General features: G+C 36.6%; 1 protein-coding gene and 3 pseudogenes across 11 annotated transcripts; 3 read left to right on the forward strand and 1 right to left on the reverse strand.

The window, feature by feature from the left end:
• Window positions 1-63621: 63621 nt before the first annotated feature.
• NLGN1 (neuroligin 1) lies at window positions 63622-972613 on the reverse strand. 11 transcript variants are annotated; one of them, XM_070466392.1, is made up of 9 exons: window positions 972276-972613; window positions 971806-971916; window positions 787565-788366; window positions 787073-787132; window positions 578786-578845; window positions 572753-572905; window positions 83971-84183; window positions 79775-80564; window positions 63622-78827 (listed from the first exon to the last, which is right to left on the reverse strand). In XM_070466392.1, exons 3-9 carry the CDS (start codon window positions 788055-788057, stop codon window positions 78005-78007), a joined length of 2592 nt encoding a protein of 863 aa, XP_070322493.1. In that variant the 5' UTR covers window positions 788058-788366; window positions 971806-971916; window positions 972276-972613; the 3' UTR covers window positions 63622-78004. The 11 variants fall into 11 exon arrangements, with proteins under 11 accessions (XP_070322493.1, XP_070322492.1, XP_070322494.1 ...); XM_070466391.1 differs by having other exon boundaries at window positions 972263-972613; XM_070466393.1 differs by lacking the exon at window positions 971806-971916.
• LOC139029655 (ras and Rab interactor 2 pseudogene) lies at window positions 235994-241122 on the forward strand (annotated as a pseudogene).
• Window positions 301301-313532, forward strand: LOC110130929 (zinc finger protein with KRAB and SCAN domains 2 pseudogene; annotated as a pseudogene).
• On the forward strand, window positions 590716-591172 carry LOC110130930 (peptidyl-prolyl cis-trans isomerase A pseudogene; annotated as a pseudogene).
• Window positions 972614-1153433: the final 180820 nt, after the last annotated feature.

A 1153433-nucleotide genomic window follows, 5' to 3' on the forward strand; every position in this document is an offset into this window, starting at 1 on the left:
GTATACAAATCAGTGGTATTTGGTACATTCAAATGTTGTGGAACTATGACTTCTGTCCATAACTTTCCCTGGTTGTTCAGTGGTTAAGAATCTGCCTGCCAATACAGGGGACATGGGTTCAATCCCTGATCCAGGAAGATCCCACATGCCACAGGGCAACTAAACCTATGCACCACAACTACTGAAACCTGAGCACCCTAGAGCCCATATTCTGCAACGAGAGAAGCCACTGCACATCACAACTAGAGGAAACCCATGCAGCGGCGAAGACCCAGCACAGCCAAAAATAAAAAATCAGTTTAAAAAACCGATATATTCTCTATGATATATAAGTAATACTTAAAAATAAATAAATGAATAAGTAAAAACTTCTATATTGAGGTATACCTTGCAAGTTATAAAATTCCTCCCTCTGAAATGCACAATTCAACAAGTTTTCTAAGTGTAGAATTGTACAGACAAAACCGTAATCCAGTTTTAGAACATTTATATCACCTAGTAAGATCGTGTGTCTATTTAGATTTTACTCCCATTCTCACTTCTAGCTCTAGGCAAATACTAATCAACTGTCTGTCTTCTTGGATTTGCCTTTTCTGGACATTTCACCTGTATGGAATCATGCAATAAGTAATCTTTTATTTTGGCCTCTTTCAATTTTATAATATTTTTGAGGTTTATCCCTGTTGTACCAGGTATCAGTGTTTCATTCCTTTTTATTTTTTTTTCAAATGGCATTTAATTATATGGATAAACCACATTTCATTTATCCATTTACGCATGAACACTTGAATTATTTCTACATTTTGTCTATTATGAATAATTCTGCTATAAACATTCACATGTTAAGTATTTGTGTAAACAAATAATTTCATTTTCCTTGGGTAGGATCTTAAAAGTGGAATTATCAGTCTATATGGTAAACTTGTGTTTAACTTATTATGAAACTTCCACACTGTTTACTTTCAGTTCAGTTCAGTTCAGTCGCTCAGTTGTGTCTGACTCTTGTGACCCCATGAATCGCAGCATGCCAGGCCTCCCTGTCCATCACCAACTCCCGGAGTTTACCCAAACTCATGCCCATTGAGTCGGTGAAGCCATCCAGCCATCTCATCCTCTGTCATCCCCTTCTCCTCCTGCCCCCAATCCCTCCCAGCATCAGGGTCTCTTTGGCTCTATCCCTTCATTCTTTCTGGGGTTATTTCTCCACTGATCTCCTGTAGCATACTGGGCACCTACCAACCTGGGGAGTTCCACTTTCAGTATCCTATCATTTTGTCTTTTCATAACTGTTCATGGGGTTCTCAAGGCAAGAATACTGAAGTGGTTTGCCATTCCCTTTATAACTTGGTTTTTAATTTATACAAACATAGAACAAAAACAACTACATTTTTTACTTTCATAAGTTGTGTAGCCTAGGATAATTTTCTTATGGCCTCTACATCTGTTTCCTCATTTATAAAATTGGGATAGAAATGGAACTTATATCATGGAGTCACTGTAAGAGTTAAAGGTGTAATATGCCAAACACTTAGTAATTTATATGGCTACACGTAGAAATATTTATAGCTATGTGTTCATATATGTGCTAATGTACACACATCATTTCCTTGTTCTGTCAGGTAAGCAGAACTAGAAACAATGGAACATTTAGGGCTCAGATCTTGGTTTCTAATACCATTCTCCCATAAAAGTATCCAAGGCTGCTTGGAGAAATGGCTGATTCTAGAACTAGAGAGGAAACACACAGGATGATCCTTGAGAATCTAAAAGTGCCAGAAAGTAAGGAAGTGTTTAAAAACAACACTAAAATCTACAGTAATAGGGTATGTCCATGGGAGCAAAGAACCAACTGAAATAGCTCTCAATGGCCAAAACTGCAAAAAATAGAACACCAAAATACACAAAGTAATGCTGAACTATAACCCAAACTATAAAATAAATATCTATAAGATCACATTGATATAAGGTTTCAAAAAGTAAGTAGATGAAGAATTTGAGGTGGAGGAATAAATAAGATTAAGTCCAGGGTAAGGTTAGTATAAAAAATTCCATCCTATGCTCTAATCCTCCCATAGATGATCTGCATATTTCTTCTGGGTTTCTAAGCAGTCAAAGCAGAGAATAAACTAAGTTACAAGACTCCTAGAAAATACAAGCATATGTAAAATAGCAAATTACTTGTTCAGGAGAAGGCCTGGTTCTCTTGAAAGTGAGATTCAAGAGACATTTCTTTCTTGGGTTCTCACAACATCCTTGCAATAAATATAAGGAGATTAATAAGCTCTTTTACCATAAACTAATTGATAATAAATGTGTTTAATTCCTTATGGCATATGCGCAAGATAATGTTTATAGGCTCTATATAATCCATACTTACCTAAAATCTAAAATCATTACATTCCGAAAGAGGTTTTGATTTAGTTGAATTCTTGAAATCATGGATAGCAGAAACTTGCAAATATTGAACTATTTAAACATTACTTGAAATTTCAGTTAATAATCTGACTTTTTACATATTTCCAACTCAATACATATTTCCAATTCAATCCTGAGTTTCATATATGTGCATTCAAGGAATGGTTAACACTCAGCTACTGACATAATCCCTTCTTTTAGTACTGTTGCATCCAATTCTGGATATAAACATCTGCCTATCTTCATTTGCTTGCACAGCTTTATCTACAAGCCAAAGTGTTTCCAGCATTATTTAAAATAGGTTGTTTACATATTGAAAGCAGGTGTTTTCATCAACTGGCAGCATTATTCTGAACTTTCTAAGTAAGATGGTACTGACTTTCTAATCTACCGGAGTTGTAAAGTAAGGCCGTGAAACCTCACTGGAAACGGTCAATTGGTGTCCCACAGGGCTCACTTTCAGAGGAAGAGCTAGGCAATCTAGTGGGGTGGCTCACACAACATTAGGTCCAAGTAGAAAACCAATCTATGTTCACCCCCACTGAGGGCTGAAACTGGGAGGGCTCATTTGTTCCAAGCGGGGAAGAAGCACTACAGACGCCCTGCTCTAGCCTGTGTGGGTTCTTATCATTTACCTCATCATGGGGTGTCCCGCAGACCCTGACCTGGAATTGTTTGGGAATGAGACTACACAAACAAATGCTGGTGATGGTACTCTGTGTAACTGTTTCCATCAGATATCACATTTAAGTTACATTATGGCTTAGTCTTTCAAATACTGTTTCTCTAAGCAGAGCTGCTCCTTAACTTGTGACACTTCCATTACTTGTAACATGTTATCCAAAATGGGAGGCTCTATCTAAGGAAGTGATTGGCAAATTGACTGAAACTCTCTTTCCTTGTGTTAAAAGACCAAGACCTATATACTCTTCACTGGGTAATTTAGTAGTCTGTGATTGTCTTAGATCCAATCAATTTGTCAGGTATCAAATAAACTCCAGTTGAACTGAATATTACCCTTTTGGAGTTTGTCAGTAGGGTATTGTTTAACTTAAGATGGATTTAGCGATTCCTCTTTCGAAGCTTGAGCAGATATTTTAACTGAGAAATGAATTTGTCAAAGTATGTCCTTCCCTACATCAAACCTCTATTATGGTGCATTTTATTTCCATGGGAATACAAGTCTTCTAACATAATTGTGCTTTTTAAAGTGCATTAACACTTGGGGATATCTTTTCTAATTTTTTACCTAGGAAACCCAAAAGAACAAGATAAAAATACCAACTTAATTAGCAGAGTGCTTTTGTAAAACCTAAATATTTGCATTTAAAGCGGGCTCTTTTAAAGTCTTTGTTGATGGTTAATAGTAAACATTATGAGACATTAGAATGGTAAAGAGTTAGCACTTGGGTACAGATTAGGTAGAAAAGAACTTCAAACAAAAAAGGAGTCGATGAACTCCTGGAATGGAAAGAAAACAATTGTTGCATAACTTTTTGAAAAGTTAATTAGGAAAAGTAAATAACTTTTAAAAATAATTAAAAAATAATTAGGGAAAAAACAGTCTTCTCTACTGAGGACACTCACCTTTGCTTATATTGTTATCAGATTCCAGATTTCATTTTCTCTTGCCACTTTTAGCCAGTTTGCCTGCCTCATCTTCTTTCTCTTACTTTTTACTAGCTTCTTTTATAAACATTCTAAAATAATTGTAGGTCAGAAAACAACTTCCTTTGATCCTGTTCCCTTCTGTCTATGGCATTATAACTCTTTAATTCACTTGTAAACATGGTGAAACTTATCTGTTGCATACTGTCATTTTCAACTGTATTTGATTCGTTATTATTATCATCATATTGTCAGATCTCTTTGTTATTGTTTGACATGAACTCTGTTGTCTGGATGCACCCAACCCATACTTTGCACATGAAATGTCTTCTCTCTCTTGGCTTCCTGGATTGACACTATATTTTTTCATGGCTTTTTTTTTTTTAACTGTTATGTTTTTAAATCTCTCTCTCTCTCTCTCTCTCTCTCTCTCTCTCTCTCTCTCTCTCTCTCACTCTCTAATGTCCCTTACTGTCTGGTCCTAAAGTATTGGTTTGCTCTCCCCAACCTTCTTCTCAATCTGTGCTGATGCTGAGTGGTCTCATCCGTTACCTGGGCTGCAGCTCTCATTATGGTGAATTCAAAATCTAAACAGATCAGACAAAAGACAGTTGGCAAAACTGACAAAAGATCAGACAAAAGACTTGTGGACTCTGGGAGAAGGCGAGGGTGGGATGTTTCAAGAGAACAGCATTGAAACATGTATATTATCTAGGGTGAAACAGATCACCAGCCCAGGTTGGGTGCATGAGACAAGTGCTCTGGCCTGGTGCCCTGGGAAGACCCAGAGGGATCGGGTGGAGAGGGAGGTGGGAGGAGGGACCGGGATGGGGAATACATGTAAATCCATGGCTAATTCATTTCAATGTATGACAAAAACTACTGTAATGATGTAAATTAATTAGCCTCCAACTAATAAAAATAAATGGAAAAAAAAAAAGACAGTTGGCCCACTTTAAGAAGGAAAAGCGGATAATCTAGGTAACAAAGGTGGAAGGATAATTTTAGACAAACTATGAAAGAACACTCAATACATTTGATTACAAAGTAGATTTATAGGCTCTAGTTATTAAAAAAGAAAGAAAGAAAATTGGCCCAAGTCACTGAATTCAGAAGATAGAGAAGATAATGGAATTGCTGCCTTCAGAGACAGTCAGGCTTAAGTGATGGGGGCAATACAGAGTACAGTGTAACTCTTCATGTTTAGAAAATAAAGAGACTAAAGAACTTCACTGATCAAATAAAGTCTTAGCAAGGGTTTACTGGGCTTCCCCGGTGGCTCGGTGGTAAAGAATCCACATTCCAATGCAGGAGACACAGGTGACAAAGTTTCAATCCCTAAGTCAGGAAGATTCCCTGAAGGAGGAAGTGGGAACCCACTCCAGTATTCTTGCCTGGAGAATCCCATGGACAGAGCAGCCTGGAGAGCTATGGTCCATAGAGTCACAAAGAGTACGACAGGACTGAGGTGGCTGACATGCACGCACACACCAAGGTTTACTAACAGACAGAATTAGAATCCAAACTTCCATCTTCTGGGGCCATCAAACCAGGCAGCCTCTAAAAAATGAGGAGGAATTAGAGTAATTTTAGGAAGTTCTTTCTGCTTCAAAACCACTTCAACAATGGTTTGCTCCAACCAAGTAAACATCAACTTTTATTAAATAAAATGCCTTAATTCACAGGGGAAATGCTAAGTTATCAAGGGTAGCTGACAAATATCTCATTGCTCCTTCTATTGTTCAAACTCCCTGGAGTCTGTCAGCATTGCTGGCTGCAGGAACAATTCACTCCTTTTAAAATTCTCTAAATTTAGAGCTTAGATGCTCAGAAAATCATCAATTACACACAAATAAACAGACTGATTGTCTGTTCCAAAACACTGAAAATTTTGGGAAAAACAGGAATATAAATCTTCCTTGAAGAATGTATTACCTTTGTTTTGTGAGCCTCTCCATTTTTAAGATGATACTTGGTCCTAGATAATTCATAGCATATTCTCATTTGACAAATTAAGTAGTTTTTTTCAGTGAGATTATTGTTTTGCAGACTTCCCTTCCTCATATAGCTTAATTATTAGTAATTTAGGTATATGTAAATGATCCAACTTAATTAAAAATACAATATAGATGAGAGGTATATATTGGATGAGATTTTGTTATAAAAGAAGTCAATCTTCAAAGGAGAAAGGCTCACTTCATACCCTGCCCTCATATAAATGGACTGTTCTTGGGAATCCGCTGGTGTTTTGGTGGTTAGGACTCTACACTTTCACTGCTGAGGGTCGCTGGTCTAGGAACCAAGATCCCACAAGCCACACTACATGGAAAATAAATGACTGCTCTCCCTGACTCTCCATCCTTTCAGCTTAGGAAATCACTGCATGGGTGCTATACAAAGACTTAGAGCTTTAATGGATAGGCCATGCTGATTGAGCTTAGGTATTGTTTTTCATTTCATTTTTGTGAAATTCTTACAATTAGAATATTTGTGCTCAAAAATGAACACTCTGATAAGATCACAAACATTTACGGGAATGGTAAATGGATTTTAGCTATTTGCATGTTAGTATGAATTCATTGGGGCTTCCATGGTGGCACAGATGGTAAAGAATCTGCCTGCAATGTGGCAGACCGGGGCTTGATCCCTGGGTTAGGAAAATCCCCTGGAGGAAGAAATGGCTACCCAGTCCAGTATTCTTGCCTGGAAAATTCCATGGACGGAGAAGCCTGGTGGGCTACAGGTCCATGGGGTCAAAGAGTTTGACACGACTGAGTGACTAACACTTTCATTTCATAAATTCATCTAGTAAGATTGCTTTCCTCCTAAACTCAGCTGGGTCTTGGCAACATGAATTTTTGTTTGGAGAAAAGAAAGCAAATAATTTGAAAACATGGAACACTTTGTGTGGGCTAAGCCTGGGTGGGCAACACTGTGGGACAGGAAGAGAACTGAAGATAGATTTAATCAGTCACAAGAAAAAGAGATTTTTTTAAAAAATCCTGTTCCTATGCAGGAGTTTTCAGGGGTGCTTCCGCCACTCCCGCCCCCCAAACACAGAGGGTATATTCAAGATCCCTGCTCTACCAGGAAATAGAACTCAGAGAATAAAAATAGCACCATAAAAAGCCATATTGTACTTAAACAGTTTTTATGGACTGATCTTTAACATCTTTCTGAATTTCAAATATAGACCTCCCCCCACCCCCCAAAAAAGAACTTTTGCAATATAATTGGATTATACAGTTTAGGAATTTCTAGCCAGCATAAATTAAAGGGAAGTCTCTTGGATATTTTATATAAGAAAATTATTTTTAAGGTTTAGCACCCCAAAAGAGTGTCTCCCTCTTGAAGAATGGGAAAATTTGCTTTAAGCAGATAATAAGAAATTTGTAACTATTTTGTTCTGCTACTGCTGTTTATTCTAGTCTTTAATAAATTCAAGTTTGAGGCTTAATCATGTTAATAAATCTGGCTCTTAATATGTTGTTGGTTTGTATGCCACTCATTCCTTTTTATTATTTTCATTTTCAGCTTCTAAGTAAGCAACCTAAGTATAAGCTGCCTTAACTCTTTTTTTTTTTTTAAGTATGGCAACTAAGAGAAGAAGTTAGAAGAAACAATATTATTGCAAATTATGTGCTATGTGTTATAGATGATTTACCTAGTTATTTCTCAGCCTATGGTATAGATCTCATTGCCCCATTTTTATAAATGAAGATTGCCGCTGTTGTTCAGTCATCTCATCATGTCCGAGTCTTTGTGACCCCATGGACTGCAGCATGGCAGGCCTCCCTGTCCCTTACCATCTCCTGGAGTTTGCCCAAGTTCATGTCCATTGCACTAGTGATGCCATCCAGCCATCTAATCGTCTCTTGCCCTCTTCTTCTGCGTTCAATCTTTACCATAAATGAAGATGGGTTCAAATAAATCTGAAGTGGAGATATTGGTATTCAGACTTCTCTGTATGTAACCACTTTATTGTATGAGTGATATTCTGATAGGTTATAATCAGAACACAACATTTTTCTTCTAGGTTTGCATTCTAGAAAGGTCCTTTGCCTGTCCCCATCACTTGACCAGGAGATTGTACAACTTTTGAGTCACTTGCAACTCAAGACTACTTTTGATTTCCAGGTATTACCAAGTCAGATCCTTCTTAAAACAAACCTTCAAACATTCATCTTATTCAAAGTGCTTCCCCTGCCACAGCTGAGGTAGGAGCTGGGCATCAGAGATTGGAATGAGCTGCTGATTGGAGGCTTTGAACTCTTCTCCACTTCCTCAGCATTTAGTTGCTCCAATGTATCTGTGTGTGTGTCTATTGACCGGGGTAGGGGTGGATCGGCTTAGTTGGGGCTGGAGGGAGATGGGGTAGGAGGAAAAGGCCATGTCTTACAGTAGGCTCTGTAGTTCATCTCTTGATATCCTCTTTGATGGCAAATTTCTAACTGCTATCTGACACAGGAGATTCATGTTCTGGCTGACTTCTTGAAACTTCAATTCTCCTACAGCAAGGTACTTATCAGCTTCTTCCTGTGGGATGCCCACCATCCCACAGGAAGTATGTTTTGAACCCTACCTGCAAAGGAATCCATTTGTCATGAAGGAACTCAAATCTTCTTGCTTCACAAAACCATCCAAGTGTAGTTTGCTTCCCGCATCCTCCCATTCTCCCAGTTCCCCCATCCTCCCACTTTTTGTACTCCTCATGTGAGAGGCAGTGACCAGTTTCAATGTTTGTATAGGCCCTGGGAATATATGTCAGGTTGCCTACATAGCCAGCTGGGGGGTGAGATCCCCAGTGTGCCCCTTTAAGGCACTGTTAATATTTACGTCGATTCTCATATTTCTTCTACTTATCATGATGTGGAAGGGGGCATACTTCGTTCGACAAGGTTGATGACTACCTTCGTTATCCTCTCTGATGTACTAGTGCTCTCTTATATAGCTAGGAAGTAAGGGTCCATTGCTGCACTAATTTTGCTGTCTTTTAAGTTAGTACCACATGGATATGTCTGACCCCTTTCTTTAGAATGTAGGAAGTACCTATTATCCATTTTTCTCAGCCTTGGGGCTTCAGCTGAAATTTAGAGGCAATAGGACAAGCCCCATTTAACACCCTGTGATAGTGTTTTTAGAGTTAATAGTCTTTTCACTATAATACACTGTTTCCCAAAATTTGAGAGGCACTGAACATGTCTGAGTCCAGGAAAGCTGGGGGGGCAGGTAGAGTTTCTTTCTTTCTGCACTGTTTCCACCTGCCCCTAACCCTTCTATGCCTCACCTTACTCCTAACAGAAAGTTAAAAAGAAGGATGTTTTCACTGTCCATTGCTTTGGGTGTCTTTTAAAATTTATTTATTTATTTTTGGCTGTTCTGTGCTGGATCTTCACTGCCTTGCACAGGCTTTCTCTAGTTATGGCGGGTAGGGGCTACTCTTCGTTGTGGTGTGCGGGCTTCTCATTGCAGTAGCTTCTCTTTTTCAGAGCACTGGCTCTAGGTACAGGGGCTCAGTAATTGTGCACAGGCTTAGCTGCTCTGTGGCATGTGGAATTTTCCTGGACCAGGAATTGAGCCCATGTCCCCTGCATTGGCTGGTGGATTCTTATCCATTGCGCCACCAGGGAAGTCTGGTTTGTGTTTTAATAAACAATTTTCAGAGACAAAAAAGAAAAAGTCAAATCTAATCCCATTCTACTCTCATTTTTCAAATGCCCTTTAATGTAGGAGTTCAATATGAAAATAAGTGTGTGTGTGTAGGCAGGAGGAGAAGGGGACGACAGAGGATGAGATGGCTGGATGGCATCACCGACTCCATGGGCATGAGTTTGAGTAAACTCCGGGAGCTGGTGATGGACAGGGAGGCCTGGCGTGCTGCGATTCTTGGGGTCGCCAAGAGTCGGACACAACTGAGCTACTGAACTGAACTGAACTGAATATATAAAGCGAGTAAACCTTACATTGTGAAGCTCTTTTCTACCTCTGTTGTGTTTTATGAACATGAGATACATATTTTCTGTAACAAATATAATATTGAATTACAACTGCTCCTGCTGCAAAGTCGCATCAGTCGTGTCTGACTCTGTGCGACCCCACAGACAGCAGCCCACCAGGCTCCTCTGTTCCTGGGATTCTCCAGGCAAGAATACTGGAGTGGGTTGCCATTTCCTTCTCCAATTACAACTATAGATCATCAAAATGTCAGGATTTGCCAAATCTAGCAGTATTCCTATGGAAATAGTTGTGATCAAGCAGTAAGCACTATACCACCTTATTCTAGTTTCTTTCCAACATGGCCAGTAGTTGGCCTATCAAAAGTGTTCTGAAAAGAATCACTAATAAAAAAAAGTGTAGATCTTTTTTTTTTTTTTTGGTCTTAGTACTACATAGCTGTGTGAGCTTGGCAAATGTGTTAACTTATCTTCCACTCAGGGTTCTTATAATTAAAGACTCTAAGTAATCTTTATAAGCACAAAAGGTTAACCGTGCACAGAATGCTCAGAGGAAACATTTCAGGGAAACACTGAAATCTTTCTAAATAAAGCCAGAACCATTGAAGCTGCTGACTAGAAAGTAACCCCTGACTGATAATATGTCGAGACAAGCCATTATCCAGGATGGGTTGCTTTGATTTCAGTAAAGAGAAGTGCTAATCTAAGCAGTTAGTTCTTCACACTTTCCAGAGACTAAAGAGGATGCATACCAGCAAAACAAACACACTTACAGAGCGTGTAATTTCTTAAACTGACAATCTAGTCTGTGTTTGCTAGTATTCTTATTCACAGAATATTAATAATATTTCTGAAACATTTTCACAAGTAATAGATTAATCTTTATAAATAGATGTGTTTAAAATATGGGTGAATATCCACTGGTTCCAAAATAAAACTCCATGGCATAAATTACAAGGACCTCCATGATTTGGCTTCTGCTAATCTCTTCAATCTTGTGTTTCAACTTGCCCTGACTCATACTCTGCCTTTGGCCATACTCAGTTACTTGTTTCTGCTTGGAAAAACCCAGATGATTTAAGCCTCCATAGTTTTTCAGAGGTTGTTCCCATTGTCTACCATTCTAGCTATCTACTGCTGGGTAATTCATCATGCCAACACTTGTAGGTCCTGAGAGGTGGTGGTGCTTAGCTAGGTGGCTCTTTCTCAGTGAGGTCTGTCCTGCGGATGCAACCAGGATGGAATGAGAAATGTCTGAGACTTGTTAATTCACAAGTCTGGTTCCTGGGCTCAAAGGAGTCAAGCGGCAGGGGTCTGGAACAGTTGGCTTCTTGGGCATTTCTCCATGTGGCCTTTTGAATTGAACTCTCCAGAATGGTAGCTTCAGGAGAGTCAGACTTCTTACATGGTGTCTTGGGCCTTCAACTATACATGTTTCAAATGAACAAGAGCGTCAGGTAGAAGCTACACATCTTTTAGGACCAGCCTTACAGTAGTTGCACAGTATAATTTCTATTGCATTCTGTTTATTAGATGCGAGTCACTAAGGACAAACCATGCTCATAAGAGAGATATGAGGCGTGTCAGAGAATGTGGGCACATACTTTCAGACCATCATACACACACACAGCAAACAGCTGTTACTTTTCAAGACAATCTTCTCCACTATGATGCCTTTGGCATGTTCACATCCTACTTTATTCCTTTCCCTTTTTCAAGTTAATCATTTGCTCCATTGTACCTCTACTCCTTATATGTGATGCTATCACTACCTGTATGATTATATGTATTGAATAAGACATATGAGAGTATATGTGAAGATTATGAATACCAGAAAATTCATTTACTACAAATCAAATTTGTTTTCCAAAGTGATATTAAAATATTTTTCCAAAGTTAAGAACATTAGGCTTTGGGCATCATGAAAAATTACAAGTTGCTTACTACTTTGTCTATATCAAGGAACAGGTGACTAGAAACCCTAAACATTTTTTTCTTTGCTAGAATTATGGTCGTTGTAAGTACAGTGTCTTACCTTACATTAATAAAAGCCCATACTCAGTTTTGAGGCACTGAAAAAAACTAGAGAATAATGCAGAATACATTCATCTTCTTTCTCTCAGTAGATCTTCCAGCACTGATTACCATGAGAGACATCAAAGGTCCATAAAAGTCCAATACAGTAATGGAAGAAGGAACTTTTCCAAGTTGAATTTAAGATGTGATGGATTTGCAAAATGTAACAGCTAACTTCCTGGCAATTGTATAATGAATGATAAGCAGAAATTAAGCAATGCATTTCTATTTGCTTTAGATTTATATATTTGTCTTTTGGATACATGCTGGCCATTGAAATGGACAGCATTAATCTTTGGCATCTTCATTTCATGCCACATATAAAAGCTAGTTATAAAGGGTGTTGCAACCCTCATCCAAATTAGTGGAAGCAAAGTTATTTATATTTAATTTTCCCAAGAGTCAGACCTCTTACTTTCCTATGCGTTTCTATATCAATATTAGCACTTTATATGTTGAGAAATTTTTAAAATTTGAATAGTTTACTGGCATATTCTGGCAACTTGAGGTCTCTGGCACCCGCAATGCATGGGGAGTGGGTAATCATTCCTTAATAGTAGAAGACTAGTAGGGGTCACATTTGGCTCAGAATCATGGGTAGAGCTTTCATTACATATCACCCTGTAATCATTACTCACTGCACACTTTAGCAGGACAGCTGATGAGGAAGGATGACAGAACAGGGACATTGCCATCAACAGGCAGAGCACGCACAGTCTCAAGAGTGTAATTTGGTTCCACTAGTACTTGGAGACACTTACTGTCACATTATGCTACCCTCCAACTAAAAAGAGTTTAGGCAATAAAAATTATTGTTTAGGGAAAATGTGTGGTTTTCTGATGGCACACATGTCAAATTCTCTTCAAATAAAAGTCAACACAAGTGAGAAATCCTATCCATTCTCTTGTGCCTCCAGTGGACTTTAGGACATTGTATCCCATAATTTCAAAATGTTTCCTCAGGCAATGCATCCTTCAATCAAATCAAGAGATATGGAATGAGAGACACTGCTCAATCATCAAACAGAGAGGGAGGTAGAAGCAGACTCTCAGGCTCTTTTACTAATTTTTCTATGCCTTTAAATATAGCATGAAAAAAATTTACACTAATTTCTAGCATGGTTGTTTTATAAGTTTTTAATTTTTTCAGTTCAGAAATTGTGAAAATGATGATCACTCATTTATTTTTAGATATTTTAATCCTATATCTCTTGCTTTGTGATTTTGGGTATGTTCATAACGTGAAAAACAAAACCAAAATCTCAACAACCCATGTACACATGGTGTTTAGTGTTGGCACACATGGATGGCTTGAGAAGATTTATCCCATTCACAGTTTTTATCAGCCACACTCCTCTCCTTAAGCTTTCCCCAAAACAAACAGACGTGCCAATAAAACAGAGAGCATGTGTGGCCAACAAATCTCTTTGATGAGTCTCTGAGTCTCTGATTCCAGCCAAATTACTGCTCACAAGCCCTTTCTGTAGAGAAAATTTCAAGTTACCACCATTTACCTAATTTTCATAAGTACACTTAGCTCTCATAAAAATTTCCCACTTCTTCAAATAGATATTTGCAAAGTATGAAAAAAATAATTTCTGAATATTTATTACCTATGCTAATCTATGATTTAAATTATAATAGAAGGGTAAAGTCAGAATTCTATTTCCTAACAGGTCTGGGAAAAAAACTATTGAAAGAATAAAAGTATGAGTAAGGTTGTTAATATATAATAATCACTTGAAATAATTTTGGAGGGTTTTATAAATTTGAGGGGAAATTCTCTCTTTTACTTAATGCTTCATGTGTTTACTAGTTTCTTTTCTGTATACTGACTTAGAATGATCAGTGTTTGTGTATGATTTCAGCCAATGGTAGCTTCCTCTTGCTTGTTAGATGGGAAAAAATAGAAAATATGCAAAATATTCTCTTTAAAAGAGGGGGTCACAATTTGGACAGTGATATCAAACACAGATTTCTTTCCTTATTGATGACTATTCATCATATTTCCCTTTTCCTATTGATTGTTTTTTTTTATTTGACTTCTGCCTTTCAGATGATCTTAGTAATCTTTTTTATTTTTCCTTTTTTTAAAATTTGAGGTATATTATACAATGCATAAAAAAATAATTTAGTCTAAAAAGTAATTATAACCTATATCCACCAACTATACCCAGTGCTGAACCATATCTAACCCCATTCCTCAATAAATTTGCAATTTTAGTGAGTAAAAGAAAAAAATAAGTGATTGAGTATAATGAAATGTTATAAATATTTTAATAGATGCCTGCATATAAAAAGTGGTGCCCCAGATAGGGTGTGATCAGTTGTATTCCTTGGAAACATGAAGGAGAGGGATGACTTCATAGATTAAATTAGAGGTGAGTCTTAGTAGAACAATGAGGTGGTACAGGATTCTAGGCAGAGAAGTTATAAACTCCTGAAAAAATCTGGATATGTTTTGTTTTGAAATCCTAAATGGGATTGTGAGATGTATATCAGGGAGAGGGCCTTAGTACTTCAAATTTTCTCTAGAATTTCAGTTCTGAGGTTTGAGAGGGACAAACCTGGAGGCAGAGTGACCTGATAGAAGGCTGTTTGGGTAACCCAGAAAAGGATTATGTTATGGATTAGTGAAGACAGAAACAGTATGCAAATTCAAGGACTTCTAAAGTACAGGTTTCAAGAATTGTTAATTAATTGGATGCAGAGAGTAATAAAAAGAGGGTACAAGAATCAGCCCCAAGTTTTTATTCTAAGTGAACCACTTAAGTTGATGGTGATGCTACCAGGTAAGATAGAAAATTCAGCATTGCTCCATAATGTGAATTTTGATATAATGGGATTTATGATTGGTTCCAATCCTCCTGAGGAAACAAAACAGGAAGGAGGATTATGAAGCAAGAAGTGTTGGGAAATGAGCTCTTTTTAATTATTTGAGCCTTTTCCCAGTCAGTGTATGGCTATCTGTATTCAATATATGTTTCACCATCTTTACCTTTGTGCCTATTACAATTTTGTAACATTACTTTAAAATTAATCTTACAATAATGTGACCTTGAATTTTAGCCAACATGATGTCTGGACCCCACATATAACATTTTGGTGGGGTTCTACACTACGTATAAGCACAGGATAGCATCAAACATGAACTGAGTTTTCATGGTGCTTATCATGCATGAACATGAAACCCATTAAATAGGTATATGAACCTATATTTGACTATCAAAACGGTTTGAGATGGAAATAGACTTGGTGGCCATCAGTATATATTTGTAGTTGAAATCATGGTTATATTTGTTGTGGAAAAGTGACATTTTAAGAGTTGGGGGATAAAGTAATCACGATCAAAAACAGTTCAGGGGATCAAATGAATGCAGGGTCATGGGAACTGAAAGAATAGGGAGATGTTTCGAGAAGAAGAAAATGAGGCAGTAACCTAAGACTGGAAATTTCCCCTGTGTTTGATTATTAGAAAGCAGATTATTAGGTCTTGGACACAACCATTTTAGTGGTATTCTGGGGTGAGGGAGGTGGAGGACAGATTGTAGTGAGATGAAAATTGAATGAAGTTAACAAAGTGAGATTGAGAGCATCCTTTCAAAATATTTGAATGAGAAGGTGAGAGTAGGATTTACAATAGTTATTCAAGTAGGAGGGATCAGGAAGCTTTAACATGGACAAAACTTCAGCCTTTCTGTGGTGTCAGGAGCCAGAGAGAGAGGTCTAGGTTTCAGGAGAGAGTGTGGCTAGACTATAGAACAAATATCCTGGATATTGACAAGAATTTGATCAAATGTTAGGATGGTAAGTTTAGCCTTGAGAAAGAGAAGGAACACTTCTTTCTCTAAGGTTAACTGAGAGGAAATAAATTTGTAGATCTGAAGTAATCAGAAATAGATCAGGAGGAATCAGAAGGAAAAAGTGACCTTGGCTGCTGTTCTCTATTCTTTCAGAGAAATGGGGGGAGGCCTGATGATAAACCATTAAAAGAGGATCTTGAGTGCAAACTAACAAAGATTCAAAGTGAGTCGATGTATGTTAGTGAGAAAATTGCTAAAGTGGACCCAAGTGATTTCTGTTTTCTTAAGCATTGTTATAAAAAGACCCTGTTATCTTGATTACTAAAAAGAAGTAATGAGAAAAAAATTGCTGTTAAAAAAAAAAAAGGAACACTAGACTGAGGGTGTGGAGATGGGCTTCTGATTATAGTCTGGCCATAGTTTAGCTCCATTATGTTAGAGGAGACAATATAAGAGGTTTCTCATCTGAAAGGAGAGATTTGAACTAAATAACCTCTAAATTTCCTTCCTCATAGATACCTAACTTTATTTGTTTTGATCTTGATTAGGGCAACTAAAAAGTATGGAGAAATGTTTAAGCCACACTAATTTATATAACCATGCTGTGCTGTGGACACCTTGTAGCAAGAGACAAACCATAGCTTCAAGTATGGGGTAGAATTTTTTGTTTATTTCAAAAATATTTATGGCAGCCTACTTTGAGTCAAACACTGTGCTAGGTGTTGTGTGAATAAAAAGATGTATTCGATGGGTTTAGGTCCTCGAGGGAGCTTACAAACTAGTGAAGGAGTGGAATATCCATCTTTCAAATGTTGAAACTATAAAACCAAAGACAAGAAGAGACAATAAACATTCCAGGACTGACTATAACAATGTAGATAGTCTTTGTTCCCAGGCTGTTTGTTAATTGCCACAGACATTTGCTGTTAATTGGCCAGGACATTTTCCAGTTCAGTTCATGTGATGTGCTGCTAGTTCCCTCATGTCTCCTAAATCTGTTGCCACTGTAGCCTGCAGAGATTCTCAAAGTACCATCGAAGACTACAGAAATGTTACCTCCCTGCAGAGGGAATTGGTTTGGGCATGAACCCATGAGCAGTTTAATGTCATTCAGCTTATGCCTTGTGTTATCCTTGAGCTAACTAAACTCTGCCATCAGAAGCAGTGTTGCTGCTAGGGGGCTGAGGATTGGGGGTTTCAAGGGATAGTATTCTATTAAACTTGGCATTAACTCCTCCTCTGCTTGTCTGCAAACCAAATGATTTCTCAGTATGCCCTCCATTCCTCTTTTCTTCCCTCTCTTCTTTGCTGCCATTCTCTCTCTCTTCCTTCTTTATTTGCTCATGTAGTCTGTAAATTTTTATCCCACTGCTACTGGGCCCTGTGCTAGATGATAAAGGTGTAGGAATAAAAAGTATGGTCTTTTTTCTTGTAAAGCTCATACAGGAAGGACATACAAACAAACAGTCATAATTGAGCTTGATAACTGTTCAGATAGTATTGTGCAATAAAGAGAAAGAGGAGTGATACATCTAAAGAGGAAAGAAGACATGGATGTTGGTGAGGGAAGATATTTTGAGTGGAGTCTTGAAGCATAGCTGTGTGTGCATTTGTGCATATGTTTTGAGGGGAGATGCTATTGCATCTTCAGAAGTTCTGAGGCAAGAGAACTCAGTAGGAGAGTTTGATCGAAGTCTGAACATTTTGTTTCTGCTCCAAATGGTGGAAGTGAAGTGGAACCTTAACCCTACTTCTGCCACTTACCTGCTAAACTAGAGTATATCCATCCTTCTCTCCTATTCTCTCACATCTTCTCTCCTCTTCAATTGAAATTTCATCAAGGAACACCTCCTACACACACACACACATAGGTCACAGGACCTTGTCTTAATCTATTTGCACTACTCAGAAAAAAAAAGTAACTTTCTTGTTGTTGTAGAGTGTCTATGTGCTATTACCCATTTTTACCAGTCAGGCTGCTGCTACGAACAGGACAGAGTCATTCGGGTAAGTTCCAGTGGTTTGGAAGGGCTGTAGGGTACAGAGAAAAGAGTGCATAGTATGAGGTTGCAAAGGTGGACAGAGGTCATATCTCCATGTACCTAATGCCATTCTGAAGAGAATGAATCTTACTCAGAAGGTAATGAGAGTCACTGAAGCTATTCAAGGAAGGAAAGACAAAACCAGACCTATATTTTGTTGGCCATAATTTCTTCTGAATCATGAATCATATTTCATAGTATATAGTCAAGAATTTGGCATGGCCATAAGAGGTCTGGTTTTTGCCCTGAGCTTCTTGGTGGTGAAGTGAAGTGAAGTCACTCAGTTGTGTCCGACTCTTTGTGACCCCATGAACTAGAGCCTACCAGGCTTCTTGGTCCATGGGATTTTCCAGGCAAGAATACTGCAGGGGGTTGCCATTTCCTTCTCCAGGGGATCTTCCCAACCCAGGGATTGAACCTGGGTCTCCTGCATTGTAGGCAGATGCTTTTACATTCTGAGACACCAATCCACATCAAAACTGATAGGAGTATCTTTGTTCAGAGTGGGGGATGGCCACACCAGATTTTAGGATAAGGCCAGTAATATTTTATAATCTTAAGGTCAAGATTAGTTATGACAGGGAGACCAATCATGTGATTTAGTCACATTGTATCAAACTGGAGGCTGAGATCAATGACATGGGGAATAAATCAATATTATAAAGGGAATTCTGACAGTCCAGTGTGTACTTCCACTGCAGGCTGCAAGGGTTCAACTCCTGTTTGGGGAACTAAGATCCCACATGCAGCAAGGCATGGCCAAAAAAAAAAAGTCAATCTTTTATGTAATGGAACACCAATAAAAATGATGAATTCTGATGCTTAGGTAAGCCTTCTTGGTGGCAATGCTCCATGAGTACTGCCACAAGTTGATGCTGGGAAAGTAATGCATCCTGACTCCACGGGGAGCAGACTAAGGAAGTTTACATTTAGAACCCACCTAATCAGTAAGCTTTATGAGTCGTTTCAGTGAATTATTGAAACTGATGATGACTTTGGGACACCGCTCTCCCCACCGGACCCCACACTGCCAAACTTGCAGTTGGTATAAAAATTGAGGCCAGTTTTGGGGAATGTGCCTTCTAATTTTAAGGTTGCCTGAACCTTCTTACATTAGTTAGTGTTAGTCACTTAGTTGTATCCAACCCTTTATGACCCCATGGACTGCAGCCCTCCAGGCTCCACTGCCCATGGAGTTCTCCAAGGAAGAACACTGGCATGGGTAGTCATTCCCTTCTCCAGGGGATCTTCCCGACCCAGGGATTGAACCTGGGTCTCCTACGTTGTTGGCAGATTCTTTACCATCTGAACCACCAGGGAAGCCCCACTTCTTACACATAAGAGTTAAAGTAGAGGCTTTGGAGTCAGACTTGAATATAAATCCTAGTTTGGTTGTTTTTCAATCTGTGTTACCACTCAAAGTTTTACTTTCTTCATCAGAAGCAGATGCTTTGGTGCTCTGTATCACCTCCCTTGGCTTACCTTGGGTTTAGCTGAAGCTGTGCTTAATAGCTCCATGTGAACTCAGACTCACTTTGCCCTGGTAGTAGGTCAACTCTGGTGTAGACTGTGTATCTCCCTGGGCTGTAGGAAGCACTCAATCAACACAAACATGGCCCAGGGCCGATCCTCTTACAAAGGGGGACAGCAGCTGTAGTAAATGCCTCAAACTCTCACCATTTGGATGGCCTTTTCTTGGGGGCCTCCTGTCCATTTCTCAGATATTCCTGCTCCTGTTGCAATAGCGGCGATCATAGCAATTCATCTTATATTGACTTTTCCTCCCTACCTTACTTCTGCTTTTCTTACCTAAGACCTTTCTCATGCTCTAGTTTAGAACCTAAACTAGGGCACTATCACACTTTTACTCTGAAGATTAAATGAGATAACATATTTGTTTAAAAGAGAATTAGTGCTTTGTATATAAAGGCTGCTATTAGAACAGGACATAAAACAAGCAGTATTTAAATGGCTGGAGAGAAGGGGATTCATTTGAGAGATTTGGGGAATTCATCTGAGAGACTTAAAAGATATTGGATGGGTATAATATATGCTAAAATATGCTAAGAGATAATGTGAAATCTGAGATGACTTTGACATTCATCAAGGAAGAGACTGTGAGAGAGAGGCAGGTTTAGTGGTGGAAAACATTGAATTTAATATTTGACATATGAAGTTTGATATTCTTGTGAATAGACAAGTATGACTGTTCATTATGATGTTCTTTCTACATCTCCACAACTAGAAAGACAGGCAGTCTAAAAACCAAATTACCACTGATCCTAAGTAACTCTCAACATCATCAGAGAGATGTGTATAGGACAGATTACAGACCGGATCTGTGGCCATTCACATAAATGACTTTTGTTTGATCTGCATAGTGCTTCCCCATGTATTGGCACATTTTGTTGTTTGTATTTATTTTTGAATCATTTTCTAAGTGATTTTATATGAAAATGAAGATTTTTATTTTTTCTTAAAAGCAAAATCAACTTAACAACACTAACCCTGCATTTTCGAATGGTAACATTCAGGTAGGCCTGAACAGCCTGTCACTTGTAGAATAGGACATGCTTTCTTCAGCTGACCACACACCAAACCACCTGCCTTTTAGATCAAGGGTGAATTGCTATTCACAACGCAGGCGATTTTTAGTTGTTCTTATAACAGAAGCACATCACTCATTTTTGTTATGTGTTTGCTTCCTTATAGGTATTTGTGATCAAAACCTGTGCAGAATAGGACAGTAGGGGATTTTAAAGGGCAGGTGCTTTGAAAAGAGGTGAAAGAGAGGATCTTGTGCTGAGTTGAATAGTTTTCCATCAAAATTCATGTTCACTGGGAACCCAGGAATGTGACCATGTTTGGAAATAGGTTGTTTGTAGATGTAATCAAGTTAAGATGAGGTAATTCTGAGTTAGAGTGGACACTAGATTCAATATAACTCAAATCCATGTAAGAGGGCACACACACAGAACGCTATGTGACAATGGAGGCAGAAACTGGAATAACGCAACTACAAGCCAAGGAGCGTCAAGGATTGCCAGCAGTGACTAGAAGTTAGGTAGAGGCAAGGAAGAATCATGGCCCTCCCATCCTTAATTTTGGAACTCTAGCCTCCAGAACTTTGAAAGAAAATTTTCTTTTTGTTTAAGCCACATATTTTGTGGTACTTTGTTATAGCAGCCCTGTTATATAGCAGCAGGTTTTATAGAAACCTAATAAGGATAAGATGAAGAAAAGAGGAAAATGATAGAAAAGCTGGTTCAAGGAAAAGAGCATCATTATTATGATCAAATGCTGAAAATTGGTCAAATAAAATAAGGACTGAGATGGTGCAAATGACAAGTAAGAGTTTAGTGATGATCCTGGGAGGAGCCCTTTCAAGTGAGTGGAAACCAGAGGGAAGCGGGCAAAGGAATGAAGGTGAATTCAAAAGACAATGCCAGTGTGTAGATTCAAAAAGCCTCTCTTGGAAGGAGATGAGAGCAACAGGATAATAGAGGCACATTGCACTTATGGAGCAAAGATAATTTTTTTTTAAAAATTGATAGATACTGTGCATATCCATAGTGATCGATTGCTGAATGTGCCTACTGATCCACTCAGCACCCTGCTCCAGTTGTTCTATTAGGAAATCGACATGGATGAATCGCACTGATGGGCTCTGGGGCACTCTGACTGCTGGGTAGTTTGTTCAGTGGGAGACACCAGCAAAAATGGAAGCAGTGTCCAAAAGTGAGATCAAGGTATTTACTGCCCTGCCTTCATCCCTTCTGGGGTCATGGGTCAGCACGGCTAAACTCTCCACAGTTTCTGTCTGGTGGTACTCTCCCATAGCAGTGGTTCTCTCCCAGCCTCTGATAAATGCTCCCTCCTCTTGCCCCTTGCAAATGATTCTTCCCCAGATTCCTCCTCACCTTCCCTCATAGGCACTCCTTGTCAATCTTCTCAAACAATTAAATCCATCTCCCTGTCTGCTGTTCGCTGGACATGGATTAACACATAAAGGAGCCCTCTCCCTGGGGCCCAAGGCACACAGCTTAGCCTCTTGCACAAGTCCTTTTCTTTCCTAGAAAGCATTTTGATGACAAATCCGAAGATATTTAGAAAATCACTCTTCAATTAATGGCTTACAAGGAGGAATTTCCTCCCTATTTTCTGTTATTATCATTATTCTATTTTCTGACCGTCTCATGTCTCCCTCTCTTCCATTCTGGTTCTCTTCACTGTCAGAGAAAGTAAAGACCTCCACCGGTTTTAAGGCATGACAGTTACCTGCAGGCCTCCTTATTTGAGAGGAATACAACACATCACCAGCAGATAATGGTGAACTACATGCACAGAAATGAGGCTTATTATTTAGAGTGTGTGTGTGTATGTGCATGCATGCAAGCACATGTATATAAAACAGTATTTGTTGTCATCCTAGAAGTGGCCAGGAGGAAGAGAAATTTGATTTGATGTAGTCGAGATGTCAGGTTTTTGGACTCTAGTCCGTGCTCTGCTAATGAACCGCACATGACCAGTGATTATTTCCAGTTTGGAGTTTTCTTCCCTGTCTCTTGCTTCTGAGTTCTTTTCTCACATCCTCCTCAAGGGACTTAAAATTTTTCCTTCCTTCTCACATTCTGCATCTGCTTCCCCTCAAACGGGGTCTTCTCTAAAGCATGTAAGAATGCTTAACTGTCTCTCATTTAAACAAACACATAAACAAACAAACTCAAAAGATCATAACTTCTGTACCTGCTTTACAGGAATGTTATGGGGAGCATAAAACCGACTTGAGTGTAAACCCCATGCAAGCAGCGATTACGTCTACCTTAATCTGTGCTGCATCTCCAATGCCTCGCCTGTTACCTGGATAAGGACAGAAAATAAACTGACCAGTGAACAATTATGAAATGGATAAATAAAACGAAATAATACATGTGCTTTGAAAGTGGTGTAAGATATAAACACAAGGGCATATATCCTAACTCATTTTTGAGTAAACTCTGATGAACTATAAGCACAGGCAGAAATATGCACATACCATAGCCCAACTCAATGACCTTTTACAAAGTCCTCACACTGCAGAGCCAGGACCAAGGTCAAGGACCAGAATATCAGTGACACCAGGCAGCCCAGCATTTCCCACCTTGTTCCCTTCCAGTCCCTACAAACTTCCTCACAGGAGGCTCTCTTGTATCCAGCTTCCCCGACGCGACATTTTGCTTGGCAATTTTTACCTGTATTGTTCTGTGACATTAATCCATTCTTATGGATATCCAATATTCCATTGTATGAAATGTGGCAGGAGGGGAAAGGGATAGGGCACAACCCTTAAAGAATGACACAGCCAGTTGAGAAAAGCTTAGGACAGAAACTGGTTAGAACTGACTAGATCCAAGATGGTGGAAAGCTCAACTCCCTGTAGACCTTGGGCCTCGTTATGCACTCATTGTAATATATTACCATATGCTAAGAGGCACGCCCACAGGCGCCATGACAGTTCAGCGGCAGAGCATAAAGACCAAAGAGTGGGCAGAGGCCCTGTTCCTGGAGATCCCTACCCCTTCCTCAAAATAGTTGGAATAATCTAGTTAGCATATGAAATTACCCAGCCAGTAAAAGCGAACCACCTCCACAACCTCGATTGCTCTCACCTGAGGCAGCAGATTGCATTCTGCCTATAGATGCATCTCTCTCAATAAACCTGTTTTCACTTCACCACTGCTGGCTCTTGAATTCTTTCCTACATGAAGCCAACAAATCTTACCTGGTGGGTCATTCCAGGAGCTTGCTAAGATGTGGGACATGACCATCCTCTCGCACCGGGTTTTCCTGCAACAAATATACTAAAATTTAGGAATCAGTTCTACTTTCAACAGACAGCTTTATTGCCAGGTTTCGGCTGCTTGAATAGTGCTTCTCTGAACATTGTCCTATGTCTTATGTTGGATCATATCCAGTAGTAGAATTGCTGGGTTATATAGTTTTTTTTTAGGCTGTGTATTTAAATGTCTCCTGTAAACACTCCTAAAATAACTAATAAGTAATAGAAACTCAAATTTACTTAAGTAAAAAGGATTTTATTGCAAGCTACACAAATTCCGCCAAATTTTTAAAAAATGGAAAATTACCAAAAGCAGACATATGAATTCATAAAGCACAGCATTTGTGTTTAAACCACTCTACATATTTTAATAGATCCAGAAGCACTTAAAATTTTATAACCCAGAAGGATGCTCATGAGGAGGCCACTCAGTCATCAAGAGCAAATTAAATTGTCAGGATAACATACTATATTTCAGGAAAATTTTTATTAAAAAATTAAAATATAATTTGAATCTTAATAAGAAAAATATTTAGCAATGTGGGAATATCTTCTACCCCAAACTTGCTTTACTTAGGAGTCTAAATAGCTGCTATTTATTGAGAGGGGGAAAAAAAGCACACTTTTTGTATGGTGAGGAAAAATATAATGGGGAAAACTTAAATTTACTTTCAGCATATTTTAAATAAGGTATATTTTCTATATTTTAAAAACGCATTTACAAGAACATATGCACAGTAACCGTTTAATAAATATATTAGTTATTTATAAATTATTTGCTTTTCTTACATATAACATACATGTAATGAAGTAAAAATAGGATTTTCATTAAAATTTGTTGATTAAATATCTATATAGTGCATATAATATGCATCATGTAAATTTTATATTCATCTACCCACATTTTTAAAAGTTCTATTGGTCACACAGTTCCTCACAGGTGATGAATTTGTGCTTGAATCTTTATTCTGATTTCCACAGTGATATCCTACCTACATCATTAGGAAGGTAATTACTGTTTTCTCTAGGTTCTTATAAAGATGACCTCGTGCTTTGTTATTCAACCTTCACTGAAATGTGTCATGAAGTGCAAGAGAGAACAGGACTATTATATTATTAGATAAGCATACCTGTCCCTTGGCTAGTTCAAAAGGACATTGTAAGAATTAATGAGATTATATCACTGAAGTACTTTTAAATACTGGAAAAATTCAAACGATGTAATAGTTATGACTTAAAATAATCACCAAAGGTATATATCGGGAATCTGATTGTATTTCATTCAAAAATTATTAAGTCAATAAATTAGCTTTATAATGTCATTTTTTACTAAATTCAAAGGGTAGAGTCTGGGATTAATTTAACTTTTGTGAGAGAGACCTTTTCTGTAAAGCAAGATTTTGCCAGTAGCAAGTGTGAAAATGCAGCCCAAAGGGGCTTAACCATTATAGGGAATTGATTAACTCAAGTAATTGAAAAGGCCGGGGGTGCTGGGGGTGGTAGACCTTCAAGCTTGGCTGGGTGCCAGAGGATGGAGCAATGAAATGGTTACACTCTCAGTCTCTTCTCAGACCTGCTTTCTCCTCAGGTGATTGCTATTGTCAGGCAAAGCTGTGCTACATAAGAGCGAATTGGGTCAACAGCAGTTTCACAGGTTTTTCCTCCCAAGTAGAAACCCCAGAGAAAACAGCAGCTTATCTTTCCCAACAGTTTTATGCAAGTCCCCAGAATATTGTTGGTCCACAGTGCTGAGGCAGTCCCCACTGTGGTCAGTATGATGTGACCTCTGTTAGCCTGGACCGGGCCACCAGTGGATCCAGGATTGGTAGTTTCAGCCTTGTCTGATCCCTAGTCTGAATGGGAGAGTGGTCTCTGCCCAAAGGAAATGTAGGTGCTGCTACCAGTGGATGAGACTAAAGGCAAAATCAGCAAAGGACCAACTTTTCTTTTCGTTTTAAAAAATTTTAGTCATTTATTTTTGGTTGTTCTGGGTCTTTGTTGCTGCAGAAAGTGGAGCTGCTCTTCGATGAGGTGCAGAGGCTTCACTGAACTGGCCTCTCTTATCGGGGAGCACTGACTCAGTAACTGCGGCACATAGGCTGTGCCCCAGGCATGTGGAACGTGGAGTCTTCCGTGACTAGGGATCAAACCTGTGTACCCGAAGTGGCAGGCAGATACTTAACCACTGGACCACCAGGGAAGTCCCAGGTTTTCTTTTTCATCAGTGTGAAACATATGAATTAGAAAACTGAAAACAAAACAAGACAAAAAAAACTTCCACCAAACACAGTTTTGTTTTTAACATTTCTTGAAGATTGATGAAACATTTAACAGTTAGTGCCTAAATGTTCTGGCACTCTAAATTGCCTTCTCTGTTTAGTGAAACTACTTGTCAAAATCTTATTGACTGTTTTTCAGACTCATTGCCATGTTTTTCCCCATCAAGATCACAACTGAACACATGTTAATCAGGATATTTGGGACTCATGATCAAATACAGTGAATATGTAGGTCAAATCTGATGACCCTGTTATGTTCGAACACCTACTAATTAGGAAGCTGTGAGGTTTCCGAGAGTGAGTGACACATCAAAACTCCAAAAGTTAGAGGAAAACCAGAAGACCAATCAACCCGATTTTTATCTGTAGAAGATATTCTCCACAAATAAATAATTAAAAAGGAATTTAGCGCCTCAGGGGAAAATTAAAGATCTCATAGAATAGTGGGGAAAAGTAACAAGGGCAAGGAAAGTCGAATAGCAGCAGATGCACTTGTTGGTGGGCCATTTGAATTTTGCTGGCGGGATAACCCCAGCAGGAGGGGCATTTTCACATCATTTAGCAGAGGCCACAGCAAGGATAAGGAGTTCTAATCACTTTACTGGAATTGCAAAGTCATCATAGGAAGTATGGCATGTGGGAAATATTTATAGAAATAGTCAATGAAATGCTTGTATGACCACAAGAAATAACGGAAAGTAGATGTTGTTCATTTACGCATTAAGAGAAAAAATTGATTTATCTTGGCTAAATAGATGGATTCATGAGATTCTCTTTGGTGAAGAAAAATAATTGTTCTGAGAATGAGGTCTTAAGCTGGCAGCTTTAGTGCACAATCTTGGACCATCAACTCCAATTAAGCTCTTATGCCCCTTTGGTAATGGTGATTAAAATATTAATCTACCTTATAATGTTGATTGTAACATATAAACTTGAACAGAGGTTTTAAAAATCACTTCTGATAGGGGAGTTTTGAACTACTGTATGTGGGATTCTGTTCTTCCTATCAAAAATTTCTTAATGAATTTTTTTTAACTTAAACACAGCAGATCTTAGTGATTTTATAAACCTAATTTGATATGTAAAATCTACTGGTTCATTACACCAATCTCTTTTTATGGACAAGGTTCAAAGAAACCAATGTGGGCACAGCAGTGGCTGGGTTCAGATAGACACCTGTCGCCACAGGTCAGGTCACCTTGGTGCAATTGCATATCGATTAGTTTTCTATTGCTGTGAAACAAAACACCAGACATGTAACAGCTTAAAATAACATCCATTTGTTACCCCACAGTTTATTTTAGGTTAGAGGTTCAGAGGTGGAATGATTGAATTATCTGTTCTGGGTCTTATAGAACTGAAACTGATGGCCAGCTCTATTTTCATTTGGAGACTGGGAGAAAATTTGTTTCCATGTTCACTAAGCTTGTTGGCTAAATTCCACTCCTTGTGGTTATAAGACCACAGTCCCTGTTTCCTTGCTGGCTATCCTGTGCAGGCTTCTCTTTGTTCCTAGAGACTGCCACATGTCTCTGTTAATCTGCAAACTAGCAATTGGGACTCTTACATATTGAACCACAAACTTCAAGAAGAGCTCATTCTCTTTCAAAGGCTCACCTGATTAGGTCAGGCTAACCCAGGGTAATTTCTTTTTCTCAAAATCAACTGTCCCATCTAATGTAACCTAATAATGAGAGTAAAATCCATCATATTCACATTATCAGGGATTACACAGGCTATGTACCCCAGGGAGGGGGCATCTTGGAAGTCATCTCAGAATTCTGTCTACCAGAATATATTTTTTTGACCCAAATGTGGGTGGCTACCCCTATAATGGTCTATGTTTCAGGTCAAGTATTTTCACTTCAGTTTTCAACATGTTTTTTCTTATCACTGTCCTATCTCCCAACAGAGTGTGAAGCCAAGTGGGCCTTAAGAAGCATCACTACAAACAGAGTTAGTGGAGGTGATGGAATTCCAGTTAAACTATTTCAAATCCTAAAATATGATGCTGTTAAAGTGCTGCACTCAATATGCCAGGAAAGTTGGAAAACTCAGCAGTGGTCACATGCTGGAAAAGGTCACTTTTCCTTCCAGTACCAAAGAAAGGCAATGCCAGAGAATGTTCAAACTACCACACAATTGCACTCATCTCACACACTAGCAAAGTAATGCTCAAAATTCTCCAAGTCAGGCTTCAATGCAACATGAACCAAGAACTTCCAGATGTACAAGCTGGATTTAGAAAAGACAGAGGAACCAGAGATCAAAGTGCTAACATCCATTGGATCATAGAAAAGGCAAGAGAGTTTCAGAAAAAACATCTATTTCTGCTTTATTGACTATGCCAAAGCCTTTGACTGTGTGGATCACAACAAACTATGAAAAATTATTAAAGAGATTGGAATACCAGACCACCTTACCTGACTCCTGAGAAATCTGCATGCAGGTCAAGAAGCAACAGTTAGAACTGGACATAGAACCACAGACTGGTTCCAAATTGGGAAAGGAGTATGTCAAGGATGTATATGTCACCCTACTTATTTAACTTATATGCAGAGTACATCAAGGAAAATGCCAGGCTGGATGAAGCACAAACTGGAATAAAGATTGCTGGGAGAAATATCAATAACCTCAGATATGCAGATGACACCAACTTTATGGCAGAAAACAAAGAGGAACTGAAGAGCCTCTGAATGAAAGTGAAAGAGGAGAGTGAAAAAGCTGGCTTAAAACTCAGCATTCAGAAAACTAAGATCATAGTATCTGGTCCCATCACTTCATGGCAAATAGATGGGGAAACAATGGAAACAGTGACAGACTTTATTTTGGGGGGCTCCAAAATCACTGCAGATGGTGACTGCAGCCATGAAATTAAAAGACGTTTGCTCCCTGGAAGAAGAGCTATGACCAACCTAGATAGCATATTAAAAAGCAGAGACATTACTTTGCCAACAAAGTAGGTCTGTCTAGTCAAAGCTATGGTTTTTCCAGTAGTCATGTATGGATGTGGGAGTTGGACTGTAAAGAAAGCCGAGTGCCAAATAATTGATGCTTTTGAACTGTGGTTGAAGAAGACTCTTGAGAATCCCTTGGACTTCAAGGAGATCCAACCAGTCCATCCTAAAGGAAATCAGTTCTGAATATTCATTGGAAGGACTGATGCTGAAACTTCAATACTTTGGCCACCTGATGCAAAAAAAACTGATTCATTGGAAAAGACCCTGGTTTAGGAAAGATTGAAGGTGGGAGGAGAAGGAGATGACTGAGGATGAGATGGTTGGATGGCATCACCGATTTGATGGACATGAGTTTGAGCAAGTTCTGTGAGTTGGTGATGGACAGGGAAGTCTGGGGTGCTGCAGTCCATGGGGTCACAAAGAGTCGGACATGACTGAGCAACTGAACTGAACTGATCTGATCTCCCCAGGATTGTGAAAATTGACAAACTATGACACAACATTAGGTGGTGGTTTCCAAATTTAAGTATGTATGAATCTCCTGGGGAAAATATTAAATTTTCTGATTGCTGTCTGCCAATCCTAAGAAATTCTGGCACAATAGGTCTCAGAGAGAGCCCAAGAATACACATTTTAATAGTGTTTCTGATATATCCAATCAGTAGAAAAAAGTTCAAGAAATACTATGACTTCAGCATCTGTATAGTGATCCTGCTAGTTTGGCCACACGTACTCCTCATAGCCTGGCATATCTAGCATTGTTCAGACTTAAAAACTGGTATTTCTGAAAATATTTGAGGACTAAATTTGAGAAAATGACAAATTAATGTAAAGCTACTTCAGATGAGAAACACAAAATGAAATCTACATATATATATGTGTGTATATATATATGTGATAGAGAAATCACTTTTCTTAAAGAATTTTAAAGACTTCCTGTGTCATTATTAAAAACTTTATCCAAAAAAAAAAAACAAAACAAAAACATGTTATCTTTTATCTGTGCTATAGTTCGTTAGGTTTGCACTAGGAAATTTAAGGCATTCTTTATTGAGATTAAGTATGAATATTTAGCTTCCCAGGTGGCGCTAATGGTAAAGAACCTGCCTGCCGATGTAGGAACCCTAGAAGACATGGGTTCAATCTCTGGGTTGAGTTTGAGCAAACTCCGGGAGATAGTGAAGGACAGGGAAGCCTGGTGTGCTGCAGTCCATGGGTCATAGTCAGACATGAGCTACTGAACAACAAAATCAAGAATATTGACTGCATTTTCCTTTTATTCACACATACTAATGATCATGGAACAAAGCATGAAAAAGTGTTGCAGACTCCATGTGTGTGTGTTAATTGCTCAGTAATGTAACTAACAACTCTGTGACTCCATTGACTCAAGCCCACTAGTCTCCTCTGTCCATGCAATTCTCCAGGCAAGAATACTGGAGTGGGTTGCCATTCCCTTCTGCAAGGGATCTTCCCAACATAAGAACTGAAGCCAGGTCTCCTGATAGTAGATGGATTCTTTACCATCTGAGACACCAGGGAAGCCTGCAGACTCCACACTCATGCTGAAATAGACTTTGTATTTTGGATCATCAGTTAAAGCCTGAATACAGAGCCAAAATCTTGATTTATGAATAGAAATGAGAAATTAAATGTAAAAAATAGCATCATAATGAGAGACACATTAAAAAAAGGATGCTGTCTTTTAGGACAATTTTTTAGAGTTACTCTGAATATAGGATTGTTTTGTCTTTTAAAATTTAACTCTAGTGATTTAAATTTTATTCATATTTTATTTTCAAAGGGTTCTCACTCCATAATTAAATTAAACCCTGTTTGTTCTGCAAAGTATTAAACATTTTAAACAAGAAATTTGTACATTGCAACTAAGACATTTGCAATCAGGAATGAAGTAAATTTGCCATGATTATGCCACTTTTTTGAAAGTGAGAGTGTTAGTTGCTCAGTTGATCCCAACTCTTTGGACCCCATTGACTATAGCCTTCCAGGTTCCTCTGTCCATGGAATTCTCCAGGCAAGAATGCTGAAGTGGGTTGCCATTTCCTTTAAAATAATTTTATTTATTTAGGCTGTCCTGGGTGTTGGTTGCTGCTCCTGGGCTTGCTTCTGGTGCAGTGAGCCAGGGCTACTCTCTAGTTGTGGTGTGCAGGCTTCTCATTGCAGTGGCTTCTCTGGTTTCAGAACATGGGCTCTCGGGCACTCAGGTTTTAGTAGTTTTGGCATGTGGGCTCAGTAGTTGCAATTCCTGGGCTCTAGAGCATAGGCTCAACTGTTGTGGCACTGGGCTTCGTTGCTCTGCGGCAAGTGGGATCTTCCCAGATCGAAGATTAACCCATGTCTCCTGTGTTGGCAGGCAGATTCTTTACCACTGCCACCAGGGATGGCCTTATGCCACTTTTTAATAAAACAAGGAGTAGATAAAACTTCAGATACTCTTTTTAGGACCTGGTAAAATGCAAATAAATCTTTTTAATTGCCATTAGTAGCAATAATTGTGGTAATAAATGAATATGAATATCCAACTTCACTTTTACTTACCCATTCACAGAAACCAATATAAGATTAATTTATCAAATTTGCATGCCTGCTAATTCTACTATTTGATAAAAACCTTGCCTTTTTAATAGCAGAGTTCCATTTGATATCTAAACCATGTGTAGCTACTGAAATCGATTAATTTCAAAATATATGTGATGATAATACATGATGATTATTGAAGTGAATTCTAGAGCATGATTTGGCTAGTATGGTTATAGATAGAAAACATATATAGACAGAAACCATACATAGATATGGTTATACATAGAAAATGAAGCATAAATCAGGGTGTTTTTTTTAACCATTGCATTTCCATATGATTTTTTCCCAGGAAATAATTTTCTTTTTCTTTCTTTCTTTCTTTTCTAATTCACATTTTTTCCAAGTCTCAATGAATTGAAAGGCAGATTTTTTTCATCAAGTTCCAATCTTTCTTCACTATCTCCTTAGGCACATGTCCTTTCTTTTCTATACAGTTTCTTCTTTTCCTTCTTGGTTTAAATTCTAGGGTCTTGAATTTTGCTAAATTGTTGGAAGGTAAAGGTGGTAATCTAAAAAATTTCCATAACCTTCATCACCTTTCTTATTACCTGTAGAAATGGCATGTGACCTTCCTCCTCCTTTATGGAGTAAAACCTAAGTTCTCATACATAAACTCCCTCTGCTTTTTTCTCTGCAACTCAAAGTATTAATATATTCATACAGCGTCCCCTGCTTGCTTGACAGGAGAAATGCCTTGACCAACCTAGACAACATATTAAAAATAGAGACATTACTTTGCTAACAAAAATCTATCTAGTGAAAGCTATGGTTTTTCCATGTATGGTCATGTATGGATGTGAGAGTTGGACTGTAAAGAAAGCTGAGCACCAAAGAGTTGATGCTTTTGAACTGTGGTGTTGGAGAAGACTCTTGAGAGTCCCTTGGACAGCAAGGAGATCAAGCCAGTCAATCCTAAAGGAAATCAGTCTTGAATATTCATTGGAAGGACTGATGCTAAGCTGAAACGCCAATATTTTGGCCACCTGATGCGAAGAACTGATTCATTGCAAAAGACCCTGATGCTGGGACATATTGTAGGCTGGAGGAGAAGGGGGTGACAGAAGATGAGGTGGTTGGATGGCATCACCGACTCAATAGACATGAGTTTGAGCAAGCTCCGGGAATTGGTGATGGACAGGGAAGCCTGGCCTGCTGCAGTCCATAGGGTCACAAAGAGTTGGACATGACTGAGTAACTGAATGGAACTGAACTGACATGACTTTTACATCAAATATAATTTCTACTTTACTGTGTCAACCTTCCAGTAACTCTTGAATATATTTTAACTTGCAAGTCTACAGTCTAGGCCTTTACTGAGATAATTCTGTATCTTAGTTTATCCAGTGTATTCTTAGAAGTTGTTACCTAATATTAAAAAATAGCTTTCATAGTCTATTTGAGTTTTCATAATCCTTTGGTTCCATGAAAACAAATTGGATACCCACAGGTCTCTCTCTCTGTTTCTGATACTGAAAAGAATGGAATGAGATCAAGAAGATCATTTTTAATCAAGTTACAAATTATTAATTTAATATATTCCAAGGATAATATTCCATAAATGATACTGCCAGACATTTTAGAGGACTGATGTCTTATGAATATCTGTCCTGAGAAAAATAGATTATTTATTTTCTGCATCTGAATTGCCAGTCCATTTACGTTAAACTTTAATTATAATAGCAAGACTTTATTTCTCATTTTATTCTTTGCATTGTATTACTATAATGCATTGTATTTTGATTGGCTTTATAACTATGTGGTGCATGTTGATCTTGCTTTATGCTCTAGATGTATTTTGAAAAAAAGTTATAAAATGAACACTGTGACGTAGAGCCATGTTTCTTTTTAACCTCTTGTCAGATCAGCAGTGGCATTAGATTAAAAATAAAGTGCACAATAAATGTAATGCACTTGAATCATACCCAAAGCATTCCCCCACCACTCTTCTGGGGAAAAATTGTCTTCCAAGAAATCAGTCCCTGGTGCCAAAAAGGTTGGGGACCACTATTGTACATCTGTTCCATTTCATTCTCAGGATAATATTCTTTTGGCAATAAGCAGAATATGTTCCTTGAACTCTCCTCCACATTTTGATTATAACTTGCATGATTTTTGGTGTCCCACTCGTTAGGAAATAATCCAGAGATAATTTCCCTTTAAAATTATGTGAACTTATAATGTTATTATCATTTAATAGTATTTAATAATTTAAGTATCATCTTGCCATTACCAGGAGTCTTGGGCAGAAAGTTTGGAAATGTTATCAACACATACTATTGCAGATCAACCTCATACAATATGAGACCTTTCCCATATCACCACGGATGCAATAGTTTTTATGTTTTAAATTTGACTTGATAGATTTAATTACTAAGGTGAGTTAACAATTCAAGTTAAGAAAAAAATCAATGAAATTAAAATTAAGAAGGACAGTAAAAGAATAAAAGTTTTAATACATTTGAAAATCATAATGAAAAGGATAATTTTCTGGAAAAATATATATTGCCAATTTGAATCAGGAGTATTATAAAAATGTAATTAGAAAAATAGAGGGAAATTTATAATATAAAATAATTATTTTAGCATAGATATGGAGTAAAATGGCTTATTGGTCAGTTATTCAAAACTTCAAAAGACATACAACACTTATACCATATAATATGTTACAGATGTTTTAAAAAAGGAGAAAACTATTCAAATTTATTTTTGAAATTGTAAAACCTTGATGCCAAAACTTGACAAATAGTAAAACAAGCTCTAGGTCAATATCGGTGAGAAATATATATGTATAAATTATAAACAAAATATTAGCATATAAAATTCAACCCTACCTTAAAAAGTATCATCTATCATGACCTAGTAGAATTTATTTTAGGAAATATGGATTATTTAAACTTAGAAAATCTGCTAATATAATTTATCACTTCAAACTGTCAAGTGAGAAAAGTCTTATGGTCATCTATGTCAAATCCAAAAAAGTTATTTCCTGAGAATATTTCTAAGGAAACTCAGAGAGAAAAATGCTTACTTAAAATCATAAACAATATCTACTTTGACCAATAGCTCATGTTGTACTTAATGGTGAAACATTTAGAAAACTGCCTTTAAAAATCATGAACAAGATAAGGATAGCTTCTGGTCGTCATTTCTAAAGGAAATACAGCCAGGATCCCTAAATCTTCTAATCTTTTCCAGTCATCAGTTGCTAATATAGTTGCTGCTGCCAAACCTTAGTATTTACACATGAAATGTGATAGTCAAACTGATACTTTTTTTATGTTATGGCTTTAACCATGCTATCATGGGAGATGCATGATTCTGAAGGATCAGACTTAGCCTGTTATTTACATACTAGTGTGAAAAGAGTCAGTCAAACAGGAAGTCCTATGTGTCTCAATAAACCATCCCATTAGATAAAGAAGAGAAGAGAGATACACAGGGCAGAGAAAGAAAGAAAACTTGAAATGAGTGACCCTCCTTAATTAATTTCTTCTCATTTAGTCTGTTAATATAGTCTAGGTTTTGCTATTGTGACAAAGTAACTATGAGAATTTAGATATTGAAGTAACAAAAATTTGTTTCTCTTTCATGCTGCCTGTTCAGTGAGGACTGATAGGGAGCTTTGTTCCACTTAGTTATCAGGGACCTAAGCTGACAGTGGCTTCACCATCTTGTACATCTGGCACACGTGGTCTCCTCCTATGGCTTAGCCAGAGAAGATAAAGAATGGAGGTTGCTCATGGGGTTTTCATTGTGTGCATGCTAAGTCACTTCAATTATGTCCAACTCTTAGCAACACTATGGACTGTAGCCCAGCAGGCTCCTCTCTCCATGGGATCCTCCTGGCAAGAATACTGGAGTAGGTTGCCATGCCCTCCTCCAGCTCATCTTCCCAACCCAGAGATCAAACCTGTGTTTCTTATGTCTCCTGCATTGGCAGGTGGGTTCTTTACCATGAGCACCACTTGGGAAGCCTAGGCTTTTTACTGCCTCAGTCAGAAAGTGATTAGTGTCATTTCAATCACACTTCATTGAATAGAAAATATGATCCTTTAGAGTAACCCTTTAAAATAACAAGTGGGATATTTATTGAGCATCTACCACAAAGATTAAAACTAGTCCTCCTTGGTGGCCCTGAGACTTTAACCAGTATATGAATGGGATTACACTCACTGGATGTAAAAAAGTTTAAAAAGTGGAGCGATTATCAGCTCAATTATTCCTTACTACAAGTGTGACATCCCAGGTGTTACTAATAAATTGACTTGAAATGTAAATACCAAATATATTCTGTAGTTGTTAGCTTGATCAGCACTCTCTGCTCATAAATAAGCCATAGCAGATGCCAGCATTATCAGAATGTTGCTAGATTCAGAAACAGGAATATAGTTATGTGATTTTAACTATATTAATAGTAATGATATCACAACAACAAAAGGTCTACTAGCTGTATCATTCTTCTATAGTGGCATAACAAATCAACATAAACTTATGGCTCAAAACCACACAGATCTATTATCTTACTATTTCCATGAGTCAGGAATCTGATTATGGTTTAACTGGGTCATCTGGTCAAGATCTCATCATGAAGAAATCAAGATAACAGCCAGGGCTATAGTCTCACCTGAGGTTTGAGGTCCTCGTTTAGTCTCACTGATTCTTGGTAGAATTTATTCCCCCGCAGTTCTGAGAGGTCCCGATTTTCTGGCTGGTTTTCAGCTGGGGACCAACCCCAGACTAGATCTTGCCCTCAGCTTCTTGCGCATGGCCACCTCCCCTTGTAAAATGGCAGTTCACTTAGTCTTGGAAGCCAGCAGGAGAATCCTCCTAATTTGAAAGGATTCACCTGATTGTGGCTGGCCTGCTGAGGATGGTCTCTCCTTGGTTAACTTACAGTGGACTGGATTGGGACCTGGTTTCTTGGGCTGTGCTGGGTCATCATTGCTGCGTGTACGCTCTCTCTAGTTGCAGTGAGCAGGGCGACTCTTCAGTTGCTGTGCACAGGCTTCTTGCTGCAGTGGTTTTCTTTTTGTTACTCACAGGCTCTAGACCCTGCAGCTTTCACTAGTTGTGGTGCAGGGGCTTAGTTGCCCACAGCTGATAGAACCTTCTGAGACCAGGATTCAAACCTGTGTCCCCTGCGTTGGCAGCCACATTCTTTACCAAGAGACTACTATGGAAGTCCATGATTAGGAACCTTACAATACAAGTGATGACTCCATCATATTCAGTGTTTTTTGGCACATTCAAGGGGAGGTGGTTACCCAAGAGGTGGGAATCTTTGAGGCCAACTTTTAAGTCAGTCTACTGCGCTCATATTATTTGAGTGTATACTTTGAGTCAGGCATTACGATAGGCATTTTATGTGCCTTATTTCATGATTTCCTTTCACAAAACCCTGTGAAGTAGGTATCAATTGTTTTGTTTTAAAGATAAGAAAATGGAATGTCCCAGAATAACCTGCTCTAAATATCACAAGCAGCAATTACTGAGACAGACTTTGAACCTAGGTTTGATAGATGAAAAGCCAGTCAGCTTCCCCTCTATCCTACATTGTGTTTCCTTTTATTGCCACCTACTTAATAGAACAACTCTGGACATCATTTATGTTGATGTTGTATATTTTGTCTTTTCACTATGCATGATCATATCCTCTTCTGATGGATTAAATCTTTAAGGTTTTAGACTCAAGTGCTGCTGACCCTAGAGCTGTTCTGTTTTCTTGGGAAGACTTTGGCTATCTCTGACTTCATCCACCCATTTTTTTAAATATTAAAAAAAAAATTCCTCTCTATTTAAAAATTGAGGTATATTTGATGTACAATAGTACATAAATTTAAGGTGCACAGCATGCATTCATATGTGCTCAATCGTGTCCGACTGTTTGCAACACCATGGACTGTAACCTACCAGGCTCCTCTGTCCATTTCCTTAGCAAGAATACTGGAGTGGGTTGCCATTTCTTTCTTCAGGGGAGCTTCCCAACCCAGGAATCAAACCCCTGTCTCCTGTGTCTCCATGTTGACAGACGGATTTCTTACCCCTGAGCCACCAGGGAAAGTTGTAGCATAGTGATTCACAATTTTTAAAGATTATACTCTGCTTATAGTTATTATAAGGTGCTGGCTGTGTTTCCTGTGGTGTACAATATATGCTCATTTATGGCATATGGTAGAATAGGCCTGGGAGAACACGAGATGGCATGCAAGAGTGTGGGTGTGTTCAGAAAAGGGAGTAGTAAGGGTCACACTTGTGCATAAGACATGGATGCTCACACCTGGTTCAGATCTCTTGGTCAGAGGAAACCTGATGGAGATACCAAAGAACTGGTTGGAAGTAACAAGAATGAAGTAGCTTGGGGTATAACACATGCACCACAAATGTGGGGTTAGTTAATGATGAGTGGTTCAAAGTATTTTGGGTTCTGGTATCTTCCTTTTACATTACAAATACTCACTATTAATAACATTGTTCTCAAATTTCTTTTCCTTGTGTAGAGGAAAGTGGAATCCTCAACAATGCACTTCTAGTATCTCTATTATAGGGGCTTCAAAGCTAAATGCTTATCACAGGAGTAATCATGTAACCCAGTGACAGTTCCCAGGGCAGGAGCTTTCTTTCATAATGAAAAGCAAAATCTCACTACGAGAAAGCCCTTCACCCCTTCACTTTTCAGTCCGTTCCCTGCTGGGAATGCAGGAGGAATGCCCCAAGGGGGAGCAGCCATCTAGAAACGGTGATGCAAAAAAGACAATAAACCAAGCAGAAAGGAAAGCAGCTGCTAGGCAGACTTGTCTTTTTCCCAACTTCTTTAGGTAAATGTAGTTGACATCTAACAGATACAGAAAAGTATAGAAGTCATAAGAATACAGCACATATCTTTGTAACCACTACCTGAACCAAGATATGATTAGCACCAGAGAAAACCCTCTCATGCCCTCTACCTGTTATTATCCTCTTCTTCAAAGGTTATTGCTGTTCTGATATGTATCATCAGTAAACATTTTCTCCTGTCTTGAAACATCATATCAATGGAATCACATGATATATATATATGTATATATGTTCACTCATTCCAGCGGGGGCTGCTCTCTAGTTGCGGTGCACGGGCTCTTCATTGCAATGTCTTTTCTTGTTGCAGAGTACAGGCTCTAGATGCTCGGGTTCAGTAGCTGTGGCACATGGGGAGTTTTAGTTGCCCTGCAGACACAACTTAGGGACTAAACAAGAACAACAATGTGAGATCCTAGTTCCCAGACCAGAGATTGAACCCATTGTCCCCTACATTAGCGGGCAGATTCTTAACCACTGGGCCACCATGAAGTCCCCCATATATATTCTTTTTTAAATTTTTTTAAGTTTGTTACAATGTGGTTGGTACTTTTCTAAACACACTGGGAATACAGCACTCAGGAACTCATGGTACTTGTACTTTAATGGAAATAAACACAAAATAAAATAGGTAAAATATATGTTAGATGATGCTAATTGCCGTGGAAAAGAATTGCAGGAGGATAGAGTATTTTGCAGGGGGCCCAGGCAGATCACAATTTTAAATCAAGTAGTCAAAAAATGCAATGATAGGAAAACATTTCAGCAAAGGCCTGTGTGGGGAAGGGCAGGCAGACCAAGATTTGGAGTCTGAATATTTGCCAAACTACTCTTAGAAAAAACATTTTCATGACACATAATAGTACCAGCTTTTCTGTACTTTTAATGGCACATGCAACAATGCTTCCTCCTTGTCTTCCTGAGAGCTTTTCCACTAGTCTGTTCAGACTTTCATTTTGCAAGATCAAGTGATGGAATTCCATTAATTAGCACAAAGTAAGGAGGAAGCAATCCTGAAAAGGTCAAAATCTACAACGTGAAAAGGAAGACAGCAGAATTGGATTATTGACAAATGGAACGTGGTACATGTGACATTGAGCCCTTTGCCTTCCCTCGCTGCTTACAGGGGCCACATTCTATGGATTGGTGAGTGTTTCTTTCCAACCATAAGAGGAGACTGTACATACTGATGATGCTTTGCTTTCACTGGTCCCCAAGATGTCTACTCCAGCAGCCCCTGGTTCATCTCCAGTCCATTTCAGTTCTTATGTTACACTGATGTCAGAGGGTCCTTCTTTTATTTTATTTTAAATTTTAGTTAATTAATTTTTGACTGCACTGGATCTTCATATCTGCACACTGGATTTCTCTAGTTGTGGCGAGCCGGGGCTACTTTTCATCGTGGTGTGTGGGCTTCTCATTGTGGTAGCCTCTCTTGTTGTGGAGTACAGTCTTTAGGTGTGCAGACTTGAGTAATTGCATCACGTGGGCTCATCAGTTGCAGTTTGAGGGCCCTAAAGCACATGGGCTTCAGTAGTTGTACATGGCTTAATCGCCTTGCAGCATGTGGTATCTTCCCAGACCAGTATAGAACCCATGTCTCCTTCATTGGCAGGCAGACTCCCATCCACTGTGCCACCAGGGAAGTCCCAGAGGGTCCTTTCTAGTATCTAAAAGTGATCCAATCCTTCTTTCTTAAAACTCCTTTGGGTAGAAAACTCTCATTCAGATTTACAAGATCCATCAATGCTAGTCTGTGCCTAAGTTTCAGGGTTCCTTTGTCACACTTCTGACACCCCGCACACTTTTGCCTTTCTGGATGCTAGTTTATTTTCTTAGGGGTCCTCTCTTCTTTCTCTTTCTCAGTAATGTAATTCTGCCATGGCACCCTGGCAACCTTGCACACATCCACATAGATCAGGCAGGCAAAATTTTCAGCCACAGCTAATCTGAGTCTTGGCAGAATGCCTTTTGCTCTTTCCAGGACTTGAAAGGATGAGGAGCTGTGATGAGGTCATCTCTCACTTGCCTCTCTATTTCCCTGAGAGGCTGTTGGGAGATAGTTTTTCATCACCCCGATGAAGTATGAGGCTTTCTGTCCTATCTCCTTCAGACTACAGCCGCATAAAACCACTTAGCAGTCTAGAATTGAGTCTTAGGCAATGGGGTATCCCACAGCTCACATAGCGGTCAACAGCACCTTTTTGTTTTCCTATCACTCTTTTTGATATGTAGGACAAAAAGGGAATTGGCATTTTTAGCTATTCTTTCTTTCACTGTCGATATAAGTATAAATTTCCTGTATCTAAGTGTAGCTCATTATATGTTTACTGAGTCAGTCAGAACTTAGCCTTGAACCTTGCCTTGGTTCTTCCTGGTGGTTTGTGCTTGACAAATAACTCCCAATTCCTTCCACTCCCAACTCAGCCCTCTCCTCAGTCTGAAGCCTTTCTCGTCTCACGTGTCTTGCTCAGTCATTCAGTGGTGTCTGACTCTTTGCCACCCTATAGACTGTAGCCCACCAGGCTCCTCTGTCCATGGGATTTCCCAGGAAGAATATTGGAGAGTGTTACTATTTTCTTCTCCAGGGAAATCTTCCTGACCCATGCATCAAACCCACGTCTCCTCCATTGACTGTCAGGTTTTTTTTTACCACTGAGCCACCCGGAAAGCCCGCAGGCTGCCTTAAATACCCTTTTCCCTGCTATTTTTTTAAATATCTATAAATATCTCTATTCTAGCAATTAATATTAATCTATCTACACCTGCACTGTAAATATGGTAGATATTAGTCAGATGTGGCTATTAAGGACTTGAAATGTAGCTAATGAATTACAAATATGTAGTATGAACAAAAGTATACTTTTTTCTTAATTCTTCAAAAATATTGATTTACCATTGAAATAATACTTTGGAACTATAAAATTGAGTATATAATTAAAATTAACTTTACTTATTTTTTTTTTAAATAGACATTACTGTATAGTAGTTTTAAGTTTACAAAAAAATTCCCCAGAAATTACAGTTCCTCATGACTCCTGGTCTCCCAGTTTCCCCTATTACCAATACCTTGCATTAATGTGGTACAGCTGTCACTCTGATGAACAAATATTGATGTATTGTTATTAATAACTAAAGTCTATGGTTTACATTAGGGTGTCCTCTTCCCTGGTGACTTAGATGGTAAAGAATTTGCCTGCAATATGGGAGACCCAGGATTGACCCCTGGGTCAGGAAGATATCCTGGAGAAGGGAATGGCAACCACTCTAGTGTTCTTGCCTGGGGGATTCCATGGACAGAGGAACATGGCAGGCTATAGCATGGAATTGCAAAAGAGTAGGTCACAACTTAGCGACTGAACAACAACAAATCTTCAGTTCTAGGCTTCGTTGTTTTGGGGTTTTTTTATTCCATTTCTTGAGGCCAATTCTTGGAATCATAGCAGCTTATGTCATGGCTTCAGCCTGGTCATCATGTAATTAACTTCGCATGGTGGGGGTTTCGGTACCTATAAGATAGCTCACAGGATATAGCTCAGAATATTATTTATAGCCTTTGAGAAGGAACTAAAGGTCCTTGACTATGCTTAGTGACTAAACTACTGTTACTTGGTCTCCTTTGCTTCTGCCTGTTATCATTTCTCTGATTAAACTTATTTTTTGGCTAAAGTTTTTCCACAGACAAAGGCTGGCTGAGGTCATGGATGGGGAGCAAGGACCATAGGGTTCATAGGGTCCCTCTCCATTTCAGTAGTTGTTTATCCAATTGCACACAGCACCCTGGTTTGGGAGTATATTGAAGGTACATTCTTATCTAGTCTTCGCAGTGCCTAGTTCAGTTTCTTGGTGGCTTATGGGTGCAAATAAATGTTTTCCAAATCAGTAAATAAATTGATGGATTGAAATATTAGTGTTGTCAGGTGTGTTCTAACATCACCAGCCAGTAAGGATATACACCAGGAATAACTGCATGCTTAAGTGTTGAGTTCAGAAAGCCAGCACAAAGCGCGGGGTTTTGAAAGGAGAGTGACATCCGTGTCTTAACCCCAGGAGGCACAACAAGTAATTCGTGTTTGAAGGCATGAATAACACTTCATTACAAAAGTCAATTTCCTACCATATCCCTGGAGCGGCTAACACAGGAATTGTCGGTTTTCAACCTATTTGCAACTGTTTTATTTTATTTTCCTCTTTGAGGGCAATATGGATTTTGGTAATTTTAGTGCTCTAGAGAAGCAACACATTTGTGCATAATCCTCTGTTCAAATAAAGCAGATAGCTGACCTTTTAATTTTCTGAATGTTATATTGTTATTTTGTTGTTTCTCTCAGTGAGATAAAAGACTGAGAAATTTTTAGAAAAAGTTTGGGAGCAGATAGTGAGCCAGAGGAAAAGATAAAAGGAAGAAATCTGTAAAATTCATACATATATTCATCATTCACTGTATATCACTTAGCCTACAGCAATCAAAGCAGGTGTAAACTTGTAAAACCAATATGTGAAATTGTTTTTCAATTTGCTTCAGATTTCAAAGATAATTTGCTTTATTGTTAATTTCCATTTTTGCATTTATCATCTAATATTTTTATACTAATACAATAATTTATATGAAAGGGTTTATCTGTTATCAGAAAAGGCTTTTGTCTATACTTACATATTCTTTGCCTTTTTAATTTTTACATGTCTAGATTTGGCAAGCCTTTATGCCTACTAATCACAAATAGACATTCCCAGCTATATTTAAATTTGTTTAAATTTGGAATTTATATTTGTTTGAAAGTGAAATGAAATTATTAGTCAGTCGTGTCTGACTCCTTGCAACCCCGTTAACTGTAGCCTGCCAGGCTCTTTTTGTCCATGGAATTCTCTAGGCACGCATACTGCAGTGGGTTGCCATTCCCATCTCCAGGGGATTTTCCTAACCCAGGGATTGAACCTGCGTCTCCTGCATTGCAGGCAGATTCTTTACTATCAGCCACCAGTCTTTTACATCAAATTTGTTTGACTCTGATGTAATTGATACATGCTATTTTGGTGACAAATCATGTTGATAATATTCTCTTGATCCTGATCAGAATAAGAGCATACCTAATAATGTAACAGAAGTTCATGAGGAAGAACAATGGTTTCATAGTGTACTAAAACAAGAGCACCAGCGTCCTTGGTAACTTGGTTGGGAAAGCTTGCGAAAGGAAATGTGAGGTCATACTATGAAAGAATACAGTTTTTTCACATGTATTGTGATGTTCAACTCCTTATTATTATCCTCATGGATCAGAGGGCCAGACAAGTTAAACAATGACCCTAACATTTCTCATTTCAAGGAGGTGGCAGAGATACCATTTGAACTCATGCCATCCAAGGGTATATTTAACAGACAACTGTTAGGATCATACCTGTTCAGAGTATGTTTTATGAAACATCTGTTTCAACCTTAAGAAGAAAAGCAAATGTAGCTTATTTCCTAAAGCAAACCAAACAATCCCTAACAACAATAAACAGGTACATCCATGCATAAACAAATTTCATTGCCAGCACTAAAGTAATTGATACATCAGTTTCCTCCAAATCTTGTAGGGCTTGTAAATGTAATATTATAATGCTTCAATTGATGCTGTATGGAGTCTACTTGCAGTAGCATTCTGTAATGGAAGATCAACAATTTCTTTTCGAAATCCTTGTTAATCGCTTTCAAAGTACCAGCTACTCACCACAATGTCACTTCTGAAAGGTAGTTGTTTAATATTTATAGCATTCTCGTGTATGTTAGCCTCTGTGCAGAATACAAACAGCCTAAATCTTTGTTCCCTGGAGTAATAGTTACCAGCCTTACACCACCAAGAGCTCTTTTTGTAATTCGTCTTTCCACTGATGGTTCAGACAAATATTTTGTCTTCCAAGTAAATTGTCTATAATAATTTACCATGGTCATACATTGGGAAAATACAATTTTTATCTCAGGACTTTTCAAATATTTAATTTAGGGTTCCTGTGGTTATTTCATGGATGTCTGGGTTCCAAGAATTCTAGACTCTCTTGTGCCAAAGTTTGGTTCCTTGACAGCCCACATAGTCATGGGCATGGAGCAGGCAGCACCTCCATAAAGTAACTGAAATGGTAACAATTTACTCTGTCTGGACACACTCCATACCCTAAAATTCCTGCATTTTCACTGTTTCCTTGGGTACACTGATTCTAGGCTCCAGAAGGGTCTTCTTTTTTATTTTAGAAGTAGCTCTGAATGAAAGAACACTGTACAGCATTGGGAGCTGGAGAATAAAAAAAGTCCTGGGCATAGAATTGGGAAAAATTGAGAAAAGTTGATTAAATGAGAGCGGGCAGGATAAAAGGAGGTTAAACTCAGGAGTTGTGGGATACTTGGAAAGGAGTTGAGAATGGTGACTGAGTTTGATGCTTGGGAGATGGTAAGGTGGTAAATTAATAACTAAGTGATTATTTAGATCACTGAGTTTAATCCATCTCTGTGCTAAAGAAGTATATCTTCTGTTTCATTTTAGCAACCTCCCACTACAACTGAAAATGAAGCATTCTTTAGAAAACATTGATTTTTTTTCTCTTCTGCTTTCATCTTTCTGTATTTGGTGTGATATTGGTGGGTTAAGACTTCCTTGGGTCTGTCTGTGCTCAAGTTTGAGTTCTTATAAATTATATTGAACTGAATTTATGGATAGTGATTAGAAAATTTTAAAACTTAGAATTAAATGCATTATGTGCATAGTCAAATAGGATTTATTTTAGATTGGGATATGATAAGACTCAAACAATCTGTCTCCAGCTTTGTAGTCATGGATAAGTCACTCATAATACCTGAACTTTAGTTTAAGCTTTGTAGCCTGGGCTGGGGAGCACCTGAGGAGACTTCTAGAAATAGTATCACCTCATCTTTGGGAGTGAGTACCCAGTGTCCTTGGGTACTTAGCTGGGAGAACTTATTGAAGACAGTCTAGGTCTAGAAGAGCAGATTAATATAAAGAGATTCCAAGGCGCTCTCTCTCTCTCTCTCTCTCAAAGTCACTCAGTCCTGTCCGACTTTTGGCAACTTCATGGATTTAGTCCACCTGGCTCCTCTGTCCATGGAGTTCTTCTGGCAAGACTACTGGAGTGGCTAGCTATTCCCTTCTCCAGAGGATCTTCCTGACCCAGAGATCGAAGCTGAGTCTCCTGCATTGCAGGCAGATTCTTTACTGTCTGTGCCACCAAGGAAGCCCAATTCTAAGACTATTGGTACTCAAATCAAGAAAAGTTCAATTGGAAATATTAAACAAAAGTGGGCTCCTATAGGTTTAACTAGATGCCAGAAATGTTGCTGTAGATACATCTTTACTGAAGAAAGAAAACCATGTACATGAATGTGCATGCTTACATACATACATACATACACACATAATCTTTCTCTATAAATAATATTCTTTTTTTCTTTTGGCTTCATCTTACAGCTTGCACGGTCTCAGTTCTCTGACTAGGGATGGAGCCTGGGTCATGCATAGCAGTGAAAGCCTGGAATCCTCACCACTAAGCAACCAGGGAACTCTTTGTATATAGTATTCTTAAACAGTGGAAATTGCTCTTGAAAATTCTGGTTTGGTTCCTGTTCCAGATCAGTAAGAACCATGGTGAACAAACCAGATGCATAAATCACATCCTCTTGGGTAGTTGTTTTATTGGAACATTTAATAAAAATTATATAATACAATATACATTTAAAAAGGTATAAAACATAAATATATAGATTGATGAATTTTGTATACACCAATACCTGTGTGGTGATCTCTCAGTTAAAGTAAGAGAATGTTGTCAGCACCCCGAAGCCCTCAACACCCTTCCCAAAGACAGCTCTTTGTCTCCCCTTAGAAGCACCCACTGATCCAGCTTCTAGGGCAATATCTTCTTTGCTTTGTTTGATAAGTGTCACACCAAAGATTACACTCCTAAACAATAGAATTTAGTTTAGCTTGTTTATGAAGACAATATATTTTTGGCTAGAAATGATTTAGCATTTGCCGAAGCCCAGGTCATCACCATTCAGTACTGATTGAGCACAGCCAACATGCTCCACTGATGACATGAGAGGCAAAGTGTGTTCCCCCAAGCAACTTAGCTTTGTCTTTGTTAACAAGAAGTTAGCTGATTTTCAAACAATGTTTTCTATTACTTAAACTCCTTTCCTCTTGGTTCCTTCTTTTTAATTTCCCTGCTCCTTTAAAAATGTCCCTGGTCCAACTAATAAAAATAAATGGAAAAAAAATAAATAAAAAATAAAATAAATAAATAAAAATAAAAAATGAAAATGTCCCTGGATGTAAAGTTTGAACATAGTTTCATAATAATGCTTTTTTTAAAAAAAAAAATCATGAATTATTTCTATATTCATTGCTGTAGACTGTTCCAACCTTGACTTTGATTAAGCTGATCAATTTCATTTCTTTACACAGCAGTGTGATTTGCAGAAGCTGGGAGGTATCGATCAGTTCATACTTGCTGATATCTATGAAGACTGTTGAGCTGTTTGAAAGAAAATTGTGGCTTGATTGAAACATGTATATTATCTATAGTGAAACAGATCACCAGCCCAGGCTGGATGCATGAGACAAGTGCTCGGGCCTGGTGCACTGGGAAGACCCAGAGGGATCGGGTGGAGAGGGAGGTGGGAGGGGGGATCGGGATGGGGAATACATGTAACTCCATGGCTGATTCATGTCAATGTATGACAAAACCCACTACAATATTGTAAAGTAATTAGCCTCCAACTAATAAAAATAAATGAAAAAAAAAAAAAAAAGAAAGTTGTGGCTTGGACAACTCTCAGTACCATTCTGCCATCTCCTGTGTAGACTAGTCTATTGATCTCATAAAACTTATAGATGTACTTCAAATTGTTTTACTTGTACAAACCAATCTAAGAAGAGTTTAGCCCTTTAAAAAGCAGCTGCTGGGCATAGAGAGGCTAAGAGTTCAATGCCTCAGAGTATTTGGGGCTAGTAGAAAAAAAATGAAGTTATTTTTCTTCAGATCAAAAAAGACTAAAGGGACAAAGACTCCAACACATTAATAAATGAGACATGACCTTTTCCATTGATCCCAGATATTAAAGTTGCTTTTCCAAAGTAAGAGTTTTATTTTTCAAGAGAGACAGGGTCATGTGGGAGAGGAAAAGATCAGAAAATAAAAGGTGATGTCACATCAGAGTAGTTATAATTAATAAGTGCTGCTGGAAACAAGATGAGAAATGTCAAGAAACTAAAAAACATAATTTTAAATGACTACTGTAATCTAGAATATTGTTTTCAAAAGAAAAAGATTCTTTCAAATACAAATCTGTGTGTTTAATCAGATATAGCTCAGTTGAAACTAAACAACCAGAGGTACACTAAGTGATTTCAGGGCATATGGGATTAATCTTTTTTAGTTCACCATATGAAAAGAAAGATAAGTCACCCTATAGCCAATGTCTCTTTCTTATTTTGGGAGCAATATGTAGCAACATGTTAAAAGACTTTGTAGTATGGGAAATTTAAAACATATACAGAAGTAAAACAATAATGATGCTATCTTTCCATCACCCAGCTTCAATAATGATCAATCAGGATTAATGATTCTCAACCTGGACACTGCATCATTTCATTAGTAAATATAATTTTAGCACTCATCTCCAAACACATGGATATGTATTGTCATTTTCATAGTTATAATCAATGTTTTTTGTCTGTGAAATCCTTTCTGTCAAATGATTACTATTTCTTCTCTCACATATTAGTTCTCCAACATTAATGTGGGTGAGAATCACCAGGAAAGCATATGGGATGGAGATCGAGAGTGTGCATTCTAAACACACGTACTGGAAATTTTGATACTGTTGATCTGTGGAGGGACTTCCCTGGTGGCTCAGAGGTTAAAGTGAACACTTTGAAAAACAGGACTATGGATATTCATATTAGAGTTTCCAGGTAATCCTGTGAGTTTAAAACTAAAGTGTTTCATGTGAAGTCTAATTTTAAAGTTTTTTCTCTATGTCCATCGTTAAGTATTTAGAACTCATCAATGTACCACTATTTGCCACTTCCTCTTATGATAATTTTACATTTGTTCTCTGTTCAAGTGATTTTCAGGTTTCATGTAAGTGAGGTCTGTGCGTTATATTCTTAAATAAATTGAAGTTTTATCACTTCTTTTATGAAGTGTTTGGTTTTAATTATTATTATTGCCACTCTGCTCAGCATGTTGGACCATAGCTCTCTCGACCAGGAATCTAACCTGTGCCCCTGCTGTGGAAGCACGAGGTTTAACACTGGATCACCAGGGAAGTCCCATGGAGGTGTATGTTTTAGAAGGCAGTTGTTTCTGATCCTGTCTACAATATTTGCTATGGGAATTATTAAATATTTACTTTATAAATTAGATAGCTGAAGTTCTCATCAGGAAGGAAGAGATAGATTCGGTTTTCTCTTAGAGAAAATAAACTGTATAGTCCATGGGGTCACAAAGAGTTGACACGACTGAGTGACTTTCACTTTCACTTTCAATGTAAAAAGGCATTTTCCTATCACTTAAAGTAAAATTAGAAAACCATTCCTCTGGTAGAGAAATGCTTGGAATGATCTTTGTCTTTCTGACTCTGCCCATAAAGAGAGAGGTGGAGAAATAAAAGATGAGTGGGCAGACTTAAAAGCCAAGCTAAAAAACTTGGGCCAAAATTCTCAGAGTAGAAGGATTATTGTGAGGAAAAGCTAATGATACTCTAAGTTGTAAGAAAGCAGGCATTCTTACTAGAGAGACAAACAAATGCTTTCCCTGATCAAGAAAGGCAGATAGACATTAACAAACACTCTCAGCAGGGCATTATTATAAAGAATTTGGATCTCTACTGGCCCCAAGGGAAAGTCTGACCAAAAGAGATGTGGTCACCAAAAATTACAGAAGGGAAATGAAAATTATCCTGCTTTTAGGATGAAGGTAAGTCTGGAATTTGCAAGAAAGCCTAAAGAACATCTCATATCAGGGCCTGGGACTGCTTAATGTCATTCTTGTACAGTTACAAGTATGCTTGAGGTCCTTGGTCCCCAGTTGTACAAATCAGCTGGACATTATTAGTAGATGAAAAAAGCAGAAGTGGCACTTAAGGTTGAAGTGAAGCAATGGAAATAGAACTCATAATTTCTCTGGAAAAGAGTATTATAGGTAGAAGAATGGAGGGAATTATATTCAAATTCTGTGGTGTCAAGTAGATGTACCAGGTAGGTGCTAATACGCAGTATAGGAATAAAATTTCTCTAATGATTAATGGATATGCTCCACTAGGCCACCTTTTATTTCTGAATTGGGGATTTGTTAATGTAGCTTGTGAGTTCCTTAAACAGTATCATCAAAAGCCAGAGGAGGACTTCTCTGGTGACCCAGTGGTTAATAACTAGAGAAAACCCACACACGGCAACGAAGATCCTGCACAGCCAAAAAATTTAAAAAGCCAGAAGACATTTGGCATAAAAATACCCTTATTTTAGAATACATGTGCTTAAGTATTTAGTTGTAAAGTGTCATAATATGTGTGATGTACAGTCAAATATTTCAGTCAAAAGAGATTAGGAGCTTTAATAAAGCAGATATGGCAAGATGTTATCAACTGGTAGATCTCAGTGAAAACTGTCATTTGTTCAGTGTTTCTGTGGCTTTGAAAATTTTGAAAATAAAAGTTGGAGAGTAAAAGAAATAGTACAAGTATGTTTATAAACATAAAGGAAAATACCATATAAAATAGTCAAAAGACTTGAAATTTATTTTATCTGGAGAGAAAAATTGGGTAATATTGACTGCTGTTTTTCATTATATGATTTTTGGTACTGTTTGTGTCTTTACAACCTATGAAGGCGATTCTTCCACAAAAACTCAACACTGGCTTAAAAGAAAAATCCAAATAGGCAAACTGGGAGATCAGATTGCCAGGTGCTTCACAGAATCAGAAAACTGATTGACAAATACGCTAGAACAGTTTTATCTATGTGCATGAGGACAAATGTGTATCATCTAAATGAACAGAATCACTCAAGAAAAGAGAATGATAGCCATATCAGGGAGCAAGTCAAAGGTGAAATACAGGGAGTCCAAGTGTCAGGAGAGGGGACAAGCATCCCATGGTCAATCAATTCAGTTTTTCTTCTTTCTTTAATTTAAAAAATATTTATTTTTGGCTGTGCTGGTCTTTATTGCTGTGAGTGGGCTTTCTCTAGTTTTGGTGAGTAGGGGCTACTCCTTTGTTGTGGAGCATGGGCTCTAGTCATGCAGACTCAGTATTTGTGGCCCTTGGGCTAATCCCACAGCATCTAGGATCTTCCAGGTCAGGGATCAGACCGTGTTCCATGTATTGGCAGGTGGATTCTTAACCGGTGGACCACCAGGGAAGTCCCAATATATCTCCAAAGATAATACAGGATTATTTATTCATGAAGGATTACCTGAGCAAGGACATTTCCTAAAACAATGAAATCATTATATGCATTTACTGACACCTTAAAGGTCATCCTCTATAACTTGGCTTCATGGACAGGTCATAGGTACCCTAGAAAACTAACTTACTAACTACTAGCTCTTGTTTGAGAGGTCAGAGATTGTTTGTGGGTGAACAAATGTAAGGAGACACTTCACATTTTGTGACTGTGACAGGGAAACTATATGTCAGGGTCTCTGTCTTGCTGATTGAACCTGGATGACTTGGACTTCAGACCTTGCTGAGGTTCTAGGAACCTGGTTTGGATAGTCATGGAAATGGACCTCTCAATGTAGGGAGAAAGACAGAGGGTGATGCCATTGGATGTATAGAGGATTTGGAAAAGATTCTTGGAAGAAAGGGACACTAAGGGAGGAGAATGTCTTCAATAGGATACCCACCTTTGAGTGGTTATGTAAGGAGAGTGCATTTGCTGCATCCCGTTAACCAGGTTTTGGTCTCAATTTCAAGTAGGTATACTTGGGAAATCCTCAGAGTACTTACTTTACAAACAGTTTGCTAGCTCAATGAGTGAGACCTGAATCTGAGTTTCCCTCCGAATGAACAAGAAGACTCCCTGTTGTTCCTGGTATCCAACGCAAGATGTAGACCTTGGTGAAACAAAGTTCTCTTTGGAATATCTAATCTGGTTTTCTCAGGTCACTTTTCTCTTGCATCTAGTTGGTTTGCCTTTGTCAGGTTATAAGGCCTATATGCAGACTCTGATCCACTTCTTATCATGCCGATGCTCAAAGAACTTGGATTCAGGTTCACAAAGGTAATTATTGAAGTGAAAAATAGGGACAAAAATAATTAAACTAATACATTTCTCACTTTTTTTTTCCAGAACATTGTTTTAAATGTTAAAAGGAATTAACACTGCCTATGAATACAATGACTTTCCAGGTGGCGCCAGAGGTAAAGGATCCACCTGCCAATACAGGAGACACAGAGCCACGGGTTTGATCCCTGTGTTGGGAAGATCCGCTGGAGAAGGAGATGGCAACCCACTCCAGTATTCTTGCCTGGAAAATTCCATGGACAGAGGAGCGTGGTGGGCTACATATAGTCCATGAGGTTGCAAAGAGTTGGACACGAGTGAGCATGCACACATGAATACAAGAAAAGTTTATTTATCAACTTAATTAGTGATTGAACATGAAAGTGCACTAGGTTCTATCACGAGTAATTAATATAGACTTAACTAATGTCTATTTATTTTGGGGATCATTCAGATAGCGTTCCAGTACACTCTTTTAGCAGTCACTTATGAACTACTTTAATTGGGCTCATTATATTTCCATTCAACTCTTCTAATATAATTTTCTATTATTTTTCTTTAATTGTGTATATGCATTGGTAAAGAACCAAATGCCCCCATAATATTATTAAAAATCTCAAATACAGGTTTCCTGATTTTCTACTTATATGTTCACCATTCACACTGAAATGTGAGAGCAAAAGAAAAGAAAAAAATGAACTTAAATGCCATGAACTTAAATTTGTTCTAAGCTTTTGGAGAGAAGACATAAATTGCTAAGGAGGAACTTTAAAGACAGACTGAAAAACACTCTATTTCATTGTAGCATGCTTCATTTCATGGGTTTTTAAACTTAACCACTGCGATATGTACTCACGGTGGCAGAGATGTTCCACAATTGTTTGCGCAATTCCACTCAGGCAAACTGGGTCAGGCAAGGAGGCATGATTGAAATGACAAGTCATCTGTGTTCTCTTTCAATTCTTCCTCCTCTCTAGCTAGTCATCCCTAAGCTATTATTTAAGGCCACCGCAAACCCTGCTTCTTTTGTACAAATTTTCTTCTTTGGGAACCCCCTACTTTTTCCTAACCTGTTTGTTTTTACTGTTGGTACCTGTAGTTAGCACATTACGTGGTAGAAAATTTTATTCCGTAGCTTTTTCCCATTGTACCATGTAACAGATTATTTTCTTTCAGATATGACATCACTTAAATTGAAAAGAAAAACAAGGGGAGCAGGCATGTTGTTAAGAACTCAAATAATACTAAATAGTTATAGGTTAAGGTGGTTAAGTCTTTCTATTTTTTCCTCTCTAGGACCATTTCTTTCTCAGATGTAACTACCTCAACTCAACTTTTTCACATGTATGCCTTCAAGCTTCTGTGTCTTTTCAGTTGTTTTTTTCTCAGCCTGGAATGTGTTCTCACATTACTTGCCCATCTTTCAAGACTCTTGAAAGCGGCACACTCTAGAGTCTTCCTTGGTGTGCTTGGTCAGTGCTTCCTTCTCTGTACTCCCTGGATATGCTTCTTAGACAACTGTTTAATGCTCATTTCTTTCTATCCTGTTTTGCAACAAACTCTTTTGCTCTTATGAACTTCACTATAGTATGATAATCCTTCCTTGAGGGAAGGTGCCTATTTTATTCATCTTTGTACTGCTTGCAAAATCAAAACTCCACTCTCACTATATACTGAAGTCAATGAACTGAATATTTAAGACAGAGTACATCCATTATCTGTTTTATGAGTTTTTTTCAAAGCCAGACTATCAGCATCTTTGGGGCAGAGGCTGAGACTTTTTGCTTTTGTAACACAATAAAAATGAAGTTAGTTAAAATATTACAATCTCATCTTCCTGTATGTTTCACTTTTAAAAAACTCTTTAATTTACAAAAACTCGTTTGGATATCACAACATCCTATATCAGTAGGCTGTAATGGTCTAAAGAAAAAAAAAAGTGCATGGTTTTTTCGTTGGTTTTTCCCATGGTCTTAGAGTTAGCCGGACCTGAGTTTGAATTCCTTCTCCGCTATCTACAGGTTATGAGATCTTGGAAAAATTCTTTAACTTCTCAAAAAGCTGCATTTTTCTCATATTAAGGCTAACAACTAATTTTACAGAAATGCTGGGAGGAAAGTGTGATATATGGATGTAAAGACATATGATACATATTTGACACTGAATTTCCCTAGGAAATAGAGCCTTAGAGGGACTAAAGGATTGTCCAAAACCATGCAGCTGGCAAAGGATTAAAAATAGTAACAAAACTAAGAGTGGAATCAAGGCCTCCAGAATCTAGGTGTATGCACATACCTGTTCCTTGGTGCTTAAAATCTGGGCTGAGACTGCACATTCCTGTAGGAAGCTGGAAACTACTCACTTGCTATCATCCTGCTACCAAGCAAACTCCGTAACCTAAGTTACCACTGCAGAACTTCTGCTTCCTGGTATAATGAGGAAACTGAGGTTCACAGAGGTTAAGTGCCTTGACCAAGGCCATATGGCTCTTTGGGGACCATGTCCACCTTGCTGTCCTCACTCGTCTCATGTGACTGAGACATTGTGGTTGAGTCTGGATGCACCTTGGATGGAGGAGACAGGCATGGCTGCAGGACAGCAGCATGAATCCTGGCTCCAGGGCATCACAGAGAAAAAAAGAAACTTGGCATCTCTTTGGCAAGCTAGACTCAGACCACTCTGATAAGAAGGAGAAGGAGGGTTAAGATGGCCAGGAGAGAGGAGACTCAGAGGACAGTGAGGACATGGATGAGATGAATGATTATAGTGAGTAGCCTGATGATGGAGAATCATTGAGATGGACACGGAAAGCAACAGAAAGAATTAGGACCAGTGGATGACCATGGTAAGCAGAGAAGGGTAGCCCCAAGAAGGTTCTACACCAGCCAATCTGCTCTATACCTGCTGCAGAACCAGCTGATGGTTGTATGGGAAAAACAAGAACAAAACACAGGGTACTTCTCTGGAAGTCCACTGGTTAAGGCTCTGGGCTTTCAACACAGGAAGCATGGGTTCAATCCCTGACTGGGGAACTAACATCCCGCATGTTGTGCAGCTTGATCAAAACAAACAAAAACAATATCCAAATAAAAGTTTAAAAAATATACAATTAAAAAAAACCCCAAAACACAGCAAGAAAGACTTCTGCTCACCTGGTCTGTAAGTGAGGAAATGTCACACTCAAGCCATCTCCAGTAAGGAAATACAAATAATAAAATTGTGAGTATTAAATTTCAGAGATGTATCTGTTGCTGATGAGTGAGTATCTAGCTAACATAAATTGGTTAAAATCATACATTCAGTAATTGAAATTATTACCCATGAAGTGGAACCAGGGAGAAAAAGATACTGACCTGTAATGCATTCCACTTCATCCCAACACGTTCTTTCTGCCAACTGCATTACCTCTTCCTCCCTTGCCAAGATTTGTACAATTAAGTTGGAAAAAAAGAAACGTAGCATGTGTATAGTTAAGCAAGAAGTGTGTTTAGTTTAAAAAAATTAGCCCTCATATGCATTCAACAGCTATCCTCTAGTACAAGGAGCCTGGAAACCATTTGGATGATTTGACTACTTATGATTTCATGGAAACTGTCAGAAGAAGTCAAGAAATAGGAAACTTAAGGGCTTGGAACTCCTGTGATGTCACAGAAATGTTTGCTGAAAGGATTTCAGGAGATAAAACTCAAAGCAATTTCTGAAATTTCTGTGCTTTAGATCAGAGCTTCTCAAATGTCTAAGATGGATATGAATTGCCTGGGGATCTTGTGCAAAATGAAGATCCTGATTCTGTAGATTCCCAGGAAGTCACTAGTTTTCCCTTCTCTAACAAGTTCCCATGTGTGCTGATGTTGCTGGCCCTCAGACCTCACTTTGAGCGACAGGGATTTAGACCATGTTGACCATTTATAGGTTACTGAAACACTGAGATCCTCTAAATAGTTGCTAATATTTGCATTTTGAAAATAGTGGTTTATCTGGATTAATGATGATATAAAACCAAGCCATGAGTCAAAACTGAACTCCAGGTTGAGCTTGAGTCATAGTGACATTAGCTTTAGAATTTGTTTTAATCCATATGAAGATAAGCTTACATTGTTTCTTGTGTCTGTGAGAGCTGAATTATTCATGTGAATGCTTCAGAGCAGCCTTCCATAAATCAAACGGTGAGAACTGAACTGGGAATTGTAATGGTGAGAAATTTTGAGCTCCTAACCTGATTTACCTGGGCACTTTCCCAGTTATCTTTCTCCTGTTCTGACCCAATCATTCCTGGTGATTTAGCAGCACCTAAGTATAGCCCCAGAGACCCTTTCATTGCAGTGTGTGATCTTTAAGCTCTGTGATTCTAAAGACTTGTTAGAGTTAAAGTTGAAATCTTGAAGAGCCGTATCAGAGATCTTCTAGAAAAGGTTTGCAGTTGGTTCATCCAAATGCTTTTACTTGGTTAATAAAGTTGGCCTAATATGACTCTTCTGGCAACAGTTATTTGTGATAAAAGCATTTGATTTGACTTATTTTACAGCAATATTTTGTTATACCCTTTAATGATAATACAATGTTCTCCCCATACCTTCTCAGGATAATTTGGTTTGTGTAAGGATTAAAATATTTTATATGGATGATAATCATTTATTTATGCTGATTTTCTATTGGTTAATGGATCCTGAATGTTAGAGACTAGGAATATGACCAAGAACCCTAATACATTGATTAGAGGAGTAAGAAGTTGAGCACATTGCAAGTTAGATATAAAGCTCTAAAAGTAAGTTGAAATAATCATCAGTATGATGCAAGTGGTATTATGATGATAAAACAAAATGTTGGCCTTTGGTTATGCTTTGTCTTATCTGCCTCACAAGGCTGCTGTGAGGAAAAATAGGAAAGTGTCTTTGAAAGTGATCTGTATCAGGAGAACAGCACTGAAACATGTATATTATCTAGGGTGAAACAGATCACCAGCCTAGGTTGGGTGCATGAGACAAGTGCTCGGGCCTGGTGCACTGGGAAGACCCAGAGGGATCGGGTGGAGAGGGAGGTGGGAGGGGGGACTGGGATGGGGAGTACATGTAAATCCATGGCTAATTCATATCAATGTATAACAAAAACTACTGTAATGATGTAAAGTAATTAGCCTCCAACTAATAAAAATTTTAAAAAAAATTAAAAAAAAAAAAAAAAGAAAGTGATCTGTAAAGTCTAAATGGCATCTCTGCCTTTTCTACCAATCTGTTTTACATAAGATCACCACATGAATCTTCTTAAACCATCAGTTTGATGACTTAATTTCCCAGTCCAAGTGCCTTCAACCCATTCTAGTGTCCTCCTGATGAATTGGTTTGGCTTCCCTTGGCATTTAAGCAGCATCATGCTGCCTTTCTAGTCTTCCAGTTATTTTGCTATTCTAACCTTATATTCCATGATCCCGTAGGATCATGTCAGATATCCTCTGAGTTCCTGGACCAAATTTTCCATTGTCTCCTGGACATCTCCATCTGGTTGTCCTATAGTGACCCTAATTCCAAATGTGTCCCAAACTAAGATCATAACCCTTCCTTATATATTTTCCATTATCCATTTAGTTGCCTAAACCATAAAATGGGGGCGTTTGGGTTTTTGTTTTTACCTGCACCTATCTCACAAGCCCACTGTCAATGAGTAATGGAAAATTTTGCTTTACCTGCCCTTCTCTCACAGGCAAACCCTCTTAGTTGCCCACATCCACTAACTCTACCAGACCTTTTTTCAGAGATAATATCCTATAGTTCTTTTAGTTAATATTGATGAATATCCTGCCATGTGTTTATTGTTGCATAAGTTTTACATTGTTGCTATAATATATTTCTGCAAATTTGGTGTATTGAAACATTATTTTACTTTTGGAAGTTAGAAGTCCAATATGGATCTCACTGGGCTAAAATCAAGATGTGGGCAGAACTATGTTTCTCCTGAAGTCTCTCCATTTCAAAATTCATAACATAGTAACATCTACAAAGTAACTTTTGCCATATTAGGTAACATATGAACAGGATGTGGAGGTCTTTGGTGGAGACAGAGGTGGTTCCGTGAACATTATTCTGCCCATCCTAAGCAGTGTGAACACAAAAGAGTCGATATGATGATATAATCTCTGTCCTCAAGGAGTCAAAGCAGTGAAATGAGTGGGCAGCTATTTTATACAAATATATATTCTGTAATTATTGCTGTGTAATTATAATAAAAAATGCTAGTATTTCTTTGGGAATCAGGGAAGGCTTTGGAACAAAGTGATATCTAAGACATATGATTAAAACTCTCTTTGAGGTTTTTGTTACATTTTAGGAGGGAGAATAATGGCACCAAAATAAGTTTGGTACAGCAATTAAGGTATTAATGATATCAATATGATTCTCTCACTTTTACAGTGGTCACCAGACTGGCTTAATATAGACATTAATTCTACTGCAAAGATACAAATATGGGTACTGTATGTATATACTATATTTATACACATAATATTTATGTATATACAATATACCATTTAACAGATGATATCAGCTATAGAACCAACACATAAGTGCAAGGCACTTTTCTACGGGCAAAGTGGAATAGCAAATCAGGCAAAATTCTTCTGTCTGGGAACTCACACTTCAGAAGGGATATAGGACATGGGCATACATATTTACAAAAATATGAGGCAGAAAGAGCTGACTGTCATAAGAAAGACACAGATACAGCATTGTATATATAAGGCTGGAAGGTGAATACTTCCAACTTAAAGAAACCAGGGAAGCGACTTGCCTGGTGATCCAGTGATTAAGAATCTGCCTTGCAATGCAGGGGCCCTGGGTTCAATCCCTGGTCAGGGAACTAGATCCCACACACTGCAACCAAGGATCTTGTGTGCTGCAACTAAGACACGACATAGCCAAATAGATAGAATAAAATAAATGATGAAAAGGAGAAACCAGGGAAGACTTTACAAATCATGCCTGATTTGAGTCGGAGTGTTGAGACATGGGCGGTTGAACTTTTTCACTTTGGTAATGAGAAAAAAACACTTAAAAGGCCTTGTGTGGTACTTCCCTGGTGCTCCAGTGGTTAAGAATCCACCTTGTAATGCAGGGGAGGCAAGTTTGACCCCTGGGGTGGGGGGAAACTAAGATCCCACATGCTGGGGAGCAGCTAAGCCCTTGCACTGAAGAGTTTAATTAATTAACTTAAAATAAATTAATTTCTAAAAGTTACTTTATAAAAAGGCCATGTGCTCCACATTGCTCTTAGACAGAAGAGGGCAAAGTGCCTGTGGGGATCTTTGGGTCTTTGAAATATTGGTTAAAAAGATGAGAATTCTAATTACAATTTCACCTGCACTGAACAAAATTATTTACACACTTCTATTGCTCCCACCAAATTTTCAGAAGGATCTTTCCGCTGCAGTTTGGTAAGGGAAATACAGAGAAATAAATCACATACTTTGTTAGAAAGGGACAGATTAAGAAATTTACAAGGGGGAAAAGTACAATTAATGAACATTTTCTAGGGGGAAAAAAGAAATATTTATAGCTTTGGGAAATTATTTTACAATAATTCATTTGGTGTATATTAAGCACTGATGGCAAAACACTGTAAGAGATGATTTGGGGAATACAAATATTTTAAGATATAGTCCTTATTTTTAATTCATCTATTTGGGGAGGAAAAAACAGAGATTGAGTACATGATAAAACTGTATATTTCATGTTACATGGCTAGGATATAAATTGGATCAATTCTAGTGGGTCTGATTTGGGAATGCTCATGAGAGAGAGAACAACCAAGTCTGACCTAGAAGAATAAGCAGGATTACAATAGACTAAGGCATGGTCGCTGGACAAAGGCTAAACTTGTAGGGATAAAATTTAGGTGAAAAGAATCACAGGTGAAAAATCATGGAAGTAGAGTAGTCAAGACATTTTCAGGGACTTACATGTCATTTTCTTTTACCAAATCTGAACTGAGCAGTAATTTCAGGGAGTAAACTGCAAAGAAGATAGTCCCTGACTTCAATGAGTTTAAAGCCTTGAGGAGCGTACAGAGAAAGACAATTAAGTAAAGTGTGATTTATGTAGTGGCAGAGATAAAGCAGAAAGCCCAGTTTTTGCCTAGTTAGAAGTCACCAAGAGCAAAGGGCGGTGCCCAGGGCCATTGGGGCTGAGTCCTAAGGGATGACCTTGAGCTGGCCAACCACCGAGCAGGGAGATGGAGTTGTCTGCTTGAAGACCCAGAGCACAAACAGCGCAATGCATCTGAATGCATCTGTGATTGACGTCCAGGCCTTTGGGAGAAGAAGATGAAGAAACTTATTGATATAAGCAGCAGTTGGATCATATGGGATTTTGGAGACTATGGACAAGGTTGTTTTAGCATCCAGATTAGAGTGACTGAGAGTGAAAACTATAGAATGGTATTGGGAGGCTGCCCTGGTGGCTCAGTGGTTAAGAATTCACCTGCCAATGCAGGAGAGATGGGTTCAATCCCTGATCTGGGAAGATCCCACATGTCGCAGAGCAACTAAGCCCATGAGCCACAACTATTGAGCCTGTGCTCTAGAGCATGGGAACCACAACAACTGAGCCCACACACCTCATCTACTGAAGCCTGCATGACCTAGAGCCTGTGTTCAGCAGCAAGAGAAGCCACCGCAATGCGAAGCAACTAGGGAGAAGCCCCCACTTGCTGCCAACTTAAGAAAAGCCTGCAAAGCAATGAAGACTCAGCACAGTCTAGTTTTGTGTAGACAAAACTAGTTTGAAGACAGTCTTGGCAATGGAGTGACCTTAGCTAGGTAAATGCAACTGATGGGTCTTTTTGTCTAACATACAGAAGAGTAGTTTAATGATTGACCAAGATATTCAAGGCTGAGTCCTCCCAAGAGAAAACTAATCTCCAGTCTTAATTCACTTCTCCATTTTACTGTTTTTGCTGGTCTACATAGCCAAGAAAGCCTTCCCTGGTGGCTTAGTGGTAAAGAATCTACCTGCCAATGCAGGAGACTGAGGTTCTATCCCTAGGTCAAGAAGATCCCTGGAAAAGGAAATGGCAACCCATTTGAGTATTCTTACCTGGGAAATCCTATAGACAGAGGAGCCTGGTGGGCTGCAGTCCATGGGGTCATAAACGGTCAGACAAGACAGTGACTTAACAAGAACAATAACATAGCAAAGAAAGGATAAATTATTTTCTGATACATGAGAATAATTATCTCCATGTCAAATGTATATAAAGCTATAGTTTTATATTTCTTAGTTTTTGGTACAAAGAACTTTCTGATTTAGGACTTGGAAAGAAAGTGTAGTTTAACATAGAATTTGAACTGTGGGGAATTCAAGGAGGAAATAGAGGAGCTTGAATCCTTATTGATGAATATCATCTTGATGACTCTATCCTTCCTCTTTAGATTTTTCTTTTTTTCTGCAGATGATGATTCATCAGCTTCAGCTCTAATTATTCAGGACTTCAATCTTTCCCCAGGGTTTACAGCCCTTGAAATAGATATGTGTTCTCATGTTCAAAGAAACTGTTGGTTGCCAGAGGAAAAAATTACTTAAACTTCTCTCTCCCTCCTTAACACATCTTTTCATATCTGCTGGGCATTCCAGGTTTTTTTTCTCTTTCTCTTCCTCACCTAACTCTCTAAAATGTTTTATTCTAAACTGTGCATATATCCCTAAGCTCTTTCATTTTGTCTCCCAGAACAGGGTGTAGGCTCAGTGTAGAATCACAACCTGATGTAGACATAAGATATACGAATGTTAAGTGTACTTAGATAATCAACTAGAGTTCCTTCTAATCACACGGTACCCAATTATTCTTTCACCACTTTTAAAACATGCACAGCTCCACTGCATGAACTCACTCATGTTGCTAAAAGCCTCGTGAAAATCTGAACAAAAGTAGTTTCCATTAGATATTCTCCAACTCTAATGTGGAACCTTTCTTTTATCACTTCCTTTTAGTTTTTTCTTCCTTTCTGTAAAATAACTAATTGCTGTTCTTAGGCTGTTTAGGACTTAGGGGAAAAAAACATACTAATAAATCATACAGCATTATTGTGGGTTCCAAGAATCAACCTCAAATAAAGACGGCCAGAGAATTAGAGATGACATAGACATCTTGGGTAATGGACAAAGAAATAAAGCAAACAATTAAATAAGATCTTTATCAGCAGCAGGGGAAAAAGTGATCAGAGAACTGTCTATTGCTGTATAATGTGGGAAGAAACAAGATCATCACTGAGAGTATTTTTTTATTGGAGTATATTTGCTATACAATGTTGTGTTAGTTCCTGCTATACAATGAAGAGAATCAGTTATCTGTATGTGTTTGTGTATATATATATATGTATGCATGCATATATCCCCTTCCTATTGCACCTTCCTCCCACCCGTATCCAGCCAACCCCCCTGGATCACCACAGAGCACCAAGCTCAACTCCCTGAACTATACAGCCGGTTCCCACTAGCTAGCTATTTTACACATGACAGTATATTAGAGTATCTTAAAGGTGTCAAGACAAACACCTTTGTCTTTAAGATACCCTACTTGGTAGAAATTCCTTGCAATTCTGTGGTAGCATCTATCAGGCACTGGTTTAGGTTTGTAAATCCAGGAGCAGGTGAAGGTGTACTTTTGTTGTTGGTGTTTTCTGACTCCAATCTAGATCAAACTACTTACCCATCACAGATTTTTTTCGCACTATTGATTTTCTTCTGATTATAGGACTCTGCAAACTTGTTGTTTTTAAGCTAGTTTAATCATAAGTGGTAGTTAAAAAATATGGCCTGTAGTTGTGAAGTATATATAAAATATATATACTTAATAACACAAAGCCCCATGATGCCTTTGTGTGGACTGGGATCATAAGCCAGAGGCCCTCCCTTTCACTGACTAGATGGTTTTAAACTCCTTGGGAATTTCCCATCTGGATGTAAGATGTCACATACTAAGGCAACAAGCAGGTTTTAGTCATAAGCACACAAAATGGAGAGAGGTAGTAACAATCTCCATGAGGTTTAGCTAGCATCATGCTCTTCTACAGTCTTGTAGATTTCAGAAACTAAAACTAAAAAGCTCTCAGTTTTATAACACCATCCATTTTACTCAGACCTGAAATCTTGACTTAGCTGGGAAAAAAAATAAAGTTAAATTCCTCCTTACCTGTTATGTCAATATAACTTTTAGATGGATCAAAAAAATTGAACTTTAAATAACCAGGCTGTAAATACAGAAGAAAATATGAGCAAATTAACAAAAAATCTTGGAATGGGAAATGTTTTTCTTTAAGCAAGACACAAAATCCAGAAAACAGAAAGGAAACACTAATACACTTAAATAATAAAACACAATCATTTCTTCCCAGCACAAAACAACATAAAATTCAAAGGAAAATTGAGCAAAATTATTTACAACACACATGACAAAAAGTACTGATTTTATTTATCTCTAGAGAGCTCTTATAATTCCACAAGAAGAGATTAATAAATAGAAAAATATACAAAGTAAAGGAAGACATTTAATATAAAAAGAAATACAATGGTTTATATGCGTAATAAAGGATGTTTTACCTCAATTAAAAAAGACCAAATTAATACAATAATGACTTTTCACTCATATTAAAATGGAAAAGATAAAAAAGTAATAATTGCATCTTTGGCCATAGTGGAGGGAGATGGGTATTCTAATACACTGTTGGTGGGAGTGTATGTTTGTATAACATTTTAGAAATTCAATCAGGAAATAGTCAAATAAGAAAAAATATCTTTTGATACAACCTTATTCTTACAACCTACTTGTAAGAATTATCCCTTAAGTATGTATTTCCATTCATGTGAAAAAATAAATGTTCAAAGATTACATTTTGTATAATACTTTTTGCTTTTTTCTGTAATAACAATGATCATTCTGTTTGTTGCTTAGTTTTCTGTGTCCTTCACAAATTCAGAAAAAAAATTTAAATCCATACAAATGACGTTTTTTTTTTTTTTTCAAATGCTGAAACATATCAAATACTCCATTTTACATTCAAGACCTCTTTATCATGGTCCTCAGTGACACATCTGAACTGAACTGGTTGTTCTTCGGTCTTCTGAGCAGTTGTTCTGTCTGTTCTCTCCTTCTGTCTCCTGGACCCATGACTTCTTGAACTGATACACCTGGATCAATATTTTGTTTATATATAAAATTCTAGGTAGATCATTAATTTGTTCAGTTTCTTCCACTTTCCAGAGCTGATGTTGAGATCCCCTTTTCTTTGTCTCTAGAAGCTTTAGAAACTTTTCTTCTGATGCCCTGACATTTCATGACTATATCCCTTGATGGAGTGCCCTGTCAATCCATTACACTAGACAATGGTAGGCTCTTTCATTTAATAAAGTCATATCCTTTAAGGTTGAGACATTTTCATGTATTACCTTTTTTATTGCAATTCTTTTTACTTCATTGTAAATTATGATACAGGTGCAGAAAAACCTCACGAAATAAGTGTTTGCTAATAATACGTCACTATAAGAAAAATACTCTGGAAAAAACCACCCAGATTGAGAAAGAGAACTTTGCAGACCTCCTCAAAAGTCCTTCACATGCCCCATCCCAATCACAACTTCTTTCCTCTCCTTTAAATTAACACCATCTTGGGTGTTTGTGATCCATCTTGCTTTTCTTGATAATTTTTTCACCCAAAGGTACTTTCTTAAACATTTTTTTAGTTTTTGTAAGTTTTCTTTTAACCTACATATTATCTCACTATAATTTTTCCTGAAATTTTTCGGTGAAGAAGGCAGAAATTTTAATTGACAAAATTTCCTATAGTACAAATTTTGTTGCTTTTATTCTTACCGTTTAACTGCTCTTTTGACTTTTATACTTCTCAGTTGTTGGACCTAGAGATCTAATTAGATCCAGGTTCACTTCTGGGTGCAAAACTTCTTCAGAGTTGGTAGATTTCCATCCAGAGGCACATCATGACTGGTGGTTTCTATTTTTATAATGATGCTAATGCACAATAGTTAGATCTATTAATTTGTCAGATGTGAGAAAATGTGAAATTCTAATACAATCATCCTTCTTTTTGAAATAATTCTACAAAGAATAAATTCTTTGCATCTACAATTTGGCTACCTAGTTATATAATTCATAGAGGAGTGATAGGACAAATTCTTTAATGCTTCTTTTTATTTATCAGTTTTCAAAACAATGAACTGAACTCCACTTATCATCCATAAGGACAGAAGAGCTTTTATTTTAAATCTATTATTGATTTATGAATTTTGATCAACTGAAATTATCCTTATCAATATTCACATTGTCCCATCTTTAGATAGTGAGATCTTCAAGTTGACTCCTGAGTCCTTCAGATACATTTATAGAAGCCTTTGGCAAGATGTTCCAGATTCATCTCATACGTTTGTTCCCCAGGTCTCTCTTTCTCCTTTCTCTCTCTGCTTTTAAAGTAATGAACATTATTTGAAGACCACAATTCAAATTCTGGAGCTGCTCATTGCTACTGACTTGGTCATTTCTTGCATAACTTTTTTTTTTTTAATGTTTATTCTGACACTTCCATTTTAAAATCCAAACTATAACACTTTTACTTAACCTATTCTATCCTGCATCAGAATATCCTTCCTTCCATATTGCTGGTTCTCAAAACAGTGGAGATGATTGAATTATCATATCACAATATTGTTTGTCTGTTGTAACCCTTACCACACAGGTAAAAATTTGTGTAGCAATAGCATTATTACCAAACCCAATATGATTTCTGAAAGTGATGAAAATTTTGCATATGATTTTCCTTTCTCCTCACATTTTTTATAGTTGTATTATGTCTACATTGTCAAAGCATGTAGCTACTGTCTAATGTACTCTCTACTTTAGAATCCTCATTTAGACATAATTATATGAGTGAATATACATTTAGTGTTCAACATCAGTCCTTACATCAGTGTCTTCTTTCTGTTTGTCTGGGATCATTTTCTGGTAAATTTCTCAGGAAATGTTCATGGAAACAATATTCTGAGTTCTGGAATGTTGTTAATATTTTATCTATGGCCTTCATAGCTGTATCTTAAGTAAAGTTAGTTTATTACTGAATATAAAAATCACTGGCTCACATTCTGTTTCCTTGAGCATCTTACATATGATAATTTTCTTCCGGCACAAAACATTGCTTTGGAAAAGTCTGATGATAACCTCATTATGAGAGTCTCCATCATAAAAAATTTGACCTTATTACATGGATATAAATACCCAAAGAATTGTTTCTTTTATTTCCAATAATCTCACTAGAATAGAATATGTCTTAATATAATTTTTATCAGTTTTCTCCAGTATTCTGTGCATTCTTTCAAAATGTAATTTCAAATCTTTTTCTACTACATAGAGAGCATTTTCTGAAGTTACACTTTTATTGTATTAATTTTGTTCTCTATTTTGGTTTCCTTTTATGAAGATCCATATACACATATGTTGAGTCTTGTTTTTCTACCTCCTTATTTGTCATTTCTACTTGAATCCTTTTCCTTTTTCCTTCTTTTCATCTTTATTTATGGACTTTTTTCTCCTTTTAAACCCTCTATTTCCCTTTAAGAATTTTTCAAAGTTTCTTAAAGCAGTCTTTGCTCTTGTGTTTAATTTAAACTTCATTGTTTCTTTTATTTATAATTATTTCTTGAGTTCTATTAAAGCACTTTTTAACTTTTCTCATGCTGATTTATGTTATTTTCATAGGTTTTATTATTTCCTTAATATCATTTATCTAATTTTTATCTTCCAAAAGCTTTATGGAAATCCTAATCTCTTCTATTCCTATTCTGATAGATTTATGTATTTTTCATCTCTTCTATTTTTGTGAAGATTAGGGAGAGGGAAGAAATAGACACATTTTCAACCCACCATATTTCATCAGCCCCTTTTTTCTTGTGAGTTGTTATTTTCCTATTAATTTACAGGAGCTTTATATTCAATGCATTAATTAATCTTTCATTGCTTATATGTGCTCTAAATATTTACTTTCAGTATGTGCTCTAAATTGTTAAAAAAAATCTTATTTGATGTATTGAGATTTTAATCCCAATTTCTTATCCTTTCCTTTATGATTTATACTATTTTTATTTCTTAATAAATTCTTCCCTATTTCAAAGCATGATAATATTTTCTTATATGTTCTTCTGAAACATTTGAAGTTTGCTTTTCATTTATATCCTTAATTTATGTGGGATTACTTTTTGAGTGTAGTGTGACATAGAGATAATTTTCTGTCATGCAGATAACCATTTTTAGCTGAAGAGTTTTCCTTTCCTCTTGATTTGTAATGTTGCTCTGGCATACAGCAAATTCCTTCTTTTTCATTGATCTGTCTATGAGTTCACTATTATTCTCCATTTGTACCTCTGAATCGATACTACACTATTTTAATTAAAATAGCTTAATAGTAACTCTTGAATTACGGTGGGTGAGTTTGTTGCTCCTTATTCTTTTGCTTCAAAATGATCTTGGTCATTTTTGATCTTTACCATCTAAGGTCTGGAAACAAACAAACTCTGATGCAATTTTGATTAGTTTGGATTCATGGATAAATTTGAAACAGTTTTACTTAATTTATCTCATAAAGCAGACATATTACATGCTTCTGTGGAGCATTTCTAGGTAACTTAAAAAATAATATATACATGTTTTCCTCCACATCCACACATAAGCAATACACATTTGCACATTATTCATATATGAATGTAATATTTGTAGAAATATATATATATGAATTAGTAACTGTCAATGTTTCTGAGGAAGGAATTGGGACTTGAAGTGAGAGAGATGATTACTTTTCACTATAAAATATATTATGCTATTTGGATTGTTTTACCTTGCTCATGAGTCATTTTTTCCTATTAAACAATCCCGTTTGAGGACTACAGTTGCCTGGCCTACAACAGCATCTAAACTATGACAGATTATTAGTGTAAGAATTGGGCAAAGTATTAAAGTGGCAGAACCACATTCTTTTTCTATGAAACCATTTACATAAAAGTGCTAACCGCTCAGAAATCTTTAAGAGAAGTTCTAGAGTAATTACCCTAATTTTCCTAAGGATGACTATGATGTCATTCAAATATTTTAAATGAAAGAAAATCAGTCCTTCAAATTTACCTGATAATGTCTCTGGCTATATGTGTAGACAAAATGAAGAATTAAATCCTTTGGTTGCTGTTAATGGTGTACACCTGCTATATTTTATTCACTTTTCTATCACAAATAGCTCAATGACAAACATGTAATAGATCTTTAATATTTTTAAAGAATTAATTAATGAGTAAGTGCATGGAAAACAACTGATAAGTGCTTTGAGGGTGGTGCGTGGCAGTTTGCTGTGGGGTATAAACACAAACCTAGAATATAATAGGTGTTCAGCAAATGTGGCTACTGCTGTTCTCAGTACTATACATACTACTTCTATACTTATTACTCCAGGGCTTTGTTCTCACCCTGAGTCTGAACAGAACATTTGTTAATGGTCTGGGTCAAGAAAGAAGGATGTTTACCATTTTGATGGATTTCATTCCTCTTGGATGGAAAGATTTTCAGGTGGCATTCAATAGTGTTCAATATCTTAAAGATGAGGTAAAACAAATTATCAAGGACAAGATAAAGGTAGAATTTTCTTAATGGCTGTATGTGTGTAAGTTTTTAAAGAGTCTTAATAGGGAGAATGTCTCAGTCTGAATTGGTAGTGTGCTATGATCACTAAAGAAGGTAATACCATCATAAATTATATTTAAAAATCGTTTCTGCAGTGAGGATATTTATAGTGGTGTTCTATGAAGTAGAGATCAACTTGTACCTGAAGGGTTTGCTATGTTCAACTCTTGACATCAAACTTTCTGAGAAGTTTGGTAGTATATTCAAAATAGTGTTCAGAATGATGTATTCAAAATAGAAATTTTTCCTTGGAGAAGAAAATGATTCATGGAAGATATAATAACTGACTTAAAATATTTAAAAGAAAGTGAGATGTTGGAGAGTTTATGACTCAGGCCAAAAAAAAAGAGCAGTAGATCATAAAAAGGAAGAAATTCCAAACAGGCCCATATGTAGTAGGCTGCTTTAGTAGTAAAATAATACTACTATCTTAGTATTAGATAGGGTTCACAACAACATGTTAGGACTGTAGAAGAGGAATAAGAAGTCAGTTTAGTGGTTGGATCAGATGAGTTTTAGTTGAATCTTTTGTATTCCATGATCTATTTTGGCCTAATAAAGGGTGACTTTAAATATGGCCATATTTATTATTAGGAATAATTGTTATACATTTGCCTCTGTTGATGGATTTGCTCAACAGAATTCATATAATATTTCTGGGAACTCAACAAATATTTTATGTTTACTATTCTGAGACCTATCAGATAGATAAAACAAGATGTTGCATAATAATGTGGTATAGTTGGTAGCACAGAAGGTAATCTGAGTAGTTTAAGGGTTTAAACCTATTCCTGGTGTGGCAGTTATTATTTGTTATTGGGTAAATCACAGAGTTGGCTCATGTGTTTAACACTCAGCACATTGTCTGTCACACCTTGTGTACCATTTGGTGAGTGAATAGATGGCTAATTTCTTTCATTGCTTGATTGGTGATCACTAGCTTCCAATCTGCCTGAAGCATTGCTTATTTAGCTCACCTTAAGACTTTCCCCACAAATTCCACATCCTTGAAGAAGAAACCATAAATAAAAATGGGAGAAGGCATGGGAAAGGAAACTGCAGGAACTGGTGGGGAGATTTCCTGTAGTAAAGAGGAACTCCATTCTGAGAGAGAGGCTGAGTGTTTTCAGGAGAGAAATAGAAATGTCTAAAGGGAGATACAAAGCAACTTTCCAGGATGGGAGCAGTACAAAAGTCTTCAAGTTATGATACTCCATTAGAAAATACTGTTTTCATATGAACATTTACAGAATATATTTTGGACTTTTTTTTTTGAACTTAAAAATAACATTCTGTCACCTGTAAGGAAATGTAGAAATATAGTGAGAAAATGAAATTGCACCAACATGAAGTCCTACTAAACATCAAAATCCTTTTGTGGAAAGTAAAACTCTTAAAATGTGTTTCTGAACTGTTTATTTGGTATAAACAGTTATATATATATATATATATATGTGATATATATATATGTGGCCACAGAGGTCAGCAAAGAAAGCAATGACAACCATTTTTAGCAGTCTGAAAATAATGGTCTTTAGACCATGCATAGGAAATTCTACGACGTCCTATTTGTTCACTGTACTTCCATCTTGGGCAACATTCAGATGAGAGATACCACACTTCACTTAGTCTTCCCTACAAAGATCATTACTGATTAGATTGTACAGGCTAGAAATATCTCTCTCTAGATTTTGTTTTTGTGACACAAAATAAAATTTTGTGATTTTTATCTAGTGACACAATTTGACCAAGGCTTGAATCAAGGATTAAACTTGGTGCCTCTTTCTAATTATGATTAATCTTGTTCTCTACGGAAAATAGATTATGGTTTGATGGGTTTTGTTTAAATCCCTGTGTGCTCTTTTAAAGTAACTTCCATACAACTCTGCTTTTAAAAGCAACTATTTGGAGGCAGGAAGTCATTAATTAAAAATTGAGAAGCTTTTCTTCCTTTCTTTCGCCTTCAGTTCCTTACTCTTTTTTTTTTTTCTCATCTCTCTCTCTTTTGACAAGCTGTGTAACAACTGTATCCAAGTTCCCAAACTTTACTCTCCAAATTCTTTCCCTGCCTTCACCAAGAGGTGAACAGATCATAAAATATCATGGTTTCCATCAAATCAGAACTGTCAGCATATGTGTGGGCAATAGAAAGAAGTTGCAAGGGAACATTTATCTTGGAAATGTTTTTGTGTGTGTCAAGCAAAGAAAAAATTATTTCTGAGTTTAAAAATGGTCAACACAACTTGGAAAACATGGTAATATTTATTTGTGATGATGAATTTGTTTTAATGAAAGCCATGGATGTCAAAACACAAGCTGAAACATGACAACCCAATGGCCTTTTATTACAAAAAAACATGACATTTGTCCCATTAATATGCTAAATGATAAGCGCAGAGAGGGATGAATCAAAAACACTAAAATCCTTCTAAACACACCATCTAATACAGATATCAATTCTGGATATGGCATTCAAAAATAGTTTCTCTGCTTTAATTTCATCTGCTGAGTTTTTGTTACTGTATTTGTACAAGTTTCTTTAAAGCTCTAATTATTATCATTCATTTCAACACAAAACTGCTAGCACTTTGGCTTGACTTTTCATAGAGAACTAAATTCTGTCATATCAATACATACATAGAGAGATATATTAATACAATGTCATTTGTAAATATATGAGTCTGAAAGGGCCATCATAAATATTGTATAAACCATATAGTTCCTAAGCTATATATACCATATGGTATATATAATGCTTGACTAGAAAAGATTACATAACTGTTTGATTTATAATTGTCCCTGACAACTCAGACTTCTTCTACATTAAAATTACTTATTTGGAAAAAAAATTTGCTATAGATTTAAATTTCTACATGTACCATTAAATAAAATGCTAAATAACTGTTGCTATCCAAAAATTCACCTTGTTCTGTCCAGAAGTCATTTGGACCCATTTGGTATCATACAAAAATCAAACTAAATGCAAGAAAATACTTTTCTAAATAAAATGTTCTTATTGGAAACTTATAACATGGTCATCCAATTATACCTTTTAAGTTGAATTATTAGGAGTTGCAAAGTAAAAATAGACAGTAATGTTCATAAATAAAATCCTAGGAAGTAAGGCACTTGTGCCCTGCACATGGTTATTCCAGTTTGTAGATGCGACAACCTTTTTCAAATTGAGCTGGTTTCTGGCTTGCATACAAATACAGCAAAGTCTCAGAATAAAACCAAATCAGAATGCTTATGAAAAATAATCAAGCTGGTTACTAAATACTTCACCTCAGTAGGAAATTTCTTTAGCGACTTCTGACAGAAATTTGAAGTGCATGCTACTATATCAAGTGCAGGAGAGGTATAAGGCTGTTGGAGAAATTCCCTTAGTTTATTGACTAAAAAGCCAAAACAACTGTGGTAACAATAAAGCTTGACAGGATAATTAAATGAATGATAACAAAATCTCAGCAGGGGAGTGCCCATTAATTGAATTTATTTGGGAGCATGTTTTCACAAGTATAACCAAATTATCTAATTTTCACTCACATTAAAAAGTGATAGTCTATAACAACTAATTACTAGAAATGAAGGGGAACACCAGTACTTTGAACCAATAACACAGAAGAAAACAAACTTCAAAGGATTGCCATGATATTTGACAGCTTCCTAAGAACTCCCTTCATCATTTTACCCCAGGAAAGTATTTCTGTGAAACTCACCAAAGAAAAGAATCCCCAAAAGTTCTACGTAGCAGTGTCTTTAAAACTGGAACACAAAACCACATTCTTTGAATCTTTTCATTACATTAACATGTGTCAGTATAAATATGTCAACAGGTGAAATAACTGAGAAGAATGTGTTATAGATAAAACAATTGAGTTTTGGCATTTCTTTTCTGTAAGAAGATTAATGGCATCCTTGCTATATTCTTTAGTAGTATGTATGGTTGATTTTAAAAATTTTGCTGCTGCTTTCATGTGGTACAGATAAAAAAATTAGAATTAAAGCATTATTTGGTCAACTTTCAAATTTGGAATGAAGAATAAAATAATCTATGCATTACTCAAATTTTCTGCTTTGAGCTATTAGCATCTCTCCAGATTCAAGCTGGATGTTTTTCATGCTATAGCAAGTGATTTTCCAATTTCCTACAGTTAATAACAGAACTCATGAGTAATCTGTAGTAGTCAAGTAGATTTTGTTCACAGTCAACATATTCGACCAAAATTTAAAACTATGAGAACTGCCACTTTTATATTGCTAATCCCATTCTCTAAAACAACATTAAACTGTTGATAAACATTTGACAATAATTTGTGTAAACAGCAAGACAATGAAATCAGATCATGAACTTTTTATTGCCAAATTCAGAAGTAAATTGAAGAAAGTTGGGGAAACCACTAGACCATTCAGGTATGACCTAAATCATATCCTTTATGATTATACAGTGGAAGAGACAAATGAATTCAAGGGATTAGATCTGATAGACAGAGTACCTGAAGACTATGGATGGAGGTTCATGACACTGTACAAGAGGCAGTGATCAAGACCATCCCCAAGAAAAAGAATGCAAAAAGGCAAAATGGTTGTCTGAGGAGGCATTAAAAATAGCTATGAAAGGAGTAAAAGGAAAAGGAGAAGAGGAAAGATATTTCCATTTGAATGCAGAGTTCCAAAGAATAGCGAGGAGAGAAAATAAAGCCTTCCTCAGTGATCAATGCAAAGAAATAGAGGAAAAGAACAGAATGGGAAAGACTAGAGATCTCTTCAATAGATTAAAAATTAGAGATACCAAGGGAAACATTTCATGCAAAGATGGGCTTGATAAAGGACAGAAATGGTATGGACCTAACAGAAGTAGAAGATATTAAGAAGAGGTGGCAAGAATACACAGAAGAACTATACAAAAGAGATCTTCATGACCCAGATAACCACAATGGTGTGATCACTCACTGAGAGCCAGACATCTTAGAATACAAAGTCAAGACTATGAGCAAAGCTAGTGGAGGTGATGGAATTCCAGTTGAGCTATTTCAAATCCTATAAGATGATGCTATGAAAGTGCTGCACTCAACAGGCCAGCAAATTTGGAAAACTCAGCAGTGGCCACAGGACTGGAAAAGGTCAGTTTTCATTCCAATCCAAAAGAAGGACAGTGACAAAGACTGTTCAAACTACTGCACAATTGCACTCATCTCACACACTAGCAAAGTAATGCTCAAAATTCTCCAAGCCAGGCTTCAGCAGTACGTGAACCATGAACTTACAGATGTTCAAACTGGATTTAGAAAAGGCAGAGAAACCAGAGATCAAATTGCCAACATCAGCTGGATTACCAAAAAAGCAAAAGAGTTCCAGAAAAACATATGCTTCTGCTTTATTGACTATGCCAAAGCCTTTGTGTGGATCGCAACAAACTGGAAAATTCTTAAAGAGATGGGAATGCCAGACCACCTTACCTGCCTCCTGAGAAATCTGTATGCAGGTTAAGAAACAACAGTAGACTGGTTCCAAATAGGGAAAGGAGTACATCAAGACTGTATACTGTCACCTTGTTATTTAACCTATATGCAGAGTACATCATGTGATATGCCAGGCTGGATAAAGCACAAGCTGGAATCAAGATTGCTGGGAGAAATATTCATAAACTCAGATATGCAGATGACACCACCATTATGGCAGAAACCAAAGAACTAAAGAGCCTCTTGATGAAAGTGAAAGAGGAGAGGGAAAAAGTTGGCTTTAAACTCAACATTCAGAAAACTAAGATCATGGCATCCAGTCCCATCACTTCATGGCAAATAGATGGGGAAACAATGGAAACAGTGACAGACTTTATTATTTGGGCTCCAAAATCACTGCAGATGGTGACTGCAGCCATGAAATTAAAAGACACTTGCTCCTTGGAAGAAAAGCTATGACCAACTTAGTAGCATATTCAAAAGCTAAGCCATCACTTTGCTAACAAAGGTCCATATAGTCAAAGCTATGGTTTTTCCAGCAGTCATGTATGGATGTGAGAGTTGGACTATAAAGAATACTGAGCACCAAAGAACTGATGTTTTTGAACTGTGTTGTTGGAGAAGACTCGAGAGTCCCTTGGATGCAAGGAGATCCAACGAGTCCATCCTAAAGGAAATCAGTCCTGAATGTTCATTGGAAGGACTGATGCTGAAGCTGAAACTCCAATACTTTGGCTATCTGATGCGAAGAACTGACTCACTGATGCTGGGAAAGATTGAAAGTGGGAGGAGAAGGGGACAACAGAGGATTAGATGGTTGGATGGCATCACCCACTTGATGGACATGAGTTTGAGCAAGCTCCGGGTGCTGGTGATGGACAGGGAAGCCTGGAGTGCTGTAGTCCATGGGGTCGCAAGGAGTTAGACATGATTGAGTGACTGAACTGAACTGAACTGAAGACAATGAAATAAAATTAATTTTGGCTTAATGTTTGTATAAATTGTAAGCAGCCTTGGCTATTTTCAGTATCAGCAGAGGCAGGGAAATCTGAATTAATATGTGATGACAAAAATACTATTTTAATTTTGTGACTTGTTTTCTAAAGAAAACCATCATCTAAATAAATATATTTAAAACATTTGGGTAAAATCTAATAACATTATTCAAAATCTTATTGCATAAAATTCATTTCAGCTTTAAAAACAGCTCTTAATGTTCTATTTATTGTGGTACATCATTTTACATTCAGAAAACTAGCTGCTGTTTTATATAAAACTAGCAACTAATGCTCACAATGACATCATCATGACCTCAAACAGTAATAAAACTTAGAGCTGCTTTATCCTCCACAAAGTTTTTGCTACATTAATAAAAACAAAATAGGGCTATGCTTTGTTTTCCTAGGTCATTTTCCTAAATTAGTATAAAATAAATGTCTGTTATGATAGCTAGGTAGATCAAGTAACAGATAAGTTCAGAGCAATAGATAAGTAGATAGATATAAATAAGGCCATCATTAAAATAGAATGGTTTTGCTAAGTGAAGTAATGCATATGAAAGATTTCATTTATATCTTATTTTGCTGTCATTTCTATTTTTGTCTTTATCTTTTGTTTAATCAATATAGTAAAAGAGAGTTTTCTGATTAAACAATATTTAAGATGCAAAACAATTCTTTATGTTTATGTTGGCAGTTCACAGCCTAAAAGCATAATCACATCAGGCAAAAACTGAACATAGACCGCTCTGGATTTTGAAGACTTTTTCTGCTTCCAACAGATTTTTATTTGAAGTTATGGAGCAACATCTACATTTTACTGATAGTTAATAATTGGGAGGGGGAATTATAAGTAAATAAATTCCTCAAAATAGAAGATTTTTATCTTTATTGTTAGCTTAAAGTCTTGCTCAACACTTTAAAATTTTCTGAGAAGGGTAATTTTCTATCCACTACTTTATGTGAAATTAATCACCCTGATATTGGGAACCTAGATATTGTATTTCATAAATGTTGCACATTTATTTCCAATAGACCTGTTTCTTGATGATCAGAATTGGAACGTGTGTTTCTAACTGAAAACGATTGGCACATTTTATTTCCACGCCATTTTCACAAGACAAAGTATTAAAAAATACAATGCTAATACTTTTCATGAGTTCCTGGGCTTATAAATTCATAATAAAATTAATGTTTCATCAGCTTCATTTTAGATGAGACTTGACTTTAAATACACAGTGTGTCTTCTGTAGAAGTTACCTACATGTCTTCAAAAACCCGACTGGTCTAGAGAAATGACTCTCTGAGACAGTCATGTTTCATATTTTTTCTTCTTTTTTGTTTTTTAAAAAAAGACAAAACAGCAATAAACATTTTAGCTCTTTAATGAGCAAAGATCATGTCTCTTAGCATTGGACTAATAGTCATTATTATCTTTATTTCACGCAATGACCAGTGACATGGCCAAGATGTACAAAGTTGTTTCCATCAAGTAGTATACAATTTTTTTTGTATAATAAGCTTTCATTCTTGAAAAAGAGTAACTGAAAAGAAAGGTTTCTGTTACTGCAGTTAGTTTGTCAGAGAAAGTTCTTTGCATTATCTTACAAACTATCAAAATTGCTAGTCATCTGAAAAAATGTAAAAAAAAATCACATAACTTTAGTCTAATAGAAATATAGTACAGGTAAGAGAGAAAGTATTTATCAGGATGTGCTCTTTAAGTCCATCTCAATTTTTTTAATATAAATGTACATCTGATTACATATACAAACATTTGGAAAGGTCTGTGATATACTGTTACTGGTAAACAACAAGGGGATGAAGAGTTTTCTGTGGTCTTAGAATATTCATTTAAAAATCACACATACGTGTAAGACTACAATCCTCCAGGTGTTGACGCTCTTTCTAGGTTCTTTATCTACGTTGCAATCTATTGAGACTGTGTGAGTAAATTCCAGTGAATGAACCTCAGTGAGAAAGATAAGTGACGTGAGGAGGGACATAACTTTATATTGAATTATTATTAGTAAACATTTTGTCATGCAACATGAGTAAATCAATGAACTGAGAACTGTAATCAGACTGGTAATTTGGGGCATCCTCAGATCATAAAGACTTGCAAGTTACTCTTTGGACACACTTCACCTTACCCAAAGGAACAAAATACAGAATAACAAAAACCACAGCAAATTATAGATCCTATAACACATGTCCAATTAGGGTTATATTTCTAGAAAATATTTAGATGGGAATGAAAAGAACATTAAAAACACAGGAAATTTTTTTTTCTGGGATTCATATCAGCAAGTATTCACCACTATACCTATAGTTTCTTCAGATACATTTAGTAACTAATTCCTTCTATTAGCAGAACTACTGTGAATTATTTTATTGTAATTACTTTTGCCCCCTAAATTCTTCTTTAGGTTCTGCCAATTGATGGAGGAAGCTTCTATTAAAAACTTCAATGGGATGAGAAGAATTTTAATTACGGCTTAATCAGCAGCACAGCCACCAAGCATATAAATGATCATGCACATCGTGCTAAAAATATCCAGTTTCCTTTATCCCCACAACTTTATACTGACAGCACTTATGTGATAATGTTGTACCTGCCAGTCTTTAAACTTCTTTGTTTTACTGGCAAATTTCAGCATGAGCCTCCGCTAAGGCCATTAACAGCATTGGTGCTTTGTATACTTATCCAAATATGTAAATATGGTCTACACAATAAAACAGCTCCAAATAAAAACTGGTGAAAATTATCTGACATTCCATTGGTGTGTCCCTTGTGCATATTCATGGTTATTTTTAAAATTTTTATATTTATATTTCAGACACAGTTCTTTCCTGTTTGGTGTTCCACATGCCTAATTCCATTATGTAACATAAATCTTCAAAAAATTAATTCTTGAATGTGAATGAAAAAGTATCATTCAGAACAATTGCTTCAAGCAATTGAAATTCGCTTTTAAAGTTGATTTGTGTATATATGTACAATTCTTTTTTTTTTTCCAAAACCCCCAAAGTTCTTGATATGTATATTCACATAATATTCCTCCTTATTTAAATAGTAAGAGTCTTGTAGGTTGAAAGCCAAGGAATCTTCAGTAATCTTTTACTGCAATCCATCAAAAAAATAGTTTGTTTCTCTTATCTGGCTATACCCTGGTTGTTGAATGTGAATGGGGGTGGGGGTGGGGATGGGGCAGTGTATTGTTCTGTCCTCCAGTAAAAGTATTGAATGTGTGTAAGGGCTGAATCCCTGGTATAGTGTTGGGAATCATTGTAATGGTGTTGGGTGTCATTAAAGGAACATCATCAGGTGACCTCCTCATAGCTAATGTGTAATCTGGGGGGCAGGCGGTCCGAAGAACCACCTCATGTGGATGGATGGACTCACATTCATGATCCAAATCAGTGTGCTTCATTTGGAGGGACATGATCTCCTCTTCTTGTGCGTGGGTCAGATCATTGGTAGTGGTGCGCTGAGGGCTGCATCTCCTGTGAACATCATGTCTCCTCTTATCCTTTTTGTAGTACAGGGCTGCAAAGGCCAAGATGTTCAGAAAGAGCAGTGATGCTCCAACGGCAATAGTAACGCTCAGCTCTGTTGAGTAGTCCCTTTGATCCACTGAAAATGGACTTGGCTGTTGTTTGGGATCATCCTGCTTGGCAGTGGGAAAGGCTGATGTGACCGGTATGGAATTTTTTCTCGTAGGTCTGAAAGTGATGTCAGTTGATGGCACTTTAGTTGTTGTCGAGGTATACTGAGAAATGTCATTGAGATTATGCAGATGAGGTACCAGCTCCAACCAGAGGTTTACTTTATTGGCTCTGTAATGTTCTTTAACTCTTGGTTTTAATCCAATATGGAGATAAAGTTGGTCTTTCTGGGAATATCTGGTCCATGCTACTTCTTCAAAGCGGTTGGGTTTGGTATGTATGAATTTTGTGTCTTGAGGGACTGGTTGATTTGGGTCACTAGAAAAGAGAAATTATGAGAAAGAAATTTGCTTTATTCTTTCAAAAATCACAATAGCACTAATTTAACATTTAATTGAAGAGGTAACTCAGCAAGGCTTTAGACTGTTTTAATATAAGGGGTTAATTTAGAAATAGCAATTCTATCTCAGGCAGGTTGTTAAATGGTTGATAACATAATTTGAGTAAATCTCACTTTCTTGTTATCTCTACCCATGGACTGCTACACATCCAAAGATTAAAAAATTCTTTCTCAAGATGGTGGGAGGGGGGAACGGGATGGGGAATACATGTAAATCCATGCTGATTCATGTCAATGTATGACAAGAACCACTACAATATTATAAAGTAATTAGCCTCCAACTAATAAAAATAAATGAAAAAAAAATTCAAGTACAAGTGAGTTTTCTCATAGGCAAGCTAGTAGAGACAGCAGTGGGGAAAAAGTTGGGATTTGGAATTGGCAGGTGAGGATTGGAGTCCTAATGCTGCTATATACTAGACATTTGAATATATCTATGTAAAGCTTTCACAGCCTGAGGCCCTTTTTCTGTAAAATGGGATTATGGTATTTGACCTGCTCTCCTCACAAAGTACTTGGGAAGATCAAAGGCATACAGTACTGTAAACTGAAAATCTCTATAAAATGAAACTTGTCATTATTGAATAATAATAATAAATCCTGTGTAATTAAAAAAAGAAACAAAATAAATTTAATCATTGAGTAATACAATAAAGATTAAAGACTTTCTTAATAAGCTTTACAAAATAAGAATAAAGCAGTGATTTCTGAAACACCACAAATATAAATTTTGAATAAAGGAACTTAAATATTGTTGGCATTAACCTATTAAATTAAATCATTTGGACACAAAACATGTATATTTTAAGTGCTTAAGAGGATATTTTTACTAAAGTATAGCAAACTTCATTCCTTAGGTACCTACCCAGTTTTAGCAAAATTTGTCCAGTATGTCATTACGACTGCACTCAGCATCACATCATTTTTGGAGAAATTGCAAGGAAATAACTCTGTAGGTCCAATCATGGGTATTCCTAGTACATAGGGAACCTCATCTCCATGAGCTGCATCAGCCCAAGCTGGAACCTGATCTGTTTGGCAATGATGGTAAAAGGCATAGAAATATGTGGGTGAACCAAAATTTGAGTGAAGATCTGCTGTAGCTACAGCTGGTGCCACCCACTGATGGTCCGTAAACAAAGCTAATAATGTCTTCCTTCTGGTTTCAGGGTTATGACGGTCAGCCCAGTCAGTATACATGAATTTAATGGTTTCTCTCAAAACATCTTTGCCTTCAGGATATCCATATAAGTTATCAACAAAATTGGAAACAGCAAAGTCAAAATCACTAGCAGATATACCATCATCACTATCTACTATATTTTCAACAAATTTTAATCCTTCCCCTTGGTTAACTCCTAACATTATATCATAGTTGAGAAACTCTCCTTGCTCCATCAGTATCTGAGGGTCATCCGGTATCACATCACCATCAATCACAGGTCCAAAGGCTATGTGGTATCGTGCTGGTTGAATATCTTGGTCAACAAGTTCTTTGTAAGGCTTCTTCTGCAGGCATTCCACTAACTCTACTGTATCTGAAACATTGCAACCAACTTTTGTGGCCAACATTCTAGCATATTTTGCAGGTTGGAAACTAACAGCCCAGCTGGAAAGGGCTGTTCCACTTTGAGCGATTGCTCGTTGAAAGAGTCCTATGGGAAAAAACAAAACAAAACAAAACATTTCAGATGACCTTTGAATAATGTTGTGGTAAAACAATCAAATCTGATATTTGAGATGTGTATATAAAAACCCAGATATGACTCAAGAAACAGGGAGATAGAGACATTTTTGCTTAAGAGAAGGTACACAAAGTCATCCCCAGGGTACAATGAATTGGAAAGATGGATTTGAGTCTTCTGCTTTCAGTAGCAACTACTTTGAGAAGAAAGAGATCTAGATTGTGCCCTGTCTCAAAAAGGCAGTAAGCAAGGAGAAATGGAAAATGTGTAAATAGTAGTGGTAAAAGAAGTCTCAATTATTTATTTGCTCAGCATGTACACACCTATGTTACTGTCACAGCCAGCCAGATGGGGCTTTCTCCCCTTTAGCTCTACATCAGACTTTGTATTGTCTTTTGAGGATATTTCCTCCAATTTGGCTGCATGTATCTTTCTTCAAAATGGCTCTGTGTGTTTGTTTTAATCAGAATTTATTTGAAAACAATTGTTGATATGTTTACATAACTACTGGGGCTCGGAATTTGCTGATACCCTGGGGATGGCCCTAAAGGCACACAAAACAGAATATCATTTTAGACATACTCTTTCCAGCTCTTTGTATCAGACACAGTATGTTGAATACTCATCTTTCTGAGGATGGTATAACATTTGCAGTGTATTCGCTAGGTTAAAGAGAAAACCATCAGCAGAAGGGTTTAGTGGGGGCAGAGAGTGATTTAACTTTTCCCACTGTTGAATGTACACTGCTATATTTTATCATAAAAGATGAAAAGTACATGGTCCATTGCTTTTCACTTAATTACATTTAACATTATAAATCATGGTTCCATATGCAGCTTGATAAGAACTGCATACCATTCAAATTTATAAATGAACTTTACTTATTAGGGAATTTTCTAATAAAATTCTCATTTTAAAAATATAATTTCTCTATTCTATTTTAAAAATTACCTTTATTAGCAATTTCCAAATACAGCTTTGTAGTTCAGTTATTCAAACACATGCTCAATCATTCATATGTGTTAATGTATAAGAACTCTTTTTCACAAAGGTGCTAAAGTAATGACTAAATTAGAAGCAAAGCTTTCATTTTTTTATCCAAACACATATATATGTATTCAAAATACCTGTAATAATGTTTCCAGATAATTCTAAAATATTCAAAAAGTCAAACAATACTAATAAATATTTGTTCTGATTTCTGACATCTTTATGAAAATATTTTCAGTTTGCTACAGCAAAGAGAATACCTATAGTATGAATAACTTTTTAAACTTGTGTTTGTCAATATTGGCTCAGAGAAATATTTCACTGCTTAAAAACTTTAGAGCTAAAATAAGACTTCTATAAGATTCTTTCCCATTTTAGGGACTTAATGACATTAACTAAATATGTCAGAAAAAATACATATCACATTTAACATAGTCTGAAATATGCCATCTAGATGGCACTGGGAAAATCCATATATTTTATTATTAGTGAAAGTGCTTGTACACATGATTGTTATAGGCCTGAGAATTGTTGCAGCTCTGGGAAGTTCCCAAACTTTAAAGTCTATGTCTGCAATGAAGATAAAATTAGCCTGATGATTCCAAGACCCCTTCTGAGCATCTCGTGGTCAATTTAGGCAGCTTTGTTACTAGAAATAAGCTTAGAACTAGATCACACATAAGTACATTTATCTAGCCAGGCATGGATAGATTTCCTTGAAGACTGTGTGTGATGGAATGCTACGTTTTCACCTGTTTGCACAGCCATTTGCCACTGTTTATCACATTGATTGATTGATGAATAGCAACATTAGCTGATGAACTAATTGATTCATCTCTTTATAAAATGCTAGTTTTATACTGGCTGAAAATGGCTTTGATACCCATGTTCACTTTACATTTAGAAAAAAATTTTAGAAAAAAATCAGTGCAAATAGCCTTTGAGACCAAATGACCCTAAGAAGTCTGAAGAGATTGGCTAATAATATCCTAGATAAGTACTGGCATTAGTGTAGACTTCAAGCTAGAACATTTTAATCTGCTCAGTTAAAGAAAAAAACAACTAACTTTACTATTTCAAAATAAGTCATTTCACTGAAGACCAAAATCTCTATACTTTGGAAGAGTTCTCAAACATGTGTCATTTTGCTATCCCGAATCAGAACTCTACTAATACAACTGAGAAGTTACATAAACTATGTCTACAAATTAAGTCAATAATAATATGTGATCCTTCAAATATATAAACTCATTTAATGACTGTTATTCTGAAATTTGACATTAATGTGTCTTTGATGCCAAAAACAAATATTCTGTGTCTGGTGCTCATATAATACCATTTAGTCTTATAAGCTGACAAGCTTCATGATTTAAAACCGACAGTGTATACTTTCTTAATATCTATAAACTGACAATGGAAAAGCAGAAAACATAAGATGGTCTATGTTGATATGTATTCTCTCTTTTCCTCTCTATTCCTATCTATTTCCTATCTATGTATAATGGAGAGAAAGTATTTACTTTACAGACTTCTCCAACAAAACACTTCTGTTCCTGTGGACATTTCAAGTTAATAATGCTATAAGAATGGGTGACTAAACTCATGGTAAAATGGGAGTTCGTAAAGACCAGCATGATAAGCCTTGCACAGGCATCTTGGAAAAAAGATGTCAAGGCCAGAAAATGGAGACAAAAACAATATCTCATGGATTTAACCAGCCTTAGTGCTCCAGGCTGCTTTGCCAGGCGTCAGAGAGAAAAAATAACATTTTTGGAGTTGAAAATAGAAAAAACACAAAATCAAACATATTTTTCTTTTTAGTCAAAAGCTCTACTAGTGACCTTAATGCTTTGACAATTTTGGATCATGCATGCAAAATAATCAAACGTCTGTCCTCTACTCAGGCAAGTGAAAATGACGTTTCCAGACGAACTAGCTAACAACCGCTTCCTTATTATCTTCATACTAGTAAAGGGTTTAAAACGTTTACCATCTAGAAAATGGATTATATACAAGCCTTGCGTTAAATGATAATTTTTTTAAAAAAACCAGATCTTTGATTTTTGATTACTGAATCAACATAACAGAACTGTGAACATCTTTGATTTTCCCCAAAATCACCCTTTGGAGGAGAGAAAAGTTACTGTAATGTTAATTATTCTGAAGTGTGCTTGTAAGGGCATCCATACCAAGCTCCACAGGAAACAAAGAGTTTGACAAAAATTTAAACATGCATAGAGAAGCTGAAGAAACAAAGTTTTAAACAGTTATTGAGTTCATTCTAACATTTAGTTTAAACAGAGAAATATATACAGAGCATCACATACTACTGATGGTGGTGGCATGCAGACACCAAAATTGTCAAAATTTGCAACCTGCATAATACCTTTGGTTGAATTGCTCCAACGGTTACCTTCAGAATAATGGGATAAAGTCAGCAGATTGACACATGAACCCCCAGCACCAGATCCAAAAACAGTGATTCTTAAGGGGTCACCACCAAAGAATCCAATATTCTCACTAGTCCATCTTAAAGCCTGTATGAGATCAAGGAGTCCATAGTTTCCTTTTGCAGCCTGATCCCCTGTGCTCAAGAAACCTGGAAAATAGAAATCAAAAGACATCAAAGAACACCCTTTTGAGTTGACATGAGTCAAACTGATATAAAATTTAAATAAAATTGAAACCTGTTTTCATCAAGATGAGTAAAACCCAAGTTCTTTAGAGAAAAATTATTTTCCACCAGAATAAACGAATTTACTTTAGGAAGAATATCAGAGACTAAAATCTGGAAAATGATATTTATCTTTCCCAAATGTTTCCCAAGCTATCCAGGTAACAGGTAAAGAGAGAATGAAAACATTGTGAAAGACCTCAAGAGAGACATTCTAGGGGCTGACTTACTTGGTGGAGATATTTGAGATAGTATCATGGGGTGTATGAGGGTGTGTTTTTGCATAAAAACTGTCAGTCCTCAAGTTGCTCATGGTCTAATATGGTTGGAATTTAAGGTATGTGTAGCAGAGTGGCAGGATATGAGGACACAGAACAGGTGTATTTTTCTAAGACTTGTGCATAAAATCATATGCAACTCTTTGTATGTATAGGTATATGAACATATTTATTGATGATGCACCATGGTTAAGAATCACTGTAGTTAGCTAGCTGGAACAGCTCAGTTAGGAGAACATTAGGCTGAAGAATCACTGTAGCTGATATAATTTGAGATTACATTTTAGAATGCCCAAGATGCTAAACTGAGATAATATAAGAAGTTAGAAAACAATATAGAACATTTGAAGATTCTTGAAAAGTTGAGATTCATATTTCTCCAATGTTCAAAGCTCCATTTCATAGTGAATTTAATAATGAAGAGGAATATATGTTGATTAATAGAAAGAATGAAAGTGGGGAGAGGTTACAAAGATCTAAACAGAGTAAAAAAAGCAATTTTAAAAAAGGAGATGGATAGTGCAAAACTGATAAACAGAAACCTCAATTAAAATAGAGTTGGGAAGTCAGAAAGAGGAGCTCTCACGCACTATGACAATAGCAGAGCCCAACAGGAAGAAAAGCTTTCCTTGCCTGGCAAGAGCTCAGCCAATGAGAGACTCACAACTCAGTCCCTGAAAAGCTACTCTACTTCAAGCTCTCCAAAGTCCTCCAACAGACTCTGTTTACTATATGCTCCCACCTTCCTTTTCCCTTTTAAAAAAAAGTCCTTCTCTCCTTGCTGTGGGGAGACTGGCATGTGGCTCGCCACAGTTGTAGACCCCAAACTGCAATTCTTTGTTGATCCCAAGCAAACTCATTTCTACTGGAGAAATTGCTGGCAGTCGATTTAAGTCAACATTTTGGTGGCCTGCATGGAGATCCAAAGACCCTGATGATTTCCAGGCTAGTGGTGGTAGACAAGTGTGATGCTCACATTGAACCCATTGCTGCTCACTGCTTTTCTTGTCAGCCCTGGGATCTAAGAGTTAGTCTTTCTTCTAGATGTAAGCTACTGCCCTATTTGCATTTTGAAGCCCTCCAGGTTTTACTGGGGATCTGTTTTAAGGCTATGTATTTTCTGGCTAAGACTTTGTTCTGTATGTGTGTGAGTTATTTGGCATATGCCTGATTTTTGAATTTGCCTGCTTACTTATATGTAGAGTACATCATGAGAAATGCTGGGCTGGAAGAAGCACAAGCTGGAATCAAGATTGCCGGGAGAAATATCAATTACTTCAGATATGCAGATGACACCACCCTTATGCAGAAAGTGAAGAGGAACTAAGAAGCCTCTTGATGAAAGTGAAAGGGGAGAGTGGAAAAGTTGGCTTAAAGGCTTAACATTCAGAAAACACTAAGATCATGGCATCTGGTCCCATAACTTCATGGAAAATAGATGGGGAAACAGTGGAAACAGTGTCAGACTTTATTTTTTGGGGATCCAAAATCACTGCAGATGGTGATTGCAGCCATGAAATTAAAAGATGCTTACTCCTTGGAAGCAGTTATGACCAACCTAGGAAGCATATTAAAAAGCAGAGATGTTACTTTGCCAACAAAGATCCGTCTGGTCAAGGCTATGGTTTTTCCAGTGGTCATGTATGGATGTGAGAGTTGGACAGTGAAGAAAGCTGAGTGCCAAAAAATTGATGTTTTTGAACTGTGGTGTTGGAGAAGACTCTCGAGAGTCCCTTGGACTGCAAGGAGATCCAACCAGTCCATCCTAAAGGAGATCAGTCCTGGGTGTTCATTGGAAGGACTGATGCTGAAGCTGAAACTCCAATACTTTGGCCACCTGATGGGAAGAGCTGATTCATCGGAAAAGACCCTGATGCTGGGAGGGATTGGGGGCAGGAGGAGAAGGGGATGACAGAGGATGAGATGGCTGGATGGCATCACCGACTCGATGGGCATGAGTTTGAGTAAGCCCCAGGAGTTGGTGATGGACAGGGAGGCCTGGCGTGCTGTGATTCATGGGGTCGCAGAGTCGGACACGACTGAGCAACTGAACTGAACTGAACTGATTTTTGAAATCGGCCTTTTAAAATTGGAACTGTGCTCATCTTCGGCAGGATTACTTCTGGAACGGGGGTTGGGGGCTGTTCCTCCTGGAATTGGCTAGCCTTTGGTTCATTCCACTGGGATCAGGGGCTGTTACATTATAACTGTGTCAGTTCAGTCTTTGACTCAATTCCTTTTGGAAGAGGGGCTATTTTATTGGCACTGTGGTATTAAGCCTTTGGCCTGACTCCCTTTGAATTGGGCTGTTATATTAGAGCTGTACAGAGCAGACTTTGACTTGGGGTCTTCAGAACTAGAGTGTTCCTTCTGAACTGGCTGGTATTAGACCTGAAGGCTGTTTGAGTTGCTTGAGATGTTTATGCTATTTGAAAATTATCTTTTTACTCTAGGTAGAAACCTTTGAGAAATGGGATCCCTACTATCTAAATTTTTGAGCATGCCCATTTACAGAGACTCTGGCCACTTTTATGTTTAAAAACTATAGTCCTTCCTCAGGCATATTTCTAACCAAATGGACCAACCTAACTAAAGGTGATTTAGAATATCAGTGGCCATTATAGGGAATTTTTAAAATCCCCAAACTCATTTTTCTAAAAACCTAATTGAACAATGTTCCAACATTTCCAGAAACTTAATACAATACTTATTTTAATTGGTATTCTGAGCTTTCCAAATGTTATCAGGAGCCTAAAATTGCTTCTCTGCAAAATAAGATGTTTAAGATGAATTGAGGGAAAAAAAAAAGAAAGAGAAAATGCTTCTAAAACCTCCTGCTCCTTCCCTGGCTTCTTTGTCTCAGGACCTACCTCTGGTGCCATCTTCCTCCTTCCCTCTAACCTGGTGGTGGTGGTTTAGTTGCACTAAGTTGTGTCCAACTCTTGCAATCCCATGGACTGTAGCCTGATAGGATCCTCTGTCCGTGGGATTTACCAGGCAAGAATACTAGAGGGGGTTGCCATTTCCTCCTCAAGGGTATCTTCCTGACCCAGAGATTGAACCTGGATCTCCTGCATTGCAGCCAAATTCTTTACCACTGAAACTCCAGGGAAGATCTTATATCACCTACCCCTTCTCTATATGCTAAATTCCTCACACTAAGTCTCTTGCCAAACTTCCCTTTTCCTTGAAACCATAGTCAAAGATTTTCCCAAAGTAATAAAAGATCCTCACAGAATTACTAAGGAATTTAATATAGTCATTCAGACTTATCTACCTGGTTTGTCTGACCTATCTCAGCTAGTTCATAAGTTTGTTGGTGAAGGCCAGACCCAGCACTGGATGAAAACTGCTAATTGAGAATATCCTGAAAGGTCTCTAGAGTTACAACTGAAAGAGCAGCCTGCTACTTTACTATCTGATCAGGCTCAAGCAATCACCGGTGACTTATCAGGCAATTCCTAGGGATTTACCTAAGCCTGTTGATTGTACAAAATTCAGGCTTGCACACAAAAATCTGATGAAACTGGTCATAACTATTACAATCAACTTCAGATTAGTTTTAGAGAAAATTCTTTTCTTCTTTCAGATGTTGATTCTATCCTGGTAACTTTAAACTCTATATTTATGAATGGGCTAAACTGAGACCTTTTCTTCTAGTAAAAAGAATCAGGATGGAATGGGAAACCACATCCACTCCTGATTTAGTTAATCTGACAAGTCAGCTTGCTCTCACTCTGAATGAGTCACCTAAAAGGAAAAACATCAACATTCTTCATCTTCAGCTCCAGCAAATGAAGATCCCTAAACAAAACATAAGTCTTTCCTGGTGGCTCAGAGTAAAGAATCAGCCTGCAATGCAGGAGACATGGATTTGATCCCTGCATCAGGAAGATCCTCTGGAGAAGGAAATGACAAACCACTCCAGTATTCTTGCCTGGGAAGGCCCACGGACAGTGGAGCCTGGAGGGCTACAGTCCATGGGGTTGCAAAAGGGTTGGATGTGACTTACAACAACAAACAAAACCCAAACTACCCTGGTTTCTTCTATTATTGAAAAGAGCCATGAAATTGAAAAAGAGATTGTTACAAATTTAAGTGCTGTAGGCACCTTCAGTTTTCCAACCTGCCTTTCTATGTTCCTTCCACTTCTCAATGACGGGGCTCCAAAGGACCACAGGGGCTCTTCCCAACCATCCCTCTTGATCAGCTTGTAGAAAAATTACTCCAGATTGGGGATGAATCTCTTCCAGTCCTAAATAACACTAAAGTCACACTCTCCATGTTCAAACACATTCCTATAAAGCAGCTCTGCTTTGTAATACTAAAAAGTTCAACTAGTGGGGTTGAACTTCAAGAGGTTCCTGTCTCTGAATCTATTGCCTTTCTTTAGACCCTTTGAAAGATACACATCAGATGAGGCCAAGACTTCTTAGAGAAGTATCATGCCAGAATTGCTCTCTCCCAAAAGGGGAAGACAATTCTAGAACTTTACAGCAATCATCAAAGTTAACTACCAGTGGAATTAAATTACTCTTTGACATATTTTATTCATTCTGTCTCTGATGTTACTAGGGCTGATTCTGGAAACACTGATCTTTGGCCCTATTACATCAGTTACCACCTTCCTTATGGGTGAATCATCAACTGATGTTGGTAATTCCACATCACATCTCTTATCAAGATTCAGATGGGAACTTCCCTGCTGGTCCAGTGGTTAAGAATCTGCCTACCAATGCAGGGGATATGGGTTGGATCCCTTCCTCGACCAGAAAGATCCAAATTCCATGGAGCAGCTAAGCACATGTGCCATAACTACTGAGCCAGGTGTTCTAAATAAAGCCCAGGCTCCGCAGCAAGAGAAGCTCCAGCGATCCACAACTAGAGAAAGCCAGCATGCAGCAACTAAGACCCAGTACAGCCAAAAATACATTAAAAAAAAAAAAGTTCAAATAGATCCCTCAAAATCTATTCCCAGAATTAATCAATACCCTACAGTAAAGAAGGCATGAAGCCCATAATAGAAGATTACAATACTCAAGGCCTCATTTTCCCTTGTACTAGTCTCTGTAACTACCATTTTACTGATGAGAAAACCTAAAAGCCAAAGGTGAAAGTCTGTCCTGGACCTCTGAGCAATAAACAAATTGTTATCACTTGACACCGTGTTATTCTTAACCTTTATGCTCTGCTGATATCCATTCCTGCTGGAAGGGAATCCTTTACAATAATTGATTATGTGGCACATTCTTTAGTATTCCAGTTGTTGAAGATAGTAATAACATTTTGTTTTCACTTAGGAAGAAAAACAATTCACCTAGCCAGTAAAACAATGTCTGATGGTTTTGCTGAGAGTTTTTATTATTTGCAATCCTGAAGGATGACCTGGATGACACAAAGTTCCTCAGAGGTTCTACTTTGGTGCAATATGTAGAGATTTGCTTCCTTGCTGTCTTCAAGCCTTTTTACAAGAAGGCAACAACCACTTGCTAAGACTTTCAGCCTTAAAGGGACATGAGGTTTCCAAGGAAAAATTGCAGTTTGTTCAAACCTGGGCTCGATATTAAGGGCATCTGACATTATTAATAGAACAGGGGCTTTACCTAGATCCAGATAGATTTCACGGTGTCTTCAGTTCAGCTCAGTTCAGTCACTCAGTCATGTCCCATTCTTTGCAACCCCATGGACTGTAGTATGCCAGGCCTCCCTGTCCATCACCAACTCCTGGAGTTAAGCTAGTCAGCTACTGCCAAAACAGGATTCCAAAATTTCTCTCTTATGGCCAAATTTCTATATGTTTTACTCAACAGTAACAACCTTGACCCAATTTTATGGGAAGAGCTGGATGATGACATAGCCTTTGAGGCCTTAAAGGAGAGTTTGATGAACTTACCTGACCCTTGGGTATCCTAATAATGAGATTCTTTTTCTTTTTTTTAATATATAAAAAGGAAATGAATGACTTGGATGTACTCGCCCATAAACATAGGGACCACCACTGACCCATGCATGCAATAGCCAGCAAATGGACCCCCTGGCACAGGGATATTCCCCTTGGCTTACAGCCATTATGACCACTGCCCATAAGGCACTAAGGCCACTGAGAAGATTGCTATCCCCTTTAACTATTTTTGTATACCACAGAGTAGAAGCCCTCCTAGACTCTCATCACACTCAGCATTTCTTTGTCAGCCACCTTATGTCTTATGAAGTTCTTTTGTTAACCGCTCCTCACATAACTCTTCTATGTTGTAACAACCTTAACCCTGCTACGCTTCTCCCCTCTGTCTCTGATGGGGTCCCTCACGACTGCTTAATGCTGACGTACCACCTCCTGACTCCTCCTGACGACCTACAGAAAATTCTTTTGGGTAACATGTACTTCTCAGGCTTCACTGATGGTTCTTATCTAAAAGGCAACGATGGGAAATACTGTGCTGGGTTTGCTACTTCAACTTCTTTTGGTAGTTTTGAGACAGAACTTTTACTTATGGTACTTCAGCCTAACATCTGAATTATACTCTCTTAGAGTGGACTGTACTTTTGCCGAGGGCAAACTGCTAATATTTATACTAACAGGAGAGACAGGGTTTCAGAGTACCTCACGATTTTGGAATGTTGTGAAAGCAGAGTGGCTTCCTTACTTTCAGCATAAATAAAAGTGAACCCTATGTTCAGGAACTACTGAATACAATATTTTTATCTGCTGTTTTAGTATTAAGATCCTGGGGCATTATACATTTGACTCTCTTGAAACTAAGGAAAATCACCTTGCTGACCTTTCCACAAAGAAATGCTACCTCTGAAGGAACCAATGAACAAACTTTCATAACATGTATACATAAGAAAGACTCAGGAAAACTTTGCCAAAATGGTTGAAGCCTTCACCTTAAATGCCATTTCAGCTAAAGACAAAAGAGGATGCTGGTTTGGGACTTTAACGGGAATGAAGGAGATTCACATGAAGATGGGCCAGGCAAAATGGAGATGCAGATGTAGAAAATGGACTTGTGGACACAGTGGGGGAGGGAGAGAGTGGGCTGAAGGGAGAAAGTAGCATCAGCATATCTACACTGTCAGGCATAAGATGCAGAGCCGGTGAGAAGTTCCTGTAGCGCACACGGAGCCCAGTGTGATGCTCTGTGATGACCCAGAGTGATGGGATGGGGGTGGCTTCAAAGGCTTGGGAGGGAGGAAAGCAGGAAGGGGATGTATGTCAAATTCTGGCTGATTGTATTGTTGTGTGGCAGAAAAGAGTACAACAATGTAAAAACCAAAAACAAAAAATTAAAAAATTAAATTAAATGTTAAAAAGATGGACCAGGCAGAGGCATGGGACACAGAGCTGACTTTAATTTACATGAACTGCTAAACTCTCCCACCACATTGAGCCCTTATTCTTCATAGTTATCCCTGGGGACAGTTCCTGTTATGGGCCCTTTTATCTAATTCTTTAGGCAGCTCAAGGGGAAGGTAAAATAAAGACTTATTGAATCTTCTGTTCTTAAAAATAAACAGCCTAAAATAATCCTCATTCCAAAGTCACATTTGGGGTGGCAAATTTAACTTCCCTGAAATATAAATGAAAAAGTATATTTTATGCAATATTCTATCTTATAGATTATTAATTTATTACATAGAAAATATTTAAAGATATATTATATATAAATTGATTAAGTATATTAAGGATGTATTTTCCAATCTCTGCAAGTTTATGGAACTAATTAATTTTAAAAAGTAGATTTACTCTCTTACTGAAGACCCATTATAGAAACTTAACATATCACAATGCTTGTGACAAAAATTATTTTATTCAATTTAAAATATACTTCTAATTTACTTTTTTAAAAAACAGGAAGTCAATTACATTTGTGGAAAACAGACTGTGACAATAATCTCTATCAACTGCATAACTCAATACATTCTCAAAATGGTTATATGAACCAGAAATTCTTTAGGGTCATTGTGGGAAACAATAGATGAAGTCACATCTTCCTGGATAATTTTGAAAAACACTAAGAAATACATATGATTAGTCTTTCTTTTCCTACAAGACCCAAAATGCTAAGAAACAAAAGGCCAATCGCTAGTCTATCAGGTGAGTGAGTGTGTGTGTGTATAATCCTGGAAATATTAAATCATTATTGAGATGGAAGTTTTTAAAAATAGGTTCCAAAGACACATATCTTTCTGGTTAACTCATCTTTTACTGAATCTACATAACAATTTAAGGAAAATTTCATGATATCTTCTTACATAAAAGAATATTGCAAATATGTAATATTCATATATATGAGAACATATTAAAACATAAAACAACATGACAAGGAACTCTTCTACTTTATTTGCTATTAAGTGAATTTTGGTATAATACAGAACCATTAGTTTAAATTCCTGAAGGAATTTGTTACAAATGTTTTGATCTATAAAAATAGGCTGATGGCATGAACCCTGAAAACAACATTATGGAAGGATTACTGTGCGTTAGATAGAAAGGATTCTTGAAGGATAAAGGAGATATGAGTGTGTCTGTGTTTGTGTGCGTGTGAGACAGAGAGGTGAATTGAGAGAATAAGAATACATTCTAGGTGGTTTATTGCTTATAATTCTATATCAAAATATAGATATAGATCAAATATATTCAGATCAAAATTTGATATCTAAATATAACTTATGACACTTGGTGCAAAACCCAGGGTTTGTATTTAATTCCTCTTGAAATAATATTGAATGAGTCCAGTTACAGTCAAATAAATCTCTACATTCACACAAAAACTAACTTACTGATAATGATTATTCAGTACATAACATGTAAAATAAAAAAAATGTAGTAATAAATTATCTCTACAATAACTAAATGTAGTATCTCCTCTATAATTCCAGTTTTAATTGCATCATTTAAATCACTCTGGAAAATTAGTCAAATAGTTTTGTGTTTGTATAATACTGTAAAGCTTGTCAATTATCTCCTTATAAACAGAACCACCTCTATATACAGTTAAAAGAAATCTTATAGCATCTTAAAAAAAACTTAAAATCAAGTATCCAAAATTGCACTAAGTCATAGCATAAAAAATGGAACAAATCACTGGGTAAAAGACTGTGTCCTAGGCACCTTAAACATAAAGATATTTAAAACTATGTGACTAATACCTCAAATTCTCTGGCTAAAAATCCAATCAGAAATCCGAGATGCTAACTCTCCTGATCTTCTTAGTTGCCAAGTCCAGCCAATTCTTCCCTTACACTATGTCTCTCTCTTCTACTCAGGCCACTGACTTACTCTAGATACGGTTTTCTTTTTAGATTCAAACAATCTTTCTGACTAGTTGCTCAGCCTTGGAGCAAACAAGTTTTCCTTATATTCTGTCACCAAACTCACTTTTGAAAAATACTCTGTTTTGATGGGGGACTGTAATATCAAAATAAAACCCTCATGTTAAGAAATAATTGGTTAGTTTCTCTTTGTTTTTTGAGTCAAGATTGTTTAAAATATGATGACTAAAAAATTCCTCAAATTGGATAATTTGGGGTCTGAGTAGGGAAAAGAACACACATAGTGTATTTAATTATACATCATCTTTAGCTAGCTTCCTTCTTTTTGTGTTCTCTTGAGAGCTACTGTCCCAATTCTTGGAAAATAACAAAGGATAAAGTCAAAATAATTTCTTTTGTGTATATATCCTCCAGGAAAAAAGTGCTCTGAAACGACGCTGATATCTTAATATCATATTACTCAGTGGTATTTCTAAACTTCTATATTTCGGTACATTGGCTTATTTGTTTCTTGTGAGATAATTTGCTTTTTAATGTCCCATGTTTGGGAAAAGGAAACTGTATTACTGACCAAGGCTCTTGTTCCTGGTAGCTGAATATGAAGGAATACAATGGGAAAGCAGGTGAATGCTAAAAGATGTATGGAAAGAAAACACCTGTAGATATTTTATTTTTTGCCCCCAAATTCCCAATATTTTCAACCTGCCCAAGGTCAACAGATGAGACTGATCCTTCTATATTATAATGTAATTTTAACATTCTATGATTCCTTCAGCCAAACAGGACTAAAATATTTATTTTAATAAATGCTTTCTGAATATAGATAGTAATGGAGAGGAAAAGACCATGATTTGCTTAGCCCTGAATTATGTATATTATTCCCATTATAAGAATGGCTCAAAGGACTTCCCTGGAGGTTGAGTGGCTAAGACTCTCTGCTCCCAATGCAAGAGGTCCAGGTTCAATCCCTCATCAGGGAACTAGATTCCACATGCCACAACTTAAAGATCTTATGTGCCACAACAAAAGATCTTGCATGCCTCAACTAAGACCTGGTGCAGCCAAATAAACAAATATATATATATATATATATACTTTTTTTTTTAAAGAGGGGTTCAAGATGCTGAGGAAAACATCATCCTCAACCCCAGATCCAGTGCCATGGCCTCCATTCTCCACCCCAACCTAAGACTGTTAATATTCATACTTATTGGTCTTTGTGTCAAGAAAAGCTTATCCAACATTCCCTGAATTAGGCTATTGTGTGCTTATCTACTTCAATCTGGAAAAGAAACCTGCTACCAAAACTGACAAAATTTCTGTTTTCTGGATAATCTTTCTCACAAAGAAGTGAAAAAAGAGAAATCTCCTTTCTAAAAGGCCCATAGACAAGAAATCACATTGTTCATTTCTAACTGTCTTGATTATGCAGGAATGTGGCTAGTGATTTAAATGTATAGTTTACAATGAGGGACCCACAGTGGTTGCCATATAAAGAAAAGTTTTCAGGAATTACTACACAGTTTAAAACTATACTATGTTGCTTCAGGAACAGTAAGGGCTATACAAATTTTTATAAATATCTAACTGTCTAACATATTTTGGTTTCTCTTATGTAATATGTGTGTGTGTGTGTGTGTATGTACTTCATAATTATAATTCATGTTTGTAATTTGCTCATCTTAATTTTTTTCTGAACTGAATGTTTCACTACATCCACCCCCAATGGCCACAGTATACCTGTTTGCTGAACAGGAATTAATATGTTACAATTCTGTTACCACATGGAGACCAACAACTAAACTTTCCAAATGAAACTGTTTGTCTTTCTTTGATGACAACAGAAGAGTGAAAATTTAGGAGCAAACCCTCACAGCAGACATCCTCTGGGGAAAATGCTTTTAGATGTAAAGTGGGTGGCAGTAATTTTAAAGGAATTAAAATAGGACCATCCTGGGCAAAGCCTATGTGGAAAAAGAAAAATACTATTTTAGAATAGTTACCAAAATTGCTAACACATATTAGTTGCGCATATTTACTTTGGACTCTGGGATGAAATAGCAAAAAACAAAACAAAACAAAACCCAATTTAAAAAAGTGATATTTGAGTCACTTTGACCATTATAAAACAAGCAGCAGTAGTCAACTGCCCAGAGCTACGATCTGAGGAGGAAGGAGGCAGGCTGTGTTCCTCAATCCCACACTAGCTGATCCCTGAGGACACAAATAATAAGAGGAGAAGGATAGGAAATAAAGTCTGGGCAGTGAAGAAAACTGATGATACAACATAATTTCATATGAATACTGTCAGATTGTTGGGTTTTTTTTTTATTTCTATCATCATAGAATATTTGAGAAGATACACATCGTTCAAAGGTATGACTAGCAAAATCTGGTCTTTACTAGGTGCTGCTTTTACTATATTGCTCCCTATTAAAAGGTAATTGACTGATTTAATGATTTATATTTTTTTATTTTTGAATACTTTCAGTATTACAAAAACTTTTCAAAAACCAGAATTAAAAATTACCATGTATTTCTTCACCCAAATTTCCTACAACCCAATGCCTTCCTGCTTCCCTCTTTTCTCTCCTCCTCCTTCCTTCCTTCTCTTCTTCCATCTTTCCTTCCCTCCCTCTCAATCTCTTTCCCATCAAATCTGGAATCACAAATGGAATTTAGTTTTCCACTTAATCTCCTCAATTTCAAACAGTTTGTCGGTCTGTCTTTGCTTTTCTTATTTTTGCTTATTTAACTTATATGCAGAGTACATCATGAGAAACACTGGTCTGGATGAAGCACATGCTGGAATCAAGATTGCTGGGAGAAATATCAATAACCTCAGATATGGAGATGACACTACCCTTATGCCAGAAAGTGAAGAAGAACTAAATAGCCTCTTGATGAAACTGAAAGAGGAGAGTGAAAAAGTTGGCTTAAAGCTCAACATTCAGAAAACTAAGATCATGGTATCCTGTCCCATCATTTTATGGCAAATAGATGGGAAGACAATGGAAACAGAGACAGACTTTATTTTGGGGGGCTCCAAAATCACTGCACATGGTGACTGCAGCCATGAAATTAAAAGACGCTTATTCCTTGGAAGGAAAGTTATGACCAACCTAGACAGCATATTAAAAAGCAGAGACATTACTTTGTCAACAAAGGTCCATCTGGTCAAGGCTATGGTTTTTCCAGTGGTCATGTGTGTGAGAGTTGGACTATGAAGAAAGTTGAGTGCTGAAGAATTGATGCTTTTGAACTGTGGTGTTGGAGAAGACTCTTGGGAGTCCCTTGGACTGCAAGGAGATCCAACCAGTCCATCCTAAAGGAGATCAGTCCTGGGTGTTCATTGGAAGGACTGATGTTGAAAATGAAACTCCAATACTTTGGCCACCTGATGGGAAGAGCTGACTCATTGGAAAAGACCCTGATGCTGGGAAAGATTGGGGGCAGGAGGAGAAGGGGATGACAGAGGATGAGATGGTTGGATAGCATCACCAACTCCATGAAGATGAGTTTGAGTAGACTCCGGGAGTTGGTAATGGACAGGGAGGCCTGGCGTGCTGTGTCCATGGGATCACGAAGAGTCTGACACGACTGAGTGACTGAACTGAACTGAACTGAACTTGCTTTTCTTGACTTCGTTATTTTTTGAGAAATGTAGGTCAGTTATGGTGTAAAATGTCCCTCAACTAAGGTTCTTCATTATATTCCCATTTGCCATGAAGTGATGGGACAGGATACCATGATCTTAGTTTTTTGAATGTTGAGCTTTAAGCCAACTTTTTCACCCTCCTCTTTCAGTTTCATCAAGAAGCTGTTTAGTTCTTCCTCACTTTCTGGCATAAGGGTAGTGTCATCTGCATATCTGAGGTTATTGATATTTCTCCCAGCAATCTTGATTCCAGCTTGTGCTTCATCCATCAATTCTTCAACAATATGCTGTGTTTCCTCATGATTATACTTCCTCAGGTTATGAATTTTGGGCAGAAAAGTCATAGATATAATGTTTTTTTTTTATCTCAATGTATCATAATGGGGACACTGGTTGATTTGAAACAAATATTAAATTCATCACATTTTATTATTAGATGGAACTGGCTGCTGTAAGAAAAAGCTTTTCTTTCTCCCCAATTTGGATTCATTCATTCCTTCATTCTTAGCAGTATAGTCTCATGGCTTCTTATTATATCCTGGGGATTATAATCTTTTACTACTATTATTTATTTTGATGCTTAGATGGTCCCACATTTGGCCAATGGAAGCCTCTCTATATTGCTTCCAATGTCATTTTGACCTGTTCCCATAATCTTTGAGCACAGTCTTATTTTTCTTTGGTGCACTAAATTTTCATTTTTTTGCAAGAAATCTCTTGAGTTCTTTGACTTCCCTTTAGTTAAAATTTTTGAATAGTCTTTTCATATATAAAGCAATGAAAAATTTTTAGTAATTACAAAACTAAGTAAATTGACAAAGAAATTTGGTAAAGTATGTTAATTAAGTACATAAAGTACACAAGTAAGTTAATTAAGTACATAAAATAATTACAGAGATTACAAAAAGCTTTAGCACTTTCAAAAGATAAAAACTGAAGCATCCTGAATTTTGGAATATAGGAATATCTCACTGTGTAAAAAAAGTGGAATACAATAAGGTAAAACTGCTAACCTGGAACAACATTAAATAATCTCACTAATATCACATATAGAAGTACCAACATCCCATTATACACACACACACAAACACACATGCACACATCAAACAAAACAGGTAGCAAAAATCAATCTATAACTCTTTGTGTGTGCTCAGTTGCTCAGTTGTGTCCGATTCTTTGTGACTCCATGGACTGTAGCCCACCAGGCACCCCTGTCCATGGGGATTCTCCAGGCAAGAATACTGGAGTGGGTTGCCATGCCCTCCTCCATGGGATCTTCCCAACCCAGGGATCAAACCCAGGTCTCCCACATTGCAGGGAGATTCTTAACATCTGAGCCATCAGGGAAACCCAAGAATACTGGAGTGGGTAGCCTATCCCTTCATTGGGGAACTTCCAGAGCCAGTAATGGAAGAGGGGTCTCCTGCACTGCAGGGAGATTCTTTCCCAGTTGAGTCACCAGGGAAGACCATAATTCTCCTTAGCTAAAAATAATTTTAATGACAAAGTTTGAGGATTATGGAAATCACATGGTAGTTTGGAGAAGGGAAAGGCTACCCACTCCAGTATTCTGGCCTAGAGAATTCCCTGGACTGTATAGTCCACGGGGTCACAAAGGGTCAGACATGACTGAGCGACTTTCACTTTCACCAAATTTTTACTTTCAACTTTGAATTACCTAGATGATGCCAACAGAACAAAATAAAGGCAATGAGCAGGGCAGAGAAACAACTCCTTCTTTGAACACTTCAAATGCACTTTGAAAACTGTAAAAGATAGGAAACATGTAGACAAGATGGTTTAGCAACCAATCTCTGTGTTACCTCTATCCGAGCTCTTGCCAAAGTATATTATCACTGGTGTATCGGCCTATCGCCCTGATTAAACAGAGGCCATCTTTGTGTTCCTAACACTTAATTACCATTGAATAAACATTCCTTGAAATAATTAATCCATAAATAATGAATGAACTTTGTAGTAGAACTTTTACCACTCTGCTCTCTTGCCTGATGGAGTATGTAGCTAATGTGTATAGTGCCTCTCAGTTGACTGTCAAAATATCCCAGGAATCAGATGATATTAATATTGCTGCTGTTCAGTCACTAAGTTATGTTCAAGTCTTTTGTGACACCCCCCAGGACTACAGTCCGCCATGCTCCTCTGTCCATGGGATTTTCTAGGCAAGAACATTGGAGTGGGTTGCCATTTCCTTCTCCAGGGCATCTTCCCACCCCAGTGAACAAACCTGCATCTCTACACTATGTTTAATACATTTAGAACTGCCTTTGGCATTTTTTAATAAAAGTTTTCTTTTAAGGAAAAGCCTATAGGGTGAGAGTAATTGGGAGAGCAGCACTGAATCATATACACCACTATGTGTAAAACATGTAGCTAGTGGGAAGCTGATGTATAGAATTGGGAGCTCAGCTTGGTGCTCTGTGATGACCTACAGAGGTGGGATAGGAGTAGGAGGGTGAGAGGGAGGCCCAAGAGGGAGAAGATACATGTACACCTGCAGTTGATTCATGTTGTACAGTAGAAACCAATACAGCATTGTAAGGTAATTATCTTCTAATTAAAAACAATTTTTTTTAAAAAAGAAAAATCCTAAGAACTATAATAATCTTGAATATTCCCTTTAAATCTCCAAAGGCACCAAAACATTACAGTCATTGCAGTTAGTCGGATCCTGGCTCTGATTCTATCACTCTCATCCATTGATTCTTCTCTGCAGAGGACCACTGTTTTTTGGCTTGTTTAAATGGTCAGCTTCTACTCAATCTCCAAGCCTCAGCTCAAATATTGTTGTTGGGGGAACTTCAAACACAGTTAGCCCATCTTCCTTTAAATGCCCAGTTTACTCTGAACTTTCCTTTGTAGGTACGTCTCAACACTGGACTGTAATCATTTGTTTGATCCTATCCCCTGATGGGTCACAGTGCCATACATACAGCAGATATGCAAGAAATGTTTGTGAAGTTAAAGATGCCTATTTCTAAGTACTTTTAATTCCAGAAAAAAGCAGTTAAAAATATATATGACAAGAGAGAATTAATGATTTTTTTTAATGCAAGTCTAAATAGGTATGTAGTTGGAGTATCCTGGTTTACAAATACCAGAAAAATCTAGCACCATTCTTGATGCTATGTAAACACAGTCACTGAGGAAAACCTAAACCTCCATGAGATAAATCTTGTGAAGGTAATATGTTAACTATCCTCTAACACGATTAGCCATGATTATAGACATTGTAGTTAGATTCAAAGGCAGAAACCAAACATAGGTAACTATTCTACAGCAAATGGTCTAGATACATGTTGAAAGAGAAAAGTCTCAGGTTAAAAGTAGTGAAAGCTACAATACCAAGAAAATCACACTAAATTACTTCCCAATAATCAAACCTCTGATTAAGCTTGAGTGATAATCCAAATTTCCCACTCTTCCAAATTTTAAATGATAAAATTTTTTAAAAACTTTTCTTAGTTTCAATTAGTGGTTCTTAAAAGAAGCTTGTGAACTCTAGATTAGGGTCACATGGCATGCTTTTTAGAGCAGCTGTTAAGTGTACATAAAGGCCCTAGAACAGGGACCCAGAATATCCTGAGGCAAATCACTAATTCCAGAGTCCAAAGTAGCACCACCAGCAACTAGCCTCAGGCGATCTTATTTATTGATGCCAAAAGGACATATGATAGGTCTTGATTAGATATTAACAATAAATCCACCTAATACTGAAAACTGGAATAATTCTTTGCTTTTGGATTCTACTGAAGCCTAAGTGACATGGTGATATTGGTTCTTGCAATCCATCAGAAATATTGCCTGAAGCCTCAAATCTATTGCTGTGTTAACCAGTGAAGGCTCATCGTGGAGGAAATTCTATATGTAACTTGGCCTTCAGTTAAAGAAATTCTTCAAAAGTTTTCCTAGCCCAGCAATTCCTATAGTTGCTAATATGGATCTTCAGCTCAGAGGGTCATGGGATGCTGTTCAATAGCGAAGGAAATATTGAAACAAGTAGAAGGTCAATTTAGAAGAAGCAGTGATCTGAATCTCCCCCAGGGTGCCCTCACATTAAGCTCGGATTTGTAATTGAAAATAAATCTTTCATGTCTGGGTGACAAGTCTGAGGTCCTGTCCTGGGTGCAGTTTTCACGAAGCATTATATTTTCCAACTTGAAGTCACTGTCCTTTCCAGCTGATTTTGACCTGCCATGCCACAGTAGGCTGTAGGCTGCCAAGTGATTAGTTATTCAGGGAAAAAGTGAAACTAATCTCTGTATTAATATACATGAGGTAAAATGAGAAAGGATCAGAGACTTGGAGGCACAGAGACTGATGTTACAAGCTGTGCAGAGAGGCAGACTCCCCAAGACCTGGTAGGAGAACCAAACCTCAGAGAGGAAGGGTGACATTTGGCAGAGGTGCTGGAAGAGATAGTTGCTGTGGGTTGAAGTGACAACTTGATTTTCTTGCACTTTAATGTAAAGAGTTAGTCCTTTTTCAGAATAAAAAGAGCACTCTGTTATTATGCCACTTAGCGAAAGGCATGCAAGTGGAGAACTCAATTTTTTTTTTCTTTTACTTTGAGGATGGGAAGGAAGTTATATTGAAGAGATGTATGACTTAAAAAAACATTGCTAACTTACAAAGCATTTCTGTATCAATTTGGAGTTTTCTGAGGAACATATATATATATCGTCTATCTTCCAGTAGAAATACCTTCTTTCTCTCAGAGAATCAGATAATTGTGGAGATGAATTAATATCACAAATATGAATCTTTTCATGAAAATTAGTTCATTAAATCAGCATTCACTGGGCACCTACTTTTTGCCAGGTACTCTGCAAGATCCCCTGGAGAAGGAAATGGAAACCCACTCCAGTATTCTTGCCTGGAGGATCCCATGGATGAGGATCCCACGGACAGAGGGGCCTGGTGGGCTATAGTCCGTAGTGTCACAAAGAATTGGACACAACTGAAGCAACTTAGCAGGTATGCACTGCTAGTTATGCAATGTACAGTCTAGTCAGACATATCTCCTATTATTCAGAAAGTTAATTTTATCCAAATGTTTCCTGAACGTATTTCTTGGTCTTCCTGCAGTCTCACCACGGAGAGAGTATATGAAAAAGATTCTTAGGAACTACTTACTGAATCAGAATGTCTGGGCAAGGGGTCCAGAATGCCTGGGGGTGGAATATGCACTTCAGCAAGATCCCAGATGAGTTCCATGTGCACTAAAACGTGAGAATTCTGGTGTCTTAAGGTAAAGAGTACAAGAATTTCCTACCTAAAACATTAGGGCTGGAAGTAACGTTAGTAACTAATGTCATCACTTAATTGTATGTATGAGAAACTAGTATCAGAGACTGAACATAAATTGCCTGATGTTACACAGCTGTTTAGGAGTCCAGTTTTCCTATCTTCTAAGCCCTGTGCTTGCAAAAGGTAGCTACATTGTCCATGTTCACACTTCTATTTGCTCTACTAACCAACTATTCCCATGTAATAGTGTTTTGGGTTATAGGATTATGATGGCAAAAATTTGCTATATGAAATTATTTACCCTGTTGACCTCTTTTCTAGACTACCTTCCATTTGCCCTTAACTATCCTAGAAAAACAGGGGTATTTACTCATGTAAAAATCAATTCTCCCACAACAAAAAATGAATATATGAAGTCTATTTTATGTACTTTTATTAACTTTTCTTGCAGTAAAAAATGTTGATTATTATCTATAAATTATCCTTATATTTCCAAAGGAAAGGGAAAACTGAATTTCAAATGCAGGGAAATAAAGTCTTTAATTTTACTTTTAAAGTTCTAGCTACCTTGGGAAGAAAATTCTCTTGTCAATTGATTTTTTATTATTCTTTTTGGTAGGAAATTCTTTTCAGAGTCAAAATACCTATATAGTGCAAGCTAGTTTCCCTTTGTTCTGTACTCAGAGAAGATAGAAAACATCTGGTAGCTTCTTCTGGCAGGATATTCAAGAAAAATCTTTATACTCTTCAGGCGAAATAATCCAGCTTCCCCACCCCCTCCATTGTATGAATCTAATTTCCATCTCTTATATAAATGGATAAATACATAATATAGATGAATATTTGTTGGTCAGAGCCAAGTTATAGTAGTTCAATTTGCAATTTATTTGAATAAAGTTAATTATAACAAAAGTAATGTTAGTCTATGTGCTCTTTAGGCTTATTATCCATGCCAAGAGAAAAATCATTATGCAGCATGCTAAGAATTTTTTTGATCTTCTCTAAGAGGAAAGGCTGCTTGCATATTGCATTTGACCAGCTCTACCTCCGTGTGGTAAAGTTACTCATTAATAGAGCCACCTGAGTGAGGAAATTGTTGAGGCACAAAGGAGTTGGCCTTTTTCTAATTTACACAGAGGTGCATTCTGTGTTTCCCAGAATTCAGGGTGGCTGGCCCAAGAGGTACCCAACACGCTTCCTCCAACCGTTTAGGATTATATTTGTGTGTCAACAGGCTTAGACTGTTTCCCCATCTCACCATGCTTACAAACAAAAAATAATAATAAATTACATGCTGCAAATTGTTCCAATATTAAATGCCATTATTTGTAAAGTTTTCATTAGTTCTTAATCATTTCTGTAAATATCTTAGAATTATAAAAATAGCAGTTTTGTATTTTATACTTAGTTGCCTTTTGTTTCTTAACATTGAAATTGGCTAAGATTGCTAGCACCGAAGAGGAAAAATTCCACCAAAGCGCACATTAGGGGCTGCCTCAACAAAAGCAGTCAGCCCCAGTTATAGGTACAAGTTTGGCGATGGAGCAAACCTTTATTTCCTACTAAGCTGAGCTGGTATGGTCATACTGTACTCAGTGGTAAAACAAAAAAAGCTCTTTCCTTATTAAAAACAGCATGTCAGATTCTGCCCAGAGAAACTTCACTCAGAGGAACAAGTAGGGCTCGGAGGGTAAGAAGCGGTGATCAATATTTGATTATATAGATCCTAGGTCACAGCTGCTCCTTTCCTGAGCTGGGCCACAGCTCCTCTTAAATTATTTGCGATCGGAAGTAAAGAATGTTAATTTTTCAAACTCAGCTTTCAGACCCAGCACCTCGTCTGCTCCACTAGTATGACCTCCTTCTCCTCTTTTTTTTCAGCCTCTGTTTCAGCCAGGTAAGGCTTCTATTCTTTTCCTTTCCCAGACTCTTCCTCCAGGCTTTCACTTATGTCAGTGTCCTTCTACTTGCGTTTTCTTTACCACCTGAAATTTTCTCTGCATTAGATTCTCACTCCTCAAGTTGCCATTTTTTCTTTTACAACTCTTTACCCTGCACACGAATAAACACCTTAATTTACACCAAATAAAATTAAAATATTTTAATATATATTATAATAAATTACATACATATGATCTTTCCAGAATATGGACTAATTACATGGATTTTAGTAATACCTATTCTATATGCTTCCCAGGTAGTTCAGTGGTTAAGGATCCACCTGCAATGCAGGAGACACTGGTTCAATCCCTGGGTCAGGAATATCTCCTGGAGAAGGAACTGGCAACTCACTCCAGTATTCTTGCCTGGAAAATCCCATGGACAGAGGAGACTTAATGGGCTACAGTCCATGGGGTGGCAAGAGAGTCAGACACGACTGAGCAAATAAAACAATGAAACCATTCTATTATATGAGACTAGTCGCTCAGGCATATCTGAATCTTTGTGACCCTATGGACTGTAGCCTGCCAGGCTTCTCTGCCCATGGCGGAATTCTCCAGGCAAGAATGCTGGAATGGGTTGCCATGCCCTCCTTCAGGAGATCTTCCCAACTCAAGAATCGAACCCAAGTTTCCCTCATTGCAGGCAGATTCTTCACCATCTGAGCCACCAGGGAAGCCCATTCTATTATAAAGCAATCAATAATAATTCTTGTCTTATGTACCACAACTAGAATTTAGTGAGAACATTATACTACACTAGGTTCTTGGTTAGGTACTTTACATATCACATTCCATTTAACTAGATAATGACCCTGAATAGTAGATAAGAGTGTGAGGTCACCTAGTGAGTTAATGAAAAAGTAAGACTTAAAGTCTTTGTCTTGAAAAAAATTCACTTAATATTTTGATAAAGAAGTTTGCCTTTATGTATGATCTTTCTTTAAACCAAATATTCATCTTCTGTAGCAACCTAAAGGGTGACTTTTTAAGCATTCCCATTTTCAACACTTTTTTCTCCTTAACAAATCATCCAACCGACTTAACCCTCATTTCTTCCTTGATAATATAATCTTCTCCTTTCTACAGGTCACACATTGGAGCCGATGCATGATCCGTTTGTGACAATGAAACACAGCAGTCTCCTTCTTATAATACAAAGGCACAATCAGAGAAGAGAAAAATAACTAAGCAAAAAAGGAAAATGAGGGAAACTCCTCTGGTTTTAAACATGACTCAATAGACAATTTGTCTTTCATCAAAAGTATTTCCAGGATAATGACTTGTGGTTTCTTCAGATTTCATATAAGTAGAACAGGACTCCTTTTTCATAAAGTAGGTAAGTGGATACTCATTCATTACTACATTAATTTTAAAGGGAATGTGAACTAGCTTGACTTGATATCAGCACTCATCTCAAAGAAAACAGCTGTCAGTCAGAGCTCCGGGGTCAGAACTGTCTAGTCCTATTTCAAGGAAGGGCTATGTTCCCTTGTCAGGAGCAACTTAAATAGACTGGCATTGGATCTTTGTCCTGAGTGCATCATTCTTCATATCTTCTATGCAGGACCATATGGTTCTGATGGGAGGGGGCTCCCTTAATTATATTCAGAACATATAGTTCAGCTCAAGGGAAAATGTATTAGAGCAAGTGACAGGCACAGAGTCAGGCACTGAGTGCAGAGAAGCATGGAAATTAAGGAACACACACATTAGAACAAACTACAATAAAAATGAAGGAAGAAGTGCTCGTCTCAACTTACTGCTGTTCTTAAATGAAGTAGTACATGATATTAAACGTAAGAGTAGAGTAGGGTATTACCTACAACAGGTATATTTATAATGCTTAGAAAACAGGACTTTAGATGTGCAACATCTTATTCAGAGTCTAAGGCTGTACCATTGAGAGACAAATGTACAGGCACTAATACAATTGTTATATTCCCTCGAGGGTCCCTTACGACTTTCATCTGAAACTTTCCATTGTATGGAGGGCATCACAAATCTTCTGGGCATGGAAAAGTCACAGAGTAAAGGGCAGAGAAACAAGGGTGGGGAATTTGATAGTACTAAAGTAATATAAAGAGCTCTAATATCGAGGCTGTATATGGGATTATAGTGCCCATTCTTGGCTTTAACTTCCCATACTCTATACTGAGATATAAACTTTATATTAGAATTCTTTATTTTGCAGTATTTATTTCCCAGTACACTTCCTAACAAACCATTAGTACCCAATAAGTGTTTGCTAAATTGGTGACTATACATATTTATTGTGGATAATCTTTTTTTAAAGTTTCATTTATTTTTTATTGTGTTAGGTCTTCACTACTGTGTGCAGGCTTTCTCTAGTCGTGAGTGGGGGCTGCTTTCTAGTTGCTGGGCACAGGCTTCTCATTGCATTGGCTTCTCTTGTTGCAGAACACAGGTTCTTGGGTGCGCAGGCTTCAGTAGTTAAGGCATGTGGGCTCAGTTGTTGCAGCTCCCAGGCACAGACTCAATAGTTGTGGCACACGGGCTTAGCTGCTCCAAGGCATGCAGGATCTTCCTGGATCAGGGATCGAACCTGTGTCTTCTGCATTGGCAAGTGGATTGTTTACCATGGAACCAGCAGGGAAGCCCCTTATTGTGGATAATATTTATAAAAAATTATGTGCAAGACTCTTTTTCACATTAGACTATAAATATTTGAATGAGATGGAGGGGAGTGAAAAAAGTTCATCTTTGTATCCTCTGCCAGCTTCTAGCACACAATAGGTCATAAGTTTATAGGATGACACAATGAATAAATGAAGTTGGGGTCTTGGCTCTGCCATTCTCTCTGCGCATCCCCTCACTCGCTAATGACCTGGCTAAGTCCCACTTGCAAATCTGAAGATAGAGCTGGAAGCCTGGCCCCTACCAGATCCGAAGCAGAACTGACTGTGTGGTGAGCCACCTCACTCACTAACGCAGCCAGTGTGAATGACTGAGGCACTCCTGGTCTGCTAATTTCTTCTGTACAGACACTGGTTAAAAACAGGTCCTGTGGATGATTATTTTTCAAGAATATGTAAATGGACGTACACCACACATCTGTAAGTTTTCAGGCACATTTACAGACACTCTCAGGACTCATTCAGAGGAGGTCAATATGAACAAAGCAGAGCAGAAGCCACGGCTGTGGAGCCTGAAATTCGAGCCTTTAACCGCTGGGAGGTTCCTGGCTGAGATGGCTGTTTGTGACTTCCTGCCATAGCTGTGATGGATTCTTGGCATTAGCTCGCTATCTCGTTTCCTAGCCGGGCCGCTTGATTGGTGAATGATGAATGCAAGTTGGTCTGGCTGACAGCTGTCTATTGCCCAGGAACTATGGAAAACTGTGAGTAAAGTTAAAAGATTGGAGCGACTTCTCAGCTGCACTGATAAAATCATTTAGATGAGAAGTCTGAATAAGAGGTAAAGTTGTGAGAGAGACCTGTCACAAGGTCCTTTGTATAAGTTTTGAGAAACAGACTTTTAAGAGAGAAATGGAGGGGGGATTTTCTCTCAAAGACATTGAACATACCAGATAAAATTGAAGAACTCATGTCAAAAAAGAAACTCAGTGAGCAGTGAGTCTGTTGAGGTCAAGGCTATTTTTACAATTTCTAAGAATTGTGTATTCATAGGGCTTACTGTATAATAGCCTCTTAATAAATGTCCATGGACTTGAACTGAAAATGGAGACAGTACTGTCCAGACTAGGGAATCACCTGTAATGCTGGTCTCCAAACTGGCCTAAATACATGGACGACTCATAAATTTTAGTGGCATTATGAAGAAGCATATACAATCTTCCTTAGTCCATGACTCATTCCCAGCAATGTAGAGAATACTTAAGATGTATCAATTTTCAGACTTGGAAATGCTCCAATTAAATAGGCTCTTGAGCTACTGGTTCTTGAGGATTATTCTATTCTGAATGCTTACCTGGCCCATGACATAACACCATTAAGGATCAATGGGCATTTAAGTTGAATTAGTTCAAATTACTCATCACCTTCTTAAGGTAGACTAACCATGCTCTCTCTGGTTCCCACTGATCCATTCATCACTGTCGCCATCTGCTGATTATCAAGAACCATTTTTCTCCATTGCAAGGAACTTGTCCACCCATTCATTCATGAGTGTAGTTCCTCTAGAATCAAGGAAAGTATTTTATTAAAAATGAAACTAAGGTCCTCCAGGGAGATTTTTACTGAAGCATAGCCTCACCAATTCCCACAAAATTTTATCTGTATGTGGAAAGCTGGTTTTACAGTTATAACTAGTCGGATTTAGAGATAAAATCACATATAGAGCAACCAATATGATTGAAAGGGCAATGATTTTATTTTCATTAAATTTGACTTGGGCCAAATAGATAAGTGAGTGGTGGGAATCTTGCTATTTTCTCATTTCTTTTAGATTTTTTAGATGTCTTCTAATCTCAGCAAGCCCGACCCAGGGTTAGCACTATTCTCATTCTAAAATACTTGTTTTGGGACTAGCTAATTAATCTCATGAATGTCACCTGATGTGTATTCCTAGAGCTTTGTCACATAATAGGTATTTGATAAATATATATATTGAATTGAATTAAGAATGGGCACAATTTTTTTAAGGTGAGAACCACCTTTGATATTAATCTCCAAGTAAGGCCAGTTAGGTTCCATTACCATATTAGGTAACATTTTCATGTAATAGGAGACTTTTGGAGACAACATTCAGAGTTGGTTATGTCTTAAAAATGTAAAAAGAAATTGAGCAGATTATTTGAATCAAAACATAAACTGATCACTTTTTTCATATAGAGAGCTTTTGAAACTTACTTTTAGAAAACACCTAGAGGTATAATACTTGATGTCAATAATATTTACTAGTAATATCAAGAATTGGGAAACAATGTCATCATTATTTATAGCCTTTGCAGGGTTAATTGTATCTCTTATCTATTCAGTTATCTGTGTTTAGAGATCAGATTTATTTTCCTCATGTTTTTTAATTCCAAGGAAAAGCTATTCAACCAAAAATATTTTCCTAAATAATACTGGCTAGGGAAAACAGAGAAGAGTATAGTTTTAAATAAGTTGCCTATTGTTATTTGTCAGTTATTGGCAATATGTTCTTCCAACAGTTTTCAGAATTGATAGAATGGGATGCCTAATATTGAGTTAACTCTTGTGGCCCTTCCCCACAATCTCAACAGAAAACTTGTCATATTTCATATATTAAACAAAAGCAGCTATGTAGGAAAATTAGTTAAAAATAAGGGTGGTTGTCTTTTGAATTAAAAATCACAGAGACTCTAAATGCCACTTAAAAAAAATAAAAGAGTGCTATGAATCTACACTTCCCAAATGGAATCTGCGAAGATGAAGCTACTGCTGGCTGTACACCTGTCACACAAAACAGCCGCGTCAGAGGGTATGGATTAAAATAGAAATGAAGGGTGTAGATGCTCTTTTGGCTCCAGAACATCCTTATAAAACACCTAGTCACACACATCCTCCATCTAATTTTCTAGCAACAATTTAAATAAATACAAGATGTCAGACAATAGTCCCAGTTCAGGGAAAAAAGGGCTTCAATTCCACCCAAGTTAATTGAGGCTAGAATCATTCCTGCGACATCTATGGCAATTTCACATTGGTGCACTTCAATTAAGGAATAATAAGAGTGCAAAGTAATTTATACTCATAGATTAGATGTCGCCTGTGAAAAATTACCGATTAACTCAAAGGCGGCCTCTGGAGTGCTCACCAAGCATTTTAATGGGGGTCTCTTTGTCACCTCTTGTCCTAGTATCTGGTCAGAAACTAGCAACACTCTAAATCTGCCTTTTAGAAGATTCAATATACCTGTTTTGCACATCTATGACTTCCCCTCTTAAAAATTCTCTAAACCATAACTGTTTTGCAGTAAATCAATTTTAATCACCTCTTATTGTTTTATTTTCTTCACACTTTTTTTTTCTTTTATTTCAACTCTTCCAGTATTACTCAGCATTAAAAGGCATTTCCTTCAATAAGGTAACAATAAAAAGACATTTTGAGGGGGATAATATCACTATTCAAATATTCTGTATTGTTTTTTTCATCTAAATGAGTATACATAGCTAACTTTCAACAATGAGAAAATGTGATGTTTCTTTAAAGAGGGACTCAATTCTTAATTATTGTTTTCTCTAAACTAAAATTTTATGTCTTAGTCAATAATGATTATCATGTAGAAAATTTTGTGCATAATATTTGACCTTTTTAAACTCTCCACAAATTAAGCAGGAGGATTATCACTTGATTATTTGTTCTCAAATCAGTACTATCTTCTTGAAGTGTCTAAAGACACAGTTAAAAAACATTAAATGAAGACAAAAAACTAAGAATAGCTTAACTGAAACCATTACTCTCTTTCCCTTCTTCAGTTATTATCTGATAAAAAAATAAAGAAAATCTGCACTTATTTTATTAAGAAAGAAAACCATCTACTTTCAGTTGTTAGTAATTTATTCTAAAAGATGAAAAACCATAATTAAACACAAGTGAAGCAAGTTGACTTCCCCCTTTCTCTGTGATGATGGAAGTGTCAGAGAGCTAGGACCTAACATGAAAGACAATCTGGGTACTAAGGTGAGTTCTCCCACTTATTAGGGGTGTGAATTTCAATGAACTGAACATATTAACTTTCGTGCAACATTGTTTTCTGAAGGCCAAACATGGGAATAATGAAACTACCTTGCCAGGCTGACTAATTGCATTAGCAAAGGTTGACCCTGTGAGCTAAGGGCAGTTGTCATTTTTATAGGTCACTTTTCATATAGGATCCCAGAAGAATTTTTAAATGTTTATTTCTATCTGCAACAAGTATTTCGTGGTTCTCTTTCTAAGAATAAGGGATTGGCCACACTGTAATTAATGAGAGCCTGCAACACCACCAACCTCACGCTACTTTCAGAGAACATAGTGTGTGTGTGCATGTGTGTGGGACTCTGTTGTGTCCAACTCTTTGGACTGTAGCCTGCCAAGTTTCTCTGTCCCTTGGATTTTCCAGGCAAAAATACTGGAGTGGGTTGCTATTTCCTCTTCCAGGGGATCTTCCTGACCTGGGGATCAAACCTGGGTCTCCTGAGTCTCCTGCATTTGGCAGATGGGTTCTTTACTACTAGCGTCAGCCACCTGGGCAGTCAGAGGACATATTTGTTGTTGTTCACTTGCTAAGTCATGTATGACTCTCTGTGACCCTATGCACTGCAGCACCAGGCTTCCCTGTCCTTCCCTATTTTCCCAGAGTTTGCTCAAATTCATGTCCATTCAGTCGGTGATGCTATCTAACCATCTGATCACCACCCCCTTCTCCTTTTGCCTTCAGTTTTTCCCAGCATCAGGATCCTTTCCAGTGAGTTGGCTTTTCACATCAGGTGGCCACAGTACTGGACCTTCAGCTTCATCAACAGTTCTTCCAATGAATATTCAGGGTTGATTTCCTTTAGGATTGACTGGTTTGATCTCCTTGCTGTCCAAGGGACTCTCAAGAGTCTTCTCTAGCACCACAGTTCAAAGGCATCAATTCTTTGGTGCTCAGCCATCTTTATGGTCCAACTCTTACATCCATACATGACTCCTGAAAAAACTATGGCTTTGACAAGATGGACCTTTATCAGCAAAGTGATGTCTTTGCTTTTTAATATGCTATCTAGTTTTGTCATAGCTTTCTTTCCAAGGAGCAAGTATCTTTTAATTTCATGGCTATAGTCAACATCTGTAGTGATTTTGGAACCCAAGAAAATAAAATCTGTCACCACTTTTTTTTCCCTGTCTATTTGCCATGAAGTGATGGCACTAAATGCCATGATCTTTGTTTTTTGAATGTTGAGTTTTTCGTCAGCTTTTTCACTCTCCTCTTTCATCTTCATTAAGAGGTGCTTTGGTTTCTCTTCCATACCTTAGAATGGCATCATCTGCATATCTGAACTTGTTGATATTTCTTCTGGCAATCTTGATTCCACCTTGTGATTCATCCAATCCAGCATTTTGTATGATGTACTCTGCATAGAAATTAAATAAGCTAAGTGACAATAAACAGCCTTGACTTTCCTTTCCTGATTTTGAACTAGTCCATTGTTCCATGTCCGTTTTTAATTGTTGCTTCTTGACCTGCACACAGACTTCTCAGGAGATAGGTAAGGTGGTCTGATATTCCCATCTCTTTAGGAATTTTCCACAGTTTGTTGTGATCCACTGTCAGAGGCTTTCATGTAGTCAATGAAGCAGGAGTAGATGTTTTTCTGAAATTCCCTTTCTTTCTCTATGATCCAACGAATGTTGGCAATTTGATCTCTAGTTCCTCTGCCAGAGATCCTTTTCTAAATCCAGCTTGTACATCTGGAAGTTCCCCTTCATGAATCACAGCCTTGTCATGGCAAGTGAAGTGAGTGAATTCGCTCAGTCGTGTCCGACTCTTTGTGACCCCGTGGACTGTAGTCCACCAGGCTCCTCCTTCCATGGGATTCTCCAGGCAAGAATACTGGAGTGGGTTGACATTTCAAAGGGGCTTGCATAACTCAATGAAGCTATAAGCCATGTTGGGCAGGGCCAGCAAAGACAGGTCATAGTGGAGAGTTCTGACAAAATGTGGTACACTGGAGGCAAGAATGGCAAAAAACTCAAGTATTCTTGCCACAAGAACCCCACAAAGAGTATGAAAAGAGAACATATTAGAAAAGTTTAAAAAGTGGTTGGGACATAGAAAGTGATACAGAGCGGGATTTGAAGATTTCATGAAAGAAAAGGCCCAGGGGAAGTGTGTGTGTGCTGAGGTGCATTAGTCAGGTCTGACTCTTTGCAACTCTATGGACTGCAGCCCACCAGGCTCCTCTGACCATGGGGTTCTCCAGGCAAGAATACTGGAGTGGGATGCCATGCCCTCCTCCAGGGGATCGTCCCAACCCAGGGATCACACCTGTGTTTCTTATGTCTTCTGCTTTGGCAGGTGGGCTCTTTACCACAAGTGCCACCTGGGAAGGCCAAGGGGTGGGACCTGGCTAATCTAATGTTGGGTAAAAATTTCTGAACTTAAGTCATAAAAATGTGATTCTTCTTTGGTTTGGAAATCTTGCTTTGTGGCAGCAGCTTATTTATATTGCTGACTCTGTTCATGTAAACCTGTCATTGCAAAAGTAACTATATCTCCAGCCTGCCCACCCAAAAGTCTAAAAAGCCAGTAAAGTCATGAGATCCAAGAAGATAGACATGTTTAAAAGGAGGAATTTAAGTATAATCTTCCTCTTCCTTGAAGCAAAGGGTTATTGAAGCAGTACGCAAAGGATATACTTGTTTTAGAAATTAGGAATGTCAGTAAGTGAATATTTAAATACTTCCATGGCTTGGGCCTGTTTAAACATTCTATTCAGCTTTGCAAGATATGTGATTAAAACTGGTAGGTGATTAAACAAACCCAATGTACCCTCTCTCAGCTTTCCTTCAAATAATGAAAAAGATGTGGAGATACAAAATGCTTTAATGTTTTAATGACAATAAAAATCAAGTCTGGAAGTTAGACTATGAAAAACCTCTTGAAGAATTTGGAACTGATCATAAAATTGATCAAACTGGATTTTATTCATTTCATACTTACAGATCATTTACAATATGCTAAGCAGTGTAAGCAACTTACAAATGCTGATTCATTGAATCTTGATTAATCTTATTACTAACCTCAGCTCAAAAATCACACAGTTGATAAGTAGTAGAGTATGGATATGAACTTAGATGCTCTGACTCCAAAGTCCATGTTCAATCCCAACATACTCTGCTGTGAAAACTAGACTAAAGATGACTTCTATGGAGCTGAGCTCTTGTGCTGGGCACACAAATTGGCAAGGATGTGTGTGTAGGTGGGCTTACTGATTTAGAACCTATTTCCCCAAAGACTACAAAATCCTTCAGGACAAGAGCCATGCTGTGTTTGTTCTCTTATGAACATTAAATACCAGGAAGATGTTCTTTTTTTTTATATTGACAGATAAATGTATCCCTGAATGTTGGTTAGAAAACTGTTTCCTAGGTCTCCTGCCTGAGAAGTCCAAGGTCAACACCTGGTTAGGCATTCATCTCTCTATTGCATGAGAGTCTAGGGCCATACCATCCTGAACACTCCCGATCTCATCTGTACTGCATGAGAACTACATTTAAAATTTGTCTTTTTTTTTTTAATGAAAAAAAGCAGTACACTAAAGAAAACTCGAACCTGAAGAAGAAGAAAATAAAAACATAAAATGGAAAAAAAATTCTTACTAAAAAGACAGAAAAACTATGACTTACATTATAAAATGAGAAGTTTCCAAAGAAAAGGAGGGTTACGATTACATTTTCTAGTAATTAAAATGATTATAATAGGATGTTATTCACCTTGCTTTTTTAGGAGAAAAGTAAAGGAGAAAAAAAGATGCAGTGTTCAAAGCATTGTGTGAATCTCAAGACTAGGTTTTGTCATTTTTAGCAACTGTTGGTCCAGGATAGCACCTGTTATTTTAAGTAGATACCAGATAAGTCATGCAAGGCCATCTCAGTTGTAAAGTAGAAGATTTCGCACAAAGAACACATTTTGGAAATTGGTGTAGTGTGGAAAGAGAAGAGAAACAGCCGAGGAAAAAGGAAGAACCTAGAGTCTCCCCAAGTTTGCAGAATTGCCCTGAGAAGATATTTTCTACCTGGATTCCTGAGTTGGGACCAAACAAAGTAGGGGAGGAACCATAAACCCTCTTGAATTCTTACTTTGTTTCCAGATGATGCAGGTGTGGTATTAATTCTGAGTCCCTGAGTGTCTGAGAATAAGAATTTTGTTGCATATATTATTCTTGTGCCATGATGTTTTTGCCTAAAACTTGTGTTGTCTTCTGGAAAGAAGTTGGATATAGGGCTAGGGCTAGTATTCCATTTTGTGTTGGTTTTATTGTTTGCTTTATATACTTTGTTTGGGGGAGACACAAGATGAGAGTATGAATTTTTCAGCCTTTGTAATTAAAAAAGTTTTAGGACTTGTCTGAATGTGGGTATCTATTTTTAGTCTTTGCTTATAATAAGGGAAAGCTCTTTTATTTTGGATATTCCTTTTTTCAGCTCAAGAAAACTGTTCCATAATACATTTCATTATGCTTCTGTTCCAATTTTTATATCTGTCTTAGAAAACTCTACTATTCTAAAGTTAGCGTTCTACATTTTTAATATCATACCTGTTATTTTCTCTGTCCTCACTGCAACTCTAGTCTCCTTTTCCCCTATATTACAAGTGGGCTTTTAAAGTGTAACCTCTGTATCAGTGGGGCTTACCAGGTTGTTCAGTGGTAAAGAAACCACAGGTCAATGCAAGAAGTGCAAGAGACATGGGTTCAGTCCCTGGATCGGGAAGATCCCCTGGAGGAGGGCATGGCAACCCACTCCAGCACTCTTGCCTGGAGAATCTCATGGACAGAGGAGCCTGGAGGGCTATAGTACAGTTTCACAAAGAATCAGACATGACTGAGCACCCAAGCATGGCATGGCTGTGTCTGCACCAATGAATCAGCTTTCTACTGTATTGATTCTACTCTGTGCTAACATCAATCATTGTGGCTTTAAAATCTGTCACTATTATTTAATTCTCTTGATATCCTCCCTTATCTCACCATCCATTTTTAAATATCAGCCCGATGTTTTCTATTTCAATCTATTTTCTCCAAGTTGATTTATACCTCTGTTTCAGAGGTAATACATTATACATTCTAGGAAGTATGTCAAATTTCTATAATTATATTCTGGTTTCTATATCATTTTCAGAGGTCTGCTTTTTTATTTTCATCACGGTGATAACTTTCTTTTGGTTGGTAGTATTTTTAAATGGGAAAATATTTTTAGTTTTGATGTTTCCTCCTTTTTTTTCTGTTGAGCATGATATCCAGACCCAGAATTTGTCAAATTACAAGTTATGACTTGTTCTTAGTCCTACTCAGTTAATTTTTCAACTGGCAAAATTCCCTTCTTAGATCTAAGACTGAATTAGCTGTTTGATGGACACTGTCCTTGACATAGTTTTCAGCAGTTAATAATTTTAGGGACTGCCTCTGTCTCCAACATGCTAAAACACATAAAGATATAATAACTACCATATTAGCTAGGATTCTTTTAATTTATAAAAGGAAAAGTGTTTAAAGGAATCAAGCAAAAAAAAGCAACAATAAAGGGAATTTATTGGGTCATATAATAAAATAGTAATAGCTAAAAAGTAATTGACATCATGCATGGGTGCATCCAAAGATTTAACCTCTACTGTCATGACCCTCTCTTGCAAAAGTTCTAGATACAAGGGGCCAAGAGAAGATTAGCACAGTACACACATACCAGATGCAAAGATGTAAGTTCTCAGATTTGGGCAGCACTTCACTCTGCTTTTTAGCCATAAATATGGAATGGGAATGTAATCAGTTCCCAGGTAGGTTATCAGTGATCAGAGCCAAAGCATTTCATTCACCCTAGTGAGTAGTAAGCATACAGTCAGTGTAGATGACATCCCATTTGAAAATAAAATAAAAAATTAAAGAGACATTGAGAAAAGAGAATAATATCAGCAAGGCTGAGAAAAAGTGCTTATCTCCATAAATTACTTACTAAGGGGATTGGAAAACAAATATGGACAATATTATTTTACACTCTCTGCAGGGTACAAAAATGTATAGTATGTGAAGCTGGATTAGACAGTTATAAAGATAAAATAAGTCTGTACTGAAAATGCAATCTTGAAGGAGGAAGAAAAACTTAAACTCCCCTATAATAGAGAATAAAGGACAAAGATGGAAAAAGGAAGAAAAGAAATTAGAGTTTGAGACAATGGCTATGTAACCTTAGTGTTGTAGATACACATTTTAGAGGAAAACATCATCAAGGTAACTGCAAAGAAAGCAATTATAAAGCACAAATTAACAAGGCAAAATTTCAAGTACAAGGATGCTATTTCTCTGAGTTTAAAAATGAATATTATAATGGCCTAGAATAAAAAGATACAAATAAATAAACACCTACTAGAACAAAATGTTTGGAGAAGGAAATGGCAGCCCACTCCATTATTCTTGCCTGGAGAATCCCAGGGACGGGAGCCTGTTGGGCTGCCGTCTATGGGGTCACACAGAGTTGGACACGACTGATGTGACTTAGCAGCAGCAGCAGCAGAACAAAATGTTTGAATCACAAGGATTATTAACACATCCTTTCATCAACTGTATAGACAAAAAAGTTGCCCACAAAGGAATAAAAGCCTGACAAGCAACTGACTACTTTGAGACATGAACTAGAAAACAGAAAAGGTGCTACCGAGTTTTCAGGGCAGTATATCGACCTATGACTTAATTTTTTTTTTGCTAAATAAATATTTACTCACACATGAAAGCAACAGAATGATAATCTCAGATATGCTTGGCTCAGAAATTATGTCTATTCCACAGATATTTAAAGATGCCCCAACTGACTGAATGACAAATAAAACTCAGAATTTAAAAACTGGAAAAATGTATCACTAAAGGACATCAGTCATGTCCAGCTCTTTATGACCACATGGACTTAGCCCACCAGACTCCTCTGTCCATGGGATTCTCCAGGCAAGAATACTGGAGTGGGTTGCCATGCCCTCTTCCAGGGGATCTTCCCGACCCAGGGATCAAACCCAGGTCTCTTGTATTGCAGGCAAATTCTTAACCATTTGAACCACTAGGGAAGCCCAGTTAAATGACTGCACTGTAAAATTGTTAAACACAGTTAATACTCTTAGAACTGTCGTTTTGGATAGACGAACAAAGCATAAAAGATTTCTGGAATAGAAGCTGTTTAAGCTATAAATAAAAATAATGTAAATTTTTAGATTTAAAGAAGTAGATTACATTAAAAAGTCCTTTAAATTGTGTGTGTGCTCAGTTGCTCAGTCAGGTTTGACTCTTTTGCGACCCTATGGAGTGTAGTTCGCTGGGTTCCTCCATCCATGGGATTTTCCAGGCAAGAATACTGGAGTGGGTTTCCATTTCCTCCTTCAGAGCTTTAAATTAGGAGGAAAGCAAATAAAAGTGAAGATACAGTATTTAAAATTATTCACATTAAATTAGGAAAGCAAAAAAAAAAAAGACTTTAATTTTGGAGTTTACCCATGAATTAACTATAATGTAACTAACTCCTTGAAAGCAACTCACTAGGATTCAAGTTCCATGTTTTCTTGACTTTTAATTATTGATATACCTCAGCTGCCTAGAACATTTCCTAGCATACAGTAAGTGTACAATAAATATTAGTTGAATGAATTAATTAATGAACTCACTCTTTAAAGCACAGTGTGTATGTGCATTTACTTCTATAGATTTAGAAATAATTGTCTTCACTGGAAAATTAAAAATAAACCCAGAGAACCCATATAACAAAAACTAAGAACATAAAGATAACTGTTTAGGAATTTTAACCAAGATAAAGAATAATAAAAAAAAAAACAAACCCTAAAACTAAGCTACATAAGGCCAAACAGAGTGGCAGTGATAATACATCTAAGAGGATGAATTCTACTTTTAAAAAATGAATTTCTGTTTGATTAAGAAACAAAATCCAAATACATGCTGATTACAAGCAACATGTAAAAAATGTAAAAGTCATTGGATATAAAAGCATTACAAGGTAAAGAAGCTAAAAGCAAGCAGTGAGGGCAGTAGTAAATTTAGATTAAGGAAAAGTAAAAAAAATATTAAATAACATACATTTACATTTTTTCCTAAAGAAAAAAATCCACAGTTGGACCAGAATTATAGCTTACAATGAAAATTGTTGTCATGAATATTTACATGACAAAGAGAATAACATTAAAACAAATAAAAGTAAGCCTCCTAGAAAAATAACAATTTTAAAAATTAATGAGGGAAGCACTGGTAAAAGAACAATTATTTAAAAGACGTTTATGTAACTGGGTATTTGAGAGACTAAGCAGGAAATATATATGGACACAGAATTTGAATTATATGATTTGAATTATGGATTACAGGTTAAATTAATTTGCTTGTAGTGAACCATAAGCACCTTGCAGAGAACACAAGTGCTTTTCACCCACCTATATCATAGTTGGGTTTCCCAGATGATGCTAATGGTAAAGAATCCCCCTGCCAATGCAGGAGATGCAAGAGACAAAGATTCTATCTCTGGGTTGGGAGGATCCCCTGATTTAGGAAATGGCAACCCTCTCTAGTATTCTTGCCTGGAGTCTGGAAAATTCCATGCACAGAGGAGCCTGGCGGGCTATGGTCCATGGGTCCACAAAGCATTGACCTTGACTAAGCATGAGCATGATACTGTGGTTACCAAAACTGATTATACGCTGGGCCCTAAATCTTTGTAGATTTCAAAAAGCATATCAGTAATATTCATTCTATCATTTATTTATTATTATTTATTGAGGGTCCAATATGTACCAATGATCTTCTAAACATTGGAGATACAGCCATGAACAACAGGACCAACTTTTTCCCTCCTGCATTTTAATTTTAGGTGAGGGAGAGAGGAATAAACTAGTAAGTCAGTAAGCACATTGAATATCATCAGATGGTGAAAAGTTCTATACAGACAAATAAGAGGAGGGTAAAGGGGAACAAGGGTGATGATTTTAGAAGAGTTCAATTTATTTCTGTTTGGGATCATTTTTCTCAAACCTACTGGGAATTTGGGCTACTCTTAGTTCTACCCTGTAAGAAAACACTATTCCATTTGGAATAAAGCCTTTTATAATTTTACATATTCTATCTTACTATCATTCAAAGGATAAGTTAACAAATTGAAACTTTCAATATTCAAGTAGCAATCATAAATCTCATTTTTAATCACAAAGGACATACATCAATAAAATATCATGTCTATTAAGGAGGACTTCCCAATTTAATGAAAACAGATTCCTTATTTTTTAATTAATTAATTAATTTTAATTGGAGGCTAATTACTTTACATTATTGTGGTGGTTTCTGCCATACGTTGACATAAATCAGCCATGGGTGTACATGTGTCCCCATCCTGAATCCCCTCCCACCTCCCTCCCCATCCCATCCCTCTGGGTTGTCCCAGTGCACTGGCTTTGAGCGCCCTGCTTCATACATTGAACTTGGACTGGTGATCTACTTCACATATGGTAATATACATGTTTCAATGCTATTCTCTAAAATCATCCCACCCTCGCCTTCTCCCACAGAGTCCAAAAGTCTGTCCTTTATATCTGTGTCTCTTTTGCTGTCTTGTATATAGGGTCATCATTACCATCTTTTAAAACTCCATATATATGCGTTAATACACTGTATTGGTGTTTTTCTTTTGGACTTGCTTCACTCTGTATAATAGACTCCAGTTTTAACCACCTCATTAGAACTGATTCAAACATATTCTTTTCAATGATTGAGTAATATTCCATTGTGTATATGTACCACAGCTTTCTTATCCATTCGTCGGCTGATGGACATCTAGGTTGTTTCCATGTCCTGGCTATTATAAACAGTACTGTGATGAACACTGGGGTACGCGTGTCTCTTTCAATTCTGGTTTCCTCGGTGTGTATGCCCAGCAGTGGGATTGCTGGGTCATATGGCAGTCCCTAGAACTGAAGTCTCAGCCAAGAAGAAATGTTCAGGGGATGGGGATGGAAAGAGTTGGAGTTTGCATATAACTTTGCATATAACAAGGAGGGTTAAAGAGGTGGATAACCCTTGTTTAGGGGCTTCCTAGGTGACTCAGTGGTCAAGAATCTGCCTGTCAACGCAGGAGACATAGGAGACTCGGATTCAATTCCTGGGTAGGGAAGATCTCCTAGAGGAGGAAGTGGCAACCCACTCCAGTATTCTTGCCTGGGAAATCCCATAGACTGAGAATTCTGGTTGGCTACAGTCCATAGGTGACAAAGAGTTGGACACAACTGAGCGTGAACATGGACACATCCATGCAATCCTTGTTTAGTTCCCAGTTTCATTGGGTTAAATGTTCTCAAGAGTAGATTTCTAAATGAATTTAGGGGATATACCAAACTTCAGGGCATATGAAATCTGAGTTCTCAGCCCAAGTCAGTGACAAGGTTGAGAAAATTCAGATCAAATATTCTACATGTTGGTTTGTTGATGTGTTAACTGAAAACAAACTAGTCATCACTAGAATGATAAGAACAATTGCCTATTTTTTTTACCAAAGTTAAGAAGGATGGGATCTAAAACATTTATCAAAGGAAGAAATGTGAAGGGAAATTATTTAAAAATTCAAAATATAAGATAATTTTAGGGAAGAGATTATCTTACATATTTAAAACTTGCAGTTATAAACTGCACAATTTTATTTTACATTAATTTGGTGCTAAAAACATAACTGAGTGATTTAGTGGGGCACAACTAACTTTCATATTCTTTTATTCACATTAAATTGAAAGTAAGTTACTGAAAAGAAATATATATAGAATTAAAGTTTAAATGCCCAAATAAAGAATAAAAGGAAAGAGAAACTATATGTCAATATGTCATAGGCAAAATGAAAAATAAATTAGAAATCAGTATATAATACAGATATAATAAATACTGAAACTGCATTACCGCTAAAGAAGTACATGGCTGGGGTGGTACAGGTGGCCATTTTTCAGAGATTTGTATTCACTAGATGTCACCTTCAGTGCAGGACTCCTCTTGGCTGAAATTCCCATACTTGCAAATCGTTTCTTTGGCTCAAGAGGATATGCATCTAAATATTCACTATTACTATGCTATAAACCTAAGGAATGTACAACTCCATAGTTTAAAGAAGATTAAGCCAGTCTTAGAACAGTTGACTCTTTTCTGTATATAAGCACCAGGAAAAAGAACCTTAGGGGTGGAGCCAGGATAAGAAAGAGGCAAATGTGGAAGCAAGCCCAGACTGGCAGGGCCAGCTTCAGTTAGCAGCAGCATCCCAGTTTGGGGTTCTGGAATGACAGAAAGGCATGAGAGCCCTGGAGACCAGGAATCATGAGTCTAAGAACACTTTATTTAGGGACAAGTGATACTGTGCAGAGGAGATGGGAGCCACCAGAATTCTCCTACAATGCCATGCCTCTATGCTGTCTTGCTGGCAGCCTGCAATCTTGAACACTGAAGGTACATTTCTTTGGGAGATTGTGGAAGAGTCTATTGTCCAGACTACTTATCTCTCATCACTTCTACCATCAGTATTTCTTTTTTTTTTTCTTTTTAATTAATTTATTTTTTTTTTACCGTAGGATAATTGGTTTACAGAATTTTGTTGTTTTCTGTCAAACCTCAACATGAATCAGCCATAGGTATACATATATCCCCTCCATTTTGAACCTCCTTCCCAGCTCCCTCCCCATCCCACCCCTCTAGGTTGATACAAATACCCCTGTTTGAGTTTCCTGAGCCATACAGCAAATTCCCATTGGCTATCTATTTTATATATGGTAATGTTAAGTTTCCATGTTACTCTTTCCATACATCTCCTCCCTTCTCCCCAGTTCTACCATCAGTATATCTTTTTTTGTCACGAGTTAGCCATCCACATTTAGACTTCTAAAGCCCTAACTTTCTCCATTCCTTTTTGTAAATCTACCCTTAGCAAGCTGACTCACTGGAAAGACTGATGAACATCAATCAAAAATTAAATTTCGTTTGACTCAAAATTCACTCTTACGTACCTATTCCTAGGTACTTTGAGAATACTTGGGCTTCCCTGGTGGCTCACTTGGTAAAGAATCTGCCTGCAATTCAGGAGACCCGGGTTCAAGCCCTGGATTGGGAAGATTCCCCGGAGAAGCAAATGGCAATCCACTCCAATATTCTTGCCTGGGAAATCCCATGGACAGAGGAGTGTGGTGTGATACAGTCCATGGGGTCACAAAGAGGCAGACATGACTTAGCAACTAAACCACCACCACCACTGGCAATACAGAGTCAAATAAGATCCAGCCTTTGCCAGTCAATGAGGAACCCAAACATGTAGTGAAATATAGTGTGAAAAGTATAACAATACAAGGTGTAGAAAACAGTGAGGTTGGGAAGGCTTCCTGGAGAAAATGATAAAGCTGGATTGTGCAGGATAATAAAAACAAAAGCCAATATTCATTGAGTATTTTCTATGTTGTTGGTTGAAACTGTATTATGAAGGATCATATGTATGTTCTTCTTATCTTTTAGCCTTACACCATGAGGATTTGAGGCAAGGTTTTAACAAGCAGGGGGAAAAGGAGATTACATGAATCTTCTATCAATTTGGCATCAACATGTAAAGTATATTGGAGAAATGTAAGGCCAGAGAGAGAGCATTTATTTAGAAGCCTATTCGATTACTCTCAACGTGGAATGATGTCACCTAAAACAAAAATCATAATAATGAGAAGGGAAAATAGTAGATGGTTTGTTGCAAGTAAACATTTAATCTGCTACTCTTCGAGCTGTGTTTGCCTAGTTTCAGGGGTTACACCTTCACTAAACTAGGACATTTTCCAGAGTGAAATGGGACACTAATAACAATTATACCTAGAGAGGAGGTATAAACAAAAAGACTATTCCAGGTAACCTGTTAAAATTAGATTTAAGTAAATGAGTGGTAAACTGGCAAAGAGATCACTTAGGGGTGGAAAGGAAAGAGACGTCTCAGAATGCCCGAGATACAAGTGGTCAGCTCTGAAGGGCTGCCCTGCTGACACCTAATTCAATGTGTGTTTTTGGAAAGCAGAAGGCAGATTTGCATACTTTTTCACCTATCAGTTCAGTTCAGTTCAGTCGCTCAGTCATGCCCGACTCTTTGCGACCCCATGAATCACAGCACACCAGGCCTCCCTGTCCATCACCAACTCCCAGAGTTTACTCAAACTCATGCCCATCGAGTTGGTGATGCCATCCAGCCATCTCATCCTCTGTCGTCCCCTTCTCCTCCTGCCCCCAATCCCTCCCGGAATCAGGGTCTTTTCCAATGAGTCAACTCTTTGCATGAGGTGGCCAAAGTATTGGAGTTTCAGCTTCAGCATCAGTCCTTCCAATGAACACCCAGGACTAATCTCCTTTAGGATGGACTGGTTGGATCTCCTTACAGTCCAAGGGACTTTCAAGAGTCTTCTCCAACATCATAGTTCAAAAGCATCAAGTTTTCGGCACTCAGTCTTCCTCACAGTCCAACTCTCACATCCATACATGACCACTGCTATAACTGTCACATATAAAGCTACTCAACATTTAGAAGCTTTCAGATATTGTAACGAGTAACTTCTCACTGGGGTGATTTCTCAATACCATGCACTACACTGTGGCTCTAGTTGGCTCTTCCTTGGAGTAATCCCCAATTCTCTCTGAGCTCCTAAGAAGTACGGAGCTAAAGGGAAGGATATTCCATTAACCTAGCTGTTCTGTGCCTGATACAGCAGAAGCTTTCACAAAGCTCTCCTTAGAGCTGGAGCAGCATAAACTTTAGCAACAGGTCAGATGTTCTTTTGAGCTGCTGCTGGACAGCAAGTTGACACTGTTATAATTATTCAGTTACTCCATGGTGTCTGACTCTTTGCATCCCCATGGATTGCAGTGCACCAGGCTTCCCTGTCCTTCACCATCTTGCGGAGCTTGTTCAAACTCATGTCCATTGAGTCAGTGATGGCATCCAACCATCTCTTCCTCTGTTGCGCTCTTCTCCTCCTGCCCTCAATCTTTCCTAGAATCAGAGTATTTTTCAATAAGTCAGCTCTTGGCATCAGGTGGCCAAAGTATTGAAGCTTTACTGATATGACACTGATATGAAAAGGGAAAGTATCAGAAAACATCATGCACCAATGGATAGAATTTTTTTTTTCTGCTTCCTGTCATGTGGAATAGGGATTAAAATAATTCCCATAAGTCAATCACATGCTAATATTTTAAAATACTTTGCTGTGCTTCATAATGTCATTTGTAATCATATTTCCATAGTTTTAAAAGGCATTTAAGTGACAGTATTAGCAGTACATGCCATTGTTGGAGAATGGAAAGAAAAAGAAAACTATGATTGTGAAAATAATTATTCAATATTTCTTCACTTGTGTACCAACTGTTAAATAAGAGAATTTCTTACATCTATATACATAACATGTACAACTTTCATTTGGCTTTTTCATTTAAAATTGTATCAAAAACAATTCCCTACACTATTAAAGTCATTTCAAAGTATAATATGTAAACAGGGTAATATTTTGTCTTATAAGTATACTATAATCTCATAGTTATATCCCTATTCTTAAATGTTCAGATTGGTGCCAATATTTCACCAAAACAAATAATGCTGCTTTGCACAAGAATCATTTTTTCTGTATTCTGATCACCTTTAGATTTTTAATAGCAAAAATGCTGGGAAGATCTCTATTCATATTTTAAGGTAGATATATGCGTGCTACAGTTCATGAGGTCACAGAGAGTTGGACACGATTTGGCGACTGAACAGCAACAACAACAATATATTATGAAATTTCTTTCAAAAAAGTTCATATCACTTTACACACTGGTAATTGTGAATGTTAGATCCATATCACTCCCCTACTCTTAGCACCAGGTATTATAATTTTTGTAATCATCTTTGAGAACTTCATGAGGTGAAATGGCATCTCATTTTCTTTTAATTTGTATCTCTTTGATTTTTTCAGTGAGAATGCAAATTTTCTCATTCTGTTCACAAATACACTTAAGCTTTCTTGATTGAAATTTTCCAGGAAAATAGTCATTTCAATTCTCAGGCAGCTTTTGAGGTTGACTGCAGTTTTTTCTGTTTTACACTTTTCCAATGGCTAAAAGCTCAAAACGTGCAGAGGAAGGTGTTGTGCACATGGTCGGTGTTCAAGACACATCAGGGTGTCTCATTTGTACCTGGCTACATTGCCACCTCTGAACATGGGAGGCCTTCAAGTGTAGGAAAAACTTCTGGAAAAATGTATCTGAAGACTGCAGTGAAATGGGAGGAAATGTTAATGAGAAGTAATTTAAGGACTTAACTGAACTTCTTTTAATTCATCCATTTAGGAAGAGGGTGCTTCCTGTCAAATCAATATCACACAAGAACTGCAGGCTCAAGGATATTCTGCTCAGACAAGAGTGGAGAGATAGGTTCCCATATGCAGGCAACAGAAATAACACTAACAGTCTTAGGGAAACCAGGCCTAGGAATCAGTAGTCACCTTCTTACCAAAAGAAATCCTTCTAAAAGTCATTATCACATAATCACAATTATAATAAAATGAAAATTTACTGTAACCTTTTGCTTCATTCTTATTGATAACTTCTTTGAATGAATCAGCAAATCATACAAATATGTATATCTGCTTGTTGTTGTTTGTTTTTTTTTTTCAGTATTCAATGGCAGGAGATCTTTGCCTAAGACAAAGATATGAAGGAAAGTTTATTATGCCTCAAATCAAGCTACTGAAACAAATCTCATTTCAATTTTATTAGTATGGGAATTATATAATTTGATATTGTTGCAAATTTGTACACTGAGAGTTTTGAGAAGAAGGGGCAAGGGATTAGGTGGGTATATATCATGAGCAGGTATATATCATGGGTTCAATCCCTGGGTTGGGAAGATCCCCTAAAATAGGACATGGCAACCCACTCCATTATTCTTGCCTGGGAAATCCCATGGACAGAGGTGCCTGGTGGATTACAGTCCATGGGGTCACAAATAATTGGACATGACTGAACAGCTGAACACAGAGATACATACATGATGAGCTGGGCTTGATGGAGATCTCAGTCCCATTTTGGTTCCATTTGAAACATAACTTTTAGGAAACTTGCCTAAGGTCATAGAGTTAATGCACGGAAGATTCATAATTAAAACCTACTTCTGTCTGGCACCAAAGCACACTTTCTTTCTGCTTCAGTTTCTGTCTCCAAAGTCTGCTATGAGTCCTTTAGAAATAGTAGCTCATTTAATTTTCTTAGTAATTCTATATTATGGGAACTATAATTAATCCTATTTTACCGTGGTGAAGCTAAATGAAGAGAGGTAAAGAATTTACCCTAGGTCACATAGCTGGTAAGTAGTAGAGCTAGGAATCAAAATCCAGTTTGAGGTTGGCACCTGTACCCTGAACCACATCACTGCATTACTTCTTGTGCTATGGAAACAGATGGAATTGCTGATCTTCAGTGGGAGCAGAACCTACAGCTTAATTTCTACACAGTAACACCCTCCAGGAAATTGTCAGCATCTGCTTTACAATCTAAGTCTACTTATATAATGAATATTTGTGCTATTTCTTGGTTCCCACAGAAATCTGACAGATGAGGAAAATCATACTATTATCTCATCAACAGGTTTGTATAAAAACGCTTACTGGGGGCAGGGCATACTCTGAAGAAGAGCTGTGGAAAGGAAGGGCACATTTCATGCTGTAGTTTGAAATGAATTTTTTTCACCTGATGTAGATAAAGGGCAAATGGAATTTTATCTGCAGAAGCATATCACGGAGGAATTAAAAATGGCAACCATGTAGTTACCCCATGCTGAATAGCACCTATGTCACACTTATTTTCTAAAAGATATATCCCCTTACATATACATGGTAAAGAAAATTTTAGTTTTGTTTCCTTAGCCCCTACCACATAGTAAGTATCCTGCAAATATGTGCCTCTGGATATAAAAGCACAAGCTGGAACCAAAATTTCCAGGAGAAATATCAATAACCTCAGCTATTCAGATGACACCATCCTTATGACAGAAAACAAAGAGGAACTAAGGAGCCTCTGGATGAAAGTGAAAGAGAAGAGTGAAAAAGCTGGCTTAAAACTCAACATTCAAAAAACGAAGATCAAGGCATCTAGCCCCATCACTTCATGGCAAATAGATGGGGAAATAATGGAAACAGTGAGACTTTATTATTTGGGCTCCAAAATCACTGCAGATGGTGACTGCAGCCATGAAATTAAAAGATGCTTGCTCTTTAGAAGAAAAGCTATGACAAACCAAGACAGCATATTAAAAAGCAGAGACATTACTTTGCCTACAAAGGTCCATATAGTCAAAGCTATGGTTTTTCCAGTAATCATGTATGGATGTGAGAGTTGGACCATAAAGAAAGCTGAGGGCCGAAGAATTGATGCTTTTGAGCTGTGGTGTTGAAGAAACCTCTTGAGTCCCTTGGACTGGAAGGAGAACAAACTAGTCAATCCTAAAGCAAGTCAGTCCTAAATATTCATTGGAAGGACTGATGCTGAAGCTGAAGCTCCAGTACTTTGACCACCTGATGTGAAGAAATGACTCATTAGAAAAGACCTTGATGCTGGGAAAGATTGAAGGCAGGAAGAGAAGCACATGATAGAAGATGAGATGGGTGGATAGTATCACTTACTTGATGGACAAGAGAAAGCTCTGGGAGTTGGTGATGGACAGGGAAGCCTGGAATGCTGCAGTCCATGGGGTTGCAAAGAGTCGGACACGACTGAGCGACCCACTCTGGGGATAAAAGTAAAGGATCTGTCCTAATAGAACCATGATTAAACTCATAATTGAGCCAAATATCTGTTATGTGGAACTTCATGACATTTGATTTGCAACAGTTGTTCCATTTGACTTTGCAGGAAGGCACACTGATGATGTATCATTTTAATTTCTTTCCTGAGCATTGACTGGAAAAATGTAGTAAATGACAGGTTGTTTATTTGTTACACTAGTGCTCCTCCAAAATCAAATGAACAAAGGTAATCTTAATTTCATGAATCAATTATCTTAATAAATACCTACATAATTAACTGAAGAAGTCCCTTTGAAAAGCCAGTTGAGTAATGATTTCAATATAAGGAAATGGAAAAAACAACAATTCTGAGGTAATATAAAACTTTCTTATCACTATCAAATGTGATGTAGGAACTTTAATAAATATATATACAAATATATATTACAAATCACTTAAGTATATATAATGCACAAATAATGTCAGATATGATTGTTATTTGTGCTCAATGACCAAATTTAATGGCAACCAGGAGAATTATATTTTTAATACACCAGGGATGTTTTTATAACAAATAAATATTAGATTATGATAACATTAATTTCTTTCTCCATCTCTGTACTTTGAAGATAATTCCACTTGCATTAATTCAATAACACTATTTAATAAATATTTTTGAAAGATGGTTGGAAATCCAGGTCCCAGCATTTGACATATTTACCACCAGACATCTGTTAGTCTTTAAGAAATTTTCTTTGCCTTTTTTGGTCACAGTTTTCTCATCTATAAAATAAACAGATTGAGCTAGATGAATTGTGAAGCTCTTTTCCTGTTATAAAAATTACACTCTCTTAAAAAACAAAGTCAACACAATATTGTGAAGCAATTATCCTCCAATTAAAAATAAATAAATTATAATTTAAAATATTTTAAAAAATCTTCCAAAACAAAATAGGACTGATATCAATTAGCTAATTGGTAAATTATAAAATAATTGGCAGTAAAAATAAAATAATTATTGGGTTGGCCAAAAAGTTCATTTGGACTTTGGGTAACATTTTACAGAAAACTTGAACGATCTTTTTGGCCAATCCAATGTATTAAGTGGTATGACTACTATGTACTGTAGATAAATCAAGAGAATATTACAGATTATGTAGTTGTCCTACATGCCATTGAGTTTTATAATATCTCTACAGATGGAAATCAGTATCTGCTCTCCTGAACTGCTGAAAATCATTAAAAAATAAAAAGCTTGTAAAAAAAAATAGAGATTATAGAATTGAAAACAATTGTGTTTGCATCTCTGCCATCAATCAAATGAGTTTTGTGAACTTCTGTTTATTTTCCTAATCTTTATATTCTTTAAAATGGAACTGATAGTAGAAATATTATTATTATTTTTTCCCCAGTAAGTAGGAAGAATGAGTATTCTCTTGGGGGGCCATGCTTTAGCTTCACAATTGCACAGGAATTTGGTTGATGTAATGAATCCATTTTGTTTAAAATTACCATTGTGTTCAATTAGTTAACTGTACTGGTAATAAACATTGTTTTATGTTTTTCACAGAACATCTATGTGAACCTGGCAAGTGAATGTAACAATTGCTTGTTTCCAATTATAAATTTAAATAAAGCCTATGCAAGTACTCCTTATTATGCTTAACTTGCCTATTATTACTAGACCTAGTCTAGAATTATTTTCAATATTTGAATCACTTAAAGTCAAGGATAGCTCTACTTGCTTTCATTTCTTGTATACCAGTAATAAATGACCAGATCTTTAAGATGTAACTTCATTAAAACACACGTGCTCCTTTGCATCAGGGACAAATGGAAAAAGATATTACCCCAGAAGTGAATAACTCCCTGAACTGCCAATTTGGATAGAATGGCCACAATCAGGCAGCCCAAGATATGGGGGAATATTCACAAAGGAATATTTCAGCAAGTCACTTCTTCATTTTAGTGTTGTTTTAAATTTTAGTGGATGCTATATAGCCCTTTTTAATTGAGAAACAGACATATAGCACCTGGTTCTTATGTTGTAGATACTTAAAAAAGTAGAGGAAGTAACAATAAAATTCAATGCATCGTGTTTTTAGTAAAAGCTGAGCTCAACAAAAACTAGCCTAAAAGCATCTTGTATATTCTTTAATAGTATCCCAGTGTTACAGCAATTGCAAAGTCACATACAGACTAGAATTTAAAATTACCACTTCTCTGTCATGCTAATTGAACCTGGAAAAAAACAAAACAAAACAAAACACAACTCTGGAGAGAATCCCTCTCACAATATGACCTGCTTAACCCTTCCTACTCAGCTAGGCCAGGCTCCTGCATTGTATGAGAAATGGATGGTCACATATGCACCTAGATAACCAGGGAGGAATAACTAATAGTCCACCCCTTCCCTTAAGATACAGTATATACCTTTAATTAGAAACCATATACTTTCTTGGCATCCATGATCATTTCCTAGCTGTGCTCATAAAAAACTTCCATGCTTTCCTCATAACAGACACAATTCCAGCCATCTGTCTCTTAGTCACCTCTTTGAACAGATTTTGATGATCCAGGAGATAATTAAGTCTTGGCTATTGCTAGTGAATTTCAATTTTATTTCATATAGGAAACATGACATTCAGCATAAAAGAGAAAATTATATGGAATTTTGTGATCATGTCTATACAACTTCTAATAAAATAAGATCGTTATGCTCTTTTGCTGTATTTCATATTGGTATTTCTGCTCCAGAAATCTCTTCTTTGATATGTGTAATATATCTTGTTACTCTAAGTTTAATTATAGTGATACCAAAAAAACCTCCCAAAACATAAAAAAAAAAACTTCCCAAAATGAAGATAATTCATGGTCCAAATTATAAAACTTGTTTTTCTACGTGCTTATATTTCTGACTTGCAAGAATAATCTAATAATACATGGATAGACCAATGGTCTTCCTCGGTAGCTCAGTGGTAAAAAATCTGCCGTAATGCAGGAGACACAGGAGACATGGGTTGGATCCCTGGGTCAGGAGGATTCCCTGGAGGAGGGCATGGCAACCCACTCCAGTATTCTTGCTTGAAGAATTGCATGGATAGAGGAGTCTGGCAGGCTACAGTCCAGTGGATTAAGAGTCAGACACGACTAAAGTGACTAAGCACATACACACAGACTAACAGTACAAGGCATGATGCATCACTTTGGTTATTTTTGTTGCAAATTGGTTGGACCAGATGTTGGTTGTTGAATTTCTTCTCCACTTTTCCATTACACAAACTGAATATCTGTGGGATCCCTGGAAGGGTTTAGTGGCATCTGAAACACACTTAAAGTCCCAGGCATACTTTTGTTTGTCTGCAGAAAAACTATATTTTCCATTAATATTTCAAGCAAGACCCAAAACTTCTGTATTAGGATGTTTTTTGAGACTATTGTATGGTAACTAACATCTCACGACTGCATAGACAGCCCTTCCCAAGTCAGGTATAGTATTAGGGAGATACTTAATACAGTTGTCATTTTCTGTTCTGGGAGAGGGGAAAAGGGCAACAGAGACAAGTGAAGAACCTGCTCCAAACCTAAAATAAAACCATGGGCTATTACTTGGAAGGTTTGGGTTTTCCTTTTGATTCAACCTCTGAGCTCTCTGAATTTAGACACATTAATTGTTGGCTCTTGGCCTCAGATTCTCTCTCTTTAAACAGAGGTACAACAGTGACGTTCAAAGCCTGTTCTGTGAAAAATCCTGGGGATTTTGGAAAAACAATTGAGTGACTTTCCAAAGATGAAAGACTAGTGCAAAAAAGTTGTTAGCTTCACACACCTCCTAAAGGGAAAGTGGTAGATGCCAAGTGAGTGTATGTGTCTACATTTACTTCCTCAAGACAATGATTTAAAGTTGTGTGAGATGGTTCCTTAGGATTTACATGTCATTCCTTTTTTGAGATGTTGAAACTTCTAGAATGGTTTATATCTAGTATGGTAATTATTGGGTTTCTCAGGTGGAACTAGTGGAAAAAAACCTACCTGCCAATGCAGGAGACATAATAGATTTGGGTTCAATCCCTGGATTGGGACGATTCCCTGGAGGAGGTCATGAAACCCACTCCAGTATTCTTGCCTAAAGAATCCCATGGACAGAGGAGCCTGGTGGGCTATAGTCCATAGGGTCGCAAAGAGTCGGCCACGACTGAGGTGACTTAGCACACATGCATGTGTGGGAATTATTAGGCTTCCCAGGTGGCCCAGTGGTAAAGGATTCACCTGCCAATGCAGGAGACACAGGACATAAAGTCTTGATTCCTGAGTCAGGTAGAACCCTAGGAAAAAGGAATGGCAACCCATTCCAGTACTCTTGCCTGGAAAATTGCATGGACAGAGAAGTCAGGAGGGCTACAGTTCCTGGGTTCTCAAAGAGTCAGACATGACTGAGCACAGAAGCATGGTAACTGTTAGTTTACAATTCTGTTTCCTCCTCTGGGTTGTTAAGTAACTCAGAAGAGGTGTTATTTCTTGATTATCTATAGAACCTAGAAAGTGATTGAAACATGGAAGGAGAAAGATAAGCAAACAAAGGTGAAGAAAAATAATGTAGGCAGCAATATGAAAGGTGGGTTAAAATTTCATGAGACAGATAAAAGACAGGCGGAAATTTTGGGATTATCATGCAATAATAGTCTATGTGGTGGGATAGTCAGTCAGTTCAGTCACTCAGCCGTGTCCGACTCTTCGTGATCCCATGGACTGCAGCACGCCAGGTTTCCCTGTCCAACACCAACTCCTGGAGCTTGCTCAAACTCATATCCATCAAGTTGGTGATGCCATTCAACCATCTCATCCTCTATCATCCCCTTCTCCTCCTGCCTTCAATCTTTCCCAGTCTTTTCCAATGAGTCAGTTCTTTGCATCAGGTGGCCAAAGTATTGGACTGGGATAGAGTGGGGGTTAAACTCGAGAGATATTTAAGATTTTTATGCTAATGACTTTGTGGCCAATTTGGTAAGAAATATAGAAGAGAAAAGCCCAAAATAACTTTCGCATTTCTATATTAGGTTCCCCCAAACCAAGAGAAAATAGAAGTAAGACAATTTGGAAAGTGGTAATGATCTGTTTAATTATGGTCATGTGAATGGGAGCACCAACTCATGCAGTCCTTTTGTGTCTCTGGGTATACTTTTGTGATTTGAGATGCAAAATGCATTTATTTCTGTGGAAAGAAGTCAACAAAGTTTGAAAAGCATCTTGGAAAGGTATTCCTGAGCTATTCAGTTGTCAACCAAACACTTGTTTTGGATCTAGGATACATATTTAGAAGTTGGCCAAAGACATCTAACTGCACACACTGACTTGAGAGTTGCCAGTGGACAGGTTGGTTGGAGGCAGGTGAGTGGGTGAGATTAGGAAAAGGCAAAGTGAGAAGGAGGTATTAACAGACTGACAGAAGAAAAGAAGCTAGGAAAAGAAACTGAAAGTGAAGGGACTTGTTAGGAACTTTACTGTGATACTTTTTTAGGTTTATTGCCAAAAAACTACACAGATTTGAACTTTCCCCATAGGAACTTATCATCAAGGACCAAAAAAGGCATTGATCAGATTAATGATAAATATGAAAAGCAGAAGCGGCACACCGATTTGGCACAAAGGGAGCGTAAAGTACACATTTAGTTAGGAAGGAAGGGAAGGAGATGTGAGAGATTCTGTCCGTGGGAACAAGGGGAAGTTGTCAACTCTCTTTGATCCATGTGAGAACCCTGTTAGGAGAAGGTAAAATAGTCTCAGTAATTTATGGAAAAGATACAAAACCCCTGAAGGGTTCAAGACTGGCTACTCTTCTCTCTGGTGGCACAAGTCAGGTAAGAATCTCAGCAAATAAGTTCCATGAAATGTGAGAATTGATTTTGGAAAGGTGAAAAAAATATTAGTGGTATACTTTAAAAAGTACGACCTTAGAATCGAAAAAGGATAAGGGAGAAAAAGTGATATTTTCAAATAAACACTTCCATTTATATCAATTCAACAACTCCGTACAGTAAAATAGATACAAACAGCAACTGGGATGGCCTAATCAACACCTGGGAAGAAATGGAAGAAAGAAATGAATCAGTGGTGTGCAGAAAGGAGATTACATTTACATGTGTCTTGTGAACCTGAAAAATGGAAGAGAACTGCAAACTCAGAGAAAAGAAAACTTCGCTTGCCCAAACAGGAATCTTATTTGGCCAGCTATACTGACTGAGCTGAATCTAATGAGTTTTTGTTCCAGTGCAAAATGGACCCCAACTATAACCTAGGAACCTTTTATTCAAAAAAAAGTGATCAAGTGAGACAGAACCATGCTGATTGTGAAATAAATTATTTACTTTGCAAGCCACATACTACATCTGTTTACTGTGTGAAATAATGCGTGCATTGGTTTGAGGCAGAGAGAAGGCTTTAATTTATCAGTTTTTTTAAACTTTGAATCAGATTGATGTTTGCTACCAAGTTTCTATATAGAGCAGAAGAATGTACTCTTAAGTCTGGAAGTCATTTGTTAGTTGAAGTACTTGCAAAATAAAGCACAAGAAGGAATTACACAATCTTCTTGTTATAGCTAACTAAGAGGTTTCAAACAAAATAAACATTAGCTGCATGAGTTAACATACCATAAAGTCAAGCAGACTGCATCTGTATTTAACAGGCATATGGAGTAATCCATTAATGAAAAAAACTTATGATTTAAATTATTTGAATATTTATGTCTACTTACATCAAAATATTAAAAAGGTTTAGGGCTATATATTTAATTCTACTGAAGAGGGTCGAACAGTGTTTTCCCAAAACTGATGTCCACCAGGAAACTCAGAATGTGATTTTATTTATAAATGCTATCTTTACAGGTATAGTAAGATAAAGTCATACTGGATTAAGGTAGGCCCTAAATCCAATGACTAGTGTCTTTATAAAAGATAAGAGAGGATGATGAAACTCAGACAGACAGCTTGACATTTTCAGAAAAGAAAATGTTTATGTATGGTTTTGTGCGTGCATGCTCAGTGATGTCTTTGCAACACCGTGGACTATAGCCCGCCAGTCTCCTCTGTCCATGGGATTTCCCAGGCAAGAATTCCTCCTCCAGGGGATCTTCTCAACCCAGGGATCGAACCCACATCTCCTGCACCTCCTGCATCTAGGCAGACTCTTTACCACTGAGCCACCTGGGAAGCCCGTATGTTTATGTAAGTACTTCTTATCCAGGAAACTGGTTCGGAATAAACTTCAAGGATTGTTCAGGACACCAAAAAGTTGAATGACTTGCCCAAGGTCATTTGGCAAATCTGTGTCACTGTTAAAATTGGAACCCAGGAGCCTCACACATTCGGAGGCTTTGCTCTAGATACTGTCTCTTGCTGCCTCTGACTTTATGAGGATAATGCTCTAGAAAAATGACTCCTATAAGCTCTACCGTAAGAGCTGGAAAAGTGCTCCTGTTGATGGCTTTCATGATTAGAATGCAGTGCAAACAGCCCCACACTCTGGCTTATAAAACAAGCTAAAGTGTCCCCTGCTTCCTCACCTCATCATTTCTGGAATGGTACTTATCTTTCAAGCCACAAAACAGTGCTGATGCCAAGGCCATAAAAAGTATTATATGGCTCTGCCTGCCATCTTTTCAAGGTGGGCTGGCAAAGCAGAGGACCACAGACAGAAAAATGGAGTAATAAAGTTTAAATAGTAGGCAATAATATTAATCTGCTGTGCTGCAGTGCCGATTAAGAGATTGAACCAACTCCCTGCAGTTCTAATTGGATTTTCCTGTGTTTTCTACAACCCTAAGGGCTTTGCCCTGGTAAATCCTATTTTTGCTTGCCGTTTATTCCCCATGAATGACTCCCTGTAATGGATTTATCTGTAAAAACACACAAGTGCTTATATTGACATAGAATTATTTTGTAGTTTTCTTTGTAGATTGCTGGCATGTTACTTCCTTAAAATCAAGGAAGTAATACACTGAATCATTGGGCTAATTGCTGTCTAAATATTTCATATGCATAATAAGATATACGACTGTAACTCAAGTACTGGGAAAGTACAATCGTGTGTAAAGTGATGCCCTGGAAAACTGTATTATGATAAGACTAGGAAAATAGATCCATACATCATTATGGATAATGTCTAATGTAATCAAATGTAAAATGAAAGAGGAATAAAGCTTTATGTACACATATGTCAGGTATATTTCTCAAATCTGTAAGATCATTTTCACATGGTCAATTCACTATTATTTTTGAAATAATGCTATATTCCTCTAAATTTGTCCTCAAGTGTATGAGGGTAGGAAAAGAATACCTTTGTGAGGATATTCTGCTCTTAACGATCGAATCACTGCTTGGTTATGATTCCAATAACAACCATGATAGCTCCAGCTATAAAACATTAATCATATATATTCCTAGGTCTAGATCAGAGATGGAGAGTGTGTGAAATAGGGTCCCAATAGGTGCATCTGTTCAGGGGATCACCATACAAATTTATGACTAAATTTTTGATTGAGTTAAATAGGGCTCTTCAATTTGTCTTTCATCATACATCTAGAAATTCTTCTATTTTCCTTCCGTGTGTTTTAAATTTTGATTTAGGCTAGTACCATCCATGAAACCACCTACCTCTGGTGATTTGCTTACCAGAATCTCCCCTCAAATTCCCACTCTCTGCTAGGTGACCACATTTTCTGCTTCAAACTCTCAGAGGACACTCTCTGCTCTCCAGCTTAGGGTGTCTTGCCCTTCAGATTTTGCAGACATCTTAATCCTGGTTGCTAGTGAGTTTTTCATCCTATCTCTGCCTGGTTCCTTCCTGCTACAGTATCCACTAGATTTCTAACTTCTTTCCACTGTCTTCCTAATGCCTTCTACCTGATACCAGATGGCTGTTCTTTCCCGCTAGTGTTGACATCTGGAAAACTGAACTGTACTCAGCCATCCTGCTTATTTTCTGATGGGATGTTTTGTTTTTATGCTGTTTCACTTGCATCAAACATTCTCTGGCTCTCCCAGTCTCTGCCTCCACCTCTGACTAGTGATGTCTAACCAACCATATTAACAAACATTTACTGAGCATCTCTCATGTGACAGGGCATTGGACTAATGGGAATACAAGAGTAAATAGACATCATTCCTGTTTTCAAGGAGCTAACGGTTTGTCCAGGATCTGTTTTGTAATACTCCTTCCATGTACCAGGTGGTTTACCCTTAAATCTCACAGCTGTGGTTTTCTAGGCTTGGCAGGCTTGGTTGGATCTGAGATGTTCACTAAAATGTCAGATATCTGGGGTTTTCCATGGTGCTCTAATTAATGGTTAAGAATCCACCTTCCAATGCAGGAGATGTGGGTTTGATCTCTGGTTGGGAAATTAAGATCCCATACGCTGCAGTGCAACTGAGCACATATTTCAGGAAAAAAGACCCAGTGCAGCCAAAAAAAGAATAAAAAGTTGGCCATAAGGGCTGCATTCCAGATTTATTCAATCAGAATCTTCAGGGACGGGATCTAGGAATCTGCCTAAGCAAGTAACTCCTATAATTATGTGATTGTGTAAGAGATGACCTAAGAACCCTATCTTGCGAACTACTCTAGTGCAAGTCTACGGAACAGCTTTAATAATCCCCGGTTTGCAGATAGAGACACAGAGGAGTACAGAGTTGCATAACATTCCCAACTGAAGCGTAGAAGAGGCAGGGTCCAAACCCAATCTATATGGTTTTAAAACCCTTGGCATTTTCACTCTGCTTCTTCATAAGTCTCTTATCTGGGTCTTTCATGGGTCCTGGTTCCTATTCCAGAGTGGTCTACCAAACAAACTATTTGGGGAACACATGTAAATCCATGGCTGATTCATGTCAATGTATGGCAAAAACCACTACAATATTGTAAAGTAATTAGCCACCAACAAATAAAAATAAATGAAACAAAACAAAACAAATTATGGCACTAGCTGACCCTAGTAACAGCAGTGATGGTTATTTTTATGTATCAATTTGACTGGGCCATGGTGTGCCCAGACATTTGGCCAAATATTATTCTGGATGTTTTGTTTAAATTAATACTTTCTAGATGAGATTAACGTTTGAATCAGTACACTGAGTAAAGCATATTACCTTCCATAAAATGCCTGTGCCTCTGCATAGTTAGTCATATCTGACTCTTTGCAACCCCATGGACTGTAGCCCACCAGGCCCCTCTCGCCATGGGACTCTCCAGGCAAGAATACTGGAGTGGACTGCCACTTCCTTCTCCAGGGATCAAACCCTCGTCTCCTGTATTGGCAGGCAGATTCTTTACCACTGAGCCACCTAGGAAACTCCCTTCCTAATGTGGGTGGGCCTCATCTAATCAACTGAGGATCTGAGTAGAACAAAAGTGCTGAGTAAGAGGACTTGACTGTTGAGCTGGGCAGGTGGTATTTTCTGGTCTTTGGACTCAGACTGAAACACTGGTTCTTCTTGGGTCTTGTGCCTCCTGGCTTTTGGACTAGAACTTTGTCACTTTCCTGGGTCTCCAGCAGATAGATTGCAGATCTTGGGATTTCTCAGACTCCATAATTGCATGAACCAATTGTGTGTGTGCGTGTGTATATATATATATATATATATATATATATATAAATCAATTTGTGTATATATAAATTCTTTTATAGGTTCTGTTCCTCTGTGGAACTCTGACTAATACAAAAGTATTTGCCAGCATTTTAGAAAATAGGGAATCATCTTTTGGTATCATGACAAGTTAACTGAAATAAAGTTGGGTATTTCATACTTACTTGAAAGAGGGAAGACTGAGTATGAACAAATATGGCAGAAAATGATCTAGGTCAGAATGAGTCACCACCTGAACATAAACCAAAATTATTTTGTCAGGACTCAAGCATCATCCCAATCTCAATAAATGGCAATTACAGCCAGAGGCAAGCCTCCCACTTTAGGGAACTGATGAAATGCTTCCAAACAATAGAAAAAGGGTTACTGTCAGCTGGATCCCTGCACAGAGTGGAAAACTTAGAGAATATCAAGAACCAAGAAACTACAGTTACAATGAATTCTATGGGGGGAAATAAAACTTGGGAGATGTTGGCAACTTATCTAGTACAAGGCTTAATGAGCAATGTCTTAATTACACTGTTCTGACCCACTTCTCTTCACAGTGGTCTCAATTTTGAAGTGACACATTAGCTCCCATCTAAGAGTTTTCCAAAGACAAGGATGTCTTTTTTTTTTTTTTTAAGGTGTTTACTGAATTTGTTAACAATATTGCTTCTGTTTTATATTTTTGGCCATGAGGCATGTGGGATCGCAGATCCCCAACTAGGGACTGAATTTGCATCTTCTTCATTGGAAGGCAAAGTCGTAACCAGTGGACCATCAAGGAAGTCCCAAAGTTGACTTTTTTGAAGAAGGTCCACAACATGAGAGTGGGGGACTTCCTAGGTGGTGCTAGTGGTAAAGAACCCGCCTGTTAATGCAGGAGACATGGGTTGGATCCCTGGATCAGGAAGACCCCCTGGAGGAGGAAATGGAAACTCATTCTAGTATTCTTGCCTGGGAAATCCCATGGACAGAGGAACCTGGAGGGTTACCGTCCATTGGGTCAAAGAGTTGGACATGACTGAAGTGACCTAGTATGCACGCACGCAACACAACACGGACCTTGCCTGCAAGACTACATGAGGTGAGATTCTTAAGGACATAAGTGCTGTTTACTGAAAAAGCAACTCTCTGTGCTGAGGGGCAAAGAAAAAGAGTATTTGTGCCAGGAAATATTTTGGCTATACTAAAAAAAATTTATAAGAGTGAGTGAAGTAAAGCAGCATCGCACTTAAACCACCTCTGATAATCTCCTTCCTATTCCTTAATCTCCCTCAAGGAAAAATGATGCAGCAATGCTGAAAAAAAAAAAAAAAAACTGTACTGGAAGCATTTTTATTATCTGTCTTAAATCCTCCCTACTGCAATTTTACCTTATTACTTTCAGGAAGGTAAGGAGTGGTCAAAGAATGATATTAGTCATAGTTTTCGTGGTAAGCGATATTCCCCTGGTGGCAGATTCTATTACCATGAATATTCTCATTTTAACCTTGCTTGATTATTTAAAGGGAACTTAAGTGGTATGGATTCAGCTTGTCTAAAGCTTTAATTTTTCCCATGAAAAAAATAGAGTAAGTCATAAAAGAACCGTGAGAGGGCCAAAGACAATTTTCTGAGGAAATTATTCATCGACTTAATTTACTTTAAATTGCAAAACTCTGCATCTGAAGTTCATTTATTTTCTGGTGCAGGCGAACTTATGAAGTAGGTGAGGCTTGTCTTCCTCAGCCCCCTCACCCCTTTTTCTGGCAAATCTTGTTGCGCCCCTTCCCCCTTTGATGCCTGCTATGGTTCTGGGGTCTTCTGGTTGACCAAGGATTTTCTGTCATTGCACCTCACTTGGGGCTGCCTTAATGGCTTCATTCCATTCTTCACATATCCTTCCTGTCCTCTCACCCTCCCCTTCACTTCAGAAAAACTTACTGGCTTTCTTTATCATTCTTCCAGAGTTCTTGCTTCTTGTTGGATAAAGTCCACTAACCTGATAAACAACTTTATGTGTTAATGGAAAACTGTTACAGTTTGAACTGTGTCTCCTCCACAAAAGATATGTTGAAGTCCTAACCCTTATTACCTCAGAATACAGAAATAGGGTTATAACAAGTGTACTTAGTTAACATGAGGTCTTTGCTTGCCTTTTCCAATTTCTGGTGGCCTTAGGTATTCCTCAGCTGTGGCAGCATAATTCCAGTCTCTATCAGTGATGTCTCATGAAGTTTTCTTTTCCTGTGTCTGCTTCTTATAGGACTCCAGTCATACTGAATTCATAGGCCATCCTAATAGAATATGACCTCATATTAACTAATTACACCTTGTCAAACATGATTTCAGAGTTCTAACCTCCATAACTGTGAGAGAATGAATTTCTGTTATTTTTTAAAAAAAAAAAAAAAAAAAAAACAACAGTGGAATACTACTATGTCATGAAAAAGAATGAATTTTGCCATCTATAGCAACATGGATGGACTTGGAAGGCATTATGCTAAGTGAAATAAGTCAGATAGAATAAAGATGAATACTGTATGATATCACTTATATATGGGATCTAAAACATACAACAAACTAGTGAATAAAACAGAAAAAGGAAGACTCATAGGTATAGGGAACAAACTAGTGGTTACCAGTGTTGGGGAGGCACAAATTACAGGGTATAGGATTGGCTTAGGATTGTATGGTTCAACACAACGAATACAGTCAGTAATTTATAATAACTGTAAATGAAAAGTAAAGTAACCTTTAAAAATAGTATAAAAATTAAAGAATAAAGTACTTAAAAACAGTAACAAAAAACCACCACTAAGTTTATGATGCTTCGCTGTGGCAGCCCTAGGACAGCAATGCAGAGCCTAATTTGTTAAAATGTTATATCTGAATAACTTCCATATGTCTATTACAGTAAGAGCTTCAGTAGAAAATGATATAGCAGAAGCAATACTACTAACGATGTGACTCAGGTACTTGACAGGTCTATGGGAAAGGTATTTTGAGATGGAAAGGGATGTGTGATATCCATCAACTCTACCTAATCCTGTATCAGGGTTTTTTGAGCTGACTCAGTCCACAATCTGATATCTAAACTATCCTAAATGTTGCATATACAGACGAGTACATGGCATGGAGGTAGTTATCCCTGGCTGAGAGCCTAAAGTATTAGGTGCTTTTGTAGATCTTTGCTCTGCTCCTACAGTTTTGCTCCTTATCATTTCATTCCTTATCTTCTTCATTTCCATCTACCCATTTGTTCAAGGCCAACATGACTGGCATATGGAAAAAGAGATATTTTACCCCCCTTAAATTCTCAGCACCTTGCATAGTGCATGGTAGAGAGCATGAGTTCAAAACTTGTTTGGAAGACCTGAGCTGACTTATCCCCTGTCATAGCGGGGAGCCCTATGTCCTTCAGTTGGTCTATCTCTCTCACTGGTTCCACGGAGCCTTTTTAAACTCTTGGAATGCAAATCCATTTGCTGATGACAGGATGTAGAGGGGAAGGTATAGGGAATCGATGGGAGTAGTCTAGAGACTGCCCTCAGCTCAGCAACTAACTAGATCCCCAAACCCAGACAAGGCACAATTTAACAGGAATTACTAAAGAACACTGCAATGCAATTGAAAGTGAATTGAAAATCCAGTAAAATTGGATTTCTAATCTCTGTACTGCCAAAACTTCACCCGTGGGATTTTCATGAACTTCCTCTGTGTCACAGTTTTCTCCTCTGAACATTAAGGAGATTTGAATATTTAAGAGGAAGGCATAAAACCACTAGGTTCTGTGGGGGTAAAGGTCTGCAAGAGCCAAAGGAATGGAAGGAGAAAGGTTGTCACACTGGGAAGCTGGAGTAGGAAAGATAAAAGCCCCATTTTATTTGGAGCCAGTGATGAGCGTAGAAATAGTTTTCTTTTACTGTCCTCGAGTATATTCATTGGCAACACACTGCCCTTCTGTTAGATTTCCATGGTTTTCTGCGACCTACATTTGCTGTGATGTTTTACTGACACCTTCATTTGAATTAGCTGCTTTTTTACAGGCCTCCAAATGCCATTATGAATCACCGAAGCTCACGCCATCTATCACAGTTATAAGGCATATAAAAGATGACAATCTTCAGTCAAATAGCTTCACTCCTCCTGAAACAAAATTTTCTCAGTGCAAAATAAATACTTTCCCTCCTGCTAGGTTAGCTAAAATTTATACTCCTGATATGCAAATAGTCCTCAAAGTTTCAGAGTAAAGAAAAAATTCAGTATGTTGGTTCAGTCATAGGCAGGAGATATCATTTTAAATAGGAGTTCTTGCTTTGAGACTTATGCACAGGCTTCTGAAAGTATCACACTTTTATTAGTGGGACAACAAGGGGTGCTCCTATGCTTAAATATATCTCAAAAAAAAACCTTTTAGTTTATGTCTTGAGCATTCCAGAACCTTACATGATAATAGTTAAATCCAACCATAATTTGTTTCTTAGGCCAAGAAAGAAACATTATAAGAATTCTCTAGTTGCTCAGTTGTGTCTGACTCTTTGTGACCCCATGGACGGTAGCCTGCCAGGCTCTTCTTTTCATGGGATTCTCCAGGCAAGAATAGTGGAGTGTGTTGGTATTCCCTTCTCCAGGAAATCTTCCCAACCCAAGGATCAAACCCCAGTCTCCTGCATTGCAGGCAGATTCTTTAAATAGGAAAATATAAATTCTATGTTTTATTATAAATAAATACATGATAGTATAAAATCAGTGAATTTTTACCTAGAAGAAATCCAAGGTATGTTCACTGTTAAGTCAAATAATGATTTGAGATTCAAGGTTCAGGTCATTTAACCAGGGAAAACTCCTAATTAATAATAGCTGGACCTGAAATTCAGAAACCATGTGATTTGAGCTCCCTGTCAATTCCATCAGATTCTAACAGCTTAAACAATTAATCAAACATGGCAGAAACTCCTCATTGCCACTGAATATTAATTTTTCCCTTGTTCTGATTTGATTTTGGGCATCCATGCATCTAATCAAAACAATATATTTCCCAGTAAATTCTAGACAATGACATTTAAGTGTAAGGATTTGGTGTAATTTCTAAGAAGCTGGCATTTTGGATTGTAAAATGACCTTCTAGAAGGAACTGAGGCTAAGATTATAGAATCCTGGGTTACTGATAACCATAGATCTACCCTACAGATTATCTCTGAATTTCTTTTACTTGAGAAATGGATAATCACCTTTTTAATGAGCCACTATATTTTATGTTTTCTATACTATATATACAGTCAAGACCATTTTAAATGTTCACTAGGTTATTCTACAATTTAAAAAAAAATCTGAAAGCTTTCTCAGTAACTGAATGTTTTGGAATCTGCCATCTCAGATAACCAAAAGGGCACCAAAGGGACTTGAGTATGGGTCCATTCTTAAAGAAGTAAGCCTTATTTCAAGAGATAACACTACAATATGTCCCATAAATGTGTTATATACTTACTAATGCTTTTAATAGGGACCACTATTGTCACATAGCAAGGGAGATTAAGAATTCACTAATAATTATCTGTTTCTATAAGCTAGTTTCACAACAATTTACTAAACATTTCAGAATAGCTAATGTAAATCCAAGTAAGTCAGAAAGAGAAACACAAACACTGTATATTAATGCATATATATATTGAATCAAGGAAGATGGTAATGGTGATCCTATATGCAAGGCAGCAAAAGCTGCAAAAGAGACAAAGATGTAAAGAACAGACTTTTGGACTCTGTGGGAGAAGGTGATGGTGGGATGATTTGAGAGAATAGCATTGAAACAGGTATGTTACCATATATAAAACAGATGACCAGTCCAAGTTCAATGCATGAAGCAAGGCACTCAAGCTGGTGCTCTGGGACGACCCAGAGGGACGCAGTGGGGAGAGAGACGGGGGTAGGGGACACATGTCCACCTGTGACTGATTCACAATGTATGGCAAACACCATCACAATTTTGTAAAGTACCCTCCAATATTATACCCTCTAATCAAAAATAAATTAATTTTAAAATAGAGACAGACTAACATATATTTACCGTAAACTTATATGAGACTCCTATTTTTACATTTTGAAAAATTATACTTTAATAGAAAAATTAACTATGTATGTAGGCAACTATTTCAGCAGAATTTTATTAATCTCAAAAATTGCCTACAATCCAAATGGTGTCACATACTCCAAAAGGTAAACCATAGTGATTTTGAAAAAGTGGGACATCAAAATTTTTTTTCATATTGATTCTTGTAGGATGAATGATGCACATAATGTGCCCTCCCCCCAAATTTTCAGTCTCTTCCCCAGAATGTATGAATATGTTACACAGGAGAACGTTGCAGATGTAATTAAGATGAATAATTTGCAGGTCTTAAAATTAGGACATTATCTTAGATTATGCAGGGTGGTCCAGGGTAATCACAAGGGTCCTTAAATGTAGAAGAGGGAGGCAGAAAGAAAAGGTCAAAATGATTTGATGTGAGAAGGACTTGACCAGTTGTTGCTGCCTTGAAGTTAGAATAAGGGATGAGGGTTGGCTTCTAGAAGCTGAAAAAGTCAAAGAAATGGATTCCTCACAAGAGCCTTGAGAAGAGAACGTTGTCCTGCCAACACTACTTTTAGCCCAGGAAGGCCTGTGTCAGACTTCTGACATATATAGCTATAAGTTAATAACTTTGTTTTATTTTAATCCACTACATTTGAGGTAATCTGTTATAGCAGGCATGGAAAACAATCTTCTCTATAATTAAAAATGTCGTTTGTAATAAAGCTAGCTTGAGAATTCAGTTCTTAAGGTAGGGACTGGTAGGGAGAGGAAAACAGTACAAAGACTTTGAACTTAGTCTCAGCTTTGCCAATTATTAGTCAAGAGACTATGAATCTCATTTTCTTTGCACCTTAAGCTCTTTCCAGCTTCTCAATTCTATGACATTTCAGAAAACAGAAAACTTAGTCATCAGGGGAAAATAAGCAAAGCCCCTCACACCTTTGCTAACATCAGTCACCTTGCTAAACCTGTCTATAGTACTCTTTGAAGGGCACATTAATTTATTCCAGAAATATTTGTTTTGTACCTGTTTTGTACCGACAGAGGATGAGATGGTTGGATGGCATCACTGACTCAGTGGACAAGAGTTTGAACAATCTCTGGGAGATGGTGAAGGACAGGGAAGACTGGTGTGCTGCAGTCGGCTGATGGGCTTGCAAACAGTCAGACATGACTGAGTGATTACAATGGGGAAGAGAGAAATACACAGGGAACACATAAGAGCATAAATGTAAGTTAAGATAGTGATAAGTAAGATGAAGCATATCAAAGAAGGGGATGTGACAGATAAAAATTGGTCTTAGCTTATAAGAAAGGGGTTGGGGACTATTAGGCAATATAATTTATGGAAATGATATGTAAGTTCAGGTGGAAATGTTAAGGAGGAGCCTGCCATGTGATGATCTGTGGGAAGAACATTTCAGGAAGAGGGAAGAAAGTCCCTAAAGGTGGGAATGATCTTGGTGGGTCTAGAAAAAGATATAATGCCAGGGTTCCCAGTTCAACGATAGCAGTCTGGGTGAGCAGAGGGGGAGATGAAGGGTAGAAAGGTGGACAGGCACCAGAGTAGCTAGTGGGGATGTACTAGTGTCATGAACATCATCCTTCTCCAGAGTGACAAGATGCGTCCTTAAATCAACACGTATCTCATCTGATCTAACCCCTTCTTTAAGCATTTACCTGTAGGAATATGTCTACCCCTGTGTGATGCAGAGATCTACTGGGAAATGCAGTGGATACTATTTTAATGTCGGCAAGAATTTAGTAACAACAAACTTCGTGATGTTCTTCCATACCATGGTTTGAAGTATGTGCTATAATGCACAAGGTTAAACATTGGAATACAGGAGAAGCAGAGTAATGGTGCTGTCAAAGGGAGGGATGGAGGAAGACTTTAACAAAATACCAAAACAAAAGTAGCAGCACCTCAGTTAAAAACATAGAATTACTACCTGCCTATATCACTAAATGATATAGGGCTCCCCAGGTGGTGCAGTGGTAAAGAATCTGCCTGCCAAAGCAGGAGATTTGGGTCTGATCCTTGGGTCGGGAAGATGCTCCGGAGAAGGAAATGGCAACCCACTCCAGTATTCTTGCCTGGAAAATTCCATAGGAATTCCATAGGAATTCCATAGGATTCTGAGGGGCTACAGCCCAGGGGTCGCAAAGAGTCAGACACGACTGAGTGATGACTAACACTTCCATCACTTTTCACACTTGCTATATCACTAGGCTAAGGCACACATTCACATTGCTCCCTGCTGCAAATGTACTAAAGACCTTCACAAACACAGACAAGAAAAAAGAGTATTAAGTTCTTTTAGGGCAGTTATGATTTCCTTTGGGATTTTGGAGATTGAATTGAGGTTTTAGGCACTGTGCTTATTTTCTTGACTCTCGAGATTGATAAATTTTCATTCCCTTTTTACCCTGTAATGGTATTATCTTGTAACAATAGTACACATTAGATGACAACATATGGAGAGGCCATCAGATTTATAAATGCAAGCTCCCTAAGGCAAGCTCTGTGTCAGCAATATTACAGAAGACTGGTAAAATTTCCATGAGAGCTTAGACTATATCTGATCCCAGACTTAGTTCTGAAGTCCTTGTGATCAGATTTAAATTAGGTGTTTGGAGTGGAAGTCATGTCAGCTACAGTAATGGGGAATCACCTGCCTTGACTTACCATTTATTTCCTCTTCTTGTCTGAATACACTCACTGTTATGCTGTGGGAGCAAACTGGATCACCCTCACCCTGCTCTTTGCTTCGTAGATTTACTGCAAATTTAGTAAAGAGAAATAAAGTTTGACTTGATAAAATTCAACCGTGTCTTCCACTTCCCACAGACTTACCCTCAATTTGAAATGAGAATACAAATACATCACACTGCTGCTCTCCTTTGGGTGGTCAGGCCGGAAGCACAGAATTGGAAAATGTACAATATTTTCATGATCTGGAAATAATGGTGAGTGGATGCCCTTTTTATCTCATCCATTCATGTCCCCAAAAGCCATTCTTAAGAAGTCTCTTTAAAATAAATTGATTTGCCTTTTGCTAAAGCTTTGTTTTATAATGTGTCAAGGGGTTTGAAAAATATAGGCAGTATTCAAAGAAAGCAAAGCAAACACAAGCAGTGCTTACATTATTTACCAATTAGGAACTAGCAAGCACTTCTAGTTTGCATATATTTGAATTAAGAGAAATTCATTTATACATCTCTAACAAGAATATTAATTCAACTTTTTCTGAAGGCATAGAATGTGTAAATTTTTATGCCTGGCACCATGAGGGGTTCAAAGAGGAAAAAGAGATTATAGTTTGGTCAGGCAGCAAGACACAGAAAGAATGAATAGTTTTGAAAAGGTATAAGCAAATGTCTTTGAGGATAGTTCTTTGACTGTCTTACTTGGAAAATAGGATAAGAAAATTATCCTGGTGTGCAAAATATCTCTCTAGTAGTAATTTCTCATAGCTTGTGGTACCCATGTATAGGAGCCATATGCATGTGGATTTTAATAGCCATTCAGTTCACACACTAAGCTTGGCAAGATAATATGAATCAATTTCTTTGTAATAAAAATGCTCATTTTATTTCTCATTGAGTTGAAAACACAATTGTTGTATTCTGTCTGTATCCTTGTACTGGATCATTTGTCCAGTAGTTGTTGGCTGAGATGGTAAAGAATCTGCCTGTAATGCGGGAGACCCAGGTTTGATCCCTGGGTTGAGAAGACGCCCTGGAGAAGGGAATGGCAGCCCACTCCAGTATTCTTGCTTGGGAAATTCCATGGACAGAGGAGCTTGGTGGGCTATAGTCCATGGGATCACAGAGAATCAGACACAACTGAGCAACTAACACAAATACAAACACACACACACAGGCGCTACACTACACTACTGCATGCCTACTACATGCCAGGCCCAGTGCCTGAGACTAAGAATCCTTTGGGGTCTCATTCTATGTAGGATTTGGGCACGACCTTTATGCTGGGAGATAGAATTAAAGGTTACACTGACCAAGTATGTTGTCTTTGTTAATTAAGAGCATGCTTTGTTTCCCAGTCTTGCCCTCTTCATCATGGATGAGCTCCACAAAATAATGCAGAGTCCTCATGCATCCCTACAAGTCTAAATGCCGACCCACTAGGCCCGAGCACCCAGGTAGTTTTTATTCACTGTTCTGTTCACTTCTTTCAGACCCACTTAGTTCTGCAGATGTATAAACACTCAAACCAAGCACCATTCATTTTTCAAATATCATCAGGCTGGAAGAAAAGGAAAGAGAAAAAAGAATTTTTAATATCCTTTCACTTTTCCCACGAAAGCCTAAATCTGGAGTCCATTGTAAGTCTTGGATGTGTGTTTCCACTGTAATTTGGAAAGCAGTCCAGGGTCTAGGAAAAGAGTGTGTGCATGCTAAGTCGCTCAGTCATGTTCAACTTTCTGCAACCCCATTGACTGTAGCCTGCCAGGCTCCTCTGTCCATGTGATTCTCCAGGCAAGAATACTGGAATGGGCTGCCATGCCCTCCTCCAGGGGATCCTCCTGACCCAGGAATTGAACCCGCATCTCCGATGTCTCTTGCATTGGCAGGTGGGTTCTTTACCACTCGCAGCACTTGGGAAACCCCTAGGGAAAGGGAGGATAAGGCAAATACACACAAATCATGTCTCACACTCCCAACCGAAAATAGGTTCTCTGGAATAATCTAAGAGGCTCAGGCCAATTGAGCATCATATTGTTTCCAGCCCTGTACTAGGTCTTGCTGGGTAAATAAAGGCTTACCTCTTCCCTCTGAAGCCTATCGTTTCACAAGAATAGGGACATTTGGTGCTGCCTGGGTTCCAACGCTCTTTCTCCCTTTCTACACAGGACTTCAGAATGCCAGTTAAGATGAAAAGTCCAGAAAGCAGTTCTCAGCAGAGATCTTAGCCTGCATTTATCTCACCAGGAGCTGAAAAGAAGGCCTGGGAAACTGCAGGAGGCAAGTTCTCTAGAAGATTGACAGGTGTCCACAGCAGTTCAGAATGAACAGCAGTGAGGGGATGAGGCTAGAACACAAGTCCCTCCCTTCCTATCTTCCTTGTGGAGTGTGTGACCTCAGTGGAAAGCAGTGATGAGAAATTTGAGGAAATAAAGGATATGACAGGAAGTCTGTGAGTCAAGGGAAGTGGTGTGAGGTAAAAGAAGGGTTCTCTCTGGAAAGATGGAAGAGTGTTCTAACTAGAACACAATTCATTCTTTTGCCAATTATTGGCCCTGCTTCCATGATGCCTGATAGCGCCTCCTTGATCTGAATCTGCCTCCTTGACCTTGGTGGCTGAAAGCTGATGTGAGCCTGGAGCATCACAGACAAACAGGAGACCAATGAGAAAAGAATCACGATGCCTCCTCAAGGCCTTTGGAAGTATCTGCTCAGGAGATGACCTGTGATTATTTGTAGAATGCATGGTGCGTTTTCCTTAACATTTTTTTTTTTCCCAATTGTTATGTTTTTATTTTTGGCTGCTTACAGGATCTTAGTTCCCTGACCAAGGATTGAACCTGTGCCCTTGTCAGTGAATATGCAGAGTCCTGAACACTGGGCTGCAGGGAATTCTCTGCATTTCTTGATCTGAAATCAAATTTGTGGCTCAGATGGTAAAGAGTCTGCCTGCAGTGCAGGAGACCTGGGTTTCATCCCTGGGCCAGGAAGACCCCCTGGAGGTGGGATCCCCAGTATTCTTGCCTGGAGAATTTCATGGACAGAGGAGCCCAGAGGGCTATATCCATAGATTGCAAAGAGTCAGACACAACTGAGCAACTAACACTTTTACTTTCTTATTTTTGACCTGAAACAAATATGATCATCTGAGCTAGAGAGTTCTGGTAGATCCACTTGGACTTTAACAACAGACGTGTTTGCTGGGTTGCTGCATTTGTTTTCCTGTGTTCTAGATTCACTGAATTAATCACATGATTTCTATATTTACTTCATCTATGTTGATTAAAATAGTTAATAAAAATAATCATGGCCACTGCCTATTGAGCACTGGATCCCAGGCACTATATTGAAGTATGTTACATGTAGTCACCTCTGTTACCTTCACATGAATCTTCTAAGGTTGGACTTAAGTTTAAGAAGGCTTTTAAAGACACACAGTTTTTCAAACAGATTTCTTCTCTACAATATATTGTGGAAGCATATTAAAATTAAAAGAGTATGTTTTTACAACCAGAATTTAAATGCTACTAAATGTATTATTTAAAAATATATACAATATATAGTCATCTGTCTCAGTATTTTCTTTTTAAATGCAAAATCATAGAAATTAGAAAGAGGGATATACCTTCAGGTGGTTTAATTCATTATTTAACTCTTATAAAATTTAACTTCCAAATGCCTATGGTAATATAACTTTGAAAAAGGCAAGAGATCTGCACATATATAGATACTATGACTGAAATAATATATAAAACTCTTGAAGAGTTGAAAACTTTTAAAATGGCTGCTATAACAAAGAAAAGAATGAAATAATTCCATTTGAGGCTCCATGGATGGACCTAGAGATTACTATACTAAGTGAAGTAAGTCAGAAAGAAAGACAAATATCATATGATATCACTTATATGTGGACTCTAAAACGTGACATAAATGAATTTATCTATGAAACAGAAACAGACTCACAGACATAGAGAACAGACCTGTAGTTGCCAAGGATTGGGGAGGGGGGATGGAGTGGGAGTTCAGGATTAGCAGATGAAACTATTATATATATAGGATGAATAGACAACAAGGTCCTACTGTATAGCACAGGGAACTATATTCAATATCCTATAAATAAACCATAATGGAAGAGTAAAAAATGGCAACTGTAATATAAGCATTAAAATATTATTTTCAGTAAGAAAAATACAGTTATTTTGCTTTTTTAATGTTAACTAAAGCTAAAATTTTAATTTATTATTACATTTGGAGACTCATACAGACTAATTGTACATGGTGTACATGTACAATAAAGAACATGAACTTGGGCAAACTCCAGGGGATGGTTAGGGACAGGGAGTCCTGGCATGCTGCAGTCCATGGGGTCACAGAGTCGGACACCACTGGTTGACTGGACAACAACTGACTAATTATAAATAGTCGGCAATAGAATTCTAAGCACCTCCATTTTCTTTTTGAAAATTGTAATGATATAATATTTAGCTTTAACCTCAGGCTAATTGTATTCTGAAAGGAGAATATGACAAAATCAGTGTTAAATCTTCAAGGGCTTTATTTTCAATAATAGTTTTCTTAAGAGAGGAATTCAGTGGATTCCTAAGGGTAAAATTACCACAATTATACTTTCATGTCACTTGAAATGTTTATTGAACATATAAAAATGGTTTCTTATTTTGAATCATATTGAAATTAATAAAAGTGCCACAACAATTTGTTAACTATTTGTGTTAAGCACAATTACAAAATTTCTGGATCAAGAGATTTTGTGGCCATATGATCATGTGACTAGTTTCTAAGTTCCATTTCTGCCAACTCATTGCCAGTAATCACATTTAAATCCTTCTTTAATAAACTTCTTCAGACTTTAAGATATGCTATCTGGAGGTAGATAATCCAGAAGGATTTACAGGTGGCATCTAAAAAAAACCTGTTTAAAGTTTAGTTAACATGCATTCTAATGTTTTGCCTGCCTAGAAATTCAAAAGTTGGAAAATTGTGGTCAGATGATATCCTAAACTGTTGTAGACATGAAAGAGTATCCACATGAAAAACCAAAGTCTTCATCTGTGAAGTTTTTCTTAGGTGTTAGTCATAGAAATGCCATAATCTTCTGTAATTTACCATGCATAGATACAAATCCGGTGAATCAGATTACATGTTTTTGCTTCCTCATGAACTTTTACTACCTCAGAACTTTCACTTCAAATTTTGTTATTTAGGAAAAAATATTTATATATTTAGTGGAGAAAATAGCAACAGAATCTGACACACTCCATTGAAACCACAAGGACTTGTTACCATTCATGAATGAGTTTATCTTATGAACTAATCCAGTGACTGATCAGCTGAAAAGTTCAATAAAGATTTCTCTGTATCAGTGAAAACACAATTAATCCATGCTTTTGCTTCATTATATTTTAAGTTAAAATTTTTTTGACATGTCGATACTATTTTTCTCTCTGGGAACAAGTCTGGAGTGCTGCAAAATCCTAAAATATACTCTGATTCATTGTGCTTAAAGAACAACAACAGCCACAAAACTGCTCTGGCATTAGAAGTCATTAAAGACTTGAGCTAATAATATGCTAATTTTATAAAAGTTAAAAAAAAACCCTCCCACTGCTATGAAAAATTAGAGATTTTAAGAAATAAACAATATTCAATAAATGATTAGTATCTGATTTAATTTAACTTATGTAGCTATAAGTCTGTTGTCTCTTAAGTTTAATAGAAAAATATAAAAGTATATTTTGGGCAAGATATACTTTACTTCCTTTCCCTAAAAATCTTAATATTATTGCTTTAAGGAAAATACCTGTACAATCATTATAATTTTAAAATAATGACTCCAAAAGAAGTTCTGTATTATCTGAATTAAATTATAATATCTACCCATAAAATCTGTTTTGTGTCTGTGTTGCTATGGAAGTTTTTTTCAAATAAAGAATTATTGGATTGTCTCTAATAATAACAGAATAGCCACACAGTTTTATCATTTAGTTCTAGAAATTCTGTAGAGAAAGACTTAATAAAAAAAAAATTCTGCCTCTTTCAAGGCCTTGCTTCATGAGCATTCTGCAACTCTTAGTCTGTATTCATGTAACCTGGCTTCCTATGTTGGTAATGCTGGAGGAGAGGGGGAAGGACGGGTGTTCTGTGGTCTTTCATCCATTTTCTTCATATATCTGGCTACTCTGGATGAATCAGATCTGTATCTGCCTTCTGCAGCTGAGACAGCACGTCTGTTGATAGAATAACAGTGCCCTGGGCAAGAGAAGAAAGTCCTGAGACAAAGCACCACAGGAAACATCCGCCTGAGCTGTCCAAAAACAAATATCAACCAACTAACCTGCAGGGGTGAATGCCTGCATCCTCCAGTCACTCTCTGCCTGCTTCAGGACCCTCCAACAAGAATCCTAGACATCCTTCAGTGAAAGAAATCCTCAGTAGCAATTGGAATAATAACCTTTGCCAGACTGCACAGGGCCAGAAAATTACTTCTCTTGTCTAGGTCACTGTAGCATCAGGCAATTTCTGCTAGTGGGGATGTGAAAAGGTGGTCCCCATGCCAAGAACTAATAAACATAGGGGAGATCTTAAGCATGTGCTTCAGTAAGTGAGCCCTTCATACACATATCTGTTCAGTGACACGTTCAAATCTGTCTGCAAAAAAATTGTTAAGGAACTGTTCCCTCTCTTAAAAACACATCCAGGAGTTCTAACAGGAAAATAAGGGCAATTTACTTGACTGGCGTGTATCACCACTCACTGAGGGTTAGAATCCTGTCCTCCACCACCTCTGTGCAACTCACTGACTTCCATGAGGGCCGGCTTCTATTATTACTGCTGCAGATATTTAGTCTCAAATAACAGATTTTTAAAATGAGTCATATCCAGGTTTTATTCTACTTCTTTCCTGCAGTAACACCAGAATATTTCATCTGCATCTCTGTTGCCATGGAAAAATGAACATTCTGAAAAGCAGGCAGGATTATGAGTTGAAGGCAAAGTCTAATAGTAAGGAACAGAAAGAACTCAGGTTGAAAACATATACACACTACAGTTAATATTACAGGAAAATGGCAGCTTGAATAACAAGGAAAAAAGAATAGAATTTCATTGAATCTCTGACCTTTTAGATAAAGTACTTTGAGTTTCAAAACTATTTTTTCAGGTTTTATGGGGTTTTTTTCAATTTTTTTTAAAGTGGAAAAACATTCCTATGCTTACGAATAAAGTAGGCACACTATTTTCACCACCTGTGCATGGTTGGCAGACACAAGACCATTGTGCAGCAAACAGCAGATAATTGGATTCCGTCTACACAGTGAACCTGCTAGATCATTAGCAGCCTTTTATGTTGAGAATAGACATGATTAACAGGAGCTGGGAACCAGCCTCTGTATTTAGCTTAATGGAGCAAGAAGATTTGTGTTGGACCCAGGTCATTTGATCCCAAATTTTTCAGGTACCATAGGTATTGTGTGCACAAGACATGTGTCAAGAGAGAGAGATAAGAAAAAAGGTAAAGAGACAGCAAGAGATAGGACATGTCAAGATGGTAAAATGAGAAAAAAAGAAGTGAATTGAGAGCATAAGAAGTGAAATGAAGAAATAGAAATGGGAAAAGAAAGAAGCATAAAAGAGAAAGAAGGGATGATCAAAGAATAATATGCAGAGAGAAAATGAGTAGGGAGAAATATGAAAGAAAAAGAGAACACAAAGGGGAAAAAAATCTGCCTTCAACAAAAAACTTCACTTAACAGGTCTTGGAAAATTAGGTAAAGGAGAACCACGGAAAGTGCAGTGGCATGTTACCGTCATATTAGTCTCATGATCTTGCCCATCTAATGAGGTTTCTGTCCCTCACATCCTAGACATGTAAGCTAGCAGGACACTATGGGGTCTTCCTGGGACAGCCCCCTCCCCCCATGTCCTCTGCCTACCTCTTGTTTGTAGAAAAACTATGATCTCCTAGGCCTCGCCTGAGTCACAAAAGCCTGAGTCAAGAATGAATGATTGAAAGTATGTGAACATGTAGTGACACAATTAGTAGTTGGGCCATGAGGACTGGAAACAATATCTGATGCACATTTCTTGTATTATATTATAGATGTTAAGACCTCTACCATTAACTATGTGATGATCATGAGCTCATAGCCCCCAGACCAGTTACTAAAGCCAGAGTATTGATGTTAACCCCTCTGACACTGCCCTGTTGCCTTGCCATCAACCAATCAGAATATTGTGCAGGAGCTAATCACAAATTCTATGACTAGCCTCTCTACTTGGCCTTTAAAAGTGCTTTCCTGAAACCCATTGAGGAATTTGGGTTTTTTGAGCACTAGCTGCCCTGGACTCCTTTTCCAGTACCTTACAGGAATGGTGTTCTTTCCTTCACAGTCTGGTGTCAGCAGATTGGCCTTAGTATGAGTAGGCAAGCAGACCCTGTTTGGTTCAGTCATAAGCACAAACTGTAGTTGAGAGTGGATGGAAAACCCAGTGGGAGATATCTATGTGTGAGAAATCTCTTTCAAGGTTGTCCTCTCCTTTTGCATTTAAACTCTGAGAAGAACTTGAGGATTTTCTGACATCTTGATCCCTACTCGTTAGACCTCATCCATCTAAATGATCATTCCCTGAATCTTCAGGCTGCAATTTTAACCTGACTGTCCGGGATGAGAAAGCTGTCAGTGGCCCTCCATTGCTGAGGAGAGATGAAGCTGTGAAGTAAGAACAGTGAAGATGCAAGAGACCTGGACTCAATTTCAGCAAGGCCATTAAGGAAAAGAGACCTTAGCAAATGCAAGAACAAATGAAGCAATTTCTACCCTGGGGACCTAAACACTTACAGATTCTGAGGATACTCCTTCTCTAGATAAGATAAAAAAGGTTATCAGTACTTTGGACCCCATGCAATTGGAATATTTCTCCTGATGGCTGAGAAGAATAGCTAGAGAGAGGAGGGCTAACTGGTTTTTTTAAGGTCGAGTAAGACAAAGTTGCCCAATTTAATGGCTGAGAGGAAGGCTGGAGTGAGATTTTAGTCCCAGATAAAAGGCCATATAAAAGGAAAGGGTTATTAATATTGTTATCTTGTGACCTTTATAGTTGAAATTAATCTTTCCTCAACGTTTATAGCACTTGCTCTAAAATCTTATTCTACTGAAGCATCAATCACTTTCTGCTATGTGTACCAATTCATACCTCATTGCAACCGATAGACTGTGAGGACATTCAAGGCTGAATCTGTGTTGGATTAATCTTAATACCTTCCACGGCACATAAGTCAAGTCTGTGCACAGTAAGCACTTGCCTTACAGTTGATGTACAAATGACAGAAGCAGTGGAGGAAGTCTGATATGAAGACTTAAGTTCTGTACTTATTTTGAGCCAGGTGAGTTGGAAGCATAGGATTCAAGCCTTAGAAGCTGAGTGGCCAGTGTCTTGAGTATAACTATAAATTACTATTATGTGCTAGGAGCTTGAAAAGTTACCTTTCCTCTCAGCATTGACACTACAAGGTAAATGTTATTATCTCCATTTTACAGATGAGGAAACAGGTAATTAGGTAATTCGTCCAAGGGGACTTAATGAGTCATGGGCAGAGGCAGGAAGGCTCAAACTCAGAGCTGCTGGTGCATTAGTATTGGAACCCAAGCCAGATTAAGAACTATAAGACTTCCCTTGTTAAATTTGGTCTCCAGAGAGAGGTCTCAATGCCTAAAAGTCCTGAAATAGGTCACTGGCAGGGAAAAAAATGCCAGACTAACTTGACTCTATGGTGGGCTTTGGGCAGATATTAAACTTCTATGTCATTTGCTTACTCCTCTGTCAATAATACTATTCTGTAAATAACAGGACCTCCCTTACAGTTAGGTATATTTTTGTTAAGTTGAACTGAGATGCTTGGAAAACTCCTAGAACAATGTCACCTCAGTGAATGCCAATTGAATCTGAATTTCTGAAGAAGTGAAATGGTAGAATTTGAAAAATTAATGTGGACACTTCCTTTCCATGAGCCATTCAGGGCATATATTTGACAGCCGCTCTATCTCTGGCCCTAAGTTCATGGCAAATCACAATTATTGTATTCATTCACTGACACAGTTGTCTGCCCACCACTCTGAGAGGGACTCTCCTAGACTCTGAACTCTAGGACAACTGTTCCACACTGTGGACTTGCTTCCCTCTGCTAGTTAGTTCAGATCTCCCAGAATTAGAAAATAGTGCCCTGACCATACATCCACACTCATTCTTGGTACTACTACTACTGGTAGTAGCTAACATTTATAAACATTTAGCTCCAATACTTTGGTCACCTGATGCAAACAGCCAACTCATTGGAAAAGACCCTGATGCTTGGAAAGATTGAAGGGCAGGAGGTGCAAGGTGTGAGAGAAGATGAGATGGTTGGATTGCATCATTGACAAAATGGACATGAATTTGAGTAAATTCCAGAAATAATGAGGGACAGGGAAGCGTGGTGTTCTGCAGTCCATGGGGTCACAAAGAGTCAGACATGACTGATTGGCTGAACAACAACAAACACTTAGAATGAGTCACATATTATCCTAAGTCCTTTATGTCTTACTTAATCCTCACAACAAACCTATGACATATGTACTATTCTTGTTGTCATTTTACAGATGAAGAACACGTAGTGTACATCCACGGTCATGGCATTATATACTCTTGGTATAGCAAGAGTAAATGGACTCCCACAAAGCTGCTCCATGTGTTGAGGGGGTACAACTCATCTTAAGGCCAAATCAGAAAAAAAATCCAAGCATATTAGCTTTGTCATTAAATAATACCTCAGAGGAGGGAAGTGTGGGCATTAGATAAATATGGTGCAGTGAATATCACTTAATCACAATAAAAATAAAAATAATTAATGGAAATATAGTCAATATTGTTATCATTTAAAAATGCAAATATAAATAAGATCCCATGTTTTTAAATTATCAAACTTGGAAAGTTAAGCAATAATGTCCAGTTTTGGGAATAGTGTTATGAAATGAACATTTTCATATTCTGCCAGGAAGAGTGATAATTAGTCTATTTGTGGAGGCAAAATATATCAAGGGCTTTGCAAATTTTCATAATCTTTGATTCAGTGATTTCCCCATCTAGGAATTTATCTCAAGTAAATAAGCTGTACAAAATATTTATATGTGAGGATTTTATCATATTCTATTTAATAAAGCACAAGTAGAAACCCAAGACCCAGGCTCAAAAAAGCATCTGGGTTCAAATCTTAAGCCTATAGTCACTAGCTCTTTAAGCTTTAGGAATTTTATCTCGCTAAGTCTAAGTTTCTGCAACTGTAAATGGAGTTTGGTATAGAGCACCCTGCAGAATGCCTGACACACAGTATGTGCTCAACAAATATTGTCTCCTTTTCATTATTCTATTATCATTATTACTTGTTAACCTAAATGGACAGCAGTGTAGAATGGTTGTATTACTTATAATCATCTATTTAATGGAATCATGTTTTTGAAGATAAATGATGTATACAAATGATAATTAAGCAAGTGACAAATACACAGTGCAAAATTACAGAACTCATCACAATTTCTTATTATATAGTGCATAAATATATGTGTGCATGCATAACTGGTTGTAGGAAGGAAAAAAAGAAAACACTAGCGTGTTAATACTAGGTAATTCTTGAGATTACAGGTAACTGTATTTTCCAAGTTTTCTATAGAGAATATGTGTTATTGTTATAGCTAGAAAAATATTTTAACAAAATATGATTATAAAGCAGTTTTCACAAAAGATTAACACACACACACAGTATGATGGTAATCATTTTCAAAACTGCAACCATGAATTTTTGTGGGATTTTGACTGCCCATATCCATTTCCATTGTCTAATAGCAAGCTCACTGGTCATTAGGAAAGGTATGTTGTCCTCATTAAACAGTCTAGCAGGATTGTATTCTAGTCCCTTCCCTCTCCTAGCCAAGGAAGAGTCATGTTTTTGAAGTGAAACTAATTTGGTCCTCCTTTATAATTTGAATCTAGAATCTGAGTAGAGTGGCACACAGATTGAAAATATTTGGAATTCATTCATCGTGGTATGGCTCTCCTGAACACTCTATACCTGATATAAACTGGACCTATAGTTCTGCCTTATTTCTCCACCAATATGACTTGGTTCTTGCATTTCCAAGGTTGGTTTTTCAGCCTTCCTGTCATTCTGTGTCCTTTCACTATTGTTTCAGTACATTTCCTTTTGCTTCGGGTAGTCAGAGTTGTCTTCTGTTACTTGCAACCAGAGATCACTTCTCTTGTATTTAATCTATAGTCTTGAAGAAATGGCTAAAGAAAAATTCATTAGCTTATTAGTGTTGGCCTCAAGACAGACAAGAATTTTGGCTCATCATCAAAACACAACACATGCACTGCATTTTTGAAAAGTATCCTTTTTTCAGTCCTATGCTCTATTTGTCAAAACTGTTTACATAAAATTTTCTCACTTTCTGTGGTTACGGACTGCCCAACATATCAGGAAAATTGATGGCAGAAAAGGATAATGATTTTTTGCAATTCATGCATTCCCAGTAACAAGAATATGTCATAAAAGATTTTGCTCCGGAGAGACCAAATAAAACATTCATTAAGAGCATGAACTCAGGGACTTGACCACCTAAGTGGTATAATTAATTCCTTCTTTTCCACTTGCAAGTTAAAAGACCTCAGGAAAAGCTACTTAACCTTCAGTTTTCTTCATCTGTAAAATTGAGATAACAACAGTTCCTATTCATATAGTTGATATAAAGATTAATAAAGTCAACATACTTAAATCATTAGGATAGAACTTGGCATATATGATGTTCTACACGTGTTCACAATTTTTATACACTGTAGATCTTGACAATATTGATTATTTGCCACCATTTAAAATCTAGCTGATTTATTCTTCAAATTATAACTCAAGTGTCAAATGAGTATTTTTTATAGAAAATAAACCCCAAAAGATGTCTGGGTACATTTTGACCTATGATAAGTGAAAATGCTGTAGAAAAGAGTCAATTCTATAAGAATACACCAAAACTTTAATGAAATGGCAACTTTTGTGCATGAAAAGTTAAGATCATTAGTTACAGTAGATGGTTATAATAATTTTTTAAACATATATACATTTTAACTGATAATATTGCATATGAGGTATATCCAAAATGATAAATTCAAATTGAGGACTTTGAAAAATGAATTTCAACTTTAATTTACAAATGAATATTCATGAAAACCAAAGTAAGTATAATTGTGGATAACTACTGAAAGAGCTTCAGATTACCCATAAAGTGAATAAAACAAGAGAAAATTTGATACATAGTATCATCCTCTGATTTATCAATAGCGAATGAAGATTGCCGGGAGAAATATCAATAACCTCAGACATGCAAATGACACCCTTATGGCAGAAAGTGAAGAAGAACTAAAGAGCTTCTTTGTGAAAGTGAAAGAGGAGAGTGAAAAAGTTGGCTTAAAGCTCAACATTCAGAAAACTAAGATCATGGCATCTGGTCCCATCACTTCATGGCAGATAGATGGGGAAACAGTAGCTGACTTTATTTCTCTAGGCTCCAAAATCAATGCAGATGGTGAATGCAGCCATGAAATTAAAAGACGCTTACTCCTTGAAAGGGAAGTTATGACCAACCTAGATAGCATATTAAAAAGCAGAGACATTACTTTGTCCACAAAGGTCCATCTAGTCAAGGCTATGGTTTATCCAGTGGTCATGTATGGATGTGAGAGTTGGACTATAAGGAAAGCTGAATGCCAAAGAATTGATGCTTTTGAACTGTGGTATTGGAGAAGACTCTTGAGAGTCCCTTGGACTGCAAGGAGATCCAACCAGTCCATCCTGAAGGAGATCAGTCCCGGGTGTTCATTGGAATGACTGATGTTGAAACTGAAACTCCAATACTTTGGCAACCTGATGGGAAGAGCTGACTCATTGGAAAAGACCCTGATGCTGGGAAAGATTGAAGGCAGGAGGAGAAGGGAATGACAGAGGATGAGATGGTTGGATGGCATCATCGACTGGATGGACATGGGTTTGGGTGGACTCTGGGGGTTGATGATGGACAGGGAGGCTCGGCCTGTTGCAGTTCATGGGGTCGCAAAGAGTCGGACACGACTGAGTGACTGAACTGAACTGAACTGATAAACTTATGCTAGGTTCTGGAGATAAAAACTGAGTATGACAAAATTCTAGGTTATAAAAAGTTTATAGACTACTGCCAGGTACACAATAGGCATTTGTGAAGGAAATGATACTACTTAAATGAATGCATTATATTAATGAAAATCATATTAAGAACTGGTTTTTAAGTTTATTATTGTCAACCTATGCCTTCTAGAATAGTCTATCTATATACTGCTGAAGATTCAGTTTACACAGGTTTCGAGATCCTTTTCTAGTGAATCTTCATCCATCTTGGCAGAGGATTAGAAGCCCAGTGAACTTCAATATTTGGGGCCTAGGATTTAGGTTTACTCTCCAGGTTTGGCTCTTGGTAAACTTGAAATGAGCTCACTGAACAGCAGCTGATCCCCAAACCATGTGAATGTTTGGCCATTCTACATTAGTAGATTTCCATTTTGACCTCTGATTATACTTCATCTCCCCTGATACAAGGAATTATTTTGTAAACTGTAGCCTGCTTCACTGATGGTTTCCAAGAGTTGGGTCATGTTTTCTGTACTCACTATTCTTTAGTGACATCTGTTCTAACTTAGATGAATCATGTGGAATCAAAAGGATGTGGTCCATTGGAGAGGGATACTGCTTGTACACAGATGCTTAACCTGTCTTGTATAATCAACAAACCTGACTCCTGGAGATTTCAAGGCCCCACTAAGTTCAAGTCTAAATTCAAACGCTGTATTGGCTGGATGTACAAGCTCATAGATTAATTGGCCCCCAAATGTCTTTCCCTGGTTTATTAGTTATTTCTTTGAGTGTTCATATAATAAACTCTCAATTATTCATATGTATACTTACTGCAGCTTTTTAACTTGTGTTTAATGCTAAAATAATAATTGATGTTAAGAAGGATGTCCCTGAAATGCCATCAATATCTTTTAAAGCTCCATTTTCCATACAAGCAGGATTGTAAACTTGCTTGTTTACTCTGTTTTGAACATAAAATTTCAAGAGTTATCATATATGATGAAAAGTAAGTAGTCTAAATGTCAGTACTTCTGTGTTTGCATCCAGCTCTGACTGGAATTAAAAAAAAGACCTTGAGTAGGTCACTGAAAACTGTCTGGGCCTTTTTTCCTGTATTTTTTGAGTGAAGAGATTATACTTCATTACCTACAAGATTCTTTTCAGTTTTAAAAGGTAGTGGTAAATCTATTGATGGTTATGTCAATGTTTATGTCATCTGTTTATACCTATTGATCTAGTTTCTTTTAAAAAATCTAGTTTTTTTTCTCTACAAATAGCTTTTTTACATTCCAGTTTGCTTTAGTTCTGGATATAATCTAAATAAACTGATTTAGTTGAAAACACTGAAAATGAATAGGTAGAATATGTATGAAAGAGAACAACAGATACTGTTTCTCAAAATAAGGATTTACATGTTTGGTACTGGGGGAACTTTTAGAAAGTGATCTGACATTAGATTAAGAAATATCATGTTCCTTTACTATAAGTAAATAAAATAATAGAAGTAGAGGAGAATCATGAGCCAGGGAAGAGAAGCACCATTTCAGCAACTAGTTGAAAAGGTAATGTTCCCCAAAGAAATGACTAGTCATCAAGCAGGCAAAAAACTCTGGTAATTCAAAATTCAACATCCATTTATGATTAAAAACTTCCAGAAAGCAGGCATAGAAGGAACATACCTCAACATAATAAAAGCCATATATGATAAACCCACAGCAAACATTATCCTCAATGGTGAAAAATTGAAAGCCTTTCCCCCCAAATCAGGAACAAGACAAGGGTGCCCACTCTCACCACTATTATTCAACATGGTTTTGGAAGTTTTAGCCACAGCAATCAGAGAAGAAAAAGAAATAAAAGGAATTTAGGTTGGGAAAGAAGAAGTAAAATTCTCTCTGTTTGCAGATGACATGATCCTCTACATAGAAAACCCTAAAGACACCAGAAAATTACTAGAGCTAACCAATGAATATAGTAAAGTTGCAGGATATAAAATTAATACACAGAAATCCCTTGCATTCCTATACACTAACAATGAAAACAGAAAGAGAAATTAAGGAAATTTCCATTCACCATTGTGATGAAAAGAATAAAATACTTAGGAATAAGTCTACCTAAAGAAACAAAAGATCTATATATATAAAACTATAAAACACTGATGAAAGAAATCAAAGATGACACAAATAGATGGAGAAATATACCATGTTCATGGATTGGAAGAATCAATATGATGAAAATGAGTATACTATCCAAAGCAATCTATAGATTTAATGCAATGCCTATCAAGCTACCAACGGTATTTTTCACATAACTAGAACAAATAATTTCAAAATTTGTATGGAAATACAAAAAACCTCAAATAGCCAAAGCAACCTTGAGAAAGAAGAATGGAACTGGAGGAATCAACCTGCCTGACTTCAGACTACACTACAAAGCTACAGTCATCAAGAGAGTATGGTACTGGTACAAAGACAGAAATATAGATCAGTGGAACAAAATAGAAAGCCTAGAGATAAATCCATGCCCCTATGGACAGCTTATCTTTGACAAAGGAGGCAAGAATATACAATAGAGAAAAGACAATCTCTTTAACAAATGATGCTGGGAAAACTGGTCAACCACTGTAAAAGAATGAAACTAAAGGAGATCAGTCCTGGTTGTTCATTGGAAGGACTGATGCTGAAGTTGAAACTCCAATACTTTGACCACCTCATCTGAAGACTTGACTCATTGGAAAAGACCCTGATGCTGGGAGGGATTGGGGGCAGGAGGAGAAGGGGACGACAGAGGATGAGATGGCTGGATGGCATCACAGACTCCATGGTCATGAGTTTGAGTAAACTCCGGGAGTTAGTGATAGACAGGGAGGCTTAGCATGCTGTGATTCATGGGGTCACAAAGAGTCAGACACGACTGAGCGACTGAACTGAACTGAACTGAGAACACGTTGTAACACCATACACAAAAATAAACTCAATGGACTAAAGAACTAAACGTAAGACCAGAAACTATAAAACTACTAGAGGAAAACATAGGCAAAACCCTCTCCGACATAAATCACAGCAGGATCCTCCATGACCCACCTCCCAGAGTAGTGGAAATAGAAGCAAAAATAAAGAAATAGGACCTAATTAAACTTAAAAGTTTTTGCACAACAAAGAAAACGATATGCAAGGTGAAAAGACAGCCTTTAGAATTGGAGAAAATAATAGCAAACGAAGCAACTGACAAAGAATTAATCTCAAAAATATACAAATAGCTCATGCAGCTCATAACCAGAAAAATAGACAACCCAATCAAAAAATGGGTCAAAGAACTAAACAGATATTTCTCCAAAGAAGACATACAGATGGCTAATAAACACATGTAAAGATGCTCAACATCATTCATTATCAGAGAAATGCAAATCAAAACCACAATGAGGTATCATCTCATGCTGGTCAGAATGGCTGCTATCAAAAAGTCTACAAAATAAATGCTGGAGAGGGTGTGGAGGAAAGGGAATCCTCTTACATTGTTGGTGGGAATGCAAACTAGTACTGTCACTATGGAGAGCAATGTGGAGATTCCTTAAAAAACTGGAAATAGAACTGCATAAGACCCAGCAATCCCACTGCTGGGCATAAACACTGAGGAAACCAGAATTGAAAGAGACATGTGTACCCCAGTGTTCATTGCAGCACTGTTTATAATAGCCAGGGAATGGAAGTAACCTGGATGTCTATTGGCAGACGAATGGATAAGAAAGCAGTGGTACATATACAATACTCAGCTATTAAAAAGAACACATTTGAATCAGTTCTAATGAGGTGGATGAAACTGGAGCCTATTATGCAGAATGAAGTAAGTCAGAAAGAAAAATACCAATACAATCTATTAACATACACACACATATATATATATAGAATTTAGAAAGATGGTAATGATGACCCTTTATGCAGGACAGCAAAAGAGACACAGATATAAAGAACAGATCTTTGGACTCTGTGGGAGAAGGCAAGGGTGGGATGATTTGAGAGAATAGCATTGAAACATGTATATTACCATATGTGAAACAGATGATCAGTCCAAGTTTGATGCATGAAACAGGGCACTCAAAGCTGGTGCACTGGGACAACCCTGAGGGATGGGATGGGGAGGGGAGGGGTGATCAGGATGGGGGACACATGACATAGCTGATTCATGTCAACGTATGGCAAAAACCACTACAATATTGTAAAGTAATTAGCCTCCAATTAAAATAAATAAATTAATTAAAAAAAACCCCTGGTCATTTGATTGAACTCAATTATTTTTCAAAAATTAAAGAGAGTAAACAATGGTTCTGTTCAAGACTTTGAATTTTTCAAGATAAAATTTCTCTAATGTCTTTCAAAAATCCTATTACAGCATACCTTTTATGATCTCTTCAAATAAAACAATGTGTCTATTTTTTTTTTTCATCATCTGACATTGTCAAAAGTAAAACATATATCTTCTCTGGATATCCTGTTATATGGTCAACACAAAGTGAAATTTCAGAGGTTTAGACACAACAGAAAAATTAAAGTATAAATATAATAAGTATAAAAGTATAAGTATAATAAGCCCCAATCACATTTGTTTGTTTTAATAAACCTCTTTATACTGTATAAACAAATAGTTCTAGTAGACCTTATTTACAGGATTAATTAAGGAACCCACTTGAAGGAAATTTTATAGATGCTCAAATACTCAGGTTGTTTTGTTGGAAGATATACCTTTGAGATTGATTTTAAAAATACTCCAAAACCCCAAAATCTGAAGGTGTAGGTTTGAGATCCAAAGCCTGGGATATGCCATTTCAGTATTCCTAATGATTCTACTTCTTGATATGGTATTACAATTGTATTTTTGCTAAGCAGGCAATGCCTGTCAGCACTTTATTCATAGTTTCAGGGAGGTGTCATTCAAACAAATACATGAACACTATCAAACAACATGTGATTTGTAGCTTCATTTTTGTCTGGGGACACACTTTCACATAATGACATATCATAGAGTTGCAAGTCAGCCTCCCTTTTTTATCTCTGTCAAGAACAAAACTGGGAAGCAAAAATGGCTTTGCTCATTTGTCTTTTGTTTACTAGTTGCATAATTTGATTAACAGCCTAAAAGGAAGCATAGCTGTACAACTCACTATGTATAATATTAATAAACAACTATACTCTGTACTTTGATTAGTTCTTCTCACATGCATAATAGAGCAGTCTCCTAACAGCAGGTGGAACTCTGACAGGGCAAAAATATGTTAGTGAGATCACTGTATAGATCTGCTTGTTTGTATAAGAAAAGCTCCTTACAATTAACATATAGAGAACAAAAAGCAGATTTCTAAGAAAGACTTGATCCATGAAGGACCAAACAAGTCTGATTACTTAGGCTTCCTTTCGCAATGCATGCCATTTTTACCCAGGAAAAGGCTTCTATTAACTGAAAAAACAAGAGTAATGCATTGGGTATAAATAAAAGTTTTATGAATATACATAAATATTTACATAACTTTATCTGATGTTTAATATAAGTATAGATTTATATAAGATAAATATAAAATATGCAAATGAATTTATATAAAATAATATATGAATTTTATATATAAATATGCATTATTTACTATTCCTAGGTGGCTCAGTGGTAAAGAATCCAAATGCTAATGCAGGTGATGCAAAAGACCTAGGTTCTGTTCTTGGGTTGAAAAGATACACTGGAGTAGGAAATGGCAACCCATTGTAACATTCTTGCCTGAAAAGTCTCATGGACAGAGGAGCCTTGTGCACTAAAGTCCATGGGGTTGCAGAGAGTCAGACACGACTAAGAACACACTATATATATAATACATGATATACATAAATAACATATAAGTATATACAGTTATATAAATATAAAGTTTTATAATATGATTTATTAGTTGGCTGTATATAACTATTATCTAAATAAGTTATTATACATTACTATTAGATATATTATTGTCAACAGAAAGAGAACAGAATAAAATCATCTCAAGTATCAGATTATCTCTCATCCAGTGAAACCCTTAATATTTGTCTCTGGAAAGAGATTTCTGGAAAATCAATTGCTTTGTCTATGTGAAGAGTCAAAAGTGACATTCCTTGATGACTGTATGTAGATCAGAGCCTGTTTGGGCACAAGGGAAAGGATTTTGGAAATGTACAGACACCATTAAAGTGATGAGAACTTAAGGTATTTAGGTATCAATAACATACAGTCAACTAATAAATCATAGACCAGTACCTGTACATAAACATAAAATTTCTTCTTAAATGTGTACACATGCACAAATGAACATACTAATGATGAGAAAAATATAATCTTGGTAAACATGTGCTGTGCTGCACTTAGTCAACTACTCAGTCAGTCGTGTCCGACTCTTTGTAGCTGGCCAGGCTCCTCTGTCCATGGGGCTTTTCCAGGCAAGATTACTGGAGTGGGTCCATGCCCTCCTCCAGGGGATCTTCCCAACCCAAGGATCAAACCCAGGTCTTTCGCATTGCAGGCAGATTCTTTACTGTCTGAGCCACCAGGAAAGCCCAAGAATACTGGAGTGGGTAGTCTATCCTGTCTCCAGGGGAACTTCTCAACACAGGAATCAAACTGGAGTCTCCTGCATTGTAGGTGGATTCTTTGCCAGGTGAACTACCAGTGAAGCCCCTTGGTAAACATAGCCTATGTTTAAAATGTCTGATGTTTTTATAATCTTTTATAGTTTTTATTAACTTTCATAGTTTATATATAATTACATAATTATCATTATGTATATACTATATATAATTAAGAACTTTTATTGTTAATTAAAACTGTACTTCTCTGACTGCCTTAAAAAGTTTCATGCTTCCATTTTTCTTTTTCTAAAATTGGCCACCTTTTATGATACTGTAAGTTTCACAATAGGAGGAGGGTTTTTCTTTTTTTCGCTTTTTAAACAGTCCAAAATTCTAGTAGATGCTATTTTTTCACTTGATACTTTCTTTCTTTTTAAAAATATGGAGCAAAAATTGCATTTGAAATCATAAAAAGTCTAGAACTCTTATTCACCATGCTACTTAAATATGACTCAACAAAGTAGAAAACATGCTTTCTAAGTCACATGATAATTCACTTTTTAAAATCGAATTGTAACACAGTGCTAAAGTGTTGTACCTTTTCTACTCTTAAGTCCCAAGTGGCATCATGTTCTCATTTATTGAATGCCCCTGATAGTCAAGTCACCTAGCTGTAAATTGGCTTCGCTCCTAGCCTAATAACTTAGACACTTTTTGTAAAACAATTGTAATATTAAAATTCAGACAAGTGACCCAAAAATGGTCCTAGAGGGCAGGCCTGCAATTTCCTAATTTGCACTTTCCTTATTCCCATTTGTTAAGTTTCACAACATCAATTTTTATACTATTGCTGTTTTATCCTGGCCAAATGGTTGTTGAATTTTAATGAACTGTCTCCCTTTGACAAATGAGTTATTATTTGATATATTACATTAGGGATATAGAGAATAAACAACTTATGGATACTAGATATTTGGATAAAACACATTTACATAAACTAGACTATTAGTGCATTGAGTTTTATTAGTTGTAAAAAAAAAAATACACAGCGGATTTTGAAACCTGCTGAAGAATGATGGATAAATACATACTTTAAATCCCAGTACCTTAAAGGAAATGGCAAGCACTTTCACATAACTTGAATCTCTTTCCTTTGATATGGTGCTAGAAAAATTTTATTTTTGTGAAACAGATCTGAAGGATGGAGAAGCTTTTTCTGGTCTTCTTAGAGGAGGTCGCCATTAACCCCATTAGAGAGCTGCTAGAACTTACACAGGACTGGGGAAATAGACTCTTGGAACTTACACAGGACTGGGGAAAGAGACCCTTGGAGGGCACAAACAGAACCTGTGTGCACCAGGATGCAAGAGGAAGGAACAGTGACCCTGCAAGAGACTGATCCAGACTTGCCCGTGAGTGTCCAGGAGTCTCTAGCAGAGGCATGGGTCGGTGGTGGCCTACTGCAGGGTTGGGGGCACTGAGTGTAGCATTGCCTGCATGGGACCTTTCTAAGGAGGTCACCACTATCTTCATTACCTCCACCATAATTTGGCCTCAAGTCAAATAACAGGGAGGGAATACAACCCCACCCATCAAGAGAAAATTGGATTAAAGATTTACTGAGTATGGCCCCACCCATCAGACCCAGTTTCCCCCTCACTCAGTTTCTCCCATCAGGAAGCTTCCATAAGCCTCTTATCCTTCTCTAGCAGAGGGCAGACAGACTGAAAACAACAATTACAGAAAACTAATCAATCAATCACATGGACCACAGCCTTGTCTAACTCAATGAAACCATGAGCCATGCCCTGTAGGGCCACCCAAGATGGGTGATTCATGGTTAAGAGTTCTGACAAAATGTGGTCCACTGGAGAAGGGAATGGCAAACCACCTCAGTGTTCTTGCCTGAGAACCCCATGAACAGTATGAAAAGGCAAAAAGTTAGGACACTGAAAGATGAACTCCCCAGGTCCATAGGTACCCAATATGCTACTGGAAACCAGTGGAAAAATAACTTCAGAAAGAATGAAGAGACAGAGTCAAAGGAAAAACAACACCCAGCTGTGGGTGTGACTGGCGATGGAACTAAAGTCCAATGCTGTAAAGAGCAATATTGCATAGGAACCTGGAATGTTAGGTCCATGAATCAAGGCAAATTGGAAGTCAAACAGGAGATGGCAAGAGTGAATGTCGACATTTTAGGAATCAGTGAACTAAAATGGACTGGAATGGGTGAATTTAACTCAGATGACCATTATATCTACTACTGTGGGCAAGAATCCCTTAGAAGAAATGGAGTAGCCATCATAGTCAACAAAAGAGTCTAAAATGCAGGACTTGGATGCTAACTCAAAAATGACAGAATGATCTCTGTTCATTTCCAAGGCAAACCACCAATATCATGGTAATCCAAGCCTATGTCCCAATCAGTCATGCTGAAGAAGCTGAAGTTGAACAGTTCTATAAAGGCCTACAAGATCTTCTAGAACTAACAACCAAAAAAGATGTCCCTTCCATTATAGGGGACTGGAATGTAAAAGTAGGAAGTCAAGAAATACCTGGAGTAACAGGCAAATTTGGCCTTGGACTACAGAATGAAGCAGGGCAAAGGCTAATAGAGTTTTGCCAAGAGAATGCACTGGTCATAGGAAATACCCTCTTCCAACAGCACAAGAGAAGACTCTACACATGGACATCACCAGATCAGATGGTGATTTTGGACAACACCAAAATCAGATTGATTATGTTTTGCAGCCAAAGATAAAGATGGAGAAGCTCTATACAGTCAGAAAAACAAGACTGGAAGCTGATGGTAGCTCAGATCATGAACTCCTTATTGTCAAATTGAGACTTGAAGAAAGTAGGGAAAACCACTAGACCATTCAGGTATGACCTAAATCAAATCCCTTAGGATAATACAGTGGAAGTGAGAAACAGATTCAAGGGACTAGATCTGATAGACAGGGTGCCGGAAGAACTATGGATAGAGGTTCATGATATTGTACAGGAGACAAGGATCAAGATCATCCCCAAGAAAAAGAAATGCAAAAGGCAAAATGGCTGTCTGAGGAGCCCTTACAAATGGCTGCGAAAAGAAGAGAAGAGAAAGGCAAAGGAGAAAAGGAAAGAAATACCCATTTGAATGCACAGTTCCAAAGAATAGCAAGAAGAGATAAGAAATCCTTCCTCAGTGATCAGTGCAAAGAAATAGAGGAAAACAATAGAATGGGAAAGACTAGAGATCTCTCCAGGAAAAGTAGAGATACCAAGAGAACATTTCATTCAAAGATGGGCACAATAAAGGAAAGAAATGGTATGGACCTAAAAGAAGCAGAAGATATTAAGAAGAGGTGGCAAGAATACACAGAAGAACTATACAGAAAGAAATCTTCATGACCCAGATAATCACGATGGTGTGATCACTCACCTAGAGCCAGACATCCTGGAATGTGAAGTCAAGTGGGCCTTAGGAAGCATCACTATGAACAAAGCTAGTGGAGGTGAGTCCAGTTGAGCTATTTCCAAATATTAAGCTATTTCCAAGTCCAGTTGAGCTAGGGAAGTCCAGTTGAGCTATTTCCAATCCTAAAAGATGATGTTGTGACAGTGCTGCACTCAATATGTCAGCAAATTGGGAAAACTCAGCAGTGGCCACAGGCCTGGAAAAGGTCAGTTTTAATTACAATCCCAGAGAAAGGAAATGCCAAACAATGCTCAAACTACCACACAGTTGCACTCATCTCACATGCTAGTAAAGTAATGCTCAAAATTCTCCAAGCCAGGCTTCAACAATACATGAACCGTAAACTTCCAGGTGTTCAAGCTGGATTTAGTAAAGGCAGAGGAACCAGAGATCAAAATGCCAACATCCGTTGGGTCATTAAAAAACGAGAGAGTTCCAGAAAAACATCTAGTTCTGTTTATTGACTATGCCAAAGCCTTTGAGTGTGTGGATCACAACAAACTGGAATATTCTTCAAGAGATGGGAATACCAGACCACCTGACCTGCCTCCTGAGAAATCTGTATGCAGGTCAGGAAGCAACAGTTAGAACTGGACATGGAACCATAGACCCATTCCGAATTGGGAAAGGAATACGTCAAAGTTGTATATAGTCACCCTGCTTATTTAACTTATATGCAGAGTACATCATGAGAAGTGCTGGGCTGGATGAAGCACAAGCTGGAATCAAGATTGCTGGGAGAAATATCAATAACCTCAGATATGCAGATAACACCACCATCATGGCACAAAGTGAAGAACTAAAGAGCCTCTTGATGAAAGTGAAAGAGGAGAGTGAAAAAGTTGGCTTAAAACTCAACATTCAGAAAACGAAGATCATTGCAACAGTCCCATCAGTTGATGGCAAATAATTGGGTAAACAATGGAAATAGTGAGAAACTTTATTTTTGGAGGCTCCAAAATCACTGCAATGGTGACTGCAACCATGAAAATAAAAGACGCTTGCTCCTTGGAAGAAAAGTTATGACCAACCTAGACAGACTATTACAAAGCAGAGACGTTACCTTGCCAACAAAGGTCTGTCTAGTGAAAACTATGGTTTTTCCAGTAGTCATGTATGGATGTGAGAGTTGGACTATAAAGAAAGCTGAGCACCAAAGAACTGATGCTTTTGAACTGTCATGTTGGAGAAGACTTGAGAGTCCCTTGGACTGCAAGGAGATGCAACCAGTCCATCCTAAAGGAAATCAGTCCTGAATATTCATTGGAAGGACTGATGCAAGCTGAAACTCCAATACTTTGGCCATCTGACGTGAAGAACTGACTCACTGGGAAAGACCCTGATGCTAGGAAAGATTGAAGGCGGGAGGAGAAGGGGGATGACCAAAGATGAGATGGTTGGATGGCATCACTGACTCGATGGACATGACTTTGAGTAAGCTCTGGGAGTTAGTGATGGACAGGGAAGCCTGGTGTACTGCAGTCCATGGGGTCGCAAAGAGTCAGACACGAGTGAGCAACTGAACTGAACTGAACTGGACAGCTACTTAAATAAGGTGGTAGTTGAATGCACTATTAATGAAATGAACAGGTGTTGAAGAGTAATTTAGAAAATTGAGAATGCTGGAGCTATGTTTCCCTTGTCCCATACTGCTTCCATTCCACTAAGGAAGGGTGATATTTTTTCTCTCATGTGAGGGTGTAGGGCTTGGATTACAAGTACTCTTTGCTCTGTGTCTTCCATTAGTACTTGATTTCAAAACTATTTTTCAGGCACTATTTCAGTAAAGGAAAATATTTCAAGCAAACTCCCACATACTCAGAGGCTGAATGGCCCAAAGGTTCAAACACCAGCACTTTAAAAATATTATTATATGCTAATTATGGGCATGATGATGAGGCACTTCAAGATTCTGAAGTGCCTTTCTAATCATTGTAGAAAGAGCAAATTGTATTTGATCTGAATTTAATGTCAAGAGTATGTATGTTATTCTAGCTATAGTAAAAATTCACATAGTCTAAATATAATAATTTCCTGCTTACCAGGATACTTAAATTCCATTAACATCAATTGGTGAATAAGAACCCTGCTGACTCTCTGAAGTGAACTTGAGTCCATTCTCTACCACTGACTAGGTTTGTAAACACAGGCAAGGAGCCAAGATTCCTTAAGACTTTGTTCTCTCACCTGGAATATAGGATAATCAAACCCACAGCTGCCTATTGTTTTGAGGATAAATAATACAATGAAGATCCAATACATAGAACATATGATGGATGGGTTCATAAATAATATTTGTTGTTGTTCTTATTGCTATTTAGGATGGGAAGGCGGCACTAGTGGTAAAGAACGTCTGCCAATGCAGGAGACATGAGATGTGGGTTTGATCCCTTGGTGGGGAAGATCCCCTGGAGAAGGAAATAGCAGCCCATTCCAGTATTCTTGCCTGGTGAATCCCATGGACAGAGGAGCCTTGCGGGCTACAGTCCAAAGGCTCACAAAGAGTCAGACACGACTGAAGCAACTTAGCACACATGCAGGTAGTTTAGTGGACTGGTTAACAGCAAGGACTTTGGGATAGACACACTTGGATTCCAATCCTGGTCTTACTAACTTCCTGCTGTATGATCTTTGACATTCTTTCTGATTTCTAACTCTGAGTTCCCTCCATGGTAGCAGGGAGCTGGCAACAGTTCCTATGTCATAGGACTGTTGTGAGGATTAACTAAGGTGGCCCATGAAAGTTATTTGTTATACTAGCTGGAACATATCAACTACTCAGTGAAAGACAGCTCGTGTTTTTGACATTATTGCTGTTTTTATGTTTACTATTATTGGCTATTATTTTGTGCCTTTTCCTTTTCTTGAAACATTTCTTGGTGAAAGATATTTATATAAATTCAAATTACCATATTTCATAAAAATGAAAAGCTGTAAACCAAAAGAACTTTGGAAAAGCATGAAGCACATTACAAATATGCTATGATGTTATCACAAATGCCATTTTTGTTATTAAAATCATTCGGCAGCTGTTAGTTCTACCTTCAAAACCTTTGGTAAATATCATTTAAGTATTTATATCCTGAAACTCAGATAGTTATTTTTAAAATTATTTTACAAGTCTTTTAATTTTATTATGGAGTAAACACTAGAATACATTCATTCAATAATATGTGTGTTGATTCACTCATTCTGTACATATGTAATGAGCACCTACTATGCTCTAAGAGCTGAGCTTAGTGTGGAGGATACAGAGGCATTTGAAGCACTATCCTTGGCAACAAGGAGCCTACTGCCCTGGTAAACCCGCAATAATAACTTTACCAATGAGAGAACCATGAGTTAAGGGTTAGGGAAAATTTCTTCCAGGAGTCCATCAAGCCAAGGTGGAGCTGCTGCTGCTGCTAAGTCACTTCAGTCATGTCCGACTCTGTGCGACCCCATAGACGGCAGCCTACCAGGCTTCTCCGTCCTGGGATTCTCCAGGCAAGAACACTGGAGTGGGTTGCCATTTCCTTCTCCAATGCATGAAAGTGAAAAGTGAAAGTGAAGTCGCTCAGTCGTGCCCGACTCTTAGCGACCCCATGGACTGCAGCCCAGCAGGCTCCTCCATGCATGGGATTTTCCCGGCAAGAGTACTGGAGTGGGTCACCAGTGCCTTCTCCTAGAAATAGTTAATGCCATCATTTCATGACTTTTAACAAGCTCTTCAGATAGAGGTCCAACCTCCTAAAGTATGCAGGTGTTTTTGGAACTTTGTTGGATTTGCTTGACTCCCTGTCATGGTTGCCGAATTTCCACTAAGTTGCTCTGTGTTTACAAATCCCCAGCCTTTGGATATGAGCTATTAAGCATGTCACTAGGATGGGGTTTGAATCTGTCCTTCTCTCTGGCCCCTGATCTACCTACCAGATGAGGATAAAATAATCAACCATTATCTCCACAGGACTGGATCTGGGTTTAAGACTGTGCTGATTTGAGATATAAAGAACATGAAATCTAGAAAAATGCTGCAAATGAATTTATTTGCAAAGCAGAGGTACAGGCACAGATGCAGAGAACAAACATATGGATGCCAGAGGGGGAAAGAGGGAGTTGGATGAATTGGGAAGTTGGGATTGACATATATACACTGTTATGTATAAAATAGACAACTAATGAGAACCTACTGTATAGCAAAGGGAACGCCACTCAATGTTCGGTGTGACTTAAATGGGAAGGCATCTGAAAAAGAGTGGATACAGGTATACATATAGCTGATTCACTTTGCTATACAGCATAAATTAATCCACTGTAAAGCAACCATACACAAAACTTATTAAAAAACTGGCTACTTTCACACTTAGCCCTCTCTGTGTCCTTGTCCCGAGGCCCCTTTCTTTTCTATACCCCACCATTACGTTTGTACACATTTTCCTCTGCTGGTTAACTACCCTTGTAAGAGTAGAGATCATTTAAATTTATGCCATCCCTCCCCCAGGCACCTAGCATGGTGCTTCATACTGGGAAGGCATTAATACTTAGATGAATATAATTATTAAGAAAATTAATAATATGCCAATCTCCTGGCCTTTGGAATGAATATGTACACAGTCAACGTCCTTCTCCTTACACCTCGCCTTTGCATTTTCTACATTCCAGTCCTATCTGTATTCTGTCTCAGATAAAATTCAGGTAACCCATACTGTAAACACATCTCTCTAAACTTGGAAAGCACTTGGCTTTGGGCCAGATACTGGCTAAGTGTTTCATCCACGTGCCAGGGTCAGAACCACGTTAAGGTATGCACATGGTTGGCCTTGATCATCCTCCACCAGAGGGTTTGGTTTTATTCAGATTACAGCTCAAGAACCCAGAGACAAAAATCTGTCTTTTTCATTTCACAGATGAGGAAAATAAAACTCAAAGAAGTTAATGCATCTTGTCTGATGTCACACATCCTCTAATATGGGAGATAAGATACAAACCCAAGGCTCTGCTCTAAACAACTGTACTAAATTTATTCATTTCTGCTTTGTAACTAATATATATATTATATAAAGTATATAGATAGATATCTTAAGTTCCAGAAGAGACCATATATTCTTTGAGTGCAGATTCATGCACTATTTGCCTCTATATCCCTCAAAGCACTTAGAACATGGTCTTGGATAGTAAGTGTTCAGTAAATATCCTTGGAATAACTATGTCTTATTTAAGCAATGACAATTAAAGACTTGCTTTCATATTGATTTTTGAGCTTCTTAGATGATAGAAAAAAGGTAATGATGGCACTTCTTGAGAGAGAAGTGAAAACAATACCTTCTGACATGATAGGGTAAAAATTTATGCTCTGAGAAGCTGCATTGGCTGGCAAATATAAAGTAGACTCTCATCTATCAGAAATGATAAATTGGATAAGCTAGTCAACACGTCAGGCTTGACGCACAAGCATTAGGCAAAATTCCTGCAATTTGTTCTGATTAGTCTATGGTGACATTTTTCTCCTTGCATAGGTTAACCACCCACCACGAGAAAGTAAAAGAAACTCCACTTTATTCTCTTAAGATCACAAAAATACTAAAATAGTGCAAGAACCTAAGAGGCTAACACCAAATGTAAAACTATGTCAATGGGACTGTATAGAACAATGGATGGGGGGCAGGGAGAAAAAGATAATTGTGATTTTGTTTCAGGAAAAGTTACATGAAATAGCTTACAAGGTTTCTCAAGCACAAGGTGTAAATGCTCACATACAATAGCTACCACAGGATGATTTATTGATGAGAGTCACTTAGGAGATTTGCAATAGCTCTCTTACCTTACTGAGCATCAGCTCTGCTAGTTTTATTAATTCCTGTTTTATCATTCATTTCATTTATCCAATAAACATTTGTTGAACGCCTACTATGTTCTAGACTTTATGTTAGGATTTGAAGATACAGTGAGATTAAAAGGCCCTGTTCTCAAGGAGGTCAAGCTTAGTATATGAAGACTTAGATATAATGAAGAAAGTACGAAATAAGAGGATGTGTGTGTGTTAGTTGCTCAGTCATGTCTGACTCTTTGCGACCCCATGGACTGTAGCCCACCAGGTTCTTCTGTCCATGGAATTCTCCAGGCAAGAATACTGGAGTGGGTTGCCACTCCCTTCTCTGAGGGATCATCCCAACCCAGGAATGGAACCTGGGTCTCTTGCATTGGAGGCAGAGTCTTTACTGTCCTAAACATATAAATTACACGGAGTACCAATATTTCAGCTGATTTTTTTTTTGTTAATTTTTATTCTAGGCTACTACTGCCAATAATTATTTAAAAATATACCTCCATGCCTCATTACTTTCCATTCTCATCTTTCAATGTTTATTATAAGTGTCATTAAGATTTGTAAAGTTTTCATGTATCTAATATTTATGTTCATTACTTTGTCAAAAACATACTGAGATCCTCTCAGATTTGAGCATTCATTCAGCAAAACTTTCTTGAATAAATACCACAATTGAGCATGCTGAGATATAGGGATGATAATATACAATTCTTTCACACAAGAAGCACATAACTTAGAACTTCACTGTGTGATACAATAGCCACTAGCCACATGTGGCTGGTTAAATTTTTATTTTAATCTATTAAAATAAAATGAAATAAAAAGTTCATGCTCTCTGTAACAGCCACCTTTCAAGTGCTCCATAGCCAATGTGGCCAGAGGCTCTTGCATCGGAAAGTACAGAAATATTCTCATCATCACAGAAAGTTGTACTAAGCAGTGCTGTTTTAGATTATGTGGAGAAGGGAGTGGAGAAGTTGGTGGGCTTGAATATATACAATCATGGCCTATGGAGAGAATTGTTAATAGATGTGCAGAGTGTGATAGAAGGTTGAGGATCTGGAAAGGCGTCACAGAGGCAGAGACATTTAGGTCTCAAAGGACAGAACCAAGTGAGTTCAGGGAGGCTTAAAACAGCACGATATATTCAAGGAGCTTTACAGCAGGATCCCTGAATACAGTTGGGCAGGTTGTACCTGTCATGATTCAAAAGGGCCCCCCTTAAATCTTAGCTGTGCTACAGGCACCTTACTCCTACAGGCCTCCTTACATTTCTTCACTCTGGGCTTCACTTTATATCTAGGTCCTCTTAAAGTCTTTTTCATCTTTCTATCCCCATCCCATAAAACCAAGCCTGAATTGTAGAACTTCTGAACATTGAATCCCAGTGGCACTTGTCTTCTGAGCTACACGATAGAATGTATTTACTAGCTTCCACAGTTCCTCTCTATTTCAACTGTTAGTACTGTCTTTTGTCTACATTTTAATGCCCAGGAGGGAAGGCAGTGTCCAAATTCCCTATTTCTTCTATGTCCTTCACTGCAGCACTTGGAATACAGGTAGATGCTCTGATTGACTGACACGGTAACTTATTACAAATCATTTTTGTTCAACTTCAACTTCAATCCATATTGAACTTACAACCTGGTATGCACTCTAAAGTACTGGGGATAAAAATGATTAAAATGAAGAATGACGTAGAAAAGTAATGCTATAATTTTGGGGATGGGGGAAAATTACATATATTTAATTGCTATAGAAGAATAATATGAAGTAACCTTGAGGTTAATCCTTATGTAATGTGACAATACTCTACAATATAACTTCCCATTGATGCTTCTGGGGGTGCCGTTTTAGTGCTAAGTCATATATGACCCTTGTGACTCCCTGAACTGTAGCTCATCAGGTTCTTCTGTGGGTAGAATTTCCCAGGCAAGAATACTGGAGTTGCCATTTCCTCCTCCAGAGGGCCTTCCTGACCCAGGGACTGAACCCATGTTTCCTTTATTGCAGGTGGATTATTTACTGCTGAGCCATGAGGGAAAGGTCTATTGATTTTGCTACTTTAATTTTTGGCTTAGTGCTTTTTGTTTGGGGTGAGATAGACTGAATACTTTTAAGTCATTTTACTCATTGTCAAGTTCCTATTAATGCTCATTGTCAAGTTCCTATTAATGATGTAAGAGTTCTGAGTAAGAATAATTTTGATAATATAATTTTTTGACTGTAAATGGCAAGTAATCTTTTCATCAGTCTGATTGCTTATCATTATGTCTAATATTTTTGAATTCTGTATTTTTCTATTTAGTGGTGGTCCAGAAAAGATGCTAAATATATTTTCTTTCTTACCAATGTGATCATTTATGTGGCTTTTCTCAGGACTTGGACTTGGTATGAGGTATGTTTATTTTTATTTGAAACCATCTTTGAATTGTTCCCTGACATTCAAGGTTGAGTTTCACTTTCAACTGAAAAATAATAATTCACATATGTTGTCCAGAAGCCCAGCCATGCCTTCTGTAAATAAGAGGAACATTGATTGTTGTCACCACGAGACCTTTCGGTTCAGTTCAATCCAATATCAGAGACATAACTTTCAGGACTTAGGCAAATATTAAGTGACCTGGAAAAGAAGGAGTAATCATACACTTTCCTGCCTTTTCTACTGATTTCTGGAGGCTTAAATTTGGTAGCGTTTTTTAGGGCAGCTTAAGTTATGAATGGCAAGTGCCTATGTGGGCATGTGTATGGAACAGAGACAATGCAGAAGTGTTAAATATTTGTCTTCCTGCTCCTGTTGCAGTGTTTCCTAGCACTTCCCTCCTTTACCTTCTCTTTCTCCTCCCTATCCACCCCAACATTTACATCTTCAGTATACTGAAATCTCATCACAATAGGCAATGATTTTGTTTATTAGAGCTGCTATAAATGATCTTTTAGTAAATAGAGATATTTAAGTAACTAAATAGTTGGAATTCATTCATTCATTCATTCTCTTAGCCAATAGTTACTGAAGCACCGTCTATATTTTGAACAAAGTTTTCTAGGTAGGAAATGCAAAGAAAGATGAATTTCATATCGTTCCAAATAAAGGCTCACATGGGGGTGATGGCATCAGTGGAAATAAACAGATGAATGTGATATTGTGTTATGTACTATGGAACTAAAAGAGGCATTGAGATACCTAACTCTGCCTGGCAAGACAAGACAAACGGGACAAACAATGGGAACAGGGCTTTCCAACAAAGGGTGTAGCCTGTGAAAAGCAAGGATAAAACAGCTCAAAGTAAAGTCTGGCGACATAGTTTCCATGCGGTGGGAGTGGTGGAAAGTGTGGCTGGAGAGTTGGGCATGGTTGTGGGATGGATTTTCAAATATGAAATTTATATAGCAGGTGACGGAAAGATAATACAAGTGGCAAAGTCAGATTTGTATTTTAGAAAGATCTTTCTCAGTGCAGTTCAGAGGACAGATTAAGGAATTGGGAAAAAGAACAGCAGTGTGATTATCCTGGGGAGATTCACGAAGGTTTTAGAAAGGATAGGAGAAATGAGCCAAGTCTTAACAACTGACTTAGAATAGGGCATGAACTTCCCTCTTCTTAGCTTATATTCTTGCTTCAACTTGGAGACTTTATCATTTTATCTCTACTGACTCTGAACTCTACCTGCCCTTAGAGTCTTCATATAAGGCCACTCTAAGTCTCTTAATGGGTTTTAATGTTTTCCTACTGAAAGAATGGTGCATAGGCCAGTGACATCAGCATCACCCAGGAACTTATCAGAAATGCAAAATCTCAGGTGTCAACCAAGCCCTACTGAATCCATATTTCAGTAGGATCCCCAGGTGATTTGTATGCATGGTGCACTTTAAGAAGCACTTTCTCATGGTTCTCCATGCCCACATTATAGTGGTTTGGGAGTAGAATGGTAGTTTATATGCTCTGTTTCTTCTGACTCCCCCAAAGCACATAATAGCGCTTATTGTTGGTGGGTAGCAGGTACTTGCTAGCTGATTTATTTTCAAAATAAGAGTGTGACTTTAAGCAATTCAACCATTTCAATTTAGTAGACATTTATTGCAACTGGGAGACCAGTTAAGAGTTTAATGCAATATTGTCCAGGTGAAAAATGATGTACTGCATTAAGGCAATGCTAGTAGAGACTAAAAAAAAAGAAGAAGAAGAAGAGGCAGGGAAAAGAAATATCGAGAAGGAAAGATTGGTATGTTATGCTCATTACAGATATGACAAGTGAAGGTGAGAGAGACATGACCTATGGGTGAGGTGAATGTAATCACCTATGATTTTACTGGCCAAATAAAAATCAGATGAGATCCCAAGTTTATTCAGAGTCATTCTTTCTACATTTTTCTACTTTTCTTTTTCCCAGCCAACAGATATTTATTGAGTTGGTACCTTCCAGAGGGTAGGCTCTTTTCCAGATGCTGTAGATAAAAAGGCTTATCTGATATTATTTGGTCTTCGCCCTCAAGGAATTTACAGCCTAACAGAGGACACAGAAAAACAAACCGACAACTGAAATGGAATGAAGTAAGTGATATGATAAAGGTAAAAACCATGGGCTGGTGGCGCTAAGGAGAAATATTGAATCTAGATTTGGAATGGATGATTTCAGAAAATGCTTCTCAGAAGAGGGAACTCCCGCAAAGAGCTCTCAAGACCTAATAAATAGCCAGGTATATGTGCATACGTGCAGTGGATAAGATCGGAGGCCAGGAGTGGAATTCCAGAATACAAAGGAAATCTTACAGAGAATGCCTTGCAGAGTGAGCACAGAGGGTTTATTCAGTAAATTTATGTTGTTCCTGAGGCAGCAGAATGCTGTGTCAGGAGGAGGTTTGCTATACTGAAAAATACAGGTAAATAACATTATGAAGTGTCACTCATCTAGTTATTGCAGATCAAGGTACACAGTAATTTCTTATAAACCATGTCTCTCACATGGAAAACACGAAAACTTTGTTAAATCTTTGCTCCTTGTCTGCAAAGAAATAAATCAAATGTAAATCTGTTTTCTCTGCACTCCAATCGCTTGTTAGACTCTTGCTGATCTTTCAAAACCCACTTAATATCTCCGTCTCTTTTTTTTAAAAGTAGCAAACACATATTCTTTTTCCACAGTTCCCAAGGTTTTGTACCTCATAATTCATGGGCTGCCCTTTTTCTTTCTTATACTCTGAGTTTTCTACTTGCTTATGATCTCTAAGCAGTAAGGAATACTACCTATTTTTATAAACATCTTGGTCATTGACATCATGCTAGGTACAGAGTAGGCACTCAGAGAATAGATGTACTATCTTAAATCAGCTGGATTCTTAATTATGGGGCAAGGCATATAAATGATGATGAAGGTGAGATTTACCATTTTCATAGGAATAAAATTATAAGTGAGGCCTTTCCCACATTTGCTTTATATGTATAAATCATTAGTAGATTAATACTAGGCTTTAAGAGGGTAAAGATGAGCACCTTTGCCCCTTCATTAAAGCTATTTGTACCCTGTAAAATATTTCTGAATGCCACATCTGTTTTTGCTATAATTGCATGACATTTCTCTACAAACCGCTCAAAAATAAATTTGCACTTGTTAATTTTCTTTGTTGGCTAAATGCAACCATTCAGCTAGGTCAGATTCGCACAAAAATTGGACAACACATTGTAGTCTACAAAAAAGAGAAAGAAAAGGTGATAAAGCTGCAAACCTTCCTGCAGTCACTGGTGGGTTCTTTTTGGAGGGAACGATTCCCGTGATACCAGTGTCCTTGACATTTTACTCTCATCTCCCTAATGTATGCTAAAAGGCTCTCTCACTTCTGCACTGAGTTTAATTTTTCTTTCATCTCTAACTCTTCTGTGACTTTTTGCCTTCTTACTAAATTGAAAGAAGGGGCTGCATTCTTTTCATACAGAAACGGCAGCGGAGGATATAAATAGTGCTTGACAGCTCTTTTATTTTATTTTATTAAAGAAAAATAGATGGTCTCACTGAATCAGCTTGGGATTATATTGCTGTAATTCTATCACTGTTTTGGCAAAAATGTCCCTTCCCATCCAGGACATCATAAATGATTCACTGTGAGCGCAGATCAAAAGCTTTCCTATGTAGGTTTCTATTGGAGGGAGGAGGTCATATGTTAAAAGAAGGTGTCAGAGGGTGGCTTTGTAAATGTTGCCCCTTAGAAATGGATTTCAAATTAAAATTCTATTCTTAAACCAGTAAGGATCTTGTGGGAAAGCTGAGATCACATTTGGGTAGCATTCATAGGGTGATAACTCCCAGACATGTTCCATTTCTCTAGAGTTGAAACACACCCATTTGCCTAAAGCAGTGTAACCACTCTGGCTTTGCCATGAACTCTGCATTGTCCTCCTTCCTCTCAAGAGTTGACAAGGCAGGATTTAAAAATCAACAAAATAAGTGTTTTAAGTTTAAAATACAATTGTATCACACTAACCTTTCTTCTTGCCAACGTCTAGCAAATAGTATTAAGATGGTGTGATCACAGTCGGGGAGACTAAAAAATTCCACTTGACATTTGACCCTGACTATGTGTATACCAGAAACTGTCTGAATACTGATGTTTTCCATTACTCACTTGCAACACTACAATATATTTTCTCTCCCACTGTACTCATTACTTTCTTAAATACACACATTCAGTTTTATCTACTCAAGTCTTTTCTGCAACTTCTTTGTTTCTAAATAATCTTGTAGGTACACATGGACCTTGGAATCTCATTTGTTCTTCATAACCTATTATGTAGCCAAGAACTCAATTTAATCCTATCTAAGCTTTAATTGAATAGTTTAAAATACTATTCTCCTATGAGGCAAGCAATTCATTTAAAAAAAAATACAGCCTTTCTTATATCACAATCCTGGCTCCTCAATTGCTGAATATTTGAGGACTCTAATGACAACCTTTAGTTTATCACTATGATTATCATAATTTCACTACTAATAATTACCTACTGACTTTAAAAAATGATCTGAAAAACAATGATATGGTAGATGAAATGAGTTTGAAGTACATATACTTCATACTTTTTCCCAGATTTATCAGAATGATTTTATAACCTTGGGAAAGTCACTGAACCTCTCAATACTTCTATTCTGATCTCTTTAAAATAAAGATAATAACTTCACCTTATCATCTACTTCAGTGATGAAGGTGTGAAGACTCATAATCATAAAAAGCACATCAGACTTTATGAAAGACAGACTCAGTGTAAGTATAAAGTATTTCTGAGAAAGAGCACATGAAGAGTTTGCAAACACAAAGTTTTTATAACATATTTCGGAGAAAAAAATACATAAAGGGAATAAATCATACCACGACACTCATTTTCTGAGATAAATTCCTGTGTCCACTGTATCCCCTGCATTATTAGTTCAAGTGAAGGACCTGAGGAAATTTTCATGTCACTGTATTTAGCATTCATCTATGGTTTCCCATTGGTAGGCAGTGAAATACTCATCTTCTACTTTAAGCACCGGATTTACTGCTCCTAATAGGAGATTTGCATTTGTTCTAAGATTACAAATAACAATTATGCCAAAGCAATTACTCTTAACCTCAATTTGTAGCTCTTGCTTGCAGCAGGGCACTTTCATCTGTTCCATTTATTTTCATTCTCATTTTGGCCTGGAGGTATTTCTAAATAAATCAATCACAGTAGATGTTGGAACAGGTCTATTGAATAACACCTAGACTGACTACACACGCTGTGTGGAGAATGGAGGAAATTATAACTATAAATCAAGTAAAAAAAGAAGGCATACTTTGTGGGTCAGTTATCTGAATAAATTAAGGGAAAAAACCTTTGCCCTAGATTAGCTTGATAGTTTACTCTTCTTCCTGCTTATTCTTGGGAATACATAGACAGCATTTTAAGTGGCAAATATACAATAAATAATACTCTGCCTACTTTATAAATAATTTGCAAAAACTTTTCATAGTATACATGAGCTTCCTTTATCAACAACCATAATTTGTAGAAATCACTAGTGATTACAAAAATTGTTAGTTTTCATCATAAATTTCCTACTGTGTCAGGAAATATCAAGCCCTTTATCTTTTTTTGTACCTATTGTACAGATGGGAAAATTGAAGCAAAGGGAGATTAAAGAACTTGCCCCAATTCATGAAACTAGTGAGTGGCAGAGTTGAGAATCCATCTCAGGCGTGATTCTGGAGCCTCTGTTCTAACTTCACTCTTCTACTTTCCCAGGATGTGTCAAATGCATGACCAAGCAGTACTTTTATCTGAAATGTCACTACATCATGGTTAAACACTGATTCCAACATAAAGAATAAAGCAAAAGTTTATTAATTGTGACTATGCTTTTATTTCTATTGCCAATACTACTCGTAGTTCTTAAGAATATAGCACAATGAAATTTCATAAGTAAATGATATTTTGACTGTATGGAAGTATATTGAATCAAAAATCTCACATTTAAAAAAAATATTTAGACTTCTTAATATATGAACCACTTCTTGGTATCCAAATAATTATTTCTTATCTATAGAACTGAAAAGAATTGTGTCCCATAAATTTCAGTAGTGTTCTCCCTTGCTGAAGACAGTGTCTTGTACTTAGTTATTTTTTCATAGTTATCACATATGATATATGGGTAAAACCATTAATGGAGCTTATGAACAAAGGAATCAAACAGAATTTATCACCAGTCAGTATGGCCACTCCTTCTAATCATAATACAGATGAATGTTTCTCAGTAGATATTAAAATTTAGTACTCTACTTGTTTAGTACTCTACTTAGCTATTTTTAAAGTAGTTTAAAATAAAAAACTATAAAGTATGTAACTGGGAAGAAATGAAACGCAAAAAGTAGCAGAAAAATCACTCCAAATACCCTCTGTCAGAGAAAAATAATGACTTGATATAGTTCCTTCCAAATATTTTCCATAAATATTTTTGTGGTTGAAGTAGAGTGTCTATATAGCCCCAAATTCTGAAATACTATCCAAATGTTCAGTATAGTGCACAGTTAAATGAGTCTATTTTTCTAAATTATTTCTATGTTGTACAATAGCATCATTTCAAATTAAATATTTATAGCTTGTCAGATTATAAAAATCTCCTATTCAGGCCTGACTAGGTAACTCTTTATTTGATGTGTTCCATAAAATTAAGCACTGAACAGTTAAAAGCATGCATGGATTAGTTCTGAGTCATCAAACCTGAGTAATCTTTGAGTTGAGGCAAGTCATACACATCACTAGGAACTCTTTCCTGTTCCTATGTTATGCGTATAAATTATGGCTAAATGATATCAATATTAACTGTGAGTGTGCCTGAGTGTCTGTATGATTGTATGTCAACTTGCATTTTAAGTGTATGCTTTTGATTTTTAGGTCCAGTTAAAATGATGTACCTGTCCTCTGTTCTGTTCCCTTTGGACAGTAATCTATATCACAAAGTCATCATTCACCATTCTTTCACTATTCTGCACTTGAGCAGACAAAACAATTTACAACATTTCTTACAAAAAAAAAAAAATTCAGAGTACTAAGCTGTAATGGCTTTCTCCTTCCAAAGGAGGCAGTCTGCTCATTAGAGAAAGGGATCCAACAGCTGATGGCCTGCAGAAAAACTTCTCACTATAAATGCAGAATTCTGTTTTTCCATACATCACGACTGGAATTTTTATTTTTATTTTGGCCATGCTGTATGGCATGTGGGACCATGCCAGTCCCTGGATGGCCAGAACTTTTAAAATGCTATTTGTGATTTATCTTATTTATATCTGTGTACAACTAGAGTTAACTTAAGACAGTTTTAAATATTTTATGAAGAATTTTATTCTAAAAATTCTGAATGTTTCTGTAGGAAACAGATTCAAGGAAATTCTTACTTGATTCCTTCCTATATTTAATTGATATAACTATATTTAATAAAGCTTTACTTGGGTACTGTAAGGTAAAAGGTGAAGGGTATTTTCCACTTAAAAATATTCAGTTACATTTTCCTATTTCCCCACATGACTTCTAAATTACACAGTAAAATACAATATTCAACAAAACTGATTTCGGAGCCAGAAATCTGATCCCAAAACAGAACTAATGGATGTGTGTTAAGTACAAACCTTCATAATAATGTAGTCCTTGACTTGTTTGTGGCTGTGGATGTGGATTTAGTACAGGGAACATATACTGAGTGCAGAAAAAGGGAAAGACAAATCTAATATTTTCACCACAGGTGGGAGAAGAGAAATATTTCAAAGTTTTTCTTATTGGCAATTTTGCCAATGGCAAGCATGGCAGAGGTGTTAAGAAGGCATTATAAATATTTCTAGCATAGCATGGACTATACTAGGATTATATTACTTTGGGCAAGTCTTTTAACCTCCTCTGAGTCTCATTTTCCTCACTCTGAAAATGGTGAAAAAGATTTGTGATACCTCACAAATAATTAAAAATAATTAAATATTGAGGCACTTTATAAATACTAATGCCTTCTGCACATGAGAGGTGAAGGGGTTAATAGATGGCACGGGATTCTGGGAGTGGAATTTTAATGACAATCTTCTGTGCAATATCCATTCCACTTAAGTAGTGAGTGGATATTTTAAAGATTAGAAGAGATTCCAAAGAGATAGAAAGCCTTGGGAAAACTCTTGGCATGGAAAGATCCAAATATCTGAACATAAATCCATATAAGGATGGCATTAATATGTGGGGTCCAGCAAGTAAATTAGGAAGACATTATTCTATTGACCAGAATGATTCATAGGGCATAGAAATAAACATTTGGGAGAAGAATCACAGAACTGAAACCCTGTCACCCAAGCTGACCACATGACCCTGACATGTGGAATGTGAGCTTCTCAAGGCCACAAAGCTTGGAGTGAAAGGTGAGAAAACTAGAGGCAAGGAGAGTCCTGGGACTATGAAAGAAGTCTATTGATGTAACTAAATGTTTCAAATTTGGGAATAATGTAGTACCTGAAAATTCAAAATTGCTAAGTAAAATATGATTTGAGGTGCTGACATTATAAGAGTTCTGAAAAATGCTTATGAATTCATTTCAGCCTATTTTATTAGTGGCCTTACAAGGAAATTAAATACTTTAATATTCAATTTTTCAGCATAAAAGATCTCTTAAAAAATACTAAATGAGTTATTAAATAGAAAAGCATAGAAACTAGTTTACAAGCACATATTATGACAACAAGAATACTCCGGTATTCTTGCATGTAACTTTCCATGGACAGAGGAGACTGGAGGGCTATAGTCCACGGGGCTGCAAAGAGTCAGACATGAATGAGCACACACAGCACATTCTAGATCAGAGTTCTCTTTGACCATAGCATAATGTGCAGCTATTTATTTTCAATGAGCAAATTCTACAATTGAAAAATGATGCTGAGGGAGCATATTCAGGATAATAGATATAACAAACTTTGCCCTAAGACTCATTTTGTTCATGATACTATTTAATTTGGGGCAAAAAACAACAGAGTAGGCAAATTAAAATACACATGAATTTTTGCAAAATTCATGTTTTTCATACAACTCTCTGATGATAAGACACCTGATTTTAAATTATTTTTCATAAAGTTTCATATTTTTTGACTTGTTTGCAAAATCATTTGACTTACTATTCTAAAATATGTGATGATACTGTATATTTCAAACTAATTTATTTGGAAAAAGAAAGAAATGAGAGATTTAATCATATAGCTGTCTACCAATTCTTTCAATAAACTTATGAAAACCCTACCAAATATCAAGTACACAGATAACATGGCTCATGATATCTTTTCCTTAATAGGAATGCAAATTTTTGTTTCACATTTTTCATGTATAAATATATAAACAGGTACATTTAAGCTCAGTGATAAATCTGTTACCTGGTAAGGATGCAGAATGCAGAAAGTTGTTAGTTAAACATTTGGGTTAATAGATCAACAGCATGCATGCCTGTCTTCCCTCGTGGCTTTCCTGGTGGGAAGAAGGGCTTCTCTGGTGGTTCAGACAGTAAGGAATTCTCCTGCAATGCAGGAGCCCTGGGTTCCATCCCTTCTTTGGGAAGATCCCCTGCAGAAGGGAACAGCAACCCGTCCCAGTATTCTCACCTGGAGAATTCCATGAACAGAGGAGCCTGGTTGGCTACAGTCTGTGGGTTGCAAAGAGTCAGACACGACTGAGCAACTAACTTACAGGTATAAAATGTTACTGAAAAACCAAAGTTCTTTAATTAAGATGATCAAAGTTTCTTTGAGATTCTTCCAAATACGGTGGTCACTTACGCACATTAGCTGGTCTCACAGTTTTAAAACAAAAACAAAATTTTGTCTTGGGAGCTGAAAATAATTGGTGAGCTGCTCTCACGTGCATATAATTCAACACAGAGCTGAAGGTATAGTAAGTTTTCCTACTCATCTATACCCTTTCAAATCATTTTTTCTTTCATCAGAACTAAAACAATTTACGAAAGAAGTCTGTTTGAAGCACTTTCTTTCCTGTCAGCCTCTGGGCCGATGATGTAATACATTAACCCATCATGGAGCCAGGGAGCCCTGCTGATAGATTACAGCCGTGGATCATCCATGTGCCACTCTGCATGTAGCACACCTTTACTAGAGCACAAAAGCAAAGTAGCTTTGAAAGAAGTGAAAATTCCAGGGAAAGCACTGTTTGGATTTTATTTTTCAGTCTCAAAAGATCTTATTAAAGGTTGTAGGAGGTGAGAAATGTTGATGGAAAAGTGAATAAAAGCTTAAAAGATACACACACACAAAAACAAAGCTTTCTAGGTTCTGATTCATATGGAGATTTACTTTATATACTAGAGTGGGTAGCCATTTCATTCCCTTCTATAGGGGATCTTCCCCACCCAGGGATTGAACCCTGGTCTCCTGCATAGCAGGCAGATTCTTTACCAACTGAACCACCAGGGAAACTCCTTATATATTAGAGAAAAAACATTCATTTGATTAGAGAGATTAGAAATAACCTTGGGTAATGAATGATGATCTCATGAAAGGAGAAAAAAAGAAAATAATTAACAAGTTTCAGAAGGTTGGTGTTTTCCCCATTCCTACCCATTAATAGAAAATATTCTAGTGCAGTAGATAGTGGTGTCCTGTAGTTAATAGTAATCTTAATACAAATAGCACTTAATGAGACTTCTCTTTGTAAGGTCTAGTCTCATTTATTCTCCACTTTAAAATGAAGATTCAAGGAACTTGCTTAATAACAAATGGTCAGCAAATGCAGGGGAAAAGATATAAGCCTCAGCCCCCAGATTTTAAATCCATTATGGTAGAGTACAAAGAGAACAGATTTGTATATATCTTCCTCTTAGGATTGGGTGTCAATAAAAAGTGATAAATCATATGCCTAACTCTATGCTTGACAAGAGAACAGTTGAAGAATTAAAGTGATTTTTTTTTCTTTGCTTTTCTTCATCCTTATTGAATCAGATGTCTCTGCCCTGAATTACAGGCTATCATAACATCCTAGACGTTAAGCCATGGAGAGTTTGCATATTCACAAGATGGCAGAAGAGCCCTAAGAATGCTTTAAACTTGCCACATTTCTTACTGCAAATCCTTAATCAGGTTCCATAGGCGTTTTATCATTGAGGACAATCTGATATTTCTTTGGAAAATAATGAAGCAAAATTTAGAAGAGTGAATACAAAATCCTGAATAAATTCAATAAACCAATTTCATGATACAGAATTGGATATCATTCAGTTGTTAGCAGTTGATCTTATAAAGCAGAACAAAAATATGGTTTTATAGATCACTTTCTTAGTGAATAAAGCAACCGCTCTGGAAGTTAAGGAAATGAGAATGATTTGTGATTAGAGTTTATAGTCCCATCAAACCCAGTCCATACTGGATTACTTGATGTGGATCTAGATGTTTCATTTTTACAAACTAAAGAATGAGGTCAGAATCTGGAAGCCACCTCATGTTAGTAAGGCACAGAAAAATGGAATAAATAGACACAGGGGGAGGGAAAAGTCCTAAAAAGAATACGAGAGTTGCTTCTATTTGTGGGTGAGGGGGTACAAGGTAATCATGTTTATATTTCTCAAAGAGTCATAGCTGGGACATATAGGACAAGATGCTGGTGGGCCAGATTATTCCTCAGTTTAGGTACTGTATTGTTCTGAAATAGGTTTAACTGCTTTTTTATATGACTGCTGAGGTTACTGTGGAGCTATATGCCAGAAGATTCCTGGATTGATGCAGATTTGAATCAGTCCTCTAAGGCCTTCTATCCCTAGAATTCTTGATTTTTTGGAAGCAGATGGAAGCTGAAGCTCACAATGATGAAAATCTTGGATCACATTGAAACAGCCTTTTTTAACACAATAGTTTTGGTGTTTGCCAAAGTCTGAGAGATTTATGGGAATGTTTACCATGGTTTATGTTGTGGCAGAAAAAAATTGAGAATTTCTGATCTAATCTGTACACCTTGTTTATTAGGCTTAAGGAAAATTAAAGATGACAAATAGAACTCCAGTGCTTTTAAAAATTGATGTACTATCGTGTTGCTTTCTTTTAGTTGAAACAATAACACAAAAGAGACAGCTCATAGAAGTGAAAATGTCTCAGGCTAGTATTTGTGCAAATATTCATCAACAGGCTCGAGAGATTTTTACAGAGAAAAGAAATGAAGAAAATTAGAAACATTTAGCGCTTAAAGTCCTCCTTAACACATAATGAATCTTGGTCAGTGGCTATTAACATCCTGAACTTCTCAACAGTAGGGGGAATACCTGACATCCTGTGGATATACTCAGACGGGAAGCAATAAATCAGTCATTCCTTAATTTCCCTTAAGAGTACATTTGGCTATTGTAGGCTATCACTGTTTTTCATTATAGTTTAATAAGAATTCACCATTTTTAATGCCTCTGGTGTTTCTTCATTTATTTTTAAATACAGAATGATTTTTATTGTGGAAGACTAAATAATAATGAAAGTCCATTTGTGTATCTCCTATAACACACATAACTCAACCAAAATGAAACAGACTAAACAGTTATGGCCAAGTCACATCAGAGTCAGTGATAATCACATCAAAACTGCTGTCTAGCTCATAGTGATTGTAAGATGCCATCAATCGTAAGGTATCTCAGTCAAAATATAGGGGAAAAAGTGTCTTTGAATTGACGAAATATGACATATGGAGAGAAATTGAGCCTGGCATAGCGTATTTCTCATGTGTCTCAAAACTATTTTATGTAAAGGTGCAAACATTTGATGTTAATCAGCTTTTCTTAATAGATTGTTATTTTAAAGCCATGTACTTAATCAATGTAAAGAAAAATATACTATAGTAAAAATAAAAACACAATTAAACTTTAAAAGCGTACTTTTAAAAAATTCAAAATGGTTATCTCTTCCTCGTGCATGCTAAGTCTCTTCAGTCATGTCTGACTCTGTGTGACCCTATGGACTGTAGCCCACCAGGTTTCTTTGTCCATGAGGTTCTACAGGCAAGAATACCAGAATAGATTGCCATGCCCTCCTCCAGGGGATCTTCCCAACCCAGGCATCAAACCCATGTCTCTTACATCTCCTGCATTGGCAGGCAGGTTCTTGACTATTAGAACCACCTGGGAAGCACAATATCTTCTTCAGTTTATAAATTTATTCATCAGGAAACTAGGCCTACTTACTTAAGCTCTTACTACCATCAAGATAGCCGAAATTTCTAAGCAGCATGCACAGTGCTGAAATTAGTATTCTATTATTATTTAGCTCTATAGCTTTTTTTCACAAAATTTCCTAGGTAGAAAAAAACTGACTTCATAATATTTTGTGCATGCTGATCTGCTTCAGTGGTGTCTGACTCTGTGACTATTTGGGTATCTGATATTGCATATATTGTGTAAATATATCTCCCATTCAGTAGGTTGTTTGTTCTCTCTGTTAATGGTTTCCCTTGTTTTGCAGAAGTTTTTTAGTTTGCTTTAGTCCCACTTGGCTGGAGAAGGCAATGGCACCCCACTCCAGTATTCTTGCATAGAAAATCCCATGGATGGGAGCCTGGTAGGCTACAGTCCATGGGGTTGTGAAGAGTTGGACATGACTGAGCGACTTCACTTTCACTTTTCACTTGTATGCATTGGAGAAGGAAATGGCAACCCACTCCAGTGTTCTTGCCTGGAGAATCCCAGGGATGGGGTCACACAGAGTCGGACATGACTGAAGTGACTTAGCAGTAGCAGTCCCACTTAGCTAACAGCTTTACTTTTGTGGCTTCTGTTTTTTATGTCCTAGTTAAAAAATAGTCACCAAGACCTATGTCAAGGAGATTATTACTTATATTTTATTCTCGGAGTTTCAAGATTTTGGATCTCTGTCAGCTCAGTTCAGTCATTCAGTCGTGTCCAACTCTTTGCAACCCCATGAACCGCAGCACGCCAGGCCTCCCTGTCCATCACCAACTCCCCGAGTTTACTCAAACTCATGCCCATCAAGTCGGTGATGCCATCCAGCCACCTCATCCTCTGTCATCCCTTTCTCCTCCTGCCCCCAATCCCTCCCAGGATCAGGGTCTTTTCCAATGAGTCAACTCTATGCATGAGGTGGCCAAAGTACTGGAGCTTCAGCTTCAGCATCAGTCCTTCCAATGAACACCCAGGGCTGATCTCCTTTAGGATGGACTGGTTGGATCTCCTTGCAGTCCAAGGGACTCTCAAGAGTCTTCTCCAACACCACAGTTCAAAAGCATCAATTTTTCGGTGCTCAGCTTTCTTCACAGTCCAACTCTCACATCCACACATGACCACTGGAAAAACCGTAGCCTTGACTAGACAGACCTTTGTTGGCAAAGTAACATCTCTGTTTTTAAATATGCTGTCTAGGTTGGTCATAACTTTGCTTCCAAGGAGTAAGCATCTTTTAATTTCATGGCTGCAATCACCATCTGCAGTGATTTTGGAGTCCAGAAAAAAAAGTCAGCCACTGTGTCCATTGTTTTCCCATCTATCTGCCAAGAAGTGATGGGACCGGATGCCATGATCTTAGTTTTCTGAATGTTGAGCTTTAAGCCAACTTTTTCACTCTCCTCTTTCACTTTCATCAAGAGGCTCTTTAGTTCTTCTTCACTTTCTGCCATAAAGGTGGTGTCATTTGCATATCTGAGGTTATTGGTATTTTTCCCAACAGTCTTGATTCCAGCTTGTGCTTCTCCAGCCCAGCGTTTCTCATGATGTACTCTGCATATAAATTAAATAAGCAGGGTGATAATATACAGCCCTGATGTATTCCTTTTCCTATTTGGAACGAGTCTGTTGTCCCATGTCCAGTTGTAACTGTTGCTTCCTGACCTGCATACAGGTTTCTCAAGAGGCAGGTCAGGTGGTCTGGTATTTCCATCTCTTTCAAAATTTTCCACAGTTTATTGTGATCCACACAGTCAAAGGCTTTGGCATAGTCAATAAAGCAGAAATAGATGTTCTCTGGAACTCTCTTGCTTTTTTGATGATTGTTTACTTTCCAATTTGGATGATCTTTTTTTTTCCTTGCCTAATTTCTCTGGCTAGGATTTCCAATACTATGTTGAATAAAAGTGGTGACAGTGAGCATTCTTGTCTTGTTCTTGATCCTAGAGGAAAAATATTTAGTTTTGCACTGTAGAACATGCTGTCATGTGGTAGGTTTGTCATAAATGGCTTGTATTATGTTGAGGCATGTTCCCTCTATACCTGTTTTATTGAGAATTTTTTGTCATAAATAGATGTTAAATTTTGTCAAATTTATTTCTGCATCTATTGAGAAAATCATATGCTTTTTGTCCTTCATTTTGTTAATATGGCATATCATATAGACTTATTTGTGGATCTTGAAACATTCTTGCATCCCTGAAATAAATCTTAGTTGGTTATGATGTATGATCCTTTTAACTATTGTTGAATTCCATTTGTTAATCTTTTGTTAAGGATTTTTGCCTCTATGCTCATCAGGTACAGTGGCCTATAATTTCCTTTTCCTGTGGTATCCTTGTCTGGTTTTGGTATTAGGGTAATGCTTGTCTCGTAAAATAAACTTGGAAGAGTTCTCTTCTTATTGGAAGAGCTTGAGAAGGATTTGTATTAATTCTTCTTTGAATGTCTAGTTGGAAATTACCAGTGAAGCCATATGTTCCTGGACTTCTGTTTGTTGGGAGGTTTTTGATTACTGATTCAATCTCCTTACTAGTAATTGATCTGTTCAGAGTTTCTGTTTCATCATTAATTAATCTGGTAGGTTGTATGTTTCTAGGAATTTATACACTTCTTCTAAGTTGTCCAATTTTTTGGCATATAATTGTCCATAGTAGTCTCTTATGAGCTTTTATATTTCTGTGGTATCAGTTGTAACATCTCTTTTCTGAAATGACTTTTATACAAGCACATATAAGCACACATTTATTGAGCACATAGTAGATACTCAATAAATACTTCCTTTTCTTGATTTCCTCCAGAAGCTTCATGTAGATACTCCTTAAAACTATGTGGAAGTCAAAAATAATATTTTCTTTGCTAAGTAAATATTTTACTTCTATGTATGAAAATTTGACAGTGAGTAACAGTTTTCAGGTGAATTGTTTTAGTTGTTATTGCATTTCTAAGCTATGATCCATGAGCCTGACTATCATTCATACAATTTTCCATCACAGATTTGGAAGTGCTTTCACAATGCTTTACTGAACTGAGTAGAAAAAGGGAGAGATAAAGAAAACACAAATCTACAGTATCAAGTTTTCTTAAAATTGGTCACTATTTTCTGCATAAAAATGAAAATGAAAAAATATATATTTAAAGGAAGTAATAAAACTGACATTTAGTTAACTCTTTAAAGACACACTAATCTTCAGGGGTTTTTATGCTTTTTTTTTTCCCTGGTGTTGTCACATTTATGCAAGAATCAGACTATAGATAACACTAACAGAATTTTCTCCAAACAACTGATTAAAACCCACAGCTTAAGTTACAATGTAGCATAGAAATAAAATCTCACAGAGGACTTTATACTCCACAAAGTGTATTCACAAATACTCTCATTCAATGGACAGATAAAAAAAGAAATATGTTCCAGTGAGCAGGAATATTTGGTGTGAAGAGACTGAGACAGGATGCTGTGTTTCCAATACCTTGGAAGAAAATCACCTGGGGAAGGGAGTCTGGTAATGCTGTACAGAAAAACTGGATGGGAAGAGCTGAAATTGTGTAACTAGTGTTACCAGACACATGATGTGGTGAGGTCTGGCCCAGACTGATGGCAATAACATCGGGAACAAATGCAATTACAAAAATAGAAATAATCAGATGAGTTTGCCTAGAGGTAGAAGTAGGAATAAAGTGGCAGGGAAACAAGAGAGAAAGTTGATGATCCCTCTAAGACATTGAACCTATGTGGCTAAGAATATGACATAACCACAGAGAGTAGTAGGAAAATAATGGGAAGGAAAGATGGCTTTGAAGAATTATCTTACATTAAAAGATAATAATAGCAGCTCTCATATAAGACTTAAACCTGCCAAATATTTTTCTTAAGTGCTTTACATTTATTAACAAATTTAATATTCAACAACTTTATGTATAGACAGTTAAGCTGACATGATTTGAATGATGGTAGAAGCACAAAAATTGTTGCTCTGGAATTTGACACTGACTGACCGAAATAAATCATTTTCAGTTCTTCAGATGCCATTGTTAAAAGTGTATTTTGTATTGATCTGTTTGGAAGTGAGATAGCATCACACTATTTTCAGGGTCAAGCATGAAGTTTAGGAAAAAGATGGGAATAAATATTTAGAGATTAAAAACAAAAATGTTCAGTTATGGTATTATGCTTTGCAGTCATCTCCTCCAAAATACTTCACAAAAGTATAAGAATGAATATGAAAAAATGAGATGTCAGCAACTCAAGTAAATGTCTTGTGAAAAAAAAATGCTAAATTAAAAAAAAAAGATGTTTAATCTCGATTCTATTGTAAATAAAGTATTTTGGTGGTGAAGGATGCCAAACAATTTTACTAGTAGAAACAGTATTTAAATAACTGATTACTATACTTAAGTATAAAAAAAATTCTTTTTCTTTCTTTCTTCTTTAGTTTCTTGGATGGGTGGAAATACTGAAGCATTTGGAGAAAGAGACCATTAGGATCTCCAGGTCTACAATGTTCTCACAAATGACTGAGATAAAAAATAATGAGCGAGAATGCCAATGTGATAAAATATTAATATTTGAAAAATCTTGAAGTTTTTCATATAATTTTCATAAATCTTCTGTAAGTTTGAAGTTATTTACAAATAGAAGCTGAAAAATAAAAAACAAGTATTGGATTCTGTTTGTAAAGCCTGTGCTCATGTGCGTGTGTGCCTATCTGAGGGCTCTGGAGTTGGGTAAAAGGAAAAGAATCCATGCTAAAATCAGGGAACAAAGTGAATACTTTCCTTTGCATGATAAAGAAGAGTCCATGAGAAATTGATTTCATCTGGTCCGTCCCAAGTATCTATGAAATGATATTGCTATGGATGTTAATAATGCATCTAAGAGAATGAAATCAATCCCCTATGGAGGTTGTCATGGCACCTTGTTAAATGCCTACCCAAGGTTAAACTAAGTGTAATAGGAATAGCTGAAGAGCAGTGGCTAGTGTATAATTGCTGAGAAGCTCATTGCAATTTCAAAGGAGAAGGATAATAGGTGATCACTTCCTTTGATGGTTATAGTACAAATGAACTGGAGTCAGACCAGCAGCCTAACTCAATTAACACATCAGCCTCATAGCTTAGAGAACTTGTCTCTTTTGTCTGCCTCTCTAAATTTTTTCTCTTCCGTGTGATCTTCTCTTTATGAATATTTCTTTCTCTCCACCAAAATCATTTTCCCTATTGAGCTTTCTTTCTCTTTTCCACTCCAAATTTCACTAGATCCTGTTTCTCTTTTTTCTTTCCTGTCTGCATAATCAGAATAAATTGGGCTTTATAAAATTGAGTTGTGTATTTAGTGAATAGCATGTGAGTCTTATCAGATTTAGAGCTTAATTAAAAAAAAAATGTTTCTCTCAATTAAAAACTGCCCTTAAAATTACTATTTCCTTGGATTTGGCCCTTTATTGGTTTGTTTGTTGGTTGGCTGGTAGTTGAGTGACTCTTATCAGTTCTAAAAATGGATCAAAACTTAACTGTAGTTGGGCAGGTACAGAGAGCAAGGTTGAAAATCTCTCAAGTATCTTACTTCACACTTGGTTTTCAGAGTGCCATAAATCCAGAGAACTGTGGATGAAGAATAGGAAGTCTTACTTCTGCAGTAGCAGCCATTCCCTAGGGAGCTAGTCAAGCTATTTTTACAACCAATACAATGATGTCCACTGCATACTGGATGAGTATCAGCCTGGTTGTTCCCGAGTTGACTCAGTGGTTACTCAGGAGGGAATTCTTCTCTACCCTGCAGAAAGGAAATTTTTATGTCTTTCATGTACATTGTGGAGATTTCAGAAGCAAGATTTTAGAAAAGGGAGACTAAAAAAGGTGAAGGCATTGTAAGCACCTGTTCCCACAGTCTAAATTAACACAGAAGGTTAGCAGAAAGGTCTGAAGAATGAAGGAGGTTGGTTTTTAATGTGGGTTAAGAAGCTGCAAGGAGATCCAGCCAGTCCATCCTAAAGGAGATCAGTCCCGGGTGATCATTGGAAGGACTGATGCTGAAGGTGAAACTCCAATACTTTGGCCACCTCATGCAAAGAGCTGACTCATTGGAAAAGACCCTGATGCCGGGAGGGATTGGGGGCAGGAGGAGAAGGGGATGACAGAGGATGAGATGGCTGGATGCCATTACTGACTTGATGGGCATGAGTTTGAGTAAACTCTGGGAGTTGGTGATGGACAGGGAGGCCTGGCATGCTGCAGTTCCTGGGGTCACAAAGAGTCAGACACAACTGAGCGACTGAACTGAACTGAACTGAAGAAGCTCAGACATAGTGAGCCTGATGTCTCTACCAAGTAAGTCTTGATAGTTTGATTAATGGCCTTTTCAAACTATAGGACATATACCCTTTCCTAGCTCCCCTTACCCCCTCCCACCTCCCCAGCCTTTCACCTTAAGAGATACATATACACCCATATAAAAAATACTGCTCTCCATAAGTGTTTCTCAAACATTAACTTGCTTTAAATTTTGGCATTAATTGTAAATTTTGTGCAAAAATCAGACTTGGTTAAAATGATAAATTTCATACTTTTTCAAACTTGCACATTACAGATTAAATTTCCCTCTGAAGTACAAGAACTTCCTTAAGTGAGATGCCCCCCTTATGTTTTATGTGAGACTATGTCTTAACATCATTCTCAAAACTATTGCCTTTAATGTATACAATCAGGTTCTGTAAATTGAACCTTATTCTCTAGCCTATAACATAATTTTATAAGAAAATCTAACTTTTCTCATTGACAGATGACTAATTATATAAAGTCACTGAATGAAAAGGATTTCTAAATATTCCATTCAAATTTGATCATATTATTTTTATTCAGAAAACTAAGACCCTTAAAAGAACAAAGCTAGGGGGCTTCCCTGGTGGCTCAGTGGTAAAGAGTCTGCCTGCCAATGCAGGAGACATGGGTTCGATCCTAATCTGGGAAGATCCCACATGCCATTGAGCAACTAAGCCCATGGGCCACAACTACTCAGCCTATGCTCTAGAGCCTGGAATCGAAACTACTGAAGCTCTCATACCTAGAACCCTTGCTCCACAGCAAGAGATGCCACCGCAGGGAGAAGCCCACACATCACAACAAGAGAGTAGCCCCCACTTGCCGCAACTAGAGAAAAGCCTGTGCAGCAATGAAGACCCAGTGCAGCAAAAATAAACACATAAAGAAAAATTTTAAAAAGAGAACAAAATAGGTCAAAAAGAAAACCAGGTGCTATGGATTAAATTGTGCAGCTCCCCCAAATCACGTGTTGAAGGCATAACCACCTGCAATGAGATGATATGTGGATGTGGAAGCCTTTGGGAGATAATTATGTTAGAGGTCCTGAAGATGGGACACTCATACTGGAAGTAGTATCTTTTAAGGAAGAGGTAACAAGAGAGCTCCTCTCTCTCTCTCTCTCTCTCTCAGTCTTTCTCTCTGCCTTCTGCCTCTTCTTTCTCTCTTTTGTCTCTATCTCCCTTCCCCTTTGCCCCAGCCCTATCCCCACAATGACACAGTGAGGAGCCTGGGCTGCTAGCCAGCAAGAGCACCCTCATCAGGGAACCAAAGCTGGCAACTTGAACTCCCCAACCTCCAGAGCTATGAGGAATAAATGTCCTCTGTTTAACCCACCCAGTCCGTGGTATTTGCTTATGGAAATCTGAGCTAAGACACCATGCAACAGGGTGAATACATTCTGGGAGCCCAGCAGACCCTAATTGTGATATCTCCTGAATATATTTCCCAGAGAAATGAACTATTTGGGGAACAGCTGTTAGTTTAAAAGGCTTACTATAGTATTATAGCAGTTGACTGCCTTAAATAGTATACCTAAAGCCACTATCCAGCATACAGCATGTTTTAGCTGCTTTTACCCCATACAGGCTTTCGAGCAGAAGAGAAGCAGAGCATGATGATATTTTTTTAAAGGAAAAACAACCTTTTTTCATCTAATTCTTTTTTTTTTTCCATCTAATTCTTTACCATTGCGCTTTATGCCTTGCCTGGTTAAAGCTGGTGAATTTTCCTCTCATAGCCTATGTACCCTGCTATTTGAAATACTCAACATGTGCCTTGAATTTGGCCTCCTGCCAGTTTATGTTATCATGGAAATACTAGGTTACAAATGAAGACAGAAACATTGTAAATAAAAAAAATTAAAGGAATAACATTCATCTCTGTATGTGCATAAAGTGGATTTCACTAAGGTCTATTTTGCTCTCTGGAAATCACACAGGCTTCTTTTGTATTACACACACACACAAATATGAACACACACACACACTCTAACTCTTGCCACCCTTAATTTTTTATTCATTTTGATACACCATTATTCACTTTGCATGTTCTGCTTATTTTCATTAAAATTTGTGCTATATTCTACTTCTGTAATACAAAACAACTCTAGCCAAAGAGTCTTGTGTGAAAATGAGAACTAAATGGCAAAAAAACAAAAAACAAAACAAAAACCCATTACATCCTCAGTAGCTATGTTTTTTGACATATCATTGAAACCTGAAAAATATACCAGTAAGATTTTCCTATATTGTCTAATGAAAAGTTTGCAAGCATATTTTCACTGTATACTGCACAAATGCCTCATTGTCCCCTGACAAATGGTCTGCAGCAAATCTCTAAAATTTTCTCTCACAGTACTACAGCTTAAAAGATTCATACCATCAGACACTGCACCTCAAAGGCTAATGTCTACTCTCCAAATTTCAAATACCGAAGCCTAATAAAAATTTAAAGAGTCTGAGCTCCTCTCCAGGGAGAAGCTGTCGAGCATCTCTTGAAAGAAAGAAACATAAACAGCCTCCACCTAGAGTACCAAAGTCTTGTCTTTGAAAAAAGACATGGTAAGGGCAAGTTTTTTAATAAAAAAAGAAATTCAAGTTATGCCAGTTGATGTTAAAATGATGGGCTTTTGATCTCTCAATAACTGAGGAACAAAAATGTTTCAAATATAGCAGATGTATTTAGGAAGGAAAATGAGTATCTTTTATATACACACACAAACACATATACACAAACATATACACACACAGATTCTATCTTGGGGATATTGTGGTTTCTTTTTAAGTGCTTTCACTGTCAACTTTCTATGCAAAGGCTGATTTATTCTACTCATAGCTGCATTTCATTAAGTCAGGACTGCCCTGGAGACAAAACAAAGTTCATTTTAGTTCGGCAGCATTTCACATTTTGCCCTCCTCGCAACACATTTCATCAATGATCCTTCATTTACACTCTCTGGTTCAGTAAAATTCCTTGTAGTAATATTCTTTCACAAAAGCTTGATCTGAAAAACTGTGTGTAGAAAGGCCCAAACGACTTACTTTATGTCATCCATGGAGCAATTTATTTGAGGACAGAGAGCCCTAGATTAAGTTGGAAAAATCACCACTTATTCCACAGAAATGCAATCTCATTTTCCCATTGTAGAATCCTAAAGTATATTATACTACCACTCTTTAAAGAAATTTATTTAAAATCAGTTTAATATTGACATTCTTAGAAGCATAAACTCTCTCTTTTATGAACCATGTTCTGCCTGGGATCTTTCTGCTAATTTCTGCTTTAAGAAGAAAAATATGCCACCTTAAAGAATAATGATAGTTTTAGATTCTTCTTAATTTTCTAATAACTTAATATAATTCATTGAAGATGAGTTACCTTCAAAATTTTGCCATTAGTCACTAACCACATATGGAAATGAATCACAGTTATATTTTATTTTAGCTAGTTGTAGTTCACTTTTCTGTAAATGACAAAGATAACCATGTTGAATTAGATAGCATTTGGAAAAATACTGATGCTTTTATGGTAATAAATTTAGATGAATTCACTCATGTTATCTGCATTTTTAAATGAAGTGATTAAATTTATGTTCATCCATTATTTCTTATCCAAATTATACTGATAATTTGACAGTATCCAAATACTTTAAACTACTATAATCTAGTACTGCTAAAGGAACAAAAAACTTAAAAATAACCTTTTGGCAACTGAAATTTGGTAATTGAAAATGCTACTCCACAAAAAACATATAAACAGAAAAATATAAATAGCACTTAAAAATTTTAGATCCTTTAGTTTCAAAGTTCAGTTTATTTTTTAAAAAACATATTCTACAACATATTGTAGTTTTATTTTGTAAATGTGATATACCATCTTCAACTCAATTTATATTTAATAAAATCATAAGCATTTCAAGATGTTCACTATTGTTGAATCATGAGAAATTAAGCATAAATATGAATGTAATTAGGCTTCCCTGATGGGTCAGGGGGCACAGAATTCACCTGCAATGCAGGACCATGGGTTCGATCCCTGGGTGGGGAAGATCCCCTGGAAGAGGAAATGGCAACCCACTCAAGTATTCTTGCCTAGAAAATCCCAAGGACAGAGGAGCCTGGCAGGCTATAGTCCAAAGGGTCAGAAAGAGTTTACCATGACTGAGCATAAGCATGGATGGATGGATGAATGTAATTATTAAGTTGTAGAACTGACATTAGAAATTAAAAAAAAAAAAAAAGATAAGCTCTCCAGCCAGACTATGTGTTGTCTTCAGTGTAATTTTCTCTGTAAGCAAAGCATGACATATATCTATACCTATGGGTATTTTAAATATGTGTGGGAGAATGAATATCACCATGTCTTCCTACGCATTTTTTTTTAAATCTGAGGGAAACTGAGTTTAAAATTGTCCTTGAAATGTTATCTTGCTTATACTAAGTACATGACCATTGTCCATAAAATGCAGCCTTCATAATTTGTCAAAATTACAAATTGTGGTAAGTCCTATGACATGTTGGGGAACACATAAGAGTCATGCATCAGAAATAAACCTCTTCAAAAAGGAACCACTTAAACTAAGACTTGAAGATAGATAGAGAAGTCACCAACTAGAAAAACCTAGTTGCCCATGTGGAAGAGAAAGACATGAGCAGGTGTTTTAAGGCTGGCTGGACTGTAGTCAGACAGGGAGATGAAAGGAATGAGGTAGAGTTGGAAAGGTAAGCTAAGGCTAGATGATACAGAATCTAGTAGAGGCTGCCAAAGAATTCACATTTTATTCTATATGCATGAAAATATATTGCAGACTTATAAGCATATAAGTAAAATGATTTGATAAACTTTTAAAAATGGCCATACTGGCTTTTGCATGTTTAACAGACAGTAGTCATAGCAGGTGGTACACAGAAGTAGATGGTTTAGATCATCAGTTCTCAGTTCAGTTCAGTCACTCAGTCGTATCCAACTCTTTGCGACCCCAGGAATCACAGCACGCCAGGCCTCCCTGTCCACCATCACCAACTCCCGGAGTTTACACAAACTCATGTTCATCGAGTTGGTGATGCCATCCAACCATCTCATCCTCTGTCGTCCCCTTCTCCTCCTGCCCCCTATCCCTCCCAGGATCAGGGTCTTTTCCAATGAGTCAACTTGTCGCATGAGTTGGCCAAAGTACTGGAGTTTCACCTTCAGCATCAGTCCTTCCAATGAACACCCAGGACTTATCTCCTTTAGGACAGACTGGTTGGATCTCCTTGCTGTCCAAGGGACTCTAAAGAGTCTTCTCCAACACCACAGTTCAAAAGCATCAATTCTTTGGCACTCAGCTTTCTTCACAGTCCAACTCTCACATCCACAAATGACCACTGGAAAACCCATAGCCTTGACTACATGGACCTTTGTTGGCAAAGTAATGTTTCTGCTTTTTAATATGCTATCTAGTTTGGTCATAACTTTCCCTCCAAGGAGTAAGCGTCTTTTAATTTCATGGCTGCATTCACCATCTGCAGTGATTTTGGAGCCCCCCAAAATAAATTCTGACCCTGTTTCCACTGTTTTCCCATCTATTTCCCATGAAGTAATGGGACCAGATGCCAAGATCTTAGTTTTCTGAATGTTGAGCTTTAAGCCAACTTTTTCACTCTCCTCTTTTATTTTCATCAAGAGACGTTTTGGTTCCTCTTCACTTTCTGCCATAAGGGTGGTGTCATCTGCATATCTGAGGTTATTGATATTTTCCCCAGCAATCTTGATTCCAGCTTGTGCTTCTTCCAGCCCAGCGTTTCTCATGATGTACTCTGCATAGAAGTTAGATAAGCAGGGTGACTATATACAGCCTTGATGTACTCCTTTTCCTACTTGGAACCAGTCTGTTGTTCCATGTCCAGTTCTAACTTGTTTCCTGACCTGCATACAGGTTTCTCAAGAGCCAGGTCAGGTGGTCTGGTATTCCCATCTCTTTCAGAATTTACCACAGTTTATTCTGATCCACACAGTCAAAGGCTTTGGCATAGTCAATAAAGCAGAAAAAGATGTTTTTCTGAAACTCTCTTGCTTTTTTGATGATCCAGCAGATGTTAGCAATTTGGTCTCTGGTTTCTCTGACTTTTCTAAATCCAGCTTGAACATCTGGAAGTTCATGGTTCACGTATTGTTAAAGCCTGGCTTGGAGAATTTTAAACGTTACTTTACTAGTGTGTGAGATGAGTACAATTGTGTGGTAGTTTGAGCATTCTTTGGCATTGCCTTTCTTTGGGATTGGAATGAAAACTGATCTTTTCCAGTCCTGTGGCCACTGCTGAGTTTTCTATTTTTGCTGGCATATTGAGTGCAGCACTTTCACAGTGTTATCTTTCAGGATTTGAAATAGCTCAACTGGAATTCCATCACCTCCACTAGCTTTGTTTGTAGTGATGCTTCCTAAGGCCCACCTGACTTCAAATTCCAGGATGTCTAGCTCTAGGTGAGTGATTATCTGGGTCGTGAATATCTTTTTTGTATAGTTCTTCTGTGTATTCTTGCCACCTCTTGTTAATATCTTCTGCTTCTGTTAGGTCCCTACCGTTTCTGTCCCTTATTTGAGCCCATCTTTGCATGAAATTTTCCCTTGGTATCTCTAATTTTCTTGAAGAGATCTCTAGTCTTTCCCACTGTATTGTTTTCCTCTATATTTGCATTGATTGCTGAGGAAGGCTTTCTTATCTCTTCTTGCTATTCTTTGGAACTCTGCTTTCAAATGTGTATATCTTTCCTTTTCTCCTTTGCTTTTCTCTTCCCGTCTTTTCACAGCTATTTGTAAGGCCTCCTCAGACAGCCATTTTGCTTTTTTGCATTTCTTTTTCTTGGGGATGGTCTTGATTCTTGTCTCCTGTACACTGTCATGAACCTCCGTCCATAGTTCATCAGGCACTCTGTCTATCAGATCTCATCCCTTAAATCTATTTCTCACTTCTACTGTATAGTCATAAGGGATTTGATTTAGGTCATACCTAAATGGTTTCGTGGTTTTCTCCACTTTCTTCAATTTCAGTCTGAATTTGGCAATAAGGAGTTCATGATCCAAGCCACAGTCAGCTCCCAGTGTTGTTTTTGCTGACTGTATAGACCTTCTCCATCTTTGGCTGGAAAGAATATAATCAATCTGATTTCAGTATTGACCATATGGTGATGTCCATGTGTAGAGTTTTCTCTTGTGTTGTTGGAAGAGGGTGTTTGCTATGACCAGTGTGTTCTCTTGGCAGAACTCTATTAGCCTTTGACCTGCTTCATTCTGTACTCCAAGGCCAAATTTGTCTGTTACTCCAGGTGTTTCTTGACTTCCTAATTTTGCATTCCAGTCTCCTATAATGAAAAGGACATCTTTTTTGGGTGTTCTAGAAGGTCTTATAGGTCTTCATAGAACTGTTCAACTTCAGCTTCTTCTGCGTTACTGGTGGGGGCATAGACTTTGATTACCGTGATGTTGAATGGTTTGCCTTGGAAATGAACAGAGATCATTCTGTCATTTTTGAGATTGGATCCAAGTACTGCATTTCAGACTCTTTTGTTGACTATGATGGCTACTCCATTTCTTCTAAGGGATTCCTGCCCACAGTAGTAGATATAATGGTCATCTGAGTTAAATTCATCCATTCCAGTCCATCTATATAAAAGAAGTTGCAAGTGAAAGTGAGGAATGAACTTCTTTTATATAACTCATTATTTCAATACGAAGATTACTTTTGTTGATTTCTATGTGTAAATGCTTCTGAAAGTGAAAGTAAAAGTCGCTCAGTTGTCTGACTCTTCCTGACCCCATGTAATAGTCCATGGAATTCTCTGGGCCAGAATATCGGAGTGGGTAACCGTTCTTTCTCCAGGGGATCTTCCCAACCCAGGAATTGAACTGGGGTCTCCTGCATTGCAGGCAGATTCTTTACTAGCTGAGCTACCAGGGAAGTGTAAAGGCTGCTATTGTCAATACATGATATTACAATCTTGCTGTGTTAGACATACACTTAGAAAAGAAAGAGGGAATTACATGAGCAGTAGAGATCTTCCCAGACCTGGGGAAAACATGTCTATGGCCCAGGGAATTTAAAGGCAGAGGAGAGCTCCTGCAATGTGGAAAATGTCATTAAAAACAAATGGCCTTTTATCTATCATGTGTTGTTTGGGTTTTGACTGGTAACTCACTTCAAATATTTTTAGAATTCTCCGGGTTAAATTTTTAACTTTATTCACAAAAATATTTGTTCAGTGTCTATATCATTTAGGAAGGTGATAAAAGGTTTTAAAGCCATAAAAAAACCGCCACAGCAACACAACTCTCCTTGCATTCAAAGATGTCTATAATTTGATACCAAAAGAAGAGATGCATGCTAATAACTATTAAACAAAGCCTAAAAATTAGAAAAGAAGGTAGTGACAGACTGAATGATTAAAATACAGAAGTTCTCCTCTTTGGAAAGGAGAGGCATATGCAGATGTCAAGATAAGTTTCAGTTCGCTACTGAAATGTAGGATTTTAATAGGTGGAGATGTCAGAAGATATTTCAAAGGAGTAGTATGAGGGAAGATGAACATTTAAGAGAGGATGTTAAATTGGGGTGTTAAAGGATGTTAAGGGTGGCAGACGCTAATGATGCTTGCTCAATAGTTCTGGCCAGGGCATATCTGTGATCCAATCCTGGCCAACAGAACCCTGGTAGAAATCAGGGATGGGTTTACTGTTACTCTGAAAGATTTTACTCTTTATTAAATATAAAATGTATGAAAGCTAGATGAGGTCATGACTCCTGGATGAAGTCAAACCTTAAGAACTTCCTTACTCACTGGGTCCTTGCAAATGTAAATATTCTATTCATACACATAGAAGAAGATGGGGGAAATGTCAGAATGGGCTTATGTACTGTTGCACCAGGTTTCAAATGGTATAATACAGCAACTTGTACTTCATTTGGTAGGTATATAATAGCAGATTAATATAATTGTGGAAAAGTGTAGTATAAGTAATAAAAGGCTTACTGTTTGCATTGTACACACCTGTACTTCAGTCAGGCACATAGCAGGTGCTAAGTAAATATTTGATGAATAAATGAAGGGTTGAAACCACACAAAGAGTCATTATAGAGTCTTCAACAATTCTTAATATCTTTGACCCGTTTTTAATAATCCTACTTGGATTTATAACATAAAACTTCTCACAATACATGTATATGTGTAGATGGTGTCTGCATCACCAAGATCTATGTATTTAAGTGGGAGGACACAATTAACTGCTAGTAAATTCAGTTATGCTGCGGAGTATTAATTATATGTTACTGAAAATAAATTTAAAGGAATATAGGCAAAAGAGTAGGACGTAGGAAAGAATGTAAATGTAGCTATTGGATCATGGCAATTTGTTATATATTTCCAAATTAGCTGGGGACAGTGTTGTAAGAGTGTATTTATTTATTTATGCATCTGTAAGTAATGGGGAAGTACCTACCATTTAGGAATAATTACTCTCACCCTGCAACTTCTATAAGCAATGCATGGCTTCTGTAAGATTGTCCAGGATATATTATGTCACTTTTGACTGTAATCTATATTACTGAAACTGAATAGAACAACAGTGCATTCATAAATGATGCAATTTCCCAAGGTCTTTTTTTAAAAAAATTAGAAAAACAGTGCAAATGTGGGAAGACACCCATACTCCTTAAACAAACTGGAAAATAGCTGATGTTTGTCACTGACAAAATTAAAAATTCATTGTTCAGTTTAGTAGCTTGCAAGCCTATTATGTCACGTTCCTCACTGAATGACACCCAGTCTTCTGTAGAAGTGTTCTTCTGCTAAATGCACACCAGAATGTTGGTAATTGGGGCATGCAAATTTGTTCTGCAACTAAGAACAAGAGGAGGATTTAGAAGCTATTTTAATGTGGTAGTACATTTATGTTTAAAGTACAATAATATTCATCTCATTATCATGCATTATTCATATGCAGTGTTTGAAGTGGAGGTCTTTCCAAATATATTAAGAAACTCTTATTCACAATAATCTAATTAATTCCCACATACTCCCTTTCTCTGATTTCAGCAGGTGTAAATCTTCAGGTTGAATTATATCACAGCCTCTAAACTGGCACTTAATGGGCCAGATCCAGCTAGTGATGTCTTTTGCCCAAATGTCTTAAAGATCATTTGCAAGAATCTAGAAAAGGAAGATATTACACAAAAATCCAGATTTTCAGTCCCTCTTGTTAAAATCAGAAAAGCTGGGAAAAGGGAGCCTACACTTCGTGGCAGCAATTTTCTGTTCCTCAGTAGGCCTGTAGGGGACACCCTTGTGCTCTGATTTCATGCAGGCCCTATCATGCAAGACTTCTCTTCCCTGTCTAAAGAAGGCTTCTTCGGGTACTGGGAATATGTAGTTGCTACTCATCACATCCTTACACACAGCCTGGTTCAATTTAATAGTCTATGGCATTAGCTGTAGTTTGGCATGAAGGAAAAATACTGGCTACTTCTGGAATGCTATTTCTGTAACTGGGGATGAATGGTAAAGCCAATTTCAATTATCAGGGGTTCACTGGGAAGCTACATCTATAAAACATCTTGAAGAATTGTGTCTGCTTCTTCAAGAATCAAGTTTTCAAGTCTCTTAAAAAGGTGTTTTTCATCATTAAAGCTCACTTTCCATGAACTGAATTTTCTTTCTCTCTTAAACTTGTTTGATGTAAACCCTATTAAAGAAAAGAGTACTCTGTAGATTATAGAGCCATGAAATTAAAAGATACATCCTCCTTGGAAGAAAAGCTATGACAAGCCTAGATAGCATACTATTAAAAATCAGAGACATCACTTTGCCAACAAAGGTCCGTATGGTCAAACCTATGGTCTTTTCCAGTAGTCACGTTTGGGTGTGAGAGTTGGACCATAAAGAAGGCTGAGCACTTAAGAATTGATGCTTTTGAACTGCTGTGTTGGAGAAGACTCTTAAGGGCCCCTTGGACTGCAAGGAGATCAAATCAGCCAATCCTAATGGAAATCAGCCCTGAATATTCATTGGAAGGACCGAGGCTGAAGCTAAAGCTCCTATGTTTTGGCCACCATACGTGAAGAGCTGACTCATTGGAAAAGACCCTGATGTTGGGAAATATTGAAGGCTGGAGGTGAAGCGGGTGATAGAGGATGAGATGGCTGGATGGAATCACTGATTCAATGGACATGAGTTTGAGCACACTCCAGGAAATGGTGAAAGACAGGGAAGCCTGGCATGCTGCAGTCCATGGGGTCACAGAGTCCTACGCAACTCAGTGACTGAACTGTACTGAATGACATAGTGTTAATATTTTAGGTAGATATGGAGTTTAGATTTTAATATCTTTTTAAATATTACAACTATGTAGTTTAGCATTATGGTGCAAAAAAGTACTAAAATGTAGTGTAATTTTATAAACTAAGAATAATGCTAGTATCTTAAATTTCAGAGTATTTTCCAGTCCTTCAAAACAGAGAATGTTATTATTCAGGTTTTTCCATAAGATGTTATGGTGCAATCAATATGCTGCAAAATGCAAGCAGCAATGTCAGAGATTTAAGATTGATGATTAATTTTTTCTTTAAAGTGCAATATATTTCTTTGACACCTTTTTGTTTACCTATTTTTTTTCTATTTTATCTTAAATGCCTTCTTTGTTCTATGAATACAAGGTAGACACATTAATTAACCAAAGCAATATTGCTGTATTCAGTATGTAGATGTTTAATCAGTAATTAATTTTTGCTATGAAGAGTTTGTTAAAACATCCGAAACTCATATCTGATGGAGAAAATAAACACACTGGAGGTTTAAATAACTGTTGGAAGAGGTAACTGAGAGGACATGACCGCCTTGTTCTGAGAACTGGACCTGAGCTATCAGAGGCTCCTCACCCTCTTACTGTCCTTGGAATATACATCCTGCCCACTGTGCCCACAGTGGGAGCCATTTTCAAGGATGCAGACTTGAGAGCAACATGCTGTTGAGACCATCTGGATGGTATTTCTGACCAAACCCAGGTAAGGTCTCTATGTACCCTTTCAAGATTCTAGTAGGCAGGTGCAACAATCTACTCCTCTGGCCGCCCATGACCAGCCTCCTGAGGAGGTTTTCTTGCTAATTAAATCTGCCACCTACCAATCTGAAGTGGTCTGCCTTTTTCCTCAGTTTTCTCCCCACCCTCTGTGTAAGGGAGTCAAATTGGGAACCAATAACTGACCGTAAATTCAAACTATTTCTCTAGGGATGTGTCAACGGCTGTGTTGTGGGGAGAGGCTTTCAACCCCAGTCATCTCCATCAGCATCTCGTCTGAATAAAGAAAGCAAAATTCTATTCTGAAACAAATCTCTGCTTGCTAATTCTTAACCAGGGTACACAACCACCATGACATTTAGAACAGAGAGATGATTAGAGGTGACATCTTGGGAGAGAGCAATTGCATCTTATGTTGCAGGAATAATAATTGTAAAGTTATGGCCAAACATCAATCATAGCACTCTTGCTTCTGTAGCTCTCTGTACTCTGGTGTCATAACTTGGATTTTTCAGAAAATACAAATTTCCCAGTGGCTAACTGTGCTTTCAACTGTCTCCTTGTTCCATGTAGTCTGTGGCAGTGCAAAACGTATACAATTTTACATATATAATTATTTTATAAATTATGAATTATTTTATATCTTTGTACTATATAGTGACATATATTATACATTATATAGTACACAAGTATATATTATAATGCATTAATATTTATTACCAACACATATTATTGATATAAATTAATGTATATATATTTGAAGTGAAGTGAAGTGAAGTCGCTCAGTCGTGTCCAACTCTTTGCGACCACATGGACTGCAGACTACCAGGCTCCTCAATCCGTGGGATTTTCCAGGCAAGAGTACTGGAGTGGGTTGCCATTTCCTTCTCCAGGGGATCTTCCCGACCCAGGGATCGAACCTGGGTCTCCCGCATTGCAGGCAGACGCTTTAACCTCTGAGCCACCAGGGAAGTCAAGAGAGAGCAGGATGTCAATAGAGAGCAGGATGGATAAATACACTGCGATGAATTCACACACAGGAATATTATACATTGCATTGAAAATGCATGAATATGCATCAGCATGGATGAATATCAGAAACAAAATGTAGACCTAAAAAATCTAGTTGCAAACAAATGGAAAAAGCTATGATTTCATTTTTGTAACATTGTAAGTATGTACAACTAGACAATCTGTTTTTAGGTATATATGTGTGTGGTAAAATCACCAGGAAAACCAAGCAAATGATAAACACAAACTTAAAAAATGGTGGAAAATTCTGTGGTGGTAAGGGAGAAGCTGAGATCAGTAGGGTACATAGAGGATTCAATGTTTTATTTCTAAAGCTAGATTTTAAGCATTTGTGCATTTTAGGTCTATATATGTGATATACACATGGAATAAATAATATAAATAATGACATTTTATGTATTAAATTGGCCATCAGTCACTATGTATTCATGTTTTTTTTTAATACTTATCACCATCTGAAATCACCTTATTCATTTATTGATGATCTGTTTATTATTTGTCTCTCTCCCTTTCCCCACCAGACTGCAGGCTTCATTAAACTGGTACATGGTCTATATAGTTCAGTGCTAAAAATAAGATAATATCTCACACTTGCTAGGTGCTAAACATAGTAATCTGTTCATTTAATTATCACTAGCTGATATGTATCACAGATATACTAACTACAGAATATTGTGAGGGAGACATTTTTAGGTATCTATGTTTCATTCCCATAAGGGCCTTAGATTGTACTTGGATTTATTTATATCTTCAGTGGTTCAAACCATTTTCTCACCAAACTGAGTTTCCTGTTCCTGAACCCATTGCTCTTTCTTGAATAGCTGACCATCCACACACGTGATTGTATATTCTTCATGGGAGGCATTTTGAATTTCGGCATCTAATGAATCCTAATGTGACAAGATGAAAGATTAGGAGACACTTGAGCAATCCTCCGCTCATCTATTCTATCATTGGATAGGAAAATTACTCGTAAATTTCCTGAAGGATGTAATCCTATTCCTGTTAACTTCATGAAAAATAATTTGCTTGATTAAGGAAAGCAAATTTTTCTTGTTAATTTAATGAAAAACAGTATAAAAACTATTACTTAAATGGTATGGAAAAGCCAGAAGAACTTAATTACCAAAGAAAGACCAGAAAAATGTTAAGTGAAGTGTAACAACAATTATAAAATGAGCTAAGAAGCCATTAAGAAACATTTACCATATGTATTTTAAGATTTTGCTTTTACTCAAATTGCACTCTTTGGCTATTTAATTATTTCAGAAATAATAAATGATAATTCTTTAATGTAGAGATTAAAAATAAATTCTTAACGTCATCCCCAAGAATTGAGTCATTAACCTATATATATAGTTTTTCTAAATGAGTTAATAAAAAAAAAACTTTCAACTTTTGCCTGTACAATTTATGAAGTAACCTGTTCTTCCTTCTCAGACTTTCCTTAAAATTTAACCTCTGTAAAAAAAATTTACTGATTAAAAACCGATCATCACCTACCAGATAGAAAACCGAAGGTGATACTACCAACCAAGAACAATCACAAATTTTAATGTTGCAGAGAGGAGAAACATGACCCACTGTTAATGTGATGGAATAGTTCAGCCCCAAGTTTCTGGACTATACTGCTGGAGTGTGAACAATACTTTTGCCGCCCAGGAACTGTCATATGACCTTCAGAAAGTTACTTTCTTTCTGTCTTATATCCTCATCCATAAAATGTGGATAATAATAACAGTCCTTGTCTCATAGAGTTTTGAAGGCTGAAATGAAATAGTACATATAAAATACTTGGAATACCTCCAGCATACAGTATATATTTTACCACTGGTTATCTGAAATATAAAACTTTAAACATAAAGATTTATTTATTTTACTCAAGTTCTGTGTGAAAGAAATTATGGATATCTTACAAAATATCTCTTAAAACCTAACTTGTGACAATGAACATGTCTAACATAAACTAAGAAAATAGATTAGAAATAGTCAAGTTAGCGTATAAAGTTATGTGGTAAGAAACCATGGATCAATTTTATGTTTAAAATCTTATAAATACTTTTTGCTTGTCTAAAGCAAAATACTGGATGTCTTTAAATTGGATGAAATAATATATCACAAATCATATGAAAAATATAGCTAATATTTCTACAGAAGAAAAGTATCTGGTCAATAGAAGGAGAAGACAAGCCTTGAACAAAGAGAAATTATTTGCAAAGGACACAACAGATAAAGATTGTTATCCAAAACATTAAAAAGAATGTTAAAATATTCTTAAAACATTAAATGAGGAAATAACACTATTAAAAATAGGCAAAAGTCTTTTCACAGTCACTTCACTAAGAAAGATGTATAGATGACAAGAAAGCTTATGAAAAGATTATGAAAGTTAATGAAAAAATTAGGGAATGGCATATTAAAACAATGAGATATGCATTTCTCTGATAATGAGTGATGTTGAGCATCTTTTCATGTGTTTGTTAGCCATCTGTATGTCTTCCTTGGATAAATGTCTGTTGAGTTCTTTGGCCCATTATACGCCAGTCAGGATGGCTGCTATCCAAAAGTCTACAAGCAATAAATGCTGGAGAGGGTGTGGAGAAAAGGGAACCCTCTTACACTGTTGGTGGGAATGCAAATTAGTACAGCCACTATGGAAAACAGTGTGGAGATTTCTTAAAAAACTGGAAATAGAACTGCCATATGACCCAGCAATCCCACTTCTGGGCATACACACCAAGGAAACCAGATCTGAAAGAGACACGTGCACCCCAATGTTCATCGCAGCACTGTTTATAATAGCCAGGACATGGAAGCAACCCAGATGCCCATCAGCAGACGAATGGATGAGGAAGCTGTGGTACATATACATCATGGAATATTACTCAGCCATTAAAAAGAATTCATTTGAATCAGTTCTAATGAGATGGATGAAACTGGAGCCCATTATACAGAGCAAAGTAAGCCAGAAAGATAAAGACCATTACAGTATACTAACACATATATATGGACTTTAGAAAGATAGTAACGATAACCCTATATGCAAAACAGAAAAAGAGACTCAGATGTATAGAACAGACTTGTGGACTCTGGGAGAAGGCGAGGGTGGGATGTTTCAAGAGAACAGCATTGAAACATGTATATTATCTAGGGTGAAACAGATCACCAGCCCAGGTTGGGTACATGAGACAAGTGCTCGGGCCTGGTGCACTGGGAAGACCCAGAGGGATCGGGTGGAGAGGGAGGTGGGAGGGGGGACTGGGATGGGGAATACATGTAAATCCATGGCTAATTCATTTCAATGTATGACAAAAACCACTGTAATGATGTAAAGTAATTAGCCTCCAACTAATAAAAATAAATGAAAAAAAAATAAAGATCAAAAAAAGAAAAAGAAAAAAAAAAAAAAAAAACAATGAGATAGCATTACATGCCTATTAGGATGGCCAAAGCCTAAAGTGCTAACAGTGACTTACAGCAAAAGAAACTTTTGGTCACTGCTGATGACAAATGATACCCACTTTGGAACATAATTTGGCTGTTTCTTATGAAACTAAAACATTCATATCATACAACTGAATAATTATGCTTCTTGATAATTACCAAAATAAGCTGAAAACTTAACATCCACACAAAAATTTCCACACAAAGGTTTATAGCAGCTTTATTCTTAATTGCCAAAACTTGGCGGCAACCACAATGTCCTTCTGGAGGAAATGGATAAACTCTGGTACATCCAGACAAAGAAATATTATTCAGTGTTAAAAATAAATGAACTAGCAAAGTCACGAAAAGACATGGAAGCAACTTTAATGCATATTACTAAGTGAAAGAATCCAATCTGGAAAAGCTACATACTGGATGATTCCAACTATGTGACAGTCTGGAAAAGAAAATTATGGTCACAACAAAAAGTTTAGTGGTTGCCAGGGATTAGGGGGGTCAGTGAGCCTATTCTGTGTAATACTACAATGGGAGATACATGCCATATGTTTGTCCAAGCTCATGGGATGGATAGCACCAAGAGTGAAACCTAATGTAAACTACGGACTCTGGGAGGTGAGGATGTGTCAGTGTAAGTTCATCAGTTGTAACAAGTCAGTTGTACCCCTCTGGTGGGGGATGGCCATAGTGGAGGAGGCAGTATATGTCTGTTAACAGGAGTCCATGGGAAGTCTGTACTTTCCTTTAAGTTTTATTGTGAACCTAAAGCTGTTCTGAAAAAAATAAAGTCAATTCATTAAAAAAATGTATCTGGCTTGTAGATATTGACTAAGCAATAATATAATAATGTTCATAGAATATAGAATCTAATTTTTCAGCACAAGAATTTGAGACTGGGTATTGAAAATATGTTTGGCTTATACATGCTTTAGCCATGATTTTAAAACAACTAGAAAATTAAGTTCAAATAAACAAAAATGTTTCAAGTTTACTGTCTGAAATTAATCAGCTAGGTGATTTAATTTTTTTTACCTCGCACTTGGCCTTCCATTTTTATATTTTTGTGAACACCGAAAGTTGAGGAAATAAAGATTGAAAATTGAATTGATAAACTCATGAAAACATTTAGATTTATACCATTATGCAGAATAAACTAAATAATTAAGCCAAGAGTTCCGTAAGTTAGTAATAAGAGTGAATGTAAGGGGGAAAGGGGAGAAAAAATAGACTATAGGAAAAAAAAAAGTGACTACAGAACAATTTTGTAACTTAATAATGATACCAACAACCTATAATGGAATATAGTCTGAACAAAATGAATCACTATGCTGTATATCTGGAACTAACAGAATTTGTAAACCAACTATACTTTTATTAAAATAATAATGATATCATTCTGAATTGCAACTTAGAGTTAAGCCTTGAGGAAGTAAAAATTAACCTTATTAAAAATAATTTGCATAAGTTTGGTAACAAAAATTTCAAGTAACTTGAATTAACAGGAGATCATATTCATTGGTGACTAAATTTTTATACCAAATTTCAAGCACTTTCCCTATATATATATTTTAAAACTGTATACATGTATATATAAATATATATTTACTATCTTTATCTGTATATATATAGGTAAAATACATATATTTACACACACACACACACACACACACACACACACACACACAGGCATGGGCTACCTCTGTGGCTCAGTGGTAAAGGATCCACCTGCAATACAGAAGTCACAGGAGACTCAGGTTGGATCCCTGCATCAGGAAGATCTCCTGGAGGAGGGCATGGCAACCCACTCCAATATTCTTGCCTGGAGAATCCCATGGACAGAGGAGCCTGGTGGGCTATAGTCCACAGGATAACAAAGAGTTGGACACGAGGGAAGCCACTTAGCATGCACACATGCAAACAGGCATATTCTACTGAGACCAAACTTGCTATCTGTTACACTATTTTATTTACCCCAATGTCAAGTTATTTGTGTTTTATATTAAGCATTATGTGAAATTTTAGGGGAGTTGAGATTTCCTAGTGTTGGGAATGATGCCTATAGATTAACAGATAGAATGGCTGGAAAACAATGTCAATTCTAACTTTGAGTGAAATGGATTAACAGTCCAACTGGAGTAATCAATTTCTTCTGTGCTAATGGTGCTAACAAGCAGAATGACACTTGACCAAATACTACCAGATGAATCATTTCCAGAACAGTTTGGGCACCATATGTGCAAGTAAACCTGTTTTTGTTTCTTTCTTGAAATCAGGAGCTGAAATATGTGTTATTGCCCCATTCTGCCCAATAAAATCAGAGAAAATAACTTTACTTTTCAGTATTTAACTTTCCCTATATGTAAAATAGCTGAAATAGTACAGACTATTCTCTTGTTTTACCCAAAGCAATGTCAAAATTAATGTCTGTACTGATTCATTATGCACATTTATAGTTTTTTGTCATCCCAGGACATTCAATGACACATAGTATTTTTGGTGCACAAGCTGGAATCAAGATTGCTGGGAGAAATATCAATAACCTCAGACATGCAGACGACACCACCCTTATGGCAGAAAGTGAAGAGGAATTAAAAAGCCTTTTGATGAAAGTGAAGGAGGAGAGTGAAAAAGTTGGCTTAAACCTCAACATTCAGAAAACTAAGATCTTGGCATCTGGTCCCATCACTTCATGGGAAATAGATGGGGAAACAGTGGAAACAGCGTCAGACTTTATTTTTGGGGGCTCCAAAATCACTGAAGATGGTGATTTCAGCCATGAAATTAAAATACGCTTACTCCTTGGAAGAAAAGTAATGACCAACCTAGATAACATATTAAAAAGCAGAGACATTACTTTGCCAACAAAGGTCCGTCTTGTCAAGGCTATGGTTTTTCCAGTGGTCATGTATGGATGTGAGAGTTGAACTGTGAAGAAAGCTGAGCGCCGAAGAATTGATGCTTTTGAACTGTGGTGTTGGAGAAGAGTCTTTAGAGTCCCTTGGACTGCAAGGAGATCCAACCAGTCCATCCTAAAGGAGATCAGACCTGGGTGTTCATTGGAAGGACTGATGCTGAAGCTGAAACTCCAATACCACCTCATGCGAAGAGTTGACTCATTGGAAAAGACCCTGATGCTGGGAAGGATTGGGGGCAGGAGGAGAAGGGGACAACAGAGGATGAGATGGCTGGATGGCATCACCGATTCAATGGACATGGGTTTGGGTGGACTCCAGGAGTTGGTGATGAACAGGGAGGCCTGGCGTGCTGCGATTCATGGGGTTTCAGAGTCGGACACGACTGAGCGACTGAAATGAACTGAATAGTCCTTTTGTGTGAGAATTCTGAAAGTTATTTCACACCCATGAACTTGTTTGAGATTTTCAATCATCAGCAAGGTTGTCAAAATAGATATTAATATCCCCATAGAACAGATGAAAAAGCTAAGGTTTAGAGAACTGACACGCTTTCCCACAGTCATTTGGTCTATATCAAAGCCTAGGCAAGTGACTCCTAAAGTAAATTAGGTAGAGTCCAGATCAAAACCTAGGTTAATGACTCCTAAAGAATTCCTCTTTGCTACAAAATGATGTTTTTTATATTCTTAGTATAATATTTAAACAGCCTTAAGAAACTGTGCAATTCATAGTTGTTTGTGATTTTTGTGGTATGCTTGCTGATCTATTTCATTTTCTTTTAGATCGTGTAGAATAATACTCTAGGAGATACTATTCAAAGAAATAAAATTTTTAGCAGCATTTCTCAAACTATTCAGTGGAACATGTGTTCTGTGAGGCTGAAGTTAATAAGTATTCCAGAAAAAACAGATCCTACAGTCAAATTAGTTTGGGAGATCTAGCATATTAGTATCCTTTTAACAATTAACATACTGAATCCTGCAGTAAAGCTACCTGTTTAACTTTGTTACATATCCTTGTATACCAATGATATAACTTAAATTGATTTTCTGATGCATCGAATTAGAGTATAATTGACTTTAGAACAGTTTGTGAAATAATTCTTTACAGAAAATATCTTGAATAATAGGTATTTGTACTTTTTCCTCATTTTTTTTTTTTTTCTAGTAAAAAGGCCTTGACTCTTCTCTGGCATTAATGATTAAATTCTCATCATTTTAAGCACTTAGAGGGCAAGCACTAGATGTGGCTCAGCCTCTTCTTTCCTACTAAGAATTGCTGCCCACACAATGGTAAGTTTTATATGAATATAACGATCAGGCATTTATAGAGTTACTATGAGTACATTACTGCATTAAAAGTAAAAACAAATTTAACCAATTTGTAACAATTTTCCTTGAATTGAGTCAATAAGTGACCAGAAAAAAAAAGATGAGAGCTCTAACCTTGAGATCTTTCTCCTCTTTTCTGATGAGGAATGAGAATGCATTTCTGATGAGAAAATGCATCCTGCTCTGCTAGAGACCAAAGGAAAAGGCAGAAATCACACTTCTCCTGCAAAATCTTCACTTGAACAGGGGAAAATTGGTTCCACTATTGACAAGATAAACTATAATTATACACACTCATACACATTTTTTAAAGATAAAGTAATACAGCATGGCATTTGTGATGGGTGAGCAGTGGGGGAGACAATGCATTGACCTAACACTTTCAAGATAGTGTATGCATCTTCAAACATTGAGTGTAACACTTTAACATCTTTATTTACTTATTTATTTTTCACTTTAACATCTTTAGCAGAATGTTAGTACTAAACCTGAACTCTCATAAAGGCAGTGACTGTATTTCCTTCATCACACAGCACCTGAAACTTGGCTGAGAGCTGACACAAGGGTAATTTGTTGAATGAATGGCTGTATGAACGAGCATATCATCAATCCTGCTCTTTTCAGTATCTTTTGAGAAGTTTTCTCACTGAGCTAACAGTATCTTCAGTTGAAAACTCCTACTATTTTCTTTTCAAAGTTTTTTTTTTTTACCAAATAATTTTTCATTAAAATTCTAACCAAGAGATGAAAAACAGTGCCTTATTATATAGTAAAATGTATCTGGTTAAATCCTCAGGCATAGAGCTGCCTAGCAGGTTAGATCAGGGTTAAATCATTGCAGGTTCTGCTAGTGGTCAGTCTGGGCTGGGGCCAAAATGGCCTTGAGGTCCTATTACACTTCTGAGTGATGGCCCCTTTATCATACTACCTGACCCTAGAGATATTTAAGAAGCCCAGAGTGTTCTGCCTAACACAGGAATCCAATTTCTTGTCCTAAAGTCTTATGAAAAGGTGACCTGCCTAGAGAAGACATATTTTCAAATAGAAGAGAGCTAGTTTATTCATGGTAAACTGAGTTGTTTCTCATGAACCTAGTGAAAAATGTCAAGAAAATAGTACTTTTCCCTTTCTTCTAGTAGAATCCCATCCCCAACTTCCTCTTAATAATTAGGCAGTCTATACCAGGTATGCTTTTCCTAAAAAAAATTGTAACTGAATAATTTCCACTGTTCAGAACAATGTTGCTCTGTCTACCCTGTAGGTATAAAGTTTTCCCTATATTTTACCTGTCTCTGTAGCCTCAGAATTCAATGACCTAACTCAAAATTTGATACTACTGAGACACATAAGTTTAGCATTATGGTTCATGAAAACAGTCTTGCATATTCACTGGACTTGGTTCCTTTTGCTAGCATCTGAAAAGTGGAGGTAACAAACACCAATAATATGGTAGATATTGCAATGTGGATCTATTTTCCTGTTATGAATATTAGTGTAAACACTCCATCGATAACATCAGACACATATTTTCGCATTTACAGATATATGCCATATCCTGTGAGTTGCAAAATAATCAGTAATTGAGGACTGTTTCAATCTTGCAATTTTGGATTATTTCAATCTTGCGATTTTGAAGTTATTTTCAGATTGAGCAAAGATCAAAGCACCCTACATATGTGCATAGCTTTAAACATATTAGACTAGAAATAAGCCATGTTTGTTGAGACAACAAAAGGAAGGTAGAATTATAAAATGCAAAAGTAGTCTACAAATAATAGTCACTTTTCACTTTATTGAATTTTTATATCTAATGAAACACTAATAGTAAGTTCTATTTATTTCACCATATTTGATCTAGGTCTGAATCTTAAAACTGGGTTTTCCAGAAGTTACGAGTTTAAAATAAGGATTACTCAGTCGAGATACTTGTTAATCTGTAAATTTTATGCTATATACTTAGCAACAGATAAACTTCAATTTTAATTTTAAGTTAGCTAAAGCATCAATGATCTCAGTGATTGTTTCAGCACTGGACCCTGCATCCCCTTGCATCTAACAGGCTATATTTTGAACCCCATAAGTGTGTATATTTTTTTCTATGAAAGATCTGGAGATGATAGACTATACTTTTAAAAGTCAAAACTGTTAAAACTTTAAGCCCATTTACCTAGAACGAGAGTAAACAATAATAGAGCTTGCTATTTCAAAAATATATTTGGATTATTAATAGGAATCACTGAAACCTTCAGAAGGTTAGAAAAATATTTGCTTTCAACTATGTACTCTCTAGGCAACTAACCCCCTCTCCAAGCATAGTCAATGCTATTTACCTTGAAAAAATGTTACACCTTCCTGTAATCTGCTTGCCATTAGGATATAACAGAAAACAAGCCTACTGCATGTTCTAGCTGCTGCTGCTGCTGCTAAGTCACTTCAGTTGTGTCCGACTCTGTGTGACCCCATAGACGGCATCCCACCAGGCTGCCCCGTCCCTGGGATTCTCCAGGCAAGAACACTGGAGTGGGTTGCCATTTCCTTCTCCAATGCATGAAAGTGAAAAGTGAAAGTGAAGTCGCTCAGTCGTGTCTGACTCTTCGCGACTCCATGGACCGCAGCCGACCAGGCTCCTCCATCCATGAGATTTTCCAGGCAAAAGGACTAGAGTGGGTGCCACTGCCTTCTCCGGCAAGTTCTAGCTAACTACTCACAATTTTATTTGTAAAAGAAAATACAAATAAAAGTTGTAACCCTGTTCACTTACTCAGTATTTTCAGACATTTACCTAATATATGGTTTAAAATAAGGGTTCTGAGTAATATAATCGTCATGAAATTGCCTCAAAAGTGGTTAACTTAGGAAACCATATGTCTGATTAAGATGCATTAGAAATCTTAAGAAACAATAATGTTACAAGTGGGATGATCAGAATGATAGCTATTATAATAAAGACATTAGGAAAATGGTTTTAATAATCTCAGAACTTTAGCAGAACATTAAATTGCCTTTATATCAGAAGTAGCTATGATTATTTCTGAAAAGAAAGTATAAATAGCAAGCTTTTGTGGGGAGAGCACCAACCCTTCCAGGCAGACAAGAAGGTATAGCCCTGAATCTCCCTTACACCCTTTGGAGAATTTGCTTGATATCTAGGAAGGCAGGATCAGACCCCGGCCTCTGCTTGTGCCTGCGCACCCAGCGCCTCCTCCACTGGTCAGGTAGCATTTCACTGTGTATGATAAATTGATCCAATCTTCACTTCCTGGACTGCTTAAGAGTTTCTTCAGAATTGCCAGGGCCTACACTATCTAGCTTCAAGTCATTTACTCAGAAGCTACAGGCTCCTTTGGGGCTGCCTGGAGAAATGAGGATAAATCAGTTTTCTCTTACTACTTCACACACCTCAGTCTCTTTATGTAGTGTCATACTGGGCGCCCACCATGGGGTCGGTTTCTTAGCCTCTCAGTACCAAGTCAGGAAGGGGGCAGGACATCTCATTCAGGTTCAAAAAGGAATATAGCTTTTCTATGCTCAAGGTCTGGTTTGTAATTTAAATTATAAAGATGCCCCCAAATTATTTATTTAATTATTTTTGGCTAAGTATAAGGCTTCATGTACATGGAAGTATTGAGGTGATAACCAAACAAGATGGGCCATGTTGCTTTCCTATTTCTCCCTGTTTCTCTCATAGACTGTGCAAAAACTGTTCATTTTTACTTCACCAGTCCCTCATAATCAATTCATTCTATAGGGTTCTGCAAACTGACCTTCTCATTCACCACTTTCTAATGTCTTTTTGATTCTCAGTCTGTTGACCACTTTTCAGGTTATTCTATTTCTGTTCTTGAATCACAGCCATGCCTTCTTACAGCTTCAATAAAATAATTTGTCCTCTTCCTTCACCTTCAAGATTGAAACTGAGGAAAGCCTTGTCTAAGAAATTATTAACAGTTTAAGTTCTTACTGGTCATGGCTGCAAAGTTTTGTCTGGGTATTGGAATAACAAAAAGAGCTACTCAGGTCTATTTCCAATTCTTAAAAAGGCTCAAATAAAAACAGTGTGTGGTGGGTGGGTGGGGTGGAAAGTAGGGGTGTGTATGTGTTTGTGGTGTGAGGTTGTGTATGCTCATGGTATTGGGGGGGCATGTATTGTTTGGGGCAGTTGTTAGGGGAAGGATTTTAAAAATCACTATTTTTGTAATAAGAAATATTCATTCCATTGTGAGAAAGATGGCCTTGATAATTAAAAAGGCAGGTAAAAAAAAGTTTTATCTCATGGGATTGACAACTTGCTTCCAGAAAGTTATTGTTCATCTTTGAGAAGTGTGTGAATTTGTTTGTACAGCTGGAGGAGTAATTTGGAAGGTCTCCACTGGAGATAAGACTATGATGGAGGTCTTGTCCATCAAAAACTATTTCACCTGGCTGGGAGTGCCAAAGCCTCTCCCCACATCCTCCATCTCCTCAGCACTGAACCTTCCACCCACCCCCCAACAAAAGTCAAAATTATGCTTGATTTGAAAGGCAAAATTCTCTAAGAACTAACTGGCGGGTGATCCATGGACTAATTCACCCTGAATTTCTTAGATGTGGGACTTGTACTGTTGGAAAAGCAGAGATGGCTCCTGAAAGAAAAATTAAAATGATGGAGTTTCCTAAAAAGCAGTTGGAATCTAGATGTCAAAGGATAGAAAGACATTTTTCCAGAAAGGCTCAACCTAAAGATAAGGAAGCAGGATAAGATCTGGACTCTTTAATGATCTATGAAGGTTTTAATTCCTTGGCTGCTTTTCCTCCAGCTTTACATTTCTCCCCTTCCAACGTACAATTAATGCTATGGACCACATGACATCTCAGAAAATTTCCAAAAATCATCAAATCCTTGTTTTCATATTAAAAAATCAAGGAGTGGGTCTGAGTTGACATGGATGGAACAAGAACTGAATGAATTCACTGGCAGAAGGTGAGCAGAGTCTGAGGAGACCATGAGAATCTATGGTACCCAGGAATTCACAGCAAACTTGGTGAGGGTGCTGGACTTTCCACAAATCATGGACTAGAGCTTGAACCTAACTTATCTCTGGCCAAAGGACAGAGTGACCCTAACAGATTCTTGGATTCTGTGCTGGGTAAACGTTCCCTACAGTTCTCTCAGTCTTGGCAAGGAGTACTGAGTATTATACCTCTAACATATCAATCATTTATGAGATTGAATTTCCCTGTTGAGATCACTTAAAAGAATCTCATTACTGGATAAAGAACAGAATCTTTTTCCTGACACCTGAGGTTGTGACAGAATCTACTCTGAACGCTGTGAAGCCTATGATGACTAGTAGAGTGCTTGAACTCTGGGAAGTGCTTAGTAAATGTTTACTGATGATTAATCCAAAATGTTCCAGAAGCTTCATAGGAGGTTACAAACAGACTGGGAAAATAAAAATCCATGAATCTCTCAAGAGAGAGACAATCTTATAAGAATATTCAAACTATTTTCTCTGAAGCAGTTTTAAAAGAACCATGAAAGAAAAATTCTAAATATCCTATCTTTATGATACAGGCTTACAAATACAATCAGAATGCCAAGCATTGTTATAAAAGGCTTGATTTTTTTGGTTTAACCTTCCCTTTTGCCCCTCTTTGTTATGAAAAATTTCAAACAACAGAAAGTTGAGAGAATAATAAAATGAGTGTTCATATGCCCATCATCTAAAGTCAACAGTTATTAATATTTTGCCATATTTTTTTGTCCTCTCTCTTACTTTCTCTTTCATTCTGGGAGGGATTATCTGAAAGTAAATTTCATACATAAGTCTTTCCCTCAAATAATTCAGTTTTCACCTTCTAAGAATAAGCATATTTTCTTATGTAGCTATAATTTCACTATCACACTTAAAATACACTTAAAAATACAATTCTGTAATATCACTCAATATCCAATTCAAATTCAAATTTTCCCAATTGTCATTTAAGTGTCTGTTATAACTCTTTTTAAAAAACCAATATCCAATAAAGGGTCCCACATTGCCTTTGTTTGTTATGTCTAGAGCAGTAGCCCACGATTTTTTTCTTCCATTATACTGACTTTTAGAAAAGACCAGGCCAATTGCTTTGTAGAATGGCTTACAGTCAGGATTTCTCTGATTGTTTCCTCCAGGTTTGAGTTAACCTATGCTTTTGTCCTCTGCAATTCCTGTGAACTAGAAGTTAGATCTAAAGGTTTGGTTATTTGTAAGTTGAAGAATCTTAAGCAAGAATACTCTGTAAGCAATATACTGTTACTTCTTATTACTTCAAACCAGAAGGCATATAATGTTAGCTAATCCCACTAGTAATAAAGTTAAATTTGATCTCTTGGTTAAGGTGATTCCCACAGGATTTCGCCATAGTAAGTTTTCCCATTTGCAACTAACAAGCAGTCTGTAGAATAATACCTTGAAACCTTACAGTTATTCTGTTAGCACTTCCCTACCCTCAACTTTCACATAAGGGCTTAGCATTCACTAATGATCTATCTTTGAATCACTTGTTTCACTAGGGATTACTCAGCACTTTTTACTGCAACTAGAGATAAAGTGGTATCCTAGAGGAAGTGTAAAGAGGAAGCCAGACCATTAATAAAAAAGGTTTTTGTCTTGAATTCATTTGAGAGTTGTTCCTCCAGAACAGCATAAAATGGATAAACAATATGATCCTATTCTATATCTATATCACAGGGAACTATATCCAATCTCCTGGATAAACCATATGGAAAAGAATATTAAACAAAGAATGTATGTGTGTGTAAAACTGAGTCACTCTGCTATACACCAGGGTTTGGCACAGTGTTGTAAATCAGCTATAATTCAATTTTAAAAACACCAAAAAAACAAAACAACACACACACACAAACAGAAAGCTGATAGAGGAACCACACAGAGGACCACATAAAGGAACATATTTGCTTCTGTGGGACAGACATTTGAAAAACTGTTCAAAGATTTAGGGAAGTTTGAAGAGGATAACTTTACAGTTCGTCATTATGATCACTCTGGTGGTCTTCATCAATTGTTGGTTACTTACTCTATGGGAACCTGGAATAACTAGATAGCAAGCATATTAGAATTGCTTGCCAGAAACAAGAAATATAGGAGGGGAGAGTAAACACAGCAAATATCTTTGAAGTCTGAAATAATAAGATCTTAAATGTAACTTAGTAAGTTAGGAAGACAAAGAACATCTTCTAGAATGGAAAGAATTCCTTAATTTCCTCTAGTTCAGACCATTTTAACACTACCAAAATCAAGGACTGAATGAATTCAGAGGGATGGGAGTCTTTGAGATGTGAAGCACAGCTTATCTGAACACCTGAGTTTGTGAATTTGAGAGTTACCAACTGGATTATACTCAGTCTGTGAGTTTTTGCGAGCTTGTTTTCTAGTTTTATGATTTAAGATAGAAATATGATGCTTTGTTTTATTTTCCTTTCCTTTGTCTGAATATAAAAATTGGGTATGCCATTAGCAGAAATTATACAAAGAAAAACAAGGATAACTCCTAATTACACCCTCCAGACATAATCTTTTCTAATACTTTGGTGTTTATCATTCAAGATATTTTTTTTACATATATAGTTTAAGAAAAAATGCAATAGATTATTATACTGTTTTTGCAATCTGCTTTTTCAGTTAATGTGTATGATGGACAACGTTCTGTGTCCCCTTTTGTGTTATGTTATCATTAAGGATGGAAATATTACATTATATAGATGTACAATAATTTATTAAATGAAAATCTTTTGAAAGGCACAGGGCACTACCAGTTTTCACTGTTGTGAACTGTATAGAAGTGATTTTTCTTATATTTTAGTTTTTGTGCACTGTCCTGTAATTTCTTCACACAAAATTCCAAGATGTAGAATTGCTAAGTGAAAAGACATACATTTAAAATAACTACTTGAAATACATGTTTATTCTACTTATTGCTACATGTTTAGCTATCTAATTCTGTTTTGTCTAAATCTATTTAATTTTATTTTGCCTAAGTTTAGATTTTAGAACACTTTACATATACAAACTTACCAGAAAGCTAGCTATGACATCACCTTCAATGGCCTGTTTGTTTAGTAAATATCTCTTCTAGTAATCAGAGGCACAGGATTTTTCTATAGACCTCAGGCTACCAGATGCTATATTATAACAAAAGCAAGTCTTATACCAAATTCTTTTACAAAGGTTGATTGGAAAGTAGACATAAATGTTATTATACATCATTTTATTGTAAATTCAAGGAAGCTTATACTCTCTGTCCTGAGAAACTCTGGAAAAGACTATAAATGGAAATTATTATTATTTTTTTTACATCATAGGCAGAATGAAGCAAAGGCAAAGAGTTAATTTTTGTGATGGTCGGGCAACAAGGTACTTCAGAAATGGGTACAAATGGGTGTCCAGATATGGAACACATTTCAGTAGGTTTTGACCTGTTGAGTTCTTTATATCCTAATGGCTTGTTTAGGAAAGAACAGTGAAGCCCTTACTACCTTTCTAGGCAACACATTTTATACATCTGTCATTTGTGGTGACCTCAATGGGAAGGAAATCAGAAAAAGATATATATATATATATATATATATATATATGTACATATATGAACAGCATATATGTACAGCAGAAAGTAACACAGCATTGTAAAGCAACTACTCTCCAAAAAAAAAATTAATGACAAAATGCTGAAGTTCTCAAGGAGCCTAACATGTCTATTTTAACTCAAGTGTTATATGCACTTTGACTGCTAAATTCACCTTTGTGAACTTAAGAAAATTCTTAGCTTTTCCTAAGAATTTATGTAGGTTGTGGCCTATGGGTATTTTTACCTCCGCATTACAATGGAATGAATGTGTGTATGTTTTATGTACCTGGTTGGGGAACAGGAGGAACAGGTGGTATGTTAAAACACATTGATTCATCCATCCCACACCAGCTGTCTGGGATACCTTACCTTTTTCAGTTCTGAAAGAAAACATTGACTGTTTGGGCCTAACCATTTCTAAGTCATGAAGGTACAGAATAGAAAATTTCCTGGGCAGACCAAGACTTCTGAAACCAAATGAAGGTGTAATCAGAGTGGAAAGTCATCTACTTTTAAATGATACTCATCTGCTTATATTAAGTCTCTCATTTCCAGATCTGAAAATAGGCTAACCACACGTGTTTGAACTTGTCTGCACTGAGGATTGTTTCCTATAATGTCTAGGTAATAGACTCAAACAGATACAGTTGTTCTTTTGCTCTCCATGTATCCCGACAAAGACACACTCTGCAAATAAATTTGTCTCTAATTTCCTTTGTTTCCTGTTTCTATTTTGATTTTCTGACCCCGCTGTATTTGGCAGGTAGACACATTTTCTAGATGAGGCAGTGAAGAAGGCAGGAATCAGGGCATGCTTTATGATGTTCTTTTCAGGTTGCTTTATGCAGCACCATATCTAAAGAACCCAGCGTTCCTGAATGTCCAGGCAGGTGGCTCCTTTATGGAGCCACTGAAATAGCTCGTCCCAAAATGGACAAGTGACAAGCTACCAACTGGGCAGGTAAAAGCACTGTGCTTGGGGTTCCCTTAGGTCAGTCAGTTTGACTAAATGAACAAAGACAAGAACTACGCTGACTTTGGGGCTGCTTTTAAAATGGGTCAATAAATAATCACCATTCAATCCGAACAGCAGTGAAGAGACTGGATGTATTCGAAGGCAGTTAAATGGAGGTGAAAGTAACTTTCTTTCCATTTAACTGAGCTGTTCTAAAGATCAAGCGAGAATCCAGATGAAAATGTTTCAGAAAATGTTAAGTGTCATTCCCATCTATTCTACCCATTCTTTTTCTATTATTATTTAACTACTTTTGATGATTCCAGCCAGAGAGAAGCTATACATATTACCTGAATTATTACCCTTTACAAAATTATTAAAAAAGAATTCCCCCTTTAGAAACAAATATAGGATGGGTAGTAAACTGCTGACCAACTGTGGTCTGTAGATGGATTTGGTCAGAGCAGAATTTTCATTTTAATGGACTTGTCATCAAAATTAAAATGTTAATGTTCCAGTACAAATTTTGGATTTCTCTTCTTTATTGAGAAAGTGGGAGATTTGGAAGCAATGGTTTCTCATTCATGCATTCATTCAACAAATATGTATAGAGGTTCTAGTGCATGTCAGGCACATTTCTAGGCATTAAGTAAATGATAGAACAAAGTATGGCAAAAATCAGCTAAAAATAGCAGGTGCTGCTACTTCATACAAGCATATGCTGTTTAGTTTTATCACAGCCTCTACCTCCCCCACTTTACATTCTGACCATCAGGCACACCATATTCATTTCTTGTAACTGCCTGATCCCTGTAAACATTTAATGTGTTTGAGATGCCTGCAATACACCTGCAGTTTGCATATCTTCATTCAAGTTCTAGAAAGAGATACTAATGAACCCAATTTATTCATTCTTAATAGTACATGAGGAATTAAGTTAGGAAGAAAATTGCTGTCTGATATTAAATTCAACTCAAGACTCTATTGAGTCTCTGATACATGTACATTCTTAGAGAGGGCAGTCTGGGAATTGAGCTTTGAAAGGAGGGGTATTTCCACAGTAGGATGCAAAGGAGGCATGTGTCATTTCAGGGTAAGATAGCAGAACTGGCAGGTTTGAGAATGTTGAAGAGACCAGTTTGGCAGGAGCATGGGATAAGGGGGGGAACAGCACAGTTTCACAGCTCTTCACATGATCCAAAACATATTATTGTCACTCTGCCCAGAAAGTTAGCAATCACAGGTAAACAAATCCTCCAGAAAATACTGAAGGATAACAAAGAATCAAGTGGTTTTAAAATATTATGTTCTTATGATACCTAAATAAAAGAAAATGAGCACAGACTTGGATCATGCATTTATTACTGTATTTGTAAAGCTATGAAAGGGTGGAAAACAGGCAATTGAGAAGTTTTTAAGCATCTACATTTGGTCCCACCTAAGTTTCCACATACTTGGGCATGATTGAACCATTCAGATAACTATTCAGATAATACTCACAGAGTATTCTAATATATTGTTTGATGAGTCATGATGATAAAAGTACTTATTAAGCCTTGGCTCCAGTCTAAGAAATATTTTTAACTTGTTCGTGTCAAAAATAACTTTTGAAATCGTATTATTTTCATGACATTTTTGGAAAGGATGATAAGATGCCCAATTGTACATGCATATAAACTATATATAAATGCATTACAAAGAGAAGTGAGGATAGTAGTTAGAAAGTTAGAATGCCATTCTAGCACCTGACATTTTGTACTTTAGAAAAGAAAACTTCTGATGTCTTTAGGGGCCAAGAAATCTCCTCTTCATCAACATGCAATTTGTTTATTTTATTTCAGTAAGTACTGTGTAAATACCATGTGCCTAGTGCTACATTAGGTACAGTGGAAATGGCATCTTAGAGAAATCACAGAACTTGTTATCAAGGAGTTCATGATTTTCAGGGGTCTAGTTTTCCAATGTGGCATTTGCACAGGTTTAAGGAAAGGCTGAGAATCTCATTTTCTATTCTCTTCTCAGTCCCATGGTAAGGCAAGTTTTCATTATTGGGAATGGATTGACTGCTAAACTAAATTAGCAATTATGATGGGTACAATTAACAGATAAAGAATTTATTATCATTTAAAATACCTTAAGAATTAAATCTGATATTTATTTAACCTCACTCTGTACAGCACATTGGGCTGAAAGGGATACAAAGAAATAATGAAAGCCGCATTCAACACTTGGCTCATCTGTACCTGTCACTCCACAAGACACTTCATGGACATTATAATTTTTAAACTGTGACCCAGGTCTGTCAGGTTACAAAGTCTATTTTCTTTCCTCCACACTACGCTCTAGTGCTTGCCCTTAGCAAAGTTATAAATCCAGTGGGAGAGACAAGGCTACTACATATACACATAAAGCAGTAAGAGAATAAATAGAATTTAGTTCTGTGGCCTTGATTTTAATACCAAAACAAACAAACATGCATCAACAACAAAAATAACACAACTGGTTTGGGCTAAGTGGCAGAACAGAAGTATAGGTCTCCATGTCTTTAGCATCATGAAGGCCAGATTTGCCTTCACCCTTTCTTACTGTGTGACCTTGAACTCTGATGCTCAGTTCCATCTGCCTCATGACAATAATATCTACTGCACTTGAGAATTAAAGCTACATGTAAAACACCTTGCATAATGTTTGCCCCAAAGTAGAACCCCTGTGTTTATTCAATTCAATGGGCATTTTCTGCCTCCTGGTAAACAACCCTCACAATTTTTGACAGTAAAGCTGGTGCCAGCTCTCTTGAAACATCCTCATTCCTTGTGACCTGAGATTTCAGTCTTACACTTTTACTCCTATCTCTTTGGATACTTCTTGATTTTTTTTCAGGACCCAGTGCTGGATCTTAGCCTGCTTCTTTGATCACTGTACCTTCTTCCTATAGACTCTCATGGACATACACAAGTATATTCTGACAACTTCAAAGGTATTTCAGACTTCAAACTATCTTTTGAGTCCCAAACTGGATTATATAATTCCCTATTCCAATCCTCCACTGACTATCTACTTGACCAGTTCCCAAAGGGACTATGTCCACACCCAAACGTTCTATATCATACCAACGTCCCCAAGCAACTGATAAACCTACTCACATCATACTTCTAAATACTTCAGTGATTTTTCCATTGCTCTTAGAATAAAAATCTTGCCTTTTCCTGCATAGCCACATTGTAATTTGCCCTGGATTTCTCCAGCTTCATTTCATGCCATTCTCCATCACATTCAATAATCTTCACATAGACTATCCTTTGTTAAGATCTTCAAATACCCAAGCTCCTTCCTGAGTCAGATGTTTTGCACCTACTGTCTACCTCTTTGCCTGGTAAATTCTTCATGAAATTTCAAGTTACAGCTTAAACTCTTCAGAGAAACCTCCAGAACTCCAGGCTGTGAAGATTAAACTTGGTTCTTTTGCTACATGCTTTTATAGAATAATGTTTTTCTCCTTTCTAGAACTTAGAGCATATATATATATATATATATATATATACACACACATATATGAGAGATCTCTTCCTCTTCTTACAAAGTCCCAATCCTATTGGATTAGGGCCCACTCTTATGTCCTGATTTAATCTTGATTACTTAATCTTGACTTCCTTGGTGGCTCAGACAGTAAAAGCATCTGCCTACAGTGTGGGAGACCTGGGTTGATCCCTGGGTCGGGAAGATCCCCTGGAGAGGGAAATGGCAACCCACTCCAGTACTCTTGCCTGGAAAATCCCATGGGTGGAGGAACCTGGCAGGCTACAGTTCATGGGGTCACAAAGAGTTCAACACAACCCAGCGACTTCACTTTCACTTTCTTTTTTTCACCCTGCAAAGACTTTATCTCCAGATACAATCAAACTGAGGGTTAGAACTTCAACATACTAATTTTAGGTGAAAATAGCTCAGTTCATAACACAATGTTTCATAAATGAGATAAGACTTGAGATGGGCCGAATTATGTATGTGGAGTGGGTTGCCATTTTCTTTTCCAGAGGATCTTTCCTACCCAGGGATTGAACCCACATCTCCAACATTGGCAGGCAGATTCTTTACCACTGAGCAACCAGGGAAGCCCCTAAAGTATGTGGGAGGAGAAGGCCATCAAAGTATATAGACTATATTCACAGATTTTAAAAGTCAAGGGGAAGTGCTGATTAGTGCAGGAGCCACTAGGAAGTTACTGCAGATTCTTGAGACATCAGCTATAGGTAGAATGGGTCATGTGGGTTCCAGCTATGATATTCACCCATACATGAGGCCTGGAAGCAAGAGCTTTGCTAATGACAATGGAAATGGAAATTTTCAGAGAAAATTTTCCAGAAAAAGAAAACAAACTTACAATAGCTTGGAGGGAAAAAATGCATATATTTATGACTATGAGCCAGAAGCTTTAAAAAAAAAAGCACTATAAGAATGAGGAGATGGTGAAGGAAAAAATTTAAAAATATGGTAGTGATCTCAAGGTAGAACAGCAAACAAAACAGTCATTTGACAACAAATTCAGCACTGCTTGCCCAGGGGCAGAAATCTTTGACCACCGCAACTGAAGGAGCTCTCTAATCTCTGGTAACTCGCCATCAACGAGCTCCAGTGTTCAGATGGCCATCATTTTTTCTGCCTTTGCCACTGGTTTTCATCTTCAAAACCTATGTACAAATGGCTCTCTCTTTGCCTTGGAAGCCCAAATTATGAATCCTGGTGAGCTGGTATGGTATATTAAGAAATATATTTGGTCTTTGTTTCTGATTCCTAGGACAGAGCATCTGAAACCTTCGAAACTTCCTTAGTGATAAGAGTGTCTCCTGTAATTCTTAAGAGCTTTGGAGCGCATGCTAATGAGGTGACTGGTTGGGGTCCCTGGATAGCCCCAGGATGGGGCTGGTCACTGGAAAGACCAAGTGACTGGGGGCGGTTCTCAGTCCCACCCACTGTCTCAAGGAAAATAGGAGGGCAGAGAAGGCTGAAGATTGAGCTCTAGAAAAACTCTAAAGCAAGTAGATTTGATGAGTTTCTGGCTTAGGGAATATATGGAGGTTTTGGACGGATGTACTTGCAGGCATCCTGGGTGGTCCAGACAGTAAAGAACCTGCCTGCAATGCAGGAGACCTGGGCTTGACCCCTGGGTCGGGAAGATCCCCTAGAGCAGGGAATGGCTACCCACTCCAGTATCTTTGCTTGTAGAATTCTATGGACAGAGGAGCCTGGAAGGCTACAGTCTGGACAGGACTGAGTGATTACCATTTTCCACTTCATACCCAGACACAGCAAGGAAACTTCACACCTACCACCCCTGCATGCTTTGCCCTATGCACATCTTCCATCTGACTGCTTCCAGGTAGTTCACTTTTATAATAAATCAGGTCATGTAAGTAAACGTTTCCCTGAGTTCTGTGAGCCATTCTAGTACATTATTAAACCTGAGGAGGGGATTGTGCAAACTTGAATTTATAGCTGTTTGGTCTGCAGTATCCATGACAACCTGAATTTGAAATTGACATCTGCAGTGGGGGCACTCTTGCAGGACTGAGCCCTTAATCTGAGGGATTTGATGCTATCTGCAGGTAGACAGTATCAGAATTAACTTTGTAGGACACCCAGTTGTTGTCTGCTGAGAACTAAAGAATTGCTTGATATAGGAAAATCCCCACTCATCTGGTCTCAGAAGTCTTGAGAAAAGGGAAGAAAGATATAGTTTTCCCTTACAGGTGGAGTCAACACCAGAGAGCCTCATGTTCAGAGAATTTATCTCAGATTAAACATCCACGGTTACACTTCTCAACTATGTAAATAAATGTATAGCTGGTAGCATTTGGCATCCCCTTCCTTGAGCTCCAAATTATGCTCAAATACTAGTGGATATTTGAATGTATCCTTATCCATCTTAAAAAACTTTCTCCTTATACATTTGAAAGTTAGGATATGTATTTATTTGTTTATCATTTTTATTTTTAAATAACTTGATGCTGAAACAAAGAAGTTTGGTACATATGTGAATACAGAATCTATCAGCATTTTGTAAGTATGGCAGATCCAGCTATAAAGGAAAAAGAAGAGAAATCTCTCTTCATTCTGTTATTTAGAAACCATCAACTAAGCAAAGCTAGGCATGATTTTCCATGTGAGGGAGAAACCAGGGCAAGCAATCCTTGCTTTAAAAGATCTAGCTCTAGGTTTTGGCTTAAAAACAATGTCACTGTTGAATCTGAAGGGCAAATTTGCCACATGATAATCAGGGGGATGTCATAAATTGCATTCTTTCCTTCTCCCCAAAGAGGTTATTATAGAACAAGGATTATTTTGAAAATGTCATCAGAGATGTGGAAAAAAATAATCTCCCCCTCTAGGTAGAAGATAATAAAAGACTAAGGGATCCTGGTGGATTTTCAGCTAACAGAGGGCACAACCTTGCTTTCAGTTAAAGCAAGAAAAAATGCGGCAAGGTTACACTTCTTTTGTAGGAACCTGCTATTTTTATTTTATGGTTATTAAGCCTTTCCTTCATGCTCAAGCTCTTACAGAACATGCAAAAAAACAAGTTTTCAAAATGGGCTAAAATCTTAGGAGAAAAAATTTTGCTCTCAATAAGGTTACCTCTGGAAAGAGAAAAAAACAATTAGACAGAGACAGCATTACACATTTTGCAATGCTTTTATGGAGACTGAGGGCTTCCCTGGTGGTTCAGCTGGTAAAGAATCTGCCTGCAACGTGGGAGATCCCTGTTCGACTCCTGGGTCAGGAAGGTCCCCTGGAGAAGGGAATGGCTACTCACTCCAGTATTCTGGCCTGGAGAATTCCATGGACTATAGAGTCCATGGGGTCACAAAGAGTCGGACACGACAGTGACTTTCACTATGGAGACTGCAAATGGGCAGTATGACTGGGCTTGGGAAAAATGTTTACTCATTTTTCTTTTTACCTATTCCCTTTATTCCACAGGAGATTTCAAGGCATCATGATCAGGAGCCAGTCTAGAGGTAAAGGGATTTCCAAGAGAGGAAGGAGTAGTCTTTAGTTGTGAAAGATGGGAATGCTATCCACATATACGAAATAGGGTAAAAGAATAGGCGCGGCGGGCCCGGCGAGCGGCGCGGGGGGGGGCGCCTGCCCCGGCGGAGACGGAGGCGGAGGCGGTCCTGGCCTCGGGGGATTGCGCAAGGGCCCGGCGCGCCGCCGCCTCGGCCTCGGCATCCCGGCCCCCGTGGCGCGCGGGCCGCCAGCGGCTGAGTGACATGAGCCTTTCCACTTCCTCCTCCGACTCGCTGGACCTGGACCGCAGCATGCCCCTCTTTGGCTACGAGGCGGACACCAACAGCAGCCTGGAGGACTACGACGGCGAGAGCGATCAGGAGACCATGGCCCCCCCCATCAAGTCCAAGAAGAAGCGGAACAGCTCCTTCGTGCTGCCCAAGCTCGTCAAGTCCCAGCTCCGCAAGATGAGCGGCGTCTTCAGCTCGTTCCTGACCCCGGAGAAGCGCATGGTGCGCCGGATCGCCGAGCTGGCCCGCGACAAGCGCACCTACTTCGGCTGCCTGGTGCAGGACTACGTGAGCTTCCTGCAGGAGAACAAGGAGTGCCACGTGTCCAGCACCGACCTCCTGCAGACCATCCGGCAGTTCATGACCCAGGTGAAGAACTACCTGTCCCAGAGCTCCGAGCTGGACCCCCCCATCGAATCGCTGATCCCCGAAGACCAGATAGATGTGGTGCTGGAGAAAGCCATGCACAAGTGCATCCTGAAGCCCCTGAAAGGCCACGTCGAGGCCATGCTGAAGCACTTCCACGTGGCCGATGGCTCATGGAAACAACTCAAGGAGAACCTGCAGCTTGTGCGGCAGAGGAATCCACAGGAGCTGGGCGTCTTCGCCCCCACCCCTGACTTTGTAGACGTGGAGAAAATCAAGGTCAAGTTCATGACCATGCAGAAGATGTATTCGCCAGAAAAGAAGGTCATGCTGCTGCTGAGAGTCTGCAAGCTCATCTATACCGTCATGGAGAACAACTCAGGGAGGATGTACGGAGCAGATGACTTTTTGCCGGTCCTGACCTATGTCATAGCGCAGTGTGACATGCTGGAGCTAGACACGGAGGTCGAGTACATGATGGAGCTTCTGGATCCATCCCTGCTACATGGAGAAGGAGGCTATTACCTGACGAGCGCCTACGGGGCCCTCTCCCTGATAAAGAACTTCCAGGAAGAGCAGGCGGCGCGGCTGCTCAGCTCCGAGGCCAGGGACACCCTGAGGCAGTGGCACAAGCGCAGGACCACCAACCGGACCGTCCCCTCGGTGGACGACTTTCAGAATTACCTCCGGGTTGCATTCCAGGAGGTCAACAGTGGCTGCACGGGAAAGACCCTCCTCGTGAGGCCGTACGTCACCACTGAAGACGTGTGTCAGCTTTGCGCCGAGAAGTTCAAGGTGGCCGACCCCCAGGAGTACAGCCTCTTCCTCTTTGTGGATGAAACGTGGCAGCAGCTCGCAGAGGACACGTACCCGCAGAAGATCAAGGCCGAGCTGCACAGCCGGCCACAGCCCCACGTCTTCCACTTCGTCTACAAGCGCATCAAGAAGGATCCTTATGGCATCATCTTCCAGAACGGGGAGGAAGACCTCAGCGCCTCCTAGGGGACTCGCAGAGGCTTCCCAGTGGTGCATCCAAAGGGGGAGACTTAGCAACCCGGCCTCTGGCGTCCACGGTCTTGTGCAGTCATCTCCTTGAGGACCCGTGACCGAGCCATCCACAGGCCCGCTTGGCCAAGGGCATCTTTAACCACGACTCCCCAGCGAGCTCGCTGAGGTTCGGCAAAGAGGAGGACCTGTCCTTCAGAGGTGGAAAGTTGCATCCAGTGGTTCAAGTGTCCCCACATGGCTTGCTGCCTACCCCTCAGCCAGGTATTGGGTTGGCTCACGTGTGTGCATATGTACTGAATAAACATTTAAGTACCAGCTCTTCTCTCGAGTTCAACAGCAGGCGTTTGACAAGACTGTCCGATGCAGTGCATCAAGGACCTCTCAGTTCTGTGGATGCCTTCATCCACCCTTCCTTCCTTCCCCCTTTTTTTTTTTTTACAAAGAGCCTTTGTGTTTTTATATATTTCATAGAAGATTTTATAGCAGTTGCAGGTAAACTGTCAGGATTGGTTTTTAAAATATTTTTGTAACTTTTAAGATATTCTATAATTATGCATGTGATTTTAACATTGAATGATGCAAAAAAGAAATCTCTTGCTGGATTTGAGAGTATTGCATTTTAAAGGTCTCTCTTCCGTAACTGGATGTTTCGGCCACTTTGTGGGGAGAGACTACTGGGTTTCTTACAGCGATGTATTTCTGACACTGGCCACAGAATGCCTTTGGGAATCCGATGTACTGTCGTTACCTTGTTCACGCTCAGAGCTATCATGTTGTTTTGTGTTTTCACCAAGTGATGCTGAGAATCAGGAGAGAAATGAATGTAGAGAGAGACTGAGAGGGAAATACAGACTCTTCATAGGAGACTAAAGAGTGGAGCCTGCTGGTTCAGGCTCCTTAAAGGAAGTGGGAAAAGGAGATAGAAGGAACCACCTATGCTGAAAATACTGTAAATATGCAGTGAGGTTTGCAAAATCTGTCCCATGTTATTTGCTTTTGGAAGCAATTTTGAAAACCCCACGAGGAAAAAAAAATTAGAGCAACAGGTTTTTTTTCCCCCTTTTCCACATAAATCAAAACTAACAGCATCAAATTCTTTGGGGCAGAAACCACATAATGTGAGTTTCATCGAGTTAAATAAATACTGTTTGGAAAGGAGTTTGCCGATGCACCAAAAAAGCCTGTCTGTGTTGTAGGAATGTGTGGTGAAGTTCAATTTCTGTTTTATGAAACCTGTTTGGGTGGGGGTCGGGGGGTTGCACAGAGAATGAATTCTTGTATCCGTGTCACACAGGTAGTTACAGAAGTATGTTATTGTACTGTGTAAAGATGCCCAGTCATCTGATTTGTTTGGCTTTCTACTTTGTACCTTTTCAAGCTTTTGCTATACATCTGGAACCCTCAACACATACTGTGTTGTATTTCCTTTTGTAAATGATTTTTAATGGAGTTTTGCACATAACTCTTTGTAATACTGTACGATAATTCATGTGTGAAAATAATTCTTGCAATATCCTCAAAAAAAAAAAAAAAAAAAAAAGAATAGATGGGGTAGAATGTGGGTGTAAACTAGAAGCAGAAAAGTCTGTTTAATTTAAAAAAGAAAATGACAAGTGCAAGAATAGTGAGTTCAGTTTCTCATTTTTTATGTGCATGTAGGTTTAGTTCTGCAAAGTAAAGAAATTAGAAACATCTGTTCTAGTACTACCTCCTAAGCTATGATTTTTGTCCCCATAAAATTCCATGTACCTTAAATGATGAGTGCTTAATAGCTGGGCATATAGTTCTCATTGTGTAAGATCCTAGAGATGTTGAAGTTTGAAAGTGAAAACTAGTTGTTTATATTTGATGAAAATATTCAATGGTGAAGACTGAGGAGATTTGAAGATCCAGAAATGAATCTATTCAAGATCTGTTCAAGACTAAATTGTATTCCCATAGCTATGAAGCAAAAGCTTTAATTTTTTTCCCCCAGTGCTGAAAGCCTACTTTAGAACTAGTTTCTAGGGCTATTTGAAACTCAAGCCCCAATCGCTGATTGCATTAGCTAATTTCATACACTTGCCAACTTGTCTAGAATACAGATGGGAACCGATGTGGCAATGTTGCCCTGTGCCCTACTGACAGTCTTCTCACATAAAGCAGAGGTCACCCTTTTGGGTGGAAATGTGACTGGTCAGTGATCTCCAAATAAAATGCTGCTGTAGACAATAGCACTTTCAGGCACACTTTTCCCACTTAGGACTGTGAACAGAGTGGAGGTCAAGTAGAGTTGAAAAGGTCAAGTAGCTCTCAGACAGAACTCACTGCTTTTGTTCTTTCAAAGGGCGTCACAGTCACTGCTCCACAACAGCAGAAATAATGAGCATATGTACTTGGCCTGAACCCTCCATGTTTTACTAACTATAGATCACATGCAAGGCTACCCAGCTGACGCTAAAAGTATCATTCAAGTTGAACGTGAATTTCCCTGGCTCTATGGCACTTCCCAGTGTATAAGTTACAGGGCCTTGAAAGCTGCAGGCTATTAAGTCACTGAAGTGAATGGCTAACAACAAGGCCTATTGCCCTGCAGATTCAGATATACTGCAGGTCAAATAATGACTGGCAATTTGATCTCTGGTTCCTCTGCCTTTTCTAGGACCAGGTTGAACATCTGAAGTAACAGTTCATGTATTGTTGAAGCCTGGCTTGGAGGATTTTGAGCATTACTTTACTAGTGTGTGAGATGAGTGCCATTGTCATTACCTAAGAATATTTGAATTCTACGCTTGAACCAAGTGAATATTGAAGTCCAAAATCAACATTCAGCTTTCTGGGATGTAAGGGACATATTTTCCAAATGCTATTTTAGCCTGTGAGTGCCCAAAAGTTTACATGTCACAATCCATTTTGAGGGCTTCCCTTGTGGCTCAATAGTAAAGAATCTGCCTGCCAATGTAGGAGACATGAGTTCAATCCCTGGGTTGGGAAGAGTTCCTGGAGAAGGAAAATGGTAACCTTCTCCAATATTCTTGCTTGGGAAGTCCCATGGGACAGGGGAGCCTGGCAGGCTACAGTCCACGGAATCACAAAATAATCGGACATGACTTAGCCACTAAACAACAAGAACAGCAATACATTTTGCAGTATATAGATAGAAGTGGTGTTCACAAATGCAGGACAGTATGAATGTTGATATTGTTGACAATGATGGTTGTGGTGGTGGGAGTGATGTTGGTAACAAAGATGATAATGATAAAAATCTCTTACATTTGACTATTTTCCAAAGCTCTTATATTGTCCAGTGCAACACTTATAAAAGTGATTATACACGTTCCATGGAGGCTACTAAATTTGGGGATTGAGGGGTTAGTAGCTTTTCTTCTGTGCTGTATTTTCTAGATGTTTAATATTCCAAGAAATTCTTCTTTTGTAAACTTTTAGGAGGTAGATGACATATACAGAATTCCATATGAGAATATTTCATTCCCTTACCCTAAAACATCCCTTACCCTAAAACCCTAAAAGTAGAATATTAAAAACATTGAGTATCTAGGGGAATATATTTTATGACGCAGTCAACTGATGTATGGACACATAGAACCAGAGTGCTGGAGGTGACCACAGTTCCACGCCATCCAGCTCAACGTCTTCATTAAGTGGATAGGGCTTTGAAGATTAGAGAAGTTACATGACAATTTTAGGGCTCCATACGAATTAGTGGTAGAGGAGAAATTATGGCCCAAGCTTTCAAACCCTAGGGTCTTTCTTTTCATTACATCTTCTAAGATGGAAGACTAGCCCTAGGCTTCCTTTATCTTTGCCCAGTCTCTAGGCCTTGCTACACTTTCACTTATCACCTACTCTTAGACTTTTTTATACCTTTAATTTCTTGGTTCAGGAATTCAAAAGTTATCTCCATGACCTCCAGGCTTTCTGCTGAAAGGACCTTTCCATGAATCATTTATCTTTATATGGATTCTGTAATATGGTTTTATATCTGTTTAACCAATGAGGAAAACAATATCCAGACAGTAAGATTTGTTCAAGGTCACACAGCAGTTAGTGACATGAAGAACCAGGCCAGGATACTGTCTGATAGCTAATCCCCTTTCCCCATATTTTTATTTATTATTTTACAGAATAAGGGCTATTACTTTGGGGTCCAGTGCCAATAATTGTCTTATCTAAGTCCTTTAGTTATGTCATTTAATCTTCTCATTGGCAAATAAGTAAATTCAGGATAATTATATCATTTGCAAGGTCACAGTGTTGGCAAGCAGCTATCCAGGATTTGAACCCAAATCTAACTTCAGTGTACTGCTCCATCGACCATACTCTGCTACTTTGATTTTTATTTTACAAATAGAAAAAAACAAAAATCATAATAAAATTTGACAGAGACAGTCTACAGTCACAGAACCACTTTTAATATCAATGAAATCAACAGTCTTTTGTAGCTAGGCAGCATAGATGTCTCTATCAAGGTCTGGAAAACCTAGGTTCCTCTCCAACTTTTATTCTTTATTGGCTTCAAAATCTTAAGCAAATCACTCTGCATTGCAGTTTCCTGGCCTTTAACAGATGAAAACTGATGCATACTAATTTGTAGTACAGTTCTGAGATTAAGATCTGGAGAGTCAGAGATGATTGTAAATTGGAAGACCCTATTCACTGAGAGAGGAGGCCTACAAGCATTATTAGAACCTTCCAGCCAAGGTAAAAATGAGTATTAGACAGAAAGATTTGCTTGCTGGGTACATCTCTGAGGTAGACAATGATAACAGCACTTTATGGATAATTTAGAAATGCCTATAAACCATGAAACACAATATAAATGTGACAAACATAACCAGAAAGTGAGTAAAATCATGTTTACCAAGTTTGTAATTTAAGAGAAAACAGATTTTGAAGGAAAGAAAACTTATTTATATTTTGTAGCTTGTTTTTGACACAGTAATTATTTTTGTGACTTGATGGAGTTGAAACTGAAAGCCTCATTGAGTGAGGCATCAGATAAACTGGTATAAAGCAACCACTTTACAATATTTAGAGCACTCCTGGGAGTTTTGAAATTGTTTATAGGCCATTTTAAAACAGAGGATTATGCAAAATGAGAGAAGAGATCACTTTTACAACTTCACTTATATTATGGGGGGCTTTAACTTGATATTGATAGATTGGTATTTTAATGAGTTACCTAAAGTCTCCCCCTTAATGTTTAGGTTTGTTCCTGTAAGCTGTATTTCTAGGAACTTAAATGCCTAAACACTTCTAAAAGCCACAAAGGTAAAAAACAAAAGAAATGCAAGCAGGTTGGATCAGCTGGCATAAAAAACAAAGCTTGTGCATGTCCAACACTGAAGAATTAAAACTGGTACCTCAGTCTAAATAAATATGATGTAGAAATAAATTTCTGTTGCACAAGAGTAGTTCCTTTAAACAACTGGAAGATTTCTAGCTAGTCTTTGCACCATTCAACCTAAAAATAGAGGAGAGGAAGATAAACTTAGAGAAGAGAGCTTCTGGCAAAATGAAAAATTACCTTTATTAGAGTGGCACCTACTTCAGCTGTATTGTAGCTAAGTTTTGTCTGAACTGGTCTTGTAAACCCTGATTTCCAAAGATTTATACTGTGATTTAAAAGGGCTGATATAGACCCTTCAAATGTCCAGCCCTTAAGATTTAAGTTGATTCATCGATATACAGTGACTGATATATAAAAATTTAACAGTGAGCTTATCAAATAACAGAAGTATTTTAAAAGTATCAATATATTTCTAAATATTAGGTACCTAAAGACCTATACAAGAATTATTTTACTAAATCTATATGACAGCTCTATGACATAATTTCTATTTCCATCCAAATCCATATCCAATACTTAAATGGAGTCTCAGAGTAGTTCAGGGATTATTCCAAGGTCACACAACTAATAAATGGCAAAGTCAGGATGCAAACCTAGAGAGGTTAATTCTGAGCTTTAATTGTTTAATTGTGTAGAAGTTATGCTCATTGGTTCCTATCACCATATCTAAAACAACACAGAGCATCTTCAGTTGTTTTTATGGAAATAATTATTGCAAAGTTCTCAGGACAAAAAAAGAAAGATTTAAATTCATTTATCTAGGGGATAGGGACAGCATGTTTAAAAGCAGAGATATTATTTGCTGACAAAGGTCCATCTAGTCAAAGCTATGGGGTTTCCAGTAGTCATGTATGGATGTGAGAGTTGGACTATAAGGAAAGCTGAGCGCTGAAGAAATGATGATTTTGAACTGTGGTGTTGGAGAAGACTTTTGAGAGTCCCTTGGACACCATGGAGATCCAACTAGTCCATACTAAAGGAAATCAGTCCTGAATATTCACTGATGCTGAAGCTAAAGCTCCAATACTTTGGCCACCTGATGCGAAGAACTGACTCATTTGAAAAGACCCTGATGCTGGGAAAGATTGAAGGTGGGAAGAGAAGGGGACAACAGAGTATGAGATGGTTGGATGGCATCACTGACTTAATGGACATGAGTTTGAGTAGGCTCCAGGAGTTGGTGATGGACAGGGAGGTCTGGTGTGTTGCAGTCATGGGGTCTCAAAGAGTCGGACATGGCTGAGCGACTGAACTGAACTGAGGGCTTCCCTGGTAGCTCAGCTGGTAAAGAATCTGCCTGCCATGTGGCAGACCTGGGTTCGAGTTGGAAAGATATCCTGGAGAAGGGAACAGCCACCCACTCCAGTATTCTGGCCTGGTCGGACTCAACTGAGCAACTATCACTTTCAACTTTTCAAACTAGGGGATGTGCAAATTATAAGAAAGTAATAGTACCACAAAGTTTTAAATAACTTTTTACTGACACTTTACTCTAATAAATACTAGACAAGAATATATCTGAATTAAATAATAAAGAACATGTCTCATAAAACTTTGTTATTCTGGAAATAAAGCATTATCTTTTGTGCACTGCTTTCACTTTACCATTTTTCTTCAGAAACCTTAGAAGTCAAAATCTCTGTACATTATCATTTGATTTTTTTGAAGATCAAGTTTTTGAAAGTGTATGAAATTAATACTGTAATTTACTTGCATGTGAAAATGTGTCTTTTGGAGCTTTATAGAATGGTGATAAGCAGATGCTCTTAAGATTACTGCCTTCAAATGAAAAAGATTTCAAAGCATCTGCACATGGTATAGAATATAAAAAAGCAAATATTATCTGTTATGAGGGGTAGAATTATTTCTATTTTGATTTTTCTCATCTTTCTTTCCTTACTAATGTATCTGTTCTATCATAATGTTAATATTCATTGAAAGTGAAAAATCAAAAGCTATAGAGAATACTCTATATAAACATATAGGTTTATATATACATATTCTATAAGAATAGCATATGTGCTTATATTTATCCATAAAGATTGTAGTTTGTATCAAGTTGTTTAGAGGATCAACTGAAAAAGAAAAAAGCCAAGCCATTAATTTATTTGGTTACTGTCTATTGAGTACCTTATATTATCCTAATCAATGTGTCAGATTCAAGATTAATCAATAACAGACCCCAAATAAAGAATAAATTATATTTTAATTTTAGTCTAACATATTTTTAAAATGTGATATTATTGGCTTATAAAGACTTTTTAATAAATTTACTTTGGCCTCCTACTGTTCAAATTCATCATTTTAATAGAGAAGCAGGAGTAATAAGTGACATTTTAGAATGAGTTTTCAATATAACTAGAGATATACTGTACATTCTGTATCCAACCTGGAACAGTTAATCTGTATCCTGAATCTGTCGAACAGTGAGCAGAACAGAGTGATATTAGCAAATATTGAAACCTGTGCCTAGTCAGTCGTGTCTGACTCCTCATGGCCCCATGGACTGGCTCCTCTGTCCAGGCAAGAATACTGGAGAGGGTTGTCATGCCCTCCTCCAGGAAATCTTCCCAACCCAGGGATCGAACCCAGGTCTCCTGTGTTGCAGGTAGATTCTTTACCACCTGAGCCACCAATGGCACTGAGTTAAAAAAAAAAAAGAAAGAGACGAATAAGAATTTCACTGATCACTTTAATATAATAATATTGACAGTGACTTTTCCTATATTTACTTTAATGACTGTATCCATGAAGTTAAAACTCTTATTTTGGGAATTAGTTCTTATATTCATGACAGCTTTCTGAAGTATAGGGAGTTTTTTTAGAAAAAAATTATACATATGGCAATGGAGTAAGAGAAAGTTTAAATTAATAGCTATCTATATACCTATTTCAATATCCAGGTGGCTTTATTTTTCAACTGGATAGTTTGATCTTGTCAAGTTCCTACATATAAACCACCTACCTATACATTAAACTCAGTTCTTATACCTCATACATACATCTTTCCAAATAGCTAACGATTATTCTAATTCATTATCTAGAGCCGACTGCCTATATGTTAATTTGGCAAATATTCAGATATTACTTTGTGACCTGTCTTTAGTCATTCTATTAAATCACTGTTGATCTTACATATTAACTTCTCACCTACATAATAATCATCTTGATAGCTTGGTTTTTCTTTTAGGTTGAAAATTGGTAGTTCTAGGACTAGGTTCACTGGTATATCCAACAATACATGTACTTAGTGTGGTCTAATACATTTTTTAATTAGATTAAATATGAAAATAATTTGACCTTTGTCTTATGATATATTTTCCTTATAAGTTTATGAGTAAGTTCACGTGTTCATTTATTCATATTTTACTTTTAATAATGTAATAGCACTCAGGAACCCTCCATTCAATCCATAAGACAGGATTTTAATTACATGTATCTAATAATGTATTCCTTTCCTTTCTCCAGCAAATATAATTGCCATACTGTATCACTTGTGTTCATCATTCTCTTTTTTCTAGAGTTTTATTGCACATGTATATATCCATTAAAAGTATATTTTTATAACTTTAACTCTACAAAAAGTTAAAAAGGCAATATAAAATATTTTGGAATTGTATTTGATATTTAATATAGTGCTAAGCTTCATTTATATTATGTATCTTCCTGTAGTTCATTTGCTTTGATCATAGTGGGTTTAAAAACACATGAAATGGTTTTCCATGTTTAAGGATTGGTAGATGAGAGTTTCCATACAAACTCAAAGCTTCAGCTTCTCTGAAGCAATTGTATGAGCTGGAGACACTTGTTCTGCATTTTTACATGTGACCTATTAGAGCTTAGAGGCAGCTACTGCTTTCCCTGGGGCCTGACATACCCCTGCCCACTTCACTACCTTACCTGGCCATATTGTGGAATATGAGTTTGTACCTCCCCTCTTAGACTGGCCAATTAGTAATTAACAGAAGTAATAGTTGATAGTTAAGAAAATCACAAAATCTTAGATTTTTTAAATGTCTTTTTAAAAAAAGATGATAAGTTAAAAAATGATCTACTCCAGCTGATTCATGAGGACAGTTATTGCTGCTCAGTGCCGGGCGGTACCCAAGCATGTATAAGATGGGCTGACAATAAATATTTCTCAGCACTTGCCTTGGGTCTTTCTGAATGTGACCTTTAAGAAGCAGCAGTAAATATTTACCAAAAGTCAGAAAAGGATTATTCTCTGGAATAATACATTTCTTTGATTAGTGCTTTAAGTTTGTTTACCCCATCAACATTTTGCCCTAGATCCCCCAAGATTAAAAGAAAATGTTCTAAGGTTCTATGTCTATATAGTCAAGATACATTGACAAATTGAGGCATTCATCCAGATGATTTAAGCAGGGAGCCATGATATTAGGAAAATAATATCATTGACTAGGATCCTTGGTCAAAATGACATGTTCTGGCAGTCTATATCAAGCAAACATTCTCTCTCTTATTCATTTGTTCATACATTGGACTATTCTTTGAGAACTTAATATGTGCTAGTCATTGTCCTTGAAACTAATGTCATAATAGCTCTCTTTTGATAATATTCATTCATTGCTACAAGGTATTTAAACTCAAAGAAAAAAATACTTGAAAAAGCAATTAGTAAAAAATTAAAAACATTCGTTTTCCATTGATTTCAGGTTTTTTTTTTTCCATTTATTTTTATTAGTTGGAGGCTAATTACTTTACATCATTGCAGTGGTTTTTGTCATACATTGAAATGAATTAGCCATGGATTTACATGTATCCCCCATCCCAGTCCCCCCTCCCACCTCCCTCTCCACCCGATCCCTCTGGGTCTTCCCAGTGCACCAGGCCCGAGCACTTGTCTCATGCACCCAACCTGGGCTGGTGATCTGTTTCACCCTAGATAATGATTTCAGGTTTTTATGCTTTTCTTATGGATGTTAGATCCAAACAAGAAGAATTATATCTAACCTTACCCGGAAAAAAAAATTACAAGGAAATAAATATCTCTTTAAAATATCTAGATAGAAATAAAACTCATCTATAGTAATAATGCAAACAGCCAAACTGAATGCTATGATTAGTTCATTAGGAAGGTAGAGATATGGAAAAGAATGTACGAATCTACAGGGAAATGTACCCGATGGAATAGAGAATTAAATAACTACCAATCAGGGAAATGTTCGCTGAGAAGGAGCCATCTAAGTGAACATTGGTAGTTTCAGGCTTTAGCAAGTCTGGGGAAGCATGCACGGGTGGAATGCGCGCTTCTAAAAATGACAAATTAAGTGTATACCACTCTGAAAACTGAAAAATGTGGAACACTTCACATAATTCTGTGAAGGCAATGTATTAGTTGTTTTTGCAGTTGTTTAGCATGTCTTTAATTCACAAAAAGGCCTTTGCCTTTTCAGTCGGCCAAGGGAGAAATGGTTCAGGAACTTATGGCCAGCTTAATGATTTTACTTCAGACACGAATGCTACAGCATCAGCAGACAGGACTCCACATTTAAATTTCAAAGAATTTGTTCCTAGAGAGTAACATCAAATGTAACCCTGAAAGGAATCTTTAGATGCTTAAAATCTCTTCACATCTTTGCTTATTATAAATATTCCAATAAGGTACAACACGTTAATGGCCAATAGTCTTTTCCACACTGGATAAAAATTCAACTGAGCCCAAATAAAGAGGGATAAAGAAACATTTTTAATATGTTAGTTTCTTTCAAAAGTCATGTCAGCAATAAAGAAAAATACTCTCAAAGGAAAAGAAAGAGAACTTTTGATAGTATGGGTCAAATAGAATGTTTAGGAAAATTAAGTGGCTTATGAAAACATGCATGGTCAAATAAGAGTCCTTGTAAGTTAGGCATAAGAAGAAAAATTGAGGAGCAACTCAAAAAAAGCCATATGTCTATTCAACAGAACATAACAATGACTTCAAAGCTAGTTAAATCCAAATTAGAAAGTGATGAACAAGATATAGTGCCAACTCAAAAGGGGACTGCAAATAGACATAGGGGAAAAACACTTTTAAAACTTTAGATAAAGAAACTTATCATTTACAATTTTCCCCAGAAGGACAAATCACCCCCAAAGTACAATAATGTTAGCTTAAATTATTAAAAGACACCTGTTTTGTGTTACATTTTAATTGTTTTTCATTTCTTTTTCCAAATAAGTCAATTAATTCTAAATGCTTAGGAAGAATAAGACAATTCAGTGTAAAGGTCACAAAATACTCAGTATGCAACTGTACACACATGTCTATTAAAAATTTAGAGAGAATTTTTTGCTATAAACATATCATCACATTTATGAAATCCATAGATTCACTCAATATTAAAGACATGGCATACATTTTAGTATGCAGAAATATAAATATATATGATATCACTTGTATGAATCTCCAGAGATTTAGACTTGAGTGAAAATGCCAATCCCCAGTCTTACTTACATAATTAATTTATTCAATGTTCTGGAGATGACAGAATTATAGAAATGAAAAACAGATTAGTGGTTGTCAAGGATTAAAGATGGGGTGAAACTGGAGGAAAGCAGGTGTGGCTCTAGAAAGAAACAGGAGACGTCCTGGTTGGTGATGTAGTTATTCTTTATCTTGCCTGTATCAGTATCAATATCCTGCTTGAAATACTCTACTATAGTTTTGTAGAATATTATCATTGTGGGAAACTGGGTAAAGGTAACATGGGGCCTCTGTATTATTTCTTACAACTGTATCTACAATTATCTCAAATAAAACATTCTGTGAAAAAGTATGGTGTTATCATGGCTATTAGTTGCTTTGAATAAGTGAAATGAAGTAAAATAATTCCAAAAAACATGATAAAAGACAGGAAGAGAATATTTTTTGAGGAATCCTGAGTATGGATGTATGATAAATTTTATAATTTGCTTCTAGACCCAGGAATATTGAGGGAAGAAATCAGATAGAAAAACTTTAGCTTCAGTGTATAACAGAAAAATGTAACCCCTTGAATTTTTGAGAAAATATTATATACATAGTATAATGCTAAGTTCTCGAAGAAGTAGGCATATATCAAAGAACTCCTTAAGTTCAAAAAGTAAATAATGTCTTAAAAACTTTAAATTAGGACTAGATTCTAAAATCAGTTAAAATCCTTTCTCTGTGACTCTGGTAGTGAGACTTTGGTTACATGATTTAATCTTTTGAACTTCATTTTATTCATCTGTGAAAGAGGACTAATGATTCCTTCCAAGGATTGAGTAAGATATCTTTTGTAAAGATCTTATCAGTCGGTCAGGTAGGTGCAGTATAGATATACAATCAACGGTAGTTATTGCACTGTTTTCAGGGGTTCAAGCATCTGAGGCGAAGACTGAGCCTCCACTTTCTTGAGCAGTTTACCCATGTGACCCAGTACATACTTTATGGCTGTGGAGTATTGTAACCATTCATACAATAGCTCCAAAACCAATGTCACTGATGACATACATTTCCAAATGTCCCTAAGTGTCCTCTGTACTACTATCTTCTAATGGAGAAATGGCAGGAATTCACTAGCTAAAATTTTAAATGTGGAAATATATTTTTAAGAATTGTACATATCCAATAAAGAAAATAATTCTCTCAATATGAAGACAGAATGAAAACATATTGCCCAGAATGAAAACAATCTGGCAACAGTTAAGTTGACAATAAAACCCTTTGATCTAGTCAGTCTGGAAACTCAGTCAGTTTCAATTCCTTTCCCTCTAGCATCTTCCACATCCAGTGACACGTTAACTCCCATGAATTGAACTTTCCAATCTCCCTCTTAGTGATTCTTCTTCTTTTACTCCACCTTACTTGCCAAGACACAGTATATATTATTTTTCAACTATATCTATAAGGGATCAAATCAGTCAATCTTAAAGGAAATCAACACTGAATATTCATTGGAAGGACTGATGCTGAAGCTGAAGCTCCAATATTTGGACACTTGATGTGAAGCGTCGCCTCATTGGAAAAGACCCAGATCCTGGGAAAGATTGAGGACAGGAGGAGAAGGGAGTGGCAGAGGATGAGATGGTTGGATGGCATAACTGACTCAATGGACATGGGTTTGAGCAAACTCCAGGAAATGGTGAAGGACAGGGAAGCCTGGCATGCTGCAATCCATGGGGTCACAGAGTTGGACACGACTGAGCAATTGAACAACAAATATCTATGCAGTAGCCTCCTCAATGAACTCTGTGAATCCTGACTTTTTGGCTGCTAGGTATAATCTGAGAACACAATTATGCTGCATATTCTTACCAACTGTCTTCTCAGGTGGCTCATTGATAAAGAACCCACCTGCCAGTTCAGGAGAGGAGGGTTCAATCCCTGAGTCAGGAAGATCCCCTGGAGGAAGAAATGGCAACCCATTCCAGTATTCCTGCCTGGAAAATGCTATGGACAGAGGAGACTGGCCAGCTACAGTCCATGGGGTTGCAGAGTCGGACACGACTGAGTGACTGAACACACATACACATTCTTCCCAACAATTACCACTAGCCATATCCTGAAAACTCACAATGTCATATAATTTCCTGATCAGAAGACAGCTTTGGCTGCAGCATAATGTTTGAACTCCTCAGTCATGGTACTTTATATCCTCTGTCATCTGACCCCAATTTCAGGCCAACCATCTCAACAAAATCTATGATCCTGCCAAAAGAAGCCAACACTAACCCTGCTGACTTGCAGGACTTCATGACTATGGGCGTCTCTCCACTTCTCCATCCCTTACAAAACGCCTACTTATCTGAAGCCTGGCGTGCTGCAGTCCCTGGGATCGCAAAGAGTTGGACACAACTGAGGGGCTGGACAACAACAACCTCTGCAAGTGTGTGTGTGCTCACTTCATTCAGCTCTTTGTGACCCCATAGACTACAGCCCTTCAGGCTAGCAAGAATTCTGGAGTGAGTTGCCATTTTCCACTCCAGGGACTCTTTCTGACCCAGGGATCAAACCCAGGTTTCTTGCATCTTCTGCTTTGACAGGCGGATTCTTTACCCCACTCATCTGCAAGACTGAACTTAAATTCCCTGAAACTTTAAATTCCTGAGCAAGAACAAAGTAAACAAACAAACAAACAAACAAAAAAACCTCAACTTTTTCTGTACCACTATATCTCATCAAATAAATGTTTACTATATTATTTCTTTCATTTTTATTTAAACTATATTTAATTTTAATATATCTAACTTTGATTATGTTACATTGTATTTTGAATTTTTAAAATAAATTTTTTGTTGTTGCGCAGTTGCTCAGTCATGTCTGACTCCTTGCAACCCCATGGACTGCAGCATGCCAGGCATCCCTGTCCTTCACCGTCTCCTGGAGACTGCTCAAACTCATGTCCATTGAGTCGATGATGCCATGCAACCATCCATGTATTTTACAGCAAAAATAAATGCTATATATATGCAAAGGCTGAAGCTATGCCTATTAAGACTATCTTTGAATACCCAGTGTGCTATGCTCCTTGGTGTTCACCACATGTAAAACACTGAGTCCTGCAGATGTTTTTTGAGTAAAGGAAGGAACAAATGACTGCACATATCTGTATCCCTGGATGAATATACCCCAGCACAATATATCCTACAAGTACTCAGTAAAAGCTTTTGAGTAAAATAGTTCTGGTGAAATATTATTATAATATTTCTAAAGCTCACATGTTCAATTGAAGTGAAGCATTACTATAATATTTTTGAAGTTCAAACAGCCAAGCCATACAACATGGATAGAAGGACAAATAAACAATCAATTGCAGAAGAAATAAGGAAATAACAAAAGCTTAAGGAAGGATGGTTCTTAAAGCTGCTAGATGAAATAAGAAGCCATTGTGAAAGGCTAAGAAATGGGAAATTGTATTAAATATATACATTAAAAAAGTATCATAATTTATGAAATTAAACAGCCAGTGTTTTTATTTTTCTGCCTTTACACAAAACCTAAGCTAGGAAATATTACCAATAACCAATATATAGAAAAAGGAAATGATAAATGTGTTTTGTGAAGTTCATAATGTTACATATTGTGGAGAAATAAAAGAAAAAAAAGGAAAGATGTTGTTATGCTCTAGCTATTTCCCCTCAAATAATAAAACATACGTCTAGAAGCTTCATAGGTAAATACACAGCTATGCTACATAGTACGAAATACACTAAGAATATCACTGCTGAGGGATTTCAGTGTGATTCTCATAGGTGATAATATTTTTATGTTATATACAGCAGTTCAACACAACACTAACACACCAGAACATAACAAAAGACCTCGGATTAAAAGGCATATCTTTTTTTGCAAAATGCTGATGGGTTGATATTATTTGATTTTTATAATATTAAATAGTATATTTGATATGTGCCCATTCTCCAGAACACTTATCAGCCAATGAAAACCCATTCTCCCCTCATTGTGTTTCAAATAAAATCTACTCCAGTTCCAGATATTTAGATGAGAAGATTCTCTGACTATTTGAGATGGTCTTTCCCAACAGAGAATTTTTAACTGGAGGAAAAGGTGATATTTGGATAAGCAAAAATGAGCCTTTACCTATAAAATTAACTACTTTGAAATATTTTTTAAAGGATTTTTGAAATGCTTAAACGATTATTGGTACTGTTTAGAGTATTTCCTTTCCAGTCCAAAATTTTTGGAGGAAATTGCTTTTTATCTCTAATCAGTTTCATACTTAATCAAAACCTTCCTTGAAATGTTTCAACAAATGGGACACACCAGGAACCTCCAAGTAACAAAATGAAATGTTACTAACTATGACTAACTTCTAATGCAAAGAAACCCAAATGTCAAAACAATGTGGAAGTTGTAAGCACAACTGCAAGCTGAGAAAAAGATTTACAGTTCCTCCCAGTCCCCCACTTATTTTATAACTGCCATATGAGATTTTCTTTCTGGATGAAAGCTGCATTGATAAAGAGGTTTAATTGTCTGTCAGTGCGCCTTATGGTGAAGTTGCTTCATTTACTTCAAGCCTGAATCTTATTACCAGTTCAATTCTCCAGGCTCCTTTCCATCTAAAGGCGGTGCTTAATTAGTGTAGCCGTGGTGATGAAGGCAAATACAGCTTGCTTTCCCTTCCCCATCTTCTCCTGACGAATCTAATAGACTATCGATTTTCCATCCTCAAATAGATCAGGCACCATTCAATCATGTTATTAGCTGTCGTTAACTTGAATTCCCCACTTTGATGAGCTATCAACACCATCAAGGCTATCCGATGAACCAATCATCGGATGCAGGCAGCATCCTGCAGTTGGAAATCTCTGAAAATCATGCTTAAAATACTGTTCTTTGTTATTTTTTTTTTCCAGAGGAGTTTATATTCCCATCCTCATTTTTCTTATTTAGCATTTGAATAAGGCTTTCATTTCCTAACAACTATACTTGGAAAGAGGTGTTTGCTTTTGAAAGGTTGATTGTGTTATCTGCCGACAAGCCATAATTTTACTCAAAACTAATTCTACCCCTTTTCCACATCTGTAATATTTTGAAAATAATCTGACACTATAAACAGTTAGAACTTGTCAAAGCAAATAGATCCTTCTAATTTTAGAAAAAAGATCTTTATTAATTTTAACTGTAGTTTTACGAGATGATTATATTAAGAAGCAAAGGGGAAAAAATGAACATCTCACTCCCCCACTGCACACACATATGAATGTTCAACAGCTAAACCAAAAGGGAAAAGAGAGCCTGACTGTGATTTTGTTTAAGTGTGGATCAACATAGGAGAAATCACAGTCAGCAATATCTGTGTCATTGAAAAAATGGCAACCACAAAGGCCTCTTCAGAGAGTAATAAGCCTGAATGTCTGCTTTCAATTTTAGAAATATTCTTTATTTTTTAAAATTACAGAACACATTATTTACTAAGATATTCATTCTACAATGAAAATATAGTGATCATGCCTTTTGTCTGAAATGCCATCTCTTCTCACAACTTTCTACATGTTGAAACGCTATTCAAGTACACTTTTCTCTGTGAGTATTTCCTGATCTCCCCATAAAAGCAACTGCAATTTCTTCACTGCTCCTATTGTCTTTTATTTATTAGGGCACTTCTGACATACAGCATGGCTTATAATAAAAGCACTTTTCTTCCCTTGAGGACAGGGAATAATACGTCTTTATTCATTCATTCATTCACTCAGTCAGTTGGTCAGTCATTCTTCTAGTCATTTATCCATTTGGTAAACATTTATTACAAATCTATAATGTGGTACATACAACTGAACACTTTTAACATAGGGATTTGTTGATTTATGCAAAATTTAGCCCATGTTGAAAGATTCTGAGTTGTCTAGAGTCTGGCACAGCAAAATGGAAGCAGCAGGAAGAGCACAAGATTACACTGCGAGTTTTCATTTTAAGTGAAATCCTGGAAAACTCAAGGAAGATTTGTCTTACAATTTTTTTTTTTTTGCTCAACAAGAAACACAAACTCCATACTCAATTAATGCAAAACCTGAATAAACTAAAGTATGCCTTCCGTGATCCACAGAAAGGTCTAAGAGTAGCCAGGGGTCAGAGCAAAGTTTTAAGGAACATCTTTAAAGATGATACATCAACCTTGGCAGCTGCCATGAGAAATCCCCAACTCAGCAAAACACATCGGCATGACATCGCATCCAGAAGTGAACACTGAGAGACACTGCAACTTTTGGAACATAAGTTCATTGCCTGAGAGAATTAATTTCACAGATTCTTTTTTTTTCACATTTTAGCTCTCTTTGAGTCTTTGCATTGACTAAACAGTAAGTTTTCTTTTCACAAGGGTGCCTATTTCATGCTAGCAAATTCTTTTGAACTTTTTACTTCTGAGATTAATTAAAGCTTCCTTCTCAATTTCCTTACCATGTTTAACTAAATGGTTAAAATGATGGCACATATATTGCAAGTCAACATAATTACTGATACCACTAATAAGTTTTAATCACTTTCTGTAGCTGTTTACCCAGATATGGAACTACATTCTCTCCTTTAATCCCAGAACCCTAGGGACAGACTTCAATGAGAATGAATAACATTAACACCATTTAAATGGAATCTGTGCCAAGAGAATCTCTAAGCACATTTTCAGATGAAACCAGGGCATTTTTGAAACTGTAATACCAAATAAAATTGACCAGTTTCTCCCTCATGTGTGTTAAAATCTGGAGATCATAAATAAAATTAAACACTGCAAATTAGCACATATACCACAAGGCATATATCATGGCCTGGTATCTACAGCAGCAAATAACATTTGCAATTCTAAAAATGTTTTACTTATATGTTATAAATGATTTCAAAATGCATACATGTGGATTATCATATTCAGATTTCATCACACATTTATGAGATTTGGATCAGATAATTATCATTTTCAATTTATAGATAATGAAAGCTGGCTCCATGGCAGAACTGTGACTAAAATGTCTGTTTCATAACTCCCACTGTTTTCCCCTGATTTTCCTTTTTGATTTATACAGTTGTTTTTAAGGACTGCTTTTGGTTTTAATAGAAATGTCCAGTTTTAATAAAGCAGTTTATCTTTAATATGAGTATCAGAATTTCCCAGCAGGGAGCCCAACTTAGTTGATATCTTCATTTTGTGGGATTTTCATTTATTTACTGAGATCTTATTCAAGTTATCAAAGCTAAGATTCCTGATAAATGCATAGCCAGGCTTCTATGTAATACATTTTCGAATGGCGTATGTATTTTAAGACATTATTCACTTTTTGGATTTTGGTTATACCACTCATTTGCCTTATGTTCTGTTTTTTAAACTGGAAGTGATTTTACCTAATAGTAGTTTAACAGACAATCCTTTTGCTACTCAAAATGCTATCGATGTATGGAGCAGAAGCCTTTGTGAGATTTGGTTAGAAATGCAGAGGCTCAGGCCTCACAGTGAACTGATTTATCAAAAATCTGAATTTTACAAGATGCCTAAGTGACTCAGACGCACATGGAAGTCTGAGAAGTACTACAGTACTCTATATTTAGTGTATCTCCTCTGAACAGGACTGCAGAAAACTGAGACTACCAGACAGCCAACTTTTTATATATTTTCTTATTGTCCTCCCCACTTGAAACAGCATTTGAAGCACCAAATTCCCTGAATTTGATAAAAATATCCTCCACCTTTTACCTTCACTGAATAATTTTTTAAGTGCATATATCGGCAAATAGACATAGACATGTATATATATTTTATACAAAGAACAATTATATCATGCACATCTGAATTTTCTTCTTTTATAATGAACAGAAATTTTACAAATTTGCAAAGACCGAATTACAAGATGTGAAATATGGATAATCAAATATATTCAGTACATTGCATAAACAAAGGAAAAATATTCAGGGGGGTTAATGAAACTCTCAGTAGAAACAGACCCAATCCTGGATAATCTCATTAAGAGCTTTACTGCAAGTAGTAACAAATTAGCAGCATTATGCATGCGATTTGTATTTAAATTTCCTTTTTATATTTCCTGTGAATGCGTTTGCTTTGGTCCAACATTTATCTGGAAATGCTTTGATTTTAATCAGATGAATGTTAATACCACTTCAGTGATATGCTGCAGAGAAAATACTTGGAGGAAACACAGATAAAACAGCTAATCCAGACATAAGCTTAGAGCTACACTAACTGAACTGTGGGCAGTTATGCTTGTATGTATGTACCATTCATCTAGTGACAATGAGTCACTGCCTTGTTAGGGGGAGCTGCTGTGGAGTGATAATGAGTGGGTATCCTTGTTCCTAATTAGAGGCTGTGCCACACCTCTGACCACTTCCATCAGGACTTGATCTCTCTATGAAACTCCAGGAGCTATTTCAGTTACCCTTTGTAACTGCTTTCTTTGTAAACCTAGAGCAGAGATTTTCCATTATACACTGTGTTTTTATTCACAGCTGGATACACTGACTCCAAAACACTACATAATTGTACCCTATACTCATATCCATTGAAATCATTTTGGATTTAACGATTGACTATTCAAAAGGTTGAGTGAGTGACTAGAGGAATTATCTGTTTTTAACAGAAGCTTGCTAGAAAGGACTCATGTACATTATGTTAATACATAAAAACAATTCCTTGCAGATCTCAATCCAAATAATTTTAAAGGCTTCCTTTTGGCTATTAATATTCCATTTGACAATCTACACTGATCAAATAAACTGCCAAGATTTTACTTTTCTGTTTGATGTGTAGACCATCCAAACTTATTCACATTCATTCATTAATTTTTGCCCTGAAGAATAAATATGAATGATTTCTAAAAGTGATTTGAGTTCTAAGCAGAGCTATACTTGAAATTTTGAATAGTTACAAAAATGAAATGATTAAGCCTTTGAAATTCCTTGCCATGGACAGAAATTTCCCATCTGCTTATTAAGAAAACATTTAGAAAATTGGATAATTATAATCATTTATATGTAGCTAGCATCTTTCTGCAGTGGTACTCATGGACCGGTTATCTCATTAACCAGCAAATCATTCTCAGGGTGGAAAAATTGAAGCCCTTCGAATATTTGGTGGTGGTAAAAGCTACAAGTTATCAGTTAAAAAATTACATATACATACAAACACACAACACTTGTCTGCCTGTATGTTTACTTAATTACTCAATTCACTCCAGGATATTCTCAGAAAGATGTTACCTGGTCTTTTAAGGTCACCTATGAAAGTCTCAGAGAGTTTCTAAATGCCACTAGCATGGGTTCTACAGATTCAATTATATTTAAAAATATTCTAACAAATATTCTTAATTAAGATGAAGAACATTGAGAATTTCCACTAAAATAACATAATTCAATATGTTTTCTCAAAAATTATCACCCCTAAAAAAACCTAAAATCATACTAATAAAACAGACTAGTGGTTTCCATTGTTATCAGTTATATTATTCAAAAAAATCACAAAATATTTACTAGAAATCTCATCTCGGTCAAACATAATGATTTTCATATTTATTTGGGGGTTTTCACATTTAAATTTTATCCATTTTCAAATTTAACTCCTATCTACTTTTGTAATGGAGCAGTAGACATATAGTCATAACCTCTTGCCATTGCATCCCTAACACTCCAGTCAGGATTATTCCCTCTAATTAAACCTTACAGGTCATTTTAAATGCATGTATTCTCTGCAAGAGTAAAGAAGTCCAAGCTATTCGGTTGACATTAATCATAAATTATTATTTATTAATCATACTTATTAATCATACTTATTATTAATAATTTATTAATACTAATCAGAAATTAACTGTGAATTAATTTACTAGATAAGCCGATTCTCATATGGAAATCTGGATTGTAAAAGAAAAAATGAATATGTATAATTAAGTGTGATGATAGGAAGTATCGATAGGAGAACTGGATTTCTTAAGAGTGGTTTTCAGGGACAGAGTAGGGGAACTATGCCATCTGTTCCTAATTTCCTATTAATATTTGATGGTGTTATTTAATTGAAAGCAGAAGCATGAAGAAGTGGAGCTACCTTCTACCTCTTTCCAAAAACAATTTATTTACATTCTTACTTATCAAGAGTGCTATCTGTTGGCATGGTTTGAGTTTATCACTCATAAAATTAATGTTGCTATATTAATATAAAATCCAAAGCCTCCAATGGACCAGAGGCTAGGATAGATTCTGAGGTTATAATGACAAAGTTACATGATCTCTGTTTTCACTCACATAGCTCCTGGACCATGTGAAAAGCATTATGGTGAAGTATTAGGGGATAAATAAATAGAAAAGACAGGTAGCCTGCCCAGCCTGGGTGAATTAGAGAGTTAAACTCAGTTGAAAGAGGGAGACCGTGGGAAGGGCACCTTGTAATAGTGTGTTCAGATAAGATTTCAACTTCTTTGTCATTTCTCAGCAGAGCAGGAGAAAGGATATGGAACCAAGAGTTCTTAAATTTCAGATGATCCTTTAATGTTCTATGTCAGATGTCCTAATTTTACTTAATTCTCATCCACACAGAAAAAGGAAGAAGGCGACACTGATACTAACTGATGGGTGACAAGCTTCTGTGAACAGGTTACAAGAATTTCAGTCAACCTAATGAAGCTGAAACCAGCACCCACTGGAACCATGCCAGAAGGTTATTAATATGTCAAGAGAAAATAGAGCAAATGCTTATCAATTTGAGAAGAGGCTTATTTTCACTATTAAAAAAAATTACTTCAACTGTATTTCCCAAAATGAATAGTTTCCACATAATACAAACTCAAGTACAAACTTGATACATAATACAAAGTCAAATACAATGCAGCAAGCGCTATGAAGCAAAAAGAATCATCAGTGTCTCGCTTCTGAACTTATTTTATGAGGCTAGCATTATCCTGGTAACAAAACAAGATAAAAATACCACAGAAAGAAAGAAAATGCCAGGCCAGTATCACTGATGAACACAGGTGCAAAAAAAATCTTCAACAAAATATTAGCAAACAGGATTCAACAACACAGTAAAAGGATCATATACCATGATCAAGTGAGATTTATCCTAAGGAAGCAAAGATGGTTTAATATACACAAACAATCAATGTGATACACCACATTAACAAACTGAGGAATAAAAACCATGTTATCAACTCAATAAATGAAGAAAAACCTTTTGACAAAATTCAACATCCATTTATGATTAAAAACTCTCCACAGAGTGGTTATACATATCTCAGTATTAAAAAGGCCATATATAATAAGCCCATAGCTAACATCATACTCAACAGTGAAAGCCTAAAAACATTTCCTCTAAGATCAGGAACAAGAGAAATTAAGGAAACAATCCCATTTACTTTCACATCAAAAGAAATAAAATACCTAAAAATAACTCTCAAAAAGGAGGTAAATGGCTCAGTACTTGGAAAAGGACAGAGGCAATATATAAGGCACTGATAAAAGAAACTGAAGATAACACAAACAAATGAAAAGGTATACTGTGTTTGTGGACTGGAAGAATTAATACTGTAAAATGACTATATTACACAAAGCAATCTAGAAATTCAATGCAATCCTTATCAAAATAACCATGACACTTCACAGAATTAGAAAAAATAGAAAAAATGTATATAGAACCACAAAAATCCAAGAATTTTCAAAGTAATCTTGAAAAAAATGAAGTTGAAGGTATCACACTTTCAGAGAAGAACATAGGTAGAACATAGGCAGAACATTTATATGACATAAATCATAGCAATATATTTTTTTCATCTGCTCAAAGCAAAGAAAGCAAAAGCAAAAATAAACAAATGGGACCTAATTAAACTTAAAGACTTTTGCACAGCAAAGGAAACTATCCATGAAACAAAAAATACAATCTACTGAATGGGAGAAAATATTTTCAAATGATGTTACTGATACGGCATTAATATCCATAATATATAAACAGCTCATAGAACTCAATATCAGAAAAACAAACAACCCACTTAAAAAATGGACAGAAGGAATGAATAGAAATTTTTCCAAAGAAGACATACAGATGGCTAACAGGTACATGGAAAGATGCTCAGCATCATTAGTCATCAGAGAAATGCAAATCAAAATTACAGGGAGATGTCACATCATGCCTATCAAAGTAGCTATCATCAAAAAGACCAGAAGCAGCAAATGTTGGTGAGAATGTGGAGAAAACGGAACCCTCATAATCTGTTGGTAGGGATGTAAATTGGTGCAGCCACTGTGGAAAACAGTATTGAGGTTCCTCAAAAAATCAAAAATAGGACTACTATATGATCTAAGAATTTGACTCCTGAGTATAAAGCCAAAGCGGGGGAGGAAACTAACTTGAAAACATACATGCATCTCAGTGTTCATAGTGGAATTATTTACAATAGCCAGATAGGGAAGCCATCTAAGTGCTCATCAGCAGATAAAGAGATAAAGAAAAAGTGCAGTGGAATGTTATTCACCCTTCAAAAGAATGAGAATTTGCCATTTGCAACAATGTGGATGAACCTAGAGAGTTTTATGCTTAGTGAAATAAATCAAAGACAGCTATTCTATGTCATCACTTATACATGGAATTTAAAAGATAAAACAAACAAATATATATAATAAAACAGAAACAGGCTCACAGATAAAGAAAATAAGCTAGTGTTTACCAGTGAAGAAAGGAAAGGGAATGGGGTGAGATAGGTGTTTGGGACTAAGAGACATAAACTACTATTTATAAAATAAATCAGTCACTAGGATACACTGTACAGCACAGGGAAATATAACCATTATATTGCAATAACTTTAAATGGAGTACAATTTATAAAAATATTATATCATTATGTTGTATACCTGAAACTAATATTATAAATCAACTCTACTTCAACAGAAAATAATCATCAATGTTCATGTCCTCTTTGATACTGATTTTGAAAACTCACACATTATTTTTATTAAGGATTATGATAATACTAATAATTACTCTGTCACAGCCTTATTTTAGGATTTACTTAATTTCATGAGGCCTACAAAATGTATATGGATTTCATATAGCAGTTGTGTTATTGGGAACCTGAAAGAGTATACTGATAGTAGTGACTGAGAAAAGAAATGAGGCTAAAACCTTAAACAATCCACCTACTTCTCCCAGGTTTCTGGGGCCATACTCTAGGCACTTATACCCTGAATGCCTCTCTCATAGATTAGTAATAAATCAATGCTTGAAAATCTCTATTTGTTTTCTACTTCCTTTCTAAATATAAAAATAATCTATCCTGACTCTGTACCAAAATCAAGTAAGCATGATTCCTGGAAATCTTTAAGTAGAAAACTAGTCTGGACTGGACATTGACTTGAGTAACCACTGTGTGACTTCTCTTCCCTCCTACCATGTTGATTTCTGAGGCCAAGAATTCCTTCTATGCCTGAGGCATGGAGAAAAGGAATCTATTTCACTCTTTCTCTTTGGGAGTGGAAATGATGAGGACAATTTCTGACCTTCCTCTAAAGTCCAAAGTGTATGATCAGCTTTGCCATTCAGGCAATTAAATGTTAACAGAAGTTTACTTTGTTAAGATTTTTTCAAATAACTGTACACTTGGTATTTGCAAATTGCTTTAACAGTTAAATATACAAGCAGCTTGAGAAAAAGAGCATTGTCTAGGTGTATGATTTGGTCTTTGATCTTTTAATTTCAGATTACTTTGATCTGAGGTCATTGTGAGTGTACTGATCTGTTATCACATCTGATATTCTTCACGACCCTTATGATGATTAACACATGGAAGAATATGTTTGCTATGCATTTCCTGGAAATGAAATTATAATGACAAATGCAGAGAAACCATTTGTTCTTTAACTGCCCATATGCCCTCCTTGGAAAATTTATGAGAAGAAAGCCACTATGAGCCTCGTTTTCTTCAAAATCATTTGTCAAATTTCTCTCAACATCTTTCTACATTCAGTAACATTTGTGGAATATTTATTGACTTTCTGATTTATTGCTATAAAAATAATATAAGACATATAACTTACACAGGTAATTGGTGCTCTAGTAAATAACACTCCCATGATTATATTGTTTAGTAGACTTTAGAAAGTTTTACAGTATTAAGTATTAATATATAGATTTTATTGGTACTTGATTAAATAAACCCATGTTGTGTACAGGACTTTGCAGGGGTTACCATGGGAGACAGGTGTGAAGGCTAAGGGTATAGGGTTTCTAATTCTTTCCCATAATTGTTTTAATCTCAGTGGTTCCATTTTAATTTACGTCATACATTCAATGACCATTAAAAATGTCATATAAAAATATTCTACTGCCAAAATTGTTTGAAAATTTACTCCCTGAATGTGGTGCTTATAAGTAGTGTCTGTAAAATGTGGCACATATAATATGTTTGTATACAGGGGCTCTTACACAAGACAGTGACTCCCCTGTTTGTTTTTGCAATCTAATTTAGCATATATCTCTGCAACTGTTAGTGACTTTTCAGGTAATCTACAAGATGCATGCAACAACTACCCTTAACTTAATTTTCATTGGCTACCTGTTTGCTACTAAAACTTGATTTTTCTTCTTGAACTAAATCCAGCTCCATACCAGTGTTCCTTTTTTTTTCCCCTGCAAAGCACCTTTATAACTAACTTTTGAAGATTCTTCAGCAGGTTCAAGGTCTATTTGTCTATTTTTCAGATCCTGTCAAGTTACCCTCACACATTATCTTATCTCAGTCATGTTGACCATGAAGAAACAACGCAACAAGAGTGCTGAGGCAGAAAAAGGCTTGTCTAGTCAAACATCCAAAAATGCCCCAATGAAAGTGTCCAGAACATTTGATATGAGGCTGCATGCCTGATGAACTCTCTTTGCTCCTTGCTGGGGCAAGAGAGAAACGGTTAGATGCTACAGACAAGTCTCCTCTGATCAGCCTGAACCCTTTGCCTCTTTTCACTCTGATTAGGCTATTACTTTGCAAAAGGAAGGACCACTGCTGACCAAGTCACAAAGCTGCTGAGATGAAAAATGTTACACTTTGTGAATGGCTTGCTGTTTCCTTTTTCTACTTGAAAACACATACTCTACTCTTTGTGTGGGTGTAGGGCCAAGGAATGCTGAGCAGAAACACAATTTATTTTCCTTGGAAACACACAGGGAGGATATTTATCAAGGTTTAATAGGGTATAACAAGGAATCTTAAAAAATAACTAATAGATACAATTGCTTATATCCTCAGGGCAGACTGCCTGAAAGAGATAGAAGAATCAGCACTGTAGGTTTTAAATGATGTTTGAATGGTTACCAACCAGAGCTAAGTTATGAGACAAAGGATTTGAAGACATGTTGAAAACAACTCTACAAATATAATTCATCATTATTACACATTATAGTTTGACTCTATAAAGGAGTATAAAAACTACAGGATCTTAGGGTTAAGTGTGTGTGTGTGCTTAAACTCTCAGTTGTGTCTGACTCTTTGTGACCCCATGGATTGTAGCCTGCTAGGCTCCTCTGTCCATGGGGATTCTCCAAGCAATACTACTAGAGTGGGTTGCCATGCCATCCTCCAGGGGATCTCCCCAGCTCAGGAGGTGAACCCAGGTCTCCTGCATTGCAGATGGATTCTTTACCATCTGAGCCACCAGGGGATCCCAAGAATACTGGAGTGGGTAGCCTATCCCTTCTCCAGGGCATCTTCCCGACCCGGGAATCCAACCAAGGTCTTCTGCATTGCAGGCTGATTCTTTAACAGCTGAGCCACAGGGAAGTCCCTTAGAGTAAGCAAATAAGCACTAAGCAGGAACTGATTATGAATATGTCACTATGTTAGGAACTGTGATAATGAAGAGAATCTCTGCCCTAAAGGCTTTAATAATTAAATGGGAGATATAAACATATAAGGGCTTCCTGGGTGGCTCAGTGGTAAAGAATCTGCCTGCCAATTCAGGAGACACAGTTTCCATTCTTGTGATGGCGAGATTTCCTGGAGAAGAAAATGGAAACCCACTCCAGGATTCTTGCCTGGGAAATACCATGGAAAGAGGGGGTGGGCAGGCTATAGCCCATGGGGTTGTAAAAGAGTCAGACACAGCTTAGTGTTGCAAATTTTTGTTGCCATTGTTTTCAGTCGCTAAGTCATGTCTGACTCTGTGTGACCCCATGGACTGCAGCATACAAGGCTTCCATGTCCTTCACTATCTCCTGGAGTTTGCTCAAACTCATGTCCATTGAGTCGGTAATGCCATCCAACCATCTCATCCTCTGTCACCCCTTTCTCCTCCTGCCCTCAATCTTTCCTAGGATCAGGGTCTTTTCCAATGAGTTGGCTCTTCACATCCGGTGGCCAAAGTACCAGAGCTTCAGCTTCAGCATCAGTCCTTCCAATGAATATTCAGGGTTGATTTCCTTTAGGATTGACTGGTTTGATCTCCTTGTTGTCCATGTATATAAAAATGGAGAAACTGTAGTCATGGAATCTAGTCAGTAGTTAATGCCAATTTTCAGATGAGACAAATATACATAAGAATGAAGAAGGGACTTTCAGAGAAGGAAATCTATTTGGGTATATAGGATGAAGAAGATAAAGCACTTAAATAGGATTCCCAAATTTACTTTAAAGGTAGATGGAACCATCACAAGAGTCAGTAAGTGCATGTAAGTAAGTATGAGCACCCGTGACGGAGGGTACAGGCAGAAGAGAAACAATAACGATTTAAGCTTAAGTTATATTGAGTTATATTGAGCTGAAATGTTAGCAAAAGATTCACAAGGAAATGTTCACCCAACAATTGCAACTACCCAATTGCCACCATCTGTTGGATCACTGAAAAAGCAAGAGAATTTCAGAAAAATACCTACTTCTGCTTCATTGACTACGCTAGTTTTTGACTGTGTAGATCACAAAAACGGTGGAAAATTCTTAAAAAGATGGGAATACCAGACGACCTTACTGCCTCCTGAGAAATCTGTATGCAGATCAAGAAGCAACAGTTAGAACTGGACATGGAACAATGGACTGGTTCCATATTGGGAAAGGAGTATGGTCAAGGCTGTATATTGTCATCTTGCTTATTTAACTTATATGCAGAATACATCATGTGAAATGCCAGACTGGACGAAGTACAAGCTGGAATCAAGACTGCAGGGTGAAATATCAATAATCTCAGATATGCAGATGACACAAACCTTATGGAAGAAAGCAAATGGGAATTAAAGAGCCTATTGATGGAAGTGAAAAAGTTGGCTTAAAACTCAACATTCAAAAAACTAAGATCATGGCATCCGTCTCATCACTTCATGGCAAATAGATGGGGAAACAATGGAAACAGTGAGAGACTATTTTCTTGGAATACAAAATCACTGCAGATGATGACTGCAGCCATGAAATTAAAAGATGCTTGCTCCCTGGAAGAAAATCTATGACCAACCTAGAAAGCATATTAAAAAGCAGAGACATTATTTGCCGACAAAGGTTCACTTAGTCAAAGCTATGGGGTTCCCAGTAGTCATGTATGGATATGAGAGATGGACTATAAAGAAAGCTGAGCACTGAAGAATTGATGCTTTTGAACTGTGGTGTTGGAGAAGACTCTTGAGAGTCCCTTGGACTGCAAGGAGATCCAAGCAGTCCATCCTAACGAAAATCAGTCCTGAATATTCATTGGAAGGACTGATGCCAAAGCTGAAACTCCAAAACTTTGGCCACCTGATGCGAAGAACTGACTCATTTGAAAAGACCCTGATGCTGGGAAAAATTGAAGGTGAGAGGAGAAGGGGACAACAGAGGATGAGATGGTTGGATGGCATCACTGACTCAATGGGCATGAGTTTGAGTAAGCTCTGGGAGTTGGTGATGGACAGGGAAGCCTGGCATGCTGTAGCCCATGGGGTTGCAAAGAGTCAGACACGACTGTGCAACTGAAGTGAACTGAATCCAGTCTTCTGAGACAGTTTTTCTGGACTAATTCTAATTTCACAAAGCACTAAAAATTATATTTTCTCCATTCCTTTTATTCATTTAGCCAACAAGCATTTGCTGAATGCCTTCTATGTACTACATTAGATATATGTAGCAGAACAAAACAGACATGGTAAGCCTTTGTTACAGAGTTCACAGTAAACTGGAGCAGGCAAATGACAAGTAAGTAAATAAACAGGTACATAACTACACAGTGAGATCAGTGCTACAAGGGAAAGGAAAAGGGTGCTATAGGTGGGATGTGTTTTGAATTTGGTAGTCAAGGACATTCTCTTGAATGAGATGACATATAACCCGAGACTCAAAAAATAAGAAGCTGGGCATTCGAAGATTATTTTAGGCAAAAAGAACAACATGTATATTCATCCTGAGGCCCTTAAGAGCTTGTCAATTTTAGGAAAATTGCAATTACAGAGACTTCTAAATGGAGATGTAAAGTATGTGTCAGATATAAAGCCAGTTTTGCCAGTGACCAGAGAGAAGGGGATTTACTGAGAACAAAGGACTCTTTTGAATAGATAAACATTTTCCTGATTTCCATTTAATTGACATCACACCTTCCCCCATTTTGAAGTATCTCATTAAGTAGACCAGGAGTTCAATGAAGAAAATGCAGCAGTGACCACTCATTAGTGTGGGCCTCTGCTATAAGACAGGGAAGGTGAAGTCCTTGTGAATTTTGTGTGGTTAAGAAGAAGAAAGCCATATGTTTAGAAATATTATTTAACACACCGCGTATTTTTAAATCCTGCTATTTCAAATGTAAATGTGAAATTTTGTTTGCTTTTTGGTGGTTTAGTCGCTAAGTCGTGTCTGCCTCTTGCAATCCCATGGACTACCCCTTCAGGCTCCTCTCTCCATGGGATTCTCCAGGCAAGAAGACTGGAGTGAGTTGCCTTTCTCCAGGGGATCTTCCGGACCCAGGAATCGAACTCCAGCTCTCCTGCACTGCAGGCGGATTCCTGCATTGCAGGTGGATCCTTTACCGACTGAGCCACGAACAAAATTAACCTGGCAATGGCAGCTTTCAGAGTGATATTACTAATTGGCATTAATATCAATACATAGTGCAACTTCAAAATTTACTACAGTTTTTTCTATATACATTTATTTCTTAGAATTATCTAGTGAGATAGATATTATTATTATTTTAATTTTATTAAAGAAGAATCTGAAGCTCAGTGAGAAGAAAATTGCCTAGAGCATTACACTAGCAGATAGGTAAAGCCTAGACCTTCCTAAAATCCCACATTTACTCCATGAGATAATTATGTTCACAATGAAAGTTTCAAGTAAAAGTTTTCAGAGGATTTAGTATAGACTAATAGAAACTGTAACCTTCAAATATGAGTCCAACCAAAATAAAACCCAATGGATCCCTATTAAATCTTAATAGCATATGGTGTAATAATCAGTCTCATTTTGCATATGGGGACACTAAGGCAAAGTGACATGGAAGGACTTGAGCTACAAGTCACACAAGCTTTGATCAAACTGCAAGATAAATGACTTTATCCTGTAGCTACCAGTTCCTGTAAAAGGTATTGAGTCCATAAAATACAACTGTTTAAACATATTAGATGGAAAACAAAAGGTAGTAACCATCTTTCCATTTACGTTTCCAACTAAATTGCTTTCTAGACTATTAATTAAATATAAAGTTATTAAAAAGTTTAAGAAAAAAATGTAAGTATTCTGTAATAACCTAAATGAGAAATCTGAAAAAGAACAGATGTATATAAATATATATGTGTAACTGAATCAGTCTGCTGTACACTTGAAACTGACACTACATTTTAAATCAACTATACTCCAATATAAAATAAAAATTTTAAAAATTAAATAAAAAAATGTGCAAAATCATCTTGTTACCCCTAGGTTTGTATGAGAGTTACTATACTACATGGAGGAGGGCACGGCGACCCGCTCCAGTATTCTTGCCTGGGAAATCTCCATGGCAGGTTACAGTCCCTGGGGTCACGAAAGCTCTGGACAAGACTTAGCCACTAAACAACAAAAACAACAACATATAGAACACAAGGACGTAGTGTTCATACTACTTTCTTGGATAATGTTCAGATTTGTACATCCATGTGATAAACACAAACTTCCTTAACTCAATTTCCATGGAAAACAGAATTTCCTTACTTATATTCCAAAACCATAATACTAAATTTTATTATATTTTCTTCTTTAGATATATGAGAACACAGAGAAGGCCATCTGAGAGAAAAAAAGGAGACTTATGAAACACATTAGAATGGGTATTTGTTGGGGATGAGAGGAAGCAGGCAGGAGGTTCAATCTTTATATTTTAATATATATGTATAGTAATAAATATGTATTAACTAAATTATTCTGACATTGACTAAAAGGATTTTCTAAATATTAAAGTTACATCACAAAAAAATAAAGTTACATCAGCTGACAGAAAAAATTATATTTGAGGTCTGAACAATTTTTTATAAGGTCAAACTTATGGACTAACTTTATATCTTTATGAAATGACCAGAACTGTCATGTACCAACATGTGCCAAAATGCTCCAGAGACCCGTTTCCTCCTGAAGTGAAAAAGAGAGATGAAAATTTTATGAATAATATAACTTTTGGCTTGTCCAAAAAATGCAAAACACAGGATCCTGAAATTATCATTTCCATTTAATTTTCCTAAATTACCAAATGGCAACTTATTTTGATAACAGTTTTTAATTAGAAGTACAGCTCAGAGTACCTATGGATAAGTTACACCTTCTGATAACCAAAATTCTCAAGTTCCCATCTGCAAAATTTTGTCTTATAATCACTAAAAATACAACAAACCTTATCTGTCATAGCAATGGCAATTGCCCTCCATTTAAAAAATGAGATTATTCTCTCTTTTTCCTATTACACTCATACATAATCCTTCACATACACCCTTCTCTCTGGTTTTTCTTATGTGTCTTTCCCATTTCATAGCTGCCTCCTTGCATTTGCCCATTGACTACTGTCTCAAAAGCTCTAAAGAGTCACTTGTTTTTGGTCTTTTCTCCGAATAATTCCACTTTTTATAGCTATAGTCAAGGGGCTATTAGGTACTTGAGGACTGCTTTGTACACAACATATCCATTTTATTTTTGTCTCTTCATGCTTTTTAAAATTCATTGTATTTTTATTTATAATTATAATTTAAATATATTTGTCTGCTCTTTCATAAATCGAGATATCCAAAAGCTCAGATAGTCAAAGATTTATTTTCAACTCACTAATTTCAGGATTTCTTTGACACAGTATTTGCGGAGTAGATGTTTGCTCTTTACTTTGGGACTTGGCCATATTTGAGGAGCCTTATAATAGTAGTGATAATATTAGAGTTTAGATAATTTGTAGAGAAAGGGGAACCATTGGTTAGTAATTAATGAATTATAAACTACCTTTTAAACATATTCATAAATTTAACTGACATTAGAAATTAGGTGGACTTTATAAGGTTTCATAATATATCTAAAAAATTCAAAATGGATTAAAGATCTAAATGTAAGACCAGAAACTATAAAACTCCTAGAGGAGAACATAGGCAAAACACTCTCCGACATAAATCACAGCAGGATCCTCTATGACCCACATCCCAGAATTTTAGAAACAAAAGCAAAAATAAACAAATGGGACCTAATGAAACTTAAAAGCTTTTGCACAACAAAGGAAACTATAAGCAAGGTGAAAAGACAGCCTTCAGATTGGGAGAAAATAATAGCAAATGAAGCAACAGACAAAGGATTAATCTCAAAAATATACAAGCAACTCCTCCAGCTCAACTCCAGAAAAATAAATGACCCAATCCAAAAATGGGCCAAAGAACTCAACAGACATTTCTCCAAGGAAGACATACAGATGGCTAACAAACACATGAAAAGATGCTCAACATCACTCATTATCAGAGAAATGCAAATCAAAACCACAATGAGGTACCATTATACGCCAGTCAGGATGGCTGCTATCCAAAAGTCTACAAGCAATAAATGCTGGAGAGGGTGTGGAGAAAAGGGAACCCTCTTACACTGTTGGTGGGAATGCAAATTAGTACAGCCACTATGGAAAACAGTGTGGAGATTTCTTAAAAAGATGGAGATAGAACTGCCATATGACCCAGCAATCCCACTTCTGGGCATACACACCAAGGAAACCAAATCTGAAAGAGACACGTGCACCCCAATGTTCATCGCAGCACTGTTTATAATAGCCAGGACATGGAAGCAACCCAGATGCCCATCAGCAGACGAATGGATGAGGAAGCTGTGGTACATATACACCATGGAATATTACTCAGCCATTAAAAAGAATTCATTTGAATCAGTTCTAATGAGATGGATGAAACTGGAGCCCATTATACAGAGCAAAGTAAGCCAGAAAGATAAAGACCATTACAGTATACTAACACATATATACGGACTTTAGAAAGATGGTAACGAGAACCCTATATGCAAAACAGAAAAAGACTCAGATGTATAGAACAGACTTGTGGACTCTGGGAGAAGGCGAGGGTGGGATGTTTCAAGAGAACAGCATTGAAACATGTATATTATCTAGGGTGAAACAGATCACCAGCCCAGGTTGGGTGCATGAGACAAGTGCTCGGGCCTGGTGGACTGGGAAGACCCAGAGGGATCGGGTGGAGAGGGAGGTGGGAGGGGGGACTGGGATGGGGAATACATGTAAATCCATGGCTAATTCATTTCAATGTATAACAAAAACTACTGTAATGATGTAAAGTAATTAGCCTCCAACTAATAAAAATAAATGGAAAAAAAAAAAATTCAAGGAAAATCCCTCCAAACAAATTTTACTACTTTTCAAAAACCAAAGTTTAACACTGTCACAAATATGTTTTCCAGTATCTAAGGAAAGGAAAAATAAATAATTTATCAAAGTATGTTAAAGAATAACATTTTTAGAGACTTCCCTGTCAGTCCAGTAGTTAAGATTCTGCGTTTCACTTCAGGGGGCACAGGTTCAATCACTGACTAGGAAATTAAGATTCTGCAGGCCATGCACACAGACAAAAATAAAAATAATAAAAAAGAATTATATTTCTGGATTAAAAATGATAGTGACCACAGCATGAGGAGCCTTATAATAGTAGTGATAATATCAACAGTAGTGATAATACAATAGTAGTGATAATGTTCATCTCTTTGTTAGTTTTAAAGAAGAAAACACTGTGAAAGATTAACTGTGAAAGATTAGTTTTGGATCTAATATGGTTACTGGCTAGATACTGTACTAGCTAAAGCAAATATTTCTGCAACAGGCCAAGGTTAAAGGTGAACTTATTATTGATTTGGGTTTTCCTTTTAAGTAAGTGGAAAGTATTTCCTATCACTGGGTCCAATTTACAAATCAACTTAAGAAATTTTAAAAAATTCAGAGTGGAAATACATTCTCTAATAGCTGAATAAATGCACAACTCACACGAAGCATTGCTAATAAAAATAGATTCCTATGAAAATAAATAGCTGTTTTAAAAAGTTTAACTAGAGAAGACCAGCGCTGAAGCCCTTAAATAATCCATTTGCCAGATTGATTAGAGACCACCGCAAATTTTATCTTGGTTTCATAGCTCCAGGTTAATTTCTTTCAGTTACCAGTTCATCTCAGATCAATCATTGCTCTGGGTAGGTCAGAGCTGTCTGGAAAAGAGAAATTCTGCCTCACAGTTTCAGCACTATGCTTCCTCAGGCTACACAGATTATGGCCTAGCAATGCATCAAGGTTGTAACATTATTTACAATTGTGAAAATCTGGAGGAGGCGGCAAATAACTTGGAAGGTGAGACATTATTACTTTAAAGTGAGTAAAAATCACCTGAATGGGTCAGACAAAGGCCAGGGATTGACATTTCTACCAAATTCCCAATGATGTCTACACTGCTGTTCTGAGGACCACATTTTAAATGGAAAGTGGCTAGAAATCCCTGGGCTTTCTGGAAAATTGCTATGATTTCCTGCAAGAAATTTCTATTTTCTTAAATTTTGCTGTGGATCATGTACAAATATTTCCAGTCCTCTCAGGTTTTTAATCCTTATGAGCCCTTATATGCAACTTGATTTCTATTGGTTTGGTTACAAAAAGTTGCTTTTAGTTGTTTCTCAAATAGCCAAGTCACCTTGAATTGAATTGATCCAAATGTCCTTTCCCCTTGAAATATCTCTGTGAAGTTTTCTAGAGCAAAAAAAAAAAAAAAAAAAAAATCTTTTCTTAAGGCACTCTCTATTTTATTTTTTTTTCTATTTAAAATTCTAATTCGAAATAATTTGCATTATATAAATAGAACATTTTGTTGATTCTTACACAGAGACGAAATGATTACACATAGAGATGCATGTTCTTTACAACAGGCAGGCTGATTTCTCTCTACTTGTACGGCTCTTGTCTGTCTTATATGCATGGAAAGTTTTTACTTTATTCCTCATTTTAAAAGTTAATGATTGAGTGGATGCCTATGCTATGAGACAAATGGTAGATCCTTAATGAAAAGCAAGTCTTTGTCTATTGGACTGCTTTTTGGCTGATAAAGAGTTAACGAGTTAAAGCAAAATGATTAGATATAGTAAGAACCATTACAAGAAACGGGGTCTACTATATGTTATCTTGAAAGAAGAAATGGTCTGTTCATATAGTCTCTAAGGTAAATATAGTGCAGTATATTCAGCTTTCTGGATGTCTTTGTGAATTTGTCATAGAAATCCTGGATGTCTATCAGTAAGAGAATTACATCTTGAACGTAACTGGATTAAATGGATCTGTGATACACTCCACATGAATAATGCAGAGCTCTCTTGAATGATTTATTGGTACCCTCGCCCTTTACAATAAGAATAAAAATGCTGCTTAAAGATCTGTTAGATTAGTACTTATTAACTACTTTTTGATTTTTTACGTATAGGTTCCTTTTACCCCCAGGGCTTACAGACACAAAGAGTAAGAAATATTTTCAGATCCCTGGGAAAGACTATGTGCTTATATTGTGCATTTCTTTAAGCTTATGAAACTCTGAATGTAAATATTTTAATATATTCTCTTATTTTTTTTTTTAACAAAGTTGCTGTTTTTGTGGACTCTGGACTATACATTCACGAGTCTGAGGTAGAAGGCACAATTTTGTGATATTCTGCTCAAGTTCTAGTTGAAAGAAGGAAAGCAGTAATAAAGAGCAGGTTAGAGGAAGAACCACATGCTGAGAATGGCTAGATAAGGTTCCAGGGGAAATATTTTAAGCAAATGGTACCCAAGACAGGTTATATGTTTATTTATGGGACAAACTTCTACATCTTCCATTATGCTCTGAAGTGAAAGAATGCTGATCATGCTTCAGTCCCTGGAACTATATGCATTTAAATTAAAAATATAGAAAAGTACAGTATACACTGAGGTGGGATCTATTGACTGTGTCAGTAATAGCAGCGTTTTCATTTTTCCTTTTGTAATAGAAGTCATTGTGTGTGTTCGGGATGGATTCTTGGTCTTTATTAATCTCAGCCATGAAAGTGTCTGAGATTTTAAAAGCTATTGATTTTTTAAAAAGAGACTGTAGTTCTGTTCTCAGAACAGAACCCTCAACTTCTATTTCAAATCTGTCATAAAACGGGTCTTCACTGCAGATGGTCCAGCACTTGGTGATGCATTTTAGGTATCTTCTTTACTCTGTTTTGAAAAATTTGGATACTTGTTTAACTTTAAACAATAAAAAATCTTTTTGCTTTGATTGATGATCTTTCTTTCCCCATTCTCTTTCTCTGGACAGTTTGATAAGCAAGGCCTTAAACTGTGACAATTAAGGTTGCAAAATGGATACTTTTCAGGAGGTTTTTATTTTTTATTCTCTGAAGGCCTCCTAAGTAGTCTATTTTCCAGTCTAGTCATTTAAATTTTCACTTGTCTCTGAATCTTACTGCTTTCTCTCCTGGAGGAAGGCATCTGAACCTCTGTTGGCCCCTAGATTGAATTGTTTAAGCTTCTTCAAGTTAACTATTAAGTTTAGGGTATTAAGGTCAATACAAAGTAAGTCTTGAAACAAAATGGATTTTTTCCCCATAACTCTATGATATTACTTTATTTTACATCATGGCATTATAGGGAAAAACACAAAATGTAATGAATGCTAAATATATATCATTTAGTAAAACCTATTAAAACTTTGTTTGCATTCATAATGGTTTATAAGTCTCTGCCTTGAGTAGCAAATGGTACCACACTAAAGGAATACAAAGCAAAAGATGACAATAAACAATCCTTCCTGAGATGGAGAACTCATTTGTTTTCTTTTTCCGTTATGTAGCTTGGGATTAAGAGAATTCCATACATCACTATAATTTTCTCGCATAAATATTCAAATGAGAAAAGCATGGGGCAATGGATCCTTACAATCAATTAGGGAGAGTATTACAGGAACATGGGCAAACATAAACATGCTAAAATTAATTTTATAGTGTCCACAGGTCTAATTGTGGCACAGAACTTTATACTACATTTAAAGGCCAGGATACAGAGTCACAAAAAATCCCATAGAATGAGTCTATGCAAAGATCTAAACTTCATACTTGGACTTGGAGTGAGAGTGAAAGAGCGGGGTATACTTGTTAGTTAAATCACTTAAAACTTGGCATGAGTACACGTTTTCTTTTTTCTTTCACACTATCTTTATGTAGCTTAAGATAATAAAGGCATTTTATACCTTTTGCAATTTATGTATGCACTGGCAAGCTTTGTAATTCTACACTTAACTGTTAGAGAAAGGTTGATCAGCTTGTTCTTACTGTGCTAAATATAAAACAAAATGGCTCTAAGAGGATGAGTGCTTCACACAAACTCCTACCTTATTGTTTGAAAAAAAAGTAATAGTTTGTCTATGAAAAAAAATGATATTATACTTCAGAAAAGATTTTATATCACATCACCAGGTTAATTGCATTTTGGATGCTAAGAGAGATTCAGAATTTTATCTTTGCAAATTTATAACTAGAAAAAATTAGAGACTACAATACAAAATATACTTTACAGAGATTCTGCTATAAGCTTTTGATTTATAAAAAAAAGGATCCATATATTATATATTATTTAAGGCTATTTTTCAAATATTTATTTCAAATAAAGTAATACTTTGAATATTTTGAAAAGTTTGAGATTGTTTCAGGAAATAGGAGGAAAAACTTTCATGAATTTTACCACAAAGATACAAAGGCTATTAAAATTTTTGAGTTTTCCATTCCAATAATTTTAAGCAAGTATATGATATATGTAGTTGCCTATATTAAGTCATAAAATTTGTACTGTTTTGTAAACTTAACATTATGATATATTCACTTCTCTAAATTGCTACTGGAGCTTTTTATCCTATCATTTCAAAGGTCATAATGAATATTTTATTATATGACTATTTTCCTTAAGGGTACATATTAAAGTTATTCAGCTCCCCCGGGGCTCAGACAGTAAAGAATCCTCCTGCAATGCTGGAGACTTGGGTTTGATCCCTGGGTTGGGAAGATCCTCTGGAGAAAGAAATGGCAATCCACTGCAGTATTCTTGCTTAGAGAATCCCTATGGACAGAAGAGCCTGGTGGGATACAGTCCATTGGATCACAGGGTTCAACTCAGCGAGTAAGCACAGCACATTAAAGCTATTAATAACTGAAGCAATGTCTCATAATCAGAAAAAATGTTTAAGATCACTTGTTTAACAGTCACTAGAATCCAAAATTGTATATATATTCATTACACACACACACACACACACACACACACACACACACACATGCTTCATTAAATATTTATGAAAGAACCAAGTGATTGTGGTTGAGGTAAGAAGTTGGTGAGATATTTGGTACATTTGGTCAGAGAAATACCTTATACTATATATATATATATATATATAGATAGATAGATAGATAGATAGATATGCATATATATACATATATACTATTTGACTTTTAAAAATTCACACACAGATGGATATTAATGATTTAATCCAAAAATGCATTCATATGCTTGAAAATCAGCTGACAGTATTTTCTGTAATGGTAATTAGGAGACTTTTATTCAAACACTTGACTATGGTAGGAGCTCAAATACTGTTTGTTAAAAACTATAGGGTAAATAAATTCATTTTTAAAAGTTGAACTTAGATTCCAATATCTTAAAATCTGTTTGCTGCCAATAAACTGAGTATCCTAGCTATTTTACTTTCAATAAGCTATGTAATGATAGATAAAAATATAGAAAAAATAGATAAAAATTGAATTTTTAATTTGAAGATTAAAAAATGTCTTCTTCCCTCTCTTTCTTGAGCTCACCTTCCCCACTCCGTAATCCTCTGCTTTGAAGGACACAATACAAAGGATCTTTGCTCAAAATGTTAAGAATCAGACACAGTGACTACAACACAACTAGAAGGTGGGAGGTAGCTTAAGAGGAAGAGCTATGTGTTATGAAAATTCCTCAGCATGAAGTTTTAAATAACAAGGAAGAAGAAAATTTGAACAAGACCCAATGGATAAGAGTGAAATTACCGACAGGACATATACTGCCAAAGACATTATTTGATTCACACTTGATTTATGAGAATACAGCTTCATGAAGACATATTCATGAGTGAGTGACTTGTTGCTGTGTGCTCAGTCGTGTCCGACTCTGCAACCCCACAGACTGTAGCCCGCCGTGCCCTCCAGTCCATGGAATTCTGCAGACAAGAATACTGGAGTGGGTTGCCGTTTCCTTTCCATGGGATTTTTCCAAAACTAGAGATGGAAACTGAGTTTCCCACATGCCACCAGGGAAGCCGAGTGATAATAGAAAGATAATTCAGCGAACTAATTGAAGGCCTAATAGATGCTATTTTTCTTAATTTGAATTAGGAGGTTGAGGTTTTAATTATACCATCCTAAGAAGCATAATTTCCCTAACATTTCATTTGGAAGAATTTTGATATACAGCAAAGTAAAAAGAATACAGTAAGCATTCATATGACAACTATACCCAACCTATTATTACATTTGCTTGATCTCATTATGTGCCATCTATCCATTTCTAAGGTGCAAATTTTAAAAAATAATTTTTGTTTTTTTATAATTTCAGTTTTTATGAAATTGGATCACATTTCATAACCAACTACCAACATATATCTTAAATATGATAGCGCTGTTTTTCTTTCAAGGATTGTTTCTAACTTGGTGATAATTCCTAAAATCAAAGATATTTTATAGTTGAGAAAATATAGTCATAGTTTTGACAAAAAGATGAATTACAATTCAGTCTTCCTATTAAGTTTTTTAAAAAGAGATAGTTCACATTATTTAAATATTTGAAGTTGACTTTAAGTAAGATATCAAGACTGAAGCTCATCATTCTAGTATAAAAACATGAATCATGATCGAATTATAGAAGATAGACTTTTATGGCATATCATGAGTGGAACAAAGATTATAGGAAAAATTTGAAGCATTAAATGTCAGGAACAGTATTTTCTGAGAAGTTATTAAGAGGCTGACATCACTGTCTCTTAATTTAGATCAGATAATCCTTTCCAATGACTTTTTCCTTTGAATATTGATGAACCCAACCATCATCTAATCCTTACTTCAGTTATCTGTGTTCATCTGTATTCCGAATTCTTACAGAACAAAGAATATAAGAATATAATTTATGTGCTCAGTCTCTTTGAGTCTTCCTTCCTTCATCCTTTGTTGTTTTACTCCCTACCATCTTCAAGAATAGAAAGAGTATGTTGGGTTTTTTTTTGTTGTTGTTGTTGTTGTTTTTGTTTTAAGTAAAACCTAGAGAGAATGAACAATGAAAAGATAGGTGGAATTTTCTTGTAACCTATTTATTAACAACTCTTCTTTAGGAATGACTATAGATAATTAAATCGACTATAACTGTAAAGTAAGTGCCTGTACAATCTTAGAAAAATATATGAAAAATGCAAAAGGAGAGAACTTTAAAAAAACTGTGATTTGGAATTTCTGTTTTAGTACTCAATTGTTTGAAATTGAGTAATCAGCCTTTTCATGTAATTATTTCTTCCCATATCCCTTCCCACACAAAAGTACTAAATTAAAAAAAAAATCTTCTAAATTGTGTGAAAAATGTTTCTCCTTTGTGTATAGTGAATTGAATGGTAACTTACTAAAAATTTAACAGAAGTATCATCATTTTGTATTCACTGTGCTGCAAAATAAAAAATAGTATTTTTTTTTTCTCCCAGAAACTGTTTGTTCCTCTGCAGAATGAATGTTTCTTGAGCTTTTTATTGTTGTTTTTCACAATACATAGTTGTTGTTATGTCCCTGTCCTAAGAATCTGTCTACCAACTCTCTTTCTTTCTTCTTGTCAGAAACCCTATTTCCAGTATCTTTTCATCTTATTTGCTCTGGTTATAAAGGAAAAAAATTGAGACCAGGGTATGAGCTGGTTGCAAAATAAGAAAAAGTACTCCAAGGGTTTGAGAGTTTTAAAAAGAATGAATTACACAGGCACTAGCACTAGTACATGAACTTTCCGAATCTATTTTTTAAATATTCAGACTTAAAAAATCCATATTTTAACTATGTTCCAAATAGCTAATATGTTCCAAATTTTAAGTAAGCTACCTCAAAATCCGGATGTTACTGAATATTATAAATACAATTATAAATTTTAAATATGTGTTTTCAAAGTACACTGAATGTCAGATTGTCCTCAATTTGTAATGTGCTTTAAATTATAAATTTAACCATCATACTTAATACATATTGATTACCTCCAATGTGCCAGGCACTATTTTAATTGCCTTATATACATTAACATGGTTTTTCACAACATACCAGAGTGTGCACATTTCATAGATGAAGAAATGAAGAGATGAGAGAGATGAGACAACTTGCTGAAGAAGAATCTCCACTTAAGCTCTGTCAGTCTGGATCCAGAATCTACATGCTTAACCACTATATCATGCATATGTATGTTCATCCAATATATGTTCCCTTAAGAAAAAAATCTATGTTCAGTGAAATAAATAAATAGAAGAAAGCATAAAATATGATCAGAATTCTACTACACACAGGAAAATAATCTACTTTTGGTATATTTTCCTACTTTAAAAAGTTTTATAAACAAAGCTCTAACCATGTTTGAAATTTATTATATATCCTTTATTCAATTTACTATTACATCTTAAAATAATTTCCAATCTATTATGCAGTTTTTCTGATTAATATTTTTCAATGACTGAATAACATGCCATCAACTGCTTATATATTGGTCTTATTTTCAACCAAAAAGTAATAAAGAATGATAGCTAGAGCTAGTATGAATAAGTGTGATAGAATATCTACAATCTACCTCCTTTAATTGCTACTTTGTTTTTTTTGAATGAACTTTCTCTCGGCCCAATGATCTAAATAAAGTCTTAGTAAAAGAACATTAGGATGTGTATAAAAAAGGAAGAATGGGCAGTCATATCAAGAAAGTATTGAGAATACATGTATACATCTTATATCAATGTGTATTTTGCCTCATTGGGAAACCTCCTAAATGAATAGTCTTTTAAACTGTTTGATGTTTTCACTTTATATAGAGAGGCAAGTACAAAAGTATAACTTGAATAATGAAATCGATTTCTTAGGCCCTCATTTTAACACCCATAACCAAATAATAATAATACTGTAGCTATTGTACATTTACAATGTACATTAAGTATCAGTCTTATAACCTAAATACCTCATATTAGGACCCTCTATTGTTCTCTGATATGAACAAATTGGGTGGCAGAAATGTCCTTAAATTTGATTAAATAATTCAAGGTAGGCTTCTATAATTTAAGTATCTCTCTTTTCCCCAGTTATAAATAAATATACAATACATGCCTTTTTCTGATGCCAACAATGTGGAGAAATGTAGACTTTTTCTTGTCCAATTGAGAACTCACGGTTCTCAAAACAGCAGAGAAGTGCAGCCCACCCCATTGATGAAAGAATCTTCAAATTCAACCAACCGCCCAAGACAGCAACCAGATTTCTGACATTTATTCTCTACCAGAATGATAGAAAAGGGCTAATTCATGCTGTCTCTCATGACTGAGCATCTCCATCCCATCGGCTATATGTTTTGAAAGTAGGCATTGGTGCAATAGTTGTTTGGACAGAAATTATGATAGCAGAGTGGAAAGAATCAGATGTAATATACAGAGATCATGCACAGTCTTTAGCCAAGTGCATTAATATTGCAATCTGACAGATAAGGAGGAGAAAAAACATTCACAATTACACTGTTACACATGCACACACATAATTATATCATGGGTTTTGCTTCACTAAAATAATAAAGAAAAGTAATCTGCATTTACAGAAATACAATTAATATTAAAGCAAGTGTTCTTTAGATTTGGAGGTGGGTAAGGATTATGCAAGATACTCTCAGAATAGGAAGTTGCAAAGCATGACTGAAATAAAATTTCTTTTAAAATAACATATCCAGTGTTGCTTCTAATGTAAGACAGCAGTAAATAAATTGTCAGTCCATTTCTTTTTCAGTTGGTGCTCAGTCACTCAGTCGTGTCTGACTCTTTGCAACCCCATGGATTGTAGTCTGCCAGGCTCCTCTGTCCGTGGAATTTCCCAGGCAAGAAGACTGGAGTGGGTTGCCATTTCTTTCTCCAGGGGATCTTCCTGACCTAAGGGTCGAACCTGCTTCTCATGTGTCTCCTGAATTGGCAGGTAGACTCTTTACCACTGTGCTATCTGGGAAGCCCCCTTTTCAGTGACTATAAAGCAAAATAGGGAAAGTAATTTCTATCCTTAATATTAAATTATGAAAAAAGAACCAGGATCTCAAAGATTGGATAATAACTTTAATGTTACATAGGTAGGAAGTGGCAGGCAGGATTTAAGTTTTGATCTTTCTTTTGACTTTAAAGAGTAAGCTCTTTCCATTAGGTGATTACCATTTTTTTGTTTGTTTCTGAAATGTCTATACGCTTTTTGTGAGGAAGAATCCTATATATGTTAATACATGATTACGATAACAAAATTGAAACCACATAGAATTTTAGTGTTGTAAGAGCCTTCGGAAATGATATTAGACTAATTTCTGCCCAGAACCCTTCAGATGGACATCAATTTACTATTAATACTTGTAAACATATGCTATTGGACACCTCTGTTTTCCTCAATGAGTAGACTGTGTTGACTCCAGAACATAACACAACAGGGTGTTTGAAAACTTTTCTCCAAAAAGGAGACTCTAACATGTATGCCTGTCACCCTCTTGCAAAATTACATGTTATAAATAAATTAGCAAAATGAACAGTCTTCCATTTGTTGCTCTCCTTAGAAAGCTTACTAAGTACTAACTTTCTTCTAGCAATACAATGAATTCATCATATACATTAGATTTTTAATACATTCTACTTAAGGTTTTAGCAGTACTGAGTATTTTTCATCTGTAAGCAAAAGGTTATACAACATATGTAGATGTTTGTTTGACTTTGTTCCTCCATTGCTGGCTCTTTATGGATCCACTTTAGAATTAACTTTGTAATTCAGTGGAGAGTAACTGCACATCTGTGAGATGGTTTTGCCTTTTGTTCCCACTAGAGACCAAATTTTTGATATTTTGAGCTACATTAAAATGTGCCTTCCTTGCCTGATTATTGTGAACCAAAAATTTGAGCAATGAAGCTGAAGATCTAAATATGCCAACTTTGTTCATGTTATTCGACTATTTTCTGAGCATTTGCTACTATCTATAAAGTTATTTTATATTACTTACTCTAGCATCACAACTTTAGAAAGTAAACTGCTTCCCTGAAATAAGACAAGTTTCACTTAAAAATCAAGTTAGTGAAGCTATTTCACAGATTTCAATGATGTAGTAATGCATTAAACTCCTGTAAAATTAGGGTATCTAAGTTGATGCATTTCGATCTTAATGGAGCAACACTTTCAAAGTAGAGCAATGCTCCATTTCCTCCCACAATATATTCTCCATATCTCATTTTTAAAATGGGAATTTTTCTTAGAAATTTTTCACTGTAATTTGTCACTTAATGTGTCCATCAGAGAGCTGGTTTAACAGCCAAATATACATACAAGATACATAAAAAAATACACTTTTGGGGAATCTGTTTAAAATATACAGTTGTTTGAACAAATTAGCAGCTATTAACAGCTGCAGAGAATTCTGTAGGTTAATTATTCACAAGATGGACTGCCCAGAGTTGCTTTGGACAGGAGAAATTTGAATTCTCTAGTTTCCATTGTCAGTGATTTCCAAGAGCTCCAAATCATCTAAGCCTCCTGGACCAAGTGATGGTATGCTCTTGAAGGAGCTGTAGAACAAAGGGAAATCAGCTTGGTGCTCTGTGATGAACTAGAGGGGTGGGAAGGGGGTGTGCGGAATAGGGGATCAGTGGGAGGGGGCTCAAGAAGGAGGGTATATATGTATACTTTTGGCTGATTCACATTGTTCTACAGCAGAAACCAACACAACATTGTAAAGCGATGATCCTCCAATTAAAAAGAAAAAAAAAAAGAAAAGGAATGGAGGGTATACAGATAGAATACATTAGCCTTCTGCTGTATCCAAAATGTACAGTCATCCAGAGAGAGGAAATGTTATTGAGGAAGAAATCTTCTAGTCTTACATGTTTGATTGATTTGATTTAAAATATTCTGTGCCCTCTGTCAGCCTTCTCCCTGGTATTTTTTTTTAGTGGGTAAGGTAAATAACCTGAGCTAAGAAATGCCATGTCTCTCTCATAAAAATGGCACTCAGAGGTCTTTCCTCCTTGGGTAAGATCAGAACTACCCGCTACAAAAGAGGGATGTTAAAGGTACATTAGTACCAAACTGAGACTCTTTCATGGATACCCTTAGAATTATGAAAGAGAAATGGGCAGAAACCATTTCCCCAAACATTTTTTTACTCAGAGGAAAGTAATTCTAATGGCAGTTACATCAGTTTTTGATTAGCTGTGATCTATGAAAAATTTTAAATAGGTCATCTCTAATTATAGATGGGAAACAGTGGAAACAGTGTCAGACTTTATTTTTTGGGGCTCCAAAATCACTGCAGATGGTGATTGCAGCCATGAAATTAAAAGACGCTTACTCCTTGGAAGGAAAGTTATGACCAATCTGGATAGCATATTTCAAAGCAGAGACCTTACTTTGCCAACAAAGGTTCGTCTAGTCAAGGCTATGGTTTTTCCAGTGGTCATGCATGGATGTGAAAGTTGGACGGTGAAGAAAGCTGAGCGCCGAAGAATTGATGCTTTTGAACTGTGGTGTTGGAGAAGACTCTTGAGTGTCCCTTGGACTGCAAGAAGATCCAACCAGTCCATCCTAAAGGAGATCAGTCCTGGGTGTTCATTGGAAGGACTGATGTTGAACCTGAAACTCTGATACTTTGACCATCTCATGGGAGTGAGAGTTGACTCATTGGAAAAGGCCCTAATGCTGGGAGGGATTGGGGGCCGGAGGAGAAGGGGATGACAGAGGATGAGATGGCTGAATGGTATGGCTGGATGAGATGGCTTGATGGACATGGGTTTGGGTAGACTCCGGGAGTTGGTGATGGACAGGGAGGCCTGGCGTGCTGTGATTCATGGGGTCGCAAAAAGTCGGACGCGACTGAGCGACTGAGCTGAACTGAACTGAATCATCCCAAACCCTGCCAGGAAGTGATTACTGTTTGCATTACATATATGTAGAATTAAGGAATCAGAAACTTTAAATTGATTAGTTATGATTAAAGGCCAGGTGAAGGGTAGGTGTGGGACTTGAACCTTGAATTTTGATTTCTTTGATTTCACTGTTTCTTTCTTTTTTCTCTACTACAGCGTCTTTATTTTTGAGTCTCCAGAAACTTGCCTTGCAAAAATTACATATTAACAGGAAACAAGGGCAGATAAAGCTAAGAATTTTAGAGCTCTAATATGGAACTTTGGCAAGACCCTACTGAATGCAGTGATGAGTGCAGAACAAATGTTAAGCTTACTCACGAGTTCAGTGACTAGTTCTCCTGCATCTACTTTGCTGTTTCCAAAGAGGATGATTTAGATTTTGTGGTGCCTGAGGATTATACAATCTGGGTAATTTCTTTAAGAAAAAGAAAAGAAAAATCCAAACACTAATTCAGGCACAAAGTAAATATTTATTTAGAACTAGAAAGTAAAACATACCGAATATTGAAACATTAGGGATTCACATGCCTTCTTTTGCAATCTCTTTACCAGAAATACAAGCAAATGTTTCATGATATGTGACATTATATACCTTCCAGTAACTATCAGTATTTACACTGTGTGTCTGCTCAGCTGCATCTGACTATGCAATCCCATGGACTGTAGTCCCCCTCAGGCTCCTCTGTCCATGGAATTTACAGGCAAGAATAATGGAATGGGTTGCTATATCCTACTCTAGGGAGTGCTCACAGGGCCTATGCAAGTAAGAGGTCCTGAATACTAACTTTCATTAGCATCATGTAAATTGCAGTGAGTATGGATGATTCAAATGTATTTCAGTAATATTACAAGTTAATCCTGGTAATGAAACTTTAGGCTATCCACATTAAATCCACAGTACTTTTAGAAACATGCACACACACACGCACATGAACATAGACACATGGGCACACACACATGTACATACACAAGCACTCACATTATGGTCCCAGAGAAGGGAAGAACTAATCTTTAACTCAACCTGGCAGCTTCAAGAAAGGTTTCATAGGAGATAAGACAATTTAATTGTATTGAGAAAAATGTATAATAGTTTGCTAGGCAAAGAGAACATAGAGAAGCATTTCTAATCGAGATAAAAGCTTTAGTTGAACACAGTGGAACACTGTCTGGGTCTTCTCTGACCCATCCTGAATCCCTGGAATCAGATGGAATCCAGACCCACTGTGAGTGTTCAGGAAACCTCATTGAAGTTCAAATAGAGTGACGGGAAGAAAGTGAAGTTCTCTCTCTGTATGCCTACAAAGCAGCTAACCAATAAAGGAAAATTGGGTTTAACGGTTAAAGAACTGATCTTAAAATATTCTAAAACCTAGAATTATGATATGCCTGTATCACTTCTAAGAAGAACAAACTTTATTTGGAAAAAATTTGTTTACAAAATTTTAAAACATTTTGGTTATGTTTCACTGATTCAGTTTTGGAGACAAGGGATGATATATACTGGACAAATAACATAATATGTTATATAATATAGATAATATAATATAAATTATAATTTAATTGGGTTAGTAATTACAAGCTAATTGAATGATGGAGTGTGGGCAGAGATATGTAAAATAAAGTGCCGTTGCTTAGTTTAATTACTATCTCAGATGTTATTACACCCACAGTGATTCTTCATAGAACAGTGTAAAGTGTATATACTTAGTATTAAATTAGCTATTTCCATGCATGATTTGATACTGATAAAGTTAATTAAAGCAATGAAATTAAGATATTATTGGCTTATTTTCAGTTGCATGGAGACATATCTAAATACTGATACACACAAGAATCAATAATCTACATATGGATTACTTCTGTGTCCTTTTTCTTTTTAGTTTTAACTGCAAAATATAAATATCTTAAATTTTATTTTTCCTCTAAGATACTTTAACACACAAATGCTTATGAGGTTTACTGGTATAAACTGAAGGAAGAGTCATATTAATTTGCAGAAATGTCTACTCTTATGTGGCTCCATTCTGTCTTTAATTAGAATGTATAATTCCTGGGCAGGTTACACTGCCAAAATGAATATCAGAAAAGAATTTTGATTCATTTTGTGACATTTTCAATCATGTCTGGCATTTATTTTAAAGGAGCACTTAATCAAAATTGTTTCTAATCTAGGGACTCTGATTATCATTTTAATTGATTTGCTATTTATTGATTGATTAAGGAACACAATCAACCAATTTTATGTTGTTTAAAATCATTATCTTCATATAATAACTTAAGAGTATGCTTCCTTAAAATAAATTATTATTTCCTAAATTTCTCCAGATCTCAGGACATGAAAATACACATTTTTAATTAATTTTTATTGGACTATAGTTGTTTTGCAATGTTGTGTTAGTTTCTGCTATACAGAGAAATGAATCAGCTATATTTATACATAAATCCCTTCCTTTTGGATTTAACTACAGTGAGGTATCATCTCACACTGATCAGAATGGCCATCATCAAAAAATCTATAAACAATAAGTGCTGGAGAGGATGTAAAGAAAAGGGAATCCTCCAGCACTGATGCTGGGAATGTAAATTTGTATGGCCACTGTGGAGAACATTATGGAGGTTCCCTAAACAACTAAAAAATGGAAATAGGCATTTTTCAAATATTGATGGAATTGCTTTTTTTCTCAGAAACATTAAAAATTAAGCTAAACTATTATAAAAACACTCTTTGAATATCACTCATATTTGGGATGAAATTTTATGACAGATCCTATACTCTTCTGTCAAATAGCTCCTACAGCTCATCTATGGGTCATTAGCATCACTCCGAGAGACACTGAGGTAAATAAATTTCACTCTGGTTCCATAGCATTAAATTCAGGAATGTACTTTGTTCAAGTGGGGGTAATTGTAGAAAGGGCAAGAATGATGGATGAGGAGTTTGTTCAGAATTGAACAAGGTTCCTAGTATACACTAGCTTTTGAATTGTGTATTGTATAACCCTAAGATTGATCAGAAGCTCCGGGCTCACGTATGGGGAGCATCAGCATATTTCTGGACAAGGCTGTGTCTCAGCCTGCTTAACCCTTGTTTTTAAGGCTGAGTTGAAGGGAGAAGTTGTACGTTCAGAAGATCCACTGTGGTCCTTACTCACTAAGATCATCCATGACTATATCCACTAGTGAGGCCTCAATGAGGAAGCCCAGCAGCTTACACCTCATTTGTTATGGATAATGTGGCTGATTTCTTTGCTGTCATCTTGGACTGCAATGACTGAGCTTTCTACTCTTTAGAAAAGTAAATTCGGTGTAATTTTCTAAAGTTACATTCATGTCTGATCCCGAATACTATGACTAGAGTTTTGTTCGAGATTTTCAATATGTTTTCAGCAAGAAAATAAGTAATACCTCTGAAAGTAAGTTCACTCATTTCACATTTTAATTGGTTATAACTATGAAAAATAGCTTTGAATTAAATATTTTCTTTTTCATGTCTATGTTTCTACTAAAATAAACATAATTAAATTAGTGTGAAATCATAATCATAAGCAATACCTAAATCACAGAAGCTTAACAAATAAGTACTAGCACGTCATCATCTTTGCCAATAGAAAGTGGGTAATAATTGTGATTTAGAAAGTCTGTTTGATTCTCTGTTTATATCCCCCCTAGGATTTAAACAGAGCTTGTTTGAGGCAGTTATCGCTTACCTCAATCCTCCTTTTGGAATCAAGTCTTTTATTTCAAGACACTCTTTCTACACTAAAGTCCAAATAACCTTATGTTACAAACATTCCCAGAAGAGTCTTGTTCCTGACCTTTTCACTGCCTTCAATTTGACTGACATTCTTTCTGTATATTGTATTTCTCTCTGCTTTTTGCTCTGTTGTTTGTGTATGTGTTGAGCTGCTCAGTCGTGTCCAACTCAGTAATGCCATGGACTGGAACCCGCCAGGCTCCTGTATCCATGGAATTTTCCAGGCAAGTATACTGGAGTGGGTTGCAACTTCCTACTCCAGGGGATCTTCCCAACCTAGGGATTGAAGCCATGTCTCTTATATTTCCTGCATTGATATGTAGATTCTTCACCACTGTGCCACCTGGGAAGCCCCAAACTGATAATTGGGCTTTGCTTTTGTATTAGATGGGAGCCAATAGATTACTGTGTCATTCCTGGCAATATTTACATTTTAAATCGGGATATTATGAGTACTTTAAAATAGTGGCTCTCATTTTTTTGCTTTTTTTTTTAAACCATAAAGGACCATTTTATTGTTTTCCCTGTAGATCTTCTGTTTTTGCAGACTTTGACTCTCATTTTGCATTTTTTTTGTGGTACTAAGTGATTGAAACGGGCACTGTGATGACCAGACATGTTATTTAGTAAGTGAGTCTGCTCCACCCATCACATCTCAAAAGTTTCCGTGATGCCACTAACAACTAATCTGAGCTTCTGATTAGCATGAAATTAGGATTGCTATATGTTCAGCCAAATGTGAAGAAGCAAATTAAGGTTTCATGAGGATTTCCAAAATGTTGGAAGAAAATCTTTCAGGCTCTACTGCTATCCATGTGGACTTCTAGAAGGAAGAGAACTGAAACACAGAATCAGTGTCTTAGTCCAAAGCAGTGATTTCAAGGTTTAGGATTTTCTACTGGTGAAGGAAATTATTTTAGGTAAATCTTGTCAGCTCTGGGCTCAAATAGATATCCTCTTATTAAACACTCATCCCGACACTATTCAGATATTCTAAAGTGACCACCCTCCAAGAACTCTGAACTCTACCTCTTAAGATTTACTGAAATACATGCAGCATAAACTCCTAATCTTAATGAAATAAAATACTAAAATATGTAAACTTTGCATATAAACTTCATGATTGATTACACTGTTATTCAAATGGTATTAAAGGAATGCCCTCCTGTATCCCTAATATAATTTTATCTGGTTTTTCATTCAGGAAAAGAAAAAACACAAAGCATGAATTAAATATTTTCTAGTTCCATCTCTGACAATCTATGTTTCTTGAACACATTAAATCTAAAATATTATTTTTTATTGATTTGTTTTCTCTTGAGACTGATTAAATAGTTGAGCTACATGTTGTGCATAGTAATACCATACAAAAGAACTTAAGGAATTATTTAGGTAATAGAACCCTTTGATACAGATGAAATTCCACATAAGAAGGTATGTTTTATTGAGAGTCACTCACTTTATTAAGAAGGGAATATTACACTTTTTAGATGGGGAGAAGCAGTATATCTTAATGTCTTCAATCTGAGTCATTTATGACAAACACCCTGCACAGGTAGGAACACTTAAAAGTGGTAATGATTCACTCATCTATTCCCCAGTCACTCATAAACCATTAGCTTCTTCATAGTGCTCTGGCCATGAACTTGTTTTGGACTCTTATCGTCAATTCCTTCAGTGGGTCTCCCCACACAATTGTTAGTAACCTATTACCTTATGCTACGGCAGCCACACCAATAGTTGCCTCTGTTATCCACAGTGTTTGTTCTGTCTATTTCTGCCGTGGACTGAAAACACTGTGGGAAGCAATTAAATAGCTTTACCAATCTATCAGGTCTCAAATTTTGTATTGCCTAGTTATAACTTAGACCTCATCACTGAACCACATCCTTTTGTTTTATCATCAGTACCCTTAATATGTCCATCACTTTCATAGTTTTATTATTATAACTTGTCAACCTTTAACTCCTGAGCCTGCATTTTCCAATCTTGATTTGGATGACCTATCAGAACAAACTCTTCATCATCATGCCAAAGTTAGTTTTCTGCTGTCTTGCTCTAGTTCCTATATAACAACACCATCTTTCAGCTCATGGAAGATCAAAACCTCCTTCTGTCCCTTTCCCCAAGGACATAAAATCTCTCCTTGGGAATCAGAGTCCTCATATCATACTTTCTGGTTAAACATGTTAGATAAGCCAATGAAATCTCTGACTCTCAAATTTCTCATTTGTGGAATAAAAAAGCAAGCAACTACCACTCAGTGCAACTGTGAGTATTAGATACAATATATACAAAAGTTTTTTTCCTACATCAGACTTACTTTCCAAAGATTCTCAGCTATATTTGTCCTTTTCTGTAGCCAAGAAACACAACTGTATTCATTTCTTAGCAACCATGCACCTCTTCCACTCATTTATTCATTCGGATATCTTCCATATGGAATGCCTTCTAATCTCTGCTTGTCTAAATTTTTCTAAAAGGCATTGGCTTTTTTGATCCTACAACCAGATCTAACTGGTATGTAAATGGCTTAAAAGAAATTCTTAGTATGGATTCTCACAGAAAGCATGTACTTAATAAAGAACAGAATGACCTGAGACTATTTCTTAACCTTCTCACCAGCTTCATATTTTCAGTTGCCCACCTGACATCATCTAAGTGGGATAGGCAACTTTGCCTCAAATTCCACACAACATAACTAAGCATTCAACACCTACGTTTAAATTAACACTATTTCCCTACAAGCCTATGTCCTTCAATATTCTGCCAACACTTCTCTTTCAGGATCAAATCATCAGTCATCTTTTAGAAAATTCATATCAAATGATACAGTAACAGAAAACTGGAAGCCGCCTAAAATTCCTGTTATTCTTTCATGTAATCACCAAAAATTTCAAAAGTTTTTCTACTTAGACTTTCACTTTTTAAAAATAATATCTTAGCCATGTCCCTTACTTATTCTTAATGAGTACACCAAATTCATAGCTATTTATCAGTTTATATATTTATCTATTCCAGACATTTTAATATAATAAGCTTTTTGTTATTTAATATACAGACTTTTATATTAAAATGTCAGGGATTATGAAGTGCCTGTGATAAATTATTTGGCAAATAATAACCAACTATAATGCATAGCAATAAGGCTTTTGATTTAATTAAAAAAATAGAAATTTAATAGAATTTCAATTTAATAGAAAAATCTTAGGCAGAGATCTTCTAGTTAAGTTCTTTTTAATTCCACCTTTCATAATCTTAGTTTCCCCTTTAGAGTTGCAGAAAGGATCAGCTTTCCATATTGCCTCTAACCATGTCCCCAAACATCATTTCATGTTCATTTGTCCATATTATAACAACATGGTAATAACAACAGCAACTATTATTTATGTACTGATCAATTACTGAATGCCACATTTAGTATGCCAAGCTAGACAGCATATTAATGCCACTCTAGACAGCATATTAAAAAGCAGAGACATTACTTTGCCAATAAAGGTCCATCTAGTCAAAGCTATGGCTTTTCCAGTACTCATGTATGGATGTGAGAGTTGGAATAGAAAGCTGCTGCTGTTGCTGCTAAGTTGCTTCAGTCGTGTCCAACTCTGTGTGATCCCATAGATGGCAGCCCACCAGGCTCCCCCGTCCCTGGGATTCTCCAGGCAAGAACACTGGAGTGGGTTGCCATTTCCTTCTCCAATGTGTGATAGTGAAAAGTGAAAGTGAAGTCGCTCAGTCGTGTCTGACTCTTAGCGACCCCATGAACCGCAGCCTACCAGGCTCCTCCATCCATGGGATTTTCCAGGCAAGAGTACTGGAGTGGGATGCCATTGCCTTCTCCGAAAAAGAAAGCTAAGTGCTGACAAATTGATGCTTTTGAATTGTGGTGTTGGAGAAGACTCTTGAGAGTCCACTGGACTGCAAGAAGATCCAACCAGTCAATCCCAAAGGAAATCAGTCCTGAATATTCATTGGAAGGACTGATGCTGAAGCTGAAACTCCAATACTTTGGCCATGTGATGCAAAGAACCATCTCACTGAAAAGATCCTGATGTTGGGTAAGATTGAAGGAGGGAGGAGAAGGAGATTCAGAAGATGAGATGGTTGGATGGCATCACCCACTCGATGGACATGAGTTTGAGTAAACTCTGGGAGTTGGTGATGGACAGGGAAGCCTGATGTGTTGCAGTCCATGGGGTCGCAAAGAGTCGGACACGACTGAGCAACTGAACTGAACTGAACACTTAGTATTGCGTATTAGCTGTCTTATTTAATCCTCACAATCACCCTATAGTGAACCTCTGTTGTTTCCATTTTACAAATGAGGATACTGAGATTTAGTGATATTAGGTCACATAAGAAGTTAAGTTTAAGAGTTGGAACTCAAAACCTGTTCTTTTTGTCTCCAGATCCTGTGGGAAAAGGAGTAAAATATGCCGTCCAAAATATGCCACTTTGGCATATTGATTATATTGAATTAAAGTTACTTAAGGAACAGCAGGTACCAAAAGCACACTCTGATCCTCTTTTGTTTTCCTAAAAACAGGAAATTAATCTCCCATGGTTAGGGGAGACCCTCCCTGTACCAGGAAGTAAAAAGACCTTCTATCACCAGAGACAGAGAATTCAGGGGCAAAAAGCCTATATAAATTAACCTTGTTACTTCTTCACTAATTAGCTACCCTAAGCTTAAAATCCTTTGTCAATCCAACACTAATTTATTGCTTCTTTGCCTAAAAGATATAAAAGCTACCTGCTTTGATTCCTTCTTTGAATCTCATATTTTGGGGGACACTGTACATAAAAAATTAAATTTGTTTTTCTCTGGTTAATATGTCTTATATCAATTTAATTATGGTCTTAGTTTCCCCTTTAGAGTTGCAGAAAAGATCAACCTTCCACATTGCCTCTAACTCTCTCCCAAAAGAAAGGTTTTCCTTTGCTACATGTGTTAATAACCAACCACACTAGTATACAGTTTTTTCAGGAATAACAAAAATGAGGTTCAAACTACTTTCTTGTCACTCTTCTGACACACCCAAGGTGGTTTCTTTAGCATCTCTTGCCTTCTAGGCCAAAAGCTATGTAGACAGTTGTATAAGCAATGAGCTGGCCACACTGTCCCCCCGGGCAGTTCAGTTTCACACGGTCACGAGCTCTATCAACTCCCTCATGTGTGCTGAGTTCCTCCATCATGTCCAACTCTTTGCGACCCCGTGAACCGTAGCCTGCCAGGCTCCTCTGCCCATCTAATTTCCCAGGTAGGAATACTGGGATGGGTTGCCACTTCCTACTCCAGGGGATCTTCCTGACCCAGGGATCAAACCCACGTCTCTTTTGCACTCCCGCATTGGCAGGCACGTTCTTTAGCACTGCACCACTTGGGAAGTCCATTATCAACTCACTCGGTTATATTCCTCCTTCATCTAACCTTAAAATAGTCATTTGCTCCAGAAAATATATGTTTAGATAGTATGAATTTTATTTTTATTTTATACAGAAAAAAATGTATGAAACACAAGCAGTTGAGCATCTTAGGGGCCTCATAGCCTCCTTCATGTACTGTATTTATATAAACAGAAAGTCTCATTAGTTACATCTTCAAAATATCTCCTAGGGTATTCCCTTCCTCTTCATTCCCACTATCATCAGTTATTGGTCACTGCAATAATTTTTTAACTTGTTTCCCTAATTCTGTCTCTTCCTCTCTAATCTAACCTGTGCCCAGTTATCAGTTACATTACCAAAGGCCATTTTGATCACATTATACTCTGATTAAAAACTGCAGGACACACCTATATCCAAGGTAATCAAGTTATTCCTAAGTATTTAACCTCACTGCCCTGTGAGGTTCTGCTACAGGTAACATATGACTTATTCTATGCCTTATGCCAAATTACACTTGTTCTGACTTCAATATCATACAGTCTCTTCTGGATTTACAGAAAGATTAAGCCCAATTTTTTATCCATTTCCAAAGCCTGTGCACATCCATTGTCTGCTAATGAGGATTCCCTTCTGTGAAACTAAGTTATCTTCTTCGAGTCTACCCCACAGTTCAGCACAGAATCACATACGTATATATACACACATATGTACAGTGGGAACTCTTTTCATCTCACCAACTCTTTTCTCTCAGTACCTGGCATATTACAGGTATCACTCCATCTCCACACACCTTAATGTGATGTATGATGTGTATCTGTTGTTCAACAAAATGCTTTGATTTTTTTACATTAAAAATAAAAATTGCATTTCTACCCCATCTATTATTTTAGATAAACATCATGTTAAGAGTTGAAAATGAAGCAGAAATAAGGTTGTTTAAAGGTACTTCTACTGAATGCCCTGTAGTGATCCAAATTGGAAGGAAGTCCAGAAGGGAGGTGATATATGCATATGTGTGGCTGACTCATTTTGCTGTACAGTGGAAACTAACACAATATTGTAAAGCACCTACGTGTGCAAATATGCTAAGTTGTTTCAGTCCTGTCGACTCTTTGTGACCCTATGGACCGGATCCCACCAGGCTCCTCTGTGCATGGGATACTCCAGGCAAGAATACTGGAGTGGGTTGCAACGCCCTCCGCCAGAGGATCTTCCCCACTCAGGGATCGGACTTGCATCTCTTATGTCTCCTGCATTGGCAGGCGGGTTCTTTACTACTCACGTCACCTGGCAAGCAACTATATTCCAGCAAAAGCAATTAAAAAAAGAGAAAATACTAAAAAAAAAAAAAAAAAGGGAACTTGTGGCTAAGATCATTTCTTTATCAAACATAACTTCAGGTTCACCATTTCCTAAATTAATATTTTAAAACAAACTTTAAAAGCCTGCAAATAAAAGTCAGTCCAAGGTGAACATCTCTGATAAGCAAATAATGTTTTGCTAATTCTAAGGACAAAAGAGACCTATCAGGTTCAAATCAAGAACATACACAGTTTAGCAAGGGGGTTCCATAGAGGTTAGGATATCTAGCAGACTGGGCTCATGTCAGTGGGCTGGGACAGACTTGAAGCTTTCCAATAGATGTTTATGAGTTTCATATGTTTTCATTTTCACTGTACTCACTAGCTTATCCTCAAAAGAGGGCCCTAGGTGCTTAGGCAGAGCAGGCAGCTGCTATCTAGCAAATCTGGAGAAGAGCTGAATGGTCATCATACTCAGAAACTCTTTTCCCTCTCAGCTATTTTCACAGCACCTAAAATGTCAATTTCCAGTAGGGAAAGCAAGGAAGCCCAGTTAAGATGCAAATTCACATGTAGCGCTAGAAGAAAAGACTCAAGGGGGGAAAAATGTACTCCAACTTCACCTACTTCCCAGTTCTGCCTCAGGCCAGCCTGCTGAGAGGAAATCCTGTAGAGCTTCAAAGTAAAGAACTAGGGTGAGCTTTTCCGGGGCTTTGTGTTCTGATTCTCAAGACAATTCTCTGTACTTGAACAGTCTACATTTACTTTCTTTAATATTTATGTCCTTTTGAGCTTCTCCTCAAATGCCCCAAAGTATTTTCTTCAAATAGATGAATTTGATTATCCCATTTCTTAAAGGGTGTCTAAGTTTAGATATTTGGAGACCCTGGCACAGAGTGTAACAGATGACTTAAATTAGGCAACAGAGCCGGTCTGCACAGATACATCACAAATTTGCCAAATGAAATTCCTCTGGTAGGACAGTACACGCCCATCAGAGCACGAGAGATCTGAGAATAATTATTTTCATAGAACTCTACTCAGATCTGTCTACTTTAACCCAACGAAGACTTCATCTAAATCTGTAATGTCACTGAGAAGAAAAGTGACACTAACTTTCCATGTGGACTTGTAAACCTCATTTTCTTTTCTTTTTTTTTTTTTTTGTAAACCGCATTTTCTACACAAACATTGTTAAAAATCTCTTCCCTGATTTAAAACAGAAGAAAATCAATTCTGGACATTGAATTTGTAATTATTGATCTACTGTTTCTGAATACTCAGAAGTAAAAGTACAGTTCAGACTGCCTCTATAGTCAGTAAAAATATGCCCCCCTAGATATATTCTAGTTTTACTAAATTCCCACTTGTAATAAGATTAATTTAATGGGACTTGTAAAGTAGAAAGGTAAACTTATCAAATTCATTTCTCTCAGCAACAGAAGAAAAAAGGTCAAGATTTGCCAACTCTGATGACTTTAAACATAGTATCATTATTTGCCTATTTTCCTTTGAGATTATGGTTTTGAATTTTTTTCCTTATCTGAAGGAGTTATGTTTGGCAACTACCCATACTTTCAGGGCAACTGCGAAATATTTATAATGTTTATTAAGCAGACAACTCAGGAATATAGGGAAGGAAAAAGATTTTAGATTGTGTCAAATATTCTTTATGTTATTATTTTTATCACCAAGAGCATCACAACCTGAGAAAAACACATTAGCTTCAGTGAGTATATTTGAAGAACTCACTTGCTATCAACTTTTTCTTCTATCAAATACCAGACTGATCATTTGAAAGATTGTTGGTTCTGATTTTTTGAATATAGATCATAATTTTTAATACAAACAAGTTATTCACATATGAAGTCCTGCCAAAACACACTTTGCCCACAGCAAGAACCAACTTAAGGTTAGCACTTAAAGAAAGAAGGTGTCATAGAGACATGATTTTACGTCCAAATCATGTCAGACATCCTTGGTGACAAGATGCCAGTTACTACACAGGAGAAAACCTAAAGACAACTAAAATTAAGAGATACACTTGCAGATACACAAAGATTTGCTCCATAATCCATCTAAAAACTATATTTAGATAGAATTGATATCATGGTCCACAGTGAAAAAAACTAAGTAAGAAAACAAACTTTTTAACAGCCTTGCAATAAGTTGACAGGTTACTTACATAGATTTGAAGTATCAAATATCCTGTCAAATACACTGTCTTAACATAACTTCCTTTTATTCTTTGTGTCAGATTCTTCTAGAATATTTTGATTTTTAAAAGCCCATCATTTTCAAGTTACTTTAGTTACTAGATCATCTGTTATAAATGAAGGGAACAGAAGGAAAGAAAGATAAAAAATAAACTGCCCCTGCAAATTTACATTAGTGAGACCATGAATAATTAGACTAACAATCATTTGTATAGCGGTGAAGCTGGCATTAAGGTCTATTGTAATAACCCTTTTAAGATCTTGAAAATATCATTAAACTTTCCAGCTACTCAAATTTGTTGTAAAAATACACATTTACAAAGCCAAGTTTATTAGTTATTTTATGATATGCAACAAATTAATCCCAAACTTCATGGCTTCAAACAATGATATTTATTAACTCTTTGGCATTGCTTAGCTGGATCTTTTGACTCAGAGTCTCATCAGGACTGCCTTCAAGGTATGGAGTAGGGCTGCAGTCATCTTAACGCTCAACTAGGGGGTGGACCTGCTTCCAAGCTCATTTATGTAGTTGTTGGTAGGATTCAGTTCCTCAAGGGGCTTGATCAAAGGTTACCCTAGTTCCTCATCTCATGAACCTCTCCAAAGAGAAGATCACAACATGGCCACTGACTTCCTCAGACCAAGTAAATTAGCAGAGCTGGTCGGGGTGGAGAGGGGAATAAGGATAAGACAAAAGTCACTTTCTTTTATAACCTCATCACATTAGCCATATTCTCTTCTATTCTATTCTATTCACTAGGGACTGTGCTCACACACAGGGTCAGGCTGTGTTTGCTGAGTCACTCAGTTGTGTCCAACTCTTTGAGACCCTATGGACTATAGCCCACCAGGCTCCCCTGACCATGGGGATTTTCCAGGCAAGAACGCTGGAGTGGGTTGCCCTCACCCAGGGCATCTTCCCAAGCCAGGGATCAAACCCCAGTCTCCGACATTGCAGGCAGACTCTTCATTGTCTGAGCCATCAGGAAATCCAGGGAGAGGACATTATAAAAAAGCATGATTATGAGGACACGGGATCACTGCCTGTCATTGTGGAAGAAGTATACCACATTACCCAGATGGAGTTAAAATAATGTCTTAAAGTGTTTCTGCTTTATGCTTGGTTTTTCCAGTAGTCATGTGTGGATCTAAGAGTTGGACCATAAAAAAGGCTGAGGGCCAAAGAACTGGTGCCTTCAAATTTTGGTGTTGGAGAAGACTTGAGAGTCCCTTTGACTATAAGGAGATCAAACCAGTGAATCCTGAAGGAAACCATCCCTGAATATTCATTGGAAGGACTGATGCTAAAGCTGAAGCTCCAGTACTTTGGCCACCTGATGTGAGGAGCTGACTCATTGGAAACTATTTTGATGCCGGGAGAGATTGAAGGCAAAAGGAGAAGGGGGGCAGCAGAGGATGAGATGGTTAGATAGCATCACTGGACTCAAGGGACATGAATTTGAGTAAACTCCAGGAGACAGTGAGTGAAGGGAAGACCTGGAGTGCTGCAGTCCATGGGGTCCCAAAGAGTTGGACACAACTTAGTGACCAAACCACGACAACATGGCTAGTAAGTAAGTGCATCGAGATTCAGACTCAAACTATGAATCTGGCACCACAGTTCATGTTATTAATTACATACACTGTATGTGAAGGGTTTCCCAGGTGGTGCTAGTGGTAAAACCCGCCTGCCAATGCAAGGCATGGGCATGTAAGAGATGGGGGTTTGATCCCTGGGTGAGGAAAATCCTCTGGAGGAGGGCATGGCAACCCACTCCAATATTCTTGCCTAGAGAATCCTATGAACAGAGGAGCCTGGCAGGCTACAGTCCATAGGGTCTCAAAGAGTCAGACACAACTGAAGCGACCTAGTACGCACAGTATGCACACACGTTTGTTAAATTAGGATGGTGGATTAATACTCAGAATTACTTTCCTTTTCTTCTTTCTAATCTCCGATGTCTCAAGTTCCTGTTCATCAATTAATTTATCCAAAATATTTTACACCTACTAAATTCCAGCACTATATTAAGAATAAAGTATTGTCTTAATGCAGCTTCCAATATCTTTTTCTTAGACTCTTTGTTTCTTCTTTATCCCTAAAATATCCAGTTATTGGTACTTTATATTTGCTATTCCCTTTCCTCCCTTTTTATTATTAAAGATTTCAAACTATAAAAAAGTTGAAAGACTAATAAGTATAAGCCCTTTTTATTATAAGGCTTATAATAAGTCCTTTTATTAAGTTATCTATTCATATTTTTGCCACAACCTCTGTCTTCATCTCTTTCTTCCTCTCTGTCTCCTTTCTCTCCCTGTCTCTTTCTCACATACACACACATATGTGCTTCTGCATCCACAAATCATCAATTTTATATGCTATTTGATAATAAATTTTAGTACTTTTAAAATGTGAAAACCTCACAAGAACTTAATTTTATTTATTTTCCCATTCCCATAATTGTTGTTATATATTTTACACTTACATATGGAAGACCCAGAGGGATAGGATGGGGAGGGAGGCGGGAGGAGGGATTGGGATGGGGAACATATGTAAATCCATGGCTGATTCATGTCAATGTATGGGAAAAAACACTACAATATTGTAATTAGCCTCCAACTAAGAAAAATAAATGAAAAAAAAAGCAAATAAAAAAACACAAAAAACCACATACCACATTATTTTAAACAGACAGATATTTTAAAAAGAAATTTTTAAAAAGTTGATTGTCTCTTCTATTCTCCCTTCCACCAATGTATCATTTCCCAGAGACCTCGTAGTTTCCATTGGTGTCATTTCCTTTAGCACCAAAACTTTTTTTTTTCTTTTAGCATTTCTTGTAGTACAACTCTGCCAATGAGGAATTCTATCAGTTGTCATTCATCAAAAAATACATTTATTTAATCCTTTATTTCATGTTTTCATTGGATATAAAATCCAGGGTTCAATTTTTCCTTCCTTTCAACATGTCTGAGATGCCATTCCAACCTCATTTATACCTGGCTATGGCTCATTATCATTTTTCCAATGTATGTAATGATATCTTATCTCCTTTGGCTGGTCTCAGGGTTTTCTCTTTAGCATTGAATTTTCAGTTTGACTAGGATCTATCTGAATGAGGTTCTCTTTCTATTTACTCTAATATTGACTGAAATTCTTTAATCCATAACTTGATATTTTAAAACAAATTTGGTAAGCATTCAACTATTATTTCTTCAAAAATTTTCTGCTCCATTTTTTCTCTTTACTCTTTCTGGGACTCATATCACATGTAACATAGATTACTTGACATTGTCTCTCAAAATATTGAGATTCTTCACTTTTACTTCAAGTTTTTCCTGTTTTCTTTGGATCAAGTACTTTCTATTGGTCCATTCTCAAGTTCAGTAATCTTTTCTTTTGCATTCTACAATTTCATTTTAAGCCCATACTTGATTTTTAAAATTTAAGATATTCTTTTTTTTCCATTTATTTTTATTAGTTGGAGGCTAATTACTTTACATCATTACAGTAGTTTTTGTCATACATTGAAATGAATTAGCCATGGATTTATATTCTAATTGTTAGCTCCAAAATTTTCATTTGGTGCACTTTTATAGTTTCTGCTTTTCTGCTGATATTTCTCCACATATTTATTTATTGTGAATACCCTTTCTTTTAAATCACTGAATATATTTATAATAACGGCCTTAAAGTCCTTTTCTACTAGTTCCAAAAAATGAATCACTCAAGGTCTGTTTCTGTTAACTGTCATTTTGTTAATTATGAGTCATACTTTTCTGATTCCTCACATATCTAACATATTTTAAATATTTTCTATTAAACATTAGAGATGATGTTGCTGGGAGTTTAAATTATATTTGTCAACATAAAAATTTTTGAACTTTGTTTTCTTTGACTCACAGCATTTATGTTTATGTATATAAATACATATATATAGTAATATATATATATTTTTTATTTTTTATTTCCCTCTTTTTTTTCTTGATCTGGAGAGACAGTGGGTTTTTTAGTTTATTAATGTATCAAAATGTCAACATGGGATGTGTCTACCATCTCTTTCTTTTTTCTGGTTTATACTTAATTAACTTCAGTTTCTTTCTTCATTATTTACTTCTTTGTAGTGGTTTTATTTTTATTTTTATTTTCTGTGTTTCTGGGTTGAGAAATTAACTCATTTATATTATTCTCTCATATTTATTGATACAAATATTTACAATTATGACATTTTCTGTTATCATTGCTTTATTTGTATCACACAGATTTGAATATATGGAGTTTTATATAAATTTTTGTAAATTCTGAAATTAGGAATTATATGTTCCTTTTTCCTCAGGATTTGTTTAATATATAATTCTGATATTTCCAGGTTGAAAGTCTTTTTAAATTAATATTTAGTTTTGTTATGTATTGATACAAAAACATTAGTATTATTAAAACTTTATAACATACTAAGATCTTCTTTATAACTTAGTATAATGGTCAACTTTTATGAATGTTCCAAGAGTACCTGAGAAAAATGTATATTCTCTATTTTCATGATGTACATTTCATTATACATTTATAATATCTACCTTACTAATTATGTTATTTAGTTCTTCTGTATCTACAGTAAATCCCCTACATACAAATCTTGAAGTTGCAAACTTTCAAAGATGCAAACGTGTAGTCCATCAATGTTAGGCATGAGTGAAATTGCAGCTTGCCCTCTGTCTTCTATTGCTGATGATCCTGCAACTCTACCATCTCCTATCTCCTCTCCCTCCTCCAGTCAATAACTCTTCTTGCCTGCTCACTTAATGCCCGTACCTCTATGCCAGATGTTGTACTGTACTACTGTATCTTTCATGATACTATACCATAAGATTAAAGATATTTTTTGTGTGTGTGCTTGTTTTTTAATGTATTATTTGTGTGAAAACAATTATAAACCTATTACAGTACAGTAATTATAAACTTATTATACAGTTGATTGTGTTAATTGGGTACCAGGCTAACTTTGTTGGACTTAACGAACAAATTGGACTACGAACATGCTCTCAGAATGGAACTCTTTCATATGTAGGGGACTTAACTGTATTTAATTTTGTCATATCTTAGAGTGAAATTGATATACAGTTCAACTTTGAACAGGAGGGTTAGGGGTGCCAATCGTTTGCACAGTTGAAAATCTACTCTCTGTAGCCCTGGTTCCAGGGTACCTGAGTTTCTTCCATACTCGTGGTTCCTCTGCATTTACAGAGTTGACCAAGCATGGATTGTGTAGTACTCTAGTGTTTACTATTGAAGAAAATCTAGCATACAAGTAGACTCATGCATTTCAAAACCATGCTGTTCAAGGGACAACTGTATTGAAATTTTATTTTGTTATGCCATTTTAAAACTATGACGTTATAAATCAAAAAGAAAGATCTATGCCTTTCAGAAGAATTTGCATGCTCATATGTTGAGAAAGTTCATGGTGTGATCAACCTTATCTATCTCTTTCACCCACAGTGGGACATTTCCCTGAAATTCATACTTTAATATTAGACTCCCTTGCCATACCTTTTCAGACCATCTTATTGGTATATTTTTTTTATTCTTGCCCCTTGGATCAACTTTATTTGTCCAGCAAACTCCCATTCATCTATCTAAGTTGTTTCTTATTCCTCCATTTTCTCTTTTCAGTAAAGTCTTCCCAATCCACTTAGGAAGATAATCAGTCTCTCCCCTGCAGATTGCTAAAAGCATGATGCATAGTTTTATTTAAGTATTTATTATTATGGAATGATGTAATGATTTTATTTCCTCAATCCTTCTATTGTCTCCTTTACCTGGCAGTAAGCACTTTGAGTGCAAGTAACATGCCGTTTTTATTTTTATACCTAAAGAGTCTCATAGAATGTGTGGCACATAGTAGATCCTCAATAAATACTTGATGCATAGTAATCAAATTAACTCCCATAGCCATAAATGCCTTCTGAATGCCATACCTTATCTTATTTATTTCTCACAATCACCTTGATTTTTTAGATATAGCAAGATACCCTTTTGACAATGATTCTACTTGGTATATGTATACTTGTACTTTCCACTATATACATTACCATGTTTGCTTGCAATTATTTTCCTATATATCTAATTCTCTACTAGATTATAGGCTCTTTTCTGAGGGGAAACTTACTACAGCTTGATAGAGAGAAATTACTAAGAAACTGTTTGTTGGATGAGAGAATAAATGGATAAACAGATGGCATAGGTACCACTGCCAAAAAAAGACTCTGGATGCTATTATTAGTATTTAATATAATGTAATACTTAGATGCAAACATAATAAGTGCAATATTTATTATACATAATTATAATACTAAATCAGTGTTAAATTAGTAACCAAAGTATTTTGCATACTCAAATTTTAATAGAAAAAGCAGTTCTAAAGTAATAAATAACATATCAATAAATGACTATGTTTCTTTATCACAAAGAAAATGACTTCAATAGTATTTATATTTTGGAGAAAAAAATCTAGATAGAAAAATATCTATCTCCTCTGAACAATGAGACTATATTAATGAATGAACCATAGAAGTTCTAGTTCTAAAGGACTGTGATATAACATTCCCATTCATCCAATTATTGCTTTCCTCCTAAGGAATACTTTCAAATCATTGAATTATGCTGTCTTCTTAGTTGATATTTAATAAGTTATAATTTTTGGACTAAAATTTTTTAAAATATTGGGATTACTATATTTGAATGATAGCAAGAGACACTCAAACTCCACCTGGCCCAAGGAAGCCATTTATAAAGTTTTGATAAAGAATATAAATCAATTTTTATAAAATTAGAATGCCACCTATTGCAAATCAAACTATAGGTAGCTTTTCTACCTTAAATTTTTGTCTAATACTTTATCCCTTGATAATTACAAAACAAGTTTTTGAAAAAAATTATCTGTAATTTCCCATTGTCCTTCATTCCTGAATTTCAGAGCTTTCTGAAAAGTCATTTTTATTTTTCTAAAACTTTAAAATCATTCAACTTAAATCAATGGACTTGAGACAGGTTGAAATGCCTAATAGTAGTCTTAATGTTATGACATATCTTACCGACTCTTTATCCTTCTGAAGAAAAAGGTTTCTTATTCCTCCTCCCTCATATACACATACATAAAACCTCATGAATAAATTAAATAAACACATTGAGCCAGTCTTATGGAATATCTAGACTTCCAATTATATCCAAGTAAAATTCAGAGAATTGACTTAAGTCAACAGATGGCTTGGGGCTTGTTTAAAGAAGAAATTATTTCACTCCATATGTAAGCTTGTGAGACATGCAATCAACTGCTGCACTTTTGCACATAATTTCTAGAATTTCATTTTAAGAAAATGCATCCAGAGAATATTCAGTAGAGAACCAGTAACTTTAGAGTTTCTTTTCCTCTTACAGTAGTCAGGACCTCATTAGCTTGTATCACTGGTCCTTAATAAATTGGATTGAAGCTGCTGTTATTTTGATATTTTTTTATCTCAAATCCATTTAATTAATTCTGTTGATTATTTTAAACACTTTAATTAGCTATATTTGTACTTCTGGACTACTGAAGCTAAAAACAACAATGTATATCCTTTAAGAATAAAAGTAATCACTTATGCAAAATTCTTCTGAGACAATTAGTTCATAGGGGTTGACAATAATTCTTTGAGGGGCAACTCGGAAGGCTGATATGGCTTATTCCTCCGGTTCTACTCTCCTTTATGGCTGAACCATCTATAGTGCATTTACCAATTCTACTGGCTTTCCTCTGAGTGTAATGACTTTCCTTGTACTCTGTTAAAAATATATCCCCACAAATCAAGAAGAAGCAGATTCAGACTAAGTGGCTGAGAAGATTTACATTCTATTGCTAACCCAGTTATTACTCTGCTGAAAACCCCATAGCATCAATATAATGAATCCCTCAACTTCTGCAGCAAGCACAATTTTTCTTCCCAACCTCATTGGCTCCTAACTTTCTGCTTGACCTTTTACAATCTGTGTGCGGCAGAACTTCATTACAACCTTTTAATGATGCACAAATGGCACACAACACCAAGGTCACAGAAGATCCCAAGCGAAAACTTTTCAAACAGCACTAGAATAGATATGGAGACCTCATTTAAGAGGCAGAATAACCTTATGGAGAAATCATACATTAGGATTTAGTGTGTTCCCCAAGGGCTGGTAATGCAAAATATTGACAATGTGGTAAGCTGAATAACTAACTCTCAACAAACCTTTTTTTAAGAGGAAAAGAAACTGACTTATCAAGCTATAAATGGCTAAGAGATCCTAAACAGTTCTTTTTGTGTCCTATCTCAGTGCTAGGAGGATAATAGCTTTAGAATTCCAACCAGACAGGTTTCATTATATAATTCACAACATTGATGTAAGCTCAAGAAGCCAACACTCTTATATATGTATTTTTTCTTATCAGCTAGAGCCAGCAAAAAGCACCTCAAAATCCCATTGTAAAGTAAGTTAAGAATGTGAAAAGCACAAAATTACAGCATGGCTCTTCTCATGATTGATTGACTGAAAGTAGAGGAATCTTGAAGGTGTAGGAGTAAGCAAGTTGAATTGTAGGGCAGGATGGGATGTGGCAAGAAAGAGGAAGGGAGAATTTGATTCTGATCAGCAATCTCCTTCAAGAAAAATGAACATTTGCTTGGGGAGCGAGAGTAAAGGGAAAGAGCCTCAAGGAAATGTTTATTTCTACTTGCTTTAAATCTCACTGCTCAAGGAGAGTAGAGGAGAATACATGTTCTGATTCTTCTTTTTGTACTTTTGAATCAGTTCCAGGGTTTGTTTCCCATTTTCTCTTTTCCTGCACTTTCTATTTTTTCCTCTTTATCTATTTTCACATCAGCTCAAAAAGTCCAAGTTGCACATGGTCGAAGTTATGTGATCTGCTAACATATGAGATGGAATGTCTTGTTCAGGCTAAGCTGGAAAAGGGAAAACATTCCAATTCACTGCTCCCCATACCATAGACACCCAACTCAAATTTTTATTATAGAGTATATACTGAGTACCATGTGGAAAAATAAATGAAAAATATAAATGACTGAATTGAAGGCCTCTAGTCCAACATTCGGAGAAGGCAATGGCACCCCACTCCAGTACTCTTGCCTGGAAAATCCCATGGATGGAGGAGCCTGGTGGGTTGCAGTCCATGGGGTTGCAAAGAATCGGACACGACTGAGCAACTTCACTTTCACTTTTCACTGCATGCATTGGAGAAGGAAACGGCAACTCACTCCAGTGTTCCTGCCTGGAGAATCCCAGGGATGGGGGAGCCTGGCGGGCTGCCGTCTATGGGGTCGCACAGGGTCGGACACGACGGAAGTGACTTAGCAGCAGCAGCAGCCGGAGTCCAACATTAGGCTTCACTGGTGGTTCAGAGGGTGAAGCGTCTGCCCACAGTGCAGACATTGGTGGTACCAGGATGACTACTCTCTATGTCCTTAGGAAAGCTAATTTCTCTTCCAACTCACACACTCACCAGCAGTTTTAAAGAGGACAAAGTTGAGAATTAAGAAGTCACAGAAATCAGTTCTAAATCCATGAGGGCTTTGAGCCCTTAGATGCAGTGTGTACAAGAATGCGAGTTATACTGTCATACATAGCCAGGTTCAAATCTCCAGCTTAGACGCTTTATAGCCATGCAAACACAGCACAATTACTTAACTCCTCTGTGCCTCAGTTTCTTCCTGTCAGTTAGGAATAACAACTAACTTGGGTAGTTATTGAAAGAATTAGAAATAACAATCCATGTAGAGCTTACTGCACAGAGCTTGCCACTTTACGGATTCTCATCAAACAACTTGGGGTCATCATAAGTCACAAGGCATATGACTTGATTCAAGTATTGCCAGAAGTCATAGGTTTTCATTTTCACCAACTGTAGTCTCAAGATTGCAGCATGGCTATTAGCTTAAAGAAAAAATATGGTTTTCCCAAGGTTTTTGCAGAAAAGTCTATCTGATTTGATATAGCACACAACTTAATAGGAGGTAACATAAAGAAATGGCAACCCACTCCAGTGTTCTTGCCTGGAGAATCCCAGGGACGGGGGAGCCTGGTGGGCTGCCGTCTATGGGGTCGCACAGAGTCGGACACGACTGAAGCGACTTGGCAGCAGCAGCAGCAGCAACATTGGGAATGGCTTCCCAGGAACTTCAGTGGTAAGGAATCTACCTTCCAAGCAGGAGATGCAGATTTGATCCCTAGTAGGAACGATCTCCTAGAGAAGGAAATGGCAACCTACTCCAGTACGCTTGTCTGGTAAATCCCATGGACAGAGGAGCCTGGCAGGCTACAGTCCATGGGGTCACAGAGTCCGACATGACATAGTGACTAAACAATAACAACAAAACTGGGAGTAGAGGCTGATGCATTTTATAATCTATTCACAAGTTTGATTACTACACTTCCCCCACACTCCTCTAGAACACCTTCATTTACAGCAGTTTTGCTCTTAAGCCATCCTGTCACATTGCCAGTGAAAATACTCTTATGTGGAAATCCAACATAGTATCTCTTCTATGCAAAGTTGCCTCTGAGGCCATGATAACCCATGGCTTTATTTCATGGTCTAAGTCAATCCTGGGCACAAAGAGATCCCTTTACTAGATTAACTAGCAAGGCTACCCAGGAAGAAATACTAGATTGCACCATTTACCCTGTCAGGCTCTCTGCCATAGGCTTCAGGGCCCAAGCAGTGTGATGGCTGGCAGCTTTGGTAGTGAGCACAGATGGAGAATAATTGAGGTGCCCCAGTTAGCACCAGGCACATTGTGGAAGCTCAGAAAAGTATTAAACAGCAACGGGAAACTGCTCATATTCTCTCTACATACAGCTGTTATACACATTTGTGAATATATTTGTAGATCAGATTACTCACATTTCATCCTCAAGCCTGCAGGGTTGAATGTGAAAGACCTGGCATTCGCTTTAAGAATTCTCAATATCTTGCCCAAGGATATGCTGAACCTTTGGTACCAGAAATTATCTATAGACAAGGAAGTATCGACAAATTCAGTGCTTTAGATATTCCTGCATAGAAACTTGCTGCTTAAAATTCTTCAAAAAATGGCATAGATTAATGTAAGGAATAAATTTTTTCCCACAAGAATCATGCAATACACATATGTATTTCCAAACTATCCTCACACCTTCTGGCAGAAGTAGGTCAGTTAAACTTAGTGATGGGAGAATAATATTTTATTAATGTTTAAAATACATATGTGCAAGTTGACTTGCCATATAGTCAAGTAGTTTTTGATTAGTATTCATCTACTTACTTAGGAATTCTTCAACAAATATTTATGAGTATTTACCTATTGTGTTTCAGGCAATTTCATGGGCTCTGGGAAATGGCATGAAAGAAGCAAGGTGAAATCCATAAATCTCTTTATTAGTGCCATAATATAGCACTCCTAATGCTCTTTTCCAGCTTCTGTAAAAGTGAGATTCATTTGCAGTGGAATGGGAATGATGTCCAATTCATGTACTTTTATCTTATTTAACTGAAACAGATACTTTCCAGTATAAATGCTTTACCTTGCCATAAAATTTCAATACAGAATGTGTCAAAACAATGTACAAGCAAATAGAGTTAAAGAAGTGAAGTTTTCATAATTCTAAAAAGTCAACTGTGAAAATAAAAACTGCCTCTCTGCCTAATTTCCCATGTACATCCTGCTTTTGCATGAATAATGATATAAAAGATTCTGAGCTCATTCAACTGACAAAGGAGGCATAAAAAATACTGGTAAACATATTCTTACCTGCCTTGTTACCATTTGCCATCTGTATTGTTACTGCATTCTACAGTCACTTCATTATAGGTGAAAAGAAATCTTAGCTACAACTGTCTTCCCTCAAAATCACAGTCAGTGTCACGGTATTGGATTAGTAACGGCTGTGAGAATGTGGCTTCCTCCGAACACCAGAAGAGCGTCAGACCAAGTTCAAAAGTCTGCAGAAGTTACCGAAAAGTGAGAAATGGCCGCCTGCTAGAACCCTGTGCCTTCTTTGAGGACATGGGTGCTTTGTTGAATCCTGCAGCTCATGTTTCATCCACAGATAAGCCAAGGGAGATTCTGTCTCTCCCCAGACTGAAGAGAACTGGCATCAGTGCTAAAGAACAGATCAAGTTGGTGGAGGAGGAAGACACTGCAAAGGAGTCTGATGGTGATGAAATGGGCGTTGGGTTTATTCGGAAGCCTGAACTTCATGGTGGTCCTGTCATATTTCAAAACCTGAGTGGTGTGCACTGGGGCTACGAGGAAACCAAGACTTTCCTTGACATCCTCCATGAGACTCGGTTTTATGAAGCGCCCCAAGCCTGTCATCTGGTGAGCAAGCTGTATGGGGCCGTGACTGAGCAGCTGCGAGAGTGTGGCTTCCTCCGAACTCCGAAACAGTGCTGGATCAAATTCAAAAGCCTTTATAAGAGTTACCGCAAAGTGAAAAATGGTCAAGTGCTAGAGTCCTGCGGATTCTACAAGGAGATGGGTGCCCTGATTAACTCTCGGGCATCTGCTGCTCCCAGCAGCTCCCCAGAAGAAGCCCTATCACCCTCAGTTCAAGAAAGAGACGACATGGAAATTGAACCTCAGGAATCTACGGGCTGGGAACCTGAGGAGGACTCCCAGGAGGCGCTTGTTGAAGACTCTGGCAGCGAGAGAATGAATGAGGAGGAAATCATGCAGGAACCAGAATTCCAGGGACCTCCAGGTTTACTGCAAAACCCAAGTGATTTTGAAATTGAAAGTAGTATCAAGGAGGATGCAACACAGGTGATCTGTAAGGACATGGAGCAGCATAGGGCATTCATAGAAAAGTCTAAAAGGATCGTTTCTCAGAATGTTGATCCAGGTAAATATCATAAAAGGGATTGCATCTCAGGAAGACAGTGGGAAAACCTTCATGGAATTGGACATGGAAAACTGATGCCCCAGCTTCAAGATTTGGGGAAAGCCATAGTGCATCAGAGGCCTCTTGTGGGGAAGAGGCCCTTCTGGCTCCTTAGGATGGAAGAAAGCTTTGGAAGGAGTACGCGTCTCATGTGCTGCATGACCCACCAGAAGGAAAACCCTTCTAAGTGTAGTGTCTGTGGGAAGTGCTTTGGCAGAAGCAGGAGTCTCGTCTGACACCAAAGAAGCCACATGGGAGAAAAACCTTTTAAAGGGCTCAACTGCGGGAAAAGCTTTAAGGACTCCTCCAACTTTGATGCCCACCAGAGAATTCACACAGGAGAGAAGCCCTACAGAGTGGAGAGTGTGGGAAATGCTTCAGCCAGAGCTCGAGTCTCATTATACACCAGAGAACCCACACTGGAGAGAAGCCCTACAGAGTGGAGAGTGTGGGAAATGCTTCAGCCAGAGCTCGAGTCTCATTATACACCAGAGAACCCACACTGGAGAGAAGCCCTACCAGTGCGGAGAGTGAAGGAAGAGCTTCACCAGCAGTTCGGAATTCAGCACCCACCGGAGAGTCCACACTGGCAAGAATCCCTACAAGTGTGTGGACTGTGAGAAACGTTTCAATAACTGTACAAGATTTCACGAGCACCAGCGAGTACACACCAGGGGGAAGCCCTACGGGTGCATGCAGTGTGACAGACATTTCAGCAAGAGTTCTGTGCTCATCAGATATCGGGAGGGTCACGTGAGAGAAAAGCTGCTGCCACCCCTGCCCACATTCTGCTCCCCGGAGAACCCCCTGAAGGGGAAGACTGATGACTTCAGGCAGACTTTATGATGATGTGCTCTTCTCTTCCTAACTGTCCACTTAGCCATTTTATTCTGATCTCACTCTGGGAAGCAATCTTTTCTGAGCTATAAAGTGTCATTTCCAAGATAAGCTTGAGAAATTCCTCTTCTTCTAATACTAATCCAATACTCACAATCAATACTAATCCAAATATTTTACTCTTTCTTCTATTTTTGACTTCACAAGGACTTCTTTTCATCAAGGCTATCTCCTTTCTACTGTAAAAGAGGTAAGAGGTTTTAGCAAATTAAAGGAAATAATTTACCACCCTCCCAAAGATATAATTTTATAATTACATCCAGGGAATTTAATAACAATAATTCCTTGACTGAAGATGCTTCTTCTTTATATTAAAAGGTCTTTTTTTTTTTTTTTGATTGAGGCTTGCAACAGATTAAGATGGACAGTTGAAGGGAACAAAAAACGGACCCCCACTTAGCAAGTTAGATGACCAGAAACAACTCTGGAGAATCAACAGATGACAGATATGGCAATCGGATTGACCTCCCATGGACATCCAAACCAAGACCACTGCAGGATCAAGGTTACTTTGAGCCAGAGCTGGCTATCGGTAATAATAATATATAAGGTATATTATTACCAATATATTGGTAATAATAATATATACAGAAGTATATATATATATTTTATTATATAACAAAAGTACATAACAAAAATATTTAAGGATTAAAAAACTACATGGAGGGGCATTCCTCAAATCCAGTTGCCAAGCAACTCAATTTTATGTCCTGTGTCTTGGTGAAAGGTTTTGCATGTGTGTGTGTGTATATATATATATATATATATATATATAATTATATGTTCACCTTTCTTCCTGGCCATCACCAGACCTAGAGCTGGACTCTTAGTATGAGATGTTCAGAGTCCCTGTAAATTAAGGTTCATCAGCATCTCACAGGTGCTGGCTTCTTTTTCTGCTAAGCAATGCAGCATTAACACATGTCTAATTACTAGGAAGTTCCCCTTCCCCCTACAAAAACAGTGCCCTGACACATCAATGCCTCTAAATTTTGTTGTGATAGAAAACACCTAAGTTATGACTTACTTCTCTTCTCCTCTAATTACAATTTAAGGCCAATTTAAAACCAATTAAGTTCTTGTTATTTTTTCCCCAGTCTGCCATTAATAGGCCCTAAATCACAAGAATATAAGAAGCTGTGTAACATCAATCTACAGTCACAATACTTTCAGTAGAGTTGTCATGAAATTACAGAAGGATAACAAAACGATTAGATGTAATTAGGCAGGAGGAAAATAGGACTCAACTCAAACTGTCAATCAGCAAATAATTAATCTTAATGTAGAAAAATTAAAAAATATATATATATACATGGCTTAAAAGTCAGATTATAAAAACTGCATACCCAAAAAAATGAAAGCAACCAAAGATGAATTAGAAGTCCTTTATTGTTAATTTGATGAAGTTCATGTTTACCATAATAAATGACAAGGTTTCTCAATTTATTAAAGTGCCTGAAAGGAGAATGGTTTTCTTAAGTCTAAAATATAGCACTTGAGCTTAATAGCAAATGACATAGAGAAATTTAATGTTTTATTAAATGGTTCATTACAGAAAAATAGAAACAGAAATGGCCATTTATCTTCGAAGAGTAACCATAAAAATCCCATTATATATACTAGCCTTAGAGAACTTCTATGGTGAGAACTTTCAATTCCCCTTTGTATTGAAAGTAAAACCTGCTCCAATGAAAGATTTATGGTTTACTCATCTTTAAATTTTTAAAAAAATTATAACCCTGAATTAGTAGGAAGAAGCCCAAGTAGACTGTTTAAATGACATATGAATGATAATTCTGTATTACATATAATTCAATAAAAGGAAAAAAAATATTCTCAGACGGGAAAGATTAAAAAAGATCTTCCAGTCTATCTTTGTTCCCATCCATATGACTTGCTTTCAGAACCGCCAAAACCTGAATCTATAAAAGAGAGCAAGAAAAACTATTCTGCTCTTAGTAAGAAAATACATTTGAAAGAGAATGTAGCTTGAAGAGGGGAAAGAGCAGACATAAGGAACCATGCAATACACTTATTACATCAGAGTAAATTATCTAAATGTATTTCTGGAAAAATAAGCTGTAAGTTATCATGGTTAAGAGCCTGATTTCTAGGGATAGGTCTTTGCTCAGATTTCCTTGGACAAATTATCTAACCTCAATAAGCTTTAAATTCTGCATCTTTAAAGAAGGGATAATCTTAGAGTCTTTCTCATAGAGTGTGAGGGTGTACAGTTTAAGCATCTGCATCACTGGTTTACTTAGAATGATTTCAAACTAATAAAAGTCGGGCAAAAACAACTGAAAAAAGTACTATAAATATGATGTCAAAACTATATAATCAGTGTCAAAAGGTGCACTTATAATTAGTATGGTAATTAGTGAAACTGTGTCTGTAAACCCACTAGAGGCGTAGATTTTTAAAATTAATGATTTTGCTTCACAGTTTGCAAAATTCTTTCAACTTCATCACCATATTTAATCATCATAATGACACTGAAACCTGAATGGAACAAGGAACTCCAATCTGGTTTCTGATGAGCAGACTGAGATTCAGAAATAGTGAGAAATTCACCCCTCACGGCATGCTATTAAGTCTTGAAGGCAGGAGACACACCCAAGCTGTTTTTTTTTTCTTTTTGGCTTTTAATGTTGATTTCAAGGTACTTTCTTTGACATTCCACTATCCCCCTAAAAATAATATTGCTCTGACACAATGCAATAACTCTAAAAATTCTTACACGTGTGCTTTGGGAATAGTAAAGAGTAGGCATGGAGTACAAATAACCTCATTCTGTAATGTTTCTCCCTGGATAAGATAGGGATTAGCTAGCTATAAAACATTATTGCAACATCTATTTTGTTAGAAGCATTTTTGATAGAGTATTGCTGCTACTTTCACAAAGCAGTTGGTACTGTAATGTAATAATCTCTGGTGATTAAGCCAAACTGGGAATCCTCTAGAAGTCTGTTGGTTGTGAATTTTGTTGTCAGATTTGCAGTACTGAAAATCTCACAGGTATCAGTCATTAGTGTCAGTGACACAAATGCTTAAACTGTACACTCTCTGCTGCTGCTGCTGAGTCACTCCAGTCGTGTCCAACTCTGTGCGACCCCTTAGACGGCAGCCCACCAGGCTCCGCTGTCCCCGGGATTTTCCAGGCAAGAACACTGGAGTGGGTTGCCATTGCCTTCTCCGACAGCCTCTACTAGAAGCACCTAATTATCTCACCATTCTCTTATTAATGACTAGTAACATGAGAGTTAAATAAATGATATAGTCAAATATTAGCCTCAAGGTTCACCATCATATAAATTTGGTTGGTTCCATTTGATTTTTATTACATATTAAAAAATATCTGTATAACACCCTATTTAATGCATTAAATTATATGCTATAATAAGAAATATGGCTATTTACTTCAAGTTAAAAAATGAACAGGTTCCAGTGAACTTTGCATCACGGGTTTTTTAGTATTGATATTTATTACAAAGTATGTATTCTCAAGCATGAAAAGTGGAAGTTAGTCACTCAGTTATGTTTGACTCTTTTGCAACCCCATGGACCTTAGCCTGCCAGGCTCCTCTGTCCATGGGATTTCCCAAGCAGGAACACTGAAGTGGGAAGGAATACCATTCCCTCTCCAAGGGATCTTCCCAACCCAGGATCGAATCCAGGTCTCCTGCATTGCAGGCACATTTTTTACCATCTGAACCACCAAGGAAGTCCATTCTCAAGTATGAACCTGCTAAGTTGCTTAGCCGTGTCTGACTCTTTGCAACCCCACAGGCTGTAGCCTGCCTGTAACTCTGTCCATGGGATTTTCCAGTCAAAGATACTGGAGTGGGTGGCCATTTCCTTCTACAGAGGATCTTCCCAACCCAGGGACTGAACCCGCATCTCTTACATCTCCTGCATTGCAGGCAGGTTCTTTATTACTAGTGCCATCTGGGAAGTCCTGTTCTCAAGTATATTCCTTGCTTAATTAAAAAACAAAACAAAACAAAAACATCTATTTTCTTGTTAACTCTGAGGTCTCCAGAGAGAATAATTTATATACTTGTGAAAGAAAAGGAAAAATAGAACATGCTATCAAAAGAGGCCAGAATTGTGTCAGAGTCTCTCTTACACATCGATTACAGCCTCATGCACTGAGTAATTTCCTCCTATACATGTGTCCTCTTTGCCCCAGATTGTAATGACACTTCATTTTACATTTCCAACCCAGCACAATCGTAAAGTGGTTCATAGGGAAAAGAGTCCAGTGACATCTTATTATGAGTGTGAGGCTGCAAGTAAAAAAAGAAATTAACATCTTGCTGAAGATTTGCTTGGAGTTTGTGAGCCTTGAGTTAAGTGTTAAAACAGTTTATGCTATATGAATAACTAAATTTCTTCACGGAGAAGAGGGTCTTTATTGGCACTGGAAAGGCAGAGAATCCATGTCTAGAGCTATCACTGTCAAGCACATAAATCTACATCTCTTGTATTGCCCTGCATCTTTATCCAGACAAACAGAAAGTTAGATAGAGTAAAAGCATATGAGGGAAGCTGCTTTATAGCACAGGGACCTCAACCCGGTGCTCTGTGATGACCTGAAGGGGTAGCATGGAGGTGGGGTGGGTGGGATATCCAGCAGGGAGGGTAATGTATGTATACATATAGCTGATTCACTTCATTGTAAAACAAAACCTAACACAATAATGTAAAGCAATTACGCCTCAATGAAAGAAAAAAAAAAACTTACAAAGTTCATCTGTCTGCCAGGGATACACTTTTGACTTCTGAGTAGGTGGGATCAATATTTTAATGACACAAAAAGCATAATTCCACATTATTTTTGAGTTTCTCACACAGACTAATACCACTTACTCTCGAGCAACATCTCCTTCTATTAGTCTGATCCCATTAGTTCTCCCCATAGCCCTGGGTACTATAATTACCTTCTTCTTTTAGATTTTGTGACATGCCCTGGTTTATAAGCTATTCTGTTCCATTCACATCCTCCAATCCCTGAAGCATCTTCCAGGCATCCATGTAGAGTTGATTGCCACATATAAGGGTAAGAGAAAGTCAGAGCCATTCCAAATTGATTGTAAGAAATCTGCCTTGCAGCCAGTTAGTTCTACTACAGCAAAAGTCAATTCACACAAAGCAAAAGGGAGCTCTCCTTGGTCTACATGGCGGCTGACCTGCTAGCAAAGGTGAAATGGGACGGTCTCATCAGTAAAACCCCAGGCTTGGCAACTCTTCGGAGGGACATAGCAAATCTTCATTTATTCTGTCTCTTAGACCGGGGCTATGAAATTCAGTCCACATGGGTCCCTTTACAAATCAGTCTAATACTGCAGGTGGCGCTCAGAAATGGGAAACCAGTGGGAACTTGGGTGAGTCACTTTATTTCTCGGCTCCTAGTTACTTCATCTTAAGAATAGAATCTTATTTCCTAGTGTAATAATACCTGGAACTACATCAAGTAAAACATGTAAAGCAAAGTTGGTGCAGCAGAACCAGAAGAAGGGAATCACAGGCCTCCCTGGGGGTTCCTTACCTCCTGCATTTGGCCATGAGGGAAATACAAGGAACATTAGCATCTCATAGGACTCTTTTGGAAACTGTGGGATCAGTGTGTGATGTCACACACACACTTAAACCCCTGTGAAAAACCTGCAGTTTCTGATAATTATACTAACAATATCCGTAGAAGTACTGGGAAGGGTGTATCCTCACAATGCTTCTGACTGTCATATCCCAGAGTTGGCCAAGCCTTTTCCCAATATCTAACCTGTCAGCCTAGCTTACTTTCTTCTTTCTCTGATGAGACTTATCATGCTCAACTGGTCAGACAAACAGACAGAAGTGATACTTCTCACCCTCAGAGCAATAACTCTAGTCTCCATTTCACCATTATAGCTTCCCTCTTGTGATTCTAGAATGTTCTTCAACATTCATGAGTACACTTTTAAAGGAAAAAAGGGTATATAAATGAACCTACCTATGAAACAGCAATAGTGTTACAGATGTAGAAAACTATCTTATGGTTATCAGGGAGTAAGAAGGGAGAGGAATAAATTGGAAAATTGGGATTTACATATACAAACTACTATGTATAAAATAGATAACTGATAAGAAAAGTGGCTATATGTATATGCATAACTGATTAATTTTGCAGAAACTAACATTCCATTGTAAAACAACTATACTCTAATTGAAATTAACTTTAAAAAAAACCTTCAGCTGAGAGAAGGAAAACTTTAAAGAAACTCTTGCTGAAAAAAAGGCCAAGAGGCTGCGGTTGTCACATTTAGAGAGAGGGAAGTCCCGAAAGACCGACATAATTAACTTCACCTTTTAAATCCAAAGCAGAGCCTCTTCTCTGCAAGCAGTCACAACATTAGTTGTCTAATAATGACTTCACTTGACGCTAAATGATGCATTATTGCCTGACAGATGATTGTGTGTGTGTACTAAGTCTCTTTTGCCGTGTCTGACTCTTTGTGACCCTATCAGCTGTAGCCTGGCCAGGGGATTCTCCAGGCATGAATATTGCAGTGATTTGCCATGCCTTCGTTAGGGGATCTTCCTGACCCCAAGCATCAGACCTGTGTCTCTGATGTGCCCTGCATTGGCAGACAGGTTCTTTACCACTAGTGTCACGTGAGAAGTTCCGACAGTTGATTGCAGACTTTTAATCTGTGAAAAATACTAGGTCAATGTGATGCACAATCATGCTAGGAAAATTTGAAAAAATAGACATTTCACAGTTCCAGTTTCGTGGAATTGAATTCCTTTCTTTTCATGGTTATTGACACAAGTATCAGCTAAAAACCTGATCCTAAAGTGATTTTTCTGAGCACTTTACATTTGCCTCCTTAATATCAATGCCAGTAGTCTATATCAGTGCCCATTCTTTTGAACTCTAGTGGTTGGTTTTTAATCACTAGAGTTATTCTCTAATGTGACTGTACATAGAAGGGCTGATTACCTTTGGTATAAAATTTAGAATGTACACCTATATGTAAAATGGTTCTAATTTCTTTTCATCTCTTTTCATAAACCATACCAATGATCCAAATGAAGTGACTTTTAAACTTTTTCCTTATTGCTTAATATTTAGCAGAGAATGCATAAAACTGACATTTTCTCTTCGTTATTTAACATAACATAACCGTCTTTCATGTCTTAACTCCCCAATACATTACCCTCTTTTATTTCCCTTTCACTCAGTATCCTTCTATCAATGTCTTTAGCCTTCCACATTAAGCAGCATATTGATTATCCAGCTTCTTTCCCTCTCAATATTCCTAAACAGTCTTCTTGTATAGGCTTGGCACATCCATCATCCTGTATTCCTCTTTTACACATAATGAATAATCCTATTTACATAGTGTCCAGTTCCAAGGAATTAAAGCACTTTAGATTACTTTGGGGAAATACGTGTAATCAGTTCTGACAGCATTTCTGAGACAGGTAGAAGCAAAACACTGTAATCCATTTTTACTAAGTAAGAAAGATGGCAGTGGAGATAGGGAATTAGCCTTCGTTCACACGGTCATTTTCTAGTAGCTACCAACTGACATTCAACCCCTGGCCAAGTGTGCTAGCTAGCCCTCTCAATCCCCTTCTTTCGATTCCTGCTGTGACTCCCCCTAATCCAGGCCATCTACACACGCTATTGCCACAACTGGACTTCCTCTGAGACCCCCCATTCTTTTGACTCTAATCTGCTCTGTTTTATTCTATTATGGCCAGGATGTGTCTTCCTGAAAAACTTCTCTGATCATGTCATTTACTGGCTCAAAAACTTCAATAGCTTCCTATCATCCAATGAATTGACTTTTTTCACACCAGCATTTGAGTGTCAGTCTAACTTTTCAAATATTATCAACAACTGCTGCCTTATATCAATATATGAATATTCCAAGTGACCAATATAGTTACTAGCTGTTTCCTGAAAGTCTCAAGCTTTTCCACTTCCAAGTCTTTGTCCACACTGTTTCTGATGCTCAAAATCAGGTTTTTACCTCCATGCACTAGTCCTGTCACTTTTGCTCTTTGGGGATCATTTCCAATGCTTCTACTTATATGAAGTTCATTCTGATTGTGAGTCAGCTGAAATCTATCTTTTTCAAAGGTGCAGAAATTTTTGCTTATCTTTTGATGTTTATGATAGTCTAATGTATTCTTTCTCTTTTTCACTTACCAGATTCATACAACATGAAATATCTTTGTAGCAATAACTCTTTCCCTAGTACTTTTAAAAGCTTTTTCTAATAACTAGCATCTATAAGTATTTATCTAACAAAGTTCTTTATGTATTTAATTTGATTTCATTAATGATATTGCATCATACTTATTAATGTATCTTATCCTCAAGTGTTATTTTTCATTATCATTCACAAGATCATCATTTAACATTCTTTTAAAATTCTTGAACTCTGCTTTTCTCTATTACCTTTGTTGGTTCCTCTTTCATCTCTTAATCCTGGCATTCCATATGGACTCTCAGGTACTCCTTTATAGGTTGGTTCTTGTCTCTTAACCTATATACTGCCTCCAGGAGGAGTTCTTTTACTCACAGCTCTAATGTGTGACATACTATACTACCTACAAGTTTTTCTCCAGCCCTGATCATTCTCTGTTACCCCACTTCCAATAGTCTCCTTAATGTTTCTGGGAGGATAGCAACTTATATGTGACCAAATTCACACCTCTTCCCCAGAGACTCTTTGACCATCATTGACACCAATGACTTTACCTCTCTTTGGCACATTAAGCTGAAATTTATCCTCTAAATCAATCTAATTCTCTCACTGTGCACCTAAGGAAACAAAAGCTTGGAAACGGTAAGGGGCCAGCCCAAAACTACATAACTGATTTTTAGATCAATTAATATTAAACCAGCAGCCCATCTAGAGGAGTGTCATAGAAGTAATCCCAGGAAGTCTGCTGTATTGTAGCAATGATGAGTTGAGGATGCCGACTCTGTCCTACGATGTCTCTTCCTGAGGGTAGGTTTAACACATCTCCTCTTGCCAAGTTCTGAGAATAGATGAGTTTCTTCTTGTGCAACTGTTTTATTTAGACCTTTCAAATGGTAAACTTGATCAAATCTTTTTATTGCCTTCTAGAAAGCTCATACTCCAATTTTTGCCTACACATAGCAAACATTTCAGACTTCAGAGTGCCCATTTAGAACCCTAGGATGCTGCGTGGTTTCAAATTACTTTTCCTTCCAAAATTTTTCCTTCACCTAAATTTCATCAACTACCTTTGTCTGAAGGAAATAACTTGTAAATTATACCTATTTTGACTATCTTGAATATTTTGGAAGAATAAAACTGAAAAAATTAACATTTTTCAATAAAAATATTTAGCTGTACAAAGAACACAGTGATAGGGATAGAACTTGGTACAAGGTCTCCAGACTCAGTGGCAAATTCTGTCTTATCTGGCTGTTCTTTATATTTACTTGATACACACTGCTATGTGTACTTGTGTGTGTAGGTATATGTGTATGCTTAAGATTTATTTATTTCCTATCCCTCCTATCAGATTGTAAAATCCCAAAGGATGGGGATTGTCTATAAATTTTTTTGACAGTCTTTTCAAGCAAATATAATAGTACGTGCATATGGTATCAACACAAATAACTGAATTTGGACAATTCTCTATCGCTAAATCCTAACTCATATCTCAATTCTCAGTTACCATCTCACTTATATATAGAACTGTCTATCTGACCTCGGCTAAAACTGTAATCCTTTACTTGATAGAATAGATATGTAATCTTGGGGTTTACTGTAAAATGAATTTCTGTTAATGGAATCTTGACTTCTCACTAACTTGAGGGAGATGAAAAAACTTTGCACTTCATAAAAATATACAAGTGTACCTCATAGATATGGTGGGTTCAGTTCCAGACCACTGTAATAAAGTCAATATCAAAATAAGTAAGCTACATGAATTTTTTTGTTTTTCACTGCATATAAAAATTATGTTTATACTTCACTGTAGTCTATTAAGAATGCAATAGCATTATGTCTAAAAATATATATGCTTTAATTAATACATATTTTATTGCTAAAATATCTAACCATCATCTGAACCTTCAACAAGCTATAATCTTTTTGCTCATGGAAGGTCTTGCATGGATGTTTATGACTGCTGACTGATCAAGTGGTGATTGCTGAAGGTTGGGGTGGCTATGGCAATTTCTTAAAATAAGACAACAATGAACTTTGCTGTGTTGATTGACTTTTCCTTTCACAATGTCTCTGTATGATGCAATGCTGTTTGATAGCATTTTACCCACAGTAAAACTTCTTCCAAAATTGGAGTCAATCCTTTTAAACTCTGCCACTGCTTTATCAATTAAGTTTATGTAGTAATATTCTAAAACCTTTGTTGTCATTTCAACAATCTTCACAACATCTTCATTAGAAGTAGATTCCATCTCAAGAAACCACTTTTCTTTGCTCATCCATAAGAAGCAACTCCTTATCCATTCAAGTTTTATCATGAGATTGGAACAACTCAGTCACACCTTCAGGCTCCACTTCTGATTTTAGTTTTCTTTCTGTTTCCACCACATTTACAGGTACTTCCTCCATTAAAGACTTGAACCCTTCAAAGTCATTAGTGAAAGTTGGAAACTTTCAAACTCCTTCCAAACTCCTATTAATGTTATTTTTGACCTTTTGCCATGAATTGTGAACGTTCTTAAAGGCTTCTATAATGTTGAATACTTTCTGAAAGGTTTTCAACTTCCTTTGTCTAGACCCATCAGCAGAATCACTATCTATGGCAGCAGTAGTCTTAGGAAATTTATTTCTTAAGTAATAAGACTTGAAAGTTGAAAGTACTCCTTGATCCATGGGCTGCAGGATGGATGTAGTGCTAGCAGGCATGAAAGCAACACTAATCTCACTGCACATCACCATCAGAGCTCATGAGTGACTAAGTACATTGTCAATGAGCAGTGATATTTTGAAAGAAATCTTTTTTTTTTTTTTTTTTTGAGCAGTAAGTCTCAACAGATGTACTGTCATCCAGACTCTGTTCCATTTATAGAGCACAGACAGAATCCATTTAGCATAATTCTTAATGGCCCTAGGAGTAGCCAATGATAAGTGAGCATTGGCTTCAACTTAAAGTCACCAGCTATATTAGCCCCTAACTAGAGAGTCAGCCTGCCCTTTGAAGCTTTGAAGCCGGGCATTGACATTTCCTCTCTAGTTATGGAAATCTACATAGCATCTTCTTTTAATATAAGTCTGTTTTATCTACGCTGAAACTCTTCATTAAATATCTTAGCTAGATTTTCTGGATACCTTCCCATAGCTTCTATAATAACACTTGTTTCACCTGCACTTTCATGTTATGGAGATGGCTTCTTTCCTTAAACCTCATGAATCAACGTTCTGATGGCTTCAAACTTTTCTTCTGCAGCTTCCTCACCTCTCAGCCTTCACAGCACTGAAGGGAGTTGGGGCCCTGTTTAGGATTAGGCTTTGGCTTAAGGGAGTGCTGTGGCTGCTTTGATCTTCTATCCAGACCCTTAAATCTTTCTCTACATGAGCAATAAGGCTATCTCTCTTCCTTACTGTTTTTGTGCTCATTGGAGTAGCACTTTTAATTTTCTTCAAGAGCTTTTCCTTAGAATTCACAACTTAACTAACTCTGGTTCCAGAGGGCTCAGGTTTCTTCCCACCTCAGTTTTTGAACAAGCCTTCCTCACTAAGCTTGATTATTTCTAGCTTTTGATTTAAAGTGAGAGATGTGTGACTCTTCCTTTCACTTGAACATTAAAGGCCATTTTAGAGTTATGAATTGGCCTAATTTCAGGACTGTTGTGTCTCAGGGATTAGGGAGGCCAAAGGTGAGGGAGAGAGATTGAGGGGATGGCAGGTTGGTGGAGCAGTCAGATCAGACAGCAATATCTATCACTTGCCATCTTATTGGTTTGGCCATCTAGATTTTTGGTCAATTGTATATATAGGCATGGTTTGCAACACCCCCAAAATAATTACAGAAGTAATGTCAAATAGAGATTTGGTGATCACATATCACCATATCCAATATAATATTTAAAAAAGTCTGAAATATTAAAAAGTATTACTAAATTACCAACATATGAAACAGGATACAAGCAAATGCTATTGGAAAAATGGTGCCAATAGACCTGCTCAACACAGGGTTGCACAAAACTTCACTTTGTAAAAAATGCAGTATCTGTTAAGTGCAATTAAATGAAGTATACTTGCATTTATAATGCAGCCAGTATTTAAAATCAGGGCAACTTGATTACATTCTAATGCACTTAGAATATATATATTCTATGCACTGAATATATATTCAGAATATAGCAATTTTATTTTGTGCTTATAAGTTAAATATAAGAAATGTAGTAAATAAAGGCAGAGAAAAATACAAGAATTTTTCAAAGAGTGGCATTTATTTTATAGCTTTTTAACATTTCTATTTTATCTAATAATTTTTTCAGCATCAAGATAGAAATATTTAAAACTCTATAAATTTCACCTATTTATCAGTAATAACTTCTCTTAACAATTTTTGTTTACACTCAAAGTGGATTGTTGTTTGTTTTTTTGGCCACGTGGCTCATAATGTGGGATCTTAGTTTCCTGACCAGGGATCAAACCTGCAACCCCTGCATTGGAAGCATGGAATTTTAACCACTGGATTGCCAGGGAAGTCCCCCAAATCTTTCAAAAACTATTTTAAGTATACTATACAATTTTCGTAGATATTCACTATTAGCTCTTGTAAACTTTGTTGGATAGGTGATACAACACTAAATAAAACTAAGGAAAAAGAAAGCAATTTTTTTGCTTAGCCTCTGATACTTCATAAATATGCAATTATTTAGCAATTTTTTAAAGTTCTCACCTTGATTTTAATATGTAGGCAGCATGGGAGCTATGAGAGATATAAATGTGTATTTTCTAAGATACAGTCTTAAAGAAAGAGACACTTAGAAGTTTGCACTGAGATTGTTTTCTTTTTTCCATGTAAACATAGAAAAGCATGAGCCTGTTGAACCCAAATTATGGGCTCAAACACAGAAACAGGAGGTAGCTAGAGTCTAACAAGTGTTACACTGGGGAGATTTCAGCTAGATCATTAGCTGAGCCCAGAAATTCTGCACAGCCCCATTTCCTATGCACTAAAGTAGAGCTCCAGGATACATAAACATTCACACAAACAAAGGAAAAGAGTTTTGTTTTTTTTTAATCTATTTGCTTCTGTTAGAGGCATTGGTGCCTGCTCTTAATGAAACAGGGGTAAATATGTTATTCTGCCAATGTTCAATTTTCCATTATTATTTAAAGAACAAAACTGTTGTATTCGAGTCCATTTGAGGAAATACTATTGTCATCTGTATATGTATAAAAGCAATTTCAAGTCACTGCTGAATTATATTTAAGAAAATATTGTGTGGAGCCTCAATTTTTCATGTTTTTGCAAAATAGTAGGCACAGTTCTTAGGAATATGCTTGCAATAAATCTCACACATATTGAGATAATACCTTTTTCTTTAGGTCATTGTTGAAACACTAAGACTATAATCACCAAATAGTCTCCAAACAAATAGTCTTTACCCTAGCAGTACTCTAAATCATAGTGTCTTTCTTCAGAGTTCCTGAAACTAAGGAAGTCTGATTTGAGATCAGAACTCTTGTTACAGAAATTATTTCAGAGCACTGAATGGCTTACTTTGTTTCAACAAAGGAAAAAAAAAAAAAACTCAACATTCCATTTTTACCCTCTGTTACACTATTTTAAAATCATATTTGCAAGTAGATTTATTTAAACACTATAAGTAAAATATAAAGGATGAAAATCCTTTATATTTTAAGTCACTAAAGCGATCATGATACTATTTTTTAAAATGCTGGTTTGAAATTCCAGCATTTTTCCAGCTATTGTGCAGGTTCACAGATGACTTTTTGCTAGGTAGCAGAAGCAGTCCTAAAATGTTAAGTCATTTCTCACATATGAAATGTATGATTAGAAATATTGATCTTCATTTCAGGATGATACAGCACATTGCTTAAGAATGCAGTTTAGAGATTCAACAAGACCTGGATTAAGCTTTGGTTTTGTTGCTTAGGAGTTGTGTGACTTTAACAAATTATTCCACCACTATAAGTTTGCTTCCTTACTTCTAAGCAAGCATCATAAAAAATGTTTATTTAATAGTGTGTGTGTTAGTTGCTTAGTCGCATTCGACTCTTTGCAACCCCATAGGCTGCAGCCCACCAGGCCCCTCTTTCCATGGGATTCTCCAGGCAAGAGCACTGGAGTGGGTTGCCATTTCCTTCTCCAAAAGGAACTATAGAAAGAAAGAAAGTGAAGTCGCTCAGTCGTGTCCAACTCTTTGCAACCCCATGGACTATAGCCTACCAGGCTCCCACATCCATGGAATTTTCTAGGCAAGAGTACTGGAGTGGGTTGCCATTTCCTTCTCCTTATTTAATAGAGTGGATTTGAAAATTAAGTGGAACAATCTATGCTAAGAAACAGCACAGTGACTATTAACTTTTGATTATTTTTATTAGCAGTATTTTTCATTAGGCATATATGTTTTGGGAAAGAACATATATCGATTTATTCAGTCAAATGTGATTTTTGGGTTTTGTTCCTTGGCCTGAGAAATCTTGAGTAATTTTTGTAAAAGTCTTTGAGAAGAACCAAAGTGATACAGTAGAGAAAGAAAAGTCTTTTTAGCAAAGCTTACTAGAAAGTTAGATACCTACATGAAAAAAAATAAAATTCAAAACTACCTCATATCATATACAAAAATTAATTTGAACATTCACCCAATTGTGGCTTCCAAGCATTAATGCTTTTAAAGAAAAATAGAAAATATCTGTAGGACTTGGAGCTAAACAAAAGTTTCTTAGAAGATAGAAATTAGTAAGTAGTTAAAAACTGATAAATTGAAATACATCAAAATTTTAAATTTCTGCTCATCAATAGATACCATTAAGAAAATGAATAGGCAAAGTGGGAGAAAATAACTGTGAAATGTATACCTGATAAAGAAAAACTATGCAAAACATACATAATTCTACATTCTAATGATAAAAAGTCCAACAACCCAATTTATAAGTGGGAAAAATATTTTAACAGACTTCTCATTAAAAAAGATAAAAAGTCAATAAGCACATACAAAGTTAAAAAAGAAAAAATACACAAAAAGCAGTCAAGATCATTATTATCCAGGAAATGATAATTAAAATTACTACAAACACTACAAAAATGAATAATATTAAAGTCCGAGCACAGCAGTATTGGTGAGATCGTGGAATAGTTGTAATTGACATATACTGTTTTTATAGAAAATGGTAGTCACTTGGAGAAATAACTCACAGAAATTCTATTTCTCAGTATTTATACAAAAAAGATGAGAATTTATATTCATAAAAGGATTTGTACAACAATATTCATGGAAACTTTTTGATAATGACCTCAAACTGCAAGCCGCCTAAGTGTCGATTAATAGAAGAATAAGTAAACAGAATACAGTATAATAATAATAGAATGAAATACTATTCAACACAAGAAAGACACTAATACGCCAACAACATGGACAGTTCTCAATATAATTATGCTGAATAAAAGAAGCCTTACAGGCAAAATGCATATTCTTTGACTCCATCTACAAGAATTTCTAAACAAGCAAAATTATTCTGAAAAAAAAAAAAAAAAAAAACAACACACAGTGATTGTACTTTGGATTGTGCAATGACTGTGATGAAGCATGCTGTCAGTGTTACACAAGTCTGTTTCTATTTGTCAAAACTTTGTTTAAAAAAACATTTAAGATTTGTGCATCTGTGTCTGTGTTTTGTATCAACAGGAAAAAAAAAGCTATGAGGAATATATTGAATTCTGGTTATATATGCATGTTAAAGTATCAGAAATGTACTGATAACCTGAAATTTACTTTGAATTACATCAAAAATTAAGATAGATTTATGGATAGAGGGATAAATAGATGGATAAATATAGAGTAAAGTAAGTATGCAAATGTTAATGACTGAATTTAATGGTAGATTTAGGAGTGCTTGCTGTAAAGTTCTTTCAACTTTATTGATGTTTGAAAATTTTCATAAAATTTATCAAAAAAGTTGAAATTTTCTGATGTTTTTCATCTTCTGGTAAAGGGGAAATCATAATTTCTTCCTAAAGAATTTTTCTGGGGTAAAAGGAGACATTGACATCTCAAGTATATATTTTGCAAATATGTTTTCCCACAATGTCGATTCTCTGTTTTTGTTTAATCACTAAGTCGCGTCTGACTCTTTGGGACCCCATGGACTATACAGCCTACCAGGTTCCTCTGTTTATGGGATTTCCCAGGTGAGAATACTGGAGTGGGTTCCCATTTCCTTCCCCAGGGGATCATCCAGACTCATGGATCAAACCCATTTCTCTTACATTTGCAGGCAGAGAATTCCCACCAAGTCACTAGGGAAGGCTGCACTGTGGATGACCTATTCATTTTCCTCAGAGCTGTCCTTCAATGAGCAGAAGTTTTCAGTTTTAATGGAGCTGATCAATTATTCTTTTTATAATGCATGAATATGTTGCCCAGCACAAAGGTGACCTACTGTTTGTGTTGTGTGTGTTGGGTCTCCTATCCTTTACTTCACCAACATCCACTTTCAGGGTCACAGGATGCCCCTTTGAGAAGAGGCTGGAATCTGCCCATATTTTCCCATCTAACTTCCATTCCTCACTCCTCCTGTACGGAGTTGGCTGTCACTTGCTCAGAGTTTCTTTTGAAGGGTGTCCTTGACCTACCCAAGGAATAATAGACCTCCCTCCCCATCTTTCCCCTCATCATACACAGACCTAATCAGAAGTAGATCCACAGTGGATATTCAGCCTTTTTTAGCCTCCTGTATCTTTTCTCGGAAAAGAAGAGTAGGCAGAAAAGAAAGAGGACAGAAGAATGTAGCAGGCTGGATGTCAAATTAGAGCCTATCACGAATAGTGGGGAGCCGGAGTCAACTGCTATGGAAAGTCAAGGAGAATTAGGACAGAGAAAAATGCCTTTGACTTGTGAGAACTGTGAATACTGACCTCAGAAAGATCATTTTCAGGAAAGTGGTTGGAACATCCGAGGATTGGCCTTATTTCTATTCTCGGCTTATCAGCAGCTCAACTTCAACAAACTTTTCGGCTACCGTTGTGGCGACATGAAGGTTCTGCCTATTTTAGTGGAGTTTCTCACATTCTTAAGCAGAAAATGGTTACCTCTTAATGTTCCTTATCTTCCTAAGCACAGGCAGTCACAGGCCTGTTACAAAGGCATTGTGAACACAAATGATTCCAAACACACTGCACCCTCATGGCCAGAAACCCTGACTGCTTGTCGGTCCTGCAACTCACCCCATTGCGTTTCTCATTTTTTCAGGTATGCATATTTTGTCCTTTGCAAGGAGTGAGCTCCAATAGTTGCACTAACCTACTGAGTGTTATCTTTCTTACCCGATGTCTTTGAATGCTTCATTCTCAAGGGGGAAAAATCACTCAGAGCCAATGAAAAGGCTTTTGGAATTACAGAAAGTAACTGAGGAATCTTGGACAGTCCTTTCCATAAGATAACCCTTTTTGAGGTTAAAAAAAAATTATATCCTGGAACTGAAGGTAAAATTATGAGGTGACTGCACTGGAGACTGGGTACCTACTTCCCAAATGACTGGCTTTGCAGGGAGTCTACTTGTTTTCTCATGCCCTAGGAGTCTTGTACTATGTGAAACAACTTCAAAGGAAACTAGAGCTCGCTAAGTGAATTATGTTTACATCCAATGAACAACTTTCAATGTTCAAGACTATGATAGGTTGTGTACAGCACATACAAGGAAAATACCACATGTTCTTTGCCTCGAGGGTTACACACAACAAATAACTAAAGAGTCATTTAAAACACAAAATAATTAAGCATCATTGGCTACTGCGGGTACAGAAGGAAAGGGATGAAGAGAGCTGGAGTATGTTTCAATTCTTCAAGATTTCTAAACAACGAGAAAGAAGACCACTTTAAGAATATGTGGTTATTCTTAAGAATAAGGGGTTATGAAAGGTCACCTGAACACTCAGGAAACAAAAGAAATTTAGGACAGCTCTAGACTCGGAACAGTAAATTTTTTTTTCCAAAGCAAAAGAATTTAATTCTTTGTAGTAGCTGTTTTGGGAAGAAATGGGTTTTTTTGTTTGTTTGTTTTTAAATAAACCAGTGGGCAAACTTAGAATATTCCCTAAATTATGTAGCACATTCAGGAGCTTTCTGAATAGAACTTCTATAAGAAAGATGGTAGATGTTGGCATTAAACTTTACTTTTAACATGTGCTTACATGATTAGAAGACTACTCCTATAATAAGTTGTAGAAGTGGCTTACTGCTGGGAATCTTCTAATGGGAATATATTTGAGGTAAAGCACATGTCACACATCACAAGAAGGGCAAAGGATATAGGCAAATTCCTTCTCAATATGGTGAACGAGTTGAGAACCAAGTGAGGTTATAATGGCCGGCTTTCAATGAATCAGCTTGGTACAATGAGTAGACTGTACCCAACTAGCCAAAAGACAACTAGAAAATAGGTTTTTTAAAAATCAGTTTTGACCAAAACCTGACAATTCAGTGGGGCAGTAAACCTCCAAGACTTGCTCACAGAAATTAAATAAGAGTTAAAACCCAGTGAGGATTATATTCTTCAGATTCACACTGACTGCCACACTCTCTCTTTATTACCTTATTTTAGTTATTATTCTTTAGGAGGTTCATGCCTCATAACATTCTTTGAAAAAGAAACATAATTTTCCATATTTGCAAATGTATTTGTGTCATAAAATTCATTCAATATATTTTTATTACTACCGGAGGCATTAACATCAGGTATCATCTCTGCCCTGACATTTTTGCACTAATACTTTCTCTTTCAGCCTATTTCAATCCCAGTCCTCATAGCACCATTCTTCAGTAATATTTCATCACACTGTCAAGGGTACTTGTTTATTGTTGAAATTACCACCCGATTAATATGCCCAAAACCACTGCTTTAGACTTCCTCTATGGCTATTTAAATAATCTTTTCACATGTTTACTTCAGAGGAAGCAAAAGGTGCTAAAACATGCAAAATAGCATTAGTGACATATTGGCCTTGAAAAACTTAATTATTCTAAGTAAACGCAATACAAAATGAAGTTCACCCTTTACTATCAACCTTAGCTAATATCTAAGTAGTTCTGTTTCCTATTTCTTCATCTGTGCTTGTTTATAAATAGGATTTTGTGCCATGGCACTGTCTAGATGCATGGTTGACCCTTGAACAATGCCGATGGTCAAAAAAATCACACAAAGTCACAAGCTATGTGCCTATTTCTCAAAGGGGAGGAATGGGGGAGGCTGGTCTGGTGACTGCCTTGACTCCAGAAACTACACGGTTATATTCTAACACCTTTTTGTTGTTGTTGCTGAGTCTTTCAGTCATGTCTGACTCTTTGCAACCCTGTGGACTGCAGCACGCCACATCTTCCGGTCCTTCACTGTCTCCCGGAGTTTGCTCAAACTCATGTCCATTAGTGATGCCATGCAACCATCTCATCCTCTGTCACCCCCTTCTCCTCCTCCCTTCAATCCTTCCCAGGATCAGGGTCTTTTCCAGTGAGTCGGCTCTTATCAGGTGACCGAAGTATTGGAGATTCAGTTTCAGCATCAGTCTTTTCAATGAATATTCAGGGTTGATTTCCTTTGGGATTGACTAACTTGATCTCTTTTCTGTTGAAGGGACTCTGAGGACTCTTATTCTTCTAACACTTAAAATAACTCAATTATTCCAGGACATCAGAGAGACTAGAACTTCCACGTGGGGTCTCCAGTCTGTCATCTTCTGCCCATACTAGGCTGCCTTGCTCATTTGACACTGTTGCTATTGTTTTCCATTTATCCGAGGGGTCCAAGTGTGCAGGTAGAAAACATAATTCTCATCATATTGTTCCTTTTAATGCTGTAAATCACATTTAGTTTTTGCGAACAATGCACTAAACTTCACCACCCCACTTACTTGTTAGTTTGAAGCCAAAACTGAACTGTTTGTATCACGTCAAGTTTCTCTGCAATCATTAAATATCCACAGTGTCTTTCCATGTTTTGTTAGAGAAAATAAAATACATTTCCAGAGAATGAGGAGTTTGGCTAGAAGTAATACTGAAATTTAGCACTGGGGATATACTTTTGTGGGTGAGATGATAAAACACAGGCAAGGTTATCATCTGAGATAATGCAGTAGCTCTGCGTCAGTGGATTCTCAGTCCTTCCACTTTCTGCAACTTAAGCTTCTTGTGTCTCTGTTTCTTAATCAATAAAAAGAGGGTAATAATAGTATCTAATTCATACAGATGCTATGAGCATTAAATCTTGTCATATTTGTAAAGTGCTTAAAAGACTATCTGACATACAAAAATCACTACCTAAGAGTGTGTTAAGTACAACTAATATGCATAAAATAAATCTGCAAAGCCAGAAAGTGTAGAGGAGGCCTGTGGCATGAATATCTCGGCTAAATTATCTGCATGCTTCTTTTATTTTGCTTTTAAGTACAATCTGGGCTTTAAGTTTCTTTAGTTGATTTGACAATTTGTTAAAGAATAATATTTATACTATAAAAGTAATATTTTAATTTCTTGCTTAAGTTAATGAATTGACACTTAACACTTAAAAATGAATGACACTATCTTTACTGTAATGATATTTAAAAAAAAAATCATGCCATTTCTCACATCAGACCAAATAACACATTGTCTACTTTTTAAATGGAAAATGTATACAGTTGGCTCTCCAAAGGACCATACAACCATGAATGAAGACAGTGGCCTGAAACACTGAAGTTCAGAGCAGTGATAATGGGATGTAGATTTGCTAGCATGTAGATTTCTCAGGCAGTCTCACCAGCTACACCATCAGCCCTTTCTATTATTAAATGGAATCACATAACACTGGCAACAAGACCCTGGATTCCAGCCAGCCCAGCAACACGGAAGCCACGCTCGCTCCAGCTCTGCTCCGCAGGGTGAGGTGTTTGTGAATGATAAATGGTAGCAGGATACCGAGGCAGGAGCTGCATTAAGTGGAGCAAATGCAAACTTGGCAGGCAGATGAAATGTGCTAAGCACATACCAAACACAACTTCAAGCCATGCGGCAGAGCTGTGAGACGCTGGGAAGCAGTCAAAATTGCTACCAAGATTACACGTGACATGGACACGAGGGCATCAGGCACATATGAGACAAGATAACCGCAGACCACACAAGCCAACAGGCTGACCTGAAAGGTTCTGCCGACCACACGTCTTCCTTGGTGTCTTGCCTAACTGGGAGCAGCAGTTTTAAATAGGCTTATATGACAATATCTGTATGATACAAGATGAGCAAAGTCCATAATGATGCATTGAGTTCCTGTTTACAGTTTTCAAGTGATAGTTTTTTGTTACCTGTTCAGTGAAATTAATTTATTAAAATGAAGCCAATGCAATGCCATTTTTGCCTTTATTAATTTCCTTATATTCAAAGAGTAAATGCTTCCCAATCATCGTATTTTTGTGAGGAATAAATGGGATACTGTGAGTGAAAAAACTGTCATGATGTTAGGCACACAGCAGGTGCTTCCACTGTAATACCCTTAATTCTTGATAATCTCTATTGTTCTGAAATCGTCTACTTCAGAGAAGTTAACATTGCTACTCCAGCATTCTTTTTGTCCTCCATTGTCATGTTGATAACCACAAGTTTGTTGTCTATGTCTGTGAGTCTCTTCATGTTTTGTAAATACGTTTATTTGTATCACATTTTAGTGTTCACATATAAGTGATATCATATGGTATTTGTCTTTCTTTTTCTGGTTTACTTTACTTAGCATGACAATCTCTAGATCCATCCATGTTATTGCAAATGACACTATTTGGTTCTTTACTATAGATGAGTAATATTCCATTGTACACATGCATCACACCTTCTTCATCCATTCCTCTGTCAATAGATATCATGTCTTAACTATTGCAAATAGTGCTGCTGTAAACACTGGGGTGCATGCATTTTTTATGAATTTTTTTCGAGTTTTCTTTGGATATATGTGCAGAAGTGAGATTTGCTTGATCATATGGCAACACTGTTTTTAGCTTTTTAGGGAACCTTCATATTTTTTTCCATTGTGCTGCATAAATTTACATTCCCACCAACAGTGTAGGAGGAAAACAACAGAATAGGAAAAACTAGAGGTCTCTTCAAGAAAATGAGAGATACCAAGGGAACATTTCATGAAAAGATGGGTTCAATAAAGGATAGAAGTGGTATGGAAATAACAGAAGTAGATGATATTAAGAGAGGTGGCAGGAATATACAGAAGAATTGTACAAAAAAGATCTTCATGATCCAGATAATCACATTGTGTGATCACTCACTTAGAGCCAGACATCCTGGAATAGGAAGTCAAGCCAGCCTTAGGAAGCATCACTACGAACAAAACTAGTGGAGGTGATGGAATTCCAGTTGAGCTATTTCAAATCCTAAAAGATGATACTGTGAAAGTGCTGCACTCAATATGCCAGCAAATTGGGAAAACTCAGCAGTGGCTTCAAGACTGGAAAGAGTCAGTTTTCATTCCAGCCCCAAAGAAAGGCAATGCCAAAGAATGCTCAAACTATTGAACAATTGCACTCATCTCACATGCTAATAAAGTAATGCCCCAAATTCTCCAAGCCAGGCTTCAACAATACATGAACTGTGAACTTCCAGATGTTCAAGCTGGATTTAGAAAAGGCAGAGGAACCCGAGTTCAAATTGCCAACATCTGCTGGATCATTGAAAAAGCAAGTAGTTCCAGGAAAACATCTATTTCTGCTTTATTACCTTTGCCCAAGCCTTTGACTATGTGGATCACCACAAACTGTGGAAAATTCTGAAGGAGACTGAATACCAGATCACCTGACCTGTATCATGAGAAATCTGTATGCAGGTCAGGAAGCAACAGATAGAACTGGACATGGAAAAACAGATTAGTTACAAATAGGAAAAGGAGTATGTCAAGGCTGTATATTGTCACCCTGCTTATTTAACTTATATGCAGAGTATATCACGAGAAATGCTGGGCTGGAGGAAGCACAAGCTGGAATCAAGACTGCCGGGAGAAATATCAATAACCTCAGATATTGACGTCTTCAGTTAATGACACAGATTGGAGAGCAGCAACAGTGTCAAATGAGTAAGGCAGCCTAGTGTGGGCAAAGGATGACAGACTGCAGACCTCAGTCTGGAGAGTCAGACTGGAGAGCAAATGACACCACCCTTATGGCAGAAAGTGAAGACGAACTAAAGAGCCTCTTGAGGAAAGTGAAAGAGGAGAGTGAAAAAGTTGGTTTAAAGCTCAATATGCAGAAAACTAAGGTCATGGCATCCGGTCCCATCACTTCATGGAAAATAGATGGGGAAACCGTGGAAACAATGGGAGACTTTATTTTCGGGGGCTCCAAAATCACTACAGATGGTGATTACAGCCATGAAATTAAAAGACACTTACTCCTTGGAAGGAAAGTTGTGACCAACCTAGACAGCATATTAAAAAGCAGAGACATTACTGTGCCAACAAAGATCCATCTAGTCAAGGTTATGGTTTTTCCTGTAGTCATCTATGGATGTGAGAGTTGGACTATAAAGAAAGCTGAGTGCCGAAGAATTGATGCTTTTGAACTGTGGTGTTGGAGAAGACTCTTGAGAGTCCCTTGGACTGCAAGGAGATCCAACCAGTCCGTCCTAAAGGAGATCAGTCCTGGGTGTTCATTGGAAGGACTGATGTTGAAGGTGAATTTCCAATACTTTGGCCACCTGATGCGAAGAGCTGACTCATTTGAAAAAACCCTGATGCTGGGAGGGATTGAAGGTGGGAGGAGAAGGGGACAACAGAGGATGAGATGGTTGGATGACATTACCGACTCAATGGACATGAGTTTGATTAAGCTCCGGGAGTTGGTAATGGACAGGGAGGCCTGGTGTGTTGCAGTCCATGCAAAGAGTCAGACATGACTGAGTGACTGAACTGAACTGAACTGAAGAATTAGCAATGTGGAGAATCTTTCCATGTGCCTCTTGGTCATCTGTATGTCTTCTTGGAGAAATATCTATGCAGGTCTTCTGCTCATTCTTATGATTAGGGTTAGTGTATCACGTCTTTCTCTATGCCTTAACTTATGACCTGTCTTTATATTCAAAGTAGGTTTCTTATAGATACATATATTAGAGGCTTGTTTTACCCACTCTCACAATCTGTTGTTTAATTGGTTTGTATAGACTATTCATAACTGAAGTAATATTATTAGTTTTGGATTAATATCTAGTTTGTAACTCTTTTCTATATGTTACACTGTCTTCGTATATCTATCTGCCCACTCTCCCTTTTTATGCCTTCTCTGGTTCCATACAGCATTTTATGATTTATTTTATTTCCTCTTTCAGTATATCAATTTTACTTCTTTTTCAAAAATAATTTATTGGCTGCATTAGAGTTTACAATACATATTTTAAACTAAATCAACCTTCAAATATTATGATGCCATTTCTCATGTAGTACAAGTGATTTATAACAGAGTATCCTCCATTCCTCTTTATTTTTTGTGATACTGTTATCAGGCAGTTTACTTATCTATATACTATAATCATCTAATATATTGTAACTATTATTGCTTTAAACAGTTGTCTTTTATTTCAATCAATAATAGGAAAAATAAAAAAATTTACCTGTCTTCATTTATTTCTTCTCTTGGTACTTTTTTTTCTTCATGTAGATCCAAATACCTGGTATACAGTATTTTCCTTCCACCCAAAGAACTTGTTCTATCATTTCTTATAATTAAAGTCTATTGAAAACGAATTCCTGAACTCAAGTTTTGTTTGCCTACAAAAGTCTCTAGTTCTCTTTCACTTAAAAAAATTTTTTTTTTTGATGTGGACATTTTTAAAGTCCTTATTGAATCTGTTACAATATTGCTGCTGCTTTATGTTTTGTTTTTTTGGCAATGAGGTGTGTGGAATTTTAGTTCCCTGACCTGGGATCAAATCTGCACTCCCTGCACTGGAAGAAGTCTTAATCACTGGACCACCTGGGAAGTCCCCTGTTTCCCTTTTGAAAAACAATTCTGCTGAATATATCATTCTAGATTGATAGGGTTTGTTTTTCCAGTATTTTAAATATTTCATTCCATCCTCTTCCTGCTTGCATGGTTTCTGATGACAAGACCTATGTCATTTTTGTTCTTATTCCTCTATTCAGTTCAGTTCAGTTGCTCAGTCATGTCCAACTCTTTGTGACCCCACGAACTGAAGCACGCCAGGCCTCCCTGTCCATCACCAACCCCCGGAGTTTACTCAAACTCATGTCCATTGAGACAGTGATGCCACCCAACCATCTTATCCTCTGTCATCCCCTTCTCCTCCCGCCTTCAATCTTTCCCAGCATCAGGGTCTTTTCAATTGAGTCAGTTCTTCATATCAGGTGGCCAGAGTATTGGAGTTTCAGCTTCAGCATCAGTCCTTCCAATGAATATTCAGGACCGATTTCTTTTAGGATGGACTGGTTAGATCTCCTTGTAGTCCAACGGACTCTCAAGAGTCTTCTCTAATACCACAGTTCTTCTATAGGTAAGTTGTTTTTCTCTGACTTCTTTTAAGATTTTTCTCTTTGTCTTTGATTTTCTGCAGTTTGAATATGACATGCCTAAATGTAGGGTTTTGTTTTGGTTTGGCTTGTTTTTGTTCATTCTTTATTTTTATTTTTTGGTATTTATCCTACACAATGTTCTCTGAGTTTCTAGGATACATAGTTTGGTGTCTGCCACTATTTTCATAATGTTCCTGAACATTATTACTTCTTATGTTCTATTTTCTCTTTCTTTCCCTTCTGGTATTCCAATTACATATGTTACGCCTTTAGAAACTTCCTGTCCTTGGAAATTCCAGTCTACTTTTTTATTCAAAAGAATTTACATTTCAGTTTGGGAAGTTTCTGTTCACCTATCTTCAAGTTCATTGATAGTTTACTCAGTCGTGTCAAGTCTAGTAAGGAGTCCATCAAAGGCAGTCTTTGCTTCTTTTACAATGTCCGATTTCCAGCATTTCCTTTTTTTTCCCCCTTAGAAGTTCTATTTCTCTGCTTCCAAAGAATTTTAACTAATATGACCCTTTTACAATCCCAATTTTACGCAACATTCTAAAGATACCTAATTTGGCAATTTCCTGAGCATTTGTGGATTCTGTAATTTAAATTTAGTTGCTTTTTGGTTTAGGATTTAGCTTCCTTGGTAGTATTTAATCATTTATAATTTGTCCATCTGCTTTCCAGATTCCAATTTTTAAAAAATTTTCCCTCTGTCACCCTTCCTCTCCTCTACATTCCTACCCCACCATGAATACAGCATTTAAAAATATACTTTACTGTTATTTTAGTAAGGTTTCAGAGGGAATAATTGGGAAATGTATGTTTATTCTGTTACCTTTGACCAGAGGTCAATTCCTCTTGAGATCAGCAGCCACAGCATAGTGTGTTTAAAAGCACATGCCTTAAAGTGAGACACAACTTACATGGAAATTCAGCTTGGCCACAAACTACCCAGATGCTTCTGGGTACAGTATTGATTTCTCAATATAATGAGGGAAATGAGAATATCTAATGTAAAGAGTGGTTATAAGGATTAAACAAACCAATGCATTTGTTATCCAGTGCCATAAAAGTATGAACTATTATTAATTATAGACAACTCCCATTATATATTTATCATGACCTAGACAATGAGCTATGAGTTTTATGTAACTTAACTCAAGGTTCTTATTTTTGAAATTGATGTATAGGTACACATTCTCTTATCCTTAATTTCATGATTCAGAAACAATAAAAATCAAGCTTTTAAAGACTCATTTGACAGAAAAACTTGACCTGATCTCAATTTATGTGAGGGTAAAACTTGACCTGAACTGATGTTAATTTTCAATTCTATATAGTGTAAATATTCATGTTTTATTGCAAAAAAATGATGTACTGTGATAACATTAGCGCAGCACAGCATGCTTAATTTTTCTTATGCATCATATTACTTCCAAAAACCTGAAAAATTTGGAATTCTGAAATACACTTGGCTTCAAAAAGACTGTCACCCTGTGTAAGTGTTTATAATCTTTTCCCCTGAACCTTACCTGTTAGTCTTTTGTTCTTATTAGGAATTAGAGCTGCAGATATGCAGATGATATTACCCTTATGGCAGAAAGTGAAGAACTAAAGAGCCTCTTGAGGAAAGTGAAAGAGGAGAGTGAAAAAGTTGACTTAAAGCTCAGCATTCAGAAAACTAAGATCATGTCATCTGATCCCATCACTTCATGGCAAATAGATGGGGAAACAGTGGAAACAGTGGCTGACTTTATTTTTCTGGGCTCCAAAATCACTGGAGATGGTGACTGCAGCCATGAAATTAAAAGACGCTTACTCCTTGGAAGGAAAGTTATAACCAACCTAGAAAGCCTATTAAAAAGCAGAGACATTACTTTGCCAACAAAGGTCCATCTAGTCAAGGCTATGGTTTTTCCAGTAGTCATGTATGGATGTGAGAGTTGGACTATAAAGAAAGCTGAGTGCAGAAGAATTGATGCTTTTGAACTGTGGTGTTGGAGAAGACCCTTGAGAGTCCCTTGGACTGCAAGGAGACCCAACCAGTCCATCCTAAAGGAGATCAGTCCTGGGTGTTCATTGGAAGAACTGATGCTGAAGCTGAAACTCCAGTATTTTGGCCACCTGATGCGAAGAGCTGACTCATTTGAAAAGACCCTGATGCTGGGAAAGATTGAGCGCAGGAGGAGAAGGACGACAGAGGATGAGATGGTTGGATGACATCACCGACTCAATGGACATGGGTTTGGGTAGACTCTGGGAGTTGGTAACAGACAGGGAGGCTGGGCTGCTGTGGTCCATGGGTTGCAAAGAGTCAGACATGACTGAGCAACTGAAATGAACTGAACTGAGAGCTGGAAAGATCAAAATGAGAATGGAAGTGACCATATTATGAAGAAGAAAACAAAACAAACACAAAGGTAAAGCAGCCGGTATGAGAGAAAAGGGTTGGAGTGTTTAGAGAGTCCTAGAAGATACATTTTGGAGGGAGTAGTTGCCAGGACTTTGAATAGACAGCTAGGTAAATGATATTTTTTCAGAAATTCTGCCGAGTGCTATACTAGTCAACAATATTAGTATAAGTTTATATTGCATCAAAAACTTAGTGAAGTTTCATTATTGTTTTAGCATTTGTTTTTTCATACCTAATTTAACCAAGTTTTATTTGGCTTATCCTTCTAGCTATATTCTTCTTAAAAACCTAGGACAATCCATTTTTCCCACACAATTGCTATTTACTAAACATCTTCAAATTGAGTTATAATGATCCTTATAGCATGAATGAATTGTGGAAATATTTAGTATGCAAATACACAATATAGAAAGAGGGTAAGATTAGGAACAGAAAGTCTTGCAACTTAGCTCCAAGTTCTGCCTTTGTTATTAATAGGCTATATAATAGAGGGGGTTTTATTTGCTTATTGGATCTCAAGTGCAAAGAATTGGGTTAATCATTCTTAACATTTTGTGGCACATGATCAGGACAAGTATTCTAAAGCTATTTATTTTCCCTTTTGTTGTTGTAGTTGTTCAGTCATTCAGTTGTGTCCGATTCATTGTGACCCCATAAATGGCAGCACAACAGTCTTCCCTGTCCTTCACTCTCTCCCGGAGTTTGCGCAAACTCATGTCCCCTTGAGTCAGTGATGCCATCCAAACATCTCATCCTCCATCACCTCTTTCTCCTACTGCCTTCAGTCTTTCCCAGCATCAGGGTCTTCTTCCAATGAGTCTGCTCTTCACATCAGGTGGCCAAATTATTGGAGCTTCAGCTTCAGCATCAGTCCTTCCAGTAAATATTCAGGTTGATTTCCTTTAGGATGGACAGGTTTGATCTCCTTGTTGTCCAGGGGACTCTCAAGAGTCTTCTCCAGAATCACAGTTCAAAATCATCATTTCTTCAGCACTGAACCTTTCTTATGGTCCAACTCTCACATCTGTACTTGACTACTGAAAAAATCATAGCTTTGACTAGACAGACTCTTTTGTTACTAATTCCTTTACTCACACTCCTCCTGCCTCAGACTCTATTATGCTTGATAGTTTACGTGAGTTATTCTTGTAAAATATGTAGTAGGGTTTTAGGTTTATCTGTTCTTTATATGAGTAAGGTTTGTGATATTGTCTACATTTTATTTGTGTTTTTTCTTTTCACTTATGATTTTTAAAATTAGCCATATAGCTATACGAACACTTTGAGTAATTAGGACTTTATAAAAAACATTTTTTCTTCATTTTTCTATTCATCCAAAACTGTTAGTATCAAATACACTCAAGGCACAATAGGGGACATCAGTGTTTGGCTTCTGGGAATAGAAGACTGAATAAGTGAGGATATCTGAAACTTTTTTTCAGTTTTTTTACTAACTTAAATTTCTAGCAAAAGGTTTAAAGCTACTGATAAAATGGCCTCATTTCCCTCTTGTAAGAAAATATTTCCAACAAAATACAAATAGCTGTCTCTCTGTGACTTTTTGAATAAAGGAGTTTCACATAGTTAAGTTCTGCTGTGTAACCAAAGTCACAGAGCAGTCTTATAACTGCTTCTTTGCAGCAATAACTTTTTCAGAGAAACTAACCCAGTTTACACTCCTATCAACAGGGCACAAGTGTTCCCACATCCTCAGCAACCCTGATAGTTAGTCCTTTCAAGTTTTTGCCAATCAGATTGATACAAAATGGCATCTCACTGTTTTAATTTGTGTGTCCCTCCTTACTAATATGTTTAAACATCATTTTATATGTTTATTATCCATTGGGCTTCCCTTTCCGCATCTTTCCTTTCCTAAATACTTGGCCAACTAAGTCATACTTCTATGACTGCTCTTGGAATCTGCGGCATTGTCATTGATTTAAAGGAGTTTCTAGTATATTCTAGATAACAATCCCTGTTATCAATTTTAAATGCTGAATATATCTCCTTTTAAGCTGTGACCTTCCTTTCAGTTTTGTGTATAACATTGTCCAAAGAACAGACTATCTTAATTTTCTTCTTTATGCTTTGCATTTCTTGTCTGTGCTTTTTGAATCATGTTTAAGTCATACTTTGTAACTTTAAGTCAGAAAGATTACAGGCTAGTTTACTCAATGATTCTCAGTAACTGATACCCTCATTTGGAAATCTAAGTTTGGCCTATGTGTTCATTAACCATTTTTTCAAAACAGTTATCTATAAAAATCCACAGAAATCCACCGAAAATGGATTTCTAGAAAAATCTTCATAATACTATGATTAATAGGAACTGAGAATTTAGTTAAATAATGTGTAATAAAGTATCTCTAATTCTTGGCCCACAGGAAGCATATACTAAATAGTAGTTATTATTATTACTATAAGAGGAGATTATTAGCCAGAAAAAACTAAAGAAAGAACCATGTGGGTTCATGAAAAATGACAGGTGTGATTTAGAGGTAGGCATTTAATTTTTATTTGTTTATCTTGTGCAATTAAATGCTAATAAAATGGAATGTTCTTATTTTCTCTTCTAAAGAGTTTTATATGAAAGATGCCACAAACTCCAAATGGCATTCCTACAGAGCGAAGTGTTTAACTACAGCTAGATTGACAGTATGGTGATGATTTCACATTGCAAATCAACAGACAAAATGATTCAAGGAGTCATTGGTGTTTATGAAAGATTTGATTCATAGTGCCCTTTCATGCGAAATATGACTTTTATCAGCCTGTCCTGTGCTTCTGATAGAGGACATCAGAATCTTTCATGGCTCTGAATGATGACTTAAAAAAACAAAAATTCATTCTATTTTTGCCAGAATGCCCTGGGGAGATCTACAGAGGACCACCTACAAATGACTGTCTTGTGTACAAGGAGAAAATTTTTCTCAGTGGGATACAGAAAGTATAACTCTGAGAAGTTATATAAGGGTCATAAAACTGAAGTATTCCCAATCCTAGCCTCTTTCACATTCTTGAGAATATAGTTGATCCTACCCAGAAGATGAACTGTTTTCCAGAAGAGAGACCACGCACTCCTGTGGTCCTCACTGCATGTAGGACTCATGTACTGGCACCAGTCATAGGACCTCTTTCTATTCCCCTAAATATCTAACACTCCAAGCTTTATGCCCAACAGATACTCAACTATTTTCTGACTTAACGGATGATTTATGTTTTACTATGGGGGCTTCCCAGGTGACTCAGTGGTAAAGAATCCACCTGCCAAGAGGAGACATGGGTTCGATCCCTAGGTTGGGAAGATTCCCCAGGGAAGGAACTGACAACGCACTTCACTAGTCTTGCCTGGGAAATCTCATAGTGAGAGGAGCTTGGCAGGCTCCAGTTCACGGGGGCACAAAAGAGTCACACATGACTTAGCAACTAAACAACAACTACATGTTCTACTACGGACGTCTAACTGTGGTCAAGTCCATGTTATTCTTAAAGGACTACTAGGAACCCACGGCTTCCCTGGAGGCTCAGAGGGTAAAGCATCTGCCTGCAATGTGGGAGACCTGGGTTTGATTTCTGGGTCGGGAAGATTCCCTAGAGAAGGAAATGGCAACTCACTCCAGTACCCTTGCCTGGAAAATCCCATGGATGGAGAAGCCTGGTAGGCTACAGTACATGGGGTCGCAAAGAATCGGACACGACTGAGCGACTTCACTACTAGGAACAGCAGGGAGTGATGATCTTCTGGATGTAGTAGACAAAGCCCTGTTTAGATTTTTGCAACGCACACTAGTTCTACCTTCTATCTTCTCTCAACACTAGTATCTACATATGCTCATCTGCAACTTGTGATATGGTAAGTATGTTTTATTTCCTAAGTGTCTACATATGATGAGTGGTATAAAAGGAGGGAAGGGGTGTACAGAACAAAACCCCCCAAACTGTTGTTGGCAGTCAACCCTTCCCATTTTCCAGATCAGTCTGCCCTTCACATAAAATCTGCAGCTGCTGACTGCAGGGCCTGTCACTGTTACCAACTCTGCCTCTTCATCACACAGTCAGCATGACTTTTTTTGCTCAATCAAACTTATCCCAATTTGAATTGTTCCATTGGCGTGGTCTGGCTGCTGCTGCTCTTTCCCAGAGATTAACATAGACATTACAGCGCTCCAACCACTCAAAGACCGCAGCAACACAGTCGTCCTGGATGGCAGCCACTCCAGGGAGATCTCAGACAGATGGCTGTTTGCAGAGAATTTAACAGCAGTGCCTCTCCACACTGCGATGATGGATTTCCACCTCAAAGGAAGTAATGGGCATTAATCCCCTTGAGATTTCATGATATTCATTCTATGCCTTTCTACCCATACCTCATTCCTCACCCTTGCAAACGGCAGGCAAATGCCAGCATTTCTGATGCCTGAGAAGAGGGACCTCCTATGATTACCAAAAAGCCTTCTATGTAACCTGGGAGAAGGAGCCTGTCTCCAAACAGAATCCCAGCTCCTGCAGTGACCAGGTTTGGGACCCTAGAATCATATATCTTTGTTGAACTTTACATTTTTTTCATCAGTAAGACAGAGATGATAATGCTTAACTCATCAAGTTTTGGAGAGAGCTAAATGAGGTGTTATATGCAGAGCACAGAGCATCTTCCTGGCATACCACAGGTGTTGGAAAAATGTGAACTGTTGCAGGTAGTCATATGCCATGTGGTAATTTGGCATAGTGCCTCTCTTACTTCCTGGTTTTTATTTTTGCCTTTTCCTTTTTATCTCTCAATTACTCCCCCTTCCAGTAATTAATGGGAGTAAATTTAATATATCCTTTTCAATTTTTTTTCATTTTTAAGTAAAAGTGTATTTAAATATATAGTATGCAGAGAGTGCCTGTGTGCTCCATCGTGTCCACCTCTTTGCAACCTCATGGACGGATGGAAGCCCACCAGGCTCCTCTGTTCATGGAATTTTTCCAGGCAAGAATATTAGAATGGGCTGTCATTTCCTTTTCCAGGGGATCTTCCTGACCCAGGGATCAAATCCATGTCTCTTGTGTCCCCTGCACTGGCATGCAGACTCTTTACTACTGGGCCAGCCCACTGTATGCAGAGATAAGCATCCCAATCCTAAGTTTATAGCCTAATGAAGTTTTGCAAAGTGAACAATCCTGTAACCAACACCTTGATCTATTATAAAAGAGATCATTACCAGCACTTCCCATAGTCCCTGTTTGTCTCCTTCAGGGTCCTCTAAAGTTGTGAAAGATAATAGTAAGCTGGAATGTACCCAGAAGATTCAAAGAATCTCGAGAAACACTGCATCAGGGACAAACACTATATTGTATATCAAATGAATGTTCTTCTAGAAGAGGAAGCTAGAACTATGATTTCCCCAACTTGCGTCTAGTTCTGCCTCAGTATTCAGGGACAGTGGTATTTCAGCAGTTCATTCCAGGACTTTCACTCGAAAGATTTCTTTCCTGACTTTTCAGAGCTAATATTTTTGGCTGTGCTTAAAGATTACATTCTCTGTTGCATCTTCCTACAAGCTAGTCCAAAATGGTGTCTTGGCAATGGAGAATTCACCTTTCCAAAGACAAGATAACTCACCACTAGCCATAACTGTTGGCTTGATGGTACTCATTGGGCATGGATTCTGTTGTGACATTGTTAAATAATTCAGAAAAAAATTAAATATCTCTAATAATTAGGATTTATTTGTGAAGAAAACCCTAAGATTTTTATGTTGTGTAAACTCAAATTGGTACAGACCTAATTATTCAACTTGAGGTATAGTCAATGAGAGTAACTGAAAATTTTAAATTTTGACTATTACTACAGTGCATGCATACTTAATTACCAGTTTGTTGTCAAGTGACTACTTCAGAAGATAAGTGTGAATTGTTCTAAAATTAGCATATCAATTATCTGTATGTACATACAGATTTAAAGTGCTTCAAAAACTAGTTACTAAACTATGGATAATAACCATACTAATATTATTAATTTTCTCTGCAAAAAAAAATTGTTCTCTTTATGAAGATAAAGGTACATAAATTTACAATAAATTTCCTAATCTGACTTAAGGAAGATTTATTATTTAATTGCCCTTAAAACAATAGAAATGTGAAAACTATCAGTAGAAGAGAAAGGCAAGGCCAAAAATGGAAATAAATACTATGCATATTTTAATAAAGAGTTCCCAATATATGAAGCATATGAAAATAATGTGTTGAAAATACAGTTATACAAGCCCTCAACCACTTGTTTTTGTACCTACAGCTTTTGAAAATTAAATACTCATACACTCCTTTTCACTTTGCAATTCTAGGATTTCCTAGATTGTTTTATATCACAGTAACAAGTATATGTTAAATTTTAACTCAGCCCCACAGCAGAAGGCTGTGTAAAGCAAACAGAATAAACAGAGGAAGCTGCTTCATTGGGGCTGAGGAGAGACCCCAGTGCTGCCCATCCGACTGAGGGAGTGCTAGACTTTAAAGGTTTAGCCTAACAAGAAACATGCACCAAGAAACCAAGAGAACCAGAGATTTGACAAAGGAGGTCGAGAACTCTGCCACCTACTGGCCTTCTGTAGAACAGCAAGCAACAGGGCCCAGTGCTGGAGAGGCAGCACCGTGGAAGCCTCCTCTGAGACTCGCACCACCACAACCAAGTCAAGCTCTTGGGCATCGCTCTTGAAAGAAAATGTTCAAGGGCCCTTTCAAAGAAACTGGAGATTGCCCTTTCCAGAAACTCCTTTACCTGGAAACACTCTTTCTTGCAAGTGACTGAAGCCAACACGAACTGTCTCATTGGGAAAAAAAAAAGGAATGCATTATTTCATGTAAGGAAAATCAAGAGATGAGCTAGTCTTAGAGACAACAAATCAGAAGTGTGATGACCTCTGGATTTCTTTCTTTTCCTCCCCATGTCTCTTTCTCACCTTTTTCAGGCTTTCTGCATAAATATTTATAGTCTTAAATCTGTTTTCTCTACACACTTAGAACCACGGTGTCTGGCAGTTCCCAGGTGTGCACCTTAACTTGAATGTTGAGAGAAACTGCCTTACTTTCTATTTCTTTTAGTTTCTATTAGCTGGCTTCCGATATGGTTGTGTTTCATAAAATAGTTACATTAGAATAAAAAATGTATCTGGGAAACCAAAACAGAATTTCCATCTAATTGCTTTCCCCAAAGGAGATATAAAAAAACAAAACAAACAACCTTTCTTCTACAAATACTAGCATTTTATTAAACAAAGGGATAGTTGTAACTTGAGAGAGTTTTTTATAATCTCAAAATAAAGGGCAGTTCTTTAAATTGAATATATTTAGCTTTAGGAAATGTTACTACTTTCTTTTTTCCATTTCACCCATGAATGCATCATAACTGACCAGCAACAGTCTTCATAAATCATCATTCAATGATACCAAGAGATATGAGAAAAGTACTGTGGGGACCTGCAAGCAGTATGAACATATTTCTCTCTCCAAACAATCTTGTTTTAAGTTTGTCTTCATCACTGCCTACCCTTCTCCATTCACTCATTTACTAGAAACCAGAGTCAGGACAGGATTATTAAAAGGAGAAACCAAGGAGAAAAAGCCAGCAAGAGAAAAAAAAAAAAAGGGTAAAGAGATATACTCAGTGGTTAAATCATTCATGGGAAAGACGTGAAGCTTGAAGGGAATTAGTATATGACACTCGGAAATAAGCCACTTTGACATCAGATTTATTTTGAGCTAAAGGTGTTTGAGTTCCTGAAATCATCAACTGCCTAAAAGCAGAGCCTCCCCAAAGAACTCAGTTGTCATAAATCCCCTCCCTTGAAGCAGGTCACAGAAACAGCAGGGGCTGGAAAGACTCTCTGACCTCCCTCATCTCCCCTGGGGCGGGTCAGAAGACCCTCACGGGACAGATGCTCTTCCTGTGTGGGTCAGAAAGGAGCATCGTATTTGCGAAGATTGAGGGGCATCCAGAGGACTCCAAAGAGTCAGGCCTCGCTATTCCCACCAGTCTACCTCCCTTCGTGCATACCCTTGTCTTATCATGGGTTTCCATGATTCTCCACTCTTCATCAAACCTAGAGTAAAAATGCTCAGGCTTAACCATTTCTTTGGGTTATCGTTTCCTTCTGAGTGCTCTCATGTCTCATAACACTTACGTTAAATGAATGTGCATACTTTTCTCCTCTTAATTTTCCTTCCTCAGTCTGATTTTCAGACCCAGTCAGAGACTTTAAGAGTAAAAGGGTTTCCTCCTCTTAAACACATCTCATCACTTTCTGGACTATGTACTTTTAAATCCTTTCTTCTCTTTGAATCTGCTACACAATATAAAAACACAGACCACAACCCCACATCTTTCATTTAGCACCAACTAAAGGACACAAGATTACTTCCAAATTCCAAATATTCATGTAAGAATATGCAGCCTAATTTGTTGGTATTGTTTTCTAATTGCATTTTATGTGTCCCTCCCATACCTTCATAACCATAATGAGGTGTTTAAATGGAAAAATTTTCTTCAGTGTTAAAGAGCAAAACTCAAACTGCTACACTGGAATATATTCAGTCATTCAACAAAAAGCCAAGCTTTCAAATTAGCATTTGCATTAGTGAATGACTCAGATATAATATAAAATTAATCCTTTACAAATTTATACAGGCTTCCTCAAACTGTTAGTGAAATAGATTTCCTTATGAAAGCACATTTAGTCACACCTTTTAGGGAGAGTATTACATCAAGACCTAGACATCAATGTTTAAAAAATTAAGTAAAATTGCATTTCTAATGAGAAAAAAATTAAAAATTAAAACATACCAAAGTTACCAACATAATTTTCAATTTTCAAAAAGAGCTGATAGAAATCCCATCAATCTTGTGGTGTCAATTTTGGCAAGAAAAAAAAATTTGTCCTTCCAAGGCGATGCAGCTTTTGCACAAATCTCAAGTTAAAATTTTTCTCTTCAACAAAAAAATCACATCATATTCATTTCACTTCCTCAAGCATTTATTGCAGAGAGAATCAATTAACAGTAAAGTTAATTACTAACTATAAAATTGCTAATTGAGACAAATTACACATGATGGCTTTGCAGTTTGGGTAAATGACAGGTTCAGATGGATGTGTGACCTACAAATTTATGTTACATAAGATATTTGTCTTTTTAACAAAAATTTCAAAACGACCCATGCGTTAAAATGTAAGAGCAACCAAAGCTACCATAACATGATGTATTAGAGCACAGAATTCAGTAACAGGACATCTCCAACCTAGAAACTATTAATTCAAGTTTTACAAGCAGGTCATTGAACATTGTTAAACTCATCATACAGTCTTGTGACTCGAGACCTGGAGGGCTGAGTTACAATATGAGTCAAGGTATATTGCTAGAATGGTTTCTATCATGCTTGCTATTCAATAGTCTGGTAAAGTCAATCATTCATTCTAGTCTATAGCTATGCAAACATTTTAAAGTGTTTAAACCAAATGCTAAATGTTTGGAGTTAAACGCTTAAAACTTTGGAGTAATATTTCCTTTGTGAAAACTAACTTCTCCCTTTCTCCTAGTATGAAATGATTCATACTCAGAGCAGAAAACCTGAATGAGTAAGAAGAAAAACCAAAATCACCAATAAGTCTATCATCCAGAGATAGTCACTATGAAGATATTGGTGCCTTTCTATGTACCTATCTCTAGCTCTATCTGCATTCTTAAAAGTGTTTACTTGCACCAAAATCGCATCATACTGTACATATAATTTTATAATCTACTTGCATAATATATAGATATATTTGGGAACACATGCCTCGCTTAAATTCAACTCTCTCTCTCTATATATATATATTATTACTGCTAGTATTTGGTGTTATTAAATAAGTGATTTAAATATTATCCCATTTTTGTGACATTGGGAAGTTTCAATTTTTGATACAAAAACATTGCTCTGCTGATGTCCTCTTAACTAATATTTTTTTACATTTAAAGTTATTTGTCTTTCTTATATTTTAAAGTAAATACATATGTATTGTTATAGGTTTGGTCCTATTTTTTTAAAATAAGATATTAAAGTTATACACACTTTATATACATAATCCACATTAAAGTTATACAACACAATCCACTTTGTATGGGATCTGATTTATACACAGGCTTGTTTGGCTACTTTAATCAAAGGCAATACTCACTCCTATACTTTCTAACCTACAAATGAGTCTGCAGAGGTAAAGGAAAAGTAGGGAAACCAATTAACATACTTGAATGTTTCATAGTCTTGAAAGGAGAACCTTGTGTATAATGTCCTCTAAAAGCAATTTAAATTTTGTCTTAAGGGTGTTTCCAAATGAATCTGTGGAATCTCACTGCTTGAGAAATCAGGTAGTTCAGTTCAGTTCAGTTCAGTCGCTCAGTCGTGTCTGACTCTTTGCGACCCCATAGACTGTAGGCCAGCAGGCTTACCTGCCCATCACCAACTCCCGGAGCTTACTCAAACTCATGTCCATGAGTCAGTGATGTCATCCAACCATCTCATTCTTTGTCATCCCCTTCTCCTCCCACCTTCAATCTTTCCCACCTGAGAAATCAGGTAGGGCCTTCTCAGTAAATCCATTATAAAATGGCCACAGACTACCAATCTCTAATTCCTCTAAAGAGACAATCATGTGAATTGAATTCAGCTAAATAGGGTATTTGCCAAGTTGCCAAAGAAATGATTTTTTTATATCTATACAACCCAGAGATTAACGTCCACAGGTATGCATCAAAGACCCAAAGATTAAGGTATATAGGTATGTATCAAAGACCTGGATCTGATTAAAATGTTTGTGAAGCAACCATAGACTTCTGCATAATGAGGGATTTGGATAAATAAAAACTAAGTCTCTTTAAAAATCTAGAGTTGTATTGAGTCTATGGTTAAATATTCAAGTATTTTTATAAATAGCATAAAATTTGAAATCAGGTTCTGTAAGAATATAATGAGCTATTTCTTGACTGATGGCCATAAAAATTAAAATAATTTGACATAGTTTTATCTTTAAAACTACAGGCAGGGCAAACTTTAAACTATAAATAAATAGAGCAAAAGTATGGTGTATAAAGTGAGAAAGACTTGTTTCTGTCGATGTGAAAATCACTCAAATATGTGAGTCGCTGGAAATTTTCTCCGGCTACTCAGTGTTTGCTGGCCCTTCTTCCAATGACCGTTTCCACTTTCACTGCTACTCAGACTCCGAAATACTCTCCTTTCTATTACTCCTCCCTCAAGAGTAGTAATCAACATTTATTAAGTCTCTACTCAGGGTCAGGTACTGAGCTAGGTGCTGTATATGGTAACTCACTTGATTCCCATAACAAGTTTGAGAGGTAGGTTATTACCCTGATTTTATAGATGAGCAAACACAGGGTTAGAGAGATTGAATGATTTTCTCTGAGACATAATAGTTGTGATCTAAGATTCAAAATCCTACCTTGTTTACCTGGCTCTAAAGCCTCTATCTTTTATGACATGCTATTAGAGACTAAAGCGACAGATAAAGTGTGATCTCTTTCCTCTGGATACAAGTTAATGGTGAAATACAAGTAAAGAATGAAATGCAATTGTATGGGGAGACAGTAATAACCTTTAATAGAAGTTTGCACCAAGTGTAACAGGTGAGGGGGAGGTGACTATTTCTTCCAAAAGTGATAATATTTAAATAAGGCCTTGAAGCACAAGTAGAATGTCCACAGATGGCAAAAAGAAAGAGAACAATATAGACGGGGGAAGGAATTGAGTGGTTTAAACTTCAGCGAAATATGGGTGAATCTGAAAAGTTTGTGATGATATAGCAAAGTGTTTAAGATGATATGTTAATAAGTTTGCTCTTTATTATTCAGGACAAATAAAAAGATAAATGTAGCACTCATTTATATAGAAAAATGTGGTTTACATATCCTGAGATATTTAGAAGATACTTGCTGATTTTTAATTTTTTATAGTTTCCATGGGTCTTGGTTTGTTTTCAATTTTGAGATCCTCTGTTAACTATCTTGTTAACTTTTTAACACTCGCAAAGTCTTTGACAAAGTTCCAATTTATTCAAAACACATAGCAGTATTAAACATAACCTTTAGAAAATACCACTTTTAAATGAGAATAGCAAAATGGAGATTTATCTGATGTTTTCGCTGGCTTAAAAAATGTATTTGAAGCATCACATATGCTTAGGTTCTGTCTTTGAGTCTGAAATTTTAAGGTCTATTCAATTGCTAATAATTTTAAATAACTGCTAGATGACCTTGTAGCTAATTAGAAGTTGACACCTCTGTATTGGATTTGATCTTCCTGAAGATAAACTCACTGACTGACATAATTGCCTCTGAGTTAGTAAGATACTATTATTTCAGCATTCTAAAAAATTATTTCATCCAACTGTGAGCATATTGGTCTTAAACTCAATTATATTGTTATTTGGAAGGCAAAAACAGTTATTTGCAAATCATGACAGCATTAAAGCCTTTCAAATTCTTTATAATAAAGTGTTAGCAGTGTGAAGACTGTTAGAAATAAAGCATTCATTGAAGAACACTAAAAATCCCAAGTGTCTGTTATCATTCCAAGAAAATACCCTTTAACCAAGAAATGGACTAATCAAGAGGCACTACTTGGTGCAAAATCTTATTTTAGAGACTTTATCTGTCATGTGCATCACAATTTAAAGTTATTCTCATTTCTGAATTGACTATCCCCTCACATTTTTGCAGAAACTGCTCTTTATATTTAGAGATGACAATTTTAATTCATTTATTGCCATGTATAAATATCAATAAAGCACCTGACCTGTCTCCTGAGAAACCTATATGCAGGTCAGGAAGCAACAGTTAGAACTGGACATGGAACAACAGACTGGTTCCAAATAGGAAAAGGAGTACGTCAAGGCTGTATATTGTCACCCTGCTTATATAACTTATATGCAGAGTACATCATGAGAAACGCTGGGCTGGAGGAAGCACAAGCTGGAATCAAGATTGCCAGGAGAAATATAAATAACCTCAGATATGCAGATGACACCACCCTTATGGCAGAAAGTGAAGAGGAACTAAAGAGCCTCTTGATGAAAGTGAAAGAAGAGAGTGAAAAAGTTGGCTTAAAGCTCAACATTCAGAGAACTAAGATTGTGGCATCTGGTCCCATCACTTCATGGGAAATAGATGGGGAAACAGTGGAAACAGTGGCTGACTTTATTTTTTTGGGCTCCAAAATCACTGCAGATGGTGACTGCAGCCATGAAATTAAAAGATGCTTACTCCTTGGAAGGAAAGTTATGACCAACCTAGACAGCATATTAAAAAGCAGAGACATTACTTTGCCAACAAAGGCTTGTCTAGTCAAGGCTATGGTTTTTCCAGTAGTCATGTATGGATGTGAGAGTTGGACTGTGAAGAAATCTGAATGCCAAAGAATTGATGCTTTTGAACTGTGGTGTTGGATAAGACTCTTGAGAGTCCCTTGGAGTGCAAGGAGATCCAACCAGTCCATCCTAAAGGAGATCAGTCCTGGGTGTTCATTGGAAGCACTGATGCTGAAGCTGAAACTCCAATACTTTGGCTACCTCATGCAAAGAGTTGACTCATTGGAAAAGACCCTGATGCTGGGAGGGATTGGGGGCAGGAGGAGAAGGGGATGACAGAGGATGAGATGGCTGGATGGCGTCACCGACTCAATGGACATGAATTTGGATAAACTCCTGGAGTTGGTGATGGAGAGGGAGGCCTGGCCTACTGTGATTTATGGGGTTGCAAAGAGTTGGACATGGCTCAGCGACTGAACTGAACTGAGCTGAAAGCACCTGCGTTTCCTCCTTACTATCTGATTCACTTTTATTGCTCTAAACTTTGTGCCCTGCTTTAGTGACTTCATGTCGAAGTACAGCAGATTGTGCTAGCCCCAAACATGGCACTCTGGCATACTGATCATTTTGAGTTGAAAGCAGGAGAGAAGAACTAGATAAAAAGAAAGTTCTCTGCCCCCCTCCATTTACCTAAAAGGAGGACACAAATTTACGAAGATGTTTCTCGTCTTTGCTCTACCAGAAAGGACAAAGTTTAATTCCCAGAGGCAATTTTAGATCTTAACAGTCTGGAGAAGGCACCAAAGGAATCTATACAACATATTCGACTTACTAGCCCTTCAGTTCAGTTCAGTTCAGTTCAGTTCAGTTCAGTTCAGTCGCTCAGTCATGTTTTTAGCCCTTAGAAGCCTAAAACTGCTTTTCTTTGTCATTTCTTCAAAAATTTATCATTACTTGCTGATGATACTATATAAACTAAAATTCTCAGCCACCTTAGGAAGTCACTCACTTTTCCCTGGGCTCTCCCAGGTAACATATATACTTGTTAATCAACTTTCTTGTTTTTCTCTTGTTAATGTCTCTTACTATAGCAGCCTCAGCTAAGAATTCGGAAGGATCAAGGGGGCAATTATTTTTTTCTCTTACAATATCATATCAAAAATCCTCAGAGGAAAGAAGAGGAACTCTTGATTAATTGTTATATTCAAGTCTAGCATCTCTACTATTAATATATCCCTTGAAAGTGGTACCCACAACCTCAACCATACTGCACACGACATGACAAACAGAATGTAGTCTTAATTCCAGAAGTTAGATGAGTAAAAGGGAACAGACTATCCCCTACTCTCACCTTAGGGCTGAGTAATCACCAAAATTTGACCCTGGTTTCTCTGAAATAATGACAGTGAGAACCGAACTGCAAATTTTCAAGTTGCTGACTTAAAAACTATGAAACTTGTTCAAGGACTATAGAAGGAACACTAGAACTCCTCCAATCGAAGGCGAAACGATAAAGAGGACATGAACCAGACAATAGGTACCCACAGTGTTAGTCAAGACTGATCTGTTCTGTTCATTGTTCTGTGGGAAGCTGAGTGTCAGGACATGTGCCCTTTGAGTGGGAAATGGTATTTTCTTTGAAACCAGTGAGATTTCCTAGTCATTCATACTTAAAAAAAAAGATCAGATTAAGGGGCTTCCCTGGTGGCTCAGCGGTAAAGAATTCTGCACTGCAGGAGACACAGGTTCGATCCCTGGTCAGGAAGATCCCCTGGAGGAGGGCATGGCAGCCCCATGGGGTATTCTTGCCTGGAGAATCCCAAGGACAGGGGAGCCTGGTGAACCAAGTCCACAGGGTCACAAAGAGTCAGACACGACTGAAGCAACTTAGCATGCAAGGGATAGAAAAATAGCTAGAAAAATAGACTTCATCAAGAAAGAAGTTGCTAAACTCTTATTTTGTCCATCAGGCAGTAGGGTAAAGTGAACATGGAATTCCCTGAGGCTGGCATGTAGGTACTAAGGGAGGTGGACAGGGCCACCATGGGGGCACTGGGCTATGTCAGCTACAAGGTCAGACGCACAGACTTGCGAGTGCACAGACGCATAGAACTTTAGCAAGTTCTCTGAGCTACAGAGAGGGTTCCTTGGGGGCTCTGAGAAGCACTGAAGGGTGTTTTCAGGAGAAGCTCTGGCCCTACATCTATCAATTTGGCATTAAAAAAAATTGAAAAAAAAAATACCATCTCATTTTATAGCTATAGGCTATAGAAAGTTCTAGAAATATTGATATCAATTTGGCATTTTTTAAAATGCCATCTCATTTTATAGTTACAGGCTATAGACAGTTCTGGAAATATTAAGCACTTACTCTATACCATAGGGCTTCCCTCATAGTTCAGTTGGTAAAGAATTCACCTGCAATGCAGGAGGCCGCAGTTCGATTCCTGGATCTGGAAGATCCACTGGAGGAGGGCATGGCAACCCACTCCAGTATTCTTGGGCTTCCTTTATGGCTCAGCTGGTAAAGAATCTGCCTGTAATACAGGAGATCTGGGTTTGATCCCTGGGTTGGGAAGATCCCCCGGAGAAGGGAAAGGCTACCTACTCCAGTATTCTGACCTGGAGAATTCCATGGACTGTACAGTCCCTTGGGGTCGCAAAGAGTCAGACAGGACTGAGCGACTTTCACTTTCACTCTATACCATAGAATTGCCATTTGTTTTCTCGTATGACAAAAGAAAAGTTCCAAGGGAGAAGAGATTTTTCCAGGTTTTGTTTGCTCATGTAAACTTTCTTAGCTCAGTGTTTCAGTACAATGTGAGCTTCAAGGAGTAATGTTGAATACCTGTTATTTAAATGCATCTTTACAATAATTCTGAAAGGAGCTATTAGTATCCCCAGTTTACAGATGAGAAAATAAAACTCGAATTAACAGAACTACCAGGGCCCCAGAGTTACAGAGAGAGAAGCATAGCCTAGACTTGAACCTGGATCTCTTCTTTTACCATTACATAGCTACAACCACTGTGGTACAGAGTTATGGATCCAAGAAACATAAACTAAAACTTTGACAATAAATAGAATCTTTAAACCCCCAAGCTAGTTCGCATTTTGTGTTTATAGCTACTGTTCTGAATAGAAACTCTGATTATACTTTTTTTTTTCCTCTTAGGGGTACCAAGGAAATTAAAATAAATGGGCCACATTCACTAATGTGAAATTGGAACCATTTTCCCTCCAGTCAGTTAAAAAAATGAAGGCACATTACACAATACAGCAAAGCAGGATGGCCAAAAGGAAGGGAAAAGCCAACAAACACTAAAGCCAATTTATTACTCCAATAAATGTCAGGGCAGTAATTGTGTGTGACGCAGATTAATACTGAAAAGAATGGATTTGTGTCATTCTTAAAATATAAATATGAATGCTTTTGACCACAGAGTTAATAAAAGTATGTTGTCCGCAGTGACTGGTAATTGATGTGAAACGGTCACCGTTACTTTATCCTGTAAATGGCAGAAGCAAGGCTTCTACGGAGGGTGCTATTCACACGTAAATTGTGTTTAATGGTTTCCTGTTAATGTGTTGTATTTTGATAATGAAAGTCTAGCCAAATTATAAGAGAGATGCTCTTAACTCCTTTAGTGCTATCAAATTGAATAGTAATTGAATCAGGCAAGAAATCCCTTTTTGACCTTGAAGACTGAGATTTAGATTTTACCTTCTCATCCCATCATCAGATTTAAGAGAGACATGGAATCAATTTTTCTAGCCTTTTACATTTTATATGGTACCCTAATGGCACTAAATAAAATGCTTCCAAATGGAAAAGACAATAAACTATCAACAAACTCATCAATTTTCATACGGAAACAAGAAATTTTGATGAAGCCCAACTTTAATTAACTAATTCAGGTTTCTCATTCAATATTTTACCTGCTATAAGATATTAACTAATAAGCAACTTGGCCATTATGCAAAATCTGTCAAAAGAATCGTGACTATCTGTAGAAAAGAACAATCAAATCAGAAGAAACACAGTGTATAGAATAGATGATACTATTATACATACAGATGCGTTAACAGAATTATTCCTGAAGTATTTAAATAATATTTAGTTCAATTGAAAAGAGTTTTATACCTTTGTATTATTATGTTGTAAATGGTAAAAATCAAATAATAAATGAAAAGTGTCAGTATTTTGGCTTAATATTGTTAAAAGGACTGTTCCTTTATATAACTTCAGTGATTTTTCAGGAGAACATGATTTACATGCAATTGGCAAATTACAAGCTACATTAGATAGATCTATCCTCATTTTTAGGGAGCAAATGGCTAATTACATTCATGCTCATTTGAACTTCAGAGACTAAATTGTCCTTAAACATCACAGAGTTTATCTTCAGAGGCATTATGTTTGAATTAAAAAATTTTTCGAAGTCCTGTTTGCAAGCCATCTTTAAAGTTGCCATTCCACATTCCCTAAAATACTTATAAAAAGTTGATACTGATTTAGAGGGAAAGCACCTTTCTATTGACGTCCATAAGAGTTTCCAAATTCCACTGCTATAGTCACTGAGGTCCTTTGGGGTCCTCACCTTCTCTAACCTCACTAAGTGTCCTATTCATGGAGCATCACCCACTTCTGTGCCTTGTCCTCTCCACATGACCACACCTCTCTGATCTTGCTCAAGCTATACATGCCCTCTGCCTATGGAATTCTTAACTATCCTTTATGCTCAGACAAGTCATTGCCCTTATGATAAAGGATTCCCATGACCCTCTCTGTTGCCTGTTAGAAATTAATCACTCCTACTTTTCTCTATTCTCCCATGAAACACACCTGACAAATTCTTTATTGTATTTTCTACTTTTAATTTAACCTAGATATTTAGAAATCACTACTTTCCCCCCTCACCAACTAGATAATAAGGTTCCTGAAGAATCAAACTACTGTACACTTATAAGAGTGTTGACTCAGAAGTCAAAGAAACTTTGGTTGATTCATGCTCTAACTCCACCAATTTCTAGGGGGCAAATGTAGCAATGTTATGTAACCTTTCTAAGTCTTGTTTCTTCTACTATAGCATTATAGTATCTATCTCTTAGAGTTAGAGATTTTGAAAAAATTTCAAGAAATAATGCATTTTTTAACACACTTATCATGGTATGTGACATATACTAAACACTTTGTAGCTGTTAGATATTTTAATTAATAGTTACTCAGTATCTTTCACAGTGGAACACAGAATGTAACGCAGAATAGACATTCAATACCATTAGATGAGGGACTGAATAAATGAATGAAATTAAATCAATAAAAAAAAGAAGAAAAGGCTCTAATTTGAAAGGGGGTTTTCAATTCTTCCCAAGAATCGCTGTCTATATATCCAAGAACATGAAAAGACCCTGAGTTTCATGAAGAAATTTGCTTCTTTATTGGATAGGTGTTTATACAGGGAAGATATGGCCCTAGTCCTGATGTCTTACATTAATCTGTGTTTCTCCCTAACTGTACAGAGCCCGATCTGTATAGTAGAGTGAGGATCAGTATTTTGAACACACTCAGAATATGTTCTCCCCCTCTAGGGATGGGTCTACCTGTATAAGCAAACCTGAATGTCTGCCTGAAGAGCCAAGACTGATTCTGTGGAGTTAGGGCAAGGGTAACGGTGAGGAGGAAACAGAAAAGAACATGGGGAGAAAAATGCTGGGGTGAGAAGCAAGGGGAATTCAGGATTTTTATGTATCTGCCTTTACTTTCACATATTTTCTTCAAAATCAAACAATGATATAGTCCTGTTCATAAAGGGTCCTTCTCTGTCGAGGGAAGGCGTATAATTCCCTTCCCACTGACATCAAGCTTTAACACGTGACATGCTTTGGCCAATGAAGTGTGAGCAGTAGAGACATATGCCACATCTGAGCAGCACTAGGGAATATTCTGTGGTCCTTTCATTAAACTTTTCCCCTCCAGTGACATGTGCCTGGCAGAAATGAAGAGGGGATGGAATGGGGACACAACTAAACCAAAGTCTTTATTGCTGCAAGAATGGAGATGGGCAAACTTCGGGAGATGGTGAAGGAGAGGGAAGCCTGGTGTGCTGCTGTCCATGGGGTTCAAAGAGTTGCAGCCAATTGAGAGACTAAACAACAAAAATCACAATGTAACTCAGCAAAAACCACATTAATACAGAACCCTTTTGGGGTTCATTCATCAAGTAAAATCCTCTTACAAAACCCTGCAGTGGCATCCCCCATATTCTTACTACACACACAAACGCACAAAGACACACACCCCAAAATCAGTCAAGACTAATTTGGACCAGCAAAACCACTAAACTCACTCTGATCATTCTGGAGAACTCAGTTCTAAAAACTGCACACCTAACCAGCATCATTTTGTTCATGCATGTTCATGTTAACAAGTATATGTGCATGTACATACAGAGACTTATCTATCTTTGAATGTACCTACATCTCCAGGTATATGTACAATAAGAAGACCTGACTCCTTTCTACAGTTTATGATATTTATGAGATTCCACATATGAAATCCTCCGAACGTGAAAAACTAGTTCTCGTTTCATGACATTCAGCACTGCTTTGTCCCATGTAGCGTGCTGATAACAGAGGATGATGCAAACATCTTAGGAGACACAGTTTCTCTTATCAAGAAAATGACTGTTGTTAGAGACTTAAACATGCACATGATAAGCTATAATGTACCCTAAGATATAAAGTAATATGTGTCATAAGGGAAGGTGAAACAAAGTGCTCCGGGAGGTCACAGTCAGGAAAGATTCAGGGGATGTTTCACAAAACAGTTTTTGAGAAGATTGTTGATTGATGGGAAGAGAATAGAAACATTTGAAAATCAAAGAATGGCATCATCTAAAGCACAGAACTTGAAATAACAACTCATTTGATTAAAGCATGAAGCTGTGAAGGACGTAAGAGGTGTGTATTAGTTTGCTACAGCTGCCAAAACAAAATACAACAGACAGGGTGGCTTAAACCACAGAAATGTATTTTCTCACAGTCTAGGGGCTGCAAGTTCAAGATCAAGGTTGGGTTTCTCCTGATGCCTTTCCCCTGGACTCACCATGGCCACCTTCTCACTGTGTCCTCAGTGGTCTTTTTTCTGTGCAAAGGCACCCATGGTATCTCTGTGTCTTAATCTCCTTTTCTTATAGAGCATCTGGTTCTATCAGATATAGGCCCAGCCCAATGGCCTCATTTTAACTTAATTACCTCTTCTAAACCCCTATATCCAAATACAGTCACATTCTGAGATACTGAGAGTGACCGTCTCAACATATGAATTTAGAGGAGACACAATTCAGTCCACAACCAGGCAAACAGACAAAATAAGGTATGGTCAGGTTGGAAACTAGAAAGAATGGAAAATGTGTGTCAAGAGAGGGACACACAATTAGATTTGTGATTTACATAGATCATGTTTGTGCACAAGGTAAATAAGACAAGGAGAGAGACTGGACAGATCTTTTCAAGCACAGGCAACTAAGGATCTGATTCAAGAAAGCCAACATAACATTGTAAAGCAATTATGATCCAATTAAAAATAATTAAAAAGAGAGTGTCAGTGAGGATGGAGCAGAGGAGATACTCGTGAGAGAAAATGAGAGACAGAATGAATAATGAAAATGAAAATGAAAATATAACTGAATTTAATTTTGTGACTGGATGGCTGTATGCTGATGGTTACAAAGGTAAAACTCTTGATTAGAATAGAAATAGAAGTCCTGAAACTAGAAATATAATCTAGAGGTAGAAAAAGATCCTAAAAAGAGTTGTGAAGTTAGAGGAGGAAGCATTTACAAAGTCATTGGGGTGTTTAAAACTGTTTATGGGGGAAAAGAAGAACCAATTCTGAGAACGGTCATTAGATTTGGCAACCAGAGCAGTAGTGATAATCTTATCAAAGGGTAGGTTATGGAGGGGATGAAAGTGGAAGTTGGAGAAGGTAGCTTGATTATATGGCACAGGGGAGTATAAGGTCACACAGCTGAAAGTATGATGAAGTCAACCTTGCTAGCTATTTGATGATTTGAGTTTTATAACAGCCTAGGAGCTAGAAATTACCGTCATCCTTGTTATACGATGGGGAAAATGAGACACAGGTGAAGTATAGTATTTAATGTTACATAGCTGGTTAATCAAAGAGCTAGATATTTGACCTTGGGCATCTCACTCCAGTACACATACATTTAATTGTCACTCTTTCTTCTCTCTACATAAATTTAGTTTGATGGTAAAAAAAAAATCACTGAAGGTGGCAAGAAAAGCATGAACAATTTCATATGGGCAAGAATGAACAAGCATGTGTTTGTGTGGGTGGGGGATGGGGGATTGTGAGATAAGGCAAATGCAGCAATGAGCTTATGCTGTGTACTCATAAGGGATAAAACAGGAGCAAGTTGAGAAGATAAATAAAGTTTATTTATTTGCTCTTTGCAATTGGAATCATTTTCTAAATGAAAGAGTCACATATATTATAGTTTGTTAGTATATTTAATATTATTGAATATTTATATTCAAAATATATTCAATATTTACTGAACATCTACTACATTTCTGACACACTAGAATCTAAAGACAGGATGAAGAAAAATCCAGAACTTATGAATTGTCCAAATAGTGATACTTAAAGGGATCACTAGCAATTTGATGAAGAATGGAGGTACTATTTTATATCAGAGGTCATAGATTATAATAAAGCTGCCTTTATCCTTAATGGGACATACAACTCAAGGAAAGTCATTACACCTCTGATATACCAGTTTGTCCATCAATGAAATAGAGATGAAATTACAACATATGATTATATCCTTGAATAAACGGCACATTGGAGAGGTGAAGTAATTTTAATAAATGAAAATAGCATATAACACTATCTAATAAGAAGAAATCTTCATTTTATTTTCATTAGGGAAATATTAATTATTGGATTTGACCCAGGTAGACTTGTTATTTTAAATACACTGAATAATCTTTAGAGGCTTTTATCATTTTCTCCAGAAGTAATAAAGACATAATTTGTAAAATCTGAAGTTAATTAAATAAAAAAAGTCTTACAGTAAAATGATGCTATGATTGAGATTTAACACAGACATAATTTGAGACAAAGTTATGACTCCCATGGTAACCATATCTGGCCATATTACATCCTCTCTCGATATGGTCGTTTACTGTGTTTAAACAACAGATGCTAATATTTGGACTGAGTTGTTCTTTGATGACATACATGAAAGTATTTCTGCACTTTGAAATCTTGACGACTATCATTCCATTTTAAAGATAAAGTAGAAATATTTTTTATTGCTTAAAAATTAGCATCTTTGCATTCAGAAAGTTAACAAACAGAAAAAGCCAATATAAATTCACATAGGACCTTTTTCCGAACTAATTTAATTTTTAATAAAGAATATCTTGACTTTAGCAGTATACTCCCTTAGGTTTGAACATTTTTGTCTATTATTTAAAGAATGATATAAAATGTATTAAAATTTGCAGATGGCAAAAAACATAGAGGCATAGCTGATATGAGAAGTGAGAATCACGATTCAGATTTATCTTGACAAATACTAACAAGTCAGTCCTATGCCCAAACACATGATAATGCAGCAGCTATATTTTATGTTCAAAAATTCAACTGCACAAGCCTAGCCTGGTAGAGAACACTGGCAAGAAGTCATGGGAGGGTCCTTATAATTTTGGTTAAACATGGTGGGCTGGAGGAAGCACAAGCTGGAATCAAGATTGCTGGGAGAAATATCAATAACCTCAGATACGCAGATGACACCACCCTTATGGCAGAAAGTGAAGAGGAACTAAAGAGCCTCTTGATGAAAGTGAAAGAGGAGAGTGAAAAAGTTGGCTTAAAGCTCAACATTCAGAAAACTAAGATCATGGCATCTGGTCCCATCACTTCATGGCAAATAGATGGGGAAACAGTGGCTGACTTTATTTTTTGGGGGGCTCCAAAATCACTGCAGATGGTGACTGCAGCCATGAAATTAAAAGACACTTACTCCTTGGAAAGAAAGTTATGACCAACCTAGACAGCATATTAAAAAGCAGAGACATTACTTTGCCAACAAAGATCCGTCTAGTCAAGGCTGTGGTTTTTTCCAGTGGTCATGTATGGATGTGAAGCTGGACTATAAAGAAAGCTGAGCGCCAAAGAATTGATGCTTTTGAACTGTGGTGTTGGAGAAGACTCTTGAGAGTCCCTTGGACTGCAAGGAGACCCAACCAGTCCATTCTAAAGGAGATCAGTCCTGGGTGTTCATTGTAAGGACTGATGTTGAAGCTGAAACTCTGGTACTTTGGCCACCTGACGCGAAGAACTGACTCATTGGAAAAGACCCTGAATGGGAAAGATTGGGGCAGGAGGAGAAGGGAACGACAGAGGATGAGATGGCTGGATGGCATCACCAACTCGATGGACATGGGTTTGGGTGGACTCTGGGAGCTGGTGATGGACAGGGAGGCCTGGCGTGCTGCGGTTCAGGGGGTCGCGAAGAGTCAGACACGCTGAGCGACTGGACTGAACTGAATTTTAACCATTACAATGGTCTTTGTGATAACAAAGCTAACAGGAAGCTTCAAGCTACACAAATTGAATTACAAGTTTCAGTTCATCAAAAGTGATCATTGCTGTGGATCTGGTGCTTGCTTAAATTCTGAGAAACATATTTTCAGTGATACAGATACTCAAAACTTCATACATGGACACTGAGGAAGGGATTGCAGAACTGAATGTGAATTATTTTAGGTCACTTACAAGGTCCATTCAAACATAAAAATTCTTTGAATCTATGGAAAGTATAAACTAATAGAGAGCATGCTAATAACAAATAAATCCCGATAAATACTGTACATAAAATCTTTGATTATATACTACAAATACCTATATATATGAGTTTGCATCAAAATTATTATCTTGATAAGTTCAATTGTGAAACAATACCAGTTCATATCCTATTAACTCAAGGAAAAGCATCTAATTGTGTAGGCTTTACAGGTAAGATAGACAAATATGTTTTTTCTTTGAAAATCTTATTCCCCATCCATCTTTTTACAAACCATATTTTTTACACTGAAATTTACATAAAGAGATATGCTAGAATTTTAAAATATCCTTTTTTTGTATTCCTGCAGGTAAAATATCTATTAGATAAAAAAATCTTTTAAATTTGTTTTTAGGCTAAGCATGATTTAGAACATGAGATGAAGGGTTTCTTAAAGTCATTTTATTTTAATATACATCTACTCACCAAAAGCTTGACTTCTTAATTTAGAGTAGTGCTTTTCAAATTTTAATGTGCATATAATACACCTGCAGATCTGAAGAGGAACCTCAATTATGCATTTCTAGCAAGCTCCCTGGTGATATCAATGCTGCTGGCCCATATGGACCACTCACTGACTAGCAAAGATTTAATGAACTCTACTTCACTTGTGCTATCAATCATTCTAAAATAATTCTCACTTAATATATAACATAAAATAAATTATTTTCAAAAGAGGAAAAGAACCTTTGCAATTTTCTCCTCCCTATAAGTCCTTAACATTTATGATGCTGTTCATCTGACTAATGTCCCTATTACTCTTTTAAAACACTAAATCCTTCTTCCCATCTTCCTCACCTCAAAAGGGCTCACAAAATTGTCTCTTGCCACCCTAGCCTCACCATTCCTCAGTTCCCTATTACTTCCTTTTGGTTTTATGCTGTACCCCTTTTCACAGGCTTTTCAGGTTGTGATGGACTGAATGTTGGTGTCCTCTCCAGATTCATATGCTGAAACCGTATCCCTCAATATGAAATTAAGGAAACAATCCCATTTATCATTGTAATATAAAATATCTAGGAATAAATCCACCTAAGGAGACAAAAGACCTGTATGCATAAAACTATAAGACATTGATTAAAGAAATAAAACATACACACACACACAAACAGATGGAGAGATATACCATGTTCTTGGATTGGAAGAATCAATAATGTGAAAATGACTATATGGCCCAAAGCAGTCTACAGATTCTATGCAATCCCTATCAAATTACATTTTTCATAGAACTAGAACAAAAGAATTTACAATTTGTATGGAAACAGAAAAGACTCTGAATAGCCAAAGAAATATTGAGAAAGAAAAACAGCTGGAGAAATTAGGCTTCCTGACTCAGAGTATACTACAAAGCTACCAATAATAAATAACTTTTTCAAAGTATTTTCTGATTCCTATATTTTTCTTTTTAAACATACCCTCTATTTTGAGTAAAGATAAAGTTTTTGCAAATAGTAACAAAATCAAAATTTTAAAGTGGGACTACAACAAACTAAAAAGCTTCTACACAACAAAGGAAAACATCAACAGAAAGAATAAGCAGCCTATGGAATGGGAGAAAATAATTGCAAATCATGTATGTGATAAGTGGTTAAAAACAAAATATATAAAGAGCTCATACACATCAATTGCAAAAAGAATCCAATTAAAAATGAGCAGAAGATATGAATAGGCATTTTTTCAAAGAAGACATACAGAAAGCCAACAGGTACATAAAAAGATGCTTTGCATCATTAATTATACATTCAACTCTTTGCGACCTCATGGAGTGCAGCATGCCAGGCTTCCCTGTCCATCCCAAATCCCGGAGCTTGCTCAAACTCATGTCCATTTAGTTATGATGCCATCCAACCATCTTATATTCTGTTGTCCCCTTGTCCTCCTGCCTTCAATCTTTTCTAGCAGCAGGCTCCTTATCAATGATCAGTTCTTTGCATCAGGTGGCCAAAGTACTGGGGCTTCAGCTTCAGCATCAGTCCTTCCAATGAATATTCAGGACTGATTTCCTTTAGGATTGACTGGTTGGATCTCCTTGTAGTCCAAGGGACTCTCAAGAGTCTTCTCCAACACCACAGTTCAAAAGCATCAATTCTTTGGTGCTCAGCTTTCTTTATGGTCCAACTCTCACATCCATACATGACTACTGGAAAGACCATAGCTTTGACTAGACAGAACTTTATTGGCAAAATAATGTCTCTGCTTTTTAATATGCTGTCTAGGTTTGCCATAGCTTTTCTTCCAAGAAGCAAGTGTCTTAATTTCATTAAACTAATGAAATTAACTATTTCATTAATAACAGCTGCAGTCACCATCTGTAGTGATTTTGGATCCCAAGAAAATAAAGTCTGTCACTGTTTCCACTGTTTCCCCATCTATTTGCCATGAAGTGACGAGACCGGATGCCATGATCTTCTTTTTTTGAAATGTTGAGTTTTAAGTCAGCTTTTTCACTCTACTCTTTCACTTTCATCAAGAGGCTCTTTAGTTCCTCTTTGCTTCCTGTTACAAGGGTGGTGTCATCTGCCTATCTGAGGTTATTGATATTTCTCCCGGCAATCTTGATTCCAGCTTGTGCTTTATCCAGCCCAGCATTTCTCATGATGTACTCTGCATGTAAGTTAAATAAGCAGGGTGACAATATATAGCCTTGATGTACTCCTTTCCCAGTTTGGAACCAGTCCATTGTTCCATGTTCAGATGCAAATAAAAACCACAATTATGGTCTTCTCTGAGTATATGCCCAGTAGTGGAATTAGGTCATATGGTAGTCCCACTTTTGGTTTTTTAAGGAATCACCATACTGTTCTCCATAGCGGCTAGGTCAACTTACATTATCACCTACAGTGTAGGATGGTTCCCTTTTCTCTCCAGCATTTATTATTTGTAGATTTTTGATGATGGTCATTTTGACTGATGTGAGGTGACATCTCATTATAGTTTTGATTTGTATTTCTCTAAAAATTAGTGGGATGGAGATGGTTGGAATGAGGCCCAAATAGGAGGGGATATGTGTGTGTGTGTGTGTGTGTGTGTGTGTGTGTGTGTGTATAGAGAGAGACAGAAAGAAAGATGATTAACTTTGTTGTACAGCAGAAGCTAACAAAATACTGTAAAGCAACTGTACCCCAATTTTAAAAAAACAATTAGATATCATCTCACAACTGTTATAATAATCATTATCACAAAGACTAGAAATGACAGGTGTTAGCAAGGCTATGGAGAAATGGAACATTTGTGCACTGTCAGAGGGAGAGTAATTTGGTGCAGTCAGTATGAAAAATAGTATGGGAGTTCCTAAAAAAATTAATATAGGACTACCATATGATCCAGCAATTCTACTGCTAGTCATTTGGCTAAAGAAAATAAAAGGACTAATTTGAAAAGATACTGGATCACCATAAGCTATCACACTTGAGATAACATAGATGGACTTAAAGGGCATTATGCTAGGTGAAATAAGTCAGTGAAGACTGATACTGTATCATCTCTCTTACATATGGAATCTTACACGTGTACACACACACACACACACACACACTCCTAATAAACCAAGCTAACAGATACAAAGAAGAGATTGGTGCTTTCCCAGGGGCAAGGGTTTAGGGGTGGGAGAAAGAGATGAATTATTCTTTTATGGTTTTTTGTTTAAATAAATGGAATTTTTAAAAAAACTAAAATAATGTAAAAAGTAGAAGTGTTCCAAAATCAGGTACAGCATTTGCCCTTGTTAATGGTGCCAGTATAAACTGGTACAACTTAAAAAAAAATAAGCCTTTTTAAACCTGGGTTTTTAAATTCATTAAATAGCCAGTTCAAATCATTCTCATAATCTTGAAGGATAAAACGAAAACTTTTAGGGCAGTTGGAAAGCCCATTTTAATTTTGTCCTTATCTGTTTTTTCTACTTTATCTTCCATGGAAACTTAGATTAGCATGCTTTTCAAAGGTCTTTTGCTGATGAATTCTTGGTATAATTAAATCTTGCATTTAAGCCTGATGAAGCAGGACTGAACTATGAAGGGGTTGGATGGGCTGGTCTGGAGTTGGGGATTAGAGTGCCTTAGGCTGAAATATTACATAACAAACACTACAGAGGCAGTCCCTGACTGGGCTCCTTAGATCTTCTGGGATTTGGAAGAGCCCAAAGGAAGACCATGTACCATCCCATCCCCCCAACTCAAGTATTAATAATTTAACTCTGGCTACCACTGAACACATCTGACAGATGCTGTACTTGCACACTTTACCACCCTGCCCCTTTCAGGTCAATTTTATCCTTCCCTCCTTCATCTTAAGTATTTAAATTTACTTATCATTTAAGTTTCACTGAAATCATGGTTTATTCTCTATTCATCTCTACCCAATGGGTTCTTTGCATTCTTGCCCTCATTATGTGAGTCTCACACTATATGTTTAACATATTTTACTATAATACACACAGATAATTTCTCAATCAGTGTACTAGAATTTTCTTATACAAGCTTGACTTAATACTGCGGATTCATCCATCTCTCTGAACTCTGTAAAACCTATTGACAGCTTTCCAAAACCTACAGAATCTGGGAGGTGGTAGGATTTTCTCTGATTCATCCACTCACTTTTGCTTCTGCAAGTGGAACTGTCTGCTTGGCAAAGATATTCCAACATTGTTTATGCTGGAAAAACATTTATTTTGACAATGAAGATGAATGTGAATAGAGTAACTGTTATGAAAACTAATGGTGATTTAGTCGCTAAATCGTGTCCGACTCTTGCGACCCCATGGACTGTAGTCTGCCAGGCTCCTCTGTCCATGGGATTTTCCAGGCAAGAATACTGGAATGGATTGCCATTTCCTTCTCCAGGGGATCTTCCTGACCCAGGAATCGAACCCGGGTCTCCTGCATTGCAGGCAGATTCTTTACCAACTGAGCTACGAAAACTAATATGTTGCTGTAAATTAGGTATTATTGTTTAGTTATCAAGCCATGTCTGATTCTTCGGTGACCCCATGGACTGCAGCCTTACAGGCTCCTGTGCCCATGGAATTTTCCAGGTAAGAATCCTGGAGTGGGTTGCCATTTCCTTCTGCAGGGGATCTTCCTGACCCAGGGAGCAAACTGGTGTCTCCTACTTGGCAGGCAGATTCTTTACTACTGAGCCACGTGGGAAGCCCACATTAGCGTACATATGTATAATAATTAAAGATAGAAAACACATAGAATATCTTTTTCTCATATTTGTGAGCAATTTTCTTTAGACTTTTACTCCAAATAAACAGAAACTGGACGTCTGTAGTCAGGGTATTATAGATAAGAAAGAATGTGAAGGATTCCCATTAACAGACTAGGATGCAAAGTAAAGTTGTTTGTCTTACATCAAAAGACTGGCACAGTAATGTGGGTAATGTGTATTTATATGTTTAGGGGTGACAAATGTTTAAGATATTCATGCAACTCTTTATAAGTCCTTGCTTTAATGGACTTTTAAAAATCTAGTTATATTAGAGAAGAAAACTTCTGTTATTTTTTTAAATTGATAACTTTAGAAAGACATGCAATTACCACATTGTTTAAAATAAGTTTTCACTCTTCTTTTGAAGATGCCACTCCACTTTGAAATGCTTTACCCTTTGTACTTACTAGTAATGTGCTTTCATTATTCAAGAGTGGATTCAGTTCTTTGGAATTAGTTAAATGTCAATTGAAGCTCCATTTGTGAATAAAATAGTGATCATGCTGGTTAATACCAGCTTTGGGCAAAAATGAAGTGTAACTAGAAAGAAAATTAATCTCTTTGTCTTATAAATTGGCTCTGAAGGAAAATTAAGAGGTAAGTTCCCAAAACGTTATTAGGATTTTAAAATACAAAGTGGCAGCAGGAGAATAAAGGTACCCTTTTAGCTATAAATCTTGAAAAAATTATACTAATTCTTTCAATCAGTGATTTTTACCAATTTTTCATACATACATTCTTGAAATGTTCATTATTTGCATCATCTTTTTCTTAGTAATTTTTCTCCATTATTATAAGATATGCAGCTGAAATTATATTTCTGGTTATTTATGACATAGATTCAGAGATATCAAAGTTAAAATAATCTCCTAGAACTTCTCGAATGTCATCTATGACAAAGTACTACAAATAAAATCCACTCAGAATTTTTAAAACTTTGCTGGGTAGAATATGGGAAAAAATTTCATCTAAAAGCTTTCTTTAAAACTCCTTGAAATCCCCTTTTGGGGTAAATTGTTCTTGTGTTCTGGGAAAAATACTAACCAGAGTTCTATTATGAGAATATCAAGGAGTCAGACTCTTCTGCAATGGATATGACTAATCAACTGTGTCTCTAAGGAGTTCAACCGTTCTATCAAGTAACCAAGCTTATTTTATGGAACATTCAGAGTTGCACAACATGTCTGGAGATACTGGCTCCTAGAGAGACTATCTCCATAGAAGAAACCATGGTCTACGTCTGAAGACTATTACTTGCCATCATAGAAGTAAGCATGCTTCCTCTGTTGGTGTGTAAAACTTCTGATAGGAGTTAGGAGCTGAAGACCAGCAGCAGAAAAAATTGTTTGTAAGGAACCTTTCATAGACTGTGTTATGGGTAATAATGCTTTCAGATCCAGGTGATAATGTCTGGTATGGCATCGGAGGGTGCAAAAGGTAAAAGATTTTCCCTTCATCTCTGTCTAGAGTCTAGAATATACCAGTATTTCGGGGGTTGGCAGCTTTGAGAGAACTGAAATCAGCACGACCATTGGGTTTCTCTGTGGGAGCAGCAGTGGGATAGGCAGTGACTCCTGATGAGAATAAAAGTGTAAACAGATTTAATCCTGAACATATGTCCATGTTCTGAGGACTCTGAGATAAATGGACTGTAGGTGGTGAGTACCTACTTGGGAATAGAAGGGATGAAATTGCCATAATTGGGTTTTAATAGAAATGATATTTTTTGATACACATAATCAAGTGAAGTTTAACTTTGAGATTATACTTTACCATTTCTTCTTAATATATCAATATTTTAACCACCTGCTGAAAACATCAAAACATTATTAATTGCCTCCTCTACTGAGACATGCAAGGCACATGGACGTTTTCTTCTAAAGATGTAACAGTGTGCCTTAAGCTTGGATAAATTATACATGAGTTCGAAAGCTGACTCTGAAGTAAGCATATTCTAAACTCAAAAGTAATTTGACAGCGGAGGACCTGGCAAGTGAAATATCAGTGAATGAGGTGAAAGCAAAGAATGCTTAGAGGCTGGCAGTCCAAAGTGTATGCTCCTTATTAAAATATAACACAGGAAAAGCTATGTCTCTGTGTTGGGCTTCACTTTCCTCCTCTGTAAAATGAATATAATTGTCAGGAGGTTCTGCAGATCATGAAAGCTAGCCATAGCCATCCCTTCAGCAAATCTCAAGTGTGGCTCAATCCATAGAGACATTTGCACTGATGGTATTATGTTGCCCACGGGACATTAGTAGTCAAAGTTTATTGACAATGGGCAAGATCTTGGATGACTCTTGGTTTAATGGGACCAGCACTAAACCAACTGTGAACCTCAATTGTAGCCCTGGGTCTTCTGCTACTATGAAGCTTGCTTCCAGTATTTTACTTCATTTACTTCTTACATTATGTGGTTAGATAAGGACCTTTAAAAAATAGATTTATTTGTTTTGTGCTTGGGTATAGTCATTCTATGAGATGTAGCTATAGCATAGTAGTTAAGGACACAATCTGAAAACTTGGGCAAGTTACTTAAACGCACCATGCCTCAGTTTCCCTAATTGAAAATGGAGATGATGATAATAATACAATCCTCACAGGATAATTATGAAGAAACACATTTGTTTAGAATAGTGCTATGAACATAGTAAGAATGCAAGAACCACTATTAACCTTAGAATCCATTTGATAAAGGGCTTTAATTAAAGTAGAATTATGAATGAAAAGCCCTACTCACATAGCCCTCAATTTTGCAATTCTTAGCAAACTTAATACACTCTTAGGATTCCAAAATACAGTTTAAAATTCACATTTAATGGGTGATTTTGGGTATTTCATCCAGATCAGAAGTGCATGAATTTGGAAACATTGATAGGGGCAGAGTTCTAATAAATTAATATAAGCCTCTCATGCCATCTTTGAGGGATAACTGATCTCTATAGAACATAATACTGAATAGGAATATTCCTATTCCCATTCCCATCATCATCATTTTGTACAAAAGTACTCTGTAGTCCAATTCCAAGATTTTATCATTTATATATCTCATCCACTTCTAAAAATGATTTGATGCAGTTTACTGTAAATTTTTATGACCATGACCTATTTTGTGAAACTATATTATGCTATTATTCATAGTGTAATAATTATCTTAAGTATAACATGCCTTCATATAAGGCATTCTGTTTCATCTGGAAAAAAAGAACCCACTAATTTTATTTAATCACACACTAACATGTCACAACCCACTATTTGAAAAATTTTATATGTATTCTTTCCTGGAGAATTTCATGGGCAGAGAAGCCTGGTGGGCTACAGTCCATGGGTTGCAAACAGTTGGACATGAATAAGCGACTCTTACACACACACGCGCGCGCGCGCGGATTTGGAGCTTATGTTTTACATGTTTAGGGTAGCTTTGCTGAGGAAATTCCTGAAGGAAGTTCTTGGGATTCACTAAAGACTTACTGAATCAGAAACTCTGGCTGTGAAGCTAAGTAACCTGTGTTTTAATAAACCCTCCAGGTGATTCTGATGCACTTTAAAGTTTGAGAAGAGCCTAGTCAAAAAACCCAGCATTTCTTTGTTGTTATATCTACAATAAGTATCTTAAAAAGGAGACAGAGATAATTTTATATATGTGGAATGGCAACAAAGTACCACATAAATTGTAGATGCTGAACCACAACCATTGAACAGAAGTAAAAATTATTTTTCTATTTGACACCATTTGTTACTCCAAACTTTACTTTCAATTAAAAAAATGACAACATAGATACACCGATGCTTAGACTGATATATTCCCCTTGAGAATTTGATATATATTTGTTGATATTTTGAAACTAATTGAAGTCATTCCTACAATTTAAAACAAAACACAAAATAGTCTACCATTAAACAGGGGCATTTTGGAGTGTCAGACCAACTAATGATAATTTTCCCTTATTTCTCACTTCATTCATGGCAGAAAGCCACCTGTAGCATTTTGTACAATAGGATGCCATGCAGACACAGATGATTGGTCCAGGATAAGCACATGACCAATTCTAGCTCAGGGTCTCCCTTCAAGGAATTTAGGACTGATATTCATAGAGATTCATTCATTCCTTTTCCCTTCTGCAGCTGGATTTGAAACACACAAATTCAAGGAGGTAAGGGGTGAGGGGTGGCATGTTTTCTTGCATAAGCCTTTGAAAGAGAGAATGCTGGTCTCCAGAAAGAATGGGGTGGGCACACAGAGAGAAGCAGAAAGTTCTATCAGACTCCAAGTCCTTGGCTGCAGTACCTTCCTTGGGAGCAGTGGCATTCTGGCCTTTGGGTTTCATGACATCCAAATAATCTTCAAACAATATCTCCTTTTAGCTTAAGCAAGTCGTAGTTAGCTTCTCTCACAAGCAACCAAATGTTGCAAATCATAGGCTGGTAGGCTATATAATCTTTAAGAAACTAAGAGTAGAAAAAGTGAATTCTTTGGTCCAAGAAAATCCACAGAAATGAGCATGTTGAAAAAATGAAAGATAAACAAAAAAACATTAGACATTTTCACGTCAACATTTTTTATAGCTAATGGTTTTTGAAGGTTTGTTGCCCAACTCTATCAGCTTCCATCCTTCTCCTTCTGTTTCCTCTTTGTAGGGTTAAAGCTTCAGACATTTTCTCTGTAAAGCTGTTGATGTTGGTCTAGCCTTCTGCTATTTTTATAATTATTTGACATTGGTAAAGTGCTCATGGAATTCCAAAAATTGTTAAGAATTTTAAAAACAAAAAAATATCCACCTTCTTCAGGGAAAGCACATATCCTTAATTCTAACTTAAAGTAAAGGAATTAGATGCTGGTAGAGAGAAAGAAAGGATTAATACTGTCACCTGATTTTGCCTGGATCCTTTGCCACACAAAATGTTTCAGTGTAAAAGAAGAATGAATCACACATGAGCTTTAAATTTTGCCATCAGATGTAAGATAGAAAGCTAAATTCTAATGGGTTTTAAAACAGAGTTAATGCATTACTAATTAAGGCTTTTTTGCTTTTTATCAAGATTAAATATGGAAATGTTCACACAAAAGAAAAATCTTACAAAGCTAGTATCTACCAATATATTGTCTATATGTTTCACAATTTTAAAGTAAAATATGAAATACATATATATTTTTTCTAATTTATTTTAGTTTTTCCATAAGAGTTAAACATGTAAAATCCTTTATGTAATCCACTTCTATTGACTTATGTGTAATATTTAGATATAATAGCATGAAACAAAAAATGTATTTACTTTAAATTGATTTGTGTGTGTATATATATGTGTTTGTGTATATACACTTGATCTACTCTGCAACAAGGAGAGTGAATCTTATGTCCAAATTCCATCTGATGTGATGTTACAAATACAGTTAGCACAGAATGGACCATTTAGTGCACATGTGGTGTATCTTTTACAAACCACAAGTAGCAGCATGAATAACTAAATGGGTGAATTTTCTTGGCCACATACAAGTGAACTCATGAGGAATTGATCTGTAAGATGGTTTAATGTTCCCACAGCATATTCAAGTCATCTCGATGAAAATGTTATATCACTGAATATGGGATCCAACTGTGCGGAGACCACTCATTATGAGAGTATTAAACTCTGTCCCAGTGACATCAAAATAATGAAAATGCCTATAAGGTGTCCCTCTTCTATTTATTTACATATTGTAACAAGAAACAGGAGGAATAATAAATGATAATGAAGAACTATCTATCCCTCCAGGGATTGAATAGCCTCTTGTCCTATTTTACCAGACAATCATTAATTTTAATTGCTTCAGATTTGTAACCTACATGGATAAAATTAAAAAGCATTCTGACATGGGAAAAACAGACTAAGATTGCTGTAAACAGAAATCTCTTCCAAGATTTCTTTTTTAACAAAAAAGCACAAACATTGCTGCATTATTTGGACTAAGCTTCTATGATAAATATTTGAATTTTTACAATGAACAGAACTTTAGACTATGTTTGTGCTATTCACAAATTCTTGCCTTTTCTGGGTTTATATAAAATGAAAAATAGATTATAAACTAACATAACGTACCTGAGAGTGTGTTAAAACTACTCATTTAACATTCAGCATAAAAAGTTACTATTATACCTATTTTCATCATCATATTTTAAGATAAGTCTATTTTACTTACAAAAATAATTCTTACATGAGACATTTATGTTTGATTTTTATGGCAGTCAGATCATAACTATGTGGTTTATTCCTGATTCACTTAAAAAAGACAAAGAGCCACTGGTTCATTTGTTGAATCAGATTTCTTAGCCATGCGGGGGTGCCCGTGACTTAATGCAGAGTGGAAAAAAAAATCTTTCTCCATTTGCTGTCTCTCTGTCTCTGCTCTGAGGTCCTTTGTAAAACCTTCAGGACCTGAATCACGATTATCCAGATAATGATTTATTTCAAACTTGAGTCCTAACACACTGTTGAATCGTAAATCATTTTAATGGGTCACCACTAGATTCATAAAACCTGAAAACAGCAGAATGTAATTTAAAAGGTCAAAGTTCATTTTACTAATAAAGGTAAATATCAGTTCACTTCAGATGCTCAGTAGTGTCTGACTCTCTGTGAGCCCATGGACTGCACTCCTGGAGTTTACTCAAACTCATGTCCATTGAGTTGGTGATGCCATCCAACCATCTCATCCTCTGTTGTCCCCTTCTCCTCCCACCTTCAATCTTTCCCAATATCAGAGTCTTCTGAAATGAGCCAGTTCTTCACATCAGGTGGCCAAAGTATTGGAGTTTCAGCTTCAGCATCCAATGAATATTCAAAACTGATTTCCTTTAGGATAGACCGGTTGGGTCTCCTTGCAGTCCAAGGGACTCTCAAGAGTCTTCTCCAACACCACAGTTCAAAAGAATCAATCCTTCGGTGCTCAGCTTTCTTTATAGTCCAACACTCACATCCATACATGACTACTGGAAAAACTATAGCCTGGACTAGACAGACCTTTGTTGGCAAGTAATGTCTCTGTTTTATAATATGCTGTCTAGGTTGGTCATAACTTTTCTTCGAAGGAGCAGTCTTCTAATTTCATAGCTGCAGTCACCATCTGCAGTGATTTTGGAGCCCCCAAAAATAAAGTCTCCCACTGTTTTCCATTGTTTCCCCATCTATTTGCCATGAAGTGATGGGACCAAATGCCATGATCTTAGATTTCTGAATGTTTAGTTTTAAGCCAACTTTTTCACTCTTCTCTTTCACTTTCATCAAGAGGTTCTTTAGTTCTTCTTCACTTTCTGTTATAAGGATGGTATCATCTGCATATCTGAGGTTATTGACATTTCTCCTGGCAATCTTGATTCTAGCTTGTGCTTCCTCCAGCCCAGCATTTCTCATGATGTACTCTTCAAATAAGTTAAAAAAGCATGGTAACACCATACAGCCTTGACATACTCCTTTTCCTATTTGGAACCAGTCTGTTGTTCCATGTCCAGTTCTAACTGTTGCTTCCTGACCTGCATACAGATTTCTCAGGAGGTCAGGTCAGGTGCTCTGGTATTCCCACTTAAATATTTGGTATCCAAATTTTCCACAGTTTATTGTGATCCACACAGTCAAAGGGTTTGTTATAGTCAATAAAGCAGAAATAGTTTTTCTGGAACTCTTGCTTTTTTGATGATCTAGCAGATGTTGGCAATTTGTTCTCTGGTTCCACTGACTTTTCTAAATCCAGAAGGAACATCTGGAAGTTCATGATTCATGTATTGTTGAAGCCTGGCTTGGAGAATTTTAAGCATTACTTTACTAGTGTGTGAGATGAGTGCAATTGTGCGGCAGTTTGAGTATTCTTTGGCATTGCCTTTCATTGGGATTGGGATGAAAAATGACCTTTTCCAGTCCTGTGGCCACTGCTGAGTTTTCCAAATTTGCTGGCATATTGAGTGCAGCACTTTCACAGCATCATCTTTTAGGATGTGAAATAGCTTAACTGGAATTTCATCACCTCCACTAGCTTTGTTCGTAGTGATGCTTCCTAAGGCCCACTTGACTTCACATTCCAGATGTCTGGCTCTAGGTGAGTGATCACACCATTGTGATTATCTCTCTGGGTCGTGAAGGTCTTTTTTGTACAGTTTGTCTGTGTATTCTTGCCACCTCTTCTTAATATCTTCTGCTTCTGTTAGGTCCATACCATTTCTGTCCTTTATTGAGCCCATCTTTGCATGAAATGTTCCCTTGGTATCTCTCATTTTTTGAAGAGATCTCTAGTCTTTCCTATTTTATTATTTTTCTCTCTTTCTTTGCACTGATCACCGAGGAAGACTTTCTTATCTCCCCTTGTTATTCTTTGGAACTCTGCATTCAAATGGGTATATCTTTCCTTTTCTCCTTTGCCTTTCACTTCTCTTCTTTCCACAGCAATTTGTAAGCCCTCCCCAGACAACCATTTTGCCTTTTTGCATTTCTTTTTCTTGGGGATGGTCTTGATCCCTGTCTTCTGTAGAATGCCACAAACTTCTGTTCATAGTTCTTCAGGTACACTGCCTATCAGATCTAATTCCTTGAATCTATTTGTCACTTCCACTGTATAATTGTAATGATTTGCTTTAGGTCATACCTGAATGGTCTAGTGGTTTTCCTTACTTTCTTCAATTTAAGTCTGAATTTGGCAATAAAGAGTTCATGATCTGAGCCACAGTCAGCTCTGGGTCTTATTTTTGCTGACTGTATAGAGCTTCTCCAACTTTTGCTGCAAAGAATATAATTAATCTGATTTCGGTATTGACCATCTGGTGACGTCCACATAGAGTCTTCTCTTGTGTTGTTGGAAGAGGGTGCTTGCTATGACCAGTGCGTTCTTTTGGCAGAACTCTATTAGCCTTCGCCCTGCTTCATTCTGTACTCCAAGGCCGAATTTTCTGGTTACTCCAGATGTTTCTTGACTTCTTACTTTTGAATTCCAGTCCCCTATAATGAAAAGGACATCTTTTTGGGGTGTTAGCTCTAGAAGGTCTTCTAAGTCTTCAGAGAACCATTCAACTTCAGCTTCTTCAGCATTACTGGTCAGGACATAGACTTGGATTACTGTGATATTGAATGGTTTGCCTTGGAAACGAACAGAGATCATTCTGTCATTTTTGAGATTGTATCCAAGTACTGCATTTCAGACTCTTTTGTTGACTATGATGGCTACTCCATTTCTTCTAAGGGATCTTGCCCCACAGTAGTATATATACGGTCATCTGAGTTAAATTCACCCATTCTAGTCCAGTTTAGTTTGCTGATTCCTAAAACACCAGTGTTCACTCTTGCCATCACCTGTTTGATCACTTCCAATTTGCTTTGATTCATGGACTTAACATTGCAGGTTCCTATGCAATATTGCTCTTTACAACATTGGACTTTACGTTCATCATCAGTCGTATCCACAAATGGGTGTTGTTTTTGCTTTGGCTCCGTCCCTTCATTCTTTCTGGAGCTATTTCTCACTGATCTCCAGTAGCATATTGGGCACCTACTGACCTGGGGAGTTCATCTTTCAGTGTCCAATTTTTTTTTGCCTTTTCATACTGTTTATGGGGTTCTCAAGGCAATAATACTGAAGTGGTTTGCCATTCCCTTCTCCAGTGGACCACATTTTGTCAGAACTCTCCACCATGATCCATCTGTCTTGGGTAGCCCTACAAGGTATGACTCATAGTTTCATTGAGTTAGACAAGGCTGTGGTTCATGTGATCAGATTGGTTAGTTTTCTGTGATTGTGATTTTCAGTCTGTCTGCCCTCTGATGGAGAAGGATAAGAGGCTTATGGAAGCTTCCTGATGGGAGAGACAGACTGAGGCGGAAACTGGGTCTTGTTCTGATGGGTGAGGCCATGGTCAGTAAATCTCTAATCCAAATCTGTTGATGGGTGGGGTTGTGTTCCCTTCCTGTTATTTACCTGGGGCCAAACTATGGTGGAGGTAACGAAGATAATGGTGCCCTCCTTCAAAAGGTCTCATGCAGGTCCTGCTACACTCAGTGACCCCAACCCTGCAGCAGGCCACCACCAACTCACGCCTCCGCCAGAGACTCCTGGACACTCACAGGCAAGTCTGAGTCAGTCTCTTGTGGGATTACTGTTCCTTTCTCCTGGCTCCTGATGAGCACAAAGTTCTGTTTGTGCCCTCCAAGAGTCTGTTTCCCCAGTCCTGTGTAAGTTCTGGCGGCTCTATGGTGGGGTTAATGGTGACCTCTTCCAAAGGAGCTTATGCCATGCCCCAGTCTGTTGCACCCAGAGCCCCTGACCCTGTGGCAGCCCACTGCTGACCCGTACCTCCACAGAAGACACTCAAACACAGCTCTGTCTCAATCTCTGTGGGGCCTCTGGGTCCTTGTGCATACAAAGTTTGTTCAAGCCCTCTGAGCGTCTCAGGTGGGTATGGGGTTTGATTCTAAATGTGATTTTGCCCCTCCTACCATCTTGCTGGGGCTTCTCCTTTGCCCTTGGATGTGGGATATCTCCTCAAAGTTGTCCAGCACTGCACAGCCACCACTCCAGTTCCTACCATCTTGCTGGGGCTTCTCTGCCCCTGGACGTGGGGTATGTAAATATGATTTTGTGCAATTTATGTTTTTTGATGTCTATGAATGCATGCTAAATCACTTTGCTCATGTCCAACTCTTTGTGACCCTATGGACTGTAGCCCACCAGGCTCCTCTGTCCATGGGATTCTTTAGGCAAGAATACTGGAGTGGGTTGCCATGCCCTCCTCCAGGGGATCTTCCTGACCCAGGGATTGAACCTGCATCTCCTGTGGCTCCTGAATTCCAACTGGATTCTCTACTGCTGAGCCACCAGGGAAGCCCTTTGGTGTGTACACATACATATTTAATATACATATATATTATACAAGCATACATTCATAAATATATATGGGTGTGTATGTGTTAGGGGAAGCACACTGATTGAAACTACCCACCCTGGCCAGGCACCATAGTAACCATTTGCATGAGTTGTTTTATGACAGGAGATCCTGATAAGGAATGCGGAACTAATAAGCCACCACCTACTGGAAGAGTTCGGGAAAGGTCAAAAGGAGACCTGCGTGTCTGTCCACTTCCCAGAATCCCTTTCGCTAGCATCCATCTTGGCTGAGCGATGCGTACACCACCAGGAAAGGCTCTGAATTAGAATGATTGGCCAAAGACCACCCGGAAACTAATCATCACTATAAAACCCAAGACTGAGCCATGTGGCAGAGCAGTTCTCCTGGCTTCCCTTACCCTTCTGCTCTCCACCTGGGTGCCCTTTCCCAATAAAATCTCTTGTTTTGTCAGCACATGTGTCTCCTTGGACAATTCATTTCTGAGTGTTAGACAAGAGCCCAGTTTCGGGCCCTGGAAGGGGTCCCCCTTCCTGAAAAATATGTGTGCTGTGGAGAATGATAATCTATTGCTTACTATGAGTTGTGGGAAAAAGACAGAAATATTTGAAAGGCACTTTGCAATGGAGAACAGCTTCTGGTTCTGGCTCCTATGGACAGGCAGGGGAAAAAATATTGGTATGTTTCAAATCTGGTTCTCAAAACAATTGCATCAGAATGACCTGAACCTAGACCCCACTCAAAACATACTGAATCAGGTATCTATGATGTTGATGAGCTTACATAAAACTGGTTCTCCAGGTAATTCTTGTGTGTTCTGATATGTGGGGGGTCCATTGCACTAGAGAACATTTCCACACTCTGAGAAGGGGTGTCAATAAAATATGACAGAAATATTCTCCCTTGTACCTGACATTTTCTTCTACCTATGATATCCAACACAGTGACCACTAGCCACAGGTGGCTATTTAAATTTAATTAAAATTTAATAAAATTAAGAAGTCAATTTCCCAGTAACATTAACTACATATCAAGTGTTCAAGAGACATGTAAGCTAGTAACTATTGTGTTTGATAGTGCAGATACAGAGCATTTCGGTCATCTCAGAAGTTCATTTGGACAGCCCTGCTCTAGAGGTTTTTAATGAATTATGAATTTGGCACAGTGTTTTCAGATTGAATACAGTCATAGATTTACGATATTGAATCACAAACAACTTACCAAATGCACACAAACCGTACAGACAATATTTTTGGGGGGGGGGCGGATTTTAAAAGTATTTTTTATCTCCGATGGCTCAGCTGGTAAAGAATCTGCCTGCAATGCAGGAAACCCTGGCTTGACTCCTGGGTTGGGAAGTTCCCCTGGAGAAGGGACAGGCTACCCGCTTCAGTATTCTTGGGCTTCCCTGTTAGCTCAGATGGTAAAGAATCCACCTACATTGTAGAAGACTTCGGTTTGGTCCCTGGGTTGGGAAGATCCCCTGGAGAAGGGCATGGCAACCCACTGCAGTATTCTTGCCTGGAGAATCCCCATGGATAAAGGAGCCTGGTGCATGCACACATGCTAAGTTGCTTCAGTCGTGCTCAACTCTTTGAGACTCTGTGGACTGTAGCCCACCAGGCTTCTCTGTCCATGTGATTCTCCAGGCAAGAATACTGGGGTAAGTTGCCATTCCCTCCTCCAGAGGATCTTCCTGACCCAGGGGTGGAACCCACATCTCTTAAGTCCTCTGCATTACCAGGCAGGTGTTTACCACTAGTGCCACCTGGTAAGCCCTACTAAAAGGTAGTTACATGCCATTATATATTTGTTCAAGCCCATAGAACATACAACCCAAGAATGAACCATAATGTAAACTCTGGACTTGAGTGATAATGATGTGTCAATATAGGTTCATCAATTGTCATAAATGTACCACTCTGGTAGAGCATGTAAATAATAGGGGAGGCTAATATACGTGTGGGTTCTGGGAGTTGGTGGAAAATCTTTGTACTTTCTCCTCAGTTTTGCTGTAAATTTAAAATTTCTCTAAAAAATAAAGTTTGTTAAAAATGAATACATACTTACAAAAAATTTTTCAGTAAGAAAACACAGACTCAAAAAACACATTTTATATTCTAATATCCTTTGCTATTTTTCTTAAGAAAAAATAAAACTAATATATTTTATTAGGATAAAATATTTATGAATATTTATAACTATACACACACATTTCATACCAAACAGCTGTGAGTTGTTTACTAATTTTCCCTTTAAATTATAATGACATTATCTCAAGAAGACACATACTGCTTGAACTACCATTATCATCAAGTTGCCAATAGAGAAAACAATTTTCATGATACTAGCTGCATCAAATAATATTCAAAATAGATTAAGACCCTCTGAAAAATAAATCTTTAAGGAAATGGAACATTGTTAACTGGAATTGTTATACAGGTCACATAAAAATTTGCATGCTTATTTGCAAAAATTTTCAAACAAGTTGCAATCTTAAGTGTGTTTGTAAAAAAATAAAGTGTATTTTTATAAAGGGACTATTGACTCTCTTTATAAAGTGTCTTCACCCAAGATAGGGAGAGTGAAAAACAGCTAACAGGCACAGTCTGGATGAGAAAGGACAGGTAAGCCGTACATGGGGAAAATTGTGAGGTTGCCTATCACCCAAAGATTTAAAAATAAATGAAGTCATTTTTTCCTAAGAGAATAACTATATAATCACCCAGTGGGGTGTGGTGTGGCAGTCATTCATTTTAGCTTATTTAACAGCCATTTCTACTTCTTGCTAGTTAAGAGAAGCCATCCCTCACTCATCCTGGGCGATATGCCCAGCTGCTGAGCATGGTTCATGATTATTCTAAACCAGTTATGCCAATTCTGTTCTTCTCTGCCAGTAATTTGTCTAGAACTGAGTTGGTGATCTAGGTCTGCCCAAAGAAAAGTAAGAGGGAGGGGGAGCTTAGATGAGGTGGGGTGAAGGTCCTACAAGAGAGAGCAGAGAGCCTTTTCCCCTTGTCCCTCCCTTCTTGATCTGTTGGTTGTTTTATGATAACTTGAAGCTGTGAGGCTCATGAGATGCAAAACCAAAATCCTGAGGATGGGAGAAAGGATGGGTGGGAGAAGAAAGTCTTCCATGACATAATTGAGCTGCTTTCTATACTTGTCTTGAGACTACAAACTCACAGACATCTTTTTAAATGTCTTTATAGTTTTAGCCACTGTGAATGGGATGTTTGGTTACTTTGGCTGGACACATTCTAACATTTATAGTGGGAAAGGTTGAAGCAACACAAAGTCTTCTTTAAGTTAAAGGGGAAGACTACTAGGTTGGACTCTGACTCAACTCATCTGTCATCATAATTTAAAAAGTTTCAGTCCAAAAGAGGTAGATATGGAGGTGAGGAGAAAACAAAACATCAGAGGAAAAAAAATTATCCCTGAATGTCCATTCAGGCCTGTCCATGGGAGAGGGGGTTTTGGCAACAGACTTGAAACATGATGACACTGCTCTCAAAGTTATCTGTACAGTGGAAAAGAGCTCTTCAAGCTCTCCTAGGTAAGGATCATTTCTTAAGAAAAACTGACTCAGATTGTTTTGAGCACAGCATATGATTTCATGTGCATACTTGCCTAAAGGTAAGGAATGTGTAAGTCATGCTGGTGCTGTTGTAGCAGTTGATTTGAGTGTTGGGTTTTCTCATTCTGTGATAACAGCTGCCTTAGACCTTGGGCTTTGTAGGCTTACTTAATGAGTGACAACCTGTGAGAGATGTGACAGAAGGCAGTTAGCTGAGCCAAAGCCTGATGCATTCACCAAATTAGGTGCCACCTCGTGAAGATTCTTGCCAATCAGCTGACTGGTCTTTCCTGACTTATCTTTCCTTCCACATTCTAAGTGGGAAAAACAAAAGTGGATTGCACAAGAGAGATGGACAGAGAGAGAGAGAGAGAGAGAGAGAGAGAGAGAGAGCAAAGCTGAGAGGTGATTGAATGAGATGACAGTGATGGTAGGTAGAAATGGCAGGGAAGGTATGAAGATGCTGAGGAGAGAGAAGTGGTACTGAAGGAAAAGAAAAAAAGTGATGTGCATCTAACAGGAAAATTAAAGTAGAATCAATCAGTTCAGTTGAAGAAAGCAGTACATAAAACATATTTGGCAATAAGTACATTTTAAAAACAGAATTATTGGTATGTGGAGTTCAGGAAAGTTGTACAGGGAACAAAGAAAATACAGGAGAAAATGTTAATTTCTGTGTGCACAACTCTGTTTCCAGGAAGCATTATTAATAATTATTGGAAGAAATATTTGTGCCCTTTGGAAGTCATGATAGGTAAGCTTATGTGAAGAAGGTAAAGCCCTCTCACCCTGGTTCTTCCAGTTAAAGTCAGAGCAACTTTTTCTTTTTCTTCATTCATCCTAGAATTGGCTAAGGGAAGCCCTAAGAAAACAGCAGGTTATTTCTTTTTAAGAATGAGTTTGTCCCTTACTCACACAGAAACTTTATTCCCCACAATGAAAGAACATTTCAAATAAGATCTGCATTAGTTGTAACTCTCCCCCAGAGAGAAGCAAACTGTCATGACTTCCAGTACCCAGCCTCCTGATAGGAGTTATCAGACTAGACAGATCGTATTTTATAGACTTGTTCCTGTTTACTCCAATGTTTGTGCCCCCAGATCTCTCATATGTTTGGAAACAAAATAAGAAATGAACACATGAAACTACATTTCAAAAGTGAGCATATTCAGTAATCAGGTATCTAATTTTTCTTCAGGTGATAGAAAAATGGTGAGTTTTCCCAGAATGTATCAGAGCATCTTTCCTATTGCTCTAGGCACATTATCCAAGTAAGGACTACCAGCTTTAGTAAAAGTGAAAATATACTTTAAAATATCAGTATTGATAAAGAAAGGCATTTGGAACATTTGACAGTAAAGCCACGACTAATAGACAAACTCATTAATTCTCAAAGCAAGTGAGAATTTGACAGTAAGAGCTCCTTTCCTGATAAAAGTGAAAAGAATTATTAAGTCATTTGCTAAGCCCAACTGAATCACAGTATGGCATATACTCAATACAACGATACAATTATAAATAACCACAGGGCAGAGCTGGGTCTGCACATTACTCTTTGCACAGGTTCAGAGGATGAGGCCTTGAATGACTCTTTTATTGGTGAAAATGAAGTTAATGGTGACAATTATGGTGTTGCAGATGATATTACTCCACTAAGGCAAACTAGGTAACAGATATAGAAAGGAACTGCAAACAGAGAAACAAAATATAGAAAGTGTCATGGAAATGTTTATAAGCTTTTGGATTCAAGCCTTGATATAATATTTTTCATATTATAATTATTTCCATATTTTGTCAACCCTCTTATATCAATATTAGTGCTAAACTGAATTTAAATATGGGCACTTACTCCTTTTCTAACTGCAAAAAAATGAAGCTCAAATTTTCTGAGCTGGTAGCATTCCCACAGTTGATTCCCTCAGATTTGAATTTCTTGATCCAATAATAGGACCAAAGTCAATTTGAAGTAACATCTGAACTAATTAATGACAAGAGCAATTTGACTCTTCCCTTTGTTACAAGTACCATTTAAAGCTCTGACCTCTCTGCCTTAGGCTGAGAGGTAGGAACTACATTATGCCAGTCAGCAAAGAACACTAGAAATGGTAGTGGTAATTTCAGGGAAGATTTGTTTCAATTTTCTATATTACCCACTTCTAACATCCACTTCAAAAATCTAGGCAGTTTTGCCCAAAATGTTGTATGGTCAACATTATGAGGCTGGATAAAGTGTGTTTCAAAGTAATGTCATTGCCTTTTATCTTTCCAAATATTTGTAATTTCTTCCAATCTTTACTTCAACTGAAGCAAAATTCTCTAGAAGAGGAAAGGAAAGTTCATTGCAATGTCGTTAAGGGCTCTACTCTAAGGCTTGAGCTAAACCAGCTGTTCTAGGGGTACAAGAAGAGAAGAAAGTGGTCTGGGGAGGACCACTCACTGACTTGCTCTGAAACACCTTAGGCCCACTCATGCATTTGATATTACGAAGGGAGGAATTCATCTGAGAATTAGACAAATGTACCTACAGGACTAAGAGACTTGATCCCAACATTTAGATCCTGTGTATCGGTGTGTTAGGTCTGCTGAAACAAGAATCGGATGGCTTACAGAACAGAAATTTACTGTCCCACGTTTGTGGAGGCCAGAAATCTGAAATCAAAATGTTGGCAAGGTAAGTTACTTCCAAGGCCTGTGAGAGAAGGATCTATACCAGGATTCTCTCCCTAGAGTGTAAATGGCATCTTATTCCTGTATCTCTTTACATCACATTCCCTCTGTACACGTTTGTCTTGCTGTCCAAATATCTCCTTTATATAAGGACACCACTCATGCTGGATTAGAAACCCTCTCTATTCCATGTATGACCTCATCCTAATGTTATTAATTCAAACTAATTATACCTGTGATGACTTCGTTTCTGAACAATATCACCTTTTAAGGTACCAGGTGTTAGGAATTCAACATATGAATTTTGGGGGACTCAATTCAATCCATAATGTAATAGTTTCTTTTTCTTTTTTATTGGGATATAGCTGCTTTAGAGTGATGTGTTAGTTTCTACCACACAATGAAGTGAATCAGCTGTACATACATGTATATCTCCTTCCCTCTTGAAACCTCGTTCCCACCCTCTTTCCCTATCCCATTCCTCTAGTTCATCACAGAGCACCAAGATGAGCTCCCTGTGCTATGAAGCTGGTTCCTACTAGCTGTCTATTTTACTCATGGTAGTGCATATACATCAATTCCAATATCCCAACTGATCCCACCCCATTGTTTCTACACATCAGTTCCCTATGTTTGTGTCTCTATTCCTGCCCTGCAAATATGTTCATCTGAAACATTTTTTCTAGATTCCACATACATGGGGTAATATATGGTATTTGTTTTAAAAAATCACCTTATTACCAAATGCATGACTTCAGGCATATGTATGCATTCTCTTGAGCAAATTCATTTGAGGCATCTGAAGTATGGAAACATTGTTTGTGACAGTTAAAGGGAAACTTTTAAAACTCCTTGTTTTAATTTTTCAGTGCATATTTTCTATAAAAATAGACAAAAGTCTCTCTCTTAACTTGTCAACTGGCACAAGAATGCATTTCTGCTACCTGGATAAAGGTTTCCTTGGCCTGAACTCTTAATTTTACACAGCTTTCTGAGATTTGGAATTTATTGGGATGGAGTGGGAAGGTTGCTTGAACATGCTCTCATAGAAGGGGGCTGATTTTATCTGGTGCTCCACCAAACCTGTGGATATTAATGAGTGATTTCAGCAAATAAAGCAGGAAGTTTCAAATCACCATAGCTTATTCTTACTGCAGATGTGTAGCCATTCCCAGGGGGATTACAGAATTTCTAGAGTGGATGGCAAGCATGCTTATAACATGGTGCCAGACAATTCTGGACCACATGTATCAGAAGATAGCTTTAAGATAATCTAGTCCAGCATTTTTCAAACTGAATTTTGTGGAATATTAGTTCAGAGTTGTTGCAGGATAAGAAAAGGTGCTATGATCAGATAAGTTTGAATGAATGCTCAGTTAAGTAATATAAAGAGATTTATTTCCAAAGGATTTTTATTATTTTAAAATTACAAATGTGTATTTTGAATCTCCAAGAGAGAGAGCTGTAGTAGTCAGAATTTCCTACATTTTTGTACCATACAAGCTTTTGAAATTTCTTGCATTATTTTGAGTAAGCCAATATTCAGGTTTTAATGAATTGGCATTTTGTAGAAGCTAGTGTGGATTACTAATCTGGTCTCATTCTCTCATTTGATATATGCAGAAATTTTGACTATGAGAGATAAGGCATCATGATGAGGTCCCTAAAGTCTACAGTCTTTGGTTATTTGGCTTTAATGAAGGTATATAATAAACCAGAGAGCCAGAACCCAAAGCCAGGATCTTCAGTCACAGCCAGTAAACTTTTTCACAGCCACTGGGCTCCTGGATGTACTAAGTACTCCTAGGGGGTTCAGTTAGATTTGATTTGCCTCTGAGAAGATCTGCTTATGCCAAAGAATTGGAAATCACCTCAGCCATCACGTTGCTTGATTTTAATTGAGAAATATATGCTAGTCCTGAGACATCCTCTAGCCCCAAAGTGTCAATTTTGAGGATATGTGACAGTAACCTAAAGAGCTTATTAAAAAGATTCAGTCATTTATTCTACCTGTTCTTGTTGGAGCACCTCCTACAAATACATCTGTGAACAAAGTATAGAAAAGTTCCTGTGCTAGTAGAGTTTCAACTTTAGCAAAAAGAGACAGATATTAAACGTCAAAATAAAGAAATAAATAAAATCTGGCATTGCTAACTACTTTGATACAAATAAAACATGCTAATGAGACAGGAACTCCTGGGCTACAGTAGGGGTTACTGTGGGGAATCAGAGAACTCTGTTGTCTAGAGGTAACAGTTGAACTGAGACTTGAATGGGGAGAAGGAATCCTTTATGGGAAAGTTGGGAAATGAGAGATCCAGGCAGAGGAAGAGTTTGTGTGGACTCTGAAAGTGAAAGTGTTAGTCACTTAGTCATGTCCGACTCTTTGCAACCCTATAGACCGTAGCCTGCCAGGTTCCTCTGTCCATTGGATTTCCCAGGCAAGAATACTGGGGTGGATTATCATTTCCTCCTCCAGAGGATCTTCCCAACCCAGGGATTGAACTCGGGTCTCCTGCACTGCAGGCAGATTCTCTACTGTCTGAGCTATCAAGATCTAGTGGAGACAGATTTGGCATGAGTCAGAGACCAAAAGAGGTCGAAGCATAGGAGCCGAGAGGTAGGTAGACAGATGGACATTGAGGTCAAATTCCTGGAATTCGGTGCCAAGGATTCTGATCTGGGATAGACCTGCCTTTCAAACAAAGATACAGGTGTTTCTGATTCAGGAAGTTCATGAAAAACGTGTAAGGAATTTATGCACTAATCCTTTGGGCACACACTGAACTCAAAACTGAAATCCATAGCATTTCCTGAGCAGAATGGGACCAGTTCCCTCCACTCACAGTTCATACATCCAGGGCAAATTGGGAACAGCTCAGCAACTGATCTGGGGAAATTTAAGGCCAAGGGTGCCCCGTAGCATGGTCTAACTAAAATAAGTTACTGTTTTTTATTATATGCCAATTGATATACATTTTGACAAGTACATGTAAAACAAAGTAATGCATTCCTCTTCAAATATGAAGGTAAAATAAAAGAAAATTGACAATGTCTATGAGAAATATGCTAAGGAGCTTATCCAAAATAACAAAGGAAAAAAGACAAAAGAAATCAATAACTTGTAGCTTTAAATTTATTTCATACTTTGTTCCTTTTTTGTTCCCTTCAGAGAGAAAAATAAAAGCAATAGGTAAAATAAAAAAATTATTTTTTTATGAGGAAACAAGTAGAATTTCAGTAGTGTCTCTATTATTCTAACTCTATTCACTATCTTTAGACAACTATCCACACACTACTCACTAGTGACCAATACCTCTTCAAGATCCATTCCAGGTATGGAGTTGCATCATATTGCCAGGCAACAGAGAAGTGTCTCGTGGTGACAAAAGAATGTAATGTGTGAGCCAGAATTTGGAACATATTTTTCAAAGTAAACTGCAATCAAAACTTAACTTAAAAAAGAGAAAATAATACTTACAAGTTATTTATATGTTCCAGGTACCTATCAGCACTACCCTCACTGAAACTCACAGTAGCGACAGAGATGAAATCAATCTCTTACCAATAGGGCTCACCCTCACCAATATGACAGAAAGCATTTTGACTCAAAACTGATACAAGGCATGTCTGACTATGACCATTAATTAATCATTTACTACTTTTCATTCCTATTTTTTTTTATTCTCTAGAATGATCGTTCTTCACCTTATAGAGTTAACTGCCCTTACTCTAAATTTACAGTCCATGACATCCTCTAGCTCCTTATATGCGGGTTCTTAAATTCTATGAACCAAGCATTCAAAGATAAGTGGTGGAGTTAGAATAATAGGCTATTGGAATTCTACTTTTTCTCTCCTAAAAGCATTTTCTTTTTACTCCCATTAGTCCTATTCTTTCTCAAGAAAAAAAATGCATAGAATAATTAAATATTAAAATTAATTAAATTGTGTAGTTTCTATTTTTTTTATTGCGTTAGATAAACCTTCTTAGTATATTTCTCAGCAAAATTGTCTGTTTTCTTTTAATCCTTAGAAACTAGAGTGCCTCATTCTTGGCATTTACATTTATACCAAACTAAAGAATGGCACACATGAATAGTTAGAATAGACCTAATGGTCAGATACCTGGATTCTAGACCTATTTATTTCACTTTTTATACACACGACCATGCAATATGCTACTTAATGTCTTGGAATCTTAACTTTCTCATGTGTAAATTGACACTAATATATATTCTCTGTTCCTGACATGTTTGAGGTGAATATCAAAAGTGATTTAAAAAATTTTAGAGTGAGAGTGTTTTGAAAGTCATAAATGTGGTACAAAAGTGTCATTAAAATCATTTTACTTGAAATAAAAAGAAAACATCATGGCAGGTGATTTATGTATTTATGATATTCATATGTGCATGACTTGTCAACATTTATTGTATCAAAGAGAAAATGAATGCTTGCAAAATGATTCAAAATTTATAAAGTGCTATATAAATATGTGCATTATTGCTAGAATATGATTATATGTAAGAAAATATGCCTGGTACCACGGTACTCAATGCAAAGAGCAGACACTATAACACAGATATAAGTTAACTATCTTAAAAAAGGACATATGTAACAACATTAAAATAAATAGCATATCAAAACATGCCCCTACCTAGCAATATAAAAAATAGAAGACATATCTGGCCAATGTCATTGAACAACAGATATAATACATCAATAGAAATAAGATCCCAGCTTTAATATAACATAGAAATAGAAATAAAACATAGAAATAGCTGGAATTATACAGTGCATCAGGGATGCCTGTAAGCAATGACCAAAATTCTCTAGCACTTTGAACTAAAACAACTTTATATGGAAATGTGTTTGGTCAATATTCCCACTAAAAAGATTCAACATTCTATACTTTTATTCCTGGTGTGTGTGTGTGTGTGTGTGTGTGTGTGTGTGTGTTAGTCGTTCAGTTGTATCTGACTCTACACGACCCTATGGACTATAGCCCGCCAGGCTCCACTGTCCATGGAATTCACCAGGCAAGAATACTGGAGTGGGTTGTCATTCCCTTCTCCAGGGGATCAACTGGATCCAGGAACTGAACCCGGGTCTTCTGCACTGCAGGTGGACTCTTTACTGTTTGAGCCACGAGGCAATCTCAATTCATGGTATGAAACCATTTAAATACTATCAATTCAAATGCTTGGTGAATCTATCAGAGGGTGATAAAAAACAAATGATCCAAAATAAAGTCAATTATCCTAACTTGCTCGGCTGATAATCTAAATCAGTGAATAGCTAAACTTTGTTAAACACAATACTTCAGTATTTTATATTTAATCCTCCCCAAACTGTTATACTGTAGTTATTATTATTCCCAGATGAGAAAACTGGACATTTAAGTCATCAGCAAGACAACTAGAGATTCATATCTAGGCTGCAAATCAAGTTTCATGTGACTATGAGATCCAGAGTCAGACACTAATATAGCCTCAAATACAGGCTGCAAGTAAAGATTTGATATAATTTAATAAAAAACTTTATGCAAAATTATGTATAATAGACATAACTGAAATTAATAGTTGTGGAAGTCTAGACTGAAAAGAATGTATGGATTAAATGATAAAAAATTCATTTCTCCTTAAATAAAATTGATGATAATTTATATTCTACAAAATATAAATAGACCAATTATAGTACTCAAATATTAGAGGAATATTTACACTAACTTGAAATAATGTCCACTGTCATCCAACCAAATTAAGCAGAGAAGCTATTTTATATATATTAAAGCAAGAACTTTTATACCTGATGAGTCTGGAAGAGTGTGTCATTATACAATCTTTTTTAGAAAGCATATCAACAATCATATGAATGTCTTTATGTTTTGATATAGCAATCTATACTCATAGGTATATATCCAAGGGAAACAATCCAACAAGAAAGAAGAACTATATTTCCAAGGATGTTCCTTAAAGTATTATAATAAGAAAAAAATAGAAATAATCAAATGTCAAACAAAATAGGATATCTTAGTAAATTATAATGCATCAACCCAGTGGCATTTTTTGCAATCATTAAAAATGATAAACATAAACTAAATAATATAAATAAAAATGAAAGTTGAAAATAACATGAAGGAAACTTAAAAGAATATATATTTTAGGATAATATGGATTTTTAATCAATGTAGTTTTGTATACATTATTTCTTACCTAATAGTTAATGTTTTAAATGAGGTTTTTATATGTTAATTCTATAAAGTAACTTTTCATTTTTCCAATTCATCTTCCAGTGATTTAAATTTGGCCAAGAGACACGACTGGCTGGTATAATCCACTGTATTTTTACTGAGTAGGTGGCTTTGGATTGGGAGCAATAACACATGACTTCTAGACATTTTTACCTTTAAGACACCATGCTTCAATACAGAAGATGAGATGAAAGTAAATTTATGCCATTGCTACTACCTGGGAACTTAGCATTAATCTCAAAAGTATAATACAGTCATGATTAAGATGGTAAATGAGAAATCTCAGCTCAATACATTGAACACATTTATATTCTTTTATGAAAAAAGAAAGCAAGAAAACTTTGGTATCCTTAAGAAGAGGAAAGAAAGAATTTTAGGAGTTCATAATCTAGACTTATCTGGAAAGATATATAAGCAATCAATAAAAGGATATGATGAAAAGACTAGAAGAGGAATGCAAATATAGTCCCATGGTTAGATAGGAAGATAATGTCCCTATAGTAACCCTGGTAAGACTTCCAGTCTCATGGTTATCTTGAAAAATTTTGCACTGTGTATCAGGATTAGCCCAAACTTTGTTACAACAGAATATTATTTAATATTGGTGCTTAATTACACTAAACAGAGCCTTTGTCTCACTGGAGTTTTTATATAAGACCTTTCTTACCTATTAACTCTTTCTTATCTTCACATCTTTCTCATTCAACCTAGATTCTTTGAGTCATTTTAAAAATAAACTTTCATGTTAAGTAATCCTGTGACCTTGTACCTGCCTTATAAAATCTTTATTTCATACTCTATATCTCATCCCTTCCTATCTGTTGATTTCCCTCTTATGTATTTCTGATTTCTTCCTTTCTCTTAGATTATTCCATTCTATATTTGACATTCCCAAGTGTCTCTCGTCAAATAAATAAAATCACCTCTCTGATCCCACTTTCCCCTTTAGTTACTGCTTTACCTCTTCCTCTTTAGAATTCATTCTTCGGGAAGGGTTATACATATATTTAGGCTACCATCCCTTCTTCATCCTTTATTTTCCCATTCACTCTTTATGACTTAATTCTCACCTGCCTTTGCTATTAGTTTATTAGTAAAACAACTCCTAATGTCACCAGTTAATTAAAATGAATGTTTTTGGTCCTTATTTTAGTCATTTTTACTAGATTGTTAGGATAATTTGACAAAGCTGGTCACTGTTTTCCTTTGGCTTCAGTGATATCACATACTTTTGATTTTCTTTCTTCCTGACTACTTCTTTTTGTTCTTATTCATTGGTTGTTTCATTTGCACCTAATCCTTAAATGCTGGGGTCTCTCAATACTAGGTGCTAGGCCTTCTTCAGTTTCTAGATGTCTTTATAAATAATTCCAGGCACTATCATAACTTTACTTACCACTTATTTTTACTTTTAACTGCCTATTGGATGGCTCACATAGCTCTTAAACTTAACTAAATTAAAAATTTCCCTCCAAAACTGTTTTATTAATCTTAATGAAAAATGCCAATATGTCATCACATACACAAGCTAGAACTTGGGATCCATCTTTATAAGTATTGCATGCTAACCAAAAGCTCAGCCGAGGTTCGTGGAATCCATCTTTAATATTCCCTTATCAATCATTCTTCCATCCAGTCAATCATGGATGAAGACAGAGTCAATGTCACAGAACACAGGAGGAGGTATATGATTCTTGGTGACATTGTGTCTGACTGAACAAAGCAAGGTGAGGTGATGGAATTCCAGTTGAGCTATTTCAAATCCTGAAAGATGATGCTGTGAAAGTGCTGCACTCAATATGCCAGCAAGTAAGGAAAACTCAGCAGTGGCTACAGAACTGGAAAAGGTCAGCTTTCATTTCAATCCCAAAGAAAGGAAATGCCAAAGAATGCTCAAACTACTGCACAATTGCACTCATCTCACATGCTAGTAAAGTAATGCTTAAAATTCTCCAAGCCAGGTTCAGCAATATGTGAACCGTGAACTTCCAGATGTTCAAGCTGGATTAGAAAAGGCAGAGGAACCAGAGATCAAATTGCCAACATCCAATGGATCATCGAAAAAGCAAGAGAGTTCCAGAGAATCATCTGTTTCTACTTTATTGACTTCGCCAAAGCCTTTGACTGTGTGGATCCCAACTGTGGAAAATTCTTCAAGAGATGGGCATGCCAGACCACCTGACCTGCCTCCTGAGAAACCTGTATGCAGGTCAGGAAGAAACAGCTAGAACTGGACATGGAACAACAGACTGGTTCCAAATAGGAAACGGAATACGTCAAGGCTGTATATTGTCACCCTGCTTATTTAACTTATATGCAGAGTACATCATGAGAAACTCTGGGCTGGAGGAAACACAAGCTGGAATCAATTGCCAGAAGAAATATCAATAACCTCAGATATGCAGAAGACACCACCTTTATGACAGAAAGTGAAGAAGAACTAAAGAGCCCCTTGATGAAAGACAAAGAGGAGAGTGAAAAAGTTGGCTTAAAGCTCAACATTCAGAAAACTAAGATCATGGCATCCAGTCCCATCACTCCATGGGAAATAGATGGGGAAACAGTGGAAACAGTGGCAGACTTTATTTTGGGTAGCTCCAAAATCACTGCAGATGGTGATTGCAGCAATGAAATTAAAAGATTCTTACTCCTTGGAAGGCAAGTTATGACCAACCTAGACAGCATATTAAAAAGCAGAGATGTTACTTTGCCAACAAAGGTCTGTCTAGTCAAGGCTATGGTTTTTCCAGTGGTCATGTATGGATGTGAGAGTTGGACTATAAAGAAAGCTGAGCATCAAAGAATTGATGCTTTTGAACTGTGGTGTTGGAGAAGACTCTTGAGAGTCCCTTGGACTGCAAGGAGATACAAACAGTCCATCCTAAAAAAAATCAACCCTGAATGTTCATTGGAAGGACTGATGTTGAAGCTGAAACTCCAATACTTTGGCCACCTGATGCGAAGAGACGACTCATTGGAAAAGACCCTGATGCTGGGAAAGATTGAGGGCAAGAGGAGAAGGGGATGACAGAGGATGAGATGGTTGGATGGCATCACCGACTCTATGGGCATGGGTTTGGGTGGACTGATGGACAGAGAGGCCTGGAGTGCTGCAGTTCATGGGGTCGCAAAGAGTTGAACACGACTGAGCGACTGAACTGAACTGAGGCTTATAGGAAGCCAGATAAATGCTGGGCATGATCATTATGGGTCAATAAATACCATTTATTTGTTACTTGTAAACACAAGAGTCATGACCTTTTATCCCCTGACATTGACATTGTTGGTACTTTCTCTTCCCTTGACTTCAAGACAGTTGTCTCCTGTTCTTCCTATTTCTTTCCTTCTTTCTAACTTTGTTGGCATGTTCATCTTCCTTCAAGCCACAAGATGTTGACAATCTTCTAAAATTGCCCCTTAATTCTCTTTCCTTTTCTAACTTGATATTTTCTCCCTATGTGATCTCATCCATGCTCACAGATTCAATTATCATCTAGTCAAAATCAATTCATACAATTATATCTCTAGGCCATAACACTCTTCTGAGTTCCAAATCTGTATAACCAACTGCCTACTTTACATCTACTCCTGGGTATTTCAAAAACATTTCAAACTCAACATGGCCAAAATTGAATGCATGAATTTCCTTCCCTCATGCTCCTAGAATCTGGACTCTGTCCATTGTTCTCAATCTCAGTAAAACCTGATCACTAAAAATCAACTTTGAAACCTTTAACTTCTCATATGAAAAGTTTAAATTCCTGCTTAAAAAAACTTTAGTTGTATCCCAGTTCTTTTAGGGTTAAGAAACTCCTTAATATGCTGTTGATGATCTTACATGCTTTAATCTTTACCAACCTTATGAAATTTAGATAAAGTTCCCCTTTATCCTTTGAACTTTGGTTACACTATTAATTGCTATTTTGCCTATCCTTTACCATAGACACTGTCATCACTGAATCAAGGCAATTCCCCCCACCTGCATCCCCATTTGAATTATGCCTTCTTCCCCTGTTTGCCTAATTACCAACTGGTCATGGTCCAAATTTCAGTTTGTGTTGTTTTCTCTGCAAAGCCTTCTCTTATCTACTTGGTGATGGCCAATAGCCCTATTATAGGTTCACATAGCATGGATATCTATCTATTGGAGCATTTGTCTTCCCTGGAGGCTCAGCTGGTAAAGAATCCACCTGCAATGCAGAAGACCTGGGTTCAATCACTGGGTTGGGAAGATCCCCTGGAGAAGGGTGTTGCTACCCACTCCAGTATTCTGACCTGGCGCATTACAGGGAATGTATAGTCCATGAGGTCGCAAAGAGTTGGACACAACTGAGTGATTTTCAGTTTTCACTTTCTTAGCATTTGTCACAGTTGTAGTCATAGACATATCCATGTGAGTGTGTGTGTGTGTGTGTGTGTTTGGAAACTCGAGGAAGAAAGGACCTTGACTTTATTTGATCACATTATATCTATAGTACCCAGCACACGGTAAATACTCAATGCATACTTGTTAAATGAAAGAATACATGAAGGAATGAATGTGTGAGTGAATTTCTCTGCTCAGATATTGAGTATAGAACCTGAATACAAATCAGTAAAGTGACAACATATAAACTTAACAAATTGGCAAGTGGTCAAGATTCAAATTATTAAAAAGTTAAACAGTATTTAAGGGGACGATGAAAAGAAATGTCAATGTTTACTTGAGAAAATGATAGTGAAACATGAAAGGTCATAGATTCCTTAAGGATACATGTCATGGAAAGAATCAATGGATTGCAGAATTGTGCTCTTCAGTGTAGCTTAGAAAAATTAACTGAAAATAAGAAAATTAGAAAGACTAGCTTGGGCTGCCGTCTATGGGGTCGCACAGAGTCGGACACGACTGAAGTGACTTAGAAGCAGCAGCTTGTAGCAAGGCACGTTCATCCATGATAGAGAATCAGTAAAAGAATAACTTGTCAAACCCATGTCTCCTGCTTGGCAGGTGGATTCTTTACCACTGAGCCACCTGGGCAGCCCTGAAATAAGAGAAAAAAAAACCCAAATGTGGGAATTTGGTGATATTTATGTTAGTTCCATAACTCTTGTTGCACTCAATGTATCAATATATCACTCAGCTGTGATTACCCTGATTTGTCAAAACTTAATCCCATGGACAGAGGAGACTGGCAGGTCCGTGGAGTTGCAAAGAGTCAGGCATGACTGAGTGACTAAGCAAGCATGCAACCACTTTGTTATAGTAAATAGTCAGTTGATAAATATTTCTTGTGGATTTACCAATAGCGTATCAGGTGCTTGGGATACAGTAGTGATAACTAGATGTGGAAACAGTGATGAACAGGATATATTATTGTTCTCAGGAGACTTAGTCTATAGTGGAATAAACATAAACACAAGAAAATCAATCAAAATGACATGAATAGAAAAATCCCACAAAAAAGAAGATGAAGGGTAATATGATAGATAATGACTAGAGTGGGAAAGAGTTGACAAGATGGTTAGAGAAACCCTGGGCATTCAGGTTACATGAGAAAAGGGCACTGGAAGAGGAATCAGAAGACACTGTCCCCAAGAAAAGCTCATACTAGCCTGTGCAACCTTGGTTAAGTCAAACACTCTGTCTGAATCTCCATTTTCTCATATTTTCAAAGATATCCTGCACATATTTGTCATGCTTAGAAGAACTATTACACTTCTAAGTATTAGTATTAGGACATTTTCCCTCCTTGAAAATCAATGACATTTTCACTCTGGAACCAATATTATTCCATGGTTTACATAACACCAGACTGTTACCTTCTTATCATATAATAATTTTTGTCTTGTCATTCTGTCTGTCCCATAGCCTCTTTTCCAGTCAAGTATTCCTCACTGATTGGAAAGGACGGTGGTGGATAGTAGTGGAGGGGACCGAAGGGAGAGATTTGGAGGAGATCCCCTTGTTGATCCTCCTCCATTAAATCTCCATGTGAACTCATTCTCTACTTTCCCTAAATCCCCAAATTGGTGAGATAAAAACTAGATAATTTTCAGACCGAGATTTCTAGCAAAAAAAAACAATGATGTATCTGAAGACAGTTGAAGGTGTAAATAGACTCATTTTCAGAAGTATGTACAATCCATTTCTATGATGCTGATACCATTTCAGATCCCAGGCTTGGAAATATATAAATCCCATTAGCAAGTGTTCTGTTTCTAGAAAGATATGATCATAGGTCACCTTCATGTTTGAGCTCATTGAACCTAATAATAAATATTCAGGGTGGCATGAGTTTCCTGTATCTAGGAAATGACAATGAGATTACAAAATCAAATATATAATTTCAATTATTATGGCAGGATAAAACATATAGGGCCATCTTAGACAGTAGTGTAAAATAAGACATTTCTCTTTTTATCAATATGTGTCACAGATTGTTCAAACTTTTAAGAATTGGGACACAATCCTAAAGCTTTCTCTGGAGTCCGCACAAAAGTAATCACTTCTTTTTATCTTTGCTAGTATTTTATCTATACCTTTCCCTAAGGATTTTCTATTTTTCCTAACCTTGAACTTTATTGTTGTTCAGTCACTCAGTCGTGTCCAATTCTTTGGAAGCGCACGGACTGAAGCACACCAGGCTTCCCATCACCATCTCCTGGAGCTTGCTCAACCTCATGTCCATTGAGTTGGTGATGCCATCCAACCATTTCATCCTCTGTCATCCCCTTCTCATCCTGCCTTCAATCTTTCCCAACATCAGGGTCTTTTCTAATGAGTCGGCTCTCTGCATCAGGTGGCAGCGTATTGGAATTTCAGAACAGTCCTTCCAGCAAATATTCAGGATTGATTTTCTTTAGAATTGACTGGTTTGATCTCCTTGTAGTCCAAGGGACTCTCAAGAATCTTCTCCAACACCACAGTTCAAAAGCATTAATTCTTCGATGCTCAGCCTTCTTTATGGTCCAACTGTCATATCCACATGAATATTGGAAAAAGCATAGCTTTGACTATATGGACCTTTGTTAGCAAAGTAATGTCTCTGCTTTTTAATAAGCTGCCTAGGTTTGTCATAGCTTTTCTTCCAAGGAGCAAGCATCTTTTAATTTCATGGCTGCAGTCACCATCTGCAGTGATTTTGGAGACCAAGAAAATAAAGTCTCTTACTGTTTCCAGTGTTCCCCCGTCTATTTGCCATAAAGTGATGGGACAGGATGCCATGATTTTCATTTTTTGAATGTTGAGTTTTAAGCCAACTTTTTCACTCACCTCTTTCACTTTCATCAAGAGGCTCTTTAGTTCTTCTTCACTTTCTGCCATAAGGGTGGGGTCATCTACATTTCTGAGGTTATTGATATTTCTCCCTGAAACCTTTCTTCCAGCTTGTGCTTCATCCAGCCTGGCATTTTGCAAGATGTACTCCACATATAAGTTTTTTAATTTTTTTTATTTATTTTTATTAGTTGGAGGCTAATTACTTTACAATATTGTAGTGGTTTTTGTCATACATTGACATGAATCAGCCATGGATTCACATGTATTCCCCATCCTGATCCCCCCTCCCACCTCCCTCTTTAATAAGCAGGATGAGAATATACAGCCTTGATGTACTCCTTTCCCAATTTGGAACCTGTCCATTGCTCCATGTCCAGTTCTAGCTGCTGCTTTGTGACACGCATATGGGTTTCTCAGGGGGCAGGTCAGGTGGTCTGGTATTCCCATCTCTTGAAGAAATTTTCCACAGCTTGTAGTGATCCACATAGTCAAAGGCTTTGGCTTAGTCAATGAAGCAGAAGTAGATCTTTTTCTAGAACTTTCTTGCTTTATCTATGATCCAACAGATGTTGGCAATTTGGTCTCTGTTTCCTCTGCCTTTTCTGAATCCAGCTTGAACAGCTGGAAATTTTTGGTTCACATACTGTTGAAGCCTAGCTTGAAGAATTTTGAGCATTACTTTGCTAGCATGTGAAATGAGTACAATTGTGTGGTAGTTTGAACATTCTTTGGCATTTCCTTTCTTTGGGATTGGAATGAAAACTGACCTTTTCCAGTCCTGTGGCCACTGCTGAGTTTTCCAAATTTGCTGGCATATTGAGTGAAGCACTTTAAGAGCATCATCTTTTAGGCTTTGAATAGCTCACCTGGAATTATAAAAATTCTAATTCTCCACCAAAATCTAATTTCAAAGGTCAGGATTTGTGGCTTGTTTTACCTCTTCTCAACAGTGTTTATTTAGAGCCTTGTATATAGTAAGTGCTTAAGAATTATTTGTTAGGTGAATGAATGAGTCAAAGTCTGAGGACTCAAAAGTACATCTATTTATAAAAAGCACAAAGCACTACAAAAAGTCTTAAGGTTCATAGTAAAGTTATAAAAACATACATGATAATCCCATCTCTAAAAATTCAATGATTACTCTAAATACTAAAACTGTTTTCTTAAGAATGAAGTAAATCTTTCATCAAATACCCTCCTAAAACTTTACAATTTTATCTTTCAGCCTCTCTTAATCCTAATCGCATAATAAGACTTATTAAGTCAAATTGCTCTTTGAGCACACTTTTGATTATTTACCCTGAGGCTACATTGCAGATTCCAAGTTGTTCTGCACAGTTGTAATTACCATATGTTTTCATTAATCTAATTCTGTTAGCTGGCTGTTTACTGAGTGGTCTTAGTGTCAATCAATTATCCTGCTAGCCCATGCATCAAAACAATTAGAAAGGGATTCAGTTCTCAAGGTGTAGTCATTAGGGTATTTTATTACACATTTCCAAACTATTAGAGTATAACCAGCAAAAGACAAATAGGAGATTGTAAATGTAGTTTTACCACTGATAATAAATACGAAACTACTGGGGAATCATCTATGTGGCTAACATTATGATCAAAGGATAAGGGTCTTGGAAAACATTATTAAAGACTTTAAGAATGAAGCTCTGCAGATTTAAGTAAATGGAAAAATAATCAACACAAATTAATATTTTCTTTCAAATACACTGGAAACTAGGCTTCTCTAGTTAACACAGAAATTGTCCTTCACCAGGTCACTACATTTGATATGGTCTCCTAGCAATATTTCTTCAAAGAAATACTTAAAGTGTTTTTTAAAAAATTCAAAACATAATCTTATCCTCAAAAATTAGTTATCAGGTTTTTGTTCAAAACTCTTGCAGAATTTGACTAATTCTATATGCATTGCTCTACACATTTTATTTCACTCTTCCTCCATTTCCTGAGTCATTGCCTCATGCTGCTAAAGACATCACACAAAAAAGGCAAAGATGACACAGCTCCTGGGCTCACAGTCTTGTGGCAGAGGATTAAAACAATGAATCCATGCCCTAAGGGGGCAAATATCTCAAAGCACAGCACATTAGATTAATCAGAACTACCAGGTGTTTCAAGAATACTGAGCATTTTATTTTCCACAATAATAAGAATTTGTTTTCAATATACCGGAAACTGTTTTAAAGACTTAAGATGCATTGAGTCATATAGATCTTATAAGAATACTATGAGTTGGCTGCTATTAGATATCTTAATTTTACGGATGAAGAACCTAAGGCACAGAGAGGCTGAATAATTTGCAAAAGGGACTGAATTAACAAATGATTTTGCTCTACTGCAAACACAGAACCTTGCTTTTATTTATTTATTTATTTATTTATTTTTCTGCCAGAACCTTGCTTTTAAAGCACTCTATTTCACCAGGGTCGTTCTTAAACTCTACAGCCTGTGTGAGAATCCCCAGCTGGGTTTGTTAGAACACAGATTGTTGGGTCCTGTGCCGCGAGTTTCAGACTGAGTAGGTGTCACTGGGGCCTGATAATTTGCATTTTTTAAGTTACCAGGAGACACTATGCTCCAAGTCTAGAGACTACAATTTGAGAACCACTGTGTACTGTATTATACTCCAAACCTCTATCATTTGCCTCAGTCTTTTTTAATCTACCCACCACTTTCCCACTATCTTACCTCTCAGCAGGAAGGCTCATCAATTCCCAAAGAAAATAGGACATTTCTTCCAACTTATTTCTGATCTCTTATCTCCTCCTGAAACTACATCTAACCATTACTGTTCCTCATTATATCCTGTTCCACATATGTGAAAGCTTGCTGCTCAAGCTCAGTTTTCCCAAATGTGGACTTCATTACTCTCACCCCCTTGGGATCTTATTTAACAACATGCACCAGTAAGCTGAATAAACATGAGTTGTGTGTCCAGTTACGACACAACTTATTTTTGTCTCCCATCTCTACAATTATTGAATGGAAAAGTCCCTCTCCTCCACCACTACTGTGATAAAAATCCAAGCGATCCATAACTTTTCCAGTTATTTGTAGAAAACTAATCACTTTAAATCACAAATCCTGTCTACTAAATACTAGTCCAGTCCTAAATAACAGTCAAAACTCTGAACTCTTATCTAAGCTGAAGCTACTTCTATTGCAGGCAGGCAAGCCACCAAGGAAAGGAATGTGGCAGACTGTGTTTCTTTCTTTCTTTTAAATATGGACCATGTCTTAAGTCTTTATTGAATTTGTTACAATATTGACTCATTTATGTTTTCGTTTTTTGGCTGCGAGGCATGTGGGATCTCAGCTCCCTGACCAAGGATTGAAGATGTACCCACTGCATTGGAAGGCGAAGTCTTAACCACTGGACTGCCAGGGAACTACCTAGACTGTGTTTCTTAACTCTCCCCTCTCCCACTAGGAGAGGGAAAGTGGAATACTCTTACTTGGTGGATTTTTTTTTTTTTTAACCAACTGAGCTATCAGGGAAGCCCCTGTGACTAAAAGGAACCCATGTCATGGCCTCAGAGAAGCCTAGGAAATCTAAGCTGACATCTTTACGAGGGACGTGGTACCTCACTTTAGGATTTCACATCTACTGTTTCTCTGTGATCCAGGAGAAATTTCCAAATAAAATTTCTATTACCAAATGATTCACCACTTTGTATACTTATCCTCAAACAGCTCTTTCTTTCCATGGGGTGTGATAATATGCTCAAATTAGAAAAACTTATCCTTAACCTCTTCTCCCTCTCTCTATTTTCAGCCAAGTCTCTATATTCTTTCTCCATTTCTTCAAGTTTCAATTACTTCCCATCACATGGAAATTTGATTTTAGCCCTTTTCACTCTCTGAAAGTTGCCAGTGATTTCCTAGTTGCTCTTTTGTGTGGATATTTTTCAGCTCTTATCGTAGTTGACTTCTCATTGGCAATTCTTAGTATGAACAGTTCCCTTCCTGGAGTCTGTCTTTATTGACACTGCTTTCCCTTTCTTTCTTTATGGTCCCCTCTATCATTCAGAGTCTTCATTGTTTTTATTTCTTCCCACACTACCCCTTAAACAGTAGAGAGTTCACCAGTAACATCTTGCTATCTACATCCTATCTATAATCCTTTCTAGGCAATAGAATGAGTGGTGAACCACCATTCACACAGCTTTACTATTTAACACACCACTGCCAATAACTCACAAACTGATTTTCACTAGATTTGCACTCTCTGTCTCAAATTTAACATCTGAATCACCAAACTCCAAATCCACTCTTCTACCTTTATTTCCAGTCAGCTCTCCAATAGCACTTGATCCTTCCATTACCTCTAGAATTTGGTCTTCAATTCTACTTTTTAAGAAGTAGCAGCTAGCATCACCAGTAACAACTACCACCAAATTAACTACACACTACACAAGTATTCTATAGATAAGGACACATGTTTGGAAGTTAAATAACTTGCCCCATCATTTAATTCTTAGCTGACAAGGCCAGGATTTAAATCCAGATCTAGGCAGGTCTTCCATGCTGTGTTCTTCTAGTAGCTCCGGAGTCTGAAAATGAAAAGTGCAAGTGAAGTCGCTCAGTTGTGTCCGACTCATAGCAACCCCAAGGACTGCAGCCTACAAGGCTCCTCCATCCATGGGATTTTCCAGGCAAGAGTACTAGAGTGGGTTGCCATCGCCTTCTCCAAAATAACTGTATATACTTCATTTAAAAATATTATAGTGATATAATAAAAATAGGCCATAAAAAGGTTCTATTTTATGGTGAACTTTATTAAGCACAAATATCTTTTCATGCTTCATGAAGCAGAACTCCGAGATTTGAAATAAATTATTGTGCAATTACTTGGGATGAGTCAAAACTCTTTTTTGGTAACAATTTACATTCCACTTGAGGCACCCCTCTGTGCAAAAGTAGTGAGAAGACAAATTGAGTTCCCAGATTTTCATAACAAATGTTAGCTGTAACATAGACTTACATCATGTTTAAACAATATGCATTACTATTGTATCAACAGCATAGAACACTGGCACTTCAGACTCATCACAGAATCAAGTCCTGTACTGACTATAGTTTAAGTCTAAAACAAACTCATGTTAATCTATAGTATCTGGGACAAACTGTTCAAGGAACTGGCTAACTCTTGCTTTAGTTTTTTATATTCTGTCCATGGGCTAATTTAGAGTATAAATTATCGAAATTTTAGATAATCTCTAAAATATTTACTTATTTGCTTGCTATGTTACTCCAGTCATGTTTGACTCTTTGTGACCCCATGGACTATAGCCCTCCAGGCTCCTCTGACCATGGAATTCTCCAGGCAAGAATATTGGAGTGGGTTGCCATTCCCTTCTCCAAGGGATCTTCTTAACCCAGGGATCAAACCTGGGTCACATGCATTGCCGGCAGATTCTTTACTGTCTGAGCTACCAGGGAAGTCCTAAAATATTTACTAATGGTATTTAGTTCTTGGCTTTTATAAATGGGTGACATAAAAATATTGAAGAAATTTTCCTGTTATTCTTCAAAATTACATTGCAATTATGTTACTTTAAAACTCTCTGTAATGATTCATTTAATGAAGTACATATAAAATTCAATACTAGGAAATAATTTGTTTTTCCAGATGAACTGGTCTGCATTCCTTTATCAAATAATTAAAATCACAGCACATGGCATATTGTCCCTGTGATTTTGATTACAGAAAAATAAAATTGCTTATAATTTAATTTTCATTCCCTATGTTTGGTCACATTTTGATGCTAAAATCATCCTCAAGTCATTTTCATTTACACAATAAGTAGGAAATAAAAATAAATAAAGTGAAAAATACATATAAACCTATATACACATTGACAGTAAGAAGCTAATTTTGTTTTTTAAGTCTCCTTATATATTCTTTTCTTATTCAATTTCGTCTAGTTAAAGATGATTTCTCAATAATTGTAGAGTGTTAGAGAAAGTGAACACATCAAAGTTCACTCTGTGACAACTTTCTAGAAAGTCTAGGATTCAGTAAAAGCATTTATTGAATATCTTTTGACTATAAAGTATTTATTTTCTGATTAACACACTTTATTAAAATCTTCCAAGCAGTTTTATGTCAAAAAAGTAAAAACTTAACCAGAGGCTATAGGGGAAGTTTAGGGTGACTTAAAAGTGAAAAAAAAAGGCCCTTATGAAAATGCCAAAGGATAGATTTTGACAAGAACTCCTTTTTAGTAGAAATATCAGTTGTGTTAAAATTAGTACAATAAAGCATTTAAAGTATTTTTTAAGAGAAAACGTACTATTAAACATCTCATCAGAGTCACCTTATTCCAGTTCGGGCAGGAGTCCTAGAGTGTGCCCGGCAGGGTTACAGGAAGTGAGGCTCTGAGGTTCGGCCTGCTGCAGGCCAGTATGGTCTGTCTGCTGCGATCACTGTCTGGCAGTCAGGAGTTCTGCCACATTGCTTGAAGGCCTTAGAGTACTTCTTTTGCCTACTGTGCTTACAATCACTTCATTTAAGCTAGTCTATCAGCTGCTTCACCACCCTGCTGTTATCCATCTTCTACACATGTCCAGTCCAGTAAATCTGAATCTCAGTGAGCTTCCCTTCCACGCTGATGTCCCAGGATCCTGCTGTTGTTGACCTTGTCTTGCTATTAGATGTTAAGTATGACTTGCAGGCAAAGTTTATAAAACTGTTCCAGAAACTGTATGGTTTTTTTTCTTCAGATATTCATTTCCAATTCATCTACTGAAGAAGTTTTAGCATTGGCATTATTTAGTCCTAGACTTTTCTCTTTGGATAAACGTAAATCTTGGTTCTGGCTTCCCAGGTGGCAGGAGTGGTAAAGAACCCACCTGCCAATGCGGGAGTCACAAGAGATGTGGGTTCGATCCCTGCGTCAGGAAGATGCCCTGAAGGAGGGCATGGCAACCCACTCCAGTATTCTTGCCTGGAGAATCCCATGGACAGAGGAGCCTGGTGGGTTACGGTCCATAGCGTTGCAGTCAGACACACCTGAAGCGACTTAGCATGCATGCACACAACGGCTTGGTTCATGTCATATTTCTGTATAGTAGTCGTGTTAGTCACTCAGTTGTCCCAACTCTTTGCGACTACATGGACTGTGGAGTGCCAGGCTCCTCTGTTCATGGGATTCTTCAGGCAAGAATACTGGAGTGGATTGCCATTCCCTTCTCCAGAGGATCTTCCCGACCCAGGGATCGAACCTGGGTTTCCTGCATTGCAGGCAGATTCTTTACCATCTGAGCTACAGGGAAGATCAATTCTGTATACTTACCTTGCAAAATATATCCTAGTTAATGAAACCACTCTCAATCTGGGGGTTTAGCAAGGTCTATGCATGACATTGACACTATTTTAAGGGAATATTTCATCTATTTCTATAGTATTCTGTTCAATTTTTGTCTTTTAAAATCTACCAGATTGTCATTGTTGATTCTGCTGAACAAGCAAATAACAATTCATAAAGTCTGCTTATCACTGAGCATGGTAATACAGGCAGCTAGAGTTAGTGTATAGAATGTATATATACATTCAGCAGCCAGCTGGGTCATCTGAACATTCTTAAATGATATCTATAAGTTTCCATATTTTTTATGTAATGTAAAAAATGGGTGGTACAAATAATTTACATACTTTCTCAGTTTATTATTTAACTATATTTATATTATTTGTTTGGTAACACAATAATATTTGCTTCTGATGACAGTTCCTTCAAGACTGACTTTTTACTTCATACTAGTATTTCAAACCAAAGCAAACAAAAAATATATATCTCTTGGCATCTTCAGATTAGCTCATGCCATACACTTTGAGATTTAGGAAAACAAGCTATCGCCTATAAGGGGAATGCATGGAAGTGTGCTTTGAAAGTCAGAGTTGTAGACTTTTGACTGGAATCGAAGAGTCTCTTGATGAAGGTTAAAGAGAAGAGTGAAAAAGCTGGCTTAAAATTCAATATTCAAAAAACTAAGATCATGGCATCTGGTCCCATCACTTCATGGCAAATAGATGGGGAAACAATGGAAACAGTGGCAGACTTTATTTTCTTGGGATCCAAAATCAGTATAGATGGTGACTGCAGCCATAAATTAAAAGTCACTTGCTCCTTGGAAGAAAAGTTATGACTAACCTAGACAGCATATTACAAAGCAGAGACATTACTTTGCCAACAAAGGTCCGTCTAGTTAGAGCTATGGTTTTTCCAGTAGTCATGTATGAATGTGAGAGTTGGACCATAAAGAAGACTGAGTGCCAAAGAATTAATGATTTCGAACTATGGTGTTGGAGAAGACTCTTGAGGGTCCCTGGGACTGCAAGGAGATAAAACCAGTCAATCCTAAAGGAAATCAGTATTTCCTGAATATTCATTGGAAGGACTGATGCTGAAGATGAAGCTCAATACTTTGGCCACCTGATGTGAAGAGCTGACTCATTAGAAAATACCCTGCTGCTGGGAAAGATTGAAGGCAGGAAGAGAAGGGGACGACAGAGGATGAGATGGTTGGATGGCATCATCGATTCAATGGACATGAGTTTGAGCAAGTTCCAGGAGATAGTGAAGGACAGGGAAGCCTGGCGTGCTACAGTCCATGGGATCTCAAAGATTCTGACATGGCTGAGTGACTGACAACGGAAAGATATTGAGCACAGGAATGAGGGATTTTAAATCACTGGCTCTATTGTTACAGAGAGAGACAAGAAAACAAATTGTGATGAAAATAATATGTATCTCAAGTATTAGTTTACACTACTGAAAGTTAAAAATCTTTAATTGTCAAAAAGAGTACAAGCTAAATACTACTGAATTGTATAAAATTGCAGTATGCTTAAGACATGAATAAGCTTGGCTCAAAACAGATAGTTGTATTGATAGCCCCTTTCCCCAAACCTAACGCACAACATACACATGCATACTATAAAAATATGTATACTTATATATGTATATTTTAAGTTTTTTAACAGTATTATCAGTAATATTTCCATTTACTGTAACAACATGTGTTATGTTTTCTTTCAGCTAGTTAAGCAATTTCTTTAGGGCTGCAAGAGAACTTTTACTTCAGGTAAAGATATCATTTGTGTCCAAAGATGTCTTAAAACTTGGCTACTTAATGAAAGATCCTGAAGGAAAAGGAAAAAAACCCTAAGAAAAATATTTCCCACCTGTGGAATATTTCTATATACATTTTTACATAAGGGTAGCAAGAGGTTATAATAAAGTGTAGCATCATTTATAGACCACAGACTTCTTAATTCAAATAATACCTGTAAATAATTCAAGAAACACAATTTGGAAAACAATGACCAAAAATATAAACCAAGATACACTGCTCTTCATAACTGTTCAACAGAGCTCTTATGACTGTGTGTGTTCTTATTCACATATGATATCTAGACAGCCACTACAAAATCCAAGGTCTTCTTTAAATTTGATCTATGTGATTGCTGATCCCATCCTCATGCACTATTTCAAAATGTTAAATATAACTCAAAAAATATTCTTACTTAAAAAAAAATTTGGCATAATATTTCAAAAAATGTTATTTGAGTTCAAGGACATAAATGTATAAGACTATCATGAACTATCTAACTGCTACATTTAACCATGCCCCTTTCTATCCATTTAGGAAGAACCATTATTAAAAATTTAAAGAAAAAAGTCAGAATTACAGCGGATTCCTCCAACTTTTACAAGCAGGGCTAGTTTAGAAAGCAAGAGGACTGTATTTCAAGCTTCTACCTCATACAAGGTGAATATGATATGCATGATGCTCTGTGAAGAAGTTCTTTAATGTTCTGCCACAAAAAGTATAAGTTTAAGTCTTTGTTTCCTGAGCTAGCGGTAAGAACACTTAATGGGGAATCAGAAGTCATATGGCTCTGCTACTGGCCAGCTATGTGACCACAGGCAAGTCCCACACCCTCTGAATGTGGCCAAATGTAACATGTCCAAGGTTGCTGTAGAAAACTTTGAGGTATTTTCCAATGCTGACATTCTGTCCTTTCAGTTTGGTAACAGGATGAGCTACAGCAGCAGTCCCCAAACTTTTTGTCACTTGGGACTGATTTCATGGAAGACAGATTTTTTCATGGACCAGGTGGGTGGTGGGAGGAGATGGTTTCAGGATGATACAAGTGAACTACACTTATTTTGCTGCTGATGATCTGACAGGAGGCAGAGCTCAGGTGGCAATGCCAGTGATGGGGAGCAGCTGTAAATACAGATGAAGCTTTGCTTGCTCATTCACTCACCACTCACTTCCTGATGTGCAGCCTGGTTCCAAACAGGCTTCAGGCCAGTACTGGTCCATGGCCTGGGAGTTGGGGATCCCTAAACTATAAGACTCTATGTTGTCCCTCACTAATCATAAGTACATGAAAGAAGTATATCTGCATATGTATAACTAAATCTCTTAACTGTACAACTGAAATTAACACATTGTAAAGCAATTATACTCCAAATAAAATTTTTAAAAAGCAAGAAAACAAAAAAAGAAAATAAAATTTTGTGTATAAGATATATGAAAACACACAGATTTACTAATTCTTCGCAAGGGGCAAGGAACCCCAATCAAATGTTATAATCATGACAAGTAGATTCTGCTTTGCTATTGTGCTTTTAAAAAAAGCAAATACACTTCATCTAGATACAAAAGTATATGGCGGTGGTGGTGGTTTAGTCACTAAGTTGTGTCCGACTCTTGCAACCCCGTGGACTATAGCCTGCCAGGCTCCTCTGACCATGGGATTCTCCAGGCAAGAACACTGGAATGGGTTGCCATTTCCTTCTCAGGAGTTCTTCCCGAACCAGGAATCGAATCCATGTCTCCTGCATTGCAGGCAGATTCTTTACCGACTGAACTACAAGGGAAGACCTATACGATAGGTCTATATGGTGTTGCTAATCATTTGTTTCTTTATATAGTTGTTCAAAGATGTTCAAAATATGTGCTAAATTCTTGCCTTGATAAGATATTTGACAGTAGTAACTGTTAAAATTGTGTTTGAATCTTGAAAGATTTTTTATAGCATGACATGGAGAATTGAAACTACCAGCTTCATGCTAAATTTTGGGCTGCTACTAGCAAATACTTGTGCAAATTAGAAGTCAAATTAGAAGTCAAAAAAAGAAGTCATCATTTCTGGGAGGGTAAATTATACAAGGTGTCCTTTCTGAGAAGACTAAATAGAAAAAGCAGCCCCATTTGGACTATTAACAAAAAAGCTGGAACCCTCTGTTCCAGCTGACATGGCTGGGCAAGCAGGGATAGGCTGGGTTTCAGCATCTAGTCTCCCTTTCACTCAGGGCCCTCTGTCAGTATCTGAAGCAGGCCTCTTGGGACATCCTGTTGAGAGGTATGGATCTTCCTTCAAGATCACCTTTGGTATCTTCTCTCTCTCTTATGTCTCCATATTTTCTCTCTCCATAAATACACGTGTTTAAGTCCCTCTAATAAAACTCTTTTGTGAATTTCTAGTTACTGACCTTGTCATCGACTTCTCTGCACACTCTGGCTTCTATAAAGTTTCCACTAATTTCCCCACTAGTCACCTACCACATGCCCCTGAATAGAGCACAGAGCTCTCGTCTGTCCACATCCTCTTGCTCACTTGCTAACCAACTGGCAAACCCACTAGACACCTTCAAGTTTTATCTTACTTGATTCCAGAATTCAACATTTTCACTATTTCTATATCATAAAATCTCTCTTCTGTTAGCTTTGGTGTTAACTCCCTGTTTGAATGCTTGATTCTCCTAATATCTCTAATTTTATTGCTTTCTGAACACCAATGTTTCCCATGCTTTATCCTTTGTCCTCTTTTTTTTTTCTCAGTCTACACAGTTATTTTAAATTAGCTTCTCCAGGACTTCCCTGGTGGTCCAGTGGTTAAGAATCAGCCTGCCAATGCAGGGGACATGGGTTCAATCCCTGGTCTGAGAAGATTTCTCATGACGTGGGGCCACAAACCCTGTGGGCCACAACTACGCAGCCCATGCTCCACAACCAGAGAGGCTACAAGAGACGCCACCGCAATGAGAGGCCCACTCACTGCAGTGAAGACTAGCTCCTGCCAACTTGAGAAAGCCCTTGCCCAGCAACAAAGGCCCAATACAGCACATCCCCCCCCAAAATCTTCTCCATACCTGAAGCTTCAACTTCTGTTAACACTGATGACTTTCAAAACTGTAACTCAGACTCTTTCCCCGAACTGCAGATGCCATCTAATCCACAGTCTCTCCTGAAATCTGCTAAGCATGTGGAGTGCGACACATGTGAGACAGACTTGGCCATTTTTATTCTCTTCTGTGTTTTCCTTTATCTTTCCACATTATCTAAGGTACACAGACATTAGAAAAGCAATTTATAAAACTACAAAAATGTTACTTACAAGATTTTAAAGTTCTTTAATGAACCTCTTTTCTAACTGTCCCTTCACCCCCTCTCCCTCCACTTAACTTCATGGCTTCCATCTCTGTCTTAATTAAAACCATCCTCTTTTCTCACCTCAGCTGTTTTAACCATAGAATTGGAATAACTCACATAGTTGTGGCATGAGTCAGATGATATGATATATTTAAAAGGCCTGGAACACAGCAGGGGTGAAATAAATGAGAGAATATTATTATTGTCGGAATTATTATTTTTATTACTAGTAGGATTATGAGGTTCCATAAACTGCAACTCGATCATAACTATCACAAACTTTATTTGCTATAGCAACAATAGTTCAGGGTTGAACTTAATCTGATTTACTAAATTAGCATTTTTTTCAACTGTTACACAGCAGTGAAAGATTATAGACTAATACAACATAAGAGATCCCAACTTAATTTAGAATTGCAGACAGATACGGTATACTGAGCATCAGCTTTCAATATTTTAATTAGAAAGTACCCTTAGGCTATTCTGTACCAGAAGGATAACTTCGTAGTTACTGAGACACATCCAAGAATGTATTTGTTAGTTAATGGAACTAACACATGCTTTTTCATTAATAGAGAATTTCCTAGTTTACTGCATAGTAAATTCTTTATCCTTTCAGAACTTTAAACTTTGGGACTAAATTTCCCACTTGAAAAAAGAAATGATTATTTAGGATTATTTACTTGAGACTTTCTAGCATCTGTTTTAGAATTGAAAGCTAGTTTCAAGAATGTTCAAATAAAGGGAGAAATAAAACATCCATGTTGAAAGTTTTAACTAAATTCTGACAGTTCATGGTAGAACTTTTACCAAGAATAGACATGGTTTAGTAAGCTCAGCCTGAAAAGGATGTTTGACTTAACACATTGTATTATAAAGAGAGGATGAAATACTTTCTTCACCAGGCCTTCAATTTAAGATAGCACTTGAATGAGAAGCTTCTTATTTGACTCCTTATAGTGACCTCTGAAATGCCTTCAAAGACACAGAAAATAAAACTATATATATATATACAAAACTATATATATATATGTAACTATAGCTATATGTATACTCTGAACTATATATAGTTCAGAATTCTGTATTCTGAACTTCATTTTGTTGCAAACTCACTGTCTTGTGCTTGATTTTCAAAGTCCAACTTCATTTCTAAAAATCATCTTCTCGGTAGAAACTGTTCATGAACTGAGTACAAAGACTCGAGACTTTTAAAAACAGCTTACTACTTTTCTGTCTCCCTGTCACATTTTACTCAGACCAGCAGATAGTTAAGGAGCTGAAGACAGAAGGATGGCTTCAGGATGAAGACTTTCATGAATGACAGATCAACTGTAAGTCACTTTGGGGCTCAAGATAGCTAAGTAGACAGTAAGGACTGCCAATATTAAGGTTTAAGGTCAATACTAATGAAACTTCTCTAATGAAATTCTTCTAATTTTCAGAAGGCTGAAACTAGATCCTCCATTCAGCATGGAGTCTACTCTTCCTCATCTGCAGAGGAGGGACCATCATTATCTCCATGGTACTGAGTCCTCTGTCTTGCCATATGGTTTTTCTTTAGGTTTACAAAAACCTACATCCACCTCTATTTAACATCTGTATTTAATGCCAGTCTGTCTTCAACTTAAGCAGTATATGCAAGGGAACTAGATAGGCATATAAATCAACTACTACAAATGACTTGTCTACTTTATAACATTTTTTAAATAGTCCATATGTATAGACACTATTTTATAGAACTCCTAAATTGGCCCTGCAATGGAAGAGAAATCAAATTATAATCAGCTTTTGTTAGTAAAGTTGGGAATAGATAAAGACATCCCAAACCTAAGAACTGCTACAAGTCTGTGGTATACATTCAAGGTAATACTTTTTTGAGCTTCCTTTCAATTATTTCCACAGTAGTATATTTCTGTTTTCACACAGAGCCAAGAGTACTCAGAAGAAAAGAAAGAAAGGAAGGAAGGGAAATGAAAGAAATAAAAAGACAGGAGATGAGCAGAAAAAAAGTATAGAGATAAGTACATGCTATTTATATTCGAGTTCATATAGTTAAGGGATGTAAAGTATACAGAGTAAACAGCAAAGAATTACAAAAACAGAAAATAGATTATTAAATTGCTTTACAATATCAAGTTCAAATGATACCCATGATAACACACACCTAAAGAATGTGCTACAGGACAATTAAAAATAAATGGACAGATTAGGAAATGACATCTAAATTTGATGCGAAAACAGGAATCACAACAGTATAAACCTAAGTGATATTTTGGACAATGATGGTGTAACATTGATAATCTATACAACATACAGATCAGGCATAAGCCTTCACAAAATGAGTGATATTGTATTTAAACCAGAAAGAAAAAAAAATGTTTACAGTGGGCAGAAACTTTAGACACAGGAAAAAAAATAACTTGCCTCTATTTTTACTTAAATGTATAACTGATAAGTATATGCAAAGATCTTAAAAATAAAATTAATACAATAGAAGTAATGTAATTCTCTTTATATATTTATAATTAAAGTCCTTGGGTCAGGAATTTTCCTTGGAGGAGGAAATCACAACCCAGTCCTGTATTCTTGCCTGGGAAATTCCATGGACAGAGGAGACTGGTTGGCTGCAAGGGTCGCAAAGAGTCAGACACAACTGAGCATGCATATGTACAATATCCTATATCTTTGCTTTAAAACTCCACGAAAGTATTTTAAAATTATCATATATAAATATCAAAAAACCTGAATAAATTCCAAGAGTAGATAGCTCTTATGCCATCTGATCCAAATAAAATCAGCCCTCTATGTTCTCAGGTTTTGCAGACATGAATTCAACCAACCATGAATTTAACCAATAGCAGATAGAAAATATTTGGAAAAAACATTTCAGAAAGTTCCAGCAAGCAAAAGTTAAATTTGTTGAGCATCAGAAACTACTTACGTAGTATTTTACACTGTATTTATAACTATTTTCCCTGGTGGCTCAGCTGGTAAAGAATCCACCTGCAGTGTGGGAGACCTGGGTTTGATCCCAGGTTGGGAAGATCCCCTGGAGAAGGGAATGGCTACCCACTCCAGTATTCTGGCCTGGAGAATTTTATGGACTGTATAGTCCATGGGGTCGCAAAGAGTTGATTGAGTGACTTTCACTTTCACTTTTTTGCATTGTATTAGGCATTATAATTACTCTAGAGAAAATGTAAGTATGTGGGGGATGTGCATAGGTTATGTGCAAATACCACACCATTTTATATAAAGAACTTGAACATCTGCAGATTTTGGCATCTGCAGAGGAGAGAAGAGGGTCCTGGAATCATCACCCATGGATGACTACACTATAAAAAAATTAAGTTAGAAATAAAATTGCAAACATTCCAAAATTTCCTGAAATTTAAATGAAAATGACTATACATAACAACTGTTGGGGCCAAACAGAGGGAAAAATTCCACTCAGGTATTAGTTATAAAAATGACAGTAAGAATACTACATATCAAAATTTTGAAGGCATAGTCAAAGGTTTAATCAGAAATTAAAATATTATCTACAAATGCTTTTAATATTAAGAAATGAAAACTAAAAGTAAATTGACAAATCAGTTTATTCAGTTTTGCAGTGAAAAATTTAATGAGTTATAAAGCAGAAAAAAAGTGAAAGCTCTTTGGCAAAGGCAATCAAATAGATAAATTTCTGCCTTATGTAATACTGAGAAAAAGAAGGGGAAAAAACCAAGAAATATCACTGAAGAATAAAAGAAAATCCAATTTTAGAATATCTGCCTAAAATAAAATTGAGCAAAAAACAATATTTCAGAAGTTCCCCATAGGTTATAACTATCTAAAATATAATAAGCTTTGATGTTTATATATGCATTACGATCTGTAGGATTTGAGCATCTGTTTGTAGGCAAAAATTTTTCTGCTATTGCCCTTTTTGACTTAATGCAGGCAGTGATTAATTAGGGTTGGTTTAACCCAAACAACTTATCCATACAGATAAATACCATATTTTTCTCAGAAAGACATACACGTTTAATGCTAAGATATTTAAAATGTGTCTTATGCAGTACTCTTCAAATTTGTTATTTTTTCTGTAATTTTATAGCATGAATCATAGTCCGGCAGCTGTATCACTAATATTTTTTTGTATTGATAGCCTTTCACATGGATGCCTGAAATCACCGTTTCATCATGCTCAGCATATTATTAACTCATTAAAAAGTATCCAGCTTGGTAGGAATCAGTGAGTTCTCTTATGAAAGTCCTCCATATGCTTAAATTAGTGGAGAAAATAAATTTTCTAATGCCCATAGAAATCTGTGGGCTATTTACTTGGACTTTCCTCCCTGGAAAGGCAAAGGACTCCTGATAAATAGGACCGAGAAGATGCTCATTTGAAGCTTCAGTCTTTGGAGGACATAAAAGACTTCAGGGAAAGTCAAATCAGACAATAATGAGATCTATTGTTTAAAAAGAAATTAACAAGAGGGAAAACTGTTATTTGTATCTCCCTCATCCCCAATTAAAATAGTCTGAAATTGCAACTAAAAAAAAAAAAAAAAAAAGAAATCTGTGGGCTATTTAATATGCAGGGCTTTGCAAACCTTCTTTAGAATTCATGGATGAGAAGATTATATTTAATGTTATTTATCAATAAGTTTCAATCATGAAGAGTATCATCATGCTTTATTTTGAATAGAACAAATAAAATTGAATATGACTCTTTAAGTGTATTTCGTGTGTGTGTGTTAGTCATGTTCATTTGTGTCTGACTCTTTGCAACCCCATAGATTATAGCCCACCAGGCTCCTCTGTCCATGGAATTCTCCCTGCAAGAATACCGGAGTATGTGGCCATTTCTTTCTCCAGGGGATCTTCCCACCCAGGGTTCAAACCCAGGTCTCCCACATTCCAGGCAGATTCTTTACCATCTGAACCACCAAGGAAGTATATTTAGTATGTTATAGGAAGTGTATTTAGTATGTTGGAAATATTAAAAAACATTCCTTAATATTAAATACATTAAGTGAAAACATTAAGTGTTATCACATAACAATGTTAAATACATCAAGTGTATTTAGTATGTTGGAAATGTTGAGAAACATTCAAATACACAATCAGGATCACCATGGATGAATTAATGTTTCATAAAATACATTTTAATTGAGAATACATAAAATACATTTTTAGGATAGCAATACCTACAAATAAAATTAAATTATATTTAAATTAAATTAAATTTCTTTTAAAATCACAACATTAAGCTTACCACTAGCTTTTAAGGAATGAGGAGGAGAATGGGGGAAGTGGATGGGAGAGGAGAAGATGATGATGACAATGAAAGACCTTGTGGCCAATTTAAAATGCTGTCATTTTCTTTTCTCAGTTCACAAGCTTGCTTTTGCTTGTTTCCTTTGATTGCAAAATATTGTAAGAGGAAAAAATAAAACAAAACAAAACTGGGTTCTTATCTTAATTTACCACTAATATGCTGTATAACCTCAGGTGAGTCTCTTTATATTTCTCCACTTAATATCCTTGTTTCTATAATGAAGGACTTGGCCAGACCATGTGACTCAAATATTTAATCTCTGCCTCACCAAGTGACTGTGTTCTGATAAATTCTCACTCACTGAAACAGAGCAGCAGGCTGGATTTTGCCTACTATATAAATATAGCACATAGTTTATGGACCCTGTTCTAGATCTTCAGCTGAGTGACTGGTTGACAGATGATTATTTTATTATCATGCTTCATAATTTTCAAGCATGCTTAAATATGAAACATTAGATAATAAATTTTAAAAATAAAATTTAAATAGATATCTTGATACAATTGATGAAATCTGTAGATTAACTAACAATATTAGAAAAATTTTGGGAAAAAAGCTTGTCTTATCATATATAGATGTTTTTATTCTAATGTCATTTAAGATCTCTATACAGAGAAGGCAATGGCAACCCACTCCATTACTCTTGCCTGGAAAATTCCATGGATGGAGGAGCCTGGTAGGCTGTGGTCCATGGGGTCACTAAGAGTCGGACATGACTGAGCAACTTCACTTTCACTTTTCACTTTCAAGCATTGGAGAAGGAAATGGCAATCCACTCCAGTGTTCTTGCCTGGAGAATCCCAGGGACAGGGGAGCCTGGTGGGCTGCCGTCTATGAGGTTGCACAAAGTCGGACACGACTGAAGTGACTTAGCAGCAGCAGCAGCAGCAAGATCTCTATAACACCCAGAAAAGTTTCTTCTATGTAGCTTCATGTTAAAAAAGAATTTACGTCACTAGTAAAAATATAACATTAATTACATATTTTGCTAATAATTAGCACTAAACTATACTTTCTTATGATAAGCTATATTTATTCTTGAGTATTTAGAATGGTCTATAATTATATTAATACTGATCTATATAATAGAAATGTATTCAAAATGAGTGATTTCATTAACCAATAAATTAAATGATATCAACAACTTTCAAGGTTCTTCATCATTAGATTATATCTTGACAGTTATAGAAGCAACAATTTTAGGATATTCCTAATACATTCACATGTTAATAATGTTGTCCTTCTTCAATTATTTTTTACTAAAGTTTGTCAAGCAATTATTTTCTAGTTTCCTGTTTATATTCTATATTCCAACCTATCAATCAAACTGTGATTATGCCTAGACATGATGTCACACCTATCTATAGCATTATATGATTGGCAAGGAAGCTGGTTATACATGAAACTGACATCATATCTCCACATAATAAAGCATTCTTTTGACAGGGTATTTGTCATGAACTCTTTATGTAAAAACCAATTAGAAGCTGTTGTGATAGAATTTTTCCACTGCTATAACATTCTGTATTTTCTAAGAAGAGAAAAAAATTCAACTCCTGTTTTTCAAGGCATTATATGTATTTTAAAGCACACTTGAGAAGTTTGTTGTATGTCACACACGATTCTTTATTATTTTTTCCTTCTGATGGGGCGCAGTGTTAATACTCTCTGACAGGGCTCAGCAAACTATGACTCACAGGCTAAATGTAGCCTCTTGACTGTTTTTCTATGGCCTATGAGTTAAAATGGCTTTTATATTTTAAATGGTTGGAAAAATTCAGAAGAATTTTATTTCCTGACTTGTGACATTTACATGAAAATTAAATTCCAGTGTCCATAAGTTTTATTGGAACACAGTCACATTTATTTTTAACATATTATCTGTGGCTATCTGGTTGCTACAATGGCAGAGTGAAACAGGTGCAGCCAAGATCATATATATGGTTCATGAAACCTAAAACCTTTAATATCTGCCCCTTTACTAACAAAGTTTGTCAATCTTTTCCTGTGGTCTGTTGATACCTTAAAGAGGTTTTCATAGATCCTGCAAATACACAGTATTATATCCAGATTCAATGGATAATTGTCATATTTGTGAGACAGCCCACCATTCCTATATTTATGTGCATATGTATAGTATGTGGCTGAATAATGGAAGTGTATTTAAAAAGAAAGTCCAGGAAAAGCTGCTTTGGTTTTAGTTTGCCCACTGTGTCTGAATCTAGTTTATTGTGGTTTAATAAGGTTAATAATAAATTATAAATAATTCTAGTCAATTAATTATTAATTTCTTTTATTCCTTCAGAAGTATTTCTACTGAAAGAATATACACGAAGAAAGTAGGACACAAGTGACATTTGGAATAGGTGGCAGATTTAGTAAAATGCTGAGTCCACTTTAACATAACAGTTTATCCAGGAAGTTATAAATGAAATTCATCTCGCAAAACAAATTTTCTATAAATTTTAAATGCAAGGTTCTGAATGAAAATGGTTATACTGCTATGCACTTTAACGATAATGCTTATAACAATGATAATGTTTTACATTTATCTCAAGATTTGGTTTAGAATGACCTTCTTGGTGTGACTACTGATGTAGATGATTAGTAAATAATGCTTCTTTTAGCACCGAGTTTTCCTATAGAATGCACTGATGTAGACAAAACAAATATCTGGGGGTGACATTCAATTCCTGTTTTTCAGGAATAGTTTATTGAAAGTTAGTGAGTATAGCAGAATTCATTAATAAGCATCTACATTTCTTTCATTCTTTTTTCCACAAATTGCAGAATATAATGATGATAGTATTTTAGATGTTATATATTATTTCCATATATACCATTTGCAGTTATGTCCCCTCATACCACGTTTATCAGCCTTTTCTTTTACCATTTGGCTATAAAGTATCTCTGATGGCTGTATCTGGGGTGACTATATAATTTTTCTCCAAACTGGGATATGTACAATATTAAAATGAGACCCCACTAACAACTACAACAGGAAAACAGATGCCAACTGAAACATATCAAGGCAATCCAGGACTGTCCACCAGTAACCAGGATCTAACATTGATATCTGTACTCATTTGGATAACAATCAATTTTAAGAGTTAACATAACTTTATTCAAAAAGTGACAGTGCCTTTTTTTTTAAAATGAAACTTCTTCTGCAAGACAATTAATAATGTTTTAAGGGAATTTAAACAAAGTGTGTATTGTGGTAAATCACTTTAGGTACAGATAATATGATTTGGGTATTAGTTAAAGAATCCAGTCAATAACCTGATTGATTTGTGAATTTTTTTCTTTCACTGTCATTTATGTGGTTAAATACAATTAATTGCTTTTATTAATATTTTTAAAAATTAGTAACTTAAAACTACTATGAATTTTATAAATAGCAGAACAGATATTTAATCATTAAAAGATATAAAGGTTAAGAAGAAACTAAGCACAATAAAAAAATTAACTTATGTATTTTAATTGGAGGCTAATTACTTTACAATATTGTACTGTTTTTGCCATATATTGATGTGAATCAGCCATGGGTGTACATGTGTTCCCCATCCTGAACCCCCTCCCACCTCCCTCCCCATCCCATCCCCCAGGGTCATCCCAGTGCACCAGCCCTGAGCGCCCTGTCTCATGCATCCAACCTGGACTGGCGATCTGTTTCACATATGATAATATACATGCTTCAATGCTATTCTCTCAAATCACCCCACCCTTGCCTTCTCCCAACGAGTCCAAAAGTCTGTTCTTTACATCTGTGTCTCTTTTGCTGTCTTGCATATAGGGTCAACATTACCATTTTTCTAATTTCCATATATATGCGTTAGTATACTCTACTGGTTTTCTTCCTGACTTACTTCACTCTGTATAAAAGGCTCCAGTTTCACCCACCTCGTTAGAACTGATTCAAATGCATTCTTTTTAATGGCTGAGTAATATTCCATCACTCAATGGGATGCCAAAGAATGCACTGCCAAAGAATGCTCAAACTACCACACAATTGCACTCATCTCACATGCTAGTAAAGTAATGCTTAAAATTCTCCAAGCCAGGTTCAGCAATACGTGAACCGAGAACTTCCAGATGTTCATGCTGGTTTGAGAGAAGGCAAAGGAACCAGAAATCAAATTGCCAACATCTGCTGGATCATCAAAAAAGCAAAGGAGTTCCAGAAAAACATCTAGTTCTACTTTATTGACTATGCCAAAGCCTTTGACTGTGTGGATCACAATAAACTGTGGAAAATTCTGAGAGAGATGGCGATACTAGACCACCTGACCTGCCTCTTGAGAAACCTGTATGCAGGTCAGGAAGCAACAGTTAGAACTGGACATGGAACAATAGACTGGTTCCAAATAGGAAAAGGAGTACGTCAAGGCTGTATATTGTCACCCTGCTTATTTAACTTCTATGCAGAGTTCATCATGAGAAATGCTGGGCTGGAGGAAGCACAAGCTGGAATCAAGATTGCCAGGAGAAGTATAAATAACCTCAGATATGCAGATGACACCACACTTAAGACAGAAAGTGAAGAAGAACTGAAGAGCCTCTTGAGGAAAGTGAAACAGGAGAGTGAAAAAGTTGGCTTAAACCTCAACATTCAGAAGACTAAATCATGGCATCCAGTCCCATCACTCCATGGGAAATAGATGGGGAAACAGTGGAAACAGTGACTGACTTTATTTTTTTGGGCTCCAAAATCACTGCAGATGGTGATTGCAGCCATGAAATTAAAAGATACTTACTCCTTGGAAAGAAAGCTATGACCAACCTAGACAGCATATTAAAAAGCAGAGACATTACTTTGCCAACAAAGCTTGGTCTAGTCAAGGCTATAGTTTTTCTTGTGGTCATGTAAGGATGTTAGAGTTGGACTACAAAGAAAGCTGAGTACCAAAGAATTCATGCTTTTGGACTGTGGTGTTGAGGAAGGCTCTTGATAGTCCCTGGGACTGCAAGGAGATCCAACCAGTCCATCCTCAAGTAGATCAGTCCTGGGTGTTCATTGGAAGGACTGATGCTGAAGCTGAAACTCCAATATTTTGGACACCTGATGCACAGAGCTGACTCACTGGAAAAGACCCTGATATTGGGAAAGATTGAGGGCAGGAGGAGAAGGGAATGGCAGAGGATGAGATGGTTGAATAGCATCCCCGACTCAATGGACTTGAGTTTGGGTAAACTCCGGGAGTTAGTGATGGACACAGAGGCCTGGTGTGATGCAGTTCATGGGGTCACAAAGTGTCAGATACGACTGAGGGACTGAACTGAACTGAAGGGTCTTAGTATGCACATACTATGGTTATTTTGTCTATAAAACAAAGGACTGGATTAGATATTCCAAGATGTTCCTTTCTTAAATCAAAATTTATTTTAAGACTACATATACTTGGTAACAGAGAGCACATATATATTTTGTATCAGAATAAACCATAGCTATTTAGAGTTTTCCTTCCTTTTATGTTTATCCTTAACAATAATTTTTAAAAGTGCTTCGTTTCTGACAAGAAGTAATCTCAAAAATATACAAGCAGCTCCTGCAGCTCAATTCCAGAAAGATAAATGACCCAATCAAAATATAGGCTAAAGAACTAAACAGACATTTCTCCAAAGAAGACTTACAGATCGCTAACAAGGACATGAAAAGATGCTCAACATCACTCATTATCAGAGAAATGCAAATCAAAACCACAATGAGGTACCATTTCATGCCAGTTAGGTTGCTGCTATCAAAAAGTCTACAAACAATAAATGCTGGAGAGGGTGAGGAGGAAAGGGAAACCTCTTACACTGTTGGTGAGAATGCAAAGTAGTACAGCCACTATGGAGAACAGTGTGGAGATTCCTTAAAAAACTGGAAATAGAACTGCCATATGACCCAGCAATTCTGCTGCTGGGCATACTCACTGAGGAAACCAGAATTGAAAGAGACATGTGCACCCCAATGTTCATCGCAGCACTGTTTACAACAGCCAGGACACGGATACAACCTAGATGTCCATTGGCAGACGAATGGATAAGAGATCCATGGTACATATATACACAATGGAATATTTCAGTAGAGTTCAGTTCAGCCACTCAGTCGTGTCTGACTCTTTGCTCCCCATGAACTGCATCACACCAGGCCTCTGTGTCCATCACCAACTCCCGGAGTTTACCCAAACACACATCCATCGAGTCGGTGATGCCATCCAACCATCTCATCCTCTGTCATCCCCTTCTCCTCCTGCCCTCAATCTTTCCCAATATCAGGGTCTTTTCCAGTGAGTCAGCTCTGTGCATCAGGTATCCAAAATATTGGAGTTTCAGCTTCAGCATCAGTCCTTCCAATGAACACTCAGGACTGATCTACTTGAGGATGGACTGGTTGGATCTCCTTGCAGTCCCAGGGACTATCAAGAGCCTTCCTCAACACCACAGTCCAAAAGCATGAATTCTTTGGTACTCAGCTTTCTTTGTAGTCCAACTCTAACATCCTTACATGACCACAAGAAAAACTATAGCCTTGACTAGACCAAGCTTAGTTGGCAAAGTAATGTCTCTGCTTTTTAATATGCTGTCTAGGTTGGTCATAGCTTTCTTTCCAAGGAGTAAGTATCTTTTAATTTCATGGCTGCAATCACCATCTGCAGTGATTTTGGAGCCCAAAAAAATAAAGTCAGTCACTGTTTCCACTGTTTCCCCATCTATTTCCCATGGAGTGATGGGACTGGATGCCATGATTTAGTCTTCTGAATGTTGAGGTTTAAGCCAACTTTTTCACTCTCCTGTTTCACTTTCCTCAAGAGGCTCTTCAGTTCTTCTTCACTTTCTGTCATAAGTGTGGTGTCATCTGCATATCTGAGGTTATTTATACTTCTCCTGGCAATCTTGATTCCAGCTTGTGCTTCCTCCAGCCCAGCATTTCTCATGATGTACTCTGCATAGAAGTTAAATAAGCATGGTAACACCATATAGCCTTGACATACTCCTTTTCCTATTTGGAACCAGTCTGTTGTTCCATGTCCAGTTCTAACTGTTGCTTCCTGACCTGCATACAGGTTTCTCAAGAGGCAGGTCAGGTGGTCTAGTATCGCCATCTCTCTCAGAATTTTCCACAGTTTATTGTGATCCACCCAATCAAGGCTTTGGCATAGTCAATAAAGTAGAACTAGATGTTTTTCTGGAACTCCTTTGCTTTTTTGATGATCCAGCAGATGTTGGCAATTTGATTTCTGGTTCCTTTGCCTTTTCTAAAACCAGCTTGAATATCTGGAAGTTCACGGTTCATGTATTGTTGAAGCCTGGCTTGGAGAATTTTGAGCATTACTTTACTAGCGTGTGAGATGAGTGCAATTGTGCAGCAGTTTGAGTATTCTTTGGCATTGCCTTTCTTTGGGATTGGAATGAAAACTGATCTTTTCCAGTCCTGTGGCCACTGCTGAGTTTTCCAAATTTTCTAACATATTGAGTGCAGCACTTTCACAGCATCATCTTTTAGGATTTGAAATAGCTCAACTGGAAATCCATCACCTCCACTAGCTTTGTTCATAGTGATGCTTCCTAAGGCCCACTTGACTTCACATTCCAGGATGTCTGGCTCCAGGTGAGTGATCACACCATCGTGATGATCTGGGTCATGAAGATGTTTTTTTGTACAGTTTGTCTGTGTATTCTTGCCACCTCTTCTTAATATCTTCTGCTTCTGTTAGGTCCCTACCATTTCTGTCCTTTATTGAGCCCATCTTTGCATGAAATGTTCCCTTAGTATCTCTAATTCTTGAAGAGATCGCTTGTCTTTCCCATTCTATTGTTTTCCTCTATTTCTTTGCATTGTTTTCTGAGGAAGGCTTTCTTATCTCTCCTTGATATTCTTTGGAACTCTGCATTCAAATGGGTATATCTTTCCTTTTCTCCTTTGCTTTGCACTTCTCTTCTTTCACAGGTATTTGTAAGCCCCCTCAGACAGCCATTTTGCTTTTTTACATTGCTTTTTTTGGGAATGGTCTTGATCCCTGTCTACTGTACAATGTCATGAACCTCCGTTCATAATTCATCAGGCACTCTGTCTATCAGATCTAGTCCGTTAAATCTATTTCTCACCTCCTCTGTATAATCATAAGAGATTTTATTTAGGTCATACCTAAATGGTTTCGTGGTTTTCCTCACTTTCTTCAATTTAAATCTGAATTTGGCAATAAGGAGTTCATGATCTGAGGCACAGTCAGTGCCCAGTCTTGTTTTTGCTGACTGTATAGAGCTTCTCCATCTTTGGCTGCAAAGAATATAATCAGTCTGATTTTGGTGTTGACCATCTGGTGATGTCCATGTGTAGAGTCTTCTTTTGTGTTCTTGGAAGAGGGTATTTGCTGTGACCAGTGCGTTCTCTTGGCAAAACTCTATTAACCTTTGCCCTGCTTCATTCTGCACTCCAAATTTGCCAAATTTGCCTGTTACTCCAGGTGTTTCTTGACTTCCTACTTTTGCATTCCAGTCACCTATAATGAAAAGGACATCTTTTTGGGGTGTTAGTTCTAAAAGGTCTTGTATATCTTCATAAGGCCATTCAACTTCAGCTTCTTTAGCATTACTGGTTGGGGCATAGACTTGGACTACTGTGATATTGAATGGTTTGCCTTGGAAACAGAGATCATTCTGTTGTTTTTGAAATTGCATCCAAGTACTGCATTTCAGACTCTTCTGTTGACTATGATGGCTACTCCATTTCTTCTAAGGGATTCCTGCCCACAGTAGTAGATATAATGGTCATCTGAGTTAAATTCATCCATTCCAGTCCATTTTAGTTCACTGATTCCTAGAATCAGTCACTTCAGTCATATCCAACTCTGTGATGCAATGGACTGTAGCCTGTAAGACTCCTCTGTCCATAGGATTCTCCAGGCAAGAATACTGGAGTGGGTCGCTTCCTCTCCTCCAGGGGATCTTCCTCAACCAGGGATCAAACCCAAGTCTCCTGCATCTCCTGCACTTCAGGAGGGTTCTTTACCTGCTGAGCCACCAGAGAAGCCCCGATCATAACACAGATTACTGTATCAAACATATTTCAGTTGCAAGTAATATAAGTCCAACTTAAAAAGGCTTAAACAAAAATAAGGGTGTGCGTATGTGTTCAATTGCATCTGACTTTTTGCGACCCTATGGACTGTGACCCACCAGGTTCCTCTGTCCATGGGATTCACCAGGCAAGAATACTGGAATGGCTTGCCATGCCCTCCTCCAGGGGATCTTCCTGAGCCAGGCATGAAACCCATGGCTCTTCAGCCTCCTGCATTGGCAAGCAGATCCTTTACCACTGAGCCACGTTTATTAGTTAAAAAATCCAGGGTAGTATTAGGTTAAAACTGGACAGGATCCTGGAATCAAAGGATGTCACAGCACTCTTTGTAGGATATCTCCTTTTGTGGACAATATGGCTGCCAGAAGCTTCAAGCTTATATTTTCCATCTCTGTGACTCAGCGTAGAGTTGAAGCAAAGTGTGGGACTTGCGACTAGTGATCTCATTGGGGCAGGAGCTCCCTAAAACTATGTCTTGAAGGTGGAATAGATTGATTGGCGTGTACACAAGTCAAGAAGAAACAGAACCAGATATGGAACAACAGTCTGCTTCAAAATTTGAAAAGGAGTATGTCAAAGCTGTATATTGTCACCCTGCTTATTTAACTTATATGAAGAGTACATCATGCAACATGCTGGGCTGAATGAAGCACAAGCTGGAATCAAGATTGCCGGGAGAAATATCAATAACCTCAGATGTGCAGATGACACCACCGTTACGGCAGAAAGTGAACAGGAACTAAAGAGCCTGTTCGTGAAGATGAAAGAGTAAAAAGCTTGCTTAAAAAATCAACATTCAGAAAACTAAAATCATGGCATCCTGTCCCATCACTTCGTGGCAAATATGTGGGGAAAAAATGGAAACAGTGATAGGCTTTATTTTTCTGGGCTTCAAAATCACTGTGGACAGTGATTGCAGCCATGAAATTAAAAGATACTTGTTCCTTGGAAGAAAAACTATGACAAACCCAGACAGTGTATTAAAAAGCAGAGACATTACTTTGCCTACAAAGGTTAAAATGTCAAGCAAAAGTCTTAGCCATTGTTTGATTTTATCAGATTACGTGAATTTATCAGACTAATTTTAATAAATTGAAAAGCTACCACAAAATTTCCAAGGAAAATTTTTTTAATATTTATTTTCTCTAGTTAGATGAAGAAATAGCTCTTTCTAAAATCTAGTTATATAAATATCTTTTGTTCTTACTTTTTAAGACTTCTTAAGAAAAAGTTGGAATATGAATATATATTTAAACCCTCCTTTTCATATAAACTTATTTAATATGATTAAATTTATAACACAATATTAAACATTCCAATCCCAAATGCTTTTGTAAGTATGAAAAATATTTTATATTTTTCAGTAATTACATTTTTATGTCATCAAATACTTAACTAATACTTATTACAAATGAGGCTAAACAGACTTGGCTGAATGAAAATCTTAATATTTACAGAGACAAATTTTCAAAGTATTTACCATTTTTTTTCCTTTGAGTTAATGCAGTTTAAAAGTTTAACATAAATTACTGCATGAAATATTCTTTGGAACATTTTAACAAATGAAGAAAAACAATAATTCATTAAATTCCCTTCATTTTCTTAGTTATAAAATGTGGTCCTGGCATTTGTTTAAGCCACAGTAACCACACAAAACCTATTTGTATCTTTCAATTGCTAATACTTAATAAGCACTCTGTTGAAGCATTTTCCAGGTCTATAAACGGAAATCTTTTCAGAAGCAGATGGTTAAACATCCATCAAAATCAGAAGGCAAAATTTATTAGATTCTGCAAAGGTAATTGATCTAGCAATGCAAGACATAACGATTTCCTTCTGACATCTTAAAGTCTAGCAACACTTTGGTAAATCTATGGTAATAAATTTGTATAAATTCTAGTTTTATTTAATTTTTTAGGCTTATTGCAATGTCATACTTCACTTTGTGACACAATATTATACAGATATTCTTAGTATTTTTTAAGCTGAACATTTATGGATGACTTCAGTTTTAGGACTTGGTTTTACCAATGGAAGATTATTCAACAATTCATCATATTTGGTTTCAAAGTAGCAAAGATAGGATTTCAAAAGCACAATTCAGATGCTTCTTTTACCTCAGAGTTTATAAATTGACATTTATAGCACTGGCTATTAAAGGAGTTTTTCTGAAAATAAAATAAGGAGAAGTAGAACTTGTAAAATGCCCCAAGTCATATAGGAAAATAAATCTTTCTAATTATGTTTTATTTACAGTTTTGCTCTTTTCCACCCTGCAGATTAAGAAGTCTTATATTTCTTAAATGTATCATTTCTGCTAGGAAAGAAAAATTACTAAAGGCTGGATCATATATAAAGCTCTCCTTTTGGCAGTCAATTATTGAAATAATTAAGAATATATTCAGAAAGTATATTTATACCTTGAGAATTTGCAACTATAATAAACAGCACCTGAAAACATGCTATCTTTACATAAAGGGAACTGTAAGTCTAGAGAGAATGTATGAGGAGTTGTTTTTCAAATACTCATTTATATTGATTATCTAATTTTTAGGTGTTTCTCTCTATATGTAACTGCCATTTTTAACATGGGTTGACTATAGTTAAAAAACAGAGTGAAGAAAGATGTCTTCCCATTGGGTAAAACTTTTCCAGGGTATAAAATTATGATTCCTAAAAATTTAACAAACTGTCTTATAGTTTCTTAAAAAAAAAAAAAAAAAACTTTAAAAATGCATCATTTATCAATTTCCCCAAACTCCGTTATTCTGGCTAGGGTTTTTCTGGATAGCTAGTAAATTTGAGTTTTTTGTAATCAACTAAAGCTTCCAGACACATAATCACTTTAAAATAAAATTTTAGTAAGAATCAAGACAAAACACATTACCTTTTAAGATTCATAAGCACAAGTAGTAGACTGACAAATAGATAAATATTCATGGATTCACCCACACTCAACTTTCACCTTCCCTCCTGTTGCCATTGCTATAGACTTCCCTCTTCCTCTCTATATAAAATATTCTCTTCCTATGTCCTGGGGCCTACTTACACCCAGTTTTTCAGGTATCATCTTTCTCCTGAAACTGTTTATCTCCTCTATATATTCACTAATGACAAACAAATGCATTTCTCATTGAGTTTAAGGCAACTATACCTACTTGTCTTCTGATCATCTTCACATGTATGTTCTGCAGATAACTCAAAATCAAATCTTGACACATCAACAGAACACATGTTGGATAATTCAGCATTGTCCACATAGTAATAATTATAAAATCAACAACTAACATTTACTTTAGTAATGTGCTTCATGTTCCAGGCCCTGTGCTATACATTTAACATTCCTTATCTCATTTAACTCTCACATCAACTTCTGAGGTAAATATCTTCATTTTATAAATAAAGAAATTAGAACCTGGAGAATTTAAGTAACATTTCTAGTGCCAGCCAGCTTGAAGTGGCAGACTTGAGGTTCGTAGACAGGTTTTCCATCACCAAAATGTGTGCTCATAGCCATATCTCTATGCTTCCTCCTGCATTGCCTCATAGAGCTTTAAAAGTTGATACTAATTTTAAAACACACAGTCATGGAAGCAATCTAAATGTATATTGACAGAGGAATGGATAAAGAAGATACGCTACATACCTTCAATGAAACACTACTCAGCAGTTACAAAGAAGAATGAAATAACACCGCTGCAGAGGTTGTCATACCAAGTTAAGTTAGAGTAAAAACAAATATCATATAATATCACATGTGTGTTATATGTGGAATTTTAAAAAATGGTACAAATGAACTTAGTTACAAAGCAGAAATAGAGTCATAGATGTAAGAAATAAACCTATGGTTACCAAAGGGGAAGGGGAGGGAGGGATAAGCTGGGAGATTGGATTTGACATATACACACCCCTACACACATAATAGAGAACTAATAAAGATCTACTGTATAGCACAGGGAGCTCTCCTCAATACTCTGTAACGGTCTATATGGGAAAACAATCTAAAGAAAGAGTGGATATACGTATACATAGAATTTATTCACTTTGCTGTAGACCTGAAACTCACACAACACTGTAAATCAACTCTACTATAACATAAAAAAATAAATTTAAAATAAAAAGAATATCAGCAAAGAACTAACCAATGATTTTAAAGGTTATGTGTTTTTCAAATGAAAGTGAAGGCAAGTAGTGTTGATTGCTTCTTCAGAAGAAGATGACATTGAACAAATTATATTTTTACATTAAAAAAAAAAACTATATCAGAGTCCAGCATGATGTTTTGCATTGGATATTTGTTAAATAAATATTATCCTAAAAACAAATGTAATAAATAATAAAACACACTCATATCCACCAGAAGTCAAATATCAGGATTTTGAAGAATAAATGTACGAGTAGTTAACTGTTTTATCTTTCAGTTTTTGAACTCTGATAGCAGCAGATACTACAATTCAGTAAACTGGAGAAATCATTTGGCTTTTTTTTTGACTATCCAAATAAATTGCCTCCACTGTTCTAATTCACTAAATGCCTATTTGATTCTACTCCATGTAATCTGTATATTACAACCTAACAATGAGTAAGAACACTGAATACTGGCACTTGATATCTCAATAACAGTGATATTACTTACTAACCTACTTTTTCAAACATCCATCCTTCTCATAATCTTGTCATACATTAAACAAAAAATGAATTTTAAATTATTGCTCACAATAAACTTCTGCATTCGATATCTTAAAGCAATTTTATGTGGGCAATTTGAAAATGTTTCAGTAAAATCATTTTTCATCCCTAAGAGTCCATGTGTAGCGCATGTTGTAAGAAAAGTATAATATTTACCAAAAACAACAGTTAATGTTTATTGAGGGTACCAAGCATGTGCTAAATGCCTTATATATAATTTCATAATATAGTAAAAGAGTTAGCATATGTAAAGCACTAAAGACAGTGCCTATCATGCAGAAAGTACCATAGAGATGTATATGATATTATTTTTTTCCTTATTATTATTATATGTAGGAATATATTAATCCTAACAGCTAATTAGTATTTACCACTGCTGCGTTATAAAGATAAGCTAATTTCACCCAGGCCACATGACATGGGTGAAACATTGTGGAGAACCAAGCAATGTGATTCAAGAAACTCCTCTTTCAAAAATGACAATAAGCTACTACTTAAGTTGGTTTTTCCTTCTAAATGAAATGAGTATTAAACATATGAGAACCGTTTAAACTCACCAATATGAATATTTTTAAAAAGATTCTATATTTTAGTTGGCATATTAGCAATGATTAATGATAATGAATGTCCCACTGAGTAAAGGTCAGTTCAGAGAAAGTCTCATATTTAACATTCTTAACACGGAAATATGAAAAGAACTCATCTTTCTGTAGGGTAATTTGCAATAGATATAAAAAGATCCAACATGGACCTAGCCTTTGATTTGGTTGTTACTGTTAAGTCAATAAGTCATGTCCAACTCTTTGCGACCCCATGCACTGTAGACCACCAGGCTCCTCTGTCCATGGGATTTCCAGACAAGAATACTGGAGTTGGTAGCCATTTCCTTCTCCAGGGGAACTTCCCAATCCAGGGATCAAACCTGGGTCTCCTGCACTGCAGGCAGATTTTTTTTTTTTTTTTTTTTTTTTTACCACTGAATCACCAGGGTAGCCTTTGATTTGGTAGTTCTATGTCTAGAAATCTGTCCCAAAGATATGATCCAGGAAATGCAGAGAGAGAATTTATGCATAGCAAAAACTTAAAAATGAGTTAAATATCTATTCCTGGGGCAGTAGGTTAAGTAAATTACTATATTGCCACATGACCGTATATTAAAAATCATACTGTAACAGTTACTGACCTGAGAAATGTTCATAAACTATTGCTAAAAACAGTATGTTACAAAATAATATAAAATGTCACCTTTTCTGTGAATAACAAAAAATTAAACACCTGTTTATAGATACAAACACACAAATCCTACAGAAACTTTTACATGAACCCCAGAAGAAATGCATCAAAATATTAAATTAATTATCAGTGTGGTGGAATAACAGGCTATTATTAAATTAATTATCAGTGTGGTGGAATAACAGGCTATTCTGGTTTATTCAATGTAAGCTGTGAGTTGTGTGCTTTTCTTCAGACTGAATGCACATTACTTCTGCTATTAAAACAATAGGGCTTCCCTGGTGGCTCAGATGGGAAAGAATCTGCCAGGAGTGCAATAGACCTGGGTTCAAACCTTGCGCTGGGACTATCCCCTAGAGAATGAAATGGCAACACACTCCAGTATTCTTGCCTGAGAAATCCCATGGACAGAGGAGCCTGGTGGGCTACATTCCATGGAGTCACCAAGAAGCAGACAAGACTGAGCAACTAACCTTTCTACTACTAACACAGTAGATGTTATTTTAAATAATTTAATGAAAGAAATAAAACAGTGAGTGAGATTCTTCCTGTTATATGAAAGTGGGTCTGTGCAGAAGAAGCCGATGCCATCTCTTAGGAAGGAGACAGATGACACAGACATAAATATAAGCGCTCAGCATTGGTTTATGGCACCAGGAAAAGTCAGACTGTATTTGACTCAAAGTTGTGGCGCTAAGGCCCACCCTGACAGCCTGGAGCTGCCTCCCTTAAATAATACAGTCTACTTTCACGGGAGCTTGCAACACATCCCTGTCCTTTCCCTACAAATGCAACATATAGAGTGGAAGATTGACAGCTTGTTAAAAGCTAATTAGGAAGGGGAGAAAAGAAGCAAGTTAGTACATTTTCCTCCCTCAATTATGCTGAAGACCAAACCTCTTTTAAATGCAAGTGGGAAACAGTACATTTTTACATACTGAATGTATCATGTTAATACATTTCAAGAGTCAAAATCCTGGATGCAGAAAAATAATATATGTGTAAAATAAACAACTTTTCATTGGCATTGAAAATATGTGCATATTTCTTCCAGGGGAAAATGGCATTCTAGCTCATTAAATTATGTCAAGAATCATAGCTAAAAGTCAACACAGACTGTCACCAAGCATCACACAAATAATGTGGCATGGGTTGGCAGCTGAATACTACAGACTGTGCAAATAATGACAAGGAAAGCCTGATTCCCAAACCACTTAGTACAGATTCCAGCCAGCTCTGCACTCTCAGAAGCACTAACATTATGCACAGGGAAATTAGGTTTACACCCACATCAAAAACTGTATTTGTTAGGATAGAGGTGTAGGAGGAAATGCTGATAGCTGCACAGATGCAACCAACGTCACCAGGGAGAGATTTCTGGTTCCTGGTCCCACCACCCTCTCTGAAGGAAGCCAAGATGTGATGAAAAATACCATCTATTTCAGAATTTCTTTAAAAACTCCTGAAATCAAGCAGATGAGGCATATATTAGAATCCTGCTATCAGATCACATTATTGACTTTCAAATCAGGTCAAATGAAGCCCAGATTGGATGAAATCAATCCAATCAAATTTCCATCTAAGGCCAGGTAAAGGGGGCTTAAGGATCTAAATTATTCACAAGTGACCTCTGTCTCATTTTATATTCACATCAAAGTTTGTCAAATATAAAGTCATCCATAGAATTCTTAGACAGAACAAATATAAAGGTTTGCTTGAAATTCTTTTCTTTATTATATATTTATTTATATAGTAAATCAATGTGAATCTGGCTTGGTCATTTCCTTCAAGGAGCTATCTGCTAATAATCTAGGAGGGGAAGCAAAAATACAAAACAGATCATTAAAATACAGTGCATCACATCATCAGACTAGAAAACACAGGGAAGGAGCAAAGGAGTAGTCAAATATTCTGGGGATGACAGAGAAGGTGAAGGATGGCCTTACAAGTGAGTTAAAATTTTCCAGCTTTATCAAAACAGGTAATAGGAGAGATCAATGAGGTCACATCTCTCTTTCCTCCTAGCTAGACTTGCTAGTTAAACTCCACCCTTGGCAACGAATAGCCTTGGTTTCTGAGAGGGATCTAATAACATTCCATCCCAAGCACTTTCTCTAGGACCAGAAGCTGCTCCTCGCAGTGTCTCCCTACAGACTGGCAGAGTGTCACAGAATGCTGGGGAACATTGCCACTGACTAGCATCTAAACAAAGCTTTAGACAGAAATTCTATTTTTGTCTTTTTTTAATACAGTATTTTTCCTCTATGATCATTCATGATTCATTTTAATTGAGCTCAATTTGGAAATTAACATAAAATAGAATACAAAAATACATTTTCTTGCAAGAAATGATTGTTCTTCAAGAAGGTAGTACAATGCTTTCTTCCTGCCGTGTTTATAATTCTCCTTCCATAGGGACCTAAATTTTTGGTAATATTAACTGGACATTTAAAATGAGGTTTTATTATAAGAAATGATAAAATGTTTCAGTTTTTTATTTTACATTTTGCTTTGTCTAATATTGGCTGGCACATTTATTTGTCTGTCAAATAGTTGCTCATTATATGTGTTTCTTGTCACTTCTCTTGGAAAATATAAGCAAACATATTTATTACTAATAATGTTAGGAAGAGATTGATTTTCCTCTGTTTTACTACTCAGTGAATAATTCTTTAGCAGCTGCAAAACATTAAATGTTAAGTAGAAATACAACGTTGCTTCCTGAAGTGGTTCTGGAATAACAAAATGTCACAGCTTCACACTTGGGAAGCTTTGTTGGGCTCCCTAAATGCTGTTCTTACTTTTATAGGCAATAATAGTAGGAGATGTGAAAATCAGATGGCAGGGAAGGAAATTTGCCTGTAAAGTACAACAAAATCACAAGCCCTTCAAATTTAAGAAGTTTAATTCCTCCAAAAACTTCAATCAGTGGTTCATTTTCAATTCTTAGAGTTCTCTGACAAAGCAGATAACACAAAATATTACTCGACTCAAGGACTAGAGACTCCAAGTACCTAAGGAAGGAAAAAGCTGAAATGTAATTGATTGTGAATGACCTTTCACTGAAGTTAACTTCAAGCCTTCCATGCTTTCCTGATCTGGCTTGTATCCTGGTAGGAGTGATGGGTGCCCCACTGAAACATGAATAGATTCTGAAATGCAAAGGATGGATGGCTCAGCAAGGATCTTGCTGGGGTTACAGTGAGTAAAGAGAGTAAAGAGATACATAAGGTCTCTTTAAAAAAGTAATTAATGTGGGAGCACTTACAAAGAAAAAAATGTTTTAGAAAATGTTATGTCCTTTTTTACTTTCAGGGCTATTGATATGCTACACCGTCAGTCCACAAAGAGAATTAAGAGTAAATAAGCTGTACTTTTAATTAAATCAATATATGAAAATTTAGTTCTAACATTAATTCCCAGATCTGTAATTTTCATCCTTATCATGACTACCACTATTTTAATAGAAAAGTATCAGTCATGCAAGGAAATACTTGAAGCTGTAATAAACCATGAAAAAAAGGGAAGCAAATACAAGTCTATTCCCATGGGCACAAAAGTTTCACACCTCTTTTGACTGCATTTTGCTCTTAATAGATGGAAACTTTTTTCCCCTCCAAATTGAAAAAAAATATTCCTGGAACTATAAAGCAGAACTGAACATATGACATGTTCAATAATTGCTGGTGCTATTCTGAGACTGAGATAGGCTGGAAATAAAGTAAAATCTGAACCACATAATAATCATCTGAACCTGAGATGTCTTACCTTCATCCTATAACGGCTATTAGGCTTCAGTGAATGATAGAGGACAGTTTTACATTTTTTACTGTGTTTCAAACCAATACCACCAACTCTTTCCAGGGTTACTTTTGAGTTAATTAAACAGATGCAAACTTGGCTGACCATGTAGTTCTTAGCCCTAAAACAGTATACAATCATTATAGGCTGGCAAAAACACAGACAGTGCTTCATATATATATGTCTATGTATAATATATGTTTTATATATATACATATGTATATATAATGTGTATTTATATAAATATAAATGTAAATGTAAATATAAATATATATTTTCCTCAATATTCTTGACCATGGTATTTTCCTAGGAAAAAATACTCCAAACCTAAGAACACACTTATTAGTGGGTAAAGAAGGATCATCAAAGTTCTACAAATGTGGAGGACTGGGCAACTTTTTCTATCAGTTTTGGCATCTGATTAACAACAAAGAGCCAGTGTCCCACAGCATCAGTGGATATTTTTCATAAGTAGAATACTTTCATGGTGAAAAATGATAATGTGTGTGTATTCATGGTATAGTGTCAAGTGGAAACTGATCATTGTGTCTAATGGATGCCAAAATGGCTAAGATGGGAGAGGAAAAATCTAAATAATTAATCAAATGCATAGTTAATTTCTGAATAATCCAAAGACGATGGCATAAGGACAGTTAATTCCAATGTCTTCTTGTTTTCCCTTGAAAGAAACTGACGAAAAACTGTTGAAGAGTCAACAACACATAAGCCAATATAATTTTTTTTTTAATCTGTCTTTCTCTCTATCCTTTCATCTGTCTAAACAAGCCCTCAAAAGCCTTTGGCTTTTGTTGATTGGAACATCCAGCATAATAATACATTCTGATGTGTTTAATGTAGTGCATGAAGTGAAAAGGCATCTCTAGTCAACCTTTTAAGTCAGCTGTTTTGTTTTAAGCTTCAAACCATGGGGGGCAGGGAGTCCAATAGGATGATCCAAACTGTCACTCTGAAACATTTAGTGATGTCTGATTCTAATTAAGCATATCAACTGATGCCTGACTGCAGTGAGACAAAGGGTACCATCAATTTGATAAGACTTGACTAAGCAGGGTTTAAAATTAATTCATAATTTCTTTTATGTTTGTCATGTGTTGTGAAAATGAACTGCCATTCAATTTTTCATAAGCCATGCACAAGCAGAAGATTTAATTCCAGGCAATGTTCTGGAAGGCCTGGGTAGTTTGGGGAGCAAATTATGATTCCATACTGTGATCTTCATATAATTGAAGCAGCAAGCAAAACTATCTGGCATGTGGATATTGACATTCACTATTAAAGTCTATACACATTTATATGCTAGACAACTTCCACTATTTTCTCCCTGTAATTAACCCCTGAAAGCGCCTCAGAAGCCCTTTTATTAAGCTGTACCAAATGTAATATTTAAAACCTTTAAATAAAATATTCTATAATTATGGAAAATGGGGTAGGAATTGTGAAGTTTCAGAAGCAGTGAAAATAAATGGTGGTAAACGATGATCATTAAAGCCATCTATACTCAGTATTCATATAATATAGTATAAGTCAATATTTATTACTATAAATGTATAATAATAAGCAGCTGGCTGGTGTCAAGAGCACCTGGTTGACAATGCACACAGAAATTCAATAATCTTAACCTGTTTATGAGAATTATGTCACTATCAAATACATCTGGGGAGAAATTATAAGGATACTTTATAAAATCAGGAGGGATATGTTATGGGAAGATCTCAAAGAATTTTAAATGATATATTGTCTCCCTATGCACAAGTGTTCTCAGAAGGGTCAGTCTCCTTCATTCATACTATTGGGAGCTGGAGTAAAAGATTCATCTTGAAATTTAATTTGTTCATATTGGCTTTTCAGAATGGAGCATATTAAATCTGTAGTTTCGTATAGATGTTTCAGGACAAAGCTCAGGAAAGAAACTCAGACTGATTAAGTTAATAGGTTCTATTATTTCCTCCAATGGGAATGAGGTATAATCTATACTGTAGACCAGAATCTACAGATAGAAGAAATTTTTAAAGGTGAGTTTCAATTTAACTATGACTTTATTTACTGTTCACAGACTAGTGCTTGAAGCATAAATTGCAATATATTTTAGTTGATTATACACAACGTGCTTTTTGTTTAAGACCAAATAATCATTTTTTACTTGAAGAGGCACTGAACCATTTTCTAAGAACACTGAGATAAATATCATCCAGCTTCTCAAAAGATAAAAGCAGACTTGAGTGGATGCTTCAGCAATAGCCAAAACCAAAACCAAAACTAACCCAGTAATACTCTAAAGGTGACAAGTGGCATGTTTCATAATTATTTGGGCAAAAATGTAAAGCAAGAATTTAATTGTCTATTAAGATAAATTTTAAATGATGTTTTTTCATTTGTAATATCATTACAGTGAGACAAGAAAAGTGGATATGATAGCCAAATGTTTAAAAAAAAAAAACATGTTTCTGTCAGCTGGAAACCCTTATGTCTGTTTTGACAATCCCATCACACATATACAGACTGTCACAAAGGGAAAATCTTTCAGTTTCCTCTCAGCAAGATCATTATGAGCCTTTTTTATTGATTGCTTCCTGCAGTATGTATAATCCTCTTTGTGGCTCTGTGCTATCCAGGGAAACTGTTGTGTGTAAACAACCACAGGTGATTAGCGATCAATGAGTGATTTTAACCTACAAGATAAATGCAATAGGACAAGGACCTTCATGTTAAGAGCTGTTTAGTTTTCATTCCCTACAGATTTAACTTGATTCTTTTCAGCAGAAGGGAGAAAAACATGGAAAATCAATGTTGCTGGTTGAGTTCAACACAGTTGAGCTCTTCTGCCCATGAGAACAGTTAGATGAACATTTCCAGTTGAAATTTTAAGCTACATCACGAACTGTAATTTTTCTAGTATTTGTATATTTGGCATTTTGTGGTATGCTTTGACAAAACATTCTGCTAATGACTCATTTCAATAAGCCCATTTTGCATAACCCACACAATGCTTCTCTACAGAAATGTGAAGTAAGGTACACAGCAGATCTAAGTTTAAAGTTATTTAATTGTCAAGACTAAACAGATTGTGGTTATATGAAGAACCAATGAAACTATCACAGTTTTATCATTTATGTGGACATATCATGGAATTTAAAACTCTTGGAGATAAAAGGAACCTTATCAATTACTTATTACAAAAGTTTTAAATATGACTGACCATTAGAATTACCTGATCAGCTTTTTAAATATAAACATTCCTGAGTCTTTTTGTCCAAGTACACTCAAGCAGAACCTATGGAGGCCTGGATATTTGAATTTTTAAAAGGTCCTCAGATGGGCTTCCCTGGTGGCTCAAAGGTTAAAGTGTCTGCCTGCAATGTGGGACACCTGGGTTCAATCCCTGGGTTGGGAAGATCCCCTGGAGAAGGAAATGGCAACCCACTCCAGTATTTTTGCCTGGAGAATCCCACGGATGGAGGAGCCTGGTGGGCTACAGTCCACGGGGTTACAAAGAGTCGGACATGACTGAGCGACTTAACTTTCACAGATGGGAATATATTAAGAAGAAAAAGATGTGTATAAATGGTCTTATAAATAAAACTATTTTAGCAAAAAGATTAAAAGCGTTTACTGTATACATATTTTTCCATATGCTACATAAATATATACATACACTGCAAATTTCTGGAGGCATACAAAACTAATTACACTAATATCTTCTTGAAATAAGATATACAGTCTAGATAAGGGAAGAGATTTAGGTTCATTGTCTTATAATCTTCTGGTTTTGTTTTGTTTTGTGTTCAACTTTCATTGCTTAAAAAAAAAATTCAACTTTTAAAATAGGTTCATTAGGCCTTTGTGTTGATCAGCTAAACTCAGTAAATGCTGATTTACTCATTACACTCCCAAACATCATCCCTGAATCAGCTGAGAGATAGAAAGTTGTGTGGGGTACAGATCACCATCCCTAAACTCTGCTTTTACTATCAAGGATATGTGTATGCTAAATTGTTCCAGTTGTGTCCAGCTCTTTGCAACCCTAAGGACCGTAGCCCACCAGCCTCCTCTGTCCATGGGAGGACAGCATGGCAAGCCTCCATCAAGGATATCTGTCATCAATTACTGATGCTGACAGCTCCTGAGGTGACGTCTTTTCTCAGTACCTCTCTCTGTAGGATTTGATTGAATGGGATGCAGAGTACAGAAAAAGGGGTAAGGGCTACCCTCAATCTGGAAAGTGTTCTGGCCCTCCTATCAAGCTAATGATTGCAGAAGCCAAGCTAATGATTAAATACTCATTTGTTCTTAACTGTCATAGCCTAGAACAATACACAGTTTCTAATTTGTGCCTTCTTGATATTTTATATACACTAGCAGTATCAGTCAAGACAGATGAAGATGGACAGTCAAGATGGACCACAGTCTCAAAGAATGCCAAAGTTCCAGTGGTTTAACAGGACAAACAAGTTTCATTTGTAAATACCCAAATGCCTCTCAGTGATAGGTGAATTATTTCATAAACTTATGAGACTGAGTTTATCATTAAGAAAGAAACAAAAAGGCACCTGAGCAGCTAATATAGTCACAAAAGGCATTAGTTGAACTAACATAATCTGTTAGTTATATACTCATAATTAACAACTCATGCCCTTACTTTGAACCAATGTATCTTAAATCTGGCCATTTTTCTAACAGTCTTGATGGTCTTCTTGCCCATTAAATGATCTGAGAGCTGCAGCATGGAAATAGAGAAGATGGTAAAGGAATAAAATTATTAATTGCATAATTTGAAAGTTTGTGGTAGAAGTGAATTCAGAATACTTGCCTTATATTGCTATGTATGTCTCTGTGTTCACCTGAGTTTTATTTTATGTGATTTTACATACTAATCTAGGGGGAGAAAATCTTATTTCTGTAACATTTCTAAACAATGAAAAGAAATGTACTAATTCAAGAAAGATAGAGTACAATTAGACTTGCTTCAAAGTCCTTCAATTTGTTAATATACAAACTGCCTAACATATGACAGTGAATGCTGAAGCAAAAACATCAATGTTAGGGTAAAAATTAAGGCAATAAAGTCTCCCTTTCCATGTTATAATGCTAAAACAATGGTGGTACAGCAAAACAAGACATATACCTTGTAAACCTCAAAGAATGATATAGTCTATATGCCGATTCATGAAAGATTACACAAGTTGCTTCATTTTAAAGGTAGTTTCTTCAATCTTATGGCACCTTTCAACTGAGAATTTTAATTTAACATCTGTGAAAATGCAACAGTAAAACTTCAATAATAATATCCACAGGTTGCCATCTGCCATTGTAATTCCAGTCATCCAAACAGATTCACCATGGTGTCACACTGCTTAGATGTCATTACCCTTATAATGCTAGAATAAATGAGAGAAGTACTTTTATAGTGCTTATTAACCTAAAATGTATAAACCCATAGTGTAGGAACCTGAAATAATGCAAATTAAACACACTGTAATAAACATGAAATGCACGGTACTTATGAGGAAGTGTAGGAGGTAGACACCTATATGGCCATGCTTAGGATGAAACATGGTACCCTTAAGGAGAAAGCAGATGCAGAAACTGGATTTATAAACTACAAAACCAGAATAAGTATTTGAAAGATTAAAAAATGCAACATTCTTAGGCTATTTTGTTAGAGCTGTTACATAGAATTCTAGATCTGATTTTTGCCTTCAGACAACAGACAGCCCAGCTCGCATTTGAGTAGACACAGAAAAAGATTAAAATACACTGACAATCTATTACAAATCAGAATAAAAAGTACCCTCAAAACTTTGTTTATAAAACTTACTACATTTACACTTCACAACAAACTTACGAGGTTGATATAATGACCCCCATTCACTGTATTAAGACTGATTGAATGCCCTACCCAGGAATTTGGGCCAATTCAAACTCTTTCAGTTATAACATAGTCTGAAGAAGAACAACTTTTTTCTTTAAAAAATGAGATATCCAGGACCATCCTTTCAACACAGGCCTCTGTTCATAAAATATTCTCTCAAGAAAATATTTCTTGTAATTAAGCCTTTAATCATCTTGATGGTTGACATTACTAATTTTACTGATACAATGAATATGCTAGGCCTTGAGAGAGACCTGATAAAAATAAATTAAAGGAGGCTCACATTTTGGGGAAAAAAGGAAACAGATGTCTCCCACATTAAAAATAATTTTGGAAGACTTAAAAATTATTGCTTTAGATCAGGATTTGGCACATTTTTTAACTGCAGTGGTCCAGATATTAAATGCTTCAGTTTTGAGGGCCATAGGTCTCTATTTCCACTAATCAATACTGTCACTGCAGCATGATAACAGTCATAAGCAGTAATTAGATGAATCAACAGGTCTGTGTTCCAATAGAAGTTTATTTATGGACACTGAAATTTGAATTTCATAGTTTTTACATGTCTTAAAGGATCTTTCATTTGATTCTGTTCAACCACATAAAAATGTAAAAAACATTCTTAGCTCGAGGGTTGTACAAAAATAAGCAGCATGCTGGATTTGACCTCTGGGCTGCAGTTTGCTGACACTTACTTACATGACCCTGCTTGTAGAAATTCTTGTGCCAGTTGCAAGTGAAAATAATAAATGCTTGGAAAAAAATAAAAATAACATAAAAGAGGAAACTACTCCCTTTGAAGGATTAATATTAATGTAGTGATCCAATAATCTTCAGGAAGTGACTGATAATTTTGAACAACATAATCTATGTCTATGACAAGTTTTGGCAACTAGTTCAATATTTTCCATGAGGTGTTACCCGTGAAAATATGTTTAAGAATTTTTAACAAGCTCAGAATAGCATTGCTGAAGTCTTTACACTATCCACAGGGATTGATACATGTCTTTGGAGACTAAAAATCATATTAGTTACCACCTTCCCTCATGGTATAATTCAATTTCATTAGAGTTTATAAATTCTAATAATTTTTTCACCCTAGTTACTAAAAGAATGCTTTTAACACTAACAATTGGTTAAAAACATTCAAAAATACACATACAAAAATTAAATAAAATCTCAGACAAACCAGTTAGAGTATTCAAATTCTAGTTTCTGGTTTTACCGGATTTTTTTCCTGAATCACTTTTATAGAAAGTTTGTGTGTATGTATGTGTACACTCATGCCGCATATAGATTTATATTCTCATAACAGATGGAACCAGCCACTTAGAACTTTAAGAAGCTGGAAATTGGCTGACTTTGTGGAGGAGTGGTTTTACTGGGTTTTTCATTTATCCTGGGCTCCAGTGAAACTAGCAGCTATTGACCTCAGGGCAGATAGGAAATTCCTTATTTTCAAGTTGCATAAAAAAAGTTTTAGGTTAGATTTTTGTTATTGATTTTTGTCCCAAGACTTTAACTAAGAATTGTATCTCTCATTCACTAAGTTGCAGCTAAACTTCATCTCTGATATTTTTTTTAGCTGTATGACGTTACGCAAGTCTCTTAACTTCTTACAAGCCTCAGATGGTTTAACTATAAATGAGCTGACATGAGCAAGATCAAGAAAGGCTTCAGAATCTACATAACTAGTTTGGATTTCAGCAAAATGATGATGGCTTGAACTAAGGCAGTCAAATTAAAAAGGAAAAGATTCCAAATTTCTCAGAAAGAGGGAACTTAGCATAGCATTTAAGTGCAATGGCTAGTCTGAAAATCTAGCTTTACTTGTGAATAATGTTGAGGTCTAGGAGAGAACACATAACTACTAAACTTCACTTTCTTCATTTATATAATGGAGATGTTAGGGAAAGCACACTGACTGAAACCACCCACCCTGGCCAGGCACCATAATAACCATTTGCATAAGTTGTTTTATGACAGGAGGTCCTGCTAAGGAACATAGAACTAATAAGCCTCCACCAACTGGAAGAGTTTGGGAAAGGTCAAAAGGAGACAACACATGTCCAACCACCTCCCAGAATCCTTTTCTCTCGCATCCATCATGGCTAAACAAGGCGTGCACCACCAGGAAGGACTCTGAATCAGAATGATTGGCCAAAGACAACCCAGAAACTAATTCTAACATCATAAAACCCGAGACCACAAGCCATATGACAGAGCTATTCTCCTGGGTTCCCTGACCCTACTGCTCTCCATCTGGGTGCCCTTTCCCAATAAAATCTCTTGCTTTGTCAGGACATGTGTCTCCTTGGACAATTCACTTCCGAGTGTTAGACAAGAACCCAGTTTTGGGCCCTGGGAGGGGGTCTCCCTTCCTGCAACAGAGATAACAATGCTTACCTCACAAAGTTGCTGTGAGCATGTAATGAACTGAAAAGTAAATACCTACAAGGACTGGCTCTTTTATTGGAGAATATGCCACAGGTATGCATAACCTCTTATGTCTCCGAAGAAAAACATCTGAGATTTTAAAAATCAACCTCATCTGGCATTTAAATAAGGACATGTTGGTGGCAAAACATTGGACTCAACCTGCTCTGTGATTTGATCATTACCTAAATAAAGGTTCATTTTCTGATTGAGACTGAATCATCAAGAGATTTTCTGAGAAAACAATTTGAGAATGCAAACCTTATTTTTAATCAAAAACAAGGAAATTGTAATTTATTTACAGAATGTGCTTTTTCAGGGTATATAAGATAAGGGGAAAATCTTATTTGCTAGGAATAAAGATAAGGTGTACAACGTGATCTCCATTGCAGAAAAGGACCAGAAAGCTAAGTAGCCCCATGAGAAGTGGATAGTTACTCACAATAATTCTTACCCTTCATTTAAAACCTATCTCTATTTGAGTTCCACCACAATATCTGCTTGTAATTCAAATGCAAATCTTTACTATTCACTTTTTCTTGCAACCTCTTCATAAAACAACAAAGTAGAATGAATAGCTCTGATAATTTTTTATCTGCACAGAACACAAACTATCCCCCAATTTTTTTGTGATCCTGGTAAACTGTTAGATGCACTTAAAACCGTTCCATCATAGCTGTTTTACTTGTGCACATGTTTTTTATCTAATGATATTTTAGTCTTAGAAAACAACCCAAAGTCTTTTGCACCTTCCTCCTCAACACTGGGGGCTTCTCTGGTGCTCAGATGGTAAAGAATCTGCCTGCCATGCGGGAGACCTGGGTCAGGAAGATCCTGTGGAGGAGGGCAAGGCAACCCACTCTAATATTCTTGCCTGGAGAATTTCACAGACAGGGCAATCTGGCTGACTTACAGTCCATGGGGTCACAAAAAATCAGACACGGCTGAGCAACTAACACATTCACTTTCCTCAATGCTGATATAACATTGTGTATCTTCAGGTGTTAACATTTCTCCTTCAGTGAGGGGAGTATTTGCTTATCATATTGTTATTTGGTAAATCATCCTTATTCAATTATACTACACATTTAAGGAAAGAACTATGATCTGAAAAATATCTTAAGAAAAAGAAATCTATCAAGGAATTCTCTGGAGATCCAGTGGATAGGACTCCGTGCTTGCACTGTGGGGATCTGGTTCAATTTCTGTTCAGGGAACTAAGATCACATGAGCTGCATAATGCTTCCAAAAAAAGAAAAAGAATCTATGAAAACCATCTGAGATTTTGAGATTAGGCGATATAGTTGAGGTTAGCATTTCTGGAATGCACAAAGAGTCTGTGTGACATTCTTCAGAATACAGAAACAATCCAGTCATAGCCTAATGGGATTTGCATCTACATTAAGGGAAAGTAAATAAAATATCACAAGAAAGCTCCACTGATTTATCTGATGGTCATTATCATCTCATCACACATTTCTGAAAGAGGAAATGGAAAAGGCCAGAAGGAAGAATAACTAATTACATCAGATCTGACCCCTCCTGAAGTGCTTGGGGTCTTCCCAAGCATCAGTGGGTCTGAGTTACCTGTAATTTTGTGGCAAACTAAATAAACTGTCTCCAACACCTGCTGTCTTTCTGAACCCCCAAGAGAGCCACTTTTCCACCACTAACACACGGCCTTAACTGAAAGATGGCTTTTGTGAAGTATTCTTAATGGAGGCTCATTTTTACCTACTTGCAAGTCAGGTGATGGGAAGCATGTCCTTTCTCTTCACCATAAGGCTTTCAAACCACTATCTTTCCATGTTCTTTTCTCCTGCCATTCACTGAACTTCTAGTTTCTCCCTTGTGGTACCATCAGTCACTACAGACTTTGGCATCTGATTCATGGGTCTCTCTAATCCAATTCTAAAACTGCACTGGATGACTCCAGTGTTTCTCTGAATATTTAACTTGTTTGCCATCTCATCTCTTTGATGATTGATTCCTTCTTTCCTCATCTAATTGTTCCATAACTCCCAAGATACCCATTTTTGCTCATCACCAGTATCTCTCCTACTTGCTTCTAAGATTCCCAAGATTCCTGAGGCTTCCTGTTGTCTGTCCTTCTCAAGATATGGTTGTTTAGGACATCTGTGATTCTTTGAGCATCCTTCTAATAACTGGCACCATCACCCATCATACCAGCACCTTTATCCTGCTGTTAATCTCTCTTGATTTCAGGTGGCTTATACCAAAAGAACATTAGCAGATACTCCCACATTTACACATGAGCTGAGCTGTAACACAGTAGCTGCCTGAGGCGATCAGTGTCTGGGATGAGTCACAGCTACCTGACTCGTCCTGCATGCACAGGAGTTATTCCCCGATCTTCAGTCAGTCATCTCCCAGCTGGTCTTCAAAAGTGCTAACTCATTCATTCTCTTTAGCCCATAAGATATGTGAGGAAACCATCACTCTAATCAAGATTAACAAATAAAAACTAGTTTAGTAATTCCAACCATTAGTCCTCTCCACTCCCTGCTACCACAAACCTAAAGAATTTGTTCACACACACAAACTTCAGTAACCGTGGGTGATGTCCCTATCTTAACAATTCCCCTGAACAATAACATCGGAGTCAATTTCTTTCTGTCTATTTTTCTCCCAGATTTAACTTTAGAAATAGCCTATCAATATATATTTTTTTAATTATATGAATCTTTCTCTTTTTCTCACAGATTTCCTACCTGAGGATGGATTCATTTTCTGACTGAACACAGTTCATTGCTCCTTAGCACACTGGAATTAATCATAACACATCAGCATATTTTTTTCTATAATTCTATAGCTTAGTAATAAATAACAACATAAATGACACAGAAAAAGGAGTTATAGCCTAATTTGTTCCTTACGAATCAACCTTTAAAAAAACAAAACTAAGAACTAACCTATTGCCACAATAACATAAATCAACTTGAAGCAGTACCATTTTTTGTTTAATGACCTGTAGGAACAGGAAAACTCATACTGGTTACTGGTTGAAAAATAGGCAAGTAACCTACCTTATACTGACCTTAAGTACTCATGTGCTCACTCAGACACAAACACACTAAAAACAAACAAAACAAAACAAAAGCTGCCCTCAGTTAACAGAAACCTAATTCTTCCATTTGCTCAGGTGTAAACCTTTGCATTTGCTCAGGTAATCCTGCCTCTGTTTTTCCTCTCACACCTCTCATCCAAACTATGAACAGATTGTGTTGGCAGCAACTTCAGACACACTGAGCGACTTCACTTTTCACTTCACTTTCAGACACCTAGAATCTTAACACTTCTCACCCCATGAGTGCTACTATTCTTCCCTAATCTACCATCTTGTTTCACTTGGATTATTACAATGTTCTCTTGAGTGGCCACCTAACTCATCCATGCAAAAGTCAGAATAATCCAGTTAACACATAGGTCAAATCTTGTCATAAGTCCTGTCAAAACTTTCCTTTTTTTCTATTTATACACAAATAAAAGGTCAAATCTTCAATGACCTTAAAGTCCCTATGATATCTGGCCTCCTAACTCTGACACTATTTCTACCCATTTTTTCTCACAGTCACTTTTTTCTAGTCCCTCAAGAGTTATTGATATTCCTTGAATACCAGGGACATACTTCTGCCTCAGGATCTCTACACTTTCTGCTTCCTTTCCCTGAAATGCTCTTTCTTCGATATCCACAGAACTTGCTTCCTCATGCACTTCAAAGTCTGGCTTTAAATATTTGCATATTGAAGGCTTCCATGACCAGTCTCTTTTGAAATTATGGTACCCAACTCTTCTACACCCGCTACCCTCCATACTTCTTATTCCACTTTCATTATTTATTTTCCTCCAAAGTGCTTCTCATTTGTAACAAACTTAATTGGTTATGTAGTTATGTTAGATTTTTGTTGACATTCCCTAAACAAAAATAGGCTCCACGCAGGTGGGATATTTTGTTTGTTTTGTTTATTGATTTACCCTGAGCCCCTAGAATGATGCTTGCATTTTAACAGGGTCTCACTTAATATTTATCAATTGAGTATCTGAATTCAGTTATTAATTCATCTATTGCAAGTACAGAGAATACAGGCAATGAACATAAAAAGTCAATAAAACTAAGTCATCACTGAGGTTGGAACTAGGCTCCACAAGTATACTGAAATAAATGCCAGGAAACTATAACAATAAATAGTTTCATGCTGCTTCATCATTTGGAAAACACTTTCACATACAGACGTACTCTCTCCTTAACAAAACCATGTGAGTGAGGAAGTAGTGCTATGCATTTTACAGGTAGCAAACAGCTAAGACTTCCCTGGGGGTCAGACGGTAAAGCGTATACCTACAACACGGGAGACCCGGGTTCAATTCCTGGGTCTGGAAGATCTCCTGGAGAAGGAAATGGCAACCCACTCCAGTATTCTTGCCTGGAAAATCCCATGGACAGTGGAACCTGGTAGGCTACAGTCCATGGGATCGCAAAGAGTTAGAGATGACTGAGCGACTTCACTTTCACTTATCTTTCTTTCAAACAGCTGCGGAGATCTTAGTGACATACTAGAGGCCACGGAGATTTTAAGAAGCATGCCATGAATCAGCCATGGAATGTACGGCAAAAACCACTACAATATAAAGTAATTAGCCTCCAACGAATAAAAATAAATGGAAAAAAAAAAAAAAAGAAGCAGGCCACCTTGAGTGCTTGAACAATGTTTTATCCATCCAGGAGACTATGCTTCATTACCTCTTCCAAGAGAATTCCCTAGACTTTCAAACCACCTACCTAATTCAGGTTATATTGGATAGGATGTTTAAAAACCTTGCTCCCTTTTATTATGAAAACTGGTCATCAGAAGCACCAAGATAAATATGACAATTAGATTAACTCTCCATCTTCTTGGTTCATAGTTTGAAGTACAAAACGCATGTTCTAAACTCTATCCTAAAAAACAAAACAAAACAAAAAAACCCCTCCATCCTCTTTTCTTAGATTATCTCATTCTATCCAGATTCCTTCACTGAGGTGGAATAGCCTTTTACCTACTTGTGTTGCATTTCCTTCAGTACTTACATTTCATTTTCAATGAAACCCTATTTAATGAATATTTATGAGTATGTCCCTGCAGTGTTCATTCAATGTGTAGACTTCCCTTCACAGCAGGCTGCAGTTTTACATTTTGCTTTTTATTGCTAAAATGTTAGCCATACAAATTGATGTTGCTTAGGAAATATGAAAATAACAGTTCCTCTTCTAACTGTAACATTTCTACCAGAGTCACTAGGTGCAACATTGATGGTGATAAAAAAATAATAAACAACAATAATTAGAATAATTGGCCCCAACCCTGGGGTAATATGAAATTTACATTTTTGATAGATGACATTAAAGAGTACATCTCCCAGTAGGTGTAAAGTTTCCTAGCTAAAACATTCATCATTTCTAAAGGCATCAAGTGCAGATGCTGGCATAGATATTCTCTTCTTACCTGAAAGAGCGTCAACTAGTTCATTCGCTATCAGGTGTCATCAGGAGGAATTATAGGGAGGAATTAATTTGAAAGAGCTTATTGGATAGACATATACTTTAATAAGGAATTCCCAGGAGGTTCAGTGGTAAAGAATCCGCCTGCCAGTACAGGAGATGCAGATGTAGGTCTGATTCCTGGGTCAGGAAGATCCTCTGGAGGAGGGCATGGCAATTCACTCCAGTATTCTTGCCTGGGAGATTACATGGACAGAGGAGCCTGGTGGGCTACAGTCCATGGGGTCACAAAGAGTTGGACATGACTGAGTGACAGCACACACGCACACACACTTTAATAAAGACATTTGATCCTCTCAGAAAAGATTTGGGAAATTAAGTTGCTCTGTTTTTCTTCTCTTTTTGTAAGTGACAGTGATTATCTATAAAATATTCCATTATAACTACAGAACCAAAAATCACATAATTCCCATCCACTCAGAGAAAAGGTAACTTCAATTAAAACTCTCAGTGGGTGGTCTGACATCTGATACTGTGTGGGAAAATCTGACAACCTGCCATATACTTCAAATTCCTTTAAGGTGAATGTACAATTTAGTTGGTAATTTACAAGAAAGAGAGAATATGCAGGAATGCAAAATAAGTGACAACAACCATATGGTGCTCAGATTGTAAACCCCTGATGACAAGAAGATAGCTGATCATCTTGCAACTATTACAAGTTTTTCCTCCATCTGAAGCCATTGTGAAGCACTGAATTATGCAAAGAGCACTTTGCTCTTCTTGTTTCAGGGAAAAGTAAGAACTGCATTAACTTTTGTCCATGAAACATGGATTAAAGGATTGTATCTCATATGCCAAGTTGATATAAAACCTCTGGATTGGGTATGTTTATAGAAACTGACCTTCACAAGAAAATTCAGATATTCTATAATAGAGAATTCTGTTAAGAATGGTATCTATAATAGTAACTGACCTTTCTTTTAAAACTTTATTCCTTTCAGAAGTTAACTATACATTATCTATTGTGAGAGTACTTCTAATTGTTACTCCATTGATGACAGAAGAAGAGAAAAACAGATCTCAAGTTGAAAGTTAAGACAAAAGCCATCTTATTATCTGTGAAACTTCGTTCAATTCAAACACTGTAAAGTGCCTTATACGTGTCACAAACTATTTTAATTATTCCAATAAGTGTCTGAGATAGGAATAATTAATATCACTTTATTTTAACAGATAAAATCACTGAGGTTCAATAGTTTGTCTATGATCACAGAAGGCAATGTATCACATAGTTGGGATACATAGCACCCTTCACAAGGCAAACTGGGATGTCATCAGCTTAACTGGCTCCCTGAAGGAGGTTATATGGTGACCCTGAAGAACAGAGGATCAAAAGGCTCTGTCACAAGTGTGTGACCCCAGGCAAAAAATTAAATTCCTGAGTCTCAGTTTCCACATATAAAAGAATACAAACACTAACTACTCCCTAAGATTAAAAATAGGTAACTCAAAACTCCACGTGTAAAATATGAAGTTTACATTAAAAGTTGTTTAGAACAACTCCTTGGTCATGGCAATAAAAACAAATAACAGAAATCGATCTACAGGTGTATTCCAGGAAATTTGTGTGTGACTCTGATTGTTGGGGAATTTCAGTGACTTAGAAGAAGGCTGTACAGTTCCTACATACAAGGCCCGGGGCTGGGCATGACCAGGTCTTCAGAGAAGTATGAGACTCTCAGAGTCCCTCTTCCTATCAGTGCAAAGGCAGCCTACAGGGACACAGGGGTAGGATCCATTAGTAGCTGCTCCCTTGCTCAGGATGAAGAAACCTTTAATATTCTCTGTGGCACACAGAATGACTAGATGAGAATGGAAGGCCAGTTCCCGTCAGTGGTCCTCACTTACTCTTGGAAAATATACACATTCTCACAGTTCCAAGAATGGTCTTTCTAACTTCATGCCCTCTCCTATTCATCCTCTCTTTCTTCAGCCTGGGAAGAGTCAGTGGCAGTACTGTGAAGGGAGAGAGAGGTGAAGTAGGTGAAAGAGTTGTAGAAAAGACTGGTCATGTCTCTACCTCTTCCCATAAGTTTCTGAGCCTCGGCTAGGCCTGAGATGGGAGAGGGGAGAATTCAAATCTGATGAAATTTTCAGCTTTGCCAGCATACTAGACTTTAAATATTCAAAATTTAAAAATTAAATAATTCACAAAGTGTCCAGAAAAGCTATAAAGAAATTTTTAATTATCAGGAGAAAAAAATGATTTGTAAGAGCTTATTAAAAGGGGAAGTGGTAAGAAAAGACTCAATTGGCTTTTTGCATATAGGCTACCAAAATCAACAGACAGTAAAGCTGCAATACAATTATGATGTAGGCACTGTATTACTGGATTGTCCTAAGGTTTGGAATCACCTGGTTAAGGTTTATTCTAAAGTCAGAACTAATAATGCATTCAGTTCAGTTCAGTCACTCAGTTGTGTCCGACTCTTTGTGACTCCATGAACCGCAGCACGCCAGACCTCCCTGCCTATCACCAACACTCGGAGTCCACCCAAACCCATGTCCATTGAGTCAGTGATGCCATTCAACCATCTCACCCTCTGTCGTCCCCTTCTCCTTCTGCCCTCAATCTTTCCCAGCATCAGGGTCCTTTCAAATGAGTCAGTTCTCTCCATCAAGAGGCCAAAGTATTGGAGTTTCAGCTTCAACATCAGTCCTTCCAATGAACACCCAGGACTTATCACCTTCAGGATGGACTGGTTGGATCTCCTTGCAGTCCAAGGGACTCTCAAGAGTCTTCTCCAACACCACAGTTCAAAAGCATCAATTCTTCTGTGCTCAGCTTTCTTTATAGTCCAACTCTCACATCCATACATGACCACTGTAAAAACCATAGCCTTGACTAGACGGACCTTTGTTGATAATGCATTGGGTCCTGCCTTCATCCATGCTCCCCAAAACTCGGTTTTATAAAATTTATAATATGAGTGTGGTTCCCTGCCTTCATGCAGCATCTAATCACATATACATATGGAATGTAAAAGAACATTACAAAATTCAAATATGATGGGCAGTAAAGATGGAACCAGTAACAAAACCTCCTATGAACAATGAAAATCTCTGGGTTCTACTCTAGAGAAGGAATTGCTTTAACATGGATAGATTTCGGATGGGTGGTACAGGATGATGGATGATGGTGAACACACAAAACAAGTGAATTTGTTTGAAGTGGATTATTCAGAGAATTTAGTGAGAAACAAGGTTGGGATCAGACAACAGGAATCCTTACAAAGCAGACTCATGTGTGCATGCTCATAGCTAAGTCATGTCCGGCAGCCCCCTAAACTGTAGCCAACCAGGCTCCTCTGTCCATGGGACTTCCTAGGTAAGTACAGGACTGGGTTGCCATTTCCTCCTCCAGGGGATCTTTCTGATCCAGGATCAAACTCACATCTCCTGCACTGTAGGCGGATACTTTATCACTCGCCACCTGGGAAGCTCAAAAGCAGGCTCAGGTGAATTTTAATCTCTGTGGCAAGCTAGAAATTGATTTTTGAGTTTCATGATTAGAAAGGGAAAATAACAGAAGACAACAGTGTTATCTAGGGAAACTAGAGTTGGGGACCTAGACCTATATGAGGTTTCATGGTATAATTCAGTTACAATTAGGGAAACTAAATTATCTTTCCCAGAATATAAGAGATAACTCTTGTAGTTAGAAAGGTAGTCTTTTTTGATCTAATTATTCATTGATAAGGTGAAAATAGAAAAAACAAAAACACACCATTTAAAGAATGAAATTATACTTAAAAAAATTTATCTTTAGGCCTGGATTTTTAGAAGTATTTCATTGCATGATCACTTTAAAAATATTTTAAAATAGAACTAGATTATAGTAAGATCTTAGAGTTTCTAACACGCCATGATTCTAATGAAAATGACAGTACTAAAATAGGAATGAATGACAGTTAGAGAAGTTTTGAATGACACATAATTTTTGAAGATCTCTGCATCCTAATTGGAGTGGGAGAAATCATAGGAATGACATAGATGTTACTTTAAAAAATAAACTTTTTTAATGGTAACATTCTATTTCTCACTCTGGGTGCTGATTTATTATTATGTAAACTATCAATATATATTTTTCAAACTTTAAATCTATGGTACATTTAAAAATTTAACATAATTTAAAAATTATGTTAGAAATATTTCAAGTTGGTCTTTATAGAAAATATTTACCAATATATATCTGTCAAGGATTTGTTCTTTATGGGGAAAGTCATCATTATCTTCCTTGTTCTATAGATAGGCTATACTTTGGCAGCAGGCTCTCCCTGAATCTAGAAATGGGACTGCAATTTGCCAGCGCCCAGGTTAGCACAGTGGTCCTGTGAGGTGGGCAGCTGAAGAAAACATCTGGGCAACAACAACTGTTACAGTTCTACATTTTATCCAGGTTGATGTTTTTTAATTGTTCTGAATTGGTAACAAGCATCTGCCTCAGAAGTTTCTCTTCTCATTACTGAAGGCATTGGGCTGGTTTATCAGTCAGAGAGTTACTACTCTTTGAATTTTTTAAATGCACCATTTTTTCTTCAAAATGTTGTTAGTCCAAAACCCCTGTCAAAATACCAACATCCCCAAAAGAACCTCAATGGTTTACTTTCATTTTTAACATACAGCTCTCTAAAATGCCATTTTTTAAAATAAGTACTTAAAATGGATTATATTGTTTACATCCAAATAGGGCTTTTTCTGTCACAATAAACAGTGCTTTAGTGAATACTCCTGGCTTCCCCTTCCCTCCTACTCTTCTCCCCAAACTAGCCCCAAAGGCCTGGCCCATGGTGTGTTTCTACATGTGTGGTCTTAATCCTTTTTTAATTTTTAGGGAGACAATCAAGTTGCCAAAGAATTTCCACATGAAAATAAACATTAAAAATGGAAAATAGGTTTTAAAATATCGTAACATTAAATATTCTAAACAACTCTGGATAAGATTTCAATTAAAATTTTATTAAATGTACATAAATATTATTTTATATTCAAAGTAATCATATAATCTTAGAACCAGATGATCCCTTAAAAGGAATCACCAGTTTGTAGTTTTTAGGTATATCTGCTCATTTGCCTTTTAAAGAAATATTTTTAAAACTATGTACTTTCATATATTTCACTTCTAAAATGTTTTTTCATAAATTTAACACTTAAAAATATGTAATTCCCAATACACCATAAGTATTGGCAGGTTAAAATAATGTTTGTAACTTTTATTTGTATCTGATTGATTCTAAGTGTCACATCAGTTTAATAAGCACCATGGTGTATTACAAAATATACTAAATCAAAAATCTTTGCTGAAATAGTTAAAATATTTTACATAGTTTCTTTTTATCCTTGAATTTTTATTTGATTTCACATATCCCTCAAAAATGCATTTTAATAGAATAAATGTTTTACATATGAAAGACCTCTGTTGAGCATCCTTTTAAAATTTTCTGCCATAAAAATATGTATATAGAAAGAAAAAAGCAAAAATTCCTGTGATCAGGAGAATCTAGGTGTTAACATTTTCTTTTCAGCTTTAACTTTTAGTGTAATTATTTTTAGTATCTACTTGATTAAGACAAATAATCATCAGTTTTGATAATTACTAAACAAAATCAAAATAAAGTGGAAATTCATTTCTTAATGAGATGGATGGTTCTTGATTCTATTAATACAACCAGTTCTTGTACTCAAGGCTGAATATTTTTATTGTTTTTATTGCTCTAATAAGATGGTATTCGAGATACTTTTTATTGTTAGTTTTTATTTTTATATGTCAGTCCTGAGAAAATTAATATCCATAAATAAGAAAATGAGAATAAAACGAGTTTTGTTACAGAAGTGTCATTCAATTCTTTGAACTCCTTCCAAATTATGTGCCAGAAATCACATAGTAATCTGTAATAAAAAATTACTGTTAATGATCTCAGCTGACAACTCAATTAACATCACCTTCAATTTTATTGAAAAGGAAGAATTGGAAATTAACTGACTTGTAAAAGAATTTTTTTACTCAGCCATTCTCTTTCTCAATAGAATCACCACTTTTCTAAATTTTCTTTGTTTAAGGCTCTGAAGATGTTTAAATTCATTTATCAGATATATACTGAAGATTCCACGAGCCAGAAGAGGGAGATCATACCATAATCATAGATCAATCAGAAATTTTAAAAATATTTCCTCAAGATTGCTTCATCTTGGAAGATGTTTAACCCATCTCTGAGACTTTTAAACCACAGATAAAGTGTACTTATAAAAGGAGAAGAAACAGAACACATGTGATATCTCCAAAGCAGTCACATTTTCAGAACGATCTATCTTAGAGTGAAGTGTGTATCCTCGTTCAGGATGGACAATGATTCCTTTAGAAGTACTGATTCTGAAACCTTTGGAAAATATTAAAAGTTCCAGGATGTGTTACTTTAGCTTGAAGATCTTCCCTTGTGGCTCAGCTGGTAAAGAATCTACGTGCAGTGTGGGAGACCTGGGTTTGGTCCCTGGGTTGGGAAGATCTCCATGGAATGTATGGTATTTTCAGTCACTGTAACAAAAGATTTTCATACATGAACTTATTTAAATCTCAGAACAGCATAGGAGATGGGCACTATTGGTCTTCCCATTTTACAGATGAGGAAACTGAAGAACAAAGAGGTAAAGTGACTTGCTCATGATCTTTAAACCCCAAGCAGCCTGACTGCTGTGACCGCACACCTACTGCTATCCCAGAAAGGGGTCACACTCTTAGTCAATAAAATTACTTTCCAGGGAAGATATATAGCATTAGAAAAAAAGGGAAAAGTGACTAGTTATTTTCTAAAAATAACTTCCAGCTTCTTTTTTTCAATTCCCTTTACCCCTAATCTGCCATTTCCCCTATTCTGAGAAGGAACTCTGCAGTTCTTGAAGAAGGCTGCACAATTAATTAAAAAAAAAAAAATTATCTTGGAAAAATTCAGCCAACGCCCACTGGGATAAATTTAGTAATTCTATGAAAGCATAATAGCTTTTATAAAACATAATATTAAAGCATTTACCTATTTCCTAGAAATAACTTCTCAGTTTCAGAATGTGTACAAATGTGTTTGGATTTATGGATAGAAGTGGCTTTTTTAAAATTTGAGCTATATTTCTTAATAAAGTTAATATAAGAAAATTTGTTGAAAAATAATTAGCCACTAAATTGACTTGATTGGTTTTAAAGTGAATGATGTGGTATTCGTAAGACATTCAAGTATTAAATGTGAAAATATAGTACAATTAAAATTAAAAAAACAATTTTCTTATTAATTTTAGTTGTACTATATTTTCACATTTAATATTCATGTGGGAATTATAATCAGGTGAAAGTTACAAAAGGAAAGCATTGTGATTTCATAGTTTCCTAATGGTCAAAAAATGTAGCTCCTTAGCATTTAACTAGAATTTTTATTTCAAAAGTACTATTAAGTATATAAAAACATGAAGTAATTACAATTGCTTATGTAATTATGATATGGAATCTTTTAAAATCACTTTAGTACTAATAAAGATGATTTAACATAGTAACATTTATTTTCATATATCCAAATCCTGGTTTCTATATCAATAGGTTTGAAAATCTGTGGGAGATGGTAAGGTTTATAAAATATCTATTGGTTAGAATTTTTTTCTCACTCATCTGTTCCTTTTACTAAATTGTTATATTTTATATCTATGAAAAGAATCAGTCCTGATTAAAATAACTAGATAAAAATCTATGACACCATAATAAAACATATTATGTGAAATTAAGTATGAAGGGGACCTTGCTAGAAAATGCAAAGCTTTATTTTTTATTCACGTTTTGTCATAATAAAGAATTCTGTTTTTTGTTAAATTAAATCCATAGTTTATCTTAAAAGGAAGACAATGAGAAAACAGAGGGAGATAAGAAATACATAAAATCAAATTTGAAAATATATAAAACTTTAGAATAGTACACATAATTTCATACAATAGTTATAAAACAGTTATATCACTAAAAAAAAAAACAGAACTTTATGCTAATAGCACAAAAAATTCTCAAATGCAAATTGCCTGCAGTGGACAAGAAGGTAATGTAAATACACAGTAGGCTAAGTAAAAAGTGTGTGAAACGGAAGTTCCATGTTCTGTCTAAAAGAGGAAGCCATTAGTCAGCTATGGAAAATGGTTGCCAGTGCTCAGTGCAAGACAGAAATTTTTTTTTGGCTACATGGTGTGGCATATGGGATCTTAGTTCCCCAAATAGGGACTGAATCCACTCCCCCTGCATTGGAAGCTTGGAGTCAACAACTGGACTTACAGGGAAGTCTCATGGATTTTTTTTTTTTAATATAAAATCTTCCAGTTATTCAAAGTCAGCCATTGACTCCATTTCTTTTTAAACTACTACAGTTAGCTTACTTCCAAGATGGCCATTATCAGTTCTTTAAGCCCTGTATGCACATGACATTCCTCCACAGGGAGCGGCTCAAGTGACACTGTGTCAGCAGCAGACATACCTTTAAAGAGAGCCAAGGCCAGCCTCAGACAAGGCCCCGTGCTTCATATGGGAGCCTGAATTTCTACCTGACTCTGGGCTTCACAAATTTTATGTAATCTCTGAAGCCCTGAACGGGACTTGTCATCTCTGCTCCCTGGACCTTGTTAGGAAGCCCATGCTATTCTGCTACAAAGAGTGGTCCTCACAGAGGGACACAGAGGCATCTGATGCGTGAGTGAAGAAACCGTTTTGGATGTTCAGCCCATTCAAATCTTCAAATGACTAAAACCAAAGAAACTGTCTGACTGAAAACCCATAAGACCGAAATGAGAAACACCCAGCTGAGCTCAGTGAACAACAATATCACGAAACAACTCTAAAATAAATTGCTAAGTCACTACATTTTGGGTTGGTTTATATGACAGAGGATAATCAGAACAGGCACTACGTTGGCTAGACAAACACGTGCCTGTGGGCCTCTACCATCTTTGACCCACTAGCCTGTGGCGTGCATTATCCACCAGGGTTGAAAGCTATCTAGAAATATTCATCAGCATATTATTTCATCTTGGTATTCTAAATGACTTTATAATCTTGTAACATTGTTTGAAGAGTTCAGACAATAGATTTTCCCTTTTTCTCTTATTGAGCTGTTTTATCATTTAATCCAATATTCAGATCAGATCAGTTCAGTCGCTCAGCTGTGTCTGACTCTTTGCGACCCCATGAACTGGAACACGCCAGGCCTCCCTGTCCATCACCAACTCCTGGAGTCTACACAAATCCATGTCCATCGAGTCGGTGATGGCATCCAACCATCTCATCCTCTGTCATCCCCTTCTTCTGCCCTCAATCTTTCCCAGAATCAGGGTCTTTTTAAATGAGTCAGCTTTTTGCATCAGGTGGCCAAAGAATTGGAGTTTCAGCTTCAACATCAGTCCTTCCAATGAACACCCAGGACTTATCACCTTCAGGATGGACTGGTTGGATCTCCTTGTAGTCCAAGGGACTCTCAAGAGTCTTCTCCAACACCACAGTTCAAAAGAATCAATTCTTCTGTGCTCAGCTTTCTTTATAGTCTAACTCTCACATCCATACATGACCACTGGAAAAACCATAGCCTTGATTAGATGGACCTTTGTTGGCAAAGTAATGTCTCTGCTTTTTAATATGCTGTCCAGGTTGGTCATAACTTTCCTTCCAAGGAGTAAGAGTCTTTTAATTTCATGGCTGCAGTCACCATCTGCAATGATTTTGGAGCCCAGAAAAACAAAGTCAGTCACTGTTTACACTGTTTCCCCTTCTATTTGCATGAAGTGATGGGACAAGATGCCATGATCTTAGTTTTCTGAATGTTGAGCTTTAAGCCAAATTTTTCACTCTCCTCCTTCACTTTCCTCAAGAGGCTCTTCAGTTCTTCTTCACTTTCTGCCATAAGGGTGGTGTTATCTACATAAACTGAGGTTATTGATATTTCTCCCAGCAATCTTGATTCCAGCTTGTGCTTCCTCCAGCCCAGCATTTCTCATGATGTACTCTGCAAATAAGTTAAATAAGCAGGGTGACAATATACAGCCTTGACGTACTCCTTTTCCTATTTGGAACCAGTCTGTTGTTCCATGTCCAGTTCTAACTGTTGCTTCCTGACCTGCATATAGGCTTCTCAAGAGGCAGGTCAGGTGGTCTGGTATTCCCATCTCTTTCAGAATTTTCCACAGTTTATTGTGATCCACACAGTCAAAGGCTTTGGCATAGTCAATAAAGCAGAAATAGATGTTTTTCTGGAACTCTCTTGCTTTTTCGATGATCCAGCAGATGTTCGCAATTTGAACTCGGGTTCCTCTGCCTTTTCTAAAACCAGCTTGAACATCTGGAAGTTAACGGTTCACGTATTATTGAAGCCTGGCTTGGAGGATTTTAAGCATTACTTTACTAGCGTGTGAGATGAGTGCAATTGTGTGGTAGTTTGAGCATTCTTTGGCATTGCCTTTCTTAGGGATTGGAATGAAAACTGACCTTTTTCAGCCCTGTGGCCACTGCTGAGTTTTCCAAATTTGCTGGCATATTGAGTGCAGCACTTTCACAGCATCATCTTTCAGGATTTGAAATAGCTCAACTGGAATTCCATCACCTCCACTAGCTTTGTTCATAGTGATGCTTCCTAAGGCCCACTTGACTTCACATTCCAGGATGTCTGGCTGTAGGTATGATCACACCATCGTGATGATCTGGGTTGTGAAGATCTTTTTCTGTACAGTTCTTCTGTGTATTCTTGCCACCTCTTCTTAATATCCTCTGCTTCTGTTAGGTCCCTACCATTTCTGTCCTTTATTGAGCCCATCTTTGCATGAAGTATTCCTTTGGTATCTCTAATTTTCTTGACGAGATCTCTAGTCTTTCCCATTCTATTGTTCTCATCTATGTTGATAGCTGAGGAAGGCTTTTTTTTTTCTTCTTCTAAGGAAGGCTTTCTTATCTCTCCTTACTATTTGGAACTCTGCATTCAAATGGTCATATCTTTTCTTTTCTCCTTTGCTATCTAATCCAATATTAGACAAAACAAATATTTAAATTATTTGAAAAGGTTGCTGTAATTTGCTGGTCAGTTTATGTATACTTTATCATTTTATTCAATACTAGACAAAACAAATATTTAAATTTTTTGAAAAGGTTGCTGTAATTTGTTGGTCAGTTTATGTACATTTGATTAGCACATACTGTCAATGCAATGTTTTTGATATGGTTCCCATCTGAAGACAACAACTTGAATTGAAATGATTGCCTTCTTATTGAGTCATTCTAGACACCTTTCACAAACACAAGTCAAATTCTCTCCCAAGTATCCAAATCCCCCCCTAAAATTTAAAACTATTGCATTCTTCCAGGAGACAATTCCTCCTAAACTTTAAGCCATGTACCTTAAATCATTAATTTGAAAGTGAAAGTCGCTCAGTAGTGTTCAACTCTTTGTGACCCCTATGGATTATACAGTCCATGCAATTAGCCAGGCCAGAATACTGGAGTGGGTAGCCGTCCCCTTCTCTAGGGGATCTTCCCAACCCAGAGATCGAACCCAGGTCTCCCAAATTGCAGGTGGATTCTTAACCAGCTGAGCCAAAAGGAAAGCCCAAGAATACTGGAGTGGGTAGTCTATCCCTTCTCCAGCAGATCTTTCCAACCCAGGAATTGAACCAGGGTTTCCTACATTGCAGGTGGATTCTTTACCAATTGAGCTATCAGGGAAGCCCTTCATGTGAGGTGTTATGCAAACAAATGATTAAATAATTCTCTTTGAATTTACCTTAGTAAACATGAAGATTGCCTGAATTATATTTATATTTTCTTTTTTCTATCATGATTGATAAAGAACTTATGTTTGCCTGATCCTACCCATTTGAAGTTCAAGGAAGTTTTATTAATAAAAATTGATCCAAAATATTAAACATAAATATTAAGGTTTTGTTGGGGTCAGGAAGATTCCCTGGAGAAGGGAATGGTTACACACTCCAGTATTCTTGCCTGGAGGATTCCATGGACAGAGGAGCCTAATGAGCTACAGTCTATAAGGTCACACTCTATACAGTCTAAAGGCTATAGTCACAAGAGTCAGACATGACTGAGTGACTAAATAACAACAACAACATTTAGTTTTTTATACAAATTGTTTTTTATTCCAAGTCAGGAAGAAAATCTGTTTCTATAGTTATCCTTAAACAGTTCTAGTTGCATTCACCTGGATCAATGAGGCTGTTTCCTTAAGACCTTATTTTTAATTGATATATTTAGCACATCATTAAGGAGCATCACTACCACCAAAATATCACATGAGACCTAGGAAGTGTCTAGTAGCACCCTGGTTGCTAAGGCCTTGCTATAGCTTTCGGTATAACATGTTAGGAATGGCAGAGAGGAAAATATTCTGCTTAGGACAGAAAATGAGTGACAAGAACAATCACGTCCTAGGGGTCTGTTTCAGTCAATCAAACAATTCAAATAATCCCAACTACTACAATTAACAAAAATCAACAGCACTAAATTCTTCATAATGTCAATTTCTAATTATTTGTATTGTCAAAGTTTTTATATATAAAAGATGAAAGATCATGGTGAGAACAAATACTAGTTGGTAAGTCTTTAGTTTATTTTCTCATTTTGATAATCACTTACTGTATAATTGGGACAAGTCATAGAATTCATATAAACTTTAATTGCTTCCTTCAATGAGGACAGTACAATCCTGTTGGGAAAATGCCTTGATAATCTCTTAAGTGAAGTGAAAATTCATCTTCATAAGTTCAATTAAATTTGAGTTGCTGAGAAATGATTATTTTCTTAGGGTAAAATAGATGACATTTAATCACAATCAACACAAAATAAATCAAACCTTCAGATGGATGAAAGCAAGTCAATTTAAATATCTAGATGCATTTCTAGTATCAATTGAACACAGAAAAAAAAAAAAATCACTGCAACCAAAACCATAGATTACTGAAGTCAGCTGCAATGTTTCTACTATGTATCTATTAAATAACAAGTGTAGTGAAATCAGTTCCTGTGAACTCCATGTAAGTTCCAAGCTTGCAGGATGTTTTTCAGTTTAATTCATTTTGAGTCTCAAACTTGAAGTTAAATATGTTAGTTGAAAAATAAGTCAAGAGATCCAGAAATTGAAATACATATGCTAAAGTCTAGTTCACTTTTATATTACGGTCCTTGAATTTATAATTCAAAGTTTGAAACTACAAACTGTTACTTTTAAACTTGTGAATGTATTTGTTAACCAGGTATGAGGTGCTAGAACAGTTATTTTCAAACACTTCACCCTCGATCCATTTCTCTCTTTCAGTCAAAACAAATAACTGAAAAGCTCTGAGTGGCATAGGTTGAGAGGTCTGGAGCACCTAGGTCTTCCTTTTCTCAGCAATCCTTTCATCTTCATTTAGGTGGCTTCTAAATGAATCTGTGAAACAGTTTAAAACCTATAGGTTGGGCTAGGGATTGGCAAATTTTTTATGAAAAATGAGATGAGCTAATGGTTCCTATTTTGAATTTGGTAAAGAATTATAATAAAAATGGCTGACGATGAAAACAGCTAAATAAATGGGTTGGCAGGTATAATGGTAACACAGCTCCTTCAACCAGGAACAATTTTGCATTGTTACACTGGCTAACCATTTTGCTAGACTGTACATTTTATTATGATAAAATATAATGTTTAGGCAAAATCTGAAGGAAACAGGTTAGTCTTCAACTCAAATTTGGAGTCTCTTTATTATGTGTGTACTCTCAATGTGGAAATAACATTTATATTTCTACTAGCTTTCTAACACACTTGCTTTAGTAATTAAAGAATCATTAAATCCAAAAGGTCATTCATTTGGTATTAACTTGGGGGGAAATATCAGTAGACTAGATGATTACAGAAGTAGAATAGAACACATGATAACTGTAAGTGATTATTTTATTTTCATTTCACTTTAGTGCATTAAAGTAGTTATGTTTAGTCTTTCTTATAAGACTGGAAGATTGATATTTGAACTGCTGAATTCATACAATATAAGATTTGCTCTGTTTTCCTCAATGTCTCACTGAGTAATATCTTAACCACTCAGGGCAGTTTGCAATAAAGGGCCCCTCCACTAAAACTTAAAAGATAAATAGCATCCCAGTACACTAATTTGATTAAAGTACAAAACTCTTCAGCATTCATAATAACTTTTTTGATACTGTTTCTTCTAAAATTCATGTGAATCTTTAAAAAAAATAATTATCCATTATGAAAGAAAAAATATTTTTAGCAAAACCATTCATATTTAATAACTACATATGTAATAGAAAGATACTTTCTATTTGAATATTTTCCATTTTTAGTTCAATAAAATGTAAAAGCACTAGTAAATATATAAGCAAATAGCCATATAAAGTAACATACAAATCGTAAAAAAATTTGTTTATACTATAGGAATACGTTTAATCTCTTTTAGTTAAACTACAATGATTTATAGACAGAGCATAACCCAGTGAAGAGTGTGAACTTTGGAAGTGGTCAGTTCAGTACAGTTCAGTCATTCAGTCGTGTCTGATTCTTTGCGACGTCATGGACTGCAGCCTGACAGGCCTCTCTGTCCATCACCAACTCCTGGAGTTTACTAAAAAGCATGTCCATTGAGTCAGTGATGCCATCCAACCATCTGATGCTCTGTCATCCCCTTTTCCTCCAGCCTTCAATCTTTCCAAGCATCAGGGTCTTTTCCAATGAGTCAGCTCTTCACATCAGGTGGCCAAAGTATTGGAGTTTCAGCTTCAACATCAGTCCTTTCAATGAATATTCAGGACTGATCTCCTTTAGGATGGACTGGTTGGATCTCCTTGCAGTCCAAGGGACTCTCAAGAGCCTTCTCCAACACCACAGTTCAAAAGCATCAGTTCTTCGGTGCTCAGCTTTCTTTATACCCCAACTCTCATATCCATACATGACCACTGGAAAAACCATAGCTTTGACTAGATGGACCTTTGTTGGCAAAATAATATCTCTGCTTTTTAATATGCCGTCTAGTTTGGCCATAACTTTTCTTCCAAGGAGCAAGCGTCTTTTAATTTATGGCTGCAGTCACCATCTGCAGTGATTTTGCAGCCCAAGAAAATAAAGTCCGTCACTGTTTCCATTGTTTCCCCATCTATTTGCCATGAAGTGATGGTACAAGATGCCATGACCTTACTTTTTGAATGCTGAGTTTTAGGCCAGCTTTTTCACTCTTCTCCTTCACTTTCATCAAGAGGCTCTTTAGTTCTTCTTCACTTTCTGCCATAAAGGTGGTGTCATCTGCATCTCTGAGGTTATTGATATTTCTCCTAGCAATCTTGATTCCAGCTTGTGCTTCATCCAGTCCAGCATTTCTCATGATGTACTCTGCATATAGATTAAATAAGCAGGTGACAATATACAGCCTTGATGTATTCCTTTTCCTATTTGGCTCCAGTCTGTTGTTCCATGTCCACTTCTAACTGTTGCTTCCTGACCTGCATACAGATTTCTCAGGAGGCTAGTCAGGTGATCCGGTATTCCCATCTCTTTAATAATTTTCCAGAGTTTGTTGTGGTCCACATAATCAAAGGCTTTGGCATAGTCAATAAAGCAGAAGCAGATGCTTCTCTGGAACTCTCTTGCTTTTTCAATGATCCAGCAGATGTTCGCAATTTGATCTCTGGTTCCTCTGCCTTTTCTAAATCCAGTTTGAACATCTGGAAGTTCACGGTTCATGAACTGTTCAAGCCTGGCCTGGAGAATTTTGAGCATTACTTTACTAGCATGTGAGATAAGTGCAGTTGTGTGGTAGTTTGAGCATTCTTTGGCATTGCCTTTCTTTGGAACTGGAATGAAAACTGACTTTTTCCAGTCCTGTGACCACTGCTTACTTTTCCAAATTTGCTGGCATGTTGAGTGTAGCACTTTCACAGCATCATCTTTTAGGATTTGAAATAGCTCAACTGGAATTCCATCACTGCCACTAGCTTTGTTCATAGTGATGCTTCCTAAGACCCACCTAACTTCTCATTCCAGAATGTCTGGCTCTAGGTTGGTAATCACACCATCATTATTATCTAGGTCAAGAAGATCTTTTTTGCATAGTTCTTCTGTGTATTCTTCCCACCTCTTCTTAATATCTTCTGCTTCTGTTAGGGCTTGTTTCAATTTTTTATTCTACCACTGGCTGGGCTATTTTGGATAAATTGCCCTAAAAGTCCTGTTTTCTCTTCTGTGAAATAGGGTAAAGCAACCTACTTAATAAAATGGATATGGCTTAGATAATTTAATGAAATTATGTAACTTAACAGGCACAGATTCTGTTACATGGCAAAAACCCAATAATAGCTTCCTCTGTTATATCCTCTTGGATATATACTTATAAATTTAAATATGAACACCATTAAACTTGAACATTTCTCTTAACATCCCTTGTATGATCCCAAAGTAGCTTTTCTACTTCCCAAAAACATCCATGCCCTAATATCCATAATATTAAATATAAAGAATTTATATTAATATAAGAAAGGGGATCTTGCAGATGTGGTTAAATTTAGGAAACTTAAATGAGATCATCCTGAATTATTAGGGTGGATACAGAAAATCATAGAAGTCTTTGCAGTGGAAAGAAGGAGGCGGGAGACTGAGAATCACAGAAGATGTGATGACGGAAGCAAAGATCAGAGAGAGAAAATGAAATTAGAAGATACTGGGTCACTGGTTTTGACAATGGAAGAAGGCGCTAAAAACCAAGGAATGAAGGCAAGCTCTAGAAGATGGAAAAGGCAAGTAAATATATTCTTCACTAGAGCTTCCAAAAGAAATGCAATCCTGCCAACACCTTGATTTTGAGACTTCTGATGTCTAGAACTATAACTAGGTAAGATAATAAAATCGGGGCTTCCCTGCTGGTTCAGATGGTAAAGCATCTGCCTGCAATGTGGGAACCCGGGTTTGATCCCTGAGTTGGGAAGACCCCCTGGAGGTGGGCATGGCAATATTTCAGGGTCTTGCCTGAAGAATTCCATGGACAGAGGAGCCTGGCGTGCTACAGTCCGTGGGGTAGCAAACAGTCAGACATGATCCAGCTATTAACACCTTCACTTTTTGAAGATAATAAACTTAGGTTGTTTTAAGCCTCCAAATTGGTGGTAGTTATAGCAGCAATGGAAAACTTAAACAATTAGTGAAGACAAGAAATGACTTAGAAGAGGCTGCCATTCTATACATTTTAATATTCTGCTTTCTAATACCCTCTAGAGATGTGTAGCAAGCTACAGAGACCTATGATGATATCTGGTAACCAGGTTATTTGATGTTGTAACACATGATGAAGCATAAGTAAGTACAGTGAAGATCCCATAAAAATACAACAAAAAGATTACAGGTAACACATTTTGAAGATATTAATGAGTAATAGCTGATATATTATTTATCTTAATAATAATACTAAACATATTACACTTGAGTGAATATTTACTGTCAATGAGATAAGCATTTTACAAACACTATTAATAAGTAATAATTAAAATATTATTTATCTTAATAAATAATACTAAAAGTTACTACACTCAAGTGACTATTTACTATGTGTCAACGAGATAAGCATTTTACAAACACTATCTCATGTAAATCTGAAAACATCCTTAGAGAGGGGTGTTCATATATCAGTTTTATAGATGAGAAACTATATAAATCTATTGATATGCTTAACTTGCAAAAGGACAAACAAAAAGAAAGTGAATGAATCTAAACTACAGTCTGTTGATTTAAAATTCCATGTCATTCACCAAAAATAAATTGAGATAAGGGGCCAAAAATGAAAGGCTGAAGAATGTGAGGTTGCTTTGTGAGAAACATTTGTGAGTAGCTTCTTCCTGACTTCAGACGATAATATTTCAGCTTGTTATATATGTGAAGCCTCCCAAACAAGGTGGGAGTAATCAGGGAGACCAGTGTTTCTGCCTTACGTTTAGTCTTCCCTAACAGGGAGTAATGGTCTGTCCATCCCTAGAGAACTGAGGACTGACCATTTTAGGTCATGACTTAAATCTAAAGGGCAAAAAAAGAAAGGCACGTTTACATACTTTGTTTCATAGAAAATCTGCTTTTGTATTCAAAAGCCATTGCCGTTGTCTTAAGATGTAAAGCATCAATATCTATATAAGAAATCAAAGCAAAATTAATATTGAATTAATACTGATTCTGTACCTGGTCTTATACTAGTCACCGTAATATATTATACTTTATATATATATATATATTTGGTGTGTGTGTGTGTATATATATATACATATATACATATGTATATATATGTATTCTGTGGTGCTAGTGGTAAAAAACTCTCCTGCCAATGCAGGGAGATGCCGGAGACAAGGCATCAATCCCTGGGTCAGGAAGGTACCCTAGAGAAGGGCATGGCAACCCACTTCAGGATTCTTGCCTGGACAATCTCATTGACAGAGGAACCTGACCAGCTACAGTCATAGGGTCCCAAAGAGTTGGACACGACTGAAGTGACTTCTCACGCATGCATTTCTATAAAAGAGGTACCTAATCCTCACAAAGTTTGTCTAAAATCACACAGTCAACTCAATTCCAGGCATGACTGATTCCAGTAGTCATGATAAAATATTAACACAGAGAAATACAAAATAATCCAAAGGATTATTATCTCCTTTAATTTTTCTTTATAGTAAAATCCAAGAACTTCTTCCTCATCCAGTAAAGTAAAGCAATATCAGGTTGTGCAGATCAGATCCTTCATCTCTAAATTTATTCCTAGTTTCTGTTATGTAAATTTTTCAAATCCCTTTGGAGTGCACTTATTCAGATTTTCTTGCTAGAACTAGTTTTAAAGCACTGTGTACCTCCTTCCAAGTCATTCTCACTCAATTAAGTAGTTGCTGGAAGTTAGCTTATTCTGCAACTGTGGAGAAAAGAAAAAAACAACACCCAAACTGACACAAAACAAGGTCTGTTTTTTTTTGTTTGTTTTTTGTTTTTTGGTCTTTGCTTCCTTTGACAGTTTGGACTAATCACCAGAAACCATTCAAAACATTCATTTGCTCTTATCTTCAAACATTACTCTAATCAAAGCATTTAGATCTGATTTTAGTATTCTCAAGGAGCCAGTGAATTCTCAGCTTCATAATACTAGGATATTCTTTAGGGATAAACTAGAACATTGATTCTATATTACAGTCAGGTAAAATTTATGCACTTTTACTCATTGGAAGGACTGATGCTGAAGCCGAAACTCCAATACTTTGGCCACCTCATGCGAAGAGCTGACTCATTGGAAAAGACCCTGATGCTGGGAGGGATTGGGGGCAGGAGGAGAAGGGGAAAACAGAGGATGAGATGACTGGATGGCATCACCAACCCGATGGACAAGAGTTCGAGTAAACTTCGGGAGTTAGTGATGGATAGGGAGGCCTGGCGTGCTGCGATTCATGGGGTCTCAAAGAGTTGGACACAACTGAGCGACTGAACTGAACTGAACTGATGAAAATGTAGCCTCGTCTCTGTTATCCATACATTTTATGTAATCTTACTTGTGCTCGCTTTGGCAGCTAAACTATGTATCTAAATGTGCTTTCAGTTCAGTTCAGTCACTCAGCTGTGTCCAACTCTTTGAGACCCCATGGACTGCAGCATGCCAGGCTTCCCTGTCCATCAGCAACTCCCAGAGCTTGCTTAAACTCATGTCCATTGAGTCGATGATGCCATCCAATCACCTCATCCTCTGTCGTCCCCTTCTCCTCCTGCCTCACTCTTTCCCAGCATCAAGGTATTTTTCAATGAGTCACTTCTTCACATCAGGTGGCCAAAGTATTGGAGTTTCAGCTTCAGCGTCAGTCTTTCCAATGAATATTCAGGACTGATTTCCTTTAGGATGGACTGATTTTTTCTCTTTGCAGTCCAAGGGACTCTCAAGAGTCTTCTCCGACACCACAGTTCAAAATCAATTGTTCAGTGCTCAGCTTTCTTTATAGTCCAACTCTCACATCCATACATGACTACTGGAAACCCCATAGCTTTGACTAGATGGACCTTTGTTGGCAAAGTAATGTCTCTGCTTTGTAATATGCTGTCTAGGTTGGTCATAGCTTTTCTTCCAAGGAGCAAGCATCTTTTAATTTCATGGCTGCAGTCACCATCTGCAGTGATTTTGGAGCCCAAGAAAATAAAAGTCTCACAGTTTCCATTGTTTCTCCATCTATTTGCCATGAATTGATGGGACTGGATGCCATGATCTTAGTTTTCTGAATGTTAGGCTTTACAAAATTGGGCTTTAAAATAGTTAAAAATTACATATAAAGAGATGTTCCATTAAAATTTCTACCTTGAAGGTCATCAGTGATCAAGGAGATAAATACTTTATTGTCACTATTATGACAACATTTAAAAAGAACTCTTACTTGTGTCCAATGATTTGATGCTAAATATTATAATTACATTGTACTATAATTATGTGCCTCCCTTATATATTTCCTTAATCTGGAGTTTATTATTTCTTTGTTTCTAATATCACTCTACTTATAGTGATCAATATATCAATGAGTCAGTGGATGAACATAATATTTCGAGCATGCTACAGGTGTATTTGACCAATTGTGTTTGGAGCTTTGTAATATAATAGATATTATTACCTTCAGTACAATATTAATATCTTCCAAAGTGTAGAGTTTTCAACTTTTAAAATATATCTTATATAAGATCTTAACTTTAGTTACTGAGTGTTTCATGATGTGTTACAAAGGATTAAGTTATTAGATATCTTCAAAATTCTTCACAGCTCACTCATTAACCTCAGCAATAGTGAGGTAGCTAAAAGGCAATTGGACTCAAAATCCCTAGTGTCTGATGATCATCAAATTAACTTTTACTGTGTACTATATGCTGGGACTGTACCAGTTTTAATAATGTGCCTATCTGATGCTGAAGCTGAAGGTCCAATATTTTTGCCACTTTAGGCAAAGAGTCAAGTAATTGGAAAAGACCCTGATACTGGGAAAGATTGATGGCAAAAGGAGAAGGGAGTGACAGAGGATGAGATGGCTGGATGCATCACTGAATCAGTGGACATGAGTTTGAGCAAACTCCGGGAGATAGTGAAGGACAGGGAAGCCTGGCATGTTGCTGCCCATGGGATCACAAAGAGTAGGACATGACTTAGCAACTGAACAACAACAGTAACAATGATCTTGTTCTCCCAAGAATCCTAAGATAGAGTGAATCAGTACTTAAACTCCATAGATGTGAAAACAGATTCAGAGAAGTTAAAATCATGCTCACGACATTCAGGTTTTATGTTGCCACACAATCTAGATTCAGCCTAAAATGATACTTTAGTTCAAAAAATTAAAAAAAGGAATGGGAAAGGAATAAGAAAAATTAGGATAGGCATTAAATATGAGCATTAAAGAAAGGGTAAAAAAGCTGCATGGACATTGGTAATAAAAGGAGACACATAAGCATTATGGTTCTTTAAAACAATTTAAAAGGCTAGTCAAGGCTTGAATAGGGGAGCAGCAAATGACACATTACATGACTTGAGCTTATAAAACTGCAGTTCGCCATAACTATTTCTGACACATTTACTATGTATCTGCATGGTTTAACAGATGAAATAGGTATTTATTAATTTAAGATGACTGTATTACCTATGGTGAAAATAATTCTAGAAGTTACTGATTAGTTGTAAGATAAAGAATCATTAGCAGCAGAGTGTATACATATATATATATTATTTTTTCTTCCCTTTTTGCATGCTCCTCACAAAATGTTGAAAAGCTTAAATGGATATTATTCAAGAGCAACAAATTCCATGCCTGCAGACACAGACTTCAGTCTACTGATCTGTCAAGAGTAAACAATGTTTTCAATGCAAATTTGTTTTATCTTGACATATATGTAGACATTTGAAAATAAATGAATTAATTATGTCTTCCATATGCTAAGATACTGGTTACTCATAAGATGTAGGTCATAAAACTTGAGTCTTTCTCCAATCGGAGATCAATTTCCACTGATTTGTTCACATGCTCTTACAAAACACCCTTGAGACCAGAAGAATGCATTTAAAACTGACAGGCTGAGGTCAGAGGTCTAATCTATAACCATGGAATGGAGTCAGGTTAGCCAGGCCCCAAGACATTCATGCCTGAAATCTCAACCCTGTTAATATGCTGCCCAAACAAGTTAATCTAAAAGACCAAAGCCACACTTCAGGTGCAAATGATTAAAAAAAAAAAGTCACAATTAATGCTATAAGTAACTTTACTGATTATTAAAAAAACTCAAAATAAAAGATTATATGTCATTCAAGATAAAATCTCATGCCACATTCAAATACCAGCTCAAATACAAGCACATCATCTAATGAACAACCACCCACACAAAGTATGGCACACTTTTGACTTTAAACAAATACACTTCAAAGAGTGATACTGATTTCTGAAACAGTGATCTCTGGAGCTGACCTCACATTAGTATGAAGGGCCTATGTCAGAGAACTCAAATAATTTCCCGACTCAGCCTGGGGATCTTACCATTACTGATTCATGTTTGTTCCCTGTCTCCATGCCTCTATGCTTTCACTTTCATATAGCAATAAAACCACACACACACGACTTTATGCTTTGTCCTAGACTATGAAGGTATGCATTTTAGTGGAGAATACTGTTTTTCCTCTCTCTGTGTGTTCTCCTTTACCTTTTTTTTTTCTCGGTAGACTGTATGTGTTGCGGCCTCTGGGGATGCATGAGGCCAACCACAAATTAGGCAGAGCCTGTAAAAGCCTTGCTGGCTTTTGCTTTCCAAAAACCTAAAACTTTTGAAGAGGCAAAGGGAAGGTACAGGCTGAAGTGGCGCAGAGGTGCCTCTGGTTCAAAAGTGATCTTTCCAGGGATTTGAGTGAGGGGAGAAATCTGCGGCTAACAGAGCAATGGGAACTCGGCCATATCCAAGAGAGAGATGAGATCACAAAGAGAGACGGATGAATGAGGGAGAGACAGATGAACGAGGGAGAGACGGGTGAACCAGGGAGGGAGAATCACAGCCTATAACTATGACCCTTGCATCCTAAGGAAGCACAGGGCCACCAAATTTCAAAAGTCCACTTGGGCTTGTCAGTGACAATGACAGAGACACCGTACTTGACAAGAGTGTAGCTTCCTTGTTTTGAGTCTACTATATACGCTCACTGGAGTGTGGTGTGATTCTGGCCTTCAGAGGAGACCCTAACAATCAATGAGACAAAAGTTACCAACACCAGCAGGACAGAATTTCAGTCTACATTTTTACATTTTTTTCAATACATATCCTGTTTTAAAGCAGCAACAGAAAATTCAACAGAGACTCTTCAGGAATCACCTCATGGGTTAGAATCAGAGCGGTCTTGATAAGAATACTGTTAAAAGGCATCAAGCACCTTTCTTTGGCTATTCCTGGGTTCTTCTGCTTGACATACTTTTTGCATGAGGTGAAATGTGGCATGTCCTTGCCAGAGTAAATAATAGTACCTGGATATTCGCCAGTTTAGCCAGGATGTTGAGAGAGGAAAGGATGTCGGCATTCACTGAGAGACTCACGCAGCTGCCTCTTTCAAAGCCTTCTTACCTGTATTCCTCACTCCTGCCCAGGCTGTGAGCACTGAACCTGGCTCTCTATGACCTGTTCAACTGCTACTTTAAAACTCAACTAGAAAATCATGTCTTTCGGTTCCTGTGGTCATTAGTGTGAGGTTATAATGAACTTTTAGTTCTATGGAAAACACCAGAACATGACTTATAGCTGTTCCTTCGAAATGCTAGGATATCTAAGGTCAAAGTCCTAAATTCGAAAGAAAATGCATTCATTCCCAACGCGAACCACACCTTTTAATCAATCTTGCAGATTGCTTTCACTTCCACTGACTATCTCCGTGGTGCAAACACTGCAATTCTTTCACACATGAATTCTTTCTTGTGACGTCTTTTCTATTTCTCACTTGAAGCAGCGCTGCTCTGGGGACATAAAGGTAATGTTCAGAAGTGTTGGCAGAATCACATCTCAGTGCCTATACTGGAGTTAGGGTGAACGAATCTTAAGTGAAAGAGGGATATATAGGGGGCTCCCCGGTTTCTTTCGTCATTGAGGGTGCTAACTCTACTACTCCAACCTCTACATTTTTTCTTTCATTATGCAATTTTATTTGAAAAGAAATTATAATACCTTAAAGGAGATGTTCTACATTAATACAGTAATCACTTATAGTCATAAGACCTATATACTATTTTCATTTGGCAAACTACCTTCTTCATAAACGTCTGTTTCATATGACAGTGTATTATAAGGCCCATAATTTTACTTCTGCTATTTGTAATGTAGTTGTTTTTATATTAAGTCATAAATATTCCACCATAAGTCCTATTTTTTAGGATGAAAATGTTTAATGATCACATCATATTTAACTCTGTTGATACACGTATAGAATTTACTGACTCATATTTCTAATTCAGGGCATATGGATTGTTGCCGTGTTTTTTGCTTCACAGATGCTGATGCACTGAGGACTGCATTGCATCCTGAGAGGTCAGATAGATACATGAGGCATAGACCAGACACTTAACACATATGATTTATAAGGCTCCCAATCACTGTTCAGGATGGATACTCTCTAGCCTATTTTACAAATGAGGAAACCTGAGGCTCACAGAGGTAAAATACTTCCCTAAGGGCACTCAGTGAGCAAGTGGCAGAACCAGGATTTGAAATTCATATCTATCTGACTCCAAACTTCATTCTTTCTCCCCTATGTCACAGAACTCTTTCTTTAGTGGAATTTCCTCAAGATAAAATCCCAAGAGTGGAATTGTGGAATCAAAGAGTGTGACTAATCTCTACGGCCCTTGTTACTTACACATCAATGAAAATTCACAGTAAAAAGGAGACAAGAAAAATAATGTGCAAACCTATTGTCTACCTTCCCTAAAGATCTCATGCTCTTTCTGGTCAGAGAGGAACACTGTCACGCTCCATTTTTTATATTTGAGAAAATGATATGCAGGGAAATTTAATTATTAGCTCATTTTCCATTGAACCAGATTTATTTTGATTTTATAGAAAATATTAGAAAATGATGCTCAAAATTTAGCACACTGTAAGTAAAATATCATTAATATCATAAACAATTTAAATATTTGTTTGCAACTCTATTGGCATAGACAGAATTCTTCATAAACAGAGGTACGCATATTTAATCTGTGAATAACTAAGGGACCTTTGTAGAGCAAAAATTAGAGGGGTCCCTTTAGCCAGAATAAAAATAAACGTCAAGGAGACAAAGGGATGCTTTCATGGTTTGAGATACACTATTATTATTATGTCTTTTCAACAAGTATCAATGCTCTCTCTTCCCTTTCACTGGAAACAGTGGAACCTTTGCTGAACTGACAGTCAATTAGAGCCAGTCAACAGAAACTGCTTTGGGTCACATGGCACCAAGAACTGTTGTTGCCATCGCAACTGCACTATGATAAATTAGCCTGTCTCCACTAAGTATCTGGTTTGCCTACATGCCCTAGAAGGTGCCGTTTTGATATTCTCCTTGACAGTTTTGAGCTAATCTCTGATTCAACCTTTTCAGCAGGTGTGCTAACATTTACATATGTTGGGGTAGAGCAAAAGGAAATTAATATTTTTGACTCATTAGATACATGTGTCAGTGTTTCTAAATGATTATCATATTTAAGGAGTATTTTCACATTTTCATGAAGTTTGATCATTGTTTTAGAAGCCATTCTACACAAGGCTAATATGAATTTATTTCACCCCTTGAATACTTACATAATTAGCGTCACTTAGTAATTGAGATAAACTACTAGATTTAGCAAAGCTAGAGGAAAAAACGTTAGCCATAAAAGCACTGGAGCTTGTAATAGTTTAAATAATTATTTCTCAAAAATTAGCACATTTTTATTGTTTAGAGGATTACTCTCAATAAATTCTGTGTGTATATTATAACAATTTGCTTCTTTCTAGAGGTAAGTTAGGGTGAGTTTAAAGAGCTTGTTTTTTTAATTACTATCTATCTTATAGTTAAATTTAATAAGGTTCATTGATATTGGCATGTGAAATGCAATAAAACATATTGTGATCTCAGACAAGGTATATGAAAACAATGAATCATCAATATTTAGCAACAATGTAAAATGTTTCATTTGCAAGGTGTTTCATGTAAATTTTCTCTTTTAATTTTCAATACTCCCTGATAATGTAATGATACCCATTCTACAGATGATGAAGAACAATTTAAGAAGGTAAGAAAACTGCCAGTTTCAATGAAATGAATACAGCCCAAATTTATAATCAAGTATCTGAATCAGTTATAGATCCTTTAAGCTGCATCACTATCAAAATGATTGTTTTTCCCCCTAAGTATTTACATAACATACATATTAGTTGAGATCTTTATAAATTATTTGTAAAAATTTATCAACTTTAAAACCTTAAATATAGTAATACATACATGCTGAAATTGAATGAAAATCTGCATTCTATGCTTGTGATCAGTCACTTCAGTTGTGTCCAACTCGTTGGGATCTATGGACTATAGCCTGCTAGGCTCTTCTGTCCATTGGGTTCTGCAGGCAAGATACTGGAGGGCGCTGCCAGGCCCTCCTCCAGGGTATGTTTCCAACCCAGGAATCGAACCCATCTATCCTGTATCTCCTAATTGCAGGCAGGTTCTTTACCCACTAAGCCACCTGGGAAGCCCCCTGCATACCATACACAGAACTTAAATAAAAGGATACCCAAGAAACATGACCTATATTAAGGAATTGTCTACATTATCTTTTTTCCCATTTTTTTCCTGTGTTGGGGAAAAAAAAGAAAGAAAAAGGAAAATCACGATAAAGCACAATAAAATATTAGCAAATTTCAAATTTTAGACTTAGAATGATCACATGGATTACTGGAAGGGAGAATGAAGGCTAACACTCAGCTTGCTGTAGGGAGACTGCATTCTCTCCTCCTCTGTCTGTCTTCAGGGTTTGGCTCATTTGCGAGCCCACGCTTCTCCAACGGTAACCCATGGATAACCAACCCAACAGGCGCTACCTGAGGGAGTTGGAACTGCAGAATCTAAGGCACCACCTCAGTTCCACTCAACCAAAATCTGTGTTTCAGTAAAGTCCTGAGTGAACTATGTGGTGATCTATGTGGCCTTTATGTGGTGATCTATGTGGTGATCAGTGGACATGGGTTTGGATGGAGTTGGTGATGGACAGGGAGGCCTGGTGTGCTGCGGTTCATGGGGTCGCAAAGAGTCGGACACGACTGAGCAACTGAACTGAACTGATGTGACCTTTAATATTCACTGGAACTATAACCAACAATCAGGGAAAAGAAGAAAGAAACTGAGGATCAACCCCAGTGATTTCAAGGGCCTAGATTAGTACTCCAGGGACTTAAGGGTTTAAAACTAGGAGGCCTCTGGGTTAATAAACTGCTCACCCATTGACCTGACATGAAAAACGATACAATCCATGAGTAATAATCTGCATCTTCAGGTGAACGGATTCTCATTAGTGAAGCCGGAACACGGTGAGTCTTAAAATGAGATTGTAAGGTCTAGGATGCCAGGGACTATACCTGGCACAGAACACACACACACAGAATCTCTTTTGTTTGGGGAAGTCCTTTTGTATGATAAAGTTTGATCCCCTGGGGACAAGTTATCCACAGAAGAATCCAGAAGGAAACACAAGATCAACAGCTTCCTAGCCTTGATAATGAGTCAAGCCCAGGGTTAAAATGAAGTTTGCATTACTTTTTGAGATACCAAATGCCAGTGTCTGGACCTTTCCTGTATCTTAACTGAGCCTTTCTGACTCCCTTCAAACTCCATTCAATCAAATATTTCTTGCTTTGAATCATTCCGTAAGGACTTCCTGACTTAGTAACTAGCTAATATAATAAGATGCATATGCTAGTCATTTCCTAAAAATGACTAACATTCATTTTGAGAGAAAATGTCCTAATCCAAATGTGTGCCAGTAATGGAAGAATGGTCCGTTTTCCTGTTCCACTGTTAGGAAGAGGCACTTTGTGATACTTAAGACAAATCGTGACTTTTAAGACACTGGGTTTAAGTTGCTTGAGTCTGGCCGGTTGATGTTTTTACATTGTAATCTTTAGACAAATTAATAAAGTTAAAATATATCTTCAGCCTGCCAATAGTTTCCATTAAAAAGGTTTGTACAGGCATTGAAATAATGTTGACAGAATTCAAATGAAAGACAAATAATTATTGTAGAGTTCCACTATTTCAACAAGCCAAATCATTTTCCTTTTTCTCTATTTCCTTCTGGTCTTTTACAAGCAGTTTCTTTTTTAAAAAATATATTTTCAGTAATGACATCAATACTAATTGCCCCGGCTTTGCCAACCCCACTAGAATCAGATATCTGCCACCAGTAGGCTGCATTCTGCCTGGTTTCAGAACCAACTCTGCACTAGACAGGCTTTAAACTCGACATAGGCAGGTGGTATTATACTGGTGGGTGTGGGGTGTTGGGGACAGAACTTATTATTGTTCATTAAATATTCAAGTCTTTATAAATTTTTATGTATAATACATAATTCCAAATTCCTCTCATGTAGTTCTTCCCTTATATTGAATTATTTCTTTAGAATAATTTACCATAAATGAGATTGAGGTTTAGAAAAGCAAACATTTTTGTTGCTCTTTAAATATAATGAAAATCACTTTCACAAAGCTTTTTTTTTTTTTTTTTTGCTCCATCCCTAAAGGTTTGGGGTGGGGATGATGAAGGCTGGCACTGGAAAGTTCCAAGAACTCCCCAGGATGCTCAGATGAACAGCCCTGAGCTGAAATGACCAGGTAAGTGTAATGTTTTCACTGCATTCAAACTAGCCATAGTATTAACATTTAAATATTTTTTTAAAAAAGTTAGTAGCTATAAATAGTCCCTTAATCCCTTATTGTTATAGCTTTAACTGACATATATTTAAATATATAGAGTGTGCTGTTTGCTTCTTTTAGCTCTATAGTGTGTTGAAAGATAGTTGAAGAAATTGCAAGTTACATCGTCTTTAGGATACTTATTTCAACTTAGTAGTCTCAACTCTTCATACAGGATAATGAAAGAAAATGACTTCGCTGGAGGACAGAAATGTAGGGACATGGGGAAGGAGAGAGTTTGTCGTTGACTCCAAAGAAATCCTGTGGAATATTGGACTTTGTAAATACTAAGAATGCATTGCTCTACACCAATGAAAGGGGCAACACACATTATTTTTTTTTTTTGATAGTAAATGAATATTCATTGAATTAATAATTAGAAAGGCAACACACACCTCAAATTGTGCCTCAGAGTCAGAGGGTATCATCTGACTAACATTTCAATCTGAATAACAAGGGCTTGCTGGGGAAAAACTCTTGCACTTAAATATCCTTTCAAAAAGTGAAGTGAGAAATGCTGGTGGTGGCATTTCTTTATAATGAAGCAGAGCTATAGGCTTGCTGGGTTTTGAATCTTTCCTGCCTGCTGAGCCTGGCCAGGGGCAATAATAAGTAGATATTTCATGCCACCATTTCTTCTTCTTTAGGTTTTAACGATGACTAGGCCCAGATGATGGGAAAGACCTTCAACTGTTTCTAGAGAGGAAAAAATGCCAAAAGCTATAGGAGAAAATAGTTTACAATTTGTTTCATATCTGAGGTTTTCAAAGACCTTTCCAAGCAGTTATTAATTAATCAAAGAGAACTAAGCCTTAGTAAAGTAGACATTTTTAATATTTCATGAAAATAAGGGGAAAAACGGAAAGAAATCTAGTGTTACAGAAGTAGATTTAAAATAGTCCAAAGCAGCATTCTCATTCATGGATCACAGGCCTGTCATGGCAAAGGGTCTTGCATAAGTCAATGAAGCTATGAGCCATGCCATGAAGGGCTACCAAAGAGATAGTGAAGGACAGAGGAACCTGGGGTGAGCAGTCCATGGCATCGCAGAGTCAGACATGACTTAGCCACTGAACAACAACAACAACAAAGAAACATCCACTGCTTTAGCTCTGTGTTAGGAATGATGGAAAATGTAGTTACATCAATAACTTAACCACAAATTTGTTTACAAAAAGCAATAGGTTGTTTAGATAGATGTGTGCATGCATGCATGCTCAGTCACTCAGATGTGTCCAATTCGTTGCAACCTTAAGAACTGTAACACTCCAGACTCCTCTGTCCTTGGGATTTTTCCAGGCAAGAATACTGGAGTGGGTTGCTGTCTCCTCCTCTAGGGGACCTTCCCAAGTCAGGGATTGCACCTGCATCTCCTGAGTCTCCTGCATTGGCAGGCAGAATCTTCACCATTGAACCACCTGGGAAGCCCCAGATAGATGGCAGTGCAGTAATGTTCTGGGATTTTTCAGAGCAGGGGGGATTCTCTATTCCTAGAGACTACCATAAAATAGGTATACAATAAGTGTCATAAGACATTGAGTCTTCTCAACACAAGTCACAAATTAGTTTATCAGGTGTTTACTAAGTCAAATGTATCAGAGATCAGATTTCAGTAGAATTAGGTAATAGAATGAGTAAATTGGATAAGGACAAGAATAGATGGGAAGAATAATAAGATAGAAAGCAAAGTGATCTCATGCAAAGAGCCTACAGGCTTATGGGCCAGAAAAAGTTAGATTCGAATTCTAATTGTGCTACTAACCTAGTTGCATAATCTTAAAAATATTACATAAACTTTCTGCTTTCAAGTCTTCTGATCCATAAGACAGTTGGTAGGAGCTAGTGAATAAATACCAGGTTTCTTTCCCCTTGAAATGAAGAACCAGTTGGTTAGGTTGTTTCAGTTCCCTCAATGAGAAAACAATAGAACCAGAATCAATGAACAAGTGTTCCTTCCTACTCCAAGAGTTCTTTAATCCTATTACAATTTAGGATTTATTTATTACAATTCATTCACAAAGTATATCATAGGGATTTGTTCTCTATGGTTAAATTTCAAGAAGTACCCACAAACTGATGGAATAGATTTTTATTTCTGTTAGGGCAAGAGTTCTCAGAACCTCACAAGCCCTACCGGGTCAGTGACATCCATTTTGCTTCAAGAAAAGACTATGTAGTAAGACTTCCTTGCAATTATAGAGGTAAATGTGCTAGAGAAAGTGCTTTTGGATCCATACCTTCTGTTATTTTTACCAAACATTTCTGTGTTTGCTTGAAATACACAAATGATCTATTTCTTATCACATCCATCATCACTAGAAGATCTGGTAATATAATTCACAGACAGAATCCAACAGGCCAGTGTGTGCCCCAGGGCGGGCCACTCGAGAGGTCTGTCTTCCTTTCTCTTAAAGATTTAGGATAGTGCTAGGCCAGGAATGGGAAATGTCAGAAACACATGCCATTATTGCCCTGCCTTGCTGATGGAATACACCCCTTGTAGACCAGCGCTTTCTCTCACTGAACCAGCACGAAACCTTGGCGTGTTCCTAAACATGGTGCTCCAAGCAGGCAGAACAAATTGGGGTTGGAAGTTAACATGAAATTTTTGGCTCAACCTGCTCTAGAATCATTTTACAATTGGGCTGAAGTTCCAGATTCAAACTGTGCAAAATAAGAATAAAGAAATAACCAAGGCATTTGCAGTGCCATTCATCTGTAGAAAATGAATAGAATCTGGAAACTGTAGGAATAGACCTCAGCAGGCCTGAGGCCTCATTCTGCTATGGAGATGGTCCAGTTGGGAAAGACAGCTCAAGCAAGCATGTAGAGAGACCCTGGAATTGTTACCAGTTACTTGCATCAGGCAGGTAACTGGAACTTGCCTTTATCATCAGGAGGTGCCAGGGGGGTGCAAAACCCCATTTCCAAAGTTCTTATAGGATCCTCACCACAAGAATATGGCAGAAGCATCAGTATTAGGGTCTTTCTGGGGCCAGGAAAGACAGGGCACCTTGTCCTCACTGGAAACACTTGAAGGGTCTTCAGCTTTGTGCAGGCTGTATTGGTAAGATTACCCTTCATCTAACTGAGCGGAGCTCATTCTAGTCTACAACTGCTGGCATTTTTCTGTCAAATCTTATTGCCATCACTTTGCTGCCTACCAAGCCAGGCCACAAACACAAATAGATTTTTGTACTGTCAGATCGGGTCCCAAGCATTCCCTCCTAGAAGGATAAGTAATCCAGAAGAAGAAATGAAAAGATGTACCATTCATGTCCTTTTCCAGCTGCCATGCTGAGGATGGAAACATTCCATGAACAAATAAATACATGCCATGTATTTGTGCTTGCCCACTTGAAAACTGGGCTTCCCTGCTGGCTCAGTGGTAAAGAATCTGCCTGCCAATGCAGGAGACTCAGGTTCAATCCCTGGATCGGGAAGAGCCCGTGGAGAAGGAAATGGCAACACACTGCAGTATTCTGGCCTGGAGAATCCCATGGACAGAGGATCCTGGCAGGCTACAGTCCATGGTGTCCCAAAACAATCAGACATATCTTAGTGACTAAAAAACTTGAAAACTGAATGGGGCAAAAATGCTATCTACTCACATACATACAAAAGTGTAGTCCATTTAGAAAAACAGGGCAGGAAAACATAGACAAGATGTATTTGGGGGGAAAAGGGAGTGATAGTTAAAAAGAGAAAAGCAAGAAAAACAGGGATTATAACCATGTGACAGTAGAAATAATTTCTTTTTGTGTTTCCAGGGCTCCCACAAAGTTTCAAAAGTATTAGTCTAAGAATAAATATTTGTTGGAACAAAACTGAATAGAGGAAAGGGAGAGATAGGGAGACAGAAAAAAAAAAAGAATGAAAATTGAAGATTTTTACATCAATACCTGTTTTATTTTAAAAAGTCCACACATTAATGAAATAACATGTAGTAAAGAATTTGCATGTGGACTAAAAACCTCAGAAAGTTTGATTTTTCAAAAAACAAAATAAAATTGGCAACCTAAAGTCATATAAGATGGATATATTATGAAGTTCTTAAAGTTCAAATTGTACTGTCATATTGAAGATCTTCAAAATTTCTTGAAAAAGTAAATCTCTACTTCAAAAGTAAACTTTGTAGCTACTTGAAAATGGAAAAAGAAGAGAGAGAGAGCCCTCTGCATCTGTGCTGGGGAGAAAAAAAGACTACAGGTATTTTAAAGCCAACTTCTAGAGGGCACATCAGGATTTGAAAGGATGTAATAAAAGATCTCCTTACAGCTGCCTGAAATATATGACAGTATTTCAAGGAATTTGGCTAAGACAGACACTGACTCTCATTTGAGACTTTAAAATAGAAGACAAACTGTCTCAGCTTTCAGCAAATGCTTCATTGTTTCAGAAGGTATATACCTGCAGGTATAGTTTCCTACCTTCTCTCCAATATCCGGTACCTCAAAGGCAACTGCCTTGAGGTAATCCTGGCTTCACCAATTGGTAATTTCCACTTTTTAGTCACCTCTTCCCAGTCTGCGGCTGCCATCTGTCCCTTCTAGTAGGGAAATATGAAGCTGCAGTGGTAGAGACCTTTGTTAAAGAGTTTAAAGAAATAATTTTATGTTTTATATATTTTTTTTTCATATTTTTAAATAGTCAAAAAACAAAATTAAATCATCATTATCATACAAGAGTTTTTTACCATTAGCACATGGTAGCACAGTGGCAAAGAGTCTGGCTGCCAAAACAGGAGACACAAGAGATGCGGGTTCAATCCCTGGGCCAGGAAAATGCCCTGAAGTAGGAAACAGCAACCTGTTCCAATATTCTTACCTGGAAAATTCCATGGACAGGGGAGCCTGTGGAGCTACAGTTCATGGGGTCATGATGAGTCAGACATGACTGAGCGACCGAGCACACACATATACATCTAAGGTAAAAGCTTCATCATCTGTCCAGGCCATGATTAATCCTGGCTACTCCATTTCCTTCCCTCATTCAATTGGTAGCCAAGTCAACCTGGTCTATTCTTTCTCCAAATTACCCTTTTCATAGAAATCCCTTTTCCTGAGATCTAATCATCACTCTCCTGGATGGCTAGATTCGATCTGATAAGGCCATAGTCTTCCTAAAAGCCCATCAGTGTGGTGTCCTTTTGTCCCAGGGTGAACTTAGTAGAAGAGGCAATGCCCTTCCTGACCTGGCCATTGTGTACTTCAGAAGTCTCTTCTCCACACTAAACTTTTCTAGATATTTACATGTGTTGTTCACCTTGGGTAGACTGTCCTGATCCACTAAAGTTAAGTTAGGTGGAAAACCCAAGAGTTCTTACAGTATTTTCATCATGGTATTAATAGCACTTGATTTGTGTTTATTTGTATTACCCTATGGAAGCTCTTTAATAAGGTAATGAGTCTCACCATTGGTTTGGTTCCAACACCAGAAAACTCTCTGGCACACAATAGTTAGGAGATTAATCTTTGTAAATAGATGCTCCTGATATCATCTTTAGACTAGATACTGTGAGTTCACAGAATAGTTATAGTCTAATACAATTATAATTATGTTCTCAGCTGGCCCAGAAATAAGCCAAAATTCACGATTCCATGTCTATCCCAAGCTTCCTCAATGACCACCCCCCTCCACCAAAAAAAAAAAAAGAGAAAGGCTATGTAGCCTGTTGAAAGAACCAAAAATCAAGTAGTAGAATATAGTTGCTAGAGGCTGGCCAGTTTAAAAACGGTTTGTGTAGCCTTGGTTACTTAAAAGTCATGTACAAGAATAAACGCAATCTTAAATTATTCCATTTTGTAAAAAGCAAGTTTATGTTACCATTAGAAAACATAGCTATATGAATCAAGTTGACCTGTAAATCTGAGATATCACATTTCTCTTTATCCTTACACAAACTCTTAAAATCACATCTTTAGTGTCAAGAATTAGCTTTCTTTTTTTTTGGCCACACCATGATGCATGTGGGAACTTAGTTACCTGACCAGGGATGGAACCCATACCCCTGCCGGGGAAGCACAGCATTTTAGCCACTGAAGAAGTGGAAGTCCCAAGAATCAGCTACTTCTAATCCTGAATGTTCTAATGAGGAAAGTGAAGACATAGGGCAGTCATGTGTCCATTCCCTAAAGGGACTGTTTCATGGGTCCTGTCTAAGAAGAACAGGAAAATTGTGGGATTTGGAATAAGTTAAAGAAAAATTATACAAGCTAAAAGAAGTTGGGATATGGGTAAATGATAGAAGGGAGGAAACTGGAGGGTTTCTTGAAAAAGTCTGAGCATTGATTAGTATAATTATTAACATTCAAAGCCTATCTGTATAAGCAGCCAGATTTTGGATGCCAAGACAAGTGCAAACCTATCAGAAAAATAAAACCTGCACCAGAAGATCTGATCATTAGTTTTTATACTAGCTTGTCATTAAAATGACTTAAATATAAAAGTTGTATTTTAGACAAGCAAAATGTATCTGAAGTTTCAATATATACTGTGTAATGTTGTGAGACAAATGGCTCCATCTCTGATACAGCAACTGCAATATGTCCTTTCAATTCAGTTCAGAGTTCTTGAAGGGCAGTGCAGTGCTTTTCAAAGTAAATCAATAAAATTCCACACCATTTTAGGGCCTATTCTTGAAAAAGAAGTTAAACCCCCTGTGTAAATTCAGATCATTTCCCAACATAGTTTCCAAAATGAAATGATCAAATCAAAATGTCTTGAGTACCATGAAGAAGGATACCACCATTTTATACTTGAGTTTTGAAAAATAGAATATTTTATTACTTTGCAGGGAATCTATGAAATAAGAATCTCATTTACCTAAGTTTTATACACAAAATATGCAAATATTGAATAAGCAAAATAAGAAATATTCTTTAGGGGGCAGCTAACAAATGGAATAAACTCCAAAATGATATTGCAAACAGATTTAACTGTAATTTTACATTATTCAACTCTAACATGCAATAGAGAAAAATGCCAAGCTACTGAAAGAAAACACATTCTTTAAAAAAAAATCACAAAAACAACAAGAAAAAATCATGCCAGCTTTCAAATATTCTGTTTTATTTCTATTTTTTAGTTATTGGTTTCAGAAGCAAGTCTATGTAATTAATCCTGCTTCTTTCTTCTCCCCTCCCCACATCATGGTGGGCCATACATTATACACTATACATATACATATATATATATACATGTATATACATATATATATGTGTGTATATATATATACACACACACACACTATACACTATATATATCTTACAGAGAGCATACACATGTGAATTCCTAATGCATTTCATGATGCCATGTTAAAAACTGGAAAAGGGTTTTTCTGGAAGGTGAGGGAAAAAATATATTTTAGATTTTGCTAGGCTAAACAATATCATTGGAATATTTTTTAATTAGATGGTCAAAATGTCCTAAGAGAGCATTCCTATGTGCTTTTCTTAAGCTCTATGCTGTTTTCCTTGAAGAGCAGTTGCAAAAGAGAAGATGCTAGAGTCAGAAGTCTTGGCCCTAAAACATGGCTATGTTAATTATTGTGTTTGTGACTTTAAAGCAATAACTTCATAATTAGCTAGTTTCCTGTGATGCAGTATAGACAAAATATCACACCTCTCCTATCAGGATAAAATGCTGAGCAGAAAATAATTAAGCTTGAATTGTTTTACTGATTTACAAAACAAATGTTACTCTGTCTCAGGGCCAATTCTTTCTCTGAATCTTTGTACTTTGCATATCTGCCTTTCTCTGAAACTCAGAAGACCTCAAGATGGTTTGGGATTGGGACAGTAATCCTAAGAAAGCCCTGCCTCTTAACAACGAGAAGTTAGATTCCCTCTTCTGCTTGCTGCAACCCCTACATAGTTATGAAAACCTGCACAGCAAAGAGATAAAGATAGGGTTATTCAAAACCATATTTAGCTATAAGGAAAGTAATAAAAAGGGCTTCATGGGGAGAAATCCACGAGTTTTTAAAATCCATTTTTGTCTTCATTTGGCCAGCCTTGATCCAGAGATAACGACTTCTTTTCCTGGTTGGTTACCTGTATTTGCATATAAGCAGGACAATGACATTAAGGTATACACACATCTACAATGCAACAGATGCACCCAGAACTATGGTCTGAGAAGGACCATTCCCATCATTTGGGGGCTCTTCATTATTAAATAAATGAAGTAAAGCCAAAATAGAGTTAACAAAGCTTGGGAACATTTTAAAGTACATGTTTGAGAAATCAATGTTTTTAGCATTTAGTAAAAAAGAATACAATATAATTATGAGGTATTTTTCTATTTTCTCTGTCTTGACCATTACCTTTATTGACCTCTTTTTAATATTTCCAAAAAGCTTTGCCCTTTTATCTTATGTGTTTTGGTGAGGTGAGGACATGAGGAGCAAAAGATCTGCCAGCTGCTCAAGAGTCATTGGCTGGAGACAACTTGGGGGAAGAGAAAAATCTGAACACATAATCTGCTATGAACTCAGCTGATTGCATATGCATCATTTTATTTCCATGCTTAGACATTCCTTAATTAACTTATATAGGTCTTTGAAATCCTTAAGAAAATTGTTGATTTTGTTAAGTTAATTCAAGTAAAGGAATGGAAATAAAACATCAAATAAAAATAAGTATAATTTAGTCTCAGCTGAAGCAAATGTCTTCAGTTAATTTCTTCTGCTGATTTCTATAGGTAAAGGGTCATATAGTAAATATATTAGCTTTATAGGCCATATAATCTCTGTCACAATCACTCAACTCTGCCACTATGGCCTGAAAGTGACCATAAGAATATATAATAAAAGAATGGGCATGGTATGTTCCAATAAAACTTTACTTATGGAAATTTAAGTTTCATATAAATTTTACATCATGAAGTTATACTTGCTTTGATTTTCCTCAATTGTTTAAAAATGGAGAAATCATACTGAGCTTACCGGCTATGTAAATCAGGTGATAGGCCACATTTGGCCTAGCAGCCAGAGTTTGTCAAGCCTGGTTTAATCTCACTGGTCTAGTTCAACTAAGAGATGTACAGCAGTGACCTAGGGTCACTCATGTTCCCAAATGAAGAGTTTCATAGAGGCAACATCTTTCAGCCTTGTTCAAAATGTTCTTGGAAAAATTTAAACAAATGTAGTCTACTAGTACAAGTCACGATTATTTTTTTTACCAATTAGCTTGAAAAATTTCAAAGTGTTAATTTTAATCACAAAAATCATTAATGCATACTCTATATTCTGTATCAAGTTTGGTAAAATTTCGTTTTCTAAGATTATCCTTTAAGTTTTGAAGCTTATGTACCCCAGTACCTCAAAGCTTTTTGCTTCTACTAAAGTAAACAAAGCCCACAGTTTCATGGAGATTGAAATGGGAGTGATGGAGGGAAAGTAGAAGGAATGTAATTGGCTTCTTGTTTATAATATTTTGCTAAAAGAATCAGAGAAGTATATGTTTATTGTTCTTTCTCTAAACTGAATTAACACATAATATTTTCAAATAATTCTATTATCTTTAGAAACAACTAATTTTTTACTCCACTGATCAAACTTGAGTTTTTAATTGCTATTATCATTCTCTATGTTCTCTTTAAGCTCTATCTGAATCATCCACAGAACAATTTCATTTTTTCCTTTAAACTTCAGCTTGCTCAACGTCTTTCGATCTCTTTGAAAATGTATTGATGCTGTGGCTGATAGTCTGTTTATTACAGTAACTATTTGTGGTTGGTGCCTTGTCAAGGAATGCACATCCCTACTACTAAAAAATGACTCACAGTTCATACTGACAGCTTTACTGCATTATTGGATGAGTCCCTAGTTAACTGTTAAAAAACAAAAAGGAAACTAAAAAACAAACCACAACCACCAATGACAACAAAAACAAAAAAAACCAATTAACCACATTATTTGGCTCCTCAGATCTACCAGCTAAGCATACAAGGGAGGATATCCTAGGGAGGGATGGAGGGCAAGAGGAGAAGAAAGCAACAGAGGATGAGATGGTTAGATAGCATCACCAGCTCAATGGACACGAATCTAAGCAAACTCTGGGAGAGTGAAGGACAGGGAAGCCTGACGTGCTTCAGTCCATGGAGTTGCAAAGAGTCAGACACGCCTGAGTGACTCAACAACAACAACAATATACCCTAACACCAGTGGTATGTTGGTTAATACTGAAGAACCAGTTGTCTGAAAGAAGAGGCCTGATTTGTAGCTTTTGATGATTTCTATGATGTGAATATTCCCACCATCGTTCATTTTAAGTTCCCAGTGTAACCTATTTGAGTACAGATTTGGGGAGAGATGGATGTAATTGGCTTTTATAAACCAGTAAGAGCTAGCTTCAGTACAAGACTGCCTGCTACTGTATTAAGAAACTATAGTAATTTTCTCCCCATATCTAAAAGGGAAATTGTAAAACACAACTCCTTCCTATATTTGCTTAGGCAAAATGTAAAGTAAAAATGCCCAATGAAATACAACTGCATAAATGTACAGCTGTAAAAATAAAATCCTCTAAATGATTAAAATATGGAAAAATATTGGACTTAAAAAACACAGGATAACTTACAAATAAAGATCTTGATGCTTTACATCTTTTAGTGAAATTTAAAATTGTTACATATAATAAAGGGGCATTTAGCAGAAAAATGATCATTTATGTCAGTAGAGGATTTCCCTACTCAGGCTCAGCAGTAAAGAATTTGCCTGCAATGCAGGAGATGCAGGTTCAGTCCCTGGATTAGGAAGATCCTTTGGAGAAGGAAGTATCAACCCACTCCAGTATTCTTGCATGGGAAATCTCATGGACCGAGGAACTTGATGGCTGCAGTCCATAGGGCTGCAAAGAGTTGGACATGACTTAATGACTAACCAATAACGACGGAATATCAGTAGAAGCTAATTTTTAAGGCAAAACCTTTCATTAGATATATTTTCTCTTTCAAATTATGGCAATTCAAGTATAATCTCAAAATGCATTTCTGTTATGTGTGACTTTTAACTTCTTTTTTTCCCAAATATTAACGTTTTACAGTACACCATGGCATTTACAAACGCAAATATGATTGACTGAAATGACTCAAGTAGCCTAAAAGGAGTGAGAACATCCTGCTATTTTACTGATATTGATTTGTAACATCAGTGATAGATGTTCATGGTACGGAGAGAAGAAATCTATGGCTTCTTCGTAGAACTGAGTCCCTAAAATTTATCCAGTTCAGTGAACAAGACTCTTGTTAAGATATTTATTGTTCATCTTGCCTTTCACTAGTTAGAACAAAAACACTTTACTGGTTTTACATTCAATAAGGCTATCAGTATGACAGTATATATAACCTAGACATAATGAGATAAAAATGTTAAGTTCTCACTGGATTTAAGGGGCACACTCTAAAAGTAAAATCTCTTTATAAGGATTAACCAGGCCTGTTGGCAACTGAGACTATATTTAGACAATACTTAGTAGCTTAACAATTTATCCAATCTTAGATATTCATATTTCTACCCTAATTTCTATGTTCTACAGAGACATAGTGGGCCTCAGCTAGTGTGCTTATTCAATGATTATATTGGTAGGGATTGAAAAGAGTAGCAATGATATGAAAAAGTACTCTTTGAGGGAAAATACTAAATTTCACACTCTGAATTTAACACAGTAATTATTTAGGGAAATAGTAGGTTCTTAAAGATTTTATTACAAGGCATCAAGGTGCTACATGGGTGACAATCTCTATTAGGATCACCAGAAGGGGAAAGAGTGGGGCTGAATCTTGGGGAATCTTATTATGAGGCAAAACAAAAAAGTCCAGAAAGATGGTAAGAGTTTAAAATATGTAAGAAACAGAAAAGTATAAAATCATAGGTTCAACAGAATAGAGATTTTCAAAAAGTAGCTAGATGGAAAAGGGAAGTAAGGTACTTGCTTGTGAGTAACAGAACATTATTTCTAACAAATAAGATCTTCGGGGACTCTGGAAACACCATTTGGTAAGACATAGGAATAGTTTATGGCAAAAATTTGACAGGACAGTCCAGTTCAAGGAAAGGTAAAAAGAAGTGTGACAATGAATGTAGTATTTATTTGAGTGAAATGAGAATTGAAGTCAAGTTCTCTAGCTACGGAAGATCATGATTAAGTGAGGAAAAGGTGGGAGTGATGCTAGATAAGAAGGCTACATTGACAAAATTGGAGATTTCAGGGCTGAGAAGCACATTATAATGACATATGCCAATGTCCATTAGGTGAATGTGAACTACGTCCTGAGGTTGGAATGGAAATGAGAATGGAAAGCAGAGGTAATGTCAGAGAATTACCAATAGAGCATATTCCAGCTTTGATCCACATGCCTATATTTTACAAATCAAACTAACACATGTGGTCTTGGAGAAGACTCTTGAAAGTCCCTTGGACTGTAAGGAGATCCAACCAGTCCATCCTAAAGGAAATCAGTCCTGGGTGTTCATTGGAAGGACTGATGTTGAAGCTGAAACTCCAATACTTTGACCACCTCATGTGAAGAGTTGACTCATTGGAAAAGACCCTAATGCTGGGAAGGATTGGGGGCAGGAGGAGAAGGGGACGACAGAGGATGAGATGGCTGGATGTAATCACCGACTCGATGGACATGGGTTTGGATAGACTCCGGGAGTTGGTGATGGACACGGAGTCCTGGCATGCTGTGATTCATGGAGTCGCAAAGAGTCAGACACGACTGAGCAACTGAACTGAACTAAACAGAACCAACTGAACACATGCCAACTAAGGTCCTAAATACTAGTGAAATAAAATGCCTTCCAAGGGCATGGGGAGTTCACATAAGCCACCTCCAAAATTTGTTACACTGGAGATGCAAACCTATCTAGTCCTTTCAGATACTTTACAACAGGGAGACTTGACTTAAAGGAGATATCTTGTTTCCCAGAACCAAAGATACTTTAAGGCTACAAACCATAAATTTTTCTAGTTCTCAGACAGACCAGCCTGACAGTAATTATTGGGTTCTGCTCTGTGTATGTGGGCAGAATAATGCGCCCCAAAGATGACTATGCCCTAATCCTAAGAACATGTGAATACATTGCCTTCCATGGCAAAAGGAACTTTGCAGCTGTGATATGCAGACAGACCTAATCTAAAATCAGTAGTTCATAATGAACCCAGCCCCACCACTGCAAGAAACTGAAATCTGCCAACCTGAGAAAACAAGGAATTAGATCTTACCATAGAGCCTGCAATTACAAACACAGTCCTGCTGACACCTGATTTTAGCCCAGGGAGACTTGTGTCTGACTTTTTAATTTCTTGATTATAAGATAAAAAAAAAAAATGCTGTCTTAAGCTACTAAGTCTGTGGCAATTTGTATGGCAGCAATGAAAAGCTAATACATTGTGTACTCTGAAATTTCTGTTAGAGTGTATCTTTAATGAACATCAAAGAAGAATGAGGTCAATTTAAAGAACTTTTCAGGACAGTGAATGGCTTGGAGATTCCCTCCCTCACCCCAGGTAGTTGGAAAAGTTCCCAGCTACCAAGACCTATTCCATTCCTATAAACTTGAGCCTCTGAGATGAATTGTGTCTAGCGACGAACTTGCATGCCTTCCTTTTACTTCTTGGTAAGCAACCATGCTCCACAAGTTCCCCAGGCTTCTGCCCATTCCTGTAAAATGGTGGGCTGGATGTAGGCATCCACGGGGACCAGACTAACTATAGAATGATAATCATCTTACTGTTGCATTATTATTATGGCAAACCCTGTGATAATGTTATAATGGAACTCTATACCAAATCCATTGTGTCATAAGAGAGAAAACAACCAGTTTGGGAATGGTAGGAAAGAGGACATGGAGATGCTTCATGGGATTTTAAACAGTGAATAGGAATTTGAAAGTTGGATACACTGACAGGATGTTTCATGCAGGAGTAAGGGTACAAGTAAGGGCATGAGAAGGGGAAATGAATTTGGGTCCTTCTCATTCAAACCCCTGCGTGAACAAGGATAAAGTGTGTAAGCGGCAGGAGGCCAAGGATGTTGTTGGATAAATATTCAGAGCTCATATCATGAAAGACCTTCTATGACATGAAAAGGAGTTTGGGATTTATAAACAATAGGCAAGCTACTACAGAATTTTAAGCAGAGGAAAACAAACTCATATTTATGCTTCTGGGGCAACATGAAGGACAAGCAGAGCTGGTTTAATCAAGAGTAAAGAAACAGGTTAGGAGCCCATACAATAATGCTTATACCAAAAAAGATCAAGGACTAAGGCAAAGTGATAAACATAAGGTGAAGATCTGAAAATACTTAGAATTTGCAGGATTTGGTAACCTTCATGAGGATGACTGAGGAAAGAGTCAAAGATCATCATTAATCATCATGGTCACCATCAAAATTAATTTCTGCTGGGGCTTATATAGGTCTGCCGCTATGTTAAGCACTCAGCACTAAATTATGTCATGTGACTAGCACAATAAAACGCAGTATGGTATGACGGTTACATCCATTTTGGAGATGGAAAAACTGAGATTTAAAGAGTTACACTGTTAGTCTGAGAGCCAAATTCCAAATCACGACAACTGACCTCAGAACCCACATGCTTTACAGCTCTTAACCACCATGTCATTGCCCACAAGGCTTATGCCCAAGTTAATGCTTGGATGATTGGATGGATGGGGGTATCTCTAATGAGAAAAGTCAGAAGAGAGAGATAATAGCTTGAGTTGGAAATACATTCCATTTAGGACATGTGACTTTGAGGTGCTAGGAGACATCTAGGTTAAAAGCCAAAGGACTCTTGGATTTTGGGGTCTGATTTCTCAGAAAGTTGTGGATGGGAGATAACTGTTTTTGCTCTGAATCTCAGTTTAGGTCAAGCATTAATGTAACTAGCAAGTATACAAGAGGCAGGGGACCAGGAATTACATAGCTGTAATACAGATTCACTTCAGATTATTTAAAAAAAAAAAAAAGGAGGCTTCCCCAAACTTGCAAGGCAGTACAATATCGCCATCTACTGCAAAGGCTGTCAAGAACAATATTTCTTCTGAGGCAGCTTAAGACCTCCCTGCCAGTTACAGCAGTAACCCTTTTGGCACTCTTCACTGCCCTCCCCTTCTACCTGCTGCAGTCACCAACTCAGTCACCTCACATTTTCCTGCGCAGGGGGTCCTGAGCCATAACTGGGATACAGGCCTGGGCAGGAACCCCACAGTAGTATAGCAATATGGAAATCACAGTAAGTGTTCCAATCAATAGATGCTATTTCTTATTTCTCATTTCTTAGCTGTCGTTTTCTTTTTTTGCTTTGTCTTTTCCAAGTTCTGAATACTGTGCTGGCAATGGGAAGTTATACACCTTTTGAAACTCAGTTTTCTCATCTGTAAACTGGGGCTACTATTAGTTACTTAACAGAGCTCTTCTGAACGTAGAAAGAAAATGATGCCTACCAAACATGTACAGGAAAATTCGAATACTGTTTTGTTCCTCTCAACCTTCATCTGATCAACCCACATTTAGAAAGAATGCATCATATCTGAAAACAGAAGCTGCATAAAATGAAAACAGACATGGCAGGAACTATTGGAGACCATGATATAGAAACTTATAAAGTGGCCTGTATTCACAGGTCCAAGCAGTAAAACAATGGTAACTAAAAATGAAAATACATAAAAACAAGGCAATTGCAAAGAAATACATTTAAATATGTATATAAAACTCTGTTGTAAAATATATTTAAAGTCAGTCATGTCCAACTCTTTGTGAACCCCTGGACTGTAGCTCGCTAGGCTCCTCTGTCCATGGGATTTTTCCAGTCAGGAACACTGGAGTGGGTTGCCATTTCCTCCTCTAGGGGATCTTCCTAACCCAGGGATCATACCCGAGTCTTCTGCATTGCAGGCAGATTCTTCACCATCTGAGCCACCAGGGAAATCCCTATTTAAAATAAGTAAATACTGATAAAGTGAAAATAAAAGGTATCTCTCATGTATCATGCTTCCATGATAAACAAAACCATTTCATCTATGTGATTCAGTAGAACACTGATGCAGGTGACTTACTTCCCCATGAAGCCTACTTCCAAAACGTAATTGCTATGACCTTGGCTGTAGAATATTCTGCTCTTTAATGCACTTTCCTGCATATTCATTCATCAAGTATTTATTACTCACTGCAAGGTGTGAGGCAGTGTGTTAGAAGCAATTAGGTCTTTTCTGCATGATGGGCATTATTGTGACTTGATTAGGACAGAGCTGGAGGGTTTATTTAGGGATAGTATAATTAGATTTCAGTGGGGCCCTGGTATTGGAAAGGACCAACCTTTCTAAATTTGAATATGTTGGATTTCAGAAGAGTCCCCAGGATCCCTCAGCGGGGGCCACTCACAGTCACTGTCCTGGTAAATTTGGGGATTGTGCTGAGGAGGTTGGAAAATGGCCCTGAACGCTGGCCAGGAGTAAATCATTCCTGCTGTTAAACATTTGTGGATTTTTCAGCTAGAAAAAATTGGATTTGGGAACTTTGTTGGAAAAGGTAAATGTCAAACTAGGCATTAGCGGAACAGGGATATACTGGGCAAAGATATCATGTACAGAAAACAGAGAAATTATTTTAGGGCTGTGCTTTGACCAAATGTACTACTCTGCAGGGATTTGAAAGACTTTCTCTCTATAGATATTTTAAATGATTTTCAGATTATTCAGATAACTTGAACATCCAACAAAATACCACATCAGGTTAAAGAGAATCTTGGAAGATATTATTAGCTTACAATGCTCTCAGCTGGGAAATGAGAGATCAACAAATGTATTTGCTACTTTTGGTTATCTAGGCCATTGAATCTGATCAACAGCTCAAAGAACAAAGAGTGTACAATATTACCTCTGTGTCCATAAAGTTTACAGTGCTTCACTGACATCACCTATCGACTTTTCGAACATCCACGTGTTATGTGGAACAAGTGGTCTTGTATCACCCTGTTTTTTCCCAGAACTAGACATGGAGGTGAGGCTCTGGTAGGAGAATAGGTCCTGAGCAGGAGAAAATAAACAGAAAAGAGGCCATGCCTGCCTATTTCTGCTCTTCTCTTCTCCAGTCTATACATTATCCACTTCAAAATACTCACTGATGAAGGATTCAATATTTAATTTCCTTATAATTTTTTCCCAAGGTTATTTAACTCTCATTACAGGTGCAGCCAGTTCCTTTCCTATCTGTAGCTGAGAATTGCTGTAATTTTAGCACACAGATCGGACCGTATTTTAATGAAGTCTTCTATCTGTGCGGGGGTCCCTACTGCCATGTGCGAAGGAGCTCTCAGATTTTCCATAAGAGGCAACACTCCAGATGGGTTTATAACTTGAAAGTAAACCTCTTTGTCAGGTTGAAATAGGGCAAAAAAGGTTTTAGCCTTAAGAGTACTTTGTTATTTCATAATAATAAATCAATTTTCTTTCAAGATCAGAGTGCAATAACAATTTTCCTCCAATGCTATCTCTGTGTATTTCTTCAGGTTTATATAGATGACCACCTTTCACACATTTATATCTCCAGAAAGCATTTGTCTGGGGTCAGGGAAAAGGGTTGAAGAGAAAGAGAGTTGAACATTTTGTGTGCGATGCTAACGCAATATCCATAAACGCCAGTGAGATTTTGCACTGAGGAGCATCTCGCATCTCTGTATCCAGGCACAGGCTCCATTTCTGATCCAGGCAGCCTTTTCACAAATGCATTCTGTTGATCATTCAAGAAATAGACAAGCATGTGTGGGTGGTTCTGAACAAACCTCTCACCATTCTCTGAAAATCTAAGGGGGTAGGTTCCAGGAATGAGGGTCAGTTTTGGGGTCTGAACACATGAAAGGCAGTTTCCTGTGTGAATGATAATGCTATCACTTTTAAAAGGGAATTTCCTCTCACAGTCCAGGTTAACACAGAATACTAAAGGGGACAGCCTGGTTGCAGATTTCTACTCTATAGACCTTATAGCTAAGTGGAATAACTGAAAATGATTACTTGTCACCAGAAAATGATCCTGAGCCCAAATAAACTCGTACAATTTTACTTAAACACATACAGACACATGCTCATGCACACATACACAAAAACAATGAACATTTTATTTTTGGCAAAATCTCTCCTGATTTCTGCAATTCGACACGCTCTTTCTTATGTCTATGAGATTGAAGAATTCAAATGTGGCTTTTTTTTTTTTTTGAATCATTCAGAATTGGAGTTAGTGATGGTGCTTTTCAAAGTGTAAATTTATACACCATCTCTCTTTCAAAGGGTGTGTATTTTGTTGGATGCATCTGAATTAAACAGCTTTCTCAACCAGTACAACTAGTCCTTATTACTGCTACTGCCAGCCAAGCAGCTATCATGGTTGTTGCCAGACCTTATGTTTGCTGGGTTCTTTTATTCCTTTGGATGTTTCACTGTCTTTCAGTCTCAACCATCTTAACTACCTTTTTTAACATAAAATTGGCAGGATTTAAAACATCATTTCACAACAACAAAAAAAATCTTTTTACTTCTTGACAATCCAGAGAAATGGATCCTTCTAAACAGAAACAGATTGCTTAAAAAATTGGCATGTCACAGCTAAATGGTCATGCCACCAAGCTTTATAATAAAAGGTATTAAATTAACCCTTTGGGATTCCTACTCTGGCTCTGTTTTGGTTTCTTTGTCACAGTCTCCAGTGAAGCAGCAGCAGGTAGCTGGCTAGAGGCTGCAGTTATATAGAAAAAGAACAGAGAAGCAAAATGGCCTCAAAGATGGGTAACTCACCTGTCAGCAATTCACAAACCTCCTCCCCTCAATAACCATCTTGTCATGCTGCCTATAGTCAAAGCTCCTTTTGCTTATATGCAGCTCTGAAAATTATGCTTATTATCATCATGATCTCAGAAAGGCAAATTATTATTATTATTCATCCCCATGTCCTACTTTCACACGGAACAATTATGACTTCAGATGAGAAATAATAGTTTCATATCAAAATGCTCAGACATTTATGGAAACACATAGCTGTCATTCTGCACAAAATTAGAAGCCTTCAATTTTAGTTTCAAAATGATTCTACATGCAAATAGTGAATACAAACAAAATATTTCTATAGCTGAAGTGAAATGTAGTATTCTGCCCTAATAAGAGGAAGTTTCCAGCCAGAGCAGTTGATTAACAACTAATTCATGACAACCCTGCCTTTGTGCATGTCTTGTAAATGATCTGCTGTCAATAATCCATGCACAAATGACAAATGAGGTAATGAAAGGAGGACTGACTTCTGAGTCTTGGTTTTAACTGGGGCATTGCAGAGTTGAACTACTCCCCAAAATCACAATGCCCTCTTCAATATCTGAAAAAAAATAATCATGTAGAAATATAATGTAGAGAAAAACACACTTCATAAAAACTTTCTGCTATCTAGTATTTTAGACAGAAGTTTGAGGAATCATATTCATAAAATTTCATAGCATAATATACATTCACTATATATTGAAAAGATTAGCCTATATTGAAATGAGCATAACACAAAAATATGTTCAACACTATTTAGTTTATCTGTGATATTAAGAAGCACTTCAGTATCTTATTTTGCTTTAGGATAGCTATTATTAAATCAATTATTATTGGACTGGGAGGTTCAGATATGCTGATAATTAAGAGTCCTGGGAATTAAATAAAGAGAGTATTGTGAATCACAAAGATTTTATTCCTTGTCTCGTGTATGCAGATCACATACACCAACATGTTCCACTGTCACTGGCAATAAATATTTCCTACTGATGCTAAATATCTGCATTACCTTAAGGAATGAGATTTACTTAGAATATCAGTTAAAAAATCACTTAGAAAGTTCTAACTAAAGTTTATAAGCTACTTCATTAAAAAGAATGCATATTTTGGTGATGACAGTAGCGGTCAAAGTGTTTTTGTAATGTTATTTTTGTTGTTTTGAATTTCGAGAGTGACATTTTTATAAAAGCAGATTGATAATTTAAAAATAGTCAAGATAAAAGGGGAAAATCTATGTTAGAGCTGGTTACTTTTAGAAATCAAAAAAATATGTTTCCCTAGTATATTTTGAAAATGATTGTGCTTTAAATCTAACCATGGAAAATTAGAATTAAAATTGTCCTCAGTAGCAACATAAAGTATTGGATAGAACACTGAACAGGAGTTGAGAAATTTGGGTTTTCTGTCAGAACATTGCCTCTAATTAGCTACTGTCTTTCAGTAAGTCACTTAAAGCTTTCAAAAATTTTAGTGAGGTGGAGAATGGGAACTAGGTGACAATTTTCATGATTTGTTTCAGCTCTAAATATAAAATATTTGATATTTTAGACAAAATTTACCAACTAATTTTATCATGATTACTAGACATGTTAAGTCCACATTTTGACTGGATTTTGACCTTACAGTCAGCATTTAGCTCCAGTGGTAAAAGAAGATAAAGAAACAAAATTGAGAAAATATGTATGAGATGTGAATTTTGAACTCTTTAGGCTTCCAAAGCTACTGTGATCTAAGAAACAAAACTAGAGTCCCCCCAATTAAAGTTTCTTAAATATGATCAAGTTCTGAGAATCAGAAATGTATGTATTCCCACTCTTGGATGGTGTCTTCAATCTTTCCAAAACAATATTGTTTAAAGATTATGAAGAAATGCATTTTGCCCGAAATGAGATGAAGAATCTATGCCTTAAAAAATAAATGGTAATGATAGATTTTGACTATTCAACTTTTGATATACACACTGGATGGCTAATATCCCAAGACTTACTCTGGTGACAAAGAAGTGTAAAGACATTTTGTCTCTGAAAAATTATGAAATCTAATCAGATAAGAGAGCCATATTTTTAAAAATTCATTTTTCCTTGAACTCTTCTATGTTTAGTCTATTTTACAGTATGACGAGAATCATAAACATAGCACGACTGCAAAAGCATGCAGGGGGTTGACGGGTATTTTTATTAGTTTGAATTGTTTCTGGTCATACACATATTACCTCACTTACTGTGAAGTCAGAAGGTTACTTTTTTTCCAGGAATTTCCTGAGTTGAGACACCAAGTTGATATTTATATAGCTGAAGAATTTTGTCTGTTATTTTGATCTTTAGACTCATCCCTATTTTAGATTTTACTGGCAAAATGAATTATTAAAATTATTTTTGCTTCTAAAATATTTTTGCTCTATGTACAGTTTAAGGGGGCTTCCCTGGTGGCTAAGATGGTAAAGACTCTGCCTTTAGCAGGAGACTCAGGTTTGATCCCTGGGTTGGGAAAATTCCCTGGAGAAAGGAATGGCTGTTTATAATTTATGTGCTATGGAAATCATGAGAACCAGAGGGTTGCCTGCACTTGCCTCCTGTTGAATACTCTTTGTCCTCATGAAAGTGAAAGTAAACATGAAAGTGAAATTTTCTCAGTATGTCCGACTCTTTGCGACCCCATGGACTATACAGTCCATGGAATTTCCCAAGCCAGGATACTGGAGTGGGTAGCCTTGCCCTTCTCCAGGGGATCTTCCCAACCCAGTGATCAAACCCAGGTCTCACAAACTGCAGACAGATTCTTTACCAACTGAGCTATCAGTGAAGCCCCTTTGTCCTCATAAGAAAAGACAAATAATAATTGGTAAAATTGATGAAACTATTAAAAATGTAGAATACACATTAGGGTATATCTGGTACTCAAGATGCAAATTTTTAAAATTGTATACTTAGCAGTTGTTTTCGTAAAGAGTAATATTCAAATAAGAGTAAATTTGAGCAGTAGAAGAAGGAAGTAAAAAATTACTCATGGTGTCTCCATAATGTACATAATTTTACAATTTGGAAGTATTTACTTTCATTTTATTTTTAAGTGTCCTTCTTTTACATAGATATAATAATTCTGTTTTTATCATTTTATATGCTGATATTTCATTTTGCATTATGTAATAAACAAGACGCCATGACCTTACAGGGTCTAGTGACCATTATTTGTAATGGCTGTATAGGAGCCTATATGGATGTACCATAACTTACCTGCATAATTCACTATTGATGGCTTCTAGTGAAAGTGAAAGCATTAGTCACTCAGTCATGTCCAACTCTTTAGGACTAGGACCTCATGGACGGTACCCTGCCAGGCTCCTCTGTCCATGGAATTCTCTAGGCAAGAATATTGGAGTGGGCTGCCATTCCCTTCTCCAGAGGATCTTCCCGACCCAGGGATCCAACCTGGGTCTCCTACATTGCAGGCAGATTATTTACCGTCTGAGCTATGGCCTCTAGGTGATATGAAATACTTCTGTCTTAAATAATATTGAAAAAAAATCCCTACAATATATATTTTTTCATATTTTGGATTCTTCCTATTAATGCATTCTTTTAAAGGAAATATTAATAAGTAAGGTTATTATGTATATGATTACTGGTACATATTTCCAGTTACTCTCTAAAAATTTTTTTATCAATCATAATATACCAGATACTATATGATATTATTATTACTTAACAGTTATTGATTTGGGGACTGGAAATAGATCTTTAATGTTATTTCAATGTACAGGTCTTTAAATATAGAAGGGTTTAGTTTTTCTTATAGATTAATTAACTACATTTTTGGTAGTGATTATATAATGTCTTTGTCCATTTATCTTCTGAGATTTAGTATATTTCAGTATCTGAATGCTTTGGTAATCAAGATTTGTATTCTTTTAACATTTGCTAAAAGTTATACCTCAAAAAATTAAATTTTTCTCTGCAGTTTATTTCTTCCCTGGGTTTTCTCTGTTTTCTGAGTTTTGATTTTCAAAATTTTAAAAATATTCAAGTGTTTAACTGAATATTTAGTGAATTGACAATGGTGACATACATTTTATTTCCTTCAGATAATTATCCCTTAATCAATTATTGAATGACCTTCTTTTTATTAATGATTTAAAATTCCTATTTATCATGTATTTAATATGATACATATATTAGATTCAAACATGTAACAAGATCTATTTCTAGGCTAACCCATATAGCATTTATCATGTTAAGAATTTTAGCTTTGCAATATACCTTAAAATATTTCCTTTACTTTCAAACAATATAGCAGTGAAAATAAATGCATTCTTTCACTTCTCAATCACATACTGTACCTAGTACAAATACTTTGACTTTCCATTAAATAAAGTGCTTCAAATGAGCTGGATAGATATATTTATGAAAAAATAACAGAATACAGGATATGAATATTGTTCTACATTGTGTGGGGAGTTGATTTTAAAAATCACTTTTAAGAATAAAATTGAGGTCAGGGGAAAAGGCATAACATAATTTTACAGTAAAACATCATATTTGCTAGATTCCATAGGGCTGATCTTCAGATTCCATGAACACTGTGACAGTTCAGCTGACTTTTATTGCATAGTAGATTATATATGTGCTGATCTGATTTTAATTTATATGAGATAAAAATAAGTATACAGAGAGAATTAGGGTCTTATGCATATATATATAGACATAAATATAGATATAGATATATATGTGGGGAACTTCCTTTCAGTTTCCTCTGAGTGTTATGGGTATAAAAATTTCAGCTCATTGCAAAGTTTGTCATTCCTTATTAAGTAACCTAAATCAGAACTTCCCATCGTTCACTGTTAACAATATGTTGTAGACAGTACAGAAAGTGCTATATTTCTATTTATTATCTGAAGATCACTATGAACAGATGTAGGGAAGGCCATAAATCTGAAACAATCTATATTCTAATATGCTGCATTACAAATAGCACATAAGGGTAAAACTTTCAGATTAATTAGGACAGGTGGTTTTAGTATGCCCAGAAATAGAAATTGGGTTCAAGGAAAAAAAGTCATAAATTGAAGTTGATTTCTTCTGTCTGATTTTTCTGCCTTATTTTTAATTTTTTAAAAAATCAATTTATAATTCTATCTCCCCTAGAGAATTCTTGTCAATTACAGAGTAGGAATTTTTTGTAAAGGCAAAGCAACTTTATCATTTTTTAATGTTGATCTAATTTCATGAGAAAGAAAACCTCTTTGGATTATCAAACACGTTAATAGGGTTAAAAATTAGAAAGAAAAAAGCATATTTACTTATACATTATGGGTACAAAGTAATTAAAATAAACAAAGTCTAGAGAATTTATCTATCCAGTGATGATCTGTCTGCAAAATACTATTCTAAAGTTCAAAGCATTTTAAAATACATCTGAAAAATGCTTTCAAGAATCAGTTTACATGGAAATTATGCTTCTGGCCATAGCCAAGTGGCTCTTATTGGAATAACTATCCCAAATGTGACAACTATAAATTCTGGCAATTATAAACCACACAAAACTATCTGAAGACACTGGACAACATCTGCAAAGGTATGCATATATTTGGAAGAACATAATAGAATCAGGAGTCTCTACAATATATCATTCATGATATTCATTGATATAATCGAAATTATATTAAAAGAATAGGAAAATGTGATCTATACTCAATAAAGAGGCAACTAATGAAGACTGATTCTGAAATACTGCAGGGTAGAAATGAATAGACGAGGATTTTAAACTGCTATTATAACTCTGCTCAAGGACTTAAAGACACTATACTCAGCATTAATGGAATAATAAGGTACATCAGCTGGGAAATAGACACTGTCCAAAACATGAATTTTTTGAACTGAAAAATATAATATCTAAGATAAAATTTCTATGTTATTATATGATGAAAATTCAGTGAATTTTAAAATTGATCAACAGAAATCATTCAATCCAAAAAACAGAGAAGAAAATATTGGACAATCAATTTGGCAGGACTGTTTAAAATATTCCTGATTGTAAGTTGCCACAACTTCTTTAGACAATAATGTGGCAAATCAGTCAAAATATGTTAATATCCATATAACTGTTGACCCAAAATTTTACTTCCAGGCATTTATCCTAAAGAACATGAGATCCTTAAAGGTAGAGGATAGGCTTCCTGGATGAGTCAGCTGTAAAGACCTACCTGCAACACAAGAGCTGAGGGAGATAGATGAGGGCTTGACCTCTGGGTCAGGAAGATGTCCTGGAAGAGGGCATGGCAACCGACTCCAGTGTTCTTGCCTGGAGATTCCCATGGACAGAGGAGCCTGGTGGGCTATAGGCCATAGTGTTGCAGAGTCAGGCATGACTGAAGCGACTTAGCACACATGCTAGGGTATAGAGGATAACTTCTTTTTTGTCTGCTATACTTCTAGCACCTAGAATAGTGTCTGACACTAATGTTATCGTTCAGTCATTCAGTTGTGTCTGACTCTGTGTGACCCCATGGACTGCAGCACACCAGGCCGCCCTGTCCCTCACCATATCCTGGAGTTTGCTGAAGTTCATGTTCATTGCATCGGTGATGCTGTCCAGCCATCTCATCCCCTGACACACTCTTCTCCTTCTGCCCTCTATCTGTCCCAGCATCAGGGATTTTTCCAATGAGTCGTCTGTTTGCATCAGATGATCAAAATACTGGAGCTTCAGCTTCAGCCTTAGTCCTTCCAGTGAATATTTAGGGTTGATATTTACATATTTATAATATTTACATTGACTGGTTTGATCTCCTTGCCATCCAAGGGACTTTCAGGAGTCTTCTCCAGCAACACCATTCAAAGGCATCAATTCCTTGGGGTTCTGCCTTCTTCACAGTCCAGCTATCACAACTGTACATGACCACTGGGAAGACCATAGCTTTGACTATATGGACCTTTGTCCACAGAGTAATGTCTCCACTTTTCAACACACTGTCTAGGTTTGTCATTGCTTTCCTGCCAAGAAGCAATTGTCTTCTGATTTCATGGCTGCAGTCCCCGTCCACAGTGATTTTGGAGCCCAAGAAGAGGAAATCTGTCACTACTTCCACCTTTCCCCTTCTATTCGCCATGCAGTAATGGGGCCTGATGTCATTATCTTAGTTTTGTTTTGTGTTTCTTTTTAATATTTAGCCTTAACCCTAGCTCTTTCACCCTCCTCCTTCACCCTCATCAAGAGACTCTTTAGTTCCTCTTCACTTTCTGCCATTAGAGTGGTATCATCCACAAATCTAAGGTTGTTGATGTCTCACCTGCCTTTCTTGATTCAGATTTGTAACTCATCCAGCCTGGCTTTTCTCACAATGTGCTCAGCATATAGGTTAAACAAACAGGGTGAGAGCAGACAGCCCTGTCATACTCCTTTCTCGATCTTGAACCAATCAGTTGGTCCACAAAGGGTTCTAACTGTTGCTTCTTGACCCTGCATACAGGTTTCTCAGGAGACAGGTTAGATGGTCTGGTATTCCCATCTCTCCAAGAGTTTTACACAGTTTGTCATGATCTACACAGTCAAAGACTTTAGTGTAGTGGTAAAAATAAATATATTTGAAAGGATGAATGAGAAAAAAGATGGAATGAATAAGTGTATAGATGGAAAATGATACAAGAAAATACAGTTGATCCTTGAGTAACACAAATTTGTAATGGTCCATATATAAACATATTTGTTTCCATTTCTACCATGTAAGGTTGGTTGAATCCACAGGTTTGGAACCTTGAATCCAGAGAAACTGCATATACAGAGGGCTAACTATATATTATACTTGATTTTTGACTGTATGGGGTGTCAGTAGCCCTAACCTCATTGTTCAAGGGTCAACTGCATGTACAACAGGGTCTTCATAGCAGTATTGTTTCTTAAAAAAATACCAAATATCCAAACCCACATGCTTGATTATATGAAGTCCAAAACATTCATATATTTAAATGCTTCTCTTATTACAAGTGATGCCGATGAGTATTTATTGCTATTATATTTATGCTATAAGTTTAGTCAAAAATCAGGTTACAAAACAGTATCCATGTCATGCATTTTCTTAGAGAAAGGTGATCAAAATATTCTCTTTTAAAATTTAAAAATAAAACCCATAATAAGACAAAAGATGGCCGGGATCATTACTAAAAAACCACACCTTACTTTTTATTTAAAACTACCTAGCTTAGTGATGCTAAATAACTTTTAAATACCAAAGACATTCTCAAAGTACAAACATTAGCTAGCATACACAGGTTAACTTTTTTAAGTGGTATAAACTCTAACATAAATTCCCAAGGCGCTTAAAACAAAAGTGACACCAATGAAGCAGCTTATAGGTAAGTCACTTATCTTGGAGACCATTAGACAGTGGTTTAAGAGTACAGATTCTAGAGTTACAATCCTGAGTTGAAGATCTAAGTCCACCATTATCAAAAAGGATAACTGGGAAGAATTGTATCCCCTCTTTGCCTCAGTTTTTCCATCTTTAAAATGGTTATGTTAATAGCAATTAAAATATGTTAAACATTATCTAGCTAGTAAAGGTAAAGCATTTAAAATAGTGTCTGACATATATTGCTACAGAAGTGTTAGTCATTACCTTACACTTGTATATGCCGGTTTTATTATAACAGCTTTTAAAAAAAAATTATATTGAGATAATTTGAGACTTAATAGAAGAGTTTCAAAAGGAGCAGTTCCCATATATCCTACACTCAAGTTCTCTTTATGTTGACATCTTATATAACCATAGACCATTTGTCAAAAGTAAAAAATTAATCTGGATGAGTACTTTCACCTTCAGGACAGAATTTATCCAAGTTTTCCTGTTTGTTTCACTAACATAATTTTTCTTTTCCATGATCCTGTCCAAAACCCTGCATTGCATTTAATTGTCATGTCTCTTTAGCCTCCTCCCTTCTCTGATAGTTTCTCAGTCTTTCCTTATCTTTTATGGTCTTGACACCTTTGAAGAGTAATGGTCAGTTATGACGGGAACCACTACAATATTGTGAAGTAGTTAGCCTCCAACTAATAAAAATGGATAAAAAAATTAAAAAAATAAAATAAAAGCAACTGAATCCAGCCTTAAAAAAAAAAAAAAAAAAGAAAGAAAAAAAGAAAGAAAAAAAAAAAGAAGAGTAATGGTTAGTTATTTCATAAAACTGACTCATGAGCTGGTCTGTCTAATGTTGTCTCATGATTAGTTTCAGTTTCTGCATTATTAGCAAAGATACCAGACAGGTGATGCGCCATTCTCAGTGAGTGGAGTAGAGGTATGTCATATGATTATGTACTGCTGATGCTGTTAATCTTGATCACTTGGTTAAGGTAGTGCCATATCTAGCAGGATTCTCTATCATAATGCTATTATTTTTTGCTTTGCAATTTCACATTTGGGGAGGGGATACTTTGAGACTACACAAATATCCAGTTTCTGTTTAAACTTTTACTCACCAATTTTAGCATTCTTTGGGGGATCTTGACTAAAGCAATTATTACTTTGGGGTTTAATGGTGATTTTCTTATTCATTCTTTCTACCCTTATTCACTGAAATTCTTCTCTAGAAAAAGGTGTCACTTCAACCCCACTCACGCATTTATTTACTTACGTATTTTTGTCAGTATGGATTTATAGATATTTATTTAAGGTTTTGGGTATAATCTAAAAATTATTCATTTATTTTATATATTTATTTGTGCTATTCATTTTGTTGGTTAAGTTGTTCTACCTTCAGCCACTGGGAGCTATTTCAGGTTAGCTTCTATGTCTTTTGGATAAACCCTATTTTTTTAGAACTTTTTATTTTCTGGCAACACAAGATGCCTAAGGCTTATCTTATGTTTTCTTGACCTAGCTCTGGAATCATATAATTCCTTTTAAAATCACACTATTTTTAGCAATGCTCTATATTTCTTTCATGGCAATGTAAATCAACACTATCTCTCTAAAATTTTTCAATTATTGTCTAGTTTTAGTCCTTTCATTAATTGTTCTAAAGTTAAAAGTTCTATTTCAATTTTATACATGCAAACACCTGAACATTATTTTAATTAATCAGAATTAATTCTTGCTAAATTTTTAAATAAAATGAAGCTCCCCAAATGATTTCAACCGTGAGATGTAAATATTCAATGATTAAATTACAAAGAGGAAAGGTATTTTGTAAAAGTGATTTAACCTGCTCTGACGCAGAACCAACAGAAATGTGCTGTCAAAATTACCCATTCCTACAAGCGTCATAACCTACTGTTCAAAAATTACATATCTTGTTTCCCCTAAGAACCCCTACCTACTTGACATTTCTTAATATGTTCCTGCCTTCCAGGGGAATCAATTTGATTTTTCAGCTCCTCAGTACTGTGACTATACTTAGAATATTATCACATTTATCAATCAATCTTCAGTTTTAAATTTTTTCTCAGGAATTTTTTAAGATGCTTTTAGGCACATGTTAAGCTTTAAAACCTCTTATCTATCCCAGACGGACTTGCACTAAATTCTTTGTAAGTGTCTTCTAATTTCATGCTGGGTAGTTAGATTTCATTTCCAAAGTCATGTCTGAGTTTTTGCTTGCTAATCATATGAAAATAAGTCTGTCATTCCATTAGATAAAACATTCAATTAAAATATTGGACCCCTGTCAGAATTTTAGAAAGAAGTTTCCTAACATCTAGGATTTCTAGCCTGTTTAATATCTTAAAACCAATTGAAAATACAGTGCTGTAAAATGTAGGACATTATCAGGAATATTTTTGGATTACAAAGGGTTAAAACCAAAGTGCTTCCTCATTAAAAAATAGTGATGCCATATTTTTTGCTTAAAATTATTTTGAATAAATAAAAAGTCTTGCTACATTAGTTTTCATTTGCAAATACAATGTTCAGTGTGTTTATGTTTATTATCATCTTATTACCCATATTTTCATTGTCTTTCACAAGTTACAATAAACGGCTTTTGTGTGCATTATTACATCTGATGCTTTAAACAAATCTTTTTAGAAGGCAGACCAGATTTTTATAAATGAATAGTCTAAAGGTGAAGGAAATTCAGCACATAGTGCAGAGTCAGGACTTAAATATAGATGTTATGAATGAAGGTTCCAGACAGATTTTGCCTAGAAAGTCAAGTTTGAGTGGAAGTGAGAGGGAGCTGAAAGTCAGTGCCACATGTGCAACAAATAATTGTGGATTGGTGAATTTCTGTTGGTGTGTCTCAGCTTGTTAGGGCTGCTTTAACTAATTGCCACAGGTTGTGTATCATAAAAAAATGACAGAAATTTAATTCTCACAGTTCTTGAGGCCAGGAGTCAGACCCAACAGGGCTGGTGAGGGCCTTCTCCCAGGTCACAGACTTCTTGCATCCTTATATGGTAGAAGCAGCTGGGAAGCTCTGTGGAGTTTCTTTTCTAACGGCACTTATCCCACTCATGAAGGCTCCAGCTCACCTAATCACTTCCCAAAGGACCCACCTACTAACACCGCCACCTTTAGGAGTTAAGATTCCAACACATGAATTTTGGGGGGACACAAACATTCAGCCTAGAACCCAGCTCAACCAAAGCACACATTCCTCCAGTAGCCAAACATCTTTTGCACTTTGCTCGTGGAGCTCGTGTCCTAGCTTGCAAAGTCTGGCAGGGACTGCGGAAGCTTGGGAAAGCTCTTTGCTCTGCTACAGGAATACCTGAGAAGACATGGTTTATTCCCCAATACTCCTTAGTCTTTGAAAACCAAAACCCAATGATCTGCTAAAATTACTAACCATGACTGCGGAGCGTTGCCTGTAGACCATGTATGCCTTAAACGCTTCAAAATCCACTAGTTAAAAAGGGCAGTGTCTCAGGGCTTGGGAAAGGCTTTCTTTATTTATAATCAGATTGCTCCCTCCTTTCATTATCTTTCAAAAACACTCTACTAGTCACAAAAGGGGATAATCAAGAGATGGTTATAGATTTGTGCAAATTTATTACCCAAAATGTATATCCTATTAGAAACATTTGAGTAATAAAACTTTACCTTTTTACACAGTGGAGATCATGCTGTTATTACTGCTCTATGACAGTAACTTAAGTCTGTGAACTTGGATAAGGAAAAGGATTATATGTCTATCATCACTATCCTCTAATTGCAATTTTGCGTTGTGTTTCATTTTTAATGTAGGCAATAAACCATGGCAGTATTAGAAGTACTGTAATTCTGTTATCAATAGAAAGCATCAGTAATGTCATATCACACGATAATTGTTACAGATATGCCAAAATATTACTAATATTTATGCTCATCACAACTCTGAAATGATGATTGCCATTAGACCACTTGTAGATGTTGTTATTCGGTGTGTTAATAAGAATGCCCACATAATCTTAAGCTTTACATTTTAAAATATTTTGATATTTTGTATTTCCATATAATTGGTTTTCCTTGTAATTTTACATATTTTATTTTATGCATTAAAGACATTATAGGCTTTCCTGGTGACTCTGTGGTAAAGAATCCGCCTGCCAATACAGGAGATGTGGGTTGAATCCCTGGGTCAGAAAGTTTCACTGGAGGAGGAAATGGCAACCCACGCTAGAATTCTTGCCTGGAAAATCCCATGAACACAGGATACTTGCAGGCTACAGTCCATGGGGTGGCAAAAGAGTCAGACACGGCTTAGTGACTGAATAAGAACAAAAGGCATTGTTCTGAGAAGAGAGCCATCAGATTGTCAAAGGAGTCTCAGACCAAAAAGTGTAAAGATCTCCTTTTAAAAGTGAATAAGCTTATAGGGTTATCGTTACCATCTTTCTAAATTCCATATATATGCATTAGTATACTGTATTGGTCTTTATCTTTCTGGCTTACTTCACTCTGTATAATGGGCTCCAGTTTCATCCATCTCATTAGAACTGATTCAAATGTACAGAACAGACTTTTGGACTCTGTGGGAGAAGGTGAGGGTGGGATGTTTCAAGAGAACAGCATCGAAACATGTATATTATCTATGGTGAAACAGATCACCAGCCCAGGCTGGATGCATGAGACAAGTGCTCAGGCCCGGTGCACTGGGAAGACCCAGAGGGATTGAGTGGAGAGGGACGGGGGAGGGGGGATCGAGATGGGGAATACATGTAAATCCATGGCTGATTCATGTCAATGTATGACAAAAACCACTACAATATTGTAAAGTAATTAGCCTCCAACTAATAAAAATAAATGAATAAAAAAAGTGAATAAGCTGACAGTCTACACACACTGGAGAGGTGAGGATAGGAAGTCTCTTGATTGTCCAATAGCGTGAGTTAGTCACTGTCCAAAGTCCGCAATCCAAGAAACAGGATATGTGGCTGAAGTAAGAAAATATTATATCTGAAACCAGGTCATGACTGTTTAAGAAAACCAGGCTTTCACAGATGACCAGGACATTCTAATATGCATAAAAGACTACTTTAAAAACATTTACAATATTTTTATCTTTTACTAAGAGCAAAAACTCCACAATAAAACAAAACAAGGATGTTAAATAATGTCTTGTTCTATATAAACATAGAACACAAACATCTAGAATTACACATGACTCCATCATTTAAATGATTTATAATAAAATCTTTGAATAGTTATTTTCATATTATGTTGATAACAATTTTTAAAGCATCTCCTTAGCTTACAATATTTTAAGATCCATAATATATGCATTTTTGCAGTTAGCAAGTTGAGTTCCTTTGTGTGCCAGGCTCTGTTGATATCAGGGTTTGGGTTATTTCATGGTAATATGATGTAACTGACATCATGTCATCAAACTCTAAGATCCGGTTCACTTCCTCTTTCACCTACTTTCCTATATCCTCTCTGTCTCCCTGTGTGATAAAGAACCAAAGACAAAGCTTCTAAAGGATAAAGGAAATTTCCAGACATTATTCAGGCGAAAGCCCTTTGTGCAAAGAAATAAACTAGATACTTAGTGAGATTATAAGCTTTAAAACCCACTTCAAAACTTTACTTTTAGAGAAGCCAAATAAAAACCAAACACTAAAATCCTTAAAGCAAGCTGCAGGGCCTCAGTGGGGGAATAAAAGAGCAGTCATTCTGCTACCCCTGAAGCCGTATGGGCTCACTCCAAACACTGAAGAATCCTATGCAGTGGACCTTCTGGTAGGCCTCAGGGAACTAAGAAGCTGCAGAATGCTAACACACACACACACAAACACACACACACACAAATCTCCAAATGAAAACATTTTTTCTATAGCAAAAGTAGCAGAAAAACAAATTCCCCTTAAAAAAGAAACAAAATTTTGTTTAGTCAAGACATCATTGGACAAATCCAGTAATCACTTAGGCATTTTCCCAGAAATCCTGCCTGCCTACAGAGATAAAGAGAACATAGCCAAGATAGTACAGAAGTCATGTATAATTCTGGAAATTATTGCTTCATTTTAGTTCAGACTATAGTACAGTGGGTCTGTGGTAAAGAATCTATCTGTCAATGTATCAATGCAGAACTTGCAGGTTGGATCCCTGAGTCAGGAGGATCACCTGGAGGAGGACATGGCAACCCACTCCAGTATTCTTGCCTGGAGAATTTCATGGACAGATGAGCCTGGAAGGCTACAGTCCATGGGGTCTCAAAGAGTCGGACACGACTGAGCGACTGAGTGCTCACGCACACTGCATTCTAAATCACATTTGCTCAATCGTTGGCACAGACCCACCCTGAAGACACAGTCAAGACCCTTCTATTGCCCACGTGTTCAATTCAGACCAAAGAGCTAGCCAGTCAGTCTGCCAAATCAAAGTGTCATCCTGACTGCTGAATGCAGACCAGGGGACTTTCTTGGGGTCTGCCTTCCATGAGAGGGAGGCAACTTCCCATGCCCTGGCTCACAGGATCGCAGTCCCCTGTTTCCTTATCCAGCTCCACTGGCTGCAGCTGGATTGCCTCCCCTGGTGGATCTTCCAAACAGTCTTCATTTGTTTAAAATATAAGCCAAAGGTGCTATCCAGCACCTTTATTTCTCATGGATTTCAGTTAACTGCCATGACTGTTTGAAAATAAAAAGTTCTATGGATAATAAATATTTCTATTTTATTTTAATGTCACTCAAGTTTCAAATTTTCATTTTCTAAGTAATGTTCCCCAAATTTCCAGCCAAAGCAAGACAATGATTAGGTATTTCACACCTCACCTGAAGCAGCAGGACATGTATGCTCTTGTGGTCTCTATAAAGACCACTCTTGTACCAGATGAGAAGTATTAGCAACAGCAACATGCAGGTCTGACACAATGGAGAGCTTGTATCAATCTAGTATCAAGATGGTAGTCCAGACATGACTCTACCATACCATGTTGTCTGGGATTCAGGTATCTAGTAGAGCTACTAGTAGGGCTTTGAAGAACAAGTCAGTGAACTATCTCCAGGTTGCTTTTTAATTGAGATTGAGATATTTCAACTCGAGCAGCATTTATTGAGATGTTCTTATACGCCAGGCATTTTGTTAAATCCTAGGGAAACAATAGTCAATATCTTTCTAGCTCTGGTGGCTCCTCAGTGTAATATCCTCAGTGCGTAAACATCTAATTTCACACTATCCATTTTCACTAAGGGCTAATAGATGAAAGGGCAAACATAAAAATTGTTTCTGTTCCTTTCAAAATACTATATAGTTTCAACTATCTTCCAGCTTGACGCAGTCTTACATTCAGAGCCAGATAAATCTCTCATTGAGTACTTGTTTCATTGGATTGTTAGAGCAAAATTAAACAGTTCCCCTTTTCGCTGGAATTCTCAGAAAACTCTGAGCTAAAACAAAGGAAGCCAAAAGCCAATGACCTCACTTATATGTGGAGTCTAAAAACAAATAAGCTAACAAAAACTCCAAGCTTGGAAGGAGAGGATCAGAGGAATTGAGAGAATAGCACTGAAACATATACATTACCATGTGTAAAAGAGATAGCTAGTGAGAAGCTGCTGTGTAAACTCTGAAGGCATGGGATGAGGAGGGTAGAAGAGAGGGAGGGGCCATATGTAGTATACTTACGGCTGATTTATGTTGATGGCAGAAACCAACACAACATTGTAAATCAATTATATTTCAATTTAAAAAAAAAGCTCATGGTGGGGAAAGTGGTTGAGGAGGTAAGGCAAATGGGTGGAAAAAGTTAAAAGGCACAAACTTCCAGTTAAAAAATAAGTCTTGGGGATGTAAGATACAATATATTGACTCTAGTTAATAATACTGTATTGATATCTGAAAGTTGCTAAGAGAATACATCTTCCAAGCCTCCATCACAATAAAAAAAAAAGAAGCATAACTCTATGGTGAGGGGTGTTAACTAGACTTATTGTCATATACACTTTGCAATATATACAGATATTGAATCCTTCATGATGTACTTGTTGTTCAGTCACTAGGTTGTGTCCAACTTTTTTGCAATGCCATGGACTGTAGCCCACCAGGCTCCTCTGTGCATGGGATTTCCCAGGCAAGGACACTGGAGTGGGCTGCCATTTCCTTCTCCATTAACAATGTATACCTGAGACTAATAAAATGTTGTATATCAATTATACTTCAATAAATATATATAAAAGTCTTAAAAAGAAAACACTGAGCTAAATGAGGCACTAAAGTGAAAGTGTTAGTCGCTCAGTCATTTCTGACTCAGAGGAGCCAGGCTCCTCTGTTCATGGAATTCTCCAGGCAAGAACACTGGAGTGGGCTGCCATTCCCTTCTCCAAGGGATCTTCCTGACCCAGGGATCAAACCCAGGTCTCCCACATCGCAGGCAGATTCTTTGCCATCTGTGCCATCAGGGAATTTTATCTAAAACCAACCTCTAGGCCTATATGTTTTTCTAGTTCTTTTTAACTTCCCAAGCTGTCTCAAGCTAATTAAGTATTCATTATTGTCAACAGGCAACAACTAGGTGAGATGTACTTTATTAGGTTTTTTTCAAAGATGTGGTCCCTAACTTCATGGAATTTATAGTTTGGGGTTTTGATACGCAGAAATAAATTTATTTAAAAGTTTGAATTTCAAATGAGATAAAAATAATGGCAAAAATATATTTAGATAACTTAATAACAGGCCTTAAGAGACATATGGTAACGTGTATAGTAAATACTAGATATTTTTTATGGAAAAGTAAGGATATCTGCTAAAACCTAGGAAATGCATTCTGAACAGACTTTCCGATAATCCAACATGCTTCACAAACTGAAATGTATTTGTACTGGTCAGCATTTCCTCTCTCTCAGCCTCTGAATCTATTGCTGAACATCACAGCTAGCAATGAAGTCAGCCATGTCTAGAATAAAAGACTTTCTTTCAAATGTGTGCTTAATTTATCTGAATCAGATGCCTCTGTCTGCTGGAATTCTTGATACAGAATGAAATTGTAATTTGTCCTCTGTCAGGCATCTGACGCAAACAGCAACAAAAACACTAGTCGAAGAGACAATTGATTAGAGCTTTCTTGCAATATACATATATGTTATATATGTACATATATTATATAATGCATAATGTTATATAAGTGTATAATTCCACTGAGGCCAGTGCAAAAATGGAAAGCAGGAGATGGAAAAATGCATCTTCTTTCATGCTGGTTTGAGGGTCTCTTCCCACATGAAGGAGCCTGTGTTTCCACTAATGTGGTCAGGTTAGGTTATTGACCACCCATAAATGCAGCTTCCTACAGACAGATATTTTCATCCATTTCCTATTCAAAAACAGAAAGTGTCTTCTTAAGGTAGGCTCTGGGAAGGGATTTAAAGAGAACCTTCATTTTTCCTTACAATAAAAGATTATATGTTTCTGGTATCCAGGGAATAAAACCAAACATTTTCCTTAAGCAATTAATTAGCATACCTCTGCAATCTTAGACACCATCATCTGGCAATATTCAAGATTACTTACCATTTTCATTAAATTTATGGACACTCTAGTAGCATTTTGATACGTGGAACTGGTTTTAAAGGCATATATTCATCTCAGTGTTGAGGAAATCACTCATTTTTATCAAATATGAGGAATTACTAATTGAAGGGAATTGCTTTTATTTCATCCTAAATCTGAGAGCAATTTCAATAGCAGTACATGATTCTGTCATTTAAGCTACAAAGTTCAGATTTAATGCTACTCATCATTTATCTGCACTTAAAAAAATAACGGTGTAGCCAAATGATATCCTCTGCAGTTGGAATTAACTTTTTCTGATCTATTGCTATGTTCCTTAAAAGTCTGAAATACCACTCAGTAAATATATACTTAAAAATATGAAAAATGACATTTTAAGTCGAGAAGAGACAATATCTTATGCTCTTTCAGATTCTACTGATAACCTTTGCCTTTTAGTCCAACTGAAGGTATTTCCAAGGATTTTGTTTTCTTTCTGTTTTCTTAATTCTCTGTCCTTTCTTGCCTCCCTCCCTCCTTCTTTTCCTCTTTCCACTTTTCAAATGCCTCATGAAACACTACGGCTTTAGGTCCAACTAGTGACTGAAAGTGAAAAGTGAATTTGAAGTCGCTCAGTCATGTCCGACTCTTTGCGACCCAATGGACTGTATAGCCTACGACGCTACTCCACCCATGGAATTTTCTAGGCAATAGTACTGGAGTGGGTTGCCATTTCCTTCTCCAGAGGATCTTCCCGACCCAGGGATCAAACCTGGATCAAACCTGGATCGACTGTAGGCAGACAGTTTACTGTCTGAGCCGCCAGGGAAGTCAGGTTACCTCAAAATATGGAATATGGTCAATGGGAACCTGCCTTAGACCACCTGAGGTGTTTGTAAACGCAAGGGTCTTTTCCCACCAGAACTAAGGAACCAGTTTTCGTGGCCATAGGACCTGGGGAAGTTCACATTTTTACCAAAGTTTGATATGCCTGGTGAAGCTTGACAGTCACTGTTCTAGACGTTTTTGTGTGTAAATCTTTAAACAGTCAGATTCTGCCTGATTTCTGGTTGAATCCTTCTTTTTGCCTTAACCAAAACCATATTACTCTCACTCAAAGATGTGTAAACCACACTCTACAGGGACACAGATGTACAAGTGCTGTTTTATTCACTAATCAGTGAATAGTGATCAATATAACTTTATAAATAACTTTGTAATTTACAGTATCCTAATTATTTTAAAACAACAACCCAAGTAGACTTTATGTGATGCCATACATACCAGAATCTCTGGGCAGCAAAAACATGATACTTTTCAGCTTCTGAATGATATCAATATAGACATAGGTATTAATTGAACTTAGATAAAACATTTAAAGTATTACTGTCTTTGATATCTTCCCTGAACTTCTTGGGTATCCAATCCCTGTAGATTCTCACATTCACCTTCTCCATACTCACCCACATCAACTATTTCTCCCTCCTCTCACTAATCTGACCCATAGGATTCTGTAACTTCTAATAAAAAGGCCAGGACTCTTCAATTGTTGCAGTTTTACTAACCATTTCTCAATCACTGATGTGAAGAGAAAGACACAGATATGAATTGCATGGCATTTATGAACATAACTGGGAAATATTAGAAAGATACAGTCTTAAAATTACATTAAAGTTCTAAAATATGTAGAAAATTTGGACTTTTATCCATGCAGGATTAAGGTTTTGGACAGTGAGTTACTTTTTTAAAAAATGGCAGTAAGTCACATAAGAACCTTCTCTAGGGCCATAGTTGGAATAGCTAAAGCAAGTGTAACTCTTAGTTCAAACAGATGAATCACTGTTCCCTCACTTTGAAAACATGTATGTACCTCTAAATATTCTTAGTAACTAAATTTGAAACTTCTCAGCCTACCCCATTATCTTGCTTCTTCAGGCGACTATTTTCTAGGAATCAAATGTGTGTACATTATCACAATTCAAAGACTAATTGAAGTATCCTCCCAACCACCATCACCTAATAAACCACCTTTGGTCACAATGTCCATTATCAGCAGTTACCTGATAATTCAGCCTGATAATTAATATGAACTAATAGTTTACTAACAAGCCATGAGGCAAGAGAATATGTGTAGATTGTATGTTCCCTTGAAAACTAGTATACTTGGTTTAACATCTGAAAGATACATTTGCAACTTATACTGGACAAAGAATTATGGTAAAAAATTACCATAAAAATTAGTTTACCTATCAAAGATAGATAAAGCCAAAACCGCAGTATAAATGACACAAATTGGTAGTTTCAGTAACCTTGTGCAAAAACATAAATTAGCAAATATTAGAAAGTATATATTTCTTTTCATCTAAGGCAGCCTGTTTACTAGATGTATGAACTCAAGTTTCTGGCCAAAATTGCTTCTACTTTCTGGATCAATAGAGTGAATACATTTTTCCTAGGTTGAAACTAAATTCAGGAGGCACAACTGACTGATTGTTATCCTGGTATCTGATATCATTTCTGCAGACTCTGATAAGGAGAGTGTTGCATTTTAAATATTATTTGACAGCTTGTGTATAAATCAGTTTTAAGAGTTTTAATTGATCACCAAGTGATCTTTCATGTGCTACTCAGATCTTCCTAGCAGTATAGACAGGCTGTATTGTTGGAAGATAGTACTGCACATATACCATAAACATTCCATATTTATAGTTGGAAACTTACAGTTCTGAATGATAGAATTTTCCAAGTTTTAACTCTTGTCCATTTTTACTCCTCTCCCCATAAAGACATTATAAATGTTGCATACCTTTCTGAAGTAATTTAAACCCTATTATATCCAAATACAGGAGAAAGACTGGCCCCAAATGGATGCTAGATAATTAACATCTCTACTATATAAATCTCCACTGCCAATCTAATACATATTATTAAAGAAATGTGGCTTTATTGAAAAAGTGATCCTTTCAGCGACCATGAGTTAACAAAGCCACAACATCTTCCATGAGATTCTTTTTTGTCTAAACCCAGCAAATCAATTGAATGCTGCTGAGGTTTCATATTTGATATTGACTAAAACTTAGTTGAGAATATAAAATCAACTCTATGTAAGTCAATTTTCAAAAATTCGATTTCTAAAATAGTTTTACTCATAATAGATGATACGAAACACGACTGCTTTTTCAAAAAACCATCATCATTCTCCCATTCTCTTTCATTATCTATTCATTCATTTATTTATCCACTCATTCATATACAGAGAACTAGACCTTAGCTCCTATTAGTTACATGCTATAGAAAAATAATGACTCTCCATTTAATTCCTGTCATTACTGTTTTCAAATACCTGCCCCCCACTATTAGAAATTTTCGAAGTAACAAGCTGCCTTATTATTTACTTGCAGAGTTTTTCACAAAGTTATTCTTGCAACCAGATCTTTCCAAACTACAAAATTACCTTCATGAAAGAACAGATGTCAGGCTTAAAGAAAAGAAGCATATGTATTCATAGGTATCTGGGTTTTTTGGGGGGTGGTTCTCTCAACTGTGTAGGCCTAGTGCTATTTAACTAGTCACCTGAAGATGGAGTCTACTACCCCTTACTTCTCAGACAAAGAGCGTACGATAATTCTCAAACATTTTTCTAATCAAATTGTCAACTAAGGGTATTACGTTTCCCAGATTCTAGCATCTCAGTTCTTTGTCATATTTCATTCCCAAGAACCATCTCTCTTCCAATGTCAAATTTATATTCATCAAAGTTTTCTTTCATTCATTCATTCTAAAGCATAAATAATGTCTAGAAGCCACATTAAAGGTCATACTTGCAAGAGGCATCTGTATTTCAAAATATCAAAACTCTATGTTTAAGATTCAGGATAAAGTCTGGAATCAGACTTTAAACTTCAAATTTAACTTGAATTTAAACTTCAAAATTTCCAGTTCCCAGCAAAGTTACGTTCATCAAGTTTCTTCATTTCTCTGTGTCTCAAGCTTTCATCTGTAAGTTGGCAAATACAACAGGATTCTCTCTTAAGGATGAAGTCAGGAATAAACTTAGTGTATGTCAAAGCACTTAGAAAGGTTGTTGGCACAATATATGTCCAATAAATTTTGCCTATAATCATGTATTCATGAAAACAGCACAGTCATTGAGGGTGGAGCATTTTGGAGGTAAGGCAGTATCTTTCCTAAAGACATTGAAACAATGGTATATAGTGCTCATATAATATACCATGATGATAAAACTTTAGGAGATGAAAGAAATGACAGTGAGTTTTAGAACTGAGATCTTTTTTTTTTTTTAAGTGTGGATGAACTGAAATAAATACAAAGAATAAACGTTAAGCATCAACACAGTTGGAATTATAGTTACTTCATACCAAAATAAAGCTAAAGATGTCTCTTAATATGGAGTAGCATTTCCTTTTCACAAATATCATACTGAACTCACAATCTTACTCTGGAGTTGGTACTAGCTAATTATACCATGTAATGGAGAGCCTACTCTGAAATAATTTAAACAGTGTTATTAGTTAAACATCATCTATATACACTTACTGTTATACTCCCAATAGAAGCTGAAGGATCGTCACCACATATCCAGTCAAAACTGTGATTTTTTTTCCCCTCAAAAGGCAATTCAGACTTTTTTACTCTATTTTTTCCCATCTCCCTCCTCCATAACCCATTTAATCAGAGTTCCTCTAAAAATAACTCCTTTACACCAGTAGAACTCTTTAACAGCCTCTTTATAGGTGCAAAAGAGATGCATGTGCAGAGTTAAAACCATACAGAAGACTCCTGCCATCAGAGCTGCCTGGAAGTGTTTAATTATACTTGCACTTGAAGTTTCACTTGTATATATGTCAGCAACGCCTCAGTCTACTCAAATTTTCCATGGCATACTTACAAAATTAATGGCAAAATAATTACATATTTAAGATAAAAATATGAGTTTTTTTGAGAAGGTAAATATCACATTTTTACTAAAAGTAAAATATTTTTCATTAGTTTTTTCAAGATGCCAAGTAGTCTGAAAATTCAAAAACTAATTGATTCCTATTATGGTTTCCTCCTTTATGTAACAGTTTTGGTAAAATTGCCTTATGATAAATAAAGATTTTGCTTAAGGGAAAGAAATTTGTCATCATGATGCAAATAGATTAAAGACAAGGGAAGATCACACTGTAATTAAAAAAGTGACAGTAAATGATAATCTACTAAGCAAATTCCCAATATGTGCATCTATTAGCTGTCACATCGATGAACTAGGACAAATTTATAATATGTTACTTATACCTCATTTCTAAAATGGAGACAAGAGGCTATTTTTCCTATCATATTATGCTTGTTAAATAAAGAGTATATAATATCATAATTCTTGATACTATACTAACTTCTTGCATTTAAACAAGCAATTCAACAGTCTATTACTGGATCGACAACTTTATTTATACCAAAGCAAAATGGTTACATTTCTTCTTTCTGATCATAATTTTACCATTTGAGACATTTCCAATTTTCCTCTCACCAACATCATCATAATATCAGAAACAGCTATGTCAGGTTGTACTTTGAGTTTGAAGAGAAACATAACTTCGCCTGTTTAGAGAGATTGATCAGTTTCCCTTTATTAATATAAGAGGAAGACACCATGACAAGTGACCAAGTTCTCATCTGCCTGAAGACTTCCAGACCTCATCTTCTAGGTTACTGTGTTATGGTTACTATCATACTGTGGAGTGCCAGTCCTGTCAGTAACTGATTTAATTGAAGCTAAATCAGAGCAGCAAAGTACCTCTGGCATCTCGCATTTTACTTTTGCTTTCAGCTTTAGTCCAAAGCCTGAGGGAAATGGAAACTCATCGGAAGCCATAACCATCAAATTAGCACATGTGCAATTCTCCCTTTTCCTCACTCTGATCATGACTGAGGCTTCTTGTCTATTAAACACATTCAGAATGACTTTATTGACAAGTTCTAGCACAGTCACAATGAAATTAATTGAGGAAGTAAATGCCATTATATACTCTTGTACTCAATGGGATTTTATTGTAGATAGAACTTACAAGAAAGAAGCACCGAGCTGCTTATCAGAATTCTAAAACCTAAAAGTAAGCAAAGATTTCTGCTGCTGGTTGCTGATATGAAGAATGATAATAAAGAAGCTTCAGGCAATGTATTATCCATTTTGGAGAAATCTGGATTAAACATAATCTGCAAAGAAAGGTAGGTATATGCCATTCACAAAAATATAAAGGTACATATGAGAATGCTCTGTTTTAATCTTGAGTGAAAAGACTCAGGAGTTAACTTATTAATTGGAGAAGGAAATGGCAACCCACTCCAGTACTCTTTTTTTTTTTTCATTTATTTTTATTAGTTGGAGGCTAATTACTTTACAACATTGCAGTGGTTTTTGTCATACATTGACATGAATCAGCCATGGATTTACATGTATTCCCCATCCCGATCCCCCCCTCCCACCTCCCTCTCTACCCGATCCCTCTGGGTCTTCCCAGTGCACCAGGCCCGAGCACTTGTCTCATGCATCCAACATGGGCTGGTGATCTGTTTCACCCTAGATAATATACATGTTTCGATGCTGTTCTCTTGAAACATCCCACCCTCTCCTTCTCCCACAGAGTCCAAAAGTCTGTTCTCTTGCCTGGAAAATCTCATGGACAGAAGAACCCGGTAGGCTACAATTCATGGGGTCACAAAGAGTCAGACACGACTAAGTGACTTCACTTCACTTCTAACTTTTTAATAGCTCTATTATTTTAAAAGTGAAATATGTGTACAAGTAGATCATTTTAAAACTACACATAGGAAAATAATAGAAAAAAAGAAAGTTTTCTATCAGCCATCACTCACATTGCTATCTGAATGATTTTTAATTCCTGAAAACTAATTATTTTTATTATTTAATTATTTTATTGGCTCATATAGGCTATTTAACAAAACTAGAGGTTTCATCTATTGCACACATATTATATGCCACAGATTAAGCAATCTGCATTTATAAATTCATTCCAGACTGTATGCCTACTATATATCACACATTATATTAAGCAATCTACTTAAATTTATGAATTCATTCCAGAAATATTTAAAGAGTTTCTATTATTTGTAACTGACTTGGTCTGGCTCCTGAGCAGTGAGCAAGGCGCAGATAATTCCTGTATCTATAGAGTTGAAAATCTAAACATTGGAAGCACAGAGTAAACTTAAGGTAGATATCCTGTTAACTAAATTTTCTAGAATCTTCTTTACTCTTAAAATCTCACCGCATAATCACTGAATTGTTTCAGTGAAAATAATTTATTTATTTAAATAATAAATATGATGGAATACAAAAATAAGCACTGCCCAAATAGTCTTTGTTGTTAGTTTGGTGTGTTTCTTTCTGAGTATTTCCCATGCATTGATTAATAGAAACATACATGTATCTTCATCATTCTTAAACAATTAGAATACGTAATATTCACAACCAGGCTTCCCTGGTGACTCAGATGGTAAAGAATTCACCTGCAGGGCAGGAGCCCTGGGTTCGATCCCTGGGTTGGGAAGACCCCTGGAACAGGGCATGGCAACCCACTCTAGTATTCTTGCCTGGAGAAACCCCATGGACAGAGGAGCCTGGTGGGCTACAGTCCATGGGGTCGCAAAGAGTCAGTCACAACTGAGAGACTAAGCACAATGTACACAATTATATGTAGTGTGTTTTTATTTTACTTATAAAGATATGGTAGTCCTTTTCCCACATCAGTATATACAGATATCAGTATATACAGATGGAGCAAATTAATTATCTGAATAGTGTTTCTTTGCCTATATATAGGATGGTCTCTTTGCCTGTATACAGGATGGTAAATAAATTATTAAGTCATGCCCGTAATTAAATATTTTCAACCATATAGAAGGCTATAAAATTAAAAGTTCAGAAGCACACACACATACACACATAATCTGCACTATCCAAAGTTTTATTTTTAACACTTCTGTTGGCAGTAACTTTAACTTTTATTGTTATTTTTAAACATTACAAATATTACAGCTGTATATGAACCATTATATAAACACATGCATGCCAAACACTGGAACTGCCAATTCAACAATATCTATTAACTTACCATTATGAAAAATAAGAAATTTAGGAGACAAAAATGCTATCCCTCTCTTCTCTCCACCTCCCAATTCTGGATTCTGCTATTTCTTTTATCATTATTTTAAGAAAATTTCTAGTGGTTACCACGATTTATAGACTTTAAGATTTATAGACTTTTACTTCTTTCTTTTGATTTGCCAAAATTACACATCATCCATATAGTCCATCATATAAAAAAGTAGTCACTGTTCTTTCAAAATCATACCTTTTCCACCATCCAGTGTTTGCTATTTTATAATTATTATTTGTATTTTTTCAAGGATTAAAACACATACTTCAAATCTTGAGATATAATAAAGTCTTTCCTGATGCTACAATATGTTAATTAAGAAAACCTTAAAACAGATAATAGCATTAAGATTATAAATTGTGTACTGTAACTGAACTATAGAGAATTATATACAAACCTACATTGTAACTCAAAGTTGTCAAATACCCTTTGGCTGCCCATTTATGTTTATGGTGACTAGCATAGGCACCTGGCAGTCATTTCTTTGACAGCCTTGGTCTCTGTCCCACAGGCCGGTCACTGAATGGGCCCTTTTACTGAAGCAGGCAAGCAACAAGCACTGTGGAAGAGTCTCCTTTAAGAACACTTTTATGAAGAATTGAACTTATATACATCTCAACTCTTTAGAGAGCATTTCTTTTTATAAAAGAATAGATGTTCAGATGCAAATGTCCTTGCCTAATTTTAGAATCTTTTAATGAATCAACCTGGCCACATTGTCATAAGGGCAGTTTATTCAATCTATTGATGGCACTCATTTTCCCTCCAAGGAATCTAGTAATTGATTTACTAATTTGAGAAAAATTTTTGAATCTCTAGAATGAAATAGATAATCTTCTTATAATAACAATGGGTCACAAAGGAAAATTTGGAAAATACAAAATAATCGATAAGCTAAAAACCACACTCAGAAAAATCAGCATAAATAGAAATCAAAAAGTAGGCAATGATTCTCAGAAATTTAGAAACAAAAAAACATGTATATAAATAATGCATGGGTCAAAGAAGATATCATAATGGAAATTTCTAAATATGTAGAACAGAAATTAAATATTACTTGCAAAAATATTTCAGATACATCTAAGTGTTAATGTTAAATATTAATAAAATATTTACTAATGTAAAAGAAAAAGCAAACTAAAATTAATAAATTTAAAGGTTCTAATAAAATTATTAAATATAACAAAATAAACTTCAAAAAAAATAAAGCAGAAAACTAATCAACTAATAACAAGAAAAATAACCAAAATAATGAAGGTTAATAATACCCAAAAGTTGACCCTTTGAAAGATGTATAAAATAAATAAAACTCTGGAAGGACTGATTGAGAAAATAAGAAAGAAGCACAAATTTTTTAAAATTAAGACTGAAAGCCAGTAGGAGTGATATAACTGCTGATACTCTTGAGATTTAGGAATATCAGGAAAACAGTATAAAAATTTTATGCCAAATTTTCTAAAATTTGGACGAAATGGACAATTTTAGTATATATGCTCTATACATCTTAAACAGAATTTCAAATATGTAAAATGAGACCCCACTTATACATTATCCAGTGCAAGTCTCTAAATAAACAGATAAGAAACTGAGGCCTAGAGAAAAAAATTTACTTTTTCAATGGGGGAAGGGGAAGAGCTATTTTAACTACCTAAGTTTATTTACTGTATCGACAGATTCGAAGAATATTATCAAATGTCTCTGTTACTGTTATCTTGCTCATTCACATCACACGGCAGAACTGTTTCCTAAGGACTAAAATAACAGCCCTTACAAATATTTTCTGAGACACCTACGTGCATAGAGATCTCTCTGAATATATTGAGTGTGGTGGCCTGCCACTGGTACAAAGCAATAGCATAACACACAAACCAAAATAATTTTGCTAGGTTACAGTTACCTATGTCTCAGAGGTGGAGAAAATAAAAAGAGGCTCAAATGCATATTTTTTGACAAAGCAAACAAGAAGAGTGTTTTTTTTTTTTAAATACAATTTTATTGTAAGCTCTTTGAGAGCATAATACCATTTTCATGGTGTTAATTATTAGGAAGATGCTCAAAATACTTTATCATTTTACTGTCAAACTAGATAAAATACCAGAGCCCTTAAATTAGAAAGATTTCACTTTTTTTCTTTCTCTTTCTTTTTTATTTTTTTCTTCTCATGAAGTATTTCAGGCTTCATTGCTGTGCAAAGTGAGACAATAGCAACAAAGTAAAATTAAGCCATACTGAAACACTATATTAAATATATTTTTATTAAGGAGAGAAACACTTTTAATTTATATTATGATTTTCTCCAATCCAAAATCTTAGTCGGTTTTATTATAGACAAAAGCTGTAGAGACATTTTCAAACTAAGACATGATCCATGATTTCAATTAACCACTGACATTACTAGTGTGGCTTCTATAGTTGTGAAGACATGAATAAATGATCTGAAAATCACTTTCAGAGCTAGAATGAGTACTTCACAGAAATGTTGTAGTAATGAAAAATCCAGAGCTACCTAGTCCTAATGATGAACAAGGAGTCTCATATAAAAATTTCATTTGTGCTCAGTGCTTAAAACTGACATTCCAAATGAAATTAAATCAAATAATGTATGAGTTAGGAATTATCATGGGAGCCATCTATACCGACTCCTTTCAATATTAAAGTTGTATGTTTACAATGGGATAACCAATGATAGACATCATGACCCATTTTAATCAACAACTGGGATAAACAAGACAGTTCAGAAATTGGAAACCTATCCAAATGGCAGTGCTCCTTTAGATATATCAGATTTTACCATTTTACCCAGGCCCTACATAGGCTTGATTACTAGATTATAACTTTAAAACAGAAGGTAACCATTTTTTTCAGACATTGAAAAAGGTATCTGAAATCAAACATCCCAGAACAGAAAAGGACAAATCATTCTATCCTTCTATTTTGTCTGGTGTATGGATATAGGGAAAATATATGACTCAGTCCAAAGCAGAGCAATCTGACAGAGCTCATTTTTCTTCACTCATGCATGTTTTAAATCCAGCTCAATGTTGTCCTCTGAGATTTCAAAATGGAAAAGAAAAGGTTGGAAATCTCTTTTCAGGCTCATTGTGTAAGTGAAGAGTATAACAAAGAGGTAACTGCAAAATGAGGTCATTGAAACAGTTTTTTACACACACACACACACACACACACACACACACAATTTACAAAGAGAAATGTTTGTGTACCTAGGGTAATACTGAGACTTAAACAGTTTTTTAAAAATATTCTTTCTATTATTAGCACTTGGTTGTTATTGATTTAATTTTTTAAAAATATGCTTGAGATAGGAAGCAAGGGGATCCTGGAGTTCTTGGGCAGAAAAGTAAGAAAAAAGTAATGTCCTAAAGATACCCAATATAGCCCAATAAATGAAATAAATTTCCAAGGCTGCAGTTTTTAAGATTTTGATCCCATTTTTCTCCTTCCAAGGTGGTAATATGATTGTTTGCTTTTTTTTTTTTTTTTGTACTTTTAGGGCAATTTTCAAAGCTTGTTCAATACTGCCAATTCCAACAATATTCATTCTGTGTCCACTTTGTAGGACTGGGAGGTGAGAGAGGAAGAAAATAAGTCAAGTTAGTTAAGAAAGTTGGAAGTTAACTTGGGTTTGGAAAACAAATAAGATCTGCAAGACTGCCGTGGGAGGGAGTCCTAGGTTGAGAAGAGGGTGTGTTTCAAATCTTGGTACTGGGGATATTTAGAACACAGAGGAAATACTGAGTAATGTTTTAGGATTCTGATCACGAATGTGCCAGGCATCAAGCAGTCAGTGGGCTCAAGCTAGACCCACAGTAAAATTTGGATCAACTCTAATTACTATGGCTCTCTGCTTCCATCTGCTTGACTTAAGGCAATACCACTCAAGGCCACCCACTTCAAAGCCTTAAGCTGTTATTCTTACATGTTTCTAGAATGTTAGTCAGGAAGGATCTTCAACTTCTTAGTTTTAACACAGCTTGTTTTGGATCTAATTTAGACGGAACTGTCACACCTATAGACAATAGCTCCTGGTTACAAGTTACATTTTCTGTGACAGGAGTTACACATGCTACTTTCTCTTTTTCAACCTCTAGCAAATACAACTGGTAAATGTCGAGTTTTGAAAAAATGTGTATTCAGATAGTTTTCTTGAGAGAGATCTGCCTCGTATTTCCATTTCAACTATGTTACTTAGACAAAGACAGCACTCTTTAAAATTCAGTCAGGTTCAACTGGAAAACATGATTAACACCTCCAAGACACAGGTGGTTTAAGGATTAAATGAGATAGGCTAGCAAGTAGATAATGTGTAGCGAAAGAGCTAAACAATGCTACCCATATGTGGTAATGTTACTATCACCTCTATGGCAGCAACATAAACATGTTGCAACCACATTACATATAAGCGAAGAAGTCTCTGAAACATGAGGAAAGCAGGGTTTTTTTTTTTTTTCCTATTCACATTAAAATAAGAGGTTGTACACTTGACAAAATACCCAAGAGGAATGCCTCAAGACCCCGATATTGAACACAGTTGAGTAACAGAAGAGAAATAGCATCTTTCCTTCTTTTTGCTGTTTGTGGGAAAAATAAGATCTGGTAATGAAAATTCAGGGAGAGAGAAGATTCTGGACAGCACCACCACTTCATCAAAAGTAACAAACATGATTTAGGAAACATAAAACTAACTTTTTTTAAGGATCATAGTGCTGTGCCAGTGCACGCTCCCCATCCTTCAGTCTGGGACCATAATAATATTAATTGTAAGAGATTTGACAGATTTATTTATAGAGTTGAATTGGGATGTTGCCTTGCCAATATTGAGGATGACTGGCAATACTCAGAATTATCTAGAATTTCATGTTAAATGTGGTTACAGTATTTCTTGACATGAAAGCCATGTATGTTGATTAACAGAAATTTGGTAACTGTTAGTATTGGCAACTCTCTTTGAACAGTCATGGTCATTCTTTACTTTATATACAGCTGGTCTCTTGATTTGTGACTCTTAGGAAAGATTACAAAATTTGACACATCTTGGAAGACTACAAGAATGCATTATGCTGCCATAGACATATCTAAAATTAATGTTTCAAAAATGTAGGGCTTAGCATAAAAAACTCCTTTGCCAGGCACATACACATCTCAATTTTAAAAAATCAAGATTATTTTGTCATTAGTATCTTGTTAACTTACCAAAATAGTCATTTAACAGAGCATTTAGAGTACAGTTACTCCTAAAAATTATAAATATTTTCATGAGAATTTTAAATGATAAGTTTATTTTATTTAGATATACACACTTGAATGACAACAAGCAAAAGAAACAACCTGAGCAAAGAAAATGTTTTCAAATTAATTGTACTATAATTATTCTTCCTTGGATATGAATTTGAGCAAACTCTAGGTAGTGAAGGACAGGGAGCCAGATGTGCTGCAGTATATGGGGTCGCAGAGTCAGACATGACTTAGCAACTGAACAATTATTCTTCCAGAGTCAACTTTAGTCAGTTACTTGGTACACAAATAGAACTAATTTTAAAATACAAATTTCTTATATTACCTCTCTTATGAACATGGTCATCACTTGTTAATTATAATGATTCTAAAAGAATTCATCCACATACTGTTTATTGAAGCACGTAAAGTGATAGCCTATGTTGTATTTCCTTTTTATTCCTTCTTTCTAATAGTAAAAAAATGTGATAGTGTGCATTAATATACAAAATACCAGGATTGGCACACTTTGCTCTATGAAGAATAATTCTTCATGACTTTGAACAAAATATTTAATCTCTTTTGTTCTGATTTTTCAGTTTTATAGTATTGTTAAAGAAATGAACAAACTAGCCTGGCAAAGACCTGAGCCACGAGGTATAAGTAAAGTGAAAGTGAAAGTTGCTCAGTTGTGTTCAACATTTTGCAACCCCATGGACTGTAGCCCACCAGGCTCCTCTGTCCACCGAATTCTCCAGCCAAGAATACTAGAGTGGGTAGCTGTTCCCTTCTCCATGGGATCTTCCCAACCCAGGGATAAAACCCAGGTCTCCAGCATTGCAGTCAGATTCTTTAGCATCTGAGCCACCAGGAAAGCCCAGGAATAAACAGGGAGGTAACAGTCTTGCAAAACCTCATCTTGAAAAATCAGCAGTGACATCGTTCTCCATGTCTCCCTCTATTTCAGGCCTATATGCCCTTTGAGCTCCAGGTGGGTTTCAAACTCTACAATATTTTCCCTAATGAATATAAATTTTAATGGCATTTCATTCCTATACTTCCATATTTTTTATCACTCAATATAATTTTGAATTTCCCATACAGCTTTCTTCTTTGGCTGTCATTATTATAATAAAAGAATGAATGTACATATTGATTTAAAAAGAGTTAAAGCTATTCATTATCTTGTAGATAAGAAGTGAATTCTAGTTATGATATGAGTAAATATTATATATACACAGAGAGTTAGCACAAATCCATACTCACACAACCTATTCTTCTTTTTTTCTTTCTTTTTTTTTTTTTTTTTAACAATTTTTACTATTTTCATACATGCTTCAAAGGCAAGGGTCTTCCCGGGCAAAGCTAAAATGAAGTAGAACTTTCATTTGGCCTTCTTGCACTGTTTCCCTTTTTGTATATTCAAATTGAAGAGTGTTTATAGGGTATTTAAACTAGGTAGCAAATGTAATTTGATTATTTTAATTAAAATGAGTTCCCAAGTCACTATTGTTTTTTTAAAAGCTATACTAGTGTACTTATAAAGGAAAATGAATATTTGAATTATGAACAGAGTTTTTCCCCTATATTAAAGGTGTATTTTGCTTTTAAAAGATATCTAACATAAAAATCTATAGCATAAAAATGGTAAAATGAAAATAAATATAATTTTTTTAAAAAGAAAAGAAGTAAAGAATAGGATAAGAAACACTAAAAAAAGTGAATGGTGGATCAATACACTAATTTTCAGGGAGATTTAAAAAAAAGGAAAAATGTGATCTTAGGTATCTGAGTGGTAAAAAGTTACCTACTTTGTTTTCTACATTTCTAAAGTGTTTGATCAGTTTTTACAAGTAATCTTTATAAATACATTAAAGATGTTACATATAATCAGTAAAAATGTTTGAGGTGTAACCTATCAATTGTATAAAACAAGGTACATCACCATCAAAAGTATATACATTTTGGTAACGAATTTATAAAATGACTATCACAGTAATTTTACTTAAAACTCAAAAAAAGGCACTGTCACTGTTACTGCTGACCATGAGTTCCTAACATACTATTGGGTTGATTTATTTTGATGTTTAAAATCATAACATTTGGCACAGAAAAAAATCTTAAGAAAATATGAAGCTGAAATACAGTCTGTTAAATAATGCAAGTTTCTAAGATTGTATCAGTTTATAAAAAGACATGTATTCAGTACAAAGTCAAAGACTCTTAGACAAAATGCACTCAGTAGACACATACAAGAAACAGTTGATATATCAGTTTATAATTCAATTCATTTGTGAAATTCAGCCATTCAGTACACTACAGTATAAATATGAAGTTTTCCCTGTGTCAGATTTTGGGGACACTCTATATTTAAAACTATTTTAAAAACTATATTTAAAATACATTAAAAATATATTTATATTTATTTTTAGATGGGATCTAATGTCAGATGTATTGCACTTTATACAAAAGTACTTATTCTGCAAAAGGGACTGGGTTGGTAAGAAAAAGTTATTAAGGATATTATTTTTTAAAAGTAACCAACATTGTTCAAGATTCAGTTCAAACTGTTTCCTGGCTTTTTAGATGTGCTGAAACTGTAAGTTCATACTTGAACTCAATTCTTTAAGCCCAAAATGCATCGGCAGTGGGAGCGTCGAGAGAAATCTCTCTCCATCTCACAAATAACTTACTACCTGACCAGCTTATGAGGGAAAGGTGTCATTTGTGGCTGTCCTTTCTGTGGGGTCCCTGGTGGCTCAGAGAGGGAAGAATCTGACTACAATTTGGGAGACCCAGTTTCAATGCCTGGCTCAGCAAGATCCCCTGGAGAAGGAAATGGCAACCCACTCCAGTATTTTTGCCTGGAGAATCCCACAGAGAAGCCTGGTGGGCTACAGCCCACGGGATTGCAAAGAGTTAGATAAGCTGAGCGACTAACACACTATGAAAACACCAATGTGTTCACAGCCTACAGTTAAATCTGGGAAGATGTCTAAGGAGGTACTAGTGAAGCAGGTTACATGTGATTATGGCTGTGTCTTAAGAGCAGAACAGTATACAAAGTGAAGAAGATATGGGTATAATGGCGTGGAAGACTTGCTGCATTTTTGTTAAACAATTACATTAAAACAGCAATAATAAAGGCAGATTGGATCACAAATAAACTTACTTGAGACTATCTGTTAATATCTTTGCCTTTTTGCTCTCTCCACATCAGTTTGATGGGATAAAAACATGATTTTTTTTTAAACCAAAATGATATTGTTCCTATTATAAATGTTTCTTCATAGACCTCGTCAAGTTGTTATTGATAATTTCAACACAAAGACTTACAAGTTTAAGCAACAACATCAAGCTCCACTGGAATATAAAAACTACAGAGAAAGAAAAGGACGCTTTTCATTTGTTTTCACAAAACAAACATATCACTGATTTAAAACTTTATAAATAAATCCTGAAAAAATGCTATGATAACTTCATATGAATCTTAATAATTTTAACTAATACCAAATAGAATTAAACAAGATATTTAATGAATTATGCCATGATCAATGAGCGTTCACCTCAGAAACAAAAGGTTATTAAACATTAGAAATTCACTGTAATTCACAGCAACATGAATTTGATGACGCTTTTACTCCTAGAGAACTCTTCTATGGAAGCTTTTCCTTTTTCATTCTAAATAAATATTCACTTTCACAGTCAACTAGGCATTGACAATTTTGTACCCTTTCTTGAAGAGAGTCCTTTAAACTGTGTAAGTTTTAGCCTCCATATCAACTAGAAACACTCTAATTTACCACATTAATATGTGAAAAGAAAAAAAATGCCAACAGATATCAAACTGCATTTGGTACAATTTAGGTTCTATTTTAATAATACTATTAGCATGTAAGAAATGAATGAGTAGTTAACATTTTAACATGAGTATCTTGTGACTCTGACCAAAAGACCAAGTCTGGTTTAATGGTAGAATTTTTGAAGTATTCCAGAAATTAAGCAAAGTGACGGCTACTTCTTCTCATTTAAATCCTAAGCTAGAACCATGGAATCAAAATCTTTTAACACACTCAGAGTTGTTTATTGAGCATCTTCCAGGTTCCTAGCACTGTTAATGAAAGGACAGTATTGTTAGTAAACAACCTGGATCTAGTCCTCATCCAGTTAACCTAAATATGAAAAGACATGGATAACATTATTAATATTTTCAAACACATAATTGTTCACTTGGAAAATTTAAGTTATATGAAAAGTTATAAAGTATAAAATCACTTTTAGGGTGACTGTTTAAGAATCATTTCAGAAAAGTAAAATTTATAGAATATAATTTTTTAAAAATCTCAAATGTACCTTCACAAAACCCTAAAATATCAAGTTATATTTATAATTACAAACGTACACAACCTAGACATAAGTATGATTGAAATAAACATCAAAGATCTGAAAATAGAAGAGGTCTTATTTGTGGGAAAAAATGACATTGTAAAAATTATTTATCTTTTTTAAAATTAATTTATATATTCACTACAGAATTAACTACAATTCTATAATGTGTTTCAGGAGGTTAGATCTGATGAAATGTTCTAAAATTTGTCAGAAGCAAATAAACTTGTGAACATACTTAGGAAAGTAAATGAACAATAAGTAGTGAATGTGTGTGAAGTGGTCTTGACCTATCAGATATTAAATCATAGTATAAAGCTAAGATCCCAGGGAGAAGAATATGGCAGTTCACTCCAGTAATCTTGCCTGGGAAATCCCATGGACAAAGGAGCCTGGGGGGGGTAACAGTCCATGGGGTCACAAAGAGTCATACACAATTTAGTGACTAAACAACAGTATACACATACATATGGAGATATATGTGTAAAGACTGCAGTTTATATAAAATTGTATATTACCTTAATGTGCAAGGATGAATGCCTTAAAATAAGGATTGATGTTTGGAAAGATGATTATCAAACTATTTTTACTGACTGCTCGTGAGCAGTAAAACTTTAGGGCTTTTTACACCCTTTATATTTTTTGTGAGTTTTCCACAGTAAGCCGTACACTTACATGAAGAAATATGTATTGGTGTGTATGTGTGTGTGTGTGTGTGTGTGTGATTAAAACAAACATTAATATAGACAAAGCATTATGTTCAGATTAATATATTTCTTTTTATTATATATGACTCTTACATTTCAGCTCAGATATATTTGGTGATATTAAAGAACTATGAGTCACACTTCTAAAAGAACACATCTATTTATTGAATGGAAATTTTTCATAGTCATGGGATCTGAGAATTACATCACCATAGAGGAACATAGAAATCATCTGGTTTAATCACCTGCCATAATTTTATATATGAAGAGGGAGCCTCAGATAGTTGAAATGAGTTACCAAAATTCACACTTGAGGCTATCGCCAGAGTAGGCATGGTTTCCTAATCAGCACCCTTTTCCTTTCTACCATATCACACTGTTTTCTTTCCATGTTCCCAACATTGCCCCAAAGTGCTTGACTGAGGACAAATAATTAGCATTGGATTTAAAGCCAATTTTAGGACAGCATGAAACATACCTAAATTATGCTGAATTAGAAATCTTAAGAAGTATTTAATATTTTGCACATCACAGATTTTTATTAATAAAATAGTATTAATAAACAAATAAAATAGAATTTTCAAACAAGCTTCTGATAACGTGTGAACACTTCATCGATACAGATGAAGCAGCTACTGACACTCTGTAGTCTCTTGCTTCGACTAATTGGTCTTAAGGTGTTTTAGATGACTGGGTAACAGCACATGGAGTCAACTAGAGATCAAATAGATCACTTTCTCTCTTAACATCTATAAAGTTCAGTAGAAACCTAGGTGACTAGCCAGTGGGAATTAAAATTAAGTACATATTTATCCGGTACCACATGTAGACTATTTAAACAAAACAATACTAAGTTGAAGGAAAAAATATAACCCTTCTCCCAATGAAAAAATTATCTTTTAATTATAGGCTAGTCATTGTAAAGTTTATATGATATTTCCAAAAAAAATCATCTATCATCCAAGGAGAGTTAGTGATAAGCTATACAAAAAAATTATTAGAAATATCTTATGTATTTCTTGCATTTTAAGAAATTATGAACTCTTGAATTCGTTTATCATTTCATGTGCAACTTGTCACCCACCCACCCCCTACACACACCTTCTTTATGTCTAGAAAACAGCTTTTCAATTCTTCATAAGTGGTTTAAAAATACACCTATTGCAGGTAATTATAGCTAATTGTTCATGTCAATAGATACTGTTTAATTCTATAACAGCTAGAAAATAAAATACTTCACATCTCATTAAAACCCAATAGGAGGTAAAACAATTCACATAAAGATTAAATATCTATTAAAAATAGAAGAAAAATTAGCTGAGAAAATCGACTAAGTATTTCAAATTGGAAGGAGATTGTCTAAACTTCAGTAAATGCAGATCGATATTCTAGAAGGTCTATGCTTACTTCAAATCTTCTCTTAGCATAGCCATTCTGGGGAAAATGGCATTGATATATATATATATATAAAATACACAAAAATTCATATATATTTTAAATATATATAAAATGTATACATATACTTTATACATACAAGTAGACACAAACGTATACATACATATTTTTAATGTTAAAAACAATGAAATAAGACACTAAACCATTCACAAAAATGACATTTGCAGTAAAAATTATATATATTGGGGCTTCCCAGGTAGCTCAGATGGTAAAAGAATCTGCTTGCCAATGAGGGAGACCTGGGTTCAATCCCTGGGTTGGGAAGATACCCTGAAGAACGGAATGGTAACACACTCCAGTATTCTTGCCTGGAAAATTCCCCGGACAGAGGAGCCTGGTGGGCTACAGTCCATGAGGTGGCAAAGAGTCAGACACAACTGAGCAACTTTCACTTCACTTTCATACTATTACTATCTTGTGAGAAACATGACTAGAAGATTTCTTCATTAAAATTAACTTGAAAGCCAGTGTGAAGACCAGTGGAATTGGGAGTCTAGTGATCTGACAGGGGACTAATTCATGGCTTTGTCCTCTCTAGGGTACAAACTTGGAAAAGATTTGATGTCACGAAGATTCTCTGTCAGAGATTATGTACATGTGGAATTAGGATTCAGGTTGCTGTTTTTTGTTGTTTAGTTGCTAAGTTGTGTCCAACTCTTTGAGACCCAGTGAACTGTAGCCTGCCAGGCTCCTCTGTCCATGGGATTTCCTAGGCAAGAAGACTGGAGTGGGTTGCCATTTCCTTTTCCAGGGCTCTTCCTGACCCAGAGACCGAACCGACATCTCTGCATTGCAGGTGGGTTCCCATTACTGCTGAGCTAACAGGGACGCCCAGGAAAGCCTCGATGTCACCAAAGTTCTCTGTCAGAGATGATGATACCTACCTCAGAATGTGGAATAATGATTGAAGTTACTAACAGCTAACACAGATTTCATGCTTACTGTGCACCAAGCACTTTTCCAGGATCTTTACCCTTACCAATTTATTAAATTATCACAACTACCTTGCAATTACCACTATTTTCTAGAAAAGGAAAGAGGGGTTAAATATCATGCTCAAGGTCTCACAGATAGTAACTGGAGAATCTATAATCTAATTCCAGATATTAAGGCTTTAAAAACCATGCCCTGCCATTAACAAGATGGATGGCATAGAGTAAATGCTCAGTACAGGGAAATCTAACAGACCTGTTTGTTACTTACTCTTTTCAATAGATGGTGAGCTTCCTGAGAACAGAAAGCGTTTGTTTACTGAGTAACTTTACTCATCTCTTTAACATTATATTCACCTAGCCTGTTTCAAATCTTCAATAAATGGTTTCTTACATTATACAAGCACACAGCATTGAATGTAAGCTTTTACTCTATTATATTACTGATTAAATGAAAATATTATTCTTAAGAGGAATAATTTGTGTGGTTAACGTTATTGCTATTTTTTTTCAAAAATGTTCCCATATAATCAAAGTTGTATTTTAGAGAAATATAAGTAGGAAAAGGTGAAAGTGGATGAATTTCATAATATAAAAAAGTTTTATCTTTTTCTATACATTCCTAAAATATAATTTTGTAATGAATATACTTTTTTGGAGTGCCTAAAGTAATACGCTAATGTAGTATTTTAAAAACTTCTCTTTGGAATAAATCACTATTTTTAAAGCTAACATTTCTAATATAACTGGTAGCAGTCATTGTTGAAACATTTATTTGAAGAATTGAGGCCTCAATCAAAATATCTGCTTTCCCCTTTGTGTTTAATTTGCATTTTGTAAGTAATATAAAAACCCTACCATCTTCAAGATGTGAGGAAAATGCATTGAGAGATCTAAGTAATGTACAAAAATCTTTCTGGCATAAAAAGAGCAAAACAAAGCTATTCATCAGTTGTCATCTCAGAATGCAATCACAAGATATCTTTTAAACAACCTTCCCATTGGAGTGTTTCTTTTTTAAAACAGGAACACATTTAACTGTCTTTTGCAAGTTCATCATTTCAAACAGTTGCTCTTTAAACACTGAATCAGATAAAGGAAGACCTGTAAGAGAGGCACCTTTAATATATTTTTAAGACAACTATTCTGAAATATTATTAAGTGTCAGGGGCAATTTAACATTTTCCTTTACTTTTGAGTGCTCATGAAGCAGTGGTGGTGGTGATAGCCATAGTTTAGTTGCTAAGTGCCATACCCTGGACTGTATATGACCTGTAGCTCAGGAGGCTCCTCATTCCATGGGATTTCCCAGGCAAGAATACTGGAGTGGTTTGTCATTTCCTTCTCCAATGGGTCTTCCTGACCCAAGGATCGAACCCATGCTTCCTGCACTGCAGGAGGTCGCCTGTATTGCCTGTGGATTCTTTACCAACTGAGCCACCAGGGAAACCCCATATGGAGCCCTCATGGAGCAGTAGACAAGAAAAAATAGTAATTACAAAGGAAGGTTCTAAAACTTTTTAAACTATTAATACTTCAGGGAGATATTTACTAGAGGGTTTCCTTGATTCATTTAGACACAAGGACAATGTCCACTATTCACATGGTTATTGAAAGAAAAACTTCCATTTAATTTAGGAACTCATAGACTCATAAATGGCATGGCTCATGCCCATCAAGAAAACTACCATCCTAAAGGTAAGTGATCCCAGTTTGAGCTCACTGATGCTAATGTGTGGAAAGGGGAGTATCAGTTTGGTGTAGTAATGTGAGCACACATAACTCACACTACTCTTGAGAAAATGAGTTAATCTTCCCATGTTTCAGTTTTCTCCCAGTAAGATATCGTCATTCTCTCCCCAACAGGGTTCTTTCCATTCAGTGTATTTGTGAAAATGGGAGGGGATGACATGCAGTGAAATCAGTTTTCCTGTCTTTCTAGGTCAGAGTCAGGGTTGTGGTATCCAGAGAATTAAATGTGCAATGTTGATGGGATCTGAACAAGGATTCCCCAGCTTGGGTCCTTCCTATCATCCTCCCATCTTCTCCGATTCCAGACACTCAAGGTAATCTCCAGATATGTTTCTAACTTTCATTCTAAACTGCTTGGAAATATCCCTGAAATATGAGGGCCAGATTGCCTTATATGAAAGCATTGAGCCCCGGGTCTCCTGTTACCTTGATGAGACTGTACCCTAGTAGGCCAGAGGATCTAATGGAGTGGAGGCAGTTTTTTATGTTCAATGAGACTTCATTTGGCAACACTGGATGGAACCCTGAGTGGAAGATTTATATATATCCATTTTAGATAAGATGGCTCGTTCATTCATTTCTACTAATATTTTCAAACCACCAATTATGTTCATGGTACTTGTACCCGGGTCACAAACAAGCAAAGCATAGCTCTTGTCCATCAAGAAAATTACTATCCTAGAGGTGAGTGATAAACAGATGATTAAACAGATGGTTAAAGGACAAAGTGTTGAATACTATGATATCAAAACATTTTAAATTAAAACTCAAAATGAGAGTAAAGAGAACCAGATTCCAGCAATATATTTCCCTCTAATACCTCACCTCAATTTTTAAACTATAAAGAGGTGGACTAGATAATTTCTATTTCAGTCCCTTTCAGTTCAAAGATTATTTGTATCCTACTAAATTGCTCCTAGATTAAATCAACTATCTAACTACCAGGAATATTACTGAATCTTAAAGATATATTTGAAAAGAGTATTTTTCTATATAACAATATAAATTTCTCATCATTATAACATTAAGATGTTTCAGAGTTTGTGTGTGTGTGTTTTGGTTTATTTTGTTTCTTTGCTTTGGTTAATAGAAGATAAATAGCCTAGAGTTTCTATGCTGCAGCTGCTAAGTCGCTTCAGTCGTGTCCGACTCTGTGTGACCCCATAGACGGCAGCCCACCACGCTCCGCCGTCCCTGGGATTCTCCAGGCAAGAACACTGGAGTGGGTTGCCATTTCCTTCTCCAAGAGTTTCTATACTAGAAAGTAAATAGATGAAAATTCTTGAGAGTCTCTTGGACTGCAAGGAGATCCAACCAGTCAATCCTAAAGGAAATCAACCCTGAATATTCACTGAAAGGACTGATGCTGAAGCTGAAGCACCAATACTTTGATCATGTGATGCAAAGAGCAGGCTCATTGGAAAAGATCTCAATGCTAGGAAAGACTGAGGGCAAGAGGAGAAGGGAATGGCAGAGGATGAGATGGTCAGATAGCATCATGGACTCAAGGACAAGAATCTGAGCAAACTCCGGGTGATAGTGGTGGAGAACAGAAGCGCCTGGCATGCTACAGTCCATGGCATTGCAAAGAGACAGACATGACTTAGCGACTGAACAGCAACACAGATATTAATAGAATTTGGCTTTATGTCCCACAGCACACAAGCTATGTATTAAGTTCCAATAAAGCAAGCCCTCTTTTGTACTGATGCTGTAAAGAGATTGCAGGGTTTGATTATTAGGGCATAGACTTATTTTACATTGCTACATCAAAACTGGGGCTTCCCTGGTGGCTCAGTGGTAAAGAATCTGCCTGCCAATGCAGGAGATGCAGGAGACACAGGTTCAGTCCCTGGGTCGGGAAGATCCCCTGGAGAAGGAAATGGCAACCCACTCCAGTATTCCTGCCTGGGAAATCCCATGGAAAGAGAAGCCTGGTGGGCTACAGTCCATGAGGTTGTAAAAGAGTCGGACACGATGTAGAGACTAAACAACATCAAAATTATATGCGTTCTAACATAAACAACCATACATCTGTTGATAAATTAGAATTTGTTCAACTAATATCAGCAGGAGTGGTGGAAGCACGGAACAAAATAAAGAGTGAGATACCATTTTATGGAAATTCACTATCTTTTATGATCGTAACTCCTTTTCACATAGTCCAATGTCAGTTTTTTTATTCCCCCAAACCCTTTTTCCTCCCTAGAGATACCATCTTAAAGTGCAAGGTATTTTGCCAATTCAAAGAATATCCACAGATCATAAGATAATGCCTTTATTCCTATGTCATAACCTTCTTTGCTTTATAACTCTTTGTCATTTTAAACTACTAGACTGTGAATTCCTTGAACGTGGCAGCAACTGTTTCTTGCCTTTTCTGAAATAGTATATAATCCATGCTATACACTCAATAAAAGTTGTCAAATGAGTGTAAATGTTGAATGATCATGCCAAATAAGTCTAGAACTATGCTTACTCTGTTAAAGAAATATCTAGAATGAAACAATGAAAAACATTATTATTCACTCCTCCTTCCTTCCAGTATTTACAGCCAAATTCAACAAATTTAAATGTAAAAGCAGATGACACAAATTGGAAACGTCTCTTACTCTGCTGCTAAATTTGCAGAAAAGGTACTCTGATTCCAGCCTGAATACCTCAGCCTTGTCTCTCATGTTTCAAGAACCTGCTGCAGCAAATCTTCAGTCCCGTATCAAAAACTCATTCTCCATTGTTTTTGCTTTCATATTTAATTTTCCTTAGAAATGTGCAGGACAACCCCTCCAAACACACCTACCCACATGCAACCATCCCCACACACTACATCAACACATGAAAACAAAACAAATATAGCACTTTCCTCCACTCTACTTTTCCCTCACAATGCCTTCATTACAAGAGTTTTTGATACAGCAGTCTACAAGGTGATCTCTCCCCCTTCCCAACCCCAGTTAAGTATGTGTTCCTTAGCCTTTTGCCATTTGAACTATGACTCTCTCATTCTTTAAAAAACCATGTTCTCCAATGCATGACCACTAAATTTACCAGTATTTTTCCACTGCCTTCTTGGAGCACCAACCATTGCTTTTCATCACGTTTTATTCTTTGGATCTCCTTTCACTTGAGTGTCTCTTCTTACCTATGCCGATTCATCTTTGTTGTGATTTCTTCTATGTAGAAGTTTCCCAAAGTTTTTACCTTCAACACATCCTGCTCCCCAATATTTCTCCTTTAGCAATTTCATTTGCACCCAAGACTTCAGCTATGCCCTCTATGGAAACCATCCAAATGTCTATCTCCACAACAGGTGTCTCCAGAACTACAAATCAGTGCTTGCCATTGCTCATCAGGCATCTCCTCTTCACTGTCTCACTACAAACTTAAGTCAGCAAAATTTTAAGTGACTGAACTCATCCTCCATTCCCTGAACAACTTTCCCTCATTCCCTTGGAATGCCAAGACAATCCTCCAATTTCATCTATTTTAGGTGCTCGGCTCAAAACTTTTCTAAAGCTGCCTTAACGGGTAAAAATACTCTCATTTCAGTGGAATGGGATGAAGTCATACCAGATGATCTATATTTGAGGAAATCTCTACACTGGAGATAATGATCCATTTATAATACCACAACAAACAATTTTGCCACATTTGACTGGTTTGACTGGTATTTGATTTGGGATATATAGATGCAGATACAGACAAAAAGCTTGATAGAATTCAATTTTTTCCAAAAAATTTAGAATTGCTTAGACACTACAGGAAAAAGTGGGAAATAGTGACTGTAATGCTAGTAGCTTCTATGCTTACAGTGCAAAATCATCTGCATGTTTATAATTATTAGTATTCTGCATGTTTATAATCCTCAGTCTAATTCTCAGGGTGAGGGGACAGCAGGAACATTCACAGAGATGCTGGCGGAAGCAAGGTTGCACAGATTTGTTGAAGTCAGGTTGTGAGAAATCTACAAACTGGGCAGGGCACATCAGAAAACACAGCCTCATCTTTGACTCTTTCTCCCTTCATCCATTCATGAGGTGTCCTACAATATCTCTCACTAACAACAAAAAATCCTCTTTCTTTTCATGCTCATATTTTTGGTGAACAAATCTGCACCTCACATTTTCCTTGCTGTGTAGGTACATGGCCTCCTATTCACACTCTCCTACCATTAGGTACCTACTTATTATCTACCATTATTTTCTTTATCATAGTTCAGGCATATCTTTTCACTTCAAAAATCATCACTAAATTTCCAATCTTAATTTGTCCATCAAATTAAGTATAAAATATACCTTCCCTCAAGTTTTCCTTTGTAAAATATCACAGAAGTTAGGCTGGAATCCCTGCTTCAGTTGTCTCTGGGTTCCAATGTGCACAGAAACCACTTACTGGCAGAGTAAACATTTCAGGTTACTTATATTTTTCTTTGCCTCATTTGCTTTATTAAGAGAGAACGCTAATGATAGAGCTGTTAGGCACATCCATAATAATATTTCCCTTCTGATTGTCACAACTGTTTGGAGGATTTAAGTAACATCCACCTAGTCTTAAGCATTTGTTAAGAGCATAGATATTTCTGATTCTGATTGTCACAACTGTTTGGTTGATTTAAGTAATATCTACCTAGTCTTAAGCATTTGTTAAGAGCATAAATATGTTAAATGATCTTGTCACAGATAAAAAAAAAAAGTACACACTAGTTTTTAGAGACCCTCAGAGGATCTTCAGGGTCTCACTGTGCTGACAACTTGACCTAGATCAACACAAGGTGAAAACTCACTGTTTAAGAATATAACAATTTTATATAACAGGTAAATTCAAGTTTTACTTGAAACCAAAAAAAAAAGTAACAAAATAACAGACAGGGCGATGGCTTTGGGTTACATGATTTAAGCTTAATGAATTAAGAAAGGTTGATGGATATATTTTCACAACAACTAAAGATGAAATAAGTTTCTGGCCTGTATCTTAATCACTAAAGAAAAAGTAGTCATGCAATTCAAGTAGTTAAGAAAAAGAGTAATGTGAGGGTCTCATTTTCTGTTCAATATTTGATTTTTGATAATATAAAATTAAACCAAGAAAACTAGTTTCCTGAATAAAAAAATAATTCATACACTCTAACATCTTGAATATATACAGAAGAAAAAATATAGTTCAATATCAGTGAGACTTTTCATGTGAAGCATCAGTCAACCTCGACTGCTTGCACATCATATTTTTCTTCACACTCTCAGGATTCCAAACAGAGAGACAATTTCACTCTATGAGTATAGAATCCATTGCCTCAGCAATCATAAGCCCAATTTTTTTTCTCTCTCTAAGCAATTCAAAAGTTCTTGGAAATATTCTGAAACTCTACCAACATCATTATCTACTTTTTTTTTTTTCAAGTTCTGTAGAAAGCAGCAATGAATCACCCATTCATTCAACAAATATTTCTGAAAAGCCCCTTTTTGACAGGCAGGGATTTAGGGTTGGGAATCCAGCACTGAAATGGGCAGACAAATCCTGTTCATATTCAACATATATTCTAGTGGGATGACTTTAAGACCAGGGTTGGTAAAAATTATTTATCATATTAAAACATAACTTTTTGAGGAATACAAAATTACTAAGCAAGTTCTTACTTGATAAATGTGATAACTTAAATCAGTAATTGAACAAACTACAATGTATAAAGCTAAAAGTTAACTTTCAAAATAAAACATGTCATAAATATGCAGCTGGTCGAACAAAATATGACACATTTAAATTATCCAAAATATGACATATGTAAATGATCCAAATCTCGGGGTCATACTTATTTTGCAAGGCTATATATTTGGCTAAATCTGAAGTTAAAACAGATGTAAATAAAATGTTGTTCTTATATAGCCAATTACCAAGATATATCTTTCAATTTTTCTTTCTTAAAATAGCAAGTTGATCAGGTGGTAGGTAATTTCAAAAAGTCACACTACACAAAATTCTCAGGTTAACCAGGTTACAGTGTAAAAGAACAAGCCTTGACCCAGAGACCTAAAAAATCTGGTTCTAGACTCAGTTTCATTACTTTCTATCACTTACCTGCATAGCACTGTTTCCTATTCTGTCCAATCAAAGTAAGACAATTTTTTTTTTCAACTGTAAGCAGCCATTTATAAAACTTCAAAAATACAAATTTTCAGTGAAGCACTATCTACAACTGCCAAGTTATGTAAATCACCTAAATGTCCCCCAACACATGAATGGATTTTTAAAAAGGGTGATATATACACCCAATGGAATATTATTCAACCTTAAAAAAAAAGAAATCCTATCATTTATCACAATACAGATGAACTTGGAGGACATTATGTCAAATTAAATAAACCAAACACAGACAAATTAGTACATGATTCCCTTTATATGAAGAACCTAAAATAGACAAACTCATAAAAGCAGAGATCATTATGGTATTAGCAGGGACTGGGGAAAGAAGAAGGTGAGTTGTTTTCATTGGTATAAAGTTTCAGTTATATAAGAATTATTTTTATATTTGTGGCACAGCATAGTGCCCATAGTCAACAATAGTATATTACACACGGCAAAGCTTTTTAAGAGGACAGTCTCATATTAAGTGATTTTACCACAAACAACAACAAGACACAAGGAAACTGTTGGAGGTGATGGCTTGATATTTTCGTTAATACCTTGGTTGTTGTGATGGTTTTTGGATACATTCATATGTCAAAACTCATCAAATTATCTCCATTAAATATGTCCAGGTATTAGTATATCAATTATACCTCAATAAAGCTGCTTAAAAATACAAATTGGCTATTTTATGACTTGAAATTACATAAAAGTTTCAGATCACGAATACCCGTTGTCTGGAGGTGTATCGTCTCCACCCTTTCTTAACTTCCTCCTCTGCCCAGAACCTAACCATACCATATACACACATTTTGGCTAGTTATAGAGGTCAGTTTTCATTCCAATCCCAAAGAAGGGCAATACCAGAGAATGTTCAAACTATACACAACTGCACTCATTTCATATGCTAGCAAAGTAATTCTCAAAATCCTTAAAGCTATGCTTCAACAGTGTGTGAACCGAGAACTTCCAGAGGTACAAGTGGGATTTAGAAAAGGCAGAGAAACCAAAGATCAAATCGCCAACATCCGTTCAATCATAGGAAAAGCAAGAGAATTCCAGAAAAAAATATACTTCTGCTTCATTGACTACACTAAATATTTTGACTGTCTGGATCAAAACAAAAGGTGGAAAATTCTTAAAGAGATGAGAATACTAGACCACCTGACCTGTCTCCTGAGAAACCTGTATGCAGGTCAAGAAGCAACAGTTAGAACCATACATGGAACAACAGACTGGTTCCAAATCAGGAAATGAGTACGTCAGGCTGTATATTGTCACCCTGCTTACTTAACTTCTATGCAAAATACATCATGAGAAATGCCAGGCTGGATGGAGCACAAGCTGGAATCAAGATTGCTGGGAGAAATATCAATAACATCAGATATGCAGATGACACCACCCTTATGGCAGAAAGCAAAGGGGAACCAAAGAGACTCTAGATGAAGGTGAAACAGGAGAATGAAAAAGCTGGTCTGAAACTCAACATTCAAAAAACGAAGATCATGGCATCCTGTCCCATCAATCCATGGCAAATGGAGAAACAGTGGAAACAACGAAAGACTATTTTCTTGGGCTCCAAAGTCACCGCAGATGGTGACTGCAGCCATGAAATTTAAGATGTGCTTGCTCCTTAGAACAAAAGCAATGACAAACCTAGACAGCTTATTAAAAAGCAGAGACATTACTTTGCCTGCAAATGTTCATATAGTCAAAGCTCTGACTTATCCAGTAGTCATGTATGGATGTGAGAGTGCAAAGGTCCATATAGTCAAAGCTATGGCTTTTCCAGTAGTCGTGTATGAACGTGAGAGCTGATCTAAAAAAGGCTGAGTTCCAAAGAACTGATGGTTCTAACTGTGGTGCTGGAGAAGACTCTTGAGAGTCCCTTGGACAGCAAGGAGATCAAACCAGTCAGTCCTAAAGGAAATCAACCCTGAATATTCATTGGAAAGACTGATGATAAAGCTGAAGTTCCAATACTTTGGCCACCTGTTATGAAGAACCAACTCATTGGAAACGACCTTGATGCTGGGAAAGATTGAAGGCAGGAGAAGTGGATGACAGAGGACGAGATGGTTGGATAGCATCATTGATTCAATGGTCATGAGTTTGAGAAAACTCTAGGAGAAGGTGAAGGACAGGGAAACCTGGCATGCTGTAGTTCATGGGGTTGCAAAAAGTCGGACATGACTTAGTGACTGAACAACAACCAACTGTTTTGCTTATTTATTTTTGATTTGTCACAGTTAAAAAGAAAAATAACAATTGTATATTATTAAATATGGTAGTAAAATACTCTGCAGTAGAATTAATTAGCATTTCAATATAGAGATACACTTTAATATACAGATACAAAGGAGAACTTTTTAAAGAGTGTATTTGAATTTGAATGCTCAACATGTCACTGAGTTTGCCTTTCTGACTAAGACTCAGATAACTGCAGTCTCCCTCAGGTAACAGCTATTCCTTTTGCTCAATATATTGTACATTAATGCATATCATTATGGAACAAAAAGCTTTTCAGAATCTTCAGATAGTTTTATAATAGACATTCTTTTAAAATCCAGGTTGTGTCATAAAGAAAGGAGACTTGTCTATCTTTGTTGTCCTAAAGCAGATTTCCCTTTATTCTATAGTTTCTATGCTAGGTACATTTAAATACTAATAAATGATTTTAAATGTTAATAGAAATGTTACCCTATACTATGCTTTCACTTAATTTTACATGCATTAAGAACTTGACAAAACTCCCTTTTGTCTTGAAAAAATAAAGTAGCTACAGTATAAGCCAGCAAGGAGGGGAATTGAGAATGAAAATGAATTACTCTTATTTTTCTACTTCCTATCACTTTTATGCATAGTTTGGGAAAAAAGAATAAAACTGTTTCCTCAAATACAACTTTAAAATTACTTAGTCCATTGCATTAATATGTACAAGGCATTAAAAAGTTCCAAAGGAGATATTTACATCTATTATGTAAGTAGATTTTAGATGATTTTTGTAACACATATTACAGTGATTTTCAAAAATCAATATGTTACCTAGTAGACCAATATAGGGGCCTTGAGATCAATTTAGCAAGTAACTATATACTCAAGATCCCCTTTCCCATGTGAACACTAACATTTTGTTGGCAACTTTAGAAAAAAAAAAGAAAAACCAACCAGAAATGCTCATTTTAACTTGAAGTTACAGAAAAGTGCTATGGTGCTCGAACTTTTGATGCCAGTAATAGATTGTACTACACTGTCTGAATATAGACAAATTACATTACAGGCATAGTGATAGGGGTCTGAAAACTTATTTTTTTCAGTAATGAAATTGAGTCTCAAAAGTTTAGAAAGTTCTTTCATAAATCATAATACCACATCAAAATGTGAAATTAACAGAGTCAATTAAATTTAAATTGCCTGGAAGAAGTTCACTAAAGAAAATTCCATAAAACCATAATTATTTCCCCTAGTTTATATTGTTCCATCAGTGAGAATATGTTGTCAGGAATTTATACTTTCTCCTTTTAAAAATAAACTTATAAAATCCTCCAACTTCTATGAACAATAATGCCTATAATTCAATAAACCATCATTAATATTGTTGCTAGTGTTCAAATAATTACTACTATAGTATTAGATGAAGTAATAATAATAAGAACAGTAGTTGTAGTAATATGGTGCTAACCTCCAGAATAATTAACTTCATAGTATGAATAATATTTCAAAATTCCAATATAGTTTTTACTTATAATAACATTATAAAACTCTGAAGTCATTATAGAATTGTCATGATGGTTGAGATTTAATATATTAGGCATTATAAAGTTAGAGCTATACTCCAAAACATTCGAGTGTCTTTAATAGCCTCTATAGTCATGATGGTGTAGATTTATGTTACAGACTTATCTTAATCACTTTGAATTTATGTTTTAATCATAAACGAGGACCTGGTAGCAAGTTCCAGCCCTGGCTTGTAAACCTATCAGTACAGCCATCCCTGCTAACATCTCTGAGCCCCATATATTCCACATACAAACTGGAATTATCAAGACATACCCTGTCAAATTTGCAAAGATCTTATGAGGATCAAATGAGAAAAGAACTGTAAAAACAATTAATAAATTTCCAAGTTCTATTATCTATGATTTTTCTAACTGCCTTTAGTCTCTTGAGCTATATTCATTCTTTTGTTCTAAGTTTCTCATTTTCAGTAAGAGAAAGACAGATGACCACTTCTTTCCTACCAGGAAGGAAGCATCTGGTATACTTGGACTGTGTCTCAGGACTTTAATTCAGGATTAAAAACTTTCTACATATCTGTGATAGCCAAATGCTATTTTAAATCTTCTTGGAGGTAGAGAAGGCATAGATGAAAAAGTCTGTGTGTGTACATGTAATATTGAATACATTTTGTTGTTGTTCAATCGCTCAGTTGTGTCTGACTCTTTGTGACTCTCTGGACTGCATGAATACATTACTATCTATATTATTACCTATACTAATAATGTGTATTATTCAAAATATACATCTATTAAAATACATAACCTGTTGACTTAGATTATTGACAATGATATGTGTTCCCAAAGAAAAAATTGGGGGCCTAAATTTTACTGTTGCAAATTTAAATTATCATTCTAGGAGAATTTTAACAAAAAAAAATGTTATTGACTATCAGTGGCAAACAAAACACATCTTTTACTGAGAAGTCTCTCTCCTTTTTACAAATAATATATACCTAAAACTAACATACTCCAATACTTTGGCCACCTCATGCGAAGAGCTGACTCATTGGAAAAGACCCTGATGCTGGGAGGGATTGGGGGCAGGAGGAGAAGGGGATGACAGAGGATGAGATGGCTGGATGGCATCACCAACTCGATGGGCATGGGTTTGAGTAAACTCTGGGAATTGGTGGTGGACAGGGAGGCCTAGCATGCTGCAATTCATGGGGTCGCAAAGAGTCGGACATGACTAAGCGACTGAACTGAACTGAACTGAATTGAAAACTAACATAGACTGCTTTGTGTTCTAGAAAGTCATATTTTATTTTTTCCTACAGTTTAAAAAGGCAAATATCACAAAAGATATTTTTTAAAATAGTTGGGTTCCATTTGTGACATGATTGAATTTCTTTGATACTTCCTATTATGGTGTCATCATATTAAAAAAAAAATAAAGCAACCATGTGTTCTAAATAAATGGATAATGCCACACTATTTTGTTGAAAGGAACACAGAAATGAGATTCATATTAAAAGAGCTATATATTTTCAAGAGGTTCACTTCATAAATAACTTGTCTGTTGTGCATTAGAGTTGATGCTGTAGGCATATCAAGCACTAACCTATTGTTTATTATAGATCTATTTTGTCATTTTGATGGTACAGATTCAAGTATGGCAATCTTCTTTCCTTTCTCTGCTTCACTGGCTACATGACTTCCCTTGGCTAAAACCATCCCAAAACATATACTTGAATGTCATAAGTTATGATAGCCTGGGAGCTGATTGGGAACCCTATTAACTGACCTATGAAATTAGAGAATTATAAGCCTTGATGAGACAGGTTGGACTATATGCATAGTTACTATATTAAATAGATATCTCTTTAACATGCTCAGATAAGTCCAAGTAAAAATAAAAACATCACATGGAAACATATTGATAAACTGATTGAATATATATATTCATATATACCCACATATATATTATACAAATATATATATTATACATATGCACACATTCACATATATCTATACATACATACACATACCCCAACTCCAGTAATTCTATAACCTACTAAAAGTCATCTTGAAAATAATATTATGGCCACTTAGTGGGACATCTTAGGATCAATTACCTATTTGCTGTAGGTAAGAAGGAAACATCACAGATGATTTTTAAAACCATTAGGTATATAATTATGCTCAAGGCCAAGTACTAAATAAGATGGGCTGCATGTTAACTGCTAGAATACAAGAGGGCAGAAGAAAAAAATTAAAATATGAATGAAATGGATTAGAGAAAACAAATCAGGTAAACCTTATAAAGGAACACAAACCCTGAAATTATGATTATTTGGATTATGAAAACCCACTAATTTTACCAACTTTTCTTTCTAGCTGGACCTCTCCCCTAAGCTCCAGAGTTGCATGTCCAATTACCAAGTAAGAGACCTCCACTTTGATACTTAATAGTCATTTCCAGGGCTTTCCAGGTGGTGCTAGTTATAAAGAACCTGCTGTCAATGCAGGAGACAAAAATTATGGGGGTTCAATCCCTGGATGGGAAAGATCCCCAGGAGGAGGGCATGCAACCCATTCCAACGTTCTTGCCAGGAGAATCCCATGGACAGAAAAGTCTGGCAGGCCACAGTGCATAGCATCACAGTGAGTCAGACACGACTGAAGTGACTTAGCATGCGTGCACACAGGCATTTCCAATTTGCTATCCAGCCCCAAACACCTGCTGCACCACCGCCAAGTTGTTCCTCCTGTTACCTTACTTTTCTCAGAACATGGAAGCTCCCTGTCTCAGTGGCTAAGGAATAAAAACCTTGGAAACATTCTTGTCTCCTTTAAACCATATTTCAAATCCTATTAGCTCTACCTTCAAAACACTCAGAATCCAGCTACCTCTACGGTTACTATTTGGGTCTGAGCCACCATCATATTTTACCTGGATAATCACAGTGGCCTCCCACCCATTCACCCTACATATACTCTTGCCTCTCTCCAATCTATTCTCAACACAGAAGACAAAGGATGACAGTTAAAAAAGTAATTCAGGGCATGGCATCATTGCTCAAAACTCTTCAAAGCCTTTCCATATTACTCAAAGGGTAGGGACAGGGGTGGGTGGCTGGGTGGGGAGCAGCTACATTCCTCCAATGGCATCTCTGCATCATCCACCCCATCCCAGTCCCAGGGCTCATCTAACTTACTTGGAGGCTGCTCTTCTGTCACTCTTGCAGCTCAGTTCCTTTGCTTTTGATTTCTTCCCTGCCTAAAACCCTCTTCTCTAGATATTTAGTAGTACAGACTCTCAATCATATCTTTACTAAAAGCCTTCTCTGGCCACTCTATTAAAATTCACTACTCCTTTTTCAAATTTCCCATCTACATTCTGTGATGTGTTGGTTTTTTCTTTTCCCCTCAGCACTATCACAATCTAACATACTCCATATTTTACTTATTCATTTTGTTTATTGTTTTTCTCTTCTCACTTGAATACGAGGCACAGCAAAGAAGAGAATTTTGTTGTTTGCTCCTGTGTCCTCAGTATCTAGAACAGTGTCTAGCATGGTAGAGTCATCTGTGAATAGTAGCTGAATGAATGTTGAAGGACCCCTACCTGAGAATCACCTATCTTTATCACATAGAAGGGATCTTTATTTCTGGACATAAACTCTCAGCCTAGTTTTTTAAATCTCATAAATTTCTAAAAGGCCTACAAAATAGTTTAAGTCCTGAAAATCATGGCAGACTTCACACAAGAAGAAATCTGCAATGTCAAAATTAATAAGCATTTATATAAGTGTCTACATAATATGACAGTGACTCAAATCATTCTATTATATATTCATATAATGAAGAAGCTTCAATCATAGGAATGATCTTAGCAAACTGAAGATTATAAAAACTATAAAACCTCCTTTAATTTTCTTTTCTTTAGATAACCAAAATGTTAATGTGAGAAATGGTACAATTTTGTTTGATATTTTTTCAGGGTCCATAAAAAAATGCTGGGAGTATTCAGTTGCTGTTCTTTTTGCTGTCCACGCCTCCAAATTCTTGGCAGTCAAATTTTAATGATCCCCCGCCTCTCATTTGCAGTTTTAATAATAATGAGCAGCTTAATGTTCCCTGAGTGTGCTGACCCTCAACTCTTCTGGGCCAACAGATTCATATTCATTTTTTAAAATCCAGCTCAGGCACACTTTCTCCCCAAGCAGTTTTTCTCATTGATCTCCTTCCTGGCTATGAGATCATAGAACCAATCATGTGCCCCTAAATAGCTTAAGCTTATTTCCATCTCTTCACTAGAATGCTCATCTAATCTTACAGACCCTATGTAACTTAGATTTTGCATCCATCTCCAAATTCCATTTCTATCACTCTGATATGCGGTGCTCCAGCACCACTGGTCTGTTTTCTATAGTCTTGTTCCTAAGTTATTTCTGATTCTTTGAGACCCCATGGAAGATCCTCTGGAAGAGGAAATGGCAACCCACTCCAGTGTTCTTGCCTGGAAAATTCCACAGGTGGATAAGCCTGACAGGCTACAGTCCATGGGGTCGCAAAGAGCCTGACACGACTGAGCAACTTCACTTTCTTTCCATGGACTGCAGCACACCAGGCTTCCCTGTCCTTCACTATCTGCCGCAGTTTGCTCAAACTCAAGTTCATCAAGTTGATGATGCCATCCAACCATCTCATTCTCTGTCACCCCCTTCTCCTCCTGCCCTCAATCTTTCCCGGCACCAGGGTCTTTTCCAATGAGTATCAGGTGGCCAAAATACTGGAACTTCATCTTCAGTATCGGTCCTTTCATTGAATATCCAGGGGTGATTAGCTTTAGGATAACTAATCACAATTTAAGGAACTTGATCCTTCTTGGTCTTTCTGCATAATGCTGTGTCCCAGGATCTTGGAATGGATGGCACCTCAGATCTCAGCAGGGGTGGCCCCAACTCTCCATAGTCTTTTCTGATCACCTAAAGTAGCTTGTCAAGCTCCATTTCTGAGCATCAAAATGTTTTATCTTTCTCACAGTACATATTGCTCTCTGACATAACATCTCAAATTTTTCTATGTACTATCTTTATTCTCATGTAGAATATAATCACTATGAACCAGAGACGTTGTCCTGATCCCTATTATAGGACCTGGTGTCTAATAGGTGATAACTAAACACTTGTTGAATAGGTGAGATGAATTGTTTACCAATAAAATTTACAAATTTAAATCTTTTTCACAGATCAGCAAGCTTCTCAAGAGCAGAAAGATTATATTTCACTCCTCTTTGTATCCTCAATATCTAGCTTAGGATAAATTAACTATCTAATTATTGTTTTTCAAAAGAATGAGTCATCATCAGTATTTTCTCCAGAAGCCCTTATTTTTAAAACATTGCAAACTAGCTTTTTAAAGAAAAGTACTCAGACCGAACTTTAGAATGACTCTCTGAGAAATCAGACACATAAAGTTTAAGTGTTGCCTTAAATGACAAAAGCATCATGACTGAAACAGTAATGGCACATTTCATTGCTTCCTGATGTGTACCAACTCTCTTGCAGTTAAGTGGAGGCACATCACTTGTTGTGGCCAACGCCATCAGTTACTTTGACCTGAGGCAATGAAAAGGCTATGTGCAATTCTATGATCTTTTTCAGGCCTCAGAATAAAAGAAGGCCATGTATTGCAATGGCAGAGACACAGATCAAGATTGAGATAATTTGAGTTGTAAAAATGTCACACGGAGGATAGATGATCAAGAGAGTTGCCTGTATCTCAAGAAGAATTTGAGTGAACAAGAAAAAAAATAGTTTGTCATATTAAGTATACTTTGTTTTAATTCCTGGAGCAAAACTTAGCCTATTTGGAGGAACAGAGAAATACCCTTCTATTTAGACACACACATAGTCAATAGTCAATGTACTTTTTGTAATAAAAAAAAAATACTCTGGAATTAAACTGCATGAATTTGTCAACTTTTTGAATTAATATGTCTCAGGGGTGCAATTATATAATAAAATTAGGAGGTGAGTGTACATTTTCAGTGAGGTGGCTTAACTTTGCCTACTTCCATCAGAGCCTTGACTCAGAAAGCATTGTATTTTGTTCAACAACATGATCTGTGTAACGAAACAAAATCACAGTTTAGCATTGGGCTCTCACTTAGCTATCTACAGAGAAATTATCTTAGAGTGCGAGGCTAGTAACCTTTCACCCGGAAAACCTCAAGTATTTTAGATGCTTGAAATAACAGGATCAATGAAATAATTTGATAACTTCAATAAGCAAAAGGAAGCATATGGTAATTTCAATTTATCATTCCTTTGATCTAATCTTCATAGATCTATTTCTCATTAGTGGAAAAGAGCATATCAAACACCATATAAAAAAAGATAATGTTAAATGGAGATAAGCATCCGAGATAAATGTGGCTGCAAAGTTCCTGAGATTTGGAGATAAGTGTGTAAACATCAATTATTTTTGATGAATAAAAGGCCTTACATTGAGGAGGAAATAGAATAAAAAGAAAAATATTAAATAACAGAATACATTTTACTAATATTAGCCACTATAAATATGACATGGACAAAAAAAAATATGACATGGACAGTCAAAGGATATAAAAAACACAACCAAGCTGAAATTTTTGAAAAATGTCACATGATTATGTTTTTCTCACCATGAAATATGAAAAAAAAGATCTTTTGAAATGTTCATTATCATAATGACATTTGCAAAGAAGTAGACTTTATTTTTAAAAATAAATGAAAATCAAACTTCAAACATTTTGAAACATCACTTAAAAAGCTTTTTTTCTTTTTTGACTAAAAAGTCTTCTCAATCCCTTTCAGCAGAGTATCATAATCTGAAGAGTAATAAAGCCTAATTTGAATTTTTATAAAGTGAGTGAAACAAGGAATATTTTTAAAACAGAGATCCTAATTCCACCACTCTTGCATTTGTTCTTTGGCTGGCACAGTTTTCTGTGCTCTCCTCTTGGGCACAGTTTGAGGAGGTTTAAGTGGCTACTTGGGTCCACTTTAAGGCTGCAAGATTGCTGGATGGAGTTTTTATATACTCACAAAGCTGAAAGAACTCATATAAAGTTTCTAGTCTGCTTTAAGAATACCATGGTGCTCACTGTTAAGACAATGAAAGATATTTCTAGTTACTTATATTAGATACATTGAAACTACTAAAAACAGTCAATAAAAGAAAAACTCAAACCACAATATCAGTACATAATGTCACTGAAGCATACTCCTTATGATAAGCAACATTTAAACTTCTATCAGTAGTCTTCATAATGGGAAGTGCTTGCCTAAGGGAGTCACAGTGTAATCCAAAGGATTGGAGGAAGAAAACAACAAAACATATGTTTATGCTTATCTTCCGTAAACGAAAAAGAAATCTAACTTTTCTGATACACAGAATGACACTGCAGACTTCTCCCTGGGTATGTAAATCAAACACACCAGGTAAGTGTACATGGCATGTACACCTGTCATATACAGTGCGTGAGGATTCCTGAGGGCAAGAAGGATACTGCCTAACAGTCTATCATGCCCTTTTCAATTTTGTTGTTCTAGGGCACATTACATCAGCTCAGTTAGATGGATTTACTGTTTACATTATCTAATTGTACCAAATCGAGCACTCAGGGGTCAGGTGGCTTCAAAGGGTTCCTAAAATAAATATCCACAGACTGAAGGTGTTACAAGTACAAAGAAGCCACAAAAGTGACAAAATGGCATTTTTTTTTCTTTTGAGAGCCTGTGGCCAATTACATTCCAAGGCAGAAACCATGGCAGTTTAAATCTAATTAACCAGAATTCAGTCTTTACAATTATCAAGACTATTATATGGATTTAAATATATTATGATTAGTAATGAACTGCTACTTAAAAGTACTTTGGTGTCTTTGTGAATCATCTTTTTCAGCCCTAACAGCCATTAAAACTAAACACTAGACTAATCCTAGAAACAGTCTTCCAAATATCTGTATGACAAAGTATGAAACTGGTATCTTAAACATCACAATGATTTTTAAGCACGTGGTTTTTAAAATGTGTCTAAAAATGAGTAACATAACCATTATTTTAAAATGCCATTTCATTTTTAAAACTTGTTTTCTATGTATTTTTATGATATAGATAATATATTAGGACCATAGTATATGCATATAGATTACAAATATAACCATAAGCTGAGGATTCTTGCTTCAAAAATTTATCCTAACAGGGAGTATAATCAAAAAAAGTAAAGAAACAACAGTCTAGAGTAATAGTACCTAATGCAGTAACCACTAACCACACGTAACTAATGAGCACTTAAAATGTGGTTTGTGTCACAGAACTACATTTTCAAATTTTATTTTAAAAACAAATCAGTGTCAACTGCTGCTTTCTGTTAAACTCAACTGTACTATTTTGGTACAAATACATTTTACTTTATCTGTTGGAAATAAGCATGTGAATTGAGATGTTCTGTAAGTGTAAAAATATACACTTTATTGCAAAACAGAAAAAATACATAATGTTGGAGAAGGAAGTGGCAACCCACTCCAGTATTCTTGCCTGGAAAAGCCCATGGACAGAGGAGCCTGGCGGACTGCAGTCCGTGGGGTTACATGACTGAGCATGTGCACATGAGGGTGGAGGGAGATGGGTTGGTAGTAATAAACTGGTAGAACTAAAAAAAAAAAATAATAATGTCCATTAAGATTTTGTTTATTCCATCTAGATATCACAGCATTTTGATTGAGTAAAATAATAAGTTGAATGGAAAAAATTATATGATTATCTGTTTCTCTGTAGTTTAATGTAGCCACTATAAAAGTTAAAACTAAACATATTGATTATATTATAATGAAAATAGTCATTTTCTCATACAAAAGAAATATCCATTAGAAAATTTACCTATATAATGTGTACATACCTTAAAAACCCATCTCTCTATATGCTTTGTTTTCAACATCCCTTGTCCTCACCTGCTCCGTATTTGGAAGTTCTTTTATTGCTGGCTCTAGCAACAGGTAGAGGACAGGTAACCCATGGGGCAGATGACTGCAGGTTAGTAAAGCACAGCCGAACAAGGTACACGATTAAGTCTAAACTACAGGGTTTGGGCTGTTTATTTTTATGTTTTTTACCATAGAGTTCTATTTATATAATTGTCCTCTGAAAATGAAACAACACATGAAAAGCTTTTTTTGAAAAACTTAACGCCTAGAATGTGTTTGGTTTCTCTGAATAGTCATGTTTCACCATTCTTCTGTCATTAAGAAATAAAGAAAACTTGGTAGAGTCCCAGCTCAGAGCCCAAATTATCAACTCTGAAAATGTTTTGAAACTATGTCTTTTCCCCTTTTATATGCCTTCTATTTTTGATAAACTCAATTCATTATTTATATGCAACCATATTTTATTGTATATGCTCTGATAAGCTGTCACAAATACTTTCTATAAAATGGAAGGGTAAAAATAGGTGTTTATTAGTCTATAGTTAATTACCTTTGTAAATATCAAGATTATGTAAGTCATGGTGAAATATTATTATGAAAGTATGCATTTACTATTCATTTCAATGTGGAGTAGCCTGGCATTAGGGAACTGTTATATAGATTTGCTATGGTCCCTCTAAAGAAGTTTTTCTAGAAAATTAATCCAAATATAAACTGTAAACTATAAATAATCTGCTTTGGTAAATATTATATATTGACCCTAAAACAGAAGAGATGAACATACACTCTGAAAAACAAGTTTCTTATGACTTTAAACATGTTTAAATTATGGCATATTTCAAGGGAAAATATTATGTAATGAAGCAATGTTTTTATTCATGTTTAAAAGGAATAATAAATATTTCTTAAAGCTTATTTTCATATGAAAAGAAAAAACTTAATTCTAGCACAATTAAATAACTTAAGAAGAGTTACATATTTTCTATCAGAAAAACTGTTCCTAATTATGATGATATTAACACAAAAATCCTTTTAAAAACTTCTTTTTGTTTGAGTGTGTTGTATATTCTCTATAAGAACTAACTTTTCTGGAAAAGATGATTGTTTTTCAAAACTCAAATACAAGAAGCTAGCACATACCAGAATAGAAATTAATATTTCTCTTGGATCTGTCTCATCTCAGGGATATGCCTCAGCTCTTTAGAAAGAGTTTCTAAATGGTGACTTTATTATCAGTTGAGAAATATAACTTGTCTCATATATGGAAATTTTTTCTAAGAATAATATGTAAACCTATGGTCCTAATTGCACTTTTAGAAAAAAATGGATCAGGATGCAGTTAATCAATAGTTTATGATCTCTCAAGCCACCACTGTCTGCTCATGGCAATAGTTGAGCACCTGTAAATCAATTCAAGATAGGTAAAGTATCAAAAGGCAAAGTCTAAGAATAATTACAAAAAAATATTTTCCTTTTGTCTCCTCTTGCATTTACAAAAGAGCAACTCAAATCTGAATTCAAAAAATTTATATAGATTGCATAGCCCATTACACACATAGAGCCCATAGTTACCCTTTCTGCCATTTTTGTATATTTTAATTTAAAGATTGGTGTTTAATACTGTTTTGGTGTTTAATGCTCAGGAGCACCAATCTTTTTACTTATCCCAAGTTAAGCAGCAAACACAATAAAGCAAATATTAAATGCAGGGTAAATGCAGAAATTGAGAATCCATCATGGCTCACCAGTAAAGAATCTGCCTGCAATACAACACAGGTTCAATCCCTGGGTCAGTAAGATCCTCTGGAGAAGGAAATGGCAACCCACTCCAATATTCTTGCCTGGGAAATCCCATGGTCAGAGAAGCCTGGCAAGCTATAGTCAACAGGGTGTCGGGAGCCGGCAAGAGAAACCCCACCCGTGACAAGGTCTGGGATCGAGGAGCTGGCATGCAAAGGCGTCCGGACTTCCGGGGGTTTCTCGGGACCGCTCCACCGTCCACTCCCAGGCCTTCGTCCTTTCATCCTCTGATGCTTGGCGTTCTTCTATGTTCCCTAAAAACTAGTCTGACTCTTCCCTAAAATCCTCCTTGAAACCTTTGCATGGCAGCAACACAGTCCCTGGGGGCACATGGATCCCAATAAACAGGCCTATCTATTCCATAGGCAAAAGTAGATAGAGTCCATTGAGAAGATTCCTTAGGGTGTGATCAGGTGGGAATTCGTGAGACCTCTGACCCTTAGGATTACATACCAGAGCTAAGCCCGCCAGGGGCTGAGCTTCCCAAGATAAGGTTTGTAGATGGCTTTTCACAGTTGACTAGCTGCTGCCATTGAATTGTTTAAAAGTTATGTGTAGGTATTGACTGGTCTAGAAAGTTATTTATGATGTAACCCATGATTATGCACCTGGTACAATCTTATCACTCCCCCCTCCTTAAACCTCTTTCAAGGATTATTGGTTTTAGGGTATATAAGCACTGATGTAAAAGAATAAAGTAGTCTTGATTCTGCACTCAACCAAGACTCCACTCTCATTCTTTTCTTCGCTGACGCTGCTCATCGGAAGGGAACCCCTGGACTCCGCCGGGGTTGGACCCCGGCAATGGGTTCACAAGAATCAGACATGCCTTAGCGACTAAACCACAACCACCAAATGCAGAAATAATTTACCAGTTTACAATAAATTACAGTTTACAATAAATTACAGGTGTATTACAGCATCAATACACAGTGTGCCTCTCCAGAGGTTACTTTTCTTGCCTCTGCTCCTGGGGGCAAAATATCATTTTGCTACCATTAACAAGAGCTAACTTCATTTATGTGGGACTAGACACAAGGCTCACGTATGCACATAAGTAGTACTCTTCACTACCCACATCCACCATCAGCCATCCTTTCCACCTTGTCTGTATCCTAAGATATGTATATCCCAAGAAGAGTAGACAGTGAATTAATTTGCATGTTTATTAGTGAGTTTTGAATTATATATACAGAGTACTTACTAGTCTGAAACATATTGAAAAACCAAATAACACAAAGTGTTTATTTCTAGTTTGGGTTGCAAGGCAGCTACTATATTAAATAGTTATTACATGCAACAATAAAAAGTAGGATTGGCTTTCTGCATGCCAAAGTGGAAACTATGGAAGCAGAAAGAAGAGACAGTTCTGGCCTGGGTTAGCTCTGCAGAAGGTATGGTGATAGTTGAGTCTGGGAGATTGGGCAAAATGTGGCAAGTAAGATATTGGAACTGATCTGGTAGGCTGTGAAGAAGTTAGCCTGGATTGTGTGGACAGGACTTTGCAGAAATGAACAGAAGATACAGTTTGCTGAAGAAAAGAGCAACATTCCTTAGCAGACTTGAATGGCAGGAAATACCTGGAGTGGAACCCTAGAATTAAGGAGAACCATTTGGAGACGATGATCAGAGGAAAACTGAAAAACAAAAATTAAAACTGGAAAAAAAAGCAAAAAATGATACTTACATTTATAAGCTATTTTGCCTGCCTGTGGTGTGGAATGAAATTACATATAAATTTGAATCTAGAGGCTAGAAGATCAGAAGAAGACCTGGGACCCAAGGTGAACAGTCAGTAGCAACAGAAATAGAAAGAATGAAACAAATGTAAGGGTTTTTTTAAAAAATTAAATTGTACCAATTAAAAATAGGAAGACAAAGGAAAAGGAGCAAAATGTGAATGCTTATGAAGTAGTTCAAGAAAAGACTTTAGAAAGAAGAAAGAAAGAAAAAGAGGAAGACCTCATGAGATGCTCCGGCAGATGAAGTTACAGTACGCGTTGAAGGCAAAGGAGTGAAAGTGAATGGGATTTCAAGGACCCTGGCACTCGGTCACAGGAAGGTGAGGGAATCCTGACTAGGTCTCATATTGAGGATTCATCGAGCATTTGATCCTGCAGCAAACTAAACCCAAAAGCAAAATCCAAGCCCAAATTATTTGCTTGGAACAAAGAGAGAAAAAACTGACACTGGATGAAAAAGAGACCATATTCCATTCAATAATAATAATAATCAACAGTAATGGGACTACCTTACTACTTTGCATAGATTATCTCAGGGATATAAGGCTGATGAGGGAGGACACCTTCAACTGTCTCTGAAAAGGACTGGCGTCCTGCTCTCTAATGATTCAGTAGCTAAGGGCTAGTCCCACCGGTGGGATTCTTTCCTAGTATATTTGCATTTCACAAACCAATTTTGCTCACTCAATTCTGATAGAGAACTTTGCCTGGGTTAATTGTAGGTGGCCTATTTGTTTGTTTGGATTTTTGTATTTTTAACCTAGCTGCTTGTTCAAATGACTTATTTTGCTTCTAATTACCTTACATCTTTTAAAATGATTTCAAAATATGTATCTATCTTCCAATATTTAACTTTGCAAATACATAGAGAGAAACACAAACCAAAAGCCACAACAGAACTAGCATAGAGGGCTTTCTGGAATCCTTCAGTCTACATTTTACCATAAACATTCTTTTTTTTTTTAACAGTCTATTCTTTTTGGAAATACAACTTAATAAAATTTGTGCTAATAGTTTTATTTGTTTAATGGTATTCTTTTTACTCACTGTGAGGTTCAGAAAGGAAGGTTTTGGTCTGACTTTTTCCAGTAATGTGACACAGACCCCCAACTACCAAGAACTGATGGTGGGACTGTAACAAATGTTCATGGAATTATGTTCATAGAGTAAGTTCTTGGAATTAAGTTCATGGAATAAGTCAATGACTGAGTTAAGATGATGGTCTCTGCTCTGAAAAGGAAACAATATCTTTTTGTTTATGGACTAGTGAGTTGCAATCCTTTTGAGTGTCTGAAAATAGTAGCCCAATTCTAGTCACAGATCACTGTAACTAGAAATGAAGGAAATGTTTCTTCCATGTTCTGAGGTCTTATTCCAAATCACTGGTCTTAATGAAATTATAAACCACATACTTCCAACCTTGTCACAGAATTTTTTTTTTTTTAATCTCTTTTATAGGACAACCCAGAGCTTAAATGAGGTCGTATTAACAACACAGAAACTCAAGCAAGAAGACATCATAGTATGGTATTGCCTTGGGAAAAAAATTCCTTCAGGTTTTTCCATAAACATCTTGAGGAAAAATCCGAACAAACGTTTTGGCCAACCCAATAATTTATTTCAGTTTCTTGTACAGGCCAGTCTCTGGAATAATATCGACATATTAATTCATATTCCTCAAAGCAGGAATTCAATAGAGTTCTCCATAATGATGGTTTGAGTCTTTCCATTATCAAAAAACAGAGGCAAAAGCAGCAAAACCCCTGTGATGCTCTTTGTATTAAAGACAGAGTCCCACGCTCACCTGAGTCAGGCAGCACTCACCTTGTGCTTCAGTCCTCTATGAGCAAAATATCTGTCTCATTCACAGACTTTACCAAGCATGTCACTTTAATGAGGCACAAACCATGGTTTTTTGGTTGTTTTTTTTTTTTTTTTTTTTTTTTGTATCCAGAACAGAATGTCAACTTTGATCAAGGTCTAGGCCTACTCAACACAGTTTTTAAAATGCAAATCTAATCATGTCACTTATCTGCTCAATGTCCTAAAATTGTTTCTCATTGTCATTGGAAGTCCCAAATCTTTAATGAGATGCTGTGTGACCTGCTGCCTGTTTTTAGCCTTTTTTGACAGTGCTCACCCCTTACTCAAAGCATTCCTGCTAGCCTTATTCATCTCTTTTAATATGCCAAGCCTCTCTCTTCCTCTGGCTTTCACTCAGACTTTTCTCTCTGCCTCAAACTTGGCCTCCTCCACCCCATGACCACATCAGATCAGCACTTATTGACTCCAGATCCACTTTAAATTTATTTAATAAATATTTTCTGAGAAAATAACATGTGCCAGGGATTAAAGCGGGCTCCCCAGGTGGCTCACTGGGTAAAAAATCCACCTGCAATGCAGGAGATGCCGGAGACATAGGTTCAATCTATGGGTCGGGAAGATCCTCTGAAGGAGGCCATGGCAGCCCACTCCAGTATTCTTGCCTGGAGAATCCCAAGGACAGAGGAGCAAAGGGCTGGACATGACTGAGCAACTGAGCACACAGCACATGGGGACTAAAAGTAGCCTAAAGAGATTTCAGAGTGCTAGACAGTAATAAAATTTTAAAATTCAAATATAAATAGGAAGTAATTGGCTCTGGGCTTCCCTGCTAGCTCAGTCAGTAAAAAATCTGTCGGCAGTTCAGGAGACCCAGGTTCGACCCCCGGGTCAGGAAGATCCCCTGGGGAGGGAAATGGCTACCCACTCTAGTATCCTTGACTGGAAAATCCCACGGACAGTGGAGCCTGGTGGGTTACAGCCCATGCGGTCACAAGAGTCAGACATGACTTAGTGTGTATTTCATTCATTCATTCAGTTGGGTATGATTGATCAATGCAATAGAGAGAATTTTAAAAGGTAGATGACTTGTAACATGGTGATTCTTTGTAGACTGGATAAACGTGGACAGTCTCTCCAAGAAGAAGACATTTTAAACCAAATCAGAAGAATAAGGAACTGGTCCCAAAAAGATCTGATGCAGAGGGAACAGCAAGTATAATATCCCTAAAATGGGAATGAGTTGGTGTGTACGAAGAACAAAATGTGGCTGGCATAGAGAGGAAGAGCATTTTGAGACAAACTAAGGGATACATGTACAAGAGGTACAGATACTAAGTGATACAAATACTTCTTCACACAGGGTCCTGTGAGATAGGGCAGGGACAGAGTTTGGATTCTATTCTCAGTGAACAGTGGGGAAGACAGTGGAGGCTCTTAAGCAAAAAAGTGAACTGGTATAATTAATGGCTTAAAACAATAATTTGATTTTGCTCTGTGGAGAATGGATTATAGGTAAGGAGCAAAAGTGAAAGAGATAAATAATATAAGAGGCTCAAGGAGAACTGGCTTAGTTTGGCAAAGGAGAGAAATAGAAGTGAGACAGATTCAGGATGTTTGGTGGAACAAGTCACTGAGAGAAGCTGATGAATTAGAGGTTCAGCCTAAAGAAAAGACAAACCCGAAAAAGTCTGTAAGTCTGTAGAGGTTTTGTTTGCTTGTCCAGATGGATGGCAGTACCAATGCCATCACTGTGGGGCTGTGCTCAAGAGAAGACCATCTTGGCTAGAATCCTGGTTCTACCACTTAACACTCTTAGACCTGTATGAGTATGAATTAATTACTAAACCTCTCTACTCATTTTTTTCTGCATTTATAAAATCAGGAAAATACAATCCTACCTCATAAGGTTATTATGGGAATTTAATAATCCAATCCTTGGATTCTCCAATGGGGAGCCAAAAAAAAAAGTGATCTATGCCAACTGCCCAAAATAGCTTTTGGAATTTCTCAATGAATGTGACTGTGATTGTTATTACTGTTGCTGCAATAATTACTATAACCTAGATGCAGAAGACAAATATGCAGACCTGAGAAAATCAATATATTTCAGCTATTAAGTTGGAGATTTTCATTAATCGTGAGAGATGTCAGTAGGTGGAACTATGTAAGTCTGATGCTTTGAGTAACAGTCAGTCCTAAAGATGCAGTTTGGAAGTCACTATTTATAGATGGTATTTAGAACCATGAATAAATTCCCCTATGGAGACATGGTAAGGAAGAGAGCCAACACATCTGCATAGCAGCACGTCAATATTTAGGTATCACGGTAAGAAAGAGCAAAGGAGTTGCGAAGGAGCAGATAGTTAGGCAGGAGGAAATCCTGGCTTCATGCAAACAAACAAGCATACACGAAAGGGACTAGATAACTGTGCTCTGTGCCATGGAGAAATGAGATAAGGTAAGAACAGAGAAGTGACCAATGAAATGGACAATCTCGAAAGCTCCTATCTAAAGTTTCTTTTTTCCCCAAAGAACAAACAATATCTCTACTCCAGGAGATCATTTAAGCACTCAAACTAAAATTGATGACCATCCAGCCCCTATTAAAATTCAGTTATACAAGTGGTATTTGAGGGAAGAAATCTATGGACCAAGTTAACCATCACTGCTCTACATCGGTTTTTAGCTCTAGTCTATTAAATGTGAAACCACCAAATGTCTTACTTGAATTGCATTTGGTTAGTTCTTTGCTAAAATGACACTATAACAGTTGTGGACATTTATCACTATGTCTTTGCCTTTTACAGAGGGTTAGTATATAAACATATGCTGAGACTATTTCTACATCTTCTAATGGCATAAAGACTATCACAGGATTCCTATTGTGTGTGTGTGTGTGTGTGTGTGTGTTCCAAATACATAGAATGCATGATAACTTTCTCTGTAGTATACTGTGAAAAAAACTTCTGTGTATTTTTCTGATATACACGTTTTCTTCATCTCATAATAACAATTATGAGATTCAATCCATTATCCTTTTTACTTTGCCTCTAAGAAACTGGGATATATATTTATGTTCAATTCCAGTATATTTTCAAAGCCTAATGTCTGAATCTTTTCTCTATAATATATGCATTCATATTCAATATGGTCCTATCAACCTATGTTAATGTGTGTGTTTGTCACAAATCACTTCCAATTTTTTGAAGCAGAAAGAGTATAAACAAATACAAATAAAAAGAATGTCCTTCTCTCTTCATTTAATCACATCCTTCACGGTTTTGCTCAAATACTACCAAGTCCATGAAAACACCTTTGACTCTTCAAGGACAGACTGATTTCCTCTTCCACTTACTAATAACACATTTGGATGACAGTGTGGTATTAGTATCATAATATAAATATTTGATTACATTATAAATATATATATATATATATATCAAATATAAGGTCATGTTTAGAGTTTATTTCTTTCAGGCTTCAGAGCCAAACAAATTTTAAAAATGCAAAAAATAATGACAAAACATTGAGTCACTTAAATGAATATGTTTTTCTTTTTAAATCATGATCATTACCTAAACTTTACCAAATCTGCTAAACTTCTCAGATTCAAATAAGAATCTCATCACTGTATTATGTTGATCCATCTGATGTTCTATGTTTTCTTTCTTTGTTGATCTGATTTTTTATATATCAAGTGACCATGTACATACAAAGTAATTAATAAATAGATATTATAGAATCTGAAGAATATCAATATTCTTTATTGATTGCCTATTTCCTCCCTCAATTAGATTGAAAAGTCTTTAAAGGTAAGGATTGTACCATTCTTACATTTATACGTCTTAGAAGACATACAGTGCTAGAAACAAGTGTTATATATTTGATGACTGACAACTCCAAATTTATATTTATTTCTTTCATTTCTCTCATAATGCTTGAAGGATTATTATTGAATAGACATTATACTTATAAGAATTAACAGGTCTCACAACTATAGAATAAATATCAATTTAGGTGTTCATTAAAATTTATATTCAGTAATGTTATGTTTGTTTTAATTGGCTTAGCCTTACATGACATTATAAAGTTAGCTAACTGTAATTCTTCAAACAGAGCTGGTAAATGAACTAGCACTTATTTTTCCCATAGATGGGTAGTAGAGACATTAGATTACTAAGCAAAATATTTAATTAGACCCTTTACTAAGAAGTTGCCAAATGTCCAGAATTATCAGTACCTCTGACATATTTAAGAGAATTTTTTCTAAAATAAATCACATGTGTTTGAATTATGAATGCATAATTGCCTCTAAAATATCCATATCAAAATAAAACTATCATTAAATTTCCATCAAATAAAAATCTTATGTTTGTCTAAGATCTCCACAGAGATAATTTTTAAATATTTTTTCTCTAAAAAACAACAAATTTATTCTAAATTTAGAGAGGGGGCTGAAACACAATTTTAACACTAAATTAGTTAATGTATGCTTCCACTTTTAAGATTTGAAAATATATTTGGATGGTTTCTATTTTCAAAAATGTTTATTGCATATCTCCTCTTAATACAGAAGAATTTATTTCATATTCTCTTTCAATGCTTATCCATAAGTACATATACTTACCCTATGTAAAATCAAAATTTAAAACTGTTTTCCTCTCTTAAGACCACTTAACCAAAGCATTTCTCACTGTTTCCAACGTTATAATTTTTATTCTGATTTTTAACCATATACTATTGATAGAATACTAAAAATAACTCTCTTAATAATTATTTTAAAAACATTTTAAAGAGCAATTTATATTTTATGTATTAGATAACAGAGGACAAAGAGTTAAAATGAGGACAAAGAACACATATAACTAAATAAATTTATACTAAAAGAAAGGGACACTGAACTTTAAGAGAACCTGAGGAAGTAGGTTAGCAGGCAGAATCCTCTATACTCTAGGCTTTTATTTTCTTCAACCTTATTACAGTTTTCTTATCACCACCAATATAGCATTTTCAATGCAATGATAGAGAGAGTCTGCATTAGCACTTCAAAGGAAGGCACGACAGGGTCTTGGTAGGAAACAATGCTATCATTGGAGGTATTTTTTTTCCTTCTGTGCTAATTCTACTTTGCAACAAACAAAATATTTTTTTTTAATATAAAATACTTTAAACTGCGAACTTGGCTGCTAGATATCTGTATGAAATTTTTGACTGAAACATTATCACTTTTTTCTTATTGCTAAAACAAACTTGTAATAGTTTTCCTCTGGGATGGCAAATTCGAAGCAAAACTAATTACATTACCTGTTTCAGGTATCTTGATATTTTTTGTCAATCACCTGATATCAAGTCTCATAATTAGCCAATTTATACACTGGACCCCAAAATTCATTTCCATAACACCAAAACATTCAAATCAAAACACAGCTCAGGATATTCTCTGACATGGGATCAAATCTTATTTTCTACTTAAAGTCCAACACTCTCCCAAGAGCCAACTAAATAGCATTGGATCCCACACCCAAGAAAACTTGGCTGACCTTGTTACTGTCAGACGAAGTATTAACAACAACTAAAACCCTACAGTTTTTACTGTTGAAGTTCCCCTGGTAGATCAGCTGTTGATCTGATTGTGGTATAATACACATGCAAAGTGTGCTGAAACAAATGTCTTGATAATTTATTCTTCATGAATTAATTCACTTAAATGCTTTTTCTAAGACTCAACACATATTTTAGGAAGTGACTAGAAAACATCAGTTCTAGAGCTAAGGTTCCAAAACGCCCCTAAAAATGTTTCACTAACAAAGGTTAGGACTTTATCAGATTGAGAGGAGATCTATAAAGGGCAGATAAACATTAGTGTGTGATGTCTCTTAGAGAAACAAAGGAGCCCACTAAAATTTAAATCCTAAGTGTAGCAGAGACAGAGCAAATATTTAACCCTGGAAAAATCATCCATCATCAATCCCATCACTGCCTGCCATTATACAGATCAAGTTCTTTATTTTTTAACTGATGAATATTTTGTCCTGAAATCCAATCATTTAGAATACGCATTTAAAGAGGATACAAAGATCACAGTCACATCTTCATCAGTTCCGAATATATTTTTTAAAATGGGCAAAACTTGTACCAGCATAACAGCACAGGTTACTCTATGAGATCTTCATGTGAGTATAACCAATCATAGGCAACATAAGGTATGGCCAAAAGATGTTTTTAAATAAAATCACTGTATATGACTATGCAGATGTTCAAGTCCTTGAAAACACTATTACCATAATTTGGCATCTAATTTTAAATTTTCAGTTGGAAAACTAGTCACTGCATCAAGATTTTCAATTTAAGAAATTCAGAAAAATATGAGAATAATAAACATTAAAAACAACTTAGCTATAAACAGTGCCATAATTAAAGTTGCATGCATTAAAGACAGTGAAGATTCTCACATTCAAATCTTGTCTAAGAAGCCAACGACAACACTATGATATTTAAGAGTAATTTGAGAAGATTATTATTAACATCTCTTTATAGTTTCTAACATGGAGAGTTTTCATTGGTAAGAGGTCATTCACCCTTTTGTGTGAAATTATAAGAACATCTGAAGCAATGCATGATTACACACGATAGGTCCCTGAACTGATGTGTATTTGAACAATGCTACAGAAATATTTTATACCTACATTGCTGGAGTGTATCTATTATACTATCCACCATACTCCAAATTCAAAACAGGATACTAGAAAATGATCAAGTCTCACTTTGCTTTACTAACACATCCCCTTCCCCAAAACACAAAACCTTGATTGACAAAATTGATTCCTTTTTATATTTTGTGATTGGCATAAACACAGAATTATGATTACATAGAAGGAATTAGAATAGCAATAGCTAACACTGAAGAGAAAAATAAACTGATTCTCAATGTGGCTAAAAGAAATGATATTAACAATTATTGTTAAGGAGAATATAATTCAAACTTGTTTTCAAATGTTTTTTCAAACTTGTTTTTCAAATATAATTCAAAATTGTTTTCAAAATGTTTCAGAGTAAAGAATGAGTGTAGTACCTCTTTGTGCCCAAATAACATAAATTATAACTTCTAAGTGCTTAGTAAGAGATAGGACTTTGATCAATTAAGATTTAAAAAACAACTTCTTGGAATAATTGTACTCTTAGCAAGTATCTTTAAAACACCACAGATAGAGGAGTTTTATTAAATGATACAGATTTTTTTACTCCTCAAATTGTGACAATACTATAAAAAAATTAACTTATACAAGTAGAATAGCAAGTTTATGCCTATTTCAGAGTACTTGATAATTTATTTTAAATAAAAATATTGCTCTATACTTTTCTTCAAGAAACAAAAGATCTACAGTTTGATTTTATTTCACATGCATATACATTGTTGAACTCATTGACACTTTGTGAAATCAATATATGTTTTGCAAATCAAATAATTCAATAAATGACATCTAAACAAAATAATTCTAATTACATGTGATAAGCTAAAAACAAACAAACCTGCACAGCAAAGGCAGTCATTTCCCAAAGCTAGTCCATACACATATTCTTGAAGAGAATATAAACTAGTTTCTACGTTTCTGGCAAACCTCAGCCAATTTTATAGCATTGTAAAAAAGAAATGCAGAAGAGAGAAAAATCTGCCCAGAGACTAATTCTTCTTAAGAAAGGCCCTGCCATTGCTGCTTTTCACATTTCTATATAGCCAAGCTAAGAAGAGCATTCCTCAACAATGTGAATAATTTCATTACCTTTTATCATTAAATATCAAAACTAATCCTAGCTGTCTTTTGTCAAGTAATTTATGAATATTTACAGAATTTATTGAAAATATAAAAAATTTTGCTTCAAAGTCAGCAAACATAGAACAATGAGTGAAAGGAAGCAAAGCAAAACAAAACAAGTCAAAACAAAATTATCACATATTCACGGAATGATGTTGAAAAAAAAAAAGAAACTTCTTACCGAGTACCCCAAGTCGATAGTTGACTGTGATGACGATCACATTGCCATAACTTGCCAAGACACTCCCATCATATAAATTTCCAGTCCCTTCCATATATGAGCCACCATGGATATATACCATCACTGGTTTGGGACCCCCACTGTCCCGAATATCTGAAAAACAAATGATTGGCAACTGTTCTTATCCTCTACATGCATAATGAAGCACAGAATATATTTTCCATTTTAGAAACAAGAGGTCATGATTTTAATATAGTTCTTTAAATTGTTGTCTTCATTAAAGTGTTTCTTAAGCAACTTGTATTAAGATCTATTGCTGAAAAAAGCAATAGATATGTTGTTTTCTTTCTAAAATTCTATTAAATATTATAAAACTGAATTACAAAATTTGGAATAATTGCAAGTAGGTGTGAATTTCAGTGCTATTTTTAATTGATCTTTGATGTGACAGAATTAAAAGAAATAATAGAATGATAATGATTCTTAAAACTTCTTTTAACAATTGTTTAGACCGCCTATGTAATTTATAAGCCAAAAACTATGGACAATGCTATCATTGCTATTATGAAAAAAATACTCTTTTCCCCATCTTAATTATTGTAAAGATTCATAATGAATGCATCATAATTACATTGAATAACTTATGCTCCAATTTGAGAACATAATTATAGCATTATTTTACGGAATTTGAAAGAAGTATCATTTAACTATTCAAGTACTATCAGATGAATTATAGGCAATAGAGTGCAAAAATCTATATTTTTATCTTTGTTGCATTTAGGAGACTTTCATTCAAGTGATATTTTTCAGTTCCATTCAGGTCATCTGTTCATTCAAATTACCCTTATCCTTTGAAAGAAGAAAATTGACTGACACTTTGGCTCTATGATTTTTTTTTTTTTTTTGGCTCTATGATTTTGTCATGTAGACATAAGAGAAAATACAGCTAAGTTTAAGCGAACAATTCTAAAATTTAGAGTGATGTTGAAGTGATTTCTACAGTTCTAAATTTTAATCAAATGTATTTGCTTTTCTAAGATACTTTACCATGATTATGTAGCTTTCAACAGGGTCTAGAAATAATATATAAGGGAAACACTGGATAATTTTAAATGGTAAAAAGTGCACTAATTTCTAGAGACAAAAAATGCTAAACTCTATAGTGGTTAACATTGGAAGTGAAGTCACTCAACCATGTCTGACCAATGGACTGTAGCAAGCCAAGCTCCTTCGTCCATGTGATTTTTCAGGCAAGAATACTGGAGTGGGTTGCCATTTTCTTCTCCAGGGGATCTTCTTGACCAAGGGATCAAACTCAGGTCTCCTGCATTGTAGGCAGACTCTTTACCATCTGATCCCATATTGGTTAACAAGGTTTCAACTGTTATATAAATTGAAATATTATATGTGTACATGTATCTGTATGATTATGAATATGTACATACTTGAAACGCTATTATATAATAGCCCATGATCTCTTACACACCAAGTGTGTAATCTTCCTTTTTTAATGTTAATAGTAATAAAGTGTCATTTAAAGGCATGGCTTTGTTTCTTTGCTTTTGACATATTTTATCAAACAAATCCCCTACATCATAACAATTGAGGTTTCAGCTTTCAGAATAGACTAATATGATACGAACTCATTGAAAAAACTAGTGATAATTTAAAGGCTGCTTTACATTGTTGTTTTTAAAAAAAGATGACTAGTAGAAATTGTGTAGATTTTTCTACGGTAATAATAATTTTTTTCAATGAAAATCATTTTAAAATCAGGAATTGTAGCTCAACTTGTTTGTCCAGATTTTCAACTTGGAGAAATAGCTAATTGAAGAATTTAGAAACATTTTTAAGGGTCTAGTTTAAATTTGACTTAATATCTAATATCAGTGAGAGTTTATCGTACTCAGTCCTTCTCCACACAAATGTGTACTTGAGAAGTGTCTTATTTTTAAGTGGTGAGAGGAGGATACTTTGACATAAAAACCATCTACTAGACACACCCTACATTTAGTGAAAAAACCTAAATGTATTTTCTCCTTAAATCTGTGAGAGGGAAAATTATATTCACTCATTTGTAAGACTTGGGGGACTCATAGAGATGTTAGGCTTAAAGAAAGAAACACTTCTGAAATTGTCAAACTCTCCTCCTTAAATGTCTGTTCACTGCATACAGTTTTAGCTTATTTTTCTAGTATGGCTGGCACTGAAGAAGCAATAATAAATTATTAAACTGAAATCATTAACTGACTATTCACAGCAGACACTGTACTTTGCTAATTGTATGCTTGGAGGTAGCACAGCGGGAGGCTGTTTCAGAATTCTTCTTTAATTAAAATTACATAGAATTACAAAGCAGCAACTGTGAACAGTAATGAAATCTTGGTAGAACCATTCTGTTCACCTGGAAAACGATACAGGCACACATTGAGAAGACCTGCCACATCTTATACACCTAACATAGTAGAATGGAGTACACCATGCCAGGATACACTGAAAATACGACAGTAAATTCTAGGAGGGATTCTAAGTGGCATCTCTCTAGTTTTCTTTGAAAATTAGACTTGAAAGGATTACTGATTGATTGGGCTGATTTTAATTTCCAATTTGTCTTTCCAAACTTCTCATTGATTTCAACTTTGCTTAAGTACTTGAATGTGTCCAGCAGTTCTTTTCCAGAAAGTTCTATAAAATTCTAATGTTGTGTTCTAAACAATATTTATTTTTGCTTGAAGTAACCTTGAAGTTAATGCTAGATAGTATATTAAGTACCAACATAGGCAACATTCTTATACATAAAAACTCTTAATACTGCTAATAAAGTTTGGGAAATGCCATATTTATAGTACAGAACAATTGCTAACTTTTGATTGTGCTTTATCAGAGTGGCTCACCTTTAGTGGCTCATTAAAAACTTTACTTTTGATAGCATTTTATCATAGGGTCCATCTTAGATTTTATTTTTCTTCATAGTCTACAGGTCTTTTTTTGATGTAAATATAAATAGTAAATTGTTCAACTATAATAAAAATAACAACATAACAATAAAGGTAGATAGTTAAATATATATTTAAACTTTGATTTTAAAAAGAACTAGACTCTATAAATGAAACTGATATACCAGATAACCTGCTATTGAATACTATCAACTAATGCCATCATTTTAATAATAAAATTTGGAATAGCCACGTGGTCTTTAGTGCAAATATATTAGATGTAATAATTTATAATGAATTTATTAGAGCCATATTGTCCGTCTAAATTTTGTCTCATATGTTCCCTTAGAAATTAAGTGCATTTCTCCTAAGATATCTGACTTTGCCGGAACAGCTGCTACTGACCTTAACTAAAATCAGAAGAATACTCTCAGAGACTAAAACCCTAGCTCAGGTTTAGTAAAACTACAAATATTCCTAAAGTATGCTTACATTTTCTGTTATTTACAATGTCTTAAAGTTTTGCTAAGCATGTAGGTCTTTGAACTAAGTGGGAAGAAATACTATACACTGCTGATTATTTTTATTCTAAAATTTTTACAGTAAAAAACTAATTTTTTCAAGTTATACACAAACTGGAAACTGAGCAAGTATCTTGATTTTAAATTTTAGTAACTATTTTATCTTTCTGATAAATAAAAAATTTAAGCCAATGTAGCAAGTGCCAATAGCTCTAGAGCAATCAATTGGGATTTATTTTTGCCTGACAACCAATGTTTGAAGTCATAATTCCCTTTAACAGTCCTGGTGAATAATTATTAGTCACATAACTCCTTGAACATGTTTACTGGTTTCTTTTTACTTAAAGGACTCATGAAGCTTTTAATTGCCCATAATTTAGAATTTGGGGGCATTTAACAAATGAAATGACTCATTTGATTCATTTAACAAATGAATCAAATCTTTCCCTGATACGTTTAAAGATATTTCAAGAAATTTTTTGCCCTCTACTCATTTGATGAACCTCAATTATTAATCAAAGGTTTTTATCCTGGAGGGTATTTGAATTTATCCTTATCTTCTAAACAATTACCCGAACAACACAGAGGAATAAGAACTTGGACTCTACACTTATGAGTATTTAAAAGTATTTACTGATTTGGTAACTCATAGGATGACTGGCTAAGTACTCAACCTAAATATTACCTGCCAATTTGTCAGGGTTTAGGATATTTTTAATGGCTATTTGAAAATGTTAAATGTGCTTCAAATTATGTCTATGAGATATATTTACATTTACAGGGCTTAGTTCACTACGGTTGTTCAGGGGTATTACTTGTAAACATGATGATGTTTTACCAAAAGCAAAAAAAAGCAGCACATAAAATCAGCCATCAAAATATTTTTTAAAATGGGATATGATGTAAACAAACATTGTGTGTATTCGGGGAAAATTTGGAGTTTACAAAATTACACACTAAGCAATCTGATAACAAATGTCCAAGATATAAGCATTTTCAGAGGATTCAACAAATCTCAAGGTCCCCAAGTAGAAGCTGTTTTCATAGAGCACTAGGAATGCCTTTGATGTTTTAATTCTTCAGATTTCCAACAAGGTTAAAAAAAAAAATCACAATTTGTATTTTGAAATTATAAATTTATTTTTAGCTATTTAGCATTAAAAATGACAATCTTGGGCAGCTATAAAGACTTATTTCAAGTATTAATGACTGTGTTGTATTTAACCTTTAACCCACTGGTGGTATTCATGGCAAATGAATATTTAATCAAATGTCATAAATTTCATTTAATCAAAATAATTCTTAAATGTTATAAAAATATTAACATCTAATAAAATTTTTAAATATTTAATAATTTGTTTCTATAATTTTCTATTCTGAAGTAGTTTATTAAATATATATATATATCTTAATGAAACAATTTCAATTGTTTAGTAAGAACACATTCATAGTTGTTCCTCATCAAACTAGCATTTCTGCTGGCCTGTGTGTGAATTATCTTGTTTTGGAAAATCTTTCTTACCACATTATTGTTTTTATGAGATTTAATTTCCAAGGTTCTGGGAATTATTTTTAAACCTAGGATTACATTAGTCATATCTGTAAGAATCATAACAAGGGTGGCATTAAAAAACAAATAACTAATTGGAGGCAAAATGAACTGAAGGACTCAATGGGTCTCTCTAGACACTCCATTTAATACCAGGTAAAGGTACACAATGGAATGAGAAATCTCAAATCAATCTAGTGAGTACTTACATGTACAGAGTCTATCAGAATTGTAAGTCATAGAAAGTTGGAAAGAGAAAAGAATTTTTATATTAATACAGTATAAAGACATTATTACTTATAGTTAGCAACAATCTGAAATTCAGAATATTTCACTTGCCAATCTTCAAATTATGTGCCTTTGATATTAAAACATATTTATTTAATCTTCTCAGGGTTCTTAAGTGGTTAAATAAGGTTTACTACAATTATCTAAATAGGTGTATGCCTTTCACATCCATATGATTTTATTATCGATGTAATATTTAAGCACACAAAGAGAAAACAGTATTTTTTAAATCTGAATTACATTGCTCAAGAAACACTTTATATCAGCTTTTAGCTTGTCCTTCATTTTACTGAGTGTGTGTTTTTTTTTAAATAAATATAAAATGTAAAAAATGAAACATTTTGTACTGGGTAAAATATTTACATAGATTAGAAAACATGCAAAATGCATACAAAGAGACTACAGGGAAGAGATTGTTAGTTCAAAGAATATGGACAAGTTTCAGTCAAAATGTGGAATGAAACATATCAAAAGTCAGTTCAAGAAAACAACAACAACAAAAAATGCCCCTCTTTTGAAAACGTTGTAATGGTTGGCATCAAAATCAAAATTTGACATTCATTTTTTAAAAAATTAAAAATGTATATTCATATGTCACAACAAGCAAGAAGACAAAACACATCAAAAGTGGGAATTAAAAACAACTCTTCAAAAAAAGACAAGAAGTAAAAAAATAGAAAAGGGTGGAAAAAGTGATTGAGGCTCTTGTCATGCAAATAGATTGGGTGGAGAAAAATACCTTCATCTTCAGCACCGTCATTATCACCTAAATCATCTGTCTGTTTCTTTGTAAGGGGACCTAGGATTGAGAACGGAGAAATGGAGGGGGAAAAAAAAAAAGACAATTCAAGAATAAACAAGACTGAGGGGAAAAAATAAGTGCAAATACTAAAATTCTCAAGGATTATTTCCAAAAAGCGTGGGGGAGTGATTACATTAAAGTTGGTTATCGATTTCATTTAAGAAAAAAAAAATTCCCTTTCCCCAAAATATCTCACAGATTTTGCTTGTGAATATATCCAGCATAAAAAATACATATGGTTTGAAAGTCACATCATAAGCAAAGGAAATGATTTTTTTAATACCAACTGCATATCATACAAAAAAAGTAAACAGTTTTATTAGCTGAAGGAACTTAACTTATTCAGTGTCTTTTGTAATTTGAATTGGTGATAATAATAAAGAAAGTAGGCCAAACTCATTCTTTAATTTGGGACAATATAATACCATTAGGGAAAACAGAGATGTAAACATTTTTAGAGTTTTTCTTTTCTTTTTTTTTTTCTTCTGTTTTATTGTAAAAGCATTAACACTTAGGTTTTACACATTTTTATGTCACACATTTTTCAAAACTGTGATTTTTTTTAAAATTACTTGTCATTACACAAATATTTCCCCATGTGTTTTGATTAAAAAGTAGCCGTGGATTTAAAATCTTTGCAACTTGCACACATGTATGAATAAATAATCTCATCACTTGGTAGAGCAAAGGTACCACTGTAGAAGTCTGTTTGTAATTAAGGTAGTTATGGAGTCAGGGCTTATATTTCATAATCAATTTAGAAATATAACAAATTATGCCCAAGTGCAATTTCATGCCCAGGGTAGTTATTTATAATGGGATGTTTTAGGATAACAATTGTATTAAAATACTGTGAATGTTTAATAAATGTTTTATTATTCTTAACAATATTAATTTGCTAAGAATAAAGTAGGACACCAAAGGGGAAGTCAAAGGCCATATGAAAGTAATTTTAAGCATCACATAATTGACATATTCAGCACACAAAAAAGCATGTGAAGCCCTCCATTTCTTTTTGTTTCCACAACCATTTAATTTGTACGGCATTTCATAATCCTCATGCAAAAAGCAATCATTACAAACACATAACACTCAAGTTAAAAGACAGCCAACCACATAACCATAAGCAAGAGAATTTTGTCATGCATAAAATAACAGTTATAGAAAAAGGAAGGAAAAAAAGAGGACTGAACGCCATATGTTGATTTTAATAATATAAATAGTAAAGAAGCAGGCATTAATTCTAAGCACACTTGATAGGAAGGGACTGTTAAACATTTTGAGAAAGATTTCTAAGTCTTTTCAGTGATTACCATGTATTGTTTGTAATTCAAAGCTACATTTTAATATCACAGCCTTCACAGAATAAAAAACACCATCCCAGAAAACAGAAGGAAAAAATGAGACATATATGAGTTTTTATCAGCTCAGAGGGACAGCCTTGAGAAATAGTAATAACTGGCAAAGACTAAAGATTGGAAATAGAGAAACTGATGACGTAACAGAAGGGACCCATTGATTACTCAATTGTAAGGTCATGGTTTCAAGGCCATTCCCGATACACAGGAGCTCTACACAGTAAATTAAATGGTAAATTTCATAGTCCTGCAAGTAACCATTCCACTGAGAAGAAAAAGTAGATGAAAGCAATAGTTTACAATTAGCACTCCTTTGCAAGTTCACAGAAATCTATATTTCTTGAATATAACCCTGTTTAAATGAAGAAAGTATCCTCAGTATTATATGATGTTCATGCAACAATGTTGCTGCATTTCTGAAAAATAGAAAAACATTAATTTTGATTTAAAAATTACTGTATCAGAACTATATTTGAAATATTGAATATCTTACATCATGTAAAATATTAGACTTAGAAAAATGTTTAACTTTTCTGTAATTACCTAAAGGAATAAATTAATAAACCTCAACAAGTATATTTTCTTGCATTTCTATTTTCAAGGACACCATATAAAAATTATGGTTTTATTTACTAGTTAACAACACAGATTAAAGTACAGGATAGTTTCTTATTGATGCCAAAATACATCTGTTTTCCAATTTTAGCTAAATTACTTAATTTACTTAACTCTTGGCTATATTAGGAAACCCTTAATGTGAGCTCAAATTTTTCTTTGTTAAATTGTTATTTTAATAATATTTGGAGAGAAACGTAAATCCTATCATAATTACATTAAGTATGCAGCTATATATCTCTCTTGGAAGATGTCTTTCTTTCTCCTCTTAGGGTGCCCCAGGCAATTTACATGATTCCTTTGGGAAATCATTCAGGTTCTACATCCAAGAGTCAGTAGTTTTACATACTTTACACACATACAAAATTGCTAGCTGTTGGTCTACATGAGATAAGATAGCAAAAAATTTTTATTAACACAATGTCTCCCAGCTATTTGCCTCTGGGTCTGTATTAGTAGATAAACCAGGGAAGTGATGCTATTTCTGTGGGAGAACTTTTCCACACAGGGAATGGCTGCTACATTATTTATAAGCACTTTTCATATTCAGAAAATTGCAAAGATCTTAACTGATGTGAGATAATGATTACATACATACACTATATGGAACATCTTTTACTTAGCAAATCTGAAGGGTTAGAAACATACAGATACTGCTTCAGCATCATGAACAGATGAGGGCATCATTATTCAAAGGAAGGGTTAAGCCAATTTCCCAACTAAAGAATTCCATTTATTGAATACTATCTGAGAAAAAAGAAAGTGAAGTCACTCAGTTGTGTCCGACTCTTTGCGATCCCATGGACTGTAGCCCACCAGCCTCCTCAGTCTATGGAACTTCCCAGGCGAGAGTACTGGAGTGGGTTGCCATTTCCTTCTCCAGGGAATCTTCCTGACCCAGGGATCAATCCCGGGTCTGCAAGCAGATGCTTTACCATCAGAGCCATCAGGGAAATCGTGGTGAATGCTATTTAGTAGGTTTTATTTAAAATTTTATTGGATGATATTCAATTGTTCCCACATTATGGGTTTCAGTAGCATTTGAGATTTTAGTGGGTCAAGTACAATTGGGTTTTCTTAACATCAAGAATTTTTTACACATCTGATTTTTTGAAGGGTACCTGAGAAGAAGAGCTGATAATTTTCCAGCAAGAAAAAAAAAAGGATTATAAAAAGAAAGAAAACAGATTTCCTTTATCTTATGTGCCTAAAGGCACTAAGAATAAATATGAGAGGTTTTGTGTTGCAAACTGAGAAACTAGAGTAAATATGTTTATGGATTATAGAAATATCTCTACATGATCTCAAGATTCATTATTCCCAGGCTGGAAAGAAAACCATTTCCTTGATCTCTCTTCTTTCTAGAATATTAGCAACTCTGTCTCACTTATCCTTTATTTCAATCTGTTAACTGTTGATATAATTACTGATGCTAAAAAATTTTAAGTAGAAATATTTTAAGGGGTAATTGTCATTAATTTTCTAACAAATATAGGCAACCACTATTTAGAGACTATGCATTCCAGCAAGTTGATCACCATGATTTCCTCAAAGAGCAAAACATTTACCGTTCATCATAAATAACAATCATTATCAACACTCCAACCACAGCTTATGCTTCTTTTAGACTACAAATAGTGCATCTTCAAAACCAGCAGTTTAAATGGACATCTTAAATCACCAAAGCATAAAGGAAATGAGTCCTCTAAAACCTGAGTGTGGAAGTGATTTATTCTATATTGAAACTCCATAGGGTCTGTCCTCCTCGAGGAACTCACTCATAACTCTTATTAGAGTTAATAAGAAAGCAGATCGCATGTCTTTTTGAAACGAAGTGAGAGTAATTACTATATTTTATATCTCCCAAAGCCAATAAATAGATTCAGTGGTGAAACAACAGGACTAAGAAAGGTACAGGAACTCCTAACCATGAACTTTGAACTCAGTTAAACCCAAAATAGTTCCTTTGCCATTAACATAAGTATAATTCAAAAGATGCATGATGCATTCTTACATTTCAGAATCTGACCACAGTACCTTTTATATTTTGAAAAAGGAATAAAAATATCAGCATTTCTCTGTAGTTAACTGCAGAATAATTATGAGCACCGAAATAATTACTATCCACCCACATTAAAGCTGCTTTTTATCATTCCCTTTGATGAAGGTCTAATATACTTTAGGTCTCAAATACATTAGAACTGATTATAAATTCCTTCATTAGAGGTTCAATTCAGCAGAAATTATTTGTACTTTGTGTCACACATATCTGCAAAAAAAGGCAAGTAGGTTGAGGGTATCATTAGCTTCTGATTCAGAAAGCTAGCTGTCCATGAGAAATGTGTCCTTCTTAAGAGAATACGTGTGGAATTTTTAGAATTATTGAGAGCTCCAGTGAGTCCCATCATGATGGAGATGGACAGCCTTGGCTAAAGACCCTGCCATGCTCTTTCCCCTGCCCTCTTTACCCAACAGCCTTAGAGGTAAATTGACTGTAAAAGATTCCTAGGGCAGTTTCCACAGAATGGGAAAACCTAAGGATGTTGTCATTGTTGTTTTGGGGCCACTGGAAGCAGGCTAAATCTCTTCCGAGATGTTGTTAGGACAAATTTATTTACAAAACTAAGATCGAGGATGTAAAAATCTAACTCTGTCTGAAGAATGTACGGAGGACAACACTAGACTTCAATCATTTTAAATAAAAACAGCAGCATATGACTGTATCTGATCTTTTCCAAACTGATAAACATTTAAAGACAATGACTTTAAGAAATCAAATATCACAACAATTGGTGTCATTGCAAAGGTATTAAACTTTACCCACTGAAATTTATTCTATTTAATATAACTGCAATATATACCTCTTAAGAATGCAGAAATGCATGAAAGTAATTGACTTGGAATGATCCTCATTAATTTGATAATACTATACTACTTAAAGTTATCACATTTCTTAAGCAATCGATTATATGAACATGTATCAAAATATCATACCAAAAATATTTTTCCTGAAAATTTTTCAGTTAAAAACTCTTTTTGAATAATGCCATAAATCCACATTATGATAAAATTAAAACGTAATGCAAACAGATACGATGAGATACTAGAAGCAAACTTTGGAAAAACTGATAGTTTTCAAAGAATCCCATCTATTGTGCAAATTTTGATGGCACTAGTATCTCATTCATGACATTTCAGTATCCTTTAGGTGAGCTGACTGTTTACGCTAGTGGTTCATATGTACACATGCTATGGAAATTGATTTCCAAGGTTATGAAAGTAGCAGCATTCTCTATATTTATCTTTGTGTTTGAAGAAACTGCCAATATGAACACAAAACATATTCCCTCAGACTGTTCTTTAGGGAAGAATACAGATGAAACATAACGTTTGGGAAAAAAAGAGAGACTGTTGTTAGAATCCAGAAAGCGAGGAAGAACAATTTGGGGTGGTCCCAGAGTGTTCTAAACAGTGTTTTTAGTGTTCTAAATAACACTAAGAAGTGCTTATTTATACTTATATGAAAAGTGGGTTTTTTCTTCATAAAATTACTTCGACTACAATACTTTAAAGTCAAAAGCAATCCTGTCCAAAATAAAAATGATAAGATCTGGGGGAAAACTTTTAACTAGATAAAAATTAAACTAGGTTAACCCCTAATCTGAGCATCACCAAATTTACACATGCTCATTATTTTTTAACATTATATTTGTTTGATTTTCTAAAAAATGCAGATGCAATATTGCATTGCTTGAAGAATGTCGGAATAATGTTCCTTTCTCATATGGGACAATGTGGCTCTCTGTTCTATAAATCCTTCAGTACTTTGTGAGGATACATTCTATACTGCCCTAGCTTTCCACATATTATCCAGAGATGTACTTGGAGTGTGATGAGGATAAAAGTGCCATCAGATGCTCAGAGATATCTCAACTTGGCTAGATGGTTGAGATGGCATCATCAGTCCAACTTCCCTCTCATGGCTGCCAATATTCAGTCATTCAACAAATGTTTAATATATTATGTTCTGTCCTCTAGATATATGGTGGGCAAAAAAAGCAAGACATTTGCCCTTATGAAAATTTCTTTTGGGAAGAAAGAAACACTGAACAAATAATCACACACATAAGTACTTATTCAAAAACTGTGTTAAGGATAATAAGCCTTGATGTTACCAGATGTTATACAAGGGGATCTGGTTGAGCCCTGGCAGTTTTCACTGAATAAGTGCAATGTAGCCTGATTACTGAAGGATAAGTGAGTACTAAGCAGGAAGAAAGGCTACAGATAGGGAAGTAGGGTGGGAAGATGTCCGACAGAAAAATATAGCACGTGCAAAGTCTTAAAATGAGAGGGAATCTAAAGGTCAGTGTGGCTGCCACATACTCTGTAGAAGTAGTGGGTGATGATGAAAGAGACAGGCATCATTCTGAGCATGCAGCTCTTTTAGTCTTGGAAATTTTTTCTTAATCCTAAAAGCAACATGAAGCCATTTAAAAGATTTAAGCACAAACTGATAAACTCTGCTCTATTTGAATCTTAAACAGAAAATCAGAAAGAGGCAACGTCATTCTAAGAAATATGACAGAAGAAATTTTATATAGAGGTTTTGGATTATATTTTTTATCAGAAAATGTAGCTATATTAGAAGCAATTAGATCAGGAAAAGGAGTCTACAGTATCCTATTTCCGTTTGCAAATATGTCACCAAAAAATGAAATCTAAGACACTAGCATATCTGAGATTTTACAAATATTTTAAAACTTTCTATTAAATCCATAGTTGGATTTATTTTGCCTGAAAATTGACATTCAGAGAATTAACATATCCTAATTATTCTTATATGCATAGAAAAATATAGTCCACAAGCTATTCATTCTCGGATATTTCATTCCCATCTCAGTATATCAGGGATGCCCAGCATGTCTACCTCAAAGTCAGTTTTAACTCCTATCATAGGTTTTGCTTTTTCTTTTTTTCTAAACTATAAATCTAGAAATAATCTTGAACCATTCCTTCTTCCTCACTTTTGCCTTAACCAGACTTCATTAATTTTTCAAGAGAAATTTTGTTCTTGTCACTCTTTCCCCAAACTATTATTAGCCTGGTCTGTGGCCACCGTTACCATATGCTTGAATTATTATAGTAGTCTTGTAATTGCTCCCACTGTTATCCAGACTCTAGACTATCTCCCAAGTTATCCTGTAGTCCATAAATCTTCAAAGTAGTAGATTACAATAGTTGTGAACCAAAAAAGAAAAAGATTCAATAATCATCATCAACTAAAATGTACACACACTCAACTCTTTCTAAGACTAAAATTGCAAGCACTCCAAGGGAACGGAAATGCAAAAGCATGTACAACAGTTTTGTACTGTGTTTTAAAATAGTTATAAAGACAGATGAAAACTAAATATAGTTTAACACTCATTTTGATGTTTTAGAAATTCATGAGCAAAAATAAGATCTTTTAAAATTCAAAATGGAAACAAATCATGTAAAATATGTTTTTTAAATACAGTTCAGATTAGTGTTTATTAAACACTACTTTTGTTGTTTCACTACTCTGTTTAAAAACCATTCTGTATTATCTTAGACTAAATGGCCAAGACTGAACCATAAGACTCTCTTATTCTTTCTAGATTTCATCTTTTCATTCTACTGCTTTCCAAAATAAATCACATCTGAATTCTAATAAATATTTAAAGAGGAACCAACACCAATTCTTTATAAACTCTCCCACAAAAGATAAGAGAATGCTTCAAGATTTTTGATGCGAAGCCAGCATTACTCTGATATCAAGATCAAACAAACAGACTACAAGAAAAGAAAATTATAGGAATATCCCTGATGAATGGAAATGCAAAATTCCTCAACAAAATTTAGGAAACCCAAATTAACAATATATTAAAGTAATTACATACCATAATTGAATGGGATTTTTTCAAGGATTTATTGAACCATTCAAGGATGGTTCAATACACACAAATTAATGTGACAACACCACATTAATAAAGTAAAAGATATAAGGCAAAGATCATCTAAATAAATACAGAAAAAGTATTTGGAAAAAATAAGTATCTTTTCATGATTAAAAAAAAAAAAAACTTTTATCAAATTGTAAGGGGGAAGGTATCTCAGCCCAACAAGAGTTCTGTATAACAGACAAATGTATAGCTAAAATCATATTCAGTATTGAATTATTGAAGGCTTTTCCTCTAAGATCAGAAACCAGAAAAGGATGCTTACTTTCACCACTTTTTTCAACATAGTACTTGAAGTTTTATCCAGAACAATTAGCCAAGAAAAAGAAATAAATTATATCCATCAGATAAGAATAAGCAAAAACTATCTATTTGCAAATGACCTGATATCATATGTAGAAACCTTTAAAGATTCCACCCAAAAAATTGTTAACATTAATAAACTATTTCAGTAAAGTTTCAGAAAACAAAATCAATATATAAAAATCAGTTGTGTTTTTACTGCAATGAAATATGAGAAAGAGAATTTATGAAAACAATCTGATATATAACATCAACAAAAAATTAAAATTCTTAGTCATACGTTTAACTAAGGCAAAATATTTGTACACTAAAAATTATAAGACATTGATGGAAGAAATTGAAGAGGACCCAAATAAATGGAAAGATATTCCATGTTCATAAACTGAAAGAATTAAATATTTTTTAAAAAGCCCATACTACTTGAAGGGATCTGCAGATTCAGTGCAATACCTATCAAAATTCTAGTGACATTTTTCACAGAAATAGAGCAAAACATTCTAAAATTTGTATGAAACCTCCAAGATTCCAAATAACGCAAACAATTTTGAGAAAGAATAACAAAGCTAGAGGTGTCACACTTACTGACTTCAAACTGTATTACAAAGCTATAGTAATCAAAACAGTATGCACTCATATAAAAAATAGATCACAGATTAGTAGAACAGATTAAAGACTCCAGAAATAAATGTAAACGGTCAATTAATTTTCAACAATGGAGCCTAGAATATATTATAGAGAAAGGATAGTTTCTTCAATAAACAATGTTGGGAAAACTGGACAGCTACATGCAAAAGAATGAAATAAACCCCCATCTTACATCATACACAAAAACATAATAATAAATTAATAAAAACTCACAATGCATTGTGACTTGAAAACAAAACATCAAACATTAAACTCCTAGAAGAAAACATCTTTAGCACTGATCTTAACAATGATTTTTTTTTTTAATCTGACACCAGAAGTAAGACAACAAAAGCAAAAATAAACAAGTGGGACTACATTAAACTGAAAAACTCTGCACAGAAAAGGAAACCATCAACAAAACCAAAGGTAACCTATGGAATGGGAAAAACAACTGGAAACCCCATATCCAATAGGAGGCTAATGTCCTAAAATGTACAAGGAACTCATTCAACTCTGTAGCATACAACAATAAAAACATTCAGAACATGAATAGACATTTTTCCAAAGAAGACCTACAAATGATAAACAGGTACATGAGAAGGTTCTCAGCATCAATAATCATCAGGTTAATGTAAATCAAAACCACAATTAGATATCACCTCACATCTCTTAAGATGTCTCTTATCAAAAAGACTAGAGATAACAAATGCTGGAGAGAATGTGGAGAACAGTGAACCCCTGCACACTGTCAGCAGGAATGCAAACGGGGACAGCCATTACGGAAGGAGTACGGAGGTTTCAGAAGAAGTAAAAGTTGAAGTACCATATGATTTAGCAATCCCTCTTCTAAGTATACATCCAAAGGAAATGAAATCATTATCTCAAAGAGTTATCTGTACTTCCATGTTCACAGCAGCATTATCCACAAATAACAAGGTATGGAAACAAAGTGCCCATCGCAGATGAATGGATAAAGAAAATGAAGTGTATATATTCACCACCCCACCCTTTAGTTAGTTAGTGTGTTAGCCATTCAGTCGTGCCTGACTTTGCGATCCCATGGACTGTAGCTCACCAGGAATTATCCAAGTAAAAATACTGGAGTGGGTTGCCATTTCCTTCTCCAAGGGATCTTCCCAATCCAGGGATTGAACCCAGATCTCCTGCACTGCAGGCAGATTCTTTACCATCTGAGCCACCAAGGAAGCCCATATATACATACAATAGAATATCACTCAGCTTCAGAAAAGAAAGAAACAGTCCGCTTTGTAGTAAAATGGATGAACCTGGGGTGCATTATGGTAAGTTAAGAAACCAGAAAGACAAATAGACAAATATTACATGGTGTCAATTAACACATGGAATGGTTAAAAGTCAAATGTATAGAAAAAATATAAAAATAAGTGGTAGGGACCTTATGAACCCTGGGAGTGGGAGAAATAGAGAAGGGTAAAAACTTTCAGTTTTAAGATGAAGAAGGTCTGAGGATCTAATGCACAACATGATAACTACAGCTATAGATGATAATACTCTACTGTATAACTGAAATTTCTAAGAGAGCATAAGTTAAATGTTCTTACCAAACATATGTGAGGAAAAATCAAATAATAAAAATAGAATACTTTTCTTCCCATTGTAAGTCTTGTCACTATTTCACAGAAGCACACTCTTGCACTCACAGCTTGTGTGTTTTATCCCATAGCATTAATTCCTTAAAGTTCTCTTTATAATAAACTCAGAGAGGAGAAAATCAGATGGATAATCAGAGGGCATCTCCTCAACAATAATGTGTAAAAAGTTTTTACCCTGAACAAAGGAGTACTACTATGTGTTTCTGCCTCAACTGCTGTATTCGGGATATTAACTAGAGGTAGTTCTATAACCCTCAGCAAGACCTGATTGTGAAAATACCTTGATACTTGGACATCACTCTATTTTAGGTCCATAAGTGAGATAAATAAACTGAACCAGTAATTATTAAGATCCTATTATCCAAGTGGATAATTATCCACTGGGAAATAAACCAGTGAAGACAAGTCCTCTAATGCCGAAGTCCTAGGTAAGCCTAGTGGCTGAATGTGTGTTCCTGAGATGACTATGTGAGTTTCCAGTCTCCTGCATGCCTGTCCCTGTTAATCATCTGTGATCCCCAGTGAAGCGGTTTTACTCTTTCTACTTCATGCACTCAAGCCCACATGGGTTGACTCTCTTACCATGTGAGCTCGAATCTGCTGGGGACACAGGTCTGTGCTCTTTCTTACCCGATGCAATAAATGTCAAGCTTACACTGGATACTGTAGAAACACTTTTGAATCCAGTGATCAAATGGCCAGATTCATCGAGCAGACACTAGGGCTGGAAAGTGACCTTGCTAAGTGACTATCAGATCCTCTCACTTCACAAGTCCTCAACAAAACAGAAGTAGAGCGAGAAATGATTTTGACGGCCCCAGAGCTGTTCAAAAGCAGGGCTAGGTCAAGATTTCAGGTTTCTTACCTAGTTAGCTCCTTTAAAATAAGTCACAAGGCAATAAAGGACATGCAGGGAAATGCAAAAACTGAATGTGGAAGTATCAGATATAATATAGATCTTTTTTAAATCAACCACAAATTGATAGACTTACCATAATTATATCACAACTAAAAGCCTTTAGGACTTCCCTAACTAGTATTTTATTTAGAAGTCATTGAAATTAAACTTTAAGTAAAAATAAATATTTATAGAAACACCTTTAAATGGAAAAACCAGAAAAAATATTAAAAACAAGCCAAGAGATTAGGAAGAACAAAGATCATAGAATTTAAACAAAATAAGTAATGTAAGTTAAGAGGAACACCTTCCTCACAATGATTATGATTAGTAAACTAAATTGTTATGGGATAATTTAAGTGTGGACAAATGAAGTAGTCAACCTGACTTAAAAGAAGGGCAGGAGGCCTTGCAGATGCCGCCGCCCCGGAGCCTCCCGTGCTGTCTAGCCATGGTCAACCCCATCGTGTTCTCCGACATCGCTGTCAACAGCAAGCCCTTGGACCATGTCTCTTTCAAGCTGTTTGCAGACAAAGTTCCAAAGACAGCAGGGTGGTGACTTCACACGCCATAATGGTGCTGGTAGCAAGTCCAACTATGGTGAGAAATTTGAAGATGAGTACTTCATCCTGAAGCATACAGGTCCTGGAATCTTGTCCATGGCAAATGCAGGCCCCAACACAAACAGTTCCCAGTTTTTCATCTGCTCTGCCAAGACTGAGTGGGTGGATGGCAAGCATGCGGTCTTTGGCAAGGTGAAAGAGGGCATGAATACTGTGGAAGCCATGGAGCACTTTGGAATGGCAAGACTGGCAAGAAGATCACCATTGCTGACTGTGGACAAATCTAATAAATTTGACTTGTGTTTTACTTAACCATGAGACCATTCCTTCTGTAGCCCAGGAGAGCACCCCTTCACCTCTGTCTGCTTGAAATATCCTATAATCTTTGTGCTCTCGATACAGTTTTTTGGGTTCCATATTTTCCTTATCCCCCTCCAAGATTAGCCGGATTGCAAAGTTAAATTTATTATTATGAAATAAAAACTAAACAATAAAAAAAAAAAAGGGCAAGAGTAGCTAGGGCTAATGCACAGCCAAATAGGCCAATGAAGTAGTGAAATGTTCTGTTGTTCAGTCACCAGTCATGTCTGACTCTTTGTGACCCCATGGACTGCAGCATGCCAGGCCTCCTTGTCCGACACAATCTCCCAGAGTTTATCCAAGTTCATGTTCATTGCAGAGGTGATGCCATCCAGCCATCTCATCTTCTGAAGCCCTCTTCTCCTTCTGCCATTGATCTTTCCCAGCATCAGGGACTTTTCCAATGAGTTGTCATGTGGATTAGATGACCAAAATACTGGTGCTTCACCTTTAGCATCAGTCCTTCCAGTGAATATTCAGGGTTGATCTCCCTTAAGATTGACTGGTTTGATCTCCTTGCTGTTCAAGGAACTTTCAGGAGTGTTCTCCAGCACCACAGTTGGAAGACATCAATTCTTGGGCATTCTGACTTTTTTGTGGTCCAGAAAATGCTCTGTACAGATCAGCAAATTACTGGTTGTCCAGAAACCCCTACTCTAGCACCTCAGATGCTTTAGCTCTAGCCCCTTCCCCAGATGTCCTCAGTGTAGCAGATTTAATAAATCTACTAAAGGATCGATGCCTGGCACAGCAGGGTGCTCCCAGCCCCAAGAGACATCTCTATATAGGCTGATAGTCTTTCTGACTAGACAATTTATATTTTAAATACTACCTCTGGACTAACTGGAAAGACATTTCTAAACCCAGAAGCCTATGACTCTAAAATATATTTCCTAAAATATATAGTAATACTTTTTAGTATTGTGAATGTGTTTAGATAGATATGCATGTGTGTGTGTGTTTAGTTGTTGTTTGCTGTTGTTTAGTTGCTAAGTCATGTCCAACTCTACAATCCCGTGGCCTGTAGCCCACCAGGCTCCTCTATCCATGGGGATCTCCAGACAAGAATAGAGTAGTGGGTTGCCATTTCCTTCACCATGGGATCTTCCAGGACCAGAGATCGAACTAGCGTCTCCTGCATTGGCAGGCAGATTCTTTACCATAAGCCACAAAGAAGTCTGTATATATAGGTTTAGAGACAGATAAATATACACCCACACTGATTTCAAATACTGATAATAATAATATTATTACAACAATATTTAAGGAGGATTGGCATTGGGCTTCTAAGAATCTATGAAGTTAAAAAACATGTCCCACGTTACACAATTGGCTAGCCCAGTTTGGATGCATGAAACAAGTGCTCGGACCTGGTGCACTGGGAAGACCCAGAGGGATCGGGTGGAGAGGGAGGTGGGAGGGGGGATCGGGATGGGGAATACATGTATATCCATGGCTGATTCATGTCAATGTATGACAAAAACCACTACAATATTGTAAAGTAATTAGCCTCCAACTAATAAAAAAAAAAAAAATAAAAAAATAAAAAAGTATGCAAATATAGCTTCAAGAGGAAAAAAAAAAATTAAGTTACCTAGGAAACGGCTTAACATAGAGAAGTTTGGTTAAATTTTTGCTTGTCTTTCACCTTGCTCCTATCCATTGACTCAAAACAAACTCTTAATATGCACACACACACACACACACACACACACACACACACTTCCTATCATAACATGTTCTAAATAAAAATGACTTAGAATTAGGTCATTCCCACTCAGTCATCTACCAGCTATGTGACTTTTGCAATGTTCTTATGCTCTGTATTACTCAAGCATCTTTAAATATCAAGTTGGAAAATGCCAAAAGAATAGAATAGAATACAGTAAGACTATGTTAAAGTACTTCTTCACCCAAGAACAATTTCCCTATTATCTACACATAGCTCCATATTTTGACAATGACAATATGGCAGAAATAGCTTTCTGGATGATCTTGAGTCTAACAAATAATGGATTTTCATATATTTTTAACAGTTAGGCTAAGCCAAGCAGTGCAGCATACTGATTAAAGTAGAGGCTCTAGAACTCAGCTACCTAATTCAAATCCTGCCTTGGCTAATTACAAGTTCTGTGATCTTAATTTCTCTATTTCTTCATATCTTGGTTTGTAAAATAAGGACATTAATAATGACAGCCACCTATGAAGTTGTTATGATAACTAGTCAAAAATATCAAATTGCTTACTTGATACAATGTAAAGAGTGAAAGTCACTCAGTAGTGTCTGACTCTTGCGACCGCCATGGACTGCATGTAGCCCACCAGGTTCCTCTGTCCATGGGATTCTCCAGGCAAGAATACTGGAGTGGGTTGCCTTTTCCTTCTCCAGGGGATCTTCCCGATCTAGGAATAGAACCCATGTCTCCTGCATTGCAGGCAGATTCAATAGGCAACCAAAATACTAGCTATTGTAGTGAAGTAGGTGGTATTATCTTTAGTTAATAGTTTAGGAAATAGAAATTAGTGAACTTGTTCAAGAAAACTGATACTATGTTAACTATTCCACATGGTTGATCACACTGACACCTCACAACTATCCCAAATCCCAGGATTATTATTATTCTCTTAACAGGTGAGTTAGAGAGGGAGTCTAGAGAATAGAAAAATAACAAATTAGTCCAGTATCTTTTTCCGTAAACAGGGAGCTAGGATGTGGAGCCAGATTTGTATTATTCTGAAATTCATACCATGAGGACTATTCTGTGCCCTCACAGAATATCACAAAAATGTTTTAAAATTGCATTCAGGGAGATAAATAGAATAGCAGTTAAAATCCAAGAGAATCTCAATGAGATGGATATATATATATATATATATATATATATATATATATATATATGAAATCTGAGACTCCCTTCTCACTCTGCTTCTAACCTATTACACAGCATAGATGCATCAAAATGATGAAGAAAACAGTAAATGAAACAATTGCAAATGTGGGAAAGTAGAGCATAAGATGTGCTGAGTAACTCTTCTATGGTAGGAGGATAAGAGAGACAAGACTGTATACAGAGGATTAAAAAAATAAAGACGTGTGAGTACTGTGTTCTACAGAAGGAAGGAGTCTCATTCTAACAGAGACATTGAGTATGCAGGAAACTAGCTTTATACAAGCAAGGCAGCCTGGAAGAAGTCAGGAAGCATGATCTATTTAGATGGAGAACATCACATTTGAACCAAATCTGTTACTTTTGTCTCAGGGCTATGGACCCCACAGGCACGTTAGAGCCTAGATGATGAAGCCATGAGCAATTGCTCTCACAGTACCCAAAGGCCTTACAGGCGTGAGATGGTTCACCTGCCAGGATCTTAGTGAAAGAGCCCAAATTAGTAACAAAAGAACTAGGTTCTAGGTTGAATTCCACCATTTAATCTGTGTGACATTGTCCAAGTTATTTCACATCTCTAAACCTCCCTTGCTTTAGCTGTAGAAAGGAAAAGACAATGCCTTCTATCCATCTCAGGAGATTATTGTAGAATCAAATAAGATGGTGTTTATGAACATATTGCAAAAGGCTTTTCTCATGTAACATAGGGACCTTGTATTATGTAATTATTAGTAAGTGAAGTGTAAATCGTGGGGATTACCCATTACAAAGGTCACAGTTATGACACAAAGAACTGGCTGCATCACATATTCAAAAGAAAAGTATCTGTATTATCTTAAAGAAAAAATCCATATATACTTAAGACTATTATTAATGTTAAAATCCACTTGCATCCTTACATGTCTATAAAGAACAAGTTTTGGAATCAAATTTCCTGTTGCTGCATTCTGGCTCCACTGTCCAACCTATTGTCAGACTTTAAGCAAGTTACTTGAAAACCCTGGCCCTTGATTTATCCATCTGTTCATTGGGAATAGAAATATTATGAAGCTCATATATTAAACATGGTAATAGGGCTTCCCTGGTGGTCCACTGGTTAAAAATCTGCCTTGCAATGCAAGGGACATCATCAGTTCAATCCCTGGTTCAGGAAGATCCCACATGCTGCAGGGCAACTGAGCCCATGTGCCTCAAGCAATGAGCCTGCATTCTAGACACCACAGGCAGCAACTACTGGGCCCAGCGGGCCACAACTGCCGAAGGCTGCGCAATGTGCCTTACAGCCCATGTTCTGCAGCAAGAGAAGCCGCCGAAGCCTGTGCACAGATGGAGAGTGGCCCCCCACTCGCTGCAACTAGAGAAAGTCTGTGTACAGCAACGAAGACCCAGCTCGGCCAAAAATAAATAAAGATATAATTTTTTTAAGTGGTAATATATCTGGAACTTTTAAGCCAGTCTCTGGTACATTTTTAAGGACACACTAAATATTAAGAATTATTATTAAAACAGTAATTGAAGCATTAAAAAACTAGATTAATTGATACTAGGGCAACTGCACCAGAAAACAAAACAGGTATTTTATGGTGTCCTTATAGAAGTAAGCATTCCATGTGTATTTAATAAACCTATTACCCTGTTGATATCGAGCCATTACAGATTTGAAAATGATAACCAGCAAATGAAAATTAAAAAAAAAAAAAACTTTCTTTTTTTATCATTTTTGGCAAAATGTCAGGTCTGAATTTGCAGCATTATAAAAAAATACAGAAAATTTAAAAGCAAAATGTCATAACAATTCTTTATTTCCATTGTAATAATAACCATCAAGAAGAGAGTTGACAGGTTTGAGACAAGCTAGCATTTCTCATATTTTACCCAGTTAAGATGCCAAAAAAATTTTTGCAGTAAGGTTAAGAATGATATTCAGGATGAGATTATGCTTTTAAATGATTTGAACATTAAAATATTCTTGTTCATTCCATTATCATCTCAGACATTCTAGCTTTATTTTATAATGTGTAACATTTTTTAAAAGGTGAAATCACACCATAATAAGCAGTTGCTTGAGGGTAACCCCACTCAGAGTGAGCCTTTAAGATGCTCAGTTTAAGAATATCTATAATAGGAAGCATGACCAGTGAAAACTTGCATTCTATTTTCTGCATGAACTGTGTTTTGGGGAAACCCATGAGCAAAATTAAGGCATTTGATCTTCAAAATACAAACATGCCATCTTAAAAGAGGCTTATCTCTCAAGTATTTAACAGTTACTGGATTACAAGAATCAATATGGGATAAGAGGCCCTATGCTTTATTGATTTCTCCTTCCACATATTTTCATTCTACCCTTTAAGCCATTAAAATGCCACAAATCAAGCTACTTTTTGCAAGATAGTTCAAAATAATAATACTTATCAAAGATGACATATTTAATACTTATATTTTGCTATTGGCAATCAAGAATGCCTTTGAAGAAAAATAAAATGTGCCCATATAAATATAAATGCTTTTACATCTAATCTCCAGTATTTTTACAATGAAAACAGAAAGCACATTTTTTTCAAATATGGAAATCACATTTGATTTTGTGAAATATTTCATATTTAGATAAACAGCCATGTCATGAATATCACAGAATTTTTATTTTAATATAGAAAACTGGATATAATTGTATTAAAATGTGAAGCAATAAAAAATATGTACTTGACTTCAGGCAAGAGATGTGTTTCAAAACTTTGCACATGAATCAATGTTTGTAAGTTTTAGATACACTAAGAGAGGTTGCAGCATTCCTGTGGTGAATTATTTGGATAAATAAATCCCGTTTACAAGAGAATAATCACTCCAATGTGTGTTTTCTAAGTTACCATCCCTATGTATTTCCTCCACTGAATAGGATTACATCTGTGTTTGGGTTCCCCAGGTGGGAAAAGAATCCTCCTGCAATGTAGGAGGCACACGAGATGCAGGTTTGATCCCTCGGTTGGGAAGATCCCCTAGAGGAAGGCATGGCTACCCTCTTCAGTATTCTTTCATGGAAAATCCCATGGACAGAAGAGCCTGGAGGGCTACAGTCCATGGGGTTTCAAAGTCAGACAGGACTGAAGTGACTGAGACACACATCTGTATTTATTTAGTATCAAAACCCGGCTTTTCTTGGGTATGTTAAGAAACACTATTTAATGTTTTAATTGCATAGAATTAGAGTTCATTTACCCTTTGTGATTCACCTGAAGATTACTTTTCATTGAGAGCAAATGAATTTCAACATGATTTTGTTGAAATGGAGTAGAAATCTGTAGGCAACTAAATTGTTCCAGACATTCCTGATTAAGCAGATGGACAATGAAAAACCTCACAAGAGAGCAAGAACATAAAAAGACTAAAATGGCTCATCATCTTAAAAAAGGAAGAAAGGAAACTGAATAGATAGATTCAGGACAATTTCAATGCACAATTCACACTTGGAAAACTCCCCCACACTGCCCATTTTCTGCATTGGAACTTATCTTTCAGAATTAATGCCTATAAAAAATCAATACAGTTCAGTTCTCCAAACAGTGCTTCTCCAACACATTTGCATAAAAACACCTAAGGAGTTTATTAAAAATGACAATTCTTACCTCCCGTTTCTCCTGAGACTGGTCATGGTTCAGCCAAGAATCCAACAATTTAATGATGACTGAGGTCCATGGGCTAAAATTTGAGGAAAACTTGTGTTCTAGATTATTTTCCTATTTGGGGAATATTGACTCTTTTTTTCAGTTTTGACCATCAACTGGAGTAAATGAAAAGTTGTTCATATATATATTAAAATTGACCACACTGTGTACATGCTTGGCTATGACACATATCAGCTGGAAATGCCTGTGTGACTGCAAACTCAACGCTAACAATACCTTCTCTCTGAGAAGACAATGCCCAGAAGAAACAAAGTTGACCATTCCAAATAAAGTTGTATTTTGTGGGAATATTTAAATAGATAGAAGGTAAGTCTATCATATATGTAGATAAAAGCAATGCAAAAATATATGTGCCATTAAACATACTAAGTAGCTCTGTTCCTTTGCTTTCATATTTATAAATCTACTAAAGAAATAATCTTTATCTCAAAGTATTTCACTCCATACTTGTGTGAATAAATAAAATTTACTTGATTCTGACAAAATTTTTGATTCTTTGGGGTTCAGCTATCAGCAAGGATATCTACTTTATTATGGCACATAATGGAAGGAAAAAGGCTATGTAGGAAATCCTAAATTGGGAAAGGTCATTTTTAGACAATGAACCCAGTGTGAAGCAGTTCAGAACTTTCTTTTTTAGAATAATTAAGGTGTCTAACATAAGGAAGATGTGAAAATTGTCAAGAAATATCCAAGGGGGATAAACATCAAAAAGTGAGAGAAATTTAAAGAGAGAAATTTACTCCCTAGGACATAATGAAATAAACAGAAGTATAAAAATGCAATAGGAACAGAGTACAGTGATCCAAGGTTGGTAGCACCATCTGTGGCCTGGGAAATGAGAAATTCTTGGCCTCTGTCTAGGGCAGGAGCCAGGGAAGCAAAGAGACTATTATTGTCTTAAGAACTAAAGTCTTATTCTCTTTGTCTACAGACTGTGGATATCTACGTCTCTCTCCCTGTTTATGTGTGTGTCTATCTTTGTGTGCATGGCATGTATATCTGCTTCTGTCTGTGTTATTTCTTTGTGCGTGAGCACATATGAGTTTTTCTGTCTAGTTAAACATGGGTTTCATTCTTATGGAGTTACATGTCGCTCACTTTGCTTTATGTCTAAATGTCTCTGAATGTATGAGACTCTGGCCAATTATGTCTTGCTGCTTATTTGCATGCTTCACTCTGCCTCGTGCATCTCTCTGACCAGGCACCTGTTTTTTATTTATCTGTCATATATATCTCTCTGTGTCTCCATTTATGAGTCTCTCTTGCTGCTTTTGAATGTCTTTGACACTCTGTGTCCCATTCTGTGTGTATTTTTTGTGTCTTTTCCTCCGTGAGCCTCCCCGCTGCATCTCACTGTATCTCCATAGTGGCTGTCTCTGAGTTTGTTTTAGATGGCATGCATATCTCGTTCTGCATTTTCCCCTTATGTATCTCCCTTTCTCTCTCTTTTTGTGCCGGTGGGTGGGTATGGTTTGTTTGCGAGTCTGTGTGTCTTTCATTTGCTCCCATTTTTGTGTGCATCACTGAGTGTTTATCTCATTGTGTCCACTTTTCTCTGTCTCTCTGTTCAGCATGCCTATGGGAGAGTAGGCAGACAAGAGAAGCTCCCATGATAGACACCCTCTCTAAGACCCAGCCTGTCAGTGAAAAGACTTAAGGAAATTATTTAGCCTTTTACTGCCTCTAAACAGAGCTACAGCTAACATATTCCATAGAGAGATGTTAATATTCATCTTCCTTACCTTTTCTAATACATCTGTTGACACTGAAGTTTTATACTTAGAATATCTATTCTGTGATCTAAATATCATTAAGCCCTATTTCCTCAAGAAGAAATCCATGTATAAAAGCAACTTTTTGTAGGATTGGTGTGAAAATTACAGATGTAAACTTCTTAGCACACTACCTGCTACATAGTTGGTGCTCCATAAATTCTATCGCTACTTTCAGGGCATAAATTTTTGTTGAAAAGTTAAATTCCTCTAAGGAAAACTGCTATGGAATCAAATACTTTAAAGAGAAATTATGTAAGACAATGTCTCTACTTTTTAAAAAACACAGAAGAACATTATAAAAGGGACCTTGTCAAAGAAATATTATGACAACTTTTTGGATGGAAAATATATTAGAAAACAGATTTCCATACTTTCAGTGATCCATGGGATTAATCAAGTAGCTCTAGATTATGCACATCCTTAGCTCAATTAAAATACAACCCAAATGACATCTAAAGCATGAGATAACCTACTGCATCCTGCTCATGCGGAGCAGGTGAGGTCATTGAGGATAGGGAGACTGACTCAGTAACTTGCCCTAAGTTACAGGCCACAGTAACAAAATGTGCTACCAAGACCCATTTCCTTCAGGTTTATAGTCCATGACATTTATAATGCATTTTTCTGTATCTACTATGAATTTCAATTTTTTTTTATTGAGTGTATCCTGTAAGTAGATATTCATTCTCAAAGTTGAAAAATCAATCAATAAATATCAAAGTACATCAAAAAGCCATGGTCCCATCTCATCTACCCCTAACTCCCTGCTCCTTCCTTTTATGTCCAATCCTGTAGATAACTACTCTTTGGTTTTGTGTGTTGTTTCTGTATTCCTCATGCAAATTCAAGAAAATTATTTCTACAGACATGAATAATTATAAACTATATGTATTTTTACTATTTTTCACATAAAGGATAATATTCTAAATTAACTGTTTTGCTCCTTGCTTTTTTTACTTAATGATATATCGGGGAGATTTTTCTGTATTCGTAAAAATAAAACTTCCTCATCTTTTTTTTTTTAATTTTTAATACTGGATAGTGATTTCAGGTTTTTTAAAAAAGAAATCTAATTAATTGTGAATACTTAAAGGGGGAAACTGAAGTGTGGTAACAAGATATAAGGCTATAGTTTGAGAAATTCCTATAACAATTTTCATTCATGGGTGGTAAGGAACAATGCAAATAAAAGGAACGAGCTGAGCTTGGAGCACACAATAAAAGTTGCCAAGTCATACCTGTTCCCTTTTCTGTTCTCCAGGGGCTGTCTGAGGCATGGTGAAATACCTACAGTTATTTTACTATTTATTCCCCAAAGCAAAAGTCCATAAAATGTGAACTTTGATAAAATAGGAGCTGTTAAAGGAACTGAACTTTTTGAAAATATGCAGTGCTCAGAACTACAATAGTGAGTTATCAGTTTACCAAGACATACACAAAGTTTTTTTAAGTTTTGTACAATAAGTTTTTAATGATTTTATAGTAAAACAAAGTTGCTGAGATTTGTCTTTAATGCCACTACCTTTACTACATTACAATTAATTTGGTTATCTGTGTATTATGAGGGAATTAGCATTTGAATGACTATGAGCCTGTCAGAAACTTTGCTAGATGTTGTATGTACTTTATCCTACTTAGCATTTTCAAAGACCTATCTTCCCTAATTGTCACAAGGTTACACAACAAGATGCATGTCTGATTTGACTTACTCTTCTCTATCCATCCACAATTTACAGTAGACAAATATGACTAAAAGCTTCAGAAAATTCTCCAACAGTAGGATTGCTTTTGTGGGGCTCACAGGACCAGTTGTAATAACAGTAACTAAGGGAGCAAGTAGAAGCAGGTTCATCCACTGTCTTGAGTGTTGCCCAGTGAGATCTCAGACTCCCCTTAAATCTCAGATCAAGTGAAGCATAATCAAATAAAATTGCCAGAAGTTATTTTTCCATGACTGAGGCACATAATACAGCCCACGTTTGAGCTATATAACTCTAATAAGAGCATGGAATGCTAAATCTACTTTACATTTAAAAGGGACTTCATCTTTTTTAAAACATATATCGCTTCACTGTGTTCTCCTAATCACCTTGTACATCAAGGGCTGATGTTCTTGTTTTAAAATACATCCATCTTATATATATAATCACAGAAACATTGTAAGTTAACTCCACTTGTCCAAAATCCCATCACTAAGTAGTGATGGCAACTATATTACCCATGTTTGACCCAATACCTTTCATGGAGATCAATCTAAACCATCTTCAGATTCAGAAATGACCAACTGCCATGATAACAACATAATCATTAAGTCATTCCAAAAAATGAAATGATAAAAAAAAATGGCAACTAAAACATCTATCAAATCCATCCATCCATTATCAGTGAACCAATTCAGTCTTAGGCATTTGTTAAAATAAATTAGATAGATCCATATGTTCTGATATTAAAATTATGTAACACATGATTAAGAAGAAAAGCTACATTTCAGAACAAAATGAACAGCATCACCTCATTTGTACAGAAAAAGAATTAAACTTACACATATTTATACGTACACAGAGATTCCCTGGAAGGATAACTAGAAACTGTTATACATTGTTTTCACTAGGGAGAAACTGGGCTTCCCTGGTAGCTCAGCTGGTAAAGAATCTGCCTGCAATGCAGGAGACCCTGATTCGATTCCTGGGTCTGGAAGTTCCCCTGGAGAAGAGATAGGCTACCCACTCCAGTATTCTAGGCTTTCCTGGGGCCTCAGTGGGTGAAAAATATGCCTACAACCTGGGAGACCAGGTTCAATCCCTGGGTTGGGAAAATCCCCTGGAGGAGGGCATGGCAACCCAATTCAGTATTCTTGCCTGGAGAATCCCCATGGAGAAATAAGCCTGGTGAGCTACAGTCCATGGGTCTCAAAGAATCGGACATTACTGAGCGACTAAGAACAACAGAATAGGGAGTAAGTACATTATGTGATATGGGGAAATAGGTTAAATGTTTACTTTTTCACTTACACTCATCTCAATATTCCATTTTTATCATAAATATATATATATATACTTATTCAAAATATCATATGGTCATAATTTTCAACTGCTGTTACACTTGAGACAAATCAAATAAATACTCTAGGCATACCCTGAAATGTTTGCTTTCCTTAGATTACTTCTTGCTATTTGATGCTTGGACTTTATTTGTACCAAAATCTCTATTGACTCTTTGAATAAATGCTTGATTTCTCCAATTAATTATAATGTTAGAGAGGAGTTTAAACTACACAGGAATAAATGTGTTGAATTTTTACGTCATCAGTAAAATGGCCACTCAGAATGACATTCTGGTTAGATGAACAAGACACAAACTATTATCTTGATTACCAGTGCACATGACATTGAAGGTACAGATGGGCAACTTAAAAGTATGTTCAAGAAACATTCTCTGAACCTTTAAAGTCTTCCAGTTATTTGAACTCACCATAGCAATTATTTCAGTGATAAACTATTGAATCTGATTTGAGACTGATATTTAGGACATAAATATAACATTTGAACCCATTTATGATCCCAATAAGCACACACACACACACGTATGCATGTATTTATATATCATACAGAGAGGAATATGTAAGAGTTATTTTTATACTGTTAAATATATAAACCAAGAGCGAGCACTAGCAACTGTAGACTAATACCTTCCTTAACTCATATTATCATGTAGGGAAGTTAGAAGCATTGCAGCATGAATTAAGGACGAAGTGTCAACCTTAAGATTAAATAAAGACTTTTCAAAGAACAAATGATATATTCCATGGACAGCTGTCTAGAAAATGTGCAGCTTTTTATGCATAAAATTTTTAAAGTCTGTTTATGTATTTTTTAATTCCCTGACTCACAGACCATACAGGTTAATGGATAGCACTTTTTGGCAAACAAACAAACAAACAAATAAATAAAAATAACTGATAGAAAATTTTAAAATGTTAAAGAACATATTTCTCCTATGTTGCTCCTATTTAACATAGGATGTTAAAAGAATTTATAAACAGAAGCATCAATTTGTGAACCCTTCACATAATCTTGTAAAAATAGTGGTTGATGAGAGAAAGCTAGTGAAATATTTTTCGCTGTTTGACTACATATTCGGCTACTCATCCTTAGAGTCTGTTACCCATTGCCTGGGACCCACACAGTCAGATTTGTAGCTGACAGCTCTTCTCAAAATCTATTTAACTAAAATGCAATCAGTTTAATTTTATCATTTCTGTAATATGCAGATTCATCTTAGGTTCTACAATAATTAGTTCAAACCACATTAACCATTCCTGCCATACTGCTTTCAGTTGACTTGATGCTTCTCTGGTTTCTGCAATATATTGTGAGCATCTGAAGGAAGGGGGTCATGTCAAATTATTCTTTATACCTTAAGTCACTGTCTAAATCTTGACACATTTTAGAATTCAGTAAAGGTTTGTTAAGTAAAGGAGAATAACAAATATTAAGGTAAATTACTTGAATCAAAGTAGCATTTCACCTAAACTGGATGACTTCTAAATAAAGAATCAAACAAATCTCTTCTACCTAAATAGTTACAGGTACCAATTGCTATTAGTTAAATTATAGCATTCACAATGTTTATTCTGAGGCTTTTCAGACACCTTATAGAAGAAAAATTTTTTTAAAAAATTCAGTCTGTGTTCAATACAGTGTACTCAACTAAGAACAACCAAATAATATTTTCTAGAAACAAATAGTGTTAAAATGAAATTTTGAACTAATCTCTAATTAATGAGAATATAAAAATTTTCTAAATCTTACTGTTTCAACAATCCCAATTATTACCACAGATCACTGATGTAAAATTAATAAAGAAACTATCTCTTATTTATGAATATTATTAAAATATTTGATATTTTATAAATAAAACATTAAATGTGATGCTAGCCTACTTATTTTAATTATTTGTTATACCAGAGACAGATTAGGTATACAAATTAAATAGGATAATTTTATGATTATTTTTGCTATATAAGAATAATTTTATTATTATAAATGTTATTGGCTAAACTGTAATATGGCAAAATCTTCAAGCACTTTGATTATTACTTTTTATCTGTTTTATCCTAAATTCTTTTCTTATAATGTATAATCTTAAATTCTACCTTTGTTCCTCTACTTAAAGAACATGAAGTAATTGAAGTTGCTTATTGAACAAATATCACCTGCCACTTAAAATTTATTATTGCCATCCATTTTTAAAGCACTGACTTCACTGTTAAGAAAGAGAAGACTGAGAGACAAAATACACTCAATAATGATATAATACTTTTGACAAGAAATATGGAGGTTAAATACTGTCTTTTTATGACAACCTTAAGGCAGATAAACAAGAGGAAACATATATTAGCAAAGAATGATAGGAAAAATTATTTTTAGGAGCAATATGTTATATTATTCATATCTTCTTAGGGAAAAGATGGCAAGTTTATTGGCTCCCCTCTGCCCTTATCTCTGCCAGAAAGAGCCATCTGTAAAAAGATGGAAACATTGGCACACAAAAAAATTCACTTCTGTTTCCTAAAATCATTGCCTAATAAAGTCTGGGGCATATTTTCCAAGGCTCTAGTCTTTTCCATTTTTCTTATTTTTGAACAATCAGAGGGATACTGAGGTACTTCTTTTGGGCAACTTAAAGTCTAATTCCAAAATAAATAAGAAATTCATAAAACTAGAAAAAAATAGAGTGGACCCAAATGAATAATACTCATATTTATAAATATAAATGTATGATCATAGGCCATAAAAAAAGGTGACTAAAAAGTAGGCAGTAAAGAAACTGTATGCTATTTTGAAATACACTTTTACAACCCCAGCTTCTATAATCAGGAATGGACTTTCAGGGACAAGGATCAACTCTAACACCTTAATTGAAAAGTGAATTTGATTCATGTTCATAGGATTATACCCCTTAGGAATGTACTATAACCACTAGAGCATTGATTGTTTAATACAATGATCATTCTCATTATTAGTCACAAACACATGCTCAATTTTTCATTCATGAAATAGACACTTAGGAAAGTTGTATGAACTCTTTCAGACCAGCATGAAATTTGGAAAAGAGTGGTAAATGCTCTTCGAAACAAGTCATCGAATTTTGTTTTGGATAATATGAACTTATTATTGACTCAACAAATCATAATGACAAGATTCAATGACTCATCAAGTCATTGAGCATTGTTTTGAATGCTCTTCAAAACAAGTCAGTCAACATTTGAATGTTCAAGGGTAGATTCTACCACTTATTTATGAAGATTAACTCACAGAATACATAACACACTATTTTGGATACTTAAAGTACTATTTTATGGCTATAATAAAATCTAATAAAGCTACCCCTCGTTATCTATTATATTCTGGGCACTGGCAAAACATCCTTTCATGAATGACCTTATTAGTTCTACTCATAACTCCATGAGGTAGATACTGTTATTATCCCCATTTCATGAATGTAACTTGTCCAAAACAATGAGTGGAGAACCTGAATGAAAGTTGTGTGACAAAGCCTGCAGTTTCAATCACTTGGGCTCCAAAATCACCACAGATGTGACTGCATCCATGAATTAAGACACTTGCTCCCTGGAAGAGAAGGTATGATAAACCTCGACAGTGTATTAAAAAGCAGAGACATCACTTTGCTGACAAAGGTCCACAGAGTCAAAGCTATAGTTTTTCCAGTAGTCAAGTACAGATGTGAGAGTTGGACCATAAAGAAGACTGAGTGCCAAAGAATTGATGCTTCTGAACTGTGATGCTTGAGAAGACTCTTGAGTCCCTTGGACAGCAAGGAGATCAAACAAGTCAATCATAACAAAAATCAACCCTGAATACTCACTGAAAAAACTTTTGTTGAAGCTGAAGCACAAAAACTTTGGCTACCTGATGCGAAGAGCCAACTCATTGGAAAAGACCCTGATTCTGGGAAAGATTGAGGGCAAGAGGAGAAGGGAGCGACAGAGGATGAGATGATTGGATGGCCTCATCAACTTAACGGACACTAGTTTGAGCAAACTCCCAGAGACAGTGAAGGACTGGGAGGCCTGGCGTGCTGCAGTCCATGGGATCACAAAGAGTCGGACATGACTGAGTGACTGAACAACCACAACACTGCTTACTTAATTATATAGATGCTCTAATTCGACTGAGTTTTATTTTTTTTAATTTGAATTCATCAACACCCCTTTGTATGGTCTATGCTATTGGCTTGGATATAAAGATAATGGCAAAATTAAAGTCAGGGTCACAGGTTTGATTTGTGTTCAGTTGGTTGTGTTATGAAACACATTTCTACCAAAATCCATGTATCAAGCCTCCCTACATGAGTTCTTTTTCAATGAATCATAAGAAAAGATTGTAGAGGTATTAGCATTTGCCAAGCATTAGCTTGGCAAAAACAGTCACTCTTGTTGGAGAATCACTTTAGAGTCATACATATTATTTTTGTGTATAGAAGAAAATAAGAATATAACAAGTCATTCATTCATATGGCTTCCACAGGAATTTGATTTATCATCAGAGTGTGATTAAATATGAGGAAGTTTCTTTTAATCATTTAATTAGTTTCCTTCTTTTACATTTAAAGTGCTGAAGTTTGATCAGGATGGTGAATTAGGAGGATGTGGTATTTACCTCCATCCATGAACACATCAAAAATACATCAACATGTGGAAAAAACCTTACTGAAAACTAGCAGAAAGACTCCTGTACAACCAAGGCAATAAGAAAGATCCCCATGGAAGAGGGTAGCAAGTGACAAAGAAAAAAAAATGATCAGGTGGAACCTGTGACCCATGAGGAGGCTCAGAGGAAAAGGAAGATTACATGGGCAGAGATCTAGCCTGGGAGTTAGCAGTTCAAGCCATAAATTGGGCAGCCTAGTCCTGGGGTGTAACATGGAAGATAAGCCCCCTTGGCTGTTTTGAGGGCCATCAGAACTACCAAAAGAGAAGCCTGTTCTCAACTTGTGAGGAGTGTGTCAATGCTTGTATGCTCCCAACGTCGGGCAGAGAGGGTGAGGACTGCTCCAGTGGCTGATTTCCCACAATGAGCACAGCACAGGCTCCAGCCTAAACCAAGTAAGTGTCCCCGCTCTGCATACTTCACCTCACAATGCCACGTTGGAGCGAGGATTACCACAAATGGGAAGACAGGTGAGCCCTTGGCCATGGGATGTGGAGGCAATTTGGGACCCTGGGAAGTGTCTGATCATAGGAGGAATGGCCATTGTTGGCACTTATACAGGTAGCATCATGGGTGGTCCTAATTGTTTGGAGGGGCTGGACTGTGACAGTCTGTACCCTAAGAGCCAGTGGGGGCCCTGCCTGCTCCACAAAAGCATGAGGGCAGCCGGGGCCGGAGGGAGTGATCAGCTGCAAAGAATAATGGAGACTTACCCAGTGGAAGCTATTGTCACTGCCAGCACCGTCACAGGCAGTGCACTGGAGGCATTGCCTCTGTCTGCGGCTGGCCCACTGCAGCCCACCCCATGAGGTAAGGGCCTACGTAGACTCCTTTGGCTCCAATACTGTTTCTCCTTAGGGCAAGGATGCTGGTGCTAGTAGAGAGAAGACCACAGATGCAAAGGGAAGAGAGGCGACATAGATCTGATCCTCACAACTTCTGCACCATCAGCTTGGGACGTGACTCCATCCCCAACATGGAGATGATGGCCACTGAGCAGGGGGGAGCACTGCCTCTTCACATCAAATCCAGCTCTCTCACCATAGGCATGGGCACAAACTCCTTCATAAGCACACCCCTTAAAAACCTCAATGGGTAACTGTTTCATCTAAATTCATGGAGAAAGAGAAAGTTAAGCAAAATGAAATGACACAGGAACTGGTCTCTACTAAAGGAGAAAAATCCCTCAAAAACATAATATTTTACTATATAATGAACATAAAGCATTAGTGATAAGAATGCTAACTAAATTGGAAAAAGGAATAGATAAACAAAATGAGAATTTTTAGCATGAAACTAGAAAATATAAAAAAGAACCTGTCAGACCGAAGAATACAATAAGTGAAATGACAGACACACTAGAAAGAATGAACAGTAGACTAAGTGACATAGAAGAATGCACAGGAGATCTAGAAGATAGAATAAAGGAAATCACCCAATTAGAACAGCAAAAAAAAGAAAAACAGATTTTTAAAATGAAAATAGTTTAAGAGATCTCTGAATAACTTCAAGTGTACCAACATTTGCATCATAGAAGGAGAAGGGGGGGCTAAAAATAAATTTGATGAAATTACAGCTAATAATTCCCTAAATAGGAAGACGAAAACAAATATCCAGGTAAAGGGAACACAGAGGGTCCAAAATAAGATGAATCCAACCACACCCACATTGAGACATATCATAATTAAGATGGCAAAAATTACAGTTGAAGACAAAATTCTAGAGTCAGCAAGAGAAAAACAAAGAGTAATATATAAGGGAACTCCCATAAGGCTATCAGCTGAATTTTCCCAGAAACTTTGCAAGCCATAAAGGAATGGTATGATATATTCAAAGTGCTAAAAACCACATTTAATGGTAACAGGGTAACAGACTGGGTAAAAAATCAACAATGGCCAGGATTAAAAAACAAAAAACTTTCTTCTTTTCCTATCCGGATTCCTTTTACTTCTTTTTCTGCCCTGATTGCTGTGGCCAACACTTCCAAAACTATGTTGAATAGTAGTGGTGAGAGTGGGCACCCTTGTCTTGTTCCTGATTTCAGGGGAAATGCTTTCAATTTTTCACCATTGAGGGTGAAGAGAAGAAGTGAAACTCTGTTTGCAGATGACATGATCCTCTACATAGAAAACCCTAAAGACTCTACCAGAAAATTACTAGAGCTAATCAACGAATACAGTAAAGTTGCAGGATATAAAATTAACACACAGAAATCTCTTGCATTCCTATACACTAACAATGAGAAAACAGAAAGAGAAATTAAGGAAACAATACCATTCACCATTGCAACAAAAAGAATAAAATACTTAGGAGTATATCTACCTAAAGAAACAAAAGACCTATACATAGAAAACTATAAAACACTGATGAAAGAAATCAAAGAGGACACAAACAGATGGAAAAATATACTGTGTTCATGGATTGGAAGAATCAATATTGTCAAAATGGCTATACTACCCAAAGCAATCTATAGATTCAATGCAATCCCTATCAAACTACCAACAGTATTTTTCACAGAACTAGAACAAATAATTTCACAATTTGTATGGAAATACAAAAAACCTCGAATAACCAAAGTAACCTTGAGAAAGAAGAATGGAACTGGAGGAATCAACCTGCCTGACTTCAGACTATACTACAAAGCCACAGTCATCAAGACAGTATGGTACTGGCACAAAGACAGAAATATAGATCAATGGAACAGAATAGAAAGCCCAGAGATAAATCCACGAACCTATGGTCACCTTATCTTCGACAAAGGAGGCAAGGATATACAATGGAAAAAAGATAACCTCTTTAACAAGTGGTGCTGGGAAAACTGGTCAACCACCTGTAAAAGAATGAAACTAGAACACTTTCTAACACCATACACAAAAATAAACTCAAAATGGATTAAAGATCTAAATGTAAGGCCAGAAACTATAAAACTCCTAGAGGAGAACATAGGCAAAACACTCTCCGACATAAATCACAGCAGGATCCTCTATGACCCACATCCCAGAATTTTAGAAACAAAAGCAAAAATAAACAAATGGGACCTAATGAAACTTAAAAGCTTTTGCACAACAAAGGAAACTATAAGCAAGGTGAAAAGACAGCCCTCAGATTGGGAGAAAATAATAGCAAACAAAGCAACAGACAAAGGATTAATCTCAAAAATATACAAGCAACTCCTCCAGCTCAATTCCAGAAAAATAAATGACCCAATCAAAAAATGGGCCAAAGAACTAAACAGACATTTCTCCAAGGAAGACATACAGATGGCAAAAAAACACATGAAAAGATGCTCAACATCACTCATTATCAGAGAAATGCAAATCAAAAGCACAATGAGGTACCATTACACGCCAGTCAGGATGGCTGCTATCCAAAAGTCTACAAGCAATAAATGCTGGAGAGGATGTGGAGAAAAGGGAACCCTCTTACACTGTTGGTGGGAATGCAAATTAGTACAGCCACTATGGAAAACAGTGTGGAGATTTCTTAAAAAGCTGGAAATAGAACTGCCATATGACCCAGCAATCCCACTTCTGGGCATACACACTGAGGAAACCAGATCTGAAAGAGACACGTGCACCCCAATGTTCATCGCAGCACTGTTTATAATAGCCAGGACATGGAAGCAACCTAGATGCCCATCAGCAGATGAATGGATCAGGAAGCTGTGGGACATATACACCATGGAATATTATTCAGCCATTAAAAAAGAATTCATTTGAATCAGTTCTAATGAGATGGATGAAACTGGAGCCCATTATACAGAGTGAAGTAAGCCAGAAATATAAAGACCATTACAGTATACTAACACATATATATGGAATTTAGAAAGATGGTAACGATAACCCTATATGCAAAACAGAAAAAGAGACTCAGATGTATAGAACATACTTGTGGATTCTGTGGGAGAAGGCGAGGGTGGGATGTTTCAAGAGAACAGCATCGAAATATGTATATTATCTAGGGTGAAACAGATCACCAGCCCAGGTTGGGTGCATGAGACAAGTGCTTGGGCCTGGTGCACTGGAAAAACCCAGAGGGATCGGGTGGAGAGGGAGGTGGGAGGGGGGACCGGGATGGGGAATACATGTAAATCCATGGCTAATTCATTTCAATGTATGACAAAAACCACTGCAATGATGTAAAGTAATTAGCCTCCAACTAATAAAAAAAAAAAAAAAAGGAAAAATAAATAAATAAATAAACACACATTAAAAAATAAATAAATAAAAACAAAAAACCAAGATGTTCATGTGAATGTTTTCTTTCTTAGACAAGATCAAGAACAAAATTATTCCAAAGTGAGCTTCTAGAGCATCAATGAAAAACTTGCAAAGGAGATGCCAAAATAGCTGGCTTGTGATTCCTAACACAATACTGATTATATGGGAAAATGATTTACATGTAGACACATTTTCCTTCCCCTCCCCATGGAGGAGGGAAGATGAAAGCTTTGTCTCTCTTCCTATTCCACATGAGTAGCTTCAAAGAGTAGACTTGAAGACCTTGGTAGGCATGCCTTGGAGCTCACCGTGCACAGTAGGAAAAACGGTACAAGGAAACACTGACTGAAATGAGTTATTTCAGGGGGGCAGAACGTTGTACAGTAAGTACCCCATATATGCGTGAGTTCCATTCCAAGAGTGTGTTCACAAGTCCATTTCTTTTTCCAAGTCCAACAAAGTTAGCCTAGATACCCAACTACAAAAATTGGCTATATAAGATTATATTATAATAGGCTTATAATACTTTTCACACAAATAATACATAAAAAATAAACACAAAAAAAGAAAACATCTTAGAGTACAGTACCTTGAAAAGTACAGTAGGATATAATACAACAGGGCTGGCATCCAGTGAACAGGCTGGAGGAGGGAAGAGAGATGGGAGAAGGCAGAGCTGAAGGAATCTCAGGAGCAGGAGATGGAGAGCAAGCTGCAATTTGACTCATGCCTGATACTGACGGCACAGGTTCTGGTTCCTTGCTGGATTCAATTCTTTCTACCCTCAAGAGAAGATCTAGTGATGTCTGGGTAGCAGATTTTATTTCTCATCACAGATGACACAGTAGCACTGTACTGCATTCTGACCAGCTGCTGCAACCTTCATTTACTGGTCTACATTCGGCTTTTGTGACTCAAAAACTAACAGTACCTCCTCAGATAAAGACAATCCTCTGGCCTTTTCGTGTTTTGTGGATCTTTTCCATTCTTCACTTATTTCTTCTTCCTCTTGTCACTCCACTCCCTCAAATGTATTCACTTTAGTTTCCATCGTTATCACTTGGTGCTTCTTAGCAGTACCAGCTACATCACGGTTGTTTTTATACTGGCTTCTGGACATCCTGGGCTTGAAATAAAGATACGGTGCTACTCTACTCTATGCAGCACTAGACAGTAAAATATACAAAATCACAACCACCTGTAGGGATGCATGCATGTGCAATGCATGCCTGATATGGGAACTAACATGATTGGAAACACAAACGCACTGTGTCGGATCTGTAACTGCCCTTATACTGATAGAAGACCAAAGGTGAATACTTCTAGGAAAGTGAATATGGAATTCATGGTGTAAATGCTGACCTGGAATCATTAAAAAAGAAAGTTTAACCAACCAGAGTTTTGCCAGAGAAAACAGCTTTTTCAGGAGGAGGTCAAAGTGATGCCTTTGGATACAAAATTAGGGGGAATTATAACCTGCTGACAGAAGGAAGGAAATAGTGGCTGAAAGAGTCAGGCAGCCTGCAAAAGAACAAAAGAACACACTTAGTAAGTGAGAAGGAGGATCAGAGTCACAGAGGAGCAGTAATGGGAAGAGCTTAAGAGAAAAACACGCCAGCGTCTGCTTCAGGCTTCTGATGTGAAGCAGTTTCAAGTTGCAAGAGAAGTCTAACATTGAATAAAATGTGGGATTTCACAATTACAATGGTCTGGGATTTTTTTTTTTTTTTTTTGGTAATCTAAGTGTGACCTATCATAAATTTCCTCTGAGGGAAAGAAAACAGTCCACCAAGTGGATTAAAAGGCACAATAGGAAAAAAGAAGTTACTTTATGACTGTCATGTGATGAGTCATTATTTCCATCACTTATTCTACTCAACATGGAGAAATTTTTATGCCAAAAATAGGGGAAAAAAGATGTAAATATAGGAAAAGAAACAACATTTTCAAAATCTATAAGAAATACTAACATTTACATAGATGATTTAAGAACCAGTGTCAAACTATAACAAGTCCAATAGGTCTGACACACAAAAATCAAAAGCTTTCAAATATAAAAATAATGAGCAACCAAAAAATATTATAGAGAAAACTGTCCATTCATAATAGTAACCAAAAAATATGTTAAATTAAGAAAAATTTTAATGCATTATAGATGAAGTTGTTAACTTACCAAGAGTACAAAAGACCCAAAAAAGGAAAAGAAAAAAGGTGTAGAATGATACGTATGTTTTGTTTAAATACACGTAAAATATTCTTGCAAAATTTTTGAGCAGGCATGTAAATATACAGGAAATGATGGCAGATATACTGATTATAGCAGTTTTTTCTGAGGATGGAAGAGAGATTAGATAAGACTGTGTGGATCACAACAAACTGGAAAATTTTTAAAGAGATGGTAATACCAGATCACCTGACCCACCTCCTGAGAAACCTGTATGCAGGTCAAGAAGCAACAGTTAGAACCAGATATGGAACAATGGACGGTTCCAAATTGGGAAAGGAATACATCAAGGCTGTATATTGTCACCCTGCTTATTTAACTTATATACAGAGTACATCTTGAGAAAAGTCAGGCTGGATGAAGCACAACTTGGAATCAAGACTTCCAGGAGAAATATCAGTAACATCAGATATGCAGATGACATCACACTTTTGGCAGAAAGTAAAGAGGCACTAGAGAAACTCTTGATGAGGCTGAAAGAGGAGAGTGAAAAAACTGGATTAAAACACAACATTCAAAAAACTAAGATCATGGCATTCAGTTCCATCACTTCATGGCAAATGAACAATGGAAACAATGACAGACTTAATTTTCTTGGGCTCTAAAATCACTTTGGATGCTGACTGTAGTCTTAAAATTAAAAAATGCTTGCTCCTTAAAGCTATGACGAACCTAGACAGCATGTTAAAAAACAGAGACATTACTTTGCTGACAAAGGTCTCCATAGTCAAAGCTATGGTTTTTCCAGTAGTCATGTATGGATGTGAGAGTTAGACTGTAAAGAAGGCTAAGCGCTAGAATTGATGCTTTTGAACTGTGGCGTTGGAGAAGATTCTTGAGAGTCCCTTGGACTGCAAGGAGATAAAACTAGTCAATCCTAAAGGAAATCAACCCTGAATATTCATTGGAAATGCTGATGCTAAAGCTGAAGCTCCAATACTTTGGCCACCTGATATGAAGAGCCGACTTATTGGAAAAGATGCTGGGAGGAGGAGAAGGGGACCATAGAGGATGAGATGGTTGGATGGTATCACTGACTCAACGGACATGAGTTTGAACAAACTCCAGGAGATGGTGAAGGACAGGGAAGCCTGGTGTGCTATAGTCTATGGGGTCACAAAGAGTCAGACACAACTGAGAGACTGAACACCAACAACCACAGTATAATTATGTTTTTTTCTATTAATTATAACTCTGAAAAGCTAAAATCAAATAAAGGAAAGAGATTGTATAGTTCTGAATGTATTGACTTGTAAAGAAATAAATGAATTTAAACATATGAGAAACTTGATTTTAAGTATATCTGAGAAGCACAATGATTATAATTTTGCTATATTCATTTCTCATAATCTTTTTTAGAAAGAATATCTTCTATAATTTTTTTACTCAAGCTTGAGAAAATTTTTGGGTTTTACTTCATTATAATAAAAAGCATTTATTCAAGTTAAACAAAAGAAACCTTTCTACTGTACACTATTTAAGATGAGAATAAATTAGTCAAACCTTTAACATCTACAAAATGGAAAACAAATGTATCAATAATCTTTTACATCTCTTCTCCCTTTAAATAACTGAAACACATATTTATGTTTCTAATAAAAATGTACCACGGATTTTGCTCTGTATGTGGTCAACAGTAATGATCTGATATAATTTTAAAAAATAAAATTACACTTTACTACTTTTTGGTTAAATTCAGGACTAAAATGACTACAAGTTAATTATAACATGTTAAAGTTTTAAAGCATAGCTATCTCAAGATGGGTATATAAATATACCTGAATGTATATATTTATTTAGAATTATAGCATTTTAATTTGTTTCCCCATCTTCTTCCTCAAAGGATTTCCATTCTTACAATATAGCATGTATAAAATAAGTTAATATATATCAAAATTTATTTTTTAATTTAAATCAGGTGTAAACATTCTAACTATAAAGTCTAATTGTTACCATATGTTAACAATATTAAGTTCTGGAGAATAAATTAGTAATGATTATTTCAAATTCTAGAGTCTTATTAAAGGTTCAATAAATATTTGAAAGAGATGAATGCATACATGAATGAAACACAAATTAGACATTTATTAGCTTTTATTTTCAAAATAGAAACAACCTTCAGATTCAAAGATATCCCTATCAAAATTTCAATAGCACTTCTCAAAGAAATAGAATAAAAAATTATAAAAATTTTATGGAACCACAAAAGACCCTTTATAGTCAAAGCAATCTTGAGAAAGAACAAAGCAGAAGGTATCATGCTCCACAGTTTCAAACTATACAACAAAGCCATAGCAATCAAAACAGTATGGTACTCATAGAAAAACAGACACATTTATCAATGGAATGGAATAAAGAGACCAAAGATAAATCCAGGCATTAATGGTCAGTTAATCTACAACAAAGGAATTCAAGAATATACAGTGGGGAAAGGACAGTTTCCTCAATAAATGGTGTTGGGAAAACTGGAGAGCTACATGCAAAAGAATGAAGCTGAACCACTTTCTTGCACCATAAAGAATAAGCTCAAAATGAATTACATATTTAAATGTGAGACATGAAACCATAAGACTCCTAGAAGTAAATATAGGCAGTATTCTTTTTAACATAAATCTTAGCAATAATTTTTGGATATGTCTTTTTAGGCAAATGCAACCACAGAAAAAATAAATAGAAATACATCCATCAGCCACGGTAAGGTAATCATCAACAAAATGAAAAGGCAACCATTAATGGAAAAAGATACTTGCAAATCGTATGTTAATAGGAGATTGATATCCAAAAGAGAGAAAGAACATATACAGCTCAGTATAAGAAAGCATGCACTCTATTAAAAAAATGGAACAGAGGACCTGAACAGACATTTTTCCAATAAAATATGCAGATGACCAATAGGTATATGAAAAAAGTGCTCAGTATCCTAATTATCAGCATCACCTACTCAATGGATGTGAATTTGAGTAATCTCCAGGAGACAGTGAAGGACAGGGGAGCCTGGTGTGCTGCAGTCCATGGGGTCGCAAAGAATCAGACACAACTTAAGGACTGAACAACAAAATCACAAATTATCAATGAAATGCTAATCAAAATCACACTTGGATACCACTTCATACCTGTTAGAATGGCTATTACCAAAATAAAAAAATGAAAAGAACTGGTGAGTTGTAGAGAAAAGATACCCCTGGTATACTATTGATAGGAATGTAACTTGATGTATTCACTGTGGAAAACAATGTGGAGCGCCTCAAAAATTAAAAACAGAACCACCATATGATCTAGCAATTCTACTTCTGGGTATTTATCCAAAGAAAATGAAAATACTAAATCAAAAAACCAAAAAAAAAAAACCAAAAACAAAAAACAATATACGCACCCCTATTCTCATTGTAGCATTATTTACAATAGTCAGGATAGGTATGCAACCAAAGTGTCCATCAATAGATGAGATGAATAGATAAAGAAGACTTAGAGGTGAAGTAAGTGAACTAAGTCAGAAAAAGAGAAATACTATGGGATTTTACTTATATGTTGAACTAAAAAACAAAACGAACAAATAAAACTAGAACAGATTCATAGATACGGAGAATAAACTGGTGGTTTCCAGAAGGGAGAGGAGCTGAGATAAGTTAAATAGGTGAAGGGGATTAAGAGGTATAAAATTCCTGTGATAAACAAGTAACAATAAAATAACATACAGTATAAGGGATATAGTTAATAATACTGTAGTAACTTTCTACGTGACAGATGGTAACTATGTTTGAAGTGAAGTGAAAGTTGCTCAGTCGTGTCCAACTTTTTGCAACCCCATGGGCTGTAGCCCACCAGAATCCTCTGTCCATAGGATTCTCCAGACAAGAATACTGGAGTGGGTTGTCATCTCCTCCATGGGATCTTCCTGACCCAGGGATGGAACCTGGGTCACCTGCATTACAGTCAGATTCTTTACCATCTTGGCCACCCTTACGGTGATCATTTTTTAATGTGTAAAAGTATCAAATTAAAATGTGATACACCTGAACTAACATGATATTATATGTCAATTATAGCTCAATAAAAATTAAAATAAAAAAAAAAGTTTACCATTGCTTTCCAGTCAAGAAAATTACTTCCTCTACACTTTTCTAGGATTATGATTTCCTCAATGTGCTCAAATACTTTAATCATCACATCTGCATTTACGCTTATAGATTTGTTTTTAAATGATGGCATATGATTGCAAAATTAAGATGAGTCACAAGGATAATGACATTCTTCATTCCCTATTCAGTTTAGAAGAACCTACTATGCACAAAATTGTGCTAAACGTCCCCCATATGCCTACAGATCTCATCATATTATGGAAAGATAGACTTGTAGACAATTTTAAAACAGGATGTTTGAAATGCGTGATAACAGCAAACCACTATGGGTAGGGAAAAGGGGGAAGGAGGATCAATTTTTCTGTGCAGTCTTAGTGAAGGCTTCTTTGTGGAAGTTCATTTGAGGCGAAAACTGAAAAAACAGAGGGCTTTTGAGGGGTGAGAGACAGGAGCAAGATCACTACAAGCTGAGGAATCAGCTTGAGCAAAGCAGTGAAAAAATGATTTTTACTTTGTAACCTGAGTGAACTCCAAGTTCAGTTCCAAACTGTTATGTTATTGGCAGCATGTTTTCCAGTTTACTTGACTATAAAGACATTTATAAAGATAGTATAAAAGTGGCAAAATAACAACAATAGCAAACTTTTCCACCAATTTTATGGAGTGCTTACCATGTTTGTTGCATCACATTCAGTATCTTATTAAATACGCTAAAAGTCATATAAGGGAGGAACAATGCCATTCCTATTTCGCAGTTGAGGAAACTTAGAGAGAAAGGGCAATTAATTTGTCTTAGGTTGTATTTCTTACAATTGGTGGACTAGAATTGTGATTCAACTGTCTCTTGCTCTAAATGGTGTTTTCTTCATCATTACACCCTATCTTCTCTCAAGGGAATTAGGATAGGAGTCCATGAGAACTAACACCAGACTAGAATTTTAGATATACTGCAGTAAATATTGTTTTAATGTTGAACCAAAAGAAATGTAAAATATCAGAGGGTAACAATGAGGTAATGAAAATATTTATATATCACTTTATAGCTTAAAAAACTTTTTAAAACTATTAATTTTAGAAAAAGCAAAGGACAGAGACAATTCATTTGTACCCTAAATGTTAGATCAACCACCAATCATCTATGCACAAAGCATAATTTTGCAAATTTTTTATCTGTGTAATTATCTTACTAAATATCATTATTTCTAAATAAACAGTGAACTCCCGGAATAAGAGTAAGCTTTCTCAATTTTGTCACAGCATCAGGCCTTTTCCTGGCATTTTCAGCTAATAAATGGATGATGGCTATATAAGCAAATGTTTCTTCATCTGCAAAATAAAAATTTGTTCTAGGTTTCTTGAGGTTCTGCCATTTTTCTGAAGTCCAGGAAAAGAACATAACTTGCAAACTTTGCTGCACTTTTGGAACATAGTAGAAACTAGGGACCTCCATTAACTGCCTTGAGCTGTGAAAAGCACAGATTTTGCATGCATAAAATGTAAACAGCAAGAATACTGGTATTTTTCTCATGTCCTATAAGGGAAATACCACTTTTTATCAATAGGGTGAGTGGTGTGAGGAAGAATGTAACAGAAGCCAACTAACTGAACTCTTGGGTAGTTCAAATCATAACTCTAATAAGATGCTCTTGTCCATTTATTCGCTGGCAGTTGACTAAAGGAAGTTAAATACATGAACTCAACCTTTGACTCTTCTTTCCATTCAGGGTCTCTCTTACCAGCCTAACGCGTATCTCCAAACCTGCATTTTGTGTGCCCGGCACCAGGCAGATCTTCGCAAATGATTCTTCAGACACAGGCTCACCTCTCAAAGAGCTAAGCACCTAAAAAGACAGACAGCTTCCACACACACACACACACACACACACACACACACACACATGAATTGTCAAGGGAGCACATGCTGAAAAGTTCAGAAGAGTTTTCTGAACTGAAAGCTGGGTTATGAGAAGGAGCTAGACTGGCAGGGAATATACTAGTATGTATGTTTGGGGAGAATGTTGAGACGTGAAGCATAGATCAGGAAGCCCAGTGGTTTAGTGACTTGAACGTGTACTATAACCCAAGTAAAGGTGGAAGATGAGGAATGAGTCAGGTTACAGTTCCCCTGGTAAATCATGCTAACTAGCTTGGTTTTTGTCCTGGAAGAAATAGCTAATATCACTGAAAGATATTGGCAGGGTTTCATGGTAAATACTATACTGATAGCTGTGAAAAAGATGGATCAATGGAGGAAAGATCACTATTAATGCTGAAAAATCACCATTAATCATTATAACCAAAATTATGCCTCCTGATTCAGACTCTTTGGGCCATGATGAGTCTCAAATAAAGTAATGGAGACCCACCTAGGTCAATTAAAATTTGTTTGTTGTTTTGCTTTTGACTGAAAAAATAATTTAGCACTTGTGACTGGCTATTACATGCATTTGATAAGTAAAAGGATGAAAATTAAATAAAACATAAATGTATTTAGATGGAAATAACTTTTAATAGATAGTACTAGAAAGAGATAATTAAAAGGTAGCCTTGAAGAAATACTTGACATGTAATATATAAAGTGTAAGCTGATGAATGGTGACTATTCCAAGAGTTTGAACACCTTTGAAAGAACATAAGAACATAAACCTTTGAAAAAACATAAATTTGAACACCTTATGCTTGAGATGAAGACCTTCTCTAGATCCTAAGAAGCAAATCTGCACAGGATTGTTTACTAGGATTGGGGAGGCGGCTATTCATTCATTAAAAAACTGCTTAGTGCATGAATTGTCTCAGCCATTTTTCTCTCACATCCGGTTGAACCATCTTGAGTAACTGACAATTCATGAATAAACTCATTCTTTATCAAATAAGAAAAGCTTCACAAAGAACATCTTTGCTCTCATATAGCAGGAACTAGATACTTTCTAAAGGATCAGTGAAGTACTATACGCTGAACAATAACTCTAATCTTTCTCTCTCTCTTTTTTGTTTTTGGTAAAACTTGGGTATTGGAAAATCAAATTGTTTTGGGCTACCTAATTTCCATTTCTTATATATATATTTTTTTTTCTTCTAAATGTTTCATGAATACATATGAATTTGAGACAGAACTTCAGGTAGGAAAAAACTAGAAGTCAATGCAGGAACTTATTTCTGAGAAATAACTGTACTTAGGTAATACTGAGGTGAACAGAGAAACTTAAACAGAAGGAAAATTTAAATATTTAAAGAAACCTTAAAAATTACAATTTAAATTACAAAATAATACTGTTCAAAAGCAGAAAGTAAAATGATTAGGGATGCAATTGTATCAAATATGAAGATCTTTTTAATGACTGGACTTTGACAAATGATTTATCTAGTTTCTAGATTTTGAAACTATCATAATTTGGAAAAAAAAGAAAATTTAAAACATATACAATCAGAATATCAATCAAGATGTTTTTTTACTTCTCCAAATTGAGACTTTTTGCTTAGTAAACAATGTATTCATATATGGAATGATTTAATGAATTAGCTGAATAGTTTAAATCAAATAATAAATTTCGCATGGAGAGATCTTGAAAAGTCAGTATCTGAGACTATTTGAATAAATTATCCAGTACTATTAGTTTTAATTTCTTTCAGGTGAAAATGCCTGTTCCCTTGAAAATACCTTTGTACACTCCAAGATTTTGGCAATCATTTCCTATATATTAGAAAATATTTTTATGTTAAGTACTAGCCAACTTCGATCTATATTGTCCATCATTCATTTATTCACCAACATATTTTGTATATTATGTGCCAAATATAACTTGGTCATCAAGTGTAAGAAATTCCTTTAGGTTTACAATATTGTTTTAAGTACCAATTTCACATTACTGGTTCAGTGTCTAAAGACAAATGTTAAGCACTGAAGGAAAGCATGCCAACCCCTTCTTTTGTTTTTCCAGGTTAGTAATTTATTTCCACATTATAATTACACATTAAACATTTACAGCCACTTATAGCTGAAGTTTTAAAGTGCCCTCTCAAGATAAACTGTAATTACTATTTATTGTACCATTACTGATCTGAAGAATGGAGCATGAGTGAAGGAGATAATTTTAGGGAGAGAGGCAACAGGTAACTTTTCATCAAAATTTCAAAATTACTATTTAACCAGATAAAACTTTGGTAATAAATCATTTTAATTTAACACAGGAGTTTTTAAATGGCTCTATGATAAAATGATAGCCAGAAATAACTCAAGTCCACACCCTGCCTTAATTTATAAACTTGTCCCTAAATTATACAAATGGAAATATTTATTACTTTTGCATCTGTAAGACAAGTTTCCCTTTGTTTCTTTCAATATCCACTGAGGCTAGCTCTCTTAACTTTACAAATTGTGAAATTTTAGTTTCAAGTTTCCTGATTATGAGAATAATTCAATGCAGGGATCCTGCTCTACTAACTTTGTGACTTAACCTTTTTTTCCCCTCTCTTTCTACCCTTGTAAAATGGAGAAACAAAAACATTTTAGGTATTCTACATAATGTATATAATAGGATGACAAGCACACACCAAATATATAGTCATTGTTCAATAAATAGAAGAATAATACTGTTGCTACTGCTACCAGTACTATATTACTAATAAATGCTAATACCAATAAAAGGAGGAGGAGAAAGAAAAATAAGGTGAATGATCAAAAGCATGAGGAAAAGAGGAAGAAAAGGCAAAACACAATAAAGAAATCACATTTGTCTGTGTGTGTGCAAATATATATGTAAATATATATACACATGTATATAATAATATGAAAATAGTAATTTAGAAAATAGAGGGTATTCTCTTCCACCAAGTTGAACTATGCCACCAAAACACTGTGTCTGACCTAACTCTAAAGGCCATAACAGATGTAACACAAAGATGATGAAGGATCTGTGACCAAATAATCATATGCTGGGAAAAAAAAAATATGCTGAAAAGAAATGGAAAACAATTCACTTTTCTTTTCTCATTGAAGCATATAGTACAAGTGTGTAAAACCACTTTTCTTGGTAACCAACCACATTATATAAGAGTGGGTCTCTTTGTGGAATCAGTGGTCATTCCAAAACCCCTAGAATTGAAGGAAAACAAACACAGTGGACTGGACCAACGGAATAGATGTTTTTAAAAAAGCACATAAAATTCTCTAAAACAGGATGCCATCCCTATTAAACACTTGCTGACTCTTTTGGGTTCTAAAGAAAGGAGAAAGCTACAGGAAAACCATTTCAATTTCAAAATAGGACATAAGACATTCTAGTTCCTTTTTTACCTTCTGCTCATACTGGTAAGTTTTCTCTTTGTTTCTTTGCATATCATTTTATTTACCACCTCTCCAGGGACATTATCACTGATTTCTCTCAATTTGCTTAACCTACAATGTAGAAACAGCTCTTGCCTGTCTGATCAAACTATCTTTTATTTTCAAAAAAAATGGAACTTTCCCTTCACATTGTTTTAGACTATGAAAACCCATTTTCCTGTGTATCATTCTCCACTGTATATCATAAGAAACTTCATGCTGTCAAAAAAAAAAAAAAATGCTTTACAGGTCTGGTAAAAATTCACAATGAATGAGATATGAAGTAAGGTAACCCCCCCTCCCGCCAAAAAAAAAGAAAAGAAAAAGAACACAAGTATTCTATCAAAACAAAATTAAACTTGCTATATAAAAGAAACCAAAATTATGATTTCCTCTTGTATTTTCCAATTTTATTCCAAAGAATATGTGTGTGTGTGTGTGTGTGTGTGTATATCTACATCTCTATCTATATCTATCTCTATACAGATACTTTCTTCCTACCCCTTGCATAAGACCTGGCACATAGTAGATAGGTGAATAAATGTTTGCTAAATGAAGAAAACTATTCAAGACAAGTGAACACATATTTGTACTTTCCAGTATACTGGAACAAAAACAGAGGGGGGGCTGCCTTATGTTTCAGACCGTAAAGAATTTGCCCGCAACGCGGGAGACCTGGGTTTGATCCCTGGGAGGAATGGTTACCCACTCTAGTACTGTTGCTTGGAGAATTCCACGGACAGAGGAGCCTGGTCGGCCCTGGTCCATGGGGTCACAAAGAGTCACGCACGACTGAGTGACCAACACTTTCGCTTTTCTTTTCCTACATCATGTGCTAAGATAACATTCACGAAATAATCAACAGTTAATTATCTCTGTTCTTAGCAGTACAGGACGTGCAGAACATTCTTCTAACCAAATAAGTTAAACAGATTGGAAGAAGAAAAAGAGGGAAGTAAGTTCTCCAAACCCTGTCTCTCTCTCTAATCATATCCTTATCAGCAGTTGTAACAGGGAAAAGGGCTTCCTGCTAACTCAGTTGGTATAGAATCTTCCTGCAATGCAGGAGACAGGGGTTCCATTCCTGGGTCAGGAATATACCCTGGAGAAGGGAATGGCAACCCACTCTAGGATTCTGACCTGGAGAATTCCATGGGCAGAGGAACCTGGTGGGCTAGTGTTCATGGGATCGCAAAGAGTCAGATGCTACTGAGCGACTAACACTTAACTTTTAACTTCAGCAGGAAAAAGGCTACAGACATGCCTCTTGGAGGGGAAGGAGGGTATATCAGATCCATATTCTCTGATTGTTTGGAGAATTCTGTGACAGTCATTGAAATAGATATCCTAGATTATCATAAAATCAGTATTTAGAATTTCTATTTCAATGAACTGACTCTTTCTTCCTCCTCTTCTTTTATGTTTCCTAACGTGTTCTGACCCCTACCAAACTTGATCCTCTGATCCAGAATCAGAGTCAATGAAAAAGCAGTCACTTTTCAATGCCTAAGTTACTCTCTTGCAGTGAGCTAAGCACTTAAAGAGATACATTAACTTACAGGCCTCTTGGGTGCTATTCAGAGTAATGGTTTATAACAGTTAATAATGTATAACATAACTAGAGAATGCCTAAGGCAGGCTCATTGTGTAGTAAACATAATAAAATGGTTTCTTTTTAGTATCAATTGGAAGTACATTATTTCCCCCACCATTAAGACATAGTAAATGAAGAAAAAGATCACATCATTTGCATGTTTTATGTAGCTATATTATATTTTATCTCATTTAGATGTTAATCACTCAAATGCTTTGTTGCTCACTTTTTATATATTTTTAAAAGGTACAAATATTTGTTTACACCATCACAAGATAGATCCCATGTTTAGCAACCCACTGTTATAGTAACTGCTTTTCATTTTATTATAAAACAAATGTGCTTCATTACCAGGAAAGTCAAATTTAGACACAGCATGTGCTTGTCAGAGAATATTCTCTGAGGTCTGATTTAACACTGCTCTTTTGTTATTTCCCTTCTTTTCAAGGGAGACACTTCTCACCTCTCAACCACCTCAGAACCCCTCAAACCACCCTTGGCTTATTTCCTGTCCTGGATAAATAAATAAAATAATCAGGATTAAATCAGAATAATGCCTCAATATTACTGACTAACAATATTAGCAGATCAAAAAAAAATTTTTTTAATTTAAAAATTATTAGCAGATTATAAGATTATTGTCCCTCAAACTTTCTCTGAAATTTCAACTGTTTTCTGGAATTATTCCTTTGCTTTGAACTCTGAGAACTACATGTCTCTGCTGGCTCATTCCAAGCATTAATCAGAGACTTTGATATTAAGCTGATATTTCTTGGCTCATTGCTATTAGGTTGGTCTTCTGTCATTGATTTGTTCCTGGTAAAAGTTTGTTATTTCAATTGAGAGGTCAAAACAGAGGAAAGAGAGGGAAAAAAGGGCAAGGACAAAAAAAGCATTCACCCAACTCATACAATGATGGCCAAGGCCTTATTTGCTCATTTTTACTAATTTTGGAGTTACCAGGCTAGAAGAAGTATTTCTGTAGGAAATGAAGGTTATTAAAGAAGTGAAGTCTATTAAAACATTAATGGAGGGTCCCAATCTCAGAAACATGATGATCTATTTAATAAAAAATCTCAGAAAGAGCTGTCCAAAACGAGCTAAATAACCATCTTGAAATGTTCCATAAATCTTGCCCATCAGTGTGCCTCATCAGGACCCCTTAACTTTTACCCCAATGCAACTGCGCTTCTGATTCACAATTATTCAAACTGTCTCCCTGACATCTTACCCATCATACTCTGTCAGGGCCAATAAATACAGCTTAAGTGATCAACCTGTCCTCCTGGTTTGGAACCTCTACCTGCCTCCAAGGAGACAGTGTCTCTCTTTTCAACACAAGAGATAACAGGTTCTCCAGTGGGTTCTGAGCACCCGACCAGAAAAAGCAAATTAGTCTGTTTTTTTAACACAAGAACTGCATCTCAGTATTATCATTACAGGCTAATGTGTTTAAAAATTTGCACATTGACTTATATTGAGTTTATACACTGAATATAAAGAAAGAAAACATTATGTCAAAAATGGGTAAAACTGAATCAGCCTTCAGCAGTTCCCAGTGTACGTCACAAAATGGCTAGAAATGAAGCAGAATATACTATCTTATTTTATCCAGAGGCTACCAAAAATAGTTCCTCTAACAATTGCTGTTGGCCCAGAGTCAAAGCTGTATGATTTTAGGATTTTAGGTAGCTCCTGGAAAACATTTGCTAATCACTTTTTTTGCTGACTTGAATATCAAGATTTGTGTAATGCCAACATATTCACGAATTAGAAACTTTAGTTGCTGTGATCGTCATTTGTTATTTTAACAGCAAAACTGTCATTTCAAAAGCTGTGATTAAGAAAAACACACAAATTTTTTTCCATGTCTTGTTTCAATATTATCAAAGGTTTCTGAATCTTGCAGACATAAGAACTCATTTGTGTCATGCATGGTTTTAATAAGTGGAAAATGTACTAAGGAAAACTAAACTGAACCACTTACTAAGTGATCATACAGTAGAATGAACTATGCAAGAAGGATAGTCTGGTTTTATGCACCAACGAATAAAACATTAAGAGATTACATAAATAAAATTCCTTTGTTCAATTCCATTTGCTGTAGCAAGAACTTCTGAAGTAAAATGAAAACAAAAACCTGCCACATCTTGACTAGAATCATCATCACTTTAGGGTTCTAAAATTGTACAAAACTCATAGTTTTCACAATTTGTGTTTAATCACTCAGTCGTGTCTGACTTTGCAACACTTTGGACTGTAGCCTACCAGACTCATCTGTCCATGGGAGTTTTCAGGCAAGAATACCGAAGTGGGTTGCCATTTCCTATTCCAGGGGATCTTCCCAACCAGGGATTGAACCCAACCACATACTCTATGTCTCTTGTATTGCAGGCAGGTTCTTCATCCCCTGAGCCATTGGTGAAGCCCATATTTAATAATTAGTGTATTCATTCAATAACTATGTCCAAAGTTTCTAAATTCTTCAAGAAACTGTGAAAAGTGCAAAGATAAATGGGGATTTTTCCCTTAAAGGATTTTATAGAGCAATTGAGGAGACATGTATATAAACAACTATAATTTGAGGTGGGAAGTGGTAATTGCCTTAAGAGAAGTAAAATTAAAGTGTTATGGGACCCCAAAGCAAGACGACAGAACTTCCAACTAGTAAGAGAGAAGATTTTATATGAATATAAAATTTTAAAGCCACTGACAAAGAAGCACATGTTGCTCAGAAATGGACCACAGTATATTGTGGAATATAATGGATCACTAAAGAGGTTTTTCAATTCATTGAAAAGGATGGTATAGTTAGTAAATGGATGTTGCAACTGGCTATCCATTAGAAGAAAATATATTGGATCCCTCCCTGTCTCATCCAATTCCCATTGATTAAAGATGTAATTATAAAACAATAAAAATCTTAGAAGACAATTTAGGAGATTATATAATACAACCTAGATATTTGAGAGTTTGTTAAAACAAGATAAAAAACATAGACAATAAACATATTTACTACATACACATTTAAAATTCATATATGAACAAAATACATCTTCAGCAATTAATAAATGATAGATTCAAAAATAACTGCTTGCAATACACATAATTTTAAAAGTTTATTTTTCATACACTAAAAGCTTTAAAAATAGATAACAAAAAAGACTGATATTCCAGTAGAAAAATGAGCCAAAGATAATCACAGACAATTTACAGAGCAAATCAAAATGGCCAAACATAGATGGAAGTATGACGAACCACCACGGAAAGTGAGAGGAATGCAAATGAAAGCAATTCTGAAATATGACTATTTTCTCCAATAAATGGAATGTGACCAAAAGCATAATAATGACCAGCATTCCCCCATGTTGTAGGGAACTCTCATACATTGCTTACAGAAATGTTAACTTTCACAAACTTTTCAGAAAGTAATTTGAAAGCATGTGTTCAAATTAAAACCCACATACCAGTGATTCCACTCCCACAGGGTTTTAGTGGCAAAACTAGCAGAGGAAACCTGAATGCTTATCACTAGGGAAATGGTTGAGTGAATTGTGGTTGATCTCTGCTGAGACTATTACGAGGTTATAGTCTTCACCAGTTATAATCTTCACCAGCTGATGAGGCGGGATTTCTGTAATGAGCTGTTAAGTAAGAAAAAGCAAGATGCAAAGATGTATAGATGAAATCTTTCTATATTGTAATCCACACAAAGATATGAAAGTTGTGTGTGTGTGTATAATTATATGAATTAATAGAATATGGAAGTAGCAAGTTAAAAATCAAGATCCTGGGGGCAGAAAGTGAAAAATAAAAGGTGATGGGAAAGGGAAAGAAAATGTATAAGGTAGAAGAAAAACAACTCTTAATAATATGGACTGAACATCCTGCATGTCTGTAAGTGCAAAACCACTAACTCATCAGCAAAGATACGGAAAACTGGAGACATCTCTGCACCAGTGGGGCTCCCAGAGTGAGAACCATAAGAGAGGATCTACAGTTCTACCAGAAGTAATTTCATAGCCACACTGATTGAAGGTTATTACCAGTTCCCCAGGAAGGAAAAAATCAAGGGCTTCTGTTGGAACCTACACAGTCTTCATTTATTTAGCTGCATGTAATTGGAAATAGTAACTGTTCAGTTACCTTTTTTTTTCAATTTAAAAATTGAGTTGAATTTGAAGAATCATTACAAATATAAATGGAGAGTGGGCATTTTGGTAATATAAAGTTAGTTTATTTTGCTAAAGTATAAAGATGTGTTAACAGAGAGCAGAGGGAGACATTTCTGGAAATATTCATTTGGAGCTTAATTATGGGAAAGACTGGCTGGCTAAGCAGCTTGGACTTGCTCTTGTAGGCTCTAGGTTGCTAATGCCATATTAACAGGAAATCTACAAGATCAACTGGATGGAGGTTAGCGGACAGAGTAGCAAAATGAGCATTTAATTTTAAATGACATTTTATTTCTACTGTCATGAGTCAGAAACTTTCCGCAGAAGAATTTTTTTGTTTTCTAAATACATAAAATTAGAGAGTCTGATATCAGCAATTCCCTTCTACCCATTGTCTTTGTCAGCTTGGGCTGACATGACAAAATTCCATAGACAGGGTAGCTTAAACAACAGAAATTGATTTCTCACAGCTCTGGAGCTTGGAAATCCAAGATCAAGGTGCCAGCCAATTCAGTTTTCAGCAAGAGCTCTCTTCCTGGATTGTAGAAAGTTACCTTCTGTCTGTGGCCTCACACAACCTTTCCTTGGTAGGTGAAACTTCTGTGCCCACCTCTCATAAGGAGAACAATCCTATTAGATTAGAATCCCACCATTATGACTTCACTGTATCTTAATTATCTCCTGTAGAAGATAATTATCTCCTGTGAGTCCTATCTCCAAAGCCACATTGTGGCTAGAGCTTCAACTTGTGAATCTGAGACAGACACAATTCAGTTCATAGCACCCATCATCCAAGTTTGATAAAGATTTGTCACTCTTATATCTTATGTCCTACTTCTTTTAAGTTACAAAGTATCTTAAAGCAAGTTTCAGATATCATATCATTTTACACCTATACACTTCAGTAAGCAATTTTGAAATCTATGAGCTTTTATTTACATAAACACTTGGCCATTCCATACCTAATAAAATCAACCATAATTCCTTGGTATAATTTAACAACCACACCATTTTCAAATTTCACTGACTGTCTCCAAAGCACCATTTTTCTGTTGTTTTGTTTGAAATAGAATATAGACAATGCCTGCACATTGCCACTGGTTGTTATATATCTTAAATTTAGTTTACTATAACTATCTTCTCTCACCCATTTTTTTGTTACCATTAACCTAATTTAAAAACTGAGTCAGAATTTTTTTTAGAATGTCTTATATTCTAAATGTTTATGTCTTATCATGATGTTTTTTAAAGTCCCTCAAATTATCTACATTTCTTGTAAAATATTAGTTAACTCTAAAGACTTTTTTAGATTCAGGTACAACTTTTAATTTTTTTAAGGATATTTTATAAGTGATGCTGCATATTTTATTTCCCAAAATATCAGGGTGAATATGTCACATGATGTTGGTTTGTCTTACTTTTAATAATTCTAAGATCAAACAGTGGGTCAACATGATGACATCTGATTCTCCATTAACCTTTCATCTGATGGCTTGATCTATTAATGATTTTGCCTAAATCAGTGACTTCACTGGGTATTGCAAAAATGTTGACTTTCCTTAGTTATACTGTCTTCTACAATTTATACATATAATTTTTTTAAAGAACTTTTTTCTCATCAACATTTAAATGTTTAAGAAAGCTTGGTACCATCTTGGGCTAACAGGAGGACCACATGTTTAGATTTTATTTTCCTACATAGGTTAGAGTTGTGACAGAACTATTGACAATTTCCTATAGATTTATTCATTCACTCAATATTTCTTGTACGGCCACTATAATAAGCCTAGGGAATATATCAGTGCACAAATGTTCAAAAATTTTTACACAAATAAAATCATTAATAAAGATGCTAATGACAAACCACATAAATAAGTAAACTATATAGCATTTTAGATGTTGAAAAGTCCTCTGGAAAAATGTATGACAGAGGAAAAACTGGGGCCTGTTAAGAGAAAGGGGCATCACAATTTCATATAGCAGAGTTTAGAAAAAGCCTTACTATATTATGACACTTTAGTGAAGACAAAAAAAAAAGAGAGAGAGAGAAAGAGAGAGACCACACCGTGCAGATATTGGAGGGAAAGTATTCTTTACAGACAGGACATCAAGTAAACAAACGTCCTAAGGTTAGAACATGCGTACTTTACAGAAGACCAAGGAAGCCAGTGTAGCTGAACATGATAAGCAAACAAGAGAGGAAGCAGATACTCATAGAAGTATTAGGAGCTAGACTTTGTAAGACTTTGTAGCCCACTGTGTGGACTTTGGTCTTTCCTCTGGATAGAAAAGGAGCCACTGAAGTGTTCTGAGGCAAGGAATAATATGATATGACATCCATTTGAACATAATCACTGTGGTTGTTGAGAACAGGCCTACAAGGGCAAGGATAGAAGGAGAGAAAGTATAATGAAGGTGAGGGATGATGGTGTTTTGGTCCAGAAGGGATGAAAAGAGATCAGATTCTAGACATATTTTGAAGGTACAGCCAAGACAACTTGGGGGCATATTAGATGTGGGGTGTAAGAGGGAGATGAAAGTCAAGGATGACTTTAATATTTCTGATCCAAGCCACTGGAACTGTGGAGCTGCTTTTAGCTAAGTTAAGGAAGACCATGAAGCCAAGAAAAAACATATGGACATGTCATGCCGGAGATGACTATTGGAATTCTAAGTGGAGACAGAGAACAGGCCGTGAAATATTCAAATCTGAATTGAAGGAGAGGCCTGGAGTAGAAATTTAAATTTTACCATTATAAATTCAGAGATAGTATTTAAAGTCAGGAGTTTCGGTAAGCATAGCTTTGAAAAAAGAGTTCAAGGATTGAGCCCTTTTATCATATTCACAAGCTGATGGAAATGATCACATGCTAATGGTAAAGAGAAAAAAAAAAAAAGAAGGTGGCAACAGGGGGCTTGTTATGGAACAATTTCCAGGAGTTGGCAAAAGGAGATAATGTTTAATATATGTCAAGGGTTTGGCATTTCTTGCAGTTTAAGGGTGGAGATGGGGGCTGGCAGGAGGTGAGGAGAGGTGAGGCGAGGCAAGGTAAGGTAAGCTAAGCTAAGGTAAAGAGAGATCATGAACACTCTCTCCTCCTTGTTTTTATTTTTTCACTGAAATAGGCAAGATAACCAGCTGAGAATAAAGACTGAAGAAGAATTATTGACAATTTGAGGGAGGGAAAGGTCAATGACAGAAGGAAGGAAAATAAACAGAACTGTAACATAATTATCAGGCAGCCTGAGAGCCACTTGAAGTTGAAAGTATATTTTGAGTGGCCAGCCACATAATGTGGTTGTGGCCTTTCCTATCATGCTTAGCAGAATGGTTAGAGAAGCAGACAATCAAGGTCTAGGAAGAGAAGGGTAGAAAATTAAACATAGTTGCAGATAAGAGATAACAAAGATGGACATTAAGCTGTTTAAACTGCAGGAAGAAGATATTAATGGGATGAGAACAAGGAAGAGCTACTTAAATCAACAAGTGCACTGCTGAATAGGATTGAGAATTTAAAGATTTGGGGGTGTCAAGGGTAAGCTTGGAAAAAAGTAGCTGGTATTGTAGCGAGGTACACTGAAAACAAGACCATGGAGGGGTTTCTACTTCTGACAAGATACAGGATGTGCCTTTGGGAGTGAGTGGTTGACTGAGGGCTATAGGCAAGAAGGAAGGAGAGAGTTCAGGAGGTCTACAGTCTTCACAGAAAAAACTGGGCAAGTTTTCCATGCTAAAAAAAAAAATCAAGAATACAAATCTATATTTTTAAGAAACCAGAAAACATATGTTACTTGAAACTCAGAAGTCTGGCAAGAGGGATATTTGTAATCATAATCCTGGAAATAACTCACATTCACGAATGGAATTCTGAAGATCAGAAAAATACATGGCACCTAAGATCTTTACCTGTCTAGTAAAGAGACAATGCTTCAGCCACTTTTCCCAGAATTCTTTTCTCTAGCTGTGAAAAACCACTCACATTAAAACACAGTGTCTTCACATCATAGAACTTGGAGTCAAAACCAGATTCAAATTACAGCTCCATGATTTACTAGATGTGGAAGTTTGGTCAAGTTATTTAACCCTTAGCTTCTTATCTGTAAAATCAGGAAGTTAACTTCAAGGATGATCATGGGACTCATAAGAGGTAATGCTAATATTATAATATTAAAGAATAAACAGATAATTGTAACATTAGATAAAGAAATTCTTAGCATAGTACCTAAAACAGTGCTTAGTAACTATTATATTTTATTCCTAAATTTTCTTAAACTTTCACATTTCCATGACTTCATCTCTGTTATTGTCTTTTAAGAATATGCCATTCCTTCCTGTATACAAAAAATATGTTGGCTTGTTTATCTAGACTCTTAATGCCTTGACTGAAGCCTGTCTTATCAGTGTCTGATTCTTAACACAGCAGACTGTCACTCACAAAGGTAACTTAATTAAGGCCTATTTGAATGAATTGAAAAAATGGATGTAACATGTCTAAAACATGTCTACATTTACAAAAATGTGACTAAGTCCTGAGACTGTCTGTGATCTCAATTAAAAGACAGCGGGTTCAAGTCCCAATCTGACTTCTGTGGTTTCGTTATGACCATCATGTCTTTACTATGTGTATTAAAAAATGTCATTTTTATCATCCTCCTTGGCAAGCAATGAGTGGAAATGCAGAATATTTAAGCCATTAGAAATTGGATCATGGCAGGTTTATTTCTGTTTTTGTTTTCAAAAAGCAAATGATCTGTCCCTGCACATAACTTAATTATAACTAATATAGTCTGATTACAGGTAGTTCCCTACATTGGTCACAGCTCAGTTAGTAAAGAATCTGCCCGCAATACAGGAGATCCAAGTTCAACCCTTGGGTGGCGAAGATCTCCTGGAGAAGGAAATGGCAACCCACTCCAGTATTCTAACCTGAAAAATCCCATGGACAGAGTAGCCTGGTGGACTACAGTCCACGGGGCCACAAAGAGTCGGACACATCTTAGTGACCCCACCACTACTTTAGTCATACTAAAATTATATTTTAAAATTCAAAGCTATAGTTCTTGCAACCAGAATTCAATTTCAAGGAACTTATTTGTTACATGGTTGAACACCTGGCCTTCCAGTTGTTTTTTGAAATACGTTCTCTGAAACTATTATGCTTAATGTGATTTTTTACCCCAACCACCATGGTTAAAGTACTTCCTCAACAGAACTGTTCTTTCTTCAGGCAGTTGACTTGTGTTGAAATGTTCTAATGATCTCAGGGTCAAGTACATTACAAAGAGCTTTTTTGCCTTTGAATTTTCTACCATACATCATAACTCTGTTGGAGTTTAAACCTCAATGTAAACTGCAGGAAGACTGGCATTTGCATAAAGGGATTATGTACCATCTAAAGAATTAACTACAGGGAAGTTGATTTATCTGCCTTTCTATCAAAAGAAACCTCTACTAACTACCATTTCTGCAGTGTACAACAATAATTAGTGTGTATAATGATTCCTTTGAGGCACAGAAGTGCATTCTGAATTCTCAATAGATATAAAATCATTTTGGTAAGATCCACTACTACTTGTACTGTACTGCGTTCTAGTTCTTAGAAAATTGGCAAATCCCATTCAGTCTGTAAGCTGATGTTTTGTTAAGCACAAAATATAATACCCTGACTCAAGGAAATGAGTTTTCTATCTTAGTTCAGTAACCTCCAATTTGCAGAGGAGATGCAATCCAGGGACACACAGTTACCAGAAACTTCATTACTTGAGTTTAAAACAAATAAAGGAAGCACAAGGTTATGGTCTTAAACATGAGAAAAGTGTTGTTGTAGTAATAAAATTTCATTAAATATGGAGCAAAATAAAGTCATAGTGACTGAACAACATGAAATAGGCTTCAGCAGGAAATCCAAAATAATGAGCAGGGTTACAAGGGGTAGAAAGAGAAGAAGGACAGGGGATAAGGAAGATTGGTTCAGTGCAGGGTAAGTAGGGCAGGGCAGTATCCATACACTGGAAGAAGCCTCTAATGGGATATCAGAATCAGCTCAGACTGGGCTGGACACATTTCTGATCAGAGCAAAAGCACATGGCAGGAGCCTGGAGACAAACTCTATTAAGTTTACTTAGTCCGGGCACTGTTATCTTCCACTGAGCATGAATAAACAGAAGGTATACAAAATTACCAGGGACATTTCCACTCTCCAATTAACTTCATATAGTTTAAACAATTTTATTGTAATATAAAAATTTTATCCTGTTACAAAGGGAGTTGCTCTCAGAAAACCAAATAATGGAGGGACATTTCATTCTATTTTTAGTTAATATGCATTGGTCATCACAGCCCAGTGACAGCAGTGTTTAATGGGTCATAATTACCTTTTGTTGCAAGAGAAATGTTTTGAATGTATGTGTTACTATCAAAATTAATTCCCAGAGTAGAAACACTAGCTAGGAAATGGTGTCTTACATGTGGAATAAGAATCATTGGTGTCTCAAACTAGAAAGTTGAGCTTTTATTTTGGACGGAAGGTCTTTCTTGTTAAGGAAATCATAGGTTATGATTTGATTTACTGACATCAAATTATTTATCTAAATTAATTGAATATGTCATTAACGTGCTAAATTCCCAAGCTGTGTAACCCAATGTAAAATGTATACTATTACAATTAGATGGGATCCTTAGAGACCATTCAGGTGGGATGATCTCCTTATATTACAGATGAAGAAACAGAGGGCTAGGAAAGAGAAACTGATCCATTCAGGGCCAACACAGCTCCTAAAACATCTATTCAATAGACTTTTTTTTTTTTTAATTAAACCATGAGATCACAGAGAAAAATGGCTGTAAATCTAGCAGGCCATAAATTATCTTATTTTGTCCTGTGATTTTATACCAAGCTTGCTTTCTAAATTATAGCAAGACAACGCTTAAGTTAAAAAAAAAAAAAATGAGAGAGAAAGAACTTTGGAGACAAGTTGTATATGTAATTCAACTGTAGTGTTCTACACCATATATTTTCATCTCTACTTTTTAGTCTTTGATTAACTTGAGTAAATCTGGCATAAAATAAAATACAGTCTACCTATACATAGTTCTTTTTCTGCCATGGCATTTTTGGCTTCCTAGAAAAAGGAATAAAACAGAAAGAATGTAGATGAATAAAAGAAAAGGTGAAAAAAGTAAAGAAAGGATGCCTAAAGGTATGACCAGGAAAAGATGACCACACTCTTTTGTGGTCATCAAAATGGGATGCAGTCAGAGGGGTTTAATCCATGTACCAGAACCTCTAAGTACACCTGAGTGATACCCAGGTATTCCGTTCACCCATATACGATGGCATCAAACACAAAGAAGATGCCTCATATATGCAAACAAAACATAAGCATGCATTTGATCTCAATTTCACAAATTAATCATGCTATTATGCATACCATGACTTCACATGTTTGTAATCAGAGATACAAACAACCTGAATTCTCTATACCCAGAGGCAGGACCAAGGATTAGCTATCTTATTATGGCAATTAGCTTCTCCTAGCTGCAATCAAAACTTCCCCAAGAAAATAATCAGTCTTAAACAGTAGGCTTAATCTACAAATGTAGCTTCCAGAGGTTACAAAGACACAAATCTCTCAGTCTTTCAACTGTACTGCTACCAACATCCTCTCCTTTTTCAGAACCTTAAAGTTTCTTCTGATCTTTTCTTTATGAGAATGCCAACTGTTTTAAAAAAAAAGAACAATCGCATATGTGTAGTGAAGAATTTGACCTTACCTACAGAGAGAGGTCAAGTCTTTGTCCTGGCTCCTTTTTTGGATAAGTTAAGAGTGTCTTTTGGAGAAGGAAATGGTAACCCACTCCAGTACTCTTGCCTGGAAAATCCCATGTACAGAGGAGCCTAGTAGGCTACAGTCCATGGGGTCACTAAGAGTTGGACACGACTGAGCAATTTCACTTTCACTTTTCACTTGCATGCATTGGAGAGAGAAATGGCAACCCACTCCAGTGTTCTTGCCTGGAGAATCCCAGGGACGGAGGAACCTGGTGGACTGCCATCTATGGGGTCGCACAGAGTCAGACATGACGGAAGCAACTTAGCAGCAGCAGCAGCAAGAGTGTCTGTATCTACGTACTCTTCTCCTTTTGCCTGATCATTATTCCTAACTCAGTGACTCATGGAGGGCCCCATGGACTACACCTGATAGTTCACGCTAACAATGTATTTAGGGTCCACAGGTTGGTCAGACTGAAAAAAACCACCACATGGTTTCGAGCCACGTATCTCCAAAGAGGAGAAGGGGGTTGAAAACTGAGCTTAACCCTACTGATAGTTGTTCAGTTGCTTAGTCGGGTCTGACTCTTTGCAACCCCATGGACTACAGCATGCCAGTTTTCCCTGACCTTCCTCTCCCGGAGCTTGCTCACAGTCATGTCCATCGAGTTGGTGATGCCATCCAACCATCTCTTCCTCTGTCAACCCCTTCTCCCGCCTTCAATCCTTCCCAACATCAAGGTCTTTTCTAATGAGTTGGTTCTTTGCATCAGGTAGCCAAAGCACTGGAGCTTCAGCTTCAGCCATCAGTCCTTCAGTGAATATTCAGGACTCATTTCCTTTAGGATGGACTGGTTTGATCTCCTTGCAGTCCAAGGGACTCTCAAGAGTCTTCTCCAACACCACAGTTTAAAAGCATCAATTCTTCAGCATTCAGCTTTCTTTATGGCCCAACTCTCATACCCACACAAAACTACTGGAAAAACCATAGCTTTGACTATATGGACCTTTGTCGGCAAAGTAATGTCTCTGCTTTTTAATATGCTGTCTAGGTTTGCCATAGCTTTTCTTCCAAGGAGCAAGCATCTTTTAATTTCATGGATGCAGTCACCATCTGCAGTGATTTTGGAGCCCAAGAAAATAAAGTCTGTCACTGTTTCCATAAAACGGCTGATAGTAATTAAATCAATAATTACCAGGTGATAAAGCTGCAACAAAATGCTGAACACAATAGGCTCAGGTGAGCTTGTTGGTTGACAATAGTCTATAAGGATCATCATCCATCAATATCAGGAGAGTAACACATTTGTGAAAATGATGGAAGCGTCTCATTTGGAACTCTACCAGATTTCACCCTATGTGTGTTTCCTTTGGTTGATATGTGTGATACAGTGTAATAATGAGATACTGTTGTGACCAATGTGGTAGCCTTGCCTACGTCCTCATCATCAGGCAAGTGAACTCTCCTCTGTAGCTACTGATAGGCACAGTTTCCCCTTTATTTGGAGAACTGTCTTTGGGCCAACAGGAGCCACTCTGTCCAGTATATTACAAATTGCAACGATTCACACATTGGACAAAAGGCCCCCCAACCCCATACAGCAAGATGGGAACAGCTCTGTCGGGGAGTTAATGCTCCAGGGCTCCTGGAGTGATCAAGCTAAAGTTCAGTTCCCCCTAAGACCACCTTACTTACTAACTTCTTCTCCTGCCCTATCTTGCCATCTCTTGCATGAGCATTCCCTCTATAACTGCCTGTACAAGAATTCTCCACCTCAGCCTTTACTTCTAGGTAACATGAGATATGATGGATAAACTAGCCAGTATATGAGGAATTGAATTATAACTTTATATGTTTTAGTTTGATAGTTCACATCTGATACCAAGAAGAGATGGTTCTATTTGCTACTACTGTAAGAATGCTACTTTGTTCCTTGACTTTGAATAGCAGATAAAGGAATGTACTTTCCTATGGTTTAAGTACTGGGTGCGGAGCCAAAACCGTGCTGGGCAGTGTTTGCATGCATATGTACATAATCATTTCATCTCTCCCATCTTTCTAGATCAATCATCCTTATTTTATAGAAGTGGTAAAAATCTCCTTAAGGTCATATATATGATGACTGGGAAGCTGGGGGTCAGAGACAGGTTTGAGTCCAAAGTTCATGATTTTTCAGAGGCCATGTCATTTTTCTCAGAGGATGATATATTGTAAATGTACTATAACCTCTGTAAAACTATGGAAGCATCAAAATAGTCTGAAATTCTGAAAATTTTCCGATGCCACTTCTACTCTGCATGCATCTGTATTTCTTTATTTCTGTTTTCTTATACTACACATTATTCCACAACAGCTTTTTAAAGATAATTATGATGAAACTGGGCTTCCCTGGTGCTGTAGATGGTAAAGAATCTGCCTGCAATGCAGGAGACCTGGGTGTGATCCCTGTGTCAGGAAGATCTCCTGGAGAAGGGAATGGCTACCCACTGCAGTATTTTTGCCTGGAGAACTCCATAGACAGATGAGCCTGGTGGGCTACAGTTCATGGGTCACAGAGTTGGACATCACTGAACGACTAACACATACATACATATATGATGAAACTGGCACATTTCTTTTCACCTATGGGCAAGAAGTACACGTCTCAGCTAACTCTCCATCCCTAAACACCCACATATAATAACCTACAAACAGGTAATTCAAATATACCCAAGTTCTTGCCTTGGACAGAGGAGCCTGGCAGACTACAATCCATAGGGTCGCAGAGTCAGACCAGATGGAGTGACTGAGCATGCAACACTTATGGAGAAAGTTGATTAAAAAAAAAATATTTCTGGATATAGTGATAATATGTAGATACAGTCAGTAACCACGAGGCTAATTCTTTACATTCATTCTTTTCTTATTCTCTCTCCCTCATTTAGATATGGGAAGACAACAGTCAACATGTACACAGAGATGAAAAGTCCAACCAGTTTCCACTAACACATTGGATGTAAACTCTGAGGGAAACCATCCCACCATTACATTTTCTTCCCAGAAGCTGTTACCAGGTATCAAAGATGGCTCTGCACATACTAGGTAGATACCATTTCCTCCATTATAACTTCCACTTTCCCTATGTGCCCAGTTATCAAGCTCTTTCTGTAAAAACAGGGAAGTCAGCTGCCAGAGTAAATCTAAGGGATAAGCTCTTTTCTCTCTCCAGTGCTTAAAATTTTCTATTACCTGCACCTTTCCAGATAGAATGCTTCTTGACTCTTACAACAAAAATAAAGCAATGCAGTTATTTCCAGATCAGTAAGCATATCAACCAATAATATGCTTTTAGACTCTTAAATATATGTTTTCAGGAGAAAGAAAATTTTGTTTTATAACCTTCACATCATATCTCAATGTTTGCACATATCCTAAGAATATTCCCTAAATAAACAAGATTGTGAATTGCTTTAGAATGGAGTGTAATATTTGATTTTGGATACAAGGAAATGTGTTTCAGTGAATGAATGAGTTCATGAAGAAATATCTCCTAAAGGATTTGAAAGAGATTATGAGAAAATATGCTGTTGAGATTACAATACAACTCTCCCTTGCCAATCAAGCAGAACAGTAACAAGTCATTCTAAGAGAGATTCATTCATCTATTCAGACACTTAGCAGGTAATTATTGATGGCTTACTATTTACCAGGCTCCATTTGATATGCTAGAAGTGATGTATTAAACAAAAAGAAACATGATCTATGTTTTATGGGGATTAGTTATCTTCTGGTGATAAACACAGATCATGAGTAAATAATTGTATGGATATCTATTATTATATATGTGACTCTAAAGGACTCATTGCAATGTTCTATAAGAGTACATGACAAATGAGATTTCATACAGTTTGGATAGATAGGAACAGTTTTCCTGAGGGGCATTTAGACTTAGACTTGAAAACAGTCAGAAATAGCTAGTATAGAGGGAACAGCATGTAGAAGACCTGATAGGACTTAGAGAGGGGTGTGGGTTTTGTGGCTGGAGCCCAGTGAGTGGAGGTGAGTGTATTGAGAGATGAGTTAGAACTGCCAGAAAGGGAATGGCCAGCCATAGAAGACCAGGTAGGCTCTAGGTGAAAGATTTTTAATTTTATGTTGAGAATAATGAGAAAAATTGAAGGATTTTAATAGGGTCCCCTTAACCTGAGATCAACTTTTAAAGGATGGGCATGAAGCGTCAATTTTTTCTGCTCGCTGGGAATTAAAAAAACAAGACATCAATCCTCAGGAAGCAAATTCTATCATTACCTTCATAACCCACCATCTAGTACAATGGCTCGCTTAGAGAAGGCATTCATTGACTACTGAGTTAGTTTAAGTCCAGTGCCCTGACTGCAAGTCAGTTATATGGCCTTAGATAAGTAACTACAATATTCTGAGTCTCAGTTTTCCCATCTATGTGAATATGTTTGATTATACTTACTCTGAAATCTCTTTTAAATGAACAGACTATGTCTCAAATATGCCTTTGTCATACATAAATAAATAGAAACCTGACTCCTTTTCTGGAGGAGCTGTTTCCTGGCACTGAACCATCCAATATCCATGTCACATTGCATCCAAATGTCTCATCTGATACTTGGAGATTCCCATAAATGCCTGTCATGTGACCTTGGGCAAGTCACAATCTCATGTATGAGATAAGAGGTACAGATTTTATGATCTTTAAAATTCAATTTTAGTCCTCAAATAACACATATTACTTTCCCCCCTATTCTAGTCACTGATGCAACTCAGGAGGCAATTCTATGTTTTGTCTGAACTTATAAAATAAATATATATATACATAAATAACCGACTCTTTCCTGTGGAAAAAAAGAATTTCAGATATACTTAAGCAGAAAACATCACTGCCCATTTATTTAACTAAATTAGTCAGTTACTAAATGTTAATCCAATTAAGCATAAACTAGGTAGGATCTCCTAGGATTTACCACTTTAAAAAAGTCATCTTTGGCAACATATTTAGATGAATACATGGAAATAAGAAAGGACAAGGAAAGCTATTATTCTGCACTCATTTTCCATTTTTCTTCATCCAAACTGTAATAAGGACATTAGTCACAAGCAAGGCATCTCTAAATTCAGAAAACATGGTAAGAGTTGAATTATAAAGTCACTAATTCTGCAGACATTTCATGGTAAATGAAGAAAACAAGCGCCATTGTACATGTCTGCCATGGTTTGCCAGTACACAGGGCTCATCTACCAGGGTCAGGAATGAATTATTAGGAATGCACACCATTGACTCAACTGGACCTCCCAGTTTCAGTTTGGTGCTAGGATACAGAGATGGCCTGTTAACTATGCTAGGAACATCTGGAGTTGGTGATGTGAGCCAAAAATGACTGATGCGACTCTGCTGAAGAATAGAGACATTTTTAGTTGTTGGAAGGTATATGCAGTAGTGAATAGAGATGTATCAGCCTCACCCCAACAGAGTAATCAAGAGGCCAAAAGATTAATAACAGCCTCTTCAGTACCACTGCTGATCAGCAGCTTCCAAAAGTGATTGAGGCAGGGATATGCATACAGAAAGGCAGAAGGAAAAACAAGGATCTGATACACAGCACAATTAAATGAACGGCAAAATTTGAGACGGACTTGCCTTCTCTGGAAAAACATTTCAAAGAGCCCTGTATTTTATAATGGTGATGGTTGGGATAAAGATGGTGGTGGTGATGATGATAATGATGGGGATGATGATGGTCTTCCACTTCCTACTATGTTTAGTTAATTCCTAATTCTCTTTTAGACCTTAGATCAACCGTTACCACCTTACAGAGGCTTGCCAGACCTTTACAAAACTCAAGTTCTTCTGAAATATGCTTTCACCTGTCCCTCCTGTCTGCAGCATGTGCCTCAGCGAGAGTGTGCTTCTATTTTTATGACTGCTTCTTCATTGTACTTCTCTCCACCCAATTATACACCCACTGTGAGCAGAGAGTGCATGTACTTTTGCTTATTGCCATGTCCTTAGACCAAAGCATAGCATCAGAGGGCTCAATAAACGTTTAAAGGAAGAGGAAGAAAAGGAAGGAAGAAATAAAAATATATATATTTTTTGTATACATATTTTATAGCATCTATTATCCTGATGTGGTATATATTTCTCATGTCAGCCCTCAAGGTGAGTTCTATTATTTTCATTTCATTGAATCTCAGAGAATGAAGTCAATGATCTTAGGTTCCATAACTAAAATATGTGAAGCACAGACATAAACCTTGACCAGTGTGGCCCCAGATCCACACATTTTCACCACTCCTTACTAAATATATCATGGTGCCTCTTTACATTACATAAATTTGTCTGAATTCCTAACTGATTTATTTTAATTTTTTTTTAAATGGTTATGTGCTAGTGTTCAGAAATCTTACATAGTTGAAAACTGCCTCCTCTGACAGGTTTCACTATACTAAACATTAAACAAATGACAAGTGAAATCTGAGTGTCTATCTGCAAGCACCAGGCTCTGCAGGTTGTCAATGAAACTGCACAGGCTGGAGTTAACCTTGAAGGAGAAAACAGAGAACTTGCCCAGAGCATCCAGAGTCTATTCTTGAACATTTCCCACTCCCTCTCCATCAAACAGCCCAATGAGAGGCCAGCAGCTTGCTGATCCTGTTATCTCATCCCTGTAGCCCCATAAAACACTTTCCCCTAAGATACAGAAAACAGAATGTTGGCAATACTGCTTCAAAGCTGAAAAACAGTGATGAGAAAATTCTAAAAGAAAAAAAAAAAACTGCTTTTCCTTCCAAATTCTACGTGGAGGAGGAAAAGATATGGATACTTGCTATGATATATTTGATAGTACAAAGCCCTGACATGAAGTAATATGAATAATAAATGGCAGCTGTTCAAGGAAGAAAACATAACACAGTAGAGTAAATGGTGTATTTGTCCCTCGAGCTGATGAGTACTTAGTCACTACAAAATCATTCTCCCAGAGCACATGATTTAAGACTACACTCCAGGACAAGCCACTCAAGATTCTATACATGTTACCACTCCTTGTTAGATATATGCGTGATTTTAAATATTAAAGGTGCTATCAAATATTAATAATAAAATAAATTAAATTTAGACTGCTGAACTCAACTGTTGCAGATATTGCTAAAGTGTGAGTTTATTATGAGTCTTTAAGGGTCAACAGCAGAAAGCTTCCATCTAGAGAAAGGTCTCAATAATAATACAAGTTTTGGTAGACACAGCATTCTGAGGGAATCAAACACTGCCCTGTAATTGATCTTTCATAGTGAAGTTGCTGCTATTAATAATAGGTCTACCCAGGCAATCTCTATAAGTTTTTGGGGAAGTATATTTAAATTCAAATATGTACAAATAATTTTACAGGTAGAATACAAACAATCCACCACCCAAATATAAAAAATAATTTATCCAAAATAAGACCCACAGGAAGAGTCCCTGAAGAAGGAAATGGCAACCCACCTCAGTATTCTTGTTTGGGAAATCCCATGGACAGAGGAGCCTGGCGGACTACTGTCCATGGGGTCACAAAGACCTAGCAACTAAATAACAACAACAGGACCCATAGGAACAGGTTCCTAAAACCTCACTAAAAGAGTGAGCCACTTTCATGAAAATAAAATCAAGACTTCCCTTCTTGCAAAGGAATCTGGCACAAATCAAAAGTGAAAGAGAAATGGATGCCAAACTCAGGCAAAATGTGTTAAATACACATATCATATAAAAATTAAAACTTAATTTTCTTATATGGTCAGTAGTGCTTTATGAAAGAAAATATAATAGTCTAGAGCTATAGCCATAATATACCTAGCTATGAGTCCTTAAAAAAATCTCAATATTTCTGACACTCAATATCCTTATCTGTAAAACGGGAATGCAGTAGCTACTTTTTAAAAAACATCACCGTAAAGATTAAATATGATTTTGCATATTTAATGTATCATGTTGCAGTCATGTATAGCATGTAGTTGGAACTTGAGAATATTTCACTATCTTTCTTTCATTAAGAAAACCAAAACATTTTGGAAACAGCATTAACTACATTTAATCAGTTGGGACAAGTAGAAAAAGTCTATATTTACTACCTGGTACAGTGACAATTCATCAAAATATTAAAAGAGAATCTCAGTCCTTTTGTTTCCTCCCTCTTCTTCTCCAATGTCTCTGTTGATGATTGCTTGAGTCTTTAGTTTCACTAAAAATGTCAATGTCCTTTAAAGGGAAAACAGATATACTGTCATCTCTAAAAAGATGATACAGTCATCCTTGGAAAAAAGGAAGTGAAATGGGGTTCTGGAGAAAAGAAAAGAGAAATGAAAAGAGAGATGAACAAAACAAATTATATCACAAAAGGATAGAGAGCATCACAGGATAAACTACGGCATCTCTGCGATTTGGTTGATAGAAGAGCCCAGTTCTGCTTGCTCACCAGACGGCCTATAGGGAACAGGAATGCCAGCTTCCATAAAGGAAGCATGAAATAGAGGGATGTAGTGGGTATATGGATACATACTCAACTTTCTCAGGGATATAAGCTATCTGACTTTTCTCAGACTTTGTATCTTAGACTTTTTTAGTTGTAACATGACTATGTTTCCACGAGTTGGAGCAGTGGTACAAAAGACCACAATAAATAGAATAAATGGCAGTGAGCCCATTTATGCCATTTCAAAGATTATCAACCCCTCAGAACATCAGCATGTTCTTTTGGTCTGCCACATAATGTGCATATAAGTAATATCTGGTGAAGGCCAACAATATCGCCTGCTTTGTGAAGGCATTGGATAAAATATATTTCTATATTAACTCAAGAAATAGTTCTGTTGCCAGTTATATACCAGATATTGTACTAGGCACAAGAATATAATATGTGCCACTTAATAAAAACAAAGAAGTTAATAGATTCTTATTGCATTGATTATTATGATATTTAAGGTATAATACTTAAGTACTATCTTAATTAGACTCTATTGGTTTCATCTTGCAAAGAGTTGGACATGACTGAGTGACTAAACTTTCACTTTAGTTTACAAAATACTAAGTCAAATTTCTGTGTAGTCTTTCTCGTAACTAATTCTGAAATCTACTAACTGGTTTTTGGACACTAATAATTCAGTGTGTTTTATAAGGTCAAACTTTTTCTCTAGTCCTTGAAAGTGTCACAGAAGATAATCTGATTCCTTCTTGATTTTTTATCAAATCTACTTTCATTTGTTCTTGTCAGTGTTGGTCCTCAGCCCTTACCTCTCCCACCTAGGTACCACTTTTTTTAGTTTTGAGAACAATTTATTCATTTAATTTCTCCTTCAATTCCAAAATCTGTCATTACCCAAGAATTAAACAGATGTGTGCTTCCTTGCCTATAAACTGAGGTATGAGGGGGGAAAAAAAACATATTTTCACTTTAAATGCTGTTGCCTGTAATTGCCTGTATCATTACTTTTGTTTTCTGTATTCTCTAGTTCTTAAACTTCAAGATTTTTCTTTCCTATTCTGTATTAATTCTTCTCTTTCCAGTCACCATTTCTTGGGAAAAGGAGGTTGGGTAAGGGATTAGGGAGAAGCGGTGACCAGGATACTGGTTTTATTCAAAATACACTGGTTTTATATCTGGTTTTATATAAATTTATCTAAAGAGCTATTTTCATTCTGTATCTTGTGCAAAAGATGGTCCATTCTTTAACTGTTAAATTTAGGACCCCCGGCTCAGCCAGTGACCCCGTTCCCTCTGAATGTCAGTTTTGTGTTTTTAAAGTCTCCTGCATAGTAAAAAAAAAAAAAAAAAAAAAACAACCTCACCTAAGAAGGTCATGAAAGTGGGAATCCATTTTTTTAAAGATTAGAATTTTTCACTTACCCTTACTGTAGGAATAAACTAGTATTGATCAAAATCATTGAAGGCATTACAACTACCTAGTTTAGTTGATGCCCAATAATTTTAGTTGCTTTCTTCTATGGCAGCCCCCAGGGGTAGTACTCTGTGTTAATTTACCTACCTTCATATTTTATGTGTTCATCACAGTGAGTTGGACCCATCTGGAGAAATGAACTGGTTTTGAATCACTACGTCCTCTTATTAGAAGACACATACAAAAGTTAAGGTAGGTTTTTTTTTTCCCTTTTTTTTTTTTAATAAAAAAACTAAATTAGGGAAAGTGAGGAAAGCAAGTACAACTCTTTTATTCCTAATATGTTTTAAACTGCCTGTTAGGAGACAAATCACTGTTGTATCATTCTATTCAATTTTCATGTGACATCAACCCAGAAGGGAAAAAAAATCCCATTAAGAACTCGGGAATTTTTATCAGTATTGTTGGGACTAGCAACTAGCAACGCTAAAGTGTATTCACTATCTTTGTTTTGTTAGCAAATAGTCTATTCATTGAAGCTGCTTGACTGGAAGTCCAGAGCCACTAGATAGAGAGTCAGCCTTTTATATAAGGCATAAAAATATTTTGACCCGACATTCATATTTTATCATTTTCCAAGTAGAGTCATTTTTTTCCCCTGCCCTTGCCATGATGTGACATTTAATTATGGATTCCCCAGAAACCTTTCCCTGAGGTCTCTTACATCAGAAGTACCTTTTCCGGAGGACTCCAGTGGCGTTTATCATCATGATAGCAGCTCCCTATGGCTTAGCTTGCTATTAAATCCTGAATTAATATAAGCAAGTCCTTTCCATTGACAAGATAAACAATGTTTCCCTTTGTTTTCCAGAAGATCTACTAGGTTGGTTGTCAGAGTCTGGACCTTTAGTATACAGCCTTTTGTGTAGGTTAAAATCTTTACAGATATGTGTGCTTTTCATCCAACCAGATTTTGCACATCTATTATAGCACACCCTCAATCAAAAGATGTTTCTGCATTGCCTACCAAGTAAAGGCTAAATCAATAGAAAATTATATTCCTCAAAAAATGCTTTTAATTTTTGTGGGAAGAATATTATATACATAGATAAAGATATTATATAAATAGATAAGAGAGTTGATAGATAAGATAGATGATAGATAAATATATATATATATATGAAATACAGATAAATAAATAAGATAGATGATATATAGATCTAGATCCACAACTTTTTTTTCTCCTTATCTCACAATGGAGGCAGGGATATCTTTCTGGGACACCTAGATTCAGATTCAAAATGTTTTTTCTGGCTATAAACTGATTGTTAGGATTGTTATAACTAATTGTTATTTTATGGATTTCTTTAACCACACCACTAATGTGCATATATGTTGTTGTTGTTTAGTTACTAAGTCACGTGCGACTCTTTTGCAACCCCATGGATCGCAGCCCGCCAGGCTCTTCGGTCCATGGGATTTCCCAGGCAAGAATACTCGAGTGGGTTATCATTTCCTTTTCCAGTGGATCTTCCCGATCCAGAGATTGAACCCACATCTCCTGCATTGGGAGGTAGATTCTTTACCACTGACCCACCAGGGAAGCTCAGTGGACATGCATATTTCATATCAAATACTTTAAATTTATACCTCCTCATTTTTGCTGCTGATGCCAAACATGTTGAAAGCAAATAGGGCAAGGGTGAAACACAGTGTGTATCTGTCTTTCAGCCTGGTTTTACAAGTGTTTTGCATTATAAAAGTGTGTATCCTCCTAAATGAACTACTAGCATATTATATCCAGGAACACATTAAAAAAGATCACGGGCCATGACCAAGTCGAATTTATCCTAAGAATCTGAGGCTGGTTTTAGATTTCATTAATGTAAAATACTATAGCAACAAAATAAAGCACAAAAATCATGATTACTTCAGTATATACAGAAAACTCATTTGAAAAAAACTCTACAGCTCTTCATGAGAAAAACACTCAATAAACTAGAAATACAAAGAAATGTCTTCAATTTGATACAGGACACCCATGAAACACCCAGAGCTAATTTTACTATTTTAATGATTAAATACTGAATGCTTTCCCCATAAAATCAGAAACAAGCTGTCTGCTCTTGATACTTTTATTCAACATTGGACTGAAGGTTTCTGCCATGGCAATTAGGCAAGATATTGAAATAAAAAGCACCATATTAGAAAAGAAGAAGTAAAAAAAATCTATTCAAAGATAACTTGTTCTATAAAATCACAAGGACTCCATTAAAAAACTATTAAAACTTATAAACGAGTTCAACAATTTTGCACTGTACAAGATCAATATAAAAGCTAAATTCTGTTTTGTATACTATACTATTTTCATTTGAATGAATAATCAAAAAATAAATTTAGAAAACAGCACCTTTACAAAAGCATAAAAATAATCATAAAATATTTAGGAATAAATTTAATAAAAAGTATAAAACTTTTATTCTGAAAACTGTAAAACATTATTGAAAGAAAATTTTTAAAAACTAAATAAAAGGAAGAACAGTTTATGTTCCTCAGTCAAAATACTTATTATTGTTAAGATGGCAGTACTTTCCAAATTGACCTATAGACAACTCAATTCCTATCAAACTTTCAGCTGTGTGCAGAAATTGGTAAGCTGTTTCTAAAGTTTAAATGGCAGTTTGAGGGACTCTAAAATTCCAAAATAATCTTGAAAAGCAACAAAGTTACAGGATTCACAATTCCCAGTTTCAAAACTTACTACCAAGGGAAAGATTGAGGGCAGGAGGAGAAGGGGACGACAGAGGATGAGATGGTTGGATGGCATCACCAACTCGATGGACATGGGTTTGGGTGGACTGCGGGAGTTGATGATGGACAGGGTGGCCTGGCGTGCTGCGATTCATGGACTCGCAAAGAGTAGGACACGACTGAGTGACTGAACTGATCTGAACTGAACCAAGGGAGACTTTGGTACTAGCAAAAGGATAGACATAAAGATTGATGGAATAGAATTAGGAGTCCAGAAACAGATCCTCATGTTTCCAGTAACCAATTTTTGACAAGGATACCAAGTCAGTTCAATGGGGAAAGAACAGTTTTTTCAACAGATGGTATGAGGTCAACTGGCTATCCACATATAAAAGGATGAAGTTGGACCTTTCATCATACCACAAACAAAATTAAGCCAAATGGGCCATAGACCTAAAGGACAGGGTCTATAAATCTCTTAGGGAAAATATGTAGGAGCAAATCTTTGTGAGCTGGGGTTAGGCAAAGTCTTTTTATATATGACACCAAAAGTACAAATGGCAAAAGACAAAAGTTATAAACTAGATTTCATCCAAATTAACAACTTATTTGCAAAAGATACCATAAAGAAGATGGCAAGACCAACCACACAATGAGAAAAAGAAACTTGTATGTGGATGTTCAAGTGAAACTCATTCTGGTTACTCTAATTACTCCTTTCTCACACTGCAATCCTCTCAAAACCCCCAAGCCTCCCTCCAACATAGGAGAAGGCTTTTTGAGAAGGGAAAAGGGAAATGTTTTTGTTCAGAAATAAAAACAAAAGTGAGAAGGCTTAATTATATCTCATAACAATGTTCAGGTCCCTTTCTGTGTTTGCATTTCTTCTCCACTCCTTTGATGCTGGTTTTACAAACCTGTCTGTGAATTATGTTCCTTGGACATTATGCTTGCCAACACATTACACATAAAATGTCCATAATGAACCTATATGCTTTGTCTAAGCTCAGTGTTCACATTCGCAGGGCTTTGTAGTGAATGAGGACGGGGCACAGGACCAAGTCCCTCTTTCTTCGACTAAGAAACCAATGAGTAATACCACTTCTACGGATAAGAAGGTTGGAGAAAAAACAAAGGTACAAAAGAATTGAAGGTAGGTAGAAAGAGCTCTCATTTTCACTTATTGCATGAAGTACTGAATATAAAGCTTAAAAATGAATTGAGCTGAGTTCCTTTTTACTCTAGTTCCACAGCTATCTCTAACCTAGGGCATCTATTTCCTTTTGTCTTTGCCTAAATTCCACTCGTGGAGTCTTCCAGATTTTCTGTGCTCCCATCTTCTTAGTATCTGCCTGAGGAAGAAGTTTCTAAGAACTCCTCCAAAGACTAAAATCACCTGAAGGGAGAGTATGGGTATACAAAGATAAAATTTTAATAATGTATTTGAATGATACCAACAAGAAGAGCATTTTGAAATGCCACCTGTAATTGGAAAAGTAATATTTATATATAAAAGGTATCTTTAAAAGTCATGTGGATATCACCATTCCCCAGTGCAGCAGAGTCAACTTTAGACCTGAGAGTGACAAGCCTAACTGAATTGTCAATCTTTAATGTTATTTCAAGACCCTAGAGCAGCAAATTATTATACAGTCTCCCGTGAAAAAGGAATAACAAAAATAGCAAAAGCAAATTTCATCCCCAAAGGGACTCTGCTCCTCTAAAAACTTATCTCTATGCAGATTTGAGACAGAAGAGTTGGCCTGATGTGCTAAGAATCAACCAGCTGACAAAAAGCTTTATATGCAGTGGAAGAATAAAAAGTTAAATATAATTTGTGAACTAGTAAGAAATTTTAGTCCTTCTCATCAACTCGTAAGAGGGGTCTTATTCCTAATCCTTTGATTTGCAGCACTCTGGGATGTAAGCTGGAATTGTTTCATTAGTATTTTACATTCCTTTTCTCGAGCTCTGCAGTAAATTCAAGTAGCCAAAGATGAAATGGGAAAGAAATTTGTTTCACTGATTCTGATATGCAAGATCCGAAGGGAGAAAGGATATGAAAATAAGCTCCCATGAATAAAAACAACAAAATATTCACTCCCTGGACCCAAGAACATTAGGGCTTTGGATTTCGGTTATTACGTTTTTCAAGAGCAGTCGGAGTTTGAATGCACCATGTATACACTTTGCATATATGTCTACTCCTAATCATAAGAACTTGGAAAACAGAATATTAAACTGACACACCACCAATGGAGCTCGCAAAGATAAAATGAATTTCATTCCCTTCATCAGAGACCTAGTAGACCCCTATTTGCGTAGCCTGATTTATAACTGACAGATAGTGTATTAAGTTTAATTCTAAGAGAGAAAAGAAAAAAAACTGAAGAAATGGATAAGCGATGCCATGTTAATCATACAGAAAGAAGGTCTATTATTTTATTTGCTTTACTCTGCCATTGCTTATACCAACTCATCTGACACTTTAAATCATAGTTCAGGAAGAAACCATTACAATAATTGGTTGAAGAATTAACTCTAAGAGGGAAAATTTATGCAGAAAAAAAAAAAAAGGAGAAACTGGGCTTTTTTTGAGAGAAAAAAATGTGATCTATTCAGACTGCTTCTATTAAAATGAATTAACTGTCCACATAGTTTATTATCTAAAATAATTCATAATAGACAGAGAAACAGCATTCCTATTACTTTAGGAATATAACTTAGTTATCACCTAAGCAAAAACATCAGAAATATGATGGTATATATAAGCTTCCAGGACTTTAAAATCATCCATACTATAAAACAAAAGATTGCTTAATAAAAACAATCATAAAGGGATCCTCTAAAATTAATGCAATTATAAATTGGTCTCTGATTACTTTTGTAGAAGTAGTGGACCATCTATAACTTTTTTAGATTTAATAGTTAATAATTAAAATATAATAGTATACTTGATTTGCTCATGGAAAGAAATCACACTAGGTAAGCTGAAGTATAATGTCCTTTGTTATTTAGGAATTATGGTCATTCACTGGAATTAGTAGATCTAATTTTAAAATGCACCATATTTGCATATATCTATTTATATATACATAAAACTGAATCACTCTGTTGTACACTTGCAAGAAACACAACATTGTAAATTAACTATATTGCAATTAAAAAATGCACAATCTACCAAAAAGCAATGCTTTTTGATTTCTTATTCAATTTGGCCAAATGGTCAATTTTTTTTCTGGAAAATTTAGTACATAAGCTCCCTCCCTAGTACTTGTAATAAATGCGAAAAGACATAACTTTGTTACCTTTCAGACCATATGTGTTTTGAGGATTTAATAAAGTGGAATCATAATAAAGGACTCTGCATGTTAACAACCACAGGCAAGGAGAGTCGAAAGCCACAGCAGATTGAACTTGGAAACTGGAGCCATGAAGTATACCAGGATTTCAAGATGAAGGGCTAGGGACTTCTCAAAGCCCTCCCATATAGAAAGGGCTGCACCTGCATGCAACATGCCTGAAGCTCTCCTTGCGCAGCTGACTGTAGAAACAATGCATTACCCACTCCCACCACCCAGGTGCTCTGCTTTGGAGGAAAGACTTCAGGCTTCCTACCAGACAGTACAACTGCTGAAACAACTGTGGAGCAAGAAACAATGATTAGCGAAAAGAGGGAGGAAGGGAAGGAAAGAATAGAAAGGAGTTAAGCCTATGGTTTCCAGACACAATTTAGAAGCACTAAATATTAATAATATATTTCCCTCTAAAATGTAATGACTCCTATCTAATAAATGAAAACAAGAGCAACCATTCCTGAAGGCTGTGCAACATTATTTAAAAAAAAAAAAAAAATCACTATCTTAAATGCACTTATAACTCAAGCACCACCTGCTGGTTCAGTGCTAGATTTTCCCACTCAACAATTCCAATTTGATTTGCATTCAAATCAGCCAAGAAGACAATTCAATTTTCCATAGGAATAAGGCAAGATCATTATCAATTTTAAAAATCAGATAACCCAAAATTTTCCTATGATTTAAAACACCTTTCTACTTCCATCTAACATTTAATCCCAAATTAACATTTGGTGAACTATTTAAAATGTACTATTAGAGAAACTGAAAGATAACTTGTTAATCTGAAAGATATGGTAACCTACATACCAAATGTTAAAATTTATGTACATTTCAGTGGTTGCATCTATACTGTCATTAATTCCTTGGTTACAAATATCTGGCTAACGTTTATTTTTATTGTAATAAATTTTATGATAATATATGAACCTTTTAATATCTTAATAAAAATAAACTAATATGTCACACAGACTAAATAACAATGTAACAATAAAAGAAACTATCAAAAGAAAAAGTGTATAGAAATGACTCCTTGTGAACAGCCAGTTCTTTTTCAGTATTCCAGTAACCAAAAAAAAAAAAAATTATATACTTGGACAATGGCCTGAGAATTACGTCACTGAATCAATTTTGCGTTTGTTCTAAAAACAGTCACTTTTAGCTTCTCAAAGATTACACTAAATTAAAATAAGAATAACTATTATCAATGTAACTACTCAAAAACAGTTGGTTATTTCATTAATCAAAATGCATCTCTCCCAAAGTGTCTCTGTTAAATTTATCTAATATATTAAAGAAGCAGCTACGTGCAGTACTTCCAGGCATGGCCTCAAAGCCTAACTGGTAGCAGTATCTTAGGGCTACATTAACTGTGTATCCTAGGCAACCAAGTAATGGCTAAAGCACCACAGTGTTTGTTTAAAACGTGATGTGGAAAGCAATCAGAAGAGCTTCAATTCCGGGGAAATTCCTTTTCAATGTAAGTCTCACACTGTATTAAGAGTGGTGCTATTTGCACCATTATAATTAAGATTGTGTCACCATATTCATTATTTTCAAGGGTTTGTAACTGAGCTGTAAAAAATTAGTCATAGTAATTAAAAGACAGAAAACATCTAGTTATGCTAAGATGTCCTACTGGGGCATTTAAGGTCCTAGTGAAGAGGGTTTAAAGCAATTTAAATGACAGACAATATTCTATCTTAACTAGCTTAAAATACTGTCCTCACCAATGATAAATGGGAGGTGTGCAATAAATAAATGCAAACAATAATTTAGTTTGCATTTCTCTTGAAAAAATTATACATCAGCTGTTCTAAGACTATGATGACTATTCTTTTATGATTTTTATTGAGTTAATTCCTCAGTGACTTTTGATTAATCCTTTTGATTAATATGTTAACAAAGAGCAGTATTTTTATCTTTAAAAATTTCATTTTTGATATTTTGATTACTTCAAGTAATCAGTCATGATCCAAGAACCTAAATACATGCTATTTTGCACTTTTCACTTAAAAATTTATATGCCTACATAAATCATAGGAACAGGATTTTGTTCTTGATGGGTATTTTAAAACCAAGTCTTTTTTAAATCAGTTTTCTCAAGAAGGAAAAAAAATGTTTCATCTCCTGTTGTTCAGCTTGAAGAAAGAACTTGGTTTTTGTTGTCTTGTTTTTAACAGAACAAATAAGCTGTGGTTATGGTAAGGGAGAAGCAGTAATTAACCTTTACTAATATCCACACAATGCTTTGATAATCTTAAATGCTGTATGTGTGCATGCCTGTTCAGCAGCTTCAATCATGTCCGAATCTTTGCAACCCTAAGGACTGTAGCCCACAGGCTCCTCTGTCTATGGGATTCCCAGGCAAGAATACTGGAGTGGGTTGCCATGCCCTCCTCCAGGGGATCGTCCCCAACCAGGGATCGAACCTGCATCTTCTGTGTCTCCTGCACTGAAGGCAGATACTTTAGAGCTGAGCACTGGGGAAGCCCAAAATGCCATATATCACATATTTATTTCATTTAATCCTCTGAACTGTTCTACAATGAAGGTTCCAGGATTCCCATTTCACAACGAGGAAACTCATAACCCTAGTGAGACCCAAGATGCAAAGTCCATACAGTTTCATACCATTTGAGCACTTCTGAAGTAAAAATTTACGATTGAAAATAATCTGTCCTTTAATTATGATTTTATAAAGTATTAGAGACAGAATTACAAAGTAATTCCATTTCTCTTTTCATTCTCCAGATTTCAGTGCCAGGTTTAATATTAACAACTGTATAACACTCATCAAACCGATTAAACTAACCAAGAATAAAATGAAACTAAGAATTGCAAAAAAAACTGTTTTCCCTTTAAGCCATCTAGTAATAATGCAATCTAACTTATATATAAAACAGTACTGAGTTCTGCCAGAGAACAAGAAAAAAATTATCATCTGAGACTCAACACAATAGATTTTGGAAAGAAAACAGTTACAGGTTATATGATAAAATTCCTCTTCAGAGCTGCTCCAATGAGAAAAATCCCTTGGTTGCTGGCCAAGAATCTGTCAAGGTTCATATCATGGCTTTGACGCCTTTTCCAAATTCCTTTAAATTTCTAAACCTAGAAATATCACTCACCTAGTTATTTTCAGAAAATAATATATCAAGAGATTTTATTAACTACTTCTACTATCCAAGCTTAATATTTTTCTAAGGAAGTTATGAACATTTTTAACTTTATATTTTTTTAAATGTCCTTTTAATACATCCTATAATTTGTGCTTCTATTGGAATGCCAAAGAAAATAACAGTATAAATCCTTGCTTTTCTCCCCCATCTTTTCCATTTGTAGACTGTGAACAAGGGCAGGGGGGAAGATAGGATGTCCCCATTTTAAATGAAAAAGGCAAGGAAAAATCCAAGGCATTAGATAGGTAATGTGTCCTATAGTCACCACTAGCTACATGTGGCTTTGAGCACCTTAAATGTGGTTAATCAAAGTTGAGATATATTGTATTTGTGAAATATATATTGAATTCCAACGCTTGGTACAAAAAAGTATGATCTCATGAACAATTTTTATGTTAATTACTTGCTAAAATGATAGTATTTGGATATACTGGGTTAAATAAAACATATAGTTACTATATGTTTTAATATATTTAATATATTCATTTCTTTTTAATACATTTTTCAAGCATGGTTGCTAGAAAATTTTAAATTACATGTGGTGAAATTTGTAGCTCACACTCTATTTCATTGTGTCAGAAAATCAAAGCATGAGTTATGGCAGTTTAAATCGGAAGTCACTAATATTATGTATAAAATATTCCCTAAAACAACTTTGTTTTACTATTTCTTTTATATCTTAGTATTTCCCAGAGAGTTAATCAAATTAATCTCTTATGCATGCATATACATAAGCATATAACCATAATTTTACTCTTCTGTATCTTCATTATTTAGAATAGTGCCTGGCCAATAGTAGGCACTTAATCAGTAACTGTTGATTGTATTTTGAACCAATGTGTTTTTCTAGTATTAAAACAATTCAGAGTAGAGGACAAATAGAAGGGAATTTGCCTTCCAGCCCCACTCAGAAATTTTAAGTCCCATAAATGAAATATTTGAAACAAAGAGACATGCAAATGAAAAATGAGACTTCCAAAGCATTTACAGTAATATGGAGATTGGCAATAAATAAAAATTTAAGTGATCAGATTATCAATTCACCCATTTATAAATCCAATAATGTATATATTAAATATTTATAATGGGGGAAACTTGGCAATTTAAAAATTGAATTTACCTTCAATATATACTATAAGCATGGCTATGAAAGACATTTTTAAAGATTTCTATTCAATCTTGGTGATATTTCTCCTTCCAAAGGAAAAAAGTTCACTTGATAGCATACATCTTCTATAAACAGGAGAAACTCCAAAGTGTGGATCTGCATTCCATCAAAGACATTATGATAAATTAAGAAGAAATCATTAAAAAAGCTTTAAATATTTTGCATATTGCTTCTCTGAGACTCCAAGTTTATGAAGTGTGTGTATTTTAAAACACCCACAGAACTTATGTCCCTGTGTAAAAAAAATTAGAGATTATAAAAATCTTTAGTTACTGAAGACTGGAGAATTGGGAAAGGTGAAAATAAAATGAAGTCATCCCCAAAGACTCAGAAGCCCAGAGAAAGCTAAGAAGTTGAAGCAAAGGAATAAGATGTCTTACCTGGGACAGGAACCTGGACCTATTCCTGATTCTGATTACTCAACACAATATGTTTTTTTCAGAGACACTTAAGCCTTGAAATATATTTATATTTCCTGGGAGTTGCTCTGAAGCTGAAGGAATGGAGAAGAGGGCATTTGCTTGGAGGATCTGAGTTAAACTCTAATTACAAGAATCCCATCTCCATGAGTTACTACCACTGTGTTCATAGGGCAAAAATTCTTCAAATCCGTGGTTTCCTCATTTAAAAAAAACATACAATGATAAGCCCTCCATGACAGACTTCTGTAAACTCATCCAAACGATGCACTAAGTACCGTATTTATAACGAATTACCACAGACTTAGTGGCTTGAAACGAGAGAACTATATTCTGCCGCAATTCTGGAGGCTTGAAGTCTGAAACCAAGCTGTCATCAGGGCCATTCTCCCTCTGAAGCCTAGGGAAAAATTTTCCCTTGCCTCTTCCTAGCTTCTGGTGGTTCTTAGCAGTACATGGTGTTCCTAGACTGGCAGCTGCCTCACACCAAAGCCTGCCTCTGTCTTCACACGGCATTCTCCCCTCCATGTGCATCTCTGTATTCTCTCCTTGTCCTGTAAGGACGCCAGTCCTTGGATATAAAGCCCACCCTCATCGAGCATGACTCATCTTAACTAATTACATCTACAGAGATCCTAGTTCTAAATAAGGTCATATTTTGAGGTTTTAAAGTGAAGTGAAAGTGAAGTCGCTCAGTCATGTCCGACTCTTTGCAACCCCATGGACTGTGATCTATCAGGCTCCTCCATCCATGGGATTTTCCAGGCAATAGTACTGGAGTGGGTTGCCATTTCCTTCTCCAGGGGATCTTCCCGACCCAGGGATCGAACCCCAGTCTCCCTCATTGTAGACAGCCGCTTTACCGTCTGAGCCACCACGGAAGTTTGAGGGTTTAGGTGGACATGAATTTTGATGTTGTTTAGTAGCTCAGTTGTGTCCGACTCTTTGTGACCTCATGGACTGCAGCATGCCAGGCTTCCCTGTCCTTCACTCTCTCTCAGAGTTTGCTCAAACTCATGTCCATTGAGTAGGTGATGTCATCCAACCATCTCATCCTCTGCCACCCCCTTCTTCTCCTGCTTTCAATCTTTCCCAGCATTGGGTCTTTTCTAATGAGTTGGCTCTTTGCATCAAGTGGCCAGAGTATTGGAGTTTCAGCTTCAGCATCAGTCCTTCCAATGAATATTCAGGACTGATTTCCTTAAGGATGGACTGGCTGGATCTCCTTGCAGTGCAAGGGAATCTCAAGAGTCTTCTCCAACACCACAGTTCAAAAGCCTCAATTCCTCAGGCTCAGCTTTCTTTATAGTCCAACTCTCACATCCATACATGACTACTGGAAAAACCATAGCTTTGACTAGATGGACCTTTGTTGGCAAAGTAATGTCTCTGCTTTTCAATATGCTGTCTAGGTTGGTCATAGTTTTCTTCCAAGGAGCAAGCGTCTTTTAATTTCATGGCTGCAGTCACCATCTGCAGTGATTTCAGAGTGCTAAAAAACAAAGATTCTCACTGTTTCCATTGTTTACCCATCTATTTGCCATGAAGTGATGAGACCAAACACCATGATCTTAGTTTTCTGAATGCTGAGTTCAGAAATATTATTCCAATGAATATTCAAGGTTAATATCCTTTAGGATTGACTGATTTGATCTCCTTGCTGTCCAAGGGACTCTCAAGAGTCTTCTCCAGTATCACTATTCAAAAGCATCAATTCTTTGGCACTCAGCCTTCTTTATGGTCCAACTCTCACATGAATTTTGAAGGGGTGCTATTCAAACCACTATTCAAACCACTTTAGATACTGGACTAATTCAAAGTTTCACATAGCTTTAAGCAAAATACAAAGTCAAAAATCATAGATATAAAAAGAAGAGTCACCTCTATTATATACTGTCTTCTTGTACATACATACAAAGTTTACATAGACCTGTAGTATAAACATATTATTTTTCCATTTCCCAAAACTCACCTTTAAGACAGTTTCTAGTAATTAGCCTCCAACTAATAAAAATAAATGGGAAAAAAAATAAGACAGTTTCTACAAAAGTTTTTGTATTTTTGTTTTTCTTAGGACTCACAGTCTAGCCACATCTTATACATTTGTCACATCTATCACTAACTCTGGTCATTTTTCTCTGCTACATGATTCACATCCATTTGTCTTTCTCACTTCTAATTCTACCCAACCTTAGCACCTCACACCAGCATGAGAATAACTATTTTCAAAGCAACACTGGTCTCAAGATATTTGAATCATAGGACAAACCACTAAAGATTACCTGCTTACTTTTTTTCATAGTTTCTCATAATCCCTAAACCATCAGTGATTCCCCATTTCTTTGGGGTAGAATCTAAGCTCCTCAGATCAGTGGTAAAGGTTTTAATGTTTTGACCTGAATTAGCTACTCAAAAATACTTTCTTTTACCACTAAATGGGAAAACTCATCTCCACTGAGCCCGAGTTTATTGCATCTGTGGCCCTCCTTCACTTCTTGCCTGCAAGAGGAAGTAATTACAAAAATCCTTTCTCAGCAATATCCAAAAAATGTACCAAATACATTATATCAGATTAATTCTGCCTTCATCTCACAAGGCACTTTCTTTCTTTTTTTGTATCCATAGTTTTTATTTTCTCAAATTGTGGCAAAGTATACAAAACATAAATCTCACCATCTTCCCCATTTTGAAGTGTACAGTTCAGTAGGGCTTCACAAGGCACTTTAAATCAATGTTCCAAGGCAGACTCTGCATGCCTGCTCAATCATGTACAACTCTTTGCGACCCTATGGACTATAGCCTACCAGGCTCCTCTGTCCATGGGATTCTCCAGGCAAGAATACTGGAGTGAGTTGCCAAGCCCTCCTCCAGGGTATCTTCCTGACCCAGTTTTGAACCTGCATCTCCAGCATCTCCTGCATTGGCAGACGGAATCTTTACACTCAGCCACCAGAGGAAGCTCCAAGGCAGAAAAGATTGATAAATGCACCAGAATTCTTCCCTCAATGAAAGATAAATAGTTCAGATATGTGTTTGTGGACTATGGGCCCGCAGCACATGCTACATGTGGATACTGTTGTCCTTGTGGTGATAAAGAAGGGAAAGTGGACTGAGCAAGAGCTAGGTTGAAAGTTTAGAAATTGGCTTTTACTGAAATGAATTTCAATTGAAAGAAGACTATTTATTTGGAAGTTGTGGATGGTGAAAGGCGAGCCTGGATTGTGTTAATATCATTTTCAGGAGATTGATTGAGACACTAAAAGGGCATAAAACTCAGCACTAGATAGATCAGTGACAGGCATAAATAGGAATTATTGACAAGATGCTATTAAGTGATGAGCACTGGAAGATGAATTTGATGAAACTTTAAAAATTTAAACAAATACAAAAGGGATACTGTCTTGCAAAGAAAAATATCTTTCTCTCCTGGGGATTCTGCTCTGTATATTATATAAGATTTCTTAGAATGGTCATTTAAGCTTACCACCTTAAGCAACTGAAACAATCCCATGAAACGGTGATGGTATCTAGATTTGCTCTTCTCTAATCTGTTTCTCCCCTAATGTTTCATTGTTGCTTTCTCCTACCAAAAATGACTGTGCGTCTTCTGGTAGTTGAGGAACCATCCAAATCAGGCAAATTCCCAATTTTGTTCTCGATTGAAAGATGCTGAGTAGCAAATTTAAGCTTCAAGTTAAAAAAAAACAATTCTCTTTCTTTCTCTCTCTCCTTTTTTCTACTCCCCTGATAAACCACCAGAAAGTTTTCTCATATTTTAATAAGCAAATGGAAAGTGAGCTGCTTCTGAAGCAAGAAACATAACTTTTATTATCCCTATTCCCTGTTACTGACTGTTATTAATTTTAAACTTTTGTTGCATTTTTTAGGTAATAAAAAAAGCAATAAAGTAGTCCTTTAGTACAAACTGTGCAACACTTGTGGTTTGCTTTAAAAATCAAACATACTTTATAGAAGAAGGTAAAACTATCTATGGCTCCCAAGATAGACAAAACTAGTTATAAACCAAAAAGAGAAAAACATACTTTATTCACTCAATAAATAGTTGAGAGCTTGCTATGGATAAGGTTTAGAGCAAGATGAACTGCCACAGGTCATTGATAATATTGCTGTATCTGCTCAGGTGACTAAAGAGAGTTCAGAGAATTAAAGTATAATCATCACCACATAGAATACTGTCACCTTATCATTTTTATATTGTCGCTACTGCATAGCTCAAAATTCAATTTTACATAAATTATTTAATGTCATACTCATGAGAATCCTGCGAGAAAAGATGCAGGAAAGACACTGCCATCATCATTGTAAAGATGGGAAAACAAGGGTTCCGATACGGTAATTACATTGTCCTATTCACCAGAGAACAGTGAAAGTACTCAGTAGAGCTCATGTCTTCCTGACCCTTAGTTTGTGCTCTCCTGTTTTATAACCAAGATGAGAATCAATGATTTCACTCTTTTCTACAAGTTTCAGGTTGCAAGGAATACCTGAATGAAAAGGAGAAAGGCAGGAGGACACAACTTAAGGTGACTTCCAGTCAGGTCCTTTTATAATCCTTTTCCCTTAAGGGCATAACAAATGACTTGCTTTTCACCAACAGAGTATGAAAAAAGTGATAGTCACTCCTTGATTATATCATGGTGTTAGGCAAAGGCAGTGCGTTGTCATTCTCCTGACTGTGTTACATTATATGAGTCCATTTTAGCAGACTGGGTGCCTAGTCGCTCAGTTGTGTCTGACTCTTTGCAACCCCAGGGACTGCAGCCTGCCAGGCTCCTCTGTCCATGGGGATTCTCTAGGCAAGAATATTGCCATGGGTTGCCAGCCCTCCTCCAGGGGATCTTCTCAATCCAGGGATCAATCCCAGGTCTCCTGCATTGTGAGCAGATTCTTCACCATCTGAGCCACAAGGGAAGTCCTCTTAGCGGACTCGAGCTTGAAAAATTCACATTCTATGCTTGAACAAGTAAGACATATACTCTGAACTGTCTATGGAGAGGATCAAGGAATAGAAACTAGTGGCATCCAGCAGTGGAGACTGACCCCCATCAGACAGCCCACAACTAAGGATTTCAGTCCTACAGTTCTAAAGAAATGAATGCTGCCCACAGCCTGAGAAGCTATGAACTGGATATTTCCCCAGATGAGCTTCTGATGAGACTACAGTCCTGGCAAACATCTAGAATTTAGCTGGGGATCCTGAAGGAGATCTTCCCTGGTGGCTCAGATGGTAAAGTGTCTGCCTACAATGCGGAAGACCCAGGTTCAATCCCTGGGTCGGGAAGATCCCCTGGAGAAGGAAATGGCAACCCACTCCAGTACTCTTGCCTGGAAAATCCCATGGACGGAGGAGCCAGGTGGGCTACAGTCCATGGGGTCGACTGAGCGACGTCACATTCTTTCTTTCCTGAAAGAGAAAACTCAGCTGAACTGTACTCAGATTTCTAAGTCATCAAAACTGAAATAATAAATGTATGCTGTTTAACTTACCAAATCTGTGATTAGTCCTTATACACTATAGAAAACGAAGATATTACCTATTCCTTTTTCTATATACTATAGCCTGAGGGCTTCCTTGCTGGCTCAGACAATAAAGAATCTGTTTGTAATGCAGGAGACCTGAGTTCCATCCCTGGGTCCAGAAGATCCCCTGGAGAAGGGAATGACACCCACTCCAGTACTCTAGCCTGGAGAATTCCATGGACAGAGGAGCCTGGTAGACTAGAATCCATAAGGTCGCAAAGAGTCAGACACGACTGAATGACTAACACACATACACACATAGCCTAAGCCCTCTAAGATTGATATAAATAAATCAAAGAATGTTTGGAGGAGGGAATAATTTTAATAATAAAACTTTTTTAAAAACTTAAAAATTTGAGTTAGGCATTGTTGAAAATCTTTGCATATACTGTATCAATCCGACTTCTGAATGCTGAAGAACTATAAGGTTCAGCCCTTGGAACTCACATGTTCTCTATCCTCATTCTCATTGTAGGCCATTGTTTTTCAAGCTGAGAAGCATGTGGTAACTTGTGGTTTTTGAACAAAAATAGAAAAGGAGACAAGGAAAACAAAATGTATCACACACAGTAAAATAAAGTTACCATGGAGCAATACATCTTTTTCCAGTGCTTAGGTCTGTGTACCTTCCTGATGTAAAATGTTATTTTAAGTGTGGATAGTGCCAAAAATATTGAGAAACACTGCCCTAGGTGATGCTACCCTGTTTCATGGTATTAAACAGCATCTATTCTAGAATGGAGTCATTTTATGTCAATTTTGTATCTCTAGACTATACTTCTCCAAAATTCAGACCCATTTTCTAACTCCCTGCTCAACATTTCTATTTGAATGAGTAATAATTTTCAAATGTATCATGTCTACAATCAGACTCCTGACCTTCTCTATGGACCTTAAACCAACTGCCCACAGTCTTCCCAATTCCAAGACAAAACCCAAGAGTCATTCTGATTTTTCTCTTTCTCTCATCCCCCATATCCAATTATCAACAACTTTGTCAATTCTACCTTCAAAATATAAAAGAACCTAACCACGTCATACTATTTCTGAACTCCCACGTGAAGTCAAATCACCACCATCTCTCTGAATCTGTGTAATTAAACTCCCTGCCCACTCTGCCTCCACCTTTGCTCATTTCAATCGGTCGGTCTATTCTCTTCGTGGGTGCAAGAATGATTCTGGAAGTAAATAATTACCCCTTTTCTCAATAACCTTTCCTCTGAACTTCTATTGCATTTAGACCGATATGTAACTGATAATAAGAAAACTTACTTTTCATATACAGACAATTCCCTGGTGGCTCAGACAATTAAAAACCTGTCTGCAATGCGGGAGACCCAGGTTTGCTCCCTGGGTCGGGAAGATCCTCTGGAGAAGGAAATGGCACTCCAGTTTTCTTGCCTGGGGAATCCCATGGACAGATGAGCCTGGTGGGCTACAGTCCATGGGATCGCAAAGAGTCAGACACGACTGAGAAACTAACACACTTTTATCTATGAAATCAAGAGTTGTCTGATATTTGCTGTCAACCAGATGGCAGTTGTGATGCAGCACTTGCAGCTTACTCATGAATAAACCTGGTCACAGCTGCTCACAGCGTCATCACTTCAGTTGAATTATAGGTACCATGAGGACTACATATCTTGAGTTAACATCTTCAATAAGTCTCTATTACAATTCAGTGTTGAAATTAGAAGTTTTGTGTTTGCAACAAGACCCAGTGGCAGGCCAGAATGGCATAAAGATGAATCTTTGTCTAAATAAAGCTAAATGAACTCTTTCAATAAACAGAAAATAAAAATATTTAATTGGAAAACTATACTACTGTTTACACGGAAGGTTTGTTTCTTTCTTAGTCATATATGGAATAATGGGCTTCCTAGGTGGCTCAGTAGTAAAGAATCTGCCTGCCAATGAAAGAGACATAAGAGACATGGATTCAATCCCTGGGTCGGAAAGATCCCCTGGCAACCCACTCCAGTATTCCTGCCTGGAGAATTCCATGGACAGAGGAGCCTGGTGGGCTACAGTCCATGGGGCTGCAAAGAGTTGGATGGAACTGAGTATAGCACAGCACATATGGAATAATGATGAAGGTAACACAGTCTTAAATGTGACAATATATAGTAAAAGACAGGTATATAAGCCTTATGATGTTCTACAAGGCTCTTAAATGCTCTTATCCTCCTGATATCTTTCTGAACTTATCTCTGCAAAATTCTCCCCCTTGCTCACACAGCTCTAGCCATGATGGCCTCCTTGCAGTTCTATGAATATGTCACAAATGCTCATGTCAAGGACTGCACCTCTGCTCCTCCCTCCACCAATATGATCCCACTCCCTCCACCCCTGTAAGACTTATTCACTAATTTCTTTTAGATCTCTGCCCAAATGCCATTTCATTAGTAATATCTTCCCTACATATACTATTTAAAATATTCCTGTCCCTCTCAAGTTAATTTTCTCTATACTCTGTTATTTTCTTATTTTTTTTTGTTTACTGTCTTTCTTTCCTCCACTGAAAAGAGCCATAGTGCCTGACACATAGTAATGTGTCTTAATGTGTCTTAATTCTTAAGAATGTGTTGAATAAACAAATGAATGGATGAATGGATCTTCACAAAAATCTTATGGTATGTATTAATATTATCAATGATAGTGATAATATTCTTCTTATTGCACTGATGGAGAAAGGTAGGTGCAGAGAATCTTGTGAAGGTCACATTGGTACTAGATTTGTCAGACCCTGGATTTGATGTGGCTATAGCACCTAAACAATGAAACTTTCCTTAGTATTGTTTCTCATGGGTCAATATAGTCTAAGGCCACTTAAAAGGATAAAAAAAGTAAAGCTTGTACAGGGTGATGGCATTCACAAAGCTATCACAGAGCTTACTACTGAGACTGCCAAGGCTACCAATCCAGTCTGTAAATACTAACTTTGGAGCAATTTTTCAGGTATTTCTTCATCCTAAGAAATTTAACAAAAAAAAAAAAAAAAGAAAGAAAGAAATTTAACATTTTACAACAGATTCCTGAAAAATATGATAGACTCTAAAACTCTAATAATTAAATACCTAATTCAGGTCCACAGGAGCTCATTTTTGCCCAGCATATATTCACAATGTCCATCGAGTCATAGTAGCTGCCTACTCGGCGCCAATGCCTGCCTGGTACTTAATCCTGGCCAAATAGGGGCCACTTTTCCATTCTGTTAAAATGATTAAATGGATATGCAGAGAGAAGAGTAAGTCATGGTTGAGTGACTACTATACTGCAGAGATGATAAAAAATTATTTTATAATTTTCCTAGCAGTAATAAACATATTTTCTTGCTTTTAAAATTCCCTACTATCTCAAGGCCTTCTCTAATAATCTCTGTAAATAATTACATGAAATGCACATAGTGTGGTTTGCCTTTGAAAAACCCATTGAGTTGTTGTAAAGATGGAAAAAGTAATTCATAAATATATTAAGAGCAGTAATTAGCACACAGCAAGCACCCTGAACACATCATCATTATTATTATAAATTCTTACATATTTGAAGTTAACCTTAGAGTTTGGTGAACTGACAAATTTGGAAGTAGAAAGTAAGGAATTGATTATGTACAACTAAAACTATAAAGTTTACTTATAAAATATGTGTTGTGCCTCATATGAACCCTCAAAAAAATTAATTAAGAATGAAAGGATAGGTTCTTCACTGATGCTCTTTCTGCCAGAAATATTCTGCCTGGTCATCTACCTCCTGTTCATTCTTCAGGACTGTGATCAAATGTCGTTCCTCAAGAGAGCCTTCCTTGACCCCTAAAAGGGGCCTGGTCTATCACTCCCATACTTATTGCAATTGTACTTCAATATCATTCAAAATTAACTTCAAAAATAATTATATCCAAGAATTATCAAAAGCTCCATGAGAGCAGGTATGAAGTCTTTGTTTCTTCCTCCATCTCCAGATCTTAGCATTGTTCCTGCTAACTAGTAGGCATTTAACACTATTCACTTAAAGAATAAATTTAATTCCCTTGCTAGAAGAGAGCTCAAATGGAAAATCTAAAAGTCTACAATTTCTATAATATATTTGCATAGAGATACAAATAAAATGTTTAGTTCTGTTGTGTATATTCTTTAATGGATTTAACTTTTAAATAATGTGTGGTATAATGAAAGATTCTTTTTTCTAAAGCTGAAACAAGATTAAAAGATCATCTACTTCTATCCTCTCATTTAACATCTTTTGTCTTTCCTAAGCAAATAATTTGTGATTAAACTGAAAGCTGGCTCTGCCTATTATGTAGGTAGACTTCTGATAAGCCTTGATAAGTAATCTAGAATTCATCATACATTCCTATTGACTAAACTGTGCTTTCATGTCACATGGTCCCAAAGCCCATTTATAATGCAAGAGGAAAAACATACGACATTTGGATCATCTGGATAAGGGGACATTGAAACTTATCTTCAAACAAGTTATCATAGATATTTTTAAACATAAAAAATAAGTTTCAAATTTGGCTCTTCAATTTAACATGCATGGGTACCACTTGAGATAGTTTAAAATAAAGATTTCTGGTTACTATATTCAGAAATTCTGATTTAATAGGTCTAGACTATGACTCAGAGACTGACACTTTTTAGAAGCACCCCAAAATCTACAACCACTGTTTGACAAAACTTGCCTAGACCATAGAAAGGAATGTGTGTGTGTGTGTGTGTGTGTGTGTGTGTATGAACAGTTCAATAGTTTCAGGATTTCTCATTAATCTCTGTCCCCAGCATAGTGTCAGTATTTTCTGAGGAAAGCTGAAAATAAACTGTATGACGTTCTTTGTGAGATACTGACAAAATATGATCTTTTAACGTTCCCATATCTTTCTGACAGTGTTAATAACACCATCCAATAGGATGCCTTCTCCCAGAAAAGAGATGAGTGAGATGTAAATTCTTCTGAAAGTTATACTATAAGGTTTTAGTGAGACTTGTTCATTCTTGAAAATGAATTAATTAATGTGTAACTAAAGGGGCTGGAGAACCAAATAGTGAGCATTAATAAGTGTGTAACTAAATGATCTGAAGAACAAGATAACAGGCAGGTTAGTTTTGTGAGGAAAATACAAAAAGAAGATGGTTAGGAACTTGGTAAGGCAAGAAGTCCCTCATAATGAAATAGTCTAGGTGAAACAAGAGATCAGAATGGGTGCATTTTCTAAGGGAATTAAGTCTAGGAAGGACTAGAAGAAAGTAAAACCAGAGATAAAAAGACAATGTTGCTATTTCCAAATTACCTAGAGCAAGCCTTAAAAAAAAAAAGCCTTATTCATCCATCCATTCATCTATTCATTTACACTGATACACTCAACAAATACCTGATGAATGCCATGGAACTGGGCCTGGAATATGGGGCATGCCTTGCTTTGGGGAAAAAAGTGGTCAACAGGGCTGAAAGACATGATGGTCTCTCTCCCTGTGAAATTCCCATGCCAGCCTGGGGACAGGCTCTATCCTGGGGACAGATAAAATGACAGGGGTATGAAAAGTGAATCTCATTACATAAATTACTCTCAACTTAGCTCTACAACAAGATAATTATTTTGTATCAGTGATTCATGAAAAGTTTTTCGTAATTCATATTATACATAACAGTAAAGTTTCAGATATTTTTATAAGCATATTTTGGTAATTGTTTTTAAAAAGTATTCTTTAAAAAAATTCATATATTTTAACATTTCTTTTAGAAACAATCGTCATCAGACAGGGCCTCATACTGAGTGGGATCACTCAGGCAGGAGATGCATCCATTAACCTATTTAGGATATTCACTGATTTGAATCTACCACATGAGGATCACATCTAATGCATTTTCTAGTGAGAGTCATAGACTTTTACAGTTGGGAGGAACTTTGAGAAATATATTTTATGCCTCCCTCTATTCTAAGTTGCGTAATATGTGGTCTAGAGTAGAATTTTACGAACTGTGACCCATTCATGGATGGTGAAATCAATTTAGTGATTTGTGACCAGCATCTCTTTTCAATGAAATAAAGTAGAAAATAGAGGCCACATATGTTACAAAAGATATTATTCTGTGAAACACCTTTTTCAGTTTTTAACATACTGTGTATGTTAGTATACTGTGTATACTGTGTTAGTGTACTGTGTATATCTGTGGTGCCATGGAAAATGTGTTACTTACTATGGATCATACCCTAAACACCTTGGGAGTGACTGGTTAAGTACTGTTACATCACAATCTGGGACCAAGACCTCTAATTTTCCACCTCGCCCAGTATTACCTGGCAGGAAAAAACCTTTCTGTGTGTGAAAATGGATGAGCAATATCAAGTGAATGTACTTCCCCTAAGAGATTTTTACAGCTTAAAAATGAAAACTATTTACCTTTATTCTTTTCCATAAATCTTTCAACCATAAAGCCTAGCAGAAGATAAAATAAACATAACCATTTCAAACCAGATCACATAAAATTCTATTAAAACCAAATTTCACTCACAATGTCCACTAACTCTAAGGACCACCATGGCATCATCATATCAAATTGTCTAACTAAAGTTTCCTTTATTAAATGTTCACTTAATGAACTTCTCATGACAATGCAGTGCAGAGATGGGCTTAGTGGTTAAAAAACATCTGCTGAGGTTGGAGTCACATAATAAAGTAGCTTATAATGGCTGCTGGAGGCAAAATCAAACACTAGATATGAATTCAGGTCCTGAGATCAAAGGCACAGTTTCATTGATTAACGTGTCAGGATAAACATTCTGAGGCAGTGCTGTCCTTTCAGTGCATCCACGGTGCTTCCGTTGCTAAGATATCTTCATAAAGATGCATGGCAATTATTCACCTTGCAACAGTAGGCAATAAATGAGTACAGAAGAAGAGAAAAATTAAAAGGCCAACTTATCAAATAATAATCGAAGCCACATTATACTTCACTCTGATTGCAGGATTTTCTCTTGGACTTAAGGATACATTTGGCTCCCAGCAACACGAAAACTCATTATAATCATCATTAAAATAACACTCTTCTTAAGTCAGCAGGAGTTGGGTGTCTTGCTGAAGCTGTGCATTCAGCTCCCAGGAAGAAGGAGAATCAAGCAGTGCATCAAGAAACCCCTCAGGATAAACCTGAATGGGCTCTGATAAGCTCCAAAGGGGTGCCATCTGAGGTTTTCTGTAGGCAAACGTTCTGTACCTCTTTCTATATATCAGTAGTGCTTAGGCTGCTCTAAGAGAGAGACAGGAGTTTAAGTGAGTCACTTTCTTATAGATTGTATAGATGATATGCGTGTAGTCTAAGTGGCTCTAGTCATGTCTGATTCTGCAACCCTATGGACTATAGCCCACCAGGCCTGTCTGTCCATGGGATTTTCTAGGTAAGAATACTGGGGTGGGTTGCCATGCCCTCCCCCAGGGAATCTTCCCAGCCTAGGAACTGAACCAACGTCTCTTGCCTGCATTGGCAGGCAAATTGTTTACCTCTAGCACCACCTGGGAAGCCTTATATAGATGATGCTTTAATTGAAATGCAGATATTTTGTATATATGGTATATATTATACATTAAAAAAAAAAAACCCATTGACACTCATGTGTTCAGGTAAAATGAATGTATATAAAAAATCTGTGACTTCTTTCCAGTAAATGAGAAATATTTTAATTTAGGTCAGAATTAAAAAGTGTCAGTAAAGATTAATTCCTTTAAATCCCTTTTCTAAAACTTCAAACTCATTCACTCAACTATCTCTTGTAATGTAGTCAGTTTTGACAGGAAACCAATAAAAAGCTGTAGACTCAATTTCATTTCGTTTTTTAAACTGACTCAAAGCTTCTTATATTAATGGCAAAATTGTTTTATGAATATCTCTATCTATTGTAAACATGTTTATTTATTAGGCATTTTTAAAAGCTTCCAAATAATTTACAGTACAACTCTCTGCTCTCTTATTTAAATTACTTTTGTTCAGCAAAAGTTGAAAAAATTCTTTAACTCTAAATAAAGAAAAAAAAATAACTCTGAAATCCTGTTTTCCTAGTGTTACAACAGAACAGAACATGATTTTATTTTTTCATTTAAACTACCAGCCAATGCAGTGTGTGAAAAAATTTATATATTTTTGACTAATAGACTTTTCATCTATAAAAACAAAGCATGCTACTTACTTAAGTAATTTGATTTTTCTTAGCAATGCAGTTATCAAAAAGTATAATAAGAACTCTATATAATGGTCAATGGATAGAAAATGAAGAGAAAATTGAAGTCAAGGTTGTTTGTAATAAAAAGAATGCAAAACCCTTCTCCTTTTACAGAGAAATAGTCACTTTTGCTAACTTTATTCTGTTATGGTATAATACCAGACCCTCAAATGTTGAAGCTCTTTACTAAGTGAGATGAATCACACCAAGAAAACTGTTGGTCGCTTGTGGACCAAGATAAAAAGAAATGGTATATTTATTTTGCTATTCTTCTCTTGGTACCAGAACCATGGACTTAACAATAAATTCTGAGCAGAAATAGTTTCTATAATAGTTGTGGAATCAGACATGAGCAATGCTTATGTGGAGGCCATCAAACATGAGTATTTTAAATTCTTATTGGGCAAAATGAATTGTAACATCCAGATTTATACTTAGGAAATAAACTGAAAAAAGATATGAAACAATCATTTGAGGGAAGGCTTGTATTCGTATTTACGGAAGTGAGGAAATATCTACTCAGATTCCACCTGAGTAGAATGCATTCACTTCTTTCTTTCCCCACTGATGGGCTGTTTTCTGGGGGCTACTCTGACTTCCTGATTGGATTTTAGGAAGTGCCTCTAGAGAGGCTGCCAGAAACTTCCTTCCTTCTATCTCTTTCCTATGTTGTACCAAAAGAAAGCAAAGAGTAGTCTTCCACAGCTTCATTCTCACCATGTGGTTATTCTGAGGAATGCCTGGCAGTCTAACCTCCTTGACATCTATAACAGACATTTCTGATCTTACCTCTGCTCACTTTTCTCTTTATCTTCTACTAACAGTTGCACTCTCTTCAGCCAACTCCCACATTTTCCTCCAGCAATATTATACGACTTGAATTTTCTCAAAGTATCCTGAGCTTCCCAGGTTGCCCTAGTGGTAAAGAATCCATCCACCGATACAGGAGACATAAGAGACATAGGTTCGATCCCTGGGTCAGGAAGATTCCCTGGAGAAGGAAATGGCAATCTGCTCCAGTATTCTTTTTTTTTTTTTTTTTTTTTTGCTCCAGTATTCTTATCTGGAGAATCCCCTGGACAGAGAGGAGTCTGGCGGGTTATGGTCCATAGGATCACAGAGTTGGACATGGCTGAAGTGATTTAGCACCCATGCATCCTGGGAATGTGCTATACCCTCAAATTTTGATACCCTCCCCAATCTCTTCTCAGGTTAAACCACATTTTCTCAGGATCTAGTTCACAGATTCCAATCTCTAGAAAGGCATCTTTCATTCCCCAGAGTGAATGGGTTCTCATTACTCATTCTGAGCAGCAACCTATACACACATCTATCTGCTGCGGAACAATTACCACAGCATGTTATAAGAGCCTATTTGCTGCTGCCTGTTTAGTTGGGAAGTCGTGTCCAACTCTCTGAGACCCCATGGACTGTAGTCTGCCATGCTCCTCTGTCCATGGGATTTCCCAGGCAAGACTACTAGAATGGGTTGCCACTTCCTCCTCGAGGGGATCTTCCCAACCCAGTGATTGAACACGTATCTCCTGCTTGGCAGGCAGTTCTTTACCACTGAGCCACCTAGGAAGTGAGAGCCTATTTATTCAAGAGCCTATATACATTTAATGTATTTGTTGTCATTCATACATGCAGTCATGTCTGACTCTTTGTGACCCTGTGGACTATAGCATGCCAGGCTTCCCTGTCCTTCATCTCCTGAAGTTTGCTCAGATTCATGTCCACTAAGTCAGTGAGGCATTCCAATTATTGTGTCCTCTGTCATCCCCTTCTTCTTGCACCTTCAATCCTTCCCAGCATTAGGTCTTCTCTATTGAGTTGGCTTTTCTCATCAGGTGGCCAAAATATTGGAGCTTCAGCATCAATCCTTCCAATGAATATTCAGGACTGATTTTCTTTGATGGACTGGTTAGATCTCCTTGCAGTCCAAAGGACTCTCAAGAGTCTTCTCACACACACACACACAAGAGTCTTCTCCAACACCACAGTTCAAAAGCATCAATTCTTCAGTGCTCAGCTTTCTTTGTAGTCCAACCCTCACACCAATGCATAACAACTGGAAAAACCATAGCTTTGACAGTATAGACCCTTGTTGGGAAAGCAATGTCTCTGCTTTTTAATATGCTGTCTAGGTTTGCCATAGCTTTTCTTCCAAGGTGCAAATGTCTTTTAATTTCACGGCTACAGTCACCATCTGCAGTGATTGTGGAGCCAAAAAAAAATAGTCTGTTACTGTTTCCTTTGTTTCCCCATCTATTTGCCATGAAGTGATGGGATCAGATGCCATGGTCTTCATTTTCTAAATGTTTAATTTTAAGCCAGTTTTCTCACTCTCCTCTTTAATGTGTGTGTATATATATTAATTTTCTATTGGCATAGAGTTGATTGATTTGTGTTACTTCCAGGTAGACAGCAAGGTGATTCAGTCAGACATATACATGCATCTATTTTTTTCAAATTCTTTTCTCATATAGGTTATTACAAAGTATTGAGCATTGTTCCTTGTCCCTGATGGTTATCTATTTTAAATACAACAGCATGTACATGTCAATCCCCAAACCCCAATGTATTCCTCCACCCTATAGTTCCCCGCTAGTAACCATAAATTTGTTTTCTTAGCTATGAGTCTGTTTCTGTTTTGTAAATAACTTCTTTTGCATCTTTTTTTCATTCCACACATGAGAAATACCATATATTTGTCTTTCTGACTTATTTCACAGAGCTTATATGCTCCTTAGTATTCTCCAACTGACTTGCAATTCGTTTGAGACCAAGAATAGCATTTTTCAAATCATTGTTTCTCCTAGCCTAAAGATTAATATAATAGTTAAAATTATGGAATACAAACATGTTGTCAAGCACAGTTTTAAGCAATCTGCGTGCATTAGTCCAATAACTCTCACAACAACCTTTGTGATGGACATACCTTTCTCCAGGGGACGAAATCAAGAATTGGAGAAGTTAACCAGGGTTGTAGCTGTCACTGATGGAAAAGAATTTTGAACACTATGTCATTTGCTCCCAGAATCTATTTTCTTCAATGCTCTTTTTTAAAGTACTTAACAAAGATTTTATAAATGAGTCAATGAAAGTTTATGTCCTTAGAGTTATCAACACTTGCATTTCCACTTTTAGGACATTCTCAGCTGAGCTGATGATATAAAACAAAAATATGAGTATTTTCAAAACATCGTTATAATCAATTATCACAACCAATTTGAATCTTAACAAGCTAATATCCTCAAAAAACATAGTGCTACAAATATATCCACATTATTCTTGACATCAAACAGCCACCCCTCTTTTCCTTAGTTTATTTGTTCCTTCATATTTCTCTTTTATCCTTGTATCCTTGACCATCTCTTTCAGGATTGTGTGTGTTAGTCACTTAGTCGTGTCCAACTCTTTGGAACCCCATGGACCATAGCCCATCAGGCTCTCAGTTTGTGGAATTCACTAGTCAAGAGTACTGGAGTGGGTTGCTATACCCTCCTCTACGGGATCTTCCCAACCCAGGGATGGAACCCAGGTCTCCTGCACTGAAGGCAGATTCTTTACTATCTGAGCTACCAGGGGAGCCCCAGTCATATTTCTTTTATCTTTGTATCCTTGACCATCTCTACCATGGTTTGAAGGAACAAAATATAAAAAAAACATAACTCTTTGGGAATAAAGCCATAAAATAGCATCAAAACATTTTTATAGTATCTAAGGAATGCATATGTAACCGCTTAATAAAAGTAAAGAATCATGCCATTATATCTACTGTTAACAGTTAAGATCTATTGAGTACAGATAGGTGTAAGGCAGCATTCTAAATACCTTGCACACTTCAGTTAAGTTTAGTCACTCAGTCACGTCCAACATTTTGTGACCCCATGAACTGCAGCATGCCCGGCTTCCCTGTCCATCACCGACTCCCAGACCTTGCTCAATCTCATGTCCATCAAGTCAATGATGCCATCCAACCATCTCACCCTCTGTCATCCCCTTCTTCTACTGTCTTCAATCTTTCCCAGCATCAGAATTTTTGCCAATGAGTCCGTTCATTGCATCAAGTAGCCAAAGGACTGGAGCTTCAGCTTCAGCATCAGTCCTTCCAATGAATATTCAGGACTGATTTCCTTTAGAACTGATTGGTTTGCCCACCTTTCTGTCCAAGGGACTTTCAAGAGTCTTCTCCAATACCACAGTTCAAAAGCATCAGTTCTCTGGCGCTCAGTTTTTTTTATAGTCCAACTTTCACATCTATACATGACCACTGTGGAAACCCTAGCTTTGACTAGACAGACCTTTGTCAGCAAAGAAATGAATCAAGGTACATTGGAAGTGGTCAAACAGGAGATGGCAAGGGTGAACATCGACATGATATGTCTCTTTGAGGGCACAAACAAACGTGCACATCAGTACTCAGGAGAAAGGAGCAGTGACCCCAGGAGACAAACCCAGACTTGCCTGTGAGTGTCCAGGAGTCTCCAGCAGTGGTATGGGGTGACAGCGGCCTGCTGCACGGTCAGGGTCACTGAATACAACAGCACATGCACAAGGCCTTTTGAAGGAGGTTGCCATTATCTTACTTACCCCACCATAGTTTGGTCTCAGGTCAAATACCAGGGAGGGAACACAGCCCTGCCCATCACTTATCTCACCTAATTCCCACAAGAATCCTGTAGTATCATAAATCCCATCTTGAAGAGTACAGTTCAGTTCAGTTTAGTCGCTCAGTCCTGTCTGACTCTTTATGATCCCATGGACTGCAGCATGCCAGGCCTCCCTGTCCATCACCAACTCCCGGAGCTTACTCAAACTCATGTCCATTGAGTAGGTTATGCCATCCAACCAACTCATCCTCTGCCATCCCCTTCTTCCCCTGCCTTCAATCTTTCCCAGAATCAGGGGCTTTTCAAATGAGTCAGCTCTTCACATCAGGTGGCCAAAGTATTGGAGTTTCAGCTTCAGCATCAGTCCTTCCAATGAACACCCAGGGCTCATCTCCTTTAGGATGGACTGGTTGGATCTCCTTGCAGTCCAAGGGACTCTCAAGAGCCTTCTCTAACACCACAGTTCAAAAGCATCAATTCTTCAGCACTCAGCTTTCTTTATAGTCCAACTCTCACATCCATACATGACTACTGGAAAAACCATAGCCTTGACTAGACAGACCTTTGTTGGCAAAGTAATGTCTCTGCTTTTTAATATGCTGTCTATGTTGGTCATAACTTTCTTTCCAAGGAGTAAGCATCTTTTTATTTCATGGTTGCAATCACCATATGCAGTGATTTTGAAGCCCCCCAAAATAAAGTCTGCCAGTTTTCACTGTTTCCCCATCTATTTGCCATGAAGTGATGGGACAAGATGCTATAATCTTTGTTTTCTGAATGTTGAGCTTTAAGCCAACTTCTTCACTCTCCTCTTTCACTTTCATCAAGAGGCTCTTTAGTTCTTCTTCACTTTCTGCCATAAGGGTGGTGTCATCTGCATATCTGAAATTATTGATATTTCTCCCAGCAGTCTTGATTCCAGCTTGTGCTTCATCCAGCCCAGCGTTTCTCATGATGTACTCTGCATATAAGTTAAATAAGCAGGGTGACAATATACAGCCTTGACATACTCCTTTTCCTATTTGGAACCAGTCTGTTGTTCCATGTCCAGTTCTAACTGTTGCTTCCTAACCTGCATAGTGGTTTCTCAAGAGGCAGGTCAGGTGGTCTGGTATTCCCATCTCTTTCAGAATATTCCACAGTTTGTTGTGATCCACACAGTTTGATCTCTGGTTCCTCTACCTTTTCTAAAGCCAGCTTGAACATCTGGAAGTTCATGGTTCATGTATTGTTGAAGCCTGGCTTGGAGAATTTTGAGCATTAAAGAGTGTAGAAAGGTCAAATAAATTGTCCAATGTCATCCATATAATAAGTGGTGAAGTTGGGATTCTAAGCCAGATTGCAGGATTATTATAATTTTGAAAATGGAAAGAATTCATAATTTTACCAAAAAGGAGGGCAATTTTCAGTGTCCTAAGCATCAAATCTGAAAATAAAGCTAACATTTGTGTCATCCTTTTTCTTCCCTTAACTGTTCTACTCTTACACATACTAACTCATTAGCACTTTCCTCTTTGCAGATAAAGAAAAAAATAAAGTTCATTTTTAAATAAACGAGAACCATGTTATGAAACCATGTGTCTCTGTAATTTGTAAACCCCAAGATGGGAATACTTTATTGAGTAAAGAGAACACTGATAAAGTATCCATTTTCTTATGTTTTGCTTATTTGGGACCTATCATTTCTTTTTTAATTCTGATTCCATATTATCACGGGATTCCCAGGGATATGGCAACAGCTGGTTTTTTTGTAAGGTTTCATTTCAGCCTCCATGTGAATCAGTACAAAGAGAGAATATTTTGATGTCTGCCTAGAATTGTGAAAATGCGATCTTGTTTAAAGTAATAGTTCACTTGAAATCACAAGTTAATTGCATTGCTTGATGAGCAGTCTCTTAAATTGTACTTTTGTCTCTTTGTCTTTGGGTTTATCACTGTCTCTAACCTGGCAGCTGCTATATAGTTCTCTGACTGTCTCTTTCTCCATGTCTGTGTGTCCTCTCCTTTTCATTTTTTCTTGCTGTTTTACAGTTCTCTCCATCCATACCCATCTGTTTTGAAGTATTGAAATCCTTGGTGGGTCAGCAGGTAAAGAACCTGCCTGTAATGCAGGAGACCCAGGTTCGGTATCTGGGTGGGAAGATCTCCTGGAGAAGGGAATGGCAACCCACTCCAGTGTTCTTGCCTGCAGAATCCCTTGGGTAGAGATGCCTGGCAGGCTACAGTCCATGGGGTTGCAAAGAGTTGGAAACGACTGAGCGACTAACACTTAAATTTGCTCATCTTAACTTAAAAGTTTGAATTTTAATACTTCAAGTTAAAAGAAATTTTATTTATAAGGTTTTGTTTAGTTCTTACTTGTAGGGTTGGTGGTATTTGATAATTAGCAATAGTAATGATAATGATAGCAATATCAGCTACTATGGGCTAGGCATGATTTGTTCTAAGCATATCCCATGTATTAGTTCATTTAATAGGAACTGAATTCTATTATCTTCATTTTATACTGAGAAATCTAAGGTCCAACAAATTAAAACAACTTGCTTGAGGTCACACACGTCGTGGTAGAGCTAGGTTCTGAACCCAGACAGCTTAGACACTGTGCTAAAAGACTAGACAAGCTTACTGATTCAGAATCTTCAGAGTAATGAGCTTAATCACAGCTAATAAAGAGTAAGTAGCTTAGGCTTGAAATTCAACAAACAGGGGTGTGAACCCCTCTTCTTACTAGCTATGTGTTCCTAGGCAAGCAATTCGCCTTCTCTAAATTCCAGCTTCCTCAGATATACTTGAACATCCAAGTATAATACCTACCTCACTATAAGAATGAAGAGAACTAAAACCAAAAAATCACTATCATATACCACATGTCTTATACATTATTATTTGGCAAAGCCATGGAAGGATGTCCATTACTTCCTGATCTACATTCGATTCACTTTCTAAAGCTGCTTGAAAGCAGGAACCAAATAATACACCATGGCTCTTGACAAATGTCAGATTCAAAAGTAAAATGACCTGTATCGTTCTGTGCCCTCATAGTTTTCTATTGCCCACTCTCTCGCCCACTCAATGAGCTGTGGTCTCAGAACTGCTCCAAACCTGGAACAAGTATTGTCGCTGTTTGGGGGAAATGCTGTTGCTTAGTCTTTGGGGTGGCATCCACACATCCTCATCGCCAGCTAAGTTCTGGCTCTAACCATACCTTATCCTTAGGTAGCTGGGCTCCATTTCACGGGGACTCAGCAGCACCGTGCTGGGCCAGGTCCTGTAACAAGCAGAAGCAGCTGCCATACTCAGCACACTCAGCAGGGACTCGTGATGCCATACTGTGCCTAGTCGCTCAGTTGCATCTGACTCTGCGACCCCGTGGACTCCAGTCTCCTCTGTCCATGGGATTCTCCAGGCAAGAATACTGGAGTGTGTAGCCATTTACTTCTCCACTGTTCTCTTATAGTACCGATCTATTCTCTCATAGTACTTGATTGGTTCTTTTTTTCGAAATTTATTTACTTTTATTTTATTTTTTAAAATTTTTATTGGAGTATAGTTGAATTTACAATGTTGTGTTGGTTTCAGATGTAGAGCCACAATTATATATGCTTTTGAGTTTGCAAAGCCTGAATTAGATGCCTCTAGAACTATGTATTACTTCCAAACTGTCTCAGGTATAGAGGATTTCATTATGAAAAGAATCTCAGCTAGTAAAAAATTTACAGATACAATTAAGAATTTAATTATTAAGTTTTCATTAATTTAACAAAAGCCCTGCTGTCTGAGATACTACACTCGTGCACTGTGAGGCATGTAATGATTACTGTAGACATAGACGTAATATTCTGCATATACCAAGTTTTAGAAAATTAAATTGTCTTTAAGCAACATGACTCACTTTTTGTACATAACAACTGGAAATAATTCAGAAACACCATTTAAACTAGGTTTTGGTACTTAAATACTGAAAAGTTAGACTCTGTTAGTCAAACAAGAAAGAAGAAAATGAATCCTGGGAAATCAGTGCAGAGGGTTTTGTTTTGTTTTGATTTGATTAATGTGAATAGGAATACAGTTAATAATGTATTAAATGAAATGTTAAACATGACAATAATGAGATTCCTGAATCTACAGGATTCCAAAGGAGTCAACAAGGTATGTACTGGTCCTTTTCTATTTTATGTAAGGCGAATATTTTCTATTGTTATCTTTTGTTATGCTCATTTAAATTTTCTTATAATAACAGGTTAAATAAATATTCATTCATTAAATATTTGAAAATCCATGATCAGTTGTGTCTACTGAATGCCAAATTTAATTAAAGATAAGTCCATCACCAGTCTGGCATGTTGGGTGGATGAATACTTAAATTTCAACATATAAGCACTGTATTAGATACGTATACCTTTAAAGTCTATAAATGGCATTATGTTTTAAATATACTACAAAAGTATTAAAAGGAAAACAGCTTTTTAAAATATTGATTCCATCTCCAAGAAAACCAGTGTTAACAATTTGATGCATATGCTTTGAATAGTTTATGCCCTTCTATATATATACATGTATATTGTGTACAGGATTGGTTATTAGTCCTGTTAGACAAATACCAAGACTCTCCTGACAGGCACATATACCCAAAGCTGTAGCTATGTCCACATGAATTATTTGGTATACTCTGTGACTTTGACATATAAGATTTCTCAATAACTCCATGTTCTATAAATATGTTAAAAAAATGCCACAACTCAACATACCCCAGCATATCATAGAAAATCCTTGTTTCTAAAACAAAATTACTATACCACATAATGCACTGGTTTAAACATAAAGGGTGGCTCAGTAGTAAATCATCTGCCTGCCAATTCAAGAGACACAGGAGACATGGGTTTGATCCCTTGGTCAGGAAGATCCCTTGGAGGAGGAAATAGCAACACACTCCAGTATAATTGCCTGGAAAATTCCATGGACAGAGGAGCCTGGCAGGCTACAGTCCATGGGGTTGCAAGAGTCAGGCACAACTGAGCACACACACACATCTTCTTTTTCAATTATATAAAGTATATAAAATTTAAAATTAGCATATTAAGACTCATCATTATCATTGAGATATTTGTGGCATTATCTATTGGTATCTCTGGGAATTCAAGAGTGTCAAGTATCATCATTACCACTCTCTAGGTGGTCCTCTAGGTGGACTCAGGTGAGGTGGGCCCCTGGGCCCTCTACTTTACAAGGCCTATCTATGACTCCCTACGATTCTACGCTCCTTAAGTGACGAGAAATCTGCAGGGCCAAATGGATGTGCCCACTTGCAGTTAATGATACTTTTCTAGACCTTTGTCCAGGATAGATAAAACTCTGACATTTCCGGCCCTAATCCTAAGCTTGATCTAAGACCTTGTAAGACTCTTTCCTGATCCATCCTCCTGAAGGTAGAATATGTGTATCCCCAGACCAGAAGGTTGGTCAAGACAGAGCTCTGGGGCCTGGGAAGTTGCATCAAGAACTTGTTACAATCAGAGCACAAGATTTCTCGTGGCGCAGCACTGAGCTGAGGGTGGGAAAGTGATGCCCCAGGCAACAAATGGGAGGCCTCTCCAGTAAAGGTCTGAAGTGGAAGTCCAAGAGTTAGAGAATTCTCAATTCAGACCTGAGCTTCTGGGTCATTATGAAAGTGTATTTATCCAGAAGAACATATTTAACAGTTTGTTATTTTACAATTCTTTAATAATTTGCCGATTTCCCACAAAAAGTTAGGGGTAAGATTATATATGATTAATATTCTTAACCTCAATATAAAATTGTGATGATCAAAATATAATTTCTTATATAATTGCTAATATGAATTTAATCTGACTATAAGAGATTTCACCTGTCACTGTTAATTAAAACTGTACTTTGTCATCTGTGATAATCCATTTATTATGGTAAAAGTTAATATTTGAATCAATAACAAATTACAAAGTGTAATTGCAAGGGCTGTTTTATTTCTAAGGATAGGTGGCAAAATTGCCTTAATATTCAACAATGGTGAGGTAATTTCAAGTGTTACCATATTCCTATCTCACAGTCCATTGGGTTTAGTATTGGCAGCAGGCAGTGCTGTAATTTTTCAGTTTAATTAGATTTAGCCATTAATTTAACTATTCTATCATACAGGAAAGAGAGTATAACCCTAGTTGTGAGTTGATTTTTCTTTCAGCTTTTACTAAATAATCTCTGATGGATGCACATGGTCTTAACATTTACAACTGGAATCTTGTTATCTACTTACGTACTTAAAATTAACATCACTGTGAACACATGGGGAGAAGGGGACTCAGTCTTCTTGTTTACTTCTACTGACATAAAAATTTACATCTTAACTCTAATATTTATGATTATAGAAAAATGAACAAAGCACTTGTCAAACTATTATGTATTCTTCATTTATTATTTATTTGGGAAGTATCTTGTTATCACCTTCATTTCATAGATGAATTAAGCTAATAATCATAGAAGTGGAACAGCCCCAAAATCACACAGCAAGAAAGTGACAAATTTTCTTACTCCACATCCTGCTTTTTTCCAAAACACCGTATTTATAAAAAATCACAACTTTTGTGGCAGAAAACAATGGGAACTGATAAGCAGACAAAACTGACATTCAGTTTAGTTCAGTTGCTCAGTCGTGTCCAACTCCTTGTGACCCCAAAAACCGCAGAACGCCAGGCCTCCCTTTCCATCACCAACTCCCAGAGTCCACCCAAACCCATGTCCATTGAGTCGGTGATGCCATCCAACTATCTCATCCTCTGTCGTCCCCTTCTCCTCCTGCCCTCAATCTTTCCCAGTACTAGGGTCTTTTCAAATGAGTCAGCTCTTCACATCAGGTGGCCAAAGTATTGGAGTTTCAGCTTCAACATTAGTCCTTCCAATGAACACCCAGGACTGATCTCCATTAGGATGGACTGGTTGGATCTCCTTGCAGTCCAAGGGAGTCTCAAGAGTCTTCTCCAACACCACAGTTCAAAAGCATCAATTCTTCAGCGCTCAGCTTTCTTTATAGTCCAACTCTCACATCCATACATGACCACTGGAAAAACTATAACCTTGACTAGACAGACCTTTGTTGGCAAAGTAATGCCTCTGCTTTTTAACATGCTGAAATTAATAAAATAAATATCACCAAATCATAAGCTATCTGATTATGATAAGATGGCTTGATGGCATCACCGACTCAATGGACATGAGTTTGAGTAAACTCTGGGAGTTGGCAATGGACAGGGAAGCCTGGCGTGCTGCAGTCCATGGGGTCACAAAGAGTTGGACATGACTGAATGACTGAACTGAACTGAAGCTATCTGTGGAGGATGAAAGATGGACAAAATGTAGTTACTGCACCAGAGATCATAACTACTAATATTAAAGCTGAAAAATGCCTACATTAAATTAAGAAGATAGGATAAGTCTAAGTGTTCCATAGGAATCCAAGACACCACAGACATTTAAGGAGGGAGATATGATTTCTGACATGAGCAATCAAATCAGTCATGATTTAATAGGGATAGCAAAATATGCGCTCAGCTTCCCAGGATGAATCAAGGCATGTAGGGAGAAATCAAAGTTTGTGCATGGGTATGTGTGCCTTTGTCTATGTCTGTGTGCTATATCTATGTCTTTATAGCTATATAGCTATGAGTTTATACCTATATCTGAAAGTATATAACTATGTTTATATCTACATGTATATCTATATCATCTATAAACACAGTATCTATAGGCAGATACTAATATCAATAGTTCTGGCAATATCTGTTAAATCTGACATCTGAAAAGAGCAGTAGATTTAAAAGCCAATTAAATATATTTTAACCTATCACAGCAACTCGGCCAACCCCCACCCCCCCCAAAAAAAAATTAGGGGCAATAAATGAAGGTTGTGAAAACCCTAATTTTCCTACATTGATGGTGGGGGTGTAAATGGCCTGAACACATTTGAGCCAGCAAATCTAATTTTAGGAAACTATACTTAGGAGACAAGGAGAATAACATGCCAACCCACTTCAGTATTTCTGACTGGAGAATCCCATGGACAGAGGAGCCTGGCAGGCTATAGTCCATAGGGTTGCAAAGAGTCGGACATGACTGAAGCTAATTAGCATGCATGCATGTCTAGAAAGCATATTAAAAAGCAGAGACATTACTTTGCCAACAAAGGTCCATCTAGTCAAGGCTATGGTTCTTACAGTAGTCATGAATGGATGTGAGAGTTGGACTATAAAGAAAGCTGAGCGCCGAAGAATTGATGCTTTTGAACTGTGGTATTGGAGAAGACTCTTGAGAGTCCCTTGGACTGCAAGGAGATCCAACCAGTCCATCCTAAAGGAGATTGGTCCTGGGTGTTCATTAGAAGGACTGATGTTGAAGCTGAAACTCCAATACTTTGGCCACCTGATGTGAAGAGCTGACTCATTTGAAAAGACCATGATGCTGGGAAAGATTGAGGGCAGGAGGAGAAGGGGACGACAGAGGATGAGATGGCTGAATGACATCACCGACTCAATGGACATGAGTTTGGGTGGACTCCGGGAGTTGGGGATAGACAGGGAGGCCTGGCGTGCTGCGGTTCATGGGGGTCACACAGTGGGACATGATTGAGAGGCTGAAATGATGCATAATTAGGAAGTAATTGGATATGTATGCAAAAATATAAGTACATTTATTATAGTAGAATAGTAATATAGTAGTAGAGTAGTATTATTTATAATGGAGAAAATTTGAACAGTCCAAATCTTAATCATATAGACATTTTAAAATAAATTACAGAATATCTTTTTCTAAAATTAGTAGATCTACATGTATGAACAAATCATCACTATATTAATTGCAGGGTGTAAATGATGGAACAGAAAATATAGGATGCCAACATTTAAGTATATAAAATATATGTACATATGCATAACAAGTGTGGAAAGGTCTTCACCAAATCATAACCAAGGTTTGTCTCTAAAAATAGAACTAAAAGGAACTTTCAGGTTCTACTTAACACTAACACTGTTTGAGTATTTACAAGTATGTTTAATTATTATAAGTTATCATAACACATAATTCTTCCCAACCTTACTGTATTCAAATAATCTCAACCTTTTTAGAATATTTTTTCTTAATTATGCTTGATTTCTGAAGACCATAAAGCAGCATTACAACAACTAACTTTCATAAGTACAAACAAGGTTTTCTTGGGTGGTCAAAATGTCCAAAGGGGAAAAATAAAAGACAGGTTAGGTTTTCTGCTTGATAACAGAATAATTATTCCATTTGCATTTATAATAAAATATGTCAGACTGTTTTAAATAAAACTTTCTACCCACTAAAGTTATTCTTAGATCTTCTATTTTCTTCATCTCTCTTCCATAAAAAGAAATACTCCTCAATTTTTTAATTAGGTAATTATTTATACAACTGTAAACCCCTCTTGAAACTCCAATACTTTGGCCACCTCATGCAAAGAGTTGACTCATTGGAAAAGACCCTGATGCTGGGAGGAATGGGGGGCAGGAGGAGAAGAGGACGACAGAGGATGAGATGGCTGGATGGTATTACCGACTCGATAGACATGAGTTTCAGTAAACTCCGGGTGTTGGTGATGGACAGCGAGGCCTGGCGTGCTGCAATTCATGGGGTCACAAAGAGTCAGACACGACTGAGCAACTGAACTGAACTGAAACCCCTCCTAGGAATTCAAAGATCTCAGGTATATTTCAAAGCAATAATATGTATAGATAATTGTCTAAAATCCATTACATAAAATGAAATCTGCCAGGTAATATAAATGCATTTTTCCATGCTTTTCTTTACATAGCGGGGAGAAAAAGGAAGGAGGAGAGGAAGGAGGAAAGGGGGGATGGTGGGTAAGTGGGAAGGAGGGTGGGAAGGAGAAGAAAGAAAGGAAGGAAGGAAGGAAGGAAAGAAAGAAGAAAGAAAGTTCTTGGTATCACTGGTTGCTATTAAAACACTTTCACAATGACCTATTTCTTTACATCAAAAATGACAGGTTCACCCCTGACCGCTATATTTCACTGTTGAAATTGTGGATCCTGCAACTTCATATGACATCTTTCAAAGTTAGCTTCAGGTTTGTCACTAGATTTAGGTCACAAATTTATCTAGTTTATATTGTTTCAGTAAAAAAAAAAAATGTTTCCAAAGGATATTAGTTGAAAAATAATATTGATTTGTACTTGCATATGTCTAAAGCTGTCAGTGTCTTTTTGTGGTTGATAATGCCTGACACTGGAGATTTGAGTGAAGCTGGTTTGTCAACTTGGATGGCAAAAAGCCTATGCAAAGTAATTTTCCACTAAAGAAAATTGTCAAGATTGAAAGTACTCTGACTGTTATTGATTATATGGTAGCAGAAGTAGAGTTGGCTGAGCAAATGGTAGCTGGCTAACATACTGAAAACACAGAAAAGAAAATGCACTGTTAAGTTCAAGACAAATGCAACAGTAGACACAGAATTTTCTGTCATTTGATGAAAGTTTTGGAAAGTGAATACCAACTCTTCATCACTATTTAACAACTCTAAGTGCAATAATCTGCAGTTTACACAGGCATTTTAATTTAGAAACAACAGTGATTTTCATCATCATTAAACTATTTACAGTAATCTCATTGAATCCTTCTGTGTACAGAGAAACTCAGTAGGACAAGTGGCCAAAATTTTCCACTATAGCATGATGAATTCCTCCAAACTACTACTGAACTTTGCAACATTTTTGCCAATGCTTCTATTAGATCTCACAGAGGAGTCTCTGACTCATCATAGGAATTGAAATTTCACAGATGAAATGTTTATTGTGACAACTGTTATGAGCACTTTTGAAAAGGGTCCCCATTATTTACCTCACTGAACAACACATAATTCCCAACTGACTATGGGAAGCAAATAAATTATTTTGTTTGAATAAATCCATACATCCCCAAAGAGCACAGTCTGACCAACTCTGACCATCATTTTAAACAATGAAACCACCTTGTCATTTTAGAGAATGGTAGAAGACTTTGTTCTTCTATGACTGAGAACAAAAGCATTGTGGAGACAATGTCAGAGACCAAGACTGCCATGTGCCAGACCTCCATAACACGATCCTCTTTCTAGCTTATGCCCCCCAATCCAAGCTTTTGCACTGGCCAACAATTACTTGGTTTACTCACAAGTAACTGAAGCTTCTGCATCTGTTACAGCAGGTAAAAGATAAAAAAGCAGGCAATAACACAATATGTGTGTGATTTAAGGAACAGCTCCGCCAAAGCCTCTAATTGCTCTCAGGATCTGAATTGGCAAAACAGTAAGACATTCAACAAAAGGCTCTATGCAGGTAGGCCTATAAAACCTAATTATTTCTCACAAAGCAGACCATTCCATTTAAAATAAAAGAAAGCTATGAGCAATAAAGACCATGCTATTAACAATTAGTCTTCTGCACACATGATTAGACTCAGAGAGATAAAGAAGCCTCTAAATTTAATGGCGAACCCCATACTTCTGGCAGGGTTCAATATTCTGTGCTAATTATGTTGAAAGACCTTGTGCTACTTAAAAGTACTCAGACTGTGAAGTATGACACTATCTCCATGGATTCACTGTTAACAGTTAACATTTAACTTTGATATTAAAATATATTTGAATGTATGAATTCAAGAGTAATTTTTTTTCTTACAATCATTTTAGGAATGGTTTTATGCCTTCACCAATGAAAATATTTATTGTTATGTATGTAATTCATTATTTCATAGAACTTTAAAAAAAAGAGGCAGAGAATCCTACTTTAAGGAAGAATGAAAATTCATCAAAGAGTCCACACAGTGAGTAAAGTCAATGCAAAAAGAGTTCAGAGCAGAGAATCTGATCTGCTATTTATCAAATACGATTTTTAAAACTTATTTTAAATGAATGATACAAAAAAAAAAAAAAACAGATTGGATCCATCAGAATCCAGGAACAAATCCAGTGTGATATTTTTTTTTTATTAAATAGAATCATCATGCCTCTTTTTAAGTAGAAAAGACTTATTTATTCTTTCATATAATTTTATACTAATTGGGTTGTATAAAGGGTACTTTGCTACTAGCATGCAAATGTAACTTCAGTTAATATAAATGGAAGTTATCTACACACCACAGCTGTGCAAAAGACCAAAGGTAAAGTTATTGGTAGTGTTTAATGGATGAGTTATTAAAAAAGGAACTTAAGTAATACAATGTCAAAAAATTCTAGATTTATTAAGCATACAGAGGAAATGCTATCATTTGCCATTAGAATGGGATGGTCAGAGATGGTATCATTTTCTGTTGGACTGTGTTTAATCTGTAAATGTTTCTAATCTTTGTGAAATAAATGAGAATCCCATTGGCATTCAAATAATACCGTTTGACAAAAAAAAAACATTTTAATTTTATTTCTGCATGTGTGCAATAGGAAAATAAGTAAAAACAGTTTTAAAGCCACAGGGAAGCAGAAGAGTCTTTTTTTCCCCCCCTTAACTGCACAATAGTTAGTGTCTCCATAGAAACTGATGGTATTGCAGTAATGTGTCATCAACAAACCTGGGCTTCTAAAATATACACAAGTATGTTTCTAAAGACATTGAAAAAGCATAGAAATCTCTACAGAGCAACAAGGACAGCTCGAAATTATGATGGTCTCTTGATGAAACTAAAGTATTTTTGGTCATCATCTTATTCAAAGATAATATAGCTTATTAGAAAAACTGCTTGCATGTTGTGATTGAAGACTTCTCTGCAGAATCTTGATCTTGCAAGTTATTTATTAATTATAATTATATGTGTTTATCTCTGCCTTCCTAACAGGTACCAAGAGGGCAGGGGTCATGTTTTATCCATTCATGACTGTTTCCCTTGTCTTGAATTCAGCAGGACATGTAGAAATTCTTGTTCTGAAGTGATCCCTTCCCCACCTCTATCCCCTTACCCTCACATCCACTTTTACCCCTATTCCTTACTATAACATATAAGAACATTTCTTAAGCAATGGCCTTTTGTAGGCAAATATTTTCATATTATGAAACACAGGCAGTTTAACAGAAATTACATATCTGTAGTCTGTTTTACTTAACCCCAAAGTTAGTCTTATTTGCACTAGTTGTGTGAAATAAGTTACATTTATTGTAACTAGCTGTGTACCTTGAACAGATCATTTATCTCCTCCAGCTTTAGTTACCCCAGTGCAATAGGCTAATATCGCTAAGATATATGCTAACTCTGTTATCTGAAAAGAACCAAGAGTATGGCTCTCGGTCCTGTCTGAATCCCTGTATTCTAATTGAAACTTCAATTATATATTTTAAAGTTAAAAAGTAAACACACACACACACACACACACAACTATTAGTTTCTTGCTAACAACGTTCCACAAATTTTAGGGATTTTAAAATGCCATAAATTTATTATCTGACAGTTTTGAAGTCAGAAGTCCAAAATCAGATTCACTAGCCTAAGTTTTAAGGGGTCAGCTGGGCTGCTCTATTTCTGGGGGATCTAGGGAAATTGCTTCTTTGCCTTCTCCAGCTATGAGAGGCTGCCCTCGTCCCTGACTCCAGGGTGCATTGGTCTGTCTTCAGTTTACTTCCCCACATCTCCTCTGATCCTAATTCTCCTGCCTCCCTTTTATAAGGGCACTTGGAATTACATTGCGTCCATCCAGATAATCCAGCATAATCTCCCCACCTCTATGTATGTAACTTAATTACACCTACATGCAAACTTTTATATACAGAATAAACAACAAGGTCCAACTGTATAGCAGGTAGAACTATATTCAATACCCTATGATAAACCATAATGGAAAATAGCATTAAAAAATGTGTGTGTGTATATATACATATATATATATGTATATATATATGTATATATATATGTATATATATAGACAGATGTGTGTAACTGAATCACTTTGCAGTACTGCAGTAATTAACATACATTGTATATGTTTTGTTGTTGTTCAATCACTGAGTTGAGTACAACTCTTTGTGACCCCATGAACAGCAGCAGGCCAGGCTTCCCTGTCCTTTACTATCTCCCGCAGTTGGCTCAAATTCATGTCCATTGAGTCAGTATTGCTATCTAACCATCTCAATCTCTATCTACTATACTTCAATAAAAAACAAATAATTATATCTACAAAGTCCCTTTTGCCATATAAGGTAACATATTCATAGACTCAGGTTAGAACATGAACATCTTTGGGGGTAAACATTTGTCTCACTGTATACTTTAGCAAAACTTTAGGTAAACATTAATGGGATTTTCTGGCAACTTTGCAAAGTTTTAAGATTTTAGATTTTAAGATTTCTATTCAGTTCAGTTCAGTTCAGTCTCTCAGTCGTGTCCAACTCTTTGCGACCCCATAGACTGCAGCACGCTAGGCCTCCCTTTCCATCACCAACTCCCGGGGTTTACTCAAACTCATGTCCATTGAGTTGGTTATGCCATCCAACCATCTCATCCTCTGTCGTCCCCTTCTCCTCTCACCTTCAATCTTTTCCAGAATCAGGGTCTTTTCAAATGAGTCAGCTCTTCACATCAGGTGGCCAAAGTATTGGAGTTTCAGCTTCAACATCAGTCCTTCCAATGAACATTCAGGATTGACTTCTCTTAGGATGGACCGGTTGGATCTCCTTGCAGTCCAAGGGACTCTCAAGAGTCTTCTCCAACACCACAGTTCAAAAGCATCAATTCTTCAGCGCTCAGCTTTCTTTATAGTCCAACTCTCACATCCATACATGACTACTGGAAAAACCATAGCCTTGACTAGATGGACCTTTGTTGGCAAAGTAATGTCTCTGCTTTTTAATATACTGTTGAGGTTGGTCATAACTTTCCTTCCAAGGAGCAAGTGTCTTTTTATTTCAAGGCTGCAAGTCATCATCTGCAGTGATTTTTGAGCCCCCCAAAATAAAGTCACCCACCGTTTTCACTGTTTCTCCATGTATTTGCCATGAAGTGATGGGACTGGATGCCATGATCTTAGTTTTATGAATGTTGAGCTTTAAGCCAAATTTTTCACTCCTCTTTCCCTTTCATCAAGAGGCTCTTTAGTTCTTCTTCACTTTCTGCCATAAGGGTGGTGTCATCTGCATATCTAAGATTATTGATATCTCTCTCAGCAGTCTTGATTCCAGCTTGTGCTTCATCCAGCTCAGTGTTTCTCATGATGTACTCTGCATATAAGTTAAATAAGCAGGGTGACAATACATAGCCTTGACGTACTCCTTTTCCTATTTGGAACCAGTCTGTTGTTCCATGTCCAGGTCTAACTGTTTCTTCCTGACCTGCATACAGATTTCTCAAAGGGCAGGTCAGGTGGTCTGGTATTCCCATCTCTTTCAGAATTTTCCAGTTTATTGTCATCCACACAGTCAAAGGCTTTGGCATAGTAAATAAAGCAGAAATAGATGTGTTTCTGGAACTCTCTTGCTTTCTATTAGATTTCTATTAGTCACTCCCAAATACACACATTAGTGGTCTATTCTGGTTTCTTCATAATTGACTTGCTCTGCCAGATATTAGTCATAGTTCTTATAGAAAAGTCTTTTTCATGCAAAAGATAAATCCTTTTATCTTTCGGCAGAAATGGCAGAAATCCTTGGAGACTGGGTTAGATTCAAGTAGTAGCTAAACACAAAAAACACAAACACAAGCCTCTGCCTAAAATTGATGCATTGGAGAGGAAAAACAGACCTTTCATCATATGCATATGCCAAGAAAGCTCCATGAAACTATGACAGAAGTTCTGCATTTAACACCAGAAACTCATTATGAAAACATAAACCACTACTGTTCAGCTTCCTTCTTACAGTCTTAATGATGGTGGGATTTATTTGTTTCTACCTGTAGAGTACAAAGTACTTTAGAGTAATATAGAGGTCTGAATATATCTTTCCTCATCTTGAGGAAGTCACTAACTAGGGTTCACAGCTATAACAAGGCAGTTTTCTGTAAGATTTAATTAAAATGAACTAATCTGGCTCTTTTGATTGCTTTAAAAATTATCTTGTATTTTTCCAAGAAATGGAATGTTATAAAACATAAGGAAATAGAGCACTTTTGCAGTAGTGACTAACATGAGTGCATTTACAAGAATTTTTGTAGATATACAATTAACAATAATATTTTAGTATATTTCCCAGGAGCATGTGGCTTTTGGCATTTGGGAATACATTTCATTTTGCTGATTTACTCCATTGCTCATATCTTACCAACTTATTTCCCAAAAGATGAATAACTAGCTATGCAGAGTCTCATCCTTTGGATGGGAAGATTGTAAATTTGCTCCGTTTGGTAGGCGAATTAGCTCTTTTTAGCCACAAAGGTCCACTTAATAAATGATGCTCCAGTGCCCTAAACGGTACCTCTGTGACCAGCAAAATACTTCTTCCTTTTTCCTTTCTTATCATCCTCTAACTTTCCAATAGTGGGCAATTTTCTCCCCACCGGGGGAACAGGAAAGCTCATTATTTGTGAGGCATTTTACAATGTCTCTGTTAGCCAGTTCCTAAAAAATAACCTGCTGCTACTCTATACCTTTCTACATTAATCTTTCCTGCAAGCCTTAGGGCATACAATGCTCTTGGTCATATTATAATTCCCATTTTTCAAGACAGAAAAACAAGTCAAGGTCACAGAGGTTATGATGACTCAGTTCTGGAGAGGAGGACTCAGACCTCTGACTTTAAACCTCCCATTCTATCGCTTAGCTGACTGAGACACTCATATTCACTGCAAGGGCAACTTATTTCAATTAGTCCATGAGAAAGCAGATCAGTTTTTACTTCTGGCCTGGAAAAATCAGGCCATCTGACTGCCCTCATGACACATTTGAATAAGAATATCAGGCTGGAAATTTAGGTCAAAGCAAGCCAAGAAGAAAAGGGTCCTAAAACGTATAGATGTATGTTTTTAACTGTATTCGTGACATTTAGTTTGGATTCTTTTATCTTATGTTCATGCTTGGTAAATCATCATGAAACCTGGGTTCTAAAATGGAAAAACAGATATAGTAGGTAGAACACAGAATACAATTAAGATGAGGCAGTATCTACATTTTAAAAATATCCTTTAAGTACAGAAAAATACTTATTTGTATTCAAGAAAATAAAAATATATTACAAAAACCAATAATCAAGTTGCTGAAAATATCTATGTTTGCACAGCTATATAATGGACAAATAGCCATTAAATTTTAAATCAGTCATACATATGTTTGTTTTTGAGGTTAAGGCTTTGTAAAATGTGTTTTATATGAGGTATCCCGTACTTTTAAGGCCATGTCCTGTTTTTGGAAGGGAAATGTGTCTTACTATCCATATTATTATCAATTTTGATTACAACTATGAATGCAAGTAGGAAGAATAAAAGGTTACTTGCATTGGCAGGCAGATTCTTCACCACTAGCGCCACCTCGGAAGCCCAGAATGGTACATACGACAGCTAAAATAAACAGTTTATCTTACAGGCGTGTGGTCATACGTGCTTTACAATTCAAGTAATGATAGTAATGATAGTAATTCAAATAAGTAATGATAGTAATTCAGATAAAAGAATTACTAATTACTATTCAAATAAAAGAATTACAAATAAAATTTAGAATAATTTTAGAATAACCTCCTTCAATTAGCTGTAAGAAACATTTTGACTATTATTAGAACAAATAAGGTAACTGTACATATCCAGTCAAAGTATATATTTGTCAGTCTTACGGTATGATTAGTTCATCTAAAATTGTTATTTAGAATGGAAATTTGCCTAGTTTCCTCATTTTTTACACAATATATAGTGTGTAAAATTGGGACAGTTAGGACCAATGAATAGATGTCCCTGAGACTGGCTATTGTAAGGATGTAACCATGGTTTATGAGTATGACCAAACAATAATCTAAGAAATAATTTTGCCACGATTAAGGGGTAGAGGGTTGTAGTTTTTGTTGTTAAGAATTTCAGGTATTTTTTTTTTCATAATACAGAAAAAATTATAAAGCAAACTACTACTTTTTGAGGATATATTTCTTTTGTATGGGCCACAGGGTATGATAAAGAACAAAGTATAGATTAAGAACTGAATTAATATGGTGGTCAATTGAATCTGAGAAGCAACTATCATTTTAAGGCATTTTTCCATCAGTGGGTGAAGTCTTAAACATCAAAAGGGAATATTTTGTTGTTCTCCCATTAGAAAGTGCATGAATCCATTAGGTTACCAGAATCTATTTAATGGAATGGTCTGAAAGGTCTATTTCTTATCATTGGAAGAATCAGTATTTAAAAGAACACCTGAGCCCTGATTTTATTTTCATTTGTATATGGGGAAAAAAAATCTTCAATGTGATAATTCAGTATTACAATATAATGCCTTTGTTGCCTGAATTTCCATTCTTAAGCAAGAGAAGAAAAACACCACCATTATCACCAAGTAGCATTTATTGGTTGTCTAATCACTACAGGAAAACATAAATCTCCACAAATCAGCAATCTCCTGCAAAAAAGCTATGATCCTCCTAAGAATTTATGGGCTGACACAATAAAATGTGAAAAAGCAGATAGTCTGTAACCTACCTAGAGTAAAGCATGAAGGAATTTTTTTCTCACTTCTTAAGCCTTATTTATATGCTTTTAGGCCACTAGTTACCATTCATTGCACTGCAACACACATTTACAAAATGGCCCCAGTAATCTGAAAATATATAAATGTAACACTAAAAGGTGAGCAATTTACCCTCTAATCACAGAGAGATTCTAGTTTATACAGAAGAATAGACATGAAAATTAGATTTAAAATTGTTTACCCTCTCCCTATTTAGCAAATAGCATAGATACTTGAATATTGCTCTCAATCTTATTTAAAAATTCCATAAAATCAGATAACAGGAATCAAAACTCATCACTAATTCATATATAATAACCTCTATTATCACTAAATTATATTAAAACACTCTGTACAAGATACTTTGCATGCATTATTTATATTTCTCACAAAAGATCTTATGAGGTAAGCACTATTTATAACTCCATTTTCTTTTTATCAGATGTAGAAATTGAGGGCTTCTCCGGTGGCTCAGACGTTAAAGAATCTGCCTGCAATGCAGAAGACTCGGATTCAGTCCCTGGGTTGGGAAGATCCCCTGAAGAAGGGAATGTCAATCCACTCCAGTATTCTTGCCTGGAGAATTCCATGGAGAGAGGAGCCTGGCAAGCTACAGTCCATGAGGTCTCAAAGCGTCAGACTAAGTGACTAACACTTTCATGTGTAGCAATTTTGGTTAAAAAGGTAAAATGTTGTAACTTCCTCGATGTCACACAGAATTTCACAGGAAATTCAGAGCTCCAAAAACTCCACACACACGAAGAAAAAGAAAAGAATCACTGGTCCACTCCCAAACCTATCTTTCTCATACAGCACCATGTTGACTCTCATCAGAATTCTCTATAGACAGCTATCAAATTTCACTGCAATTAAAATATGTATTTATATGTTAGCCAGTAGAAGATAGCATAAAAACTGGAGAGAAATATGTAAGTTTCCCCATGATCAAAACCAATGTGGTAATATTACTTTTGATGGTGTTTTTAAAGATATACGAGAAGAGTAGCATTGGTAAGTATAGCCAAGGATGATGCACTTGGGCTTCCTCTGTGGTTATGGTAGACAATCAAATTTTGGCAGTCATAGCTTTACATCTTTTTCTTTACAACAAAACTCTTCTTACCTGGCAAAACACTTCTATACAGCATGTTCCTCTGTTAGGTATTTATTTTATAATATTGTAGAACTCCTTGTAGGTGAATAATGATCATAACATAATCATGGAAATATGGTTAGTCTTCAGAAATTGAGAATTTTCTGTGCATGTGGGACAACATGTCTCTGTGGCTCAATATCACGAGAAACAAGTAAAAAGTCTAACTAGTGTTCTTTCAATTGTCAGTGGGGCATATTCTTAGAAAAAGGAAAAGAAAAAGAAGGTAAAGGATAGAAAAGGACTCAGAAGAATAGCAAACAGGGTTGTCTGTCCCTTGTCTTCCACCTTCTAGAAACTTCAGTCTACTCTCTCCTCACAAACAGTTCCCATAGGAATGACCACTTTAGCTCAAAATGACTCCATTCCTGGGCCACAGTCCAGTCTTGGGAGCTAACACAGTCATTCCTCCACTGTGTCATCAGAGAAGTTAAAGTGTTCAGGGAGGGGCTGAAGGCAAGACACCAAGATAAACAGAAACAAAATGTCAGGAGAGAATGTTGTCAGCATTCAATCTTTGGTTGTTATTCCTGAGGACCAGCTGTTCCTATATCATTACACAGTTTTATTGTTCCCTATTTTCTTGAAATATATAATCTAATAGATTTCCAGTTTTTTATCAAGTTATTGGAACTAAATTTCTACATAGGCACAACTCACAAATAAATGGCTACCATATATTAAGTATCTCAATATATGCTGGGCACTATGACAAGTCATAAACAGCATATTAAAAACCAGAGACATCACTTTGCCAACAAAGGTCCATCTAGTCAAAGCTATGTTTATCCAGTAGTCATATACAAATAAATGTGAGAGCTGAACTATAAGGAAGGTTGAGCAACAAAGAATTGATGCTTTTGAACTGCAGTGTTGGAAAAGACTCTTGAGAGTCCCTGGGACAGCAAGGAGATCAAATCAGTCCATCCTAAAGGAAATCAACCCTGAATATTCATTGGAAGGACTGATGCTGAAGCTGAAGCTCCAATACTTTGGCCACCTGATGCAAAAAGCTGACTCACTGGAAAAAACTCTGATGCTAGGAAAGATGGAAGGCAAGAGAAGCAGGGGACAATGTAGGACAACGTAGTTGGATGGCATTACCAACTCAATGGACATGAGTTTGAGCAAACTCCTGGAGATAGTGAAGGACAGGGAAACCTGGCGTGGGGTCACAAATAGTCAGATACAACTTTGGGAAATAATAAACAACAGTAACAGGCACTTCACAAACTTTCTCTCTAATGTTTTCAGACATCCTATAATACAGGTATTATTCCCTGCATTTTACAAGTAGAGAGAGAAACTGAGTGCAAGTCAGAGATTAAATTGTCCAAGATTTTACTGCAAGAGTGAGAAAGACAAAACTGACTCACAGATATGCTTCCTATATCCGAACCAGAAAGTGTATGGACTACTCACTGATACCCGATCAAAAGAACCAAAACAAGAACATGCAGAGGTAGCATACCAGTGTAAAGAGCACTGGAAAACAACAGGATCAGAAGATTCAAATATGAGGGCAAGTTTTGCCACTAAAACTTTATCAATAACTCAAAGCAATAAATGGGTGGTAATAAAACCCAGATTTGAATGTATCCCATGAGTGGCACTGTTTTTGAGAAAGACTTTGTGGGGCAGTCTGGGAACCTAATCACCATTTTCTACATAAAAATATATATGCACTTTTTTACTTCCCAACTATTGACTAACAAGTGAATGTTAGGACACAACTCCTTTGAGACTTGGGGTCTGACTGTATTAATACTGCTCACTTTGATAGAACATGGAAAATTACAGAAGCACATTTTCAAAGCACTATAGATACTGAAGGTAAATAGTCTTCCTCATCTTTCTTCTGAAAAATTAATTTATTTTGAAATAAATTATTTACTGACAACTTTATTTGGCCATAAAATATGTAATTTTTAAAAAGTTGATTAATTTATAAAAAATTGGAAATCTTTGACTATAAGGCTCCACATGCTCAGTCCTATGGACTGTAGCCTACCAGTCTCCTCTGTCTATGGGATTCTCCAGGCAGGAATCCTGGAGTGGGCTGCCATTTCCTCTTCCAGGGGATCTCCCTGACCAGGGATTAAACCCACATCTCTTACGTCTCCTGCACTGGCAGGCAGATTCTTTTCCAGTGAGCCAGCTGGAGAGCCCATAAGGCTCCACATATATAGCTAAATGTCTCTGGGAAAGTGTCAAATAACAAAGCTAAAAAGTCTCAATATCATTACTAAGAAAAGGGAGGACAAATAAAGATATAGGAGAACTGGATAAACCTACATGTTTTCAACAGCTCAATTATCTGTTTGCACTTTAGTGGCAGGCTGGCAAAAGAATATATTTTTATTTTCCACCTTTGGAATTCATTTTTGCCCATATTCTTTACAGCAACTGGTTGTGCAAACGCAGCAAGTGTGCTCTGTCAGAGTCCATAAAGGGCAACAGAAAATTGCACATGAGAGTAGCCTTCCAATCAGGAGCACTGCGTACAGATGCTGAGAGTCTGCATTTAATAATCTTACTTTTCAATTTACCATCAAGGCAGAAATCCATCAGGCAAGTAATATTTTCAATGATGCCTATGCAACAATGGCGGCTTTCACTCTGATACTAGAAACTAAGCACAAAAGCACATCTTATTTACCCAGCCATACACTCTGACAAGCAAAACCTTGTGCAATGCTGCTTCATTTTGTAGCACAAGACAATCTAATAACAAACTATGTCTAGCTGAATCAATTTGTATCTCGATTTAGTTGAAGTTTTCAATGGTACTCCTCAATATGTTCCAATGCACTGAACAATTGGGAGACACGAAGTAGGACTTTGTCATTGTCATTCACAAGCTTTTCACACCACTTGCCCCTCAAGTGTCCAAATCATTTTCAGTTTGCTTAGCACCTCTACATTATGTACAATTTAATTGGTGATTCATCTGGTCAAATTTTGTCCTATCCTAACAATGAATCTGACTTAAATGTATAGAAAAATAGGTATAATTGATAATTGATCTTACTTAACTTAAAGCAACAGAAAAAATCCTTGAGTTTTATAACATTTTTAACCAGCAATAACCAATATATGTCTCACAAAATCACTAGCAGGGTCAGTCAACTCCCTGTTGATATTTTAGGATTCCGTTTCCTCTGGATTCTCCTCAGGCTTTTCTAAGATTGTTTTTTCCTACTATTTTTCTATATCTTCATTCTGCTGTCACTGAGTGGTCCTTAAAGTGTATACTTTATAAATTCCATTCTGCAGCACGCATGATTTAAGGTTCCCATAATAATAATTTTCAAATCACTTTTATCTTGTTTTCCAATGTAATATATACAACATCCCCTGAAAATATTTGCTCTGGAGACCCCAAACAAAACCCAAGAAAAACTCTTTTCTTGGTAAATTTACTTATTTTTTCCATATTCCTAACCACAATTTCATGTTTTCCTTTTGTTCATTATTTTCCATGTTTTCAACTCCACATATTATTCATCCATGATTCTGTTCTACAGCAAGTATTAGAGAAAAAAATATTTAATCCATGTTATTAAATTCAGGAGAATAAAGGCTAATATGAATTAAAGTTCCAATAAAACACAAATAAAAGCAGGTTGCTAAAGTGATGCCTAGAGAAACTCCCTTCAATAAATAGATCATTTAACTTATAAATATCATATCAGTATTTCGGCAACTTTTTATGTAGTGTTTGAAGTACTCATAAAGTTTAAACTCAGACTAAATGCTATTTTCTAATTAGTCTTAATAAATCTGGAAAACCCTTTGACCTTTATCAGAGAGCTCAATCTAAAATCCTGCATCCTGAATGAAAGTTGCCCTGCAGATATTTGCTTTTCCGGCCTAAAGACAAAATGTAAGTTGGACTGAATACATGTGGGTGGGTTATTACTCTTTATTTTCCTATATGCTCCACCATTCTCCTTTGCTTTGACCTCTGATGAGTTATAGACTTTTGCTACTACCTATTTATGTAGGAATTTGCAAAATAAATAAATAAATAAAACACTCATTGCCTGTAGATGACAGGTAAATTTTATTTCAGTTCCACCTTGAAATTTATAGTTAAAACCTATTTCGAGTCCTTAAAAAGACTGACTTTACAGATGGTCCACTGGTCACCAGAAATACTACCTCCAATATAGCAAGATCCTTACTATTTCATCTTATTCTGCTTCAAGATGTCAAAATTACTCACTACTATTTTCCCATAAAATTATGTTACAAAGATCCCTACACCACCTTCTCATGATTCTAATTCTTAACCACTCTCAGGAAATATGTAACAAACTCTCCAGGACCACAAATTTGTACTGTGTGAAACAGTAAAGATATTTGACTCGATTGACTTGCCCCACCCCACCTGTGGAAAAGACAGTTGTGTCATCAGCTCTTTCTGAAATCAGGCACCTACTTTTCTCTCTATATAGTAGCTGTTAATGGGATAGTGACTCCTTATTTCTATCGGCCTTCTTTCCATTGCATTTAACCCTGTTCATAGAGACCATCTTCACAGATGTGTTCTGAGGATTAGAGCTAATCCAACAAAAGAGTTGAGAGTGTCTTGCAAAAAAAAAAAAAAGTTAGCTTTTAAGTATAAAGTATTAGTTTATCATTTTAGTTCCTATTAAATTCAAGTAGCTCATCTTTGCCTTCAGGGTTCTGTAGCTTTCTGTGCACTTGTAAATCTCAGCTATCAAACACATTCCTAAAATAATATAAAAGTTAAACTGGTATGTTACCAAGGATTTTTGACACCCACTACAGATGTCTGATCTGTACTTCAGAGAAATGTGGTTGAAAAAAGTCAAAGTTCACATTTATACAGTATTCTGTATTTTCAAAGATCACTTGCTATATCATACAGCACTCACATGGTAATTGGGACTCAGAGATAATTATCAGTTAATTTATATGCCACATATGTGAACATATCATAGCTTTTTAAAAAATAATTGAGTAAAAATGCATGTCTGCCATGCAGAGAGAAGCGGTAACTGCCAAACAAGGATTACAGCTCATTTATTTTATACCTGAAAAGACAGGGACCACATAAGTAAGTGATGCAACAATGCCTACAAGGGTAATATAAGGAAATGGGCTCAACAAAATGTCAGTTTTAAATAAGACTCTCTCATCTCTAGAAACTCAGTATTAAGGAAATTATAATGATGACAGATTTTTTAAAGATGCCAATTTTTGACATAATCATCAGTACACTGAATTTATTTATACATGGAATTTTACTAATTATTGCTACCAGAAAAATAAATCTTCTACTAATTTCTGATATATTAAATCCACAGCATGCAAAATATATGCATCCTAGAGCAATGAAATTAATTTCATTTTCAATTAGAAAGATATGCATTGTGCTAGGCCATCTTGGCTTTCACAGGACTAAAGTCCTTCTACAAAAAGGAATCCAATTTGTCCGTTACCACCCAGGAGCCAATAACTCTTCAAAAACTTTCAACAGTGAAAACATTTCACCTAGAGGAAATATTTGTTGTTGCTGCTTCATTTCGTTTTGTTTCTGAGACAGATCAATATCATTCAGAAACAGCTATGGTAAGTCTAGCATACACTCAATCTAGAAAACACCACCAAATGTCAAAAGTGCGATAGAAACCATTTGTACTGATTCCATATTTGATCTCAGCATAAGCTCTGGAGAGGAGGCAAGGTCTCTTCTAAACTTTAACATTTATTTATTTCTGAGTTGATACCTGGGTCATATGTTTTCCCAGTATAGCTTAAAGATATGTATTAAGCATCAATGTACTTAGATCTATTCTAGAATATAAGATAAAATACCTTCCTACAGAGATCTTATTTTCCATCACTATACAAAAGAAACTCTGGGTTACTGAATACGACCATATAATAAAACAAAAAAAAAATATTTAAAGAGTCAATTATGAATTAAAAGTAAAGAATTAGGAAGGGTGCTAATTTTGTAGTAAATTCAATGGGATGCAGGTGAGAGAAACAAAATGATAAAGAGAGAGAGAAGCAGAATGCACATTGACTAAAATAATCAGAAAAGCTTCAGAGATGGTGAGGCTGGAACTAGTATTTGAAGGAAAATGGGCTAAAGAGAAGTAGGAAGAAAGGAAAACAAACTTCCAGATGGGAAAACAGTGTGAGCAAAGGACAGGAGTAGGAATATTCCCTAAATGTTATTTCACACTCTCCTTCCCAGAAGCCAACAATGGCTCCCAATTATCCTTTGAATATAATTAAAATTCCTAATCATCAGCTTCAAAAGGTCCACCTCCCCATCACCAAGATCCTACAGCTAATACTCCATTCAGGTCTATCATCATAACTCTACAGTTATCACTTCTGCAATCCCTAAAACTTCTCCTAAGGTACTTCTCTAAGGCACCACAGCCTGTTCAACTCAACTTCAAAAATGGTTTAAACTCAAGCCTTGTCTTTGGTTCCCTTCACTAACCACTGCTGGAGGGCAGAGACACTAGTGTTAGCAAACTATGTAGTGTGCATGACAGTATACTATGTGCTCAGTCGTGTCCAAGTCTTTGCTACCCCATGGGTTGTAGCCCGCCAGGCTCCTGTCCATGGGATTTTCCAGGTAAGAATACTGGATTGGGTTGCCATTTCCTTCTCCAGGGGATCTCCCTGACCAAGGAAATGAACCCGCAGCTCCTGCTGCATCTCCTGAATTGCAGGGATTTTTTTTTTTTTTTAATCACTGAGCCACCAGGGAAGATCCTCTTCATATACAAAACATGATTTGTGTCTATGCTTCACTGTGTCTTATTCTTGCATGCATTCAGTGTTGTTGTAAACAGAAGCAGAAACTAAATATTTCATTAACTAGATTAGATTATGAGGCCCTTGACCCATTTACACATCAGGGAATTTCTATCAGATCTAGAATCATGGATTTTTATTACATACTTCATGAATTTATTCACTAAAATTTACTGATAACTGTGAGCAAAGCACCATATACATTTACAGTATAGAGTATTTGGACCACAAAATGATTTCAACTCAGTGGGAAACCTAACAGTAATTCAGGCAGTATGTGAAAAATGCCATATGAGGTAATTTCAGGAGTTGAGAGCTTATTTCTAGATGTGGTATTCAGAATTAGATTCATGAATAAGGATGTGTTTAAGCTGGACAAGAATTATAATGCCTAGAAATGAAAGATGACAATCTAGGAATGCAAAACAAAACAAAAAAACAACGGAGGTATGAAATATGTAAGCTATGATGGAGGTGGTGAGCAGTCCAGTTTAATTGGAGCAGAGTGCATTTTATTGCATAAGATTTTATACAAACCAGTCCAACTTGCACTCACTTCAGAATCACTATAATTATTAACTGTCACCTGTGAAATGGGTTCACCAGAAAGGATTCTGGAGTTCTGTCTTTACTCCTGACTCTGCCAGTAACTAATTGATTAATATTTGAAAAGTTCTAAGTCTCAGTTTCTTTAAATATAAACAAAAAATTAGAACCACCCAATATCTTCAAGTTTCCCAATATTCCCTGCTTTAACAAACTATTTACTTTTTTTGGTACACTCATTTCTTTTTATTTTTAGTTACTTATCTGTGTCCATTCTCCACAAATAGAATGTGGACTCCATGAATGTAGGGATCATTTCTACCCTCTCCACCACTCTATACTAAATACTTAATTTACTGGGGATATCGTTTGAAAATTCAGTGTTTTTTTTTTTTATCATGTGAAGAGGATTTTTATTTTGGAGTTCACCCAAAACACCTAATTGAATGGGGCGAGGTAGACTAGGAAGACTAGGATTTGTTTAAGATGGAATACAAAAAAGGGGAAAGAAACGGAGATAAACGTAAGCTTCTGGTAGTCAAAATCTGATTTTTCTGTACATCTAAACCTTGCATTATTTTATCTTGAGAAATATGTCAAAATTAATTTGGCTCCTCTTGAGAGTAATGAGGATCAGACTTGGCAGAATCAATAGGAAAAGGCTATGGAGCCAAATCCCACTCTCCCCTTTCTGGCCCCAGAGAACACTGGAAAAAAGGTAAAGGTGAAGAGCCGTTCCAAAAGATGTTTGTCCTGACTTTCCCAGATCGTCCAAAAGACAGGGAGGAGCATTGGGTAATTGGGAGGAATCTTAAGAGCAGGGTGGAGCTTGTACTAGTTGAAAGCTCTACCGTTATTCTATCTAGTCTCTGTAACTTTGGAAGAAGCCAACTCATGGGATACCCTACACGGTCTTGAAACACAACTTAATCTCATACCATTAGATGCAGAAGTAATCACACAAATAAAGGCCCTTGGGTTGGTTTTTCCAGATTGCAAGCACTATCTGAAAGCTTCCTAAGTGGACCAGTGGTAAAGAATTTGCTTGCCAATGCAGAAGACGTGAGTTCTATCCCTGGGTGGGGAAGATCCCCTGGAGTAAGAAATGGCAATCCACTCCAGTGTTCTTGCCTGGAAAATTCCATGGACAGAAGGAGACTGGAGGGCTACAGTCCAAGGAGTCGCAAAGGGCTGGACATGACTGAGAACACAAACGCAAAGCACTGTCTCATACGGTCAAGATATTGAGTTGAGAACCAGCAAGTCTGCTATGCATCCACCAGGACGATATAGAAGAATCCAGAAAAGAGGGTGGAAGTGAATCAGAGCAGAAACCAGGGTCCAACTCCCTTGGAACCGAATGGGGCCAGTGCAGTCAGAGGAGATCAAGATCTATCAGGATGGGACACAAACTGCACTAACTGCAGCTATCAATCACAAATAATTGGTACACTCACATGGAAGGTGCAGGAACTAAATCTGACAACAGGATACTGAAATGGAGAAACCCACCTTTTGCCATAGTCTCACATGTAAGACACTTCCAAATACCTCTGAAACGACTTTAGGGAGGAGAAGGCAGAAATAAAATTTTATTTCAGAAAGTAGCAATTTGCCCATGAGATTTTGAAGCCTAGTTTTGAATACTGTCTATAAGACTATCTAAAACAAATTGGAAGTTCAGCTAATTTTTAACCAGTAGAGGAAGGCAAGAGTAATTTTCCTACACAGCCAGTTAGAACATGAGTTAGACCATGTGATTTGCCTACAGTATCTTTAATAACATACTGTCTTGCACATGTTTAGTACTCAATAAACACCCTTATTTTAATGACTAAACCAATTAAACGGCTGTCTAAGTAACTTTGATTCTTTGATTCCACGTTATTACTAAGATTAAATAGAAAATACAAATGACCTTTTAGTTGTTCTCTGCTTACCAGCCATGATGCACTCAGAGGAATACAAAATCCTAAGAAAACAATATTGTTCTTAGAGGCCAAAATTCAAATCCCAATGAATCATTAACTTGGTCTAAGCTTACTGAAACTTACTACCTCAGAAGAACAAACAAATTAAGAAGATTCCACTATCTTTTCAGGAGCCATTAACAAATCCTTATATCAGTATTTAAGGAAATTTCCATAACGAAATTTCTAGCATTTATGGGCTTCCCTGGTGGCTCAGATGGTAAAGAATCCACCTGCAATGTGGGAAACCTGGGTTCAATCCCTGGGTTGGGAAGATCCCCGGGAGGAAGGTACAGCAGTCTATTCCAGTATTCTTACCTGGAGAACCCCCATGGAAAGAGAAGACTGGCAGGCTATAGTCCATGGGTTCTCAAAGAGTTGGACACAACTGAGCGACTAAGCACACATATTTGACTTATCGATTTGCAAAACATGTTCAACAAATACTATGGCGCGTAGTGTCATTTAGTATTTGAAGAAAAGGGCCTTGAAAAGTCCAAGCACACTCTCACTCAGACTCAGTTTAGGTCCACAACTCAAACAAATACGTTTCTATGTATGAACCGCAGAACACCCATAAGATCAGGCATTTTAAATACTAGAATGTATTACTATTGGAGAAGGAAATGGCAACCCACTCCAGTATTCTTGCCAAGAAAATCCCACGGAGGAGCCTAGAGGGCTACAGTTTATGGAGTCACAAAGAGTTAGACATGACTGAGCAACTGAACAACAATGTTCCACTATGGCATTCCCTACTGTCGATTTTAGACCTTTCTTAGAAAACTACTCCTTGAAATTTAACTTAGATTTAAAAACTAGTATGCAATTAGAGTGGCTGGTGTCCTCTAGACTGTTTTATGTTGGTTTGTTTCTAATTTGGGAGCCTCTTATTGATCGTTACTTCACTTTCACTTTTCACTTTCATGCATTGGAGAAGGAAATGGCAACCTACTCCAGTGTTCTTGCCTGGAGAATCCCAGGGATGGGGGAGCCTGGTGGGCTGCCGTCTAGGGGTTGCACAGAGTCAGACACGACTGAACAACTTCACTTTCACTTTTCACTTTCATGCATTGGAGAAGGAAATGGCAACCCACTCCAGTGTTCTTGCCTGGAGAATACCAGGGATGGGGTCACACAGAGTCGGACACGACTGAAGTGACTTAGCAGTAGCAGTATTGATTGTTTGGCACTACTTGCTAGATGTTCTGTTTTTAAGAACAATCTTGTACAGGAGAATTATCTGAAATCTCAGCTTATGCATTTTTCAAACACCTTGCTAGAGATAGATATGTTAAAAAAAAAAAAAGTACTTATCTGAGCCCATACCTTAACACCTTTTTACATATCAATATTTAAAAATTTTATTCTTGTCACAGTTGAATAGAAATATGAATTCTCCCCAAATACAACTATTTTCTAAAAATCCAGACACATTTGTATTTTCTTTTTCAGAACATTATCAAGAGCCACTTACCATTGTGGAGAACGGGGTGACAGGCAGCAGAGCTGCTGATAATATTTGTGTCTCCAACACCTGTATCTCACACACGCATTTGTCTGCATTTTGGCCATTTTAGCAATTCTATGCATAGGCATATGCATCTGACTACTTTGTCTATCTTTTAGTGAAGCCATACCTATGCATTTACATAAAGTAAAAGTATATATCATTTTAAAATTAGTTTTTAAAAAGGCATATGTAGGTAGAGAATATCATCTATTAGTTTCATTTCAGTATAATTACAAGTACGCTAAGTTTATCTTTGTTTTTATTTTCATTAGGAGGTGGGTCAAAGAGGATCTTGTTGTGATATAAGTCAAAAAGTGGCCTGCCTATGCCTTCCTTTAAGAGTTTTATAGTCTCTGGCCTTATATTTAGGTCTTTAATCCATTTTGAGTTTATTTTTTGTGTACGGTGTTAGGAAATTTTCTGATTTCATTCTTTTGCATATAGCTGTCCAGTTTTCCCAACAACACTTATTGAAGAGACTTTTCTCCATTGTATATTTTCATCTCCTTTGTCAAAGGTAAGGTGCCAAAGGGTGTTGGGTTTATCTTTGGGCTTTCTATCTTGTTCCATTTATCTATATGTCTGTATTTATGCCAGTGCCATACTGTCTTGATTACTGTAGCTTTGTAGTATACTCTTAACCCTAATTAAACTTAAAAGTGTTTGCACAGCAAAGGAAACTATAAACAAGACGAAAAACAACCCTAAGAATGGGAGAAAATAATTTCAAAGGCAGCAAATGACAAAGGATTAATCTCCAAAATATACAAATAGCTCATGCAGCTCAATAGAAAAGAAAAAACAAATAACCCAATCAAAAAATGGGTAGAAGACCTAAACCAACATTTCTCCAAAGAAGGCATACATATGGCCAATAAACACATGAAACAATGCTCAACATCACTTATGATTAGAGAAATGCAAAAGAAAACTACAATGAGGTATCTCCTCACACTGGTCAGAATGCCAGCATCAAAAAAATCTACAAACAATAAATGCTGGAGAGGATGTGGAGAAGAGGGAACCCTCTTCCCCTATTGCACTGTTGGTAAGAATGTAAATTGATACAGCCCCTACAGAGAACAGTATGGTGATTCCTCAAAAACTAGGAATAAAACTACCATGTGACCCAGCAATCCCACTAACTGAGCATATACTCTGAGAAAAAACAATAATTCAAAAAGACACATTTACCCCAAAGTTCATTGCAGTACTATTTACAATAGCGGGGACACATAAGCAACCTAGATGTGCATCAACAGAAGAATGGATAAAGAAGTTGGGGTACAAATATCCAATGGAACATTATTCAGTCATAAACAGGAACAAAGCTGAGTCAGTGAGGTGGGTGAACCTAGACCCTGTTGTACAGAGTAAAGGAAGTCAGAAAGAGAAAAGCAAATACTGAATATTAATGCACATATATAGGGAACCTAGAACAATGGTACTGGAAAACCTACCTGTAGGGCAGGAATAGACACAGACATAGAGAACAGACTTATGGACACAAGTGGAAGGAAAGGGTAGGACAATTTGAGGGAGTAGCACTGAAACACATCCATGACCATATAGGAAACAGAGAGCCAGTAGGAATGTGCTGTATAAAACAGGCAATTCAGCCCAGTGCTGTGACAACCTAGGGCGGTGGGAGGGAGGCTCTACGGGGAGAGGACGTGTATATTTACGGCTGATTCATGTTGCTGTACAGCAGAAACCAATACAACACCGTAAAATAATTCTATTCCAATTGAAAAATATTTTTAGAAAAATTAAAAAGTACACTATAAGATATTTTATACCAATGAATTAGTGGGTCTGCTCATTTTCAGAACCACTGTTTCAGAGGAACCTACTATGCTTCCACAAATATACAGTTAAGCCCCAAATCTGAGGAAAACAACATAATTGTCAATGACATTTGAGTTTCCCGGCGACCACAGCAGAACCCAACATACAGAGATTAACAGCATCCCAGCGCCACACACTTTCTCAACCATGATAACTACCCTTCCTTAACGCATGTCACTATATCAAATACATCACTGAAGTTTAATATGAAGTCCGTGAGTGTCTATTATATGTAAGACATTGAAGTGCAGTTGTCCAGCTCATCTACATGACCAGGAGAAGCACAGATAAGCAATAGCATACCTATGATTAGAGGCTGGCAGGATTTTGCACAACGATGAAAACAAAAAGTAACCATCCTTAGGAAATCACCACAGAGCACAATTTGAATTCAAAAGCTTTAAGAATACAGTAACTCTGACTTTAACAGAAGTGAAATAAAATAGGTTTAAATCTCCTTTTTGAAAATTAAAAAAGAGAAGTTAAAAAAAAAAACTTTCACTGATTAAACCATTGGGGTTATTTCGTCTTGATTATCTTTAACCAAATACTTCATGTCTCTTCATCACAATACAATATTAAGAGAGCTCTGAATTCAGCAACTCAAGAATAAGCTAAAATTTCTCCAGCTTCAGTTATCTCAATATGGCTCCAGAATCATGCTATGAAAACTCAGTTGTATAGTGTGACCAAAATGACGAGGTCCTTGGATTTTAACCCAATGCATTTCCTTAATAAAATGTTTTAAAATGTACAAATATTAGCCACCTCTACAAGTGAGCATGTTCAACGATTACTGGAATCTGCTATGCCTCCCTTTACCCTTCTTGTAGCCTGATACAATCGACTTCCTTCCTCCTCTACACACACACACTCCCCTCACGAGTTCTGGATTCTGATCTTCTCAACCAAGTGAGAAGATTATTATTTTGATTTTAATTGTGTGATGACATCTGATGTTGGGAAGTAAATGATCTGTTCATGCCCACCTTAAACTCTCTCATCATGCTTACCTTTTTGATATAAAATATACAGAGAACCCCAGTTCCTGCTTCAGAGTCACTCAGAATCACCCCATCTTGATTTAGGTTGCAGTATTGAATTTCCTAGATATCGGTTCTTACCCGACATTCATCTCCCTGTCCTACCAACATAGTGAAAGAAAGGGAAAGTCGCTCAGTCATGTCCGACTCTTTGCGGCCCCATGGACTATACAGTCCATGGAATTCTCCAGGCCAGAATACCGGAGTGGGTAGCTGTTCCCTCCTCCAGGGGATCTTCCCAACCCAGGGATCAAACCCAGGTCTCTGGCATTGCAGATGGATTCTTTACCAGATGAGCCACCAGGAGAGCCCAAGAATTCTGGAGTGAGTAGCCCTCTCCCTTGTCCAGGGGATCTTCCTGACCTAGGAATCGAACCAGGGCCTCCTGCATTGCAGGTGGATTCTTTACCAGCTGAGCCACCAGGGAAGCCTGTCCTATCAACACAGAGCTCACCTTCTTGAATCACTGACTCTCAGCCTATCTCTAATAGATAGATCTTAATATCCTCCTTGCTTCATGCCTGGTAGCCCATGTTCCATGCAGGGGCTAAGGAATAACAGTGATACTTATTAACTTAAGACCTCAAAAACCACCCAGCAATATTGTTTGGGTAAGAATCCTAGGAGCATTTTACCATAGTGTTTAGAACATTTCAAATTATCAATGCATCCGGAATACATTTAGCACTTAATTTTCTTAAGTTATAAGTAACCTCAGCCCACACAGCTCATAAAACCTGAGGATATGTCTTAAGCATACATAAAAAATGATTCAAATCTGTTCTCTTTTTGTCCACAAGGTTCCTAATGATTTTGTCTTACAATTAGTAATTACCAATAAGTTTCATTTTGTGTCTATTGTAATATTGGGAGTAGCTTATTTAAATTGATTTTCAACTGAAGCAACTACTGGGTATTCTGTAATTATCTTTTTATGAAATACAAACCATACATTATTAAATGAGCTTCCATTATTAAAGAAACAGGCCCTTAGACAGTCTAATAATGAAGGCTGACATCATGGTAAGACTTATCTGACACCATTCTGAGGCATAGAGGCTTAAAATGGTGACACAAATTAAGTTGTATCAGTATGAAATAATATATTATCTGCAATGTAACAGAACTTTAATAAAAACAATAACTTCTGAATCATTAGACAGATGTAAGACAAGGATTATTTACCTTTAAAGCTTTTGAAATACCATTCCATTGTTCATTTGTTTAAGTTTTAGAATAGCTAAGCAATGGTCTGAGCTGTTATGGCCAGGAGAATACTACATTGAGATGAATGTACAGTCCATTAAACAACAGACAACTTTCAAGTTTTAAATATCTTTTCCAGAAAAAATTCTTTCATATAAATTCTCGATATGTGATTTCAAAACTAACAAAGAAGCAAACAATAACCTGACTCAGTGACCATCACTTTAAAACTGTTTTAAATTATCACATGAGCTCCCAGAGCAAATAGGGCCACTTCAGTACACTTTAAAAACTGAGTTCTTTGGACATCACAAGCATATTTTCCTTTGGCCTAGGTCTTCAAAGTCGAGATGTGAGGAAAGCTAATGGCCTGTAAGTAAATGAGAGCAATAAACATCACTTACATCCTATTACTCAGGGACACTTCAGACTTACACTGTGCTGAAAACATGGCAAGTGCCCTATGCAGATTCTGATGTTTAACCTCCAAATTCATCCTTGTCAAATATGCTTCATCTACTTTCTGAGCTCAAAGGGACTCGTCAGTTTCACCAAGCCACGTTTCTGGAAATTTGAATATAAATGAAGTCTCTAAATATCAAATTGTATCTTAATTGCACTAGGAAAAAAAGTTCTATTTAAAATACACTCTTGTGTCATCAAAAGCAAAAAATTCTTTTGAAAAGTTAATAATCACCCTGAATTATTTTCTAGTTTAGCAGCCTGAATTTTAACTCACTGAATAAAATAAAGTACTCACATAATTAAGTATTAAAAATAATATCCTATATTTGCATATCATGATCAAAAACAGTAACCACTAGCTTTGGAATCAGCTGGACCTTGGGTAAAATCAAACATTATAGACATTACTAACATACATCCTTGGTGTCTGTTTTTTCATCTGCCAAATGGTGATAATATGCATTTCTTAGGGTTGAAAGGATGATTAGATTTGCAAACATTCACAAAGCATAAAGCATAATACTTGACATACCCTTGTCAACGTCACAGTTTATCTTGTGCATCCACCATATACATTACCTTATTTGATCCTTCCAACCAAGTGAAGGGAATGACTTGCATCTTAATTATATGGATCTGAGGTCAAGCATAAATGATTTGCTCACAGGAAGTGGTTAACTTCCAATTAATTTATTACTTTACTACTATGAAAATGGGGAGTGAGAAAAAGAGGACAAGAAAACTATATTTTGTGTTACTACCCCTAGGTTATGAAATCTAGTCTTTTCTCAATTCTTTACCTTTTACATGTCTCAGCACTGGTTATTATTCTGCCCCTGGGAGATCTCTCCATTTGGAGTCAATTCTACACACTCATTTATGACAGGCTGAGGAAAGCTTAGTGGGATCTGAGAAAATTTCAACCCTATTTTCCAGAAAGATAATAGCAACACTCACTAAATGTGGTCTTTTCAAACACACAGTGCATGAAGCAGCATTAAATTCATGAGGAACAGAGAAAGGGGCAGGGAAGAAAAACCTGAAATATGCAGGAAGGATCATTTCTTCCATTGAGAACACAAGGCGATAAAAAAATCAAAGAAATGTGAATCAAATGAAATCTCTGTATTTTAAAAGGAGTAAAAAATAGTTACTTATACATCATTTATAAATACATTCCAGCTGCATATTAATACTAAATGGAAGAAAGCAACATTTAAATTTATTTTTGTAAAACTAACCACAAAAATGCATGCTGTATACAGAATGCCCTATAATAAAAGCACAGCTTTCATCTCTGTCACTAGTTCCAAGAACAGCAACTGTTACAGGGATGACAATTTAATAAAAATCTCTAAATATTCTCTCATGCTAGAGAAACCTCCTTAAATTACAAAAGCTTTGGTGGATTTCTTCAACTAAAGAGATACCTAAATTTGATATAACCCTCAGGTTTCAATATGTATGACTTTCTAGAACATAATCCAATGACATCTCAGGCAGCAATTTAAAAGGTATGGAATATCTTTTGGAAAATCACGGCATATATAGTAATAGCTATTGCTATTGTAGATGGGCAGAGATGACTTCATAAAAGGAATCACAATAAAAATTTTCAAAATAGTATTAATAACAACACTAGTTATCATTTCTTGAATTCACTATGTCAGCCATGTGAAGTGGTGTGTATATACTTTCCATCTAATTCTTTCAAAACCCTTTAAGGTGTATTATCACCATTTTGAACATGAAAAACGGAGCGAAGAGAGTTGCACAGGTCAGGTTCAAACCAGGTCTCACAAACTTCACAGCTTGGTTTTCTACTTAATAAGGCTTACATTGTCTGCCAGTCTTAGTTCATTTTACAAACCTCAGAATCCTTTACAAATATTTTTAAAAATAAGGGTGCTGAGCGGGATAGTTTAATGAATTCCCAAATATCACAGTAAGTACAGTACTGAGCATTCATTGAACTCACACCAGCTCTGTGCTAAGGGTATCCCATGCCTGCTCATTCAGCTTGACCACATTCCTGTGAGGTAGGTTGCTATTCTCAGTGCAGGAATCTGGTGCAGAGAGCTGAAATAACTTGCCCCCTCACACATCAAATAAGTAGGCATTGGCAGTTTTGAGTCCACAGCACAAGTGCTTAATCAGCATTCAAATGCTTCTTACTCAGGGAGTTCATTATAAAAACAGTTCCAAAAGACTGCGGGTCTCATCCTGAGAGGGAGAGGGTGCAGAGACATACCTCAAGTACAGGATCCAGGAAGGGCTGAAGGGGCCAAGGACAGATTCATCAGGCAGGCTCCAAAGGGCTGACTGTCACAGAAATACCTACTTACAATTACTGATAACAGCTTGAGCCACAGAAATATATTATTTAGAATGACAGCAAGGAAGCATCAGTGCAAATTCATCCTTGCCTTTAGAAGAGGGAGAACAGCTAAGAGTCAATTATTATCCATCAAAACATCAATCTTCTTCTATTCCTCCTCCATACCCAAACACTGACCATAAAGTCATTTTGCAACTTGACTTGAAACAAACATTTCACGTTTCTATTTCCTTACCATGTGTGTTAAAAAAAAAAAAAAAAGTGCACCGGATATAAAACAACCTCTTTTTATCTCATCTCACAGGATAGAAAATGCTACATATATTTTGGAGAGTAGTCTGAAATTATACAAAGTTAACAGTCTATCTTGTCATCATGTATTTGATAGCCTAACAAATTACAAATGAAAAAATGTAGCTAAAATTCTTACTGGTAAACACTATTTTCTTGAAAAATACTACTTCAACATGAAGCAAATGGGCAATCTTTAAGATGAATTATTCTAGCTTTCTTATTAATGTAGGCTGAAACGGAAAGTCTGACCCAGTTTCCCATGTCTCAAATTCTCATTCCTAGGCAACAGATTGATTAATTTAGGTCAGAAAGAATGCATCTGCTTCAGTTCTTGGTTCAGAATAGTCTTTAGCCTTGTATATTATTTATATATCAGAGAAGGCAATGGCAACCCACTCCAGTACTCTTGTCTGGAAAATCCCATGGACAGAGGAGCCTGGTAGGCTGCAGTCCATGGGGTTGCTAAGAGTCGGACACAACTGAGCAACTTCACTTTCACGCGTTGGAGAAGGAAATGGAAACCCACTCCAGTGTTCTTGCCTGGAGAATCCCAGGGACGGGGGAGCCTGGTGGACTGCCGTCTATGGGGTCACACAGAGTCGGACACGACTGAAGCGACTTAGCAGCAGCAGCAGAGCTACAAGAGTGGTGATTTATACTAAAAGGATATTTCTGATCATTGCTAAAATGGCACCTTCTTTTTCAAATAAATGCTAAGTTACTGTTCTACAAACGACTATCAGCATGCAATATGTAAATAACATTTCTAAGAAACCTGCAGTATATTTACATAAATTAGCAAAAAACTAATACCCCTGCTAAAGAAAAAAAATATAATTAAAGACAAGACAGTCTTTCCATCCTCTTCTTCTTTGCATTGTAGCCTCAAAGTATTTGTTATTCCAAAGTATTTCCCTCCATCTTCTTCCTTTATTTTCCTCCACCCAAAATCCTACATTCCTTTCCAAATATTAGTCCGATATTATATCTTTGGTAGAATGTTCCCTGACTACTGGCAATCATAATTAATGTTCCTTTAGCATGTATTTTTCAAAGAACTTTTATCATAGAACATGCTATATACTTTAAAACATGGAGCTGGTTTCCATGACTCGGTCATCCATGGTCAGCCTCTGGTCATGGTACTCATGCACCTGATTTCTCATCAGACTCAAGGGTTACCTCAGGCATTTTCTTGGCATCTGGCTTCAATTTTAAGAACATTATTAATTCATTCTTGAAAAAGTCCTTTCTCCTTGAGGCCAAAATATTTTACTACACTATCTTTTACTCTTCACTCTAATCATTTCTTCTACTGATCTTCAAATCATTCCCTACACTCACAGAAAAAAATAACTTGGCCTACAATCTCCCTGTCCAATCTAACTCCTGTAATAATTTTGAGTGATTTCAACATATGTATTCTATTCCACAGCTTCTCCGTTTTTTTATCTCTTCTCCTATAAAAACATTTATCCCCAAATCATTTCAGCAACCCACTCATCTAACCCTAATCCACAGAGTACTATATGACTCAGGATTGTTCTACCTATAAAATCTTAAAACTATTTTCAGCTCTTTCATTCCTTTATTCTTTCTGAGATCCTGGAACCTCTGAGTCCTTGATCTGGGTATTTTCTGCTGATCTATCAGTTTCTTCCTATACATACTCATTGTTACTAGCCCTACTTAACCACATTTTCTCTTACCAAAAATCTCAATCAATTCATCCACTTGTCTTTTATCAACCTTAGATTGCTTCTAAAATTTAATTCTACATTTTTAACATCTAGACTGAATAACGTTGTAGAATGAAATTATTTGTATTGACAGACTGGCTCTGTAATAACTAGCTGGTGGTCTCCCGAGTGTTCTCAAGCTCATCAACACACCTAAATCAAATTTATTTAATTCCCACTAAACCCTGCTTCACTTACTATATTCTCTCTGTTCATGAAACCACCCAGCCTTTAGAGACTATTCAATTCTGACATGTCACAAAGCAACATGTTCTTCTAACTATCTCTAAAATCTTCCCCTCTTCTCAATTCCTATCGAATTGGCTCCTATATTTCTCAACTATTTGAAGGCCCCCATATTTCCCCCAAGATTACATCTATGCCCTCCAACTAGTGTTCTGGTTCCAGATGCTTTTTAAATCTTTTTTTTTTTTTCTATGCTGTTGCCAAAGTGATTATTTTGAAATTCACATCAGATCATGTCATTCTCCTAATTTAAAAAAATTGCTCATGAATGGTTTTCATTACCACCATCATGAAGACTAAATCCTTTGGCTACTGTATAAGTTCCTGATAAATCTGGCCTCAGTATATCTCTCCAAGCCGCTTTTTCAGCCTCTTCCTCAACTTTTTGAGTCAAATCAGAGTGACTATTGCAACGATGAACTATTGCAACACCTCTAACAAATCTCACGACATGAATCTTTCTGTTTAGAATGACTCAAGGATGTCTACCTGACAATCACTACTACTCCTTTAATTCATAGTCAAGCATCATCACTTTTCTTGAAGCCTGTCTTAGTTTCCCCATGGTTTTGTAATAACTAGGCACAGATAAGCTCTCCCTTCTTGTACAACCCATGGCCTTTCTGTTACTTCTAATGCTAATTATTACATAGTTCTTATGTCTTACATATCCCTTCCGCCAATCTGTAAGTTCCTTAAGAGGAGGAATCATGTCATATTCATCTTAGTGTTCCCAGTATGTAGTGCAAGTACTGATAAATAGTAGGCATTTAGTATATATTTATTTATGACGATATCAGAGATGCTGTGAGAATGAACTACTCTTCTTACATTAAAGGGCCGTGGGCACTCAGGTTGACTACATGTATTGCATTTTAATTTAGAAGCTATTTCAACAGCTGATATCATAACTGTTTTCACATACATATAGCAAGATAAGGGACAAACTCAGAAAATGACACATATTCCACTCACAGGACCAATCATAAATTTTAAACATTACACCAGAAATTGTAGACAATTGAAAACTAAATTATATTATATTGGGCCTTTTTTTTTCTCTGAAAATAGCCACTCAATGTCACAGAATGAACAGGGCTCTAGAGTCAGCCATCATATTTAATCCCACCTCAAGTATTTTTGTATCTCTTTCAATCAACTACTCAATGTTTCCAAAGTTTAGTTTCTGTACCTACCAAATGTGGACATTAATACACAACAAAGGTATGATTGTGAGGAAGGTTATGTGAGTAGTTAGCACACTGTGTCTGGTTGGTAGTGAGATGGTACATTTACAGTAGTGTATTTTCCCCATGGATATAAGTATTTAGATATTTACATCTCTATTTCTATCCATATCCACGTTTTTAAGACTAGATGTTCAGAATGTGTGTCATATATTGGTTATAAAGCTATCCAGTCTATATGGTGGTCTCTGGACAACAATAATTCTCTCTGTAAATAAACTGCTTGGTTAAAAACAAAACAAGACAAAACAACTGTTGCTAAGGAATTCAAAATCAAATTCTCTCCAAAATAATTTAAGGGCCACTTGAAGACTTTAAATGATAAATTTATTAATAAGGTCTGGGAAATGAAGATGAAGCAATGAAGACAGACAAAAGAGATATGAAATACATAGAATTATATGCAAGAAGAGCTTAAATTTCATACATGCTTCTGGACTAGACTGGATGACAGAAATATATTTCAGCACCTAGCTCCAAGCAGATGTAAGATGGAACTACTTTTAGGTCTGGAAAAAGAAAAACTCCTATAACTGTTTGGCTTCCTTTTGTATCCTTAGGTGTGAGTCTCAGGTCTCCAGATCACCCTTCTGGCCCAGATGATGGCTATCTTTCACTCTGTAACTGTTTGGACATCTGTATATCCTGCCCTGGTCCCTCAACCAAGCACTGTCTGAGGGCTTCAGAGATATTCTGTCTCTGGGTCTCAGGTCCTATAGCTCTGATTCTGTAGCCTCTCCTTTCCTGGAAATAACATGCTGAGTAGTTATGCTATTTCACCTTTTTTAACTCCTCACTACTCACTTAAATTATTTCAATACACCTTAATTAAGTATCACTATTTGCATGGTATTATGCCCAAGGTAAAAGACAATACTAACAATATTAATTCTTTAATAGTAAAGACATTTTAATAAATGGAGAAGAATTGTCCCACAATCCTAGGACACAACATCTAGATGGGCGAGAAACATGGAAACAAATAATGTATGAAAAATGGCCTTGTTTGGAGTATATTAAGATGTGCAACTGAAAATTTAGGCATTCTTTAAGGATGGATATTTACTTAACATTTCTAGTATGCAGCAACTATATATTCACAATAAAAATATCATTTGTATTAAATGCATTTTCTGATAAATAAATGTATATGAATAGTATAACCAAGGTACATACACAAAATCAGTTATAAATTTAACATAGTATCTTTATTAGAAAAAAAAAAAGCTCATTTTATCTAAAACAGATAGCCTGTGCATTCTCTATATCTGAGCAGTTACTGGGGGCTGAATGGCCTCTGTCAGGGTCCAGGAAGGAAGGACTGGCTAAAATTCTTTACATGGGATTTACACTCATTTGAAATATAGCAGAGCTCTGGTTCCATTACCAGGAGTTGCTGTCTTTTTTTCCATTTCCATTGGGAAAAGTTTACAGATTTACAGTCTGTCCAAGTCTACACCAGCTCCCTGGCTGTTTGGAAAGCAGGAAAGCCCAGCGAGCTCGAAAGCTTGTTGAAGGTTCCCTTTCTCTGCTCCCTTTGCTAACTTTTTAAAATTAAACTTCTTATTTTAAATTATTGTAGATTCACATACACTTGAAAGAAATATTGCAGAGAGATCCTCTGTATTCTTACCCAGTAAGGTCACATCTTACAATACTGTAATTACAATATCATACTGTATTACAATATCATAACCTGGACATCAGCATCAAGGCAACCCAATGACTTTATTTAGATTTCCCCAGTTTACTTATACTTCTGTGTGTATATATATGTGCATATGTGTGTGTACATGTGTCTATGTGAGGATTGACAATGTGTGTGTGTAGTTCTGTGCACTTTTATAACCTGTACAGTTCCATGTATTCACCACCAGGGTCAAGAAACAGGAAGATACATGGATCCCAATGTTCATTGCAGTACTATTCACAGTAGCTAAGACACAGAAGCAACCTAAATGTCCAACAACAGAGGAATGGATAAAGAAGGTGTGGTACATATGTACACTGGACTATTGCTCAGCCATAAAAAAGAATGAAACAATGCAATTCACAGCAACATGGATGGACCTAGACAGTGTCATGCTAAGTGAATTAAGTCAGACAAAGACAATATCATGTTACCCCTTATATGTGAAATCTAACTTCTAAAAATCAATACAACTGAACTTATTTACAAAAAGAAGCAGTCTTACAGATTCCAGAACAAACTTATAGTTACTAAAGCGGAAATATGGGGGTGGGGAGCATAAATCAGGCACTTGGGATGAACATACACACACTACAATAACTACCAGATAGACAACCAACAAAGACAGCATATAGTAAAAGAAACCACTAAATATTCTGTGATAACCTGCAAGAGAAAAGACTCTGAAAAAGAATGAATATATGTATGGAGTAGTCCATGGGGTCTCAGAGTTGGACACAACTGAGCAACTGAACTGAACTGATACACGAATCACTTTGCTCTACACCTGACACAAACACAACATTATAAATCAATTAGAGGCCAATAAAAATAAAATTTAAATAAATAAATGAATAAAGTAACAACTGTGTAAACAAAAGAAAGAAAGTGATTTTATCACCACAAAGATCCTTTGCATTATTCTTTTGTAACAACATCCACTTCTTTCTTGCCCCTTCCCACATGCACTCCCTTCCTAACTCCCAGCAACTATTAATTTGGTCCCCATTTCCACAGCTTTGCCATTTCAAGAATGTTATATAAAGGGAAGCACATAGTATGTACTCTTTTAGGATTGGCCTTTTTTTTCACTCACCATTATTCTCTTGAGGTTTATCAAAGTTATTTAGTATATCAACAATTTATTACTTTTTATTGCTGAGTAGTACGCCATGGAAACATTGCGACATCTTTTATTACATTGCATTTTAAAATGGCATGATAGAAGAGATCATGGATTTTTGTATCAAGCAAGCATGGGTTCAACCCCAAGCTATATAACCTTATACAAGTTGCTTAACCTTATTTTTCATGTACAAACCAACCTCAAATGTTTTATAGAACACGAAATGTTAGACATTTACAAAGCATCTAGCTTGGTTCCTGGCATCAATAAATGATAGTTAATAAAGTATTAGCAGATGCCAAGAATAAAATAATTGGTTAAAACTATGGGATAAAGTGATACTTGCTCTACCTACCACCACTTTTTTCTCATTTACCTGTAGTTTGACTTTCAGATTAGTTCTATGTAAGGACTTCTCAGAGGTTTTTTTTTTTTGCTCTATTTTTGCTTGTTTATTTGCTCTAATAAATTGCTCAGTTTACTTCTGCTACCTGAAGTCCTAAACCTATTAAAATGATCAAGTCTGGAAACTGAGCTGGCTGCTCAATTGAGAGATGTATGTGCAATGAAATGAGACTGGGATTCTGACATTTTGAAAATTAACTATTTTGAAGACCAAAAAAGAACAAGGATATTCTATTGATATTCATACATTTCTGAATAAAAATATTTCACTAAAAAAATCCACATAGACTTCAGTGCAATCATTTCCAAATATTTAATCAACAAAGATTTCATTTTTATTGCTTCTCTCCTTTATACTAAATCAAAAACTTCACATTTTTAAACAGTAATAAATACCATTTACTAGTAATCAATGCATTTTACAAATTAAAAGGATATAGCTGCCAATCAAAACTTCTGGGCAGTTTAGGGAAAATAATGCTACAACTCTGATTGATGGATTTGAGTGAAAAATGAAGAAATACACCAAACTTGAATGACCTCATCAAACATGGAAACAATTTGGTTTTTTAACAACAAAAATAAATCTCAGATTCCTATTAATACCATTACAGATTCCTGGAGGCAGAAATTTTTGCCTAATTTGGATCATTTCCCCCAAGTTTATGAACTTACGTCTTATGTCAACTGAGACTATCTAAATTCTCTTACATGTCTTATTCATCTTTATTTTGGGGAAAAAAAAATATCAGGAAAGGTCTTTGCCCATAAAAAATTTTAGCTACCTTAACAATTAATGTACTTCAGTTCTTAGTTATTGTTGTCCTAATTAACTCCCCAGTAGTGGTTTCTCATGCAGACACCATTTTTCAAAGGATAAACTCTTATATCTTCAACAAATTTTTCTATAACTTTAAATCATGTGTTCAAACACCATGTTTCTCCCCTACAAGGGTTCCTTTTCAGCCTATTAAGTGCATTTGTTAATGCACTTAACAAAGTAGTTAAGTTTTTTCCAGTTAAGGCCTGGTGACCTGAGTAAGTTATTTAAACTCTCTAAGCCTCAGTTTCCTCATCTGTAAAACTGAGATAATAATGTGAATGCTTAATGTCTGGCATGCAATAAGGGCTCAGTTAATATGCTTGATAAAATGACCAATAACTCATATGTGAAATAAGTAAATTTCAGAAAAGACCATTTTACTATTGATTGTTCTTATGTTTTCTTTTATCTTTTATAGAAATCTGCCAAAAGAAAATTTTAATACTGTACACTTTTCATTTACTTTTTATTACTCCAGAAAATGAAACAAACTTTCATGACCTTAATATGGATCTCTAGATACTAATGATTATTGAAGGACTGAATGTAATTAAAATAAAAACAACAAAAATGAATATTGTATTCAGAGACTGCATTGTAATCTCTAACTAGTTGTGTGACATTAACAGCATACTAATAATACTTCTCAAGCCCATTTTTCTCATGTTTAAATGAGATAATATCACTGAGCTTACAGGGTTATTCTAAGAACTGCATATAATAATGTAGGTAAGATACTTGGTATCACACTTGATACTCCTTCCTTTTTCTTAAAAAATGACATTTTAATATTACTGCAAAAATCATGGTCAGTAGGTACCTAACTTGACAAAACAGATCAGTATTTCAAAAAGCAGCCATATTTTAAAGCTTCCTCTCTTAACATATATCCTAAAATTAGGATACTATTTCAGAGTAAATGTACAGGATTCTACTGAAGTAAAAAGGAAGATGTTTTCTTCCTCTATGTGGATGACATGACCACATCATCATATATTAAAGATTTCATCCGGGGTTAACTAGGACTGCAACCTAATTATTACCAAAGAAATGCCTTAGCACGAATTATGCTCAAGCAAAATCACTGCATTTGGAGATATTCTTCACAATTCAACTCTCTATGCTGTTTGGCAACTTAGTTTTCTCAATTACCCAGGGGTACATTTTGTAGGGTCAGAAAATGCCATTTGTTTTGCATAGTTCTTCCATATTATTCACGAGGAAAAAAATTTGATACTGATAATGGAAATCTTTGAATTATCCATGAAAGTTCCCAAAATATCAATTTAGTCCTTAAAAAAAAATCAACCTTTATGTACCACAAACCAGCTCCCTTGTCATACCATAACAGTTCTTAAAAATAAAACAATCATTCCAAATTTCCTTACTATGAGAGATCAACTGCTTTTTGACCTGGCCTAAACCAGAAAAATGTCCAGTGATCCCTGAAAGTCTACTTCCTTCTAAAACATCCCCCAACAAAGAAAGTCAATGCAAAATTGGAATTCATGTTTCCTTCTGTGCCATGAATAATAAAATCATTTCCTTATAATAAATAAACAAAATGTCCCCAAATAATGAGCATAATCATGTATGTTGTTATAAAGTGACACTGACCTCTCTTTTTCAGGAAGGAGAATAATGAAATAATTCAGCTTAAAGAGGCACACTATAATAAGTACTTAAATTTGAGGAAACAGGTGAACCTATTTGCAAAGCAGAAACAGAGAGACAAACTTAAAGAACAAACATCTGGACACCAAGGGAAGAAAGGGGAGGGTGGGATGAACTGGGAGATTGGGGTTGTTAAATACACACTACGATATGCAAAGTAAGTAACTAATTAGAATCTACTGTATAGCACATAAACTCTATTCAATGCTCTGTGATGATGTAAATGGGAAGGAAGTCCAAAAAGGGGAGATACATGTACACGCATAACGGCTTTCCTGGTGTCTCAGATGGTAAAGAATCTGTCTGCAATGCAGGAGACTCAGGTTCAATCCCTGGATTAGGAAGATCCTTTGGAGAAAGGAATGGCCACCTAATCCAGTATTCTTGCCTAGAGAATTCCATAGACATAGGAGTCTGGCAGGCAACAGTCAACGAAACTGCAAAGAGTTAAATAAAACTGAGGAACTTTGATTTCACTTCACTTCATGTATACATATAGCTCATTCACTTTGCTGTACAGCAGAAACTTAACACTCTGAAAAGCACCTATACGCCAATATTAAAAAAAAAAAAAAAACCAAACAGCAAAATTGGGGGAAAAAACCTGGGATAAAGCTACAAAATATTATAAATACTGTATTGAAGTAAATAATAAAGAGGCTTGGAAAAGGCTACCCACTCCAGTATTGTGGCCTGAAGAATTCCATGGACTACAGTTCTTGCGGTTGCAAAGAGTCGGACACGACTGAGACTTTCACTTCACTTCCCTTGAGGAAATTACAAAGAAGTGTCTCAGGTGGTAGAGGAGAGAGGGAAGAAGTAGCTTCCCTGAACAGGTCAGACCTCTATTAGGCAACTGACATATGCTCTTCCAATCAATCCTCACATCAACTCTATTCAAGACATATTACCAGCATCCCACTGTACTGATGAAGCACAGAGGCTCTCAGAGGTTTAATATGAAAAACATGTCCAAAGCCGTTGAGAATTCAACCAGGATTTAATCTTTAACTATCCAAGTGTTTCTAAATCATTAGGTGTCAGGACAGACTGTGCTGTAAACAGTGATCTTCTACTGGTCTCTTAAGCATGTGGGCCAGTCTTTATCTACTCTAACAGTCACTATCTGCTATCTCGCAGGTATAGATTAATAGCATTTGAAATATTCTTGTATTCTCCTTGAAGGAAAGGTAGCATATAAACCCCAAGTGTTACTCTGCTCAAACCTTAAAGACTAGTATAGCCTCATGAATACAAATAAGCTATTCCTTTCTGCTTTAACTCTCCTCAGCCTTAAATCCTTATTCTGCACTTAAATAAATCACCTTATCTACAATACTTTGTAGTGGACCCCTGACCTCTGAAAGACCCAAGTTCTTGTCCCAGGTCTTTCAAGCATTAGCATGTGTTTGCCCTTGGGTCAGACACTAGAAATAGCAGAGGGTCAGTTTCCTTACCTCACCTGTCAAGTGGGATAAGGTACTGACTCCATCTGCATCCTGGAAAGGACCAAATGAGTAAAATCAGTGTGAAAGTGTTAGGAAGCTGAACAAAAAGCCTAATATAAAGTGTCAGGAGAGACAGTGTTGCAGGTATATTAAAGCATGAAGTCATTTCCTATCTAGGTCTTCTCTCTTCCAAGTGAATAAACCTGCTAAAGTAAAATAGTCTGATCCTATATAATTTCATTAAGTATTTTAGACTTCTTCCATTTGCTAAGAATTTTCTTCAGAAAGCAAAATTATATTTTCCCAAACATATGAATAGCCACATGTGTATCTAAGGATAAATGGTATATATGTGAAGGATGCATTAACCATCCCTCTGCCTGCTTATAGTAATTAAAAGCCAAGGCATATCATCTTATAAGAACAAAATTAAGGAATATGCTATTATATACTATAAAGGTATTTGCTATCTGTATCATTCTTAGCCATTGTAATTTGAGTATTATTTTAAATACTCAAATAATTAGTTGAGTATGTTTTAGCATTCATTTCCTTTTTGCACACTGGGATATACACTACCATAGATGCTTAACTTTTAACCTTTATTTTTTATGCTAAGAACTTCTGACATTTTAAATCTCAACAGTGATGATTAACATCTTTGCTTTATTCCAGAAGCTAAAAACTGATAGGCCCCTGCCTGTATGACACCTTTCAGCAGTCACACACTCCAGCAGTTACTAATTTTCCAACCCAGTACCTGAAGATGACATTTTGATAAATTTGCAAGGGACTTTCTGAACTATTTATTAGTTCAATATATGAAAAAGTACACCTTTGGTAATGACATTTTGTTCTCAAAATAACTTTATACACTTTGTCCATTTTTAAATTGAGCTACTTACAGAATTTCTGAAAATACCACCAATAACTCACAATTAAAAAATGGCACACTTCTATTTCTCATTACATCACACTTGAAAACAGCGCACTTTTATATGGCATCGAAAATCACATTTTTCAGAAAGAAAAGACTAGCATGATACTTTATAATCCTTCTGTAAATAAATAAGATGATCATCACTTTTTCTTCTGTAAGTTAAAATGAGACTGAGTTAAACATTCTCTCTCTCAACCTCAAGCAATGGGGCAATAATTAAAATAAAAACAGAATGTCTGATGTAAAATAATTCACCACCTAGGAAAAGGAGTACATCAAGGCTGTATATTGTCACCCTGCCTGTTTAACTTATATGCAGAGTACATCATGAGAAACGCTGCGCTGGATGAAGCACAAGCTGGAATCGAGATTGCCGGGAGAAATATCAATAACCTCAGATATGCAGATGACACCACCCTTATGGCAGAAAGTGAAGAGGAACTAAAAAGCCTGTTGATGAAAGTGAAAGAGGAGAGTGAAAAAGTTGGCTTAAAGATTAACATTCAGAAAACTAAGATCATGGCATCTGGTCCCATCATTTCATGACAAATAGATGGGGAAACAGTGGAAACAGTGTCAGATTTTATTTTGGGGGCTCCAAAATCACTGCAGATGATGACTGCAGCCATGAAATTAAAAGATACTTCCTCCTTGGAAGGAAAGTTATGACCAACCTAGATAGCATATTAAAAAGCAGAGACATTACTTTGCCAACAAAGGTCTGTCTGGTCAAGGCTATGGTTTTTCCAGTAGTCATGTATGGATGTGAGGGTTGGACTATGAAGAAAGCTGAATGCTAAAGAACTGATGCTTTTGAACTGTGGAGTTGGAGAAGACTCTTGAGAGTCCCTTGGACTGCAAGGAGATCCAACCAGTCCATCCTAAAGGAGATCAGTCCTGGGTGTTCATTGGAAGGAATGATGCTGAAGCTGAAACTCCAGTACTTTGGCCACCTGATGCAAAGAGCTGACTCATTGGAAAAGACCCTGTTGCTGGGAGGGACTGGGGGCAGGAGGAGAAGGGGACGACAGAGGATGAGATGGCTGGATGACATCACCGACTCGAAGGACATGAGCTTGGGTAAACTCCGGGAGTTGGTGATGGACAGGGAGGCCTGGCGTGCTGTGATTCATGGGGTCGCAAAGAGTTGGACACGACTGAGCGACTGAACTGAACTGAACTGAGTTGCTTTCCATGTCGCATCTGAGCTGTGGTATTAATAATCACAACAAGGTACCAGGCATTTATTAAGCTTCTTCTGTGTGTTCAAAATAGTGATGATCATTTTCAAATTGCATGGAAATCAAGATCTAAGACTTAACAGCTGCTGCTGCTGCTGCTGCTAAGTCGCTTCAGTCGTGTCTGACTCTGTGCGACCCCACAGACGGCAGCCCACCAAGCTCCCCCGTCCCTGGGATTCTCCAGGGAGAATCAGCCTACCAGCCTACCAGGCTCCTCCGTCCATGAGATTTTCCAGGCAAGAGTACTGGAGTGGGTTGCCATTGCTTTCTCCAAGAGTAATAGCAATCAGTTTTAATAAATCTTATGTTTTGGATTCATCTGCTTTCTCTTTCTTTATAGGAGAAATCAACTTAAGAACAATTTGGGGGAAGATATCATAATTTTACCATCATACCAAAACTAACACTTATTTTTAGTATGTTAAATTTCAGACATGCACATACATGACGATTTCTTACATAGTATTAACTATATTATAAACATTTTATACTTTGTTGAAACCTAATTATCACTCAATAATTTTAAACTGCCTGATCCATGAATGCAAGCATAATTAAGAAATAATTACAGGCACCAACCACATTTGCCCAGTATTTGAATGATGAGGTTTGTTTTTGATTAACACAGATGGCAACTGGCTCTATTACAAAACTGACATTATAACTATAAAGTAGCTTTGAATTCTCACACTGTAATTATTACCACAATGCTGGGAAATACCTAGAAAGGAATATGCGACCTTGAAATCAGAAAGAACAATACTATCTGTTGAATTGTGTCCCTCCTAAATTCGCAAGTTCCAGTTCTCATTCACAGCATTTAAAATGCAATCATAGCTGGAAATAGGATAGTTGAAGATGTATTTATTTAAGAGGAAATCATACTAGAGCAGGATGGGCCCCAATCCAATATGACTGGTGTCTTTATAAAAAGCAGGCATTTGAAGGATAGACATTCATGCAGGGAGACTGTTGTAAGAAGACTGGAGTGATACTGCCACAAACCAAAAACTACCAGATTCTTGCACCTTCAGAGGGAGTACGGCCTTGCTGACACCTTGATTTCAGATTTCTGAACTCTAGAACTGTGAGAAAATCAATTTCTGTTGTTCTAAAGTACCCAGTTTATGGTACTTTATTACAACATCCCTAGGAAACTAATACAAACAATATATTAAAAGACTGTACCGTATTACCCTCTACACGACAAGAAATGTAACACCTTTGTAAGAAGTCTTTCTGCCTCTTAAGACCCTTCAAGTCACTCTTCAAACTGCCACCACACTGCTCTTTCTTAAATTAAAAACACAATCATTTTGAGAATGCAAATTGGTGGAGCCACTATGGAAATTAGAAAGGAGGTTCCTCAAAAAATAAAAATAGAACTACCATATGATCCAGCAATCCTACTTTAGGGTATATATCCAAAAGAAATGAAAACAGGATATGAAAGAGATATCTGCATTCCAATGTTCATTACAGCATTACTCATAGTAGCCAAGACAGGGAAACAACTTGTGTCCATCAACAGATGAAAGGCTAAGGAAAATGTAATATATATAGATATAACAGGATATTATTCAGCCATGAGAAAGAAGGAATTTTTCCTATTTTTGAGAACATGGATGGGTCCTGAGAACATTACACTAAGTGAAAAAAACCAGACAGAAAGAGAAATACTGCATGATATCATTTATAAGTGGAATCTTAAAAAAAAATTAGTCAAATTCATAGAGAGTAGAAAAGTAGTTGCCTGGGGTTGGAGGTAAAGGAATTAGGGAAAAGTTGATTAAAGCTTACAAACTTGCAGCTACAAGATGAATGAGGTCTAAAGCTTCAAGGAATAACATGGTAACTATAGTTGAAATTAAAAGACCCTTACTCCTTGGAAGGAAAGCTATGACCAACCTAGATAGCATATTAAAAAGCAGAGACATTACTTTGCCAACAAAGGTCCGTCTGGTCAAGGCTATGGTTTTTCCAGTGGTCATGTATGGATGTGAGAGTTGGACTATAAAGAAAGCTGAGTGCCAAAGAATTGATGCTTTTGAACTGTGGTGTTATAGAAGACTCTCGAGAGTCCCTTCGACTGCAAGGAGATCCAACCAGTTCATCCTAAAGGAGATCAGTCCTGGGTGTTCATTGGAATGACTGATGCTGAAGCTGAAACCCCAGTATTTTGGCCACCCGATGTGAAGAGTTGACTCATTGGAAAAGACCCTGATGCTGGGAGGGACTGGGGCAGGACGAGAAGGGGACGACAGAGGATGAGATGCCCATCACCGACTTGATGGGCATGAGTTTGAGTAAGCTCCGGGATTTGGTGATGGACAGGGAAGCCTGGCGTGCTGGGATTCATGGGGTCGCAAAGAGTTGGACATGACTGAGTGACTGAACTGAACTGATAGTTGATAACACTGTATTGTATAAGAAAAAAGATAAATATACAAGTTAATGAATAGAAAAAAGAGAATATAATCATTTTCCTCAACTAAACTAAAAATGAAGATAAAATTATCCCATCCCAATTTTTAATAAAGACATTCACTCTACTACTTAAAATGACAACAGTGTTTCCAGGAAACATCTAGGAAACAACAATGTTTATAAGGAAAAAAAAAAAACATAGCACAAAAATACAGCAATAATAGCTTTAATATTTATGATAAACTACTCTAGACCGTTCTCTCCATATCTCTGGTTTTCTTGAAGAGATCTCTAGTCTTTCCAATTCTATTGTTTTCCTCTATTTCTTTGCTTTGTTCATTTAAGAAGGACTTCTTATCTCTCCTTGCTATTCTCCGCAACTCTGCATTCAGTTGGGAGTATCTTACCCTTTCTTTCTTGCCTTTTGCTTATCTTTTTTCCTCAACTATCTGTAAAACCTCCTAAGACAACCACTTTGACTTCTTGAATTTCTTTTTCTTTGGATGGTTTTGGTCACTGCCTCCTACACAATGTTATAAACCTCCATTCATAGTTCTTCAGGCATTCTTGTCTACCAGATCTAATCCCTTGAATCTATTTGTCATCTCCACTGTATAATCATAAAGGATTTTATTTAGGTCCTACCTGAATGGCCTAGCGTTTTTTCCTACTCTCTTTGATTTAAGCCTGAATTTTGCAACAAGGAGCTGATGATCTGAGCCAGAGAGAGCTCCTGATCTTGCTTTTGCTGACTGTACAGAGTTTCTCCATCTTTGGCTGCAAGCAATACAATCAATCTGATTTTGGTATTGACCATCTGGTGATGTCCAAGTATAGAGACATTTCTTGGGCTGCTGGGAGCGAGTTTGCTATGGCTAGTGTGTTCTCTTAACAAAACTCTGTTAGCCATTGCCCTGCTTCACTCTGTACTCCAAGGTCAAACTTGCCTGTTATTCTGAGTATCTCCAGACTTCCTACTTTTGCATTCCAACCCCATATGATGAAAAGGACATCTTGTTTTGGCATGAATTCTAGAAGGTGTTGCAGGTCTTCACAAAAATCAGTCAACTTCGGCTTCTTCAGCATTAGTGGCTGGGGCATAGACTTGGATTATTGTGATGTTGAATAGTTTGCCTTGGAACAAAAGTGAGAGCATTCTGTCGTTTTTGAGACTGCATCCAAGCACTGCATTTGGGACTCTTTTGCTGACTATGAGGGCTACTTCATTTCTTCTAAGAGATTCTTGCCCATAGTAGTAGAGACAATGGTTATTTGAATTAAATTCACCTATTCCTGTCCATCATAGCTTTACTGATTCCTAAAATATCAGTGTTCACTCTTTTCATCTCCTGCTTGACCCATCCAATTTGATTCAGTTCAGTTCAGTTGCTCAGTCTTGTCCAACTCTTTGTGACCCCATGAACCACAGCACGCCAGGCCTCCCTGTCCATCACCAACTCCCAGAGTCCACCCAAACCCATGTCCATTGTGTTAGTGATGCCATCCAACCATCCCATCCTCTGTATCCCCTTCTCCTCCTGCCCTCAATCCCTCCCAGCATCAGGGTCTTTTCAAATGAGTCAGCTCTCCACATCAGGTGGCCAAAATACTGAAATTTCAGCTTCAACATCAGTCCTTCCAATGAACACCCAGGGCTGATCTCCTTTAGGATGGACTGGTTGGATCTCCTTGCAGTCCAAGGGACTCTCAAAAGTCTTCTCCAACACCACAGTTCAAAAGCATCAATTCTTCGGTGCTCAACTTTCTTTATAGTCCAACTCTCACATCTATACATGACTACTGAAAAAAACCATAGCCTTGACTAGATGGACCTTTGTTGGCAAAGTAATATCTCTGCTTTTTAATATGCTATCTAGGTTGGTCATAACTTTCCTTCCAAGGAGCAAGTATCTTTTCATTTCATGGCTGCAGTCACCATCTGCAGTGATTTTGGAGCCCAGAAAAATAAACTCAGCCACTATTTCCACTGTTTCCCCATCTATTTGCCATGAAGTGATGGGACTGGATGCCATGATCTTTGTTTTCTGAACGTTGAGATTTAAGCCAACTTTGTCACTTTCCTCTTTCACTTTCATTAAGAGCCTCTTTAGTTCTTCACTTTCTTCCATAAAGGTGGTGTCATCTGCATATCTGAGGTTATTGATATTTCTCCCGGCAATCTTGATTCCAGCTTCTGCTTCCTCTAGCCCAGGGTTTCTCATGATGTCCTCTGCATATAAGTTAAATAAGCAAGGAGACAATATGCAGCCTTGATGTACATTCCTGATTCCTATGCAATATTGTTTTATACAGTGTTGAACTTACTTTCACTACCAGACACATCCATAACTAAGCATTTTTCTGCTTTGGCCCATATGCTTCATTCTTTCTGGAGCTATTAGTTTTTGCCCTCTGATCTTCCCCAATAGCATACTGAACCCCTGCCAATCTAGGGGACTCATCTTTCAGTGTCAACTCTTTTTGCCTTTTCATATTGTTCATGGTGTTCCTCTGGCAAGAACAGAGTGGTCTGCCATCTCCTCCTCTGGTGAATCACATTTTGTTAGAACTCTTCACTATGACCCATCTGTCTTGGGTGGCCCTGCATGGGATGGCTCATAGCTTCATGAGTTACTCAAGCCTCTTTGCCATGACAAGACTCTGATCTGAAGGAGGATAAAGGACAAAATTGGTAAGGACCTAACAGAATCAGAAGAGAGTAAGAGGAAGCGGCAAGAATACACAGAAGAATTATAGAACAAAGCTCTTAATGACCCACATAACCACCTAGAGCCTGACATCCAAGAGTGTGAAGTAAAGTGGGCCTTAAGAAGCATTACTACAAATAAAGCTAGTGGAAGTGAAGGAATTCCAGCTGAGCTATTTAAAATCCTAGAAGATGATGTTGATATAGTGCTGCACTCAATATGCCAACAAATATGGAAAACTCAGCAGTGGCCACAGGACTGAAAAAAGTCAGTGTTCATTCCAATCCCAAAGAAATGCAATGAAAAGAATGTTCAAACTACTGCACAACTGCACTCATTTCACATGCTAGTAAAGTTATGTTCAAAATCCTTCAAGCTAGGCTTCAACAGTATGTGAACTGAGAACTTCCAGATGTACAAGCTGGGTTTAGAAAAGGCAGGGGACCAGAGATCAAATTGTCAACATTCACTGGATCATAGAGAAAGCAAGGGAATTCCAGAAAAACATCTACTTTTGCTTCATTGACTATGCAAAAGCCTTTGACTGTGTGAATCACAAGAAACTGGAAAATTCTTACAGAGATAAGAATACAACCACCTTACCTGTCTCCTGAGAAACCTGTATTCAGGTCAAGAAGCAACAGTTAGAACTTGACATGGAATAATGGACTGGTTCCAAATTGGGGAAGGAGTACAACAAGGCTGTATATCACCCTGCTTATGTAACTTATATGCAGAGTACATCATGCGAAATGTCAGGCTGGGTGAAATCACAAGCTAGAAACAAGATTGCTGGGAGAAACATCAATAACCTTAGATATGCAGATGATACCACCCTAATGGTAGAAAGTGAAGAAGAACTAAAGGGCCTCCTGATGCGGATAAAAAAGGAGAGTGAAAAAGCTGGTTAAAAATTCAACATTCAGAAAACTAAGATCATGGCATCTGGTCTCATCACTTCATGGCAGCAAGTAGAAAGGGAAAAAGTAGAAGCAGTGACAGATTTTATTTTCTTGGGCTCCAAAGTCACTGTGGATGATGATTGCAGTCATGAAATTAAAAGATGCTTGCCCCTTAGAAGGAAAGCTATGACGATCCTAAACAGCATATTGAAAAACAGAGACATCACTTAGATGACAATGGTTCATATAGTCAAAGCTATGGTTTTATTTGTTGTACAGTACAGATGTGAGAGTTGGACCATAAAGAAGGCTGAACACCAAAGAATTGATGCTTTTGAATTGTGGTGCTGGAGAATACTCTTGAGAGTCTCTTGGACTGCAAGGAGATCAAACCAGTTAATCCTAAAGGAAAATCAACCCTGAAGATTCATTGGAAGGACTGATGCTGAAGCTGAAGCTCCAATACTTTGGCCACCTGATGCGAAGAGCCATAGAAAAGACCCTGATGCTGGGAAAGACTGAAGGCAAAAGAAGTGGGCAGAAGAGGATGCAATAGTTAGATAGCATCACTGACTCAAAGCATATGAATCTGTTCAAATTCCAGGAGATAGAAAAGGACAGGGACCTTTTGTGTGGCAGTCCATGGGATCACAAAGAGTCAGACACCACTTAGCAACTGAACAACAACAACAACAACACCATAGGCCATGCATGGAGTTTAGCCACAACTATTTTATGCTCCTAGCATTCTTTTGAATTAAGCATTAATATGTATATCAGTTCAGTTCAGTCGCTCAGTCGTGTCTGACTCTTTGCGACCCCATGAACCGCAGCACACCAGACCTCCCTGTCCATCACCAACTCCTGGAGCCTATATTAAAGATTAAAAAAAAAAAAAGTGAGAAAGTGAATTGCTCATAGGAATACCACAAAAGAAGTCCAAATCAGGGTTTCACCCAGATTTGTCTTTCTTGATAGGACACATAGTTACAGACCATGTGGAAACTACAATACTGAAAGTCCCTTTCAGGTACGGTTTCTACTTGTATTGTAATTCAAGATTATTTCTTCACTTCATCCCAGCCTTCCCACTACCCTACCTCCCGTTTAACATACCCATATGTGAACTGAGAACTTCCAGATGTACAAGCCGGCTTTAGAAAAGGCAGATGAACCAGAGATCAAATTGTCACATTAGTTAGATCATAGAGAAAGCAAGGGAATTCCAGAAAAAACATCTACTTTTGCTCCACTGGCTATGCAAAAGCCTTTGACTGTGTGTCTTTACATGTCTTTAATTTAGCTGGATGTTTCCCTGTTCATTATTTCTGCTAACACCTTTTTTTTTTTCTTCTTTTTCTTCTTTGAAATCTCAACCAAAGTGACAAATGCCTTCTCATATTTGAGAACTATCACTTACATAAAATCTAGTTAGGTTCTCCACAAGGAAAATTTGATGATCACTCCCTACTTTCTTAATTCATGATAATCTGGAAAAAATCCTATTACAGTTTTTAGACAATTATATTACTATTCACTTAATTACATTCAATTATATTCAGGTCTATATCTTCCTTCTAGACTGTAAGCTTCTTAGGGAAAGCATATTGCATCCCTAGTACCTACAACATATGATAAACATACATTTATAGATCACATAAATAAGTGAATAAGAAGTAACATTATTTTTATGCTTTACTGAGGTGAATTGACAAAAAATCCTAAGTTATTTAAAGTATGTAATGTGATGATTTGATATATATCTGCACTAGGAAAGGACTGCCCCATCAACTTAATACAACAATCACCATACATTTCATATGTTTTTATGAAAATATAACATAATATTAAGTTTTCATAGTTCCATGTTTTTGCTATTACAAATAATACTGCAATATCTGTACTAAAATATAAATCCTCTTTCTCTTTAAGGAATCCACTTTAAAGTCAGAGAACAAAACTTTCCTTGGTCCCATAGTAGTTGCTCAATAAATGTGTTGAATTAATGTTGAATCTTAAACATATTTCCTTGAACATGTGGAATATTATCCACACAGTTAATATGAATGGACTAGGTCTATATGTATTAACACAGACAAATACAAAAGACAAAATGTTAATGTTGAAAGGTAAAAAGTAGGGAAAGTAAATTTGGTTTTATATGTATAACAAGGTTTAGATATAAAATTGAAATGTATAATATTTTATAGTATTTATGGCCAAATATATATGCATGTATATGATTAAAAATGACTATGATTAATAAATGCCAACTTCCTAGAGAGGGAAGGAGAACGAAAGGATAGCCTGAGGGAATTTAGTTATAGTTTATCTATTATATTTTATTTCTCAAGAAATACCAAAACAAAAAAATCATATGTAAAGGTAAGAGATCTAATGTTAATGTGCCAAATGTTACCATCCTATTAAATCAAGTTGAGGAAGTGCATGAGTATCTGATTTATTGTTTTCTGAATATTTCATTTTTGAAATATTTCATAATTAAAATAAAAACAAGTCATTTAAAAAGTATAGCATCAGTGAAGAGGGAAAGGAAATATAAAAATTACCATTAGGTAAATGCCACAGTAATGACTGTTGCAGGCAAGATTCACTCATGGATTCAAAAATTAGTGATAATAAGGTAAAGAGAAACAGGATATTTGAATAGTCTCAAAGTATTTCCTCCTGGGTACTTATTTGTTACCAGGGGAAACATACCAATTTCAAAATAGAGAAACCCAGCAGATAGCATCTTATCCATGTGTTCAAGGTTGGTAATATTACCAGCGATAAAACACGTGTACATCACAAAGCCCTAAGTATCAGGCATTGTGAAAGATGCAGTTCTTGTCCAGAATGCATAAACTCATTCAAATCCAAAATTGTGGAATATTCTCCAGAAAAACTAACTGGTATTCTTCAAAAGTGTCAAGATCATGAAAAGAAAAGAAAACTGTGAGGAACTATCACAGAGACTAAAGAGAAAAAGAAACTGAATCCAAACGAGAACCTGTATAAGAGCCTGTTACAGAAGAGAAAAAAAAGACATAACAGAAAATTGGAGGTTCAATTAAGGTCTGCAGTTTAGACAATAGTGATATACTAATGTAAAACCTTGGTTTTAATCATTGTACTATGGTTACACTACATGTTACATTAAAAGAAGCCTGCAGGAGGGTGTTGGGGAAACCTCTGTATATACTGCCAAGTTTCTGTAAGTCTAAAATTAGTTATTTTTTAAAATATAAAACATGTTGTATACCTATCAATCCCACGAATTTACCTGTAGGAATTTATCCTAAGGGAATAATCTGAAAAGGTCACAAAGCTGTAGCCATTAAAAGTAGGATCTTCCTTGATGTTTATTGGCATAAAGAGATATCTGCAATCTGTGTGTGTGCGCCTTTGCTCAGTTATGTCCAACTTTACAACCGCATGGACTGTAGCTCACAGGCTTCTCTGTCCATGGGATTTCCCAGGCAAGGATACTAGAGTGGGTTGCCATTCCCTTCTCCAGGGGATCTTTCAGACCCAGGGATTGAGCCTCCAATTCTTGCACTGCAGACAGATTCTTTATCATCTGAGCACCTGTGAAGCCCATTTTCAATCTACTGTCATGTAAAAATGCAGAATAAAATACATATAAAACACAATCTAGTTGTTATTTCATCTGTTTATTTTTACTTTTTGTATTTAAGTCCAAAACATTCCTATTTCTGAATATGTTCAAAAGAATTGATCTTAAGCAATATACAGTATTTATTTTACATTTGCTTTTTAACGAGTCAAGAAAATGCGTGTTCTGTTTGTTAATATCTATTCTTAATAATTTTAGAATAACTGTTCTTCTGGGATTTCAAGACGTTTTGGTAAAGAATATAATTTTTTAAAGTAATATTATAAATAAACTGCTCACCTTTATCATCATTTTAATTAATATTCACACAAAGGTAGTTTTTTTTTTTTTTAACTTGTGACAGGAGCAGAGCTTTTACCCTCAGGATAGTGATGCATGTGTGACACATTCAGAAAAAACTGGGATCATTTTCAAAGAGAGACAGCATCATCAAGAGAGTCCCTGTTAGGAAATGACTGATCTGTTAGTCATATCTCTATACAAGAGAAAAGATCCTTAAACTCTGACATCTTCTGATTAAAACAAAACTAACAACACAATTTTCCTTCAAAAACAATACACTGTTTTAAAATAAATACATCAGGCATGCATTCAACTTTCTTCACAGTATTATTTTTAACTCTCACTGAATATAGTTCATTTCAAATGATGCACATTTTGGTCAGAGGTTATGGTTTGGTCCAGAATTACATCCAGTATATTCGATTAATAGGGAAGATGATTCTTAGGCTTGTGTCTATCTATGTCAATAGAAAATGACTGTCAGAAGGGGAAAATATAACTTCTGAAATGCCATGATTTTATTAGGAACTCAAATTCAAGAGACATTTAGGAGAAGATCTGAAGCTAGAGTTTCCAGTCCAGGCATGATGCTTTTTCTAATTACATCACCATTTGCATCCTCCATCCCACGCAATGGCAAAGTAAAATAGGAATTCACTCATTAACCACCTGCAGGCATATGATGATGAATAGCCAGTTCCTGCCCACCAGGAGTTTATGAAAAGAGATCAGGCATATGAACAAAATGTCTGGGGCTTCCCTAGCGGCTCAGTGGTAGAGAATCCACCTGCCCATGAGGAGACATGGGTTCAATCCCTCATCCAGGAAGATCCCCCATGCGATGGAGCAACTAAGCCTGTCTGCTACAACTGCTGAGCCTGCGCTCCAGAGCCCAGGAGCCACAACTTCTGAGCCCACAAGCCACAACTTAAGCCCGTGCACTCTGGAGTCCATGCTCTGAAACAAGAGAAGTCACTGCAACGAGAAGCCCTCTCACTGCAACTAGAAAGTAGCCCTCACTTGCTGAAACTAAAGAAAAGCCCAGGCAGCAATGAAGACCCATCACAGTCAAAAATAAATAATAATAATAATAATAATAATAATACAAAATGCTTTGGCAATGCCCATTTTAATATCAACCAGGGCTAGAAACTAATGATCAATTAAAAATTTAAAAAATTTGAATAATTATGACACATTTCCTAACATAAAAACAATTTACCTAAAGGATTTGATCACTACTCTTTTAGATCTTCTAATTACAGTTGATGTGTTCCATTTGCACATTAAGAAAAGCACACACCACAAAGGTATATGTAAATGCTTTCCTTTGAAATACATATTTTTTATTAATATTTTTCCCCTGTTCTAGACAAACACTATGTCTGAACACATACCTGAAGAACTGGGGTTTTACAGTAACATATATTTTAAAAAGAACTGGGGTGTTTTGGTAAAGTGATTCAAGTAGACAGAAATTAAGCAGCATTTATATATGTTGAAGTCTTCAGTGTCATTTATATAAACCTTGTCACTTCAGCAGAACTAGACCACATTTACTTAACACTGACCTTCAGAACATCTAAATGCTTTGACAGGTATGCCATTCCACTACCTCTGCTAAGCAAATGAAGGATGCTATTTTCAATTTTGGTATCTATTTAACAAATATTTGTAAAGACCAGCCATATGGCAGTCAGTGATACTGAATACTGACTGTATTCGATGAGCACTAAATGTGCAAACCCTGGGTGACTCTCAAGAATTCATCCAGCAGTAGAGACTTAAGGTGGTTGAGAAATGGTTTTTTTTTTTTAATAGATATATAAAAGAACAATAAAGAATGTAAGCAGTGTGATGAGAAGAAAGGATATTAACTTTAGAGATCTTCACATTTGGACTCAAACTCAGACCTTTACTAACTAGTTGAATGAAATTAACCTCTCTGCACCTCAATATTCTCATCTATGAAATATACACACTACAATGCCATTCACCCTGCATGGAGGCTCGAAGGAGTCCACGAGAACATATGTGAAAGTGTCAGAAGAGTGTTTTTCTCTCAGTAGGTGCTCAGTGACAGGAAACTTCCTTATCCTTCACCTTAGGATACAGAGGAGAGAATTGCTAGTCTATCTGGTGTTTTTTGTTATATGTTTCTTTAATTTTAATTGGTCCCTTATCTAAGATACCCATTGAAAGCAAAAGTGAAAGTGTTGGTTGCTCAGTTATGTCCAACTTTTTGCGACCTCTATGACTGTAGCCCACCAGGCTCCTCTGTCCATGGGATTCTCCAGGCAAGAATACTGGAGTGGGTTGCCGTTTCCTTCTTCAGGGGCTCTTCCCGACCCAGGGATGGAACCCAGGTCTCTCGTATTGCAGCAGACTGTACCATCTGAGTCAGCAGGAAAGCCCAAGATGCCCAATACCTTTCATGCTCCTTAAGGGGATGATTTGGTCATATTCCTTCTAGAAGAGTCTCTATGTACAATGAAGTTGACTCTGCATTTCTAAAAATTATACACTGAGTCTAAAATGTTCATTTCCAGAAGAAAACATCTTAATAGAAAGACAAGAGATAGTGAATGTCATGTGTTCTAAATTAAAGACAAGGTGAATTTTCAGGGCATCATTAATTTTCAGAAGTTCATTTTAGGTCCAAATAGAAGAGTAGCCCTTAAACATGTAATGATGAAGATTTTAAGTATTTTGTTTTTGCAAAAGGATGTGATTTTTACTATTCAGAAAATACCATCCTCTTAGCTATGATATGTGCATAATTCAATACAGATCCAGTCCAATTGTTTCATTTTGTGAAGAAGTAAGTACATTTTTTAACAATTCATATTGTTCTGGCACAAAAATAAATTACAGTGCTGAAAAAGCCCTAGAATAAATATAATGACAGTATACCTCACGCTGAATACTCCTTCATCTTCCCAACAGCTTGCTAAAGGGGAAAAACACCTAAGAAGTACTTCTGCAGTTCTTTCAAACAGTGCACTCCTACTCATCAGCCAGGATTCCTTTGGGAAAAAGGCTGCTCAAAATGGAAAAGAATAGCACTGATTTATAGATTTTTAAACAGATTGTTTTCAAGGAGCTTGGCTGTCAAGCGTGTAAATTCATTGCTCTACACTTGACCATTTTCTGAGCAGGATTACTGACCACTACAGGACATATGAGTGCAGAAAAGATGGAATCTTTAGAAAAGAAGCATGTTGAAAATGGTTCCCAGCTCAACTACCAGTACATTGCTAGTCATCTTTCAAGTGCAGTTTTTTTCTGATTCATTTGTGGGTGGTTTTAATATCTCTAGGAGCTCCTCTTGTTCAGCACAGTTCTTTACAGTATCTTTCCAATGCTATTTATTATTTTGGCACCAGTTTCTATATATGCAAGTACTTTCTTTTTTACAGCATATAAAATTATTTTTTTCATAGATTATTTAAAAATGGGGAAAAAACTTTTTTGAAAGTTGTTCTTGTCCTATTTTGTTCTCCAGCTTCAATAAGAAACATAAGCATATATCAGTATTCCTTTCCTGCTATAAAACCTTAATAAGCCAAACAACTGGTGCAAAGAAATTTTTGATTCATATTTTTTTTTAGAAAATCAATTAACTAAACCATACTATTCATTTAAGTCATTGCTAGCATAATCATTGTGGTGTGTCAGTTTCAAACGGCTTTTAGTTACAAGCCTTTAAATGCTCTATGTTAAGTCTTACAATAATAAAAAGAAGGCATAATTAAATACCTTGCAGATGAGAGAAGTGAGACTCAAAAAAGAGAAATAAACTGTTCAAAGTCATATCTATCAAATTATTAAGTCAGGATATGAACTCATATCTGACGACTCTGGGATATATCTTACTATCTATCCCACTGTCTTTCAAATAGTCCTTTGTAGAAATTGAAAAAAAAAATTACAACTGAATGCTGCTTTGTGCATTTAAAATAGTTAATGAATTGATTTATATATTTTCCCTGTAATATGCTGTATAATACGGTACAAAACAAGGCTCCCAGACTAGTACCTCTTTAATCTGAAGTACATATTGAGTTTAGGGTTTCTCAACCTTAGCACTGTTGACATTTTGAGCAGGATAATTCTTTATTGGGAGTAGGGGGTCTATTCCGTACACTACAGGACAGAAAGCAGCCACCTGTTCTCTACCAATAGGTGCTAGTAACTTTCCCCAATGGTTGACCATCAAAATGTCTCCAGACATTCCCAGACATTTTTCTTTCAGTGGAAAGGTAACAGAATTATAAGCTAGCTATACAATGAAGAGTGAAATAATTAAAGAATTTACCTTGTGCAAACATTGACATGTGTCTCCAGTTGGGAACTGCTAATTAAATTAGATTAACAAAATTCTACTACAATGAATTAAAAAAAACTCCAATTTTTCACAGAAAAACAAACATCTAATATTTATAAAGAATAAAATAGATAAGACTGTCACCATCTTGAAAGATAACTTCAAATGGATTTCTGAATCAGCCTTAAACTGCATAGATTATTCTAACAATTTTAATATAGTTTATGAAATGAAACATATTTAGAAGACCAAGTTTTAGGATATCATCAATGAGAGAAACCTTAAATTGCACAACCTCCTCATTTCATATTTGAGGAAACTGAGAAAAAGGGACTTTGTCAAAGTTGAGTTTTTAAGGAGCAGAACTCTGCTTAGAAGGCAAGTATTTGAGCTTAAGTCTGTCATCCCTTCTTTATGAAGTTAGTGCTGCATGGGCCTATTTGACAATGGACTTGAACAGCCTTAATAATTTTCTTCTTAAGATCCCATAATGTCCTTTGTCATGAGTGTGCACGAGCTAAAAGGAGACTTCAATAACCAGGAAAAGATAGCTTGTTTTTCCTTCAGTGGGAGGGTAACAGAATTATAAACCAAACAGTGAAGAGTGAAATGACTAAAGAATTTACCTTGTGCAAACACTGGCATTTGAGTTCTGACAGACCAATGTCTTCAGCAGTCAACCCACAGCAACCTAATTAGTAAAAAGCTGCTCCTGTAGTTTGATTAGCTAGGATCCCAAGTGCTGTTGCACACATGCTTCTTGTTCTGATGACCATGCAAATCACCTAAGTAGATCACTTTTTATATTAACTATATCAGTATACATTTGTTTTTAATCAGTAAAATGGTTATTCTCATGACCTTCACTAATGACCAGAAATACTGGATTACAATACTTAATGATGCTGGATAAATCATAATCATGAATGGCAGCTGCATTTAAGAGTCAGCTAAAGACAAAGAACAATATACATTTCTTTAATCATAACAAAGATTCATATCTGGTGATATATTGCTCTAGGAACTCATATGTTAAATATATAATCCAAGAAGAAATTTTTTCAAATGGTAGAAGGCAGACTCAGTATTCTAAGGGGAATTATTAGTGCTCTAATCCATCACTACCCTGTGTAATATAATAGTAAGCCATATACTCTTACCACATAGTTTGGTCTGTACCTAATAATGGGAGCTTGAACTTAGAAGTCAGACAGATATAGCTGGGTCAAACCCATTTGTATTGACTTAGCCATGGAATGCTAGGGAAGGTATATGCCTTCTCTGATTTCAATTTCTCCATCTGAAAAAGGTGGATAATATCACTCAGTTTTATTAAGACACATTATAGGAAGTGTTTAATAAACATTAGGTGTTATAATCATCATAGTCATCAACCATATTTCTTGTCTTGGAGTTCTAGAGGAACTCTACAAATTTTTCAACTCACCATTCTACATTTACTTCTCTTGATCCTGTTAATCTAAATATTTCATTAATTAGTTCATTTATCTTCAATTCTGCTGCTACAACACCTATAAAAGGCACAGTCATTCTCAAGTGAACTAAGATAACAGATCTTTACCTGGATACTACTCATTCATGCTTACTCTCCAGACTCTTAAAAGTATGTTTTAAAAGCATTCTTATAGTCTCCTGGTTTACAGCTGACGAAACTAAAGCCCAGAGAAGTTCATTAACCTGAAGCCACACAAAGAGTGAATGGCTGAGTCTGAAACTGAGCCAAACTTCCTTCCAGTTCATAGTGATACCTCCAAAGGCAATGTAAGGAGACAACAGTCTGGGGAGACTCATAAAATGTGAACCAGAATGTCTGTCACCAAAGGGACTTTATTGTACAGCACATAATGTATCTTTGATTCTAATTCCTCATTTTAAAACAGTAGTAACATTCAGCATTTTAATGATATCAGATAAGATAGGATATATTAAAGCAGTTTTTATCCCACAAAATTGTTTTTAATGTCAGGTAAAGTAAAGCTGAATTAACATATAAAGCATCCCATCCCAAAGATCTTCACTGAAATGGAATTCTGATATTAATCTTGAATGGACTAGATTCAAACTAGAATGGTTTTGATTCTTAATCATTCAGGTAACTTAAGAGTTTTGATAACTTTTAGAGGTTATAATAATGAACATATGACCAGAAACCTGTAACACAAGACTTGAAAGTTCTGTTAAATAAATAAATTTCAAGGCATATATGCAGAAAATGTCTTTAATGTGACCTCAAGCATGTTTTTCACTTGAAAAGAATATAAAAGTATGACTAGTCCAGTATGAATACTCTGCTTTTCTTTGATAACAAGCTTTTGCCCCAATGGCTGTGATATCTGAAACAAGTGTTCCACGGATGTCAACTGACTTTAATGAGTGATTCATTGTACAATGGAAACTACTTTGCATTCTCTCTAGATGTTTTCACTGTGTGGGAAAGATAAAGCCCCATTTAGCTTGGGGCTGACATAGTGGAACATAATTCACCTGCCTCCGCTCTTTCTATGTCATGGAAGCTTCTACAGAATGGCAAGAACAACTGCTCATTTTACTACAACTTGTATCACAGTTTCTTTTGCTACCTGCTGAGGATATGAGACCTACATAAACCAACAGGGAAGAGAAGAAAATCTGTTTATCTATCATTTAAATACAAGAAGTTAAGTAAATTCAGAACAAAACACAAGACTTTCAGGAATCACACTTAGCCTACAAGATGCATCTTGAGGTGGGAGACCATTATGATAGGGAGTTTTGGCAAAATATTGAAGCACAAACATATAACTCCTAGCTAAAAACAAACACATGCGTGCAAATGATAAAAGCAGTGAAGAAAACACACTCAAGGACACACAAAAGAAACCCAGAGAGTTACAAATAAGCAGCAACAATACACATAAAAGATCTGGCGTTAGCAATGCTCTAAAATGTGTGAATCAGGGATCAAAGAATCACAGTGTCCCTTTGATATAATAAACCCAGGATGTTAGCTGGTGAAGACAACTCTGTGGCCCAAGGCTATTTTTCAAACCGCTGCTCTGGAAGGTTCTAAGTGCTAAATGATTCTGGTCATACTTACTTGCTTTTTAAATGACTCCCACATGGTTAATATTTCTGACATACCCTTGTATACGCCAGGTAGATGGTTATATCATGCAGTGACTGTCATTTTAGCTGTGTCACAAAAAGCAGACACATGGCAAAAAGAGAGCTCAGCAAATAGAATAGACTTAGAAATCACCGCTTGCTTATTTGAAAAAATTATAATACAAATGTCTGTTCTTTAATCCACTTTGTTTTTAACAAAGTATACTTCACAATTAAATATAATATGAGAATACATATATCTTAATTTGGCACCCTTCTGAACTCTAAAATTCTTCTATATTTGTGTTTTATTTTCACTGAACATTTTATTATCAGTTGCACTGGCTATTGCTCACAGTGACACTAATGGTAAGCCAAGATTCTTTGGTTAAAATATAAAAATAGAGGCAATAGAAGTTAAGGGATTCATCTGCCTAATAAGGCAACCTAAGCTTCATGTTCCTGGTGTTATATTTCTCCTTTGGAAAACACAGGGCTGCCATAATTGTGTGCCTGCCTTCACACAAGTGTCAAATAAGGCTACCTGGGATATGTATTCTCTTTGAACAATTTTATTATTTTACAGGATAGTTTTACAAATGTTTTAAGGATGGCCCTCCATTATCTGCATGTGTATAAATCATATAGATGCAGTCCTGTAAGAATCATAAACCACACACAGATATCATGCCCTGCATATTGTTTGGGGCCTCCACTTAAAGGCCATGGATAGAACTGGAATCAACAACATACCTCTGTATACTTCAAGTAGGTCCCTGGGGAGAGACAGGCAAGGTTAATCCAAAAGAAAGTCTTAGGTTAGCAGCACCTTTGGGCTTGCCTGGTGGCTCAGATGGTAAAGAATCTGCCTGCAATGCAGGAGACCTGGGTTCAATCCCTGGGTTGGGAAGATCCCCTGGAGAAGGGCATAGCAACACACTCCAGTATTCTTGCCTGGAGAATCTCCATGGACAGAGGAGGCTGGCGGGCTCCAGTCCACAGGGTCGCAAAGAGTCGGACAAGATTGGGCAGGAAAGCTCAGCATTGCACAGCGGCACCTTTAGCTCTCAACCAAAGCAGAGTGGCAAGAAGACTGTGATACCTTCTTCACCCTGATGGATTTATGCCAGCTTTGCAAGATGACGCACAAATGAGAGTGAACACAAGAGAAGTCATCTGAAGGAACAGGAGGGTTGTGCCATTTCCAGACTAAGGTTATCCTAGCTAAAATGCTTCAACATAGAAATCAGAAGTAGCATTACACTAACATGTATATATATATATATATATAATTCTTATAGGTCACTATCCTGGAGTCCACCCTAAGAACCTAGATTACTTTTCTTATTTCTCATCCAAACTTGTCTGTCCCAAGATGTTTCTCTTTTCTATATAGCAACTACTAGAACTGTACTCAAAAGAATTAACAAAAGAGTAATTTAGGTTATACTTTAGTTATCCCTAAGGAAAGCAAGAGGAGTGAGACCCTGTCTGCAAAGACCCAAGACCCTCCTGAATACTAACAGTCATGGAATGTGGTGTTTTGGACTTGTGGTATAAGAATGTACAGTCAGAGCATCTACTAATATATCCACAATCATCTTGTCTTTTCAGTTACTTTAACTTAGAGACGCAAGTTTTACCATTTTTCTTTCCTTAATTATCTACATTTTATTGGTAGGGTTGCTACAGACTAATTTCTTTCAAACCCTTTTCCTAAATTTTGGTGAAAGTGTCTATGCACTTTCAAACTTAGGTTTATCACTCCCACAGCAGATCCGGGCATACATCTGCTGTCACATTTATCAGCTTTTATGAGAAAGAAAAATGAAGCAATAAGAAACTTTTGGGAAGAATATTTCCAACAAGGATCATCACCCAGTACTTCTCAAAATGATTCATGGTTCATGGCTCTGTCTCTCAGGAAGCCTTGTTATTTATTTATTTATTTATTTACTTATTTAATGTTACTGAGGATGAAGTGAGTCAATCTGGGGCTCTGGAGTAGGTGGGGTAATTCAAATTTTTTTTTAGCTAGCGGCAAAATATACACACATATTGTAAAACATTCTAAAACAAGAATGTGTTATCAGGTTTCCAACTAATGATTTTAAAGATAAAGTACTTATACTTAAAAAAATACTGAACTCAAAAAAAAAAAAAAAAATACTGAACTCAAAGTGAAAACCTTGTATTAGCAGTCCTCACTACTTCCCAATACTCCTTAAAAGGACAATTTATATCCTTTGAAAGAGGCAAAATCTCAAAATAATAAAAGAAGAGAAAGCAGACAACAGTATTATTTTGAGGCCAGAATTCAGAAAAACAGGAAACAAAGTATTTCACTAAAAAAGCTGATTCTTAAGCTGGCAGTAAGAAGGTCAAAAACCAACCAATTTCACTGTAGAACTCCAAATGTTCCAAGAACTGGTGAACAAATAGCTGGAAGGGTGGTAAATCAAGTCTAAAAACAGCAGGATTCTCTGAAAGTATATGTAAGAAGCAGAAAGATCCCTAGATTCCCTCATCCCCAGAATTCAAGGCTCTAACTTGAGATCTCAGAGTGAGTGGAATTCAGGAGTCAAACATACCACAAGATCTCAAAGGCATACATCTTCCTTAGTACAGTTAGATCATGATACCATTTGTTTTCCATGATAATAATGAAAATAGACTCTTGCTGTATTTTATTTCATGGTTTTCAAAAAATTTTTACATTTGCTGTCTAACGTAATCATCAGTCCATTAGACAATAAATGTCCCTGGGTCAGGAAGATCCCCTGGAGAAGGGCATGGCAACCCACTCTAGTATTACTGCCTGGAGAATCCCATGGACAGAAGAGCCTGGCAGGCTACAGTCCATAGGGTTGCAGAGACAGAGATGACTGAAGCGACTTAACTCACAGTCATCATAACGGCCTCCTTGTGTGTAAGACAAAATAATTTCCTCTGTTTTTACAGAAAGAAACAGGCAAAATTAATCAACTTACTAGTTGTGAAATCTTGAATAGTGGCACACACAGTCTTCCCATCTCAAATTTCTCATAGTCTAGATTACCCTTTGATCTCCCCCCAAAGGTCTACTTCTCCAAGAAAGTGATTTGTCATTATTGGTGTTCATAACAATTCCTTCAGAAGCTTGATTAAAATAACAGTTTTAAAGATTCTGATTAAGACTGAAGTGTGGTCCTGAATAAGTAACAAATTATTCAGGCGATTCAAGTAGTGGGAGACCATCCTTAGAGAAATACTTCATTAAATATTTTTATTGTTACCAGAGCAGAAGGCAATATATCTGGGTTACATCACCCAGGTCTCACTAAAAACAAATAAAATAACCCCAAAACCAAAATAAAATTTTCAATAAATGATATTATCAAGATATACCCTTGACTATTACTAAGGGTGGTTTGCGATATAAGGAACATCTTTGCAGCTTTTGGAAACGCTCTATAAAGGGTATTTTTCCTGGATTGGTGGAAACTACACACACACATACACATGCACACACATAAAAAATGTTTTTCAAAATTCGGGACAAGAAGAAAATTATCAGTTCTAATTAACTTGGTTAGTCCCTCTTTAAAAAAGAAAATTTACTGGGCTAGTTCCTGCTATACAACAAAGTCAATCAGCTATACCTATACATATACCAGTCCCTCTTCGATCTCCCTCCCCCCTCTCCATCCCGTCTCTTTAGGTCATCACAGAGCACCAAGATGAGCTCGCTGTGCCATGTGGCAGGTTCCCACCAGCTAACTATTTTACACATCGTTCCTTTTTATCTTGCCTACCAGGAAGTTCAGAACTGAATTTAATATAAATTAATGAGATTTTAGGCATATGTACTTTACCACTGAGAGCCTCACCCTCACAAATATTCGTATGAGCTTGAGTTATTTTTTAATTGAAATATAACTGCTTTACAGAATTTTGTTGTTTTTAGAGTTTGAGTTATTTTTATTTTAATTGTCTTATACATGAATTTTAAAAAGCTGTCTTAAAGTCATTTGGGAAGTAGGGTATAAATTATAAATAAACACACCTGAGAAATATGAAGCAAACAAATTCATGCAGGAATAATTTCAACATGAAACAAGGACAGGGAGCTAGAGATTTGCAGCAGTAGTTTTTTGTTTTTTTTTTTCCAAAACATAATTTTTTCAGGCACAGTTGGTAAGTACACCTGTCATATATGCTTCCAAAAATGTAGCTCAAAATGATAACATACTGAGAGAAAAACAAATCTTGAGAATACAAAATTCATTTGTTATAACCAGTTTTGCTTACACTCTCTCAAAATAGCCATCTGCACTAAAATGTGTACATACCAGAACAACTTGCTGCCATACAAAAAGGTTCACATATATTTAGACCTTGGAACTTTCTAAAGGTTTGGAAACTTTCCAAAAGCACCTCTCATACTTGCTATAGAGATGTTACAAATAAGTGAACAGGAGTGGATGTAAATGAATATCAGCTGCTTAAATAAATCCTATTGTAATGCCATAGCTCAGTTTGTCATTTTTTTCCCCCTTAAAACACCAATCTTCCTCTTAAAACACCAATTTTCCCCTTCTAAGTAGTCCTCCCTGCCTTTTATTGAATTAACAAGCACTTGCATGATGCTTGATACATGCAGGTAATTTTTCTGCGTTCTTTACAAATACAAGTTCATTTAATTTTCATAGCAAACTATAACGTAGGCAGTTCAGTTCAGTCACTCAGTTGTGTCCAACTCTTTGCAACCCCATGGACTTCAACACGGTAGGCCTCCCTGTCCATCACCAACTCCCAGAGTTTACTCAAACTCACGTCCAAAGTTGGTGATGCCACCCAAAAACCATCTCATCCTCTGTCATCCCCTTCTCCTCCTGCCTTCAATCTTTCCCAGCATCAGGGTCTTTTCAAATGAGTCAGCTCTTCACATCAGGTGGCCAAAGTATTGGAGTTTCAGCTTCAGCATCAGTCCTGCCAATGAATATTCAGGACTGATTTCCTTTAGGATGGACTGGTTGGATCTCCTTGCAGTCCAAGGGACTCTCAAGAGTCTTCTCCAACACCACAGTTCAAAAGCACGAATTCTTCTGCACTCAGCTTTCTTTATAGTCCAACTCTTACATCCATACATGACTACTGGAAAAACCATAGCTTTGACTAGACGGAACTTTGTTGGCAAAGTAATGTCTCTGCTTTTTAATAAGCTGTCTAGATTGGTCATAACTTTTCTTCCAAAGAGAAAGCGTCTTTTAATTTCATGGTTGCAGTCACCATCTGCAGTGATTTTGGAGCCCAAAAAATAAAGTCTGTCACTGTTTCCACTGTCTCTACATCTATTTGCCATGAAGTGATGGGACCAGATGCCATGATCTTAGTTTTCTGAATGTTGAGCTTTAAGCCAACTTTTTCACTCTCCTCTTTCACTTTCAAGAGGCTCTTTAGTTCTTCTTCCTTTCTGCCACAAGGGTGGTGTCATGTGCACATCTGAGGTTATTGATATTTCTCCCAGAAATCTTGATTCCAGCTTATGCTTCATCCAGCCCAGTATTTCACATGAGGTACTCTGCATGTAAGTTAAATAAGCAGGGTGACAGTATACAGCCTTGACATACTCCTTTCCCGATTTGGAATCAGTCTGTTGTTCCATACCCAGTTCTACCTGTTGCTTCTTGACCTGCATATAGATTTCTCAGGAGGCAGGTCAGGTATGGTATGCCCATCTCTTTAAGAATTTTCCACAGTTTGTTGTGATCCACACAGTCAAAATTTCCCCAAATCTCATAGTTACTGTGGAAGAGCTGTGATGTGAATACAAGCAGTCTGATTTCAGCATCTGTGACCACTAAATACTCTACAGACTCTATACTATGTAAACATAGAGACCAAAAAGGCAATGTCTTAAAGTAAAAATAGTTCCATGCACTAATTCCTCACCTTTTGGGAGAATGGAGATATACATCTACCTACATTTGCCATTTCAAATAAAATACCTAAAGAATCTTCTTACAGATATTAGACATTTATAGATTCTTATTTTATTTTGAAGAGAAAAAGAAAAATCTTTCATGATATACATGTGGTTCCTCAATTGTGAGACATTTCTTTTATTTAATGACAGCTTTAGGGGGAAGGAAAACAACTATTTCAAACATACACGCCAATTGCAAAGAGCATTCAATTTGAGAAATAGTGAAAATGTAAAAAGTGAAACTCAGAACCAAGAAAATAATGTAATTATTTAATCCCTTCTTCTTTGTATGGGTTTTTCCTTCTGTTGATATTTTTGTTATAACAAGGACCTGACCTATATATAGCTTTAAACTGCCTTGAATACTTACTTAGATAGGATAAAAGTAATAACCAGATTACTTCCAATTGTTAAAAATTATTCTATTAAGACAAATCCCATGTTATACTATCCAGGATCAATATTTGATAAGATGTTCCTAATATTGTCCATGTGTTTAAATACACTAAACTAAAACTCTCTCAATATTCTTTTTTTCTTAATAAAATATGGTAGGAAAATGAAAGTTAAAGTATTATGAAAGGCATCTTAGAACAAGATAGGAAGTTAAAATATTTAGCTATCTGCTTTTAATTCTCTCTATGGTAACTGCTCTGGCAATATATTACTATGTAATAAACTACAGCAGAATTAGTGGCTTAAAAGCAATAACCCTTAGTAATTATTTTCTTTCTTCAAAATCTGCAATTTGAGTAGCGTTCACTGGGGAAGATTCATCTCTACTCTACAAGCATACGATGCGATAACTCAGTTGGGCTAGAGGACCTATGTCTAAGAAAATTCACTCACATGACTGGCTAGTCGGCAGGGCCTGTTGACTCAGTCAGGGTAGTCGGCCAAGGATCTTTGATTCCTGTCCATATGGACACTCCATGGAGCTGCTCGGACCTCCTCACAGCACGTGTCTGGGACATTTTGATACCTGGAAAGTTTCTGTGACACTTTCTCTGCCCTGGCCTTTATGCCTCAGAGTGATACTTCTGCTTCATTCTGCTAGACAAGCAAGTCACTATGGCCAGCCCAGATTCAAAAGAAGGGAGATTAGACTCCACATTTTCATGTATAAGTAACCAAGAATGTGTAACCAACTTCAGTCAACCATATCAACATATAATTTATGATGTCTTATAAAAGTGTTAACTGCATTTTTGAGCTAAAAAAATAATGTTAAAGTTTACATAAGAAAATAAACATGAAGAAATAGCTAGAAAATCTCTAGATAAGAATAATAATTGAGTATCCTGTCACATACGAAAACACACTTCTATAGCCTTTACAATCCTAAAGCTATATGATGCCACTCTAATGGAACAAATTAGAACACTGAAAGCACACTCAAGAATATATGAACAGTTAGTGTATCATAAAAGTAGTATTCTAAGTCAATAAGAAAAAGATGGAGTTTATAAATTATGTTGAAACAAGTAGACAGTCATTTTTAAAACAATCAAACTGGCTCTGCACTTAACATTACCCAATATAGAGTACATTCCAAACGAAACACATTTAAGTGAAAAGAAAGTAAACTATATTGACACCAGGAGGATATATAAGTGCATGAATTACTTTACAAACTGAGTGTGGTTTCTAAATTATAACTAAAGATTTCTTAATTATAACTAAATACCCCAAAACAAAGAAGGTTTGAAAACTTCAATTACAACTAAAAGAAAACTACTATGCTCTAAAACATACCATAAGCAGAAACAAAAGAAAAAAATCACAAATTGCAATAAAATATCTGCAGTTTATCTCAGAGAAAAACCACCCTAATATATAAAAAACATTCTAAAAATCAAGAACAGTGAGACAGAGACATAGACTGACCAAGATGGAAAGATAGTACAGAGAAAAAGAGACCAATTGTTTCTAAACATATATTAAAGGGTACTCAACCTCATTATAACCTGAATAGTAAATAAGACCAAATTTAACATAAAAGGAGAGACCATTCCCAATCTGTCAAATAGGTAAGACTTCAAAATTTGACAGCACACACAAAGACGAGGCTGAAGGGAAATGAATAGTCTATAGATGACTGGCGGCACCGTAAATGGACAAACACATGGGAGGGGACGTTGGTAGTATCTTCCACAATAAAAGAAATTCCAATTCCAGAAATTCATCTTTAAGATAATCCTCAAAGGTAAAACCCAATATATCCAAAACATTATTCACCACATCATTACTTGTCACGGCAAAATAGTGGACACTATCTAAATGCTATCCATAGGAAACTGATTTGATTAAAGAAATTTGATGAAAGAGAATTATCTAAGTGAAAAAATGAAGGAAGATGTCAAGAGAGAGTGCCAGCTCCAAGGCATATTATTAACTAAAAAAAGCAAAGTGCAAGAGAGTTGATAAAAGAGATGCTGTGAATTTATGCCTCATTTAAATGAAAAAGAGAAATAAAAACACTTTTATAAGAAAAAAAAATTTTTTTTTTTGCAAGGAGAAATTCAGAGAATGATTTTCTTTCCATTAACTAAGTAGAAGTAGAGGTTGAAGGAAATTTTTACGAGAGAAAGGTTTGAGCATATGTTTTATGTTTTAGACCATATAAATATTTTACATATTCAAAATGCAAATTAAAGAGGACTATCACAAAATTTAACCCAAGCACAAACAAATAAATCATATTATAAAATTCAATCTAAGCATAAATAAATTTACTGCACTTGTATATCAAATCATAACATGACCCACATAAATAAAAAGAAACAATTGAAGTAAACTGAATACAATTTTCTAGTTGTACACTGTCAGTGTACCTGAATGTACAAAGGTTGAAAAAAACTGCAAGAAATCCTTGTTTTTTAAATTTATTTAAGGTAAAATTTTGTTTTATTTTGAAAACTCACAAAGACTGCTGCTGAAGGTTTATGATTGCCATAATTAACATTCATTAATCAATTTAGTAAATATTTATTGATGACCTCTCTCTTCTTAAGCACAACAGATATAAGGATTGGAATTTACTTCTTTGGTTTTTATCTGGTAATAGCAGAACAGATGTCATCTAAACAGTGTGTGTGTGTGTGTGTGTGTGTGTGTGCGCGCACGCATGTGTGTGTGTATGTTGCAAGACAGAACAATGAGTACATATTCTGATTTTGTTAGGAACCAGTTTTCACTATAAGAGAAGGAATACACATATATGGAATGTGGGAAGTTGAGAAAGAATCCTATGGTAACACATATCTGAATTTGAGATACAGATGTGAACTCAATGATTTTTTAAAATTTCTTTGTTGAGGTATAATTGACAATAAATTGCATATGCTAAATGCGTAATTTGATAAGTTTTGACAGATGTGTGGACCCGTTACTATCCCTATAATAAAGACTGCATTCGTTTATCACTCCCCAGTTTTCCCCTATCCATTTGTATTCCCTATGCTTTGTCCTTTCTCCCCAGTTTTCCTTCCCAGCTATTCATGTTCTCTCTATAACTATAGATTAGTTTGCATTTTCTAAAAGTTTTATACAAGTGGAATTATCCAACACATACTTTTTTCAGTGGGAAAGAGTCTAGCTCCTTCCAATTAGCATAATTATTTTGAGATTCACTCGTTGCTCGTATCAATAGTTTGCTCTTTTTTTTATTACTAAGTGGTACTAAAAGACGCTTACTCCTTGGAAGGAAAGTTATGGCCAACCTAGACAGCATATTGAAAAGCAGAGACAATACTTTGTCAACAAAAGTCCACCTAGTTAAGGGTACGGTTTTTCCAGTGGTCATATATGGATGTGAGAGTTGGACTGTGAAGAAAGCTGAGCACAGAAGAATTGATGCTTTTGAACTGTGGTGTTGGAGAAGACTCTTGAGAGTCCCTTGGACTGCAAGGAGATCCAACTAGTCCATCCTAAAGGAGATCAGTCCTGGGTGTTCATTGGAAGGACTGATGTTGAAGCTGAAACTCCAATACTTTGGCCACCTGATGCGAAGAGCTGATTCATTGGAAAAGACCCTGATGCTGAGAAAGATTGAGTGCAGGAGTAGAAGGGAACAACAGAGAATGAGATGGTTGGATGGCATCACCAACCCAATGGACATGGGTTTGGGTGGACTCCAGGAGTTAGTGATGGATGGGGAGGCCTGGTGTGCTGGGGAGGCCTGGTGTGCTTCGGTTCATGGGGTCGCAAAGAGTCGGACACCACTGAGCAACTGAACTGAACTGAGACACTTCCCTGAGCTCAGCCTCCAGAGAACAAACATCTGACCTACACAGACATGCCTCATAACATCACAATATCAGCAATACTTCAACTTCAATAATGTCTGTAAAAGCAATAAGGGTCATAAAAAAATAAAATTCTGATTATATTAGTAGCCTTAAATAGGTATATAGTACTGTTTCTTGACTAGCTTTTCTGTAGCTAGTCATAAGCTACAGTCATAGCACTGTCATAAGACACCCAAATGTCTCGTATTTTTAACCTCTTTTCATGGGAAGTCATTCTCATCCTAATTGTTTATTTCAGATTTCTAATTTTGTTATTATTATCTTTTTCATTATATTTATTAAGGACTCAAATAGTGTATGAATCCAAGAGAAATACGAGAGTTATTGTGTTATCTGAAAGACAAATATCCTATCCATTGTTGAAATTAACAATGAATGTTAACAATGAATGTTAACAATGACGTTAACAATGAATGTCCCTAAACTATTTTTGAGCTAGTCCAAAAATGAACAAAAAGTTTTAAAGAATCATGTTCTGCAATTCCAGACCATGAACTCAATTCTATTCAGCTTAGAAATTTTTAGTTATAACATACCAAAAATATTCCAGTCTGAGATTTAAAAAAAAAGATACACTAAAGATGAGTGAGCATTTTTTTCTGGCTGACAAAACAATACAATAAAAGGAAGGCAGGCAAAAGGAGAGAGAAATGTCATGGACAAATTATGACCTTATGGAAGGTCCGCAACTTCTGAACCTCAGTTTCGTTAATTTACAGAGGTTATAATTTCTTTAAGGGATTTAACTCCCTCACATAATTCTGGTACCATAAGTTTTACTTTTCTTTGGGGATCTATGTTACCTCTAAGTGTACTAGGATCACTTCACCATTCCATTAATTATATAATGAAAAGATAGCTGACAGAAGCGATTTTTTTCCCTCTTTCTTTCCTTTATTCTTTTGGCTTCTAAAGGGAATAACCAAATATGGAGTTCTGGAAATCAATAGGAGTGAGTTCTCCTGGAACTGAGGAGTTAGGGGTGAGTTAGGAGGAATCACAGATGATATTTACACACAGCATTTCCCCCTTACACTGATTAATTATAGCCTATTAAACAACCAATTAATAAATGCCATTCTTAAGGTCCCTTCTTACTTTTTAGTAGAAATATAGAAACTAGGGTATGCAATTTGTCAAATAACAAATTAATTTAGAAGTTGGAGATAAAACACTGTCCCCTTGGTGTCTTTGCATAGCCAATAAATAAACTATAGTTCTCCTTTTCCTTGGAATTGCATATCAGGAGCCTAACATTTTTGATCACTATCTTTATCCATACCTATTTATTAACAGGCTCAATAGCAAAACAACTCCATAGAAATGTGGGTCTTATTTTATTAAACATAAAACTAAGTCCTTTCAAAAATGTTTAATATAATTAACTCACCATGGACAGATTCTCTTAATAATTTTGAGGAAATAATGAATGGTATTTCAAGCTTTTCATTGATATAAAATGTCTTCTAATTAATAACAGTAATGAGAAATTAAGATAATAATGAAAAATTATTTTTGAGCACAGAAAGTACCAAACAAAAGAGAAATTGAATTGCAATCAGTTCCTTAAATGGCCTGGTGAGCATTCATTCCAGAAAAGTGTGTTCTGAAATCATTCTCTTCAGAAAAAAATCTTCTATACTCCTATTAGAAATACAATCAGGACACTATAAATCTTTCTGCTTGTTTTTCCTCTTCTAACAAACAGAAAAAATAAACCCAAACATTCAAAAGCAGAAAAATGGAACAATACCTCTATTTCAAAAGTAGAGAGAGGACTCTACTTCTATAGCCATCTTGCCTTATTTCCCATTTATTAGAGAACTAATGAGAATTAATATAGGAAACAGAAGCTCCCTCATCCTTATCTGCAGAATCAGCATAGCTCTGAAGATAATAATTCTTTATAAACTTAAATTACTTACCATCTCTGAGACACATAAATAAAATAAAATAGGATGACAATGCCTGCCTCATAGGGGGACTGTGGATGGCATGTGTATAAGAAGCAAATAGCAGATGGTAACATACAACAACCTATAAATAATTTCATTACTATTTATGGTATTATATAACTATCTTTTTAGGCACAAGTAATGTTCATGGACTCTAAAAAGTAAAGCAGATTTTTACTATTAACAATCTTATTTTTTAAGTAGTTATATTTTAGGAGAGATCTAAAATTTAAATCTATATATGTGTCACAATGGCAACCTTCCTGCACTGTGTAATGAAGCACTTTCATCCACTTAGACCCACTTACTGTCATCGCAAGGGCGCTTCCCTAACAGTGCCTCTTCCTCCATCTCTTAGCTTCAACCCTTCCTCCGCCCCATCCTGGTCTACCTCTCTCCATCTTAGGTTGGGATCATCACAGGGAGAAAAAATACCTTATTGTGTGCACCTTATGCCCCAATTCCAGTTCCTCCCACACACTGATGACAGGACAATCTTCCTAAAGCACAGTTTCATTAACAACAGTAAATAAGCTGAATTATAAATGCACTAAATAAAATAATAGTATGTATCTTAAAATATATTGCATTCTTAAGACAGGAATGGTTAAATGAACCATGGTAAATCCTATTACATATGTATTAAAAATTAGTGTAAAAAAAAGAACGTACACATTACTGATGTAGCTGGATGTTCATAATTTATTGCTAATTGAAAAAAAGCTAATTGCTGAGTAACATCTATTATGTCATTCTATTTTGTAAGAGTTAATTATATACTTATTTGCAAGATAAATGTTTGAAATATAGATATATAAGAACATAAGGCACAGTAATATATATAAATACAGAGGATTATGATATTGTTCATAGTAATCATATTTGTGGGGTAGGATTGAAGAGCATGAGGGAGGAGATCTTATTTATTTACTTATTTATTTATTTTGGAGGGCATATAATGGGCATTTTGTTCAACTTTAATATTTGTTTTTAACCATATTTTTCATTTATTCTGTCTTTAAATTATCTGGTGAGATGGAAGAGGTCAATGAGATATTTATTTACTGGTTTACCTAAAATTATAGTGTCTAGCTTTAGAAAAACCAACAAACATATATTTTACAAGTAATTTGAAAATTTTTAAAGCCTATAATGCTTTATATTAAAAATATGGATTTAGGCAAGATTACATTTATTGCAATATAAAGTCTTGAGTAGATTGTCTTTATTCTAGTGGGGAATTATTTAGACAAGTTGTCATTTATCATACCATCTCAGAATTTTATTACATTGGGCAACAGAAAAATGCCCTGCAGTGTTGTCTTAGTATAAGCAAATATAAGTGAATTATATATAAGAAGCTTAACAAGCTATGGGAGATGAGAAAGAGTTAAGATTTAAAAAAAAAACACACACACACACAAAAATCCAGCCCAGTATATTCTTTTTTTCTATAAAATGATACTGCAAAGTGAGAACTAGAAGGAAAATCAGGCAGTTTCTTTCTGTTGTGGCCCTAGAAAGTCTAATTTTCTTTATCTGATAAATTTCACCAGAAATTCATGTCTCAGAAATTCATGTCTCAGAGAAGCTGTTTCAAATAGCTCAAAAAGACTGGACTTCCTTCCTTTGCCTGTCACTGGAGGTGCCCACATAGAACCCACATCACCATTTCTGAATGATGTGAAAATATCTGAATCAGATATCCCCAAAATTTCTTCCATGCATGAACTCCTGGGCTAGAAGTCTCGCCAAAGTTTCTTCCATGTGTGAACTCTTAAGTTAGGAACTTAGAAAATCTCCCATTTCCTATCAGATCAATTGTAAACACCCATTTTGTCACTTAATAGTACACATATATGTGGTTAAGAGCATACAGTGGGAGAAACTGCCCGAGTGAAAGTACATTAGAAATGCTAAAGGAATGACAAAGTAACTGCACAATCCAGATAGCAAGGGTTCGTGCAGAACGAGATAAGGCTAGAACAAATTGGCAGAGGTCAAACCACAAGAGATACTATATGAAGAGAAAATGAACACCAAACAAGGGTTTTTAACTAAAGTCTACGAAAGGCTGGTAAATTAATCAGTTGGGTTATGAAGATATTAATTCTAGATGTAGTATTAAGATTGAAAGGAGCCCACAAAAGTTAACTCTTGACAATACTTGGCTCAAGATCCTTCAAAGACTCCTCATCTCAAACAGAGTAAAAGCTAAAGTTTGTAATGTAGCTGACGAGGCTTTCTGTGCTCTGACTCCCATCCCCCAATTTGTCAACTGTTAGCTCTTGATAATCTCTTTTATATAGTAAATATTGCATGGTATCAAAAGTTAAGGATATTTTAAGAGCAAGCTACAAATCTTTGACTATTGGAAAGGCTTTTGTTAGCAAATAGACTCATAGTTCTTAGAGAGTAGATACTAATCTCATCCCAACCCTTCTTTGGAAGATCAACTACAAAAACCTTCCTTCAAAGTGAATACCCTGTAGTTATCAAAAATCCCATCTGTGTAGCTAGTGAACCTACAGCATTAGAGAAACACAAATATCTGGCAGCTGTTTTCCTTGGCTCTTAATCTCAAGAGAGAAAGAATGGATGGGAAGAGCCTAGTTACCTGTAAGAAAATCCTGCTTCCTGGACCATGAAAGATTCACTTTACTGTACAACTGAAACTAAGACCAACACCGTAAATCAACTATACCCCAATAAAGGTTTTTAAAAATCCAACAGCCAGCTGGTATTCAAATCTATGACGACTGATTGAATTTTCTGGCCTTCACCTGATCATAAAGGACAAAATGACAAAACAAAAAGTAAACCAGTCTTTTTTTTTGCTGCTGCACTTGTTTATGCCATTTTTTGAGTGTTTATATATAGACCATCAACAAAAGTATCCCTTCAGATAAAATAATCTCAGAGTAACTTCAGGCATTTTCCACAAGATTAGGATGCACCAATATTTTTGAAAGGAAAGCAAGATGAAATTCTTTACTCTATTCCTAGAAATTTCATAGCTATGGTTTCCAGACACTCTGGGGGAAAAATAATGCAGAACAAATGTTTGTACAACCACCATTCAGGATGCCTCATGTTATAACCAAAATATCCAGCAAAATTCAAGAAGCACCAAGTGACATGCACAGCATACTAAACCCATTTCCACTGATGCAGCCCTCAGCAAAATGATTTTTTTTCTCTCTAAGAAGAAGAAACTTTATTTCCTACAATCTGGAATGCTCAAGATAGACATCGCAGATGCATCTGAAAACAAACTTCTATGTTGTCAGCAAATCATAAAGATTGAAGGCTGCCTCCTAGCACTGCTAGATTTAAAGTTATGGTAGCATTTCTATTATAAAAACCATTTTCTAAAAGTTTATATCCAAGCTGTAAAAAAAAATCTACTCCTGGATCAAGTTTTGTAGGCTTAAGAAACTAGAAAAACATTAAAGTTCATTATGAAAAAGGAACATTTTTAAACTCCAACTTACAATTATAAATTACCAAAACATAATTTTCCAGGCTTCTGTGCCACAACATAATTTTAATATACAATGCAAGAAAAACAATGACCAGAAATTTATAAGATAGAAACCCATTTTCACTTATGCTGAAGGCATGCTGGAAATCATTTCTCAAGTAAATAACTGTCATTCCAGAGTAGATTTTACTCCTAGTTGGACTAGATTTACTCTTGTAACCATGGTTATCAGTAACTACAAATATCTATACTCAATGAGTTGTCAAATGATATTATACTTCAAAAATAACCCCAGGACAAAAAACAACATTTGCAAAGTACAAAGACAGAAATGAAGCCCTTGCTCCTGGTAGTATCACTTTCTCTCATTTATACATATTTCACACAAATATGTACTCATCACCAAACATGCACATACAGAAACATATAAACATATGAGCCAAGCACAAAGTCTTCAGCTGTTTTTGGCTGTTCAGGAGTAAAGGAAAATTAAGTTCCAAAATAATTAAAAAAAAATAAAAGGCAAGAAAAGTTATGCCCTAAAAATGTATTTTTTAAAATCTACACTTAGGATGAACAAATAGCATCATAAGCAATCTTTTGCAAAACAAAGAGTCTGTCTTCTCCACCTGCTTACTTAGTAGAATACTCCTTACTGAATGATTATTTAACAGATAACTAATAGTGATGATTTGAACCATACATTCGATTTAAAAAAAAAAAACAACAAACAAAAAAACCTGCTTTCGGAATGAACGTGTCTCTCTCCAATCACTGAAATCTAAAACCATCAACAAGGTTATCAGTAGGGAAGATCACCGAGAAGGCCAAGTTGTCATACCACAACTTCAAGTCCTGAGAAGGCAATTTAGCTACTGGCTCTTACCTTGGAATTTTCTCCAAAGCTCCCCATCTGGAGCAACTTCCACCAAATCATACCTCTTCTCTTTTTCATTTCCCTACTACACCTCTTAAGTCCCATCTCTCCTGAGTTTCTTCCACTCCAACCTCCAGCAACTCTAATTACTGCATACAATGTTAACTGAGGTAAAAAAGTCAAAGATTTATGGCATTTGAAAGAAAATTTAAGTAAGGGTGGAGTGCGAAATCGCAACTCACTCCAGTATTCTTGCTTGAAAAATTCCATGGACAGAGAAACTTGGTGGGCGACAGTCCATAGAGTTGCAAAGTCAGTCGCAACTGAGTGAACATGAAACAACGTGAGAAGAATATTTCGACAACAAGGAAACATGTAAGAAAGGAATTTTAAAGAATACTAGTGCCTAACATGTATGTATTATTGCAAAAATGAACCTCACAAAGGATTGAGCTTCTCTATATGGAAAAGAAGAAATTCTGAAGGATGATAATATTGAATATGAGTGCTGTAATATTGATTACTGCACAAAATGTTGGTGGCAGGACGGAGTTGTCTAAGTATCACAGGTCAATAGAAACTACCTGAAAGGAATATGCTGAACCACTTGATTTGGGGGGCAATGCAGAACACTGCCATCCATACATATTTTAAGAAAGTTTTATTCTTCTTATTATTATTATAGATTATAACCAACTTTATTTTGAATGGTCTTTGGTCCTATCTCCTTAAATATAGCATACTTACTCCAAAATGAAAGAAAAGCAGGTAAGAGTATGAATAATTACATTTAGGGGTTCTAGAACTTCACATTCATTATTTTAAAAACATTACTCTTCTCTCTTCATGATGCCAATAAGGGAAAACATTAGCTCTGTGCCTTGAAAATCTTCCTCATCCTTTGGAAAGAATGTCAGCCATTTAAGCACTTCCTGAAAATACTTTTCTCCTCGTCTGTGTAGACTTGGTAATTCCTTCCAAAACATCTTAGCTTCCTAATGACGCTTGACTGGCTCTGCCTTGTTCATTTTCCCAGGCATGTCTCATAAGTAACTGAGAAACACAGTTTATTCTAAAGACATGCATTTTTTCTTCTTTTCCTTTGTCTGGAAAAAAGAAAATCCTTCTCAAACAAATCCTGCCTTCTTTAACCTTCAGTATTTTTCAAGTTCTCTTGAATTTTTGGTATACACTATTAGACAAAAATTTTTCTATAAAAGTTAAGAGAATTTATTGGATTGTGAAGGATTTTTCAACTATAATTATACAAGTCTGATACAGTCTGAAATGAAGATTGATTTCTTCAATGTCTTAACAGAGTCAAGCCATTTTTTTTTTAAGAAATGAAGGTAAAGATGTTTAAACCATCAATATTAAACAAGATGTGAGGGGGTTGGAAATAAAGGGATTAGTTATGCACACATGATTCAAAGAGAGTGGCCTAATAGAAACTTGATATATACAACTTGCTGAGAGTTCTTCATCTACAGATTTGCAAGTTTCAAGCAACTTGGCATTGGGTATTTTGCAACCTATTGTTACATGACTCTTCCTTTAAACCAAAAATATAATTTTTTTACTGATGACTAGCTAAGTCTCTGAATATGGAATATTTCTTTTTAATTTGAGAAGTATTTGTTAATTAAAAAGGTAATTGCCTATTGATCACTTTGCTATTCTTGAAGTGTAATTTTTAAAAACTTAGAGATGGTGTTTGCCAACCTAATTAACATTGGATCAACTCCAATCTGGGAATATGGTCCATGTACAAGGAAATAATTATATCCTCCTATTTAAAAGACTTTAAAAAAACAAAAGCAGTAAGTTATTCTATAACTTAGATATGCCCCTTACCATTGTGATTAAAAAGAACAATAAAAAGAAAGGATTATAGGAATCCTAAAATTGCTTACAAAGTTGTAATAATTATTATATAACGTTCCACAAAGTGCCTTGACCTCATTAAGTAACTAAAATGTTACATTTAGCTTCTTAAGACTAAATTCTAAAGGCATGTCAGGTCCTAAACAAATTACTTGCCTGACAAAATGCAGACGTGACTTAAAATATCTCTAAGATTCTCCTCAATTTTATTAGACAGTAACTATATAGTGTTTTACATATTGAGTGAATATATATTTACATTTTTAATCTGGCATATCCTCTAATTCCTTTCTTTATGTGCATATTTACAAGGACTTCTTCATTGGAATCAATCACAAGATCAACAGGTGGCTCTGCACAGCTTGGATGCTCACATTAACTACTGTTAAAGGGCAAAACCTAAAATTCATGAAATGCATGGAATTTCATATGAATTGTAGGCAGAAAAACAGTAATAATGAAAGAATGAGAAAGAGATTTTGTGGGATCCCTCTGTGAAAGATGAGTGAGCTCACCCTAAGATTAATGCCAAATGACTTCCTCACATCTGTAAACAAGTATAGAAGATAGTCTTCACTAAGAAGAGTATGTTACATGGAAAGATTATCTCAGAGGTGAGGAATCCAAGTCCATTCAGATGATCCTGGGGCTTCAGGAAAGTTGACTCAAGTCAGTAAGAACTAATTTTCACTGCCTAAACTCCCAGCTATGTAAATGACAGAAGATGAGAGCAGTATCTGACAAGAGAAGCTAGCATTCACATAAAAGAGAAAGGTATGGAGATAACAAAAAAAGAGAAGTTCAAAGGACAAATACTGGATTCAGTACAACATCAACAAAAGCCTCACAGGAAGACAGCTGAAGAGTTCAGACAATAAGTACAGATTTTTAGGAACGATTTATTTTGCTGAACAGGCAACAGACAAAAAGTCTCACCTGGATGAGATGTACAGCCAGCTGGTTGAAAACTTAAAGTATGAGTCCTTGTGAGAGAAAAAAAAGTATGTAAAATAAGTGATACATAATCATCTTAAAAATTAGGCGGAAAAAATGCAAGCTGCTGTTAGGAAAATCATGAGTAAAAGAACAGCCTTTAAAGCAAGAAGTTTTGTACTAAAGGCTCCGATGAACTCATTTCCTACAAATAAACAACAACAAAAATAATGCTAGGTAAAATGATGCAATAAGGCAGATAATAAGATTTTGGCTCTCAAGTTAATATGCTAGAAAATCACAAATTGCAAATGCTTCTATATAATGCATTCAGCTTAAAACCATGGCAGATCAGAGTACAGAAAAAAAGGCAAGAAAGAAGATATCACTTTTGATGACACTGGCTTACTCATGAACCAATTTTATGAAAATGTTTTTGTTCCCTAGACAGTGAGTTTCAAGAGATTCCCAAGGGAAATCTACTTTTGTCTCCCACTGGGATAGTTCTGTCATTTTGGCAACAGTTACTTTCTGAAAATGAAGATTATGAATCATAAGTACAGTCTTAGAAAATGATTTGAAAAGTCAACAGTTATAATGGTCAATTTAAAATCTCTAAAAACAAACCATATGACAAGTTTGTAAGCTGAGAGTCACACACACAAAAAAAACTAATACAATTAATTCGAAATGATTGTCATTTTTTACAGAACAATTTTAGAATAACTGGGGTATGTGGCCCCCCGCCTAAATATATACCCTTGAGAGAAAATTTGGTAGACATTAGTTTCAATGACCAAAAAATGCTCTTAAGTATATATATTTCTGAAAAAAAAATTATCGAGTACCCTGTATAAAATAATAACCTCTGATGCTACAAATTGCCCTGAATATCTTTTACTTCAATTTTGAAACACTGATGATACAATTTCAAGGAAAAAATCATGCAAACAGCTGGTTAAAATAAATTTTATAGAATCTTATTCTGAAAGTGCCAGAAATTAAAAATAGTCATACTTGACATATTCCATTTGAGTAAGTTCATTTTTTGTAACAATTGCTAGATATTATCTTCTAAATTCAAAATTTATGAAAACAAAGACACTTAAGTTTTTACTCATGTATGAAAATCCAAGATAAACTTTTTCTTTCTTCTGGTGATACTAGTATTCATCCTCCAGCTTCACTGTCCAAAATGGTAGCAGTTAATTATAGATGCCTATTTAAATTTTAATTTGTACTAATAAAAGTTAAGTGAAATTAAATAGTTCCTCAGTCACATTAACTATGTCTTGGAGTTTTTAATATCCACAGGTAACTAGGGGCTGGCATACCAATCAGAGCAGATAGAGAACATTTCTATGACTACAGAAAGTTCTATTAGACAACATTGATCTATAGGCTATAAACAGAGAAGAGGCTTCATGCATTTGAATGTATTGTGATATAGATGCCAATATAAATTCAATTACTAAAGCTATATTTCTAGCTACAAGAAAAATAATCTCACTAAATTTCAAAGATGTTTCTATCATCGTTTATATTAATCAAAGTCCATAGTCTTAGCACTAGGTTTGTTCACTTTTGCACTGAGTTTTCAAACTGGTAACCCTGCTAAATGTCAATGGATTTGTATCTGTAGACTCCTTAAAGACTTCTTTTATTACATTAAACATTCCAAGATTTTTGAGGCAGATTTGGGTGACTAAATCAGGCAAGTAGAATGAATACTTCTTAAATACTTTATTATTTTACTGGAGTTTCAGCTGCAGCATCAGTCCTTCCAATGAACACCCAGGACCAATCTCCTTTAGGATGGACTGGTTGGATCTCCTTGCTGTCCAAGGGACTCTCAAGAGTCTTCTCCAACACCACAGTTCAAAAGCATCAATTTTTCAGTGCTCAGCTTTCTTTACAGTCCAACTCTTACATCCACACATGACCACTGAAAAAACCATAGCCTTGACCAGATGGACCTTTGTTGGCAAAGTAATGTCTCTGCTTTTTAATATGCTGTCTAGGTTGGTCATAACTTTCCTTCCAAGGAGTGAGCATCTTTAGCTTATCTCTAAAATCCATATCAAGGATACTGTCCTAATGCATGTAATATCATTCCTTCACTCTAATTCTTCACCATTGTAGTTTATCTGTCCATTTTCCTGCAAAATTAAAGAAAAAGGGAGCGGTACTTCTAATAGGGGTATCTCCAGCCCTTCAATGACTCAAAATCTGTCTGTGGAATAGTTTTTAAACATAATAGAATATACCCAGAAATAGTTGGTGATTCTCTAAATATAATCAGAAAAGTGACAAATGAGTAAAGACTATTTGATTCACCCATCTGTATGACCAAACTGATATGGATGAAATTATCTCTGACAATTACATACAATTCAAGAAGATTCTCACTGAAATACATATTAATAATGCTATCCACAGAAGTTTATTAAACTATCTGGAAGTCTCTAGAAAAAAAAAATTCTCATGTTTTTTTAAACCATGAGAATTATAAACCTTATTACTTCCCTAGTTAAGAAAAAGTAGACAACCTATGAGCTATAAATTAGTCTTGGAAATACTACCACAGGTTGTCTAATGCCTCTAGGTTGTATAAGATTTAACTAATTAATGGAAATAGCCTCTTATTTGTTCTTACTACTGTGGTAGCTATCTTGAATTCACATCTTTAAAGTATTATACTTCGTAGCTAGCTAATTTAAATTATTCCCTTGCAGATAAAACTAAGATATATCAATATTACACCACAGATAATTTATTTAAATTGGTATTATTAGTCTTTTTAAATATGAAGAAGAAAATATATCCTTGTTGTAGCCTTAATTCGTTGTAAGACATGGGAATAGACATCTGCAACAGTTTAGTTTCTTGGAAACAGGGAAAAACAGCAACAGTAGCAGGCAAGAAAACATTAAAGATGGCATTTAAACTGTTACAAGAAATGAAACAAGCTCACGCTACATTAAATCCACACATGAAGTGAGGTGTTCAACTCATCCTCCTCTCTAAAATTCTTGGTGAGTCAGTGAAACGGGCAGAAGAAAATGCAGCAAACATTAACCCTTTCCCCATTGCAATCCCCTTTGTTCCTACAAAACAAATAAACTCTGAAAGAGTGAAATATGAAAATGTCTCTATAGGTCATGGAGCCCAAACCTCACTTCATAGATGAGGTGAAAACTGAGGCCCAAAAAGGGCCTTGTTCAAAGTCACACGGCAAGACACTGAGAGAATGAGAATAGGAAGCCATGAATCCAGCCAGAGCTCTTTCCACAGCTGATGTGTGGGCAAGTGGCTGGAGGGCCAGTCCCTTCCCCAGAAAACAGCCTTTCAAGTGCATCTACTGATTCTCCTAGCATGCCGTTCTTTGTTTGAAAAAAATAAATAAATAAAGCTAATAATATCCTTTATGCTCTTTTAGAGCCTTTTAAATAGATATCAATAGGACCAGAGGAAATTCTAAAATATTTGTAAGATTTTTTAAATTACTGATCAACTTCTTATCAGATGACACAATTGTAAAAGCACATTAATTAATTTTTTTTTCCAAGTCCCAGCCTCTTGCAACATCAGTCTCACCAAAGACAACTGCCAAATTAATCTTCCTAAAACAGTTTTAATCATGTCACTCTCTTATGCACAAACATCTGGTGGCTCCCCTTGGCCTACCAAATTAAATGTGAAATCCTCACACTGGCATTCAAAGTCCTTCACAAAATCCCAATCAGTCTTTCTTTCCCTGGTATTCCTTACCTGTTTCCCAGTCCATCTCCAACCAGAAGACAGTAACAATCATCGTTAACCAGGAGACAGTAACAATCGTCTTTCTTTTCCTACCTCTAACGCCTCCCCTCACTCATGCTATTCTGCCCTCTTGGCGCACATGCCCTCCTTCATATCTACTTGTCCAAAGCCCAGGTCACCTTAAATATGATCATTTCTATCTGTCCACTCTAACCTGATCTAAAACACATTCACAATTAGAGATCATCCCTCCTATCTTTCCAACCTCCACGGACTCCAGTTTTTCTTCTTTAGTGAAGATTATCACATTCCCTTACATTTACAGAATATCAGACCTGTCCTAATTTACTTTTGCATCCAACTGAGTGCCTTTACAACAGAGTCACAGGTTCCCCTGCTTCCAACATGCAATCAGTATCGTTAGCTTTCATGCCAAAGGGTTTTCAGGACAAAACAGATAAGAACGATCTAACCTTAACCAAGTATAACCTTCACTGAGATTTATGTTGAAGTCCATGACAGAGACAGGCCAACAACATGGACATGGTAAACAAGATGGATATACAGGAATAAATATTATGTCTTGCTGCAGAATGATGATGAGACAGGATGCTAGCACTTGGGGTTTCAGGAATAATCAAGTTTAGTCTTTCACACAACTGAGCTCCCCTGAGACTCAACATTCCCTTGAGCATTGTTGCTGTTCAGTCAGTAAGTTGTGTCTGAACTCTTTGAGACCTCATAGACTGTAGCACACCAGGTCTCCTTGCCCTTCACTATCTCCTGGAGTTTGCTCAAACTCATGTCCATTAAGTTTGTGATGCCATCCAACCATCTCATCCTTTGTTGTCCCTTTCTCCTCCTGCCCTCAATCTTTCCCACCATCAGACTTTTCCAATAAGTTGGCTCTTTGAATCAGGTGGCTAAAGTACTGGAACTTCAGCTTCAGCATCAATCTTTCCAGTGAATATTCAGGGCTGGTTTCCTTTAGGATTGACTGATTTGATCTTGTACGCCAAGGAACTCTCAAGAGTCTTCTCCAGCACCATATTTAAAAAGCATCAATTCTTTTGTGCTCAGCCTTCTTTATGGTCCAACTCTCACATCCATACATGACTACTGGAAAAACCATAGCTTTGACAATATGGCCCTTTGTCAGCAAAGTGATATCTCTGCTTTTTAATATGCTGTCTAGGTCTGTCATAGATTTTCTTCCAAGGAGAAAGTGTTTTTTAGTTTCATGGCATAGAACACATTTAGACACTTTTTTCTTTTTAACTCTTTCAGCATAATTAGTGCACTGAAGGAAGTCATTTGTTCAATGATCTGGAAGATGGCATGCAGCTCCCCTAAGGCCTGCATCTGTTATTGGGCAGGATATATGGCAGCTTGCTGTGTTTACTAATTGGGTTGGCCAGTTACTTTGTTCCCTCTATTTTTCAGAAATCCTCCCAAAGAAGTAATTTCCCTATTTGAATCAGATTCTTAAAAGTGAGCAGCATGATCACTTTAGAAATGTAAGCATTCATTTTCCTAAAATCTCAAAATGAATTTGATTTTTTTTCTCTGTCTTTTCCTGGGACTACTTTGCTTCCTCTTCCAGCAGGTCAGCATCAAAAAGCAATTGGGGCATTCTATCATGTTCTCATCTTACCAGATATTCTGGCCACTGCTGTAGATCCCACATCCTGTATTCTCAGTCTTTCTTTGAGGTTTATGTGGTTTTAATGATCGAGGTGTATGAGTCTGAGAGAAGAGCCTCCCTGATCCCATCTGTACTTCTCACAGCAAGACATGTGGCTATGCTGCTCCAAGGTTCTTTGGGTCCATTCCACTTCCATGCAGATAAACACAGCACTTGATGTGAACAGTTAAATAGCTGGAAAAACAGGCTGAGTCTGTGTAATTGGCCTTGTATACCTTTCTCAATCTTGGCTTGTCAGTGAGAATTATACTCACACAGGCTGTGGCAGTGGGTGGCATTTTCCTGAGCAAAGTATTATGTACCCTATTCATTTCTCTTTGGTAAACCTAGAGCTATGTCCAGCTCTGAAACGAAAGTAGTAGAGGAATTTCAGTGCAGAATATTAATCATCTTTTGCCTCCTCTTTGGTTAAAAAAAAAGAGAGAGAGAGAAAATGGTATTTTTTTCAGAGGCTTTCTCTGCCTTGATGAGGTTAATAATTTATTTGAACACACTACAATGGCACAAATAGCTTTTTCTGTACCTTCATTTTGATAAAAAGAAAGAAAAGGAGGGCATATTCGTTTCCATGATCAATTTTGCTGAAAATTTCACAAGCTCATCTATTCCTGGAGGAGATCTGGGAATATGATTTATTGACAGCTTCATCTTCCTTAGGACCATACAGTCACCAATCTGTTGTCAACCTTGCCAAGGCTTCTTTGCTCACTGTCCACCCCCATATTTTTGCAATCAATTTCCAATTCTGCTAACTCTGCTTTAAAATGTCTCTCAAATTCATCATCCTTTTTATTTCTACTGCCAGCCATTTTTCCTATGAACTACAGGACCATTATTCCTATACAGGCTTCTTTCCTGTAATCTAACCAATCGTACAACCTTCCTGCCCCTTACTTACTTCTTCTGAAACCACACTTCTTATCATAATCTCTTGCCCCAAAAAAATTATTAATGGGAAACTAAGATCATGGCATCCAGTTCAATCACTTCATAGCATCCAGTCCCATCACTTCAAATAGATGGGGAAACAATGGAAACAGTGACAGATTTTATTTTCTTGGGCTCCAAAATCACTGCAGATGGTGACTGCATCTATGAAATTAAAAGATGCTTACTCCTTGGAGGAAAAGCTATGACAAATCTAGACACTATATTAAAAAGCAGAGATATTACTTTGCCAACAAAGGTCCATATAGTCAAAGCTACGGTTTCCCAGTAGTCATGTATGGATAAGAGAGTTGGACCATAAAGAAAGCTGAGTGCCAAAGAACTGATGTTTTTGAACTGTGGAGTTGGAGAAGACTCCGGAGAGTCCCTTGGACTGCAAGGAGAACAAACCAGTCAATCCTGAAGGAAACCGGCCCTGAATAGTCATTGGAAGGACTGATGCTGAAGCTAAAGCTCCAATACTTTGGCCACTTGATGCAAAGAGCTGACTCATTAGAGAAGACCCTGATGCTGGGAAAGATTGAAGGCAGGAGGAGAAGGGGACAACAGAGGATGAGACAGTTGGATGGCATCACCGACTCAATGGACATGAATTTGAGCAAGCTCTGGGAGTTGGTAAAGGACAGAGAAGCCTGGCATGCTGCAGTCCATGGAGTCACAAAGAGTCGGACACAACTGAGCAACTGAACAGCAAAGTTGATAGCAAAATCACTCATCTTAGCCTTTTAGGCCTTCTAACATTTCACTAAAACTAGTATTGATCTTTCACTACAATTCAATATTTTCTAGGAAATAAATAACTGAACACTACAGCCCTCAGTCTCTGTTAACTGCTATGCCTTTCTTTTTGCTGGACAAAAGTCCTACATGTCTTTCTGTTGACAGACCACCCATCATTCAAGGCTGATCTAAAATATTACCTCTTCTATAGAACTTTTCTGATTCACATCCAACTTGATGATTTCTTACATTCTTATAAGGATCAATAGCATGTCTTACCCCTAGTCTTATAGCACATATACTTGATTATTTATAATTTACCTTCTTACTAGGTTTTAAGTACCCATGTATAGGGTGTATAATGTGTATGTCTGTGTTATGAATTGGTACAGTCTAGATTTGTATTCCAATGTCTAGCATGAGGCATTCCACACAATAAATGCTCCAAAAATATATGTTGAATTCAATCAACATGTATTTTCGGTTATTACTGAATGAATTTTAAGTTCATTTGTCTAGTCATTAATACAAAGCTACATAAATTATGCACCTGTCTGTTCTTTTCAATAATTTACATATAAATAAATGATTTTACTCTCTTTCTAGTTGACAGTTTGTGATTTGCTGTCTATGTATGTTTCTCTTATCATTTTCAAACTTGTTCCAACCAAGGGTAGGTTACAAACCTAGAATTCTTTCTCCTGTATCATTACATATTCCTGTCATCTCTTTCTGTCTTGTTCTGACATACTTATCTCTCCTTCAAGTTCCATTGTTAAAAGATGACTCAGTCGTGTATGTATGTGTGTGTGTATGTGTGTGTGCGTGTGTATTTATGTATATATACATATATATGGTAGGCTTCCCTTGTAGCTCAGTTGGTAAAGAACCTGCCTGCAATGCAGGAGACCTGGGTTCGATTCCTGGGTCAGGAAGATCCCTTGGAGAAGGAAATGGCAACCCACTCCAGTACTCTTGCCTAGAGAATCCCATAGACAGAGGAGACTGGCAGGCTACAGTCCGTGGTGTCGCAAGAGTTGGACACGACTTAGTGACTAAACCACCACTATATATATATAACATTATTTTCAGAAGTTTTCCTCACATTTGGCATATGGGAGACTAAAAATTTGTTCAGCGTTCTATCTTGTTTTCTGTTTGTTATCTGCACCTCTGTTTTTCCCTTTTGTCTTTCCTGTCATTGACACTTTCCCTGTTATCAAACTTCATTTCTTTATTCTAACTTGCTCTCTATCCTGTCTTTCCCTCTTGAGTCCTGGTGAAAAAGCGTGGTCAAGATGGATGGTTATGGGAAGTAAGGGCAATGGGTCAGGAAGGGAGGTGCTGGGCAATGAGACATCCTAGACATCCTGTGCTCTGTCCCTTCTTCAGCCCTCCCAATACCAGTCAACCTGCTAATTCTGTCAGGTTGTCAATAAGTATCTCCTGTCCTTCATTTCCTCCTTTCTACCCTCCAGGCATTGCTTTTGGTAAGGCCTGCGTGGTCACTAACACCCGTTATAAGAGCCCTCTAGTCATCTCTGCTGGGGTTTTTCAACCAGGAATTCTATCATTTACACTGTTGTCAGAGAGAATATTCTAAAGGGCTCATCCAATCAGGTGAAGCCTTTGTTCAAAACGTTTAATGACCCGCCATCACCTAGATAAAACCTCCAAATTCCTTAGACATGAAGATCTGGGAGCTGCCTTATCAAGGTTTCTCTCCCATGCACTTGCTGATTACACGTCCCTCACCCCAGTAGATCATTTTGCTCAGTAGATGGGCTGCTTCCTCATGCTTCACAGTTCATTTCAAGCAAGACGATGTTGATAAACCCTTTTCTCTCCAGCTCCCATCCAAGATCAAACTAGCCCTTCCCTCCTTGGGGCATCACCCTGCCACACACAACCTTTATTTACTTCCCTCAAAGCACCTCTGACATCTGTTATGCTAGTAACCAAGAGCACAGTTAAAGGAGTTGAGCTGCTTAATTGTGAATCCTGGCTCCACCATTCTCTAGCTGTGGAATCTCACACAGTCTATGTAACCTACCCATGTCTCATATTTCTCATCAGTAAAGCAGGGAGACTAACAGTTACAACTTTGTAAGGCTTTTGCGATAATTAAATTAATATTTAAAACCCTTAAAACAATGACTAGCTCATGATAGGTACTGCACAAGTGGTAGCTATTATAACAATTATTATCATTATTATTCCTTGTTTGATTGTCCCTTACGGGCAAATACCATATAGAGTTTTTATCCTCAGTTTCTAGTATAGCCCCTAGGACAAATTAGACAATAACCATTTCATAAAAGAATGAACAAATGCATAAAAATAGGAATAAGAGAAAAACAGATCTTTTATTTTCCCAAATTACAACATGTCCCTTTTTCATCGTTCTCCTTAGATATGAAGGGAACTGTAAGGCGACACACACAAACGTTCATAGTGCTTTAGTTGAGCGTTTTAATCAAACTTTCCAACTCATACAGAGGCTTCTGTTCTACTCTATGTCAGAATTACAAGAGCATCTACGAGTATGCAGAATGGGGAAAATGCCAACAAAGCCAGGAAGCAGGACTGGCTGCATAATTTGTGAGGCCTAATGCCAAATGAAAATGCTAAGTCCCTTGTTCAAAAGTCTTACAAATTTTAAGGTGGCTAGAGTAGAGAATTTTACTAAGTGTGAAGCTGTTCTGAGTACAGGAATCAGTTTGACCACACAGACTACCCTCCTATGAAGCCAGCCCTACAAGGAATCTAACATCTTCTCATCAGCTCCACAATGTGTTCCAAAATACATATTTAGTCTATGTTACTGCGAGATTTCTCTCACTCTCAACTAGACTGTGACATTCTAGGTCTACCGTGCGCTTACTATACCTCTTCACCTTGAACTGCCCGAGATCCAGCCTCCACCATCCACGAGAAAAGTCACTGACCTCTCCAAATATCTCAGTAATCTAAGCTACCCCTTATCTATCAGGCTGAAAATGTGCCTTCATCAGTCTTTTTAGGATATAAACTTTGTCCTCACAACTCTGCCTATGGTTCTGTACATATCAGAAGGTCCCATTCTCTGGTTTGCCTCATTTTATAAAGAGATATCTGTTTTTTTGTAGGAAAGTCAGTAGTTGCGAAGGCCTAACAAAAGAAAAAAAGGGCTAAATAACCCTCTGGGTTCATTAACATGTTAATGGTGACATGACCTAACCAAAAGGAAGGCTAAATCCTAAGGAAAGAGCTCCCCAGAACAGGTCCCTGGAGGAGTTATTTCATACCATATAGAAAATCCCTTAAGCAAATCCAGTTAGACCTCTTCTTATCTCATCTAGCACTGAGGCGTTGCCTCTTGAATAACCTCAAATGAAATGAACCTCAAATGAAATGTCTTAATAGAAATAGTGGTAAGAAGGCCTATCATAGAAGTAGATGGTAGAACAAGGACAAAGAAAGTGAAATAATTACAAAAGAAAATATATTTGTCACAGGAGGGAACTTGGAGTTGGGTAAGAGGGAAAGGAAATTAAATTAGAAGGTGGGAAGGGAAAATGAAGCTGCTGGCCTGGAAAAGGAAAATCATTCTCCGTGCTCCTATTACACAAATGCATTGCTGGCGTCCTGTATTAAAATATAAATTCAGTGCAGAGGCAATAAGGCTGGCAGAAACGTGCACAGGCAGAAAGCCAAGAGCCTTGGCTGTTGGCAGCCACTCGGGCCCCAGGGCCCCTGCAATGGAATCCAGGTTATATCTGTCACAGACTGAGCCACTGAACACTGTTATTTCTTAGTTAAGGACTCTGGTGTTGGCTTTGAAATTTTCTTCATTTTGGGAGCCATAAACATATAGTGATTTCATAGCAGAGAGGAACAGTATAAATTCTTACTTGCTCTGTCAAGTGAAGAATGATAACATTACTCAAAGAAATGCAGATGGTGGGAGACAAAGGCTTTCTCCAACAAACTGCATTGTTTCTCAAGGCTGTTTATGTTTTGGAAGAATGTTTATTGAATCCCTTGTGAGTACTGAGCATAGTGCAGTGAAGAAGAGAAATGTTCTTCTGGGGCTGACAGTATATATATGTAAGCTCATAAATGAACAAGTTAATTCCATATAGAGATAAAAATGTAATGCAGGAGATAACCAAGGGGATGTAAGACAATAACCAGAGGAAAGGTGTGAGGTGAGGTTAACTTAACAGAGTGTTCATCAAAGGCTACTTTGATAAGGTGGTATGTTGCCAAGACTGAAAAAGAGGTAGCCACTGTACATTCAAGGTAACAGGAGTAGCAAGTACAAAGGTCCTAAGGCAGGACAGACACTGGTGGGACGAATTCAGAGAGCAGCATTGAAACATATAGATCACCATATGTAAAACAGATAGCCAGTGGGACTTTGCTGTTTGAGGGAACAGGGAGCTCAAATCTGGTGCTCTGTAACCTAGAGGGGTGTAATGGGGTGGGATGTGGGAGGGAGATTCAAAAGGGAGGGGACATATGCATACCTATGGCTGATTCATGGTGATATATGGCAGAAACCAACACAATATGGTAAATCAATTATCCTCCAAATAAAAATAAATTAATTTTAAAAAGAAAGCAAATGTGTGTATATATATACTGGCTATTCCAGTAACCAAAAAGAGATCAGTAAAGCTAGAATCTAGAAAGCAAGGGTGAAAGATATGGAAGGAGACATGGACAGAGGTGGGTAGGAATCATCATGCAGGATCTCACAGTCTGTGGTCAGAGGTCCTATATTTATTCTAAAAGAAATAGGAAGCCCCTGAGAAGACAAGAAAGGGGCTGTAGCAATTGATTTCAGACTTTAATGATCACATTGGCCCCTCTGTGTAGAATGTATTGCAGGAGCAGAAATGGGAATAGGCTATAATGGGAATAGGCTTATAATGGCTATAATACAATAGCCATCATAAGGCTATTGTAGTGGTTCAGGCAAGAAATTTTGGAGACTCTAGATTATGGTGAGGGAATTGGAAAAGGAAGGAGGGAAAGAGTACACTGACATGGAAGGATAATGTCTGCAGTGTCCTGAGTAGGAGGAGGAAGTGATACCTTCACACATTCCTGAGGGGTCACCTCATGAGGACAGGGTTGGCTCCTATAGCTTCACAATTAGGAAACACCTCACTTACTTAAAGACTACATCTTCAAGAGTCTAATTCATAACATAAAATGTTAAAAAAAATCTTTGAACAAATTTATTTAAATTGTTATGTATTACTTGTAATAGAGGCAGTCATTTCAAGACTATTTGTTTTTATCTCATGAACAACTTTATTTTTCCTTTTTCTTAACTGTGATTGTTTCGTTTGCCAACCCATGACAGATCAGATTCAGTACCCCAGAAGCTGGCAGATAGTCTTTCTAAAGCCTGGTAAAGTGATAGAAATAACAAAAGACAATTGCTATTAGGGCAAAGAAGGTGGAGATTCAGATACTTATACTTACATATCCACATTCACAAATAAACAAGCAAACAAACATTTGAAATAAGTATGCAGAAATATTTTAAAGCGGAATTACTCAACAAAATGGTCCCATAGGCCACAGTCACCTTTGAAGGCATGCAGGAACACCCACAGTCTTACCTGGGTGTTCACATCAAGGATAACTTTCTATCACAAGACATCTCTAAACCATGGACACCTCTCCTACGTGTTCCCATAATGCTTCTTGCTTCCCTTCCTCAGGGTGCTTACTATCCTGTTTTCTCTTTCTGTATTTGCTACCTCAAGATAGGGAATGCTTTGAGGACAGCTTTTTAATGCCCCTCTCATCCCAGATGGCTTAGCAGATAAAAAATCCACCTGCCAATGCAGGAGATGGAGGAAACACGGGTTCGATCCCTGGGTGGGGAAGATCCCCCGCAATAGAAAATGGCAACCCACTCCAGTACTCTTGCCTGGAAAATTCCATGGAGGAGCCTGGAGGGCTACAGTCCATGGGATCACAAAGCTTCGGACACGACTGAGCACACAGGCATGCATCTTTGTTATCTCCTAGGCCTGTGAGATTCTCATGGAATCTGTGTGTGGGAAGAACCACAGAGCAGCAGCTGTTAATTTACCTACAGGAGAGACAGCCTGCAGCCCAGAAACTCAGCAGCTGCTCTATCAGTAGCCAAAGCATTCCCAAGCTTTAGAGGTTTGTATAGGCACAGCATAGGCTGCTTATTTATTTATTTATTTTAACAGATGGACAGAAAGTTTTAAACCACTGCTTGTTGGCAGAGTAACAAAGGTGGGCTCAGGCAACAGGGCTGATATAATTATAGTGTTGGTTATGCCTGATGTGTTTTATTCTGATGTGCATATTTTGTGTTCCATACATATTTAAAGATTTAATTAAATGCTTTATTATAGGGAACACAGTGCCAAATATCAGCATCATTACCTTTTTTATTTTTTTCCACAGAAACAACCGTTCCCTGATTTGGTTTTGAGATTTCTGTAAAGATCAGGCTTATATTTACTTGGTCATATTGACATGGTCACTAACACAAATGTCCTGTTTCTTATTACTTGCCAGCTGCCATGGCCGTTTAAGCTCCCTGAAGGTAAAGGATATGTCCTGTCACACTGAGCCTCCAGCTGAGTTCTGGACATGAATGCTTTGCCCACAGTGGGTTCAGACAGAGAGAGAGGGGACAGCCACGCAGGAAATCTGATGCAGGGTCTTCTGGATGTACAACAAAATGGAGCAAAGCAGGATCAACACCAAAGAGATAATAAATTAATATATAGAGACAGATAGATACATAGATAGACAGGGAAAACCACTGTTTTGATAGTCAAAGATTCCATGACAATCTCAGGCCTCAGGAAATATTCTACAAGGTTTTACATGTGTGTACATATATATGCATATGTGTGTATGTGTGTTTCCCTCAGAAAGCCTTTGCTTGACAGCACAGATGACTAAAGATCTTCATAAATTAAAAACGTGAAAAAACAATCTCATCCTTGCTCTTTTGGAGTGAGTTGGAATACAAAATATTTTCAATGGTCATTACAGAAAAAATTCCTCTTCTGAATCCAAATTTATAAATAATTCAATTTTCATTGAAATTAATTACCTAAATAAATGACTTCCAGAATTTTTTAAGCAACAGAATCCCTCCCTCCTTTTTAAAGAAATCTTGGAACTGTAGGTAGTCTCTCCCTATAGGTGTAAGGAATGAAAGTCAAGCTGTGCTGGTGCCATGAATCTGAAGGGGCATGGCAGTATGGGACGGCGGGGACTTGGGTGTGGGTCAAGAGAGGTGCTGGCAGGCTAGTTGGCTGCTTTGCTCAGAGGCAGCTCAGAATCCTCAGGAACTGCCTGGCTTATAAATTACTGCACCAAAAGGACCTATCAATTCTCTCTTGGTAAAGCTTAGGGCTGCAAACTGAGGCCTGACCTGGTCACTACCTGAAAGGATGCTGAGCTTGAAGAGGATGTTGAGTGGGAACTCAGCAGGAATGCAGAGTGATCACTAGCTAGAGGCATTCCTCTTTCCACAGACCCCCTTCACTCGGGACACGTCTATACCCGAGACACCTAGGAATCCAAACCAGGAGTATAAATATTATTAATAAGTTTACCTAGGGCTCCTTCTTCCTTTCCTAGCAGCAGCAATACTTACAGTTGCTTCATATCAACTAGAAAGGGTTATACTTGTCCTGTGTCATTATTATGCTATAACACTTATCCCTCTGTCCTCTCTTTCTCCTTCCACTTGGAGAAGCTGGAAAGAAGATGCTAGAAGAGGAGCCCTGAAGTTTTTTGGGAAAACAGAATGTGAGCCAAAAAGAAGAAAGGGAAGATGCTTTTGTATCACTTTTTGTCATTGTTTATAACTGATTTTTATAAAAAATTTCACATGTGTCAATGAAACTTATGAGCTATAATTAAATTGCTCTAATGCTATCATTACATAGATATCAGATGCACAGGACTAAAGTAAACAAAGAAATAGCTCTTTAATTAAATATTATTTTAAAAAGAACTTGGTCCAATTTCCTAAATATGATAAATGAAACTATTGAAAATCAATGCTACTGGAGCTTTAGTTTGTAAGATCTTAATCTTAACTAAAACTGTGTTTGCATGTAAGCAACCATCTGGATAATATGCTTAAAATTCAAGGAATTTTTTTTTTAATCTGAATCATTTTGTCTACACAAAGTCAAACACTTAAACACTTAAAAAGTATCTAAATTAATGCATAGTATGCAATCTTGATAGAAAACTACTTAAACACAAATTAAAGAAACTTCTAAGTAGAGAAGAGAGAATCTGGATGACAAATTAAATTTGACTGAAGAGATGGGATATCAAGTTAAATTTGAGTTTTTATTTGAAAAGGAGTGTCAGCATGCCTAACTAGCAGCCACGTGACCTTGAGTGAGTTATTTAACCCCAACAAGGCATAATTTTTCAACTACAGAATGGGTATAATTATCATACCACTTTGAGATCTTTCTGGGATTCAGTGTGAATGAAAAAAATGGAAAAGCTCATGGTATACTTAAAGAATTCATGTCCAACTAGAACCTCTGTTACCCCAAAATTCATGTGCTGAAGTCCTAACACTAAATACCTCAGAACATGACCTTATTTAGAAATAGGGTCTTACAGATATAATTAGTTAAGAGGAGGTCATTAGGATGGGCTCTAACACAATATGATTAGTATCTTCGTAAAAAGGAGTAATTTAATAATTCAATAACAAAACACACCCCAAAATCCAATTAAAAAACAGGCAGAGGATCTGGATAGATATTTCTCTGAAGAAGACATACAGATGACCAAAAAGTGCATAAGAAAATGTTCAACATCACTAATTATCACAGAAATGCAAATTAAAACTACAATAAGACATCATCTCATATCTATCAGAATGGCTATGACCAAAAAGACAACTAATAGAAACTGTTGGCAAGGATATTGGGAAAATGGAACCCTTGCCCTCTGTTGGTGAGAATGTCAACTGGTGCAGCCACTATGGAAAACAATGTGAAGGATCCTCAAAAGAAAAAAACAGATAAAAATAGAACTACCTTATGATTTAGCAATTCTTCTTCTGGGCATTTATCTGAAGAAGACAAAAACATTAATTCAAAAAGATGTACCCACATGTTCATTGCAGCATCACTTACAACAGCCAAGATATGGAAACATCCTACATATCCACTGATAGATAAATCGATAATAGAATACTATTAAGCCCCAGAAAATGAACCCTTGCCATTTGAGACAACATGGATGGGCATTATGCTAAGGGAAGTAAGTCAGTGAAAGACACTCACTTATAAAAGTAGAATTAAAAAATCAAACAAGCAAAAGAATAAAAAGTAAGGTTACAGGTAGAACAGAGGCTGGCGTGAGGCATTGGTGAAATGGGTGAAGGTGGGGGTCAAGGGTATAAGCTTCCAGTTACAAAATAAGTCACGGGGATGTGAGGTATGGCACGGTGACTATAGATGATAATATTGTATTATATGTTTGAAAGTTGCTAAGAGTAAATCTTAAAACTTCTCATCATAAGAAAAAAAAAAGTTTGTAACTATGTATGGGGATGGCTGCTAACTAGACTTACTGTGCTGATTATTTTCCAGTATATACAAATATCAAATCATAATGATGTGCACCTGAAACTAATATAATGTTGCATGTCAACCAGGCCTCAGCAGAGAAAGGGAGAATGCCATGTGAAAATATAGGGAGAAGACAGCCATCTACAAGCCAGGGGAAGAGACCCAGGAGAGCATCTCCCACACGGCCCTCAGAAAGAACCAACCATGCCAGTGTCTTGATCTTAGATTTCCAGGCTTTAAAACTGTGAGATCAAAATTTTCTGCTCTGTAAATCATGCAGTGTGTGGTGTTTTGTTACAGCAACCCTAGCAAAGAAATGACCTTATCTGGAAATAGGGTTTAGAAAATGTAATTAGGATGAAGTCACACTGGATTGGGATGGGTCATAAATCTTATGATTGGTGTCCTTATGCGAAGATCATGTGAAAACACAGAGACACTGGGAGACACCCAGAGAAGACCACATAACAGAAGTAGAGACTGGAGCAATACAACTGCAAGCCAAAGAATACCAATGACTTTAGGCCACCAATAGAAGCTAAGAGAGAAGCAGGAAGATTCATTCCCAGAGCTTCTAGAAGTAACCAAACCTGCCAACTCCTTGATTTTGGACTTCTCAACTCCATAACAGTGAGAGAATAATCTCAGTTGTTTAAAGCCACACAGTTTATGACAATTTGTTACAGCAGCCCTAGGAATCTAATATAGGAAGTGTTACATAAAGTATTCTGTCCACTTACAAAAGACTATGTGAAGCCTTATGATTGGAAATTATGCTTCCACATCTAGTCCAGAATTTAAAATTATCAAATCCAGAAGGAGATTATGTGATTGTTACTAAGAAATGTATGACTGGTGTGATTTCTGAAGCTGGTCATTTCCTAAACTACTGAGCATCTACTGTGCTGGCCAAAAATTTCATTGAGGTTTACCCATAAAATTGTGCAGAAAAACCCAAACAAATGTTTTCACCAACCCAATACCACCATGGAAGGAAAAAGAGGAGGAGGAGAAACATGAAAGGTGAAAAGATTATCAACAAAATCTGTAATGGAAAGTAAAATTAAAGCAAAGATTATATCATAACTACAAAGCTAGTAGTATGTTCTATTTGTGAAATCAATATATTAAAACATGTATTATTATACTGGGTACGAGAAAGGGAAGCCTTTTCTACAGAGGGTTTATTTCCTGGCATAGCTCTTTTTGCTGGTGGCATATCATACGTTTTCAATTTCAGTCCAATTTTCTACAAAAAAAAAAAGGTATTAATTCTCCAGAAAAACTGAATTGGTTGTAATAGTCTTTTAATCATCGGCTTCAGTAGATTCTCTGCCTATCAGTAAACAATGGGACAACTGATGCTGTTCTTTTAAAACTTTATAATCCTTTTAGATCTACTTCATTTCAGAGTTTCAGCTTAAAATGTTTAGCTTTCATAAGTCTTAACCACAAGTGTCCAAGGTACTAATTCAAATATGAAGCCATATCTCTGGTTTAATCTTGTTTCCCATTCATCTCCAAGTCCCCATCAATCCAAATGCCATACTTGGTTCAATATGCAGTGATTTTTCCACTACCAAACTAGCCATTAATTTCACTTTCCATTTGACCCCAGATAAATGGGATTGTTGTTGCTGATGTTGTACTGTTTTGTTTTATTCCCTCTGTCCTAAACTTACAGGAAAGTAAACTTAAAGGAAATACAGTTGGCCAGATAACAGATTATATATCTTTGGGCAGGATACTTAACTTTCTTGGTCCTCCATTTCTGCACTTATAAAGTGGGAATAAGAATCTCATGGGATTGTTGTAACATTAATAAGGCTAATGTCTAGAACATATAAATAGCTCAACAATGTTAATTCTATCTCCACTTGCCTTAATGTTATGCATTGAATAATTAAAATTGGATCAATAAGAACAGAATCACACCATGATTTCTGCCCATGTACTCATACTCATGGACTCCACCTAGTTACATGCTAATTTAAATTATCTACGTATTTTTTTTAATCCAAAACCTCCAACTGTGTACTGGAACCCATCTTTTTCTAAAGATATTATTCTAGAAGTCTATCATCCTTCTCCTATATTTTTAATTGTTCCTTTCCAACTATACAAAAATATTTCTCTATTTCTTCCATCTTAACCTACCACAACAAAACAACGTCTATGGTCCTTAATATACCCATTTTTCTGCTCATTTTTACAGCAAAACTTCTTAAAATTATTATTTATGCTTAGTGATTTCAGATCTTCACCCATTCTCTCTTTGACTCACTCCAGTCTGTCAGATCCACATAACCTCACAAAAGCTGATTTGGTAGCATTAATCACTCTTGTCTATTTTGATGCATTTTCTTTACTTAGCTTTTAGGACAAAAAAAAAATATCTTGGTTTACTTCTCATCTTCTCATCTCACATGTAATACTTTGTTAGTCTCCATAGTCTTTCCTTCTCTTCTTCCAGACCTCTTCATGTTGGAATGGCCCGTGGATGAATCTTTGGTATCATTTGCTTTCCTCTATTTTCATTCAATTCCTTTTATTCTCAGTCTCACAACTTTAAAATTTTACCTTTTAAATCACAATTCAGTTCAGTGCAGTCAGTCGTGTCCGACTCTTTGCGACCCCATGGACTGCAGCATGCTAGGCTTCCCTGTCCAACACCAACTCACAGAGCTTGCTCAAACTCAAGTCCATCAGCTCGGTGATGCCATCCAACCATCTCATCCTCTGTTGTCCCCTTCTCCTCCCGCCTTAAATCTTTCCCAGCATCAAGGTCTTTTCCAATGAGTCAGTTCTTCATATCAGGTGGCCAGTATAAGACTCCCAAATTTGTATCTCCACATATATCTCTCTACTGAATGTCAAACTGGCCCCTTGAAATCTATACATGGCTGTCTAAGAGTCACCTCAAATTGAACATGTTCAAAAGTAAACATCATCCTTCTATTGTGCCCCCCCAAAAAACTATTCTACATTGCTTTTTTTCCATCTTAATTGATGGCAAATCTATTCTTCTAGGTATTCAGATCAAACTCCAGGAATCTTCTCTGTTCATTTTCTTTCACAATCCACAACCAAATGATTAAGAAATCTGTCTGTAATGTATTAAGACTTCCACTTCTATTGTTACTTGTCTGGTCTGTGCCTAGATCAGACTGATGTCTGATCCAAACTACAACAGCCTCTTATTTGTTCTCCCAGTTTCTCCATACTCTTCTACAATCTACTCTTAATATGTCAGCCAGAATGACCTCTTTAGAATATAAAGTCAGATCATTCTGAGTATCATTGCTGCTGTCTCTCTATACTCTTTCCAGGTTTACCATACTCCCAGTTGTTCCTTAAATACAGGAGGCAGAATCTAATCTTAATTCCTTTGTACTTGCTCTTTGCTGTGCTCTTTCCTCAGATACTTATTTCATTTCCTTCAGGTCTTTGCCCCAAAGAGGACAATACTATTATTTTCATGTTCCACAAGACACTGAAGCCTCCATACTCTGTTAATTTCTCATCTTTTTAAACCCTTTAAGTTTAGTCATTTATTGTGTTTATCATCTAGAGTGTATCCCATACACTAAGATATAAGCTCCAAGAGGATAAAGATGTTTTTGTTTTTTATATTTTATTGATGTATTTTGGGGGCTTAGAGTGGTAACCTAACCAACACAGAGTAATGACTCAATAAATATTTGTTAAGTGAATAAATAAATTAGGTAAAATTGCATAAGCATGAAGAAAGAACATTCTGGAATATAATTCCTCTTTAAAATCCTGAGCACACTGACAGCTATAATAGTCATTTTAAATACATATATCATTAGGAAAATACCAGTTTCTATGTTCAATAAACCACCAAATAAACCCTAACTTTATGGAAAAGGCTCTTGAATGAATTCAATAGTATCTCAGGTAAAGACTACTGAACAGAGTATGCAAAAGTAAAATATTTATGAAAATCAGGAATAAAATTCTCAAGGAGTCAAGAACTGTACCAGAGCAATATACAGAGATTCTAGCTTTCTATACAATAAAACTGGGCTAAAAAAATTGTGCAAAAATGAAAACTGATTCTGCATTCACCTCACAAGAGCTGTGCAAATAACAAAGTACTGGAGAATACAAAGCTAAACATCTCTAGGGTATCTGTAAGCCAATTGATTTCCAGTGGATTCTCTGGGCCCCTTGTTCTTCCTTCTCATGTTTACTACCTAATATTTGACCACATTCCTGTTTGTTGGCAACTCTCACAAGAGAGCAAACTAGAGAAAGCAAAAATGAAACATAAGCAAATTAAAGCTACTCCTGATTGCAGTCAAGAGGACTATGCCGGGATCTTTGGACAGAGAGAAAACACGTGTACTATTTAAAAGTAAACACAAATTAGCCTCCAACTAGTAAAAATAAATGAAAAAAAAAGAAAGTGGTCAAATAGGAGATAGCAAGGGTGAATATCCACATTTTTGGAATTAGTGAAAAAATAAAAAATAAAAGTAATCACAGAACCTACTTTCATATTTCTACAGTAAGCACATATACTTTCTTCATAAAGTTTTGGTGATAAATTGTCAGTCCTCTATATCCAAATTCCAATTTATATCACATATCGTCTGCCCATGTGGCCAAATGTTGGCAGTCATCTCATTTTAAGCATTAATCCTTTCTTTCAATTTTGCAAGGATAAAACCCTGAAGAAATATCTAGAGAGTAATTAACATATGGCTAAAACTATCATGGGAAATTTAAAAAGATGGATTAAAGGGTACAACTGGGACCTGTTGTAAATGAGAGGAAGCTGATTGGTAAAAATATGGTTTTTTCTTCACTTGCACAGGAAAAAAAATCTTATAAAGACTTTATTTAAAAATCACAGCAAGGCATCTCTTAGAGAAAGAAGATTTCTTCCTCTCATATAGATTAAAGTGTAGAAAATGCTTTGTTGTTTGTAAACTTACTTGAATGTAAGTTCTATAAGAAGAGAGAACTTTGTTTCATTCATTACTGACAGTGCCTATAATAGGCAATTAAGGAATATTTTTGAATGAATACAGCATACACAGATTGACACAGGATTGGAGTCCATCTGCCTCTGCAGATGACCACACACAATTAAAAAAACAGAGATAAATAATAAACCAGAATCTTATTGGTACTTGGATAAAATACAACACAACTACTCCTATACTTCCTAAACCATCCTTTATAAACTTCCAGAATTTTGTTGAAGAACTCACAGTCTATATACAATACATATATTAGTATATGCATACACATGAAATGATTAATATTTTTGAACCAGGAAAACATGATTTCTGGAAGTGACCAAAATAGACACTTCATGATAAAAAAGGAAAAAAAAAAAGGTGAAAGTTTGGGGAAAAAATTCAACTCCTCTATGTAAAAGACTAGCTCTAAAATTTATTTTCTTTTCAAAAAAACTATTATCTATAAAAAATTACATTAACAATTCTTGTTATTTAGATTCTAGGATAATATACAAGTAGCAAATAAGTAAGCATAACTTATTTATTAATAATATAGCAAATACCAAAGTAAACCAATTTTTTATAATTCTTAATATAAAAACACTATAGATGTGGACTATAAACCACACAGACTGATGTAGGTATCTATAGATCTTGTCCTCAGGCTAATTATAAATTAATTCAAAGTTTGCCAAAGTAAATAGCACAGCCTACATACTTCTTTGCCAACTGTCTCATAAAGCAGATGGAACCAACAATCTAAAGGACAATGAAAAATAATTTTTTAACAAATCCATTTTCTTCTGAAGTTTTATGAGAAGGTCATTTTCTCACTACCTTACCTTTTGATGTCCTTATCATTTTTTTGATTGTACACATTTTTATGTATTATGCTCTATTTATGCATTCTTCAGTAGCATCTTTATTTATGACTTTGTGAATCAACATCTTTGTGATAGGAGGCGAAAGTCACTTAGCTAATTACACATGCTTGATAAGGTGCATAATAATAACCACTGCAGTATTGTACATTAGTTGAAAGCATGTAAATTACTGCAGTTATTCTCATTTGGGAAAAAAACAAGAGACTTTTTTTTTTAGTTATTTAAAACATCTTTGTTGCCTCCATATCCAACTTCTTAAGTATACTATTCTTTCAGCCCAAATCATGACATTAATAATAAAATGAAGGTTAAATCCCATTCTATGAGTTTAACCAAAGAAATAAGAACAAAAACACAACAAAACTCCAATTAATGCAAGTACTTCTGATCTGCAATTGAGGACTTGGTTATATGAAGCTTCTTCCAGATAATGCAACCGCAGTGAAAACAAACAGTTTAGACACTCCCCACCCGACATGGATGTTGTAATGAAATCTGACTTGGTCCAGCCAGGAGATTAGAAGTGCATACAGAGAGAGAATGTACAGCACTAGAATATTAATATGACTTCTGTATGAAGATTGAAAATTCGGCAAAGTTATAATAAGGTCAAAATAACACTTAGATAATTTACTGCCAGAGAAAATCATACTCTCCTATGAGTGATTTACTGGATGTTATATAAAAACAGAGTGTGGACAAGCTACATTCAGATGCAAGCTTGCAGCTGTCAGTGTCTACATTTGCTCAATCTGGCTAGAGGATGATTTGAAGGTTGATTTAATTGTAGCTTCTGAATCATGTTCTTCCCTATGTTTTAAATTGTTTAACATAAATATAAAAATGTTAAAGCAATTTTAAGACTGTAAATATTTAGTATAAAAAGCTGCAAATCCCTTTTTTTTTTTTTTCTGGAGGAGTGACTGAAAATAGGAAGACTGTCTGGGAAAATATACCATTACTTAATAATGGTGATTACCCAATAGTTACAGCAAATTTATCCTTATATTAGAAAGTTCATAGGGTCTTCAGAGAGAACTAAGGATAAACAAACAAAAACTAGGCTTTTGTGACCTGTTTCCTGTAAAAGAAACAGCAATCTATTATCTGTTAAAAAAAAAAAAGGTTCGGAAATCAAAGTTGACCGGCTGGGAAGGCAACATCTTTGGTTACCCTGCCGGCAATGTAATTACCTAAGTATCTTCTCTATACCCAAACTCAAAGCAGAGATTCAAATCCTGCCATGCTACCAGCACCAACACAAGGCTCCACCAAGGAGCTTTGTCAACGTCTAGTCAGCTAGAGCTCTCCTCAACCATCTTCCTACTCTTTGACAGGCTTCATTAAATTCCAAGTATCACCTAGCCATTCACTTCCAGCATCAGCAAATCATCCTTAGGGAGAATATCTTGTTCCTCCTCTGCAAGCTGTTTCCCCCATTTTTCCATTTCCACTTTTATACATACCTCCTTTTCTACATATTTTCTTGCCGGGTTTTCTGGCACATTCCTTGGATATTCTTTTTACTGAAAAATGAATAGAAGACTAGAAAATAACATGGCGCTCCATCACAGACCGCCGGAACATGCAACACCACTATCTAACTTAATATGCTCCTGCATTTACGGAGTGCGAGAGATCCCCAACTTTGCTGAGTCTGCACATGCAATGGAGAGATGTTGATGCATCTTCTCAGAAGTCATTCGGTAAGAAATGGAAATTAGGAACCCATTTCTACCTAAATATACGTGCTGCAGAGGAAAGAAAAGAAGTAGGCACAGGGAAAAATAAGAACAGATACACTAACACACATAAACAGAGCAGCATGCACGCATGTAAAATATGTCTACATGCCAACAGGAAAAGCCATGCATGCTATCAGGACGTACGAATAATATCGTTAGAATAGAAAAGAGAATTATAAATATATCTCCCTGTTTTTCCTGTAGTAAACTCACCATCCTCAGTTGGGACGTATATGTTTAAATACAGGCAATCTTCACTCTGGTCTTGTACATACGATGAAACCACATCCAAGTTATTAGTAAACCACACAGGAAGCATGACTTCCGGCAATCTGCCATCAATGATATTCTGGGGGCAGACAGGAGCAAACTGAGTGGCATTCCTGATGTCTGACCAAGGAGATGGTGGTTCCGGAGGCTGAAAACGATGTTCCCCGGTTGGCGGGGCTGCATATGGAACACCAAGAAACTGAATAACAGGACCCAAAATTTCATTATTGAGTTCTTTCTTGATCCCTCTTATTTTGCCGAAGTTGGTAGTCACCAGTGGGTCTGCATCATCCAATTTTTGTGAGAGCACGTGGGCAGCGTGAAGTAAACAGCTTAACACACAAAGAGTCAATGAGGCACCCAACCCCCTGTGTACCAAGCAGGCCATGACTGCTCTCCAAACATAATCTGGCCATGTGCATCTGGGCACTGCCATGGTCCCACATTAGTTGTGTGGTTACAGTGAGTCAAGGTATTTGCATCCACTTGAGAAAAACCGTATATTGGTAGACTACACCTTTATTTCTTAAAGGCAAGTTTGTCAAGAAAAGCTCAGAAAGCTCTTCGTGCAGCCAGTATCTCCATTGATCTCACATGTATTGAAGTAGCATCTTCAATCATCACTATTGATCAGACCATATCCTATTGACTATTCTGTTTTCCATAGTAGCAATGTGGTGAGAGTGGCCATTGACTGTACACTTCCCGCTTACAAATCAAATCCAGTTAGCTGCAGGTCTATATCCTAGAGAAAATGAAAATAAATAATTAGTACAAACAAGCTAAAATAGACAGAGTGATAACTAGACGTTTTACAAGCTACAGAAATACATTAATAGTGGCTAGAGTCAGCTGAGTTAAATGCTACCACAGGAAAATTATGGTTTGATGTAAGATGACAGGTAAAATAACCGAGTATTAGAATATTGAGAAACTTGCCTCCTGACTTTATACACATTTAAGAGAAAGCAGTTCTTGTCAAAATATACAGTGTCAGGAGCATTTCACAATACAGTTTTTTTTTAAATACTGAAGGCTTATGTTAAATTTTTCCTTTATTGAAGATCTTCAATCATTTTATGGAACCACAGTATTAATCATCAAATATACTAAAAATTAGAACTCAATAGCTGAAAACCTTTTTTAAAAAATATTGGTATGGAATTAGTGGAATATAAACAAACTTTGCAAGAATGACTGTGTTTATTAAACAAACAAACAAAGTATGGGCCCAATCCTATGTTATACAGATAAGACAAAAATAATGTTAGAACAAGAAAACCAATGCTAGCTCAACTATAATCATTAAAGTGCAACTAATTCTGAAAGAGATGGAAATACCAGACCACCTGACCTGCCTCTTGAGAAATCTGTATGCAGGTAAGGAAGCAACAGTTAGAACTGTACATGGAACAACAGATTGGTTCCAAATTAGAAAAGGAGTATGTCAAGGCTATATATTGTCACCCTGCTTATTTAACTTATATGCAGAGTACATCACGAGAAATGCTGGGCTGGAGGAAGCACAAGCTGGAATCAAGATTGCTGGGAGAGATATCAATAACCTCAGATATGCAGATGACACCACCTTTATGGCAGAAAGTGAACAAGAACTAAACGGCCTCTTGATGACAGTGAAAGAGGAGAGTGAAAAAGTTGGCTTAAACTCAACATTCAGAAAACTAAGATCATGGTATCCGATCCCATCACTTCATGGCAAATAGATGGGGAAGCAGTGGAAACAGTGGCTGACTTTATATTGGGGGACTCAAAAATCACTGCAGATGGTGATTGCAGCCATAAAATTAAAAGATGCTTACTCCTTAGAAGGAAAGTTATGACCAACCTAGATAGCATATTAAAAAGCAGAGACATTACTTTGCCAACAAAGATCCATCTAGTCAAGGCTATGGTCTTTACAGTGGTCATGTATGGATGTGAGAGTTGGACTAATAAAAGGGCTGAGCGCAGAAGAATTGATGCTTTTGAACTGTGGTGTTGGAGAAGACTCTTGAGAGTCCCTTGGACTACAAGGAGATCCAAACAGTCCATCCTAAAGGAGATCAGTCCTGGGTGTTCATTGGAAGGACTGATGTTGAAGCTGAAACTCCAATACTTTGGCCACCTGATGTGAAGAGCTGATTGGAAAAGACCATGATCCTGGGAGAGATTGGGGGCAGGAGGAGAAGGGGACGACAGAGGATGAGATGGTTGGATGGCATCACCGACTCAATAAACATGGGTTTGGGTGGACTCCAGGAGTTGGTGATGGACAGGGAGGCCTGGCATGCTGCAGTTCATGGGGTCACAAAGAGCTGGACATGACTGAGTGACTGAACTGAACTGAACTGAACCTTATGAGGTCAGTCTCCCTGCTATTTCTCAAAAGTATACACAAAGTCACCCCCTACAGTTCCATCACCTTTAATTAAGATTCAAGAATTTAAAAGACAAATTACCATTAGATACAACTTGGAAAAGAGACAGAGTTGGCATCAATATTTTGCAGATTTTTTTAACCGTCTAGGTATATATTTTAGGGCTTCCCTGGTGGCTCAATAGTAAAGAACCCACCTGCCAATGCAGGAGACATAAACTATGTATTTTAGATATCAGTAAACTTGCAATAGGAAAATGAATTTTTGAGTCGAAGTCAATATATTTTAAATTAGAAATGTTCTTACTATCTTACAGAGATCAAAGGAACAATACAAAAAAGAATGTGGTAATTTAAAAGCACAACCATACCTAATCATAACATCCTGCATATTGACACTAATCAAACATCTAACACTCTTTACCCAATCCAACTTAAGACACATCAGGATAAAATGTAACATTCAGTGCCACGCATTTCACAGTGTACCTTACATTAACTGCGAAATACCAAACAACTCGGCAAATTTGTCTCTTCTTGTTCAAGCAACTTTTTAGAGTGCTTAGTTTGAAAACAACAGTGTTGATTTGTATTATAGATGGTTCTATCCTGACATTTTATGGGAAGATTCGTGAAGAAGTGCTGGTCTGGCAGTGAGGCTGCTCTGACTTTGTGTTATTGAAAAGGAGATTGTAAAAACTATATAGGGCAGTGGGAGATTTGATTCAAGCCTGGTGTTCCTTTAGCTCTGAACAATTCATCACAGATGGCAATAAGGAGATAAACGTCTTTCTTCAAGAATATCTCAGTCTGTGTTAATTCGCATACCTTCGCTGTGAAAGCATATTAACATACAAAAGTCAGGCTTAGACCACCCCTTTTCTGTGCCAGAACTCCAGCATCTGTTGAAGATTTAGCTACACAAACTCATTTCTGTTGAGTAATGTAATGCGCATTCTTGCACAGAATTGTGGTGGGCCACAATTAGGTCTTTTCTGATCACATTTTGGTCTTAAACAACTAGGTCTTTCCTGGTCACATTCTGGTGTTAAAATGCAGCATTTTTGACAACTAAAGTAGAGAACCTGTGGTGAGGATTTAAAAGGCTTCAACACCATTTTATACAGCCTAATCTTCAATAGTGATTGCTAAATATTCTTTACACACTTACACGCTCATCAATAATAAAAAAGTACTTGTTTGGTTCCTAACAAAATAACTTTCATTTTCGTGCTCACAAATACTTAATTGTGTTAAAAGGACTGCTGTTTCCCACTAATGTCCTACTTTAACACAAATTGTCGAGGATGAGAATTCTGCATGCCATGGTAAGTTTTCAAATTCTAACGTTTAGCTTTTGAGGTTACAAAAACATCCCATTATACACGGGCTGACCTGTACAGAGAATTATAGTATGGACCCTAAATAGTTTTCAGAGGTCACTGTTATAATAACAACAGTTGCCCAAGTGCAGTGTACAAATATAGCTAGTTTAAATAACTGAAAATTTAAACGTGTGTGTGTTACTTGCTCGCTCATGTCCAACTCTTTGTGACCACATGGACTGTGTAGCCAGCCAGGCTTCTCTGTCCATGGGATTCTCCAGGCAAGAATACTGGAGTAGGTACCCATTCCTTTCTCCAGGGGATCTTCCTGCCCCAGGAATGGAACCCTGGTCTCCTGCATTGCAGGCAGATTCTTTACTGCCTGAGCCACAAGAGAAGCCGTGTGTGTGTGTGTGTGTGTGTGTGTGTGTGTGTGTGCATGTGTGCCAAAATATAGACCCTCAAATTTGTTGTTAGGAAATTTTTCCTATGTATTGGCGTTTCCTTGGTATATGCCAAACCCTTAGCTTTTAAACCTTTACACCTCACTTACAACAACCCTATAAACTGGGTTCAACAGTTATTCCCTTTTTACTCACAAGGTACTGAGACTTAAAGAGGTTAAGTGCCTTGGCCCTGGTTCTCAGCTAATCAATAGCGATCCAGGAGTCCACTGGCATCTAATTTAAAGGCCATCCTCTTGATCATTGCACTAGATACAGTCTCTAACTTCACAATTAACACTTTTTAAAAAATTGATCCTAGTGCCTTTAAAATTGAATTGTAAAAGTGTTTTATGTTCCTTCAGAAGATAGACTCTAGGTAAATTCTCTGACAATTTCATAGAAACAGAAATTTAAATGCTTACCCTGCTCTTATTGGAACTTTGGATTTTGTTACCTTTTTTTTTATGACTTTTTAAAAAGTTATTTAACCAGAGGATAATCACTTTACAGTATTGTGCTGGGTTTTGCCATTCATCAATATGAAGCGGTCACAGGCAGACACGTGTTCCTCCCATCCTGAACCCCCCTCCCGCCTTCCTCCTCACCCTACCCCTATGGGTTGTCCCAGAGCACTGGCTTTAAGTGCCCGGCTTCATGCGTTCACTTGTACTGGCCATCTATTTTTACATATGGTAATGTACATGTTTCAGTGCTAGTCTCTCAAATCATCCCACCCCTGCCTTCTCCCAGTGAGTCCAAAAATCTGTTCTTTACAGCTTGTCTCCTTGGCTGCTCCGCATGTAGTACCGTTATTACCGTCTTTCTAAATTCCATACATATGAGCTAATATACAGTATTTTTCTTTCTCTCTCTGACTTACTTCACTCTGTATAATATGCTCCAGTTTCATCCACATCATTAGAACTGATTCAAATGTGTTCCTTTTTATAACTGAGTAATATTCCATTGTGTATATGAACCACAACTTCCTTATCCATTCATCTGCCGATGGACCTCTAAGTTGCTTTCATTATAAATATTATAAATAGCTATTGTAAATAGCACTGCAATGAACATTGGGGTAGATGTGTCTCTTTCAATTCTGGTTTCCTTAGGATGTTTACCCACAGTGGGACTATTGGGTCATATGGCAGTTCTATTCCCAGTTTTTTAAGGAATCTCAGCACTGTTCTCCATAGTGGCTGGATCGGTTTGCAAGATTTTTTTACCTTTTTTTCACCTTTTTTAACTTTACATTGAATGGGTGTTCATATGCATTTATACAAGATCATTTTTAAATAATGATGAGTAACCAAAAAAAGCCCAACTTTATAATAGCACAAATGTCCATTAACAGATATTGACAGATGAACTATGATATATTCACAAATTAAAATTCTACACTTCAGTGAAAATAAAGAACATAGACCTAAATATAAAATGAATAAAATCTTAAAATTTTGAACAAATATTAGGTACAGTAAAATGTTATTTAAATAAAGCTTAAAATATGTGAAACAAAACTACACATTATTCACAGATGGATGAATATGTAATAACACATGATTTATTATCCATGGGTAAGAAGGGTATGAAATTATTTCTAGCAATTAGTTAATGCTATTAATTGATTAATTGGAACTATGAATGATAACCTGTGATGGGGTCTTAAGAGACCACAATTAACTACAGCAAGTTCTAAAAATCTAAGATTTGATCGTGCTGGGTGACGTGTATACACACATGTGTGTGCACACACACCTTTGTTGAGGAATTCTCTGCAATTTTCTGCATGTTTGAAGTATTTCATAATAAATGCTGATTATACATTAAAATAATGAGGTCAGAAAAATCCTTATTCAGCAGTCCAGGCAAGTAGATGAACGTATCAATCCACACTGGACTACCTTTCCTCTGACTTTTTAGTAGGTGAAGATACTAGCTCACAAATTCCTCTGTTAATCCTCTTTGGGTTAAGGCATGTGCAATTCCAAAGGGACTGCAAAAATAAAGCAAAATAACAAAAATAACAAAACAAAATAAATAACATTTAAACAAAACATCAAAAATGGGAATATATTATCTCCTGTATTAATTTATCATAACACCTGGTCCATTAACTAGTTTGTTCCTGAGTGGCCCATATCAGAGATGACGCTAGAAAGAATAAAGAGGAATCTCTAGGACATTAAATATTCACAGTGGGTGGACACATTCATCCAATTCTTTCTTTACTCAACAAACTTTTATTGGGTATCTATGATACGTATGCTGTTGTGCTAAATCTGACAAGAATTTAAAGATAAGTACAGCCTACTATTTGTTTCCAAGTAGCTACATATTGAAAAGAAATGTCACATTAAAAATGGCTCTACTGCAGGTTGGAATGTTACATGTGTTCAGTAAATATATGATTACAGGGAGTTGGAACCCAGGAAGGTGTCTCCAACTTCTAACTTTACTTAGCCTATTATGTCTTATTTTTAATATTACTTACATATTTTCTATCTTACTTTGTTTTTATTGATTGTTTTCATTTACTCAATCCAACCCCTCACTGAATTTTTTATTTGGAGCAAGAATTTTGTGTTATTTTTATATCCATCATAAAATCTCTGTGAAAATCCTTTACCAAGTGTAGACATAGGTTGCAGATGATCTGGACAGACCACACACTGATTACCAAAGCTGCTTAAAGTTTGACCAATGCTACACAACCGAGGTTGTTATTCACCACAGTTATATGCCATAAAGTCACTGCAAACACTGAATTGGGAAATACAGATCCATCGCTCAAAAAGAAATGAATCTCTGTGTGTGTATGTGTGTGTGTGTGTGTGTGTACGTGTATATATGGGCTTCCCTCATAGCTCAGTTGGTAAAGAATCTGCCTGCAATATAGGAGACCCCAGTTCGATTCCTGGGTAGAGAAGATCCGCTGGAGAAAGGAAAGGCTATCCACTCCAGTATTCTTGGGCTTCCCTTGTGGCTTAGATGGTAAAGGATCTGCCTGCAATGCAGGAGACCTGGGTTTGATCTCTGGGTTGGGAAGATCCCCTGGAGAAGGGAAAGGCTACCCACTTCAGTATTCTGGCCTGGAGAATTCCATGGACTATGTAGTCCATGGGGTCACAGAGAGTCAGACACGACTGAGCGACTTTCACATCACACTTCACACATATATATAACTATATACATATTTCACATTGTTATGAATGAATTCATCCTGGTAGATTCTATTTTCTTTATTTTACAAAAGAGAAAACAAAATTCAAAAGTGTTTAGTGACTTGTCTGAAGCCACTTCACTAATGGGGTTCCCAGGTGGCTCAGTGGGCAAAGAATCCCCCTGTAATGCAGGAGATGTGGGTTTCATCCCTGGGTCAGAAAGATCTCCTGGAGGAGGGCATGGCAACCCACTCCAGTATTCTTGCCTTGAGAATCCCAGGGATAGAGGAGCCTGGTAGGCTACAGTCCACAGAGTTGCACAGAGTTGGACACGACTAAAGCAACTGAGCATGCACACACCTCATCAACAGATGTCAGAGTCGGGATTCAAATCCCCTCTACCTGACCCCAGAGCTGGAAACTTCTTGCACTGTAGTGCACTTTCTACAGTCTCCATGCTCTGTTCATCTCTGTGTGGGAGTTGAAGCAAGAAGGCAGATCATCACCTTGCTCAATCTCAGCAGGAAGTGTGCTCATGTGGTGACTCACATTTTTTGGTGCTTTGCTCATGTCTGTGAATGACTGCAAAAGCACCATGAGTATTGACTTTGGGATTAAAAAAAAATGTAGTGAACAGCAAAACTGTAATACAGATCCAGGAATAATGAAGACTGACTGTATTAACTAAAGAAAAATGATGTTTTGTATCTATGAATCTATAAGTTATTGTGAGGTCAGAACATATTAGCCTTGTAACAGCACTTAGTAATAATAATGGGATTTAAGAGTTGCATTTTGTAATAACAATGTCATAAAATTTCATTTAGTAACACCTGGTTTCAGTGGAGTGTGGCAGTTTTCAAAGGCCAAGCCTGGCCATGCATCTGAAACGTGCTTGTGGGAAGAGCTCACTGTAAGACAACCTGACCATCAGCAGACCGTGGGCTTCCTGTACCAAGACGCTTCACATTCACACTGGTGGTGGGCCAAGACCTTGAAACAAGGGGTATTCCATGAGACCCAGGAGTGGAAGAACAAAGATGCCTGAGTCTGAGTCTCCAGGCCCCATTCAGTGCATACCCTTCTCTTGCTATTGCTCTATTTGCCTATAATAAAGCTGCCCAATGAGCATAAACTATTTGAGTCCTGTGAGTCCATTCATTAACTGACCACTTAATTTAAGTAATGTGCAATTAATTCACATAGTGTGTAATTAAAAATGAAATGAATAAACAAATGTATGCAATCAGAAAAAAAAATGTTAGGCTTTAAAAGAAGAGACAGGTCTACTTCAAGTTAGTGGAAGAGGACAGAGTTCATGAATTAAGAGGAATATGAGCTCGGCCTCAAAGAATCAGACCAACATTGATGGTCACAGAAGGAATTCTGGGTAGAGGGCACAGTCTAGAAACAGTGGAAAATATATGTAGTGAATAGTGTGGCATTCAACTGCCCCCCGAGGTCAGCTCATACTCCAAGGCAAGACGTCCACACCAGTGCAGAAAGGTCTGCTCTTCCTTTCTCAGTGCAGACCCACTCAGAGGGGCCATTCCAGCCCCCAAGCTTCCTATGGAAAGGGGCCAAGGGAGAGGTTGGTAGTCATTCCCTGATTCCCCCCACCCAGGTGTTTTTCCCAGTGGCAAGCCCAAATAAACTTTTAACAAGCAAATCTTCATCTCAGAGTCTCTTTTATTTATTTTTTCTTTCATGAGAAACCTGACCTACGACAGAAAGGAAAAAGAAGGAGCCACATTTTTGAAGGGCACAGTTTGGTTTGGCCAGAACACAGAGTAAATGAAGTTGAGCACTGGATGACTGGAAAGGCAGGCTACAGCCAAATCAAGCAAGCTCTTCATTAAAAGGCTAAAGAGTTTGGATTTTATTCACTGGATGATGAAAAGCCATTAAACAGACTTAGAAGGGGAAAAGTATTATCAAACATGTTCACAAGAAAATTAAACTGGTAGTACTGTAGAGCAGAAATCCCCGAAGTCAAGGGTTTATACCCCACCACAAGAGGACCAGATGAGAGAAGAGAAGTAAATCGCTGAACTTCTATGCATTATAATTTTTTATAAAGCAAAAAGAGAACAAAACTAAGCTTGCTAATATGTATATATGGTTTCATGCCAGTGACTTCACATGGTTGTATGTTGCATACAGCACTTGAGATGTTCTTGGGAAGGTGATGGTTCTATACTGTAGTGGATTTGCCAGGAGTGGCCTTTTATTGTTGTTACTGTACCTTTTCAATGTTTGGTGATGTATTAGAGTTAATACCATTAGATAAGCAGATTTACACATTTTCATCATGTTTTAGTTAATATAAACCTCACAAAATTGACTACTAAATTAAGTTTTCCCCACAGAATAAATACAGTTTAAAAGGAAGTACTAGTAATAGAATATGGATGAGAAATGAGCAGAAATGAAACTTCTCCTAGTTCTAGCATAAGTTCTTCCTCAGCTATACTTCAAGACTGAAAATAATGACTACCTAATCATATATAACAAGCACAAAAAATATTTGAAAACATGGAGAAGATAACTTCGAAATGGAAATACAGATACATTTTAGTAGCTCTGAACTGTGCCTTAAGAATCTCTACAAGTTTAGATATTAATAAATAATGGAAAGAAGCTATCATTTTTAAGATATTAAAAAAAACCTGACTTTTTCTCATTATTTAATGTCTATTTTTGCGTATGTTTTGCAATCTGATCATAGAAATATTTATGGAGGAGTATAAATATATGTACTATGCCTAGTCACTCAGTCGTGTTTGACTCTTTGCGACCCCATGGACTATAGACCACTAGACTCTTCTGTCCATGGGGACTCTCCAGGCAAGAATACTAGTGTGGGCTGCCATTTCCTCCTTCAGGGGATCTTCCCCACCCAGGGACTGAATCCAGGTCTTCAGCATTGCAGACGGATTCTTTACCATCTGAGCCACCAGGGAGGCCATAAATATATATTTCATACTTTTTATGATTTGGTTATCGAAAACAGAGTAGTATATGACCACAAACGTGTGGAAATCATTACCTCAGTAAATGAACTGGTGGGGAAGAAACCAGAAACAGTTTTATTTTCATGTTTTATATGTCAGTTTGAAATATAGTTGCTGCTGCTGCTGCTGCTGCTGCCACTAAGTCGCTTCAGTCGTGTCCGACTCTGTGCGACCCCATAGACGGCAGCCCACCAGGCTCCCCCATCCCTGGGATTTTCCAGGCAAGAACACTGGAGTCGGTTGCCATTTCCTTCTCCAATGCATGAAAGTGAAGTCGCTCAGTCGTGTCCAACTCTTAGTGACCCCGTGGACTGCAGCCCACCAGGCTCCTCCATCCATGGGATTTTCCAGGCAAGAGTACTGGAGTGGAGTGGCATTGCCTTCTCCGGAAGTATAGTTAAATATATCTAAGTTTATGTGAAAATGACATCAAAACCAGCTAATATTAGAGATCACAGCTACCTGCCAAGCTATCTCAAGCACTTTACATTAGTCCTCACAACAAACTTATAATCCAACTATTCTTATTTGAAAGGAGGAAAATGAGACATTATATGGCAAGATAACTTTCTCAAGACCACAGAACTTAAAAAAGAGAGAGAGACAGAGACAAGACTCCCTACCTCTTAAGTAATATGCCCTGTATATGATACATGACATTTTGCTCCTGAATGAGACTAACTCAATAAAGTCACGTGCTCAATTTGAGGGTTTTTAGAAAAGAAAAACACCCTGGACACCAACAGGAGGGAAATATGAGGTTAACAGGCATAATCTGGAGCAGGCGGCATGGTATTGAAAGTTTTTCCAGCAATGCTCCATAACATAAGGAAAAGAGTAAATGACAGACGTTAGGACTGGGGATAAGCAAGGTATGAGTGATAGAATTTCAAGGAGCAAAGGTTATAAGAATTGGTCATTTTAGTGTTTAACAGATTAACTAAATCTAGGGAAGAAAGCAAGCAGTACCAGAAAGGCACAAGGAGAAAAGTAAGACAGGATTGGAACCAAAAGTCACATAGATGGGAATATCAAAGTTCAAGATTAGTCATGTGGAAGTTCAAGTGCTATCATAGCCCATGTTCTCCATGTAGCTATGGAGAACAAACGTCCTGACAAGTATATTCTGCAATGATCATCAATTAATTAATAACTTCATTAATGCCAGCACCAACTATCATGAGTTAAAGAGAATTATCATCTCTGTGTAACAGATAATTAAACTGAAGATCAGAAACACAAAGCCTCTGAAACATTTTTCAATTAAAAAAAAAAAGAACACAGTTTTATGAATGTAGGGAATTTCAACAAATAGAAAGAGATAAAGCAGAAGAATTTAAAGGGTTTAAAGATAAACCCTGACTCCTCCTCAGTTTTGTCCAGAGCCTCCTTCCAGGAGGAAGGGCAGGCAGGTCTCTGTGGGTTCTCTTTACAGCCCACTCTACCTTCCCTTCACAGAATATGTAAGCAGGATTCTGCTTGTTTTCTCTCTCCTTGTTCATTCCACTCTGAATGAACTTCTCCCATGATGTAAGCAAACAGTAAAGAAAACAGAATGGCAGGAGAAAAGGAAAACTAAAATTTGACACTAATAAGAGAAAAAATTTACCAACAAAATATTTTAAAGAATAGCAAAGAAAAAATTATAAGTATATTCCAGATATTATACCTGGTAGCAAACTATCTTAGTGAAAATAAAATTCTAATAAAAACAAACAAAGAACATCATTGAGAGTCCTGGTCAGTGAATTCAATCCAACTTGTTTACCAAGATTCTTCCTTGCTGGGGAATACTCTTCCCATTAGATTTTGCCTGGAGGGACTCCAACTAGGATCCCTCAAGGCCATTTGAACTAACAAGATTCAAATATCTGTTCAGATCCTCCCAGCCACAGAAACACTCCCTCTCTGCAACTCTCAAAGCATTTGTTGCCTTTCTCCTTCAGGAACCTTTAGTACTTTACTGCAGTGATTTGTAAACTCAGATTCCCTACTCATTCTTATTACATCATTTAGTGCCAGGCACTGGGAAGGCCAGCAAGAAGGAGATAGTCATGGTGATGACACTCACAGAGACTAAAGTTCAATGGGGAAGACAAACTTTATGTAAATCAATCACACAGGTAATGGTTTAGTTATAAATGCTTTGCGAAGAAGGATAATTCTCTGAGAGGAGAGTTAATGTGTCTTTAGTAAAAAGGATGACTGTCCTGAAGCAGTAATCTATAAACTGGGTTCTGAAAGTTGAGTGGAAGTTGACAGGGGACAAATACTGTCAGAGGCAAGAGAAGACCCAAACACTGTGAAGCCTGGGCCTCTCTGCGAACAGAGTTAAGTGAACTTCAGAGAAGGGTGAGACCTCAAGCCAAAAAAATTCAGGATGTGAGATCTTATCCCAAGTATGATGAGAATAATTATAATCACAAAAATAACAATCAGGTTAACCTTAATATTTGAGAAGAGAGGCTTCTGAACTGTTGATTTGAAAGCAACCATCCCCAGAACAATTAATTACATTGTAAGTCATTAGAAAATATCTCTTGAATGACCAACCCATTCATTCTACGTATTAGTTTTCTTTCATTAACCCTACCCTCAGATTTTATTTATTCAACTGTGATACATGACCTCTGTGAAGGCATTATCTTAATTACACTTGGCAGCAAAAGGAAATAAAACAGAGAAGAGGTGAAGATAAATAGAAGTACAATGAAAATTCCTCATCATGCAGAGGTGTGGAGGCATGTTTTTACAGACTGGTGACTAATTTTGTTACCATGTGGCAAAAAAGTGAGATCTGAAGATGCCATAACAGCCTTCTGACAGCAGAAAGAAAAAGAGATCAAAGTGATAGCATGTCCTTCTGCATTCTACAACTGAATATTTCTACTAAGACCATCATTACAACAAATGGCTAAACGTTACTGAGTTTCTCCTTTATTTTGTTTTGGGGATGCAAGCAAACCAATCCATTTAACATTTGACTATATAAAATAAGTTTTACTTTCTGTTTACTCTGAACCTACTCTCAGAATCTCTAAATAGTAATTGCTGTTTTAGAATCTACAGAAGAGGGTTAACTTTCAAATGTGCAAGGACATGAAGAGGATTTGAAGGGCAGCAACGGTAAAACAGAATGTTTAAAAATGAAAGCACAGGCAACTGTTTTAATGTATACGTCAAGTACCACAGGACGCATATTTAAAACCAATTGGTGATGCTGTGACTCTCTCAGAAGAAAATGAATTATCACTCAAGAGCTCAAGAGGTAGAGTGGATTACTTCCCTTGATATTGAACTGAAGCTTTTGTCTGTAAAGGGCTACTTTGGGGTTGCAAGTCATTGCGTCCAGAAGCAACGTAAGTATGCCTGCCAGAATCTTTATAGTGAAGACAGTACAACCCAGCAGTGCTACCTTCTCAAGTCACTGTTTAAGTCTATTCCCGTTTCTGATGAGTTGTGCCTGGGAAGAGCGGAGAACCGCCGCTCCTGGTGCCCTGCTTAACTGAAGTCCTCTTTAAAAAGCCCGTGCTGCCAGACAATAGCTATGACGTTGGCAGAGGCAGGGCTAAGTTTCTCAGCGTGGCCCTGTGCCAGGGTGAGTCAATCTTGACCCCTTGCAGGATGATTAGCAGAGAGGGGGTAGTTAAGCCTTTATACCCATTCAGTCTGAGGCTTCTGCAGGAATTGGCAAATACTATAGTTACTATTGTTTAAGGAGTAACTGTCTGCTAAGAACTGGACTGAGACCACCAACTCCTTTCATGTAAGGTACCAGACAACAATAAGGATTCTGTCACTCCTGATTTGGCTTAGAGCTCAGGCTTTGCCCCAAAGTGACAGACAATTATACTTGCAATCTTCTTCAGATATTCACATCTTTGATTTCCTTTCATATTACAGTTCTATTAATACCAACAATAACAAAATTCAAAGCAATACTCTATCCATGTGCCATTTGTATAACAAAACATCAATCAAAAGAATTTAATATACACATAAGTTTTAAGTGAATTCACCATTTAAATAGAATTGAACAATAGGAAACTTGTAACTATAAATTTTTAAAAAACTGAAAAAAGAATTAATGACCAAAATGCCAAACATGATTATATTTTAGATCTTACTGTCCATTTTTCAAGTGTTTGAATTAGTGCTTCCAAAGTTCCTTGAGATATCACATTTTCTACACAGCAGAAAATAACTCTAATATTCATTTTGGTAAATTATAACCTCAAATAATCCTATTATACTTGTGAGTCCTGATAAAATAATTTATCACAATAAATAAACTACATAAAAATTTCACTGAAAAGTTTCAATTCTTATTTATCTTTAATTAAAATTCAATCTTTTCAATATATTTCTACTTTTGGAATTTTGCACATAGTTTTAAAATATATATCCATTAAAAGTAACAACTGACTTCGGTTAAGAAAAATTAAAAGCAAAAGAGAAGAGATCAGGTATTAAGCAAGAGGTTACATATTTAGTTGTTAATATACAAGACTAGGATGAGGTTTTTTTAGTCATTCAGCAATATTTGTCAGTTGCTAGTAATATGTCAGACACTGTTCTGAGTGTTGGGGGGAAACACATAGCTTTGAAAAGCCAAACAATACTCCCTGCCATTATAGAGGTTATATAAGCTATACCGCTGTATTATTGCAGCATGTAAAATGTATTACTCATATATTAAATAATTCCTCAGATTTATTACTAAAGACCACAGCTTTAAATAACAGAAACTTTTGGCAACAATCTCATAGCATCATAGCAACATATGCATTAGAATACTTGGCACAGTTAAAGAGGTAAAGACACTAACTGACTTTTTTTTTACCCATTAAAAAAAGGATAGATAACAATGTCACATGTGTGTAAAGTTTTGGACAGCTAAGTAATATAGATTTAAATTAAAAATGACAGCTACAGTGACTTGAAACTTGAAACATAATGGTTACTGAAGTGAACCTTTACTCCTTGTAGCCTTATGGTTAACTATTAGATGGCTGAGTATGATTTTCAGGTGTTAATACTGACAACTGTTTGTCAATGTGATATGTGGTAATCACTGTTTTTCTGGTCAGTTCTGTCATAAGGGGAACGGTGGTCCTATGGGAAAAATTTATACTAACAATAATTCCAAGTTAGTTTTTATCAAGTCAGTATTCATTGATCTAATGAGTGACCATGTTAAATTTCCAAGCGTGGAGTATTCCATATGAAAGTATGCACCATAACTATCTAAAAAAAAGACAAGAAGATTTTCAATTCACTTTGAAATGTTACAGCTAACCTCTTTTTTCCTTCTCAAAGACTCAATATTCACTGGGTATTTCAAAGAGGAAAAACCTACTGTTACACATAGGTAATGCCAAAGGTGTGTACAAGAATAAGTTAGCCTATCGAACAGATGTTGCCAAAAAGACAGTTGTTGAAAAGCATATATAAGACCTTCATGCTATTGCCTGACTGCGTTCCTCTTTCCAGAAGTACCTACATTAAATACAGATGAAATGTAAGAAAACCACATTCTAAGGAAACATTTCCCAGTATTCTGTCTCCTCTCCATCTCCTGCCCAGATATAAAATGCCACCACCAAATAAATAAATGGGCAAACAGATAAATAATTTCTAAATTTTATTTCTAAATGCCCCAAATTAAACAGAACTATAGGTGCAGGTAAATATATGAGCAGTCCTCTTACTGAAACACCACCTACAGCACACCCAAAGGGATGGCATGGATTCTGACTGGTAGATTAGGCAGGCATATATGGTATTAGGAAAACTGACCACAGAAAAGTGAAAGGCTACTGTGTCTGAAGGGAACTGGTACAGAACTTGCCTGGATACAGTTAACATATTAAACCAAAATTGTTATAGAAAACTGAAAACTCTGAAATAGTGTATATTCTTTGACTTCATAAGGCAAAGCCAAGCGCATCAACTTAAAGGCAGGTCCTGAGATGTCAACTGTGTTTAGTAGGTCTAGTCTCAAAGTCTGGAACTTCCTTTCTTGTCATGTATCCTGTGGTTTTTTATTTTATATCTGCAGTAGTAACTTAACTTGCATTTGTTTCAAAATGAATTTCATGCTTAACTTGTTTTTCTTAATTAAACTTTCTTTAGCAGTCCCTAATATGTGTATTATTAAAACTCGTTAGTCCTATTCACGCTTGCCTGTTAGTTTTTGGCTACACATTCATATATTGAAGTGCTCGGCTGCTATATGTAGGAAGAAAATTAAATAATAAATATGGGGATTGAACGTTTTATGAGTGTCAAGATGAAAGAGTGCCTGCAAGGCCCATAAGGTTTCACACAAAAGAGGCATTACTGCTAAAGCTAACATGCTGACACATCTCTCATCTATAAAGTCTGCAGTGATGGCAGCAATAAAGCGTTTTGCCATTGACTAGAATTTCTCTTACATGCAACGGAAACAGGCACAGAAGAGATTATATTGACTGTTATAAAAAGAATTCATATAAAATCCTCCAAAAGTTTAATGTCTGAAAATTTCAAATGTCTGGAGTGATTTATTAGTTTTCCTTAACTTCAGTTAAACTTAGAGTTGGCAGTCTCTCTCTTTCACATGTTTGCTACCATATAGGTGTTTTTTGTGGGGGTGGGGGACAGAAATAATTCATATCCTTCTATAGTAAGCGAGTGATGGTTGACATTGTCAATGTGATGTCATTAATAACAAAGGAAAGGTAATCAAACCTGTTAGTATTAAGAAATTATTCTTAGGAACAGTTGAGAATGTTGCTATCCCACAAGATTAAGAGGTTAGCTACTTCAAAATGTTTTAAATTATCTTTCAAAAGGCATTTAAAAGGAAACCCTAGATTTATCATGAGTCTTATAGATGTTAATTTTTCAAAGATTTTCTGGGCTTTGCAAATATGAAATATTAAAAACTGAAGTTTTAAACTAACTATAAGTTTTAAGTTTTGTTTTTAGCATTTCTTGACAAAGCAAAAGAAATAGAAGACTTGCATTTTGAGATGCCATGTGTTAAATTTCAACAAATCATTAAAAAAGGATTGCCCTTTTCATTTTGCTTTCAATTAAGAGTGTGGAGCAATTTCCTTTAGAAAAAAAATCAATTGATGTGGAATAACATTTAACTGTATCTAAATAGCTCAAAATCGTGAAACAAATCTGCAGCAAATGTATTACCACCCCCTGAATGTTAGGCCCGCTAGAACACATGGAAGGGTTCTAGGGACAGGTGTAGCAAAGCTCCAGTGAAGCAACATGAGTTATTCCATGGTGATAAGCTTTGGGGAATCCAAAGCTATTTCTCATCACACACATTAGAAACCATGCTTGCCACTTTAGGGGCTAATTGAGAGTTTCTATTTCTTTACCCCAAACTACCACATTTCATGTACTCTGTAGCAAAACTGGGACACATGTTAAAGGCCACCATGTTCTTTTTAATAGTCATAACCAAAAAAAAAAAAAAAAAACCAAAAATATTATTTGAATAAAGTAGAGCTAATGTAACCAAGTGAACTCTTCAGGTTTTCTAATAGTTCTCAGAATAATTCACTCTATTAATAGAGAACATTTATGTAACTGGGTAAATTGCTCTTCATTGACTGGTTACAGCTTTTAAATTATTTTCGGGGTGTGTAGTTTTATTTATTTTTATTCCTATTATTATTAACTTTCCAAAGTGGATCTACCACCTACAAAGTTTACCTAAGTTTTATGTAGGAACTGCTTGTAGAAACCACAGAGTGGGTCAAAGTTTTCACCTTTTCATTTTCACTGCCAAAAGAAAATGGAACAAGGGGCCACAAAGTATTGATTATTCTTGCCAGAGGAAAATATTGTTCGGTCATGACAAAGGCACTTTAAGCTAACTCTTCTGGTTTTTGCACCATTGTGCATGCCATGACCACTGGGTCAGTTGTTATGAAAGAGGTAAATTAACTTTTACAAGGATTTCCTTTTTCCTTTTTCATATATCATATTCTCCATCTACTTTTATAGTATCAACATTATATTCTCTACTAACCTATTCTAATTCTACTAGGAATTCTAATCCATCTCCCATTTGCCTTCATGATTTATTTACTATTATATTTTGCTATTTGCTAGCTGTCTGCTTTAACTTAGATTTTTTAAAAGATGTTAATATTAGTGGACAATGTAGCTATGATCAGTGGCTAGAATGTACCAAAACATAGAATATCCATTCTTCTAGCTCATGGTGCACAAAAACCATGACTTAGAGCTGTGTTTAAAAAAAAAATAAAAGGCAAACCCAGCCTCTGAGTTATCTTCTTAAAACTAACACGCTTGCAGGAACTATTTCTTGCTATTTTTATAATCTCTAGAAAAACTTAAAGTCTGCAGAAATAAGTAGTAACTTTTCCACTGTAGAATCCTTGGATACAAGAGTTTCATTTTTTGCCATTTAATCTTAAAAAGGAAAAAGGAATGGCACTGATCTTGTTTCAGAATTTAGACTTAAGAAACACATATATACATACAAATCCAAGAAGAAAGTTTGGTGAGGCTCTTCTTTTAATACCAGAATGTCTGATGTATCTGGAATTCTTGAAGTACTAGGATGATGAGTGCTTTAGATGACATTGAAGAGTTGCCTTTCAGTGAGTTCACCATGAAGAGGTTTTAATGCTAAAACCATAAAGGTATATGGTAGCTACATATATTTCATAGCCTATAAACAGAGACCCCTGAAAAAATATCTTCTTTAAAATAATAACAAGTTAAAATATATTATTTTATGTTTTAACAATTCTCTATCTCCATTTTAGTCTAATGCAGCTGAATGACTGAGGTTTAAAATTTAACGAAATGGCCTTAAATAGGAAAAGCCAACTAAAATTCTGAAGGTGTAAGGAGCCTATGAAGGCAAGAGAGTGCCTTAACTTATTTAACATATCTACATGCGTATTTAAATCCGTTCTCTCTACGTAATTGTTCTGAACCTATGCGGACTCCAAAATTGTTTCAAAATAATATGCTTTTCTGGATTTCAAAGCAACTTTTAGTTTCCTTAGTCAATTAATATTCACTCATTGGAGTGATTATTTTTAATTATATCTGCTGAAATTGATTTTCCTTCTATAAAGATGAGCTTTTGTTGAGAGCAATGAAATAATATTAAAAAAAAAAAAAAAAAAGCTCTGAATTCAGCAACAAGAAAACGTCTGGAAACGCGCGCGCACCGCTCAATTGGAAAGAAAAGCCAGTAAGTGGCGAGGCAGCCAGGGCAGGCATGCACTGGAAATGCAGCCGGCTGCCTGGCGCACTTGCCAGCCTGGGCCCTCGGCAGAAAGGCTGCAACGCCTTCCTGGACTGGTCCAACTAGAAGAAAAGTTACCTCGGACTGTATTATGCAAAGTCGTACAAGTGAATTACAAGACCTGTGTGGCCGGTCACCCACTCACACAGTCTCCATCCGATGCAGTGACCCTGTAACCCTTTAGTGTTCGGCGGGGAGGAGGGAGAGGCGGGAAGGGGAAGGACGGAAGGGGAAGGGAGAAGAGACACTACGAAAACGGCCAATCCCCCCTGCAAAATTTCCCCAGAAGCCAAGACATTTGCCAAAACCACGGCAGAGACAGCAGCGGTTTCTACTTGGGCTTTCCCCCTCCACATGCAGGTTTTCCAAGGCATCGCTGCCTCCTCTCTTTAAAGTACCAGTAGGAGAAAGCACTAGATCCAAGAGGGATCTCTCGACTGAGCGATTTTCCAGGCAAAGTTCAGAGCTTGGAGGGTTGCTCGGCTTTCCCACCGACGCCACAAAACACGGTTTTTAAGCTCGATCTAGGTAGCTCCCTAGCGATCTACCGGAGATGTGCGAGGTGGTTCACATCCCCCCACTTCACTCCCCATTTCACAGGCACCGCGTCCGCAGCACCTTCCGCGCAGCGGCACACAGACCCAGACAGCCCCCTCCCAATAAAAGACCCCAAACTTACCCTCAGTAAGACAAATCCACAGAGGGAGCCCCCTCATCTTTCCCAAGTCCCCTTCCAATAATTCAAGGAGACAGTTTCTACAACACTTCGCCGTCAAATTCAAGCTAAATTGCTCAAAGTATTTACCAGTTCCTAGACGCTTATTTTGGAATCTTGAGCACCCGGTAATTCTTGTTTGACAATTCAAGATGCTTCCTTTATTTGTTTTTTTTTTTTTTTTCTTCTCTAAGCAGTCGCAACCCCAGTTTTGCGCCCCCCCCCCCTTTTTTTATTCACCCACGGACACTTCCAAAACGTGTCGATTGATCCTTTTTTCTCTCCAGCTGCAAGCACGATCCAGAATCCTTGGGACCCAAAGCCACCTCCATGTAAATCCGAGCATCAGGCAAGAAATACAAATGATCAAACAACGTTACTTCTTTCAGCTGCAATCAGATAATCCTACTAATCCAATAGATTTATCTCGATTGGAAATTGACCTCAAAAATGAATCCCTGGTGCTGATGTCCAGTAGAGCGATTTCGTAGCCTTGTTCGGATGACCAAACGAACTGTGGATTCGTTCTTTCTAAAATGTTTTTGGATTCTGGGTGCACAGCTAGCAAAAAAATGCCGAGGACCCTGGTTTTCCCCTAATATAGGTTTCCACTCCAAATCAGTGCAGGATGAAAAACGGTACAAAGATACCCCTAGTGGCTTGAGGTGATATTGCAGGGATCTAATTTTCTTTTTTCTTTTTTTTGAAATCCCTTCTCACCTTTTTTTCCTCCTCCCCTCTCCCCCATGTAGATAACTGGCTGCTATAGTGGTGAAACAAGAAGGCTGACCGTAGATTAACATGAATAGTATGTGACTACTTGAAAAAATCGTCTGATCTTTCTTCTTTGTTTTACTTTAAAGACTGAATCTGTGCTTCTGTCTCCTCAGTATTCCATCTTTTTCCTACAGAATTTTTCCCAGTGGCATAGAGTAGCTAAAAGGCCAATTTGGGGCAGCCAGTGATTTCAAAGCAAATGTATTTGCTTCCTGAATAACTACAGGTATCAAAAGAAGCCTCAGTGTGCCTGAGATATGCCGGGTTTTTTGGGGGGAACCTAACATTTTTTTTCCTTTAAAGGAGCATATACATATATATGTATATACATACATATATTTGTATATACATGCATTTATGGCAGGTTTTAGAGGGAAAAAAAAACAATGCAATGAATTTCAGGGTTCCATTTGGTAAGCAATCTCTCTTAAACTTTACTGTGTCTACCAATAACCTAGCGATCTTTTAAAAATGAGGATTCTGATCTAATAGGAACAGGCAATGGATGAAATTTGCCTTCACAGCAAGTCTTCTGACCACACTCTGATTTATCAAGGGCCCAGTAAACTCAGGAGGCTTAATTCACCTTCCCGCTGGTGGGTGTAGTAGCTGCAAGGACTCCAAGATTTTCTTTCCTAATTGACTAAATAATTAAACCTTTTTAAGTGTAAGAGCTAGTAAGGAGTCAAGAGAGCTTACTTCTACCACTGGTTTTGTTATTAATTGGCTATGTGACTTTGAGCAGTCACTTTTGACCCAGGGTTAATTTATCTATTAAAAATTAAAGAGTAAATTCAAATAAATTAACAGGTATACTTGTTCCTGGATGGAAGACTTGACTGTAATTTAATCTATAAAATTAAAGTAATTATTATTGAAAGCCCATGTAGTTTTTCAAAGAACTTGAAAAGTTAATTCTACAGTGTGTTTGCAAGAGGAAAGGGTCAAAACTTGTCAATACAATTTTGAAGAACAAGGTATGGGGAATTTCTGCATTGACTATTAACGTTTAATATACAATGACAATAACTGAAGCAATGTAACTTTGGTTCAGAGATAGAAGTTAGTCCAGGAAAATAGAATACAGGACTTAGTAATATATCCCCACATTTATGGAAACTTGATAAATACCAGGTGGCATTAGAGGGCAATATGGAAAGATGAATTATTCAGACAGTAAATTAGGCATATGAAAAAAATGTATGTACATCACAAAAGTCAAAGCATAGACTGAGAGGATATATTTGCTATGCAATGTTTGGGTACATAATCAAAGAAGGATTAATATCCAAGTATATAAAGAATTCTCATAAATCTATAAAGATAAAAATATTATTTCAAAAATGAGCCAATAAATGAATAATTGACAGAAGAGGATTCTCAATGTTCAATAAACATCTGAAAAAAGTATTGCACTTCCCTAGTTACTACAGAAATACAAGTTAAAATGATGAAGTATCATTTCACAACTAGGAAATTGGCAAAATTTTGTAAGTCCAGCAATAAGAAAAATTTATGAGGATGTGGAGACACCATGAAGAACAGGCAATAGTACAACTTCAGATAGAAGTTTAGCAATAAAAATTCTTCCATCCCCAATTCCAATCTCTCCACTCCTGCATTTTTTTTTCTGCGTCTCTATGCATGTACAGAAAATAGCCACTACAGAATTACTTGAAAGAGAAAAAAAGAAAAGAAACTTTGGATATACAAGTGAACAAGGAATTTATAGAATATTCACATATTGTAATATCACATGCAGTAAAAATGAAAAATGAATGCACTGTAGCTACTTGAGTTAGCATGACTGCATTCAGAAATGCAATGGAGCAGCAACAAGAAAAGCAAGGTGCAGAAAGAAAACTGTGGGTTGACACATTTATATATCAAGTTTGAAAACATTATTATGTCTGTGATTATAATTATATTTATTTTTCAGCATATGCATATGTAGCAAAAGTATATAAACATGCATGACAATGATAAGCTTGAAATTCATGGTATACTTTATCTTTGGAAAGAACCAAAGTTAATGAAATTGGAAAGACATCATGGGGAGCTTCAACCCAGTGTTCAGTGCTTTCTTTCTCAAACTGAATCTGAAGTACACAATGTTTATAGAATTACATTATAAATTGATTGTATGTCTGAACCATTTCCCTAAAATGAAATATTTCAATTAGATGACTTCTATGAACCCTTATAGTTTTGGAAAAATTACTATTTAGAAAAGTATAAGTAGAAGTGAAAAAAATAGTATGGGAGTTCAGAATTTCAGAATCTACTGTCTGCACATAAGTCTATAGAGACTTTTTAAATATATGTAGCATTTTAAAAAAAATCTATAGCACTTCATATTTCTAAGAACTGGAAATGCATAGATCCTATTTCTTTCTAGAAGGGATACACAAATTTTCAGCAAGCAAGCAAGAATCATCACCTAAATAAGAAAAAATGTGGTTGAAATAGGGAGAAAAAGTAATGTTCCCCTTTTTTGTGGGGAGTGGTATTTTCCTTTGATCTTACATATAGCAATAACACCTCTGAAATTGTGAAACAGGCAATCAATCGATCATGTTCAGTTCTGACAGTTAACTGGAAACCACCAAATATTGAGTAGCCCTAAGTCAAAAAGCAACACTGAAGAAAATCCTTCCAGAACTTAAAAAACCCACCTGTGAATTCAAATAAGGAGGCTTTGTTGATGCGAAATATGAGAAATGGAAATCTCATTTCCAAGGCATTATTTTTCATAATTCATGGAAAATAGGAGAGGATACCAAGGAGAGTCCAATCTTAGAAGTAAAATAAGCTACATCCGTAGTTAATATTCTCAGCTCATACTGAACTCAGAAAAAAAAGTCTAGAAAAATCAACAACAGACCGTCAACCATTCAGAACAGTGTTCCTGAGCAAGAAACAAAGCAGCTTTATTATAAAGAAAGAGTGAAAGGACAATTTAATTTCCTTTGAGAATGGAATATACAGGGCAGAAGAAGTAGATATATTTCTGAAATTTGGAGAGGTTGACATATTCCTTCAGTAACCACTTATTGAATACCTCTTGCATGCTGGGCACATTACAATGCATATCACACAAGAGTTGACTTCAATACAAACAACTACCACAGTCCCTGAATTTGCTCCTGATGATTGATGTGTTGACTGTAAATGGTTAACAGTTATTCTGAATTGATAATTAACCATGCATACTGAAGAGATACAGATATTAATATAAAACTGAAGTTTCATTTTCAGTGTGTTTAAGTGCACACTTTTTGATGGGTTGAAAGCCATGCAGGTAACAAAGTAAAAGAAGGAGAAGTAGGAGGATGAGAATAAAACATGAATAAAACTCACTTCTTTCCCTGATGATTTCCTTTACACAGATGATAGAAAATTACTTACTCTTTATATTCTTCACAGTACAAATGGTCAGTGAATGAATGACTTAATAGACCAAAGAGTGAAACTAGTTGACTAATACATGAAGAAAACAAATTTATTCTCTACCTTGGATGGGCTCTCTCTTCAGAGAATGAAATAGAAAAGTAAAAAATTACTATGACAAACAATAATGGGAAATGAAGGGCCAAGAATGGCAAATGAGTGCCAACTGGAATATGGGATTCCAATTTGATTATGTCACTAAAATTTCAGCTGTGCTAAAACCAAGGGTAGATATGATTATACATCCTATTTCAATTTCTGCAATATAAACAAAAAAAATGATTAATACAAAATGGCTCATGTAAAGAAATGACACAGTTCTACTAAATAATAGATGAGAAAGTATTGTTGCTTTTAATACAAGAGTCATTACGAAAACAGAATTGTGATTTTTTTCAATAATTGATATAGGAGAACACTTTTATGATGAGGTCAAATCCATCAAGTTCTGTCTGATAGTAAACATTTTAGGATGTCATGAAAGATTGGTCTATGTTTGAAAAAAAAATCCTATAACATATTGTAAAATAGATTTCAAATGCAAGTCTTGGGGAAAAAATACTCCTCCACCATCTTTAGAACTCCCCTGATGTAACTTCACTTTAAGTGCTCAAGTCTTGAATCTAAATGAATGGCAATTGGGAATTATAGAAGGCATAAAGATAAAAAGTGTTGCAATATTTCAAGTCCTAACTACTGCAAAGGTGGCTGTTTATGAAGAGGTTCTTTCTACTGGGAATAGTCTGTTCACAAATCCTGCTTAATTAGAAAAGACTACTTAAAACACTTGACTGATACTGAATATTTCAGGTATGTATTGGGAGAACACATCTGCTCCAATGCTAAATTTACCAGATGCATCTTTTATATTTCTTGGTTGGAAGACCTGTAATGGAAACCAAGGAAGGAATGATCAAGACTAGATATTTTAGGATGAGACTGTTACATAGAGAAACAGGGCTTCTTCATCAAAGCTGGTTTGAGATAATGAAACACATGTTCAAAGCTCAGGGGATTAAGTCAGAAATGCAACCAAAATTTCAAAACAAACATATCATTTTGAATTACTAAAAATTTCCAAATATTTGTGTTATTATGCTAATAATTAAGGATTTGTTTCTTTTTGAAGGAATTCTTTAAAAAAAAAAAAAAAACCTATAATTGATATTTAGGCTTCCCTGGTGGCTCAGTAGTAAAGGATCCACCAGGAATGCAGGAGACATGGGTTCAATCCCTGGGTCAGAAAGATTCCCCTGGAAAAGGAAATGGCAACTCACTCCAGCATTCTTGCCTGGGAAATCCCAGAGAGAGAGAAGCCTGGCAGGCTAGAGATCACTGGGCAGCAAAAGAGTTCAACACAACTGAGTGACCAAACAACAACAAACAACTGATATTTATATTTAATTGGCACAATTATTCTTTACTTAACAATACATTTTCCAGTTCAAAGATTTCAGCTGTCACTAGCTCAATACATTATTATTTTATGGAGTATCTGATTTACTTACAATTGTAAATTTTTATATATTTGTAAGATTGAATATTATGTATGCTGATCCTCTCATAATCATCATAGTAGTAGTTTAGCTGCACTAGACTCCATCATATCATGATTAATTTTAGTACACTGCAGTGTAGTCTAGAATGTATCTTATAATAAGCATTAAAAGTATCCCTTAATCATGCCTTTAGTACCAAATAAATAAAACCAGGAAATCATCCTATTGTAAATCACCCATTAAAGTTTACTGTATAATATTAGCTTATTTGAGTCTATGTTTCCAGTATGTGTAAAATGTATTGTAAAATTTGACCTAATTATGGAAAAGCCACATGAAAATTAATGTTCTATAGTTCAAGCTGGTAAAGAAAAAATTTAGTTCTATCCCAATGGCATCGCCATCTCATTGACTTCATTGACACGGGTTGGTTACTCTTTCTTCTCTAAATAGGATTTTATGCTAATCACACAATTAAAAGTAAACACAAGCCTGGATTTTCATCATTGTTCAATTAGTGATCTAATGAGCATCATCTACCTGTCCCAAAATATTTAGGGAACATTAAATAAAACATTAAATAAAGGAGACCTTTAAATTACATCTTAAAAGGAAATGGATATTCTGTCTTGGTGTGTGTGTCTGTGTGCTTCTGTCTGTGTCTCTCTTTCTTTCTCTCCCTCTCTCTCTGTCTCTATCTGTCCCTCCTTCTCAGAATCCGTGAGCACATAAATCTGCCTCTTTAGTTAATTTTTGATTACTTACATCAAATTAGAAATTACGTCATGAATGTTTCAAAAAGATGAGTTTTTCTAAAATCACATGTATTCAGAGTTAGAGCTTGTTTTTTAATAGTATGTGAATAAAATCATTTCTGATACCTGGAAACAAACAATAAAATGATGCAATCAAATAGAATGATAGAACCACATTACATCCAATGTATAAGAAGTTGTTCAACCATTTAACCATCCATTATAAAAATCATGATCTTCAGCTTAAGCACTTTGCTTTTTCTCTAAAAATCTCCCAACCCTCCCTAGAGATAAGCAAATTTATAAATGTTTTGTTATTTTAAAAATTAAATCTTGGCCTCTAAGTTTACTAGAAGAAAGGGAGAGAAAGAAAGAGAAAGAATAGCTTTTAAAAAGTAGTTGTTTAAACAGAAAAGGAGACACAGATGTATAGAACAGACTTTTGGACTCTGTGGGAGAAGGTGAGGGTGGGATGTTTCAAGAGAACAGCATCGAAACATGTATATTATCTAGGGTGAAACAGATCACCAGCCCAGGTTGGATGCATGAGACAAGTGCTCTGGCCTGGTGCACTGGGAAGACCCAGAGGGATCGGGTGGAGAGGGAGGTGGGAGGTGGGGACCGGGATGGGGAATACATGTAAATCCATGGCTAATTCATTTCCATGTATGGCAAAAACCACTACAATATTGTAAAGTAATTAGCCTCCAACTAATAAAAATAAATGAAAAATAAATAAATAAAAAATAAATAAAAAGTAGTTGCTTAAGTAGATTATGCAGAGAAGATAACATCAAAAAAGTTCAAAGCAAAATTTCTTATAAATCACAAAGTTAATAGACTATAAGGTAGTTAGTTTTGGAAAATAGAAAGTTTACCTATCAGACAATGAAGCAAGTATAATTCTTGGCTATCTGAAATACATTAAACCAATTCATAGTTCATATCCTCAGGATATGAGGATATGAGTCTGATAAAGATATAGAAAACATTTTATAGCTGAAATTAATTTTATCAGGATTCAAACAAATCATTAAAACAAGTAGAGTACATTTGAACTGTGACCCAAAGAATTACAATTTTATAGTCCTTGCATAGACTCCAAAAATCTCCTTTTGCTAAATAGAAAAAACCCAAGAAGACAAATGACTGATGTAACTAAGGTCACACTGCATGCAGTCTATGGCACAGATAGATGAGAATCCATTGCACCATGCCACTTCAGACTTGTTGCTGTTTACCTTTGGTTGCTTATATTAATGTATCATTGTTCCTAAACCAAACTGTAAAAATTATAATCAACAAACAAACCAAGGAAGCATAACATTAAATGTAGCTAACATAGTAAGTAGAACAATGGTCCTCCAAAGATGCCCACATCCTAAACTCTGTAATCTGTGAATGTGTTAACTTTATGTGACATATGGGATTGTAGGTATGATTAAGGATCTTGAGATAGGCCTGATGTATTCAAAGGGTCCTTATAAGAAGGAGGCAGAAGAGTCAGACATGTAATAACAGAATCAGAGATCACAGGGAGATAAACTGAGAGAGTTGAAGATGGTACACCATTGGCTTAAAAACTGGAGGAAGAGGCCAATGCCAAGGAATGCAGGTGGCCTCTAGAAGTACAAAAGGCAAAGAAGTGGATTCCTCTCTAGAGCCTCTAAAAGAGCACAGTCCTTGCCAAGACACTTTAGATGATTTCCTGAACTACAAATTAATACATTTTTGTTGTTTAAGTCACCAAATTTTAAGGTAACTTGTTATAGCAGCAATAGAAAGATAATGCAATTAACTAAAAAATTAAAAATATTATGAGAATAATCAATGCTATCCAATAGAAATATAAAGTGTATGACATATGCTATTTTATACTTGCTAACATACATTTTTAAAAAAGAAGTAGAATCAGGTGCAATGGAAATCAATAATTTATTTTATTTAGCTCAATATATTTTAAACAATATCATTTCAACATGTAGCACTATCAAAAATGATTGAGATATTTTATAATTTTTCATACAAAGTATCCAAAATCTAATCTTGGACATGGAGGTGTCCAATTTCACTTCAAGAGTTCACTAACTACATATACAAATTAAAAGAAAAAATTCATATATTATTTTATAGATGATTCTAATATTCTCTTATATAAGAATCTAAATTAAGAATCATAATGGAATCAAAAGAAATCAGGATAATTGTGTGGCTGATTTTCTTATAATTTTGTGATTGAGAAGTGTATTTAAAAAGAAAAACTAGGAAAGGAAGAACAACAAAATAAGGTTAAAGAAAAATATGATTACCTAAAGACACTAATGACACTCAGATATGCAGATGACACCACCCTTATGGAAGAAAGTAAAAGTGAAAGAGGAGAGTGAGAAAGTTGGCTTAAAACTCAACATTCAGAAAACTAAGATCATGGCATCTGGTCCCATCACTTCATGGGAAATAGACGGGGAGACAGTGGAAACAGTGTCAGACTTTATTTTTGTGGGCTCCAAAATCACTGCAGATGGTGATTGCAGCCATGAAATTAAAAGACGCTTACTCCTTGGAAGGAAAGCTATGACCAACCTAGATAGCATATTAAAAAGCAGAGACATTACTTTGCCCACAAAGGTCCATCTGGTCAAGGCTATGGCTTTTCCAGTGGTCATGTATGGATGTGAGAGTTGGACTGTGAGGAAAGCTAAGCGCTGAAAAATTGATGCTTTTGAACTATGGTGTTGGAGAAGACTCTTGAGAGTCCCTTGGGCTGCAAGGAGATCCAACCAGTCCATCCTAAAAGAGATCAGTCCTGGGTGTTCATTGGAAGGACTGATGTTGAAGCTGAAATTCCAATACTTTGGCCACCTCATGCGAAGAGTTGACTCATTTGAAAAGACCCTGATGCTGGGAAAGATTGGGGGCAGGAGGAGAAGGGGACGACAGAGGATGAGATGGCTGGATGCCATCACCGACTCGATGGACATGAGTTTGAGTAAACTCCAGGAGTTGGTGATGGACAGGGAGGCCTGGCGTGCTGCGGTTCATGGTGTCGCAGAGTCAGACACGACTGAATAACTGAACTGAACTGAACTGAATGACACTAAGTCATCTGATGTTTCTGAAAAATGCTAAGGAAAACAGAAAAGAAATTTCTGATATTTTCATAGCAAAAAGATAACGAAGGATAGAACAAGAATGACATTGCTTAGGGCCAACTAGGTAATATGAAATAACGACCAAGAGAAAAGCAAAGCATTAAACTCTAGCTTCCAGTTTCTCCAGAGAAGAACGATGTTCAAATTAGAAAAAGAATATGATGGTGAGGAAATGGTAAGAAACCCTGTAGGTAGTTTAAATTAGTTTTAAGATTCCAAGTCTAAATTGGTTACCTAATAGGATACTAAAAATACTTGAAGATGTATTCTTGAGCTAGTATCTATTATCTTTGAGTCACCATGGAAAAACATCAGGAAAAATTTTAACTGTCCTATTTTTCAAACAGAATTCCAGAAACTGTGGTTTACTATTCTTTACATTAACTGAAATTCTAGAACCCACATTCACATGTGCTTACTAAGTGTATGTCAAATCACAATAAAACTTTTTATTAGAGATACTGGCATGACAGATCCAGAATGTGGCTTCATTTGTTTATCTTGACTCCACCCAAAGACTTTTATAAGAATCACTCATAATTTTTTGCTGCACAAAATTAAGTATGAGCTGAATGATGGAGTAGTTCAGTAGATCTCTTGAAAGTTGAACAATCATTCTTCTGTAGCATCCAGTGACTGTTCTTTGATGTTTTGCTCTCTTTTCCCTTTTTTTGAGGATTAAAGTTTCCATAAGGGATTTGTTTGTAACCAGGACTGTCCATTAAGCAAAATTTGTCTAATGATGGGTATGAATGAGAAGCTCTGGTAGGAGCCTGCCCTTGATCATAAGACTTTTAAAGAGAGAATATCTAAAATGATGAACTGTTTTTAGAAAGATGCTTTCAATAATACTTTTTCCAACTATTTATTCATCAAAAGCCTGATTTAAATTATGTAAATATCAAATTTCAAATTAAATTTTAAGTTTACTTAATCAAATTTAACATGTCGTATCTTGCTCTGTCTTCTAGTGCAATTGTTGTTTTGTTCTTGTTTAGTCTGACACTTTTGCAACCAAGGACTGTAATCCGTCAGACTCCTCTCTCCATGGGATTTCCCTGGTAAGAATACTGGAGAGGGTTGCCATTTCCTCCTCCAGGGGATCTTCTGGACCCAGGGATCAAACTCACGTCTGCTATATTGGCAGGCAGAAATAAGGTCTCCTCATTTCTGGTTTCCTCACCAATACCATATGAATATTTCTATTTCATTAACCAACTATATTTTTATCAAAAAGTATTTCTTATTCATAGTATTTATTGATTTACAAACGTCTTTGGGTTATAAATAGAGTGCTTTTAACAAAAGCTTCAAAATTAATCTAAATCTAAAACAAGGTAATCAAAATACAACTCAATATCAATCTTAATTTTGGTTGCATATGTTTCAAATGAAATTTCACAACAGAATGTCGTGTTGTTTGATTCCTTTGACTCCTAATATTGACAAAATTAAAAAAATATTTCTCTCTCCTCTCTCTCCCTGAATAGACTAGGAAGCAATGTAAAAGACAAAATATTAACAGCAATAGTAATAGCAATAATAACAAAAGACAGAAAAGTCTAATGTGGTCTGCCTCCGTCCTTCTCTTATTCTCACTACCCTTCGACCTCTGCTGTCTTTAACATACATTTAATACAATAGATAATGTATAAGTGTGCAAGTGAAAGTCGCTCAGTCATGCCCAACTCTTTGCGACCTCCATGGACTGTACAGTCCATGGAGATCTCCAGGCCAGAATACTGAAGTGGGTAGCCGTTATCTTCTCCAGGGGATCTTCCCAACCCAGGGACCATACCCAGGTGTCCTTCATTGCAGGCAGATTCTTTACCAGCTGAGCCACGAAGGATAAGTGTATATTATATTAAATATATTTAATTGAATTAAACTGGACTTTGTTAGCACAAAGTAATGTGCACAGGCTTTGCTATCAGATGGATCCAGGTTCTGTTTCTAAGTGCTCCGAATGCTAGTGACACTTTACTCCCTCTGAGTTTTTCTTTCCCTCATCTGCAATATTGAAATGGCCATATTATTTGTGGAAAGCCAGAATTATCTACTTTCCTCAATCTTTTCCCCTATTCACCCTCGACAGAGAAAGATCTCCTAACCATGCCTAAGTTCTGCTACTGGGAATGATCAATATTAATAAGAGGAACATTTGGTTTTATAAATGCTCTATTAAAACAACTGCCAAAATCAAAAAACCAAACATCTAAACCGACTATCCAGAGCTTTGTGAGGAAGGTACTATAAACAACAGGTACATTTTGCTGCATACATAATATCTCAATATATACTTGGAGAAGAAATGAATAATTCAAGGGAGGAATTATTCCTGGAGGGAATTCCCTGGTGACCCCAGTGGCTAGGACTCAGTGTTTTCACCATGGTGGCACAGGTTCAATCCCAGGTCAGGGAACTAATATACCACAAGCATTACATGAAATTATAAGGCAAATGATTTCAGAAAAAAACAGAACTTCTGTAGTAGAAGGGAAGGAGGCAGGGGACCAAGAGGCCTGGCCACAGTGCTCCTCCATCCACAAGAGGGCAATTTACAGCACCACTGGAAAACCACTTGCTCCTTTTACACATGAGAAAATAACTAAGTGATTTGTCCAAGAAGCTCAGTTAGTGACTTCACATCTCCTGACTCCTACTCAAATGCTCTTCCCCTGACTCTGTAACGTCTTCTAGATCATGTGGGTGTTGACAGCCCTGGTTACCCCCTCTAAGTCAGTCACCTGCTGTCCTGTCCAGCCATCCCTCCTGCCACACACTGCTTCTCTAAGCATGCCAAACTACTTGTGATTTTTCAAATCCACCATGCCAAGCATCTGACTTCTTCACATGGCCTTCCTTTTGTCTGGAAACTTCTCTTTGAACGCCCTCTTTCTCACCTTTCTTACCTGTACAGATCCACCAAATATAAGTTTACCTAGCACTGACTCTAGAGATCAAAACACCACCTCACCTCTCATAGGTCCCACTCCCAAAGTCATGGAGGAATTTTAGTCATATTTTACTTTTCCTTTTCGTATCATGCTTGCACCTTGACCAATTGCTTTTGGAGGGTGACTTTCTCCTTCACTAGCACTTTGGACCGATTCAGTGTCACAACAAAAAAATATCTGTTGAAAGAAGAAATGCAAGAATGAAGGAATGCTATTTTCGAAGTGATTTTTACAAAAAGCATGAACATGGAATAACACGGTCTACACTCCAGTGGAAGTGGGAACCTGTGGCACATGCTGGATCACACCGCCGGAAAACAGGGCAACCATGAGCGTCAGCAGCTCCTAATTCACAGCTCTCAACCTTTCCATTAGCATGAGAGGAAAACCTTGCCAGATACCTATATTAAACAATCTAATCTTTTATTCATGAATTTGGACAGAAAACCAGAAGCAGCAAGCATTTGAGGAAAACCCATAGCATTAAAAAGAACAGATAACTAAATAGGGAAAGAAAAGAAAGAAAACCATGGTGGGGAATAAATATTTAAGAAAACAAGAAAAAGAAGCTGTTGTTTTTTCATTTAATGTTACTCTTTATGAGACTCAAGGGACTACTGTTTTAAGAAAACTAAAATAGGTTTCTCTGAAAATATACATGTAAAAAAAAGAAGAACTTTTACATAATTTGAATACTGAAATGAACAATTTAATAGATGCCCTCTGTAACCAAATGCACATGGATACGGATTAAGTCATATACTGAAAATGAAATGAAAATGTCTGTTCTAAAATCTAACACATAATAGATTATGAAGAAACATTTATATGAAGGCTCACAATCCTGGGTTCACCCTTGGTTTCTTTTACTTCTTTTGCTTTTAAGGTAAACAATGTAATGATTTAATTAAAATTAAGTCTAATAAAACACATTTTCAGTATACACAACACTCACAAAACTGATAGGATAAACTAGCACATTAGTAGTATGAAATCCTTTTGGAGAGCAATTTTACTGCGCTTTTTAAGAACTATAACATTTCCATTGTACTTTTACATTTTTCACCTCAGGCAAAAGTACTGGGAAAATGAACACATAGTGTTGAAGAAATAAATCCTAGAATGTTTTTTTTCCTGAAGCTAAGCTATCTTTATTTCCCGAATTTATTTTTTTAGTTTTGTTACTTAATGATTTTGATTATTCTTGACATATCTCAGATTGTTATTTGTCATTTATTTAATTTAGCTTTAAGGTGTTGATACTCAACAGAAGACTTATTTATTAAGAAAGAAAATATCTTCCCTTTCCTCTATAGGTGTTTACTGAAGGGAAACTTAGGCCAGTGATTTAATTTTCCCTTCGCTAGAAATTTAATCCAAATTAATAATCCCAAAGAAGGAAAACTTATTTGGAAAGCTATTCTTTGCAATACAGTTTATAATAGCAAAATCAGCAACAATCAAAATACCCAGAATTAGTGGGATATTTAATTAAGATAAGGCAATATTCTTGATAAATATTATTAGGGAACTATGTAACAACATGGAAAAATATTCAAGATGCAATGCAAGTGAAGGAAACAGCATTCAAAATTAAATTTGTGCTCTGATTTCAATTATATAAAAATGCAAACATTTGACTAATTTTGAGGATAATATAAAAATAAAATATTTATTTGAATGATACATACCTCTCATATCTATTTAATAAACCTTGTATACTAGATTTTTTTAAAGAGAGAAAACAACAGAATTTTCCATCTTTCTCATCAATATCTCAAACTTATTAAGTGTATCTCTAATGAAAAAAATTATTCCATTTAGAATTAATAGTAAAATATATGCAAGATTCAAACATTCAACCCTGATATTAAATAGGGGTTGTTGAAACTGATGAATCTGCTTTTTCTAATTAATCTTATTTTAAAGAGGGTGACTACTTTTAATGTCACAATGGAAAACTTACATGTTTAATGTACTATGGTTTTCAGAATTTTCACACACACATACACACACAACTATTCAATTCTCAATTCTCTTCAAAGCAAAGATTAAAGTAGATAAGAGGAATAGGTATTATTACCATGTTTTTTTAACAAATGAAGATAAAAGAGTTAAATTGATTTCTTAAGGTACTATTCGGGCACAGAATGAAACTCACCATAAACCTTCCTTCTACATAATTATCATCTTGTGATAGCATATGATATTAGAATAATTCATTATATATTTACTTATAGAGATGTGACTTTTTTAGTCTTCAAAAAGTTTAATTCTTTACATTTTATTTGCTCATTGTTTTTTTAAGCAATAAAAATTTGAAGACATACTATGTACCAGCAGTCTGCCAAGTCCTAAAGGTAAAGAGATGCCCAAGCCACAGCTCACCCTTAAAGGCTTTGCAGTCTAGGAATGGAGATATACAAATAAATAAAAAAAAAGGCAGGAGTAAAAGTGATAACTGCTGAAATAGAGCTATCAATAGCACACAGACAAGAAACTATTTAATCACTTGTGTGATGAGGATATAGAGGATGTTGGAGAAAATACTTGAGAAAGGCTAAATAAAGAAGAAAATCAGTTATTGCGATATAAAATAGGGTAGAGCGTGACATTATTTTAGAAAGCAAATTCTTTTTCTGAATTTAAGGATTTCACAGAACTCTGCTAATGAGTGTCACTAAAGAATCCAATTTTGCAAGCATTATTTAATTCCCAAATAATTTAGTCTTGATTTGCATAAGGTTTGTTCAATTATACAAGTTTGGGTGGCCTACTAACCCATATAATTAACTAATTTGTCTGAATGCTATTGAAGTTGAGGTGAGGGAAGGTCAAGAACAATGCCTAGCAATTAAAAGCCTGGGGGGAAAGCTATAATCTGTAGTTTTAATCTCCATCCTAAAGCTATTTTCCATTGAAATCATGATGCATGAAATATGTGGATCAGTTAACCCATTTACTAACAAGATATGGTGATGGATGCTTTCAAGCTCTCTCTAGACTAATTTGAAATAATAAAGTACTACTGTGTAATAGCTGCCTGACCTCAGTCTCCCTGACTGTCATTAATTATAGGCTTACATCTCTCTATTATATCTCACTCCTTATAGTTCATTCTTTACATAATCCCACTACTCTCAGCCCTTCTTCTTTCTCTATGAATAATTCTATTTGCTTTGAGTTTGAAGAGGATTAACAAAGTGATGGATTAAACCTCTATTCACAATTAATGGAAAAAATCAGTTTAATTCACTGAATTCTAATATGCTTAAAATAGCCTTAATTGGCATTGTTTTCTTTCATCAAAAGGAAGTGCTCTTCAATACATACATCTATACTCTTAACAGAATTCTCATTGTAACATCTGCTCCATCTTCACTCCAATTAATTCTGCTGAAATTTGAAACTGTCAGGTCTCTCAGAGCACTTCTTTCAGTCAAAGCACCTTGGTGGCGGTGTGAATCAGTTTATCTTTTGTAACAGAACATATAACTAGGAATTTGAAGAGCCATGTCTTGAAATCATGTTTCTGGAACTGTTCCTCCTTTTCTTGTGGGGACAGATATCACACAACTTTCCTCTTTTCCCCCACACAATGTAAAAAAGAAAGCTATCTCTTTGAAGAACTGCCCATGTTGCTTCCACTATCATTTTAGTAGCTATCCTTCCCTATCCTGCATGTGTGCTCAGCTGTGTCCAATTCTTTGTGACCCCATGGACTGTAGCCCATCAGGTTCCTCTGTCCATGGAATTTTCCAGGCAAGAATACTGGACTGGCTTGCCATTTCCTTCTCTAGTGGATTTTCCTGACCCAGGGATCAAACCTACATCTCTGGCGTCTTCTGCAATGGTAGGCAGATTCTTTATCACTGTGCCACCTGGGAAGTCCTATCCTTCCTTAGGTCCATCAAAATTGTTAGAAGAAGGCTCCAGCTTTCTAAATGTACTCTCACTCTTTTCCTGGCTTCAGGACAGCAGAACAAGTGGGAATTCAGCAGCCCGGGTCCTGGGATTTGGAAGTTTGGAAAATATAAGTTTGCTGTTCCGTTACTTTTCCTACTCCATGATGCACCTCTGCAAAATTCTGCTCTCATCTTCGCATCCACTTCATCCTCCATCTGTAAGGCAGCCTGCAGCCTGTGTTACCCCATTCAGTCTACTCAGATGACTCTGAGTTGACTACTCTCTTGAATTCTTCACCTGGCTGTCTACACTTTTCCACATCCTCATAGTGCTCACATTCCCCATTTCTCAGGACTAAGTTGTAATGGTCCTTTGTTGAGTTCCTCACCTTACATTGGTTGTAACCTTGCTGGACAGCTCCTCCCAATCTTGTGCCACACTCCTAGATCCCTCATCCTCATCACCCTGGGCTGGGTTTCCCTTTTGGCAGGATGCTTGCCCCATAATTCCCTCTACCCAACACTAGACTCCATTTTCTGCTAGTCTGTAAGCTCTATGAAGATAGGAAATTCTGCTTATCACTATATTACCAATACCTAGACAATAGGGGTAGATAGTACATAGTAACTGGATGAAAGACTTTCCTCATTAATTCCTGTTACCTTTCTGCACTCTTTATTGTAACCCTGGTAAACATGGTAAGTGAATTAAAACAATAGCGTATTATTCAAAAAAGATTAGGTTAGGCTAGAAGCACAACTTTAAAATCTCCATCATTTATAACAATAAAGACTGACTTCTAGTGCATGCCATGTTCAACAGGTTTCAGTTGATATTCTGGTCCTCAGAGTTACTGAAGCGTTCAGAGAATAAAGGCTGAACCGTCTTGTGACACTTCCATTTTTTCATGAACTCAGCGTTCACGAAGTAGAAGAAAGCATGGATAACTGCACACCAGCTCTTAGATGGACAAACAGAATACCATTAACATCTTCTCATATGACCAAAATAAGTTAGTTATATGGTAATAATAAAACTCCAAGAAGGCATGGAAGTTGAGTCCTCCCATGGCCCCAGATGGAGACAAGAACCAAAAATTTTGATAAGCACTTGTCATGTTTTACACAATTAGTAAAAAGGATGATATCCTTAAGCATTCATTTCTCAGCAGGATCAGCATAGTTAAACTTAATGTCTTTCTACTTGAATTAGGTGGATAAACAGAAATCTGCATTCTTCATTATTAATCCCATATCCTATGTGGTCCCTTCACTCAGATTTATAAAAGGCACAGAGAAAAAGCAGAGGTATTTAAGAGAAGCCTGTGCCTACAATAGGTGTTTGAAAAAGTAAACTTCTTTTGGGGAGAAAGAAATTCTATGCAAATGGAAGAGCAAGTATCTGGTGTTCCTGCTGGTGGAGAAGAGAGAAAGGGAAAAGAGACTGAAGAAGAGGTCAAACAGGTAGCAAGGGACAGATCATACAGGATCTTATTTGCTATTGTAGAGATTTTGACTATTATGAGAAGTGGGAACCCCTGGCAGGATGTTGACTATAAGAGTGAAAGAATAAGTTTTATTTTGTAAAAAAAATCAGTCCGCTACTGTGCTGAAAATGGACGTAAAAGGACAATGGTGGAAATAAGAAGACCAGTGAGAAGAAGCCAGGTGCAGAAATTCAAATGGAATATGCTGATAGCCCTAACTGGGGCGATAGTAATAGAGGTGGTGAGAAATGTGTGGGATTTTCATATATTTTGAAGGTAGACCCAAGAAGTTTTCCTGAATATATGAGGGTATGAAAAAAAGAAAGACTCAAGGATGACTCTAAAGTCTGTGACCTTGTTGCATAACATTATCACATATTCAAAGATCTCAGTAAAATAAAAATTTGTCTGAGAGCAAACATATACAAGCAGATTGGAGAATAGCTGGAGTCCTGCTAATGCTAGAGGCTCTTAATTAGATACAGTTGTGCTTTTCTCATCTCTTCAGGAATATAATTTTACCACTAGATGTAAATAAATGTCTCCTGATAGTAGATAAATTATTCCTGGCTTTTGGTGTCTATTTACCCTATATTTAACTTACCTTAGCTTTTCCTATAGATATACCTGTTTATTCTGAATTTCTCATGCAATACTTTTTCAGGTGAGTTTGGAGCATCTCTGAAAGGCCCTACTGATGCTTTTCAACTAGCAAATGCATGTACATTATCAATAATACCAAGGTGTTTTCAAATTTTCGTTGCACAGCCATTCACTCTGAGCAGGCACATTGAGTTCTCATTACACAATGTTTGATGACTGCAAAGCTGCAGCCTTGTGCCGTGGCCAGCTCACATCCTCAGATGACCCATACTGGCAACAGGCTTCTCTAATATTGTGGCATATCATACTACAAGCTGAGCGATTAGAATGGTAGAATCAGCATTATCTCAGGAGGTGAGGCTACAGGTGGAACAGATAATTTTTTTTTGGAAGATGTGATAAGATAGGGATTGCAATTCTGGATATGTTAGGTAAAGTTTATGAGGCATCTTTGTGCAGTGTTCAGTAGGCAGTACTGAGTGTCTTTATATACAGATTTGGAATTCAAAGGTATTTTCTGAAATAGAGATGTAGCTTTGAGAAACCACAGCATATAGGTGCCATTTTCAGCCATGAGCCTGAATGAAACAACAAACGTAGTGAATGGAAACACAGAGGATGAGAACCAAGAACTGAACCTCAGAACACTCCAGTGTTAAAATGTCTAGATGAAGTGCAGTAACCAACAAAGGAGACCTTATAAGGAGTGACAAGTAAAGACCACTAATGGGCAGATTAAATAAGACGACATATGTAAATGTACTTTTCAGACTGTAAATTGCTAGATAAATTTTAGTTGCTGCAGTTTTTAGTGGTTGAATTAAGCTCCCTTACAGCACTGCCACTGCTGCTAAGTCGCTTCAGTCGTGTCCGACTTTGTGCAACCGCAGAGACGGCAGCCCACCAGGCTCCTCCATCCCTGGGATTCTCCAGGCAGGAACACTGGAGTGGGTTGCCATTTCCTTCTCCAATTAATGCATGCTAAGTCGCCGCAGTCATGTCCAACTCTGTGTGACCCCATGGACAGCAGCCCACCAGGAACAGGCTCCTCTGTCCATGGAATTCTCCAGGCAAGAATACTGGAGTAGGCTGCCATCGCCTTCTCCCTTACAGCACTACCTACTGGCAAAATATATATTACACGAATATATAGATATATATATATAAAAGTTATTTCGGCATTTCAGTCAATCTTGAATCATTTCACCATTTCTAGTGCTTGCCTTTTTATCTTGTTCAGTTCAGTTCAGTCGCTCAGTTGTGTCCAATTCTTTGCAACCCCATGAACCGCAGCACGCCAGGCCTCCCTGTCCATCACCAACTCCCAGAATCCACCCAAACACATGTCCATTGATTCAGCGATGCCATCCAACCATCTCATCCTCTGTTGTCTCCTTCTCCTCCTGCCCTTAATCTTTCCCAGCATCATGGTCTTTTCAAATGAGTCAGCTCTTCGCATCAGGTGGCCAAAGTACTGGAGTTTCAGCTTCAATGTCAGTCCTTCCAATGAACACCCAGGACAGATCTTCTTTAGGATGGACTGCTTGGATCTCCTTGTAGTCCAAGGGACTCTCAAGAGTCTTCCCCAACACCACAGTTCAAAAGCATCAATTCCTCAGCACTCAGCTTTCTTTATAGTCCAACTCTCACATCCATACATGACCACTGGAAGAATCATTTTATCTTGGGGTAAATGCAATTAACTAAAATTTTCTGCAAGTTTTATAAACTTCTACTATTTTAATGTGTTATAATCTAGTCCAAAATGTAAAGGCCTACAGAAAAACTAGCACTGACCTAAAACTGGTGTGTCTGAACAAGGAAAAAATCATGCTATTGATTGCTTTAAATTTACAACAGTAAATAACCAGTCAGTCCTCCCTTTTCCCTCCTATCTTTCTTCCTCTTCTCTCCCTCTTCCCTTGCCCCTCTCTCTTTCCTCCATATAATTCCATATTTCTAGGGCTCTAAGGAGAATCATAATGCTCAGATTAACTATAAAGTTGACCTAGACAAAGTAATGTTATCACTGAAATCAACTGATAATATACTTTAATGTCTTTTATTAATGATCAGATGTATTATCATGAGAGAGAATAATATTTCATATTATTTTAAAATCTACTAATACATACTTTTCCTTTAACTAGCCATAAAATATATATAAAAAGCTTTCTAGCATTCATAGAACATAAAACACATATTAAGCTAAAATATGTCTTTAAGACTATATCTAAGTCTCTATCTCTCTATATATCTCTATCTAGTTATACCTACAAAGAAAGAAAGCATCGATTTGAAGCATTTACTGCTGGTGGGTCTTTCACTACCATCATAATAATAAGAAAAAATTAGACAAATAAAAATTCATAATATTCTGTGTGATGAATTAAGCATAGTAGATGCTAGGAAGCTCTGATGAACCAAATTTCAGGTAAGAACAAGCACTCAATAGGTGAACCATGGGTACAGCAGCCTCTATACACTGAGTTAAATACTTTATCTGGGCAGAGATAGAATAGTCTGTCTTAGACAGACAGACTCTTCAAGGAGAAGGTCAAATCAACCATGCCTTAGATAACAGTGTAGGGCATGTAAATTTTATTATATCTGAAAGAGATCCAAATGCTAGAACTGTTTGGACCATCAGATCTTCCCTCTGATTTTTTCAAGAAAGCAGCTGCAAAGGAGGGGCTGAAAGTTGAGAGATCACGTAGTATTCCCATGACCTTAGATTTGGAGGTTTAGTTAGGGACTGATCCAAAATATCTCAAAGTATAAGCTCTTTCCTCTCCTTAGCAGTTAATATGAGGGATTATTCTTTCAGCATTCTAGTAGACTGAGTTGATCTGGCAATGGCACTCATATTTAACTAGATTAAAGTCATCTGCAATTAGGTGTACCAACTACCATTAGTGCTGACTCTGACTTTTTGATCTTACAATTTTGGAAACAGAAGGGTGGTGCACTGCAGTTTCAGATGTTTCTCAATTTGCTTAAAGACAATTAAAGCAAACTGAGAATGCCATGTCATGGGGTTAGTAATATAGAGATAAATGAGCAATAGAACACAATACAAGGGAGCGGGCTCTGTGAATAGGTAAGTAATAATTACCTAATTTAAGGGAGACTTTGATGAGTTAATCATTTACTTTACAATTTCTAAAGTATCACCAAAACAAAATAAAGAGGTTTCACTAAAATTTTAACAGAAAATGAATGTTGAAATACACTCAATTCAAAGAATATAGAAAAGCAGGAACAAAAATAAAAGGATTAGACAGGGTAAACAAAATAATAAAAGAAAACAGGAAACTTCAACACAATCTTATAATAATTATGCTAAATGTAAGAGGACTAAATCATTCAAAGACAGACTAGAATTAGGTTAAAAGGTGAGGTGGATTATATGTTGTGTATAAGAGTCACACTTCAATTATAAAGTCATAAATAAATTAATAATAAAAGACAGAAACACATGTGCCATGCAAACCCTGAAAACAAGAGAGCTAATATGGCTGTCATAATACCATAAAAATTAGGCTTTAAGATAAAGAGTTTTATGAAAGATAAAAATAAACTTTTATAATGATAAAAAAATAATTTATCTGGAAAATACAGTAACTGAATATGTATGCACCTAATAAATGAGCTTCAAAACTTATTTCAGGAAGAAGTAAATGCATTCACAATTATGGTTATGGAATTTATTCCTATTTTCTCAATAACAATAAACACATATATTAAAAGGTCAGTAAGTTTATAAAAAACTTGAATTAGGTATCAACTATCTTGAATTAATGGATATTTAGTTATTTATTTAATTGAAACAAAAACTACAAATGCATATGGGACATTTGCCAAGATGTAATATGTACTGAGGCATAAAATAAGTTTTAAAACCTTTAAATATAATTTCTTCAATTAAAGGTTAAAAATTATATAAGCATCTCAACTGATGAAGAAAAAATAAGTATAGAACTTTATATTCATTTGTGATTTAAATATATGTATCAGCATACTAACAATAAAGGGATTTTTCCTGATCTGATAATGGACTTATATCTAGAATACACTAAGCAATCAAAAATATGTAGATAAATAGCACAATAAAAAGTAGCCAAATGTTTGAACAAACCACTCACTAAAGAAGACACATAAATGGTCTATTAGCACATAATAAGGTGTTTGATATTATTAGAGTAAAACAAGTTAAAACATCGATGCAATACATTTTCATACCCTCCCAGAAGGGCTTAAATTTAAAATACTGTAAATACTAAGTGTTGACAAGATATGGAGCAACTGGAATCTCAGACACTGCAAATGGGAATGTAGAAGGCTCAACTATTATGAAAAGCAGTTCGTAAGTTTTTTATATTTATACAATTACTGTTGAGTTAGAATTCCACTCCCTATTTACAAAAGAGAAATTTAAAAATTCATAGCTGCTTAATTTATAGAAACCAAAATCTTTAAATAAGTTAAATGTTCACCATCAAGAGAACTAATAAGTTGTAGAATACTATTTATAAATAAAAGGAACAAACTACTGATAAGCAACCTGAATGAATCTTTCAGACTCAAATAAGCCACTTTATACTAAAGTTCAAGAAGGATAAAAATACTAACCATGCTGATTAAAGTGTGATTCAATTCAGAAAAGTAGTTTCTTGGGGTGTGCAGGTGTTAGAGATTGAGAAAAAGCACAAAAGGAACTTTGGAGAATGATGGAGACATTCCACCATGGGGTATTTCCCCCATGTGTTGGATTCTCCCTCAATATTACTGCTGCATCCTAAAAATGACAGTAAATTAACCACCATTGTTGATTAGTCTTAAACAAAACTATCTTTAAACATATTGAAGCAGAAAAGGCCTTTACATAGTTTTGCTTCTCTTCTAAAGTAATTTTGAATTCTCTTTTATTCTTAGTTTAGGAAACTGCCAGTTATCAATTATACTTAGTAAAGCTTTATATAGTTATAAATTTTGGCAAATTCTTAAAAAATAGATTCAGTTTAAATATTTAAAAATAGATAAGTCATTTGCAAATGTCACCACATGGTACCAATTGAATCAGCTGCTATTAAGAAGATAATCAAAAAGAAATGTCCAAGAGCCAAACGAGTTGCAATGTCATGAGCCACCTTAATAAACTGACTGCCACTCTTCTTTGTACCTCTCTTTACCTACAAACACCAACTAACATTACACCCAGAGGGTAAGTTTTGTCTCCTTTCAGATCATTATCTGATTTGATTAAAAAAATCATTAGTGCCCAGCATATCAGCCAGCAGAGGGCTCAGTGAGAGAATTTCCCAGTCCTCATAAAATAGTTAAAAGCACCTCTGTTAGCCGGCTTTGTTAAACATGTAATTTGCCTCTTAAATCTGCACAGGCAGTGTAGCTGATAATTCTTATTAGTTGTTAAACCTAACCACTACTTATGTTCATTTCAAACAGTTCTCTTTTCACTTGTCACATATATCCAATTATTCACAGGCATTTTTAGTACCGCAGTGGACAAATCCTAGAATTTTCAAGTTGAAAGTCACCTCTGAGGTCATTCTTCTGAGGTCTTTGAGTTTAAATCTCCTAACCAAGAAACTCTTTCAACAATGTTCCTGATAGATAACTGAGTAACCTATGCTGGGGGAAGGGAGATAAACACATTACTTGTGAAGGTGTGCATTGCACATATGCACAGTTCAATTATCTGTCATCAAAATCTCTTTCCTGATATATTCTATTCACTGATCATAGTAATTCTCTCTACATCTACATGGAGTAATTTCAAGTCCTCTTCTACCGGACAGCCCTACATATATAGACTCTTGTCATTGCTCTGGATTTGATATCAGCCTTGGTAAATAATATAATTTCCTTTTCAAACATATCTATGTGCACTTAGTTGGTTTTTTTAAATTAGGATTTCTTTCTTTCTTAATGAACTAGTTAACTGTGATAATCCCCATCACTCTGGAAATTTGGATTTGCAAGGCTAAATCTCCAGCTATTTATAATTTTGAAATAATAAAGACCTCCAAAGTCAGGAATAACTTTCGGATCTAACTCAAGGCCTCTCAAACTGAATTACCTGAAATCTTACTAAAACACAATGTCTGATTCAGTAGTCTGAGGCAGAATCTAAGAGTATGCATTTTTAATAAGCTTCCTTTTTGCTAATCCACAGATTATACTTTGAATAACAGGATCTAAATACAGTTTCTTATATAGAAATCATTAAATTTCAAAAATATAGTGTGCTTCTCTACACTACTGTATTTTATAAACAAATGACAAAGGCAAAACATTAATAATAGCATATATTATATGTATATGTATATACATAGCATGTATATATATATATAAATATGATGCTATTTAATACAAACCCCTCAAATTTATATGAAAATTACAGACACTCCTATTAGTTCTCCACTGATAATTATTATGTGAAGTATGGATGCTTTGAGCTAGGAAAATAATATTCTTTCAAATTATGTTGGATTATTTAGAGGCCAATAATTGCTCAAAAATCATGGTATATTTAAAATCACCATAAATTTTCTGACCCTGTATCTGTTGACAAGAATCTGATTTCTATAGGTCGACCTTCTCTTATTTTTGCCATCAAAAAGACTTCAGTGTTTTCACAAAGATGAAAATGAATTTATTATCCAGCAAATAATAAACAACTATATAACTATATAAACTGTAATTACTACCAACTTACTGTAGTTCCTAGGAACTATATACAGAGCTTTTGTTAGTTAGTGACAGCAATGATAAAACAGCTACTGCTACCATTTATTGAGTGCCTATTTCTTGCAAAGTATCATCACTGGTCATGCCTACCGAAATCTGAATAAGTACAATTGGTACCATTATATAAATAAACAAACAAAAGTTTATAAATGTGAAATAGTTTGGTTGGATCACCTGAGTAGCAAATGGTTAAGCTAGGGTTTGAAGCTGGATGTCTTTGATTCAGTGATCAGAATCCAAACTTTGCCTGTCTCTGGAAGGGATTTCATATCAATGCATAAGAGATTTTCTGCTGAAGAAAGTAATTGTAACTATCCTTAAAATGGATGGATTATATCAAACTAGAACCAAACTTTATGTAAAAGACAAAAGAATCTTTTTAAGTGTGGATCCTCAGGACAAGAGATCATTAAAAAGAATTTACGTCAATAAATAAATAGTTTTAAAAACACAAAACAGTTACTCCAGGCTTTAAGCTCTTTAAATCTCACATACTAACCAAGTGGCAAAGAGAATGTAGCCAATTTAATGAATCCGTAATACAGACAGTAGCAGAACTAACATGTGTTTTAAAGTTAGCACTAAGCTGACTTAGTGCTGTTTTCCCAAATAACTTAAATGATCCTTCACTTCAATTCCTTTTTTTTTAATTTGTAAAAACTTCGGTAAGAACCTGAAAATTACATGTCTATAAAAAACTTTGGTAAGAACCTAAAAATTACACTTCCTATCACAGATATTCCTTTACTTTCTGTAGTCATCACCTCACTTCATGTCCACAACCCCAGCCCAAACTCAATCTGTGAGTTATAGATAAGGGTAAGACAAAAGTTAAGGATAAGACAAAAGTAGAAGTGATTAGATGAAAGAAACAGAATAAAGTTTTTTCAGATAAAGTGATAGTACAGTAAAGAAATCTGATTACAGAAATGTTTGCAATGAGAAAAGACAATATGTGTAGAGAGAAAATTTGGAATGTCAGGGAATTTAAATTAAAAGATATTTTTTATGGGATATAGCTATAAGTGACTAAATTGTAATATATATTTTAGTAAGTCAGAACTTCTCAATGTCTAAGATGTTTATAATAATATCCTGGTTTACATTCTACTGTTCTACTCACTGGCCTACCAGAAAAGTTTATGTTAGTAAAATTAACTTTATTAAGTAGTAACATAATGTTCACACAAAGACTTTACAGGTTACTAATGTGGTTTGTGAACTCTGAGAATTTATCAAATACTTTCAATAGTTTTTCAGTAGTTTTACGAAATATACTTAATATTAAGTGGCCATATGATGACTAAGATGACTCTCAGGTCATTTGTAAATTTTGTGTGATGAATGTGTTGAAGGGAAATAATAAGACAGATATCTAATATTATTCTTGTTGATGAACTCCTTTAGGTTCTTTAGTTTACTCTTCCTGCTCTCCCCAAACTTCAGTCCTTTGTGAAGACTGACGGAGGACATAATAAAAGCAGAAGTTTCTTCCATGACACCAGGCACATGTGCCTGAACATGCTGTTTATCAAAACATGACATCAGTGTCAGCACCTGTAAGAATGCTGACACTGACATTTGCTCAAAACCTCATTTGTATTTATTAAAAACAAAATTTTCTCCATCTTAATTGATTAAACACACTTGCCATTCACACTTCACTTGTAAAAATCTTCTGGAAGGTTGCTAAAAAACAATTATAACAAACTACAATACTGTACGGGAAACACAAAAAGAATCAGTTCAGTTGAGATATGAAAAGTCAAATCTTGACTAGGCCAACAACAGAATTCATGACTCCTTTCAGGCTTTTAGAGTCTAATTCAAGTGACGCAGATCCTCATAACCTCCTCATCGCCTTCTGCATTTTGAAAACTATCACCTGCCAATGACCTGTGGAATTAATCACTGTGGTAAAAGATAGGGTTATTTCACCAATCATGGCCCACTGGAAAGGGTTAGTTTTTAGGAGAGACTGTATGTTTGATTTCTGTAACAGAGTGAACAATGTTGGATTACTTGCAGGCAAAGGGTATATGAACATAATTTTTAAAGGACTGTTTTATCCTCCAAATCCTAAAGATTAACGTAGTCAGCTGGCTAAATTTGGTTCAAAATATGCATGGTCATCTTCTCCAGTAATGTAAGTATCACAAAGAACTGGTTCAAAAACTTTTATAACATGCATTGCATGAGTTAGCATCCTTCCTGTAAATAATTTAAGAAGAGGAAGCATTGTTTTCATTCAGGGAGAAAGTAAATTTTAGTATAAAATGATAGGCAACTTTTTTATTGACACAGGAGTATAGATTAGTAAACAAGAAAAAAGCCTGTATGGCTCATTGAAGCTATATTTAAAAAAATACAGCATGAAAGATACTCAGCCAAAATTTGAAGTTTTGTGTGTGGTTTTCTTTTCTTTTTTTTTTTTTGGTCTTTTACTAAGGACTATTTAGCACCTGTAAGTGTGCTGGATGTAATCTTTCATTTATTCAGGAAACAAATAGGGATGAGTGAAAATAAAATCTTGATACTCCTTTTAAACACATAGCTTATCCGGATGTTTGATCTAGTTATGTGAAAAAGGGATAGTTAAAGACTATTTTAACCCACAGTGATAGTAACCACATTTGTAGTCTTAACTCAGAACATGTGGTACCTTTAATCTAACAGAAATTCAGAGTTAGTGGTTAAAAAAATCCCCAATGCATAAACGTATCTTATGACAAATCTTTTTCTGAAATGAAAGCAACAGTGGTAGGAAGAACAAGATACAGAAATATATATTCATAATTCTCAAGGAGCTTTTCAAACTTTAATATGTAGCCCAATAATTGGACATGAAATTAACCTAATGGGATGTGATTAGTTATTTTTTAATGGTCACAGTATAACAGAAAAAAATAGAATATATCAGAGGGCATTGCACATTGTAAAGAATCATTTAATAAAATCTCCATTTCATACCCCATACATACATATGCATGGGTCTAGATATATTTACATATATATTTACACATATTCACATGTGTCAGAGTGCTTGTGTATACTGGATCTTAATGTAAGATAATACATGTTTTGTGGACCATGGTAAAAAATAATTGAAGAATTCTCCAATAAATAATATCAAGGTCCAGGCTTTACTATCAAACTAAAATCATATACTATACTTTCCTTCAGAAAATTGTCTTAAAACTCACTGACCATCATTGCTCTCTGACAGATGATATTTCTGTAACCACTTCAGAAGCATCACATGATCTAAAAAGAAAAGTTCAAGTGCTGATCTCAAATAAAAACTCTACTTTTCAAGCACAGTTCCCAGTTTGATTTTCTCAAAGCTTTCTCTTTCATCTTTTTATTAAGGCATGCAAACTTTCAAGTCTGGCTGACACAATAAAATGCATTTAAAAATTATCAAATATATATTTTTGTATCCTAGTTTGACTTGGTCATATGTACATAAATCTCCCTTGATATATTGACCAGCAATTAATTTTAGAGAGCAGCATAGATTTCTAGGTATCACTTGATGGGATAATAAGCTATGAGATCCAGAGAAATATCAGTAACAAGGTAACTGCAGGTGTTAAGTGAGGAGCCAAAAATGTTTATGGCAGGCATTAATTTGGAACAAGGGAAACAGACACAACCTCAAAGAACTTTTTGAGCTTTCATTATTGGAAAGCAGAAATTGAGTAAGTTACTATAGTATGAGCAAATTGCTGGGAAGAAAGAATATAACATTTTATCACTACTCCAGGGATATAAGTTCTGGGAAAAAAATTCAAATATGTTCAGGTTTTGTTTTAACAGGCCATTCAAAGCAGACATCTGGTCTCTTTACCAAGTCTTCTGCTCTTGCCCTCTGTAATAGAAATCATGCTCCTTCTTATGGCCTAGAATTGTAATCAGACCACCTTCAGTTTACACTGACCCCAAGGAAGTCCTAATGACTTTTGATTACTGACAGCATGAGAAGAATTCAAACCTTAATCCATTGCCTATAAATACTTTATTCTCATACCAATGCCATAAACAACCTGATTCTGTAAAAGCTGTCACATAAAACAACTAGGATGAAGGAAGAACTTATGTTCAGTAGCAACCTGAGAAAAAAATAAGTACATAAAATTAACAAGGAAGTATGAGGGTGGTTCACTGGAGGTCTGGGACTGAATATATGGATATAATATTAAATAAATGGAGAAAATTAGGCCAATCATGGATCAAAATGTATAACACAGCATTTCTGTACATCATAGAGACCCTTCTGGGAAACCCCAGCTCAGCAGTGAGTTCATTTATCAAAGGGATAATGACCCAAAACATTCTTTTGGAGACAGTGTGGAAACTATTTCCTTTTTAAAAGAAAGGTACCTGTGGAACTAATTAGAATGCAGTACTTCTTTCAAAGTATGAGCTATAATCCTGTTGCGTGAATAAAAGATTTACAAGATCATAGTTAAGAATGTGAGGGAACTAAAATGACAGCTTCTGATGGTTTCTGGTACGAATCTGAATCTGAGATTTGGACAGATGCAAACTTGTGTGTACTGCAAAAGTCACAAGAGAAAACAGTAACTGTACCCAAGAACAATTTAAATACAAGTCACCCTAACCCCAAATTCAACTAGCAAGTGCACCAAAGTGGATAAACTTCCCCTAAAAAAGACGGTTTCCTCCAGGAAGTAAGCCAGGAACTTAACGTAACGGGTTATATTTTTATTTCATACTTTTTATTTCATTTATTTTTATTAGTTGGAGGCCAATTATTTTACAATATTGTAGTGGTTTTTGCCATACACTGACATGAATCAGCCATGGATTTACATGTATTCCCCATTCCGATCCCCACTCCCACCTGCCTCCCCATCCCATCCCTCTGGGTCATCCCAGTGCACCAGCCCCGAGCACTTGTCTCATGCATCCAACCAGGACTGGTGATCTGTTTCACCCTAGATAATATACATGTTTCAGTGCTGTTCTCTCAGATCATCCCACCCTTGCCTTCTCCCATAGAGTCCAAAAATCTGTTCTATCCATCTGTGTCTCTTTTTCTGTCTTGCATATAGGGTTATCGTTACCATCTTTCTATATTCCATATATATGCGTTAGTATACTGTATTGGTGTTTATCTTTCTGGCTTACTTCACTCTGTATAATGGGCTCCAGTTTCATCCATCTCATTAGAACTGATTCAAATGGATTCTTTTTAATGGCTGAGTAATATTCCATGGTGTATATGTACCACAGCTTCCCTATCCATTCGTCTGCTGATGGGCATCTAGGTTGCTTCATGTCCTGGCTCTTACAAACAGTGCTGCGATGAACACTGGGGTACACGTGTCCCTTTCAGATCTGGGTTCCTTGGTGTGTATGCCCAGGAGTGGGATTGCTGGGTCATATGGCAGTTCTATTTCCAGTTTAAGGAATCTCCACACTGTTCTCCATAGTGGCTGTACTAGATTGGATTCCCACCAACAGTGTAAGAGGGTTCCCTTTTCTCCACACCTTCTCCAGCATTTATTGCTTGTAGACTTTTGGATAGCAGCCATCCTGACTGGCGTGAGCTGGTACCTCATTGTGGTTTTGATTTGCATTTCTCTGATAATGAGTGATGTTGAACATCTTTGCATGTGTTTGTTACCCATCTGTATGTCTTCTTTGGAGAAATGTCTGTTTAGTTCTTTGGCCCATTTTTTGATTGGGTCATTTATTTTTCTGGAATTGAGCTGCAGGAGTTGCTTGTATATTTTTGAGATTAATCCTTTGTCTGTTGCTTCATTTGCTATTATTTTCTCCCAATCTGAGGGCTGTCTTTTCACCTTGCTTATAGTTTCCTTTGTTGTGCAAAAGCTTTTAAGTTTCATTAGGTCCCATTTGTTTATTTTTGCTTTTATTTCCATTACTCTGGGAGGTAGGTCATAGAGGATCCTGCTGTGATTTATGTCGGAGAGTGTTTTGCCTATGTTCTCCTCTAGGAGTTTTATAGTTTCTGGTCTTACATTTAGATCTTTAATCCATTTTGAGTTTATTTTTGTGTATGGTGTTAGAAAGCGTTCTACTTTCATTCTTTTACAAGTGGTTGACCTGTTTTCCCAGCACCACTTTTTGAGTTGTGTACTCTTTTTCTTTTTAAGCGTATCAATGTATTAATTTAAAACAATATTTTAAAGAGCATAATTCATTTTGTTAAGGAATTTGGTAAGATATTTATTTTCTTCTTCGTTTAGGATGCAGAATAATTTTTTGTTTGCAGATTTGTGAGTACTGCTCAACTTATGTGTATAAGTACAGGTATTTTCAAGCAGATGATATTGAACATTTGTTATAATTTCAGTCAGTTGAACAATAATGCAGAGATTTGATAACACGACCCAACTGTCCTGGTTGATCATATTAATGTATACCAGAAAGATGATTCAGTGATTTCTAACTCATACGCATTTTTATTTTATGGTTACTCTTGTGAGAAAGTTTCAAATTTTACTTAAATTTCATCTGTTTATCTACCTATCTTAACACATCTCTATTCTTAAATGACAGGGCTTCACTTTCTTAGAGTTATGTCTTCTGAGGTGCACATTTGTTTCTGTATCTGCTTTACTTTACCTCTGAGACTTTGTCTCTGACAATAACATTTTTGCAGAGTCATCAATGATTATCTTATAGCTAAATCTAACAGATAACATATATTGACTTGTCAGTATCTTGTCATACTCCTGACTACTTTCTCCCTCTGTGTAACAGCACTTTCTTTCCCTGATTCTACTGTAATACTCCTTCATGTTTCTTCCTCCTAACCTTAGGGACTTCTTGGTTTTCCACATCTTCAATGTTAAGGTTTCTCAGTTTTCTATTATGAACTGTTTCCCTCTTCATTCTGTTGTCTCTTTATGGATTGTGTCATCAACTCTATGACTTAATTTGCCACCAATATACTGAAAATTTCCAAATCTATATATGTAGGTCAAACATATTTTTTTAATCTATTTTTCTTACTGACTACTACATGCCTCTCTTGGATGTTTCACAAGTGTTTCAAACTCAATATATCTCAAACTTGTTTCAAGGATTTCTCCAAACCCAATTGTTTCCATGTACTCCTTTTATTTCAGGGAATGGTAATGATAACTACATAGTTGCCCAAGCTAGAAATATGGTGCTTCCTGAGTTCTTTTTCCTCATTATTTATACCCAATAAATTACTAGCATGTATAAATTCTATGGGGCTTCCCAGGTGGCTTAAGGTAAAGAATCCACCTGTCAATGCAGGAGATTTGGGTTTGATCTCTGGGTTGGGAAGATCCCCTAAAGAAGGAAATGGCAACCCCCTCCAGTATTCTTGCCTGGGAAATCCCATAGACAGAGGCATTTTATTTCTAGCTTTCAACATAGTGACTAGCACAGATTTTGAGTTCAATAAACATTTAACTGCATATATAAATGAATGAATCATCATCAATCTTACTGATGTCTTATTATCAGAAATTTAAGATTCTGTGGCTACTCATAAAAAATTAACTTATGTGACTTTATTTAAACTCATTTAGCCATGTTTCAGAACACAAGATAATATCAGAATATGCTTGCTATCTTTTGATAAACTTTCTACTCACTGGACACTGTCAAAATCATCAAAAAACTTCAGGTCTGTTCAAGAACTGACTTTATTTACCTGATGGATATGCTCATATGTATATATACCAGGAGTTTACATACTACTTTAAAAAGGGAGACTAGTGCTAAAAATAAAGAATTATCTTGAAGAAGGTCCTTGTGTCACAGAAGCCCCACATCCAAGTGATGGATTTCATTAGTGTATCCATTTTTGCTATCTTTGTAGTACACTGTTAAGTGCTATGCTAATAGACAAAAGCAGAAAATCTGAGCATATGTTGTGAAATTAGCTGGAAGCTCTATAAGCAATAATTTTTTTTTCTAGATGAATAGTTTTGTTTCAATGACATAGTTTCTGACATTTTAGTGCAAAAAAAATCAATAATAGATGTTTCAAACAGAATTAAGAAATCAGACAAAATTAAGTTAGGTAACATGTTCATCTGAATTGTTTAAAGCCAGTGAAGCAAAGAACTAGATAAAATGACACAGGTAAATACTGAGTTTTCATTAATATATTCTACTAGACCACCTGATGCAAAAGCAAAATAGAAGACAGGCCATGTGAGTATGATGAGGTAGAAAAGTTAAATAAAATATTCAGAGATCCAATATTCAAAATATTGGGAGACAAATCACACGAGCTACAACCATTTAGATGAAGAGAAGTATTCTATAGTTATCAGAATGGAAGGATAACAGACACGTAGCATGGATTTTTAATCACTCAGTGTAATAGCTGACACCTTCAGCAACAACATGTTTAGATAAAAATGACAATCCTATATAAACAACACTAGAGTTGAGGGATGAGACTGGAAAATGGGGAGATTAAATTAAAGTCTCTAAAGAGAATTTCAGATCCAGCAAACTACCCAGAAGCCAGCACTTATACCAGGCCAAAAAATAAAACAAAAATCAGAGAGTTCATCTCTAAAGAAAATAGAAGAGATCTCAGTATCTAACATTTACAGAAGCCCAGTATAAGAGCTGGCTTCTTTCCTGTTCACCATAAAGATAAAACTAATGATCAATCCTGTCCACATCTATAGAGCTTCTAGGAAACTCATATAACTCATTTCTAACCATTAAAGGTAACCAATCACTAATGAATATTTAAGGGGAAAAAAAAAGGTGAGAAAAAAAGGCACCAAACTATTCAAATGGAAAAGTCAACTCCAAAAAAGAGAGAAAAATCTTAGAGAATAGAATAAGGTTTTAAAAGACGCTTTCATTAGTATCTGGAAAGAAGATATAGGAACACACTGAATGTATAAGATAAGAAATGGATTCAACAAAAATGGAGCAATAAAATAAAAGCTCTTGGAAAAAGGCAAATAAAATTTCCAAAATAAAAGTTGAATACAAAAGATGAAAGTCACATTAAAGGAAATAATCTACAAAGAGTAAAAGTATAAAAAAATAAGATAAATAAATAAGAGAAAATATGTAATGCAGGAGGTCAAAAAAACAAGTCCAGTATCTGATTAACCAGAATTCAAGAACTAGATATTAAGAAAAAATGTAGGGGAAAAATTATCAAAGACATAGTAGAAGAGAATTCCCGAGGGCTGAAGGACATAACTTTTCAATTGAAAAGGTGCATCAAGTAATGAGGAAAAGAATGAAGAAGATATCCATGTATAGACTCACCTTTGTAAAAGTTAGCAACATCAAGTTCAAGGATGGGATCAAATTATTGTAAGAAGCAAACAAAAAATAGATCACCAATGCAGGAACAAGAATCAGAGTGGGTTCTAGTAATACTGCAAGCATGAAAACAAATAGAGCAAAACATTCAAACTAATGGACTATAAATGCAAAAAAAAAAAGATTCTATATAAAATGAAACTAGTGGTTGACTATAAGGGTAGAATAAAGCCATTTTTAGAGATGCAAAGTATCAGAAAATTTACCACTCTTACTTCCTTTCTCAGGAGGTTAATTTTTCAATATATATATAATTAAATCATCATCCTCAGTCGCTTTACCGATACTTTTGCAATTTCAAACAGTGTAAACCTTCACTAAACCTTCACTTCAAATGTCAGGAATCACAAACAATACGCACTGACTCCCCATTATGCAGAGTGAGAAAGGACATTAATGCTCCCATCCACATCTCATCCTCTCCCTTGCTCTACCGAAGTTTTGACAGCCTTAAATTTACTTCTATATTTATGTAATTTGGTTAGTTCCAAACTCTCACACCTAGTTATTATTACTGTGATGTTGCTGCTGCAAAATGTTGTCAGTTGCAACCTTGAATCACATACTAGGATTATATTTCATCTCTTATAAGCCCACTAGCCCTTATATTTCTAGAAGGAAAATACTTTGTGTCATTTAGAATGAATTATCCTTTCTCATTTCTCTACCAAATCCCTTTACTATATTCTTATTTTTTCACAGGTAGCTGATCATTCTTTATGTTTTATAGACTCTCCCTTTCTCCAGAGTCTTTTGCCCAAAACCTGTTCTACTGTTTTCTAAGCCAGCAGGATAGCTATCATAGTAGGACAACATTTGATTGTGCTTCTAAGTTAAGCCCACTGTTTCCTTGACATCATATATTCATTTTTCTTTGTATACCGTTTTCTTACTATAACCCATCTTCAATTAACTTCCGAAGAAGTCTAGATAGCTGGGAGGTCAAGGGCAGGGAGCAGAGGGAAGGCTGATGGGGTAAATAAATTAAACTCTCCTTTCATTGCAGGAAATCAACACACTATGTATAGTGAAAGTGAAGTCGCTCAGTCGTATCTGACTCTTTGTGACCCTGTGGACTGTAGCCCACCAGGCTCCTCCGTCCATGGAATTCTCCAGGCAAGAATACTGGAGTGGGTTGCCATTTCTCCAACACTATGTATAGGTAGATTAAAAAAAAAAAAACAGAGATATCAACATATTTAAAAATACACGTCAGAAAAAGTAAATACAGAAACAGAAGTGGTTGTCACTTGGGGACAGAGCCAAGGAGAAGGAAGGAGTTTAAAAATAAACTTGCTTTTCAATAAAGTTGTAATCTCTCGTGCTATTCACCAAACATTCCCGATCTCTGCCCCCTGAGCATATGGCAGGACTGAACTTGCTGTCAGCGGAGCGGAGTGAAAGTGACATGTGTCACTTCCAGGTAGAAACCTTAAGAACCAGGGCATAATCCACCACCCTCTCCCTTTTTCTTTATGACATTAGCCAGAAACTCCAGGGGCTAATCATCAGCCTGAGTCCCAGAATGAGAATACACATTTCAGAGCTAGCCCCCAGACAACTTGCAATAGATGCACAGTATAAGCTAGAAACAAGTCTTTGCTACTATGAGCCACTGTAATTTTGGAGTTGCTTTTCACTGCAACAAGTTAACAGAAGAATGCTACTTGAAATTTTTTTCCAGCGTGTGCATGAGCTACTTTGATAATAAGACATTTTGAAACATCAAAAGACATGTCCAATGTTTAATTTGCCCTAAACAATATCAATATCATCTCTGTGCTAATGGATCAGAATACCAAATTTATAAACTCAATAAAATGATTTTAATTCTACTTCTCAGTAAGGATCCTCCTCTGAACCTCAGAATATGGAAAAGTGAATGATTATTTTCTTCATTCTCTGAAGTTTGTACATAACTAGTATCATTCTAGAGGCACAATAGAAAAAGTCATTACATACAGTAGATGTCTTAAGTAATTAGGGTTTAATTCTTTGTGGGACACCAGTTGACAAACAGTACCTGCAAGAGTTAGTATGGCAACTAATGGAAAGACAGATAGCATTATTATGGATGCATGCAGGCTAAGTCACTTCACCCGTGTTCAATTCTTTGCACACTATGGACTGCAGCTGGGAGTTTCCAGGCAAGAATACTGGATTGGTCTGTCATCCTCCTCCAGAGGATCTTCCCGACCCAGGCATGGAACCCACACCTCTTTTGTCTCCTACATTGGCAAGCGGGTTCTTTACTACTAGCACCACCTGGGAAGTGAAGCATTATTATACTCTAAAATAATTTAAATCATGAAAAATAAGTAAGAACTACTTTTTTGCTATGTTAGTTTACATAAACTTCAATGAGTCTGGAGTGGGGATCATAAATTTGCATTTAACCAATACATGAAGAGATTCTGATATTGCTAGCCCTTAGACACAATTTGAGAATACTGCCTTAATGTTTTATTATTTAAAGTTCAAAAGATTGTTTACTTTATCTTCAAGTGTTGATGAGTAATTAACTCTCAGTGAAAAAAAGTAATGGAAATGGAAACTGGGAGGAAGCAAAAATAACAATTAAAATATTATTAAATCCTCATTATCAGGGAAGATTAACCATCTCAAAAACTGACTGTGATTAAGAGAGAGTGGGAACCAGAGAGTCACTCTTGGTCACCTCTCAGGAGAGCTCAGTGATTGGTAAGAGATCAGCTGGACCAATGGCCATCCTCCCATCCCCACAGATGCATGCAGGAGAGGAAGAAGGGGCCCAGAGAGAAAGGGATTTGCCAAGTAAAATTTCCGGAAGCCCCAACACCACTCAAAAAGGTCACTCCAAGAGGCAGCTTGGTTTGTATTTTCCAACCCCCTTCGACTGCATAGTCACAGGGCTTTGCTTCTGCCACATGACTCTGTAAATCAGTTAATAAGTTTCAGATCAGGACAGCTGACCTGATGGCTGTGAACCTACTCTCAGTTCTGTCAAAACTCATCTGTGCACTTCCTTGGCTATATTCAAATCTCATGCCTTTTGGGGGAATAAAAAAGTGCCATATTCAGTTAACCTTCTGTTTTTCCTACTTATTTGGACAACAGAAAACCAAAAGCTAGCAATGGATGCTACAGAAACAACACTGAAGTATGAGCAAGTATTAAAAATGTATGAAATCATCCTGAAAATAGGTCTTATCATCATCATCAAAAGGGAATCAACATCTGTGGTCACTGTTTTGTCTGGTTTGACCATCTCACTCCAGTTTTGGAGTCTGATCATTTTGGTAGCCTAAGTACTATCCTACTTACATTTTACCCCTTCATTTTACAAGGTATTTTAATACTGCAGGTTCTCTCCTCAGTCCTGTCACTTAGCGCCTGATGTCTAAATGTAGTAGATAGTAAGATGGGCATTTAGAGAAAAGACAGAATACACACCATTTAATAAGTGAGTTATGTTTCACTGCTGTGACACAAAGCAAAACTAATCAAGTCGCCATGGAAAAAGTAATGTTGTATGTAATAAGCGATACTTCACACAACACCCAAACATGCCTGCATATGTTAAATTCCCCCTGAGCAAGCAGTCTTTTCCATATTAGGAACACTAAACCTCACATTTGATTACATTTCTACTTGACTTCGTATAAAGAAGATTAGCAACAAATTTACAGTCTTTTCCCACTCACTGCCCAGGGTCTTAGGACATGTCCTTGTGAAACAAACCATACTCCTGGCATCTGTTTTTCTACCCTTAGTTCCCTTTATTCCATTTTTCTTTCTCCATCTTTTCATTGTTATTCTATTAAATTGTATGTGTTTTTATGAGCTACCTCAAACATAGGATAAACACGTATAAATAATAAATAGATAATAAAGAGACAGAAGAGGAAATGTTATCTATAGTGTAGACAGGCCATGCACCAAGAAGAAAGCTCCAAACTGTGGCTCTGAAGCTTAGAATTTAGCTCCTACCTAGTTTAAACAGGACCTCTCAGCGTGTTCTGTGATTGGTCTTCTTTATCTAACATAATGGAAAGAAGGGTATTATTTTCTGTGGCTCTTAAGTTACTGATGTTTTTGATCCCTTCAGTTTTCATGAATAACATGAGCTGACTACTATTAAAAGTAATAATGGTTAAGAAAATTTTAATTTAATTATTAATCAACTAAAAGTATGAATCAAGACAGTATGCTAAGTGTTACTGGGGTAAAGAGGTCCACAGGAGTTGAGCAGAGGTGGGACAGGAAATGTGGGCAGTGGTTTAGAACTTGAGTTTTAGATAAAGACCCACTTGGCTTTGAATTCTTCCTATTGGTACCACTATCAGTACTTACTGTCTTGTCATACTCCTATTGAGGGTGAAAGGGCAGAGTGAAAAAGCTGGCTTGAAACTCAACATTTGAAAAACTAAGATCATGGTATCTGGTCCCATCACTTCATGGCAAACAGAAGGGGAAAAAGTGGAAGTAGTGACATATTTTATTTTCTCGAGCTCCAAAATCACTGCAGATGGTGACTGCAGCCATGAAATTAAAAGATGCTTGGTCCTTGAAAGAAAAGCTATGACAAACCTAGACAGCATACCAAAGAGCAGAGACACCCACTTTACCGACAAAAGTCCATGTAGTCAAAGCTATGGTTTTTCTTGTAGTCATGTACGGATGTGAGAGTTGGAACACAAAGAAAGCTGAGCACCAAAGAATTGATGCTTTCAAATTGTGGTGCTGGAGAAGATTCTTGAGAGTCCGTTGGACAGCAAGGAGATCAAACTAGGCAATCCTAAAGGAAATCAACCCTGAATATTCACTGAAAGAACTGATGCTGAAGCTAAAGCTCCAATACTTTGGCCGCCTGATTAAAGAGTCAGCTCACTGGCAAAGATCCTGATGCTGGGGAAGACTGAAGGCAAAATAAGAAGACAGCAGCAGAGGATGAGATGGTTGGCTGGCATCATCAACTCAGTGGACATGGATTTGAGCAAACTCCAGGAGACAGTGCAGGACAGAGAAGCCTGATGTGCTCCTCTCCATGGGGTCGCAAAGCATCAGACCCAACTTAGTGACTCAACAACAACAACTAACTGTTTTAGCCTCAATTTCCCTTATCTATAAAACAGGAATAACACAGTGTCTGCCTTTTTGCATCCTTCAGAGATTCAAATTGAGATGAAGGCATTGAAGATCTTAGTACAGAATATATTTTCCATTTACTTTTAATTGATTCTTACTGTGAAAGTTCCCTCCCTTAAAAGCCTAAAATTTATAGAGCAATAACTCTTATACATAAGACTATCATAGAAGGGCATATGTAATAAATGCCATGAAAGTGGCATAAGCAAAGTAGGGGAAGATATGGAGAGAAATGATCAAAGTCAGAGACCTAGCTGTGGTGACAACTTGAAGAAATGCCTCCAGTGATTTAAATGAAGGGCTACCTGAGGTGCTTGAGAACACACAGTAAAGGTACAAGACTCAGGGTCAAAAGACAACCTGGAACACATTATACAATTTCAAAATAAAATGAAAAAGCTCTCAAGAAGAAACTAATAATGAGAACACTTCTGTATAAGGAATCTATCTGTGAAAAGTAATAAGTAATATACTCTTTATGTTGTCACCAATTAGGATATGAGGCTACATTATAGCTCTTATCATGACAACTAGCATTTACTGGGGATTAATACATGCCATAAATTGATTAGACACATAACAGTCCTACAAGGTAAGAACTACCCCCATTTTCCAGAGCAGATGAGGCTTAATAAGCTTAAATACTTTAACTAAGGTCAGTTAGCAAATGATGACATGGAGATGCTTCTTGGCTAAAAGTCTGTTCCACAGCCAGTGATATTCTAACTATCATCCTATACCTTTTTACTTAATTGTATATTATGGGATCTTTCTTTGGTGATTGTGCCAAAACTGTAGTTTAGTCACTTTCATGGAGAGTGAGCATCTCATATAGGATTTTATATCAACTCTCTGAAAAAAAAAAAAAGCATAAGGTAAACTTAGATAAATAAAATTACAGGCTTTATTTTCCAGAGGAACCAGGTAACGCCAAGACCAGCAGTGTCTCATAGAAAGAATGGTTGTCCCCATGCTCATGGGGTAACAAATAACCCAATATTTTCTATTATTCTAGTGATTACAACTCACAAAAATGTGTTAATTGCTATGAAGCCTCTGCTAAACTGGAAACACATCTCTGGAAACACAGAACTATGAAAAATATATGTGTGTGAGTGTGTGTATATAGTCCTTTAATATGGAAAAAAATCATGAGTACAATAATCTATAAACAAAGAGGATAAGTGAAAATCACCATATTTCTTTTTCTAAATTTTCTAATACATATTTATTTTGAACTGTAACATTTGTGTGTGACCTGCCCAATAATGAGTAAATTCTAATCAGAAACTGAAAATAATTCAAGGCACTGCTAAAGATTATATAGCTATTTCCATTATTATATAAAAAAAACAGAATGATTGCCAAAATAGCATTTGCAAATAGCCAACTAAGGGAAAATAGACAACTGAGGCCATCTTTACATTAAAGAGACTATAATCAATGGAGAAAAGCAATCACAAAGAACTTTCCAAAAGACCACAGAGTATATTAATGCTATTTGTCATATGATTTTGGTTCTCTATCTTCTGGACATAGTAGTACTGTACTTCCTGATCTTATAGCTGTGTTGGACCATGCAAACTTCCCTGATCAATGAATCGGGAACAGAGGTGTCAAGTGAGTCACTTCCAGGCTAAAGCATTTCATTATTCATTCAAAACCCATGGACTTCTCTTTCTCTCTGTCCCACTGACTGGCCGACTTTGAGACAGTAGCTGTTTCATGAATTTAGATTATAAAATGAGGGGTTTAGAAAATAAGTTTCAGTTAAACTGCAATAGACATGGAGCATGAGTGAGAATTAAACCTTTGTAGCTGTGAGTCATTAAGATTTGGGGATTGTAACCATGACTCATTGGAAAAGACCCTGATGCTGGGAGGGATTGGGGGCAGGAGGAGAAGGGGACGACAGAGGATGAGATGGCTGGATGGCATCACCAACTCAATGGACATGAGTTTGAGTAGACTCCGGGAGTTGGTGATGGACAGGGAGGCCTGGTGTGCTGTGATTCACGGGGTTGCAAAGAATCAGACACAACTGAGCAACTGAACTGAACCATAAGATAACCTATCTCAGAACTACCTAATGAAATAAAACATAACCTATATATGTAATTTTAAGTTTTCTAGTAGCTGCATTTTAAAATGCCGAAAGAGGGCTTCCTTGGTGGTCTAGTGGTTAAGAATCTGCCGGCCAGTGCAAGGGACATGGGTTCAATCCCTAAACCAGGAAGATGGCTCATGCCATGGAGCAACTAAGCCCATCTGCCACAACTACTGAGTCATGCTCTAGATCCCAGGAGCTGTGACTCTGGAAGCCTATATGCCTAGAGCCCATGCTCTGCAACAAGTGAAGCCACCACAAGAAGCCCACACACCCCAGTCAGGAGAGCCCCTCTTCACCACAACTAGAGAAAGCCTGCAGGCAACAGTGAAGATTCAGTGCAGTCAAGTAAATAAATAAGATCTTTAAAAATAAGTAATATAAATGCCAAGATAAACAGGTGAATTTGATTTCACTAATATTTAGTCCTACAAATACAAAATATATTATTTGCATCTAAAACTGAAAAAGAAACAGGTGAAATTAATCACCAGTCACATTTCCAGTGCTCATTAGCCAATCATGGCTAGTGACTACTGTATCAGATCAGATTTCACTTATTATGATGATACAGACAATATATAGTATCTAATTAATCACTAAAATTCCTTCAAGAAACACAGTAAGACAAATGGGTTAGAAACAGGAAACAGTTGGTAAATTCTGGTTTGCTTTAAGATTGCAATGGTTTAACCCAGTGGATATGTTCTCTGAACAGTGTGAAAACTGAATAAAAAAGCAAAAAAAATTAGGAATGTAAATGCAGTTCCAATTATCCTTCACTTGGCCAGTTCCTGAAAACAGAAGTGTTATACCTTGAAATATCCACAGTTGGTCCTCAAGAGACCAAATAATACAAATGACATTTTTAAAAAGTTTAAAAGACATATCTGAAAGATCAAGCATCTACAGCTCCTAGGGTCTTAGAGCTGAGAAAAATATATAAGCAATAAAGAGTGTTTTAAATGTGTCTAAAGTAATCAAGAGTGAAAGAAATCCAACAACAGAATGAAAGCTTTGGGGTTTTAACAAGAAATGATTATTAGTGACATTTGAAAGTGTAGCTTTGGTGGATTCATGAGTTAAGGGACCAAATTAAAGGAAATTCAAAAGAAATCTAGTGAGGACGAAATTGAAGCAATAAGTGAAAGGATATAGTAATAGTAAGAGTAGAAAAGCATTTCTATGAAATAGAGCTCTGTTTTAGTTGAAGAGCCCAGGGAAACTTAATAAGCGAAAACAGCCATTTGCAGATCTGTGTGAAACTAATAATAAAATACAGGATTTTATAAGGAGATGAGTGGCATGAGGGCAAAAAAGAGCAGTGGACTTAGATGAGGATCAAATATCCTATTTGGAGGCTTAGAGGAATAAAATGTAAGGTAGAGCTTTAGACTGGCTGCCAATCAAAGGTAAGATCTTTGATCTGTTGAGAATTACATGTTTAAATAAATGGTTACCTTGATTCTGAATGAAAGGAGGCATGGGATTCATAGGTAGCTGGAAATTTAGCTAGGATAAAGAAAATGAGAACTTGACTGGCTAATAACATGATTTCTATAGTAATGTGTATGTATTTTTTTCATACTGGTAAAAATGAATAAAATTTTAGGAAAAATAAAAATGAATCGAACCAAGTCTATCATGTAAACCAGAATAACTTAAGAATGAAGAAAATTTAAAGATGATAATTGATTTTTTCATAAAACTGAATACTATAAATACTTGCACTTTTAAACATCCTACAGAATAAGTAATGATAGGAAATTCCAGAAAAGATTTTGCAATACCCATGACCATGATATTTCGCCTATATCCTCTTCTGTTTATCCCAAGCTTCAAAATTCTTGAAAAAACAAGGTCTTCAAGCACTATACTTCTATATATTTTCACCTATTTTCCCACACATGTCCTGACATTAAGGTGTTTGGAAAAATAATAGCAACATAAAAATGATGAAAACAGAATCCAAAAATTCTTTAGTTTATATATTTAAACACAAATGTATGAAAAACATTTCAGTTTTAAGAAAATTGTCACAATACATAATTTTTTGAATAAGTTAATAGCATATGCTAAAACTGAAAAGCTATAGGTCACAATACCAAAACAATAACAAGGATTTGGGAAAGGAAAAAAAAAGATTTTGAAAGGTTCAAAAAAGCTGGAAAACTGGAAGGCTATGTCAATTAAAGCAAAGTCCAAGACAATCAAAAATATTTCAAGAAGCTTAATTTTTAAAAAAGAACATGAAGCAGCGAGAAGAATTTCAACTAAAATCAAAGAATATTTTAAATATAATTATACACTAAGCAACTGACAAAAGAAAAGTGATGAAGTGTAAAGAAATAGTCTATGAAGTAATTATTTAGACTCTATCTTCAGAAATATAGCAAAAGAGCAGCATTTACTTAGCATCAAACCAGATTTACAAGTAGAAAGGTGAGAAATTAAAGAACCAGCAGATTAATACCTTAAGTGACAACTCAGTAATGTTTTCTCCGCTGATAAAAGACCAACACCAGCAGCTCTCAGTCAAAAGTGCTACAGCAAGTGCAGATAATGAAATTCTGAGTTTGTTCTAACATCTGAAAGTAGTCCAACTAAGCTCACTCCTGGAAATTACCTTCACAAATAGATTTTGCGTATGAGATACTGCATATCTACTACTGCCCAAAAGAGAATTTCTTCCTTAAGTGAGTTTAGCTTCTGTTCCATTCATCCCCCTTACCGTCTCTCTTTATTATCCAGTATGACAGCACACCAAATCCAGCAGTGTCCATTATTCCTTCCCCCCTCATTACCCAATGTGGATGAACTGATCTAGTTCAGAATGATGGGTACACTCCATACATGGATGGAGGGCAATAGTTTGGGCTTTAGAGTCAAACAGGCCTATGCTTAAATTACCCCAGATTCACTCACCAGCTACTAGCAACTTCTTTACCCTCTATGATGCGCACTTTCTTCATTTATCAAATGGGGATGATAATACCCATCTCACAGAGTACTGTGAGAATTAAAGCTAGCAATGCAAACAAAGCACCTACTGCAACTCAGAACACAGAAAGTGTTTAATAAATTAATTTCATTGTTAAGATCTGAGCCCAAATCATGCTCTGCGATGAGAAGCTCTGTAGCTTAATTCTTTTTTTTACCATGAAATTATTTATTTGTGATAATCATAAGTCAGTAAGTAAGACCAGCACAGCCAGACACGGCCTTTATAGCTCTGGCAGTGTTTTTATATTTAAAACACATCCACCACAGATTAGGTTGGTGGACTACAAGGCTAGTGTAACCTATCACCAGAACCACAGTGACTGCGCCACCTCAAAGCCAAGACTGAGCTGTGTCTTGAGGCTGTAGCATGCACTTGAGAAGCTACTGTTCCTACCTCAGAGCATTGCTGGGAGCATTAAATAAGTTAAAATATGTAAGGGTCTTATAATGGTGTCAAGTAAATGATAAGTGCTATATAAGCACTACTATTATTATTATTAGGCTCATAAGCGAGCTGAGAAGCTCTGGAAATAAGTTCTAATGTATGGGATTTTGTATGTAATCTATAGAGGTCAAACTTTCCATGAGAGCAGGTACAACTAAGAGATCAGAAAAGGGGTAAAGAATTCATCTTAAAAATTAGTGAAGAACACGAGATCAGACTATAAGCACAGTGCCAAATCTAGGCTTTATCACCCTTTTATAGAGTCACTGCCACATTTGGGTGTTCAATACTTGTAGGTTTATAGTAGCCACAAGGAGAACTGGGATCTTAGAAGGGAAGTTGGTAGAGACAGAAGGCTAGTCCCACAGGAAGATCTTACTCACGTCTCCACGCTGATCTCACAGTTCGCATAAGCCCCACAAGGTATGGACATGCACAGGACTTCTGTGATATCTCAAGGCATCCATCTCTTCAGGTTTGTGATGTTATGTGTCTCACTATACTCCAAAACCAGCCAGACATGGGTTCTAATCCTGACTCTGTCACTTACTAACCTTGTGACTTAAGCACATTGTGTAGTGTTGTTTAGCAGCGAAGTCGTCTCCGACTCTTTTGCAATCCCATGGACTACAGCATGCCAGTCTCCTCTGTCCAAGGGATTTCCCAGGCAAGAATATTGGAGTGGGTTGCCATTTCTTTCCCCAGGGGTTCTTCTCAATGCAGGAATTGAACCCACATTCCAGCATGGGCAGGCAGATTCTTTACTCTGAGTCCCCTGGGAGGCCCAGTGTGTCTGACCCTTTACTTATGAAATTATCTCTCCGGATTGCTTGGAGATTAGGGGATATTACACATGCAATATCTGGCCTACAGTCAGCAAGTATTTGCAAAGTATTAGCTACACAGTCTCATCTGATTTCTTTCTTTGTCTCACAGTATCAGAATGTGTTTATTCCCAATGCCTCTCTCTTTACATAGTGGAATCATTCTTATCCCGTTTGGGGAGAAATGCTCATTATGCCCAGAACCTCACTAGACTCTTGCACACTTTGATTTCTTGTGCATATTGACCACCCGGTTACACCTGGTTGCTTTGAGTACCATCTCTCAGGTTACAAAAGAATGCTATCAACCAAGGTAGCCATATAAATGAAATAAGTCCCAAGTTTCCTTTCAGCCCTTATATAATCATTCTACTTTTAAACTTTGCTCTATAAAAACATGTTTTAAATTCAAATTGGCACTTCCTTCTAGGTACAGGCTACCTGAAGCCATCTTTGGTTTGTTTCCTAGCAAACCACACCCTGTTGCTGCTGCAAGTATCTCTCACGTCAAACTTCAGTCTCCAGCACATCATCATGAAATGAGGATAACCTACATGCCACCCTGTGTTTCTTTCTTTCCACTTCCCATAACAAACCTTAAACGTGTCCTTCCAAACCAGAAGATGTGTCACCACCTGCAATGCCTTCCCCAACAATCCCAAACATTCCAGATTGTCCCTGAATTTCTGTGGCTGCTACAATTGCAAGCACATTGACAACAGTGCATTATAATTTGCTGAATGTTTTTCTGACTCACTCATCTATGTTCCGGTCTTTGAAGACAGGAATAATCTCCTACCCATCTTCTTAATCCCAGTGTTAAGCACAATCCTTGCTCCTACCATGGGCTTTTAAATGTTTGGTAATTAAATAGATTATCACTCCTCTTACTTCAGTAAAATGAACAAGGGTATTAATACCAATCACACACATTTGCTCATTCCCATCTCAATATAATCTTCCATCCATTCCCATCCTATCAGTCTAAGTACAAATGGATTTCAGCAGCATGTTAAACTACCAAGTAGGTTTTCTTCCAAGAAATGTGAAGAAATCTAAATATTAAGAAATGTATTAGTATAATTCACCATAATAACAGATCTAAAGTGAAAAAATCATTATTATATACAGCAATATTATATTTTATAGTATATTAGATTTTATGTAAATCAAAATCCATTGTTGATAATGACTATAATTATTAATAAGAAGAGAGGTATAGAGAATTATTTTATTACTATGCTAAAATATAACTATATTTATGTGAAATCATAAACTCATAACATGAGCTGAATAAATTTACAATAGAAAAACCCTCATTAATGTCAGAAGCAATACAGTGATGTTTCCACTTACATATATTTTTTTGACAGAAGAGGTGCCATCCAACACAATTAAATAGGGAAAAGAAATACAAATTGGAAGGGAGGTGAAAATACATCATTTCATATTATTATAATTATTTTATCTGGAAATTAAAAGATATCAATGATTAAGGAAAAAATTAACATGCAGAAATCAATAGCTTTCATGCATGCATACAAAACCCAGTCATGCTGAATAATGAAAGAAAACATTCCCTTTAAACAGCAACAATAATTGTTAAAATTAATGAACATTCACTGACAAATCATTGTCCCTGAAAGGCCATTATTTACTTTAGGATTGAATCTCGGCTCTATACAATCTACAGGTTTTGGACAAATGTATAATGACACATGTTTATCACTGTAGTATCACACAGAATGGGGCTTCCCAGCTGACACTAGTGGTAAAGAATCATGCAGGAGACATGGGTTTGATCCCTGCGTCGGGAAGATCCCCAGGAAAAGGCAATGGCAACCCACTCCAGTATTCTCGCCTGGAAAATTCCATGGACAGAGGAGCCTGACGGGCTACAGTCCATGGGACTTCAAAGAGTCGGATATGACTGAGTGAGCACCCACAGACAGCAATAAATGCCAAAGATCTAGAAATAAATTAATAAGAAAAATATATAAGAAAAAAGTTTAAATTCTATATATAAAAATAATTTTTAATCCCCTGAGAACCAAAAAGGGATTAAAACAAAAAACATGCCCTTGCTAAGGAAGATACAAAATTATTAAGCTGTTAGTATCTGTAAGTTAATATATTTTAACAATGCTATTCAATAGAAGCTTTGTAAAAGCTAGACAAACTATTCTAAAGACCAGATAGAATAACAAACAATCAAGGCTAGGTAGTTAAAAAAAAAAGATTAATGAGAAAGAACTATCTTTACTAGATATCAAAATATATTATAAGGTTTTAATAATTAAACAATTTTTGATCTAGTGGAGAAGTAGAAAGAAGAGTCAAATTGAATCAGATCAAAACCCTATAAATCACATATGAAAACTGAGCAAATCATCACTGATATACATAAAAAGAATAAGATTTCAAGTCAATGAAGAAAATATGTGTTATATCAATACATTACATAGCATTGTGAAAATCTGGGAAACTATCTGAAGAAAACTGGATATAACCTCATATTTTAAAACAAAAGGAAATTATGTTGAATTTAAAACTTAGATATAAATTTAAATAAGTTAATTACTCAATGAAAACAGCAGATAATTTTTAAAACATAAAACGAGGAATGCCTTCCCAAATCACACAAAACTCAGAAGCAGTAGAAGAAAAACTGATAAATCTAACTACACACAGGTAAAATATTCTCCAAAGGGGAAACAACTTCATAGCAAAGTCAGAAGATAAAAGATAACTTATATGCAGAGAACATCACGAGAAACGCTGGGCTGCAGGAAGCACAAGCTGGAATCAAGATCGCCAGGAGAAATATCAATAACTTCAGATATGCAGATGACACCACCTTTATGGCAGAAAGTGAAGAGGAACTAAAAAGCCTCTTGATGAAAGTGAAAGAGGAGATTGAAAAAGCTGGCTTAAAACTCAGCATTCAAAAACTAAGGTCTTGGCATCTAGTCCCATCACTTCATGGCAAATAGATGAGGAAACAGTGGAAACAGTGACAGACTTTATTTTTTGGGGCTCCAAAATTACTGCAGATGGTGACCACAGCCATGAAATTGAAAGATTGAAATTGATCTACTTTGATAATAAGACATTTTGAAATGTCAAAAGACATGTCCAATATTTAATTTGCCCTAAACAATATCAATATCATCTCTGTGCTAACGGATAAGAATACCAAATTTATAAACTCAATAAAATCTACTTCTCAGTAAGGATCCTCCTCTGAACCTCAGAATATGGAAAAGTGAATGATCATTTTCTTCAATCTCTGAAGATAACTTATATGCAGAGAACATCAGGCTGTATATTGTCACCCTGCTTATTTAACTTATAAGGAACTAAAAAGCCTCTTGATGAAAGTGAAAGAGGAGAGTGAAAAAGTTGGCTTAAAGCTTAACATTCAGAAAACTAAGATCATGGCATCTGGTCCCATCACCTTGTGGGAAATGGATGGGGAGACAGTGGAAACAGTGTGAGACTTTATTTTTTTGGGCTCCAAAATCACTGCAGATGGTGACTGAGGCCATGAAATTAAAAGACACTTATTCCTTGGAAGGAAAGTTATGACCAACCTAGATAGCATATTAAAAAGCAGATACATTACTTTGTCATCAAAGGTCTGTCTAGTCAAGGCTATACTTTTTCCAGTAGTCATGTATGGATGTGAGAGTTGGACTATAAAGAAAGCTGAGCACCGAAGAATTGATGCTTTTGAACTGTGGTGTTGGAGAAGACTCTTGAGAGTCCCTTGGACTGCAAGGAAATCCAACCAATCCATCCTAAAGGAAATCGGTCCTGGGTGTTCATTGGAAGGACTAATGTTGAAGCTGAAACTCCCATATTTGGCCACCTGATGTGAAGAACTGACTCATTTGAAAAGACTCTGATGTTGGGAAAGAGTGAAGGCAGGAGGAGAAGGGGACAACAGAGGATGAGATGGCTGGATGGCATCACCGACTCAATGGACATGAGTTTGGGTAAACTCCAGGAGTTGGTAATGGACAGGGAGGCCTGGCATGCTGTGGTTCATGGAGTCACAAAGAGTCAGAAATGACTGAGTGACTGAACTGAATACATGCATATATAATTATTACAGTTCCTATTATAAATATTTAAATAAAATTATGTTATATATATTTATAATGATATATGACTTTGAAATAAATCATCACAAGACTCATAGCCCACTAAGAAAATAATGAGCAAAGCATATGGATTGTTTACCATAAAAAAAAAAATCAACAACATATGGCTTTTAAACATAGAAAAGAACACTGTATTTTCAGGCATATTAGCGGCAATTTAAAACTAAAATGAGATATTTTTTAACCCATTAGTTTGGCAAAAATAAATTTGTCTGGCAGCAAATCTCTTTGGTGGCAGTGCCTGTAAAGGCAAATGAAGATGCAGTTGGTGGGAGTATAACTAATGCAGTTTCCAATTAAGGCACCTTATAAGGTCTTTTAAGATTAAAAATATTTCTGTTAAGTATTTAGATGTCATGTCATCAAAATGATGCTTACGTAAGGTATATATTGTAATGTTCTTTGTTATCATAGAAGACAGAATACAGTCTGATTGTTCACAGTGTGGAGCACATTAAATAAAATCTGATACTTCCATATAATGGAATTTTATGAAAGTTTAAAAAGAATAAGGTTATGCTGATGAGCACATGAAAGATAGACAATAGATAAATGGCAGAAACAAAGCACAGTAAAGTGTATATTATGCTGCTGACTCTAAAATATACTTAAAAGTCATACATATAAACATATATAGATGTTTAGGATTACATAGACTGTATGTAGAAGGAAAAGAAGAAAGTAATCACAGTGATTATCCCCAGGGTGGGGAAAAGGATGGCTGCATGACATGTGACACAGGAAATTAATTTTTCCACCATATAATCTGTTGTACTTTTGAATTTTGTAGAGCGAGTATAAATCATCTCCTGAAGATAAACAAATAACTACTTTAAATATTTAAAGTAAGAGATATCCCTTCTCTCCAGCATGTTTCTTCCCACCTCTTTCCTAAGAAGCATCCTCCTGCTGTTTGTCCCTCTTCCTTCCTTTCCTTTGAAGCATTTTCAAATGCGTCCCTTTTCCCTGTTTAAATAACAGAAATATTCATGGGTAAGAACTTCAAAAGTGCGAACAAATAAACAAAAATCCCTGCTATTATTTATAGTGCTTTCTGCCAGCTGTCTTAGTTTTTATTCCTTCATTAAGAAAATATTTTTAACTACCTATTCAATGTCAAACACTTGTTAGATTCCAGAGGCATAAAAGTGAAAAAGGCAAGGAGTGTCATGGAACTTGCAGTCTAAGGGAGGACAACTAATCAGGCAATAATGAAACACTGCAATAAGTTTTACACTACAGAATATACAGAACTCTATGGGAACTTACAGACCATCCAGGACACACACTTAGGATGTCCATAAAGTGATTTCCAGAGAAATCAACATTTAAGCTACACAAGTAAGATAACTAGAAAGGATATGGTCATGAGAGTGAGTTCCATTCAAGAAAAACAATCTGAGTGTACACAAACAAGAGATCAATTACCCTTTATGAAAGAAGTTTAAAGTGGTTGAAACTTCAAGAACATTTACAAAGAGTTTGATAAAGAATGGTTAAGTAGAAAGACTGGAGAGAGGAAAGCCAATTAGAAGACAATGGTGGTGAACGTGCATGTGCGTTAAGTCGCTTCAGTCATGTCCAACTCTTTTCACCCTTATGGACTGTAGCCGGCCAGGCTCCTCTGTCCATGGGATTCTTCAGGCAAGAATACTAGAGTGGGTTGCCATGCCCTCCTCCAGGGGATCTTCCCAACCCAGGGATCAAACCTGAGTCTCTTATGCCTCCTGCATTGGGAGGCGGGTTCTTTACCACTGACGCCACCAGGGAAGCCCAAAAGAGGATGGCAATTCCATTCAAATTAACACAAATTTGAAAATATGGAGGAAATTGAATATATTCAAGAGATTCTAAGAAGTTCAAATACACAAAATTTGATGACTGAACACTGGAGATGAGAAAGAGGAGTTAAGAATCATTCCATATTTCTCTGCTAGAGCAACATGGTATAGTGAACTGATATCACTGACTAGGTTAAGGGACATAGAAAAAAAACTAGAGAAAATCTTTGATGTCAGTATCCTATACAATGAGTTCAGGATGTCTGAAAGATTTCCCAGTGGAGCTGTCAAGGAAGCACTTCAATATGCTGGTCTGTAGCTTATGGAGATTGACCCAAGCTAGAGGTATAGATGTAGGAGTCATAACTATAAAAGTTGGAACTTAAGCCATAACTCTTCTGTTCTCTCCTCGTTACTTCATTTAACTGTACAAGCTAATGGTGGAAGAGCAAGAAAAATGATGAAGGAAAAAGAGGGGACATGCAAAATGATAAAAGGGTCAATACTTCAAGAAGAGATACAATTCTTAATGAGTATGTGCCTAACGACAGAGCGTCAAAATTAGTAAAGGCAAGAACTGATAGAACTAAAGGAGAAATAGAGGCACTACTATAGTTGTAGACTATAATATCCCTCTATTAAAAATAGACAGATCCAGAAGGTAGATAATCAGTAAGGACAGCGGTGTACTCAACAGTATCATCACTTAATTAGATAAAATTGGCATAAACGTAACTGGTATATCTAACAACATATTACACTTTTTTTTTTCAGGATTACTTGTCACAATCACCAAAGCAGACAACATTCTGTGCCATAAACACGCACTACAATATTGGAAAAATAGAAATCGTACAAGGTCTGCTCCCAGGCCACAATGAAATTAAGGTAGAAACTAAAAACAGAAAGAAGCTGAAAAATCTAAAATACTTGAATAACAGAGATTAAACAATACATTTGTAGATAATACATGGGTCAGGGGAAAAAATCTTGAGAGAAATATTAAAATATTTGAACTAAAATAAAAACATGTTTATTGAAATTTGTGGGATGAAGTAAATGCAGGGCTTAGAGATAAATTTATAGCATCAAACACATATATTTAAAAACAAGAAAGATCTAAAAATCAATATCTAAGCTTCCCCCTTAGAAACTAGAAAAAAAGCAAATTAAGACCAAGTAGGTAAAAGAAAAGAACAAAAATTAGAGAAAAAGAATGAAAGAAGTTGTTAAAATAAACTCAGGAAAGAAAAATCAACAAATCCAATTTATAAAGATAAAAATCTGATTAACTTCTAAACAGTCTAACTAAAAATAAAAGGCATAAAATTGACAATACCAAATGCTGGGGAGGATGCTGAACAACAGGAGCTCCCATTCATTGCTGGCAGGAATGCAATGTGGTACCAACACTTTGCAAGACAGTTGGCAGTTTCTCATTAAAAAAAACATACTCTTACCATGTGATCCAAAATTGTGTGCCTTAGTATTTATCCTCCAAAACTAAACCCTTATTCCACACAAAAAACCCATATTTGGATGCTTATAGCAGCTTTATTCATACTTGCCAAAACTTGGAAGCAACCAAGATGTCCTTTAGTAGGTGAATAGAAAAATAAACCAATGTACATACAGACAAACCTAGAGAGTGTGTTGAAAAGCAGGGACATTACTCTGCTGACAATGTTCCGTATAGTCAAGGCTATGGTCTTCCCAGTGGTCACATATGGTTGTGAGAGCTGGACTATAAAGAAGGCAGAGCAATGAAGAATCGATGCCTTGGAACTATAGTTCTAGAGAAGACTCCTGAGAGTCCCTCGGACAGCAAGGAGACCAAACCAGTCAATCTTAAGAGAAATCAACCCTTCACTGGAAGGACTGATGCTGGAGTTGAAATTCCAATATTCTGGTCATCTGATACAAACAGCTGATTCATTGGAAAAGTCCTTGATCCTGGGAAAGATTGAGGGCAAAAGGAGAAGAGGGCATCAGAGGATGAGATGGCTGGATAACATCACCAATGCAACGAACATGAACTTGGGCAAACTTCAAGAGGTGGTGAGGGACAGAGAGGCCTGGCGTGCTGCAGCCCATGAGGTCACAAAGAGTTGGACCAGACTGGGCAACTGAAAAATATTACTACCACTGCCACCCAGACAAGGAGCAATGAGCTATAAAGCCTTAAATAGTCTTCCACAGGAAACTTAAATGCATACTACTAAGTGAAAAAGCCGGACACGACTGAGAGACTGAACTGAACTGAAGTGAAAAAATTCCAATCTGAAAAGGCTACATATTGTAAGGTTTCAATAACATGGAAAAGGCAAAATTGCAAGGAACGTAAAAAGATTAGTGGTAACCAGTGGTTGGGAGTGGAGAGGAAGGAATGAACAGGCAGAGCACAGACAGTTCAGTTTCTTCTGTATGATACCATCACGGTAGATAAATGTCTATTACACATTTGTTCAAACTCATGGGATGCACAACACCATGAGTGAATCCTAATATAAACTATGGACTTTGAGTGATAATGGTGTGTTAGTGTAGGTTCATGTATAATAGCAAATGTACCGTGTGGTGTGGGATATTGACAGTGGGTGAGGCTATCACTCACTATCAATGTGGAGACAAGGTCTATATCAGAACTGTCTGCACTTTGTGATCAATTTTACTGAGAACCTAAAACTGCTCTTAAAAAATAAAGTTTATTCCCTAATTTAAAAAAAAACAACAGCAAAGCAATGTATTCAATTGCAGGTTTTCACCCATTTTATTCACCGGAAACATAATGATTTTAAGGAATAACAGCTTTTTCTCTTTAACAAACAATGATATTCTTTGATATCAAATGTTTCCATAAATCTGTCATACATGGATACAATAACAAAAAATCATTGGTGTTATCTTAGCTTCATTAGAATTTCAAGTTTTCCCTCTACTTCCAAAGCACACAAAAAAGTGCATTTGTCTAAGCTACAATTGATTTCTAGTTTAAAATAATTTAGTAAGGGCAAAAGCAGATGTTTAAACCTGCAAGTTTGGAATGATCTATCATATATCAACTATATCAACTATCAGTAACAATGAAAGTTTTATGCTTTGTCCTGGGTTGTTTCACATTCATTTCCAGACAGTACCCACAGCAAACATCCTACATACGATTTGTGAAAGGAAAAATCCTCTGTACTCTCTCTAGGGCCTTCTCATCTCCTGCCAGGCCAGTGAACAAGATGAGTTTCTTTTTATAACGACAAGGCACAGAGATAATTCATCAACTGGAGAGCACAAACAATCCTTTATTCAGCAGAATGACAAAAGGTTATTTAGCTTCTGGCATCTAGTACAGTTCTTACAAGAACCAGGCCCAAGAGCCAATATGATAATTAATAAATTTCCAACATCTGGGCAGTAAAGCAATTTTTTATGAATGTTAAACAATGCCAGTGCCAAATTAAAACCTCCCCTTCTTGTATTTATCTACCTGAACCCTTCATTGTAGAGCCAAATTTGCCTGTGTTCAGGCTATAAAGTGGAGATAGTGATGACACAGTAGGAAGGTATTACACAATTTGGGAAATCCATATTACTAAGTGTCATTTAATCATATGGACATTGATGATATCACCCCCTGAGCCTAATGGAGGATAAACCTTGCCAAGAGTAGAATATCCAGTTAAATGACAGGTGAGTGATATCAATCTTCACACTGAATAAAGGAGACATGTTTAAAGGCAGAAGCAGAGTCTCAATTTTTCTAACTTACCTCCAGCATCCCTTTTCCACGCTTTTTCTTTTTAATCAAATAGAAAAATACTTTTATGTGGTTATTGTTTGCATAGATTGAGAAAGGTGAACTTCAAGCCCTAAAAGCCTTCTCAGAAACTCAGAAGCACCAAATTTAGCAGATCATCCAGTTCAAGCCTCTGTCCCTTCCTTAGATTTCCCATCAAAAACAGCATATGGTTATGACTGCAGATATTTGAATTAGACAATGCATGCCAATAGAATCTTTAAGAAGAAATAAAAGTGGTATTCAAAGTATTTGACTACTAAAGTATTCAAGGTATTTTATGAGACAGTATCAACTTCATAAATCATAAATCCAAGGCAGAATATATTGCAATTTGTGACAGACTGAATAGATACAAATTTAAAACAACATGATCTGGAATTTTCAAACCATATTTAATTGAATTAAAGTAGATTTCAAAAAGGGGAATCTGCTAGGACGCATGAGGGTTCCCTTTATTGTTTAATTAATATGTCTGTATGAAACAAATATCCCTTCCTCCACTTTGATTAGAATTCATCATTACATAGAAGTTGTATTTTTAGTTGAAATTATTCAAATTTTACTTTGAAGATCAGTTACAATATAGTTGTGAATCTCTGTGAGAACCAGAAAGCTCAACTATGAGTGTGTTTACAAAAAGGGGTATGCATATACTAGGGAACTGATAGATGATGCACAGAATTACAAGAATACTTTAGTATGGTAATAAAATCTAACAAGATGGATTATCATAAGAATATGTATTTGAATGTATCATCTCAAACATGTTTTAGTAATGAGGCTGTGTGATCAAAAGAGCTTGGACAGCAATGTTTTAGACAAGGCTCAGTAAGGTGCATTATCCACTGAAAGCTCTAGGTTATGTGATAAAAAATCTATAGACTATGAGTTGGAAGAATAATTTATTCAATCATTTTTCCATTCATGCAACAAAATTTAGATTGAACTATTTGATATTACTAGTGTTTGACTATTTCTGACTCTAGACAAAGGGCAATTTATGTGAGTCAGTCTAATAGTTACCAAGTGTCTTTTATAGGGAAGAACCATGTTATCTGTTGCAAGGAACACAAAGATAGCTATGCCTCCAAAAGATCAGAGATTTATAAAATCTGTACAGAAATAAGTACAATATGCTAAAATTGTGCAGTACTCAGGAAAGTTAAAGAGAGAATGCTGAGGAATGACTCCAGTCTCATATTCTTCGTTGCTTTCTTTTCTGGATTCAGCCACGTGACTTACCATGTTGTGCATATTTTTTTTTAGTATGGCTTTCCTGGTGGCTCAGATGGTAAAGAATCTGCATGCAAAGCAGGAGATTCAGGTTCAATCCCTGGATTGGAGAAAGGAATAGCTACGCACGCCAGTACTCTTGCATGGAGAATTCCATGGACAAAGGAGCTTGGCAGACTACAGTCCATGGGGTTGTAAAGAGTTGGACACGAGTGAGCAATTAACAATTTTTAGTATGAAGACAATTACTACATTTCTCAGACCTAACAATTAGAAGAGGCAGGAATTTATTAAAGTTCCACCATCACAAAATGGCAGCAGCTTTAGTGGCTGAGTTCATAGCTATGTGGGAGCTTTAGACAAACACTGTGAAACATGGCTTTGTCAAAATTTTTTCTCTGTTTGATTTCTAAATATGCCTGTGATAAGCCCATAAAACATGCTGAACTTCTTATAGGAGAGTAAGTACTATAATAATAATAAGTATCCTTTCCTAAGCTATTCAAAATCCATTTGGCTTATTCTCAAAAAAAAAAAAAAGAAAAAATTTCAGATTTAATCAATCAGTTTTGTCCGAAACCACAAACATAAGCAAGAAAGGGCAACTGAGGAATGCTTATCTGTATTTTAACAGTTTGAAACCTCATGCTTCTGTTGACTAGACAGATTATCTAAAATTTAAACACAGTCATTGGGTGAACACTATATTTAAACTATATTCATTTGAATTAATTATCTACGTTTTTATGGCTTCCCTGGTGGCTCAGAGGTTAAAGCGTCTGCCTGCAATGTGGGAGACCCGGGTTCAATCCCTGGGTCGAGAAGATCCCCTGGAGAAGGAAATGGCTTATTCTTGCCTTGAGAATCCCACGGAGGAGCCTGGTAGGCTACAGTTCACGGGGTCTCAAAGAGTCGGACATGACAGAACAACTTCACTTCACTTCACTACATAAAATGCAGTGCTCTATCCACCTGGTGTATATTATTTTAATTTTAAAATAATTTTTAATTGGAGTATAATAGCTGTACAATGTTGTGTTAGTTGCTTCTGTACAACATCATGAATCAGCCATATGTATACATATATCCCCTCCCACCCCCCATCCCACTCCTTTGGGTACATCACAGAGTACCAATCTGAGCTCCCTGTGCTATACAGCAGCTTCCCCCTAACAATCTACTTTACACATAAAGTGAAGTGAAATGAAAGTCTCTTAGTTGTGTCCGACTCTTTGCAACACCATGGACTATACAGTCCATGGAATTCTCTAGGCCAGAATACTGGAGTGGATAGTCTTTCCCTTCTCCATGAGATCTTCCCAACCCAGGGATCAAATCCAGGTCTCCCGCAGTGCAGGGGGATTCTTTACCAGCTGAGCCACAGGGGAGCCCAAGAATCCTGGAGTGGGAAGCCTATTCCTTCTCGAGCAGATCTTCCCGACCCAGGAATTGAACCAGGGTCTCTTGCATTGCAAGTGGATTTTTTACCACCTGAGCTATCAGGGAAGCCCATAGTATTACATAAATTTCAATGTTATTCTCTCATTTCATCCCACCCTCTCTTTCCCCAACTGTGTCCACAAGTATGTTCTGGACATCTGCAACTCTATTCCTGCCCTGCAAATAAGTTCACCTGTATCATTTCTAAAAAGTTCATACACATACATTAACATATGACGTTTGTTTTCCTCTTTCTGACTTACTTCATCCTGTATGACAGACTCTAATTATCTACATTTAACTCAAATGTTAGTTATCCCTAAAAGAGCCCTTTAGATAGTCACTCTCCTCTGACTTGACTTCATATTGCACCCAAAAGAAATGCAAACATGACATATATGCTTATAAACATTTTTTTACCTGTCACAATTTTTAGATTTAAAATTTTTATTATTTTTTCATCTAGCAGGATTGAATACAAAAATAATATCTAATAACAATTCATAGTATTCATAAGCTATTAATTGAATGCGAGGGCTAGCAACCATAAATCCCACCTCCTTTTCAAGAATCTCTTCATGAAATACAGATATATTCCTCTCCACACTCAATTTATCGCTGTTCCTCTGCACACATGTCACAGTTCTCATCTCCTTCCACTCTGTGTGATTTAGTTGTCTATATGTCTCTTTGCCCTAGTGGGTTAAGAGATAGTGCAAATTCGTACCTTATTCATTTCTGTTGCTCCATAGAAACTAACACAGCTTTTGCCAGATTTTGTCATGGAATAAATGTTTGTTGAACGAAATTATAAAACATTAATGAAGAAATAAACAGCTTACAACAAAAAACAGTTTAAAAAAACCCACACAAAAAAACAAATAAACAAAAGGTCTCTTTCACATTGAGATACAGAATAAAACCTAGGAGTGGATGGTGATGAAACACCACCATAATCATAATGAAGCAAACCTAGAAGCAATGTATGTCTGCTTTACATTTTGATCCCCTAAGTGAAGAACTGACCTTGCTACACTGCTCCACATGTAAATTCCTATTACAGCTGAATGTGATTCCAATCAAATCTTTCCCTATGACTAAACTCTGTCCTGTGTACTGAAGTTTATCTCCTTCACATTATGGATCATTTGAATATTAAAGTGAGATTTACAGTAGTGTTTTTAAAGCAAATCCATTCTTCTAAGAGTAACTTGAGATGAAAAACACCTCAATACAATCAATTCATGATTCAGAGAAAAATAAATTACACCACAGTATTTTTTTCATAGTATTTTTTAAATTCAATAAAGTACTACCACACGAACCTTATACTTTTATGCGAGGTACAATTCCCAAGTGCACAAATTTACCTAAAATGTTTAGAACTGCTATTACACTGCTATGATATCCTGAATTTTGCTTGCTACTGAAAAGAAAATAGAAATATAGAAATGAATAAATACTATTTATAGTGTAAGCACATTTTTTGACTGCAAAAATTTGACTTAAAAATGCAAATTCATAAAGATAGAGTAATAGGAAAAATGTACAGTGAAAGCTTCACATGGGATGAAAATGAGTTTTTAAATCTTTCTTCAAAATATCTATCTGTTGAAAACATCAAGATTTGTCAAACTTATTTTTGTAACAGCAAGTTTTAATTCAGTTAGAGCTGAAGGTTGAATTAGAGTTTTTCTTTGTTGGGGGGGTGGGGAAGAAAGGGAAGATAACCCTTTATTAGCTAATATTAACTTCCTGTCTCCAACATTCTTAAATATGGGCCCCGCAGAAGAGAAATCTGAACCTATTCCAGAAACACAATCTTTCTGATGGACTTAGGATGATGGAATTATGACATCAGAATATCAGGAAGATGGCAAGACTCTCAAAAAAAATTATGAGAAAATGAGTAAGAAGACATCTAACAGAGATGGGCTGGTGGATGTGGAGGAGCAAGACCGAGGTGTCAGAATGTGTCGGACACAGCCCCACCAGGACCCAACCTGTCTCCCTCAATGTCACCTATGGCTGCTCTCTGCCTTGGAGAAAACAGTTTCATGTGATAGGAGAACTATATACCTGGGGGAGCAAGCTATATACCCGTGGGCTTCTCTCTTAATTAGCAGGACAAGAAGAGTAGGCCACACAACACAGGAGATTGACAAATGCCCCAAAGCTCTAGCATACATAGGAAGAGGGGGCAGTAGAAGGAGTGACGTCCCCCAGATGGATGACTTGCAGAGCTGAGGGGACATTGAAGATCACACAGGAAAGCAGTCCCAGACTACATTTGCTTATCCATGGTAGTTCCCATCATCTCAAAAGAGATAAAACAGAAAAGAAGAAGAAAAGCCTCTGAGCAACATAAAATCACCCAAAAAGACAATAGGATTTGTGAGAAAAAAATAATCGCAAGCTTCAAAGAATAATTCATTAGTTCATTGATCAAACTGAAAAAGCATGTGCACTGGCTATCCCTGTCTATGAAATGAAAGCATTGCAAATCACAACACTAAAAATTATGAACCAAAATTACAAACTGAGTTAGCAAAAAAAAAACAAGGCAATAATAAGGAAGGAGCTGCAAGGTACAACAATTACTCTTTCAGCAGAGATATGCTAGAGATATACTTTACGTCCACTAAAAGTAGACAGAAGAACACTCTAACAGATCGTTCATACAAGAAAAAAGCCCAAAGGATTCAGCCGTCCTGAAGGTACAGTTTTTACAACACACTGTCACTACCATTTATTAGGTACCACATATGTACCTCTTGTTGTAGCCTCGAATTCCGGGAAACAAACTCACTCAGAAGGACAATGCAGATAGTGGAGTGCAGTTGATTACACCGGCGGGCCCGAGGCAGAGTCTCCTCTTAGCCAAGGACCCCGACCAGCATTTGTGAAAATCTTTTATACCCCATGTGTACATGTCCAAACCCACCACCCCAAATTCCTTGAGAGTTACATAAACTAAGGAAGGGTAAATACAATCCCAATAACCCCATCACTCATGTGCCACGTGCTCAGACAGTTAAACAATTAGCCAATAATCAGTAAGCACGAGGCTACACTCCAATAGGTACAGAAAAATTTATGGCCTGTCTGGAGGAAGGGGTGATTAGTGTATATGTTCTCTTAGGCGATGAGTAACCTGGATACGATCTTCAAGATTCCCCTGTCTGGAGGGAGTCTTATCCTTCTGTTGTCATTTCCATAGACACCACACACAGAGTTCAGAGTCCACTGGAGAGGTGGCCGAGCATGATCAGCATGAACAGGCCTGAGATGGAGTCCAGGCCCTATGAATTCCTTCTTCACTCTCAACGTACATCTCCTATTTCATTCGATGACTGAGGTAGTATTAACACCCTCTTTTTACAGTTGAGTAAGCTGAGCTGTGGGTAAATAAATTGTCCACGGTCACAAAACTGTGGAACAGAAGAGCTAGAAATCAAGTCCAGATGTGCTGCTTCAAGCCAGTGTCCTTCCGGATACCAACAAACACTTTACTCTCATTATAGATAATTTGAAAATCTCAGGAAAAGTAGATCATAATTAACAGAATGCAGTAGTTATGGTCACAATAAAATAATTTTTAGAATGCAGGCAAGATATGTGTGTGTGGATGTATATGAGCATACCACATCAACAAACACACTTTAAGAAAGCAAGGAAAGATGTAACACATTCAGAAGTAATTTCATCAATAAAATAATATGAAACAAAATGTCTACATTTACAAAAAATCACCTAGAAAATTCAGTAAAATAGCCTACTGCTAGTTTGTTTAAAGGCATTATTGCATGGTGGAAATACTTACTGTGACTATATTCTCAATAGTAATCATAGAATTCAAATATATTATCTCTTATTAGGGGATAATAACGACCATAAGAAATGAAAATTTCAATTCAAACAACTACAAATCCTAGTCAAAAAGAGAAAGGCACTTCCCCCCATTTTCTAAAAGTTTTAACTGAATATATCTGATGGTCCCTTATCAACCATGAAAAGACTTCTCAACCAACTCCTCCACCTTCAGTGAGACAAAATAATAAGAATGCTTCTTGCAGCCTCCTTTCATTCAGAACCATAGGCTTATGCAGCCCAGAATAGAGTGAGCCTGAGGTTAATTCTTCCTCATCATCAGCAAACATGTATTTATTCCCTATGGTGGAAGAGAAAAATTTAGCCCAAAAGAATGACTTCCCTGCAGAGAAGTGTGAAGTAACAAGTGTTCAGGAATTCAGCTCTACTTCAAAATCTCAGTTACAATCCGAAATGAGTAGAATTTGGATACAAAACAAGATAGGGATGGAAAAGAACATATTATGTGTTAAAGCAAGGAATTTACAAAACAGTGCAAAAAACCAAAGTTTTAACAACTAAATCTGAATGTAGGACCTGCTGCATTTTGACCCTTCCTTTGAAGACTGCAGTTTCCTTCTGAAAAACTTTTTTCTGAATGAACTCCAAATGCAATAAATGACAAAACTTAAAAAACAGAATAATGCAACAGTCCTTTACCATTTTATAATATGGAATCCTTGGAAATCTGGTAAAAGATAAATTCTTCTTCCCAGAATAATGTTTCAAAATTCAATTTAAAAACCCACAGAATTTCAAAGGAACCAATATATAGTCATCAATATTTTAAATGAATCAAATTTGTAAGGTAACATTTTACGTGTCTATTAAAGAGTAATGTAACAAAATGCAACTACCAATAATTTCAAAGTAGAGATTACTTAAAATGATATATGAGATGCCTGCTGCAAATATAATATGGGGAAAGTTTTTAATTTCTATAGGTTATGATGTCACAATTAGAGTTACTTCTAGTGTTTATAGTTCTTAAATTCATAGTTAAAGGAAATGCTATAATTTAGCAGAGTATACTGAATTTGTCAATAAAGTCTTGGGAGTTTAATTTAAATATCTGGAATAATAAGCTGACCTAGTGAATTAAATGTAAGAGGTGCAGAAAATTTATTGAACTCCATTTTGTTAAAATATGAAATGTATAGATTCTTACAGGAAAAAAAATAACAAAAAAACTTCCTAGCTATAAAATGGTAACAATCAGCTTTAGTACATTGACATTCAAGCATTCCATGCTCTCTTTTTTGAACTGTATGCCTCAAAAACACAGAAAAATCCATTTGCCAAAACAAAAAATAACAAACATCATTTTAATAATAAAAGGTATAGTTAGTAATCTGACCAGGTTTCAATATTTATCAGGAGCATTTTTTTTTCCCCTGCTGACTATAGGTGCAATAAATTTACTTTTCGTTAAGAAACTAAAAAACAAACCAAAATGAAACAAACAACCATAAAACCTAAGTAAGTGTAACCTGGGGCTTCTCCGGTGGCTCAGACAGTAAAGAATCTGCCTGCAATGTGAGAGGTGGGCTTCAGTTCCTGGGCTGGGAAGATCCCCTGGAGAAGGGAACAGCACCTGATGCGAACAACTGACCCTGATGCTGGGAAAGATTGAAGGCAAGAGGAGAAGGGGACAACAGAGGATGAGATGGTTGGATGGCATCACCGACTCAATGGACATGAGTTTGAGTGAACTCCGGGAGTTGGTGATGGACAGGGAGGCCTGGCACGCTGCAACGCAAGGGGTCGCAGAGTCAGACACGACTGAGCGACTGAACTGAACCCACTCCACTATTCTTGCTGGAAAAATCCCATGCATAGAGGAGACTGGTGAGCTACAGTCCATGGGGTCTCAGAGGTCCCAGACTTTGACCTATGATTTCCCATCTGAAGGTCTTAGCACCTACTATTTCCTACAACTGAATCAGCATTCCTTCTTAGAGGCTACAAAGCTGAAGCATTTCAGTAAAATAAACTCAAAGGTGATTTCCTCCACAAAGTCTTCTCTAATGCTTCAGCTGGAAATTATCTCTGACTTATTTAAATACTTTATATGTACTCCTCATAAGGTAATTATAGTCTAATCCCTATTGTCCTAGGGAGTTGGTGACTCAGTGGGAAAGAATCTGCCTGCCAATGCAGGAGATACAGGAAAGGTAGGTTTAATCCCTGGAAGATCCCCTGGAGAAGGAAATGGCATCCCACTCCAGTATTCTTGCCTGGAGAATCCCCTGGACAAAGGAGCCTGGCGGGTTACAGTCCATGAATTCACAAAGAGTCAGACATGAGTGAGAACACACATCTACTGTCCCTACTTTCCTTATTGCTGAAACCAGAGATCTCAGTCTAGTACCCTACGAGCTAAACCCAGTGTGCAAATGAATTTTGCTTAGCCCAAACATTTGTTTCATATAAAAAATATAAAATCATTTAAATCATGAATTTTTAGCTTCTCTTGGAAATACTGGGTCCAGATAAAAACAGCAGGCTGGAACTCAGAAGGGGTCACCCAAGTTTGCCTCTTAGCCACTTCACTCATTTGTATTAAGTACCAAGCCCAGGTGGGCATTTGAATACAATGCAATACTTAGTCAAAACTTTGGTATTCTTGAGGCAGCATCCTCTTAATCATCTTTACAGCCTGCAACAGGCATTTAGTAATCTGTAGCTGTTGTTATCCTTTCATGTGCCTTTCCACTCCTAATTTGGTTCTCCTTTTACATTTGACTCTGACCCCTCCTCTCCAACAGGTTGCCAACATCCTGGGGCTGAATGCAACAGCAGCATCTGAGGTAACCAGGGTCAGGTTTCTGACTTCTTCCACATACCCCGTAATGGAAATTTCTGGGTTTTTTGTTTGGTCAGCTCAGATCCTTTCCTCTTTCTTCTGACACTCCAACAATCTTTCAGGAACAACTCACCCTCACCCTCAGTCTATCTGCCCCCCCGGAGCATTCTTTCTTTAAGCAAAAATAGTAAAAATTACATACTTTTATTTATTTATAAACATTTATTAAGTTCCTACTATGTGTCAGTGGTTTTATCTTTTAAATTATTACTTGTGCCAGTTATCTTTTAAATTATTACTTGTTCATCTGATCATTCATTACATACATACACATAAAACTGCTTTCATGGCAAGGTACTATTACAGTATTGTGCAGCAGTGAGCAATATAAATACAATTTGTTCTCCCATGGAGCATATATTATAGCAGGTGAGAAAAACTTCAAACAAGTAGTTGTGTGCATGCTAAGACGCTTCAATCATGACCGACTCTTTGAGACTGTGGTCATGGCTTGCCAGGCTCCTATGTCCTTGGGGATTCTCCAGGCAAGGATACTGAAGTGGGTTGTCATGGCCTCCTCCGGGGATCTTCCCAACCCAGGGATCGAACCCGTATCTCTTATGTCTCCTGCATGGGCAGGTGGGCTCTTTACCACCCAGTGCCACCTGGGAAGGCCAAAACAAGTGGTCACTTAATTGACCACTTGTTTTGGCCTTCCCAGAGAAGAATAGAGAGCCGAAAAAGACTTTAAAATAAGAGGATTCCGAATGGTCAGGAAAGCTTCTGAGGAACCAACATTTTCACTGAGCTTTAAAGAATACGTCATTATTAACTGGGTGAAGGAAGATGAGACGGGGTTCAGTGGGTGCAGAAAGCTGTCAGAATGGAAGGAATGGAGTATCCCAAAGTCCTGAGACAGAAAGAAACCTGGAACAATGAAAGGCACTTAGGAGGAGAGTGCGCATAGTAAAGCTGGAGAGGCAGCAGGGATTATGTTCTGTAGGGCATCTTGGGATACATTAAACACTTGCTCATTACCCTAAGAACTCTAAGATATAATTAAATTGCATTAAATTCAAACAACATAGAGTTTTAAGTAAGGCAGGGACATGATAGATCTCTGTTTCCAAAAGTTCACTTTGGCTGCAATACAGTGGCTAGATTAATGCAGAGGTTCAGTAAGCATCAACCACTGCAGATTTTAACCCAGGCAAGAAACCTAAGTCACTTGAACTGAGGTTGTAACAATGAGAACTGGAAATAGGCAAATCAAGGAAGATTTGGAAACTAAAATTTGTAACTAAGATAAAGAAGATGAAAAAAGACAGATGCCCAGCATATTTTCCCATTTTCTGACTCAAGCAATGGTTGAAAAAGTGCACCATTTACTGAGACAGAACACAAGAGGAAGGCTGGCTATGAAGGAGTGTGTGTGTATGTGGTGTATGTAAGAGGGGAGAAGAAAGGTATACTTTATTTAGTTACAGACATGTCAATCTGGAAGCATGTATGAGATTCCTCCGAACTGGAAATATCAAGCTGGCTCTTGAATCTCTGAGCCTGCTGTTTAGAATTGGGGCCTCATCCGTTTACATCCAGGAGTTATTGGTCTTGAGAAACTCTGACATTAAATGGTCATATTTGAGGAGACAAGCCTGCGGCGAATTCTGAATGAAGAAATGAGAGTGAGAGGAAGAAAAGATGAGAAAAAAAGAAAGTAGTCGGTGAGGTCAAATGCTGCTGAGAGATCAACAATAAAGAGGACTGAAAGATGTTATTTGATAAAATGTATTTTGGTGCAGAGTTGATGTGAAGCCGCACTGGAGTGGTTTGAAGAGTGAGTGAGAAAAGAAGACAGGGAAACTTGGATGTAAACAGGTCTTTTTTAACCTCGGGCTGTGAATGGCAGCAGACTAGTGTGAGAATGAATGTGAGGTCAAGAGATTTCAAGGGTCCTCATACTATCGGAACATTTGAACCACAAGATATGCATTTTACAAACTACATTTTTTTCTCTTTTTAGGCTATATTTTGAGTTATTGAAGCTGGTGGAAAAAATAAGTTTGAAATAAATTTGATGTAAAGGAAATCAATATACTATTTCTGGAAATGAAGCACATGTATGAGCTATCAGTTTGAAAGTCTTAGAATAGGTTCCACATGTTTCTTCATGAATTCAACAACTGTTGTATAAATATGTCCTATATTATGTATGAATAAACACATATATGGATTATACATTCCCTGTAGTCTCCAGATGATAATTCTGAAGTTAAAATGTTTGCCCATAGTGGTCCAGTGAAACAAAAGCCAAATTAGAAACTGCACTGACCACTGATGGTTGTCAGTATCTTCTGGAAGAGGAATTATCAGTAACTGAAGTCAACTACATTTCTTATAATCAAGACTAATTGGCAGTTTACAACACATATGCACCATTATAGGCCTCCTAATTATCACGTTTCTGATGTTGCTATTTTCCTGTTTTGCTGCCAATAACTCTTGTGTGTTATTTCTTCTCTTCAGTGAGCAAAGGAAACAAATTGTCTTCAATGGGGAATAATAAGTGAAGGAGAAAGAACCCCAGCCAAGACTGCCTTCTAGATACACATTCAGAATTTCCCATGGAAAGATACCATAAAGTGAAAATTACCAAGTATTAGATTTACAGTGCTGGTCTATGTACCACCTCTGGAAATGGCGTTAAGTATTTCAGGATAATTAGAGACTGGTAAACCAACAAATTAATAAACTATCCCCAGGTGGCCTCAAAAGGATAATGTGGTTCCTACAAAGTGACAAGCATTCCCAGGGAGAACAGCATGCACTAGGAATGTCTGCTTCTGTAACAACTAAGTAGGCCAAATTGATCAACAATCTTAAAATATAAGTGAAAACAAATGGTTTAATTCAAAAAGTAAAATATTTTACACATTATTTTTATGTAAAGCATATTTATAGAAATCTTTCTCATGGGCAATTTTGCTTTTATAAATTATCAGATGACAAGAATAAGCCTTTGCACATTATCTCATGCTGTTCAGTATTTGGCTTGAAGCCCAGGAGAGGGTCATGCCTTTATAATGATGGAAAATGCAACTATAAAACAGACAAGGAGTTTAGAAAGTACCACTAAGCAAAGAGAAAATGAGGTTCACTGCTTTGCACACAGTAGGCACTCAGAAAATATTTGCTATTAGATTTGTTCTATTCATTGCCACATTGCTTAATTCTTATATATTTACTTAAGTAGGCTTTAACCAAGATTTTAAGTATCCAAGTTGTTGTGTAAAGGCCTTAATATCTATGAAGCTTCAGGCTAGTCATTTGAGGTCCTTAAGTGTCAATTATCTCATTGTAACAACAGGGTTATTTTTATAAATATAATATGTACATATAATTATATTATACATATATATAATGTATATATACAAACATCCATATCTTCTTGCATGTTAATTATGGGAAAAAGGAGATACTATACACAAGTTTCATAAATTGTAAAAGGTCTATAAAATTATATATAATTACTAAATATAATGTAATTCATGTATAATTCAGCTTTAGTTTATATAACTACAACAAAGAGCAACTCAAATATAAGTAGGCTCTAAGACTTGAAGTGCATTTTAGCTTCTGCTGCTAACCTGCTCACTGCTTCCTCTAAATGTTTTAACATGAAACCTCTCTGTGAAGGTCACGTAAGAACTTATAAGTACTGCCAGGGGAGAGGATGTAGATTAAAATTCAGTGATGTGTGGCATTTGCTATTTCTCTTTCCCAGTTGTTCTACACTTAGTATTTATAATCTGCACCAAATCATTAATACCCCTCCTGCAGGTGACTTAATTCATAGGAAAAAAAAAACACCATATATTTTCCAATACAGAATAAACTTAAATATTTGGCAACACATACACACACTATACTTGAAACATATGTGGGCACATGAAAAAATATTAGCTAGAAAAGCTTATAGCCCTCTTGTGAAAAACCAAGAATTGTAGTAACATCAGAGTAGCAGTTCATATTCCTGGGAAGCATTTATTAAATACATCACTTGACACAAACTTCAAATCAACTTAATTTGTGTCATTTAAGATTCACACACGAATAAAGGTATCACATCTCATTGAAATTACCCCCCTTTAGACCTGGAGATTTATTTATATACTTTAAGAGATTTTGAAATATAAGATCCTCTCCTCCCAAGTCTCTAGGAAAACTGCCAAGGACAAGCTTAATGTTTATGGCTAAAAAAATTAATAATGACTTCTGAACACTGAAGAATAGAAATCCACTCTTGATAATATAGTTTGATTCCTGTCGAAATGAACTACTTATCACTGGGAAAGTTTCAACTTGCAAAAATATTTGTAGAAAAATTATTACAGTATGAGTTAAAAGACAAAGTCATTAAGTGTCTGGCAACCTCAAAGTCTAGGTCATGACAGGTATTGTTAAATCAAGAATTAACGAAAGGATACAATGGTGCCATCTGTCATGGACTTGTAAACTGGGGGTACTCAGACTCACTGTCTTATTATTACAGGGCTATGACTCTGCGAAGGCGTGAGGGTGCCCTGGGCAGCTGTTGTTCAGTCACTAAGACATAGCCAACTCTTTGCGACCCCATGGACTGCAGCAGGCCAGGCTCTCCTAAGGCATGAGGGTGCCCTGGGTAGGCTAGCCATCTGGAACTCTTCCAACCAATAGTCTTTAAGGATTGTTCAGCATTTAATTAATGAGTCAGGAGGAAGCCAACTTTCTTCTGATAAAAACTGTATAAACTGTATCTATTCTTTACACTAATTTGAGAATTTTTTCTATGCATTTAACATAAAAAAACTAATATTTTTAAAATTGTCTTCCATTCACATTTTTTTCACATTTCTCAAAGCTGGACAAAATCTAACACTGGAAATCACTAACTATAGTGGTAAAATAAATAGCATATAGTAAATGGAACTATTGTCATATGATAAAGGAAAGCTTCTAAGTGAGAGAATTAGGTGGGGAAAGTCCCCTCCAATTTTGGACTTTAGGTTTTGTTTTTATTTGCTTGCTTATTTTTAATATTTTCTAGGTTCTTACAAAATAGATAGTAATAGTCTTATTACTAGACTTCTGAAGTCATCTTATTTCCTGTTCACAAGTCTGAAATATCTGTCTGGAAGAGTTAAACCTGGAGCACGTCAGCTGGGAAGGTGGGTACATACTCATTAGATTATCACTGAAATGCAACAGATATTGTCTTTGGTGTCCACCACAAATCAAGCTTTGTAACTGATGTTGGAAAAAACAAGAACCTCCATGAAATGCACAGTACAGCAAGAAAATAAGAACCTTCATGACACTCACAGTATAGCAAGAATTAGAGACAAGGAGAGAACATAAATAAGGCTTTCTGAAGGAACAATGACTAAGTCAGAAAACAAAAATCCTTTGTCTAGAGAAAATGTATTTAATGGAGAACAGTGCCCTCACAGCACTGTAAAACTTTCTTTTTCTGCTATTTTGGAAGTACTTGGTACTCTTTACTAAAAAAGATGAAAAAACAAAATAAGAAAAGATGAGAAAAAGAAAAAAAAAAAAAAACCTGCTGGTAGAGTAACAGAAGCCCCAGGACTTCAAAATCTCAGTGTTGGATTAGGAAGGAATTTAGTAATTAATAAAGATTAAAAGACATCTAGTTAAAACAAGAAATCATATTTCTTTAACTCTTACTCTAATTAAGTATATATTCTGTTTAAACATGAGTAATATTAATAGCTATATCAATTTATTTTTACCTATTCTCACAAAGAAAAATCTTTTATTCTTTCTTCTGCCAGCCACATTTATGTTCATATTGCAAACTCACAACCAAAGCATCTCTGTTAATTGTGATGAGATAACATCTGAATGGCTAGTCTGTCCCTGACTGAAGAATCCACATAGCTAATCTCTCCACTGCTCACGATTTCAATGCATCACAGATTTTTCAATGTTTGGTTAAAAGTATTCATTTATTTGATATCTATCACCTAGTTGCTTCCAATTTTCAGCAAAATACAAATAAAATTTAGTACATGTGGACTATCTTCAATTTAGTCCCGTTCACCTATAGCATATGCTGCCTTCTTGATGAATATAAATTTCAATACTTTGTATGCTAACATAAAATTACATTTTTATTTGTATCAAATGGGAAAGTATTTATTGATCTAAACTTTATCTGTCCCCAGTATCCCAGAATACTCTAGAAGTCTGCTACTGAAACTTCTTGAACCAGCAGGCATTATTTTAAAGCCCATAATACAGAAACCCAAGCCCACCGAAGACTTTCTGAAGCAAAACCTTCTTGTGACAGAATCTGTAGGTAATTTATATGTACATTAAAATTTATGAAAAATGGTTCTAAGAACTTTGTGAGTATTGTTACAGATGAGCAATTACCAAGACATTTTACAACTGTCTCAATTGCCAGGCTAAGGTAACTACTGAAGGACTGCAAGCAGTGATGGTTATGGCCTAAAAAAATAAAATTACATTACAATTGAAATAAAGGAGGGAATTTAGTTTAGCTCAAATTTTGCGTTAAATCAAAATTTACTACAAAGCCTGACAAAAAATTTTAAGTGAAGGTGCACCTAATTACAGACTACTTAAATAGTTGATGGCAATTCAGGTCAGTAATTTGCCCCTTATTGCAAAGTGTTAAGTTAAGGACTGGACAGTGGTAAAGATGAGGGATGAAAGAGTACACATCCTACACAAGGAAAGACAGGAACTACATCTTTGCATCTAGATACTCAGAACAATACAGACAGACCATAGGCGATCAATAAAGGACCAATTAATGAATACAGAATGACAAACATATGGGCTCTATTCTCAAAGAGAGAGAACAGAATCCTCTTAGGAAGAAACATAAGAAGAGGCATGAAAATGTAAAAATCCAAGTATAACTGGTAGCACAAAATCCATGGAAGTTGAGTGGAGGTGAAAAAAAAGCAGAGAGACATCTGTCTAATAAAAAAAGAGCATAGAATTGTGAACTTTGAAATTGGAGGGAAACAATCACTTTTATAGCCAAAATCTGCAACATGGAGAAATAGCAAAATGGCAGAAAGGTAATTAATTAAGTAATGAAAACAAACTTTATTGGAATTCATTGTAAATGAGGAGGGAAAGTATGATGAGGAGGAAAAAGGAAAGGGCCAAAGAAAAAGAGTAAAAATAAGTAGGGCTGGACCAACACCAACCTGGGGCAAGGAAAGACACTTAACAGGAAAGATAGGGTACACGCAGAGCTGTCATAAATAATGTAGGTGCTACAAAAAGAAGGGACACAATACTTCTTAATTGCTATCCAGAGACAAGGAAGAGCCTGCCATGGGATCCACAAGAAGTTAATTATATAGTCAAGCTAAATGGCAGGCAAAATATGTACTCTGTAACTAAGAAAATGTGTCTGGGGTTTTTGTACCAAGTATAAAGACAAAGGAGTTCCATGTAAAACTAACTAAAATCTCAGTCACCGCTTTATGCCAAAGATGGCTGTTGTAACAATAGAGTGAAGTTCAATATAGAATTCCGTTTATCCAGAAGATCGTGTACTATCTTTGTAATTAAATTATCTTCTGATGGTACAGACGTAAAACATCTATGTAGGCAAAAACGACCATCAACCCACTGATCTACCAGCAGAATCTCAGAAGCAAGGCACAGTTTTAGAGTCTATATCAGATGAAAAGAAAGTTGAGCCTGCAGCAGGGTCTCAATACTTGGGTCATTTCTGGCTAGGTAACTATAAAAGAAATTATGACTGCACTTCACCGGTAATAAATATAACCAGATAATGATTCTCCTCATTGTTCAGTTGCAGAAAGGCAATGCCAAAGAATGCTCAAACTACTGCACGATTGCACTCATCTCACATGCTAGTAAAGTAATGCTCAAAATCCTCCAAGCCAGGCTTTAGCAATACATGAACCGTGAACTTCCAGATGTACAAGCTGGTTTTAGAAAAGGCAGAGGAACCAGAAATCAAATTGCCAACATTCGCTGGATCATTGAAAAAGCAAGAGAGTTTCAAAAAAAAATCTATTTCTGCTTTATTGACAATGCCAAAGCCTTTGACTGTGTGGGTCACAATAAACTCTGGAAAATTTTGAAAGAGATGGGAATGCCAGACCACCTGACCTGCCTCTTGAGAAACCTGTATGCAGGTCAGGAAGCAACAGTTAGAACTGGACATGGAACACAGACTGGTTCCAAATAGGAAAAGGAGTACATCAAGGCTGTATATTGTCACCCTGCTTCTTTAACTTATATGCAGAGTACATCATGAGAAACCCTGGGCTGGAGGAAGCACAAGCTGGCATCAAGATTACTGGGAGAAATAGCAACAAACTCAGATATGCAGATGACACCACCCTTACGGCAGAAAGTGAAGAAGAACTAAAGAGCCTCTTGAGGAAAGTGAAAGAGGAGAATGAAAATGTTGGCTTAAAGCTCAACATTCAGAAAACTAAGATCATGGCATCTGGTCCTATCACTTCATGGCAAATAGATGGGGAAACAGTAGAAACAGTGGCTGACTTTATTTTTCTGGGCTCCAAAATCACTGCAGATGGTGACTGCAGCCATGAAATTAAAAGACACTCCTTGGAAGGAAAGTTATGACCAACCTAGATAGCATATTAAAAAGCAGAGACAATTACTTTGCTAACAAAGGTCCGTCTAGTCAAGGCTATGGTTTTTCCAGTGGTCATGTATGGATGTGAGAGTTGGACTATAAAGAGGGCTGAGGGCAGAAGAATTGATGCTTTTGAACTGTGTTGTTGGAGAAGACTCTTGAGAGTCCCTTGGACTCCAAGGAGATCCAACCAGTCCATCCTAAGGGGAATTGCTCCTGGGTGTTCATTGGAAGGACTGATGTTGAAGCTGAAACTCCCGTATTTTGACCACCTGATGCGAAGAGTTGACTCATTTGAAAAGACCCTGATGTTGGGAATGAGTGAAGGCAGGAGTAGGGGACGACAGACTATGACATGGTTAGATGGCATCACCAACTCAATGGACATGAGTTTGGGTAAACTCCAGGAGTTGGAGATGGACAGGGAGGCCTGGCATGCTGTGGTTTATGGGGTCGCAAAGAATTGGACACAAATGAGCAACTGAACTGAACTGAACCTGGGTATTAATTAAGAAAATACTGTTTTCTCTGCATTCAAAGAGAAAAGCTTCAAATAAAATCCATAATGGTGACTTCCCTTAGTTCACATAATAATCACATTAAACATTACTTTTATTATGATTATTATTAATATATCTGAAGATGAGTGAAGACTTGAGGTCTCTGGTTACAATTTTAGAGCTCATATTTGCAAGAATGAGATGAAGATGGCCGGGTATGGGTATTATATATAGGATGCATTTATTAAGGAGAAAGTCAAATAAAACAAACATACACAATTCTCCTTACTAAATGAGATGGAAGTCTACTTCTAAATCCACATGGATTTCTTCCAATTAATAGTATAAGAACATTAAAAAAAAATATGTTAAACAACAAAAGTTGAAAGTTTAAAACAGTTTATTAGCAAAACCCCCAAGGGCAAAATAAGAGTTTTAAAAACTACTACAGAAAAAGAAAAAAGATAATTTTAAAAAGAAAGAGTTAATATATAAAACCAATAATACAAATTAGAAAATTTTAAGTGATTATTATAATATTAATAAAATGGCTAATAAAATAGAATTGAAGTCTTATGGAAAACACTATAAAATAAATAAACATTATATAAATTAAGTACAAAATAATTTAAAATATTATGAAACTATAAAAGACACAAGTTTTTAAAAAGCAGAAACTTTAAAATATACCCAGCCGAAGTTCTGTTCTATTTTCAACTCTAGGCTTGAGGCCCCTGATTAAAAAAAACAACAATAAATAGCCCATCAAAGAAGAAAGAAAAAATAACACCAAAATTTGAGCTGGAACCCAAAACAGTTTTAGTTCAATCCAAGCAAGTCAGTCAATAAAAACAAAAATAAGAACACTTCAAAGGACTATAATAAAGCTCAAAGACTCTACAATGTAACATTCACAATGTACAGTATATATCTAAAACAGCTCAGCTTATGAAAGACCAAGAAACACAAACTAGTCTCAAATAAATAATGAAGGCCAATGCTCCAATGATCTTGAGGCTGAAATCAGCAGAATTTAATGAAGTCCTTATCACCATGCACAAAATTAAGGAAAATATATTCAAATAAAATCAAAGAATTATCAGAAAAAAAGCAACTACTGAAGATAACTAATGAAATATGGAATTGAAAATAAAATATTTGAACTAAAACAACTCATTGCATAGTACACTGGAGACAACAGAGGAAAGAACAGGAAAATCTGAAGATAAAATAATAGAAGTTGTATAATCTGAAAAACAGAAAGAAAAATATTTTTAAACAGAGAGCTTTAAGGACCTCAGGGATGATATCTAAAGGTCTAGTATACATATAAGAGTCTTGAAAGGAAAGGACAAAAAAGGGGCACAATATATAACAAGAGGTTATGGCCAAACACTGCACAATTTAGTAAAAGATATAAATTTACCTATTAAAGAAGTTTAGCAAACTACAAGTAGGATATATACAAAAAAGAAAAAACACAACTAGGCACAAAGCAATACAAATTATAAACACAAACCTACAAGATAAACAAAAAGTCTTGAAAGGATATACAGAAAAAGGACATATTATGTGCAAGTCAGTTTTCATTCCAGTCCCAATTGAAAGGCAATGCCAAAGAATTTTCAAACTACCTTACAATTGCACTCATCTCACATTAGCAAAGTAATGCTCAAAATTCTCCAAGCTAGGCTTCAACAGTACATGAACCAAGAACCTCCAGATGTTCAAACTGGATTTAGAAAAGGCAGAGGAACCAGAGATCAAACTGCCAACATCCATTGGATCATAGAAAAAGCAAGAGAATTCCAGAAAAACATCTACTTCTGCTTCATTGATTATGAAAAAGCCTGACTGTGTGGATCACAACACACTAAGGAAAATTCTTAAAGAGATGGGAATACCAGACCACCTGACCTGCCTCCTAAGAATGTGTACACAGGTCAAGAAGCAACAGTTAGAATCAGACATGAAACAACAGACTGGTTCCAAATTGGCAAAGGAGTACATCAAAGCTGTATATTGCCACCCTGCTTATTTGACATATATGCAGAGTACATCATGCAAAATGCTAGACTGGATGAAGCGCAAGCTTGAATCAAGACTACAGGGAGAAATATCAATAACCTCGGATATGCACATAACACCATCCTTATGGCAGAAAGTGAAGAGGAACAAGAGCCCCTTGATGAAGAGGAGAGTGAAAGTGAAAAAGCTGGCTTAAAGCTCAACATTCAAAAAACTAAGATCATGGCATCCGGTCCCATCACTTCACGGCAAATAGATGGGGAAACAGTGGAAACAGGGGCCGACTTTATTTTGGGGGCTCCAAAATAAAGTCACTGCAGATGGTGACTGCAGCCATGAAATTAAAAGACGCTTACTCCTTAGAAGGAAAGTTATGACCAAACTAGATAGCATATTTAAAAGCACAGACATTATTTGGCCAACAAAGGTCCATATAGTCAAGGCTATGGTTTTTCCAGTAATCATGTACGGATGTGAGAGTTGAACTATAAAGAAAGCTGAGTGCCAAAAAATTCATGCTTTTGAACTGTGGTGTTGGAAAGACTCTTGAGAGTCCCTTGGACTGCAAGGAGGTCCAACCAGTTCATCCTAAAGGAAATCAGTCCTGAATATTGAAGGACTGATGAAGCTGAAACTCCAATACTTTGGCCACCTGATAAGAAGAAATGACTCACTGGAAAAGACCCTAATGCTGGGAAAGATTGAAGGTAGGAGAAGGGGAAGATAGAGGATGAGATGGTTGGATGGCATCACCGACTCAATTGACATGAGTCTGAGTAAACTCCAGGAAATGGTGATGAGACAGGGAAGCCTGGCGTGCTGCAGTCCATGGGGTCACAAAAGAGTTGGATGTGACTGAGCGACTGAACTGATAACTAAATGATGGTTGGGGTAAGGGTAGCTTGATCTTTATGGATTCCAGATTTCTTTTTTTTTTTTTTTTTTTTTGGTGAAGTGATACAATATTAACTATAATTAGACTACAATATGGGTTTCCCAGGTGGTGCTAGTGGTAAAGAACCTACCTACCAAGGCAGGAGACAAGAGATGCAGATTTGATCCCTGAAAATCCCCTGGAGAAGGGCATGGTTTCCCACTCCAATATTCTTGCCTGGAAAATCCCATGGATAGAGAATCCTGGCTGGCTACAGTCCATAGCATCGCAAAGAGGCAGACTCAACTGAAGCAAGTTAGCATGCATCCACGCACAGACTACAATACATTGAAGAGTTATATGGAATCCCTACAGGAACTGCAAGAAAAGGAAAAGCGGTATAGTAAAAAGTTAATAAAAAAATAAAATAAAATCTCTAGAAACATTTTAAATAATCTAGAAGGCCATAAAAAGGAAAAAGAAAATCAAAAGAGAAGATACAAAGAGAAAAATAATAAAAATAATATGCACAGATTCGTGTGATAAAAATTACATGAAATGATAATGGACCAGTATACACTTTAATTAAAAGGCAGACTTTCTCAAAATGTATTAAAAAAGAAACTGAAGCACACGGAAGCCACAAAAAGATACATTTTAAGTATAAAGATACAGTTCAACTCTCTGACATAAATCACAGCAAGATCCTCTAGGACCCACCTCCCAGAGTAATGGAAATAAAAACAAAAATAAACAAATGGGACCTAATTAAACTTAAAAGCTTTTGCACAACAAAGGAAACTCTAAGCAAGGTGAAAAGGCAGCTTTCAGAAGGGGAAAAAATAATAGCAATCGAAACCTTTGAAAGAATTACTCTCCAAAATGTATAAGCAGCTCATTCAGCTCAATATCAGAAAAACAAAAACTAAATCAGCAAGTGGGTGAAAGAATTAAACAGACATTTCACTAAAGCAGACATACAAATGGTTAATAAACACATGAAAAGATCTTCAACATCACTCATTATCAGAGAAATGCAAATCAAAACCACAATGAGGTACCAGCTCACGCCAGTCAGAATGGCTGCTATCAAAAAGTCTACAAACAATAAATGCTGGAGAGTGTGTGGAGAAAATGGAACCCTCTTACACTCTTGGTGGGAATGCAAACTAGTACAGCCACTGTGGAGAATATGTGGAGATTCCTTAAATAACTGGAAATAGAACTGCCATATGACCCCGCAATCACACTGTTGGGCATACACACCAAGGAAGCCAGAATTGAAAGAAACACATGCACCCCAATGTTCATCGCAGCACTGTTTACAATAGCCAGGACATGGAAGCAACCTAGATGCCCATCAGCAGACGTATGGATAAGTAAATTGGGTTCATATACACAATGGAATATCACTCAGCTATAAAAAACAACACATTTGAGTCAGTTTTAATGAGGTGGATGAAACTGGAGCCTATTATACAGAGTGAAGTAAGTCAGAAAGAGAAACACCAATACAGTATATTAATGCATATATATGGAATTTAGAAAGATGGTAACAATGACCCTATATGCAAGACAGCAAAAGAGACACAGGTGTAAAGAACAGACTTCTGGACTCTGTGAGAGAAGACGAGGGTGGGATGATTAGAGAGAATATCATTGAAACATGTATATTACCACAGATGACCAGTGTAAGTTCAACGCATGAAGCAGCGCAATCAAAGCCAGTGCTCTGGGATGACCCAGATAGATGGGGTGGGGAGGGAAGTGGAAAGGGTGTTCAGGATGGCGGGACACATGTGCACCCATGGCTGATTCAGGTTGATGTATGGTAAAATTCACCACAATATTGTAAAGTAATTAGCCTCCAATTAAAATAAATTAATTTTTAAAAAAGATACAGTTCAAAGTGAAAAGCTATAAAAAGATATATAATGCAAGAGAATAATAAGATTATCCATATTAATATCAGATAAATAGACTTCAAGACAAACAGTATTATCCTGGTTGCACTTGCTGATAATAAACGAATTTATTCACCAGGAATACAAAACATTCCATAAAGATATTTGGGCCTAGTAAGAAATCTTTAAAATATATGAAACCAAAAGGAACAGAAAAGAGGAGAAAAAGACATTTACATAATAGCAACTGAGTATTTTAATAGGTATTTTTAAGAATTTGTCGGGATATTTTCAGAAAACTAGACCAAAATTATATAAGCTCATAGATGAGCTGAATGACACTTTGTGTGTGTGTGTGTGTGTGTGTGTGTGTGTTTTAAAATTTATTTATTTATTTTTAAATGTGAAAGTATGATAACACATTTAAAGGAGACTTGGAAAATACAAAGTTATATATCAGTCAGTTCAGTTCAGTCGCTCAGTCATGTCCGACTCTTTACGCCCCATTGACTATAGCACCCCAGGCCTTCCTGTTCATCACCAACTCCTAGAGTTTACTTAAACTTATGTCCATTGAGTCAGTAATACCATCCAACTATCTCATTCTCATTCGTCCCCTTCTCCTCCTGCCTTTAATCTTTCCCAGCATCAGCGTCTTTTCCAGTGAGTCAGTGCTGAGCATCAGGTGGCCAAAGTATTGGAGTATTGTTTTTTTTTTTTTCATTTATTTCCATTAGTTGGAGGCTAATCACTTCACAGTACTGCAGTGGGTCTTGCCATACCTTTCAATTTTAATTGACATTTATAGAAGAGAGCATGCAACAACAGTAGAAAGCACATTTGTCAGATGAACATGGTACATTCACAAAGGCAAACCATGTGATTGGCCTTTAAAAACAAAATCACAGTAATTTAAAAAGTACTGAAATCTACAGGTCAAAGACAAAATAACAGGGGATAGTAGAAAATAATTTTAACTTATAAGAAAGATACAACATACAAAATATCTAGGGGAAAAAACATAAAGCATTGCTTTGAGGAAATCTATAGTTTCAAATGTCTTTATTATTAAAAAAGATTTAAAAGCAAGTATCTAAATGTCCACTGTAAGAAAAATAGAAAAGATTTTTAAAAACAAATTGAACTGAAAGTAAGTAAAAGGAAAAAAATCATAAAGAGCAAATATCTGAAATAGGAGATTATAAAGCAATACGGAAAATCAGTGGAAGAATAAAAGCTTCCTCCTTGACAAGTTCAAAACAATCAATAAACACATAAAATCAGTGTGATCAGGAAATATGGAAAGAAAACACAAATTAACAATAACAAGAAATTGCCAGAAGGAATATCACTGTTATCATAGAAAGTAATGGTAATAGAGAATAATATAAACAACTTTACAACAAGACAATTGACAACTTAGATAAAATGGAGAGATTCCATGAAAGGCACAGTCTATAAAGGCCATACAAGAATAAACTGAAATTGAATTAAAGGTAAATATTCCCATAAATAAAAGTCCAGTCCCAGATGGTTAACACTCAAGAATTCTACTAAACAATTACAGAAGAAATAATACCAATCCCATAAAAGAACTTTCAGAAAACAGAAAAGAAGGAAAAACTTTACAACTTATAAAGCCAACTTTAATAGAATACCAAAACAAGTAAGTGGGGAGGGGCACCATAAGAAAATAAGTCTACAAACCTATAAACCTGCATGGAAGAAAAATCCTTAGCAAAATATTAACTAATTGAAATCAGCAACATATAAAACTGATGATACAGCCTGATGAAATGGAACTTATCTGAGCGATGCAAGGTCGGTTAATAATTAAAATTCAGTGTATAATCAATCATACTAACTGAAGTGACTAAAAAAGAGGCCAATATGACTTTTCAATAGATATTTTTAAGAACAATCTCAAAATTCAATCCTCTTTTATGGTTAAAAGAAAAAAGTCTCAACAACTTAGTAACCAAACGGAATTTCCAAAACCTGATACAGGGCATTTATTTAAAAGTATATGGTTTAAAAACAAGACAAAATGTGTGTACTGATATCCTTCTGTGGCATTTCTTAGATTTCTGAGAAATAATTGCAAAACTGAATGTATATTTCTGAAATATCTGGTACAGTCAACTAGCCAAATAAATGCAATTAGAAGCATATCTCCAGTCTTATGTTAAAAAAATAATAATAAACTCCTACTTGATTAAGCCTCTTAGAAAACCAACAACTGTGGCAAAAAACATGCTTAATTGTAAAAATCTGAATACTTTCCTTAAGATTGGAAACAAATCAAGAATATCTGCTTTTACCACTTCTATGCAAGTTTGTGCTAGAAGTATTACTCAGTGAATCACAGCTAAGAAAAATAATTCAGTGAGACATATGGAAAGGGAAAAAATAAAAACATTAATTGTGAACAACATGATAATCTGCACAGAAAACCGTAAAGAACTGATCCAAAATATATTAGACTAGAAAGTGATTTTTTAAAAGTAGCAGAACACTTATCCAATGTTAAATATTATATTATATAGACCAATACCTAACATGATTTTAAAGTTAAAAGCAATTCCATTTATGATACCATCACTATATGAAATATTAAGAGATAAATTTAACAAAAGCTGTGGAAGATCTATGCAAGACAGTGAAAATCACAAAACCCTGCCAACATATATTAAAGAAGTTCTAAATAAATGGAGCAATATTCCATTTTATGAATTAGAAAATATCTATTCCCCAAAATTAATCCATAGATTCAATATTATCATTAATAAAATCCCTAAAGCTTTTTTGTAGAAATTGACAAGCAGACTATAAAAATTATATGTATATACAAAGGAATTTAAATAGCCAGAACTGTCAAGCTGCTTACAAAACTACATGGTAATGTCTAAAACATTGAAAGCAATTTAGTAAGCAACAGCAACGTCAGAGGATTCATACTATCTGACTTCAAGAGTTAGCAAAATTCTACAGTAATCAAGGCTAATAATATTAGTAATACTGGGATTAAAAATGGCTAATAGATCAGTAATACAGAATAACAAGCTCAGAAACAAATTCCCATTTATTTAGTCATCTGATATGTGATAAACATGCAAAAGCAATCAAATGATAGTGGGAAAGTCTTTTCAGTAAATGTGCTGGATTAACTGGATATCCATAACAGAAAAAAAAAAGACTCTCAGCTCTATCTCATATCATACATTAAAATAACTCAGATCATACATTTAAACATAAAATGCAAATAAAAAGCTGTTGGAAAACATACAGAATGTCTGCATAATTTGAGGGTAGTCAAAATTTTTTAAGTAGGCCACAAAAATACAAACCAAAAGAGGAAGAGGGATATATATATACACACACATATTAGACTTCATTAAATCAAAAAGTTCTACTCAGTAAAGAAAAAGAACATTGAGAAAATTAATAGGAAAGCAATAAACTCAGAAAATTATCTGTAAAACATAAATCTGACATAGGACTAGTATCAAGGATATATTACAGAACATTTACACTCAATAATAAAAAGACAACCAATAAAACAAAAGAGCAAAACAGCTGAAAGAAACACTCCATTAAAGATTTACAAACGGCCAATTAGCACATGAAAAACTGCCCAACGTTTACAGTCAGGAGCTAAATTTAAACTAAAAACATAATAAGATGCCACTATAAGTCTACACTGACTAGAATGGTTAAAACTAAACAACAACAAAATACCAAAACATACACATCCCCATCCAGCGACACTAAATATTGGCAAAGACATAAAAAAAATGGAAAAACAAGTTAAAAAAAAATACAAAGAACCAAACAGACAAGTCTCCATTGTAGAACATTTCATAGAACAATCATTTGATAGGGTGAAATGTAGTAATTTTGAACATGAGGCAGTTTTTGTAATTTTCTTTCAAATTTTATAAATATTTAGAAACTTTCCTAAAAAAGTTTAAAAATAAGAGTATGAGGCCCAAGGAAACACTGTATATATGTATGTACATATATATACACACACACACATATATAAAAATACTTAAAAATGTCAGCTTTGTAATATGACATACACAAATTAACTCAAGTACATCATCCAGTCCATATGTATTTGCAACAGACAAGAGTACACAGTGAAACTGTTGATTAACTGAGCCCCATTTTTATTAGCAGTTTCATCTAATAAGCACAAATTGCAATCTGTTATTAAATGCCGAAATGAAGCCATTTTATATTCTTTGAACCAGGAAGCATGTAAAAATGAATTCCTTCACTACACAGGCAAAATATGGCACATATCCAGAAGGCAGAGACTGTGGTTCATACTTCATAAACACTCCTGGATTGAATTCTCAGACAAGTAACTCAACAGCTGTGTAACCTGGGGCATGATATTTAATGTTGCTGAACTTCAATTTCTCCATTTGTAAAATGAGGTTGATAACACTCTACAGGCATATATTGAGGAATAAATGAAATTCACTATATGTAAAACTTTAGTACAGGCTATGGCATATAATATAAACTCAATAAGTGAAGCTCTCATTTTTTTTACTACCTAAGAAATATTTATTGATATATAATAATATGTCTAACAATGACCTGCAGCTGTATGATAGGCACAAAAATCCAGAAAGTTCTTTATACCAGGACTCTTAGGAAGATACTTGTAATTGTCACATTATATTATCAGTATTTCAAATTTTAAACCCAAGGTAGAGAGTTGCATATTCCCAAATATGGAGAATATTATGTTCATTTTACTCCATTATTTTTATAAAATAAACCAAAAGACTAAGGAAGTGTCAGAGAGAAATGTTTGAAAAAAATCACAAGAAATATGGATTATGCATAGTAGTCTATAGTTTACATTCATATTGTTTGCATGTTTTATTTGAGCTGATATCACCTTCTCAGGTAGTTTATTTGTCTCTCCAAAATTTAAAAATGAGAGGCATGAGTGTATTAAAAAAAATTTTTTTTAAACTGTGCATTTTACTACCAACAGCAAATTTGAAGATACTATTCTTGTTGCCTAGTTGCTCAATGCCTTAAAACTAATTTATTCACTTATCATTTTTTTAATAATTCAGTGCAAATAAACCAAAGATTACTGATTCATTTATTCTTTGATATTCTTCCATTTATTCTACTTTTCTATTGGCCCTCTGATGCAATGAATTACAATCACCCCTGGTACTCACAAGGGATTGGTTCCAGGATCATCCCTTGTACCCTCCCCATACCAAAATCCAAGGATGATCAAGCACCTTATAAAAAAGCCACAGTATTTATGCATAGAAATGTGCACGTATGCATATAAATATGCAGTATGTGCATATAACTCACATATGACCTCGTATACTTGAAATCATCTCTAGATTACTTATGATGTCAATACAATACAAATGCTATGTAAATAGTTATAAATAAAATTATTAATAAAAATAAAATAAAATGTTATGTAATTACCAGCACACAGCAAATTCAAGTCTTGCTTTTTGGAACTTTCTGGAACGTTTTCCATGTGTTTTTAATCTGAGGTTGCTTGAATCCAGGAATGCAGAATCCATGGATATGAAGGGACAACTGTATCGCACTTGTAACAGATTCTAGTCCAGTATGTTTAAAAATATTTTCCCATGGACTTCCCTGGTGGGCCAATGGTTAAGAATCTGCCTGCCAATGAAGAGGACATCGGTTCCATTCTTGGTCTCTGACAATCCCACATCCCTGGGACAACGAATCCTGTACACCACAACCACTGAAGCCCACGGGCCCTATAGCCTATGCTCCACAACAAGAGAAGTGATTCCACAGAGAAGCCCACGTACCACAACCAGAGAGTAGCTCTCCCACCCACAGCCGCAACTAAAAAGAGTCTGCACACAGCAACAGAGACTCAGCCAGAAACGAATAAACAATTTTTAAGTGCTTATAAAATATCCTACTTTTATAAAATAGCCTACTTTATTTCTTATTATGCAGCTGTGATTGCTTAATTACTATAATATCCTTATAATTTAATAATTTTAATAGAAACATGAACCATATATATGCATATCAATTTTAACCTTAGCTGGAAAACATCCAAATCTACGGGAAATCCTTAAGGCAACAAAATGCTATCATTTATAACTTTCAATTCTTTCTGCATTTAAACATTGCTGAATTGACTCATACAAACTGATAAATTGTTGTTTAGTCTCTAAGTCATGTCCAACTCTTCTGCAGACACTCTTGAAGTATACATGTGTCGAAAGAGGTTGAAATCCAAAAAAAGTGAAAACAATAACACAAGAAATAGTGACACAGCATTCTTGTCACCTTTAATCACCATTAAAGGTAAACAGCATTCTGAGATTTTATACTGTTAGAAAGGTACAATTATCGTTCACTGTCAGGCACTGTTTTGGCAAGAAATTTTTTTTTTCATTTAAGTATAATACTGAAAAACAGAATACAAAACATATAAAATAGAACAAAAATGTTATCAAATAGAAGACATGAAAGAAGAATGAAAAAGCAAAAAACTCACCCACAACAAAATAAAACAAAAACTAGCAATTAGGAAGCATATAAAAAAGAAGAAATTAAAATGGACCAGTATTTACAATGAAGAAGTGAAGAGAAGTCGCTCAGTCATGTCCGACTCTTTGCAACCTCATGGACTGCTTGAGGTTGGACCAAGCTCCTTGGTCCATTGCATTTTCCAGGCATGAATACTGGAATGGGTTGCCATTTCCTTCTCCAGGGGATCTTCCCAACCCGGGGATCGAAATCAGGTCTCCTGTATTGTAGGCAGACGCTTTACCATCGAAGCTATCAGGGAAGCCCATTTACAATGAGTACATATTAAATAAACTCATCAGTTTAGATGAGACTGAAACTTTTAGAATTTATTAAAAATGACAAAGGGATTGGGTAGAGAGGGAGATGGGAGGGGGGATCAGGATGGGGAATACATGTAAATCCATGGCTGATTCACATCAATGTATGACAAAACCCACTACAATATTGTAAAGTAATTAGCCTCCAACTAATAAAAATAAATGAATAAAAATTGACAGCTCTATACTGTTTAAAAAAGAAACTACTAAAACATAATAACAGAAAGAATAAAAGAAAGTAATGTAAAAGAACAAATTAAGCAAATACTCAGGAAAACTGCGGTAATTATATTGATTTAAGAGAAAATACAGTTTGTGACAAAAAGAAATGTTAGAAGCAAAGTGAATAATTAATTACTTAGTGATTAAAAAAAAGAATACTTCACTAGAAATACATAATAATATTCCTCCTATATCTTCCCAGTGTAAACTTTGGGTAGAGTATAATAAATCAACAAAAACAAACATTTAATTTCATAATTTTACCATAGATATCTTAATATCTGGCAGACAAAGCAAAAAAAAAAGCTAGGATTTAGAGGATTTGGGAAAGACAAATAATGATATCCAATAAATAATTACAAAACTCTAGCCAGATCAGCTAGTGAATTAGTATTATTTCAAACATAGAACATCTACAAAACATGACCACACAAAAACATTACTACCAAAGAAATTATATACAAACCACATTGTAGCCAAATAACACATATTTAACTCTTCCATATCATAGTCTGAAAATTTATAAATATACTTTTAAATAATTCATGGGTCAAAGAAAATACCACAAAGGTAATTAGTAAATATAGAGATCTCAAATAGTAGCAAGAACACTACATGTTTTCTAGGGTACACCTACAACAGTATTTAGAGGAATATTAATAAGCTTAAATGCATATATTGGAAAAGAAAAAAGATTTTAAAAAACTAAGCAAAAGTCTAACTTAAGACACTGGAAATTAAAATTTGAAATAATTCAAAAAGAAGGAAGATTAAAAAAACTAAGCAAAAGTCTAACTTAAGACATTAGAAATTAAAATTTGATATCATTAAAAAGAAGGAAATTCTTTTTGAACAAAAATTAATGAAATGTGCAAATCAGTTATACTAGGATAAATCAGGCAAAAGTTGATTTATGTGTAAAGAAACTGAGAAAACAGAAACTCCAAAACTGAAGAGGACTGTATTGCCCAGGTCTGCATCTTAGGCAGGAGGCAGCCATTCATAAGCACTGAAGGATAAAACAGTAAAGAACAATTAGCATTATACTCTTGCTTCTTTCCTGCCATTGCCTTGAACTAAATAATGCCTGTTCTGAGAGCTGCAGTGACTCAGAGCTCTTCTTGAGTATCTAAGAAGTACATCTGAGTGGTACAGAGTCTGTGTATGTGAAGGAATAAAAAAATAGAAGTACTAAAGAGACTTATGAAGTCTTTTCTCCACAACTTTTGCTCCAAATCCCTAACTGATAATTAAAATCTAAAATTCTTAGTGTTTGTATGCCATGAGCCCCTTTGACAGTCTGCTGGAACCCATAAACCTCATCTCAAAATATCTATTAACATAGCATTACAAAGAACCTAAATTGAAATTCAACCATCAAAATATTTTTTTTGTATTTATGGTATAGCATTATGTGTGCTTTTGAAAAAATAAAGCATTAACTAAGATAGCAACAAGACTAGAACTTACTGTAATTTCAAAATAATAGTAAGCAGAAATAATACTTGAGATATACATCTCTAACTATAAGTGGCATGAAAACATTTGTGAGGCACTGAAGACATCTGAGATATTTACTGTGATAATATCTATTAACATGTTCATTATTTAAAGAAATGTTAAAATTCAGTTAGATAAGCGTGAAAATACAAATGAGATTCTGTTTCACATATTCTGACGCTTTCCCCTAATGCTGCTTCTCCTCGGGGTCAGAGACAGGCTTTGATCCTAGGATTTGTCTTCTGGTACAAGAGAGACTTTCTACGATTTTGTGTTCTTTGGGCCTCACTCTACTCCCTATGGGGGTCTTCTTTCCCGGTAGCTCAGAAGGTAAGGAATCTGCCCGCAATGTGGGAGACCTGGGTTCAGTCCCTGAGTAGGGAAGGTTTCCTGGAGTAGGAAATGGCAACCCACTCCAGTAGGCTTGCCTGGAGACTTCTGTGGACAGAGGAGCCTGGCGGGCTACAGTCCATAGGGTGGCTAAGACTTGGACGCTACTTCTCGACTGACACTACTTCCTATGGCTCGCCCACTCCCCTTCACTCCCTGGCTCCCTGGGTTTAATAGGGGCTATCACCTAAGCCTTCATCATAAGGATTATCTGAGAGAGTGGCAGCATGCCCAAGGGAAAAGAAATGGAGGAAGAAAGAGGAAGAAGAGAAGAGTGACTATCCCGTGACCACTCTATCTAGGGATTCAAAATACCAAGGGATTTGCAATTTTTTAAAATTGAAATCCCTATGTGATATTGTGAAGAAGCAGAAAAATAATTCACTTAGAAAGTAAAAACCTATATCCAGGAAAATCTTGATAGTGCACTGGAGGTATAGAGATGGAGGGGACAGTGTTAGGAATACAAATGATTAGATTACCAAAACCAAAAGACACAGGTAGATCTACACTGGGGGGGAAAAAAAATCAAGTATATTAAAACATTTGTATTGCATGACAAATTAGTAATTTCAACAGTACTTTGAAATTACTTTGAAAGAAATGAGTTCTTCTTCAGACTCTATATAAAAGAGAAATGGGGGCATATTAAAGTTCAATTGTAAAAAATGAAAATATAAAAGCACTAGTAATGTATACAGATTAGTATAATCTAAGAGTGAAGATGTTTCCATATGTGCCATCAGAATTGAAAAGAACACACAAAGGACCACTTTATTTGATTACACACATGTGAAATACAACAAACACTGCCACAAACAAAAGCGGAAGACCAATTACAATTTAGAAATAGTGGAGAGGTTCTGGAAAACAAAGTCACTATGTGTAAATTTATATGAAAGAGACAAATAATAAAAGATGTCAGCAATTCATGAGACATAAAAATGTTTTATTTTATCAATATCATAGAAATGAAAATTAAAGTACCAATGAAATGTAATTTTGTCACTTATCAAAGTGCCAAAGTTTTTTTAAATGAAAATATTCATGATAATGAGGGTGTGATGAGACGGGTACTTTCACACTCTGCTGATGAGAATGTAAACTGGCATAATAATTTTCCTGGAGAGAAATTTGGGAATGTCTTTCAAAAAGCCTTAAAACCTCCATACACTTTAAGTGAGCAATTCAACATCTAAGTAAATACCTTTACAAATTTTCTAAAACATGTAACAATTATCATCACATTAATATTTAAGTAAATAAAATACTGGATTCACAAAGTACCCAACAATACAAGACAAGTAATATATCATGATACATCTATATAAAAATGTTTTATCCAAAAATGTACTTAAAGAATATGTAGAAATTTAGGAAAATATGCACTCCCCATATATTTAAGTTAAATGAAAAAGGCAAAATATAGAAATTTACTTAAAATTTGCAAAACAAAAAATTAATGTCTTACTAAGAAGGTCAGAAGAAAATAGACTAAACTGATAACAGTTCATAGCTCTGCATGATACCTTATATGTAATATTTTTTTAAATTTTTCCATGATGATTCATATTACATTATAGTCAGAAAAATAATAAATGCTATTTTAAATAGTAGTACTTACTACAAATATTTCAGTAACTGTTATGAATCATCACTGGAAAACAGTAATTCTGGAAAAAAATAAAATTTTGTGTTCAAAACATCTCTAAAATAGCAAATACTTAGAGCATAATCATTTTATCATTGGGAGCATGGATTCTGGAGCTGGACTGCCTTAGTTTGAACACCAGCTTTTTCTGTCTTAATTTCCTCATCTGAGAAATCAGAATATTACCAACTAAACTAATAATAGTAACACAAATGTCTACCTCCAGGCATGTTGGTGAAGATTTCAATGAGTTAATACATGTGAAGTATTTATGAGTGCCTGTCACAATAAGTAGAGTAGAAGGGTTTATGTACACACACACATACACATGTACCCACGCACATACACAAACTCACTGTGCTTATGAAATACTAACTACTTAATACCCGATTGATTTTATTTTACTTCTAGTGAGAACAAATTAACTAAACATTTTAGAATTTTGCTGCAACTTAGTTTCAAAGACTGTAGTTACTAAATTCAAGTAACATTTACTGAAAGAGCTTAGAGACCTAGATAAGTGATTGACTAATTAAGTTGAATAATTAAAAAGCTAGAACTATCACCTAGCCAAATTATCCAGAGATTTCCTATTGATAAATTAGAAATTTTACCACATTTACTACCAATCTAATCAGACTAAATCCTGTTGATGTCCTTGATTGGGTAATTATGTAATGAGACATGGAAAGTAATTGCTATAAAGCTGTCTTAGTATCTATCCAAACCCCAAGAGTAACATCTTGGACCTATTCTTCTTATATTTTCCATTGGTTTATTCAGATCTGAACACATATGTGCAGAGCATCACCAATATAACATGTTCATTTTAAAAACATTTCAAAACTAGAGAAAGGAAAGTGAACTTTATTTTCACATTTTCTGTTCAGTGAAAGTTAAATATTAATTTCAAATAGAAACCCATCATTCATTTCTTATCCAAGAAGCAAGTCATGCATTGTCTCCTATCACTTTAATGTCATTCATCTGATTCTGAGTCTGCAAATCCATAATGCAATATCCAGTTTTTAGTCAGTCCCAGGATCCATGTGCTTTGCACATTTCATTTGCACAAATGAAAAAAAGAAAATAATAGAGGGTCAGAGGAGTTGCCTAAACTCACACAAATATGTGACAGTGCTAGAATATACTCCAATCCCTCTGAACCAAATCTAGCAACTTTTCAACTGTCTTATATAAGAAACACCCTACAAATTGTCCATTGCTTTACATATTCAGGTCAGATTTCTTTCTAGTTTTCTTCAATGACAGTTGCAAATCTCTATCACTGTCTGAAAGTCTCCTACTTAACTCCAATTCTTCTCACCTTTATAACATCTTTTTCTACTTCACATACATGCACACCAAAAGATAAAAACAAACTTGATTGTGTGCTTACTCCCTCAATCATAAGCCCTTTCTCAAATCATATCAAATCTTCTTCTTTTTGAGGACAGCTGATTTTTCTTCCCTATCCCAGTTAATTTTGATGGTTCCTCCCCCATCCTATTTCCATCCCCTTTGGTCTTGACTAGGCTGTCAAGCCTCTTCCCCACCCCCAGCTTTGTCTGTAATGCCCCATCTTTTTTCTGGCATGTGGCTAGGAAAAGTAAAGCAGAGAACTTCTCTGGATTGATATTTCAACATTGAGAGCAGAAGAATCTTTTCCCTAGAGGCTGCTAAAATGGAAGGAGTGGAATCTGCATCTCTCAGAGACCACCAAACTAATGATACACAAAAAAGCTTGTGTGCAGAATTAAAACAGCACCATGAAGGACCATGACTGTCACTGCTGCAGTGACCTTGATCCTTTGGATCTAACTTTATGGAAGTCATTCCAGCCCTGATTCCCACAAGGATGAGAATCAATCAATTGCCTTTTTGCTTGTGATATTTTGGGTTGGTATTTTAAAATACGTATCAATTCTATATCCTCCCTCTTCCACTTCCTCTCTGCCTCCCTCCTATATTTTCTTACTTCCTTCATCTTCACTCTTACCAAAGTTTCCTTCCATCATTTCAGAAACTGCTTCACCAACTCATTCTATCATAGCCTTCATTTTATTTTTTCACATAACAGAGACAGATTCCACGGCATATCCTGCTCTATTAATGTCCATCTCTGTCTACTTTCTTTCACAATTAAGCTTCTTGAAAGGATAGTCTATACTTGTTTCAACCACTTAACCAAAAGGTTTTAGACTATTTACTCTGCTGAAATGCAATAGCCAAGAGTTAAAATTGATATACTTTTTCAAATCCAATTTTTTTTTCATTTTTTTTTTCAAATCCAATTTTCATTTTTCTGCCTTTGTTTTACATGGTCTATCTCCAACACATGACATTATATATTACTAACTCCTTGAAACTTACTCTTTCTTTGGCTTCAAGGTCCATTCTCCTTGCTTTTCCTCTTTCGTTATTCAATCTCAGATTCCTACAGGGCATCTGTTTCCATGCCTATCCCTTAAATGCATTATTTCTTAGGGATATTATTATTTTAATTCTTGGCTTCATCTCACTTTTCACAGCCTCACCTACCACTTATATGTAAATGACACCCATATCCATATTTCTAGTCCAGATCTTCTTTCTGAATTCTGAGCAATATGTACAAATGGTTGGCAATGCTCGTTTCATTCAGATGTTACAGATAACCTCAACCACAACAAATCAAAACATGAATTAGTCACACTCTCCTCTGTTCTTCCTTCTCTCCTCCTTATCTTGGTCAATGTCACTATCATCCATTCAATTGCCCCCACAATGACCTTGGTTCAAGTTAACACCTCAGATTCTTCTCTTTCTCCAACTCATAATCAATCTATAATCAATACTTATGAATGCTACCTTCTACTTGCAAATAAACAAATTTTCTATCTCTTCTAGTATACTGAAATATTCTATTATTGGTCTCTCTCTCTTTGATAAAACCCTATCCATTCATACTCTACAGAGATGTCAGAATGACCCTTCAAAATACAACTTTGATTTTTCACTCCACTTTAATGATTGATAAGGTATAGATTCTTTATGTTAGCACACCAGACCCTTGATCTTAGGGTCCTTCTTGTTTCTTCACTCCATTTTCACAATCTATGACACCTATTTATTATAGTTTCATAAAATGCTCCATATTCTCGTATGTCTCTAGGGCTGTACCCATCCTATTTATTCTTCCTGGAATTCCTACTCCAGTATCAAGAAAGCTCACAAACACCAAAATACACACACACACACCAGTTTTTAGAGCAATTTTCAGAGTTGATAAACAGATTCACAATATGTATGTGGTTATCTTACCTACTGGTTTTAACTTCTAAAAGTTACATTAAAGAATATCCAAACTTTCCTTCCATATACAGGTTAATAGAAGAAAAATCGTTTTTATGTAGCTTATTATAAAATTTGGACTTTTTGCTAATACCTGCCTGGAAACCTATTTTCAACTTACAGCATTACTACTGCCTCTGGAGGACAAAGTCCCTGTTCTGCTGGTCAAAGGGAGACATCCGCTTGCTCTCAGCTGAATTATGTCTTCCTGCCACACGGGGTTTTGTTCGCTTCTTGGCCTTCTCCTTAGGTAATTCTCCAGCTTATCTCACTCTCCTCTCAAGTAATCAATATTTATGAGGCACTGGAGGCAGAGAACTACAGTCATAAAATATCATAACACCATGCCGACTTCACTAATTTCTCAGAGAAGAAAATGACTCTCTTCCTTCCTTTCATCCCATTAGCTGGAACGGACGCCAATTCTTTTAAAGCACAAGGCTTGTTTACTTAATAAATGGATCCAATTAACTGATTTCTAACAACATTTACCAGTTGATCTCTTTTAGAAACTTATCCAGATACAAAGATTAAAGTATTTATATCACCTTCAAATTTTATAAATCTTGCGAAGAGTAATGGGCTTAGTCAGAAAAGATAAAACATACACTTGAAGAATGATTAGTAATAATTGTTCACTAAGTAAATCAATCATTCATTAATGCATGCTACAAATATTTATTAGATTCCTACCACATCAAACATCATGTAAGGATCTGGGGATTTAGCGCTGGACAAGATAAAGTACTTGCTCCCCAAAGGTTTGCTCTAATGAGTCAGACTTGTAAGCAAAAAAAATCACATATCATATGAGATATTTTGCTTTTGATCAGCTGATTCTAATTCATACACACTGTTGGCCAAGTTGGAAATAAAAATAATAATAACTCTACATATAAATGGCAGGTAAGAGAGTTGAGTGATCAGATGCTAAGTAATAATATATATGTGTATGTATGTATGTATGTGTTCATACATGTATATATACACTTGCATATAGATTATACTTATAAGGTTTTTATTAATTAGGAAACAACAGAATGATTTAAGAAAACATTTAAAACATTATATATGTAGCTTTTTGCATATATAGATAACATTGACTATACTAACACAAGTTATTGCAGTAACATTACTTTGCAACTATATTCTATTTTTCATAAATTTTAGTAATTACAGAGGTATGACCTGAAAGTCTAAGTTAATTAGTAAAAAATTAAGTGTCATTATTATTTGTTCATTTTTGGAAAACTGATTAGCCAGAGTGTAACTATTTCAGTAAATTTCATTCTGTGCTTAAGATAATTTAAAAAGTATTTTTAGTTTACATATAATATCAAAATATCAGAAACCATATTAACTTGTTATACTTAACTTCTACCATTTCATGAGAGCATATAATAAAAAATACATATATTTTATGTTTAAAATAACCAGGCAAAATTGTGGCTATCATTATGTGTGTGTATACATATATATATATACACACATATATACATATCTCAAATTACATCATAATGACTTCTAAAACATTAAAAAGATGATTTCTTGTTTTTCTGTTCTATTCTTACATTTCATTTAAATGCTGCATATTTGTATGTGCATGTAATTTACATATATGTGTGTATGCATGTGTCTGAATCTGTATCATCTACATGCATGCCTAACTGGACATATCTACAAATGCATAGGTATTTTTAAGAAATAAATTGGAATTAATTTTTTAGGATTATGTGGCATTTCACAAAGTACAAGGCATGTTTGCCATGCAAGAACTCCAGAATAATTTGTTCAATCAGTTACTGATTCAAGTTTATTTAATTTGTTTTCAAGTAAAAGAAAGATGATTTCTTTTGTCAAGTACTAAAGATTCTATCTCATACTAGCTAACAGTGGTTCTAAAACTCTGAAAGAAGACAAACTAAACTTGAACAGGAAAAAATGATGGAGGAGGAGGAGGGAAGATGAGAGAGGAGGAGGAGGAGAAGAAAAAATATACGCAGGACTATAAACTTCACTAGAGACCTGGCCTAGTTAACCATATATATTTTTACTTTATTTTGTTCTAGGTTTGAGGCTAATAGTGGCACTCTTTCTGCTGCTCCTGGAAGAAATTTTATAAGGAAAGGCAGCCCTGTACCAAATTACTGCAGAGACCAACATTCTTAATTTTCAGAGGTAGGAAATTCGCCACCTTGTTAAAGGCAGCCCTGTGTTATTAGCCTGCTGGCATCCTGGCGGCTGCGGGGCACACAGCAGGCTTCTCCTCCTGACCAGTAAGAACACGCTGAGAAGCTGACTTAAGGATATTTCTTTGGGGACTGAAAACTGAATGCAGACATTTAAAGTAGATGAGGAATTACGGCCCAATGCAAAGAGAAATCCATTATTTTATTATATAGTACTCCTATTAACAGACCAGTGGCAGTGGGCAAATTGAAGGGGAGAAGTGAGAGAGAGTTTTCTGGAAGAGACCCTGTTGGATCACTATCTGCAAGGAGTCATACTCAAGATTCAAATTCCTTAAGTGGCAATTATTTCACTAAAGTTTATAATTTTTCTTTTCTTTCTGGTATTCAAGGTGTATATTTGAAGGACAAAGCAGAGAAGGTGGAATTCATTATAAACATCTTTCCTGCAAATCAGAATTTACAGAACTTCAAAGCTCATTTTCCACAGTGGGGAAACCATCCCTCCTTTTAACCCAATGGCCAATATTCAAAATGAACAGAGAAAACAATGTCTTCTTTGAAGTTTTGTGTCATTATTCTAGGAAGGCCTGCTATGCTTTCCAAGATAATAGAGTCTCAATTTTCAGTAATTATAAATACAGCTTTTCAGTATTTCTTTTACTTTGTAATAGTTTAAATTCACAGACTTAGAGATAGCATTGACATTTTTCATAGATCTTAATATTAGGAAGGATACTGGACCATAAATAGATTTCTATTGTGTGCTTACTAACTCATTGATTATCAGAGGTTTGGGCGTCTCATTACATGAAAAATTTCTTATACTGTACACTTGAAAGTAAGCTTGATATAGAATTGGAAGATGTGCTTCCTCAATATGTCTGTCTTTTGTGAAATAAATACTGATCTCTGAAATACTGCATTCTTTATGGAATTTACAATCCAACACTGTTTAATTATTCATGATGAGACATACATCAACCCAAAAGATTTCTGAGAGGACAGATAAAAACAACTTGCTATCTTATTTTGGTCAAAAACTCAAGAGTTAAATAAAAGTAACTTAACAGAGCATAATAACAGATTTTTTTTAAAGTTGATAATTGAAAAATGCTGAGAACAAGATACTGGAGGCATAGTAATTAAATTCTCTAAGAACTTATGTCCCTGTGACATTTTTTGTGTTCATATTCTAGGTAGGACTATTTCTTTATTAATAATAATGAGAGAAAAATATTAATTTTCAGGAAAAAATATTAAATAGAGGATAATTTTAATAAGTCCAAGGAGGTTGGCGAGATTAATAAATTCCTTCTACCCAAGGCACAATGCTAGATACTGGCAGTTCCTCAAGGTTAACTCAAATACAATTAACTATTTAATATAATTCCTAACTACAAATTTTACTCTTGAAACATTCTTTCTGCATAAAGAACACAATTCCCTATATGGCTCACCTACACACTTTCTATATAGGTCAAGATATAACGAGGTAAAACAATGGAGTCATGCATACAGGCATAATGAAAAGGATGAAATGACAAAGAAGATAGGGAAGATTTGTTTCTTTGTTGGAAAAAAGGAAGAAGAAAGGAAAAGACAGTTTTAAAGCTTATGGTCAAATTTTAAGACACATCACCACTGGGAACACTAAGAAGCTAAGCATTTTCAAATTTATCTTAGAGTGCAATATACCCAGCATCCTGTGTCTGCGCCTAGGGACTGAGAATACAGGGTTCTTTATTTTGGATCTAACTTTTCTTAAGAGAAGGACAGCATGTTCCCCAAGTCCCTAAATTCTATGATAGCTCTACAGCTGTTAATAAATATAAATATTTATATAAGATATAAATATTTTACTTCTGGTGAGTATTATATTAACCCCATTAACTTCTGCATTAATAATCAGATCTGAATTTCTGAAAGCTGGAATTCATTATCTTCTTTCTTGGAATGTCAATACTGCTAAAATTTGCAAATCTGCCTGCTTCAGCAAAGTTCAGGTTCATGATCTCTAAGCAATCATAAACCTATCTGTTTAGACAGGAAATTTCTCTAGTGCACAGGAATAGCAAGTAACATAGACACAAGTTTAGAAACATGAAATGTGCTTGTTCTCAACATCTAAGTGCCAAAAAGCAGCATAAAAACAAAGGCATTACCAGCCCAGTAGAAGGACAAAATCATATACATTGAAATTCTGCCTTTAATAAACTTTAAACACATTCTCTAATGTCTTTGCTGAAGGTTGATGTCTCTCCAAAATTTATATGTTGAAATCCTAACCCCTGATATCTCAGGATGTGACCTATAGCAAAAGCAACAGGGTAGCTGCAGATGTAATTAAGACGAAGTCATACTACAGTAGGTTGGGCTCCTAACCCAATATGACTTGTGTCCATATAAGGACTTGTATCCTTATGGCTCAGACGGTACAGAATCTGCCTGCAATGTGGGAAACTCGGGTTTGATCCCTGGGTTGGGAAGATCCCCTGTAGGAGGAGGGCATGGCAATCCACTCCAGTATTTTTGCCTGGAGAATCCCCATGGACAGAGGAGCCTGGCGGGGTTACAGTCCATGGGGTTTCAAAGAGTCGGACACGACTGAGTGACTAAACATAAGCACAAGTCCTTATAAACAAGGGAATTTTAAACAGATACAAGGAGAATGCCTTGAACATGAAGGCAGAGACCAGGGTGATGTATCTGTAAGCCAAGGAACACCAAAGTTCGCCAGCAAAACACCAAAAGCTGGGTAAGAGGCATGATTCTTTCTCACAGCCCTCAGAGGGATTCAACCCTGCTGACACCTTGATCTAGGACTTCAGGACTGTGAAACAATAAACGTCTGTTGTTTAAGCCATTGAGTTTGTGATAACTTGTTACGGTGCCCTAGCTAACAAGTACATCTATGATAAATTTTAATCTTAGTAACTGATTCTGAAGTACTATTAGCTTATTGTGAATTTCTGTCTCTTTGTCATCTGTTTCCTTCACAATTTCTGTCACCTGCACTGCATTACAGTCATTTCCTAGAAATTCCCTTTATTTCCTCGAGGATGATCTGAAGCAACAGAAGTATCCCAAAGTGTAAAGTCTTCCTTCAGTAAATTGCTAAAATGACAAAGGCTTCTATTGAATTTTTTTTTCCTGGAAAACAACTTACTCTTTCACTTGATTTTTGTTCCTAGAAAAACATTAGAATTCTTCTTTGCGGAGATTACAAAAGCAATTACGAGCTAAAGACTCAATGCAGATTTCACCTTTGCTTTATGATATGTCAAAGATGCCTCTTACAACCTATTCTATCAGAAGCGCATTTACCTGTAGAATCAGCAGTGTTTATTATCCAAAAGTGAACTCTACTGAAGCCTGGGCTGGAGGTATAAAGATGAATCAACAAAGGTCTTAACCATTAAGAAGTTTATAATGTTCCATGGGAGAGTGACAGATACATAAACAACTAATCAGAATATCGGCTTCCCAGGTGGCTCAGTGGTAAAGAATCTGTCTCCTAATGCAGGAGATGCGGGTTCAATCCTTGCATTGGGAAGATCCCCTGGAGAAGGAAATGGCAACCCACTCTGGTACCCTTGCCTGGGAAATGCTATGGACAAAGGAGCCTGGCAGGCTACAGTCCATGGGGTTGCAGAAGAGTCAGACATGACTTAATGACTAAACAACAACAACAAATCAGAATGTACGGAGTTGTGTGCTGCAAAAAATCTGTAATTAACACGTTACTGACTCCTTACTATCTTCTATACTGTTTTAGGGAGAAGGAAATGGCAACCCACTCCAGTATTCTTGCCTTGAAAATTCCATGAACGGAGGAGCCTGGTAGGATACAGTCCATAGGATTACAAAGAGTGGGACATGACTGAGCAAATTCACGACTGAGCAAATTCACTTCACTTCTTCAGAGTCTTACTGGTGGCTCAGATGGTATAGAATCTGCCTGCAATGCAGAAAGCCTGGGTTCTACCCCTGGGTTGGGAAGATCTCCTGGAGAAGGGAATGGCAACCCACTCCAGTATTCTGCCTGGGAAATCCCATGGACAGAGGAGCCTGGTGGGCTACAGTCCACGGGGTCGCAAACAGTTGGACATGACTGAGCAACTAACACACAACACATACTGTTTTAGGCACTTAGAAGCTAGAAGCAGTATCTTATTTAATACTATGAACAGCTTCAGGAGATGAGTACTATCATTACTAACAGCTTACAGGTAAGCAGCAGAAGAAACAACAAGGAAATTTATCAAAACCACATGGCTAAAGTATACAGACCCAGATTCAGCAAACAAATCCATGATTTTAGCCTCTGTGCTACAAGTCCTATGTGTTGGGGGAAGAGGTCAGGGAAGCATTAACGCATAACAAAAATATGCATTTCAGCTGAGACATGGGTGAACCTAACAAGGAGACAGGGAGATAGATATATATACAAGAAAACATTTCCAGAAAAATAATGCAAAACACAGGCAATCAGAAGCAGTCCAGTATGGATGGAGCTCATGACAGACAAGGAAATAGGGGTGATTGAAGAGGTGGGAGAGGAGATCAAAGACACTGTGGAGCAGACTGAATGCCGTACAAAGCAGATTACTCTGTAAGCAAAAAGGAGTTTTTATTGGGTTTTGACTGTATGAAAGATATAGCCATGTCCATGCTTTAGATGCAGCCCTGGTGGCCTATAGAAGAGGACAAGTCAGTTCCAAAGATGAATCTGTCCAAACCACACAGGTGTCTAGCAACTACTCTCAAATTGGTTTGTAATATATCTACATACATAGGTATAATTATATAAGAAAATAAATCTCGAATTAATATGTAATTATAGTAATTACATATTTAAAGAAAGAGGCAAAAGGGTTAAAATATTCACAGTAGCTGAATCTGGATAAAATGCATATACGTGTCTTTTGTACTATTTTTATTTTGTAATTTTTCATAAGTTTGAAATTATTTCTAAATAAAAAGCATTTAAAAACACAGAATTCAGAATGGTGGTTGAAGGGTCAGAGAGCAGGGAGAAGAGGCAGGACTCACTTAAGGGGTTTCACTTTGGAGTGATAAGGACGATCTAGAATAAGGTGGAGGCTGTGGCCGCACAACATTGTGGATGTACTAAATGCTACTGATTCTTTTTAAGTTTTCAAATATATATAAAAATACCAACAGTTTGAGGACTTAATTTTGCATTATAGACATCCCCCAAATGCCAGTTTCAATCCAACTATCCTAGGAATATTCTCTTGAATCTTTTAAAGTTATGGATACAAGTGGCAGAAGTCAAGAAGCATTTTCAAGTGACAGAGGCTAATCAGCCAAGCAAACATACCACAGCCTATGGAATAGAACTGCTTTCCTAGGAACCATTAGAGAAGAGGAGACAACCATCGCTGTGAGTGGAAGTAGGAAAACTATTAATAGTTAACAACACAGAAGGGTACTGCTATGTTTAGGGACCAAATGCCCAGTTGGAGACTGACAAAGTTGCTCTCTTTAAAGACACGTTTCAGCGACTATTTTAAAGGTACTTTATCCATTGTAACGTCAAGGATAAATTACTGAAATTTTGTGTAAAATATATCCAAACCAGCAACATGTAGAAAGCAATACAAATGATTAAAATTTAAAGCTTTCAAATATGAATAGTATATTATTTAATATAGTAGTAGTATTTTTTGATACCACCTTTATTTCTTTTGAATGCTTGATCTCACCCAAGCCTAATAACCTTACGATGGATATGGAACAAATATTATAAAACATCTTTCAGATGAAGAACACACATTTAGTAGCTATGGAATCAAGAGTAGTTCTATCATAACCTAGTCATACACCAATTCAGATCAGTTCCTCAATTTCAGAACTCATAGTGAAATTCTTCTTTATATACTTTTAATTGAACTGCAGTGGATAACATTTAGAACAAGTTTTATTTCCAATTTTTTTCAACCATAATATGAAACTGCACTGACTGAACTCACTTATTACAGATATACTACACAGCACAGTAACTATAGTTAACCTACTGTACTGTATTCCTGAAAGTTGCTAAGAGAGTAAATTTTAAATTTTCTCACCACACATGCAATTATGTAAGAAGGCATTAACTAACCTTATTATGACAATCACTGTGCAACATATGTATAGCAAGTCATCATGCTGTACACCTTAAACTTTCTTATATGTCAATTATATTTCAACAAAGCTGGGAAAAAGAAATAGAAAGGAGGATTCTGAAGCCCAAAGTGATGGTGGAGCCAACAGATGGAAGAAGCCTGGATGCCTGTATTGGTGCATAGAGCAGACCCTTCACTGACCCATACTGAATGTGAATGAGAAATAAATCTTTATTGCATGAGCCCATAACTATGACCTGTGAAACTAAACAGTAACTATGTGCCAGGGAGCAGACTAGGTGCTTTCACTTATCTCATTTATCCCGCTTATGTGAATGATGATGACTGAGTCATTATGACATGCAGCACATGGGTTAAAAACAGTGGCAAAATAGGTATACTTGCTCAGGGCAAAAACACAAATAGATGGTTACTCTTACACATTTTTTATGGAAGTATTAATTTTCATACTCTTCCTGAAATCAAAGTTTAACCAACTTGTACTATAATTTGACCAATTCCACTAAAAGTTTAAAACAATCACCTTATCTTTTGACCCACTAATTCCACTACCAAGAATCTATTATAAGAAATGTCAAAGATCTACATAAAGATAAATAAAACTATCCATTACCGCACACTAAAATTAAGAAAAAATTGAAACATAAATAACAGTATGCATATATTTAAAATGATTCTAATATATCCATTTGCTGAAATATTATGCACCCATTAAAAATCATGTGTTCCAAGAATAGTTAATAATGCAGGAAAATGCTTACAAATAAATTTATGTGACATATGCTAGATACAAAATAATTCAACTTGTTAAAAACATGAATGCAAATAAGATAAAAATGAAATAAACCAACATGCTAATATTATCTCTACATGATGAGATTAAAAATAGACTTTTATTTTATCCTCTATATGTCTCTATTTTAAAATGTTATATAATGATCATACATTATTTTTGAATTCACAACATATGTTATAAATATAAAGAAGGCAAGGAATTGTCTAATCCATTTTTGAAGTTTCCACATACACTTGTTTAAAATTAAAAAGTGCTAGTGCTTAAAGCTGTAAGTTCTATTTAATAGGAAAATTCACTTATGTGAAACAGCTCATCCCCTAATGGTGTTAGATAAATGAGGTGTTATTACAGTATTTCTAAAAGTTGTCTACCATCTGTGAGTTTATTTTTTAATTGTCTGTTGTTTTTCACATCTAAATTTAAAATTATTTTCACATATAAAGATCTATGATTAAGGTGATCTTTTTGATAGCTTGCATCCTCCTGTTTTTGATTCCACCAAAACTATTCAGCAATAAACTCCATCTCCATAATAATTGCAAAATAGTTTCTCCACTGTACAGATGAATGAAGTCAAGTCAGACGTATATTAATATACTCAACACAAAACAAGACATGCCAAGACCATGATGAAGTCTGGCTGTACTGGCTTCCAGGAGGCCATTCTGCACATGCTCAACTCATGTCCGCGGTATGATGTTGTAGCTAGAAACTGGCCATCATATAATATTTACACCAAGGAAATAATCCAATAGTACATTATGGCTTTTCATTTTTTATCTTTTTTTTTCCCCCCAGGGAGCCAGTTTACTAACACACCACATCACCACATCACGTACACAACAATATGATTCTTCAAATGGTGCTTAATTAGCCCAGGACCAGGAGATCGTTAAGTAGTTTAAAAAGACATTAGGCTTCACAGTGTAGGGATGAGGGGTTAAAATATACTGGTGTATTCCAAGCACCGAGAAGAGTGCCATATAGCACAGGTGCTCAGAGGGCATATGTTTCCCATGCTGACCAGATACCCTGAAGATAAAGAAATTTTTCTCTTGAGTCAACCGTGCATCATTCCAACTTCATCTGTCAGTCTACTTTAAAACCTTGTCTGTTTATTTCACTTCTTTATTTACAACTGTTGTCTTTCCATTAGTTCCTTAAACTGCCATCTTATTTCTATTCTCATTCTTAGAGGATCTAGCCTTCACACCAACAATTCACAGGTCACTGATGACTTTCTGGTTGATAAGAACAGTGTTCTTTTTCTCTCTTAATTCCACCTCCTCTGAAACAGTTTATACTGTTGATGAAATATCTTTTCCTGAAATTCTTTCTCACTTGAACTTGTATATTGTAATTGCATGTCTCCCATATTTTATTTTGGCCATTTTTATCTTGTTCTTTTCTTCATCTTTCAGTCTGACACAGGATTTGTACAATGCTTAGCAATCATCCCTTTAGGCTTATTTCTTTGTGATTTCCATTCAAAAGAAATATGGCCTCATCTCTCACTTCTAATCCAAACTGTTCACTTATAGAAATTCCATCCTGTTCTTTCCTTAAGCTCAGTCAGAGATTTCCAACTGCCTCCTTCGATATTTCCATTTGAAAGTCAGGTCTTTACATCTAATTTGACTAAAACTAAATGCATTACCTTGTTTTACTGATTCCCTTCCTCAGGTAACTACTGTGTTTCTGTACACTAAGCTGGGGCGTTTATCTTTTCCCTGCTGTCCTGACATGTCTCATCTCCTAGGATCTTTCCATTAAAATTTTATATAACGTTCCTCCAAGATGAGTCAGTCCTGCGGTGATCCTTCCTCCATGAAGTCCTCAGGATCAAATAAAATCAATGATTCACTTTTTTTCTGAGCACTGTATCTTAAATGTTGGCTCAGTCTACAAATGCCAGTATCCTCTGATGCTGTTTTAGTTTTCTGAGTTGCAGAACACAGCATCCTACAAACATGGCAGTAGGCCAGTTAACTGAACAAAGCTTAATTGTGCACTGATAACTTTGAAAAATCTTAATTTCTCTGGTGAAATGACTAAGTGTATTATCAAGAAATGGAATTATGAAGTGTTTCCAGATCAAGTTAAACAACTACAGGTGAATTAATATATAATTAGGCTTCAAAACTCATCCTAGGAAAAGCTGAATGAACTGTGCTCATGCTTTGAAACATATTGATTTGTAAAACCAATATCCCACTGTCTACAGAAGGCAATTCAGAACTGAAAATAATTTCAAAAAAAAAAATAGTTCTAAAGATAAACAGGTCATTTGAAGATTAACCTTTGCCTTTACGGGTTTCTGGAGAATGTCCACATCTATCCAATAATCACTTTGTCCATTAACTCCTTGTATATAGAGTTTTAACTCATGCCACAGGAGGTGGTTTTAGGAATAACATGCATTTATGAAAGACAGTATTACATAGTAAGAAATACTAAAGATTTGGAGTCAAGTGGTAGTCTAACGCTACCACTTAATTTCTGGGGGAACTTGGAGGATTTCTTAATTTCTCTAAACTCCAGTTTACGATCTGTAAAATTAGAATAAGAAAGCTAATTTACAGAGTTATTATGTGAGCTAGAGATAAAGTAAATAAAATAACATGCATCTCTACAGTAGACTCTCAGTAAATGATATTTACTATTACCTATACAGCTGGAGAGTACGAGCAGATAGTTAACAAAATGCCCCTTGTATGCCTAAAACAGCAGTTCTCAAATTTTTGGTCTTTGTGGACTTTTTTAGACTCTTAAAAATTATGGAGTATGTCAAAGACTCTTTCTATTAATATATTTAGGGCAACCTATGGATTCTCATAATATAAATTAAATTTTGAAGCTAAAATATGCATTTACTGCTTCACTTTTAAATAAAAATAATAAATTTAATATACATCAACAATATATATTTTATAAAAATAAAATACTTTTCAAATCAAAAGACTCAGTGAGAAGTGAATGGTAGCCCTGGTTTACACTTCTGTAAGTGTCTTTAATGCTGGGCTTATTATAAGACAGCTGGGTTGTCATATCTGCTTCGGCACTCAGTCTGTTGCGATATGTTGTTTTGCTTGATATATTACAAGAAAATCTGTCCACACACAGATATGCAGTTGAAAGGATATCAGGAACTTTGAGGGATTCTCAGGTCATACTTTGAAAACAGATTGCCTGAAGTTAGTCAAGACAGTTTCTTGGAGGGAGGGACTCATTAAGCCAAATCAGAGACGATGACAATGACAATGATAATAATGATAAAAGCAGTAATAAACAAATACTAAATGGCAGAAAAGTGACAAAGAAACATTCAAGGCAATGCTAACATCTGTGGTGAAAGTTGAAATGAGGAATTAAATGTAAAATATGTGAAATATCATGACAGATATTTCACCAATGTGAAATATCATTACAGAACCAAGCCAGGAGTAATACATCTGTACTAAAGGAAACTAAGGAGAAAAATGGAGATAAATTGAGAGGTTCAGGTGTGGAAGAATTGTTGTGAAATTTTTCCAAATTTCACATGGGTTGTGAAAATTTCCAAATGCAATTGAGAGAAAGCATACTTGTATTTATATCTTGTATTAACTTGTTTTCAAATAGTTTTGAATGAATTATGCTCTACTGATGTTTTTGAGCAAGATGATTCTTACTAGTGTAAGTGGAGATTTAATTAAGCAGAACATTTAATAATATCAATGCTTGGGTATACGAATAAAATTACAGATCACTAGTAGAAATTTTAGCACTCCCCAAAGATCTCCACCCTGCTTATTTAACTTCTATGCAGAGTACATCATGAGAAACACTGGGCTGAGAGAAGCACAAGCTGGAATCAAGATTGCCAGGAGAAATATAAATAACCTCAGATATGCAGATGACACCACCCTTATGGCAGAAAGTGAAGAGGAACTAAAAAGTCTCTTGATGAAAGTGAAAGAGGAGAGTGAAAAAGTTGGCTTAAACTCAACAGATGGGGAATACATGTAAATCCATGGCTAATTCATTTCAATGTATGACAAAAACTACTGCAATGATGTAAAGTAATTAGCCTCCAACTAATAAAAATAAATGGAAAAAAATAATAATAATAAAAAAAAAAGAAAAGAAAACTAAGATCATGGCATCTGGTCCCATTACTTAATGGCAAATAGATGGGGAAACAGTGGAAACAGGGGCTGACTTTATTTGGGGGGGCTCCAAAATCACTGCAGATGGTGATTGCAGCCATGAAATTAAAAGACACTTGCTCCTTGGAAGTAAAGTTATGACCAACCTACAGCATATTAAAAAGCAGAGACATTACTTGGCCAACAAAGATCCATCTAATCAAAACTATGGTTTTTCCAGTGGTCATGTATGAATGTGAGTTGGACTGTGAGGAAAGCTAAATGACAAAAAAATGATGCTTTTGAATTATGGTGTTGGAGAAGACTCTTGAGAGTCCCTAGGACTCCAAGGAGATCCAACCAGTCCATCCTAAAGGAGATCAGTCCTGGGTGTTGATTGGAAGGAATGATGCTGAAGCTGAAACTCCAATACTTTGGCCACCTCATGCAAACAGCTGACTCATTGGAAAAGACCCTGATGCTGGGAGGGATTGGGGGCAGGAGGAGAAGGGGACGACAGAGGATGAGATGGCTGGATGGCATCACCAACTCGATGGGCATGAGTTTGAGTAAGCCCCGGGAGTTGGTGATGGACAGGGAGGCCTGGTGTGCTGCAATTCATGGGGTCGCAAAGAGTCTGACACGACTGAGTGACTGAACTGAACTGAAAGATATCCAGCCCGTAGTCTAAGAACAATAGGTTTCTTCACAGAGCTAGATTTGAGCAAAGATAATGTTCCAGAGGCATTAGAACAAGGTGGAAATTGTGACTGTATAAAACAACTGTCCATTACTAGAATTATAAAGAGTCTTCAGAGAAGAGGTGAGGGATGAATGGTGGATAGACAAATGGAAGAAACTAAGAGAGAGATTCTGAATTTTTAATAGAATGGGTAGAAGACACTGGGTTACAATAAAACATAGGAGAAAATAAACATTTATTTTTGAATTTGCTTGGAAATATTGTTATCAAACCCTAATAGAAATTTTAAAAGGAAAAATAAACAAATGGCAAGCATTTTTAAGTAGAGGGAGGTATGAAAATGGTGAATAATAACATGCATAGGAAATAATTTGAAACAGAAGGAAAATGATGATAGAGAGAGCAGTAGGGGGTTAATGCCTTAATCTGGAAGTCCAGTAACAAAGCTAAAGGGTAAATTCACTGTGAAGGCAGAATTTATTGAATTTATTGACTACATCAAAGCCTTTGACTGTGTAGATCACAACAAACTGTGGAAAATTCTTAAAGAGATGAGAATACCAGACCATCTGACCTGCCTCTTGAGAAATGTGTATGCAGGTCAAGAAGCAACAGTTAGAACTGGACATGGAACAACAGACTGGTTCCAAATCAGGAAAGGAGTACGTCAGGCTGTATATTGTCACGCTGCTTATTTAACTTATATGCAGAGTACATCATGAGAAATGCCAGACTGGATGAAGTAGGGAATCAAGCTGGAATCAAGACTGCAGGGAGAAATATCAATAATCTCAGATAGGCAGATGACACCACCCCTATGGCAGAAAGCAATGAAGAACTAAAGAGCCTCTTGATAGAAAGTGAAAGAGCAGAGTGAAAAAGTTGGCTTAAAGCTCAACATTCAGAAGACTAAGATCATGGCATACGGTCCCATCACTTCATTGCAAATAGATGGGGAAACCGTAGAAACAGTGGGAGACTTTATTTTGGTGGGCTCCAAAATCACTGCAGATGGTGACTGCAGCCATGAAATTAAAACACACTTACTCCTTGAAGAAAAGTTATGACCAACCTAGACAGCATATTAAAAAGCAGAGACATTACTTTGCCAAGAAAGGTCCATCTGGTCAAAGCTACGGTTTTTCCAGTAGTCATGTCTGGATGTGAGAGTTGTACTATAAAGAAAGCTGAGTGCTGAAGAATTGATGCTTTTGAACTGTGGTGTTGGAGAAGACTCTGGAGAGTCCCTTGGACTGCAAGGCGATCCAACCAGTTCATCCTAAAGGAAATCAGTCCAGGGTATTCATTGGAAGGACCGATGCTGAAGCTGAAACTCCAATACTTTGGCCACCTGATGCAAAGAACCGACTCATTTGAAAAGACTCTGATGCTGGAAAAGATTGAAGTCAGGAGGAGAAGAGGACGACAGAGGATGAGATGGCTGGATGGCATCACCAATGAGATGGACATGAGTTTGAGTAGGTTCCCGGGAGTTGGTGATTTTACAGAGAAGACTGGTGTGCTGCAGTTCACGGGGTTGCAAAGAGTCGGACATGACTGAGCGACTGAGCTGAACTGAATTGGAAGACAAAATCCTCAGGGTGGAAGTGGTAGAGGCAGGGAAGAGGGACTGGGTAATAGGGATTTAGAAGTGACCTTCTAATGAAATGGAAGACCCAAGGAGACGCATGCACAAAGAGGGAGCCCCTCCAGTCCAAGGGTTAAATTTTAAGGAAGATTTAACAAGAGCAATAATGGTGCAGAGGAAGAAAAGAAGTAATTAAAAATCTAAGAGAGAGAGACATGTGCACCCCAACGTTCATTGCAGCACTGTTTATAATAGCCAGGACATGGAAGCAACCTATATGCCCATCAGCAGACAAATGGATAAGGAAGCTGTGGTACATATACACCATGGAATATTACTCAGCTGTTAAAAAGAATACATTTGAATCAGTTCTAATGAGATGGATGAAACTGGAGCCCATTATACAGAGTGAAGTAAGCCAGCAAGATAAAGACCAATACAGTATACTAACACATATATATGAATTTAGAAAGATGGTAACGATAACCCTATATGCAAAACAGAAAGAGAGATACAGATATATAGAACAGACTTTTGGACTCTGTGGGAGAAGGCGAGGGTGGGATGTTTCGAGAGAACAGCACCGAAATATGTATATTATCTAGGGTGAAACAGACCACCAGCCCAGGTTGGATGCATGAGACAAGTGCTCGGGCCTGGTGCACTGGGAAGACCCAGAGGGATCAGGTAGAGAGGGAGGTGGGAGGGGGTATCGGGATGGGGAATACATGTAAATCCAAGGATGATTCATGTCAATGTATGACAAAAACCATTACAATATTGTAAAGTAATTAGCCTTCAACTAATAAAAATAAATGGAAAAAAAAAATCTAAGGCAGAGAATCTAGAAAGAAACAAGTAGTTCGGAGGACATAGAGGGTTAAAAGGGCAAGAAAGGTAGAAACTAGAAGTACCATTGGTCCCTTTCTTGTTTTCAATGGAAATGCAAATACTTTTCAAGCATTTAACATGTGTGGGGGTACTCTCAAGGGCTTTACATCAGTGTTACTCAAAACAGCACGGAGGAACTACCACCATTCAGGGATCTATCCCCTATCAGTCTGCAGTGAGACAAGCACAGAAATGACAGTAACCTTTGCAAAAATGTTATAGCTATTTGACATAGTAACCTCATCTGCTGAATCTAATCATAAAAAGTTCTTTTGATTTTTCATTTAATTTTTCCTTAAGGAAAACAGTCTTTCCAAAAATGGTCTTTCACCACAGTCTGGAAAGTACAACTTCACAAGCTTTATCTAATTTATTTCTCAAAGCTCTGCCATGATGTATTATTCTTAGGGCCACTGTATAGGTGGAGAATTTAGGCACTGAACAAACTCATACAACTGTGAAGTAGTAAGAAATTTAACCTACACAGGTATGTGCATGCTAAGTTGCTTTAGTCGCGTCCAGTCTTTGAGACCCTATGGACTGTAGCCCGCCGGCCTCCTCTGCCCATGGGATTCTCCAGGCAAGAACAGTGGAGTGGGTTGCCATGCCCTCCTCCAGGGGATCTTCCCGACCCATTGGTCAAACCCATATCTCTTAGTCTCCTGCCTTGGCAGGTAGATTCTTTACCACTAGCACTACCTGGGAAGCCCTACATAGGTTCAGAACATTTAAAACAAATGTATGAGGAGAAGGGATAAGCAGTAGCAGAAGGAGAGAAATTTTTCATAGAATATGACAGTACACTTTCAAGGTATAAAGAAAGTTATCACACAAGGAGTGACTCTTTCTAGTCTCTTTTGTGAGTGCAAAGCACATGGTTGGTTCGATATTTGTGGGCTAAGTCACAAACATATATAGAACAATGATAAAACCAACTTGAAAATTAAAAGTATTACTGTTGACTAGTGAGTTATTATGCTCTTTCTCAAATATGTATTGAATGCCTACTATATGTATGACATGGGGCTATGCTGAAAACTGGGCCTTGGGGGCAGGAGATGTTCTAATTGAGCAAAGTAAGCTGATAATTTTTCTAAGCCTCAGTTTCCAAATCTATGTAATGGTCATGGGAATAGAATCTTCCCCAGTTGGAATTAAATGATGCAGTCCATGTAAAACAGTGCAATGTGTTACTAATGCAAAGGCTCAAAAAATAAAAACAGAAACAAATGAGGTGGGAGGAACAAGTGTACTCAGGAGCCTTATATTTTCCCAAGAGGACTAGATAACCATATGGTTAGCTAGATTGTGAAATTCCCCAAGTGCTACTAAAAGCTCTAACTGAATTTGGTACTTTACCATCCTTTTAATTCAGAATCAAGGATTTCAGCCATGCATCGACAGTTCAATCTGTTTGATTGATTTCCTTACATCAAAGCTTATATAGGTGTTAATTGCTTGGAGTTGATGTCCCTGACTTGCCTGTAATGGACCTCTCTGGCACTCAATAATTTCTAGAGTAAATTTCTGTCTCTTCATACTCCTTTCTCTCTGATTCATTCTCATGTTTGATGCTGTCTAGATGACCCTGGGGAAACAGCCTAAGTGCCTTTCAAACTCAACTCTGTAAGATAGTTACAGAATAGACAGAACTGTGCTTTATGTCTGAAAATAGAATTCCTAGACAGATCTTTACACTGCGGGAACAAGAGAATTGCCTGCAACTAATGTCTATCCCCAAAGATGATTTACCCCTGAAAATCTCTCTTTTATTGTTATGTAGACACCAAGAAAACAGATCATAACCAAATTAACACCACTTTATCCTTTGTAGATCCAACTTTGGTCTGGGCCAAGAAAACAGAAATTCTGCAATACAGACCACATCTAACTTGTGGCAAACAGTCAATGAAAAGATCAATGCAAAATCAATTGCTGAACCCTACTGACTAGGACTTCTATCTTTATTGGTTCCCAAGAAAGATCAATAAAACATGCCTTGAGTTCTTGAGCTCTGAGGTAATATATGGGTCACAACATCCAACATTCTAACAGTTTAGTCTTAGCTGGTTGAACTACTGCAGGAGGAAGAAATGTCAGAGTTTAAAAAATGAAATACTCAAGGTTTCAAATTTTCTGGAGGAGTTCTTGAGCTCTGAGCTAATATCTGGATCACAACACCCAACATTCTAGCAGTTCAGTCTTAGCTGATTGAACTATTATAGGAGGAAGAAATATCAGAGTTTAAAAAATTAAATACTCAAGGTTTAGAATTTTCTGGAGGACATGCTCATTGTCTTAGTTACAAAACATGTTGGCTTTTTAAATTTATTACTCTTTCTTATTTTTGGCCTGCTTCTCTGGTGGATCAATGGTAAAGAATCCACCTGCAATGCAGGAGATGCAGGTTTGATACCTGAGTCAGAAAGATGCTCTGGAGAAGGAAATAGCAGCTCACTCCAGGATTCTTGCCTGGAAAATCCCATGGACAGAGGAAACTGGTGGGCTACAGTCCAAGGGGCTGCAAAGAGTTGGACATGACTGACTGTGCGTGTACACACACACACACACACACAACTAGCTTAGAAGTATTTCACAGATACCTAAAATTACCTATATTACACTGTTTTAAGTCCAAAGGATAATTATAGCACATAAAAATTCCTATATGACTTATAAAAACACATATTCCAACTCAGAAATTTGTAATCAACTCATTACCACACTGCCCAGCCTACATCAGTAGCTCTCTAAATATGTGTTAATTAATGCTAATTAATAAATGTCAATTTTTATAAATACTATTTAGGGTATGTATCCAAGGATTCTCATAGACAAATATAATTCTGCATTGTCAATTTTCATCCATATAGGCTAAAAAAACATTGCATCTCATATAACATTTTTAAGTAAAAGCTTAAAAATTCCCAGTAATCCAGAATAACTGCTTTAGGTCCCTGATTATAATTTTATTTTAAGCAAAATTAAAATGTGTATGTGACACTCTTACAAAAGTGTTATTAGAGTGTTTAACTCCAAATTATTTAAGACTTGCCTCTTACTCAAATCTACTATAAAGACTCTTGAAATGGGTCTGTTTATGCCTTATGATTATAGCATAAAATTATCATAAATATAGTTATGGTAATAGCTTTACTCTTCTTCTTTAAGCACAATCAGACATTAATTTTTTCAGATTATTTCAGTTATTAGAGAAAAATGCAAACACAGGGAAGTTTGTCATACTCTCACAATCTTATTCTCAACAAGAAATTAAGTAATATCTCATTGGTCTCTGTGTGTGTGTGTGTGTGTGTGTGTGTGTGTGTGTGTGTGTGCACTCAGCAGTGTTTGACTATTCACGACCTCACGGACTCCTGCCAGGCTCCTCTGTCCAAGGAATTTTCCAGGCAAGAATACTGGGTGGGTTGCCATTTCCTTCTCCAGAGGATCTTCCTGACCCAGGGATCATACTTATATCTCCTGCATTGGCAGGAGGATTCTTTCCCACTGGTGCCACCTGGGAAGCCTAGACTTCCCTTTGGTCTAGATGCCAATCTCTGTTTACCTTAACAAACTCAAGAACCAGAAAATTACCATATAAGGCTTCTGAGTAACCAAATATATGTCAGAGTTTGTGCCTTAGTTACTAAGAGTTGTCACTCATTCTTGCCAAGCCTATTTGCTAAGATAGTCACATAACACATTCATGCGTGTGTGCATGCACTCACGCGCGCTCGCGCATGCACGCGCGCACACACACACACACACACACACACACACACAAACACTTGAAAGGACTTGGGGATTTGGTTAGTCACCAGCAAAGTGGAAATAGAAAATTAAAACTGAGTATAGCTGACTGAAAAGACACAATGAAATTTATTCATTCACCCATTAAACAACTGTATTTTAACTGAGCTAAGCGATGTGCTGAGCACAAAGAATAAAATGGTGAACAAAACAGATACTGCTAAAGATCAAGTAGTTTAGTCTAGTAGGCATTCTTTGGTAATCTAATAAATACAGAAACTAATGGATGCAACAAAGCAAAAGTGCAGGAAACTACAACATTGAAAGAGGAGGGCAGCAAGGGGCAGGGCAGGTGGAGAGAATTAGGAAATACTAATGATGAAGTGACTAGTGAACTGAAATTGGAAAATAAGCATAGACTAGATAAAGGGATAGAAGAACTCCAGGGAAATGACTGAATTGCCTGTAGGAAAGCTCTAAGGCAAGGGAGCACAGTTCAAGTGTCTGAACGCAGATCCATGTAGCTGAAGGGAAAAGATGAGGAGTAATGAGTTATTTGGCAGACTTGCAATGGCAGGGGAAGCTAGTGATGAAACTTGGGTAGTAGGCTAGTACAGACATTTGGTTTTATCCTAAGAACAATGGGAAGCCATTGAGAAGTAGACACGTGAGGAAAAATTCCAGAACAGCGTGATGTCACTGAAGACAAAGGAAGAGGCTTTTTTCAAAAAGGAAGGCAATCAGGTAAATAAAAACTAAAAACCGCAGTGAAGCTGCTATCACTAATCAACATCTAAGCTCTTTCGGAGGAGGACCTGGCGGGAACCACAGTGGAGTGGTGTTGCGGACAGCATACTGTTGCCTAGCCAATGGCTATTGCCCTCTTCTTTCCTGTTGACAGATGCTGTCTCCCACCACTGATGCTAAAGATGCCTTCCTCATAGCTAGAGAAGGTTTCCCAGTATCGACCAGTGAAATCTAAGTGACCTCTGCTGGTGGCTTCTTGAAAGGCTTTTCATCCCTTAATGAAATGTGACTGAGAGATAAGAACAGGTCCTATGTGAGAATACATCCTTAGATCCACTGCAGCTGCCTTGTGACCATGAGGGGAAAACCAAGATCACAGAATATCAACACGACTGATTTACTGAACTAAACATGCCTAAAAATTGTGGCTCAGCTGGTAAAGAATCCACCTGCAATGCAGGAGACCTGGGTTGGATCCCTGCGTTACGAAGATCCCCTGGAGAAGGGAAAGGCTACTCACTCCAGCATTCTGGCCTAGAGAATTCCATGGACTTGTAGTCCATGGGGTCACAAAGAGTCCAACATGACTGAGAGACTTTAACTTTCACTTTCAAAAATAACTAAGGGGCTTCCCAGGAGGCACAGTGGTAAAGAATCCACCTGCCATTTCATGATACATAAAAGACGCAAGTTCGATCCCTGGGTCACAAAGATTCCCTGGAGTAGAAAATGGCAACCCACTCCAGTATTCTTGCTTGAAATATTTCACAGACAGAGAGGCCTGGCAGGCTACAGTTCATGGGTTGGCAAAGAGTTGCACACAACTGAGTGACTAAGTATGTGTGCACACCCCCCCACACACTAATATTTAAGTGTGCAAAGAAATCACCTGATGTAGAAAAATAAATTATCATTTTTAAGTCACTTAGAGTTGAGCATTTAATAACTTGCTACAAAAAGAATCACATCTCAGTTAAGTGGATGAAGAACTGCCTGGGTGATGAAGAACTGCCTGGGTGGTAAAGAGCTGGAAACGGAGAGTTTAGACTGCTCTTGAAAATGACTGAAATATGGATCTGGAGTTTAGGGAGAGATTTGTGTTTTTTATTTTTACATGTTTGGTTGGTTAATTTTTGCTTTTAAGAGAGAAAAGATCTGAATATACTTAAGTGATGATTGTGTTAGGTAGTTAGAGTAGGAAAAAGGAGTCCAGAATGGCAGTGGCTAAAAGACAAAGAAGGGAAAAGCCCAGGAAAAAATAACAAAGGAAGGTCAAAGGACCAGAGTGAGAACCTCAGGTAAAACAAACAGCCCTCCTGGCTAGCTCAATTTACATAGGGCAGGCTCAGGAGGAGGAGAAAAAACACATAAAAAGAGAAGCAAAAATTGAGCCTCTGGCTTCTCTTCGAGTCTTTTCCTTTGCTTGCCAAATAAAACTGAGCTGGAACACTGATCCATCCATTGCTTCAAATTTTTGCTGCAGCGAGACAGAAGCAGGGAAATTACAAACTCCCCCAGTATCTATCATTCCATTTCTCGGATTTAACCTGACTGAAACAACCTAGGCTTGGCCCCTCAAGGTGGAGACGGAGCACAGCAGAAACCCAACTCAGCAAAAGCTCCCGTGGTGGAAGCTGAACAGGAAGAAAACCCAGTGCAATGGAAGTGGCAAGAAGCCCAGCCTGCTGGAAACCAGAACAGCAAAAACAAACTTGGTCACGCAGCTCAGTCTCAGATTCCAGAAGACCTCCTGTTGGGGTAGGAAGTCCTCGCTTCTATGGCTGGAAGGACATATGGCTAACAAAATCTTAACTCCCTTAAAATCTCTCGATACAGAGAAGATAAGTGTTACAGAGAAAAAAATAATCAACTTTAGCATAAGCTTCATGAAACTGAAAGGGAGGGTATGTACAGCCCCACAGGACACAGGATACCATTCCCTCTTCCTTAAAACACTTTCTGGGTTTTTCTGGGTGTTTTTCCTTTTTTTTTCCCCCCACAAAATCACTTTGCTAAATTTAAGAATCATATTTCAGAAAATATTTAATTTATTTTTTTAACTTTTAAATTTGCATGAGGATATAGCCAATTAACAAACAATGCTGTGATACTTTCAGATAAACAGGGAGGAGACTGAGCCATACATATACATGTATCCTTTCTCCCCCAAACTCCTCTCCAATCCAGACTCTCACATAACAACGGACCGAGTTCCATCTGCTTACAGTAGGTCCTTGTTGGTTATCCATTTTAAATACAGCAGTGTGCACATGTCCATCCCAAACTCCCTAACTATCCCTTCCCCCAGCAACCATAAACACATTCTCCAAGTCTGTGAGTCTTCCTCTGTTTTGTAAGTTCATTTGTCTCATTTCTTTTTAGATTCCACATGTAAGGGGTGTCATATAATATTTCTCCTCTGTATGACTTCACTCAATATTCTATTCTCTAGGTCCATCCATTATTGCAAATTGCATTATTTCCTTCCTTTTAATAGCTAAGTAATATTCCATTGTATAAATGTAGCACATATTCTTTATTCATTCCTCTGCTGTTTGTTTTTTGTTTTTTTTTTTTTAATATTCATGTCACAAACACTCCTGGTTTCCTTCCTACTTCACTATCGGCTTATTCTTACTCTCCTGTGCTGTCTATAGGAGAGTTGTCTATATGTCTCCTATGTTGTCTTTATAGGATCTCTCAAAGAGAGCTCAATCCTTAATCCTCTCCTTTATACTTCCCATAGCTTTAATTACTATCAACATACCAATGACATGTAAATGTGTGTTTCAGGTCTTAATTCACCACTGACTGCTTCACTATCTCCTAAATACGTCTACTTCCTTGCCTCAGAGACATCTGTCCTGATCCACAATTACCAATTACCTTCCCTCCCCCATTCCCACATACACATGCAAAATGCAGGGATTTCTTCTATTTCCAGGCATTCACTCTTGTGTAAATACCAATCTCATCTATCTGCTTGTTTAAATCAAAGACCTAGAAGGATCTCTGATTCCTCTTTTTCACCATCCCCAACTCCTCCCACATTCATTCAATCAATCAGAAAGCCTTACTGGCATTACTTTACACATACCCAGATTCAGTCTACTTCTCTCTCCATAACCTCCACTCTAGTCCAAGCCACCATCATCTCTCACAAGAGGACTGTGACAACTTTTCTGCTTCTGTTTCCCTGGCCAATATTCAGTCTCCAGGTAGCATCCAAAATTGTCTTTGATCAGCACAAATCAGCTCAAGTCACTTCCTCATTTAAAACCTCATCTCCAGGGGATTTTCCCAACCTAGGGATAGAACCCAGGTCTTTTGGGGAATATAGATTCTGTATAGATCCTATATATATAGATCCTATAATATAGATCCTACAAAATCTGTACAACCAATGCAGCCAGTCTGCTTCAGAGCTTTGATACCTACTTTTCTCTCTTACTGGTACCGTTTCCCCTGATCTCTGAATGGCCTGACTTCTCAGCTCCAAATACACTTAATAATGATGACAATAATGTCCCAATATATATGTGCATCACATCATAAAAAGTAAACTAAAAAAGATGAAATATGACAATTTTGAAATGGCAGAAAGTGGTAAAAATGGTAACTGAATGAAATGTTCTGTATCACTTTTGCAACTTCTCTAACTTAAAAAGTTGAAAAGTAAAGCCTGAATTATTTCTTTAAAAAATGAAGTTTGAATATAGCAGTGAGTACATGTCAATCCTAAACTCCCAATCTATCTGCCCCCCAATATTTAATGTGAAATGGTAAAATGATGATGATAGCTGATAGCCTACTATCTTCCCCAAATTATTCCCTACTCTTCTCTCCCTTGTTCTGTGCTTTGGAAAGATGACCTCCCACGGTGGCCCCACCTAAACTCTCTTATCCCTGAATTCTGGCTGGGCGCCCTGACAGTGAACAGCGCCGAGAGACTGAAAGGTGGGACAAGAGAGGTCAAGGTATTGTCTACACTCCCATCTCCAGTTTCTTCCCTTTCAAGACACTCTTCAAACAGCGGCAGAGTTTCTCGATCACCTCAGTTCTTGCTGGGGGGATCCTCAACCACAGTTTCTGCTCCCTCCCATAGCCTCAGGTAAGTAACAGCATTCCTTCTCTTCCTCCCTTTAGGCTTCAAGGTAGTAATGGCTTCCCATTGTTGCTATTATCTGGGTGATCTGCCGTGTCCTGAGAGTCTCCTTAGCTGAGTCCACACCTCTACAAACACCTCGCTCATTAAACTCCCTTCAGTTAACTGTTTTGAGTGTGCTAATTGATCTTTGACAGATATAATAGCTATAACCATCGAACAATTCCTACAATCCAGGCACTGCTCTAAACACACTGCATATATTTAATCTTCACATTAACCTTAGTATAAAGGTTTTATTAAGGCTCCAACTTTACAAATGCCGGGAAAACAGCAACAGAGTTTAACTTTCTCAAGGCTTCCCAGTCAATAAGTGGTAGAATTTGGATCTCACTCTATATTCTTAATCACCAAGCTGTATTGCTGCCCAAGAAGCATCATTCCTTGCCACCCTATTCAGTGCTGCCTTCTCCCACACCTGTTTTATTCTTTTCCTGGAAACTATCATTTTTTAAAATTATTTTTTACATTTAATTTATATGGGAGTTTATTCTTGGCCTCTACTATAGAATGATAACTCAATGAGACCAGAAAACTAGTTTGGCTTATTCATATCTATACACACAATGCATAAAATACAGTTTATATATTGTATGTTTTCAACAAAATATGACTTTCATTTTAATGCTGCACTAAGAAATTTGAATGTGAATGCTGGCAAAAAGTTGACAGAATTTATATCTGATAGCATTTATTTTCTCCATAAAGCAGAAAGAGGGGTCATCTGTTGACAGTAATAGGGAGGATGGACAGATCAAATATCTGCTAAAAAAAAGTGAAGAAATCTTTTGAGCGCTCTGAAATCTTTTGCATGGAGCAGAAGACTAGAGAAAAGCAAAAGACTAGAGAATTGTTTAGGCCATGCTGAGAGCTCAGCTGAGGTTGGTCAGTATGAATTTAAAGTGTTCCCAAATTTCTCTGTTTTCTGATTTCCTTTGTTAACAGGGCTCAGGTGCCCTGGTGCAAACACAAGGAAAACAGACCCTAGTGGAATCAACCAAGAATGAAAAAGAAGGCTGCTGATCTGTAGAAAGCACAATGGTTCCAAAGGCTTAGCAATCCGAAGCCATTCAGTGTGGAAGAAAACTGCCCAGCATACCTCAGCAGGGTCTGAAAGAATTGGTGTATTACTGCAGAGGGCAACCACTGAGCTCACCGCCTGGTGAGGGCAACGCGCTCAGAAATGGAGTCAGCTCGGTCACTCGTCAACACTAGCTGTGTGATCACTGGCAAATACCTGAGCTCGCCAAGTCTCACGTTTTGTTTCTATAATTTGAAACATGTATGCCTTTTTGAGGAGTTATTTTGAGCCTGGAAATTAAATTTTAACTAACCTAGGAATGTCATACATATAAAACAGATCTTCCTACTATAATATCAGGTGAAAGAAAAGTCACTGATGGACAGGAAACCATGATGGTTCTCCACGTAAGTTTTTTTTTTTTTCTTTACTGTATTTCCTTATAGTTTTCATATCCGAAGCAGAACAAAACACTAAATAAAAATTTTTTTAATAATTTAAATAAGCTGTTTAATTTAAATTAAATAAGCTAAATAATTTAAATAAAATAAATAAGCTATTCAATAATATATATATGAATTAATCATCTTAGTATAACTCCACAGACTATAGTTGTGAATACATAGCTTTTGAAGCCAGACAGAATAATAAAAAAATAAAATAACAGAACAAGGGCATTTTCAAATACTAACCATTTTGATCATTACCCATTTACTTCAGGGCAGCCAAACTGAAGAAAGTAAAATAAGTAAGATAGATTTTTGGGCTTTTAATTTTATTTTTACAAAATGGTAAGAGTCAGGGGCAGGAAGTTTTTAAAGACCAAAATCTATACATTTGTACTTTAATAGTTGTAATACATGGATCATAAATGAACTATGCAAAAGTTACCTTGTCAAGATTGGAAGAAGAGAATGGCAGTAGTAAAGGTGGAATAAATGTATCCTGGACTTGCATGAAATTACATCAGTGGCTCATTTAACTCAAGCAGAAGCCTAAATTTCATCTTCCATTTTATGGCTATTAGAGTCTATCCATTCTGATGAGCAGCACTGCCTGCTCTCCTGCTATACAGACAAGTAGCCACAGAAATCTATCAATCATTTTATTAGTCATACAACATAATTTCAAATATGAAATAAATTTCATAATAACTTAAAGAAGAAGATATTGAACTTTCTGAAAAGATGTCTTAAATCAGAGTTTTATGAAAAGGACTGTAATTTTGAATTTCAATAATTTTTATATTGTTTTCCAATAATACCTCCAAGATAGACTAAAAGGTGAACAATATGTGTTATATTTTTCAAACTGTATTTTTTCAAGATTTTTTCAAGGTAAAATTATATAATTATGTGCAAATAAATACCAAAATGTCAATAGAATCACTTAGAGCTTATTAGCCAAGAAAGTATGTGCACTGGTCAGTTAACTCATTATTTACAGAGTGGCATGCTGCCCATGAATAATTATGAGTAGGTTCAAATGATCAGCATCAAAAGTCAATTACTTTGTAAGAACTTGATTCCTTCTAATTTTTATAGCATTGCAATTTTCAATACTAAATGGTTATGAGTTTAACTTGCATAATATTCTTTCTACTGAAAAACAATGAAACTGTTCTCTAGAAAAAATTTCCAGCTTACCAGTAATGTTTATATTTTCTTCCTCCCTAAGAAATTAGCCACGAGATTAAAAGATGCTTGTTCCTTGGAAGAAAAGCTATGACAAACCTAGACATTGTATTAAAAAGCAGAGACATCTCTTTGTCAACAAAGGTCTGTCTAGCTAAAACTAAGGTTTTTTCCAGTAGTCATGTATAGATATGAGAGCTGGACCATAAAGAAGACTGAGTGCCAAAGAACTGATGCTTTTTAACTGTGATGCTACAGAAGACTCCTGAGCATCTCTTGGACTGCAAGGAGATCAAACCTGTCAATCCTAAAGGAAATCAACCCTGAATATTCATTGGAAGGACTGATACTAAAGCCGAAACTCCAATAATTTGGCCGCCTGATGTGAAAAGCTAACTCATTAGAAAAGATCCTGATGCTGGTAAAGATTGAAGGCAAGAGGAGAAGGGGACAACAGAGGACAAGATGGTTGGATGGCTTCACTGACTCAATGAACATGAGTTTCAGTAGGCTCCGGGAGTTGGTGATGGACAGGGAAGCCTGGTGTGCTGAAGGCCATGGGGTCGCTAAGAGTTAGACACGACTGAGAGACTCAACTGAACTGAACTAAACTTATCCAATTTTAAAAACATACATTAATAATAATGAACCCTTATGTGGTAGCACAAGTAACATGTTCTTTTTGAAAAATAACTAATTTCCAAAACAGGGAGATCAAACCAGTCAATCCTAAAGCAAATCAACCCTGAATATTCATTGAAAGGACTAATGTTCAAGCGGAATTTCCAATACTTGGGTCACCTGATGCGAAGAGCCAACTCAGAAAAGACACTGATGCTGGGAAAGATTGAGGGCAGAAGGTGAAGGGAGCAACAGAAGAAGAGATGGTTGGCTGGCATCACTGACTTAACGGACATGAGTTTGAGCAAACTCTGGGAGACAATGAAAGACAGGGAACCTGGCACGCTGCAGCCCATGGAGTCCCAAAGAGTCAGACACAGCTTAGCAATTGAACCACAATGTGTATATCCTAGATTTTCAATCAAGTCATACTATAATTAATTAGGCAGAGTAAAAATTTTAGAAGATTTATAACTACTACTAAAAAGAGACAAAATATTAATATTCTTTGATTCAAGAACACTAAGTTTCATTTTCTCCCCAATCATTACCATAAAATCTTGTTAGTTTATAGAATAAATCAGGCACCTTACAAAAGAATATAACTTTTTGTTTTAATATAACCATGAAAATATATTTTATAGTTGTTTCAAATCTCATGTTAAGACTCATTAATTACTTAAAATATACAAGAAAACTGAAGTGAAATTTAAACTCTTTAACAAGGACATCTGTATACAGTTATTTATGTGGCAACAAAGTAAAGTTACAAAAATTCTTCTCTCCTTCTGTAGATTTCTGTAGGAGTCTCTCCTTCCTTGGAGAACACTGCACATTTTTCATGTTACACATTATTTTTAGATGAATACAAGGAAAATGTGATCTACTTTATTAAAAGGAAGAGACTAAATCAAGTTAACCCTATAATGAAAATAATGAGAAAGGTTTAAATGGAAAAGATAATGAGAAAGGTTTAAATGGAAAAAGGTTTAAAAGGTTAAATAATGAGAAAGGTTTAAATTTCAAAGGGGGAAAATAACCACTCAACACATTTAAAATACAATTATAACTCAATACTCTTCATATATTGAAAATCCTTTCTAGTTCTTTATAGCATTGCAATTTTAAATATTTAATGATTTTAAAATCAAGAGTGAAGTGAGAATGCACTCAACAAAAGTCATTGCAAGAATACTGGGTGACAAAGTTAAGTTCTCCAATGCTGTTGGCATTTTTCCAGCCTACAAAGACACATTCATTCCTCCAACTTTAAATTAATTGCTGTTTATATATACTTTTACATAGTCTGAATCCAAGTGTCATGATTTTGAAGTTAAAAGGGCTAATATGCACTTCTACTTTCAATAATAAAATTTTCTATAATAAAAATAGGTTTATTTCAAAATACTAAAATTAGATTAATGCAGAAAGCATCCAGGCATTTACAATCAGGGCCTGGTGGCTTAAAAGATTTAACATACACTTCACATACATTATTTTGCAGGTGCAGAGAAGAGTGCTTTTAATAGGATAAAATAAACTTCAGCTTCTCCAAATGCATGGAACCAGCACATTTCCCCTCGTATTATCCATCCTGGTACACATATTTCATAGGAAGAGAAGCATAAGACATTATGCAACCTCCAGGTAATTCTGTATAGTTTCCTACATATTTCTTATTTAATTCCCATTCATTGCTAGGATTAAATTCCATGAGTTTATAACCATTTCGTAATATAATCTTCAAAGTCAACAGTGAGCCTCAACAGGTTTGGAAGTTCGTTCTCCAAGTTTTACACTAGTGCTTCCTAAACAGGTATTAAAGAGAAAACTAGAATCTGAGATGTGTGTTATGGGGGAATTTTTTTTTTTCCCTTTCTGCAAATAAATATTGTTCCCTGAGCATTAAGCAGCCCTCAGCAAGCTCATCTTTCCAGGTCTTCTCAGAACCTGCAATATGCTGATGCCTACATCCTTGCTTAGATCCAAGGAGAGGATAGGGTATGTTACATTTCTTGAGCATCTTTCATCAAGAAAATCTAAGAAAAATTAACCAAAGCCATGTCTCTACTGAATGTAATTTGGGAAATGCTGGAAAATATTTCCAGGTAAGTCTATTTTTGAATAACTTCAGAAAATAGAATTCTAAAAATGTCCACATGGAAACAGTCTTTTTTTTTTTTTTTATAATTTTCTCACTAACATACATCACTGTTCCCTCTCGGACATTCGGTCACCATTAATCCCCTGAAGGCAATTGTACCTTCATCTTTCTCTGTACTGAATAATTCTAATTCCTTTAAGCTTTTTTCAGAGCTCCCATTTTAAAACTCTTGAGTCATTTTTAATACTTCCTAAATCTTCTACAGTTTGTCTATAACTTTCTTAAAAATGATAATCTTAAACTTTGAAAATAAAACTATAAAAATAAGTAAAAGATTTTCTCAATGATTCCTAATTAGCAACAGATAACAGGATCATGTTCATTTTGTAGGATCTTTTTTTTTTTTTTTAAGTGTTATACACTGCTTAGGAAAGGCTGCATACTATGTCTGTCTATAATCCCAGCACCAGTGATATAGCCCAGAATCTAGAGAATTTTTTCTGAAGAAAGCAGGCAGGTCTCTTTCATTTGCTAATCTCCTTCATTTCTGTCATTTTTAATTATATTATTTTAATAGGAAAGACAATATGTATATAACTCAGCTTGTCAACACCTTATTTAAACTGTACTCTTATCTTAAACAGGCAATTGGATTTCCATTATAGAAACTTTACTGCACAATTTATGTACCCAGGACATAAGCTTTTCTCCACTGTCAAACGAATAGAGTTTGGGTTTTAAAACAGAATCCAAAGGAAGAAAAAAGATAAAAATGAAATTTACTTCAAAATAACAAAGTGATCAAAGATACATTCCTATTGCCTCAAGAGAAAAATGTATTAATGTGTACCTGCTATAAACCCCAAACTAATGAATCCTTGAGAACTAACCTCTCTTGATATTGTCTGCAGTATTAAAAGCAAATTTTAAAATATCACACTCCATAATCTGTGGGGACTAGATATTTGGGAGTTCAGTTTAAGGGCTGAACTGCAGAAGGAAACAGACTGTTAAATTGATAGCTGGTGCAAAATACAGTTGGTGGCAGAGATGATGGTAGCAGTAGCTGATGGGTGACTGACAGTAGGGAAGGCACAGTCAAGGCAGGCAAGGATGGCAGACCAGGAAGCAGCAGGATGGTACATGTGGTGAGGAGGGGAGGGGAAAGGGTACGGGATGGCTGTGATGAAAGAAAGGCATTAGCAGAGGCTAAGGCATGAGTGTCATATCTTTTTTGCCTTTTCATACTACTCATGGGGTTCTCAAGGAAACAATACAGAAGTGGTTTGCCATTCCTTTCTCCAGTGGACCACATTTTGTCAGAACTCTCCACCATGACCCATTCGTCTTGGGTGGCCCTACACAGTATTGCTCACAGTTTCATTGAGTTAGGCAAAGCTGTTATCCATGTGATCAGTTTGGTGACCTTTCTGTGACTGTGGTTTTCATTCTGTCTGCCCTCTGATGAAAAAGGATAAGGGGCTTATGGAAGCTTCCTGATGGGAGAGACTGACTGGGGAAACGGTCTTGCTCTGTTGGCCGGGGCCATGCTCAGTAAATCTTTAATCCAATTTTCTGTTGATGGGCTGGACTGTGTTCCTGACCCTGTTGTTTGGCTTGAGACCAAACTGTTGACCCACACCTCACCAGAGACTCCTGGACACTCACAGGCAAGTCTGGCTCAGTCTTCCACTGGCCTCCAAAGTCAAATTCCCTGGGGGTTCTCAGTCCCTTTGCCAGATCCCCAGGTTGGGAAAAACTGTTGCAGGTCCTAGAAAACCACTAGACCATTTAGGTCTGACCTAAATCAAATCCCTTAAGATTGTACAGTGGAAGTGACAAATAGATTCAAGGGATTAGATCTGACAGAGTGTCTGAAGAACTATGGACATGGATAGAGATTCTTGACATTATACAGGAGGCAGTGATCAAGACCATCCCCAAGAAAAAGAAATGCAAACAGGCAAAATGGTTGTCTGAGAAGGCCTTACAAATAGTTGAGAAAAGAAGACAAGGAAAGGCAAAGGAGAAAAGGAAAGATATACCCATTTGAACGCAGAGTTCCAAAGAATAGCAAGCAGAGATAAGATAGCCTTCCTCAGTGATCAATGCAAAGAAATAGAGAAAAACAATAGAATGGGAAAGACTAGAGATCTCTTCAAGAAAATTAGAGATACCAAGGGAACATTTCATGCAAAGATGGGCACAATAAAGGAAAGAAACAGTATGGACCTAATAGATTCAGAAGACATTTAGAAGAGGTGGCAAGAATATACAGAAGAATATACAAAAAAGATCTTCATAACCCAGATAACCACGATGGTGTGATCACTCCCCTCGCGCCACACATCCTGGAGTCCCAAGTCAGGTTGGCCTTAGGAAGCATCACTATGGACAAAGCTAGTGGAGGTGATGGAATTCCAGCTGAGTTATTTCAAGTCCTAAAAAATGATGCTGTTAATGCTGCACTCAATATGCCAACAAACTGGGAAAACTCAGCAGTGGCCACAGGACTGGAAAAGGTCAGTTTTCAGTCCAATCCCCAAGAAAGGCAATGCCAAAGAATGTTCAAACTACTGCACAACTGCACTCATCTCACATGCGAGCAAAGTCTTGCTCAAAATTCTCCACGCCAGACTTCAACGGTATGTAAACCAAGAACTTCCAGATGTTCAAGCTGGATTTAGAAAAGGCAGAGGAACCAGAGATCAAATGGCCAACATCTGCTGGATCATAGGAAAAGCAAGAAGAGTTCCAGAAAAACATCTACTTTTGCTTTATGGACTACACCAAAGCCTTTGACTGTATAGATCACAACAAACTGTGGAAAATTCTTAAAGAGATGGCAATAGCAGGCCACCTTACCTGCCTCCTGACAAATCTGTACGCAGATCAAGAAGCAGCAGTTAAAATCGAACATGGAACAATGGACTGGTTCCAAATTGGGAAAGGAGTACATCATGCCTATATACTGTCACCCTGCTTATTTAACTTATATATAGAGTACACCATGCAAAATGTATGATGGTGTATGTACTGAATACATACAAAATGTATGTATTCTTGCTGGGCTGGATGAAGCACAAGCTGGAATGAAGACTGCTGGGAGAAACATCGATAACCTCAGATATGCAGATGATATCTCCCTTATGGCGGAAAGCAAAGAGGAACTGAAGAGCCTCTTGAAGAAAGTGAAAGAGGAGAGTGAAAAAGCTGGCTTAAAACTCAAGTTTCAAAAAATGAAGATCATGGCATCCAGTCCCATCACTTAATGACAAATAGATGGGGAGACAATGGAAACAGTGACAGATTTTATTTTCTTGGGCTCCAAAATTACTGTAGATAGTGACTACAGTCATGAAATTAAAAGATGCTTGCTCCTCAGAAGAAAAACTATGACCAACCTAGACAGCATATTAAAAAGCAGAGACATTACTTTGCCAGCAAAGGTCCATCTAATCAAAGCTATGTTTTTTCCAGTAGTCATGTATGGATGTGAGAGTTGGACCCTAAAGAAAGTTGAGCACTGAAGAATTGATGCTTTTAAACTCTAGTGTTGGAGAAGACTCTTGAGAGTTCCTTGGATTGCAAGGAGACCCAACCAGTCCATCCTAAAGGAAATCAGTCCTGAATATCCATTGGAAGGACTGATGCTGAAGCTGAAGCTCCAATACTTTGGCCACCTGATGCAAAGAACTGACTCCCTGGAAGAGACCCTGATGCTGGGAAAGTTTGCAGGCAGGAGGAGAAGGAGATGACAAAGGATGAGATGGTTGGATGACATCGCCAACTTGATGGACATGAGTTTGAGCAAGCTCCAGGAGTTGGTGATGGAGGCCTGGCCTAACAATGCAGGGGACATGGGTTCAATCCCTAGTCTGAGAAGATCCCACATGCCACAGAGCAACTAAGCCCATGCACCAAACCACCGAGTCTGTGCTCTAGAGCCTGTGCTCTGCAACAAGAGAAACCACTGCAAATGAGAAGCCTGTGTGCCCCAACTACAGAGTAACCCCCAGTCACCACAACTAGAGAAAGCCCAAGCGCAGCAACGAAGCCCTAGCGCAGCCAAAAGTAAATAAATCTTTAAAATAACGCACAAAAAAAGAAGAGAATGAGTCCAGTGAGTCCAATAGCGAGTCAGGTCAGAATAGGGAAAACCAGCTATCAACCAGGTACCAGTAGCACAACTGAGATTAGAAGCAAAGTCACATCCATCAAGATTCAAAAGTAAAAGGTACAGCAGCTGCCCACAAGAGTGCTAGATGAATTCCAACCCATGCTTTCTTGCAGCCTCACCTGCCTTTCACTAATGTTCCTCGTTAGTCTCATCTTCTTTCATCCCACCTAAAAGGCTTCTGATCACTCTAGCCAGTGTGGTTCCGGCAGCAGGAGAGGAGGTGAAAGCAGTAGCTGTTGTGACAGCAGGCACTGTAGCTTTCGGGGTGGGAGTCAGTGCCAGCAGCTGAGGAGCTGGTTGCAGTAACTGAGAAAGCAGGCGCTGAGGAGCAGTAGGGAGCAGTAGTCAAGCTATATCAAATGTAAGCATTTGCTAGGTAGATCAGGTCTCAAGACTCTTCCTTAGGTTTCCCACTCTTTTTCTGTATCCGAGAATGAAGTTCTGACAATCAAATGGACCAGGTAGTGCCTCTCACTGCTGTTTCATGCTGTGTCAGTCACGCAGGAATCAGAGTCCAACTCAGAAGATTTAATAGAGGACACATACAGAGGTGTGGACAGGGTGGAGGAAATCAAAAAGGAAATGTGGCAACATCTTTAGAGAAGAAAAACAGAAGGGAGTCATCTCCTGACCTAGAACAAGACAGATGCACAGAGTTACTGCAGTACAGTTAGAGCAGGAGGGTGGGGCGGGGGGGGAACCTGTTAGAAGTTGCACAGTCACGGAAGGATGCCAGAAATCAGGGTCCAAAGAGAGAAAAAGCAGGGAAAATATAACCCACATTCTCCTCCTATTGACTGACATCTGCTAGATTTAAACAGGAAGCCCGTTGTCCAGGAAACCTGAGAAAATGTAGCTGAAACAGGTCAAAGCCAGCCTCTCAGGACATAGAACAAGACAGAGGGCAGAACATGGATCTGGGTGGGGTGGGGTCACAAACAGAAAACAACCAGTACCTGTAATATAGCATTAATGGAATGCATAATTAAACCATGCATTGGGACTTCCCTGCTAGCTCAGTTGGTATATAATCTGCCTGCAGTGCAGGAGACCCCGGTTTGATTCCTGGGTTGGGAAGATCCCCTGGAGAAGGGAATGGCTACCCACTCCAGTACTGTGGCCTGGAGAATTTCAGGGACTGTATATAATCCATGGGGTCGCAAAGCATCAGACATGACTGAGAGACTTTCACTTTCACATTCAGTTAAACCATGACAAGAAATCAATTCTCTGGAGCACAGATACAGAGCTTTCTCCATTTGAAATATCTGCAGCAAGGGGTCCCCAAATTATGAGACATGGGTCATGAGTGGTAGGAAATTCAGAGTTATTAAACTATGTGTTCAGAACCCCCATGTGTGCCACGCATTATTTCCAAAGAATGGGAGCCATTAACCAGAGCAAACAGAAAATGTGTGATGAGTAGCAGTTTGTGTTTATTTCTGAAGATTCAGAAATGATTTGATTACTGGGAAATAGATTCTACACGTTTCTTCATTAATATATTTGAATGGTGATGCAAAAATGTTTTGCTTTTAATGCTGGTCCCTTAAAGGTGATTTCTTAATTTCTTAGCAAAGGGTATATAATAATCATTTCTGCCTTTTTGTTCATCAACTGCCTAGTATTTGATAAGCTTACTTTAAAAGGGACTTTTAGACATGTTCAAAAGAAAAACGTTACTGCTACTAATAGAGATCATGTGTTGTTTGCTTTTGTCTTTGTCATTGCAGATAAGTAGTTTCTGCACAGAGTTATAAAAAACAGAGTAGCTTGGTACTGGTGTTTCTGCCAACCAAAAAGTCATTATTTCCCCCTCATAAATACCCTCCTTCACTAAAAATGTTACCCTTCTTTCTTGACCTAATACATAGACTATACTGCATTTTTCTCTTAAAATGTCTTTCTTTTACTGAATCGATGCTAAAATATCACAAAATAATGCTTCAGTGAACATGAGGTTTTTTTCTTAACTATACTATTAAAAGAGGATCTAACTTTATAACATGTAGAACATCATATATTTAAAGTGAAAATAACAGCTGAAAAGGGTAAAGAAATCTTTAAAAATAAAATCAACTTTTCTGTGGCAGATGATGGGGATAGACAGAGGAGGAATGTGAGAAACACTGACTACACTCAAAGCACAGTTAAAGGATTATGCCAGTTTGTGAAAACTGTACCATACATTATATGGAGAAAAGTATTAAAATTATTCAACAACAACAACAAAAAGCTATGGAACAAAAGAGTTAAGTCATCACTATGGCGGACAGTCAGGAAATGGAATTGCTGTTTTCTGTGGGAGTCTTTGTTGCTACTTTCCTAACATTTCAATGGTTGAAAGGAAATCAAACTGTGAGAACTTACTGCCACTCCAGTGAGCCCTGGGGGATTTGTCACAAATTTGGAACCTGAGTGGCCTCCAGCTTCACAGTTCTGGCTCTTAGAAGTGACAGAAAGCAAAGAGACCAACAGAGAAAGCACAGCATTAGTTACACCGAACTGAACACCAACATATTTTAATTTGTTGGACGAACTTCAGGCTACCTTTTCGGTTTTACATTAAGCTAAATGACCAAATAATTTCCTCCAAAACATATGCTATACTTAGGAAAGTTCAAGCAACTGCCAATATTTTGTAGCTATTCACAGATAGTCTTGAACTTACTCTTGTCTGGAAGAAAGCTTCTGAAACACTGAAAATTGGATAAATAACTAGAGACTAGAGTAGTTTTGCAACTCCTTTTAGACTATTTCATATAGTGCCATTTTCCTAAAAACCTGAAAAATGACAAGAACATTCAAAGAACTTAGGTCCTGGTCCGAGAGAACCATCAAGCCTATTTTAAGAAGTAAAATATATAGAGTGCAGTTGACTCCAACTACACGATACACTCTATTCTGTGAATTCCAATACCCTCACTGGGAAAAAACACTTCTGTTTGTTCCACTTGGAACAAAAGCATATTCACTGAAACATTTATTTAGGCATTGCCCCACTCTAAATCAGTGTTTTAGGTAAGGATCATGACCCTACAGTCCCTGGAATGTTTGATGAAAATGCCAATTCTCAGCCTCCATACACAGGTAATTTATAAGCTTGTTAAAATTCTTAAACCACTCTACAAAGAGCTCATGTATTATTTCAGAAGTTAAGAATATGAAAATTAGAACCTACTTTGCTATGCTTTTGATACTTTTAGAAAATTTTAGGCAATGAATGGAAACTTGATGAAAGGATATTTTGAGTAATTTAAGTAGGCCTAAAATTGTCTAATATGAATCAATCATAATAAATAGTTTTAATTTCATAAGTTTCCTGTCCCTCCTGAACCTCCACCTTCTGGCTAAGGATTGTGAATTTAGTAGATTCTAGAATTCTGTGTAATCATGGATTTCTACTTCTGTATTCTGGAAGGAAAAATAATCTTAATGATCAATGAGGATGTTAGCTGATTCTTAAATAATATTTTAAAAATCCTGACTATTCTAAATTTAATACTTTTATATATGTTACTACAGTATATTAATAGGAATAAAAATCAGAAATAAACCTTAATACTAAGCAGGACATTTTATAGAAATGTTTATTTAAAAAACTTTTTTTCCAAAGAATACAAATTATACAAGCTAAGCTAGAGCTTCCCAACTGCAAAGAACTTTTATCTATTTAAGAAAACTTCCATGCATAAAATGATAAGAAAACTCATGTTCCAGAAAAAGCCCAATTAAATATATATGAGGAAGAAGCAAAAAAATCACTATCTGAAGATGAAATTATGATTCCTAAATTGAAAATGATCAAATCTAAATGGAAGAGCTTAAGAACTTGGTTGGTTATAGATTAAAATCAACATATAAACAAAACTTTCTTATATACTAACCATTATACAAAAATAGAAAAAAAAAAAAGTGTTCACAATAAAAACAACCATACAACAGCTAGGAATGTACCAAAGAAAATAACAACTAAGTGTAAATTTTACTGAAGGATGTAAACAATCTGGCTATCTTCTCTCCGCCTTATTTTTCCTCACTAAAGTAACTGGGTAAAGCAGACTAAGATAGGGCCAGATCCATGATGGCCCAGAGCAAGGTGCCACACCCTGGCAGATCCAGGGGGGTGTGCAGAGGGAGGCAACCCTGTGTGAGCAGTCAGAACATTATTAGGGGAGAACTTACACGGAGGGGCAAGCCCAGGCGCAGGCTGCTGGAGCCCAAACGAGAGGAGGAGGGGGCGGCCCAGGGAGGAGTGTCGCAGCACTGGTGGGGTGAGGAGAGCATATCCATGCAGAGGAAGGATAAGAGGCAGCAATGGGATAGTCTTCATACAGGGAAACTGATCAAATGGGTACATACCTTAAGAATACTGGAAGCCATATCCCTTACTTACAGATAAGAAAATTGCAAATATGGAAAGGAACAAGATCAGAATGAATCCTGTAGTTATTTGATTAGAATCTGAAGTATTAATGTGAACTCACTGTTTTAAATAGGTAGAAAGATATAGTAATATTGATGTAAATGTGTGTGAATATATTCCCTAGTTCTGTCTATAGAGACAGCCTGGAGTGGGTGACACTCCAGTATATGTAGCATCCAGATTTGGGGTGCTATATATTACTACTATACCACTACATATTATTATATAATATATAATATTTTATATATTATTTTCCTCTGAAAGGAAATAGTCACTCCTAAAATATGACATAAGAGAAATATCTCAATGACTTTGGCTATAACAAAGACTTTTGAGAGACAACATCAAAGATGAAAGCATTATTGATAACCTAGACTTCATTAAAATTAAAAACATCTTCTCTGAAAGATTTTGTGAAACAGAATGAGCTACAGACTGAAGGAAGATATTTAAGTGTAAATAACCAAAAAAGGAGGAAAAAGGAAACAGTGTACCTTGGAGAAATACCTGGCTTCAAGGCTGGAGAAGGGAAAATACAAGATGAGCCTGGAACATCTTACTGTGCCAGAAAGCAAGGTGCTATTTCTCCAAGCCTGACACAGATGTGTCAAAAGATCACAAGATCTACCCAGAAGTGCTCCAAAGGGTCAAATACGAGAAAATTTGAGCATAAGAAAGGAAAGCATGACGGTAATTTGTACCCCATTAAATAAGGCTGAGTATCATGAGAACATCCTGATAAAAAGCAGTTTGATAATTAATTAAAAGTTAGCTGGGAATGAGACACTTATGTACTGTTAAAGCATCTCCCAGAAAATAATTATTTATTACAAAGGGCAAAAGAGTAACTTTACAGAGAAGAAGACCGGCAAACATCACCTTAATCAAGTATTACCTGAGAGGATGCAATGAAGAAGGGCACAGTATCTCTTCTATGGTATTCTCTGGTCTTTCCTGACCTCCCAAGGCTGTGGTTCCCAGTTAGGTCCCAGGAAGCACACTTCTATGATATTTCTCCCAAAGATTCATGCTCTCAAGCTAATTATGACAAAACATCAAACAAACTGACTGACTACCAAAATATTGCCCTGTAATCATTAAAATTGTCAAGGTCATGAAATTAAAGAAAAAAAAGGTTAAGAAACTATATCAGATTGAATAAAGCTAAAATGACATGACAACTAAATACAAAACATGACTCTAAACTGGATCCTTTTGTTATAAGTGGCATGACTGAAACACTTGACAAAAACTAACTAGTTTGAGAATTAGATGCAGTAATATATCAATGTCAACTTTCTGATTTTGACGGCTAAATTGTGATTAGGAAGCAGAACGTCTTTATTCTTAGGAAATGCACACTAACATATTTAAAAGAGGAGATGGGCAACTTACTTCCAAATGGCTTAGAAGAAAAATGGGTATTTGTTTTCTCTTTGCAATCTTCTATAAGTTTGTTTCAAAATAAAAAGTGTATAATGATTTGAAAAAAGTGATATGTAGACTGGGTTCCTGTTTTCTGAAAATTCAACAGCATAAAAATTCATTTGGCTAGTTAATAAAAATTCTAATAACATTATTTTTAACTTAACAAATATGCTACACTCCATCCAGAAGACTGGACAAGATAGTAAGAAAATATTTTAAAAAGTGTAATACACAGGCCTTGTATTACTTGACATTATAAACATTATGAAAAATATACAACAGATTAGAACAATGTAGCATTTCTCCAAATAAACAGATGAACAAAACTGAAGCAAACCTCCAGAAGTTGCATGCACATGTATTTTGTACATAAAAAAGAACACATCTCAAATTAGAATGGAAAGATAGGCTCTTCAATACTGCTATTTAGATCTTCATCTCATACTTCAAAACTGCGAAGTAATAATTATTAAAAAAAAGACTCAAAACATAAAGGTATCTAAAGGAAATATAGGTTAATATGTATTAATATGTATAATTTGGTGTTACAGAAGTTAAACTTGAAGTCAAAGAAAGAAACTATAAACGAAATCTATATACCCATAAACAGAATAAAGGGACAATAGATTAGAAAAAGTAGGTAAATCTTATTTAGCAACTAAATATTTAGCTAACAAATATATTTTCAAGTGTTTAAATTATTAGTAGTCAAAGTTTTTCCAATTTAGGCAATGAGAAAGAAGAACACACTTACTGAATTGACAAATATTGCGAAGAATGTAATGTCCAGTATTAAAGAACACACACTAAAACTTTGCCAGAGTGATTACATATGGCCACCACCATGAGAGACAGCAGACTGGGAATACATATTAAAAGGATTGGAAATGTGCATAGGTCTCACCAAAAAAATTTCCCATCAAGAATTTATCCTAGGGAAATAATCAAATAACTATACAGTATATATGTAATGCTTGCTGTTGGTAACAGGAAAAAGAAAAACCAGGAACAATTTAAAAATCAAGTAATTAAGTGTTAAACTACATCATTAAAACTTGAGCTAATAATTATGTCATCCAATATTTCACATATATATATGAGAAATAAACTTACCACAGAGCTTGCATGGATGCTCAGCTGCATCTGACTCTGCGACTCCATGGACTGTGGCCCTCCAGGCCCCTCTGTCCTTGGGATTTTCCGGGCAAGAATACTGGAGTGGGTTGCCATTTCCTCCTCCAGGGGATCTTCCTGACCCAGAGACTGAACCTGCATCTCTCATGTCTCCTGCATTGGCAAGCGGATTCTTTAACACTGCACCATCTGGGAAGCTCATGGCAGAGCTTAACAGGTCATTTTTGTATTTAAAAGTGGGTGTGACACACTTCTTAGAAGGAGAGAATTAAAGTGTAAAAGAAAGTCACAGAAACAAACTGAATGGATAAAACAAGTTATCTCAGGATGATAGGACTGTAAGATTTTCCTATCTTCACTATTTCTTTTCTAATGATTATGAAGTTAGCTTATGTTTCTTATTTAGTAAAAAATAATAAAAGCTATTGAAAAAAGTTGTAAGGAAAACAATCTAAAAATTAATAAGGACACAAAAAAATGTACAAATTTTTTAGTCAGTAAAGAAACAAAATATCTCAGCGCCAGTGCCAGTCTCTCAGTCCTGTCCAACTCGTTATGACCCCACGGACTATAGCCCGCCGGGCTCCTCTGTCCTCTCTCCTGTCCTCCTCTGCCCCCTCGAATTTTCCAGCAAGAAAACGAGAGGGTTGCTATTTCCCACTCCAGAGGATCTTCCTGACCCAGGGGTTGAATCTCATTCTCTTGCATCTCGGGCTTGGCAGGTGGATTCTTTACTACTGGGCCATGTGGGAAGTTCAAAATATCTAAAGAATGTAGTTAAAACTGTGCATTTTCTTCATATGTTGTATGACACTGAAAATGAAAGTGAAAGTTGCTCAGTCGTGTCTGACTCTTTGTGACCCCATGGACTGTATAGCCCATGGAATTCTCCAGGCCAGAATACTGGAGTGGATTGCCATTCCCTTCTCCAGAGGATCTTCCTAACCCAGGAATCAAACCAGGGTCTTCTGCATTGCAGGTGGATTCTTTACCAACTGAGCTACTAGGGAAGCCCCTTGTATGACATTATCTGTTATGAAATTTAAAATATCTGCTATTGTTACAGAAGAATTGTATAGCTGATAGGGATCCAATATCATATCTATAAATTTGCAAGTCATTGTTATAAGCAATGTTATAAATTTGTACATTTCCGTGCTGTGTATGATATAAAACTAAGCAACCCAAAAGATTTAGCATTGGTATTTGAATCATATTTTCCAAGAGATAATTTAGGAGATGCAGGAAATGCTGGTTCAATCCCTGGGTAGGGAAGATTCCCTGGAGGAGGGCATGGCAACCCACTCCAGTATTCTGGCCTGGAGAATCCCATTAACAGAGGAAACTGGTGGGCTACAGCCCATGGGGTTGCAAAGAGTCAGACATGACTGAAGCAACTGAGCATGTACAATAATAAAATATGAATTACTGATTTTATAAAGAGAATGACTATTGCCATGAAATTAGAAATGCTTATATTTGATTCAAATAATTAAGCAAAGTAGGAAAACATCATTTTTAAATATAAATAGATTATTTGGAGAATGAGTTGAACTATCATATTAAGAACTATTTTAAGTAATTTTAATTAGCAAATTTTGAAATGACTGTCTAATTCTATAGTTTTAAAATGGAAAAAAGTACCACTTTTCTAAAAATCATCAGAAAAACTATTTTAATTTCTTTTCTATGGTACAAACTTTCTTAGACTTAAAATTTAAATAGGATTTTTAAATTCAATGACATAAATGACATACAGAAGTAATTTGTGCAGCCACAGGGAATACACTGTGAAATGAAAGAATAGGTCCAAATACAATACATAATACAAAATGCAGATCATTCTCCATAAACAAATAACAGAAAGTACTAATTTCAAATAATGGATTTCCAATGTCACTACATTGTACTCACAAAAATTTTTAATTTTACAATTATAAGAGCATGTGTTGATATTACTGGACATAAGATTTGAATTAAAACAGACGGGTGAAATGTTAAAAGTTCAATCCATGGAAACACAATTACTTATTCTAAAAAAAATTCTAAAAACATATTTGTACATTTCAAAATGAACACTTGTGTTTTCTTTTACTTTTTCCAAGTATATTAGACTTACTTCATCTATATGCCTTAAAGTGATAATAATCTTTGTGCTTCATGCCAGCATCAATTTGATCATACAGAGTCTAAAGAATTCAATTATTATTTTCAAGCATTTATGTCTTTATCTCTTATTTCCAATTTTGATTCCTTCATATTTTGGAATGATATTCAAGTAAGAAGTAAACGCATTACTCAATATGTAAATTTTTACATGGCTTTACTGGGCAAAGTCTCAAGATTACACTTGACAGGGGTCTGCTTTGTAATCAAAGACAGTATTTTCTGAACGGAATCAGTCACCTAGAAATTGAGAAAGCAAAAGCAAATGTGATTTAAGGTGGGCGGGGAGGAAGTCATGCTGCTCTCTGATGCCCTGTTTAAGCCCTGTTTTTCACTGACCTTCCAAGGCCATCTTTGAAGGCTGGGTTATCACTGAAAGAACAGAATAAAATCAATTCGGTGTGGTATCCTGTGTTTTCTATACACTATCTCGCTTAACTCTCCTTTGTTAAGAGGAGAAGATTTTTATTTCTACTTTACAGATGAAGAATGAAACCCAGAGGGATAAGGGGCTTGCCTAAAATTACATAGTTCATAAATGTGGGGAATGTAATGCGTATCTTGGGCTTTCATCTTTGCCTACTCCTCTGTTGATCTAATTCAGGTCTCATGGCTTGAATGCCATTTGTATGGCAACAACTCCCAAATATATACCGACAGAGAGACAGAGAGAGAGAGAGAAACAGATATAGCAAGCCTGGATCTCTTCCCCGACTCTGGATTCTTTGTACCACAGCCCAAAAGATATCTCTACTTGAATTCCTAAAGACTACTCAGTTCAATATGTCCAAAACTGAACTCCTGAAATTCATCTCTCAAAACCCGTTCCACCCTAAGTCTTCTCCATCACAGGCGATGGCAACTTCATCCTTCCAATTTCTAATGCCAAAAACCTTACTAAAGTTATCCTGTACTCAATTCTTCTCCTGGAAACTACTTTTAATCCACCAACAAATCCTGTAGGCTCTATTGTCAAAGTATTTCCAGAATTCAACCTTTTTTTAAAAAAAATCACTTCCATATCACTAGACACCATTTACCTAGATGGTTGCAATAGTGTTGCAACTGGTCTCCCTACTTAAAAACTTGTTTTCCCTATATTCTATTACTGACACCACAAACAGAATTACCCTTTTGTATATATTTTACTTATTTATTTGATTTTTGGCTGCACTGGGTCTTTGCGGCTGCAAGTTCAGCTACTCTCTAGTTGAGGTGTGTGGGCTTCTCACTGTGGCGGCTTCGCTTGCTGTGAGCACAGGCCCTAGGGCCCGCGGGCTCACTAGCTGTGGCACACCCGCTTAGCTGCCCCTCAGTATGTGGAATCTTCCCAACCTGGGATCAAATCCATGGTCCCTGCATTGTTAGTAGGATTCTTAACCACTGGACCACCAGGGAAGTCCCAGAATTAGCCTTTTAAATTGTCAGATTACATCACTCTTCTAGTCACAATCTTTCAACCAACTCATCTTAATCAGAATAAAAACCAACGTCCTTACCAGGGCCTGTAAGGTCCTACATGATCTGCACCACTTCCCTTACTTTATGACCTCGCCTCTGACTTTTTCCTTCCTCCCCCTTAGCAGCTCCTGCCTTAGTTGCTTCCTTCATGTTTACACCAGGCATATTCCTGTCAACTGCAGGAATTTTGCATTACTGTTCTCTCCACCTAAAGAGATCTTCTTTCAAGTCTTTTCCAAATATCACCTTCTTAGTGAGATGTACTCTGATCATCTGATTTGGAACTGAAATGATACCTTCTCTCCTCAAAGTTCCCCACATGCCTTCTCTCCATGGTACTTATTACCTCTGAACACACTATACAAGTTATTTATTCATCTTATTTGTAGTCTGTCTCCCCAAAAGTAGGATGTTAGCTCCATGGGCTCAGGGATTCTCTTTGGTATAGTTCACTGTTGTAGCCCAAGATCCTAGAACTGAGCCTAGCATTACAAATGCCAGAAAATTATTTACAGATGATCAAGATAGATGCATGCCCATGCCTGGAAATTAATGTCAAGATCTGAATCATGAAAAAAAATCTCTACAAAAGCTTAAGGAATGAGAATAAAAGATAAAGGGTTGAAGTCACCTAAAATATTTAGCCTATCAAACTGCTAGTGAAAAGTATAACACACTTTCTGAGAAAGAAAGTCAATATCTGTCCAGAAAAAGCTGAGTTAAGAATTAAAGGGAATGGACATTTATTGAGCCCATCCTACATCAACATATCAGGCACTTAGCAACAAACTGATGCTCAAAGAGGTTAACTTAACTGAGATCATAAAATGACCAAAAAAGAGAGAATGGATTAGAAACCATGTCTATCTTATTCTAAAGCACACTCATGCAATTCAGAAAGCAATACCTTCTAGAATCCTGCTATAAGTCTCAGTAAAAGTTTTTGGAGTCAAATATAACTGCATTTTTTTAAAAATAGGATTGTCATACCATAAGTACAAAAAGCACCATGCCTTTGTTTGAATTACCTACTTAAAGACCTCAGTAACTGGCCACCTCTTACTCTCCTTTAGCGACTGAATTCAGGGGCCCTCTCTATCACAGCCTCACTGGTCTTCACCGGATAACATTTACAACCCTAAATGTTACCAGCAGAGGTTGAGAGGAAGTCTTCCTGTAGCATGGCAACAAACCACGGGGGTGGGGGGAGGCATCAGAGTGGTTCATCAGTCTTCCAAACTTACACCGAGAACTCACGAGACTAAGTTCTCAATCTGCTTGATATTAGGAATATCGAGCTAAATGCCACATGGCCTCCTGTCTTAATCGTTCTGGCTGCTATAACAAAATATCATAGAGTGGGTGGTTTATTAGAAGAAATTTCTCACAGTCTGGAAGCCGGAAACCTGAGATCAGAGCACCAGATTTGTTCTATGAGGGCCCTCTTCTAGGTCACAGATTTCTCCTTTTATCCTCACAAGGCAAAAGGGTCAAGGAAACTTTCTGAAACTTCTTTTAAAAAGGCACTAATTGCAGTCATGAGGTCTCCAATTCCAAGACCACCACCTCCCCTACACCCCTCTTCCTAATATTATCTCACAGGGCGCTGGGATTTCAGCATAGGAATTTTGGAAAGACACAAACATTCGGACCATAGCGCCTCCCTTTCATGGAGTTTATATAGAATGAAGGAGACAGACAGAAATGGGTTGCAGCAGCACAGTGTGGCCTTGGGCATGCAGCAGGGCAGAGCAGGAATCAGAGGCAATAAAATACCCAAAGTCAGGGCAGGCAAGGTGATGGGGAAATTAGAAGCAAGTATCACAACACAGACGATGAGTTGGCTTGAGCGGGTGCTAAGAGCAGGTAGCAGAACCTCAGTCTCTCAGGCAAGGCTCAAGGCCCCATCTCTGTCAAAGTAGCTCTTCACAAGGCAGGTATCCACTTACCAATTGAGGAAGAACAGAATCAGAATGGGACATCAGAAGCCAAACAGAAGTCCAATGATCACTAATGTGTTACATCCTCAAATTCCAGAGCCTTTGGAGAACCTAGTTTATGCCATTGTGCTCTCAGGCAGTAAGGCCGTATCTTACCACAGTCAGAGTGATAGCTATTGCTTCACTGACATTAGCTTTGGGAAAGAACTGCAGAGGCTTGGAATTAGAAAAGGTGAACAGAGATAAGGGTAAAAAATAACTTTTGCTTTCAGTAGACTTCTAAGCATCCATTTGCAAACTCGCCAAGTCATAAGCAACTGTAAGAAAAAAATTATTTATTTGGCCAAAGATTATAAAATATTCAAAATATACAAATAATATTCACAATGTTTCTTGAAAGAAAATTACATATGCTAATGATAAAGAAGAAAAGGAGAGAGGATGGGAAGAATGTGGACATGACCAAGTCTAGGGTAAAAAAGAAAAGGGAGAAGAATAAAAGGAGGTGATAGCAGAGAACAGGAAAACAGAGACAAAGAATAAAAGGAAACACCCCTGCCCTTCTCTTTTTTAAACCATCTGGTTTTGCTGCCTCACAGCTTAAGTAAACGTGGATGGGGCCACAGAATGGAGAAGGGAGATTCTCAGAATTCCTTCATTGTGGCCAAATGGGTCTGTACAATCAATGTGTTCATTCACCCTCCTGATAATGATGTAGCACACAGGATGCTGAAGGATGCAGCAACCCATAAAACTAGACAGAGAGATAGACGGATCTCAATAATACAATGCTAAAATTCAGGTCACCAAGTTCCCCAAGTGAAAAAAATAATGTACTTCCTATACATTGTTACTTGTAAAACACAAGAGATTTCAGCCCTTCACTCTTCCAAGCTACATACCCAGATAAACGGACATGGGTTTTATATAGAAATATAATGCTTGAGCTTTGAGATCTCTTTCTGTGAGGTTCAATGGTTTATTATTTCCAAGATAAATAAACTCAACAGAGTTAAGCACAATAATCACATGCAGTAATAGCTAATATTCATTTTATTTACTTACCCTTATGTGTCAGGCTCTTTGACAAGCACTTTATATATATATATTTCTTACACTTCTGAATGCTCCAAAAGTAGAATTAGCTTTATCTTTCATTATAAATAAAGAAATTGATGCATAGAGTGGCTAAATAAATTGATGGAAAAGCTGGAATTCACAAATAGTCCCCTCTAACCATAAGCCTATACTCTGAATCACTACACTTCCTGACCCCACTTAAGGATGCTGCCTTCTGCTTTGCTATATTCAAGAGTATCCTATATTCATAAGGAGCTTAATCCTGTATAAAATGCCTTTTCAGACTCTGACTCATTTGACCCTTACAACTACTTTATGAGACAGGCAAGGACATGTTGTCTTTCCCATCTTATGGGTAAAAACTGAGCCAGGTTAAGCAGCTTCCACCAATCATTACTACATGGCAAAGTTAGGACTTATGTGTACATCATTCAACTTTAAGTTCAGGGTATTATCCAATGCATCAAGCTCTTTTCCATCTGACTTCTAGGAACAACCAAGGTTTATCTTCATACTGTTAAAATTACTTGTTGAGGACTAAAAAATAAATAAATAAGGATCAGACAAAGAGATATAATGCCTGTCAATTGCCTTAAATTATTGCCCCCCTCCAATCCCCTGCCATCTCCTTAGATTTAAATAGCAATGCCTATATAACAGGGAGCTATAAATTTGCCCATTTTACACTTGACAAGAGGGTTTTGCTGAAAGCATCACTTGAAGGTCCAGAATTTAACTATATACCACTGAGTTACTATAATTATTTGAAGGAATGTTAAATCTAAATATCTAAAATCACCCTTTAATCACAATTAGCTTGAAAACCAAGTGTGGTTTTCAAGATACTCCAAGTACTGATTTAGCTTGACCGACATTGAACCAAAGGCCAAAGAAAAGTTTTATTTTGTAGTTTCCTGCTTGAGTGCCCCTTGTTTCCTTCTGCATCCTATTGTAAGTTCTTATTTCAATTTGTTTAGATTTCAAGAATGGACCTTTTCATATGTGGATGTCTTAGGACTCTCCCCTGTTAACCCCCAGAATCCTTGCCCATGTCAGATTTCATATCTCATACTGTTTATCTTTTTAGGTCCTACACTTTCAGCCTTCTCAACACTACTCACTCCACCCCTTGCGGTCCTGTTCCAACAAATCTGACTTCAAACTCAGATGTTGCTCCCCAAATCCTCCTTCCTGGCACTCCCTGAAGATATAAATATGCAGGTCATTCTCCTTTCAAGGGTTTTACTGCTAATCACAGAGGGAAACAAAGAGTAATACAACACACGATGTCATTCTAATTTCCTACCTAAAGCTCCTGACTTCCCTCTCAGTTCAAACTACCACACAATTGCACTCATCTCACACTCTAGCAAAGTAATGCTTAAAATTCTCCAAGCTAGGCTTCAACAGTACATGAACCAGAACTTCTAGATGTTCAAGCTGGATTTAGAAAAGGCAGAGGAACCAGAGATCAAATTGCCAACATCCGTTGGATCATCAGAAAAGCAAGAGAGTTCCAGAAAAACATCTACTTCTGCTTTATTGACTACACCAAAGCCTTTGACTGTGTGGATCACAACTGTGGAAAATTCTTAAAGATATGCGAATACCAGACCATTTGACCTGCCTCCTGAGAAATCTGTATGCAGGTCAAGAAGCAACAGTTAGAACTGGACATGGAACAACAGACTGGTTCAAATTCAGGAAAGGAGTACGTCAAGGCTGTATATTGTTACTCTGCTTATTTAACATATGTGCAGAGTATATCATGTGAAATGTCAGGCTGGATGAAGCACAAGCTGGAATCAAGATTTCCAGGAGAAATATCAATAACCTCAGATACGCAGGTGACACCACTCTTATGGCAGAAAGTGAAGAACTAAAGAGCCTCTTGATGAACGTGAAAGAGCAGAGTGAAAAAGTTGGCTTAAAACTCAACATTCAGAACACTAAGATCATGGCATACGGTCCCATCACTTCACGGCAAATAGATGGGGAAAGAATGGAAACAGTTAGAGGCTTAATTTTTTTGGCTCCAAAATCACTGCGGATGTTGACTGCAGCCATGAAATTAAAAGACACTTGCTCTGGAAGAAAAGCTACGACCAACCTAGACAGTATATTAAAAAGCAGAGATATTACCTTGCCAACAAAAGTCCATCTAGTCAAGGCTATGGTTTTTCCAGTAGTCATGTATGGATGTGAGAGTTGGACTATAAAGAAAGCTGAGCACTGAAGAATTAATGCTTTTGAACTGTAGTGTTGGAGAAGACTCTTGAGAGTCCCTTGGACTGCAAGGAGATCCAACCAGTCCATCCTAAAGGAAATCAGCCTTGAATATTCATTTGCAGAACTGATGCTGAAGCTGAAGCTCCAATACTTTGGCCACCTGATGCGAAGAGCTGACTCATTTAAAAAGACCATGATGCTGGGAAAGAGTGAAGGCAAGAGGAGAAGGGGACGACAGAGGATGAGGTGGTTAGATGGCATCACTGACTCAATGGACATGGGTTTGGGTGGACTCTGGGAGTTGGTGATGGACAGGGAGGCCTGGCATGCTGCAGTCCATGGGGTTGCAAAGAGTCGGACACGACTAAGCAACTGAACTGAAGTGAACTGAAAGCTCCTGACTTCCCTCTGAGTTGGCAAACTGAAGCCTCAATGTACCCTCTGCTAAACCAAGTATGGCAGTAATTCTGAGAAGATTAAAAAGGAAAAAAAAGACACCTACCCCTTAAGTCCATTGGTATCCTAGCTGCCTAAGGATTATTCCTTCTCCAGTCCAAATCAAATATAGACTTCTAATCATTCCTGAGCAGAAACTGGGCCTTCTACTCATTCTGCCCTCACCCAGAGTTTTGCATACTACTAATAAGAGTGAAAGGCACTCAGTCATGTACAACTCTTTGTGACCCCAAGGACGGTAGCCCGCCAGGCCCTTCCGTCCATGGGATTCTCCAGGCAAGAATACTAGAGTGGGTAGTTATTCCCTTCTCCAGGAGATACTGTTATAGATTGAATGTTTGTGTTCCTCCCAAATTCACAGGTTGAAACCTAATCACCAATGTAATGATATTTGGAGGCAGAAGATTTGAGAGGTAATAAGATCATGAGGGTGGAGTCCTCACAAATGAGATTAATGCCCTTATAAGAAGGACCCTAGGAGACAGCTGTCTATGAACCAGGAAGTAAGCCCTCACCAAATACTGAATCTGTTGGTGCCCCGATTTGGGGTTCCCCAGCCTCCAGGAAGTATGAGAAAAAAAAATGTTTGTTTGTTAAGCCACCCAGTCTATGGTATCTTTATTATAGCAGTCCAAATAGAATAAGACAAGTACTATATAATAAGCACCTGCTTTCTCACATGCACATCAATGTTCAGGCATTCCTCTGTCTTTCTCTTAAGCCAGTGGTACAGCTAGATGCTGCTTTAAGACATAGCTCAGGGACAACAAGGTGTGAGAAAGACCATTTCAGGTCCTACATACCCCCTTCTCTGGGCTTCCTGTTCTGATATGTCAAACGTCCCCATGAAACCTAAAAATGGAGACACCACTGAGGTAATTTGAGGCACCTTCTCTGTCCAAATCTCACACCAAACCCTCTGCCTTTGATGACTGCCTTCCACCCTACCATCACTGCTGCTTCCCCCCTGCCCCCTCATCTTCTTCCCAGGAAGAGGAGGTCACTTTCCCCCTTCTGGCCCATGGAGTGGGTAGGTCACCTGATTTTTTCAGACCCAGGCCTTCTCACTTGACACAGAACTTCTCTAGACGTCTGGGAGCCAAGGCTCCATGAGGACATGCTACTGGACACCAGACAGACTCCTGACAGATGGCAAAATTCCTGTGGATCCTTTCCTGAGTATGGTCCCCCTTTCAGGACTTGGAAGCTTTAAAAATGAAATATAAAATAGACAAGGATGCATTGATAGACAGATAGATGGATGGATAGGAAAGAAAAACACCCCAAAAGTAAGCAGTACCTGTTTATCTGACTTGGAGGCAAATTTGCATGACTAAAGTCCCACAGGCAGAAGGACATTAGTTCAGATCACATTAACTGCCCCCAGCCCTCAGCCACTTCCCTCACTGATTAAGTATGAGTAGTTCCTCAAGGGAGTAGTTTGGCTGGGGTGGCAATGCAGGACGAGAATGAAAGGTGGTTGTAAAGAAAGAAGAATAAGCACTGCCAGAGAGTCAAGTGCAACTAATCTTCACTCTCATTTTCTCCTTTCCATCTGTAGCACAAACCACAAATAATCAAGTACTGTCTTGAAGAAGATGACTATTACCTGGAAAGGAACCTAAGAAAGCATTCATTGTCAGCATTATGGACTGCAGACTTTATTGTAATTAGGTCAAGAAAGTGCCATCACTTGAGCCAATAGAGATCATCTTACTTTATAGAATCATTTTTTCTTGTGATTCTGTGTAATGAGATTTACCTGATGTGGTCAAGGCTAGGGGATGCCGGAGACTGTTAAGAATAAAGCACTTGTTGTTCAAAGACCTAAAGCAATTTCCCCTTTCCAATGTTTTTATGATTTGGATTAGAACTGGCAAAGATAAAACAGCAGAAGACCTAGAAACCTCCCATCCAAGATGAGATAGTTGGAATCAATACATTTTCCTGAAATATTTTGTCAGCGTAGTATTTAAGAGACTATCCTCAGAACTGTATGCATTTGACTGTTTCTTCAAAAAAAAGGTCAGTGTGCTAATGAAGTTACATGCCTTCTATTTTCTTTTTGGTGTAAAGATTTTCCTCTTTCCCACTGTGGGACTCAAAGACAAGTTTACCGGATGTCCTTAAAGCAACCCTGGTTCTATTGTTTTACAACAAATTCACTAGTGCAAACATGTGTGTGCATGTGTTTGTGTGTGTCTGTTTGCATGTTTATTTATGAGTGTGTGTATGTGAGATAGAGAGTATGTGTTTGAGCACCAGAATGTGCATGCAGAATTTTATTCTTCATTTTTATTTTTGGTAGCATAATTTACATTACAAAAACAGTAAACTGGCATAAGTTTCAAACATACAAACTTGCTGATAGTTTTCTGCAAAGGGACAATAGTAGGATCAGACAGAATACCTCTTGCTTCTAATATTATTTAACATTTTGAAATATGATTTACTTTCTGGACAGCAGCCAGGCAATTACCATTGGCAAATATTTCAAGTGGGAGAAATGAAGTGGTTGCTACTAGTCCCATAATTTGGAATTGCTGCTAACAGATTTTACATATATCAACTTTTCTGCTATTCTTTTTAGAAAATACAATAAAATCTTAATATTTCTGCATATCAAGCATTAGTGTCAGCTTTGCTGATGCTTCAGACAAAACTGTGCAAGTGGCTCCCTCTGGTGCTGCTAATAGTATTAGTTTGGTTTTGTCTCTTTTAAGTCACAGCCACAGATGGAAACCAGATCAGTTGCTGGAATAGGTAAGGAGAAGCCCTGAGGGCCTGTATCACTTGAAAGGTTTCTTGGGATACAATCCTACTTGGAATACAATTAGATAGAGGTTGACATCTTTCATGATATGGGAAGAGACACAATTTCTTCCTTGGCCTTTTTTCCTTTACTTCATATATACCAAAGAGAACTACACAAGGTAAAAGAAGTCATGTTCACTGAATACTGGCCAGAGAGCCCCATCCTTGTTGTTGTTGCTGAAAATGCTAATGCCCCAAGAAACTATTTAAGTACTTGTAATGGACCTCCATGCAGCCATGGAGTCTTCCGCCCTGGACTCCACTTTGACTTGTGACCTACATAGTAGTAATTAGAGCAAACACGGGGTCATAAATAGTCGTGCAAGAGGCAACTGAGGGCTCTACAACAGATCTCTGAATGGCAGTGGGGAAGAAGCTGGCAACGTCCCCCTTCATGGCTGCAGTCCAGAGTTGTCTCCAATGACTGCTCTTTCAAAATGAGCTCTACCCAAAGACAGCCAAGGTTTGAAGTCTAGGCTCCTAGGTCCGTCTCCGCATTGTAAAGCCACGGTGATTAGTCAAAGCCCATCTGCAATCTGCAGGCTCTTCCATGTTGATCTTGTCCTCCTTTCTTTCCAAGAGGCAATACATCCTCCTTGATATACTTCTCTAAAGCGCAGTATAGCTTCCACCATCAGCCAGAATGTTAATGCATTATCACTCTGTACACTGAGAAACAAGTGACCATATGCAGCCTATGCCCGCGGAGCTGTAACTGTGAAGAACAACGGCTCTGAGTCAACAACAGAATTAAACTACTCCCTCTTGTGAAGCTCTTCTGAATATTTTAAGTGTTGCCTTGAAAGTGTGGGATTATGTGCAAGCATAAACATTAGCTTAATGCAATTTTTTTTGGTACAGAATATGCCAGAGTTTAAAAATCAGAATTGAAATGCAGAAAATAACTTTGGGATAAATTTCATTTTTTTCATGTGTGATTAAAACATGATTGAAGAGGCATACTTTATGTATAATTAAAGTTGCTTTGTAATTAAGAGATTTAAGCATGTATAGAAAATGATACAGCTTAGTTTGGAGATTTTACAAAGGCGCCTATTAAACATTCACTCCCTAGCAAGCATATGACTCAAATGTTTTCACATTCTAATGCTGATAGAGTCCTTGAATTTTTTTGAAGCTGCCAATTTCACCATTTTTAAATGCTTTTCCCTTCCTTCCATGTGCTTGGAAAATAAAAACAGCTTTATCTTCCTTGCATTAGCCAAAACAATGATGTAGAACACTCTGCAGTCTAATTTCAAAGGCTCAGAAGGCACAAAGAAAGATCCCCTTAATCTCTTGAGACAGAGTCTGACTTATCTTTGCCTTCTCCACTGTGCTGAGCACTGCGTCTGACCTGTTATATAAAAAATGTGTACTAAATGGCTATTACTGAGTAAGCAGAGACTGTGTTTTTACATATTTGTGGAGGATTATCATGGTAGTAACACTTTTGGACATTTTTTAAGCTATGTTACATTATTTCATGTAATGCTACCATATGAAGTTGACAACATCAACCCTTTTGGACAGATCAATTCAGTTCAGTCGCTCAGTCGTGTCCGACTCTTTGTGACCCCAGGGACTGCAGCACACCAGGCCTCCCTGTCCATCACCAACTCCTGGAGTTTACTCAAACTCATGTCCATTGAGTCGGCGATGCCATCCAACCATCTCATCCTCTGTCGTTCCCTTCTCCTCCCCCTTCAATCTTTCCCAACATTGGGGTCTTTTCCAATGAATCAGTTCTTTGCATCAGGTGGCCAAAGTATTGGAGTTTCAGCTTCAACATCAGTCCTTCTAATATCCGAGACTGATTTCCTTTAGGATGGACTGGTTTGATCTCCTTGCAGTCCAAGGGACTCTCAAGAGTCTTCTCCAACACCATAGTCCAAAAGCATCAATTCTTCGGTGCTCAGCTTTCTTTATAGTCCAACTCTCACATGTACTTGGGCAGATACATAAACTAAATCAATGAAAGAGTGAAGACTACACAGAATCACGCATTTTGTACTGCTTGGCCACAGGATCACCTCTGAGGCTAAAGCACTCCTGCCTGCTCAATCACTTAGTCTGACTCTGTGTCTGACTCTTTGCAACCCCATGAACCGTAGCCCACCAGGCTCCTCTGTCCATAAGAGAGGCTAAAGAGTGGGGCAGAATAAGTTCCTTCTCCTCAGTCTTGTTCATTTTTCAGTCCCTTTCCCATGCCTCAGCTCCTCAATCCCCCATTCTTTCCAGGGATTGCCTCTTGGCCTCTCTCTAGAGCCCTAAAGGATTCTTCCGGTAAGCACCTGGCATGAACAAAGGCTTCATCTCACTGGCAACGGTCCTAAGTTAAAGTGATCTTCCAGACCTCACACTCTTGTTCTTTATGGGTTTGCAGGGCACAGACAGGGCCCCAGGAGGAGAGGTGGCTCTGTGAAGCCTCATACTCCTTTAGAGTTTTAAAGAACACCAGTGAGGGAATGACATTCTAAGCTGAATACCAAGGCTATTCCCAGTGTATTTCTGACTGGCAGAGTCGTAATGCACCGATTCATGAGAAATTATGACCTTGTTTATGGAGTTCTATAGAAAACATGCTCATGCTCTTCTGACTGATTCCTTCCTTGTTCCCTGGGTGCTGGTTATTCTACCCACTGATTCCCAAAATGAGCTGCTGTTTTTACAGAGAGTGAATTCAAGGAAAGTCAGGAGGGACATGTTGATTTCGTGTGCAATTTAGTAGAAACTAAGGAATGTATCTCACTTGAAACTGCACCTCCTAGATCTTAGAAATGGTACAATTTTTTTTTAAGTGATGATGAGGATGATTGCTGGGTATTAAAAGGCAGATTAGCACCAATTAGACCCTCTCTCTCTTAAGCAAATAGGACATTTCAATAAGTGTGCTATAATCAGCAGATCTGAAAGGACTGACTGGAGCATTATATTCAAAGGGAGCTTGGGAAAGAAGGTACATTTGGAGAGACAAAATGTTGCCAGGGCTTCCTAGGGAGAGGGAACCCAGGTCAGGCTATGATAAGAATCTCTTTATAAGAATTTGATGACAATCAAATGATCTCAAGTTGATTTGGTATCAATCACTTACATGCATAAACACACATTCAGAAAGTTGTATTTTCAATTTCAAATAATGTAATTTGTTTTCTGGCAGAAATGAGTTTCTTCTTATATAAGCAATAAGGACTAGTTTTTTCAAAGACCTGTTTATCTCAGGATAAATATATTATTGATATTTCTGATCTGCACAGGTCCTAAGCCAAACTACTGAACACAGGCCAGAATGAGATGAATTTTCTCAATGAATACACTTCTTTCTTTTCTACAGTAACATTTCTCAATGTGGGTTGGTGTGATTTTTTTTGCTTTTCCCTTAGAAAAACTTTAGAATGACCAGTTGCTTCTGTCACATGTTCTATTCTTACTTGCACTGTTTTTTTCAAACAATGCTTTGCTTCCTCTTCCCCAGTTATTCACATCCCAATCTCCTTCAAGTAACACTTTCTTCACGAAATCTTCCTAAAAATAAAACTCTTTTCTTTATATCTTCTGGCACTTATTGCCTATATTTCTAAACTAATAATTCTATAATCACAGGTATGTCATATATGATGCTGGTGTATGTATTACTGTCCTGTATATAAAACTGATGCAAGAAGATATTACACATAGATTGATTTATCAATGCATGTACATAAGCAAGTTCTATCATTGTATGTATTGAGCAAGTCATTTATCTCAACCTCAGTTTTGCCACCTGCAATTTAAGAACGATGCCCTAAAACTGACTAAAAAACCAGTATGGCTCAGTCAGTTTCTCAGCTGGAAATACCACTGAATATTTACTGAAAGCTTTAAAAATAAATTACTCTCTTTTACAACATGCATTACAGATCATCTGGGGTCAAAAACTGTGATTTTTCCCTTTTAACCATAAAAAAGTGATTGCAGTGCAAATATAATCTCAACATCCTATTTTACAGTCCAAGACTCTACTATTAATAATATTGTCTATCTTAAATATTCATATCTCGAATATTTTTCTTGTGGACAAATGGATTTACACATAGGATTAAAACAATTTAAACATGCAATAAAAATCTACTTGCAACAATACTGGATCTCTATCTTATATAATCCATACTTTTTAAAAAAAAGTTTCAAGAATATCTAGTTTAAAAAACTAGGGAAGGGTTTCTTCATACTGTATAAATCAACTCACTTTTATGGCAAAATAGGTAGGTAAAAGGCAATATCGTGTTTTCTTTGTGATGACTACAGCTACAATGAGAGAAAAGAGAGCGGGACACCTTTGGCGAGCTTGTTATTCATCAGAAAGTAAGTACCCAGCTTTCTGACCACTTAAGAGCAGTGGCAATTTTCAAATACAATACACAGAAGAAACATTGCTGTCTATGGAATTGCACAGTAAGAACTGTCAAGATATATCCACAAATAGTAGCATCTGACTGATCTAAGCTGAAAATCCTTTTCCTTTTATTCATATCTTTTAAAATCAGTAGTATGTGGCTGAGTAACAATAAAACAAAAAATAAAAAAGAAACTTCATTTTTACCTGCCAATTTCCTCCTGCTTTTCACTGATGACTCTCTTTTTAAGCAGAACATTTGTATATAGTGATAGTTAATTTCTTGTGGAAGTTTTCTTTGTTCTTGATAGAAAATGCATTTCCTCCTTGCCTCTTCCCACTTTTACATCCTTTACTTGGCCTTGATTTATTCAGTAATCATTCCATTTCAGAATGTTTGAGGAGAAGTTTACTCAATACTAACTCTGCTCTTTTGAATTTTCTGCACAGCTCACAATTGTTCTAAACAAGATATACATGTGTAAACCTCCTAAAAAAGCTATAAAATCTTAAAGTTATATAATGCATATTATATATCTTAAGTTTACCACTTTAGAGTAATATATTTCTATTACTATATATTTATATAACACCAGTTTAAATATACATATATATAATATTGTGAACATTCTTTATTACTGATTATCTTTATGCAAAACAGTTATCAGGGCCAAAAGATACATTTAATTTCAATTTGTCCCAACTATATATTGTAAACATTGAAGCCAAGGCCCAGAGAGATGAAGTGGATTACAGGAAGTGACACACACAGTTATTAGAAGAGTCTGCTCTATAAACACAAGTCTCTTGATTCCTAGTCTTATGCTTTTTTATCATACCATTATCCATTTGGAAGACTAGCTACATTTTCTATACTGCAAACTGGGAGGATAAGAAGAGAATAAAAAGGGCTAAATTAGATTTTAATCAAGCTTGCTAAGAATTGCATGATAGTCTCTCTTATCCAAAAGCTTAGAAATTAATCAGTTTGCTTAATTATCATTATTCCAGTAGGTTGTTTAAAAGTGAGAATGCATATATCATTAAAGTTGTCATATTTCATTGACTCGGACACACTTATTTTTTAACCTTTAACATCTCTAGAATCAGGACACATTTTATAATTCGGTACAGCCAAGCACCAGCAGAGACCATTGACTGTATGCCAAAATTAGTTGCCTTCCCCTTGCCATGACCAGACTACCATCATTCCTGACACTTTAGGACAACTGAAAGAAGAAATATGAGAGCTGGTTATTGTCTGAAAATCTTCCATTGTCACATTCTAGCGAGATCAACATAACACCAGCATCAAATCTTTCAGAAGCTATCATCTGCTTGGAATGAAATCCTGAAGACAATCATGAAGTACTCTTAAGAAAGGGTGCATCAGTAACACACACACAGACTACTGTCAGCAAAAACATGGGAATGGATATGGCTGAGTCAAAAAAATTCTTCAAAAGAGTGAGAAGCTAAAAAGAACAAAAATTTTTGAATTCTTAAACCAATGTGTTAATTAATATACTTTTCACACATACACAAAATTAATATATTAGGAAAATCTACATCCATTTAAGTCTAAATTGCTCTTTATTAAAGTATAATGTTCTAAGTGGTAGAAAAATACTGTATAACGATTTAATTGGGATGCTTCTTCTATCTAGAGCATACGTAAAATAATGATGTGTTCTGTAATCAGTGGTTCCTTTGTTTAACTGAAATATTTGTAAAGTATTAAATGTAACTAAATATTTTATCCCCTAAGAGAAGCTTCACGAACTTGCAGTACCTTAGGGCCAATACTGTGAACCATAATTATGTCACAGTGGAGTACGGTGAAGTACAAGACACTGCCACATCCAGTGGAGAGGTGGTCAGATAGATACCTGGAACACCCACTCCTCTTATGATCTTTACTTGATAGAAACAGGCCCACTAAAATGTGAACTACTGTATTTAAAACTCTATATCAAAGTAATTAGCCTCCAACTAATAAAAATAAATGGAAAAAAGAAAAACAAAACTCTATATCGCTGTTTTCACTTTCAAATATGCCTTCTTAAAACAAAAAGTAGAAGCATCTGTTTCTGACCCCAAACACAGATGGAGCTGCTAATTATCATTTTAAGTTTAATTCAAAAATCAATTTCCCTGGAGGCGAGGAGCCCAGGTCAGAGGTGGTCCCTGCTTCAAGGGAACAACTGCTTCAAGGGGCAAACTGCTTCAAGCCTGGAGCCTGAAAACAGAGCACTGCTGAGGCAAAAATGTGACTCCGAACACACATTCTAAAATGCCGGAGGTAACGGGGAGAGGATTGTCAACGTCCATCACAAAATCTGCTTTGAAACAAAGAGAAATCAGATCCATTCTTTCTTAGTTCACGGTTCTTTTACCTTGTGGCTTTGGTGTTAAAGTTTCATTGTCCCTTTATATTTGTCACAAAGCAAATACTTTAACAAAATGACTTCAGCCATCCACCCTCCATCTACCCTGCCTTAGTTTTCCACCTGTCTGCAAATTACCACGTGGATCTCTGTCAAAATGACTCAGACATCACCAGCATCTTCTTTCCCTGAAGCCCTACTACACATACTGATGGGAGTATAATTCAGAGTTTATTGCACACAATATTGTCTAGTTTCTGAACATATATTCATTCAGGAAAAAGACACTTATTGAATGATGTATGACACCATTCACTCTTGTACATGTATGTAGACATGTACATACGTAGACTTTCTCCTTCCAAAAGTAATTTGAAGCAGCTTATGATAAAAAGGAGATCTGCAAGGAGATTCAACCAGTCCATCCTAAAGGAAATTAGTCATGAGTATTCATTGGAAGGACTGATGCTGAAGGTGAAATTCCAAAACTTTGGCCACCTGATGCAAACAACTGACTCTTGAAAACACCCTGATGCTGGGAAAGATTGAAGGCGGGGGGGAGAAGGGGATGACACAGGATGAGATGGTTGGATGGCATCACTGATGCAATGAACATGAGTTTGAGTATACTCCAGGAGTTAGCGATGGACAGGGAGGCCTGGCGTGCTGCAGTTCATGGGGTCGCAAAGAGTCGGACACAACTGAGCGACTGAACTGAACTGATGATAAAAAGCCCAAATACAATCAAATCTTGATTGAATCAAAGTTTAAGTTCAAAAATGGATTCAAATAATGAAACAGGATAAAGGGAGACAATTCAGGACCCCTTTTTCAACTGAACACAAAATTGGCTCTGAGCTTCCATGGAATCAGACCAAAAAAATGAAAATAAGGCTTTCTTTGTTTAAAACTAAAAAAAAGACTCATCATGTTCAACAAGATACTGGCATGTGAGCTAAAAATTAGTTCCTTCTTCTAGACTCTCTAAGTGAACAGGTATCAAAAGCAGAGAGTGATTTCAATTTGGGCGTAACTGATATCAAGTCCTTCTACATGAGAATAACTGGCAAAAAGTTTCAGTCATTTCTCATATTATTTCTAATTTACAATTATAAGATCATATGACAAACACATGACAAATTATAAGATCTTACATGCTCATTACATGTAAGAAGATCTTACATGCTACTTATAGATCATGTAAGAAGAACATGCTCTGGTTTAACTATGGTTTCTATTATGTGATATATAGGTATAAGTTGAAAATGTAGGGTTTTGGATTTATACATGGAATGTAGTATTATTTGGTGTTTGTAATTCTTCTATATAAGGCCCATTCCTACATTTTCTGATTCTTCAGATAATATTAAAACAAAAAAATCTCTGGAACATTATGAAAGCAAATCATTCTACATCAGAAGCATTCAGCCTGACCTGTATACACTTTATATCCACGGATCCAAGGACTGCTTAATTCTTGTGTGTGTGTGAGGACTTAATTCCAGTGTAGACATTCCACATTATTAAGAACTTCAAGGAGGTCAGGGTGTAATATTTATGGCACACCATATTAGGTGCCCTATTACAACTATTGCTTTCTGTCAGTTAACAAGAGCTCTGGTTTTGTTTAAGTGTAACACTGCCACATCCATGGGAAAAGCAGATCTCTCCTCCAGGCCCTGGGAAAGGACTATGGTTGATCAAAACCAGTCATGCAATGCATCTCTTTGGATGGGTCATAGTTTTAATCAATCGGACATAAAGGGAACTCTGCTGACAGCTTCTGGGGAAAAAATTCCTTTTTGATAAAAAGAGAGATTTCCCCGAGAAGACTTCCTCTCTTTTTGCTTTGGGTGAGACTGTATGAAGAGGTGATGTTTGGCTCTGTGGTAGCCATATTGTTTGTTTTGAAAACTGGGAGCCAAGAGAATTATAGCAAAACTGTCCCAGAGCACTGACAGTTCAAGGGCTGCTAGAGGTAGCCAACTGCGGACCAGTATAGTCTAGAATTCCAGTACTCTTGCCTGGAAAATCCCATGGATGGAGGAGCCTGGTAGGCTACAGTCCATGAGGTCGCTAAGAGAGGGACATGATTGAGCCACTTCACTTTCACTTTTCACTTTCATGCACTAGAGAAGGAAATGGCAACCCACTCCAGTCTTCTTGCCTGGAGAGTCTGACTCTTGAAAACACCCTGATGCTGGGAAAGATTGAAGGTGGGGGGGAGAAGGGGATGACACAGGATGAGATGGTTGGATGGCATCACTGATGCAATGAACATGAGTTTGAGTATACTCCAGGAGTTAGTGATGGACAGGGAGGCCTGGCGTGCTGCAGTTCATGGGGTCGCAAAGAGTCGGACACAACTGAGTGACTGAACTGAACTGATGATAAAAAGCCCAAATACAATCAAATCTTGATTGAATCAAAGTTTAAGTTCAAAAATGGATTCAAATAATGAAACAGGATAAAGGGAGACAATTCAGGACCCCTTTTTCAACTGAACACAAAATTGGCTCTGAGCTTCCATGGAATCAGACCAAAAAAATGAAAATAAGGCTTTCTTTGTTTAAAACTAAAAAAAAGACTCATCATGTTCAACAAGATACTGGCATGTGAGCTAAAAATTAGTTCCTTCTTCTAGACTCTCTAAGTGAACAGGTATCAAAAGCAGAGAGTGATTTCAATTTGGGCGTAACTGATATCAAGTCCTTCTACATGAGAATAACTGGCAAAAAGTTTCAGTCATTTCTCATATTATTTCTAATTTACAATTATAAGATCATATGACAAACACATGACAAATTATAAGATCTTACATGCTCATTACATGTAAGAAGATCTTACATGCTACTTATAGATCATGTAAGAAGAACATGCTCTGGTTTAACTATGGTTTCTATTATGTGATATATAGGTATAAGTTGAAAATGTAGGGTTTTGGATTTATACATGGAATGTAGTATTATTTGGTGTTTGTAATTCTTCTATATAAGGCCCATTCCTACATTTTCTGATTCTTCAGATAATATTAAAACAAAAAAATCTCTGGAACATTATGAAAGCAAATCATTCTACATCAGAAGCATTCAGCCTGACCTGTATACACTTTATATCCACGGATCCAAGGACTGCTTAATTCTTGTGTGTGTGTGAGGACTTAATTCCAGTGTAGACATTCCACATTATTAAGAACTTCAAGGAGGTCAGGGTGTAATATTTATGGCACACCATATTAGGTGCCCTATTACAACTATTGCTTTCTGTCAGTTAACAAGAGCTCTGGTTTTGTTTAAGTGTAACACTGCCACATCCATGGGAAAAGCAGATCTCTCCTCCAGGCCCTGGGAAAGGACTATGGTTGATCAAAACCAGTCATGCAATGCATCTCTTTGGATGGGTCATAGTTTTAATCAATCGGACATAAAGGGAACTCTGCTGACAGCTTCTGGGGAAAAAATTCCTTTTTGATAAAAAGAGAGATTTCCCCGAGAAGACTTCCTCTCTTTTTGCTTTGGGTGAGACTATATGAAGAGGTGATGTTTGGCTCTGTGGTAGCCATATTGTTTGTTTTGAAAACTGGGAGCCAACAGAATTATAGCAAAACTGTCCCAGAGCACTGACAGTTCAAGGGCTGCTAGAGGTAGCCAACTGCGGACCAGTATAGTCTAGAATTCCAGTACTCTTGCCTGGAAAATCCCATGGATGGAGGAGCCTGGTAGGCTACAGTCCATGAGGTTGCTAAGAGAGGGACATGATTGAGCCACTTCACTTTCACTTTTCACTTTCATGCACTAGAGAAGGAAATGGCAACCCACTCTAGTCTTCTTGCCTGGAGAGTCCCAGGGATGGAGACGCCTGGTGGGCTGCCCTCTATGGGGTCGCACAGAATCGGTCACGACTGAAGCGACTTAGCAGCAGCAGCAGCATACTCTAGAATTCTAGTTCTGAGAGATAAGTCTTTACTGTTTAGAGTTTTAATTGGGCATTTTATTGCCTACATGCAAAAGTTTCATAATAAACATCATGTTTTATATTGCTATATTCTACACAGAACTGAGCAAAACCTGGCATTCAACAAACTCATAGAAAAAAATTGTAATCAATCAGATAAGATCATGGGTCATGCCAGCAGTACTGATACATCTTTGTAAGATATAATTCTTCCCTATAAGAGTATCCAATGAAAGTAAAAGTTGCTCACTCATGTCTGACTCTTTGCAACTCTATGGACTATATTGTCCATGGAATTCTCCAGGCCAGAATACTGGAGTGGATAGCCATTCCCTTCTCCAGGGAATCTTCCCAACCCAGGGATCAAATACAGGTCTCCCAGATTGCAGGTGAATTCTTTACCAATTGAGCCCCCAAGGAAGCCCAAGAATACTGGAGTGGGTAGCCTATCCCTTCTCCAGGGGATCTTCCCAAATTAGGAATTGAACGGAGGTCTCCTCTTTACAGGTGGAATCTTTACCAGCTGTGCTACCAGGGAAGCCATACTTATTGTATCCAATTGAACTTTAAAAAAAAAAAAACCTACACTGAGATAAATAACTAAGCCACCTAATTTAAAGTTACCATAGTCCATGCTAACACACCTGTACAAGAAAACATTATTAAGCAAATACCACCACTGGGATGTGCTTTCTTTATACAAGCCTTAGGAAGGAGTATTAAAACAAAAGATTTGTATTTTCTTTCCTTGACAACATTTCTCACATAATTGACCACTATCTCATTCATAATTATGAATATCAAACTTTATTGCTTTATTCAACAGATTGAAGAAGACAAGGTGCTGACTCCCCCCCAAAAAACAAAGTTAGGAAGAGTAAGATGCCTCCATTCTGCTCATTATTTTTCCAATTAAACTATCATCCAGAGGAAAAAGAAAATCAGTTTTATCACAGTTATTTTATGAATATTTAGCATGTGAAAAATTTACATCTATCCTCTTCTATGACTATTTACTTTTTTTCTTTACTTTTTCTCCTTTCTAAATTCTAAAGTATTTAGGTGAAATTTTACATATTCATTTATTCTTTCACAGTGGCAAAAACTTTTAGTTTTCAGCCCCGAATCTGTTTCCCCTTCTTTTTTCAGATTCTGATTTTCTCCAAGGTAGTGGCATGCCAAAGGAAAGACACATTTTCCAACCTGTCGGGTACCTAGAAGTAGCCATTTGACACAGTTCTGGTAGGTATTGAAGTCTATGGGGAGAATGTCCACATGACAAGAAAGACAAAATGCTCAAAGAGAAGGCTTGTTTGGCCCTTCCTCTCCCATTTTTTCTTTTTTTAATCTCATCAAGAGCCCTCTCCCATTTATTAACCAAAAAACAAACAGATCCTTACCACCACGGCAGTGCAAAGAAAAAGGGGAAGTAGGAAATGAGGAATTTCCTTCCTCCAGGCTCCAATCATTCTCAAGTTCTCAACTCAGGATGATTTTACCTCTAAGGGACATTTGGCAACTTGTGGAGAAAGTCCTGGTTGTCATAACCGGGTGAGTGAGTGAGTGGGTGGGGTGTGCAGAGGCCAAGGATGCTACTAACCATCCTACTAATACAATGCACCAGACAACTCACACACACGCAACAAAAACTTATGAGCCCCAAATGCCAACAGCGCCAAAGTTGAGAAATCCTGAGCTAGAAGACCCTCTGTTAGCTTCCCCCACCCCCTCCTTCTTTGGGCCTAGAAAGCAGGCATGATGCCTGAGGTAAAGCAATGATCTTAGGACCACAGGAAACCACCAACACGAAAGATGAAGCCTGATTCCTTGTTCAAATGCTTAAGCAACTCTCTTCTGCCTTTTATCATTAGGAGAGATAAATAAATCCTTATTTACTTAATCCATTATTAGCCATATTTTCTATTGCCTCACAGCCAAATGTCTTTATAAGCCATACATTTACCATTCACTTATGGTCTACTTTATGTTCAGACATGGAGCTAAGCATTCTGAATGATATGATAAATTAGGTATATTTTTTAACCTCTGGGAACTTATTCTCCAGTGAGGGGGCCAACCATCAGCAAGTGTGAATGGTGGGCTACTCCTAGCATGGATAACATGTGGGAGCTCACAGTAAGGATAGCAGGGTGACAGAGGAAAGAGCACTCTAAAGAAACAAATGTTTTCCCATCCTACAGTTAGTATATATCTGGCGGAGGGTGTAGATATATCTGGCGGGGGGCATAGAGAAGAGTAGAAAGTAATCCATAAAGGAAGATTAGTATAAGGAAAGCACAGAAGCCTAAAATGTCAAGTGGTATTGGGGAAAATGGTGAGGAGGAGTCAAGTGAATGGAATGAAGAGCAAATTGAGGAGGAATTCCAGGTGGAAGGTATTTTAATTTAAAAAGGGAGACCTAGGAGTAAACTGTGAAAAGAATTGAGTGCCCTCAGAATTATAGATATTAGCATCCAAAATATAAAGAGCCACTGGCCATGGCTGATAAAAGATCTGTTAAGACCATACCTGTGTTTTAGAAAAATAGGTAACAGGTAAACTGGTCTCGGATGATTTCATTTACAAATAATTAAATATAATTGAGGAATCATAACTTTCTATTTACATTCTAATAAGATAGATACCAAACTTCACTTCAAAATACTTAAATGTGGCAAAAGTGTATTGTTGAGCTGTTGCAGTTTCCGACGTTACTGTTAATTCCAATTGTGTTTTGTTTACAAAAACTACAAATTAATATTTGTTAGATGATTCATAAAATAATTCCTTTTGTGTATAAAAACTTTAAAAAAGAATTCTAAAAATAAATTATTATGTTTTGCTTTAAAGAATGTTAGAGATGGGTTTGTTTCAGCACATGGAAACCCAGAGAGGTATTTATCAATTATACCCACTAATCAGTACTGTCCCTCAGAAAGTTGCTAATAACATTGTTATTAGCGTATGTTTATATCTGTATTCTCTAGCTATAGCTAGTTCACTGTCCTATAAAAATTGTAACTAATTAAAGAAATGTGAAGGACGATATAGACCCTGTCACTGGATAACCATGTGGAAATAATAAAAATAGAATAAAATATAAGAATTTCAGGGTTGGAAGAGACTTCAGAGTCAGGAAACTCAGCCAACCATGAAAAGAGTCATCAAACATTCAAATACTCTACCTGTAGCAAAAGGAGTTCTCAGCCTACCTTCTATAATGTATATTCCATCTTCAATTTCAAAACAATTCAGCCATCTGTATTTGAAAATATGTTATGCCTAAACATAAAGGAAACTTTCACAAAATGAAGCCCCACTAAGGGAATAAAAGACTGAGAGAAAGTACTTTAGAGTGGAAGGAGGGTGACTATGGAAAGGAGAGTTGCTTCAGAGGGCTTTTCTGAAAACCTACACGGCAGGAAGTCTACTACAGTAGGCTGAAAGACTGACTCCCTCAATTTCTGCTTATGTTAAGAGGATTGGAAAGACTAACTGGAGAATGGCAGGCTTACAGATAACAGTTACTTCTTTTCATCAAACCATGTAATCGGAAGGCCTGAGTAATGATTAACTTCCACTTGCTCTGTGAATCACTCAATCACTCCGCTGAGCAGGTAGACTTATATTCATTCTCTGCCAAGAGCACGGTAAACCTAATGTTTTTTGTACTTAACATTTAATATTTTAAGTACGTGCATGGCCCTTGCTTCTGAGCTCATTTCAGAAAGCTGGTGTTCTGTTAGGCCGATTGAAATGCTGAGGCATGTTATACCTTTCACACACATGTACCTCCACCTTTCCCAAGTGATATTTTTATATCTATGATCCTATTTATAATTAAGCACAATTAATTTTTGAGAAATATGACTGGACTCTTCATGGACGGCATGATCATTTATTTAAGCAAAAATAGTCTACTGTAGTTTCGGTATAAAAAAAAGGAAAAAGTATATGAAGTATCTATAAAATGGCAGAGTAACAGACACGAGGTTAGTTATCCGAATTCATGTTTCCTAAGTCCTATATGTATCACTATGGTCCTGGAAATGAAAAAAGAAATAGTATAATACCTTTGTGGAGAGCAACTACTCATGATTCAGAATGATCACAAATGAATCAAATATTAGACACAGAATTTTCCTCATCTCTATAACACTCTAACAACCTCTTCTGGAATAAATCATTCCACTAGAAAATCTCAACCTAAATAATTTTAAATTCCCTGCAGGTGGCTTTTCATTTCTACTCACAAAGCATTAGGCTGGCCGGTCAGGAGCCAGGAGCCGAAGAAGGTTGGAAATGTTTGGACTCCCTCTCTGTTCTGCCCGGGACTCGACTGCCCCACAATGCATAATCTATTAGCTGCTCTTCGCGGGGGATCTACGGAGTGACATCTCGACTGGAACCACGCAGATCTGAAAACCACTTCGCAGGAAATGTGGGGAAGAGCAACTTTCCTAGCCCTGTCAAACTACAAGGCTGCACCGGCCACAGAAGGAGCCGGAGGGCCGGGGAGGGAGAGCCCGAGGCTGGAGGCAGCTCCTCGGCGCTCCGCCCCGGCCTCAAGCGAGGGTTTTCTCGCGGAGGAGGCATTGTTCCTCCATCTGCTCAGCCTCCGCGTTTCGCCAGGAAACCCTCCCCGCTCTCTGCTAATCTTTTCCCTACCGCTTCGGTACCTCTCTGCCGATTTCTCGGCTCCCTGGACACCGCTCTAGGGTGAAAGGCTGCAGCGACTGGGGCGCCGCTCTAAGGCGTCGGAGGCGACTGCACTAGTCCTCCCGAGCTCGGGCGGCGTGCGCGCCTCGCTCTCGCTTCCTGCCTTCTCTCGGGGCTCTCCGGCTTGGACGGGCTCCCCCGGCCTCTTAGCCCGACTCCGGCCCGCCTTCCCCGCGGTCTGTACTCACAACCGCGCCGCGCGCTCCGCGTCGCCGCCGAGTCGTCGGCGCGCCGACACGACGCCCCCCAGCCCGCAGACCCGGACGCGGGCTCGGAAGGGTCAGGGCGCCGCGCGAGGCGGGGAGGAGGGGCGCGGCGAGCCGGGGCAGGTGGGGAGCGCGGGGGGCGGCGCGGGGCGGGGGGAGCGGGAGCCCAGGCAGAGAGGAGATGCATTTGCTTCGAAAACGCCAGTATGGACAGGACGGAGGGGGCAGGAGCGGAGAAGAGCCGAGAACACCCATCAGGAGGTGTGGGCAAAGGGGGCAATTTACAAAGTGCCGGGGCGCGAGCTGGGAACGGAGGAAGAAGGAGGCTGGAAGGAGGAAAGGGAAAATAAGGGCAAGTTCCCACCTCTCCCCAGAAGGTCGAGTCTGAAAACGCTTCCCCTGGACAGAGTTAAACAGGGACTGACCGTGTTGTGTAGGGTGGATTTTAAAAGGAATTAAGTGTCGTGTAGTTTTGCTATACTAGACTCCGCTCTAGACTCGCTCAACTCTGGTAAAGGACCCTCCAAGTAAATGAACTGCCAGAAAGAAATGGAAGCTGAATTTCCTCCGCGGCGGAGTCGTCTAGAGGTACTGTCTGTTCGTTACAGGAAAATAACAATCTGGGAGGTTCCACGACCCCCAGTGCTAAAGAAACCACCCAGTTCATTAAAGTTCATCATTTTTTATTGTTTTTATTTTCGTCAGAGGATAGAGGTGAGGGGTTGGCACCAAGAAACATTTAAAACAGCTCTCTAGGTAGCATTCTTTTCCAAAACGATGAAACGACTTCCTAAAACAGCTAAAAGGGGATTGGGAAACTCAGTTACTCGGCTGGGAGAAGGGAGGGAGGCAGAGGGGGGAGAGAGAGGCGGGGGTTGGGGGGGGCGGTTTAGGGAGAGAGAAGCATTTAAACTCTAACCGACGTTACCACCCCCCAGGAATCCTCTTCTCCCGCCCCCGCCCCAACCCGACGGAATTGAAAAAGGGTTAAGCGTACGGAGGAGAGAGCAGGGCAGGGTGGGTGGAGGTGGGGTAGAAGAGGGAGAGGCGAGGAGTAGGAAGTTCTCGGCAATCCCGAGATTCAGAAAAACGCCGGAGCTCGGTGGACGCAGGAAGCTCCCTTACCTTTCTCTCTAAGCCCCGTTTGCACCTGATCTGCAACCATAAATACTTCGCGATGCTTAGTGTGCAGCCAAACGACGGCCGAATGTTAAACAATTCTTCACTCTCCCTCCCCTTTGGAAAAAACAGGCTCAAAAGAATGTTAATACTGTTCTCGTTATCCATCCGCTCCAAAACATTCCGCTTTGTCGCGAAGAGAGACGAAAACCCAGCGCTTGGGCACGCGTTTATGTATTTATATATTATGCGGTCGGTATATAAACATATATACGTTTTCTGCGGATAAATCCAAAAAGAAAAGCACCACAGATGCCTCTGAAAGCGGGAGGGGACGGGGAAAGGAAAAACTTGGCAAGCCAAATGTATCCAAAGATTTCGTACCAGGAGCAACCTGCTTCAATATGCAGAATTCCCGAGAAGATTTAGAGGGAGGAGGAAAAAAAAATTAAAAATAAAATACCCAAAGCACACACTTGAAACTGGAAGACGACTAAGACGCGTAGAAATGGAGAGGATGAGACGATCTCCCGAGGGTACAGATCCGTCAGCTAAGTGAGCAGTCGCCTCCGAAAATCACACTCGAGGAGGTGGCTGCAGACGCGTCCCCTGCTCCGGTCCCCGCCGCCGCCGCCGCTGCTACCTGTAGACACGCGCGCGCACACACACACACACACACACACACCCGCGCGCACCCACGCGGGCACACACACAGCACAACCTCCTCTCCCTCTCTCCCCCTTCTCTGTGGCGTTGCTGGGTGCAGAGTCTGAATCAAGCTAGACCCATCCTCCCGACCCCGTCCTGCCCCCGCAGAGCCACGATTCCCTCCCCCGCCACTCTCTCTGCGCCCCGTTTATTGCACAGCAGTCCCTTCCCTGCAAGCCCCCCTCCCCCGGGCCGGAGCCACAATCGCCGTGAGGGTGGGCCTCGGGGGCATGGGTCCAGCGGTGGCAGACGTGATGCGGGTCGTGGTCCTTCCCTTTTTACAAGTTCCGCCCTCCTCCCTCCCTCCTCCAGCAGCGACCGAGCATCCTCCGCCCTCAGCACCCGCAGCGCCCGCGGCGGCAGGAGGGGTGGAGGGCCCCAGGCGTCACGTGTGACGTTCTCCGAACCCCTCGCCAAAGCGGGCGAGTGAACCGCGCGGCCGGCAAGCTGCGAGGCCTCCGATGCGATGAGTTTCTCTGTTCTAGGTGTCCTGATGCTTCCCTTCCAGGCGTTTTCGTCTTGGTGACTGAGAGTGAGGAGTTGGAGGCAACAGCCTTCTACTATGCTTCTTCAGTTTTTTCTTTTTCTTCCCCTTCCCCCTTGGTAGATCCCTTGCCACAAAACTCGCCCCTGTTTTCTGTTTCCACCAGCCAGAGGCAGTTAAGCTCCGAATTAAAATATTGGTTGTAGTCTCGTCCGTGGGAGTCGTGTAAATGCAAAGCCACTGCCTCTGGCCTCTTCCCGCTGGTTGCACCCACGTCTTCTGCCCCTGGATTGGTGATTTTTAAGAATTCATCATAGCTAATCAGTGTTGGCTTTTGTGACGGGTGTGACTCACTATACCACATTGTTTACACCTACACACCTCCTAGCAGCTTCTCTGTGTGAATTTTAAATGCAAGTGAGTTGGGGGACAGGGGCCTGCCAAGGGAACCATTGAATTAACTGACTGCAACTTGTAATAATATTAATAAGAATACAATTCACAAGTAGGAAATCCCTAGGAGAGATCGTGACACATGGTCTTGAAAAGTGTTTTTGCTTGTTTAAGTGCTTGCTTCATATTTCTCATTTGCATGTAGGCTTTAATCTGTAAAATTCAGGTCAAAGAAAGGAAGTTCAACCAACACTTAGAATGCAGTTGCTCTAACATATTACTCATTAATTAATAATAATAAATAAGAAACCTAAGGTTCCAGAATATGTGATCTGATTTTTGAAAAATTATCTTTAAATATGACATATTACTCAGTCATAAAAAGGAACAAAATTGGGTTATCTGCAGACATGTGGATGGACCTAGGTCTTCCCAGGTGGCGCTAGTGGTGAGGAACCTGCCTGCCTATGCAAGAGACATAGGGACTCAGGTTCAGTCCCTGCGTTGGGAGGATCACCTGGAGGAGGGCTTGGCAACCTACCCCAGTATTCTTGCCTTTATAATCCCATGAACAGAGGAGCCTGGGGATGGTCAATATGGTGGCAGAATCCAGCACAACTGAAGCAACTAAGGATGCAGCATACACGTGGAAGGACCTAGAGACTGTCCTACAGAGTGAAGTAAGTCAGAAAGAGAAAAACCAATATCATATATTAATGTATATATGTGGAATCTAGAAAAAATTGTATAGATGATCTTATTTGCAAAGCAGAAATACAGACACATGTAAAGAACAAACATGAATATTAAGGGGGAAGAGGGGAGGAGGAGTAGGAAGCATTGGGAAATTGGGATGGATACATATAACTACTGATACTGTGTATAAAATAGGTAACTAATGAGAACCTACTGTATAGTATAGGAACTCAGCGCTCTGTGGTGACCTAAATGGGAAGGAAATTCAAAAAAGAGGGGGTATGTGTATATGTATAGTTGATTCACTTTTCTGGACAGCATAAACTAACACAACATTATAAAGTAACTATATTCTTGCCTGGAAAATCCCCATGGACAGAGGAGCCTGGTGGGCTACAGTCCATGGGGTTGCAAAGAGTCAGATGCAACTGAACACACACACACACACACACACATATACCAATGAAAACAGAAAGTCTTAAATATAACATATTCCTCCTGCTTAAAAGGAATTTAGTACCATGTTTTTCTTGACACAGTTTTAGAATTCAGTGTATCTTGTCAACTTTTCCTTCCCCCCACCCCTGCCCTTTTCTTTTGAAGAAACGTTTAGGTGATGTGTTGACAAATAGTAGATTTTGATATTGCTCCCAGGAAAGTGAAATTTCATTCAAGTAAATCATATATCTGATTCTTGGTGACAGATCTACCCTGCCCAGTTTATCTAAATCCTATGAAAGTTCTCGGGAATCTGGAGAGTTCTCTAGAATTTCCTTTAAAAGATGAGAAATAAGTATCTATTGCAATATCAATGAAAGTACCTGACTGACTAGTTTCATCTTGCATGGGATTACACAATGAAGGTAACCTGATAGAGGGTATCATTATAACAACCACAGAACCTTATTTCTTTCTTTTTAAAAAAGAAATAAGGATGATTTGATATGTTGTCCATAACATCTTACGGGAAAAAACCTCAGTGAACATTTTGGCCATCCCAATTAAAGAATATAAAGTTTTGTATACTTCTTTTTTCCCAAGGCTATGGGTACTGTATTCTAAATGTATCCGTTGAAGTTACTATCAGAATCCTAAAGGTAATGACTAAACGTTTTTCATTTTTAATGTTTGGTATTTATAGTATAGATTAATTTTAAATAGGTTCTATTGTGTTTTTTCATTATTCTTTTCACAGCTATACTTTATCAGCTGGGCACTATTATCTCATTTTTATGTTAATCTAGCAAAAACTCAAAAATTTTAACACAATAAAATTGTCATACAAACAGCATTTATCACTATCTGTAAATACAAGCTAATGAACCAAATTCTCTTGCCTTTTTTTTCTCCACTCTCTCAATTAAAACCCCTGAGGGAGATAAACCCATACCATACCACTGAATCCCACAAGCAATTTAAAAAACAAGAAATTTTGCTTTCTATTTTTCTCTTCATTTGTTGATATGCAGTTAAGAGCTGGGACTCTGGGATCAGATTGCTTAGTTTGAAACCTGGATCTACACTTACTATGTTATTGCCTGGTGCAATAATCTCTCTAAACTCATATTCCACCGCTGTGAAATACAGATAATAATAGTATCTACTTTGTAGGAATGTTGTGAGGATTATAAAAAAAAAAATGCATGTAAAGCTCATGACACAGGAGTAACTAATTTTTCAGGGTTCATTCTATTTTTAGTGTCTATGTTATATGCTTCCTCCACAGATTCAAACTTCAATATATGTAGTGACATTTGGGCTTAGTGTTAAAAGCTGATCATGAAATCTGGTTGCATTTATGATACCCATAACATGAAAATAATTAATGATTAGTGAATTCCTAGGTCCTCCCTCTTTTCTTTTTTCTTTATGGGGCTATATCCGTCTTCTATTAGCTAATTTTAGTGTAAGGGAGCATATTAAATGTAGATGAGACAGAAAATGAAACAGTAAACATATGAATAGGTGATGAAGTCATCAATAAAATATAAGAAATTGGACTCAATTTACATTGCAGATCATGTCATCTTCCAGGTTGTGACATCACTGAACTTCATGGTCTTTTACCATGTTACATACTATTTGGAATAAATACTGGAACTCTCTGTAAAACCAATTACAAATAAAAACCTTGTGAAAATTTCCCAAACATATCTGTTGATCCATAGATGTGAAAGAAGATGTTAATATAATGCATTTATAAAGTATTAGCATTTTCTGGGGAAAAAAAAAAAAACAGGTTCAGAAGAGACAATCTATTGAGTGGAAGTGGGGGGAAAATAATTACCAGGGGAGTGGTGAAACTGACTTTGAAAATGTATGTATACAAGTTAACTGTTGTGATGGTAAAATTTCCTTTCTCAGAAATAAAAATGAAAATATCAGAAAAGGAATGTAGGCTTGAGGGTGAATATTACATTGTATTTTCAGATACTTCATTACAGTGGTATGTAGACTCAGTTTGCTTTCTGTCTAGAAAGTCATTAAGTGGGAAGATTTTTTTTTCCCAGTAATTATATATATAAAGAAAATTAAACAGCAAGTTCTCCTAAAATAAAGAAAAAGCAAGGATATTACTCCATTCTTTGAAAAGACCAAAGACTCACAGCAGGCGGTTAGCACTTTTTTTTTTCTTTCAAGGGGCTTCAGAAGAAAAAGTATTAATAAAATCTTATGCTTAGATGAAATTTTACTACAGCCTTTCTCATAAACATATGTATTTTAGTTAAAATAGGTTAAATATAAATAATATACTGAGAAAGAGTTCATAGGGGCAATGAGAATTAATATTTCAGCTCTGAAAGAAATAAAACATAAACTCTCATAATCTGTCAAACTGTGGCAATGTGAGGTAGACCACCTGCTCAGATTCCCGGCAATGTTTTATTATAACTTGGACAAAAGATCAATGCTATTAATACAGAAGACAGATTCCCAACTTTTAGAATTCCCAGCATAGTCTGATAGTGTTTAGTATCCATTTGGCCACAGTCCACCTGGTCTCTAAGGCTAGTGCACCCACAAACCCCTTCTCCATTCCATACAGTCTATATAGAAAGGTCAAATTCATCTTTTTATCTAGTCCTTACCAAATCAAGAGGCTTCCCTGATAGCTCAGTTGATAAAGAATTCGCCTGCAATGTAGGAGACCCCAGTACAACTCCTGAGTCAGGAAGATCCCCTGGAGAAGGGATAGGCTACGCACTCCAGTATTCTTGAGCTTCCCTTGTGGTTCAGCTGGCAAAGAATCTGCCTGCAATGTGGGAGACCTGGGCTTGATCCCTGGGTTCAGAGGATCCCCTGGAGAAGGGAAAGGCTACCCACTCTAGTATTCTGGCCTGGAGAATTCCATTAACTGTATATTTGCAACCATGGGGTCACAAAGAGTTTGACATGACTGAGCAACGTTCACTTTCACTTTACCAAATCAAACCATTCTTGATGGTTTGATGAAACTGTATCTCCTATCATGTGAAATGCAAGCTCCTTATCCTGAGATCCCTATCTAACATACTCTCAACCCCGTACATCTTTATTCAGCTTCTCTCATTACTTCTCTTCCTAATCTCTACATTTCTCCCAAAAGATAAAATCTATTGGTCTCCAAGGACAATTCTAATGATTTCTTTTCTTGGGCTGTCCATCACCATCCCTGCCTACGAAACACTTCCAAAATTACTACCTCAAAGATCCATTCCATCAGAAATTATTTTCCCTTATTTACCCTGAATGTAACTAATGCCCACCTCCCATAATGCAGTTGCACAGTCTCTCTTGTGTTACCATTATTTCTGAATCTTTCGTCTCTCTTAGCTTGTTTATAGGGTACTAAACAGTCTCTTGCTCCAAGACCTTTCCATTTACTATCCCCTCTTCCAGTATCTCTCTTCCTGCTAATTGGCTCTATGACTCCGTCCCACATTCACATGAGGTCTTTGCTCAGGTGTCATTTTCAAAAGATATCTTCACCAGCTCAACTATGTAAAAGAGCATTTTCCTCTTCATTTATCCTGTCTTCTTAACTTCCTACATTTGCTTCAGAATACATATTATAACCTGACTGTATTTGTTTCTCCTTTCTAAAAGGTAGGGCTTCTCAGGTCATGCAATGGTGAAGAATCCACCTGCCAATGCAGGAGAAGCAAGAGACAGGTTCAACCCCTGATTCAGGAAGATCCCCTGGAGCAGGGGATGGCAACCCATGCCAGTATTCTTGCCTGGAAAATTCCATGGAGAGAGGAGCCTGGAGGGCTGCAGTTCATGGGGTCACAGAGTCGGACACGACTGAGCGACTCGGCACAGCAGCACCACAAAATCAGGTATTTAGTCTGTTTGTTTACTACTGTATGATAAGCAGCAAGATGCATGCCTGACTCTTTGTGGTCTGTAATCATTGAATGAATGAATGAATGGTTGCAGTCAATTTGATTTGTTAATATTGTAGCAGTTAAGGGAGCATGATTATAGACTATCATGATCTCAGCCAGCAATCAAATATAAAGGTACAGGAATATAAAGGCATAGGCATTTGCTCAGATATTCTTGAAAGTTATATTTTCAAAATAAATGTCTTACTTAAAATATATTAAAGTCATAATAAAAGGACACAGGCCCCCATTTTTTTGAGATAATATTTAGAATGGGCATTATTAGCCCCAAATATGTTCCTAAAGCAGAGATACCCTACTTCCAAAGATAATCTGCTTCTTTAAAAGTCAATGGTATTTTATTACACATAATGTAGATTTCACATTTGCTCATTTCCCTGAGTTTTATGATTTAAATAGGGTATCTAGGTAATGTTCTTTTTCTTAAGTCCTAAAATTCTTTTGTTGTTATTACTTAAAAACTTGAATTTATATGGAATTTCCCTGGCAGTCTAGTGGTTAAGACTCCACACTTCCATCCCAGAGGGTCTGATCACTAAAGAACTTGAAATTTACAGAAGCAATTATAAAAACCTAAAATCACATTTATAATACACTGTGTAGTTAATTCTTAAATCAACTCAAGAGTTGTTCAGTCGCCAAGTTATGTCTGACTCGGTAACCCCATTGAGTGCAGCATGCTAGGCTTCCCTGTCCTCCACTATCTCTCAGAGATTGCTCAAATTCATGTCTGTTGAGTCGGTGATACCATTCATCTCATCTTCTGTTGACCCCTTCTCCTTTTGTCTTCAGCATTAGGGTCTTTTCCAGTGAGTCAGCTCTTCACATCAGGTGGCCAAAATATTAGAACTTCAGCTTTAGTATCAATCCTTCCAATGAATATTCAGGGTTGATTTCCTTTGGGATTGACTGGTTTTATCTCCTTGCTGGCCAAGGGATTCTAAAGCATCTTTTCCCGCACCACAATTTGAAAGCATCAGTTCTTCAACACTCATCCTTCTTTATGGTTCAGCTCTCATATCCATACATGACCACTGGAAAAACCATAGTTTTGACTATAAAGACCTTTGTTGGCAAAGTGATGTCTCTGCTTTTTAATACACTGCCTAGCTTTGTCATAGCTTTCCTTCCAAGGAGCAAGCATCTTTTAATTTCATGGCTGCAGTCATCATCCACAGTGATTTTGGAGCCTGAGAAAATAAAATCTGTCACTGCTTCCACTTTTTCCCCTTCTATTTACCATTAAGTGGTAGGACCAGATCTTAGTTTTCTGAATGCTGAGTTTTAAGCCAGCTTTTCCAGTCCCCTCTTTCACCCTCAGCAAGAGGCTCTTTTCTTCCTCTTCACTTTCTACCATTATCAGTTATTTGCATATCTGAAGTTGTTGATATTTCTCCCAGCAATCTTGATTTCAGCCTGTGATTCATCCACCCTGGCATTTCACATAATATACCTATTTCATAGATGGAGATACTAGATCCAAGGCATAAAAGTTTAAATTTGGTACTGCATCCTCTGATTGTAAGTTCAGGTAACTACCACCATCACACTACCCTGCTGAACAGAAAAGGAATGAACAGGTATGAGAAATATGGCTTTCAAATACAAGTTGGTCAAGTCTGTATTAAGTATGAGTTCAGGAAAAAACTAGTTGAGCTGAAGATCACTGAAAATGTGTAAAGTTTAGATATTCTGTGTCGTTAGTTAAAATAAGTTAGTATGCTTGATGTCAAGAATTGTCCAAAACTTCAACAAACATAGAAGAGACAGAGAGAATAAGAGAAATAAAGAGAGAAAGAAAAAGAAAGGAAGGGAAGGAGAAAGAAAAAGAAAGATTAAGAGAGAAGCAATCCAAGCTGCAGCTAGAAAAAGATCAATTGAGAACTGAGTTTCTAGTGCATCTTATAAGATCAATTTGAGTTAAACATGTGGATGGAAGGCTAAAGAATTAATGGCCTGAATAAATTTATTTTCTAGATTGACACTACTATTTTTAAGAAATATGAAGTACTGGCTTCTGGTAATAGCTATGAAAGATCTTATTAGATTGACCTTCCTGAAGATAACAGCCATAAACTTGGACATAACACAAAAAAAGCAGTCACATAAAGGAACTTCACAGTAAACAGAACCAGGAAGATTCTTGTAAGGAATCCACACACAGAGAGTTCTGCAGAATGAGTTCTCATTTTTGCATCTTTTAACCTAGAGCCAGCAGCAGTCAGTGTGGCAGGAAAACCAGTGATTTCTTGGCTTGGGGAATCAGAAGACTGAATCCAGGGGAAACTGTTAAAGAGGGGGAATCTAAAGGAAGAGAATATAGACATAAAGGGAATGTCCAAATTCTGTCTGCCTACATCTTTGGTAGACTCCCAAACAACACTTGGTACCCTAGGTCTGTAACAGTTCACTTAAAGAAAATAGATTTAATTTGGGAGCCATTACCCAGTTTGTAGCTGGAATATAACCAAGATAATTTCCTGCTAAAATAAAAGAAATAATACTCTTTGGAGGACAAACAATAGAATTCAGAGTCTCCATATCTTAATATTCATAATGTTTAAAATAGAATCCAAAATTATCTGATGTATAAATATTTAGGAAAATATAATAGATTGTCAAGAAAAAAGAAAATAGTTGAGACCAACCTCTAGATTATCTTGTATGTTGGAATAACCCAACTAGGATTTTAAAACCACTGTTACAACAATCCTCAATGAAGTAAAAGAATCTAAGTTTGCTGTACATAAAAAAATAGGAACTGTTTAAACAGAGAAATATAAATAATAAAAAGAACCAAAGGATATTCTAGAACTGAAAAATACTATATATGAAATTAAAAATTCTCCAGATGAGCTTAAAAGTAACATGATAGAGAACACTGAGGAAAGACAGAATTGTTGTCTAGTAGAGTCAGGGATCTACTATCCTATGTAAAGAACAGAGAAAATAGAAAGAAAACAAACATATATAATGTAGTCTCAGAAAGAGAAGAACAATAAGGGGGTAAAAATATTTAAGGACTAAATATTAGCTGGAACTTTCATATGTTGCTGGTAGTATGCAAAATGGTGCATCTACTTTGGAAAATAGTTTAGTGTTACCTTATGACAACAAAACTATACATGCCAGGATCTGTTTTAGGAACCAACAGTTTTACTTATAAGTGTTTACCACAGGAAATGAGCATATGGGTTTACACAAATATTTGTAGGCAAATTTTCATAGTAACAGTTTGTTGTTTTTTTTTAATAATAGCCCCAATCTGTAAACATGTTATTAAATGTTCATTAATTGGTAAATGGATAAACAAATTGTATTACATGCATGCTTAGGGGGTACTACTTAGCAACAAAAAAGGACATAATAAATCAAAAAACATCATGCTAAGTGAAAGAAGTCCAACACTGATTCAACTGGTACAAAAAACACTGTTTGCTTCAACTGGTACAGCCACTATGGAGAACATGAGGAGATTCCTTAAAAAACTGGAAATAGAACTGCCATATGACCCATCAGTCCCACTGCTGGGCATACACACCGAGGAAACCAGAATTGAAAGAGACATGTGTACCCCCAGTGTTCATTGCAGTACTGTTTACAATAGCCAGGACATAGAAGCAACCTGATATCCATTGGCAGATGAACAGATAAGGAAGTTATGGTACATATACATGATGGAATATTACTCAACTATAAAAAAGAACACATTTGAGTCAGTTCTAATGAGGTAGACAAAACTGGAGGCTATTATACAGAGGGAAGTAAGTCAGAAAAAGAAACACCAGTACAGTATATTAATGCATATGTATGGAATTTAGAAAGATGGTAATGACCATCCTAAATGCAAGGCATTGAAACAGACACAGACATAAAGAACAGACTTTTGGACTACATGGGAGAAGGCGAGGGTGGGATGATTTGAGAGTATAGCATTGAAACATATATTATCATATGTAAAATAGATGACCAGTGCAAGTTCAGTGCATGAAGCAGGACACTCAGTGAGTGCTCTGGGACAACGCAGAGGGATGGGGGAGGGAGGGAGGTCGGACGAGGATTCAGGATGGGGGGACACATGCGCACCCATGGATGATTCATCTTGATGTATGGCCAAAACCACCACAATATTGTAAAGAAATTATCCTCCAATTAAAATAAATTAATTTTTTTAAAAGACTGTTTGCTTCATGATTCCATTGATATGAAATTCTACAAAGTGCAAAACTATGATAATAACATGAAGATCTACTGGGTAGTCTCTCAGTGACAAAGGGCCATGAGGGAGCTTTTAAGATTAATGAATGTGTTCTGTACCTTAATCATGGTCATGTTTCTAAGCCTGTATACAATAGCCAATATTCATCAAACTCTATGCTTAAAGCAAATGAAATTTATTGTATGTAAATTATACACTAATAGAGCTGAATAAAATTAAAGAAATGGTATGTAGCTAATGTTAAATTTTATGAAACATTTTGCAATTGAAACAAAGAAACTTATACCTAGTGCAGTTGGTAGTTGGCAGTAAGAAAAAAAGTGCAAGTTATTTATGAAAAAAACCCATGCTTTCAAAAGATTAATAGCAGAATACATGATAGGCTAAAAGAGAAGCAATATAGGCTAACAAATCTGTCCAGATATTCGGGTCAAAAATTGCATTATAGCAATTGGAATGGAAAGGAAATGGTGCATATGAAACATTTCAAAGGAAGAACCTAGTTATTAGGTATATGATTCATTAATCAATTCAGTTCAGTTCAGTTGCTCAGTCATGTCTGACTCTTTGCAACCCCATGGACTGCAGCATGCCAGGCTTCCCAGTCCATCCCAACTCCCAGAGCTTACTAAAACACATGTCCATTGAATCAATGATGCCATTCAACCATCTCATCTTCTGTCGTCCCTTCTCCCACCTTCAATCTTTCCCAGCATCAGGGTTTTTTCAAATGAGTCAGCTCTTCGCATCAGGTGACCAAAGTATTGGAGTTTCAGCTTCAGCATCAGTCCTTCCAAGAAATATTCAGGGCTGATTTCCTTTAGGATTGACTGGTTGGATCTCCTTGCCCTCGAAGATTCATTAATAAAAATTTAAAAATTAAAAATACTGCACATAAATGTAAAAATAAGACATGAAACTATTCACTGCAAATACTTTATCACTGTTTCCCCATTGGGAAAGAGTGAGAATTTACACTTTATTTTCTATACCATATAGCTACTTCACATTGAGCCTTTACTCTATTTCAGTAACTCCCCATTTATTATTATTAATATTATTCTAATCCTCACAGCTAAACTCTGAGGTAGGTTTGTTGCTGTTTGTTGTTTAGTCACTCAGTCATGTCTGACTCTGCTAAGAAACCATGGACTGAAGCCCACCAGGCTCCTCTGACTAAAGAATTTTCTGGGCAAGATTGCTAGATTGGGTCGCCATTTCCTCCTTCCGTGGATCCACCCCATCCAGGGACTGAACCCACGTCTCTGGCATCTCCTGCACTGCAGATGGAAACTTTACTGCTGAGCCGCCCAGGAAGCCCTACGAGGTAAATTTACTAACCTCACTTTATAGATGAGGAAACTGAAGTCCCATGTTAAAATGAATCATTTAAGATTACACAACTAAAACACAGTAAAACTGGATTCAAACTAAAATCTAGCAGAAAGCCCATTCTTTTCAGCACTAGTCTATATACAAAAGAATAAATGATCAATATCACATACTATAATGAAATCAAGGAAAATACAAACTGAGAAAGAGTCATCGAATCTAGTAACAGTTCTGTGGAAAAGGTTGAGTAGAAGAAACAGGTGAAGACCACTGGTGTTAAGAAGAATAATCAGAGAATGGATAAATAAAAAGCTAATATAATTCTGATTTCCTGATTCTTAAAGTCCTCAGTGATCTTCCATCTTTAGAGTAAAAACACAAACCACCTTTCAACATGATCCACTCCCCTTATCATGTAACTGACAGAACTCAACTTAAGTCCAATTAAGTACAAAAAGCAAACTCCTAAAAAAAAAATCATGATATGTTCGGTTATACAACTGAGAAGTTAAGGATGCACTGAACTCTCACATGACTGTATTCAGAGACTTGACTGAACTCACTGTCTTTCTTTCCCTTTTTTTTTTTCATTCCTTGGCTTGCCTCAGCTTTATTAGCAGGCAGACTCTGGGGAGTGAATTCCTGTCAGCAAATCCAGAGAAGCCCTTTCAGCTCAGCATCCCTAGGGAAAATTACCTTGTTCACTCTAGGAAAAAACAAATCCTATGAAGGACTTTTTTCTGTAACCAGAAATGGAGTTAATTTGCTATACCAAGCCCATGGCACATGGCATACATCTACACCAGCTAAGGGGACTTAGACATACAGTGAGGAAAGGCCTGGGATGGTTACCAGAAGAAAGGTGAAAAGACTTCCTGGTGAATAGCCATAGTAATATAGTTTTCCACATGCTGCTCCCAATTTTCCTCTCATTAGCTCCATTCCCTGGCTCTTCTATCTAGCAGAAGTGGATTGGCTCTGTGTGTGTGTGTGTATGTATGCTTAGTCACATTCAACTCTCTGCAACCCAGTGGAATGTAGCCCACCAGGCTCCTCTGTCCATGGGATTGTACTGGAGTGGGTTGCCATTTCCTCCTCCAGGAGATCTTTCTGATGCAGGGATCGAACCCACCTCTCTTGCGTCTTGTCTCCTGAATCGGCAGGCGGGTTCTTCATCTCTAAGATGCCTGGGAAGCCCAGAAGTGGATTAGATGCTGTGAAACTACATTTCATGCTTTCTCATCTCTGAGTCTTTGTTCAATTTGTTTATGCTACTTTGAGTTCCTTCTTTAAACCTGTCTGATGAAACATAAATTTTAGAAATTAATGCATTGAATATTTTAAGTACTTAATGAACTTCATTGAAGGGAATTGTCTAAGTAATTCATTAGACATTCAGGAGACAAGATTATACCCTCAAAGAGCTTTTAATTAAAAAGTTATAAAAAAAACACATACAAATAACCAAAGTATGAAACAAAACAATGCAAGTAAATTAAAGAGAGTAATGGGAATTCATGGAAGGAAAAGATCAAGGACATCTTAGGAGAGCGGAAAACGGACTTCAAAAAAGGCTTTATTAAGAAGGAAGTATTTGATTTGGCTCTTAAAAGTGGTTGAAATTCAGTGCATATTGGTTTTGAATGCATAGATGAACAAATGAATGAACTGATATAAATGAAAAAACAAAAGCATATAAAATTTAGATCTTCCATAAAGGAAGAAAGATTAGGTTTTTAACTCTAAAATGTAGCAGAGTCAGGAAGAGATAAGTTTTCTTTTTTTTAAATTTGGATAACTAAGCCTGTTTGAAGAAGAAAAATGCAAAACAGGATACATTATCTTAGCATTAAGAAAAAATTCGGTAGATATAAATTTTAGGTCCAAAAAAGATGAGGAAAGTGAAATTCAAAAAATAAATGGAGTATGTTAAAGCTAGTCTTCTGAGGAAAAAATCTTATATAGATTTGAGGAGGGGGAAAACATAAAATTCTATGGGAAAATGCCTTTGTTTAAATAATTGGCTTAAATATAAATAGCAAAGATTAGTTCAGAGTGGATTTCTCTGTTTATAATTGTTTTAGATATGCTCAATCATAATTTATGAACTACATTAAAGTAGCAGAATACTTCCTCATACCATATCAAGTGCCTCTTTCTTAATAATCTCCTTCAGCTGAAAGTATAAAACTGTTATTCCTGTCATTAATATATAAATAGAGGTGTTAAGTATCCCTTACAGAATTAGGAAATCAATATTTAGTGCAAAGGAAACAAGAGATGATTTAAGTATCTTAGGATTCAATTTAGAGATAATTGCCCTCTCACATTTCTTTCTTGTTTACTCTGTTTCATAGAAATAAAAGTACTATATTTGATACCTAAAATAATAATTACAATTTTTAAATTCACGAACCAGATTGCAAACCTAAAGCAGCAGTTTCATATTTATTCCAAATGCTCTCACAATGAAAAATGTATTAGAATAACTCAATATTTGGGCTGTAGTCTTGCAGAGGAAGAGGTTTTACCTCAATCCCATATTCTTATATGCTAAGTTTTTTTTCTTTTTTATGTAGCAGTCATTTAGTTGTTCAGTCTCTAAGTCACATCCAACTCTGTGTGACCCCATGGACTGCAGCACACCAGGCTTCCCTGTCCTTCACCATCTCCCTGAGTTTGCTCAGATTCATGTCCATTGAAACGGTGATGCTATGGATTTTTTTTTTTTTAATTTATGTAGCAGCCACTTAGAGCTATAACTAAAACATTCTGATCCCTGGAAGGTGGTAGATATTTGTTCCTACAGGTACTGAGAGGTAATGAAGCCTCCTATTGTAACAAGGATTCCCTAAAAGTATTTTTTTTCTTGTAAATATCACAGGTGGAGGAAGGAACCAGACAAAATGTGACTCTGAAGTTGTTAAACGTGATGAGTAATGTGCACTGAAAGGTCATTTCATCATTCTGGGCTGTATCTCATTTCTCCAGAGGCCGGAGGGATCTCCTTCCTCCTTCAATCTGTTAAGAACTTCATACATGGCCCTCTCTATCTCTATACATTTGCAACAAAATGCAATGTACAGAGGGATAGGAAATGTGGAAACAATGCATTCCCCTGAATTATGTTCAGTGTTATATCTCAGCTGACTTATACCACATATCCTCCAGCAACTTGCTAGTTGCCAGATTCAATAAGTGCCTCCTTGCACTCTCCAGGTCTTACTTCTCTGTGTTCTCCTTCTTTTTTCCTTCCTTCCTTTCCACAACTCCCTTCCTTTTATCTTTCTTCAGCTCAATACTCTCAAGACCAAAGCAACAGAGTTCAGCTCAAATATCCCTTTTCTATGAAACCTCCTCCCCCTTCCCCTCAAGATGGGAGTAGCACTTTTTCTTCTGAACTTGTCTGGCACTTTTCTGTAGTACCCTTGATGCAGGCATCACTATTTGACTCATTGACTTTTTGTGCATTTCTCACTCACTCTGTTTGAAAAATGGTTTATAAAGCTTTTCTTTAAAAAAAAAATTCTTTTTTCAGAGTCCCTGGTACATGCATTATCTTGCACATGTAAACAGAACATTTTTGAATAAATGAGTGAAAATAAATACATTAGAAAGAAGAATATTTAAGAGGTTATTAATCACTCAGTGATGTTAACCTTCATACTAGTATGATGGTGATATTCACTAGACTGGTAGCTGTGGAAATGGAGTAAGAAAATTATGAAAGCTATTCAGGAGATAGAATTAGCAAGGCATGGCAAAGAAAGTGAGGAAGAGGGAGCATTCAAGATTATTTCCAGATTTCCGGCTTTAGGAAATGAGCAGCTGATTGTACCATTTACAAAGATAGAGAATTCTGAAGAAATAGCAGCTTGGGGGAGAAAAATAATTCATTTTATTTGCACATGCTGAATTTTAAGTGCCTGTGAGATCCAAGTTAAAAAAAAAAACAACAACTAGGCGATTGATTATGAATCTAGAGTGAGAGTGGTGTGGATATATACAGGGAAACTGTCAGTACATGTGTAGTAATAGAAGCTATATGAGTGACTGGGAGAGATTATGAGGGGCAGTGTGTAAACAAGGGATAGAAAGGACTTAGAATCAAAAGAACAACAGAATTTTAGGGTTTAGGTAAAAAGGGAATTTGTGGGGACTGAGTAAAAAGTATCCGATACTAGTGAGAAAGATCAGGATGAGAACTCAAGTGTCCAGCAGAGATGTGGGTGGCCTTGGAGAGTTCAGAAGAGAAGCCAGATAGAAGTGTATTCAGTAGGGAGAGGAGAGGAGAGTTGATGAAAACAGCAGCTATGGAAAATCCACTCAGGAGTCTGACTACCAAGAGAAAGATGGAGATTTGTGGCTGAAGAGAGAAATTGTTGTCAGAGGAGGTATTTTTTATTTTCTTTTTTAGTTTTTATTATTGGAGAGATTAATTTTGAAATATTTATGGAAAGAAGATAGTAGAGAAAGTCAAATTAATGGTAACAAAGAGCAGGAAGAATGATAGGTTCTTGAGAATGTAAAAGGGCCTACACACTAAAGCTAAGAGAAAAGATATTGCCTTTCTAACAAGGAGATAAGTGCCGTATCGTTTTACTGGTAGACATGGAAAGTTGAAGGAGATTCTGCCCAATAGTTTCTTTCGTTTCATGGCATGAGGTCCAAAGATATCTATAAAATGTGTGTATAAATATGTAATGTAAAGGGATACTTAAGGTTTGAAATGACAAAACAATCAGTATTTAAAACAGCGAATAGATACATGCATATGTATGTGTGTGTGTCTATTTGTACATGATCAGAGCCACTTTCTGTGACATCAGGGATAATGACTGATAAAAGTGGTGACCCCTACCCAGGTCTGCTCCTGGGGGCAGGGTAAGAGCTACTGTGCATCTTGGACCTGCACCAGACCGCCCACGAGCTTGGAGATGCCATATGCAATGCCACTACATGAGCAGTCAGACCTCCGTGTTACAAAAATAAGATCTTGTTCTGGACCCTGGACCCAGGGATAGAGATAGCAGTACAGTTTCTGGAGACAGTTGATGGGCACACACAGAGAGAAATGAGCTACTCAAAAAAAAAAAGGTTGCAAATTCGTACTCCAAGTGAAAAATTATTCCTGAGAAAGTTAGTTAACAAAAATTAAAATCCAAGAGGCAATTTCGCTGCTGGTGCTGGTGAATTGAAAATAACATAACCATCTAGAAATCACATTAGGGACTTCCCTGATGGTCTAGTGCTTAAGACTCCACACTTCCAATGCAGGGGGCACAGGTTCAACCCCTGGCCGGGGAACTAAGATCCTACATGCTGCATAGCCAAACAGATAAATAAATTAAATAAATAAATAAAAATCAGTTCAGTTCAATTCAGTCACTCAGTTGTGTCCAACTCTTTGCGACCCCATGAATTGCAGCACGCCAGGCCTCCCTGTCCATCACCAACTCCCGAAGTTTACTCAAATTCATATCCATCGAGTCGGTGATGCCATCCAGCCATCTTATCTTCCGTTGTCCCCTTCTCCTCCTGCCCTCAATCCTTCCCAGCATTATGGTCTTTTCCAATGAGTCAACTCTTCACATCAGGTGGCCAAAGTATTGGAGTTTCAGCTTTAACATCAGTCCTTCCAATGAACACCCAGGACTGATCTTTAGGATGGACTGGTTGGATCTCCTTGCAGTCCAAGGGACTCTCAAGAGTCTTCTCCAACACCAGAGTTCAAAAGCATCAATTCTTCTGCACTCAGCTTTCTTTATAGTCCAACTCTCACATCCATACATGACCACTGGAAAAACCATAGCCTTCACTTTAACATAAATATATTTAATATTGTCAAAGAGATAGAGGAGGAAATGACATTCAAAAAATAAGAGCTAAAATTCAAAAACATATACATATAGTTATATCTATATACATAGTATTTAGTAATATTTAGTAAATATTACTATTATTTACTATTTAGTAATATTAAATAATTGTAACTTTCTTCTAAGACTACTTAGTTACTTCCAGGACTACTTAGTAAATCTTTGTTACTACTTAATTACTAAAAATAACTAAAAAATAAAAAACATCGGACTGGATAAATTCAGTTAAAGTATTTAGACTGTCACCCAAACATAGCAGGAAAAGAACAGGGTAGTAAATATTAAATATTCAGAAAAGTTACAGAGCCTGGTGTTTAGGATGTAGAAATATGGAAAGAGTGTTGCTCCTACGCTAAGAACAACAATGACAAAAGTCTGATAAACTGCAAAATCCTAAGTTCTCCTGAAACTATCAGAGAGCTAAGTCTGTAGGGCAGTTAAGTAACCTGAAGTCCAAGAGATGACAGGTCCTGCAAGCAGAGACGACATGGCGTGAGTACACTTCACCTGTGGCCTCAAGTGAGGAGAGGAAGAGATGGATGTCAAGTGCACACAAGCAGGTAAGGAGATTTCAGCTAAACATATTCACAAGTTGCTAAAGGCAATTTTTAGATAATAGAACTCCTGGGAGCCAGAGACACAAGGGCAACCCACACCCACTGACAGTCTCTTCTGTAAAGGCTTCCAGTGGGTGCTAATGAAAGATTACTAGCAGGACTGGCGACTGGGGAAAACTCATCAGCCCAGGGCTGGAGGGGGAAAACATCCTTTCTGCCGGAAAACCAGGAAGCCCCACCCAGACCCTAGATCCTACGGAACAAAAAAGCTTTCAGTCGCTGGAGGAAGGGCTGAAAACTGTCACCCATCCCCCTACCCCCAGCATAGTTGTAAAAGACCCACTGCAGCTGGGAGATGAATAGAAAAATAAATAACAACTTCTGTACATTGCAGATGATGTCAAATATAAGTCTGATAGCATACTGGCTTTTTTCCCCCTCTAAAATATTTGAGGCCTTTTATTCTTTTTTTCATTTTAATGAAGATAAAACAATGCATAAAGCTGAGTGATATCCTGGGTAGTGTAACTTAAATTTAGCTTACAGGTTTTGGCAAGTGATGTTGTTCTAATTCTTCAATTATGTTCTTCACAGTTGCTATATAACCCCTTGGACTTTTAACACCATTATTTAAAAATCTATATCAATAGTTTTATCAGCCAACATATTTATCCAAGTTTATGTGCTCTGTGATGAATTTGAAACTAAAATACTCATTGTTTCAAATATTTTGCTGGAAAATTTTGAGAAAAGTGTATTCTTGAGCCATCAAAGCCTTGATCACTCTCTGAAGAGGATGCTAAACTACTGCTGACATGACCCTAGGCCATGCTTTTCACCAGACTCCCCCCAAATCTGGTTTTCAGCAGAAATCCAGGCACGATTACCTGCCCAGTTCCTTCCTTGTCTTAAGGACAGGTTCAAAATTCTTGCATGTCTCTCTTGCTGAAACTGTTATTATAGTTTCATCATTCAAATAGGTTATGATATCTAAATTCCTGGATTGTTAAGGATTTGAATGAAATAATGAGATAAAAATTCAAAATTGAACTAATACCCCACAACCATTCATAAAGAACTGTGATTAAAGACTGCTTTTATCTAAGTTCAGTGTCCTCAATAGCTTGTTTGGAGTATTAAGCAACTGGGATTATACCTGGAGGTAAAAACCTCAAGAGCTAAATATTTTCCTCTATTGCCCAAGGAAAATTCACCCTAAAAACAAAAAAGAAAGAAACAAAAACATCCTCTAGACCCAAACCAATCCATGCTAAATTAAAACAACAGAAAAATTCAGGAATACACCAGGTATTATACAAATTATACACAAATCTGCCTGCCAATGCAGGAAATGCAGGGGACATGGGTTCAATCCCTGGGTCAGGAAGATCCTCTAGAGTAGGAAATGGGAAACCACTCCAGTATTCTCCCCTGGAAAATTCCATGGATAGAGGAGCCTGGCGGCTACAGTACATAAGGTCACAAATAGTCAGACACAACTGAGTGTTTGTGCTTGCGCGAGCGTGCGCGGACACACACACACACACACACACACACACACACACACTGTGTGTATGCTGAATCTAATAGCTTTAACTGTCATCCCAAGATGGCAGCCTATCAATCAGACTATCAGTTTAACTATGTTGCTTATCATTTATGCTGGGTCACTGGGCAAATGCAAGACCCTTTATCAATCCTGCTATCCACATACAACTCTGTGATTCCTTCCTTTTAAGTCCTTCCCTCCCCCCCCAAATTGAGTTATTTTCAATCTATCTTAGTGCTCTCTAGAATACTCATTCTGTGGTAAAAATATTTATCTACATCTTTCTCCCTCAATGTTTTTTTAAACCTCCTACACTAACCACAACCAAGTCAAGGAATAACTTCCCTTGAAAATCTCTCAAGTACCACCTATTCATATCTCATACATCTTGGTTCTGTTACCTCAGAGAGCAGAAGGGACTTTGGCAATCTCTTAGCTCACCATTGTTGCCTCCAGATATATTATTTTCTTTTTTGAGTGGAAAATATTCCTTCATTTTATATGTAATATTTGATAGTACTCTACTCTGATGCTACCACTAATTGACCTTCTGGTCAGGTCCCTCTGTTGAACCTAAGATAAAATGACTCATGGTTTTCTTTTTCATCACATCTTGCCATCATCATAGGGAGCTTCAACTGTTGCATGAACAACCTCCAAGATTCTTAAAAATGCTTGCCATAATCACAGGTTCTAGGATATTAATATTTTCTAACAATTATAATGTGCATAAATTTTTGAAGCAATTATTCTATACAAAGATAGTTAATTTCCTTTTTCACTTCCAATACACCCAAAAAGGCTGCTTTAGTCAGCACCTCCCATAAAACTGCTCAGTAGTTGGACTGTGCTTATGCAAAGTTCAGCACACTTAGCAAGGAATAAGATTTTTTAAGGTAATGATCCATATGGAAACATGAAGAAACAAAAGGATTAGTGTCGGATAATGGAGCAAATGGACTAAAAAATAGCCATACCTAGTATTCAAAAAGCTATTAGTGTTTGGTTTCATATTTTTCAAGGGCAAGAGGCCATTGTTTCTCCCTTTTCCTAGCAAAGGAATAAAACTATCATTTTCTACTTAAAAATTTTTTTAAAGTGTATGAATGTTTATTAAAAAACCACAGATAATTACACTGTGAATACACACTCTTCTTGAAACCCTTGCCAGGAAGGCCAAGGGAAATAGTTTTGTCTCTGGCGGTTTGGATTCTCTTCATCATCTAGTGCTGCCACCTGCTGACCTCTTTGGTATCCCACACTTTTTATGTCCTGTGTTAGATCAGAACTGGCTTCCCAGGTGGCTTAGTGGTAAAGAATCCACCTGCTGATGCAGGAGCTGCAAGAGACAAGAGTTCGATCGCTGAGTTGGGAAATCCCCTGCAGGAGGGCAGGGAAACCCACTCTAGTATTCCTGTCTGGAGAATCCCATGGACAGAGGAGCCTGAAGGCTACAGTCCATAGGGTCGCAGAGGCAGACATGAATGAGCAACTGAGCATGCATGCACATTAGATCAGAACAGATGTTATTAATTTTAATGTGTAGCTGAAAATTGTTAAACTCCCTGCATGGAGCTGACTTACACTCAAGGTCTTTGGAGCCGTTATCAGTGGTATTCCTATAACCTGTATCTACGTCATTGTCTGGACCATTCTGGGATTTAAGATTTTCACTTCTTCCAAAAGCTCTGAAGAGTGCCGGCCATGGCCATTTATTGCCTGAGAATGGCCTTTCTGCTCTGGACGTCCTGCTTTGTGCCTGCTGACCATTTCTGGGCCCCTCTGAACCAAGCTGCAGCTATAGGAGGACAGGATATGAAATGTTTTGGCAGGATGATGGGAGTCCGATCCATTTCTGTTCAACAAAAGCTTATTGGAGCTTCTGGGTTAAGTCCTACCTCACAAAGGTTCCCTCTCTGGACTGAAAATACGAGATCTAGACGACTTGATTGCAGGGTCTGACACTTCTTCCAGCCTGCACTACCCAGGTGGTACAGCTTAGCTGTTTGCATTCCCTTTCTCTAGGTTATAGACAAAAATAAATCCAGGGGGCTGAAGGGGACCTCCAAGTCTTATTCTTCTAGATGATTGGGAAGAGCAAAATCTGATTTTCTAAGTTGGGTCTGTATGAATCAGTGAAGTGAACTTTCAAAACTCACATGGTTTAGTTAATATGTGTTCACAAAAATATTTTACCCTCCCAGCGAGTTTGAGTTACATCTTCACATTCATTCAGAGAGAGCCAGTACCATCCAGTGTATTTCAATATATGGTCTGGTTCCCACTTCATCATATCACTCGTGGATCTTACACCAGATCCACAGATCACAAATGTTGTGGAACGGGGGCCTGGAACTCTGTATTCCAAGGTGCTAAACAGAGCCCCTTCTGCACAGAGATGAAAGTCACCAGTTCCCGAGCCCAGGAAGGCTGCTTTGCCTTGGATCTGCACCAGCGCCATCTGCAGAGCTTTTAAAAGCCTGTTCCCCACCCCAGAGCCACACTGTCAGAATCTTCAGAGCTAAAGCTTTCTGAATGCCTCTGATAGAGTTAAGAGTAAAGATATTCATGCAAATATATATCTACATTAATCAGATATATATTTTTATCAATTAATAGTAACATCTCCCATTATTAACTGTTTGCTAAGCAATATACCTGGTAACATATCACTTCATCCCCCCAACAACCTTATAAGGTTGGTACTATTATTAAGCATTTGTTATCATTGCCGTTTTTCAACAGGTTGCTTAGAAATCCTAAAGAAGTCACACAATGAAGAAGTTATAGGACTGGGACAAGAACCTGTTTGATTCTAAGCTCCGGTCTGCTCATTTGCTCTGTCACACCTGGCCATTGCCTTCCTGCCATACAGCGACTTCCCTGGTGGTTCAGTGGTTAAGACTCCATACTTCCACTTCAGGGGGTGTGGGTTCAATCCCTGGTTGGGGAACTAGGAACTAAGATACTGCATACTTTATGACAGGGCCAAAAAAAAAAAAAAGAAATTAAATTAAGAACAAATAAAAGTGTCGACAGATTTTCTTCACTTGTTTTGTTTTCCTCCTTTTGGGATTTCAAAATTATCACAATCTTTTTGTTTCTGCCCTTCGTTGTTTTCGTCATTGTTACTGTAGAGTTAGTTATCAGAGACACCTAACAAATATGCAAATGCACAGAGGATTTAATGAGGGAGGGAGGCTTTCTATGTCTCAAGGCTTAGCATGTTACCAGAGAGACAGAGTCTTCACCCACAGTAGGATCCCTCCTTGATTATCACTCCTTTTTCAGTACATTGGGAAGTGTGTGCCATGCGTGTGCTACCTTAGTAAGCTTATTAATTGTGTCTTTCCAATGATCCACTTTATTGTGATGATATATATACATGGATTGTTCTACCAGACTATAGGCTTCTCAAGGAAAGAAGTGGCATCTCTTATTTCTATGTGCCCAAGGATGGCAGACAGAAGACCATCATGACACTGTCTTAGAAGCAAATGGCCCTGTGAACCGCTTACGCCACACCTCCACCCTGCATGTGTGTATACGCAACTTAACTTTGCAGAACTGACTCTTTTGTAACACAGGAATAGCAATGTATCTGTTAGGCTTGCAGAGAAGTAATGTACACAAACCATGCTGTGCTGTTATAGTCACAAAAGAATGACTATTATTGTAATTACAGGGAACAGTAGACTGGTCACTCATTAATTTACTGAGTGTCCACCCTATGTGTCAAATATTGTTCTAGATTCTAGAGCTCATAGGAATTAGTATACAGGACACCAATATAAGAAAAATTATACAATTTTAAAACAAATTATGTATGGAAAAAGAGGAAAAAAAGGTGAACTGAAATCTTGAAGCCAGACAGAAAAAGACATATATTGTTTATATGCAGAATCTAAAAAACTATGTAAATGAACTTATTTTCAAAACAGAAACAGTCACGTGGACTTAGAGAACAAACAAACGGTTAACCTAACTGGGGGAAGGATGGGAGGAAAGGATAGGTTGAGAGGTTAGGGCTGACATATACACACTGCTGTATTTAAAATAGATAACCAATAAGGACCTACTGTATAGCACAGGGAACTCTGCTGAATATTCTGTAATAACCTGAATGGGGAAAGAACTTGAAAAAGAATAGATCCATGTATATACATAACTGAATCACCTTGTTGTACACCTAAACTAACACAATGTTGTTAATCAGTTATTCTCCAAAATATAATAAAAATTTTTAAAAAATGAAAAAATAACAGTAGATAACCTCATCTGAAGCAGGTCAGGGGGAAAGAGAATGCTGCTCAGAGAGTCACGTAAGCCTAACTGAGAAAACCAAACTTGTTCCTTCTTTTTTTCTTAATTAATTAACATCAAGTTGCAGGCAAACGAGCATCAGAAATAATAGTTGCAAGGAATGGAAAGTGATCTGACTATAAAACATAATAGAATTCCCAGGCAGTACTGAGGAATCAGTTCATAATGAATATGAATTCAGAGTGAGGAAAAAATCTTAATTGCATGGTTTCTTCAAACAGGATTCAAGAAACTAGAAAAGAAGAAGCTGTTTAGTTGAGTTCATGCAGGTTTGCATTGACTGGGTAGCTGGCAAAAGGGATCCATGGTCTTGATAGAAGAGTGATTAAGGTTATGGGCTGTGGACTTTACACTAGATACAGATGGAATTGGCAATAAGAAATGACTAACAGGAAGAATATGGAGAGAACTATTGTCTGAAAATCCTGATAATGCTAGAAAGCTTGTAATGGAAGTAGATGAGCAGATGATTTAAATTTAGGAAGTTGTCATCCAAGAGTAAGATGTTTGAATTAGTGATGTCACAAATGGAACAATTTGAGAAAATAACAAATCGAGATTGTGACCATGGAAGCTGGGTGGCTGAGGTGGAGAGATGGAGAATATCCCTGAAGATATGGAGGTCATGGGGACCAGAGTACTGAGGTCTTCATCTAGACTTGCACAGTGAACCTTGCCACAGTCATTAAATCATGAGGCGGAGTGATCGGGAGGCTGACAACAACGCAGGGGAGACAAGGTGAGACTGCATAGCAGCAGGGAGTTTGCCAGGATGGAGAAGGAACAATGGTCTGAAAGCCACTAATGGGAGCAAAGACGACACCACCACCATCTGAGGTTAGCAGGTTAGGAAAGTAGAAACTTCTTCCAAGTGAGAGTTCTGCAGAATATGTGTTCTCAGGGGATAGCCAATTTTCAGGTAAGAAAAGAAAGTTGAGAGAATATTCTGAAAAGGTTCAGAATATAAAGGAATGTTTTGATCACAGAGTCCGAGGGGTTCAGGAAAAGGAGAAAGCAAAAGAAAAATTAAGTCAGAATGTAGCTTCCTGCACGAAGAAAAGTAGGTGAAACAGACTGAGTAAAAACAGCAAAACTGGGAATGGGGATTTCATTCTATTAGTTCCTTGGACAATTGAGGGTGTGTATGTATACGTGGTCGGTCAGTCAGGTCTGACTCTTTGCAGCCCCATGGACTGTATCCTGCCAGACTCCTCTGTCCATGGGATTCTCCAGGCAAGAAGACTGGAGAGGGTAACCATTCCCTTCTCCAGGGGATCTTCCCCATCCAGGGACTGACCCTGGTTTCCTGTCCTGAAGGTAAATTCTCTACCATCTGAGCCAACAGGGAAGCCCACAATTAAGGATACTTCAACCTAACCACACTCAACGATAGCCCCAACCAAAGACTTGAAGATTGGGGCTTAGGTCCTGGCATTTCCTTTTCACATTGTCTTCCCTTTGTTTATTCAACAAATATTTATTCCAATCTAAATGATTGGAATGTGTTGGTGAACTAAACAGGCAAAGAACTGTGTTCTTATGCTGTTTTATGTTCAAGAGAGATAAGACAGAAAATAAGTGATAAGTAGATTTACACAACAAATGAGAACAGAGCATAGTATGTTAAAAATTGGATTCCATTTGTTTGACTTCCTATGAATGTGTGCGTGCAAAGTCACTTCAGTCGTGTCAGACTGTCTGCGAGCCTGTGGACTGTAGCCGCCAGTCTCCTCTGTCCATGGGATTTTCCAGGCAAGAATACTGGAGTGGGTTGCCATACCCTCCTCCAGGGGATTTTCCCAAACCAGGGACTGAACCTATGCCTCTTATGTCTCCTGTATTGGCAGGTAGATTCTTTACTGCTAGAACCACCTGGGAAACCCCTTAGTATGAATAGAATGCTAGATTTCTAATTTATATTCACTCAAAACTTTGATACAGTTCCATGTATTTTGGCATCTAATATTACTGCTAAAAGACTAGAAAATTTATTATCTTAGTGATTAAAAAGATTCAAATGAGACTTGAAACTTCTAATCCAGTTCTGAGAATATAGAGACATACTGTGTCATTAAAAAAAAAAAGAAACAGGAAATTAACATGTGATACAGTATTATTAATTAAAACACAGATTTTGTTCAAATTTCACAAAATTTTATGCTGGTGTAAATTATTTGGTTTCATACCTTATTCATGATTCCACATTGTATTTATTTGCATTGGAGCAGCTTTAGCAGCATGCAACAAATTCTGATAAATTCTCTTTTTATTTTTATTCTGTTACAAATATTTTCTAATTTTCCTTGTTATGGCTTCTTGGATATACCCATCGTTTAAAATTAGACATTTAATTTCCAAATACATGGAGTTTTTAAAGTACCTTTGATATTAATTTCTCATTTGACATTAGCTTCACATTTAAATGGTTTCTTCTCTGCAATCACACTCTCTGTTTTTTCAGTCTTCTAATTTTTTTTTTCAGTCTTCTAATTTTATTGAAGCTTTCAATGGCTAAGTCAAAGATCTCTCTTGGTAAATGTCACATTGTACTTGAAAATATGTGGGCTATTTTCAAGTATCTTTTGATATTGATTTCTAACATAATTCCACATTGATAAGAGAACAGACTCTTTATGATTTCAATAACTTTAGACCATGAAATTTTTGCACCTTGTTTTATGTCCCTGGAGTGTCTCCTAGTCTATAGTCTACGGGAACTTGTATAGTAGTATCCTACTTTTGTGTAAAAATTGCATAAATCTTAATCTTGTTGAATTGGTTCATGGTGTTTTTCCAGTATACTATATCCTTTTACTTTTCTTTATATTCATCCCATTATTTTTTGAGTGTTTGATATTGAAACTCCAACTAAAAATCCTAATTTACCTACTTAAATAATTGTACTAAATAGTGGAACTATATGTACCTTTGTTCTGTATTTTCCAAGTCTCCTGTAAATGTGTTATTATACTTACATTATTTAAAAAAGAAAGAAAAAAAGTGATGAGTGCAACCAAAATGAATAATATAGAGCATATAATGGGTGGTCACACATGACAAGAAGAATGAGTTCAAATAATGTAGGGTGGTTGGATTAGGACTCAATAAGATACTGATGTTTGAACAAAGCTTGAAGGAGATGATGCAATTAGCCATGTGGATATCTGAGGAGAAGAGTATTTCAAGCACAGGGAATAGCCAGTGCAAAGACACTAAAGCAGGAGTGTGCCTGGTTGTGCATGCAGTGTTCGATTCTTTGTGACCCTATGGACTTTAGCCCACCACACTCCTCTGTCCATGGGATTCTCCAGGCAAGAATACTGTAACGGGTTGTCATACCCTTTTCCAGGGGATCTTCCTGATCCAGGGATTGAACCCATGTCTCTTATGTCTCCTGCATCTACAGGCAGGTTCTTTACTGCTAGCATTATGTGGGATAACTGTGTGCCTGGTTATATTTCAGGAATAGTTGGAAGTCAGGGTAGTTAGAGTGAGTAATGCTTTTCAAACTTTCATGTGCATATGAGTTACCTGGAGATCTTATCAAAATGCAGAATCAGATTCAACAAGTCCTGCTGGAGGCCTGAGATTCTGCATTTCTAATGTCCTCCAGGTGCTGAAGATGCTGCGGGTGCATGGCTCATGCTTTGAGTAAGTGAGGATTTAGATGGCTCTCACCTTGGAAGAGTGAGAAGATAATTAAATTATGGGAATATAACATTATTATGCCATGGTATGAAGGACTTACTTGAGGTTACAGTCATGGATTTAACCCTGTGTGGCTATGTGTTCTCTTCAATCACACTCAGCTGTACAGAGACAGACAGGGAGTTGGCAAGAGTTAGATTCAACCAGGGTTGTTGTTTTGTGATGATAAAGGGAGAGAATCCAATAGAATTAAGCATATACAAGGAAGTATTATAATGACTGACCATGGGATTTAATATGAGCAATGATTTGGCCTGGAGCAGCTCGTGGAAAGTCAAACAAGGTCTTGTGGCCTTCATACCTAACAGGGCAGCGATCTTAAGCAATAGTTACTGAACGTATGATCTCACCCTTCGGGGGGTCGATGGTACATACAATAGGTGGTTTCAACATTTTAATGAGAAAGATAACATTTTCAAGGCAACTTGCATTGAAGTGTCAATGATACCTTTAGGTTTGCGATTTGATGCATGGATGCTATTAATATACACAGTGACACACACAAGCACACAATAATATTCTATACTGTTAGGAAATGAAAATCCTAGAGGAGAGCATGGCAGCCTACTCCAGTATTCTTGCCTGGAGAATCCCCATGGACAGAGGAGCATGGCGGGCTGAGGTCCATGGGGTCACAGAGAGTCGGACACGACTGAGCAACTGAACACAGGAAATGAAAATATGCTATAATGTTAGGAAGTGAAAATTTGAGATTTAGGAAGTATTCCATCGTGTTGCGTTTTGATAGTAGCTCTGCTCATCACTGAGTATCTGCCAACGTTACACTTCATTAATATGTAACCACCACTGTGGCTGCAGGTAAACCCATTACTGATTCTTTAAAACTCATATCCAACATTGCAAAATCTTCCTGTTGACCTAAAAGCAAACCCCAAATGCTGCTGAGTTATAAACTATCCCACAGAACTCTTCTTTCTTGTATCTTATATCTTGGTTTAGCTGTTTTACCTTGCTCTCTAGTTCAAATACTGATATTCATATGGATTTTTATCCTAATCTCTAACTTGAAGATAAAGCATTTTTTTAAATCCTCCACTCATCTTTAGTATCTAGACCATTTCTGCTACAGATTTTTTTTAGGGTTAATTGCCCCTCTGGCCTTATTATGCTATTTTTAATTAAGATTCTCTGAAACAATGAATGACCCCTCCTCCCCTCATCATCATTTTCCCCAGCATCATTAAGACAAAAGATGCTACTAATTTCTATTTCTCTCTTCCCTCGCTTCTTATTTGTTTCCTTTGCATGCTACTCTTTCTCATATACACACACAGAAAGTGTCATCTTATCTAGAATTTAGTCTACCTTTTTTTTTTCCCTCTTAAAGAACTCATCAGTTACAACATGGGGTTTAAACTTGGGTTTTTATTTCATCCAGGCTTGTTCATTTGTTTATTTCAAGTGTCTACAGGAAATAGGTCTCCATGACAAAAAAGAAATGGGCCAAAGTGATATCATGCGTGCATGTTTTCTCCAGTTGTCTTCAGATCTGGACCAAAGCCTGAGGTTTTAGGATGTCTGGTCTCCAGACAGCCAAGCTTTACTATAATAAGCAAATTGTACATAGAGATTAATGCTAATAGCTACAATGGGAAATAACATTAACTTTGCAATCAAGACAAAAACTTTACATACACAAGGAAATACAAGTGTTTTTTAAGGATCATAACCATCTTTTGAGCTGGATGGCACTGAGAGATCTTTCAGACAAATTAAGAGATGAGGAAAATTAAATATGTTCTTATCAATAGATGCTATCACCTCCATCACTTGGATGCATTTTACTGCAAGCTATACCCATTCCAGTATTCTTGCCTGGAGAATCCCCATGGATATAGGAGCCTGGTGGGCTACAGTCCACGGGGTCGCAAAGAGTTGGACACAATTGAGTGAATAAGCACAGCACAGCACATACTGAAATAAGAGAAATGAGATATGCATTAATTTGCATGTGTCTATTGACAAGGCTCTGAACCACACACATCTCTCTGTTTTGTTTCCACAACACTTGGTTCAGAGTTCTATTATTCTACTTGTTATTCAATGCATATCTAGAGATACAAGAAATAAGATGCAGGGAAATAAGGTTCCCCTCTGAAAATTAATGCAATTTAAATAACACGTAATTTGAAAATACCTGTCTTCCTGAAATAGTTGCAGTTTAATCAATAATAACCTATTCAAAGAGAGCACTTTTTAATCAGTTTCTTGCAAAGACTTGGCAATATAGCATAGAAGTTATGAGCATCAACTTCAGAACCAAACTGAGTTCAAATCCTGGTTTTTCCATTTCCTAGCCATAAATTAAGCAAGTTACTTAAACTTCCTGCATCTCATTTTCCTTACCTATAAAGTGGGCATAATATTTTCTGCCTCAAAAGTTTGTATTGAAGGTTAAATGAGTAAATATGTAGCCCATAGTAAATTCTATGCAAGTCTTGGGAATTGTTCTTTTTAAATTTTAATTTTATTGGATTATAGTTGATTTACAATGTTGTATTAGTTCCAGCTGTACAGCGAAGTGGTTAAGTCACACATATACACATGTTCATTCTTTTTTAGATTCTTTTCTCTTACAGGTTATCACAGAATGTTGAGTAGGGTTCCCTGCGCTATACATTACATTCTTGTTGGTTATCAGTCTTACACATAATAATGTATGTATGTTCATCCTAAGCCCCTAATTTATCCAGCCCCACATGTTTCCCTTTCTGTAAATATAAATTTGGTTTCAGTATCTGTAAGTCTTCTTCTGTTTTGTATTAATACATTAATTTCATCATTTTTCAATCAGATTCCACCTGAGTGATATCATATGATATTTGTCTTTCTCTGTCTGACTGGTTTCACTCAGTTTGACAATCTCTAGATTCATCCCTGTTGCTGCAAATGCTATTATTTAATTCTTTTTTATGAGTGAATAATATCCCATTGTATATATGTAACACATCCTAATGCATTCCTCTGCAGATGGAGATTTAGTCTGCTTTCTTGTCTTGGCTATTGTAAACAGTGATGCAATGACAATTGGGGTGCATGTATCTTTCTGGATTATGGTTTTCTCTGGATATGTGCCCAGGAGGGGGATTGGTAAATCATATGGTAGCTCTATTTTTCATTTTTTAAGGAACTACCGTACTGTTCTTCACAGTGGTTGTGCAAATTTACATTCTCACCAACGGTGTAGAAGGGTTCCCTTTTCTCTGCAGTGTTTATTGCCTGTACACTGGAATTGTTACCCATAACAGGAAAGGGGAGTAACATAGAAAGGGATTAGAAACATTCTGACCATGGCAAAGAACATCATCAATGATTTACTCAAGTGGCCAGAATTCAGTTATTGTTTGCTTGTTTGAGAGGTTAATCATCTTCCCTTAATGCATTAATCATCTTTCTTCAGTGTTTAGTTATGGACCTACAAGGATGACAAACACATTCTAAACTATTGTAAGTTGTTCCAAGCCATACAATCACATGAGGCCGCTTGCCTGCTGACCCTGTCCTTGCTAAGACTTTTCCACTTAACACACACACACACATACACCACACACACACACACACACACACACACACACACTCTGTGCTGTATTTTTCATTTTCTTGTTTTCCTTCCATGTTAGACTTGGAGCTTCCCAAGAGAGAAATCAAACTTATTTAAGTTGGTGTCACCATTGGGCAAGAGTGTTATTCTTATATTTGAATAGAATTTGAAAGCTATGCTGGAATGTAAACATCTTGCAGTTAGGGTCTATATCTTATTTGTATTTGCAGTGCTAGTCTGTAGCGGAATGCCTAGTTGACAGTGGGCACTAAGTGGTTGTTGATTGATGTTAAAAATGTTGAGGTTCTTTTATGAAAAGTCTAGACAGACTCCAAGGTATAAGTATCAGGGTTCCATAGTACTCAGTTGATAAAGGCTCACTGGCACAATAGCTCCCAGAAAGAATCGAGGTTAATCTCTTTTTAAAGGAAATGAAAAACATTATTCATAGAGGTCCATTATTTTATTTTAAAAACCAAAAAGTTGGAAATAATATATACTTCTGTAATCTTTCTTAAGAATAAAACATTTCTCACTGTTTCTCTTGTTTCCATAATAATGAAATGGCTTTTCTATGTTAATGATTCTCTAACAAAATGAAAATAGGGATTAATGAAGTGACACTGTAAAAACGTTAAGTGGAACAAATGCTGGAGGACTAAGGAACCCAAAGCAGCCTCTCCTCGTTTCATATTTTCTGCACAGAAGTGCGTTTTTGAAGAGGCAGGAAGCATAGAAGGAGGGGACAGTTCATTTCTTAAGTTGCACAGTTTTCCACACCATAGATTTCATGACTCTGATAACTCCTACCTTCAAAATCTTCCAGCTCGAGCTCTGTTTCAAAATACAGAATTTATCATGGGTATGGGGCCCATTAATCTTCTTTTATACACCATCTGGTGAAGGACCAAAGTTACCTCTGGTCAGGAACTAGAGTTCCAAGAATTTCAGTAAACAGCAGCTTCAATACAAACCTCTGAGATGGACATTTAGGAGGGCCAAATTGCTATTTAAGGGTCATGCTCAAGAACAGATGGATTTCCTCAAAATTTCACTTGGTTTTAAAAATTTGAAGAAAGCAAGGTCAAACTTCAGTCCTATGTTTGCAGGGTGCCATTTACTGGACTGTGATGCAACAGGAATTTCTGGGACACATGTAAGAAGGACATGTGATTTGGACCCATGTCATGGCATATTCCCTTTGGGCTATGATGGGTATAAAGCAGTATCCACTGGTGAGCAATAAAATAAATCACTAAAGACAGGGGGAAGAAACTAATTTAGTATGTAAAGTCACTTGTATCCTCATCATCGGTCACTTTATTCCCAACTTTTGAAACAAAGAAGGAGGAGAGCTATATGGGTGTGGAGAGACTATGGAAGGTAAGACTATGTAGATGTGTCTAAGTTAAGGATCTTGAAATGGAGAGATTATTCTGGATTATACAGGTGAGTCCAGTGTAATTACCAATGTCCTTATATAGGAAAGAAACAAGCAGGAGTCAGAGAAGCAGAAGTGACAACGAAAACAGATGTCTGAGTGAGGCAGCCATGAGCCAAGGAATGTAGGCACCTCTTGGAGCTGGAAAAGATAAGATTCTTCTTGAGTGCCTGCAGAAGGAATGCAGCTATTCTGACATCTTGATTTTGGCCCACATAAGACCCATTTCAGTTTTTTTATCTTCAGAAGTGCAAGAAAATAAATTTGTGTTTTTTAAGCCACCAAATTTGTGGTAACTTGCTATTACCAGCAATAGGAAACTAACAAAGATACTATAATTATTAGGTTGGTGCAAAAATAATTGCAGTTTTTGCACTGTTGCAATTTACCATTGATAGTGGAATATGCTCTTAATAAATGTGGTTATATTATATGTCATTTTAATGCACATTTATCATTTTATGTTTTTCTGCTAGTGACTTATTGCTTCCTGTTTATTTAGACTAAGGAAATGATGTTACACAAAAAGTAAACTTGAGTGATTTTCTTATTTGAGTTCAAAATGAGTTATAAAGCAGCAAAGACAACCTGAAACATCAACAATGCATTTGGCCTAGGAACTGCTAATGAATATATAGTGCAGTGGTGGTTCAAGAAGTTTTGCGAGGGAGGCAAGAGTCTTGAAGATGAGGAGCATAGTGTCCGGCCATTGGAAGCTGACAATATCCAGTTGAGAGCATCATCAAAACAGATCCTCTTACATCTGCACAAGAAGTTGTCGAAGAACTCAGTGTCAACCATTATCCTGTCATTCAGCATTTCAAGCAAATGGGAAAGGTGATAAAGCTCCATAAGTGGGTGCCTCATGAGATGACTGCTAATCAAAAAAATGGTCATTCTGAAGTGTCATCGTCTCTTATTCTACACAACAACATGAACCATTTCTCTATATGGATTGTGATGTGTGATGAAAAGTGGATTTTACATAGCAACTGGAGATGGCCAGCTCAGTGGCTGCACCAAGAAGAAGCCCCAAAGTACTTCTCAAGGCCAAACTCGCACCCAGAAAAGGTCATAGTCACTGTTTGGTGGTCTGCTGCTTGTCTGGTCCACTACAGCTTTCTGAATCTCAGTGAAACCATTACATCTGAGAAGTATGCTCAGCAAATCAATGAGATGCACTGAAAACTCACGCCTGCAGCCAGCATTGGTCAACAGAAAGGGCCCAGTTATTCTCATGACAACACCCTACCACATGTTGCACAACCAACACTTCAAAAGTTGAACAAATTGGGCTACAGTGTTTTACCTCACCTGCCATATTCACCAAACCTCTTGCCAAAAACTAAGATCATGGCATTAGTCACACCACTTCATGGCAAATAGATGGGGAAACAATGGAAACAGTGACAGATTTTATTTTCTTGGGCTCCAAAATCAATGAAGATGGCAACTGCAGCCATGAAATTAAAGGATGCTTGCTCCTAGGAAGGAAAGCTCTGACAAACTTAGCATATTAAAAAGCAGAGACATTACTTTGCTGACAAAGGTGTATATAGTCAAAGCTATGGTTTTGCCAGTGGTCATGTATGGATATGAGACCATAAAGAAAGCTGAGAGCCAAAGAATTGATGCTTTTGAACTGTCATGTTGGAGAAGACTCTTGAGAGTCCCTTGGACTGCAAGGAGATCAAACCAGTCAATCTTAAAGGAAATCAGTCCTGAATATTCATTGGAAGGACTGATGCTGAAGCTGAAGCACCACTACTTCGGCCACCTGATGCAAAGAACTGACTCATTGGAAAATACCCTGATGATAGGATCGATTGAAAGCAGGAGGAGAAGGGGACGACAGAGGATGAGATGGTTAGATGGCATCACTGATTTGATGGACATGAGTTTGACCAGGCTCAAGGAGTTGGTGATGGACAGCGAAGTTTGGCGAGATGCAGTCCGTGGGATTGCAGAGTCAGACATGACTGAGCAACTGAACTGAACTGAACCTGCCAACCAACTACCACTTCATCAAGCATCTCCACAACTTTTTTTGCAGGGAAAATGCTTCTACAATCAGCAGGAGGCAGAAAATGCTTTGCAAGAGTTTGTCAAATTCCAAAGCACAGAATTTTATGCTACAGGAATAAACAAATACATTTCTCACTGGGGCAAAAAATATGTTGATTGTATTGGTTCCTATTTTGATTAATAAAGATGTGGTTGAGCCTAGTTATAAAGATTTAAAATCCATGGTCTGAAATTGCAATTATGTTTGCACCAACCTAATAAATTTTGGTTTGGTAGGTTTCTGAGTCCTGAGAGGCCCCAGACAGTCCAGAAAACATGGGAATACTGAAGTGATCACTCTGATATAATGAGCCATGCAGGGCAATCCTAAACTCAGAGTTTATAAGGGAATAGGCAAGGTGCTAAGGATACATGTTCCCACAAAGTAGTTAAGGTGAATGTGTGAAAACAAAAGAGAATGTTAAAGTTCAAAATTGACCCAAGTTTAGTGCCTCTTGGCAACTAGGCATATATAAATCTTTCTGAGAATCAGGGAAAAAAAGACTAATCACCAGTTAGCATTTTGATTTCATATCATGTAATCTAATCCACAAACAAATATTTTATATTTACCACTTGATTATTAATCCATTTCAGTTTTTGGTTTGTGTTAAACAATGCATTCTCATTGTGACTTAAAATTTCAACTTCCTGATTCCACACAATTTCAGAATGAGTAAGTAAATAGAGCAAAATTTTATAACTGGGATTCAGACTGTCAAAAATCTCATGAAAACCAACACAAAAGATTTCAAACTCTATTTCAAATAATAAACATATATTTGTAACTCTGCCCAAATGATAATATGTTAACCTGAGTCTACGTCTTTTGTTATTAACTTTTCAAATATAATCATGTTGAGCTTTATTTTGCCTTTACTTGTGTAAAATACAGTGAGTAAAAGTACATCTTTGAGTCAGTCAACCTTGGGTTAACATCTCATCTCTTCTATCTACCAATACTTGGCTGGTCTGCATTTGAAGTTACTTAACATCTCAATGCTTTGGTTTCATCATCTATAAAATAGTGAGAATAACACTCATTGTGTTGTTGAAAGGATTTACTGGAAAAAAATAGACATAAAATACTCAATAGAAAGTTTAACATTAAGGACAGTTAGGGAGTTTGGGCAAGTCATGTACACACTGCTATATGTAAAATAGATAACCAACAAGGACCTACTGTATAGCACTTGAAAGTCTGCTCAGTGTTATGTGTCAGCCTAGAAAGGAGAGGGGCTTGGGGGAGAATGGATATATGTATGTTTATGGCTGAGTCCTGTTGGCTGTTGGCTGTTCACCTGAAACTACAACATTTTTAATTGGCTCTGCTCCAATACAAAATAAAAATTTTAAAGTTTGAAAAAAAAATGGGGTTTTCAGCAGAGTATCTATTTCATCATTGTTTTTAAATACCTCACTCCTGCCCTCATCCTGAGAGCGTAGGTTTGACTAGGTTTCTGGCTTTCGGTTTGAATGGTTATACTCTTGCTTGGCAGAGAATAAATCATGCCCTAAAGTTTATAGACTTCCTATAAGCAACCCAGTGAACAAAAAGATACATTTTATGTAATTGCACTATAAAATTGTCAAGCTATGGTTTTCCAATGACATTACTCATGTAAGCAAATCTACAAATAGTATAAAGAAACTTTTTAAACTTTCATAATTTATTGTCCAATGCTGATTAAACACTTTGTTATGAAGTGGCTAAACACTGATTTATCTCTTCAAGATTTTACAAAAAGCACTTCGGCCAATATTTTTCCAAAATAGAGTTATCAATTACCAATAAGAGTCTATTTTATTTAATCACCCTATCTACAAATTGATGTTTTCAAGAATCAGCAATCATGCAGCAAACTTATCTAATAAGTAGAAAACTGGGAAACTGAAAGATTTTGGGGAAAATATATTCACTTTGATGCAGACAAGAAAGAAACAATGGTTGCTAAGGGCAAGATACATAAAGTTGCACATGGCTGAATGCATAACAGACCTTAACAATGCCAGCTATTTAAAATAACAATTTTGGAAACATATTAAAAAGCAGAAGAAATTAAAAAAAAAAAAGAAAACTGTTTTCTTCTTTTGAAAACTACCTAGACCACACTTTCCTTGTAAAAACAGTTGAGGATGTGCCGCCAACTAAAATGAAAGCTTTGTTTCTCTTTCACATATGGGCTCTCAATTGACGTATAACATATTTTGGGAAACAAAGCGTAAGAGAGTCAAAATTACCAGGTTGATTTTGCTCTCAAAAACAGTTTTCTTCTACTTTTTGTGTAGTCTGCCAAGCTCATCATACTTTTGGCAGATATAAGGCACCTCTTTGGAATCAGTCTCATGAAACTGGTTAATGCCACTAGCAGCCCTACAACCTGACAATACACATCACAGGTTTTTATTATTGCTATTAATCAATGAGGTGAACTGACATTTAGAATGTGCATAAAACAGGGCAACTTCCTCTCTATAATCAAAAGATTTAATGATATTTGGAAGATATTTGGGGAAGACCCTGGTTTGTTGAAAGGGTCAGGGATTTGAAATTAAAACATGTTCATAGTCTCATTTATTAATTCAGAGTGTGACAACCTTTTACACAAAGAGATAAACTTTTTAGCTTCAAGGCCCGTGTATAACTTCCTCCTCTTCCTTCTTCCCTCCAGCCCCAACCCCAACCTTTGAAATTTAAAAACTTACTAGCTTGTGGACTGGGTCTGGCCCACAGGTATCATTTACTGACAACTGATTTCATTCAAGTGTTTTTAAGCAATATAGGCACAGTCCTCATAAAACTAGTCTACTCACAGAGGCAAATGCATAAAAAAGCAGTTGTACTACAATGTGTCTGGTGCCATAATGAAGTATCATTTGCTATACCTAACCCAGCTGCAAAGGTGAGGTAATTTGTGACAAAATGATTAGTAGAAGGAGGTAGAGGATTAGAGGTAAACACTTGGCAGGCAGAGATGAAAACATGTTAAAAGGCTCTTAAAGGAGAGTTTGGTATAACTGAGGAATCACAAAAATTTTACATGGCCTACAATGCAGAGAAAAGTGGGTAGGAAGATGAAGAGCAAATCAGAGGCAGAACATGCAAGGTCTGATAAGCCACATTAAAGAGTTTAATCTTACAGGCAATGAGAGGGCATTAAAGCAATTCAATAAAGAATATAAACTATACATGTACCCCAATGTTCATAGCAGCACTATTTACAATAGCCAAGACATGGAAGAAACCTGAATGTCCACTGACAGATGAATGGATAAAGAAGATGTGGTATATACAACGGAATATTACTCAGCCATATAAAAGAATGAAACAATGCCATCTGCAGCAACATGGATGCAACTAGAGATTATCATACTAAGTGAAGTAAGTCAGATAAAGATCATATGATATCATATATGATATCACTTATATGTGGAATCTTAAAAAAAGATACAAGTGAACTTATTTACAAAATAGAAACAGGCTCACAGACATAGGAAACAAACTTGCTGTTACCAAAAAGGAGATGTAGGGGGAGGAATAAATTCGGAATTTGGGACTAACATATAGGCACTGCTGCTGCTGCTAAGTCACTTCAGTTGTGTCTGACTCTATGTGATCCCATAGACGGCAGCCCACCAGGCTCCCCCATTCCTGGGATTCTCCTGGCAAGAACACTGGAGTGGGTTGCTATTTCCTTCTCCAATGCATGAAAGTGGAAAGTGAAAGTGAAGTCACTCGGTCGTGTCCGACTCTTAGTGACCCCATGGACTGCAGCCCACCAGCCTCCTCCATCCATGGGATTTTCCAGGCAAGAGTACTGGAGTGGGGTGCCGTTGCCTTCTCCGCATATATGCACTACTATATGTAAAATAAATAGAACCTACAGCATAGCACAGGGAACTGTACTCAATATTTTGTAATAAATTGTTGGGAAAAGAATCTGAAAAAGAATATATATATGAATCACTTTGCTATCCACCTGAAACTAAGACAATATTGTAAATTAACTATACTTCAATGAAAAATTAATTAATTTTAAAAAGGATATGCAGTGAACAAATTTGGATTTTTAAAATATTTCTTTGGTTGCAAAAGGAGATCGAATTGGAGAAATTCAATACAGGAGGGAGGTCACCATTTAGGAAGTAATGGCCTTAGATACAGAAAAGTTGCTAAATAACAGTAGCTAAATGTGGAAGGACTAAATTGAAATCTCATTTATGCATAAAAATCGCTTACTCTCTTGGCATCTACAAAACTGAACTAACTGGGCTTCCCTGGTGGCTCAGTGGTAAAGAATCCGCCTGCCAATGCAGGAAACACAGGTTTGATCCCTGATTCAGGAAGATCCCACATGCCGCAAAGCAACTAAGCATGTGCACCACAACTACTTGGCCTGAGCTCTAGAGCCCAGGAGCTGCAACTACTAAACCCTAGCACCCTAAAACCCATGCTCCACAACAAGAGAGCCCATTGCAGTGAGACGCCTGCAGGCTGCAACGTCAGAGTAGCCGCCATCCGCTGCAACTAGAGAAAAGCCTGATAGCGATGAAGACCCAGCACAGTCATAAACAAATAAACAAATACAATTATTAAAAAACTGATGACATTTCTTCACCTATCTGTCATAGAAGGTTCTTGTGAAGCACAAGTGAAATGACATATGTAAAATAACTTAGCAACTCTAAAAAAATAAATACTATGTTTTCTTATAAGAGTAACACCTTCCATTATTAGGCTAGGCACATTAAAATTATTAAACACAGTAGTCTTGATAAACTTATAGTTTGAGTAACATTCAAGAAGGCACATGGGCATCTGCAAACCCAACTTTATCTCTTTTCTCCTAGATCTGGAGGCTCCTGGTTATTGGGGGTTGCTTTAGGCTTGACTCTTGATAATCTGGGGGTCTTTCACTAGCTGACTCTAGATTACTAGCTCCCTTGTAACTTCCCTAACTTACTTTGGAACTGGAAAAGTGACAAGCAAATGATTATCTTAAAACATACTCCAGAATTGCTAGGGAGAAAACTGCCTTTGGTAGGTTAGAATAAATAAATAAATAAATAAATAAATAACTGCTTGGTATAGATCTTGAGTGTTTCAAAGACTTCAGAGCAGAAGTTGGAATGTTTTTGTTTGGGACTAGGACAGATTATTTTTCCCTTCAGAGAGATAACAAGAAAGGAGAATGAGAAGGAAATGGGAACAATGAAAAAAGAACCCTGGGAAGGACAGAAGCGCACTTGGAGAGGAAGCCAGGAGAAGAAACCACAGGATTACAGAAAAGTCTCATTTCAATTTTAAAAGTGCTTACCGCCTGGTAGGCAGAGACCACTTCACCCTTTCCCATTACCAAGTTCTTTAGTACTTCAGAAACTATTGTATCACATCACTTTCATGAAGAATTTGTAAGAAGTGGGTGTTGTAGATAATTGTTTTATTTGTGGGTGGAAATTGGCAATGGTGTTGCAATTCATAAGAAATTAACATGCAGAAGCAGAAGGTTGGGTGACAGAGGAGATCATGCAAATATGAACCCTCTGCAAATCTGAAGAAAACCTGGGAGAGACCTGGAATTATGTTGGCCATGACGTTGAGTTGAGCTCTTCTAGATAATATATAGAACTCCAAGGAGCAGAGGGCCACTCAGTTGACTGTCAGTTGTAGGATCATCATGAATTATCAGAAGGCCTTGTTTCAGATAATCAAGTCTACAACTAAGAAGGTTTGAAACAACCTATTGATGCCAAGTGCTTAGAGATAATCAGTAATGCAACTAAATTATGACTGTATATTATTCATACTTTACTAGTAGTAGAGCAACCTAATAAATGTCCAAATAAACTTGAAGTTTCCTGTAAACTCAGGCTCTGCTTTTGAAAATTATCTGTTTCATCTCTTTCTTGAGGCATAAAAGTATAAGATAGAAATATGTGGAGTACCTCTCATATAATCATTTCAAAATTACTAATATGAAGCAATATTCATACAACTTCTGGGAAAAAGATATTAGTTTATTCATTATATTGATGGAGCAATGAAATGTATACAATATTAATAGCTAAAGTAACATAGTGATGTTATAAGAAGTAGTAAACTTCATAATTCCATCTTGCACACTGTAACTACAAACTTTTAGTATGCAGAAAATAGAGTACTAGATTAAATTCCCGTGGTTTAATTACCATGTCTATGACTAGATAGCTCTGGGACATTTAATAAGCTAATTTACTTCTCTAAGTCTATGTTTTCTCATCTGTAAGATGAATTGTTGAATGTAACTATTTTTAAATATCACAATTCTAAAATTTTGTTTCTTTTATGAATTGCAATGGTAAGGCCAGAAATATGCTATGTACTTACACCGTTGCCTTAGTGACAGAAATTTCCATCAGCATCGCAAATGCATAGTAATACAGATGGAATTATTTATTAATCCATATAACTCTAAAGAGCATAAAATAAGAAAGTTGTAAGGGATTTTGAGTATTCTATCAAACCTCTACTTCAGTACAATATGATCAATATATCCCCCAAATAGTCTCACTTCTAGAACATCTCCCATGAGAGAGACTTTTTTAATATATGACATCTATGTGCCTATTTGCTGGCATCAGGTTCTATGACTTGTTTGAGACATTTATTTTGGTGTCAGTAGCAGGTGATGATAATTGTTAGGGCCTTTACGGTAAAGATGAGGAAAGATCCCTCTCCTTCTCCTTGCCCTGTAAAAACAGGTCCCAAAAAGGCTGTTCTCTCTTTTTTCTACAATTGATCAGCTACTCAGTTATTTCTCTTTCATTTCAGATTTATACACACACATACACACACCTCTCTCCAGATTCTTTCCAGCAGATGTACAGAAAATATTGTGCACCTGTAAATAGGTCTGTAAGGCCATATAATGCTAATATGGATGAAGCTGGCTTCTGTTGATTTGTGCATAACAATGCATGGGAAATCAGAGCTGGATTCATGCCTTTTATTTTTGTTACTTTTAAGGCTGTAGTAGATAGAATATAGAAGCATTTCAGTTTTAAGATGAAAAGAATCCTTGAAACATCATATGCATTTGTCTTAAGGAAGATTTGTAAATAGCATGCTCTCATCTTTACATAGATGGTACTATTTTGAAATGCCAAGCAACCCTTTTTGGAGTACAGTTTTGCAGGCTTTATTCCTGAAAATATTTCAATAACTGTAACTAAATAAAAGGCTTGAAGCTCAATACTTTCTTTTTCCCTCTTTCACTAGCAAGAAAATGTTGAAAGTGGACCCATCGTTCAATATGAGAGAGATGCCAAATGAGTGAAAGAAGCAGTCATGGAGAAGAAACAGTAGAGTCTGGGCAGCTTGCCTAAAGGACACTTGGGTCAACCTTCATATTGGAATTGAAAATATGAATAATTTTCTCTTCATTTTTCCCCTGGATTCTAACAATGAAGACAGTCTTTGAACTTGTGTTACTTTTTTCTTGCTCTTTTGTGAAGCAGAAAGAGGCAACAAGAGAACAGGCTTTTGATCAGAAAGCCCAGAGCTTAAATCTAAGCACCACAACTTACTTGTTATATGATCCTTGTGAATAGTCTTGATCAGTTTAATTTTGGTTTTCTCATCTATATATTGGCATGAAAATAATGACTTTGTAGTATTATAAGAATTTTAAATTACCTGTAAATAGTATACTACGTATTTTGCACAAAGACATCCTTGTTAAATCATATCCATTATTGTTATTTGGATATATTAAATACATATACTGAATTTGGTTGTATATATTGAGGAACCACTAAATAAAAATAGACTGACTTTTTAACTTTTAAATTTATAAAATGTCCCCCTCTGTTTTAAATAATATGCTTGAACAAATAACCAAAATGACTACATATTCAAAATTATGTATTGGAATAAAACATGTAAATTGAAACTCGTATGTATTTTCAGAACTAGAAGTTGTAGAATGACTGAGTTTATCGCATGTTGCACAGTCTTGGAATGCTTCAAGCAGAGAATGAGGCCAACAGACTTAGTTCAGTTTATTTCTGAGAATAACTTTCCTTAAGTGGCTATGATGAAAATCACACTGGTAATTTATCCTGAATATTCTCTATTTGCCTTTCATACCCTCTCTCTGACCTTCTCCGCCCAGCTTTACATTGCATAAGACTAACCTCACATGTCTATATTAACTGGCTTTTTTTTCCCCGTCTTTGGCTTGAGTTCAGCCAGTAGAAAGCACTATCAGGAGATCAAAAACAACAACAAAAAGAAATTATCCTTCTTGCCGAGATGAAGTAACAGAAATCATATTTAACTCCCCCTTAATAAAACTATGGAAATATACAAATATATTTAAAAATGCAGTATCAGTTATTGAACATCAGGTGATACAGGGTAATGATCCCTGAGACAGAAAACAGCTGAAATCTGAAATTTTCCAGTGTACTGCCAGGAGAGAATTTCCAGCTTGCAATTCAGAAGCTGAGATCTTTCTGTGTTGAGGAGATGGAAGTGGGAAAGAAGGAGGGCCAAGGAAGCTAGAGAAGAGGGCTGCACAGAGAAAGAGAGCTTTAGGTATCTACAGAGGGTTCCTGTGGAGTCTTTGGCTGAGTGTTGATCAGCAAATGTTTTTGAGAATCATTGATCTTCAGGAAAACATAAGTTAAAATCATAGTGAAATGTCATTTTACGGCCAGTAGGATGGTTAAGATTGAAAAAAAAAGGATGATAATTTAAATGTTTGGAAGTCTGTGGAGCAACTGAATCTCCTGTTTTTTAATGGTGCAGGTGTAAAATGGTATAACTACTTTTGAGAACTGTTTGGAATTTTCTCATAAAGTTAAATATAAATCTACCCTATGATTCAGCAATGCCACCATTAAATATTTACCCAAAATAAAATAAATATGCTTATACTAAGACTTATATGTTAATCTGTTTATACTAAGAATATTGACAGCAGTTTCAATGATAATTGCTAAAACAACCCAAATATCTATCAAGAGTTAAATGGATACACAAATTGTGATATATGCACAATACAGAATACTCTTCTGAAGTAAATATGAACAAAGTACTGGTAATTTTAACAGTAGAGATAAATCTCAAAAATACTTAGTGAAAGAATTCAAATACAAAAGAGTACACACTATTTGATCTTATTTACAGGAAAGCTTAGAATAGGCATAACTAATGCTCAGTACTAGAAGAATACTTAACTATCTCGTAAAGGTGGTAAACTGGTTAGGAAGGGGCCTGAAGAAATTTCCTAGGGTTAATTATCTTTCCTGAAGTTGCACAAGTTTATACAATTATAAAAACTCATCAGTCTGAGCATCTATTTTACATAAATCATACCTCAAAAATGACAACTTGCTGATGACTCATAAATTTGAGAAAAACGAGATGATGCTAGAAATCAAGGAGATGGAAGAGACGAGACAGGGAACCATGGACAAGGTCAAACATTTGTGTTAGAGGAAAGGAAGACACATCAAGAAAGAACAGTGGGCATGAGATAACCCACCACTGTGAATAAAATTGCCCATCAGATTAGAAAGAAAAACTGGAAAGACAAAGAAATCTTGTCATGTACAATTAGTAAGAATTAGGGGCTTCCCTGGTGGCTCAAGTGGTAAAGATTCTGCCTGCAATGTGGGAGACCTGGGTTGGATCCCTAGGTTGGGAAGATCCCATGGAGAAGGAAATGGCAACCCACTCCAGTATTCTTGCCTGGGGAAGTCCATAGATAGAGCAGTCTGGCAGGTTACAGTCTGTGGACTTGCAAAGAGTCAGACACGATTGAGCAGCTAACACTTTAGTAAGAATTAGAAGAAATAAGGTAAAAGGCAAATTGAACTTGGAGATATAGAACTATGAAATAAGTATTATAACAAAGTTTGTGGTATACAGAGGCAGAATGAAGTTGCCTACAGCTACTTTCCTGGCCAATTCTAACTCCAGTGGTAACATTCCTTGAGTTTTGAAATTCTGTGCTGCTTAGGAGAAAAATCTTTCAATTCTGGTAAAAGTAAAGCGAGAAAGAACCATTTTTCTTACTCTTACTTTTTCATGTTATAAATCCTCAAATATATTTTTTGGTGTTCATAATTATTGTAAAAAATATTTTTCTTTTTTCTGTCAGTTCCTTACTACAATAAGTCATTATACAGTATTTATGCTAGAATGGATATGTTAATTTATTCATTTGCATCATTTATGAGACTTTTCCCAGAAAAACACATTATGTTTGAAAAAACACACCTTGTGTGATTTAAAAGCAATCTTTAAGCTTATTCTTCATCTTGGTATTTTTTTTTTTACATCAGGTCTACTGCCTATGATAAAAAGCAAAGAAGTTACTCAGCAGTTGGTATGGAGGACAGGTTTATATTGTCATAAAGTGTGTCTGGGTCAACTGACAGGTATGTAAAAAATCCATCTGAAATAAAGTAAATTTTTCTGCTCTAAAGCTAGATCATTGCTTTAGCTTGGTTTTACTTTTAATTATTTAGATTTCATCTTGCCTGTCACATCATTCTAAAGATTCGAAAGAAATCAAAACTATTTATGACATTTACACATGTATACTCTTTGAGCTACCTCTAACTGTTTACATTAACAATTATTTTTGCACTGCCTGCTACCTTTCTTGTAAAAAAAAGAATACATTTCTTGTATTGTCCATTAAAACATTCTTTGATTGATGTATTTATTTTTCCTGCTTAAAAAATAGTTACTTTTGTCTGATGTTTTCTTCAATAAATTCACTATTAATAATGATGTATTTTCTGATACCTTAACCCTACAGATCTTTAATCTCCTTAAAATCCTTTCTTGCTAAAGAGTCACTTTGGTGTTTGCTTCCTCAGGAAGATTAAATACAGTTCTTCTCTGTTTCCACTGCATCTTGTGTAATACAATAGCAATCATCACACTACATTAATTTCCACTGTTAAACTGTCACCAATTGGAACCACTTAGTTTACAAAATGTGTATCCTTAAAACTGATAGCTTACGGTGAACAGTGTCAGATTCGTGATCTCCGAAGACGAAGATTTAGCTTCGGGACCAGGGACCAGCCTTGATCACTCAAGAGCTCTTATGTAGCAGAGTTTTATTAAAGTGAAAAAAGGACATAGACATCAGAAGGGGGACAGAGAGTGTCCCCCTGATAGTCTTTGGCAAGCTGTTTTTTGTCTGTCAGAAAGCTATTAATCAGATAAGACAGAAACCTCAAGGCTGATGGAGTTTCACCAGGCCCCTCTCCCAGAATATGCTTTTTTGAGATAGGATGACATGAGGTGTGTCATCCCCCAGCCATGAAACAATTGATATGAATACTGGTTTGTTGAGCTTTTATCAGCCCAAGGTTTGGGAAAAGGAAAAAAAGTTAGTCTTAGGTGGAATCATTTTGAAGAAAGGCAAATTCCAAAGCAAATGCATAGTTTCATTAACATAGATTAAGAACAACATTTCCATAAGAAAAACGCATTGGTTAGCTCAAGGTTTGAGAAAAGTTAAGTTAAAGTGGAACCAGGTGTCGTCAAGGCAACACAGAATTTTAGGAGACACTTGCAGCCTATTTCCCCTCCTTTTGGAGACCCTTGGCCTTCCTGCCTGTTACCCTCGCAAAATCATACAAAAACCAATACATTATAAGCAATTATCTTCCAATTTGAAAAAAATTAATAAGAAGTTGAAAAAAAAAACCAAACCCATACAGACGTATTGTCTTTTCCCCCCATCTCTCATCCCTTCTAACTTTGCCTTTTTCACTCAGAGTCACAGTCCTTCTCATCTTCCTATTCTTCTCAGTCATATTCTATTTTATTGTTACTACCAAACCTAGACACAATTATGGTTAAAGGGAGGGACAAAGTAAAATATGCAAAATACCATCTAGGGAATTGGTTCCCAAATGGTGATATTGGTCCCGGTTAATTCACTATAGAGTTGACACTGGTCCATGCTGCTGTAGTTTTAGAGATTTATCTGTTTGAGTTTCATAAGATAAATGTATTGAAATTAATATCTATATCTACACCAAATCTAGGTTTACATCAATGAATATAATTGTTCTTATACCAAGAACTGTGGGGCCCAATACTGTGGACTGGATAGATATCCTGACATTTTATCAGTGGATCTGTTTATATTGAAAAGTCTATAAAGCTAGATTCCCTTGCTACTGCTGCTGCTAACAACAATAATAAAACAATCAACTCTTATCTAACCTGTGTGTGTGTGTGTGCGCCAGAAATGGTTCTAAGCATTTAACATTTAGTTCTCATAACAATCTGCTATTTAGGTACTAATATTTTTCTCTATTTTACAGATACTGTAAATTCAGACTGAAGGCAGAATTTTAAAACAGATGGTTTGGCTTTAAGTTGCATGTTCTTAATCGCTATGTCCAAAATACCTCTCCATTAAATATACTACCTCATGAATTGGATTCAGAAATGAAAGCGGAAGGAGACAGAGGACATGAGGAAACCATTTTGCAGAATGCAGATTATGGCAAAGGCAATTTAGTTTAGTAGTTAGCACTTACAGATTTGATATTTCTCTGCAGTAGTAAAAGTTGCTTTACTATTCATATAGAAATGATGTAACTACGACTTAAAGAGCTGTTGCCAGTCACTCACTGGAATATGCTTTTCTAACCCTCTCAATTATATTGATAAGCAACCCGATATAAAACAATTTTTCCTTAAACAAACTAAAACAGTGTCTGTTGCAACTCCTGGTCTCTAACCAATACAATAATTGGTACTGGAAGTGAGAACAACAATTGAAAGGGGCAACAAAAGCAAAAGACAAGATAGGTATCTTTCTACAGAAAATTTGATGGTACTGCTAGCAAAAATGGGATTAAAGGTGCAACTTTCTTGCCAAAATTTTTGTACCAAAAAAAGTGGAAACATTATATGAAACAATAATTTTCAAGACAATGGATATCTGGAAATAAAGGACAATAATCCTTGAAAAGGTGAAAAAAAAAATATGAGCTCCTTAATTGCTCCTGCAATATCCAGGCTGTTGCCTTGGGAAGGTGAACTGAGTCAGAGCCTGCAGGAGTTGAGGAGATAGAGTTAAGAGTCTGGGGAGATATTACACGGCTACTGCAACCAGGGAAAACTATCAGAGAGGAAAGAGCTGCACAATAGAGAACCCCAGAGATCTTCAGAGGATCCCCACCAAGCATTTAGCTGAGTATTAATCAGTGCATGAATGAGGAAGCTCCCAGAGACTGAGAAGAGAACCCTCAAAAGGCTGAAAAGTAAATAGTGCCCAACAGTCACACAGGGCTGGAGATGGTGTTTGTTCCAATAAGCAGATTAAACTCATGATTCACAGAGCATTGCATGGAGTACTCAAATCACTCTTGTCTCAATAATAGAAAATAGCTTTAGCCTGAGCCCTGTCTCAGTCCTGCATAACAAATCTTAAAAGCAAATTCCAAGATCAAACTATTTCCAAATAACTGCATCTCAGAAAAAACCAAGGTATTTTAGAAACCAAAGAAGACACAAGTAGATGAGATTTCTTGTGTTCATGATATAAAAAATTAATATTGTTAAAATTTTACACCAATCGAAGTCATCTATGGATTCAATGCAAATCCTATCAAAATTCCAGTGGCATTTTTTTTTTCACAGAAATAGAAAATATAACCTAAAATTCAAATTGAACTATGAAATATCTCAAATAGCCAAAGCAATCTTGAGAAGGAACAAAGCTGGCCTATCATACTTTCTGATTTTGAACTCTATTTAAAGCTAATTTAATAAAAAACCATACAGTACTAGCATAAAAGCAGGCACATAGACAAAAGGAACAAAATCAAAAGCCCAGAAATAAAACCATATGTATGTGATCAATTAATATTTGACAAGGAAGCCAAGAGTCATAATTGGGAAAGATAGTCTCTTTAATAAATGCTGCTGGGAAAACTGGATATTTTCATGCAGAAAAATGAAATTGAACTCCGACCCTTATGCCATTTATAAAAACCAACTTGAAATGGATTAAAGACATAAATGTAAAACCTAAAACTGTAAAACTCTTAGAAGAAAACTTAAGGGAAAAGCTCCTTTACATCAATCTTGGCAATGATGTTTTGGATATAATAACATCAATAGCAAAAGCAACAAAAGTAAAAGTCAACAGTGGGACTACATTAAACCAAAAAGCTTTTGCACAGCAAAAGAAACAATCAACAAAGTAATATGGAATGAGAGAAAATATTTGCAGACCATATATCTGATAAAGAGTTAATATCTAAAATAAGAAACCATACAGTTCAATAGCAAGGAAAAAAAATCTGGTTTAAAAATGACAGAAACTTGAATAGACTTTTTTTTTTCCAAAAAAAATAACACAACATACAAATGACCAACAAGTATGTGAAAAAGTGTTCAACATCCTTAACTATCAGGGAAATGCACATCAAAACCATCATGAGATATTGCTTCACAGCTGTTAGAATGGCTACTATTAAAAAGACAGAGATGACAACTACCAACCAGGATACAGAGACAAGAAAAAACCTGGTGAATTGATGAAGTCAGTATGGGGTTGTTCGAAAAATTAAAAATAGAATTACCATATGACCCAATAGTTCTACTTCTGAGTATATACCTAAAGGAAATGAAATCACTATCCTTAAGAGATATCTGCACTCCTTCATTTATTATAGCATTATTTGCAATAGGCAAGACATGGAATCAACCTAAGCGTCCCCTGACAGCTGAATGAATAAAAATAAAATGTGATATATGTCATGAATGGAAGTAGGAGGGCATTATGCTAAGTGAAATAAGCTAGAGAGAGCAAGACTGCATGGTATCACCAACATGTAGAAACTTAAAAAAAAAAGTCAAATAAGTCAAATACATAGAAAGAGACAGTAGGATGGGGGTTGGGAAGATATTGGCCAAAGGGTACAAACTTTCAGTTATATGATGAATAACTTCTGGGGATCTAATATACAGTATGCTGGCTATAGTTAAAGGCACTCACTATATATAGAAAGTTGCTATAAGAGTAAAGCTTTAGTATTTTCACTATAACACAAAAATAAAATGTAAAGTAAAGGTTGTGTTAACATACCATAGTGTGATAAACACTTCAAATCATTACACAGTATGCCATAAATTTATACAATGTTATATATCAATTGCTTCCCAGGTGGTGCAGTGGTAAAGAATCTGCCTGCCAGTGTCAGAGACACAAGAGATGCAGGTTCAATCCCTGGGTTGGGAAGATCCTCTGGAGTAAGAAATGGCAACCCACTCCAATATTTTTGCCTAAGAAATCTTATGAACAGAGGAGCCTGGAAGACTATACAGTCCATGGGGTCACAAAGAGTTGGACATGACTGAGCACACACACACATATGTCAATTACATCTCAATAAATGGAGAAAAAATATTTGTCCATTTAGAGTAATATAAAATCATCCAGGAACCAACATGGCAAACTTTATTGTGTCTGACATTCAATAAAAAAGTATTAGTCATATAAAATAGAAGAAAAATATAATCCATAAGAAGAAGAAAAAGTAATCAAAGCCAAGTCACATCTGACACAGTTATAACAACTAGCAGATCAAGATATTTAAATAGTTATTATCACTGTATCCCATAAGCTGGAAAATCTATTGGGAAAATTGAACATGCTAAGTAGAGACATGGAAGAGATGGAAAGATTTAAATGAACTTCTAAAAAGTGAAAACTGCACTGTCTAAAGTTAAAAATACATTCTGTAGGATCAATGGTAGATTAGACACTGAAGAAGAAAAAATAAATGAAAATAAAGTAATAGAAACTATCCAAGAAAAAGCAAAGAAAAGAACATTTAAGAAATTACTGGATCATGACTAACTGGCTGAACAAACTCAAATCACTTACTAAATGTGTACTTGGAGTCCCTGAAGGAAAGTAGGGGAAAAGGACAGAACAACTATTTTTTTAATGACACAACTTTTTCCAAATTTAATGAAAACAAAAAACACTCAGATATAGAAATCTCTACAAATGTAAACACAAGTAATACAAAGAAAACTATACCAAAGTATATCATAATCAAACTCAGTGATAAAAGAGAGTTTTTTAAAGTAGTCAGAGAAAAATGACACATTAATGTGTAAGGGAAACAAATCGTAAGACAACAGGTTTCTGGTTGGAATCAGTGCAAGCAAGAAAACAAGAGAGGAAAGAAATAAACTATTAACTTCAAATTGTGTAACCAATAAAAGTAACTTTCAAAAATAAAGGAAGAATAATAACTTTTTCAGACCTACTAAAACTGAGGTTTTCATCAGCAGCAGACTCATATACAAGAAATTTTAAGAACAGTCTTCAGATAAAAAGAAAATGACATTGGGTGGAAATTTGGATTAACATAAAAGGTGAGAAGCACGGAAAGTGGTAACTACATGGATAAATACATAAAATACATGTTACTTTGTGCAAATTTCTTTAAAATCAAATTATTTAAACAAAAATAATAATGCAGTGAATGTTTTGTAACATACGTAAAACTAAAATTTTACACTGCAAGGAGATCAAACAAGTCAATCCTAAAGGAAATCATTTGAAGGACTCAATGAATCAATGAAGCAAATGAATGAATCAAAGGAATCAATGAATCAAATATTCATTGGTGTTATGCCCGATGTCCGAATCCCCGAGCGGGAAGAGAGAAGGCTTCCAAGACAATGCAACATGCAAAAAAAGGGAAGTTTATTGCTGACTCGAGTCAGGGCTCCTGCCGCAACCAACACAGTGTTGCAGGGTCAGAGAGCCCTGAGCCCACGCTGTTATCCAAATTTATAGGGTGTGCATAAGCAGTTGGTAGCTGGCTTAAGCAGATTGGTTACCTGTTTGCAAAGTAATCTTATTGGCCCAAACCTTCGCGGGCTTTTTTCAAACTTGGGCATTAGCGAGCTTTTTCAGCTTTCCCCTGATAGGTTCCCTTTTGTTTGCTAGGCACACGTTGTCTGGCTGGCTCCAGGTGGCCTGATAATCATGTTACCCCAGAAAACCAGGCCTACTCCTAATCTAGGCTGCCTGTCATGGCACAGCCTCACAATTGGAAGGACTGATGCTGAAGCTCCAATACTTTGGCCACCTGATGCAAAGAACTGACTCACTGGAAAAGACCCTGATGCTGGGAAAGATTGAAGGCAGGAGGAGAAGAGGGGAGCAGAGGATAAGATGGTTAGTAGTATCACCGAATCAATGGACATGAATTTGTGCAAACACGGAGAGATGGTGAAGGACAGAGAAGTCTGGAATGCTACAGTCTATGGGATCATGAAGAGTGGGACACAACTTAGTAACTAAACAACAACAAAAACTAAAATATAAGATAACTGCATAAACGTCAGGAGAGAAGAAATGGAAGTTTATTACTGAAGACTTAATACTATATATTAAGTGACACTATATCACTTGAAGGTATATTGTGATTGATTTATACTGTAAACCTTAAAACAACCAATAACACACACACAAAATTATAGTTAATAATACAAAGGAGATAATATAAAATAAAAGTGTACAATTTATCTACAAAAAAGACAGAAAATGAAGACAAAGGAGACAAAGAATAGATGTGACAAACAGAAAACAAATAGCAAATGATAAATTTAAACCTAATAGTGACAAACCTAATGGCATTTAAAGTAAGTCATCTACATATTCCAATTAAAAGACAGAAATTGTCAGGCTGAATATAAAGCAACTCCTTACTATATGTTGCCAATAAGAAACACACTTAAAATAGGTGAAAAATTTGTAAATGTTAATAAGATACACATGAATACTAATATTTTTAAAGGCTTGGAGTGGTTATATTAATAGCAAAGCTTATTTCAAAGCAAAGAACAGCAGGGGAAAATAAAGGTCATGTCATAGTGACAAAGGGTTAAATTCTTCAAGAGGATTTAACACATCTGGATACTGACATACTTCATCATAGACCTTAAAAATGCACAAGGCAAAAACAGATAAAACTACAAAGAGAAATTCGTAGACAAATTCATGATTATAGTCAGATATTTCAACAATGCTCTCACAATAACAGAATAATTTTACAGAAAATCAGTAAGGATATAGAAGATCTGAGCGATACTATTAACCATCTTGACCTAATTGGCACTTATACAAAATTTCATACAAACACAGCAGAATACACATTATTTTCAAATGTATATGGAAATGTTACAAAAATATACCATATTCAGAGCAATAAAATAGGTGTAAATATATTTGAAGGGCTCAAGTCATACAAAGCTTGTCTCTGACCAAGATCAAACTATTTTCATGCTCATTTGGCATATTTGCCTTTTTTCTCACTCTCATTCTCTCATGAATTTAGAGGGGAGTCTTCCAGAATCTACGTAATGTGTGATATCACACATATTGCATATTGAAAGCAGAAACTGACATGAGAATCCAACTATCTTTTATTAAGCCACACATTAAAGCTATTTTCAAAAAATTAAAATAGTACCACTCTACTCCCTGATTTTTTTTTGAATGGGGGTTATTTTTTTTTTCATAAAATACATTGAATATGGTGATATATAAGACTTGTTCATTATTATTTTAAATTATTTATACTAATTTCTAAAATTTCTGTTTTAATTTATAACATTGTAAATGTTAGGTATAGCTCATATGAAGAAAGATTCTCTTTGCAGAGTTCAATAACTTTTAAAACGACAAAGGGATCATGAGACCAAAAAATGTGAGAATTACAGCTTCAAAACACAATTCAAACATTGCCACTCTTTGATTCATAAAAACATAACTAGTTTTTCAATTGAATATTTCCATTTTGATGTGTCATTCACAGTGAATGTTTACCTGGTCAATACCAAATTCATCCGCTCCTCCTCTCCCATGAAATCAGTTCCTTCTACTAACCTATCTGTTTTTATTAGTACTTAATTCTCTGAGTCACTGCATACTTGAAACTTTGGAGTATACATAATTTCTTCTTCTCATGCTCATTTTTTTTGGTTTATGTATGAAGTATTGTATTTTATTAGTTTATTAGATACATCTGCCCACTCGATAAGTAAGTTTCCTGAAGATAGAGTCCATATATTAATCAGCTTTTCTATTTCCTATGATATTTACTCAAAAATAAGATCTACTAGTAGAATGATCCACAACTGACTTTGATAGAAATGACCACAAATATTCACTGACAACTTACTTAATACTACAGACACAATATTATTTGTATAACCTGGAATGTTTATATTCCATGCTGGAATTAATTTGTTCTTTAATACAAACTCATGAGTGTGTTCATGAGCCTCTGGTCATAATTAAACACAACAATGTAATTTTAATTATCTTTGAATTAACATCATCATAAAAATGCCAATATGTTAGGCAACGATAAAACATCAGTATGTTAGTATATGGAAGCCTCAAGATCAGTTTAGAGTGGTGCAGAAAATTACACTAGTCAGGAGAAACTGCAATACGACCATACAGTTTCAATTTTACATTATGTTTTCTATACCTAAATCTGTGCCCCTAATTAAAATAGCGGTGAGTCTTGAAAGCAGGGAAAAGCATTAACAAAGGCACCAGTGCCGGATCCTGACTTCATTCAAAGTGTAAGCAATTTTAACCACAAGATAGGGGCTCCCCTGGAGGCTCAGATGGTAAAGATTCTGACTGCAATGTGGGAGACCCAGGTTTGATTCCTGAGTCGGGAAGATCCCCTGGAGAAGGGAATGGCAACCCACTTTAGAATTCATGTCAGGAGAATCCTATGAACGAAGGAGATTGACGGACTACAGTCCATAGGTTGGCAGAGAGTTGGACACGCACGAGTAAGTGACTAACATTTCTAACAGTCCACAGGGTCACAAAGAGTCAGACACGACTGAGCACTTAACATTTTTAACTTCTAATGGTATTTGAGGAAGAGGAGTTATAATAGGGTCAAAATAGGGAAATGTGGGCAAGTTTGACAATATGGCCGCTGACTGACACCAGCTCTTATGTGATAATACATGTTGTGAGGTAAGATCTTTGCCCAGGGGTAGAGGAGCCAACAGCTATAGATATTCTGGTGGTGGTGATTTAGTCACTAAGTCATGTCCGACTCTTGCGATCCCATGGATTGTAGCCTGTCAAGCTCCTCTGTCCATGGGATTCTCCAAGCAAGAATAGTGGTGTGGGTTGCCATTTCCTTCTCCAGGGGATCTTCCTGACCCAGTAATCGAACTCGGGTCTTCTGCATTTCAGGCAGATGATTTACCAACTGAGCTATGAGGGAAGCCCCCCATAAAAATATGTGAGGGGAAAGGTAAGAGCTCTGTGCTGTTGGTGAACAAGTGGCAGGACCTTGATTGCCAATTACCTGCCGTGGGTGCAATTGAGTGACATGCAAGATTCCCTGTCTGACTTGGCTGGCATGGGGGCACTGCCTGGCTTATTAAGTCTTGCTAGGTTTACCTTTAAGAAATACAATCTTATTGACATTTTGAAAAGACTATATCAGCTTGTTACACTGCCCCCATATCATAGGAAGCTATACTTACCAAGATAGGTTATCTGGACAACTAATACAATGAGGGAATCACTATTCCCCAATTATCTAAATTGACAGGTGAAGCAGTATTCCATGAACTAAAGTACTTTTAAAAACATAACTAGTAGCTTTTCCATTTTTTTTTCCTGAACCATTTGCAAATTTGAGTTTAGACCTTAAACCCTGTGGCTATCAGCTATGCCAACTGTTAAAATCAATGGTGCTATTTTGACTACATTTTATTTTACTTCTTTTAAATCAAGCATACCGTGTTAACTTAATCCAGGCATTGACTGGCTTTTGGCTAGTCAATTCAGCCAAAATGCATTTTGGAAATAGGTTGATATTATAAAAATGCAAGAAGAACTTTTTTCTAAGCTTATTTAATCCATGCAGCAGTTAACCAGTTTAACTTTCTGGGTAAGAAAACCTCAATCAAGAAGGAAAACACAAACATTTCATTTATTTAAATTTAACAATAATTTTCTTAAGTGACTGTTTCTAATATTTAGTACTGAAAAGTTTCAGATATATGAGAAAGAATCAATCTTTCATTCCATCAACAAACATTTGTTGAGTGTCTAGGGTGAACCTGGCACTGATAAAGAAAGTCTACATGAAATATCTTAGCTTCTTCTATAGAATGAGGTAGAACTAGCTTCTAGAAAATGTAAACAGTCAATATTCAGAGCATATGAAAGCTCTTGAACCCAACTGTATTTATGCATTTCTGTTATGAACAGAAATGCTATTATCATCAATGTGACAGCACAATACCCTTAAAAACCAAGGCGTATCTTAGTATTCTTAAACCAGGGCTTAGATAAATGATTTAAGAGTTCTTTAGTTGCTGAAGTATGGATAAATTATAGTCAAATAAAGCAGTTAAATCAAATGTACTCAATTTCATTACCGATATGGATAAGACAATTGTACAATTTTGAGTCCATTTTAACCATCATTCCATCTACCCTAGAGAGATGGAAAGAGTTTTCTGGTCTGGAGACAGTAAGGTCTTGGTCTTATTCTATTCCTTGACTTCAAGGCCCAACACTCTTGCTTTCAGTCTGCCATTATTACAGATCTTGCCAACTAAATTACATGTCTGCTTTTACAGTATTATATTTGCAGCAAACTTGCAGAGGGAGACTTCTACAAGTTGCTTAATCTTTAGGTAGGGAAGAATTTCTAGTGAATATGTTATTTCATATTAGATTTCTTTCTTTTTCCACTTTTCTTCCTTTTCAGTTTCTGTGATATTATACTGTTCTATTCTCATCAATTCTTCTGAATGCTCTGTTCATGCTACTGTTGTTTCCTTTAACACCATTACTTACTTATGCTTTTGTTGGCCCTAAAACTTCCATCTGAGTCCTTCTCTCGATGGTTTGTTTTTGCCTTGATTATTTGAAAAACAGAAGGGGCTATTTATCTGCCACTTAGAAAATCCTATCATTGTGATTTGAAGAGAAAAGTTCTCCAGTTGTATCATCAGGAAGATACTTGGTACAAGAGAGGAAACACTATTTGTGCAACATGCCAGTTAGTCGTCATGATAAAGCACCTGCCACTTACCAAGGCTTCCAGCTGAAATCAGAGCCCCTGAAAAATCACCAACGTCTATAAATCCACTTTCAATTCTTCATACTTTCCTGGGTAAATAAACATGTGATTTCACAAGAAGATTTTTGAGAAACACGGAATGATTTCTAAAGAAAGACCTCTTTCCTTCTAATTTTAACTCACCATGAATAGATGGGTGTAATCCAAAAAGTTCTGAGCATTTTTTTGAGTGTAAACTGGGCCAGCATTTCCTGGAATTGATCTTGATTGGAGGCATCTGGTTTATAATCTCAGCATCACAAAGAGGCTCTGAGACTCCAACATGAGCTGGTAAATAAATTTCGAAGAGTTGTGTCTGGAAAAGCCTCTCTTTTGGGGACAATATATTCTACAGGTCTTTTGAAAATTAAGTTGCTTTGTGAACACTGGCACTGACATACTTCAGGGTTTTTTTTTGGACTTAAATTCCAAGAACATGTGAGGTGATCTGATAATTTTTGTTTATAGACTCAGGAAATTGATGAGATTCACTGTGCAATTGAGACGTTTTCTATCATAATTAATGGATCTTGGGTCATTATGGTATCTGATCTTATTAAAGAATTGTCTCATTAATTAATGTTATAAAATTGATAAGCAGTATTTATTTCGAGACTGCTGCTTCTGCTCATGGAACATGTATTTCTCTTTGTTCAGATGAGTCATCTTTATAGGCTTGATGGTCTTCAAGAATTTGTAGGACATGTCCTACTTGATTCATTATACCTTTTTTCAAGTATTTTTCTACATCTACTATATAAACTGATCAAAATGAAGTTGCACAGTTGAAAAAAGGAGGAATGTATTGGACCCCACTCACTCATCCTCCCTTCATTTCCTGCTCTCACCCCAGAGGCACCTTAGCAGAACACCTAACACCAATAGGATAGTTAATCTAAAGCACACAGCCCTAGACACAACTCCTATTTTCAGTCTTTTGTAAAGATATCATGGTAACCACAACATCTTAGCATCTAAAGTTTTTTTTATTTTTATTACTTTACATGCTCCCTCAGCATTTATTTTTTAAATAATTTTTCATCACGTAAGTTATACACAGTAATGCAGAAATACCAAAAATTAGAGTATAGCGGAGTGAAAAATATCAACATACATACTCATCCTTTTTCATGCATGTGTGTGCTCTTGCACACACTCTCTCTCTCTGTATTTAAGAGAAAGTTGAAGAGACTTAAAGAGGAACCACCATCCGTTTTAGCCAGAACAATTTTAAATTTTATCTCTTTCAAATATTACAGTTTCATGTAAGATCTTGTTCAAAGGAGGGTGATTTTTTTAGATAGATAAAAAAGTTGAAATGCTTAGTTTTAGTCAACAGAGAAAATGTAAGCAGCTTATCAAATTGCTTCCCAGCATTAACTAATGAACAAAATTTTATAACCATCTACAACTTCAGATGCCAGATGATTATTATCTTTGTAGCAAGCAATATGTTTGAATTTCTGTGGTTGAGTAAGGTTTGCAGATAAGCCAACAAAGAAGTTTTCTTAACAAAAAATAGCATTGGTCTGTTAGGTTAGAAAGATTATTATTAACTTGAACTAACACCGAGGCTTCCCTGCTGAGGTGATATTTTAATGAAAGAAACCAAAAATGGAAAACAAAGGGAACTGAAGTATGTGCTGCATAGAAGATACCATGACAACAATACCACAAAAGTTAAAATGGGTGACTAATCAGATTGCGTGTAGAAACAAGATTTTTATATTGAAACATTTGTGGCTACAAATACTTCAGCAGTTAAAGTGGTATAAAAGATTAACATGACCCCATAAGGCAAGTAATCAAATTAATGCCCAAATTAAAAAACACAAAACACAGAATAAGAAAGCTATGGCTAGGAAAAAAACAAAACATAACAGTCCAAATGAATGTCTCTAATTCCATTTCAAGAATTCTAGTAAACATGCCTCATTCACAAAATTTAAATAGCTTTTTTCAAGTAGCAGGTAGAGAATGTTAGATTAGGAATGTTTTCTAATTTTAACTTTTTTGATGTTTAAAATTAATGATGTCAAATTAATATATGTTTGGAAACCAAATTATGATTAACAAAGAAAGTAACATAGACAAATTTATAGTCATTAAAATGCATTAGAAACAAAGATAAAATATACCAAATTTCATATATTTACCACAGAAAACTGCTCCTTGAAATTTCTTAGTGTAAAAAAACTATGACACTAGATTACAGTGATTTTAAACTGTTTGCGATGAAACACAATGTCTAAGTGATTTTAAAAAGCCACTTTACTTTCAGCTAATGGGTAAATTATAAAGTATTTTTGTATCTGTGTCAATAATATTTCTTATCAATTCAATTAGATGTTTTTAACCCCATAACTCATTTTTTATATTAATAATTTTCAACCACTGAAAGTACTTGTCATTGGAAGTTACCCAAGACTTATATAAATTATGGATGTTCTTATTACAGCCTTTGTCCTGAGACATGTATAAGCATAAAGCAAAGAAAGGATGAAAAAAATGACATTAATTAATTTGGCTGACTTTTTTCATGTTTATTGAGATATAATTAGCATAAGGTAGTCTATGAATTTAAGATGTACAATGTGTTGATATGATATCACATGGGAATGATAATATATTGCATGGGAAGGACTGTGGGCAGGAGGAGAAGGGAAGACAGAAGGTGAGATAGATGTGTGGCATCACCAACTCAATGGGCATGAGTCTGAGCAAACTCCAGGAGGTAGTAAAAGACAGGGAAGGCTGGCATGCTGTGGTCCATGGGGTCTCAAAGAGTTGGACACGACTTAGTGACTGAACAACAGCAGCAACAACATATAATGCAAAGTGATTACTCTGTCCTTAGTTAACACTCCATCACCTCACATGATTACCATTTCTCTTTTCTGGTGAGAACATTTAAGATCTACTCTTTTAGTGACCTTCAAATATGTAATACAGTTTTAACTATTATTATAATCATCATGCTTCACGTGTTTTAACTTTTGTGGTAAATAAATTGTACTATCCTGACATCCATTAATATGGAAAATAAAATTTTTAGATATGCTATGTATTCAATAGATGAAATAACCTATTTATTTGGTTTGTCTACTATGTTAGCATAACAATTAGTGGCACTAGAAGAGAATGTGTATGTGATTCATAAAAAGTTTACTTTTATCTATAAAAGTTTTTTTAAAAATAAAAAACCCCTTCAAACTGCAGATCCTTCTGTTAGTACAATATAGTTTCATTTTTATATGTTGGTGCTTAATGCAATATAATTTTAGGGGGTTTTATTCAGAGTAGAGGGACTCAAAGTTTATCTATTTAAGTTTTTTTTTTAATTTACATGCAATGGCATGTGATGACTTGGTATACATAAACAGAATGCTGTATATTGAGATTTTATTTTTTAATTTATTTTTATTTATTTTAGTTCTACCACTTTATTGCTACCAACCCATCTCTCTCCACCCTCGTGCACACATGCTCAGTCATGTAACTGCATGGACTGCAGCCCACCAGGCTCCTCTCTCCATGGACTTTTCCAGGCAAGGATACTGGAGTGGGTTGCCATTTCCTTCTCCAAGAATGCTGTACATGGAAATTTTAAATGGAACTTTCAATGAGCACTTGACAATGTTTATTTTATTTTAATGATTTGAAAAGTAAATCTGTGTTGATGAAGTAGGATCTAATTCCAAAAGAGGATCAATATACCAAAACAGATATAAAAATCTTTTATCAATAGGCTGTGTCTATATAAATTGCAGAATACCTATTCACTGTCTGAATTTCCAATTTCTAAATAAAACAACAATATTTATAACATGCCCTATATACTTGATAATTTAATGTCAGCTCAAAAAATACATCAGATTAAAGTATTTGATATATAAATTATGGTATAAAATGAGCCAGGGAAAAAGAGGAAATCCAGCATTGCAATCCTTCTCCATTCATACACTTATAAACTTCTGTGAGCTAAAACTCTGGTGAAAGATAACACATAAATGAGCATATGGATTACATTTAATAAGACATGTGCACTAAAATCCTGAGAGAAATTAAAGAAGACCTAAATAAATCACAAAATACAATATTTTTGATGAATTAAAAGTCTCAATAATGTTAATGCTGATTCTCTCCAAATTGATCTACACATCCAAAGCAATTCCAATGAAATCTCACTGTTTTTTCCCTAAACATCAAAAAGTTAATCTTAATATTTAAAAAATACCTATGATATAGATTAGGTCAAACAATTTTGGGGAAAAAAAAGGAAAGAAAAGCTTAACTAGCAAAGAACTTGCACGGACATTTTTCCAAAGAAGATATATTAGTGGCCAGTAAACACATAAAAGGATGCTCAACATGACTAATCATTCAGTTCAGTTCAGTTCATTTACTCAGTCGTGTCTGACTTTTTGTGACTACGTAGACTGCAGCTTGCCAGGTCTCCATGTCCATCACCAACTCCCAGAGTTTACCCAAACTCATGTACATTGAGTCACTGATGCCATCCAACCATCTAACCCTATGTCATCCCCTTTTCCTCCTGCCCTCAATTCTTCCCAGCATCAGGATCTTTTCAAATGAGTCAACTCTTTGAGTTGGTGGCCAAAGTACTGGAATTTCAGCATCAACATCAGTCCTTCCAATGAACACCCAGGACTGATCTCCTTTAGGATGGACTGATTGGATCTCCTTGCAGTCCAAGGGACTCTCAAGAGTCTTCTCCAACACCACAGTTGAAAAGCATCAATTCTTCAGCGCTCAATTTTCTTTATAGTCCAACTCTCACATCCATACATGACTACTGGAAAAACCATAGCCTTGACTAGATGGACCTTTGATGAAAAAGTGATGTCTCTGCTTTTTAATATGCTATCTAGGTTGGTCATAACTTTTCTTCCAAGGAGTAAGCATCTTTTAATTTCATGGCTCCAATCACCATCTGCATTGATTTTGGAGCCCCTCAAAATAAAGTCAGCCACTATTTCCACTGTTTCCCCATTTATTTGGCATGAAGTGAGAGGACCGGATGCCAAGATCTTAGTTTTCTGAATATTGAGCTTTAAGCCAACTTTTTCACTCTCCTCTTTCACTTTCATCAAGAGGCTTTTTAGCTCCTCTTCACTTTCTGCCATAAGGGTGGTGACATCTGCGAATCTGAAGTTATTGATATTTCTCCCAGCAATGTTGATTTCAGCTTTTGCTTCATCCACCCCAGTGTTTCTCATGATGTACTCTGCATATAGGTTAAATAAGCAGGGTGACAATGTACAGCCTTGATGTACTCCTTTTCCTATTTGGAACCAGTCTGTTGTTTCATGCCCAGTTCTAACTGTTGCTTCCTGACCTGCATATAGGTTTCTCAAGAGGCAGGTCAGGTAGTCTAGTATTCCCATCTCTTTCAGAATTTTCCACAGTTTATTGTGATCCTCACAGTTGAAGGCTTTGCCATAGTCAATACAGCAGAAATAGATGTTTTTTCTGGAACTCTCTTGGTTTTCCAATGATCCAGCAGATGTTGGCAATTTGATTTCTGGTTCCTCTGCCTTTTCTAAAACCAGCTTGAATACCTGGAAGTTCTTGGTTTACATATTACTGAAGCCTGGCTTGGAGAATTTTGAGCATTACTTTACCAGCGTGTGAGATGAGTGCAATTGTGTGGTAGTTTGAGCATTCTTTGGCATTGCCTTTCTTTGGGATTCGAATGAAAATGGAACTTTTCCAGTCCTGTGGCCACTGCTGAGTTTTCCATATTTGCTGGTATAATGAGTGAAGCACTTTCACAGCATCATCTTTTAGGATTTGAAATAGCTCAACTGAAATTCCATCACCTCCACTAGCTTTGTTCATAGTGATGTTTCCTAAGGCCCACTTGACTTCACTTTTCAGATGTCTGGCTCTAGGTGAGTGATCACACCATCGTGATTATCCGGGTCATGAAGATCTTTTTTTACAGTTCTTTTGTGTATTCTTGCCACCTCTTCTTAATATCTTCTGCTTCTGTTAGGTCCATACCATTTCTGTCCTTTATTGAGCCCGTCTTTGCATGAAATGTTCCCTTGGTATCGCTAATTCTTGAAGAGATCTCTAGTTTTTCCCATTCTATTGCTTTCCTCTATTTCTTTGCATTGATCACTGAGGAAGGGTTTCTTATCTCTCCTAGCTATTCTTTGGAGGTCTGCATTCAAATGGGTATATCTTTCCTTTTCTCCTTTGCTTTTCACTTCTCTTCAGAGCTATTTGAAGTCCTCCTCAGACAGCCATTTTGCCTTTTTGCATTTCTTTTTCTTGGGGATCGCCTTGATCCCTGTCTCCTGTACAATGTCACAAACCTCTGTCCATAGTTCATCAGGCACTCTGTCTATCAGATCTAGTCCCTTAAATCTATTTCTCACTTCCACTGTCTAAACATAAGGGATTTGATTTAGGTCATACTTGAATGGTCTAGTGGCTTTCCCTAGTTTCTTCAATTTAAGTCTGAATTTGGCAATAAGGAGTTCATGATCTGAGCCACAGTCCGCTCCAGGTCTTGTTTTGCTGACTATATAGAGCTTCTCCATCTTTAGCTACAAAGAATACAGTCACTGTTATGTCGGTGTTGACCATCTGGTGATGTCCATGTGCAGAGTCTTCTCTTGTGTTATTGGAGGAGGGTGTTTGCTATGACTAGTGTGTTCTCTTGGCAAAACTCTATTAGCCTTTGTCTTGCTTCATTCTGTACTCCAAGGCCAAATTTGCCTGTTATTCCAGGTTTTTCTTGACTTCTTACTTTTGCATTCCAGTTCCCTATGATGAAAAGGACATCTTTTCTGGGTGTTAGTTCTAGAAGGTCTTGTAGGTCTTCATAGAACCATTCAACTTTAGCTTCTTCAGCATTACTGGTTGGGGCATAGACTTAGATTACCGTGATATTGAATGGTTTGCCTTGGAAACGAAGATGTCATCCTGTCATTTTTGAGATTGCATCCAAGTCCTGCACTTCAGACTCCTGTTGACTACAACAAAAGATGGCTACTCCATTTCTTCTAAGGGATTCTTGCCCACAGTAGTAGATATAATGGTTTTCTGAGTTAAATTCATCCATTCCAGTTCATTTTAGTTCGCTGATTCCTAAAATGTCGACATTACCCTTGCCATCTCCTATTTGACCACTTCCAATTTGCCTTGCTTTATGGAGCTAACATTCCACATTCCTATGCAATATTGCTCTTTACAGCATCATACCTTGCTTCTATCACCAGTCACATGCACAGGTGGGTGTTGTCTTTGCTTTGTCTCTGTCTTTTGATTCTTTCTGGAGTTGTTTCTCCACTGATCTCCAGTAGCATATTTGGCACCTACCAACCTAGGGAGTTCATCTTTCAATGTCCTATCTTTTTGCCTTTTCATACTGTTCATGGGATTCTCACGGAAAGCATACTGAAGTGGTTTGCCATTCCCTTCTCCAGTGGTCCACATTTTGTCGGAACTCTCCACCATGACCCTACATGGCATGGCTCATAGTTTCATTGAGTTAGACAAGGCTGTGGTCCATGTGATTAGATTGGTTAGTTTTCTGTGATTGTGGTTTTCATTCTGTCTGCCCTCTGATGGATAAGGATAAGAGGCTTATGGAAGCTTCCTGATGGGAGAGAATGACTGAGGGGGAAACTGGGTCTTGTTCTTCTGGGTAGGGCCATGCTCAGTAAATCTTTAATCCAATTTTCTGTTGACGGGTAAAGCTGTGTTCCCTCCCTGCTATTTACCTGGGGCCAAACTATGGTGGAGGTAATGAAGATAATGGCAACCTCCTTCAAAAGATCCCATGTATGTACTGCCACACTCAGTGACCCCAACTCTGCAGCAGGCCACCACTGACCCACACCTCTGCGGAGACTCCTGGACACTCACATGCAAGTCTGGGTCAGTCTCTTGTGGGGTCACTGCTCCTTTCTCCTGGGTCCTGGTGTGCAAGGTTCTGTCTGTGCCTTCCAAGAGTCTATTTCCAAGTCCTGTGTAAGTTCTGGCAGCTCTGTGGTGGGGTTAATGGTGACCTCCTCCAAGAGGCCTTATGCCATACCCAAGTCTGCTGCACCCAGAGCTCTTGTCCCTGCGGCAGTCCACTGCTGACCCGTACCTCCACAGCAGACGCTCAAGCACAGTTCAGTCTCAGTCTCTGTGGGGTCCCTGGATCCTGGTGCGCACAAGGTTTGTTTGAGTCCTCTTAGTGTCTCTGGTGGGAATGGGGTTTGATTCTAAATGCGAATTTGCCCCTCCTACCATCTTGCTGGCTCAGAGGTTAAAGCGTCTGCCTGCAATGCAGGAGGCCCGGGTTTGATCCCTGAGTCGGGAAGATCCCCTGGAGAAGGAAATGGCAACCAACTCCAGTATTCTTGCCTGGAGAATCCCATGGAAGGAGGAGCCTGGTAGGTTACTGTCTGTGGGGTCGCAAAGAGTTGGACACGACTAAGCGACTTCACTTCACCGTCTTGCTGGGGCTTCTCCTTTGCCCTTGAACTTGCGGGATCTCCTCTCAGCTGCTCGCTGCTCCAGCACTGCCCAGCCTAATCATTAGGGAAGTGCAAACCAAAACTACAATTAGATACCAGCTTACACCCATTACGATGGCTACTATCAAAAAGGAATGACAAGAACAAGTGAAGATGTGGAGAAATTGGGATTCTTATGGGATGCAAAATTACACAGCCATTGTGAAAAATAATATGAAGTTGTTTCAAAAATGTAGAATTACATGTGCTGTGCTGTGCTTTGCAACCCCATTGACTGTAGCCTGCCAGGCTCCTCTGTCTATGGGGATTCTCCAGACAAGAATACTGGAGTGGGTTGCCATATGATCCAGCAATTCCACTTTGGAGTATATATTTGAAAGAATTGAAAACAGGGTCTAAAAGAGGTATTTGTATACCTGTATTCACAGTATCATTAGTCACAATAGCTAAAATGTGGAAACAACCCAAGTATCTGTGAATGAATACATAAGGAAAATGTGGCATATATATTCAATGAAATCTTGTTTAGTCACTAAGTAATGTCTGAGTCTCTTGTGACTCCATGGACTATAACCCGCAGGGCTCGTCTGTCCATGGGATTTCCAAGGCAAGAATACTAGAGTGGGTTGCCATGCCCTCCTCCAGGGGACCTTCTTGACCCAGGGATGGAACCCACATCTCCTGCATTGGCAGGCAGATTCTTTACCACAGCACCACCTGGGAAACATCAATGAAATCTTATTCAGCCTTAAGAAAACTTTAGAATGCTACAACAGGGATAAACCTTATACTAAGTGAAATAAGCCAGTTTCAAAAAGATGAGTATTGTAGTATTTCCTTTTATGAGGTACTTACAGAAGTCAAATCATAGATACAGAAAATAGGATAGTGATTGTCAGGGGTTGGGGATACAGGGAAATGGAGTTATAGTTGGATGGATACAGAATCTTAGTCTTAGAAGATTAAAATGTTTCTGGAAATGGATGGTGATAATGGTTTCACAACAATATGAATGTAATTGATGCCACTGAAGTGTACACTTAAAGTGGTTAAAATAGTAAATTTTATATGTATTTTGCCACAATAAAAAATGGGGGGGGGGGAATCAGTGCAATTCACCATAGTAACAGTCTAGAGAAGAAAATCATATGATCATCTCAATAAATGTGGAAAAAGCAGTGTTTTTAAAACCCTTAGCAGACTAGGAACAGAAGTAGCTTCTTTGATTTTGGTTAAAGGGCATATACCAAAAATCCTACAGCTAACATCACTTGTAATGGTGAAAAATAGCATGTTTTCTGTCTAAGATTGTGAAAGAGCAAGGATGGCTGTCTTCACCATTTGCATTCAACTTATACTAGAGGATACTAGAAAGTCCCTTGGACAGCAATTAAAAGAATAATGCATTACTATAAGCAAATAGAAGAAAATAATAATTATTAAAAATGTTTGCTTGATCTCAAAGAAAGGCAGAACTAAGAGAAGCTTATCTCTAGATGGGAGTGGAAACAGAGGTTAGCAACAGCAGTAAGATAATAAGCAAATGTTCTGTTGTTTGTTCTTTGTTTTAAAACGAGAAGACACTAAAGCTTGTTTTCATACTGGTGATAAAAATGCAATATTTTTTAAAGTGGTTAATATAATGAGAAGGGGAAACTAAAATAGAAAGTTCTTTGAGCAGATGGGAGGAGATGCAATCCAGTGATTAAGAAGAATTAGTATTTGATAGTGAGAAAGGCTCTTCCTCAGAGCCCACTAACTCTTTAGCAGAGTAGGACGAGTTTTAATGGCTTACAAATGGTTTTATGGTGGTGGTGATTTAGTTACTAAATTGTGTCCAACTTTTTTGCAACCCCAAGAACTGTGGAGCCAGCCAGGCTCCCCTGTCCATGGGGTTTCCCAAGCAAGAGAGGGTTGTTATTTCCTTCTCAAGGGACAAATGGTTTTAAGGGTCCACAGAAATGTTTCCAAGAATTTTAAAGTCAGAAAGTCATAATGTCTTTCTCTTCCTTCATCAAATCCCAAGAAAACTAGTATGGAAGCAGATCCAGGATTGTTGGCAGATTTAGTGGTGGAATAAGACAAAACACTTATATGATCACTTTTATATCCTCTCTATAATATGAGCTTATCTGGAGGTGGAAATGCCTTGGTACCTTAGCAGAGATTGAATGAATTAGAAAAGTAAGAAAATATTTACAGTAGACATTTCTGAAAATAGTGAGCATAAAAGGGAAATGTAGAATGTTGAATAGGATTGGGTACTCATTTGAAATCAGAGATCATGCATATAAACAGTAATTCCATTCTTGCGAGGCTGTGTGATTTACCCCCCCCAAAAATAAGTTAAATTCATGTAGTCCCTGTGGTATGCTAGTCAGTTGCCAATCAAGGAAAGAGGGAAAAAAACAAAAAAGGAAATTTCTTGTTCTCTCCTTTCACTTGGTATCTCTCTCTCACTTAAATATACCCCCTTAAATGACAAAAGAGGATTTACTTTAAACTTTAGTATAATTTTAAACATTAATAATTAACATTTTTCAAAGACATAAAATAGATAAAATGTGGTTCTATAATTGGTTTATAGAATCATAAAGGGTTTGGGCTTGGGAAGACAGACAAAACCCTAGCTACTCACAGCAGTACAACACAGAACAAGATGCTTAACCTTTCTGAGCCTTTATGTTTTTTTAACTGTGAAAGGAAAAAATAAATTCTATAATGGTTTTGATGAAAATTTATTGATGTTAAGTACAAAGAACAATTTACTACAGTGTGTGTATATAACTTACATTATTAGTTGAAGGAAAAACTTCCATTAGTGAAAGTTATTAACAAAAATGAAAACATAGTCAAATCTTCATATATTGTCAAGGTTCTTAATGTGATCTCAAAACTGAGCAGAAAGATACATACATAGCTCTTTTAAAAAATTGATGCCCTTGGGGAATCCTCCATTCATTCTTTCACTCTATTATTAATTAATTTATTTCAGAAATATTTACCTAACATATGTTCTATGCCCAGCACTTCCTGAGTGCTGGGCTGCAGTGGTGAATCAGGCTTCTGAAGCACTTTAATCCAGGCACTTTTAAACTTGGCACTAAATGTAATTCCACATGACTCAAAGTTTCACATTCATAGAACAAGTAATCAACTCAGCTTCAATTCTCAGTTCTGCTCTTTCATTAGGAAACTATCTTGGTTATTTTGAGGACAGATAACTGTTAACTTACATTGACTTTTCTGTATGACTTGTTTTCCTCTCTAATAGAATCTGCCATTTACCTGATAATTTTTAAAAATTAAGCCCTATTTTCTGATTCTCTATGGCTCTTCCTAGGATGGGCATATGATAAACACATTCCTGAGCCAAGTTGATCACAGACAGCAACATATCTGCGCTGTCTCAGCCTGGTTGTCCATAGAAATGCCTGCACTAAGTTATAATTCAATGTTATGAACTAAGCTGTTATCAAAAGCTGATGCAAGAAATGACCATTTTTAAAATGTTACTCCATTTTCTGTAAAATGTGTGTTGAAGACATTATCCATCATTGTTACCCAACATCCCCATAATAAATTTCATCTAGAATACAGGGACAGGAGAGTATTTGTCTCACTAGATAAACTTTTATGTATTCTATAATCTCACAAAAGTAGTATAGCACAGCAGTTAAGATGACGGCTTTGGAGTCAGATAGATTTGGATTTGAGGCCTAGTCCGAGCTTTTCTGACAAGGGAAATTAAGTTTTTAAGTCTTGGTTTTACCATTTGTAAAAAGGAGATCCTGGATTTTATTAGAATCAGTTAGATAATACATGTAATATACTTTACAATATCTTGTATGTAGTGAACACTCAGTTAACAGCATCTTTATGTTTAGCATGTGAAATATATAATGCTACACTTTTTCTTTCCTACCTTAATCTGCATCTCTTGCTTTGCTACTAAGTTGCCACTAAAACATTGCTCAGGTTATCTGGTACAATAATTTTTCTCATTCTTTCTTTAAAGTTTTTTCAATGATGCTTCATTTATATATGTCTTCCTAAACCTATTCAATATGATAGGTGCCTTAAAAGTTTTTTAGGTACGTGTGTGTATAAATATCTAGAGAACAGAAAACACACATATCGATTTTATTTTATAGAAAAAATAAAATAATAAAGAGCATATCAAATAAATGAAAAACTGTTTTACCCATAAATAAATGATGTTCAAAGCAAAATAATGTTAGATTCTTACTTGTTTGTATGTGCATGTATATACCTGTAGGTATGTATGTGTGTGACTGAACGACTTCACTTTTCACTTTTATGCATTGGAGAAGGAAATGGCAACCCACTCCAGTGTTCTAGCCTGGAGAATCCCAGGGATGGGGTCTCACAGAGTCGGACACGACTGAAGTGACTTAGCAGTAGCAGTAGCAGTAGCAATGCGTGTGTGTGTGTGTGTGTGTGTGTGTGTGTGTGTGTGTACATGCTCAGAAGTCTACCAGGCTCCTCTGTCTATGGAATTTTCCAGACAAGAATACTGGGTTGGGTTGCCATTTCCTACTCCAGGGGATCTTCCCAAGTCAGGGATTGAACCCACGTCTTCTGCAACTCCAGCACTGGCAGGCAGATTCTTTACCCTTGAGCCACAGGGAAGCCCTTTTGATGTCATTTTTGGAAAAGGTCTACTTAATTCCTTTGGTTATCATCAAGAAGACAATACCTAGTAAGTATCGGTGAAGATGTGGATAAAAGGGAACCATTGTACACTTCTGGTAGGATTTAAATTGCTTCAGTCACTATGGAAACAAGACAGAGGTTCCTCAAAAAATTAAAAATAGAACTACCACATGATCCAGCAATTCTACATTGAAGTATACATTGAAAGGAAATGAAAACAAAATATCAAAGAGATATATGCACTCTCATGTTTACTGCCACATTATTCACAATATACAAGATATGCAAACAACCTAACTGCCTGTCAACAGATGAGTGGATAAAGATGATACGGTGTGTGCTTATAGGGAAATAGTACTCAGGCATGAGGAAGAAGGAAATCCCACCAATTGCCACAACATAGACGGAACTTGAGTGGGTGGAACATCTGATGGGTGAGGTAAATCACACAAAGAAAGAGAAATACTATACGATAGCACTTATATGCAGAATCTAAATAAAACAAAAAATAAACCTAAAAAAAAAAAAAACCACTCATAAAAACCAAGAGTAAAATGGTGGCAACCAGTGGCCGGGTGGTAGAGGCATAAGGGAGAAATTATTTAAGGGTACAAACTTTCAGCTAATAGACAAGTCCTAGAGATCTAGTGTGCCACAGAGTGAATACTGATAACAATATTGTATTATAACCATAAAACTTGTTAAGAGACTAGATCTTAATTATCCCCACCACAAAAAAGAAATGATAATTATGTGATGTGATGGACCTGCTAACTATCACTACAACAGCAATCATATTACAAGATATAAATATATCAAATAAACATGGTATACACCTTAATTATGTCAAATATATTTCAATTAAAACAAAACAAATACATAAAAAATTTAAAATGTCAATTTCAATGGCAGTAAAATATGCAAACCAGAGATATACTTTTTAAACTGTCAAATTGAGAAAGTTTTACAACTGTTTACATTTGTTATGTATGCTAAAACAGATAGCCTTACATATTATTGCTAAAAGTTTAAGTTGCTAAAATTTATCTGGAAGGAAATCCAGTACAAAGTATCAACAATTTTTAAAATATCCTATCTTTAACCCAGTGGATCTTAATTTAATTTTAATCCAGGAATTCCACATTTAAGATTTCATGCTACAACTACAATCACATTTTCATGTGAAAAGATTAATTTAGACCTATCATGTACAATGTAAATTTAGAGACAATAAAATTATCAGACAATAAATGGGGAAAAGTAAAATACAGCATGTACATCCATTATCTCAAATGTTACATGGTCACCAAAAATTAAAGATGTTTAAATAGTTAATAGTATGATAAAATGTTTGTAATAATATTTAAGAAAAACAAGAAACCATTAAAATTTAGTCTATGAAAGTATGGTTTGAACAGAAGTCCTCAAATACCCATATTACATATTTAAAAATACACAAAGTATCATATATATTTTATATTTGTATACTTTATATGTTTATATATTATACATTAAGTACATAATATGTTCTACATATATAGAAATATACATGTATTGAAAATGAAAGTGAAGTCATTCAGTCATGTCCAACTCTTTGGGACCCCATGGACTGTAGCCTACGAGACTCCTCCATCCCTGGAATTTTCCAGGCAAGAGAACTGGAGCGGGTTGCCATTTCCTTCTCCAGGGGATCTTCCCGACCCAGGGATTGAACCCATGTCTCCTGCATTGCAAGCAGACGCTTTTATCACCTGAGCCACCAGGGAAGCTGGTGTGTTATGTGTTTTGTATATATGTTAAAGTACACCTGATCAAACTCAATCAGGAAGACTGTAGTGAATCAAGTAACAAAAAAACCTAATGTGCCTATTTCAAAGAAAAGTCATAAAGCTTTTGTTTCTTGCTAAGATGGCAAATTAGTACAGAATGCTGGCTCCCTCTCTCCAGATCACCTCTGGGCATCCTATAAAAGTGTGAGAGAAAGGCACATTCATAATTGTTAAAAATATGAGTTAACTCTGAGGAAACCAATGTTATCATGAATTGTATGTATGATTGGAGCCTGGTGTGAAGGTGACCAGAGTTGATTTTTCTTATTATACTGTGAAAAATAATACACACAGAGAAGAATACATAAAACTAAGAGCTTAATTATTATTAAGTCATCAGATTAACTCTGTACAGGTCAAGAAATAGAACCTATGCTGGAAGCCTGAGCATATCTCTGCAATCAAAACTTCCTACCTACCCTGCATATCCCATCCACAACTGTGACTTTCATGTACATCTATTCTTGCTCTTCTGTATAGAATTATCAACTCTACATCACCCAAAACACTTCAATTTTTATTTAATTTTTTAAAGTATTTTTGAATAATGAGTTTGCCCTGTTTATTATAATTTTTGGATATTGTTTTCAATTATACACCTTCAGGAATTATATTGCTTCAGATTTGTTTAGTTACTTCTACATCCATTAATTCATTCATCTCTAATGAACATATGGAGATATGGTTTATAACCAATATAATAAACCCATTTAAGTGCACACTTGGGTGGTTTAAACATTCACGTTGTTGTTATTTAGTCACTAAGTTATGTCTGACTCTTGTGATTTCATGGACTGGTGCCCACCATGGCGCCTCTGTCCATGAGATTTCCCAGGCAAGAATGCTTGAGTGGGTTGCCATTACCTTCTCTGGGGGATCTTCCCAACCCAGGAATTGAACTCATGTCTGCTGAATCTCCTGCATGGGCAGGCAGATGCTTTACCATCGTGCGACCAGGGAAATACTTTCTTTATTGTTAGTAATAATCAATCTGATAATCAACTGTTCTGGCGTGGAATTTCTGTGTGTGGATTCTTTGAGTATCTTGGAACCATGGTTTACAGTTTTCATCTTTTTTTCAGACCTAATTTCTTTAAATATTTTTTTTCTTCACACCTTTCTTTCTTCTGGGTTTCTAATTAAATACATGTCATATCACTTGCTGTTTCCCCCACAGAACACTGAGGTTCTGATCATTTCTTTTGCAGTCTTTCTTTTCAATTGTTTGTTTTGGATTGATTCTGTGATTCTATTGTTTTGTCTTTAAGTTCACTGAGTATCTTCCTTTGCAGCATCTAATCAGCTCCTTATTACTTCCAATAAAATTGTCACCTTTACTGTATTGAGACTTCCAATTTATGAACACTATATGTTTCTCCATTCATTTAGGCCCTTGATTACTTCAATCAAAATTTTGTGTTTTTTAGCATATAGATATACTTTTAGATAATTCATTATATACACACCTAAGTTGATAATTCGGGGGAACTAATGTAAATAATATCTTAAAAGCTGATTTTATTTTAAACAAAAAGGAAACAGAATTACAACTGATTTTTGTGTGTCAAGCTCCTATCTTGTGACATTGGAAACTAGGACTTGTGTTTTGTTTTACAGAATCCTTAGAATTCTATACATAGACAAGCATGTTATTTGTGAATATGGAGAGTTTTATTTCTTCTTTCCAATTCCTATGTCATTTATTTCTTTTCCTTTCCTTACTACACTTGTTGGGAGTTGTTTGTATAATGTTGAGTAGAAGTGGTGAGGGTGGATAATCCTTGCCTTGTTCCTTATGGGAAAATGTATTAAGAGATCTTAGGAGAAAATAATTTGGTGTTACATCATTAAGTATTTTATTGACTTTAATTTTTTTTGTACATGACTTTTATGAGACTTACAAAGTGTCTTTCCCTTCCTAGCTTTCCAAGAGTGTTCATCAAGAAGAGATGCTGGACTTTGTTAAATGAATTTTCTTCATCAATTTATATGATGATGTAATTTTCTCAACATAGTGAGTTATCTTGATTGGTTTTTCAACACTGAACCATTCTTACATTCATGAGATAAAAACCCACTGAACCTGATGAGATTCCTCCAGAGAGATTTTGGTGGTACTAGTGGTAAAGAAACAACTGCCAATGTAGGAGATATAAGAGATGTGGGTTCGATCCCTGGGTCAGGAAGATCCCCTGGAGGAGGGCATGGCAACCCACTCCAGTATTCTTGCCTGGAGAATCCCATGGACAGTGGAGCCTGGTGGGCTACAGTCCATATGGTCGCAAAGAGTCAAACATGACTGAGTGATTTAGCACACAGCTCAATGACCCAAAATGCCATGGTTTGACATCTTTCCTGTTAATTTATCAGCATGGGGTTTACTGTGCCAGATTATGTACACAGTTCAGTTCAGTCACTCAGTTGTGTCCGACTCTTTGTGACCCTGTGAATCGCAGCACGCCAGGCCTCCCTCTATCACAAACTCCCAGAGTTTACTCAAACACATGTCCATCGAGTCGGTGATGCCATTCAGCCATCTCATCCTCTGTCATCCCCTTCTTCTCCTGCCCCCAATCCCTCCCAGCATCAGGGTCTTTTCCAGTGAGTCAACTCTTCGCATGAGGCGGCCAAAGTATTGGAGTTTCAGCTTCAACATCAGTCCTACCAATGAACACCTAGGACTGATCTCCTTTAGGATGGACTGGTTGGATCTCCTTGCAGTCCAAGGGACTCTCAAGAGTCTTCTCCAACACCACAGTTCAAAAGCATCAATTCTTCGGTGCTCAGCTTTCTTCACAGTCCAACTCTCACATCCATACACAACCACTGGAAAAGCCATAGCCTTGACTAGACAGACATATTATGCAATAGTATAATGTTCAAATGGAAACATGTTGCATGAGAGTTGGCCTTCAGTTACCACTTCTAAAGATAAACTTTTGTTTTCACTTAGACACTAAAGCGAGATAGAGAAATTTCCTTGTCTTATTTTCTTGATGAGTTTGACTTTACTAGTCTACCTTTACTATGGATGAAGCCCATTAATAATTTCATTTTAATACAGACCTCAGTCCCATTTCTCACATTACATGGAATCAAGGACTGGTTACCTCTTTCTGTGTAACTGATAAAATGCAAATTTCTTATTTTAGAGGTTTCAACATTCCCCTAGGAGTTTTGCAGTCCCAGGATCAACTTAGTCCTCGGGAGTTCAGCCATTTTGGGGGTTTTGTGTGTTTTGTTTTGACTGTTCTTTATTTTTTTGAGTTCTTAAATTTTTGATAGTTTTACTTTATTTGTTTTAAATTGGCAGTTTTTTAGGATATTTAGTGGCTATATAGTCAAAAGTGGGAGTCCATTTAATTAATTTCCAATTATTTTTCACATAAAAAATTTCAACTGATTAAAAAATTGATTTGATTATCATTCATGTTCAGGGTTCCATGCCCTGCTCTGTCATTACCATACTGCCGGACTATATTTTTTGTTTTCGTTTATTATTTTTAAAGAAATAGTCCACAGAAACTTTCAGATATGTGTGGCAAAAGCAAGTTATTGCAGCAGTACCAAGATAGAATGGCAACTTAAGATCATAGCTAACCAGTACATAGACAATACAAGGTCATATCAAATGTGGGTAGCTCTTGTCTTAAGAAGCTGGTTAGTAAAACCAACAAAACAAAAAATAAAAATGGACACAAACAAAAAAGTTCTACCCCAAATAATACAATGAAGAGTTTAGGAGAAACTACAAGGGATTCTTGAAACCTCATGATGCCCCCTTTTGATCTAGAAACGCCCACTGGGGACCTGGTAACTCTCATGAATCTGACCTTTCTCTCCCTCTTCATTCCTCTGAGACATCCACTTGTTTTCTATCTCATGTCATTTCCTCCGGGTTCTGCTGTGTGTTAATAAGTTTTAATAAGCTGGAAAAATGCATGCTATTGTGTTTGGGTAGTGAATGATTTACCCCGGAAATATGATGCTTTAACCTAATTAAAATGCTTGTCTCCACAAAGCCCTCAAGGAGCAATGTTAATGGTGAGATTTTCAGACATTGTGTCAGCCTCACAGGGATCCATTTTTCACTGTGAGGGAATTTGGCATCCTTCAGGTTTTACTACCACTGAATGGAAGATCAAGTTAAGCTTCTACTCTGTACCTTAAGCACCCTGTTTATCTGTAACTCAGCATCTATATGAAAGTGAAGAGAAGTTTATCATGCAGAATGGAATCTAAAATTTTTAGATTTGGAAACATACTGATGATAGTGCAGACTATGGGAGAGTAAAAATAAAATAGTTGAAAAGAAAACTGTAATGGAAAGACTTTTATTAAAACTTCATTTAATATTTCATTAATACTGCTTCACACATTTTAAAAATTTTAATTTTAAAAATATCTTTTAATTTCTTTTTGTATTTTTAAATTGTTGATTAAATTTTTGAATAGGTGATGCATTTGCACGGTTCAAAATCAAAACTAAGAATCACCATATTCTGTAATCAGGTTTTCTAGCCAAGGAGAAAACAGATTTTATCCAATATTTTAAAGGGCATTATCAGGGTACATATGTACCCTTGGTAAATACAGACATACACAGAATGACAAAAAAAAAAGTAACAAAAGCTCTACCTTGAATTTTTAATACTGAACAATGTCAGGCTGAGTGGCTGAATACAAAATTATAATGAAAAACTGAACTGCCCACAAACAGGAGAAATCTCCAGTAGATAGATATACTAGGATTGTTCCAAAAGAGACAGCCTTCTGTCCTCCTTCCAAGCTAAAGTTTTTCACCATTTCCTTAGGAGAAATTAGAAGTTTCTATCTACACATCACTGAACAGCATATATGTATATGTATCTACATATACACATACCTACACACATGCATATATATTTAAAGTTTGGGAAACAATTACTTATTCATTACAGGTACTTGGACTTGTGGATCCTACCTGACCATCTCAAACTCAAAATAGGCTTTCTAGTTAAGCAGCACCCTTTCCAGAATGTGCTCTATAAAGACAAATTTCTTACTGTGGCACCACATATCAGAAATCATAAGCTGTTACATTATTTGTAGCAAGATGCCAATGCTTATAAATGTACTAAAACACAAAGAATCTGTCAATAACTTAAATTTCTATATAAAGAAGATTATAAAGAAGATATTGGGTTTCCCACGTGGTGCAGTGGTTAAGAATCCACCTGCCAATGCAGGAGACGTGGGTTCAATCCCTGGGTTGGGAAGATCCTCTGCAGTAGGAAATGGCAACACACTCCAGTATTCTGGTCTGGAAAATTCTGTGGACAGAGGAACCTCACAGGCTACAGTCCACAGGGTCACAAAGAGTCAGATATTACTGAGCACGCACACAGAGAAAAGATAATAGAATCATAAAATTTTAGAGCTGGAAGGAACCTAATAACAATGCTGCTGCTGCTGCTAAGTTGCTTCAGTGGTGTCTGACTCTGTGCGACCCCATAGGTAGCTAAACACAAATAACACTAATTATGTGGTCGGCACTGTTCTATATACCTGAGAAGTATTAATGGACTTGATCCTGAGCACAACAGGATAGGTTTTAGTACCATTCCTGTTACATACAGATGGAAACTGAAGCACACACAAAAAGTTTGGTGAATTACCCAAGGTGATGTGGCTTAATGATTTTTGAACTAGAATTTGAAATTGGTTCCAGAATTTGTGTTCTTAACCACTGCAAGTCTAAGAATCATTTCTAAATAAGTGAGGGTAGACAGTTTTACCCTCACAATGAGGATAGAAATATTGGGTTGGAATCACATGTAAAATTTATGACCATTGGAAGTAATTTGTCATTCATATTTTCAGTTTTCGATTATTGCAATGTAACTGCACTAAAGAAAAATGGATTTGGCTGTCCCTCTTGATTAGTCTAAGCAATTATATACTTTCCTTTATCTCAAAAAAATCCCACAAAAGTCTATTAACTCAATATAGAATAATAGGCCTCATTTTTTTTAATGGGAAGATAAAGGCTTGAGCCTGCCACTCTTAATCCTTAGTGAATGTATAAAACTTAAGACTATTTTCACTTAATTCAAAATGATTTTATTAGAAATAATTGAAGTAATTACACTCCCAAATTGATCTATGCTTCCCACTGCTTCATATTTCTAACTTTTTTTCTTTTGAGCTTTCAAAATGTAAAGTGCTTTGAGATTTTTGTAAAAAAGATGCTTTTAAAAATACACACTGTCAAAGTGTTACCAGCTTCAGTAAAACTCAGTTATATCAGGCAGTGTATGTATTCAAATGTTGAAGTGACTCATCTTAGATTCCCTGTACTCTTTTTATGACCTACAGCATAGGCGTAAATGGTTTCAAACTAGAGAACAAGAGATTGTCTCTCTGAGCAAGATGACCTTGAATGAATGAATAAGTGAATTAAAATTTCCAGTTTCTTATTTATTCCTAACTTGAAGGAAATCTCTTTCTTTCTCTGATTCTCTTGCTCACTCTCTCTCTCCATTTGAAGTTTACAATATGCACGGTGTTCTGGGGGCCTAAATGTTATTAAAATCTCAAAGAATAGTCTCAGCCATTGCCACACGGATGCTATCTAGAATTCTTGAAACAAAAAACAGGAATTGGAAACCAGTTTCTAAAACTAAACCAAGGAAAATGTTTGCTTCTAAATACGATTATTATCTGTTCAAATATTGCCATAAAGTGCTTAGTATATTTTAACCAGCCTCTTTTGCTTTTTAAAGAGGAGAAGCTTTGTAATGTTCAATGAAAAAAAGAAGTATTACTTTATAATTAAAAGCATGTATATAGCCACAAACTTTTCTTATATTGGTCCATATGTATTTCAAATCCCAGGAGCCAAATGTGGCAGTCTCTCACTTGTCCCCCAATGACCATTTCATCCCTTCTTCCATATGAGTAGAATTATTAAGTGGGCACAAGGCCACTCTGAATAAAGATAACATTTCTCTATCTCCTTTGCAATTAAATTAGTTGTGGCACTGTGACTATATTTGGCCAATGTGATGAGATGAGAACGTAAAGAGAAGTAGTTTGTGAGAGCTTTGGGATATTCCTTAAGAGACAATGCAACTGCACCATTTGACTTCCTTTACTTCTTTTTCTATTCATTGTTCAAAACCAATGCTGACATCCTGAACCATGAGGTCAAGACCTCACAATGTAAAGCCACTCAAGCTAATTCTGAGTCATCAGTATCTCAGAGTGCCACAAGTTCCTGGTGAACAGACATAATAACTCTGTCTGAAAATAATTTTTAAATTCTTAAAGTAACCTTCAGACTGCAAATGTGTACTAACGGGAAGTGGCTTACAAAGAAAGTCACGCTACACCTAAAAGTCATGCTGCACACTCCAATGCCCAGCTTAGATCAGACTAGGATGGACAGAAGATAAGGAGAATGTAAACCATTACCAGGATGCACAAAGGCCAATGAACAAGACAGTTTCCACTGAGACAGCAATAGCTACTATATCGTCTAATCAAGGAAATCCTTTTATTGATAGAGAAGACAGTTCTTGCTCTTCCTGACCATTGTGATGGTCACATGGAAACCTCCAGGTTTCCCTGATGGCTCAGCTGGTAAAGAATTCTCCTGCAAAGCAGGAGACCCTGGTTCGATTCCTGGGTCAGGAAGATCACCTGGAGGAGGGCGTGGCAACCCACTCCACTATTCTTGCTTGGAGAATCCCCATGGACAGAGGAGCCTGGTGGGCTACAGCCCATGGGGTCCCAAAGAGTCAGACACAACTGAGTGACTAAGCACAGCACAGCATACTGGAATAGTAAGGCTGATTGTCTCTTTTCTCTGAATTGGAGCTTTTACTGTGGTTATCTTCTTCACGATACACTGTACCAGTTCAAGCCTAATTTAAAAGAGACAGGAACCACACCATTATTTGAACAAGGAAAGTTTAATATAAAGAATTGCCAACCACAAGGGTTAAAATAATGAGAAATCAGGTAGTAAGAATAAAGACAATTCTAAAGACTTGAAGAATAGCAGATATAAAGAGCAGTCAGTACCCCTGGGGCTGAGTACCCAAGGAAGAATCCCTACTCCCACACACAGGGTTGAGAGCCTGACCTTGGTGGATGGGACATGGTGTGACCCACTGGATAGCAGATTGGGCATGTTGGAGCTCAGCCTCTATGCATGTTCAGTCATGTCTGACTCTTTGTGACCCTATGGACTGTAGCCCACAAGGCTCCTCTGTCCGTGGGATTCTCTAGGCAAGAATACTTGAGCAGGTTGTCATGCACTCCTCTAGGGGATCTTCCAGACCTAGGGATCAAATCCAGGTGTCCTATATTTCAAATCCAGGTATCCTACATTGCAGGCGGGTTATTTACCATCTGAACCACCAGGGAAAGTGAAAGTTGTTCAGTCGTGTCCAACTCTTTGCAACCCCATGGACCGTACAGTCCATGGAATTCTCCAGGCCAGAACACTGGAGTGGGTAGCCTTTCCCTTCTCTGGGGATCTTTCCAACCCAGGGATCGAGCCCAGGTCTCTCACATTGCAGGCAGATTCTTTACCAGCTGAGCTACAAGGGAAGCTCAAGAATACAGGAGTGGGTAGCCTATCCCTCTCCAGCAGATCTTCCCGCCCCAGGACTAGAACCAGGGTCTTCTACATTGCAGGTGGATTCTTTACCAACTGAGGTATCCAGGAAGCCTGAGCCACCAGGAAAGACCTTGTATATTGTATATGTGGAAGCAAATAATCTACCTTTTAATTTTTAGCATTAATTTATTATTTATTTCTTTATGGCTGGACTGCATTGTCATTGCTGCTTACATGCTTTCCCTAGTTGTTGTGAGCAGGGGCTATTTGCTAGTTGTGGCTCCTGGTCTTTAGAGCAAGTGGTTGTAGCACAGTAGCTGTAGTACACAGGTTTAGCTGCACCCCAGCATGCGGAATCTCCTGGAGCAGGGATCAAACTCATGTCCCCTGAATTGGCAGATGGATTCTTAACCACTGGACCAACAGGGAAGTACCTAACTTTTAAGTTTGATTCACTGGACTATGACAAACCACAACCACATAGAGAAAATGACATATCATCAAAAAATATTGACTCTGAATAGAATGTGAAACAACAGACTAGTTCAAAACTGGGAAAGGAGTACATCAAGGCTGTATATTGACACTCTTCTTATTTACTTTATATGCAGAGTACATCATGTGAAATGCTAGATGGATGAATCATAAGCTGGAATCAAGATTGCCAGGAGAAATAGCAATAACCTCAGATAGGCAGGTGACACTACCCTTATGGCAGAAAGCAAAGAGGAACTAAACAGACTCTTGATGAAGGTGAAAGAGGAGAGTGAAAAAGCAGGCTTAAAATTCAACATTCAAAAAACAAAGATCATGGCATCTGGTCCTATCACTTCATGTCAAATAGATGGCGAAACAGTGACAGACTATTTTCTTGGGCTCCAGAATGACTGCAGATGGTGACTGCAGCCACGAAATTAAAAGACACTTGCTCCTTGAAAGAAAAGCTATGACAAACCTAGACAGCATATTAAAAGCAGAGACATTACTTTGCCAACAAAGGTCTGTCTAGTCAAAGCTATGGTTTTTCCAGTATTTATGTATGGATGTGAGAACTGGACCATAAAGAAGGCTGAGCATCAAAGAAGTGACACTTTTGAATGGTGGTGTTGGAGAAGACTTTTGAGAGTCCCTTGGATTGCAAGGAGATCAAACCAGTCAGTCCTAAAGGAAACCAACTCTGAATATTCATTGGAAGGACTAATGCTAAAACTGAAGCTCCAATACTCTGGCCACCAGATGCAAAGACCCAGCTCATTGCAAAAGACCCTGTTGCTGGAAAAGATTGAAGGCAAGAGGAGAAGTGGACAATAGAGGATGAGATGTTTGGATGGCATCACTGACTCAATGGATGTGAGTTTAAGCAAGCTCCAGGAGATGGTGAAGGATAGGAAATCCTGACGTGCTGTAGCCCATGGGGTTGCAAACAGTCAGACATGACTGAGCGACTGAACAACAAAAACTGGATGTAGCAACTTGATGAGCTTCTGGGTCATTTTTCTTCTGGAGGGAGTTACTATCATTTTATGTGTGGGGAAAAAAATGTATAGTTGATCCTTGAACAACATCAGGATAAGTGGCACTGACATTAGTGCAACAGAAAATCTATGTATAACTTACAGTCAGCCCTCCATATATACCATCCCTTCAAATCCAAGGTTTTGCATCTGTGGAGACAATCAACTGCAGATCATATTTGCTGTTGTTTAGTCGCTCATTGTGTTTGTTGTTCAGTCTGACTCTTTTGCAACCCTATGGACTGTAGTCCATGAGCCTCCTCTGTCTGTGGAATTTCCCAGGCAAGACTACTGGAGAGGGTTGCTATTTCCTTCTCCAGGGGATCTTTCTGACCCAGACATTGAAACTGCATCTCCTGCATGCAGGCGGATTCTTTACTACTGAGACTCTTGTAATATTCTCTATTGAGAAAAACCCATGTGAAGGGGACCCACAAACACATACTGTTCAAGGATCAACTGTACACAGATATTTGAGTGCAAAAGGGATGCACAGTCGTAGTGATTGCCAGTTGTCCCCTGTGTCTGTCCTTTCTTTCTTTCCGAATATAGTTCTTAACTGGACACATGGCTGCCCAGAATAGAGTTTATTTTCCAGCTGATAGCAATCATGCATTGCTGATAGCAGCTCATTCGTCAGTTTGACAACTGAGCTGGAAGAAGTATGTAGAGGCTTTCAAGAACCTCTTTTAGGAAATAGTGCACATGACCCCTTTATCTGCTTCTCAGTTCCATCCACCACCATTTTTCAAGGACTGTAGGTCTCTTGAACTAGAGCAAGGATAGGTGCAATGGAATAAAAAGACAGGTGGCTTAGTTTCTGACACTTGTGGCAGGCATCCCATGATCAGTTCAGTCCAGTGCTGCTACGTCTCCAATATCTCACTTGAAAGAAAGGTGTATTTGTACATTGCTCAGCTGGATTTTTTATTTTTATCACAATTGGCCTTAAATATAATATATTCTTTGTTTAAGTAATACTATCATTTCTAACCATTTACAGATAAACTACTCAGCTATAACTGTGAATACTCTGTAGTTCACAATGTCCTTTTGACAAGATAATTTGTAAATATATTTTTATTTTTTTTTTGATGTGGAACACTTTTAAAGTTTTTAATTGAATTTGTTACTATATTGCTTCTGTTATTTTATGTTCTGGTTTTTTGGCCATGAGGCAAGTGAGATCTTGGCTCCCTGACCAGGGATCGAACCCATACCCGCAGCACTGGAGGGCAAGTCTTAATTAACCACTGGACCACCAGCGAAATACCTAGTCCCCTCTATTGTTCATAATGTCCTTCTGACCAGATAATTTGTAAATAATAATTTTAAAGCAAGAAGTAGTTAATAAGTTAAAAGGTAAGTTATGTTTTAAATCTTTAGATTTAAATCTCAAGTTAAAAGGTAAATCATGTGTTAAAAATTAACACATGATTTACCTTTTAACTTGACTTCTTCCTTCTACAAAATTATTATTTACAAACGTGGGGATTTCGGGTTATTGTGAATTATCCAGACAAGACATATTCTATGTGTTAGTATGGACAACAGAAAGTTGGCTATAAAGTATATTTCTCATATGAACATTCAAATATTTCAAAGATGGTATATAAGTTTATAAAATGCATGTGAGTGGGTCTGATTCATTTTCCTGTGCCAAAGATAAAGTTAGTGGAAGAGACATGAGACTGAAGAAGCTTTCCTGATTCCCCTTTGCTGTCTCATTAATGTGAAAACATTGCTACTTCAAAATAATACAAAACACACAAACCATCACGAGAGAAAGTTAAGCAAAAATTTCTCTTCCTAATGCTTCCTAAACACAAATAGATAAAATATGGAATAATTGTAGATGACATCAAGGTTTGATAGAGGTTATTAAAAATGTTCATAAGATCAGTTTTTGAAATATAGCTCATATTTTAGCTAGAACTGAACCAAAATTCAGTTAACATTAGTTAAAAATAAGAAAAAAACTTGACAATATTCAAAATCCAGTCACTTTAAGAAAAGAACTCCAAGAGTTGAATATGAAAGAAAGATATCAGTATATAAATATGGATAGTTAAAAATTATGGAAAGTTTGATTATTAATGAATAAGTACATAAGAAATAACTACAGAAAGAATGAAGGGATGGAGCCAAAGCAAAAACAATACCCAGTTGTGGATGTGATTGGTAATAGAAGCAAGGTCCAATGCTGTAAAGAGCAATATTGCATAGGAACGTGGAATGTTAAGTCCATGAATCAAGGCCAATTGGAAGTGGTCAAATAGGAGATGGCAAGAGTGAATGTCGACATTCTAGGATTCAGCGAACTAAAATGAACTAGAATGGGTAAATTTAACTCAGATGACCATTATATCTACTACTGTGGGCAATAATGCCTTAGGAGAAATGGAGTAGCCATCATGGTCAACAAAAGAGTCTGAAATGCAGTACTTGGATGCAATCTCAAAAACGACAGAATGATCTCTGTTCATTTCCAAGGCAAACCATTCAATATCACGGTAATCCAAGCCTATGCCCCAACCAGTAATGCTGAAGAAGCTGAAGTTGAACAGTTCTATGAAGACCTACAAGACCTTTCAGAACTAACAACCAAAAAAGATGTCCTTCTCATTATAGGGGACTGGAATGCAAAAGTAGAAAGTCAAGAAACATCTGGAGTAACAGGCAAATTTGGCCTTGGAGTATGGAATGAAGCAGGGCAAAGGCTAATAGAGTTTAGCCAAGACAACACACTGGTCATAGCAAACACCCTCTTTCAAAAACACAAGAGAAGACTCTATACATGGACATCACCAGATGGTCGACACCAAAATCAGATTGATTGTATTCTTTGCAGCCAAAGATGGAGAAGCTCTATACAGTCAGCAAAAACAAGACTGGGAGCTGACTGTGGCTCAGATCATGAACTCCTTATTGCCAAATGTAGATTTAAACTGAAGAAAGTAAGGAAAACTACTAGACAATTCAGGTATGACCTAAATAAAATCCCTGATGACTATACAATGGAAGTGAGAAACAGATTTAAGGGACTAGATCTGATAGACAGAGAGCCTGATGAACTATGGATGGAGGTTCAGGACATTGTACAGGAGTCAGAGATCAAGACCACCCCCATGGAAAAGAAAAGCAAAAAGGCAAAATGGCTGTCTGAGGAGGCCTTACAAATAGCTGTGAAATGAAGAGAAGTGAAAAGCAAAGGAGAAAAGGAAAGATATTCCCATTTGAATGCAGAGTTCCAAACAATAGCCAGGAGAGATAAGAAACCCTTCCTCAACGATCAGTGCAGAGAAATAGAGGAAAACAACAGAATGGGAAAGAGTAGAGACCTCTTCAAGAAAATTAGAGATACCAAGGGAACATTCCATGCAAAGATGGGTTTGATAAAGGACAGAAATGGTATGGACCTAACAGAAGCAGAAGATATTAAGAAGACGTGGCAAGAATACACAAAAGAACTGTACAAAAAAGGTCTTCATGACCCAGATAATCACGATGGTGTGATCACTCACCTAGAGCCAGACCTCCTGGAATGTGAAGTGAAGTGGGCCTTAGAAAGCATCACTATGAACAAAGCTAGTGGATGTGATGGAATTCCAGTTGAACTATTTCCAATCCTGAAAGATGATGCAGTGAAAGTGCTTCACTCAATATGCCAGCAAATATGGAAAACTCAGCAGTGGCCACAGGACTGAAAAAGGTCAGTTTGCATTCCAATCCCTAAGAAAGGCAATCCCAAAGAATGCTCAAACTACCGCACAATTGCACTCATCTCACACGCTAGTAAAGTAATGCTCAAAATTCTCTAAGCCAGGCTTCAGAACTGTGAACTTCCAGATGTTCAAGCTGGTTTTAGAAAAGGCAGAGGAAACAGAGATCAAATTGCCAACATCTGCTGGATCATTGAAAAAGCAAGACAGTTCCATAAAAACATCTATTTCTGCTTTATTGACTACGCCAAAGCCTTCAACTTTGAGGATCACAATAAACTGTGGAAAATTCTGAAAGAGATGGGAATACCAGACCACCTGACCTGCCTCTTGACAAACCTGTATGCAGGTCAGGACACAACAGTTAGAACTGAACATGGAGCAACAGACTGGTTCCAAAAAAGGAAAAGGAGTACATCAAGGCTGTATATTGTCACCCTGCTTATTTAACTTATATGCAGAGTACATCATGAGAAACGCTGGGCTAAGAGAAGCACAAGCTGGAATTAAGATTGCCGGGAGAAATATATCAATAACCTCAGATATGCAGATGACACCCCCTTTATGGCAGGAAGTGAACAGGAACTAAAAAGCCTCTTGATGAAAGTAAAAGAGGAGAGTGAAAAAGTTGGCTTAAAGCTCAACATTCAAAAAACTAAGATCATGGCATCTGGTCCCATCACCTCATGGGAAATAGATGGGGAGACAGTGGAAACAGTGTCAGACTTTATTTTGGGGGGCTCCAAAATCACTGTAGATGGTGACTGTAGCCATGAAATTAAAAGACGCTTACTCCTTGGAAGGAAAGTTATGACCAACCTAGATAGCATATTAAAAAGCAGAGACATTACTTTGCCAACAAAGGTCTATCTGGTCAAGGCTATGGTTTTTCCGGTGGTCATGTATGGATGTGAGAGTTGGACTGTGAAGAAAGCTGAGCACCAAAAAATTGATGCTTTTGAACTGTGGTGTTGGAGAAGACTCTTGAGAGTCCCTTGGACTGCAAGGAGATCCAACCAGTCCATCCTAAAGGAAATCAGTCCTGGGTGTTCACTGGAAGGAATGATGCTGAAGCTGAAACTCCAATACTTTGGCCACCTGATGTGAAGAGTTGACTCACTGGAAAAGACCCTGATGCTGGGAGGGGTTGGGGGCAGGAGGAGAAGGGGACGACAGAGGCTGAGATGGCTGGATGGTATCACCGACTCGATGGGCATGAGTTTGAGTCAACTCCGGGAGTTGGTGATGGATAGGGAGGCCTGGTGTGCTGCGACCCATGGGGTCGCAAAGAGTTGGACACGACTGAGCGACTGAACTGAACTGAACTGAACATAAGGGGGAGATAATATATTATTGAGGAAATCATAAAATTCATCTTTGTTAACCAGGGTTCTATTTTTTGTTATAATGTGTATTATGGACTAAATGTGTCTCCCATCCCCCTAAAAATTCAGATTGAAGCCCTAACCCCCAGTGATCATACTTGGAGATAGACCTAAAAAAGGTAATTGAGGTTTTATGAGGTCATGAGAGAAAAGTCTCAATTCAACAGGATTATAAGAAGAGGATGAGAACCAGAAGTGTGTGTGAAAAGACCATGTAAAGATAGACCATGTAAAGTGAGAAGAGGGAGAGAGAAGAAATCCAAGGGGTGTATTTATTATGGCAGCCTAGTTGACTAATACAATCTTGCAATACGGTCAAGAAAGCAATAAAATAAATTGGTTAATGAGAAGCTGCTTGTGCTTTAACCCTAATTCTAGATTTATTCAGGCTAAATTCTATCTTGAGAAGGTCCTCAAAATAGTCAAACCGTCTTTGCTGGTGTTTGATGTTTCTCTGTCTTTCCTGGAATCTCCTGTTCCATTACTGACAACCAAAAAGTATGTAGTAATATTTTCTGTGACAGGTCTCAGGCCCTGGACTACAAACAAGCTTATTAGCAATTATTACAATGGTTTAGAAAAGTGTAAGCACTGATAGTAATACCAAAAATTTCAACATATACCATACATTCTTAAAGTTTAGTGTCAACAAAGATGGCAAACACATTCACCAACAGACCAAAAGTACAGCTTAAATTAAATTACTGTTTGATAGTTGTATTTCCTAATGAATCAACTTGTATTTTCCTTGCATGTCTTTCATTGTCCAGGAAATTTAAAGGAAAAATCATTTTAAATGATTTTAGGGGAGCAAAATATCAGAAAAGAAACATCAAATTCAATATCTTAAGAAAAATCTTTTATATCATTTAAACTATTTTGTATATTCACAAAACTATGTTAGAAGAAGATAACAACCTTGACTCATAACAGTTTTATGGGTTTAGATATCCACTTTAAATAAATAATTTTGATGAGCAGAAAATTTATACAAAATAAATTTTCATACTTGGAAGAGACATTTTTCAAACTCACTTGGTACTTAAGTGGGTCTAAAGCATCATACTATTTTTGACTCATGGCAATATATCAATTAGCTGTGTGGTTTTTCTGGAGTTCCTTGACCTCCTAGGGCCTTCAGTTCAGTTCAGTTCAATCACTCAGTCGTGTCTGACTCTTTGCGACCCCATGGATCACAGCACACCAGGCCTCCCAATCCATTACCAACTCCCGGAGTTTACTCAAACTCATGCCCATCGAGTCAGTGATGCCATCCAGCCATCTCAGCCTCTGTCGTCCCCTTCTCCTCCTGCCCCCAACCCCTCCCAGCATCAGGGTCTTTTCCAGTGAGTCAACTCTTCACATCAGGTGGCCAAAGTATTGGAGTTTCAGCTTCAACATCAGTCCTTCCAATGAACACCCAGGACTGATCTCCTTTAGGATGGACTGGTTGGATCTCCTTGCAGTCCAAGGGACTCTCAAGAGTCTTCTCCAACACCACAGTTCAAAAGCATCAATTTTTTGGTGCTCAGCTTTCTTCACAGTTCAACTCTCACGTCCATACATGACCACCGGAAAAACCATAGCCTTGATCAGACGGACCTTTGTTGGCGAAGTAATGTCTCTGCTTTTTAATATGCTGTCTAGGTTGGTCATAACTTTCCTTCCAAGGAGTAAGCATCTTTTAATTTCATGGCTGCAGTCACCAACTACAGTGATTTTGGAGCCTCCCAAAATAAAGTCTGACACTGTTTCCACTGTCTCCCCATCTATTTCCCATGAGGTGATGAGACCAGATGCCATGATCTTAGTTTTTTGAATGTTGAGCTTTAAGCCAACTTTTTCACTCTCCTCTTTTACTTTCATCAAGAGGCTTTTTAGTTCCTGTTCACTTTCTTCCATAAGGGAGGTGTCATCTGCATATCTGAGGTTATTGATATTTCTCCCAGGAATCTTAATTCCAGCCTGTGCTTCTTCCAGCCCAGCGTTTCTCATGATGTACTCTGCTTATAAGTTAAATAAGCAGGGTGACAATATACAGCCTTGATGTACTCCTTTTCCTATTTGGAACCAGTATGGTCTTACATTTTCTCAAATGTGAAAACAATGCTGTAAGACCAGAGGGTTTCTATGGAGGACTATTACAGAAATGGCCTCCAATTTCTTCCAAGCTGCTTGTACCCATGCTCTTGGCTATCTCTTTCCACATCCATTTTGGGTTCAATCATGTGTTTGGCTTTGACCAGTGGGACAATAGCTGATGTGACTCAAGCAAATCTGAACACTGCTTTCACATTTGGGATTATCCCCACTTCCCGCACTTCAAACCCTGACATGTGAGCAAGTCCAAACCAGCCTGCCAGAGAATGGGAAACATACCAGGTTGTCACTCTGACACTGAGTGTTTTAGCCAACAGCCAACCCACCACCAGGTCATCTGGCTTTGGTCAGATCATGCAGGACCAACTAGATGCCTTTCCAACTTGCTAACTGTGAGCACATGTGTGATCCCAAATGAAAATAGCCAATTCCAGCTCAAACTGTTAGAACTTCCTATCAGGTTCTTAAGTTAAACAAGTGAATGTTGTGAAGTCACAGTTGCCAGTGGTTTGTAACACTAACAGAAAATAATAGCTCCTAAAGTCTTTACGTTAACATCAACAATTAAAACATTAATGCTTCTTGATTCTATTGCTGTAATATAAAATTACAAAAGCACAGTCTTTGCAGACAGAGAACTTGTTATAGTTTCCCATCTGGACCAATTTTTGCACCTCAGGTCTATTATCACACACAGGCTGATCATCCATCCCGATCGGCCAGGGATAATCCCAGTATCCACTGTCATCCTAATGTAATTCTTAATAGGGCCCTCTTCAAAAGAGTTTCAGTAAAGTCAATATGGTGATCTTAAAGTATACTTTCTAGGTTTTGAATTATGAATAATGAGCTTAAAATAATTTTGATTATTATGACTAGTTTTTGGTAAGCAGTCTATATCTTTACTGAGCATAGAATATGCAAAACCCTACTGCAGGAATCACGGAGATACAAAGATGGACAAAACACAGTCCATTAACACAGACATTGACAATCCACCATTGCTCTGAATGGTGTTACGTCCTCCCCAAACCCATTATGTTGAAGCCCTAACCCCCAACACAATGGTAGTTAGAAAGGAGGCCTTTTGGACATAATTAGGTATAGACAGGAGGGTGGAGATGTCATGACAGGATAGTATTCTTAGAAGAAGAGACACCACAGAGCTTATTCTTGCTCTCTCCTCCACCTGAGGACACAGGAAGCAGGTGGTCATCTATTAACCAGGAAGAATATCCTCATAAGGGAGAAGTCATGCTAGCTCCTTGATCTCTGACTTCCTTCCTAGGCCCCATGACTGTGAGAAAATTAATTTCTCTTTAAGACCACCACCATTCTGTGTATTGTATTATAGCAGCCCAAACTAAGAAGACCATATAATTTCTCTAAAATATATAAACTGTAGAAAGTCAAATACCCCAGGTGTATGAAGTAACTTGTATAGTGAACATATACACATGAACTTACTTGTATATTGAGTGAGTACAGTAGTTAATAGGGAAGATTTTAGAGCCAATCTACTTGTAGTCAACATTCACATGAATTCTGTGACCTTTGACTAGACACATCCCTTTCAATCTGGAGAATGGGATAATAGTAACAACATTTAATTCACCATATTTTTAGAACTATATAGATATACATATACACACACACAACTGTATTTAGTACAAGTGTTACTTAAGTATGAGATTTATTATAAGGAAAATAGTAGAAGTGCTTTATTTTTTTCCTACAAAAAGAAAAATGCATTAATAGAAACCTAAAATATATGTATTTATATGCTATACAGCTTAAATATGAAATACCTCTGAACTACAATAGAGTCAGACCTTGGAGATTATACTCACTGAGTGAAGTATCAGACTCTGACATATTTAAATATCTCCCCTTTTCTGAGTCACCTTAGTTGATTCTGTCTAAATTTAATTCATGTATGATGTAATATTTGTACCTGTACTGTCAAAACAAAGCAATATTTTGTTCATTCAAATGATGGATGTTGTAATTAGCTGCTATTAACTGATTAGAATGATATACATTAAGGTTAGAATGCTAATATTTTAGAATTATTCTTTTGTTTCCCAAACTAATTTGTGTTTTGAGTTGCCAAAGAACTTATTTAGAACTGAAATAATTCTTAATGGTTAACCAAGTATAAAATACTAGTTTAAGAGAAAATGCATCAGTAGAGGACATAACTGGGTATCTCAGAGAGGTCTTCCAGATGTGTTACACACAGAAATATAGATATGTACTTTATGATTGATAACAGTGTTCTTTATTATCTAGAAATTGACTTCCAGGAATAATATGTGCATACTACATATACAGTTGACCCCTTTGGGTATCAACCCTCCATGCTATAGAAAGTCTATATGTAACTTATAGTCAACCCTCCATATCTAGGATTTCTTCATATCCATGGTTTCTTTCCATCTAAACTTCCACATCTGCAGATTCAACCAACCGTGACTGTGTAGTACTATAGTGTTTAGTGATACTACTGAAAAAAAAATTCTGTGAATAAGGGAACTCAGACAGTTTAAACTGGTGTTGTTCAAGGGTCATGTAGAGTAGAAAACTTTTCTTACATGTGGCTGTTACCTATAACTTTAAACTTTGTCTCTGTAAATACATGCTTTTTACCAGGTCTGTTCTCAGATCTGTCCTTCATATTAATAACTGGTATGTGCTATATTTTTTTCTGCTGCTATTGATACCAGTGGACCATAGCAAAAAACACAATTTGAATTGTGCTTTATGTTTAATGACTCTTGTATTTCTGAACCATGATAGGAAAAATTTTAGATAGATTCAGTTGCTAAAGCTACCTGACAAATCTTAGAATGATCATAATCGCCAAACGTAATTTCTTTCACTTGATTGTTCCACTGATTTTAAAAATATCAATTACATTTTGGTTGTGCATATTGAGACCAAATCAGCATATATGAACATGATAGAGTTATTTTTAGTTGGGGGCTTACAAAATTAATAACACAAATAAAAAGAAAGTGTATTGGCTTTGAATACAAGCTCTCTAATTATAAAAAGAGCAAAAACAAACAAAAAATTCCGCATACCTTCATCCAATTAGGACCCAGAACAAGAGAGAGCTAGTACTAAAAGTTACATTTGTCCTATAATAGTCATTATTTTTAGGGCTGTCTTTATATGAGGATTAAAGTAAAGCACAGGAAGTAAAAGAAATGAGGGATCCTCACAATCTGCACTTGATAGAAATGTCAAAGAAGCTATAATTTTAGGCAAACTAGGAATGTATACCCAGCTTAAGGTACTCTTTCAAAGGCATAGCATTTGTATTTCAGTGACCTCGTTTTAGCTTTACTTTAAAAGGATTTTTGCCAACCCATCACAAAAAATCAAAATTAAGGGTTAAAAATTGCAAAAATAACAAATGCAAATGGAATTTGTTTTGGAGCCTCCAACCTTATATATGGACACAAGAACTTATAAGAGTAACTATAGGAAAGTAGAAAGATTCTTTGATAGTCACAAACTGCCTATTGAGTAGCAATTTGTGGCAGATGTTTGCTTGAGCACCTAAGTTGAGAAAAAGAGCTGTTACTTAAGAACTGTAAGAAACATGAAGGTTGAAGAGTTTTAATAAACAGTGAACACAGTGAATGGAGGCAGTGAATATGACCACCAAAAAGCCTGATAGCATTTTAGGCTATTCTAACAGAACTAGCAAAGTAGCAATTCCTTTCTATTTTGTTCTGGACAATGCGATCATGTACAGATGCTACACTTAACATAATATGCATCAACAAGAGTAACCAGAAGACAGTGATGAAATGGTGAAAGAACTGAAAATAATATTTAGTTGAAAGACGTGTAGATGTGAGAAAAATACAAAGAAAAGACTTGATAGGCGAGACATAGGGTCCATGACAGTAACATGAAAATAATTGAAGAGAAAGGACTAGGAATCACACTTGCTTTATTATGGGTCCCCAATTTTGTTGGAGAGAGATTTTGTTCAATAATAACTGTCTAACAGGTCAGATTCTCTAAACAAAGAATAGACCACCTCGAAAGATAACATGTTCTCATTCACTGAAGTATCAATTCAGACCACATAGATATTTAGGAGGAATCCTGTAGATTCAGTAATATAAGAGTAGATGAGCTATATAATGTTCAATCTTCTTTTGAAGCCTAAGGGCTTTGATAGCAGGATGCTAGAGTAGACAATTAGGTAAGAGAAAGTAAAAACTATTTGTTTTTGTAATGAGTGTGAGTAGCCATGAAAAAAGGAGCCACTCAACACATAACCTCAAAAATTGCAATATCATAAATTTTGTAGGCAATTTTTTTCCAAATTGAAAGTGGTAAAAAAAGGTATTAAGTTGCCTGACTAAAAATGCCATTGTTTTCCTAGCTGAGATTTACTTAAAGAGGAGGCCAATGGTTTGAATTTAAAATAAGAAAAAGTAACAGCAAACAATATTTAAAATGAGCATGAAGTGAAGTGAAAGTCTCTCAGTCATGTCAGACTCTTTGTACCCCATGGACTATACAGTCCTTGGAATTCTCCAGGCCAGAATACTGGGGTGCGTAGCCATTCCCTTCTCCAGGGGATCTTCCAGGCAACCCAGGTCTCCTGCATTGCTGGTGGATGTTTACCAGCTTAGCCACCAGGGAAGCCTAAATGAGCAAAAGGTGATATTTTTGAGAAATACTAATATTTTTTTAATGTGTTACTCATATAGGAGAAAAAGAAATGCATGACTTTTTTTGTAAGAGAAATAAAACTGCTCGTAGAAGAATGCTATGCCTTCCATTTTGTTCGTCTTCTTCTTTATTTTTTTTTTTACACAGGACATTTAGGGTGTCCTGACAGAGTCTGCCAAGAGCTGGATATAATCCCCAAACACAAGTCCATGCAGGCAGCCTACACATCCCTGAACCTTTTGGTCCTAGGACAGCCAGAAGTACTGATCACCCGACTGAGGATCCAGGTTCACTGCTTGGGTCCCTCTTAAGGATGCTGAAATCTTCTTAAAAAATTAATCAATTAATTATTTAATTAATTTGCCTCACTGCATGGCATGTTGGATTTAGTTCCCGGACCAGAGACTGGACCCGTGCTCCCGTCACTGGAACACGAAGTCGAACCGTGGACTGCGGAGGAAGCTACTGATTTCAGTCTTACTAAATGCTCTATACCTACATGTGCCTAGGAGCTCCTACATTTTATGAGCTGTTTCTGTGCTCATAGTTCCCTCAGTACCTAGCTACTGTAAATCCTCATTTCCGGTACTAAAGGTGGATTAATCTCTGACTTGTAGCTTCTTAGGCTACATGGTCTCTAACTTTCTCTCAGTATTCCATTATGGTAACCCATTCTAGACTCCAGAGGTGGGAACTGTGACTCTTCTCATCTATACATCCCAGAAGGAGGATACAGTTACCATGTTCAATTTTAAAATATGTAAGAGAGATGTAATACAATAAAAATTAATTTGCAGTCTAAATTCTCATAGATGTTAAACTGCAGAAAATCAATTTTGAATAATTTTGATTGCTTTGTGACAGTCACTGCATAGCAAATAGATGGGGAAACAGTGGAAATAGTGGTTGACTTTATTTTTCTGGGATCCAAAATCACTGTGGATGGTGATTGCAGCCATGAAATTAAAAGACGCTTACTCCTTGGAAGGAAAGTTATGACCAACTTAGCATATTGAAAAGCAGAGACATTACTTTGTTAACAAAGGTCTGTCTAGTCAAGGCTATGGTTTTTCCAGTAGTCATGTATGGATGTGAGAGGTGGACTATAAAGAAAGCTAAGCGCAGAAGAATTGATGCTTTTGAACTGTGGTATTGGAGAAGACTCTTGAGAGTCCCTTGGACTAGGAGATTCAACCAGTCCATCCTAAAGATCAGTCCTGGGTGTTCATTGGTAGGACTGATGTTGAAGCTGAAACTCCAATACTTGGGCCACCTGATGCGAAGAGTTGACTCATTGGAAAAGACCCTGATGCTGGGAGGGATTGAGGGCAGGAGGAGAAGGGGATGACAGAGGATGAGATGGTTGGATGGCATCACTGATTCAATAGACATGGGTTTGGGTGAACTCCAGGAGTTGGTGATGGACACGGAGGCTTGGTGTACTGCGGTTCATGGGGTCGCAAAGAGTCGGACACGACTGAGTGACTGAACTGAATGGAACTTGTAACAGTTTCTTAAAAATTGTCCAAAGATGGTTCACACTTCCTAGACTCTAAGGGCTATCTTTATACTATTCATAAGATACATACAAAACCCCATTCCCTTGTATAAGAGTACAAGATATGATTTGGAACATTTACTGAATATTAAGTTTCTCACACTAGGAATTCATTTTTTTTTTCACATTTAATAATCATCACAAAACCATTTTCACTCCAGTGCTCAAATACACCACTGGATCTGTTAATAGACTCAATTGATGTTTTGTTGGACCAACACATGTGAATGGAAATCAAAACAGTATTACTACCATTATGTGGAGCTTAAGCAATTAACATTTAATTGTGTTCAGAGATGGTCCAGGAACATCGGGGTTTGTTCTTTCTGAGACTAAAGAGCTCCAGGTATAAACTGAGATCCAAAACTAAGAGTCACTTCTACAACACTTATGATCAAGGGTGGTCCCAGCTGAGGGCAAAAGAGTCTCTCCAAGGTGCCATGGATAAACTTATTTACCTACCTCAGAAGTATATTTTGAAGCAAACTCATGCTGACATACTCATCAGATGCAGCTCTATTCACACTTACAATCTGACAGAGATGACAGTAAGCTCCTGTCATAGGTGAGGGAGCTGATGAGTAATGACTGTCAACAACATTTCCTGATAGAAATCATCTCTTTTATCCTTTTCAGTATATAATCCCAGAGTTTCTATCAAACACTTGACAAAGAACTTATGGATTTAAAAAGAAAACTTTTTTTTTTTTTTGAGAAAAAAATGATCCTTGAGTATCTGTAGCAACCTGCAGATATACATTCCTAGGATTGTTTCTTCCATAATACACTTGGCATTAGGTAGGACTGTTTATTCAACAATATAAACAATTGGCAAATCAGATGTGTCAGAAAATGCTGACATCAACTGTCTAAGACTGCTAAAATCATGGCTGGAACAAACAGAATTTAAGAGGGCATAGTCAAAGAAAGAATTAATGAACATTCATGATTCTTTATTTTATTCTTACATTCATTAGATACCCAGAAAGGAATGCCCCTAGAATACATCATTTTAACTTCCTAAAGAAATACCTTCAGCTAATTACTTCTATGTGGTATGCTCATAATTTTAAGCAAGAGATAAGGATCTACCACTTGAAGTGCTTTTATTTATCTTCCCAGATAATATGCAAAACTATGCAGTAAAATGGCAGATACATAATAATATATGATAACAGTAAATAAAATTGAGATGGTTGTACTTTGCTGGTATTTTACCATTGTGATATTGTTGGTTAAAACTTGATTCCTATGAACTAAATCCTCCACCTTTTATAAAAATTTGTTTTGCAGGTGTCTACATCTTTTACATATAAAGTTATCCTTTTATGTTTAAATTCATAATTTTCCCAGTTTCTATTTTAAATTTTATTCCACTTGTTTTGCTGAAGTATTCTAACTTCCTGAAATAATTTTAAATCTTAATACTAATTTACTGAATTTACAATATTTCCTAGAGTCCTGAAAATTTCATAAGCATCCCTCTTATCCTTTTAACCAAATGCTGCTGGCAACAGTGACTTATACAGGGCCAAGGACAAAACACTATGATATTCAATGGATAAATTTTCAAGGGCAAAGATTTGTTCTTTGGGGAGAATGACAGCACAGTGATGTAATTTTATTCATTCTTAGAGCAAATGTGGCTCATTCAGCATAATTTCTTAATTATTGTCCAAATGAAAATGTAAAAGAAATTATTTCTGACAGAAGTAAAGGCATATAGAAAGAAGATACTGTGTAACCTACTTTATGTCCATGAGAGATTTGGATCTTTTATATTAATCACATTTAATTCTTTGAATATCTCACCAACATTATTTAAAGGCATAATTAGCACTAAATAGTGAGAGGATCACCATCTTGGAGGTCATGGAATGAAGCCAGAGTATTGACATTGGAGCCTACTAATGCTATTTTCTTCAACAAAGCCGATGAGTTTGATGGGTGCAAAGGTTGGACATTCATGCAGTAGCCATGTGATGAAGTGGAGCCAATATGCAGCAGGCACATTTAAAACACACAGGTAGCTTGGAATATGGCAAATACTCATAACATGTACATTTCGCACAAAATGATGCAAATGAAAAGGGGACAAATACAATGAGTAGTGACTCCAGTTGTAAACCATTATGCAGCCTCAATGAATTAGGGAAGAAAAAATAACCTTTTGAGTCATGGTCACAGATAGCAACTTCCTTTGCTTATATCTCAAAAGAGGAAAAGCTCTTGAAGACATAGGATTAGCATTTCTATTTGTAATATTTGCAAAAATGAAATTATATCCCCTACTGAAAACTCAAAGAACAAAACAACCTTGTTTTGGTGTCTATGTCTGGAATACCACATCCCTATATATGTATTAATATGGAGAAAAGATCATGTAACATTTCAAATTATTTTTCACATTGCATTTGTTTTAATTATGAAAGTAAGTGGGGAACAACCTGTCAGAAAGCAAACACTCTGAAGTAACATGGCAGAGTTAACCCATAATGAGGTTCACATCTGATCCCCTCTCTCTGCTGGAGGGGTCAGTATTAAACAGGTAGCCTGAAAAGGAATCACCATGTGCATAGTACTAGGGGACACGCTAGTAGAATGGAAGATTTGGGTTTTGCAATTAAAAAAAGACTTAAGTTTAAAAAGAATAGATATATGCACGTGTATAACTGAATCACTTTGCTGTATACTGAAACTAACACAACACTGTCAATCAACCATATTTCAATTTAAAATAAAATTAAAGAAAGAAAGAGATTTAGATTGGTCCCTTGCACTTTCCCTCACTAGTTGTTCTACCTTGGGCAGTCACTTCATCTCCCTGAGGCTCTGTTTCCTCCTTATATAATGAGGATAATAATATCTGGGATTCATGTGAAAAGTTCTAAGAAAATGTAACATACACTAAGAGTAATGATAGCTGTGATCATCATTTCCACAGACTTGTTATAGTCATTCTATTTGTTTGGACAAGCAACATCACCAAATAAGCAAGTGAGAGTCATAGGTGCATAAAGCAGATTAAATAATTTCTTTATTCTATAGAGCTTTACTTTGATCTGAAAGAATCATCACAAGGAATCTGGTCTGAATTGTGGGTTCACCTCTGGTTCCAGGTTGAATCAGGAATGTTGTCAATAGAAAGAGCTCATGTATATTAGTAGTTAATTAAAAATCAAGCTAGGGAACAACCACTGTGGAAAATGGTTAGATAGTATCTATAATACTAAAGCTAGAGACATAATCTATGACTTAGCAATTCCACGCCATATATTAATATATACTGAACAAATACATACACATGTTCACCAGAAGATGTGTGCTAGAATGTTCATAACGACACTATTCAAAACTGTTTCAAACTGGAAACTTTGTAAAAGATCAACAGTTGACTAAACTGTGATACATTCACACAATGGAGTACTGTTTAATAATAAGAATAAATGGTATACATTAGAAATAATAATATGAATGATTCTCACAAATATAATGTTGATAATTTTCTATTGTTTAATCTGTATATAGCTGCATAGTTTTTTAAATTTATGAACACTAATCAAATTCTATACTTACATGTGTACATTTCTATACATGTACCATATTCAAATAAAAAATAATAAGTTAGGGTGTGCTAATATTCAGTGCTTAATTTCAATGTATTCTTTAATCGTTTATCCCATGGCCTTCAGGAAGCATAAGCACATCACGCAAGAAAGTTTCCAGAAAGGTTTTGACCAAAACAAGTTTTAGTATGTTATTTAGTCCCTGAATAAATGCCAGAAAACACATTGTTTAGAGACATTATTAAAATTCATGCAATTTAAATGTTAATGTTTAAGCATAACCTTATGCTAGGGGAAAAATGTTCTATTTGTTATTTGTTTCCAATATGTAAATTCAAAATTTACATAACTATATCCTAATATTTTGCTTATAAAAAGTTTAATTAGTATAAGAAAAGCCTTTTATATCGGCATTGCATGTTTATATGCAATACTGTTATCTGCCTCTTCAACTCATTTCTGGACATAGTAAACAAATATATTGACACACTGATGAATCCAATGGTAGGTACATGCTATATGAAATTCAAGAAGATAAATGATGCAATACACATTACTTTACTTTACAACTCATATACATTGATATATAAAATCACATTCACATCTTAGTATTGGATTTTTCTTTAAATGCAATGCTACTTTACGTATATAGAAGTATGTGTATTAATTCTACTTTATGTATTTTAAATATTACTTTATACATTATATATGGTTTAATATTTTTTGAGACAACTTATTTCTCATTTTGGAAAGTATACCCTTCTGTTTTTCTTGTCTGCTGTGCTAAAAATGATAGTGTTTTTAAAAGGGTTAGTGAAACTTGGCTGTATGCAATCATTTTTGATGAGATGAAACCCTGGCTTGTTCAAATGTTCTACCTTTGCGGAAGTTTTTTTTTTTTTAATAGTAATGAAATATTTTTTATTTTTATTAAATCAAATGTACTCAGTTTTCTCTGTGAACAGACAACCTTGCAATGCTCCCTAAAATTACTTACCTTTATAATTTCCATCGGTTGGTATTTAGACTATAGTTTGCAAAAGAGTACAGTAATTGCCATAATGGATTAATTTCCTTGAGTAATGAACATGTCAAATGTGCTTTCAGGTGTATCAATTTCCTCTAAGGCCAAGACTCCAAAGAGATGTTATTTTGACCTAAAACAACATGAAGAAATTCAGCATCAGGTTGAGGGTTCCCTGGGGCGTCTCCTTTCATTGTCCACAGCTCTGCTTTTCCTTGTGGAAGAAATTTCCCTGTAATGAAAACTCCTTCCTCGTGAAGAATCCTAGACACAATCTCTCAAAGGAAGGACACTTGCTTTTTTGATTCACCGTATTGTTTCATGTTGTTAGGTAGTTAGAATAGGAAAAAGGAGTCCAAAATGGCGGTGGCTAAAAGACAAAGAAAGGAAAAGCTGGCAAAAAATGAAATAAAAGAAGATCCGAGGACTGGAGTGAGAACCTCATGTGAAACAAACAGCCCTTCTGGCTAGCCCAATTTACATAGGGCAGGCTCAGAAGGAGGAGGAAAAACATGCAAAAAGAGAATCCCAAATTGAGCCCCTTTCTTCTTTGAGGTTGGCCTGCCCTCGCGCCTCAAGGATGTATTTTCCTTTGCTTGGCCAAGTAAAACTGAGCTGTAACAAAGCTGTAAGACTGGTCTGCCATTTCAAATTTTTGCTGCAGCGAGAGAGAAACGAGGAAATTGCACACTCCCCTAACAATTTCATCACATTTTTATGTGTCATTTATTCTTGATGTTCCTTGATTGCTTTGTCTTAGCCATTTCCTACCCTTCATGGTGGTGACATATAATATTCATCCACTTCCCTCTTTCTCTTCCCTATGCCAGTCCCTGTTAGATGCTTGTGACAAGGGCAGGATATAAAGATGATTAAGAGGCAGTTTCTACCCTCAAAGAGCTTACAATTTAATGGCCACTGATTTTTTTTTTTTAAATTTAAGAGAATCCATTGATCAAATGAATACATTTTCCTATAATTCAGAAGGGTTAATTATGCTATAAAAGTTAACAATTTCCTCCAAAAACAACGCTCAAATGTAAGATTGCTCTATTTTCCAAATTCCACATTTGTTCATAACTTGTTATTGAAGAATTGTCACTATGTCCTCTCTGTCATGGGTGTTTGGGTTGTAATCCTTAAATCTCACAACTATGTTACAGGATAGGGAAGTCAGGAAAGTCAGAGAGCAGATAAGGACTATATTTGAGGGACAGAGGGTTCTTCAAGTGCTTTTGAAATCACCCCTGCAGGCACATCATGTCAGTCAGGCAGGCTAGAGCCAGAAATAATATTAACAATGTAAAATGATTTTCCTGAATATTAGACCTAGATTTGCATTAATTCAAAATACATATGTAGAAATGCTATTACTTCAACTGCAAATTAATTTATAAGAATGGTGCAGAATGTTAAATAACTTTACAGAAGGAAAGTCATTTTTCCTATTCTCTGAGGGAGTATTTTATGTCTTTAGTCAAGTTTTTGTGGCTCAGGTACCTTGGCTTCCTGGTGCTTTATAAAAACAGGCAAAAATCTTTGAGCATTATTGGGACTGCCTGCATGCTGTCTCAAGTTATTTGCTCCAACTGTTTGGACCAGTGTTCCTAAAATTCAGCCATGATGGGCTAGTGTATCTCTGACCACAGCTGTATAAGGGTAATAATTACAATTAAGGAAAGGCTACACACACACAAAAAGGATAACTTTACTAAGTTATGAACAGGAATGTCCACCAAATGCATAGGGACAGGACACATATAGTTATCAAAAATATATATTATAATGAAAACATGTGTATGCCCTTAGGTAAAATTTATTTATCTACTATTTGTTCTATTTCAGGTTTCTGGAGTAAAATATGAAATAGTTCCCTTCCTTAACAGAGTTAGTCCTGAAAGGATGACAGACATATGCACAAATACACACTGTGATAAGGGTTGAGGAGAATACACTGCCTGGCTGATCAGTACTTCTCAATCTCTTTTTTGGTTCCTCACCCTCTGATTTTCCAAACAATTGGTATTCCCTGGCATTCAACATCCTTCTAGCACTATACATTATCCCTGAGAAATTTTCTTCCCTGTAATTGACTTCAATTACCTCCCTATGCTGGTGAGTATAGATATTTCTATTCAGTCTGATGGCTCCTTCCATTCTCTCCATAAGCCTACTGAACATCTCTACACAGATATCCCATGCTCATCTCAAAAGCAATTTACCCAGGACAAACTGTATCACCTTTCCTTCTCTTCCTTGTCTATTTACCTACCTTAAAAAAAAAAAAAAAGATATCACGATGCTGTGGTTCTAGCCAGAAACCTAGGCACTAGCCATTCCCAGATTCTCTTTGTCTTTCAGCAGCCATTCTGCATGCCCTGAAGCCTACCTCTTTGATATAACTCACAGACTTTCAACTGAATATACCCCTATCTTGTTGCCTCAGTTCAGCATCTCTTTCATTCATCCACCCATCCATTCATTCATTCAGCAAATATTTCTGAAAAGGCTTCCTCTCTTTCAATCTCTCATCTTCTTGTGGCAGTAATCACCTGTTTTGTGTCCCAATATCATTTTCATAAGATATAGAAACTGCATTTCTACCAGAGTAATGATTCTAAAATGTGAATCTGGTTCTGTTACTTCTCCACTGAAATATCTCTTTTAGAGTTTCATGGACCTAAAACATAGCTTTTACATACTGGGGTGTAGGGTAAGGAGGTGTCAGGAAGTTGTCAAAATATTAATAATAGTTTAGCATCTAATTCTAGAGTAGAATTGATATAATATCAGACTGAAAATGTCAAATCTGCTACCTTTTACCATACTTCTACCAGAGCCCCAAATCAGAATAGCATTTCCTAAGAATATTAAAAAGAATGTATGTATGAAAAAGGATGTATGAATCACTTTGCCATACAGTAGAAATTAACACAACATTATAAACCAAATATACTTCAATAGAATAGAAATTCTAAAAAAAGAATAGCCTGTCCTTTCCTCCTCAACTAACTAAGGAAAGACAAAGAATGTGTTTTCCCATATCTGGTATACATACTTAAGGCTCTTCTTTATTATCTTGACAAAAGGACAATGAGGAGTCTGGTGATAGCCTATGTTGGATATCAAACTCCTCAGGACAAAAAGCAATGTTAGCTGAATCAGCAGAATACCCCCATCATCCTACTCTCCTGAGATTCTCTCAAGTTCCCAGTGGATATTCCTTCCCTTCTGTTGATATGAGTAGTTGAAATGGTGTGGTAAGAAGAAAAATTTAATTGGCATGGAATAATATGGTAATGGTATACTTCAACATGCTTGTGAAAGCTTCTATCAGACTTCACCCTGACATAACATGGTCCAAGGAATAAAATCTGATCTATTAGATATTCATACATCTGATCTATTAGATATTCATACACGAACAGTATGAAAAGGCAAAATGATAGGATACTGAAAGAGGAACTCCCCAGGTCGGTAGGTGCCCAATATGTTACTGGAGATCAGTGGAGAAATAACTCCAGAAAGAATGAAGGGATGGAGCTGAAGCAAAAACAATACCCAGTTGTGAATAGGACTGGTGATAGAAGCAAGGTCCGATGCTGTAAAGAGAACTGTTGCATAGGAACCTGGAATGTTAGGTCCATGAATCAAGGCCAATTGGAAGTGGTCAAACAGGAGATGGCAAGAACTAAAGTGGACAGGAATGGTGAATTTAAATCAGATGATCATTATATCTACTACTGTGGGCAGGAATCCCTTAGAAGAAATGAAGTAGCCATCATGGTCAACAAAAGAGTCTGAAACGCAGCACTTGGATGCAATCTCAAAAATGACAGAATGATCTCTGTTCATTTCCAAGGCAAACCATTCAATATCACGGTAATCCAAGTCTATGGCCCAACCAGTAACGCTGAAGAAGCTGAAGTTGAATGGGTCTATGAAGACCTACAAGACCTTTTAGAACTAACACCCAAAAAAGATGTCCTTCTCATTATAGGAGACTGGAATGCAAAAGTAGGAAGTCAAGAAACATCTGGAGTAACAGACAAATTTGGCCTTGGAGTATGGAATGAAGCAGGGCAAAGGCTAATAGAGTTTTGCCAAGAGAATGCACTGGTCATAGCAAACACCCTCTTCCAAAAACACAAGAGAAGACTCTACACATGGACATCACCAGATGGTCAAAACTGTATCAGATTGATTGTATTCTTTGCAGCCAAAAATGGAGAAGCTCTATGCAGTCAGCAAAAACAAGACTGGGAGCTGACTGTGGCTCAGATCATGAACTCCTTATTGCCAAATTCAAACTTAAATTGAAGAAAGTAGGGAAAACCACTAGACCATTCAGGTATGACCTAAATCAAATCCCTGATGACTATACAGTGGAATTGAGAAATAGATTTAAAGGACTAGATCTGATAGACAGAGTGCCTGAAGAACTATGGATGGAGGTTCATGACATTGTACAGGAGTCAGGGATCAAGACCACCCCAATGGAAAAGAAAAGCAAAAAGGCAAAATGGTTGTCTGAGGAGGCCTTACCAATAGCTGTGAAATGAAGAGAAGTGAAAAGCAAAGGAGAAAAGGAAAGATATTCCCATTTGAATGCAGAGTTCCAAACAATAGCGAGGAGAGAGAAGAAAGCCTTCCTCAGCAATCAATGCAAAGCAATAGAGGAAAACAATAGAATGGGAAAGACTAGAGATCTCTTCAAGAAAATTAGAGATATCAAGGGAACATTCCATGCAAAGATGGGCTCAATAAAGGACAGAAATGGTAAGGACCTAACAGAAGCAGAAGATTTTAAGAAGAGGTGGCAAGAATACACAGAAGAACTATACAGAAAAGATCTTCATGACCCAGATAATCACGACGGTGTGATCACTCACCTAGAGCCAGACCTCCTGGAATGTGAAGTCAAGTGGGCCTTAGAAAGCATCACTATGAACAAAGCTAGTGGATGTGATGGAATTCCAATTGAGCTATTTCCAGTCCTGAAAGATGATGCTGTGAAGGTGTTGCACTCAATATGCCAGCAAATTTGGAAAACTCAGCAGTGGCCACAGGACTGGAAAAGGTCAGTTTTCATTCCAATCCCTAAGAAAAGCAATCCCAAAGAATGCTCAAACTACCAAACAATTGCACTCATCTCACACGCTAGAAAAGTAATGCTCAAAATTCTCTAAGCCAGGCTTCAGCAATACGTGAACTGTGAACTTCCAGATGTTCAAGCTGGTTTTAGAAAAGGCAGAGGAACCAGAGATCAAATTGCCAACATCCGCTGGATCATCAAAAAAGCAACAGAGTTCCAGAAAAACATCTATTTCTGCTTCATTGACTATGCCAAAGCCTTCAACTGTGAGAATCACAATAAACTGTGGAAAATTCTTCAAGAGATGGGAATACCAGACCACCTGAACTGCCTCTTGACAAACCTGTATGCAGGTCAGGAAGCAACACTTAGAACTGGACATGGAACAACAGACTGGTTCCAAATAGGAAAATGAATACATCAAGGCTGTATATTGTCACCCTGCTTCTTTAACTTATATTCAGAGTACATCATGAGAAACACTGGGCTGGATGAAGCACAAGCTGGAAGTAAGATTGCCGGGAGAAATATCAATAACCTCAGGTATGCAGATGACACCACCCTTATGGCAGAAAGTGAACAGGAACTAAAAAGACTCTTGATGAAAGTAAAAGAGGAGAGTGAAAAAGTTGGCTTAAAGCTCAACATTCAGAAAACTAAGATCATGGCATCTGGTCCCACCACTTCATGGCAAATAGATGGGAAAACATTGGAAACAGAGACTATTTTGGGGGCTCCAAAATCACTGCAGATGGTGATTGCTGCCATGAAATTAAAAGACACTTACTCCTTGGAGGGAAAGTTATGACCAACCTAGATAGCATATTAAAAAGCAGAGACATTACATTGCCAAGAAACGTCCATCTAGTCAGGTTTATGGTTTTTCCAGTGGTCATGTATGGATGTGAGAGTTGGACTGTGAAGAAAGCTGATCGCTGAAGAATTGATGCTTTTGAACTGTGGTGTTGGAGAAGACTCTTGAGAGTCCCTTGGACTTCAAGGAGATCCAACCAGTCCATCCTGAAGGAAATCAGTCCTGGGTGTTCATTGGAAGGAATGATGCTGAAGCTAAAACTCCAATACTTTGGCCACCTCATGCGAAGAGTTGACTCACTGGAAAAGACCCTGATGCTGGGAGGGATTGGGGGCAGGAGGAGAAGGGGACGACAGAGGCTGAGATGGCTGGATCGCATCAGCGACTCGATGGCCATGAGTTTGAGTAAACTCCGGGAATTGGTGATGGACAGGGAGGCCTGGCGTGCTGTGATTTATGGGGTCACAAAGAGTTGGACACGACTGAGTGATTGAACTGAGCCGAACTGAATTAGATATTCTAAAGACTTCAAGCCAAATGTTGTATGGCTTAATTGCCCCAAGACCTCAGATGCCATGGAGCTATGGATTCTCAAACATTTTGCCATGAAGCCCTTTAAAAATATAAGTTTAACATGCCAAGCAGATAAAGTGGGAGTTGTTCCTGTTGAAGGTCTGTTGAGATTTGGAACCCCACTCACTCCTCTGTCTGACCCCTCATCACTTGTCCTTCATCCTCCACCACCTGGAGGCCCCTCCAGCTACTAGTTTAATCTTGGAGAGCACGATGTTAAACCCACTAGCCTATAAGATAAAACATGTAATCATTTAATACGGCTTCTAAGACTTCCAAAGGCCCATTCCTAATTTCTTATTCCAGTCTTTCTTTGCACCACCCTCCCAGCCACCAGTTTACCCCAGCTACCACTACTTCCCCCAAGCTCTCACTGCACACACTCTCTACACCAGCCCACTGGTTGTTCACCTGGTTACTTCAAGAGAATGATCATTGCTCATGACCTTCTCACCTTCAGACTTCTGACCTTGTCCACTCTCTCCAATCTTCATCTATCCATCACATCTCATCTCATAGAGCTCAGCTAGAGGATCACCATCCCTAGGAAACATTTCCTGACTCCTCAGTTAGAAATGACCACTTCCTACATCTTTCCTATTGCACCCTATATACACTCCCAACAAAGGGTCTATAAAGTTACATTATATTCATTATTGAAACTGAGCAGGACTCTGTGGTTCCTTCCCAGGACAGACCTCCCTTCACTGTGCCCCCTGCCTCTTGTTTGTAGAAAAGCTTTCACTTACTAGGCCTTCCTGGAGTTCCAAAGAGCAAATTTAATCAGAGAAATGAGAAAATACAGAAACAAGGGAAAACAGTCAAGCAAGACAAAATAATAATAGTTTAGCCATAAAACAAAGTTCAGGGACCTTTATTTCCTTCTCAAGGCTATAGATAATATCCTGAGCCATGTCCTAGAGTTGTTTTGCGGATACTAACACCCACATCAGGTGGAAGAAGTTAACTGCATGTTGACAACCAGCATGCAGACCCTAGACTAGTTGGAACTGGAGGGCTGATGACTGAGATTCCCAAAACATCACCCTGATACCTCAGGAACAACCAATCAGAAAATTGTGCATTAGTTCCTCACATGCCCTGCGATCCTTTCTCTCACACTGTCTTTAAAAATACTTCCCTGAATGCCATCAGGGAGTCTTCTGAGCATTAGCTGCCCATACTCATTGCTTGAAGCCTTGGGGAAATAAATTCTGTGCTTTTCTTCACCATAGCTTGGTATCAGTAGATTGGTTTTGCTGCATGTTAAGTAAGGGGACCTTAATTCAGTTCCACAACATCATTCATTTCTTTTAAATATGGTAAATTTTTAAAAAACAGAAAAGTACAGGCTTATCAAGTAGCTCAGGTGGTAAAATACAGAAAAGTACAAAACAAAAAGTAACAAACATCTAAATTCCTTTCATCCACAATTTAACATTATAAAATTTTTGAGGTTTTGCTTTTCATCTTTTTACTTTCTGTCTTCTTTAAAAAATAAAATATGTTTTGTATAAAGCTACATTCTGTTCATAGTATATAATTCAGACAGTGCTGAAAATCAGGAAGATTTAAGTTTAAGAACACTCAAAAGTTTATCACTTAGAAGTAAACTTTACTATTATTATGTAATTATTGTTTAAATCATCATACAAAAGATATATACAGACAAAATGTAAAAGCCACGATTGCTGACATGGAAAGGAACCGTATTATAGATATTAATTTTGTGATTTTTAACAAGACAGAAAGAAACGATGAACACCTAAACCTACAGAGAAGCAGCAAAAGCAGGGCACAGTGTTCCTATTACCTTCTGCCTAGATTACTCAAATATTACATTCTACCACACTTGCTTTACCTGAAAAACTTAAGAGGAAAATTCAAACATAATTTCTCTTTACCTATAAATACTTCAGTATGCATTTCTTAAAAGCAATGACATTCTCTTATATAAACACAATGCAACTATCAAATCAAGAAATTTAACGTGGATGTAAGAGTATCATCTAATCTCCAGACTATATCCAGATGTCACCAACTGTCCCACTACTGCTCTTTTTCTGATTCACTATATATAAATCCAGGATTATTCACTACATTTAGTTGTTATGTCATTTTGCTCTCTTTTAATCTTTAACAGACCCTTAGTCCTTGTCTTTCATGATCATGACATTAAGCTCACAAGTCATTTATCTTGCAAACTGCCCTGCAGTAGTTTTGTATGCTAATGGGTACATGCAAGAAGATAGTCCAAAACTTCACCTTCCTGGTTTCTTTCTTTTGATTCAGGAATGCTGGATTTGCCTGAGTTCTCTTATCTGTTGTGTTTGGTTTGGGGGGGTCATATTTTCTATCTCTTAGACTAGTGATTCTCAATCCCAGCTGCACATTGGTATCACCTAGGAAGCTTTCATGACCAGGGATTTCTCATCCATCCACAATTTTGTAGCCTGACAAGAGGGGGAGTCCTGGAATACGGCGCTGCTTCTTCTCTAAGAGCCTACAACATTCACTAAAATATAGCTCAGTCCATTTACTATTATCAGAAAGATCCTTATTCTTTGGATTTTTCCTCTATGTGTCCAGCTATAGAATCTTTGTTTCTCAAGAAATATTCAACCTAGCCCAGTCTCTCACTTCTATTTGTTTCTCCCCAACTACTCTCTATTATTCCCCAGGAAGAAGAATCAAAAGATACACGCACTCACTTATTTTCTTCTCCCCAGCTTTGGGGATAGAGGTGAGAATCTATAATTCAGTACTTTGTTGATCTATGTGTATTATTCAGGACTTCAGTAAGTCTCTCTGCGCCACTCTAGAATCTTATTTCTTTTCTTGGGTGCCAATTCTTAGAGCTACTGCATTAGTTTTTGTTCTTTCCTTATTTGGCTATTTTTCAGTATTTTTTTGTTGTTGTTGTTGTTGTAGTTTATATTCTCTCATATTTAAGGTATTGAAGAAGGGAGGGGATTTTGTGGCCCAATTTCAACCCATTCTCTTAACATAATACAGCACTTATTTATTCATATGTCTGTTTTTCTCTGGTTGACTTTAAGTGCCAGAAGTTCAGGTATGTATTTGCATTGACTTAAGGTATAGCAAGGTGTCTGACACATGCCAAGCATTCAATAAATGTTTTTCATTAAATTTTGAAAAAATATAATGAGAAAATATATGGGGGAGCACCAGAATGCTATTCATTTAATCAAAATTTGGACTCTTCATGCAAGGTGTCTACCATCTGTTTGACCATCAAGTATAGAGTACAAAATTTTATGTATTTTGTGATTATTTCTGACATCATCTCAACATTTTATGAATATCAGTAAAATCTTACTCTTTCCCAACCACTCCCCAACTGATCACTTCTCAGGCCAAAGGATAGAAAGTAGGACTCAAAGGCTCGCTAATGTACCAAGCATCCTTTTTTTCCCACTTTCCTGGTAACGTGGGAAATGTGCCTTTCCCACAGGCACATTTTTTTGTTCTTCCTAGAAATTTCCCTTAGAATTCATAGCACCATCACCACCTCCCAAAACAAATCAAAACACCTTCAGTAACTGACGTTTATGTAAAAACAGCCAGGCCCTTTTTTTTTTTTTTGTAAAAATTTCTTTTCTGACAAGGTAAAAAAGCAGGTATTCTGCTCCCAGGCTGTTCCACAGCATTACTCATTGTCATAGGATGTTCCAATGTGAATAAACAAAACTGCTTGTTCTTTTCCAGTGTAGTTTTGTGACGGGGGAAAAGAGCTGGTCTCGAGGTTTCATTAAGGACCATGTAGACAGTGTGAGCCTAGAAGCATCCCCGTTCCAACATGAGCATCTCCCAATGCCTTGGTCTTTGGTCCTTCTTGGGCTGGCTCCCCAGGTCTGCAATCATCCAATACCCTCCTACAATTTGGCCATTTGTTGAGGTTTTTTTTTTTTTTTTTGTCTGTTTACTTTTATCCAGCTTTGAAACTCTTTGGTAGCTTTTAAAGATGTCACTTGCTTACATGCATTCAAAGTCTTTTAATGAGGGAGTCTCATTGAAATTTAATAAATGCATAAACATGAGGTCTCTAAGAAAGGAAAGATGAATGCCAAACAATGAAAGATAAGTATTTTATACTCTTTTAGAACTTAGAAAGGGCCTAATCATCTAATTCTTGGTTATAGGAAATAGCTCCAAGGACAAGACAGTAGAGGAAGCCTATTAAACCTATTGGGTCAAAATAATTATGCACAGATGTCAATAGATTGACTGATTCAACTGATTAATTAATTTACATTTCAAGAAAATAATCTTTTATCTTGCTGGCAATAACACTGTTTAATAGGACTGAAAAAGTTTGGATGGAGTGAAATAAAATATAAAAAATAAGTTAGGATTTGTGTTAAGCTGAATGAAGGCCTGGAAAAGATATCAACATTCTAAACCCTGAATCTATAAAAATGTTACCTTATACATTAGAATGAATTCTGCAGGCAGGATTAAATTATAGATCATGAGATGAAATTCTGGATTATGTTGACATGCCTAATATCATCACAAGGGTTCTTTTAGAGGGAGGCAAGAGGCTCAAAGTTAATTAAGGTAATGTGATTGAGCTGGTGGCTCAGATGATAAAGAATCTTACTGCAATGCAGAGGACCCAAGTTTGATTCCTGGGTCAGGAAGATACCATGGAGAAGGGAATGGCAACCGGCTCCGGTATTCTTGCCTGGTAAATCCCATGGACAAAGGAGCGTGCTGGGCTACAGTCATGGGGTTGCAAAGAGTTGGACACAACTGAGAGACTAATACTTTCACATGCACAATGTGACTGAAGCAGAGATTGGAGGTTAGGAGCCATAAATCAAAGAATGGGCTTCCCAGGTGGCAGCAGTGTAAAGAATCCACCTGCCGATGAGAGACAGGTTCAATCCCTGGGTCAAAAAGATCCTGTGGAGGCGGAAACGGCAATCCACTCCAGTAATTCTTGCCTGAAAAATTCCATGGACAAAAGGAGCCTGGCAGGCTGCATTCCATGGGGTCAGAAATAATAGGACATGACTGAGCAACTGAACACACACACACACACACACACACACACACACACACACACACACACACAAGTTAAAGAATGCTAATGGCTTCCAGAAGCTGGAAAAAGAAAAGAATGGATTCCCACCCAGAAGCTCCAGTAAGAACGAGCCCTGCTGACACCTTGACTGTAATCCAATGAGACTTCTGACCTTCAGAATTGTCATTGCCACTAAGTTTATGGTAATTATAGCAGCAATAGGAAATAATGTGGAATTTTAAATTCTTTCCCCAAGGGCCCATACAATTTCAAGAAATAAGCTGCAAAGCTACGTGATAAAGTCAAAAGTGAAATACTGTCTCTGTTGCTTTCTTAAAGTATGTGATGAAACATTTGCCTATCATCATACTATAAGGTTTTGGTTTTATGTAACTTCAGTGCTTCATATTTCTGCTTAAAGTTCTGTGTTGATCACACGAGTGTAAAATTCTCCATAGCCCTCTGCAACATAAATTTTGTTTTTTTCCCAATAAAACCTCTGATGTAATTACCTCTTATTGGTTTTATAAGATAAAGCCCCCTGATTGTGAAAGCAAAGATGTTATTTGAAATGTTAGTCTTTGTGATCAAGATATTTCCTACATCAAGGAAAAGCCACCAATTCCCAGAGAGTTTTCACACCTGAAAATTAAACCAATTTGTATTGCATATCTGTTGTATGCAAATTACAAAATCAATCACTTAAATAGAGGCCTCTTAACAAAAGATTTTCCAAAGGGATTAAAGATTCCCTACATAGGTCAGTTCCTCAAATATCCCTTAATACAAATGCATACACTGAACAGTCTAGGGTGAGACTGGTTATTTAACAAATGCCATGCTGCAGAATATATCTTGAAATATTTGACTGACATGGGAAAATGCACTGGATAATAATACATCATAACAATTCAGTTTTTCTTATTTTTTAGTGCTTCTTGGGTGCATTCACAGTTAAATATATGAGGTCTAGGGTTAGACTACTTAGATTAAATCCCAGCTCTGCCACTTGTGACCTAAAGCTAATTATTTAATTTCACTACTCCTTTAGGAACATGGGGGAAAGTGATAAGACCAACTTCATTTGATTGTTTTAAAGGTTAAAAAAGTTAAAGTGTGTAAAATACTTACTGACAGAATGACAACTTGTACCAGAAAGCCTTCAATTAGCAATTATTATTAAAGTCAGAAATGTAAAATAAATGTCCATCAGTTTCATATATAGGTATGTAGCTACCATTATATAGTCAGCAAATATTTATTAGGGGCTACTATATCCTACAGGGGTTTCCCAGTGGGTGCAGTGGTAAAGAATCCACCTGACAAAGCAGGAGACACAGGAGACTCAGGTTTGATCCCAGGATCAGTAAGATCTCCTGGAGGAGGAAATGGCAAACCATTCCAGTATTCTTGCCTGAAAAATCCCATGGACAGAGGAGCCTGGTGGACTATGGTCCAACAGGTGCAAAGAATTTGGACACGCCTGAGCTACTGAGCACAGCACAGCAATAGAGGAAGAGAGAGTATTATAAGTTTATATATTTAATATTCAGGATAGCAATAGTAGATAACTGAGCAAAATTTTGGCAGAACTTGCAGCAGTTCTCTTGAGGGCAGCATTTTTTAGCAGTCGAAGGGAAGATATTTCTTTCTTTTTTAACTTTTTTTTTTTTTTTTTAGCATTCAGAGAAAAGTTAGCCCCCAAATCAACTTTACAATCACATTTACTTGCAGAGGATACAGCATGTTCAACAAGAATATCAAGTTCAAATGCAAGCATTTGCTCAACATCATCAACCTCCCAGAAAAGATCTTGACCATTATAGTGAGTATGTACTTGTAACAGTTGTGAGGAAAATTCTGGATTGAAGAAAAGTTTGCAATTGTTCATTTTCTTTATATCAACCTAAATTTGATTGTATGACCCAAGCTGGGTTTCAGTATCAGTCATTTGAAGCATTTTCACCCATCTTGGTCTTATACTCAGAGCCCTCCATACTTCTCTCCAGACTATTTGCCGGTAAATAAATGCTCAAAGTCCAGCCAGGCCAGTGCATTGATATCCTTCGGCTCTATTGCTTCCTTGCCACGCTTGGGTACAGAAACTTCTGTGAACCCTTGGTCCTGGCAATCTACGTAGATCCAACCATTCTTTTCTGAGATTTTACACTTTCCCTCCTGTAGCAATCAGGATTCTTTCACATAAAAGAATCAGAAAAGGATTTTGACTGAGAATTTTGTCTCCTAATGTGAACTGTCCCCTCTCCCTTTTAGCATTAGAGCACTCAGCTGATAGCTAATTGATAAGAAAACAATAGCAGACTATATTTTAAGAAGCGATTTCTACTAGGAATATTTCAATAAGCTTCTCTTACAAGTTTAAATCTTCAGGACCCAAAGGAGTAAATCTCTAATGATGGGAATGACAGGTCAAAAGGTAAAGCCTTTGGGGACCCAGTTCAGCCTCATAAGCCCTCCAGACTATCATGTGTATGTGCTCTTTTATGGAAATCCTTTCATTCCTCTCACATGGGAATGAAGGAGACAAATTAAGAGAAATGCAAAGCTAAATATTAGTTACATAAGATGTTCCTTGATATTCTTCTTGAAAGCTATTGCTCAAATAATTTTACTTCCCTGTAAGTAGGGGAAAAGGTGAAACGATTAGCATATAATTTTTATTACTTCATATAATTCTAGCTGCAACAGTTTAAGTTATAAACGAAGTCTGAACATTCTCAAAAAATATTCAAATTATAATAGAATGCATCTACATATTTCTATCTGCATGTAATAGAATATAATAATATCAATATAATCAACTAATTCTATTTAATGTGAGTATATTATATTATTTTCCAATACAGTGATTGGAAGATTAAATTTAATTATGGTCCTTTAACTGAAAAAATTACAGTATCTTATAAAACTAGGGCCAAAATTAGATATATACTTCTGCTAGAATGCATTACATTTTGAAAAATCATATATTCATATCATTTTAAATTCCATGTAATAAATGAATCTGTCTGTATATATTTTATATATATGTATCTATCTATATATATATATCCTCTATAAGATGTAAAGGACTATACAAATATACACTGGAGTATCTTTATTGCAGTTGAGATTTTATCATAATCTTACTTTATGAGGTTAATAAAGGCATACAAATTCACAAAATAAAATCTTGAAAAAACTTTAATCTTACTGTAAATTTTGGGTTTCCATGATGGCTTAGTGGTAAAGAATCCACCTGCCAATGCAGTTTGATGAGGGTTGGGAAGATTTCCTGGAGAAGGAAATGGCAACCCACTCCAGTATCCTTGTTTGGGAAACCCCATACAAGTCTGTAGTCTGTGAAGTTGCATGAGTCAGACATGACTTAGTGACTAAACAACAACTGCAAATTTGGGGTTTACTCTATGAGTTCAAGGGCCTGAGCCTATTTATAAAGTGTAATTTGACCTACTCATTTACAGTGTCATAAACCCACCTCTCCAACATGAGTCATTCATATCAGTAATCCCCCAACTAGTGTAATTAGACTTTGTTGTTCTCATGCTCATCCTCATATTCTACCCCCACAGGACTTCTTTTACTGAATTGTATTTAGAGTGATATCTTTAAGTGCTACTTTGGACCTAGGGACTCTACCCTTTCTTTTGATCTATAGTGAAAAGGGGGCATTACTGTTTACTCAGGCTTATGTACACTTCTGATTATGGATCTCTTTAGAAGCACACTCATTTAAGAAATAGTCTGCTGCTGTGTCCACTTCTGCAACTAGAACCAATGTTCTTAGTCAGGATAAACCCTTGCTAGGTTAGGCACACTGTGCCATGGGAGACTCCTAGGCAGGAGGCTATCCAAACTGTAATAACCATCAAACTGGGATTCTTTCAGTGTTCATTTGATCTTCAATTCGAGAAAAGAGGGCACAGTGAGAGAAAAGGATGAAGAAGAAAGAGTGTATTCTTAGTACTTAACTTCTCCACAATTTTCCTAAACAATTCAGTTTTGGTGACAAGTTCTCCACTATAGAATAAAAATAAAAGCTTTTTGGTTAATAGATCTGCCTTCCTCAGAGGCAGTATAGATTATCTACTGTCATTAATTTGTCATTCATTTGGGCTTCCTGGGTGGCGTTAGTGGTAAAGAATCTGCCTGCCAATGCAGGAGACATAAAAGATGTAGGTCTGATCCCTGGGTCAGGAAGATCCCCTGGAGAAGAAAATGTCAACTCACTCCAGTATTCTTGCCTGAAGAATTCCAGGGACAGAGGAGCTTGGCAAGCTATAGTCCATGGGGTTGCAAAGGATTGGATACTACTGAGCACATATCTCTACCATCATTCAAGCACACTTCTTGGGATCTGACCTTCAGCTCTAAGAGGCTCATCATGGTGTTTTCACATTTATATTCTCCTGTACCAGACCAGTTTCAGTAAATAAAGTTCTGTTCATTTCATAAGTTTTCCATCAGAGATTTTTCCATACTTGTAGCCCCTCTGCAAGTTGCCCAGGGACATTTTTGATAATGTCCATTCAGATAAGTACTTCCTCTACCATTTCAATTGATTTCTCTGTGCTGTGTTTATGGAGAAAACAGACCCAATCCTTCTCATGTCACACACATGTATATGAAGCATACATAGTAATTCAAAAATATCAATTTAACTTATAAAATACATAATTTATTGCTTAGTATCTCTCTTTCAGGCTTTTGATTTGGGAGACACAAAATAAACATAAAACTTGGTTACTGCCTTCAATATACAGTCCATCATATGTGCTCTTCCAAAAGTAAATTATATTGGGAAGATTTATTCTTCAAAAGTAACAGTGGACATGCTTTAAATTCACCCTGTTTTAGAATATGTTTACAACTTTTGTGTCTCAGAGGAACTATGAGTTTTATCCCTAGCTATACATGGGAGACAGAGAAGATTAGTGGCAATGAAATGCCCTGCATAGATGAAAAAAGACAATTTTTATGAGTCCCTTTTCAATATATTACATGATGAGGAAAAAAAAACTAAAATAAAACAAAAACATCTGAAATAGCACAAAGTCCTTGGCTTATTAGCATTTTAGAAGCTTGTGTTTGTAGATACTATGGTGCTCTGTTTGGAATACAGCCCCAAATCATCACATTCCATTATAATTAACTGGGCTGCATGTGACTTTTCTACTGATGGGTTGATTTTGAGATGGAAATTTTGGAGGAATCCCATCAAATGCTGGAGAATGCACACACATTTGGTATAAAAGAATTGTAATTAAACTTCAGTCATCCTCTCCTACAGAGAACATTGAATTAGAGTCAAAATTGGTTTCTATTATGTTTAAGTATATCAGAGGCACTGGGGGATGATCATTAAGACACTAGAGCAAAGTAAAATCTGTAGGCAAATGTTCTATTTATTAAGAAGTGTGGGTGAATTCAAAGCTGTCCCTAGGGTGGGTGCTGAGGGCAGCCTCCTGGAGGGATGCAAATGCAGCCGCCAGTGATTCTCACCAACATCACACTGGCACCACACTAGGGGCTCTGGGTCATTTAAGTCCACAAAGTGTACAGCTCTCTAAAGAAGAGCCTTAAGGGAATCAAGAAAAATTAAAAAAAAGCATCTTTGGATTTGAACTTAAGCTCTCTCTGCCTTTCTTCTTTCTTCCCACTTAGATTCAAATTAGGTTATCAAAATCATCTATATCCTTACAAAAGAAATCCTTTCTGAAGCAGAGTTTCTTGGGGGAAAGGAGGCAAGATATCTCCTTCATATTGGATTGGGAAGAACAAGTCAATCTTACTGTCACTATGATTCACTCTTGTCAAACACCATCATAAAGCAAAAGCATGAATATGACGCTTCCCCCGATCAGATATAATTTCTGCTCTGTCCTTTTGTGACTTCTAGTCTTCTCTAAGGCTCACAATATCTGCTGCAGCATGATATACTTTGTATATAATGATTATACTAGCATAGGGCTACAATCAATCAACCAGTGAGTAAACAAGCAGGTGAGTACATAAATAAGCAAACAAATAAAGCAGCCTAGGGGTATGGTAAAGAATTGACGTTGTCCCCAGTACCAATAATAAAATAGTAGTCTTTGTCTTTATCCCCCTTGCTCCACAAACAAAATCAATGGACCCTGATTCTAATTTAATCCCTAGATTTTCTCAGATATGCTCCTGAAAAGTCCTCTCAATTTTATAGTCACTATTAACTTTTGTTCTTTTATCCCACAGACAACTTTTAACATATTGCAAAAAAAGAAAAAAAAAAAAAGTCACTGTGCAATAAGATCATGAATAGTAATGCTCTTTGTCCTAAAGGGGTGTATAGTATGTGTTAGTTGCTCAGTCGTGGCCAACTTTTTGTGATACCATGGACTGTAGTCCACTAGGCTCCTCTGTCTCTGGGATTCTCCAGGTAAGAATACCAGAGTGGGTTGCCATCCCCTTCTCCAGGAGGTCTGCCAGCCCAGGGATTGAACCGGGGTCTCCTGCATTGCAGGCAGATTCTTTACAGGGCCACCAAGGAAGCCCCTGTATATAGTATGGTAGATGACAAATATACAGGTAATAATAACAGTGTGATCAGAGATATAAAAGAGATGTGTAGGAAGCAATGGAGCACAGAGACAGACTCCTAGTCCAGATGGGCAAGAGCAGAGGTAACAGGAAAGGAAAATGATAGGGCCCACGTGGGGTCTCATTTTTAAGATGGCTCATTATGCTGACCTCGGAAACAAAGAATAAAATCACAGTGATCCTTGAGACTGACCAAACTGCCCAAGTGACATTCTGTTTTCTCACTGGTGCCTACCTTCTCAAAGCTACGAGAAAACCAGATTCCAGACCTCCAGGTTCATGACCACAGGAATCAACTACAGGCTAAAAATTAACCATCACTTCAGAGAATTTTTCATTAGTGCGGTATAAGAAAGACCCCGTCAGAAAGGGAGGATGCTGGTTCTCCTTAAGGGCCAGTCACCCTTTCTTTTCCCTTTAATAAATTTCCCTTTTCTTGTCTGATTGCCCAGCTCGCGCTCTTTTACTCTGCAATCACCTTACAAAAAAGATGCTAACTGGTGCTAGCCAGTCAAATGAAAAAAGTTCATTTCAGTTCACTTCAGTTGCTCAGTCATGTCTGACTATTTGTGACCCATGGACTGCAGCACGCCAGGCCTCCCTATCCATCACCAACTCCTGGAGTTTACTCAAACTCATGTCCATTGAGTCAGTGATGCCATTCAACCATCGCATCCTCTGTTGTCCCCTTCTCCTCTCGCCTTCAATCTTTCCCAGTGTCAGGGTCTTTTCCAAAGGGTCAGTTCTTCACATCTGGTGGCCAAATTATTGGAGTTCAGCTTCAACATCAGTCCTTCCAATGAATACTCAGGACTGATTTCCTTTAGGATGGACTGGTTGGATCTCCTGACAGTCCAAGGGACTCTCAAGAGTCTTCTCCAACACCACAGTTCAAAAGCATCAATTCTTTGGCACTCAGCTTTCTTTATAGTCCAACTCTCACATCCATAAATGACTACTGGAAAAACCATAGCTTTGACTAGATGGACTTTTGTTGACAAAGCAATGTCTCTGCTTTTTAATATGCCATCTAGGTTGGTCATAACTTTTCTTCCAAGGAGCAAGCATCTTTTAATTTCATGGCTCTAGTCACCATCTGCAGTGATTTTGGAGCCCCCCCAAATAAAAGTCTGTCACTGTTTCCACTGTTTCCCCATCTATTTGCCACAAAGTGATGGGACCAGATGTCATGATCTTAGTTTTCTGAATGTTGAATTTTAAGCCAACTTTTTCACTCTCCTCTTTCACTTTCATCAAGAGGCTCTTTAATTCTTCACTTTCTGCCATAATATGGTGTCATTTGCATATCTGAAATTAATGATATTTTTCCCGGCAATCTTGATTCCAGCTTGTGCCTCATCCAGCCCAGCATTTCTCATGATATATTCTGCATATAAGATAAATAAGCAGGGTGACAATACACAGCCTTGACATACTCCTTTCCCGATTTGGAACCAGTCTCTTGTTCCATGTTGAAATGAGAGAAGAAAAGGTGTCAAAGAGGAACATACAGTTACATTGAACATTCAAGTTGGTAACTAAGTTGAATTTTGGGGATCCTAGCTCCTCTAACCATCAGAGTTGGATAATATTCAGCCAGCATATACTAATATGTCTAAACCTATGCATGAGTATGTTTATGTATGTGTACTGTCCGTTTTGACTGGTATGTTCTTGAGCTCCTCAGCTCATCTCATTATGCTGGTAAGATGATCAATTAATACAGTGTATGTGAACATACAGAGTAATCTACAAAATAAAAATTTAAATATTGAAATCTATCAGGATAACTTTGTTGCTTAACTCATGTGTTGATTGAGAAGAATGCTAAAGGTAAAAAGTGGAATAACAAAGAAGAAGAAAATTAACTTTGGCTGCATTTCTACAAAGCACAGCTTGATTCTAGGTATTTAGATATCTATATTCCCATTCAATGGGCTTCCCTGGTGCTTTAGTGATAAAGACCTGCCTGCCAATGCAGGAAATGTGGGTTTGATGTCTGGGTCAGGAAGATCTCCTGGAAAATGAAATGACAACCCACTCTAATATTCTTGCCTGGGAAATTCCATGAACAGAGGAACCAGGTGGGCTACAGTCCATGGAATTGCAAAGGGTCAGACATGACTTCGCAACTAAACAACAACAACAAATTCTTATTCAATAATTTTTAAAAAAAGTTGGAAAATGCTGTCACTATTCTGCAAATGACAAAACTGAGATGGGAAAATTTAAATATTTTTCCCATGGTATAACAGTGAGTGAGAAAATGGAATTTGAATGCAACTCTATGTTCAAGTTCTCTTCTCTATCTGTATGCAGCAAAGGCCAAATGTTATGAGAATACTTTGTCCTCTATTGATAATCACACCAGAACTTGTTCTGGTCCCAAAACAATGAACAGGCCTGAGCACAGGAGCTGGGCTCTGTAAGAATCAGGGGATGCTACTACGCCTCTTCTTGATGTGTTTTCCTTGTTTAAGATATCTTTATGGCTATAATGCAGGGAATTCCCTGGTCATCCAGAGGTTAAAATTTCACCTCCTAGTGGAGGGAATTGCACGTTCAATCCCTGATCAGAGAGCTAAGATTTCATATGCCTTGTGGTCAAAAAGTCAAAAACATAATAGAGAAGCACTGTGGTAACAAATTCAATAAAAGTCTTTAAAATCATCCACATTAAAAAATGTTTAAAAAATAATAGTGCAAATATTTCTAGTCTACAGCTATGCAAATGACTCTTGAATGTGGCAATGTAAACAGATTCTGTTAGGTGAGGAATACAAATCTATAAGTCAAAGCTTTCTTTGTAAGAGCTGTAATATCCTACTGGTTCCCTCATTAATTAATAAGTCAAATAAAATCTTTGCCAAGTGTAAAAAAAAGTTTATGGCTAAGGTTACATTCTTCTCTCCACACCCAAAAACCATGTTGTTAGGCTCATAGAAAATTATACGAGACTGATGTTCAAGATCACTTTCACCATCAACACTATACACAGTGAGATTACTATGTGTTTGGCATTAAAAGGATACCACTTAGGAAAGTGGGAAGAGTAGAGAGAACTTCAAAGAGGAGCTGGCATTTGAAAAGAACCTCAGGGAATGAGTAAGATACCAGGCTAAGAGAAAAAATAAATGCTAAAGCCCAGAGGTGAAGATACCTAAATTATGCCGGGGAAATAATAAGCTCAAATTAGTTCCAGATAGGTCATGGAAAAGCGAATAGAGACATCAGTCTATCTCTCAGGTGTGTCTATGCTGCCTCTTCCCTCCACTCCCCCTGCTACTGCCTTTATTAAGTGTCAGAACTCTCAATTGAAGTGTAACAACAGCTTGTCACTATTCTCTCAGCTTCCCATTTCTCATCTGTACCCAAGTAATCTTTTTATAATATATGACTGTTCAGTTTGCCCTCCCACTTACAAATATTTCAATCTTTCAAAACCTTTTCAACGCTTTGAAGGAAAAAAAAAAATTAACCTCAAATCCAGACACCCAATAATCAAACATTCACAATATCCAGTATCTAATACAAAATTACTAGACATGTGAAGAAGCCAGATAATGATCCAAAATGAGGAGAAAAAGGAATCAATAGATAAAGACCTAGAAATTACAAAGATGGAATTAACAAGTGGATGACTTTAAAGGCAATTAATATAAATATTGCCAAAAATGAAAAGGAAAGCAGACATAATTGTGAGAGAAACAGGTTATAAAAGGAAAACAAAAGCTGAAAATACATGATTTCAAATGAAAAATTTACTGGATTGGTATAACAGGCAAGTGGATTGGTTAGGCAACACAAAAGCAAATATCAGTTAATTTGATGTTAGGGTAATAACTGCTGCTGCTGCTAAGTCACTTCAGTCGTGTCCGACTCTGTGTGACCCCATCCCTGGGATTCTCCAGGCAAGAACACTGGAGTGGGTTGCCATTTCCTTCTCCAATGCATAAAAGTGAAAAGTGAAAGTGAAGTCGCTCAGTCGTGTCTGACTCTTCGCCACCCCATGGACTGCAGCCTACCAGACTCCTCCGTCCGTGGGATTTTCCAGGCAAGAGTACTGGAGTGGGGTGCCATTGCCTTCTCCAGTTAGGGTAATAAGATTACTCAAATTTAAGTCAAAGTTGAGGAGGACAAAAGGGCTAAAACCTAAACAGAGCCTCAGTAGTCTGTGGGACAATATCAGATAATCTAAGACACATGCAATAAAGAGGACAAGGCAGAAAAAAGTGTTTAAAGAAATAATTGTTTAAACATTTCCATATTTAATGAAAAATGCCAAATTAAGATTAAAGAAGTTCAGTGAAGCTCAAACAGGATGAAAGAAAGTGAAAGTGTTAGTCACTCAGTTGTGTCCAACTCTTTGAGACCCCTTAGACTGTAGTCCACCAGGCTCCTCTGTCCATGGAATTCTCTAGGCAAGAATACTGAAGTGGGTTGCCATTCCCTTCTCCAGGGGATCTTCCAACCCAGGGATTGAACATGGGTCTCCTACATTGCAGGCAGATTCTTTACCATTTGAGCCACCAGGGAAGCCCAGAAAAATCATACTGACACATTATAATCAAGTTACTCAAACTTATTTCCTCTCCCTCTCCTATGTATTTCTTGTAGGGCACATTCAGATCCTGATACAAAGCATGTTCGGCAGTACATATCATCACAGTGATAAATGTTTAGAACTAGTATTATCTGAAGTAATTCCTTACCAGCATGGGTAGAAGTAACAATGCTTCAAAATGACAGCAAGCACATAAACGAATCCAACTAAATCCAGACTAAATGCATCCCCGATTCAACTCCTTAATTGACTCTACAATGCCATTGGCTGCCCCAATGCCACCCACACCAGAATGACCCAATAGAGGAAAGGTCAGTGTGGAAAGAAAGAGTGGCCTTAAGTAAGTACAGTTAAACTATCCTATTTTCTAAACTTTACAGAAATGTATTACTAGAACTCCAGAAGCCTAAACAGGCCTGAGAAATGAGAGGCCAGGCTAGTTGGATTTTCTCAGGCTCATGTTACCCTGTCTCAGCGGTGGAGGAGCTGGGGAACTTAGGGGAAAAGTAGATAGGGAAAGCACAAAAAACAGACAGTAAATTAATGATAAGGTCATGTCAACAGAGAAGTAATCACAAGACAAGCAGCCCTTTTATGTAAATATTAAGTCAGATTTATTTCTTATCATTTGGGAAAGGATAAGTTTTATTCTAGAAATGGCTGTATTACTCTGAATCAGCAAAATTAAGTTTTCCATCATCTGTGAAACTGCTTGCTTAAATGTTACTCTAAATTTTAATGAAATTTTAAAGTTATGTCCTTGCTCAAAAAATAAAAAGGTAAATATCATGAGACTGGACTTGAAAAACTAAAGAAAAATTCATTCTTTTGAAGCACATTTTAAAAAACAGAAAAAGAGGAAGAGTCTTTCCAGATAGTAAAAGCAAGGCTATCAGAAGAAATAGAGAATATTTGTATTAATTTTAAAAGTTCTTTGACTCTCTTTACTATGCATTCCACCAAGTTGTATTATTGAAGGAAATACAATTATACATTAAGAGAAAGGACAATATTATTTACCCAGAGTTTGACTTCTGGTATTTAAAAACATAATGAATTTAGTATTTTAAAAAATAACACATATCGGCTGAAGCCAGAAAATAATATGTTAGTCACCACATCACACTTTAAAGGTCTCTAAAACTGCCTTCTTGTGTCACTACTCACATAGTAATTTTTTTATGATAACATACAATTTTATTTATTTCAACTTTCAACTATCAGAAAAAGCTATTAACATTTTAGCGTAAGTTTTTCAAATAAAATAAGCTCAGAGTGTCTGATTCACTTGAACTTCAAAAGTCATCACTTGGCCAACACTTTAATTATAAAAATAAAGATAAAAACTTAAATAAAGAATGATTTAATGTCAATATCACACTAAATAATAGCATATACTGTTAGCTATTTTTGATGAACCTAAGAAAAACATTCTGAAAATTAAAAAAAAAAAGTATTGCAGAGGCAACCAGCATTATAATTATGAGCATTTGCTTTGAGGTAGTTATTTTCTAAATTTTCATACTCATATTAAAATTGATAAACAAAGACTGTTTTCCTTACTTATGCCATAACTTAATACCATAGAACTGAATTATAGATAAAAACTACTTATATAAGGTTTCTGTTATCACAGCTATCATTATGTCACTAAATAAACACAGCTTATGTAGCATCCAAGACTGACCCAGCCAGTGTTAATGACCCTGTAAACCAAACTTTTCATTATGAAAACAAAATGTAAGTGCAGTCTCTAACTTGTCACTGAGATGTATTCTAAAATATCTTTTTGCAGGTGGCTATCTGAATGCATTTTGTCAGACTCACTGGTTTTCAAGGAAATATATTAGCTCAATGAGAGAACTAAATTTAACTCATAATATGCCAGAATTATAGACCAAATTATAGGTAGTATGTATAATAAGAATTCTTTGGAAACTACAGTTACTGGTTTTTCAAGAAATGCCAAGAATGCATATCATGTTTGTTGCAGCAGGAAGCTTTTATTTGAGCCCATCCTTGCTTATCTGACAGCTGAAAAAGAGAATCCATCAGCTTCAAATTGATGCAGGAATTATGGGAGCTGGAGTCCATAAAGAAAAGTTGGAAGGGATGATTGCTAAGAAGGGAGGCCCATTGGCGACAGTATCTTGTAAACACTTCAACTTTTCATTTACCACAAATATTTTTTTGTTTATTTTTACCAGCCACAATACTGGGTTAGGCTGTAAGATTTCTGATAACATTACCTTTGGAGTCTACTCCAATTTGTCCCCTCTCAGGGACTCTTAGAAAAAGAGCATCACAGTTTTGCATCTTTTCTCCTGTTGACTGTTCCTAAGATGAGCTCAAAACGACTTTCCAAGGTGTTTCATTCTTTGACCTTTGTGTGCTTAAATCAATTTATATCACAAATTGCAACATGAAAACAAACACAATGTCCAATTATAAGCCACTCAGATTTTCCCTTTTCCTGTAGACTCAGTTATTTTCATACCTGGTCTTACAGGCATTGTGAAACAATGTTACAGCTTGTGAAACAAGCATCTTTTTAAAGAATAAATTATAGTGAATTTAAGGTTAGTCCTCTAATAAATGTCTATTTTTGCATTCTGATGTATTTTTGCATTCTGATGTATTTTTGCCAAGTGAGGGAAGGAGTAAAGAGGATTACATACATAAAGTTAGAAACTGAAAAGTGCCTACAATGTAACTTACCTATGAAAACATGAGTCATAAGCCCTGAGTGAGAATGTGTGAAAAATGTTAGGAAAGACCTCTGTAGAGAATATGAAAGGAAAGGAAAGGAAAGTGAAGTTGCTCAGTCGAGTCGGACTGTTTGCGATCCCATGGACTGTAGCCTACCAGAGTCCTCCATCCATGGGATTTTCCAGGCAAGAATACTGGAGTGTATATGAAACTGTTACCAAACCAATCCAATTGTTACTGCTCACAGTAAAGCCAATCTACTGACACCGGGTTGTGTTGAAGGAAAGTGCAGGTTGCGGTGATGGAAGTGTACCAAAGAGTCCAGGAGAGCTAGTGCTGAAAAAAATCTGAACTCACAAATGGATTTCAGGAAAACATTTTTACAGGTCAGGTGAAGGAGGGAGGTTGCAGGATGTGTGATCAGTTCCTGGCACAAGCCTCTGATTGGTTGATGGTGAGGTATCAGGGCAGTGTCACAGGGGTTAATATTATCAATGCTTAGGTTCCAGGATGCCTGAGGCTATGTGCCCTTGGTCATCAAGTAATTAACATCTTTTTAGTGGAGGGTTTTCACATCTGTAAAACAGCTCTGGAAATGTGCATCAGATATTCTTCTGTAAGTACTTCAAAGAGGACCTAAAGCAGAGGATATGGAGGAGGGGTCAATCCCTGAAAGGCCCCATTGGGTCCTGCTTGGTTACAGAATCTTTATAGACAGAAAGAGTCTAATAGAAATACCAAGTCCCTTGCTTTCTTGGGTGTTTGAACTTGAGATTGAATCTGAAGGAATGCACTAATTGGCAAGTGTCCAGGCTCTGCACTGGAGTGGGGATGGAGAGGAAATGGAAAAGCAAATCTTATTATTTCACCACTTTACTCTGAAATCCTGCTTCCTTGAAGTTTATCTCAGATCATATCAGAAGCAAGAAGAGAAGCTGGATCCACTTATTTCCCAACAGTAGTTAAGAAAGAGGTTGGTTCATCATAACTGGATAAAAAAAAAATGAAAAAGATGTTTATTTTATTATTGAAGTAACAGACACATCAAAAACTTGACCAGTAGCTTAAATTTTCCACAGTACATTAGTAGTAAAATTCAGGCTCAGGTCCTTGGGCTAAATACACGAATTCAAAAGTTCTCTTTGATTATTTTTATTTATGAATTCACATGTTTAATGTATTCAAATTTCTATAAGCAGCTGGTACCCACACCTACAAATGTATAACAATAACTGTTTCCTCTCAAGTTCAAATGCAATTCTAGTTAGGCAGAGAAAGTTTCAGAGTCTGGAGATAAGCCAAAGCAAAAGAATTAAGCATAGTTAAGCAGATTTGCAAACATAGAAAGCAGCTGAATTTCTTCTTAGGGATTCATAATTATAAAGAGATCATTAGAAGAAGATTTAAAATGGTATTGCTGCCTTGCCTTTGATGCTGCAAAACCATATATCTTTGATGCTTATGCTGCCCCTTATGTTCAGTTTCTACAATTAGTTTTAAGCACCATTACAAACTAAGGGAAGCTGTTTATTCAACTGTTCACTCTTCCTGAATACTGAGCACGGCACGCACTTCTTTCTTAACAAAGTAATTATTTAAGAGGGAGATTACTTTTGGGGTCACCTACCAAACAAATAAAAAACTCTGGAGAGAATTAATTCACTCAATATGCACTGAGTACTTCTCAATACCCTGCATGGTCCTGAAATATATGCAATATATTTACTAACCATAAGCCCTGCCCCCTCACAGAGCTTAGCATCCACTGAAGATGTAAAAAATAAATGAGGAAAAATACAAATATTAAAAAACAAACAAACAAACAAAAAAACAACTAAGCAAAAGAAGGAAACAGGAAGAAAATACTATATGAAGGAACAATCCACTTATACAGGGTATAGAGCAGCAGCCTAAAAGACATTTAACCTGAGACTTAAGGAAGAGAAAGGATCAACCAAGTGAAGCCTCAGAGGAAAACAATCCTATTAAAAAAAAAAAAAACTAATGAGCATGTGAAAAAGATTTTAGGCAGAAGTCTGCTGTTGACTTAGAAAAACAAACAAACAAAAAAGAACCACAACATGAGAGCTGCAAGTACTGTTTTCTTTGGGGCAAAATAAGGACTGCAGCCCAGGAAACAGCACTTCAGACAGCTCTGAAAAATAGCTCCAAAGAGGCAGAGGGGAAAGGTCAGTATATATGTGATTTTTGGTGAAGGGAGAATACATGCAATCAAGCACATATTTTTCCAGAAGGTTTCTGCTAATCTCATGAAGCTTTTGCTAGTCATGAGGAACAGTCATCCCCATGAAGGATTTTAGTGCTTTTCTAGATATGAGGAGATTACAAGGATTGGGCTCATAAAATTGGCTCCTGAAAATATCTATCTGCAGACCTGTCTTGACAGTCTTTCCTGCAAGCACAGAATTCCTTACTTCTTCTCTCTACCCTGAACTCTTTTCAAAGGGTGCTGAAAATCAGCAGCTGCAGTAGTCCATGATTTAATCCTTGTATAGGTAGATGGCAAATGCCCATGGAAAGTGCCAGTTTGTAGTTAACACTTGGATGAATGAAAACAGAAATAAGGCCACAGTGGCTCCACTTGGTGATCTAGGAGTGAGAGGCACTGCAGGAGATGAGCAAGGGCTGGAGCATGGAAGGTCTCCAAGTAGACACATGGACTCAGAATTTTATTCTAAGCTGCATGGGGAATTCACAAAAGGTTTTAAAGCAGAGTTGAGATTTTTATCTAATATCATAAAAGATCATTCTGGCTATTAAGTAGAGAAGGTATTAGGGCTTGGATAGAAGAGAGGGAGGCAAAAAATTGGTCCTAGAGCAAAAATTGGTAAAACAAAAACCAGAATGAATTTTGATTTGACCAGAAATTTGATCTTTCTATTAAAAATGGCAAAAGATTAATTTTACTGATATGCAACTGAATAGCTATTTAAATTTAAAAAACAATGAGTTAAATTAGAAAGTTGAAGAAAATGTTTATGCAAAATACAGCATACATAAATGAGGGTGGTGGTCTAGCTCTATAAGCATATGGAAGCTATAAGCTTTTGATATCTCATACTCCATGTACATTTCCACCTTACACACACACACACACACACACACACACACACACACAATTTAAAACAGCACAAAATGTATGTCTGAGGATATATCTTTAGAATGATATTTCCAAAAATTAGAGAACAGAAACTATACTGGTGACAGAGACATGGTTTTAGGTAACATTGGACATGACATTTGATAACAGGACATAGTAAAAAAAAAATATATATATATATATATATATATATATATATATATATAAATTCAGATAGAAAGAACCTTATGTCCTGTTCTTTCAAACATTTCTTTCAAGTGCTGTCAAAGAAGTCTCAATTTAAACTAAGATTTATTTAACATCCCTCTGACCTGATCTAATCTCTATTTTTTCTATAATAAAAATTAAGCTCCCATACTTAAGCAGACATTGATGCAGAACTAAAATTTAATGATTTTTGTTTGCTTCTGTTGGATTTATTGTTACACTAAGGTAGCTATGAAAAGATATATTTTTTTCATATTTTGGTAATAGGATAAAGAGTCTTCCTGGTGGTTCACTGGTAAAGAATTTGCCTGCTAATGCAGGAGACAAGACTTATGTTCACTCCCTAGGTCAGGAAGATCCCCTGGAGAAGAAAATAGCAACCCACTCCAGTATTCTTGCCTGGGAAATCCCATGGACAGAGGAGCCTGGCAGACTCACAGAAGAATTGGACACAACTTAGCAACTAAACCACAATACAACAGAAAAAAAATTCCTTAAATACAGTATTTAAGTAAAAAGTGAATTGATTTTAAGAAAAATACTAAAGATTTAGTGGTATCCAACAGTTTATAAAATCATAAAAGTAGTCTGTTGACTACTTTTGACTAAAGTTCGGGAAACATTGCTTTAAAATAAAGTTTGTTTCAAAGACAAGGAATAACTCGAAATGTAATGAAAATTATAAAAACATGTATACAGAAGACTAGAAAAAGTTACCAGAACATTAAGGACATCTCAGCAGGTCTTGTAATTGTTAACAAGCCCAGTGAGAATCATATTAAAGTGGCAATTGTCCAAAGGACATACAAGTCAACATACAGCTTCCTCTTTCAGACAAGGAGTTATTAAAATAATGAAGAGCATGACAAATTCAATTTGCTAAGACCTTTGTTAAATGAGTAAGTAATCGGTTCAGTTCAGTTCAGTACTCAGTTGTGCCCAACTTTGCGACCCCATGAACTGCAGCACACCAGGCCTCCTTGTCCATCACCAATTCCCGGAGTTTACTCAAACTCATGTCCAAGGAGTCGGTGATGCCATCCAACCATCTCATCCTCTGTCATCCCCTTCTCCTCCCACCTTCAATCTCTCCTGGTGTCAGGGTCTTTTCCAATGAGTCACTTCTTTGTATCAGGTGGCCAAAGTATTGGAATAAACAAGCAATATATACATATACACATATGTATATATAATATGTTACATATATATTATAAATGGGAAATTGCTTTGCAGATCTTTCTTTACAATCAAGGAAAAAGCAATTTCAAAACCACCAACTAAATCTAGTAGCCCCATTAAGGTGTGGAAGGTTAAATCTTTATATGATACCAAATATTTAATTGGCTTGGAATAAAAAGGAATGTACTTCCTCAAGGTAATTCAACATTTTCAAGATTATTACACAAGACAAATTCTACTTGGACTTTTCTGTAAAGCCTCACATATTAAACATAGTTATCCTAAAAGAAAATTTAATTTTGTGTGGAACGAAATATGTCAAACTTTATATTGCATAAGGTAAATAATGGTTTTGGCATCCTATTTCCTAATTTAGATGTTTATATGCCTAAAAATACAGCAGGACCAGGTCATCTGCTATGGGCCCCTCCAACTCATTTATTCTATCACTTTATTAGTCCATCCATTCATTCAGTGATTCTTTCAGCAAACATTTATTGCTTTTTTTATACCCATTACATTGCTTCATGTTGGAGATAAAATGCAAATAAAATATATCCATGTTCTCAGAGAGCTGTGAGTCTAAGAGAGGGACAGAATGATGTGAACTACTAAGATGAAACACAAGACTTCAAGATGGTTCTCAAAGTTCCAGTTTAAAGTCTCTCTCCACTTAGAGCATACTTTCCAATGACTGCTCCAAATGTTGACATTAGAAGACCCTGGATGGGAAAGGTCCTTCCAAGAATAAACCAAATTAGCAGATACAGCAACTCAATCTTTTTCCAGGGTAGTGATTCTTTGTTATTCTTCCTAGGAGGCTGATATCTATTATAACAATCTAAAATGACCCCGTGTTTGGTTTCCCACTCTCACTTTTACTGCAGGAATTACATTCATTTTGGAGAATAAATACATTTACCAATTATCCATAGCAGAAAATCATGAGAATCTCAAATTAGAATTGACTTGGAAGGCTTACATATTATCCAGAGATTCTGAATCTATCATTAGATAATATTTCTGTTGTCTTCTTTTTGTGGCAGGGTGAGAATATTTAGTATAGACATGAACACTTTGAGAGCATAGACTAAGATAGATGGATATGTCTAGTAAATATAGAATAGGCAATTCATCAGATAGCAATGGTAATACAACATGTTCAGATACCAAAAACCTTATCATAATCTTTGTTCTCTTGTTGGAGTTAAGCCTGTATCCACTTATTAGTTGGATCAATTGACTTAGTTCTAATTCAATCAGGGCATTGCATTTGCCTAATCCTTATAGTTAGGTGACTTAGTGGGGCTTCTCAGGTGGTGTTAGTGGTAAAGAACACATTTTCCAATGCAGGAGATGTAAGAGACTCAGGCTCGATCCCTGGAAGATCTCCTGGAAGATCCCCTGGAAGAGGGCATGACAACCCAGTCCAGTATTTTTGCCTGGAGAATCCCATGGACAGAGAAGCCTGGTGGGCAACAGTCCATAGGGTCACAAAGAGTTGGACATGACTGAAGCGACCTAGCATGCATGCACACATGACCTAGTAAGGTCAATCAGAATGAATCGTAGGACTTTGGTGAGAGCTACTTCAAGAGATTTGCTTCCCCATCCCCCCTCCACTGAGCGTGAAGTGATGAAAAAAAACCAACATAAATAATGGCAGTATAGTGATCATTCTGAAGCAATAATGAAAAAGCATGTCAGAAAATTAAGTTGACACAAGAACAATAACAGAGTTAAGCTGTACCAAGAAATGAAGAGAACCAAACCCCAGTGATAAATAAGATTATCATAAAACTAAGTGAGAAATAAATTAATTCTGTCTATAATATTCTCCTCTCCTCTCACTACCTATTTTATAGAGTCCCTGAAATATAGAGCAAGATTGCTCTTTATTTTCCAGAAATTTTTCCTGAATTATAGATTCTTTTTGTTATCTTAAATTTACTGACAACAATTAATTCCTAAAGACATGAGATGTTAATTACCTAAACTTAGAAAATAATATCATTTGAAGCACTCTTTCTATGCCTGCCACATTTAGCTACTCGACAAATATTAGTTCTTTTTCTCTCCTTCCCATCAAATGTGATAAAACAATCCCTGAAAATTTGTTTTAGAAGTCTTTAAAAAATAATAGTGGGCATTGACTTAAACAATATAGTGGACTAAATAACTTGAAAGACCATCTACTACAAAATTTCTAGAAATGTTGGATTTAATATAACAAACATTTTTAAATTCATAACTGAGTAAATAAGAAGGCAATGATGTCAAAGAGTCAAGAAACTGGGAGTTGGTGAGATTATGAAACTGAAAACCAGAGGGGAAAATGACATTAACTGATTTTAATAACCAACAGGGTTGGGTTTAATGGCCTCACAGAGACAGGAGAAATCACATGGGATTCAAACAGTTTGGGTTATTAGATCTAATGCCCTCTTACAGAGCTTAAATCCTTAAAGGCTCTATCCTCAAGATGTGTGAGCTAGGGGAAAAAAAATTGCCAACAACAGTATCCAAAAAGAAAACTTTCCATCTTTATCTAGGATCTTCATGAGATTAAAGAAATTATTTTCTGTTACATAGGCCTGAAGTTGACTGTTTACGTGGTGCAGATTACCTTATAACATAAAGAAGTTTCTGATTGTTAGAAATCAATTGCACCTGAAAAAGTACACATTATTTCTGAAGAGATACATTTTAGAACAAGATTCAGAGGGTTATCATAGAAAACATCTCATCAAATGTAAACTCACCTTTAAAATTAAATTCATGAGCAAACAAGACACTTAACTGAGATCAGCTGAAATAGGCCTCTAAGAGTGTCAGTCAATGAAATCCTCAGCTTTAGAATATACTGTAGGTATGTTTAAAGTATGTAAAGAATTAAAACTGTTGTGGAGAGATTACAAGAGAGCACAATAGCATTAAAATACGTAGCATATGTAAAGAAAACAACAAAATAAAATTTTCAAAAATGAAAAACCTTACCACTGAACATAAAACTCAATCACGAAGTTAAACAGAAGAACAGACACAAGAGAGCAGAGAAATAATAAGCTGGAAGATAGCTTGGAAGAGGTTAAATGTAGCAGAAAAAATAAAGAGCTTAAAAATATGAGCAAAAGTAAGAGATTTGGAAAATAGAATAAGTAGGTCCAATATATATATCTAATTAAAGAAGAAGAATAAACATAATGGATAAGAGGCAAAATTAGAAGAAATATGAGTTTGAAATTTCCAGAAATGATAAAAATTATTCAGAAAATATATCACTAGCATAAATAAAAATAAATACAAACCTAGACATATTCTTATAAGCTTCAGGATACCAAAGAGAAAGAAATCTTATTAGCTGTTTCTAAAAGATAGAAAACTGGTGGACGTCTTCCTGCTCAGGCTGTTACTGTCGGCCCACTGCTGCTCACGCCTGTGACTGGGACCTGTGCTGGCTCCTGTGTCGGCCCTGCCCGTTGGCCTGTATTTACTTGTCACCAGGGAAGCTGGGTTCTGCCAAAGGAAGCAGATCCTGAATCCTGAATGCTTTGTGAATCAGCTGCCTGATTGAAAGAAACCCCACTGTCTAGAGTCAACTTCTCTTTCCATGTGGGCCACGGGACTTAGAAATAACTGAAGACTTGCTTCTTGTATCAAGATAGCATTTATGCAGATAAAGGCTGGGATGAAAAACCTGAAGATCAGAAAGATTAAGTAACCTCCCCAAGACCCCACTTTGAAGATCAAGCCCTGAACCTTTGGAGTGAGAGCACTGACTCCAAGACCCTAGATTACAAGAGAACTAATTCTAGGGAGTATCAAATAGTGAGAACTTACATAAAGGAAACCACTTGAATACAAGACCTGGCATCACCCAACCACCAGTAGCACCCTGTGCAGGGTGCTAAATATCTGAACAAACAAAACAAAACAAAAAAACAAACCCAAACATCAGCAGACAGGATTACCACCTCACTCAGCCTTGCCCATCAGAGAAAAAAAAAAAAATAAAAAAAACTCAACACAAATCTCACCCAAACTCACACAAACCACTGGATCAAACATATGAGGGCAGAAACCAAAAGGAAGAAAGAATTCAACCTTGAGGTTTCAGAAAAGGAGACCTCAAACAGAATAAGTTTAAAAAAAAATTATAATGAAAAGGCAGAGAAATACTACACAAATGAAGGAACAAACTAGAAACACAGAAGTCCAAATAACTGAAGAGGGAAATAGGCAAACTACCTGAAAAATAATTCAGAATAATGATAGCAAAGATGATCAAAAACCATGAAAACAAAATGGAGAAAATGCAAGAATCAATTAACAAAGACCTAGAAGAAATAAAGAATAAACATACAGAGGCGAACAACACAATTACTGAAATTAAAAATACTCTAGAAGGAATCAATAGCAGAATATCTGAAGCAGAAGAATGAATCAGTGAACTGGAAGATAAAATGGTGGAAATAACTTCTGAAGAGCAGAATAAAGAAAAAAGGATGATAAGAACTGAGAATAGTCTCAGAGACCTTTGACAATATCAAACATACCAACATTCGAGTTATAGGGGTCCCAGAAGAAGAGAAAAAGAAAGGGTATGAGAAAACTTTTGAAGAGATTATAGTTGAAAATTCCCCCAACATGGAAAAGGAAATAGTCAATCAAGTCCAAGAGGCACAGAATCGCCCACAGGGTAAATCCAAAGAGAAACACACTAAGACACATACTAATCAAACTAACAAAAGCTAAACACAAAGAAAGAATATTAAAAGCAGCAAGGAAGAAGCAACAAGTAACATACAAGGGAAACCCCATATGCTTAACAGCTGATCTTTCAGCAGAAACTCTGCAGTCCAGAAGGGAATGGCAGGGTATATTTAAAGTACTGAAAGACAACCAAGATTACTATACCTGGCAAGGATCTCATTCAGAATTGATGGAGAACAAGCATAAGAGAACTCAGTACCACCAAACCAGCTTTACAACAAATGTTAAAGGGAATTTTATAGTCAAGAAATACAAGAGAAGAAAAAAGATCTACAAAATCAACCCCAGATGACATCAAAGGAGAAACTGACAGTAACACAATAATAGTAGACTTTAACACCCCACTCACACCGATGGACAGATCATCAAAACAGAAAATTAATGAGGAAACACATCTTAAATGATACATTAGATGAGATGATCTCATTGATATCTTCAGGACATTCCATCCAAATGCAGAAGAATACACCTCCTTCCCAAGTGCACATGGAACATTCTCCAGGATAGACCATATCTTGGGCCACATATTAAACCTCAGTAAATTTAAGAAAATTGAAATCATATCAAACATCTTCTCTGACCACAGTGCTGAGACTAGATATCAATTACAAGAAAAAAAAAAAACTGTAAGAAACACAAACAAATGTAGATTAAACAACACATTTCTAAATAACCCACAGGTTACTGAAGAAATAAAAAGGGAAATAAAAAAAAACTTCTAGAAACAAATGACAGTGAAAACATGGCAACTCAAAACCTACAGGATGCAACAAAAGTGGTCCTAAAAGGGAAGTTTATAGCAATACGATCCTACCTTAACAAACAAGAAAAACATTAAATAGACAATCTAACTTTATACCTAAAACAACAGGAAAAAGAAGAAGAACAACAACAAAAAACCAAAATTAGTAGAAGGAAAGAAATCATAAAGATCCGAGCAGAAATAAATGAAAAAGAAATGAAAGAAACATTAGTAAAGATTAATAAAACTAAAAGCTGGTTCTTTGAGAAGATAAACAAAATTGACAAACCTTTAGCCAGACTCATCAAGAAAAAAAGAGAGAAGAATAAAATCAACAAAATTAGAAATGAAAAGGGAGAGGTTATAACAATGGAGAAATACAAAAGATGATAAGAGACTATTATGAACAACTATATGCAATAAAATGGATAACCTGGAAGAAATGGACAGATTCATAGAAAAGTTAAGTCTTCTAAGACTGAACAAGGAAGAATTAGAAATTACAAAGAACCCAGTTACAAGCACTGAAATTGAAGCTGTGATAAAAAATCTCCCAAAAAACAAAAGCCCAGGACCAGATGGCTTCACAGGAGAATTCTATCAAATATTTAGAGAGAGCTAATGCCTATTCTTCTAAAACTCTTTCAAAAAATTGCAGAGGAAGGAACACTTCCAAACTTATTCTATGAGGCTACCATCACCCTGATACCAAAACCACAGAAAGACAGCATAAAGAAAGAAACCTACAGGCCAATATCACTGATGAACATAGATGCAAAAATCCTCAACAAAATTTTAGCAAACAAATTTCAGCAACACATCAAAAAGCTCATACACCATGATGAGCTGGGTTTATTCCTGGGTTTATTCCAGGAATGCAAGGATTCTTCAATATATGCAAATCAATCAATGTAATACACCATATTAACAAACTGAAAGATAAAAACCATATGATCATCTCAATAGATGCACAGAAAACCTTTGACAAAATTCAGCACCCATTTATGATTAAAACTCTTCAAAAGTGGGCATAGAAGGAACCTACCTCAATGTAGTAAAGATCATATATGATAAGTCTACAGCAAACATTATTCTCAATGGTAAAAAACTGAAAGCATTCCCCCTAAGATCAGGAACAAGACAAGGGTGTCCACTTTCATCACTATTATTCAGCATAGTTCTGGAAGTCCTAACTACAGCAATCAGAGAAGAAAAAGAAATAAAAGGAATTCAGATCAGAAAAGAAGAAGTAAAGCTCTCATTGCTCGTAGATGACATGATACTATACATACAAAACCCTAAAGATAATATCTGAAAATTACTAGAGCTAATCAGTGAATTTAGCAAAGTTGCAGGATACAAAAGCAATACACAGAAATCACTTGCATTTCTATATACTAACAATGAAAAATCAGAAAGAGAAATTAAGGGGTCAATCCCATTCACCACTGCAACAAAAAGAATTAAATATCTAGGAATACACTTACCTAAGGAGACAAAAGAACTGTACACAGAAAATTGTAAGACACTGATGAAAGAATCAAAGATGACATAAACAGATGGAGAGATGGTTCATGTTCCTGGGTAGGAAGAATCAATTGTGAAAATGACTATACTACCAAACACAATATACACATTCAATGCAATCCCTATCAGACTATCATGGCATTTTTCACAGAACTAGAACAAAAACTTTCACAATTCATATGGAAACACAAAAGACCCTGAATAGCCTAAGAAGTCATGAGAAAGAAGAATGGAGCTGGAGGAATCAACATTCCTGACTTCAGATTATCCTACAAAGCCACAGGCATCAAAGTATGGTACTGGCACAAAAACAGAAATATAGACCAATGGAACAAGAGAGAAAGCCCAGAAATAAACCCATGCACCTATGGGTACCTTATTTCAACAAAGGAGGCAAGAATAGACAATGGGGCAAAGACAGCTTCTTTAATAAATGCTGGGAAATGCTTCTTCAATAAGTGCTGGGAAAACTGAACAGGTACATGTAAAGCAATGAAATTAGAACACTTCCTTACACCATACATAGAGATAAACTCAAAATTGATTAAAGACCTAAATGTAAGACCAGAAACTATAAAACTCTTAGAGGAAAATAAATGCAGAACACTTGATGACATAAAATCAAAGTAAGATCCTCTATGACCCACCTCCTAGAGTAATGGAAATAAAAACAAAAGTAAACAAGTGGGACCTGATTAAACTTAAAAGCTTTTGCACAGCAAAGGAAACTCTAAGCAAGGTGAAAAGACAACCCTCAGAGTGGGAGAAAATAATAGCAAATGAAACACCTGACAAAGGATTAATTTCCAAAATATACGAGCTGCTCATACAACTCAATACCAGAAAACAAACAACCCAATCAAAAAGCGGGGAAAAGACCTAAACAGACATTTCTCCAAAGACATGCAGATGACTAACAGACATATGAAAAAATGCTCAATAGCTCTCATTATTAGAGCAAAGCAAATCAAAACTACAATCAGATGCCAACTTACACTAGTCAGAATGGCCATCATCAAAAAGTCTACAAACAATAAATGCTGGAGAGGGTATGGAGAAAGGGGAATGCTGTTATGCTGTTGGTGGGAATATAAATTGATATAGTCACTATGGAAGACTGTATGGAGATTCCTTAAAAAACTAGGAATAAAACCACCACATGACCCAGTAATCCTACTCTTAGGTGTATACTCTGAGGAAACCCAAATTGAAAAAGACACATGTAACCCATTGTTCATTGCAGCACTATTTACAATAGCTAGAACATGGAAGCAACCTAGATGCCCATTGACAGATCAGTGGATGAAGAAGTTGTGGTACATATACACAATGGAATATTACTCAGCCATAAAAAGGAACACATTTGAGTCAGTTCCGATGAGGTGGATGAACCTAGAACCTATGGTACAGAGTGAAGTGAGTCAGAAAGAGAAAGATAAATATAATCTAATGCATATATATGGAATCTAGAAAAATGGCACTAAAGAATTTATTTACAGGAGAGCAACAGAGAAACAAAGAGTAGACTTATGGACCTGGGGAGAGGAGAGGAGAGGGTGAGATGTATGGAAAGAGTAACATGGAAACTTACACTACCATACATAAAATAGATAGCCAATGGGAACTTGCTGTATGGCTCAGGAAACTTAAACAGGGGCTCTGTATCAATCTAGAGAGGTGGGATGGGCCGGGAGATGGGAGGGATGCATGAAAGGGAGGGCATATATTTACATTTATGGCTGATTAAAATATATATATATAGGAAACCTATAAAGGAATGATGAGTGGATCAAAAACCAATTCAAAAATTAAAAATAAAAAAACATGAATAATAATTTGAAAGTATTGAGTAAAAATGCTGTCACTATTATCAATTAATTTTACATCTGATGTAAATGTCTTTGCAAGCAATTATAAAGTAAAAACATTTCTAGATTGAAAAAGAAAAAGATCTTGAAAAAATTTAGCAGCAATGTAAACTCAAAAATGCAATAGCTAAAAAAAATACTAAAGAAAAAAAATGGAATCAAGATTTGAAATTACAAAAGAAAAGTAAGGAAAGAAATTGGTAAAGGTGAATAAACAAAAAATTGATTGAAACAAAATAACTATTTTAATATTGATGAAGAAAATGAAACTATAAAATGACAATGGTCATAGGTAAGACTGGAGGAGAAATCAGAAATGAATTGTTTGAACATATTTGTATGATTTTTAAAGGTAAATAGAGATGCTGATTAACTATAGAGCTTAGAGTTTGTTAAGTATCATACACATGCATGTTAAAATTTTAAGGACAGTCACTAAAAGACTATAAAGCAGGTATATAAATTTCAAAACCTGTATAGAGAAGGGAATGGAGTAAAAACAAAACAAACCTGAAATATCAAAATATAGACAGGAAAAAGCAACTTACAGAGAAGTAGGCTAAATTGAAAATCCAAAACATGTCAGGATTGACAGTATATGCAGAAACTGCAAGAACAGATTTTTTAAAAATTGTCTACAAGATGTGCATGTAAAATTTGGTGGCAAATAGGTTGCAATTAAAAAGTTGAAAATTATGCACAAGGAAATTACTAGTCAAAAGTAAGTTACTGTAGCTTTATACATGCTTACACAAAACAGATTCCAAGATCAAAAGGGAGTTTTTATGAATATAGATATTCTTCATAGTTTTAAAAGATGCATTTCATATCTTTTAAAATGGTCTCTTACAATTTTAAATATGTATGCATTTTCAAAACTATTAAAACAAAATGACAGATTTTTACAGCAGACAAATTCACAATAATGTGTGAAAGTTTGATCCAATTTTTGCTTTTCTTTTGGGTAACTAAGAACTCAAGAATAAAAGAAGGAATGAGAGAGAAAAAGATCTGAACTAAGGAAGCTGATGTACTACTCTTCTTAAGCTGGCATAACAAAATACCACCGACTGGGTAGCTTAAATAATAGAAATTTATTGTTCACATTTCTGGAGACTGGAAGTTCAAGGTCAAGGTGCCAGCAGGTAGGTTTGATCCTAAGACCTCTTCTTTAGGCCTGTATATGGCCAATATGTCATCACCTGACCTCATCTTTTTGCACAGGTGGAGAGAAAAGTGATCAATCTCCCTCCTATTCTTCTTATACTCCTATGACTCACTTCTCATTAATTACCCCTAAGACCCGTGTCTCCAATACAGTCACATCGAGTGATTAGGGCTTCACACTTTTGGATGAACAAAATTCAGCCTTACAGCACTCGATAAAATAGAACTTGAATCCAGCAATATGAGTACACAAGAACACAGAAGACAGGTATAAAAATTGTCCAGTGCATTAGGCCATAAAGAATGCTCAATATCATATCACATTCTCTAACCAAAGTGCAATGAAACTAAAAATCAGTAAGAAAAAGTGCCAAAATAAAAATTTTCATACATCTAAAATTAAATGACATATTTTAAAATTACTCATGTATCAAAATATAATTTAAAAAGGAAATTAGGAAAGATTTGAATTTGAGAAACATAGGCTTCTATGTATAATACGATATAGCCATCTCTTATGAAACCTTGATTTCTGCAAAATCATCCACTAAAAATAACAGAACATGTCAGGAGAAGGATAGGTCTAGGAATGAAACACCTAAAATTCATGTACTTTGTAACTACAGAACAGATAGAAATAATAATAATCCTAATAAAATAATAAACAGCATAGTTTAAAGGACATGTTTTGTCTTTTAAACAAGGCTATAGCAACTGAACTGATAGTAAATACAAAAAAACTTTATTTGATAGGCGAACATAAGAAGGAGATGTAAGGAAGAATGGAGGCCACTGAATTATAGCAAGAGGGGATGCATAGAGAAGAGGAAAATCACACAGTAGACAACTCCAAGAGGAAGTATGTGACATAATTAAATCAAAAAGAAAAATATGGAGTAAATAGGTACAATACTGGATTCCTCCACAGCTAGTAGCATCCAGGAATATTAATGCACCTTCAAACTTCAGTGATGGTCCAGTGGTTAAGACTGGATTTCCAATGCAGGGGGCATTGATGTTTTCAAACTGTGCTGCTGGAGAAGACTCTTGAGAGTCCCTTGGACAGCAAGTACGTCAAACCAGTCAATGCTAAAGAAAATCAATCCTGACTATTCATTGGAAGGACTGATACTGAAGCTGAAACTCCAATACTTTGGCCACCTGATGCAAAGAGCCAACTCGTTGGAAGAGACTGATGGCTGGGAAAGATTGAGAGTAGGAGGAGAATGGGGCAACAGAGATAAGATGATTGGATGGCATCATCAACTCAATGAACAAAAGTTTGAGCAAACTCTGGGAGATAGTGAAGGACAGGGAAGCCTGGAATGTCCATGAGGTCACAAAGAGTCAGACACAATTAAGTGACTGAACAACAGGGAACTAAGCTCCCACATGCCATGTAGTGTGGCCAAAAAATTTTAAAAAAAAATGCTAGTGCACTTTCCATTTTAGTGTACTTTCTATTTTACCACTATTACTTTTGGTAAGATAAACTATTAAATTAACTTATTCTTTTTTCTTTTTTTTTCTTTTTTTTTCCATTTATTTTTATTAGTTGGAGGCTAATTACTTTACATCATTACAGTAGTTTTTGTTATACATTGAAATGAATTAGCCATGGATAACTTATTCTTTTTTAAAATGCTTCAACTGAAGCAATATATGTCTTATACTGTCATCGTTCAGTTATCACCCATGAACTAATTCTTATTACAGAAAATGTGTAGCAGCAGAGTTTACTAATCAAAAATTCACTATTAGAGGGGAAATAATAGCCTTAAATATTTTTTAGAAAACATGCTGAAATTTAGTTAGCATCTGTGTAAGCTGGATTCAATCAAGAGGAAGAAACAAGAGGAAATTTAGTATAATTTAATGTCATATAATAAAGAACTACCAGTTATTATTAGAGAGTTACAATAAAGATAGAAAGAGAACCATAAAGAGAATCAATCCTATGTCTGAGGGAAAGTGTCCAACAAAGGACAAATTTCAAAGAATGGTTCAAACGTTGAAAAAGGTGTGGTTGCAGCTGATTAGACAACTGCCTAGCCAGATCTTATCCACACTTGCCATACAAGCAGGAACAACCCTTTGAAGAACAGACAAACTGAGGCTGATGGTGAGCTGCTAGCAGATGGAGGTGGGACATCATTGTGGATTTGTGAAATTGTGCTGTGTCCACATCAGGATGAGTGGAGGAAATAAACCTCTAAGACACAAGCAAGGCCAGCCGACAGGTGTGACAGCTGGGAGGCTGGTGTGCGGTGAGTTGGAGGTGACTGGTCGATGTGGGAGAAGGGGTACTGCTGATCTTGCTACTGGAACCAGGAGCTGGAGAAGCCTGTGCTGGAACTTTGCACCCTTCTTGTGAGGAGCTTGGGCCCACAGGGTTCTGGGCCAGCTTTAAGTTTCATTGAATAGCAGGCTCACTAAGGCTCCCAGCATGGTGCCTAGAGCACAGAGGGGAGAACAAAAGCAGAGGTCTTGGCTGAGGAACCAGCTCATGCTGTCAAGGACTCCTAGCTATGCCGCAGCTGCCAAGGTAAAGAGCTACAGAAAGCACAGGAGAGGCAAATCCAGGAGAATGCTGGTCTCTGTAGACATCTAACACCAGAAATTCTCTACAGACCAAGCAATGAAAGAAAAAATAAAAAAAACCCAGCACATTCTCCAAGAATCTGGTGAGCAAGTTGTTAATACTTTGGAAGGAAGAACACCCCTTAAGATCTTTCTAGCAGGCTATGGAGAAATATTTATTAGGTTAAGCTCCTTAAAAAAAAAAAAAAAAGGCATGAATTTGGAGCTGAGAGACAATAAATCAAAAACCATCATAGCTCCCATTTGTAAAGCTAGAAAAAGATAAATCCAAAGAATATAGAAGGAAGAAAATAATGAAAGAAGATGATGAATTTATAAAGATAAAGGATACAATAAAAGAATAAACGAATTTAAAGAAAACCTCACCTACCCCCCCATCTCCCCATTCCCCACCTCCCCATGCGCCCCCCCTCACCCTGCCCCCACCACCACACACAAACTCTTGAAAAGGCAAAGGAGACAAATTTCTATCAGGACTGATCAAGAAAAATATTTTGTGATTCTCATTAAAAAATGTTTAGATTGATAAGGAATATGTAGGGAAAACTGTGGCAGAGGCATACAAACAAATTAACACTATAATTAAATTTAAGCCAATAAAGTTGAAAACTTAGACAAAAAAAATCTTCTTGGAAGACATAACATCAAAATTAACTGAAGAAGAAAGAAAAACATTCTAAAAATACTTGTGATCATTAAAGAAATTGAATCAGTAGATGAAGATCTACCTTCCAACCCACACAAACACATAGAATAATATCAAAAGGACGAGGCCAAGTAATTCTATCAGTAATGTATACCAGACTTCCAGAAAAGAAAAATACTCAAGTAATTTTATAAGATTAATGTAAGTTTGAGTCAAAATCAGAAAAGAACAGTACAAGAAACAATAATTATAATAATTATAAGCTAATTTCACTATTAAGATAGAATAAGGCTAGAATAAAAAGGCTTGAATTCAGTTTAAAGACTACCAAGAATGATGACTGAAATCTAATACATGACCACCTTCATTTCAGTTTCCTATTGAATCAGAAAACAAGTAAAACACAAGGTATATGAGATAAAAACACAAGTGAGAAAGTTGATATAGTTTCCCCATTCTTGCCTGGTTTCTCAGAGATATGTTTCCTAAGTTTTGTTTTCAGTGAAGAGAGGAGAGAATGACAAACCCATCACACCAAAGGAGCCCAATTCACCAGGTTTCTTCCATTTGCACTTTAGAAAAATGAGAGAGGTCATATCATTCTAGGGTCTATCTACCTTTCTATAAAGCAATTCCTTTTTACACTATAATGACCACAATTTTGTGTTATTAATGCATTGTATTTTTATTGCATTACTGTCTCTGTAGTAGGCTTGACTGTAGCCTACTACAAATATACACAAAACTCCTAAAAATTTATATCTGCAAATTGAAACTTGCAATGTATCTAAAAAAACAAATAATGACCAGGTTAGGTATATCATAGAAGTATACAGATGATATAATATTATGAGCTCTCATGATGAAATTCAACACATTAATGAAGAGCAAAATGCATTAATTTTGCACATGCAAGAAGACATATTCTGTTAAATCAACTCCAATTTGTGATTTAATATAAAAAACTTATCATATCATAAATAAAAGAGAATTTTATTAGCCCAAATAAAATGAATTATGCAGACATTATCATTTGGGTTAATATAATCTACTAACTTCTTTACCAATGCTGCCTTTCATTATATAAGCTAGAAAGCTTAATGCTTACTTTCCAAGCTTGCTTTAAAAGAGCTGTGGTCTGGGTAACTGAACTTGGAGCAGGTATTTTGAAAGCATGAGGAAAATGTCTGCGTCAAGGCTTATTTTTGTGTGAGAAAAGATAACTTCTTGTATTTTATATATTAGAGTCTTGTCACATTTTCTGTCACCTCATGAATGAACACATCCATGAGAGATCCAGATTATCTGACAAAAACCTGCAATGATTTCCATAATTAATGTTGAAATTCTAGAAACATTACCTTTAAAAACCAAGAACAAGACAAAGATGCCTGCCATTACTGCTTCTGTTTAGCTGCATACTGACTGCTCTTGTCAGTCCAGGATGACAAGAACAAGAGCTAAAATCTATGAGATTTGGGAGAGAAAAATGAAAACTGTAATTATTATAGAGAAACACTAAAGAGATATACAGGCAAATTGCTACAATTAATTAGAATAATTAAGCAAGAATACTGAATAGGAGATCAATATTCAAAACAATAAAATTTCCAGACTCCAGCAATAGTAAAATGTGGTTTTTACATGTAAAAATAATTCTCACTAATCCAGGAATAGAGGGGAACTTCCTAAAATTGATAAAGAAAACCTACAAAAAATATACATTTAACATCATATTTATTTATTTTTTTAAATAAATTTATTCATTTTAATTGGAGGCTAATTACTTTATAATACTGTAGTGGTTTTGTCATACACTGACATGAATCAGCCACGGGTGTACATGTGTTCCCCATCCTGAACCCCCCTCCCACCTCCCTCCCCATCCCATCCTTCTGGGTCATCATATTTAATGGTGAGAAACTTGAAAATTTTCCATTAAGAGCAAGGTAAAGAAGGATGTCTCTTCTCACCATTAATTTTGGACATCATTATGGAAAATATAGCTAATGCAATAAAATAAGAAAGGAAAATAAAAGTAATATAGATTAAGAAGAAAGAAATAATCATGTCTTTGCAGATGACATGATTGAGTATGTAGAAAATCCAAAAAGAATCAACAAGAAAAAACTCCTAGAATTAATCAGTTTTATCAAGTTTGATAGCTATAAGGTGAATACACGGAAGTCAACCACTTGCCTATATACCAGTAATGAACAACTGGAATTTAAAATTAAAAACACATTGCTGTGAACATCAACATCTCCCCAAATGAAATACATAGCTATAAATTCAGCCAAGTAGGTATATAGCATGTATGAGGAAAATTACAAAGCTATGAAGAAAAACATCAAAGAAAAAATGCATAGAGTGATATCCCATGTTCATATATAGGAAAGTCAATATTGTAAAGATATCAATTATTCTCAACTTGATCTACAGATTCAATGCAATTCCAATCAAACTCCAGTGGTTATACTGCAGATACTGAAAAATTTATTCTTAAGTTTCTATGGAAAGGCAGAAGACCCATAAAGAACAACAATTTTTAAAAGAATATAACAACCTAAGCACTTAGCAACATAAAATCACAAAGTCCAATGGCCACTCAAAAACAAACAAACAAAAACAAGAAAGACCAAGAAATGAGAAATTGTGACTCATAAGCAAAATAAACAGTTGTATAAATTCTCAGAAACTAAGGTTATAAAGCAATTTCATCAACTGGATAACTAGCATCTATGAAATTCTACAAAATTCAGTTTAGGCTGAAAAATAGAATGCTTCCCTCAAGCTCAGAAACAAGAACATCAATTCTTATCACTTTATTCAACAGTGAATGAAAAAGCATGTATTTTTTTTATGGGAAGGGAAGAGAGTTCCTTTACATATAGAATTCTTGTACACTGCTGGTGGAAGAGCAAATTGGTACAAGAGAGTTTGGAGGTCAATTTGCCAATATTTTAGTTTTAAAAACCTATTGCTCATAAGCTAGCAATTTCACTGTTATAAGATCATATGACCTAGGAAAGTGTTACACACACACAAGGAGACAAGTACAAAAATGTTCATAGTAGTTCTGCTTGCAACAGCGAACACTTGAATATAATTTCAATCTAGCAACACGTGAATGGACAAATTGTGGTGAGGTCACACAATGGAATATTATATAGCAGTGAAAAAGAACGTACAAGAGTGACATATGGGAAAAATACCAAAAACATAATGTTGAGTAAAAGAAAGAAATTCCCAGGATATATACAGAATATGATACTAAAATAAGCAAAATGACACCATGTACTATTTAACTGTACACACTTAATTGGTAAAGGTATAATATACAGATGGTAAAACTATGAACTTAAGATTGTGATTACTTCTAGGCTTGATCTCACACAATAAAATCATGGAGTCATACAAAAAAGGGCTTCATCTGTATTTGTAATGCTTTCTGTGTTAAGCTGCATAGCAGATACAAGGGAGAACAGTGTATTATTTTTGCTTTTTTTTTGGTAAGTGAAGTATATAATAATGTAAATGGGTAAGAAAAATAAATAAAATACCATGAAACTATCTAGCCAGATAAGGAAACAAATATACTGCACATTATGACCTAAAGCAATCATGTTGACCTTGTTAGAATGCTAGATCTTAGAAGAATCAATAAAAAGCCAAATAGGAAAATGCTATACACTATTCATGAATCTTTGCCTGTTCTTACTGACTTGCTAGAGATTCTTTTCCGAAGAAGACAACTAAATAAATGGCTTATCAAAAGAGGATGTTCTCTAGGTTTTTGTACTACATTCATTAAAATCATCTAAGGCACTTTACTCTATCCGTGATAAAACTGACCTCATAGCCAAAGCAATCCCTGCTCCACATAAAAAACTGGAAATAGAACTGCCATGTGACACAGCAATCCCACTGCTGGGCATACACACTGAGGAAACCAGAATTGAAAGAGACACGTGCACCCCAATGTTCATCACAGCACTGTTTATAATAGCCAGGACATGGAAGCAACCTAGATGCCCATCAGCAGATAAATGGATAAGGAAGCTGTGGTACATATACACCATGGAATATTACTCAGCCATTAAAAAGAATTCATTTGAATCAGTTCTAATGAGGTGGATTAAACTGGAGCCTATTTTACAGAGTGAAGTAATTCAGAAAGAAAAATACCAATACAGTATACTAATGCATATATATGGAATTTAGAAAGATGGTAATGATGACCCTATATGTGAGACAGCAAAAGAGACACAGATGTAAAGAACAGTCTCTTGGACTCTGTGGGAGAAGGTGAGGGTGGGATGATTTGAGAGGGTAGCGTTGAAATGTGTATATTATCATATGTGAAGCGGATTGCCAGTCCAGGTTCCATGCATGAGACAGGGTGCTCAGGGCTGGTGCACTGGGATGACCCTGGGGGATGGGATGGGGAGGAAGGTGGGAGGGGGATTCTGGATGGGGAACACATGTGTGCCTGTGGCTATTCATGTCAATGTTTGGCAAAAACCACTATAATAGTGTAAAGTAATTAGCCTCCAATTAAAAAAAAAAAGACCAAACTGGTTTCTGGTAACATGCAGATTTTGTAAATATGTTGACAAAAAGATATGTGTTTCAGGTTATCTACTATCCTCTATCCAAGGTTGTGAAATGGAAAGTGTCAAAACCAGAATGTAAAGTTACTACTCCCCTTGAGGGGACCCCATGACACAAGCATGCAATCATTCCCTTAATTTCACCTTTGGGAATTTTGAAGTGAGGAGGAATCTGCCACAGTAATGAGAAAACATGTCCAAAACAAATGCAGACCACACCCAATAGAACTTCCTGTTTTTGTGTCATGTTTTAAGAGCATGTGTGTAAAGAATACATGTTTAGAGAGAAAGCCAGTGTCAAGAGAAATATGCAGCTATGCTTTAAAAGGGCTTCCTTGATAGTTCAGCTGGTAAAGAATCCGCTGGCAATGCAGGAGACCCTAGGTTGATTCCCGGGTGGGGAAGATCCCCTGGAGAAGGGATAGGTTACCCACTCCTGTATTCTTGGGTTTCACTGGTGGCTCAGATAGTAAAGAATCTGCCTGCAATGCAGGAGACCTGGATTTGATCTCTACGTTGGGAAGATCCCCTGGAGAAGGAAACAGCTACCCCAGTCCAGTATTCTTGTCTGGAGAATTCCATGGACAGAGGAGCCTTGCAGGCTATAGTCCTTGGGGTCAAAAAGAGTCAGACATGACAGGCTTTAAAAGGTAGTTTTTAGCCACATTAAAGTGATGATCTAATATGAATATGTAATTCCTATCATCCATTCTCATACATACATCATACAGTTCTAACTATAATGCAGTATATCTGATAGTAAAGTCACACATTTAAAAAATATTCTGCGCATGTGTGTATGTAAGAAAGTAGAGAAGAGAAGATGCATAAACTGTCTGCTTTTGATCCAACCTACTGAATCGATCATGACAAGATAATTTCAGAATTTCTATATCCTAAAGCTGCTTAGATGATACATGATCTAAAAACAATCTAAACAATTAACTCCTACTCATTCTTCAAATGGAAGCTCAGGTTAAACGTCCCTTGGAAACCTCTCCCTGGCACCTTTCTTTTTAGCAGCCGAGTTAGACACCTCTTCCAGCAGCTCCATTGTCCCCAGGCTCCCCATGGGGCCAGCAGCACTACTGCCCTGTAATCTTCTGTGTGTGTCTTTCCATAAGTGCCTGAGCACCTCGATGTGATCTATTTCAGGGTCCTCAACCTAGCCTCAGGCTTGTCACTTAGACGCAAATGTTGCTTTGTTAACCTCTTTATGTTGTACATCCTGGATCACCCTTCCTGTGAATATAAATCTAATTAAGATCTTATTCTTATATTTCAAGCCAAGGATGAGAAAAAGAATGTCCATTAATCAATAACATGTTGCCATTTTATGTTTTCATTTTTCTCTCTTTTGCTGCTCTAGTAGAAGAGTCGCCTGTGACATAACTAAAAACAAACTGATTCCCTTAATAGAAGCAGCAGTTTCTCCTTTCTCCTTTCCTACTTTCCAGAACATCATGTTTAAACTATACCTTAAATGAAGTTGGTGAAACACACCATGATACAAGCTTACCTTGATGTGTATTTCAGCAACAGAGAAAGTACTTGCTTCAACATACAAATTTCATATTGGATAATATTTGATACAATTTTCATAATACACCTGGATTCTTATCACAGTATATGGAGCTGTATGCAAGAATTCTGCATCTCAAAAAGTGGAATAAGGGATACATTGAATTATGTATTGTATGAGAAGGGACAGATGGCATTATAGAGCACATGGAAACACTGGTATTTATACAATAAGCACTAAATACATTTCTCTAGATAAATGGGGTTATTTGCAGGTATGACGCACCTAACCCTCAAATAATGGTTTATTTTAGGTTTGTGTGCCTCACACAAGCTTATTTTAGAGGCTGCATCTGTCAGAATAAAACTGATGTGATGCAGAAATTCAAAAGATATCAAAAAGAACTCCAAGTAAACATAGAAATGTGGGAATACAAAGAGAACATAAAAGTAAAGCATAGATTTCCTTGGAGGTAGAAGAAGAATATAATAAAAATTGAACTTCAAACAGAACTGAGGGAAAAGGATTTAAAGTTATGGATGTAAGTCACTTAAAAATCATTCCTTGAATTAAAAAATCCACTCAGGTACAAGAAGTCTAAGTGACAGTTGAGAATTCATAGTGATCCATAGAATCAATATGATTTACTTTAAATATTACAGAAAAAAATAAATCTTTTGAGGATGTGAATGATTGATTCTGCATACAAAATGCAAAATACATTCTTTTTTCTTCGTATTTTGAAAACCTGTGTTGAAGAAAAGCTAAGGGTAGTGAATGAATTTTTTTCATTATAACTTGCATTATCCAATCAATTTTTCATCCATACTTTCAATTTTTCTCTCAAAAATACTTTTCTTCAATACCTAACACTGAAAAAGTTTATCCTCAATTTAGACCAATGATCAACTTTTTTCTTGAAACCACCAAAATTTTGAGAATTCATTTTATTCACATTACCGGGAAAAATAACATAAATAAACAGAAGATTTTTCTCATATTCTTTAAGTTTTCTGTATTCTAGGAAGTTTTATCAAGGTAAGTTTCATTTTGGAGCAGTCTGGGGCTTACCCTGGTCCTTTGTGTAGTTATGCACTTGACCCCATTCCCAGGCTAATATATTAGGCAGGGGCACTCTCTGCCATTCATCATGTAATGATACAGTAAAATCTATCCTCTCCTTTTAAAATAGAAATGAAAACCTAAATTGAAAGGAAAATATTTATGTTGAATTTGTGAAAAAAACTTAATTACACAGATTTACAAGTACCACTGCTTCCTTTTAAATATTAATTTAAGCATTATAAAATATGTTTTCAGGGGAGGAGCCAAGATGGCGGAGGAATAGGACGGGAGACCACTTTCTCCCCTACAAATTCATCAAAAGAACATTTGAACGCTGAGCAAACTTCACAAAACAACTTCTGACCGCTAGCAGAAGACATCAGGCGCCCAGAAAAGCAGCCCATCGTCTTCGAAAGGAGGTAGGACAAAATATAAAAGATAAAAAGAGAGACAAAAGAGCTAGGGATGGAGACCCATCCCGGGAAGGGAATTGTAATAGAGGAAGTTTCCAAACACCAGGAAACCCTCTCACGGGCGGGTCTGGGGGAAGTTTTCGAATCTCGGAGGGCAACCTAACTGGGAGGGAAAATAAATAAAACCCACAGATTACATGCCTAAAAGCAACTCCCAGCAGAAAAATACCCCAGATGCCCGCATCCGCCACCAGCAAGTGGGGGCAGAACGGAGAGGAGCAGGCGGCATTGCTTAGGGTAAGGACTGGGCCCGAAGGCCCTGAGGACAATCAGAGGGAGCTAATGTGAGATAGCAACTTAAACTGTGGGATAGCAAGAGAGAGAGAGAAAATTAACCGGCCCGAACACACTGCTGGCCGTTCGCAGAACAAAGGGACTGAGCAAGTCCAGAGAAGACCTAGCCGGAGGCGGACCGGCCCATTCCCGCTGGAGGCAGGAGGCAGGGGGGAGGGGAAAGAGGCAACTCGGCCCCAGAGACGGCACCCCTGCCAAACTGCAAATAGGCCTCCAGTTTCTAACCAAAGACTTCCTGAGATTCTGGATGGTCGACATCCACTGGGAGGGTCGCAGCTAGAGGCCAGCTCCCAAGAATAGACACAGGCTCCCGCACTGGACCAGCACGCGTGGAAACTGAGGCTGGGACTGCGGAGGGGAGAAGGTGCACCACACCCGGGGAGAGTGCGCCCATCAAGCTCCTGGCTGCCTGAGCTGCTCGGGCCGGGGGAGGCACAAAACGCAGGCCCAACCGAGTCTGTGCTTTTGTGGGAATACCCGAAAACTGGAACCACACGCAACGCAGGGCCCGCTCCATATAGAGCAGCCGGGAGCCTGAGCAGTGTAGACGTGGAGAACACTTTGCGAACAGAGAACTACGTAGATCTGTGTCTCTCCTCTTGAGTCCCCCTTTTTCTCCTCCTGCTCATCTCTATCTCCTTCCTCCCTCTCCTCTTCTTCATGTAACTCTGTGAACCTCTCTGGGTGTCCTTCACAGTGGAGAATCTTTTCACCATTAACCTAGAAGTTTTATTATCAGTGCTGTATAGTTGGAGAAGTCTTGAGACTACTGGAAGGATAAAACTGATATCCAGAGGCAGGAGACTTAAGCCCAAAACCTGAGAACACCAGAAAACTCCTGACTACACGGAACATTAAGTAATAGGAGACCATCCAAAAGCCTCCATACCTACACTGAAACCAACCACCACCCAAGAGCCAATAAGTTCCAGAGCAAGACATACCATGCAAATTCTCCAGCAGCGCAGGAACATAGGCCTGAGCGTCAACATACAGGCTGCCCAAAGTCACACCTAACACATAGACCCATCTCAAAACTCATTACTGGACACTCCATTGCACTCCAGAGAGAAGAAATCCAGTTCCACGCACCAGAACACCGACGCAAGCTTTTCCTAACCAGGAAACCTTGACAAGCCAATCATTCAACCCCACCCACTAGGTGAAACCTCCACAATAAAAAGGAACCACAGACCACCAGAATACAGAAAGTCCACTCCAGACACAGCAATCTAAAGAAGAAGAAAAGGCAGAGAAATACCCAACAGGTAAAGGAACATGAAAAATGCCCACCAAGTCAAACAAAAGAGGAGGAGATAGGGAATCTACCTGAAAAAGAATTTAGAATAATGATAATGAAAATGATCCAAAATCTAGAGAACAAAATGGAGTTACAGATAAATAGCCTGGAGACAAAGATTAAGATGTAAGAAATGTTTAATAAGGACCTAGAAGAAATAAAAAAGAGTCAATTAAAAATGAATAATGCAATAAATGAGATCAAAAACACTCTGGAGGGAACCAACAGTAGAATAATGGAGACAGAATATAGGATAAGTGAGGTAGAAGATAAAATGGTGGAAATAAATGAAGTATAGAGGAAAAAAGAAAAAAGAATCAAAAGAAATGAGGACAACCTCAGGGACCTCTGGGACAATGTGAAATGCCTCCAACATTCGAATCATAGGAGTCCCAGAAGAAGAAGACAAAAAGAAAGGCCATGAGAAAATACTCGAGGAGATTATAGCTGAAAACTTCCCTAAAATGGGGAAGGAAATAGTTACACAGGTCCAAGACACCCAGAGAGTCCCAAACAGGATAAACCCAAGGTGTAACACCCCAAGACACATATTAATCTAATTAACAAAGATCAAACACAAAGAAAAAATATTAAAAGCAGCAAGGGAGAAACAACAAATAACACGCAAAGGGATTCCCATAAGGATAACAGCTGATCTATCAATAGAAACCCTTCAGGCCAGAAGGGAATGGCAGGACATAATTAGAGTAATGAAAGAGAATAACCTACAACCTAGATTACTGTACCCAGCAAGGATCTCATTCAGATATGAAGGAGAATTCAAAAGCTTTACAGATAAGCAAAAGCCGAGAGAATTCAGCACCACCAAACCAGCTCTTCAACAAATGCTAAAGGATCTTCTCTAGATAGGAAACACAGAAAGGGTGTATAAACGTGAACCCAAAACAACAAAGTAAATGGCAATAGGACCATACCTATCAATAATTACCTTAAATGTAAATGGGTTGAATGTCCAACCAAAAGACAAAGACTGGCTGAATGGATACAAAAACAAGACCCCTATATATGCAGTCTACAAGAGACCCACCTCAAAACAAGGGACACATACAGACTAAAAGTGAAGGGCTGGAAAAAAATATTTCATGCAAACAGAGACCAAAAGAAAGCAGGAGTCACAATACTCATATCAGATAAAATAGACTTTCAAATAAAGGCTGTGAAAAGAGACAAAGAAGGACACTACATAATGATCAAGGGATCAATCCAAGAAGAAGATATAACAATTATAAATATATATGCACCCAACATAGCAGCACCACAATATGTAAGGCAAATGCTAATGAGTATGAAAGAGGAAATTAATAGTAACACAATAAGAGTGGGAGACTTTAATACCCCACTCACAACTATGGATAGATCAACTAAACAGAAAATTAACAAGGAAACACAAACTTTAAAGGACACAACGGACCAGCTAGACCTTATTGACATCTATAGGACGTTTCACCCCCAAACAATCAACTTCACCTTGTTCTCAAGTGCACACAGAACCTTCTCCAGAACAGATCACATCCTTGGCCATAAATCTAGCCTTGGTAAATTCAAAAAAATTGAAATCATTCCAGTCATCTTTTCTGACCACAGTGCAGTAAGATTAGACCTCAATTACAGGAAAAAAAATTATTAAAAATTCAAACATATGGAGGCTAAATAACACACTTCTGAATAACAAACAAATCATAGAAGAAATCAAAAAAGAAATCAAAATATGCATAGAAATGAATGAAAATGAGAACACAACAACCCAAAACCTATGGGACACTGTAAAAGCAGTGCTAAGGGGAAGGTTCATAGCATTACAGGCTTACCTCAAGAAACAGAAAAAAGTCAAATAAATAACCTAACTCTACAGCTAAAGCAACTAGAGAAGGAAGAAATGAAGAACCCAAAGGTTAGTAGGAGGAAAGAAATCTTAAAAATTAGGGCAGAAATAAATGCAAAAGAAACTAAAGAGACCATACCAAAAATCAACAAAGCTAAAAGCTGGTTTTTTGAAAAAATAAGCAAAATTGACAAACTGTTAGCAAGACTCATTAAGAAACAAAGGGAGAAGAACCAAATTAACAAAATTAGAAATGAAAATGGAGAGATCACAACAGACAACACTGAAATACAAAGGATCATAAGAGACTACTACCAGCAGCTCTATGCCAATAAAATGGCCAGCTTGGAAGAAATGGACAAATTCTTAGAAAAGTATAACTTTCCAAAATTGAACCAGAAAGAAATAGAATATCTTAACAGACCCATCACAAGCAAGGAAATCGAAACTGTAATCAGAAATCTTCCAGCAAACAAAAACCCAGGACCAGATGGCTTCACAGCTGAATTCTACCAAAAATTTAGAGAGGAGCTAACACCTCTTACTCAAACTCTTCCAGAAAATTGCAGAAGAAGGTAAACTTCCAAACTCATTCTATGAGGCCACCAACACCCTAATTCCAAAACCAGACAAAGATGCCACAAAAAAAGAAAACTACAGGCCAATATCACTAATGAACATAGATGCAAAACTCCTTAACAAAATTCTAGCAAACAGAATCCAACAACATATTAAAAAAATCATACATCATGGCCTAGTGGGCTTTATCCCAGGAATGCAAGGATTCTTTAATATCCACAATTCAATCAATGTAATACACCACATTAACAAATTGAAAGATAAAAACCATATGATTATCTCAATAGATGCATAAAAAGCCTTTGACAAAATTCAACATCCTTTTATGATTAAAACTCTCCCAGAAAGCAGGAATAGAAGGAACACACCTCAACATAATAAAAGCTATATATGACAAACCCACAGCAAGCATTACCCTCAATGGTGAAAAATTGAAAGCATTTCCCCTGAAATCAGGAAAAGACAAGGGTGCCCACTTTCACCACTACTATTCAACATAGTTTTGGAAGTTTTGGCCACAGCAATCAGAGCAGAAAAAGAAGTAAAAGGAATCCAGATAGGAAAAGAAGAAGTGAAACTCTCGCTGTTTCCAGATGACATGATCCTCTACATAGAAAACCCTAAAGACTCTACCAGAAAATTACTAGAGCTAATCAACGAATATAGTAAAGTTGCAGGATATAAAATTAACACACAGAAATCCCTTGCATTCCTATACACTAACAATGAGAAAACAGAAAGAGAAATTAAGGAAACAATACCATTCACCATTGCAACAAAAAGAATAAAATACTTAGGAGTATATCTACCTAAAGAAACAAAAGACTATACATAGAAAACTATAAAACACTGATGAAAGAAATCAAAGAGGACACAAACAGTTGGAGAAATATACCGTGTTCATGGATTGGAAGAATCAATATTGTCAAAATGGCTATACCACCCAAAGCAATCTATAGATTCAATGCAATCCCTATCAAGCTACCAACAGTATTTTTCACAGAACTAGAACAAATAATTTCACAATTTGTATGGAAATACAAAAAACCTCGAATAGCCAAAGGAATCTTGAGAAAGAAGAATGGAACTGGAGGAATCAACCTGCCTGACTTCAGACTATACCACAAAGCCACAGTCATCAAGGCAGTATGGTACTGGCACAAAGACAGAAATATAGATCAATGGAACAGAATAGAAAGCCCAGAGATAAATCCACGAACCTATGGACACCTTATCTTCGACAAAGGAGGCAAGAATATACAATGGAAAAAAGACAACCTCTTTAACAAGTTGTGCTGGGAAAACTGGTCAACCACTTGTAAAAGAATGAAACTAGAACACTTTCTAACACCATACACAAAAATAAACTCAAAATGGATTAAAGATCTAAATGTAAGACCAGAAACTATAAAACTCCTAGAGGAGAACATAGGCAAAACACTCTCTGACATGAATCACAGTAGGATCCTCTATGACCCGCCTCCCAGAATATTGGAAATAAAAGCAAAAATAAACAAATGGGACCTAATGAAACTTAAAAGCTTTTGCACAACAAAGGAACTATAAGCAAGGTGGAAAGACAGCCCTCAGATTTGGAGAAAATAATAGCAAATGAAGCAACAAAGGATTAATCTCAAAAATATACAAGCAACTCCTGCAGCTCAATTCCAGAAAAATAAATGACCCAATCAAAAAATGGGCCAAAGAACTAAACAGACATTTCTCCAAAGAAGACATACAGATGGCTAACAAACACATGAAAAGATGCTCAACCTCACTCATTATCAGAGAAATGCAAATCAAAACCACAATGAGGTACCAGCTCATGCCAGTCAGGATGGCTGTTATCTAAAAGTCTACAAGCAATAAATGCTGGAGAGGGTGTGGAGAAAAGGGAACCCTCTTACACTGTTGGTGGGAATGCAAACTAGTACAGCTGCTATGGAGAACAGTGTGGAGATTTCTTAAAAAACTGAAATTAGAACTGCCATATGACCCAGCAATCCCACTTCTAGGCATACGCACTGAGGAAACCAGATCTGAAAGAGACATGTGCACTCCAATGTTCACCACAGCAGCAGATGCCCATCAGCAGACAAATGGATAAGGAAGCTGTGGTACATATACACCGTGGAATGTTACTCAGCCATTAAAAAGAATTCATTTGAATCAGTTCTAATGAGATGGATGAAACTGGAGCCCATTATACAGAGTGAAGTAAGCCAGAAAAATAAAGACCAATACAGTATACTAATGCATATATATGGAATTTAGAAAGATGGTAACAATAACCCTATATGCAAAACAGAAAAGGAGACACAGATGTACAGAACAGACTTTTGGACTCTGTGGGAGAAGGTGAGGGTGGGATGTTTCGAGAGAACAGCATTGAAACATGTATATTATCTATAGTGAAACAGATCACCAGCCCAGGTTGGATGCATGAGACAAGTGCTCAGGCCTGGGGCACTGGGAAGACCCAGAGGGATTGGGTAGAGAGGGAGGTGGGAGGAGGGATCAGGATGGGGAATACATGTAAATCCAAGGCTGATTCATGTCAATGTATGACAAAAACCACTACAATATTGTAAAGTAATTAGCCTCCAACTAATAAAAATAAATGGAAAATATATATATAAAATATGTTTTCAAATGTATCATTGATGACAAATATCTTTAGGAAAAAAATTACATATAGAGATAAACATGTTGCCTAAGATCAAAAAGCTTTTATGTCTCCCTCAGGTTATCTTACTCAATAATATATGATGCTAAATGCTACTCCTGAAAACCAGGAATAAGAAATTTAAAACAGAAAGACATTAGAAACAATTGAAGAGACAATAAAATGTATGAATATTGAATTTTAGAAAAATGATTATTAATGTACCAATCAAGCTTCCGGATTTTAATATTCCAAAAACATAGGGATTGCATGTTTTTTCTCCAATTTCTAAAGTCACTGCTTTGAGGTTATAAGATAAGACATAATGATTTTGCAGATCCTTACTTTGGCTTCTGTTCTTTGCTTAGATTTCTTAAATGTTCCATGTGTGCTGGAAATGAGTTAGCATTTTCTATGAATGCAGGATTCTATTCATCAAATCAGTTTAATAAATATATTATTTAATTTTTTAATATTCTCAATAATTGTTTGGTCTGCTTGATCACTCATCAGAAAAAGTGTGTCAAAAACAAACATTAAGATCAGGAATCTGCCCATTTACCCTCTTCTGTCCAATGTGTGTGTAGGTTTATTTAACTGTATGTATGCTATCATTGTGTTGGTTTGTAAATGGAATATTTCCTCTATTAGATTCTCTAACTAGTTTCTAACTAATTCTAACCAGCTTTAGGTCTATAATTGAATTTTATTAATTTCTGTATAAGAAATTTGTATACAGCCATCCACTAAATTTTTATTTGTCATAGTTTTTTAACTGATTTAGGTTTTCTAGGCAAACACTCATTTTGTCTAAAGCAGTGATCCTTTTACTGTCTACTTTTACATCTTCTACTTTGATCTCTTATTTAATTATATTGCCTAATACCCGTATAACAATGTTAAATAATAAAGATGATACCTGATATCTTTATCTTGTTTTGGCTTTTAGTGTTAAAGCATGATGCTGGCTCTGGGTTAATCAATTATGCCATGACTATGAAAGTCTCATCTATTTAAATTTTATATTGTTGAATTATCCATCTATTACTATTTTATCATAATGTGATATGTATTCATATTTCATCATATTGTAGAATTATGCATTGATTCTTACTTTAGATATTACATATTAAATGTCTAATACCTTTCAGAATCTACAGAAATATCACCATTATTTTTCTCTTTTGAGATATTAATTTTAAAGATTTGGCAGAATATCCTTTTAACACTAGCTAGTCTTAAGAACTGGGAGCTTTGGAGGGTGGATGAATATATATTATTTGCTCTTTGAAACTTCCTTTGCTTTACCATGACAACTAGTCTGTTAGGGTTATGGATCTTTACTTGGGTTAGTTTTGTAATTTTTATAAATAATCCACATGCACGTGAAAAGGTAATGCTTCCAGAAAACAAATTTCTACATGTACCTTATTATGTTATTTAGCTTATGCATGGACAGGTTTCCCGGGTGGTGCTAGTGCTAAAGAACCTGCCTGCCAGTACAGGTAGATGGAAGAGATGTGAGTTTGATCCTTGGGTTGGGAAGATCCCCTGGAAGAGGACATGGCAACCCACTCCAGTATTCTTGCCTGGAGAATCCCATGGGCAGAAGAGCCTGGTGGACTATGGTCCATAGGGCCACAAAGAGCTGGACACGACTGAAGTGACTTAGCATGCACACATGGACGGTAACTTGTGAAATAAAGCCTTTCATTACCAATGCATTTATATTTTTCTTTCTATTTCTAGCATTTAAAAAAATTATTGTTCTTTTCTCGATAAAATGTTTTTAAATTTTTTTCCAGAGACTCTTTCACTTCTAATGTGGAATTATTGGGGCTATTGCAACTGTAGTATTCATAGGAATAAGACAAATTTCCTTTTAAAACCTCCGGAATTCCTGAAAAATGTTACATCAGGATGCAGACTGTAGAGAAATCATTATTTTACAATTGTCTAATGACTGATATTTTTAAGGACCTGTCATGAATGTAGTGGATTATTCCAAAGGGAAAGAGGAATCCTAAAAACTGAGAAACAAAGTTATTGCTTTTATAGCCTTACTTCCTATGAATATAGGTTACTGCTTTGACAAGTTGCTCATTCTTCACACTCACCTTAGTTCTCTTCAATGATTCAACCCTGAAACAGGATCAGATTCAGTCAGCAATAACATAACTGGGTAAAAGGACCTTAGCTGATTAGTATTGACTGTTAAATGGAATAGCCACTCAACTAATAACATGTCAATCTTAACCAACAGAATTATACAGGAAAGCAAGGAGTTATCTGTTGGTAATAATCCATATTCAATATTGAACATAAATAGATGTAATTTCTACAATGATACATTTACTTATACTCAGCTTGGCCCGAACGTCCGTTGGCATCCTCACTAGGCTTCCTATAATCACATCATCCATGTTCTGTGCTCCTATTTCTATGGTAAGCCTTCGTGTTTGATGTTAAATCCTTTTTGACTTTACAGAATGAGGAGTCACTACCCTCTGCCAGCTTCCTGCCACCTCTCTACATCTGCCACATTATTGGGACTCTTCCTCATCATAGACAGATAGCCATTCCCCTCCTTTCCTTCAAAGCCACTGTCTCCATATAAATCAGTAAGCAGAAGGAACACGTGTGACAAAAATCCTGTCTCCCTTAAAGCCCAACGGTACCAAATTGCTGTTGCATTTTGTTGTCCCTGTGTGAAAAAATAAAACCTAGAATCTCTTGTCTGTCTGCCTCAGCCATGCCATCAAGCTGCCTGTCAACCTATTTTTAGTCATGAATTTACAGTATTTCTTGTGAAGCTTTCTTTACATAAATATTTTCTTTCTTAATTCTGTGCCACATTTTTCTCCCTATTTCTTTTTTTTAAAACCCCGTTTCTCAAACTGAAAAGCCCATTCTAGCTTGGCACATTGAAAACAATTTGACAGATGTTGCAGTCATCACTGTACATTTTCTGTTTCTACACAAGAACAGAAAATTGGCTGGGAAGTGAGTCTCTGTTGATCTTCACTTAAAGGCCGGTACCATCAATGCCTTCCTCAGAACTCACCTTCCTGTTCATCAGCTGCACTGTAAGTCAGCTGTCACAAACATACTAAATTATGTCATTGCCTATCGCTTTTATAGCATCTCCTATCTGGCCAAACTTACAATGGCTGCTGTGTTATTTTACGGTATAATAACTGTCTAAAAACATTGTCAAGGAAATTTTTTTTAACATCATTCTTTGTCTTCTATATTTTGTAGTAATTTCCTTTAGTGTGTCTCTTCTGGGCATCTGACTTTTATGAAGGCGAAAACGAAGTACCTGTAGAGACATAATTCCTGATTAAGATTTCCCTACATAAAATTTTTTCAAAAACTTGATAACAGTATTTACTATCCATTTCATACTTAGTACTTATATGATTATAATAAAGGCTTCCAATTTGACAGAATGTGTAAAGAGTAACTAAACAAACTGCATAAACACAAATTCAGTTTTGCAGATGTTGCATCGAGTCACTAAACAACCACATGATTACGTGAATTATTTTACATCACTCAACACATTCAGTTTCCACTCACTCTTTGCCTTACACTTCAGTTAGGCACGTGAAGAACACAGAAGTGCGGGGTTCCTGCTCTTTGCGTCTGGCTGCTAGTCAGTGAGATGTAAATGAATTCACAGTACACAGCAGGAGAATAGCATTCATCTTCAAACATCTATGTCAGCAAGATTTTCATTACAAGGAAGCAAAAACTGTAATTTAGTTGCCCAAAGAGTCTATCATTTATCAGTTTTGAGGCTAACGTGTCCTTCAATATAAAAACATGAAGCAATATAAAACACTACTCTTTTTTTTTGCTATTTTAGTGTAATATCTCCACATAGTCAACATTCTATTAACAACAAATATATGAAATTGAATGAATATTGTGATTATTTAGGTGTCATTATTCTATTCATGGGCTTCTTAGGTGGCGCTAATGGTAAAGAACCCGCCTGCGTCAGACACGACTGAGAGACTTCACTTTCATTTTTCACTTTGATGCATTGGAGGAGGAAATGGCAACCCACTCCAGTGTTCTTGCCTGGAGGATCCCAGGGACGGGGGAGCCTGATGGGCTGCTGTCTATGGGGTCACAAAGAGTCGGACACGACTGAAGCAACTTAGCAGCAGCAGCAGCAGCAGCCAATGCCGAAGACCTAAGGGATGTGGGTTCGATCCCTGTGTTGGGAAGATCCCCTGGAGGAGGGCATAGCAACCCACTCCAGTATTCTTGCCTGGAGAATCCCATGGACAGAGAAGCCTGGTGGGCTACAATCCATAGCGTCACAAAGAGTTGGACATGACTGAAGCGACTTAGTATGCATGCACGTATTCTACTCATGCCCTATAAGAATTTATATAACTGCCATTCACAAAAACTGATTTAGGTAATATGAATTGAAGTTTCACTTTCCTCTTTGCTTTGAACCATTTAATGAAGAACTGTGAAATAGACTCCTACTGTAAATATTTCTTATAATAGAGGCATCATAACCAAATGACAGCTTTGTCATAGCCAATTCAGTGACCTCAATTTAATAACATTCATCTGAAACTAGTCTTGAAAGATCAATAAAAATTACCCTCAGATAGAAAGATAAGAAAATAGATACCCTGGTCTTCTTATGTGTAAATGTATGGAAACCCCTATCCTGGGGAATTCATCTATTCTAACTAAAGCTGAGAATGTTCAGAGGAAAATAAGGCACATTCTTTAATCTTTCAAACTATGAACTGTAATTTAGTTCTATCATTAGAAAAGATTCCTTCATTTGTCTGCCTTAAATCACTTGAGAGCTTATGATGCTGGTGATGGTTCAGTTCAGTTCAGTTAAGTTGCTCAGTTGTGTCCAACTCTTTGCGACCCTGTGAATTATGTAAAACAGAATATTTTCTGGCAAAATATAAATGAACCTTGAAAAGTGGGCAAAATTCTAACTGTGTTCTGAGACAAAGTTGGATGGAGTTGTTAGACTCTGAGGGAAAATTGCTGGGTTTCAGAACCTTTTAGGAATCAACTTTAAACACAAATGGAAACTGATTTTAATGAAACAAAGGCGTGTATTATTCCTATAGAGCCTGGCTGAAGCTGTTGGACAGAAAGACACATTTTTTATTCGAAAATGATTTCTAAATGAATCCTAATAAAATGTAAAACAGAGCATGAACTTATTTCCAGGCCATGGCCAGACAACCAGCTTTAGGATGATAAGATTTCTACATGGGTCAGGCAGTGAGCTTCTTGAGTGAGTTCCGACAGCCTGTGGTAGTTTTGTAGCCTAACCTCCTTTTCACTAGTGTCATATTTGCATGATTTGAAAACATTTTAATTCGAACAACATTGCTCAGTTTTTCAGCAAATGAATGAACTGTCTGACCCAGCCAGAAAAATCAGAGGCCTTCATGCTTAGAAAATCTGATCCTTGTTACAAATTACACTAATTCAGAAAACAGCCTTCAAATGTCTTCACTTAAGATGCCTCCACAAATCCTGCCTATGTTATTGAAAAGCCCACTTTGTGTGTCCCGGAAACACAAGGAGGCCAGTGTATCTGGATCAAAGGCTGTCAAATAGACACTTGACACTGGAGAGTAAAGATTTCAGAGAAGGAGGAGGAAGCCAGGCCATGCAGAGTCTTGTAAGTCATTGAAAGTACCACTGCCTTTACCCTAAGAGCAAAGGAAAGTCATGCTAAGTTCTTGAGAAATAGAATGATCTGATCTGACTTACTTTTTAAAGTATTTCCCTGGCTTCTGTGTGCAGAACCAATTCATTAAAATATCTGCTAGTGGACCCCAATAAAAGTTAATCCCAAAGTCGTCCAGCAAGCCCTCATTCTCTTTTACCTCCTCACATCACTAATCACATTTGATCACTGTCCAGGACTGGAAGGACACATTTGGCAAACTCAAACACTAAAGGTAATTGATGGGCATGCATTAAAAGGACTGTTTACAAAGGTGTAGGCAAGTTAAGTAAAACTAACAGTCAATGGTGAAACCACCCAGGGTTAGAAATAACAGGGAATTGTTACCATGCCTTCTCTGAAGTAAGGAGAAGAAAGGAGACTGGTGGTTACCAGAAGTGATTTCTGTAGCTGTAGGAGGGGATACCTACAAAAGCCATGCATCGAAACAGAAATGCAGACGACCTGTAGCAACCTGCAGCAAAACTTTTCTTTTGAAAAAGCACATTTGTTTCAATATATTGATATTCTAAGGAAGAATTTAAGCCTAACTGAATTTGATGTTTGTTTATGCACAATTTCATCCATGAGAAATACTGAGTGAAGAGAAAATTGCACAGCTGAACCATTAGGAGCAGGAATACACAAAAAGGCACACATACATATACACCTCAAAATCTGCCTGCTACCTCAGTTCACTGTATGTGTTAAGAGCCATGTCCATCCACAGCTGGTGTTACAACTTTCCTTCCAATTTCACATACCCCACCTTCTACCACTTTATGATAACTCATGTTCTGCAACTTTTCCAATGTCCACTTCTTCAATCAAACTGCAGGTCCTTTCCAAGGTAAAGTACCATATTTATTGTAATATATGCTCTATTACCATTTAACAAGTGTAAAACTGTGCTACAGTTTTTATTGGCTTCCATCTGTGTGTGTGTGTGTGTGTGTGTGTGTGTGTGTGTGTGTGTTACTGACAAACATTTTGAGTGCTCTGCCCCAATCCCATTTTCCCATAACCCTGTGATTTTAATTGCATGATTTTTCACAGTGTGGTGATTTTTAGGACCATAAATATCCTTTTATAGCAATACTAATTCTACATACCCAGATCTCACTCATATGCCTCCTTCTATTTTCAGCCAATTCTTCTCACTAACCAAAACCAACAGAAAACCAAAGCAAAGAGGCCCACCGTTGTAATCCCTGAAGTACAGACCTCTGGGGCACAATGCCAGGCGGAGAAGCATGAAGACTGGATCTGAAAAGGCAAACTGAAAGCATACAGCACAGAAATTTTCTTTCATTTAAAAATGCTCTTTTGATTTCTAGTGCCTCACTACTCAAAATGTGGTCCAGGGATTAGCAGCTTCAGCAGCTTCTAGGAGCATGTTAGAAATGCACAGTTTTGGGTTTCTCCAAAGAACTACTGAATCTCTCCTCAGGTGACTCATATGCACATCAAAGTTTCAAAACCATCATTTTCAAACTCATTATATTTGTTCTTCTCCTGCCTCCTACCGCGTTGGCTACTGCCTTGCTGTATTCTTTCCTAGTACCCTTCTCCCGGCTTGACAAAATTTTCAAAGCTGTGCTGGACTATGACTGACCTGTAACTTGAAGAAATTTCAATGGTAGAATGAACTGTGGCTTCAATGAGATCATTTTCCTCCTAGGAGCTAGCTCTAAGAATATGGCAAAAAGTGAAATAACATGTATTCCCAGGAAACCAAATCAAAACCATTAGAGTTAAACTTAACAAATTAATGCTGAGTCAAACACCAAATATTGTCTATTAGCTTACAAGAAAAATAACATAGGCTAATCAAAATTAATTATGAGTTAACAGCTATTAATATAGAATTTTTACCTAAGATAGCAAAGCTTATGAAATATAATTGGTAATGAATTCCTCATTAATTAAATTCACTAAATAACTTTACCTCTACAGTTTATTTTCAATGCCAGCCAATGGAAAGCAATGTAATCTTCACCTTCCTTTCCTTCAGCAGCTCCCTCAGATGATTCTCCCAGTCACTTGTTCTCAATTTCTGAAAATTACATTTGACTTCTTTTTCTTAACCTCACTCTTGGAAGCAAAATAACTGTTGAATCTTAACAATTTGTCTTCCTCAATGTCTCATATCATTTTCTTTCTTTCCATGCCCATTTTTAATTTTCTGGTTCATATCTATCACCTTGGGGGTACACGAATAACCTCTTAAGTGGTCTTCCTAAATTTATTATTTCCTTATCTTAGTTCTATCCAAACCTCCGGCAGATCATCATTGCCTTCAGAGTAAAATTCATGCCTGCCCTAAAATTCATGATTTCTGATTACCTGGTCCCAAACTAGCATTCCAGCTTACATTGGAACCTGCATGGTGTCCTTCACAGCACCATCACCAACCTTAGATGAGACCACAGGTCATGCGTCCCTGATCCTATAGAGGAGTACTTTTGGGAGAATTCCCCAACATCTACTGTATGCCCACCTAAATTTGCTCCTTTCATCCATATTTCCTTAAAGGCAGTCCCTTTAATTTATACATGGTATTCTGGGCCGACCACTTTGATTTTCATTTATTTTTGTCTTTGGTGTTAATTTTTCAGATGCCCCTTGATTACAGGCTTCTAAGTTATAGATCTTACCTGTACCTCTTCAGGGTTCAACCCTGAGAAGCCTCAACTCAAGTCAGTGCACCTGGACCCTTTATTTGGTCAAAAAGTGATCTAGAAGCCTTATTTCTAATCCTTTCTATTTGTTTAAAAACTAGTTACTTGTACAGACCTTGCTCCATTTTATCTTCCTTGAATGGAAATATTCTCTTCTTTCATCTCGAAATACTCAAATTGTATTCATCTTCCAACAACCTGCTGACTTCAACTTTCTCCAGACAGGATTGAATTCCGTATCACTTCAGCCACACTAGTTATCCCTCCTTTCTTTACCCTCAAGTACTTTTTTATTTTTTATATCAGTCTTTATTTTTCAGTTAAGACTTCTGTGGTTTTGTGACATCAGATGAACTTTTCCTGAATTGCTTAACTCAGGTTTAAGCCTTACCTCCCCAACAAGGCCAGGAACCGACTGCAATTTTTCTCACTTGTTTAATGGAAGAAAAGTTTTTTTTTTTTCCTTTTTTCTCTTAATGGAAACGATATAGCCTGGACCCTGTAAAGGTGCACACAAATACTATGAATACTACCCACACACTGACAGATTAACAGTGCTTTTAAAAGTCACCATTAAGGATGCAGTTCAAGTCTACTTTCATTAAATTTTAACCCCATAAGCAATTTTCTTTCCCAGTGTCCATTCTTAGTTACAGTGTCTTCATTTTTTTATTTAACTTTAACCATTGGAGAACAGGTTAAAACAAATCTGTAATAAAATTGACACTGTAAAATTACAAATGCTGCCTTTCAATTCAAAGCTTTCTGTCTTAAATATGCCCATCCTTTGTCTACATTGGCTAACTGTTCATAAGTTTATCCCATTAAAACTATCACTTGAAAGTACATGCAGACATATATGTACTTTATATACATGAATATTTAATTTTATATGCTTGAGTAAAATAGAAAATTTGTATCTTCTAATAAATTTCAGTAAGTTTTATTATAAGAAATGTTTTAAAGGCATATTCAATATTTAGGATATTAGGTTTAAAACTTAATAAATTTGGAAGAGCCTATAGCATTAATAAAGTTTGTAGCAAAATATGTTTGTGATTGATTTTTATTTAATTAAGAAAATCTTATATAGTGCTTACTATGGGTCAGATGGGTGGCCAGATGGCAAAGAACCTGCCTGCAATGCAGGAGACCCAGGTTCAAGTACTGGGTTGGGAAGATCCCCTGGAGAAGGGCATGCCAAGCCACTCCAGTACTCCTGCCTGGAGAATGCTGTGGATAGAGGAGCCTGGCAGGCTGCAGTCCACTAGGTCGCAGAGTTAGACATGACTGAAGTGACTTAGCACACAGGCATGGGTCAGATACTCTTCTAACTTTACAAGTATTAAGTTATTTAACATTCATAACAATGCTATGAGCTGGTATTACTACCACACCCATTTGACAGGTGGGAAATTAGGCACAGAATCCCTGGTGGTGGCTCAAGGGGTGAAGAATCTACCTGTGATGCAAGAGATCTTCTGCAAAGCAGGAGACACCAGTTCTATCCCTGGATCAGGAAGGTCCCCTGGAGAAGGAAATAGCAACCCATTCAGTATTCTTGCCTGGGAAATCCCATGGATAGAGGAGCCTGGTGGGCTACAGTCCCTGAGGTCACAAAGAGTCGGACACGACTTAGCAACTGAACAACAACATGGTGATAGTACCGTCTTTAGAAACAAGGTTTTGAACTACAGCCCAGATTCATGACTTATCGTCATGCATATCCCTTACTTATAATGCATTAGTTGCTCAGTCATGTCCGACTCTTTGCAACTCCATGGACTGTAGCCCATCCGGCTCCTCTGTCCATGGAACTCTCCAGGCAACAATACTGGAGTAGATAGCCATTCCTTTCTCTGGAGGATCGTCCCCACCCAGGGATTGAACCCAGGTCTCCTTCACTACAGGCAGATTCATTCCCATCTGAGCCACCAGGGATAATGGCAATAATACCAGAATCACCGAGTTGTGGGAGGATTAATTGCTCCCATTTAGAACACATTTCACAATTGTCAGTATATGTGTTATCACTGAGACTAGGAAAAAAAAAACACAAAACTTCAACTTCCTGGTCCTGTGTACCTGTGAATGTAAGTGTTCTCCTTCTCCTCTCCCTCAGTCTGCCAGAGGCATTGCCTCCTCAGTTCCTGGTCCTCCCCATCCCTCTAAGGAAGCTTCTGCTGTTGCTACTTTAGCTTTTCTGGATTTCAGCATTGCAGAATTGGAAGAAAAGGTCAAAACATAGAAATGTTATAACGTTACCGGTGCACTGTGAGAAGACATTCAGTGGGAGTAAAACAGGGAGCGTGGGCTGTGATGCTAAAAGTGGAAGATGGGGACAAACAGGTTCCAGAGGAGTTCAGAGGGGAGTCTGTGGTTGGGGCTGGGGATGGAGAAAAATGGAAGGGACAGAAATTCATGAATGAGAAGAAAGGTCATCTCGGATGCTATTGAAAATAGCTATTGTCTGTTAGGTGCTTACAATGAGCCAGTTCAATAAACCTTACTTATCCCTTGTATAATAAGAGCCCTATGACATAAATACCTTAGAGATGTAGGATTTTAGAGAATTAGAGACAACCTAGAATTTTTATAAGCTTTTCTGTGACACATGGTTTCTCCCTAATATTCATCTAGAGAAATGAAAAAACAATAAAATTCTTATATAGATTACACATTTCTGCAAGAGAGATTACTCTGGGATTGACCCACATGGACCAGGTTTCAAAAGATGACACATATAATTAATTTTATATAGATTTCTCATTCCTTAGTATTAGCTATGAATAAAACAGGCCTTCTCTCTGCTATCCAATATTGGAAATTCTTTTACTTTGTAGAAGTGAAGGACCTAATTTTAAAAATCTCTAAAAAAAAAAAAAAAAAAAGATTCAAAAGACAATCTCAAGTAAATTCCAAGAAGTAAGCCATGGTCATTCTTCATGGCATGGACAAAATTAGAACAATTGAAAAAATAGTTGACCTTTTTTTACCCCAACAACTTGGGAATATAATTCTTGAAACCTAGAAAAATAGCCTCACATTTTAAAAGGAAAAGAAATCACACAAATAAAATTCAAATTTCATTTCAAATTATAATTTTTAACCTGCTACTGCAATTAATTTTTAATTAATTTTTCCTTTATTGTATATTCTTTGATCCTGTGGAAGACCAAAACTTTATTGATTATAATTATTTTTTCTTTTAGAAACACTCTGCTTGGATAATAGTATTGGTAAGTGGGTGTGCAATTCCATAAGTAAATAGATTTATATTCACTTCAGAGAGTCAGAAGAATATCATCTATAATATATACTTGTGTACTTATCTAGTAAGGAGTTCTTTTGTGCTTTGACTGCCCACAGGTTGTCTTGTTTACAAGACTCATTTTCTTTCTTTCTTTAATTGAAGGAGTAAAAAGTCCTAGGAATTTTAAGGGAACAGCTATACTTCTGACCCATATGTTATCTTATTAGGTTTGGCTTTTAAGTGTGTTTAATTTTAATTTTCATTGCAAAGGCAAACTTCTATCTCCTTGATCTTTAAAATCATGTGTCTGAATTATTTTAATTCATGTAAACATAAAATATCACTTTTTATTGCACCATTTTCAGATGACTTTTTTTTACCAGTTGACTTTTCAAAGTAACAACAACAACAACAAAAACACCATAGACTTGCATAACACACATACTTTCAAATAAATTTCACATACGTTGTCTCATTTTCTCCTTCTAAAGCTTTATGAGGTGTGCAGGCTGATATTATTTTCCACACTTTATATATAATGAAACCGAGGTACAGAGAGTTTAACACACTTGCCCAAGGGCACATAGATAATAAATGATAAAAGAGAACTATAACCCAGGTCTTCTCACTTCTGATCCACAAATAATAAATCATGTACTTTTTCAAGACAACTTCTATTCTAACCAAGTTTTTACTATTAGATTGGATCAAGTGTTTCCGTTATTATTACAACTAACATTATATTCTAATGGTGAGATAGAGTTACCTCCATTCTCCTGTTTGTAAAAGGGGATGCTGACAAAATCCAGCTCATTGTGTTATTGAAACAATGAAATGGGTTAACACAAATAAAGGGTCTTTCACCTGAACCAACCTGGGATGAAATCTTGGCCCTTTTGTACTAGCTGTGCAAACCTGGGCAGGTTATCTCCTCTTCCTAAATCTATAAAATAAAAATAAGGACCTAGCTCCTAGAGTCTTGAGAGGATTAACTGACATTTGCAAAGCCCAGATAAGTGGTAGCTGTCACTGCTGTCATTTTCTTAGGTATCAGTCCTTGTTAATATCACCACTTGTTTTTGTTTTCCTCTGCTCATTATTAAGTGCTGTGATTCAGGATTTCACTCCATCATTTACTTCATTGATCAACATCATTAGTTACTTTGGGATAGCTATTGAACTAGATAAAGAAGTACTTAACTTCTCACCTACTTTCCTGCATCTTCCATTAGATATAGTGAGATCTTTTTCAGAGGCTTTAATAAAAAGAAACCTAGTTGTCTGCTCCACCCACTGGGTGGATTAAGTCACCCTGCTTCAGATGGTAGGCTGTGTACCCATGTAAGGGGTTGCTTCTGGCAATGGCTCCTTGGGTCTCTAGCTTCCAGCATGGGCACAAAGCCCCAGAGCCCTGTTCCCTGGGACACTGCTGGCTCAAACTTAGTTTGTACCTCTACAATAGAGCTCCCTTATGGTAAGTTTCTGCTTTTACTTCTATCACCTTGAAGTAAGATGACAACAAGCTGAATGGAACTGTGAATTGAGCCACCCTTACATGGGTACGCAGTCTACTGTCTGAAGCAGGGTGACTTAATCCAAACATGATAAAATTAAATGACAGAGACCAATACTTTAACCTAAGTATGTCAGTAACTGATGAAACAAGAGTTGATTCATGATTGAAACATGATCTAATGAATGAAAAAAAAATTAAAGTTTATGAAAGGAAGGTGAAACTTGAGAAATTCCCTGAACTAGAGTTCAGGTAGTATCTGATCAGAACTTTTTAAGAACTGATGCAAAGAGAAGATCAACTGTGTCCCATTTATTCTGGTTTTCCCCATGCTGGACACTGAATGAAAAGCCTCCTTCACAGCCTGCATCTGCCTCTTAACCCATACAGGTGGGTTGTCATGTGAAGGTTTTTCCTCCCAGCTTGCTAGCAAGATTCTTTTGATTTGGTGGAGTCCAAGATTCTCAGAGAGTTCCAGAAAAACATCTACATCTGCTTTATTGACTATGCCAAAGCCTTTGACTGTGTAGGTCACAACAAATTGTGGAAAATACCTAAAGAGAAGGGAATACCAGGCCACCACACCTGCCTCCTGAGATGCCTGTATGCAGGTCAAGAAGCAACAGTGAGAAACGGATATGGAACAACAAACTGGCTCCAAATCGGGAAAGGAGTACTCCAAGGCTGTATATTGTCACCCTGCTTATTCAACTTATATGCAGAGTACATCATGTGAAACGCTGGGCTGGAGGAAGCACAAGCTGCAATCAAGATTGCCAGAAGAAACATCAATAACCTCAGATATGCAGATGACACCATCCTTATGGCAGAAAGTGAAAAAGAACTAAAGAGCTTCTTGATGAAAGTGAAAGAGGAGAATGAAAAAGTTGGCTTAAAACTCAACATTCAGAAAACTAAGATCATGACATCCAGTCCCGTTACCTCATGGCAAGTAGATGGGGAAACAGTGGAAACAGTGAGAGACTATTTTTTTTGGCTCCAAAATCACTGCAGGTGGTGACTGCAGCCATGAAATTAAAAGACACTTGCTCCATGGAAGAAAAGTTATGACCAACCTGTTGCTGCTGCCGCTAAGTCCCTTCAGTGTTTGACTCAGTGCGACCCCATAGACGGCAGCCCACCAGGCTCCCCCGTCCCTGGGATTCTCCAGGCAAGAACACAGGAGTGGGTTGCCATTTCCTTCTCAATGCATGAAAGTGAAAAGTGAAAGTGAAGTCGCTCAGTCGTGTCCGACTCTTGGCGACCCCATAGACGGCAGCCTACCAGGCTCCTCCGTCCATGGGATTTTTCAGGCGAGTGGGTTGCCATTGCCTTCTCCGATGACCAACATAGACAGCATATTAAAAAGCAGAGACACTGCTTTGCCAACAAAGGTCCATCTAGTCAAAGCTATAGTTTTTTCAGAAGTTATGTATGAATGTGAGAGTTGGATTACAAAGAAAGCTGAGCGCTGAAGAATTGATGCTTTTGAACTGTGGTGTTGGAGAAGACTCTTGAGAGTCCCTTGGACTTAAAGGAGATCCAAACCAGTTAGTCCTAAAGGCAATCAGTCCTGAATGTTCATTGGAAGGACCGATGCTGAAGCTGAAACTCCAAAACTTTGGGCCTGATGTAAAGAACTGACTCATTGGAAAAGACCCTGATGATGCTGGAAAAGATTGAAGGCTAGAGGAGAAGGGGACAACAAAGGATGAGATGGTTGGATGGCATCACCAACTCGATGGACTTGAGTTTGAGCAAGCCAGGAGTTGGTGATGGACAGGGAAGCCTGGCGTGCTGCAGTCCATGGGATCACAAAGATTTGGACACAATGAGCAACTGAACTGAACTGAAGACTCTCAGGTTTATCAGTGAGAATAGGATATGGTTTCTTCAAACAGTTCCCATTCACTCCAATGAGGAAATCCTCTTAACTAGGCTAAAATCTCCATGGCGGTTAGGTTTTCTGTTTGTGCATTTTATTGTTCTTACTGTTTTCTTTTCCACTTTTTACTTTGAGTTACAAACTTCTATTCACAAACCTTATCAGTGATTTCCTCTGGCTTACTTCTTCCAATATGCCTAAGAACAAGTCACCCTTTCAACAAAAGAACATCTCCCAAAGTTTTCTTTCTGCTTTTTCTCTCGCATGGAAAGGCATTTGCAGTACATACAGCCAATGATCATCTGAAGCAAAAGACATGCATAGCAGATAAGCTATAGATCACTAGACAGAAGCCACCATCCTCAAATGTAATGGGTCTCAGGAGTAATTCTTTAGTTCCTCTGACATATTTCTCCCTGTCAATATTATGGGAATTGCCTCTTTGCAACTTTTATTCCCTGAGGGAAGAGCTGATTATGTACTTAAGACTCATCCTCTCCTACTCCTGAATTTACAAACCTGCCGGAGAAGGTTAGCTTTTTTTTTTTTTTCATTTATTTTTATTAGTTGGAGGCTAATTACTTCACAACATTGCAATGGTTTTTGTCATACATTGAAATGAATTAGCCATGGATTTACATGTATTCCCCATCCCGGTCCCCCCTCCCACCTCCCTCTCCACCTGATCCCTCTGGGTCTTCCCAGTGCACCATGCCCGAGCACTTGTCTCATGCATCCAACCTGGGCTGGTGATCTGTTTCACCCTAGATAATATACATGTTTCTATGCTGTTCTCTCAGAACATCCCACCCTCGCCTTCTCCCACAGAGTCCACAAGTCTGTTCTATACATCTGAAGGTTAGCTTTAAACAAGATTTCAACCCTGTCTCTGGTACCCTCACCCTTGGAGAATATACAACAGATCCTTGTAACAGAATTTACTCTGTCTCTCATGCGCATTTGCCTCGGCAGCATGTCCTACCTCCCCTATGTTATATGGAAATCTAGAAATGGAAAAAATCTGTCAGCATGAGAATAAATAAGTGACTTTTCTTGAGTAACTACAGAGGAGAAATGGGTATAATGCAAGGATCTGGTATGTGTTGGAATATGAGGTTGAGAGAATGGTGTTGAAAATAACTCCAAGATTTTAGGTCAGAAAGATGAAGAGGACAGAGACCACATAATATTAAAACTTTAAACTATCCTAAAGCTATCTTTTTAATTTAATTTAATTTTTATAGCTATTTTCTAATTTTCTCTTTCATTTTTTACCTATGAATATGTTAAATATATAATGTAGAAATATACACATATTTCTATTGTATATATTTCTATCTCTAATAATGAAAATGACTCATGTTATGTAGTTTGAAGATTTCCATTATTATGAAAATTAGAACATTTTCTCCTATATTCTGCCATTTTTAATTGACTGGCACCAACATTTCTTTCTTTAGTTCTTAAAATCTTTCTCTTATTCTTTTCTCTTACTCTTTTCTTTCTCTTCCTATCCAACCTCAGCCCTCTTCTCCCAACACCCCAGTTCAACAAATGATGTCTGCTCAAGCACAAACATCCAACTTACAACCCCAGAATTTCTGAGCTTCATGTCCAAACAGGAAATGCTCACTTTCCTTTCAGAAATTCATGCGAGAAAAGAAAAGATGTGCTTTTAACTAAAGCACATGAACTTTACGATGAACTGAGTGCCCCCCAAAATGTAAATACTCTATAGACATCGCCAATAATCTTATTTCCATAAACTAGGAAAAATCACTTTCATATCTAGTCTTTTTACAACCCCAAACTAATGCTGACTAATGCTACTAAGTACCTATCATCTTGAATGTTTGTTCTGTATCAAGCATTGTGTTAAGCAAAATACAGTATTTTGTTTAATTCTCATATGATGCTATAAGATTAGTATACATAGTAATACTTTAATTTCTCAAATGAGAAAATTGAGATTTAGGATAGAGAAACAACTTACCCACAAGTCAAGAAGCGAGTAAAAATGTAGACTTGAAACCTAGGTCAGACTCTTTTTAAAACACAAGGTTTGGGCCTCTGTACTCTAATGCCTTGAGGGCTTTTATAAGACTTTCAAAATACACTTTGAGGCAAATGAAAATAAAGTTCTTGATCAAATGGAATAACAGACTTTTTTATTTTTTCTAAACTCTAATTCATAAATGGAACATCTACCTACTCCTTTTTTTTTTTTCAAACAGAGTTCCATTAAGATAATAAAAAACTAAGCAAATTACAACAATTTGGGGGGGGTTGATATTTTAAAGCAAATTTCTGACATTGTCCCACATCAATTATTAAATAATTCTGAAAGCATACCTATAAACTATAGACCTTTAATTGTTTAATACTAGTATCTTACCTAAGGAAATCAACAAGTTTTAATATGTAATACATGCATGCCTGCTCAGTCACTTAGTCATGTCTGACTCTTTGCAACCCTATGGACTGTAGCCCACCAGACTCCTCTGTCCATGGGATTCTCCAGCAAGAGTACTAGAGTGGGTTGCCACTTCCTTCTCCATTAATATATAATAACTAGTTTATATTTAATTTTTTTGGAATTAAGGGCAGTTCTACCTCTAACATTTGCAGGATCAAATACCAAATGAGATTCATATATCATAATTAAATATTTAAAATTTTGTACTAAATATTTAACCACTAAGTAATTAATACTTCAAAATTATATATCAAACTAATTAATTACTGGATATATCATCTTCATCCTTCTACCTTGACAAATATACCTTTATGTAATAACAAAACTTGAAAAATATGTGTAGAGTTATGGTTCTTATATAACTGAAAGTTTAAAAGATATCAAAAGATGACTATTATTACTGCAAATGTCGGGGTATTACTTGGTCACTATGGAGAACAATATGAAGATCCCTTAAAAACTAGGAATAAAACTTACCATACATTCAGAAATCCCACTTTTGGACATATACCCTCAGAAAACCACAATTCAAAAAGACACATGTACCCCAACATTCATTGCAGCACTATTTACAATAGCCAGGACATGGAAGCAACCTAGATGCCTGTTGACAGATGAATAGATAAGAAATTATTGTACATATATACAATGGATTATCAGCCATAAAAAAGAAAAAACAAATGTGAATCTGCTGAACTGAGGTGAATAAGCCTAGAATCCCTTACACAGTGAAGTAAGTCAGAAAGAGAAAAACAAATATCGTATATTAACACATATATATGAAATCTAGAAAAATGGTATTAATGAACCTATTTGCAGGGTAGGAATAGAGATGCAGACATGCAGAACAGACTTGTGGACGCAGCAGGGGAAGAAGAGGGTGGGACAAATTGAGAAAGTAGCATCAGTTCAGTTCAGTCGCTCAGTCGTGTCCGACTCTTTGTGAGCCCATGAACTGCAGCACGCCAGGCCTCCCTGTCCATCACCAACTCCTGGAGTTTACCCAAACCCATGTCCATTGGGTCGGTGATGCCATCCAACCATCTCATCTTCTGTCGTCCCCTTCTCCTCCTGCCCTCAATCTTTCCCAGCCTCTATATAAATAGGCAGATATAGACATATAGATATAGTTATGACTGATTTGTGTTGTATGGGAGAAACCAACACAACATTGTAAAGAAATTACTCACCAATTTTTAAAAAAATATCAAAAGATGACTATTATTACTCAAATTTCTGGGTGTTCCTTGATTAGTTGGTAATTACCGGACATGTGATAAAATATAGATACACATAATTCATAACTTGTTTACTACATAAATTTTATTTTCCTTGATTTCAATTCAATAGAAACACTGACTTTTATCATTCTGATCATGATTTAGCATTTGTGTTCTATTAATAGAAATGGTTTAAATAAAGGAAAGCAATGCCATTATTTTCATAAGTAAACAAAATTTCATAAGTAAACAAAAAATGAATACTTCATTAAATATCAAATTTTTATATTGAAAGTATCTTGTCTTCCAAAACCTTATCTTCTTACAAAATATTCTGTCAAGTATTAAAATTATATTAATGAATATTAAAATTTAAATCTATTAGTAAAAATCTGATACTTGTGCTTAATTTTTGAAAAATATAATTAAGCTACTACTTTTTGATAAGATGACAACTTTCCTCAATTCTTGCATTCGGTGTCCATCTTGTTGCCAATGTAAAAAGCTAGTATCACACTTCACCTCCGATCTACATGTATGCAAGATTCAGAGTAAATACCAATGATTTTTTATTGTAAAAATTCCTCAGTAATCATATGCAACTGTTGTAAATTTTATACTCTTTCATTATTACATCCAGAACCATGAATTAGAACAGGGAAAAAAAGCAAACTAAAGGACTCTCATCACTCCTGAGAAACAATACTTCATTATACTGCAAAATCTATTGCAGTCATGCTATCTGGAAGTAAGCATTTGACAAGTTAATTAACGTGTCTTTTCTGCCAATGAAGCACTTCTGCCTCTCAAATTCTTCCTGTACTATAAAACAGTGTCAATTTTTGATGTTCATGAAGGCATAATCCTCAAACTTTCACCACATTTGGAGGCTGTCTCCTATGATTTTTAGGACAAAAGACTGAAGACATGGGAAGGCTTTTCTCTGGGGCCTGAATGGAGTTGGCCACAAAAATAGAGTTTAGGACTACTGACCATGTTGTTCCAGCCGAGTGTCAGATCTCAAGTGACAGAGATATTCTTTTTTTTTCTAATTTTTTTTTCTGTCTGTATTTTGTATTTTTGCATATGTTTGTGCTGTGAAAGAACATCTAACTTGCTGACCCAAGGAAGGGAATCCTATCATCCAGGTCAAGAGTTTAGGGGTTGTAGATTATTTCCAATGTTACAGGAGCATCTGTTGAAGAAGCCAGTAATTCGAAAAGCTTGGAAAATTCCCTCTATGTTGTTTCAAATTAACCTAAACAGAACTTCCACATATGATTTACTGTTGTCCAATTTCTTTGACAATGGTATGTAATATTTCAAACTCCGTCTGTAGTTCTCTAACCCAGAAAAGTAAATCATCTGTGAAGTGGAGCACCCTCTGGGTCCTATCCAATACTGGACAATCAGACTAAAATATACTTGTAATATAAAAGAAGGAAAAAAAGCTGTTCATCATTGCTTCTATGCAATTTTATTTTCCACTTTATGAAGAACACTCATCAATACAAAACCAATAAAAGAGATCTCAGGAATTGGAATTACTCTGAAGATTTTACAAGCAAATGCCTAAAAAATAAATTTTAAAGGCACCCATTCTCCATTCCAAGAATGGGAGATTTATATTCACCAAGGAAAACAAATGTGTGTCAAATTGCTACTTAATCCTTGTCTGGGCAGAATTCAATCAGGGCAAGGTGCCTGATCAAATTGCCAAAATGATCTATTGAAGTAGTAAATATGACAATTCTCACAACAAAAGAAAAATGATCTATCAATATTTATATATTTAAAAATGTATGGTTAGTGAATAGGAGAAACAAGTCCAAAACTGTCTATTCTATTTCAGAGTTTAATGATACTGATGTAACATGATACAGAAATTCTGGTAAAACATGTGCATGTATATTACTTGGAGAAGGAAATGGCAACCCACTCCAGTATTTTTGCCTAGAAAATTCCGTGGACAGAGGAGCCTGGTGGGCTGCTGTCCATAGGGTCACACAGAGTCGGACATGACTAAAGCAACTTAGCATGCATGCATGCATTTGGAGAAGCAAATGGCAACCCACTCCAGTGTTCTTGCCTGGAGACTCCAAGGGACAGAGGAGCCTGGTGGGCTGCCATCTATGGGGTTGCACAGAGTTGGACACGACTGAAGTGACTTGGCAGCAGCAGCAATACACATATGTGTAATGTATATATACACACATATACATGACTATGTTTGCATATGTTTGGATAAGTGCCCCAGAAATTTTATGTAAACAACCTGGATTGTATTTGAGTAAGAGTCATAGCAATTAAACAGATAAAAGCACTGATATATAAGAAAAGACTAAAATAAGTAAATATATGAATTTTGGAAATAAAAAGATTAATAGCATGATCATATCATGCAACATCTGAAAAAATTACAACCATGAATATGGAGGGTGTCTTAATTTGTAAAGGGAACAAAGAGCAATACATGAAATTACAGGTCTTCCTTAATTATCAAAAATATTTCTTGGAAGTTAGAGAAATAGGAAACAGAATACAGGGAAAAAAATCTTCCGTGAAATGAGTCAGTGACAATTAGGGTCCTATATACACCATCACCAGTTCAGAGCACCAAAATATTTCTGCTGAATGTTTCCAAATTGGGATTTCAAGAAACCAGAAGGAGAGCATGAGTCACTGAGATGCCTTGCTCCAGAATTCCCTCATGTTTTAAGTACAAAATTCAGTTTGCTAAACTCAGAAGAGGACAAAAACATCTACTTTCCCAGAAGCATTTTCCAGGGAGAATTAGGGGTGTTATAATTCTTTGACTCCTTGTCACATGTATTGCTTGCACCTGTACCAAAGATCCCATGCATAATAAACACATTTCAAATTAACAACAATAATATAAATGGAGTTTCTTTCCCAATCAGAGAAAAGAAGGTTATAAGAGACTTTTACTCCCACTCTAACAATTTTGTTGTTTTTAGTCACTAAGTCGTGTCCAACTCTTTGCAGCCGCATGGACTGCAGCACTCCAGGCCTCCCTGTCGTTCACTATCTCCCAAGTTTGCTCAAATTCATGTCTACTGAGTCAGTGGTGCTATCTAACCATCTCATCCTCTGCTGCTGTCTTCTCTTGCTTTAATCTTTCCGAGCATCAGGGTGTTTTCCAATGACTCAGCTCTTCACATGAGGTGGGCAAACTGTTGGAACTTCAGCATCAGTCCTTCCAATGAACATTCAGGCTTTATTTCCTTTAGGATTGACTGGTTTAATCTCCTTGCTGTCCAAGGGACTCTAACAATAACAGCCACTGAAAGTCAGATAAAGTACAAAAATTATAGGTTTTAAAACTCATTGAAGAGTTGAGGACACAATGAAACTTCAATAACCTAATACTCAGAAAGTACCAAGTTCTTCATAGAAGAGAAGAGATCCAAGGCTGCTAAGCAAGAGTGACAGGAGGTATAATGTGAGAGAGACATAAATAGAATTATACACAGATTTAAAGAATTGTTAACAGTCACTTGAGACTGGCACTGTAAATTAGAATTAGAACTCCACCCATAGGCCAAATCTTCCTGCCAATTTTTGCTCAAGGGTAGGAAGTAATACAGTAAAAGCAGTGGGGAGTGGTGTCAAAGAATGAGATAACCCCATTGAGATGTACAAGAGTGCAACTGAGTGCAAATCTCCTACTAGAGGGAGATATTCTAGTTTCAAAAACTTATAGCTCAGTTTTGAAGCATAGGCAGATCTCTGGAGTCTTGGCAGTGCTCTGATATCAAGCCTGGCAGACAGAAAAACCCTGATTTCATCCTCAAAACTTTCAAAGGCAGTGGGAAACAAAACTAAACTAATGTTGAAATAAAGTCAAACTCAAGAATGAGGGCAGGAGGAAAAAGGGATAACAGAGGATGAGATGGTTTGATGGCATCACCAACTCAATGGACAGAGATCTGAGCAAGCTCTGGGAGATAGTGAAGGACAAGGAAACCTGGTGTGCTGCAGTCCATGGGGTCTCAAAGAGCTGACAGGACTTGCTGAACAAACAACTGACTCAGTTCCTGCTCTCATGGCCTGATTAAAAAGTGTGCCTCTTTCTAGAAGAAAATGTTATTTACTTTAGCCTCTTTCTATTCTTCTATACAAAATGCCTGGCAAACAACAAAAGACTATAAGACAACAAATGGACAAGAGAGGAAATAGTGAATAAAAATAGATCTAGAGATAGCTCAAATGTTGGAGTTATCAAACAGAAAATTTTGAATGATCATGATTTTTTTACAATTAAAGAAATAGTTAAAATGGTGGACAAATAAACATGAAGAAGGTAAGTTTCAGCAAAGACATAAGACATCTAAATAGAAATGTTATATGTCAAAGGTATGGTAAAAAAAAAAAAGACTTAATAGACTGGACACAGCAGAGGACATTATTAGTACTAAAAAATAGATCAATAAAAAGTTTCTTACCAGATACAAAGAGAAAAAAAAAAAGAAATCAAAATAGGAGTTGAAAATAACAGAATGTCTAAAATATGAAGGATAATATCAAACAGTATGATACATATGTAGTTAGACTACCAAAAGAAGCTGAAAGAAAAAATGGGGCAGGTAAACTT

The sequence above is a fragment of the Odocoileus virginianus genome, chromosome 4, assembly GCF_023699985.2.
Source record: "Odocoileus virginianus isolate 20LAN1187 ecotype Illinois chromosome 4, Ovbor_1.2, whole genome shotgun sequence".
Taxonomy (NCBI): domain Eukaryota; kingdom Metazoa; phylum Chordata; class Mammalia; order Artiodactyla; family Cervidae; genus Odocoileus; species Odocoileus virginianus.

Coding starts and splice junctions, on each gene's coding strand:
- NLGN1 (XM_070466393.1), bottom strand. CDS start 788,057: ATGGCAGTGCCCAGATGCACATGGCCAGATTATGTTTGGAGAGCAGTC. Junction 578,846..787,072: donor GAAAATATGTAGAAAAGGAG/GTATGTATAAAA, acceptor TCTCAATCCTAG/GTCCCCTTACAAAGAAACAG. Junction 572,906..578,785: donor TGACGGTGCTGAAGATGAAG/GTATTTTTCTCC, acceptor TTTGTTTTTCAG/ATATTCGGGACAGTGGGGGT.